General features: G+C 55.2%; 262 protein-coding genes and 6 non-coding genes across 268 annotated transcripts, besides 2 other annotated features; 132 read left to right on the forward strand and 136 right to left on the reverse strand.

Annotated features, from left to right (window-relative positions):
• Nucleotides 1–1,026: 1,026 nt before the first annotated feature.
• Nucleotides 1,027–3,695, reverse strand: MFIFM68171_08685 (EF-hand domain-containing protein; the record flags this gene model as incomplete). The annotated part of the gene is made up of 5 exons (XM_071064105.1): nt 1,027–1,248; nt 1,308–1,767; nt 1,877–3,344; nt 3,422–3,564; nt 3,628–3,695. The coding sequence occupies 5 exons, from the start codon at nt 3,693–3,695 to the stop codon at nt 1,027–1,029; spliced, it is 2,361 nt and encodes a 786-aa protein (XP_070920206.1).
• A 2,708-nt stretch (nt 3,696–6,403) lies between these two features.
• MFIFM68171_08686 (Rhodopsin domain-containing protein) lies at nt 6,404–7,664 on the forward strand (the record flags this gene model as incomplete). Its single annotated transcript, XM_071064106.1, has 4 exons — nt 6,404–6,559; nt 6,636–6,999; nt 7,092–7,271; nt 7,348–7,664. The coding sequence occupies 4 exons, from the start codon at nt 6,404–6,406 to the stop codon at nt 7,662–7,664; spliced, it is 1,017 nt and encodes a 338-aa protein (XP_070920207.1).
• Nucleotides 7,665–8,346: 682 nt separating this feature from the next.
• On the reverse strand, nt 8,347–8,676 carry MFIFM68171_08687 (uncharacterized protein; the record flags this gene model as incomplete). Its single annotated transcript, XM_071064107.1, has 1 exon — nt 8,347–8,676. The coding sequence occupies one exon, from the start codon at nt 8,674–8,676 to the stop codon at nt 8,347–8,349; it is 330 nt and encodes a 109-aa protein (XP_070920208.1).
• Nucleotides 8,677–9,243: 567 nt separating this feature from the next.
• On the reverse strand, nt 9,244–10,214 carry MFIFM68171_08688 (Auxiliary Activity family 9 catalytic domain-containing protein; the record flags this gene model as incomplete). Its single annotated transcript, XM_071064108.1, has 4 exons — nt 9,244–9,345; nt 9,409–9,593; nt 9,650–10,035; nt 10,111–10,214. 4 exons carry the CDS (start codon nt 10,212–10,214, stop codon nt 9,244–9,246), a joined length of 777 nt encoding a protein of 258 aa, XP_070920209.1.
• A 1,447-nt stretch (nt 10,215–11,661) lies between these two features.
• On the reverse strand, nt 11,662–12,974 carry MFIFM68171_08689 (uncharacterized protein; the record flags this gene model as incomplete). Its single annotated transcript, XM_071064109.1, has 2 exons — nt 11,662–12,829; nt 12,901–12,974. 2 exons carry the CDS (start codon nt 12,972–12,974, stop codon nt 11,662–11,664), a joined length of 1,242 nt encoding a protein of 413 aa, XP_070920210.1.
• A 1,952-nt stretch (nt 12,975–14,926) lies between these two features.
• MFIFM68171_08690 (uncharacterized protein) lies at nt 14,927–17,010 on the forward strand (the record flags this gene model as incomplete). The annotated part of the gene is made up of 4 exons (XM_071064110.1): nt 14,927–15,339; nt 15,406–15,593; nt 15,637–16,357; nt 16,434–17,010. The coding sequence occupies 4 exons, from the start codon at nt 14,927–14,929 to the stop codon at nt 17,008–17,010; spliced, it is 1,899 nt and encodes a 632-aa protein (XP_070920211.1).
• Nucleotides 17,011–17,224: 214 nt separating this feature from the next.
• MFIFM68171_08691 (Rhodopsin domain-containing protein) lies at nt 17,225–18,772 on the reverse strand (the record flags this gene model as incomplete). Its single annotated transcript, XM_071064111.1, has 6 exons — nt 17,225–17,582; nt 17,660–17,758; nt 17,832–18,211; nt 18,283–18,353; nt 18,414–18,470; nt 18,565–18,772. The coding sequence occupies 6 exons, from the start codon at nt 18,770–18,772 to the stop codon at nt 17,225–17,227; spliced, it is 1,173 nt and encodes a 390-aa protein (XP_070920212.1).
• A 641-nt stretch (nt 18,773–19,413) lies between these two features.
• MFIFM68171_08692 (Cytochrome P450 monooxygenase AtmP) lies at nt 19,414–21,507 on the forward strand (the record flags this gene model as incomplete). The annotated part of the gene is made up of 9 exons (XM_071064112.1): nt 19,414–19,608; nt 19,672–19,987; nt 20,039–20,122; nt 20,174–20,270; nt 20,329–20,458; nt 20,516–20,632; nt 20,735–20,906; nt 20,994–21,264; nt 21,336–21,507. 9 exons carry the CDS (start codon nt 19,414–19,416, stop codon nt 21,505–21,507), a joined length of 1,554 nt encoding a protein of 517 aa, XP_070920213.1.
• A 938-nt stretch (nt 21,508–22,445) lies between these two features.
• On the forward strand, nt 22,446–22,829 carry MFIFM68171_08693 (uncharacterized protein; the record flags this gene model as incomplete). The annotated part of the gene is made up of 1 exon (XM_071064113.1): nt 22,446–22,829. The coding sequence occupies one exon, from the start codon at nt 22,446–22,448 to the stop codon at nt 22,827–22,829; it is 384 nt and encodes a 127-aa protein (XP_070920214.1).
• A 571-nt stretch (nt 22,830–23,400) lies between these two features.
• Nucleotides 23,401–25,068, forward strand: MFIFM68171_08694 (Major facilitator superfamily (MFS) profile domain-containing protein; the record flags this gene model as incomplete). The annotated part of the gene is made up of 1 exon (XM_071064114.1): nt 23,401–25,068. One exon carries the CDS (start codon nt 23,401–23,403, stop codon nt 25,066–25,068), a length of 1,668 nt encoding a protein of 555 aa, XP_070920215.1.
• A 2,020-nt stretch (nt 25,069–27,088) lies between these two features.
• Nucleotides 27,089–28,062, reverse strand: FGAQP3 (putative aquaporin-3; the record flags this gene model as incomplete). The annotated part of the gene is made up of 3 exons (XM_071064115.1): nt 27,089–27,300; nt 27,375–27,678; nt 27,757–28,062. The coding sequence occupies 3 exons, from the start codon at nt 28,060–28,062 to the stop codon at nt 27,089–27,091; spliced, it is 822 nt and encodes a 273-aa protein (XP_070920216.1).
• A 1,942-nt stretch (nt 28,063–30,004) lies between these two features.
• Nucleotides 30,005–31,860, forward strand: MFIFM68171_08696 (Cytochrome P450 monooxygenase; the record flags this gene model as incomplete). The annotated part of the gene is made up of 5 exons (XM_071064116.1): nt 30,005–30,112; nt 30,194–31,002; nt 31,072–31,123; nt 31,177–31,391; nt 31,443–31,860. The coding sequence occupies 5 exons, from the start codon at nt 30,005–30,007 to the stop codon at nt 31,858–31,860; spliced, it is 1,602 nt and encodes a 533-aa protein (XP_070920217.1).
• A 1,386-nt stretch (nt 31,861–33,246) lies between these two features.
• Nucleotides 33,247–34,474, forward strand: MFIFM68171_08697 (Extracellular sialidase/neuraminidase; the record flags this gene model as incomplete). The annotated part of the gene is made up of 2 exons (XM_071064117.1): nt 33,247–33,267; nt 33,437–34,474. The coding sequence occupies 2 exons, from the start codon at nt 33,247–33,249 to the stop codon at nt 34,472–34,474; spliced, it is 1,059 nt and encodes a 352-aa protein (XP_070920218.1).
• A 241-nt stretch (nt 34,475–34,715) lies between these two features.
• On the reverse strand, nt 34,716–39,233 carry MFIFM68171_08698 (uncharacterized protein; the record flags this gene model as incomplete). Its single annotated transcript, XM_071064118.1, has 1 exon — nt 34,716–39,233. One exon carries the CDS (start codon nt 39,231–39,233, stop codon nt 34,716–34,718), a length of 4,518 nt encoding a protein of 1,505 aa, XP_070920219.1.
• A 405-nt stretch (nt 39,234–39,638) lies between these two features.
• On the forward strand, nt 39,639–42,155 carry MFIFM68171_08699 (uncharacterized protein; the record flags this gene model as incomplete). Its single annotated transcript, XM_071064119.1, has 7 exons — nt 39,639–39,807; nt 39,985–40,242; nt 40,295–40,800; nt 40,881–40,910; nt 40,991–41,115; nt 41,192–41,495; nt 41,559–42,155. The coding sequence occupies 7 exons, from the start codon at nt 39,639–39,641 to the stop codon at nt 42,153–42,155; spliced, it is 1,989 nt and encodes a 662-aa protein (XP_070920220.1).
• A 500-nt stretch (nt 42,156–42,655) lies between these two features.
• Nucleotides 42,656–43,651, reverse strand: MFIFM68171_08700 (uncharacterized protein; the record flags this gene model as incomplete). Its single annotated transcript, XM_071064120.1, has 1 exon — nt 42,656–43,651. The coding sequence occupies one exon, from the start codon at nt 43,649–43,651 to the stop codon at nt 42,656–42,658; it is 996 nt and encodes a 331-aa protein (XP_070920221.1).
• Nucleotides 43,652–47,155: 3,504 nt separating this feature from the next.
• MFIFM68171_08701 (Fungal-specific transcription factor domain-containing protein) lies at nt 47,156–49,798 on the reverse strand (the record flags this gene model as incomplete). Its single annotated transcript, XM_071064121.1, has 3 exons — nt 47,156–47,221; nt 47,289–49,037; nt 49,145–49,798. The coding sequence occupies 3 exons, from the start codon at nt 49,796–49,798 to the stop codon at nt 47,156–47,158; spliced, it is 2,469 nt and encodes an 822-aa protein (XP_070920222.1).
• Nucleotides 49,799–52,353: 2,555 nt separating this feature from the next.
• On the reverse strand, nt 52,354–53,816 carry LAT1 (pyruvate dehydrogenase complex dihydrolipoamide acetyltransferase component (E2); the record flags this gene model as incomplete). The annotated part of the gene is made up of 2 exons (XM_071064122.1): nt 52,354–53,421; nt 53,505–53,816. 2 exons carry the CDS (start codon nt 53,814–53,816, stop codon nt 52,354–52,356), a joined length of 1,380 nt encoding a protein of 459 aa, XP_070920223.1.
• A 1,243-nt stretch (nt 53,817–55,059) lies between these two features.
• On the forward strand, nt 55,060–60,724 carry SEC7 (guanine nucleotide exchange protein for ADP-robosylation factor; the record flags this gene model as incomplete). Its single annotated transcript, XM_071064123.1, has 2 exons — nt 55,060–56,319; nt 56,372–60,724. 2 exons carry the CDS (start codon nt 55,060–55,062, stop codon nt 60,722–60,724), a joined length of 5,613 nt encoding a protein of 1,870 aa, XP_070920224.1.
• Nucleotides 60,725–61,482: 758 nt separating this feature from the next.
• Nucleotides 61,483–62,688, reverse strand: MFIFM68171_08704 (DNA mismatch repair protein HSM3 N-terminal domain-containing protein; the record flags this gene model as incomplete). The annotated part of the gene is made up of 2 exons (XM_071064124.1): nt 61,483–62,510; nt 62,568–62,688. The coding sequence occupies 2 exons, from the start codon at nt 62,686–62,688 to the stop codon at nt 61,483–61,485; spliced, it is 1,149 nt and encodes a 382-aa protein (XP_070920225.1).
• Nucleotides 62,689–63,161: 473 nt separating this feature from the next.
• On the forward strand, nt 63,162–64,108 carry RPC31 (DNA-directed RNA polymerase III subunit C31; the record flags this gene model as incomplete). The annotated part of the gene is made up of 2 exons (XM_071064125.1): nt 63,162–63,317; nt 63,380–64,108. 2 exons carry the CDS (start codon nt 63,162–63,164, stop codon nt 64,106–64,108), a joined length of 885 nt encoding a protein of 294 aa, XP_070920226.1.
• A 306-nt stretch (nt 64,109–64,414) lies between these two features.
• Nucleotides 64,415–65,959, reverse strand: MFIFM68171_08706 (Nucleoporin; the record flags this gene model as incomplete). Its single annotated transcript, XM_071064126.1, has 3 exons — nt 64,415–65,261; nt 65,326–65,811; nt 65,892–65,959. The coding sequence occupies 3 exons, from the start codon at nt 65,957–65,959 to the stop codon at nt 64,415–64,417; spliced, it is 1,401 nt and encodes a 466-aa protein (XP_070920227.1).
• A 415-nt stretch (nt 65,960–66,374) lies between these two features.
• FIP1 (Cleavage polyadenylation factor subunit fip1) lies at nt 66,375–67,646 on the forward strand (the record flags this gene model as incomplete). The annotated part of the gene is made up of 4 exons (XM_071064127.1): nt 66,375–66,557; nt 66,615–66,667; nt 66,736–66,947; nt 67,036–67,646. The coding sequence occupies 4 exons, from the start codon at nt 66,375–66,377 to the stop codon at nt 67,644–67,646; spliced, it is 1,059 nt and encodes a 352-aa protein (XP_070920228.1).
• Nucleotides 67,647–67,818: 172 nt separating this feature from the next.
• Nucleotides 67,819–69,378, reverse strand: MFIFM68171_08708 (Ankyrin repeat-containing domain protein; the record flags this gene model as incomplete). The annotated part of the gene is made up of 1 exon (XM_071064128.1): nt 67,819–69,378. The coding sequence occupies one exon, from the start codon at nt 69,376–69,378 to the stop codon at nt 67,819–67,821; it is 1,560 nt and encodes a 519-aa protein (XP_070920229.1).
• A 1,019-nt stretch (nt 69,379–70,397) lies between these two features.
• On the reverse strand, nt 70,398–71,642 carry MFIFM68171_08709 (uncharacterized protein; the record flags this gene model as incomplete). The annotated part of the gene is made up of 1 exon (XM_071064129.1): nt 70,398–71,642. The coding sequence occupies one exon, from the start codon at nt 71,640–71,642 to the stop codon at nt 70,398–70,400; it is 1,245 nt and encodes a 414-aa protein (XP_070920230.1).
• A 2,223-nt stretch (nt 71,643–73,865) lies between these two features.
• On the reverse strand, nt 73,866–75,575 carry MFIFM68171_08710 (Heterokaryon incompatibility domain-containing protein; the record flags this gene model as incomplete). Its single annotated transcript, XM_071064130.1, has 1 exon — nt 73,866–75,575. One exon carries the CDS (start codon nt 75,573–75,575, stop codon nt 73,866–73,868), a length of 1,710 nt encoding a protein of 569 aa, XP_070920231.1.
• Nucleotides 75,576–75,938: 363 nt separating this feature from the next.
• MFIFM68171_08711 (ATP phosphoribosyltransferase) lies at nt 75,939–76,341 on the reverse strand (the record flags this gene model as incomplete). Its single annotated transcript, XM_071064131.1, has 2 exons — nt 75,939–75,993; nt 76,055–76,341. 2 exons carry the CDS (start codon nt 76,339–76,341, stop codon nt 75,939–75,941), a joined length of 342 nt encoding a protein of 113 aa, XP_070920232.1.
• A 473-nt stretch (nt 76,342–76,814) lies between these two features.
• On the reverse strand, nt 76,815–77,639 carry MFIFM68171_08712 (uncharacterized protein; the record flags this gene model as incomplete). The annotated part of the gene is made up of 2 exons (XM_071064132.1): nt 76,815–77,532; nt 77,599–77,639. 2 exons carry the CDS (start codon nt 77,637–77,639, stop codon nt 76,815–76,817), a joined length of 759 nt encoding a protein of 252 aa, XP_070920233.1.
• A 2,080-nt stretch (nt 77,640–79,719) lies between these two features.
• On the forward strand, nt 79,720–81,660 carry MFIFM68171_08713 (uncharacterized protein; the record flags this gene model as incomplete). The annotated part of the gene is made up of 2 exons (XM_071064133.1): nt 79,720–80,692; nt 80,774–81,660. 2 exons carry the CDS (start codon nt 79,720–79,722, stop codon nt 81,658–81,660), a joined length of 1,860 nt encoding a protein of 619 aa, XP_070920234.1.
• A 736-nt stretch (nt 81,661–82,396) lies between these two features.
• Nucleotides 82,397–84,562, forward strand: MFIFM68171_08714 (Vanillyl-alcohol oxidase; the record flags this gene model as incomplete). The annotated part of the gene is made up of 6 exons (XM_071064134.1): nt 82,397–82,662; nt 82,769–82,941; nt 83,001–83,388; nt 83,449–83,533; nt 83,587–83,625; nt 83,699–84,562. 6 exons carry the CDS (start codon nt 82,397–82,399, stop codon nt 84,560–84,562), a joined length of 1,815 nt encoding a protein of 604 aa, XP_070920235.1.
• A 251-nt stretch (nt 84,563–84,813) lies between these two features.
• On the forward strand, nt 84,814–85,440 carry MFIFM68171_08715 (Phosphohydrolase; the record flags this gene model as incomplete). Its single annotated transcript, XM_071064135.1, has 1 exon — nt 84,814–85,440. One exon carries the CDS (start codon nt 84,814–84,816, stop codon nt 85,438–85,440), a length of 627 nt encoding a protein of 208 aa, XP_070920236.1.
• A 748-nt stretch (nt 85,441–86,188) lies between these two features.
• SET5_2 (SET domain-containing protein 5) lies at nt 86,189–87,475 on the forward strand (the record flags this gene model as incomplete). The annotated part of the gene is made up of 1 exon (XM_071064136.1): nt 86,189–87,475. The coding sequence occupies one exon, from the start codon at nt 86,189–86,191 to the stop codon at nt 87,473–87,475; it is 1,287 nt and encodes a 428-aa protein (XP_070920237.1).
• A 3,493-nt stretch (nt 87,476–90,968) lies between these two features.
• On the forward strand, nt 90,969–91,993 carry MFIFM68171_08717 (NAD-dependent epimerase/dehydratase; the record flags this gene model as incomplete). Its single annotated transcript, XM_071064137.1, has 3 exons — nt 90,969–91,331; nt 91,388–91,561; nt 91,634–91,993. The coding sequence occupies 3 exons, from the start codon at nt 90,969–90,971 to the stop codon at nt 91,991–91,993; spliced, it is 897 nt and encodes a 298-aa protein (XP_070920238.1).
• A 984-nt stretch (nt 91,994–92,977) lies between these two features.
• Nucleotides 92,978–93,409, forward strand: MFIFM68171_08718 (Glyoxalase/Bleomycin resistance; the record flags this gene model as incomplete). The annotated part of the gene is made up of 1 exon (XM_071064138.1): nt 92,978–93,409. One exon carries the CDS (start codon nt 92,978–92,980, stop codon nt 93,407–93,409), a length of 432 nt encoding a protein of 143 aa, XP_070920239.1.
• A 1,097-nt stretch (nt 93,410–94,506) lies between these two features.
• On the forward strand, nt 94,507–95,304 carry MFIFM68171_08719 (VOC domain-containing protein; the record flags this gene model as incomplete). The annotated part of the gene is made up of 1 exon (XM_071064139.1): nt 94,507–95,304. One exon carries the CDS (start codon nt 94,507–94,509, stop codon nt 95,302–95,304), a length of 798 nt encoding a protein of 265 aa, XP_070920240.1.
• A 1,767-nt stretch (nt 95,305–97,071) lies between these two features.
• Nucleotides 97,072–98,486, forward strand: MFIFM68171_08720 (uncharacterized protein; the record flags this gene model as incomplete). The annotated part of the gene is made up of 2 exons (XM_071064140.1): nt 97,072–98,355; nt 98,406–98,486. 2 exons carry the CDS (start codon nt 97,072–97,074, stop codon nt 98,484–98,486), a joined length of 1,365 nt encoding a protein of 454 aa, XP_070920241.1.
• A 919-nt stretch (nt 98,487–99,405) lies between these two features.
• Nucleotides 99,406–100,273, forward strand: MFIFM68171_08721 (uncharacterized protein; the record flags this gene model as incomplete). Its single annotated transcript, XM_071064141.1, has 2 exons — nt 99,406–99,830; nt 99,922–100,273. The coding sequence occupies 2 exons, from the start codon at nt 99,406–99,408 to the stop codon at nt 100,271–100,273; spliced, it is 777 nt and encodes a 258-aa protein (XP_070920242.1).
• A 2,181-nt stretch (nt 100,274–102,454) lies between these two features.
• MFIFM68171_08722 (uncharacterized protein) lies at nt 102,455–104,440 on the forward strand (the record flags this gene model as incomplete). The annotated part of the gene is made up of 1 exon (XM_071064142.1): nt 102,455–104,440. One exon carries the CDS (start codon nt 102,455–102,457, stop codon nt 104,438–104,440), a length of 1,986 nt encoding a protein of 661 aa, XP_070920243.1.
• A 1,978-nt stretch (nt 104,441–106,418) lies between these two features.
• MFIFM68171_08723 (uncharacterized protein) lies at nt 106,419–107,787 on the reverse strand (the record flags this gene model as incomplete). Its single annotated transcript, XM_071064143.1, has 2 exons — nt 106,419–106,871; nt 106,942–107,787. 2 exons carry the CDS (start codon nt 107,785–107,787, stop codon nt 106,419–106,421), a joined length of 1,299 nt encoding a protein of 432 aa, XP_070920244.1.
• Nucleotides 107,788–108,603: 816 nt separating this feature from the next.
• On the reverse strand, nt 108,604–108,893 carry MFIFM68171_08724 (uncharacterized protein; the record flags this gene model as incomplete). Its single annotated transcript, XM_071064144.1, has 2 exons — nt 108,604–108,740; nt 108,824–108,893. 2 exons carry the CDS (start codon nt 108,891–108,893, stop codon nt 108,604–108,606), a joined length of 207 nt encoding a protein of 68 aa, XP_070920245.1.
• An 892-nt stretch (nt 108,894–109,785) lies between these two features.
• Nucleotides 109,786–109,815: a sequence feature (Short protein (MFIFM68171_08725, GAB1318515.1) was converted to a misc_feature.).
• Nucleotides 109,816–109,879: 64 nt separating this feature from the next.
• Nucleotides 109,880–109,900: a sequence feature (Short protein (MFIFM68171_08725, GAB1318515.1) was converted to a misc_feature.).
• A 61-nt stretch (nt 109,901–109,961) lies between these two features.
• On the forward strand, nt 109,962–110,587 carry MFIFM68171_08726 (uncharacterized protein; the record flags this gene model as incomplete). The annotated part of the gene is made up of 4 exons (XM_071064145.1): nt 109,962–109,992; nt 110,060–110,175; nt 110,244–110,334; nt 110,391–110,587. 4 exons carry the CDS (start codon nt 109,962–109,964, stop codon nt 110,585–110,587), a joined length of 435 nt encoding a protein of 144 aa, XP_070920246.1.
• Nucleotides 110,588–111,391: 804 nt separating this feature from the next.
• Nucleotides 111,392–112,504, forward strand: MFIFM68171_08727 (uncharacterized protein; the record flags this gene model as incomplete). The annotated part of the gene is made up of 6 exons (XM_071064146.1): nt 111,392–111,647; nt 111,715–111,825; nt 111,907–112,025; nt 112,096–112,177; nt 112,257–112,270; nt 112,397–112,504. 6 exons carry the CDS (start codon nt 111,392–111,394, stop codon nt 112,502–112,504), a joined length of 690 nt encoding a protein of 229 aa, XP_070920247.1.
• A 1,701-nt stretch (nt 112,505–114,205) lies between these two features.
• MFIFM68171_08728 (uncharacterized protein) lies at nt 114,206–115,813 on the forward strand (the record flags this gene model as incomplete). The annotated part of the gene is made up of 6 exons (XM_071064147.1): nt 114,206–114,400; nt 114,501–114,699; nt 114,796–115,034; nt 115,101–115,168; nt 115,260–115,375; nt 115,470–115,813. 6 exons carry the CDS (start codon nt 114,206–114,208, stop codon nt 115,811–115,813), a joined length of 1,161 nt encoding a protein of 386 aa, XP_070920248.1.
• A 1,222-nt stretch (nt 115,814–117,035) lies between these two features.
• On the forward strand, nt 117,036–117,959 carry MFIFM68171_08729 (uncharacterized protein; the record flags this gene model as incomplete). Its single annotated transcript, XM_071064148.1, has 1 exon — nt 117,036–117,959. The coding sequence occupies one exon, from the start codon at nt 117,036–117,038 to the stop codon at nt 117,957–117,959; it is 924 nt and encodes a 307-aa protein (XP_070920249.1).
• A 2,489-nt stretch (nt 117,960–120,448) lies between these two features.
• On the forward strand, nt 120,449–121,655 carry MFIFM68171_08730 (Lamin-B receptor; the record flags this gene model as incomplete). Its single annotated transcript, XM_071064149.1, has 3 exons — nt 120,449–120,526; nt 120,592–121,262; nt 121,331–121,655. The coding sequence occupies 3 exons, from the start codon at nt 120,449–120,451 to the stop codon at nt 121,653–121,655; spliced, it is 1,074 nt and encodes a 357-aa protein (XP_070920250.1).
• Nucleotides 121,656–122,268: 613 nt separating this feature from the next.
• On the reverse strand, nt 122,269–123,552 carry MFIFM68171_08731 (Oxidoreductase BOA1 (Fragment); the record flags this gene model as incomplete). Its single annotated transcript, XM_071064150.1, has 6 exons — nt 122,269–122,546; nt 122,625–122,913; nt 122,981–123,062; nt 123,125–123,336; nt 123,390–123,460; nt 123,522–123,552. 6 exons carry the CDS (start codon nt 123,550–123,552, stop codon nt 122,269–122,271), a joined length of 963 nt encoding a protein of 320 aa, XP_070920251.1.
• Nucleotides 123,553–124,323: 771 nt separating this feature from the next.
• Nucleotides 124,324–125,292, reverse strand: GLD2 (Glycerol 2-dehydrogenase (NADP(+)); the record flags this gene model as incomplete). The annotated part of the gene is made up of 1 exon (XM_071064151.1): nt 124,324–125,292. One exon carries the CDS (start codon nt 125,290–125,292, stop codon nt 124,324–124,326), a length of 969 nt encoding a protein of 322 aa, XP_070920252.1.
• A 1,474-nt stretch (nt 125,293–126,766) lies between these two features.
• MFIFM68171_08733 (HAD-type phosphatase) lies at nt 126,767–128,347 on the forward strand (the record flags this gene model as incomplete). The annotated part of the gene is made up of 1 exon (XM_071064152.1): nt 126,767–128,347. The coding sequence occupies one exon, from the start codon at nt 126,767–126,769 to the stop codon at nt 128,345–128,347; it is 1,581 nt and encodes a 526-aa protein (XP_070920253.1).
• Nucleotides 128,348–130,032: 1,685 nt separating this feature from the next.
• Nucleotides 130,033–131,572, reverse strand: MFIFM68171_08734 (Secondary metabolism regulator LAE1; the record flags this gene model as incomplete). The annotated part of the gene is made up of 6 exons (XM_071064153.1): nt 130,033–130,190; nt 130,258–130,775; nt 130,849–130,889; nt 130,951–131,017; nt 131,098–131,279; nt 131,357–131,572. 6 exons carry the CDS (start codon nt 131,570–131,572, stop codon nt 130,033–130,035), a joined length of 1,182 nt encoding a protein of 393 aa, XP_070920254.1.
• A 1,987-nt stretch (nt 131,573–133,559) lies between these two features.
• On the reverse strand, nt 133,560–134,313 carry MFIFM68171_08735 (F-box domain-containing protein; the record flags this gene model as incomplete). Its single annotated transcript, XM_071064154.1, has 2 exons — nt 133,560–134,139; nt 134,228–134,313. The coding sequence occupies 2 exons, from the start codon at nt 134,311–134,313 to the stop codon at nt 133,560–133,562; spliced, it is 666 nt and encodes a 221-aa protein (XP_070920255.1).
• Nucleotides 134,314–135,106: 793 nt separating this feature from the next.
• MFIFM68171_08736 (Clr5 domain-containing protein) lies at nt 135,107–136,780 on the forward strand (the record flags this gene model as incomplete). Its single annotated transcript, XM_071064155.1, has 3 exons — nt 135,107–135,240; nt 135,301–135,450; nt 135,508–136,780. 3 exons carry the CDS (start codon nt 135,107–135,109, stop codon nt 136,778–136,780), a joined length of 1,557 nt encoding a protein of 518 aa, XP_070920256.1.
• Nucleotides 136,781–137,420: 640 nt separating this feature from the next.
• On the forward strand, nt 137,421–139,039 carry MFIFM68171_08737 (uncharacterized protein; the record flags this gene model as incomplete). The annotated part of the gene is made up of 5 exons (XM_071064156.1): nt 137,421–137,567; nt 137,767–137,958; nt 138,020–138,136; nt 138,267–138,368; nt 138,473–139,039. 5 exons carry the CDS (start codon nt 137,421–137,423, stop codon nt 139,037–139,039), a joined length of 1,125 nt encoding a protein of 374 aa, XP_070920257.1.
• Nucleotides 139,040–139,843: 804 nt separating this feature from the next.
• MFIFM68171_08738 (alpha-glucosidase) lies at nt 139,844–142,300 on the forward strand (the record flags this gene model as incomplete). The annotated part of the gene is made up of 1 exon (XM_071064157.1): nt 139,844–142,300. The coding sequence occupies one exon, from the start codon at nt 139,844–139,846 to the stop codon at nt 142,298–142,300; it is 2,457 nt and encodes an 818-aa protein (XP_070920258.1).
• A 208-nt stretch (nt 142,301–142,508) lies between these two features.
• On the reverse strand, nt 142,509–143,774 carry MFIFM68171_08739 (Alpha/beta hydrolase fold-3 domain-containing protein; the record flags this gene model as incomplete). The annotated part of the gene is made up of 2 exons (XM_071064158.1): nt 142,509–143,445; nt 143,521–143,774. The coding sequence occupies 2 exons, from the start codon at nt 143,772–143,774 to the stop codon at nt 142,509–142,511; spliced, it is 1,191 nt and encodes a 396-aa protein (XP_070920259.1).
• A 788-nt stretch (nt 143,775–144,562) lies between these two features.
• MFIFM68171_08740 (uncharacterized protein) lies at nt 144,563–145,033 on the forward strand (the record flags this gene model as incomplete). The annotated part of the gene is made up of 1 exon (XM_071064159.1): nt 144,563–145,033. The coding sequence occupies one exon, from the start codon at nt 144,563–144,565 to the stop codon at nt 145,031–145,033; it is 471 nt and encodes a 156-aa protein (XP_070920260.1).
• A 1,463-nt stretch (nt 145,034–146,496) lies between these two features.
• On the reverse strand, nt 146,497–148,732 carry MFIFM68171_08741 (amidase; the record flags this gene model as incomplete). Its single annotated transcript, XM_071064160.1, has 7 exons — nt 146,497–146,690; nt 146,775–146,909; nt 146,991–147,267; nt 147,352–147,399; nt 147,465–147,549; nt 147,612–148,369; nt 148,445–148,732. The coding sequence occupies 7 exons, from the start codon at nt 148,730–148,732 to the stop codon at nt 146,497–146,499; spliced, it is 1,785 nt and encodes a 594-aa protein (XP_070920261.1).
• Nucleotides 148,733–150,312: 1,580 nt separating this feature from the next.
• MFIFM68171_08742 (uncharacterized protein) lies at nt 150,313–151,868 on the forward strand (the record flags this gene model as incomplete). Its single annotated transcript, XM_071064161.1, has 3 exons — nt 150,313–150,551; nt 150,609–151,383; nt 151,431–151,868. 3 exons carry the CDS (start codon nt 150,313–150,315, stop codon nt 151,866–151,868), a joined length of 1,452 nt encoding a protein of 483 aa, XP_070920262.1.
• Nucleotides 151,869–153,236: 1,368 nt separating this feature from the next.
• Nucleotides 153,237–153,473, reverse strand: MFIFM68171_08743 (uncharacterized protein; the record flags this gene model as incomplete). Its single annotated transcript, XM_071064162.1, has 1 exon — nt 153,237–153,473. The coding sequence occupies one exon, from the start codon at nt 153,471–153,473 to the stop codon at nt 153,237–153,239; it is 237 nt and encodes a 78-aa protein (XP_070920263.1).
• A 1,333-nt stretch (nt 153,474–154,806) lies between these two features.
• Nucleotides 154,807–155,937, reverse strand: MFIFM68171_08744 (uncharacterized protein; the record flags this gene model as incomplete). Its single annotated transcript, XM_071064163.1, has 1 exon — nt 154,807–155,937. One exon carries the CDS (start codon nt 155,935–155,937, stop codon nt 154,807–154,809), a length of 1,131 nt encoding a protein of 376 aa, XP_070920264.1.
• An 829-nt stretch (nt 155,938–156,766) lies between these two features.
• MFIFM68171_08745 (uncharacterized protein) lies at nt 156,767–158,161 on the forward strand (the record flags this gene model as incomplete). The annotated part of the gene is made up of 1 exon (XM_071064164.1): nt 156,767–158,161. One exon carries the CDS (start codon nt 156,767–156,769, stop codon nt 158,159–158,161), a length of 1,395 nt encoding a protein of 464 aa, XP_070920265.1.
• A 206-nt stretch (nt 158,162–158,367) lies between these two features.
• On the reverse strand, nt 158,368–158,898 carry MFIFM68171_08746 (uncharacterized protein; the record flags this gene model as incomplete). Its single annotated transcript, XM_071064165.1, has 1 exon — nt 158,368–158,898. The coding sequence occupies one exon, from the start codon at nt 158,896–158,898 to the stop codon at nt 158,368–158,370; it is 531 nt and encodes a 176-aa protein (XP_070920266.1).
• Nucleotides 158,899–159,867: 969 nt separating this feature from the next.
• Nucleotides 159,868–161,631, reverse strand: MFIFM68171_08747 (Carboxypeptidase S; the record flags this gene model as incomplete). The annotated part of the gene is made up of 1 exon (XM_071064166.1): nt 159,868–161,631. One exon carries the CDS (start codon nt 161,629–161,631, stop codon nt 159,868–159,870), a length of 1,764 nt encoding a protein of 587 aa, XP_070920267.1.
• Nucleotides 161,632–162,601: 970 nt separating this feature from the next.
• MFIFM68171_08748 (uncharacterized protein) lies at nt 162,602–162,997 on the reverse strand (the record flags this gene model as incomplete). Its single annotated transcript, XM_071064167.1, has 1 exon — nt 162,602–162,997. One exon carries the CDS (start codon nt 162,995–162,997, stop codon nt 162,602–162,604), a length of 396 nt encoding a protein of 131 aa, XP_070920268.1.
• A 1,223-nt stretch (nt 162,998–164,220) lies between these two features.
• On the forward strand, nt 164,221–164,544 carry MFIFM68171_08749 (uncharacterized protein; the record flags this gene model as incomplete). Its single annotated transcript, XM_071064168.1, has 1 exon — nt 164,221–164,544. One exon carries the CDS (start codon nt 164,221–164,223, stop codon nt 164,542–164,544), a length of 324 nt encoding a protein of 107 aa, XP_070920269.1.
• A 2,686-nt stretch (nt 164,545–167,230) lies between these two features.
• On the forward strand, nt 167,231–169,900 carry MFIFM68171_08750 (Myosin heavy chain, skeletal muscle, adult; the record flags this gene model as incomplete). Its single annotated transcript, XM_071064169.1, has 2 exons — nt 167,231–168,750; nt 168,814–169,900. 2 exons carry the CDS (start codon nt 167,231–167,233, stop codon nt 169,898–169,900), a joined length of 2,607 nt encoding a protein of 868 aa, XP_070920270.1.
• Nucleotides 169,901–171,172: 1,272 nt separating this feature from the next.
• MFIFM68171_08751 (uncharacterized protein) lies at nt 171,173–172,516 on the reverse strand (the record flags this gene model as incomplete). Its single annotated transcript, XM_071064170.1, has 1 exon — nt 171,173–172,516. The coding sequence occupies one exon, from the start codon at nt 172,514–172,516 to the stop codon at nt 171,173–171,175; it is 1,344 nt and encodes a 447-aa protein (XP_070920271.1).
• Nucleotides 172,517–175,642: 3,126 nt separating this feature from the next.
• MFIFM68171_08752 (uncharacterized protein) lies at nt 175,643–177,401 on the reverse strand (the record flags this gene model as incomplete). Its single annotated transcript, XM_071064171.1, has 5 exons — nt 175,643–176,226; nt 176,302–176,424; nt 176,502–176,821; nt 176,904–177,106; nt 177,177–177,401. 5 exons carry the CDS (start codon nt 177,399–177,401, stop codon nt 175,643–175,645), a joined length of 1,455 nt encoding a protein of 484 aa, XP_070920272.1.
• A 902-nt stretch (nt 177,402–178,303) lies between these two features.
• MFIFM68171_08753 (uncharacterized protein) lies at nt 178,304–178,906 on the reverse strand (the record flags this gene model as incomplete). Its single annotated transcript, XM_071064172.1, has 1 exon — nt 178,304–178,906. One exon carries the CDS (start codon nt 178,904–178,906, stop codon nt 178,304–178,306), a length of 603 nt encoding a protein of 200 aa, XP_070920273.1.
• Nucleotides 178,907–180,461: 1,555 nt separating this feature from the next.
• Nucleotides 180,462–181,403, reverse strand: AOX2_1 (inducible alternative oxidase 2; the record flags this gene model as incomplete). Its single annotated transcript, XM_071064173.1, has 4 exons — nt 180,462–180,629; nt 180,681–181,136; nt 181,202–181,307; nt 181,363–181,403. The coding sequence occupies 4 exons, from the start codon at nt 181,401–181,403 to the stop codon at nt 180,462–180,464; spliced, it is 771 nt and encodes a 256-aa protein (XP_070920274.1).
• A 3,138-nt stretch (nt 181,404–184,541) lies between these two features.
• MFIFM68171_08755 (non-specific serine/threonine protein kinase) lies at nt 184,542–185,267 on the forward strand (the record flags this gene model as incomplete). Its single annotated transcript, XM_071064174.1, has 2 exons — nt 184,542–184,804; nt 184,880–185,267. 2 exons carry the CDS (start codon nt 184,542–184,544, stop codon nt 185,265–185,267), a joined length of 651 nt encoding a protein of 216 aa, XP_070920275.1.
• A 271-nt stretch (nt 185,268–185,538) lies between these two features.
• MFIFM68171_08756 (uncharacterized protein) lies at nt 185,539–186,040 on the forward strand (the record flags this gene model as incomplete). The annotated part of the gene is made up of 3 exons (XM_071064175.1): nt 185,539–185,583; nt 185,639–185,804; nt 185,862–186,040. 3 exons carry the CDS (start codon nt 185,539–185,541, stop codon nt 186,038–186,040), a joined length of 390 nt encoding a protein of 129 aa, XP_070920276.1.
• A 1,998-nt stretch (nt 186,041–188,038) lies between these two features.
• Nucleotides 188,039–189,101, forward strand: MFIFM68171_08757 (uncharacterized protein; the record flags this gene model as incomplete). The annotated part of the gene is made up of 2 exons (XM_071064176.1): nt 188,039–188,658; nt 188,720–189,101. 2 exons carry the CDS (start codon nt 188,039–188,041, stop codon nt 189,099–189,101), a joined length of 1,002 nt encoding a protein of 333 aa, XP_070920277.1.
• A 1,413-nt stretch (nt 189,102–190,514) lies between these two features.
• MFIFM68171_08758 (uncharacterized protein) lies at nt 190,515–194,365 on the forward strand (the record flags this gene model as incomplete). Its single annotated transcript, XM_071064177.1, has 2 exons — nt 190,515–190,934; nt 190,997–194,365. 2 exons carry the CDS (start codon nt 190,515–190,517, stop codon nt 194,363–194,365), a joined length of 3,789 nt encoding a protein of 1,262 aa, XP_070920278.1.
• A 1,768-nt stretch (nt 194,366–196,133) lies between these two features.
• Nucleotides 196,134–197,242, forward strand: MFIFM68171_08759 (Carboxylic ester hydrolase; the record flags this gene model as incomplete). Its single annotated transcript, XM_071064178.1, has 3 exons — nt 196,134–196,619; nt 196,681–196,839; nt 196,952–197,242. 3 exons carry the CDS (start codon nt 196,134–196,136, stop codon nt 197,240–197,242), a joined length of 936 nt encoding a protein of 311 aa, XP_070920279.1.
• A 2,800-nt stretch (nt 197,243–200,042) lies between these two features.
• MFIFM68171_08760 (uncharacterized protein) lies at nt 200,043–200,705 on the reverse strand (the record flags this gene model as incomplete). The annotated part of the gene is made up of 1 exon (XM_071064179.1): nt 200,043–200,705. One exon carries the CDS (start codon nt 200,703–200,705, stop codon nt 200,043–200,045), a length of 663 nt encoding a protein of 220 aa, XP_070920280.1.
• A 790-nt stretch (nt 200,706–201,495) lies between these two features.
• Nucleotides 201,496–202,248, reverse strand: MFIFM68171_08761 (uncharacterized protein; the record flags this gene model as incomplete). The annotated part of the gene is made up of 1 exon (XM_071064180.1): nt 201,496–202,248. One exon carries the CDS (start codon nt 202,246–202,248, stop codon nt 201,496–201,498), a length of 753 nt encoding a protein of 250 aa, XP_070920281.1.
• Nucleotides 202,249–203,863: 1,615 nt separating this feature from the next.
• MFIFM68171_08762 (uncharacterized protein) lies at nt 203,864–204,433 on the forward strand (the record flags this gene model as incomplete). Its single annotated transcript, XM_071064181.1, has 2 exons — nt 203,864–203,978; nt 204,087–204,433. 2 exons carry the CDS (start codon nt 203,864–203,866, stop codon nt 204,431–204,433), a joined length of 462 nt encoding a protein of 153 aa, XP_070920282.1.
• Nucleotides 204,434–206,291: 1,858 nt separating this feature from the next.
• SYG1_2 (Xenotropic and polytropic retrovirus receptor 1) lies at nt 206,292–208,977 on the reverse strand (the record flags this gene model as incomplete). Its single annotated transcript, XM_071064182.1, has 5 exons — nt 206,292–206,626; nt 206,678–206,972; nt 207,023–207,112; nt 207,159–208,876; nt 208,938–208,977. 5 exons carry the CDS (start codon nt 208,975–208,977, stop codon nt 206,292–206,294), a joined length of 2,478 nt encoding a protein of 825 aa, XP_070920283.1.
• A 6,574-nt stretch (nt 208,978–215,551) lies between these two features.
• On the reverse strand, nt 215,552–216,663 carry MFIFM68171_08764 (Reticulon-4-interacting protein 1, mitochondrial; the record flags this gene model as incomplete). The annotated part of the gene is made up of 2 exons (XM_071064183.1): nt 215,552–216,135; nt 216,216–216,663. The coding sequence occupies 2 exons, from the start codon at nt 216,661–216,663 to the stop codon at nt 215,552–215,554; spliced, it is 1,032 nt and encodes a 343-aa protein (XP_070920284.1).
• A 1,841-nt stretch (nt 216,664–218,504) lies between these two features.
• On the forward strand, nt 218,505–219,840 carry MFIFM68171_08765 (Rhodopsin domain-containing protein; the record flags this gene model as incomplete). Its single annotated transcript, XM_071064184.1, has 4 exons — nt 218,505–218,675; nt 218,734–218,838; nt 218,923–219,308; nt 219,384–219,840. 4 exons carry the CDS (start codon nt 218,505–218,507, stop codon nt 219,838–219,840), a joined length of 1,119 nt encoding a protein of 372 aa, XP_070920285.1.
• Nucleotides 219,841–220,367: 527 nt separating this feature from the next.
• MFIFM68171_08766 (Glucose-methanol-choline oxidoreductase N-terminal domain-containing protein) lies at nt 220,368–222,347 on the reverse strand (the record flags this gene model as incomplete). The annotated part of the gene is made up of 1 exon (XM_071064185.1): nt 220,368–222,347. One exon carries the CDS (start codon nt 222,345–222,347, stop codon nt 220,368–220,370), a length of 1,980 nt encoding a protein of 659 aa, XP_070920286.1.
• A 1,491-nt stretch (nt 222,348–223,838) lies between these two features.
• On the reverse strand, nt 223,839–225,160 carry MFIFM68171_08767 (Monooxygenase; the record flags this gene model as incomplete). The annotated part of the gene is made up of 3 exons (XM_071064186.1): nt 223,839–224,954; nt 225,023–225,060; nt 225,118–225,160. The coding sequence occupies 3 exons, from the start codon at nt 225,158–225,160 to the stop codon at nt 223,839–223,841; spliced, it is 1,197 nt and encodes a 398-aa protein (XP_070920287.1).
• Nucleotides 225,161–225,599: 439 nt separating this feature from the next.
• Nucleotides 225,600–226,614, forward strand: MFIFM68171_08768 (Arad-like aldolase/epimerase; the record flags this gene model as incomplete). Its single annotated transcript, XM_071064187.1, has 3 exons — nt 225,600–225,665; nt 225,754–226,108; nt 226,166–226,614. 3 exons carry the CDS (start codon nt 225,600–225,602, stop codon nt 226,612–226,614), a joined length of 870 nt encoding a protein of 289 aa, XP_070920288.1.
• A 79-nt stretch (nt 226,615–226,693) lies between these two features.
• Nucleotides 226,694–227,589, reverse strand: MFIFM68171_08769 (Phospholipase/carboxylesterase/thioesterase domain-containing protein; the record flags this gene model as incomplete). Its single annotated transcript, XM_071064188.1, has 3 exons — nt 226,694–227,276; nt 227,370–227,432; nt 227,498–227,589. The coding sequence occupies 3 exons, from the start codon at nt 227,587–227,589 to the stop codon at nt 226,694–226,696; spliced, it is 738 nt and encodes a 245-aa protein (XP_070920289.1).
• Nucleotides 227,590–230,264: 2,675 nt separating this feature from the next.
• MFIFM68171_08770 (GED domain-containing protein) lies at nt 230,265–232,439 on the forward strand (the record flags this gene model as incomplete). Its single annotated transcript, XM_071064189.1, has 1 exon — nt 230,265–232,439. The coding sequence occupies one exon, from the start codon at nt 230,265–230,267 to the stop codon at nt 232,437–232,439; it is 2,175 nt and encodes a 724-aa protein (XP_070920290.1).
• A 3,101-nt stretch (nt 232,440–235,540) lies between these two features.
• MFIFM68171_08771 (Ribosomal RNA large subunit methyltransferase H) lies at nt 235,541–237,233 on the forward strand (the record flags this gene model as incomplete). Its single annotated transcript, XM_071064190.1, has 2 exons — nt 235,541–236,537; nt 236,599–237,233. The coding sequence occupies 2 exons, from the start codon at nt 235,541–235,543 to the stop codon at nt 237,231–237,233; spliced, it is 1,632 nt and encodes a 543-aa protein (XP_070920291.1).
• A 487-nt stretch (nt 237,234–237,720) lies between these two features.
• Nucleotides 237,721–240,275, reverse strand: MFIFM68171_08772 (Ankyrin-1; the record flags this gene model as incomplete). Its single annotated transcript, XM_071064191.1, has 2 exons — nt 237,721–239,770; nt 239,830–240,275. 2 exons carry the CDS (start codon nt 240,273–240,275, stop codon nt 237,721–237,723), a joined length of 2,496 nt encoding a protein of 831 aa, XP_070920292.1.
• Nucleotides 240,276–241,297: 1,022 nt separating this feature from the next.
• MFIFM68171_08773 (uncharacterized protein) lies at nt 241,298–241,546 on the reverse strand (the record flags this gene model as incomplete). The annotated part of the gene is made up of 1 exon (XM_071064192.1): nt 241,298–241,546. One exon carries the CDS (start codon nt 241,544–241,546, stop codon nt 241,298–241,300), a length of 249 nt encoding a protein of 82 aa, XP_070920293.1.
• A 268-nt stretch (nt 241,547–241,814) lies between these two features.
• Nucleotides 241,815–245,002, reverse strand: MFIFM68171_08774 (uncharacterized protein; the record flags this gene model as incomplete). Its single annotated transcript, XM_071064193.1, has 3 exons — nt 241,815–242,476; nt 242,632–244,181; nt 244,479–245,002. 3 exons carry the CDS (start codon nt 245,000–245,002, stop codon nt 241,815–241,817), a joined length of 2,736 nt encoding a protein of 911 aa, XP_070920294.1.
• A 2,480-nt stretch (nt 245,003–247,482) lies between these two features.
• Nucleotides 247,483–247,941, forward strand: MFIFM68171_08775 (ABC transmembrane type-1 domain-containing protein; the record flags this gene model as incomplete). The annotated part of the gene is made up of 1 exon (XM_071064194.1): nt 247,483–247,941. The coding sequence occupies one exon, from the start codon at nt 247,483–247,485 to the stop codon at nt 247,939–247,941; it is 459 nt and encodes a 152-aa protein (XP_070920295.1).
• A 163-nt stretch (nt 247,942–248,104) lies between these two features.
• On the reverse strand, nt 248,105–249,318 carry MFIFM68171_08776 (XAP5, circadian clock regulator-domain-containing protein; the record flags this gene model as incomplete). The annotated part of the gene is made up of 2 exons (XM_071064195.1): nt 248,105–248,428; nt 248,488–249,318. The coding sequence occupies 2 exons, from the start codon at nt 249,316–249,318 to the stop codon at nt 248,105–248,107; spliced, it is 1,155 nt and encodes a 384-aa protein (XP_070920296.1).
• Nucleotides 249,319–249,538: 220 nt separating this feature from the next.
• Nucleotides 249,539–251,159, reverse strand: MFIFM68171_08777 (U6 small nuclear RNA (adenine-(43)-N(6))-methyltransferase; the record flags this gene model as incomplete). The annotated part of the gene is made up of 4 exons (XM_071064196.1): nt 249,539–250,473; nt 250,523–250,688; nt 250,750–250,873; nt 250,939–251,159. The coding sequence occupies 4 exons, from the start codon at nt 251,157–251,159 to the stop codon at nt 249,539–249,541; spliced, it is 1,446 nt and encodes a 481-aa protein (XP_070920297.1).
• Nucleotides 251,160–253,141: 1,982 nt separating this feature from the next.
• MFIFM68171_08778 (AAA+ ATPase domain-containing protein) lies at nt 253,142–256,281 on the forward strand (the record flags this gene model as incomplete). The annotated part of the gene is made up of 4 exons (XM_071064197.1): nt 253,142–254,382; nt 254,446–255,421; nt 255,480–255,558; nt 255,623–256,281. The coding sequence occupies 4 exons, from the start codon at nt 253,142–253,144 to the stop codon at nt 256,279–256,281; spliced, it is 2,955 nt and encodes a 984-aa protein (XP_070920298.1).
• A 1,159-nt stretch (nt 256,282–257,440) lies between these two features.
• On the forward strand, nt 257,441–259,531 carry YVC1 (Calcium channel yvc1; the record flags this gene model as incomplete). The annotated part of the gene is made up of 4 exons (XM_071064198.1): nt 257,441–257,522; nt 257,586–257,913; nt 257,978–258,911; nt 258,980–259,531. 4 exons carry the CDS (start codon nt 257,441–257,443, stop codon nt 259,529–259,531), a joined length of 1,896 nt encoding a protein of 631 aa, XP_070920299.1.
• Nucleotides 259,532–260,878: 1,347 nt separating this feature from the next.
• MFIFM68171_08780 (uncharacterized protein) lies at nt 260,879–263,690 on the reverse strand (the record flags this gene model as incomplete). The annotated part of the gene is made up of 3 exons (XM_071064199.1): nt 260,879–262,478; nt 262,602–262,754; nt 263,383–263,690. 3 exons carry the CDS (start codon nt 263,688–263,690, stop codon nt 260,879–260,881), a joined length of 2,061 nt encoding a protein of 686 aa, XP_070920300.1.
• Nucleotides 263,691–267,885: 4,195 nt separating this feature from the next.
• Nucleotides 267,886–268,734, reverse strand: RKI1 (ribose-5-phosphate isomerase rki1; the record flags this gene model as incomplete). The annotated part of the gene is made up of 1 exon (XM_071064200.1): nt 267,886–268,734. The coding sequence occupies one exon, from the start codon at nt 268,732–268,734 to the stop codon at nt 267,886–267,888; it is 849 nt and encodes a 282-aa protein (XP_070920301.1).
• Nucleotides 268,735–269,495: 761 nt separating this feature from the next.
• On the reverse strand, nt 269,496–271,813 carry MFIFM68171_08782 (Phthalate transporter; the record flags this gene model as incomplete). The annotated part of the gene is made up of 12 exons (XM_071064201.1): nt 269,496–269,710; nt 269,766–269,802; nt 269,881–269,894; nt 269,956–270,135; nt 270,200–270,336; nt 270,395–270,514; nt 270,577–270,683; nt 270,746–270,919; nt 270,980–271,197; nt 271,263–271,453; nt 271,519–271,574; nt 271,631–271,813. 12 exons carry the CDS (start codon nt 271,811–271,813, stop codon nt 269,496–269,498), a joined length of 1,632 nt encoding a protein of 543 aa, XP_070920302.1.
• Nucleotides 271,814–273,520: 1,707 nt separating this feature from the next.
• MFIFM68171_08783 (Alpha-ketoglutarate-dependent sulfonate dioxygenase) lies at nt 273,521–274,790 on the forward strand (the record flags this gene model as incomplete). The annotated part of the gene is made up of 4 exons (XM_071064202.1): nt 273,521–273,725; nt 273,778–274,119; nt 274,190–274,564; nt 274,633–274,790. The coding sequence occupies 4 exons, from the start codon at nt 273,521–273,523 to the stop codon at nt 274,788–274,790; spliced, it is 1,080 nt and encodes a 359-aa protein (XP_070920303.1).
• Nucleotides 274,791–277,341: 2,551 nt separating this feature from the next.
• On the forward strand, nt 277,342–277,868 carry MFIFM68171_08784 (uncharacterized protein; the record flags this gene model as incomplete). Its single annotated transcript, XM_071064203.1, has 2 exons — nt 277,342–277,426; nt 277,570–277,868. The coding sequence occupies 2 exons, from the start codon at nt 277,342–277,344 to the stop codon at nt 277,866–277,868; spliced, it is 384 nt and encodes a 127-aa protein (XP_070920304.1).
• Nucleotides 277,869–324,393: 46,525 nt separating this feature from the next.
• On the forward strand, nt 324,394–325,185 carry MFIFM68171_08785 (uncharacterized protein; the record flags this gene model as incomplete). Its single annotated transcript, XM_071064204.1, has 1 exon — nt 324,394–325,185. The coding sequence occupies one exon, from the start codon at nt 324,394–324,396 to the stop codon at nt 325,183–325,185; it is 792 nt and encodes a 263-aa protein (XP_070920305.1).
• A 2,221-nt stretch (nt 325,186–327,406) lies between these two features.
• MFIFM68171_08786 (Mitochondrial carrier) lies at nt 327,407–328,520 on the forward strand (the record flags this gene model as incomplete). Its single annotated transcript, XM_071064205.1, has 3 exons — nt 327,407–327,439; nt 327,506–327,671; nt 327,736–328,520. The coding sequence occupies 3 exons, from the start codon at nt 327,407–327,409 to the stop codon at nt 328,518–328,520; spliced, it is 984 nt and encodes a 327-aa protein (XP_070920306.1).
• Nucleotides 328,521–329,442: 922 nt separating this feature from the next.
• MFIFM68171_08787 (uncharacterized protein) lies at nt 329,443–330,199 on the forward strand (the record flags this gene model as incomplete). Its single annotated transcript, XM_071064206.1, has 2 exons — nt 329,443–329,912; nt 329,986–330,199. 2 exons carry the CDS (start codon nt 329,443–329,445, stop codon nt 330,197–330,199), a joined length of 684 nt encoding a protein of 227 aa, XP_070920307.1.
• A 903-nt stretch (nt 330,200–331,102) lies between these two features.
• On the forward strand, nt 331,103–332,308 carry MFIFM68171_08788 (Eukaryotic translation initiation factor 3 subunit H; the record flags this gene model as incomplete). The annotated part of the gene is made up of 3 exons (XM_071064207.1): nt 331,103–331,156; nt 331,222–331,685; nt 331,747–332,308. The coding sequence occupies 3 exons, from the start codon at nt 331,103–331,105 to the stop codon at nt 332,306–332,308; spliced, it is 1,080 nt and encodes a 359-aa protein (XP_070920308.1).
• Nucleotides 332,309–333,263: 955 nt separating this feature from the next.
• Nucleotides 333,264–334,742, forward strand: SAH1 (S-adenosyl-L-homocysteine hydrolase; the record flags this gene model as incomplete). Its single annotated transcript, XM_071064208.1, has 3 exons — nt 333,264–334,164; nt 334,229–334,664; nt 334,730–334,742. 3 exons carry the CDS (start codon nt 333,264–333,266, stop codon nt 334,740–334,742), a joined length of 1,350 nt encoding a protein of 449 aa, XP_070920309.1.
• An 836-nt stretch (nt 334,743–335,578) lies between these two features.
• On the forward strand, nt 335,579–337,022 carry GOR1 (glyoxylate reductase; the record flags this gene model as incomplete). Its single annotated transcript, XM_071064209.1, has 4 exons — nt 335,579–335,634; nt 335,832–336,456; nt 336,522–336,784; nt 336,947–337,022. 4 exons carry the CDS (start codon nt 335,579–335,581, stop codon nt 337,020–337,022), a joined length of 1,020 nt encoding a protein of 339 aa, XP_070920310.1.
• Nucleotides 337,023–337,651: 629 nt separating this feature from the next.
• MFIFM68171_08791 (Negative acting factor) lies at nt 337,652–340,488 on the reverse strand (the record flags this gene model as incomplete). The annotated part of the gene is made up of 4 exons (XM_071064210.1): nt 337,652–338,559; nt 338,647–339,070; nt 339,510–339,566; nt 339,652–340,488. 4 exons carry the CDS (start codon nt 340,486–340,488, stop codon nt 337,652–337,654), a joined length of 2,226 nt encoding a protein of 741 aa, XP_070920311.1.
• Nucleotides 340,489–344,703: 4,215 nt separating this feature from the next.
• MFIFM68171_08792 (Caffeine-induced death protein 2) lies at nt 344,704–345,361 on the forward strand (the record flags this gene model as incomplete). Its single annotated transcript, XM_071064211.1, has 2 exons — nt 344,704–344,770; nt 344,835–345,361. 2 exons carry the CDS (start codon nt 344,704–344,706, stop codon nt 345,359–345,361), a joined length of 594 nt encoding a protein of 197 aa, XP_070920312.1.
• Nucleotides 345,362–346,074: 713 nt separating this feature from the next.
• MFIFM68171_08793 (NMDA receptor-regulated protein 1-domain-containing protein) lies at nt 346,075–348,447 on the forward strand (the record flags this gene model as incomplete). Its single annotated transcript, XM_071064212.1, has 3 exons — nt 346,075–346,978; nt 347,036–348,190; nt 348,269–348,447. 3 exons carry the CDS (start codon nt 346,075–346,077, stop codon nt 348,445–348,447), a joined length of 2,238 nt encoding a protein of 745 aa, XP_070920313.1.
• Nucleotides 348,448–348,889: 442 nt separating this feature from the next.
• Nucleotides 348,890–350,394, reverse strand: aat2 (Aspartate aminotransferase, cytoplasmic; the record flags this gene model as incomplete). Its single annotated transcript, XM_071064213.1, has 3 exons — nt 348,890–349,969; nt 350,137–350,196; nt 350,275–350,394. 3 exons carry the CDS (start codon nt 350,392–350,394, stop codon nt 348,890–348,892), a joined length of 1,260 nt encoding a protein of 419 aa, XP_070920314.1.
• A 1,790-nt stretch (nt 350,395–352,184) lies between these two features.
• MFIFM68171_08795 (Nucleolar protein,Nop52-domain-containing protein) lies at nt 352,185–353,244 on the forward strand (the record flags this gene model as incomplete). The annotated part of the gene is made up of 2 exons (XM_071064214.1): nt 352,185–352,236; nt 352,367–353,244. The coding sequence occupies 2 exons, from the start codon at nt 352,185–352,187 to the stop codon at nt 353,242–353,244; spliced, it is 930 nt and encodes a 309-aa protein (XP_070920315.1).
• Nucleotides 353,245–353,581: 337 nt separating this feature from the next.
• On the reverse strand, nt 353,582–355,439 carry LCB4 (sphinganine kinase lcb4; the record flags this gene model as incomplete). Its single annotated transcript, XM_071064215.1, has 4 exons — nt 353,582–353,950; nt 354,006–355,096; nt 355,163–355,216; nt 355,286–355,439. The coding sequence occupies 4 exons, from the start codon at nt 355,437–355,439 to the stop codon at nt 353,582–353,584; spliced, it is 1,668 nt and encodes a 555-aa protein (XP_070920316.1).
• A 780-nt stretch (nt 355,440–356,219) lies between these two features.
• On the reverse strand, nt 356,220–357,406 carry MFIFM68171_08797 (SNARE-complex protein Syntaxin-18 N-terminal domain-containing protein; the record flags this gene model as incomplete). The annotated part of the gene is made up of 3 exons (XM_071064216.1): nt 356,220–356,460; nt 356,522–357,225; nt 357,293–357,406. 3 exons carry the CDS (start codon nt 357,404–357,406, stop codon nt 356,220–356,222), a joined length of 1,059 nt encoding a protein of 352 aa, XP_070920317.1.
• A 737-nt stretch (nt 357,407–358,143) lies between these two features.
• MFIFM68171_08798 (Quinidine resistance 1) lies at nt 358,144–359,793 on the forward strand (the record flags this gene model as incomplete). The annotated part of the gene is made up of 1 exon (XM_071064217.1): nt 358,144–359,793. One exon carries the CDS (start codon nt 358,144–358,146, stop codon nt 359,791–359,793), a length of 1,650 nt encoding a protein of 549 aa, XP_070920318.1.
• A 540-nt stretch (nt 359,794–360,333) lies between these two features.
• On the reverse strand, nt 360,334–360,405 carry MFIFM68171_t159. The gene has a single exon. It is a non-coding gene; the product is annotated as a tRNA-Gly (tRNA).
• Nucleotides 360,406–361,253: 848 nt separating this feature from the next.
• On the reverse strand, nt 361,254–367,732 carry MFIFM68171_08799 (uncharacterized protein; the record flags this gene model as incomplete). Its single annotated transcript, XM_071064218.1, has 4 exons — nt 361,254–362,399; nt 362,472–362,548; nt 362,605–367,372; nt 367,583–367,732. The coding sequence occupies 4 exons, from the start codon at nt 367,730–367,732 to the stop codon at nt 361,254–361,256; spliced, it is 6,141 nt and encodes a 2,046-aa protein (XP_070920319.1).
• A 3,229-nt stretch (nt 367,733–370,961) lies between these two features.
• On the forward strand, nt 370,962–371,555 carry MFIFM68171_08800 (uncharacterized protein; the record flags this gene model as incomplete). The annotated part of the gene is made up of 1 exon (XM_071064219.1): nt 370,962–371,555. The coding sequence occupies one exon, from the start codon at nt 370,962–370,964 to the stop codon at nt 371,553–371,555; it is 594 nt and encodes a 197-aa protein (XP_070920320.1).
• Nucleotides 371,556–371,772: 217 nt separating this feature from the next.
• On the reverse strand, nt 371,773–373,059 carry MFIFM68171_08801 (Alcohol dehydrogenase zinc-type; the record flags this gene model as incomplete). The annotated part of the gene is made up of 2 exons (XM_071064220.1): nt 371,773–372,495; nt 372,649–373,059. The coding sequence occupies 2 exons, from the start codon at nt 373,057–373,059 to the stop codon at nt 371,773–371,775; spliced, it is 1,134 nt and encodes a 377-aa protein (XP_070920321.1).
• Nucleotides 373,060–374,323: 1,264 nt separating this feature from the next.
• On the reverse strand, nt 374,324–376,626 carry CRZ1 (DNA-binding transcription factor; the record flags this gene model as incomplete). Its single annotated transcript, XM_071064221.1, has 2 exons — nt 374,324–375,339; nt 375,405–376,626. 2 exons carry the CDS (start codon nt 376,624–376,626, stop codon nt 374,324–374,326), a joined length of 2,238 nt encoding a protein of 745 aa, XP_070920322.1.
• Nucleotides 376,627–378,781: 2,155 nt separating this feature from the next.
• On the reverse strand, nt 378,782–379,971 carry AOX2_2 (inducible alternative oxidase 2; the record flags this gene model as incomplete). The annotated part of the gene is made up of 3 exons (XM_071064222.1): nt 378,782–379,402; nt 379,467–379,572; nt 379,622–379,971. 3 exons carry the CDS (start codon nt 379,969–379,971, stop codon nt 378,782–378,784), a joined length of 1,077 nt encoding a protein of 358 aa, XP_070920323.1.
• Nucleotides 379,972–381,639: 1,668 nt separating this feature from the next.
• MFIFM68171_08804 (Acetyltransferase) lies at nt 381,640–383,001 on the forward strand (the record flags this gene model as incomplete). Its single annotated transcript, XM_071064223.1, has 2 exons — nt 381,640–381,742; nt 382,043–383,001. The coding sequence occupies 2 exons, from the start codon at nt 381,640–381,642 to the stop codon at nt 382,999–383,001; spliced, it is 1,062 nt and encodes a 353-aa protein (XP_070920324.1).
• Nucleotides 383,002–383,779: 778 nt separating this feature from the next.
• On the reverse strand, nt 383,780–384,621 carry AHSB4 (Histone H4; the record flags this gene model as incomplete). Its single annotated transcript, XM_071064224.1, has 6 exons — nt 383,780–383,893; nt 383,947–384,009; nt 384,064–384,151; nt 384,324–384,339; nt 384,398–384,429; nt 384,506–384,621. 6 exons carry the CDS (start codon nt 384,619–384,621, stop codon nt 383,780–383,782), a joined length of 429 nt encoding a protein of 142 aa, XP_070920325.1.
• A 594-nt stretch (nt 384,622–385,215) lies between these two features.
• SVF1 (Putative cell survival pathways protein) lies at nt 385,216–386,529 on the reverse strand (the record flags this gene model as incomplete). The annotated part of the gene is made up of 4 exons (XM_071064225.1): nt 385,216–385,329; nt 385,374–386,175; nt 386,228–386,443; nt 386,507–386,529. The coding sequence occupies 4 exons, from the start codon at nt 386,527–386,529 to the stop codon at nt 385,216–385,218; spliced, it is 1,155 nt and encodes a 384-aa protein (XP_070920326.1).
• A 521-nt stretch (nt 386,530–387,050) lies between these two features.
• On the forward strand, nt 387,051–387,578 carry MRPL19 (mitochondrial 54S ribosomal protein uL11m; the record flags this gene model as incomplete). Its single annotated transcript, XM_071064226.1, has 2 exons — nt 387,051–387,188; nt 387,243–387,578. The coding sequence occupies 2 exons, from the start codon at nt 387,051–387,053 to the stop codon at nt 387,576–387,578; spliced, it is 474 nt and encodes a 157-aa protein (XP_070920327.1).
• Nucleotides 387,579–388,827: 1,249 nt separating this feature from the next.
• NPR1 (Nitrogen permease reactivator protein) lies at nt 388,828–391,525 on the forward strand (the record flags this gene model as incomplete). Its single annotated transcript, XM_071064227.1, has 4 exons — nt 388,828–388,879; nt 389,033–389,319; nt 389,534–390,854; nt 390,912–391,525. The coding sequence occupies 4 exons, from the start codon at nt 388,828–388,830 to the stop codon at nt 391,523–391,525; spliced, it is 2,274 nt and encodes a 757-aa protein (XP_070920328.1).
• Nucleotides 391,526–392,475: 950 nt separating this feature from the next.
• Nucleotides 392,476–393,054, forward strand: hsp10 (mitochondrial heat shock protein Hsp10; the record flags this gene model as incomplete). The annotated part of the gene is made up of 4 exons (XM_071064228.1): nt 392,476–392,478; nt 392,605–392,832; nt 392,903–392,961; nt 393,030–393,054. The coding sequence occupies 4 exons, from the start codon at nt 392,476–392,478 to the stop codon at nt 393,052–393,054; spliced, it is 315 nt and encodes a 104-aa protein (XP_070920329.1).
• A 1,366-nt stretch (nt 393,055–394,420) lies between these two features.
• Nucleotides 394,421–395,775, forward strand: MFIFM68171_08810 (Putative endo-beta-1,4-glucanase D; the record flags this gene model as incomplete). Its single annotated transcript, XM_071064229.1, has 2 exons — nt 394,421–394,613; nt 394,670–395,775. The coding sequence occupies 2 exons, from the start codon at nt 394,421–394,423 to the stop codon at nt 395,773–395,775; spliced, it is 1,299 nt and encodes a 432-aa protein (XP_070920330.1).
• A 600-nt stretch (nt 395,776–396,375) lies between these two features.
• MFIFM68171_08811 (Rad5-like protein (SNF2 family domain-containing protein)) lies at nt 396,376–399,397 on the reverse strand (the record flags this gene model as incomplete). Its single annotated transcript, XM_071064230.1, has 7 exons — nt 396,376–397,243; nt 397,292–397,396; nt 397,446–397,718; nt 397,770–398,740; nt 398,793–398,885; nt 398,947–399,032; nt 399,085–399,397. 7 exons carry the CDS (start codon nt 399,395–399,397, stop codon nt 396,376–396,378), a joined length of 2,709 nt encoding a protein of 902 aa, XP_070920331.1.
• Nucleotides 399,398–399,853: 456 nt separating this feature from the next.
• MFIFM68171_08812 (LEA domain-containing protein) lies at nt 399,854–402,522 on the reverse strand (the record flags this gene model as incomplete). Its single annotated transcript, XM_071064231.1, has 3 exons — nt 399,854–400,009; nt 400,069–400,467; nt 400,528–402,522. 3 exons carry the CDS (start codon nt 402,520–402,522, stop codon nt 399,854–399,856), a joined length of 2,550 nt encoding a protein of 849 aa, XP_070920332.1.
• Nucleotides 402,523–403,993: 1,471 nt separating this feature from the next.
• MFIFM68171_08813 (uncharacterized protein) lies at nt 403,994–405,037 on the reverse strand (the record flags this gene model as incomplete). The annotated part of the gene is made up of 1 exon (XM_071064232.1): nt 403,994–405,037. The coding sequence occupies one exon, from the start codon at nt 405,035–405,037 to the stop codon at nt 403,994–403,996; it is 1,044 nt and encodes a 347-aa protein (XP_070920333.1).
• Nucleotides 405,038–406,800: 1,763 nt separating this feature from the next.
• Nucleotides 406,801–407,157, reverse strand: MFIFM68171_08814 (uncharacterized protein; the record flags this gene model as incomplete). Its single annotated transcript, XM_071064233.1, has 1 exon — nt 406,801–407,157. The coding sequence occupies one exon, from the start codon at nt 407,155–407,157 to the stop codon at nt 406,801–406,803; it is 357 nt and encodes a 118-aa protein (XP_070920334.1).
• A 480-nt stretch (nt 407,158–407,637) lies between these two features.
• Nucleotides 407,638–408,472, reverse strand: MFIFM68171_08815 (uncharacterized protein; the record flags this gene model as incomplete). The annotated part of the gene is made up of 2 exons (XM_071064234.1): nt 407,638–408,147; nt 408,290–408,472. The coding sequence occupies 2 exons, from the start codon at nt 408,470–408,472 to the stop codon at nt 407,638–407,640; spliced, it is 693 nt and encodes a 230-aa protein (XP_070920335.1).
• Nucleotides 408,473–409,098: 626 nt separating this feature from the next.
• MFIFM68171_08816 (uncharacterized protein) lies at nt 409,099–409,983 on the forward strand (the record flags this gene model as incomplete). The annotated part of the gene is made up of 3 exons (XM_071064235.1): nt 409,099–409,107; nt 409,173–409,867; nt 409,926–409,983. 3 exons carry the CDS (start codon nt 409,099–409,101, stop codon nt 409,981–409,983), a joined length of 762 nt encoding a protein of 253 aa, XP_070920336.1.
• A 1,985-nt stretch (nt 409,984–411,968) lies between these two features.
• Nucleotides 411,969–414,328, forward strand: ILV2 (Acetolactate synthase, mitochondrial; the record flags this gene model as incomplete). The annotated part of the gene is made up of 5 exons (XM_071064236.1): nt 411,969–412,135; nt 412,222–412,323; nt 412,389–412,456; nt 412,521–414,212; nt 414,270–414,328. 5 exons carry the CDS (start codon nt 411,969–411,971, stop codon nt 414,326–414,328), a joined length of 2,088 nt encoding a protein of 695 aa, XP_070920337.1.
• A 1,507-nt stretch (nt 414,329–415,835) lies between these two features.
• On the forward strand, nt 415,836–417,521 carry MFIFM68171_08818 (Transcriptional factor SWI5; the record flags this gene model as incomplete). Its single annotated transcript, XM_071064237.1, has 2 exons — nt 415,836–415,983; nt 416,041–417,521. The coding sequence occupies 2 exons, from the start codon at nt 415,836–415,838 to the stop codon at nt 417,519–417,521; spliced, it is 1,629 nt and encodes a 542-aa protein (XP_070920338.1).
• Nucleotides 417,522–420,234: 2,713 nt separating this feature from the next.
• GAL1 (galactokinase) lies at nt 420,235–421,862 on the forward strand (the record flags this gene model as incomplete). Its single annotated transcript, XM_071064238.1, has 2 exons — nt 420,235–420,866; nt 420,926–421,862. The coding sequence occupies 2 exons, from the start codon at nt 420,235–420,237 to the stop codon at nt 421,860–421,862; spliced, it is 1,569 nt and encodes a 522-aa protein (XP_070920339.1).
• A 280-nt stretch (nt 421,863–422,142) lies between these two features.
• MFIFM68171_08820 (E3 ubiquitin-protein ligase MARCH5) lies at nt 422,143–423,754 on the reverse strand (the record flags this gene model as incomplete). Its single annotated transcript, XM_071064239.1, has 2 exons — nt 422,143–423,111; nt 423,176–423,754. The coding sequence occupies 2 exons, from the start codon at nt 423,752–423,754 to the stop codon at nt 422,143–422,145; spliced, it is 1,548 nt and encodes a 515-aa protein (XP_070920340.1).
• Nucleotides 423,755–424,411: 657 nt separating this feature from the next.
• Nucleotides 424,412–425,606, forward strand: sgt2 (Small glutamine-rich tetratricopeptide repeat-containing protein 2; the record flags this gene model as incomplete). The annotated part of the gene is made up of 3 exons (XM_071064240.1): nt 424,412–424,414; nt 424,482–425,500; nt 425,552–425,606. The coding sequence occupies 3 exons, from the start codon at nt 424,412–424,414 to the stop codon at nt 425,604–425,606; spliced, it is 1,077 nt and encodes a 358-aa protein (XP_070920341.1).
• A 489-nt stretch (nt 425,607–426,095) lies between these two features.
• Nucleotides 426,096–430,229, reverse strand: ADE6 (phosphoribosylformylglycinamidine synthase; the record flags this gene model as incomplete). Its single annotated transcript, XM_071064241.1, has 2 exons — nt 426,096–428,437; nt 428,495–430,229. 2 exons carry the CDS (start codon nt 430,227–430,229, stop codon nt 426,096–426,098), a joined length of 4,077 nt encoding a protein of 1,358 aa, XP_070920342.1.
• Nucleotides 430,230–431,166: 937 nt separating this feature from the next.
• On the forward strand, nt 431,167–431,793 carry MFIFM68171_08823 (mitochondrial 54S ribosomal protein mL40; the record flags this gene model as incomplete). The annotated part of the gene is made up of 1 exon (XM_071064242.1): nt 431,167–431,793. One exon carries the CDS (start codon nt 431,167–431,169, stop codon nt 431,791–431,793), a length of 627 nt encoding a protein of 208 aa, XP_070920343.1.
• A 914-nt stretch (nt 431,794–432,707) lies between these two features.
• Nucleotides 432,708–433,856, reverse strand: RHO2 (Rho GTPase; the record flags this gene model as incomplete). The annotated part of the gene is made up of 4 exons (XM_071064243.1): nt 432,708–432,998; nt 433,168–433,359; nt 433,572–433,650; nt 433,819–433,856. The coding sequence occupies 4 exons, from the start codon at nt 433,854–433,856 to the stop codon at nt 432,708–432,710; spliced, it is 600 nt and encodes a 199-aa protein (XP_070920344.1).
• A 2,004-nt stretch (nt 433,857–435,860) lies between these two features.
• Nucleotides 435,861–439,720, forward strand: NST1 (Stress response protein nst1; the record flags this gene model as incomplete). Its single annotated transcript, XM_071064244.1, has 3 exons — nt 435,861–437,052; nt 437,143–437,402; nt 437,468–439,720. 3 exons carry the CDS (start codon nt 435,861–435,863, stop codon nt 439,718–439,720), a joined length of 3,705 nt encoding a protein of 1,234 aa, XP_070920345.1.
• A 726-nt stretch (nt 439,721–440,446) lies between these two features.
• Nucleotides 440,447–441,499, reverse strand: MFIFM68171_08826 (Extracellular membrane protein CFEM domain-containing protein; the record flags this gene model as incomplete). The annotated part of the gene is made up of 1 exon (XM_071064245.1): nt 440,447–441,499. One exon carries the CDS (start codon nt 441,497–441,499, stop codon nt 440,447–440,449), a length of 1,053 nt encoding a protein of 350 aa, XP_070920346.1.
• Nucleotides 441,500–446,064: 4,565 nt separating this feature from the next.
• On the forward strand, nt 446,065–447,411 carry MFIFM68171_08827 (F-box domain-containing protein; the record flags this gene model as incomplete). Its single annotated transcript, XM_071064246.1, has 1 exon — nt 446,065–447,411. The coding sequence occupies one exon, from the start codon at nt 446,065–446,067 to the stop codon at nt 447,409–447,411; it is 1,347 nt and encodes a 448-aa protein (XP_070920347.1).
• Nucleotides 447,412–447,696: 285 nt separating this feature from the next.
• Nucleotides 447,697–449,577, reverse strand: MFIFM68171_08828 (3-oxoacyl-[acyl-carrier-protein] reductase 4; the record flags this gene model as incomplete). Its single annotated transcript, XM_071064247.1, has 1 exon — nt 447,697–449,577. One exon carries the CDS (start codon nt 449,575–449,577, stop codon nt 447,697–447,699), a length of 1,881 nt encoding a protein of 626 aa, XP_070920348.1.
• A 518-nt stretch (nt 449,578–450,095) lies between these two features.
• MFIFM68171_t136 lies at nt 450,096–450,169 on the forward strand. The gene has a single exon. It is a non-coding gene; the product is annotated as a tRNA-Val (tRNA).
• A 344-nt stretch (nt 450,170–450,513) lies between these two features.
• MFIFM68171_08829 (Pua rna binding domain-containing protein) lies at nt 450,514–450,867 on the forward strand (the record flags this gene model as incomplete). Its single annotated transcript, XM_071064248.1, has 2 exons — nt 450,514–450,624; nt 450,730–450,867. 2 exons carry the CDS (start codon nt 450,514–450,516, stop codon nt 450,865–450,867), a joined length of 249 nt encoding a protein of 82 aa, XP_070920349.1.
• A 419-nt stretch (nt 450,868–451,286) lies between these two features.
• TMA20 (translation machinery-associated protein 20) lies at nt 451,287–452,025 on the forward strand (the record flags this gene model as incomplete). Its single annotated transcript, XM_071064249.1, has 2 exons — nt 451,287–451,300; nt 451,380–452,025. The coding sequence occupies 2 exons, from the start codon at nt 451,287–451,289 to the stop codon at nt 452,023–452,025; spliced, it is 660 nt and encodes a 219-aa protein (XP_070920350.1).
• A 571-nt stretch (nt 452,026–452,596) lies between these two features.
• On the reverse strand, nt 452,597–452,677 carry MFIFM68171_t158. The gene has a single exon. It is a non-coding gene; the product is annotated as a tRNA-Ser (tRNA).
• A 495-nt stretch (nt 452,678–453,172) lies between these two features.
• On the forward strand, nt 453,173–453,990 carry MFIFM68171_08831 (Autophagy-related protein 33; the record flags this gene model as incomplete). The annotated part of the gene is made up of 2 exons (XM_071064250.1): nt 453,173–453,235; nt 453,379–453,990. 2 exons carry the CDS (start codon nt 453,173–453,175, stop codon nt 453,988–453,990), a joined length of 675 nt encoding a protein of 224 aa, XP_070920351.1.
• Nucleotides 453,991–454,861: 871 nt separating this feature from the next.
• On the reverse strand, nt 454,862–454,949 carry MFIFM68171_t157. The gene is given in 2 exon segments: nt 454,862–454,903; nt 454,912–454,949. It is a non-coding gene; the product is annotated as a tRNA-Leu (tRNA).
• A 1,254-nt stretch (nt 454,950–456,203) lies between these two features.
• On the forward strand, nt 456,204–458,080 carry MFIFM68171_08832 (Carboxypeptidase; the record flags this gene model as incomplete). The annotated part of the gene is made up of 4 exons (XM_071064251.1): nt 456,204–456,366; nt 456,424–456,722; nt 456,789–457,296; nt 457,407–458,080. The coding sequence occupies 4 exons, from the start codon at nt 456,204–456,206 to the stop codon at nt 458,078–458,080; spliced, it is 1,644 nt and encodes a 547-aa protein (XP_070920352.1).
• Nucleotides 458,081–461,615: 3,535 nt separating this feature from the next.
• MFIFM68171_08833 (uncharacterized protein) lies at nt 461,616–466,968 on the forward strand (the record flags this gene model as incomplete). Its single annotated transcript, XM_071064252.1, has 10 exons — nt 461,616–461,884; nt 461,957–462,532; nt 462,603–462,663; nt 462,906–463,116; nt 463,187–463,347; nt 463,419–463,586; nt 463,808–464,944; nt 465,031–466,109; nt 466,200–466,493; nt 466,575–466,968. 10 exons carry the CDS (start codon nt 461,616–461,618, stop codon nt 466,966–466,968), a joined length of 4,350 nt encoding a protein of 1,449 aa, XP_070920353.1.
• A 115-nt stretch (nt 466,969–467,083) lies between these two features.
• Nucleotides 467,084–468,956, reverse strand: MFIFM68171_08834 (uncharacterized protein; the record flags this gene model as incomplete). Its single annotated transcript, XM_071064253.1, has 6 exons — nt 467,084–467,249; nt 467,320–467,884; nt 467,943–468,072; nt 468,173–468,411; nt 468,546–468,738; nt 468,801–468,956. The coding sequence occupies 6 exons, from the start codon at nt 468,954–468,956 to the stop codon at nt 467,084–467,086; spliced, it is 1,449 nt and encodes a 482-aa protein (XP_070920354.1).
• A 2,142-nt stretch (nt 468,957–471,098) lies between these two features.
• MFIFM68171_08835 (Vegetative incompatibility protein HET-E-1) lies at nt 471,099–474,302 on the forward strand (the record flags this gene model as incomplete). Its single annotated transcript, XM_071064254.1, has 2 exons — nt 471,099–472,152; nt 472,231–474,302. The coding sequence occupies 2 exons, from the start codon at nt 471,099–471,101 to the stop codon at nt 474,300–474,302; spliced, it is 3,126 nt and encodes a 1,041-aa protein (XP_070920355.1).
• A 9,368-nt stretch (nt 474,303–483,670) lies between these two features.
• On the forward strand, nt 483,671–484,735 carry pan6 (pantoate-beta-alanine ligase; the record flags this gene model as incomplete). The annotated part of the gene is made up of 1 exon (XM_071064255.1): nt 483,671–484,735. The coding sequence occupies one exon, from the start codon at nt 483,671–483,673 to the stop codon at nt 484,733–484,735; it is 1,065 nt and encodes a 354-aa protein (XP_070920356.1).
• An 851-nt stretch (nt 484,736–485,586) lies between these two features.
• Nucleotides 485,587–486,309, reverse strand: MFIFM68171_08837 (Ribonuclease P protein subunit; the record flags this gene model as incomplete). The annotated part of the gene is made up of 1 exon (XM_071064256.1): nt 485,587–486,309. The coding sequence occupies one exon, from the start codon at nt 486,307–486,309 to the stop codon at nt 485,587–485,589; it is 723 nt and encodes a 240-aa protein (XP_070920357.1).
• Nucleotides 486,310–488,071: 1,762 nt separating this feature from the next.
• Nucleotides 488,072–489,069, forward strand: MFIFM68171_08838 (Aminoglycoside phosphotransferase domain-containing protein; the record flags this gene model as incomplete). Its single annotated transcript, XM_071064257.1, has 3 exons — nt 488,072–488,755; nt 488,878–488,973; nt 489,037–489,069. 3 exons carry the CDS (start codon nt 488,072–488,074, stop codon nt 489,067–489,069), a joined length of 813 nt encoding a protein of 270 aa, XP_070920358.1.
• Nucleotides 489,070–490,324: 1,255 nt separating this feature from the next.
• Nucleotides 490,325–493,022, forward strand: MFIFM68171_08839 (Phospholipid/glycerol acyltransferase domain-containing protein; the record flags this gene model as incomplete). Its single annotated transcript, XM_071064258.1, has 4 exons — nt 490,325–490,491; nt 490,559–491,154; nt 491,214–492,472; nt 492,534–493,022. The coding sequence occupies 4 exons, from the start codon at nt 490,325–490,327 to the stop codon at nt 493,020–493,022; spliced, it is 2,511 nt and encodes an 836-aa protein (XP_070920359.1).
• A 215-nt stretch (nt 493,023–493,237) lies between these two features.
• On the reverse strand, nt 493,238–494,723 carry asa1 (Astra associated protein 1 Asa1; the record flags this gene model as incomplete). Its single annotated transcript, XM_071064259.1, has 3 exons — nt 493,238–494,113; nt 494,178–494,421; nt 494,497–494,723. 3 exons carry the CDS (start codon nt 494,721–494,723, stop codon nt 493,238–493,240), a joined length of 1,347 nt encoding a protein of 448 aa, XP_070920360.1.
• A 1,327-nt stretch (nt 494,724–496,050) lies between these two features.
• On the forward strand, nt 496,051–498,421 carry MFIFM68171_08841 (Adhesion and hyphal regulator 1; the record flags this gene model as incomplete). Its single annotated transcript, XM_071064260.1, has 4 exons — nt 496,051–496,459; nt 496,547–497,732; nt 497,804–498,194; nt 498,263–498,421. 4 exons carry the CDS (start codon nt 496,051–496,053, stop codon nt 498,419–498,421), a joined length of 2,145 nt encoding a protein of 714 aa, XP_070920361.1.
• Nucleotides 498,422–499,247: 826 nt separating this feature from the next.
• MFIFM68171_08842 (Pseudouridine-5'-phosphatase) lies at nt 499,248–500,315 on the reverse strand (the record flags this gene model as incomplete). Its single annotated transcript, XM_071064261.1, has 2 exons — nt 499,248–500,235; nt 500,299–500,315. The coding sequence occupies 2 exons, from the start codon at nt 500,313–500,315 to the stop codon at nt 499,248–499,250; spliced, it is 1,005 nt and encodes a 334-aa protein (XP_070920362.1).
• A 794-nt stretch (nt 500,316–501,109) lies between these two features.
• Nucleotides 501,110–502,065, forward strand: MFIFM68171_08843 (Tetratricopeptide repeat protein 1; the record flags this gene model as incomplete). The annotated part of the gene is made up of 2 exons (XM_071064262.1): nt 501,110–501,235; nt 501,307–502,065. The coding sequence occupies 2 exons, from the start codon at nt 501,110–501,112 to the stop codon at nt 502,063–502,065; spliced, it is 885 nt and encodes a 294-aa protein (XP_070920363.1).
• A 620-nt stretch (nt 502,066–502,685) lies between these two features.
• NMD3 (ribosome-binding protein) lies at nt 502,686–504,377 on the forward strand (the record flags this gene model as incomplete). The annotated part of the gene is made up of 3 exons (XM_071064263.1): nt 502,686–502,765; nt 502,818–502,886; nt 502,946–504,377. 3 exons carry the CDS (start codon nt 502,686–502,688, stop codon nt 504,375–504,377), a joined length of 1,581 nt encoding a protein of 526 aa, XP_070920364.1.
• Nucleotides 504,378–504,742: 365 nt separating this feature from the next.
• Nucleotides 504,743–506,020, reverse strand: MFIFM68171_08845 (uncharacterized protein; the record flags this gene model as incomplete). Its single annotated transcript, XM_071064264.1, has 2 exons — nt 504,743–505,195; nt 505,643–506,020. 2 exons carry the CDS (start codon nt 506,018–506,020, stop codon nt 504,743–504,745), a joined length of 831 nt encoding a protein of 276 aa, XP_070920365.1.
• Nucleotides 506,021–506,297: 277 nt separating this feature from the next.
• ESF2 (RNA-binding ATPase activator esf2) lies at nt 506,298–507,340 on the reverse strand (the record flags this gene model as incomplete). Its single annotated transcript, XM_071064265.1, has 2 exons — nt 506,298–506,637; nt 506,700–507,340. The coding sequence occupies 2 exons, from the start codon at nt 507,338–507,340 to the stop codon at nt 506,298–506,300; spliced, it is 981 nt and encodes a 326-aa protein (XP_070920366.1).
• A 549-nt stretch (nt 507,341–507,889) lies between these two features.
• MFIFM68171_08847 (Aldehyde dehydrogenase domain-containing protein) lies at nt 507,890–509,403 on the forward strand (the record flags this gene model as incomplete). The annotated part of the gene is made up of 3 exons (XM_071064266.1): nt 507,890–508,294; nt 508,352–509,236; nt 509,290–509,403. 3 exons carry the CDS (start codon nt 507,890–507,892, stop codon nt 509,401–509,403), a joined length of 1,404 nt encoding a protein of 467 aa, XP_070920367.1.
• An 814-nt stretch (nt 509,404–510,217) lies between these two features.
• On the forward strand, nt 510,218–511,175 carry MFIFM68171_08848 (uncharacterized protein; the record flags this gene model as incomplete). Its single annotated transcript, XM_071064267.1, has 3 exons — nt 510,218–510,313; nt 510,381–510,439; nt 510,509–511,175. The coding sequence occupies 3 exons, from the start codon at nt 510,218–510,220 to the stop codon at nt 511,173–511,175; spliced, it is 822 nt and encodes a 273-aa protein (XP_070920368.1).
• Nucleotides 511,176–511,712: 537 nt separating this feature from the next.
• Nucleotides 511,713–513,162, reverse strand: ERG8 (phosphomevalonate kinase; the record flags this gene model as incomplete). Its single annotated transcript, XM_071064268.1, has 2 exons — nt 511,713–512,829; nt 512,879–513,162. 2 exons carry the CDS (start codon nt 513,160–513,162, stop codon nt 511,713–511,715), a joined length of 1,401 nt encoding a protein of 466 aa, XP_070920369.1.
• A 2,270-nt stretch (nt 513,163–515,432) lies between these two features.
• MFIFM68171_08850 (uncharacterized protein) lies at nt 515,433–518,963 on the forward strand (the record flags this gene model as incomplete). Its single annotated transcript, XM_071064269.1, has 1 exon — nt 515,433–518,963. One exon carries the CDS (start codon nt 515,433–515,435, stop codon nt 518,961–518,963), a length of 3,531 nt encoding a protein of 1,176 aa, XP_070920370.1.
• A 4,250-nt stretch (nt 518,964–523,213) lies between these two features.
• On the forward strand, nt 523,214–525,052 carry MFIFM68171_08851 (uncharacterized protein; the record flags this gene model as incomplete). The annotated part of the gene is made up of 4 exons (XM_071064270.1): nt 523,214–523,519; nt 523,577–523,789; nt 523,895–524,762; nt 524,838–525,052. The coding sequence occupies 4 exons, from the start codon at nt 523,214–523,216 to the stop codon at nt 525,050–525,052; spliced, it is 1,602 nt and encodes a 533-aa protein (XP_070920371.1).
• Nucleotides 525,053–525,513: 461 nt separating this feature from the next.
• MFIFM68171_08852 (uncharacterized protein) lies at nt 525,514–527,372 on the forward strand (the record flags this gene model as incomplete). Its single annotated transcript, XM_071064271.1, has 3 exons — nt 525,514–526,636; nt 526,719–526,973; nt 527,059–527,372. The coding sequence occupies 3 exons, from the start codon at nt 525,514–525,516 to the stop codon at nt 527,370–527,372; spliced, it is 1,692 nt and encodes a 563-aa protein (XP_070920372.1).
• Nucleotides 527,373–528,138: 766 nt separating this feature from the next.
• Nucleotides 528,139–530,027, reverse strand: MFIFM68171_08853 (uncharacterized protein; the record flags this gene model as incomplete). Its single annotated transcript, XM_071064272.1, has 4 exons — nt 528,139–528,466; nt 528,614–529,016; nt 529,099–529,166; nt 529,240–530,027. 4 exons carry the CDS (start codon nt 530,025–530,027, stop codon nt 528,139–528,141), a joined length of 1,587 nt encoding a protein of 528 aa, XP_070920373.1.
• Nucleotides 530,028–533,621: 3,594 nt separating this feature from the next.
• On the reverse strand, nt 533,622–537,055 carry MFIFM68171_08854 (uncharacterized protein; the record flags this gene model as incomplete). Its single annotated transcript, XM_071064273.1, has 8 exons — nt 533,622–533,718; nt 533,797–534,008; nt 534,073–534,257; nt 534,339–534,448; nt 534,523–535,925; nt 535,988–536,266; nt 536,344–536,781; nt 536,912–537,055. The coding sequence occupies 8 exons, from the start codon at nt 537,053–537,055 to the stop codon at nt 533,622–533,624; spliced, it is 2,868 nt and encodes a 955-aa protein (XP_070920374.1).
• Nucleotides 537,056–539,696: 2,641 nt separating this feature from the next.
• Nucleotides 539,697–540,650, reverse strand: MFIFM68171_08855 (uncharacterized protein; the record flags this gene model as incomplete). The annotated part of the gene is made up of 1 exon (XM_071064274.1): nt 539,697–540,650. The coding sequence occupies one exon, from the start codon at nt 540,648–540,650 to the stop codon at nt 539,697–539,699; it is 954 nt and encodes a 317-aa protein (XP_070920375.1).
• A 787-nt stretch (nt 540,651–541,437) lies between these two features.
• MFIFM68171_08856 (uncharacterized protein) lies at nt 541,438–543,503 on the forward strand (the record flags this gene model as incomplete). The annotated part of the gene is made up of 5 exons (XM_071064275.1): nt 541,438–541,858; nt 541,938–542,653; nt 542,721–542,815; nt 542,882–543,003; nt 543,061–543,503. 5 exons carry the CDS (start codon nt 541,438–541,440, stop codon nt 543,501–543,503), a joined length of 1,797 nt encoding a protein of 598 aa, XP_070920376.1.
• A 1,147-nt stretch (nt 543,504–544,650) lies between these two features.
• On the forward strand, nt 544,651–545,940 carry MFIFM68171_08857 (uncharacterized protein; the record flags this gene model as incomplete). Its single annotated transcript, XM_071064276.1, has 1 exon — nt 544,651–545,940. The coding sequence occupies one exon, from the start codon at nt 544,651–544,653 to the stop codon at nt 545,938–545,940; it is 1,290 nt and encodes a 429-aa protein (XP_070920377.1).
• Nucleotides 545,941–547,381: 1,441 nt separating this feature from the next.
• MFIFM68171_08858 (uncharacterized protein) lies at nt 547,382–548,985 on the forward strand (the record flags this gene model as incomplete). Its single annotated transcript, XM_071064277.1, has 3 exons — nt 547,382–547,640; nt 547,702–547,790; nt 547,861–548,985. 3 exons carry the CDS (start codon nt 547,382–547,384, stop codon nt 548,983–548,985), a joined length of 1,473 nt encoding a protein of 490 aa, XP_070920378.1.
• A 526-nt stretch (nt 548,986–549,511) lies between these two features.
• Nucleotides 549,512–552,390, reverse strand: OMA1_2 (metalloendopeptidase; the record flags this gene model as incomplete). Its single annotated transcript, XM_071064278.1, has 7 exons — nt 549,512–550,014; nt 550,078–550,352; nt 550,413–551,182; nt 551,253–551,721; nt 551,792–552,056; nt 552,107–552,218; nt 552,316–552,390. The coding sequence occupies 7 exons, from the start codon at nt 552,388–552,390 to the stop codon at nt 549,512–549,514; spliced, it is 2,469 nt and encodes an 822-aa protein (XP_070920379.1).
• Nucleotides 552,391–553,149: 759 nt separating this feature from the next.
• On the reverse strand, nt 553,150–554,826 carry MFIFM68171_08860 (DOMON domain-containing protein; the record flags this gene model as incomplete). Its single annotated transcript, XM_071064279.1, has 7 exons — nt 553,150–553,324; nt 553,390–553,601; nt 553,678–553,991; nt 554,097–554,332; nt 554,396–554,423; nt 554,500–554,724; nt 554,781–554,826. The coding sequence occupies 7 exons, from the start codon at nt 554,824–554,826 to the stop codon at nt 553,150–553,152; spliced, it is 1,236 nt and encodes a 411-aa protein (XP_070920380.1).
• Nucleotides 554,827–555,775: 949 nt separating this feature from the next.
• Nucleotides 555,776–558,701, forward strand: MFIFM68171_08861 (Histidine kinase group protein; the record flags this gene model as incomplete). The annotated part of the gene is made up of 2 exons (XM_071064280.1): nt 555,776–555,969; nt 556,178–558,701. 2 exons carry the CDS (start codon nt 555,776–555,778, stop codon nt 558,699–558,701), a joined length of 2,718 nt encoding a protein of 905 aa, XP_070920381.1.
• Nucleotides 558,702–559,315: 614 nt separating this feature from the next.
• Nucleotides 559,316–562,665, reverse strand: MFIFM68171_08862 (Pyrimidine pathway regulatory protein 1; the record flags this gene model as incomplete). The annotated part of the gene is made up of 4 exons (XM_071064281.1): nt 559,316–561,095; nt 561,148–561,889; nt 561,944–562,475; nt 562,531–562,665. 4 exons carry the CDS (start codon nt 562,663–562,665, stop codon nt 559,316–559,318), a joined length of 3,189 nt encoding a protein of 1,062 aa, XP_070920382.1.
• Nucleotides 562,666–564,692: 2,027 nt separating this feature from the next.
• Nucleotides 564,693–566,949, forward strand: MFIFM68171_08863 (GAL4-like transcriptional activator; the record flags this gene model as incomplete). Its single annotated transcript, XM_071064282.1, has 6 exons — nt 564,693–564,762; nt 564,833–564,852; nt 564,918–565,018; nt 565,083–565,307; nt 565,364–565,960; nt 566,019–566,949. The coding sequence occupies 6 exons, from the start codon at nt 564,693–564,695 to the stop codon at nt 566,947–566,949; spliced, it is 1,944 nt and encodes a 647-aa protein (XP_070920383.1).
• A 1,447-nt stretch (nt 566,950–568,396) lies between these two features.
• Nucleotides 568,397–570,488, forward strand: MFIFM68171_08864 (S-adenosyl-L-methionine-dependent methyltransferase; the record flags this gene model as incomplete). Its single annotated transcript, XM_071064283.1, has 3 exons — nt 568,397–569,213; nt 569,285–569,971; nt 570,091–570,488. 3 exons carry the CDS (start codon nt 568,397–568,399, stop codon nt 570,486–570,488), a joined length of 1,902 nt encoding a protein of 633 aa, XP_070920384.1.
• Nucleotides 570,489–572,030: 1,542 nt separating this feature from the next.
• Nucleotides 572,031–572,326, reverse strand: MFIFM68171_08865 (uncharacterized protein; the record flags this gene model as incomplete). The annotated part of the gene is made up of 2 exons (XM_071064284.1): nt 572,031–572,225; nt 572,282–572,326. 2 exons carry the CDS (start codon nt 572,324–572,326, stop codon nt 572,031–572,033), a joined length of 240 nt encoding a protein of 79 aa, XP_070920385.1.
• Nucleotides 572,327–573,622: 1,296 nt separating this feature from the next.
• On the forward strand, nt 573,623–576,613 carry MFIFM68171_08866 (uncharacterized protein; the record flags this gene model as incomplete). The annotated part of the gene is made up of 2 exons (XM_071064285.1): nt 573,623–575,759; nt 575,976–576,613. The coding sequence occupies 2 exons, from the start codon at nt 573,623–573,625 to the stop codon at nt 576,611–576,613; spliced, it is 2,775 nt and encodes a 924-aa protein (XP_070920386.1).
• A 1,129-nt stretch (nt 576,614–577,742) lies between these two features.
• Nucleotides 577,743–579,375, reverse strand: CBH1_3 (Exoglucanase 1; the record flags this gene model as incomplete). Its single annotated transcript, XM_071064286.1, has 2 exons — nt 577,743–578,905; nt 578,964–579,375. The coding sequence occupies 2 exons, from the start codon at nt 579,373–579,375 to the stop codon at nt 577,743–577,745; spliced, it is 1,575 nt and encodes a 524-aa protein (XP_070920387.1).
• Nucleotides 579,376–582,591: 3,216 nt separating this feature from the next.
• On the forward strand, nt 582,592–583,179 carry MFIFM68171_08868 (uncharacterized protein; the record flags this gene model as incomplete). The annotated part of the gene is made up of 1 exon (XM_071064287.1): nt 582,592–583,179. One exon carries the CDS (start codon nt 582,592–582,594, stop codon nt 583,177–583,179), a length of 588 nt encoding a protein of 195 aa, XP_070920388.1.
• Nucleotides 583,180–584,234: 1,055 nt separating this feature from the next.
• SFH1 (Chromatin structure remodeling complex protein sfh1) lies at nt 584,235–586,127 on the reverse strand (the record flags this gene model as incomplete). The annotated part of the gene is made up of 2 exons (XM_071064288.1): nt 584,235–584,330; nt 584,409–586,127. The coding sequence occupies 2 exons, from the start codon at nt 586,125–586,127 to the stop codon at nt 584,235–584,237; spliced, it is 1,815 nt and encodes a 604-aa protein (XP_070920389.1).
• Nucleotides 586,128–586,798: 671 nt separating this feature from the next.
• On the reverse strand, nt 586,799–588,778 carry MFIFM68171_08870 (uncharacterized protein; the record flags this gene model as incomplete). The annotated part of the gene is made up of 1 exon (XM_071064289.1): nt 586,799–588,778. One exon carries the CDS (start codon nt 588,776–588,778, stop codon nt 586,799–586,801), a length of 1,980 nt encoding a protein of 659 aa, XP_070920390.1.
• A 921-nt stretch (nt 588,779–589,699) lies between these two features.
• MFIFM68171_08871 (Endonuclease/exonuclease/phosphatase) lies at nt 589,700–590,944 on the reverse strand (the record flags this gene model as incomplete). The annotated part of the gene is made up of 1 exon (XM_071064290.1): nt 589,700–590,944. The coding sequence occupies one exon, from the start codon at nt 590,942–590,944 to the stop codon at nt 589,700–589,702; it is 1,245 nt and encodes a 414-aa protein (XP_070920391.1).
• Nucleotides 590,945–591,320: 376 nt separating this feature from the next.
• MFIFM68171_08872 (Mucoidy inhibitor A) lies at nt 591,321–593,877 on the reverse strand (the record flags this gene model as incomplete). The annotated part of the gene is made up of 2 exons (XM_071064291.1): nt 591,321–593,708; nt 593,764–593,877. The coding sequence occupies 2 exons, from the start codon at nt 593,875–593,877 to the stop codon at nt 591,321–591,323; spliced, it is 2,502 nt and encodes an 833-aa protein (XP_070920392.1).
• Nucleotides 593,878–594,839: 962 nt separating this feature from the next.
• MFIFM68171_08873 (uncharacterized protein) lies at nt 594,840–596,158 on the forward strand (the record flags this gene model as incomplete). The annotated part of the gene is made up of 2 exons (XM_071064292.1): nt 594,840–595,633; nt 595,822–596,158. 2 exons carry the CDS (start codon nt 594,840–594,842, stop codon nt 596,156–596,158), a joined length of 1,131 nt encoding a protein of 376 aa, XP_070920393.1.
• A 1,119-nt stretch (nt 596,159–597,277) lies between these two features.
• Nucleotides 597,278–599,439, reverse strand: MFIFM68171_08874 (uncharacterized protein; the record flags this gene model as incomplete). Its single annotated transcript, XM_071064293.1, has 3 exons — nt 597,278–598,073; nt 598,153–598,947; nt 599,021–599,439. 3 exons carry the CDS (start codon nt 599,437–599,439, stop codon nt 597,278–597,280), a joined length of 2,010 nt encoding a protein of 669 aa, XP_070920394.1.
• A 1,056-nt stretch (nt 599,440–600,495) lies between these two features.
• MFIFM68171_08875 (uncharacterized protein) lies at nt 600,496–601,017 on the reverse strand (the record flags this gene model as incomplete). Its single annotated transcript, XM_071064294.1, has 1 exon — nt 600,496–601,017. The coding sequence occupies one exon, from the start codon at nt 601,015–601,017 to the stop codon at nt 600,496–600,498; it is 522 nt and encodes a 173-aa protein (XP_070920395.1).
• Nucleotides 601,018–602,129: 1,112 nt separating this feature from the next.
• MFIFM68171_08876 (uncharacterized protein) lies at nt 602,130–602,438 on the reverse strand (the record flags this gene model as incomplete). Its single annotated transcript, XM_071064295.1, has 1 exon — nt 602,130–602,438. One exon carries the CDS (start codon nt 602,436–602,438, stop codon nt 602,130–602,132), a length of 309 nt encoding a protein of 102 aa, XP_070920396.1.
• A 2,428-nt stretch (nt 602,439–604,866) lies between these two features.
• MFIFM68171_08877 (uncharacterized protein) lies at nt 604,867–605,696 on the reverse strand (the record flags this gene model as incomplete). The annotated part of the gene is made up of 2 exons (XM_071064296.1): nt 604,867–605,326; nt 605,500–605,696. 2 exons carry the CDS (start codon nt 605,694–605,696, stop codon nt 604,867–604,869), a joined length of 657 nt encoding a protein of 218 aa, XP_070920397.1.
• Nucleotides 605,697–606,400: 704 nt separating this feature from the next.
• On the reverse strand, nt 606,401–608,623 carry GLN4_2 (Glutaminyl-tRNA synthetase; the record flags this gene model as incomplete). Its single annotated transcript, XM_071064297.1, has 6 exons — nt 606,401–606,481; nt 606,536–607,515; nt 607,569–607,680; nt 607,731–607,891; nt 607,946–608,136; nt 608,193–608,623. The coding sequence occupies 6 exons, from the start codon at nt 608,621–608,623 to the stop codon at nt 606,401–606,403; spliced, it is 1,956 nt and encodes a 651-aa protein (XP_070920398.1).
• A 1,072-nt stretch (nt 608,624–609,695) lies between these two features.
• Nucleotides 609,696–610,638, forward strand: MFIFM68171_08879 (ADP-ribose 1''-phosphate phosphatase; the record flags this gene model as incomplete). Its single annotated transcript, XM_071064298.1, has 2 exons — nt 609,696–610,345; nt 610,437–610,638. The coding sequence occupies 2 exons, from the start codon at nt 609,696–609,698 to the stop codon at nt 610,636–610,638; spliced, it is 852 nt and encodes a 283-aa protein (XP_070920399.1).
• A 746-nt stretch (nt 610,639–611,384) lies between these two features.
• On the reverse strand, nt 611,385–614,910 carry TEF3 (translational elongation factor EF-1 alpha; the record flags this gene model as incomplete). The annotated part of the gene is made up of 3 exons (XM_071064299.1): nt 611,385–611,408; nt 611,473–614,461; nt 614,747–614,910. The coding sequence occupies 3 exons, from the start codon at nt 614,908–614,910 to the stop codon at nt 611,385–611,387; spliced, it is 3,177 nt and encodes a 1,058-aa protein (XP_070920400.1).
• A 3,099-nt stretch (nt 614,911–618,009) lies between these two features.
• MFIFM68171_08881 (SMP domain-containing protein) lies at nt 618,010–618,428 on the forward strand (the record flags this gene model as incomplete). Its single annotated transcript, XM_071064300.1, has 2 exons — nt 618,010–618,117; nt 618,222–618,428. The coding sequence occupies 2 exons, from the start codon at nt 618,010–618,012 to the stop codon at nt 618,426–618,428; spliced, it is 315 nt and encodes a 104-aa protein (XP_070920401.1).
• Nucleotides 618,429–620,133: 1,705 nt separating this feature from the next.
• MFIFM68171_t137 lies at nt 620,134–620,208 on the forward strand. The gene has a single exon. It is a non-coding gene; the product is annotated as a tRNA-Lys (tRNA).
• Nucleotides 620,209–621,441: 1,233 nt separating this feature from the next.
• MFIFM68171_08882 (Ankyrin repeat-containing domain protein) lies at nt 621,442–624,099 on the reverse strand (the record flags this gene model as incomplete). The annotated part of the gene is made up of 1 exon (XM_071064301.1): nt 621,442–624,099. One exon carries the CDS (start codon nt 624,097–624,099, stop codon nt 621,442–621,444), a length of 2,658 nt encoding a protein of 885 aa, XP_070920402.1.
• A 1,862-nt stretch (nt 624,100–625,961) lies between these two features.
• On the reverse strand, nt 625,962–626,782 carry MFIFM68171_08883 (Glycolipid transfer protein domain-containing protein; the record flags this gene model as incomplete). Its single annotated transcript, XM_071064302.1, has 4 exons — nt 625,962–626,259; nt 626,341–626,459; nt 626,521–626,579; nt 626,635–626,782. The coding sequence occupies 4 exons, from the start codon at nt 626,780–626,782 to the stop codon at nt 625,962–625,964; spliced, it is 624 nt and encodes a 207-aa protein (XP_070920403.1).
• A 1,038-nt stretch (nt 626,783–627,820) lies between these two features.
• MFIFM68171_08884 (Phospholipase) lies at nt 627,821–630,703 on the forward strand (the record flags this gene model as incomplete). Its single annotated transcript, XM_071064303.1, has 5 exons — nt 627,821–627,978; nt 628,034–628,061; nt 628,122–628,274; nt 628,336–630,430; nt 630,489–630,703. The coding sequence occupies 5 exons, from the start codon at nt 627,821–627,823 to the stop codon at nt 630,701–630,703; spliced, it is 2,649 nt and encodes an 882-aa protein (XP_070920404.1).
• Nucleotides 630,704–632,590: 1,887 nt separating this feature from the next.
• Nucleotides 632,591–633,226, forward strand: MFIFM68171_08885 (uncharacterized protein; the record flags this gene model as incomplete). Its single annotated transcript, XM_071064304.1, has 2 exons — nt 632,591–632,656; nt 632,720–633,226. 2 exons carry the CDS (start codon nt 632,591–632,593, stop codon nt 633,224–633,226), a joined length of 573 nt encoding a protein of 190 aa, XP_070920405.1.
• Nucleotides 633,227–634,627: 1,401 nt separating this feature from the next.
• MFIFM68171_08886 (uncharacterized protein) lies at nt 634,628–635,408 on the reverse strand (the record flags this gene model as incomplete). Its single annotated transcript, XM_071064305.1, has 2 exons — nt 634,628–635,106; nt 635,162–635,408. 2 exons carry the CDS (start codon nt 635,406–635,408, stop codon nt 634,628–634,630), a joined length of 726 nt encoding a protein of 241 aa, XP_070920406.1.
• Nucleotides 635,409–636,907: 1,499 nt separating this feature from the next.
• MFIFM68171_08887 (uncharacterized protein) lies at nt 636,908–637,377 on the reverse strand (the record flags this gene model as incomplete). Its single annotated transcript, XM_071064306.1, has 2 exons — nt 636,908–637,236; nt 637,311–637,377. 2 exons carry the CDS (start codon nt 637,375–637,377, stop codon nt 636,908–636,910), a joined length of 396 nt encoding a protein of 131 aa, XP_070920407.1.
• A 1,880-nt stretch (nt 637,378–639,257) lies between these two features.
• Nucleotides 639,258–645,811, forward strand: MFIFM68171_08888 (Ankyrin repeat-containing domain protein; the record flags this gene model as incomplete). The annotated part of the gene is made up of 2 exons (XM_071064307.1): nt 639,258–643,571; nt 643,637–645,811. The coding sequence occupies 2 exons, from the start codon at nt 639,258–639,260 to the stop codon at nt 645,809–645,811; spliced, it is 6,489 nt and encodes a 2,162-aa protein (XP_070920408.1).
• A 604-nt stretch (nt 645,812–646,415) lies between these two features.
• On the reverse strand, nt 646,416–652,173 carry MFIFM68171_08889 (chitin synthase; the record flags this gene model as incomplete). The annotated part of the gene is made up of 3 exons (XM_071064308.1): nt 646,416–646,447; nt 646,524–651,784; nt 651,863–652,173. 3 exons carry the CDS (start codon nt 652,171–652,173, stop codon nt 646,416–646,418), a joined length of 5,604 nt encoding a protein of 1,867 aa, XP_070920409.1.
• A 3,054-nt stretch (nt 652,174–655,227) lies between these two features.
• On the forward strand, nt 655,228–660,773 carry MFIFM68171_08890 (chitin synthase; the record flags this gene model as incomplete). Its single annotated transcript, XM_071064309.1, has 3 exons — nt 655,228–655,523; nt 655,584–659,255; nt 659,315–660,773. The coding sequence occupies 3 exons, from the start codon at nt 655,228–655,230 to the stop codon at nt 660,771–660,773; spliced, it is 5,427 nt and encodes a 1,808-aa protein (XP_070920410.1).
• An 841-nt stretch (nt 660,774–661,614) lies between these two features.
• Nucleotides 661,615–663,068, reverse strand: MFIFM68171_08891 (Protein-serine/threonine kinase; the record flags this gene model as incomplete). The annotated part of the gene is made up of 2 exons (XM_071064310.1): nt 661,615–662,782; nt 662,842–663,068. 2 exons carry the CDS (start codon nt 663,066–663,068, stop codon nt 661,615–661,617), a joined length of 1,395 nt encoding a protein of 464 aa, XP_070920411.1.
• Nucleotides 663,069–663,418: 350 nt separating this feature from the next.
• On the reverse strand, nt 663,419–663,802 carry MFIFM68171_08892 (Inhibitor I9 domain-containing protein; the record flags this gene model as incomplete). Its single annotated transcript, XM_071064311.1, has 4 exons — nt 663,419–663,509; nt 663,567–663,635; nt 663,687–663,727; nt 663,788–663,802. 4 exons carry the CDS (start codon nt 663,800–663,802, stop codon nt 663,419–663,421), a joined length of 216 nt encoding a protein of 71 aa, XP_070920412.1.
• Nucleotides 663,803–664,580: 778 nt separating this feature from the next.
• Nucleotides 664,581–668,365, forward strand: BMS1 (Glycoside hydrolase 2 (Mannanase, beta-galactosidase); the record flags this gene model as incomplete). Its single annotated transcript, XM_071064312.1, has 6 exons — nt 664,581–664,653; nt 664,718–664,788; nt 664,854–664,963; nt 665,034–667,231; nt 667,299–667,579; nt 667,634–668,365. The coding sequence occupies 6 exons, from the start codon at nt 664,581–664,583 to the stop codon at nt 668,363–668,365; spliced, it is 3,465 nt and encodes a 1,154-aa protein (XP_070920413.1).
• Nucleotides 668,366–669,147: 782 nt separating this feature from the next.
• Nucleotides 669,148–670,251, forward strand: MFIFM68171_08894 (Radical SAM core domain-containing protein; the record flags this gene model as incomplete). Its single annotated transcript, XM_071064313.1, has 1 exon — nt 669,148–670,251. The coding sequence occupies one exon, from the start codon at nt 669,148–669,150 to the stop codon at nt 670,249–670,251; it is 1,104 nt and encodes a 367-aa protein (XP_070920414.1).
• Nucleotides 670,252–670,525: 274 nt separating this feature from the next.
• MFIFM68171_08895 (uncharacterized protein) lies at nt 670,526–671,659 on the forward strand (the record flags this gene model as incomplete). Its single annotated transcript, XM_071064314.1, has 1 exon — nt 670,526–671,659. One exon carries the CDS (start codon nt 670,526–670,528, stop codon nt 671,657–671,659), a length of 1,134 nt encoding a protein of 377 aa, XP_070920415.1.
• Nucleotides 671,660–671,861: 202 nt separating this feature from the next.
• MFIFM68171_08896 (NECAP PHear domain-containing protein) lies at nt 671,862–672,881 on the reverse strand (the record flags this gene model as incomplete). Its single annotated transcript, XM_071064315.1, has 2 exons — nt 671,862–672,736; nt 672,803–672,881. The coding sequence occupies 2 exons, from the start codon at nt 672,879–672,881 to the stop codon at nt 671,862–671,864; spliced, it is 954 nt and encodes a 317-aa protein (XP_070920416.1).
• Nucleotides 672,882–673,500: 619 nt separating this feature from the next.
• Nucleotides 673,501–674,672, forward strand: GCN3 (translation initiation factor eIF-2B subunit alpha; the record flags this gene model as incomplete). The annotated part of the gene is made up of 2 exons (XM_071064316.1): nt 673,501–673,637; nt 673,697–674,672. The coding sequence occupies 2 exons, from the start codon at nt 673,501–673,503 to the stop codon at nt 674,670–674,672; spliced, it is 1,113 nt and encodes a 370-aa protein (XP_070920417.1).
• A 526-nt stretch (nt 674,673–675,198) lies between these two features.
• On the reverse strand, nt 675,199–678,827 carry EGT1 (Ergothioneine biosynthesis protein 1; the record flags this gene model as incomplete). The annotated part of the gene is made up of 12 exons (XM_071064317.1): nt 675,199–675,268; nt 675,400–675,774; nt 675,829–676,235; nt 676,285–676,360; nt 676,418–677,108; nt 677,407–677,693; nt 677,760–677,781; nt 677,845–677,858; nt 677,923–678,037; nt 678,093–678,331; nt 678,413–678,531; nt 678,585–678,827. 12 exons carry the CDS (start codon nt 678,825–678,827, stop codon nt 675,199–675,201), a joined length of 2,658 nt encoding a protein of 885 aa, XP_070920418.1.
• Nucleotides 678,828–681,244: 2,417 nt separating this feature from the next.
• On the forward strand, nt 681,245–682,369 carry MFIFM68171_08899 (Glutathione-dependent formaldehyde-activating enzyme; the record flags this gene model as incomplete). Its single annotated transcript, XM_071064318.1, has 5 exons — nt 681,245–681,472; nt 681,546–681,605; nt 681,666–681,712; nt 681,780–681,987; nt 682,049–682,369. 5 exons carry the CDS (start codon nt 681,245–681,247, stop codon nt 682,367–682,369), a joined length of 864 nt encoding a protein of 287 aa, XP_070920419.1.
• A 177-nt stretch (nt 682,370–682,546) lies between these two features.
• RBK1 (Putative ribokinase) lies at nt 682,547–683,656 on the reverse strand (the record flags this gene model as incomplete). Its single annotated transcript, XM_071064319.1, has 1 exon — nt 682,547–683,656. One exon carries the CDS (start codon nt 683,654–683,656, stop codon nt 682,547–682,549), a length of 1,110 nt encoding a protein of 369 aa, XP_070920420.1.
• A 970-nt stretch (nt 683,657–684,626) lies between these two features.
• Nucleotides 684,627–687,783, reverse strand: MFIFM68171_08901 (uncharacterized protein; the record flags this gene model as incomplete). The annotated part of the gene is made up of 4 exons (XM_071064320.1): nt 684,627–685,343; nt 685,396–685,676; nt 685,743–687,508; nt 687,572–687,783. 4 exons carry the CDS (start codon nt 687,781–687,783, stop codon nt 684,627–684,629), a joined length of 2,976 nt encoding a protein of 991 aa, XP_070920421.1.
• A 1,425-nt stretch (nt 687,784–689,208) lies between these two features.
• Nucleotides 689,209–690,351, forward strand: HCR1 (Translation initiation factor 3 subunit J component; the record flags this gene model as incomplete). The annotated part of the gene is made up of 3 exons (XM_071064321.1): nt 689,209–689,233; nt 689,475–689,575; nt 689,653–690,351. The coding sequence occupies 3 exons, from the start codon at nt 689,209–689,211 to the stop codon at nt 690,349–690,351; spliced, it is 825 nt and encodes a 274-aa protein (XP_070920422.1).
• Nucleotides 690,352–691,380: 1,029 nt separating this feature from the next.
• Nucleotides 691,381–693,694, reverse strand: MDM31 (Mitochondrial distribution and morphology protein 31, mitochondrial precursor; the record flags this gene model as incomplete). The annotated part of the gene is made up of 2 exons (XM_071064322.1): nt 691,381–692,858; nt 692,911–693,694. 2 exons carry the CDS (start codon nt 693,692–693,694, stop codon nt 691,381–691,383), a joined length of 2,262 nt encoding a protein of 753 aa, XP_070920423.1.
• Nucleotides 693,695–694,131: 437 nt separating this feature from the next.
• PNO1 (pre-rRNA-processing protein pno1) lies at nt 694,132–695,314 on the forward strand (the record flags this gene model as incomplete). Its single annotated transcript, XM_071064323.1, has 7 exons — nt 694,132–694,341; nt 694,404–694,488; nt 694,545–694,832; nt 694,891–694,940; nt 695,005–695,029; nt 695,093–695,174; nt 695,227–695,314. The coding sequence occupies 7 exons, from the start codon at nt 694,132–694,134 to the stop codon at nt 695,312–695,314; spliced, it is 828 nt and encodes a 275-aa protein (XP_070920424.1).
• Nucleotides 695,315–695,704: 390 nt separating this feature from the next.
• Nucleotides 695,705–697,266, reverse strand: MFIFM68171_08905 (uncharacterized protein; the record flags this gene model as incomplete). Its single annotated transcript, XM_071064324.1, has 2 exons — nt 695,705–696,953; nt 697,007–697,266. 2 exons carry the CDS (start codon nt 697,264–697,266, stop codon nt 695,705–695,707), a joined length of 1,509 nt encoding a protein of 502 aa, XP_070920425.1.
• Nucleotides 697,267–697,978: 712 nt separating this feature from the next.
• SPS19 (peroxisomal 2 4-dienoyl-CoA reductase sps19) lies at nt 697,979–699,116 on the forward strand (the record flags this gene model as incomplete). The annotated part of the gene is made up of 4 exons (XM_071064325.1): nt 697,979–698,033; nt 698,092–698,285; nt 698,343–698,407; nt 698,477–699,116. 4 exons carry the CDS (start codon nt 697,979–697,981, stop codon nt 699,114–699,116), a joined length of 954 nt encoding a protein of 317 aa, XP_070920426.1.
• A 546-nt stretch (nt 699,117–699,662) lies between these two features.
• Nucleotides 699,663–701,677, reverse strand: MFIFM68171_08907 (uncharacterized protein; the record flags this gene model as incomplete). Its single annotated transcript, XM_071064326.1, has 5 exons — nt 699,663–699,733; nt 699,803–699,973; nt 700,028–700,925; nt 700,985–701,517; nt 701,599–701,677. The coding sequence occupies 5 exons, from the start codon at nt 701,675–701,677 to the stop codon at nt 699,663–699,665; spliced, it is 1,752 nt and encodes a 583-aa protein (XP_070920427.1).
• Nucleotides 701,678–703,041: 1,364 nt separating this feature from the next.
• On the forward strand, nt 703,042–703,706 carry MFIFM68171_08908 (uncharacterized protein; the record flags this gene model as incomplete). Its single annotated transcript, XM_071064327.1, has 3 exons — nt 703,042–703,122; nt 703,210–703,371; nt 703,440–703,706. 3 exons carry the CDS (start codon nt 703,042–703,044, stop codon nt 703,704–703,706), a joined length of 510 nt encoding a protein of 169 aa, XP_070920428.1.
• Nucleotides 703,707–704,368: 662 nt separating this feature from the next.
• On the reverse strand, nt 704,369–705,451 carry MFIFM68171_08909 (uncharacterized protein; the record flags this gene model as incomplete). Its single annotated transcript, XM_071064328.1, has 2 exons — nt 704,369–705,278; nt 705,345–705,451. 2 exons carry the CDS (start codon nt 705,449–705,451, stop codon nt 704,369–704,371), a joined length of 1,017 nt encoding a protein of 338 aa, XP_070920429.1.
• Nucleotides 705,452–706,608: 1,157 nt separating this feature from the next.
• MFIFM68171_08910 (uncharacterized protein) lies at nt 706,609–706,857 on the reverse strand (the record flags this gene model as incomplete). The annotated part of the gene is made up of 2 exons (XM_071064329.1): nt 706,609–706,726; nt 706,787–706,857. 2 exons carry the CDS (start codon nt 706,855–706,857, stop codon nt 706,609–706,611), a joined length of 189 nt encoding a protein of 62 aa, XP_070920430.1.
• A 197-nt stretch (nt 706,858–707,054) lies between these two features.
• Nucleotides 707,055–708,536, reverse strand: MFIFM68171_08911 (uncharacterized protein; the record flags this gene model as incomplete). The annotated part of the gene is made up of 4 exons (XM_071064330.1): nt 707,055–707,185; nt 707,265–707,685; nt 707,760–708,245; nt 708,318–708,536. 4 exons carry the CDS (start codon nt 708,534–708,536, stop codon nt 707,055–707,057), a joined length of 1,257 nt encoding a protein of 418 aa, XP_070920431.1.
• A 135-nt stretch (nt 708,537–708,671) lies between these two features.
• Nucleotides 708,672–709,939, reverse strand: MFIFM68171_08912 (uncharacterized protein; the record flags this gene model as incomplete). The annotated part of the gene is made up of 3 exons (XM_071064331.1): nt 708,672–709,033; nt 709,105–709,675; nt 709,832–709,939. The coding sequence occupies 3 exons, from the start codon at nt 709,937–709,939 to the stop codon at nt 708,672–708,674; spliced, it is 1,041 nt and encodes a 346-aa protein (XP_070920432.1).
• A 1,014-nt stretch (nt 709,940–710,953) lies between these two features.
• MFIFM68171_08913 (uncharacterized protein) lies at nt 710,954–711,688 on the forward strand (the record flags this gene model as incomplete). Its single annotated transcript, XM_071064332.1, has 1 exon — nt 710,954–711,688. One exon carries the CDS (start codon nt 710,954–710,956, stop codon nt 711,686–711,688), a length of 735 nt encoding a protein of 244 aa, XP_070920433.1.
• A 1,757-nt stretch (nt 711,689–713,445) lies between these two features.
• MFIFM68171_08914 (uncharacterized protein) lies at nt 713,446–713,961 on the reverse strand (the record flags this gene model as incomplete). The annotated part of the gene is made up of 2 exons (XM_071064333.1): nt 713,446–713,631; nt 713,854–713,961. The coding sequence occupies 2 exons, from the start codon at nt 713,959–713,961 to the stop codon at nt 713,446–713,448; spliced, it is 294 nt and encodes a 97-aa protein (XP_070920434.1).
• Nucleotides 713,962–714,019: 58 nt separating this feature from the next.
• MFIFM68171_08915 (uncharacterized protein) lies at nt 714,020–715,562 on the reverse strand (the record flags this gene model as incomplete). Its single annotated transcript, XM_071064334.1, has 5 exons — nt 714,020–714,687; nt 714,743–714,752; nt 714,801–714,826; nt 714,883–715,342; nt 715,554–715,562. 5 exons carry the CDS (start codon nt 715,560–715,562, stop codon nt 714,020–714,022), a joined length of 1,173 nt encoding a protein of 390 aa, XP_070920435.1.
• Nucleotides 715,563–716,246: 684 nt separating this feature from the next.
• On the forward strand, nt 716,247–717,163 carry MFIFM68171_08916 (uncharacterized protein; the record flags this gene model as incomplete). Its single annotated transcript, XM_071064335.1, has 2 exons — nt 716,247–716,597; nt 716,651–717,163. 2 exons carry the CDS (start codon nt 716,247–716,249, stop codon nt 717,161–717,163), a joined length of 864 nt encoding a protein of 287 aa, XP_070920436.1.
• Nucleotides 717,164–717,341: 178 nt separating this feature from the next.
• Nucleotides 717,342–718,149, reverse strand: DPM1 (dolichol-P-mannose synthesis; the record flags this gene model as incomplete). The annotated part of the gene is made up of 2 exons (XM_071064336.1): nt 717,342–717,960; nt 718,031–718,149. 2 exons carry the CDS (start codon nt 718,147–718,149, stop codon nt 717,342–717,344), a joined length of 738 nt encoding a protein of 245 aa, XP_070920437.1.
• Nucleotides 718,150–718,701: 552 nt separating this feature from the next.
• cta3 (potassium/sodium eff) lies at nt 718,702–722,308 on the reverse strand (the record flags this gene model as incomplete). The annotated part of the gene is made up of 4 exons (XM_071064337.1): nt 718,702–721,012; nt 721,087–721,764; nt 721,836–722,035; nt 722,105–722,308. The coding sequence occupies 4 exons, from the start codon at nt 722,306–722,308 to the stop codon at nt 718,702–718,704; spliced, it is 3,393 nt and encodes a 1,130-aa protein (XP_070920438.1).
• Nucleotides 722,309–724,407: 2,099 nt separating this feature from the next.
• MFIFM68171_08919 (uncharacterized protein) lies at nt 724,408–725,586 on the forward strand (the record flags this gene model as incomplete). The annotated part of the gene is made up of 2 exons (XM_071064338.1): nt 724,408–724,429; nt 724,616–725,586. 2 exons carry the CDS (start codon nt 724,408–724,410, stop codon nt 725,584–725,586), a joined length of 993 nt encoding a protein of 330 aa, XP_070920439.1.
• Nucleotides 725,587–727,702: 2,116 nt separating this feature from the next.
• On the forward strand, nt 727,703–730,971 carry MFIFM68171_08920 (DUF221-domain-containing protein; the record flags this gene model as incomplete). The annotated part of the gene is made up of 3 exons (XM_071064339.1): nt 727,703–727,792; nt 727,861–728,400; nt 728,458–730,971. The coding sequence occupies 3 exons, from the start codon at nt 727,703–727,705 to the stop codon at nt 730,969–730,971; spliced, it is 3,144 nt and encodes a 1,047-aa protein (XP_070920440.1).
• A 668-nt stretch (nt 730,972–731,639) lies between these two features.
• TMA7 (Translation machinery-associated protein 7) lies at nt 731,640–732,189 on the reverse strand (the record flags this gene model as incomplete). Its single annotated transcript, XM_071064340.1, has 5 exons — nt 731,640–731,681; nt 731,751–731,803; nt 731,939–732,005; nt 732,075–732,097; nt 732,168–732,189. 5 exons carry the CDS (start codon nt 732,187–732,189, stop codon nt 731,640–731,642), a joined length of 207 nt encoding a protein of 68 aa, XP_070920441.1.
• A 620-nt stretch (nt 732,190–732,809) lies between these two features.
• Nucleotides 732,810–735,967, forward strand: PRP4 (U4/U6 small nuclear ribonucleoprotein prp4; the record flags this gene model as incomplete). The annotated part of the gene is made up of 5 exons (XM_071064341.1): nt 732,810–733,480; nt 733,538–733,788; nt 733,847–734,751; nt 734,816–735,181; nt 735,749–735,967. 5 exons carry the CDS (start codon nt 732,810–732,812, stop codon nt 735,965–735,967), a joined length of 2,412 nt encoding a protein of 803 aa, XP_070920442.1.
• A 7,884-nt stretch (nt 735,968–743,851) lies between these two features.
• SKS1 (Serine/threonine protein kinase) lies at nt 743,852–745,537 on the forward strand (the record flags this gene model as incomplete). Its single annotated transcript, XM_071064342.1, has 2 exons — nt 743,852–744,533; nt 744,711–745,537. The coding sequence occupies 2 exons, from the start codon at nt 743,852–743,854 to the stop codon at nt 745,535–745,537; spliced, it is 1,509 nt and encodes a 502-aa protein (XP_070920443.1).
• Nucleotides 745,538–748,912: 3,375 nt separating this feature from the next.
• On the reverse strand, nt 748,913–749,671 carry MFIFM68171_08924 (phosphomannomutase; the record flags this gene model as incomplete). The annotated part of the gene is made up of 1 exon (XM_071064343.1): nt 748,913–749,671. One exon carries the CDS (start codon nt 749,669–749,671, stop codon nt 748,913–748,915), a length of 759 nt encoding a protein of 252 aa, XP_070920444.1.
• Nucleotides 749,672–754,454: 4,783 nt separating this feature from the next.
• On the reverse strand, nt 754,455–756,311 carry MFIFM68171_08925 (uncharacterized protein; the record flags this gene model as incomplete). The annotated part of the gene is made up of 1 exon (XM_071064344.1): nt 754,455–756,311. The coding sequence occupies one exon, from the start codon at nt 756,309–756,311 to the stop codon at nt 754,455–754,457; it is 1,857 nt and encodes a 618-aa protein (XP_070920445.1).
• Nucleotides 756,312–758,284: 1,973 nt separating this feature from the next.
• MFIFM68171_08926 (PHO36-regulatory role in lipid and phosphate metabolism) lies at nt 758,285–759,422 on the forward strand (the record flags this gene model as incomplete). Its single annotated transcript, XM_071064345.1, has 3 exons — nt 758,285–758,899; nt 758,964–759,194; nt 759,264–759,422. 3 exons carry the CDS (start codon nt 758,285–758,287, stop codon nt 759,420–759,422), a joined length of 1,005 nt encoding a protein of 334 aa, XP_070920446.1.
• A 251-nt stretch (nt 759,423–759,673) lies between these two features.
• On the reverse strand, nt 759,674–761,936 carry MFIFM68171_08927 (Transcription factor tau subunit sfc6; the record flags this gene model as incomplete). Its single annotated transcript, XM_071064346.1, has 2 exons — nt 759,674–760,674; nt 760,727–761,936. The coding sequence occupies 2 exons, from the start codon at nt 761,934–761,936 to the stop codon at nt 759,674–759,676; spliced, it is 2,211 nt and encodes a 736-aa protein (XP_070920447.1).
• A 1,582-nt stretch (nt 761,937–763,518) lies between these two features.
• On the forward strand, nt 763,519–764,244 carry MFIFM68171_08928 (uncharacterized protein; the record flags this gene model as incomplete). The annotated part of the gene is made up of 2 exons (XM_071064347.1): nt 763,519–764,074; nt 764,231–764,244. The coding sequence occupies 2 exons, from the start codon at nt 763,519–763,521 to the stop codon at nt 764,242–764,244; spliced, it is 570 nt and encodes a 189-aa protein (XP_070920448.1).
• A 374-nt stretch (nt 764,245–764,618) lies between these two features.
• MFIFM68171_08929 (uncharacterized protein) lies at nt 764,619–765,019 on the reverse strand (the record flags this gene model as incomplete). Its single annotated transcript, XM_071064348.1, has 2 exons — nt 764,619–764,704; nt 764,770–765,019. 2 exons carry the CDS (start codon nt 765,017–765,019, stop codon nt 764,619–764,621), a joined length of 336 nt encoding a protein of 111 aa, XP_070920449.1.
• Nucleotides 765,020–766,238: 1,219 nt separating this feature from the next.
• Nucleotides 766,239–768,710, reverse strand: MFIFM68171_08930 (uncharacterized protein; the record flags this gene model as incomplete). The annotated part of the gene is made up of 2 exons (XM_071064349.1): nt 766,239–768,231; nt 768,283–768,710. The coding sequence occupies 2 exons, from the start codon at nt 768,708–768,710 to the stop codon at nt 766,239–766,241; spliced, it is 2,421 nt and encodes an 806-aa protein (XP_070920450.1).
• Nucleotides 768,711–771,196: 2,486 nt separating this feature from the next.
• MFIFM68171_08931 (uncharacterized protein) lies at nt 771,197–772,571 on the forward strand (the record flags this gene model as incomplete). The annotated part of the gene is made up of 4 exons (XM_071064350.1): nt 771,197–771,358; nt 771,425–771,735; nt 771,800–772,221; nt 772,324–772,571. The coding sequence occupies 4 exons, from the start codon at nt 771,197–771,199 to the stop codon at nt 772,569–772,571; spliced, it is 1,143 nt and encodes a 380-aa protein (XP_070920451.1).
• A 137-nt stretch (nt 772,572–772,708) lies between these two features.
• MFIFM68171_08932 (uncharacterized protein) lies at nt 772,709–773,885 on the reverse strand (the record flags this gene model as incomplete). The annotated part of the gene is made up of 3 exons (XM_071064351.1): nt 772,709–773,558; nt 773,604–773,649; nt 773,696–773,885. The coding sequence occupies 3 exons, from the start codon at nt 773,883–773,885 to the stop codon at nt 772,709–772,711; spliced, it is 1,086 nt and encodes a 361-aa protein (XP_070920452.1).
• Nucleotides 773,886–774,711: 826 nt separating this feature from the next.
• MFIFM68171_08933 (uncharacterized protein) lies at nt 774,712–775,511 on the reverse strand (the record flags this gene model as incomplete). The annotated part of the gene is made up of 2 exons (XM_071064352.1): nt 774,712–774,892; nt 774,976–775,511. The coding sequence occupies 2 exons, from the start codon at nt 775,509–775,511 to the stop codon at nt 774,712–774,714; spliced, it is 717 nt and encodes a 238-aa protein (XP_070920453.1).
• A 1,420-nt stretch (nt 775,512–776,931) lies between these two features.
• On the reverse strand, nt 776,932–779,328 carry DBP7 (ATP-dependent RNA helicase dbp7; the record flags this gene model as incomplete). The annotated part of the gene is made up of 1 exon (XM_071064353.1): nt 776,932–779,328. The coding sequence occupies one exon, from the start codon at nt 779,326–779,328 to the stop codon at nt 776,932–776,934; it is 2,397 nt and encodes a 798-aa protein (XP_070920454.1).
• A 1,051-nt stretch (nt 779,329–780,379) lies between these two features.
• On the forward strand, nt 780,380–781,291 carry MFIFM68171_08935 (uncharacterized protein; the record flags this gene model as incomplete). The annotated part of the gene is made up of 2 exons (XM_071064354.1): nt 780,380–780,686; nt 780,747–781,291. 2 exons carry the CDS (start codon nt 780,380–780,382, stop codon nt 781,289–781,291), a joined length of 852 nt encoding a protein of 283 aa, XP_070920455.1.
• A 642-nt stretch (nt 781,292–781,933) lies between these two features.
• MFIFM68171_08936 (uncharacterized protein) lies at nt 781,934–782,713 on the forward strand (the record flags this gene model as incomplete). Its single annotated transcript, XM_071064355.1, has 1 exon — nt 781,934–782,713. One exon carries the CDS (start codon nt 781,934–781,936, stop codon nt 782,711–782,713), a length of 780 nt encoding a protein of 259 aa, XP_070920456.1.
• Nucleotides 782,714–783,333: 620 nt separating this feature from the next.
• Nucleotides 783,334–784,057, reverse strand: MFIFM68171_08937 (uncharacterized protein; the record flags this gene model as incomplete). Its single annotated transcript, XM_071064356.1, has 3 exons — nt 783,334–783,636; nt 783,694–783,968; nt 784,024–784,057. The coding sequence occupies 3 exons, from the start codon at nt 784,055–784,057 to the stop codon at nt 783,334–783,336; spliced, it is 612 nt and encodes a 203-aa protein (XP_070920457.1).
• A 529-nt stretch (nt 784,058–784,586) lies between these two features.
• Nucleotides 784,587–785,072, reverse strand: MFIFM68171_08938 (uncharacterized protein; the record flags this gene model as incomplete). The annotated part of the gene is made up of 1 exon (XM_071064357.1): nt 784,587–785,072. One exon carries the CDS (start codon nt 785,070–785,072, stop codon nt 784,587–784,589), a length of 486 nt encoding a protein of 161 aa, XP_070920458.1.
• Nucleotides 785,073–785,584: 512 nt separating this feature from the next.
• Nucleotides 785,585–786,922, reverse strand: MFIFM68171_08939 (uncharacterized protein; the record flags this gene model as incomplete). Its single annotated transcript, XM_071064358.1, has 6 exons — nt 785,585–785,856; nt 785,921–786,212; nt 786,290–786,371; nt 786,433–786,644; nt 786,711–786,781; nt 786,835–786,922. The coding sequence occupies 6 exons, from the start codon at nt 786,920–786,922 to the stop codon at nt 785,585–785,587; spliced, it is 1,017 nt and encodes a 338-aa protein (XP_070920459.1).
• A 1,157-nt stretch (nt 786,923–788,079) lies between these two features.
• MFIFM68171_t138 lies at nt 788,080–788,151 on the forward strand. Its single transcript has one exon. It is a non-coding gene; the product is annotated as a tRNA-Cys (tRNA).
• Nucleotides 788,152–788,898: 747 nt separating this feature from the next.
• Nucleotides 788,899–791,485, forward strand: MFIFM68171_08940 (Formylmethionine deformylase-like protein; the record flags this gene model as incomplete). Its single annotated transcript, XM_071064359.1, has 2 exons — nt 788,899–789,671; nt 789,733–791,485. The coding sequence occupies 2 exons, from the start codon at nt 788,899–788,901 to the stop codon at nt 791,483–791,485; spliced, it is 2,526 nt and encodes an 841-aa protein (XP_070920460.1).
• Nucleotides 791,486–793,113: 1,628 nt separating this feature from the next.
• On the reverse strand, nt 793,114–794,619 carry ECM4 (S-glutathionyl-(chloro)hydroquinone reductase; the record flags this gene model as incomplete). The annotated part of the gene is made up of 7 exons (XM_071064360.1): nt 793,114–793,368; nt 793,437–793,461; nt 793,521–793,789; nt 793,850–794,070; nt 794,122–794,209; nt 794,263–794,291; nt 794,445–794,619. 7 exons carry the CDS (start codon nt 794,617–794,619, stop codon nt 793,114–793,116), a joined length of 1,062 nt encoding a protein of 353 aa, XP_070920461.1.
• A 787-nt stretch (nt 794,620–795,406) lies between these two features.
• Nucleotides 795,407–798,889, reverse strand: UBA1 (E1 ubiquitin-activating protein; the record flags this gene model as incomplete). The annotated part of the gene is made up of 4 exons (XM_071064361.1): nt 795,407–796,297; nt 796,351–798,337; nt 798,397–798,776; nt 798,884–798,889. The coding sequence occupies 4 exons, from the start codon at nt 798,887–798,889 to the stop codon at nt 795,407–795,409; spliced, it is 3,264 nt and encodes a 1,087-aa protein (XP_070920462.1).
• A 937-nt stretch (nt 798,890–799,826) lies between these two features.
• Nucleotides 799,827–800,467, reverse strand: FKR3 (FK506-binding protein 1B; the record flags this gene model as incomplete). The annotated part of the gene is made up of 6 exons (XM_071064362.1): nt 799,827–799,854; nt 799,923–799,964; nt 800,014–800,034; nt 800,097–800,157; nt 800,209–800,273; nt 800,343–800,467. The coding sequence occupies 6 exons, from the start codon at nt 800,465–800,467 to the stop codon at nt 799,827–799,829; spliced, it is 342 nt and encodes a 113-aa protein (XP_070920463.1).
• A 7,233-nt stretch (nt 800,468–807,700) lies between these two features.
• On the forward strand, nt 807,701–809,869 carry MSB2 (multicopy suppressor of a budding defect; the record flags this gene model as incomplete). The annotated part of the gene is made up of 1 exon (XM_071064363.1): nt 807,701–809,869. One exon carries the CDS (start codon nt 807,701–807,703, stop codon nt 809,867–809,869), a length of 2,169 nt encoding a protein of 722 aa, XP_070920464.1.
• A 1,629-nt stretch (nt 809,870–811,498) lies between these two features.
• Nucleotides 811,499–813,406, forward strand: MFIFM68171_08945 (Nicotinamide mononucleotide permease; the record flags this gene model as incomplete). The annotated part of the gene is made up of 3 exons (XM_071064364.1): nt 811,499–811,940; nt 812,005–812,352; nt 812,406–813,406. The coding sequence occupies 3 exons, from the start codon at nt 811,499–811,501 to the stop codon at nt 813,404–813,406; spliced, it is 1,791 nt and encodes a 596-aa protein (XP_070920465.1).
• A 1,592-nt stretch (nt 813,407–814,998) lies between these two features.
• On the reverse strand, nt 814,999–816,660 carry SEH1 (epoxide hydrolase, soluble (sEH); the record flags this gene model as incomplete). The annotated part of the gene is made up of 2 exons (XM_071064365.1): nt 814,999–816,363; nt 816,424–816,660. 2 exons carry the CDS (start codon nt 816,658–816,660, stop codon nt 814,999–815,001), a joined length of 1,602 nt encoding a protein of 533 aa, XP_070920466.1.
• Nucleotides 816,661–816,927: 267 nt separating this feature from the next.
• Nucleotides 816,928–818,386, reverse strand: ALG7 (tunicamycin resistance protein; the record flags this gene model as incomplete). Its single annotated transcript, XM_071064366.1, has 2 exons — nt 816,928–817,905; nt 817,964–818,386. 2 exons carry the CDS (start codon nt 818,384–818,386, stop codon nt 816,928–816,930), a joined length of 1,401 nt encoding a protein of 466 aa, XP_070920467.1.
• Between the last annotated feature and the right edge of the window lie 851 nt (nt 818,387–819,237).

Raw genomic sequence — 819,237 nt, forward strand, 5'->3', positions numbered from 1 at the left:
GCTGGACTGAGAAGCCATCCCAAACCATTGAGCAGATCAATATACCGACCGTAAGACCGGCGGTGCCTTTTGTTGTACCGACGGCCCGGGCCGCGTCATCTCTGGGTCCCTGCGCGGCCATCGGAACGAATCCGAGGGATACGACGATATCGCCGCTCATACCTATAAAATTGAACACGCGTGCTTTAAACCATGTTGATCTCCGATTGTGGGTCGACAAGGATCAGGGACAGAGCGAATTACTAGGGGCGTGTTGAGGTGCCTTTCTTAGAGACCAGAGAGACACATCACTGGCGGTGACCGGTTAGCTGATAGGTGCTGTGAATGTAATGTACAAGGATCGTCGTGGCCCCGCTAGTATGAAAAGGGGGACATCCCTAGGCGGGTTCTCGGTACTGAGATTTGACAACGTCTGTTCAGACTTACCTCCACAGAACGGTGGCGTTACGAAAAACAGGGCAATTTCTTTAGTTAACTAGAACAGGGAACTATTCAACCACTGGTGCCTGCGGGTTGCCCAAATATTATTGAGATTTTACCTCCTGTAACCCAAAAAAGTTTAGGTAATTGTAGCCGAATATAAAAGATGAACTTGATCATTGAGAATTTCCTTGTTGTGAATGCGCCTCTACTGCCGCCGCTTTAGCCTGCTAAGTGGTGTACATGGTGTACAGTGGAGTACTTAGCGTGCTGACAACAGCGTAGCGAAGGCAGGGGACTCCATTCTGCTGCCCCAAGCTAAGAGTTACCGTGGAGAAAAAAAAAAAAAAAAAAAAAGAAAAACTCAAACAGAACAAGACTTGTAGAGTTTTATCTTTTGCCCATACAAGTTCCTTGTCTACTCAGAAGGGGCCAGAACTGGTAGCTATGAGGACAAGAAACCGCACCCTTTGAACAACAACGAAGATCAGAAGCTGCCGTTTGTTGTGGCCCGTGGGGCCTTGTAATATCTGACGGTTTGATTCTCGGAGTACGCTAGAGGTGGCTTTAGGCCTGCCTACGTCCCTCTTGGACTTGAGCAGTGCCTCATGCGCCTTCCAGGCCAAACTGCTCCGTCCACTCATGATACTTGCCGATCTCGTCCCCGGCGACGGACGGCTTGACATGTTTCATGACAACAAACAGATCCTCGGCCGTCAGTGACGGCTCCTTGAGCTTGTTAGGGGGGACCTTCTTCCATGTCATGGGGATGGCGCCGGGGTCGCCACCCTCACAGGGGGTGTAGTACTCGGAGCCGGCGTGCCGGATCTATCTCGCGGGCGTTAGTAAGGGACTGGGCTATCGGGAAGGGACACACGACACGGAACCTTTCTGAAATGCGTCGCCATCTGGACCTTCTTGACAGGCACCATGAGCCCATCCTGGATGGCATTCGCGATATCGCTGCCCGAGAAGCCCTCGGTGCGCCGGGCGAGCTCGTCGATGTCCTTGTCGGTGCAGTCCCTGCCGAGGTCGCCCAAGTGGATCCTGAAGAGCTGCTTTCTCGCCTCGGCATCTGGGAGCGGGATGTGGATTCGCTTCTGAAAGCGCCGCCGCACGGCCGGGTCGAGCGACCACGGGAGGTTAGTGGCCGCAAGGACCAACACGCCCGAGTTGTCCTTGCCGACGCCGTCCATCTGCACCAGGAACTCTGTCTTCATGCGGGCCGTGTGTTCGTTCCCGCCGCCGGGTCCGCCGTCGCGGCTGCTGCACAGTGCGTCGATCTCGTCGATGAAGATTATAGCCGGCTTCTTTTCGCGAGCCAGCTCAAACAGCTGCCGGACGAGCCTTATTGTCGAGTTTCGCAGTTAGCCCCCCCATCGGTTCAATACTACTAGTACTACTAGTAACTAGGAATAGGCAAGGCCTCAAGGACAGGATCTCATCTCCAGCTTACCCTTCGCTATCTCCAAACCACTTCGACATGACATCGCTGCTGCTGATGCTGAACAGCGTATGCTCGACTTCGGTTGCGACGGCCTTGGCGAGGTAACTCTTCCCCGTGCCCGGAGGCCCGTAAAGGAGGATGGCACGGCGGGCCCTGCGCTTCCCCTGAAACATCTGGGGAAAGCGCAACGGGAAAATAATGGCCTCTTGGAGCTCCTCTTTCGCTGGGCCCAGGCCCGCGACATCGTCCCACTTGATGTTGGGCTTCTCGGAGATGATCGAGGCCATCAACGACTCCCGAAGCTTCATGTCGCCGAACTGCTTGTCGACACGGTCGAGATCGGATGTATCTTGCTTTGCGGTCTGATTCTTACTCTCGGGCGGCTGGTGGTATGGCTGGTGGTACGGCTCGCTTGCTGGCATCGAGTCGGTCCTCCTGAGAGGGGTGAAGTTTGACGCCGCGGCCAAGGCGTTGTTAGCGTGACCCGGGTCAGTGAGCGTCTCCCGCGGTACCACTCCATCGTCCTGCAGACTGGAAAGCTCCTGAGTAACGAGCCACATGGCATGGATGAACTCGTCCCTGTCGAGTTTGCCGTTCTTGTCCACGTCAGCGCGCTCCCAGATCTCGCTGAGGAGCTGATCGTTGAGCCCAGCCTTCCTCATCACGGCGGCAGCCTGTTCGCCAGTAGCATACCAATTGCCAGTTTCCTTGACTAGGGTGTAAAACAGCCTTTCAAAGATGTCTCGGGAGGCTTGGGGAATCTCGTCGTTGTCAGGTCCTCGCTTGCCCTCTTTCGCCCACCACACATCGTCTCCTTCCTTTTCCTCCACGTGTACTTTCACTTCGGCTGTTCTGTCAGGAACTAGATCCCTTGGAACCGGCTCCGGTATTGTGCGCGGATGAGGACGGCCTCCTTTGATGATAGCATCCAAGAAGTCGGCTGTCACACCGTCACATCCAACCGAGTACCGGTAGAAATCGTGGGCCGTGCCTCTCATGAGCGGCACCGCGTGTACAAAGAAGTTGTCGGGGTTATATGGGCACAAGGCGGTATTCTTCCCGACGGAGAATGACGTTAGGAAGGAGCGGTAGTATCCACCACCACCACTACTAGCACCAAGGTTTCGCAAGCAGTCGGCAACTTTGGGCCCAACACGGTCCCATTGCGTGGTTCCATTTTCCAGCTTGATCAGCACGCCATCCTGCGCGCCAAAAAAGGCATACTGGATACTGGATGGCTGCAGACCGTGGTTGCTGAAATCGAGATACCGGGAGGCCAGTACGATGAAAGTGTCTGGAAAGCGGCCTTTGGAGCTGAGCTGCACGACTCCCGACCCGTAGTTGGGCTGTAGCCTCATAAACCAGGCGCCGTAGGGCGAGAAACTAACATGATCGACGCTGTATGCGTTCCACCTGGGCGACGCGCCCTGGGTAACAGAGCGAATGGCTTCGATGAGGTCGGTGCGGTTTGTGCGAACTGGACGAGTCAGCGTACGCCGTAAGTCACGTCCAGAAATCAGGGCACAGCCTGCCTGGGCCCCTAGACACACGTACTCGTTCCATTTCGTTCCTGCAAGCAGTAGCTGCCGTCCGGAGAGGTCGACAGCCACTGGATGCGAGTGCCGGCCATGGACTTGTCGCTGAACAGTGCGCCAAGCTCGCCCCAAATGGCCTTGACACTGCCGCCAAGGTTGCACCTATGTCTTGCGTGAGTACTCCTGCCCCGATGTCGAATGGGACGTTACCATGACTCGACGCACTGGAACGCATAGAGGTCGTTGCCAACCGCCCATGAGGACGAGTCGTCCCCGAAGTGGAAGAACACCATGTTGCCGGCACAGAGATTGCGCCCGATGAAACCGTGAAGTCGCTTGGTAACAAAGCTCAAAGAAGGCGCGCGTCGGCTGAAACAGATGGAAGAAATACCTCTCCGATCGAAGCTGAGTGTCTGGAGCCAGACGAACTGAGGGGGCCCAAGCCAGCTCGGACCCTGCAATGTTCCCCTCAGCTGAACTTTGCGGCTGGCATCAGTTAATCGCTCCGCGGCGCCACGTGGCGTTCAGAGGCGACTTAGCGTCGGATGCGTTTCTGTGCGTTGCCAGCACCAAGACAGCCCCAATTTTCGGGGTTCACCCCCCCTCTTTGCCAGACCAAACCGCCAGTCTAGCAGGATAGTTGAGTCTGTAGGTCCTGAGCAAAACGGCCCGAGAACGCGTTTTCTAAGGTTTTCGTCGAATTAAAGCGTTTCTAGGGCATCTGAAGCCTTTACTTACCCTCTTACATACTACCTCTACGCCACTTGCATACTACCTAGTGAGTTTTTGATAAACTGTCCCCAGAGGACAGGGTCCCTTTCATCAGAGGGCCACACTTTCTGGGATAGCGCCTCGGCGACCGGAACTTGCCGTGGGCCCATTTTTCTTTTACGCCATTAGCAGGGTCATCCTGGCCATTACTCCTTAGACAGGACAATAAATTCAGCACTCTTTTCTATAGCAGTTGCAGGCTCAATTGCCGAGCTTTCTTTGCGTGCAAAGCGATCTCCCTCTGACCAGAAGGAACCCTATCTGCATATGTTGTTTTGACCTTGTTTAAGCTGTAGGGCCTGAATTACGGCGGTATTACCTGGCCTGTCTTGTCTATCTTGTCTGTCTGGCATTTGACTATCTTCGGCCTCCCCCTTGTTTTGATGGGTATGTGGGTGTAGATGTGTGTTTCTGTAGCGTTTCAGTATAACTACTTTACTTAATACCCTAAAACACGTAGAACGCAAGCAAGTAGTAGGGAAGCTAGTGATATAAGAATTATAATTTTGAGGAAGAAAGTGTAGCTTGCCTCTAGGCATGCTAATGCGTATTGGAAATTGCCTATAATTGGTGAAGTAGGTAGAGTATTTGGATTGTATAGCGATCCTTCCTCAAGAAACTAAATAATCTATATCTATTATCAATACTAGATGTTAGTTCTCCCCTCTGTCTTTCGATATAGTTATTAATAACTATTGTTATACTGTTATAGTAAGGTACGGTGTACATTATAAATAGACAGAGTAACGAAAAAGTAAAGAGAAATGGGATTCTAGTGTTTAGGAAAGGGGAGGAGGGAGGCTATAACGGTATAAGGGAGCTAGCCTAGTACCATGCCTCGAAGGTCAGACGTAGTTAGTTCGTATCCCTCTAGGGGACAGAATCCTAGTCCCGAAAGTGTATCTTCATCGCGAATATATGGGAGGCGTTCTAGAGGACCCGATTGGTATAAACGAAGTAGAATGGGCGACGTCTTCCGGCCTCTATCGCCGGCGCCGTTTATAGTCGTTACAGAGGCAGCCACGATCCGGGAACGCGAATGTGATCTCGTCTGGCAAAACATCGGGTGAAAGTTGGGTCGAGCTTGCTGAATTAGCAATTACAGTCGTGGAACAGCGGAGATTTTGCGCCATAAAGTAGTTGCAAACTCAAGTGAAGAGATTCCGTTGCATGCGAAAAATGAAAAAAAAAAAAAAAAAAAAAAAAAAAAAAAAGAAGAGGAGGAAGAAGAAGTCTCCTTCTAACCAGGGGAGAGCTATCTGCACATATTGTTTTGACCCGATTGGGTTGTAGGAAGCTGTTGTTGTGGTTGCCTGGCCTCGCCGTCTGTCCAAGTCATCATCATGATCGATGACGAACCCGCTTCTTGATAGCCAAGTCCGTAGCCGGATCACGTTCATCAGGCTAGGCTTAGCACGGCCCAAACCAACCTGTTTTTTGAGCGCGGACTAGACGCCTGTACAATACAATACCGTTCTTTCGCTCTTAGGCCAGTCCGCGACAATGGTGATAGGGGCCACTGCACCTCGGCTCACCCAAACCCGCCAATCAGGGGCAGCCGTGGGCCAAATCGGAGACGTTGCGAGGAGACAGCCCTGAGCAATCGGGGTTGGGTGTGGTAGGATACCAAGTGCACGGACTTCTATCACGTCGCAGTGTTTCCAATAAGCCTCCGACCCCCATCGAGCCCTGTACGAAGTTTCACAAGGTTCGCTCTCTCATAGCAGGGGTCGCTGCGGGGTTCAGGAGCTGAAACTCTCACTTGGCACCATCTTCTAGAGGGTCAAACGTTAGTTATACGGCCAACTCGGCGCACTGCATGTGAGGAACGACGCTCAGATTCCGTGTCACACAGTCACACTCCAGAGTCTCCACCCCAGCTTCTCCAAGCCGTTACAAAACTCGGCGCTCAGTGCGAATCGGGCCGCTCCGCCACCATCACGATGCCGAGTTCGCAAGTTCTCCGGTCAACCACCCCAAACCGTCACACACCCTTTCCCCCTCCGCACGGTCAGTCTGCGACACTCACCTTCAGCACCAGTTCGCAAACCCCTCCAACTCCCCCCACACATCCTTCCGCCCCCGCTTTTGCTTCCGGATTCCTCGCATTATATTTCAAGCAGAATTATCCCGCCATGTGGTCGCTTATGCCGATCGTCCATGTCGAAGCCTTTTCTTGGCCTTGGCTTTCCCTTGGAGCCAGACATTTTGACCGCAGTGTAAGCGAACCATGAATAGCGACATCGTGGGTGACCGGTCGGTCAACACCAATGTCGCGATATGGGTCTTGATCAGCACATCGGCGGCCTTCCTGTTTGGCCGCCTGTGGTGTCGGCATCACTCTGCGAAGTTGTGGTGGGATGACTTGGTGCTCACCATCTCATGGGTACGGAACACTCATGTGCTCTTTCCAACTTTCCCAACGAAAACCATTTCTTTGAGCTGATACGATGAACATTCAGATGCTCCTCCTAGTCGCGGGCGCGCTCATTACCCGCCTCATCACCGTTGGGCCTACCACCGACCGCTCGTCCGGCGCCGAAAAGCGATTCTTCTTCCAACTCCAAAACACATCAATACTGCTCACAACGCTAGCGACGAGCTGGACCAAGGTCGCCTTCGCTATCACCTTGACGCGGATTGCTCAAAACAAGATCCAGCTGTGTTTCCTCTGGATGACCATTGTGACGGCAAACCTCGTCCTCATACCGGGTATAACATCGACATTCATCCCGGCTTGCGTCGATCCGAGGGCGAGGTTTCGGCCGGTGAATAAGCTGTGCTGGGAACTTAGTGTCCTACAGTCCCTGGGTAGTGCGACGATCGGTGAGGCTCCCTTTTCCTGTTACCGTCTTTGTCCGCTCCTGCGGTTGCTGAGGAAAGAATGTGCAACTAACACATGTGTTGTGGCAAACAAGTCTACGGCGGCGTGATCGACATCTTGCTCGCTCTCTTCCCCTGGCTCATCCTCCGCAAGACCCGGTTGGAAACTCGCGAGAAGATTGGCCTCAGCGTTGCCATGAGCCTCGGTGCCTTGACGGGCGTCATCGTGATCCTCCGAACTTTTTATGGGCTTGTCCAGGGTGATTACAATTTTGGTACGGGAACACTATGCCCCACCTAAATATCTAGGGACCCCCTTTTTCCAGCCAGAGGCCTAACAAAGCAGGACAGACTTCATGATCTTCATTTCCATCTTCAACTTCCTCGAACCCTGCGTCACCATCATCGCCCAGGCAATTCCAATGTTCCGCGTGCTGTTCATGAACAACAGCGCCAAGCGGGGCACGCATGAATCCTCCTCCAAGCGGAATTACATCTCGTCGCCGATTTTGCAACGGTCGCGGGACGGGTCGGTGTCCTTGGCTGCGGTGCCGATTTCCATGTCGGAGAACGAGGTTTGGGGTGGTAAGGTCATGAGCAGGGGCAACGAGGGGTTGGGTTGGGGGCATACCAGGCTTGGGGAGAGGCGGGTGCATGATATGATTTGAGGGGTGTATGACTTGTCAAGATAGTAAGGATGTATGATTTATGACGGTACGGACGGATATACGATTATGAGTGTTACATGTATATATAAGTTATTCATTCAAAGCCTTTTGTTCTTTGCGGAGATACCCCGACACCAATGCTCTACATCCCTGCTAGTAGGCAGAGTATAATATCTAGTAGAGTCCTGTCCTGTCCTGGCGTCTTGATCGCACATCACCTACGACATGATGCTTCCCTCCAGGGCGGTACCGGGTAATTCCCGACAAAGAAGTCCACATACACAAAATGCTACGGAGTGATTGTATAAATTATGCCACCCCTATCACGGCAGTTGTTATTCTCGTTCCGTTTTTATGTAACCATAAGTTACTTGAACTCAACAGTGCCTGGCATCATAAGACTGTCTTTCCCGGACGACTCGCTCTGGTACTAGTACTTGATCCTGAAGCTCTTGGAATAGACAGGTGCCGCGGCGTCGTCGCAGTCCTTTCGCTCCCTCGCCGTCGCGTCGAACAGAGCCCTGATCCGCGAGGTCATGGTTCACCCCCCGGACAATGTAGTAGCTATCCACTCCGCGGACGCTCAGCACCCGTCCGTTCCCGACTACCACGCAAGTCGTCAGGGTTCGGTTGCCGCCACCGCCGCCGTCGCCCAGCCTCGTCCACATGAGCCCAGAGAAGGTTAGCACGTATGCGTCATTACAGCATCGCTGATTAAGGGACATGCTGGGTCCTGGCAGTTCATGCCGTCGAAGACGCCGTCCGGGTGGGTCGGAGTCCGCCTGTCAACAAGATTAGGCCTGAACCTCCGCACGAGGGAGCAAAGTCGAATGAAGCGGACCGAGGTCCCGAGCAGTGTCATCAGGAACGCGCTGCAGGCGTTGCAGTCGGCGTTGTTCCGGATGATTTTGTCTGGGGTATTGAAGGACAGCAAGTCGGTCATGTTCTTCAGTCCGCTGAGGCCCTTTGCGTGAACCCGTTGCGGCTCCGCCGATGACGATGCTCGTGCCATTCGCCGTGATTGCGGAGGCGCACATCTGATAAGGAACGAGGTCTTTGAATAGATCTGGGTCCCCGGCGTGACGGCATCCCACTTGCCGTCAGCCGTGAATTCCACATGAGCCGGCTCCCCTCTTCCACGTTGAGCCTGTAGAGCCAAGCGCCGCCCCTCATGTAGGAATCGCTCCCGTCTAGATTGGTCTAAGATATCGGCGTATACTGACGGTTGCAACCGTCGTTGCTGTTGTTGCGGAGGCGTTCTTGGCGATGGGTGTTACGTTGCATTCAGGGTTTGACGTTTGACATGAGACATGTGCTGCTTGTTGCTAGCTTCATACCTGAGGTAGTAAGTACTTGGTAACTATGATTGCTTGTAGAGTGAGAAAATGATTGTGTTCACTGACATCGTAGGTCTTGCAGATTGTCAATGCTCGCGCATTTGCTCAACGTACTCACACATAGGCTGCGGCTGAATTACACCATGTCGGCGCACACCGTGTCCTGCCTCTAGTACAAATATGTACATATGCCATCAAAAGTCACGCCCACCCTCGCCATACTCCGCGCTCCAAGCACTTCTCTAAGCGGAAAAGTCCCTAGCCTTCAACGAGCCGGCGCCCTTCCACACAGGAGGGCCGGGGACGACGTACTTCTGGGGGATCGAGTGGTCGTTGATCGGCACCTGATTCAGTCGTTTGATTAGACTCTAACGCATTCTCGGTACTCGGTACGCAATCACACTCACCCGGATGTTGGAGTCGGAGTTCGAGCAGTAGCCCGGAATAGCCGTCTTGTACGAAGCGCCGGGCTGGGCGGAGCCGGATCCGGTAATCTTGACCTGGGCGCACTCAGGGTAGAATTGGGGTGCGTTGGCCTGGTGCAGGGCGATCAACTCGTGGCGGATCAGGTAGTTGCCCGGGGCGAGACCCTCTGCATGCTAGGTTAATCCTGCACAACAATCGTCTGGGTGAGCAGAGAAGACGTACGAGGAATCCTGCTAGTGTATCCCTTGTTGCCACCGACGAGCTTGGCAATCGCCCAACCCGAGGGCCGCTCCGTGTCGAGGAAGACCGTGGTGCCGTCGCCGCTGAAGCCGGCCTCGTCAATCTTGAACCAGCCGGCGCCTGACCCGTCGCATGAGCTGAACTCGCCGGGGCATTTGTACATCCAGACGATGATGGGGCCCTGGCTGTGTGTCCACTGCTGCCAGATGGCTGTAACTTCATCGCCCGGCTTCGCCTCAGCGCTCAGGGTTGCCGACCGGCCGCCGTTGCAGCGCAGCTTCTGGTCGGTACAGGACGTGACGGGGTTGTAGTCGGGCCATTGCCACTGGATGACGTTGGGGGTGTTGGAGGGAGAGAAGCCTTGGTATCTGTAGGTTCCTCGTAAGCCTCTGATCGCCTTGACTAAGGTACGATGCCATGGGATCACACGTAGATGGACTTACCCGGGGTAGTTCTTGCCAGCGATAACGTAGCTAGTGACGGCGCCGTGTGCGGCTGCTTCGGCGGCGAGCAGGGTGACTGCGGCAAAGGCCGAGTTGAGCATCATGGTGCCGATAGGGTAGCAACGACAGGGGACGAAGGATGTCTTCTTTGTTGGGCGCGCAAAGAGCACTGCAATGTCGAGACTTGGGGCTAGCAGACGGTCCCTGGCTCCTGGGATGTCAAGTGCCGTGGTGCGAGACCTCAAATATTATAGCAGCACCGCTGCGCCATCGACGCAAGCCGGCACCTGGCCCAACGTTCCCCAGGTTCTGCACCCCGGATCCAATCTTTCAATTTATCGGCTAATGTGCGAGTGCTGGGGGATAATTGCGCCTTTTATGCACGCATGATGGGTTTCCTGGCCAGCGACTGGCGGAAACGTGTTTCGGCAAGCATCTAGATTAATATAAAGTAACCGCCCCATCGTGGATCGCTACGTTGTCTTCCGTAGTACCGGAAAGAAGTGCCGATGCTTCTGTTTTCGATATTAGGCCGAGCTCCGTGGTTCTGGCATGACGCCAATCCCTCAGGCGGCTGCCATGTCTCCTCCAAGGGCAGCCAATCTTGTGCGCTGCGGTGTTCGGATGTCGTCTACGCGATCCGTATTACTACTGCCTCGTATGCCGCTGTTGGATGCACTGGCCGTGGTCGCCAAGGTCGTCGATCGCTTCGCCCACCTAGAGCCCCTACCGTACCTTGCCTCACCCTTTGCGAGCCTGACATTGTTAAGGTGCCTTAGTCAGGCAGGCCGGTGGTTTCTACGAAACACAACCCAATTTCGCATCGAGCCCGTCGACAAAGCAATCCACTGCTGAGCAAAGTCCGCTTGGATGGCCAAGGTATGCGGCTGCACGTGCCGAGCGGACCGTCTCCTGGCGATCGCTCGAACCGGGATGGTTCTCCGCCATTGAATACGATCGATATCCGCGGCGCTCCCGGCCGTTGAAGTGAAAGTTCCCGGGCGCAGCAAGTACAGTAATTGCAAAGCTGCAAATATCTGCATCTGCGTGTGTGCATCGGAGTAGTCGTTGCCGCGGCGGCCTGCGCATGTTGCACTCAGAATGCGGAAGCACAAAACGGGGCACATGATCCTTCGCAATGTGGCTACGGTGGGTAGGGTGTGCCATAATCTGAATAGGCCGTCAAATCCAGGTTTTCGTCTTTGTTGGTCTGGCAAAGCGAACGACCGAAACCTCGAGTTGGCGGCAGGTGGATACCTATGCACCACTCGTGGGTAGGTAATCAAAAGGGAGAAACATGTTATCGGACAGTAAAATGAGCCTGTGGCAGCAACAACTTGGACGGTGCTAGTTTGACAAGGCCTGGGATTGGGTTGCTGGTAGAGTGGGATGCCCGCGGCAACAGCCCTGGACCCTCAGTCTTGACAACAGGGGATCTGGTGCGTTGACTTAGCCAAATGATGCAAGTGACCATCAATCTGTCTGGAGCGGGCGAGAGCGGCATCCATGCATGTAAAAGATGGCCCTACATAAGGTAAGCATCCTGTACTCCTACGCCATAAACTCTGCGAGTCCTTCTGCAACTACCTCTTCTGCAACCATCTCCTGAAGCTCCATATTACCACCCTCAGGATCAGACCCACCAAGTCGCCTGAAGCCTGCAAGTTGACGCCCAATATCTAATACCAAATATTTGGCGTCTTCTCTCCTCAAGTACAACAACGTTAACACGGTCGTGCACAACGCCCCGATCTGATCCAGCTCCCATAGAGATGACCCGGTTACCGGCAACATTGATCCAATCGTGCCATAAGCAGCTCCATAAAAACTAATCTGCAGAATAGTGAAGGCAGTGACTCTCGCAGCCCTCGAAGGGTACACCTTCACCCGGTAAGGATACGTCTCACTCAGCCGCTCCATAGATATTACCGAGTACGACATTAGCAGAAATAACATGACATAAACGGAAAGTACCAGCAGCGGGTAGGCATACGGCTCTCCAGAGAGCGACATAACCACCCCGTGGATAAAGGTCCCCGCAGACTTCCACATCCAGCTCCGATTCGTCCTGGGCAAGAACTCCGGATGCTCCTCATTATCCTGCCCGTCCCGCTGCCACGACAGCCGCGACGTCGGACCAAAGACAGTCAGGGCCGAAACGAGGACGAATACGGCCGCGCTCATGCCCGGATCGATGCGGCAGCGTATCAGCCGGGCCACGACATCGCACACCGCGACTAGCGGGTAGGCTACCGCGGCTATCATCTCGCCGTCCAAAACATCCGCCGGGTCTTTACTCCCCCACTTGGGCAAGTGAAATGGCTCACCCTCGTTGTCGCTCTCGTCGTTGTCGCTCCCGTCTTGTCTTCGTGCTTCCTCGCTCTGCGCGCACTTGGAGTGCCAGATGGATGGGAATGCGGCGGCGTACGCGGTGACGAGCCACGAGAGATAGGCGCCGGGCCCATACCACCCGGAGACGCCGTCGGCGGGGCCGGCCGTGGCGTCGCGCTTGTCGGCCCACGACATGCAGCGGCCGGGGCGGTCGAGCTTGCCTATGTCGTCGACGAAGTCGTTTGGGATGTACCCCACGCCGGTTCCCGTAGACATAACCAGTCCGATGAACCAGGCGAACCAGTTGTTCGGCGCCCAGAGTACCGGTGTGAGGGAGAGGAAGAGCCATATGATTGCCATGGCTGAGGAGACGTATAACAGTTTGAAACTGGGCACGGGTTAGCGACGTCTGATAGGAGTGTATAGTTGGAAATGGATTGAAAACAAGGGCACACCGACAGTTGGAGAACCCAGTCTGTGAGGATTGCACCCCAGTCATATTGGGTTATGTCTGTTTTGCCTGCTCGCGGCATGCTGGGACTCTGGGACCGTGTGGTATGAAGACACTGCGTGAGATAGTGAATGCAGGTGGAAGTCTTGGGGGGACGCGGTGTGGGGGATCGTTGTTATGGTGCTTATCGTGAAAAACGCCTCGTGGTTTGCCTTGGCACCTTACGGCTGGCTTCCTCAGCGCCACGACCCAGCGTCCCATGTGCAGACTACTACATAGGTAGAATGCAGCCAATCAGGGCTGGATCCAACAGAAAATTACCAAGACCTCAAATTCGTTGAATGCTACATTATAGAATTTTAAATCCCTCTGTAGTAGCTACACAAAAAGCATATCACGCCTAGGGAGGTGTCAACTGTGTCAGCCCCCTAGTATCGTACTCAGTTAGAGCTAATTTGCCACTCCCAGCTTCTTCTTCTTCACCGGGTGGGTCTTGTAGCTGCTCTGGTCATAATTCTCCCACAGTATCATCGTACACTTGGGAATTGCGTTCAAGATCCTCCTCGGTGTCGCCAGAACCAGCAGAAGCTTGAGAACGAGGCGAACTCGAGAGTTACTAATCGGTGATCCTTGTCTGCCTTCATAAGAAGAGCGAAGCACAAGCGGTAAACTTCCCTGCTCGCAGCCGCCACTAAAGGAGCGTTGAAATATATCACCAAATATCAGTACGATTGCGGGATGCAGAGTTTCCGTGGACCCGCTCTGTAAAGAACAGCTTGTGTCTATTAGGTATATATTTGGTTTATAGTGAAAATGCGAACAATTGTCCGCCTTGGATGAAGAAGATGAACCAGACCCCCCGGTTATCCAGAGAGTTATTTCTGGCAGAATCTCGGTATAGACTAGTACGATAAAAAAGGAACCAATAATATGATTAACAAGCGGTATGGAGATATTCTAAGTAAGGGGATTCCGTTCCTCACTCACGATGTACCACTCCCTCAACCGGGATACTGAATGTTGGTTCGGCGGACCACGTAACCTTTCCCCAGAGCTCGAAATGTCTGAAAGATATCAAAGTTAATAAGAGGCAGGTCACAAACCGACCAAGCCAGCCCAGCGTATGAGGTTCAGAAGACTATTACTGACACCCTATTTGGAATCCCCCTTAACACAGCTATTCGCGCTTCAATCAGGCCGCCCTTCCACACCTTGTTACAATATGCCGTAGCGGATCCCCTTAATAAATAAGGGACGAATAGTAGGTTGTAGGTCAAATCCGTGGCTCATTGCTTTTCAACTTTTTCGTCTTGACTATATCGCTAGTGGCAGCCTACTAATATACCTCTAGCCTTACAGTGTACAAGGGGCGCTGGCTTCCTGGGCCAAGCAGCGAATAAACGATATACTTGACCGTCGCTGGAAGTAACAGATCGGGCTAGCCCTGGCCGGCTAGTCGGTCCAGAATCCAGTTCCAAGATATTTCACCCATATGAAATGCAGCGGTTCGAGCCGTGATGTCTCTTTACGAAAAGACGTAGTAGTACTTAGCTTTGGCGTTGGAAGGCATTTTCGAAAGATCGCTCTAATCAACATTGGACAGTTCTGCACTGGTTAACTAGCGGGCTGTAATGGCCTGTCGGGACCTATGCACCGAGATTAAAAGGACTTTGGGTCAATGGCAGGTAAGCATCTTATAATCTGTGTTAGGCTATTCCTTAACCGGATCCCCATCGACGCATCGGTTGCAATATTACAACGCTAGAACGTTGGTTGGTTCGGAGCGTTTGTCCTTTCTTTTCTTTTCCTTTATTGCCTCTTCCACCCTGCCCATCTTACGTCCCATCGCTCCAAGGAGTGGACTCTCCTTTCCCTTCACTGTGGAGCTCGACCAGACCGTGCTTGGAGTTCGAATCCTACCTTGTCCCTCGCGGACTCATTTGTTGGCCGTGCCCATCAAGACTTGGTTCTCGGTTCACCCCTCCATCTTGGTCCCTGATCTGCACGCCGCATCATTCTTTGGAGGGGTCCGATATGTTGTTCTCTGACCGTAGACCCTCTGTCTTCGCCAGTTTGGCCCTCGCACTCTTTTCTATTCTTGGTCCTGTTTCTGCTTCCACCAAGTGCGATCATAATGCCACTTGCGACTACGTTGTCGTCGGTAGTGGTCCAGGCGGCGGTATTGTCGCTAGTAACCTCGCCTTGGCTGGCCACAGCGTTCTGCTGATCGAGGCTGGCCGTGACGCGTCCGGCGATATTTCTACCACTGTCAATGCTCTCGCCTACCCTCAAAACTCTGACATTCAGTGGTCTTTTTTTGTGAAACATCATTCGTACCTCGACGTCGAAGGGCGCTTCCGCCTGCTCACGTGGACGCTGCCCAATGGCACGTACTGGATCGGTCCCGAAGCTAAGGCACCATCTGATGCAACCCTCAGAGGAGTTTGGTAGGTGCTGAGCAGACGCGATCTTGTATGCTCATTTGATAATACTGACGAGAAAATTCATGTCAGGTACCCTCGTGGCGCGACTTTGGGTGGAAGTGCCATCGTCAACGCCATGGCATCGGTTCTTCCAAACGACGCCGACTGGAACAGGAAGCTCTTCGTCAAGATTGAGAAGAACCTTTACTTACGAACAAACGAGTCCAAAGCGGGCCATGGATTTGATGGCTTCGTACAGATGGGCCAACGCGATTCGAGTTATACACCCGGGGCGTCTTGCTTTGTTGTCTCACCTTGCAGAGGATCTCGTCGGTCATCCTGTGGACCAAGCGGCAGCACTCGAGTTCCTGGAGTGTGATGCAAACTTTCTTGGCGATTCCAGAGATAAGGCGGCCGAGCCATTTGGCCTCCCAAACCACAACAACAACAACGGCCGTCGGTGGTCTCCACGAGATCTCGTCAAGGATACCATTGGCAAGACACCGAAGTTGACGCTGGCGCTGGAGTCCCTAGCCACCAAGATTCTTTTTGACGAGTCAAAATCCACACCCAAGGCCAAAGGCGTCGAGTATCTCCAAGGAGCAGGTGTGTATGGCGCCTCGTGGCAGCACGACAAGGCCACGGCCCCCAAGGGAACCAAGAAGCGCGCTTTTGCTCGCAAGGAAGTCATTATCAGCGGCGGTGTGTTCAACGCTCCCCAACTTCTCCAGCTCAGCGGTATCGGCAATGCGAAACTCCTGAGCTCCCTGGGAATTCCCGTCATCTCAGATCTTCCCGGCGTTGGCGAGAACCTCCGTGACAACCAAGAACTCCCCGTCGCCGGTCTAAGCCCGGTCAACGTTACCTCGCTTCCTCGCAATCCAGCTTGGGACAGCTGCACCTTAGGAGCTCCGGGAGACCCGTGTCTCGCGCAGTGGGAGCAAGGCACTGGCGCCTACACGTTGCCGAATGGCAATTCCGAGTGCGCTTTCCTGAAAACGAACCACAGTCCCGATGGGAATCGCGATGTGATCACATTTGCGTAAGTCACCTCTCTCCGAGTCTATAAAACGCTGGGATGGCGATGAGGTACTGACCCATTTCTCATCATAAATCAGCCCTCCTGGTGTCTTCCGAGGCTTTTCCCCACCCGCAAGCAACAGGCCTTTTGTTGACACCCCCGACACAATGTGGCGAAGCCTCGCACGCATGAACGTCCAGAATGCGGCGGGCTATGTCAAGATCACATCCACCAATCCCAGGGTGCCCCCTGAAATCCACATCCGGCAGTACGAGTCTCCCGGCGGAGGCGACGTCGACTTGGGGGCCATGGTGGACGCCGTTGCTTTGGTACGCCGCGTCTTCATGTCGCTTCCTGCCCCGTACGGTCCCGCCACGCCGACCGAGCCTCCATGCAACGCGGGTATTACTGCCGATGGCTCCTGCAAGGATCCTGAGGAAGACAAGAAGTTCATCTACGAGCAGACTTTCGGCCACCACCCCGTCGGCACATGCAAGATCGGCAAAAAGGGCGACAAGATGGCCGTCATCTACAGCAAGTTCAGAGTATTTGGTGTCAATGGCCTGCGTGTCGTCGATGCCAGTGTCTTCCCTATCGCGCCTGGTGGGTTTCCCGTCCTCCCGACCTTCATGGTCGGCCAAAAAGGCAGTGAAGAAATTCTCGCAGATGCGTAATTAGGTAGTGTATGGCAACACATAGTAATAGTACCTACGTAAGGGAGGCAAACAGAGCCCAGGCCTTCTTGGTCAATGTCAGAAAGTTCATTATTAGGAAATAAGACGAACACGCAACTGAAGTTAACGAGGATGAATGTCTGCCTCGGAATAGATTCCGGCCTCCCTCTTAGCTGCCACCACTCGTCTCCAGCACTCATTTCATGCCCCACCATCAGCGCCTAACGTCTGCTACCTTGTGATTGTCGCAGGTTTTTGTACGACTTGCGTTAGGAGCTGTCGCCAAGCAGACTAATTCATGCTCACTAGACTGGGATGTGTAGGTAGCCGAACGCTTAGAATGATCGCAATACGCGCAATGACGATGATCCTGGGTGCCGCCGAAAGACACCACTGGAGGCTGTGTTGAGATGTTGTGGCCCAACGTTGCTGTAGACTGTTTCGATCGGAATAGTCGTTCGCGGGCAGAAAGAAGGGTTGAGAATAGCCGGCTCTGGGAGAAGATGTTGATCCAAAACGAAGACAGCGCAGGTGCACAGGCAACTATGATAGTCCCAAAGACTTCCATGTAGCTGTAGGAAGCGACGTTAGGAACCAAAGTCTTAAACCGGGCTTGATAATGGCACCGGAGATGCTCCTAGTCACTTACGCTGTAATGGCGGCGGCAGCACCATTCCAGACGGGGTCCTCCGTACCTCGCGTCACTATGATTCTGTAGGCAAGGCCGACTATACTTGCAATGACAATCCTTTCCTCGGTGTTAACGTGCGTTGGCGGGGGGGCGGATATTCCACGTCGAGAATGGGGGGGCCTGCACTTACAAAAAACCAACTAGGAAGACAACCGTCAACCCTCTTTTCTTCTGTCGATCAAGATGGAGGCCACTGATGATGATGAACGGCACGATGAACATGATCACGTCTGCCACCACCGTGCAGACGCCGACCATGATACTCGCCGGCGCACTTGTGGCGCACCTTGCAAGCTGGTTGTTGTCCCATTCTTCACCCCTTCGTGGAATGCAAAGCACAATGGTTACGATCTCGAAGGAGGTATAAGAAAGGAATGTGAGGACTATAAGTCCATAACACACGAGACGAACCCATCTCGAAATGCCGAAGACTCGGATGAAGAAACTGAGAATGGAAGCCTTGCTGCTGAAGTGCGATACCATGGCGAGCATTGTGTTTGCAAGTTGGTACTATGCAAGGTGTTGGTAACAACCCGAATGCATCTCGCCCCGGAATGCTTGGACGCTGCCTGAGAACTTACCTGCAAGACTCTAGGAGTAATAGCAGTGACGGGTACATCCCAAGAGTGCTTTCCCAACCCGAGCCTCACGACTATCAGTAGGGCCGTAAGCCTCCAACTAACGATGGGACAAAAAAGGGATATGGACGTACCGCTGTAGAACATGGCCCATTGCGCAATAACTGCAACCTCTGCCACGACACACAGGCCTGTGTTGCCACAGTTATGTTAGATTGCACCAGTCCCAATGGAGCTCATCAAGCTAAGGTAATTGACAAAAATCAGAAAGGACTCGAAACATACAATCATCCCAGTACACTCTGCGGGACTTCTGGATTACCGTATACAGACGTAACATCACAAAGAGAGCACTAATGGAAGTGAATGCGACTCCGGTTGCTAGAGTGGCCGGCTCCAGCGAGGGGCCGCCAGCGAAATTGGGAGGATCGCCATTCGGGTTGGGGGCAAGAGGAATGGTTGACAAGTCAACGCCCGGTGGAAGACTGTCCATTTTTGTGATTGCGGTGCAGCACTGAAACTTGGGGGTGACACATGCAGCCTCTGGCCGGCGTGTTGGCAGGTTGTGGCTGTTGGTCCGGCTGCCTCACTTATATAGACCTTGGGGAGACTTGGTAGCGGCTACTTGATCACAATTCATGAGTGCCTTGCCGCCAACGCAACTGCGTATTGGAGGCACGGCGTAGCCTGCATGTTCTCGCCATTGTTTACCGAGTTCATTCATGCAACCAATATCCTGGTCACCAGAAGAGCTGAACAGGAGAAGCTGACGTGAATGCAGGGGAGGGGCGCAGAAACAATACCTGGGGTCGCTCAACATGATTTGTTGACACCAACGGGATTGGGGGTTCTTGGCGAATGCCTGGAAAATGTTCTACCTTTAGGCAAAGCAATCACAGCAAAGAGTTGGAAGAGGATGGGAGGCGTGGGCTTTGGCAGGCGGCAATATCTGAGGTGTTAAAGATTTTAAGCTAAGTTATCTTACCTAAGCTATGAACTCCCCCCGTCACCCTATAAACCAAGCTGAGTCCGAGTTAGGTGCTTACTCGGTACTCCAAACAGGCTACACCATCGAATACTCCACTCGCCAGCACGATGCTTCTGCTGATGTTAACTAGTAATGCTCTAGGAGCAATGTTCTTCAGTCTCGCCGTTATCTCGGTCCTGCTTCTGTGCTCCGTTTCCGTCTCTCCTAAGAAACACCCATGGCCAGTTCCGTCACACATTTGGTCAATCCTTCGCAGTCCGGTGTCAGTGGTCAAGAGGCGTGCTAAGGCCTGGGCCTTCCTCTTTAGAGGCCCGAGCATTATACAAGATGCATACAACGAGGTAGGGTTCCGGTCTCAACCCTTCATCGTGACAGCTAGCTGGGCTAACTTGCCAACTTCAAAGGCCCAGAGAACTCCATTCTTCATCGACGTACCCGAAAACCGCTATCTCGTCGTGTCTTCCTGGAATCACATCAAGGAAATTGATGCTGCGCCGGACAGTGTTTTGTCTCTTCAGGCGGCGGCAAAGGAGGTTTTACAGCCAAAATACACCATGACAAACTTCAACTGGCTCGACAAAAGAGGAGTGGAAGGCACACCGCTGATCAGAACACTGCGTACACTCCTCACAAACCACCTTCCCGAGATCTTGCCCGAGATCCGACGTTCTATGTCGGGGCTCATGGACACACTTTATGACGCCCACCCAGTTGTAAATGGCAAGAGCACATGGAATTTTGACTCGTGATAATGGCTAATAAGTGATCTAGGCACCAAGTCCTCTCCACTGTATTCAATGGTGGTGAAGGGGATTGCACACTCCAATGCTCTGGCATTTTTCGGGACAGATCTGGGTACTTGGACCTTCTTAACCCACCCTACTATAGACTGACTGTAACCACCAGCACGGAACGAGACCTTCATGAAAGCCGGGATTGATTTCATCGAGCAAACGGTTCTCATCGCTGAGATATTACGGGTGCTCCCCAGCGTCATCTCCGAGTAAGCCGATGAGAGTTCGAATCTAAAGCCATCTCACCTAACTTTTGAACCAAATCAGTCCGATTGGAAAGCTGTTGTCCAAAACGCTCAACTCTGGTCAGATCATGTTTGGCCACTTGTTGCCCGTAGCTGCCGAGCGCCTTGAAGAGAGGGCTCGACAGAGACTTGGGCACAAAGTCCCTGAACATGTAGGTTCTTTCCCGTCTCAACATGATGCTGATTTCGATGGCCTGACGGAAACACAGAAAGATTGCATTCAATGGGTTATGGAGACATCACCGAAAGCAAACCCATGGTCAGCCGAACGGATAGTACACGAACTCATGGCTTTATGGTTCGGATCCGTGCACATAACGTCAACCGTGAGTGAGAGAGGCGCCCCGAACACATGCACACCACCAACTCAGCCCCCTTTGATCACTTCAGGTTCACGTGGAAACTGATGCTTCTATACGACATACCAGACTACTTGTTTTGCCATTCATGATCTCTGCCTCCGGCCAGAGTATATCGAGCCGCTTAGGAAGGAAATTGAGAGCACCGGATGGGAAGCGTTCGAGAAATCTGGCGGAAAATGCTTCCCCCTGCTCGACAGCTTCATGAAGGAATCGGCACGTGTCACTCCCGTTGAATCAGGTGCGTGAACATGCTGGCTACCTGACTTTAGCCGCTGGATTTTCGTTTTGCAGGCAAAGCCCAGCTGGCTGACGGGGAACCGCACAGTGAGCACCCGCCGTAAGGCTCTTCAACCATTCCAGCTGTCAGACGGGTCCAAGATCGATGTAGGCCAGTGGGTTTGCACGGCACCCCGGGGTATGTCATTAGATGCGACTTACTACACGAACCCGGGAGAGTTCCACGGTTTCCGATTTGTCGCGCCCGAGCTCCTCGCCGACCTCCAGCACACGAGCTTCCAAGTCCCACAGCCTGGGAAAACGTCTACGTTCACTGAAGTGTCGGACTGGCAACTTTGGGGCACGGGGAAATGCGCATGGTAAGCTTACCTGCCTAATTGATCGCTCCAAGCCTTTGCGGCACGATTGCTGACCAAGAAAACCGCGCAAGCCCTGGAAGATACTACGCCTCTGCGGCGATGAAGACCATGCTTGGCCTATTCATCACCAAGTACGACATGCAGCTTTCGGACCCCAAGGCCTCCCGCTACTTTGCCTGGCGCACCTTTATCTACCCATTCCCCTCCACGACGGTACTTCTCCATCCTCGGGCTGCTGTCTAATTGCCTGGGAATAACTTTCCCATGCATGTGGGTCCAAGGGAACCATGACTGAGAAATGAAATTCTATGTCTCAGGGAGTCAACAGTGTTTTTTTTTTTTTTTTTTTTTTTTTTTTTTTTTCATACTCATGTGAATGTGATTGTTGAGATTAGTAGCCGAGAATTCAAGAGGTTCTTTCCATCACCACAAGTCCGTATGCCTTCAGGCGCAGTAGGGTGTGTCACCGGAAAAGGCTGTGGTTTCAGCCAGCGGAAAGCCACCCCGGCACGGGATGGGCCAAACACGAGGCTCCCTTTTTTTTTCTGCCAAAGTGGCTTTGTTGGCACGACGTTTGGCTTCCAACTGCAGGGGTCCACTTCTGCACTTTCGAGGCCCGTGATCGGTTGGAGTTAAGATTGGTGGTTTGATATTGTTGACCCTACAGGACACGGAAATATAACCGCCGCATTAATGCCGACTGGGACAGGTTGCCTGAGGGCTGTGACAGCTGGGCTTTTTGGGGGCTGTTTTGATATTGAGCATGGTTTGGAACACACTGTACTGCATGCAAGCACGACGACCAACAACGGTTACACAGTTCGTCGGCCGAGTGATCTGATTGCGCGCCGTGTACGCCCCCAACAAGCCCAACTGATTTTGCCATCTCATTCTCGCCCCAGGGCAACCGCGCAATCGAGCCAAGCAGGCAGAAAGCGGAGGCAGCCACGCATTCTTAAAACGCGCCGCTCTCCCCAGCACCACCCCCAACCCAATCAAACCTACATCCTACCAAGTATCCGCATCTCCTAAGCCCAACCTAGGAAGAGACACCAAACCCATCACGCCAAGCAACCCCCCTCACGTTCATCTCATCGGCCCCCACAAGGCTTCCACGAAGGAAAAAAAGAGGGGAAAAAGGAAAACCGGAAAAAAAAAAAAAAAGAGAGAGAGAGAGAAAAATGATTTGGAACTTCAACCCGCGCCACATCCTCCCGCTCTTCGTAGCGACGACGACCACAATCGGCGGCATCCTGCCGCTGTTCAACCCGCGGGGGGCCATGGTGGAGTTTGGGTTCCCCGCGCACGTGGCCGAGACGCGCGCGGCGCACGCCGTCATGGTCGCAGGCCAGACCCGCACCACCGTGCTGGGCCTGCTGTACTTCATCTTCTACTTCCAGGGCAAGTACGCCGAGCTCGACACCGTCCTGGCCGTGTTCGGCGGCTACGCCGGCCTGCTCGACTGCTACGTCGTCTGGAAGGGCGGCAACCGCCGCTGGGCCCTCTTCCGCCTCGTCGCGTCCTGGTCCATTGCGGCGTGGGGCTTGGCGCGCATGACGGCTTGAGAATGATCCGCTCACGGCACACCTGGCGCACCCGCGGCCCCGCGGCCGGGGGGAGGGGTTTTGTGAATGTGTGTGTGTGTGTGTGTCTGTGTGTGTGTTGGGTTGGTCTTGGTGATGGTGTTGTTGTACTACCTTTTATGCAGTGAGATCTGATGTTCAAACGTTGATTGGGGTCTGGGTTCCGGTTTGTGGCGCAAGTGTTAGCAGAGTCCAACAAATATTTTTTTTCTTTCTTTTTTGCATGGGCCGCAGCGGTTGGTACTGTACCTTATACTGTTGGGCCTGCGCACAGTACGTAATTACGTGCAACCGAGCGTGGATACTCTATGGACTCGGTTGTACAATATTGTCGGGATGGTCTCTACTAATGCGGCTGAAAGGGGTGGGCGAGAGACGACGCGGGCTGCCTGTGAAAGCCAAATGGTCACCCTCTCCCTTCTTCTGTTTCTTCTCTCTCTTACATCTTTTCTTTCTGTTCCTTATTTTTCCCCTTTACTTCTTGTGGATTAGGTTCTTCTTCTTTTTTTCAATCCCACACCACCCTATCTTTGTGTACCTTCAGGTACTCAACATGTCTCAGGACAAGCACGACCAGCAGGTCGATACTTCAGAGAATGAGCAAGGTGAAACCGAAACATTTCAGCATTCATGGCGCCTATGGTGCATCTTTATCGTACTTTGTTTACTGTCTTTCATCTCTGCGGTAGACGCGACCATCGTCACCACATCTCTCCCTACTATAACGCGTGAAATAGGGGGTAGCCACGATTACGTATGGATTGCGAACTCGTTCCTATTCGCATCCACCGTACCCCAGCCTCTCTATGGCCAGATCTCCAACATCTTCGGCCGGCGCAACCCGATGTTGGTCTCGATCGCGCTCTTCGCTTTGGGTAGTGGGCTTGCCGGAGGCGCAACAAACTCAGCTATGCTGATCGCCGCCCGCACGATCCAGGGCTTAGGGACTGGTGGTCTCTATGTCCTCTCCGACATCATCATTTGTGATATAATACCGCCTCGGTACCGCGGCCCGTATCTGAGCGCAGTGCTCTCGACCGCGGCAATCGGTACCACCATTGGCCCCATCATCGGTGGCGCTCTAGCCCTGAGCAACTGGCGCTGGATCTTTTGGCTAAACCTTCCTATATCCGCCGTCGGGCTTTTCGCTATCTCCCTTCTCCTCAACGTCAAGTATACCCGCTGCCCGACCTGGCTCTCCGCGCTAGCTCGTGTCGACTTTCTTGGAAATGCAATCTTTATACCATCCATGGTAGCAATCTTCTTCGGCCTTATCATGGGCGGTACTCCCGGCTACCCTTGGGCCTCATGGCGGATTATCTTGCCTCTTGTCCTCGGCGTGGTGGGCTGGGTTGCGTTCCATTTCCACCAGGCCTCGCCTATCTGCCGAGAACCGAGCACTCCGCCCCGGCTTTTCAAGCACCGTACCTCGATAGGCGGGTTCATTATCATTTTCCTTGGGGCCGTTATCCTGCAGGCTATCAACTACTTTCTACCCATTTACTTCCAGGCTGTTAAGGGGGTGTCGCCTTTGGTGTCCGGTGTCTACTTCCTGCCCTTCGCATTGGCCATTATCCCGTTTGGCGGCCTCACTGGCCTCTTCATGTCCAAAACCGGTCTCTATATCCCGCTGCATTGGCTTGGGTTTGCGCTTAGCGCTATCGGCGTGGGTCTTTACTCAATCCTGAATGAGGTATCGAGCGACGCGGCCTGGATCGGCTTCCAAATCATTGCATCAGGCGGCACGGGCATCATCTTTACGGCCACACTTCCGTCGACGTTGGCCCCACTGCCCGAATCGGACGTCTCGGTGGCTACGGGCACGTATTCATTCGTGCGTTCGTTTGGCCTCGTCTGGGGTGTTACTATGGCTTCCATTGTCTTCAACGGCCAGGTTGACGTCCGCGTCGACGCCTCGGCCACCCCCGTTGTCCACAGCGTCCTAGCTGATGGCGGAGCCTACGCATATGCTGCTACCATCGGAGGTGAGGGCGCGGGTGCAGCCGCCTTCAGGCTGTTACCTGAGGCAGTCAGGGCTGAGATCATTGATGTTTATGTTCAAGCGCTCAGAGTTGTGTGGCTAGTGGTAGTGGCCGTGTCTTGTCTCGGTTTCCTTATTACTTTCTTGGAAAAGCACGTTGAGCTGCGAAAAGATCACTCGACCGAATATGGATTGGTGGAGGAAGAGTCGAAGACAACTAGACTAGAGGATGGCCGTTGAAGCTTGTCTATGATGCGGAGGCGAGGGTAAAGTAGCTAAGGTAGGGTTTGAACAAGATTCAAGATTTTCATTGTCAGGGCCCCAAACACACCAGTACTTTAGATAGCAGAAAATCCAGGTGACTGAGACACCTATATCCCTATTAACTCAGGTACCTTAACTTAAGGATTCCCCCATCCGAAGCATACTTTGATACCCACGCCAACGTAAACAAGGCACTACCAACACAATCGAGCTTCTAGCGTGACCCTGCCAACACCTCAGGTAGAATACTTAAGATTTCCATTTCCTGGCACCGTCTAAGCCTTTTCGTTATGTAACTCCTTTTAACGCTAGATGGGCATGCCTCTGCTCCCCGCTCCTACTCGCTTATATGTATCTAGGATATGAGGCTTTTGTGATGGTACTGTACAACGAGAACAATGTAACCGTTACATTTGTACTCTATTGCCACCTTTCTTCGAAATCTATAAGCAGGCCCTTCGAGCGGTGACACTGGAACAGAGCAATGTATGATAAGATACCGCGATCAGAAAGTGCGAGTGCGGGAATCGCGGAGCGATCTATGGACCAATGATACGGTCCCCAGATCCGGGACAAGGTTTCCAAGCGCACCTGAGCCTGGGTGTCACAGGTGTCTAAAATTAGCTGCGGGGTTGTTTACCACAACACACGTCAACTTGGGTAGAGAGGTATCTCAAAAATACTTCCCAAACAAAACACATCCTTGCAGGCTCAAACCCAGCCAGACTTTGTCTAGCATAACAGGTACATACCAACTTCAGAACGCAGCCCAGGTGTTTCAATGTACAGTACATAGTTAACGCATTTTGCAGAGCAAAACCACCGCTCAGGCACATGTTATGGAGAACCCTGCAACAGCATCGTGGGGTGTGAGCATCAGTAACGCAGATTTCGAGAAGCTCAAAGCCGGTTTCCGGCCTCAGGCTATGGAAGATAAATGGGCGGTTTCAGTCGTGGATCCCGACCAGAGTCGCAACATATCTATCCATATTGCTCGATCGTGGACAGGCAAAGTGCTCTATGTACTTGCTGTAAAGCCAAGCGACGGCGGCAGCAGTGCGAGCATCGAAACCATCACCTGGGAACCGAATAGGCGTGGTGGAATTCACACTCTGGAAGAGAAAGCGAAGAAGCAAGCCGCATTTCTATGTAGATGTTTGCTTGGGTGCGATTTAGATGCGCTTCCGGAATATGACAGCTCGGTTTTCTATTATCCTGCCACCGAGATAGTCACAAACGGTTTCCATTAGGTGGACATGGAACTAAATCATATATTGTCTGCCTAATTCGATATTTAAGATGGAAGACTTGCGAGTCAAGAAGACCATTTGCATGATTCTGGGATCCAGCACCGTCAGCCCATGGTGCAACAACCACCAATATGGGGAAGAATTAGAGTCATTTTCAGCGTTGGCCAAGCCAAGACGACGTTCTAGAGGAAGAGAACCAGCGGGAAGCGCGGGAACATTGGGTTGGATGATCAATCCCGAGTATCTGACATCTTGTACTGTTGAAGAGAGGACACCGTAGGAACTCGGCTGCTCGCAAATGGCAGAGTGTTGTAGGCTCCCAGATTCAGGGCGCTTTGGTCCTATACCACTTACCTATCTTGCGATCTCTTCAATCGAAAGATCAACCGTTCAGTGAGCCAGTAGTCACAGCAACAGGAAGTGAGCGGGCCTTTACCTTTCGCCGATCATATAGCATCCGAATGGTCTCAAGTTCTCCAACACCGGAACCCACCTCGTTACTTTTTTTTCCATTTGTTTTCACGTTGGAGCAACAGTGTCGGAACGCAGTCCTAGATATACATGGAGGTCCTACACTAGATCTTTTGTGCTCGCTATAGTAACTACCTTGACTTTTACATTCTTGCCTCGGCGATAATTACCCTTGAAAACCGTCTTCAGTGCCAACACCTCACACACGCAACATCACTGTTTCCCCCTTCTGTCAAAACAGCGGGCAAGAGGGCCCAAGGCTTAAGACTAGAATATTACACCACCTCATTAGGATGGTCTGCGTCCTGTCCCGGATTCGCTTCCTCGTAATGGATATACTTGACAAGGGTGTAAAAGCTGGCACTGAGAAGTGATCCCAGAACTGGTCCCAGCCAGTATATCCAATGGTAGCCGGGGAACGATCTAGCAGCAACAGCACATCCAAGACTCCTGGCTGGGTTCAGTGATGCTCCCGTGTAAGCCGTCCCTACAACATCAGACACGGTCAGCAATGACTTTTGAATCCAAAAGGGGGGCGCCCCAAGGTCAGAGGTTATTTACCAGCAATCATGGCTACAAAAAGCGCCAGACCGATGCCAATGGGAGCCAAGAAAGTGTCTTTTGACTTCTCACTGGCGAGCATGAGGACCACAAAGACAAGAAGGGCTGTGAAAAGCATCTCCATGAACAACCCCTGAACCACGGATGCTCCACCTCCCAAGACTGAGTTTGCCTCGGAAACATCCACAGGGAACATGGCCGAAACAAGGCCCCCGGCGCAAAGGGATGCAAGCAGCTGTGCGGGGACGAAGAGAAGGCCCCGGACCCAAGGGAGCTGGGAAGAGAGGCATAAGCCCAGAGTGACCTATTTGTTGGGCGACGCGAATGTGTCAGTCTCACTCCTCGCGAGGAAGCTGAGAAGAGAACAGGCTGTTGCCGTTACCGCTGGATTGAACAGGCCGCCACTGATGCGGTAAAAGGCCCAGACGTTGACCAGCAGAGAGAAGCTGTAAGCGAGCGAGATGAAGAGGACGGTCTCGCTGCTCATGCCTCCCGTCGGAGCAGTCATTCCCGCGCGGCTGACGGCCATGACGTTCCCGGCATAGCTGAAGTAGAGGAAGAGAAGGGTTCCGACAAACTCGCCCACCGTAGCAACAAGGTGAGCCTCCATGGGACTGAGCGACGGTTTGGCCCGCCGCCGCCCCTGTCCGCGAGGCTTGTGGTCTTCGCCGTTGGGTTGAGTTGCCATGATGCCCTATCGTTGTGGGGAGAATTTAGCTGTCTAGGTGCCGTCAAAATTGAATGCGACTTGGTACTGGAGAGAATGCTTTTTTTTATGGCTTTTGATATGGCACAGAGAAGCCTTTCAGGTGTTTCAGTGTGACGACATTCTTGACTCAAATGACTCGACTTTGTCTTCCGATCAATTCGTTAGGAAGTCGACGAGTCGGGACGAGCAAACAACTGAACGCCCCTAGCACCCAATTACGGACAACAGCCGGCCAACCCCGCTGATTGCCGATGTGATTGAAGTATTGGCGTGCGACAGATGTCTCTTGTCGTTTGCGCGTTTTCGGCGTGTTACAATAGGGATCAGCGTTGCTGCTGGGCCCAATTGGGCGGCGCTACAAGAAGTTGATGTCAGCGACTGCAGCTGCAACTTCACGAGATCGAGGCGATCTCCCTTTCAGGACCACTCGAGTAAGCCATGTCTCAGAACAGTTACACGGATCATCAGCGAGAGAGATGCAGTGCACTCGTTTTCCTTGGGCTCAGTTGACGTCATGGTTTAAGGTAGCCTGCTGTTTCACTCAGGCCGTCCCGTCCTCAGCTGAGAGGCTGCTGGATACCGTAATTATTAAATGGCTGGCCGGGACAGTTAGGTTGTTACCTGTAATCCCCAAATTCGGTGAGCAGTCCACATTGCCCCACCGCTAGACTTCAGAAATCAGTGCTTGGATGTGTATTTGTTGTAATGGGCGAAAACGTGCTTACTAATGTAATTAACTACCTGAATTTGCCGTGACGACAGAGGATAAAGCACAAGAGAATTGCTGTGATAAGAAACACAGTTAGTTATATCATATAATATATGACATGTATTACGTTGGAAATAACCTTTTTTGTTTTTTTCTTTTCCTCTTTTTTAATTATTTTCTCTTTTTGTACCATTTGTCAAGAATTCATTACTAATTAAAATGTTTACTCCCCCCAACGCAGAGAACTTTATTAAATGGTCCTTGCGCCGGTTACTGTACAGTCTAATCACATGACATTTACGAGGCGAGCCAAAAGCGGCCAAATTATTTTGTTATGCCAGCCGAACCTTGACCCTTGTCAACGTGTGGAATACAGTTAAGAGTCATATTGCACTGTGAGTTGTATCCTCCCCGACCCCGTTCTTGGTGTCAGCCAACAACAGCGGGCAAAATTGAAACTGTAGATATCTTGAGAAACTGGTGTGAAGTAGTGTTGTTGGCAGCTTGACTCGCAATCAGTTGTATTTTATGCGCTCTAATCTAATCACGGATCCTATCCGAACCAGAGAAATTTACGCGCGCGGCGCAGTCAGTGGTACGGAGGCTAGATTTGGAGGATAGATTTGGGTAAGAATGCAGTCAATCGAAGCGATGTTAACCCATACCTGGATACGATAGAAAGGAAAATTCAAATGCCATTCGGGAGATTTAGAAAGCAGTAGGTCAAGTTAGATCTGACCATTGAAGACATCGTCAAAGTACCTTGGGTACCTCTGTACCTCCGTGTCTCTCGAAAGTTTGGATTTTGCCAGGGCTTCGAGCACACTGTGTGGTCTGTGCACCTACTAGACCTACTAACAGAACGATTCGGTCACTTTTGGCTCCAAGCCTCTGTAGGTAATCTCGCCTCAACATCCTCGAGTCCGAGTCGTCGAATGTTGAGCTGTTCCGGATCACCCCTTGTTAACATTAATATCAGTATGGCTTCTTGGATCCTTGTCCGCGTCGAATAGCGCCTCGAGCTGTGTGGCGAACCGAATACGAGACGTGAGTGAGATTTTAGGGCCAACCATTTCGCGTCTGGAAGCCTACTGTTCTTTTTGCCCAAATATCTTCGTCGTCGCCCTCCGAAGGACAACGGCTGCATGTCCGAACTTCAACACCTGGCTCCATTGCGACGCGTGACGATCATCAACTTAACACTCACCCATGATGTTGAAGCTTGCCAATACCTTCTGGCTTGCTGTCACCGCGGTCGGCACAGCACTTGTTTACTTTGCCGTCCGCCTGTCAGCTCGGCGCCGATATTACCGTGATCTGGTATGTTTGTCCTAGCAACGAGTTTGCAACATGCACAACTCAGATTCCGAAGGAGGCCCATATTGACCCCACTCCGCGCAGCCAAAACCGCCACATTCGACCTTCTGGGGACATTTGAAGTTGATGGGCGAGTACATGGACAAGATTGTTCCTGCCAACTACTTGCAAGCGGCCCTGGCACAGATCAAGCAAGACTTTAACCTCCCGGACGTCTTTTATTTGGATCTTTGGCCCTTTGGCCCGGAGTTTATCGTGTGCTGCACTCCCGATGCTGCGGCGCTCTCCACCACTGTAACGCCGTTCCCACAGTCCGGCGTTGTGGAGGAGTTCTTTGCTAGATCCATAGGGTCAACGTTCATTGAATCCACCAACGGAGCGCTGTGGAAGGAGCTGCATCGAATGCTCGCCCCTGGACTGACCCCCAGCGCTGTTCGATCATATCATCAACTCATTGTCGACGAGGCCAAGTTGTTCCATGATCGCCTTCGGCAGTTCGCAGCCTCGGGAGAAACATTTGACATGCACAGCGAGCTCGGCAAATACCCATTTGAGGTCATCTGGCAGGTCTTTTTTGGCGAGCGACTTAACACGCAGTCTAAAGGCTCTCGGCTGTACGAAGACTCTAGGCGTCTGAACGACGTTGCTGGTATTACCATGACCGCACGGAACCCCATCACCAAGTGGAAGGCTTCCCGAGAAGTTAAGGAAATCGTGAAGCGAATCGATGCAGCGGTCGAGGAACGCCTTCGATCGCGCTTCACAGCTCTTGGGGCCGAGAAGAGCCTCCCGACCAGGACGACCGCAGGCAACCTGCTTGACAGGATGCTTCTTTCCTCTGTGCAAAACGGATCACCGTTGGATGAGCACTTGATGAAACTCGTCAAGGAAAAGTAATAATCGCCCCGGGAACTTTCTCTTGCCTTGTTGTAAACCCGAGACAAATGCTGACAAGATCCCAGCGCCAAAGGTTTCCTGGTGGCCGGATATGGCACAACGACCGACGCCTCCAGCGCAAGTGATTTCCCAATCTGCCATTTCCAACAAGAGCTGACATTGCATTGCAGTATGTATTCATGCTACTCGGGGCGTTTCCTGAAGTCCTCCGCAAACTCCGTGAGGAACACGATCGGATGTTTGACAAGGACTTTGACAAAACCCTTGAACTCTTGCGGCAAGATCCAGGGCGCATCAAGGGGCTCGATTACACCACAGCTGTCATTTATGAGACAATGCGCTTCTTCCCCGTCGGCATGGTCTGCAGATCGCCCCCGCCTGGGATGTAAGTCTCCCAATATCCCACCCGACAGCAACCGTCTAACTTTCATGGAAGGACGTCGTTCGAGTACAACGGGAAACATTATCCTCTCCGGGACCACCAGATCGCTATCGTTAGCTATATTATGCACTATGACTCCAACAATTTCGATGAGCCGAAGGAGTTCAAGCCCGAACGCTTCCTAGGCGCGGATGCGGCCCATTCCCGCAACGCTTTTCGTCCGTTCGAGAGAGGGCTTCGGTCTTGTATGGGCCAGACCTTGGCCATGGACGAAATGAAAGTTCTCCTACTTATGACAGTGCGATGGTTCGATTTCGAGCTCAGGGACCACAACCCTGTCAAGGAGCCGCGGCTCGGACACACCAAGTTGGACACCATATTGGGCGACCATGCCTTCCAAACCGTTCGGTTTACCGCCGGGCCCACGGGAGCGGTGAGAATGCGTGTGCACCCAACAAGTGCAGCAAACTGAAAGTACGAGGTTGTGGCCGGTACGATGGATTTAATACTACAGAGATCCAGACTTTAGACGGATATATTAACGCTGAAAATACCTTAGGCTTGGCTAAATACAAATTTCTCGTTCAGTCAAAATACTTAATCACGCTTCTGTAATCTCACCACACCGCGTCCGCTATGCTGACGACATAAGCAACATAATAACTACCTTACTACTTAGGTAGCTTGCCCCGACGCTTTATTCGTAATTATCGTACAGCCCGAGCTAGGGCGGGATGAGCGATGCCATTTGCTTTCCCTAGCAATAACTAGCGTCACTTAATCACAACTAGGGACCTAGTCAGCTCACAGCACTCAGTATCTTCCATGACGAATGAAGGATATGCCCCCGCCAAGTATCCGCACAAGGGGCATCCTCCTGAGCGTTATATGTCGCCTAAATCGAGGGCGTTGCTCCAAATAAAACGGCTGCCTGTATCTATGGCCTTCTGATCTCGGACGCGACGCAGTTGCCTCAACTGGAAAGCAGATTGTCGTGGGTTACAAAATGCTGGACTCGCCGTGTAGGTTCATTCTGTCGTCAACAGATAGCCCCAGGCTTGGTCCTCTCAGTCTTAACCAGGGGCTGCTCATATGCTACGACTTGGCTGCTCCCCTCCGCCTTGGTGTGATGCTGCTGAATGGACGGCCTCACGTCTCGGTGAGGGCGGTATCAATATCTGTCGACCACGGTGAATGCGCACCCGCGGCCTGGTTGTGGTTGTCGGTGCTGTTACCGAAATTTGATGCAAAGGAGGGCGACTAATTACGTCCCAGGTTAAGGGACAGTGCTTTTCGGACAGTATCCATTAGGTTTGCTTTTTTCTCATTCAAGACCCCAGGTCGTTCCCTATTTCTTAAAAGCACCAATCAATTGACAAAACTGGGATGGATTGTTACGTCGGGTAAGCACGGATTGCGCATCGAGTTTTCCCCGAGGATGCTAGGTCAGCATCCAGGATAATAGGGCACAGCACGTAGGTCATTCGCCCCTTTCGACTGGCTTCCTCAGAAGACATGGAGGGACTCCGTCTCGGCTGGATCACGGACTGCTTAATGACCTTCCAAATGCAATCAAAGCGACTATAAACACCATCACACCTTGCCTCCTATTCTCTAGGGCAGCTAGCCCGTGACGGTAATCCATAAGCCGGTACAAAAACGATACCGGCTCAGCTTCGCAGAAAGCTTAAAGATATGAGAGAGTTTAATTCAAGATATTTCCCACCAGTCCCCAAGCCACCCCTAGGTTGAACCACAACATTAGAGCCGTAGCCTCCCACGTCTTTCCATCCCTGCTCCTCCTCCTCTCAATTCCTGATCACATTGATTCGCTCCAAGACACCCAACAGCAGCCGGAATGCGTTGGCTGCGAGGCGCGGTCCTCTGGGCGCTACTTTGCCCCCTTTCCCGGGCCGCAGTGGATGACCCAGCCGGAGACGCCCCCCAGTACCACAAATAATTCGTTCTGTTCCGCAGTGGTAACATGGCCTCCCCGGATAAGCTCTCCAGCGGCGTCGGTTTTCACTCGTTCCGTATCCCGGCGGTAGTCCGGAGCCAGCACTGGCAGAATACTTGCCTTTGCAGAAGGTCGCAGGCACACAAACCAAGACTTTGGCGACATAAATCTGGTCTACAAGCGGACCAAAACAACTAGCAACCACGGGGCAGACCCTGGCAACTGGGAGGCCCTGCGAGAAGTGGTTGGAACTGGCCCCGGAACGTGGGGTAACCCTACGCCTGTTGTTGACGGGGACACCATCTACCTTTTTATGTCGTGGAACGGAGGCGGCTACAGCCAGAACGGAAATGACGCGCTCCCAGACGGCAGCACCACTAAGAAGATCGACAGCAGCTGGGAAGGTCGGCGGCATCTGTACTTGTCAGTCAGCACGGATGATGGTAATACCTGGTCTAAGCCCGAGGACCTTACAAGATCGCTGATTCCGGATGAGTGGGCATGGGACGCCGTTGGCCCTGGTATTGGCATCAAGCTCACCGGCGGCGAGCTCGTAGTCCCGACCCAGAGACGCAACATCATCGGCCGAGGCACCCCTGGCAACCGCACTTGGTCCTTACAGCTTCTCCCCAGCGGCGGATCCGAGGGCACGATTGTGCAGACGCCCGATGGTGGGCTCTACCGTAACGACAGGCCCGGCGGCAACGGAGACTATCGGCGGGTGGCGCGTGGAACACTTGCGTCTTTCGGTGCCTTCGCGGATGATACCGGCCTCCCGGACCCGCGTTGTGAGGGATCGGTTCTCTTCTACAACCAAGCAGACTCAGGGCCGGCGCGGACCGTTTTTATGAACTCGGCGAGCAAAGACAGCCGACGGGCTATGAGGGTGCGCATCAGCTACGACAACGACGCGGCCAAATGGAATTTCGGGCGCGAGCTGAGCGACGCACCCGTGTCGGGCGCCGGGTACGAGGGCGGCTATTCCAGCATGACCAAGACGGCCGACTTTAAGATCGGGGCACTGGTGGAGAGCGATTTCTACAATGACAAGAGCGGGAAGAACTCGTATCGCGCCATCATCTGGCGCAGGTTCAACCTTTCTTGGATCATCAATGGGCCACGCAATTAGATAGTAATGAGCTGTTTCCTATGTCCAGCCATGCCGAGCAGGGTGTGCAGACATTATGTAAATACCTTGATCCTGCTGAGAAGCAAGGACACTCTCGGATAACTAATACTAGTTGCAGAAAGAACAAGGAGGTCCCGTCTCAGACGAGAATACAAGGACGGTCCGCGTTGAACGAGAAGCACGCAATAAGGTAGGCAGCACTGCCTAGTGGCTGATGCACTGAAAAGCGCGTTGCCCAATGTCATCGCTCGGCTTCCACTCGTCGGGAACCTTCTTCCCGGTTCGATCGTGCCCCGAAGTCCTCCTCTTCGTCCCAATGCGTCTCGTCCGCCCGCCCAGTTGCTGCACCCAGCATTTTCGCCAGCTCGACGTGCCCCGACTTCAATGCCCAGGACAGCGCCGTTCTCCCTTCGTCGTCCCGAGCTCGCGCGTCCGTGGCATTGAGCTTGCCAAGCAGCATCTTGGCCATCTCAGCATCGCCTCGCCGGGCTGCCCACATCAGTGACGTCTGGCCCTTGGTTCCTCTCGCGCCTGGCTTGGCACGGTCAGTCTCGAGGAGAAGTTGCACAATGCCGCGATGGCCGTTGCGGACCGCCCACCACACAGCTGTCTGGCCGGCCATGTCGCGTATTGATGCGTTGGCCCCGCCCTTGAGGAGGAAGCGAACCATTTCCTCGTTCCCATTGCGTGCTGCCCACCAGAGAGGTGTGCGTCCCGCATCGTCGCGTTGGTCTATGTCGAAATCGACGTGTTGAAGCAGCACGGTGGCGGTCGCCACGCTTCCACTACGGAGGGCCCACCAAAGCGCCGTCCGACCCATGCCATCGCTAGACGGGGCCGACATGTCGACAGCGGCCGCGAGCATCTCAACCATCTCCTGTGAACCCACCCGGGCAGCCCAATCCAACGGTGTCAATCCGTACACATCCGCCTCGAGTCTAGTACCGCTATACTTGGCACACATCTCCCTCACTACTTCAGTGTGACCGTTCTCTAAGGCCCATCTCAAAGGCGTTTTGCCCTTGTTGTCTTGAGATCCAAGTTCAACAACCGGCGCATCGATCAAGAACTTGACTACTTCGACGCGGCCAGCACCGGCAGCCCAGGATAAAGGGGTACGTCCGGTGCCGTCCCGCTGATTTGGGTTGACTCGTCGGTCGTTGGTTAGTCTAATCAGGTCTCGAACAATCGCCTCATGTCCATTTTCGGCGGCGTAAGAGAGTGGCGAACGGGCTTCACGATCGGGAAGGTCCATCTGAGCCAATCCTGTATCTCGAAGCATTCGAAGCACCTCTCGGTGGCCCTTCCCCGCCGCTTGCGACACGGGAGATCGGCCCTGGTCGTCAACAGCGTCCAAGAGAACCTTGCCAGTGTCTCGGAGAACTTTAACCGCCTCGCGGTCCCCGCTGCCCGCCGCCCACCACAACGGAGTGCGCTTGTGTTCATCTATCAGGTCAGGGTGTGCTCCGGCGTCCAACAGTAACCGAATCATGGAAACAGGGCCTCCGCTCTCGCAATAGTATGAAAGTGCCGTCCTTCCGCTGACGTTTTGACCGTCGACAAATGCACCGAGTTCCAAGAGAGCCCGGACCACTTCATGCCACCCGTTTCGTGCGGCAAGCGGCAATGCGGCCTCGAGCTCTGTCATCAAGAGCTGCTGCGGAACAACGCACAGCAAGTATAACGTCTCTGTTCTCCTCTTGTCTGATATAACCTCGGCCAGTTCGTTCGGCTTGGGGACGACCGGCAGTGCATCGTAAAGCAGTCCTTGGACGCACATCTCTTCACCACAGTCAATTGCTCTCTGTTTCGCCACAACACTATATCGTTGTAGGATCTTTCCAATTTCATCCCCACCCAAATGCTCCGGGCGGAGATATCTTCGAATCATCCGCTGCAGCTTCATGTAACCAGTAAACCTAGCTTCCTCGCTCTGCCCTATACCAAGGGACTTTCGGTGGATTTCACCAACGGCAATAAGACTAGTCGCGAAAACGTCCTGACCCTTGATCGCACTAGCTCGGTTCTCTCCATGCTGGCTGGAGTGAAGATAGACCCACTCTAGTAGTGCTTCTGCCTTGCTCTTCTCCTCGTTGCCTTGCCGGAGACCCGTCATGAGCGCAGACTCCAACGACTCGCTATTCTTCGGCTTCATCTTGTCCCGAAGGCTAGGGATAATACAAAGAACCGCATCGGAGCGGGATCCCAGGCCGTTGTCCGTGAATGTAGCTATCATGGCTGATATCTTTGGGTCCTCGAGGCGGAGCTGATCCGCAGTCCTCGACACCGTCACGCCATCAAATTCGCAGCCGACGTTCCTGACCAACGATTGCACGAGCGCCGAGTAAAGGTCCTGACAACAGTCGGTGAGGAGGCTGTTCCTGGAATTCTTATAAAGAATTCGGATTGGCTTATGGGGTTGACGCCAATCATCATCACAGCTGGCAAAGGCTGGAATGGCGTTCCATCCAAAGAACTGCTTCCAATGCGACACCGTCTCATCTCCAGAATACATTCTCCTCGGGATCCAATTGTGTTGGTCAGGAGAATACCAGATGACTGGCGCGTAACAATGTGCCCGCAGATGTTGGTTCTGAAGAGTACCCCGGAACAGCCCGACTGCAGTATCCAGCCAAAGGTTTAATTCATTCTCCACGGTGTCAAAGTCGTCGGCGCCGCCAAGTTCCCGGCTTATTTCCGAAGATGAGAGAATACGGGCTCTGGGTACCTCACTGGGCGTATTGTGATGCCCATCAATGTGCCGGGGTCCTTGGATATTCAGCGTGTTCCTCTTCAGGGACCACACCCACAAGCCGAGGATGGCTTCCAGCTTCGATGAGTCAACGACCCAGGCACTTCCGGCTCCCCCGCTTGAAGGGTAGAGGGACAATTTGATATAATCTGACTGCCACCTCTCCTTGGCCGGATCCTTGGCCATTTCTAACCACGAGCCGAGCACTCCGATTATCACCGGCGTTTGACTCTGCCCGACGCCTAGGAGGGCTTCAGCCGCTCCACATAGAGCTGCAGCTAATTTCTGCGCCATATCGCGGACATGGACTTGCTCATTGCTCCATGTCTGAAAAGTTTGCGGCATTAGAGGAGTGGGAGGCTGATGACCGGTGAGATGGGCAAGTCTCGTTCTGGATCTCAAGAGCCTCTCAGAGCGGCTTGGGCCATCATTCGACGCGCTCTCTGAATTCTGAACCTTGGGATAGCCCATAACGTTCCAGCAGACCACTTTGAGAAATGTCTTATCCTCATCATCGGCATCAAGCCGAAACGCAAGCTCGTCCAGCTCGAATCCAAGGACCATGTCCGACATGCCTCTAAACAGATTGTCAAGGTTCCGGAGACGCCGCATCCGCAGGCATGCTCTCAGAATGCTCATCAAGAGCGTGATGCCAAGCTGAGCAATCGAGATCGAGGCGTTCATGCCTCGTAGGCCAATGAACTGGGCGATGTACCCGCCAACCGTCAGAACGACGGAAGCCCAGGTGTAAGGATAAGGATGGAACGCCTCAGTTGGCCGCTTGGTAGATGTGGTATACTCCAAAAGCGGCTTTTCGCTTATGTCTTCGACGTATGCAAAGGCATCGAAAGTCTCGTCTCCGACGACTTGATTGCCCGGCTGCATCCAAAACAGCTGTGACTGTTGCTGTTCGGCACCTTCGGTTCTCCGCCTGTACTTCCGTTCCTCGGTGCTTTCACCGATCAAGGCAGCACACGCCAGCATACCGCCACACACACAGAGAGTCCCAATGACGAACGACACCGAAGATCCATTGTTGGACACCGCGGCCGCCACATCGATGACACTCTCCGGAGACCCCTCCGTGGTCCATTGAAGCTTCCACGATATGACGGCGGCCATGACGATGACGCCGCTTTGGAGGACGAAGCCCAAAAGGGCGACAATCCCAAATACCCAGCGCGGAGGCTTCAGGATGCCGATGTTGATGGAAATATTGGGGTTCTGGACCAGCATCTCAGGGGACGCATCCGAGTGCTGGGTTGGCTCCAGGCCATCGGACGACGGAAGGGATTCTGGCTCTGTTGGCTCCAGGATGCTCACCACAGCCTGTGCATCTCTCGGTGTCTTCTCGGCAGGCTCGGCGGTTTGCTGCTGTTTTGGGCTCTCTCTTGCGAGCTCCACATCCGGGCCTCTACGGCGCCTGCGCAGGAGATGCCCCGATCCCAGTAGTCGCTTGACCAGGTCGACCGGCCGCCTGTTTCGACTCTTCTTGGGCACCCACGCAGCGTTGGGATTTTTCTCATTGCGCTTCAAGTAGTCCCGAAAGAGATACACGCCCATCACATATTGGCCGTTCTCGACTTTGTCCTCTTCGCCGTGGCCGCGAACGCGCACAATCTCCAAGATTTTGGGTCTTCCGAACACGCGAGTGATGCCTCCTCGATGGAAGAGTTCGCAAACATCCCGGCTTGTCGACGTACATAACTCGGCCTCGACGGTGCCGTCGCCCTCTCGCGCCCGGCCTATGAACGCCCGCAGAGAGGCATCTCCGGTGACACGTATGGCAGACGTGATGGCCGTGACGATCCCCACCGGCGCCATGGCGAATATGAAGTAGTCGAGAAAGGATGTGCTCTCGCTAAAGTACTGGATGGTGATCTTCTCGCCAAAGAGCGCGAGAAGCGGCGCGACATCGGAGGCTAGGTTGTTGGAGAAGTCGTCCAAGCCGCTGGCGGAAGCGCCAGCGGCGCAGCCAAGGATGGCGAAGAGCCACACGAAGTTCATCCTCCAAGGTTGCTGGTCTTGAGGGCCATAAGATTCCTTGAGCTGGACCGCGCGTGCGGACTAGAAATCACAACTACATGACCATCGAAGCGGGGAGTTATGAACGGCCGCGTGGCGCGGGCAAGCCAATCTGACGCCCTTTAACCCCCCCACCACTCATACCCTGCAGCCGATTCAGCTCGCCATCGATGTGTGCGATATGCAACTGTCATTTGTCAGGACGACGACGATGCAACGCTGCATAGAGCTGATCATCTCTGCTTCTGTGCCCTTGACTGCAGCCCGCATCCGAAGCCCAAAGGTCCACCTCAATCACTGGAATTTCCCTCCCACTCCAGCAAGTTCGTTGCTGTCGTTGATTTCGCATGAAAGCCGGGCCATTGGTGGTCTGTAGTGTCAGAGAAGATGGTCCAAGAGCGAGCGCGGCGGCAGGAGTCCGACAGCGATTATAGTGACGGCTCCGGCGAGGACCCTGGTGATGTGGCTGGAGGCCATACGAGCGCATCTCGCACGGCCTCGGAAGTCAAGAACCGTGATTCTGTCGATGCTCCAGCTCTTTGCCGGGCGATTCTACGTCAGTCTCCGCGGGCCGCAAGGATGATTGGGTCCTTGAGAGCCGAAGATGCAGTATTTTCGGAGCCGGACAGCAGAGGGTGGACGCCACTCCACTTGACCGTCACTTTAGGAGTTCAGAATGGTAAAAGCCCGGCCTCATCAGACACCCAACCTGCTTGCTTCACTTATGATACAGTTCGCCATCTAATTTCCCGATCACCGGGAGTCCTTCTGATTGGAGACCACCAGAACCGAACTCCCTACCAGCTACGTCTTGAACAAATCGGAGTGTCTTTGATGGCTCGCAGCCGTCATGGACAAGATATGAAAGACAAGCACCGCCGCTACGAGAGCGCTACTGCGAGCGATTCTATCCTTTCGTACATCCGGGCCTATTGCATCAGGAACTTCAATGCGGAGGATACGATACGGGCACTGTATCCACCTGGCCAAGGTGAGTCGATTTAAGGCCCAAAGTACGGTATCTAAGGCTTATGGAATACTAGAGAAGTCCATCAACTTTAATCTGATTGGGATTGCGGCCCCCGTGCCAGAGGATCATTTGAATTGGCTGGAACGCCATCTCACACTCGAGTCCGTCCTGAGTCAGGTCACACTACCGAGCATCAAATCCACGCCCCTGCAGCCAGGCACGGAAACTACCAATGATGTGGCAGCTCGGCGGGCTCAATATTCCAATGCGCGGCGCACAAGCCGGAGAGACGCGGTTCGCGTTTTCTCCTGGCTCCGAAAAAGAGGGGTTGAGAAGGTCATCAAGGTCGTTGTGATGGACACGGACGAGCACTTCCATGACGATGAGGCGATCGAGAACGCACTCGAAGGTTTCGAAGTTGAGAAGTGGGATTGGAAGCGATACGACATACCGAGCGGCGTAATCGCCAGATCCACCAGTGCTGTGGAGGACGTGACTCTATACTTCTCGGGCAATGATGCCATCCTTGATGATTGGGGTGGAGCGGAAGGATTTGGAAACGAGTCTCTGTTTCCCGAGGTAATTACTTGACACCGCGGCGAGTCCCATACTCGGGATCATCTATGGATTGCTGCTAACCCCCAACCACCGAACAACAGCTGCGACGAGTTCAGGTCCAACTTGATCCGGTAGGTCGGCTTTGTCTCTTGCGAATGATGCCTCTTACCAATATTCCACCCGTCGCAAACGCTTAGCCTCAATTCTTTAGGGCGTGAGCAATGAGGAGCTTAGGGTGGCAATACTCCGTAAGCTTCGTCGACGCAATGTGGTGGTCGAAGTGGGGATCGATATCGGTTCTAAAAGCTCCGCAAAGACTCGAGACGGGATAGACAGGTATGATTCAACGTCTCCATTTACAGGCCACTACCCCCATTTTGGAACGTCTGACCGTCGTCGTGTTACTCGGCAGTCTATCGAAGTCGTTCTGGAGTCTCTTCGATCGTATCTACCCCAGTCAAGATCTCCCGAGGATCAAGATTGCAATAATCGACGACGGCATCGATGTTATGGAACACGGACTCGCCGAGATGGTCGCAGGCGGTCTCACATTCTCAGATAGTCCATACTTCGTCTCGATGACTGGGCATGGGACAGCGCTGGCACGCGTCATCCAGCGGCTCTGCCCTCACAGTCGCCTCTACGTGGCCAAACTCCCGATTCACACTGACGAGGTGACGCTCGCCCCCCGAATCGACCCACTTTCGATAGCAAAGGTAAGCCGTTGAGTGCTGACTACGCCGTCCAAAGAGACAGCGGATGACTGACTTGTCGAACAGGCCTTGAGGTGGGCTACGGGACATAAAGTAGACATGATCTGCATTGGGTTCACCCAATCATTCCCAGCCAGTTCCGAAGCACTCACACTGCTGGCTGCGCCTGTAGGAGGAGTAGTGCACGAAGGGACTGCAATACTCGTCCCTGCTGGCGATCCCGGCCGCGTCGATGAATCCTCTCTCTCCAAATTCATTGGAACCACCACGATCGGCGACAATTCCTCTCACGGTCCGAACCTGCAGTGGGTAGGATCAGGAGGCGCAGACTTCTTGTTTGACGGATTCCCGGAGGCAATCACTTCCCAAGACGGGGCTGGCAATCTCGAACACATCGTTTCGGGCAGCAGCATAGCCACCGCGGTGGCGTGCGGCTTCGCCGCCCTGCTTCTGCACCTGCGGCGGCTACCGGGATCTGCCGACCGACGAGAAGTTGCCCATCCACCGGATAGCTTCATCCGAAACGTCTTCAGAGGCATGGTGGACAAGCACCAGCCGAAGTACGTGTCTGTGCGGCAGGCCTTGTTGGACATGGTAGGCAACGGCAGGGACGAGCAAGCTTTCAAGGAGAAGGTGGAGAGATATGCGTGGCCCTACATGTAGTTCATGGCGACAGGATTCAGCAATACGTGTTAAGGGCAAGCGGGAACCGGCCTGTGACGGACTCCAGGACGGAATATCCTGTATCCTGTTCCAAACCGAAGTATGCCTGCCTTAGCTACCTACCTAACCACTAGCTTACCTACCCACCGTGAAAGACGAAATAAATAAAAATAAAGACAAAATAAAAATGATATAACTAAAATAAAATAAAACGAAAACGTACTGTCCTCCTCCCTCGCGGGCCCTGGACCATGAAAATCCCCACCCCAACCCAACCTAACCCCCTTTTTTGATGCAAGGCAAAAGGAAAATTGTTCCCCCTATTACGGGGTCGCCAAGATGGATGGATGGGTATCCCACAAAAGTCTAGCAGCAGCAGCAGCAGTAAGCCACCGAGCAGAGAGAAATGCCTACATGCAGAGAGGCCAGAATTCACGGTACGGCACGGTACGGTACGATCCTTTTTTCTTCTTTTGGTTATTTTTTTTTCCCACCTCTTCTCACCCTCCTCGGCACGCGTAGCTGGTCACGGCGCCCACGGGCACCGTCGTCGTCGTGGTGAACACCCCCGGCGGGCCGTACCCGGCCAGCGCCGTGCTGACCACCAGCGCCGAGCAGCCCCGGCAGTCGACCAGCACCGTCGTCGTCGTGTACCCCGCGTAGCTGGTCTGCGTCTTGCCCGCCGACTTCTCCGGCTGCACCACCAGCGTCGTGGCGCACGTGGCCGCGCGGTCGGCGTGCACCGCCCCCGCCTCCGCGGCCCCGTCGTCGTTGCGGTTTCGTCGAGCTCGGAGCTCCGAGTGGAGCGTGGGGGTGGGGTGCGCCGTCGGCGCGCCCGTTATGCTTTGCAACACCCCCTCGCCTGTCGTGGTCGTGGTCGTGGTTGTGGTCGCGGGCGCCCGCCGCGCTATTTGCTCCTGGCCCAGCGCACCGCTCGGCCGGCAGATGGTGCTGTAGTAGGTGCTCGGGGTGGGGACGCGGGCGGTGGCGTTGATGCGTTGGTTGGGGCAGAAGTAGAAGTCCTTTTGGACGAGGAGGTTCTCGCAGCCGTTGCAGTTCACCTGGCGCGTCTGGATCGTGGTCGATGGGTACAACGTCTGCGTCCCGTCCCAGTGGCACGGGTAGCCGTACGTCTCGTACAGGGTTGTGGTGCATCCCGGCCGGGTGGGGAGCGGGTAGATGATGATGGTCTCGTGGGCGGGGTACCCCTGGGAGGAGGCGTCGAGGTTCAGAGCTTCGCGGCGCTCGAGGATCGGCTTCATGGGCCCGCCCGGAACGGCGGTTAGGGGGGTTTCTAGTGATACCGGCGCCGGTTGGACACCGGATCTGGCTGTTGCTGTTGGTGTTGACGTTGCGTGCTCGCCATGGTCTCGGAGTATGCCGTCTGCAGCTTCGAGCCCCGGAACGCCTCCTTGGGCTCCTTCCGGCTGAGCGATAGGGGAGGGGGACACCCGTCCCACTATTGTGGAGAGAAGGAGAAGCCTCAGCAGGTCCATTGTTGACAATCCGTAGGCCTGCGACAAGGATGATGACGCTGGGCGGTGCCGAGAATGCAGATGAGCCGCTTTCCCCGGCCAGGCCGTGGACCTCGAGCCCGGCTCCCCAGAGCGCTTTATATGAGCCAGTGCGCCCGCCTCTCAGGCCTAGCTAGGGCTAGCACAGTGGGCTCCCGGACGGGCAGACCCGACGAAAAGCGCAAGAAAGACACCTTGTCAGGGCGGCGGCCAGACAGCGCCCGTTGGAGTGTTACAATCGTCTATGCAGCGCATCTCAGGTGGGCGCAATATTGTGTTGCTAGTGTGACATCGGCCGCATGGCGTCGAGTGGGATCCGGGGCATGTGTGGGAATCCTGGATGGCGGGCCTGGATCGAGAATCCAATTCGGTGAGGCGCGCCGGGGTCGGCGTGGTGGAAGCAGACAAGCTTCTCCCAAAAAAACAATTTTGGAAACAGGAGGAGGGAGCGGGTTCGGGACCGAGAGTGGTAATATATTGCACTATCGTGTTTGCGAGGGAGGCATTCGGCTTCTGCGTAGGGGAACAATACCTGAGCAAACCCGGGGTATCGCCCGCCGGGGGGGGGGGGTGGTTGGCTCTCCCCCAGATAGCAGCTGAGTCGTCTGGGGGACACGTGAAAGAGGGAACAATCAAGCGAAAGCACACAATTGAGCGCCATGATTGGACGGCTAAATGCGCGGTTGGGCCAGAAAAAACAACAGCCATTCTCCCATGGGTAAAACGGGAAGGTTGAGCTGTGGCACACACTTCTCTCGTTCTTGGGATGGCTTCGGCAGCAGTCCGAATCGGGGCATCACCCAGAGCTGAGGGCTCTCCAGGGTTTCTTCTTGACCACCAAAAAAGCCCAGTCGCCGGATGCAATCCGGACCTCATGTGGAAACGGCGGAAGCAATCTGACCCGCATTCTAGATCTACTATGCAGCAATTTGCCGCGTCGCATTCCCCAGGTCGACGTGGTAAGGTTGAGCGGTACGTGGATCAGAAAGGTTGAGAATTTTCGAGTCCCGACACCGCCAAAACCAAACAGCAGAGCGGGGCAACTACAGTGGGCTATCAGGCCTAAAAATAGCAGCAAGGCCCCCTTGGGCCATGGCAGCCGGCAGGTCGCTGCAGGTCCCGCCCATTCTCGGGTTCAGAATGACTATGCAGTACAGTACTCCACTACAGTGATGCACAGACCGTAGATACTGGACCGTACATGCGTTAACTCTCTCGCGGAGCATCGGATCAACCTGTGTCCTGGCCTCCCTCCATTTCCAGGCTTGACAGGCCATCCTTCCACGTTCTGCCTTGCAGTCTCTGCGAGATCCCGTTGCAGGGCATGGCCCGAATCCAGCTTTTCAAGGCGCACAGGACTCGGGCAGTCACAGCACCTTCCTGTCCTGTCCACGGGCATTTGCAGGCGGCCATTCGCACGCCGTCAGACCGGGTTTGGTGGACCGGACGTAGCATCGAGCCTGGCCCGCATCAGCCGTTGTCAGTGTGACATTGCCGCCTCTGGCACTTCATCTGTCCAGCTTTTCCCAAATGACCGCCGCTGATGCTTTCTCAATGAGACGCCCGCTTTCGTCTCTCTCCCGGTTTTCTCTCTCTCTCTCTCTCTCTCTCTCTCTCTCTCTCTCTCTCTCTCTCTCTCTCTCTCTCTCTCTCTCTCTCTCGCAGTGCCAGAAAGATCAGGATTATCCAGACGGCCAATGCGGGACGGGTTGATCCTCTTCGCTACACCGCCACCGCGGTACAGCATGTTACACCGACGGCTTTCGGCAAGCGGCCGGCCGCGTAGCATTCCCATTTCGGCGTATGATATCATTTACAGCTTTGGGTCCCCTTTTTATCCTTCAACATTATTCTCCAACGGCAGCAATTCGCAGTGTCGATGCTCTCGTACGCGTCCCCTTCACACTCGACACCTTTTACTCGCGAACCACCAGTTACCTTTACCTTACCCTAGTGAATCAAGTAACCATTCCCCATCCCACTCGCACCAAATAACCGCTCAGCAAACATATCTGGACTGCCTCCCGTGCGCCGCAACGGCCCCCTAAAGATGCAGGGAGTAGGTTCCGATCGAGAATTCCACCTCCACCTCCACCTCCGGGCCACCTCCCCCGGCAATCCACGCCGCAGGCAAAAACCCCCATCACATCTCCTTCTCACATCCTAGCAGTACCCTTCGGCAGGCAAAGCAACCGTAGCCGCGCGAGACACGACAGTCCACATGCACGCCATCACCGCTGACGCCAGCAACGACAGTCCGTTACGCCAAGGGCACCTAACCCAAGTAACCCGGAATCCCAGGAGAACGGCCCACTGGCCAGAGGGGAAGCATATGTAGATGCCGGCTCGGTGAGTAATTGCTTTATGTCTTGCCTGTGGCGTCTGGGCTTTGTGCCGGCCGGCTAGGAGCGGTATTCCCTCGCCCATGTCGTAAGTCCCTCACCAAGTCCCGGCGTGTGGTCGTGTGATCTGCCACATTAGATGGCTTGCCGTCTCAATCTCGACGGGGAGAAGTGCCCGCAGGGATTTGATAAATCAAAAAGACGACAGAACGACGCTCGGGCCCGGTCATCAGACGCAACGGTTCGTCGGTTCATTGTCAATGGAATGCTATGTGGTCGAAAAATAGACATCTTCATTCAATCATCAAGAGGCCTTGCGCCGAGATAGCGTGCATCACGGCCGAAGGACGTCTGTCTAGACGAAGTCTCCGACCTGGTAGGTCGACAGTGCTTCTACTTGTCCTCAGCCCTATTTATCTACAACCATCTAAACCAGCAGGGCTGGTGTATATACATCCATCACATGTCGAGTAACATGCTATCCGGCGTACAGCCAGCTCCCGTACGAGGCGGGACGGCTCTGGTACGGCAGCACTGCATCGATACATGAACCAATGGGCTATTGGAGACCAGATAGCAAAACTTGAAGACACGCCGCGGTTGAAGAGGCGGGAACATGTCTGTAAAATATCCTCATGAACATCATGGTGTACAGACATGGACTAGATTAGGCTGGTGGATACCATCATGCTTCGAAGGATGGTTCTCCTGCGTTATGGGGGTACGAAACCCTGGCCAAGAGTTCGACGCAATGAAAGTCCGTCCTAGCTTCCGTAGGGCGGCACTTTTAGGACCCTGCGCCGGGCAGGGCTGTAACCTGATGTCTTGGTGCCCATACCAAAAGCGATCAGGGTCTGTATCATTTATGCGGCGGCGCACCCGGGCCAAACTCGTTGGCGGGTGTAGCGACCGTGAGATGGTGCTGCTGAACCAAAGCTCAACCATCGGCCGACTGAAACTAAGGCGAGATTGTCGAGCTCCGTGCAATCGTCTTGCTAGAGGATTCGCCCCTGGAGTGACGATACAGCAACCGGATACTTTCAGCGAGACCCCCCTCAGACTCGAAATATCAAATCCGAGGGCCTTAGCGGCTACTGCGCCGCTCCTAAAATTAAAGACGGAGCCAAAGGTCCGTCTGGGCAGCTCAGCTGCCGATAAAGAAGTCTGCATCATGCAGGTTGAAAATCGACTGGAAACCGTAGGTTTGGGCCTGCCGAGGGTCAGAGTTCGCAACATCCCCCGAAAACGAATTAGTGACGGGTGTATATGCTACTTACGGCATCCCCCGGCTGGCATCTGCCCCATTCTGATCCGGTATCGCTGAGCACAGCGGTTGCCATGCTCTGTCCACCGTTGGCCACGGCACCTATCGCCGCCGGGGCGGTATTGCTGTCCGCTGCATCTTTCATCAGGTGGTAGCACCTGTCTAAGTCTTCGACGATAGAACCTAGAACAAGGCGCTCGACTTCGGCGTCCGAAGCGCCGCGCTGGAGGGCCTGAACTTGGCTTAGGAGTGCAGAGTATAGAAGATACCCCTTAATGTTGGTTTCTCCAACCCGAATCCGCCGCTCGGTCCAGCCGATCGAGTACTTGGCAGCCTCGAGCAGCTCGTGGCGCGGGGCGGCGCCGCTGCCGACACCGATGCCGACACCGATGCCGACAGATGTGCCCACGTCTGTATCGCCGCCCGGGGCCGGCCGATCCATTGGATGATCGATACTCATGCTTTGCCGGAAAGAACAGTCTTCTTGTACTTGCCACAAGAGCTCGAGGCAAATTGTCAATACAGACAGGGTTGGGACTGACCGGAATGCCCCATAGCCGCATGTCGCAAGTCTCGTGAAGTCGTCGGTCTGGCTCGCGGTCCCAGAGACCCCGGCAGGCGATCCAGTAGCAATGGCTCGATAGAGCTTGAGCGACGTCTCGACGCACATCTTGCGAGCAAAGTAGTAAGCGGGGTTCCCATGTGCCGACAACAACCACGGGTGATTCAGCGCCAGGAAGAAACGGTGAACCATGTGTTCTGCCAGACGCAGCTGGAACAGAGAGAGGCGCTTCGGGAGAATGCCAGCGGGGTCGTATGCTGGCTGAAGAGTGGCGGAGAGCGCTCGGCACGCGCTGGTCAACTCGGCGTTCCACTTCAACGTTTCTTCGTAAGTAGCCGTAGAATTGAAGTGGTTGACGTACTGCGCAATCGCTAGCCGCACAGGGAATGACCGAAGAAGCGCCAGTTGGACGGTGGTCTGACTAAATGTGCCGGGTGGCCTGGGTGTCGATGGGACTTTATCGTTATCGGCGAGCTGGTCGTCGTCATAATTCGACGGTGGACGTGTGTCGAAATCGGCCAATGCAAGGAGAGGTGGCGCTCCAGAGTCCAGACTGGACTGCAAAATGATTTCTAAGACTGTGGCCCACAGCCGCCTCCTCATCTCCGCGCCAAATCGGGAGATCTGGGCTAGGTGGTCAGGGTCACGGTGGAGGCCCAGGTGCATGGCAGTCCGCAGCAAGGATCCGGCGCTAATCCAGGTCAGATCGCCTCCAATGCCGCACGTCTCCCTGGCTAGATGGAGCAGGCACATGGTCTGGAGGGTGGTGAAGTTGACGCGTGAATTCTCGGGCGACGAGACGAGCCAAACTTGAGCCTCCTGGATCCACTGGGCGGCGGAGCGACGGAGGAGTACTATATCATCCTGGAAACACGTTCCAATGGCCATACAGAGCTGTAATTGGATGATGAAAGCTGGATCCACGGCGTCTGGTTTGTCACAATACATTTGATACGCTTGCCAGAAGGTTGGACGGTGGAGGATCCTGTACACGCTCTCAAAGGTCCTGAAGTAGGCCTCGACCAGCCGGCGTGCCGTCTCTTCCGTGGGCAGTCCTCTGCCGAGCTCGAAGGGCGTGTGGGTGGGAGTCCTCAGGGATATGGCGCTTCTGCCCAAAGCCTTGCATTTTTGCAAAAGAAGGTAGGCATTGGAGGTTTTCTCCGACTCGATCCGTTTAGCAAGATTGATAACCAAGGGAAACTGTGCCACTGTCAGCCCAACTATCCCTCGGCGAATGATGCTGCGCTCTACTACGGGTGCTGCGAAAGAACTACTGGGAAGAGCGTGGTATGGGATGGGTGACCTACGAGTTTGTCCCCGTCCAACAAGCAACTAGCCCCAAACGCCTTGGAGCCGGCATCGCGGTCCCGGAGTGACGTTGCGCGAGCCAGCTGGGACAGAGGAGTGATGTGGTCGGGACGCTTCAGGGCATCGGAGAGCTGCTGTTCCAGCTGGCGGATGCGCTCGGCGAGGGCAGCGGTGCTTCCGGAGCCGGAATCGGCATGGTGTGGCATGGGGCTCGCGGCTGACAGGGGCTCCGGGGTTCTGCCGGCTGGTGCGGCGGCAGGGCTTGGACACGGAGGTTTCTGCGGCAAGGGGGCCGGAGGCAGCGGCACCTCCCTGAAGGTGAAGCCGGAGCCGACGGCCAGCCGCTCATCGGTGGTCGGCGACTGCTCGGGATGCCCTGCGTCGGCGGCCGGTGCCGGCGAGAGCCTCCAGAGCCGCGGCTTCGGACGGCGAGCCTCCTCGTAGGTGCAGTTGACAATCTTGGACTTCATACAGCTGGCGCACGGCTCATTGCGGTCGCAGCGGATTTTGCGTGTCCTGCACTGGATGCACGAGAGCGCGGGCCGGTTGCGCCGTCTGGGCTCCGTGAGCTTGATGGTCCCGGTACCGGCGGGCGTGGCTGGCGCGGGCGCTGGAGCTGACGCTGGCGCAGGCACCGCCATGTCGGCGTCCATGGTCATGCCCGGCGTCCGTGGTCCAGCCCGAGATCCAGGAGGCTCGTCGTCTCGGAGTACTTACTTACTACTCCCCCCCAGGGGGGCGACGGCGGCGAGACGTGCTGGTTGGGAAAGAACCGCTAGGGTCGTGATCGGGGGTCGGATGGGGCCCCACGGTAGGGAGAAGCAACGAAAAGAAAACAACATGCAGCAAACTACCTCGGTAGCCAAGGTAGGCGTATGTACAAGACAAAGAAAAGGAACTGAGCGCGTGGCTCTGATCGGAAGGACAGGCGGGAGATGGCGTCAATGCTCGTTTGTGGCCTGCGCGCCGCTGCAGGAGCGAGCGGCAGCGGCAGCAGCAGCAGCACCAGCACCAGCTATGCGACGACGGGTTGCTCCTGCGTCCACCCTCACTGTGCGGGCTATTCTTGGCTGCGCCTGCCCACGAGGAGATATTGGCGTCAGATCGGCATCTCGGACGGAATGCGGGGGTTGTTCCTGCTAATCACCGACACTTACCTCTTCGGGGCTAACGTCGGACAGAGAATTCCGGGAATTGATCGTTGGGGGTGAGGGGGACGAGGGGGATTGCCAGGCGATTGTCTTAATAGTATACGCAGATCCGATCCCGACCCTCGATATCCAGTGTCAGCGGGAGCAAATTCAGGCCGGTCCAGCGCCCCTTCTGATTGGGAAGCCGAGTTGCCGTTTCCAGCCCAGGCACGCGGAAACACCCGCCATCGCGCCCCTAAACGGCGTCGAGGTTGTCGGGTGTTCGGTGCCAAGCCTGCTAGCGTCAGCGGGTCCATTATCTCCGCCGCCGGCCGGCTGGGTGAGACGGGAACAGGGGGCCCGAGCCGAGATGGCAGGATTTGCTGCTGGGGTCCCTCAGCGCAGCTCCGAAGCTCGCCCTGCACGTGCCAGCGGTGTATCCTTCGGCCCCGAGTATATACCTACATATCCAATCTCTGTTCTTTGCGCCCCGACTGTTCGTCGCTTTGCCGCTACCTTTTCGACGCTCGCCATCGGCTTATTCTACCGCTAGCCATTATGTGGTGTTACGGTGATGGGAATGCGCCGGGCGGCCTTCGCATGGCTTGCTCGAGTCAGCGTTGATCCAGTAATTACGTACCGAGCGGAAAGACACAAGGACCCTGATTTCTCTGGCATTACGGTAGCACTGCCGCAGCACTTTGCCATTGATCCGACATCCAATCCAAAGTCGACCGCATGCGGCAATGCGTTTTTCTCTTTCCTTGCCGTTACATAGATCGATCTCGGGGACGGTGCTGGACTGAGTGAATTTAGGGACCTAGACTGCCCGCCCGATCCGACGATCTACCCGTGCGGCGGACTTGACGGGCTTTGGGGCAACTTCCCCACTTGGATTGCCTGGTATCCGGACCCGGGATACTGAGCCCTGGCGGTGGTGCGTGCAAGTGCAACACCGGGGCGCTCAAATGTAAACACGGATTGCCCACTCCCCAACGCCGAATTGGTTCTGACAATTACTTCGTCGGCCGGGTTCGGGAAGGAACAGTGCTTCGAATCCTTTTCCCGGTATGGTCAGAAGGTAACTCCGGCGTCAGCATCACTCGGGTTTGGCCGCGAGGGTTGTACTCTACAGTAGGTGCCCGGAATTTCCGGAGATAAACGCGTCTTGGTCTTCACCAACAAACTTCCCCACCTCCGTCCGACTGCCTCAAGAATGGAATGCGCATCCTCGCTGCGGGATACCGAATCTCTTGAGCGGTTCGGTCACTGCCTAGGGGTGGGAACTCGTTGGTTGGAATTTGCAGGCGCACGCTTATGTGAGAGACTGCAACCGCTCGGGAGAATGCATGCTAAGCTAGGCTTCCGTTGGCTCGTATCAGATCGTGGTGCCTGAGTAACTCATTGTGTCAGCCATTGATGGGCTCATCCCATCGTTGTACACAGTCCAATGGCACACCGCCCTCATTAGACAGGTGGGCATCGGAGCATTACGGAAGTGCCTGATTAATGACCGATCCGAGTCCTGCTGAAAAAGTCGCGCAACTTCGAGACGATGTGGCAAACTGTAGAAAGGAAGTTATGAAAACGGAGAGATTTGGCGGCGAGGCTGGTGGTGAATATCATGGCTTGAGTAGGGGGTTTTCTTGGTTTTCGTAAGATTGCGAAGCTCGCCATCCATAGACCATCTATTTGTTCGAGATCGAGGTCAAGCTTGGCCAACACCCTGGACATGGCCGAAACTCCATGCTCGATTAAACAACCCTGCACACCATTATCTCGCCCAAATGTACAAAATAACAACAAAGGAGACCAAATTTCATTTTCGCGACACCGAGATGTAGTATCGCCCTTGGGTGGTTATACACGGGATCGTCTGTCATCTCCGAACGCCTAGAGGTCTCCCGGAACTAAGTAGCCCTCGGTTGCCGGCGTCCCCAAAAACCCTAGGTCGCAGTTACTCCCGTCCTGACGACTCCTACCCCGGATTTCCAATCCTTTCTATACCGTTATCCCCGGCCGATTGCCGGCCTCCCTAAACCCACCGGTAGGTACCGTTAAACACGTCGCAAGGGAGCTCACAGAAGAAGCTCGAGAGGGTTCTCAATGACCTTCTTGAACTCTCGCATCCACTCAGCACCCACCGCGCCGTCGACAACCTTGTGGTCAAAGCTGCCAGTGACAACAATCTGGTCATCCCATTCCACGCCCGTAGTGCCGTCCTCGTTTTCCACCGGGACGGCAACCTTCTTGGTGCTGCCAACGGCCAGGATGGCCGCCTGAGGAGGGTTGATGACGGCAGTGAAGCGCTCGACAGCCGCGTTCATGCCCATGTTGGAGATGCTGATGGTGCCGCCCTGGTACTCCTCGGGCTTGAGCTTGTTGTCGCGCGCCTTCTTGGCAAGCTCCTTGACGGTAGCCGAGATGCTCTCGAGGCCCTTGCCCTCGACACCCTTGACGATCGGTGTGATCAGACCGTTCGGCGTCGAGACGGCAACAGACACGTCGACCGTGTTGAACTGCCGGATGACGCCGTCGCGCCAGGAGCTGTTGACGGCAGGCACCTTCCGGGATGCGATGGCCATGGCCTTGATCAGGAAGTCGTTGACAGACAGCTTGTACTTGCCCTCCGAAGAGCTGTTGAGAGCCTGGCGCAGCTTCAGGAGCTTCGAGACCGAAAGCGTGGAAGTGACAAAGTAGTGGGGGTTCTCGGACACCGACTCCTTGAGGCGCGAGGCAATAGTCTTGCGCATGCTGCTGATGGGGATGTCCTCGTAGAGAGCACCCGGGGTGGCAGCAGCGCCGGCGCCGGGGGCCGATGACGCCTTCTTGACATCCTCCTCGGTGATCTTGCCGCCGGGGCCGGTGCCCTTGAGGCCCTTCAGAGGCACACCCTTCTCGACGGCCAGTCTCTTTGCGGCGGCAGAGATGTTGGGTTCACGGTCGAGCGCGGGCTCGAGCTTCCCGCCGAAACCGGTGTCCTCAGGCTCGGGAGCAGGGGTTGGCGCCGGGGCGGCAGCGGACTCGGATTCGGACTTGGTTTCCTCAGGCGGCGGGGGAGCTGCGGCATCGCCGCCGGCATCCTTGAGGGTAAAGCCTTCGAAGGCGCTGATGTCGGTCCCTTCCTCGACCAGGACAGCAATTGGCTGCATAGTGGAGAGCCAAGTTAGTTATCAAGCATCAAGTGGGTTCCGCTAGAAGCGCGGTGGAGAAATCAGCGCAAACTTACATTGCCAACCGCGACGTCCTTCTCACCAGTCTCCTTCAGGACCTTGGCAAGAACGCCTTCCTCCTGGAACTCAAAGTCCATCTGGGCCTTGTCCGTCTCGATTTCCACCAGCACCTCGCCGGGCGAGATGGAGTCACCGGGCTTCTTCTGCCAGGCGCCGATATTTCCCGCCGTCATTGTCGGCGACAGCGCTGGCATCTTGACGACAGTGTGCGGCGGATATGAAGCATACCATCTTGTTAGGCTCGGCACTGCGACGCGCGCGAGCCTGGCATGCTGGAGGGCTTGCCTCCGGATAGCTGGGACGAGCATTTTGTGTGTGTAGGAAGGCTCAAATGGTAAGCTGGAAAAAAAAGGTTGAGGCGGTGGACGGCGCAGCAGAAAGACGCCAATGCGAGGCCGTAGACAGTCGGGTCGGTCTCTGGACTTGTCCTCGCGGCCGTGCGGACGCCAATTGAAAAGGAATGAATATGGAAGATGAGGAGAGGAAATTGGAAGCCGGAGGTCGGAGGATGGTGATGACGGTGATGCAGGTTGGGGACCAGTTTTTTTTACGTGGGATTCAACTCGTTGGGAAGCTTAGCTTCCGTTCACCAAAAAACCGACACGGACCAGGTTACGATGGGATGGTCCACCCGCCAATCATCCAGCAACGGCAGTGCGCTAAGCTGTTTGGGCAGAAAACCCCTGCTCTACTAGCCACACCGAGCCACCAATGTCTGTGTTCCAGGTATTCTTCTGACATACTCTGCAACCAGAAAGACAGACTGCGTATTTAAAAGGCGCGAGCTTCGTCACCGGCTCGAGCTGTGTGCAAACGGGCATCGGGTCGAACTAGCGGCGGGTTTCCGTCTCTAGAGGGATATGAGCCAACGCAGCGCGCTTCCCTCCCGACGCCCTCTCAGCCACAGTCCCCGGATCGCCTGCAAACGAGTGATTTGTTGGCCGTGCTGGCAGTGGAGTGCGGCTGGAGCTCGCCGAGCCTGCGCGGGTCGCTGTAAGAGCTGTCAGAATGCACATCCCGGGTGCTGGGCATGGGGATCCCAGGAAGCTGGTGCGGTAAGCAGCCCGGTGCCCAGTGCTGACCAGCTGGCGGCGCCGCGTCAGGACGAGGGGTGCAGGTTCCACACATGGAACGCGAAGGATTGCTGTCATCTTCGAGATCACTCCCAACGTTAATTATTCCGTATTTACTGTGCATACCAGCAACACAGGCAGCACAGGCAGCCACCCTGAGATTCTGCTGCCCAACCCAGCGCAAGCGACGGCGTTGGATTTTTGTTTCCTAGCTTCTGACCAAACAATTGCGCCCGCATGCCAATGCGCCCGTCGACGGTCCGTCGTTCCCCATCGCTGCCGAAACGAGCCAACGAGACGCCGCCCCTATCTGACGACGACTAGACAAAAAAGCCCGTCACAAAGAGCAGCACTAGCCCAACTCCACTCGGAGGATCTCCTTCCTCACGGCATCTCACCGATATATTGTAGTTGCTCTCCATGCGCTGACCGAGTCCCGCGGGTGGCCATCAGTCCCTGAGAGGCACGCCGGCGCGCGATGAGCTCCCTCAAATTTGTGGTGTCCTCGCTGGACATCATCGCCGCGCAAGCCGGTAGGAACAAGCAGCTCGCCGAGCTCGCCGAGAAGGCCCTCACAGCCATCAAGGAGAACGACCAGCAGCTCCCCGATCCCGAAGTTGTCTTCGCCCCGCTCCAACTAGCCACAAAATCAGGCACCATCCCCCTCGCCACGACTGCCCTCGACTGCATTGGGAAGCTCATCTCGTACTCGTACTTCTCTGCGCCCGCTTCCCCCACACCGAGTCAAGATGGGTCCGCCGACCAGCAGGCGCCCCTCATCGAACGGGCCATCGATACCATCTGCGACTGCTTTCAGGGCGAGACGACGCTCCCGGAAATCCAGCTCCAAATTGTCAAGTCGCTGCTGGCCGCTGTGCTCAACGACAAGATCATCGTACATGGCGCGGGCCTGTTGAAGGCGGTGCGGCAGGTCTACAACATATTCCTGCTCTCGCGGAGCACGGCAAACCAGCAGGTGGCGCAGGGAACGCTGACGCAGATGGTCGGCACCGTGTTTGAGAGGGTCAAGACACGGTTACATATGAAAGAGACGCGGGCAAACCTGGAGAAGCTGAAGCCGAGCCAGAACAGCCTGGCTGCCGACAACCCCGACTACCAAGATTCAGATGCCGGAAAAGCCGACAGCGACGAAGGCACCGAGGCTGTTTCAGACGCCACTCCCTCCGAGGCGGTTGACGGGGCGGGCGTTAAGCTTACGCTGAAGGATCTAGAGCATCGGAAGAGCTTCGACGACTCCCACATGGGCGACGGCCCGACCATGGTCAGCCGAGTGAAACCAATGAAGAAGACGGCGAGGTCTGTCTCGGAGCAGAGCGTTGCCGAGAACTCACAGGAGGAGACCCCGGAGTCACTGGACGCCGAGGACGAAGCCTATATACGGGATGCTTACCTCGTCTTTCGCTCGTTTTGTAACCTCTCAACCAAAGTCCTGCCGCCGGACCAGCTCTACGATCTTCGGGGACAGCCTATGCGCTCGAAGCTAATCTCGCTCCATCTTATCCACACGCTGCTCAACAACAATATCACCGTATTCACGTCGCCGCTCTGTACCATCACTAACACCAAGAGCAACGAGCCCACAAACTTCCTCCAGGCCATCAAGTACTATCTTTGTCTTAGCATCACACGAAACGGAGCGAGCTCGGTGGACCGGGTTTTTGATATTTGCTGCGAGATATTCTGGCTGATGTTCAAGTACATGAGGGCATCGTTCAAGGTCGGTCGCGATTCGCTGCAATTTACCATGCCATACTGACGGCCAAACGCAGAAAGAAATCGAGGTTTTCCTGAACGAGATTTATCTCGCTCTTCTGGCTCGGAGAAACGCCCCCCTGTCGCAGAAGCTCACGTTTGTTGGGATCCTCAAGAGGCTATGCGAGGACCCCCGGGGTTTGGTGGAAACGTATCTCAACTACGACTGTGATAGGAACGTCGACAACATTTTCCAAAAAATAATAGAGGACCTGTCCAAGTTCGCGACGGTCTCGATCCCAGTCACTGCCATTCAGGAGCAACAATACGAAGATGGGCACCCCAAGTTTGCGTCTGTCGGCGGCGAGTGGCAGATCAAACACGTCCTGCCGCCACCACTCTCGGTCGCGCTGATCGCGACACATCATGAGACAGATGGCGAGATACCCAAAGAGTACGTCATAAAACGTTTGGCTATCGACTCGCTGGTGGAAACTCTGAGGTCCATGGTCCACTGGTCGCAGCCCGGAAGGCCCGAGGTGAACGGCGCGGGTGGGGAAGTGGAAAGGAGAGTTTCAAGCGACGACCTCAGGGACTCGATCGATCCCACAGCGAGTGAGACTGCGTCTAGGATGGAAACTCCCCTCCCTCCATCAACCCCAGTCGTCGACGACGACCCCGACCAACTCGAGAGGGAAAAGGCCAGAAAGACGGCCTTGAGCAACGCGATCAGGGTCTTCAACTTCAAGCCGAAACATGGCATCAAGCTCCTTATCAAGGAAGGCTTTATTCCTAGCGACAATCCGCAGGATATCGCCCGCTTTCTCCTGCACGAGGACCGGCTGGACAAGACTCAGATTGGCGAGTTCCTTGGCGAGGGCGACCAAAAGAATGTCGACATCATGCATGCGTTTGTGGATTTCATGGACTTCAGCAAGAAGCGATTCGTCGATGCCCTGCGGGAGTTCCTCCAAGCTTTCCGCTTACCGGGCGAGGCGCAGAAGATCGACCGCTTTATGTTGAAGTTTGCTAACCGCTACGTGACGTTGAACCCGAATGCATTCGCCAATGCCGACACCCCTTACGTGCTTGCCTACTCGGTGATTATGCTGAACACGGATCTCCACAGCAGCAAGGTAGTGAAGCGGATGACCAAGGCCGATTTCATCAAGAACAACCGCGGTATCAACGACAATGCCGACCTTCCGGACGAATACTTGATCGGCATCTTTGACGATATCGCCAACAACGAAATCGTCCTCAAGAGCGAACGGGAAGCGGCGGCCGCTGCGGGGACCCTCCCAGCGCAACCAACAGGGCTAGCCGCGGGGCTCGGGCAGGCCTTCTCCAACGTTGGGCGCGACCTCCAAAGGGAGGCATACGTGCAGCAGTCCGAGGAGATCTCGCTGCGCTCAGAGCAGCTCTTCCGGGACCTGTACCGCAGTCAGCGAAAGAACGCCACAAAGGCTGGCGACAAGTTCATCCCAGCAACCTCGTTCAAGCACGTCGGGCCCATGTTCGATGTGACATGGATGTCGTTTTTCTCTGCCCTCTCTAGCCTGACCCAGAAGACGCACAATCTGGACGTCAACAAGCTGTGTCTGGAGGGTATGAAATTGGCAACCAAGATCGCCTGTCTGTTTGACCTTGCCACACCGCGGGAGGCCTTCATTTCGGTTCTCAAGAACACAGCGAACCTCAACAACCCCCGGGAGATGCAGGCGAAGAACGTCGAGGCACTAAAGGTGATCCTCGACCTCGCCCAGACCGAGGGCAACCACCTGAAGCAGTCGTGGAAGGATGTGCTGCTCTGCATCAGCCAGTTAGACCGGCTGCAGCTGATCTCGGGCGGCGTGGACGAGAGCGCTGTCCCCGACGTCTCCAAGGCTCGGTTTGTGCCGACGCCACAGCGGACAGACACGGTCGATTCCCGCAAGTCGACGGCGTCGGCCAAGAAGAACCGGCCGCGAGCGCAGACGGGACCCCAGGGTGTGTCGCTGGAGATCGCGCTTGAGAGCAGATCCGATGAGGTTATCAAGAGCGTCGACCGGATCTTCACAAATACGGCCAACCTGACGAGGGACGCGATTATCCACTTTGCCCGCGCTCTGACAGAAGTCAGTTGGGACGAGATCAAAGTCTCCGGGTCGAACGACTCACCGCGCACATACAGCCTTCAGAAGATTGTCGAGATCAGCTACTACAACATGACCCGTGTCCGGTTCGAATGGAGCCATATCTGGGACGTTCTCGGAGAGCACTTCAACCGGGTCGGCTGCCATGCTAACACTGCCATTGTTTTCTTTGCATTGGACTCGCTGCGCCAGCTTTCGATGCGTTTCATGGAGATCGAGGAACTGGCAGGGTTCAAGTTCCAAAAGGACTTCCTCAAGCCTTTTGAACACGTCATGTCGAACTCGAACAACGTCACAGTCAAGGACATGATCCTCCGCTGCCTCATCCAGATGATCCAAGCCAGAGGCGAAAACATCCGGTCCGGCTGGAGGACCATGTTCGGCGTCTTCACGGTCGCGGCGAGGGAGCCCTACGAGAGCATCGTCAACTTGGCTTACGAGAACGTCACGCAGGTCTACAAGACGCGGTTTGGCGTTGTCATCTCACAAGGCGCCTTCACCGACCTTATCGTCTGCCTCACCGAGTTTTCCAAGAACATGAAATTCCAGAAGAAGAGCCTACAGGCTATGGAAACGCTCAAGTCCGTCATCCCCACGATGCTCAAGACGCCAGAGTGCCCTTTATCACAGAGGTCAACGGCGAAGCAGCCCGATTCACAGCGCGAGCCCCCTGTCCAGACGCGCACGTCAGTGGAAGAAGGTTTCTGGTTCCCGGTACTCTTTGCCTTTCACGATGTCCTCATGACAGGAGAGGACCTCGAGGTGCGCTCAAATGCCCTCAACTACTTTTTCGAAGCGCTCCTGCGCTATGGGGGTGACTTCCCATCGGAATTCTGGGACATCCTTTGGAGGCAACAACTGTATCCCATCTTCATGGTGCTTCGTTCGAGGCCCGAGCTGACCAACGCGCTCAACCACGAAGAGCTCTCGGTCTGGCTGTCGACCACCATGATCCAGGCTCTACGTAACATGATCACGCTCTTCACGCACTACTTCGATGCGCTCGAGTACATGCTGGACAGGTTCCTCGAACTCCTCGCGCTCTGTATCTGTCAAGAGAACGATACGATTGCTCGGATAGGCAGCAATTGCCTGCAGCAGCTGATCCTTCAAAACGTCACCAAGTTCACCCCTGACCACTGGGCCAAGATCGTCGGGGCGTTTTGCGAGCTGTTTGAGCGGACGACGGCGTACCAACTCTTCTCGGCCACGGCCATCAACTCGACAGCGTCGCTCTCCCCTCCGCCGAGCGGGCTGGAACTCGGCGGCGCGCTCAGCCCGACCTCGGAGACGGCACCGGTCGACGAGAAGTCGCTCAAGATCAACGGCACCGACACAAACGGGCACACACCACCATCCGAGCCAACCGCGCCTCAGCCCAATGGCAGTGAGAACGAGAGCGCCGGCGCCGGCGCCAGCACTCCGGCCAGCGCCAACCCTTCGGCCATGGCAGCGACGCCGCAATCGCAGGCCACGCCACAGCTCGAGGAGTTCAAGCCGAGCAATCCGCTGCAACAGCAACCGGTGGTTGTGACAGCGGCCCGGCGGCGCTTCTTCAACCGCATCATCAGCCGCTGCGTGCTGCAGCTGCTCATGATCGAGACGGTCAACGAGCTCTTCAGCAACGACACGGTGTACGCGCAGATCCCGTCGTCGGAGCTCCTCCGCCTCATGGCGCTGCTCAAGAAGTCGTTCCTCTTCGCCAAGCGCTTCAACGGCGACAAGGACCTCCGCATGCGGCTGTGGCGCGAAGGGTTCATGAAGCAGCCGCCGAACCTCCTCAAGCAGGAGTCGGGCAGCGCGGCGACGTACGTGGCGATCCTCTTCCGCATGTTTGGCGACACGTCGCCCGAGCGGCAGGGCAGCAAGGGCGACGTGGAGAGCGCGCTCGTCCCGCTGTGCCAGGACATCATACGCGGCTACATCGCGCTCGACGAGGAGAGCCAGCACCGGAACATCGTCGCGTGGCGGCCCGTCGTGGTGGACGTGCTGGAGGGGTATGCCGCCTTCCCCAGGGAGGCGTTTGCCGGCCACATCCAGACGTTTTACCCGCTCGTGACGGAGCTGCTGGGCAAGGACCTCGGGTCCGAGCTCCGGGCGGCGCTGCTGTTGGTGTTGAGGCGCGTGGGCGAGGTGGGGTTGGGCATCGAGAATATGGGCGTTGGCGCTGGAAATAACACCGAGCACGAGCGGAGGGGCAGCGTCCTTACCGTGCCACCGCAGGGTCCCCGGGCGTCGCCTAGCATGGATAGCCTGAGCGACGATCCTTCGAGTCGTGTCATGGGTAGGGTTTGAGGACTAGAGTCCAAAGGGGGACGGAGCGAATTGGTTGTCTCCGTGAGCTGGCTACTAGTATCGTATAGATTCTGGGTCTTGTTAGAGGGTGACGGCCAGAGGCGTGCCATGTACTTTTGTAACATCCTGCTATTTCATTCTTTTTTGGAGCGGCAGTTTGCATTAGCCAGCCTCGAGCATTGACCCAGGCAGAGCCGGGCTGGATACTTTAAGGGAAAGGGTTTCCATTTCAAGTCCCAATATATATCTGGGGTGATGTGTTACTGCGCATGCTACTTGGTTAGCGAGGAGCCATCTTCATTCACTAATACATGGTCAACTTGGCTGGTCCCGCCTCGGTTGGCATCCTTAACTGGCCGCTGGGAGTTGGCAGGAGACAGCACTAGGGTACAATAAGGTACGCAGCGAGGATGCAGAGTCGTCAACTCCGGGTACTGCGTGCTTCTAGGAAGGGGGCATGACTTCCCCTCGGCAACCCGTCAGAAGAAACACCCAGACACGTCAAAGGGGTAAACCTGACGGAAAGGCAGCGATCAGCAGAAGCCCAAGCGGCCGTGATGCGGCAAACCATACCAGTTAGATATCACCGACAAGTCAGTTCCCCTACGCCACTCGATAAGTACGCCGAGACGGAGCAGCTTTGCCATGGTCCCACCATCCCCTGCCACCATTGCCCTCCATGGTAACAGTTACATACCAGGAGACAGGGTTTATCTCGGCTCAGCAGCAGTCCACCACGCCCCACCGCCCGCCCTGGCTCACCGCATGGCCAAGCGAACCGCCTCCCCGGGCATCACCTCGCGCAGCCACTCCCTCAGCGGCTCGGCCTCCTCCTCCACCGTCCGGTCCGGCAGGCTCAGCAGCGCCTCGCGGAGCACCTCGTCGCCGGCCGTCGCCTCGCCCAGCACCGCCCGCATCGTCTCCACCTTGCCCGGCGACCGCCCCGTCACGCGCATCAGCCCGACGAACGTCTCGAAAAAGTCCACCAGGCTCAGGTGCATCAGCAGATCCGCCCTCTGCACCATCCGCAGCGCCGCGAACTGCAGCAGGCCCTCGCCCGGCCGGGGGTGCGGGTGCGCGTGCGGATGCGGAACCCCGTCGTTGCCGCTGCCGTTGCCGTTGGTGAGGTGGGGTGCCGTCGGGGCGGGGATGGCGGAGCGGGAGACGGCGGCGAAGTTGAGGGCGGCCAGGCGCGGGAGGAGGCGCAGCACGCGGCCCTGCGCGAGCGAGAGCTGGTGCGCGTCGCCGGCCGTGTCCGGGTGCCGGCCCGAGCAGAGGTCCAGGAGGGTGGTGTACATGGGTGCCTCGTTGAACAGGAGGTGCCAGAGCTTGCCGTGTCCCGGCGCCTTGCGGAGGACGAGGTCGATCTGCGGCGCGTCCCGCGGCGGCGGAGGCGGAGGCGGCGGCGGCAGCTCGCAGTCGATGTCGAGCAGGTCGCCGAGCACTTTGCCGCCTTTCTGGCCGACCTCGACTTGCGGCGCGGCGAGCCAGCGGCGGATGAAGGCGCCGACTAGGGACGTCATGAGGGAGAGGATGGCGGCGTCGGCGGGGCTGGCGGCGGCTTTGTGAATGATGGTCATGGCGAGGAGGTTGGCGGCTGGCGCGGGGGATTCGAGGGCCTGGATGAGCGACTCTTCGGAGGCTAGTTGGAGGACCTGGGTGAAGGAGACCGGTCTGAGGAGCTTGATGGTGAGGCTGGCGAGAATCGCGGGGTCCTGGCCGTATTGCTTGAGGATGATGGTGAGCCTGGGCAGGAAGCGGGGGATGAGGGGGGGAATGTTGCTTTCTGGATGTCATGTTAGCCTAATGAGTACTCTTAAGACGGTGTGTTTTTGCGCGTCACCTGTAAGTTGAAGCTCTACATCGTCAAAGAGCTTTGGAATCAGCGGCAGGGTGGGATCCTGGACGAGGTCGTCAAGGTGCTTGTCGAGCTCGTCCAGTCCTGTGATTGGTGCGGTGTCCATGGTGCCCTGGATTCCGGGGGGTCTGTTTGTGTGGGATCGATGGGATGGTTGATGACAGTGAAAGAGACCAGGTTTAGTGCAATGGAGACGGCCTTGTAATGAATAAGAGGACGAGAGAGGATACAGCAGGCGACTGCAGTAGCAAAGCGTCACTCATCGAGGGGTCAAGTTGGGGAAACGATGCGGGGCAGAGAGTGACCGGGCCCAGCCAAGCTCAATGGCCATGCGGTGTGGGGATGTGGGAGGGGGACAGGGACCGACAGGGGATACGCCGCGGCGGGTCCTGGCGCATGCAAGGCTGATGCCCCGCCTGAATTTTTGGCATATCCGTCTCTTCGCACCACACTTTGGATTGACTCGACTCCGAATCCCGAGCTCCGTCGACTGCACGGGCAAGGCGCATAATTGGTTCCGGTCGCCTGCCGCAGCTTCACAGATTGACACACACAAATCGGCACAGAGCAACCGGCAGCATGTCTGGTCGAGGCGGACGGGGCGGACGGGGAGGCCGTGGTCGCGGGCGCGGCGGGCCGCCGGCTAACGGGAGGAGAAGCGTTGCTCAGAACAGTGTCCCCTGGTCGATGGACGCAGATATTGTTCTGGACGGGAAGCCATCGGAGCTCTTTCCGGTACGTTGCTGGCTAACGCATTCGGGCGCCTGAGTGCCCTTCGCTAACTCGCTGTGTCACAGCCGTACAACGTCCCCAAAGCCCCCGTCCTCTCAAAGAAGGAAGAGAAACAAGTCTCGTACTTCCTCCTCTTCCGAGAGCAGATGCACGACGATCCGCTCTATACGCAGGCACGGACATGGACCCAGATCCCAACCGGCACCGGGCGCACGTACGGCCAGGAGCAAATCAACAAGCGCTACGGCCAGACCACCAAGGCCACCATCGACCCCTTCACAGCCGTCCCCACATACTCGCACAAATTCCAACAGGTCGCCCGAGCACTACCCGACCTCGCATCACGGCCCTTTGCCAAAGAATTCTTCCCGCCGGAACTGCATGCCACGCTGGACGGCGAGGACGAGCCGAGCGGACCGGCAAGCAAGCGGCGGAGGGTCGGTCCCAAGCTGCTCGGGCTGTCCAACATCACGTCGTACAAGACCGCCGAAGAACTCTTCCTGCCCGAGGGGCAACGCCAAGACCTGGACGGCGCTGCCAGCCTAGACAAGGCACTGCAGCTTTTGAGCTCAGTCGAGAAGGGCAACGAGGGCGACGATGACCTGCTTTCGGGCGACGACGACGACGATTGGGTCAAGACCAACGAGGGCGACGATGAGGACGGGAACGCGGAGGAGGATGACCAGTACGAGGACGAGTCGGGCGACGATTATAACGCCGAGGCATACTTTGACGGGAACCAGGATGACGATGACTATGACGAGGGAGGTGACGACGGGGGCGACTTTTTCTAGCGTTTGGTGAGCCGGTTAGAAGACCTTGGAATTGCTTTCTGCATTTTCTGGCGCGTGGATGGGGTATCGGTTTGGCGTGATAGGAAGGTCAGCACAGTGTCTGACTGACAAGACGGCATTTCCAAAAGGGAAATTTTTTTTTTTTTTTTTTTTTTTTTTCTTTTTCTTTTGGCCTTCTGTAGCATTTTGGACACGAGACAGGCATGTGTGGTGTTACTGCTGGGTATTCCAAGACACTATGCTCCCGCAAACCCCCACAATGATATTTTATTGTACAAAGCCTACCGCCCCATCTATCGAATCCCCTCAGCTGCCGTGGCCCATGAAATCCCTCAGCTGCAATCCCGTAACGCCCTCCTTCACGCTCCCCACGGCGCCAGCAACCTTGAGGATGCTCTCCTCAAAGTCCCGCAACACGGCCGCCAGCTCGAGGACCTGCTCGTTCACGCCGCCCTGGCTCGCGTTCCTCGAGTGCGCGGCCGCCCTCTGCAGCTGCTCCACCATGTTGCCCTGGACGCCGTGCAGATGCACCTCGATCTCGCCCAGGTTCTTCTCGAACTTCTTCATCATCTCGTCCATCTCGTCGGCCGTCTTGGAGAAGAAGCTGATCAGGTCCGCGTTGCTCTGGGCGTCGGCGTCGGCCGACCCGCCGCTGGCCGCGGCCTGCTGCCCCCTAGTCGACCACAGCCCGGCTTGGTGGTACTGCGTCGGCAGCTTGAGGTTGTCGATGGCCTTGAACGAGAGGCGCGCGTTGTCGGCGTCCGTCTTGACCAGCTCCCGCAGCTGGTCGATGGCCACGACGTCGCTCGACAGGGCATTGTTGGCGCCCTCGGACTTGCGCGTCACGAAGCTGACGTCGGTCGGGATGGCCGCGAGCTGCTCGGCGTGCTTGGGCAGGAAGGCTTCGACCGCGTCCCGGTCCTGGATGCACTTCTGGATCGCCTCGTCGATCATGGCGATTTCTTTTTGTAGGCTCTCCTGCAGGTCGTTGAACCGTGTTGTGGATTTGATGTTGCTCAGGTCGATGCGCACGCCGGGGACTACCTGCGGCTGCTTGTTCGCCGACTGGCCCATGGTCAGCCCGACCTGCTGAGCCTGCTGCTGCTGTTGTTGTTGCTGCTGCTGGGGCTGAGCCGCAGGCTGGCTTAAGCCGCTGCGAGTGCTGTCAGTGAGGCCCGAGGATTGAAGGAAAGGGGGAGGGGGAAGGGGGGACCTACAACAAGCCGCCTCCTTGAGGCTTGGCTGTCTGGCCGAAGAGCCCGCCCGCCGTGCTCGCCGCCGGCTTGCCAAACATGCCGCCGGTATTCGCGGTCGAAGCGCCAAAGAGTCCTCCCGTCGCCTGGGGCTGTTGCTGCTGTGTGGCAGAGGCCCCGAAAAATCCCCCCGTCTGAGCTGGCTGCGTCGTTGTTGTGCCCCCAAACAGTCCTCCGGTTTGCTGCGGCTGCTGGGCAGTCGTCGCCGAACCAAACAATCCTCCTGGCTGCTGCTGCGGCTGGTTTGTAGTTTGCTGGCCAAACAAGCCGCCGGTCTGCTGAGGTTGCGGGGCGGGCGTCTGTGTTGTTGTCGAGCCGAAAAGACCGCCGCCTTGCTGGGGTTGCGAAGTCGCCGCGCCGAACAAAGAACCCGTTTGCGCCGGCTGCGTCGTCGCGGCACCACTCCCAAAGAGTCCACCCGCTGCTGGGGCCTGGCTTGTACTGGTTCCACTGTGCGAGCCGGGTCAGTGTCTTTGCATTCCACCCGTGTCTCACCCGCGAGACACGCATCACGAACAAACAGAACTCACAACAGATTGGCCGAACCCGTGTTAATGCTGAGCCCGCCGGGGCCGCTAGCCGACCGTGCGAGCGCCATCGCAGAAACGTCCTGCGGTAAGGGATAATCGGAAACAGTATTGCTGCAACGGGAATGCGGGCTGTGGAGAGGGCCTGTTGTTTACCGATGTGGTATGTACGTACACGGTGCTGGCCTGTGTTTTGTATGGGTGCTCGACGGCTTTTCTGCCCCACGACTCGAGCTGCAGCAGCTGGGCCCTTGTCGCGTGTGGACCAGGAAGCGCTCTGCGTGCTTCCGACCGCCTGCCTAAACGAGGTAGCTCGCTCGGTGAAAGGCTGGTCAATTCGCCCCGTCGTCCAACCGGGCTCACCCTGCAGCTTCAACTCGCCAAGTCCAAGGACTAACAAACAGCATTCTTTGCAGCCGTACCTTTCGTTTTTCATTTTTTTTTTTTTTCTATTCCAGTCCCGTGTAGCACTCCAGGAACGCCACAATGGATATCGACGACGAAGATGATTTCTATGCGCCCGAGGAGCCCCAGGCCCCGAATACGCAGCCGGCACCAGCTGCACCAGCTGCACCAGCTCCAACCGCAACAAAGAACGATGCAAACGAGGAGCTAGAAGAGGGCGAGGAGGAAGACGAGGGCGGGGAGATGGACGAAGATGATGACTCGGTATGCGCTACTCGATGGCACGCATAAAGTGCGAATTAGCTCCTAACCACTTCCCAGGACATCGACATCATCACCGAGAGAAAGGACGGCTCCAAACCAGCCCCTCCATCGTGAGCCGCCCCCCTAGCGACAGTGTCAGAGCAAGACTCACTAACCATCGCCATCGCCCCATCTCCAGTCAATCACGATACAGCGAGATACGGAACATCCCGCAGCGCTCCGCAGCAAACGACACAGCCGTCGTCAAACCCGCCCCGATCAAGCGGGAAGAGCCCTCGCGGCAATCCACCACGGAGCTGCCCCCAGTATCAACCTCCAAGATCGACGTCAACGCCATACCCACGCACAAGCCCAGCGGGAAGCCGCTAACCCAAGTCAACATTGACGAAGGCAAGGCCCCTCCCCCCACCACCCAGTCTCCAAGACCCGGAAAGGAGGTATTTTACAATTTTACTAACCCCCCCCACCCTTTCAAAAGACCTCCCAGACAACGACAAGCCCTGGCGCAAGCCCGGCACCGATCTCTCGGACTACTTCAATTACGGGTTCGACGAGTTCACGTGGGCGCTGTACGCGCAGAAGCAGGAGGCGCTGCGGGCCGAGTACAACCAGGAGGCGGTGGCGCAGAAGAACAAGAAGATGATGGAGGACATGGCCAACATGATGATGATGGGCGGGATGATGGCGCCTCCGGGGATGCCGGGCGCGGGGCCGGGAGGAGCCGGCGGCGCGGGGGGTGGAGGAGGAGCAGGCGGGGGCCCGTCAGCGGTGCCCGGTGCCGTCGGGCCCGGCGTCGCCGCCGCCGGCATGCCCGGCATGGAAGGCATGACCCCCGAGATGCAGGCCATGATGCAGCAGGTCATGGCGAGCGGCATGGACCCCAGCCAGATGGACATGAGTGCCTTGTATGCGGGCATGCAGGGCGCCGGGCCCGTGGGGGGAGGCGGCGCAGGTCAGGGCGGGCAGGGCCAAGGGTTCGGCGGCGGGTTCGGAGGCAATCAGGGCCAAGGGTATGGCGGGTATGAGCAGCAGATGGGAGGGGGAGGAGGGGGTGGGAGGGGAAGGAGGGGACGTGGTCAGAGGTGGTGAGCATGGTCAATTTCCCTCCTTTTAGAAGGGGAAAAAAATAGGCTAGAGCCAGCATGTGGTAGATTAATCGGTCATTTGTCTTGAAAAAAAAAAAAAAAAAAAAAAGACGATACGATACCCTTCTAAAAGAAAAAGGAAAAAAAAAAAAAAAAAAAAAAAAAAAAAAAATATGCTACGGGGATTGGTCTAATGATAACGCCTCGGTAATGGCTGGCTTGCACGTGGCCCTGATCTCCTTCATCAGCGCAGCCCGGCTGGCCGCGTCGTAACCCTGCAGGTCTACTCCGGCTTTGACGAGAGCTTCGATGGCGGGGATGTTGTTCGCCTGCACCGCCGCCATCAGCGGCGTGCTCCCGAAGCAGTCTCTCGCGTTGATGTCGGCGCCGTGAGCTAGCAGTTTCGCGATGGTCTTCATCCGCGCCTGCGCCGTCTCTTCCTCGTTCATGATCTTCATCTTCCGCGGGCGCGCCCCCGGCACCGGCTGCGCCGAGCGCATGCAGCACATGTGCAGCGGCGTCAGGCAGCCCTTCTTGGTCAGCGCGATGAAGCCGCGCTTGACGTCCCCGCCGAGGTCGATCAGGCGGTCGGCCTCCTCGTAGTCGCCGAGCCGGCAGGCCTCGCCGAGCGGCGTGATGGCCGTGTAGGGGATGTACATCTTAATATCGCACTCGACGTTGGCGCCCAGCTCGAGCAGCAGCGGCACGGTCGAGTCCCAGCAGCGATTGGCGTAGGCGTAGTAGAACGGGGTGATGGTCCACTCGTCCTGCACGTCGAGCTCCGTCTGGATCTTGTTGTCCACCAGGTACCGGACCACGTCCGTGAGGCCCATGCCGGCCGCGTAGTGCAGCGCTGTCAGGCCGTGGCCGTACTCCCGCTCCAGGCTGGACGTGGAGAGCGTGGACGGCACCATCTGGTACGACGCCCCGCGGGACAGCAGCAGCTTGGCCGTCTCGGACCGCGAGTGGCACAGGGCGAGGTGCAGAGCCGACCACTTCATCGGACCGATGTCCTGGGGCTGTTCCGTGGCGTTGAGGAGTCCGTAGAGCGGGATGCAGTCGCAGAGATGCTGCGAGGCGATGTCCAGGGGAACTCCGTGGTCGGCGAGGATGCCGACGATGTCGTCGTGGCCGGCCCTGGCGGCGAGGTGGATGGCACGGTAGCGCCGGACCACCAAGTCGGGCTTGCCCGAGACCGGCTCGACGGCCGACGAGACCTCGCTGGGCTGGGACACCAGCGGGTCCGAGACGGACTCGGCGTCGGAGCTGCTGAGGGGATGGCGCGACACGTCTGAGGTGGAGACGGTCATGGACTGGGCAGTGGTGGGCGTGGCGGCATGGTCGGCGTCGTCCGTCTCCAGCGACCATTTCACATCCCATACGGAATCATAGCTGTCCTCGCCCGGGTTCGCGGCGGCGGCGGCGGCAGCAGCCCGGGCCGCGGCATTTGCCTTCTCCCACTCGGGCCTGGACAAGCTATCGATGAACTCGTGATTAGGGTCGATACCAGCAGCAAGCGCCATCTTTAGCGTGCCGACCAAGCCGCGGGCAGCGGCCCACGCGAGCGGCCGTGCATCGCCGCGGTGGGCCGCGTGCCTGTAGAGGAGCGGGTTCGCGGTGCCGTAGACTCGTCGATTCGTCCGCGTGAGAGCGGCAATGTCCCGGGTATTGTCGAGGTTCTCGATAACAAAAACGAGGAGCTCGATTGGCAGGGCGGCGATCGAATGCGACGCCATCGCGCAGAATGCGGCTCAAAAGCAACTGGTTTGCCGACCGCTGTGTGACTAAGATGACTGCACCAGCACAGCAGCACAGCACAGCACACTGCACAGCACTGCCCTGCCCTGTAATCTGTCGGCAGCTGCTGGCGCTGGCGCTGCTACTGCTGCTGCTGCTACTGCTGAGAGTCTCTGTCGGGTGTGGCCGTGGCCGTGATGGTCGCAAAGCTGCCCTGCCGAAACAGCGCCAATCTGCTGCAGCCAATGGTCACAACAGCACGACGGCAATACTTGACTTCGTTTGTCGCTCGCGCAAACGACACGAGCAGTTCGAGACGAGCGCCCCCGACACTCTCTCCCATTATGGCGACGGACGCAATCCAAGCCCGGCGGAAGAACTTTGTTGCCGGCGCTTTGATCGCCGTTGGTCATATTAAGGTCCCCAGTTTATCCTAGCGATGCCACCGAACCCCGGTTTCCCCGGAGTCGACGGGCTGCAGGTAGATCACTTCCCGATCCAACTCCATTCGCTCGTTCCTCCTTTTTACCCATTCCTTCAACCTTCAGCAATCGGCTCATATCAACCGCCGTCCCGAGTAACGTCGAGCCCATTAGAGCTGCCATTAATTATTGCCTTCCCCAGCTCGAAGGCCTGCCTCCTACCGTCTCCAATTCTCACATTTCTCCCAATCCTCTCACCATCGTGAAATTTCGTTTCGTCATCGTCCCAAGGTATCCTTACCCTGCCCTGCCTTCCCCTGCCATGCCCTACCATGCCCTACCATGCCACCTTCCTTCGTCGTCCTGGGTATTGAGCATTTCCCCCCATGATCAATCCATAAGACAATTGGCCCTGAAACCGCCACAAACGCCACGGATAGCGCCCCTAATTAGCGGTCAGATGAAAATGCTCACCGTCCCCAGGCCGCCTCCCATCCTGAGAGACAAAACCCATCCCCATCATTACCAGGATTCATCGCGCATCACACATCACCAGGAAAGAAACGAACACACTACAACAACAACAACTACTACTACTACTCAACCAGCGTGCCAATCGGACGCACCTGCTTCGGCGGCCGGATGTAGTCCGCAATCCTCTGCGTAAAGCTCCCCTGCCTGCGCAGCGTCTTTGACTGCTGCTGCTGCTGCTGCTTCTGTTGTTGTTGCTGGGTTTGGTAAGTCTGGGTCTGGGCCCGGGTCTTGTAATCACCATCACCACGACCACCACCACCACCACCACCACCACCACCACCACCACGACCACCACCACCACCAACCTTCTCCTCCACCCCCACCACAACCGGCACCGGCGCCTTCCGCCCCTCCAGCGCCCGCTCCGCCTCGCTCCCGCCCGTGGTGTAGCTCGGCGCCCAGCTCGCCCGCTGCGCCACGTGGCCCTTGCGGAACGGCGGCGGCTTCGGCTCGGCGCTCCCGCCCAGGACGTAGAACCGGCTGCCGCTGCCGCTGCCGTTGCCGCTGTGGTTGCGGCGGTGGCGATACGGGTGCGGGTGCTGGTGCGGGCTGTCGGCCGCGGACGACGCTGTTGCAGCAGCTGCTGTTGTTGTTGCTGATGTTGGCGTTGTCGCTGAGGTGTAGTACTGCCGGTGCGGGTCCGGCCGGACTTTTGGGGGAGCCGAGGCGAAGCCGGCGGAGCGCTGGGAGAGCGCGCGGAAGACTTGCTCGCGGCGCTCGCGGTCTTGGGCTTCGGCGCGCGCGATGAAGAGCTCGTAGTCGGTAAGGGGCGCTGCGGTTGGCTGTCCCCGTTCCTGTTCTTCTTGTTCTTGTAGCTGTTGCTGTTGCTGTTGCGGGGTTGGTCTGTCTTCGCGAGACGGCTCGCCCGGGGTCCATGCGACCGGCCGGCTGTTGACGGGGACGTGGACCGCTGTTTGCGACGCCTGGAATGGGTCCTCGACTAGCGTGTAGGAATGGCGCGTTGTCCCGGATTTAGAGTGTCTCCGCGTCGAGTCGCCTGGCTGAGATCCTTGTCTTGATCGCTGCTGCCCGCTGGCTTGAGACCCGGAGGGCGTGTTGGCCTCCCCCATCGTCTGCATCGGCCGTGAACGCCGCCTCGGCTCCATCTGCTGCCGCGTCGGGCTCATTGGCGAAACCGCCAGCCGCGAGAAATCGGCGGCGGCATGCTTGGGCTCATAGATGAACCGTGGCTTTGGCTCTTCTGTGATTGTCTCCGACGTCTGGATCGGCTTTGGCCACGCCTTCAAGCGATCTCGAAAACTGGCCTTCTTCTTGAGTTGCGGCTGTTGCGGCGTTGCGCTCGGCATTTCGGGGGCCACTGCTGCTCTCCCTGCGAACGCTGTTCTGGCGTGGTACGGCTGAGCTTGTGTGGTGTCGCCTGCATGCGGCGCTGGATCACGTTGTGCTGCTGCTGCTGCACCTGCCTCGGTGGGATTTACCAGGGGGACATTTGTGTCACCCAAGAGTTTCTGGAGATCAAGAGTGCTGTTGCTAGTCCTTCGATACGGCCGCCTGCTCGCCTTTGTACTCGTCGCGCCCTGCAGCAGCCGGCCAACGATGCCCGGGTCGTCGCGGTTGGGTGCGAGTGGGCTACTAATAGCAGCCGTGCCGCTAGCCATGCTCCTGTCAATCCGGATCTGCCAGGGGTCCTGACCAGGGCTCCTGTCTGACGTCGCCTGGGCTGGAGATGGTGGAGTCGCTGCCGGCTAATCAGTGCCTGCGTTTTCGCCTGGATCGCCGCGACCCTTGTCCGCGGATTCCCCTTGCCTGCTGAACCTTGTTTTCCGTGCATCGGCCGTCTTGGCCGCTTAAGGTGATCGTGCTTGGTTAGGGGGGGGGGGGGGGCGGGAAGTCTCTTTTTGTCTTTGCCTCGAGAGGGGGAAGCGAAGAAACCAGATACCGAACCATCAGGCACGATGCACTTCAAAAGAGGCGAGCCGAGGACCTTTTCAACCTGCAGTATCCCAAGTTGTCACATCTCACATGGCCCGACGTGATGGGCGCTAGACTTAAGGACAGGTGACCAGTCACGCATTCCAGTGCGCTTGTCAGAAAATACTAGCCTGAGCCAGTTAGTTCTCCAGGCGTCTCCTCCGCACGCCAGAGGCATTTCCGCCCCAAACGGTGCTGGGCGCAAAAGAGCTTGGAAAGGCCGCATGAACGAGCTGTTCTTGCATTCCGTCGACGAATAATCGCCCAGTACCGGACTCGGAGGGGTACGGGGCGGGGATCGTACGACGGGTTGTTTGGAATTAAGGACCTCGAAGCCGCATCTGGCAGCCTACAGACTTCTCGGCCGACAGCTGATGGAGGATGCCGAAATGAGCACAATTCAACCCTTTCGAGTTCAGCTGGAAACAAGCATGAAGCAATTTGCCGGTTGCCCTCGGCAGCCAGTGAGGCTCAACTGTCCGGTATGTATCTTGGTTTTCTCGGCAGGGATCTAGGTTCTCTGGATCATGGCGGCATGTCTTGTCAAGAGACCCAGAGTCGAGTGCAGCATTGGGGCGCCGATGTCGCCGCGGGTTGGCTGAGTTTTAACCATGGCAAGATGGGGAAAGCTTGAGATGGGGGACCCTTGGGCGAGCAATCGTGGCATCTGCTACGAAGTCCATGTGAACCAGGTTGGCCGTGGGCTAGTTCCCGTTAGCGCGAGACGGACCAGTTCGGTGAACAGCAGACCAATGGACGTTGGACTGCCGCCTCCCGTCTGCCGGCAGTTCGAAATGTTGCGAACAATAAGGGACTGTGCAGGGCGATGTCCGTGGAAGCAACAGGCGCTTAGCGGGGTCTCACCAAGTGGGGTCGAGATGTGTCGAGGCGGGGCAGATGCGTACAGTACAGTTCAGCACCGTGTCTGGTTCCTGAATAATTACACTGAATTCCCTTACTATTTACAAGGACGTCTGGGGAGCAAGGTACGGGAATCTCTTTGACAAACACCTCAGACAGTAGATCCATCGGGCCAGGTATACATGCAGCGCTCCAGACGCCGGAGACTCCCTACCTTGGAGGTGGCGTGTGATGATAATGCAATGGATCCCTTCTCCTGCCGCAGGCCCCACACCGTACGGTGTCTGCCCGACTGCGCTAAGCCCAAGCAAGGTACGGTACAGCACCTGCTAATAGCAACCGCAGCCTGGAGGTGCATTCTGTTCTTTTCATCTCCGACAGCCACTGTCCACAGCATCGCAGTCCTTTCAGCCGCAGGAAGGCCATCTCCCAGTGGCGCAGATTGTGGCCGTTCCATGCCGTCGTAACAAGCTCACACGATCATACCGTACCGAGTGATCGGCGTCGGTCCGTCCCGGATAGGGCTGAACCAGGATCTGGTGGGTCTCGACCAGCCGGTCGCGGGCAGCGGGATTGGGAACACCTCGATTCCCTTACCGCCATTCGCAACTACGACCCAGCGCAGCGTAGTCGGCGCATCAGACCTCGATCTGGGCCTAGTGTCGGCCTTGGTAACCTGCATGAACAATCCTCTGCAACGTATCGTCACGGATTTTGCCAGTCGTTCCCGGGGTCCCTCATTCCAGGTCTTGTTCCTCCATCAACACGTCCACGTCAAAGACGATCTCTACTAGGATTGCCTCTCGGCACGGATCGCCGTTCGCGGTTGGGAACTGTGTGCGAGCCGCAACGAGGGCATCCGCAGTCTGATCATAGTGCGTGTGCGAATTGTAAAGCTCGGCTTGGTCGGCCTTGTCCAGGTGAACCTCTATCTCGCTAAGGTCGATATCTTGTGGTTCTTTCTGAGGCAGGATTGTACAGGTCCAGTTCCCTCCTGGGCGAGCCTCGACGGCGAGATAAATGGCGACGTACTTTGGCGGGTGCACGCTCTCATCCCTAAAGATGATGATGCCCCTGACGACGCTCTCGTCGACTTCCGAGAGGCTGTCCGTTCCTGGGTCGGGTCCCGTCGTTGGAATGAAGAAACTGATATCTCGTCGTAGATCTTCCGGCGGGAAGGCGGCGCAGAGTTGGTAGTTACCCATGCCTCTCGGGAAGGTGAGCAGAAATCCTTGTTCGCGTTGGTCCAACTCGTCCACCTCAAATCCCTTGATGGCCTCGTCCAGCTCGTTCCCGTATATGGGGTAGACGCGAGTGAAGTAAGAAATTAGGTACGAGGATTCCTTCCGGGTGGTCAAGTCCCGTATCTGGTTTGTCATGCCAGGGCCGGAGTCGTCGAGCTTCTTGTTGATCAGCGTAACGGGGGTCCGGCCCCTCATGAACGTGTTATCCTTGCCAAACAAAGGCAAGCATATCTGGGATCGCCTCATGCGGTCTTTGGCATCCACCTCGACGCAATTCAGCGGGGCCAGCACCCAGTAGGGCGAGAGCGTCCGGATGAGCGGCGTCGACATTGAAAGGCCGGCATTGGTCATGGTGAAAGGCGCGCTGAGCTTTCCCGGGAAATTCGCGTGCACCCTGTTCCGCTTCGCAAATGCACTAGGGTGATGAGCAAACAGCGTTGCATCCGACAGTTCAATGTCGAACGCAAAGATGCTGTGGTCATCCGAGACCTTGATGATCTCCTCTTGGAGCCTCCTGAATGCCTTGATGCCTTCGCCGTAGAGGAGGGGCATGTTGATGCCGAAGATGCCGAGCAAGCAGTAGGCAATGTCTTCTTCCCGCGTGGTGACGCGGTTTGCCGCCCATGACATGCGCTGCGCAATGGTATACTCGTCCACCCGTTTCTTCTTCTGAAGACAAAGATCCTCGATACCCGTGACACCAGCGATGAGGACGGCGAGGTAGTTCTTTGTCCCTAAAACACTCCACTCGTTGGTGTAGAAGACGACATTGGCCGGGGCGATAAGTTCCTGCAGCGTCCATCCGCGCGTAAACCACCTGCTCCGTGGGACGAGGTCGAGCTTGTCAATGCCGCCTCTCGGGCGATCCGAAACGTCCTCTAGGTAGACAAAGCAGACGGCAGCCCTCGCGTAGTAGTTGAACATGGAATTGATCGCCTCTGAGAGTTCTGCCGAGCTCGACTTGTCGATGCAGACCGTGTCCACCCAGACGTAGCGCAGGTCATGCCGACGAGCCTGCTTGCATGTCTCGTGCACCTTGGAGAAGCCCGGCCTCCGCATCTTCCGCAGCCTGGTCAACCGCTGGGCCCATTCCCGAAATGAGGCCTCCTCGACGCCCCATGTGTGCGAAAGGATGGCGTACTGGGGGATATTGGATCCATAGAACTCTTCGACTTCGTGACTATCAACGTTGATGAGGCGCATGGCATCTAACCAACCATCCAGGCGGTGGAGGGAGCTGTTTCCGTGATCGCCAGCTCGGGCCGCCAGTGAGGTTGCGCCAAGCAGAGCACTCGAAGCTTACGCTGGCGTGTGGGGCAGGGTATGCCGCTTAATGGCAAGCATCGCCAAATATGCCCTAGAATCGCAGTAAGCAAGCGACTTCCCCCCCGCTTCGGACAAGAGAAGGGGACAAAAAAAGAGGGATTGTCTCGGCCGGCCTCAGCTGGGTATTTAAAGTCATCAATTGATGGTTTGAGCTAGGGTGACTGCTACATCAGGTCCACTTAGGTCTGAGCGGGCCGTGGAGAGTAGATCCAGTAGGTCCAGTTCATGGTGTTGCCGGGGTCAGAAATCCTCCAACTTGTACACTTCATACGAAGGCTCCTCGTACGGATGCGCCCTGATTACCCAGATTAGACGCAACCCTGTTCCAGCGCCGCCAAAAAGCACTCAGTACTCACTTCTTCAACGCAGCAACCGCCTTTCTCGCCACGTCCTCGCCGACACACAACGTCTCAACCCTGGCCTCCTCGACATACTCGAGCGCGCCAACCTTGCCGATGTGCGGGTTCGCCGTATCGCCGGGCCGGAATTGGCCGGTGCCGAGGGTTGTGAAGCAACACTCGGTGTAGTTGCCCGAGCCGGGATAACGGCCAGCTCCGGCTGCGAAGATGGCCGATTTGCAAGCCTCGAGGGCCGCGGGCGGCACGTGAAAAACGAGCTTGTAGCGGGCGAGTGCAGCTGCCATGTTCTCAATGTATTTGACCAACCGACCGAGAGAAATCCGTGTATCAAAACCTTGAGTTAAGGTAACTGGAGAAGAGACGCGCTGAGGGGCTGTTGTTCTGCCAAATGACAGTTGCGGGGCTTTCCAGGTTAGTGAGCCCAACTGCCATCTGGCGTCGCGCAGTTCACCCGCCGCTGTCACCCGCCACCGTCAATCTTTCAATCATAAGCACACCGGACCAGCAGACAACGGTCAATGTGCGATGTGGAGACTCCGTCAATTAATTAACTAGGTACCTTGATCATTAGGGAATACGTAATTCAACCTTACGGCCGGCACCTCCATCATTATCCATCAATATACTGAGATACATCAACACCACCAAAGCCCGCACCCAAAACCCGCAGGGGCTCACCGTTATCGTCCGAACTCATAAGGATTCGCGCCTTCCACAGCTCTCTCACCCGAGATAACTTACCGTCCCAAGAAGCAAACTACCAGAACCGGAACGGCCTCGCCCGCCCCGCGGCACCCGACACGACAATGCTAGAAGTGCTCGCTGGCGGCGCAGTAGGCTGAGATGACGACGGCAGAGTAGAGGAAGTGTTTGGAGGAGGAGGCGGAGGCACCGTCCCCGAAGACGACGAAGTATCTGGCGGCGGCGGAGAAGCTGTGTCGGTCTCGCTCTCGCTCTCGCTGTTGGTATGCGTCACAGTTGAGCTGGGCGGGGGCGGGTTGCCGCTGCTAGTCTTCGTCTTAGTGGCGGTGTCTGTGTCGGGGCACTCGTCATCAGATGACGTTGCGGTCGGCGTCTTGGTCTTGGTCTTGGTCTTCGTCTTGGTGCTGCTGGTACGGGTGGTTCCGGGGATGGTCACCGTGGTGGGAGGGCATTCATCCTCGGATGATGTCGTGGTCGTGGCTGAAGTCTCGCAGTCCGTCGCCGTGACGATGGCCCACGTCGTCTCGCAGCCGATGTTTCGGCACCGCTCCTCACACGGGTGCGAGGTGTACGCTGTGGCCGGAGTGTCGGGGCAGTCGCAGTGCTGGGTTAGGGTGCTGAGGACCAGGCACAGCGGGCGGGGGCAGGTATGGCAGAGGTCGCTTGTCGACGTGATGGTTGGGCAGGCCGTCTCCGACGGGTCTGGCGGCGAGGTTATTACCGAGGTATAATCATGGCGCGGGGCATGCCTTTGAACCGCCACAGAGCCGATTCTATTCGGTAAGTTAGGAGGTCGTTGGGGCAAGAGTCTAGGCTCAGTCCGTGCCTGTTCCACTTACACAACAGCCGCGGCGGCAAGGAAAGATACGAGTGACCGCATCCTGAGTTAATGGTGAAGGACTGGTTCAGCAGACAGTGATGATTCTCTCGAGCAAGATAATGGTCTTGAATCAACTGGCCCGGGGACAACGCAGGACGGCCCACATTGATATAAAGGGTCCCAGCGAAGCACCTGACCCAACGGACCGGGCTTCTCGAACTCATGTTGCTGGCTGCGAGCCAGAAAGTTACGAGCCCGCCCACCAGGAAATCGACAGGCCCAAGGCGGCCAGCCGACAAGGGGTCCCCCAAACGGTGCCATGCATCATGCAGCTATTGCCGGCAGTCACCATCTCGTGGAGTGACACGACGATTCCGGGAGCCGACAACGCGGGGTAGTGACATCAGGAAACCGCCTGACTTCGTACCCGATTTGTGCCTTGCAGCTATTGGCAGGCCAAACCTCGTATTTGGTCGCGCCACCTCTTGGCATTGGCAAACCGACCTCTCAGGAGCATTTCACAACACAGAGTGAGCCACCATTCTGCTGTTTGCTTCCAAGTTCTTGCTTGCCGTGTTGTGTTGTTGGCAAAACTCTACCATCCTCACCGTCACGAGAGCGCACGCTCATTGCGGGGATCTCGACAAGGTAAGGTATGTAGGGTACTTTTACCTGCACGCAGGGACTATCAGACTAATGAAATCAGGGGATTTCAATATCGGCCTCCCAACTGCCCCTACCTCGATTGATTTCCAGGAGGCTCTCCGCTTTGGACACTTACCCTGTTGGTCATGTACATCCTTTCTGTGTCCGCACCTTCAAGATTGCTTGTTTTCGTTTGCGCATTCGCATCCAGCAATGTTACGTTTGGCTACGGCGAGTCTTCAGATACAAAATTCCTAGCTCTCAGTTTTTGAGCACGATGTTTCCTGAGGAGTCGTTGATCGTACGGCGAGAGTCAACAAAAATCCATTTGTATCACCAGTATGCTCTCTCCTACCATATTTTGCATCGATCGCTCTTCGGGAGTTTCGGGAGTGATGTGTGCCCCCACCGTCTTAGTATTCAAGTGCTTTCTCAGGCGACATCCAACATCAAGATGGTCTTAGTTAAAGCTTGGAGTTGTGGCTCGAGACGCCGCTCCAAACCACGACAAGACCATTGTGTGATGTCCAGAGTAGAGTGCGCCCCTTATGTAAGCCCACATTCCAATGCCCTGCACCGTGTCTCCTCCAGTTGCATTCCAACATTCCAACCCCCCGGCCAGGTCACCCACCGTCACCAGGGAACACTTTTAGGCTTGACTAAGAGCTATGCTTTCTATATCCCCTGCAGTCATGATGGAAAATCTGGAATGATTGATCTTTGCTCAGATTCATAGTATGCCAAACAAACTTTAAGGAACATCGGAATGTCGAAGAAAGGCAACCCCTGAAGCTCACAGGGCCTTATATCTGGACATTCCCAACCCCATATTGTCCCTTTGGACACTAAACAACATCTCTTTCAGGATATATACCTTCAGTTCTATTGGCCGCATCTTGAACTATTGATCTTCACTTTCAAGCTCCTTCCTCGCTGGCAAGCGGCTCCGCTTATAAGACCCGCTTAGATGATTCCACCAGTTTCCGCCGCTGCCCACTAGCACCAAATAATAGAACAATCACAAGAAGGACGAGAAGGTACTCAATAGGGTTTCCGAATATCTCGAAACAGATCTTACTTCATCTCTGAATCTCTGGAGGAGCCGCAGTCGGGGAATCCTAATAGCCCTGGTCCCTCCCCAGCCTTTCTTAACTCCTGCGTACTTATTCGACTCTTCTTCAACCCTCCACAACCAAGTTTGGCATAAACAGTTGTCATTATTTGCCGCCGGTGGCCTTGCTGCGGGCTATCTACTGCCTGGCTGGCGCTCTCCCACTTACTCGCAGAAGCTTTCTCCGCTTTGAGACGGTCATTTCTTCCAGAGTATTTTCTTTTCCCACAAAACTCTTGCCACCCACCTCACCTCATCTCACAATTTTCAAGTTCCTTTTCCTCAAGTACCTGCTGGCCGAAGAGCAGCTATTCCCTACATTCGACACAGCCAATCTTTCTCATCCTTTTGGTATCACATACAGCAGCAGCGTCAACCGGAATCATGGATTGCTTTCCGAATGAGATCCGGTTGATGATCCTCAGGGAGATCCCTGATGAGCGAGACAGAGAGTCTCTGGCCGTTGTCTTCCCGACGTGGAAGGACATGGTCGCCTACGATCAGTACCTGAGGAGCATCACGATTGACTTCTCGAGAGATGGCGATCGCGACCTGGAGAAGCTTGCAGGCCTCTTCCAGGGCCCGAACGCCCGACGGACCCAGAGCCTCGAAGAAATCAAAGTCAAGTTCTCGTTTGGCGCGGAAAACGAGGAGGAATCCTGCCGTGCTCGGGGCCGCCGGGGCCGCGCCAAGAAGAACCGGAACAGGCTCTGCGACCAGATCACAAAGCTGTTCAAGGCCATCTCCGACATCGAGGGGCGCGCGGGCGGTGCGCGCCCCATGCCGATAAGGCTTGTCTTTTTGACCGCGGTCGATCGCGACAAGGAGAACGGTGGGCCTCGCTGGGAAGAGGAGGAGCCCCTCGTGACGCGGGTGCGGAAGTGGGGCAGATTTCCAGCTGGTTTGGAAGACGATGACGAGGAGGAAGACGAAAACGAAGACGGAGACGAAGACGGAGACGAAGACGGAGACGGAGGTGGAGGCGGAGACAATAATGGATACGGATACGGATACGGTGGTGAAGACGAAGACAACCAAGACAACGATGAAGACAACAATGAAGATGATGGCGAAAACGGGGATGGAGACGAGGACGGGGAGGTAGATGAAGACGGCGACGGAGATGAAGGCGGAGACGAAGGCGACGGCGACGGCGGAGACCAAGACAAGATGACGGAGTGCCCTAAGCCCCAGATGGTGGAAGAGTTCGTCTTCAACAATGGCGGCGTACTGAACTGCCTCGAACCACAGATCTTGAAGGACCTCGTGGAACATCTTCCACAAATCCGAAGGCTGCGGCTAGATTTCGAGGAACCTCCGGCGCGGAGCGGGAGACCGAAGGATAACTGGAGGAGAGGTATGTGTTGCTGTTCACGTGTTGTCTAGCGCTTTGATTATGGGAGGGTGTGAGAGCTAATTAAATCCCACTTCGCCCCAGGTATCTACAGCGCCATCTCCTCCATGTTCAATACCATCCAGAACCAAACGCCATTGGCCGTAGATGAGCTTCACCTGCGGGTCTCCCGGCCGTCGCCGCCTGTCGAACTGATTGCAGCCAGTGTATGGAACTCGGGGGCAATAGGTGCCATGGTTTGTGATCTTTCGGCATCGGATTGCCTCACAGTCCTCTACCTATCGGGCCAAAATCCCATCAGACCCGATTTTTTTGCGGTGAGCAGAGACGACCTGGTCCACCAACGTCAGGAACACTGGTTTCCGGCCCTTACAACGTTTTACCTGGGTATGTCGCCGGACACGGGAAACGGCGAGTGGTTTTTCATCAAGAACGAGACGAGAGATGCTCAGGAAGAAGCGTCCGAAGGCTTGCAGTCGTCAGTCTGTGCGACGGAGACGGATGAAGCCGAATTCCCGGACGACATGTATATCTCAGATGACGACAACGTGTTGGGAGCCTGTGAAATGAGCAACGTGGAAGACGCCCTGGATGGAGCACTGGGTCTGCCGTTGGGTTGCATGCAATGGCGCGACAGGACGTTGCCCCTCGACGAAAACATGGAGCCGTTGCTGTGTGGCGCGGCACAGGCTGCGTCAGATATGCGGAGCATCCGGACCTTCTCTATTTGCCTGGAGGACAACTTCACCAAGGACAAGTGCGGACATACTTTCACATCACCGTCTCTCAGCCGCAAGTTCGAGCTCCATTTCGTCAAGCCTCCGGTCTCGAAGGCCGGCACGGGCACAACCCGGCCGACCCTCACGTGGAAGCTGGGCCACATGGACTGGCGGCCATCGGAAAAGGTACTGGAAGAATGGAGGACCGCAGTTGGTTCAGACAACAACCTGGAAGTCATCTTTTCCGAATAAGAGGGAGAGACTTTGGCTTTTAGCACTGTGCCAGGACATGGATGCAGAGGCGGAAGGCGCCTGGAGATTTAGGTTTTCAAGGTTGAGCTCATGACGGCGGAAAGGGATTTCGAGGATGAACCCCGGCGGGCACAAGATATTTCCTTCACAAATGGCTCTCATGGATGGGAAAGACGAAATGGACTGGGTGGAGTTAGCTCGACGGATGATGTAGTTTTGTATTTTAGGTGCAGGCACATCCCGGATCACACACGAAGTGATTCGCAGGTGGTGAGACCTTGCTACGTTCGACGAAAACAACTCAAACACATTGAACCAGATCCGGTTCACTGTGCAGAGGTGCGAAAGAATGCAATATGCCATTACGATATATCCACTGCGGTGACCGGACTTTGTGTCCCCAGGAAAGAGGTTGATACCTATTTTGTCGTTGTTTTTTTTTTTTTTTTTTTTGGTTCTATTTTATCCCCCGAGTAGTCTAATAGCTCGCTTACCACAGGCTTCGGCCACTATGTTGTCTTCCCACCATACTAGAATGAATTGTAGCATCTGCCGGCAAATGCGGAGAAGGGTCCGTTGTGCTCAGTCGTCCGCGGGGTAAACGGCGGCTCACTGTTTCCGCCTTCGTGCTACTAGGCGAGTACTTAGTACTGTCGACTCCACATGGGAACGATGCATATGGCCCCATAACCTCATTCTGTAGCTATTACTTGGTCCAACCCTCCCAGCAAACAACATGTCATTCGCTGCCGAAGCCAGCTCGGACGTGCCAACCCTTCCAGGCACTCATTCAGGGATTCCCGGTTACCTGCTCGAAAAGGCGCGCAAGGCAAAGGAGGGAGTCTTCGAGACACGGACAAAGCCGCAAAATGAACGGCAAAGACTTCCAGTGGTGCCTCAGGGCATTGAGAGGGACGAATTTCTGAAGGCGCTCGCCGAGCTGAAGGAGCAACTCGGCCAAGAACACATCGAGATAAACGACAAGCCTTTGGTGGATGGCTGGTGAGCGATTCCTCATCCTCACTCATGCAAGATATTGCGCTGACGAATCCCGGCAGGTACATGGAACGTCAGTAATCCGCCCTCCTTAGACAGAAGTTCAGAATAGGAGACTTAACCGGACAGATCCGAACACCCATGATATGATGACCATTCTTGACGAAGAAGAACTCGTTGCCTCAGCCGTTGTCTACCCCGGAAGCACCGAGGAAGTGCAGGAGATTGTCCGCTGGGCAAACAAGTACCGGATCCCCATTTTTCCGATATCTATGGGACGGAACTGTACGATCCCGTTTGAGTGTTCCTATGCCCAAAACAACCGGTGCTGACACCGGACACAGTGGGCTACGGTGGCGCTGCCCCTCGCGTTCGCGGTTCCGTGACCGTCGACCTCGGAAAGCGCATGAAGAAGATTCTCAACATTAACGTGGAGGATTACACCTGCCTGGTCGAGCCTGGCGTGTCATTCTACGCTCTCTACGAGGCCTTGAAAGAAAGAGGTCTCGAAGACCACATGTGGATCGACACTCCCGACTTGGGCGGAGGGTCGGTCATCGGCAACACGGTCGATCGGGGTGTCGGCTACACGCCGTACGGCGATCACTGGGCCTGCCACTCGGGCCTCGAGGTCGTCCTGCCAACGGGGGAGGTCATCAGGACGGGCATGGGCGCATTGCCGGGGAATAACACGTGGCAGGCGTTCCCGTACGGATTCGGGCCGTATTCAGAGTGAGTTGATGCCGGACAATGGCGCAGTGTTCTCCGATGTGGGTGCTGACATTTGCCTAGTGGCATCTTTTCGCAGTCCAACTATGGCATCGTGACTAAGATGGGCATGACGCTGATGCCGAACCCGGGCGGATACGAGTCTTTTGTGAGTTGACCGTAATTCTGTGGATTGATTATCCCGTTTAATCGCTAGTCTAGATGTACACCTTCCCAAACGAAGAGGACCTCGCACTGCTGGTAAGCGGCCACTCTTTTCCTCCACAAACAATCCCACCCCCCTCCCTTCTGAATCAACTAACTCCACCAACAGATCGACATCATCCGTCCGCTCCGCATCTCCAACATCCTCGAGAACGTCGCCCAGCTCCGGCACGTCACGCAGACCATCGCGGCTCGCGGCCGGCCGCGCACGGAGTACTACTCTGGCCCCGGCACGGTCCCGGCCGAGGTGATCCACGCGGCGGCGGCGCGGACGCCGGTGGGGGACCACACGTGGGCGTACTACGGGATGGCGTACGGGCCGGCGCACATACGGGCGCACAAGCTGGCGCTGGTGGACTCGGAGTTCCGGCGGATCCCCGGGGCGCGGCGCGTCGACGCGGCGGCGCTGCCGGCCGACGAGTACTTTTGGTCGCGCGACCGCGTGGCCCGCGGCGTGCCCGACATCCACGAGCTGCGCTGGGTCAACTGGGCCCCCAACGGCGCGCACATCGCCTTCAGCCCCGTCAGCCCCATCCGCGGCGCCGACGCCACCCGCCTGTTCGCCCTCGGCAAGCGGCTCCACGAGGCCTACGGCCTCGACTTCTTCCCGGCGTTTTGCGTCGGCCTGAGGGAGATGCATCTGATTGTCGAGATTGTGTTTGATCGGGCCGATGCGGAGCAACGCCGCGCGGCGCTGGCGTGCTTGCGCGACTTGGTGGACGAGGCCGCCCAGGAGGGCTACGGCGAGTACAGGACGCATTTGGTGCTGATGGATCAGGTGGCCGGGACGTACAAGTGGAATGACGGGGCGTTGATGAAGTTTAATGAGAGGTTGAAGGATGCATTGGATCCGCAGGGGATTCTGGCGCCCGGGAGGTGTGGGATCTGGCCGAAGCGGTATAGGGGCCGCGGGTGGGAGATGACGAGGGAGACCGGTGACCGGTCGGAGGGGAATGGTGTTGACCCATCATGAACAGAGGGCTGTATACGTTGTGAATCAGCATCTGGTATCTAACTGTCCGGCTTTAGTTAGACGACCAGCGGGAAAGCTATAAACTCTTGGGTTGTTCGGAGTCTGGACACGCGCTTGGTAAGCGCTGCACGTGACAAATGCCACCATTGCCTTGCCTGCTAAATGCCAAATTGGAGCTGAGCACTTAACTCATCTTACACTGGAACGAGGGATTGTCTGCTTACTAGCGTGATTGCTAGCGAAGGGGAATCATGACGCTTATCACGCCGGCCCTCACGAAGGAACTCACCCTCCTCTATTCTGAACCTGCCCGACACTACCACTCCATCAAACATGTAAACGCCCTCCTCGACCTTCTCGCAACATATCGCAGGCATTTCACCGACCCTGATGCAGTCGAAGCCGCCATTTGGTTCCATGATGCTGTCTATGATCCACGTGCTCAGGGTCACGCCAACGAACTCGAGAGCGCAAAACTGGCCGTCGATCGTCTGAGCGGGTCGGATGGGCTTTCTGTTGATGCGGAACGGCTGATGCGGATTCGGAAAATGATCGAGGCCACCGCCACGCATACCGTTCCGGCATCGCTCAATGAGGCCGAAGCTGCAGACGCGGCTATGTTTCTGGATATGGACCTGAGCATACTCGGGGCCGATGAGACCACTTTTGACGAGTACGAGGCTGCTGTAAGGAAGGAGTACGACTTTGTTGCGGAGGATGCGTGGCGGGCGGGACGGATGGCGGTGCTGAAGCGGTTCGGTGAGCGAGAGCGGATCTACCATTCCGAGCTGTTTAGGGGATTGTTTGAGGATGCTGCTCGGAGGAACCTGAAGCGCTCCATTGAGAGGCTTGATACACGGCCCGGAGATGTTCATTAGTCAGATCTAATCAGCGCAATGAGAACGGCTACGTCGTCCGATTCTCGCAAAAGGCGGGAAATCTGCGAATTTCTGTCGCTTTGCTGGCTATCGAAGTTGGACGACGACTTATCTACTCGCGGCGTCATTTATCAGGTTGTTGACATGGAATCAACTGGCTTGATGTGTTGTTTGGATACCGAGCCTCAAGTCCGCAGGTCGCATTCACCTGGACGATGCGCCGCGAAAACACGAGTGTATAAATATGCGCGGTAGTCATATTGGATACAAAAAAAAAAAAAAAAAATGAGATAAGAAAAGAAGGAGATAGAGAGAGAGTTTATTTTCAATGCAATCCCACCCTAAACGCGTGGATATCGCGTTTCCTAAAGGTAATCAATTATCACATCTCCGTTTGATTCACCGAGTAATTAGCACTCCTTGGTATCGTACAAACGAGGGCACCACAACGCGAAACCCCCGCCGTGAATACCTCATCCAACGAATTTGTGATTAGTACAGGCGTCGTGTTGAGGTTTCCAAAGCTCGACTGCAAATCGTGGATCAATTGGTCCAGCTTTGATGCCACGGTCAAAGTTCCGAGGTGTTCTTGGCTGCTCGGCCCCTGAGCGTTTCAGCCACCATCTGAAACGCGAAACATTTGACGGAAGCCCCCGATACCAGAAACGGCGAGGACGTCATTGACGGAGTTCCTCTTCATCCAGCGACAACCGAATCAGCTAGCAGTTCCACAGAACAGCAAGAAAGAATGCGGGCCGTTCTCCTCTTGTTGCTGGCCGAGTGTGCCGCTGCATCCTCGATCTCAGATACTTGCCTCTGGCCGCCGCTCCCTCCTCTTCGGCTTACGTGCGGCGTTGATGAAATTCAAGAACAACGGAACTTGCCAAATACCAGGTTCTCACAGCAAAAGCCTGATGTTCCCGCACCGCCGCTGTCGAAATGGGAATCCACTGGCCAATGCGCCGGCCCTTACTGCATCTTCACCAACCGCGGGTTCTCCGGCGGACGGGGGATTGTCACAATCACCACCAGCGCCAATATCAAAAAGCTCAAGAAGCTCCTAGACCCCCCCAAGGACCAAAGAGAACCTCCCGACACACCACAACCATTCTATCTCGCCCATATTAAGGGCAAAGGGCTCGGCCTCCTCGCCAACACCACCCTCCACCGCGGCGCCCCCCTCATGAAGATATCACCGGCGGTCGTCATCCACCGCAACTTTCTCGAGCAGATCCCCGCGCACACCCAAGCACCCCTCCTCGAAGCCGCCATCTCCCTCCTCCCCGATCCGCTGCGGCAATCCTTCCTCTCGCAAATGAGCCACGACCAGCACCAACACCATCACCCCGGCTCCCCCTCCTCCCCGGCACACAAGATCAGCGCCATCCTGGCCACCAACTCCTTCCAGCTGGACCTCGGCGGCGGCAGCGGCGCGCGGGGCCTCGAGGGGCACCACTACGCCAACTTCCCCGAGGCGTCGCGTTTCAACCACGACTGCCGGCCCAACGTGGCCTTCTATGTGGACCCGGCGACGCTGGCGCACACGACCACAGTCGTGCGGGACGTGCGGCCGGGCGAGGAGCTGTCCATCTCGTACCTGGACCCGTTGGAGGCGCGGGAGGGGAGGCAGGAGCGGGCGAGGCAGGTGTGGGGGTTCGAGTGCGGGTGCTCGCAGTGCGCGATGGCCGGGGCCCAGGCGGGCCGGTCGGACGCGAGGCTGAGGGAGATCGCGGAGATTGAGGGGCGGCTGGGGAACTGGCTGAGCAGAGGGGTGAACGCGAAGTTGTTGGAGAGGCTGGTGCGGCTGTATCGCGAGGAGAGGCTGGACGCTAAGGTCGCCGGGGCGTACACCCTGGTGGCGTTGAATTATAACATGCTGGGGGATGCGAAGAGGGCGGTCAGGTATGCGAAGCTGGCGGAGGAGGCTGTCGTGATTGAGAATGGGGGTGGGGCGGGAGATGCAGATGCCATGAGGGTCTTGGCGGGGAAACCGAAGGAGCATTTTACTTGGAGGAAGAGATTGCAGAGATACTAAGGTAGGTAGACAACCGAGCGTCAACCCGAGGGGCTTTGTGTAAAACAGCCATCTGCGTTGGTAAAAAGTGAAGTTTCACGTTCCAACACTCCCAGCCGCTCCTGCTGCCAGCTGTTTAGTCACGCTCTCGACCGAGGCAGGACAGTTGAATGACGAATCGCCGAAACATCTCTTTCCACGATCTTCTCCAACTCAGAACAAAACACCCCGCCTCTGTTCTCTTGCCTTCTTTCTTTTCGCGTTCCACATCCTCGAAGACGGCTGCAAGAGGTATCACCAACAACCATGTCGGCTCCTCGGCGTAGGCACGAGCCTTGTGCAATACTGCGCGATTAAGGTAACCCATGTCTGTTTGATTTGAAGATGCCATCGCTACTTGTCGCGTCCCCACCGTGGTTTTCAACCTCCACATTCTCGTTCCAGATATTGACCAGGCTGCCAATGCCCTTATCGAGAAGTGGTAGACCGAGGTTAAACCCGATAATTATCCGTACTGCGTTCTACGCGGTGTTGCTTTGCCAGGCGCCGCCTAAATCCTCTGGGTTCCACGGCCGTCTACCAATCAGTTGTTTGGCCATCCCTTCACCATCTCCAGACCCATCCGGACCGACTACCAACCCTTTATTATTCTTTGCTCTCCCCCTAATTCGGCGGGTTTTTGTGTTTAGATGTGTGCATTCCTACCGTTTCATTATTGATCTCCGCTGGTTCCGAGAACTCAACATGGGAACGAGGAGGGAAAGATGTGGTGTTGGGGTGGGTAGAGTTGAAGAGATTTCAGGGCCCAGACGGGTTGACTGGGTTGAGTTAGAGACGGCCTTGTGCAAATCGACCCCGCCTTGCCTTCTTCCTGTCTATTGGTCCCTATGGTTTTGGCTGACGTTTGTGTCCTTCAAATTACAAGACTTTTTGCACCCTCTCCTCGTCAGGTCTTGCTGCAAGGCTTATGAAATATTATTCTCGATCAAGCTTGCCGCTGGTGCACCTCTCTGGCATCTATTCATCCTCGTGCTTGTAGGGCGAGTATCACTAGGGGTCACTGAGTCGGTTAAGAGGAAAGTTCCCAATAACAATGTTGTTAATTAGTATCACAATTAGTGGAGAGACAATCATCTTATCTGTTGAATCTGTGACGCCGGCTTCCAATCTACCAACTTCATGGGACCACAAGGCACACAATTCTGGGAACCGACCATAACTTTATTGAGGCTCGTAACAGACTTAATTCGATACACAACCCCTCGTTGTTTTATTAGCTTCTTGTTATCGTCTTCAGCATCGTCTGAGTGAAAGCATTGCCGACCCAACTGAGACTCTTACTACGATGATTTGTCATGTTCGTGAAACATTTTGATTATGGACAATGCAAGAGATTCAATGAAATGATTAACCGAACATGTCTATAAATGACCTTTGACTGGCTGACTAGGAGTGCGATTACGGTCAATGGTAAACTTCGTTATCAACAACGATGATTCACATGGAACAGCGGGTTATTCATTGTGGATATCAATGAAGGACCCTTTGTGTGGGTAGCCCTTTTTTGATGCTAATTAGCAAGCTTATCGGAAGACCACGACTTTCCGTTCCTGCTTTCATCTGATACTCATATCTTTTTTGTTACGTCAGACGCGTCAGGAAAGCAGACGCGTTCTCTGGGTTTTGTTCCACGTGCCGTTGTTCGATGGCCCACACAATAGGAAATCAATTTACCTAAGACGTAGATTGCTGCTGCAACAAAATTCCCTCCCCTCCTCCAGATATTCAGAGAAATATTACCGACTTGATCCAAATTCTCAACAGAAAATTGAGAGACGTACATTGAAGTCATCAGACATTCATCAGGAGTAAACATGTCGTAAGTGAAACGCAATGCTCTTCTGGCCCGATCATCCAAACATCCAGGCGACTTGTTTTGAGGCTGATGTACTAATGCGAGTTCCAGGCTATTCGACTTCGATAACCGCGAGTACTACCGCACCACAGTTAGAAAAGGGCGAGCTACTAACTCCTAATCGGTTCCACAGAATACGTCGATTTTGTCCCGATCCGCACACAAGCACAGCACCTTGTGGAGCACCTATTGGGAGAGGGTAACGACTGGGGCCGCATTTACCGCGAGGCACGGTATGGGCGGTTCCTGGCGGAAGCCGGGAGTGTAAGGGAACAGTGGTTCGCGGCGATCGTCGCTGAGCTATGCTTGAGGGGTAGGTTTACGAACTTTGCCGGTGCCATCTAAGTGGATTGAGCTAATGGTCGCGGTCGTAGTCGTTGGGGCCGCCCTAGACGGAATCCGTCAATAACACCCCTGCGCGGGTCTCTACCTGCGCTGGTCTTGATGCGATGATGTCGGCGTCCCGGGGTCGGACATAAAAGATCGAAGGCGCAAGAAAAGCTTGGGCGAAACATTATACCCTAATTCCCCCTCTCTCAAACCGCTCTATGCGTCAACCGCTGCGCTAAGCAAGACCACTTTTGCTTCTCACCAAGTCACCACCGACGTCGCCTGCGTCAAGACCTAGTCAAGCTTCATTACCACACAGCGCGTTTCCGCTGTTTGCGTCTTGGCTCAAAATATGCAGACATCCCAGGGACAAAGTCGCAGTCCAATTTCTAGCGGGCCATCCAATATCGTAAGTCGTCCGGCCGATTGGGAACTTGGAATCGTTTATAACATATATATAGCCCCACAGACTCGTTCTCGCCTCTCTCTCGCTCACCCATACGACACATCCCAAACCCATTAACTCTTCACGACTGTGCCTCGTGGCGAAATACAGTGGATGTCCGGTCCCGACCAAGACTTCCCGGGGCGGGGCCGATGTTCCGCCGGCAGAAGTTCCCGAAGTGGGTCCCCCATCCAAGAAGCGAGCTCTATTCCGGTCCGGGGGTTGCGGAGAAAGCGATGATTAGTAATCGGCACCCGCCCGTCCGTTAGCGGCTGCTATTGGAAGCAAGTTCCCCCGCGTCTGACAGTGAGGCAGTGGCAGGTTTGTTCTTGGCCCTGTCCTGGCCGCTTCCTGGCTACTCCCAGTTCTCGACATGAAGAGTAATCATGCAGCAGCTGTGATTTGCAGCTTTGCTTGCTTGACGGCTGATTACTGAACGATGCCTCCCGCTGGTGCAAGACTGCGAAATACTGCGGCTTTGCTTTCGCACAAAAAAATCCGCCGCTTCGGGTTTTGACGACAAATCCACGACTCGGCTCGATGGTGCTGACGACACCCCCGCAATGACGCATCGATGTAAGCTCCGATGATTGGGATGGTTGCCTTAGTGGCCTGAATTATACGGCGATAGCTGGGTTGCGGCGATCGTTTTGGATGCAGATATAATGTCTGGGACTGCACCTCTGCAATAACGCAACTCGACACCACTCATCACAGTTCACTCTCACTCTCACTCTCACTCTCACGACCATTCAGCCTCAACAGCAACGCTCTGCTCACTCCTTCTGTCCTTCAAAGATTCCACCTCAACCCAGCATCGCAAAATGCACATCACAGTCGTCCCCGCATCGCCCAAGACCGGCCAGGCCACCATCCGAGCCCTCCTCGCCGACCCCTCCAACCCCACTGTCAAGGGCGTCTACCGTGACTTGGCCAAGGTTCCCGCCGAGTTCAAGTCCAACCCTCGCTTCGAAGCAGTGCAGGGCAACGTCGAAGATGCATCCAGCCTCGACTTCGCTGGTTCCGATGCAGTCTTAAACATTACGCCACCTCTCTACGACGATCAGGATATTATCGCTCACGCGCGTCTGGTCTCGGCAAATACTAAGGCCGCTCTTCTGAAAGCGGGGTCTGTGAAGAGACTTGTCTTGCTGTCGAGCGTGGGAGCTCAGTACGACCACGGAGTCGTAAGTCCTGCCTCTCTCTCAGCCGTATCATTAGTCGCTAACACTAAGTGACCCAGGGAGAGATCCTGACAAATCATGAGGCAGAGGTGATCTTGAAGGATGCGGCGCCAGAGGTGGTATACGTCCGCTGCGCGTACTTTATGGAGAACTGGGCCACCTCCATCGAGACAGTCAAAGAGGCGTCCTTCTTCTTCTCGACAGTCACTCCACTGGATTATGCGCTTCCAATGGCAAGTCTCCCGCTACTGGCGCTCCACACAAACGTCCGGTTCCAAAATTACTAACTCGGCGATTACCGCCAGATCGCCGTACAAGACATCGGAACAACTTGCGCCGCAGAACTTCTTGCCGCAGGCAACACTCTTGGGTCGAAGCCGTACATCTTCGACCTTCACGGCCCTCGCCAGTATAACTCGCTAGACGTGCAGCGGGCGTTTGAGCAGGTATCGGGTAAAAGCGTCGAGGTTCGCCCTGTCGAAAAGGCTGGTCTGCTGGACTTCTACAGTGCCGTGCTTCCGCCCTCGGCCGCGAAGCACTTCACCGAGATGAACGAGAGCTTTCTCCCTGGTGGAATCCTCCATGAGAACCCTAACCCGACCGGGGAGATTCGCTACGGCAAGACTGAGCTGGTGGATGCGGTGAAGCAGATGTACGGCGCTTGAAGAGGGGATGGGACGTGTGTGTGGAAGATTTAGTATTTCCTGCTTCTAAAATCAGACCTCGCGGCTGTGCCATTTCGGCATGCTACCTTGACCGCAACGGCTGTTCATTGCGGAGGTGATTCGGAGCATGGGGTCGGAGCCGAAACCCACTACCTACCTAGGCAGATCGGAACACTCCACGTTAGTTTCAAGTCCAATGAATCCAAGAAACATAAAGCTTCGCATGCAACTAGTTCCCGTCTCGAGAGAATAGCAAAACTTGACTGTGGTTTTACGCGCATCACATGATTAATTAACAGCATATTGGTGATCAGAAGGCCCCGGAGCTAATAAAGCCCCTGGCAGCCCTTCTCTTTCCCCGAACCTGGTCAAACCCCTAGAAGGGTTGTGGGGCAGCGGCTATGCTACCACCTGACTGGGAGACATGCGCCCGTTCGCCCGAGTTCGCTCTATTTCACGTCGGTTACTTCGAGATATTCGAGCGACGATGCTCACTTGGGCGGGTTGGATGGGTTAGGCCGTCTCCGCGTCTTGGCTGCGTGGGGGTTCCCTGGCGTAGGGTCCAGCCTATCCAATTTCCAGGGCTCGATTGGTAGATAGGGATACGTTAACGCAGACATCTCGTGCTCGTAGATTGCCGCTTTTGGCTTAAACTACCGCTAGAGATGCTTGAGATGATTCGGCACTACTCTAGAGACGCATTGCCATGGACTCGGGCCTGGTAGGTCAGAATGTCCGATCTGACATTGCATATCATCCCCGCTGTGGGGATGCTCTTCAGACGAGTGCCTGTTTACGTCATCGTATCGGTGTCCGACGGTCTCCGCATTCACACCTAATGATATCCCCCGCTTATAACCACATCTGAAGCGGATATAAACCGCTGTACACGGCTGTTCACTAATAGGGTTGAGATTCAGCATTGACCACTCCTGAAGCCACAAGTATCCTCCCAACTCCAGAACCACAACATTTACGGTCGCCATGCCTCCGAAACTGGGACAAGTCGTCGAGACGGTGCTCTACACGACGGACGCGCAAAAGCTCGCAGAGTGGTACAAGGATGTACTAGGACTGGAAGCCTTTATCGAGCTCCCCGCTGTCGTCGGATTTTCCTTGCCAAACCACACCATCTTGCTCATCTTCAACCGGACCATGACAACCGAGGATCGCCCTATTGAAGGGCGCGGTGTGATCCCCAAGCACGGCATAACTGGCACGGGTCTCGGCCAGCATCTATCTTTCGCTTGCTCTGGCGAGGAGGAGCTTCGCGAATGGGAGGAGCATTTTGCGTCCAAGAATGTTGAGGTTATAGGAAGGATGGATTGGGAGAGGGGCGGGAAGTCGATCTATATCAAGGACTGGGAGGGGCATGTGCTTGAGATCATGACTAGGGGGGTGTGGTCTGTGTATTGACTGCTCGGGGGTATTTGCTCTCATCTATGACATCGTTTTCTTTAGCACGTCAATTGTGTGCCCAGTCTCGAAGCCCAACTTCCGAGACAGCGCTCGCCCCCCGTTTAACAAGACCTATTCCTAATCACCACATATACTGTCCGTGTCCGGTATCGCTTTTATGCCGACTTGAACTGCATAGATGTCCTTGCCCGGTGAGGGGCCAGACCGTATCCAGCAACACTCCCAAGTGATTCTTCTCCTCTGTCGGACTGATGATACGGTGTCGCCCCGAAGAAACCAGTCAAACAAGGCCTTGCAGTACATGATGCCATATGTATGCTCCCCGGGAGTGAAGGATGAGGTTACAAAAAACGCTGCTCCTGCTCCGTTCCTGTTTAATGCCTCTATCCAGTAAGCCGACAAGACGCACTAAGGGCGACACTACTCGTTGCGGCTGTTAGTATAGCAACAACCGGAGCACCTAGGTGTTGGGAAACTCTTCCCCTCTTTTTCATCTTGAACTTTTGCATCGTAACGGTGTACCGGCCGACAGTTTCAAGTTGCCTCCAGCTCGATCTCGGTTGTATTCTCTTGGCTAATAATTTCCCAAGGTGTCACAGGGACTGTTACACAACAGCAGCTTTCGGGTGCTTTCAGAAGTCTTTCAATTAGGGTGTGCCGGAATAAGCTAAGAAATCTCACAGCAGAGCTGAAACCCAAATTCTTCTGTTTCCATGCCACAAACCATCCAGTTTAGTGAGATGTGGAATAAGTCAACATCTGAATATGAACACAAATTCCTAAAACTGCCTTAGGTACCTCGACTTTGTGAAATTTCCAAACCTTGGACCTGTGGTCTGCCCGGCCAATCCATGTAAATAGGATGACGTCTCCCGTGCCGTAGAACGCCCGGACTGATTATTTTCATGCGTCCCGACGAAGCGGACTAAATGCCAACCCGTCTGACAACCGTGCATAGGAGTTTTGGCCGTCGTGGTCGTAGCTCACCTAAGGTGACGAAACCTTTCTGAACAAATTTCACTTCCCCACTTCCGACTTCCGCCTTCCGGCTCCGGGCTTGGGTACCAACATCAATCAAACCGTGCACCGCAAAAATGGACCGGATGTGTTTCATTCCAGGACCGGAAGCCAAAGATGAGCTCTTCAAGGCCCAGGGCCATATATTCTTTGATCGCCGGACAGCGCTTGACTTCGCCGACGAGTTTGTTCTCAAAGCGCCGGGCGGCCAGAACGGGAACACCTCGATTCTCTATCAGACCATGTTGACCTGCCTGAGCGAAGGCGACCAAGTCGACATCTGGTTTGGCCTGCGCGACGCTGATCCGGCCAAGGGCGATGAGGTCGATCCCTCTGGCGAGCAGGTGGGACACACGTGGGCGATCCTACACACAGCTGATGGACGGGAGAAGCATCTCTGGGAGGTCGGCCGCCGCACACCGCCGCCGAGCGACGCGCAGGCCGTGCGCGCTTTCAATGCCTACCGTGATGCACTGGCCGTGTTTCGCGGAGAGCAACCGCCCCAGCCACTGCCCATCCCCACCCTTGCCCGGCACACCCAGGAGCAGCGCGAGTGGAACGGCAAGCCCGTCATCTCGCGTGCGCTGGCGCCTTCCAATTTGTATTACTCCTCCGGCAGGACATGGTTCTTCGTCGATCTGAGCCCACCCGGCGACGTCCAGAGTCCCGCAGTGCTGTCCCGACCGATGCGGGCATTCGATGCCCTTATCCTTGCCGCGCTGATGACGCTCGTCATGGGACAGCCGCCGCAGGTCTTTGGCATTAGCAGCACCCTTGAAGGCCTGGGGAAGATGCCTCTAGCATTCACAAGAGCACATTATGAGGCGGATGACCGTTTGGAGCCATCGGCTGACAGGCCATTGCTGGTGATGTGACGGTAGCGAAGAAGCAGGGGACCGGTTTTGTACCTCTGTGGACCGGCCGGGCGTCCAAGGAGGGTATTCCGTTTAACGCGGAAGGGGTGGAAGAACCCGGGTTGCCAGTCATGGAGGAACCGCTGGTCAAAAGGTGTCCGAGGCAGCCATTGCCAGGACTGGTTACAAGGGGTCGTATCGCGGTATCTGTTTAGGTTGGGAAGTCTGGGGTGGCTAGAGAGGGGCCATAAATAGGCTAGTAATAACTCGGCAAATTCGGATCTGTTAACTCTGCTGTCGAGTAACGCCGACGACTACTTTCAGTTACCTAGCGGGAGAAGGAGGGATACTTATTTATCATTACCTAGACTGTATAGCCCAGCGCTGGCAAATCCGAAACGCTGGTGACACCACAATGCCCAATCAGGTAGCACTATAACCTACTTAGGCCATTACGGTGCCCGGCTGGGTGTCATTATGTTACCGGCGCAGGTGCTATTGTCAGTGGTGGACGATACGGCCAGTGTAAGGCAACCTCATGATCAAGACCCGCCCTGCACCGGTTAGATAAGGTATTCATCGAGTACTTATTCTTAATTTACCAGCCCATTAGGCTTGTCGTTGCTCAGCAAGCCGCACGTCTTCTTCTACAACAAAGGTCCACTCAAGGCGTCCTTCAACATGGACATGCGAGCCACGGCTCAGTTCCTGACTGGTCCGATGGAGTTATTCAGCCTGCAGAACTTCGGGGCGACTTTTACCGTGCCGGGCATCGTGGCCGTCAGGCTTAGCTTTTCGCGTGTGTTAGGAAGTGTCGAAGGCAGCGTGACACTGCACAACAAGGTGGGTGTCCACGTCATTCTCGCCAACTGGTAGTCGACTTGGTTAAGGGATTACACTCTTTCCTACCAAACTGGTAGCGATGAATATTCGCCAACACATCCACTTTTTTTACTTGTCAGTCTACCAGCGTTTTTCTTGCAAATTATTAGGTACGTACTCTTGGAAATAGTGACTGATTCTGTGTATCAGCGATTTGAGCAGCAGCTAGTGAAGAATGAAAGCAAAATCCGATCACCGGTTAAATTTACCTGGAGGCTTACCATGATTTGTAGCCTCCGAACACAAGATCTATATCCTTCGCGTTCAGTACTCTCCTAATTGCACCAAAGCCCCAAATAGTAGAAGCTCTGTGTACTGTGGTTATGGACGAGGTCTGCCTGTTTCGATTGGCGATGGCAAAAACGGAAAAAAAGAAGAAAGGGGCAGAAGAAGCACAAATTCGGTCGATGACGTCAGAGGCTATCCTGGCGTTCCACAGCGGGAGTATCCGCTCTGTTCCAGAGGAGCAAAATGTAACGTCTTTGCTGAGGGATGGTCAGAAAACTATTCGGCGAATGCAAAGCCACGTTTCAGGGCGGGCATGCGGACGGGCGAGTTGTAATTGAGAATGGCAGCCAAGGCATTATCAGAGTGGTAGGGGGCGAGATCCAATGCCGCCCCACTTCCATCGTCATTGATCGCCCAGGGCCCCAACCAAGGCAGGTACTCGCGTGCCTGCCTTTGCTTCCTCGCGTTACCCTTTCGCGTTTCGCAGTTCGGTTTCCGGCGCTCGCACTGGACTCGCCTTTAAATATCTCGGAACAAGCTTATCTACAACGATATTTTGGTTCTTAATCAGCAGCGCACACCCACCTCCGCCATCACGATCGATTCTGCCGCTATACTCCCTCCAAAACCGGGTGGGACACGAGATACGGACGACGGGAAGCAAGTCCCCGTCTAATCATGGCGGGCGCCGGCCTGTTGGAGTGTTTCGTCGGGGCCATCCAGGCCAGCCTTTCGGTGCTCCTGGTGATGTTCTACGGCGGCACAGCAGCATACCTCAACTTGATTGATCGGCCGGGCACGAGACCCATCTCCAAAATATGCGTCCGCATATTCCTTCCGGCGCTGCTAATCACAAAAGTGGGCTCGGAGCTGCACACCAGCTCTGCCAGTCGCTACCTCGTTATTGTTGTGTGGGGCATCGCCTGTCACGTCGTCTCATTTGCGATTGGCATCTTTGCCCACCGCGGCCTGGGCATGCCCGACTGGACCACCGTCGCCATCTTGATTAACAACACTACGAGCTATCCGCTCCTCCTCATCACCGCCTTGGAGGATACGGGCATTCTGCGCACCCTCGTCGTCGCGGACGAGACGACCCAGGAAGCCATCGAGCGCGCGAAATCCTACTTTCTAGTCTTTTCCACCATCTCAAACTGCATCACATTTGCCATTGGGCCCCGCCTCATCGATTCCGAGCACGAAGCGGAAGAGGGCGAAGGCAAGATCGAGAACGGTGATGCCGGCCCCCCTAATGACGTGTCCGCCCCGGATGTGGAGGCCAACGAGCAAACCCGGTTGCTCCGCCCACAGCCGCGTCCGCTCCCATCGTCATTCCCGTCCCGAACTAACAGCTTCTTCCTCACCCGCCCGAACAGTCAACGCCCCAAGCCGGAGCCCAAGGAGGACCATCGGCGGCCTTGGCTGGTGCCGCCGAAACAATGGGCTCGGCTCACTCCTCGGACCAAGTGGTGGTTCCTATTCATTGTTGACTTCTTCAACGCTCCTCTCGTTGGCGCCATCATCGGCGCCATTGTTGGCTTGGTTCCAGCCCTCCATCGCGCCTTCTTCAACAGCTCAAGCGACGGTGGCATCTTTACCGCCTGGCTGACGGCGTCTCTGAAGAGGGTCGGGGGCCTGTTTGTGACTCTACCCGTCGTCGTTGCTGGCGTGTCCCTCTTCTGCTCCGTGCGGGAGGCGAGGCGGAACAATGAGAGCGCCGTGAACATGCCGTGGGGGACAGTCAGCTTCATCCTCTTTGTGCGCTTCATCGCCTGGCCCGCTATGTCCATCCCGATCATCTACCTGCTCGCTTCCAAGACCAACCTCGTCGGGTCGGACCCAATCCTCTGGTTTACCCTGATGATGATGCCCACGGGTCCTCCGGCTATGAAGTTGATTACCCTCGTCCAGGTCGCGGATGCATCAAAGGAGGACGAGTCCGTTATTTCCAAGCTGCTCACGGTAGGTCCAGTCCTTGGCTGTCCATCTGGAGATGACCTAACTCTCCACAGATATCCTATATCATCTCGCCCATTTTGTCGCTTACCGTTGTTGGGAGTCTGATGGCGAGCCAAGCGTCTATCCCATCATGATGTGTTTTCTAGGTCCTGGGTTCATATCTGTCACATTTTGAGAAATATCTCGATACTTCCGGGCCAAGGTAGCAGGCCGGTTCATGCTTGTATACCGATTGTGCGATAATATAAGGTAGAGATGTTCGGGCCGAAGCCAGGGACTGTATCTATGATGCCCTACGAAGTAGAGAATGACCTAAACGTTTCTTCATTCAGTATCCGCTACTAACGTAATCTGTATACGACACCCTAGCCTGCATACCAGCTGAATTTTCCCCAATCTCCAGGACGCCAACTATTTCAGAACTCTCAAATCTTCTCCCAAACAACTTTTCAAGTCCTAGACTTCCGGACGACTACTATAGCTACCTCTCGCCCCCCCCCCCCCCCCCCCCCCCCCCCCCCCCCAAAAAACAAAAAAAAAAAAAAAAAAAAAAAAAAACACACAACCCTGCCACGGCCCGAATGAGGTTTCGATACCTGCCCGTCGACCGCGCAATAGCTTAGGGGGGAAAGACACTAAAGATGGGTCTTAGAATGCGAGGACTTTCTAGATGAGGTAGGAGGGAATGGGAGAGTTATTATGTCCTCAATTGTCTAACTAATTAATTTGGTTGATGTCTTTTGCTATGTTGTTCAACTTGAATTGGTCGTAATGTAAGGATTGAATTGTCGTCGAATTGTATATAAACCGGTGCTAGTATGGGTACAGCTGTATATTATTACGTTAACTACTGCCGAATATACCTAAGGCACCAAAGCCTTTGAGTTTAGTCACTTATGTTAGCCCAACTGGGATGTGGCTGGCGCAACACAGCCCCACTCGGTATCAAGCGTCCGGCTTGGGCTTCAACCCCGGGATGCTACTGACGCAGCGTTCAGCTCGACTGCTATGATCAACTAGGCTGATTCCTCGCTGATCCCGCCTGTTCTATCAATGGCGGGCGCAAGAAGCAAGCAGCCTGTCGACGGGCTCTTCCTCTTGTCCCTGGATGGTGGCGGGGTGCGGGGCCTCTCCAGCCTGCTCGTCTTGAAGCAGATCATGGAGGCCATCGACCCGAAGCACCCCCCAAAGCCATGCGAATATTTTGATATGATTGGGGGCACTTCTACCGGCGGCTTGATCGCTATCATGCTGCGGAGGATGCGCTTAACCGTCGACGAATGCATCCTCGCCTACAGCGAGCCCGCCTCCAAGGTCTTCAACAAAGTCAACCATCGCATCAACATTCGGAACGGCGAGACCCAAGGACGATTCGATCATATCGCTCTCAAGCGAGAGATCAAGTCATTGCTCAAGAGCCACCGGATGGACCCGGAATCCCCGTTGGCGGACCCCGACGAAGGTGGTTCCTGCAAAGTGTAATTATGCGTGAATTCCTCGCGAGCCCTCTCTCGTGCAAATCCCGCTAGCCGTGTGCGAGTATTGCCGACGCAGCCTGTGATGAACCAGGTTTGTCTGCGCTACAAATCAACGGACCAGTCATCCAGTAGTGTTCTCCTTATACTATAACCCAAGGCGAGGAAGCGAATGGTTCCCCACGGTTACCATATGGAGAGCAGCTCGTGCCACATCAGCAGCCACCACCTTCTTTTACCCCATCAACATCGACGGCGAAACGTTTATAGACGGCGCAACGGGGGCCAACAATCCAGTCAACTATCTCTGGTCAGAAGCCGGCGACATATGGGGCGACGGGAAAGGCCTGGACGAGTCGCTGGTGCAGTGTCTCGTATCAATTGGTACCAGAAAACCAGACCTGGGCCCTTTGGCCCCGATATTGCCGATGTGGGCAGAGCTTTGAGGGTGGTCTCTACCGATACAGAAGTTACGGCGAGCATCTTTCAAAGACACCACTCTAGTTTATTTCAAAGCGACTCTGCATTCCGCTTCAACGTCGACACCGGCCTCGAATCCGTGCGTCTTCAGGACGTTTCAAAATGGAAGGAAATCAATGCCGCAACCCACACATATCTCCAGGGGAGGACACGTTCATCAAGCTCAAAAAATGCGCCTCTAAGCTTCAGCAACGTCAGTGTAGGCCTCCAGTTACCTTAGTTTGGCATGGTTTTGAACAGTGACTGATTCGCGGACGGAGCATAAAGGGACGAAACAACTCGTCGAAGGTATAACTCGATTTGTCCAACCGTCTATCGCATATCCGAACGATCCAGAGCATCACATCAAAAGCACTGACTTATTGTGGCTCACTCACACAGCCGTGTACGGACTCTGGGCTTCCAACAGAGCCACGAGCTCCACACTGTGGTATCTTCTGCCAGCCGACAAACGCGTTGCGCACTCCCGAACCTCGGTTGCCGCATCCGTGGCTCAGTTGCTCCCGTCAGTAGCCAATCCTCACCAACCACCCTATTCCGACAGTACGCCGCCGATCTCCCGGAGCTTGTACTTTCAGTGTCGAGCAGAACCGTCGTCTCATGGACTTGGTGATTCTGGTCGAGGACAACATTCCATTTCTGCTCGGCACGTCCTGGTTTCTCTGGTTTGCCAGGCATTCCTCCTGGATCAGGATCCTGCCCGATCCAAGGACCTAATTCGCCGTCTCCTAATGTTGACCCCGTCGGAGCGGCAGGAGGTCCAGAGCGTCATCAAGGACCCGTACGCACTATCCATAGACGATCTATTTAGGCTGCTAATATCTGCAATCGCTACAGCAGACAGGCCAGCTAGCATTGCCATCGATAACTTTCATCTCATCCCCGAGACGGAGGTCAAAGCTTTCCTCTCGACCCTCATCTCAGAGTTCGACAAGCAGTTCCAGCTTGCCGTGAAGAGAATTCCACTCGTTCTATCCGGGCGTTCCACATATCAGTTCACTTTGGACTTTGCATTTGTATCAGCAGTTGACGATAAGACCGAGTACAACGAATGCATCCGGTCCTTGCACTTTCAAGAATGGAATGCCCAGCGAGATCAGATCGACAATCTGGATGTGGGGACTAACGAATGGATCCTGACGCATCCGCAGTATGAAGCCTGGTGGGCGGCGCATAAGGGAGTCCTCTGGATTGAGGGGAAACGGGGTAGTAGCAAATCGGTTTTGGCGCGCTGTTTACAGAAAAGAGTAGGCCAGGGAAAAACCCGTAGGTACCCGAATAGGTTAAACCCGTTGAACCGTGGATAGGCCGGGTAGGTACCCAGATGTATGTAGTAGGTAGGTAATGTACATGATAAGCGAGCGCCTCGGATAAGCGAGCGCCTCACTTTTTCCTACCCTACAACAACTATCTTTAATTACAACATAACAATACTAGGAACTAACTATAATTACATCAGAAACAGCTGAATCAGATGATTCTGCAGCCTCCCAGCAAGTACGGGCATTATGGCCAGGCTTGCCACACACACCACAGCACCGAACCTTCGTACGACCCCCCCCCCCCCCCTGTACTACTACCATCCGGCTGTGTTTCTTCTACTACCTCCCCACCTATGGCCTTCTTGGCCAGTAGATCCTGTACATCTTATACAGTAAGTGACCCCCCAAGCTGTACACGTGTTTTTTTGGCCCTCCGTCGCTTACTTAGTGCCTCGTTGGCCTTGCGGAGCGAAGAGACCTCTGACCGAAGAAGGGCTACCTGGTGCATTACAGCCATCGTACCTTTGGTAAGCTGGTCAACAGCAGCTCCCCGCGAACAAAACCGATACTCCCTCTCGTCCTCATCGTGACAGACTGGTAGTTGAAACGCTCCACGCATTGTAATAAGCTTTGCAGCTACTTCCAACACCCCTTCTGAGTAACAGGTGAGCCATCGAAAATTCGGGGGGTTGCTCGAAGGAAGGCCGCTGATTTAAGACGGCATGGCAGCTCGAAGGGGCTCCAACAGCGCGTGTGGGGGTTCAGCTCGGGTTCTTCCTCAGCTGACTTTCATTCCCCGCTTCCCCGGCTGTGCATCCCCCGGCTACTTCGACACATAGAAACTCGGCACACGGCAGCCGCTGCTTTTCACTGTTCCATTGCAAAATGCCGAAAGTTCCTTCTATTGCTTCGTGCAGAGTTTGTAGGGAGCTGTACGAGAAGGGCAAGGACTCCTTCACCTTGGATCCCGAAGCGCTCGTCAGCTCTGCCGATGGCGGATGCCCCGCTTGTCAGCTCCTGCGGAGCGGTCTTGCCCATGCGCGGCCAAACTTCGCCAAGGAGCTTGACAAGGTCGACGTAAAAAGACAATCAGGCGCGCCCCTAGCTTTGACATATCTCGTCAAGGGATCCCCTTCACAGGAGACGGTGGAGATATACGCCCACAAAGACTCACCCACGAGATACCCATGGATTGGGTTCGGGACTGAGGTTTCATCCGATTCTTCCTCGGATAATTGCTTCAGCCTCGTGCAGGGCTGGATTCAGAATTGCCTGGCAAATCATTCTCAGTGTCCACTCGATCGTCTTCCGGAACTCCCTACGCGGGTCGTTCATGTCGGGTCGGCCAGCCGGCCACCGCGTCTTGTTATCACGAGAGAACATCCCCGTTCAGAGTACCTTGCCCTTAGCCACTGCTGGGGCCCGCCCGCGAAAGCTGCAGTCACCATAAAGACCACGGCAGACACGCTGCAGCAGTTCCAAACCGAGATCCCCTGGGCTCTTCTGAGCAACACCTTCCGCGACGCCATCTTGATTACCCGACGACTGGGTTTCCAATATGTCTGGATAGACTCCTTGTGCATCATCCAAGGCGATGCTCAGGACTGGGCTATTGAAGCGGCCAAAATGGCCTCGGTATATGCCAATGCCTTTCTCGTCATAGCCGCCAGCGGTGCACCGGACGGAGACGGAGGTTGCTTCCGTGGTGAGCGCGATGCGAGTACAGAGGGAGTGCTGCGCATGGAATGTCCGGGCATGGACGACGGGATCACAGCCTTTGCTTACGCCAGGCGTTCCAGAAAAGGGTTCTACTCTGCCCTAGCAGAGATGCGCGGAGGCGAGTATTCCCACGGCTGGAAATCAGCGCTCGGACAACCTCTCGAAACACGGGCCTGGACGTTCCAAGAGGAGGAGCTCGCTACGCGCATCCTGTTTTACACCGATGACGAGCTCCAGTGGCGATGCTTTCAGGTCAACGCGTGCGAGTGCCGGGGCTCCCGCAATGTCCCTGGACCTAGCGGCGTCCGTCACACGCTGACCAAGTTCGCAGGAGGAGGAAGCACTACTAAACCAGTCCCCCGTGACGGCGCAAAGCGGCAAACTTCTCAGCAGAAAGTAGAAGCCTGGTACTCCATCGTCTCAGAATATACGCGCCGTGATATGACCTACATTTCAGACCGACTACCTGGAATTTCCGGCATTGCGACCTGCTGGGAGCGAGCTGAACGTGATACCTACCACGCCGGACTGTGGGAGCGAGAGCTCCCTCATCATCTCCTCTGGTACTCCCATTCCATTGGACCGAGGGCACTTATACGAGGCTCCGCAAGGCACCCAGAGTACTACGCCCCGTCTTGGTCATGGGCGTCTATCACTGGTTCTGTGATACACATGCGGGATGTTGGTGATATCCATGTCCGCGTTGTGGATGTCTCTACGGAACCAGCCACGGAGAATCGCTTCGGCCCACTGAAACGCGGGAATTTGGTCCTAATTGGTTTCTTGATACCAATCAAGTTAGAGCTCATACCTACAATATCACCAGAGTATCCCCCTATTATCAAGATTATCGATACCCGTGCCAACATGGAGGCCCAAGATCTTGGTGGCGTCACCCCCGACGTCCAAACAACGAATGGTGACTTGGAAATAGGATTCCATGAGGTTCACTATTTACTTCCGGTTGCGTGTCGGAGAGAGATAAACGGCGTGGTTTTGACCACGACAATGCCCATCGTCTCTCTGGTGCTGAGGAAGTCGAGATGCTCCACGAAATCATTCGAAAGGGTGGGGTTCTCGAGCACAGCGTATATGTCCGGGTGGGAAGGGCTCACCCGTGGCATTATTGAAAGAGAGATCAATATTTTGTAGGTGTTAATGAGGGATCCAGCTGACGGGGTAAAGTGTTGATAAATTTGAGTATTCTGAAAAAAAGAAAAAAAAAAATGACCTTATGATCTGGAGGCGATTTTCAAGGCGGGATAGCTGGATTCATTACTGAGCTCCATCTGAATCTTCTCTAGACCTCTTCGTCATATCGACTATATAGTTCTTGCAGCCAATCCTCCAGTGTCTGACCATTGCAGCAGACTCTCGCAGTCAGGGGTGGGAGCCAGAGTTGGCACCGACCATACGCTTGCCTCGTAGAGAAACAGCCCGCATTATCATGATTATCGCACACGTTGTGTTAGTGCGATAAAGTCCGGAAATGAGGTCTGGTTATACACTCCCACCCGCTTCAAGCCGTGGATAGCATCGATTTTGTTGATCACCAAACGCGCTGGGGACGCTCAACAACGGATGGTCTTGGCTTCGCTTTCAGTTCTCAACGCTGATTCAGGCCATAGCAGAGACCGTGCCGGAAAGTTGGTTTGACGCGGCTCGTAGTTGGCTTGATGGTGGCCACGAACATGCCTTGGCCGATACTTGCTGCGGAAACGAGATTGACTTCCAGGACCCTTCTGCAGATCCGTAGAGAGGTCAACCTTCCCCTCCAGACAGGCGATGTTCTGGGTATAGTCCCGAACCAGCTTGCCAGCGTCACGCAATCCAAGGATGAAGCGATGTGCTATTGGACTGGCGTGCTTAACGGTCTGACGCATCTTGGTGATGCCGCTGTAGAAGATAGGCGTTCTTTCCAGATCAGAGAGAACCGACGAATAAAAGAGACGGCGTTTCCTAAGGGAATAAATACATTCTTTGATCGAAAGTCCTAAGTTTAGTGAGAGGCGGGTGGGAAGGGAAGCGGGAATACGTACAGGAATACCTGCATTTGTGCTGATGCTAGCCCCTGTGATGGTTACAATCTTGGATGCGACACCAAATAGGCTCGTGATGCTATCGAGGGCTAGAATGACCCTAGATTTGGTTGGTAGCGAATCCATAGTTAATTGGTGGTGTCGTTGGCAGAAGAAGTAGGTAGAATCGCGTCACGTCAGAAAGTATTCGGCTCGCTTATAAAGTACGTTAGAAGCTTTGTATCATTTAAAGCCTGGCTATCGTTCCCCAGTCTATAGGCTAGGCGAGGCTTGAGGCCGCGAGGTTCCTAGGGAGGATCCTAGAAACACGAAGCCCAGAATTGGCTACTAATATAGGAGACTCTGAGGCAAAAACGGAGGCTAAGCCAAAGGGCTCCCAACTACTAGTAAGTCAAGTCCTCCCCATCTTAATCACCCTACTTTCTGATCACCTTTTATATTTACACCGCCTTTTTAATCCAACTATTTCAACTTACTACAACTAGACAATGTCTAACCAAATCAGCTTATTCTTTTACTAGTTTTACTCATAGCTAGCTACTTAAGTAACGACGAGCTAGAGAACTCCAGAACATGGTATTTTATTGTCTCCTCAGGCGCCACCTCTCCAAAAGCATCATCCCTTTATATAGATCAGTGCTAATAATACTTCCAGGATATTCATCTTCTTTAAAGGCTCTATCTTAAGAAGGTAAAAATCCATTCTCAAGCTCGGCAATACTAGAAGTAGATATCAAACAAGCCTTAAGCTCACGATTAAAAGAACCTTTGAAGTACCATATATATACGTGGATTTGATAGAACTCTGTCCACCGGTCAGCTGTTACTCCAATCCCGGCTTGGGTTTGCTTTAGTCTAGGTGTATTTGTAGCATTAACACAAGAAATGTTCAGGGCAATTCATAGCAATGACTACCATGCACTGAGCATGCACTGAGATATCAAGTTTTTACACAATATACAACTGCACGCCCACTCAACAACCGTAACGGCGTCTCCGTAAGAATCAATCATTTCGCTGAACACGATCGATACAGAGCCCCTCGAGCGGACCATCCGACGTCCACTCCAGGGCTGTATCCCACCGGCTACCTACCTTACCCGTGCCTCGCACTCCCGCTTCAACCGGTCCATCAACTCCACCGCCTCCTTCGCATGCTCTTCCACTTTCAGATCCAGGATGAAGTCCCACCTGCGCAGCAAACTCCCCGGCTCCTTGAGACACCCATCGGGGTCATCACCCTCACCACATAGAATAGCGCCCGTGCCCCGGCTGGACTCGACAATGCGCTGCGTGCGCGACCGACGGACCCGGTTGTATGCCTGCAGCGCCAATCGGGCCTCGGCTGGGTTGGTGGCGTGGCTCAGCAGCGTCGACAGCACGAGGCTGTCCTCGAGAGACATGCCGCCGCCGGACCCTTGCCAGGGCGTGGTAGCGTGGGCGGCGTCGCCCGTGATGCAGATTGCACCGGAGACGTAGGTCCGCGCGGGGAGGTGGTGCTCCCAGAGGTACATCGCTGGTTGCGATGGTTGTTGGCAGAGGAGCTGGTTTTGTACCATTCGTTAGTCGGTGGATGCGACATGGAGAGCGCCGTAAAGAGAGGGAAACTCATACCGAGTCGACCGCCCTGGAGAGGTGCGGCGGCCAGTTCTGGTACAACCTCGTCAGCTCGTCTGCACTCACGGTCCGAACCCAGCGGTCGGACCCCTCGGCTTCCTCCTCCTTGGCAGCCACGACGAGCTGCACCAGCTGGCCGTTGCCGAGCAGGTTGTGCATGAGGAAGCACCCGCGGCCAATCCACGAGTGCTCGTGCGGGTCCTCGAAGTTGACGGCGTCCTTGCCGAGGCTGGCCTGGGCGGCCGCGTACGGCTGCAGCGTCATGGCGGTCCACCAGCCCGTGTTGCGCGGGGATGCGGCCGGGTCGTCCGCGCCCAGCACAAGCTTCCGGACGACGCTGTGGATGCCGTCGGCGCCGATGAGAATGTCGCACTCGTGGGTAGTGCCGTCGGCGAAGTGCAGAGTCAGGGATTCGTCTTTGGCCTTCTCCACTCTGTCGAGCTTCTTGGAGACATGCATACGCTCCGGGGGCACGTCGGCCAGCAGCTCGCGCAGGAAGTCGGCGCGATGGACGACGCTGACGAGCCGCTTGTTGCCCGAGGTGGTGTAGTCCACCTCGTCGACGACGCATCCTGGCTTGTCTCCCTCGGCCAACAAGAAGCGTACGCCCCGCATTGCTACAGCTCCGGCACGCTCAAGGCATTGAGAGGAGCCCATGAGATCGAGAGCGGCCAACGCGTTGCGAGCCACTCCGATGGCCATGCCCGCTTCCTTAAATGCGGCGCTGGATTCAAAGATGTGTCCATCGATGTACGGGTGTTGGAGTAGCGCATGGAGGAGGGATGCGCCGGCGAGGCCACCGCCAGAGATAACGATGCGGATTGTGCGGTGTGTGTCAGGCATAATGATGATTCTGTCTTGGGAAATTTTGAAATTGAATGAACGCCCTCAAGATTGGCCAGCGTTAAATGCAAGCGGCTAAGAAAAGGCGGCACCTGCTGGGACTTACTGACGTAGATGTGGACTTGGAGCTGGTAAACTAATACGGATGCACAGTCCGCAGCCTCACCAAGTACCCCGTATGTCGATTCGGCGTTGGCAGGTCCGCGGGTGCTGCTGCGCCGCCAGCGCAGCAAACTCACTAGGGCGCTAAGTTGCGGCAGGAAAAGCAGTAAATGGATTGTAGATGGGTGATACAGTACAGCACCAACATCACTCCGTCGTTGGTTCTCTACGTTCCATCGAGACCCAACGTTGCATCAATGTGCCCTAACCGCTTAGTTGTTGGCTCAGTCTTGCAGGCTACGGTCCAGACCGTCCGTCTAAATAGGTCGATAGTATCTACCTGCCTAATCCGGATATAAAGGCCAAATTCAAAGACAAACAGCAGCTGCAGTCTACAGCGCCTCGAGCTCCGCCTCGCACTTCCGCTACCCGCGCATCTTCTCCATGATAAGTTCGGTACTTTACAAGCGAGCTGGTTTAATTCATTATGGTTTGCGCATGGATGAGGCCCAGAGACGATCCGGGAAAACGTCATCACTTCGTACGTGTCAATCCATGTTCACCCAAGGTACCGCTCGCAGCTATGCGTACCTCGGCGTAAATGCCCTTGTCTACGATACATGTACATGTGCGCACACAGCCTGCTCCGCCATTCTCAATGTGCCCCGCAGGACAGGTATCTCTCTAACTCAGTACCTAATTACCCTACCGAGCCTACTCCTTGAAAACAAAGTCGGGATCGAACTCGGTGGTGCCATCACGCTTAGCCTTTTTCTTGAAAACAAAGTCCGGGTCGAACTCGGTCGTTCCGTCCCGAGCATGGAAGTGGTGGTGGTGGTGGCCTGGCTGGTCTACGTGCATGTGAGTCTCGGTGAGATGGGCCCTAGTAGATGAGGGAGGCCTAGGGACCGTGTTCAAATTCAAACGAACGTACGTGCAGTAGTCACCACGGGTGCAGCTGCAGCAATGACTGCAAAGAGGCTGGCGATGAGGATTGGTTTCATGTGTCTGAGACAAGGTTTGACGGCAATGAGGCAGTGTAGTTTGAGTGTCTTGTTGAAAGCTGAAAAGTTAGGTTCAAGTTTGCAGCGAATCCTTGTCGAGCGGAAAGAGGGTGGATTTTATCTCTCACGGCGGATGCGGCACGTCATTGATTCCGCCATAGCATCAGGAACTGTCGTGGCAAGGGTAGATACCTAGGTAATCATGGTAATGCGTCGAGTGTCCCTGAGGAGCCAATCAACGTGTTTAGCCTCACTCAGTCTGTTTGCTCAGTGGCCGGCCAACACCTTCGCCAACATCACAACCGGTTGGTGGCAAGGATGTAGACTTCCCATCCTGAGGCGCTGTACCGACTTGTCTTACTGGTCGTGATGGTTTCACTGCCTATGCATGGGACATAGTGCGGGTCTATCCAGCTCCGCACAGTACTGTTTACACCAACGTCTCATCGATGTGGGCCCCAACACGGAGTTGAATCAACAGGCACCTGTCTAGTACCGCTGAAAGCGCCCCTTGGCCACGGACGGGCAGCAAGGTTCCGGCCCAGGATGGGGAGGCAGTGTGATTCACGGACTTGGCCTCCGTCCAAGCAGGGCCACCCAACTTCTTGTAACAGCAAGCCTTAGACCGCCTCTCGCGATACCCTCCGACTCCTGCATTCTCTCCATGGTTATCTCGAACTTCATCTTCAAGTTGCCGACATGCTAAACGAGGAGAAGAGGCTGTTCCTGGACGAGGACGGCGAAGGCCAAGAGTCCACAGACTGCACTATCTCGCTCAAAAGCAACCGCTCTCTAAGCATCTCCTTGGCTTCCAACAGGTTGTTGTTGGCAGCCTGCCTACTTCTAAGTGGGACCGTGTTCTTCCTCTCGGAAAGAGCCCAAGGAACGAAGAATGGCCGGCCCGAGATTGCAGAACCATACTGTACGTAAAGATTCATAACGTTCATGACAGAGTCGGTGTCAATTGTTACTGATGGCGCTTCCAGCTCCCGCCAACGCTGTTATAGAATACGAGTACCGAGGCGTGATACGCAACGACTCCCGCTTTATGGGCTACCCGGGTCCCGAATGGGAGAATCGATGCACGAATTGATGGCGGGTGAGTCCCCTTCCCTCTGTTATGCCTGACTCGCCTGGCACCAGGTTCCTAATGATCGATGAAACAGGAACCCTCATACGGGTATCCAACGAGGAACTGAAGCTGACGGGCTCCGACTCGATACCATTAAAAAGCGGCGGATACGCCGCGGGGCTTGGTGTTGGCCATAATCTTCACTGCGTGGTATGACCATCCCTGGGCTTGACGCCGACTCTATATGTGGAGCAAGATCGTTTTCTCACAGTAAATAGAAGCAAATCAAGATGTTCCTATACCGCGAACACTTCTACCCAAATCTAGATCCCTACGGAGAAGACTTTGACTACCTTCAATCCCATGCAGGTGGGTATTCCGATCTGGCTGGACGCCTTGAAGATCGATATTGACGCGTGGTCTAGATCACTGTCTCGACTTCATACGTCAGGGAATTCTTTGTCATTTGGATTACTCTTTGTACACAGTGTACTGGGGCGAGCGCAGACAGGATATATCGACTCACCGCGATCCTCCGGTGCAAAAATGCGTGAACTGGGACAAGTTGAAGATCTGGATGACGGAAAGGGCAGCGAATACAGACGAGCTGGTGAGGCCATAATGGATAGGCATTGTGCCTTACCATATAGCCTCGAGTTAGGCTCTCCGTCATAGCAGAGAGAAACACAGTTCGACTTACCACTTATATGTTACCAAGTCCCCATCACCCCAGTGACTGCTGTCGACTTAGATGCACCAGTGTAGAGAATGGTGACCTCACATCCCTCGATTCCTCACCGACGCGGAGTCTCGGACTTCGGGCCAAAGGTTTATGCCAAACTTGCCCACTTCTGAGGACTTGACTCCAACGTGGGCTGTGCTCCAACACATTTTCAAAAATTAAGTCACTCATTGCAGCAACCGTCCATGTTGGCTACCATGTTTTGTAAATTTATGCACTCAGTATGTACAGAAGCATTACGATGGCGGCACGGATATCACCGGAGCCAATAACGACGGCCACGCCGTTGGATCCGAACAAGGCACCTAAGCAAGGAATCCCTGTCCCGCTCGTGCCGTTCCAGCGCTCCCGCTGTGCCATCCGAGGCTATGACAGTCCTGAGTTCTGACCAATCAAACCCATCACTAAACCAACGAGTCGACTACACTCCTCGGGCGGCTCTCATCCAAGAGACGCTCCTGCAGTGTGCAGGTCACTGAATACACCTGGCACTGTACCGCACATATAGGGCCTTGATGGTCTGACGGGAAAAACATAGAGCCCGCACTTGACGAGGAACCTGGTCAAGGGTAGGGTTACCGGAGTGAAACTTAGAAGCAAAAGCGAACCCTGCGTACTGCGTTGGCTGAATCAACGCTGTTGCTATTGTCGAAATGACGTTCTCGCGGCACCACCACATCGCAGATGGCGTTGACAGCTTCGACAGCAGAGGATGAGAAGGAGCCATTCCTGACCGGTGATTCTGGCGTCACTGACGGGCATGGTTCTGAGAGTCGAAAAGCGAAAGGCGGACTGCGGAACCGATTGCTTCAAACGCATGGCATCTCCTTGTTCATTCAACTGGCTCTTTTGTTCTTGAACGTCACCATCTTTTTCCAGGACCGCGCACCTACGGCATGCCTCGGCGGCACCGAATCGGACGGTAGCAACTGGACAATATGTGAGTAGGAGAGAAACAACCGGCAGCGTTTTTATTATCAGCATTTTATTGATCCAGCACTGGTCAGCACCGGCGGAGCCCGCTGTTCAGTATACAGTCCAAGATGTCGACTACGAGCATCGATATACCGGCGAGCCTCGACTCGAGCTTGACAGGGCCTGGTCCCAGCTGTTGAGATGTGAGTGTCTCATAATAGTACCGGAGCTTCCTGCCACACAATACAAGGACCAGCAGCAACTGACACAGACTCTTCTTGTAGCGTCTATGATTCGGCTCTCCGAAGAGGAAATGAGGAAGATGAACAAAACGTCAGTGGCGCTCCGAGACGGCAGCGGCTACGTCGGCTACATCGAGGCCATCCACATGCTGCATTGCGTCGTATGTTTCGCCCTGATCATTGGCCCGTCCTCGGTGACGGCAGCAGGGCTTCGCTTACGCTCCGCTTTAGAAAAGGATATACCAGGCCCAGTACCCGGAGCACTACTCTAAGCTTCAGCAGGACAAGGATGCTTTCTCAATGCACCACTGGAGTAAGTCCTCCTGCGTGTAGAACCCGGCGAGCTAGCACTGTTGGCCGATAATAATGTACTGATTTTACACGTTTTACAGATCACTGCCTCGAAGTTCTCCGCTAGGGCATCATGTGCAACGCGGACGTGGCCATCAATACCTACTTCTGGGAGAACCCGCACACAATCAAGGGTAGTTGGGCGAGAACCCGGAAATGCACAGACTGGAGCCGTCCCCAGGCATGGGCCGACGAGAGGACCCTCTCTGCCAATGACATGGATGCATTTCTTGAGACTTTGGTGCTCATGAGCCAAGCTGGAAGTATGGGTCGGGTGGGCTCGCAGTAAGGTAGCGAGCGAAACCACTACTGTGTACTCTATAGCAGAACTTGAATGTAGCGCAGACCATCATCACTTGTTTGGCATCTCACTCTCTGGTCGCCCCTCGTTGACTCTTGACAAACCCCGAATGCATCATGCGTGCCCGAATTTCTCTCGCGAGGGGACCAACGCTGGACCACCAGCCCGCGGCAAGTGCAAGGCATGGTGTTACACTTGGGCGCCGTGCGCTGTCAGGGGGTGGGTGGGAGCAATTATCACGATCGTGACAATACATACCGTACCGTGACGTGTTCCTAGACTTGGAGCTGGCAGCATCCAACCTCAATGGATGACCAACGAGCGGCACTAGTAATTGACAGGGACCTGGCCAGACCGATGATCGAATCTTCTCGGGGAAAAAAAAAAAAAAAAAAAAAAAAAAAAAAAAAAAAAAACGCAAGTTCTTTCGCCGAGGTGCTGTAGGCACCTTGTGGTGGGACCTGACAACCAACATTCACTGCATCCACGGTACGCATGCATAACTACATACTTATCTGTGTAGGTAGGTATACTGTTGAGGGAACAACAACAACGTGGCCAAACTGTTGATCTTGTTGATGTGGTTGTCGCTGTTGTAACTGTTGGAAAAGGTGGAGAAAGGCCCAGGGCAGACAGGTGGTAGCTGAGGTAGTAGGGTCCCATGGTAGGTCCTGCGGGCCCACCACGCCACAAGTACTATACGGATATCATGATGCGGGGAGCAGGCAGACTGAGCCGAATGGTGATGGCATTCGTGGATGTACGGTGTGTGGAAGAGAGGGAAAAGGGCTGCAAGTAGAAGAAGGTGATGTGGCGCGGGGGCCGCACAGATTACACAGTATAGCGCTCCCGCCAACACCCAAGGATTCCCTTAGTTGTCGCTCCCTTCCCAATTGCCACAATGTCGTTGGTAGTTATATTGAACCGGTGACGGTGCGTCACGTCCAACGGGCCGTCTCTCCTGCATGTGCCGTCCCGCGGCGTAGCCCGAGCGCTTAGTAGCCCCCTATTTGCCGCATCTCATTCACGCGGTACGCCGTGTATAGAAGCGGTTGGCTATCAAGTCAACCAACCCACGGCCCCACACCAGATGTCACTGCTGGTTGCTGCCGCACAAGCAACTGAGCGGCGCGGGTGAGCATTCAGCCCGTGATGGCGTGTTTTCAATGCATCTCCGGGCTAACCAACGTAGGTAGGTAGGCCGTAAGCTGCCGTCATCCGGGACCCGGGTCGCGGCTGAGGGTCCTACAGACTTTGACACTTCGTTTGCAGCAAGACCCAGAAAGCAACCGTATCTGGTATGTTTGATAACTGACTTAGACTCAGAATGTAACTGCGCCACCTTGCTTTGTCTCAGATTTTTTGTCAAATGCATGTGGGTGAACCAGCGTTTGTGATGGCCTATTCTGGGATCGAGGTCTGTTCCAGCAGCTGTGTGGATGACCTCGAAGCCAGCTCACTGCGCTCCCACTCCTCTCCTACCTCGGGTTGCAGCTGACTGTGAGAATACCACTCATAAACTTATCTCAAGTAGTCGAGGTATGTCCAGCTTGTTGGAATTCTACGTTACAGCCACCTTGACGATTCTCAAGCACATACTCCTTGGAACCGTTCCTTCACCTGGCAGGACACCACCAGCACAAGCAATCACAGACCAAGCGGGCACACTCGCTCTCCGGTTAAGCGACAATGTTGCAGCCGCCACAACTACCAGCACTACCGCCACGACCGACCGCGAGCTACGTCAATAAGGAGAGCATGACCGCTATAGGGATCATCTATCCCACCCTGGCGCTTATGTTTCTCGGACTGCGGCTCTATGGATTCTGGTGGCATTCTTCCAGAGGCGTCACCCTCGACGACCTCTTTGTCGCACCCGCAGCTGTGAGTCTTGGGCCCCTCGCCGTCGAAAATCAACTTAGGCAGCGTACAGTTCTGGGCCGAAACAGGCAAAGAGCTCAAGGTGACTGATGGTGACACGCAGCTTCTGAACGTAGCTGCCGGTGTTGCGGTGGCGGTAGGAGCGCAGATGGACATCATGGGGGGACACTCGTATCCATCCGTCACTGTTCCCGAACAACTCAAGCTTGGAAAATTCGAGTACGCCTTTTGGATCGGCCATGTATTGGCCATTGGCTTCATCAAATTCACTCTTCTTTTCTTGTTTCGGAGTCTGTTTAGAGGTGAGTACCTTAATCCCTAGCACAGGCATACTCGAGCAGAGAGAGAAAGATAACGATATTATCTATTTGCTAACTTGCTCTTCCCCGCTCTGACAGGCCAGGCGGGAAGAAGTGCCTTCGATATTGCCAACTGGACCTTGATTATTTTAGTTACCCTCTGGACAGTGGCCTTTGTCTTTTTGGAGATCCTTGCATGTGGCAACAGGCCATCTGCGAGCTGGGAAAGCTTCGATTCGCTGCGGACCAAATGCATGGACACTTTTGCCCTGCAGCTTGCTTGCGCTGTCATCAGCTGGATCCTTGACCTAGCCATCTTTATTGAGCCGCTTGTCATGGTACGTAATGGAGCCCAGCTATCCTTGGTTCCTGGCTCTTCCTAATGATAAGTTATCCGTCACCAGATCCGTACGCTCAACATGAAGTTCAGGAGAAAGATTCAAGCTTCTGTTGTCTTTTTATTCAGCTTCTTGTGAGTACTTCTGGCCTTCTTGCCCAACAAAGATAGATGCTGCATACGGACATTACCTAGTATGGAGTACTGATCCCGCGTTGCTTTTTAGCGCCGTTATTTCGGGTCTCTTAAGAATGATTCCTTGGGCCCAGGTCTACACGCAAGGCACCACGAAACCATTCATCCGAATCTTGGACACCGACCTATCAATCCTCGACCAGCAGGGTAGGTGCCACGAGGACTGTCATTTCCGCCCCCCCTCCCCTTTCCCTCCAATCACCATCCTTGCCATTGATTAACAAGTCGATTTCCTCACCAGGCGTCGTCTCCATCGTCCTGTTCTGGACCTACACGGAGATCGGAATCGGATTCGTGATCGCATGTATTCCCCGGAGCGCCTGGATCTTCGATAAAATCTCCGTCGATGCTCTTGGACCCCTCTTCGCCAAGCTCCGCTCCTTCACCTCCCTGACCTCTCTGCCTGGGCGTTCAACCAGGTCGAAGGTGGAAGTGGACCAGACCGCCGGGCACGCCTGGGGAGCCGAGATGGCTGAGGCTTCGCAACGCGATCTGATCTCGGTACTCCCGCTGGTTCTGCCGCCCAAGACTTCGTACACACTGCCTTCTTCTTGTGACGATATCCCGCTTGCTGAGATGCCGTAGCGAGCTCACCGCGTTTTTTGAGACGTATCCAATTTGTCTTTGCGTCACTGAGGCCGGGTAAGGGATTGTTTCGTGGCTGATTTTTGGGGCGCTCTTACTGACCCAGTACATGTACCTACCTATCGTACATCAGCTAATGCCGATATTAAAGGGAGGGGAGTCTGAGGATGCTGTCAGTGATCTAACTCTTCTCCCTTCAACCAGCCCCCGAACAGGGCAGAGAGAGCGTGATTTCGTCGCTCCAAATAGCTTACCAAAACAAAGTCTGCAAAAAGGGAAGCATTGTACAATGTCTTGCATCCGGACACCCGAGGTCTGGAAAGCTCATGCATTTTGCAAACGTGTTGGTGGAGTTTACGGTTATAAGGAGATGTTAGGATTACACCACGGTATAGATGAGAAACGGAGTTGTGAAACGGAATAGTAAGAAACTGGGGCGTGCACCGCTTTAATTAACTTACGTTTCACCAAGTATTATGGAGATTATTTTGCAGGAGAATGTGGGCATAGACTAGCTGAAGCTGCTTGTCAACAAAAGATCCTATTACTAATAATCCTCCCGCGTCAGATAACGTAACAAGCGGTCGCTGAATTCTCGGTCACGATAGCACGATGCTCCGTAGCTCTAAACTCTAGCAGACAGCCCGACTGACTGATCTTAGATAGAAGTAGAAGTATAACAACTCGTGAGGATACAAGGAGTGCCATCTACAAATCTACCGATTCTGTCGCTTCAATGCATTCCCAAGCATCAGTGAGCCACATGCAGATTACATCGTGCCAAAGCTGCAGGGCGTGTGCTCTAATAAAGGGAGTTCAGCTACCGGAAAATGTCCCCAAAATAAAGCAAAGAGCCTTTTAGACCGGGGGAGTTGCGCTGTCATACGTGCTAGAGCTTGACTTCTTGCGATCCCAGCGGAAATTCACAAACACTTTCCGTATCACCCTCGAGCATGAGAACGGTGCCGACATAAAAATCGTTGTTGACCGGGGGATCAGGTCCCTCCAAGCGGCGATCCACACGTACGATTCGGACAACGACGATGTCGATTCACCCATCACGAGGCCCATTCAATTGAGCAATGGACCGGGAAGAGCTAGTCAGGCTTTCCGCCAACAGAAGGCTTCGGAGGTAGAAACTCTGCAGAGAATACGCACGTATATTCTCGAGAACGCGCGAGGTATCATGCTTTGGGACCTTCAACACACTGCGGCGAGAGGTATGGCGACGTTCACAGAATTAGAGTCCAGGCTCATGTCGTTGCCGCTAGAGCTTGACACCCTCTACGAGCGCATCATCGGCGATATGCGTTCCAGGCTGACAGCCAAGGAGCTCCTCAAGAGCAGGAAGATCTTGGTTCTCGTAGCGGGGGCAGGGTCTCTAGGTCGTCCGCTACGCCTGCAGGAGCTCTGGGAGGCGCTTGCGGTGCCCCTGGACGCTGAGCCCACAATGGAGTCCAAGTCAGATCCCATTATCGCAAACCGGGTCATAATCAGTTCCTGGGCCGACTTCCGCCGCCAGCTGGTCAGATACTGCGAGCCTTTAATCGAGGTTATCAAAGTCGGAAGTGAGCCCGGCAACGATCACGGGAAAGGCGTCAAATCCGATGACAGAGTCCAAGTTATCCACAAAACAGTCAAGGACTTTTTGGAGAAGCGTCAGGAGGCCGACGAGTTCTACATTTCCGAGGACGCCGCTCGCTCCGTTGTGAAACGGCTAGCGAATCGCTACCCTGGCCTCGCATTTCCCCGGGACAAGATAGCGCATTGGGCTAGCTCCGGAGGAAGCAAAGTATGCGGATGGAAGGAAAACGTGACTGCTTTTGTCGAATACTTGGATCAGCGCATTTTCTTGGACTTTGCTGTCGATATCCTGTCCCATGACGACCGCACAGCGGACGCGATGGGCAGCCTCGGTTTCAATATCACGATCCTGGACGGCATGATCGACCCCTCACCTGGGGATTGGGACAGGGCCCGAATATGCAATGAGTTGGGGGAAGAGATCCGCTACTATCCACCCATGAGGCCCCCAATATATCCGGTCCGGGCCGTTTTTCTTGGCTATGCCGTGTATTTTGCGTCTTCGTGGATTCACCACGGCCATAAGAAACGTCATTTATCTTCTGGACTATGCTGCTCATGAGGATGATTGCGTACACGACGCAGGACGGAGACGTCATGTGTACTGGCACCATGAGGGCTGCTGTTCAATATGGGCTCTGTTCGAGAGATTTGGATGTCCAGGAGAGAAAGACTAACGTATATTATAAGCGAACGGTCCATATAAGCGAACGGTCCACTTTCTACAACCCTACAAATACTATCTGCAATTGCAACACAACAACACTAGGAACCAACGATAATTACATTAGAAACAGCTGAATCCGAGGATTCTGCAGCCTCCCGGCAAGTACGCGCATTATGGCCAGGCTTGCCACACACACCACAACACCGAACCTTCGTACGACCCCCCCCTGTACTACTACCTTCTAGCTGTGTATCTCCCACTACCTCCCTACCTACGGCCTTCTGGGCCAGTAGATCCTGTGCATCTTGTACAGTAAGTGACCCCCCAAGCTGTATACGTGTTCTTTTAGCTCTCCGGCGCTTGCTTAGTGCCTCGTTGGCTTTGCGGAGCGAAGAGACCTCTGACTGTAGAAGAGCAACTTGGTGCATTACAGCCATTGTACCCTTGGTAAGTTGATCTACAGCAGCTAACATCGAAGTCGGAGAGCTGTTTTGATGGTTGGTAATGCGAGTCTTGATAAGTATTGACTGCGATTCGGCTTCTCGGGGATTGTGTGGCGTCTGGAAGACCCAAGGTTGTACGGTATTCGACTGTGAGGCTGGGGGTGTTGGTGTACGAAGCTGTATATCCAGGGTAGAAAGTACCCTCTCTGGATTGTACGGTACAAGGCCAGCCCCTGCAAAGCCACCTTGTATATTGCTCTCTGTCATAGAAGCAAAGAAGGCCTCGCGGAAGGCACAGAGGAACTCGAGCTTGCTGACGTGGTTGATATACATACGCATTAAGTCCTCGATTTGGCGACCGTATGCCTGCTTCAGTGGCCCAAAGCAGCCAACATCAAGTGGCTGGCACTTGTGGGAAGAGTGCGGAGGCATACAGAGCGTAATGATATTGTTCTGCTTGCAGTAGAGCTCGAACTCGGTCGAGTGGTGGCTTTCGTGGCCGTCGAGGATCAACAACCGGTATGTGCCCTTTTTCCGGGATTTTGAGTGGTAGTCGAAGTGCTTGATCCAATCTAGGCCTACTACATTGGTAGTCCAGCCATTGTCGGTAGTCGCAATACGCCAGTTGGCTGGAAGGTTGCACTCTCGGTACCAGTTGGCAAGGTGGTAATGCCCGGCCAAGATAATGAAGGGAGGGATAACCCAGCCAAGGGCATTGACACCCTGGATCACTATTGCCCACTCGCGGTTGCCAGGCTGGGCTAGCTTTGCCTTACCATAGCCGTCGGAGGTTGTAACGACTATACCCACAGAGATAATCCCCATCATAAACCCAGTCTCATCGAAGTTGTAGATATCGTTATCCACAATACCGTACTTGGCCTTAGTGTTCTGTACGAGTGCAAACCACTCGCCAATAACCTTTGGATCCTCGCACTTGGCCCTCTGGTAGTCGTACCGACGTGTCCAACGTGTCCGGAGCTCTGGCTGGCGTTTGACGAAGTTGTGGGCCCAGAGCTTGCCGACAGGGGGCGCGTCGCGTACACGTAGTAGTTGGTTGGCCATATCTTCCACACCACTCAGTCTAGGTGGGAATGCACGCTCAGATAGTTCAACTATATACTGAACTATCGTCAGCTCTTCGAGATCCGTAAGCTTCCGCGAGTTGGCTGGAATATCGCGTCGCGTAGGCCGGCCCTTACGACGGTTGCGAAGAGTAGTATGGCTGACGTTGTAGACCTTTGCTGTACCTCGTAGGCTTAGGTTTTTGTTATTTTGAAGAGCGTCAAGGGCCAGGATTAGCCTGGCTTCCTTTGAAGTAGGAGGCATGTTGGGTTGTTGAGAAAATCTGTGTTGAGTGCAAGGGTGGCGCGTCGCGTTGGAAAGTGGACCGTTCGCTTATGTGGACCGTTCGCTTATAATATACGTTATCGATTCCTTAATATACGTCCCATCATCGATAGCGGACCCTAACGTTACGATCAAGGGAGTTTGGGAGAAAGTGCTTGCTATCGATTCCATTGGCAAGGGAACGAGTCGAGATCGAGGGCCAGACCCATCCCACTTCCTGGCGGAAGCACGAGATGCCATTCGGCTGATTTGTGAATTACTCACGAATTAGACTATTCATGTTATTACAGGGAACAGTCGGTGGCGTTTAAATGCTGAGGAGTCTGAAGAGTCCATCGGATACTTATTCACTCGGCAGTTGCTGCGTCAGCTTATGCGGAGCGTCATAGACTGCAGCCGCACGTACGTCAATGACGCGCAGATCCACTCCCGGTGCCGTCCAGAGCGGGTACTAGCACAGTAGCCATCCATAATACCTGTACAGTACCAACGCCGCTTACTGACTAACACCTCACTTTGTCACAATCGGCCGCGTCATACATAAAGTAAGGACATACATACACGCTCACCCACACAACAACATCAAATCCCATGGCGGACTCACCGCCGCTCCAAGCGATCAGCTCGACCAACCCCTGGGGCGGGCACGTCTCCATCCCGCGCCCCGGGGTCATCTATCGGATCGCTCCCCGCCCTGGTCCAGCGCCTCCCCGCTCGACGTCGGCATCCTCAAGTCCGCCCTCCTCCCCTCCCTATCCCTCAACTCCTCCCTGGCCGCCCTCGCCTACACCGCCAGCCGCCTGACCGACCGCCTCGAGACCAAGTATCTGATCTGGCCCGTGGCGCCGGTGTTGGACACGTGGTACGCCGCCGTGTTCTCGCGCGATGCGGGCGGGGGCGGCCGGCGCAGCGTCAGCGCGTCGTCGTCGGTCGTCGCCGCGTGGGATGCGCTGTCGCGCTCCGAGAGAATGCTCCTGGGCGGCGTGACGCTGTGGGGCGCCAGCCTGCTCTACCGCCTCGCAGCCAGGTCGCTCCGCCGGGGCCGCGACGAACCCCGCTACGACCTCGTCAAGAAGCAGCCGCCGGCGCCGGCTGCGTCGCATGCCGGCGAGACATCTAGGTTCTGGAACTGGGCGTGGCTCAAGGTCTACCTGCCCGAGGTGCTCTTCCAGAGCGTGATCGCACTCCCTGTCACGATGCCCTTCCGCCTCGGGCCCCGGGATTACCGCTGCGGGATGGGAGACGGGTACGGCGGGGTCGGGCAGGCGATCACGGTGGGCTTGTTCGGGGCGGGGTTTGCGCTCGAGGTGCTGGCGGATTGGCAGCTGGCGGAGTTTGAGAGGAAGGGGGAGAATAAGGGCAGGATGTGCAGGGATGGGGTGTGGGGGGTTGTGAGGCATCCGAAGTGAGGCCACTTTCCGCGATTTTGATACTTTGTGAGTTTGAGAGGGGATACTAACAGTGAGGGGGAAGCTACCCGGGAGACACCCTCGTGCACCTGTCATTTCCGCTGTTGCTCTACGCCAAGAACCTGCTCCCGCCCGTTGCCTTGCTGGGCCCGCTAGCCAACTACCTCTTCCTGCACTTTGTCGGAGGGGACAAGGGGAATGAGAAGTCCCAAGTCAGAAGATACAGCTCGAAGGACGTGGGTAAGAAGATGGACTTTAACCGGTACCGCCGTGAGAAGAATGCCTTCTGGCCGGATGCTAGCCAGGTGTATAACAAGTGGGCCTGGGTCATCGTGGGTTGTGGGGTTGCAAGCGCTGCAGTCGAAAGAGTAGTCAATCGACCGTTCTAAGGTACCTTAGACAGGGCTGTCTGGCGCAACCGGGACGGATCAGTTGCACATGGGTTCATAAGACACTGTGTGATTGTTACACTGGTTTTTGAAGATGAGACCACTAGTAGCCAGGATATGGCTCTGCAACATAACTAAACTCCGAGTTGGATAATATCCACCAACTTGTTCCTATTATTGAAATGGTGCAGAAACACACATCTACTCCCACATACCCATCAAAACAAGGCAAAAGTACCTAGACAAATACCAAACAGACAGGATAATTAGACAAGACAGGCTAGGCGACACCGCCACAAATTAGGTCCCTGCAGCATAAACAAGGTCAAAACGATATGTGCAGATAGAGCTCCCTCTGATCAAAGGGAGATCGCTTTGCACGTAAAGAAAACTTGTTAATTGAGCCTGCAACAGGTATGGAGAAGAGTGCTAAATTGTTTGTTCTGTCTAAGGAGCAATGGCCATGACGGCCTTACTTATGGTACAAAAGAAAAATGGGCCCACGGCAAGTCCCAGCCCCCCGGGGCACCATCCTAGCAAGTGTGGCCCTCTGGGGACAGTTTTTCCCAACTCATCATATGAGAGGTCGGAAGCGACGCAGCTGCAGAGCAACTCATGCCTTCCATTCCCCCGCCCAGACCTTGGTCATGAACTCCTCGAGCCCAGTAAACTTGTAGTCTGGGAAGATCTGGTTCCACTCGTCCGACACAACAGCGGAGCCATCCGCAAACGCCAGCAAATATTTGATCAAAGCCTGCTTGGAGGCCTCCCGCTTGGTGGCTTCGTCCAAATGTCTCAGAGCGGGGACGTCAAACACGGGCGACCACGACGACTTGAGTACACCAGCCTCCAGGTCCTTAATATCGAGGACATCGACTTGGAAAGATTTGTCTGTAATTATATGGCGGTTAGCCCTAGTACATGTACCATATAGGCGGGTGTCGATAGGTGGTTATTTGGTTTCCTTACCTGTCACCTTTTCATAGATTGCGATCTCGTCGGCGATGGATACAGTAGCGCCGTTGATGCCACCGATCTTCGGCCATTCGCCCTCATAGTCGACCGCTTTCACTACGATGTTGACGACGTCCTGAATGGTGACATGGCTGATCAGGTGGTGGGAGCCTCCGGGAACCATGGCGCGGCAATTGTCGACGTCAACTGTCGTGACAAGGGGCTCAAGATACTTGGCAGTCCTCCGACTGCCGGCCAGGTAGTTCAGGAAGGCTCCAGTCTGGAAAAGGCAATACTCGATGACCTATCATTGAACAGTGAGTACCGGATCGCCCGGGATGCGCTGTGCAGTAATTCCAGTAACACCTTACTTTCTTGTCCTTGTTCTTGGCTTCCAGGTATTTTTCGATGGCTGCCTTGCCGTCATCCTCACCCATGCGGTTAACGGTAGAGCTAGAGCATCGTGTAATGTCAGTGAAACGGATTCAAGCGGTAAGCGGCAGCAAATGACTCACAGAGCCCACTCGCTCGGCGCAAACCGTTTGACGCCCGCCTCGATAGAGGCGTCAATCAAAGCTTTCTGGCACATATTGTCCGTGTCCATATAGACAGCCACGCAAGACAGAACCGTGTGCACCCCCTGGAGAGACCGAACGAGAGACTTGATGTCCCGGTAGTCCACCTTGAGCCACGTGGTTCCCTTTATGGCTTGGTCCGGGGTGGCATCCTGGGTTTGTCAGGTGTCTTGACCCGAGCGCTGGACTGTTTGACGCTTCGTACCTTGCGAGACAGAACGACAATCTCATGCTTGCCAGCGGCAACGAGGCCATCGATGATTTCGCGGCCGACCTCTGCTCAGGATAGATTAGTCTTGGATCGTAGCGAGTAGCATGCACAGGAAGGTCAACGCACGCCCAGCGCCTGCGACGGCAATTTTGACCATGGTAACGGAGCTAGAGTGAACTTAGTTGTACGAAAAAGACAGAGAAGTGTGAGCGTTGACTGTGACAAACAAACTCACGAGCAGTGCTCCGATCAACACTATTTATCCATCTTTGACGAGGATCGGACTCGTCATCGCCGTGCCTGCAGGCATCAGGCCGCCGCCTCATCAGCAGAAAACGGTCCGCGATTCGTCCGGTATTCGTGCTCCGACACCACAACTCGGTGGTACAGGCACCGCATCGGGAACGTCAATGAGTCCCGTAAGGGGCCCTAAGTGTCCTTGAATCGGTTGTCGTTGCGTTCTGGCTGAGATGGCCGGTGGTAATAAGCAACGACAGCGCAAACAAGCGTTACAGTGGTCCGCGGCATTTGGTGGCATATCGGACTCGGGTACAACCCGTCGCACGTACCAGGTCAAAACAAACACCAATTAAAGAAATCGCATGTAAAACTCGGATTTCCGAGGGAGTACATGAGCAGCCACAGAATGACGAATGCGAGGGCGCTCCATTTTCCCGTCGTTGCCTGGCTGAAGAAAAGGAATAGAGCAAGCGAGAAGGGCTGGTATATGGGTTGAATTATTCAACTTAGTACTTCAATCATAGATCCATTCACTGCCGAGCAAGATCTGGTACATCCAACACATTGAAAATACACTCGTCTCATATCCAGAGGATACCACATAAAGAAATCAAATACTGCGCCTGCCGACTCTAATTCATCTAAAGCAAGTATCCTTGCGGAAATCATCTTATCCAACGCCTCGGTCTTACTGCGACGCCTCCCCGGGCCACACATCATATCCAAATGTGTCCTTCATGTTGACGAAGCGGACGTGGCGCTCCTTGGCCACGTCCTCGATCGCCTGAAACTCCTCGTCGGTCAGCTCGGGGATCTGGAAATTGCTCTCGATGCGGCTGGGCGTCGAGCTCTTGGGCAGCACAATGTAGCCCCTCCGCAGGCCCCAGGCCAGCAGCACCTGCGCGAGGTTGTGCCCGCTGTGCTTCGCCACGGCGTTGAGCGCCGCGTTCTCCCTGACCGTCTCGCCCGTTGACGGGACCTGGTTCTGCGAACCCAGCGGCGAGTACGCGGCCGGCATGATCCCGTTCTGCAGGCAGAAGTCGACCAGCTCGCTGTTGGGCAGGAAGGGGTGGATCTCGATTTGGTTGACGGCCGGCTTGATGCGCGCAAACTTGAGCAGCTTCTGCAGCCCCTCGATGGTCCAGTTGGACACGCCAATCGCACGCGCTTTCCCGCTGTCGGCCAGCTTCTCCATCGCCCGCCATGTCGGCTCCGGGTTCTCGGTCAGGGCCCTGTTGATGACGTACTTGCCGTCCGGCCCGATCTTGATGCTGCGGTCGCCGTTCTTCTCGGCGGCGATCGGCCAGTGCACGAGGAAGAGGTCGATGTAGTCGACCCGCAGCTTGGAGCACGAGTTTTCCAGGCTCCATTTGACATCTTCGGGCTCGTGCAGGTGGTTCCAGACCTTGGTGCAGATGAAGACGTCCTCGCGCTTGACGTCGGGGTTCTTGGTGAGGAAGTCGTGCAGCGCGTCGCCTACTTCGTCTTCGTTGTGGTAGAACCACGCGCAGTCGAGATGCCGATAGCCGACCTCGAGCGCCTTTGCGACGGCCTTGTACGTCTCCCCCTTGGCGCCCTCGTTGGCAAAGGTGCCGAAACCTACGGCCGGGATCCGCACGCCATTGTTGAGCGTATACGTCTTGGAAGAGGCAGTCATCCTGTAGCGTCTGGTGAGGGCTTTCTTGGAATCAACACAGGAATGGACGGGCCGAGCAGGAAATTGTGCTATAACTGGGGGGGAGGAGAAACTAGGGCAAAGCGAGTTGTGGGAAGCCCCTGAGCCCACTTTCCTGGGATGATGCGCCAAATAAACCCCAGGCCAAGCCGTGTTTCCTCCCGCGCGCGCGCAATTTTCCGCGCTTCTCCCCTGCTCCTATCTGGCGGTGTCTGGCTCTCGGAACATCGAGTTCGTCGGCACCATAAGACGCGGCTCGGAGGGCTACCTCAACGTCCCATCGTGACCCCCATCCCGGGTCCACTTTCTGACGTATTGAGGATCGCCCTTGGCTCCACGGCGGTTGTTTGATCGGGAACGGCAAGGAACGGCACTAATGCATGAGAAAAGCCGCGGTGACGCTACGACCGACCCAGTTTTGCTGAGGGCGCCGGTTCCACTCCAGCAGATAAAAGGGGCCCGATCATCAGGGCCCGAGTCATGTCCGGGAGAATCTCCCGTTTCCCTCCGCCAAAATTCCCGCCGCCCTGGGCCAAGCCACGGACCATGCCTTGGCTGCCAAGGCCGGCCAAAGTCGCCCAGCGGCTCTCACCGACCGGCATGATCCCAGCAGTTGCAGCCGAAGGCGTCACGGAAAAGCAACAGCATGAGCCTTCTTCGGCTACGCGGAGGCGAAACTCACCGTGGGACCGGGCTCCGCAAGAGCCCCTTCCTGTTCAGCCCACAACGTCGCAGCTGTAGCCAGTCTTTTGCGGTCATTGACGACATCGAGTAGGCGGCGCCGAGATGCCACTCAGCGTCGGCCAGATCACCTCGACTTTCACCGCTGCAAAACTGGTATTGCACATCTCATCCAATTCAGATCCGCCCCTGGCCCGCTTGCTGGCCGCGCGCAGATAACGGCTAGCTTTGTCCCTGATCCGGGAAATATGAGGACCACGTCCGGTGTGAAACACGTGTAAAATGGGCTGAGAAACTGCTCTTGCGGTGGACAACGAGATGCCGTCCTAGGACCCTTGCGGGTTTTTTTCTCAGATGCGGCTCCATACTGTCGTCATAATGGGGCCCGACGGCGGATAACGGCTTCGAGTTTGACATTTCCGCCCTCATGATGGGTAGGACGGTGTGCACCGGACTGCGGGCACTGGCAAAAGCTCGCGGTTTCGCACGACGAGACTAACGTTCCGAGCTGGATACCCAGCCAGGGATGCTGAGAGAGATTTGCACCGGTGTCAAGATATAAGAACTGAACCTGCCGTCCCCTGAATAAGCCCTGGTTGTGACGACATTCATCCGTTTTATGCCTCATCAGTTCAGACTCCGACTGTTGTTATCGTACCTTAAGGGAGCATTTTCTGACCTACTCGTCTCCTAAAAGGTCCCTGTGCTTTGGCTAATCGTGGCTCTATCCACAAAATTCTCTCCTGCTTTCCAAAAAAATCAACCACGGACAAAAATGTCGGGTTTCAAAGACGTCGACTTCGACGCTCCGTCACCAAAGAACCAAATGGACACCCCTCCAGACTCCCCTGACAAGGCCACGCAACCCAAGGACTTCCCAATCCACACAAAGAAGGATGCCGAACATCGTGGAAGCATTCTTCAGAGACGAAATGAGGGTAGGGGAAGCCTCGGGGCTGACCTCGCCGTCCCGACATCGCCAGCCTCTCACAACACCATCGAAGTGCCTGCCCTGAGATCTCCAGATGCGGACACTACGCAATTCATGCACAATCTCTCCGCATCCCCCTCCATGAAGGAGCGGAGGGTGTCGCGCAACTCGTTTGGCGCCGCACTCCCCATCCCGAGGTCCAAGCGGCAATCCCGGCTGAGCAGCATCACTTTCCCCGGTCTTCAGGAGGCGCTGAAGACCGGGCGGCCGGGAATGCCGCCGATCCAGCCGACGCGCGAAATTTTGGCATCCCAAGTGCAAGATGTACACTCGGGTAAAGTCAAAGCTGCCAAAAACATGGCATTTGTCTTCGACATCGACGGCGTCCTAGTGCATGGCGACCGCCTCATCCCCGAAGGGAAGCGGGTGCTCGAGATGCTAAACGGCGACAACCAGCTCGGCATCAGGATCCCGCACATTTTCTTGACCAACGGCTCTGGCAAGCCCGAGCTGGCGCGTACGGAGCAGCTCTCCAAGATCCTGCAGAATCCCATCAGCACCGAGCAGTTCATCCAGTCTCACACTCCGATGCGGGCGCTTGCGGAGTACTACAACACGGTCCTGGTTGTCGGTGGCGAGGGCTATCGGTGCCGAGAGGTGGCCGAGCAGTACGGCTTCAAGGACATCATCGTGCCCAACGACATCGTCGCGTGGGACACCTCGATCGCGCCGTACCGCGTTTTCACCGAGGAAGAGCGCGCATCGTCTCGGCCGCGTGACTTCACAAAGGTCAACATCGACGCCATCATGGTGTTCTCGGACTCGCGCGACTACGCGACCGACATGCAGATCATTATGGACCTGCTGCGGTCCGAGAACGGGCGGCTCGGCACCATCGCCAAGGACCCCGTGTCGCAGCGCATCCCCATCTACTTCTCGCAGGGCGACATGCTGTGCCCCACGGAGCACCCCATCCCGCGCATGAGCCAGGGCGCGTTCCGCATCGGCCTGGAGGCCATGTACAAGGCGCTCACGGGCGTCGAGCTGGAGCGCGTCGTCTACGGCAAGCCCGAGCTGGCCACCTACAAGTACGCCGACGAGGTGATCGCCTCGTGGATGGACATGCTACACGGCGAGGAGCGCGTGCCTGAGAACATCTACATGATCGGCGACAACCCGGCTTCGGACATCATCGGTGGCAACATGTACGGGTGGAACACGTGCCTGGTCCGGACGGGCGTGTTCCAGGGCGGCGAGAACGACGACGAGAACCCGTCCAACTTTGGCGTCTTCGCCAACGTCTGGGAGGCCGTCACCACGGCGTGCCGCAAGGAGCTGGGCGACGACTTTGTTTTCAAGTGGGACGAGAGGGGTGTCAACCCCGTGCGCCACGACAGCGCGGCCGCGTCGGCCATTGAGGTTTAAGCGTCATGCATATCGGCGGCGTTGGGGATTGATGGATTTAAAATTCCGGTGGTCTTCTCAGGGACGTTGGGCTTGCCGGCCAAGAGAGCCAACCAGCTTCAGAACGCACCACATATAGATGGATAGATACCAGCCTCACGGCACACGATCGTTTGTTTATTAACTGCCTGGTAGCAGTCATCGAATTAGTTCCAGCTGTCATATTCTCAACAGTTCAATAGTAGCATTCGTTACTGCTCCAACTCATCGTACGTTTTCATTGGTGCCAGTTCAGTAGTTCGTATTGCGTAGCGTTCGTCCCGTTGTATAAAATGTAGAGGCTTCAGATGGAAATAACGTACTCAAATGCTGCGAATTTTGTTGTGTACTAGCCATGATTGGCATGTTCTCGCGAGGAGGAGATCTGGCCTCCCGGCGCATAGAATATCGGGTCTCCCATGTAAGCTACAAGTAGCGCTCATAGTTCGTCGTAGGACCCGGCAGTTGGGAATCCTTTGGCCGTTCCAAATTTCTCGCGACGACCATGCTCCGCATCCCTGGGTTCTCAGCCAACACCACCCCCACGAGGAGCACATGTGGGGCTGGCTTGTCTGACTCCTGATTTGACAACCTCCTCATCAACGTTATGTAATTACCGCGACGATACCTGCAGATCCCGTTCGGTGGCTACTACGTACGCTGATGTGATAAGGCCGTTGCGGTTTAACTCTTCGGGCGCCAATTTATTGCCTGAGAAATCTGGAGATACGGTGATGTCCGTACTGGCCCCAGCATAGTATTTACGGATGGAGCTGATTCCCTCCGCCTCAGAGTGGTGAGCTTTTTTTTTATTCTCAAGTATCACTCCATGAGCTCACTCAAAGCCCTCCCTCCCACCAGCCATCGTCTTTCCCCTTGCCCTCCTCATCCCCTCCGTCTCGTCAGCCTGCACCCACCCCTTCCTCGTCAACATCACCACCGTCTACGTGACCGCCCAGAAAGCTGGCCAGCCCTCCCTCTTCACCACCCCGCCCTCACCCAACTTTCATCTACCTCAAGAACAACAGTTCTACCCCCTCACAGCACGGGCACCCTCTCGGTCCGCTCAAGGCCGACTTTGACCGCCGCCATCCACGACACAGAGCAGTGCACCGCCTTTGACCGAGCAGATCGCGGGGCGTCGGACCGGGACCCGCACGTGGTCCGCACGCGGATAGTGTTCGACGAGACGACGCAGTAATAAGGCCACCACATCACGGGGGGGCTGGCTCTGGCTGGGCGCGACGGACGTGTTTGCGGGGTTCCCCCCACGGGGCCTGGATTCGCGCGCAGGGCCGGCTGCCCATGCCGGATAGTCATTTGATTCGGGTTGAGCGGGGCAGGATCAAGCATCGTCACACCGCGTCGGCTTGTGTGTGACGGACGGGGTGCGGGCTGGATGGGACGACGTTTGGCACGAGGGGGTTGGGACGGAAGGATAAGCCTGTCTCATTAATGTACGAGTCTGGTGCTTTATACGGTCTGAGGAGCGGGAGTTGGGTCCGGAGAAGAAGTAGAAAATAGAGCGTTCTGCTCTCTCTTGGGGAAAAAAAAAAGAAAGGAAAAAAGAGGCATTCTTTTCGTCCGCTCAATAAAGGGATGCAATATTCGGAAACTACTTAATACTAGTGATCCTCGAAGCCACGCAGTCGCTTTGCTTTATCAAGCTATGGCGATTTCTCGGGCTTCCTACCGTAAACCACACGGTGCTGATACCACGGCCGCACGTTTGGATCGCGCATCTGGCGCCTGAGATGGGCAATGTACACCCTGATCTCCTCTGTAGACCATCCCATGACCGCGTTCCACATGTAAAGAATATATCCTATGATTTTATACGCACAGTCAGCGCGCCTCGATAAGACAGGTCCCCGGTTCGGGAGAGAACGCACCCTCGATATCCGCTTCGAGCGTGAGCTTGGCAAACATGCCTAGCTCTTTCTGCTTGGGATCCTTCGGCCAGTCTCCGATAGGGCACTTGAAGTCCTTGACGACAATGTCGACAAAGCCTGCTTCCTCCATGCCCGTCTTTTGGATGTCGTCCTCGATGACGCGAAAGGTACGGCCAAACTTTTTGCCGCCCTCCCAGTAGACCTTGCTCCACTGGCCCATGGGGCTATCTTCGGGGATGACGCCCCCCTCCGAGCGCCACTCGACCGTGGCCTCGTGGTGCTCCAGCCAGCCGCCCGGTGTGCAGACGCGAAATGCCTCGCGGTAGAACTTGGGCCAGTCGGCAATGGCTCCGTAGAAGAGCCTTACATGGATAAAGTCAAAGGTGTTGTCGTTCCAGGTCCAATCTAGATTGGCATCGTCAATGACAAACTTTAGGTTGGGAGGCACCCAGGACGGCTGGATAACCGAGACGTCGGTGCCAGTCACCTCTGTACTGGGGAACTCGTCGGCAAAGTCGCTGAGGATTTGCAGTTGCTCTTGTTAGATCCATCCAGTCTACTACATTGCCGGCCAAGGGTCCCGAAACCTACATAGCCCAGATTCCGGTGCCAGTTCCAATGTCGATGGCTTTCTGGGGAAGACTGTGAGCCTCGACTCTGAACGGCTGCACTACGGTGCGGCATCTCCGGTACCTTAATATCTTTTGTGATGGGCGCGAGATACAGCTTCTCGCCGAGCACCAGGGTGCACACGTGGTGGCTTCTCGCGTCAGGTTTAGTTTTTTTCTTTTCTTTTTGCCAGACGTGGCGCACACGCTATGAGCTAGAGTTCCCACTTACTAGAGGTCCATGGACTCGGTATGCTGCGCATCGTTTGGCGCCCAAGCGTTGGCGTTACCGATCTCGCTGTGGTAAGTCCTACCGTGCAGGGTCCTATATTCGAGGATACTGCTAGAGAGCGAAGCTGTGCTGCTGATTGCCTCACTATAGGCCGAGTCGCCGTCGGACCATTCCTGTTGTATCTGAGCCGAGGCCAGACGAAAGGTCGGTTAGCGAGCCTGACTCAGGAATAGCAGACGTGAAGCGCGGCCAGACACACCGGCTCCCAGTGCGAGGCTGGGAGGATGCCAGCCTCAAGCAGCGAGTTATCTCCATCCCTGCCAGCCTCAGCCGTATCAGCGGCCGGAGACTGGGCCTTGGGAGACTGGGCCTTGGGAGACTGGGCCTTGGGAGACTGGTTCTTGGGAGATTTTGTCTCGGGCGATTGCGCCTTCGGGGACCGGGTAACCGGGGCGGGCGTTGTGGAATCGGCCATGCTGGGGAAAATGACTGGAGGTTTTGTTGCGGTCCGTCAACGGGGATGCCACGCGGGGATGCCACGCGGGGATGCGGTGTGAGGGACCTTGTTTTGTTTGTAGTACTCGGCCGCCAACCCAGGGCATGGGTTCATACCGCTGATCCAAGTCGGAACATGCCCCCCGGGGACCCCAGACGTCAAATGTCGGGGCGAAAGCGGAAGCTGTGCATCCCAGTGTGACCGTCCCAGCAGCACCACCAATGAGGACGGGAGCCGTGCCCGAAGCCAGCCCACTCGCGGCCGGCATCAATTTGGGGCGCGCGGGGTGAGGTGTGTTGGCTGCCGGGTTTTGATGATAAAAGATGGGGGTTCACGTTGGTCTGCAGCGGGTACTGTACATTCAGTACCGCAGTCACATACTGTGGCACGGTACGGGACATACCCGCTGCGGACCGCGAGTTGCACGCAACAGCAAGCGTCGGCTGATGCAAACACCCATGAACCGTTTTCTGCTGAGCAGTCACCCGCAGGACGCGACCCACATGGATGGCATCCTAGGCCCGTCTTGTACAGGCTCGCACAAGTGTGGCCGATGGATGGGAAGAGCGAGAGCGCTCAGCAAGCCGCCAGTGCCCTCGGTTTCCGAAAGGGGACCGCTGCATGCCGGCGGAAGCGCTGGAAAGCGAATAAAATATTATGATAAAAAATTTGAGGAGAACCTAAAGATAAGAAATATGACGAAAGGATAAGGTAGTGTCGGAATAAGAAAATGCAGACATCCGCTCGTATCCGTACTAGGTAGGCAGACAGCCGCGCTCTCTGGGAGCCAGAGTCCACTTGAGCCAGCCTCTTGGGACCAGTCAATACCATCCATCCACACATACACACGAAAGCACCCAACCATCTCCACCTGCCCGGTCTCAACTTGCTCCAAGCCTCAAAACGCAAGCAAGCAAACACCCGGAACCTCCCCACAAGGCGTCGTGCCAAGACCCATTCGAGCAAATGGATAGGCCAGCATCTACCGGCACCCTTGAACTGCCTCGCCGACGCTGGGCGGGTTTCAAATCTCCCTGCATGATCCCGCATACGACGACCGACGACTACGAAGGCCGGCAGCAAGAGAGTCCCAAAACCAACAACAAACGACACTGGGGAAATCACCCTTCCAGCGACTTCCCTCTGTGTAAGAAAGCGCCAACAAATGCCGGCCGCTGTGGGTCGATGTGGGCTACAATGATGGACTTGAGGCATCCACTCTGTACTCTCCGCTCCAGGGTTCTCCAGTCATCGTGGGTGTGTGGCCATAAAAAGGCTGCGAACTGGCAAGAGGCTGTCAAGAAAGATTGCTTATGCTGCTTCGGTGCTCAGGTCAATCTTGTGATAAGATGAACCTTAAGTCATAGCTGACGTGATCGGCGTCGTCTCTGTCAACCGACGGGCAACGGGATTGCACAAGACGCTTGTCAGGAAGTGGGATTTGATATCCATTCTCCTGGTGAGCCAGTCCCACAAATCCGCAACTCAGACACCACACCGTGTGCAACGTTAGCATTCGGCCACCAGGTCACAATCCATAGCCCTGCAGACGCGACCTAATCATTAGCGGTCAAGCGCCGAACGCTGCCTCAGTCGGTGGTGATAACGGTGAAGACAGTGGCTTGATCATGGCGTCCAGGGCCAGAGCGCTGGGAACTTGGCGTTGCAAGATATCCTAGAAGGCGAGCCCATAAGGGACCTGTATATGGGCGGGCCTCAGTGCCCGTTTCAGCGGTATCAAGGCAGGGTGCGCACCGCGCATTGTCAGTCCATGCTGCCGGGCCAGCCGATATCGTCGTGTTAGTGTTCGTTTTGGCGGGATACAAAACTGCCCACGGCCGGGAAGGGAGCTCGGAGCAGCATGAGAGAGCATGGTTTCTCCACGAAACAGAAGAACCAAAGTAGCTGACCCAGTTCAGTAGAGAACGGAAGCTCGCCGGAATCAAGATTGAAACCCGGTATTTTCTCACTTCCACACGTGGCGAGACACTTCCCAAGCGCTAGATTGGTGGCGCGGGTTCTCAGAATCGGCATCGTCCACCCCCTTGGTCATCGTGATGCCATACTCCAGCATGATTTTCTCGAGTCCGCCAAAGTATTTCTCGACCGGCGACGGCAGCACGTGCTGGGAGTAGAGCAGCTTGATGGCGCGTCGGTGTTGCCGCGGGAGCCTCTTCTCCTTGATCAAATACCGTTCCATGACGTGATGCGTCTCAAACGACCAGGCGTTGAGGCTGTAGGGTAGTAGGGCCGTCTCGTGATAGAGCTGGCGGCAGACGGGAGACAGCAGCGTCATGCCTCGGGTAGGCACAGGCTGCATGGATGTTACGCTTTGCCACGGGTTCTGATCTCGCTCGAGCACGCGGCACCAGAAGCCGCCCTCGGTCGTGTCGTAATATCGCTGGCCATTGCGAGTGCGTGCCTTGTGTTCCCATTTCTTGAAGCAAACGTGGATCTGGCCGACGTCGAGGACAAGTTCGTAGATGCGGTTGCGCAGCTCGGGCGGCAGGCGGAGGAGGGGCGAGAGTTGCTGGTTTCGTTCCCATCTAGAGGCAGGGCGAACATGAGCGACCTGGCAGCAAACGCACGCGAGTGCATCGGTGGCATCGCCGAGTGCAAGATGTCACGACTTACAGCTCGAGCTCGGGGCTGCCGTCCTTGGGGAACATCTTGTGGAGCCCATTGCGAATTTTCCGGCGGCGCTCTCTGTTCAATTGCATCTCTCGGGCTGCTGTCGTGGCGCCAACTGTTTTGGTGAAGCACGGCTCCGGTCGGACTGAGGTTGACTGTCTCGGCCGCGGGGAAGAATCCGATTGCCCTGCCGCGGTCCGGTCTTGGTTGGGTTCCCTTAGCGTCCACTGGCGTCTTACACCCTTGCCAGATTCTGCTTCGCCTCCTTGGGGGTCGTGACCCACCAAGTTAATTGATCAACTGCCTTTGTCGCTTCGCAGCTTATCGCGACTGGGCTCTTGACAGAAACTGTGAAATTCCTGTCGTGGCAACCCGGCGCGGGCTGCTCGTGTTCGAGCCCGTGGTTGGTGCGACTAGCTTTCCGAGGAGTCGGGGGCGTCTTTTTCCAGTTCATACCACCATAGCTTGGTTATCTTCGGCGGAATATATACATGTCTCGACCGAGACCTCTCTTAACAGCCTACTTTATTAGTTATCCTGCTGTGGGGCCTCATGCAAGGGCTTTGCGGGACCCGAGAATTGCTGACGAGCAACCCAAAAGTTCCTAACATGACTGAACGAGCCACTCAGCGCGAAAAGTGAAGGGCACCGCCTCGTTGCCACACCATGGCATCGGGCCCAAGTCCGTCCGGCCCTAACCTACCAGCTGCAATTGAGCGACACAGAGAGGGTGAGAAGCGGGACTCTTTAAATTGCCTCGGAATCGAACCCGGCGACGTCAGCCCAGAAAAACCATGGACGAGAAAAAGCGACCGCCGACCACCCGGTTCCTGCACACTCCGGTATTCCTCAAATGGACGTGTCTAAAGCCCAACTATCAAAATGCAGAACCTTTACGCAACGTCAACCGACTGGGAGACCTACCGGGATACTATCACGCGGCTGTATCTGGACGAGAAACGGCCACTTCAGGAGGTGATGGAGTACATGGCCTTGAATCACCAATTCCTTGCGACGTACGCATCCCCGACAATCCCCCGAGACGTCGGAAGAGGGCGGTGCTGACTTTGGCTTAGAGTCAAAATGTACCGGAGCAGAATTAGAAAATGGGGCCTTGACAAAAATAATAAAGCTGCTGAGGTGGCCTACATGGTTAGGATGAAGAAGCACCGCGACGCAGCCGGCAAAGCATCCTGCTTCTTTGTTCGCAACAGGCCCGTCGATTGGTAGGCTGATCTCAATCGTTGAATGGCTAGCCCAGATGAAGCTGACAAACACCCGAGGGATGATATCGAGCGTTATCTCTCCCGCAAGCCGGGATTTTGGGACAAAAATGGCAGCAAACTCGTCGATGATGCAGAGGTGGCTAGGCAGATTACCTGCAAGACGCCACCACCAGAGGACGCGCAAAAGATCCTTGAGGTGCCGCGAAAGCTTGATGCGACGCGAGAACTCCGCATCCACGAGGAGATTCTGCGCTCCTTCCGATCCTACATGGACGGCTCCTTTGAGAACGGGGTGTGGTCCCTCTTCCCCGGCCAGAGCCGATACTACGGCGCTGGCGGGGTGGAAGCCAACGCCCGTCTCAACCTATGGTACAACAAGTTGCGGAATGTCGCTGACTGGCCAGGTCGGGACGCAGACGTTGTGCGGATGGTCAACCGTCTCCTAGACCAGCTCCCGCAGCTCATCAAGGAGCAGGACTACACCGTTTTCCCCTCCCTCATGCGCTGTTTTTTTCACTTGTCAACTCGGAGACCGGCCGTGGGCCGCGAGGTCGTGCGGTTCGTCGCTAAATTGTGCAGCGTCATCTTGGGCGAGCACCACCCGATGTCTCTCGCCTGGTCTCAAATCAAGACCCTTACGATACAGGAGTACCTGCATGCCCTCCAAGGAACGGCCAAGGTCCGGTTTGATTATCTCGAGTCTCGGCTCGGCAACGGTATCCAGGACGAGAACACGATAAATGCGCTGCGCGAGTACCTCTTAGTCCTCCGGTTAAGAGGCCTTCCCGCGGTCTGCGAGATTGAACGCGTCACCGCCCAAGCATTGAAGCAGGTTAATCAAGCCGACAATCTGCTCTCCAACTCGGAATGCCGCCTGCTGCTCGGCACGGCGAGCTCGCTCATCACATGCCGCCGGTTTGAAGCCGCCGAGGAGATTCTGGATCGGGTTGGCGCGCATCTCCCAGCGTCCGCGGCCGACAGCCCCCGCTTACAAAGCATCCTCTCGACCTATCTTTTCATCATGGGCTTCTTGCGCTACGTTACCGGCAGATTGGACGAGGCAATAAATTACTTCTTGCAGACATACTACACGCTGGAGAAAGCAGCTGGCCCGCAGAGCTCTGTCGTCGCTGACATCCTGCTTGCTTTGATCGACTTTCCCGGGCTCCTTCAGAGACCTGAGGACGCCGAATATTGGCAGCGAAAGTTTTCACAGGTGCAGTCAGATATGCTAGCCAAGGCAGAAAAGGACACCGCGCACACCCCGTCAGAACTCGGCGAGCTCTGGGATGAGCCGCTTGATATGGATGTCAATACCTCTATGTGGTAAAAAGCGGGCAGGGTGGCGACGAAAGCGTTGACACGCTACTGGATTAAATCACCAGAGGACCACGCACGTTTCGTGTAACAACTGCGCCCCATCTACTGCGCAGTAAGGATACGTGTATCCGTGCTAACAGTCCGCTGCCGCAGCCTTGATAATCGGAACCTCGTGAATAGCTCAATAGCTTTTCAGTTTCTCTCCCTCGGACCGAGACCACCCAACCACAACTCCAAAGACAAAGCACTCAGTGTAGTGTGGATTGATGAACGCAGGATCCATAAGAATTTAGTCGAGAAGTGATTGGCTTGGTGCTGTCGAATCGGGGCGATTTGGCTTCGCTTCAACTTTCGGTTGGAGGAGAGTGACAAGAGGGCGCCGCCACCCTCAGTTATTAGCGCAACGTCGACCGAAAGGCCACTGGAGACCTGGCGCCCTTGGCGATGCGCCAAATGCGCCACACCATGCCGGAAGCGTTGGATTGGGCACCAACCGGCTTCACGGAACGTCAGCAGAGATGATGCAATGGTTAAAAGAGCACTATTACTCTTGAGGCTGGATTGGACATGGAGAGCATTCACAATCGCTCTGTTCCATTTCGGCTCCATTGATTATTGTGTTTGCGAAGTTCCACAGCCTTCGAGTCGCGATGCAACGCCCTGTAACCAGCGTGCTGGCCATTTTCTTCGTTCTTCTCTCGCACTGCTCCGCCGAGGGCTCGAACCCCATCTATGGCCATCTCGAAACTATCCAGCACAACCTTACGGCCCTTCACCAGATCCGGGCGCCGCCATGGGTATCGGCACCCAACATGCGAGGAACCAGCAGCATCCTCTATAGCTGTCTCCTGACCTTGTTCGCCTGTCTACACGGCCTTGCACCTCAACATCCCCAAGCGCGACGCCGGATATTTCGGCCTTCTCCGCAACAAGTGTACCTGGGTTTTCATCGCCCTTATTGCACCTGAACTCGTACTGTACTATGCTTGTTCGCAGTATCTTGAGGTGCGGGACCTAGCCAAGTACCTGCGCGAGAAGGAAGCTGAGCAATCGCGGCGACCCGCGAGTGCCAAATACGCTTGGGGAATATTACGACGAATGATGGGGTTAAAGCCTCGTCACGAACGTGATCCAGTTCCTCTGGGAGACCTAGAACGGGCAGAACAGGGCGAAGCCGAGCATGCTGATGTAAGTAATACCGTGCTTTCTGGGTAGGCCCTAATTGAATCTAACACACTGAATGAAGCAGTATGAGTTTGACCTCAAGTATGGCTTCTTCGTCGCTATGGGCGGCCTAGAAATATCATGTTCAGACCCAGAAGGAGACGACAAGCCCCGCGTGCGCCGGATCCTCTCGCCCAAAGGAGTAAAGGTGCTGGCAGCTGTCAAGCTCGAACCTCTCAGAATCCCGAAATCGCTCATCGAGGATCGGAGCAAGGCCGACACGATTCAAAAAAGCGCTAGTGCTCCTCCAAGTCAGCTGGATGGCGGTGCAGTGCATTGCCCGCAAAGTCTACGGGTTGCCCCTCACGCTGCTAGAACTGCACACCATGGTGCACGTTGCCTGTGCTATCATCATGTATGGATTTTGGTTAGAGGTATGAGACGCACCGGCGACTTGCTTCCAGCTTTAGGTCGCTGTATTCAGGGATCCGAAAAAGGAGCTAATTGCTAAAACTCTCTGAGTTTTCATCTAAAACAGAAGCCGCTTGACCTAAGAAGTCCCGAAATGCTTGACGACTCGCAATACCCTACTATCTGCATGGAATATCTCAACTCCGACCGTGAAACTTATTTCTATGCTCGGCGCGGCAACTTCCGAAATATTACCTTATCGCGCAATGTACCCGAGAAGATCAGACGGTATCTCGGTAATGACACATTGCCGCTTTTGTTAATGAACGCACTGCCGATCCTGTACGGCGGCATCCATCTGTCGGCGTGGAATTTCGAATTCCCCAGCACGGTAGAAGAGGTCATGTGGAAGACGGCTTCGGTGGCAATCGCTTCAGCCATACCTTTGTTGCTTGCGCTCATTTTCGTGGTTGCGAGTTGCTCGACAATGATGGGTCAACTTCCAGAACCCTGGGGCGGTAGGGCAGAGGATCTAATAGATGACACGCTCGTATTCATGTGGCTTGTTCCACTGCCCCTCGTATATATGGTTTCCCGGATTTTCATTGTCATCGAAGCTTTTATCAGTTTGCGAAGGGTACCGATTGGGGTCTACTGGACGCCGGCATGGATTCAAATGATACCCCATATATAAGTATGATTCAAGGTGGAGGAGGTATTGCTTTTGCGTGCATGGTCAGACTAGACTGCGCTTGGGGGGCTTGGTGCGGCGAAAGTTACTGTAATTACTAAGGCATCAGTCGAGCACATCGACCAAGGACCTCAATAATACTACCACCGACATCATAACACAGATAATTCAGGTGATTAACCTTGGTATGGGTACTGATCGAGAGTGAACGCGAATTCTCAAAGACCAACGAACTTTAGGTATCTTAGCTTACGTTACTGCACATGCAATAACGCAACCTGGGGCCCTTCTGCCTGGCCATAACTTATGCTCGTTGAAAGAGAATTGCCCCGTGCGGTTGCATTATATCTTCACAAGTGACCTAAGGTCGCACACAAGTTCGCTCGAGATCTCGACCTGGTGCCGCAAACGGATCATGTGGAGGAGAAACTGAAACTCACGGAGATCGGGAGTTGGCAGAGCGCCACCCCTGTCTAGCATCTGTCCAATGACTTCCGCTCATTGGCTGCTTGAACGATCAGGTGGAGAGATTGTAAGGACACCTTCCCCCACAGAGGGGGCCCTTGTCCATCCAGCTGCGGGGCAACTGACAAGGAACAGGGCCCAGCTGACCAAGGAACGGCGGGACAACGAGCACGGTGAAACGTGGGAGCGTTTAAACTGAGCCCTTTCAACAACAAACATTTCATCCCAAGCCCCCAGCTCTCCGTCGTCGATAGTCCTGGGGCTTCTCGGGTCTTCTGCAGCAGTGCCTTTGTCACCGCATCGTATTCTCCAACTGAGACTGCCGGGGAATTTTTTTGCAAAATGGCCGACCGTTACTCGTTCCCCAACAACCCGGCGACAAACCCAAAGGCTATTGTCACGGGCGGCAAGGGAAGCCACTACCGCTTCAGCATCCTGACAGATCGGCTCTTACGCTTTGAGTGGTCTGAAGATGGCGGGTTTGAGGACCGCGTATCTACCTTTGCCCTCTTCAGATGGTTTGACGCCCCACACTACCGTGTATTCGAGGACAAGGGCCACCTATATATTACTACCGACCACTTCCACCTCAGCTACGACAAGAAAAGGTTCTCGTCTACAGGACTTACTGTTAGAGTCGCCAATGATGTCTGGCAATACGACGGGAAGAGCTACGGCGATCTGGGCGGCACGGCCAGGACCCTCGACGGCGCCTTCGGCCGCGTCGACCTAGACCCGGGCGTCCTCTCCCGCAAGGCCTATGCTGTCCTCGACGACAGTAAGTCCATGTTGTTCGAGGATGGCTGGATCGCCACGCGCCGGCCAGGGCGCATTGACGGCTATCTGTTCGCCTACAACGGTGACCACAAAGCTGCCATCAGGGACTTCTACCGCGTTTCCGGAAACCAGCCCATCCTCCCCCGCTGGACCCTGGGGAACTGGTGGTCCCGATACCATGAGTACTCGGCCGCCGAGTACCTCGAGCTCATGGACCACTTTAAGCGCGAGGGAATCCCCCTCAGCGTCGGCGTCATCGACATGGACTGGCACCTAGTCCATATTCCGCCCGAGTACGGCTCTGGCTGGACGGGCTACACCTGGAATCGCGACTTGTTTCCGGACCCGGAGGGTTTCCTCGAGGAACTGCACCGCCGGAATCTCAAGGCCACCCTCAACGACCATCCGGCCGACGGCATCCGGGCATACGAGGACCTGTATGACGAGGTGGCCAAGGCCTTGGGCCACGACACGTCCCAAGAGGCGCCGATTCTTTTCGACTGCACTGACCGCAAGTTCCTCGACGCCTACTTCGACGTCCTGAAGACCAGCCTCGAAAAGCAGGGCGTTGATTTCTGGTGGATCGACTGGCAGCAGGGCACCGAGTCGAAAATCCCCGGCGTGGATCCGCTGTGGGTGCTCAACCACTACCATTATCTCACGAGCCGGCGGAATGTCAAGACCATAGAGCGGCCCATCACCTTCTCCAGATACGCCGGCGTCGGCTCGCACAGGTACCCGATCGGCTTCTCTGGTGACACGCAGATTACCTGGGAAGGGCTAGAATTCCAACCCGAGTTCACGGCGACCGCCTCCAACATTGGCTACGGCTGGTGGAGCCACGACATTGGCGGGCATTGGGGCGGCATTCGATCGAACGAGCTGCAAGTCCGCTGGGTACAGCTCGGCTGCTTCTCGCCGGTACTGCGGCTGCACTCGACCAAGAACCTGTGGAACTCCAAGGAGCCGTGGAACTTTGAAAACCGCACCTGCAAGATCGTCAAGGACTTCTTGATCCTCCGCCACCGCTTGATCCCCTTCCTGTTCACCATGAACATCCGGGCGAGCCAGGAGAACGAGCCGCTCGTCCAGCCCATGTACTGGAACCACAAGGACGAGGAGGCATACACGGTGCCCACGCAGTACTACTTCGGCCCGGACCTGATCGTGGCGCCCATCACGTCGCCGGACAGCAGCACCACCCTCATGGGCGGGGTCCGCGCCTGGCTGCCGGCGGGCCGCTTCGTCGACCTCTTTTACCCGCACCTCGTCTACGACGGGGGCCGGTACATGCGCCTTCACCGCGACCTCTCCCAGCTGCCCGTGCTCGCCAGGGAAGGGACCATCGTTCCCCTCGACAGCAAGCCGCGGCTCGAGAACGGCGCGCCCAGGCCCACCCGCATCACCATCCACCTGGTCGTCGGCGCCGACGGCGAGTTCGAGCTCATCGAGGAGCCCGAGACGGAGGGCGGCCCGTTCGTGCGGACGCGCATCACGTGGAGGCAGAAGGCGGGCGCGCTGACCATCGGGGCCGAGCAGAACGGCTCGTCCAAGTTCCGCATGTGGAGCGTCAAGCTGGTGGGGCACACGTCACCGTGCGCGCAGGCTCGCGCGGCCGCCGCCGGGTACCGCGTCACGCAAGAGGACGGCTGCACGACGGTGGCGCTGGGCGACGTTGGCGGCGCCACCGACTTCACCGTCTGGCTCGGCGAGGACCTGCAGCTCGACGTGGTCGACATCAACGCCCGCGTGTTTGACGTGCTGCACCGCTGCGAGATGTCCTACCCGGACAAGGACCCCGTGTGGGACGTCGTGGCCAAGTCGGGCGACGCCGTCTCGGCGCGCGTGGACAGGCTGCGCCAGATGAACGTCGACCCCGCGCTGAAGAACGCCATCATGGAGATCTGGGCCGCCGACGGGCGGTCGCCCGGCAGCGCCAAGGGCCATGAGATCTGGGCTGATGTCCTGAGGGAGGGAACCGAAGGCATTGAGGAGGGCACCGAGGGCTATGTCATTGTTTAAGCGATGTCTATATCTGATACATGCCGGATGGGAATCACTTGTCTTGTTTTCTGATTAATCTGGAGGAGTCTGCGCTGGTTTCATGGGATGGTTATGACTCGTGGATTGCATTCTGGTTTTTAGTGCGCAATACCATTAGTACTAGTACTACTACTTATATATATGACAGTACTTGATGAACTAGCACATAATTAGTCTGCACGCCGTGTCATGCACCGTCTTTCTTTTTCAGCGGCCCGTCCAGCAACCACTCTCCAATCAACTTGATCACCTTATCCCTCTTCATCCACGCATCCTCCAACAGCACCCGATCCTTCGTCAACCCTGCGATATTGTCCTGATCAAACCCGTGAATCGTATCCGGCACGAGCAACCACTTGTACCTCCGCCCATCGGGCGTCTCCTCTTCCCACGAGAACCTGTCGTCCCCCTCGGTAATCAGCTCCCCCTTGCCCGCCGTCCCTTCCTGCCCAATCACCTCCTCCAGGCCCGGCACTCGCCTCCCGGCAAGCTTGCACATCATCCGCTGGGCCTCGGGGGCCAGCAGGTCCATCTCGCACGCGATGGTGAAGATGTTGGGCGGCAGGGCGTCCGGGTCGGCGTAGAAGGGGCTCAGGAGGGGGTGGTCGCGACGCAGGCCGGGGGGCAGGTAGGCCCAGTTGAAGATGGGGTTCATGGCGAGGAGGAAGTCGCGCTCGCGGGCGCGGAAGCCGCCCAGCGCCGGCTTGTACCGCCGCGCCCGCGCCTTGCCCGCCTCGCCCGCCACAAAGTCCACCACCGGGTACAGCGGCACCGCTGCCGCCACCCGCCCCCGCACCCCGGCCCGCTGCGCCGCCGCCAGCGCCAGGTTCCCCCCCGCCGAAAACCCCCCCACCGCCACCCGCCGCGCGTCCACCGGCAGCGACGCGTCCGCCAGCACTAGCGGGATGAGCACTTCGAGCTCCTCGATCGCCCCCGGGAACGGCGACCCCGGTGCCTTGGAGTAGTTGAGCGCCACCACGAGGAAGTTGTGCGTGCGCGCGAACGCGCGGTTCCACGTGTCGTTATAGTGCGGCGTGCCCACCGTGAAGCCGCCGCCGTGGAGGGTCAGGAGTGTCGGGAGCTTTTTTCCGGAGGAGGAGGAGTAGGAAGGCGGGAAGAAGATGCTGGCGCACAGAAAAGTGTTGGTTAGTTAATCTGGAATAGTCACTAACTAGTCAGAGTCTCTCGACTGAACTCACCGGATGGGAAGGGATTTGAGCGCTGGGTAGGTCTTGACGAGGTCGGGCTCGTTGTCGGCAGGCCCCATGAAATACTTCTTTGATTCTTGGAAGAAGATAATCAGTCGTATCAACCTTGCCCACGCGTAGGCCAGGAAGCCCAATTTGATGCGCTGGCCGAGAGGGAGTCGTTTGACTACCATCCCCACGGCATCACCGCCACCGGCAGTGTCCAGGGCCGACGGCGCCGTCGTTGCGGCTACTATGTCTGCCATTCTGCTTCCTCTTATCGGGCGCTTTCCAGTTGTGAAAGACGAGGTTAATGAGCCTGAGGAGAGAAGAGTGAACCGGCCTTGCACGTGTTAAATAGTACGATGTAGTTGGCATGTGCCAGGGGCCTCGACTGATGCGGCTTCGATTTGACGCGCCATCACCATGATTCACGATTTTAGCGTCACCGGGCCGTGCGGGGGGCAAACCCCTAACGGAAGCTTAGCGGTTTCGAGGATACTGTTCCCGGGAAAATGAACCAGGGGTCGTGGCCCGCCGAGGCATCCCGTGTGTGCAGGGCCATGCTCGTATTTCCCCCGGCAGCGCCGTTAAGCGGGCAGGGCGCGGAGTTCAGGCTGGTGATTCATTATGGTTCTGTGGCAGGCCCGGCTATGACGGCAGCGGGCGGCCCCGTTTGGTGGAACCAATGCGCGTCGCCGTGTCCCGCCGTTTCACAGGCTGCAAGCAGGCAATCAGGTACTGTACAGTACTGTACTACGTGTACAAGAGCCCTCTGGAACAGGCAACTCTAGCGCGCGCCAGCAGTGGCCAGTGGCCGGAGACTGTGAGGTGGCGGTGATGTCATCGATGGGGGAACAACCACCACAATCTTGAATTGCTGCCGCAATCAATGTGTACTGCCACCTTCAGGTATCTGGGCACATCGTATAGTTGTTTACTTTTTCTTTTCCAAACTCGCTCTTCATCATCGAGGACACTCATTCCTCATTGCCACACATTGCCAAGTCTCTAGCTTCGTTACTGGACCCGTCTACCGTCTTCACTCTTCACCATGAATCGGCTCTCGGTGCTCGCCTCTGCATGCCGGGGCCCCTCCCGCGCGGCAGTCTCCCTACGGGCATCGGCGATAACCTCAGCACGCGCATACAACACATCGTCATCCCCCAAATCGGCCGAGGAGCCGAGCGCGACGAGCGGCGGATCGCGCAGCAAAGAGGCCGTCGAGACGGGCTCCAGCCCGACGGCCGGCGTGATACCGGATCCGCTGGCGGAGGGGGATATGCGCGGGCGGACCGGCGGCGGCAAACCGCTCGAGAGCTCGCGAAGCGCGCCGCCGCAGCCAAAGATCAGCAACTCCAGCGTCCCCGGCGAGCGCCCCAAGCTGACCGAGGAGCAAAAGGCCGAGGTGGACGCCCACAACCGCGATTTCGAGAGCAAGCACGGCAGGGCCGAGAAGGCCGACGACGACAAGGTGGATAAGGCATTCTGGAGCGGGAAGGGTTCGAGGTACAACAACGACTGATTGGGAGGTGCCATATGTATCATTTTTGTGAAAAATCGTTACTCTGGGCTGTGTGCCCTAATTAGTGTCATGAATCCCCTTTAGCTTGTCCGCCCGCACCTCCTCAGCAATTCCGTGGAGGGAGTGTGTGTTATTTCAACGGAGTGTTGTATTACCGATAGTTCTGTAATTGTGTGATATTTGGGAAATTGGCAGCATACAGACTGCTCCTAACCGACAGTCAGGTAGTTGTTTCATTCTGCTCTTCGGATATCCTGTTTCTAGGAAGCTCGGATTTTTAGCACTTCTTTCGTATGATTATAAACGCAAACCACCAGACCCTAGCCATCTCATTCCGACCTCTGTCCGGCGGGCATCACAACTCTCAGATTCTCAGTCACAGCTTTGGCTTGGGCAACATTCTCAAAAACGGAGACACACTCCTCCACCTGGCCGCGGTAATCCCAATCCTCAAATTCATAGCCATCTCCTACATCTGGGGTTCACAACCATCCAGGCCAAGGAACGTCAGGACAGGATCTAGGCTCTCTTGGGCACGATATGAGAAGAGAACCGTCGGAGGACACTGGTCGTCTACTTGTCCAACACGACAGTCACCAAACTAAAGGGCGCCCAGTTGCCCGGCTTCCCACGTTAAGGGAGAGCTCCCCACCTAGGCGGCCGACTGGACCGCCAAGAATGATCCCCTCGATTGGAGGCGTGTTTTTTCGGCAAAGGCAGCGATACACGGCCGCGAAGGAACGCGAGCAAAGGCGCTAACTGGCAAAATATGGGCTCCAAAGTGCCGGGTTGAGGATGCCCTTTATGAACAACTCGTACTGTCGCTGATGGGGATTAGGCTTGCGCGTGTTGAAACGGCCGGGCGGGATTTCAACGCGGCTCCCGGCTCGCCCGGTTAACCCTGCGGATGCTGAGATTAGCTGTTTGATGCAGCGATATGGCGAAGGAGAGCGGCGGCTTAGAGAGTGCCGCGCTTGACGACATCTGGTGAGTTCCTGTGGCGGACTTCGGCACTTGGTAAGCGAGTAGATGCCGAATGCCTCGCCAGACTTATTCATGGTATTGATGTTCTAATGGGAAAGCTACCTGCTCCTCCTGAATTTGAGAATGATTAGTACTGCGAGAAGAGAATCGTTGTCGGCGAAAGAATTGCAGTACTAGCCGGGAGTCATGTGCGCTTCCTCCTCAATGAAAAGATGGGTACTTGTACACCACCGAGGTATCCTGCTTTGGGCCCCGCCTTTCCCTATGGGTTGATGGACGGTGAGGGGGTTACGGATGGTACTTCATTCAGCGAGATCGAGCTCAGCTAGCCCTTTGCATTGCACCAGGGATAAAACACCCTGAGCGCCAGTCTGTATACTAGGTGCTACAAGTTGATCAAAGAGTCCGCTCTCGGTTATCAATGTTGTCGTACCCCAGTGGATCTAGTTAAGCGTCAATGAAAGTTCCATATACTTATATCAGTTTGACTCCTTGGCCATCCAAGGAAGAAATAAAGACGTTGGCACAGATATTAAAGTCACGACCCACTTCTTGCGATATGTCTCCAGTGCGGAAGTGACAATACCAGCTATAGCAAGGATCTTCTCTTCTTCGAATTTCCGCGCAACTAGCTGCAGACCGACCGGCGCGCCGTGATAGATCTCGGGATCATCTAATTAGAGTTATCATTAAACATACGTCAGAGTCCCTCTTAGCATGCGCATTATACGATTGGAAGAAGGAACTGGGAAGATACAGGCCTGCCAGTTTAGCATATCATCGGGGCTTAACGGCTCGTAAGAGTCGTCGACGAGGTCGATATGCTTGTCTGCCTTCGTGACCGGGATGACTGCCGCACTGTAGTTCATCAAGTTAATAGCCTCGGAATACGCTATCGGACACGTGATATTAGCACCATCTCTTCGGCTAGTCGGGGAGTTGGAGAGAGGGACACGGCAATCCCTGTGCGTACCAGTGTGATAATATTTCCCAGGAATTACTGCCGCGTGTGGTGCTACTGGCATGATAACTGCGTCCACAATTTGGCCATCCCCTGCGGCCGTCGAGTTCCAGTAATCCGAATAGGCGGACTCATACTCGAGACCCTCGAGGGTCAGGTCCTGGTACTCTAAAAGAGGGATGGGTGACTTCAGCTCGAACGTTTTCTGAAGATCCGGGATCAGAGGCTCTCCTGAGAGGCCTAGATGGTTGTGAATATCGTGGGCGCCGTCGGCCAGGAGGAACGAGATCTACGTTCGTAGATTTCCGGTGTTAGCTATGGACAGACGTCGGTCACTCGCAGGGCAAGGCCTGGAGATTGAGTTCCTGCTTACATGGACTCGCCTAGCAGTCGCATGCAGAGGCGGTTCCCAGTCAACGACCTAGTAAGTACCCGAGTAGTAATTAGTAAAAACTTCGATCATGGGGGTGGTTGTCGTCCTATTGCCTTATGTCCGGCCTGTCTCAACGCATCCACAACTTCATGTAAACCTCTCACAATGGGCGGGTGTGGGCCCACGGCGCGGTCAGACCTAAAGCGCGCCTGCGTCAGCCTTGTTTGTGTACTTCAGAGACTTCGGGTAGTTACGCATACCACAAGACGCCTAGTTTCAACGGCAGCTCCGAGGGCGTTGCAACTCCATCGCTGCTAGCGCGACGTCGGTACCTGTCGACAATCTCTTGACGAAACGGTATAGGTACCACGGCTGGATCTCGCTCCCATGGACGCGTGGAGAGGACGGATTCCAAAGCTAGTCCCAACCCCCCAAGTGAGGTACTGAGAAAGCCAACAGTTGAGCGGTATGTATTCTGGCCCGGGTTGGTGTTTGCCACGCCACGGTAAGATAAGCGCTCCGGGGTCGGCTTGAGGGAGAAGATGCCAGTGAACGCGGCCGGGATACGGACAGAGCCGCCAATATCAGTGCCGACGCCGAGAGTACTACCCCGAAGGGCTTGTAGAGCTCCCTCACCCCCGGATGAGCCGCCACAAGACAAATTCTGATTGTGGGGGTTTAGGGTCTGACCAATGATGTTGTTCTTGGTTTCTCCGAATAGTAGCGTCTGCGGCAGGCTTGTCTTGCAGAAGAGCACGGCGCCAAGGGAAAGAAGCTCAGTCGTGATTTGGCTTTCGACCTGGTGCACTTGACTCGGGTCCTTGATGCCCAGATTACTGCCGATCCATCCAACGTAGCCCATGGTAGTGTCAACGCCCTTGACGTGGAATTGATCCTTGAGGCTGATTGGGAGTCCATGAAGAGGCCCAACAGTCCCCCCGTTAGCTGCGTAGAAGGCGTCAAGTTCCCTGGCGCGCGCCAATGCTTGGTCGAAAAAGATTTCGTGGAGACAATTGTTCTAATCAGTTAGGGCAGACACGCGTTAGGAGGGTTACTAGAAAGTAAGGTGGAGGTACTAGGTACATAGACTTACGATCTGATGGGCAACGGCGGCGGTTCTGCAAAACGCAGTCGTGACTTGTACGGCACTAAGCTTTCCCTCCTTTATCGCGTGGACTAGATCGACGCTCTCCATTGCTGTAATCGATATGTCATCAGCTGTGAGGAATTGCTGAATGAATTGTCCTGTGAGATCGCGCTGATGCTTGGCTTTGGCAAGTTCTGCCGGAGTCAGTCTCCATGCCTCGGGGATTTTGTCGAGCGTGCTTGCGCGCTTCGCAGCGGCGAGGTCTTCCCACGATGCAGTTTTCGGCCTCCTCATCTTGACAAACGGTGCTCACAGCGCCCGAAACAGAAAAACAGAGGAATCGAGTGGGTGTGCTATGAAGTTGTGTCGACATGCCTTCCCCGCTTTCGAGCTACCGTGCCACAGAACCATTCAATCGTGACAAACGTGACGGACATGGCACAGTGCCCAAATACTGTGCCACCCATTCAGGAGCCATATACTACTACATTTGCGCAGGTCAGAAGATAATGTTAGAACCTTGGAATGGTGGGAGATCGGTAATCTTAGAACCATCTTGCATCTAGGCGGTGTGAGACGGAGAGAAGCCAACTTCTGCGCCTTCTCGATGTCACGCTGGGACGCGCCCGAGCCGTAGATCCCCCGAATGTCTCGTGGCTGAGGTCCTGTCACCCTCAAAGGTAGCACGCCCGAGGCCAAGTATGCCCGCATTAATCTCGGACACTGGGCCTAGAGGGGCTTGCTTAACAGCGATACCTATTGTGTTTTCACCCCGCGTACTCCCGCTCATCGGACAAAGTTTTTGTAAAAATGCGCACCCCAAGTACATCGGCAACACCAGGGCGCTAGGATCTCGAATCGTCGCTGCTATCGTTGAAAATCGCTTTCTCCTTCATCGTCCTCGTTGACTAGATCGGTGTTGGGAAGAATACACAACGCCGGCTTTGGGTACCGCAGGAGTGATGCTGGCACTTCGAAGGTCTTGATCTTGTTTCTTTGCATCATAGACACCGTTTCGCTCTACACTGACACCATGTTGATCGGATAATTCATATCCAAGGCCCCAAGCCGATAGCAAAAAATATTGAACTATGCTCAGACAGTCTACTGAACATTAAACCCATCAGTTCAATGTGGTTCATCATAGGTGGTGCAGTTAAATTTTTAGGTATAATTAGCATCTAGACCTAATTGGAGGGGCTCGCCGAGTGGTGAGAGAGATCTGATAGGGCAAACACGTAGCCTAGCTTTATCATTTATGAGACTTTGGTTCATATATTTTCGAACGTGGGTATGATTTGGCCATCACCAACCACCAATCGCGCCCATGAGAGCCTTAGTACTGCAGGCAAGCAACCTGAGGTCAAGTTTCGCTTCTCTACGACCGATTCAGGTCCCGTACCCGCTAGGATCCCGGGTATGTTGATTGAAAGTCTAGCTCATGCAATACAACCTTGGCAGACTCTCGGGCGGAGAGAACTAACAGTATTGGGATTGGCAGCCTGAAAATTGCTAGAGCCTACACAAGCTAGCTGCAGCCTGCGCCACCCTATATCTTGGACCGCTCCCACTCTGTTTCATACCCAAGGTTGGTAGTGAGTAGCCCCTCCTCGGCAACCATCATCCAAACGACAGCTATGGTGCATCAAGCCCTTCTCAGCGAAGACAGTAGATGCTATTATGGCACAGCAAGCGACCTTTTCGAACAGGGCGATCACGATCATGAACGAACTGGGAGTAGTGACGGGCATGTGCCGGTATCCGAGCCAGGGCCCCGAAATAGTCACCGCACTCGTTTCTCGGCCTGGCGCCTCGAGTGCCTTGCTCTATTTGTTTTCATCGTGTCGATGACGGCGGCGGCGGCAGTATTGGCAATGCATGACGAGAAACCCCTGAGTGAATGGAAGTTTGCTGCTTCTATCAACACGGTTATTTCGGTATTGGGCGTAGTATCCAGAGCCGCCTTGGTCTTTGCTGTCAGCTCGTCTCTGGGGCAGCACAAGTGGAATTGGTTCCGGGAGAGACACGACGAGCTGCGCGTATTTGTCAAGTTCGACGAGGCAAGTCGAGGTTTGTTGGGGAGTTTGAACTTGCATTTGTGGTCCAGGGTCAGGTAAGAGGCCTGTTCTGCCTTCACTGCCAGTCTGTGGACTAAGCTCCCGCTTTCCAGGAGCTGGGCAAGCCTTGGAGCGTTTGTCATCATCATATCCGTCCTAATCGATCCATTCCTCCAAGCGGCAGTCTCGCTTGAAGGCCCTGCCACTTCGCAAGTACCTATAGGAACCGACCAGTATCACCCTGTTAATGTGCGCAAAGTTATAAAGCAGACTTACACCAGTTACGATGTATCCTATGGGCATATCCGACAGTTTGACGGCGAGTTCCGTTTGCCCTACACCGACGTCCTACTCACTACGTTCGTCAACACCGACTACTCCAAGTCGGTAACGTTCCAGGGTGACAATACTACCTTTACTACCTTCCTCATCATGCACGCCTCACGAGACTTTCTCAACGGCAGCGTTCTTTGGGAAAACTCCTGGCCAACCGCTACCGAGTGTGGGTTCTACTTCTGTGCTAAGGCGTATGAGTCGTCCGCCACCAACGGCGTCCTCACCGAGAGAGAACTCGGCACCTGGGCTGTCCGCGAACCGCGTTCCTGGTCGGCGCCAGACGTCTATCAGACGGAAGAATGGCGGACACGGCCCGAACGCCAACAACGCTGGAACGGGGAGCACCCAACCATGGATCACACCGAAGAGCGCCTATTCCGGAGCGACCTGCAGCTCATCATCCCCCCGGAGACCTGGACCACCCCTGACACTGGCAGCCACGTGAAGAACCGGTTTAATATTACTCAAACCACCGTCATGGGCCCCCAGATCGCCATCAACGATCTCTTCATCGGCGCCGGCCCCGTCCGCAGCGTCGAGGAGCACGAGATGGTCCACCGCGATTTTGTCGTCTACCCTATCGTTGATCCGGCCGCCAGCAGGCCCATTGCCAATATTTGTGGAACGCAATCGGCAACCTGACAGCCGCCTTTGACAGGGTTGCGCAGTGGCTGACGCTGGAGATACGAGACTCCTCGGCCGACGACTGGAGCTCAAACCATGGTGAACACGGCATTGCATTCAGCAAGGAGCTGCAGATCCGCGTGCGTTGGGGATTCTTCTCAGTGATCGTGGCTACGGTGGCGCTCGGGTGGGGGTATGTGATCGGGGTGTTGGTTAACACACACCGTCTGGGGCTGCCGGCGTGGAAGACGAGCGTATATTCGACGCTGGCGTTTGCGCCGGATGGTGCTGTGCGGGCGCTGCTGCGGGATGCGTATAAGAGAGAAGGTGAAAGGCGATCAGGGGCGGTAAGGAAGGTGAGGGAGAAGTTGAGGATGGAGTTGCAGGAGACGGAGGGTGGCTTCATATTCTAGCAGAGGTAGTACCTCTGCCAGAGTTCTCCCTGGCAAAAGCAGTAATAACCTGATACCTTAACCTTATTCTTCTGGTAAGATAACAGAAGTTCTTCATTTCTGGTGATGCATCTTTACTGCGGTTCCGATTGAAAGGCGAAAAACTGAAAGTAAAGCAGCTGAGCAACTTTGATGACAAACCAAACAATGAACACAACTGCACCTACCCCTACATACGCATTCTGAACCGTTTATGGACAACACCCGGGCAACCGATCAAGCTAGGGTCTCCTGGGTTGATCTGCCAATTCTCACGACTCTCCGAAAGCTTCAGCTTTTTCTGTGTCGCCTCAGACTTCACGCTTACATTCAAACAACAACTTCCGTGAGCTCCTGCAAAGTTGCTTTGTAGAAGTCAATCAAGCACCGTTCTTATCGACCGAGCCTCCCGCCACGCCCGCCTTGGCTATGGCAGCGCGACAGAGTCTATTACTACTGCAGGCATTGCAAGGAGTGAAGGAGGGAAGGGAGCGCCTTCTGCGACGCGCTCTAGGAGTCTTTTGTTCTAGAGATTGGTTGAAGCACTAGTGTGAGTACTAGTTCCTAGTTTAGCATGATACTAAAAGGCTTTCCCATTCACAGACACAATTCCAGCGCCTTACGGTTAGTAAACCGCACTAGACAGCATCAATGGCCGAAGGTAGGTATAAGCCCTATGAGAAATGCTGTTCGATTAGGTAGGTACCGCGACACTACTAGGCAGGATCATGATTGATTATGGGGCCAATTCCATCGATACTACCGATTGCCTGAGCGGTTAAGCCGAGGATCAGGGCAACATATCGGATGGATTCCAAGATGCCATGTTGGCTAGTTACTAACAGATCTCGCCAGTTCAGGAGGCATACAGGCACAGAGGGGACTTAGGCTGAGAGCCGGAGGTATTTCGGCATCGCACCAAAGTATGCAAAACGGGCCGTGTCGGAATCTACAACGAAAGGGAGATGGCCAGGGGCAGGGTTTTATGGGGACCACGTTGAAGCGAACGGTAGATTTCATTAGAATTTGGAAGAATGACAGACTACTAGTAGCCAAAGAACCCCCCAGAAACAACCGCAGAAACAAAAAATGAAAGGATAAACCGGACGAGGTTTGTTGTTTGCGCGCCGCTTAGACAGAAGTTCAAGTCCTTGCCCCAACTCTGCGCCTCAGATCTGTTTGCAACAAGACTCAACATCCGATCACCCGAAAAAAGGTGCGCTCTGTCCTTGTTTTTCTCGCCACAACAATCCCGTAGAAACCTTTAGCGACTTGACATGGTGCGTAGGCTTCCGTGCTCACGAGTTACAGCAGAGAGCCTTGCGGGCGTCGACTCGATGGTGACTGCTCTTAAGGGACGATGCAGCAGCACTTCTTGCTGGGCCAGCCGCAGCCCTCGCCCGTCATGTGGGAGAAGCCGCGGTCGTCGCAGTAGTCCTCGCACTTTCCGCCCCAGGTGGTGGAGCAGGAGCTGGGGTGGAAGCAGTTGTCGGCAGCGATGGCCGCATCGTCACGAGCGGCCTGCTCGCCAGGGGCGGCCAGGACGGCAGCGATGGAGGTGATGAAGAAGAGGACGGCGGTCTTCATTTTGAGAGTGTGTTGATGTGTTGGTGTTTTGGTTTGAATGATTGATGTTGTGATGGGCTTGTAGAGTCGAAGATGTTGCGATGGAGGAAAGAAATCACGCCAGAGGACCGGACAAACGGGGTATATTTATACTTTTTCTTCTTCTCGTCTTCGACGCAGTTCTTCTTGGATGGACTTGGTTGTTCGTTCTGTTGGTCTCGTCCGGAGGAATTAGAACACCGACTTACAACAACATAGACATGAAGAAACAACTATTCACAAAGTCAGAGGTCGTAGGATGTGTCACGATAACACTCAAAGTGTAGATCATTGCCGCCTCGCTGAAAGCTGGTGTCGAATGGCGTTACAGGAAGCCTAGTCTCGCCAGGCGGCGATGCTACTTTATCACGATTTGATCGACAAGCCTTAGCGGCTCAGCTCTCCGTAATTCTGGATTGCTTACTGTGTGTTGTTGTGGCGAGCTCCTCCACACCTGCCTGATGTTTACCCAGCACGGTGCTCTTCCAGGACGCATCGTAATTAAATGGCAACACCACGCCACCGCTCCACAGTCGTCATGACAGAACTTGTCTATTATTCTTGAAGAGGCACGGATATCGGAATTTCGGGTTTCGTCATTGATGTGGTTGGCCGTAAGACTGGAAAAACCGGAGGAATTCAGGGGCATCTGAAGGGCGAAGATCGACAAGCAGACCCAGTGTTCCGCCAGGGCTCAGGGGTATCTCACAATGGTTCTTGGCACCCAACTGTCCGGCATAGGGGACTGGGCAACCGAGTGTAGGCGCTGGGCACCGGGGCTCGTGTCCCGCGAAAACGTTACTGGTTCAGCCCTCGCCTGCAGGCTTGACGAGTAGTAGCAGCCCCGCATTGAGACGATCATCTACCGTTCGAGGAGTGCAGGGCAGAAACGGGCGGCACCACAGTACCGAAAGCCTACATTTGGGATAGCCGTCGTAGTGTACTGTACGTGTAGACCCGGATTAGCCCCACTCTTTCAGCTCCATCACACCGACCTCTGCGCGACACAACTGCATGACAAATGACGCCTGTGGCTGCTTGGTTAGAATTGCCACCTTTGGATGGGGAGAACCTGAGAATACACAATCATGAGAACAATCGACAAGAAGCTGCTCAAAGCCTCAAGGAACATTACTAATTAACTTTCAATTAGGCACCTATTGTTCCCTTTGTTGGGTGGTAATGCGCGATCCTTTTTCTCCAATTTCGACGTCCTAGGTACAGTAGTTTGCCGACCCTCCTAGCATTACACGATACTGTAACCTTGCTCTATTGTTTTCTACCTGACCCATACCCACCTCCTCCCGGCCCGACCTTACACCTCCCCGGCCCCGCCACATAGCCAATTCCCCCTCACGTTCAACTCGCCACACAGCACCTCCTCGGTCGGCACAAACCTACAGGGGCCCAACATCCTCCGCTCCCCATCCTCCCCCTCGGCCCACGTCACCCACGTCTCTGCCCCGCAGCCGTGCCACCGGTACACCACGCCGTCGGTGAGCGTGAAGGGCACGTCGCACGCCCACCCGCCGGACTCGGTTATGACTGTGTACGCGCAGAGGTCGGAGGGGAGGAAGCCGATTTCGAGGTCGTCCGGGTCGTCGGGGCCGCCGAGACGCGCGCGGCCGATGTAGATGGGATCTGAGGGGCCGTTTGTTGTTCCTTGCGTCCTTGCGCTGGATTGGGTAGGCGGTGATGGGCCGCTTGTGGCTGCTGTGTTTGGCGGGGTACCGGGGCTGGTTGCGGATGGTTGGGAGGATGGGCTGGGTGAGCGTGATGCCGCTGGTGGTGAGGACGAGGAGTCGGTCGTGGTTGCGGCTCCGGACAGCGAGGAGCGGAGGGTGGTACGTCGGGGATTTGTCGCGGAAGAGGTTGGAGTGGTGCGGCGGTCTGTTTCGGTGCCCGCCCCAATGCTGCTCGTTGGTATGGCAGATGATGCCAACGCCGATGTCAGATCAGGTGTATCTAGGCCGCCGGCCGTGCTGGCGCTACTGCCGGGCCAGTCAGTTACCTTTGAGCTTGACCGTGAGCTGGAGGAAGTGTAAACGGACTTCGGCGCTGATAGTGATCCAGTGTTTGATGCCCCCGAAGGTTCGCTATGGCCCTCTTGCGCTCGGCGCCCAATCATGATGCCGGCGATACCTCCGCCCAGCCCTCCAGCCACCAGGGCAATAGCCAACACGGCCAGCCAGATCCAGTTTCGCCTCGCCCAAGACACGCGGTGGGCTCGGACCTCTGGTTTGATACGACAGTTGGAGTCTGTCTCGTCGCATCTCGAACTCCCTTGCTCCGCGGCTATGGCAGGCTGGCCAGAGGAGAATGCCTCCGCCGTGGTGTACACCTCCGGCAAGTCCCAGTGATCGTATGATTCGGGTAGGTTCGAGTAGGGGTCTGCGTGGGAAAGCGCTGGGCTCGCGGCGCCTTGGAGATGAATCTGCTTATCCATTCTACCCAGGCTTGGGTAATTTAGATGTCTCCGGCGTCAGAAACACAGTCACGAGCCCAGTGCCATGATGGACGCGGAGTTGGTTACGTGGTTCCATGCGGTTCATGTGGTTCGCGGGGTACCCGTCCCCGACTCGCCCTGTTGACTGCCTACCCCTGTGGCGAAATATTAGACCCACAAAGAGGGCTGAAGCTGACTCAGTGGCTTGCATGAGGATTGTCGCGGTGGTTGAAAATCTGGTGTTGATAGGGACGGAGGATTCGCTGTGCCGCAGCCCTTGTTCATACGACGACCCCCAACATTGGTAAGTCTAGGCTACATAGTACTTCGCGACGGAAATTGCGTCGCCAGATCCAGAACCACGGCCGGTGGCGCGAGGCATTGGCGGCTTTGCCCGACGGGCCCAGATTCGCATGTGGCTGGTCAATATGGCGCCGCGTCTTTGAGTTGGAGGTCGTGGTGAGGCGGCATCAGTCTACAGATCTAATTCCACGTGCGAGCTGCAGAGCGCTTCAATGCTCTCGGTGTCAGACTTCGGAAATAAAATCAGCCACCTGAGATCAGCCCCACGGTGATGTCCGCAAATATCGAAAATGACATGGCGATGTATTGGTGCGCAGGCCATGCTTGATTGATTGATGCGAGTTGGTGAGTATGATGCGCAGCGGGAATGAAAAGAACGAAGCGTGATGCCGCTATGCGGGGTTCATTGTGACTTGGCTCCTTTATGACGCAACCCTCGAGTCTGGAGCTTAGAGCTTGGAGTTCCCAGCGTCTCAATCTCACACAAGGCACCAACTCGCGTCTCAGAGCGCAAATTGCTATCAACATGGCCGCAGACCTCCACCTCCCGCACCAGCTCACCGGAGCGAACAAGAGTCTCACTGCTCAATGCCACTGCAAATCGGTCCACTTCATCGTCACGGTCCCGACATCCGCCCTGCCCCTCCCGGTGCACCTCTGCCACTGCCACATCTGCCGTTATACCCATGGAACCCTCTGCACATTCCACGCTCCGCTCCCTAAGGGCGTCGAGCCGCAGTTCATCGCGTCATCCTCGATAGCCTCCTCTCTCACAGGCTACACCCACGCGCGGGCAGCCGCCGAGCGCTTCTTCTGCCGCACATGTGGCTGCCACATTGGCGACCGCAACCTCCAGCCCGACCCGGAGACGGGCAAGCCCGAGTGGCACGTCGCAACCTCCATCTTCAGCAGCCACGGCGAAGACACTTTCCAGATCCGCACCCACATCTTCACCAACTCCGCCGGCGGGCCAGGCGGTGTCAACCTCGCCACCTGGCTGCCGCGCATCAACAACCGCAACATCCACGTCTGGGACCCCCCGCCCAACGACCCCAAATACCCCCTCTCCCCATCCCCACCGCCGCCATCATCCTCATCTTCACCACCACCCCAACATCACAAACCTAGTAAGGGCGAAGAAGAAGAAAACGAAGCAGACGTCGGCCGCCGCCTCCGAGCCCAATGCCACTGCGGCGGCATATCCTTCACGATCCCGCGGCCGACCGCCTCCGAGTCGGCGGACCCTTTCCTCTCCCGCTTCCTCCACACCACCACCACCACCAGCAGTAGCACCAGCAGCAATAGCAGGAGCAGGAGCAGCAACAACCCAGCCCGCCCAGCAGGCGAAAAGCAAGCGACCACCGCAAAACGCGTAGCCACGCTCTGCCTGTGCGCCGACTGCCGGCTGACCAGCGGCGCGCACGCCGTGCCGTGGACCTTTGTCCCACTGGCGTCGCTCCGCCCGCCACCGCCACCGCCGCTCGATCTCGGAAGCGCGCGAGGAGGAGGAGGAGGAGGAGGAGGAGGAGAAGGTGGAGAAGGCGGAGGCTACGCCTCGCTCCGGACGTACCGCTCCTCGCACAACGTCACGCGCGGCTTCTGCGGCGTGTGCGGCGCTACTGCCCTGTACATGGTCGATGACCCCGAGCGGGTAGAAGGTGGGCCTGGGAACGGGGAAGGTAAGGTGGTGGTGGTGGATGTGGCGGTGGGGTTGTTGAGGGGTGATAGTGATGGCGATGGCGATGGTGGGCCGGCGGCAGAGCGGTGGTTGGCGTGGCGCACTGGGAGGTTGGCCGGGTGGGAGACGGGGACGGAGTTCGATGCGGGGTTTGCGGAGGCGTTGCGGGATGGGTTGGGCCGGTGGGGGAGGGAGAGGTACGGGCGGGTGGAGGAGTTTGAGATCCCCAAGGCGGTGGAGTGAGCTTCAGTGTGGCTGGCCGACCAGGGGGGGGCTGGTGATGGTTGTTGGTGCGGAGGGGAGCTCAGAGTTTGGTGGGGTCTACGCTAGAGAGGTCGATTAACAATACTGGTAGCCATCATCTACAAAAAGGATCCTGGAAAGCCGTACATCTCATGACTCCTGTAGTCTCCTGTTCTCATGCCATCCCAATATTTTCACTTGCTCCATCATCTCCTCTGGCTTTGCCGTCCCGGTTCCATGCCGTTCGTGACCGTCGGATGCAGCTCGATGCCCTCTTCCCCGTCACTGATACCCCTCGGGCGATCCCATTGGTGTACTGCAGCTGGGTGTCGGTACGGGAGATGTACTGCGTCGTATGGCGGTGGCGGTTCGACGGTCCCGGCTACAGAGCCTATGACCGACGGGTTTTCCTTCATGGCGGCTTCGAGCTTCTTGGCGCTTTTCCGCCATTGGTGGTCGCGGTAGGCGCAGAGACCGGTAATGAGGGCAAAGAATGCGAGAACGGACACGATGAGGGCTCCGAGAATGCCAGGCGAGAGGTTCACGCCGTCGCCGCCTTCTCTTGATCCACTCCGGTCGTACGGCCCAGTATAGACATTGGCCGCGTCTGTCGGGTCAGAAAATGTAAAGGGTGGGCCCCCGGCCGCGTCAGGAATCTGCCGGGCCTGTATGGAGGACACGACGCTGTCGACCCAGCGGTCTGCACCGCCGAGTGACGAGAACGAGATGGACGGCATGTTGAGGATCGGGGTGGTCTGTGTCGAGCCCCGCCCTGGAGAATTCCGGTGTCCTTGAACCTAGCACTTTGATCAAATACGACAAGCCCCTAAAAGGGGCCGTGGGGAGCCCAGGCCGCTTTTTATAGCCCGGCTCCCAAGCGGCCCAGCCCGCCGGTTTGCATCCCGATGGTCCACGTTGTGCACCCGAGCGCGGCGCCAACAGACATTGCCGTTTTAGTTTTGCCTAGCCAGCCCTCTAAACTTTCGGTCAATGGCCGCTAGAAAGGCCGCCGGGCTAGCTTAGGAGGTGGCAGACATTCCAGAATTCCGGACCTGGCTACTCCCAAACGAGAAACAATCGTTGTTTTCATAGGGATTAGTTTCATCGGGGTGCCGTTGAATCCTCGTCCCGGAAAAGCCGGATCGTCCATACCCACCTCGCAAAGCGATGTGATACGATGCCACTCTGCTTCGGCGCCGAAGCCCGCATATCGTGCCAAGAGCCACCGGAAGCCCTCCACCTGCTTTGTCCGCAGCGAATAATCGTCGGCCGCGAGCGAGATGCTGGCCAGCAATTGGTGGGTACGATATGCTGTGTCGCCTTTTTGAAACTTGATTCCGATCGATGGTCAAGTTCGGGTTCGTGCAGATAATCCCGCTGGCCATGCATGGATGGGGATACAACAAAGTTGCCAGTCTTTGGTCTATATATGCAATGAACAGACTGCAGTGGTAAACGCAGCGTACATTATCAATGTTTACTCGAGCATCTGAATCTGATTCGTCCTCGTAGGCGCTTGAAATCCGCGTCCCTTTATCCAACAGCACCAGGAGCTCCCATCTATTTTGCGGTGAGGCAGATGTGTGTTCAATGTCCTAGCAACATTGGCTGAGATGATCGGGATCTACGACCCATCTCGGGCCCGAGATATCTCAACATGCGTGATACACACGTTCTGGCCTTCGCTTCTTTTGTTATTAGGTAAGCTACAAGTTGGCCTCATCCATGTTCCGGACAAAGAGCATGAACCATTTGACAGAGTTGATGTGGTTCGTCACGCTAACCCTCTCGTCGACCGTATGGATCCCCTCCCAGCCGAGTCCGTCCTCGGGGTCGAAACCGGGCGCGAAGCGGAAGATGTGTCTGCTCAGGTCCCAGTAGTACCGCGTGTCGGTGTTGCCCGTCATAATCCCCGGCGTGACAATGATGTCCTGGCCGTACAGGGCGCGGACAGTACCGGCGAGAACTGCAAAGGGACCCTCGACAGACGCATCAGCCGGAGTGACGGGTGCGACTTCGAGCTCGTGCGTCGAGTGCTCAAGCATGATGGACGACGGCTCTTCCTTTCCGTCAAATGCGTGAAGCGTCAGGTTGTACTTCTTGGCCACGGCGCCAGCAACCGACGTCAGTCGGTCTCTGACAACCTGCCTGGTCTCGCCGACGTTAATGCGGTGATCGACGATGACCGAAGCCCGCTCCGGCAGAGCGTTAATCTTGACACCGCCCGAGATGACATCGACGGCCTGTGAGGTCTGCATGAGGTACTTGATGTCTGGGCCCTGTTTGGCGGCTTCGATCGCCAGATAATCGGGCTTGGCCTTGCAGGTGCCGCGGAGGGCAGATGAGCCTCGCCGTGCTAGCAGCTTCTTCAATTTGCTAGGGAACTCTGGTGAGTAGGCAGCACCGCATTGGAGCTGGGTGTAGTAAGGGTTCTCGTCCACCAGAAGGGTCTGGTACTGCTCGGCCTCGATTTTGGTGATCAGTTCACTGAGGATGCCGATGCTTGTGTGGTCGGGCGGGATCGACGAGTGGCCGCCTGGCGCCCGAACTGTGATGTACACGTCGGTGGCACCCTTCTCGGCCGTGCCCGGCTTAGCGAAGAGAGTCCCCCACGTCTCCTCTAAGCCACTCCCCTCATCAACAATTGCTGCAATGCCGTCCTTTCCGTAGCGCTCCTCGATGAAGGCAGCCAGTCGCGCAGCCCCGCGGGTGCCCGAGCACTCCTCGTCAAAGCCGAAGGAAAGGAGAATTGTCCGCTTAGGTTTGAAGTCCGCCTCGAGAAGCAATTCCAGCGTCTCCATCAGGGCAATGAGCTGGTTCTTGCAGTCACTGGCGCCACGGCCCCAGATGTATTTACCATCGTAGGCGCCGCTCCACGGCGGGTATGTCCAGGAATCGACTGTCTCAGGTGGAACTGGCACCGTGTCCTGGTGAGCCATGAGGAGAGTAGGTTTCAGCGACTCGTCGTCGCCCTTCCACGTGTAGAGCAAGCCGTATGTGTTAACCTTCTCAACCAGGAGCTTCTTGTGGATGAGAGGAAATGTCATCTCCAGATATTGATAGAAGTCGTAGAAGACATCCCACCTCGGATCCTCCCCTACGGGGCCTAGGTCGTCGAAAGACTCGGTCTTGACACGGACAGCGCCCGAGAGGCGGGCGATGCTGGCATTCCGGAAAGCAGCGCCTGAAATACGGTCGTACAGCTTATCGAGTACCGGTTCTTTTGGGGGAAATAAGGAATCAGACTGGGGGCATCCCGATCTGAAATCAGCTTCTTGGCCTAGCAACGGCCGTGGGATCACGTCGTCAAGGAAAGCGAGCGGGGCAACGTTTGGCGTAACCAAAAACAAAATCAGTAGAAGCTGGAGCACAATCACTAGCAGCGCAAAGCATCTCTTGCGCGACGCCTTGCGACTCCCATGTAGAGGAGTTGCTGTCAATGGCAAGGCCGGGGCTGCCGTCGACTTCATTTCGTGGCTGGCCGGATCGTGACGGCGGTGTTTAGTTCCGGTGGTGCTTGATTCGAGGGTTAGCGGTGACGCGAAGAGCCGTGGCAAAGCGAAGCCTACTATGGTGGAGCTGACTCAGTCCGAGGTCGGTCCCTCGGGAGTCATCAAGCCGAACGACTGTCCGAGCTGGGCCGTGTAGAAAACTGGTTTCCCACACCTTCCTTCCTCAGCAGCACCTAAATGCTCTATTAGCTACCGGTTGAAGTACGGTGTTTCCAATCTGCACCACCATGCTTGTGAAAAACCAACTCTTGGGCCGCGATAGAGCCCTAGAGTTCTCAGAAAGTCAACCGCGCAGACCCCCGGCCGATCTCCGAGAGCGGGGTGGAAGAAAGGAATATTCAAGGTAATGAAGGACGCACGCCCATCATCTCAGATCCGAGCCGGCGAATCGAGAACAGTGTTTTGTGGGGAAAATCCCGGCGGGAGCTTTGCGGAATCCGACCTTCACTGCGCTGCGAAAATGGGAGGTCCAAAATCATGATATTGCCGCCATTTGGCACTGCGCTAGTTAGTGCTAGAAACTGCAGGCTTAAGTTATGGGATGGGTAGTGCCCGGCTAGGCGCCATTATGACAACAGTACCTGTACGCTTGGTCACTATGGCGTCTGACTAGATGTTGAGAAGTCATGAATGACGACGCTGGTACTAAGGTCTGGGTAATGACTAACCAACCCACTCCCATACTAGGCGGTAATAAAGACCACGTATGCCATCCGAAGACTCCGCTCTCCCAGCCGAATTCGATTGTTTCGCGGATACTAACCACCAATTTCCGGCCTGGCGCCGAGTTTGACAAACGGGCCTCTGGATAGCTTGCCGGGGAAATGCCGGAATGTTCGTGCTAATCAGTCGTGTCTTGAGCGTAGGTAGGAACCGCTGGATGTGGGCTGATTACGGCAACACAAACTCGGCTCTGGCTGCTTTAACTTCAGGCGCCACCCCTGGAGTTCTCGATGATGTGTTTCCGGTCATTCTCAAACTTCACATAATCAACCGGTTGCGCAACTCTATCTAGCCGCGCCTGGCATTCGGCGGCTGTGCAAGGCCCTCTATGGATGTCCCGGAGGATAAGCTGTAGCTCAGCGTCCAGAGCGTTTTCCTTGGTCGCTGCTTCTTGGTTACACCTGCCGATAAATTGCTTGACCTCGTCTATGACTCGATCAACCCTTCGCCTAACCTCGCGCTCACTTTCCAGGGAGCCGTAGATCGTCCGCAGTCTCACCTGCACCGTGAGCGAGTCGAGCGTCTTGGGCCACATGGCTTCTGCCCAGGCTGTCTGGCACGCCCAGCACTTGAGGGGGTAGCTGAACACGTACGACTCCATGGGCGTGAGCCCCATGCAAGATTGGCCGATTTGCGTGGCCCAGCACAGTTGAATGTAATGCAGATCTGTTCGTAGGCCGTCAAAAACAGCGGTGAACTTTTTCCCGTTCCTGGAGAGGCATTTGCCTTGGCACGTATAAAATACATCGATCGCGTAGCACATGTTGCTTATTAGCGGTGGAGCGGGCTGCGGAAATGGTTGTGCAGGGTCGACAGCTTTGCTTGCACCTTGATCACGCGCAGTTTGGAGGCTGACAGCTGAGCGCTCACCGGCCATCTTTATAACATTTCAGAGAACGGTTCCGTGCAACACGCAGGCGACTGCGTTACGTCAAGTCGCAAACGTGTCAGTTTGCTGCTCCATGCCAGCAAGTTGTCCGGTCTGCCGACCATTGTGTCACAATATCGCGGGGTTCTCCCTCATCTTGCTTCTCTTGCTGAGCGGTGAGCTTCTCGGTTTAGTCCGGAAGGTGGAAATGAACCCTGGGCGCCACGGGCCGCTTCCGAAAACGCCACGCTTTCCCCACGGGGAAGGCTGGGTTGTGAGATTAAGCAATTTTGTGTAGATCCACCACCGCATGCTGGTTCGCTCGAATTTGCGACAGATCCATGAACATGTGAACGATCTTCTTGCTCACGCGACTCGGATGAGGTGGAACTATTGCGGCCTAATTGCGGCACCGGGTGTGGCCTGTCCATTCGAAGAGCTGGAGACACTGAGAGGATTCTTCATAGAGACTGTCTATGTTCGAGAATACTTATGCTGTTCTAAGCAGAGAACTCAGTCGAGAACTGAGAAACGGGATGCATCTGCAAGGCTTGATTGCCAGGCTGAAGGCGGGGCGGGCAGTCCCAGCGCAAGGGAAGAGGGCCTTTCACGTGAAGTCAAATGTAATTACGCGGGATGACACGGGTGAATGAACCCTTGTCAGGTACTGGCCAGAGACGGAACACTCGAGGACTCGACCTGCGGCGCTTCTCAATAAAGCGATTGTCCCCCCCCTCCCCCCCATTGCCATCTTCGCAGCTTCTCCGTGCTCTTTATTCTGCAAATAATGACGAGTTCGGGCATGTTTGCTTAAGACCGGTGTCGATACTCACCCAGCGCCCCGCTCCTTGACGTGCGCCTGATACTCGACCTTCCCCAAGGTCCCTGCTCCTTGTCATCCCTGAGCTCGACCCGATAACATCATCGGCGAGCAGCCAACACGCAGCTGAGAAACCATGGCGGGCTGTTTGGGACTGTTCTGCTTCGCGAAGAAAAAGGAAAAAACCGACAATGCTACTGGCATCAACGAGAAGCCGTCGCGCAATGCGCCGCCTCCGGATGCCACCATGCCCGCGCCGGCTGGCTCCCCAACCCTGGAACCGGACGCGCCCCCGGCGTATTCGCGCTACTCTGGCCGCACGGTCCCCACATTGACAACCCTGGCCGAAGAAGGGACCAAGTCTAAGGACGAGGTCACCGGCAATTCGGACGAGGCCGAGCGCCGGCGGCAAGCGGAACGGGAAGAGCAAGAGCGGCGGGACTTTTTCCAAATGCTTTGAACGGGTCATCCGCACTTGAACGGCAGCACTTGTAACACGCAAAAATGCGACAACGCGTATAGCATCACGTGTGCACAGAATCACCAACCGAAGCCCGTTGCGACTGATCCCTGCGCCTTCACAGGATGACTCGCATGACGACGCTCCCCGATCCCGATCGGGAGCGACGTTGTCTCTCCCAGGCGGTCAGCCCACTCCACCCATTTCTGGTTATTTTCAGAAGCATCTCGCGGGTCATTTCGGGTGCCCGTTAGCATGACGGGTAGGCTGGCGGACTGGCGCAAACGGACACGATCCTAGGGGCCTTCTTATGTGGCTGCGGCGAGATTGTGCTATTTATCGGGTACTCGGTTGCCGTGCTGCTCTGCAGTCGCATCGAACGAGGGATCAAGGTAGTTCCTCGGTCGCGGATATCGGGTGGCGGACGGAGGGTACGGTCTCACTCGTATCGCGGATTTCAGGGTGGACGAGCAAACCTGTGATCATCCCACACAAGTGACCTCATGTCGTGGAGTTCTCGGGTGGGATTCGGGGAAAAGTGTCGTTCGCGGAGGTTTGCAGTGGGATCTGGTCGAGCCACAGGCCGGAACTGCGCGATGCCAACAAGGAACACCCAAGAGTTGGTGGATGCAAACGGTCGAATGTAGGGAAAATGTTACTCATAACAGAAGACACGTCGCTTCTGAATAAACCACTCGCGAGGGACGTGGCTGGTGCGTTCTGACTTGAGCGGTGGAACCTGTGATCGATCTGTGTTCGAGCAGCAGCATCACGAACAGATTGACGCCGGGAAAAAAAAAAAAAAAAAGGCAACATGCTCATCGGATTTGCTCCGAATTGACCAATAAACACAAACATTTGGCCGCCAATCACCTTACGTTTCCTCAGTGCGGTCGGAATGAGCCATGCCGGTCCATTGGGTTGCAACGGTAATCATCGTTTGCGAGGCGGAGAATGAGGCTGCTGATGCTGGCAACGGCTGCAGAGCTGCAGAGCAGCGAGTCGGGTGGGTTCAATGCATGCGGGGGTCAGATGACGGGGAGGCTGGCCGTGATGAAACAAGCGAATTGGCTCTCTCTCTCATCATGCTGACAGTAATAAGAGCTGTTTAGGGGACACGAGGCGGTGTATAGAAGGACGAATGAAGGAAGGAAAGGGGCCAGCCTCGGCTGGAGACGGCGAGCGAGAGGTTCGAGGCCATCGACAGATGAGGGCAGCATGGAGATGAGCAGTCCGAGGCCGACACCGACGTGGCACGGAGGCGAGATTGAGGAGCCAATTTCGGGGGACGGATGCATCCGGCTCAGGTGCGGCAGACCCGGTTCGGGCTGCGACGGGCTGAGGCCCCCTAGCCCTCCGTTATCATCAATTGGCATCCGGCAATGGGGTGCCAGTTGGCCATGCGTCCGGTCTGGGCTTTGGGCGCTGGCTGCTGCGGGCCCAAATCCTTGGCCAGAGGCACGGCCCACAGCGCGGTTGGCGGAGAACTGGGCGAGAGACGGTAAGACCCAGCTCACCGGCGCCGACGGCCGAGGGGTTTTGGAGGTGCAGTGGAACAGATTGGGTGCCAGCGGTGGCCAGTCACGGGGAGAGCGTCATGCAGGCTGAAAGGGGGTTAAAGGTCTGCGAGACTCTTGAAGGCGTCTTGCACGCTGGCTGCGTCTCCACTGGCCACTGAGCCGGAGGTTGCGGAGTCTCATGCGCGTGGTGGGCCCAATCAGCGCCAAGTGCGACGCTGCGACAGAGGGTTGGCGATCGCTGCTGCCACGTCAAGAGCCTCGATGGAGCCCCATCAACGACAACCAGACGACAACCAGACGACAACCGGACAGCCCAAGCCTGTTTCGAGCCAAGCCGCTGCAGATGGGCGAGGCGGAAGGCCTTCCAAACCGTGCCGGAATTTTCCCTGCAGACGCGTTGGTTGGATGCCAGGCTGGGGCCCTGGTGCTGCTGCCACATTTGGCATGCTGTGATGGGCCAGCGGGCGGGTGGAGAGCCCCCATCGAGATGAACCACTCCTGCACCCGCCTGCACCCGCCTGCACCCGTCTGCGTCCGCCTGCGTTCTGCGGCTGCCTTTGAGCCCAATTGACACGCACAATTTGCCAGGACGGCCCAAGTCTGGTGATCTGTTGTTTCTTGGTGATTGCTCGATTGCTTGCGTGGTGACTCAATGCCAGCCACCCCGAGCTTCCAATTCCTGTCCCCCCCCCTCAGCCTCTTCCCCCAGTCGTCATCCGGTACCTCGAGGCAGGAGGCCCACGTCGTCCTCACGGTATATAGCCAACCGTGTGTCGTCCAATTCCACCGCCGCACACCATCCCCTCACAAAGCTTCGCTTCAAGATTGGACGCCCAGACCATCGTGACCCCACGATAGCGTCAACCACCATACCACTACCTAATTAAAAGCCCTCATTGGCCCCTTTTCTGCTTCTTTGTCTTTCATTTCCTCTCCCCCTCTTCTCTTCTCTTCTCCTCTCTTCTCTTCTCTCTCTCGTCTCTTCTCTTCTCGGTCCCTTCCCTTCTCTTAGTCCCCCTTCCTTTCTCTTTCTTCCCCTCTCTACCTCGCCGTCCCATCGAGTCCCGGACGGCCCGCCCAAACTGGCTACCGCAAGAGTTCGCAGTTCTTCTTCCTACTCCACCAGCACTAGGCCACCTGCGGCTCCAACCGCATCTAAGCCGAAGATGGGTTCTCACGTCGACGCCGACCCCACCCAGGCGGTCGACGGCCTGGTCCGCGCCATCCGCGACCTGACGTCGGACCCCAACTACAAGCTCGTGGCCGACGTCTTCAGCGAGTTCCTCTACGTCAAGGAGCAGAATAACAAGCTCTCCAGCTCGCACCAGGTCGTCCTCGAGGAGTATCGGAAGTTCCGCAATGATCTCGAGGCCCAGAAAGCCGAGCTCGACAAGGAGAAGCAGGAGCTCGAGCTCCTCGTGCAGGAGAAGGTCCAGGAGATTGTCCAGCTCAGCGCCGCCAGGACGAGGTTAGAAGGTGACCTCGAGGACACGCAGAGGGCTCTCGACGAGACGAGACACAATGCCGCCGAAGCCGCCGAGACCGCCTCCAGGGAGTTCGCCGAGATGAAGGCAACTAAGGAGACCGAATTTGCCGAAATGAAGGCCTCCAAGGAGGCCGAGTTCGAGGAGATGAAGACAACAAAGGAGACCGAGTATGCCGAACTGAAGGCCACCAAAGAGGCCGAGTATGCAGAGCTGAAGGCCACCAAGGAGGCCGAGTATGCAGAGCTGAAGGCCACCAAGGAGGCTGAGTATGCGGAGATGAAGGCAGCCAAGGAGGCCGAGTTCGCAGAGATGAAGGCGGCCAAAGAGGCCGAGTTCACAGAGATGAAGACGACCAAGGAGACCGAGTTCGACGAGATGAAGACGACTAAGGAGACGGAATTTGCCGAGATGAAGGCGGCCAAAGAAGCCGAGTTTGCGGAGATGAAGGCCACCAAGGAAGCCGAATTCGCCGAGATGAAGGCCACCAAAGAGGCCGAGTTCGCCGAGATGAAGGCCGCTAAGGAAGCCGAGTTCGCCGAGATGAAGGCCACCAAGGAGGCTGAGTATGCGGATCTCGAGGCTGCCAAGGCCGCTGTCGAGGAGGAGAAGAGGCTCGGCGAGGAGGCTGCTGCCGCTGCCGCTGCTAAGGCCGCAGAGGAGATCACAGAGCTGACCGAGGCCAAGACTGGGCTCGAGGAAGTCAAGGCTAACAATGAGGCCGAGATTGCCACGCTCAAGGGCAACGTCGCCGACCTCGAGGAAGCCAAGGCTGGCCTGGAGCAAGTCAAGGCTGACAACGAGGCCGAGATCGCTTCGTTGCAGGACAAGATCGCTACCCTGGAGGGCGAGAAGCAGAAGCTCGAGGAGGATCTCAAGGCGGCGAGACAGGAGATCGTTTCCCTGAATGAGACGCTTGTTCAGAAGAACAATGATATCGAGAGCCTGCAGGAGTCCCTGCGCGCCGCCGAGGAGCAGATCGCCTCGCTCCAGCAGACGGTCGAGGAGAGGAACGCCGAGATCGAGGACCTACACGGAAAGCTCACGGCCGAGAGCGAGCGGGCGGACAGTGCCGAGGCGCACGGCCGGGATCTGCAGGCGCGGCTGGATGACACGGAGCAGAACCTCCACGTCACGAGCGGAAAGCTCACCGACCTCGAGCAGTACCGCATCGTTCTTCACAGTGAGAATGATGACATCTAGTAAGTCATAGCCCGGGAACCCCTCCAACCGGACCGTCGTGTGTAACTGACACATTTGCTCAGCGTCACGGTTCTTGACAAGATCTGGACCACCATCGTCACCCTGGTGGAGGGAACCTTCCGACCGGACATTGACGACAATATCCTGCACGACCCGTCCTGCTGGACCAACCTGCGCAACTCGCCCTATCTCAAGCACGCCACGCAGCTCCAGATCCCGCTCCCGCAGTCCAACACGCCGGCGGCCAAGGGCATGCGCATCAGCGCCGTGCTGGCCGTGCTCTCGCGGGCCATGCACAAGCATCTCTTCCGCCCCGTGTACCTGCTCGACGACGACGACGAGAACCTGGTCAAGTTCCTGCGCGCCTTGGAGGACGAGGACCCGACGCGCGAGGCGCACATGCGCGCCACGCTCATGTCGATGATGCCGGAGCGGCAGATGGAGCAGGGCGCCCGGCGCGTCAAGATGGTGGTGCGCGAGGTGTCGTGGCTCGTGCAGCACCTGCTCAGCGCGCTGCAGTTCGAGGCCTTCTGCTCCGGCCTCGAAGCCGCCTGCAAGCTCGCGTGCGAGCAGTGGATGCGCATCCAGCTCGCGCAGATGAAGATCGAGCCGTACTTTGGCCCACCGTACGACGACTTCGACTGGCAGGTGCTGGAGCTGCCCGAGTTCGCCGAGGCGGCCGAGGGCGGCCGGGACGGCCGTCACACCGATGAGCCAGACGACATCATCGACGACAGGCTCGAGACGGTCGAGGCCACCGGGACACCGTCCGAGATCGCCGGCGCCGCTGACGCGGCAGACTCGTTCCACGCATCGGAGCACAGCCACATGGACGACATGATGGAGGGGGACGTCGACCCCGACGAGATCCTCCTCGTCGTCTGGCCCAGCATGTGCTGCGTCGAGAACGGCGAGCTCATGTCCATGACGCAGGGCCTCGTCATCTCCAAGGAGCAGGCGCGCCCGGCGCTCGAGGAGCAGCGCTCGCGCTCGCGCCTCATCCCGCGGCCCGGATCACGCCGCGCCCGCACCATGTCGATGCCGGGCGGCGGCCACCAGAGCAGAGGAAGCAGCCCGCGCGGCAAGCCGGCGCATTTCCTGTCGCACGCAATGGCGGCATCTGAGATCAGTGGGCCCGACGACAACTAAAAAAAGGTGCCAAAGCACCGAGAACCGAGCAGAAACCCGACGACATAACGATCGGGCCGTAATGGAAGCGGGTTCAGAGTTGAGTCGGTGGATCTTGTAACAATCTCCCATCAAAGAGTCATGACTTCTTTCCCCTCTTTTTCTCTTTCCTTTCTTTTCCTTATTTACTCTCGTGCGGCCGTGGCCTGGGGCGGGTGGAGCGGGAGAGGCCACGGCGTACCAAAAAGTTTTTCGTCTTTGCTTGTACAGATTGGTGTGTCGAGATGAGTTGACGGCCTAGACTTTTGCATTTCCAGATTTCCCTTTGTGTCTCTAATACGCATAACATGGGTGGCGGGTATCGGCAGCATAGCAAGCGCGGGATGAATTGGCAACGGGGATCGGGGATCGGGTTCATTCACCGGGTTCGGATCGGGTCGTTGCAAAGACTTGGGTGCGCATAATTTAGCACTGGAGTCGGTAATACGATAACGGGAGATTGACTTGATGAGAAATACACGATGCATTGCATCTTTGTCTTCGGTCTTAGAGGGACCTCGCAGCGTTCTCAGTGTGTTGGGGGAACCTGCTGCTGCGCAGCAATTTACCACCCCACGTCACCTGGGCAGGCCTGGCCATATTTGCGCTAACTATCGCTACCAAAGCCTGCAGGACACGAGGCGCAGTATTATTATCCGGGAAATAAATACATTTCGGGACCGGTACCCATCCCCCATCGTTGGACAAGGCCCCCTGTCATGCTCGTGTCTTCGCCCCGTGACCATCCCCCGCTGAATACCGTAACTAGACTTATACGGGTACCACTTGATGAAATTATGTTGCGATTCCAACTCCCATTACTTCGAGCTACTCGACAGAGCATCCAAGTAGGCAATAACCTACGGGGTTCATAGATGTACGGATAAAGTCCAACACCGGCCACTTGAGCAGATGCAACCCCAGGATGCTACCAAGACGCTAATGCCGCCACATGTAATAGGATGAAGCCATCAGCCGGGCTGAGCTCCGGTTGGGATCCTCCCGGCCCGTGCCAAGCCGGCTATCCACGCGGCACTCCGCCTTTGTCCGTTAACCCTTTTCGGGAGAGCAAATACACCAGCTCAGAACAAGCGCCCTCGGGGATTTCGGTTGAATATTGTGGCTTCGAGTGAGGAAAATGTAATCCCAATGTAATTTCATGGCCCTTTCCATTTGGCATTTTCACCTCTTTTGACATCCCAAGTATTGTACATGCCAATCTTCCCCTTTCTCACCCCCTTCCCCGGGGGGCGTTCAAGGACTGCCGCACCCCGACCCCAGATTCCTTTGGGTGCTCCCAGAAATCAGGTACAACTCGAAGTCATACTCATCCGACCCCCGCCTGACCGTCGAGTTGTGGTCGCCCGGGCCATACAACATCCAGGCCGAAAGCGGCCGTACCGTGCCGTGGAGGCTGGCATCAGCCGCCAAGCTGGCGTTCTTACCCGCGCGCGCGAGCGCCTCGGCGTATCCCTTGGGCGCGCCCTTGACGATCCGCTTGCCCAGGGTGCCGGCGGCCACGTAGGCGGGGTACTTGTCCATGCCGCCAAAGTCGTGCATGAGGAAGGGAGCGCGGGCGTAGCCGGCCGGGAACCGCCTGATGTCGTGGATCCCGTAGCCCACCCCGTCCAGCGTCACCACGGCGCCCCCGCCCGTGCCCCACTTCTTCCCCTCGCCGGTCCAGTAGAGGAAGCCGGTGATCCAGCCGGACACGTCGAGCGGCGAGGCGCCGCAGAAGCCCTGGTGGCGCGCAAACACGATCTGGCTCCAGAAGGTCCGGATCTCGTCCGAGTCGGGCTCGTCGAAGCTCCGCACGAACCGCTTGAGGATGGGCGCGAGGCGGGCGCGGTACTCGTCGGGCTCGGCGCCGAACTCGGCCAGCCGGTCGAGCCGCGCATACAGCTTCTCCCAGTCGGCCTTCTCGCCGAGCAGCGTGACGCTGGGCAGGCCGCAGACGATGCCGCCCTCGTAGCGGAAGTAGGCCTTCATGAGGCCCATCATGAGGATGTTGGACGTCATGACGTCGTCGGCCGTTGTCGTCGAGAAGTCGGGCACGATCCAGTCGCGCAGCCAAGGGGTCTGCACCCGCGCCTGGATCTCGTCCTTGAACCGCCACAGCACTTCCGTCCACGTGTAGTCCTCGATGTAGATGGTCTCCTGGCCCTGGTGCTTGACGAAGAGGTGCCGCACGTCCTCGGCGTGCGCCTCCATGTAGTAGCTGAGCTGCGTGAGGATGGTGAACCACACCTCCTCTGGCCGGATCTCGAGGTGCAGGTGCTCACCCCACGCCTGGATGGCGCTGCGGACGAACGAGTCGCCCGACGGGACGAGCTCGCTCGGGTCCGCCGTCTCGGCGCCCAGCGGCTCGAGCGTGCCGCTGTACGACGAGAGGAGCACTTTGACCGAGCTGTTGGTAAATTCGAACTCGGCGCTGTTGCGGAGGAGCGCGTCGTAGTCGGACGAGCCGTTGGTCGAACTGCTGGCTCTCAAAGGCAGCGGGTCGCCGCCGGGGAGGATGACTACGCTGGCGGCGGCCGGGCGCAGTGCCAGCGCCAGCGCGAGGGCTACGGTGCCAAAGAAGTTCTTTGCTGCCGGCATAGTTTAAGGCAGGCAATGGTGTGCAAGCAGGTCTACGGTGAGGGAGAGGGAGGCCTGAGTCCCGAGACGGCCGGCCGAAAAAGGGATGGCGGTGCCGATCTTATAGGGGCGAACCTAAGGGACTCGGCACTCCTGTCGTACGGGATGCCAAGATTGGGGAGCGAGATGGCGAACATATGATCACATTGGCTCGGTGCTCGTATTCCGAACAGATTCAGGGTTCAAAATTCAAACTGTCCTGAAGTTGGGTTACAAACGGCAACCCAGCCAGCCAGCCAATATAGCCGGCTAAGTAGATACATGGGTCTCTCCGCACAAAGTCCTATTTTTGGATAAAGTATAGGAGCGGAACCAGGAACTACTGTCATTCAATACCGGGCCAATCGCGAGTCCTGGGTGAGGGGAATCGTTTTGGATTACCCTTACCCTTAACGTGCGTGATAAGCGAGCGGCCGATCTAAGCGAGCGGCCGAAATTTCACTACCCTACTATAACTATCCTCAATTACACAACCACAACACTAGGAAATAACAATAACTAAATCGGAAACAGATGAATCAGACGATTCTGCAGCCTCCTTGCACATACGTACATTATGGCCAGGCTTTCCGCACACGCCACAGCACCGAATCTTCGTACGAGACCCCCTTACACCACTACCATTTTATCGTATTTCCTGGATTACCTGCTCACCCACAGCCTTCTGATCCAGTAGATCCTATACTTCTTGTACAGTAAGTGACCCTCCAAGCCGCACATATATTTTTTTTGCTCTCCGTCTTTTACTAAGCCCCTCATTGGCCTTTCGTAGTACTGAGACCTCCGAACGTAGAAGAGCTACCTCATGCATCACAGCCATCGTACCTTTAGCTAATCGATCTACAGCAGTTAGTATTGAGGTTGGAGAGCTGCCTTAATGGTTAGAAATTCGAGTTTTGATAAGTACTAACTGTGAGGTGGCTTCTCGAGGGTTATATGGCGTTTGGGAGACCCAAGGTAGTGCTGTAGTTAGGCTGGAGGCTGGGGGTGTTAGGGGTATTGGGGTCCGAATGCGTACATCCAGCTTAGATATTGTCAAAAGGGTCAGGCGCTAGTCCAAGGATCAGGATCACAGGATCTAGTGCAGGAGTCAAACCCATGTATTCTAGTCAGCTAAAGCAGGCTGGCAGCTAACTGCGCCACTGTACGGACGTCATCCTGTACGCGTATCTCGTCTATAAAAGGAGCAATCTCTCCAGCAAAGATAGACGGCATAGCAGACGAAGACAACAGGGCCAATCAACACAATCAAGACAAGACAACTGTCATTTCCCAAGATTCAGAGGTGCCGTGTTTCCGACAGATATCACCCTCTCTAGGTCGTACGGTATAAGGCCGGCTCCGGTAAATCCACCCTGGATGTTCTTTTCTGTAATTGAAGCAAAAAACGCTTCTCTAAACCCACAAAGAAACTCTAACTTGCTGATATATATGATGTTCATCCGTATTAACTGCTCAATCTGGCAGCTATACGCCTTTTTCAACAGCGAAAAACAGCCAACATCCAATAGCTGAAGTAGGTACGAGGATACGGAGGCATATAAAGTGTGATAATGTTATGCTCCTGGCAGTAGGTCTCGAATTCTTCGGAATGGTAGCTATCGTAGCCGTCAAGGATCAGCAGCCGGTATTTGCCCTTCGTACGAGATGCTGTATGGAAATCGAAGTACCGAATCCAATCTGTGCCTTTCTCATTGGTAGTCTAGCCATTATCGGTTGTTGCAATATACCAGTTGGCCGGAAGGTTGCACTCTCGATACTAATTAACGAGGTGATATTATCCGGCTAAGATAATGAATAGTGGGATAGCCCAATCCAAGGCATTTACTCCTTGGATAACTGTAGCCCACTCTCGATTACCAGGCTAGGCCTATTTAGCCCTACTACGGCTATCAGAAGTAGTAACTACTATAGTAGGGATAATAATGCCTATTATAAAACCGGTCTCATCGAAATTATATAAATCTTTGTCAAGGATACCGTATTTAGCCTTAGTATTATATACAAGTATAAACTGCTTACGAATAACCTTTGGATCTTCGTATTTAGCCCTCTGGTAGTCGTATTTACGTATAAAACGCGTCCGAAGTTCTGGCTGGCGCTTAACGAAGTTATGAGCCCAGCGTTTGCCGACAGGGGGCACGTCGCGTTCGCATAGCAATCGATTGGCCATATCTTCTACATACGAAAGCCGGGGATGAAATGCACGCATATATAACTCAATTATATATCGAATAATCGATTGCTCTTCCAAATCCGTGAGCTTACGCGAATTGGCGATAAGGTCGTGTCGAGGAAGTCGGCCGGCCTTTCGGTAACGAAGCGTTCTTTCTGTAATATCGTACAACTCAGCTGCAGCCGGAATGCTAAGCTTGGTATCGTTTTGAAGAGCTTGCAGGGCCAAAAGAGTCCTTGCTTCTTTTAAAGGGGTCCCCATGGCTTGTTGTAGTAAATTTTGTAGAAGATGTAGAGAGAGACGCGTTGTAGTAGGGAAGCGGCCGCTCGCTTAGATCGGCCGCTCGCTTAGATCGGCCGCTCGCTTATCACGCACGTTACGCATAATTGCCTCCTGTTCCGGTTAGACAAGCTTCAGGCGGGTGGTGACTAGGACTACTCGTGCGCAACTACCGGGATCAGGGATAGGCTCGAGGAAAGAAGTAGCACCGTTTCGGGCATGATGACTGCGGCTCCTAAATGAGCTCCAATACGTCGGCACATCGGTGAAGAAGTAGTTCCTAATATTTACTCCCTACTAATTCGAGCATTTTGTACTCTGGGAATCTTTCATCCGCTAGCACACGCCCACGTCTTGGTGTCTTGGTGCTCTGGCTAGTAGCCTCCAAACTGAGGTCCTGCGATAGCTAAAGCTAAGGTATTCTGCGAGTCTAGTCGGGATTTGATAGTGTGGTTGTTTGGGTGCATAATTAAAACATCTGATTTAAAAGCGTGCTGGTAATCAATTGACCGAAGGTGTCTTCGTGAGACGACTGCAAGTCAGGATGTGGAGTTCAGTTTGTAAAGGGATCCATCGTGACCGATGAAGGCAGGCAAGCCATTACATATAGACAAGCGTACGCAGAACCGCCCTCATGTCTGCCCAGCAACTGCCCTGGCACTAATCAGGCTTTTTCCGTGCTCGTTTCTTCCCCAGTCAACTGCAGTTTGCAGCTCCCGCATGCACTTCTCCTTACTGTAAGAGTTGCTCGACGTGATTTCAGCAGTCAAGCGGCTCGACATGTGCTGGCGGCCCTTGCTCTTCTGGAAGTCGTACACCAGCCGGCCGAACATTTCCTGGTCCACCACCTTGTCCGGATGATCTTTGTACTCCCAGAAGATACTCTCATACAGGAGTGTGATCCCCGCGATCAGTTTGAGCAGCACACTTGCCGTCTGCGACGCCGTCAGGGGTCCGAAAATGTTGATAGCCATCAGGAACTGGGCACCGATCCGGTCAAGCACAGTTACGTCGAAGCAAGCTTGCAAGATGAGGTTGCGATTCTTGGGCTCCTGGATCAGGGCGTTGCATCCCGGGATGCGCCAGACAGTATTGATGGCGGCGAGGATCTTGGTAAAAGACTTGTAGAGAGCCGTAGCGCCGATGAAAGGAACAAAAGGGACCGAATTGAAGCCAACTGCATTCCAGAAGACGCTCATGCCAACTTCCATTGAGGCTGTCGGAGCGCCATGGTTAGCCATGTTTGCAACCGGGGGGGAATTGGGGGTTGTGAAGCGGGACTGTGACGCACATTGTAACTTCATATCAGCAGAATGAGCTTGAGCTGCTGTCCACAAGAGTTTGAGGCCGTCTTCGAGGAGGATCTCCCGCGTTTCTTTGACCAGCGTGCCCACGCCAGCCACTGAGTTTCCATCTGTATCCGCAGGCACCAATTCCATCAGCCTCTGGGCCGAACAGGAAAGCGAGCAAGCAACCAAGATAAGTGCGTACCTAGATCATCACCCGGCCGGATTCCGATGCGCGCGGTGATGACACGATTTCGCCTGCCAAAGGTTCGCTCGAACTGGCCTAGATAATTCTCCACATACTCGGAGACGGCGGCATTATACGCTAGCTTCTGAATATGGGGAATGTCTGGTTGCACGCCACTGTTCATCTGCCTCCTTAGCTCATTAATGAAGGCGCCGTCCACCAACTTGTCAAACTGTGTGAAGACAACGACAACGGGTATGTTGCCGACGTCGGTCTTCTGGAAGAATTCTAGCTCGGCTTCCTGAATGGGTCTGTTGGAGCTGCAGCTGATACAGTACCTGCAGAGAAGACTGATAAGCACGCGTTCGGGGGCAGAGCGACAGCAACAATGGGGGTGGAGGAGTCGTGTGTTGGACCAACCAAATACAATGCAGCTGGTCCGCAAGTCGATGCTGTGTCTTGCGGAAGTTGATGAACTTGGTAATTTCGTTCACGCAGCCCATGTCTCCGGCTTCGAAGCCGCCTGAATCGTGGAGAATCAAGTTCTCATTTGTGCCTTCGAATGTGATAGGGTGCCAGATTCTGTCCTTGGTGGTCCCGATTGAGTAGTGGCTGACTCCGGCCTGCGAGAATGAGAGGTCAATCATTCTGCCCTCGACGCAGAGCTGGGTATAGCCCGTCAAAAAGACCAACCTGTTTCGGAGGAATCCCGAAAACCTTGGAACAGATAGTCGACTTGCCAACTCCAGCTTTCCCAATGATCAGGATTCGGAACTTGTCGCACGATTCGGGGAGATCGAGGACTTCCGTCGATGGACCTTCAATGACGATCTTGGCAGTATCGACATCTTTTTGGAAGTCATCGTTGGGAGAATTGAGATCCAGGGGCTTTGACAGCCGGGGGAATGTGTAGGGCATGGTTGGCAACAATGCCGGACTGGCAGCTCCAGAGGTGGGGAGGATGGATGGATGGAACGGAGAGAACGTTGAATAATGCTCGCGAGTCCGTAGTGGGAAACCTTTCCTTTAACTGGAAACGCGTCGCGCAGAGACCCAGCTTTATCAGGCCCTAGATGTCCCGTTTCAGCAAGCCACGAGAGACATGGTTGCCGTTGGACGTTTCAACTGGATGGTTGATGTGCCCGGGCTGGCGGCACATGCATCTAGCTTGCAGCTGGGGTTGGACAAAGAGGCAAACTCGCACGGGAACTGGACGCCATCTTGGACTCTGGAAATCCAGGGCGGCAAGGATGGCGGTAATTGGATGGAATCGTTGGATATACGGCAGCCTGGGCATGCCAGGTAGCATCCGACGCCAGCTCCTCTGTCAAGCTCCAATGTAGGGCAAGGGTTTGACAGCTTCGCTTATCGGCTGTAGAACTGAGTCTTGTGGTTGGTTATTGGACGCCACCCGACCTGAAAACATCCTCCCTTATCCAAGCCCCATTGCGGCCACATCGGGCACCAGATGCAGCCCGACGAAGATGGAACGGTTGACTTCCCACCCGTAGGTAATCATACATCGGCTCCATATCTATCGTACACGTATACAGCACGTCGCTTGATTACAATATATTGCTAACAATCGCCAAAAGGTAAAAAACGCTGTGTAGATTATCTCGCTCCCCCCAACCCCTGTTGATCCGAGGTAGGTCAATCCGCTGATGCGCGCCAGCCTTGCCAGCCGCCCAAGAAACAATGCGTAACCTCCGTCTCCTCACTATCAAAGGGGGTATATCGATATGTCGTTAACCGACCGTCTCACCAGCCGCCACCCCATCGCAACCTCCCCCTCGCGGAGCTCCATCATCCTAGCCCTCTCACCGCTCAAGATCACCCAACCCCTTCTTCCTCATCCCCCTCGTCACCCTCTTCGTGACCGCCCCTCCCTCATCACCTCTCCGTCTCTTATTCCCATCCGCCATCTCCTTTTGCTTTTCCTTCTCCTTCTTCCTCTTCTCTTTCTCCTTCTCCTTCTCCTTCTCCTTCTCCTCCTCCTCCTTCTCCCTCCTCATCGCCTCCCTGTCCTCCCTCACCACCTCAGCCGTCCGCTCCGCAACCTGGTCCTCCCACCGCTCCAGCTCCCGGAGCGAAACGTGCTCGAGGATCTCAAAGTACGGCACCAGCCCGCGCGCCGCGGGCCGGTCGGTGTAGCCAACGTAGTAGACCGCTATGATCTGCGTGTCGTGGGGGGGCGGGTGGTCCGGCAGGCGCCGGGGGAGCATGATCTTGTCGATGATGTAGCCGGTGGTGCTGTTCAGCGGGGGGAGGAGGGAGAGTTCCGGCGGCGGCGGGCCCGAGTTGGGGATATAAGGGCCGATGAGGGCGTTGCGGCCTCTGCTCTTGCCTTGGCCTATTCGGCCGCGGTTGGTTGCTGTGGTAGGTGGCTGCGGCTGCGTCGTTCTAGGATTGGGCCGGGCCATGGCAATTTCTAGAGTTGCAGGGTGGTTTTTTTTTTGTTTTTTTTGGTTCGAGTGCTTGGCGGCACTGGAGATCGGGATTTGACTGAGTAAGTAGATGGTGGATGATTAGGGAGAACTGAGTGAGTGCGACGCGACGCTGCCCTATGTGGCTGGGTAACGTAGGAGGTGAGTTGAGACGGATACGCACCTGCCGCTTATTGGGCAAGCGTAGCCGTGGATATAGCGGTTACAGGCCGGTAGCTGCGTCCTTCGGAACACCTAAGCAGAATGGTTATCGTGCTGCTTTCGAGTTGACAACGAGATCTAGACGAGAGATTAGAGTCGTATATCTACTTGAGGTCGGCTAAGTTGCGATGTAATAATCGCCAATGCCCTGTTCAGATTTCAGTAGGTTCCAGCTGATGCGGGGGTAGTTACCGTTCTATTGTCGACTCGTTTCAATGGTAATGCTAACGGAGCCAAGTTAGCCCGCGAACCAAGCCAGTTCTAAAGATGCGGCGACTATCGGTAGCTAAGCTTCAGCGGCTACCGTGAGAGCGTGCAAGGTAAATTTAAATGTGATGGAGCAAATTTCAAAGTTGCAAGTGGTCAAATCCACCCAGCCTCCCCACTCTCCTGTTTGTTCAACGCGCACTCCCGCTGTCCGCAGCACAAACAAAACAAAACTAGGTTACATATAAGTTATTCTCCAGATAGGGTATGACGACTTCACTAATACCGTAGACGCTACCGCAGAAATTCGTTGGTACAGGTACTGAAAACGTACCTTAGTATGCCCAGTGAAAGAGATGCAGACTAGGCACCTTAGTTTATAATCAATTACAAACCAGCAGTCCTCTATGCAAAAACCCAACGCTGTAAGCCCACTGAAATGGTGCAGAAACACACATCTATACCTACATACCCACCAAAACAAGGGGGAGGGCAAAGACGGCCAAATGCCAGACAGACAAGATAGACAAGACAGGTCAGGCGACACCACCACAAATTGGGTCCCTGCAGCCTAAACAAGATCAAAACAACATGTGCAGATAGAGCTCCCTCTGATCAGAGGGAGATCGCTTTGCACGCAAAGAAAGCTCGTCAATTGAGCTTGCAACAAGTGTGAAGAAAGGTACTGAATTGATTGTCCTGTCTAAGGAACACCGGCCAGGACGGCCCTACTTATGGTGCGAAAGAAAATGGGCCCACGGCAAGTTCCAGCCCCCGGGGCACCATCCTAGCAACTGTGTCCCTCTGATCAGAGGGACCCCGCCCTCTGGGGACTGTTTTCCCCAACTCACCACACTGGGCCAATAAAGTTAAAAAAAAAAAGGAAAGAAGAAGAATAAGAAGAAAAGAAAAAGACTGAAAGAAAGAAAGTCGTGCTCTCTCCATAACGTTACGAGGGCATTCTTGTTTTGCCAGAAGACTACCATTTCTTTAGACAGTGATCGTAGTCAAAACTTTGCTCATCTGTCCTTGGAGCTCCTAATGTCTCACATTCGTCCCCAGAATTGCCACGACTATTCCATTTCCACCCTTTTACGGGAAAGCATTCTAACTCCTGGTATTGCTACGTACTTTTTCCAACAACTTCTTCTCTCTCTAACCCCGTGGGATTGGTGGCAGCCATCTGCATGTGGCTAGCTGGGGAATGGATGTCGATGAATGGGTTCGGGTCTGAGATTTGGTCCAAATTGGCGAGAGTATGGTTAACACCGCGGTGGGATGCTTCGTCCGCCTGGACAGCCGTCAGCAAAATACTCCGGAAAATGAACTCGAGGAAACCTACCCTTATATACAAGATCAGATCACGCATGGTCCTCCTACCCTCTGGCATATTCCAGTACTTGACAGCAATATCCGGGATCCTAAAGTTTGGGTCCGTCCACTTGGGCAGCAGCCCCTGATCTATTTCATGGATGCAGCGGGTGTACGTATGGACAGCTTCCTCCTCCAAGTAGCCGACGAAACGGTGGCAAAATCTTGGGCATATCAGGTAGGCGATGAACATGGTGTTGTAGAAGGTGCCCTGAGCGGCCCACACCATGAACCTCATGAACCAACCAGGCTTATACATCTCCAAAAAAGTGAGCAGGTGCATTCGCTCGTTGTATGACTCTTCTAAGAGCGTCTTGATCCAGCCTTGGTCGGGCTTGAAGCGATGGATAGAGTGGAGGTGGCGGAGAGTGCCGGCAACGATACCAGGTACGCCTGCAATGGTTTCAAGGAAGATAAAGCGTACCATCTGTGACAGATGTCGGTTAATACGAGCTTCAGAGGAATCCCAGATTGGGCAGAAGCGGCACACACCCACTGAGACTCTGTCATGGGTTTATAAACCGTCACTGGAGGCTTGGCGTCCTTGGTGTCAACTTTGGGCTCCTGGCCCATGCCAGTAACAAAATCCATGGTCCATCTGAAGCACACCAGTTAGTTGATCCTTTTAGAAATTCTTGACGGTGAGAACGCGCCTGCAAATCTTAATCGCGCGCCACGCCACTCGATCACCCATGGTGCGTGGCTTCCGGTGGCTGGGTACCACTTCGGGCACCACGTTGCCGTCCCATCCTTTGTGTGGCCAGGTTAGTGGCAAGGAGCCCAAGGTTGTCGTGTGCTTGACATGGGCGGTTTGTTGCGTCTGGGCTGTGAGTGTGCCATGAGGGCGGCAGCAGACTTTGAGCGTCCCAAGGCGCCCTGCAGCTGCTGGAACAGCAAGACAAAATGACTGCCGAGGTGAACAGGAGTAGGCCACACACTCAGCCCTCTGAAATAGTTTGTGTTGGGCCCGAAGACGGTATGTCATGGTAGCTGGATTAGAAGCAGTCAACGAGATACTGTTCTTGAGCTCATTCTAGCCGCCACTTCGGAATTCAGACTGGGAGCCGGTGCTTTATACTCGATCATCCCGGTTGGCAGGGCGTAGCTCCATGATGTAGACTCGTCGCCCGTCGGGTGAATCATTTGCTGGGCAACCAGTTGACCGTCCGGTAACGGAATACTCAACCCATGGTCAACATCCGAGTATCACTCTCGAGGAGTAAATGGGACGAAAATCGCCCGGGACGGAGACACTTGTTTCGAAAACACCCGGATGTGATTAGTTCACTGACACGTGGGTTGGCAGCTACCGAGAAGCAACTGGCCCCTAGGATAAGGGTACACTAGGCTTGGTTCTGGCAGATACTAGGCACCCGAACAGTAAAAAGCAAGCAGCTGAGCAATAAATGAGTTGTGGTAATCCTCCAGTCGGATTGGCCCCGAGGTGCGCCGTTGTGGACCTCGGGCGAACGATATGAGGTCGACTCACAGCCGGGAGCGGATCGGTAAGGCCAGCGCATGGCGGAACGGCTCTCAATGCTGGTCATGCACAGCTTCACTGGCTGTAGCTGACGTTGGATAAGGTGTTTTGGAAGCAAATTCGGGCTGTGGGGAAACCGGAGAAGAGGCCTCGGGAACTGGCACGTGAAGCTTCTAGCTTCGGCTATGGTTCGGGCGAGGAAGGCGCGCTGCAGACCAACCAACATTCCCATGTGATTGTCGGAAGTTTACAATTGAATTCAATCGTTCAGAGATCCCGTCAAGTACACAATTGAATAGAGACCAGTGCCACTGATGCAGGTAAGAAGCCAGTGCCGTCGCCTAAACCTACCTGAACTAATGTAATGAGGCAAATGAGGACGTTCCCTTTGAACCTGGTTCTCACCATCCCCGTATACATTTTCTAAGGCAGGTGACACCATCTACTAAATAACCATACCGTGTTTGACTAGCACCTTGACTACCTCGGTACTCAGGGACTTTTGCGCTCATGTCTTAGCAAGGACAATCTCTAGGAGGTCTAATCCCATTTAGTCCTTATGACATTTCACTGGTTCGAGATAATGTGGCTTAGATAGGTTTTTTCGACATCACTACCGCTCCATCTCCACAAGCACTCCATGGCCCACACATAGGCGTGGCTCTGGAACCAGACTGTTGCCACGGCCAAACCCACAGAGAAAACGACTGGCCGCAGCGGGATACCGTCCACAGCTGTCAAGGAGGGATAGAGGAGTCTGCGGAACCAGACCACTTGTCCGCTGTGAGCCGCACTGTACTTGCTTCCTAGTATGGTGGGAATAGTGGGTCGGCATATCGTGTGTCCCACCCTCTCTGCTATAGCGTGCACCAAGTTTGCGTCAATTGGGCTTGGAATTAAAACGAGTTGAGACGATACACGGTGTGCACAACCCTCCATGGATAGATGGACCTAGGGTATGAGTCTTAGACGGCGCCTTCCTCTGCCGGATCCCAGGTTACCGTTGTGTCTAAATATAAAATGCCTGGCCGGCGCGATACCAGACATACACGCTGAGATCTTGAGCAGCTAGATGGCCGTCTTGTTCCGCTTCGGAACAATCGCGCTGACTGTGCAGTTCTACTGTATCGAATAGTCCCCGTTGGTGCGATTCATCCGTCTTCTGGCACACCTTGACTCAAGACCCTGATTCGTTATGATGGGTGAGTGCGAGCTGTGCCTGACGAGATGTGCAATTGATGTCAGTTCAAAAACTGCCACGGCGATCGCGCAAAGAGCCATGCCGGTGGCTATGGTACCAATCTTCTGGAATGTTATCTGTCTAAACAAAGAGAAGAAAGTCGTTTGCACCAATGCGATGACGTCCTGAAATCTCAGGAAGGACGTCTTGCCTTCGCTCTAGATCATGGGCATATTGATCTTGGTGATGCTAACCTGCTCGTCCCGCAGGTCGCTTGTGGTGCCTATCATTACACAGTAGGGGTCGTAGAACTCGATATCGGGCCGCGCAATCACTTCTTGCAGGGTTCATCCCCTGGTAAACCGTCTGCAATGCGGGAGGTCGAAGGCTAGTTGATCCAATCTAAACGTTGGTGGTAGCGGGCTCCAGATAGTTCAGATAATTACTAATTTTGGCCACCGCCGTCTAAATCCGAGAGGTGGGCGTAGCACACCATCGGCCGCCTGTGGTAACAGAATAATGAATAGATTGCTTCACTGAGCTTGCCGCCGGCCGCTTTTGTCGATACAGGACGTGTCGTCGACCCAAGCACACTCCAGCCCCCGAGTTGCCACCACATGGCACATCTACATAATGCCCCATTCTGTCTTCCGCGAACGCCACGTTAAAATCTCGAATCTCGTCAAACATAACTTTTCCCTCTAACGAAGTATGGGAGAAAATAGCATACTCATCTGGGCTGGGAATTATCAAGCTTGTGGGCACGAGTGTTGAGGAGTCGCACCGTGACGCCGAGTTATCGGGCAACTGGTTTGCTATTAAGGAGCCGGGGTAATGGAAATTACTCTCAGTAGCTTCGCAGTTCGGAAATATTGGAGTGGCTTGAAGCCCGGTCTCCACTTCAGCCGCACACAGCTGTACTGTACATTTGATAGGGATTGGACTTGCGTTAACTACGCAATAATCAAAGTTCGATTACAAACTCTGATATTGAGAATACCTACATCTCACATATTCGACGAGTTAAAAATTGCAGAGTAATTTGCTACGTATATACTGTGGTTGAACTCTGCGGTTGTTCATGACGTTCCAAGCAGGAAGCGTCCGTTTTAGTGTAGGTGCGACTTTTTCTCATAAGGTGATTAGCGAACCTCAGCCCTTACCCATTCAGCATGCTCGGGATTCTGAGGAACATCCGAAAGATTGCCCCTGCGAACCCTACTATCCTCAAGCTTCCCGCGCGCGAAGTCAACGTTGAACGCGCCGAACATTATTGTGCCCCAAACACGCTCTTTGAAGAGGAAACATTACCCCACTACAGAGCGGAGGAATATTACCCAGTCCACATTGGAGACGTACTCAACGTCAGATACCGTGTCGCGGGCAAACTTGGCTATGGTGCGTACTCGACAAATTGGCTATGCCGTGACATGGAGTGAGTGTTGTTCCAAACAACCAACATACCATGAAAGGTGTGCAGAGCAGTCTGCTGACAGGGAGCCTTTGCCAGTACCACCAAATACATAATCATCAAGGTATCAACCTCGCTGCGCAAATTCCCCACGGCTACGCATCGAGAGCTCAAGGTATACGAGCATCTCGCAAAGGTCGAATCTCTGCATCCAGGCCAGTCTCTAATCCGCGAACTGTACGATTTGTTCGAGCTCAAGGGGCCAGAGGGGAAACATCAATGTCTCGTGCAGCAGCCAATGCATTTGACTGTCCTGCAAATGATGAATCTGAACACCCAACCATTCAACCTGCCCCTACTCAAGATGACAGTCAAGCGGATCCTGTATGCCTTGGACTTTCTGCATACTGAAGCCAGCGTCATCCATACCGGCATACAATTTTGTTCCGCCGAGGCACCGAATGTCGCACTAACAAACTCTCCGTAGACCTCAAAACCGACAACATAATGCTAGATCTTGAAGATGAGACTGTCTAGACGACTTCGCAAAGGCTGAAGAAGCGGAGCCCTCTCCCCGCAATGAAATCGACGAGTCGAGAACCATCTACCAAAGCCGTCGTATTCGGCTGCTTACCGGGGGAAAAGGATACGGCCTCCCCATTTTGTGCGACCTTGGCGAAGTAAGGATCGGTTTGAGACAAGAGACTGCGCCTTTCGTCCAACCGCACATCTACCGGGCGCCTGAAGTGATTTTCGAGATGCCGTGGGGAAGCGCCGTAGACATTTGGAACCTAGCCTGTCTAGTGAGCGTCGCCTTGACCATGGTCTAGTCCCGTCTTTTCGGCTAACCAATGTTAGATATGGGACCGTTTCGAGGGGAGCCATCTGTTTGGAATTATCTTCGATGCCCAAGGACACCACGACCCATTCAAACACCTTGCGCTCATGGTTGCCATAGCGGGGCCGCCACCGGGCGAGTTTGTCCGACGGAGTGAGACAACAGACCAATGCTTTAGTCCCAATGGTAGGCTCCCACGGCCGGAATCGAGGCTGCCAAGTGAGATTAACCTGATGACTATAGGAGCTTGGATCGCTGATGAGCACGCGGTGGTGCCTTCAGTTTCCCTCGAGAGCCTCGAGAAACGCCTTGCCGCGCGCGAGAATGAACATTTCCTTCACTTCATGCGGTCCATGCTGAAATGGCTACCGGAGAAGCGCAGAACGGCAAAGCAGCTTCTCGCCGACCCATGGCTACAGTGACATGGCAGTACGGGGGGCATCAAAACCCAAGCGCCTAGGCAATAAGGCGATCCGCGGAGCGGCGGCTTGGGAGTGGGTCGGAAATGTGATGGCCTTGTTTGCGACCAAAAACTGGAAAGGATTCGTAGTGGATGCCCGCTCCCGCCCTGCGCCGCACGGAGGTTTTGTCGGGCCGCAGACTCTGGGCTTGGGAATTGGCGGGTCGATTATCAGACAGAATGCCGGGTGGGGGTTCGCTAAAGCACTTCATACTATCCGCAAACCTCTACAGTATTCCTTGATTGCTGCGACTGCAACCGGATATCGTGCATGAGCGGGGAACGACGGGATCGGACGCACGACATGATTACCTCGAGGAGAGTGCCAGTGACGGCAGTCAGAGCTCGAATTTTCTAAGCGCTGCGTCCCATTGTTTGATGGAACGCCACCCGTCAAGCCGAGGATGTTCATCGGATGCGCGCCAGGTTGGGTTAATCATTGGCTGGCAGCTGCCGCGAAGGAGCCCGAGTGATTGTTCGACAGGCGGCTCCAGCCCGAGATTGAGCGGCCGCAGGCGCTAAAATCCCCCAAACCTGGAGGTAAGTGTGGCTGGAGTGGAAGAAGAGGGCCAATCAGTTCACCGAATTCTCAGTGGCTGGCGGTCAGCTGTTGTGGCCCTACTTGCGGCCTGCCAGGGCCGAAGCCCAGGAACCGACACAATTGGCCGTCACAGAAAAGTGTGGGGCCATGGCTGGTGGGCCCAGGAGCCAGAACCCTCGGTCGCGACTCCAAGGTCGATTGAGGTGGGCTGCAAAGCCCAGATAAGAAAGGTTCTTCTGCGATGAATTTGTACGCGATTTCGTATACGTATGAATGAAGCTGTATGTTCTCGTTCTTCTCAAACTTTTCGTCGATTTTCCATTCGCATTTCTCTCAGGCTGGCTGCCAATGCCCAGTTTTTAGCGTCGTCCAATCTCCGCTTGATACGGCGCAGGGAGTCGCTCGCTTAGCAGCCCCGGAACTGGCCCTGGCCTCGTTCGCCCAATCGCGGGGCATTGTGGAACAGCTTTTGCCGCAGACCCTGGCCCCTCGTCTCGAACCGCTGGCCCCTCTCCGACTTGGGCCGTTCCATCAGTCGTCGATCCGACACGCCGGCGCGCTTCTCGTCGCATCGTTGCGAGGGGATCATACATCTGTTCGTACACACCCTTACCTCTCCAAGCTTTTCCTCGTCTGACATTCTGCTGGTTTCTGGCAAGCGACGCGAAATGCCCAGCCCGGCGCGACACCATCGCCCCGTGTCAAGTCTCCCTCGGCCCTGTCCAGCCCCTTGAGCTTCGACCCTTTCTGCTCCATTAGTCACACCACTCCCCGGCACATGGAGTTTGGCTCTAGGTCGAAGCCTCTCCGTGGTGACCATCTAGAGCCCTTGGTCCGATCCGCCGACTGCGATTGGTCAAGGGCTCGCACCATCTCATCTGTTTGCCTTTCCGCATCCTCCAGTGAGAGATGTCGTTGATCTCCCGGGGCCTGGGCCGCCCCTCGCATCTTCTGATATACCCCCTCCCCCCCATCGTCATCGTGTCATGCTCTCACCTCGAGTCCTTCCCTAGTCCCTGCAATCCGCACCCTGCGAGTCAGGCCATATACAAGGTCCCGATCATCCTGATCGACCTTGCATAATTCTGCTCCTTCGCATATACCCTGTTCAGGCAACCTGCCGTTTCTCTAGCCCGCTGTTTAATCACTTGGTTCCGCCCGCTAGCCACCTTTAGCGGTTCCCTTTCCTTTTCCCTTCTTTTCTTCTACCTTTCGTTGAGTGAAGTCGGCATCTTCCTCCCCCGACTGGTCGACACCGGACACCACATCCTTCCCTTCATCGGGCGGGTCCCGCTTCTCTTCACCCACGCTCTTTTCGACCGATTCATTGACCAACTACATCGAACCCGGTCCGGCTTGACGCCCGGCGGGAGATCTAATACACGAAATAAGGCACTGGGTTTTCGGACAAGAGCAAGGATGCTTTGGCAACAGACGCTTGTCGCCTCCCTCCTGGCGATAGGAGCACAAGCCGGGGTTGGGGAGCTGCTCATGGAGGGCTCGACACGGAACAGTCCGTCGGCAGACCGGAGGTTGAAAGAGATCGCCAAGGCGAACCTCAGGGCCCGGGGATTTTTACAGGTTTTGGAGACGAGGCAATCAACAGGATTCGGAAGCAACACGCCCTTGAATCCGGACGGAAGCATCGACATGGAAGCTTGGGACGAGGTCGCAACCGCGGCATGCAGGGAGGCTCTCAGAAATATTCCGCTGGCTTCAAACCCGTCAGGCACCTGCGTCTGCTACAACCTGCCAGGCCTCAACAACGTTACGGGAGAATTCGGCGCGGATTTGAGGTTATTTCAGCTCAGCGAGCCGACGGGCGACTTTCAGGGCATCCCCCAGGACCAGATAAAGGTTGGGCTCAGCTATAGGGGCGCCTCGGCTACCCAGGTTTCCCCGGAGCAAGCATCGCGGATGGCGGCTGCGTCTCCCGGACTCTTGGCCCGCCAAGAGGATAACAGGGAGCTGAAGTTGCTGCAGTCATATTTGTTCCTTGGGCAAGTTGACACGAATGAAATGATGGGCGGGGTAACATTGTGAGTCCGCCTCGGAAGCGCGTACCAAACTGGCTTCGTTGCTGACCCTTATTTTTCTCAGGGCCCAACTGCAAGCGCTCGTCATGCCTGTCGTCACACTTAGCGCCACAAACGCGGAGGGTCGAACCGTCAGCACCAACGTCTCATCCAACGAAGCCGCATTCGTCGCAGGGGTTTTTTCGCAGGAGAAGCCCATGAGCAGTTTCCGCCAGGCTGAGCTTATCGTTGAGGAAAAACTGGCTAGCCTCAACAACGGGACGGTTGCCTTTGTGCTTCCTGGCGTCCAGCTCATGATCTTCCCCGTCGGTCTCATCATCACCAGCGTCTGGATGGTTGCCGGCTTTATCGCATACGGAATTGGCACATACGCTCGCTACAACTTCAGGGAGCAGCACAAAGCCAGGATGGCGCGGGCACAGAAGGCCGGCGTGGCACGAATCTGAGATGTAGTTGTCCCCTTGAGATTCCTGTGTTCTTTGTTCTACATTCTTATACCAGTTGCTTCAGAGAGCATATCCTTTACTAAATTCCCCTACGTACCTCAGCAGGGTCGACCCGATTACCTTCAACTCAAGACTAGTTACATAGCAGTGGCACCTGTATATACGTCACACATCGCCGTGGCCCAGCCGCTAATTGACATAGAATTCATTCAAAACAGAAAAGCAAACATGTCATGTTGAAAGGCCATCTATACGCACGCAGTAGACAGGGGGCGCTCTCGAGTCCAGAATCACATGGCTGACGTTTAAGCCTCCTTGCGTCTAACACTTCTTCACCAAATTTGCCAGCGAGTTTGTTAGCAACAGGGGGTTGCGTCCGCTTTGGTGGAGGCAGCCCCCAAACTCCACAGCCTCCCCACACACCCTTGCCATGCCTGAAACACTTTCCGAGCTTCAACTTCGTCAACGACTTTATGCGTCAGATTTCGAGCACTTGCCACCGCCGGATCCTGTGCAACCTCTGGCTGCGGTAGCCGCCAGGTTCTCGGCGGCAATGCCATTGTCGCTGCAGCGTAATCCTTGCTAGGCCATTGCACTTACGACGCCTATTCCCTTTGTTCCGTGGGGGACTCGTCATCGATCGCGAGCTTGGGATTCCGTTCGGGTTGTGTCCACGCTCAACTTCCCCGGTCACTCCATCCCTTCTAAAAATAAATGGGCTGCATAATCGTGACAATTGAGTGGCGGGCGCCTTTCAACATAAGCAGGTAGCACATCGCACGTCCACATCGTGGCGGCTTCCCCATCCGCAAGGCATTCCTTACATCCGGCACCACATATTTGCGATCAACGGCGCTTGAGGAGGCGAGTCGCCATCCGAGAACTGACCCCCGGAGCGCATGAAGAGCACCCCAACGCTGGGCGGGGCCAGTTGTCCCGCTCAATTGCCTCACCAGCTTAACTTCTCCAAGCGGAGAGCTTCTCTGGACTTCTATTGATCAAGGTTCCGTGTTTCGTTTCCTCCTGTTCTTGTGGTCCTGTAGCTTCCCTAGTTATTTTCTTCTCTTCCCGGCCCTGGAGCTCCTAGCTACTGGATAGCTTGTCAGAACCGGGTACCTTTTTTATTGTTGTGGATGTCCATTCGTTCTTCACCGTGCGGGCACCGTTACTACTAGCTGGGGAGCTGGTCTCAATCGGCGTTAAAAGACAGGATTGAGTGGTAGCGAGCTCAGCTAGTAATCACGCTGTCTGTTGAATCGTGGAGTATCTATTTCGAGAAGCCCCGCTTGCCGTGGCAAACTCACGCAGAAACTCCTTCAACTCTTGGAGAGAGTGATTGCCCATCAGCCGGTCCCCAAGCTGGGCTACCTGCGAAGAAGCGTCCGTGTCCTCCACTACCACCGTTCAGGAAATATGGCAGCGAAAATGGACGTTGTCGCTCTCTTCACGCAGATGCAGGATACCCTGTCCACCATAAACAACACTCTGGCGTCGCTCAACAACTCTGACCACGATGCAAAGCTCGACGAGCTAGAGCAAAAACGCGACGACGCAATACGCGCCTTGTGTGCCGCCTTCACCGCCGAGTCAGAATCTTTGGATCGGAAACGAAAGGCAGAACGTGAAGAGATTGCCGCGAGACGTAGGAAGGAAGATGAGGAGCTTGCTGCAAGAGATCTCAAGGAAGACGAGGAACGCAGCGGGAAGTTCAAGCTCGATACCGATGTTATCGAACAGGACACGGACTACTTGATGAGCCAAGTTGAAGAGGAGGCTCGGGTGGCCATCGAGGAGGGTCGTGAGAGGTTAAAGGATTTGGAAGCTAGGAGAAGGGTAGGCACTGCCACTGTTCGGAGACCGCTGGACTCCATGTGCTCACGCGCTTCGTCCTACAGGAACTCAACCGCCTTATTGAAGAGAAGTTCGAAGTCTCGCTGCCCGCTGTGCCGACGAGGTTACGAAGAGCAGCGAGAACGAACGGTTTACCGCTAGCCATTGCCACGGGAACTAAAGCACTTGAACCATTAGATACAACAGCGGCAGCCAATAGCCCTGATGCTAAACAAAACAAAAGTGCACGGGAAGTTCATGGAGCCATGCAAGCAGCGGCTCGGACGGATGGGCCAACCCCCGTGCATCCGCTCGATATGGGAACCACCACTGTGGATTCGATGATAGACGACATCGATCATGGCTTCCACGAGCACGCGATTGTCGAATCCCCTATCACCCTCCAGAAAGACCAGGCAGTTAGGCGCGAGCAATATGTGGCACCGGCGCACGGATCCACGGCAAACATGACAACCCCTGAAGGCCTCTGGCGTCCGATTCCGGAATTCCCAGCCGAGCCGGTACTTGGTTCAGCCCCACACAACCCGGACTTCAGCTGGAGTCATCAGCCCAGTGCGGCGGTGGCAGAAGGTGATGTTGACCAAGGACAACCCGGGCCTTTCCCAGAAGAAGCAGATATGGACGGAAAGGCAGCAGCGGGAGAGTACCGAGCCAAAGATATTCCCGGTACAACGAGCCACGAGGTTCATAGCCCTGGCAAAGAGGAGCCGAAGCTTCCTTTGGGGCTAGCGGCGGCCCCTGTGGAGGCCATAGTTTCATCTGTCGCGAACAATACTGAACCCGAGGAGTCTCACTCATCTAAGGACGTTTCTGAGACAGCGAGCAAACCCCCATCCCAGGACGAAGGGTCAGAGGGACGAAGCTATGATGCCTTGCTGGCGGCTAAGGTTCCATCGCTAGCAATCATTGGCGACGGGACGTCTGCTGTCGCCGATGGGATTCCATTGCTCATGGTTAAGCATGGACAACCACAACACCAACCAGAGGCTTTAACTATGACGAGCACAATCAACACAACTCCCGGTCATGGGGAGAGTTCTTCAGTATCTTCACCCGGCGATGTGGGGGGATTTGGACTCACAGCCCCCTCAGCTCTGGACGATACGTGCTTCCCCCCCGATCGACACGTCGATCGGGAGGACAATCAGGGGGTGGTACTCAGCTATTCGGGTGAACGCTACATTGAAAACGGCGATTCCAGTCATGTTGAGCCTACTGGAGCCGATCTACCTCATACTGCCACCACAGACCCCGACAAAGCAGGTCGCAAAATGAGTGAGAACGACGCGATGGTCGAAGACGCAGAGCTGGATGAAGATACGCCACATCAATTTGGCCAATCCCAGATATCTGGGGCATCCCCAGAATACAGAAGCGGTCGTCAATTAGAGAGCCAGGGGGTTGGACATGATGGCTCTCAAGCAACGGACAAGGCTGTCACTCCTATTCAGGGACCTCCATCCACGGCAAGTCCTGTCCAAGACCCCAAGGTTTACGAGAGTGGAATCGAGTCCGAATCTGAGCACGAAATCAACCTCGCCAAGCAAGAGATGCCGAAGCTTCAAGCGGCGGACCATACCCTCACTTCTCCTCGAGAACCATCATCCTTTACCAGTCTTGAACAGGAAGCCACGGCTGTCTGCAGTGATACGGATGCCATATCGGAACACGAGAGCGATCTGGACGAGCAGGACGTATTGAAGCTTCAGGAACTTCCGAATACCGACGTCGAGGCCGTGGCAATGGATTCCTCCCAGGATGAAAGTGGTTCTCTCAGTATCCGAGGGACATTATCGGACCGCGAGAGTGATGTTAGTGAAGAGAGGGAGCGACACGCAGCACATGTCTCCAGTGATGAAAGATTATCCGATAATCCCAGTGACAATGTACCGTCAGAACCAGATGATGAAATGCACTGGCATGAAGATCGTCGGCTAGAGAGACAAGACTCATTCGAGGCTTGCGGGTCTCCTACCACCGCTGCAAGAGATAATGCACCTCCAGGGCCCCAAGACGGCGCATATCGGCACCGACAACACGAACCAGAGGGACCCAGCCTTCCGGTAGCTCAGGATGCTTATAACGTTTGCCCCCACCCCTCCTCAGGAGACGAAAATACCGATGCCGAGTCCCCTCCATTTGTTACTCCGATGGCCACAGGCAGCCTCGAGTCTCCAACGCTTGGCCAAGACCAAACAGACATGGACTATTCTTTTGATCATGGAGAACCCGTGGAGAGACTGCCGCACAGAGAAAGTAATACCCCCTATTATGGTCTGGAGGATCAATATACGGCTACAGTTTATGGCGAAGATAATCTATTCGAAGACGATGAAGAGAGCGAGGGTTCCGTCTCCGAAGAGATTGATTCGAGCCCACAAAAGCCCCTCATATGGCAATCAGAACCAAAGGAACATCCACCGACGGTTGAGATGAAAACCGCAGGAGACGACCTGGAGGAGCGCATCTCTAGCCCCACTCTTGGAGTTCCAAGGTACTCCAACGACATGTTTCGTGGCAAAAGCTGGGTGGAGGAGGTTGACAGCTATTTCAATGAAGAGGGGGAACACGAGGCGATGCCCGAAACGCCGCCTTCGCACGCAAGCCAGACAATTCCCGGCCCAAAGCCTGTCGAGACCAGCCCCGCCGAGCTGCGGCAAGAACGCTCGTATTCGGCCAGTAGCGGCGGCCTTGCTGCGAGCAGACATAACCCCGACAGACCCCAGACACCTACCCAGCGCCAGTCCACAGTGTCTCCAGAAGATGTTACGTCTGATAACTCCGCGTCCCGAGATATCGCAGATGCAGCCGACGTGGGCTGGACTCCTCAATCTCTACGTAGCCAGGCGACACTATCCTCAGCCTCAGCCTCTCCCGTCCAAGCCACTCCTCGTATGCATGCGGGCGAGCACGATCCCGTAATCCGTAACAGTCTGGCAACCGACTCACCAAGTTACGGGGGCCGGTCCCGCAGCAACTCGCAGTTTGCAGAGTATACCGAGACGGAAGGCAAGGCACCGGCGAGCCTTGTGATGCCATGGCAGCAGGAACAAGAACAAGAACAACAACGCGTGTTGTTAGAGCCTGCTGTCGACCCCGGCCACACCATCAATGCCAATCCTCATCGATTCAGCGGCGACAGCGCCCACTCTTCTGGCGGAAGCCTCTTCCAACGGATGCGCAACATCTTTGAACAACCACAGTCCAACACTAATACGAACAATCGTGACGTTGGCACGGAGCGCCCGATCCGATCACGGCCCAGCAGCGGGACGTGGTTCCCCGACCGCGTTGTGACATCGAAGGCGGATGTGGGCCTCGCTCCGAGGAGGGCGTCGTCGGTTGCTGACACAGCTGATGAGGACGGGGACGAGCACAGCGCGCTCCTCGCAAGCGGGACGAGTGGGCATTGACCACGCTCGGGCGCGGCGGGGGCCGGTGCTGAACCGGGACGGGATCAGAGAGTCATTGTGCTGGAGAACAATTTTGATCGCCTTCGTGTACACTCCATCACGGCCGAGGTTGACATTGATGATATCTTCGACGACGACGAGGAGGAGGAGGAGGAAAGTAACATAATTCGCCGGGTTAGACCTACCATCGGTGGTTCAAGACACAACTTCCAGCGGCCAAAGTATTCCGAGGCCGTGGGCGACGCTCGGCTTGCTTGGCAATGGGTTGAGGGCTGGCGGGCGCGCTTGCGCAAGAGCGGCGACATTGTTGAGCAGGCAAGATGGGAGTGGCGGCTGGAGCACCTGGCGGGGGGGTTTAATGAAGCACCTGTTGTTGTTAAGGGAATGCCCGAGGTGTCGGGTGACTATCAGGGTGTTGTGGATACGGCGGTGCCCAGACCGTTGAGGAGAAAGATTGCTTTCGGGGCGCTGGGGAAAGGTTAGGCGCTTTGCATTCCGGATACGAGGTTCATAAGTTCAGTCCTTGCTCTGGGGCGTGTGATGGAATTCGCCTGAGCTCGAGGAAATTGTAGTCATAATCCAGTGTTTTTAATGACATTCCTCATAGTACATGCTTTGTTCTCCTACTTCTCACGTAACTTGCACTGGCTCATTGTGTTGCACCAGACAATTGAAGGCGTTCTAGGCGCCACAGACATTCATGCGGTACACCCATGACACAGGTGCAGGAAAAATCTCCGAACCGCGAAAGCACACATCCCTGTCGATTCATCCATATTGCCCCAGATGGGCTGGGGTCGAGCGGGGAGATCATCGGGAAATACGTCGTGCCCGGGTCCTGGACCCCTCATATGCCATGGATCCAGAATGGTCTTCCCAACTTCCGCACTAAAGCCAAACATGAAGGGCGCCATTTCGACATCGTCCTCCATGGAGCAAGTTGGCATTTGGCCGGCCGGCACGAGCGTTGGACTTCGGGCCCGGGGACAGATCCGCTGACCGGCTGCTGGCAAGGACTGCGATTGAAAAAGGCAAGTTCTTCGCGCGTTCTGGGTCATGTAGCTAGCAACACAGTGATGAGAATGCAGTATTAACGCCCTTTCAGCTCAACATATCAGCAATATGCACTTCGCGTGGAGGCGGTCGGCCGGTTACCACACATGGGATCAGCCCGCGCTGTGCCGGCAAATTGAGCTTATATCGTCCCACATTAAGCCGTTAAACAAACTCGTCCCTACACGATCGCCAGACGAGCTAAATCGGGCTTGCGCCTGCAGATCTTCCAACCAGGCAATTGGTTACGAGCCCCAACAGTGTCCGAGACTAAGGAGGACAGGGCCTTAACCCACCGAGCCTCCATGCCAGTGCCGATTCTTGTGCTTTCCAGCAAATAGACCTCAGATCTGGGGTACCGCGGGACGCCAGGGGCGTCGTCCGGTTAATATCGGGGCAGTATCTGAACCTCTCCCGATTGGACTTCTACGCCTTCCCACCCCCGTCAAGATGGTAGTGCAGCCGCTCCCCGCGGGGAGCCGCCAACGAAGAGCCGCCAGCAACGTGGTAGCGGGGGAACGGAAGTCTAAAGCGATATGACCACCGCGGGGTCATGGGTTCCGGGGTAAAGATGCGGCCTAGGACCACCACTTGGCTCGCCCTATATCACGTCTCGGTTCGTCGCCGCGGCTCCTGAGGCTAAGCTGTCTTGCCCGCCTAACTGCAAAGTTGCCTATTGCCAGTTGCAACCTCTGACAAGTTCAAGTCTCATACGATGAAGTTCCTTAGCAAGCTCTCGGCCGCATTGGCCGTTGTGGGCAGTAGTGTCATGGCACATCCCGTCTGGGACGAGCTGATGCAGCCGACCGGCCCCCTGAAGGTTGCCCGGGCGGCTCTAGCCCAAGTCTCGGACTTTGGTCCCAACAGCTCGAGGGCCAGGATGTACATCTACGTGCCCGACAGGCTCGCGGAGAAGCCGGCCATCGTCGTGGCCATCCACTACTGCACCGGTACCGCGCAGGCATACTACAGGGGTTCTCCGTACGCCCAGCTTGCCGATCAAAAAGGCTTCATCGTTATCTACCCCGAGTCCCCATACAGCGGCACCTGCTGGGATGTCTCGTCGCGGGCCACGCTCACGCACAACGGCGGCGGCAACAGCAATTCCATTGCCAACATGGTCAACTACACGCTGAACAGGTACAATGGCGACGCCAGCAAGGTGTTTGTCACGGGTACTTCGTCCGGTGGCATGATGACGGTGAGACGCCTTCATCCCGGGGGATACAACGGAGTAGTTGGCTAATTATCCGGGGAACCAGAACGTCATGGCGGCCACGTACCCAGAAATGTTCGCCGCAGCCATCGTTTACTCGGGCACCGCCGCTGGGTGCTTCTACAGCCAGTCCGGCGGCACCAACCAGTGGAACAGCTCGTGCGCTAACGGGCAAGCCCGTGGCACACCCGAGGTTTGGGCCAAGGTAAGCATGCAAAACCAACAACCCTCCCCCCCTCCCAGCTCCTCCTCCCCGGGCTTATCTAGCCCCATGAGTAGTAGCAGCTAGGGTGATACTTACACGGGGGCAAAAACAGATGGTCTTCGACATGTACCCCGGCTACGACGGCCCGCGCCCCAAGATGCAGATCTACCACGGCTCGGCCGACACCACGCTCAACCAGAACAACTACAACGAGACCATCAAGCAGTGGTGCGGCGTCTTTGGCTACGACTACAACAGGCCCGACAGCACCCAGGCCAACACGCCCCAGAGCCGGTACACGACCTACACCTGGGGCGACAAGCTTGTCGGCGTGTACGCTCAGGGGGTGGGCCACTCGGTGCCCATGCGCGGAGCCGATGACATGAAGTTCTTCGGGTTGTGAGCGGGATGAGGGCTGTTGTTTTGAGTTCATTGATTGTTGGTCTCTGCAATGGAGTGGGGTCGTATGTTGGTGTTGGAAGTTGAGGGAAGGGCCCGCCGACTGAGAACCTGGCAACCGGAACTACCGTGGGCTAATAGGAGGAGGAGGACGGCTGGACTTGATGTCAAATATGTGCCAGCTACTACTAGTGGCGCTGTTCAACGTCCATTAGTGAAATGCAAGAAAATGGTGGCTATTGAAGATTTTCCGTAAATTTATTTCTACCTCGCCAGCTACGTGAGAGGCGATGTCCACTTTCTAAAGCCTACCCCTTGTTTTTCCTTCCAAGAAAGGCAGAATGCGATATCCAAAGTATCGGCTCGGCACTCCAGATAGCGGGGACGGGCGACTAGCGAGTTAGGGTTGGCTAGGGTTGTCTGGAATCTGCAGATACCTTAATCTGCCGTGTCCGGAATCTGCTATGCAAGCATGACTAGAGTCCGTTGACAGCCCGAATCGCAGCGAAATACTACAGCCAGGCTGTTTGGATGATGATAATTGACATAATCATCTGCCCCGCCAATGCTATCCCGTGGCCATTCTGTGCTCAGCGAACAAGGCAACCGAGTTTGGGCGACGAGACTCACAGGGGGCCAGGTGTGCAAGCTACTGCCTTATTGAAGCGAGACAAGCAATCTTGTGTTTGTGATACTTTGGGGCGACTAGGGCAGCTCGTTAAAGTTAGAATAGGCGTCTTCAGACTGCAAAAGGGGGCGCCACCCACTGCCTAGGTGGCTGCAAGCTGAGTCACACCCACACCTCTACAGACGATTCGCCCTATCAGTTTTATTACATTTTCTCGTAAACATCGCCTCATACGCTCGTCTAACGCTATCAGATATGATAAACAGGCCGCACAGCTAGCTGCCTGTCTGTGTGATGTTTCTCACCGCGACATAACCACCCTACAGCCACTCCATTACAGCCAAGTTACATTCACAGACCTCAAATATGCCTTCTGCCGCCGACACTTCGCAAGTCACTAGCGCAATGAGTTTTACACCACCCTACAAAGATGGATCCCCAAAGCGCTTCCCAGGGTACTCTCCTGGGAGTCGCGGCCTACGCATAGAGTTCCAAAGCTACGTAGAGGACACGCGCCGCAAAAGCGACCCGCTGTATAACCATACCATGCAGCTGATGGAAAGGGAAAACCGAGCTTGCCGGCGCGAGGTCGCAAACCTTGCACGAGTTGATAAACAAATCGAAAAGCATTTGTTAAGGAGACAACATGAACTGGAGGAACAAGCCGACACAAGGGAAATTGCTACCCGCTTCGCTCCACGGCTCAGGATGGGTCAGAGCCCTATGTGTAAGTCAAGAGGCATCAGCTCCGTAGCAGTGGTACTTGGCTATGTTGATTCGGCCATGAAACTACAACGCCCGCGGCTGACATAACACTCGTATAGTTGGTCCTTTCCGGTTTCTCTCGCGCTCGCACTCCCGTTCCCCGCTCGCAAGTTCGGGGCCGAGTTTCCTCTCCCCCGCCAGATAATCATCCACCATTGTCTCCGCGGCTACCTCGGCCTAGACTTTCTAAATTCTTACAGCGACTACGCTCCCCGAGATTCACGGCCACCGAACTCGATTCCAATTCTGTATCACCGACACCGCCACCGCCCCCAACGCCAAAACGTCTTGAGTTTGGTCCGCCAATTTCGCTATTACCGCCGCCTCGGCCGCTTCGCCCGGATGCCATTTACGGGTCGGACTTCCCTCCATCGCAGCGGCGAGTTCCACCATCGACGCCTCCTAAATTCTGCCAGCTAAGTCTTCCGCCGCGACTGACGCAGTTAAGGCTGGGACCCAGACCTTTGACGACGCTGCCGCTTCATACAAGGACACCAGTGGCAAACAACAATCGATTCCCGTCTATATCGGCACCACCGATTCCTCCACGCTCGCCGCTCCGCCCGCCCACACCGGTGCCGCCACCTGCGACGCTCCAGCTGCCCGCATTTTCACTTTCTTCACATGCCGCAGTCCGAACTTGCGAGCCCTCCCCGGGATCTTGGTTTTCCGACATCCGCCGCTTCGCCTCGTTTGCTGACTTGGTCAGAGATAAACAGCTTAGGGGGCCTGATGGTAGTTCATGGCTATGAGAAGGTATTGAAACAGTGTTGAGTATATGAGGAAGGGTCTGGAGTAGCCTGGCTCTATATGAACAAGATTCCTTCATACTAGCACTTGACGTGAAAGTTTGTTCCGACAAATATCCAGCGCAGGGTAGGTACCTATTGCATTGGAAAAGAACTTTTCTTTCCATATCTATTATTCAGCTTGCCACATCTCATCTGCCGCCGGGCCCGGGCGCAAACGCCAAGCACCGGCATCGTCAGAGTAGGCACCTTTATCCCGCCGTAAACAAGCTAACCTACCACCTGGTGCATTTGGGGCTGTGCCTGCGATGGGGGATGTCCTTAGGTTGAGAAGCAGAGCAGCACGTTTTCATATGCAGAATATTGACTGCTGTTACATGTAGGTAATCATTCGAGATAATTAGTATGCGAAGAGTTAAAACAATGATCAGAGATAGCCAGCCGAAATTCTCATTTCCTAGCTCTAGGTGTGACATTGCCTGATGCTAGCAGTAGCCCCAGAGTAGTACGAAACCACGAGGCCAAACTTGCTCTGCGACCTCACCTGGGTATCCAGCGTACCTTGCAAGGGAAAGAGAAGTCTCCGTCATTACTACCGGCATCACCTTGACCATCCTTCCGCCACTAAATGGGTCGGGACATTGTTGTGCCAGAGGATCCTATCAATCAATCAACGTGCCGCAGGTACAGCAAAGGGCCATGGCGAGTACACAGTCCAAGCAACGACTGCCCGTCAAGCTATCATCGTCATGGTATCGTGCCCTTTCCTTTTTCTCCTCCTCCTTCTCCTTCGCCTTTTGCATTTTCTTCTCCTCCTTTTTCTCTCTGGCCCAATACTCTTCCTTAACCTTCTCGAACTCCTTCTTCGCATTCGGGTGGATGGTCCCCGTATTCCTCACGCAGAAGTACCCCTGGTCCACGCGGCACTCGACCAAGCACCACTCCTTGATCTCTCGGTTCTTGCATCCAGGCGCCTGGCAGTACAGCGGCCTTTTGCCCTTGTAGGGGAACGCCCATTTGTCCTTGACGCCGTAGTAGGCCGCGATGCACTTGGGATTGGTGCAGGGCCCGCGATGGAGGCACGAGATATTGCCGATGAAGTTGCGCCCGTCGGCGTCAGCGATGTGCGTCTTGCAGATGGGGCATTGGATCTGGGAGTAGTAGGCCGCTGGCTGAGGTGAGGCGGCGAGCGGCCGGCGTTTGCTCGGGGGTTTTGTAGGCTGGGTCGCCACCGTCGATTGCGGTTCCTCCGGAGGCAGCAAATCGAGATATGTGGGAGGGAACGTTGTCGGATAGGGACCCCGTGGTAGTGGTGTGCCTTGCATGTTGGCCATGGTTTATGTGAGTCTCGGAATCGCAGAAGGGGCACGATCGAGTCAGACGTTAGCGGCGAATGAAGAATGTTGCGAGAGTTAGATCCGGTCTTGCTGGAGTTTTACGAGTGTTGTCAATTTTAGGTGGCAAATTGAATAAAAGCGGGAGTCGGCGTGAAGGCACTTCCAGTTTCGCTTTTTATTCGAGTTATTGCTCAAATAGTCGACTCTAACCATGTGAGATCGACAAAGAATGCCCAAATTCACCTGTGACAAGCAACGCCTGGGACTCGAACAAAGAGACCAGCGCCTCACTTATTAGACGAGATACAATGAACGCACCGACTGACAAAGCCCACGTGCGCATTAAGCGTACATGGGCCTGAGGGCTAGATTACCAGTTTCATCTCATAGAGATAAAGTCATGTGCCGAGTCCTCCCAATCAGTGCGAGGTACTTCCTCTCGCAAAGCGTTCCAGTTTTTCCCCTATCTCGTTTGACTCAGGTATCCATATTCGTTCCCGGATTCGTGGAGCACCAGCATTAACCACCACAACTACTACACTACATACTCCCTTACCATCATACAGGCCACTGCCATCCAGGGAATCATCAGCAAACAGCCGTCTCCAAACCATAATAGCGCTCTCTGGAGCCTCTCAATTTTCTGCAGCACAACACGGCGAACGTTTATTTCAGAAAAATACGGCGTGTATTGAGGTAACAGCGGGATACTAGGTTGTTACACAATGCGAAGTTATACTCAATACCTGGTAAATAAATGAGTTAGGGCGGTTTCTATTTACATATCATTGAGCAACAAACTCCATGGAACCTTCCCTCCCCAAGACGGATACTCGGCCGCCATGGCTTCCTTCAAGTTCTCCAGGATCTTATCCCTCACCTCAAATTTTACACCCAGTAATAGGGCTGCCTCGTCGGGGGAGGAATTTACCATGGCATAAAGTCTCCGTTGCACCGTATCCTGAACGTCTTGCTCGACCTGCGCGGCCAGCAGCACCGCGCGTTTGAACCTACAGCTATCGCACCGTTCAGGTTGGATCCCGCCCTCTAACAGCGTGCGCGGGCACTTCTCTAGATATGAGATGTCCTCAGCGGCCTGCGCCCTGTAACGATTTCCTGGACCAGGTACTATGAACGCTCGGATGGCGTGCCGGCAGTCCCGGCCCGAGTAGTGGACTTTATGCCGACATACTGGGCAGCTCAGGAGCCGCCTCTCGCTCACACATAACCTGTACCAGGAGAGCAAGCAGTGCTCGCACACCATGTGTCCGCAGATCAAGACAAAGGCCACCTCGCGGTTGACGCATTCTGTAGACGGCGGGATGCCCTTGACATACAGTTCACTCTCCTGGCAAATTGGGCAGATTGCGAGGGGCGCCGGCTCCCCTGTTACGATGCTAAACTCGAGGAAGCTTCTGACATCTTTCCAGAGGCTCACCTCGGGGCGTGCCGGGCCTAGTTGCGGCTGTGTGTCCAGCACTGAGCTCACGGGTTCTCCTCCAGTGCTCGTCTTTTCGCCTCTAGTCGTCATCACTTGTGGCCTTGAACTTCTACACTTGTTGTTCGTTATCTTGGTAGTTATACCACCCTAAAATCGACGAGCACTTATGCTCATAGTCGCGTGAATGTCGTCAGCTATGATGTGTCCAGATCAGCTCCGCCTCAGATTCGGCTAATATCTGCCCATTAAACTGGTGAGGAATGCTATTTAGGGCAGTAGGTTAGTTTTGCAAGTCAAAAACGGGCGCCAACTAGTGGTAATCTAGCTACATTACATATATCTCAGCCAGTGTCGAGGATTTGGCTACACGTATATATATGATGTTGGGGACAAGTATGTAATGTCCACAGCAAACAAACGGGTGCACGGGAGAGAAAGAGGGAGGTACACGGTTATCCTACTTCTCTACCTCTCGGTGCCGGGATTAGAGTTGCTTTTGTATCGTTCGTTCGCCTGATCGTGGAAGCTTGCGTCGTTTCGCGATGTGGGGCTGTTGAGCCGAATATCAAGCCACGAATGAGATCATCTGGCTGGACACTCCCCCAGCCTCAGCGCTCGGCTCGCCTCAGCCCCCTAACCAGGCTCACCACTGATCCGGATTTGTCGAGGACAGTTGTCGGATGAGACTGTATGAGTAGGCGCCTAGGTGAGAATGGTAATGGTTCATGGCGGGGTCTTCGACGTAGTCAGATGGGTGTCTAATCATCTTCCTGGAATGTCCTATGACTGGTTGGCACTGAGGTGGCTTTACGCGCGACGGGACGACGAAGTCGAGACAGCCCAACTACCTGACCCCACGGCAACGCATTCCTGGATACACGTCAGCGGCTGTCACACACGACGAGAGATTAGATGGAACCATACTAGTATTAGTCGGTGTCCGCCATGTATGACGCGCCTTGTCTGAGTCTTCTGCCGGTAGCCCGCCGCAACTACCCAAATCTTACCACCTTGACGCAGCAAAGAACCAAATGGTCGATCAACCACTCAACACCATGAACCTCGTTCGGCAAAAAAGGACGTCATGACAAAATAATTTGTCATTTCCCGGTGTGGTTGCTTGGAGCAAGCACACAATTACGGCACAAACGATAGACGACGCCAGACGGGAGGTGGTGCAGTGCTGCTATCGATCTCTACCCAATTAGGGTCAACAGCAACCCCACCTGTTTCTCCTTCGCCCTCTAGACGTATTCACATTCTTTTGTCTTCATGCATCCGGGACGCCGATCTCCTTGCCGCGATTGGCCAACCAGCATACCCACCCTCCCGGTAGCTGCGGCCATGTCTACAAAAGCGTAATGCAAGCCTACCCAGGTAGGTGCCTAGTACATTTTGCAAGCTACTCTCCAAGTATTCTTCCACGAGTCAACATGGTTCTCGCCTCCTCGGTTTCTCCGCAGGGAAAGAAAGGGAGCCAATCGATGGGGCACATGACGCTATATTGCTGGCAATGAGGTAGCGCAAAGCGTATCCGTCCCATATCCCTCTCACAGCTAGGAAGTATAAAAGCTAGCCACAGCCCGGGTCCTTACGAGTTTACTTTAACATCTATTTCTAATTGCAATTGTGTCTCCATCATCATATCACTTAAATACGCCATCTGCTACTAATTAGGTATCTTTCCCTGAACCGAAGTGACAAGATGACGATACGCCCAGGCGCCTTCCCGGACACCGTGTCCGAGCCCGTCCGGCAGCTGCTTGAGACGTTCTACCGCCTCTCCAACGCCGCCTCATCGCACAACGAGCACGAGAAGGGTATGTACATACCTACTGTACCTATCTGCCATATTGCTTATGTTGTCACACTGTTATCTTCTAGCTTCACGTGATAGGATACAGAACAATAACTAAGGAAACATGCAGATGAGCAAAAACTCGTCGACCTCTTCACGCCCGACGGCGTCTATGAGTTCGCCGGCACCAAGAACAAGGGTGCGCAGGCCATCCTCGGCTTCCGAAAGAAGCTCTTCAACAACGTCGCCCACCGCGACCACCCCGTCGTCCGGGTGTACTCGTTCGGCACTAATGACCGCGAGCTGCTCGCACTTGGAGAGGTCGAGTACCGGCACCCGAACGGCAAGTCGCATACCGAGGAGTGGGCCGGCCGATACAGCATCGTCCAGGACGACGCCGGCGCGCTCAAGTTCCAGCACGTTCAGATCATCCTGGCAAGTTTCTTCTTAACGACATGTCGCCAGGGGATGAGTTAGGCTAACGATTGCTTAGAGCCCACATCACCCCAATGATAAATAGGTGGACTTGATAGCAATGGACGCCCCGTGTATGTGGCGGTAGGTTATAACACTGTCTCTACTGTGCTGCCGATATGAAAGCCAAAACAAAACAAAACCAAAAAATAAAAATAAAAAATAAAAAAAAATTGAGGTATACTAGGCACACAGCCAAAAATTTCACCAACACTCCCTCACTACCATATCTTAGCTGTAATCGCGAACACGCTATCGTACACGCCGGGCATGGCGCACTTCCCAATCGGTTATAGTGCTGCTTCGAACTGCCTTGCTCGCACGGCCCTAGCCCGCCACGCAGTAATTATAATTAGAACTCTCTTCTAAAACGCCCGTTCTTGTACTCTCCTAAGAGACTTAGGACGCATAACGGACCCTAACCCTACCGACTTCCCCTTCACTCTATCTTCACTGTTTCATTGTCTAACACAACACCAAATACCGAACGATATATGCATAATGCATTTGATCTCACTGAAATAACAATTACTACCAATTGTTCCATCAAGAAGTTCTAGCGTAATGCGCTTCGTCGACTTGTCGCTCATCGCAGACATGTCCCTGAATGCAGTTTGTCGAGAGGGGCAGTCTTCCTCCCTGCAATCCTCACATCGCAGAAGGGGATCACTGTACTCAACACAAAAATCGGGGGGTTCAAATATCAGTGACCAAAAGTGAACCCGCAAGTGGCTGGCGTCGCATGCTGTGGCCTCTTACAGCAGCTTTCTCATCGAGAAAGGGCCTTCTCGGTTGGGCTCCTGAAGCTGGGATGCTGTACGCTCCCCTACTTCGATTATGGTGTTTCAGAGGATAATCAATGGGGGGAGAAGACTGCAATCTTAACGTCGGGAGAGCATCACTCACGGACTCAACCTGAACTCTAATCTCTTTGCAGTCGGTAAAGTCTGTGCGGGGGTACCAAGCAACCCAAAAAGGGATGTGCCAACTGTGACTCTCACTGCATTCTTTCATCCTCAGAGGTGTTGAAGAGTGCCAAATGTATTCCTGGGTGCAAAATAGAAAGGACATTTGGTCGACGTTGGTTGTGTGAAGAGAAATTTTCCAACACCTAGCATCATAGCAACCTTCCCCGGAGAATATCTGATTCTGAGAGAGCCGTACAAGCTGAAGTAGTCGTGAAAGAATACTTGCGACTGCCGAATTGCTTCTCGACCACCCTTCCCTATTCTTCAGCAGCATCGTCAGCAGGGGGGTTTGAGTTTCGGCCACTTACAACATACAGCATCTACTGCGCCATCAGGGGGTCACTTACTACAATTTTCACATCGCCAGAGGGCATTGCTCGACAGATCGCCTCGCGGCAACATGTAGTTTGAGGGGTGGACTCATCACCAATAGCCAACTTCAGCATCCACCAGCCCTCCCGATCTGGGTATTGGAGCTTCGTTCGAACACTGTATTTTTTACATCGTAAGAGGGGCATCAAGGCAGCCACCTGCCATCCGCCCTATCTGATCTCAAGAACTCAATTCACAACACACGCACGCAGCCGAATCGGGAAATCAGCATACTGAGCACTGCAATTCTCACATCACCAGAGACCATTCCTGGTCCCGTGCCAGAGCAGGGCTCCAACGGATTGCTCCTCAATTCAGCGTTGTGAAGCCGTCTATCGCATCTCACCGCTCCTTTAACCAAAGGCATCATATCCTATGCAATGCTTCCTTGTAGACTAGGTAATTAGAGTATAATCAATAATACAACCACCAACGCCCCAGGCTATGCTATTCGTATCTCATGCAACCATCCGACCGGTATCTATTCAACGTGTATCTATACTCTCATGCTGATCAACCCCTCAATCAACCTGCTGGACCTCAATCATGTATGGTAGCGGGATATCCCTGCTCGCTTTATTCTGCGCAATATTGACGCAATGCTCGTTTTCCACCCTGAAAATGACCCACAAGGCTCGACGGAACAACTCGACCAGGGCCACGACAAAGCTGACAATGGTAGAGTGCTGAATGTTGCGGTTGAAAATGACAAAGAAAACCCACGTCATGCGGAGGACGGGATCGGCGATCATGGCGGCATAGTACCACCACGTGGCATTGTAGGCGAGGATATCACGGAGGTAATTTGGTGCCCCCTTCTGGGCTAGTCGGAAGTCCATGTAGATATCCCAGTAAGCTGAGGTATGGTTAGCAGATTGATTGAATGCTGGGGAAGAGATGAGCTAACATGAATAGATGGTACTGAGAGTGGAAAGGGAGATGAAGAAGCTCAGCGTCATCTCGCCCCCCTTGATTCTATACTCCGAGAGGGCTACGACGGCGCCGATGGCGACCATGTATTTCAGCCAGTTGGCCAGATGAGGGAAGACGTTGCGTGTGTCGTAGTATCGCCGGAGACACTGGATCGCACGCCAGATATAGGGCAAAGCGCCGAGAAAGGCCATGAGGCGGGACCTACTGGATCCGCAGCGCTCAGGCTCATCCCAGCCTTCGACGTAGACACAAAAGAAGAGCTCGGCGTTCTACATTGTGTCAGCTGTTACCTAATGCTGTGGGGTCTTGGGCAACTTACAGCGAAAGTATACCTCAGCGACGAGTAGATATCGCCAAGAAAGACATCTCTGAACTCGACAGAGTAGAACGGCGCCATAAGGAGACGCCACTGTAACGGTTAGCAACAGCCTTCCAAGGGGTGAAAGGGCACCAACATGAGCGGTAGCAAACCACAGCCGACTTTGGTGATGAAATACGGGAAGCGGCAGGAAGAGCACCAACAAGGTTGCTCCGAGGAGAACAACCGGGTAATACAAAAACATAACCTCCCCACCAAACTCGGCACTGAAGTTGAGCCAAAAGATGACGCCAAACATGAGAGTAAACAAACTGGGAAACTGTGCCAGCTTCCTCCAGTCCAATGAGTGTCTCGGGTCAAACTCGAAGACGAACTTGTAGTTGACCTTGTGCTTGCTCCATAACCGACAGATGAGCACAAACAGCCATCCCATGACAAGCATCAAAAAGTATCCGGCATAAATCTGCAGATGCGAGGACACGACCTTTTGCTTGTCATCGTCCACGTCCTCGTCGAACAGAAATCGAACGGCCGAGATCAGCCCCTGCACGCTAAGGACGAAGCCGAAACCAACGAGCAGGCCGTTGGAGAAATTGCTCATGGTCTCCGTGTCTCTCAAGGCAGTGCGGGACCGGAGCTTGGTTATAGCCGCCTTGGTATCGCCGCGCTCGAAGTAGCGCGCAAACAGGTCCTCGGTCGTCTGCATGTGCTCCTCGATTACTCTGCTCTTGACAAAAGAGGCCTTGTCGACGAAGTGTCGCACAAACTCCTGCTTCTCCGACACACGCGCGTTCTTGTCATACTTCTTGTTGAGCTTCTGAAACGCCGTGCGGTTGAGTGCTGCGTAGGACTGGATGAGGTTGAGCGTTCTGTAAAACTCATGAAGAGCCACCTTGAGCCTGCGCTTGGCCTCGGGATAGGAGACATCTTCATCAATAACCTGCTTCGGAACGAAATCTCTTCGACTTTGTGAAGGCAACGCAGTGAGGATCGGCGTTGGCGGAAGTGGGGGCCGGTCGCGTACCCCTGGACTGAGCTTCGTCGATGACTTGTTAAACGAGGTCAGTTCGATCACGCTTTCCCTCACACGACCGAGTAATCCCTGCGAAGCTGGGTCCCCGGACCCTTTTCTCCTGATGTCACTCCGAAAGGCGTCGTCACCCCGTCGATTCCTCATCTCGTAAAGCTGTTCCCGCAGAAGCTGGAGCCGCTTGCCGGCCTCTTGCTCCTTGGTCCTATAGAACTCCTCGACCTTATCCAGCTCGCCCATCATAAACTGGAAAAAGTCGTTCTTGGCTTTCTCGACCAGGTCCGTCGGGTTGAGCGGTTGGTTGGCGCTGTCGAAGAACTTGGACCGAACAGCCGTGAACGGATACGATGACGCGATGGCTGTGAAAGCCCGTTGTCTCCTTGTCATCATCCTCCTCGGTGCGGAAGAGGCGTGCCGTTGTGGGTGCTGTTCCATGTCCCCGCCCATGACGACTTCCACCCTTTCGCGCGGCTGCTCTTGGTACCGGTTAACACCTAGCCCGGCGACATCAAGTCTTGGGAGGGCGACATTGCTCAGCCGGCCCGTACCCGAGCTTGGTACCCGCGAACCGGGCCGAGAATTCGGGTTCGAGTACGACTCATCGTCCCTTATTGGCACATACGGCCCATACCTTGGGTTAAGGCCCTCGCCGGCTTCGAAGTCAGTCGGCGATGCGACATGTTCGTTGGACTCGCGAGAATCCGGCCGGGAGGGGACCTGCTGTGGGGGCGGTACATGCCCCGAATCTGCTTTGTGAATGGCTTCGGCGACTGCATGTATGTACTTCTTTCCGGTCTTGTAGTCGAGATACTTGCTGGCCCATTCTGTGGAAATCGCCGTTAGCCCAGGCCATCGGTGAGGGTGCGCGTGCTTCACGCCACCCACCTGGGACTCGCTCTGAGATGAGCTCCTCTCCGAACCTCATGTTGGGCAAGCCAACAAGTTCCAAGATCTGTCCCCGACGACGTGCAGAACGCGGGAAACGGAGATCCGAGACCCTGAGATAACAGAGACCTATGATCAGCCAAGGACCCAGGGCTCCGGCTGCATTTAACTTGCTGGCCAAAGATGCCACTGCGCGCTGACGCCTTGGCCACAACTATATTGTGATGAGTAAGTTTTTCCCCTGGCTAGGGTACCGACAAGGGTAATTCGGCCTTTAGCATACCTGATCAAGCGGGCAATCTAAGCTTGGCGGAGCTGAGCATCAAAATATAGGGCAAAGACCCGATCCTTCGCTTCAGAAGTAATGTGGAATTGGTTGATCAGAGCATTGGCATTATCCCCTGTCGGTACCGGGGCAGGGGAAAAAACTTTTGCTCGTATCATAGAATGCTCATTGGGTCACCCACAATCCGCTCTGCTGATCAGCTATTTAGGGAAACCCAACGCTGGCCTGGGCGCCCAGACTCCTGTCTCAACCTCCATGGATGGCATGGCAAGGGCTGGACAACATCAAAGATCTGCGGGGTGATGCTTCTTGGACGGCGTGGCCCAGGCCTGCTTGCATGTTGCATGCACAGGAACTGCTAGCTGGACTGCTAATACTCGACGAGAATCGCAACCACGGCGCAGTACATGTCCGGCGTTGCTCGTGGAAGGCGCCAAAGCTCACAGCGAGCACAACAGAAGCCCGCTGTCAGGCCGCAGATGGCGCTGCCCAAAGCGGAGCGAGCGGGTTGTGGCTGATGTTCCGGCAGCTGTTGATGGCCGGAGTCCGAACAGCAATGCCAGGGGTTGAATCCTCTCTGTTTTAGGCACGGATTTGAGATGTTGGGGCTGCCAATAGGCTCGGAACCGCCCGAGTACCGTCAGCCACAGCGAGGACCCACGCGACTACCTGCCGCATAGGGCCTTTTCGAACCGTAAGCTGACTGCAGGACTTGGCATTCTCTCGACGGAAATGCTTGACTTGATGAATGTGACATCGTCGCGAGGCACCGAGATGCGTCCTATTTTCCGATTCTGGGGCAATTTGAGAACGTTGCTCCGCCACCGGATCGACTCCGCGTATCTTAATAGCTGACCTCTCCCGAAGCGCATCGCCTCCGGCATCTTTTTTTCCCTTCGAGTTTCCCATGCTGACGTGGCGCTGAAGGAACTTCCAACAGCGCGCCCAGTTTCACCGCTAGAGTGCGACGTGGCGGGCATACTCGGTGAACGCCAACGGCGAGTCCTTATACATCCCCCCGGAGTCATAACCGTTAGCGCGGCCAGGGGTCCACTGTTTGTGATGGCTATACCATTTTCAATGATCACTAACAGTAGGTCCTTGCCGTGCTAACGGTTAAGACCCGCGGCGGAGGTGTAGGCTGCAGCACGCTGATAACCCATTCGCAATGATCCGAAGGTTGAGTGCACCCGGGGAAGTCGAGCAAAGTAACGCGGGGAACATTGGACATTGGATTTAAGCTGCACTGGGCCAGATTCCTTCCCGGTATTTCCAGCTGATGTACGTATCGCGGAATACATATTTCCGGTCTGACAGTGAGATCCTGGTGTTCGTTGTGGTGCGGCCAGTCAGCCCCTTTTGAGCGGCAACCCATGATTGGCTGGCGGGCGAAAGACTCCAACATCGAGTTAGGCGTTGGACTACGGCTCTTGTCAGCACATGTACCACACTGCGATGTTGTTTCTAGAGGTATTGTGGTGGACGAACATCTTGCTTATGAATCTCAGCGGCTTTGAGCAGAGAAGCTTGTAGTAAATCAAAGACAAGAGCGGCCATCGTCGCAGAGATGATAAATAGGAGACACCGGAACGCACCTTCGATACTTGGTGCAACAACAAGCCTCTCTACTCTAAACCAAGACTGGCGAAAATGGTGTCCGAATCCATCAAACTGCTTTTCTTCCCAGCTGCGGAGCCCGCAACACCTCTCGGACGATACCAGATTCTCTCACCCAATGCCTCCACCCATGTATCAACTCTCCAGCTTGGAACGATGTCTCTTGGGACAGCTTAGGACGGTATGGGAGCCATGGCCAAGGAGAAGGGTTTCGAGATTCTCGATGCATGTTTCGATGCCGGCGGAAACTTTTCAACGTGGTCAACGGCTACCAGAACGAGCAGACAGAAGAATGGCTGGGTGAGTGGATGGAGGTCCGCGGGAGTTTGTGATCGTTGTGTTGACGCCACCAAGTGCACAGCAGATTACCGTATGTATGCGTAGGGCAAGGGAAATGCTGTGACATTTGACGGCAATTCGAATATCAGTTTACATCTCTCGGTGTGCGACTCACTGAAGAAACTCCGGACAGACTGGATCGACATTTTGTGGCATTGGTAGGACTACACCGCATCGATTCAGGAGGTGATGGACGCTCTGCATCTCATCGTGCAGCAAAGAAAAGCCCTGTATCTCGGCGTCAGTAACACCCCAGTCTGGATTGTCGCCGCAGTCAACACATACGCCAAAGCCCACGGAAAGACACCGTTTGTCATCTACCAAGGTGGGTGGTCACCTACCCCCCGAGATATGGAGGGCGAGGTCGTTCCGATGACTCGGCAGTTTAGGCTCGCCATTTCGACATATTGGGCTACAGGCTCAGGCAAATACAAAACGAGAACAAAAATCGAGGAGAGGGAGAGAGATCCGAAAGAGGACCGAATCTTTCGTCACACTATGGGCCAGACAGAAAGCGAAGCCAAGATTAGACTGACCGAAGAGCGAATCGCTGAGATCGAGTCCGCGGACGACTTCGACTTTGGTTGGGTGATGTGCACCTGACCGGTCGTCTGAGCGCCAACCTAGCGTCTTCAACACTCCTGGACGTGGTGCTTTGCGCCGAAGGCAGTTAGATACTTGGGATGAAGTTTGTTGGAAGATGGAAGATGTCGTCTGCTGAGGTGGACAGCATCGAGCGGAGCCAAGAACAGACAGATGCCGGATCTTGAAGGGAGAGAAAGCGCAACCTGTTGTCACGAACTTTGGTATAGTGCAAGGTAGATAACGTAGATAGCGCAAAATGGCAGTCGCGAATCAGCGTGGGTATTCCCGCCATCAAGCTCGTTTGAAAGCAACACCAAGAGAGATAGGTACGATACAAAACAAATTATTACTTTGGTGTCGTCTAGGGGTTGGGCGGTATATATACATCTCTTAGCGGATATATCTAGGAACGAGCATACTATAAAATATTTGCCAAGTCTACTTTTCTAGATTCTAGAATCAGGAGCCTATACATTTACGGTACTTGAGCAACTATCGATTCTCTGTTTCTAAGATCGGGATTTTACATTTTCAAGAAGCTGGAAATAACCCATAGAACCAACTAACGTATAGGAGAGACAAAAACCTATAATACTAATTGTAATGTTAGCTACTATAGAGAAGGAGGCTATGCAAATACATACGGCCACAGGACCTTTCGACACGTCACCATGCCTGGTTTGATTCCGCCTGTTGGGCCCATCTCCCTACTTGGTAAGCTCTCGATTATTGATGGAAACCAAACAGTCGTGCTGCAATGACTCCCGATCCGTTGAGAATGTGACAAACGTCGAGAGCTCAAGAGCACAGAGTAAACACCACACCGACCATGGCTGTTATGGCTTGGCATGTGCCAGCACAAAGCCGAGAGCCGCAGTACAACCTTGCGGATAAGGGAAAAAGTGGTCCAACTCGCCAGCAGTAGATATCGGCCGGGCCACAATGTTACGATATCTCCTGGTCATATTGCCACGGAGCCTGGCGCACCCAAATATCGACTTTTGCAGCTGAGACTTTAGTTTAACCTGCTCACATTACGTTGGCAAAGATTTGACCTAGAGAGCGCACTCAGCACGCTTGTCACATGACACAGATCGCGCTATGAGTTTAAAAAAAGTTCAGACTATTTTCGCGCAATTCTGTTGACAAAGTTAGCCTCTGTTTAATCAACACATTGCATCAGCGGTGGGGCATTTTGCTCAGAACTCGATAAGCAATCAGGGAGCTAAACGTCGGACTCGTCCAAAACACTGGGGAGACAATTTGCTCCTTGTGCTACGCTCGGGGCAACACAGGAATTGGAACGTTTATTATTCGCTTTCAAACGAGGCTTGCTTCAAGAGTCCAACGATTATTGGTCGTGAAGGGACGGATACAGCGCTGTTGGGATTAGCCACGATAACATCAGACGGTGACTTTTGTGGTACAGAGTCGCACTTTACTTTACAGCTGGCTCATATATGACTAGTTGAACCACGTGATGTGTGCTTCTATGCTTGGGCTTTGACGAGGCCGAGATTGTAACGTTTGCGGCGCAAGATACAGGCCAATATCGACGATACGGGTGACTGACGGCGGAGAAAACTATCCGTGCTGATGGTTTTGGTTATTTTCGCGGGGAAAAGATAATTATTGCAGGTACTCGCTCGCTTTTGATACACCAGGGTGGCAGGGCACATTCTAAAAACACAGGAGATGGTATTCGGAAACTGGAAATGAAAGAGGGGAGGGACAGGATATGGGATAAAAAAAGGGGGCGGGGGGCATTAAAATATAAAATGGGCATCTTCCCCCCTGAGTTGAACAGGAAAAACGCCAGATACAACAACCCACCGCACTGTTTACTATTCAAATATAGTCGTACCTTTAAAAAAATTACGGCCAAAATGCGTCTGTCCGTCCTTGTCTCCCCTATGCCCCTCGCCGTGGCCTTTACCACGCCCGTCGAGGTGGCCGAGCCCATGCAGAGCGAGAACCTCGCGGCGCGCGACCTGCTGCCCATCGAAATAGCGCACATGCGAGAATAACGGCTGCCGGTGCGTGACCGGCCTGCGCTAGGGCCAGTACTGCGGTGTTGCCGGCTCAACGGCGGCACCGGCAACTGGGTCATCACGTGAAACCGCGTCCTGACCAACAAGTACTAGTGCAGGGTGGCAAAGGTAGAAGCAAGCCTCGGTCGAGGTCCCCTTCTTGGTACTAATTACTAGGAAGAGCGAGGCGCGCGGCTAGACCATCTAACATATATCCACTGCGATATTCAGGTGGATTGATGGTTGCCCAAAAACCCGGCCGTCAACTTTGAAAGTTTTTTCCAAGTCGGTGTAATTCGTGTTTGCAGGTTGTTAGGGAAGACCCCACGGTAGATTTGAGGCTCTCCTTTTATGAGCCCGGGCCCTAGGAACACGTTTTCTGCCTGACCAGTATATCTTTGCGGTGTCCGGCTGCATATCTGGCATTAAATTGTACGTTCCGAAGCACTGCCCGACGCCGTAAAGTCAGGTACTCAACACGAGATGATCGGTGTAAACGTCACTTGGCGCTGCGTCACCCATTGTTACCCTCAAGTCCCCAACCATTGTTGAGTACTCAACACAAAATGACAGGTATAAAGAACATCACTTGACGCTGTGTTGCCCATTTTTGCCCTCAAGTCTCGGCCAATGTTGATCGAGTGGCAGTGGCATGACGCGAAGCACCAGGTTGTTCTGCTCCGAGCGGGGCCAGAAAGTGCCCATCTAAGTGGCTGCAGCCCCAGGTCAGGGAATAAAAGTCTAATCTGTCGTCCAATCTCGGCCAAAGAATTACGCCTTACGGATGTCCGAAAGCATGCTGCGGACGGTCTAGTGAAGCAATTGGCATGCGACCACCATCCCCCCGGCAATCTGCTAGGTACTCGATCGCCAAAAGCCGTAGGAGCTAGGGCTTGCGTCATGCTACCTGGCCAACGTGGCCCGAGCGAACTTGTTGGCAGTGCCTTGCATCTATTCACTGGCCTAAATGCAGTACGCTATACTGCAGCCGTCACAGAGGTGAAACATGTTGTTGGGCAATCACAGAGCAGCTCATCAGAGAACCTGCGTCTACATAAGGAAGTCATGGTGCTCACTTAAGTTGCCAATAATGCCTCCCCCCTTGCAAAGTCGATCGAGTGATTTCATCAGAAACCTTGCCTCGCTACTTACTCGAGATCCCCTTGGTTCCCACAAACCAACTCAGCCAATATGTTCCTCCAAGTTCCTTTATTCGCCCTCCTTCTCGCGGCCGCGGCCACTGCCGCTCCAGCTCCCTTGCCCCAAGAGCAGCAGTCGACTTGCGAGGTCGTTCCTGAGGAATTCTGGCAATGCACTTCGGACTGCTTATACAAAACGTGCGACACAGGAGACAGTGCTTGCCTGGCGGCATGCGATGCGGTGTGCAGTGAGTGTATTCCCCTCTTGCTTTACGGGCGAGCAACCTTTAGGCGTGGTCAGAGCCTAACAACGAATGCCCTGCTTGCCGCCAGAAAACACATATGTACCAGACTGCGATCCAGGCGTCCATTGATTGAGTCGGAGTGATGGAAGATTGATTGAGAGTGGTGCATTTGGCGTATGGAGTGCCAACATGATTCGAGGCGGATCATTTTTGCTTGATCACTGGTTGATCTGAAAAAAGCAACAAAATGTCAATCCCATGCTCTCATGGACATGAGGGATACTCGGATGGACACTCATAGCGTCCATCCCAAAATTCGGCAAAAACGCAGCACCATTAATTTACAAACCCAGATGCGTATCAATCTCGCCCCTCACTTCCCAACGTGAATGACCAACTTGCCCGCATTCCTCCCCTTCCTCAACTTCTCGAACGCCTTGGGCAAATCCCCCAGCTCGAACGTCTCCTCAATCACGACCTTGACCTTCTTCTCCACGACCCACTGACCCAGCTGCTTCAGGTCTTCCGGGCCGTGCTGGACGGTGTATATCTCATACTTGCGCTTGCCGCCCCCGAGGAACGCGGGCAGGAGCAGCCTCGTGGCGAACGTCCCCGCAGTCTTCAGCGACAGCGGCGCGCCGACCTGCACGAACTTGCCGTGTGGCAGGAGGAAGTCATCGGCGGCCTTGTACAGGTTCTCGGGAGCCCCCACGTTGTCGACCACCAGAGCGAAGACCTGCCCCTTGGCCTTGAGCGTCTGCGGCACGTCGGCTGCGGTGTAGTCGATGACCTCGTCGGCCCCGAGCGAGCGGCAGAGCTCCGCTTTGGCCGGTGAGCACGACACGGTGACGTGACATTCTCGGGCTTTGGCGATCTGGATGCCAAAGGTGCCGACTCCGCCCGAACCGCCGTTGAGGAAGACCTTGTCGCCGGGATTGACGTTGGGAGAGATGGTATCTGCAGGTGCGGTGTTAGTTTTTCTGGTCTTGATTTTCGCATTTTTTATTTGTTTAAATTTCTATCATAACATCACGCACGGTACGCGGTAATGCCAGCCACACCGATCGCAGCCGCCTCATCGACGCTCACCCCCTCGGGCACGTGGGTGCAGGCCTTGGTCGGCACGACAATGTACTCGGCACAGGTGCCGTGCTGCTGGGGGTCGATGCGACCGAAGACTAGATCTCCAATAGCAAACCCGTTGACAGTGCGGGTAGCCTGCACGACGCGGCCGCAAAAGTCGGCACCTGGGGTGGCGGGAGTGCGGATCGCGACACGCGCGATGGGGCCCAGCTCGGGCAGTTTATAATCGGCCGGGTTGATGCTTGCCGAGAGGACCCGGACAAGAAGCTCAGCATCGCCGAGGCGTGAAGATAGCGTGGGCAGCGCGACGGAGTCGTTGAGCACAAGATTGTTCTCGATGCCGCCTGCAGCCGTCGAGTACTGCCAGGCTTTCATCGTTTGAGGGACGTTTGTTGATGACATTTTATTATGTTTTCTTTATTGCTGCGGTTTTATGGGATCTTGTCAAAAGCGCTGCTTCATTGCCTCAAAATACGAAATTGATGTTAATAACTGGAGGCGACAGCCCGACTAGTAATTAGTAGTATGATTGGGAGGGGAACAGCTACGGCAGCACGTCAACGGTCAGCGCCCGTGATACGATGATGCATTCCGCGTCGTCATCGACCAATTTAGGGTTAGGGTAATGGCCGGCCCCCTTCCATTTCTGTTCCCGGTGTATATACGGATACTACTGCGGCCCGAGTACACATGTAAGACGTATTTAGAACTGAGTCCATTGGCACAGCTCGTCCACAGAGGAAGGAAGATCAAATGGTTGTCGAGCCGGAGCCGTGGCAGTGACGGGAAGAGAGGAACGATCTGGATCCCTAGCGATTGCGAGCGTTCACCAGGGCAATTTGGGTGGTGTAGCAGTTGATGCGGGGCAGCCCGGTCGAGCAGGTTTTCCTTGGGAATCTGGCTCAACCCCCCCACCACTAAGTGGAAAACCCAGGCCCCCTCGCAATCCCATTTCCCACAATTCATTTCTCTGGCCCAACATACATTATGCCATCACGTTTTTGGTCACTTTAGTGCGGCACCATGGCATTTACCACTGCTGTGAATCGTTCCGTCTTGATCCAATCCGCATTTGCCACCAAATAGTGCGTAGCGTAGTGTAGCTGAGTACCTCGGCTCGATTCGTAGAGCGGCAAATACCGAAATATCGACGGGACCAAAATCCAGGCCTCGCCACACCTATCAACCCAACCCCGTCTTCGAGATTAGTCAAAACGACACCACTGTCCAATCTCTGCGCCTGCCGATCATCTACACCGAGAATGGAATAGCGCTTGACCGTTCGTCGGATATTCCAACGGCATCTACGTGTATGTGTAGGCCAAATGTAACTCGGCCTTCTCCGGCCGGCGAACTACCCCCTGAACGCCCCACAAATGTGCCGACGCATGCCCTTTTCTTTGCTCATCGACGCCGATGGTGGACCCAGTACCCTGTCCTACCAAGGCACTTGCGTGCTCAAAGTCCCGATAGAGTGGAGAAGGCCTGGCTGATCCTTTTCTTTTTCTTTTTTTTTTTTAACAGTCCTGAAGTGTAAGTGTGTGTAGGGCTGTCTGGCTGTCTGTCTATCTCTCTCTGCGTGTGTATACACTCTTCTCGCTCTTCCCTCCCTTTATCTTTCCCCGCAGTCAGACAGCAGATTCCTTTGCTCCAATTCTCGCCGCCGTCACAGTCAAGCTCGAGTCAGTCACGTGCTAATCTACGTCCCGTCCCGAGGCGGCGGTTCTTCTACCACAGCGCTGAAAGGTCACAATGTACCGAGCTTATTTTGACCACAGGGGAGAGCCGGCTCTTGAGCCGTCCCCCGCATTCTCGTTCCTGGCAGGTTCGCTGTTTCATACTTGGTGTCCGATAAGCCCGATGCAACTATGGCGGGCCCAAGACACCGTAGCTATAATTGCCCCTTTGGGGTGGGGAACTGCTCTACACCTCCTGGGGGCGAATAGGGATTCCGAGAAAATCCTGCCTCCACAGCAACCGAAAAATCCTAAAGTAGAGGCCTGCCCAGCTGTTTTCTTGACTCTCCGGTACTCCAGTTGACCCGAGCTCCAAGCCTTATTCACGACGACAGCGGGCCGCAACTTCGATGACATAGTATATGCCAGCCCGCCCCGATTCGGAGCTGTGCCTGTAGGCGATCCGGATGAAGGTACCGCTTTTCGCACCGTCACAGCGAGGCTTCCCGACAGAAACAGATCCGAACTCGATTCGTCCTCGGCCAGTAATAGTAGCACTTGGGCACAATGGCCGCCCAACATGACGGGCTCCCGGACGACAACCGGGGCCCCATTATCGCCGGTGTCAACATTGCAGGCATAGTCCTCGCCTTGATCGCCACGATCCTGCGCTGCTTTGTCCGCATCCACCTGATCAGGGCGTTCGGATTGGACGACTGGCTCATGGCCGCCGCAGCAGTACGTCGATTGCCAAACCGATGCCTCCTTTGCTAACGCGCTCACTCACTCGTTTTAGGTCTCGTTCGCCTGTTACGTCTCCTTTTCCATGAAAGGTATCCAATACGGGACGGGCCAACATGTATGGAACCTCTCGAACGAAAACGAGGCAAATGCGAGGAAGGTGAGTGACAGCTGAGGCGCACATTTAACCACCGGGACACTGCCGAGAGGGAATGGTTTCTGACCCGGAGGGAAAAAAACACAGTGGTGGTATGGCTGCTACCTCTCGTACGCCGTCAGCATGACGCTCGCCAAAACATCAATTGCCTGGTTCCTGTTGCGCGTGGCCGTCCAGCGCATCCACAAATGGATCATCTACGTAGCCTCCGTCATGACCATCGTGAGCTGCTGCACCTTCTTTTTCGCCTGCGCTTTCCAGTGCTCTCCCGTCAGCTATTTCTGGGACAAGTACACGCAGCCGGGGACATGCATCAGCGACGGAGTCGTCATCGCCCTGGCCTACCTGTTCAGCGTCATCAGCATCATCAGCGACTTTATCTTTGCCCTGCTACCGGCTTGGATCGTGTCACATCTCAACATCAAGCTCAAAACCAAGCTCGCCCTGATTGCTCTCATGGGGCTCGGTTGCCTGTAAGTCGCCCCGCACGAGATGCCCGCGTGACTGAGTCTCTCCTTGCTGACAAAGAGAACTTCTGCCAAAAACAGGGCTAGCGCGGCCGTTGTCATCCGGATCCCCTACATGGGGGGCATCGCCAGCGACGACTTCCTGTACGAAACGGCCGAGATTGCCATCTGGTCAGCCGTGGAGCAATCGCTGGCCATCACTGCGGGCGGTCTCGCCACGCTACAGCCGTTGGTGAAGCTGATCGGGTACAAGCTTGGGCTGACGACAAGCCGGCCCGCTCTGGCCGGCACCTCCAAGTACGGCTGTACCTTTAGGATGGCAGGCAACATCTCGGTGAGGAGGTCTATCAGCCACAGGACCGAGGCATTCACACCCAGCAAGCTCCAGCACTCTGAGAGCGGTCTGAAGCTGCAGCCGGACACGTCCGGCTACTCGGCCATGTGCTACAATACGAGCCAAGAGGAGCTCAGAGCAGGGAGCTCGGGATCAGACAACAAGACGTCCAAAGACTTGGACAGAATAACGGAAAGGGTATGACGGAAGCTACGGATAGCTAACTTGTTTCTTGTGTGGATGTTTGGATAGACGCAACCAGGGTGTACTATACTTTACATATACCAATTGAACCGTAATCTCTTGGCCAGTGCAAATTACGTTTCTGACTTTCTGCCTATGCGTAGCAATCGTTGGGGGCAAATTCCCCTGTCAGCCGTAAGACGTGGCAGTTAAAGGAAAGACGGTTTGATGCAATCACCGTCAAGTTCTTGATATCTGCCCAGCGTGAAGCCTGTTTAATCTAAGAGCCCTAGCCAACTTGTTGGCATCACGATGTTCTACATTATCTGCACGCTAACAATACCGTAAGCCCCGTCCCAGATTTGACTAGTGGAGTTATGGCTGTTGATGAACACTTAGATTACCCAGAGAGCGATAGGCCATGCCAGGGAAATGGCTTTCATTCTTTGAAGATAGAATTAGGGACTAGCGATTACCGAAGTAGTCTATATACAAACGTACAAGCATTACAAACATTAAATACAACTCAGTGACAGATCTATCACAGGTCACAGATCGCTCAGAATATCCTCGGCCGCCTTTTCGGCAACCATGTAGGTGGACACGGCGGTGAAGGTGCCGGGGATGCGCGGGAACACGGACGCATCCACCACGCGCAGCCTCTGCACCTTTCTCACGCGGAACTTGCTGTCCAGCACGGCCATGGGATCGCCGTCGGGCCCGATGGGGCAGGTCGAGCTGGCGTGGTGGCCCCAGGCGCCGTCCTTGATGTACTGCTCGACCTCGGCCTGCGTGTTGGCGGCGGCACCGGGCATCACCTCGTTGGTCTTGACGGGCTGGCGGCGCAGGGCACGGCGGGCCAGCTCGATGGACTCATACATGGCCTGCAGGTCCTTGCTGTGGTCGCCGTTGCCCGTGTCGAAGTAGTTGTAGACGATGTCGGGCGTATCGAGCGGGTCGGCGGACCGCAGCCGCACCGTGCCGGCCGTGTTGCGCGGGTGCGCCTTGAGCACCGCCCACGTCCACCAGTCGTGTTCGGCCGACGCGTCGTACGAGTAGCCCGGGTAGTAGCCCGCGAAGTGGGCGGGCCCGCCGAACACGAACGAGTCGAACGAGCCGTCGGCGCTCGCGCTCGACTTGTGCAACATCGCCACCGCCAACCCCGCCGACACGTATGTGCCCCGGTCGCCCAGCAGGCCCGGGTTCCGCCACTTGTCCAGGCACGGGTCGTCGGTGCCGTTGAACTGGAACGTGCACCCCGCCAGCGCCGGCCAGTCCTTGGGCACCTTGGCCGTCACCGACGTCTCGTAGTGGTCCTGCAAGTTGGAACCCACGCCAGGGAGGTCGGCGACGACGCTGATGTTGAAGCGCCGGAGCTCGTCCGCGGGGCCGACCCCCGAGAGCTTGAGGATCTGCGGCGAGTTGTAGGTGCCGCCCGCCACGATGACTTCGCGCGACGCCAGAGCCGAGCCCGGCGTGCCCCGGGACGACCGCGCCGCTCGGCGGCGGGCTGACGCCTTGCCCTCGTACTCCGGGCTGAGCGGGCTGGCGCGGTAGAGGTGCGCGCCGTCCAGGAACTCGACGCCAATCGCGCGCGGCGGCGAGACAGTCTCGTCAAAGAGGACGCGCGTGACGTGGCAGTTGAGGCGGACGTCGAGCGCGTACTTCTTGCTGCCGTCCTCGTTCCTGGCGTCCCGGACCGAGACGATGAACTCGCGGGCACCGTTGCGGGCGCCGTCGTTAGTGCTGATGGGGATATTGTAGTAGTTCGGGTGGTCGTCGCGCCGCTCCGAGTCGGCGTTGAGGTCGCCGGCCAGGAGCGTGCCGACGTTTAGAAGCTGGTTGCTGACGTCGCCGAGCGCAAAGGCGCCCCCCGTGATGACGGCGAGCAGCTGCGGGTCCTTGAGCGGGACGGTGAGAGGGGTCAGCTCGGTGGCGAGCCAGCCGTCCTTGCCGTGGCCTTTGGGCAAGCCTGGGAGATATTGCTTCCTCTCCAGGCGGGCAAAGTACTTGCGCATGTTAGACGGGGACCACGAGTTGTCTCCCGTCAGGGTGGCCATGTACTCGAAGTCGGATTGGTGCGGGTAGACGGCGACCATGGCGTTGTGGGCGGTGCAGCCGCCGAGCGTGCCGGTGCGAGGGTACAGCACGCCCATCATCCTGGAACCCGGCGGCGGGTTGAGGCCGCTGTAGATGGAACCGTCAGGAGTCTGGTAGCTCGTCTTCCAGTCGCGCGCCTGGCGCTCGTCGTCGGCATAGTGGCGGACAAAGAAGTTCCACGAGAGCCGCTCGTCCTCGGACACGCGGGCGTGATAGCTGGGTACCGTGTAGTTGATGTTCGCTCCCTGGTCGTCGCCCGCCTCGATCAGGAGTGTCCTGTGGCCGGCCAACGCCAGGCGGGCGGCAAGAGGACCGCCGCCGGCGCCAGAACCGACGACAATATACTCATAGCCCGTCAATTGGTTGGCAGGCTGGGCGAGCGCCGTGGCGCACAGAGCGCTGAGGCCGACAAGCCGGCCCAGAAACATGGCTTCGTGTGGAAGGAAGGGATACGACCCGAGTCAATAAACAACTACTCCTCAATTACATCCATCAAACAAGGACGATTGTTAGACACTCGAAAGGACAGTGTCCGGGATGGGACGAGAGGGACCAGGCTGAGGTTTTTGAAGAGCAGACTTTCCCCTCTCCCATCGTCACGAACACGCGGGTGACGTCTGCTGCAGAATTGCGCGTGTAGGATTGCTACCCCAACACTCGCAACATCGGGAACCTCATTTGGCGTCCCCCATCGAAATGGTGAAGATCGGCGCCACACATCACGCGGTCGCAGCAACCGCCCTGTGGTGAGTGATGAGTTTGTGGGCGTCCAATCGCGCTACGTCCCCAGGACTGCCATCTCGACTCCATATTGTCGCCGATTCAATTCCCCTTAGTCTTGCCTGGATGTTTGCGGGAAGATGGGAGTTCCTGGTCTCGTCTGAAGAGTTCCTGGCTCAAGGCTTGGCTGCTTTTCCCAAAGGAAGAAATGATCGGCAGCAACAACGCGGGGTTCCGGTGCAAACACGGTCTAGTCGCAAGGCCCGCTCTGCAATGACACGCAGCTACAGGGATCTTATTGAAGATTCGGCGGGTTGGTCACCAAAACCTGGCAGCGACCGACAGGGGCAGACCAAATTAGAAAATGCGGTGCCCGGTTGAGATGAGCCGCAACTCCATCCCGCCGGATACCGATCGTCTATTGAGATCCATACTGCGTAAGCAGAGACCGCATGCCCGCCAACCTGGGCGGCCCCAGACGGGCTCATCTCCGCATGATGTTGAATGCCGATCCGGGGGAGCATCTGAACGCTCTGCCTCTGCGACACCGCAAGCCGTCACCCGCATGTGGCCGGGCCAACACGTTGTAATTAGTGGAAGAGTGGATCAATGGATAGTTGGCACCGTAGGAGGCAATAAGAGTGAGTTGCGGTTGGCATCGCAAGCAGTATCAATACCTAGTCATGTTCAATGAGCTTCCTGTTCCAATAGCCATGCCAGTGGCCGGGCACGGTACGTGTTGACTAGTGTCAGGACCGGCCAGAAACTGAGCAGAGAGTGAGGCGCAATGAGCATCCCCCTACGCCGAGATTTGTTCGCTCCAGCTAAGTACTTACCTTATCCTGCCATAATCAGTAATTACTGTGGGCGGGGTTATTGGCCATTACCGAGGAAGCCCGCAGAGAAACTTGGCTAGAAGAAGTGTGTCAAACTGACCATTCTTACCTAATATTTCTATTTTGCTCCTTGGCGGTGAAATGGGTGTTAGGGAGTAACGGGGGTGGTTGGCAAAGCGAACGGCAGGGTCACAATCCAATACATTGGTCTTGCGAGACAAGTGATTCGAACTGTTTTGGCCGCAACTCTACACCCTCAAGTAGTATAGAGCTAACCGGAGATTTTCTCTGAGCGGACGCACCGAAAGACCTGTCTAAGGTACCCCAGAGAAAATCTGCCCTCTTTATACCAATACCAATCGCTCAGCTGCCCGACGGCTTGATTCCCATCTTGAACACTGGGCTGTTATCAAAGTTGTCATAGTCGTGAAATGCCGCAGCCTGCTGTTTCGAAATCTCGACTTCCTGGCCCCTGGCCAAAACTCCTTTGTCGTAGTCATCCATGGCAGCTTTCAGCGACATCTTGCCGTCCTGAACATCTACCATCCTCTTGACGAACTCGTGCGCGTCCTTGATGGCGAGATTTCCGCCCTGGCCGCGATGAAACGTCATGCTATGCGCGGCATCTCCCGCCAGCGTCACCCTCCCTCCCTTATTATCCCACTCTTTGGGATGCCAAATCCGCAGTTGATCCCGCCCGATCGCTACGTCGTCCGCCAACCATTCCACCACCGACTTGTACGGATCCGCCCACCCATCCATGTGTGCCCGCAGCCTTTTCAGCCGGTTGTCGGTGTTCTCCTCGTCCTCTTTTGTCGCAATCGGCCAGGTGACCAAGATGTAAAACACCCACGTTTCGGGCCGCTCCACATCGGGCTTGTCGAGCAGGAACAGGCCCATATACATGCTCTTGGGGTGAGGCGCCACGTCGACGTTGGGGTTCATGACCCCGTCCAGCCAGCGGGCCTTCTCTGCCGGCAGGCTGAAGGAGAAGTTCATGAACGCGTAGGGGAGTACCTCCTGCGCCGCGGCCGCCTCGCCCAGCAGGCAGCGGCGGACCTGCGAGGAGCCGCCGTCGGCGCCCACGACGACGCTGCCGGTCTCGGTGGTGCCGTCGGCGAAGTGGGCCGTCACACGGTCCTGGGAGTCGTACGACAGAGAGACAAGCCGCTTGCCGTACTGGAGGTGAAGACCCGAGGAGAGCACGCGCTTGGTCTTCTGGATCTGCATCCGGCGGATGCCGTCCGGGTAGCGGACGCGGATCTTAGTGGCCCCTGTAGCGCCATCGCGGATTAAGACGCCATGCTCACCGGCTGACGAGACGGGGAGAGAGGTGTCGGGCTGGCAGGCTTGCAGCTGGAGGACGAGGTCTAATGGGAGGAGCGACTCGAGGAGCGGAAGCGCCCAGCTCAGGGTGATGCCCCAGTTGCGGTCGCGCGGGGTTGTCTCGCGGTCGACGAGGTGGTATGAGATGTTGTGCTGAAGGATAGGTGGATTGATGTTAAAGGGGTAATGGCTCAAGGACGATGTTGGGCTGGCAAACTTGCCTTGTGAAGACCATGAGCGATGGCTATCCCGGCTAGGCCTGCTGTATCGTCAATCTGTGTTGTCTATTGTAAATGCTGGCTCCTTGCCGACTCACCAGCGCCGACAACAATTACGTGGAGCGGCTTCTTGTCTTCCATCATCAGGAGCACTTATAGGAAGTTGAGAGCAGTCGGGTGTTATGTCAACGCAGGAGATTATGTGGGAAGGGGACTGTTTTTAGTATCCAATACCAAAATTCACCGCACATATCAAGTCGAAGCGGCGACAGCCGTGTAGTCCGTTAGGCCTAAAGACCCTACACGACACAGGGCTCCGGCGGAACGGGCGTCACTTGGGGCATCACCGCGGACTTTCCCACAGCAAGCCGAGGTGGAACCACTCAGGGCGCGCAGCTGGCTAAATCCCGCCAATCGACAATCCCCCATACCCCGCCTCGACGCCCCGCAAGCAAGCACCAGCGACAGAGGTCTCTTCAACATCCTACCTACCTCAGCTCGTATCGGTCAGCTTCACCTAACCACAAGTCTGATATCCATTAACACACAAAATAAAAGGAAAAAGAGAGACCTCCACGGCATGGACTGGTACTCCCAACCACATACCTTAGGCGTAGCCGACTGGAACGCTCAGAACCTCAATGAAGTACGCTTCATAATTCCTACCACCATCATGTCTCGACTCTACAGAAGAAGGGACCAGCTAATAGCCTTTCCGCGTCCTTTCCCATCAGTTGAAACGCAAGCTCATCACAGCCAATCACATCCTCCACCAGCAGGGCGTCGTCGATGCCTACGGCCACATTTCGGTGCGCTGCCCCCGCGTGCCGGACAGGTACCTCATGTGCGGGTACATGGCTCCGGGGGTCGTGACGTCCGCGGATGATCTCATCGAGTACTTGGTCCAGGACTCGTCACCCGTGTTACCACACGCCAAGAAGGGCTATTCGGAGCGCTTCATCCACGGTGAGATATACAAGATGTTCCCCGAGGTGAACTGCGTGGTGCACAGCCATGCCGAGGCGGTTCTGCCTTATGTCACGAGCGGTGTCCCGCTGATGCCCGTGTTTCATATGGCTGGGTTCCTTGGTGAGTACTACTCTGCATGGTTGGATTGGTAGCCCTGGTTCATGCGGGGTTGATAAGGCAACGACGTCCCCGTCTTTGATATCGGGAATCACTACTCCCCCGGCGAACAGCAGGACCTCCTCGTCCGGGATTCCCGTCTCGGAAGAGCACTCGCATCCAAGTTCGTCAGGGGTCACGGGGATATCAATACCGAATCCACATCTCCCGACCACTCGGTCGTCCTCATGAGACGCCACGGCTACACGACGCACGGGAAGGACATGGAGACAGCGGTGTACCGGGCCATCTACACAAAGGTCAACGCCAGCGTGCAGACCAACGCCATGATGCTCCGGTCGGCGCTGCCGTCTTTTGGCCCCGCAATGGAGGCCAAGTTCGAGCTCGAGCCGCTGACCGACGAGATGTGCGAAGGCTGCTCCAAGATGAACGAGGGCACGCAGGACAAGCCCTGGAGGTTGTGGGCAGCCGAGGTAGAGAAGTCGCCGTTGTATACCAATCGTGGCTGAAACAAAGTTGCTATACACCTAGTTACTACTCTCTTCGACAATCCATTCTAAGTATTTGGTAAATCCCCCTTCTCCCCAACTAAATCTCGACTCCCGTCACCCAAGCCACCCCGGCCTTAACAATCCTCTCCACCACATCCATCTCGTCCTCCTCCCTGGGCGCATACACCATGGTCCATCCGCTCCGCACAAACGACAGCGGGAACCGCTGTCCCCAGCCGGCCTCGATGACCTTGCGCGCGTCCGGCCCGCTCAGCCACACGTGCAGGCTGTTGTCGGCGGGGTGGGCGTGGGCGATCTCGCGGTTCAACAGGCGGTCCTCGCGCGCCTCGGCGTTCAGCGTCGGCACGCCGGCCCGCGCGTACAGCCCGTCCGTGGACCGGCCCTCGGTGTGGCTCGGCTTGCTCTCCAGCAGGTCCGGGTGCTCATCAGCCAGCCGGCGCACGAGGCCCTGCAGCCGCGCCCGCGTCTCGGGCGCGATCGGCTCGGGGACCTGCCGCTGCGGCATGATGCGGGGCATGATGCGGGCGCGGGGGCCGGCCCGCGCCGGGAGAGCGGAGCCCAGGTAGGACGGGCCGGTTGCGGGGAGAGGGGACGGGTCCAGGAGGTCCGGGCCCGTGAGGAGGTGGCTGAGGCGGAATTTGGTCATGCGCAGGTAGCCCCTAGATGAGTTTCAGTGGTGGTGAGTAAACAGAAATGGAAGAGTGGGATTTGAGTTCGAAAAGGCCCAAGCGTGTGAGAAGAGAGAGACTCACGACCACGTTGGTGGTGTGCCGCCCGTGCCAAACGCCTTCCAGGCTAGGAAATCATTGACGGTCCTGTGGCGACATGATTGTCAGCTCGCCGTGGAGGTGAGACGCATTCTGATCAACAACCAACCGACCATGCGATACCCAGGATCGCAGTTGCGCATAGCCCGGTTAGGACCCGCTGCGACGAGACGGCAGAGGCCAGGCGATCGACTATCTCGGCCATGTTGAGCGGGTGAGCCGATACGGCCAGATTAGATTTAATTCGGCGGTTGAAGACAAGAAAGTCGAATGACCGGTGAGTGAACCAAAAAAAAAAAAAAAAAAAAAAAAGTCGCCTGTGACGTCGTTTCGGGAGCGCGGTGGGGTGTTCCGTTCAGCCCATGTCCAGTTCTATATTCCTCTCGAACCCCACCTTTGACCACAATCTTTTTTTTTTCTCCCTTCTTTGTTTTCGTATATATTATCACACTATCGCACACATATTGAGTTAGGGAAAACTGTCCCCAGAGGGCCACACTTGCTAGGATGGTGCCCCGGGGGCTGGAACTTGCCGTGGGCCCATTTTTCTTTTGCACCATAAGTAGGGCCGCCCTGGCCATTGTTCCTTAGACAAAAGAATCAATTCAGCATTCTTTTCCACACCTATTGCAGGCTCAATTGACGAACTTTCTTTGCGTGCAAAGTGATCTCCCTCTGACCAGAGGGAGCTCTATCTGCACATGTTGTTTTGACCTTGTTTAGGCTGCAGGGACCCAATTTGTGGTGGTGTCGCCTGGCCTGTCTTGTCTATCTTGTCTGTCTGGCATTTGGCCATCTTTGCCCTTGTTTTGGTGGGTATGTGGGTGTAGATGTGTGTTTCTGCACCATTTCAATATGTCCTGTAGGTCATAATTAAGCCCCCCAATTTACCGCGCTTCTTCCTACTTCATTCCGACCTAGGTGATCAGGAAAATCACTACCTAATGTCGCACGGCTACATCATGCAAGGCCACTACAGCACAGGGAGGTTAGCGGCCTAGTTGTCAACTGACAAAGTCCGTTCGACGGATCAGATGCCTTGTTTATTTATCAAGGAAGCAGGAGCCAAGGTGGGATATGGCTTGGCATCTATATTTTTCGATAAGTAGCCCAATAAGGATCTTTAGGGTATAAACTTGTCTTGGTTATTTTAGTACTAATTCAGGTAACGTAGGGTACTTTGATCTTAAGAAAGATCCTCGAGGACATCGAAGATTATTTAATTGACACTGATCCAAGCCCTGAATACTCAACGCTTGTCACGACTACTATCACATCTTCATCATGAAGATTGGTCGCTATTAAATGTGCACTAAACTGATAATTAATCGACATATTTCGAAAGAGAAGTTCTTCTCTACGCAACACCCTCTATTAACGTAGCATCATGACACTCCATTTCATCTGATTACAGGCTGCTCAGGTCAGTTCTGCTCCATAATTACCGCTCGGACTGCTGGCTCGGTCGTGTTCAGGCTCCGTTCCAACCAGTGACCGTAATGTATTCCGCACTGGCATTGTAAATAAGCTTTTAAACCTTATCGAACAAGCTTTGCGAAATAGACAGCGTAAAACCTTAACGAATAAGCCGACCAGCCTATCGCAGGTATAAGATGGTCATGCCCCCCGACTGGATAGACCGCATTCCTGACTCTTCCAACACTCCACATCTTCCATCTCGTGCACTACGCATACCTGAAAACTAACTACATCCACCATGTCCTAGTTCAAGATCTGTGTTCGGAGGTCGTTACTAAATACCGTCTATCGTACTCTAAGACCTTGTAGTGCTTGTACTTAAAATTGATCTACCGCACGAATAAGGATCCGTCTCCTCAGTCAACACCTCGTCCACCAGCCGCGTGGGCTCGTCAAGGGCAAAGCTCCCGGTGATGACGCTGAGCGACGAGATGAGTATCTGCTATGGCCCTTTCGATCGCCTGTCACGTGCCTGTACTCCTCGAATGCTGCCCAACGAGTAACTGATGTACCCATCCGGCAGCTCGGATTAGGGCTATGGACTATCCGCAGGCTTAGGAAAAAGGTAAAAACGAAGAATGATGAGCAAGTCCGGATCTATAGGCTACATCTGTATCTACCTGCGACGTCCGACCCGTGGAAAGGGGCTTTGCTACCTTACTTGCGATGCTTCAACAAGGTACCTTAATTACTATATGTACATGTTGGAGCCCAGTCGATACTCCAGCGCAACGCCCGTTTCCGGTGTTTTTTTTTCTGTCCAGTAGGAACGCAAGATAATGCCAACAGCCAGAACCTAAGTTGGTCACAGTTCCGCGATACTGGAATGCGTACGACGGCAGCTCTCACCCAAGGCATCCGGTAGGGAAAATGGATTGAACTGAGCCAAATCTTGCATCGGGGCAGGCCGCAGCAGTGCCTAATCAGTGCCAAAAGGCCAACATCCAAACGCAAGATTTGCTATGAGGCCAAAGATTGGCCAGCGGCACTGAGGCCTACGCCGCACCAAGCGCTTGTTTGGCTGTGTTGGCCCGGATGGGCATCCGGTCCCTGCGAATGGCAGGCATTGCCTAATAACAGTCCCGCGTGCTCGCGCCCAAATCTGCCTTCTGGGGCCCCAACGGGCGGCACTCAATCACGTCTCACCGAACACAAAGTCAATCCCAAGTACATCCCCCGCTTGCTTGCGCTCCCCCTGGGTATATATGAGCACATCCGTCCCACCAAGAACCCGTTTGTAGTTGGGACAGCCAGAGCGCCGCCTGTCTTCCAGGGAAGCAAATCAGCCTGCGCCTCTGCCACTTCTAACCCTCGGTGGAAGCCACCGGAACCCAAGATCTCCCTCCATCCGGTTACTTCACAGTTACTGCAGATCCATCAACACCCTTGGCCGTCTCCAAGATGGTGGCCTTCACAAGCGACGCCCTGAGCAAGCTCTGCTCCAAAGATCAGCTTACCCTCCTTGACTCGATCGACCGCCTTCGTCTGCAGGGCATCAACAACTACGTCTCGCTGCCGCAAATCATCGTCTGTGGCGATCAGTCGTCCGGCAAGAGCTCTGTGCTGGAAGCCATCTCTGGCGTTTCGTTCCCAATCAAGAGCAACCTGTGCACGCGCTTCCCAACCGAATTGGTCCTGCGTAAGACCTCGCACATCAGTGCCACCGTCTCTATTGTTCCCCATGACTCTCGCTCCGACTCTGAGAAGAGGGCGCTCAGCAGCTTCCGCGAAGAGCTGTCCGGCTTCGATGACCTGCCTAGACTGGTTGAGAGCGCAAAAGTTGAGATGGGCATCACGGCCCACGGCAGGGCTTTTGCAAAGGATATCCTCCGCATTGAGATCACCGGGCCAGACCGCCCTCATCTCACCATCGTCGATCTTCCCGGTCTCATCCACTCCGAGACCAAGAACCAGACAAGCTCCGACGTAGAGCTCATCCAGGATGTTGTCCGATCCTACATGAAGCAATCGCGATGCATCATTCTTGCCGTCGTCTCGGCGAAAAACGACTTTGCCAACCAAGTCGTCCTGAAACTGGCCCGGGCTGCGGACACAAGCGGCAACCGAACTCTGGGCGTCATCACCAAGCCCGACACGTTGACTCCCGGATCCGACAGCGAAGCCCTCTATGTGTCCCTAGCCAGAAACCAAGAGGTCGAGTTCCGCCACGGCTGGCACGTGTTGAAGAACATGGACTCTGAGAAGGGCTCGTGGAGCCTCTCCGAACGGGATACCAAGGAAGCTGAATTCTTCAGCTCGGGAGTATGGACCGAACTGCCCCTCTCCTCCCTTGGCATTGACCGACTGAGAGGCCGTCTCAGCAAGGTCCTTCTTGGCCAGATTGCTTCTGAACTCCCAGACGTGATAGACGAGATCAATGAAAAGTTCAAGTCCTGCCAAGAACAACTGGACAAGTTCGGGGAGCCACGCTCCAACCCGGACGAGCAACGCCTCTACCTAGTCCACCTAAGCCAGGCCTTCCAGACGTTGGTCAAGGCGTCGGCGAGCGGGCATTACAACAACACCTTCTTTGCAGACGCCAAGACCGAGTCAGGTTACCAGCAGCGCATCAGGGCGGTTGTCCAGAATCTGAACGAGGATTTTGCTGCCGAGATATCCGTCCGTGGCCATTACCGGGAGATCGTAGACACAGTGCCGGCTCCGGCATCGCCCGTGTCTGTTGAGTCTGAGCCGGTCACGCCCAAAAGGGCGACCAAGATTCAGAGAAGTGCCTTTATCGAGCGGATTGAGCATCTGATGCGCAGGACGCGAGGTCTGGAGTTGCCTGGCACCTTCAATCCGATGATAGTGGCGGACCTGTTCCTTGAGCAGTCTCAGCCGTGGGAAGGCATCGTCCGAAGACATGTGGAGAAAGTGTGGAAAGCTGCCTCCCGCTTCCTCGATCTCGTCATCGCGCACACAGCCGACGCGTCGACGGCCAAGGCGTTACATCTCGAGGTCTTCGAACCGGCCATGAAGGCCATCTTGACGGAGATGCGTGACAAGACCACCGAGTTGCTGAAGCCCCATCAGAACGGGCATCCCATCACATACAACCACTATTTCACCGAGACGCTCCAGAGCATCCGTCGTGAGAGAAGACGGAAGGAACCGGAGAGGATCTTGTGCGAATTCTTCAACGTCAGCACACTTGATTCGAGAGTCTACCTTAATAGCTATTACAACCTGCAAGACCTTGCCAACTCCTTGGCAGAGAGCAGCGAATCAGACATGAAGCGCTTCGCAGCCAGTGAAGCCCTAGACTGTCTAGATGCGTACTACAAAGTCGCATTGAAGCGCTTCATTGACGATGTGGCGGTCGAGGTGATTGAAGCCAAGCTGGTCTCGGTCTTGGATGACATCTTGTCCCCCTTGTCGGTCTACCAGATGCCTGCCGACAAAATCGCTCGTATTGCGGGTGAGTCGGAAGAAACTCGTACAGAACGCGAGCAGCTCAAGAAGCAGCTCGAGGTCCTACGAAACGGCCTGGATACGTGCAAACGGTTTGTGGGTTTAAGGATCAGTGGAGGTGAGGCCGACATGACTCATTATCCAGTTCCCGGAACTAATCATTAATGTTGTACACAGATTCCGTCTTCGTTTCATCCATCCGACGGAACTCCTTCGGGAACTTTGGCAACGACTCTGACGTCCTCGATGATGCGAAGCCACAATGGGAATCGTCTTCATTGTCTGTAAGGCCGATCCCTCCCGCGCCGGAATCTAGTCCACACGCGCCATTACCAAGCCTTGAACCTGAAAGGACTGAAATGGCAACTAGTTCGATGCCCCAGGAAGTGATAAAAGAGTTCTCGACGGACAACGGTTTTAGTTCCCGGTTTAAAAAAGACAAGAAAAAAAAGAAGGGAAAGGTGGCTACGGAATCGCCACTACCAGCTGATTCGAATCTGTCCTGGGGCTAGATTGGAAATCATGGCGGATGTTGACGGTTTCCGGATTCTATCGCGCCAAAGGGGAGAGGGGAAAAATTCAGCCACAAAATCTACAGAGGATTAGTTTTAAGGCAGGGGAGCTCGATTTCTACTGTGGTTATGATCGTTAGATTAATACCTAAGATGCCTACCTGATAACGGACCGAATCAAATAGCTCATCACTGGTGAGACAAGGAAAGCTAACCCATGATAACAAGTCCTATAGTCCGAGAACTCGGATTGTTAAGGTAATGCTCGGAGGCCGATTTGGCACGAGTGACCGTTCTAATTGCCATTCCGTCTTTAAGAACGGCTGAAGTTGGGCGAGTAGATGAAGCAAATCTGAGCAACCCCCCGAGTCAGGTGAGATGGAGCATCAATAGTGTCACGTCAACATACGGTATCGCGTTGACAAAGACCGAACCATGCTCTGGGAACCGCATCTTCGATGACTACCTAGATACCATCGCGAGGAGGATGTGGCGATGACGGATGTTGCTTCGTGTGCGGTTCTATTCGCGTCGACGAGGCGCGGCCCAACGCGTCCCTTCGGCCTAGTAGTCGATCTCTGGGCCCCAACCTCAACGGGTGCTCCATAATATAATTGTTCGGCACCCACCCGATGCTTCCGTTAACGGCCCTCACAAGGCACCAACCTAATAGACCAAAACCTGAGTCAGAACTGCTGGTTGTCCTGGTATGGTTCCGCGTCGCCATAGAACATCAAGATGTACTATATGTAAAGAGGGACAAGGGGAAGAAGGGGGGTTGTCGGCTTACCTCGCTGTAGAATGGTCACTATGTCCCCGGCTCGAACAGAGAGTTCGTTGGGCGCTTCCGCCGTGAACGAGTACATGACGCGAGCCCATGATGCTGCTGGAGTGGTATCTAGCCCGGGAGGCCTTGTGGTGGTAGTAGCCGGCAGCCGGGCCGGCAATGCCTGTCGCTCCTTGTCGTCATCTCTACTTCCACCGCCCCTATCCTCTCCTCCGTGGCCCTCCCCCGCTGGTTGCATTGCTGTGCCGCTCGCGCGTGTAACTAACTGGCGAGGTGCGTTAGGAAGCGATGGTCTTGCTTGACACTGGCAGCGATTGCAGCATCCATCCAGGCCATCAAGGTAATTTGTATCGTCATGGGGATGTGGACAGACCCCCGCAGGGGAGCCTTGAAGATCTTCTCCTGCCGCCGTCGTCCCCAGTTGCAGATCGGAGAGCGCGGGGGGTAGCACCTGCACCCACTCGTCCGGGCTGCTGGCCGGGCATTCCCTCATGTTACTCATTGCTTGTAAGGAAGGATGGTATGCGGTTGATTTCTTGGCAACGGAGAGACAAAAAGAACAATGTGACTCCTTTACGCCGCCTGGGAGTCTGAGATACATATGGCAAGACGATAGCTTACTTATACGCACGCCTCAAACGCACGCAATAAAAACATCGATCCTGTGGTCAATGTGGCCGCTCATGAAAGCAACTGTGGTGGTCCCGAAAAACTAGGTACGAGCGAACCTTATCTGCGCAACCGCAACGCCTTGTTTTGCACATGACACACACTAGTGATGCACCATTGCGCTTAAATCATTCTCCCACCCTAAAATACAAGTAGGTGCTTTGTTGTTTTACTTCTCAGTGAACCGCGCCGGTATGTTTCTAGCTTCCATAAATCATTCCTCATGCGTCCTGGGACCCCTTTCCCACGGCAGGCTAATGTCGCTGCTCCATTAGGGTACGTGATGGTACATTCCCCCGGCCGACAAAGGAAGTTTAGGTTCTGGAGTTCACCGGACGAAACAGCCACGCTGCTCACGCACCTACAGCGTTGCTGCATATCCTTTGCGTCGAGACTGCCCAATCCCCGCCATACTTTATCTTAGCGTCGATGCCAGCTAGCGTCTTCGGCTTGCGGGGGATATTAACTGAGAAGCCAACTCAACTGGTGTTAATTCCAGGGCTTTGTTGGCGCGCCGCTACGATGGGAAGTGTTTCCGAGCACGTGTTCTCTTGAATTCCCAGTCCCTCACCGGCCAACTGGCGGGGTGTTGGCCATCGCCACTGTCCTCTTGTTCAACCGCGAGAGAAACAGGGCTTAGGGCATGTGAGCCTGACGTCAAGCTGGCCAGGCACCTACGAAATGTGATGTTCGACGAGTTACGTCTGCTTGGATGTGAGCTATTAGTAGCTGTGCTCGCACACAATCGCATCCATTACGATTTGTGTCATACGTGTGAGGCGCTCGTCAGAGGCTGCCAGACGTGGGCTTGTTGGAGTCTGAAGATGTTGCCTGGGTCAACCGCAGGAGGAGAAGAAGAGACTAGTTAAATATGTAGGAAAGCTGCCCACAGAGCATACGCGATGAAACTTCCGGGTGCCCGACCAACAAGAGTTGGTCGGACTCCTGTCACTGGCCCAGCCTCGTACTCGGTATAGTACGTAGGTACTGATGGACTTACCGGATTGAGCGCGAAGCCTGGCTGAGTCCCGTTCAGGGTATCGTAGCCAAACACGGCCCGTTGAATGAAAACCATTCGCAAGGAAGTCCTGTTTCTCTTTGTTTCTGGTGCGGATAATCGGTCCGCTGATTCCAAGAGTTGCCACGTCCGGTAGCCCTGCTTTGTTGCAATTGCACAGTTAGATTTCTGCCCACTCCACAATCCCCCTTTCTCTGTCTCTCAAATACTGCCACTATCTCGAGCATCAATCTCATGCACTTTAAGGCTTCATCCAGGATCAGTCAATCAGTCATCGCTGATGGAACGGCATATCACAAACTTAGCTCCCTTCTTACCCCGTGAGCCGATCCCGCTGGGCCTCCAGAGCCGAAGGGTGACCCGCCATGGCTTCTTGAGCAACCGCTGGGGGGTTCGCAAACCTGCTTCGGCTTCACGTCCTTCGGCTTCTAAGCAGACATACCCAAAAGTGCTACGAGGCTGGTCCGGTTTACCTTTAGCTCGCAAGCGTCGCTCAGCGGAGACAGTTGTAGACTCGACGGCCGCTCTAGAACCCCAATCAAAACCGGACGACAACTATGGCGATCTTCGAGATGAGCTCCATAGCCTCTGGAACAGCGTGCGAAGGCTGGCCGACAAGATGGACGAGTTGCCAGACCGGGTTGCCGTGAGCCTTGACCAATCTCTAGAACGGCAGGTTAATTCGAGAGTGGCCGAGTGCAGCCACATGGAAAAGATCCACGAACTAGAGAAAGCCAGGCTGAAGCTGGAGCACCGCATCCAAGTTGACGACCTGATCAAGGACATAGCTGCCAACATGGAACGCCTCCAGCAGTTGGAGCGCGAGCTAGAAACTGCAAACACACAAGTCCAGTTTGCAGCGGGCGGGGGCGGCGAGTTTACGAAAGCTCGGGGGAAGAAGGACGCACAAGCTACGCCCATCAGCGAGTATACGATACTGAAGAATCAGGAAAAAGCCATCAAGACTGCGTTTAAGACATTACGGACGTCCATTTTGGATTTTTCCATGAGCTTTGCTGTTCAGCTCGGCCCTTTGCCAGACGCACCCAGGAAGTGGAACAGATTTTGTTCTACCAATATCTGGAACCGCGCAAGCACTCGACAGCGGTCATGCCGGATCATGGCCAAGATATTCCAGTTATTGTTTCGTCGGATCCTCCGTCCCGGGCTACGTGCCTTTGGTCTCCAGGCATTTTTAAGAAGTGAAGAGCATCACGAAATCTCCGGGCCCGAGACTCGCCTTCGCGCTCTGGAGAAAGAACTGGAAATACACAACGGTAAGCCGCCCATAATTTAAAGCGTTAGAACCGCCCAACTAAAGGATTCTATGTCCGGCAGTGAACGACATGACACTCTCTTCGTGGATAGCTGCAACCATTGATGTTGCGGCTCCTTTGATAGACCTCGAACGTCTTGTTGAGGGAGTTACGAATGAGATTGCCGAGGCTCTGTCCCCGGTGATACGCTTTGCTTTCACCCGTAACTCAAACATGGTCAAGAACGAAATTTCTGCCATCTGCCAGAAAGCCGTTCGCTTAAAGCTGGCCATGAGAGGAACACCTGGCGGTTACAAGATTGAAGTCCCTTCTCGGGACACTAAAACATGGGGAGAGCCCGGTTGTGACGATGAGACACAAGTTTTAAACTCGGGAATGTGGCTCCAGGTGATTGAACATGAGATCAACCCAGCCACCGCGAATGACGCGGATGGGTCTAAGCGGGCGAGCGGGGATATTGCATGCATCCCTTTTGGAGCTCTGACGAAGCTGGGGGAAAGGGAGGACGGGACGACTTCAAAAGTTATCCTAGAGAAGGGGTGGGTGGTCTCGATGGGGGTTGTCGGGGAGCGCAAGCAAAAGGCGGAATCTTCTCCGGTGCTATTAGATGAGCAGCCCGCGAAGCATGTCGACACAAACCGCGAAATCTCACCCGCTAATCTCGCCAGAATCAAGGCCCTTGTGGATGCGGAATGATATACGATGGGGGCCGGCCACTGAGAATTCAAATAGCCATGATCAAAGCGGCAGCCACGCCAAGGGCGGTTGAGATCGAGCTTGCTGCTATACTTGTTGAGTCATAAACCTTACACGTTCCTAGGAATAAGAATGGAACTGCGCTATGTTGTTATGCTTCAGTGCGGGCAATGTATGTTCGCAGAGACAAAGTTTCCAAGCGTTTTCAAGATGCCCGTGCGGATCATAGCCAGGTCACCGGTCTGAGCAGTTGCTAAATGGAGCAGATCTGAGCCCCTTGTAATCCAAGACTGCACAGGTTTTATCAGCGCAGAATACCATGCTGTAAGCAAATCTCCTCCGTATTATTAGTTTGACACGTCACCTGGATGCTCTGTTTCATCCCAACTAGTTAGTACAGGTGCTGGATTGCTCCATCTGCCAGCCACCGCTCGGACCACTGACAACTCGGTACGTCTTATACGAACCATGGTATTAATAATGACTCTCATGAATGTGCAGCCACCATTTCTTTCACCACAACATCAACAACAATCTCCACCCTCCCGCCCGCATCGGCAATAAACATGGCATCACTCTGCCGTCTGCGCGGTCCCACATATCCACACACAGCCCCTAGGCCCAACAGCTTGCCCACGATATCCGCCCTCCTATGCTCCGCTGCCAGCACCAACGGGGTCCTTGGCAGGTGCCTTTTTTTGCTCTCCGCTCCCGCCGTCGCCTCAACATTCGCCCCATGCCCGACCAGGAACTCGACCATATCTTTACTTCCATAGACGGCCGCAAGATGCAGCGGTGACAACCCCTTGGCATCCCTCCCCTCGACATCGGCCCCTGCACTCAATAGGAACTCGGCTACCCTCAGGTTGCCGGCCCTCGCCGCTCGGTGGATGGGCATCGCCCCAAACTTGTCAGCCTTGTTCACCTCGGCGCCCTTCTCGAGCAAACAGTTCACCGCATCCGCTTTGCCCTCCCTCGCCGCTCGTGCCAGGAGGGTCTGGCCGTGGGCGTCGAGCGCGTCGATGTCGGCGCCGGCTTCGAGGAGCGCATCGACCGCCTCGCCCAGCCCCCACTCCGCCGCGGCGTAGAGCGCCGTCTCCTTGGGGTACCCCACGGGGTCGCGCTGCGTCTGGAACAGAATCAGCGGCGCCAGCACCCCGCGCCGCTGGTACCACATGGCGATCCCCAGCGCCGACAGGCCGTCGGACGCCCGCGTCGCCTCTAGCCCGGCGCCGCGCGAGAGCAGTGCGCCGACCGCTCGGGCGTGGCCCTTCTCGCAGGCGATGTGCAGGGCCGTGTCGCCCTGGGAGGTGACGGTCTCGGTCGGCGCGCCGTGCGCGAGCAGGACCTCGACGACGTCGCCGTGGCCGTGGAACGAGGCGTGGTGAAGCGCCGTCTTGCCCTCAGCGTCCCGCGCGTTGGCGAAGGCGCCGGCCTCCAGGAGCAGGCGGCACACGTCCGCGTGGCCCGAGATGGCGGCGAAGAGGAGCGGCGTCTTGCCGTTCGCCGTGGCGTCATCGGTCCGGGCACCGTGGGCAAGGAGCAGCTCGACGCTCTCGAAATGGCCCGAGTGGCAGGCGAGGTGCAGGGCGGATTGGCGCTTGGCGTTGAGCGCGAACACGGTGGCGCCATGCGACAGGAGGAGCCGGACCGCCTCATGCCTGCCGTGCTGGGACGCTATCATGAGCGATGTCAGACCTTTGCTGCTGGCCATGTTGATGTCGTTGCGGGCAGGGGTAAGCAAAATGAGGTCGACGACGCGCGTGTGCCCACGCGAAGAGGCCCAGAAGAGGCCGGTGGTGCCTCCGGCGCCTTGGAGTCTGGGGTTTGCGCCAGAATCAAGGAGCAGACGCACCATCTTTTCGTGTCCCGCATACGCGGCGGCGAGAAGAGGAGGCAAGTCAGTCCCGATCATCTCATTTAGCGCCAAGGCAAAGCCACGCTGCAGGAACATGTTCATGATTTCTTCTCGGCCCAAATATGCTGCCAGGGCGAGGGGTGTCTTTTTTGCGTTAGGAATGGAACCATAAGGATCAGTTGGCAACCCCAGAGGATTATGGCCGGTGTCGAGAAGTAGCGCCACCCGCTGGATGTCGTTGTTGGCAACGGCGTAATGAAGCTCATGGGAAACAAATGTCGGCGTGGCTTTCCGTGGAGCTGTTGCTGGGTTATGGGTTCCGGGTAGGCCACAAGCCGCCTGCGGATGTGGGCTCCCTTTCCCCGAGTTGAGGTTTCCAGAGGTTGGGATAGACGAACTGGTAGTCGTTGAGAGTCGAGGTTCCGCCTTCTCCCCTGGTTGGGATTGCTGCGGAGGAGCTGCCCCGTTGGTCGGCGTCGCAATGTTAGCGAGGTCTGGGAAGCTTTTATTCTTCTGCAAGATGTCGTCGAGATTTAAGGAGCAAGGCTCGGCAGTGGCTTGTTGGTGTGCTTTCGGCAAGGGACGACGAGACTCCTTGGCCCTTGTGGCGGTTCGCCGCAGGGCGCTCAAGCCTGGTGAGTCTGACTGAAACTGGCGGTGAATGTCGTCGATCTTGGCCCTGTGATCTGTCAACGGGGACAGGCCTTGGTAGGTTGGGGACTCAAGGATGCGGCGTACATTTGGATGAACTGCATGAGGAACACGAGCGATGACCTCTGGTCTCTGATCTGGGCCATGTATCCATTGAGATCACTTTCGACCCACAAGAAACGCAAGCGGAGAGCCAGGAGCCGCGCGTCATCCTTGGTCAGTTTGGTCAGTTCGACGTCGATAAGAGAGAAGGTCCGAGCCATCTCAAAGGTCACGGCGTCGAGGCACTGCAGCAGGTGGTGGTGTTCAGCCACGGTGCCATCGCTTCCCAGCAAAGCAGTCGGCCTCGACCTGAGAAGTCTGTCAAGCTGACCGAGACCGGCGGCTGTCGCCCGGAACTCTGCAGCAAGCCCGGAGACGGTTTCAGGCACTCTCTGGAATTTCGTCTGTAGATTTCTTACACTGATTGAGATATTCCACGCTGCAGCAACCAGCGCCGTAACCCCGGTCGCGAGGGAGATCGGATCCAACATGGTAAGGTAAACAGCAGCGGGCAATGTTTATCAACGTTCCCCCGATAACATTGACGTTGCAAAATCGGCGCTGAAGAAGGATGGTGACCGCCAAGTTCGTTAAGGCGCCAATAGTCCAAATCTGGGTTGGCTCCTCCGCCACATCAGGCCATTTATTGGCAGACGACCCTCATCAGCCAGCGTGGCGAGAAGCGGGGTTCGCGGCTGCATCAACAGACATACGCCACCATCATTATAGCCAAGCTAAAGGGTCTGGCCAGCCCTGACCAGTCGATCAATGACAACCGCGGCGTCTCAGATACAATTGCGTGATATATATATAAGCTGGGCCAGCCCATATACTGTACCGAATCCCACAAGGTCTGTAACAGTTGTATAGATACCTCAGCTCCATGAGTTTCTGCATGACATGCTGGGCCCACTACTAGTAGTACCAGTCTTGTCAATGGGCGGACAGTTAGAACTTTAATAACGTTATAATTATACATGCTTGCGCTCATGTATCACAGTACTCAAGTCATTAAGCTATTCGATTGATAGAGACTGCTATCAAAGTACTAGTTAATAACTTTACTTTGAAACACAGTATACTAACTACCTGAGTATTCCAATGCTTTGCAAGCTTCACTACTCAGACCAGGTTTGTCAGGTGAATCTGGTTACAAGCGTTAGGTAAGGTACTTGACATGGTTGCATGGCCTCTTCTGGTCCAACACATGCAAACACAGTCCCATTTCTGCACATTATCAGTAGACAATCACACAGCATAAGAGATAATAATGAAATGAATTCCTCGATAATACATTTACCTTCCGCAGAAGTCCTAATAGAAATACCTGACCGTTATGCTTCCAGGACCCTAGAGCGCTTGTCCCAACACGTCTATCCGAACCCTACCTGGCCGAAACTTAAGTAATAAAGAGAATTGACTCCTAAGCATTCACGCTCCTAAAAGAAGCCGTGACTTTGGTCATCAATCACAAACAGACCCGAAACGTTTCCTCCAGGTCACCAAAGGATACTTAGCTCTGGTCACCACGCCGCTCAGAATCACTGGCATCGTGCGGCGCGTATCCGTTGCCGGGAGCTGACTGGTACGGCGCCGTGCCCGGCACCGGAGAGGTGAAACCACCCAGTTGCTGGAAGCTCTGCCCAATGGGTGTGAGGTGCCCAGGAAGTGCAGGAGCTGTCTGGTGCGACGCCACGGTTGGCATCGGGAAAGTGAAACCACCCAATTGTTGGAAGCTCTGTCCCGCGGGTGTGGGCATCATAGGAAAAGCGGGAGCTGTCTGGTACGGCGCCTGGCCTGGCACCGGAAAGGAAAAACCACCCAGTTGCTGAAAACTCTGGCCCCCCATGGGCAGCATAGAAGAGGGTGGAGCGGTCTGGTGCGGCGCGGGGGCTGGCGCCGGAAAAGTCAAACTCCCCAGTTGCTGGGAGTTCTGCCCCATAGGCGACATAGAAAAGGCGGGATCTGTCTGGTGCGGCGCCGGGGCTGGTGCCGGGAAGGTCAAACCTCCTAGTTGCTGAGAGCTCTGTTCAATGGGCGACATAGGACGGGCGGGAGTTGTCTGATGCGGCGCCGGGACCGGTGCCGGGAAGGTCAAGCCCCCCAGTTGCTGAGAGTTCTGCCCTATAGATGGCATAGAAAAGGCGGGGGCTATCTGATGTGGTACCGGGGTTGGTGCCGGAGCTGGTGCCGGGGCTGTTGCCGGGGCTGGTACCGGGGTTGGTGCCGGAGCTGGTGCCGGGGCTGTTGCCGGGGCTGGTGCCGGGGCTGGTGCCGGGGCTGGTGCCGGGGCTGGTGCCGGGGCTGGTGCCGGGACTGGTGCCCGGACTGGTGCCGGGGCTGGTGCCGGGGCTGATGCCGGGGCTGGTGCCGGGACTGGTGCCCGGACTGGTGCCGGGGATGGCGACGGGGCTGGCACCGGAAATGTCAAGCCTCCTAGTTGCTGAGAGTTCTGCCCCATAGGCGATATAGAAAAGGCGGGGGTTATCTGGTGCGGTGCCGGGGATGGCGACGGGGCTGGCACCGGAAATGTCATGCCTCCTAGTTGCTGAGAGTTCTGTCCCATAAGCGATATAGAAAAGGCGGGTATTATCTGGTGCGGTGCCGGGGCTGGTGCCGGAGCTGGTGACGGGGCCGGCACCGGAAAGGTTAAGCCCCCTAGTTGCTGAGAGCTCTGCCCCGTGGGAGCCGTCTGATGCGGCCCCGGGGTTGGCAATGGAAAGGTCAAACACCCAAGTTGCTGAGAGCTCTGCACTGTGGGTGGTATAGGAAGGGCGGGAGCTGTCTGGTGCGGTGCCGCGGCCGCTGTTGGGGCTGGTGCTGGGGCTGGCACCGGAAAGGTCAAACCCCCTAGTTGCTGAGAGCTCTGCCCCGTAGGTATGGTAGGTACAAGAAGGGAACTGCCTGTACTGGTAGCCGGATTAAGAGATGGATCCTGTACGTTAGAGACCGTGGCTCCGGCACGCAGAGGTCGGTCGCGTTGGCGAGTGGCCGCGGAAATAGTGGGGGCGACTAGGACAGGGGCGGCTTGAGCGGCCGTAGTGGACTTGATGGTCTTGCGATATGTACGTCTCTTGCTCCGAAGCGCCTCAGCCTCATCTTCCTCTTCCTCTCCGTCGTCGTCTCTCTTCCTTTTGGGGCGACTGCGTAGCCTCTTCGGCGGTGACATCGGCCTCTCTTGGGCTGGGCCTGGCACCGGAAAGGTCAAACCCCCTAGTTGCTGGGAGCTCTGTCCCGTAGGTATGGTAGGTACAGGAAGGGAACTGCCTGTACTGGTAGCCGGATTAAGAGATGGATCCTGTGCGTTGGAGGCCGTTACTCCGGCATGCGGAGGTTGGCCGTGTCGACGAGTGGCCGCGGGAATGACAGGGGCGACTAGGACAGGGGCGGCTTGAGCGGCCACATTGGACTCGATGGTCCCACGATATACGCGTTTCCTGCTCCGAAGCGCCTCAGCCTCATCTTCCTCCTCCTCTCCGTCGTTGTCTCTCTTCCTTTTAGGGCGACCGCGTGGCCTCTTCGGCGGTGACGCCCGCCTCTCTTGGGCTGGGCCATTCAACGCTTCATTGCGCCAAACCGGACTGTTGTCGTCACCCAGGGTAGCGATGCCCTTCTTCATGACATCAAGGGCAAGCTTGATTTGTCCGTCCCGCTTGTTGTTGCACTTCTTGTTGTCGGCTTTGGTCTTGGCTTCGTGCCGAGGTGCTGCTGTGAGCCGGTTCATGAATGGCGACTGCATCAGCCCGTGGACCATGGACTTTGACTTCCTGCAGTTCTCCTTGACGATGTCGAAGCGTTCGCGGAAGGTTTCGTACCTCTCGTAGTGCCAATGTGACGCCTCGATCCATGGCGCGATGCCAACGACGCCTTCCTGCGCCCTGCGAATGGCAAACAGGAGCTCCCATGCCAACAGCTCTGCCTCGAGATTGCTCAAGGCCCTGACGCGCTTGGCATGTGTCGTCTCGATAAAGTTTCTCGCTGGGTCAGAAGCGGGCTGGGCTAGCTGTTGACCTTCTTGGGCAGGTTGCTGTTCTTCTTCATTGGGATGGTCTTGATTCTGCTCCTCTCTCCCTTCTTCGTCGTTCCCAGCTTCCCGCCCCGCCCCTTCGCCCGCTCCAGCAGCATTGTTAACCCGCCTTCTACCTTTGAACTTCCGCTTTCCGTCAACGGCATCCGAGAAGTCGAAGATGGCTTCGAAGAGTTCGCGCGCCAACGCCTTCTGTCCTTCCTTGTCCTCCGGGAAGTCATCGCAGTTAGGCACAAAGGTCCTGCCTTTTTTATCATTGAGGACCATGTACTGCTCGGTAAGCTCCTTGCAGTCATTGTAGTCCTCGACAATCCCAGACCAGTTGTGGTCGTTCCTCTTGAGCAAGTCGGTGATGTTTGGGCGCGCCTGCCTGGCCGGCTCCGGCTGTGGCTCTGGCTGTGGCTCTGGCTGTGGCTCTGGCTGCGATTCCAGCTGTGGCTCTGGCTGCGGTTCCGGCTGTGGCTCGGGCTGTAGCTCCGGCTGTGGCTCTGGCTCCGGCTCCAACCACAACCCAAGTCCCGGTTCCGGTTCCCACTCCAGCCCCGGTTCCCACCCGAGCCACGGTTCCAGCCCACCGTCCTGTCCAGGTTCCAACGCAACGTCCTGTTCCGGTTCCAACCCAATTCCCGGTTCCGGTTCCAACCCAATGTCCTGTTCCCGTTCCAACCCAACGTCCTGTTCAGGTTCCGATCCAAGCCCTGGCCCTAAGTCCAGCCCCAGGTCCACTTCAACTTCTAAATTGAGGGCTGCCGGGCCAGCTGGGGCTCCCTGGTCATCCTGATCCTCCAGAGCCCTGGAAAGCTGGAAGGCTGCATAGTCGTCCCACTCGTCATGGACCGGGGCCATGGGAAAGCCCTCGGTATCAATCAATGGGAGGCGGGCTGGGACTCTTGGCTGAATATTGCCGAATCCCCGCAGTGCCGCTCTCATGGCTGTAACCTGCCGGAGCTCATCCCTGAGCCGCTCGTGAGGCTGCAGCTCGAGCCATTTCCGGATGGCCGTTCCGTGGTCCCAGTACTCGGCGGCGGACACCTCCTGAGCGCTGGGGAGCCGGGCAAAAACTCCGTCCTGCTCCATACCCAAGTGCCGGAAATTATTGATTATGTCGAGGGCAGAGATCTGCTCGGGAAGCTCAAGAGCCCTGATCCAGGCCATGATGTCGGGGATCTGGACAGGAGCCTGAGCCTCCATCTTTTCCCGCTGTCTTGGTGTTGCTTGTTGTTTTCGTCGTCGTCGTCGTAGTCGTTGTCTGAGAAGGGATTCGTGAAGAGATCACACCCTGACTGCTAGGATAACAGCCAATGTGCTTGGGCTCATTGTCATTCAAGGGTGTGTCCGTCTTGCTAAAGAGGTTGGTGGTTAGGTAGAAGATCTCACGCATACTGAGCCGTAGAAAAAGGGTGGCACAAATGGCTACAGGTGAAAAAGTGAAGAGACTTATATTCTCCTGGACAACTCTATGGACAACTAGGACCGGATCTAATAACATGGAGACTATCCGAGGACAGAGGGTGTGACAGCGAGGTCATCATGTCGGTTCTTTGGGTATAGGGAGTTACAGACGCTGTTAGATGTTGACCAAGGCACGTGAACGGGTCGTTCGGGTGAAGTTCTATTTGTTTGGTAGTAGTTGGAGTTACTATACGGGTTGTTTATCGCACGGCCAGTGCACCGGCCGCCAATGGGAGCACGCAATGACCAAGCTTGTCCGAACAATATATGTAGAGATGAAACATTGGCCAAAATGGACTTCACTCGCACCAGGGCATTAACTTAGCACCTTGGAGAGAATCACAGGGATGCATGGACTGTTATATATTGTGATGTGCTCACCGCTGAACAGCTCTGCTACGGGAATTAGGAGCCATACCTTCACTTACAAGCAGAAAACAATTGGGTGGCAAAGCAACGGCTAGCGCCTGCCGACTACCTGTTACGGGAACTAACAAGGCGGTGCGAATACCCTTTCGTCATAAGGGATCAGCCACGGGTAAACAACTTTTGTTGAATGGCCGTAGAGTCCATGGCACGATGCAAAACTGGTCGAATCTGACTAAAACACTGGAAATCTGTAGTACGGAGTCGGGACGACACCGGCGGCCAAGACTATAATTCAAAAATCAAGTAGTTACTATCGTCCGATTTCATTACGATCCAGCTAGGTGTTACTGACATTGTGCCTGACGCAATAATCAGCAAGCTTCAAGTAAGTGGGCCACGGCCAGCCAAGAGCATCTGTCTTCAACGGCAGTGACCGATAAATGATGAATGATGGCGCTGGGTCGGTTGATAAAACAACATCAAAGACGAGCATGCAGCGGCAGAAAATGCTTAAAAAAGGCAAGCTCTGCGGTGATTGCATTATTCCTCCTGGACGCTAAGTATCTATAAGCGATCCATAGATCCGTCACTGTGGATTTGCTCCCCACCCACATACTTTCCATCTAACAGGTTTGCCCTCTAGCCAAGAATATCTAACGTACAGAGCGGTTCAATCAATCTGAGCCAGTAGGTTTGGTGAGATAGAAGCCGGTAAGATCTGGCGTGAGAGCGACATTCCACGGATAGAGTGGCTGACCGGATTCTTCCCATGTGTTTAAGAAGGTACCGTCAAATTGCAGGAAGATCCGATGACATGCCATTCAAAAAAAAGCGGCCATTTGATGGGGCCCTCCCGCTTACGTCCCATATCAAGTCACATTCACTAGGTAGGATTGAATCCTCCGAAGCATGACGTCGGTGATGGCCCGCTGCGTGACCAATCAGCAGGGGCCCCGATGCACGTTCTTGGAAGGAGGGAGGCCCGCTTTGCGCCCATGCTCCCTTCCGGCTGCCCCATACACCCCGAGCGCTAAGCTGACGGGCCGAAACCGGTTCGGATCCGGCATTGACAGGATGAAGAGGAGGCGGACACATTGGTAGGCCTGATGCCATGGCAATTAGCCTAGATATTGCGGTGCTGGTTTGGATGAGATCTCGACCCGATGTCGGTATTAAGCCCCTCAACGACAGGACGCTACTAACCCCATGTTGTTGGCCCTGCATGGCCTTCATGTAGGCTCTGTTTCCCAGTCCAACCAGCGTCCAACCCCAATGCGACACACCACGGAGATCTCCAGGGGACCAAGGGACCAAGCAGCGATCTTGAGATCGCGAATCAAGACCCCCACGTGTGCGGAGCCCTCAACGCGGGGTTCAGAGGTCCACATCCGACCATGCCAATACCCAACAGAAACACCAGCGACCCCGCCGGCATCGTTGGTGACGGCGGCAATGTGAGGGGGCGCCCATCGCGAAACTTGCGAGCCGCGGATTGGGAGACGTGGGACCAAACAGTGACCTTGGTGGGCTACTGCAAACATGCGGACGAATGGCGGCAGCCGGAAACGGCTCGGCATGTAGCCAGCAGGTATCGACTGGTGCCAAGACATTCCAGCTTGTTCGCTGGCGGGGGCCAGGGTCCACGGTGCTTCGTTTCGATAGAACCTCATTCCGTCGTATCCGCCACAAGTACATAAAGGAAGCCACTCGATTTCCCACACATGGGTCTGTTCAGATTCAAAGACGAGTTTTTATCGTCGCCGTCACCATCGTTACCACCATCATCACTACTACTACCATTATCACCACAACCACAACCACGGCCGTCCCCAATGCTCCAACCACACAGCATGGCCCTCCTTGCCGCCCCGAGAACCGCCCCGAGAACCGCCTCGAGCGTTTCCCTCAGCGGCCAGCAACGATCCGATGTCATCTCTGCCCTATATCCCCTCGCCAATGGCGCGCTGCAGTTCCAGCAGCTTGTGAGCTCGGCCGCCTTCTATCTCCTTATCCGCACCTACTTCGCCGCTAGCCTCATCGCCGCAGCCTCGTTGTTGGCAAGTAAAAGCATTGCCTGGCGAAGCTTCCTCGTCTCAAGGATCCTTGTCGCGAGAATGGTAGCCCTGTCTCGGCACGTGGCCTGGAGTCTATGGGATTGCAAACCATCCAGGCGTTTCCGCAAGAGGCTGGAGTTTGAGCTTTACACGATGCTTGTCGGGCCTGGTGGCAATGCCGTATTATTGTTGATTTTCTGGCCGGGATGGACGCTGGCGTTTCTGATTTGGGCCCTCTGGCGGTTTACTGGATGAAAGTAAGCACACTCTGAGGTTTTTTTGTAGCTGCACTGATCGTCTCACACGAGCACAGTCTGAAATCAGCCGTCCAGGCAAAAAGGCCGGCGCCTCTGCGTTGTGCAGCAACCCCCACCCCACCACGCTTCGGTCGGTCAGTCAATATGCCCAGCAAGAAGCTTCATTTCGAAAAGAAAAAGGCATTGCCGCCCGGATCCCGCGGGATCTCTTTCTGGTAATCCTTCTCAGGATCGAATTCTTGCCAGACGCTGGCAGGGTAGATGTGCTTGTTGCGCTGATACCATCGCCGATCCACCACCTTGGTGAATGTCGGGTCATCGGACGCTCCTTCAAGTTCCGAGATATCAAGCGTGTCCCTGATGCCGGCAGGGCCGGAGCCGGCAACCGCTGAATCGGCCCGGGGGCTTTCTGCGCTATAATCGAAGAGAAGCTTGTTGCCAGGACCGACCGTCTTGTTGATAATGAAGAAGTAGAACTCATAATGCTACGCCCATGTCAGCCAAAATGTTTTGTGTGGGACCAGTGATTACCTGAAAGACTTACAGGTGGTATGATGATGCTGCCCCTGACGAGCATGAGGTCGTCGACCCCAACGCGAGCCCAATCACGCCTCGCGTTCGTACTTTTTTCCGCGCCAACCCCAAGTTGCGCGCCAACCTTACGGCTCTTGTCCAAGAATAACCAGACAAAATCGCCCTTCTTGACCCTCACAATGCCGCCAGGGATGTTGGTGCCGTCATAGAAGACGAACGGTATGGCAATCTCGGTAGCCTTGATGGCCGCCTGCAGTAGGAGAAACTCCTTGCGCAGCGCCTCTCTCTCGGCAGCCTCTCGGCGCAGTACCGCTTTTGTCAAGGCGCGGGGCACGATGCCGACCGAAGAGTTGGCCGTGACCTTGGCCAACGACTTCTGGTGCTTGTCCTTGTTCGTGTCCCCGTCATCGCCCGATGTGCCACCCTTCGCGGCCGTTGCAGCTTCGGCATCATCTTTACCGTCTCCTCCCGCGCTCTTCTCCTTGTCCTTCTTTCCGAATCCACGCGGCGTAACAGCCAGGGGCTGCTCGCCGCCGTCCTCCTCCTCGTCCCCGAATGACACCAGGGCCTTGGTCCGCTTCTTCTTCTTCTTTTGTCGCTCTGCCTCGCTGTTATCGCTCGCGTTGTTCGGTGTCGCAGTCAGGGACCGGTCGGGCGTCGACGTGTTTGTGCGAGCGAGGGTCGCCTCGCGCGCCTCGCGTTCTTGCTGCTCGAGTACCTCGGCGCGCCGCTTGCGAAAATCGGAGAGGGCGACCAGCCCGACCGTGTTGGTCGAGAGCCGCTCGTGCGTGGTCTTGTTTTGCGGCGTGAATCGTGACGCTGGCTGCAGCTGGTCCGACATGGTGGCGGAGCCGGGTGCTGCTGGCACGATCTTTGACTACAACAAGGGATAAGTTAACCGCACGTGGAAATTGCGTTGCAACGATGGCTGAAATTCGTGAGTTGTCGGAGGGGCCCCGTAATATTACACATGACGAGTGTCAGAAATACACCATGGATTTTTACGTATAAGTGGGGCTTCCCAGTTTCTGTAATTACCAGCCTGAAATTACACCCTTCGGTCAGTTCCCCTCCCCGAGCTCCTTAAGTTTTCCTCGGAGGAAGCCCCCTAAGCTTTCAAAAATCAAGGGGTCGTGGCCCTCACGCCAATGCAGAGTGACAGATGTCCCCGACTTGCCAACCACGACTGTAATCGCGAACCCAAGGCGGCAACATTCGCCAGGTGTAGCACCGGCATGGCCGAAAGCTTCCGGCTTCCCTGCACCTGCTTGTTCTCGACGCCTCTTCCTTCTCCAAGCCCGGCTCCAAACATTTTCCCTCGCCCTTCCCACCCCCCTTGCTGCTTCCGCCTCCCACGCCCACGAGATGAGCTCCAGGGACCCTACGACCTCCCGAATCCGTGTAATCACGTGGTCGACTGGCTTATTGGCAGAGAGCGCTAACAGGTCGGCAGTTAAAGGGAGCGGCAAAACCTTCTTCCAGACGCTTGCCTTCATGCCGCGAGCCACTTGCTCCGCCGGCCGCATGGACCCGAAACTCCAGCCCACCGCCCACCGCCGCGTCTTGTTCCCCTGTATGAACTCGGTGACGGCAAAATTGTCGATTCCGTTCGCATGTAGCTGCTCAACGAGCACCTCAACGCTGCTTAGTTTTCCAAGCATCGACGTATACCACCGAACCCGTTCCCGCAGGACTAAAGACTCTTGCAGCAGCCGACCGACGTGAGCGACCTCGCCGCCCTCGCAGACCATTTCTACCGGAGCACCGGTACAGGCCGAAAGTGGCGGCCGCGCCTTCTTCTTTGCTGACGACAGCATCTCGTCTTTCGAGGCATAGAACGGCGGGTTCATCATCACAAAATCGATCGATTCGATACCCTCTTCATCGAGCGGTACCAAGGCGTCTTCAGCTTTCCGCACGAGAAGCCGGATTCGGTCTCCGAGGCCGTTGAGCTCGACATTTCTCTTGGCATAACGGAGGCTTTTGGCGTCAATGTCTGGAAGTAGGTCAGCGCCATTTTTTCACTCATTAGCGGTAGGGCTCACCCGTTGCGATGAAACACCATGGCCGCTGGGCGGTTCCCAGGAGAGGGTAAATGCAGCTTGCGCCTGTACCGACATCAAGGCCGCACAGCTTCCCGCCAGCTTGAGCGTACGACGTTGTATCCATCAGGTCTTTCAGCCAAATGATATAGTTGTGCCGATTAGGAACCTTGCTCCAGAGTCAGCGGGCCAACAACTCCAAGACGTGGGGAAGCAAGGGGAACCCTAACCGGGGGACACAGCCTATCATCGGGGAGCTCCAGTTTCAAGCCAAAGTCGACGTCCAGCAGCGTCTTTGTGAGCTGCATGGTAGCTGCAGGGTCACTGAAATCTAGCTGCCCATTGTCCACTAGGCTGCGAGCAAGTCACCGTCAGCGAGGGCGGAGCAGCAACGGACGCAATCTGAACGAACAACCTACACAGAAGCAAATTGAGCATCTTGCTTTGCGAGTTGTCTAAAGTCAGGCTCAGTCTCGTACAGGCGCCGATAGTAACCATCTGAGGAAACATCGGCCGCAGCATAATGCGACCGACGTAGGCTGCGGTCGGGCCAGGTCCCGGGCCGAGATTGGCAGCCGGTTCCGGACCCTGCCCCCGGCTCGGCCGTATCATCCGGCACTTTCCTTTTCTTGGCTGCCATGATAATGCCGGGTTCTCGTCTCCATAGATATCCAAGCCGGAATACCCTGTGAGTGGTGATGGATGATGTCAGAAGTTCCAGATGATTGTGCACGGAACGTACCGTAATTACAGGATAGCTTAGAAGTTTATTTTCGATTACGACCCCCGGACCGGTCACGTGCAAACAGCTCTTCACGAGTGGCAAGATCTTGGTACTGTACCAGAGTGGTTACAGCAATTCCTCGCCTTCCTACCCACCCAAGATTCCACTACAACGAGCGATTCGCTATCAAGATCGGCAGAAACTCTTGAGGCTCGTTCAGTACCAAAACCCCTCCCCTCCCTTTTTGCCTGTTTCTAAAACTGCTCGCCGGCCTCTAATAGGTCAGCACCTCACAGACTCTCGCTCGTGAGCACATGCATCCACCGTGACAGTGATACACCTAAAAATGTACGCCACTGAGCATGCCCGTCGGAGCGGTCAACGGCTGAAGGACCCGCACTGATCCACCTGACAGGAGCCTCTGGAATGCCGGTACCCCTCTGTTCAGCCCCCATTTGATCCGCTCCAGGGTTGTCCTCCCCAACGCGGACCGCCGAATGTTGCCATCACAACCAAACCTTTCCAGTGGCCACATAGCGGCGATGCCGGCTTCGGTCGTCTACCGAGAATGTGATGGGATTGGGTGGCGCCACACTCAGCCTTGTTGGCTGCCTGTAATGCCGCGTAGACTGCAGCTCGGCGATTTCGACTCACAGCTCCTCGACATGTTGTTGGTTGTCTCTGTAGCGATCACGGGCCGTTCGAGCTAACCGGCCAAGCTGTGGGGATTCAGCATGATCCTTGTCGCCAGGTTCCCTTTCCGGCAGCTTCCAGATTGCTTACCCCTGTCACAACCGCCAAATGGGACTGTATGCAAAGGGCACACGCAGCAACAGGCTCAGGCAGCGGTGTCCGACTCTAGGATGTGAAATGTCATCCAGTCAAGCAAAACGAGGCTGTAAAAAAGGCGACAGCTCGCAGGTCATACCTGCGGCAGCAACCCTCCCCGTTGCCGGCAACAGCTGCGCAAAAGCCACACACATCCGTGCCTTGCATACGACTAAAACATCAAAGTACTTAAACTAGCAAGCAACCATTCATCCCATGTATGAGGTGCTCGAGACATCCCGTCGTCTCATTCTCGCCCCTCGCACGATATCTAAGTTGCCCGTGTCGTCCCATCTCGGACATATAAATCACGCCCCCTTCCTCCCGCCGTCAATTCCCCAATCATCGCTGTCCCGCGCGGCCCAGTCTTCTTATCGATAGGCCAGAGAAGCAGTCGCTACGACGGGAGACAACGAGGGAGCAAATTCCCCAACACCCGACCTGACCGGGACCTAACACATCGGGAAAGGAGCTCGGGCGGAAACCACCCGATTCCCAAGCCCACCCTGGTCGACTTCTTGGCACCGCGAGAAATCACAATCGCCTCTTTGACCGTCCCACGCTGACGCCTGCAGACCTGTGTCGGCCGAACACCTCATTCTGCATCACGCTCGCCTCGCGTTATCCAGTGAGGTGGCGCCGGCTAGCGAGTACCGCAGCGCTCGAGTTCCGCTCATCGGACGCACCCAAGTCGGACGAGGAGGGCAACTGTGCGCACTCCCATCGCAGTTCCATCTTGCCTCTGCTGCATCGCACTTTGCCGCCTGCTTGCGTACGTACCGTACCGCTGACCGCATGCGCGTTGACAGCAGATCGCCAAACACTTGCTGTCCCACACCGGGCATCCCCCCCTCCCCGGGCTGCCTCTATCGCGCCTGATTGTCGCACAGCTGCTTTTAAGCCAAGCTAAACTTCCCCGCCTCCCCTGTACTGCCGCTTCTTTATCGCACTCGTCGTGCTTCCCACTGCCAGCCGAACTCGGCGAGCCGTCCAGCGCAATCCAGAAGAGGCCAGCTCCCTCACCTGAGAATACTACTTGGCCAACATTGGCTTACACTTGAGGGGAGATCATGGACTCCGAGGATAAAATCTCGGCCGACGTGCGGGAAGGGAACCCCCCGGCGCCCGCAAACGGCGAAGAACCCAAAGCCCCTATCGAGAACAGCACCAAGTCCACCGACTCGGCGACCAAGGCGACCGACAAGACCGACGGAAACAAGAAGCCTGCCAAAGAGAAGTGTTCCAAGAAGCACTCCAAGGGCAAGCATAAGAACTCCAGAAAGGCCCAATCTTCGGGCGAGCCAGACTCAGATTCCACCAGCGACAAAAGCACAGATGCTACGTCGTCTTCTTCGGACTCGGACGACAGCACCACCGATGTGGAGAGCTCCAAGAAGAAGCGTCTAGCCAAGAAGCGGCAAGATTCTCAAAAGTCCAAGAAGAAGGCGCGCGCAAAGAAGCCCAAAAAGAGTCTGAAGACGCAGGATACAACCGCTTCGGATTCTGACTCGGACTCGTCGAGTCAAGACATCGACAGCGCCGATGATGACGAGGGCCAGGCAAGTCAAGACTTGACGAAACTCCAGCTCCTTCTCTTGCAGCAACAGCAGCAACAGCAACAACAACAACAGCAGCAGGTTAGCGGTTCATACCAGTACCCTCCTGGTGGCTATCAGTACAACGTTGGCCCCGGTGGCAGCCTCACCTCTCCCATCTACGATACCGGCTTTCGCAACAACCCGCCACGGCCCCGTCGCGGAGGGTACTATTCGGGTGGACGGCAGGCTCTTGGCCTAGGTAACATTGATCCCGGCCTTTTGCTGGACGCTAAAAAACAGCAAAAGGACAAGCGGAAGCAGTCAAAGGCCACCAAGCTAGACTACAAGCGTGTCGACCAGGTCTGGGACAACACGATTCACAACTACAAGCTCCAGGATACCACCGAGGGAACTGTCGACGCCCAATATGACGAGTTCATCTTCCACGTCCGCCGTACCTTTGACTGGGAAGGCAAGTACAAGGCCACCGTTGTCGACATCAAGAGCAAGCTTCTACGCGAATGTCTGCAGGAGGTCATGGGCAATGTCAAGGGCGTCAGCTTGGTTGAGGACACGCCGAAGCTCGACCCAAACATGCTCTTCCTGTACCTCGAGGACCTCCGTAAGCACATGAAGGAGCTAAAGAAGACGAAGGTAGCCAAGGGGGATAAGCACGACCGCAAGAAGGAACAGAAGCGTATCGAGTCGAAGCGCCAGCATCTGAAAGTGCTCCTCAAGTACATCGACAAGGACTACGCCGACATTAAGAGGAGGTACGCGGATATTCTTCGCTCCCCAGGATCCCCGACTTTGTCCTGCTGACACTGCTTGCACAGTCTCTATCCGATGCTGGAGAATGGCCTCATCACATTTGATCTGCTCTGGGCCCTGTGGAAGCCTGATACGCTGGCCTTCGCAAGCACCTATGGCTCACAAGACGAACCTCGCGTGTTCAAGGTCGAGGTGGCAGAGAAGCACTACAGCATCATGAAGGGCGAATACTACTACATTGAGGGCAAGTACTTTGAGTACGACGGAAAACAATTCGGTTATGGGAGCATGTCTGAAGAGGTTGGCGACTTCCGCGGAGCACGCAAAATCACGAGCCTTGGCTGCTACCCTCTCAAGTACCACAAGAACGAAAGTCAGATGCGCAAGGATTTGATCGAGCGTGGCAAGAAGTTTGTGTCGCTCGGCGGGGTGCACTACAAGAGCCATCAGGGGATGGCCTACTATAAGAAGAAGAAGGCCATCGTCAAGGTCAACATCAACGGACGCATCATGGTGGACCCCAGCATCCACCGCCGCATCAACCCAAACTACCCAATCTCCCTTGTTAGACCAAAGGATCACGATGTCATCTCTGACGACGAAGACTCGGACGGCGAATCCGGGTGCTGCGGTTGCGGTTCTGATGCGGCAAGCGATGACGGCGTCGACGGTGAGACGATCAAGTACGTCACCAAGGTCGTGAAGGACCGAAAGGGCAATATACAGTATGTACGCGTGCCCAAGTTTGACGACGACAACAAAGGAGGGAAGGAGAAGCTCGACCAAGTGCCTGCGAAGGACGACGAGACTCGGCAGGAGGGCGGCGATGAGGCGACGACATCAGAGGACGACGGGAACACCAAAAAGGTACCCGAGTTTACCGACGAGGAGTATTTGATCGCATCCCCGGTGGTGCTCGGTTTCGCCTTTGCCGAAAAGCTCTGGCTAGAGTTCACCGTCTCTGGTGTCAAGGAGATCCAGTGGAACGAGACGGCTTACGAGTCCCTGGTGCTAGAGCCCAAGACCAAGGACATCGTCAAGGTACGTCGCTGGCGGTAGCTTATTCCCTTTTATGTTCACATTGCTAAACCGGATCTAGGCACTGGTCGAATCACACAAGTATCATGCGGCGGAAAGCATCGACGACGTGATTCAGGGCAAGGGCAAGGGCCTAGTCGGTATGTAGACGTCTCCCCTTCCTTCTTCCCTGTATAGACTCAGATCTAACTCCGGGGGGATTAGCTGTTCTCCACGGCCCTCCCGGCACCGGCAAGACTCTGACTGCTGAGGGCATCTCGGAACTCCTCAAGTGCCCGTTGTACATGGTATCGGCCGGTGAGCTGGGCACGGACTCGCGCTATCTGGAGACTGAACTCCAGAAGATCCTGGATATCTGCCATGCTTGGGGCGCGATCCTCCTCCTCGACGAGGCCGATGTCTTTTTGGAGAAGAGGAACATGCACGACATCCACCGCAATGCTCTCGTCAGCATCTTCCTTCGGCAACTCGAGTACTTCCAAGGCATCTTGTTTTTGACCACCAACAGGGTCGAGACGTTTGACGATGCCTTCCAGTCGCGTATCCACATTGCACTACGGTACGACAATCTTGACCATCGGGCCAAGAAGGCCATCTTCAAGATTTTCATTGAGCGTGTCCGCTTGCTCGAGAAGATTAGCTTGATGCCGTTCACCGAGGAAGACTACAACATTCTGGCTCGCCACGAGCTCAACGGGAGGCAGATCAAGAACACGGTCCGTACGGCGCAGGCGTTGGCCGTGAACAAGGGCGAACCGCTCGCCATGACGCACATCCGACAAGTCTTGGAAGTGCAAATTAGCTTTGAGCGTGATCTCAAGGGCGGCACGGGCTATCAGGATGCCATGAGGAGTTACTTCTGAGCTTGCCCCCTCCACCGCCCGGCTTGTTGTATTCAAGAGGTTACCATATGGCGCTTCGGATATTCTCTTCGACAGATGTGCTTTATGCTCTTTCCGAGAACTTTCCCGTTAGTCAGAGTCCCCTTCATTCTTTGAGCGCTTCCTCCGAGGCATCTCCGCAGGCCATGGAGGAGGCGGTGGGTAGGTGAACGGAGCTGGTGGTACATACAAGAGCGTAGTTGGACGCCGGCGGTACTGTAAGTCTCAGTGTTTGTTCCTCTTGCAATAGTTCACACTCGCCCTTCCGTTTGTTAGACGTAATTCACGTTGGCTTTTTTTTCTGAAACTGTGACACGAAGGCAGCGGCGGCCTAGGAACGGGCCGGTGCTTGTCAAGGCCCCGCATAGTCTCACATTTCGTACTAAGTATTCTAGCTCCTGCACCGTAGTTCGGATTCGTCACTTGAGCGTTTGAAGACCGTCCAGCCTTCATTGCCTTGTACATATCTGAAAGTATGGGGTCAGGCAAACCACGGCGATCTGATTCACGAGTTTCCGCTGCCCGAACTGCCGCTTCCCTTCCCCCATTCGTTTGTTGCTGGTTGGGACTAGTTGTGCCTCTCAGCTGCTGCAAACCTGCTGGTTTCTAGCACCCCTGCCAGCGGAGCAAAAGGATGTTATGCCACTATCATCTACTGCAGCACCAGAGGCGTGAAACGGTTAGGGCGGCACCGCAGCTAAAAATGCTCTAAAAAATACCGACGTCATCCGATCTTTTAATCCCTGTCACGCTGAACGCTGAATGGAATGGGAGCTCTGGCACGCGAAACCCCAACTTCTCGTTGGCCCGGTTCCTCGACGCTAAACCAAGTGCCCCCAGAACAAGCCATTGACGCAGGCGACCGAAGTTGCAAGGCGAAAAAGGACCTTCTTCTCGTTTATCCTCGCCCTCGACTTCCTCTTCCCCTTCCTCTTCTTCGTCTTCGACTTGAGTTGTCCTCCTCGCTTGTTTGCCGATCGCCGAATCCACTGCCCTTGGATCGCGACGGGGAGCCCGCTTCCACCCCGCATTTTGGCAGTCGATCCTGTTCCCGGAAGATCCTAGAGGCGACCACGGTCGCATCCATAACGCCGTCAAATAACTCAGCCAGTCGAGAAGCAGCGGCAGCGGCAGCGGCAACATGAGGAGACCGAACTGGAGCAAGTTCCTTGGCTGGGACCGTCGCCCACACGAGCACAGGTGGGACGATTCACGACACCGACGTGAGTGCATTCGCTCGTCCATGTAGGCCCAGGAGACCGACTGACTGTACAATCCGGCCACAGTCCTCCCGACCTACCACGACGACGGTATCCAGTCGGCAATCCCCCCACAGGCCGTCACCGAGATGGCTCTGCGTATCCGCCATTTGATCGAACAGTGTGTGCCGTGCGAGCTCAACCCAGACCTAATAACATGCCCGCACAGCAAAGTCATCACGCCCAAGGTCATCAAGGCGGCCAAGGAAGCCGGCGGCCGCGACCACAGAGCCTGCGTCGTCTTCTGCCTCCTGGTTAACAAGCACTGGTGGAACCGCCAGGCGCTGATTGAGCTGTGGGATGCCGACCTCCACCATCTGCGAGCCACGGCATGCGACGTTATCGCCAAACAAATGCAAGTTGCTTGATTCGACAAGATGATCGAGTATTCCTATCTTGCCGCTAACGCGACATAACAGCATTGAAACCGAGCAAGACGCCGACTACCTCATGCACTCGGTCCTCCTGAAGCGCTACTCGATCCTGGTCGACGGCCAGCCCACCAAGCCGGTCAATGTTGTCGAGAAAGCCGTTGACCTACACGCTCTGCGCGTGATTGGTTCTTCGGGTTACCAAAGGTGCATCAACTTCCTCTGGCGCGGCTGGCTTGTTCAGGACGAGAACGATCCGTCCACCTTTGTCGACTACAAAGACAGGGACAACACGTCGTATATTTCCCATCTCGATCCGGACCGCATGCGCGCGCCCATGTACCAGAACGCCACGCAAATGCTCATCTCGTTCATCTATCTGGCTCTATACACGGGCGCCATAAACACCATCAATGTCGACGGCGGCATCGACATCATCGAGGGTCTGCTCTATGTCTTCACCTTTGGTTTCATCTGCGATGAGCTTTCCAAATTCTGGAAGGCGGGCTATCACATCCTGAGCTTCTGGCACGCTTTCAACTCGGTTCTCTATGGCCTGCTGACCACCAGTCTCGTACTACGCTTCATCGCCCTGAGCCATCGCGCAGACGACCCCGACGGGCTTCGGATTCATTACAGCACTCTGAGCTACAACTTCCTGGCCGTCAGCGCTCCCATGTTTTGGGCCCGGCTGTTGCTGTACTTGGACAGCTTCCGCTTCTTTGGCGCCATGCTGGTGGTGCTCAAGGTCATGATGAAGGAGTCCATCATCTTCTTTGCTCTCCTAGTCGTCCTCATTGCCGGCTTCTTGCAGGCCTTTATCGGACTCGATTACGCCCAGGACCAGACTGCTGACGACACCGTCTTCATCATCCAGTCCATGGCCAATGCGCTGATGCAGTCCCCCGACTTTAGCGGCTTTGAGAGGTTCGGGAAGCCGTTTGGTTTGATTCTCTACTACATCTTTACTTTTGTCGTCATGGTGAGTTGTGCCACATACAAAACCGGAACCCCCAACCCGCAACGGCTAGCTAACCTGGCACTCTCCAGGTTGTGTTGCTCAACATCCTGATCGCCCTGTACAACTCAGCCTATGAGGATATCTACGACAACGCCAATGACGAGTACCTCGCCATGTTCGCGCAAAAGACCATGACTTTTGTCCGCGCTCCCGACGAGAACGTCTACATCCCCCCCTTCAATCTCATCGAGATCTTCCTGATCGCCCTGCCGTTCGAGTGGTGGATGGACAGGAAGAGATACGAGCACTTGAACGACATTGTCATGGGCTTCATCTACTCCCCGCTCCTCCTCGTCTCGTCCTACTTCGAGATGCGCGCGGCCAGAGACATCCGCTCGAACCGGGCGCGCGGCGAAGAAGACGACGATACCGTCGAGGAGTGGGAGCAGCTGATGGGCCAGGTTGACTTTGAGGCCGACGGATGGACCAAGCAGGTTGAGGCGGCCAGGAGCAATTTGGAGGAAGACCCTGCCGTTTCCGAGGTCAAGCGACTGAGGGAGGAGGTGGAGAAGCTCAAGGAGCTGGTGCTGTCTCTGCATAGCGCCCTTGGGGAGGGCAACGGCGAGAGCAGCGGGAGCTAAACGCCAACCCTATCCGCCTTGTCATCACCCTACTTCTCGTCAGATGATGGCATCCGTTTCCGAATAAGCGCACTCTCCTTTTTGGCCATATTGGACGCATCACGTGGGTTTTTAGTCTTGTTTCATTCAGCAGGCTACATTTGTTTGCGTTTGGAGTGGATTTGGTTCAAAATACTAATGCATGTTGGGTACCTATGAGACGGGGACGAGCTTTCTGTTGGAGCAGGAGGAAACCCAAATTGTCTTCAACCTAGCTTTCTTGACATTCTCCGAGAGTTAAACCATGATGTGTCGGAGGGGGGAAGGGGTATGTACCTCGCGGATTTTGTACATTGCCTTCCGACGAGTCCCCAGTGAGAGACAAGCCATTGCCAAGAACTTGGGCACCCCTTCACGTGTCGAGACTGCCAAGCTGCAAGGGGAATGGGGGAGCTTGACGATCTGGGGTAAAAGTAGTGTAAGAAGCTCGTGCAATTGACAGGGGTTGGACCCGTCTGGACGGATGAGAGCCACTGTTATTACGTCATGGGGAAGGTACACGTATATAGTGGTCTCATTAACTGACGGGGTTCTCACGGTCCTTTTGTTTTTGTTTCTTTTCCCCCCCTTTTACAAATCCACCCACGTGCCCGAACTCGCGTCCAGTAGAATCACGAGAAGAGCCACGCCAGGTGTGGTGAGTCTCGACAGGTTAGGCAGAGGAGAAGTGAAAAGGTTCAATTGGACGTGGCAGAGGAACAAGAACGCTTGGACGCCATGGTTCGGACACGAAAGAACGTACGCCAAACCATGTCCCATAAGCCAAGAACAGTCCGATCAATGTTGCCGTTCTCTGTCTATCCACTCGTACAGCTCGAGATGGCCTCGGCCAACCCCATGTCCGTCTACGCTTGGATGCCCATGTTTGCCAAAAACGCAAAGTTCCTCCTCCGTAACTCCCTACCGAAATAGAATCCCCAAGCAATGGTATTCCCCCCGCAATCACAAAGGGGGACTTGGGCGGTCCCTTACTAGATGATGCCCAAATCCTGATACCCTAAAAAGCCATCAAAGCTCCATAGTGTTACATGTACAGTACTCCCACCTTTCCTCCGCCCTACCACCACATCACGCTTTGATGTTCTCCCCGCCTGCGGCCAAGTATTATTATCGTACAACGGCAAAGCATGTCCGGCAGTTCCGAGACGCCGGACGGCTATGAAAAGAACGGAAACAGCGAATTAAGGGAATATGAGATAGGCACTCAGGAGGCGGACTCGTGTGACCTAGCTGGGAGGACTTGAATCTGGTCAGGCGAACAATCCCGTGACACAGTTGTTGGGAGAATGGGAAAGCAAAAAGCAATACTCACACTCCACCACCCATGAACGCAGCCAGGTCATCAAGCTCGAGAAGCTGCCGCTCGAACGCTGCGCAAAGTTCAAGTGCCGTCATGTCAACATCCGGGGCCGGCGGAGGTGCCTGCGGAACGGCGCTAACCGACGCCGACGAGGCCGCACCGGGCGAATCTGCCTTGGGCATGATTACTGGTGGAGGGGGGCTAGCCGTCGCGGGCGTGGAGGCGCCAGCAGATCCGCCATTAATGGTTGTGACGCCAGGCCGTCTTGGGATAGGAGGCTCGCTGCCCCGGCCCTCGACACCCGAAGAATGCACAGACTGTGGCCCGGGGCCCACGGTCTGATCATAATCCATGGCATCGGGATTGGTGTCGGCCTGGCTGAGGATGTCGTCCTTGACTGAAGGTGACACATGGTGATTTGGCTTGCTGTCTTCGCGCGAGTCGCGGAGGTCACGGGGTGTGGTGTTGACCTCGCGCAGAACCTTGGACATGACGGAAAGGTGGCGCTGCCAAGGAACCACCAGAGGCCAGGACTCGGATCCATCCTGGCATAGCCGCAGGCTGTCGCGGACGATGCCCGAAGCGGACTCGGTGACATCAGACGGGGCCAAGCCCTTAAGTGTTAGGTACGCAACCGTGGAGCCAGCTGTAAACGCCGAGAAAAGCATGAAGATGGGGAAGCAGAGGATGCTATCTTTGTCGGCGCCGTGCTCGAGCGACAGGAGAGAGTGAATGATACTGTGGGACGCGGCGAAGATGCGGTCAACGGCTTGCACATGAGCATGCGACGACATGCGCCAGGCCTCAAGGCTGAAGCTCTCGTCGGTAACAACCTGAAGGATGCGACGCCGGTTGACAAAAATGGTGCCGCAGTTGAGAAGCGAGTGGATCATGGCGTATGTATAGCCGCTGCCCATGGTGATGTGGAGGTTGATCTGCCCGGGCTTGTCTGCGAAGTGCACGGGTAACGAGTGCCGTATGTTGTCAATCTCGTGCTCCAGAGACTGACACTGCTCTTCCGAGAAGGTCTCGAGGGTAGTCGTCGTCATCATCTCGACGACGTTGCGCCACGCCTTGGTTGCCAACACAATGTGGCCAAACTCGCCGACGTCGCCAAGGGCACCCGCAGGGTCCGTCATGATTGATGGTGCGGTCTTGTCCAGGGTCTGGACGTAGACTGGACTGCCGAAGTGATAGTTCATATCGAGACATGGCAGAGAGACGCCCTTGACATCGTGGGAGGACAAGGCCGGGTGGCGGCCGGGGCTGCTGGTGAGGAAACAGTCGAGGATGTAGATCAACCAGAGAGTTCGCCGAAACGATTCGTCCTGTAGGAACTGGTCCGGATCCGGTTGGTGGTGGTGGGTATGGACGACGCGGTACATCTGTGCCATGCGCGCGGCTTGACCCAGATAAATGTAGGCACGCACAGCATTGCGGCAGCCCCATTCGTGAATAACAAGCAGACACAAGGCCTGAATGTCGGCAAGGCTGGGCTGGTCCAAGGCCTGCATGATCAAGCTGATGGTCTTGCTGGCGAAGTGCTCAGCGGCAGTCGAGCCGCCGCCACCATGGCCGCCGTAGCGACGAATCATGGCCGGAGAATGCCTTGTCACGGAGGTTAGCACAATTCCCCCCAACTCCAGGCGCCTAAGGCGGGCCGGATAATCCCGGGTAGGGGAACAAGTCCGACCAAAGGGCCGGCAGCCGAGGAATTGGGGCGCAGCTTACCGGGCAGCCGTTGTCAGCAGCGCATTGACCATCGTCGGATCCATGGCAGTGTTCTTCAGCTGCTGAATGAACGAGGGCTTGTGGAAGGCCACGCATGCCGGCAGCGTTTTGGAGATGACTCGCTCGCATTCTTGCATCAACTCGGGTGTGAGTCTGTGTGTGCATCACTGGTTAGCCCCGGCCGGCAATGATACGCATATCTGCAGATATCCATTTTATTTTATGGGTTTTCCACTTCTTGACAACAACTGAAAAAGGAACGCAAAAAATAAAAATAAAAATAAAAATAAAAAAATAAACGAGAGTATGAGGATCTTGCGTGAGTGCGATGAGCGTGCGCGTGCGTGTGCTGCGGGCCAGGCCCCCCGACGGAGCGAGGGGGTTGCGACAGGTGCGCGACACAACACGGAGGGGCTCCGTTCGTTGGGGGGCCAAGGCCAAGAAAATCGGGGGTGAGACGGGAAGAGGAGCACGGAGCAAGGGAAAATTTGAGTGGCCGGTTTGGGAAATGAGGCCCGGCGGAGAAAAATGGGGCTTGTGCCTAGCCCTCCGAGACGCAGCGCTAGAAAACGGCGGCATCGAGGCAGCCGGGAACGGCTAAAAAAAAGGGCGCTCCAAACGGCACCGTCCGGGAACCAAGAGAAAGGGGAAAGGAAAAAAAAAAAGATGCAACACAGAAAGAGATGCAATAAAACGCGTGGCACAACGGAAAATAAATGCCGTGATGCCGTATGAAAACGGCGAAAAAGACGCGGTAAGTTGTCAACGGAATGGCACGTACTTTTCAGTGGTGGTCGAGACATGACGCGACACGCCGGACGCGGGAGGTGCCTGGCGGTCTCCAGAGGCGCTCGCGACTGCCCGCTCGGTAGGCAGAGACTCGCGCGCCCGCTGTTGAACCCGAGCAGGCGATACTCCATGGCCTCCATGGCTCATGGATTCCGAAGGCAAATAGCACTCGTGCATGCCTTTGGCGCAGTTCTTGCATGGCGCTCTGCCGTTCTCGTAGACGCATTTGGTCTTGCCCTTCCGGCAGCGCACACAAGCACCGCCAGCACGGAGGGCTGTCGATCGCACGACCGACGCCATGGTCGATGTCGTCTCGTCGGCTCTCAGGCGCGCCGAAACAAACCAGACTGAGCCGGTGCACCTGTGGAAAGTAGCGTGTCGAGATGAACGACTGCGCGGGGTACCGAAGGAAGAGCCGACAAAGCCGGGCGGAACAGGAAGCGAGGCCCGGAGCAGCGCCGAAGTGAACCCTAGCAGCACAAGGACAGGGGGGGGATTGGGGACTCGTGAGTTTTTCGAGAATCCGACGCTGCAGCCTTCGGCACCGCGGGTGATTCGGTCGGAGAGAGGAGGGAATGGGAAAAAGGAAAGGAAAGTTCGGAAGGACGGGGGAGCGATGGGGTAAAAAGGCTCGGGCGGACTTGGGACCTCAGGAAGCGAGGGAAGGGAGGCGGCGGCAGCACTCACAGAAAGAGGCCACAGACGAGCGGGCGGATCGGCTGAATGGTGCCGGGGTGGAAAGGAAGACGTGGACTAAAGTGGGGAACGGTCGAGGGTTGGGAAGTCACCAGCCGCAGCGGCAGCAGCCAGCCCAGCACTGGCGGTTCAGTGCAAGCTGCCTACCCCCAAAAAAGCATCCGCCGCCACTGTCTGCGCCGCGACGGGCTCCAACCAGCCCGGCTCCGGCAGAGAGGAGAATCGATCCGATCAAACTTGCAACGGCACCGACTCAATTCATTTTGCAGTCATTCCGATAACATTTGCGCGGCAACACAATGCCTTCAAAACATGAACAGAATCACAATCCGCAAAATCTGTCTTCATGTGAGAGACGCTCAGAGCCCCTCCGTGCTTGTTCCTGTTTCCTTTCCGACGGGGTCCGACACTGAGACACATCGATGCCTCAGCCCAACGACCAAATCCGGCTCAAACGAGCCGCTGATCGGTAGCCGGCCCGCCCCAAGATATTTTGTCCCGTGAGAAAGAAGCCTAGCCCCCGAGCCCACCTAGGTAATATGCAGACATACCCGTAACCGGTGGTTTCGGCTCACCCCGCCCTGCATTCGTCACTCTCGTCACGGTGTCGAGATCAATTGACGCGAATAATCATCTCGGGCGTTCATTGACTGAAGGTCGGGCCGGGGCCGCTGGCTGGCCGGTGACCCCCCCTCAGCGCACTTTTGCGCCGAGCCCAATCGCAACCGCCGCGTCAAGCGACAGGGCAAAACTCGGTGCAACAACACCAACAACCGTTGCCGGCGGCTGTAGATATGCGGCACGCATACGTATGCACACACCCCGTTGCGATTGAAGCTCAGGCGTGTCGCTGCGGGCTGCTGAGCGCCTTGCACCCCACGCGCTGTACCTTGAGCACCACGGCGCTTTCCTTTGGCCTCCGGGCTGACTGCGGATCCGTCGTAATTGTCGAGACCCACACGACGGGCATCTGGCTCCGGCCGTGTTCATGCCCCCCGCCTTCGTGGGCTGCCGCAGTTCCCAAGGTAAAGTAAATTGCCTGCAAGCCGCACGATTGCGTTCTCTTTTTAGCGCGCTCCTTCCTCCGTCTCCGGACTATGCACCTATACACGTAAAGGCGGGTGCGGCAGCACCCGCGCACAGGAGCGTAAAAGCTCATTCGGAGTTGCGACGCTGCGCGCCGTTCCACAGAGAGACTCAAGTCGCCGGCACCCCCGCCCTTTTTTCCAAAGCCAAGAGATTTCCGAGGCATGTCCCGGGCAATGGGGCCACCCATCTTTAAACCCGCGCAGACTGAGTGGTGCTGCGCCGCTTGACGAAGGCCCTGCGAGCCTCGCAATTTCGAGGCGGTCGCCAAACAGATCGGTTCGTTCGCGCCCGGCGGGCGATCCAAGTCCTTGAGGGGGGTCCCACAGCTCCCGAGCCAAGCCAAGCCAGCTCTCAGGCCCCGCTCGGACAGTTCGGCCGCCCCAGGCAATCCGACGCCGGTGATGTTGCACATCATCGTCCCCGCCCGCAGAATTTTATTACAAAAAAAGCAAATACACAGAGGTCAGAGAGGCCGGACTTTCTTTCCTACGACAGAGACCAGAATAAGCGTTTGTCGCCGTCTCGAGTTGCCTAGAACGGGGGCAAGCTAGCCGTCCGAGCACGGCGGCAGCAACAATTCCCGGATGTGAAATCCGCCAGCCGCGATTGGGGGGGAAGCCTCGGGGGTACAAGACGCCCTCGGGAGTGGGTGGAGCCGCCGGGTGTTGCATGAGTGCACCACGAGATGGAAGTCACTTCCGGTGTGGTGGAGCCAATGGAACCCCCTTCGATCTCGGTCTGGCTCTCGTAGGAAACCACTCGTCGCCGTCGGCCGCCTTCTCGCTCAAATTTCTTGGACGGCCCACGCCAATTGCCGCTGCGCTGGGCCGCGTCCAGCTCTCAGGCTAAAGTACGTCGCTGCTATAGATATAGTTTTACGAGGCCGCCTCGCAGTCTCCTTTTTTTGCCTCGTCTCGGTTGGCTTCAATGCACGGCTCCCAATACTCTGAAATTCTGATTCCGTGAGCGGCCCCCAGCTGAAACACGCCGGAAGCCCGCCCTGGTACCGGGAGCCTCGACAATTGCGACCCGTATGCGTCGACGACACCCGGCACGGGACAATCAAGATGATGGAGACCCGGCCTCTTTATCCTGGGTGCCGGGCTTGCAGGCTGCCCCAGCGGCCCCTTCCCTTTGGCCCGCGTGCCCCACCCCAATCCGGAGCTCCCGGCGGCCGTACAGTACCCCAAACCGAGGCGATCAAGGTAGAAACCTGAGGATCACGCCCAAGCAACGACGCGTCGGCATCGATTCATCCGGCCGTCAGACCTGGACAGGCGCCTACCTATTTGCATTTCGCAACACGCTGTCAAGTGTTGCTCAGGGTACAATCCAACAAAGAATGACGTCGCTCTTGTTTGTTCATTGGCTCGACTCCAAGGTTTTGCCATCCATTGTAGCACAAGGGTACAAGCATCCGTATGTGTACGCGCCTTTGCATAACCCCAAGACCCGTCGCCCATGTCAGACGCGCAGGGCGGCGCAGCGCCCATTCGACGAGGCAGCTGAGCGCCGACAAAGGCTTGGTGCATCACGAATCGCCGGACAGGCCGAGAAGCCCGCCCGCCCCATTCCGAAACCGCTAGTCTGCTCGTGCCATCCTCCGGAATCACGATCGACCTCTCATGTTTATCCATGTGCCGAGGGGGCTTGGCCGGCTTGCACACGCCGAGACGGACTCGGCGCTTGCAGTCCCGCCCCCGCAGCCTAAAACCACGCAGCCGGCCTCGCCACCGACACTGCCCGCTGTCGCCCCGGTCTTGCATGATGGAGGGTACGATCAAAGGTAAAATTGGACAATCGAACAACGCTCCATCCACCTACTTCCCCAAGGAGGGGTAAAGCAAAAACAGAAAAAAAAGGATTCTTAAAACATAAAAATAGGGTTGCCAACCACACTAGGTTTTGCGCTAGCGACTGCTGCTCGCTCCCCTCCCGGGCGATTCCGGATGCGGATTCTCGACATGTTATTTATGGTTCTGCATTGCATATGTCGTTCCATAGCGCAAGCGATATGTTATTGAGAAAGTCCCCTCCAAAAGACCATTCCATGGGCACCTTAGAAACTAAACTGTCTTTGTCGACGGTACAACGACCTAGTATTCAGTATGGAGTAAAATGTCCAGAACTGGACTGGCCGGACGGGGTAGAACACCGTGCTCAGGCAGCTCCGGTGACGACGAATGTGACGGCACTCTGTGCATGCCTCTCAAGTGATGCGCCATTGATGCCGGACGTCTCGCGGCCGGCAAGCGGGCACAAGAGTCATCATTCCGGGCAATCCGCATGACATGGCATCCAGCGCTGCGCTAGACATGATCTCCGCAACCGAACCGAGCGGGGAACCGGCACAAAGCGTCTCCATCCTCACGGAGGCCAAGACCGCGGTGACGTAAACCTCCGGCGAGCCCCTTTCCCGCTCCGGGGGTGTCAACGGCCTGAGGAGGCGAATGAAACCCAGGTCAAATCAATACCTACTTGTAGTAGTTATGTATGCTCATGTTCTGCTGATTGCATGACACCTTCCGGGCACAACCAAGGGGCCTGCGAGGAAATGAATGACTGGCGGTTGTCCAGACGGCAGCACCCCGGATGTCCCGGCCGAGATCTAAGATAGTGTTGGATTGATTCAACTGTATTGCTCCGTTTCCCCGTATTAACCCAGCGCAACCCGCCCATCTATCCATCACCGCACTCGCCGCCTCACTGATCAAACGGCGGGAGCCTTGACCGGCCAGACCGTGCCATCGGCCATTCCAAAATATGCAGCCACGGGTTTCTGGGCGCCGCTGGCGATCTCCAAGCCATTCTTGCCGTAAAACAGGCCAATCTCCGCCACACCCGGAATCTTGATTAGCCTGTCGGCCAGTTCGTCGACGGTCCACACGCCATTGGTCCCACCGCTCGCGCCGTCCTTGGCAAGCCGGAGCGGCGCGAAAGGTGCGTCGATGATCCACATGCCATTGTCCGTGACGACTGCGCCGGCCTTGCCCGGCTGCCCGGACCGGATGAGAGGGTTCAGTGAGCCCAGCCGCTTGAGCTCGTCCAGGACTCTCGGGGCGGCCATGGGCAGGACCTCGATAGGGATCCCCTTCTTCCAGCTGCTCCCCAGGCGCGACGAGCGCTTGCGGAAGTCGGCGACGCAGACAAACTGCTTGGCGCTGGCCGCCACGATCTTCTCCTGCCACAGACAGGCGCCGCCGCCCTTGATCAGGTTCAGCTCCTCGTCCACCTCGTCGGCGCCGTCAAAGGCTACATCCAACTGCTGCCCCGCCGGCAGCTTGCTGATGTACTGCAGGTTCAAGCCCGCCTTCTCGATCAGCTCCTCGGACTGAGCGCCCGTGGGGTAGAAGGTCATTTTGGAGGTGATGGCGCGGTCGATGGCCGCAATCGCCTCGACCACATACACAACGGTGCTTCCGGAGCCGATGCCGATCCTGGTGTACTCGGGACGCAGGTAGTCCCTGACGGCGTCGAAGGCGGCGAGGCGCTTCGATGTCTCAACCAGCGCGGCCTGTGCCTGTGGTGAGATCGTAGCCTGGGGCGTCGACGTGGCCATGGTGCGCAGAGTTGGCGGTATGGCGATTCGCGTTAATGGACGGATCGGCGGCGGCGGCGGCGGCGGCAAGCTTGTTGTACGGCTGAGAAGGTTCGGAAATGGCGCGCGAGCTGCCCAGGTGCTGGTGGAGCGGCAGGACACGCCGCCGCCGAGAGGCGGGCGGGCAACGTGGGGTGCGAAAAGGGGAGCAGTCGACGTGAGGTGAAGGTGGGGCCCACGGGCCACCCGGTCTAGCCTTGCCAATGATCCTATCCTGTGCTTACTCATGTGATTGCGTCGCCGACGAAACAGGAACCACCCGCTTCCAGCTCTGTTGACTTGCATCCGCTGAAGCACAGGATCGTCATTGTGTTTCAGGCTGCACTCCGTTAAGAATCAAGGTAAGAAACTTTGCCAACCAAAAGGGCCTGCGCTCATCAGCAGCTTGCCCCACCAGGCGGGGTAGCAGAAAAAGAGTGGAGTCACGTGGTGGCACATTTGTGGCTGACTCATCACATCATGTACCTCAATGCTACCAGCTCGATACGCAAACAAATTGCGTAAAAGCACCACGAGTATTCCTCCACTTACTTCAAATCCAGTACTTCCATTCTATCTCAGCTACTCCTGTCGCTATCATACTGGCCTATTCCCGGCATCAGCATAAAAAGGCTGGATTGTCGAGTCCCATCACGACACCCAGGGCTCCTAATTACATTCCACTTTCTACTTCTTTTCTGTCTTGACCCGGTTCGCTACCTAGTCTAATGTTGCCGGACTCTCTAGTGCTTGAATCTAAAATCCAGCCTTTTGTTGCCCTGGTCGGTCGTGGTCGTCAAGTAATTTAGTCTCTCTTCGGCCGTCATTGCATTCCACTGCTTGTCTCTCTGTCTGTTTCGGAAGACATAGTACGCCTTGACCAGGCCGTATAGCACAATGTTCATGCAGAGGATGGCAAGGAGCTTCCGGTTTCCACGCCTGTACAGCGGCGCATCATCTAAAGCACCGTTAACAGCTTCGCGCACTCATCCAATCACCAAGCCCGAACTTACCTGCGCGGTAAATGTTGGAAGCGATGACAACGCTCGTCTGGACGAACATATTGTAACACGCTGCGGACACGGTGCGGGACCGCACAGTGTTTGAGTTCCGCGAGTTTCATCCGACCTGTATTGGATGCGCTGGTGTTGTGATCAGTCGTTGTCACAGAATGAAGACGGCAAGGAATCCATGGCCACTTACCATTGGGGTAACTGAGAAGGAGTGTGGTGACGACATAAACCACCCATCTGTTCAACTCCCCGGTGTCGACGACGTTGAGATATATTAGGAATGGGAGCATCCAAATCTGCCCGGACATGGCCACAAACGTCAACTCGCCGACATATTCGGCTAGGTACGTTACGCCAAGCATGGTTACCACTGGCATCGGTTAGAGATTCTGCCCTTCCAGAGTCCCGAGATAGAATTCAAAGATGCTACTTACTATGGGCGACAGTGTAAGGCATTATCAACAAGTTAGTCTGGAACGTATCAAAGCCCAGGCCCCGGAGAGAAAGAGTGAGGTACTGCGCCGGCGGTATCATCGGAATCTGGAATGTGAGTCCCAGTATATACAGCGGCCTAGGTGCAGCTCATTCAGTTTCAAAGTTCCCAAGTAGGAGCCATCGACTTTGCTTACCAGAGGTCAAAATCTTTCAGGCTCTGCCAGAGGAGTTTGAGCGTTATCGGCTGACGGTTGTGCATGTCGCTCTTGCTCGGGTCCTCTCTTAGCACACGGTTCACCATTATCTTCTCCTCACTGAGTAGGCGCGATACGTTAGCACCATCTGACGAACGGTGCAGCTGAGGCGAATCCCCTACCGTTCGGTGAACCATCCATCCTTGCCGCGAAACCAGCTCGCCGTTTGGCAGGGCCCGGCCGGCATTAGCAAGAAGGCAAAGATACCGATGACAAGAGTCAGGAGACCCTATAGTGCATTGTCAGTCGGGTACGGCTTATGCGATGACAGGGTCTACGGAGCACCCGTACCTCGATCAAGAACAACCATCTCCAGCCGGAGTGGCCTTGAACACCCCGCATGTGCAGAATACCATATGCCAGGAGGGACGAGCAAATATCAGCAATGCTCATTGCTGTCCAAAAGAAACCCAAGCGCACGGTCAACTCGTGATGCTGATAAAAGTACGAAAGGTATAAAATCACCTAACGTGTGCCTTGTGAGCTTCTGTAACCCAACACCGGAGCTTGGGACGAATGGCTCACATCAGGAATAAACCCACCCTGCAGGACACCCAGCAGATAGCGGCAGACAAGAAACGACGTGCGGCCGGACAGCCAGAACTGACAGGTGGCAACAAGGCTCCAGAGCGTGATCTGTGCTGGTATCCAGCGGTCGGGTCCAACCCACTTGGAAACCAACTGCGACGGGAGCTCTGCGCAGAGGAAGGACAGCCTGGAGATGGTGTTTCCGAGATTATAGTCTGGTTGCTAGTCAATCCTATTCACCAAAGCTTAGGACATGACTTCGAATGAATGGCCATCTCACCATTAGTGCTCAGTTCCAGGTCAGGAAGAAAATTATCCGTCAAAGCCTGGCCGATGTTCGCCCGGTCGAGCTCGAGAGCCATGAACATGATACAAGTCCACACCATGATCCGAAAGTCGATCTTGCGCACCAATCGATTCTCTTCGCGCCAGGTCCATCGCGCGAGAGGATCGAAACGATGGGTATTCTCCCTGTGTGCGGGGTGTGAGTAAGACCTCCAGTCCATCAATCCCGAAACCGACTGGAAGGGTCTCACCAATCGGGCCGTGGCTGATACTGTGCAGCCGTCTCGGGATCATCGAATACACTGGGCTGAGCTCGAGTTAGCTCCGAGTGCTCACCTGCGATGGGATGCGGGACAGGCTTGCTTGAGTGGCAATGGAATCTGGGTCATAGGACTTGGTCCTCTGGAACCAAAACCGCTTCTCGTTGATGGCTGCTCCGAGGGGCGGGATGGTATTCACGGACGTCGTCGAGACATCGGGTTCCAACTTGCTGTCGGGATCTCTCCCGGCCGTGACACTACGGTCTCTGGCGAGTACAGCAGCCATTGTTACCCGGGCGTTATTCCAAAAGGGTTCTGCACGGTAATGAGATCTGTTCCAGCGGTTCCTATGCTCACACATTCAAAATGGCCCACAAACCAAGCCGGAGGCCGATACCTTTATGAAAACCCCCCACCCAGATGTCAATACCATTATCGTTATCAGAGAGTAACATCATGCTAATTACACGTACTACCCATGGCGTACACAGTCCGCAGAATCACGCCTTGAATGTGCTTAGGTTCTGTATCAAATCGGAGGAAGCTCACCTTGTACCGATGCAAGCAGTATGCAAGACACACGACAACCATACCCTATACGGCGCATTCTAGATCCTCCATTACCCCATTTTCTCCGAACTGGTGCCGGGTTGTTAGTTCTTTGAACGTTGCAGCTCGGCACATGACCTACCATCTTAGGCTCCCCGGCCATAATGCGGTGATGTTTACGACTCAGTGTCCGATTGCAGGTGATGTAGAACGCTCTGGAGCCCCCCCATTTAAGCTAAGGTCGGCAGCCTGGCCCCAGGACTGCTACGGTACTACCTACAGGATCCTTGGAGTTAAAGACGACACCAGGGCAGCGGGAACTCGATATACTTCAACTATCAGGTTTATCAACAGTAGCTCCATGGTTGACCAGGCACCCCATGGTGATTATTGGATTATTGGGTACAAATTTCGAAAGGTTTGGTGTTATCGACAGGCCGTCGTGTCAGGAAGGGATAATTATCCCTACCGGGTGTTTTTCGCCAATAGACAGGAGGCAGTAATGACGTGATGAGACGTGCTAGCCCCAGCAACTGACGCGACGCTATCACGACTATTAGTGACCTTTTAGACACAGAGCTAGACATCAGTAATTGCCCAATCATAGTTAACGAAAACTGCCAAGTTGATGGTGACATGGCAGGTCACCTTGTAGCTCTCTCTGACCTAGGAGACTGATCCACTTGCCTTGGATCCCGGTGATCACATCATCCTGCTACTAATGAGGCTAGTTACACTAAAACATGGCGCTCAACCCGAAACCGAGGCACAGGAGCACGGCTCGCTAAAAAAGCGATATCTAATGCCGTCACGAAGGCGCGTATAAGCCCTTCTATTATCCTAGCGTGGGGGGTTGTTGCCGCAAGGACGCACCACAGTCCTTCCAAAATAACGACCAATCTATCCCCCGTGCAATGCAGATACGCACATACTATGCCATATATCGCCCTTCCCCGCACTCTCTGAGTCTCATCTCCGGCAAGATAAGGCCGCTCTTCATTCGAGCCGATACTATGTCCGTTAAGGCCGGGTCTTGGTAGAGGTTAGATCCGACAGTCTATCCACCGAACTCCTACCCTACAATGATTGCGGAATACACCATCGATAGTCCGTCATCGTGACTATTAGAACTGATTCGATGGCTGGCGCCGCATCTGTCTACACGAACTGGTGGTCTTAGGCAACTCGATGCAACATCGGAGTGCGAAGCGGGGGGGTGAGCATGCGTTACTATGGAATAAGGGTTCTAATGAGGCGAATATATCGCGTCACGCCGGCCAGCCGCGCCTCTTGACCCAAGTATGCCGCCTATATAAAGACTCTGGGAATGTGTCGAAGTCCGCATCTCTCAGTCCTGAGGTCAACCCAGGCAGGTTTTTCTCATTGATTTGCTTTCCAAATTACATTGCTTCGTACTTGATACTCTGCTCGCACAATCAGCACAATGACCCCTTCAGCAATTGAGGTTGGCATCCCTGTGAGCACCAAGGGAACAACCCGGGAGCCTCTCAAGCTATCTGGAGCACTCGATTCATACAATTCCTTTGATGTCACGCCAGCCATAGGCCGCGAGTTTCCTTCCGTCAACCTTGTTGAATGGCTGAACGCACCCAACTCGGATGAGCTGCTCAAGGATCTAGCCATCACTAGTAAGTCATGGCACCTCCCATCCTCCTCGCACCGGCCTGCTAATGGCTTTAGTCTCCCAACGCGGCGTTGTGTTCTTCCGTGCCCAGAACGACTTAACCAATGAACTTCAGAAGAAGCTGATCCTGCGCCTTGGGGAGCTCACGGGACGGCCTGCGACGTCGGGTCTCCATATCCACCCTATCCTCAACTCGGAACGTGAGCTGGGAGGAAGTGATCCCGAGATTAGCACCATCAGCTCGATCCAGAACAAGCAGTTCTATGCCCAAACTGTGCCCGACGCTCTCAGCCCCAAGAAGCAGAGCAGCGCCCAGTGGCATAGCGACATTGCATTTGAACCCGTCCCGGCGGACTACACGTCCCTCCGCCTCGTTGAGCTGCCCAGTACTGGAGGAGGTAAGCGGCACCAGATTTACTAGTACTGCGCGTACGCGGCTCTTGCTGACACGAAAACCCAACTCTATAGACACTCTCTGGGCGTCAGGCTACGAAATTTATGACCGCATCAGTGAGCCATATCAAAAGTTCCTTGAGACACTCACCGCTACCTTTGAGCAACCGGGCTTTCGCAAGGTCGCTGAGCAGTCCGGATTCAAACTGTACGACAAGCCGCGCGGCGCGCCTGAGAATGTCGGATCCGAGCTCAAGGCTGTCCACCCCGTAGTGCGCACCAACCCGGTCACTGGCTGGAAGAGCATCTTCCCCGTGGGCGGCCACGTCAAGCATATCAATGGCCTGACCGACGAGGAGAGCTCCAAGCTGCTGAACTGGTTTCTGGATCTCGTGTACAAGAATCACGACCTACAGGTCCGACTCAAGTGGCAGAGCCCGAACGATATCGGTAAGTCCTAATCAAAGTGATAATCATATGCCTCGAGATGTAAAAGGCTGATCAGAGTTTATCGCCAGCCATCTGGGATAACCGGTCTGTGTTCCATACAGCAACCTTCGACTACCTGGATGGGAATTACGGTGAACGGTTCGGAAATCGAGCAGTGGGTCTAGGGGAGAGGCCGTACCTGGACCTTAATAGCACTTCGCGGAGGGCCGCATTGAGCAACGCTTAGCCTGACGAAACCAGCATGACCGGGGGGAAACTGCCTTCATTTGCACCTCGGTTACAAATAGTAAACTAGGACTACTCCAGATGACATAGCTAGCCATTGATTGATTTACAATGACCGCCACTTCACCCCTTTCATTGCTCGGTTCATTCTCAAGCCCCAATGAGCGGAACCAACAATATAGCTAGGTCAGATGGCGAAGTATAGCTTGTTACTTCCTGGTTAGAAATCATGATAAAGGCTCTGCGTCAGACTCCCAGTCCGACCATACATATTTTCGTTCCCGCCACCCGCATCCCGGGGCTATTCGAGCGGTCTTGTAGTGACACTGGTAGGCTGGACGCTGAGCTTATGATCTCTGTACCATCTCTATTCCCAGAGAAATTGCTACTGATATCTAATCTTTTTATCATTTTCTACCGGTCACTGCCATCCAGGAAGTCCCCAGTTGGTTGCTTTGCGCTCGTTGGCTCAGCTTCCCCCGGAGGTACTGGGGGATGGTGGCCACCACTGTCGCTCTTCAGGCCAAGACGGCCCTGGAACGGTGCAGTGTTCACGAAGGACGTCAACAGTCAACGTACCGTCGAGGCCACGTTCCTGGATGTAACTTTTCTCAATGAAGGCTATCGTGCGAAGACCGACCCGGTCCATTAGTCGACATGGCAGCACTTGGGCCTGTAATATGTCCTCCCAGCATTGATCGATTTCCGAGGGGCTGCTGACGCCCTCAGCGAGAATTACGAGAATCTCTCGCTTGATAGCCGCCTAGGGGCGACTGAAAATAAAATTATCGTACGAACGATCGGTGTAATCATACTCAGCTTCACAACTAGACGGGGGAAGTCAAAGAGCGTTTGAGGTAAGCTTACACAGTTGACTCCTTTCTCGCCGTCGCGGGAAGCATTTCACACTTCGTTAAAATGCCGCTTAAAAAAGGGAAGATGGCGGGCTCTGTCCCGCCGTCCGCCATGAGTCCCACGGTGCGTATTCTCCTGGCATGATGAGGTGGATGTTGCAGATCTGGCGACGATGCTACTTGCTCGCAACCTTTCCCCGCATCAGGTTTAACTTGAATTATAAGCTACTAGAGCCCAGGATGCAGCCTGTGGGCGCCTTTCGGTCAAGCGCAGCAAATGTCGATCTTGAACTCAAGTTTTTCGGGCACTGTCTCAACAACAAGCTATGCCTCGCCCACTGCCGTGCTGGTGCCTTCAAAAGCCGCGTAAGGACTGAGGTGAACATCCCAATGCGGCCTGGAGGGTTCGCAGCATACGTTCCACGACACCAATGTGTTGCGAACCAGCATGAACCGCAGCCAATCTTTGGGGTCAAGTAAACGCACCGGTGCCGATACCGCTAGCTTTGGGCGACCTGATGATACCGGGACATAGAGCACTGACGTGTATCAGTTAGATCTTGAGGCGCGCGGAGCCGGATAGTGGGTAATTTCCTCATAAACTTCCAATTTAGACCAAGCCCAAGCGCTCGCGACGACGGACAGTGACGTCTCTACGGCGGTGGCGATGCCAGCAGAACAAGCATGACCGGCCAGAATCCGTGGCCAAGGAGGACGGCAACGGTCACGCGATCAACGGCCGCAATACTCTAGTGAACTCGACCACCCAGCATCTCCCAAATCCGCCCCGCATCCAAGTCACGTAGCAACGCCGACGGCGGCGACTTCAGTGGTGGTTGAAATTGTGTGGGTGTAAGCCACGCTCCTTGCTATTATCTCGGTGGACAACAATGTCAGCCGTTCGTCTCGACGGAATGGCCAGCCTCCTGCAGCATGGTGACGCTGCCGGGAATAGTCCTTGATATATTTCGAGATGTCACACACTAAATATTCAGTCGTGAGCCCAAAGCATCCCCCTGTCGGAGTAGTTGTTACTCTCGCTCACCTTTGCCGTGGACGATCAGTCAGAGGTCGTCGGGTTTGTTGTGCTACAACACATTAGACAGAGTGGACATCGAGGTGGCCGAAGCCGCCGTTGCTGCAGGCTTGTATCCCATTCGAGCGGTTGTCATGACTTGTCGAAAAAAGGGGGCGAGTTAGCAACGCCAGCACGACACTTCCTAAGCATCGCCAGGGCGCTGATGTACAAGACCGGGATCCCTTCTGAGCGCGGAAACGGCTCGTTGTCCTGGAACTTCCGGCCCTTGATCTTGAGTTGGATGTGTTGCCTTCCGATCCTCGAGTTTCTCGTGACGGCCTCGCCGCCGATCAATGATTCATGGGCGAGCTGCAACAAAAATCCGAACAAGCTACCGGTTTCAACCACACGCCCATCCGGGTAGCCATCAAGCGGAATTATGAACTGCTAGCATCGCAACCACAAAGCTTCGCATGGCCGTGCCTGTGCTGAGACGCCGATCACGCCAAGCCACGCGGAATCAAATAGTCTGATTAGTACTCCTCATACAACAAGATCACTGCATCCTCGACGTCCCGCACGCCCTTGAAGAAAGCCGCAGTCATCCCAAATCATTGGGCCCCGTTCCCATCACGGCTTCACAAACCTTTTACTTTGTTGGGGATCCCCCAAATGCAAGCATGCCGATGCAAACGGATGCTAGGGGCAAATTTGATGATCCAAGACGCGGCGTCGCCTTGTTACCGTTCCGCAAGGCTCCTAACGGTACTTCACCACTGTTGCTACGACTAACGGGCTATGATGGTGTCCGGGCCCCAACTTCCGCTCGTCGAAAAATGGGCCGGAGGGACTACGACGGCACAGGGCGTATTGTCGTTTCCCGGCCCAATAGCTGTGCATTTACAAAGATGGGCAGCCGGTGCAAGCTCCGCAGGGCCCGGCTGGGTTGCCGCCGGTGGGCAGCTATTACGAGGTCTTCCCGGAGCACCTAGGCAACCACTACAGGCTATTCCGGAAATACGGCCACGTCATCAAGACGGCAAACATGGACAAGACGATTTACTGGGCTGATAGCCCCGACGTCGCACTCGTTGCACTTTCCGAGTCGACATACTTCACTAAGATCAACGAGGACTACCCCCTGTGGGGCGTCAAGGACACACAGCCATCTTCGTCCGCGAAATTGAGGATGAGAACTGGCGGCTAACACACAAGTTCCTGCCACCCGCTATGGGCCCCAAAGCCGTCGAGCACTACGCGTCCCTGATGCAGCAATGCATGCGGTCCTCCTTCGAGGTCTTTGGTGAGCCCAATCCCTGTAGTAAGGCATGGGATGTCTGTTAGTTCATGGTCAAAATCGCGTCACAGACCGTGGGCAGGTTTGCTCTTGGCACCAACCATGACCAGTCCGATAGGATCTATGCGCCCGTCAACAGCCTCGTGGCTAACATTGTCAGCTTACTAGCGCTCAAAAAGAAAGTCACCGGGGGGGAGTGGTATCGCGTCCTACCGTACGGGGACTCAGCACGGCCCAAACAGGTGCAAGTAAACTGTATACACACCACTGGCCAAGGTTATTGGACACGCCCCCGGCCCAGTGCATCGGCCGCATGTGCCTCTTGTGTCGCCGACTACCCCGTCAATGCAGCCCACGAGAAAAGCGAGCACTTCCCCAAGCCGCTGCGTTGTCCAACATGCTCATCGTCACTGGCGCCGGGTACACCACCATGTCGGCTCTAATGCCGCCATCGAGTATGATCCGAGTTCCAGGTCATTGGATCGCTAAATCTTTGTGACAGCGAAGCGGAGAACTGAGCTGCACACACCCTCGTTCTTAGCTGCAAATAACGGACTTTGAACTGAATGTATGAATTGTGACTGCCGTACTGCGATCTACGCATCATGATTCAGTCAATCGTGGCACCACATGCCATCATATTAAACAGGACCTGAGTAGTACAGAAAGAACCACCCTTCCAGAAGCAGGGACCGGTGTTGTCATGATGGCACTCCACACTCCGCAAGCCGCTCAGTAAGCCGCCTCACTCCTGCAAATTCTCTCATTTTCCCCTTCCTTGGCTCAGGTCAGCCAGGGGTCCCAGGCCCGGCCACCCATTGGCCCCCTCTCCCGTGTGATTCAGGAGCCAAAGTGCGGGATTGCATGGTCCGCCCCGTTCAAATTCCAACCCAACCTTCTCTCAGCGCCTTCTTGCGTGACAATCCCGTCTCTAAAATGCCGGTCAGCGAGATGATCTGAACTTCCAACGCCACCTCAACCCCACTTCTCTACGTTCGGGAATTTCACACTCGACGATGACACTCCGTTTGAGGATAGTTCTTCCGCCTGGCGTCATTTACGGACTGGATCCTGGATTCCCAGCAATACACCCGAGAACGCATCATTACCATCCGTGAGGAGCTGGGTCTAGAGTGATTATGGGACGGGTGGCTAAGTGAGACGTTACCCATGAAGCACGGTCGAATTGTCTCGGGTGTCCATGATTGGAATACAGTGGTCGAAACCTGATAGGAAAAGTAATTGTGTCGCAGTTTGACCGGACATCCTAGCTGAGATACGAGAGGTTACGGCATTAATTCCGGCTGGGCATGCACAACCCTTTTGAACACCCCGACACCCATGAACCTCTCTGGTAGGGTACCTGTGTCGATAAGCGATCGGCGGTATGTCCGGAAACGGCGGCGGAAGGCGAGCCCTTCCAGTTTTGGGGGGCCTAATGGCGGTTGTTGGGGGATGGGGTAATTATCGAAGTGATGGTGGTTAATTCATCGCGGCATCATCGTATGCTGAGCACCCATTTCCTTGGATATCGGTTATTGCGGCACCTTTGTTGGTGCTTCATCTCAGTTCCGCCACTATCCCTATGAGCTCGTTGCACCATTGACCACAAGGGAGGTCAACGGCGGTGACGAGGACGAGATCGCTAAGTACCGGCTTGTGGTGATGGTAGCAAGAGAGGTCTCTGGAACCTCGGTTCAAGCGTGCCGAGGAACTTTGACCGAGATCAAATATACCCATTCTATTCTCTACCTCAATTCTCTGGGGTTGGCATGGCCTACATTGAAATTGCGTTTCGCTAGTACCAAGATGACTGAGTGCTACTGACTGTGCAAAACATCGCGTTGAGAACCATGGGGGTGAAAACAGTTCCATCGGCTTCCAGAACCGACTGTAAATACAGTCTTTTGGACCCTGAAATGAATTGGCTACGGCAAGTCAACGTTACCAGACTGAGCTCCAAATCCCAAATGGAGTGCGCTGAAGCACTTCAACGGCGCTTCCTAACGAGGTGTCGGTAGTGAGCAGACCCATGAGGTATAGGTAGCAACTCCTGTGCCAGTGGTTGTGGTATATGCAATGCGCGTACGCGGGAACGTCTGCGTGTTTACATCAACCACCGCCGTGCCCGTCAGGGTCATAACCGTGTTGTGGATCACAGTCACCGTAGTATACACGACAGTATGGACCTCGACCGGCGTGTTCCCTACATCTTCCTGCCGAGCATTGACAGCCCCTGGTGTCCTAGTGCATTCCCATGGGTGCGCCGTATAGACAGTGGTGGTAGTCGGCTGGCGGGTGATAACAATTGTTGTTGTTACCGTCGGGCTAGGGTTGTTGCAGATGGTTCTAGTAGAGGTCCCTGGAATGTGGGCGATCGTGTCTGTTACTACCGCCACACTGTGTTTGGTGGCAATGCTGTCTGTGCTGAAGTACTCCCAGTCCTCTAAAGTCCGCTCCGGTGTCGGAAGGGTCACTCCAGGGATGGTGGTAGAGCGCGTCGAGGACGTCAGACAAACGCCCGTCACGATGCTAACGTGCTCCCAGGCTGACCATGTCCAGGTCAGGTGGGCCCAGTCATGGTACTGAACCACCAGGGTGTTGAGGCAGTGGTAAGAAACCCGTGTACCGAGCGGGGTTGTGACCGTGACCGTTGGCGTGTGGAATGAGAAATGCGTAACGGGAGGCCGGTTGGTATCGGTCACTGTGACCGTGCTCCTAGTCGTCACTGTCTCGGTTTTCGTAGAGGGCAGATGACCCTCGGGTGGATAACGAAATTCGTACGTGATACAAGATGAAGTTATAGTGCTGGTGAAGGGTGGTGGGCCCGCAGTGCTCGTCCATCCGGCGTCTCTCGTGATAGTTGGGTCTCGGGGGTTGACCGTGACTGTAGTTGGAGCTATCCAAGTGGTTGTGGTTGTGGTCGAGTTTATGTGGTCCCGCCGGACAATGTCATTGGGTTGAAGAGAACTCGCTGCGGGAAGGACAGCAAGCTGAAGCAAGAAAGCTCCGAGTCCAAGTTTGGAATATTTAGTCTGCGCCATTGCTGATAGCAGTTTCCGCTGCTCGTGTTGACAGCAGCATGCCAGTAGTAGAGTCCACCCGATGTTGGTTCGGAGTTTGTTATATAATCTGAAGGTCGCCCTGTTTACCCATCGTCTGCGGCAGCTGCGTACCCAGAGTTGATCATTACGTGGTATTCGGGACTGCTGACTACGATGATTTGTAAACAAACTACAACGGTAAATACTACGGCGTTTATTAACCGAGTGCTACACCTGCTGCAAGGAACTTTCCTTGCTTGTGGGTCCAGTTCCCTAATCCATCAAGCAAGACAGCTTCTGAGAGCGGATTAGATCTTTCTGTGACCGTCAAAATCGTGAATGCTGATGCAAGCGCAGAGAGAGTGTTCTCGTAACCGGTCAGTACACTGCAGGGCATGGAGGAGCATTGTGTGAGCCGTACCCAGCCAGATTATCTACGGCAATTTCGGGCCAACTTTGTCTCGGAAGTGAGCCTGAAGAGTGTTATAGATACTGCAGCAGTGAGGATTGTCACGTTGCTGACTTGGAGTACATGATAAAGATGTACTACTGTATAAGGACGAAGAAGAAAAAAGTTTACAGTGGAAAATATGTTGATTATGTACAAGAAAAGCGGGGAGATTGATATCACTTGCTCGCTAAGTGAATGATAACTAACTCGTGCTATATTAGTTCCAATAGACAATTAATCAAGGAGCCTTAGGATATTAGCTAGGATATACAAAGCCACCTCTATCTAGAACTTAGAGATAGAGATCGAGATACCACTACTGGATCTGTATCTAACAAGAGACTCGTGGACTTCTAAGCCTAGTGTGTTAAGGAAAACTGTCTCCAGAGAGCAAGGCTCTTCTAAGTAGAGGACTACATTTACCGAGATAATAATGTCCTGGGAGCTGGAACTTGCTGTAGACCTATTTTTCGTTTGCACTATAAGTAGGATCATCCTGGCCATTAACGTACATTATCAGCGAGTCGTGGGTATCAGCGGGTCGTGGCTTTCTTGGCGCAACGCCATACCTCTCTACCTAACATCAGTTTCCCCTACCAGCACAATATGCTGCCGCCTTCAAAGGAAGCCAGGGTTATCTTAGCCCTTGAAGCTCTTCGAAACGACAAGCGGCCAAAGCTTGAGGCCGTAGCTAAGCTCTATGACGTACCAGCTTCAACCCTCCGCGACCGACGTGCTGGCCGACCTGCACGACGCGACACCACGCCCAACTCGCGTAAGCTCATAGATCTGGAAGAGAGGGCAATAGTTCAGTATATAATTGAACTATTTGCACGTGCATTTCCGCCGAGACTGTGCAGTGTGGAAGATATGGCCAACCAACTGCTACGCGCACGCGACGTGCCCCCTGTCGGCAAGCTCTGGGCGTATCGGTTTGTTAAACGCTAGCTAGAGCTCTGTACGCGTTATACCCGTCGATATGACTATTAGAGGGCTAGGTGCGAGGATCCAGAGGTTATTAGCGAGTGGTTTACGCTCGTATATAATACTAAGGCAAAGTACGGTATTGTAGATGACGATATCTACAACTTCGATGAGACTGGGTTTATGATGGGTATTATCTGCGCGGGTATGGTGGTTACGACCTCAGATGGCTGTAGCAAGGCAAAGCTAGCCCAGCCTGGTAACCGCGAATGGGCAACGGTGATCCAAGGTGTTAATGCCCTTGGCTAGGCTATCCCTCCATTTATTATCTTAGCCGCGTAGTACCACCTCGCCAACTGGTATACCGAGTATAACCTCCCGGCCGATTGGTGTATTGCAACTACCGACAATAGCTGGACTACCAATGCGGTAGGCTTAGATTGGATTAAGCACTTCGACTACTATATAGCGGCCCGGACAAAAGGTAAATACCGGTTGTTAATCCTCGACGGCTACGAAAGCCACTACTCGACTGAATTCGAGCTCTACTGCCAGCAGAACAACATCGTTACACTCTGTATACCTCCGCACTCTTCCTATAAACTCCAGCTACTCGATATTGGCTGTTTTAGGCCGCTAAAACAGGCGTACGGTCGGCAGATCGAGGACTTGATGCAGGTATATATCAACCACGTAAGTAAGCTCGAGTTCCTCTATGCCTTCTGCGAGGCCTATTTTGCCTCTATGATAGAGAGGAACATTTAGGGCGGCTTTGCAGGGGCTGGTCTTGTGCCGTACGATCCAGAAAGGGTACTTTCCAAGCTGGATGTTAAGCTTCGTACGCCAATACCCCCGAACTCACGGCCTGGTACTGTATAACCCTGGGTCTTCCAGACACCACACAACCCTCGAGAAGCCGAGTTGCAGTCAATGCTTATCAAGACTCGTATTACCAATTATCAAAATAGCTCCCCGACTTCGATGTTGGCTGCTGTGGACCAGCTTACCAAGGGTACGATGGCTGTAATGCACTAGGTGGCTCTCCTTCAGGTAGAGGTCTCTTCGCTTCGCAAGGCCAACGAGGCGCTAAGCAAGCGCCGGAAAGCTAAAAAAACACGTATACGACTTGGAGGATCACTTGCTGTACAAGATGCAAAGGACCTACTAGACCAGAAGGCCGTAGGTGGGGAGGTAAAGCAGGAAATGCGATCGGGTGGTATTGGTGTAGGGGGGGATCGTACCAAAGTTCGGTGCTGTAGTGTGTGCGGCAAGCCTGGCCATAATGCCCGTACTTGCCAGGAGGGTGCAGAATTATCTGATTCAACTGCTTCTGATGTAATTATAGTTAGTTCCTAGTATTGTTGTGTTGTAATTGAAGATAGTATTTGTAGGGTAGTGGAAAAGCCACGACTCGCTGATACCCACGACTCGCTGATACCCACGACTCGCTGATACCCACGACTCGCTGATACCCACGACTCGCTGATACCCACGACTCGCTGATACCCACGACTCGCTGATACCCACGACTCGCTGATACCCACGACTCGCTGATACCCACGACTCGCTGATACCCACGACTCGCTGATACCCACGACTCGCTGATAATATACGTTACTCCTTAATAATTAATTCAGCACTGCTTCCCACACCTATTACAAGCTCAATTCACAAGTTTTCTTTACATTCAAAGTAATCTCTCTCTGATTAGAGTGAGCTATATTTGCATATATTGTTTAACTTTGTTTAGACTATGTAGAGACTCTAATTATAGTAGTGTTATCTGGTCTATCTTATCTATCTTATCTAGTTAGCATTTGGCCATCTTTACTCTCTCCATGTTTTGATAGGTATTTAAGGTGTAACGTAATCCATATACGGCTGTGCCACTCTAGCCAACGTGCCACCTGAATATCTTCATATCGCTGTCCCACCAAGTCCCTAAGCTACCAAATTATCACCAGCTTCAACACCATACAACTCACTTAATTCTACTCCTTTTGGTAAGTCAATAACAGTTCTGACGATCTGGGATAATGGCGAAGTCAGAATTTAAAACGTCAGAAACTTACGAGATATGAATCTAGCTTTGCAGCCGCTGCAATCCAGTCCAAGCAGGTTTCTAGTTTCCAAGGAAGCTGGCCGCCTCTACTATATCTGTTATCAAACCCTATCTCAACGACTGGCAGGCCGAAAGTGCCAGAAAACTACTTTCTAGTATTAATAATGCCTTATACCTAAGAAAATTCTGTTATTAGGGCTATCTATTAGTTAGATGTCTAGGGGTAGCCTATAACTATCGCTACTATACAGTCTCTAGTAATATAGGTTCTTTTTACTAAAGGCGATGATATACCTTTCGGAATCAACTGGCATTCGTACTTCTGTGAGGACCGGCTGGGTAAGGTCGGCGTGGGCGCAGGACGAAAGCCCTGAAGCCGCAGCGCCAGCGGGATCACAAAAAGCAATAACAACGCTAGGCTAAAAGGGCGTGGATATCGTATTAGAGGAGCATCAAAGGAGTATATAAGTAAGGACGGTGATGGGGCAACGAGTGGGGTAAATGAGCCTAGACGCTATTATCGTAGGGCATAAAGAGGGGAGTAGAAGACAGGACTTAGGAGAGAGATAGAGTTTAATGAGACTACTATCCTACTCCTAACGAGCACTCTGTTCCTACGTTGCGTATGTATTACTCATATCCAGGCACTCTAGTCCTACTACCCTTGGGTCCTTGACCCTCATACGTTAAACTCTTTGCCTTCCAGGCGACTAGATCATCCGGGGCGAATATGGTACCAAGGCGTCAGCGCGTTACTCTTAATCAGCTTGTGAACGAAATAGAAGGCTCGCTTATATCGAATAGCCAGCCTTCTAGTATCGTATAACTTCCTGATATTCCTGAGAATTCGGATACTTAGGTCCTTAATTCCCTTAGTATGACCTAAGGGTGCCTACCTGCGGACGAGCCGTTTATTAACTGCTCCTCTGTAGTATAGACGGACGTGTCCCTGTCTAACCAATAGTAGTAACTACTTAATAAAGAACGACAGCTCGATAAGTAGATTGCTGTCGTATACCGGGAGGCTATACTACGCTATAAGAGAGCTGAGTTTAAGCTACTCCTCTATTAGAATCAATTTATATTAGAACTAGTCCCTCTAGCTAATCCTATAGTATATCCCTTTTAGGAGGCCTTTTTAACCCCTCCTAAGCTTGTTCCTACGACCCTTATAAGCGTAGTACCTTAATAGCTTAGGATAGTTGTATAAATAGGAGTAATATAGAAGACCCCGACTCTTATCTATCCTCTATATAATAGGTCCAATACAACTGCTCTTTGTAATTTTCTCTTCGACTGTAAAGTAAATTTCTACCTTTTTAGTAACGTTTTAAGTAGCGACTACGTTATATATACAGTAAGCTGCTTATATAGGACCTCTAAGAATACTTAGGTCAAGTATATTATTAAGCACAAAAATAACCCTTCCTTCGACCCCACTCTAATAATATAGGAGGAATTCGTTAAATTCTTTTACCGTTAGCTCTTAGATCTAGAGACGTATACCCTCTTTATAGCTATATAGCTTGATAACCTGCATTAATATGATGATAAGATAGTGACAGAATTCGTAGATCGATATATAACTATTACTACCGACCTCCCCTACTAGATAGAGGAGAGTTAGCAGGTAATTGGCTTCCTCTCGAAGTTCCGTAGGGGGATTCGTCTAGCAATTACCTGCTAAAGTACCTTACCTACTACTTACTAGTAGCTAGTAAGTACTGCCTACTGGATTGAAGATAGTTAGCGGGTTGAAGGGACTTCGGGATATCGCTTCTAACTATAACCTCTATTAGAACCCCCTATAGTACTAGAGTTTATCGAAAGAGGTGTCTAAGCTCCGCTAGTATGATTAGAATATAATATCGTCTGCTATAACTATAGAAAGAAAGGTTATATCACTAGGAACTATCTATTGGGGTTGTCTAACTCCCTAACGCCGGAGAGGGCGGATAAGCAATAATAATACTACTATATCTATAACCAGCTAGGGTACTATTCAACTAATTGCTTCTAAACGGTATACCGGTACTGCAATTAAATAGGGTATACGTCACCCCAGTACCCTAACGATAGCCCTGTTACTAGTAGTAACCAGATTCCCCTATAGGAATATATAGGCGCTATAGCAACTGAGAAATAGGATAATACTGAGGATACTTCTCGTCGTATCGAGTCCAATATAATAGTCAGGTTATAAGGAAGCTAGGAAAAGGTATCTACGATATTTGATTTAGGAGTAGATTATAATTTGATTAGCTATAGCTGCTTTACTAAGTATTCCCTCTTTAAGTACTTTAAGCTATCGGTAGAGATTGCTAGTATCGGAAATCAACCTATATAAACTTATAGAGTGTATTCTCTTTATATATATACTGTTGACTATAAGGGTAGAGCTTAGATATATCTCTTATACTTTATTATTACAGATATTAAGCCCTTTATCATCCTACTTAGCTAGCTCTAGCTCGAAATAACCAACCCCGATATCGACTTCTAGGCTAAGATATAAGTTTACCTACTTAAAGCACTGCAAGTAGGTTTATATATTAAGCCCAAGCAATAGTAGGTAGGATCGGTATTTGCCCTCGTAGCTATTATCCTCTCTAATGAGGACCCCGTCAATATAGTGTATAAGCTGGAGCAGCTGCAGCTCCTAGAGGCTTACCGGGTATATAAGAAGCTGTTCTATAAGTTGGGGATCTTACCTTTCTCTAAGATATCAGTAAAGCATTGTATTAAGCTCGTAGACAATCCTTAGGCACTTCGATCCCTCCCTGCCTATCTATATAGAATAAGATATCTTGAAGTACGTGATCAGAGTAGTACTCTCGCAGCTCTATGAGGATCGTTAGTACCCTATCGCTTTTAGATCGAGGAAGCTTATACCTGAAGAAATGTACTATGGTACTGGAGATAGGGAGCTGCTTACACTCGTCGATATATTCCAAACTTAGTCCCAGTATCTCTTTTATACCCAGGTCCTAGTTATAGTCCTGATAGACTATCTTAACCTAGAGTACTGGAAGACCAAGAAGCGATTAAGCCTATAGTAACTACGTTAGAGCAACGACTTAGCTATATTTAACTTCGTTATTACATACCGTCTTAGTATTCAGAACCCTACTAATGGACTTTTTATATAGACCAGATTATATAGAAGAAGAGGTAGGTAAAGATACTAAGAACCTACTGCTTTAACTCCTATCAGACAGGATTGAGTATAGGCAATAAGAGAACCCTAGCCCCTACCCTGTTATCGCTGCGACCCGAAGACTACTCCGACTATCTACTACAGTTGTGCTGCTGCTGTATATAAGGACAGTAGAAGACGAAGAAGTTATTGGGTAAGAAAGAGAAGAGTTTATGAGGTTACTACTGAGCTAAGAAGGCTAGAGTAATGTTATTGTCTAAGAGGTCTAGGACTATAACGAGAAGTACGGCCGTAGCTCTATAGATAAGGACGAAGGCGCTGTATCTGATACTAAGAAGCAGATATATGTCGTTAGCGCTAGCTCTCCTAAAGGACCGGATAGTATATCCGGTGTCGGGGCCTCTATCGTTGTATAGGGAATAACTCTTATAATATGGCTGCGCCTAATTACTGTACGCCTATTGTAGGCGCCTCTAGTACTAAAAACGGAGATTACGGGACCTAGGCGAAAGGAGGGTAGCTCCTTTTAGAAGAATTATTACTTGAGGGGCAATCGAAAGATCAATAGCTTTAGTCGGATGCTTGTAGGAAGCGGCGTAGTAGTAGCGAAGGCTCTTAAAGTAAATAAGAGGACGGGCTTATCTATTATTAAGGTCAAGTATATATTCCCCTATCCCTTAGGTATGAGCTGATTAAGAGCTATTATAATAATACTAACTACAAGCTATAGAGGTTTTAAGAAGGTGTAGGAGTATCTAGGATACAATTACTTCTAGCTATCTATAAAAGAAGATAGTAGTATACGTTAATAGTAACTATATGACCTACTAATAAATGAAGCTATATATATACCACCCTTTATAGCTTACTTGTAGCGCTACTAGTACCCAATAGACTATAGTAGATGATTATAGTGGACTTTATTATAGGTCTGCCAACCTCGATTGACCTTCGGACGAATAAGGTATATAACGCTGCCCTAGTCGTAGTAGACAAGTTTATGAAATATGCCGTTCTATATTGCAATAACTACGATACTTATAGTAAGTGCCTTTGTAGATCTATTCTTCGACTATGTCTACCGACCCTTCGGGCTTCCTTAATCTATTGTATCCGATAGGGGCAACCTCTTTATAAGCTCCTTCTAGAAGACCTTCTACAAGTTCTTAGGTATTAAGTAGCGTCTGAGTACCGTATATTACCTATAGACGGATAGGCAGACGGAGTACCAGAACTAGATACTCGAGTATCACCTGCGCGTATTCTGTAGCTACGATCCAGTGGATTAGGCGTATTATCTATGCCTTATAGAGTATACTTATAACAGTTCGTACTTACGGCAATACGGTCAACGCCAGCCTTTCTTCTCTATAGGTTCTACCCTCGAGATCACCCAGATCCTATAACAATCTCTAAGAGCTTAGTTCCTACTGCAGATAAGCGAGCAAGAGGCTTATCGGCAAGCTGCGAAAAGATCTATAATATCTTCGTTGCTACTAATAGGAGCTATAAGAAGTAGTATAATCGAAAGCAGGAGGATAGAGCGTTTAAAGTTAGTTAATGGGTCTGGCTTTTAATAAAGTACCTTAAATAGCGGCGTCTAAATAGTAAACTCGTAGATAAGTATCTGAGGCCCTTTAAAATCCTTAAGGTTATCGGCGATAGGAAGATGGTATACGAGCTGGACCTTCTATAACATTATTATATCTATCGAGTTTTCCTAATTACCCTGCTCGAGTTATTTAAAGGCAGTGAGGAATAAGTATGAGAGTAGTGCGAAAGAGTCGATATCGAGCTAGAAGAGTAGTATTATAAGGTGGAAGTTATTATCGATTATAGAGGTTTAGTAAGAAATAGGCAGTTCCTGATCAAATAGAAGAGCTATCTACCTAACGATAATACCTGGAAACCTAGGGAATACCTAGATAATAGACCACTGTTGAGGGTATATGAAGTAAAATTCACAAAGGTATAAGAGTAGTACAGAGTATAAGTATATAAGAATATATCAGGTAAAGGAAAAAGCTTTAATTTGTCTAAGGGCATTAAAAAACCTACGAAAAACCCGTGCCCAAGCAGCGCCCTATTTACTCCTCTTTACTTTCAACCTCAGTGTCATCTTCCTCTATAACAGGGGCCTTAGGGGTATTAGCGGCAGGCAGGGAGGATGGAGCGACATTGTCTTCGGCCTAGAGAAGTAGGTTAGGAGTAGCGAAGGCGGGAAAAGGGAGGGACTAGAAATCTACTAAGGAGCTAGGGGACATCAAGGTGGCCTTAGACTTCTTAGAGGGACCTCCAGGCTCTTCATTATCTTTAGCCTAAGAAAGGATCAGTACGTATAGGGACCCCGTAAAAGTAGCGAGGGCGCTATTTATAGGGCGTTTATCCGATATAGGGGACTAAGTAGAGGGGGGGGGAGTATAGAGAGTAGAGCGAGAGCGTAGAACGAGGGTAGCGAGGGCGGGGATAGCGACTACAACAGACCAGGTAGTCAGCAGACTGAACTACAGAAGTATAAAACAAACGGCAGAGAAGTACAGAAGGTATAAGTAAAGGATAGAAAGATAAGGGAGTAAGAAGGGCGTAACTTATAAGCGTAGAACTGTAAGGAAAAAAGAGGGGAAAGGAACAGGAGAAGAAAAGCCCTCTTTATATCTAGAACTGGGAGAGGCCCTACTTTTCCTAAAAATAAAGTCAAAGATTAGTATAAAGGAAGTTCGAGATAGTTAAATCGAGACGGCTGTAATTAGTAAGGGTAGAGCTACTACTATACTACGACTATATAACCTGAATATAATTACCTTATACTACCAACTCTAACTTCTCTTTCTTAGTAAAACCTCTCTCTCCCCTACTTCTAAGTCATTGAGGCTATATATATACTATTGTTGAGACTAAGGGAAGGCAATAATACGTAGCTAAATAATCGCTATACTATATAACGCAATAACCCCGACACTTCCGTACTTACAACCTACAGCGTCTATATAATAACAAGCTCCGGCAGCTGTACAGTAGATGGTCAAAAAAACGCCCAACTCCGCACTTGGCACCCAAATTCCAAACTTCGCCCAGATAACCAACAACTTCAAGATGGCTGTTGTTTCCACCTCCCCCATTAAAAAGCTAAATATAAGCATACTATGCCTAGAAAACGTAATAGAATCGTTGCCCAGTACGAATCTGGAATTACCGCCTGTGACGTGGATCTCTGGGAGGGGTTACTGAATCGTATGTGCGGGGCGTTGTCAAACACTTCAAATTCCAGGACTATGGGGTATCTCGACTTGGCTGTAGCTGACTATTTAAGCTAGGAGAGTGGGATCGACGACGCATATTGCGTGAGGTAGCCAAAAATCCCTTTATTCAAGTCGAAACCTTATGTCGTACTACCTGCCCTCACGTTAGCCGTTATACTCTATCAAGATACCTTAAATCTCAAGGAATCTCCTATTCTTTGGCCACTATACGCTTATATCTGTCAGAAAACCACGTCTACGGGAGAAAGGATAAGCGAAAGTCATTTTGGCACTGGATTCTCTTTACCAACGAGTTGATAATTGAACGTGGAATAGGTGAAGAAGGTACTGTGTTTTTAGACCTAGGGGTAAGATCTAACCTCTATCTTTAAAATATAATTTCTTGCTTAATATCTAACGGATTTACGTACTTCTAGGTTCCCTTACGATTGACCCTATCTACGTACAAGCCCGTATTAAGAGAAACCGCCGTTCGTAGATGTTCTGGGGTGCAATTTGCTTTGGAATAATAAGTGAGCTTGTCCCTTGTTATGGGGACCTTGATTCGAAAAGAGGAGGCGTTACAGCCAAGGTCTATAAGGAAATCCTGGAAGAAGAGCTCCTTAAGCTTATGGAGCCCCCGATTATCTTGATGCAAGACAACGTATCTATCTATACATCACGGTTACTCAAAGACTGGCTTCGAGAGATGAGGTTCGAGGTCCTGGACTGGCTACCTTACTCCCCTGATCTCAACCCTATCGAAAATCTATGGTATATCCTGAAAATGAGGATAGTTGAGAGATATCCTGATCTGGGCCTGTTTGTCAGGTGCAGGAGGGTGTCAGGTGCAGGCGGGGCACTGCCAGGGTCAGGGGCCTATAAATTACCGGCTTCGCCGGAAGTTTTGGAACGTTCAGAGTTCAACACTGTCACCTACCACCTCCTTAGAAGCGATAGCTGCGCAGACGCCGCTCCTTCAATGCGAATCATCCTTTCACTCCCCTTTTCTCACAGCAATCCCAATTTTCGATCTGACACTGTTGCCAAAGAACGAGGAAAGTCTTCGGAAGCTCTGTGAGGCAGTAATAGCAGTATGGTTAGATATTGGGCAACAGTTGGTAGACGACTTAATAGATTCGATGCCGAACCGGGTTTAGGCAGTCTACGACGTAAAAGGTTGGTATACTAAATACTGATAGGATCATTGTATATTCCTGGCTTCTAGCTTTCAATTGAACTAAGTTGCACTGATTTTGGCTTAGATTTGCGTTTGCAATAAAGTGTTACATTAGGAGTGTATACTGTGTTATCCGACTTAAATGCGGGGTTGGGCGTTTTTTTGGCTACCTACTGTAAGTGCCTGCATAGCGAGGAAGGTAAGGAAGGAGAGACGATACGGCGGTAACTCGAGGACCGCGAGAAAGTACTATAGGCGGTATCCCAATATCCAGTACCTCGAACACTATATGGGGCAGACAGGTACGTAGCTAGTATATATAAGACCCGTAGGTAAGATTGTCGACAACACCATCTACGAACGAGTATATAGCCCGGATAGCTTCTGAGAGCAGGAGCCTGGAAGGAGGGAGGCTCTATAAGGACTGGCTGGGTAAGGTCGGTATGGGCGCAGGACGGAAGCCCTGAAGCCGCAGCGCCGGCGGGGTCACAAAAAGCAACAACAACGCTAGGCCAGAAGGGCATGGATATCGTATCAGAGGAGCGTCGAAGGAGCGTATAAGCAAGGACGATGACAGGGCAGCGAGCGGGGTAAGTAAGCCCAGACGCTGTCATTACAGGGTATAAAGAGGGGGGTGGAAGACAGGACTTAGGAGAGAGACAGAGTTCAATGAAATCACTATGCTACCCCTAACGAGCACTCTGCTCCTACGTTACGCGTGCACTGCTCGTATCCAGACACTCTGGTCCTACTACCCTTGGGTCCTTGACCCTCACAACTTCCTAGTACACGATCCCGACCTAAATGCCCGGCGCTCGTATATAATAGATCAAGTTCGAAAGGACGTATTGGACTTCAATATATTAGAATGATAGTTCGAGCTGTTTCGGACTATATTATTGAAGTACTCAATTACTAACGACGATATTTATAATATAGATAAGAAAGGTTATATAAAGGGTATTAGGGATAATAGTCAGGTTATTATACCTTGCTAGGAACTTAAAGCCTTTTCTATCTAGCCCGGAAACTACAACTAGATCTTGATCATCGAATATATCTCATCTACCAGCTTCCTTCTACTATACTTCGTTATTTTCGAAGGAAAACAGATATAATATATATAGATTTCTAATACTATTAATAGTAGCTATATTATTACTATTAGTCTTAAAGGCTAGACTAGTAGAAATATTGCTTTATATTAGCTAAAGTACTTTAATAGTTATACCACCCCTTAAACTATTGGTAAATACTAACTTTTAATCTTCGACAGCTACGACAGCTACTACAGCTATATCTCGCTGCTATTTATATAGTTCTACGTCGATTACGATATCGTCCCTCTTTACTTACTATCTTATTCGATATACAAACTTCAGCCATTTAATATAGGTTACTTCAGCCTATTGCAAAATGTATATTACTAGCTTATTAGTCAGTTAGCACTCTTTAGCTCTATTACTATTACGAACTACCAATTCCTTATTCTCTATCAACAAGTGCATTAAGATATTCGTAAGAACATTTCTAGTACCTAGCAATGTACTAGGTTAATACCATTCGATCCCAATAAGTACTTATATACTACAGACCGGAGACCTGACCCTTCCAGTCAATTGGAACCTTACAGACAACCCAGGGTACTACGCCTATAGGAAGATTTACTATAGTAAGGGTTAATAACTTAGTAAAGGAGTTTGTTCTTATATATACCAGTCCATTGAAAAAGGAATCAATGCTCTTAAAGGAATTAATACTCTTATATTGTAGGCAGATAACATTACATTAACAACTGTTAACTACAAGCTTGTTATAAAGAGGAAGGAGGGAAGGAAAGATAACTCGATGGCATATTGGCGAGACGTATATACTAACTAACAGTTAAAGGTCTTCAATAGTTAGTTAGGGAACAGAAGGAAAGGGAGGATAAAGAAGCCCGTATTAAGGCGAAGAAGGCTGCGTTACAAGGCGTCATCAGCTTTGCTAAGCTTGTATATAAGGAGTTAAAGATAGAACCTAATATATTCGACTGACTGGGCGGATTGTAGGACGGATTTTCAGCTATATCTACTGTATAGTAATATCTAATTTTCCTAGTATGCTGTCTGTAATAGTGAGCTTGGTGGTATTGCTGAATGAGCTGAAATTGGCTGGTACGTTGGCTAGGGTGATACAGCCATATATGGATTACATTAGATATATATCTATAACATTTCACTGGTATTATAATACAAAAGATGATTTTGTGACGGGCTGAGCTCGGTGTAGGCCTCGGTAACTCTCGGCCTGCTCCCTGGAGCATGGACTACCGAACCTCGGAATAAAGCTATTCCTAGAACGTGTCTATAGTGCACTCAGACTACCGTATTTGCCTTAAATGAGAGGGCCTATATGTCTCTAAAATCTTCTATTCTTTCCTTCTTTATTTAAGTTCAGTATACTTGTAGAGTTGTTACTAGATAGTTGTAATATACTCCTAGGACTGTTATATTATACTGAACTTCCCTTCTTTTAGAAGTATTAGATACTAAATATATAGGTCTGGTTAGTGGAGGTGGTATACCTAAGTTGTATATTATAGTAGTGAAAAATCTCGATAGAGTTCGAGTAGGTAGCGACAACCTTATTATATAGGTCCGAGTAGCTACAGCGGTTCTATAAGATACTGGTAATTTCAATTGGTTAAGTGAAGAGTGAGATTATAGTATTATTAGTCGTATAAGCTACTATATATCTGTAAGATACTAGCCCCTAGGACTAGTTGAGCTATATATCGGTAAAAGAATCCTACTTCTAATAATAGTTAATTGGGATAGAGACCTTAATCGAAGAGAGCTAAATAGTCTAGACTACTAGAAGTAACTATCGAGTAAGATCTTAGTCTTCGTCATTAAATAAGTACCCCGATAGTCAGAATACCTACCGAGTTATGGAAGGAAACTCTCTAGCTACTATAGCTAATGAATTAATTAGTAGAATAGCTTGCCTCTATCCAAGTAGAGTAAGTATAAGAGAGAGGGTAATTTGTCTATAGTTAACAGAAATTCGAATAGAGTAGGCAAATAAATAAGAAGCTAATTGTATATATATTCAAGTTTTATTAAAGAAGTTTGTATCCTTATAGTATAATTCTCCGACCGTAATACCTACTATTATTACCCTAATCTTAGTAAGTATATTAGTATCTATACCGCTATCCTAGCCTAACGAGACTATAGAGGTTATTTAGAAGAAGAAGGTAATCCTTCTAGATCCCCTGTACTTCGATAGGAACTGGAAGAGGTTCCGTCTATAGGAACTTGAGATAAGGAATAAACTTCAGTCAATAGATTGATAATTCGTCCTATTACCGACTGATTTATATATATTAATATATAGCTAAAGGAAATACTACAGGTAATAGCTACTACCTATATCGAGAAAGGTAGTCTAAGTAGTATATTCGACTCTAAAGATCGTCTTAAATATCTGGTTATTTACTAGAGATTCTAATACGGAATAAAGAGCTTTTAATAGATCAGGATCGATATCCTAGGATAAGAGAGAAAGTTCTATTTCCTTCCTCCTATAATTTAAAAAGGAATTGGTTAATAATAATATATAGACTAGAGTAATATAGTAAAGATTAACTACCTTAAAAAGATAATAAATTCCGATCTATATACCTAATTTACTAGGTAGTTTAACCTAATAAAGGAGTATCTAAACTTTATTAATACTCTCTAAGACCTAGGTACGAACCTTAATAACTTATACTTCTATACTAAAAGGAAGAAGCTGAAGCTGGAATCACGACCTCTATCCTCTAACTATAAGTCTCCGAAACTAAAGGTATAACTAGTAACTATAATATCAGTAGAGGACGAAATAGATTAAGAGCTAACTAGGATTAGCCAGATAATTTAGTAGGCAAATAAGGAGTTAAAAGGAAAATTTATAAAGTAGGTTAACTAGATAGAGATCGATAGGTATTAGGGAGAAGATTATTGTCTGAGGTATAGTAGAATAGGTTATCGAATAGACTAATACCCTTTATTACCTATAAGGTGTCTACTTCCGCCTACGAAGGCTAGAGTTAAGAAGTTAGAATTAGTTCTAAAGATAGAGGTCGAAGAAGAGGATAAGGTAATAAATTTAATATTATCTGACTCCCAACTCCTAGCCCAGCTCCCAGCCCAGCTCCCAGCCTAGCTCCCAGCCCAGATCCCAACTCAACCTCCAACCTACTGAAACCCAGCAGCAGGATACTTCTATTGAACCTACACTTTGATGGGGTTTACAATACTGCTGTGGAATACTGGAGAAAACAAATTAGCCCTGGAAATACTTTTGGAGGAAGCTAAGTTCGATCTCCTAGCTATCCAGGAGCCGTGGATCAACAACTTTACTAAGTCTACTTACTGCCTACGAAGTAGCCGATACCATTTGGTCTTTGAACTAGAAGGTAGCAGCTATCTTCGTCTACAAGAGGATCGATATCAGCTAGTGGGAATACGAGTCATCAAAGTACTGGTGCCGGGTATATTTTTCAGGAGGGGAGCTAGGGGATGGGGTGGCCTCGAGGTCTGGTCGGTATACAACCCCCCTTCAGTTAAGACGATACCTAGGGAACTGCTAGAAAGGCAAAAACCAGCCTATCCAGTAGTTCTTGAAGGGGATTTCAACCTCCACCACCCCCTATGGGATCAGTTCGATCGGTACGACCCAGATTCGGAAGCCCTGCTTCGACTAGTAGCCTCTTGGGGCCTCGACCTTATTACTCCCCGAGGCACCGTTACCCGGACCCCCCGGGGGAACCAACGGGGTAGACCGTCAACACTTGACCTTGTCTGGGCCTTAGGGAGTATCCAGTACTCCTACTACGGTATCGAGGAAAAAGGGAAATCGGATCACTTTCCCCAGGTCTTCGAAATCTACACCCATCGGCCACAACTACACCAACAACAACCACAACCCCCAGGATGGAATTGGAAGAAGATAGATAGACAGAGGGTCCAGGCCGAGGCAGCTCTACTACCTTCGATACTAGGCCTAGACGACAGAGGCCCTCTCGGACTACTTAGTCAAGCTCGGACAGTTGAGGGCCTCGATAGAGCCTTCAATAGGCTTATCGAGGAACTAACGAGGATTGCCGAGGCTAGTACCCTACGGAGGAAGGCCAATATAGGGTTCTAAGCTGCTTGGTGGTCCCTAGGGGTTCAAAACAAGGTCAAGGAGGCTAGAAAAGCTGAGTGGCTAGCAAAGGAAGTACCAATAGCCTACAACAAAACCCAACTCAACTACAAGCTCAAGGATCTATCGAAGGCTGTTAGGGAAGCCAGGACAAAGACGTGGAGGACTACTTTGCAGGAAGCCTCCTACGATACGGCCCTACTTTGGAAGCTTGAACGATGGGCTAGGTGTAAAAGCTTTAAGCCAGCCGAATCCCCTAAGCTCCCAGCCTTCGAAGACTTAGCTAGCCTACTTACTTTATCAACCCATACCCAGAAGGCCATAGCTCTAGCCGACCGTTTTTCCCTGATCCTTTAGCCGACTTATTAGATATTCAAGATCCGGACTTATCCCAACCGTGGGAGCCGAGATTCGAAATCAGCCAAACCGTTACCCCTGAGGATATTAGGGAGGTCATAGCTAAAGCCTTACCCTGGAAAGCTCTAGGCAACGACTATCTACTAACAGGTCTACTTAAGGCCTGTGGGTGGCCACTCTATAGAGTCTTAGCATTCCTCGCTTAGAGGTGCTTCGAACTAAGGTGGTTCCCATAGAGACTCAAGGAGGCTATTGTCATAGTCCTTCCGAAGGTCGGGAAGAAGCCATCTGACTACTATACCCTAGGAGGCTATAGGCCAATTTCTTTACTACCTACTGTTGGGAAAGTAATCGAGGTAGTGGTTACAAAGAGGGTTACCGAGGCGGCTGAAGTTTACGGTCTACTACCCGACGAATAAATGGGAAACCGAGAAAACAGGTTAACGGAACTAGCAATCCGACTAGTTGTGGCCCAGGTACGTGAGGCCTGGAGGCAATAAGCTGCAGCCTCCCTACTACAGTTGGATCTCACGGGAGCATTTGATAGGGTCAACTATACCCGGCTTCTAACTATACTTCGGGATCAAGGCTTCCCTTAGTGGCTAGTCTACTAGGTAAGAGCCTGGCTTACTAGCCGTAAAGCTACCCTCTTCTTCGATAGCCAACAGGCCCAACAGTCTGATATTAGGGCAGGGGTCCCACAGGGTTCACCCCTATCCCCTATCCTCTTTATCCTCTATATAACTTCGCTGTATAAGATACTGAAGGAGAAATACCCTGAAATCGGACTAGTAGGCTTTGTAGACGACACAAATCTCTTAGCTTTTGGGAAGAGCCCGAAGGTCAACTGCCGGCAACTAGAAAGAGCTTGGGCTACTTGTGTGCAGTGGGCAAAGGCCTATGGTATGGACTTTAACCCGGCAAAGAGCGAACTGATCCACTTCAACAAAGGCTGATCCCACTGGGCCGACCCTCTCCAATTAGCTTGCCCGGCTGAGCAAGGCTATACCGTAATCTACCCTGTGCCCAACGCAAGATTCCTAGGGGTATGGCTTGATTGGAGGCTCAACTGGAGGGCTCATGAGTCAAAAGTGGTGGAAAAGTTAAAAACCCAGGATTTTGCTCTATCACGAATAGCAGTAAAGACCTGAGGGCCAGGTTTGATCAGAGCTAGGGAGGTATACACTAAGTGTATCCGGAGTGCTATAGCCTTTGGAGCTACCAACTACCACCAGCCTACAACAGTCGACGGCCGGCCCCAGGGCATAGCAGCGAGGTTGATCAAAGCCCAGTCAAGGAGCCTCAGGATAGTAGCCGGGGCTTACAAGGCTACCTCTATCCGGAACCTAGAGACAGAGAATTGGGTGCCACCGCTAGACCTATATCTCAACGAGAGACTCGCCGACTTCGAAACCTGGCTACAGACCCCCATTCTACAAGCTGGGCAAGGCCGAGAGGCTCCAAGGCGCCCACCAAGCTCCCTGATCCAAGAGGCTTGCAATAGGCTATATAGGAGATTCCAGAGACGAAGGCGAGGCCGTAGAGCTCCGTTACCACAACAGCCGATAATGTCAGAAAAAGCCACCATTACCATCAGCCAGTGGGTAGGCCAAGCCCAGACCCAGAGTCAGGGCCAGGACCAGAATCAGAGTCAGGGTTTAGATCAGAGGTTTATAGCCGAAGAGATATTAAATAGGGCTTGGGAAGCACGTTGGAAAAAGGAGGTTAGAAATCGGCCTACTAGATTGGCTGATGAAGACCCTTCTGAGCTACTTTTCACTAACAAGGCTCTTCGAAAGCACTAGGACCTTACTAAAGCCCAGAGCTCCCTACTAGTACAGGCCCGAACGGGAGCTATCGGCCTCCGGGACTTCCTTTTTCAGCAGGGAGTTCCAAACCTCCCTACTCCTTACTGCAGCTGTGGGGAGGGTCGGGAAACAGTGGAGCACCTTATTGTGTGGTGCCCGATACCACCGAAGCCTAGGACTTGGCCAAGGACAGAAATTCGAACTCACCAGGACCTTAGCCTTGTATTACAGGGCCAGAGCTCCCGGAACCTCAGGCTGTTAAGGAGGGTTTTAGGCTGGCTGATGGATTCGGGCCGTTTGATGGAGTACAGCCTAGCTTGACGGCTAGAATTGGAAGCCGAAGAGGCTGAAGAAGAGGAGGAGGTAGTGGACGGATCTGAAGCCGAAGACTAAAAGTCTTCAGGGCCTTGTATAAGGCCTTCCTTTCTTTTGCAACCAACTGGTGTCTATTACTGTTGTTTCCTATTACTTGTTGATATAGGTTTTTCATCCGGCTGTTGTGGCACGGTTTTCCTATGTATTTAGCAGTAGAAGGTCCGGCATACCCTATCTTGGGTAAAGCGGTGTAGGAAGAAATAATATATCTATAACAAGCTAGAGACTCGGGAAGAAATAGTTAAGCTAGCTACCTAGGTTTAGCTAGGATTCTAGTACTGAAGATATCGGGAATCCCCCTAGTATTTATCCTGTTATACTCCTCATTTATCTTCGAATCGGTAACTATTATCCCGCTCTCGAAGAGGGTCGTCTTATCGAAATCGTTAGTATAACCCCTACTTTCCGACGCTATATACTAAATCTAACGATTACCCTATGGCACCTCCCTCGTACTCCGACCAGTTGAATCTAATAGATAATTATAGAAATCTATTAACCTGTTTTATCTACAGTAGTAATACCTATTTCGCTAATAATTACCTCTAGAAGGGTATATCGGTTAGTAGGGTCTTCCGGTTCCCGACTAAGGGATTCTACGGAAATTACTAGGAAAACGATAGATACTGGCAGGTGTAAACTCCGGTTATACCAGTACCTCAGAAACAGGAGTTCCTACCGAAACCCGTATATATACTATCGGAACCCTACTAGGTCATTCCCCTAAACCCGTTGCTGTTAATCTAGATACCGGAGCTGAGATTAATATAGTTAGTATAGAATTCGTAAAGTAGAATAACCTCTGATAGATCGGTATAGAATCGCCCTATATCCGGTATCTAGGTTTCTATATCGCCGAGATTTTTAGTATTTATAAGGTCCTTCTAGGATTAACGGACTGCTAAGAGGTTACTAAGAAAATATCTATACCCTATACCGCCGTCAATCACTCTATTATTACTAATAATTGCCCTATCCTCCTAGGAATAATAAGTCTGACTTTACTTAAGATTTTGCTTTTCCCCTACGACTATATATAGTGGTTTATAATAGAAACGAAAAAGGTTTATATAGAAAGCCCTAAGAAATTCAAAAAGATATACCGGAGAGAAGTAAAAGTCTATTCCCTTATCCAATATCCAGATGTACTAGAGGTACTATTCCTAGAGGAGGAAGAAGAAGAGAAAACCCTTCGAAAACTAAACGAAATCCCCTCTGAGATTACAGATTTTATAGATATTATAAACCCTAATAGTATAAGTATTTTACCTTCTTATAAGAATACTGATTACGTTATTAACCTACTCCCTAATATAATACCCCCTATTGGACCAATTTACCTCTTATTATAAAAGGAGTTTGCGATTCTTAGGAATATTTGGAGGAAAATCTAGTGAAAGGTCGGATTTGCTTGTCCTAGAGCTCTATAGTAAGCCCTGTTCTTTTCGTGCTTAAAAAGGATGGTACTCTATGCCTTTATATAGACTACTATAGCCTCAACCGTATTACGGTTAAGAATTGTTACCTACTGCCCCTGATTTCGGAAATTCTAGATCGAGCCTCTAGAGTAAAATTCTTCTTTAAGCTCGACCTTAAGGACATATACTATAGGATCCGTATCCGAGAAGAAGATGAATAGAAGACTATATTACGAATTCGATATAGGTTGTTTGAGTATCTTGTTATACCTTTTGGCCTGATAAATACTCTAGCAACCATCTAGAGCTATATCTATATGGCGTTAGGAGGACTTCTAGATAACTGTTATATATGTTATTTGGATAATATCTTGATCTTCTCCCCTAACTGGGATACCTATATAACTTACCTCCGATATATCCTAGGACAGTTACGAGAGGCGCAACTATATTACAACCCTATTAAGTATTCTCTTTACTAGAACAAAATTCATTTCCTTAGCTATATCTTCAATTATAAGGGTATCGCTATAGATTCGTCGCGAATTCATATAATCTAGGAGTAGCTAGAACCTTAATTATTCTATAATATTCAAGTCTTCTTAGGGTTTTGCAACTTCTATCGCCGTTTTATTTGCGATTATACTAAAGTCGGCTTACCTTTAACTAACCTACTAGGAGGCCTATAAAAGGGACGGAAACTAGGAGACGTTCGATTATAAGGCGATAAATATACAGCTTTTGTCCGATTTAAGAATGCCTTTAACGAGGCGCTAGTCCTATACTACTTGATCCCGATCCCCCTATTATTATCGAGACCGATACCTCTGACTTTACAATAGGAGCCGTCTTATCGTAGATACCGAAAGGTAGCCGATAATATCTAGTTACGTTCTAGTCGGCTAAGTTCTCTAAGTACCCCAAGGACTACAGTACGCCGGATAAAGAAATGATAGCTATTATAGAGGCCATTAAGCATTAGAGGCACTATATCGAAGGGAGTTAGTACAAAGTTACCGTGTTTTCGGACTATAATAACTTATAAGGATTTATAAAATAGAACCGATTAAGTAGCTGCTAAGCTAGGTAGTATATATATTTATTAGGATTTGACTTTACTATTAAGTACCAGCCTAGCAAGCGAAACCTAGCCGATAGGCCCTCGAGAAGACCCGATTACAAGGACTAAGAAAGTCCAGACAGGCTTAAATAGATGCCTATAATAGAGAGCAAAATTGCTCGGGCAAACCGGATTAAGGTACTGATCGCGGAAAGGGATAAAATTATCCGTTATACAGAAGAGAGTAGAGAAGCTTATATATAAAACCCTAATAAATCCGCTAGTTACCGGGTCGAAAGAAAGACCGTAAGGAAGGGCGAAGATACCTATTATATACTAGAAGATAGCGAAGTTGCCTATATATAAAACCCTGGTAAATTAGCTGGTTAGAAATCCGAAGAAATAGGTTATCCCCTAGAAGTTACCGTCGGATCGCTAAAAGTTCGTTTATAGGAGCCTCGGGACCGAGAAGAAGCTGGATAGCTAGGGCAAGAACAAATTATTACTTATCGGTATATAAGAGAATATACCCGATTAGAAGCAGTTTATACCGTAGACCCATTAAAATCAATAATAGAAATAATCCTGGAGCTATAAGCTACAGATCCGGTAACTCTGAAAATCAATGAAAAGCTTATAAATCCTATACGAAGTCCGAAGGTATTACCTGAATAGGTATTAGGAAATCAGCAAGAATTATAGTACTAAGGACGATTAGTCGTCCTAGTTAAAGAGGCCGTTAAATAGGAGTTACTCCGCTTATTTTATAACGATCCGATAGCAGGCTATTTTAGTACTAAGAAAACTTTCGAATTACTATAGTAGAAGTTCTTTTAGTATAGTATAAGCCGAGATATAAAGGATTACTATAGAACCTATTACGTTTACTAAGTTAATAAGGTACGACAGTAAGCCGTATAGGTCCCTCGAGTTGTTGCCAATTCCTATACGACCCTAGAGTAAGGTCACTATAGATTTTATTATAGGTTTTCCTGCGATCTGTACTCCAGACAGTTCCGGGAAGGACGTTATTTTAGTGATTGTAGACCGGTATACGAAGATAAACCGATTCTTCTCTGTTTCTACTACTATCACTAATTAAGAGTTAGCTGAGCTAGTCTATAGAGAAATCGAGCTTAAATATAGTACTGTTGACGGTTATATCAACGACTCTAGGTCCGTCTTTATATTATAATTCTGGAGCGATCTATATTACCTTCAGAAAGTATACTAGTGCCTTTCAACCGTATTTTACCACAAACCAATAGGCAGATAGAACGAGTAAACCAAATACTTATTCAATACCTTCGTTATTTTATATACGAGAACCCGGTTATCTAGACGAACCTCCTTCCCGAAGTAGAATTCGTTATTAAACAACGCTATTAATACGATGATTAAGATAAGTAAGATAAACCTCGGAGCTAGTAACTCCCTTGGCCTGCATAGGATAAAGAAGGAGCTGCGAATTGAGTTTGCGACGAGTAGTTACTAGGGATGTATATACAATATAAGTGGGCTATAGACGATAATGAGCTGAGTTAAATACGAAAGCTACCCTTTATAGTATTTATAGGAGAGGGTGTCTTAGTACTAGCTAGGCCGAATTAACGCTAATACACTATCTCTATAGCTACGAAGGCACTTAGTAGGCCCTTATTAACAGCTGTAATACCTAGTGATTCTCCTCTGTAAAAGCGTAGACATCGTTGCCCTGCGTGTCGGACTCCGTATATGCGACTAATGCATTGCCGAATGCAAGTATCAATATGAGATCGACGGAGTCGCCGATTATACTACCCGGAGCCTATATAATTAGGGCGTAAAAACAACGTGAAATAGGCATAACTTACTATAGAGCAAATTTCCTTCTTCTCCTAGTAGCCCATATAATGCGAAGAGGAGGAGTAGCCGAAGTTATAGACGATATCGATTGTAAGTATATTAGCGCACTCGGGTTATTTCTAAGCCATACCGATATAGCGTATATACAGCACTGACCGCGAAGTGGAGGTTGAACCGACGTTCATTGTAATAAGAATAGAGGCAACGAGATACAGCTGATTGTTACGATAGAGGAGGCAGAGGCGAAAAGCATACGATAAGTAAGAGCAGAGAAACGACGGCGTATATAAGACGAGGACCTAAAGAAGAACAGAGGGAAGAGTTTAGAAAGAATCAAAGATATACGGGGTATATATATTTATATAAGGTGGCTTATATACACCTATAATTTACAGCTATATACTGGCTATGCGTATATAATGTATAGGACTCTTCTACGATAACCTGCTGAGAAAGGGATCGCGATATTTTGTTTTGGTATTGAGGCTACATACGTACCAAACTGCGTTGCTACAGTAACGCGACTACGAAACCTATATATATACACTACGATTCCAATGCAAATATGGCACCACCCTAATAGCACGGAACCTCTTAATAATGCGTCTGCAATAGGCCTGCGGACAGGCTATTTAAAGGGAGCGGATAATTGTAATGAGAGCCTCTTAACGGAATTAGGACGACCGGGCGAATACCCTATAATAATGTCACGTTACCTGGTAGATAAGAACTCTGCGTGGCAGCTGTATACGCGGGGGAACTTCTGATCCGTAAGGATCAGTCTCTGTCAATAGAAGGAGGCTATTCGTAAAGACTTCTATCCATAATCGTTAACTTATCGGTACTGGTACATCGTGTCCCGACTCCCTCAACGTACCTGTGAACAACTCCTTACACTTACCCAACTCAGGTAAACCAAGTCCGCTATAGCACACTATATAGTTCCGGTAGGATTCCCTCTATATAGAAATCAATAATAAAGGACTTATATAACTATTTTATAACGGGCTGAAGGACTTAGTTAAAGACGAACTCTACTTAAAGAACCAACCCGAGGACCTAGATAGTTATATCGCTATAGCTATCTGAATTGACGATTGATAGTACGTCTATAAGCAATAAAAGATAGGGAAAGGATCGGTACCGGCATATCCCTTAAATACTAAGAAACTAAGGTAGTACCCTAGTACCGTATTAGGGACCTATACTAGCCCTATAGATATGAGAGTAGTATAAGCCAAACCGTAGAAAGGTAAAACCGATTTTATCTACTATAACTATAACAAAAAGGGATATATAGCTAAGGAATACAGAGTACCTAAGAAGGGTCAGTAGAAGCTAGTTCTATGTAAGGAAGTCGCTACCCTGAACTATAAAAGAGGTAGCTAGCGTCGATTACTCCTAGGAGGACTTAGAGGTTATAGTCAAATAAGCCCTAATAGAGGGTATAGAAAAGGACTCTAATAACGAAAGAAGAAGTGAATATAAAATCCTATTAGAACTATAAAAGTAACCTAGAGAGGAAGACTAGAGACTCTTAGATAGTGTCTACCTATTAACCGAAGTAATAGTAGTAGTAGAAGTATAGGGACTTACTTTAACTTAGGACGAAGACGGAACCTAGAGGACTAGAAGTTATAAGGAGGAATAGATCGTGCTCAATACTAAGTTCCTTTAGGTATAGTTTAAGAAATTTTAATAATAGTACTAAGAATTCTGTATAGAACTTATAGAAGTTTAGATACGACTAAGGTCTATAGAAAGGTCTAAATAGTTATAAATAACCTAGGAAAAGATTAGGGGGAACCTAACTTAGGGAAGGATACTATTCTAAGGACCTATTGAAAGCCCGGAGACCCTAGGGTAGGACTAACCAATTTACTGAATAGACTCTGAGAAGGAATATAAACGAGCCTACTATTAGGTTATTTACTTCGGGAAGAGGCTAAAAGGGCCTATACTGAGAGTTTTTAACTAAGATTCCTATTAAAAGTAATATTAATATATTAGTATTAGTAGAAACAATATCGATATAAAATAGAATAGTGTAAGGTAGTAGCGGAAGTAAAAGTAGAATAACGAAGCAATCGACAAATAGTAGTAACGTAGTAGGAGCAGTAGAAGTAAGTTGAAGATAGTTGTATTATTCAGAATTTCTATGTATCAAATCTAAAATCTATCTTCAAGTGGGCTATAGCCGTATTTATAGAGCTAGCTTTGGTCTTCTGGAATTTTCTTCTATATGACTAATAGTGTAGTCATCGAATGACTCACTGTGATTTATAATCATTGTAGAGCCTCTAGAAGCCTATGGAATCTTATAGAATCTAATGGAATTTCTTTACGTAATAATTACGTAAGAATATATATTAGTCATATAGTGATTATAAATCAGATTCCAAGATCTTTTAGATCTTACAGTATGTATGTCTCAGTTCTCGGCATCCGACTACTCCTGGCTTACGTTTCCTCTCTGATCAACATATCTACGTCCCTCTAGCCTTGTATCTTATACCCGTTGTTTTTTTGGCCCTCCGGTATTTGCTGCTCGTAGGTCCGGGATCTCCGCTTATATCAATACTATCTTATATATTATCTTAGACATCCTTTTTATAAGGATGTTAACCGCTTTTCAAAACTCAGTTAAGAAGCTATTTTAATACCAGGTAACTCAAATCTTAATAAGATTGGACAGTAAAGCGACTTTACTTATATTATTTAGTATCTGAGAAACCTAGGTATAGATAGTACTAGGCTGTAAGTTCAGAGGTATTGGTATATTGAGACGGATATTAAGCTATAAGATTACCCTCCCGGGATTAAAAGGAACAAGCTTAGTACCTTGAAAACCTTTCTGAATATTATTGTGTATTATCGCTATTTAGAAGGCTATAATAAAATGCAGAGAAAAAGTTCTCTTTAGTGATATTGGTTATATTCGCCTGTATTATCTACTCGACTTATTTACTGTATGTTACTTTAAGTAGGCTAAAATATCCGATATTGAATAGCTAGAGTATATAAGATGAATATAGAGGTATATAGAGAGTAATAATATTATTTTCCTTGGACCGTCTGCATAGGCAGCCGAGCATCGCAAAAATCGAAAGGCAGTACCTTTACGACCTGCTCTTTCGATTTCAAGGGGTTGCAGGACCGTATAGTCAATGCGCGGCTGTTTAGGACCAGAATCGTAGGTTTTTCGTAGTCCTGACGTGAGGGCTTCGAGCGCCCGAAAATCCCTTACCGCCCTACCCGACAATTACGACTACCGACACCAACGACGACAATACTGCAACAAAATCTTACAAGATTAGGGGATACCAGGTACGAAAACTACCCGACTCTTTCGACGTTCTGAAGAAGAGATAGGGTACTCCCGGCCCTGCCTAGTTCTGGGAGAGCGGAGTCAAAAGTCCGGTGGCAGAGACCAGCCGGTACGGCGAGTGAATCGACAATGACTGTAAGAATCGTTAACTGACTAAGGAGACAGAAGGTGACAGGTTTGTTAAGAAAAGTAGTTACGGGCAGCTGGCCTCTCTGTAGGTACTTCGCCCTCTTTACGGATAGCATACTATAGATCGAGAGCGGTTCGACGGTAGATTAGGGCAGGTTAGTGGTGGTATTATAGGAGCTATGCTGGTATAGTAACTCTATGGCAATGCCGCTATAAGATGAAGTTGGCCTGGTCAGAGAGATCTAACCAGGTAACAGGAAGCTAGAACCTAGTGTTACGCCTAAAGGAAGGTGGGTTATAGCAACTATACTAGACCGGAGGAAGGAAGCTTATAACGGAGGTCTCGACTCGTACTCAAGGTATAGGCGACTAATAGATTGGATTCGGCATTTCGATATTTATACAACATCTCGTACCAAAGGCAAATACCGGCTCTTAGTTCTCGATAGCCACGAGAGCTACCATTCCGACCAATTCGAGGCCTACTACTAGGAACACAATATCATTACACTTTATATGTCTCTACACTCTTCGCACCTAGTCTAACTATTAGATGTTGGTTGTTTTAGACCGTTGAAGAGGGCTTACAGCTACCAAATCGAGGAACTTATACGTATACATATTACATATATCACCAAATTGGAATTCCTTTGTACGTTCAGAGCAGCGTTTTTTACTTCTTTTACCGAGAAGAATATCTAAGGAGCCTTTGATGGAGTAGGTCTTGTGCTGTACGATCTAGAAAGGGTTATTTACATAATGGATATACGTCTCCGAACTCCAACTCCACCAATCTCGCAGCTAGATACGGTACTACCTTAGCAATCTCAAATACTACAAAACCCCTGAGAGGCCACCTTATAGAAAGACTTTATCAAAGGCCGGATATCCAACTACCAAGGCAGCTCTCCGACACTTATACTAGCTGTCGTAGACCAATTGGCCAAAGGTACGATGGCTGTAATGCACGAAGTGGCTCTTTTACATACAGAGGTCTCGGTACTACGAAAGGCCAATGAGGGGCTTAGTAAGCAACGGAGAGCTAAAAAAAAAAACACGTATACGGCTTAGAGGGTCTTTTACCGTACAAGAGGTACAGGATCTACTGGATCAAAAGGCTGTAGATGAGCAGGTAATCCACGAAAGACGACAAGATAGTGGTGGTACAAAGGGGTCTACTACGAAGATTCGGTGCAGTAATACGTGCGGCAAGCCCGGTTATAATGCATGTATGTGTCAGGAGGCTAGAGAATCGTCCGATTCATCTATTTCCGGTTCAATTATTGTTATTTCCTAGTGGTGGTGTTGTAATTGAGGATAGTAGTGGTGAGGTAGTGGAAAGTGGTCAGCTCGCTTATATGGTCAGCTCCCTTATATGGTCAGCTCGCTTATAATATACGTTATATAAATAGTAGTAAAATATAGCTGTTATAGGATTAAAAGTCAGTATTTGCTAACGGTTCGAGGAGTAGTATAGCTATTAAAGTACTTTAGCCAATCTAAAGTAATATTTCTATTAATCCAGCCTTTAGGACTGATAATAATAATACAGCTGCTATTAATTATATTAGAGATTTATATATAACGTATTTTATAAGCGAGCGACGCATATAAGCGAGCGACGCACTTCCCCCCACCCTACTACAATTATCTACAATTATTCTGCCACAACACTAGGAAATAACAATAACTGAATTAGAAATAGATGAATCAGATGATTCTCTAACCTCTTGACAGGTACGTGCATTATGGCCAGGCTTGTCGTACAGACTACAACACCGAATCTTGGTACGAGACCCCCCCCTTACCACTATTATTTGGATGTGTCTCTTAGCTTTCTGGCCTATCTATAGCTTTCTAGGCTAGTAGATCTTGTGCCTCTTATATGGTAAGAGACCCTCTAAGCCGTATACGTGTTTTTTTGGCCCTCTGTCGCTTACTTAGCTCCTTATTAGCCTTTCGTAGTGCCGAGACCTCTGTATGTAAAAGGGCCACTTCGTGTATTATAGTTACCGTACCTTTAGCTAACTGGTCTACAGTAGCCAGTATAGAGGTCGGAGAACTGCCTTGGTGATTAGATATGCGGCCTTTGATAAGGTCCTTCTGTGAGGTGGCCTCTCTGGCGTTTTGTGGCGTCTGAGGTAGCCAAGGTAGTGCTGTACCTGGCTGTGAGGTTAGCGGAGTTGGAGTTTGAAGCCGTACGTTCATCTTGGAAAGTACTCTTTCTGGATTATACGGTATAAGGCCGGCTCCGGCAAAGGCTCCTTGGATATTCCTGTCGATAAAAGCGGTAAAAAATGTGTCTCTAAATGTATAAAGAAATTCCAATTTGGTGATATATGTGATATGCATATGTATAAGTTCCTCGATTTGGTAGCTGTAAGCCCTCTTCAACGGTCCAAAACAACCAATATCTAATGGTTGGACTAGGTGCGAGGAGTGTAGAGGCATATAAAGTGTGATGATGTTGTGTTCCTGGCAGTAGGCCTCGAATTGGTCGGAGTGGTGGCTCTTGTAGCTGTCGAGAACTAGGAGCCAGTATTTGCCTTTGGTACGAGATGCTGTATGAAGATCGAAGTGCCGGATAAAATCCAGGTCTTTCTTATTGGTAGTCCAGCCGTTTTCGGTTGTTCCAATATACCAGGTAGCCGGGGGGCTACAATCTCGATACTAGCTCTCCTGGTGATATTTCCCCTTTAAAACGATGAATGGCGGGATAGTCCAGCCTTGAGTCCCTGGATAACTATAGCCTATTTACGATTACCAGGCTGGACTTTTTTTTAGCTTTCCTATAGCTATTGGAGGTAGTAACAACTATGCTAGTAGTGATCATGCCTATTATAAACCCGGTCTCGTCAAAGTTGTATGTATCTTCATCTATACTTGGCTTTAGTATTATATACGAGTGCAAGCTACTCGCGAATAACCTTTAGATCTTTGTATTTAGCCCTCTAGTAGTCGCATCTACGCGAAAAACGCGTCCGAAGTTCTGGTTGGCGTTTAACGAAGTTATAGCCCAGAGTTTACCGACAGGGGGCGTATCGCGTTCGCATAGCAGTCGGTTGGCCATATCTTCTACAAAACGAAGCCGAGGAGGAAATGCGCGTATACAGAGCTCACTTATATACTGAATAATCGTACTCTCTTCTAGATCCGTAAGTTTTTGTGAGTTGGCTAGTGTATCGTGTCGTGCAGGTCGGCCGTTGAGCCGTTGCCGGAGTGTTGCTTCCGAAATATTATATATCTCAGCCGCCTTTCGCTTACTAAGTTTTTGATCTTTCTGGATAGCTCTGATAGCTAAGAGAAGCCTGGCTTCTTTTGAATTGCTGGCCATGGTTTTTGGTGGTGGAATGTGGTAAATAAGCATGGGTGGCGCGTCGCGTTGAAAAGTGCGTCGCTCGCTTATATGCGTCGCTCGCTTATAAAATACGTTATTATATCTGTTTTCTCTTGAAGATAACGAAGTATAGTAGAAAGAAGCCGGTAGCTGAGATATATTCGATAATCGAGACATAGTTATAGTTACTGGACAGGTGAGAAGACTTTAAGCTCTTAGTAAAGTACAATAACCTTACTATTATCCCTAATACCCCTTTATATAATCCTTTTCATCTATATTATAGGTATTGTCGTTAGTAATCGAGTGCTTTAATAATATAGTTCGAAATAGCTCGAGCTTTAGATCAGATAGTGTACTAGGAAGTACGAATGTCAGTTGATTCCGAAAGGTGTATCGTTGCCTTTAGTAAGAAGAACCTGTATAGCTAGAAATTATATATTATTACCACCATCTCCTCCTCCTCTTCAGCCTCTTTGGCTTCCAGTTCCAGCCGTTGAGCCAGGTTATATTCTATCAAGCGGCCCGAATCTATCAGCCAGCCTAAAACCCTCCTTAATAGCCCGAGGTTTCGGGAGCCCTGGCTCTGTAATACAAGGTTAAGATCCCGGCGGGTTCGAATTTTGACCCCGACCAGGTTCTAGTCCTCAGTGGTATTGGATACCACACCACAAGGTGTTCCACTGTTTCCTGGCCCTCTCCACAGCTACAGTAGGGAGTAGGGAGGTTCGGGACCCCCCGCTGGTAAAGCAAGTCCTATAGGTCAATAGTCTCTATCTGGGCCTTGTAGGCCTTTCTCATTGGTAGTCTAGCCATTATCGGTTATACCGATATACCAGGTAGCTGGAAGATTGCATTCTCGATACCAACTTTCCTAGTAGTATTTCCCTTTCAAAAGGATGAATAGTAGGATAGCCCAGCCTTAAGCATTTACTCCTTAGATAACTGTAGCCCACTTGCGATTACTAGGCTAAACTTTTTTAGCTTTCCTATAGCCATCGGAGGTAGTAACAACTATACCAGTAGTAATTACACCTATCAGAAACCCGGTCTCGTTAAAGTTATATATATCTTCGTCGAGGGTACCGTATTTAGCTTTGGTGTTATATACAAGTATAAACCACTTGCGAATAACTTTAGGATCTTCGTATTTGGCCCTCTGGTAGTCGTATCTACGTGTAAAACATGTCCGGAGTTCTGGTTGGCGTTTAATGAAGTTGTGAGCCCAGAGCTTACCGACAGGGGGCGCGTCACGTTCGCATAGCAATCGGTTGGCCATATCTTCTACAAAATGAAGCCGAGGAGGAAATACGCGTATATATAACTCAGTTATATACTGAATAATCGTACGCTCCTCCAGATCCGTAAGTTTCCGTAAGTTAGGTCGAGCATCTTGTCGTGCAGGTATATCCTTACGTCGGCTTCGAAGAGTGGTTTTATTGACTCCATAGATCTTTGCTGCAGCTCGGATACTAAGTTTCGGATTGTTTTTGAGAGCGTCGATTGCTAGGTTTATCTTAACTTTGTACGAAGATATTGCCATTGTTAGTTGTAAAGAAATTTGGTATTTTGTATAGGGGGGACGCGTCGCGGTGGGAAGTGGTCAGCTCGCTTATATGGTCAGCTCGCTTATAATATACGTTAGTTCTATATCAACTAAAAAATATCGTTCCTCTTTATTTACTACCTTATTTAATATACAAACTTCAGCTGCTTGATATAGGTTGCTTTAGCTTACCGTAAAAGGCATACGACTAGCTTGTTAGTTAGTCAGCCCTCTTTAACTCTATCTCTATTACGACCTATCAGTTCTTTATCCTCTATCAAGTGTATCAAGCTATTCGTAAGAATATATCTAGTACTTGGTAGGGTACTAGATTGATGCTATTCGACCCCGATAAAGTACTTACATACTATAGACCGAGGACCTCGCCCTTCTAGTCAGTCAAAACCTTATAGACAGCCTAGGGTACTATACTTATAGGAGGAGCGGTATAGGAAGAATAATAATCATAATACTTATAGGAGGATTTACTGTAACGAGGCCTAACAACTTAATAGAGGAGTTTGTTCCTATATATACCAGTCCATTAAAAAAGGAACTGATAGTCTTGAAGGAGCGGTTCCTTACGTTATAAACGGATAACATTATAATAACAACTATTAATCTACGAGCTTGTTACAAAGAGAAGGGAAGGAAGGAAAAAGATAGTTCGACGGTACTTTGGCGAGGCGTATACACTAACTGTTGAAGGCCTTTAACAGTTAGTCAATGAATAGGAGGAAAAGGAGGATAGAAAGCCTGTAAAAAGGCGAGGAAGGCTGCGTTACAAGGCGTCATCGGCTTCGCCAAGCTTGTATATAAGGAGTTCAGGATGGAACCTAATGTATTTGACTGATTAAACGGAATTGTAGGATGGATTTTAGCTGTATCTACTGTATAGTGATGTCTACTTTTCCTGGTGTGCTGTCCGTATAGTGGACTTAGTAGTGTGGCTGAATGAGCTAAAATTGGCTAGCACGTTGGCTAAGATGGCACTACCGTATGTGGATTACGTTAGGTCTTAGATAATAGATAATCGGCTAGTAGACCTAAGAAGAATCATTCGACAAGGGCTATTGCCTTCTAGAGAAGTCTAGGGATTCAGCTAGCTTAAAGCTTTTATACCTAGCCAACTGTTCGAGCTTCTAAAGTAAGGCTATATTGTAGATTGTATTCTGTAAAGTAGTCCCTTATACTGTTACCCTCATCTCTCTAATAGCTTTTAAGAGGTCTTTAAGTCTTCAGTTAAACTGAACTTTATATAAACTGTCAATGCTCTCTTACCCAGCGATTCGGCTTATCTAGCCTCTTTAGCCTTACTTTGAGCACCCGGGGTTTCCTATGTAACCTAGAACCCTGTATTAGCCTTCTTCTGAGGAGAACTAAGCTCGGTAATCTTAGTTAATTCCTTAACAAGCTTATCGAAGGCTCTATCAAGGCTCTCAACTATCCAGATTTAACTATACAGTCTAAAGAGGCTAGTATGTTGTAAGGAGGTAACAGAAGTAAAGGTAGAATAACGAAGCAATCGACAAATGGTAGTAACGTAGTAGGAGCAGTAGAAGTAGGTTGAAGAGAGTTATATTATTCAGAATTGCATGTATATCCAAATCTAAAATCTATCTTCAAGTGGGCTATAGCCGTATTTATAGAGCTAGCTCTGGTCTTCTAGAATTTTCTTCTATATGACTAATAGTGTAATTCATCGAATGACTCACTGTGATTTATAATCACTGTAGAGCCTCTAGAACTCTATGGAATCTTATAGAATCTAATGGAATTTCTTTACGTAATAATTACGTAAGAATATATATTAGTTAACGTATATTATAAGCGAACGGTCCACATAAGCGAACGGTCCACTTTCCAACGCGACGCGCCACCCTTGCACTCAACACAGATTTTCTCAACAACCCAACATGCCTCCTACTTCAAAGGAAGCCAGGCTAATCCTGGCCCTTGACGCTCTTCAAAATGACAAAAACCTAAGCCTACGAGGTGCAGCAAAGGTCTACAACGTCAGCCATACTACTCTTCGCAACCGTCGTAAGGGCCGGTCTACGCGACGCGATATTCCAGCCAACTCGCGGAAGCTTACGGATCTCGAAGAGCTGACGATAGTTCAGTATATAGTTGAACTATCTGAGCGTGCATTCCCACCTAGACTGAGTGGTGTGGAAGATATGGCCAACCAACTACTACATGTACGCGACGCGCCCCCTGTCGGCAAGCTCTGGGCCCACAACTTCGTCAAACGCCAGCCAGAGCTCCGGACACGTTGGACACGTCGGTACGACTACCAGAGGGCCAAGTGCGAGGATCCAAAGGTTATTGGCGAGTGGTTTGCACTCGTACAGAACACTAAGGCCAAGTACGATATTGTGGATGACGATATCTACAACTTCGATGAGACTGGGTTTATGATGGGGATTATCTCTGTGGGTATGGTCGTTATAACCTCCGACGGCTATGGTAAGGCAAAGCTAGCCCAGCCTGGCAACCGCGAGTGGGTAACAGTGATCCAGGGTGTCAATGCCCTTGGCTGGGTTATCCCTCCCTTTATTATCTTGGCCGGGCATTACCACCTTGCTAACTGGTACCGAGAGTGCAACCTTCCAGCCAACTGGCGTATTGCGACTACCGACAATGGCTGGACTACCAATGTAGTAGGCCTAGATTGGATCAAGTACTTCGACTACTACTCAAAATCCCGGAAAAAGGGCATATACCGGTTGTTGATCCTCGACGGCCACGAAAGCTACCATTCGACCGAGTTCGAGCTCTACTGCAAGCAGAACAATATCATTACGCTCTGTATGCCTCCGCACTCTTCCCACAAGTGCCAGCCACTTGATGTTGGCTGCTTTGGGCCACTGAAGTAGGCATACGGTCGCCAAATCGAGGACTTAATGCGTATGTATATCAACCACGTCAGCAAGCTCGAGTTCCTCTGTGCCTTCCGCGAGGCCTTCTTTGCTTCTATGACAGAGAGCAATATACAAGGTGGCTTTGCAGGGGCTGGCCTTGTACCGTACAATCCAGAGAGGGTACTTTCTACCCTGGATATACAGCTTCGTACACCAACACCCCCAGCCTCACAGTCGAATACCGTACAACCTTGGGTCTTCCAGACGCCACACAATCCCCGAGAAGCCGAATCGCAGTCAATACTTATCAAGACTCGCATTACCAACCATCAAAACAGCTCTCCGACTTCGATGTTAGCTGCTGTAGATCAACTTACCAAGGGTACAATGGCTGTAATGCACCAAGTTGCTCTTCTACAGTCAGAGGTCTCTTCGCTCCGCAAAGCCAACGAGGCACTAAGCAAGCGCCGGAGAGCTAAAAGAACACGTATACAGCTTGAGGGGTCACTTACTGTACAAGATGCACAGGATCTACTGGCCCAGAAGGCCGTAGGTAGGGAGGTAGTAGGAGATACACAGCCAGAAGGTAGTAGTACAGGGGGGGGTCGTACGAAGGTTCGGTGTTGTGGTGTGTGTGGCAAGCCTGGCCATAATGCGCGTACTTGCCGGGAGGCTGCAGAATCCTCGGATTCAGCTGTTTCTAATGTAATTATCGTTGGTTCCTAGTGTTGTTGTGTTGCAATTGCAGATAGTATTTGTAGGGTTGTAGAAAGTGGACCGTTCGCTTATATGGACCGTTCGCTTATAATATACGTTATATAGTGATTATAAATCAGATTCCAAGATCTTCTAGATCTTACAGTCTTCTAGAAGGAGCTCGTAAATAGGCTGCCCCTATCGGATACGATGGACTAGGGAAGTCCGAAGGGTCGGTAGACGTAGTTGAAGAACAGCTCTACGAAGGTACTTGCTATAAGCGTTGTAGTTATTACGATATAGAGGGCGTACTTTATAAATTTATCTACTACGACTAAAGTAGTATTATACGCCTTGCCTGTCCGAGGGTCGATCGAGGTTGGTAGGCCTATAACGAAGTCTACTATAATCATCTGCTATGGTCCGTCGAGTACTAGCAGTGCTACGAGTAAGCTATAAGGGCAGTGCGTATATAGCTTCGTATATTGATAGGTTATATAGTTGCCGTTGATGTATACTACTACGTCCTCTCTTATAGACAGCTAAAAGTAATTGCGCCCTAGGCACTTCTATGTCTTCCTAAAGCCTCTATAGCCTGTAGTCAGTATATTGTAATAGCTTTTAATTGCTCGTGCCTAAGGGATAGGGGAATATATACTCTGCTTTAATAACGGACGAGCCCGTCCTCTCCTTCTCTTTAAGAGCCTTCGCCGCTCCTATGCCGCTACTTGTAAGTATTAGACTAAAGCTATTGATCTTTTAGTTGCTCCTTGAGCAACACTTCTTCTAAAGATAGCTACCCTCCTGTCGCCTAGGTCCCGTAATCTCCGTTTTCAGCGCTTGCGGTGTCTACAATAGGCGTACGGTAATCAGGCGTAGCCTTATTGTAAGAGTCATTCCCTATACGATGGTAGAGGCCCCCGGCGCCGAATATAGAACGAAAACTATAGGACAGCCTATCGGGGGGGCTAGTACTAGCGACGTGTATCTGCTTATTGGTATCCGATATAGCATCTTCGTCCTTATCTGTAGAGCTGCGGCCGTGCTTCTCGCTGTAGTCCCAGACTTCTTGGACTACAATGTTACTCTGGCCTTCTTAGCTTAGTAACAACCTCTTAAACTCTTCTCTTTCTTGCTCAATAACTTCTTCGTCTTCTACTGTCCTTATATATAGCGGTAGCACAACTATAGTAGACAGTCGGAGTAGCCTTCGGGCTATAGCGATAATAGGGTAGGGGCTAGGGTTCTTTTATTACCTACGTTCAATCCTATCCTACAGGAGTTAAAGCAGTAGGTTCTCAGTATCTTCGCCTGCTTCTTCTTCTTCTATATAGTCTGGTCTATATGAAAGTCTATTAATAGGGTTCTAAGTACTAAGGCGGTATTTAATAACGAAGTTAAATATAGCTAAATCGTTGCTCTAATATAGTTACTATAAGTTTAGTCTCTTCTTAGTCTTCTAGTACTCTAGGTTAAGGTAGTCTATTAGGATTACAACTAGGACCTAAGTATAAAGGAGATACTAGGACTAAGTTCGGAATGTATCGACGAATGTAGCTCCCTATCTCCGGTACCGTAGTACGTTTCTTCAGGTATAAGCTTCTTCGATCTAAAAGCGATATGGTACTACGATCTTTATAGAGCTGCGAGAGCACTACTCTAATTACACGCTTCGAGGCATCTGTCTCTATACGGATAGGCAGGGAGGGATCGAAGTGCCTAAGGATAGGGGCCTTGCCGAATTTACGTCTAAGCAGCTCGAATACCTTAGTTACCTCCTTTGTAAGCTCGAATAGGCGCTTCTGATCGTTATATAAGAGGTCTGTCAAAGGGGTATAAATCTTCGAATAGTTCCTAATAAAGCGACGGTAGAACCCTATGAATCCTAGGGAAACTTGAATGTCGTATACGCTATAAAGGAGCGGCTACTATATAACGGACTCGATATAGGATAGCTCTATAGCGACTCCCTTGGGTGAGATTATGTACCCTAGGAACTCGACTTCAGTGGTATGGAATTGGTACTTCTTGAGATTGGCGTAGAGGTCAGCCTTCTCTAATCGATCGAGGACTTCCTTTATATACTGCTTATACGCTGCTTCGTTATCGCTGTAGATCAGGATATCGTCTAAGTAGATGATGTATATGACGTCTATTAGCCTAGATAATACTTGGTTGATATACGTCTGGAAGGTCGCTGGGGTATTAGCTAGCCCTATCGCTATTATATGGAACTCGTAGTAGCTGTATTGTATGCGAAAGGCAGTCTTTTATTCGTTGCCCTCGCTGAGCTTAATGCAATAGTATATATCCTTTAAATCGATCTTAATATAGATCTTAGCTATTGACAGACGGTTAAGGATCTCTCTAATTAGCGGGATAGGTACGCGGTTCTTATGTATTACTATATTCAGCTCTCGGTAGTCGACAATAAGGTGCAATTCGCCCCCCTTTTTTAGGACGAATAAGATAGGGGTGCCTATAGGGCTTGTAGGGGGTTGTATCCAGCCCTTCTCAGTAGCAGCCCTGAGCTACTTGTATAAGGTCTTAAGTTCTGTTACCCCTAACGGGTAAATTGGCCCCTAGGGCGGCTGTACGTCGTCTATAAGCTCAATGCGGTGCTTTACCGATATCTTGGGGAAGGGTAGAACCCTCGATTTATAGAACAACCTTTTGTACGCCCGATAAACCTCTAGGAGCTGCGGCTGCTCTAGCTTATACGCTACGTTGGTGGAGTCCTTATTGGAGGGGACAACAGCTACGAGGGTAAATACCGATCCGACCTACTATTACTTGGGCTCAATGCGTAAGCCTATTTGCAGTGCCTTAAGTAGGTAAGCCTATATCTTGACCTAGAAGTTAATATCGGGGTTAGCTATTTCGAGCTAGGGCTAGCCGAGTAGGACGACGAAGGGCTTAATATCTGCGATAACAAAGCGTAGGAGATACATCTGAGCTCTGCCTTTACAGTCGATAGTATATATATAAAGGGGATATACTCTGTAGGTCCGTATAGGTTGATTTCTGATACCGGTAATCTCTACTGATAGCTCGAAGTGCTTAAGGAGGGAGTACTTAGTAAGATAGCTGTAGCTGATTAGATTGTAATCTACTCTTGAGTTGAATATCGTAAGCGTCTTTTTCTAGCTTCCTTATATCCTGACTATTATATCGGACTCTATACAACAAAAGGTATCCCTGGCATTGTCCTATTTCTCTACTGCTATAGCTCCTATATATTCCTATAGAGGGATCTGGTTGCTGCTGGTAGTAGGGTCGTCACTAGAGTACCGAAGTGACATATGCCCTACTTGATTATAGTGCCGGTATACCGCCTAAAGGCAATTAGTTAAGTAGTATCCCGGCTGATTATAGGTATAGTAACGTTGTTGCTGCTTATCCGCCTTCTCCGGTGCTAGGGGGTTGGACGGCCCTAACAGACAGTTCCTAACGATATAGCCTTCCCTTCTATAGTTATAACAAACGATATTACGTCCTAGTCGTGCTAGCGGAGCTTAGGCGCCTCTCTTAATAGACTCTGGTACTATAGGGGGTCTAGTAGGGGTTACAGTCGGGAGCGGTATCCCGAAGTCCCTTCAACCTACTGACTGTCCTTAATCCGATAAGTAGTACTTACTAGCTACTAGTAAGTAGTAGGTAAGGTGGCTTAATAGGTAATCGCTAGGCGAATCTCCCTATAGAACTTCGGGAGGAGGCCAATTACCCGCTAACTCTCCTCTATCTAGTAGGGGAGGTCGGCAGTAATAGTTATATATCGATCTACGAATTCCGTTACCGTCTCGTCGTCGTATTAACGTAGGTTATCAAGCTATATAGCTGTAGAGAGGGCACGCGTCTCCGGATCTGAGAACTGACTACGAAGGAACTTAACGAATTCCTCTTACGTTACTAGGGCAGGGTTAAAGGAAGAGTCCTTTTCCTACTTAGTAATATACTTAACCTAGGCGTTTTTAGGGGTCCTATATAGGCAGCTTACTGTATATATAATGCAGTCGCTGCTTAGAACGTTGCCGAGAAGGCGAAAGTTCGCTTTACAGTCGAAAAGAAAGTTGCGAAGAGCAGTTGCATTAGACCTATTGTACGTAGGATAGGTAAGAGTCGGGGTCTTCCACGTCAATCTCACCTATACGACTATCCTAAGCTACTGGGACGCCACGCTCGTAGGGGTCGTAGGAGCGGGCTCAGGAGGGGTCAAAAGGGCCTCCCGGGATAGATCTACTATAGGATTAGCTAGAGGCACTGGTTCTGGCGCACGTTGATTCTAATAGAGGAGTAGCTTAAGCTCAGCTCTCTTATAGCGTAGTACAGCCTCCCGGTGTACGACAGTAATCTGCTTGTCGAGCCGTCGTTCCTTATAAGTAGTCGCTGTCAAAAGGGTCAGGCGCTAGTCCAAGGATCAAGATCACAGGATCTAGTGCAGAAGTCAAATGTATTCTAGTTAGCTAAAGCAGGCTGGCAGCTAACTGCGCCACTGTACGGACGTCATCCTGTACGCGTATCTCGTCTATAAAAGGAGCAAACTCTCCAGCAAAGATAGACGGGAGACAGAACACAGACGACAGAACACAGGGACAATCAACACAATAAGATAACACACAAAAAGACACAATCAAGAGAAGACACACAAAAATCCTCAACTGTCATTTCCCAAGATTCAGAGGTGCCGTGTTTCAGACAGTCGCTGCTGTTGCTCAGATAGGGGTACGTCCGTCTGCGCTATAGGAGAGCGGTTGATAAGCGGCTCGTCCGTAGGTAGGCGCCTTTAGGTTATGCTGAGGGAATCAAGGACCTGAGTGTCCGAAATCTCAGGAATATCAGGAAGCTGTGCGATGCTGGAAGGCTAGCTATTCGACGTAAACGAGCCTTCTGTTTCGCTTACAAGCTGATTGAGAGTAGCGCGCTGACGTCTCGGTGCTATGCTCGCCCTGGACGGTCTAGTCGCCTGGAAGGCAAAGAGTTCAACGTGTGAGGGTCAAGGACCTAAGGGTAGTAGGACCAGAGTGCCTGGGTACGAGCAGTATATGCACAACGTAGGAGCAGAGTGCTCGTTAGGGGTAGGATGGTAGTCTCGTTAAACTCTGTCTCTCTCCTAAGTCCTGTCTTCCACCCCCCTCCTTATGCCCTGCGATGACAGCGTCTGGGCTCACTTACTCTACTCGCTGCCCCGTTATCGACCTTGCTTGTGCGCTTCTTCAACGCTCCTCTGACGCGATATCCTCGCCCTTCTGGCCTAGCGTTGTTGTTGCTTTTGCGACCCCGCCGGCGCTGCGGCTTCGGGACTTCCGTCCTGCGCCTACGCCGACCTTACCTAGCCGGTCCTCACACCAACATCTAAATCTATAGAGGAATGATTGTGATTGCCAATGACCCGAAATTGCACCATGAACTCTATACCTACAAGGCAGGTACTAGATGGTGATCTAATGTTTGGTATATTTTTTATTGTTTATTTAATTTTTTTTTTTTCACGAAATATAAGCAGCTATAGGAAGCTGAGGTAATGTGCCGCCTTATTTTGTAATTTTAAAGGGTATGTTGACTGCCATGGGACTACGAGTATAGCTTAATATTTGGTTTTCAGGTTCGTCTCTCTGTGCGAGGCCTACCAACTGAGCTTGTACAATATCCTGCTTGTTCCCTCAATCTGCTGTAAGAATTTTGATGATATCCATGAGGTGTCACAATTCGACCAACTAGCCTATCGGAAGGCGGACGAGAAGTGTGGGTCCCTTGACCAAGACACCTTGCGGAATCCTCTCAGACGTAGGGACCCGGACGGATTCGTCACAGGAGGCTGTGGCAAGCTAGCGAGAGAGACTCTGTGGTGGCTAGCTGTACGACTTGCAGTAGCCCTACCAGTTCCACCTCACAGTTTATTATGTGGTTCAATGCCTAATTATCACAGTCGAAATGTACTTAGCTGGTGAAGTGGGGAATAGTGCACTGGCCGGATAGCACTCTAAGACAACTCCGGGACTTCGGGTCCGGCGGTGTAGGTCCGGGGTATCGGGTTCCCGGCCCTCCGGGCTGGATCAGGTGATCGGACTGAGGACCTACTTTTTTTCTGTATTTAAGACTGTCCTGACTGTCGGCCTTGACAGTCAGGGACAATCAAGATCAACAGTTCAACCAATTCTTTCTTTCGATTTGCTTGCTCCATTGGGAGCTGTCTTTGCGGCCTCCCTCTGATCAGAGGGAGTCCTGCCTGTCTTTGTTGCTACTTTGGTCCAAGCCGCGTTGCTGGGAATCCTGGTTTGTTGTCGGGTTTCTCAGTCGTTGTCCCTCCCCTTGTTTTGTTATCTTGTTGTTTTGTTGATGGAGTGGATGTGTGTTTTCCGCTCCATTTCACTGGTCAAAGCACTGCATCTAAGTACCTAATGTGCAGCAAGTGGCCCATTTCTTGAAGCAGGAGAAGGCAAATCTCTTTGTTCCTAGCACTGTGATGTCTACCGGTGCTATTGAAGAGCCAGAGTAACAATTGCGAGATGTATGACCCTGATGACATAGCAGCCAAACCACATGGCTAGTCTCGTTTATCCAAGCCTGGGCCCAATAACTGCTACCTAAGACTGGTCCAGAATACAGAGGCGCGGCTTCACTCTCCCTTGCACGGCCTTTCCCGTAAAACATTCATTCTTACCCGCTATTGGATGCTCCGACCTTGGGCTGAGCGAGCCCGTTAGCTATGATATTGAGGCCCTACCCTACACTTGCTATAGCGAGGGCGACCAAGTTGCTGCCAAATTAAGCTGCATTGTAGCATTGCACAATATGCACATATAGATGTGTTAGACAATTAAATGAGAGCATATGATTATTCCTCCTGTGCACAATATCTAGTATGTGGACCAAAATTAGTAGATTGCGCATCCCACCAGTTTATCGACACCGAGCGCGCCTGCTTGGAAGCTATGCCCCAAGCTTGATAACAGCTTTGCACTGGCCGTAGAAAAAGCTCACGAGGTGAGAGATAGATGGTGGTAGCGCAGATGGACAGGAGTCTGAGAAGTAACCAACTGTGTACTGCCGCAAATGGAAGGTGATAGGAGGGTGGTGGGCAAGCAGCGCCACACTGCCAAAAGGGTCTCCGGGTTAGAGTCGGTGTATAGACAGTACGATTGTGGAATGGAGGATCTAGTTCTACTCACGCCGTCGTAGCATAATGCTCAGCGGGCCACGACGTGGTCCGGCCCCAGACGTCAAGCGACAACAACGCTAACAACCGACACCACGTGCATCATCGAGGAACCCGATTTTATCTGATTGTATACCGATTGTCACACAAAGATAAACCATGCCCCATACTTCCCATCGATGTCGGTATCTTTAATAATCATAAGGAGGTTAAACCCTCTCGGTAAGGTTCGTCACCAACTGCATACCGAGTGTGGCTCGATTCTGCCATGGTCGTATCTTCGAGCAAGCGGGGGCCGAGTTTGTTCCGCTGACTGACCGGCCTCGGATATATTCTAGCTGCCAAGGTCCCGGTTAGCTTACGGCTATCACAAAGGTGGGCACGAGCATTGCGGCTAATCAGAGGGCATCACACACGCAAGGCGGGTTGCGGCCGTGAAATTCTCTCATGGCTCAATGCCAGGATTCGTGAATATGACGCAAGGGGAGAGGGTTAATCCGCATCAATGCTATCCATTCCCGGGCTATCGGAAATTTACCTGTGGGCAGTTTTAAGAACTTGCATGTTCTAGGTAGCCTCTGGCAGGGTATCATACTGTCGCTGCGGGAGAGATAAGTAGTATGTCCTTCCCGCTTTAGCCGTCTTAGAAAATATCTTTACTTGGTAGTTGTCTGCCCGGCCCGCTCACCGGGCCGGGGTCTTTCGCCGGCCGGCCTAGGCCTTTGGGTAGTTACATTCATTGGCTAGGTCCGGAATATCCATGCATCCGCGGATCTTCTGGTGGGTTACATGCCTTGGCTCAACCTAACCTGGCCCACTTGAGTTCATGGTGGAGGTTGATATACCTGGCTACTTATGCCCCTGGCATTTGGTAGCAATCCTGGGTTGCCAAGATGGAATGTTCTTCGAAGGACCCGACAGTCGCAGAGAACGAGGCGTTGTGCAACATGACTTAGATTGCCGCGGGTCGTTGCAATAATGCCATACCCTTGAATCTCCTATTGGGTAATATAGCGTAAGGGCTGCCGAGGCGGCTGATGGCGGTGTTGATAGTGCGCCTTATTACATAGGAGCCGAAATCGTGGTCGTCAGTTATCATCATTACCCCGCTCATTTAAAGAGACTAGTTACTGTTCGTCGCATTTAATACTGGTGAGCTTTCCCCTGACCTCGGCCTGCTGGGCGACCGTTAAACCTTACTGCTTTTCTGCTTCCCTAGTCATTCACCCTCCCGCAAGGAGAACAACCTGTATAGCCATGTGGCCGACGACACTCGCCGCCACCATGGCGCTCCTCCTGATGGCCGCCGCAGCTGACACAGAGTCTATCCAAGGCGGCGCTCTCTACACTGTCCCAAGCGGCAGCAGCGATACCATTACTTCAATCAGCGGCACCTTCCGCGTCCCAGAAGCATCAATCCCCCTTATTGGCCCGACATCTGGCCATGAAGGCATCTATGGGTTCTCCATCTGGGTCGGCATCGGCGGTTACCAAGGGTTCGGCTCAGCTTCTGCATGCCCGGAAACGTCGGGCGCGCTGCGCGCAGGCATCGACGTCTACTATAACGGCTTCTCAGACCGTCCTATGACTCCATTCGCGTGGTATCAATTCGGTCTCGCGGGGAACGGCGCCTTCGCGTACGCGGGCTTTAACCTCGAAGCCGGCGACCTCATCCGCATTACCGTGAATACAGAAGAAGGCAATCTCACAGCCATTGTTGAGAACTACGGAAAGGTCGACTCAACCGCTGGCAGGACCCCGCTCCAGCGTGAGCCACCAACCTATGGAATCCAGGGTGATATAGCCAGCACGCTGTGTCGGACTGAGGCTGGGTGGATTGTGCAGGACCATATGACGGAGACGGAGCCGGCGGAGCCGGTGGTCATGGCCAACTTCACCGATATAACGTTTACCGAGATGAGCTTCCAGACGAGCTCGGGTGCAAGCGGCGCGGTGACGGCGGCGAAGCCGGTTAATATCAATCTGCCTGAGCAAGGTGGACAGCTTACGGACTGCTCGACGGTTAATGAATCTGAGTTTCGTTGTCGACGGGTGGTGGTCGGGGCAAGCCCATGACCGGTTGCGAGTTCGAAACGAAGACTTGAAATTTTATCCGCAGGAAGCGGCAGCGGGCTCCATAGAACACCCGGTAACTGAGGCAATGAAATTGGAAATCTTATTCGTTGGCGCTACATATAGCTCGATGTCCTTGCATATTTCCCCTTGCAAACACAAGGGGCCGAACGATGCGTAAGGAGTTGCGAGGAATGGTGGCAAGATAGAGCAGGTGCGTTACTTCGGCCGCATCTCTAGTTTCATCAGAAATCCAAGTAACAAGAGGAAAGCTAGTTAAATAATTGTCGAGAGAACCTTACAGATAGTCCTCTGCCAGTTCCTCAACATGGCCTCAAGAATCCGCTTTTATTCCACATTGAAGACCGGTAGGTTCGAAGAGCGGTAGAGTTACCGTCAAAAACTGGAGACAAATGCTCTTCGACGGCCTTACCACCCCTGTTCCTTCCTCCTCTTGCAGCAAATGTATATCGACACGGTGAGCGTCGAAAGAACGCTACCTCTGACTGACGGCTTAGTCAGGATAGGGTTTGAATGATAGCCGAGAACCATAAGGACCCCATAGAGTGCGCATGGGAACCAGCATGCTTAGAGGGTGGTAACACAAGGCACCGAGCTAAACAGGAGCATCGCGAACCGGTGGGTTTTCCTTTAAGGACGGATCCCAAGACGCCCATGCGTCTTGTCGAGTTTCACAACACTATAGCGCGTTGTCTAACAGGACTTGTCACACTTTCCATAAACCATTGGGCTATAACCCCGAGACTTTACCAAAGCTGTCCTTGCTTGAAAACAAGCTGATGGCTGCAGATGCTCACAGTTGTACAAGGTTGGATAAGGAACATGATCAAGGATCCAGATTGCCCGATTGCGCACGCTTCCTGTAGCAAGTTACGGAGCAGCCCACACTGGCAATACTGACTAAGTAACTTGATTTCCCAACGCCGGATACGATGAAGTCGTAGAGATTTTGAAACAAGCAGGCTGGCCGCGAGATACCAATGTTGTAGAAGACCTGATATTCTGTGTGGCATGCAGCGGACGCGACAGGACCCGTCGAGGTGCAAGATGAGCCTGGGCACGGAGGCTTACTACCCCTGCATTGCTGGCCAGGTCGAGGATTGGCATTGACCTTTTGGTTGCCCTGTCCACCGGGCCGTCCTTCGCCCGCGGGCGCCGTTTTACTCTTGGCGTGCCAGTGTTTAATTAAACTCGGGCCCCGTCTGGCTTCGCCGCAATCCAGAGCCTCTTCGCTCTTCTCGACAAATCCAACCCTACCTTACTGCTCGCTGGGTGACGCACTTGTTCTTATTCCTCTATTGTCACAATGGACTTCAAGATGGATATTGATAACCCCCGCAAACGGTGTCGTGGAGAGCCGGCCCTGGACGATCTCGGGGGCCGGGCCCAACCCGCGAAGAAGACGCGACACTCCGACATGCCCACATCAGCACGTGACCCTTCACCATCATTATCCATCGCGACAAATGAGAGCACTCCCTCTACACCAGCATCAATCGAGGGGTCCAACGACCATTTCCGTACTAGGGTTAGCGAATGGCGACCACAAGCATCCGAGCCTCAGCCTCGATCCCAGTGCACAATTATCTCGGGTTTCAACCAGTCGCTGCGACACGAGCATCTTGTGCAGAGTTATCCTAGAGTTTGGGGGTCTCGTTAGGTATGTGTGTCCGACTGCATCTAGGCGATGCAATTGTGGTGGTGCTGATATATCAAAGTGAGGTCAAATGTCAAAATCAACCACTGCCTCTGTTGCGGAAGGTGGGGAAACTGGCGGGCGAACTGGACACCTCATTTTGTCCGCGGGGCGAGTGGAGTCCGAACCCCTCAGAGCAACTTTTTGTCTTAACCGGGTTACCTGCATTACCCATCCCAACCGGGATTTTGTAGATTCTTAACTGTCTTATAGCGGAGTTTTCTTTCAGCGGATAGGGTTTTCCTATTTTGTACCAACATTCTAGACCTTGGGTTTTGCATTAGATTTGAAGCCAGGGCACTAATAAAGGTTCTTCTCGCTTGCTTGTCCCGGTTTTCCAAGTCAACCGCCAACGAACAATACAGGCTCTGGATAGAGAATGATGTCATTGCCCGAACGCGGGATTATCTCTCCCAACAACGCTACTACACCCGGCTCCTGTGTAAATACAGATATACGATACCATTTCGGTGGTGGCCAGGCCGTTTGTCTAACCTTCTCCATAACATGAGGGAGAACTCGCACACAGAAATACTAGCGGTTAGTGACTGCATGGACCGTGCCCATATCGAGATGCCGGACTCTCATTAGTTCATGACATACCAGGCTGGCGCCGTGGCAGCGTTCACGGTCGATCTTCTTGTTTACCCCCTGGATACAATCAAGACGCGCTATCAGAACCGACAGCTCGCCATCGGATGGGCAGCGCTCAAAGAAGTAAAAGGGCTGTACCAGGGCGTTGGGAGCGTTGTATTTGCAACGCTTCCAGCTGGTGAGTCCAACGCTCTACGGATCCCACTCACCTCGGAAACCATGATACTCACCACACACAACAGCGGCGATCTTTTTTGCGAGCTACGAGTCAAGCAAATCAATACTCGCGCACTCTCTGCCCACCGCAATTCCGCAGCCGGCCATCCATGCCCTCGCCTCGGCTGGTGCCGAGCTGGCTTCATGCCTTGTGCTCACCCCCGCCGAAGTGATTAAGCAGAACGCCCAAGTGATGCGACAGTCCGAAGCTTCTCGGCGTGGCCAGTCCTCCTCTCTCCTTGCCCTTCGTATGCTCCAGCGTAGTGAGGGCGGCTTGACACGAAGGCTGTGGACGGGATACACCGCCCTAGCTGCCCGAAACCTGCCCTTCACCGCGATGCAGTTTCCGATGTTTGAGGTTTTCCGTGGCTACCTTTGGGAGTGCCGACGGCACCGCATTCCTGGCACATCGTCACTTCCTATCCTCGGGTCCCCAGACAAACGTGGACTCCAGCAACGGAGGGAACGTCTTCAATCCCTACTTGTCGAGACGGGTCTAATAACAGGAGGGGCTGCTGCCGCTTCCGGCGCCCTTGCAGCAACGATAACAACCCCTGCAGACGTGGTCAAGACTAGCATCATGCTAGGAACCGGGGGCTCCTTGGATACTTTAACCGATCGCAGTACCCATGCACCCCGAGCGGTCAGGAGAAGAGGATTGGATGTGGGAAGAACTATCCTGCGAGAGAGCGGAATTCGTGGCCTGTTCCGAGGCGCTACGCTGCGTGCCGCATGGGCAGCTCTTGGAAGCGGGCTTTATCTGGGCTCGTACGAGGTGACCAAGATCTGGCTAAAACATCGTCTGAATTGAGAAGAAAGAACGGCTCTGTTTGATTTCAAGTACGGTCGCTGCCTGCATTCGAGGTGCCTCGGATGCGGAAACAGGACCGTTTGCTTCGGACCGTCTAAAACTAAGTCGGGCCATTGTATGTTGATGGCGTCCCGTCCTCACCCATGCGCTCAAGACGCAGGGCGCACCTTGGGCGTGGTACGGTCGTCCGATACTTTCCGCCGATATTGCAGCAGCTTCTGGCTCTTGTGCAATCGAGGTTTTATACGCCCCTTGTTAGGTGCGTGAGCAGAAGAGTTGAAAACAACCCGGACTGGACGATCGGCGATAAGAACGGGTATCGGACGCTCGTGGGATGTGGTACGTCGTTTTTGCCGGGTCGCCCCACCAAGGTTGAGACCGCCAACATCCCGTGTCCAGCGGTGAGTATCCTAGAAATGGGAGGCACTTATCTGTTCCTCTTCTCTGATTACTGTGTAGAGACCGACTTGAAGAATGGGGCTGAATAATATTGCTGCTGGCCTTTTTACTTCCTGCCTGACAAAGGATGCCGATAAGACCGGGCCTCTGCAATGACACCACCCTCGCAACTGATGGCGCGATCTGTAGAATTCCAGCAACATGCCGAAGCGATTTTCCTTCCGCTGCCTCCGGAGGATATAGATCGGTTGCAGTGCCGTGGCCAGACACTATGAATTGTTTGGAGCATACCATCAGCTGCCTTTTTTCCGTAGATTTTGTCCATTGTAACCTCCGTGTCCCCGACGCTACTGTTCGACCACACCCGTCGCAAGTCTTCTCCATATTGCTCACGCCTTCCAACCTAATACCCCGGGATTTTCACTCATATAACTGCTGAGCCTCTTTCTCGGACCGTCTCTCCTTCTACCGTCCCCCCTTTCGCCACCTGCGGTTCTGTTGCGTGTAACCAACCACCGTTATCATGACTGTCTTGAAGGGGTCCGGCGCTGTGGTTGAAAGGCAGGTGCCGCCCTTCCAGCGGCTAGACACCAGAAGCCCGGGTGTCATGATCCACCGGTCCAAGGTTTCTGCCGCTGCGCAGAAGCCTGACCAGAACAGATATCTTGTTGTCTCGCCATACACTGAGCAGGAGCATCTTCTCGACCTCGAGAGCCTCGATGTCGAGAACCGGCTCCTGGCACTCTCATTGACCAAAATGAAGTGCCTGCGAGAGGATTATGCCACTGCGCCGTATATCGAGACGTTCAACTGGGACGAGATCATCGCAACTTTGCGGATGCTCGCCCGGGAGATGAACCATGAATGGAATGAGACTTCGTTCTTCGTTGTCACGTTTCGTTCCCAGATACCACCTACAACGGTATATGGCGAGCTGGGAACGCTGGACAAAGCAGCCCACTCAGAGGCCACAGCAAGCGGCGGTTTCCTGAAGTATGCCGCAGTCCTAAACAACACTCCTCCACCCGCCAGCTGAATGCGCACTTCCTAACACTTGTCATCGCAGGTACTGGTTCGGGACTCCCAACACCGAGGGTCGCAACTTGGCGACGTGCATTTGGAGGTCACAGGAAGACGCAAAGAAAGGAGGCGTGGGCCCCGCTCACCGCAAGGCGGCTGGTGCTGCGCGGTCTTTGTATTCGTTCTGGAAGATCGACCGTTATCGGCTGACCATTGGAGATGGCATCAAGAGCTGGGCTATCACCGAGTGGACTGACTGATGCGTAATGGCGGTATCAAGAGAGTCTTTTCCTGCCTAACCATGTCCGTAGGTTGCGGGGAGGGATGTGGGACGGGAGGCTTTATTGTTAGTGGATAAGAGCTTAAATGGCAAACAAGTGAGCAAATTAGGAAGCAAATGAAATGTGCGAAACTGGTGAGGAGAACGGAGACGGGGTGCTGTCTTTTTATAGAGCACAACGGCTGGTGTTCGCAAAAGGCATCTCGACGTGGGGGGAAACGTGGGATTATTGCTTGTGTCGAATCATAACGCAGCGGCGGAATTTTGCAATCACAAAGAAGGAATTTCTGTTTCTTTCCCCCCCTCTTTTGCGAATTTCAGTCTGAATCTACCACATGCGATCAATTTGGACTATACGCTCTCCTGGATTCAGCGAAACTATTGTGTCTTCCACCGCAAACCGGCACGGTTGCACGCTACGTCTCTACCCGGACTGATCGCTCCGCAAGCCCCAAAGTACCTCGGGGAGGACCCACACGCCTCCTCGGCGGGGCTAGATGTCAAACTTTTCTTGGCAGCCTCGTTAAAGCGATATCCGATGCCCCACTCTGTTGCGTTTCTGTATTTTCGGTAAGATTTCGCCGGGATGAACGTGGCGGCTAGGGTTAAAACTCAGGGTTAACAGTTGATTTTGTTGGAAGCTCGTACCAACGCTAGTTCGAATGTTCTGTCCCGAAACGGCCGCGCTGCTCTTTCTGCCGGAGATTTCCGCTCCGTTGCCTATTCTCTGGCTGCAGTTTTCCGCCTGCGTGCCCACAAACTAGCGATATTTCGGAAACCCGAAAAGCCAGTGACAGCGTCAGCGACCAAACGAAGACGAACACAACGACATCGCGAGACACCTCATCACACAGATTTCGCGCAATCGGTCTCAATTATCGCCATGGTCGACACACAGAAAGAGGTGCCGTTCAAGTCGGCGCTGGTAGAAGCGCTGGTACGTCCCTAGGCCGAACCGCGGAACCCCGCCGTCCCGCGCTGGCGGTGCTAACATTTGGTTAGGTGGTGATGAAAATTGTAAAGCATTGCTCCTCGAGCTTCCCAACTCTGGCCATGGGATCCATCGTCGGAATGGACAACAACGGCGTGCTGGAAATCACAAATGCCTTCCCGTTCCCAACAACCGAAGTCTCGGGCACCGATAGCCACCAGAGTGACGCCTCGAGCCTTGCGGCAGCACCCCGTGCGAAGACCAACATCGCGTACCAGAATGAGATGATCAGGCATCTCAAGGAGGTCAATGTGGACGCCAACAACGTAGGCTGGTACACCAGTGCCACCATGGGGAACTTCATCACGCTCCCCTTCATCGAGAATCAGTATCATTACCAGCGCGATAACGACAAGACGGTGGCACTCGTGCATGATGTGAGCAGGAGCTCTCAGGGCGCGCTGAACCTCCGCGCTTTCCGACTATCGCCCGAGTTTATGGTAGCCTTCAAGGAGGGCAAGTTCACAACGGAGAGGTCAGGACGCATTCCATCTTTGCTGTTCCAGCCGGCACTAACACGAACCAATCCCCAACAGTCTGCAAAAGTCCAAACTGACCTTCAAGGATATACTCGTCGAGGTCCCTGTGGTCGTCCACAACTCTCATCTCCTCACGTCGTTCCTGCACCAGATTCCTGCACCGCCAGAGTCGCCCGAGATCCCGCTCCCAGCTTCACTTGACGACATTCGCCGCAGCGCTCCCAAGCTGCCGGCCCACCCGTCTTTCGACTCGCTGGACCTCTCGATCGACCCATTCCTCGAGAAAACGTGCGATCTGCTCCTCGAGAGCATCGAATCCCACTACACCGACCTCAACAACCATCAATACTACCAGCGGCAGTTGACGCGCGAGCAGTTCAAGATTACGCAGTGGCAAGCGAAGCGGAAGGCTGAGAATGCTGCGCGTCTGGCGGCTAAGCAGCAGCCGCTGCCCGAGGACGAGTGGCAGAGGCTGTTCAAGTTACCGCAGGAGCCTAGCCGGCTGGAGGGCATGCTCAACGCGAGGCAGGTGGAACAGTACAGCAAACAAGTGGACGGGTTCACAGCGACAATCAGCTCAAAGATGTTTGCTGTGAGGGGGAACTTGCTGCCTGAGTGATCGTGGCTCCCGGGCTGCGTGTGCAGAAACTCGGGAAGGATGGGTAGGGACGGTTGTGGTTAGAGTATCTCGACTGCATTAGGTCTGGCGTTCCGGGTCGTGGGCATGTTTGTTAGCTTAGTTTCCGGGCCAGCCATGATGCCTATTGCTCGGTGCTACAGGCGGATTTTCTGAACCAACGAGACAGGAAGGGCACAAAAACGAAATCCACTAGAGTGGCATGGATGGCGGTAGAACCTGCGCGTTTTGTAATTCCCGTGCCTGCGGCTTGCCTCTACTGATAAAATAACAATGCTCTTCCGACGGCTTGGGCGCATCCTTTTTGATCGGCGGATCAACCTGCGGAGGCCGGAGTTCTATGGATTCGGTGTCGGAACGCAACAAAAGGACGGAAACCGAGCGCCGATATTTGAGGGCGGTCCGAAGCAAACGGAGGGGCTGATGGTGGGGTATGCCGCCCAAAAGGGTATTAGCTTGGCTCCTTCTATTCTCGCCGACTGGTCCGTTTCGTTCCCTTCCTGTTCCTGTTCGGCCGCCTTTATTTCCTCTCTTTCGGAGCCTTCTCTTATCGCTCTCTCTACTGTTCCCGATCGCCCAGTGCGCCTGCCAGAAGCAAGAAAAGGAAAATAACACGACGGCATTGTCCATGGATCCCCTCACCGCTTATATTGACTCCATTCTCATTTCCCTCCCATTTTATTCGTGTCTTCGCTAGCTGCCGGTGTCTTTCGTACCTTGGCGACGGCGATTAACTCCGGACCCCTGCGACCAAACTGCAACCCCTCACCACTCACCCCGCCAAACTCCGCCCCTCCTTTAAAAAGTAAGCACCGGGCCCCGCGTTCCCCCCTTCTGATCCTTCTCTGTCCACCCTCCTGCCCTCCTTCTCCCGCCGACTTTTGGTCCTTTGTCCTGACCTTACCATTCCCTCAGGAATCACCTCGCTGCTATCAGAATGTCTGCTCCTGCCCACAAGTTCAAGGTCGCCGACCTGTCGCTTGCTGCCTTCGGGCGCAAGGAGATCGAGATGGCTGAGAATGAAATGCCTGGTCTCATGTCCACCCGGAAAAAGTATGCTGCCGACCAACCCCTCAAGGGTGCCCGTATCGCCGGCTGCTTGCACATGACGATCCAGACTGCCGTCCTGATTGAGACGCTCGTTGCTCTCGGTGCTGAGGTCACATGGACGTCGTGCAACATCTTCAGCACGCAGGACCACGCCGCTGCTGCCATTGCCGCTGCCGGCATCCCCGTTTTTGCCTGGAAGGGCGAGACGGAGGAGGAGTACAACTGGTGCCTGGAGCAACAGCTTGTCGCCTTCAAGGACGGGAAGAAGCTCAACTTGATTCTGGACGACGGTGGCGACCTCACCCACCTTGTGCACACCAAGTATCCCGAGATGCTCAAGGACTGCTACGGCTTGTCCGAGGAGACGACCACGGGTGTGCACCACCTGTACCGCATGCTCAAGAAGGGCGAGTTGCTGGTTCCCGCCATCAATGTCAACGACTCGGTCACTAAGTCCAAGTTTGACAACCTCTACGGCTGCCGCGAGTCGCTGATTGACGGCATCAAGCGTGCTACGGACGTCATGATTGCCGGAAAGATTGCCGTAGTCGCCGGTTTTGGCGATGTCGGAAAGGGCTGCGCCATGGCGCTCCAGGGAATGGGCGCTCGGGTGCTCGTCACCGAAATTGACCCCATCAACGCCCTCCAGGCCGCTATGGCTGGCTACGAGGTGACCACCATGGACAAGGCTTGCAAAGTTGGCCAGATCTTCGTCACAACCACCGGCTGCCGGGATATCCTGGTGGGCAGGCACTTCGAGGCGATGCCCAACGATGCCATCGTCTGCAGTATGTTCTCTGCTCATTTCACCCCCTTCGGTTTGCCGTTCCCACCCGCTGACTGTGTTTTCAGACATTGGCCATTTCGATGTCGAGATTGACGTTCCTTGGCTCAAGGCCAACGCCCAATCCGTTCAGAACATCAAGCCGCAGGTCGACCGCTTCTTGATGAAGAACGGCCGCCACATCATCTTGCTTGCCGAGGGCCGCCTTGTCAACCTGGGCTGCGCTACTGGCCACAGCTCGTTTGTCATGTCGTGCAGCTTCACCAACCAGGTGCTTGCCCAGATCATGCTGTACAAGAACAACGACGAGGCGTTTGCCAAGAAGTACGTCGAGTTTGCCAAGAGCGGCAAGCTTGAGAAGAAGGTCTACGTTCTTCCCAAGATCCTCGACGAGGAAGTCGCCCGACTCCACCTGGCTCACGTCAACGTTGAGCTTACTTCCTTGACCAGCGTCCAGGCTGAGTATCTCGGCCTGGATGTCGAGGGCCCTTACAAGAGCGACCAGTACGTTTCCCCGCCCATTTTGGTCTTGTCTCTCCTCACCAGGCTTATTGCTAACGGCATCATAGCTATCGCTACTAATCGTCTATATGCTACATCGTCGCCCCTGTTGTGGCTGTCGTAGGGGGAGGAATATCCTTGTATAGATCTTCAACATTTGGGATCTTAACGGGTATCGGCGGCATGTCGGGGCCATTTCATTATCAGCGCATTGTTTTTCAACAGGCATGACTTGCATGGCACATAGGGTTCGGCTGGGTATAAAAAAGGGGCAAGGGAGGGTTGTGGTACACATTTTCAACAAAAGTACGGCGTTGGCTTTGGCTCATGATATTCCACCCACACCCACGGGAAGGCGTTTTGACATAACTTGTCATCTTGGTGCGCTGGAGCGCTTCTGGGGCTAGACAAGACTGGAAAGGTTACAGACCCGTCAACCGGGTCTTAGAGAGAAATATAGTGACATAATTGAGACGCCCGTCTCCGTGTGCATACAGAACATTAGAACCGTTGCTTCTTAGATTCAGATAAGCGCAGCCCGGCTGTCTTAGTCCTTATCGGCGGTGCCCCTCAACTACACCCCCAAACTGCCGCGGAGAAGGTCAGGGGCGTGCCTCCCCCCTGGCCGGCTTCTCTGCTCTCTCATACGTAAGGGTGTGTGCAATATCCGGCCTATCATCGCCCGATCGGAGCACGTATGGCCAATAGTGGCAGTGGGGCACGACGCCCCTAGGCAAGTAACGTACAGGAGCAACGCCGTTGACCAACCACGTATGGGGGCGGGGCCTTCTTCACGGCCGTGTTCAACAAGTGTTGTGCAATCCTCTCTCGGCGAGGTTGAAAACCCCTTTCCTTTCCAGTCGAGTACGAGAAAACTCGCTCCCGTACTTCCTTGTTTGGCGAGGCCTATCATCATTATGGGTTCGAACAGCCAAAAGCGGCCAAAGGTTCTCTTGCTTGGGGTCATTGAACAGTAAGTCCTCGATGTCTTACCACGGACCAGTCCTCGGCTCATATCGCCGAGGCCGTCGCGTAACTCGTTCTTCCGGGGGGCAAAGGAGGGGAAGGCGAGCGTGGATGGGAAGTCGCTGAGCGGAACGTTGCTGTGTTCTCGCCTCTGGTCTCTTCCTCTGCGAACCTGTTTGTCGCTTGCTAACCTTACCGACCTAGCGCGCATTCAGCCTGGGCCTCTATCAGTGAGATCGCCGAGGTCCTGACGCCCAAGTCGACCAACCGGGCCGACTTCCTGGAAGAAGCAGCTTCGGGGGCTTTCGAAGGCTGCGTTGCGGCGTACCGCACCTTTGACAGTTTCGACGTGACGGGAAGAGTCGATGAGGAGCTCCTAACGGCGCTCCCGGCTTCTCTGCGCTTCATCTGCCACAACGGCGCGGGCTATGACCAGGTGGACGTCCAGGCTTGTACTGCCCGTGGCGTCCGGGTATCCAACACGCCCACGGCCGTCGACGATGCGACGGCCGACATTGGCATATTCCTTCTCCTGGGCGCGCTCCGCAACCTGGCCGTCGGTATGGCGTCGGTGCGTGCGGGCGAATGGCGCGGGAAGATCCCCCCAGCTCTGGGTCATGATCCGCAGGGCAAAGTCCTCGGTATCTTGGGGATGGGCGGCATCGGGCGCAACATGGCAAGGAAAGCGCTGGCGTTTGGTATGAAGATCCGATACCATAACCGCACAAGGCTGGATCCCGGCTTGGAGAAGGGCCTCGAGGCCGAACACGTCAGCTTCGACGAACTCCTGGGAGGAAGTGACGTCTTGAGCCTGAACCTGCCACTGAATGTGAGAGATAGCCCATCCATTCTCCTTGTTACATGGGTGATTGACCACGTAAACCTCCCTCGTAGCCGTACACTCGGCATATTATTTCCAGGTCGGAATTCGCAAAGATGAAGAAGGGCATCGTCATCGTCAACACAGCACGTGGGGCCATCATAGACGAGGCCGCGCTCGTCGAGGCCCTCGATTCCGGACAGGTGGCGTCGGCCGGCCTTGACGTTTATGAACAGGAGCCGTCTATCCACCCGGGTCTGCTCGCGAATCCCCGCGTCCTACTCGTCCCACACATGGGCACTTGGACTGTTGAGACCGAGACCAAGATGGAGGAGTGGTAAGTAACGTCAGGACTGATTGCCCCCATACCCCTTTTCTTCCTCTCTTGATACCGAGGAGGCAGTTGTGGCTAGGGGTATGCGTGGAGAGTTTACATTTCAGAACTGCACCTAGAGCAGTGTAGTAAGGAAAAAAGAATGTAACTGATATGGTAGCCTAGGACCATCAGCAACGTTCGTACGGCGATTGAGTCGGGACGGTTGCGAAGTATCGTACCAGAGCAACGAAACATGTGAGCGGGAAAGGGGAGATACCCATGACAGGCGAACACGAAGGCGAAGTAGGCTTTGAACTCAGGGCAAGGGACGTTTTCCGCTTCATTTCCTCCACAACCGTTAGCACATCATGATAATTCTATATCTACGTTTGAGCTAGTTGCAAGGCCGTTAAAGAAGCTGGCGTCATGCAGGCCAGAATTCCCATCAAGTCTAAAAGCCTAAAGTGTTGAAGCTAGGTGGGTTGTCCTGGGGTGACACCAACCATAGAACGCGGACACATTCGCATGGATCAATGGACCGTCAAAAGATCAGATCCGAAAATCCAGAAGCCCGGCTAAACTCTAACACAGGTGATTCCTACCCTCCCGTTCATGACCAATACCCACGTCGCTCTAAATATGCGACTCAGTCCAGATGCATATATGATAGTGTACATGTACAAGCGGCTCGAATAGCGGCGTTCCAGTGCAGGGGGGGCCCGGTGATCCTCCAGAGCACTGGATCTGCGTCCTATCGGCCAAAGATATCGCCTCTCAACTCCGCCCTTCCCCGCGGCACCCCGGCGACAGACGTGTCAGCCAATCCTGACGCTAGCAATGTCGTATTATGCTGCATTAACCCAAAGAAACCCTGCGCCACACTGGTCTCTAACCCTTCCTGTTCTTACTGACGTTAACACCAGGCCTGACGAAGGCGCGGAACGCGAGGTCGGCAAAGCGACGGACTACATTGGTCGTCCCGCCCGTCGATGTCGATTCGTCCCGAATAAATCTTGTTGCTACAGCAAGCTTGCTGCGCGAGTCTGACTCTTCCAAATGTGAGGGCACATTCTGCTCATTCCAGGCCGCGTCCCAGTGTGCCGTGTACTCTCGCAGCACAGCGATGCTATAGAGGACATCCCGGTTTTCTCGGCCATCTAGCAGAGATCGCATCACGCTCAAGCAGTTTTCTCTGGCCGAGACATGCGCGGGCTCGGCGGATGCATGTGCCAGGAGGAGGTATTTGGCTAGATGGTACCAAAATTCCAGCTCGCTCTTGCGCAATGGGTTGATGTTGGTCGCGGGAGGCGGGGAGAGAGGGTTGCATGCAAGTGTCTCACCCGAGAGGAGTGTCTCGAAAACGTGGAGACGGCCGCGTGCCTCTCGGAGGTCGTCCTCGGCCGGGACTGATTCTGGGAAACTTTGGGGCTGGGTAGAGGTGGCTGAGAGCGGAAGGCGGGCAAGCGACCAGATCACGTACGACTCGAGGTGCCCGGAGTGCACCATGTCCACCGGGTCGGTGCTCTTGATGGCGGATATGGTTTGGAGGAACGAAGCGAAGAGCGAAACGAGGGCTTTGTCGTTGTGGATCATGGCTGCGGGATATGCCGTCATTGCCCGGTTCTTTGCAAAGTCGTACCATTGAGTTTCGAAAAAGAGGGTAAGGCCCGGGACGTAGACCTCGTAGTATAGCTTCGTGATCTCGTCAAGAATCTCGGAGGGCGGCGGTGAGCTCGTCGCGACCGGGGGGGAGACACCCCCAAGGGCGATCAGCTCATCGACCTTCATCTTCTTTGCTGGAAAACTTGTATGAGCGGACGTGATCTCCCGTGACGGAGGTTGGGAAAGCGCAGACAGAGTGGAAGGGGAGGATGGGATGCCACCTCGCAATTGGTTCGCGTCAGCAGTGGCCTGGTCTGCGCTTGCGGCTGCGTTGTTCTGCTGGTACTGCGGCGGTGGCCGTGTGCCGGCGGCACTGGGGGCGTCGGGGCCTTGTAACGCCGGATCGATGGCAGTGGAGTAGTCGAAGCCCGGCTCGCTCTTGACGCTTTGCGGGGGGGTCGATACGGTTGGATCGAATGCGAGGCTCGACGAGAGGGAAGGAGGATAGGATGTTTGGTATGGGTGCGGGGCGGAGGACGACGGTACGGTCGGTGTGGGCACAACCGTAGCGGAGGCGGACGGCTGAGAGGTTGGCGCAGGCTGGATGGCTGCTGGGCCCTGTTGTTGCTTGAAGATGGGATCGTAGCCGAGACATTCGCGCTTCGATTTTTTGCAGTTGTTGCACGTCGGGTGCGCCTCGTCGCACTATGCCGGAGACGACATTGGTTAGATTTGTGCGATGCCGGATTTGTGAAGGGGCAGCGGCTGAATTGGACTGGATGTACAAGCGCCTCGTGGGGGAGGGGTAGCCAGTGGGGGGAGGTGGTTTGGTAGTTCGCCGCGAGGAAAAATGTACGAATCGTGGGAGTGGAAAATCCGGTCAAAGGATGGAATGGCTTGCTCGCTTCGGCGTAGCTCCCAAGTCTAGCGAAGCGATCACAAGCGAAAAGGATGAAATCGATCCGAGAGGGCGGCTGCTTTTGCTCTCCAACCACAAACCCGGTCTTTTCGCCTAAACGCGTGCTGCCTGGCTTTCTGGACCAACGAGACGCAGCCAACCATGCAACTTGGGAACAAGACAAAAATGTGTGTAAAACCGCAACAAGAGGCGACACAAGGCAGGGTAGAAATGAAAGCTACTCACCTTTATCCTGCGTTTGCGGCATGTCAGACATCCAGTTTTTGTTCGTCTCTTGATCTCCTACCAGCCGCAACCGCAGAAAGCTTCTTGTCAGCAGGCTGGCTCCTTCTATGGGGTTGAGGGGACCTGTTCCGCTGCACGGTACCTTTTTGTGTCTCCCTCCGCTCAAGGCAATGCGCGGGTCATGGGCCAAGCCGGGAGCTAGGGCGAATCGCATCGCGCTGGGATCGGGGAGGCCGTACATATGGGCATGGGGATGGACGCCGTAGTAACCCATGGGCGGGGGAGCGGATGCCGGCGTCATTGGAGCTGCCATGTGGGCGCCTAAAGGGAGCCCGTGCTGCGACTGGGCCTGTGGCTGCCGGTGATCGAGGGTCCGCATGCTGGGAAGCGCAGTCGGGGTCGGCCGGTAGGGGTCGGCAGCCGGGGGTGCTTGCGGATATACGTAATGCGAGACGGGCGGCATGCCGGCGGGCGGGTAGGGCGCCGGGCTCGCGTACGTCACCGGTTGGCGAGGAGGCCCGGCTGGCGGTTGCGTGTTGGACATGTCGGGTAGTTTCAGCACCGGCGCGTCGCCGCCACCGTTCTGTGCTTCGCTCTGGATGCCGTGGGTGCCGTGGGTGCCGTGGATGCCTTGGATCGTGTCTACTGGGCTCGCAGCCGACGCGTGGATGTTCGGCCTAGCGTTGACCGCCGAGACACCATCGGGTGTGCCCTTGCCTTCACCAACGCCGGGGCTGTGACCGCCACCGCCGCTGCCACTGTTCCTAGCCAAATGCGCACGCCTGTCGCCTGTCGACGGGTCGTTAGGATGGGATGTCTGGGCTGACTGTCTGCTCTGCAGCGTCTGTTGTTGGTGATGCGGCTCGCCGTGGTGGTGCTTCTCGAACGCGTCAAGATCTGGCTGCGCACGCGGCTCAACGGAAGGCAAGTCTAAGGACGACTGCAGTCGTAACGGGGTTGACTCGGGGGGTTGAGCCATGCTGGGGAATTTAATTAGATTCTTTTATGGAGCCACGATTCCATGACCCTAAAAAAAAAAAAGCGACAAGGGAGACAACGCGACCCTGGGCCGGGTTTCCTGCGTGGACTGACACCTGCCTGTTGTTGGTGTGGCTGCTCTTTTCTCAAATTCAAACGATACGCAGCGCGGTGCACTACACACCGAGGTACTTTGGTACCTAGATTAGCGGGCCTGTGCGAGGTGCAAGCAATGCGCGCTTCGCTGAGTGACATAGGCCGGCTTCGATTGCGGCGCTGTCCCTTCCCGGTAACTTTCCCCGTCGCCATCTCAACCCAGGCCTGTCCCCCCTGCCCTAAGTAACCTAACCGGTGGGAGACCGGTTCAATGTGGCCCTGGTCCGCGACCGCACATGCACGATCCCTGACTCCCTGGGCTCCAGCGCCTCTGATCCCAGATGCGTATTGTCCACTACACCTCGCATTTGTGCGACCAAAGCTTGACGGGACTTAATTCACCACTCTTTTTTTTTTTTTTCTCCCTTGGGCAGGCCAGCTGCTCCTGGCTACGATACGCAGATGTGCCCTCTAACGGTTGGTCGGACCAACAGGCTGATTCAACTCCCCCCTTGCCAGGATTGGCGAATATGGAAAATGAAGTGGGCCTCGAACCCGGGGGGCGGCAGAGGCATGAATTAACGATATGGGAAGAGGGAGGGTTGACATGCACGCCAGACGTCCTCTCAGGCCGCCACGGCTCCCGGGAGGGTGTGGACAACGTGCTTGCGCAGAGTAATGGCCAATTCGCGATTTCCGTAGATCCAAGAGCCGATCTGTGTGATTGATGAATGTCGCCTATCTCTTTTGTCATTCCCCCTTGCCTGCTACATCTTGGAGCCGACACGGGCAGAAGCGAGCGAGGGCAAAGTGGAAGCAGGAGTGGGTCATTTGGCGGATCCTGGAGATGGCGGCCGGGACCAGAATGGATAAACGGAATGGCCCGTGCTTTGTGAACACAGCCACATCCAAAGATCCCCACTGATGAACAGGTCTATGCTCGATGGATAGGGTGGAAGGTACGCAGATATCGAACACCCCGATATCGTCGTTACGGGCTCAGCTAGACGCCCAGTCCCTTTTATTCGGCTTCAGCTCCTGCAGAAATCTGAGGCGCAGACCCGCGGTGGTTGGGAAGCCTTTTCCGGAAGAGCCTGCGGTTCTGAGACAAAGGTACGGGATACACGGCAACAGCGGTCAACAAGCGCACGGTTTGCAACGGGTTTTGTCACCTACATGTTTCTATCGTCCCTGACTGGCGTATCGGCTATAAGCCTCGGTGCCCAAAGCAGCGACAAGCTGCATCTCTCCTGCCTCGTACCTGAGTATCCCTCTTTTACGGGGCAACCGGATTGTACCCAAGGGAACAACCCCCTTCTCGACCTTTGTTAGCCTCTAGGGGCCCCGTAAGATGGGACGCAGTGATTCGTATCCGTCCGAATCAGGCGACTGCGAGATTTCGTACAACTGTCCGCCGCTGCTATGAGTTTTCTACGAGGTGGGCCATTCCAGGGGCCTCGGCGAGAGCGAGAAAGCGTTCATCCTTTCTTCTACCCGGCCAACTCGGTCGGCCATCGAAGCATAACCCAAGCTACATCCATCCAGCTCTATCACAGCAACATTTATTGTGCATAATAGCTTCATCTCCTGCCTCCGGAACAACCATGCGCTAAGCACTAAGAAAACGAAGAGCCGAGCAGTAACGACCCAACCAGCAAGACGAAGAAGCGGCCAGAAGATCCCGAAGAGTCTGTCAAGTGCCGCGCGGACCAGGCTAACATCCAAGGATTAGACGACTACAAGCGCCAGCCCGCTGGCCAGGCGCCATCTAGTATCACCTGATCCCTGCCGGACTGACTACTTGCTGCCAGCCGCGATGGAAGATTCACAAATGCACCGAAGACTGTCCTAGGAGATGGCAGAGTGTTCCTCGTCCCCACTCCACGACCCGTTTATCCCAGATGAGACAGGACTATATGCAGCATGTGGCCGGCAGAAAGCCCTGATCTGCCCTGCTTCTTTGCTCATCGCTGTCCAGCATGGCTGCGCCCGGTCGTGTGCCCAGACCTCCTTATCGCCGGGAGCCCAAATGGTGTCCAACCTCGGCCTCTGAACTCTGATCCGACCGCCGTATGCTCGTCGTCGCTCTGCTACCTCTGGCTCGGACTGGATGAAGCCTGACACCTGCTACCAAGGGCATCGCGGTCACTGGAATCCTTCTATCCAAACTTCACGTGCAACCTGGCCGGCCTTCACTCGGTCCTGATCTTGACAACCTGGGTGTCTAACCTGGCTGCGCCTCTGTTCTACATAGGCATGTACTTGGGTACACATCTGCTCCGGCTGTCTCTGGCACCCAGGTATGCAGCGTGATGGCTGCAGCGGCGGCGCCACGATACGATAGATATTATCCGCCCCTGGGCCGCATCTTGGGCGGCCATTTACCCTCCATGCCCCTGGGCCTGATGCGAGTGTTCTGGACGTCTCCTTGGCTTTGTCGTTCCTCCTCATCCATTCCCATCCCCCCACCCCCCCTCCCCCCTTTTCTCAATCTTGCCGCGCGTAATTGAAGGGTCCAGGAACAGAGCGGTGGCTGAATTGCCTGCATTTCCCACATCTCTTCGTCCTGGGTGACGGGAAGCACTTTGATGGACCGGAGTACTATGGTAGCAATTCCTGTTATTTCGGCCATGTGGGCAGGGGTCTCGGCCAAATTGCTGGGTTTTTGGCTGATTTCAATGTGGCAGTTTAGGCTTTACTGGCCGCCCTGCCCTCGCGTCTGGCTACCTGGTGATACCCTGGACTCTGAGCCGCGCCAAGGCGCGCTTCAACGTCTGCTTTCTGTCTCGTGCATATGCGCCGGAATTCGAGAATCGGAAGGCGATGTAGGAAGGCGATGTAGGAAGTGCTCTATTATGCTAGGCCGAAAATGCAACATTGTTTCTACTACCTGGAAACCCTGTTCGGAGCTTCGTGTGGCAAGAGAGATCCAGAGGACAGATGTCGATTCAAGGACCGCTCTCCCAGGTTGTCTCGACAGATGCACAGGGGAACGGTAGCGATGTGGGGGCCTAGATCCAATCGGTCCGGCTTCACGGCCCGGTAAGGCAGAAACGACCGGAAGCGCCAAGCTTCTCTCCCGAAGCAGTCAAATCGGCTCGCCGTCATTCGCCGTGATATGACGGTCATGAATCTCTTCGGTGGCTAGTTAGGCCCTGTGTGGTGGCATCAACGTCTACGTGTCTACTTGACAGCAACATAAACGCGGATGACTTGTTTCGGGTTTCAACGGATCGCTTTTGGAACACCGAGACCCCGCAATCGTGTTTTCCGTCGGTCGAGGGTGTCTGGCCGGCCGTTGATAGGGTAGTTGAGGCGCTCCTCGCCACCACGTCTCTTGTTGCAAGAACCAGGTGTATGCAACAATGGATGGTCTTCAACCTCTTTCATGTCTTCCGCCCTGCTCAATATTGATTGCGCTCTGCCGATTTTTTGTTTTTAGAGAACAATGGTTTGTTGCAAGCCCTTGACACCTTTCCGCTGTTGACCCTTGGCGGTCGCGGTTCCGTAGCAGTGTACACTTTCCTCGCAAATCTCATGGTCAGGCATAGTACCCAGACGTAAAGCACAACATCATGCAGTCGCGCACGTATGTGCCCGGAATTGATGCTTCTGAGTGACATGGGGGGATCCGTTGAATCCTAGCCTGGCACATCTCTCGACACTGTGTTAGGGACCGGGTTTAGAACGAGTCGAAGCCAGGCGTCGCGCTCCGCAAGTCATCTTGAGAGATAGGTCGAGCCAACCTGGATGGCAAGTCGGCGAAGTCTTGGATGACAAAGCAACGGCAAGTACCGATGGCCGGATAGTTTTATACTCGGGTGGAAGCTGAGCTTTATTGACCAATAGGACGGTATTATACCCACCACTATGGTGGGGCAGCCGCGACTATGAAGCATGACGCCATGCTCTCAGTCCCCCAAATCTCGACGTATTCTGGTGACACAAACTGCCACAACGGTTAGTTCGAGAGCGCTCCCGCGCCTTTGATATATAGCGTCTTTCATGTGATCCCAGAAAACCCGGCACGCTGGCGGGCATCTTGTGGACGACTTCCGCGGCTCCGTCTCGGGACGCTGCGACGCTAGCAAAGGCTGCAGAGCGGCCAACATCCGACGTGATGACACAGTCATCCGCTCTGCCACCTCTCACCCCTCAATTCTGTTTCTCGACGACTTCTCTTCGTGGTATGTATCGTCTCCCAGATACGGCATCTCGATCAACGTCGCTGTTTGGCTGACTGTGTCGTAGATTTCCTGCGAATATCGCGGAGCTCGGTCGACGACACCATAACCCAGAACCTGAATGCTCTAGCGACGCCGGCGAGGGCAGGGTTTGACCCGACCTCGACGTCGCGCCTTAGTGCGCGGTCCTCCACGAACCAGATCGATGCAGAGTCGTGCGAGGCGTTCAAGGACAGGGTTCTCTTCCCATCGTGGCAGGCCCGCTCAGACGTCTTGAGCTACTGCTCGTTAGTTGCTACAAGCCCTGACCCAGATGACCCGGAGATGGCGCTGAGAGAGGCCGAGAAGGAGAGAGACGGGGAGCGGGTTGTCAACGAGCGGCTTGACCCGTATTCGGCACGGTTCTTCCCGCGCGAAGCCCGCACCGAGCAGCTAGCCATGATTGTCCGGCAGGAGATGGGGGTAGAAAACATAGTTAGGGCTAGGACTTGGGACATCGTTCGGCAGAGATGCGGCGACTCTGCTCATACCCCTTGGCAAGATGCGCTGGCAGAATGGAGAAAGTCCAGAGAGCCATCTAAAGTGAGCCGGTGAGGACAGGAACGGAAACGCGCACGCATGTACATGTACTACTACCGGTCTGTGACACCTGTAAATCTAGGCGTGATTAATGAACGGAAACCGCCCTAATGGCTCACCCTTACGCCTAGGCCCGTTGGGTACCGTGCCCGGGATCCATTCTGACTTCTCGGCGCTGTCGACAGCCCTCGAGATAAACCGTGGTATTCGCATACTTATAGTGTCCCCGTTGCCAAGGACGGGAGCTTGCACGGGGTCGCTCCCGAGAGGCCCGAGTCCCGGCCACTCGTGGTGGGGCCCAGCATCTCTTGTCCCGCCAAGCCCTGAAATCCAATCCCGCTCCCGCAATCTGCGAAAGTGCAACACTGACCATCGATAGGACGACCACTCTCGAACGCCGCCGCAAACGCTGCCTGATCCACCGCGAGCAAGCCGGTTGTTGAACTAGGGTTGGGTCTTGCAAGCGTCCAGCAACGTACCGCATCTACGTTGCGCACTTGTGGCACTATCGTCAAGCTTGAGCCGCCACAACCATCGTCCCGCACCCAACCACTACCCTCAGCATCTGACCTTCAAAACACTGCCCTTCTGCCGCGCAGCGAAAAGACGCTCAGTATACGCACGGACCTAGTCGCGATTTTGAACACTCTCCTGCCTCCCAATCGCCCTCTTGCTTTCAGCATCAGCTTGGTCACTCCCACCCTCACAGCCCCGCAATCCGATCCCCGATGCCGCAAACGCTCAGTACGAGAGAGGCCAACCTCTTTCGTACCGTCATCCGCCACTATGAAGACAAGCAATACAAGCGCGGCCTAAAGGCTGCCGAGCAGATCCTTAAGAAGAACCCCAAGCATGGCGACACAATGTCGATGAAGGCCCTGATCCTCAATGCCCAGGGCAAGACCGAGGAGGCATTTGCCTTAGCCAAGGAGGCCTTGACGATCGACATGAAGTCGTACATTTGCTGGCACGTCTACGGGATCCTCTACCGCACCAACAAGAACTTTGACGAAGCCATCAAGGCCTACAAGTTCGCCCTGAAGCTCGAGCCCGACTCGCACCAGATCCAGCGTGACCTGGCAATCCTGCAGGTTCAGATGCGCGACTACCAGGGGTACATCCAGAGCAGATTCGTAATGCTCAAGGCGAGACCCCATGTGCGCCAGAATTGGACCGCCCTCGCGATTGCTTATCAACTCGATGGCAATCTCCAGCAGGCTGAGAACATCCTGGCCACGTACGAAAAGTCCATCACTACCACGCCCCTGAAGACCGACTCTGAAAACTCGGAAGCGCTCCTATACAAGAACTCGATTATTGCTGAGATGGGCGAGACTGAGCGAGCACTGGAGCACCTCGAGACCGACTGCAAGAACTGCCTCGACCGCCTGGCTGTCATGGAACTGAGGGCGCGCTACCTCGCACAACTTGGCCGGAAGGCGGATGCCGCAAAGGCGTACCGGGCTTTGTTGGATCGAAATTCCGAACACCCGGACTACTACAAGGGTTTGGTTGAGGCCCTGGGGATCCCCGCAGATGACGAGGCTGCCATGAAGGCTATCTACGACGAGTACGCCGCTAAATACCCTCGCAGTGATGCTGCGAAGCGTCTTCCGCTGGACTTCTTGACCGGTAGGCGCACCCAACATTGCCGTTCTGACCCAAACTGCTACTGACCGAGATCCCTAGGCGATGGCTTCCGCGCGGCTAGCAAGGCGTACTTGACCCTCATGTTCGACAAGGGCGTGCCCTCCACATTTGCCAACTTGAAGCACCTGTACTCGGACCCGTTCAAGAAGGATGCTTTGCCGGTTCTGGCCGAGGAGTATCTTGGGGAGCACAGCAGTAGCACAGAGGGTGAGGATGAGGCGAACGGCGATAGCTCTAAAGGCAAGGGAGCAGCTCTCTACTTCTTGGCACAACATTACAACTACCACATGTCCCGTGACCTCGCACGCGCCACCGAGTTTGTTGAGAAGGCGATCGAGCTCGACCCTAAGAACGTCGATTTTCACATGACCAAGGCCAGGATACTCAAACACCAAGGCGAGACGGACAAGGCTGCGGCGGTAATGGATCACGCTCGCTCGCTCGACACCAAGGACCGTTACATCAACTCCAAGGCTGCCAAATACCAGCTACGGAACAACGAGAATGAAAAGGCGTTGGCGACCATGGGTCTCTTTACACGGGCGGAGACGGTTGGCGGCCCTCTGGCAGATCTCACTGATATGCAGTGCATTTGGTTTCTGACCGAGGACGGCGAGGCATGGCAGCGGCGGGGCAATGTCGGCCTAGCACTCAAACGCTATCATACCGTGTTCAACATTTTCGATATCTGGCAAGAGGACCAGTTTGACTTTCACAGTTTCTCGCTCCGGAAGGGCCAGATTCGCGCCTACGTCGACATGGTACGCTGGGAGGACCGGCTGCGGGAGCACCCCTTCTACTCCCGGGCGGCCTTGGACGCTGTCAACCTGTACCTGTCCATGCACGACAAGCCTCAAGGCGCTAACGGCGCTAATGGCGTTGAGGGGAAGTCTGTGAATGGCGAGGATGCCGCCGAACGGAAGAAGGCGGCCAAGAAGGCCAAAAAGGAGGCGCAAAAGGCCGAACGGGAAGCAGCGGAAAAGCTTGCTAAACAGGATCCCAACAAGGCCGGCGCCCAGAAGGGCAAGGATGGCGAGGAATTGAAGAAGAAGGATGATGACCCTAACGGGGCGAAGCTGGCCGCAACCACGGATCCGCTCGGCGACGCCATGAAATTTCTGGGGCCCCTGCTCCAGTTTAGCCCGAAGAACATAGAGGGCCAGATCGCCGGCTTCGAGGTTTACATTCGCAGAAGTGAGTTGACCGACTCGCGATCAAAACGCTGGCATGACCCTGTGTGACTGACGATGGCCCTCATTTTAATTTTTCTAGACAAATACCTCCTGGCCCTCCGCTGCCTGAAGGCGGCGCTTGCTCTTGACAAGGATCACGCCAAGGTCCAGGAACAGGCCGCCAGATTGCAGAAGGCCGTCGGTGGCATTGTGGATTCGCTCGCACCCAAGCTGCAAGAGGTCATCAGACCGGAACTCGCTGCCGTCTCGACGACTTAGACGGTTCCGAGCCATGAGAGAAATAGCTACAGTGGGTTTATCATAAGGATTAGGAAGCATAAGCGCTACGCCCCTGGAAACCGTGAGTCAGGCTGCTGGTTAGACAAAGGCGGCGTTGTACGAAGAGTGCAGTTATGTAGACAGGCAGCATGGATGGATGGTGTTTGCTTACACGGAAAAGCTGTTCTGTTTCCTCCCTTTGCTAGCCATTGGCAATTGCACGGTGATGAGTTGCCGCCTACATATCTATGAGGCGCCTTCTGGGTTTCACTACGATCGGGATGACGAGAGGATGCGGTTGACCCTTTGGAGTAAGGCTGGAAATATACAAGATTGATCTATTTCCAAAATAGGCTAGGTTAAAAACAGACTAGAGAAAGTACATTGCTTTTGAGCGGGGGGAAACATGTCAAGCTTTGGTATCGCAGATCCAAAGACGAAGCTACTGCACTTCCCGCACCACGGTATCCACTGCCTTGGCGAAGTAGTCAACATTCCCTGTGTTCAGACCAGCCATGCTGATCCGGCCGTTTTTGGTCATGTAGACGTGGAAATCGGACCGGAGTTTGAGGACCTGGGCCTCGCTCAGGCCCGTGAAGCTGAACATGCCGATCTGATCAGTGATGTGATTCCACTGGCCGGGCGTCCCGAGCTCTTCTAGCTTGGACCGCAGCGCCTTGCGCATGGCGATGATGCGGCCCGACATGGTCTGGAGGTTGTCCTGCCACTCGGCGAAGAGGGCTGCGTCGTTGAGGATGATAGACGCGATGCGGGCGCCGTAGATGGGCGGGTTGCTGATCTCGGAGCGCTGCAGGATGGCGAGCTGCGAGGCCACGCGTGTCGTGATGCCGGTCGCGTCGGACGACGGCGCCGCCACAAAGTGAAAGCACCCGGCGCGCTGGCCATAGAGGCCGAAGTTCTTGGCGAACGACTGCGCAATCACCAGCTCGAACCCCTGCTCGACAAAGAGGCGGATCGCGCCGGCGTCGCGGACCAGGTCGCCCGAGGCGAAGCCTTGGTAGGCCGTGTCGAAGAAGGGGAAGTGATTCTTCTCCCTCATCAGCGCGGCAATGTCCCGCCACTGCTCCGGGGTGGGGTCGACGCCCGTCGGGTTGTGGGCACAGGCGTGCAGGAGGATGATGCTGCCATTGGGGGCATCGGCCAGCGCCCGCTTCATCCCGTCGATATCCAGGCCCTTGGTCTCCTTGTGGAAATAGGGGTAGGTCGTGATCGGCAGGCCGACGTTGGTGAAGATCTGGTGGTGGTTCGCCCACGTCGGGTTGCTGACGTAGACTGTGCGATTCGCGCCATTGATCTTGTAGAATTTGGCCAGAAAGAGAGCGCCTAGGTGCACGGCGCCGGTTCCAGAGATGGTCTGCACCGAAGCTACACGCTTCTCTGAGAGGGCGGGTGCCGAGTTCCCCAACAGGAGTTCGGCGGCTTTGCTAGTGAGCGACGCAAGACCGGTGATAGGAAGGTACTCGTGGTTTGCTTCGGGGTCGTTGCGCAGAATCTCGTCCGCCTGAGGGTTCCGGATATTAGCGAACCAGCTTCGCAGGTTTTGTGCGGGGGAGGGGTTGGGGATGGCGGGGTGCGAGAAAAAGCTGGGGGAGGGGCTCAGATAGTTTAGGGGGAGCTTTCGGCGCTGGGGTGTGGGATGGGACGGTTCGAGATTCAAGGGTTGCCCACCTTCTTGACCACTGGCAGAACCCACGGCTTCGCGTTGTCGTCCCGATACGCACCAATTCCCTACGACAAAACGGGGTCAGCACAGTCTTGGGGAGGCAGGACAAGCAAGTGTGGGATGGACAAGGAGCTGCCACGCACCAAATCAACCTTGTTGGGGCTCGAGTCGGCCTTGTATGCCCTCATCAGCCCAAAGAGGGGGTCCTCAGGGGCCTGAGGGACCACCTCAGCGGGGAAACTTGTTATTGATGGCGGCGCCATGTGGTTTGCGATGCTCTGAAGTCGGGAGAGAGGGGCGGAACTGGAGGATGGTGAGGAGAATGCGGTGCGACGAGGTGAATTTGACGCCATTTTTAATGCCTGCTTCGCAGTTGGTTCCGGTCTCGTTTCTTGTCCCCCTGCACTGCGACAATACTACAAGTCCCGCGGCAGAACCGGTGGTACAGCCCGTAGTCCCGTAGTTTGACAGCGCCGACAGCGGACTGCTTGGTCCCTTGTAGCGATTCGATGCCGCCTGTAGCCGCCTCTCTTCCTTCAGTCTGATCGGGCACGGGGCGGCGAATAGCAGGCCCCAGAACGAAGAGCCACAGCGCGATTCATGCAAGATGGTCGTTCGATTTCGCGGTGCAAATCAGGCACTATCGAGCCAAGGCATATACAGTTAAGTGACGTTGGCGCAGAGCTGAAGCAAGGATGGGATGATGGAATAACAATGGGATACTTGGGAAAGAAGGGAAATAGCTGGCTTTCTAGCAAGACAAGCAAGCAGGGAGCTCAAGTTTGTATGTACCCCATAGAGCAGTGGCTATGAGGCCAGTCCGCAACCGTCAGGGTGCATGTGAAGCCGGGCGTCGACCGAGTCACGCCGAGGCAACTTTTACTGGGAGCCAAAACGCCCTGAACTCTTGGATTACCAGACCACGCCCGGGGTAATTGCGGTTGTGGAACGTTCGACGGAGACGATCTGCTCCAACACAGCCTTGGGAAACCAACACTTGCATGTTCCATGTGTTCCACCGGCCCCAATAGAACCTCATGTGATTACCTGATGACAGCACCACGAGACGCGCGAAACTTTTGCTCCTCCAACACTGAACCACATACATTGCCTAGGAAGGCCTAGCAGCCTGGTCACCGGAGCTCAATGCCTTCCCGGATAGGTATAGCTTTACATAACCAGAACTCAAATCCTCTTGTCTTGATCCACAGCTCGACCGGCCGGCGCTGCCCAATGCAAGGTGCAGGATGCGGAGAGCACGGAGCCGGGGCCGACTTCTGAGACCGCAAAGAGATCCGACAGAACGAAGTGGAAGCAGCTCATCAGAAAAAATGGACTCAGTTCACTTTGCTTGATGGCATCAACCGTTGACGGCAGCTTCGGAGGCCGAGGTCATTGACCGTTAAGCAAAATGATGCAGCTGGCTTTAATTGACTTTACCCGGCTATTTGAGCCGGGTATACGTTACGTTAGCATGCGACTCTCAGCTGGTTCTGCTTCGGAGGGATCGTAAAACCCTGGACCGGCTCCCTGGTATCCTGTGTACGACTCTGAATGGAAGGTGCCTCCTATTGGTGCGCATTCGCAAAACTTGCCGCTAGGGGCTCGCCGGAGCACGCAACAGACTCACCCGGCACTTTATCTGAGTGAGTTTGAGTGGGCCCTCAAGGTGTTCCAGAAGCAGAGCAGGTCGCGAGGAGTGTAAACTCGCAGCGCCACAACTAGCTTTGGTATTCCAGTGCGCTTCAAGTGCGGCGGAAGCTGAGTAGTGTTGAGGCGGCCAATCAAAGCTGAGTTGGTCCGGGCTTTCCGCCTTGTCAATCAATCAGTGCATGCAACCGACACCTACCGACAGGGGAGATTTTCTGCCGGGCGGACAAGATTTCAGCAACATCTCTGCGCAGCAATCTCGTCCGGATCAAGCCCCTCACCAACGAACCATTCGTAACAATTCACAACGCTCCCATACCCGAGATCTCACCGACGAAATATACCAAACTCTTGCATCGGTTCCGTACAATCACCCCCAGCACCGAAAGAAAGAAGCACAAATATGACATCCCAAGAGAGGAGTATGCCTTTCATAAAGAACCTCGCCTCGAGCGGTCCGTGTGCCCCTCCTCCCTCCCTTTAGAGCTTCGATATATGTATATATATACATATATATATATATACAGGGAAAAAACAGGAGAAATAGAATTAACTAACGCGCATCCACCTCTAACCCCGAAACAGACCGCAAAATCCGCACCTCGGCCCTCGCCTCCCTCCACACCTTCCTCTCGGCGCGGCAGGTCGCCTCGGCCCTCACGCCGCTCGACGTGCTCAAGCTGTGGAAGGGCCTCTTCTACGCGCTGTGGATGTGCGACCGGCCGCTGCCGCAGCAGGCGCTGTGCGCCGAGCTGGCCGATCTCATCTACGTGCTTCCCACCTCCGAGGGCGGCCACGGCACCGCCACGGAGGAGGAGGCGGCGGCAGCGGCAGCGGCAGCGGCGGTGGTGACGACGTGGCTGCGGGGGTTCTGGGCCACCATGGCGCGCGAGTGGACGGGCATCGACGTGCTGCGCATGGACAAGTTCTTGCTGCTAGTCAGGCGGGTGGTGGGCGCCGCGTTCAAGTGGATGAGGAAGGAGGATGGCAGGCAAGGTGCGGGGGGAGGGAAAGGGGAAGGGAAAGACCGGTGGGATGGGAAGAAGGTGGATGCGGTGCTGGGGTTGCTAGGGGAGTGGCCGTTTGCGCTCGATGACGAGGCGCGGATAGAGCTGCACCTGCAGCAACAGCCGCAGGGCGCGGAGCGGGATGCGCTAATACCGCAGACGATACCGGTGGGGTTGAGGTTGCATGTATTGGATGTTTGGGTTGACGAGGCGGAGAAGGTGGGGTTGTTGGAGGACGGCGATGAGGAAGCGGCTAGGATCGTTCAGAGAATCTCGGACCTAGTGGATGCGCTTGAGCAGGCGACGACAAGGCCGGCTGTGCGCATCAGGTCGAAGGATTCGCTCTCTGACGAGCGTCTTCCGGGGAACAAGAAACCCCACAATGGCACACGGGAAGATCAGGACATGGAAGACGGCCTCGGGGATGGTGGGAGTTGGGACGGCTTCGAAGATTAGACAGAATCTCAATGCAATTCAGTGTCTAAGTATGTCTATTGCTCTCCTACTGGTCGAGCCTTTCCAACCCTGACTTGGTACTAACTGGCTCTTCGGCCGGCTAATTTGCAACGCAAAACAAGAGTAACGTACAAATCAATACTATACACGGAATATGCCGCGCCCGACGACCCAATGAGACTCGCCGAAGCTCCTGCAATCCGACTTCTCTTAACGCCATCCTTATCGGCTTACTTTCCAAAACTGTACAGCACAGTACATGGATGTTTCATAAGTGGGATATAGGCAAAGAGGCAGGGCAGACTGGCCCCTAGAGGGTCTCCTTATAGGACGGAAATCACGCCAGGAGCCTCTCGCTGGTGGTGACAGTATCCCAATTTCGTGGGCCAGGTGCCTCGAACACGCCCTTCTTGGAGAGAGTAAGGCCGAGCCCCTGGTGGACCTCGGCCTGGAATGGTTCAAAAGGAATTGCCTCGCCGTCGATGCTGATATAGCCGGTTCCCTGATTGCGAGGGGTGACGCGATACGCGGAAACCTTACGGTACGTTACGAGTGGGTTGTCGAAGAAGTGGCCGGACTCGACCGATAGCTGTAGCCCGATGGATTTCAGAGGTGGTATATCGCCGTCAATGGTGATTAGATCCATGAGGCCGTCGTTGGCAAGAGCGGCCGAGAAGAAGTTGGCGTCCGGTGCCATGTAGGCCATCTGAGCGCTCAGTCAGAGAAGGGTCAAGGGGAAGCGGAGAGAAGAGAGGACTTACATTGCCGCAATAGAAGCTACCGAGCTTGTCGTGGGAAACAGTTTCCCATCCGTCGGGCAGCTTGTCTAAGACGGTACCATACTTCAACGGCGGAAGACCCAGGCCATTGTCGCCGTCCACGGAATTGGACGCGGGCGACGACACGCGTGACTGCTCGTCGCTCACGTTGGGCTGTTGGCCGTTACGGTCGCGCGACTGGTCACGGCTGTCGGAGCTCTCGGAGCCGGCCTGAGCAAGCTTCTGCCGATAGTGCTTCTTCACGTCGTCCTTGTGGTCAATTTCGACCTTTACGGCAATATCGCAAGGATATGTCTTTTTCTGCAATACCAATTTCATGAAGCCGTAGGTGAAGCGGGTGGGCCCCATCCACCGTAGGTGCTCAGTCCCAAGGTCTACCTCGGCTATCATGCCCAAGGCCTGGCTGAGGAAGCTGACGGTCCGTTGGTTCCCGTGCGTGATACTGACCAAGTCTAACGGAGTGGGCACGCCCTTGACAATGGCTAAGGCCGCAAGGCTCGGCCGGTGAGTGCCATACAAGTTGCAGCTCATTGCGTTTCCAGAGCCACAGGGGATGTGGCACACGGCGATCTTGGACAGAGCACGGCGGGCGTCGGGGCGCCTGGCCAAGCCGTTGAACACTTCATGGGGCAATCCGTCTCCCGAGCATGGGATTGCGATGTCGTAGTCATCGATGTTCAGGTCTCGAGCCAGATCCACGACTTCGCCCGAGTAGGTGGTCGTCACGACGGTCATGGGCATGCGCGCCGCCTCAAAGATGGGTCTCGCCTGCTTCTCCCATATCATGTCGGCGCCACCAGGACCGGCATGCGGGTTGACAAGGACCCATGCGCGCTTGCGCCGAGCCGCGCTGCCGTATGAGCGTTCCAGAAGGCGCTCGACCCACAGCGCGACTCGGTCGCCAACACGGGCAGGCGTTTGCTCGACGGCACGCTCTGGGATGGCAAACTTGGCATTGCGGACGGCCAGATAGTCAGTGCTCTCCTGGTCGGCATAGTCGATCGTGAGCCGCCTGCGGTCGTCGGCGATCTCAGCCCAAAGGATGTTGTAGTAGGGGATACTGCCCTTGCTCGCTGGGTTTTGGGGGGAAGCGGTTAGTTGGGCAAAAACGGTCGCTTTGGTCCTTGCAACGCCCTCACCTCCTGGAGCCGGAATGCATAAGCATGAGCGACCGCGTTTGGCGGCAAACTGACCTGCGAATGGTCAGCGGCGATGGACACGAGCATCATCGGGCCAGGTCATTTCTGCAGCTCGAGACGTACCAGACAGGAGCAGGGCATCCTGGCCGAGGGTGAGTGTTACGCCCGGGGAGAGGGCGAGCACGTCGTCGGCGACATTGTGGACGGCATCAGCGCCGCTCTCGGGAGCCTGCGGCTGTCCCGGCTTGGCCGAGCCCGCAGGCGCGTCCGAGTTCATTTGTCGCGTGGTCAGCTGCAGCGGCCGACGGCTGCTGAGGATGTGATTCGCGCGTCGAGAAGCTGCATGTGACGGTGCGCGGCACCCAGGGCACCGAGCGGGCTAGAGTTGGAAATGTTGCTCACCAGGTGAGATGGGTTGGTGTGAAGATTCCGGTGCTCGATCTCGCGTATATCTGCTATGTATACGCCGTTCCGAACACCATAAACTGCTACCTAGCAACCTTGAACCCTGGTGGGCATCGGATGCAACGGAATGCTGCGGGGGTCTTGCCTGTTGTTCCTGACACTATTAACAAAGGAAAAAAAAAAAAAAAAAAAAAAAAAAAAAAAAAGGGCCGGCCCCTGACAACGTGCCAAATTTATCAAACAATCCGGCTCGCACTATTAAGATGAGACTTGCCCTACTCAAGCGCCAGAGACCGAGAGGCCACACCCGTCAGCATCAGCACCGGTCAGATGGCATATTTTTTAACGACCCGTAACAGGGAACTGTAAACGATTAGATTTGTATCGCCCATTGAACCTCTCAATGTGCGGTTTGTCTGCGCAGTAACGTTGCGTCGGAGTTCGCGCATCTTGGTCCCCACTGGTCTCTGCCCACTCAGCCCACAAGCTGGAAAGGCAATGTTTAAGATTCTACAATTAATCCACCGCCTGTCATATACTTGCTGGAAACAGGTCCTCTCTAATCAGGTCGTTCGGCAGCGGCTGTATCCGACGCTAATGCTGGCTTGCGTATTGTATAATTTGGCGTGAGGCAACTGTTGGGGATACGGCCTTATATGATGAAATCCCACAAGATCAGGATGGTGCAAAGCCATGCAGCAGCAAAGAAGGTGTAGCGAGCTGGGCTGGCTCTTCCGACGCTCTTTTTCAGTTCCTTGTTCCCTTTTCCGATGCCCTCCGTTGTCTCGAATGAGTCGGCAACCAATTGGTCAATGTGCGCCGATTGCGTGGCCAGGTTGCTGACGAGTAAGTTCTGGAGCTCGGCAATCTCGATGAGGGAGCTCTCGGCGGTCCTGCAGCACGGTTAGAGACGGCCACGACCATACTACAGCGTCTTGAGAGTGCAAAACTTGCCGGACTTTGTCCAGAGTGCTCTCGAGATGTTTGAGCATATCCTGGTTGCCCTTCTCAAACATCTGCACCTGGTCCTCGGTGAGGTTATCCGGCATTGGCCTCTTGTTCCCCTCTTCATCCGGTGGCAAGCCTATGCCGCTGGAACCCAGGCTTGGGGGAAGCTTAGCTGTGCTTAAGATGGTAGTTTCTTGGGCGGCTGTGGGCGGGACCCGGGCCTTCGCCAACACACTCCTATTCTTCTCCATCTCTCTGGTCAAACGCGTCTCCATCATGCGCTGCTGTGTCCGGGCCGCTTCCTGCAGACGTGTCCTCAGAAACCAGATCACGCTCTCCCGGTGCGCTCCTAGTTGACGCGCCGCAGCTTCAAGATTAGCCTGTTCGTTGCTCTTCTCCGAGCCGCCAGAGGCCCAGGAGCCCAAGACACCAAGGCCCCGCGACAAGCGCTTCCGGAGCAGCGCCGCCTCGGTGTTTTGCCGCAGCTGCTCGGCATCTTCGAGCGCACGGATGCGGGCATTGAGGTCGCGCAGCGTCATCTTTGCATTGGCATCAATCTCCTCCCGATCCCGGTCTGTAAGGTGGACGGGTTGTGGGGGGGCCGAGCGGGATGCGGGAGCGCGAAGGTGCGTTTTCCGCGGCGCAGCGGTCGAGAGGTATGCCTGGCGTAGATTGAGGAGCTCGCCATGTAAGCGTGCGACGAGGGAGTTCTAGGAAATACGAAAGCGTTAGCCCGGGATCGTCATGGCGAACAGGGACGACGAGAGCGAGACGTACTATCCGATAGGCTTCTTTGAGGAACTCGTCGGCCGTGTGTAAGCTGAAGGCCTTCGTCGAGGGAGCCTCATGGCTTTTCAAGAGTCCGTTGAATGACGCCGTTAGGTCGGCCATATCATAGGTCACATCAATCGCTGGCTAAGAGGTTCCGGCCCGCGAAGTGTTCTGGTCGGTCAAGGTCGAGGAAGACGTGGCTGATTGCCAATGACGACGGTGGTGTGTGGCTGCACTTGTGGCTAATGGTGGCAGTGGCTGGTGGCTGCTCCCCGGGGCTAATGTGTGGGAACCCGTCGGCCAAAGCTCCCCCGCCGTGTTTCTCAGTCGGCCTCCACTCTCGGGTTGTGACCTTCGGCAGCTGCTGTCCCGATTATGTCCGCCGGTCCCGTCAGAGAGGGTACAATGACGCTAATGCACTTTCTTCCCCCCAGGCATAGGACACGAGGTCGGTGTCGGCGCCGGCGCTAGCCGTCCAACACGCCGTTGGAGGGATACCTTATTCTTTTACAAGCCGCTGCCGATACCGCAATGCAGCCTCAGCCCCGTGATTCTTGTCATCCCCTGTCGCCTTCCACTTACTTCCGCCCGGGCTCGTGGAGGCACTGGGATAGTTCATTTTGTGTCCGGCTTATTTCCTACGCCTCCTAAGTTGGTTACGGGAATGGGAAGCTCAATGCTCTCTGCATGGCGCTTAACCCAGATTTGGCTCGCCGACAGCATGCAAGTCCGGGCTGGTCTCCTGGGCCCCGTGAATCGACCATGTCTTTATAATGTGGTCTTTGGCACATCCTGCCCTTCTCCTGCGCATCCAGCACAAATGCAATCCCGACTGGGATAGTCGACATTCCAACGTCATGGACCTTCCGGAATCCGTGCCGCGTGAGGCTCGCCATGCTAGCTCTGCTGAGTTGACCGAAAAGCCCCTTGTCGCTAGTACAAACTGCGAGGACAACTCTGAGGGCGCCGTGCTGTCAGCTGGTAACGGACCGTCTGGCGACGGCGCTGGCTCCGACCCCGAGTCTTCCGATGATCCTCTGGGCTACCCTGTGTACACCGTCTTCCCGAAACGAGCTAAGCGATGGATCATTGCCATGGCTGCCCTTGCGAGCTATGTTTCGCCCATGACAGCCACCATCTACTTCCCCGCTCTGAACCCGCTCGCAGCAGAGCTCGGAGTGTCAACCGGTCTCATCAACCTGACCTTAACGACGTACATGGTGTTTCAAGCCATCGCCCCTACACTCGTAGGCGACCTGGCTGATATGGCGGGAAGGAGGCCGGGCTTTATCGTTGCCTTCACCGTATACATATTTGCCAACCTTGGCCTCGCACTTCAGGGAAACTATGCCGCCCTCCTGGTGCTGCGCATGGCTCAGAGTGCGGGGAGCAGCGGGACCTTGTCCTTGTGCTTCGCTGTGGTCGCCGACGTCGTCGTGAGTGCCGAAAGGGGGACGTACATGGGCATCATCAGTGCCGCTATCAATGCTGGTCCCGCCCTGAGCCCCGTGCTCGGCGGCATTCTTGCCGAATACCTGGGTTGGAGGGCCATATTCTGGTTCTGCCTCATCTATGCCGCTGCGTGGCTTATACCTTACGCTCTGGCTGTGCCAGAGACTTGTAGAAACGTGGTGGGGAATGGTTCCGTACCGGCACGAGGATGGAATATGACCGCCATCGACTTTCTACGCTCGCGTCAACGACATCATCAGCGGACTGGCGCTGCTGATGACGCTCCCAAACACGAGCTCCGCTTCCCCAATCCTTTCAACACTCTAAGGGTAGTCTTTGAGAAGGATCTCTTCCTCCTTCTGCTCTACAGCACCCTGTTGTATTCGGTCTTCATTCTCATAACAGCGACTTTGTCCACCGAGTTGGCCGAGATCTACAGTCTCAATGACCTGCAAGTCGGGCTCTGTTATCTGCCATACGGCATCGGTTGTTGCATCGCTGGTGTGCTACAGGGCTACATTCTCGACCGCAACTACCGCAGGATAGCCCACAAGATTGGGTTCACCATTGACTACAAGCGCGGGGACGACCTGCGTGATTTCCCCATCGAGAAGGCTCGGATCGTACCCATTTATCCTATTTTGTGTGTCGGTGTTGCAGCTGTTCTCGGTTATGGCTGGGTTTTGCAGGCTGGCACGAACCTTGCCGGGCCATTGATCATGCTGTTCGTCATCGGCCTGTGTGTCACGGGCTCATTCGCCATGCTCCACACCCTTGTTGTTGACCTATATCCCGAAGCTCCGGCGACGGCTGTAGCTGCCAGCAACCTAGTACGCTGCATTTTCGGTGCCGGTGGCACAGCTGCCATTGACTCCATGCTCAAGGCGATGGGCAGGGGCTGGACTTACACCTTCTGGGGCCTTGTTCTAGTCGTCTGTTCGCCCACTCTCTGGGTTCTGACTACGCGCGGCCCCAAGTGGCGCGAAGAGAGACGGGTCCGGAAACTCAAAGTGAAAGAAAATGAAGTCGGCACGGGTACCCCGGAAGGCAATTGACGGCTGGTCATTGTTCATCAGACGCCCGCAGGCTCCCCCTCGCGAAGACAAAAAGCTAAATAACTGCGTCTAGTTAACCGTAGCCAAGTTCTATGGGATGAAAAATTCATGGCGAATACCAATGCCGGCTGTGGAGTTGTGAAAGAATGAAAATAATATAAAAATAAATAACTAGTTTTATACATATCGACCATTCCACACATATCGGCAGACAATGGAGGGACCTGGCTGGATAGCACAAGCGATCTCCGTGGGCATGGCTAAACGCCCGGTAAGTTCATGAGCAATATATAACACATAGTTGAAGGTTTCGACTTTGTTCTGTACCCTGTTGTATAGAGTACAGAGTGTGAAACTCGGGGACGAGCTGCAGATGATCACCGGTTCAAGTTGGGGAAAGGGACGGTATTATAGAGAGTGAGCGAGAGAGATAAGAGGAAGAAAGTAAGTGTATTGAGGGGTAGAGATGAGAGGGAGGAACGAGAGAAATACGGAGTCAAACGTAGAATATGGGCGAAAAAAAGGTACAGACATTAGCATTGCAGGAGCCGGGATTCTAACCCAGGTTTCCGCCTTGGGAGGGCGACGAGTTAACTACTACTCCACTCCAGCTTTACACACTTTGCCACGTGAAACTGTCTCTTTGGATTGCTAGAGTGTGAAGTTCTGCTGTTAGAATAGTGGGGGCTGGGGGGGGGGGGTTGCTTTGTTGACAGGGTCGGTCTGCTCCTCACGTGGTCACGACTAGACGGGGATGCGAGATTGAACATAGACGATATTGGCAATGGAGGCTAGCAAGTTAACGAAGAGAAATGAGAAGAGTAACAAAGGAATAACCACCATAGAGATACAAGTCGAGCTCGAGAGGTGCGTAAGAGGCCGTGTGGCGCGTATATACCTAAATACAGATCAAACGCAATACATTCTTGTTACACTCTTGTCGTATGTAATTCCTGTGAGCGGGCGGCAAAGGGTCGACAGAGCAAAAGTACGCGTCAAAGCCAACCCAACGAGCGGATAAAGAGTAAGAGTGAGTTCTTCCAAGCAGAGTCCAAAAGCACCATCAAACAGAGAGTGTACAACTGTACTAACCACGTCTGGCTGAGCTGGCTCGCCTGAGCACTGAATAAGACAGTAGCGACCTAGACTCCAAGGGGCATGGCAAATCTCGATCCGACAAAGCCGGCCTGAGCCAATTCCAATCTTCAGCGGAGTGACTATGCTGCCTGACCAAGCGCCGTGGTGATACAGGGAACATATAGATGTGTAAATGTCAGGGAGAAAACAGAAACCAAACAGTGCTTCCTCACCCCCCATGTATGCCGCCATCATTACTTGCTAGATATAACCAACCGAGATACAACAAAATACCAGGATATCCAACATTTCCTTCCCGCTCGTCACATGTTCATCTCATTATCGCCTCAAACATCACTCGTCACTCGTAAAGCGCACACTGCTCACCCGCCTCCCGTCAGCCGCTTCCACCACGAGCTCCTCGGGGTAGTGTCCATAAACATGGCAGAATTACGATGGCTGTCGCGACGTCCGTCGCTCCCGTCCGAGCCCGTCCGGCGTTCCCTCTCCCTCTCGCGCTCGCGCTCCCTCTCCTCCCTTCGCTTCCGCCGACGCCGGTCCTCGTCGTATTCTTCCGCGGTAAAGCCTGCTTCGGCGTACCGAGAGCGGCGCCTAGCCCTGCGGGCCTCGCGGCGCGCCTCCTCATCATCCACAACCTCCACCCCCGCCGGATGAGGATCCACCACCCCGTCCACGCCATTATCCACCGGCGGCGGGGGGGCATCCGAGTGCTCTTTGACCCACGACGACGTCCCCGAGTGCGGCCATGAGCCTGTGTTCTCTCGAGAGGTCCTCGGATAGACGAAATCGTCGACCGTATCGACCCTGCGCGCGGAGCGCCTCTCATTTCGCGACGCGGCCTCCTTGGCAGCGCGCCGGGCCTCCCGGCGACGGCGGCGCTCCTCGTCGTCTTCACGGACAGACTCGTCAGGGTATTGGCTGCCGCGGTGGCGGTCATGTCTGGCAGCGCGGCGGGCGTCGGCCTCGGCGTCAGCCGCCTCCTGTTCGGCTCGGCGCCTCCGGCGCTCAGCGCGCTCGGCTTCCTTTTGTTCTGCAGCGCGACGTTCCGCCTCTTCGCGCGCACGCTGAGCCCGCCTCTCGGCGCGACGAGCCTCCTTCTCTTCTTGGCGGCGCGCTTCGTCCTCTTCTTCTTGCCTCCTGCGCCGCTCACGGCGAACCTCGTCCTTGGCGCGACGAGCTTCCTCGGCGGCTCTATCTGCGGCAGCACGCTCCGCAGCTTCCTTCTCCACCCGGCGGGCCCGGCGGACGGCGCGCCGCGCTTCTCGCTCGGCGTCCGTTTCTTCTCCCCGTCTTCCGGTTTCGTCGTCTGTTGTGGCATATGTGGCGCGTCGGCGTGGTTCTGGGCGTGGCTCTGAGCGCGGCTCCGCCCGTGGGTTGAAGACGCCGCCGAAAATTGACGAGAAACTCGAGGGTTTTTTGGAGCTAGAGTTGGACCGTTTCAGAGGAGGACGCGAAGGTGTCGCGTCGGCCATTTCAACCATGACGATGTCATCGTCTTGCGAGTATTGCTGGTGAAGATTGTTGTTAGCGTTTTGGGTTGCTCGAGCTGCCGCTGTAGCGCCAAGTGGAAGTTCACTTACTGTTGGCCTTCGACGTTCTTGGCTGGGCATGGCATTTGCGGTACCGACCATGAAAACATCGTCATCGTCATCGGCGGCTATTGGGGGAAGAAGTTAGAGAGGACCTCTTTATCATGGAGAGCGCAGTTCTTACACTTCTTGCTACGCTTGCTACTAGATCTCGAGAGACCAAGGCCGATACCAGCCCCGATGCCGAGGACCTTGGCCGCCTTAGACGCCATTTCTTCGGGAAGAGGGCTCACATGGCCACCAGCCATATCGACTGAGTGCCTACGCGAGGTTGGTTTGCCGCTCGCGCCGTGGCGTTTCTCTCGAGTGGATGCGGAGCGCGATAAGGGTGGAGTGCTTGCGAACACACTCGTGAACCGCGCTGGTGGTTCTTTAGGTCGCATCTTCTCGGCCTTGTCGGAACCGGAGCCCTTGGACGATGACTTCTCGGCCTTCTCGCCTGAGGAGGTCTTCTTCTTGGAGCTGGACTCTTTCTCCGGTTTCGACTTAGTCGACGACTTCTTTGGGTCCTTGGCTGGAGCTACCGACCACGCCCCCCACGACGATGAGCCGTCGCGATTGACCTTTGGCCGCTCCTTTTTGGGCGAGCGCACTGTGGCCGGAGTCATCATGGGTGCGTCAGGCACAGCCGGCGGGGGAAAGGGGACGGGAGGTGGCGGCGGAATGTCGACGATGTCGGGGGATAATGAAGCCTTCTTGGCCTTCTTGCTGCTCTTCTTTCGTGGAGCCATATCGATGATATCTACGATCTCATCATCGTAGGCCCCACCACCGTTGTACTGCTCCTCGTCGATGGGGAAACTGCCGGGCAAGCCAGAGCGAGCGCTGCGCGGAACAGCACGAGAGCCGGGTGGTGGAGGCGGCGGGATAGGTGTGAACGCGTCAGTGTCGAAGACGGGCTCTTTGGTTTTGCTCTTGCTCTTTTTGGACCCGCTCTTCTTCTCGTCTTTTGATGGCGCAACAGGCACCGCAACGGGGGCCGGAGGCGGTGGTGGCGGTGGCGGCAGCGACTCAATCGGCGTGTCGTCGTAATGGTGGTCGTCGTCATCAATTACTTGAAAGGCGCGTAGGCGGTTCGCAATCCCACTGCCTCCGGCTTTCTTGGACTTCGTCTGCCTGACCGTTTCGGGGGACGGTGAGGATGCCGTCCACACCTCGGTGGCGGCAGCGCCAATCGTGCCGAAGGTGGCAGCTTCGAGAACCTTGGATGACTCAGCAGGTGTAATCTCCGGGCCAGGCGCTGTCTGGTGAGGGGCGTCCCATGGTTCAGGCTGATGTCGCAGCGAGCTCTTTTTGGACTTGGAGCTCGACTTCTTGGCGGCCCCCCAGAAACTGAACGGGTCGTCGGCTGCCAGCGCGGCGGTGGCGGCCGCGGCAGCAGGAGTCGGGGCCACATCCTTAGGCTTGTCGGCCAGTAACTCGTCGATTTCTTCCGCCGTAAGGTTTACGTCCTTGAAGTCATCGTCGTCAAGGCCGGCGCTCTTGTCCCTGTTCTCGTCTTCGTCCTTGCTTTTGCCTTTGCTCTTCTTGTTTTTGGCTTTCTTCGAAGATGACGCCACAGCCTCCTGCCGCTCGCGTTCGGCCTCCTCTTCAGCCTCGCGGATAGCCTTTTCTTCAGCCTCTCTGACGGCCAGCTCCTTCTCCAACTCCAGCTGTCCTTCTTGTTCCGCCTCCTCGGCTTCGTGTGCCGCCTTCTCCTCAGCTCGTTTCTTGATACTTGCCGTTAGGCGGTCGAACTTTTCCTGGTCGTTCTTGCTCAGCTTCTTCTTTTTCGCGCTGTTCTTCTTGACCGTTAGAGCTGCCAGCTCTTCCTCCTCCCTCGCCGCGTCGGCCTCCTCAGTCTCTGCCTTCTGCCGTTCCTCCTCTTCCCGCTGCAGCCGTTCCTCTTCATCCCGCTTGGCCTGCTCTTCGGCCTCTTGGTCTCTCCGCTCCTCTTCCTCCTTTTCGGCCTTCTCCTTCTCGATCTTTTCGAGTTCCGTCTTGCTCAATTTCGGCTCCTTGTCCTTCTTCTTTGAGCTGCCAGCCCATCCCCACCCCCAGATGTCGTCGTCGTCCTTCTCGTCCTTGGTCTCCTCAACTGCGTCAGGCTGCCCCTTCTCCTCTGGGATCTCCGATGGCGCGTTTTTGCCCTTTTTCTTTGTCGCTGCCAGACCCCATTTGTTGCCCACGGCTGCTTCCTCGATCGTGTCCTCTCTACTTTTCTTTGCCTTGTCCTGGCCTGCGTCCCATGAATTGAGGAAGTCGTCATTCTCTATCGAATCACCCTTGGCCGTCGATTCCTCCTTTTTGTCCAGGTCGATGAGATCCTTGCCCTTCTTGTTCTTTTTCCCAGCACCCCAGGTATCCCAGGCGTCACCACTCTCTTCAATTGGGGGTTGGTCTGACTGCAAGGCATCGTCCGCCTTGCTGTCATCAAGAAGACCTCCCTTCTTTTTCTTCTTGTCCTTCTTGGAGGTGCTAGAAGAGCCCCAGAAATCATCTTGCTTTGGCTCAGGTTCGGGCGCTACTGGTGGGTCTGCTTCCACAATCTTGCCTTTACCCTTTTTCTTCTTCTCCTTCTTGGACATACCGAAATCCCAGGAATCATCTTCCTCCTTTTTTTCAGGAACCGGCTCGGGTTCTTTTTCGGGCTCGGGCTCGGGCTCGAGCTCGGTGCCTTTCTTGCCCTTCTTCTTCTTGTCTTTTTTGGAGCTGTTGACGCCCCAGATATCCTCGTCCTTCTTTTCCGGCTCCGGCTCGGGCTTGGGCTCCGGTTCGGGTTCCGGTTCGGGCTCAGGTTCTTTAGGGGGTTCTGGATCCGGCTCTACCTTCCCCTTCTTCTTGTCTTTCTTCGTAAAACTGGTCATAAACCCCCAGAGATCATTGTCCTTCTTTGCCGGTTCAGGCTCAAGCTCAGGCTCGGGCTCTGGTTCGGGCTCTGGTTCGGGCTCAGCCTGAGGCTCGGGTTCGGGTTCGGGCTCTTTAGAGGGTTCTGGCTCCGGTTCGGTTTTCCCTTTCTTCTTCTTCTTGTCTTTCTTGGAAGCGGTGGAAAAGCCCCAGCTATCATCATTCCTCTGCTCCGGCGCCGGCTCTGGTTCGGGTTCCGGCTCTTTAGGAGGTTCGGGTTCGGGTTCGGGTGCGGGCTCGGATTCCACTTTTCCCTTCTTCTTCTTCTTCTCTTTCTTCGAAGTAGTAGCAGGGCCCCAGCTATCGTCAGCCTTTCGCGCGGGCTCTGGGGTCGGCTCCGGCTCCGGCTCCGGCTCCGGTTCCTTAGAAGGCTCTGGTTCGGGTTCAGGTACAGGTGCGGGTTCAGGCTCGGTCTTTCCTTTCTTCTTTTTCTTGTCCTTCTTGGTGGCCACCGCACCCCAGTTAAGATCGTCCGGCTTCTCTTCCGGCACGGCCTGGAACTCAGGTTCAGGGTCCTGTGTCTTTTCCACAACTGGCTCCGGTTCCTTTGGCAGATCGTCAGAAATATCAGCCTTACCTTTCTTCTTCTTGCTCTTCTTTGTGGTAGCGGTCCAATCAAACAGGTCGTCCGCGGCGTTATTTTTGGCTAGCTCAGAGTCTGCAGCGGGCTCAGGTTCAGCGGGCTTCTCCCCAGGCTTTGGCTCTTCGGGGGCTGCGGCTGAGGCCCCTTTTATCTTCTTGTTCACGCCCCAGAAGCTCCAAGGATCGCCTGCCGCTTCCGATTTCGACTCAGCTGGTTCGGCAGCCGCGTCCGCAGCCGGGGTAGGTTCGGGATCCACCTTAGTTACTGGCTCGGGGTCCGGATCTAAGGCGCCGGCTTTCTTCTTCTTTTTCTTTTCCTTCTTAGACAGCGTGAAGCCAAAATCTGCATCCTGGTCCTTCTTGTCGTCCTCGGTGGTTTTCGTTTCTTGCCTTATTCCTTCTGTCTCACCAACGGCGCCGAACGAAAAGCCGCTGTTGTTGTTCTTGGACTTACCAGTGCTCCAAGGATTATCGTCAATCGTGTCCTCGGCCTTTGCCTTATCATCTGTAGAGCTCTTTGAACTGCCAAAGACCCAGGAGGAGCCGCCCGTAATCCAACTAGTGCCCCAACCGCTGAACGGACTCGGTTTCCTGTCTTTAGTGCCAATGTCGGAAGTGGAATTTTCGTCCAATTTAATCTCGTCGAAACTAGCCCCACCTGATCCGGACCCGGCCGCAGACAGGCCAGCGTCGGTCGTCTTCTGCTCGTCTGGTGCGGGAGGGTCTGGGGCGGCCGGGGTAGCAGCGGCCGCAGCGGCGGCGGCGGCGGCGGCAGCTTTTGCCTTCTTCTTTTTTTTGTTGCTTGTGGTGTCGAGCCAGTCGTCCACAGCTTCCGTTTCGGTGGACTCCTTCTTATTCTCCCCTGTATCCGCCTCCTTTTCTTCTCCCTTCCCTATCCCATCGTCTTCCTTCTTAGGCCCCTCTTTCTTATCGTCGCCCCCATCGCCACCGTCCCCCCCAGTATTGTCGGCGTTTCCGTTTGGGGCGTTACCGCCGCTTCCGTCGCCATTGTTCACCTCGTCAGCGTCATCGGTAGGACCGTCCTTCCCTCCGCTACCGGCGTTGTTGCTATTGTTGTTTCCCTTGACTCCTTTCTTCTTCTTCTTCTGACCCGCCTGCCGAAATCCCTGCTCACTTGACAAGTCGACTCGGTGGTATGCACTCGGATCAGTAAGCAGGCCGTCCGTCCCATCTTTCGTACCGGGCCCGGACCCAGCAGGTACCCGGGCTACCGGAACGAGCTCTTTTGATTCCGCCCCGCGACTACGTGCATTGGCGCCACTGTCCGTCGGGTCACGGACCTCGGTCGACAGCGATTCCAAGTCTTCGTCGAGAGACAACGCGCGAGCCCATCTTGGGGAGACGTCCGATAAGATAAGAGTCGTTTTATTTGCTCGAGAACCATGGGTTCCGGGTTGCGGTCCCTGCGACGAGGCCGTCAGTGTAAGTCGAGGGAAGTGCACACCAGGATCGTGCGTGGACTTCGACCAAGATAGCTTGGATTGCAGGGTCTTCCGTGATCCGAGTCTCGAAATTGTTCTTGTGCACGCACAACGGATTGAAGCACATGTCTCCTTAGAGAGAGAACCTTGAAGGGAAATGGGAAAGAGGGTTTGGGGCTTCTCTATCCTTACCTCCAGCTTGTGGCACAGCTCTGTCCACGTCCGCGCAATGAAGCTCAGCCGGGTTCTCAAGACAGCAGCATCCCACAATGTTCTACATCCCTGATCCCGTCTAGGATCTAACCATGTTTCGCGGACCGTGAGAACGTCGGTTGCAGCCATACTGATAGTCGAAGGAATTGACGGTATGCCGGCCAGCAATTGTCACACACATGTGGTGCTGCGTCTGGCAGGCAAAGCCAGCGGACGCGATCGAGAAGGGCGATTGTGAGAGGGTGCGTCGAGTCGAGGCTGGTTGGGAGATGTGCCCGAGCACCACACACTGCCTGCCGTGCGTGCCGGTGCTCTATCGTGGGGTTGGATGCTAGAGGAGTGGTAAGATTTCCAAATCCCGATCGCTCTCACCAGAGTTTCCCCTTTTCGAGAAAGCCGCTACTTCGTGCTGTAAGAAGATTCGTCGCCCAGAGCAAAGGGCTGTGTGAACCGGGGCCAATCGGTAGGCGGGACTTGGACGAGACAGACCGACAGCACAGGGGGATTGGCGTGCTGTCCGGGCTGAGCGTGTCGTGCCACCACACCCTTCGTTGAGTCTTGTTCGAATTGCCCTCTGGCTCCAATAGCTCGCGGGCAAGGGCGAAAAAAAAAAAATTAAAAAAGAAGCAAAGACCAAGCCGTTGTGTGAGTGGCCGAGAGCCCAATCGTCAGAGAGGAGGCAGAGAAAGGCGGAGGTATCCCAACGAAGTATTCCTGCACGGCCGAGCGTACCCTGGCGTACTGTACCACAGCGCGGCACCTCCCTGCCGGGCTCCTGCAAGCACAACGGGGCGGCAGCAATGCAGGGATGCCGATGATCAGTGCTACCTGGACTCTTTTCCGCGTCCCGCGCCAGGCCTGTAATTGTGCGACAATAAAGACGGAATCAAATGCAAAGCACCTCTTGACTCGAGGGAGTCTCCTCATCCGACAATCTCAACCACCGGCAATGACATGCGGGGTAATTACCACTTTACTTTGCACACCTGCCATGAAGAAGATTATGGCGGATGGCTGGGGCCGAGCCGCTGTCATTGGCGGGTGTAAGGGACAGGGCGTTCGGATACAGTTAGCGCGTTTGAAGCCATCCCACTCCGGATGACAAGGCCCATTGCCCCAACTCTAACCAGTCCAAGTCCACCCGAGAGTCTCAGTTCCCGCTTTCTCGGGCGCAAGACTCGGTTAACTCATAAAGTTTTTCAGTTCCTCGGACGACGTGAAGGTATAATACGATTCATCTTCATCATGGGTGAGGTGAGCAGAACATGGACGTCCGCGATGCATAGATAAGTAAATCACCTCCGCTTATTGTACATGAGAAACGCGACGTTACCCCAGTGTGTCCTCGTGCACCTTGCTCCTTGTCTTGTGACCGGCTGCCTTTCAACATCCTTGGAGAAATACTACAAGAGGTTATGGCGGCTAGTCTGTGAAGAAGGGGGGGATGGAGTGGCCATCATAGTATGGCTAATCATACCCCTCATTCTCCGTAGGTGCTCGGTCATTGCTGTGGGGCACTTCGCGCCGGTTTTTATCCCTCTCCGGGTGATCAATTCAGATTGTAAGCGGACTTTCGCCCCGCGTGCCTGGGACAGACATTGGGCTCTGTCCCGGGCCGTCTATCGAGGTCCGTCAGACGTTTGTTATCCTTATTTACTGAGGGGCCCACTGCCACGAATGGAAGCCACCAACATTGACATGCAGCGCGATCTCGCGCAGGACGCTGGAGGCGCGACGGCTTTAGCGAATCATTTTTGACGCATCTCACACAGCCGGTACCACTCCGCCGTAGACTGGGCAGCCATGCGCCTCTAGCAAGGTGCCCGCGACCTTTAGGAGCCACCTTGGTGGGTAATTATGTGGCTGTCAACGTGATAGCTGTGGGGTTTTTGGCCCTGGAGCGACAAGGGCCTCGACGGGCATTTCGTCATCTGAACCGCGGGGCTGCAAAGGCGGACGATCCTCTACCGTTAGCTGGTGCAAACAGAGCCCATTGAACCGCCAAGTTTGTTTTCGAGTGGTTTCCGCATGCTGAACAGTTCCACACTCGAGGTCTGTCCGAGGGGCGGAAAGGCGTGTGTATCTTTCCCAACGTATCCTGCAAGGTGGGACCACCCGTCGCGACGTGCATCGGGCCTGGGGTCGCCAGGACCAATGTTCTGTCCAATGGTGAGATCCAGTGTCGTGGTAGCTGTCGAGGGACTTGTGGGTTCTTGAAGCGAGGGGCTGCTACCTCAGCAAAGCCCGATGCAGCCACCCATGCAGCATGGGGCGGTCGCGCCCGAATCGGGGGCTGGGAATGGTCTCCTAGTTGCATGCTTGCTCACCGCCGGATATCTAGCCCTTCAACTGGCCAACAGCATCCGAGAAAGTGGAATTCGGACGCCCGAAATTTTCTCTTTGGCACGTCGTTGGCTGCCCAATTCGCGTCTTTGTTGGCATTGGATCTTACCGCTGCAGCCTCGCTGCAGTCTCCGATGCCAGTGAAGTTCCATGAACCTTACCCTCTTCCGAGGCTGGGTGTTCCCATGCCAACCAGCAATCCAGCGCATGCCTACTTACATGACACGTGGACCGAACATCACGGACGGCTTGGTCTCTTCACTGAAGTGAGATAAGGCGCAAGGCTACTATGCCATCATTCCCATTGTCCACATCTCGCTTTGACAGCATCGACGATTTAAGCGGTGCCGTAAAGGGTAGATCCACCTCACTGCTGGAAAAAGTGAGCGGAACTTTGGAGAAGGGGGCCGGACAATTAAGAATCGCAGCTTGTTTCAGGCGGCTCCATGTGTCTCCGACATATTGATGTTGATTAGATGCAGTGTGTTTTGTCTGAGAACCCACGCGCGCGATGCCACCCTGGCGATTCGAGGGTCATGCAAGCTCAACAACCCGCGAATGCGCATGTATGGCACTACCTGCAGGCCGGGTCGCCATTGTCTTCTCTTCTCCGGTAAACCATTGGGAACTGTAATCCGACCGCGCGATTCAAAAATTCGAAGCCCTCGATCAAGATATGATGACGTGAGATCATTACCGCCCATTCTGGGACTGACTACTGCAGCTCTCTGCGGCGTAGAAGGCTTGAGACAAACACGAGGTACTAAGGGACCGCTGTTGCGACTGAAAGTGTACATAACCGAACCAGCGGCTCTTCGCATCTCGCAGCGTGGCGTCTTCTTTGACTACTGTGAATTTATTCGCCTATCAGCCGCACAGATAAAGAAGATACCCATTCGCAAAACGTCAGTTGATCCCTGCCAACTTCTTTACGGACCACACAGAATATTTACTCGTTCAGGAAGAGAACGATTACCACGCGCCAGAACGTTTGCTGCGGGATTGCGCTGTCCCAATGGCGCCGCCGCAGCCTTTCACCGTCATCACTCGAGTGCCGATCCCGGCGGTTCTCTCCCCGGCGACCGTCCTCGCAGCCCTGCAAACCTATGAAGCCCTCATCACCCCCAACCCTTACCTCGACCGATTCGAGCGACGGCCCGTCACGGCCGAGGAGGTGGTAAACGACCCGTTCTTCCTTGACAACGGCCACAAGCTGCAGGCCTTTGTCGTCTATGACCGTGTGCCCATCATCCCGGGTGTCGGTGCCTGGGCCTCGAAGGAAGTAGCCATCCCCTGCATCTTCCAAAGCTTCGAGCGCGGCGCGCGATGTCGGGGCCACGCCCAGGGAGGTGTCACGGTGCGAAGCAGTTATGAAGTGCGGCGGCGCGGGGAGATTAAGGAGGGTCCCGAGTTAGCGGCCGGCCCCGGGGACGGAGACTATGAGCTAGTCGACATCTCGAGCATCGAGTGCGGTGCCTTCGTGAAGCCGTTTGTCAAGCTGCGGTTTGAGAGCGGACACCAAGAGATTCTCCGCCGCCTTATCGACAACCTTATGCAGTCAGCAGGGTCAGGTAATGGCGTCGCATATGTTGGGAACACCGGCATATAGGCCAGTAGGTGGACAGACCCGGGCTTGTTTCGCGTGCTCCGCTTCTGAGATACCCATCAATTTGTAAGACGTTGTACGATTACCAGGAAGCCAGGCCCCGCGGATGACGACGTGTGGAACTTTGTTCGACGGAGGGCAGATTCTCTATCCAGTATTATCGCCGTCCCCACCATTGCCATCACCACCACCAGCACCGCTACCACCACCAAAACCCCAATCAAAGCGTATAAACCAACTTGGCCCCGCTCACCCGTTCCGCCTTCAACTCTCTCATCCCCACCAACGCCCCTTCCAAGCCCTTTCCACCACGATTCACCTCGGCTCTCACCGGCTTCACCTGCCCCGCCGCCAACAGCTCCCGACTCAACTCACCAAACATCTTCGCAAACTCAAAGTCCCCCGGCACAGCTGGCACCGCAAACCCAACATCAAACGCCTCCCCCAGCGCCGTGTACGCAAAGGTAAACCCGTTGTCCACCCGCTCATTCACCTCCTTGACCACCTCGTCCTCCACCCCAAACAGCGCGCGATACGAGCCGCCGCGGGCGCGGCTCAGACACCCGGCGCAGATGCGCGCCGAGTCGGGCGTGGCGATGCAGTCCCACGCCAGGGTTAGCGGCACGTCACCACCATTGCCGTCGCCATCGCCATCACCATCACCATCACCGCGGCTCCAGGCCCTGATATCGGCCACGACGGTGGGCGAGCGGTAGTCGAATGCCGCGTCGGCGCCAAGGGACTTGACGTACGCAAAGTTGGAAGGGGAGCAGATGGTGGCGACGCGGTAGCCCGACATCCTGGCGAATTGGATGCCGAGGAGGCCGGAGGCGGTGCTGCCGCCGTAGATTAGGATTTGAGGGGACTTGGGGGTCAGAGGGGGAGGGGAGGAGGATCCCGGGACTGGGAGGGCGAGTTTGAGAGCTTGGTAGAGGCCTTGGCCCTGTTTTGGTGGGGAAAAGGGGAGTGAAGGTGGTTAGTTTGTCTGTTTTGTTTTGTTTTGTTTGAGGTCGGGGTAAAGGGGCTTAAGGTATGGGAGGTGGGTTCCGGGGGGTTGGGGGGAGGGGGGGGGGAGAAAAGAAACAAAGAGACTTACGACGGTAATTATGCCCACTCCCAGCGTCGCCGCCTGCTCGTCGCTCAGGTTATCGGGGATCTTGATCGCCACGTCCCCTTTGACCATGATGAATTCGGCAAACGTCCCGTCCTCGTGCTGTGTTTGGTTCGACCCGTGAGCGGGGCCACAGATGCGGTCGCCCTTAGAGAACTGCTTGGTGACTTTGCTCCCGACCTGCTCGACGACGCCGGCATAGTCGCACCCGACGCGAGCTCCAACGTTCCCATCCATTGGCATGTCCACATGCTTCCAGTCGGTTGGGTTGACAGCCACGGCCGTCGTGCGGACGAGGATGTAATCGTCACGGAGCTTGGGCAGGGGCACGGTCTTGACCTCGGCCGTGCCGGGCTTGGTTATGACGACAGCTTTGATCTCGGATGGCAGGGCCATAATGGTTGAGGTTATGGTGCTTTCTGCTGGCGGGAGGAAGTACGTGTATCAAGAAGGAGATGAGGAGCTCCTGAACGATTATACTCAGGAGTGATAGCCGGGAAGGATGAATTCTAGGTGGTAGGTTGGTGGATATATATCGAGGCGAATTAGTAATGGAACTTCTCGCTACGTCGATAGGAGTACAGCCACGCCATCCTGCGGCCAGGTATCGTTAAGCACACAGTAGTGGCATTACGGAACCCTAATTGTTTTCTCGCTAACCTGTTTCCCCTTCCTGCACGGTACCGGCGCATGCCTCAGCACAGACGGTCCCGTCAAGGCCGTGGGTCTCGCGTATTCCATTCCACACTCCGATCCCAGCAGGACGTACCTAAACTGGTCACATTCGGGCAAGGAGAATCTTCGAGACCGAGGTGAGCTGGTGAATTAATAATATGCTCACATCGATATACGCAAACGTAGGGAACTTCAGTTCGGTTGTTGGGGTTGTGCTCAGCGGAGCGAGCGTATAGAAGAGCGGACCCGTGGGCTCGCTTCCCAGCCCGGGCAATACAGCCGGAAAGGCTACCTTAGGGTGCACGACTAGGACTGAGTAAATCTGCAAGGGTTCCGCGGTGCTGCCCTTCTGGATCCAACATGGAACGGGGCTTCTTGTGCAATCCTTTGCTTTCCGGGGATACACCGCCCGGAGTTAGGGGTTCCTCCGAAAACAAGACTACGCGAAGATGATATCTGAAGGAGTCGGAGATACCATGTTCACATGGCAAACTCTCTCATTCTGGTAGCAGCGGAGATCACGTTCCTCTCTAAATGCATCAGTAGAATAAACGACCCAATGTTGACTGGTATCTATAAGCGAGGACAATCCGGTCTAAGAAAACCAAAACCCTAGTATATAGCCCTCCGTGTTACCACCCTTTCCTTGACTGGCCAGTCGTCCATCACCTCTCATCTATTTCATCAGGGTTGGACATATCCAATATGGAATCATCAACGTCATGAACAGCCTTGTGTAAACGATGCAGGGCATAGCCGGACTTAACGGGGGATGGAGGCCAAGCGAAACAAATACAAGAAAAAAAAAAAAAAAAACCAAAAAAACAAACCCAAAAACAGCGGCTATGGATCAGCCTTCGTTCCATTCAAAAAGGGGCAAATCCCTGCCTGACCGAGTGCGCCGGTATAACCAAATAGATTCCCTTACAGAGGCGCGTAGAGAATAGAGAAAGAGGCTTGAGAGAAAGAGGCCAAAGAAAAGAACTCAACGACCGCCATAATCGCTTGCATAGCCGATCTCGCCGAAATTCTCTTGCAGCCCGCCGGGGCCGAACCCAGTGCCGGGCCCGCTGACATAACCACCGTCGTCTCCGTCATCATAGTCGCTGGCATCAAAACTACTTCTGCCGCTTAGATCATCCTCGATGCCACTGCCGCCGCCCATGTCGGCGGCCGACCAATTCATCTGCGCCAAGGCGGGGTACTGGGCCAACAATGCTTGCGGCAGCGCGTAATTGCCGCTAGCATCCATTGGATACCCGCCGGCGTTGGGGTCCATGCCGGGTGCCATCATCATGCCCGGGGGCTGCATGACCATGCCTTGTGCTGCTGCCTGCTGCATCCGCTGCTCGTTCCACACCCGCTGCCGCTCTTGTATCTCCTCGTCAAGAAGAGGCTTGATGCAGATGCGGCCCGCCTCGGAGCGGAAATGGCGGCCAAGCGCATCCGCGCGGGCGAAGCGCCGACCGCAGCCCCACTGTCCGCTGCTCTTGAGGTCACCCTTGCAGACGAACTTCTTCTCGCCCGAATGGAGGCCCTCGTGCCGCTTGCGATCGTGCTGGCGCGCGAACGCCTTGCCACAGACGGTGCAAACAAATGGTCTTTCGTCCGTGTGCGTCCGGAGATGAGACCGGAGATTGTAGGCCCGCGTAAAGCGCTTCGGGCACAACGTGCACTGGAAGGTTGCGGGGTGTTTCTGGACGCGTTTTGCGCCGCCTGCGCCGCCCTCCCCTTGCCCACCGCCTCCGTTGTAATCACGGTCCGCTAAACGGAGCGCAATGACGTTGTTGGGGACAGAAGAGGTGGACTGACGCCTTCTACCTGCCGATGTGCTGCTTGCGCGGTCAAGAGGAGATAGCGAGCGGGACGAGTTAGAACGTGCGTCCACTGCGGAGTCGGGGGAGAGACCACCCGAGGCTGAGGGGCTGCGATGGCTGCTGAGAAGAGCGCCACCACTGTTGTAGGGATCAGTGACGGCGCGCGGCCGCGATCTTTGGCGCCCTGGTGAGAACGGTGTCAGTCCCCACGTCATGCTGGCACACAGTAGCCCTGGGTGGGGAACCTACCTCGTTCTGGCGGTGTTAGCGAATCTACATCGAGACTCTTGGGCGGCTCAAAACCAATCCTTCCGGCTGCCGGCGCAAAGTCGATGTTGATGGACGGCGGAGCGGGCATCTGCCCCTGCTGCACGTCGGACGTCTCTTGTTGGAGTTGTGGGAACGCTTCTGATTGGTTCTGCATATATGGAGACGGAGCATAGCCGTTGTTCTGTGTCTGCAGCATGAAGTTGCCCTGGGGGCCCATATCGGGCAGCTGCCGCGGCAGGATCCGGGGCGAGATGGCCGGGCTGTGGGATGGACTCCTCGCGCCGTGTCTGGGAGAGTGAGTGCCCGCATCTGAGAGACTGAACCTTCCGATTCCTTGTAGCTCCTGGTACAGGGTGGCGTCCTGTGGCCGCTGCATCGGCGAGGGACTCTGATCGATCTGATCAAAGTTGTCGGAGATGCCTAGATTGGGAGAAGGTGCAGCCGACGAGACGTCCGAGCAACCTGACTGGGAGCGCCTGTGGCCGTGAAACTGGGGCCCGGCATGGCTCCAATCCTGCGCCTGTAGGAGCGCGGCCTCTGGGCCAAGTGACACATTTCTTGAGTGCCTCCCCGGCGGCGGGGCGAACTGATGCTGGTTGAAAGACGGGGAGTGGTTGGCAGAGCCTGGTTGGAGGGAGTCGGGGTTGAGGAGGTGCGGAGGGGTGGGGTTGTGGTTTGCTTGTGCCATCATGTTGGTATCCGAGGCAGACAGCTGTTGCTGACTGTCGTTGCCAAAAAGAGGCGTGGTGAACTGTGGCTCACCGGGAGCCGGCGGGAAGATGGTGAAGTCGGCGTCGCCAAAGTTCGGCGCGAGCAAACTCGGGGGTTGCTGCTGTTGCGTATGGGACGGGAAGCCCGCCGGGGACGGCGCGCCGAGACTCAGGTCGAAGGTGGCGACGGTGGAGGGGTCGGCGAGGCCAGGCTGGGAGAAGGGCTGGGGCGAGGGCTGCTGCTGGTTGCTCAGGAAGCTGCCAGTGTTCGCGTCATAAGCCGAGAAGTCGGGCTGGGGTCCGGAGAACTGCTGGGTGGCAGGGTCGACAAGGCCGAGACCAAGACCGATGGATGAGGATCCGCCTTCGTTCGGATTGGGGAAGCGGGCAGGAGACGGCGAGTGGGCATTCTTTATATGAGACGGCGCACCCCCGCCGGCAGATGCGGCCGAGAGCGATCGCCCGCGGACCTGGGGATGCTGTTGGTCCATGGGTCGATGCCGGTCCGTGTGGTCGGGTTGTGCTTGGTGTTGCTGTCTTTAGAATCGTTGACGAGGCAGTCTGGCAATCAGCCTTCCAGGCACCGTGGCAGTGCTGCGCAGCGAGGCTGTGCCCTCCGGGACGCGCTTGCGATCTGACACGCTGCAACGTTTATTGGGTATGCTTGTCGATGCTTTGCTGGCAATCCAGGGAAAGAATGCGAAGGCTCGCGCCGGTGTCAGAAAGTACAGAAATGCGCGACAACAGGCGAAGATGTCAACCGCAACTCAGAGTGCCGTAGCCGCTGTCTCTTCTCCTCCTGGTCGCGATGTTAGATGAAAGACGGCAAGCGTTGAGGGGCCAGGAGGCCGGGTCCGTCCAGGGAGGGAAAGGAGAGGTGGGCCTGACAGCCAATCGTCTTCGAGCCTTCCTTTACTCCCTTGTCTTGGCCCTGCTGAGATCAGGTCCCCCCGTTCCCCCCGTTCTTCCCCGTTCTCCTCGTCGGGCTGTCGCCGTCGCACCAAGCCAAGCGCAGCCACTCGCTTCACACCGTTGTGCTCTGGATGCAGATACACGCCTCTGCCTACCTAATTTTGACAAGCGCTTGCGTTGTCTTGCTCGCAGTAGTCAACCTCGATCTTGTGGACTGGCGCAATCAGGGACCGTAACCTCGCTGCAGGGTTTAGTTGCGGTGGGGTCGACTATCCAGCCGGTGTCTCACGGCCAAGTTCTTGTAACGGTTTAGTAGTACAGTGTGCAATCCGGTAACATGGACAGCAAACGGGCCCGCGGCTCCTTAGGAAGAAGCCTTTCCTGTTCTCGTCGACCAAAGGCCAAGCTCCGAGTATTTTTGGGCGCCAGCGCGGTCGGAGTCTCTGAGCCCAAACCAGGCAGGGGTGGGGGAGACGACGGAGAAGGCGGGGCAGTAATGTGGGACTCAGAGGGCAATGAGCACAATCAACTCATGGTATGTGGGAGTGAACGTGACTGTCAAGCTCCGTGGCTCGGAGAGCAAAGCTCGGGAAGAATAAAGGCTACTTCTTGAAAGAGTGGAATGCAAAGTCCCTGGATCAAGATTTTGTGTCGAGTCAAGAAACGTGAATCGCGAGTCCCAAAGCCCCCCTCCCCTATGCCATGGCTTGCATTGTCCGCACTGTCGCCGACAGCCCTGTATAAACCAAAAAATGCACCGTCTGACGTGGGACTATACTGTGCATACACAGTTCCGGATCTTCTCTGGTTCCTTAATCTCGCTCGGTCTCCCGCGAATAGTCATCCTCGCCCACCAAACGGTTAGCGAGAATCCATTTAAGCCGCCCGAGTGACTCGCTCATTGCCCAATTCCATTTCCACCATCCCGCCCAGCGGCATTCACCCGCAGGGGTGCCTGAGAGCGTGCCCGAGAGACGAGCCGCTCAACGGCAATGGGCCTGCAGCCCTATCCGTAGCTAAATTAATTACTCATGATTCCGAGAAACATGCCGCAACCCCTCTGCCCTGCCCCTCGGGCAACGGGCCTGTGAGTTGTCAATGTCGATCATGCACAGCCCGCTTCCTGCCGAATCGCATTTTGTTTAAACCTCCTCACGAGGCATCTGGGCTTTTGGTGTGTGTGTGTGTGAACTGTCCATCCAAGCCCCAAGCCAACTCATACCGACCTACTGCTGGGATACAATAAACTTGGAGCTCAGAAACGGCGGCAACGATTAGGATCAGGTCCCAAGCTCGACATGAAGCCCAGACAGGCAGGATTATCCACCATTGTATGAAGAGGATTAGCTGCAGGCCGAAATGTGTAACAGCTGGGTTCTGACCGGTGCTCTGTGTCGCTAGTTTGAACCAGTCCGAAGCAAATCAAGACCAAGAATCCGAACTTAGTTTAATGTACCCTGTAATTACTCTTCCAAGTTTATTCTAGCTTGCCTTAACACCGTAACACCTCCATATCACGGAGAGGGAAGTGGTATCATGTCCTTGTATGACAGCGCCGCCGAAAAAAGAACCAAACTGCCTCCCCGCCTCCCCCAAAGAAAAATCTTACGTATTCAACCGTTTTTTTTTTTTTTTTTTTTTTTTTTTTTTTTTTTTTTTTTGGGCCTGTAGCGCCACGGATAAATGCAGTGGTGAATGAAAAGCCGTGCCAGAAGAGCCTCTCAAAAACCAATCTTAGCCGATGACCTCTTCTCGCTCGTATCCCGTCGGTTTCAACGCCGGATTTGGTCTTTGGTGGTCAAGGTCAGTCTTATAGTCACTGACAAACGGGTTCGGATCTTCCTTGTGGTCGAGGTTGCTCAAGGTGTGGTTCACACCGCGATGCACAGCCTCGTCCGCTCGGATGTAGAGAAGCAGGTCCCGCATGGAGCGTTTCCCCTCGGGCATTCGCCAGTACGTCACTGCGAGCTCGGGAACCTCAAACTTGGGATCGGACCATTTAGGTAGGTCGCCCCGCTCAATCTCCCGGATACAGCGCGTATACGTGTGGACGGCCTCCTCCTCGAGATAGCCGACGAAGCGGTGGGTGATCTTTGGCGAGATCAAGTAGCTAAGGAACATGGCGTTGAAGAAGACCCCCTGTGCCCCGAGAATCATAGTCTTCATGAACCAACCGGGGGCCGACATCTTCATGAACGTCAGCAGGTGCATGCGTTCATTGTACGATTCTTCCAACAGAGTCTCGATCCAGCCATTGTCTCTTTTGAGGCGCCGCAAGCTGGTGAGGTGCCGAAGCATGCCAGCAACCATACCTGGGACCCCCGCGATCGATTCGAGGAAGACGAAGCGCACCAACTACAAAACACCGAATTAGAACCACGTCTCTGGGGGGAAGCTCTGGGGAGGATAGGGGCGTTACCCATTGCGCCTCAGTCAGCGGTTTCTCCGCAACCACGGCGGTAGTTGGATTCTTCTTATCCACTTGCTGCTCTGGCCTGATGCCGGTCGCAATGTCGGTACCCCATCTGTGCTCTGTTAGGAGATTGTTCACTCCAAGTTTCTGGTCAATCTCACCTGCAAAGGCGGACAAGGCGCCAAGCGAGCCAGTCACCTAATGTCTTTGGCTTGCGGTGTTCTGGGGTGATGGATAGCATCTCCTGCTCCGTGTATCCATGGTGGGGCCATGCGGGCGGAGTCTGGCGGATGTAGGTTGTCTCTTTGGGCGGGAAGAAATCGCGGAGCTGGCTGGCCCTAGTTGTTGAGAAGTGTCGTGATGACGAAGCAGCAGCAGCCCGGAGTCCAACCGAGTATTTAAGTCCTGCTACGTGAACCTGAGAGAAGAGGGGCGTCACGGCGCGGCTGAGCTGTGCCGCTTGCTTGGGCGAGTAGGAGCAGAACTTCTTCCCAGCTTCGAGGTAGATCATCTGGTTTGGCGGTAATGAGATTTGTCTATATTGAGTATGGACGGTTGTATGTGTTGAAATGTCTGGCTCATTAAGACATGAAGACAGGCATTTGAAGGCGTGTGTGATGGGTTTATATCAAGCCCCGTTCCATTGAAGAGCCAACAAGCCACAGCCACGCTGAAACAAGTCATAGGGAAAGGTAGGAACCAAGAAGATACGAAGACGTCAATCATGCCGAGTTCCTCCGGCATCCAATTCCTCGCCAAAAGGCCACTCAGCGCTGCTAGAGGTCGTCTGGTTGCGCTCCTGGCCAACGAGGCGTAAAAAGAGCAGGCCCACAGTGACAATGAGTTGGGGCCGTATTATTAATAACCTGGTCAATCGGTCAGCTGGGCTTAGCGATTTTTGGTTGGGAGTCGGGATCTTCCGGGACCGAGTGAGCTAGCCATTGTCACACTTCCGCCGCGTTTTCGCCAGAGCCACGAGTCGTACCGAAGTGGCACAGAGCGGCGGGCTTCCTTCAACTAATCCGGTGCTTTCAGTGCCTTCACAAATATTCTTCTGATAGTTTCGTGACTGGCCATCGACGAGCTATGGCGTCGAAGAACGGCACTGGAGGAATTTTTGTGTTGTTTTGGCAGCTCCTGCTGAAATTCCCGCAGCACAGAGGGAAGCCCGATACAGCTGCTCTCCTTGTGGCGTCAGGTTGGGGAGCCATGGATGAAGCCATGCAGCATTCCAAAGCGATGCTCCAATAGAGTGCGGGTTGATACTGGCCTTCAACTTGGACTGCTCAGGTGACTCACCGGCGGATGGAATCGGTCGCTCTCATGTGCGTGACCCGCCCGATCGGCGACGACAAACGGTGGAGCGAGGGTACAAACGAAACAAGGGCTCCTCGCTCAGCAAAATTTTCTGTCTTTTCTCTATTTTGCCTTCAGTTTTCGGTGTAGCCGATGCTGCACTATTGCGATCATCAACCCCACAGTGCTCTGCTTGGGCGGTTTCATATAAAACAGAGGCTTACGCATGGTAGGAGTCGCAACAGGCTGCGGTTGGGCGGGGTCACGCATGGGGGTGGTCCCTTAGCAGCCTTATCAGCGACAATCCACCCCCGATTGAGGGGAAGCAGTTTGAGATACCCGTGACGGGTGTGTTTGGGCGGGGTCGCGATGCATGAGGGGGGTGCCAGTCGCCAACCCGTCTACAGATCGATCTGCACATCGCTAGGGTCACTGGATGGCTCCGGATGGCCCCTGGAGCGGTCGCCACAGATTTCAAGCCTGTTCTGTCCTTGTCCCGCGAGCCGCTGTGCTTATCGCCTGCTTCCACTTAATCAATCCGATGTACAACACCTTGCCTGAACCTGTATTATTCGGCAATATCCCAAAACGTATCCTGGCTTTAGGTTGGCCCATTCCTACCCTGCCAGACTCCGGTCTGTCTCTCCCTCTGTATAATCGTCCACGTCCAGCAATATCTACATCGTCAAAATCCTCTGCCCAACGGATAGTGGAGATTTGACGAGGCGGAGAATCGACAGCGCCTGTACCCCAACCGTTGCAACCTGACTTTAACAGCTTTACCCGCTTTCTCGCTTCCAACACACCGGGACCCAACCGCTACGGCATCGAACGGGGAGCTCCGACGTGGAATTCGTAGCGGTGCCGGCCCCGCGTCCGAGACATGGACAGCTCGGGCGTCGTCACCGAGCTCGACTTGAGCGCCTCTCACACCAGCACCATTGTTGACAGGATCAACTCGATGCCTGCTCTGAAGACCAGTACTGGTAAGTTCCTACCGTTTTGCTTTATCTGATCCTTGTCGCGCATCTTGCCCGCTTTGGGAGCGTCTAGGCCGAGAAAATTCGATCGCCGTGATGCAGAGATCCAAACCTCCAGCGTGAATCTCGTGCAGTAAATCGGGACGTACATGTTTTCCTGCCCTCGCTTTTCGTTGGGTATCGTTTAATATTCTACAGTATTACGAAGGGTTGAAAAGGGGGTGCGGGGCAATCACAAACATCACCATCCCACCGTTACATCAGAGCGAGCCAAGCTAGATCAAGCTACTAACACATATGAGCCAGCGTTCTTCACCTTTCTTCGAGCGAACCTTGTCCTCCCGCACTCGGCAATGTCCTCCAATGTCTCGTCACCCAACCTCGGACCTTACCCATCGCAAAACCTTCCACCACCCTCCCCGTCCCCCTTGGCAGCCAACTCACCCTTAGCAGCCCTCGACAGCGACATCCCCCCGCTCTCCCTCGACATCCTCACCACTCCCGCTGACAAGGGGGCCGCCCTGAAGCTCGTAGCGGATAGCATCGCCCAGCAGCGCCAGCAAGCAGCCTTCCACGTCATTTTCCACCCCATACCGCTCGCCGTGCTGCTCGCCGTGCTCGCAGCCATCTCCCGCCATGCCTGGGGCCAGAAGCACCCGGATCTCGGCACAACGCTGATTCTCGTCAGCGGCGTCGTCACGGCGTACCTTCTCGCCATCCGCTACCTCACCTCCGGCTACCTGCGCGCGGCCGAGGCCCTGTCCTGGGACTTCCTCACGGACCAAGACCTCGTCATCGGCACGCGGTTCGGGGCCGACCTGGTCGGCGCGCTGGTGCTGCGGCTGGAGCGGCCGTCTTCGCACCAACATTCCTCCTCGTCCTCGTCCGTGTCCTCCGCCTGCTCATCAACAAGCGGCTCCGGCGGCGGCGGCGGCGGCGTCGGCCGGCGGAGATCCCACCACCGCCAAAACAGCAGCGCCGCCAAGTCGGCCGGCCGCAAGGGCGGCAAGGGCGTAATACGCGCGTGGACCACCAAGCTGCGGTACCGCGGGCGCGGCGTGGGCGGGGACATGCTCCGCGAGGCCGTGCGCGTCACGCGGGAGCGGTGCGGGCGGGATGCCCGGGTCGGGTTCGCGAGGGAGCACGCCAACAGCGTCGTCGTGCTGCCGGAGCTGTTCAATAGGTGGTTTAGGAAGAGGGAGATGGCGGCGGCGAGGGCGTTGGAGGAGGTTTTGGCGGAGTGGGAGGCGGCGAGACGGAGGTGAATGTCCTCTCTTGGTTCGTCAGGGGCTTAGGGAGTGGTAGAGAGGGGATGCGAGGCTTCCGAGCTGGACACGGTTTGGATTGTGTTGTTGCTTCGGGTGGTTGGGGTTTGAAGCTGGCAGCATTGCTTTTGGTTGCGGGTATGGCGTTGGTAAGGTACAGCAAGGCAACGACGATGACAAGATTGATGAATGCTTGATGACCACACTCATACAAAGATACCATATAGACTTTCGCTAAATGATACCTTGGGAAGGCGTCTGCTTTAACTCCGACCTGACATACGCCGGTGATGTTGAGGTGTGGTTGTCAGGGGTCTGTCCAAACCATCACGCTCCAGGCTGCCGATCTCGACAGTGATAGAAGGCAGGTTTTGCAGTTCCTGCTGGCAGCACGTGAAATGACATCGAGAGGGCGGTCCCTCGTAGTATCTGTTTGACGAGAGCAGATCGTGGAGCAACTCCATTTCGTGCTACCGTTATCTATTTCGTGACCGAAATGGTCACTTGCTTGTGCGCATATGTTGTACATAGAACACTCCCTCCCAGACCTCTACGTGACACTCCGAAACCTTCCATGCCATGAACTCCTCCTCGGTCTAAGAGAGGAGAAAAGAAAAACAACCGATGTGGGTATCAGAACCTGGGGCAGCTCTAAGCCCTCATACAACCCACAACCAGACCAGACCTTGACCCATGGTGCCAAGAGACAGGGGGGAAAATGGAGGGAAAAAAGAAAATTGAGCAGGCAGATGACTTTTGGGTTAAGGCTTGCCGAGCCTCAGTCATCCGCATCATGAGGCACCGGGCCATGTTGTTTCTTGACCGGCTGGGTCCAGGTCTCGGGATCAAAGCCGTAGATCGGTTTCCCGATTCTGCGGAGGGCAAAGATCACCTAAAGATTAGTTAGCATTGGAGGGCCCAGGGTTAGATGTATCGTTCGCTTACATCGTTAACCGTCACAGTTTTGGCGTTGCGGTACTCTGTGTATGTAACACAATCCCGCAAGATCTGCGAGACGTTAGGACCTGGTGGAGAGCTAAATAAGATTCTGACTGGGCATACCATGGTCAGGCGTGTCTTTAACGCCTCTCTGACCGTGTCGTATATACCGGCCGAGATACGTTTCACGCCTCCACGCCGGGCGAGACGCCTGTTCTCGGGTCAGCAGCGGATCGAAAGCAGGGATACCCGCAGATAGCGGCTCAGAGCGAAGTTGTTGATAGGATGGCCTAGGGAAAAGTTCGATAAAGGCCAGAGTAAGGTGCTCGGGAAAGTCGAGCAAACTGCCGGCAACTCAAGACAGCAGCAGTCCCTGTTCTTACCGGATAGCGGGCTTGGCTGGAGAAAATGATCAGCAACAATATCGGCGGGGAAATGAAAAGGTGGGTTGCGTTACTTATGCCACGAATGCAGTCCTTGATAATCTTCCTGTGTTAAAGGCCCGGGGATTAGCGAACTGCGCGTTCGTGATTCATGGCGATGCTAAAGAGATAACTGTATTTACCTGTGGCGCTTGGCACCGACTTTGCCTCCCAGCGACTTTCCGGCCACGCCCATGCCCGGTCGCTTTAGGCCCTTCAGGCCGCTGGGACCGCCGCGTTGGGGAATCGTTGGTGGCATTTATTTCGATCAATCTGCAGTTCACGATGGAAGTTGTTGCTCGACCAGTCGATTTTCCAGCGACCAAGGTTGAAGGCGTGAGGTGGCTTGCTCTGCGAAGCGGAAGTGGGGTCGCGTGCGATGGAAATTCTCTGCTGTAAATGGAAGATATGGCCCGTGCGAAGCGACGACGATTAACTTGAAGGTTGAAATAAATCTTTTTGTCTTCAAAATGAGTGGGTGCAATTGGCTGGAAGGACAAAACAAGTTTCGTGCCAACTTTGGAGCTGTTGTCGCGTGCACCGAGTTTCTGGGTGCTCCAAAACTTTGTCTCGGGTTGGGTGGCCGACCGAGATGTTTGCCCAAACCCGCTTTTTGCCGAAGCAATTATATTAGAGGCCTGATCTTATGGCCCTATGGTCCGGAGGTTCGTCATTATTCAACAACCCGTAAGTCTCCAGAATGTCGCCATGCAATCCGCTCCGGCTTCCGTGTCCACGGTGCAAGTCTAACGAGTGACCAGGCTCTACCCATAACCATCTCTCAACGCCGATCCTGACAATTACTTTTACAGTCAGAATACCCAAATCTTCGCTGTCCCAAGGTTGTGACCGCTTATTCTGAAATGAAGGTTGCCTCGCTGAAAACAAAACCCTCCTCGACAACCTCCTCACCGCCAATGTTGAGCTTCAACGACAGCTTCGTCTTTTGCGGCGAGTACTGATGATCCTATGTTAACAACACAAAAATCATGAGCGGAGGAGATGGCGAACCTGATAAATATACGGCTTCGTGCCAGCGGCACCGGCCACAATCTTCTTCACGAAGCCCGGAACTTCAGCCATGACGTCTATCCTGTCCAGCCTTTCTTCGAGGCCTCCCTCGACTACAGCCTCCACCGGCTTCCCGTCCTTGGTCGCCCCGGCCCACGAAAACTTAATAGTCGTCGGTTCCGGCCAGTCGTTCTCGCTGTCGCTTTTTGCTTGAACATGGGTCACGGCATTCTTGCAGCCAGCCATGATGATTTCGCCGTCCTTGACGATACCGCCCACGTTTACCACTGTCGAGCCGTACGACGGAGGGGTCGTGAACTGCATGAGGATGGCCGAATAAGTTGGGCCCTGGAAATTGCAAAAGTTCCATTTGGCTGCAGCATGGTGCGGCTTCATCCCCTGCAGCGCATGGGAAAGAAATGCCTTGCCCTTGAAGTCGATGGGACCTTCCCTGGTCGTGATGGTTCCCTCAGCGGCGCATCTGGGCCAGAAGGCGTGGCGCATGGAACCCCAGGGGTTGGACAGGTCAGTGCCGAACAGCGTCTTGCCTGTCTTGCCACACTGGAATCCTGGGGCGGTCCGTCGGACGGTCAGGTTAACGATGGCTCTTTCGTCGTTCATGGACTTGATTGTGTATGTTGTCCCATCCTCCGAGAGCTCGACCGCGCAGTCGTTGGCGTAGAAGCTCAACTTATCCTCGCTAAAGTCATGGTTCTGCAGCGGTGTCGAGCACCACAGGTGAGGTTCCGAGCCGTCCAGGTTGAAGATTTTGCAGTTGAACTGGCAGGTTACACGGATGCCGCTTTGGGAAGATCAGTATATGCGAGCTGGATAGGTGGGCAGCAGAACCGTACGCCACGTTACTATAGAGGACCTGGGCGAAGGCGAGCTTGCCCCCTTCCGACATGAAGTAGAAGGTCTGCGTCTCGACGCAGGTAGAGTCCATCGCCTGCCATTTCATGTCATCACGGGTGAGTTCCGTATAGGGTGTTGCCTCGGCCTCTTCGGCGACCGACTTGATGGCGGAGGGCCCATAGATGGGCTCCTGGGTGCCGGCAACGTTGGCGAGCCTGACGAGGAGCAAGTCAGAACCATGGGAGGGCAAGGTGGGGTATTGGACCCTGGATTCTTACGTCTGTTGCGCCCACTTGAACATGTTGGAAATCTTGAGGTCCGAAATGCCGGAAGGCTCAAGAATCGCTGAAGGGTTGCGTGAGAAATCGAGCCAAATGCGTTCGTTCACCGCTGTCGAAGGACTGCCTGCTTTCCAACAGCAGACCGGAAGGCAAGTGACACGAGCTAGAACGCTAAAACTCACTGGGCTCGGGGAATCGCTTAGCAGGCATTCGTGGACGTCAGTGGTGTTAATCCACCCAACGCACAGGGCAGCCTCGGCAGGGGGCGGCACGGCTTGTGTGGGGGATTGTGGCTGGGATACCTGCTTGCAATGGGGAATTTGCAAGGGACTGGAGTGGCTGGTGCTCTCGGATCATCGCAGCGTAACGGCCGAAATTTTTAGCTTCCCTCCCAGGTCCCGTCGACGACTTGGGGCCACCGCCAGCGCCTGAGAACCCGATGCAATCCTAACAAACAGCACACGAACAAACGAGCCCGCCCTACACTTGCTCTTCGTTGCCGTGGTCGATACCCCCGAGACTTGCACATCCGGCCGACAAAATGTCCAAAGCACGCTCCGCTGCGGGCGGCGTTGACCAGGTTGTCAAAATCATCGTCGGAGCGGGCCAAGCGAGTCCTAGCCCTCCAGTCGGTCCGGCACTCGGCAGCAAGGGTATCAAATCAATGGACTTTTGCAAGGTTGGTTGGATGTGAGAGACTCGGAGGACAATGTGCGCTGATGCGCGCATGCAGGAATTCAATGCTAGGACACAACACATCAACCCCGGCACCCCGATGCCGGTCCGGGTAACCGTCAGGCCGGATAGGACGTTCCACTTCGAGATCCGGACACCGCAAACATCTTGGCTCCTACTAAACGCAGCCGAGGCGCCGGTGGGTAAGAAAGGCAAGAGGAAAGGAGCGGGCAATCCGGGCAAGGAGACGATCGGTACAGTGAGCCTCAAGCACGTCTACGAGATCGCAAAGATCAAGCAATCCGAAACACGACTTTCCGGGCTGTCGCTTGAAGGACTTTGCAGGTCCATCATCTTCCAGGCGAAGTCGATGGGCGTCGCAGTTGTTCCCTAGAGGCTAGAAGGCCGTCGGTGTCTATGATTCGGCTGGGAGCATAGGGCGTTACGGTTGTTTCTGAAGGAGCTGGGGCGGGAGTACCATCCAGCGGTATGGCCGTAATTGTGGCACGGCTGCCCGTCTCTACAGCTCTGTACATATATCATTGTATTATAAATATACCAGGAACCCGTTGAGACGAAAGCGTCTGGGTAGCTCAACGGCATACCCGCGCGGTTCTCCATTCACAAGAAGTCGCCACGGATTCTGCTCGCTGCCACAGCCCAACGCAAAAAGGTGCGGGACACGTCTCGTATAGTTGTGCTGCTAGATGCGAGTCGAAGCGGCTGCGAAGCGCTCCATGCGATTCTTCGGCATCGGTAGCACGGGCCGGTCTGGGATTGCCGCCACGGCAGGTCGGGTACGAGTGGGCCCTGACGGAAGCCAGTGGCGCTGTGTCGTAATCTATAGATTGTCGGGTCAACCGGCGTCGTCAAGCATTCCGAACTCCGAGCCTCCCGGGTGTGCTCGGATTCATGAGGATCATGAATTATCTCCATAAATCAACTGCCATTCCACCAGCACGTGTGAGCCTTGCGTGCATTGAACAGTTATCGGTTGCACCAATCCGGTGGGGAGAATGGTCGATAAAGCTGCTGACGGGATCTGCCCCAAAGGAACCCACCTTCCGTGTTCAGGACTATCACAGCCCATACCAAGTAACTCGGTAATATCCACCGAGCCATAGCCCCTCTCAGCCCCTCCCTGAAGCCGAGTTCTAGTGCTGGCCGTATGACTCCATGGAGAGTGTAGTGAAACTCGGCTTGCGAGTCATTGGCATACAGAACAAAAGTTTGCCGGCAATGCTACTACATTGCCGGGTACTCCCGTAAAGGCCAGTACAGTACAGTCTCGGACAAACCTGAATGGGATCCACCCTCTGTCCCGGAAATAGCCGCCAAGGAAACCAAAATGTTGGGACAAGCCGGCCTGGGTCTACCACAGCGGGCCTTGACGGTACCCGCGCCTCCCGCAGATGTCGGCCAACGTCCGGCGTCGCCGCACGTTGCAGCAAGTACCCGCAAAGTAGCGCAGCCCCACCGTCGCACCGGCTTCGTAGCAGACTTGCTTAGGCGCAGCCGTCATCTGTCCCAGATCATCTTGTTCTTCAGTGTTTTCTTAAGTCTTTGCACCTATCTTCGCTCTTTCCCTCGGCCGAGGTGCAACTTTTCTGGCATTCACAGCGTCCGGTGTGTCAGCAGCAGATATGGCGACCAGCGTTCAAAAGCGCGACGGCTTCCAGGAGCTTCGGACAGAAGGTAAAGAGGAAAAAAATATAAAAAAATAACAAGCAAGAATTGCCCCTCAATACAACCCCCACGTCGAGCACCAGTCTCGGTGCAATTCGCCGGGCCCCGTCGTTTGAAGCAATCGCAAGCCTTCTCCTGCTAACATTGATTGGCGAAATACAGACTCGACCCGAATCGAAACAGATGCTCAGACCGACCAGAACAACCAGAACGACGAGCAATCCCAATCTCCGCCTGCCGTACGCTTCAAGTCGACCATCGAAGAGATTACCCCTGATGATGCGATATCGACGGCCATTCCACCCGCCGACGGCGTCTCGCTTGGAGAGCCCGGCCAAGTCACTCCGGAGCAGATTCGCGATCTATCCAACAGATTGCGGGCCTGTCCGCTGCAGGAACGTAGAATGAACATATTCTCGTATGAGGCCTTCTCTCTGCCCCCATCAAGAGTACGTATTTTGCTGCTTCCAGGCTATCGGGCCTCTGCTCGCCATTGACGTTGTTGAGCTCGGTTTCTTTGTTGTGTCTTGGGAGGCTGAATTGGGATTGTGTATCCCACTCTCGCCCTTTCAAGCCACCGACCCGCCTCATATCGCCCGGGCGCACTCCCTATTCGCTGGCGCGATGTTTTACTGAACGCCGAACTAACCTCGCAACCCCTAGACAACCTCCCGTGACGATGAGTCGCGAGAACCTAGCCGTCAACCAACTCAGAACTCGGCGAGCCACAGCTCACCGCGCCTGAACGCCAGCCCACGGATCCCGGATATGCATTCCCCGCCTCTTACGCCGGCTGGAACGGACTCCGCCGAAGCGGGATCAAAACGAGAGCCCCCAGACACCCACGATCGCGGCCGTGCTCCTGACATCATCACGCCCCAGGACTCGATCCATGAACCTCCTTCGCCCGTTTCTGCCCGCCTCTCCGTTCCCCATCCTATATCGACGGATCGTGACCGTGCCTCGCGACGGCCCGCTACCGCAGACGGAAGAGAGCAAACACAAGCAACGCTCGGTGGTCATCGTAAAGGATTGTTTTCGGTCGGTGCTGGAAGCGGTTCGAATTCGCCCGCTAGCTCGGTCCCGCCGTCCCGTGATTCGAGTCCGTCAAGAGCACTAACTGCCTCACAATTCTACACCCGGCAGGTACCGCCGCCCGGAGAAGCCAACGATCCGTATGCCGCAAATAAGCGGCAAGCACAGAAAGGCATCGATTCCCGATTCATCTTTTCGCGAAAGAAGAAACAGGGCTCCCCGAGTTCGTCAACTATCAGTCTCCCGAAAGTCTTGGGGGACAAACGAAGGTCGGACGAAGGTCTTGTCCACAACAGGAACAACTCCATGGCCGACTTGAAGAGGTTTTTCAAGCTGGGCCCCAGCAACAAATCCAAAAGAACCGCATCGCCGGCCGCATCCATTAGGTCCGATACGAAGACGCCGCCCAGCTCCAAGTCGGCGCAGATCCCATTCGGCGATGACCACGGCCTCTCATCCAAGTACGGAAAGCTTGGGAAAGTCCTGGGTGCCGGGGCGGGCGGGTCTGTGAGACTGATGAAGCGCGCTGAAGATGGCGTTGTTTTCGCCGTGAAAGAGTTCCGTCCTCGCCACTCATACGAAACGGAGCGTGAGTACGTCAAGAAGCTAACGGCCGAGTACTGCATGGGCTCTTCTCTGCATCACGGCAACATTATCGAAACGCTTGATATAGTCCAGGAACGGGGCAAGTGGTACGAGGTGATGGAGTATGCTCCGTACGACCTCTTTGCCATCGTCATGACCGGAAAGATGAGCCGGGAAGAGATCAGCTGCTGTTTCTTGCAGATCCTCAGCGGTGTCACATACCTCCACAGCATGGGTCTGGCCCATCGGGACCTGAAGCTTGACAACGTGGTGGTCAGCGAGCACGGAATCATGAAGATTATTGATTTTGGCAGTGCCCACGTCTTTAAGTACCCGTTCGAGACTGGTATTGTCCTTGCGTCAGGTGAGCAGCTCATATTGCGAGTCAACCAGGGCGCAAGGGTGCTAATAGGTGTCACAGGAATTGTGGGTTCGGACCCGTACCTCGCGCCAGAAGTGTACGATGAAAAGAAGTACGATCCGCAGGCGGTAGACATCTGGTCGCTGGCCATCATCTACTGCTGCATGACGCTCAGGCGATTCCCTTGGAAACTTCCCCGGCTCTCCGACAGCTCGTTCAAGCTCTTCGCCGCTGAGCCAACGCCAGGCCACGATCCTAAGAAGCTGCTCCTCCCGCCTTCGAGTTCTACGTCAGCATTAAGCGACACTCCAGCGAGAGACTTTTACCCGCAGGGCGTTCGCAACAATGCCGACAGAGAACCGCACGGAGCCAGCTCTCAAAGAGCGTCGACGATAACAGTCCAGGACGGCGGCTCTACCCAGCCGCCGGCGGAAAAGAAGGAAGTGGTCCGGGGCCCATGGCGAATCCTCCGACTTCTCCCCAGAGAAAGCAGACACGTTATCGGGCGCATGCTCGAGCTAGATCCTAAGAAGCGCGCCAAGATGCACGACATCTTAGATGATCCGTGGGTGGCCGACTCCGTCATCTGTCGACAGATTGAACCGGGACACGTGGTGAATGCCGAGGACCACACGCATGTGTTGGAGCCTCCTTCGTCGCCGGCTAATAAGTAAATCGGCCCATGGCGGGGTTGGGAAGAAAAGACGGGGCATGGGAAGGCGTATTTGCGAGTTGGGGCGATAGGGCGATGGGGCGGGGACAGAAAAGTTGTGATCCTTAGCTGGTTGACTCTTCCTACGGCTGTGTAGGATATGGGAGCGTGGAGAGCCAGCCCTACACCGTTTACTTCATTCTCCGAGGTACTTTTCTGTTGTGACCTGAAGCGGGCGTTTTCCTTTTCTGGCGCATTAGACCTGGTTTCTCTCTGGGGGAGGCGTTACGCAGGTCCGTTCGCCATGATAAAACTGCAAGGCTCCAGTAGCAGGGTAATTCAATGGGGGGAACTTGGGATGCTAATAGACGTTTGATCACTTGCATGAATAGGTCGACAAGGCATTATTATACAGATAGTAAAAATAGAAAATAGCTTAAGCTCGGCGTACATGTCTCAACACGAGACAGGACAGATGATTTATTTTGTAAGAAAATTTGGCATAGTTATCTCATGTGCACGGCAGAAACATGTTAAAAGCAATCGTTTGTTTCTTACTTATTGCAAGACTTAGTGTGCACTGTCAGTATCTCCATCTTTTTTCTATGTCGTTCCATCGATGATCAAGCTGGAGGTGTGTTCTGGCAGCCGCTGTCTCCCAGCCAATCAAACTGGACGACGGCTTCCGGATTCGGCCTAGGGCGCACCTCGGCGGGCTGGAACGAGCCGTCCGCCGTCATTGGCCGGTCCGGCCGGGGCCCGGTAAAAAATTGGCGACTTTCTAGATGGTCTTGGAAGCTCCCATGAGGTCCGTGATCCGCTTTCAATTGTCAATTGAAAACGAAGCTCTCTCCCCAGCCAACATCCTCTCTCCATCTTCCTCTCTGCGCAATCCGCTATTTCCCCCCCCCCCCAACGAAGTCACAACATCAGAATTGCTTTGCTCCCCACGCAACGCACCAATTCAACACAATGGTGAGCCGGTTGTTTCCTACCTCTTCTGCCGGGAAGCTCTCGATAGCTCGACCACGTCGCCGTGGAGCCTCGAATCCGGCCCGGCCAGGCTTGATGATTGCAGCGATACTGACCGTCGAATGTTAGGCCACCACGCTCCGCTCCATCAAGTCGCTCGTCCCCCTCCTCGACCGTGTGCTCGTGCAGCGCATCAAGGCCGAGGCCAAGACGGCTAGCGGTATCTTCCTGCCCGAGTCGAGCGTCAAGGAGCTCAACGAGGCCAAGGTGCTGGCTGTCGGCCCCGGCGGCCTAGACAAGGACGGCAAGCGCGTGCCCATGGGCGTGTCTGCTGGCGACAGGGTGCTGATTCCTCAGGTATGATGGCTGCCCTCTCTATCCGGTTAGCTTTGATGTATCATGGACCAGCTAACCAAGTGCCCTGCAGTACGGCGGTTCGCCGGTCAAGGTTGGCGAGGAGGAGTATCACCTCTTCCGGGACAGCGAGTAAGTACACACCGCCAATGATATTGTGTCACGGAGTGTTCAATGCTGACGTAGGCGTGTTTTTCCAGGATCCTGGCCAAGATCAATGAGTAAAGAAATAAAACCCCGAAAAAGATACCCATGAAGCAACGAAATGTGTACCATATAATGTACTAAATACAACCACGCATGTACGAGACGTCGAAGACCAGGCACTCTGCGGCTGCATAGAGCGGTGTATACTTGGTTGATTGGCCCACGTTCCCGGCTTAGGTCGACGCCGGACCGAAGGAATAAATTCATCTCCACTCCCGATGTGTGTAGCCTCGGTTGGTAGCTGCGAGTATTGATTCAGCTGCAACGCTGCACTTTTCGGGCCTGTCGTGGTCTTCCTCTTATCACTCATCTATTCTTCTGGTAACAGACCATGGTGTCCGGCCCGGCCGTGTGTGTGACCACAGCCCAAACTAATTGTGCTGCCAGCCGCGAGTCTCACGGGTTGGGGACCGGTAGTTGTACTATAGAGGACCACGTTGGCGGGTATACGGATGCATGTGTTGGAAAGGGAGGGTTATATATCCGGAGCCACCGGCTCAGCCTGTCTTGGTTTTGGGTCAATTCAATGCTCCGCAGTTACTGGCAAGCACGGGTGCAGAGGTCAAATGTTGCCGTCAGCGAACACCGCGCTTGTTTCCATAACCGCCTAGGGCTACTGTCCGCCAAATCAGATATCGGGCAAAGTTGCGAAACACGCCTCTTTGGCAGACGATCTGCGATCTGCGATCTGTCGTAAACCTGACATGCAGGGGCTCCGAACCATCGGTAGCGTCACACGAGCCTAGTAGAGTGAATTATCCACTCCGACGCAAGCAAGGGGGAGAGAACAGCTCAGCCTCAAACTGTTGTGCAGAATGTAAAGCGAGGATGGATCGATATTCACCAGTTCCTGCGGTTTTGACCTTTGGAACATCCCACATTCCAATAAAGCAGATGAAGGGCCCCGAGGGAGCCACTAACGAGGATATGTTCAGTCAGGGGCGGAGCTCTATGGGACTTGAGGCTCGGTTTTTTTCGTTTCATGGTGTTGACTCTCTCTGGCAGTAGCTTCACCGATTGGGAGATTCTTTGCTCGCGCCGCTTGCTCTTTAAGATGAGAGAGACCCCCTTCACGACGGTGTTAGTCCCCACCTCGGGTCGTAGAACTCACCTGTTCTCTTCTCCTCGGGAACAGACCTGAACGTCATGCAGATGTTCTACCCGATTTATTTTACGACACTTCACCGGCCGTTCTTTTCGATCGTCTATATATTCTATCATGCTCTGGCTTTCTTTGTCGACTTAGATCCTTCATTCCTTTCCTACTTTTCATCGACAGCGACCAATACTTTCTTTTGCGTCTTATCTCTTCAACATTCTCACTCTCTGGACGCAAGTCGCTTGCCAATTTTCACGTAGCCAGCCTTTACAGACTACGAGCAAGATGCGCTCCCTCGTTCTCTTCGCTCTCTGTCTAGCGACCGCCTTTCCTTCGTTGTCGACAGCCCATACCGTGTTCACCACTCTTTTCGTCAACGATGTCAACCAAGGCGACGGTACCTGTGTTCGCATGTCCAAGGTTGGGAGCATCTGTACCAGCCCCATTGCTGGTCTCGATAGCCCGGACATGGCCTGCGGTAGGGTTTTCTCACCATTCCTGTCAACGATGTTAAGCTAACACATCATGGTCCAGGTCGAGACGGCCAACACGCCGTGGCATTTACCTGCCCAGCCGCGGCCGGGGACAAGTTAACCTTTGAGTTCCGTGCCTGGGCCGACGCCTCCCAGCCCGGAGTTATCGACAACTCCCATCTTGGTTCAGCCGCCATCTACCTCAAGCCTGTCTCTAACATGACCACCGACTCGGCCGCTGGCCATGGCTGGTTCAAGGTCTACGCCGAGGGCTACGACGAGAACACCGGAAAGTGGGCTACGGAGAAACTCAACAACAATCACGGCTTCCTGAGCATCAACCTCCCCTCGGGACTGTCCACAGGCTACTACCTTGCCCGCACCGAGATTCTCACACTCCAAAACGTATCTCAGGGCGGTTACGTCGACCCGCAATTCTACGTCAACTGCGCCCAGCTCTTCATCGACGGCTCGTCCGCCAGTGACGCCCTTACCGTCCCCAAGGACAGGGAGGTCTCCATCCCAGGCCACGTCGCCGCCGCCCACCCAGGCCTGACCTTCAACATCTACCAAGACGATCCCCTGACAACCCATTACGAGGTGGTCGGGCCAGCCGTATTCTTCCCCACCACCACCGCAAACACCAAACTCCACCACCAGCAAAAGCAGCAGCAGCCCGCCCAGGCTGAAGGCCTCGTCCCGCCCACCTGCCTCGTCAAGAACGCCAACTGGTGCGCCTTGCCGCCGCCGCGCTATACCGACGAAGCCGGCTGCTGGGCGTCGTCGGCCGACTGCTTCCGGCAAGCGGGGGAATGCTACGTGAGCGCGCCGCCGACGGGCAGCCGGGGCTGCCGCGTGTGGGAGCGGGACATGTGCGGGCCCATCCAGCGGGGGTGCGGGTCCGGGGCGTGGCAGGGCCCGCCGGCCGAGGCGGCTACCGGCGTGGAGGCGGCGGCGGTGGATGCGCCGGTGCCGGGGGCCGGGGAGATTCCGGGGGCGGCGAATGCCGGCGTCTCTGGGGCAGCGGGGGAAGGAGGTGGAGAGGAAGGTGGCGCGGGTTCCCGGTCTAAGGTGGTGGTGGTGGTGCCGTCGGCTCCTGGGACTGTGACTGCGACTTCCAGGGCTTGGAAGAGGTCTCGCCGTGAGCGGCGGCGGAGGCTGGTCTGACTTGGTGCTGGTTTCTTGAGGTGGTCCGTTAGAGCGGCATGGGATTGATAGCGGCGGTAGCTCTGATTAGAGACTTTGCGAGGCACGGCCTTGAAACGTAGGTTTCAGTTGTCTGGCCAAGGGCCTGTCTCCTCTTATTAGGCTGCCTTTACTTCTAGTTGTATTATTACCGCGTATCTCGCGTTCTAAGGACGTCATTAGATACAGCTCTTACTTACTATATGGTATAGGTAGGTGTTAGACAATTGATGGGAATGAAAAGTGTAAAACATCCACCCAAATACGCGCATGGCCGAAAGCAACCTTTGTGAATGGCTCCGTTTCTACTGAAGTTACGGAGAACACCCCCCTCGATTAACACTACAACACTCGTATTCGGGGCTCCTGAGCCATATTAAGCTATTATTTACCACAAAGCTTGGTAGTAGTTGGTCTCGGAGAACCATCAAACTTGGTTTTCAATGGACAGGCGGCTCCTCGCCACGTGCCCCGTTATGCAACCAAACCTCAGATTTCCGACCGTAAATCCCAGCAGCTCTGGATGATGGCAATTTTGGTGAACCAGACGCTTAGAATCCCCATCAAGAATATACACCCAGATCAAGCAAGCAACTTTAAGACATCCGCCATCCTCGTTTCTGTCTTCTTCTGGTTGGCCGACTTCTCTTGGAACGCCTTGTTCACAAGCTCTCTCTTCTCCGCCTGGATATCGAGCACACGCTCCTCGACGGTGCCCTCCATCACCAAACGCCATACGGTTGTGGGCCGGGTTTGACCAAGCCGGTGGACGCGGTCAACAGCTTGGTCTTCGATAGCTGGGGCCCACCAGCTGTCAGCCAATACGACGGTGTCGGCCGAGACGAGATTCAAGCCGACGCTGCACACGCTCAGGCTGGCTAGCATAATGCGTGTGTTGGGGTCGTGATCAAGAGCTTGGATAGCCGCATCACGCTGTGCCGTGTTCATGCTCCCGTCGATACGGGTGTACGTGTATCCTACTGCATCTAACTGACGCTGGATCACGGTCAAGAATGACGTCCATTGAGAGAAGATAATCACCTTGGAGCGATCATTCTTCAGCGTAGCCTGAAGGATCTTGAGAAGCGCTTCCGTCTTGGAACTCTTTGTCTCTGTGTCGAGCTCCGCCTCTTCCTCCTCGGCCGAGTGTTCGGGTGCAGGCTCGACCAGCTTGTCGTCCGATAGCTCGGCACGGCACATGGGGCACTTGTGCTGTATTTCGATCACCTTGGAGATACAGGCACGGCAGAAGACGTGCTTGCAATGTGTGATCACCGGGCCGGTCACTGGCTCCATGCAAACAGGGCAGTCTTCCTGGCTCTCTATGACCAGTTGGAGCGCCTGTTGCAAGAGGACCCTGTTCTTGGGGTTGAGCGGGACAACACCTTGCTCTTCGAGAAGTTTCAAAAGGTCTGTGATGCGGTCTTTGCACAAGGTCCAATGGTTGCATCTACTCTTGTTAGTAGGCCGGAATCTGAGAGGGAGACATGCCACGTACGTTTGACGAAGGCGGAGGAGCCTCTCAAGGACGCCTTGAAATCGACCCTTCTGGCCCGTCTTGGACCGACGTTGAAACTCTTCCAGAGCACCTTGAGCCTCGGAACTGTGAAACGGTTAGCAATGGTCGCATTAGCCGGGAGGAATGGTCTTACAGCAAAGCCTCGTATTTCTTCTTCTCGTCGGGCCAAAATGTGATGCGATGGATGTACTCGGTCTTAGGTGGAAGCTTGAGGTCAACAAACTTCATATCCTTCCTGCGGCGGAGACATAGATCCTTCATAAGGGACTGCAAGAGGGCTTCGGCGCGTGGTTCCCCCATAGCTAGCGGTCTCGTGATGACTGTGTTGAAGATATCGGGCTGCTCGATGCCACCAGTGATCCGTAGGAACTTGAGAAGCGAGTGAAGGTCCCGGATGCTGTTGATGCTGAAACATCCGTGTCAGCGGAGTTCGAGGTTAGACACGGCTATGACTTACATTGGTGTCCCTGTCAGAACCCATCTCGACTGCGCGTTCAACTTACAGGCAGCCTCAGCCGCCTTGGTTTTAGCGTTACGGATCGTGTGACCTTCGTCTAGAACGACACGGCGCCATTGAACCTTGGGCAGCGCACCGCCGTTCGCTTCGCTACTCAAGGTTCCGTAGCTTGTAATAACGACTCCGTAATCCTTTAATGACTCGGCGGCACTCTGTCGAGAGGTACCATGGTAAATCAGCACCTTCGGCGCGTGTTCCTCAGATACGTGTCGCCGGATCTGTTGCTCCCAATTACTCATGACGCCAACTGGAGCGACGATGAGTGTACTCCCTGGGCCACCAGTCATGATCAGACTGATGACTTGAAGGGTCTTGCCCAGACCCATATCATCGGCAAGAATGCCGCCGGAGAGAAGACCAGGAGGCGACGCAACGGTGATGTTGGTGGCCATATTGAGATACCTGCCTCTTGCATCGCGCTTCCAGAGTTGAACAGAATCGGGAGAACCTGGCTCAGGGAAAGCAGGGCTCTCCTTCGCCGTCAACCAAGCAAGACCTTGGAGCTGATACGGCAGCAGTGTAGCTCGCAGGGTATCTGGTTGGTCCGCTTCGGGCATCTTGGATAGATGGTCTTCGTCCATGGCCAAGGTTTGGACAATATCCCCGCCGCCACGGAAGTTCACGGTTTGGCTGATTTGGGCCAATTGCTCTAGTGATATCTCTGGCTCACCGGCTGTGAACCCGGCAGTACCCCTGCCGCTCTTCAAACCCGTAGCTTTCCGCGGCTGGTCCTTCTCCTTCCGGGTCTGCTTGAGTTGAGCAGCACTCATCAGCCTGTCTTTCTTCAGGCGTTCTTCCAGATTACGGCGGCCAAGCGCATTGGATGTTCCGTAGATATATATACGGACGGGCCATTCATAAAAGCCCTTTTCGCCGATCAGTACGGCTTCGATGGTGATGTCACCGCTGTCCTGCAATACGTGAGTATTCGGGAAGCGATCTCGTTCCTGTCTCAGGACTTACAATGTAGCCGGCAAGCTTCGCGGCTACCGTTCTTGGGATGTGCCCGATCTGGTGTCCCAGGACATTGTCCACTCGAATTGCATTGGAATCGTACTGAGGGACAGCGGATCAGCTGCTGGCAAGCGCTAGGACCAGAACGCATGTCTTGACTTACCGGATTGGAGGGTTCTCTCCTACAAACAACCACTTCACCCGCGGTAGCCATGCCGTTGTAATATCTTACACCCACGATCTTGCCCTCTGTCCGCCGTCAGCCTCGGCACGACATATAGATACACGGACCCATGCATACCCATTGACCCGTACAGTTCGTGCGCAGGGCCGTCGTCGCTCTGCGTCAAGTCCTGGGTGGAAGGCTCCTCATCATCATAGGCAGGCGTCTGCCACGTCAACCGCTGGATTGCATCAGGGGAGGCCTGCACGGTAGCTGAGCTCGAGGGCAGATGGGAGGCGGCAATGGAAGACGGTTGGCTGGACCCGTGAGCAGATGGCTGTGAGCTGTGCGATGAGGACGGATAGCGCGCTGATTTGGCCGGCCGGGCACTCCCAGCGTCGTCCGCACCCAAGCCGGCCGCCGCACGGGATCGTTTAGCCTGACGCGGCATGGTATTGTACAGTGGATACAGGCTGCGGTTTGCAACAATGGCAGCGGAATGAGATGGAAACAAAATGTAGACGTGGAAGATATGGAAACGAGATCTAATGGTGAATTGTTAAACGTAGAACAGGAAGCATTCCAGTGGAGAGAGTCCGCGGCGAATCGGCGCTGGCAGGAGGGACTTAGGGAAGGCTTGGTCGGGCCCGAGGAACCGGCACCCGATCTTAAAAAGGGAAAGAACGCGAAGATCCCTGCCACAGTGATGCGTGGACATGTGACATTTATTTGGTACAGTACCGTCGCACGTTTCATTGCCCCACAGTTTGTTGCTTCTTTCCTCCTTCACCACGACACATTAGGTACAAAAACGGCACATTACAATAAGCTACGCATAGAAGAATCCTTCGGCTGCCATCACAATCTCCCCACATCCCCTGACATTCGTATTTTCCTAGGCACCTCATCAGCCACCCAACACACCGCCCAGCAAGCCTCCCTTCTTCTTGCCACTCTTGAGGCTTTGACTAAACGAGCCAAGGCCCAAGCTCTCGAGCACACGGTTCAAGCCCAATGTCCCAAGCAGCCCATCAACGAGCCCACCCAGTCCAAGCCCACTCAGCTAGACACGGCTGTTAGCATTGGATCAACAACAGTACCAGAGTGCCAGACGGAACTTACCAATCTGCCCACGAGATTCAGCACGCCAGTCAACAGCAAGCCGACGGCAGCCAAGATCTGGAACAATGGCTCGTTGAGCAGTCCCCAAAGCGGGTTCAGCTCCTTCTTCGCATGCGGCATGTCCTCGAGCTTGCGCTTGGCATTGTCGATGCACTGCGTCACGTCGCCAGTGAGGTCCTTGAGGACCTCGGCGAGGTGGTACTCCTCGGGAGTGGCCTCGCGCGCCGCCGTCTTGTGCTTGGCATTGGCCGAGATCCTGCCGTCGGGATCCAGGCCCTTGATGATACCCTTGGCTTCGGTGAGGATGCGGCCGCCCTCCTCGATCAGAGGCCGGACCTCTTTGACAAGCTGCTCCTCGTCGCGCTCATCTTCGGGTGTGCGCTCGGCTTTGTCGATTTTCTAGTGCGGTGTCAGTGATCGCTACTACGCTCCCATGAACCGACTGCTAAGCTGACGAACCTCTGTGATCATCTTGCAAATGGGGCGGATCTTGTCAAGGCACTGCTCGATGCAAACAGCCATCTGGATGGCGAGCTTCCTGTCTTGCTCTGCCTGCTCCCGCTTCTCCTTTTCCTCAGGAGACTCCTCAGGCTCCTTGGGGATGTCCTCGATAAGGTTGCAGTGGCCGATGACGTTGCCCTTGTAATCGACGACGTCTCCGTCGTCATCAATCTCCTTTCCGCTGCATTTCTGCAAGTCGCCAGAGGTGAGTTTGCCGATGACGTTACCATCCTCGTCGACGACGTTGCCCTCGCGGTTGACGCGGCGGCCACACATGGGGTTCTTCTTCCTCTCCACAACCTCGGGCTCCCAGCGCTCCGCTTTCCCGACCGTATTACCGTTCTTGTCCAGGACGTCGCCGTCTTCATCCACTGCACGACCAAACAGGATCTTGGCATCTCCGCTGACCAGTCTACCGACGATGTCTCCGGCAGGCGTGACAACGGTGCCGTCCTTGGCAACTGTGCAGCCCTCAAGCTCAGCAAACGGGCCCTCCTTCAGCCCCTCGCGCTCGCCTTCGGGGACGAGTTCGGCCTTGCCCAGAATGTCGCCGCTCTCGCTGAGGATATTTCCGTTCTTGTCGCACATACGGCCAACCATCCTCTTTACATCGCCCTCGACGACCCTGCCGAATATGACGCCGCTCTTATCAACCACATTTCCCGCCTTGTTCACTCGCTTGCCAGCAAGGATAGACTTGTCCACCTCGAGCTCAGGCTCCGGCTCCGGCTCCGGCTCCGGCTCCCATCTGACAGCCTTGCCGATGACATTCCCGCCCTTGTCCAGGATATCACCATCCGCGTCCACCGACTTGCCGCGCAACACGGTCACATTCCCCTCGACAACCTTCCCGATCTGCTCTCCGTTCGAGACTACCATGCCGTCCTTGTCGACAACGGCGTCGGGGAAGCTCTCGAATGGGGACGGTTCCTTAAGCATCTCATCGCGTTCGCTGTCCGAGATGACCTCGGCCTTGCCGACTACCTTGCCGTCGGAGCTCCAAATATCACCCTTCTCGTCGACCTTTTTGCCGATAAGATGCTGCAGGATGCCTTGGGTCACGCGGCCGACGACTTGGCCGTCTTGGTTGACGATGTTGCCGCCTTTGTTGACAGTGCCGTTTTTGAGGATGGAGAAGTCGCGTTCCTCCGCCGCAGCCTCGGGCTCGGGCTCGGCTTTCTCGGATTCAGTCTTTGTCTGCTCTTGTTGTGTCTCGGTCGGTTCGTCCTGACGGAGAACTCCGGGCTTCTCCTCGCCCTCTGGAATCTCCGACTGGTGCCGATCTTCGGTCTGCACGTCAGCGGAAGGCGTCTCCTTCTGCTTCATCTCTGAGACAGAAGCCAGGTGGTCCCTGCCGGCTTTGAGGAAGGCGTCTCGCGCGTCGTTTGTAGGCTGGTTCTCAGAGGCCTGGTCAAAAGCCTGCTTGGCCTTCTCGGTAAGTGTCGTGGTGGTAGTGGTGGTGCCATGCTCGGCCTCGACGGGGGCTGTAACCATCTCCTCGTCATCTCCTTTCTTAGTCTCTGTCTCTGTCTCATGTTCGTCGTCTTGCTGCTTCTTGTCGTGCGTCTGTTCCACGTCATAGACATGGTCGGTCTCCTTAGCCTTTTCCTTGGGCTCCGCCTCCTTGGCATCGACGTCCTTCATCTTGGTGCCTGGGACGGTCGTAGTGTCGTCTTTCATCTGGATTGGTGCCTCCTCTTCCTCTTCCCCGCCGTCCTCGGCCTTCCGCTGCGCATTGCGCTCCTTGTGCGTGTATTCGCCGCTCTGTTGCGAAATGTTCTCAGAGCCAACGCCGCCCTCCGGTTTGGCCTCTCGGCCGATGTCGCCAATGTCCTTGGGCAGAGGGGGCTGCGAGCGCGGGGTCGCGAGGTCGCGGTCCTCGGCTGTCTCCTTGTCCCCTTTGCTGTGGGGCCAAGAGCCCGGCGGGAAGACTTTCTTGGCGACACCGCTCATCATGGATAGTATGGATTTGCAAATGGTGTACGGTATCTGGCTAGTGCCGGTTCAAAATGAAGCTTTGAAGTTTTGTTTCTCTTCTACAATCAAGAGGCTGTCTGCAGATCTGCTGGCGCCCAGGTCCAGGGTAATGCCAATCTCTAGTTCGCTGATTGCGTTTTCAAGTCTTTTAATGGTTCGTCCCCTTTTATGCCTCCCCCGTCATACTCCTTCTTGTGAAGCATGAACTGGATTCGAGCTCCCCTCTGGTTCAAGCCTCCCATAGCTATCTTGTCCGTCCTTGGACGTCATTGTCGCCTTACAGGTTACGTCACGGAGTAGTGACGTGATGCCCATTGGGTGACGGAGGAGACAAGGATGGAAGTTGGCGGCAACGCGTTGTGCAGAGTCTAGACTCTGTGATGCTGTTAATGCGATAACTGGTCTAGGCCCCCGCACCCCTTTTTCTGTTGGTTGCCACAGCGCGGGACGGGATGACTTCACTCTGCGCCACGTCCCTCCAATGATAGAGCATGGGGCGGGAAAAAGGTAGGGAGGCTGCCTCAGCCACTTACACTCCTACGGGATTTTGCACGTGTTGGAGACGTATGAGCACATATCGAAGTTAATTTCTCCGATTGTGCGCGATCCTCTGACGGAGAGGTGTTGTGGCTGTGGCGCGCGCGTACGTAGAACTAACTCATAGTTTTGTAAGTAGGATATGGGGGAAAGAACTCTGGATTAGTCAGGTGGGACTTTCCGTGAAGCTATTACGTTCTACATGGGACGGGGAGTTGGGATCTGAGATCGCAGATGTAGTGTAGAATCGGCCGAGTTGCGGAGTGTGGGTACAGATTCAGCTGGGCCAGAAGAACTGCGCATAACGGTTTGGTAAGGGTACGCCTAGTAGCCGTCACCGCTAGGGCTTGCTCCGTTTCAAAATCTATGTGAGTGTGAGCGTCCTCATGTGTCGACGGTGGGTATAGCGTAGCTGTTCCCACCTCTCACCTACTGTTGACTAGGAAGACTGATGGGGCCAGAGGGGCTCGGGGAATGGGTGTGGTTTCAAGCTTCGACGTCATACTGGACCCTCCTTAGCCGTTAGCTTGTTGTTGGCCCTCTTTGAATCGCCAAAAAAACCTGCTTTGGGCTCACCGTTTCCTCACTCCTACTAGGGGACACGCACTCGGCACACCCCCTCCCCCCCTTAGCTTTTGTCAATCATACTGGGATGTTGTGTGCTGCAAAATAGGTATCTCTGATTCCGTCCCCATTACCCATCCAAGAGTTAGATGCCGTCAACGCAGTCTCCAATTCTATCCTAAGTACATGCATACAAGGCCACCCATGTCCTCGGAACTCTAGTGCAGGCTTTATCCCTTCTGCCTCAACTTCTGGCACCGACTTATCAACTGCCCGTTGCAATGTAATAATACAGAGCGCATTATCATGGCTCTATTCAGCGTTATTTCACCACCTCGTGTACGAGCTACGAAAATGTGATATTTGGCGTACACTGCTGACCGAACACAGTAGGAATCCGAATTGTGAGCTGGATGCCGTCCCTCGTGGACTTGACGTCGAGGAAGATGTCTGAGGGACTTTCGCTCGGGTTTTCTTTCCTCCACGCCTCTGCATTTTGTCTCCTCTCCTCCTCGGTCCGTCTAGGTCTCGGCTGGCCTTCGCTAGACGACTGGGAACGTTGTTCCTCCTGCGGCGGCGGCTGCGGCGGCGGTGTTGGGGGCGGTGATTGCTTCTGCTGCTGGCCTTCGGGCTTGTCAGGCTGGTGCGCAGAGGGTGACCCAAAGAGCGGCTCTTTCTTCACGGGTGTTTGTTCGTAGGTTTCTCTTTCCTCTTTTTCCTTGCGATGCAGCGGGTTGTTGTTGTCGTGGAACTTGCCAACCACGTTGCCATTCGCGTCGATAATATTCCCCAGATGGTCGACCATCAAGGAAGCTCTGCTTCTCCCCATCAGGTCGAACAAACTACGGGGCATTATTCCTGGCGTGGATTGCAGGCTTGCGCTGCTCCTCCGTCCAGTCTCGACGTGGGCGACGTAGCCCAACAGCTCCCCGTTGTCGCCAAGGATATCGCCCATATTGTTTGACACCCTTCGCCCGACGATCGACGGCAGGTCGCCGCCGGCGCGTGCCAGAACGTTGCCCGTCTTCTCATCTACAATGTCGCCGTACTCGTCTACCGTCTTCCCCATGAGGAGGGAGCCAACAAACGGCGAGAGTTGAGGCCGCTCCGAGGGGGATACTTGGATACCAGGTGAGATTCGCGGGATGCTGGCGATTTTCGGTATGGGGGCGACGTAGGCAGGTGTTCTTGCGCGCTCCGGGCTGTCTTGATGCTCAATGTCGGGTTGCCGGGGAGGGTCCTCGACGTCGCTCTCATTACCCCCTTGTCCAACGTCCAGAGCGTTTCCGATGTCTCCAACATGAACAATGTCGTTGTCGTCGTCGTCTTGTGGCTCACGACGAGGAGGCGTGCCTCGAGGCCGACCACTTAAACGATACTCAGATGTCATGGCTACCTGATGGTCTCCCGTCGAGTCCCTTCGTCTATCTGGGCTCACTGTGTTGCCAAAGGGGTATTCTGCTTGTTTCTCGGTGAGAAGAGCGGTGTCTTGGCTATCTTCAGCTGATTGTGGCCAGCATGCACAGCTGCAGAATCCTCCCATGAGTTAGCCAGCTAAAAACAGGACCGTGAAGAGCATCCAGAACAGGCATTAGTTTTAGAGCCCTTGATGTTTAGGTAAGTTGGATATGTGACCTAGAAGGGAGGTAGGCATTCGGAGTGTGTTGCGAGGTGAACGTGATAGGGGAGCGCGATACGGGAGCGCGATGACGTCACTGACCAAGAACAAGTCGCGGGGTGAAGTGGACTGGACGCGTCAGGACAAGCCACGCCGAGCACAAGCTCACTGGTCCGGGCCTGACAGCGGCAGGTGGGTCGAGATGCACAGGTAAATGTGCAGAAAATAGAAGCCGGAAGGGAGGGGGGTGGAAGAAGGGCAGCGGCCCATCAGCTGGCCATTGTGGGAAAAAGTTGGTATGTCTTGCCCGTCTTGTTGCCGCGACTGGCTGAAAGTGGGCATGAATTCAGGCCCAAGAATTACATCAGCGGTGCGCGGGGCCAGAGGCAGGGGTGTGCGAACCCAGGGAGTGGCTCCGGCCGAGCGGTTGTGCAGCTCAAAGCGGAAAGTGAAACACAGGAAATAAGGCGTTTTTGAATGCCATGCAGTTGGACGTGTTTGTGTCTCCGTCAGATAAACCGGTTTCTGCAAGGTCGAGCAGAGCCAAGCCCGACCCGAGACTTGCCAGTAGGTTGACGGGAGTGTGGTTAAGGTGTCAAGACCCCGCTTCTCCGTGAACTTTGGCCTGCATTGGTGGGTGGGTGCCGGCCGCCTGAATCGACGTGTCTGTCGGGCCACTTTGCCCGGTTGGCATTTGGAGTCATCAAATATGCATCGGCATGTGCCGTTCCACGCTCGGCCGGCTCGCTTTCTCATCGTAAGGACACGAGGTCTCAGGTGGAGCCGGGTGATGCGACATATCGGGCCGTCGTGCTCGGCATAGATAAGCGATGTGGGATCCGATTTAAGTGTGGATAATCTCGACAGAGTTTGAGTTGGCTGCAGGAAAGCAACCTGGCAGGGATGGATAGGGTTCGCCTGCAGCTGTGTGTCGCTAAAAGGCTGCCAAGGCCACCACTTGCTCGGGGCGCAGACGCTACTCAGCACATGATGTAATGTCGGGTACTGGACACACGGATATGCAAAATCATTAATGTCTTCTCTGGCACCTATTGATGCGATTTACTATATTGTATAGACATCTGTGTTTGGAAACGCCTCGTATGAAATTGGATGCCCATTCGCCAGCTAACGTAAACCCGTTTACCATAACACAAGCCCGCCAATTACCCCTGCCACCAAACCCGATTCTTGTACACGAACAGATGGAGCCTCTGAAGACTCGAGACCGGACACTAGTTGCTTCAGTTCCTAAGGAATTAGCCCCTATACCCATCCGGAGTCCGCCACAGGTGCATCGCCCAGAAACCAATACGCGTATACAACACCCCCCCAGTCTTGAGTGCCTCTTGGTCAAGTTTCTCTACATCGACCTTTAGCCCGGGCAAGAAAACATGACGGGGAAAAGGAAACAAAGTCGGTAAAAGGTGGTCCGCTTCTAGAAGCTAGAGACGCGCGTCGGCATTTCAGGAGTGTAGCTTCGCGCACGCTAGTCTCTGGGGGAAATGAAAAGGGCTAAAAGGAAAGGTGAATACTTACAAGAGAGCAAGTTCTAGATCACCATGGATCTTTGCCTTGAGTGTGATTTCGACATCGAGGTTGAGATCGAGTCTGAGCCGGAGAGTATCGCTCTTGCCGCCGCCTCCCTTCTGGTCGACGGCGTTGCCTGCCACGCCGCCTAGCGCACCCGTCGCCGAGTTGACAAGGCCACCGGCCGTGTTTTGGACATTGTCGAGCGCGAGATTATCAAGAGGGCCTCCTCGTTGCTGTCGCTGGTTGCGTCTCCGCTGGGGAGGGGGAGCGTAATCCTCCGACTCTTCGCCCTCAGACTCATAAGTCTGCTTGGGCTGGCGCCTGGGCTTCTTCTCCTCGGAACCGCTTCGAGATGCCATTGTCCAGGTGAAATGAGATTTAAAATGCGGTGCTGATCAGATCTGTGCACAAGCTGCGTGTTATGGAAAGTTCGGATTGTCATTCTCAGGGTCCTTCGGGCCCCGAGTTGGAGGGCTATTAAAAGAAGACGTCCTGGAGCCCTCAAGAGGCCAAAACAGGATTCGAAGACGAGAATGGGCGATGAAGTCATCGGCCTACCCTGAGCAAGGTGTCCGGCCCCGACAATTCGCCCAATCATCTCCAGGGAAGAACCGAGCCACTGGTGTTCTAGACGGACATTGGATGGGGTTCGACATCTGGCTGATCGGCGTGGCCGCATAAATCTGAACGGAACACAAATAATTTAACGCCGAGAAACGCCCAGTAAACCCACCCAGGCGCCCTAAACGCTATCTGCACTCAACTAACACACAACAACCGCGAGCGTCACTCCGTGCTGCAACGTCACCTTCACACGATTCAAGTTTGCCGCAGTTTGCTCATCCATTCTCGCCTTTGACGTATCGGCTCTCCATGCCAAACTGCAGTTTGCGGCGCAGCATGACTGGAACCCGCCTTTGAGGGCGACTACTTCGTTCACCCCCTGCTCCGTCCTGATCCTCAGTACCTTCCGTTTCTGGCTCCGTTTCGCTGCCGCCTTCGGATTCACTGCCCTCTCTCCTCGAACCTGCATCCCGATCCCACACAACTGCCCACTTCTTGTTTTCCATCTGAACCGCTGCAAAGCGTGACGCGTCGCCTTCGAGCGTCAGCCACTGCTCGTCATCGCTCCAGTACCACGGCCCAATTGTGTGCCCGCCTAACGTGTCTTGCCGACCGCCGTGGCGTACCATGCCGTTATCTTTGTCGACAAATATCCAGTTGAGCATGGGCGGGTCGTCGGAGATGGTGCTTACAAGTCCGCGATGCTGCGCTTCGGACGGGTACGTGAAGTAATAGCCCGTGAACTTGTGACCCGGCATTGGAAATGCGGGATGGTCTATCCAGAGCTGCAAACCGTCAGTTCATTTCTTTCTTGAAGATTCCGGAAGATCCCCCAGCGCGCTCAATGTCAACCTGGTATTCCCTTGTACAGAGCTCAGACGTCCGCGCACACCGGTTGTCAAGGGATGTTGCAACAGAGTAACTCACTTTTCCCTCTTTCAAGACGCACCAACACTCGACCGGTTCTCTTCCATCGAGCGAAACGGTGACTGTGAGGTGGAATTTGGCCTTCTCCTTTGCTGCTGCGTCCGCCTTCTTCTGCGCGCTCAGGGCTTCGCAGACACCGATGGTGGTTGGGATGCCTGAGATGACCAGCAGGCCGATCACCATGATCTGTCCGTGTTGTCCCGGTTGGCTTGTATCGTGGCTCGAGTGTCGTTTGGACCGCCAGCTGTGAATGGCTTTGTTTCGAGTCTCAGGCTAGCATAACCCTTCCACACAAGACGAGTGCTGATAACCAATTCCTCGTCATATACCCCAGGCGTCCTCGCCACGATCACCAGAACAGGCAGCTAGGCCAAGGTTCTTGCGCCCACCCCACCCCCATTCTGCCTAGGTCAATGCCGTGTTTTGGCCGAGCCGGCTGATTGGTAGTGTGGATGTCGGTGCCCCAAAAAGCTTGTTTCATTCCCCATCCACCTGATTAGCTCAACGGCAACTGCCCATGCAGGCATAACGTCATACCCTTTGATGCGCTGGCTTTGACTCGTCTTTACCCCCTCACCCCATGTCGTCACCGGCCATGAGAAGCGTGATGCGGCTGGAGGCCTGTGGCCGGCCTGAAATCATGTTTTTGTAAGCTATGATGCTACAAGGGTCTCTTGGCAGCTTGTCGGCCGGTTACCTGCCATGTAGGAAAAGGATGACTTTTTAAAGCCTCTTGCGACTACTAGCTAGACCAACGCTCATCCCAACTCTGCAAAAATTGTCAACTTCTGAATCAGACGATCACAAACATGGCGTCGGTGAGGCACCGAAAGGGAATTTCGAATACAGAGAAATCAGATGGCTAACACAAATGCGACGACAGAATAAGCCCAACGAGCAAGTCCCAAAGCCGCAGGAGGAGGAGGAGGAGCAGCAAACGGCCGGACACACCAGCCAGCCTGAAACCGCTCAGCAACCACACACCGCAATAGCCGAGGAAGACGATGGTGGAGACGAGGCCAACAATCAACATGAAGAAGCCGTTGGCGGCGAGGACTACGGCGAAGAAGACCCCGACGCCGAGAACCAGCAAGTCCTAGATGACGACTACCAGGAAGAAGATGGCGAGCAGTACGATGGAGAGGGTCAAGAGGAGCAAGAAAACGACGCCGAGAACCAGCCGGCAGACGAAGAATACCCGGCAGCCCAGGCCGCGAAGGAAGAGGACGATGAGCAGAGCCCAGTTTACTCGGAACCTGCCACCCCCAAGGACGATGAGAAGCCGCAGCCAAAGTGGATGCAGAAGCAGCCGCAACCGCAGCAGAACCGAGATCTGGAACCCCGCCGTCGACGCCGCCAGAGGCAGCAGGACCGCTACTACGATGACGACTACGACGACGAGGACGACCAGTTAGCGTATCGCCGACAGCAACAGATGCAGATGCGGCAGCAGCAGCAGCCGCAGCCGCAGGGCGACGGGGGCGGCAAGAACCCGCTGAAGCTGCGACTAGATCTGAACCTCGAGGTTGAGATTGAACTCAAGGCGCATATCCATGGTGATCTGACGTTGGCATTGCTGTATGTTGAACCTTTCCTTTTCCCCTCCCCAGCTTTCTTTACTTTCCCTTTCCTACAGCTGCCCAATTCCCCTCGGGCTGCATCCCTTCCTCACCCGAACCCCATGGTTTCGTTGAGGGGTTGAGGGAACCCGAGAACACCCTATTTCTTTCCCAGCCTTTTCCTTTGTATGACACAGGTTTCGTAAATGGAAGCTTATACTGTAGTCAATGATACAGCAACTAGAGAGAACACGTCGAGCTAACCATGTGTTTTCTGCCCCATTTCCGTTGCTTCAGGGAGGGATTGTAATGCTACCTCCACCATCGTTGCCACCGTGAGCATTCGGCACGCATACTGGTCGAGTCTCTTTTTCGGGCAATTTGGTTTGATGGCAGGTTGGGTCGTGATGACTGGTCTTTGTAAGGGTCGCTAGTACTTAAGCAGAGGAGATGAAAGTTATTTTGTTTGGTTTTGTGAAGGCGGGGCGTTTAGGTTGGTCCTTTCGGCCCCTCCGTAGGAGAGTAGGGATGACGACGATGCTTGGATCCGAACCTACTGTTTACTCTCACAGTCGGAATATTTTGTAGGATATAGAGTCGTTGTTAAAGCCAATACCTGTTTTCTCTTTGTTGCAAAAAGGACTCATCATTACAGCGCTTCTACAATATACAACGTTGTCTCTTGTTCTAGTACCGTTGTGACTACCACCGGTTAATTGCATTCCAGCTAGAATATTCTGTACTTGAAAAGGAGGAAAAGGATGCCGGATCACCTTGTAAATTTAATTCGAACTGGGATTCTGTGTTTCCTGGCGGGTTGACTTGGGAGCGGGTCTACACGTAGGCGTGATCTTCAACTCGGCACGACCGGGAAGGACCCGTTGTGGGAAGTCAGTAGCTTTCGCTTCGGGAGGCATCTTACTCACCCGGCAGTACCGAAATCGGACGGGGCAGCTGTGCCTGGCCGGTAAGCAACCACCGACTCCAGAGCATTTGGCCTGATCAAGATACCTTCCTTAATTAGCAATGATGAGGCCAGAACACTCACCCCATACCATTTTGCCAGCGGCTGGACAGACTACAGCACCTGGCGCTGATCAGCCCCAACCGCCTTGAACCAGCTCCTGGTCGAGCTGCCAGCGGGGCCGTTCCCGTAGGTACCGTATGCAGGACCCCGCCCCGCCTCATAGCCCAGCATACGAAATCTTGGTGCTCCATTCGCACGCGTTAACCGGCGTTCGACGACGGTGCGAGTCTGCTGCAGGTGTTTCGCGCCTGCCACCCGATGAATCCTGCACTTGGCCGGCCCATGACACGGCGCGGGGCGCAGTACCTTAAACATAGGATACCCAGCGGACCGTTGCACCGGGAAAGTTTATACTCCGGATGAAGAACCCAAAGGCCTGTCGGGCCCATGGGATCGGATTGCCAGATTTTGTAGGCTAATTGGCTGGCTGCCATTGGCCCAGGTTTCCCCGCATAACAGAATCCCACGGCCACCAAGGTCCATCGTGTCACCATGACCACACAGCCAGAGCATGAATCCCAACCATTAAGGGGCAGATATTGGGAGCAGCCCGGGGAGGCTTTAACCTGCCGCTAGAGAGTGCATGTCCCATTGAGCCAGGGAAAAAGATGTTACAATTCCAGCGCCACAAGCCCCAGAATCTTGTACCGGCTGTGAAAAGCAAGGAAAAGGTTCCAGACCTGTGGCCACCCACAATAACCATCGGCAGCGAATCGGGCGCTTCTGCGGCTTCCGACATCGCCACTAGATCACGGTCAGGAACCACTATGTGGTCCGTGCATACAAAGTCGACGTTGAAGTTACCCCACAATGGGCTGTCAAAAAATTTGAGAACAGCGACGACTCATACCGGCCACCGGCCCTGCAGTCGCTGCTTCTCCCGGCCAAGGTCAAGGGTTCTTTCTCCAAACCCACCAGCCCTCAAGACGTCGAGCCCATTGACTCTTCGCATTCATATGAAGGCGTCATTCGCCCGCGGGCCATATTATCGGTAACAGTTTATCTGTTGCGCTTTCTTTTCTCTTCTCTTTTTCTTTCCTCCTCTTGTAGTTGACTTCCTCTCCGCTCCTCCTCCCACCCCCCCCTGCCCGCGATGCTCCGTCAAACCAGCCGCGCCCTGAAGGGGCTGGCCGAAACTCGGCCCGGCCAACAACGAGCGCTCGCAATCTCGCAAAGAGCCACAGCCGTGGTCGCGAGGCGCAATGTGCCTTCCAATGTCAGAAATCAGACATCCTCGGCTGCGCCAAAGGCAACTAGCACGTACGTTTGCGCACCCATACCGCCAGACCCCTCTACACTCGTGACTCACCGCAGAATTGACCGGCTAACTGTCACCTCCATGGCAGTACACGGCCGACGCCTAGCCCTGCTTTCAATGCCGCGGTCTCCGGGGACCGAGCCCATGTCCAGCCGCTCGTCAATCCCCGCAAGAGCGACATGGACGAGTCGTACGTTCCGTCGCCGACTACCCCGCCGCCTCGCGCGATCCTAGGAGACTGACAGCCCTACCCAGGTTCATTGGAAAGACGGGAGGAGAGATCTTCCACGAGATGATGCTCAGGCACGGTGTGAAGACTATCTGTGCGTCCACCGCCACTTCTCGCTGTCTCTGGTGATATGTTGGCTAACGGTAGGCCTGTGACAGTCGGCTACCCTGGCGGCGCCATTCTCCCCGTCTTCGATGCCATCTACAACTCGCCACACTTCAACTTTATCCTCCCGAGGCACGAACAAGGCGCCGGTCATATGGCTGAAGGTTATGCGCGCGCCTCAGGAAAGCCCGGCGTTGTCTTGGTGACATCCGGGCCTGGAGCTACCAACGTCGTCACGCCCATGGCTGATGCGCTCGCCGATGGCACGCCAATGGTGGTGTTTACCGGCCAGGTTGTCACGTCGGCGATTGGTAGCGATGCGTTCCAAGAAGCAGATGTGATTGGCATCTCCCGGTCGTGCACCAAGTGGAACGTCATGGTCAAGAGTGTTGCCGAATTGCCGCGGAGAATCAACGAGGCCTTCGAGATCGCAACGAGCGGGAGACCCGGCCCGGTCCTCGTCGACCTGCCGAAAGATATTACCGCGGGCGTTCTCAGGAAGGCTATCCCTACCGAATCCGCCATCCCGATTATTCCAAGTGCGGCGTCTCGGGCTGCTCTCGAGTTGAGCAAGAAGCAGCTGGATGCTTCGATTCGCCGCGTCGCTGATCTCGTTAATATTGCCAAAAAGCCCGTCATCTATGCAGGGCAGGGTGTCGTCTGCTCAGAGGGCGGCCCGGAACTGCTGAGAGCCCTGGCGGACAAGGCCTCAATCCCCGTCACCACTACGCTCCACGGCCTCGGCGCTTTCGACGAACTGGATGAGAAGTCGCTGCACATGCTTGGCATGCACGGCTCCGCGTATGCCAACATGGCGATGCAGGAAGCTGATCTCATCATTGCCCTCGGTGCGCGTTTCGACGACCGCGTGACTGGTAGTATTGCCAAGTTTGCGCCAGTGGCCAGAGCCGCAGCCAAGGAGGGACGGGGCGGCATTGTGCACTTCGAAATCATGCCCAAGAACATCAACAAGGTTGTGCAGGCGACGGAGGCTGTCGAGGGCGACGTTGCTGCTAATCTTGCCCTTCTCGTCCCCCAGGTTGAGGCCAAATCGATGGCTGATAGGCAACCGTGGTTTGATCAGATCACTGCGTGGAAGAAGAAGTGGCCCTTGTCCGACTATGAGCGGGCTGAGCGGTCGGGTTTGATCAAGCCTCAGACTTTGATCGAAGAACTTAGCAACTTGACTGCGGACCGGAAGGGGAACACATACATTGCCACCGGCGTTGGTCAGCATCAGATGTGGGCGGCTCAGCACTTTCGCTGGCGGCATCCCAGGACCATGATCACTTCTGGTGGTCTGGGTACTATGGGCTATGGCCTTCCGGCAGCTATCGGGGCCAAGGTCGCGCGGCCCGATGCCTTGGTCATCGACATTGACGGCGATGCCTCGTTCTGCATGACTCTGACCGAACTCTCTACCGCGGCACAGTTCAACATTGGCGTCAAGGTCATCGTGTTGAACAACGAGGAGCAGGGCATGGTTACGCAATGGCAAAACCTGTTCTACGAGGATCGGTACTCTCACACCCATCAGAGGAATCCCGATTTCATGAAACTGGCAGATGCCATGGGTGTCCAGCACAAACGTCTTGTCAAACCCGAGGAGACAGTGGATGCCCTCAAGTGGTTGATCGAATCCGACGGACCGGCCCTGCTCGAAGTGGTGACGGACAAGAAGGTGCCTGTCCTCCCCATGGTTCCCGGTGGATCTGCCCTCCATGAGTTCATTGCCTGGGATAGTGGTATGTACATCTGTCTCGCGCCTTCACAAGCACTCTTTAGCTGACATGGGACAATAGCCAAGGACAAGCAAAGACGGGAGCTGATGCGGCAACGCACATGCGGTCTCCACGGTTAGCAACATAGAAACGCTAGGTTCGGGGCGAAGTAAGTTTCGGCCGAGCAGGGCATTGAGATTTTCCCCGATGTGGCGAGCCTCAAATTTTAGGCTTCTTATATCATCGGGGAAGAGGGCGGGGGAAAATGGTTTCGATTTGAGACCAATATGTCTAAAAGTGCATTACTGGGGCAGTGAAAAGGTGTGGTTGCGGATTTGCGGATTTGCGGAATTGTGGGTCCAGTGTTGGATCTTGGTCTGACTGGGGAGAGGCAGAGAGGCTTTGGACTTGGCATCCGGATTTTCCTCGCCTCATATCGGCGGGCTGTACATACCTCTTCGTTGAATGGATACCATGTGGCTTTGAGCATGCTTTAAGATTAAAAGCAAGGATATGTTTCTCGTTTTCATTTGAAATCTGTCTCGTCAACGGCGCCATTCACGCTCGGCACCCCGATCCGTGAGGTGGTTTTTGCGAACCGCGCGCCAAGCTTCCGCTGCCTTCTAGAGCGACGCCACAACGCCAAATACGGAGGCGGCCAATTTCTCCATGTGTGTTTTAACTTGAGATGAAACACTGTTCTGGCGGAGATCGGCCTCAACAATTCGGAGGCGCACTCTAGCCCAGCTCATACCCGTCATATGATCAGCCTGCTGACGTCTTTGTAGCTCAGCCTCGGTGTGGGATGGTCGCGTTACTCCGTCTTGGGCGAATTAACCTTCACCGCTGTTGACCGCAACTGCGGGATATTACCCCCACACACATTTGCCTGACAGCTGCAGGTAGAATCTTCATCACCCAGCCTGGTTCATCCGACGCGTGCCTCCGATCGACCTAGGCCGGCAGGCAGCCAGACCGCCCGTCCGGGTTGCAATCTCTGATCACGGGCCACAGTGAGAAAAAAAAAAAATAAAAAAAATTGGAAATGAAAATTTCTTTCAGATTCCCGAAGCTGGGATCCAATCGTGATGTCTCGCCAGCCTCGCCCAGCCCCGCGAGTTCAACGGGCAATGAGCGGGAACCCCAGCCACGGAAACCGGGATCCAGGTGCGGGGGAACAGGCAGCTTGTCTTAGGATCACGGTCTGTATGTGACGTAGGGATCTGTTCTGTCAGCCGCTTCACGATGGCGGGCAAGCCATCAAGGGCGCAGATTTACGGTTGGGCGATGCGCTGGCCAATGTGGAGGGGCAGATGGGACAGCCTTGTCGTGTCCGGATCTGCCCGTTTTAGTGATATATTGGGACTGGCACCCTCGGCAACCCCGTCACCCGTCTCCTCTTTCTTAAGTGAGCGATGGGACATTGGTTGTGATTCTCGTCGTCCGGCTGGCTTGGTCTGTTCCCTTTGCAACACCACGTTCCTTTTCCTACATTCGTTTCGTTCCGGTCTGTCGACCCCCCTACTGTAGCACTTGTTTACTTCCACGCTCTTTGCCCCACACACTCCTTTGCGCCCACGTACTATTGCCGGCCTCCAGCCATCGCCCTCGTTGCACGGGACTCCTACAACAGGCCTGCATTCGCAAATGGCCACCCTGACTGACGGCTGTATCCGCCAACTCGCATACCGATATCCGCTGCCGGAGTTGATCCGCTTCTTGAAGGATGTCGAGCCACTGTTGAACGACCAGGGAATGGCCCAGATAGCCATCTTGGAGTCACAATGTGCTTCCCGTGCGTGTTATCACCCCTAGTCTTTGTGGCGGGAGAGGTTGCTGACGACGAGCCCAGGTCCTTCCTCGAGCCTTTCCACCGCTGGCGGCTGGAGCTTGCACTCACCGTTCGACCGCCCATCCAGTGGGATGGGGTACTCGGACACGAGCTCCATCTCCGACGGTGTCCACTCGATCGATACGCCATCCATCCCAGCCCAAACAGGTCCGGATTCCCAGTCCTGCCGGGGAAGAACGCATGGGTACCGGGCGACCACGGGGCATCGCATCTCCAAGGCCATACACAAACTCACGACCCCGAGTGCTTCGTCCGCATTACATTCCCCTAAGAAGACGTCCTTCGAGTGCCCATACTGCTCCGAAGTCAAGATGCCTTCGTCCATATCGCGCAAGGCAGACCTCAAGCGCCATTTCATGCAATTTCACCAGACGGATGCACAGTGGCTCTGTCTTGAACGTGGTTGCGGCATGGCATTTGACTGGAAGTCGGCCTTCGAATGGCACGTGAAACAAGCCCACCACAATGTCCACCACCCCCACGAGAAAGCCATGGTCAAGCTATGCCCGCAACTTGTGTTTGCCTGCGGTTTCACCAACTGCAGGCTTGTCTTCGAGGCTTCGAGCTCGGCGGATGCCGACGAGACTGCCAAGAAGTACTTCAACCACGTCCTAAAGCACTTTGACGATAACCTCACACACCGCAATTGGTCCTATTCAACTCGATTCCGGAACCTGCTGCGCCAGAAGGGCGTCGCGGATTTCTGGAAGAACCGGAAGAAGGGCGGGCAGGACCCTGAGTGGCAGCCTCACACCTCGAACGTCTTGAGGAAGATGCTCGAGACTCGCCATCTGCCCGACGTCTTCCTGGTAATCGAGTGGGCAATGAATCTCGGCTGTAAGCCATTCTGCGAACCCTTCTCCCCTGTTCCCAAGTTGCCGGCGAAGCTACGGCTCCCCGTCAAGGAGAACTGCAACTCCTGCGACTCAGCCCTGGCTGGCCACTGCCTCGTAGCCGATATCGGTTCACACCGCACTGGGCCCAAGGATGCTGTCCTGTCCTCAACCAACCCAGCTGGCCTGGGGGAGATTCCGATGCATAGTCCCGGGCCGGTGCCGTGTACCGAATTCCTTTCGGGGGTCGAGTCTCAATTTCCCATGGTTCCACAGTTCCAGATTCCCGCATTGGAACCATATGCCGATGTTCAGCAACAAGGTATTACGGCGGCCGGGTCGGACTCCCACCCAGTCTACGCTTTCAGCGACGGATCAGCCTCACTTATTACCCGCCAACCCGTGTCGCAGTGGCTCGCATGCGAGGGCCAGCCAGCTGGGATATCTCCGCAGTCCACCCAATCTGCCATTCCCGCCTGCTCATATCTCACGGTGGGTCCCATGCTGTCTACCGAATACTGCCATCAGGTTCTGGGAACCGACGGCGGCAGAGATGGCATTGCATCCCAACGAGGTTTGGGCACACCCCAGGCGGACTTCGAAATGGGCGACTGTCCTCACGACCCGCATGACGAGCCCTATTACTGATAGCGATCGCTCTCCCCGGAGGATCTCCCTCCTGCACCGCCGCTCACAAGTTCGCTTCACAAACTTTTTATCTGTTATCACCTACCGCCTTTTAATACCTGACCGACGAGAGAGTCGACGGTCTACTCCCGCACATCGGCCTAGCCCTCGACTTATGGCCACAGATCATCAGACATATACAATCCTGCAATCTCTGCCACGACTGCTTGCATTCTCAAAAGAAAAACACCTCGAACACCACCGCCAGGTGTGGTGATGAATGGATGACGGATTCATGACTCGGAAAAAAAAACGAAGCTCTTCTATCCCCGTACTCTATTGACTTTTAATACTACCCCTATTCTTAATCTCCCCCGTCGCAGTGTACTATCATGTCTGGACATGATGCCGGGGTTCACTCGTACTGTACTTAATCTTACCGCGTATTAATTATAACTACCCGAAATAATATTCCAAACATCACTTAAAAAAGTCACCTTCACCTTCACCTAGTTTAAGACGCTTCCAGATAGCCACCCAAATCCATATTTATATTTGATATAATCTTACAGTTTTTTTATGCTTTACCCTCTGGCCTAGTAACATCGAGTTAACAGTCCCAAACCGACTCATCATTAGCAACTTTTTTCTCTCGTTTTCGGTTCCTTTTTTCTTCTCCCCATCTCTTCTTCTCCAGAAGCAAAAGGTAGAATCAGAAAAACAGAAGCAAAACCGTGCGAGTGATTTATGCGCCATCCATATCGTGTTCCACCAAGCAGTTGCCCAGGTAGGAGTTGAAAATGACCTTAGTCGTACACACAAAACCAATCAAAGCATTCCCAAGGGAAGAACACACTTTAAAACAACATCATCACTTCAAGAAAGTTTTCTTCCTACCCCGTGCGTATGTGCGCGCGCGCGACACCTGATGGGGACGGGGACTGCGTTGCAGCGGACAGCCACGGGATGGTGGTTCTACTTGCCAGGCTTCTGATGACGGGAAGAAGAGAACGCATCAGTACCAGAACGGAAACTGTACTCCCCTCCTATCCCGCTATCTCTGATGGACAACAACGGAAAGGGAGCCGAACTCACCGGGCAGTTGGGACAGGTGCACTGGCCCTGAGGACAATTGCAAGTCCCCGTTGAAGAGCAGCCGCAGTCGCTCATGGTGTGCAGGTGAAATTGGCTAGCTTGGGGGATAGGTGTTTTCTGGGATTTGTAACGTTGAGGAAACAGGCGTAGCTCGTGAAAAGGTGGGTTTGTATTTTTTTTTTCTTCTTTTTTTTTTTTTGGGGGGGGGGGGGGGGGGGGGGGTCTTTGGTTTTGTATCTGGGTGTCGAAGATGTTCAAACCGTGTTGCTCTGAGGGTGGCTAAGATGAAACCCCACGATAAGGAAAGGGAAAGAAAAAAGGGGAATGAAAATGCAGACGCCCGAGGTGAGAGGGCATTGGAGCCGCGCGCGGGGAGAATATATACCTTGGGACGTCCGGACAAAGATCGGGAGGATGAATGGCTCGGATGGGTGACTGTGGCGGTGGGATGACGTCTGCCGGGTGTCATAAAGGAGGAGGTCCTGTGTAAGAGAGGACGTTGGGGCAGCTGATCACATTCGGCTGCAGGATCACGGACACGGTCCGAGTGGTTGACTGGTGCCCGTTCTAGTCTTAGTTTGGTACCCTTGTTCTTTGGTTCTTACTCGTGGGGTTGTCTGGTGGTGGTGCGGCATATGGATTGCCGGGAGTTCCGATTATCTCGAGGTCGTGTCTCATCAGGAGAATCGCTTCAGTGGGAGAAGTTTACTCGAAATTCGAATTTAGCTCGCGAATGCGGTTTTCGGAATTAAATAGCTAATCAGAATACCGCACTAAGAGTGCTCATAATCTTTGAACCTTTTTATCCTTGGAGAGATTTGAATACTCTGCTGTCGCAGCTATCGAATTGGGCAACACTTTGGTCCACTGGTCCGACGATACCAGGCCTGACAATTCAAAGGCGGCCGAAAGAGGTGGTTGTCACTGTGAACCCCCGAGACCTGAATGCTATGGTCATCCTGTTTCGTGTTACCTTGCCGTAATCTCACCTAATGATTTTCGGTCTGCTATGTGTTCAACACGAACATTGATGTCATGGCGGGTATCCCTCCTGATGGGAGGGTGAGGACTCTGTCGGGAGTTGCCCAAGCGTGAGACATGGGTTGGATATTATGGAATTGCTCAGGCGAGTAAATGACCTTCTAATGGCCTGAGGGTTCAAAAAGGTGGGATGCAATGACTTTGATCTCGCTGTCCCGTTTAACGTTAGATTCGCGGCAGTCAACGTAGGCATCCTGATGGGACGAGATGCCCAACCTAGGCAACTTCAAATAACGGCGCTGTTAGAGCATAGCAGTGGCGCTCATCAACGGTGAAGTTAAGCTACTCGGCGATTGCAAACGAGTGGGTGGAGAAGCACATGATAACCGAACAGCACGCCGTTGTTTTGGGAGCACGCTCTCTTTCCTCTTTCCTAATCCACCTGCAACATCGGTCGAGCGACGTCGGTCATTGGCGGCAATTTATGGGAGTGCAACCTTACACTGCCCTCTCCTTCTAAAACCGCTCTCATTCACGAATTGCAGTGCGGGGCCCCCTCAAGCTCCAGCTCTTGCACAACGACCGACACCTTAAACCATTCGTTCCCTTGTTTTTTTCCCCCTTCCTTTCCGGTTTTATCAAGCAGCCTCTTTCACAAATGGCTAACCCGGTTCCCGTTGCCCGCTCCCTAGGAGACATTTACACATCGGATGCGCTGCTTGCGCAGACGGCACGATGGAAGCGACTGCTGTCCAAGTTTGAGGGGATTCATGGACATGCGCCCGAGTTTGTTTCGCGCTCGCCTGGCCGTGTGAACATAATCGGCGAGCACATTGATTACTCGCTGTACTCGGTGCTGCCGATGGCTATTACTGCCGACGCGCTGCTCGCTGTGTCGACCGATCTCGAACCCACCAAGGACGGCACTTACAAGATCCAGATCGCCAATGTGCAGGACCAGAGGTTCCCAGCGCACGAGTTTGACATCCCCTATGATGCTGTGGAGATTGATGCCACGGTTCATGAGTGGACCAACTACTTCAAGTCCGGCTTGCGCGGAGCCCTGGAGTTGCTGCGCAAGAAGCATGGCGCAGACTTTAAGCCCAAGAGCATGAAGATTCTCATGGACGGCACCGTCCCCGTCGGCGGCGGCTTGAGCTCGAGCGCAGCCTTTGTCACCGCGAGCGCCCTGGCCGTCATGGTGGCCAACGGCGAGCAAACCGTGGACAAGACCGAGTTGACAGAGCTCGCCATTGTGAGTGAGCGAGCAGTGGGCGTGAACGCTGGAGGGTAAGTCCCAAGTCAAGTCGCTGATGCGAAGAGAGGCCCAAGCTAATCCCCCCATCCAGGATGGATCAAGCCGCTTCTGTCTTCTCGGAGCGCGGCTCAGCTCTCTTCGTCTCCTTCAGTCCCCGCCTGCAGGCCAGACCCGTCTGCTTCCCTAAGACCGACCCCGAGCTAACCTTTCTCACCGCCCAATCCTTCGTCACCTCGGACAAGTTCGTGACGGGCCCCATCCACTACAACCTGCGCGTGGTAGAGTGCAGTCTGGCGGCCGCCTATCTCAACGCCGTTCTCAACCCGCCGGGGACGCGCCTCCCCGCCGACGCCGCGCCGCTCGGGATCTCGCTGCACGGCTTCCACGAGACCTACTTCGCTCTGTCCGAGCACGCCCGCGGCGCAACCTCCAGCAAGCCGGTCCCGGACCAGCTCTCGGAGCTGATCACGCTCACCAGCAAGACGCTCACCAAAGAAGAAGGCTACACGCGCGAGGAAATCGCTTCGGTGCTGAACATGTCCGTCTCGGACGTCGAGGCCCAGTTCACGTCCCGCTTCCCCGTCCGGGCCGAGCGCTTCAAGCTCCGCCAGCGCGCGCTGCACGTCTTTGGCGAGGCCCTCCGCGTGCTCCAGTTCATGGCGCTCCTCGAGCAGCAGACCCCCGCCGCGGGCGACACGGGCGCCTACAACGCGCGGCTCGGCGCCCTCCTCAACGAGACGCAGGACTCGTGCCGCGACGTGTACGAGTGCAGCTGCGACGAGATCGACGCCCTCTGCGCCATCGCCCGCGCGGCCGGGAGCTACGGCAGCCGGCTGACGGGCGCCGGTTGGGGCGGGTGCAGCGTGCACCTAGTGCCGGCTGACAAGGTGGCTGCCGTGCGCGAGGCCTGGGAGAAGGAGTACTACAGCAAGATGGACTTGACGCAGGAGCAGAAGGAAGCGGCCGTGGTGGTCAGCCGGCCGGGGAGTGGCAGCGCCGTGTATTTGGTTAAGGGGGGGGATTTGTGAGCGCTGACCGACCCGCTTGAGGAAGGTTAGCTAGAGAAGGATTTCTCAAGGGAATGCCACCACGCTTTCAGGACCGGGGGAGCCGGGGACTCCATGAACCATTGACTCCTTTTCGCTGTTTTGCCCAACCATGTACCATACCCAGGATAAATCGTATCCGAGACGCAATGAATGCTATGATCGTCTAACGCGAAGCGAAAAAAAAAAAAAATCAACGAGGGGAATGCACCCTTTAAATCGTACAAACAACATCCCAAGATCGCCACCCATCTCCTCAAATTCATCCCCCGCCAGACCTGCTCTGCTCCCGCCCCCCCACCCTTCGCTCCACATTTCTAACTTTCCTGTTTGCCTTGACTTGCACGCGCCTGTACTTTGTGTACAGCGTGACGGCGTCCCGGAGCACGACGAACAGGCACCCACCCACCAGGCTACGGCCCCACCGTTCCTGGAGGAGGCCTGTCGGCGTTCTGGCGCGCCACGGCCGCGTCACCCACGACTTGGGCGCCGCCGCGCGTATGAGCTCTCCCACGCCGTAGGATATGGCTGGGAAGAGGAGGGATGTGACCACGCTGTTGATGATCTCGGTGAGGTACGAGGTTTCGACGGGTGCGCCGGCGCCGGCGCCGGCATCGTTGTCGTTATTATTATTATTGTTGTTGTTGTGGCGCTGGTCTTCGTCTTGGTTCTGGTTGTTCTGGTTTTGCTGATTGGCTTGTTGTGCTGGTTGTTCAGCTGCTGCGGGCGGTAGTGGTGGTGCGGGCTGGGCTGCTGCGTCGCCGGCGAGGATCTGAAACTCATCTTCTCCCTCTTCCCCATCCTCAAGGTTGTCCCCACCGTGAGCGTGGCCGGCGGCGGCCTGGTCGTTTCTTCCACCTATCCTGAACTCAACCTCCTCTTGAATTTCGACCTCGACACGCCAGTCGAGAAATAGACCGAGGGCGGCGCGGCCGAAATTCACGACGGTGCCCCAGACGCCATCGGCTTGTTCCTCGTTGCCTGCTTCAGCCGGTGCTGCCGCCGCTTGTGGGGGCGCTCCTGCCGGGGCATCCTCGATCCCAGCGTTAGCGGGTTCCTCGGTAGGGGGCCGGCCGCGGAGGGCGCGGTTGAGGCGCCTCTCCAGTGGCCCGAGGAGGTCGTAGTAGAGGAAGGTGTAGCCGAGCTGCACGTAGGGCATCAAGGCCATGGCCCACTCTGGAGAGGGCGGCCATACAGGGAGGTCCTCTTGAGCGACGAGGGCTGCGCCATACTGCACAGATATTATCAGCAGCTACTTCTCGGAGGCACGAAGAGGAGAGGCAAGCGATACGAACCAGGGTGGAGAAGGGAACGAGCACAATGCTCCCCAACCATGGTAGCCACCGTGTGATTACCAGACCGGGTCCTATCGTCGACAGCGCCCAGAACTTGAGCATCACTGCCGGTATCCGCCGGCGGGAGCGGGGCCCCATCCATCTTGCTACAGCATCGGGGCCAGCAAAGACGCTAGCGGCGCCAAAGCCGTACCATGTTGCCCCGGCGAGAGTTCCCCCGGAGACGAGCACCAGGAGCACGTAGGGCGCCACACGGCTGTACTTGCGATACAGGCGGTCGCGCAGAGCGAGGATGGCGTCGTATGGCTCGTCGACTGTGATGGGCGCCTTGCAGGCCGGGCACTTGAGCCCAGATTTCGAACGGTTAGACGACGTTTCCATCTCGGCAATCCAACGCAACATGCACTCCTCATGCGCCTCGAGGCTGCAAGGGCACGGGTTCACCCATGTCGCATTGGGCGTATCGCTGTCATTTTGTAGACAGATAAAGCAGACGTGCTGGTCATTCGTGGCGATAGGTGCCGGAATAATCGTGTGTGTCCGCGCAGATGTGTTGCTGCTGTTGCTCGGGGTCGCCATCTTGAGCTGCGTTTGTTGGGGTGACGAAGCCTAATCCCGCAGCTGCTATGCGGGTTTCGTGTTCGCGCTAGAAATCGACGAGGTAGAACGATAGATCGCTGCCTGTCCCAGAGTATGTCCCGGGCTTTTTGCCCTGGCCTGGGCCGTTGGCAAAACTGTGTGCTGCTGGTTGGCGAGGTTGCTGGTTGAAGCTGGTTAGCCGAACGGTGACAGCTCCGACGCAAGGGTTGAGGAAGCAGTTGACATCAGCTCGCCCCACCTTCCCGCTGGGGTATATAAGGGGATCCACTGTTATTGTCCGCAAAACCCTTTTGGCCCTTTGACGATCAGCGCTAATAGCGGGATAAAGATACCCTACAAGGGGTCGTGAACCAGTATTTTCTGTCAGGGCCTTGGCGCGGCAGCCCGTGAAACGCTGCGGGCCCAGACCACAGTGCCCCACCCCGCCTTCAACCCCTCCATCGATGAGCGTGGAATCGGGCGGACACCCCCTCGTTGGGCTAAAACCAGCCCCGCCAGGGACCATTCCATTCAACTCAATACTTACCCCCCCAACGTTAGCTGCAGCTAGATTTTTCGTGAGCCTTGCATACAAAGAATTTTGTAACTCCCCACGCTCCCCAAGATCCCATCGCAATCGACGCATTCAATTCAAGAATGGTATGTAACCCCCCGCAGGAGCAAGCATGTCAGGACGACTCCCAGGACTGACGAGAGAATCCAATAGGCCACAACCTCCAAGCAGCGCCTCGCGCTGGCGATCTGCGACTTCCTCTCGACGTCGCTGACCGACGGCACCCTGCAAGCCGAAGAGAAGGACTCGATCGATATCGCCATCAACTGCATCAGCGAGGCCTTTGGCGTGGACCCCTCGGATAAAGCCGCCGTGTCCCAGGCCATCGGCTCCCAGAACCTCTTCCAGATCTACTCGGTCTACGAAAAGCTAAAGAACGCCGCGCCGGCCGCGAAGCCCACGGGCGAGTCTGCCTCGTCGTCGACCGCCGCGCCCTCATCCACGGCCGCACCGACCGAAGAACAAAAGAAGCAAGCCGAGGCGCTCAAATCCAAGGGCAACGCCGCCATGGCCCAGAAGGACTACGCGGCCGCCATCGACCTGTACACGCAGGCCCTGGCGCTGCACCCGGGCAACGCCGTCTTCCTCTCCAACCGCGCGGCTGCCTACTCGGCGGCGCGGGATCACGAGTCGGCCAAGGCCGACGCCGAAGCCGCCGTCGCCATCGACCCCAAGTACACCAAGGCGTGGAGCCGGCTCGGCCTGGCGCGCTTCGCCCTCGGCGACGCCAAGGGCTCCATGGAGGCCTACAAGAAGGGGATTGAGCACGAGGGCAACGGCGGCAGCGAGGCCATGAGGAAGGGCTACGAGACGGCCAAGCGGCGGGTGGATGAGATTGCAGCGGACGAGGCGGCGGCGGCAGCGGCTGCGTCGACGCGCGGGGCCCCCGGCGGCAACGGTGGGAGTGGGGGCCCGGGCTTGGCCGACTTGGCGGGAATGTTCGGCGGTGCGGGTCGCGGAGGTGGCGGCGGCGGCGGCGGCATGCCTGACTTTGCGTCCATTATGAACAACCCCATGTTTGCGTCCATGGCGCAGAACCTCATGAGCAACCCCGAGCTCATGTCCAACCTGATGAGCAACCCGCGTCTGCGCGAGATGGCCAACTCGCTTGGGAGCGGCGGCGGCATGCCTGATATCGGCTCGCTCATGTCGGATCCGAGCATCGCCGAGATGTGAGTCCTCAGAAATATGGGATCCCAAGTATAGCGCTAACACTTTCACAGGGCGCGGAATATGATGGGTGGTGCCGGCCGGGGTGGTCCCGGGGCAGGGAGCTGATGCTGATGACGTTCCATTTGGATTTCAGACGTTGTAGGGGAAACGGTTTTATGTTTAGCGGTAATGATAGCGGCCAACTAGACTCCCGCGCCGTTCCATATCTCGACTATGCTGATTTTTAAGTAAATACGATATCCTGTGATTCTGGCAGCGGTTCCTTCGCCATGAGTTCGCTATCTTGCGTGGGTAACGAGATGGTGAGGCTTGTTTGAAGTAAAACATAATCTTGCCTTTATTCCTTCGATTGGATTCCAAAGAAACCATGCTGCTTCCCAGAGGAACATAAGCAGGTTGACACGGCTTCGTTTTCAAAACAACGATGACAAGCAGACCAACTCAGAATATGCAACACATGCTTTGGCAAGAACCAAGTTATACACACGATTTAACTACCGCCAACATATATCAATCCCATCCCCATATATTGATATTTTACCGTTTACCATATTCACAACGCCGTCCAGACACCATCATGCTTCCATTTTAGGTCTAACCCACCCACCGCCTGGCACTCCTGAACATCCTCAACCAAGGCCCAAACTCTCCCCACTCTGCAACCTCCTTAGCCGGTACGTAGCTCGCCACATCTGCCATGATAGTCCGCTCCGGATGCGGCATCATCGCCAGCACTCTGCCGTCTCTGCTCGACACGCCGGCCACACCAGCTGGGCTACCATTCGGATTATACGGATACTGCTCGGTGACATTCAGCCGGTTATCCACATACCGTACCGGGATGCCGCCCGCCTCGGTCAGCCTGCGGAACGAGTCCTCCGACGCGAACAGGGCCCTGCCCTCACCGTGTGATACGACAATAGGCAGTGAGGAGCCGTCCATGCCGTTGAAGAAGACCGACGGCCGGGCCGGGTTATCCTCAACCTTGACCATGCTGAAGCGTGCCTCAAACTGTGACGACGCGTTCTCCACAAAAGCCGGGAAGTCCTCGGCGCCGGGGATGAGCTCCTTGAGCCGCGAGAGCATCTGGCAGCCGTTGCAAACGCCCAGCGAGAAGGTATCCTTGCGCTGGAAGAAGCTCGCCAGCTCGCGCCGCGCCTTGTCGTGAAGCAGGATCGACTTGGCCCAGCCTTGGCCGGCGCCGAGCACGTCACCGTACGAGAAGCCGCCGCAGGCCGCGAGGCCGACAAAGTCAGCCAGGGAGCGGCCGTTGATGATGTCCGTCATGTGGATATCGACTGCGTCAAAGCCCGCCGCGCGGAAGGCGAATGCCATTTCGGCGTGGCCGTTGACGCCTTGCTCGCGGAGGATAGCCACGCGAGGCATCTTGCCAAAGAAGCCGGTAATGGACGCCGCCAAGGTAGTAATGTTCTCGGCGGGTATGAATGTGAGATTGAAGGATAGACCCGGGTCGCTGGAATCCAAGATTGCTGCGTACTCTGACTCGGCGCAGGAAGGGTCGTCTCTTAGCTTCTGCATCTCAAACGACGTCTTTGACCACCACTGCTGCATCTCGCCTCGGTCGAGTGTAACAAACGGCGAGCCCTCGCCGTAGCGAATGCTGAGGGTTTGCTTGGATGCCGGCGGGATGGTGCCGAACTTCCGAATCAAGCCAGCTGGGGGCCCGCAGGTCGCGAAGCACCGCTTGAAATTGATTTCATCTGATGCACGGACTTGGAAGACGGCACCCAGTTCCTCGTTAAAGAGAGCGTCCACCATATCTGCCACACTTCCCGAGTCCGCAATACCGTCCATCAGTAAGTCGACACCGCACCGGCCGGCAAACATCATCTCTGCAACTGTAGTGATCAGGCCGCCGTCCGACTTGTCGTGGTAGGCGAGGACGACACCACTCTCGTGCAGCTGAGCTAGCGCATCGAAGTAGTCTTTCAGGAGGTTCACGTCCCGAACATCAGGAGCCTCGTGGCCAATGGCGCCCAGAGACTGCGCGAGAGCAGACCCGCCTAACGCCTTACGGCCCTGGGCGAGGTCGACATAGAGCAGGATGGTCTCTCCCACATCTTCCACTCGACGAAGCTGTGGCGTCCACGTGCGTCGAACATCCTCCACTAATGTGAATGCCGAGATAACCACCGACACAGGCGCAGTCACGCTCTTCTTTGTCTCTCCATCCTTCCACGAGGACTTCATGGATGTCGAATCCTTGCCGACAGGAATACTTATGCCAAGTTGCGGACATAGCTCCATACCAATAGCCTCTACGGCTTCGTAGAGAGCAGCACCTTCACCTGGATGATTCACGGCGGCCATCCAGTTCGCAGAGAGCTTGACGCGCCGTAGATCCCCGCGATGAGAACCGCCCTTGATATCTGCTGCTCCAAGATTCAACAGACTCTCAGCGACAGCCATCCTGGCCGAGGCAGCAGGGGAGATAAGTGCAATGGTGGGTTTCTCGCCCATGGCCATTGCCTCGCCGGTCCTCCCGCCGTTGAGATTGAAAGATGTCGCCGTCACAGCAACATCGGCAACTGGTGTTTGCCATGGTCCAACCATCTGATCCCGGGTGGTAAGGCCGCCAACCGTCCGGTCGCCAATGGTGATCAAGAATGACTTAGAGCCGACAGATGGCATCCAGAAGACGCGTTGTACGGCCTTCTTGAACAGGTCCGCATCACTGACTGAACCGCCAACTGCAGAATTTAGGCTGGCGATGGGGTCGAATACGGGCCAGGAAGGTTTCTTGGAATCAACGATTCGCTCCAATTTCCTTCCCTTGGGGAAAAGGACGTCCATCGGTACATCGATGGGACGCGGGTATTCGTTCGACTCTTTGTCGGTTAGAATCAACCTGGGCACACCGTCAACTTCATGGGACAGGACGGTTCCAACGTCCGAGAAGCCACATCGTTCTCGTCCTGCGAGTTGATTTAGCAAAAGCTGGACAAAGAATAGATTCTAGCGACTCAACTTACGGCAGATGCTGGTGAAGCGTTCCATCCCTTCGCTGTTCACGAGAATAACATAGCGCTCCTGGGCCTCATTGCACCAGATCTGGAGCGGGCTCATGCTTCGGTCTACGCTCTCAACCTGACGAAGCTCGAACCTTCCGCCAAAGCCAGCATCTCTAACAAGCTCCGGTAGCGCGTTCGAAAGCCCACCGGCGCCAACATCGTGGATCATAGCAATGGGGTTCTGATCGCCCAAGGCCACGCAAGTATTGATGACCATCTGCGCTCGGCGTTCCATCTCGGGATTGCCGCGCTGGACACTGTCAAAGTCTAAGTCGGCGTTGCCCTCTCCCGACGCATTGCTTGAAGCTGCGCCGCCACCAAGGCCGATCAACATGGCGGGACCACCGAGGACAATGACGTGTGCGCCCTCGTGAACATCCTCGGGCCGCTTCAGCGCGTGCTTCTCTCTAACGGTACCAACACCGCCGGCAATCATAATGGGTTTGTGGTAGCCGCGGAATTCTCCTCCGGCTCTAGTGTCATCAGCCGTGAGAAGGGTTCGGAAGGTGCCCGTGAGACAGGGGCGTCCAAATTCATTGTTGAAGCGGGCACTGCCGATGGGGGCCTCAAGCATGATGTCGAGGCTGCTCGCGAAATGGGCAGGGCGACCGACATCAATTTCCCAGGGAGCCTGGTGATCAGGAATCAGCAGGTCTGAGACCCAAAACCCGCAGAGCCCGGCCTTCGGCATTGAGCCTCTTCCGACCGCACCTTCATCACGGATCTCTCCTCCAGAACCAGTGGCCGCGCCGGGAAAAGGGGCAATGGCGGTCGGGTGGTTGTGTGTCTCGACCTTGGCCAGGACATGCAGAAGCTCCTTGTTCAGTTTCCAAGAGCCGGTCGAGTAATCAGGGGCCCAAAAATGGGCCTGTTCACCTTGCATAACGGCAGCATTGTCGCTGTAGGCAGAGACGGTGAAATCTGGCGTCGTCTTGTGGGTGTTCCTGATCATATCGAAGAGGGACCTTGTCTTGGTCATTCCATCGATGGTCCAGTTCGCATTGAACTGCTTGTGGCGGCAGTGCTCCGAGTTGACCTGAGCAAACATGAAGAGCTCAATGTCGTGCGGCGGACGTCCCAATTGGGTGAATTTTTCCACGAGGTATTCCACTTCGGACTGATCCAGGGCTAGGCCACGCTCTTTGTTGTACTCGTTGAGCACCCGTGCTGGATCCCGCCCACTGGCGAAGATGTCGACGACCTCAAGGGGAAGAGGATGGCCCTCAGCAAACATGGTGCTGAGATCCGGGGCATCGGTTGTTAGGTTCTCGGTCATGCGGTCATAGAGGATGTCGCGGAATGGAATGACCTTGTCGTTGTACGGCTGCTCGAATTCGATATAGATGATGCGACCACGCTCTATCTGGCGAATTTGCTGCTCGAAGCCGCACACGTGTGCGATACTGGTGGCCTTGGAGCTCCATGGCGAGATGTAACGCGGAGTCACATACCAATTCCGACCAAAGCCAATGTGAGTGAGACGAGGGGTTGGCTCGCCCGAGCCGGAGGGTAGCGGGAGCAGCTGGACAAGCTTCTCTCTGGCAGCGTTGCTGTCGCCGTCAATGTGGGCATAGTAGACCCAAGATCCTCGCAGAACGGAAACTTTGATGGGCGCGGTTCTGTTGATCTGCTCCTTCAGCTTCTGGGCCTCGGACTCGGTGAAGCAGGAATCACCGGCGAGAGTGAGGTACGCCATGGTGATAGAGTGCGATGGCGCCAGAATCGGTCGAGAAAGGCGCTGGTTGTTGGGCTGACGGTTGGACAGAGAGCTGCCGCTCACTGGGATGGTTGAGCTCAAGTCATCGGGGGAAGAGCGAGGTCGGAAGGCGGGGGCGGGGTGATGATGGCGGAAATTTTATAGTGGGGGACGAACTGTAAAGTGGCCCCGCCCTTTTCTCGACACAGGGTAGCATCGGCAGCGTGTAATTGAGGCCGTCAATGGCTATACATAATAGAATCATGATCAATGTGGGATGCTTTGTTAATACAGAAATCCCTTGAGCGGTCAATTGATCACGCCTTGGGCGTGGCTAACGGTACCGGGAAAGGCGTTTCTCAAGTTCTCCAGAGCCTCTTGCTCGGAAACTCTTCACAACCTTGCTCTAGGGTGATGCATGCTACACGTAGACGATAGAGTATATATATTCTTGAGTTCTGCGACTGGCGTAAGGCTCAGGGTTCTCCTGGAATAGGTGCTTTAGTTAATAAGAATTTGAGGGAAAAGAGGGAAAACCGTGGTCCAAGTCCAGAACCTGTGGACCCCTGCCTGGAATAGCCCCCCAGGTCCCGCCACGGGGGGACCAATCGCTTCGCTGCAGGACACGGACCCACCAGCACACCAAGCGTGGGCCTCAACTTTGTCGAATTTTACCGCGAACATCGTCCTCCACCGCGCCGGACCGGGTCCCATCAGGAACACAAGACCCAGCGCCAATTCGCCGTCCGATCGGGCCCCCCACGGCTTTTACCTCGCCAATTCACCGGCCGGCAACGAGGCAATTTCTTCCGCTACCAATAAGTATTAGGGAACCGTAATTCAAGGCTTCGAAAGTCGGCACCTGGAGGGTTCCTAAGGACAGCCGGTCCATCGAACAAGAACCGGCTTGCTACCGAACAGCACCGCAACCGCCGCCATGTCCTTCTCCCTCATCTCCCTCCGGGGTCTCGCCTCCCGGCTCCTCGCTCAACGCCCAACCATGACCATCGCCCCATCCCCCATCATCACACAATGCCGAACCCGGGCCCCGGCCCGCGCATTCTCGACAACCCCCATCTCGCTCGCCTTCCCGGGCCAGAAGGGCGGCAAGCCGTCGGGCGGCGCAAAAGGCGCCAAAGCGTCCAAAGCCAAGAAGGGCCGCGGGCGCGGCAAGCGGGGGAACGAGCCGAGCGATCCCAAGATGATGAACATGGCGCTGCACTTCAAGGTGCTGACGACGCGGCGCATCCCGGCGCCGCTGCGCATGGCGCGCAACCGGCACCTGCGGCACTGGACGATCCACCGGGCCTGGCTGCTCTTCCGGCGGCGGGAGCGCGAGGCTCGCGAGCGCACCCTCATGCGGCAGTACCAGAGCATGAACGAGGCCTGCGAGGAGCTCCGGCTGACCGCCGGGCCCGGCACCCGCGACGAGGGCTACCTGTACCGCGTAGCGATGGAGAAGAAGGGCGTGTACGGCCTGAACGGGGTGCCGATCGAGTACGCCCGGGCGCAGACTGAGACGCCGGCGAGGGTGGCGTGGGATCATGATTGGAAGCGGAGTTGAGAGGGTTGTTGATTATTTACCGTTAGCCGCATGGCTGTGGAGACGGGAACGGTTACGTCTGTTCGCGGATTGTTCGCTGCTGAGCCCTACTACCTGTATCTGCTAGAATGCCTGACGGTGGTTCCAACCTGGTGTAAATGTAAAATATTCTGTACAATACACTTTATACCATACATGCATACCACTAACGGCGCCCAAGCGACGGGGTTAGGCGCGGCCTGCGTATTTGTCCGTGCCCCAACCGAATTTGTTACAGACTCATTACCGGCGCAAAGAAGATGTGGCCATCGCCCCGAAATTCAGACTTTGATATTAGACCACCAGCTTTTGGTTGGTAGACAGAACAGCACATGAAAAAGACCCCTACAGTGACAGTCTGACCTCACTCATGCTCCAATGACCCTACATGTCTGATTAAAAGGAAATATCGTACCCGGGATCGTTGCGTGATCCTTTCAGCCCCGTGATGATGATCCCGCCCCAGCTCCCAGCTCCTAGAACCCCGGTATCCGAGAATATCAACTAAAAAAAAAGAAAAAAAAAAGAAAAAGAAAAAGAGAGAACTGAAACTCTATAACGTAATCGTACAGTGGGATCGTGGCTCGCTGGTTTCGCTATGCGTTGTGCGTTTGACAAATAACAGAAGGGGTTGGCCTCTTCTTTTGATCATAAATGACGTCTCATCCCCATTGGTATGGTCAGTAGTAGTCCAGTCTGATATGTTCGACGGCGGAATGGGAGCATTGGTAGGGTTTCGGGCATCTCTGGCGGTCCCTCATCCTAATCCCAGTTCGACCCCGTTTCGGTACTGAGGAAATCCCTCCCAAGGCCTTCTCTGATTCTGCTCGGAATGGCCCAGCGGCCGGTACGGAGCGGAGTGACCGCCGGTTGCGACCCCTCGCTCACCCGGTCGCTCATAAAATCACACAGCAGCCGCCCCCTTCACTCTTTTCAAACATAAGCAACGATGCTCTCGTGGCCGCTTCAAACACGTCGTCCACGCCTTCGCCGCTTAAGCTGGAACACTCGAGGTACTTGCGGGCGCCGATTTCCTTGGCGGCGTGCTCGCCGTCCGCCGGACTAACGAAGCGTTGGGACCTCATGCGCATCTCCTCTATCGCAACTGGATCGTCTCGCAGGTCCTTTTTGAGCCCGACAAGGATGATTGGCACGTCTGGGCACCGCTCTTGTGCTTCCACGACCCACTACAGCATTCTAAGTTAGCTATTCCGTCACAGCCCACGACATCTTCTGTCTGACAAGGGAAAGGGGTGGCAGGCGTGGTACGGCCCGCTCCGTGGCAGCGTTGTCGACGCAACGAGGGGAGCGCACGCTTGACGATGGGGCGAGCATTGATGGAGACAATGGACCCACCTTGTGTTTAACGTTATCCAGGGAATCCGGCGTGTCCACTGAGAAGCCTATTAAGATGACGTGCGCCTTGGCGTATGCTAGAGGCCGTAACCGCTCGTAGTCCTCCTGGCCAGCCGTATCCCATAGTGCGAGCTGTACAGATTTGCCGTCTACTCTGCAGTCGGTCACATAGTTTTCGAAAACAGTCGGTATCTGGAGAGAACACTAGGTTAGCTGGGTGCAGCCCTGACTAAGCGGCGTAACTGGGATGGGGGCGTCGTCTAGGAGGTATCGGATCGTCGATGTCGGGGTCAGTGGGCGTCAATGGGGCTTGAGGGAATAGATCTACTCACGTAGTGCTATAACGTCCGTATGTTAGTCCTTGGAACCTTTTATGGAGTGAGGGTTCTGGTAAGGGCACTTACAGTAGGGAAAAAGCCGAGTGTAAACACGCTCAGCAAGCTGGTCTTGCCGCAAGCGCCGTCACCGATGATGACGAGCTTCCTGGAGAGTTGGCCGTGTCAGCAAGTGCGAATTGGCAGCAAGCGAGAGGAGAGGTAGCCGGCTGCCGGTTGTCGCAAGGTAAAATAAGAAAAAGCAAAGGACCACGGAAGAGGGGCCACGCAAAGGCGGGCTCAGGCAGTCCCGATCTCGACGACTTCAATAGCTTACCTGCGGATGACATTCTGGGCGTTGCGGTCATTTGCCATGGTTGGCAAACGGGAGGGTGAGCGTCGGTTCGCTCGGCAGCCTGTTGTTGTGCGCAGTCGCAGAGAGAAAAGGACAGCGATTGTTGGCGAGAGTTGGGGACGAAAAGGAGCAGATGAACCTTTTGGCCTTTCAAGGGAACCGGCGCTGGTACACTACGGTGGGGATGCGTGCAGGGAAGAATGGGTTGATGCTCGGGGCCCAGTTACATAATGCTACAGCACCCCTACCTGTATCGGGCTGCTGGGGGCACCCTCCTGTCCCGGTAAGCTTGGCGCGATACGACGCTTGTTCCCCACTTCAGCTGCTCCGATCTCTTGAGGCTCGTGTCTGTCCGTCTTGGCTTCGTACTGTGCGAGGCGCCAGGACGATCGTGTGCTGATATCCCCGAAGCAGCTTTGTTTGGGTGTCGACCCCATGGACGAAGCCCCCAAACGACCAGTTCTGTGGACCCCGTCATTCATGCAATACAACTGATGGCAGTCGTATTTTTGCCCGGCATCGAATACATGGTTCTGATAGGCTGCAAGGCCGCTCCGAACGGCGCTGAACGACGGGGCGGGCGAGGCTGTGCACAATCTTAATGGCCGAGAACGAGGTGCTCGGCAGAGCTCCGGCTGTGGAGGCCTGCGATGGAGAATCTGAATACCGTGCGTCGGTTGCCTCACATTCGAAACAGAATTGTTGATTCCGGGAAACTGTCGTATTAGGGTGTAGCGCGGTATCAGCTCGTGGGCAACGTGAAACGGCGGTTGAGAGTGCTTGGCCGCGATAAAGAATTGGGTTTTTAAGGGCGCAAACTAAGCGGCTAACCGAGGTCGTTGAGGCGTTTGCGTACATTAGTTCATCTGCGAGTACGGAGGGCGGCGGGGTGAGGCCTGAAAGAGAAAGTTCGACCTGAGAGGACAGCGTGAAGTAGGTTGCAGGCCGGGTATCATCAACCCAGGCGGACGGGGATAACAGCGTTGGAACCGGATCTGCTCATCGGCCGAACCAAGTGGCAGCCGGCATGGGCGGAGATGGTTAGTATAAAAATGCTTTAATATTGGTTCTTTTCTTTCATTTTTTTTTCTTTTCCCTTTTTTTTTTCCTATTTTCCCTTTCCTTTTTTCCCCTAGAATTGCTCCTTATAACATAGCTTTGTTGTTGGGGTAGAGTCAGCGCTGAAACGGACTCGGATAGCTCGCACGGGAGCGTGAAGAATGGAATCAAGAAACCCTTGCGATTGCACCTGCAAGGGACGGCAAGGGTAGAAACCTTGAACCTGGACAGGGGCACGCACGAGGCTGATGGATCACGTGCCGTGGCTGTCCAATCGGCGCTGCTCGATGCCGGACGACACACTGCATAGGCCCCGGGAACCACAAATCTAGCAGCGCCTTGAACATCGAAACAACCTGGAAGTTGACGAAGCTCCGAAGCAGACACGTTCGACGCCCTCGGCCCGCATCGTGCGCCGCAAACGCCAAACGTCCGGCCACGACTCCAACGAAGCGCCCTTCTCTCCTCGGACGGCGGCAAGCTCTCTGTCGCATTTCCACTTCACCCCGCGGGCCCAGCATCTTTTGTGAGTCGGCCCTTGACCCCTCTGTCAATCAACCCTCAATCCGCCAACCCTGCTTCTGGGCCTCCGACTTCCCTTTGATTCTCCGAAGCGATGGGCCGCTCCATATTTCGTGGCCAACCTCGTTCACACGGCCTGCCCCGCGATGCGGCCTTAATGCGTCCATCTTTCCTGCCTTCTAGTGCCTTGTGCTTGCCTGGTCGTTGCTGTCACTCCCTGCCTTCGTCTTTGGCAAAGCCACCCGCTGCCGTTGCCTTCGCCTTCATCCTCGCCCCGCACTGCAGCCGTTGGACTGAGAAGAGACATCCTCTCGCATTCTTGCGACCACCCGGCTTACTCTTATCTCGTCTAGTCTGCCCCATATCGTGAGAGTTGCAGCGACTCCCTGCAGCAGCGACCCATGCCCCCGTCAGTGGTTCCGGCCTCGCGATAAACCATAGATATGAAGGGAAACCGCAACCCGCCGGCGGCGGCATCGAGCACAGCCCCGCTTTCTCCCACCTCCAAGGGGACAGCAAAATACACAAACAAGGACGGCTCCAAATTCATCACAGTCCCCAAGATGAGCACGCCCGTCGATTCCACCCAGCCGTCGCCGACAGCCGCGTCCTCGCCGGGCACCAAGAGCGCAACGCAGCCCGCATTAGGCGCCGCACCCCCCCAGCCCGTAAACCGGAAGAAGCAGAAGCGGCGCGCAAAGGCCGCGGCGAAGGCTGCGGCCGAGCAAGCGCAGAGCAGTCAAGCCGCGAACGGGATGCCCAGTCCGCCCGGCTCACACGACCAGCAATCAGCCGATGCCGATCACGAGGACGATGAAGACGAGCGGAACGCCGGTGGAAGTGTCGAGGCTCAACAGGCATACCATAACGGGGTTGCGCAGCCGACGTCCGGAAAGTCGAAAAAATCCAAGAAGAAGAAGAAAAAGAACAATACCGCAGGGCCGAGTGCTGATGAGCCTCCCAACGACAACCAGTATGCGCAGGCCTCCCAAGGTCGCCCCGCTGGCTCCGTCCCTCCCCCGCCGCCCCCGCATCACGACCGTCCTAGTATGTCAAAGGAGAAGATCTGGAACACGAGCTCACAGGAAGAGCGCGAGCGTATCAAGGAGTTCTGGCTTGGGCTGAGCGAAAGCGACCGTAAGTCTCTCGTAAAGGTGGAGAAGGATGCCGTCCTCAAGAAAATGAAGGAGCAGCAGAAGCACACGTGCAGTTGCACTGTGTGCGGAAGAAAGAGGAATGCTATTGAAGAGGAACTCGAGGGACTCTACGACGCCTACTATGAGGAGCTGGAACAATACGCGAATCACCCCAACCAGGGCGACGGGCCGCCGATGCTGCGTCCCCGTCGGTCGTTTGGCTCGATGGGCCGGATGCGGCCCCGCGGCCTCCCCTCAAGGTACTCAAACCACCAACCGTCTCACGGGCGGATCGTTGAGCACGTGGGAGATGATGAAGAAGAGGAGGCCGAGGTGGATGACGAATGCGAAGGGAGGGGCGAAGCCGACGAAGACTACAGTGAGGAAGAGCTGGAAGAGGACGAGTACAGCGACGATGAGCATGCGCCCTCAGAAGAACTGCACCGATCCGACTACGCCGCCGATTTCTTCAACTTCGGAAATAGCCTGACTGTGCAGGGTAGGGACAGACTTCCCATTCTCCCATCATTTCTGCAGAGTTATCCCTTTTCAGGGGCTGGCAATAACGCTTATGGCTCACCTTCTCTAGGCGGCATCTTGACCGTGGCCGACGACCTGCTCAAGAATGACGGCAAGAAGTTCATCGAAATGATGGAGCAGCTCGCAGAGCGGCGTATGGCGCGCGAGGAGGACGCCAGAGAGCAGTTTGAGCGGGGCTATGACCATTCAACTGGGGACCGCTATGGCCACAACCATCCGCCGCCGCCCGACGAGGAGGAGTACGATGTGGAGGAGGAGGAAGAATACGAAGACGATGAGGAAGAAGAATACGACAGCCAAGAGGAAGAAGTACGAGAAACGCACCTTGCCCATTGTACATGTATGCGAGCTAGTGACTGACAACCCGAGAATAGGACACCATGACAGAAGAACAGCGCATGGAGGAAGGTAGAAGGATGTTTCAAATCTTCGCTGCCAGGATGTTTGAGCAACGTGTGCTCTCAGCATACCGCGAGAAAGTCGCTAAGGAGCGTCAGGAGAAACTCCTCGAGGAGATCGAGGCCGAAAATCAGCAGGATGCTCAGCGCAAGGCCAAAAAGGCCAAAGAAGCGCAGAGGCGCAAGGACAAGGCCGCCAAGAAGAAGGAGGCGCAGGCCGAAGAGAAGGCCCGGAGGGAAGCCGAAAGAGCCGCTGAGGAAGCTGCACGTCAGGCCGCCGAGGCCCGCAAGGCAGAAGAACAGCGGCTCAAGGCTGAAGAGAAACGGAAGAAGCGTGAGCTTCAGAGAAAGGCCGAAGAAGAGGAGCGCCAGCGTAAGGAAGCCGAGCGCCAGCGCAAGATTCAGGAACGAGAGGAAAACGAACGCAAAGCCCGTGAGGCCAGAGAGCGGGAGAAGAAGGCACGTGAGGAAGCGCGTCAGAAGGAAAAGGAAGCTCGTGAACAGAAAGAGCGTGAAGCCCGCGAGCGAAGAGAGCAGCAAGAACGTGAGCGGCGGGAAAAGGAGGCCAGGGCAAAGGCAGAGCGGGAGGCTAAGGAGGCCAAGGAGGGAAAAGAGACCAAGGAGAAACGGAAGAAGGAGGAAAGGGCCGCACAGAAGGCGGCAGCACTCGCAGCCGCGGTCCCCGTGCCTCTTACCCTTCCCAAACGTCCGGCTCAACAGCCTGGACACCCCGTAGCAGCGGTGCCAGTGCTACCACAACAAACCTCAACGTCGTTCTCTTCGCCGCAGATCTCTGTGGCCACGCCGGCCTTCCCAAAGGTCCCGCCACCGCCCGCGCGGGTGCGCCAGCCATCGCAGCAGGAGGGCAGCACGGCCTCATCAGGCGCTGCGTCACACTCGGGGTCTATTCCGAGCCAGAATCCATCCCCACATCCCATCACGCCAGTACATGCGAGCCCGGGCCCGATCGGCCCCCCAAGCAAGTTTGGAAGTGCCGGTGCCAGTGCCAACTCACAGAGTGGTCCGCAACCAACGCCTTCGCACTCCGCGTCCCCATTGAACATGCCGTCTAAGTCGGTGCCTCCGCAACCCAGCCCGTTCGGCATGCCGCCGATGGGCGCAGGTATACCGTTTCCCCCGCCTGGTTTGCATCAGATCCCTCCTGGACTTGGCACTACCGTCCATCGCGACCCTTTGTTTCCTCCTATGCCTAACTTTAGGCCCGCGCCGGGTATGATGCCTATGCCGCCTGGGCTCGGCGGGCCGGTCGGGGGCCGAGGTTTCCCTCCTATGCATCCGCCTCCGGGCTTTCCCGGAGCCATGGACTCACCGGTACCAGCCATGGCGCAAATGATGAGTCCAGGCATGCAGAAGGACGCCCAGTCCCCGCACTCACGCCAGGGGTCTGGAAGCTTTGACGCAGCGATGTCCCAGCCGATCAGCCGCCCGACGCCGATAGGTCGGCCCGCCAGCGTCGTTCAAGGCCAGCGGCCGTCGAGCGGATCGCCGTCGAGCGGGCTGCCCAGGCCAGAGCCGGACGCGCATCTGGGCAGCAGCGCGCTCTTAGACGACGTGGACGATGGTTTGCAGGGCTTCCCAGGTCGCCTGCATCGGGGGCCAGTGGCACCACCCGGGCCTCGGCCAGCACCTGGGTTTCCAATGGCGCCCTTGGGGATGGAAAACATGTTCCCGCCACACAACAGCCCCTGGGGCCCGCCAGGTGTACCACAGCCGAACCCGTTTGGCTCGCCACCAGGATTCGGCGCCGGCCCGCTGGGCGGCCATTTCCCGATGAGTATGCCTTGGGGTCCTCCGGCCCCGCAGACCACAACATTTGGAGGGCAGGGGGTTGACCGGCCGATCGAGCCGCGGTCCGTCGCCGTCCGGAAGATGCTCCGGCGTGCGTGTGAGGAACTCGCCGCAGAAGGCAGCGATAATTTTATCCCGCTGGAGCAGATCAAGACGCGGGTTGAGGTCTTCAACCACGGTCAAGCCGTGGACGAGAAAGAACTGCTCGACATGTGTGAGACGGAAGGGAATGAAGTCAATGGCGGTGGTAGCTTCGATGTGCGGGAGGAGGGCCAAGGTGGGAAGGCAATTCGGTTCGTTTCGGGCAACGAGCGGCCGATACCACAGCCAGTGCAGAGGGCGGTTGGCTACCACCCGGGCAGTCTAGTTGTTGTCGGTGGAAGCCCGTATGCAAGCACCAGCCGCCGCGAAAGCCGCTAGGCTCGGAGACTTCGGGCAATGGAGGCGGAAAAGCGGGGCGCTAGGTCGGAATAGATGTTCCCCAGGGGGACTTGACCTGTCAAACGAACGAACTGAGCCGTTCAACAGTGGCAGCGAGCAACAATGAGCAAAGTTGGCCGGAAGTCCAACGAGGACTATGGGCGTATGCTTCGTTAAGGGGCCGCCATGAGCGCACCTAGTGATACGTGCATTACATTGTACAGTAGTTTACGTGACGGAGCGCAAGAAGTATTTGCATTGGGAGCAGCAAAACTGCTGCTTCAAGTGGGAGCCAACATTTTATCAGATCCCTTGGTCCATTCAGTGCGGTTGCTTATGTCTTTGCCAACACGCAACCACATCAGACAACTGATGCGGTCGTAGATGAGCTACTGGAGCCTGTTTTCATTGACTGTAACAACTAATGCCGTTTGAAGAGCCGTCGCTTTGCCCAAACAAAAAAGAAAAAGCAAATATGCATTATCCAACTAAGGTATCAAGAGAAAGCAGAGTAGACAGCTTCTCCTCAACGGATCTGATAGGCAAAATAGCCAGCAAAGCTCCCGTTGTCCCTTCCCGAGCTACCCTCTCCCCCTCCCGGGGGCCCCGAACCCAATTACCGCCAGAAACGCACGAAACACCAGACGGGCTAACCCCTACCAGCAGTTGACCAACTAGTGAACTACCTCAAGAGCAGACACACACCATCTAAGCTCTAAAACCCAATCACCTCAACGGGTGACCATCATGCGTGTCGGCAAACGGGTTCGCCCCGCCATACTGCTGCTGCGGATATGGTGGCTGCTGCTGATCCGACGCACCGCCGATACCAACACCAGCACCAGCACCGGCGCCGATATCCGCTCCCATGCCGGCATCCCCAGCCCCACCGGCCGGCTGCTGGTACATGAGCGGCTGGCCCTCGACGACGGGGGCACTGTGGGCGGCGGTGACGGCGGCGCCGGGCCTCTTGGCGGCGACGGTGGCCTGGGTCTTGGCCTCCTTGGCGATGCGGGCGGCCTCGGCGGCCTTCTCGATGCGGCGGTGCTCGTTGCGCTCGCGGCAGCAGAAGAAGCAGATGGAGAAGACGGAGATGACGACGGCGGCGGCGAAGACGATGGCGATGATGACGCCGGCCACGCCCAGCGACGACTGCTTGAACATGCACGACTGCGTGCCCCGGTTGTCCGACTTGCAGATCAGCCCTTCGCGGCACACCAGGTTGGACGTGGTGACGGGGAAGCACGACAGCTGCCGGCCCCGGTCCGGCCCCGTGGCCTGGACGGGGCACGACGTGATCTCGGTCGGCTGCTCGGTGAAGCAGGGTGTGGGGATGCCCGTCGAGGGGTTGTTGTCCTGCCGCGCGAGGACCGGGCCGTTCACGACCGGCATCGGCATCGCGGTCGGGGTGGGCATGGCGCGCGCGTGGAAGGGCTGCTCCTGCGGCGCGGCGGCGAGGTGCTCCTCGGCGCGCCGGCCCCGGCGGAGGTCGCTCCCGGGCGTGTCGCACCGGCGGAGCACCCAGAAGGCTTCGATCTCCGACTCGTCGGCGGTGCAGCCGGCGTTGCGGAAGCAGCGGGCCAGTTCTTCCGAGAGGGACTCGGACGGGACCGAGGGTGAGACGTGCGAGAAGCAGTAGTTGAGCGAGCCCTCGTCACCGCACGACGCGGCGCCCGCGAGGTCCCGGCTGCGCGTGTGCAGGCATTCTAATCTGCCGCCGGCCGAGGCGAGCGTCGCAAAAGCGAGGGCGAGGGAGGTAAAAGTCCTGGTGCTGCGCATCTTTGCAGGGTGATGGGGCGCGGATCGTCGCCCTGATTTTCGCGGGCGGCGTGGGCGGGCGGGCGCGACTTCTCCAAACGCAAGGGTATGTGTGCAAATCTTGACCAATTTGTCGATCGGCCTGGCTACGACGCCTTTGGAGATTCGGGTTCCCGTCCCTTCGACTGATAGTCGGTGATACCGATGTGAGCGAAATCTGTCAAAGGGCGGAGATCTCGGGGAGAAGCGGCCGCTGTCCAGCGCTGCTTGGTGACCGGAACTCGGCAGGAGCTGGCTCACCCCTGAATTTCCTTTGGGCGTGGTATCCGAGCTTCAGGGGAGAATCCGGTTCGAGGGCAGCGCCGTTCTCCCTTCCTAACGAGGAACAACAATGAAGGGGCAGGAGAGTTGAAGAATGGGAGCAGCGAAACTTTTTAATAAGCAGGGCCTCCTTTTTTTTTTTTTTTTATTTCTTGTAACCCGCTCCGTCACCCAGCTCAGCCCAGAGCGGGGGTCGGTTTGGCACGCACAAAACGGAGAATGGGCTGGGCAGGTTGGTGAGGCTGCGCTTCACGATGGCACCTCAGCAGGGGCGGTACTGTCAGCAAGGGTCCAGCAGGGGCCTCTCGAAATGAGCCCAAAGGCTCGGCAGGCGGCCTGGGCTGTCCACAGCGGACAGGATCGTCCAATAGGAGCGAGAAGCACCGCAAACCATGGAACGCCCCCTTGCCATTGCCAATATGGGTTTGCCGTGAGATGGGGATTCTGCATGCATAGATAGCGCTCCTGCGGCTATCCGCCAACTGGCCAGCTCGCAACACCGTTTTTCTGGTTCGGAAACACTTGCCCAAGTGTACTGATGCTGGCCTGAGCCGTTGTGCTTTGCCGTGCCGGAGCACCGTTACCAGCATCTCCACATGTCTCTCCCCAAGAGTTTTTTCCATTAATTTTTTCGTTTGGCGGTGGGGCTCTTTCGACCCGACCTCCCCAGGCCGGAAGCCCCCCGGGGAAGAGTGGCTGAGTGAGCTAAATCAGGCGGAGCTCATCGAGCAGCCCGCTGCAAGCTCCTCCCTAAACATCAGCTAAGCATAGTGGGAGAAGGTGCCATGCCCGTAGAAACTGATTTCTTCGGCCAAGAATCAATGGAAGTCAAAATAAAGCACCAAAGCCACATAGAAAAAGTATCAACCCGTGGCTAGAATAACCCCAACCCTTGGCAAGGACACGCAAGGGTCCGACAGAACGGTTCACCGCCTTCCGTTTGCTTGGCAAGCGTTGCACTTCGACGCTCAGCTCCATGCATCTGCTGGCATGGACCAGCCCCAGGGCAGCCCCAAGATTAACGGCCTGCAGACGCCACAAAATGGGGCTGGTGACCTCTGTGCGCGGTAACCTGGAGGTCAAATTGACATAATTACTGACAGGCCCAGCTTCCAGAATCACAACCCGCCATTTATTTTTCTCTTTCCTTTTTCCATCCAGCATTCGGTGGCAATAGCCCGCAAATGTCCCAAATTCCGGACACCAGCCGTCTTGGCGCTCCGAACACAACAGCACAGCCCGCGCAAGTGTGTGTAACCTGTTGCATTGGGACATGTCAGACCACAGCTCCTGGCTGCGCCAGGTGCAGGCCTAGGCCGATGACTTGCATCCAAGTGGTGTGCAAGTCTTACCCACCAACCCGTTGCAGAACGTTATGAATCCCCGGATCGTCGCTGGCCGACTGTCGCAAATCCCGATCTGGGGGAATCCTGAAGCGGAAAGATCCGCAGATTTAGATGGTCCTAGACAGTCGTATCGCCGTTTGCACGGCTCTGCACCAGCAGCTTGGCCTAAAGCTTGTTTAATGTGAGGGATCTTCGTTTTCTACTCTCTTCATCGTCTAAGTCAAAAGTGCACTAGCGTGACTGCGCGAATCTCGTCCAGACAGCGCTCTTGTGTGCCTCTTTCCCCCGGTTTCCGCGTCCAAGATGGACGTTTTGTTAATTTAGATTTTCTTTCATGGCGGACAGTTCTGTTATGACCAGTTCGTAAGCTGTTGTCTGGGTTTTGTATCCAAGGGCCACGTCCCAGCGCGGCGCACATCGGTGGTATCAACCGTCATGAGATGTAAATAAAGCAAGCGCACACATGAAATAGTCGAGTACGCAGAGAGTGGTATACTCAGTTTGTCATGCATGGGTTGCCAGCGATAGAACAGAAAACGCCACACCTTATGTTCTCCCATACAGCAAGGGCCGGCTGGTTACCCGGTTCTTCGTCGAAACGACACCCCCGCCAGCATCCCCAACAGGCCACCCATCAAGTTGTCAAGCTCCCAACACTTGCGCGCAGCGAGCGTGGCACGCACTTTACGTTTTATTTTCTTCCCTTCTTTTTCTTTCCCTTACTTTTGTTCTTGTTGTTATTGCCGCCACTTCTTTGACCGCCGTTGCCGGCTACGTCGTTGGCAGCAGCCGCCGTCGCCGGTCCCGCCCCGGTCCCAGACCCAGACACGGACGTTCGCTCTGCCCGGCGGGCGGCGCTCGCGCAGCGAACGCTATGGAAAACTCCCTTGTCAGCCTCTGTTCAGGTTTAAAGTGGAGGAGGTAGGGAATGGGGTCATCCTCGTCGCGGAGCAGGATAAGGAGGACACCACAGGCGCCGCCACAATGGTGTGGAATCGGTATAGTCGAATCCGGAACGGAGAGCCTACTTACCATTTGGAGAATCGGGAGTGACAGACGTTGTGAATATCGCAGCGGACCATGTGGCCCAGCTGTTGGCATCGTGGCTTCGCAATGGCCAAGCATTTTGGGCTAGCGGTGATAATTTTTTTCCCGTTGGTGTTTTGCTCGTAAAATGACAAACTGACAATACTCGGCGACTCACCAATGGTGCTGGGTCGTTCGACGCGCCATGGTCATTCCGTGTTTTTGTCTCGTTGCCGCGTGGTCTTTGATGGATTCCTTGGTCAGATATAGACGAGTTATTATGGTACCTAAGCTTGGGAGTCCCGACCAAAGAAAACAACATACCCGAAAGCGAAGACAAAAGCGACCAGTATCCAGGACAAGCCGAGGGCTGATGAAAAGAGAGATGAGATGCGGGAGCGATACTCGCCGATGGCAAACGACTTTAAATGCGTCTCGGCCGATTTGCTTGTTGGTATTTCGCAAGTGGCTGGTACCAGTGGCATTAGGCCGTGACTCGACTGACGACGGTGGTATCATTAGGAGGCCGCTGCATCAGAAGTTGATCGAAGTTAAATCACAGTTCGGTGCAAAGCTCGACAAGTTAGCACCTGCAGCTGGTGCGGGCTCAGCCATGTATTAAGCGCGGGACGCGTCAGTCTGTTTAAACGGAAGCGACTTTCCATTCACCTGGAGTAGGTATGCAACAGGCCGCTGACTAGGCAGGAACCCGTGGGGCGTCTGTTTGCATCCGTTTGCATCGGTTGACGACACATTTCAGATTCCGTGACCCGAGAAGTATAACATCACAGAGCACATTCCAGCTATAGAACATATTTTCATGCTTCGCGCCGAACTTGGGTTTCTCGCGGACTGTGGTCAAGACAGCGGGTGTTTCTCCTTGCAGCCTGGCACCAGGTGTTGTAACGGCGCCTTGGTAGCTGTCTAGGGCATAGAGTTATGGACAGGCACGTGCTCCACCTGCTGTGATCATCCGCCACGCCCGGCAGCTACGACATTAGGTGAAAGGCGAACGGACGTGCCTTGGAGAGAGCGATTGCGACGGGAGACAGAGGATGGAACCGTATTAAGGACTCGCTGCCGCTATAGTTGAGCAGAACTTTCGTGCGGAGAAGTTGAGAACTAGGGCCAGGACTGGCTGCTTTGATTTGCCACCTTAGGAGCCGCCTGAGTTAGATCATGTATACGCACTAGAGTGAACTTTCATACTGCATATGATTACGGACCATGAAATCATGCCGCAGGCTGCGGTTATTCCCAAGTTCATGGCAATCGAAGTTAAAATAGGATCTACCGCAAGTATATAACCTGAGCAAAACTTTGGCGATGCATTTGTACCTCAACGTTACGGCCTAGGGACTGTTCAAGGTTGTGGCGTCCGATGGGCCGATGACCCTTGGACCCGTGGGGGTGATGGCCAATTCGTGTGTCCGCATTGAGACTTTCGCTCGACAAGGCGAGGACACCAAAATGAAACGACTGCACATGTCGGATTGAGTATTAGCCTACAGTAATTTGTAATCAGCTTGCTGTAAAAGGCTTCGATAACTCATGCCTAAGTCTAATTGCTCTTCTGAAGTCGGGGCTTTATTTACGCATCACGACAGCGCGCGAGATCACTTTAGAAATCAATCAAGTAAATTACTTACCTCAGATGTGATTAGTTAGCATGTATCTTAGTGCGGTTCTCTAGCACTCTTAGACCCCGACATTAGGACTGGTTCGGAACCTGCCTTACTTTTAGGTCTGACTCACGGCACGTTGGTACATAATCAAAGCGAATGACCACAAACATGCCTATAACCGCTTCCATCCAACCGTCCGAACGTCCCCTCACCCCTCACAGAGCAATACGCCGCCTGAAGTGGCCAGGCCCCGGCCATCACAGCCATCATGACGATACCGACATCCGCCACCGTCACTTGCCATTTGGAAAAACTCCCGATTGAGTTGCACGAGCCAATTCTTGCCAATCTATCATTTCGAGACATCATCGCGCTGGCAAAATACACCTCTAAGGGAAGTCGCCTAGATACCGCCTTAGCCACCAGCCCGACATGGAAAAGTATCTGGCCGACATACACAGCAAACCAAGATGACTTTCAAACGCTTGCCTCCTTGATAGTGCCCGTCGGGGGAGGTCGGTTGTTCGACCCCACGTGCGGTGCGCTGGATGTCACACCCGGTCAGTTCCATCGTCGGATGGTGCGCGAAAGAGAAATTCACGGCGCCAAGTATAATTTTCTCGAATACACTATCAGGCGTACCTCGACGACGATACAACAGATGCTCGGAAACGTGGATGCCATGACCCTGTCATTCCTGTGCCAGGACATCTCACTCGACCACATCACCATCATTACGCCGTGGCTCAAGAATTTGGTCGTCACCGCGCAACGCTACACAAAATCGGAGGAGAACAGGTGGGCCAAGGAGGCGCGGACTAAGTTCTTCGACGCAATGGAAGGGTATTGCCGCTGCCAGGTCTACCAATTGTCGGCGCGCGTCGCGACAACCAAGCCATGTCTGAAAAAACACCCCGACCGGCCGACCAGCCAATGGACAGTCGTCCAGATCAAGGCGTTTGTGGATGCATACTCGACCTTCCAAACACGACTGAACACGACCAAAGCACAGCAGCTTCGTACCCTGGCCCGGCTCTACGCCCACCATCACGCTCGGCTGAAAGAACCACTCGCGCCTCAGGATGAACGGAACAACGTCACGCACATCCCCGACCAGCTCGAGACGGTGGCCGGGTTCGTGTCGCGCATCATCGATCTCGACCGCTTGCGCCAGCCGGGCACTAAGCAGGGCAAGAGTCGTTTTCGCTACCCGCATCCGTGCCTGATCCCCTATGACTGGTGCCTGCGTCTCTGGATGATGGTTGCGGCAGCAAATCCTGCGCTTGGCATCAACTCTCCCCCTGGCACCGCTGGTTTGACGCCGCTGGAAGAGTCCGTGAAAGAGCTGTCTCTCTCTTCCTCCGAATGTGCGATGCCGTCTCCCCCGAGGACTCTTTTGCGGGACGTCCGGTTCGTCAACGAAGGGTTTGCGACGTACTACAAGAGAACGGGCGGGACTGCTAAGAAGTCTGACGTGCTGCCACGGACTGTGGTGGTTGGCGGTACGAACACTGTCACTGAGATCCTCATCTTCTACAATGCTAACTTTTTCTTGCAACAGGCGATCCCCCAGCGTACTCCTTTGCTGTTCACCTGGACCAAGCTTTGGCCGTAGGCTCCCGCCACAGCTTGCTTCCACCGGTCAATTCGCGTGAGATGGAGTGGCTGATGGCATTTCTCCGGGTTGTCAACTGGATGGAAGAAGCATACCCTGATCTTGCGGCAGAAGCCAAAAACGCAAAGCATGGAGTGAAAAGCGAGCCAACGAGCCAGAAATGAAGATGAATCCATATGCTGAATATGAGAGATACCGAACTTGTCCAATCATTGCTTAGCCAATCATCATTATCATCATCATCATCACCCTCATCCTCAGATACCCAAGAGTCCCTAACACCACCTACACAACTCTCCCAACTTCCACCGGCACCGCCCCGTAATGCTTCAGAAACCGCCCCCACACCACCTCCCCCTCCCCCTCCCCAATCGCCACCGGCCACAGCACCCTACCCGCCCCGTCCTCCCAATCCAACGGCCTCTCGCCGCCATGCAATAGGTCCATCTCGGGCGCCGCCGACATGAAGCCCGGATCGACCGTGTTCATGGCCACCCTCCGCGCCCTCCACGCGCCCGCAGCCTCGGTCTGCGTGATCATGTTCACCGCCGCCTTGGTCATGTTGGTGTGCACGTGCGTGCCCCGCTTGGCGGCGTGCTGCGGGGTCGACTCGAAGAGGCCTTCCCGCGACGAGACGTTGATGATGTAGCCCAGGGGTCTTGGGGGGTTGGTCTGGGTGTTCTTGCGGTCGGGATCTGGGCCTGCATCGCCGGCGGCGGCGGCGGCGGCGGTGGTGGTGGTGGCGGAAGAAGCGGAGCGGCCCATCAGGGGTAGCAGTTCGCGGCAGAGGATCAGCGGCACAAAGGCGTTGACTGCGTGCGCCGAGACGATGTCCTCGTACGGAATCTCGGCGAGCGTCTGGACCCATGACGACGGGAAGTAGGGCTCCGAGGTGGAGGTGGCGCGGCCGTCGTCTTTGACGTTGGTCGGGAGGGTGATGGTATTGTTTGGTTGCGGGGAGGACGGAGTAGTGGTGATGGGTTTGGGGGAGGACTCGCCTTCTCCCCCGAATAGGGCGAGGGGAGCGACGCCGCCTCGGATTCGGGGTTGGTATGGGGTGTGGAATAAGAGGTTTGTGCTTGCTGCCTCTTGGCTGTGCTGTTGCTCGCGCACGATGGCCTGTTCCTCTTTCTTGACGCTGTCTGTTAACGTCTGGGCGGCGTTGTTGATGAGGATATCGAGAGTGCTGGTGCTCCATTCTCCGAGGGCGGATCGGACGGCTCTAACAAGCGTAAATGCATCCCGTGCGGTCCTGAAGTCGGCGCCGATGACTTTGAGGCGCCCCTGCCAATCCTCAAAGTCGGGCTCCCGCGAGTAGCGCACTGCTGCATCGTTAGGGTATCTCGTCGTTGCCATGACCATCGCGCCGCAGCGGAGGAGTCGGAGCGCAGTGTGGTAGCCCAGGTTGACACGGGCGCCGGTGACAATGGCGGTCCGGCCGAACAGTTTGAGCGAGCTTGGAAGAGAAAGAGCTGAGCCGGCGTAGTTGAATGCACCGCATGGCCGACACATGGAGCGGTAGCGAGGGTGTGCTTCGATGAGCAAGAACCGGCAGATGTAACAGACACGCAGGCGAGTCGGAGGTCGCTGAGCGTGGTATTTATTGACTTCGTCGTTCCAGCGGATCGACAATTCAGACTCCTCCTCACCTTGCGCGTCTCCCTCGTTCGTGAAACGTGTTTTGATAATCGCGATGGCTCTCTCTAACACGTCATTCGAAGACGCATCGAGCTTGAGATTGGCATAGCGGAGGACCTTTAGAGCATGCTCGACTTCCTCTTTTGTCGGCTCGCTAGCACCGGGCGGCATCATATGACCGCTGCGGGTTGCTAGAGTCAATGGCACTGTTGATGAGAAGTCGGCAGCCATGAGATAGCCGTCAGCAGGCAGCTGTGGCTCTTGGGAGAGTTCGCCTTCCTCAAGGCCTTTCCGGAGTCGTGTGCGGATCTTCTCGTACAGGAAGCGCTTGAGATCTGGGTGTAGGTCGGGGGATGGAGTCAAGTAGGACGCAATATTCATGGCTGTGCTGGCTGCTGGGATAGGGATGTGCATGGCTAGCTGGCTGGGCATTCCGCCCTCGTCTAACCGAGCAGCATCTTGCAGAAGCTGTTTGGCGATAGCCTCGGGGCCCCGGCTCGCTACGAACTCGTCCCAATATGAGGCCATCTTGGATGCTCGTATTCGGGTTGCTAATTACCGGCTGATTGGCAGAAGAACTAACTTAGGTGCCTAGTAGACTTGGAGGTCAGAGGAACGTCCATCGCCAATGCATGACTCATTCCCCCTCAGAATTCCAAAGCCGCGGCAATCTCGGTGGTAGATGGAGTCACACACATGTGAACATGTAGAGTGTTTTATTGAAGCGAATAATTAATGGTGAGTCTGCAGTGGAGTTTGTAACTTGAAACGAGAAGTTGAGCGAATGGATGAAGGATGCAGTTGTGAGATGATTGAATTTAAAACCGCTAGCTCACCCCCAATGTAGCCACACATGCTTTGATTGTCGAAACAAACTGAACCGCTAAAGGCGATATATTCTGCTCAGTAGAATTGCAGCATTCATAATCCGATTTGAGACATTGCTGGCCGTATTTACTATCCCCTTACTCGAATAATCCGTGCCGAATCCACATTGCTACGAATGAAGAAGGCGAACATTGCACTCGTCCTCCAATCAAAGCCATGGTTTCGTGGTGTAGTTGGTTATCACGTCAGTCTAACACACTGAAGGTCTCCAGTTCGAACCTGGACGAAATCATCCTGCTTTCTTTTGCTTCAGCTCACTATTTTTGCCTTCAAACATATCTAAAGGCTTGTTTGACGGCCAGATGGCTCTATGAGGTGCCAATGTTACGTTTGTACCTGCAAATATGGTGGAACGGGATTCATGCAGTGTGAGAACAAGAATGGGATGCACAGCATTACGTCATCGCCGGCATCTCCCGATTACGGCAGCATGGGATGCCCAATACAAAAGGCACGTCAAGCCTTGGATTTCACGCCTCCAAATCCATGCATATCCTTCGAGCTCACCGAGTCTCAAGAATACCACCAAATACTACCAATACCACGATCACCCGAAATTTGCACAACTCAGTCAAGATGCCGCTCGTCGTTCCAGGAGTTACAACCAACGACTCGGACGACCTGACGCAGGAGTGGATGAACAAACTTGTTGGCAAGACGTTGACAGACCAACCTTCCTCTGAGACTGTAAGTGTTCGTCCATTAGCCGAGAAGGTCTTTGATAACTTTAGCGGCCAATGTTGCCGTTGTTATCTGATCTAGCGTTACTGACTCGTCTTGCCCTCCTTACAGAGCTTCTGCAAGAAGGATCTCCCTCAAGAGACGCGCGTCATCGAGCCCGGGATGATGGTGACCAAGGACTTTAAACCTGACCGACTCAACGTTCATATCAAGGAGGACGGGACCGTCTCGCATGTCTATAAAGGCTGAAGGCAGAACGGAGGGGCAGAGTTGTGGAAAGGAAAAGGCAGTCCTGGCGAGGGAATTTCCTCTTTCGGTGCCTCTTGACTTGTACGATAATACCCTAGCTCGAAGCGTGAATTTCACATTTGTCTGAGCACTTGCTCTTTCAAATCTTTGAAAAAGATGCCATTGCTTTATCGAGCCACGCAAGCCCACAAGGGTATCGGTCGCCCGGTGACGATACAGCGACTTACCGTGGAACCAACCAACCCCGCCAAAAGCTTGGCAATCACCCCACCATCCATCCCCATTATCCTCCCATCGCGGGGTAATTCTCCAGCACCACAATCGCGCGACCAGTCTCACCACGCGACGAGACGGCCTCCTTCTCTAATAATCCCTAGCGCATAACCAGAGCGGTGTACACCGCTCCCCCCAAACCCACAATGTTCAAGAAAGAGTAGGCTTATCTACCATTCCACCCGCAATCCCCCATTGAACAGAACCCCAAAACCGCTAACCAACAACAAATACTGCAGTATCACCCCTTCCCCCAAACAAAAACTCAAATCCTCTATCCAGCGCTCCCTCCGACAGTCTCTCCTGACCACCTACCCTCTCCTGACCCCGCACATTGACGAGATCCTCCCCAAGAAAGCTTCCCTCGAGCAGGTCAAGCTCCCGGACCGGGTCTTGCTCTACGTCCTCGACAACCGCCCGCTCTTCTGGCAAGAGGGCAACGACGGCGTGCTGCTCCCCCACCTGCGCCTCGTCCACCGCTTCCCGCAGTGCTTCCCCACCGTGCGCATAGACCGCGGCGCGATCCGGTTCGTGCTCAGCGGCGCGACGCTGATGGCGCCCGGCCTGACGAGCAAGGGGGGAAGGCTGCCGCTGCCGGGCTCGCGGGAGAGCTCTGCAGAGAAGAAGGACAAGGCGGAGGGGGAGGGAGCGGAAGGAGAGGAGGGGGTTTCGGTGCCGGATGAGGGCCCGGATGCGGACGGGCATTGGAGCAGGGAGCTGGAGAAGGGGGAGCCGGTTGTGGTGATGGCTGAGGGGAAGGAGGAGGCTGCCGCGGTGGGCGTCTTGGTCATGGGGACGAAGGAGATCAAGGAGAAGGGGAAGGGCCCGGCCATGGAGGAGACGCATTACCTTGGGGATGGGCTTTGGCGGTTGAATCTGGAGTAGGGGGTTGGGGTTGGACGGTGTTGCTGGGGGTTTAGGTGCTGCTGTCTGCGGAAGAGGAGGGATAGTGGACATATGGGAAAGAGTAGTGGATGGGTAGTTTTAGTTCATTGGCGAGTACGTCAGGAAAACGAGCGTATCTTTTTTCTTGAGAAACTAACTGGCTGGCGGTTAGGTGCATGCCTTCTAACTCCTGCAACGCGCCAGCAACATTAGGCTCCAAAGAGCTCCGGGTTTAGATAAGACAACAGACAGTCTCTGAACATCAGGTCTATAAATAGTACTCATTCCTATATCTTCGGTTGCCATCTTACATGAATTTTCCAGTTTGTTGGAAGATATGCGTTAAGCGAGTGTTGCGAGCTAGATGCCCCCCGCCATATGAAGATCAAATTCACGCTAAAGGCATTGGATCCTTGAACGCTTCTCTGGCGGCACCTTTCAGCAACACTGTAGTTTGCAACGGCCAATGCCATGGCATCGAGCCAGCCGGAGGTGCAAGGCGAAGCGATGGGCAAATCTGATGAGTCTCACGGCCCCCAAGGGCAAAACGACCCGAGGAACAAAAGTTAACCGACAACGAGCGGATTCGAACCGCTGCGGCCGAAGCCATACGCTTTCGAGGCGTACCCATTAACCACTCTGGCACGTTGCCGTTTTGACGAAAGTGTTCGGGTGAAACTTCAATTCATGAGTAAAGCATCTCAGGGTTAGGGGTAACTGTATGGCGGCTAATTACGACCTATGACGCATTTTCAGCACAATCCAATGGTCTTGGCGTGGCCGAGTGAACAAAGGCGGTGGATTTGGGAATGGGTGATTAAACCAACTGTGCAGGCCTATTAGGAACCTTCCATTGCACCATGCAGCTCTTGTCGTATTAGGATGACCACACAGTCCGCTTAATAAAATCCAAGCTCGGGCCAAAAGCTCCCTTTGGCTCCTCCAGCGCCACGGCCAAGCAGGGGCCGCCCGCCCGCCCCTCTTCTCGGGCGCTTCCCCAGCATCCAACTTCAGCCATGTATTCCTCTTAGGTTCAGGTTTGTTACCGAAAACCCGACGTCTCGCTCAACAACGTGCACCTCCCATCATCCCATTCCCTCAGCGCCTGCGCGAATCATCGGTCTCGAACAGACAGACGATTGCAACCATGGCTGCGAGGGGCGTTTCGGTGCTCAAATTTGTCGGCACCGTGTCGCTCGGTGTCCTGACGGTACGTCCTGCGTTGTTCTTCCCCGCGCCGAGCTCCGATGCCGTTGCATAATGCATTCCGGCATGCCTCACCACACCATCACCACCACCACTACCACTACCACGAACATTGACAATAGAACCACTAACCCACTCCCTCCCCAGGGCCTTTCCTACACGCTCTCATCCCTCACCATCCCAGCCCTCCTGACGCTGCCATCGGCCAGCGCCGCCGCGCGCGCCTTCGACACCCTCTCGACCGCCGCCTCCCGCCACCTCTCGTCCCTCACCGCCGTCTCCTCGTCCGCCTTTGCCCTCGCCTACCTCCTCTCCCCGCGGCCCCTCCGCCACCCCTACCTGCTCTACGCCTCAATCCTGGTCGGCGCCTCGCAGCTGGCCGCGTCGGACCTGCTGGCCCCCTACCTGCTGAAGCTCGGTCCCCCGTCACCATCATCGTCCTCCACCGCGGCCGCCAGGAAGCAGAAGCAGAAACAGAAGACGGAGCGGGCCGCGGCCCGCGCCCGCATGGAGGCGAGCTATGAGGTGCTCGGCAGCGGTTCAGATGCGCACAGCGAGGGCGCGGCGAGCGGGGAGGAGGTGGAGGGCGACGAGGCGGACGTGAACGGCGAGGAGGTCCGTGTTGAGGTGGAGGCGTTCCTGAAGAAGCAGATCGTGCGCAGCGCCGTGGCCGGGCTGGGGTTCCTCCTGTCGGTTGTGGGTGTTTGGGGAGATGGGGTGGCGCCTGTATACGGGCAGGCTGTTGTCATTGAGGTTTGAACGGAGTGAGGGGGTTTGTGATGATGTGCGGCTAGGCCAATGTGGGAAGCTCGACTCCGCTCAGGTTCTTGCAAGTGCTGTGGGAAATACGCCTTCTCATTATTGTTAGAGACTGTATCTAACGGGATAATCGGAGTTGGGTTCTGGGATTTGCGTTTCGCTACTTCCGGAAAACGGTTGTTATCACTGGGTGCATTCGATACGGATTTGCAAAAGCGGTCGTGTACTACGAGTTCGGCCCATTGCCTTTCCGCCCGCTCCGACTTCGCATTAACATATTTGAAGATTCAGGGAGACGCAGCCGTTATATGCTGGAAAACTAGGGACTATTGACTCCATGCCCGGGCTGCGTAGGCAGATTCGGCATCCTCGCCAAACTCACTGACACTGCGAGAGAGAGCCTATGGAACTCTGAACTAGAGGGTGATTTGTTGTCTTGGCTTTTCTCCCCTTTGATAGGAATACGCGATTCAACTTTGTGCGGAAACCGTACTCATTATCTGCCTTTCATTCTCTTCTCTCTAGGCTCAAACCCTGTACCGTTTGAGGTCCCAGGATGAAGCGTCAAGTCCTCCAGAGGAATCCCGCGAAAGATTCATGTTAATAGCTATTGCGAATCTTAATTCAAAATTGAAGCTCAATACCCAACATAGTTGGTTTAGACAACGCACCTGGCACCCACAACTCAAATCCTTCAAGCGACCGTAAACATGCCCCATCACGCACCGCGGAGTACCCGCCTTAGTTGTCTCTATTCATTGATCCGGATTGTGAACAAAGCCTAGGAGGCGGAGGGAAAATGTAATATTTGGGCTTGTTGGGGTCGCTTATGGAAACAAAAATGTAGACGCGATTTGGGACAAAAGACTCATGACAAGAGTGGGATTCGAACCCACGCCCTTTCGGACTGCCAATCAGAAACCTGAAGACAGCGCCTTAGACCGCTCGGCCATCTTGCCTTGATAGGAAATACACCTGTAGTTTCTCATTATCTGCCTCTGCTCACTCTTTTCCTTAACTGCTTCATGCAGTTTTCTGTCTTGGAAGCCTATAGCTTCAGCCGCGGCGATTCAAATGTACCTTAGAAAGGTCACCAGTTGTTCCTAGCCGAAGCGTAGTGCTCATCTCTTCATGCATTAACGGAGGTTTTATTTTGACAGGTCATTGGGGAAGTAACTTAGACTCCAACTTTGGTGTTTAACCCCTGTAGCACCATCATGTCTCAATCCTGTATCAAGGCTACAATTTCCAAACTTTGATATTTTGACTCGACATCCCTGAAGACGGTAATCATCTGCTGACCGTGAGTTTACCAGCGCCGACTTGTGGGCGGCAACGAGAGTTCAGTTTGGAAGGCTCTTGACTTAGATTTCAAGAGTGATCAGGGAGCCAACTCTGTACCCGATTAACCAGGCATCTATCTAATCACCCACCTCCTGAACTACTAGAGCATGGACGAGATAGCAGAGGGTAGCCTCGAGCGAGTTGCACGGCATTAATCTAATTAGATGTAAATCAACTGCAGCCGGAGGAGGCCTGGAGAAAGCTGTGAGGTCCAGTTACAGAGTTTGTAAGCGGATATGTTGGGATGCCACCAGGAGTCCGCGCTACGTTAGGGTAGAGCAAACGGTTTTGTTGAACTTGCTAATGGAAGTTTTGGTCAACCTGAAGCGGGGAAAAGGCCTAGTGGATGGCGCCGCTATTCTCCAACCTGCCTTAGCACTTGCTTTACCCTAGGCTCTAGAACCAGTTGTTGGTTTGGTAAAGGCCCAGACACTGCCAATCTACTTAGCTCGTATGAGCGTCATGTTGCCACAGATTGTAAGGATGGGTAGCCGAATTTCGGTATCAGAGCAAAGCTCCAACAGCAATTCCAGGTTCCAGTACCATTCTTGTGGGTCCTCACCGTCTTTGTTCTTATGTCAGAGGCTGCCGGCTCTCGCAGCACTTCATAGGAAGGGTAGAAGGTGGTTACGACGCCTTGTCATGGGGCAGTGGAGACTACTTTTCCCCCGATGCTCTTCGGAAAGCAGCTGCTTCTAGGCCCTACCGTAGCCGCAACGGTGCTGCACCCTTTCAGGCCTGGATTACTTGATGGAAATTAGACTTCAGCTAAGACATTCACCCACGGGTATTGTCTAGAGGAGAGTTGCTCGTCAGGCCACAGTATCCTCTTCTCAATATCAGCTGTGTATCAACTGCCTCTTTCCTCCATGCATTGGAACTGGGAACTTGAGGGCGTGATCCTGGCCGGACTCGTCCTGGTAATCCTTTACCCCCATCCGAGCCTCGGAAACCCTGTCGGACATGAAGCGCATCCATCGCCTCACTTCCAGTGCCATGCGCGACCGTTTTTCCTTAACGAGCGCTCGGAAAGTATGGCCAGTGCACCTCGGCTGTCAGAGAAGAGCAAGCATTGCTAAAATGTTTTAGGGTTTGTCGTTAATGGCTCGGCCATCCCGGAAGTTAACTTTGACGTGGGCGAGTCATATGCCGGACTGCTCCCGATAGGCAGCAGCGGCAACGGCAGCAGCAGCGAGCTGTACTTCTGGTTCTTCCCCTCGACCAACGCCGTAGCGCAGCAGGGAAGAGAGATTTTGATCTGGCTCTCGGGCGGGCCGGGATGCTCTTCGCTCGGCGACCTGCTGCAGCAGAACGGCCCGTTCCTCTGGCAGCCTGGGACAATCGAGCCCGTGGCCAATATATGGAGCTGGCACCGCCTCACCAACGTTGTCTGGATCGACCAGCCGCTCGGGACCGGTTTCTCACAAGGCACACCCACAGCAAGAAACGAATAGGACGTGGCCCAGCAGTTCTTGGGCTTTTGGCGGAACTTTGTCGACACCTTCGCTCTGCAAGGGTACAAGATCTATGTGACGGGCTATTCATACGCCGGAATAATGGCGCCCTATATTGCGAGTGCCATGCTCGACTGGAACGACACGCGATACTTTGATCTCGCCGGCATGATGGTCTATTCTGGTTTGTACTCCAAGTTAGGGCTGGCGCGAGAGATTCCCGTTCCGTTCTTTATCAACAGATGGAAAAATGCTTTGTCCTTTAACGACACATTTACCGCTTATGTTAACAACAGGACCGTGGAGTGCGGGTACACACCTTACCTCGAACAATACCTTGTCTTCCCACCGCGTGGGCCACAACCTGCGAACCTCCCAGGGCATGATAATGTCACCAACCTCCCCTTACCGGACTGCGCGCTCTGGTCGGCCGTCTTCTTCGCATCCTTGGAGCTCAACCCGTGCTTCTCCGTCTTCGACGTAACCGAGCAGTGTCCTTTTAGATTTGGTATGTCACCCCCAATGGCACCTGCCATTCTAGCGTAACTAGCTTGGAGGATCAGAAGGGATGAGCCCTCTGAAATAGCCAAGCTAAGACTCGCATCTAAACCATCTCAGACTCCCTAGGCTTCTACAACGGCCTGGAATCGCATCCCCGCCTCCCGCTCACACCGTACTTCAACCGGCCGGACGTCAAAGCCGCCATCAACGCCCCACTCAACACAAACTGGACTTTCTGTGTCGACCGTTCCACCGTCTTTGCAGGCGGTTTCGATGAGACGCTCCTCTCCGCGCCTGGCAGCCAGCCGGTGCTCCCGCGCGTGATTGAGCACACCGCCAACGTCATCCTCGGCCACGGGTACCGAGACGTCATAACGCTACCCGAGGGCACACTGCTGACGATTCAGAATCTGACTTGGAACGGGGAGATGGGGTTTCGCGAGGAGCCCACGGCGCCGCTGTTTGTGCCGTACCATGGCGGCGGGAACGGGAGCGCCGAGACGGCGGCTGGGGCGGGAGTGTTGGAGACGAGCCATGAGGAGAGGGGCTTGACTTGGTTCGGGGCCGCGCAGGCGGGGCATATGCTCGTTGGAGACCAGCTGGCGCTGGGGTTTCGGACGGTTGAGGTGCTGTTGGGGCGAGTGGCGGGGCTGACGGCGACGGTGCCGTTTACGGTGGATGTTGGGGAGGAGGTGGAGCATACGGGGGGGTTGGGAAATGGGACGGTGGTGGTTTCAAACTGGGAAGAGGTAGCGGGGTTGTATCGATTTGTGGAGGATGGTCTGGAATGAGGAAGCGGTAACTTTTTTGGTGGGCGTATCTCCTTCCTACCTTAGGTAAGGTACCTTAGCTCGGGTACTTAGGTAAGGGGTCTTCAGGATCCAGGGCATTAATGTGTGTGGTAAATTGATAAATTCAGATGAAAAAGGGAAAAAAGAGTTCTCTTCCAATGCAATATCCACTGATGTATGTATGTGTACCTAGGTTCTCTTAACTGCAAAAACATTGATATCATTCCGGTGTGATCGTGGTCAGGGTGCAACTTTCTATCAACTTTCACACATGTTTTGCTTGGACTACTGCAGAGTCGCATGAAGGTCCCTTTGTACAGATGTAATCGTAGCGGCCATATTCCAGTTGAAGCAGGAGTTCGAAACAGGAGGCTGATGACTACTTACATCAATATCTGGATGGATTCCTGTACTTGTCCGCACCCTACCGACTCCGCCGACTAAAGTCGAAGACTAAGGTCTCCAATTGAGCCATGATCAGACCGAACTGATTGGGGGCTTCGCTGGGATGTCCGCCTCTAGAAGAGCGATGCAGAGAAATTCAGCAACGGATTCACCAGCACACCGGAGAAGCTGCATCTAGCTCACCGTCACATTGGAATACTATATACCTACGTGATGTTCACAACGAGGAACTCAAGAAATACCGCAATGGACATAGGAATAGAGATGGAGTACCACCAAGGATTCTCGGTAAGATTGTTGACCGGGACGCGCCTTAGATGAGGTTGTAACGCTTTTAAGGAAATCCACATACTTATCGGTCACCGATTCTTCAATGCATTACAGTTACGAATTTGAATACTCTGCTCTCCATTCGCTCTTTGGCTTATGTTTAGCGGCTTGTTATGACGACGTGGTAATATGACGTTACATTTCCCGCCCTAGGCAAGAACTTACTAGAAAGCGTATCACAAAAAAGACCCACAGATCGAGGTCGTGATCAAGGATTCCTAGCAGTATATAGAGCGTGAAGAAGAGGACGAGCTACTAAGAGAGGCGACTGACAAAGGTGTGGTTAATGTCGCCCGGTACTATCACTATGAGACGGTGCTTATCCGCGGCGAAGTCGACGAGATCCGAAGCAATATTCGGGGGGGGGGGGGGGGGGGGTAAATATCAGGGAGGCAACTAACTATCGACCGAGACAGTCAGAACTTTCGCTAGGGATGACTTTATTGGATACTCCACGGAAAGGTCGCAGCAGTACCACTAGCCGCAAGCGGTCATCTAGTTAGACTGACGCCGCTTTTCCACCGAGCAAACGACCCTATTCGGCATCGTCTATAAAGGCCGACAACAGCGCCCTACCCAATCGGGTACATCGACGTGTTATCCTCTGCGATTATGGGAAGCCTATTTACAAGGCGAGCTCCCGACCAGCTCTACTTGCTACACTAGAGGGTTTTATCGAAGGACACGAGTCCTTACACAACACAGGCATTCTCCACAGAGACATCTCGATCAACATTCTTATAATCAATGAAGACAACGACAACCGCTCTTGGCCTTCTTTCTTGATCGATCTTGACCTTGCTGTCAAAGAGCAAGGAGCGGGCGCCTCCGGGGCAAGCGGAAAGACTGGAACGAGAGCGTTTATAGCTATCGGGACGCTTCTGGGCGAGCAGCACTCGTTTATACAACGAGCTCGAGTCATTCTTCTAGGTGTTGTTTTGGATATGTATCCACTGCAACGGGCCGGAGGAGAGCAGGGTTGTTCCTGAGTTTGACACATGGAACTACATCAGCACAGAACGATTAGTAAAGGAGAAGCTGGGCACAGTAGCGAAGGAGTCAATTTTCATGAAGACAATCACCGACAACTTTACACCATACTACACGCCACTTATCCCACTGTTGAACAGGCTACGGAAAGTGAGTGATTTTCCCTAACGACAAACCGTGGGAACGGGAAGACGAGAAGCTCTACTCTCGAATGAGAGACATTCTCCGGCAAGGAGCCACGCCAGAATCCAGTGCGGCACCTCCTCAGTCATATTTGGAACCAACATTCTAAGGTGTGGAATGTATGGGATTAATGTTAAAGTAATTTTAGTCTTGTGCGGTTGCTCCGTGAGTCGCTGTTTTCAAATTTCTGGTTGCCATTCCCATGCGACACCCGAATTTTGGCACCCTTCTTTCTTCTAGTAATCCCGGCCCATTGACTTAAATGAGGTGTATGGAGTGACCGCTTGCTACTCAACGTTGCTCGACTGGCCGCCCGCTCGCCAGGCACAGAAGTGGAACTAGCATCAGATTGCATCAACCTCCCTAAAGGCTCCACGGCCTTCGAAAGGGTTTTGGAGCTACTTCGCGGCAACATAACTGGCACCGTCTAGCCGGTCGCGTCGGCTCTTGCTGAAATGCATCAACGCCGGGACTGACTCAAGATCGTCAATATTGTTATCTGGCGCCGACGTTCACGTGGTGCTGCTTGATATCAGCGGGCCTTGAAGCGGTCACTCATCAGTGGCCCTCTCCGGAGATACTAGGTGAAAACCTGTTCTTCCGGGTCATTATCATTCAAAGGTCCAGTCCGATTTGTGTCGGCTGACAGGGGAATCTACACCATAGTCCACTGCAGGTGAGCTTCAACGGGATTACCAACTTTGGGTGAAAGCCTCACTTGTCTGTTAGGCTCTCATATCATGGCCCTCGTCCCCCAACCCCCAATTCAGCCTCCGTCAAACACGCGGCCCTGCAAGACGATCTTGCAATTTTATATTCACCGACCTATTCTTCTCTTCGGCCACAGGATATCGTGTGTCTAACTTTGGTGTCCCGGCACCGGGCCTGTTGCCTTACTGCGATTACCCAAAGCAGCGGATGACACGCTTGCGAGGCCCTGTGTCAGACAGGGCTGTTGAGTTACGTATATGTCATTCACAATCCTCACTGGAAGCCGCGACAAGAAATTAACTCAGCGCGATTGCATATGTATTGTTCATGGAGTGAACGGGAAAGACAGGCAGAGCAGAGGAAAGGGGAGCATGCTTCAACCGATTCGTATCGATTACGTCGTCGTCAATCTGGCTCAGCCTCGGCCGGTGTCTGCCAATCATGCCTGCTGCTACAGTAGGCGGCGTCTCTCCGCAAGCTATTTAACCCGTGCCGTGCTCCTCCACTTCTGCATCCGCCAAGCTTCCGTCCATACTCTCAGGCGTCATCAGGCTTCCAACAAGCTGGTTGCCGACTGAGATCCCGTTCGCGGTCCCGGACCGGGCACGCCTCTGTAACGACTCCAAACGGAGCCGGCGACGCATGGCGTCAGCCACAAGGTTACACCAGAACTCAGCTGCGGCCCACGTAACCGAATGGGAATACATCCCCGCCCCCTAAAGCCATGAACTCAGCTGCTGACCACGGGCCTGGACCTGAAAATCCTTCGGACCTTCCCTCAAACTCCTTCGGGTTAGGTACAGAATCTTGAGTCCTTGCTTCGTCCCATTTAACACCGTCTTCCACATCCCGTCGCTTCCACATTCCGCCCCTAAGCAAGGCGAGAGTTTCATTTGCATTTCAATCATCACCAGCCATGGAGGCCGGCCCGAGTAGCGGCGCGGCCGCCGAGCGACAACCTCGCATTGAGGACGAAACACTAAGCGAGGGGGCAGCGCCGACCGTCACAATTGTCGAAAGGGAGGCCGAGGTGGCTGCGGCAGACGATAATGCGAGCCGGCCCCGGTCCGAGTCAAGGCCAAGGTTGCGGAACCAGTCAAGTCCCAATTCAAGCTCGGGTCGAGCGGACAGGCTGTCCTATCTAGAAGAGGAGGACGAGCATTACTCGAGAAAACCACGGATAAGGTATGTTCGGAGAAGAGAGCCTTCCCGCTCCAGTAGTTTCCTTCGAGCTCAGGAAGCATCATTCCGCAACAGGAGACGGGAGAGTCAGACTCGTTACCGCCGGGATCGTGAACGGGAACGAGTTCACATTGACTACCGCCGTGACCTTAGAACTGCAAGGGGCCCCATACTACCACCACCACAGCATGGTGCACCCTTCATTCTGAGGAGAGATGATCACAGCCCGCGGAGGATCCGCGAATATAGCCCGGAGGGGTACCGGTACCGCGAATACAGCTCTAGAAGCAGGTCCCGCGAATATAGCCCGGCGGGGTACAGGTACCGCGAATACAGCTCTAGAAGCAGGTCCCGCGAGTATAGTCCACGAGGTCGCTCACCATCTCCAAGCGAATGGAGCACGTACGACATTGATCTCGATGGCGACGAGCCAAGGAGCCCCGACGAGCCCCTGCCACAGGAATGGACCCAACCAAGGACTATTCTCGAGGACGGCACCGCAACCGAATTGATTGTTGCCCAGTCGATAGAGCACAGGTTGTCCAAGTCCGGATTGGAAAGGATTGTTCTGTTGTCTCCTTCAAGACCGCCGCCCTCATCCGGTTCCACAAGCCAGGAGAGGGAGAAGTCTCGGGTACAGTTCCGATGGCTGTGAGTCTGGGTCTGGACGACAACTGTCAAGGTTTGACCAACTAGCCCCTAGGTACTGACCGCACGCCAGGCACGTCCAGCCCAATACTCCTGAAGCCGACGACGTTGAGCCTGCCTTTCAGGCATTGGAGGTGAGCTATGGAGATATCTCTATCCTAGGTGATTGGTCGGGTGATACCGTGGGGAATTGTCGAGGCCGGGCTGACTTGGGTTGCGAGATACAAAGCGGTTCGTTCTCAGCTGCCCATTCATCTCGACCCGGGTCCGAGCCGCCGCCTTGTTGTTCCTTAGGGGCTATGCGAGGAAGGAGGTCAAGACGGCAGAAACCACGATCTCTTTGTGGCAGAGAATGGAGTCGCCGGGCACTCTACAGCACCAGTTCCTGTCTCTGGAAACAGGGCCGGTGCTTTTTCTCGGGACCATAGGGGTGGACCGCTTGCATGCTCAGACCCTGCTGAGGGCCAGTCGTGGATATGACGTCGGTGACGAGCGTGAGCTGTCCCAGGTCGCGCGCAAAATGGGCGTGGGAGGCGGGCGTGACGTTCTGCACACTGCTGCGTTGTGGTGCTTGAGCTTGGGTCCCGGTACGTGCAGCCGGTCGCATAAGCACAAGTCAGCCATGCTCCCGAAGCGAGAGCTAACGAGGCGATTCAGGGGTCATGATAACGCTATGTTGCCTCCCTTCGACCGATCTTCGACGAGACTTGATCGAAATTGACGATAGGGCGGGTCGTGGGTTCTACACTGTCCAAGTCAAACTGCAGGATCGCGAGCTCTATCACAGCATCGTGATTGACCCGGACTGCAGCTACGTGGTAAGTCGTAGACGATGGAATCTTGTTGTCTTTGCGCCCTAGCTGAGCTTTGACTGACTCACCCTCATCAGGATTTCCTCCAGCATGCTGTTGCCGTGGCCACGTCGGGAACTCAAGTGCGCGACGCCGCAAAGTACGACATTCTGTACGGATCTCAAACATCAGGAGACGCGGAAAAACTCGAGCAGCTCGAGGTCTTGACTCCTTCGAGGTGGCTAAAGCTTCTGGGTTCCGATGAGGTTGAGAACCACACGTTCCACTTGAAACCGAAATGCCGGGCTCGGTCACGCTCTAGAAGGCCATACCACCGCAAGCGACGTTCCCACCTTCTATTAGAAGAAGCAGACGTTCACCACCTTCTACTCGAAGAAGAAGCAGTTATCGGGAGTCACCCCATCCTCGCTCCCCGTTGCCGGCGCCAACGCGATATGGCTATTCGGAAGTTACCGGAAGGGGCCAGAGCCATAACGACAAAGCGCTAGTCGTCTACAAGAGGGATCAGAAAGCTATCAGCAGGGTCAACTCCGAGAAAAGGCCTGAGCCGGTATTCGTGCGTGACACCTATGCACACCGGTACGGCTTCGACAGCAACCAGACCCGGCGGACCGCGGGCGAGATTGTTATCCGCAGACGCAGTGAGACGCGGCGCGAAAGCCCCCCTGTTCCAGTTCACTCAGACCTCGAGACAGAACGACACGTCGAGGTTCGGAGATGTTCTACAGGCCGATATCCCAGCGATGACAACTCTCCGGTTATCGAGCGTGAGCGAGGGATCGTTCGCAGGAGGCGCAGCTCCAGCACTGATAGCGACACTCGCTGGCACAGGGGCCGTTCTCGATGGCTTAGACGGCGGGAACGTGCATACGATTCGGACAGCAACGACACGCCGGCTGCGGAACAGGAGACGCCACCGCTGGATGATTCTGGCGCTGTCACGGTGGCTCCCTTTTTCGCCTGGAGAGTCAAAAGCATGGCCGATATGGACGCGGTGAGCGGGGATCAAAACAACAACAGTACAAACCCCATGACGGACGTCGCGATCCATAATCTGTTTCGTATCCTCGGCAAGATCAATGAATCCCTCCTCTCTAGCGAGTCAGGGATCAAAGAAGTCTACTCACAGGCATACAAATGCACCGAGGAGAATCTTCTAAAGCGCCACCCCGACCTGACAAGAGATATGGTCCCGGGTTTGAACACATCCCCTACGGTGCAGCGGGACGGTGCGGGTCAGGAAGCCGACCAAGAAAAGAAAGGGGGCCCAGCAGATAATGGCTCTACGCAACCACCAGCTACATTCCCCCCGGACTCGGTGCGGGTAGGTTCTGCGAGCCAGGAACAGAAAACGGCTCGGCAAGAGAAGATTGGGCCCTCGAATACCGGTGATAAACAAGCTCCAGTCACATCTCAAGCAGACCCACAGGGATCAGCAGGTCATTCAACTTCGGTCATGTTGATGCACCCAGCAGACGCATTCGGCAAGCAGCTACTAGAGATTTCCCAAGCGATCATACGCCGATTCCTCCCCAAAGATGAGCACTCGATATATCATGCTGTGTGTGAGCGGTTCTGGGGCAGCGTGGATGAGGCTATCCGGGTAAGCACTCAACGGCCGGGCTTTTCCTCAACGCAAGGCCCAAGAAATAAGTTAAGAAGTCTGAAGTTTTCTGACGGTTATTCTAGCAAGTCCGATGGTCTACCGAGCCGTCGGGTGCATTGTGGACAATCCGAGACGTCGACACCATGTCTGGAGCTGCAGGTGGAAGCGGAGGGGTGACAGCGAAGAGGCCGTATGCCGGGTGCACGGCTTGTTCCATGGCCACGAAATATCCGTCGGCATCAGCCGCCCTCCAGCATCTCCATACCGTCCATTTCGAGTGCCCCCTAGGAGAACCGGCCGCAGGCAAAACAAAGGACAGGCCGCACGACGACCCTTGCTATGCATACATCAAGTCGTTGACCGACACGCATTCCAACGCACCGGAGATTGAGAACATAGCAAAGGAGTTCATCAGCCACCTCTCAGACTTCTCGGGCAGCCTCAACAAAATCCAGTGGCTCATCGCTACCAACTCGCAGGACAATCCTCACCGACGCCGATCAGGGCCGAACCTGCCCCAGCCCCCCACCAAACCGACCATCCGGCCCCAGCTCCCCAGGAGTCTCGTGTACGCCTTCGACGAGCTTGTGTCATACTACATCCTCCAAGCCAAGCGCCTCTCGCTCCAGAACCGGGGAATCGGCCTCAGCGCGCGCAACAACGCCGACCTTGAGAGCTTGCAGGCCCTGAATCGGAGCGAGAGACTGGCCCTCCGCTGCAGCGACATCCGCGCTCGCTTGCAGGGCTATCTGCAGCAGGCGCGGCGCGACGTCATCCTCTCGCGGGGCGCCGGGCACGGGGGCGCCAGCGGCGCTGGCGGCGACGACGACACCGACACAGCGGCGTTGGGCGTGCAGGCCTTCGACACGACCTCGTTCATGCGTGCGCTTGTCCGATCGGCCCTCGACACCACCTTCTCGGCACCGCTGCCGCCGAAAAGGACTGCCGGAACCGGTGCCAGTGTCGGGCCTGGGAGGCTGAAAGTTGGCAAGCATATCCAGGTGTGGGACGTGGTTGGGATGTACAGCGAATACAGCAAGCATCTACACGTGGAGGCTGCTCGTCGGCCTCGACGGCGTCTGTTCCTCGACATCCATGCGCTCGAAGACGAGTTGGCGGCGCTTGAAGCGCTCTTGGACGTCAATCTGGATTGGATCAATCTGTGAGCGGACCCCGCCGGGGTATTTCCTTGTCTACGAAATACGGGGCCGTACTAAGCAGTGAGTACGGGCTAACGTCGAGTTACCGACAGGACCCTCGACAACTTCCCGGCGCCAGACAAGGCCTTTGCCGGTAGGCCGTGGATGGAGGACGAACGCAGCGCATGGAAGCGACGATACCGCGAGGTGCGGACCATGGAGGTGGAGCGGTACTACCTGCTTAGCCGGCGGGATGCGGTGCAAGCGAAGCTGGACGAGGTACAGAACCTGCAGAAGTCGGCGAGCGCGCTACGAGAGCGCGTCCGCCAGCTGATCGAGATCACGGACGAGGACCACGGCAAGGCCATCCGCGTCTTCACCATCGTCACGGTGCTGTTTTTGCCCATGTATGTGCCGTCCTCGTCGCGCCGAGGAGAGGCCGTTGCTGCAGCGCAGACTCATTGTTGATAAAGCTGACAACGCCGCAGGACCTTCGTCTCCGGTTTCTTTGGCATGAACACGGTCGACATCCGCGACATCGGAGCCACCCAGTCTCTCTACTGGACTATCGCGGTTCCCGTCACCATCGTTGTGCTGGCCATTGCACTTGCGTATGGCTATAAGGGCGACGAGATCAGCGACTGGATCCGCGACAGGATCAGCCTCTGGAAGTCCAATCGGGTCCCAAGGTCGGCCGTTGTGGCGGCGCAAAGGAAGCCGCAGACATCTGCAACAGACGGCCGTCGGGCCGAATGGGCCGGGACGGATGCTGGGGCGAAGGAGGTGTGGAGGACTGTCCGAAACTCGGTTAGGCGACGGAAGAGGAGGCAGGACATGGACATGACAAGAAAGTCCACCTTCCAGAGCGATATCCTGCCCTAGGAGAAGTTTGCTAAGACTGGGTCACTGTGTTCACTATTTATGTTATTGTACAATACAGCCGAGGGAACTGTAAGGATGTTACCCAGAAACATGAGACTACTACACGAGCCATTGCTCAAACACAGTCCTCCCCCTTCGAGAACACACTGTTTACACCGTTCCAAAAGTCCACCTCATGCCTCTCACTGCTGGTCTTGTCGTTAGGAACCGTCCTCGTCCCATAGCGGATCTCTCCAGCGCTCTGCTGGATGCTCTCGGCCAGGTCCTTGCCACTGGCAGCACTGCAGCCCTCGATGGTTCATAGCGGTGCGCATCAGACGGGCGGTCGAGAGGAAGCTATCGTGATCGCACAGGAGCACGCCGTGCGAGACGTAGGAGACAACAACCACGGCCAGCACCTGACCGGCCAGGATGGCAGCCAGGACGCCGGCAGGCCGCCCCCACTTGACCTCGAGGCTCGTCACGATGAAGGTCTGCTCCGACGCGCCCTTCTCGCGCGTCACGCGCGGTAGCTGCTGCTCGGCGCCCATGATGGCCAGGATGGGGAGCCGGGCCGCCAGATGCGCCGTGTGCAGTGCGTACTCGGCCGGGACCGGCTTCGGATACCAGTCATCGCCGAGTTCGTCATGTCGCAGGGCGTTGAGGTTGTTGATGAAGTGCATCGTGTGCTTCTGGCTGCCGTACTCCTTGGCTCTGACCTGGCCGGCCGAGTATTGGTTGTACCTGCAGTCAAACAGACCAAAGCTGAGGAGGATGCCAGATGCGTATAGAAGTTTGTCCTCTAGGTAGCTGAAGAAGAGGTCGAGACTAAGGCTAGGTTCGCCATTGCCGTCTTTGAGGCAGGTTGTGCACTCGAAGAACGTAGCATTTCTCTCGTACCCTTTCACGTAGCTAGGCCAGACATCGTTGTAGAGATCTCACCGTCACGGTTAGCGCACTGTCAAAACGTAAAGGGCACTGGTGAGGCCTCCTACAGCTAGTGATGCAGGCCGATGGGTTGTCTACTTGGGCGTAATCCCAGTGCATAGCCCGGATATAGTCGGTCGCCGGGCTGTAAAACGTGTAGATGCCGTCCAGGCTATGGAGGAACGCGGGACAGCTCGGCTAAAGATCGTCTTGTGATGAGACCGGTAAGCATTGGATCTGGCCGTCAAGGCAATAACTCAGCTAAGGAGCAGAGCAACCGGCTTACCTAGGCTTCCACCAGCCTGCCCTTTTCATAGGCGGACTCGTTGAAAAAGTTTCGGCCGGTGCAGCTCAACGGGCTGTGCACCACCCTGTCGAAGGACGGGTATTCATCCAAGCCGCGATACTCTCCGAGATCGTACGTGTAAGTGACCGTGCTCCCTTCAACCTCGCGGTCCAGGACCTGCCCGCTGATATATCTCATATTGTAGGTCGAGGGGCCCGACTGGTCGTACATAATACTCAAAGCCGTCAAGCCTGTCAAGGCATAGCAATTGCTCACCTGCCCTTTTCTCTCTTTGTCAGCCTTCGTTTTTCTTCACAGCTAGCCTTCGCCCTTTTGCTAGAACGATACTTGCTTAGATCGCGATCCGACAAATCTAGCTGCATACACTCCCGGGTGCCAAAGTCGTTGAGCATAACCGGGTAGTTCACCCCGGCGTTCTCGTTCAAATCGTACGTCAAGCCAAAGGTGGCGAGACTGAGGCGGCCAATGATGTCGAGAAGCAGGTATGCGAGCACAACTAGCGTCGTGATCGTCCGCCTCCCATTGTGGCAGTGATGGGCGATCAGCTTGAGTGACCCCTTGGGTTGGGCCATCCCGAGTATCAAGTCGACATCGCGTGGCGCGTGTGAGCCTACCGCACCAGCAGTGGCCAGGGGTGGACGGCGCCGAGCAGGCCGAGGAGGGAGCCTACCGACAAGCTAGCCAACGCCGAGAACAGGATGGTAAGCGAGGTGAACAGCCGCCTGTCCCATGTACACAGGCTTCTCCTGCAGGAGTACGAGTAAACGATGATCATGATGAGAATGCTGAAGAGAAGGGAGCAGCCGAACCGCCACAGAACGCCCTTCCATGGGAACCGTCCATGGCAGCCCGAGGGGACTAGTGCGCGTACGGAGCTGGCATAGGAGTGAGTTTTAGGAGCAACTTTTGAGCGGCTTGTCCGTGCCATCAGCGTGTCGGGAGCGCGAGTAGTCCGAGTCTTCGCCCCAGGACCATGGTCAGAGGGGGACGTCGCTTATTAAGATTATTGATAAAGCTCTGTGGGAGACTTCAAGTTCCACCAGATCTCGTACAGAAAATAGCGGTGATGTCTTGAAACCGGAGGAGGCAAGGACATACCATCAGTATATCTTCGATGAACTACCTGTCCCATCGATCAAGAGGTGCCTATCACAGTACCGCTTCCAACTTGTGCCAAGTCTGCCAGGGCCGGAGCGCGCGGGCACCTCCCCAGCTCCAGCTCGTTCTCGCATCCTCAGCTGCTGCATTGTCGGGAGATACCTGATCCGGTTGTGCGGCTGGGTATCCAGAGTCGGAGGTTACATAGCATTAATATTGTCCTTGCTTCGAACTTCTTCCAGCCACGTTCTGCAAGTGTGGATGCCAACGTCGCGCGCGGTTAGTCAGGATGTAATATTATCACGACCAACCCGAACCGGCGCAGCTACTGGAACCTTTGAAGGTTAGCTTCTAGCGCATCTCTAGTCGATTCCAACGTCGTTATCACTCTTGATCCGATCCTCGTCTGCTGTCAATACTACATACGGCGCTTAGCTCACCAAGGCACGCTACTTCGCCTAAAGCCCACATGCAGAGGCCGACGTAGCGTCTTGGACTATCTGCGAGTTAGATGAGCTGCAACGAACTTCATGAATGTTCGTATTACTCACTGCTACAGGTAGCATAGTTCTTGGTTGATTACGCCTACACAGTCTCACTGCATATGCGCGTTTCAGCTCCCCCGCTCCGGGTCTAGTTTCGTTAACTCTAGGGCAGGGGCGAAGAGTGGCGGAAACTTCGTAGAATGTTCCCGGATGCACATACGTATAGGTGGCAGCAGCTAGTCGAATGGGTGAAGGCTGCTTTATCTAACTACATCAGCGCAACCGCCGATACCGTAGAAACCATAAGCCCGCTAGCGACCTTTATCTTGGCTGCTATAGTGGCCCTCTACTACAGGCACTTCTCTTCCGCCACTCTCGAAGTGTTTTTCATTAAGTGAATTATAAACATAAGTCCTATCCTACGCCTTATCTAGGCTACAACGAATGGGACTACAGCTTGAGTCAAGAACTTGCTGTTCTGGTCGCCGAATTTGGCAAGGCAGCGCCCCTATTTCCGGGTGCCTCGACAGTGCGGGGCGCTTCGTCACAGCCAGGTACTCGGTACCTCCTATAGAGTGTGATGTAGAAGCGATTATCTGACCGAGTTGACTTTCTTGGGCGGCAATTCATATTCGGATCGCCCTAGATGAAATTTCCGACATTCTTATCGCTTTCTTCTCCTTGCTCCTCCGTGTGGTTTTGCCTGTCTCTCTGTGGCAGCTCGGGGTGTGCGTGTGTAAACGCCCTGCAGATCCGGGCAGACTTCTCGCGAGCCATCATATCTGGTTACTACATGAACAACGCATCATGCCGCATGCGTGTTCATGATGAATGCCTGGATGAGGAATGCCCTTCAAAAACGGAGACATGGGCCTTTGACTAGGATAAACGTACTTCGTGGGGATAGGAGGTGTGCACCACATTTATAACTCTAGCACACACACACACACACACACACACACACACACACACACACACACACATACACACACACACACATACACACACACACAAAACATAAAGCGGGATATCCGAAGCCAAGGTTTGCTTGAACCTGCAAAGCATGCGCTCGAGAGCTACCCCTCACCAGCGCCGAAAACGGGGCTTGTCTTGGTACCCGGGAGAGACAGCTGTACAAGGGGCCAATGGCGGCAACGCCAGGCTATGCGGGCACCTCAACAATGACAAGTACCTGCTACCCTCCGTCCCAGCCATCGCAACCCCACTTCACCCTTAGTTGTAGCTTCATGCCTCGAACTCAACGCCTGAACTTTCGGACTCAACCTTGAACCCATCGAACTCAAAGGTTCACCCTCGCACAGTTTCGTCAAGGCATGGACCCGGTAACAGCCGTCAGTCTCGCCTCGAGCATTGTAGCCTTTGTCGAGTTTGGTACGAAGCTAGTCAAGGGTGCCATAGAGATCTACGCCTCCCCTGATGGAGTGCTGGAGGATAATCGAAGCCGTGAAGCGGTTGCGCGAGACATGAAGCGCTTTGCCGCACGCCTCATCGCCCCCGACACCACGCGTCTATCCGGTCAGGAAAAGATCCTATCAGGCCAGGAGAAGGCCCTCTGTGACCTCGCCACCGAGTGCCAGCAGCTCTCGACTGCATTGGTCGAGCTGCTTGAGCGCATCAAACCTGGCGATGTGGCCTCCAAGAAGCTCAGTCTATGGGCGGCGTTGAAGAATAAGTTCTATGAAAAGGAGCGCGAGGACCTTGAAAAGCGTCTCGGCTTCTGTCGCGATCAGTTGGATCTCCACCTCAACTTTTCCACCATGACCTCGGTTGGTGCCTTGATCGAGTCGGTCAAGGACAACAGCGCAAAGCTCCAACAGTTGGAGGCCGCCATGGACGAACTAGTGTCCCTCGGCGCTAACGAGCAACAGACGCTTCGTAACCTATTGAGTCTGCAGGAAGAAGCCCTCAACGCCACTATAAACGCGCGGATTCTGGATAGCCTAGCGTTCGACGGTATGCACGGCCGATACGACATGGTGAATAATGCCCATTACAAGACCTTTCGGTGGATTTTCGGCGACGACGACGCCGACTCCGAGTCTGACCTGTTGGGCTCTGTGACAAGCGACAACGATTCCGGCGATGACGATAGTCCGACTGGTAGTGACGAAGACGCCCCTGTCGGCAGTGATGACCCGGAGGCACGACATCGCAAGAGAAGCGAGGAGTTGAGAGCACAGCACCGCAAAGAACTCGACGAAAAGGTTGAGAGGATGCGAAGTGATGCCCGCGCAAGATTTCTAGGCTGGCTCTCGTCCGGAAAGGGCATCTTTCATATATCCGGGAAGCTGGGATCCGGGAAATCGACGTTGATGAAGTTCCTGAGCGACCACCCTACCACTCGCGTATGTCTCGAAGAATGGGCAGGTATGTAATTCTCTGTCTAGGCTGGTGGTAGGCCCTCATATCAGTGTGCTGACTAGAGCCCCTCTCCGACATGCCCAGGCCGAAAAGAGCTCGTCCTCGCCAGTTTCTTCTTTTGGCAGCCTGGCTCGGATCTCCAGAAGTCGTTGAATGGTCTCTACCGTTCTTTGCTACATGACGTCCTGAGCTCTTGTCCCGAACTGATTCCAGTCGTGCTGCCAGCTGCCTGGAAGCAGGCAAAGGCATTTGCGCGTGGGGCCCGTTCAAAGCTGTTGGACCTTCGAGAGAGTCTCATTCGCGAAGCTTTCAACCACCTTGTGACCAACAAGCGTGGGCCTTCCAGGCACTGCTTCTGCTTTTTCATCGACGGGCTTGACGAATATCAGGCCACGGCGCAATACGACTACAAGGATGTTGTGCAGCTGCTATGCCGCTGGGCCGATGCCTCGCCCCTAAACGTGAAGCTTTGCGTCTCCAGCCGGGAACATAACGTCTTCATGGATGCCTTTTCACCCTCTCAGAGATTACGGCTTCATGAATTGACCAGGCACGATCTTACGACATACGTCAAGGATAGGCTCGGTGGTTGGGACAAATCACACCAAATTACCGAACTGGCCGACTCCATTGTCGAAAAGGCCAATGGCATTTTCTTCTGGGTATCCTTGGTGGTGAGTGAAATACGCGAACAGCTCGTGGATGGAGCTGGGTCCGACCTGCTGTTTGCCATCCTCGACGACCTTCCTATGGAGCTGGGTGCCCTGTACCAGCATATTCTCGAGTGTCTCAGCGAAAGAAACCGTCAAAAGGCCTACCAGACTCTTGCAATACTTTGTATCGAAACTGAGCACAAGCGTTACATTGACTTCTCTCTGCTGCAATACAGCTTTTTCGACGCCTACTGCAAGGATCCAGAGTTCGCCCAACGCCCCGAATTCGAGACACTTCATTCCGGCGCTGATATAGAAAAACGCAAGAAGGAGGGCCGTAAACGTTTGAACGGGTGTTGCCGCGGTCTTGTTGATGCAGACGAGAGCGGCAAGCTCGACTTTGCCCACCGCTCTGTCTCCGAGTTCCTGCAGAAGCCTGCCATCAAGGACCAAATGGCCGCACACACAAACGGTTTCCACGCTGTGGACGCCTTCTCTCAGCTCGTCCTAGCCGAGATGAGGGTAACTAGCCGTTTTCGATACCGGGTCTACGACCTCGTGAAAATGCGAGACATGCACGACCTCGACCAACCGCCCTTCGCTTTCCTACGCTGCTTGGAAGCGGCACAAGCCCAGGCAATTTGGGATCAAGTAGACAATTGCGCGGACTCGTTTGAGTTCATTGAGGTTCCCATCCGCGGTTACTCATGGGAGATCGGGGTGAGGCAACCAATGCCCGAACACACACACGAAGGGGACTACACACTCGAAATGCCGCTCCCTACGTACCACTTCCCCTGGCTCAAATCCCCCACATACACGCTCTGGAGGATTGCCAACGACCCCGAGGCAACCGACACGACCTCCAAAGCCGTGCTGCTCGCCTACACTGCCCTCTGGAACTGGAACGGCCAACCGACCTACCCCGTCCTTGACCTGCTCCTCGACCGCGGCATCATCACTCCCAACACGCGAACCCGCCTGATGCCCTACCATCGCTCCTTCTACTACTCCCCCGTCTATCTTGAGACGCACACCCAAGATGGTCTCTCCCTCTGGCAACTCTACCTCATCACTACGATGCACAAGTGGCTCTCCAATAGGGGGGGGACCTTGGACGCAGCGACCTCGCCGTTTGGGGGCACTACCAGCCGCCTGCTCCGGCACGGCGCCGACCCGCGCTTCCGCTTCTCCATCAAGGTCCTCGTGGCTCCGAACGAACCGGACGCGCCGGACACGCGGCTGGTGGTGCAGGAACACTTTTCCTTCGGTGATTCCGGCTGCTGCCCCGAGACGGTCTCCCTGCGCCGGCGATGGTATCCCGAGATACCCGACGACGACAACGAATATGCCAGGATACGGGACACTGCGACGCGGTGCGCGGATGGCGGTGGCGAGATATCTCTACAGGACTGGATTCGGGACCTCATGGGTGACTTTGAAGACAAGCCGGACCTCTTACGGCTCGTTCAGGAAAAGTTGGGGGAGCGTGCGTGCTCTTGATCCAGGGGCTCTGCTACATTTCTGCCTATGCGTCTTACCTGGTCGTTGGTCCTCCAGTCCACTGCCACTAGCTCGCCGGCACTGCGGACAATCCAACTATGCGACCAAGTGTGCCTACCACGTAGCCTCCGCGGCGCGACAGCCGTCGACACCAGCAAGGCGACCTTCCTGGAATTCGTGGCAGAGAACCTGAAGCATTCGGTGTATCTGGCGTCCGGTGTAAGAGCCCGTGGTGTGGGCAGGCTGTTGAAGGGGTGTGTTATCAAGCATTGCGAGAAACTGGCCTTCTTTCAAAGAATTGTGTCGGTTATTGGCAAGGTGTACCTGATAATCTGGCAGTACTGTTTCACGAGAAACATGGATAAGTGTCAGGATATGTACTGTACACACTTGGGAGATGGCTGTATACGACGTTCATGCACCTATCAACTATGGCGGCATGGACAGTCCGCCTCTATCGCTGCCAGAGGTGAGGTCCGGGAGCAACAGTACGTCCATAGTACCCAATTACCGGGCGAAGTCAGAGATTATACGGAATTTTTTTTTTTTTTTTTTTTTTGGGGGGGGGGGGGGGGGGGGTAAGGAGTGTGACGAGGTCTGCTCAGTTCAGTGCTTTGATTCGGGCTGTCGAGCCAGCTCACGAGTCGTCGATGGAGGTTAAAACGTTATGGTTCAGCCAAGTGCAGCTTGTGGCACTCAAGGTGAAAGTCCTGGCGCGACGAAGCTAGGATAGCTAGGAGAGGTAATAGCTCAGGATACGTTAGGACGCGAAATCGTTAACTGCGGGGTAACACCGAGTAGCGTAACGAAGGCGTTGCGACTGGGTGAACTAGGAGCTGAAGCTCTCTCTCATCAATCCCTTTTCTTCCAGACGACTTCTACCAAGCCTCCCACCGAATTTAACCTAGTGCTTGGAGATGAGTCTCCCGGAAAGGCGACTCGCTAGGCATACCGGTGTGGCCGAGCAATCCGAAAAGATAGCAAGGTACCTTATCGGCACAGAGCCTCTTCAAGAGTCGGGTACGGGCTTCTTTCATGTTCTCAGCCGCTCTCGCCGGAATTTCCCCCTTTCTCGCAACACTCACTTCACGCACAGCCCTTATTGAACGTCAAATCGATCAGTGAAGAATCTAACATAGTTCTCAGAATCGCCGCCTTTGTAGCTGCCATAGCAGCTCTCATTTATGTTTCTTTGCAGACAACGGCCGCCATTGCTCAACATGTCCAAGTCAGCAGCCGATGCAGTCAGCGCGTCACAGGCGTCTTCGATCTCACGGCCGGCTCCTGGTTTCACGTATCGTCCATGGAATCCCCAGTACCGGATTCCTGTGCTAACTATGGCCGAATCGCTGCGTCATACGCTGCCCGGAATGGAACCGGGCCCATCCATGTCGGTCAACTTCCGTGCGGGACCCAGCTATAACAAGGAGCTAAACAGATATTTGGACTACACCACTCCTCGTGTGGCTGCAGGAAAAGCGGGAAAACAGCGGAAAATACACTATGACCCGACAACCATATTCGCAATCTTGGCCACTATCTGGACCCCTTTCGGTTTAGCATTGTCTACCCTCTCCCTCTGCTTCTGCTTCGCCTCTGTATGGCTCTGCGAATGTTCGTGTACCTGCTATTTCAAATGCGGATATGAACAGGATCTTCACGACAAAGGACCTGGACGCGTTGACTGTAACCCCATCTCCCCGCTCACCTGGCCCTGGAAACACACCATCCGCTATAAGTCCAACAGTGGTACCAAGCTTTCTACTTCTCCAGGACTTGGAGCCCGCAGCATGGTGCCAATTCTTGACCAATTATCAGGCTGCTTGGCGGGGACACGCCGACATGCGCTAGGAATGGGGACTAGCGACCATGGTCCCCGTTGATGTCTACAGCGCCACGATCGAGACCAGCATGGTTGATCTGCGCCTCCTCGCTTCCTTGGGCGGCACGTTTCCTGCATGGGCTGAGGCCAGTGGCATCAGAACACCGCCCAATGATGCATCTACCTGTCCACTATCTCCGCGGCCGACCAAAGCATGACCCTTTTATCTAAACCGACTTTGAAGTTGGACTCGGGCGCACAGAGTGGAGAGCTTAGGGCAAATCAGCTACCATGAGACATATATCCAAGGCTGGCGAAGCCCAAGGGCAGAAGTTCCGTGATAGTGTGCTGCCACGCTTTCTCAGCAAATGGCGGCGTGACAAGTTTGAGATACTTGGTGACGTGTGACCGTCGGACAGCAGCAGTATCGCATAGGTACCTAAGGGCAGTGACCAAAACTGATTGGGGTCGAAACCCCCAACTCTAGTAATCCACGTGCCTCGGATCTTCGGCCGCAGCCATACTGCAGAACATTCCGAACACGTGTGTTCTGTGTACAATCTATCTTCCCACTACCAGCTACCTACCCACGGTCGCGGTCGCCTGTGAATATTCTGCCGGCACCGGAACAACCAATTAATTAAGAGAAAACGCACCAATGTGCGGAGGACAGCACAGCGCGCCAACGAAGATCAAACCGCGACCAACAGGAATAGATCAATGTTTAGCCCTGCATAGTACAATCTCATTTCCATCTCATAATGGACCCTCTTCCAGATATGGAGGAGTGCCCACACTCTCAACAATCCTGGGGAATACAGAGCTCTCGAGGCCATCTCGACTTATTACTAGGTTGATGTCTCCTACCACGTCACGAACCTTGTCTCGTGTTACATTGCGACCTCATCTGGCGAAGGGGAATTACCACAAGTGTCCTCGGTTTCTAGCGATTACATTCCAACCCTTTTGCCAACCCGAGTGCTTCGCTAGCTATCTCTGTAAGCGCAGTCTCTCCTAGTCCAATAGCAAAGACTTAAAGTTTTATCTAAGCACGATTAGGTCCAGGATGGGGTTTTGGGAGTGGATACGATATTTCTTCCCTTGGGCATTCGGTCGCAGGCCGGTGTGGCAAGACCATGTCTCCGACGACGAGGACTACGCAAGGGAAGTCAATGAAGAACTCTACGGACAACTCCCCAAAAACGGTCAAGTCCAGATTCCAGGCATGACCATCGACCTGCTGAACGAATTGATCCACCGAGACCAATTTCCCTCCTTTCAAGAATTCGACAAAATAGTTGACGAAACGGCCAGAAAAGATCCCTGGGAGCGTAGGGCGGACAACTCTTTCGCTGTATCCTTTTTTGAGCGGATAGCGCAGTCCCATGCTCTCCCCCGGTACCGGTCTTTTTCGAGCCTATGCGAACGGTGCAGCACTATCGATCTCCGCCAGCCCATCCTCGTATGCTCGCTACGTGAGACGGCGACGTCATGCGACCTCTGCAGGTTGCTGTGTCGGTGCCTCGACAAGCACAATGTGGGGGGGCAACCAGGACAGGACATTGAGCTCCTGAAACGCCCGGATATAGTGCGAATATGCGCTCCTCCCGGAACCTCGAGGAATTCGGGGCGGTATGACATTCAGGTTGGGTTTCCAGCACTACCAGATGTGGGAGGACATGTCTATTTTGAGTTGCTCCGAGAATGGCTCCGAGTTTGTGACAGCGGGCATGGAGAGCATGGGGAATGCGGCAGCCATCTGGACGCGCCTCCGCTGCTTCCTACTCGTGTCCTCGATGTAGGTGATAGCGAACACCCTCATCATCTGCACCTTCATCAGTCGAGTCCGGGGGAGAGGGGCGACTACATCGCTCTGTCTCATTGCTGGGGCTGTCCAACCGAGGAACAAAAAGACGCTATGAGCACATGTCGGAAAAATATCGATGAGAGGTGTCGAGGAATGAGACTGCATGATCTGCCGCAGAAATTCCAAGATGCTGTTAGAGTGACGCGGGAACTCGGTATACGATACCTCTGGATCGACTCGCTCTGCATCCTCCAAGGCAGCGGCGGGGACTGGGAGAGCGAGTCCAAGCGGATGGAGGCCGTCTTTGGCAAGGCGTATTGTACAATCGCGGCTAGTTCGAGCGTGGACTCGACTGTGGGATTCCTGGGGCCAAGAAAGTCGGCTCAAGAATACGTCGCGGTCCAAAACTCGTCATACGGTCCCATTTACGTGTGCGAAGCGATCGATGACTTTCAACTCGACGTGGAGAATAGTGTTTTGAGTCGGCGGGCATGGGTGTTGCAGGAGAGAGCCTTGTCCCGGCGGACAATTTTTTTCACGGCACGTCAGTCTTATTGGGAGTGTGGCGCCGGAGTGCATTGCGAAACGCTAACTCGCATGTCCAAGTATGTGTGTCGCCATGCAGTCAAGTCTTATTGCTAACATTCCCAAGCACCAAATCTCGTTTCCTTGGCGACCCAGAGTTTCCCAAAATCATTTTGGCTCATGACACCAAGTACAAAATCTCTCTGTTTCAACAGCTTTTTGAGATGTACTCGCGACTTGACATTACAAACAAGACAGACCGGTCCGTTGCGATTGCAAGTCTCGAGAAACGATTAGGGACCGTTTTCGAAACACAGGCCAGACACGGGGTATTCGCAAGATACCTTCACAGGAACCTCTTATGGTATCGAACCTCGTCCATGGGGCGGATACAGTATCCCAAAGCTCAGCGGGTGCCGTCGTGGTCTTGGATGGCATACGAGGGAGAAATCACGTTCTCGCGTGTTGAGTTTGGGCGTGTGGAATGGAACACGAATGTCCGGCTGGCGAAGAAGGGTGACGTTCTGGAGGCTGTGGTGGAAGAATTCCAGAATTGTAAGCTTGTGCGGCGTGGGAGGAAGTGTCTGATGTTGAATCGGTCAAATGGGAATCCAATTGGATATATTCAGTTGGACGAGGACGGCCATGCGTTGCCACGAGGGCTGGGATGTGTCGTCATAGGAAGGGAGGCAAAGACGCAATCGGGCGGACGACCCTGCTGTTTCATGGCAGTCGCACCGAGTTCGGCAAAGGTGGGCCAGGAATATGAAAGAGTAGGGTTTGGTATGGTCTACGTGGGCTTTGTTTCGTCTGGGAGCTCGAAGACTGTAGTGCAAATTGTCTAATCATGTATCGTCATCATTAGTCTGTTCCTAGCTTGGCTTTAGACCCAGACATATAAACTGATCAGGCCTCCTCAGACGGGTATAGATGTCCGTTAGTCGTAGCTTGTGGCTGGGGAATGGTTGACGTTGTGGGAATACTCCTTGGAGTCGGCGCAGACATCGCCAGTGCCAACAGTAACGCCAGAGCAATCAAGTGTTCCCCAATGTCTCTGGAGGAACTTTTGACAACGTCCTTCCGTACGAAATCTCCTAAGGCTGGAGATAGCGGCGAGGCCCTGAGAAGAGAGTACGAAGAACTGCGAGAGGAAATCGCCCACAGCATACCGATCGCTCTACAGAATCCAGGTTAGGAGCTATGTGTTTGGGATCTCGTAGTCGAGCAGGCACAATTCGACTATGGTCGATCTGATAGCAGAGGGTAGGCTGGAATATTAGAATCTTAAATAAACATAATTAAATAAGTTTACAGAACTTTATTAGCGGGTTTTTTTAGGATGTGGATGGTATATAAAATGTAAAGTTAGGTTGTGGGGAATAAAGTACTATTGAAATGGTGCGAAAACACACACCGAAACAAACAAACAAAACAAGGGGAGGTGCAAAGACAACAGATAACGACACGAGCCAGGAATCACCACAACAAACTGGGATCTTGAAGCCCAGGCAGGTTTAAAACAACACAGATATATCGAGCCCCCTCTGCTCAGAGGGAAGCTTACGTGCAAGTTGCAATAAGCCTCGAAGCTATGTAAGAGAGTTGTTAAGTGAGAGGGGACTTAGGTCTTAAATTCGTGGTGCCCGATCCACCGTGGAAAATCACGTTACCTAGATATAATATAGCTTCCATGCTAAGCTTGGGAAATCGTCCATCCTGCCCCAACCAACAGCCCTTCGTTCCGGTTATAAGAGGTTTCCTGTCAATCACCAGCGTTAGCATCCTAGATAGAAACCCAGGACACCATTGATACCTCAGCTTACTGAACCAGGGCTATGAGAGAAAAGACATTGTGAAATATCGATTTGGAACATGTTCCACGGAATATTATTAAAGGGGATATATCCGTAGATTCTTCCCAACCCCTCTGGCAACGCACTTCAACAAGAAAAGTATGCAGATGGGATTGAATATGCTTAACGTATGTTCATCACCGTTACTGTAGTAGCTTGAAGACAACTTCACCCTTTGTCTTAGGGTTTACTACCTTAATCCAGAAATGAGGAACAGGAACGTCAAGAGCTCTTAGGTCCTCTAGGACCCTATAGGCTTAGTTCTACACCTCGCACTTCGGTATCTAGGCCAAGATTTCAGCCTGCGGCTGACGCAGTCATTGTACGTCGAAATCATACGTATACACGTGTCCTTCAACGTCAAGCGTAAGACGAAGCGCGTGGCACAATGGGTGGCTGTTACTGGTGGAGAACTATACGCGCTGCGACCTGACGAAGGCGTCTGACAAGTTCATCGCGCTCTCGGGCGTGGCGAACTACGGCCAACGACTGTTACTTGGCAACAACAAGGATCTGGCCGGTTTGTGACAAAAGACCTTCGTCGAGGATCTTACGTGGATGTGTACAGACACGACTGGAGGCTGCAGGGTAAAGGAGTATCGTGCCCCATCTTGGTCCTGGACCGCCATCAATGGTCTCGTTATGTTTTTTCCCTATGAAGCCTAAGGAATACTACCATCAGGTGGAGGTCATCGACATCCCAACGGATCTCATTGACTCCGAGAATGCGATTGGGGGAGTACGGGCCGGGGTCGCAATCCTAATAGGAAAGCTCACCGAGGCATACTGGGAACGAGATCCACTCAGGTCTCGCGAAGTAGAGCTCCTGCCTCCGGGTGACGGCGATGAGCGATGTGGGAGTTTCAGGGGTATCGTGTACTCCTGGCAGGGTGATGATAACGATACCCTCAGCAAAGTTTACTGTCTGACGCTTCTTCAAAGTAAAATCAAAGCAGTGTATGATGGAGTTGACAGCTGGGATATTGTCATGGACGAGGTACAGCAGCCTGGTTGCTCGGGGTCGCTAAGGCACTTCTGCCAAGTGGGATACTTCAAGGCGGTTGCAGATGGGACAGCCAGGCTGCTACGAAGCTCCCAAGATGCTACCGTTGCCATAGTTTGAGGACCCCTGGCTCGGAACCTCAGGCGCAAACCACGACAAAGACCAGAAGATAGACGTCAGCTCTCTTAAAGTTGTAATAGCGCAACCCGACTGTCCTTACGCCCCGTTGGAGATAAAAGAGCCCATGTGTCACATTCATAAACTGTAACGTGCGCCTAAGGTCTGCATAATAGGTTGAAAGTGTCAGCCTACATTCCGTATGGTACTTGGCCATAAATGTGGATATATAATTAGCGGTTCAAGTTGTACACTACAGACGTCCACAGGTTGGGCTTCGTGGATGACGTACACGATCCGTACTAGTACTAGAGTAAGCCACGGCGACTACCTTGCCTCACGAGTCAACTTGAGGACGATGTTTGCAATTCGTCTGCGTCAGCACCGTATGATAGCGGTTTCCATAAACAGGGCCAGATGAGCAACAGAATGTTCACCTAGGATTATATTTACAACCATGTGCTGCGCTTATACTCCTGCCCAACTGTTTCAACAAAGCCGCGTGCTAAGTGTCCCAATCCGTGGCTGCTACTGTAGGTCACCCGCTCTACCGTTTCGGACTTGACGATAAACCAGAAGGAATGCTTGGGTGTGTGAGAATCACCAGGGGGGAACAGGACGAGGGAAGCAAACTGCAAAAAATGGCTTAGAGTGTTTCTTCTCGGGACGTCTTCACAAACTTGAGAGTGTAATGTTCTAAGGAATGCGAGAAAGTTTTCTCTGCATCTGAGATTACTCCCGCACTACTTACCATCTGGCACTGGCGGTTCCTTTTGACGCAGACGGGCCCGCAAAGGAGCAGATGTGTTTCACAAGCTCGACAGTAAATCAGTGATGGTTAGCATGCACGTTTACGGCTGCCATGGTCGCCGGCGTGAAGATTAGCGTGGAGGGCAATGGCGAAAGGTACCAGAATTTAGGGACACAAAATTCAACGCGCCTTGAATTATACAGAGAACGGAGTCTCTTATTCCCATGAGCCGCGACCTGGCATTTTTAATCGAAGCAAGATGGAATTTAGCTTACCCTTGAAACGCGGAGCACTTGTCCCAAAGCTAAGCATATAAAGACGTTATTCCCAAGCAACTGTGCGTTCTTCGATTCATGCCTAACAAATCCCCTTACCGTAGCGTCTCAACACCTTCCCCAATGCCCATTACATGCCGCGCTTGCCGCTGTGGCGTACATTCGAGAATTGACATTTATTTAGCCTGCAGGCGCTTTAATTGTAGGCCTCAACCTATATCTTATGGCCAGCGATTTCTACTAGCTTATCTTGCTATCTAGATGTTGTTGTAACTATCCCTCGGATTCTTTAGATGGGTACCGTTTACATCGAGATAAGCATAAGGAGCGGGTTTTATTAAAGGAGACCCGATGGCCTATACAATAAAGCCTACATCTTCTGGAAGGGCGACGGCCGGGAGGTTATTGGCGAGGCCCCAAACACCAATGCAGACGTGTCGCACCATACAACCACCAGCGGGCTTGCAACAATGGATTCGCCCATATTGAGGCCTACCTATAGCTTTTGAGATGTCTAAAAAGCCTATGGGGTGAGGCCTGGCCTTCCTTAACTACCGCGGTCTGGGCATTGGCGATGACCTCGAGAGACCACCCCGGCATGAAGATGAGTAACTGAAGGCTGAATTACGGGATATGATGTACTGATACCTAGTTTTGTATTTTATTTGCCCTCTAGCTTAATGGATTAGTTTGGCTTCGTGGTGAGTCCCGCTTGGGGGTTGTTTGCGCAGCAATGCCTTTACCTTGCAGTTTTCTCCTGGAGACACTGGTCTATTGTTCGTGGGGTTACCCCTGTCCCGGGACCCCGCATCCACCCCAAAAACTCCAAAAATTATTGCTACAGAACAATTTTGGAAGCCACCGATTGCTGGCCTCAAAACTCCGCTGCAGAAACCATCACAGTATGACGAGAGAATAAAATCCCGTCCAATTGCAGCGCGGGACCGTGGCCATGCTCATCCGATATTTCCCCTCCACTCATTTCCGTCTCCGACTGTCTTTAGACTCCGCTCACGCCCGCACACCGCAGCCCTGATGCAGCCGGCAGTGATGCTCGTCCGGCACGCCGCCCGCCCCGCCATTAATAGCATCCCGCTACCTGCGTCCCAGACCCGACGACAGCTTGCCTCGCTAGCCCGCCAGCACCAGCCTCACTCTTCCCTACCATCACGGCAACAGCCCCGACATCACCCCCGCTTCACCCCCTCCCGCGCAATGGCAACCCGCTGCTCCCCAAATTCTTCTTCCGCGCTGGAGAGGCTCCCCGCCTCGTCGATCCGCGTCCTGCGCACCGTCGAGGCGGTCCGGCGCTGGCGCCAGCCGCACCTGCTCGACCAGCGGACGGTGGCGCTGGTGCCGACAATGGGCGCGCTGCACGAGGGCCACCTGTCGCTGGTGCGGGCGGCGGCGCGCGAGAGCCACCACGTGGTCGTGTCCGTGTACGTCAACCCGGCGCAATTCGGCTTGGCCGAGGACCTGGCCTCGTACCCCGTCACGTGGGACGCCGACGCGGCCCGCCTGGCCGCCCTCGACCGCGAGCTGGCCGACGACGGGAACAACCTCGGCCGCATCAGCGCCGTCTTCGCCCCCACCACCCGCGACATGTACCCCGGCGGATTCCCCGGGCAGGAGGTCGGCAGCAAGGGGAGCTTCGTGACGATCACGCCTGTCGGGGAGCTGTTGGAGGGGAGGTCCAGGCCGACCTTTTTTAGGGGGGTCGCGACGGTCTGCATGAAGCTGTTTAATATCGTGCAGCCGGAGAGGGTGTATTTTGGGCAGAAGGATGTGCAGCAGACGGTGGTGATCAAGAGGATGGTGAGGGACTTTATGCTGCCGATTGAGGTCGTCGTGCGGCCTACTGAGAGGGCGGCGGACGGGCTGGCGCTGAGCTCGAGGAACGTTTACCTCGGGGAACGGAGGAGGGCCGTGTCAACCGTGCTGTACAGGGCTTTGCGTGCTGCTGAGGCGGCGTATGAGGGTGGCGCGAGGGACCGAGAGGCGGTGCTCGGCGCGGCGACGCAGGTTCTTGATGTGACGCTGGCAGAGCAGATGACGCTCGGGCCGGAGAAGAGGGTCCGCTTTGAGATTGACTACGTCTCCCTCGCTGATCCCGACACTATGGAGGAGCTTTCGGTGGTTGACCCGGCCAAGGGGGGTATCCTTAGTGGTGCGGTGAGGATGCTCCCCGTCGAGGCGCCGCAGGAGGGAGAGGATCTCGGCCACAGCGGCGGACCGCTTGTCAGGCTGATTGACAATATCATCCTACCGCCCGCCGCATGAGCGAGAGTCCCTGTTAATCACACGCAATTATTGCATTGTTGGGCGTATGGGGTCGTGGTTCGCTTAGAGTGTATGTTTAGCAGGTTCATAGACAAGTTTCCTAGCTGAAAGGCTTCAGCGGAAGCAAGATGTATAATATAGATCTCGACACTATACTTCACCAACACACATCGGGTGCTCCAGGATGTTTTGCCAATAAACTAATCTATGGGCAGATCCGGGACAATGATGCCACACGCCCGATTTCCCCCAATATCGGACCTTTCTGCTCTTCCCGTTGTCTTCGTCTGTTTACTGCCTCGAAAGAGAGAAGACTTGCGGTTACTTGGGGGCCCGAGATAACTCAAACCAAATCTCCAGCCCGAGTGCCATCGTCTAGCTCGAGAGTATCGTTGCTTTTCCCACGGATCGACCGTAAGTGGTTCCCCAGCCGCCGTCGGCCCAATGTGGTTGGCATTACCCCCGTAGTGACAAGAGATCGGGGCTGAGGGGAGTGACCACGACATCCAGTACCCCCTGGTCCTATACGGGAAGGGTTCCCACGGTCGTCATGCTGGGTGTCAAGCGTGCTATTCCTGACACAGACCACAAGGCACGCAGTTGCAGCCCGGATCAAATGGCAATCCACCTTGGCCGAATCCGCAGAGTCCCTGCCTGAACGGTTAGCGGTTTCTATCCTCGACGCCGCCCGGACTGTGATACATGTGAGATAGTGATTATCCGAGTTGGAAAAATGGCCGTACCGAATATGAGTACTGATGTTCCATACATCTCAACCACCACCAGCGACTGCATGTGCTGGACGCACGTTGCTTATGTCTCAGGATAATGGCCGCTGCCGCCTTTATCCCTCATAGCTTCTTAGAAAAGTGCGACCTGAATTTCCTTGACGCACGATCCGCCGACCGGAACTGGAACTGCTCTCCATGGATCTCGAAGATCATCTTGGAAGGCTGCCCGTCCTGTCCATCCGGTTGCCCCTCGCTTCCACTTTCCCTCGCCTTCGAATCCGAAGCCGGCACCTCAAACCGGAACACGGTTCCTTCCTTGGGTACCAACTTCAGCCGGTTCTTCCTCGTAATAATCTCAAAAGCAAACCTCGAATCCTTGATCACAATCCCCTTGATGCCCACGCGGCTCACGCACCCACTGCGCACCACCTCGACCCCAGCGCCGTGGAAATCCGCGCTGGCCAGCTTGGCCGCGGCGCCCTCACCGCCCGTGTAGACCTCATTCCCCAAGATCTCGCGCATGTACCCCAGCCAGAGCTGGTGCAGCGGCTCGAAGAGGGCGTATTTCTGCCCCTCGCGGGGCACGTCATAGAGGCCGAGCTTACGGCGCTGGGAGGCGGATAACGGCTTCGGCTTCAAAGCCTTCTTCCGCTGCTGCCTCTTCTTCTCCTGCGCGCGACGGCGGGCTGCGCGCGCATCGGATGGAGGGGGGGACGACGGGGCGAGGAAGAGGGGCCGCTGCTGGATTTTCTCGGTGAAGATGCGCGCTGCTTCGTCTGTGTCGTGCGCGCGGGATAGGAGCACGGCTGCTATGGGTTGCTCTTTTTTGGCCTTTGAGTCCATTTCGCTACGTGGTAAAAGTTTCTGCCGTGACGTCTTTCATGATGATGTGCGACGGGCTGTGTAGTCTCAGGTGCTCAGACCTGCCGGACTTGCATGAAGTACCGTTTGTACCTTTTCGGGTCCACTTTTAGTCCCACTTTGACAGGCCAATCAAATAACGCTTGGGCTACAGCGACCTGCACTTGCCCTCCTCCAAGCCAGCCACTTGAGCCCGAGGAAGGAGGATGTGTGCCAGAGACTATGAGCGCCTTTTATGGCCAGCTTACTATTGATCCTGTCAGAGATTTTGCATCAGCTGTGCAATGTCACAGCATAAACCGTTAGCCCCTAGGTCATGTTCCTGGCCACACTGCACTCTGGGCCCACATCTCCATCGATTCTTCTCTTCTTCATAGAGTAACGCAGTTATCCTCCGAGCATGGTTGGTCCTGTGACATGTAATGGCTTCTATCACTATGATAAACGATGGAGAATAGTGGAGATGGCCGAGATGCTACGTCGGGAAGGGAGCAAATGGCGGGAAAGCCCTATATAGGGCTCGAGGGCACGGGATCGAGGGTGAGATAGCATCGGAAAGAACAGGGTTCTTGTTGTCTTGGTACGGGGTGTAGTCGACCGAATACATAATTCAGAAGTGAGCTGGTGAGCATTGCCTGGCTGGGAAGGCCTCTGTGTGCTGCTAGCTCTCCACACCAAGTCCGTAGCGGGTAGCCGTCCTCGAGGGGGACGGGTCCAGTTCGTTTGACGAGGGCGTCAGAGCACTTGGCTCTTCGCCGGTTGATGAGCCAGAAGTCTTTATATTTGATTGTTCTGCTTGACAAAGGACGCCCTAATCATTGTGTCTCTCGCTGAGGGCGCAACAGGCAGTCTTCTCGCAGTCCCAGGTGTGGCCGAGCGATCCTATGTGGGGCGGCCAGACGATACAGGTTGTATCTGTGGTTGTTAGTACTTTAGCGTCCATCATCAAGATCATGATTGCTGCCGCCATGTGAAGATGCTGCTGCGCAGAGTCGGCGTGTGGGGTTTACAACCGGCGTTTTTTGCGTGACAAGACATCAACTTGCTTTTTTGGCGTATTTTCATTCGACGAACGAGTGAGACTATTGAGACTGGTGGATCTTGTTGGCAGCTCTTGCAACTGATCTGCCGGGAACACAGTCTCGGGAGCCCTTATTATCGCTCTTCATTAGTACCAGGTCATATGGGCATTACTGCAAGTTGTTTTCAATGTCCATCTCACTTTCAGCTGGAAGAGCTTCCAGGTATAGGCTCAGTGCTGTCAATGATACAATACTGACTATGATCACGCTCAGATCTCCAGCCCTCAAACAGTGAAGATGTAGCACCTTTAAGCCCAGTTCGCCTTCTCGGCCAGTGCAGCGTAATCACGAGCACGCCCTTGACAGCGGTCACAGTGGGTCTGATGCAACCTGGATGTGTGAAACCAACAAGAGACTAACTGAGCGAGCAGGATAAGGTAGGCACTAGGCGACTCGGGACATTCACGTGCTGCATAGAGCCCACAGAAAGGGAAGGTGCGCAACAGCCTGTTGGCGCGGTACGAACACTAGTTATGCTACTGATTGGGAATTGATCTGATTGGTAGGTTTGCTGTTACCGCATTTTGGCACCGCATCGGGGACACCTGCAAACAATCGGGAGAAGGGAAGGCTGCTCCCATAAGTCTATCATTCTGTCAATCTGCAACTTCAACCTGCCCACTAAAGCTGCGCTTTGCACGCCAATCACTTCACCTTGCATCATGCCTCCCGTTGCCTCCGACAATGATCTCCACAAGTTGCTCAACACGCCAACGAAACAAGTCAAGCGTATCAAGACGTTGGTGTCCGAGCATCTTGGAAGCGTCTCCAAGCGCGTGGACAGGCCGCCCATGCAGGGGTTGTTCAGCCGGACCTTCTTCGTCACGCTGGCTGACGGACGCGAAGTGGTCATCCAATTCCGAACCGAGAAACTGGATCTCGACGCCTTCAAGGTAGCCAGAGGCGCCCTGGGCTCCATCGTCCCCGATGCTGTGGCTCTCAAAGACGGAGAGCTCGAGCATGAGGGCGTCTGGGCTTACTCCCTCGAACGTCTACCGGGAAAGATGTGGGTTCACGGCGTCGCCGGCAAGGGTGCTGAGGGCCGCATAGCCGTCAACAGGTCGCTCGGGCGTGTGCTCTCCAAGGGCTGCCTTGCTGACAACAGCGGCGAGACTGTGTCAACAAAGATCCGGCCCCATCTTGAGGCCATATTGGCCAGCCCACTGGAAGAGGTTGCGACATACCGACCCTTGCTACAAGGGTTCCTTGACAAGCTGAACGAGATCAGTAAGCCACCGCCTTGGGTCTCGCACTACGACCTCAACGACGTCAACGTCCTTGTCGACGAATCCTGTCAAGTTACCGGCTTGATAGATTGGGAATTGTCAACGCCGGAACCATTCGCTGTGGGTCTCGGCCGCATCCACACCCTAGCTGGCGAATACACTGGAGGCGAATTTTGGATGCCTGACGAGTTCGAAGTTGCTGAACGAGCCTTTTGGGAGGAGTTGTTGCTGGGATGTCCCAGAAGACTCGTGGGATGTTGGAGAAGAATATCAGTCTGATCCAGGACGCAGTTATTCTCGGCACGCTCTTGGACACCTTTTTCTGCGAGGATGGAAAAGTAGGCTGTGGCGGGGTATCAATCAAAGCCCTTCCCAAATTCCTTACATATCGGATTCCCCAGGTACGGGGGGATGAGCCTCCGTACAAGGAGTAGAGCTCTCGATATGGGTGATTCATACCGGGAAGCAGGACGTGGCCACGAGAGAGATTCAGATACAAAATTGCAGAAACTCATTGAACAGTATGATCGCATCTTGTTCGAACCGCGCAGTTGAAATCCATTATCAAGAGCAGAGACATTGACCGGCAATTGTCACTCTAGAGGGGAAGCACACGTCACAAATTGGCAACCATGCTGCCATGTCGTCAGGTCCTCTATTGGTTAACAAGCAATGATGTTCGGAACTGAGACTTCATCTACCTTAGCCCCGCCGCTAGGGCCCGTTCAGGGACGACGAGGAACCGGTCTATACACTAGAGATCCGGGACACGTTGCCCACACATCAATTAGGAGCCCATACGTATTTTTAATACAAGTATAAGAGTCCGGGATTGTAGTGATGCTCATCTTGTGCTGGCTGTCGTATAGTTGTTGCTTGGCAATATTACTCGCCAAGCCAAGGTTGCAAAGGGGAAGGCCTTCCAATTCAAGGCCTGGTGAGTAACTCAATGATCTAACTTGATATCAAGTTAAAGTGTTTCCTCCTCATACCTATCGAACCGAGCAACGCGAGAATTCTCATTTCTTCGGTAATCAACGGAACCTACAATCGCCATGCACTCGTGGCTCTCTTCTCATGGTGTTGTGATGCGCCTGTTCTTATCTTTGTTCGTGGCTCGCCCGATAGCCTGCACCCCTGGAACGCATGCAGAGGATTCCGGTGTGACGATTCTGTTGTTCGCAACGACCTTGGACCAGCTGGCGTGTTTTGTCTATGCGATATGATTGGCTTATTGCAGTAGGTCAACTGTACAAAACTGGGCCGACAGGTCCAAACGGTACCCCATGCACGCCCAGCAGGTAGTGGGCCCCGCTTCGGTTCCAGTACCCCACCATGCTCTGTGGGACAGTGGCTTTTGGTTGGGGCACGTTCCACGTCCCTTGCTCCTGGACCGCTGAACCGGAATCCTTACGGCAGGAGCCTCGGGAATCACAAGACAACGTCACAACGCAGGCCGTAGACCGCTCTCGGAGTCAAATCATGTGTTGACATGGGATGAAACCGCCCCAAAATACCGCGAGTTGCGCCCAATAGCAACAGCTACTTTTTGGAAAGGAAAGGCCGCACACCCGCAGCTCAATTGCGCCAGGCAGAAGGTGTTCGGCTCGAGGGACTTGAACGCTGCTTGGCGGAAACGGTACAGCTCATATACGATCGAAAAGGAAGAAGCACCAGACACCAGCAGCCATGCCCGACGATAGCCATGACTCGGCGCCCGACCTGCGCATTCTGGGCGACCGGATCACCCTCCAGCCTAGTGGCTTTGTCGAGCCGCCGCCGAAAACCGCCGGGGAGGAAGGCAAGGAGGAGGCACTCATGAAGAACATGGCCCGCTTCCGGTCCGAGCCATTACGGTACTACCGCCGTTCCAATATCCTTTCAATTGTCTTTCGCTTCGTCAACTGACCCTGCCTGCTCCAGTTTTCTCCGCGAAGTATCACTCTACGTTTCGGGCACTGGTTGGCGCGCGTACGACGATGTCATCGGCCAGCCCATCTTCTACTCGGGTTTCTCGGAGCACATCAAAACCCAGGTCATGTCGGCGGCGCTCCTCCAGGCCAAGATCTCGCAGCTGGCCGACATGCGCCTCGCCGTCGAGGAGAAGGAGGGCTTGCTCAACAAGGACGACAAGGACTTCATGCTGAAGCGGACACAGCGCCGCGCCGTGCTCGTGCAGAGCTTGCAGGAAGTGGCTGAGAGCTTGACAGACAACATGATTTGCAAGTTTGAGAGCAAGCCGTTCATCAGGGGCGCGTACTACCTGGTGACGCAGCTGCTGCTCAGGGCGTATCATCAAGGCATCCACGTGTCCAGCGAGGAGGTGCTGCGCTTGCGTGGCGTGGCCGAGCAGGCTGCGAAGAAGAAGCAGAGCATCATATTCCTGCCTTGCCACAGGTCGCATGTGGACTATGTCTCCTTACAGCTTATTTGCTACAGGCTCGGGCTAGCACTTCCTGTAGTTGTTGCCGGCGATAATTTGAATTTCCCCCTTGTCGGTAGCTTTCTGCAGCATGCCGGTAAGCCCCTTCCACCACCCTTACTGTTCATCATTCCACATACTTACTCCGCTCCAAAGGAGCCATGTACATCCGCCGATCCTTCGGCGACGACCAGCTCTACACAACCGTAGTCCAGTCGTACATCGACGTCATGCTCCAAGGCGGCTACAACCTCGAATGCTTCATCGAAGGCGGGCGTTCCCGAACCGGCAAACTCCTCCCGCCCAAGTTCGGCATCCTGAGCTTCGTCCTTGACAGCCTCCTCTCAGGACGCGTCGACGACGCCATCATCTGCCCCGTGAGCACCCAATATGATAAAGTGATCGAAACAGAAGGGTACGTCACAGAGCTGCTGGGCGTGCCCAAGAAGAAGGAGAACCTGGCCGACTTCCTCACTGGCGGCTCCAGCGTGCTGTCGCTGCGCCTCGGCCGAGTGGACGTGCGGTTCCACGAGCCCTGGAGCCTGAGAGCCTTCGTCAACGAGCAGATCGCGCGGCTGTCCAAGGTCCCCTCGGCCGTCAGCGTCGACTGGCGCGACACGCAGAATCAGGTGGTAAGGCAGAAGCTGCTGCGCACGCTGGGCTACAAGGTGCTGGCCGACATCAATGACGTGTCGGTGGTGATGCCGACGGCACTGATTGGGACGGTGCTGCTGACGCTGCGAGGCCGGGGCGTGGGTAGGGCGGAGCTGGTTCGGCGAGTGGAGTGGTTGACGGAGAGGGTGAGGGCGAAGGGGGGGAGAGTGGCTCATTTCGGGAACGCGCCGCTATCGGATGTGATTGAGCGCGGGCTGGAGGTGCTCGGGAAGGATCTCGTGGGTGTGGTGGAAGGGCTGGCGGAGCCGACATATTATGCCGTCGACCGGTTCCAGCTGTCGTTCTACAGGAACATGACGATCCATCTGTTCATCTCGGAGGCGCTGGTTGCGGCGGCGCTCTACACGCGCGTCAAGCAGGGCGGCGGGCCGGCGATCCAGGACATTGCCTACCAGGATTTACACGATCAGGTCTTATTCCTGTCGTCGCTCTTCCGGGGGGAGTTTATCTACTCTAGCGAAGGGCTGGCGGTGAACTTGGAGAGGACGGTGGTCGGTCTGGAGATGGACAACGTCATTTTCATCGAGAGGGATGAAGAGGGCAAGATTACAAAGATTGGTCTTTCAGACGCTGAAAGGGCGGCTGGGCGGGAGAACTACGACTTTTATTGCTTCTTGATTTGGCCATTTATTGAGGCAAGCTGGCTGGCAGCCGTGTCGCTTTTGGGCTTGTCTCCCCCGCTGGGTCAAAAGGATGATATCTGGATTCAGGTGTCCAAGGCGCAGGAGAGCGCACAGCTTGTACGGTTCCCCTCCTCCAACCATGTGTAGCCTCTCAACAAAACTAACAAATGTGCAACAGCTAGGGAAAACCCTCTACCACCAGGGCGATCTCAGCTACTTCGAAGCCGTCAACAAGGAAACCCTCAAGAATTCGTACCAGCGCTTCGAAGAAGAAGGCATCATCCAGGTCGTCAAGTCCAAGGACGTGCGCATCCCGCCCCGCCTGCGCGTGGCACCCGAGTGGCGGCCGAAACGTGACCAAGAGACGGGCAGGCTGCTCGCCTCAGGCCCGCTATGGGAATTCACGGAGAAGATCGCGTCGAGCAGGAGGGAGGGGAAGAACCGACGTGACGGTGCGACGGTCAGCACGAGGGTCGTGAAGTTGACAGATGAGCTGGGGAGGAAGCTGTTCGAGGAGGCTATGCGGGGTGATGAGGGGAAAGGTAAGGGGAAGGGGAAGGGGCCGATGGCGCCGGCTAGGTTGAGTAGCGAGGAGGAGAAGAGCCTGAGTCGGAATGTGCGGGAGCAGAGGAGGCGGAGGATGATGGAAGGGAGGGCGCATTTGTGAAGAAAACGTTGGTGTCCTTATTCATGGTCGGGTGGGTGGACGGGCTTTGCATACACTGTACATAGGGGAGTGTAATCGATGTGGGCTGGGTGGAGCGAGCGAGTGTTTTCTTTCTTAGGGGGTTGACGTGGGGAGCGGGTTCGAATAGGCCCTGGACATGGTGGCCATTGTTGTATTGTATTGTATCAACACTTTGGAAGGGGCCAAAGCGGGATTTAGAATACATCCCACAAGCTGACTTTGCCGTCCTTACTCCCTGCCGCCAGCCAGTGCGCCGTCTTCGCCTGGCGGATGCGCTTGTCCCTGACGGTCAGCTCGACGAGCTTTGGTACGGTGGTGAGACTTGTGCTGTCTCTGCCCTCTTGGGTTTCTTGGTTTTGGGAGGATCCCTCCGCAGGCGCTTCTCGGGTGTTTTCCGCGGCAGTCTCCGTCTCGATCTCGGCAAAGGCAGTCGCGTAGCAGCCGACCTTGTGCCACTTGAGGACAGCCACCTCGTTGAGTGTCTTGGCCGAATAGACGCGCACTGTAGAATCCCAGCCTGCGGTGGCGAATACGCGTCCGTCGGATCTTATTCGGAGGCTTTGTTGGCCGGAATGTTTGGTGTTGACGGTCTTGAGGGGCTCGGACTGGGGTCTAAGAGCGGTAGTTGTTGGCTCTGCTGGGGCAGGGCGGGTTTCGTTGGCAAGCGCGGCGGATAGCAGGGACTTCCCCGTGGTGGCGGCATCGGGTTTCGTGTTGCCAATGCTCTGGTCCTTGCTTGGTTGAGTCTCCTGAGCCTGCTTTGCCTCTTGGGCTGCGGGGAGCGGATGCTTGGCTATGATGGCGTCGGCGCTGGATGTCAGGAAGAAATCTCGCCTGGGAGAAATATCCAGTGATAGTATAGGCTGAGAGTGGCATTTAGCCTGGTATTTGGTATTCCAATTGCCACGGTCGTCAAGTTGCGCTACGGTTGCCTGGCCGTTCTCGTAGCCGGCGACCAAGGTTAATGTCTGCCCCTGATGGAACAGCGACAAGGCCATGACCATGCCATTCTTCTCCCCGAGTTTTACCGTATGGTACCGCGACTGCGAGGGTAAATGGAAGATGTCAATCTAGATTTGTCATTAGGAGCTGCGGAACTAAGAGACAAGACGGACGGAGCCAGGCGGCACTCACGGCCTCGGAGGCAAGCGTGTTTGGTACCGCAACGAGTATCTCGGACGATGCTGAAGCGGGTAATTCGGGAGAGACAGGGCAATACGTAAAGGAACAGAAGTTCATGGTATTGACCTCGAGCATATGCAGGATCCACGGCTGCGGCCGGGGTTCTGGAGAGGGGTCTAGCGGAAGACTGGTGCTCAAACGGCTTTCATCGTCTGCGCCGAGTTTCCAGATTACAAGCTTGTTGTCTCTTCCATGTCTGCCAGACGCGTAATCTCAGTAACCTTTGCTCTTTTCCTGTTTCAGTGTGCTAGAGGCACCAGTAGCAACCTACGTGATCAGGCGGGCCCGTCCCCAGCCGGCGATGCCCAGGATGGCGTTGGTGTGGGCCTGCCAGACGACGCGAGGCCGCATTATAGTGAGATCCCATGAGACAACAAAGCCATCGGCATCGCCAGTCAGGAGGCGCTCGTTGCCGCACGCGAAGGCCGCAGCGTGCACCTGAGCCTTGTGGCCGCGCAGAATCGATTTGGGATGTGCCGGGCGGGCTTCGGTCGTCATTTTCTCCTAAAGAGGCGGTTCTGGAATATGGCGATCACACAGCGGCATGGCCGACCCGACAGTCGGTGGGCTTCAAGCCGAGACCCGGGCTGCAAATTGATCTGCGGATTTCTTCTAGAAGGTCAGCCGCCAAGTTGATGTCCTGCTTATCCGTCTTCAATGTCTCGGAGGTTCCCGATGGTGGATGCTGGCTGCTGGCACCCTGAAAGAAAGACTCAGCCCCACATCTGATTCCAATTCCCCCCGCTGTGACGAAGCCCCAGCATGGATTCTACCCCAAACCTTCGCACTGCACCCGAACCCTTGTCGCAATGGCTTGGGGCTGGTCCCGGCTTGCGATCGTCAGAAGAAACAACTCCCAGGGGAGCCATCATCAAACCATTCGGCCCAGGCTCCAGAGCCCAGCCTCTTACCGTGCCTCTTTATCCGTATCTTTGTTCCGCAGCAATCGAGAAGCAAAGAGTGTCATACCCCCGTCCCTGACCTAGAGATGCCAGCCAGCTTGGCCGAACCGGGATCGGTGATCAAACGGAACCGGGTGCAGGGATAAAGTCCCCAAAGGTATCCGAACATCACATAACATGTGCCTCCCTTCCGTCTTGGAGTACGTAGAGGTATGCAGCTGTCTTGGGCTCGAAAACCCTTCTAGAATGTCTTCCTCGCACTCAAGACGTCGATCCTTGGATCAACATCCCCCCCACCAAATGCAGGGGTTTCGGTCTGAGCCATGGATTCGACGCAACCTTCCCCTGCCTGCAACGGGAACCGTGCCCCTTCGTCTTGGCCAAGACCTCACCTGTCCCAACCTGCTCATTCATTCTTTCCGTCGTCGCGATCAACGTCGCCTTCGCTATTGTTCACGCCTCGATTCGAGGCAAGACTTGGGCAGAGCCATTCTGCTTCGGCTTTTCCATCTGTCACCTGATGGCTCCAGCCCCGCGCTTGCACCTACCTGTCTTGGCCTGCATTGTGTGGCTGTGGCAGCTTCAACAGTGAACGCGCCATCCTCTGCCACTGATAAACTGCTTCTCGTTTCTGCGCTCAGAATTACTGCTGGAAACTCGCCGCATCTCGCCAGACTTGGCCGGACTCATGGCTTCCTCCAACTTATCCGGAATCCATGACCACAAGAACTCGCCTTCGGAACAAGCGCGCTCGTCGCCACCAGCGGCAAACATAGCCAAACGTCTCTTCTCACCATCTCAGGTGTCTGCCGTCTGGCCTCCGGGCTCATATTTATTGACCCGGCCTCTAGTCGCGCATGATGGATCCTAGTCGACTTCGTCAATCGCAAGTTCACACCCGCACAAACAGCTCTCAGTCCCAAATGCACCTGGAGCCCCCGTATCCGGAGGGTGAGCAGCTGCCGCCTCTCGCCACAGTCTCCGGCGGCAACCATAGGCCCGAGGCCCAATATGACGCTTCGCCGGCGAGGCGGCAGGGGTTTCCCAGGATAAGACTTCCATCAACTCCCCGTATCAAGACAATAAGCCGCGATGGCAGCAGCACTGGCCGCAAGCCGGGCCTTTCGGCAAGCCCCGTGGCTGACAAATCTAAACGCGTACGTACGGGGTGCTTGACCTGTCGCGAACGCCACCTCAAGTGCGATGAGGGGTTGCCGGACTGCAACAACTGCCTCAAGAGCAAGCGCGAATGCAAACGTGGATTGCGTCTAAACTTCATCGACATTCAAGTCAAGGAGCCCCCGTGCATGGCCCCAACAGCAGAATGGTTAGGTCCGTCGCTTCACCCTCCAGCTACTCTATATGATATGTAGCTAGCTGTACTGGGTGTGTTAGATGCTAACTTAAGTCAACTTCAAGTCAAAATTCAAGACGAATCCCGGCAGGTTGCGTCTGAATACAAGGGCGGTCTCGAGCGGTACTCAACGCAAAGCGAGCATCTAGGTGCGAATGCGGTGAGAGGCTTGCCTTTACATGGAAATAGTGATCTGTTACTACTAGATCCATCCGTACCGGCACCTGTACCGCAGCCCGGCCTCGCCGCATTTGATCGGGGTGTCTTTGCGTTTGCTGCATTGTCTGATCACAATGCGGTCGCAGAGACGCCCAGCTCGCATGTCGAACTCGCCGCAACGCCCGGTGGGACCACCACGGGCGAGCGCGACTACCTGAGCTCCGAGCAGGAAATCCAATTCTTGCAGGTGTTCATAGACGAGGTGGCGGTGTGGATGGACTGCTTGGACAGAGATAAGCACTTCGCCAACGTAGTGCCATACTTGGCACTCAAGTCACCGATGATGCTCAACGCGTTGCTCGCATGCGGCGCCAGACACCTAACGTCATTAGGCGCATATCACGGCGGGCAAGCAGACTCCTACTACGACACGGCCACGACATTACTGTTACAGAACCTTCAGGATCCAGATCACAATAGGGACGAATGTGCCATCACGGCTGTCATTCTCAATGTGTGCGAGACCATGACCGATAATTCGAGGCAGCGCATAAACCGCAGCGTTGATGCACGTTTATTGATCCAGGATTGCGGATGGGATGCAACATCAGTAGGCCTGGGAGCGGCCTGCTTCTGGGTCAACATCAACATAGAAGTGCTCAACTGCATTTCCTTTGGCTGTCAGACTGTCTGGGATCCGGATCAATGGGGGATGGATTTGGAGTTCATCCAGGGGGTGTCTAGGAGCGGCAGCCACAGCATCATAGGAGACGATGACACTGGAGTTGCCCGACTTGAGCGTGACGGCGTCAGTCATCCAGCACTAGATGACACCCCCCAATTCGGCGACGAGGAGCTCTGGGTGCAGCGCATCCTTTACGTCATGGCCAAAGTTGCCAACTTCCACGCCGATATACCCCAGTTCCAGTCACCGTCTCCGCACGACGAACAGGTGCGTCAGCAGAGTCGGATCTCGGAGTGGAATCGACTCAAGGCCATGTGCGACGCTTGGAACCGTAACTGCCCAAGGTCGATGCGGCCTTACGGCTACTCTCCCGCACCTTCGACCAGGTCCCTCTTCCCCAATGTATGGTACGTCGACTTCAACATCCTCTCTTGCCTTCTCTTCCTAGGCATTCCCAGACGCTGACCATCTGTGACAGGCTCATCAAGCGTTCTGCCAAGCTCGGGCGGCTCTTCTACCACACGGCATTGTCTCTGCTAGCACAAGTCAACCCGCTCAGCCCACCCGATAGCCGGGAAAACCGCACTTTACAGGAACACCACGCCCACCATGTCTGCGGTATAATCGCGCACACAAGCGATCGCGCCGTCGCCTCGGTCGCTATCCGCGGTCTGGCCCTTGCCAGCACCGTGCTGGCCAACCGCCGCGAACAAAACGAGATCATCACCGTCCTAGAGCGGATTAGCCGCGATACTGGATGGGGTATAGGGAAGATCACGGCCGACTTGAGGAGGGCATGGGGCTGGAAAGACACAACAGCCCCTCCACTAGCAATTTCCAACATCACTTCGCTTCCTTCCGCCACCGGGGTACTCTCGAGAGATGACACCTGGGGCAGCGGCGGGAAGATCATAGACAGAGAAGCGACGAGGACTAGGATTCGGACGGGAAGCGAACCCGGATGGGGAACTTTGAGGCCTTCCTTTCTCCAGTCCTCCCTTTCATCTGCACCAACGCCATCAATTCCGCGGCAGTTGGCGCCTCTGGTGGAGGCACGCTCATTGTCTCCGCCAGCCGGGTCGCCCGCGGATTTTAGTCATCATGACTATGCCTATCAAGGCGCCTATGACCGACCTAACCCGGCAAATGGGTTCAATCGACCACTAGGGCTTTGGTCGGGATAGACAGACCCCGCTTATTATTTGTATCGAAGATTGACGGGGAAACCAGCCCCGTATATTTATCCATCTCCCAAGGTCTTAGGATACCCAATTCACATCATAAATGCTATGATCCACCTAGATATATCTCATGTATCTCTTCGAAAGCTCGATTCCTACACGAAGCGCTGTGCTAGGGCTCCGTAGGGACCCGCGTGCTAGCCGTGACTGAAACCGTTCCACTGCTAATTCGATCAAATATCAGGATAAAGAGAGAGATATCACCCCTGAGGGGGTCAAAGCATTAGGACGCGCAGCTCCGTACTATGAAATGCGTGTGATTGGTATGTATGCTCTATCTAGGTCCGGCCCGCGAGTTCCCTTGTCTATCTAGGCAACTGTTGATGGAGTGCGGAATGGGAAAGACCCCCAAAGCCGCTAAAGCGAATGCTAGTCTATGCCGTGAAGATTTTAGATCTTCCACGTCTATATGAATCACGACCTTGGTGTGCGGGTCCTCGGGCATTCTGCTTTGCCCGCTGTAGCTACCCTCTTTTGTAGGTTAGATAAAGCCAGGAGAGTTGGTCAAAAGAAGCAAAACTATGACGCTCCATCCATCTTTCCCATCCCCGACATGAGCACATCTCCGAGAGATGATAATGGCTTCGAGAAGTCGGCATGGGCCAGGCATACAAAACGGATGCCCACGTCTCAAACCCGCCGCCGCCGACTGCAAGATTTGGCGGTACCCGCTCGAATGGCTCAAGCCGCATCCGCACCACCGGAGCCCTCCACAACCTGCACCACCTCCCCATTCTCCACCGCCGCCCCCTCCGCCATACACGCCTCCTCCTCAACCTCGACGGGCGGAATCACCATGCCGTACCGCTCGTAGGGGAAGTCCACCAGCGTAGGGAGGTACTCGGCCCAGCCGTCGCCGAGCTCGCCGAGCTGGTGGAGATCGACGTCGCCGGCCTCGCCGGTGCGGCCGGCCAGGACCTCGGCCTCGCGGCCGGCGTACTCCTTCTTGAGCATGGGGTGGGGGCACCAGACGACGCGCATGCCGGCGCGGCGGCCGGCCTCGACGCCCGGCACGCTGTCCTCGAACACGAGGCACTCCTCGGGGGTGATGGGCCGCTCGCCCGCGGGGAGCGAGTCGTTGATGGTCCGCAGCGCCAGCAGGTAGATGTCGGGCAGCGGCTTCCCCCGCCCCGGGGCGATGCGCGCGTCGTCGCCGAGCACGCGCCGGTGCGTCTCGAACACGCTGAAGAGCTCGCCCAGGTGCGCCGTCTTGAGCCGGAAGTTGGCCTCGTGCGACGAGGTGGCCAGCGCGATGTGCACGCGGTGCGGCTGGCGGGGGCCCGTCGGGCTAGTGTGGCTGCCGTTTGTCGCCGCGGTGGAGGAGGAGGAGGGCTGCTGCGCTTTCTTGACGTCCCAGTAGCGCGTCCGGCCGAGGTCGCTGAGCAGCCTGGGAATCCCCGGGAGGGGCTGGGTGCCCGGGAAGTGCTGCGCTTGGAGCTTGTAGTACTGGTCGATGTACTCCTCCTGGCTGATGGGCAGCTGCGCCCAGTCGTGGAAGAGCTTGTTGGCAATTGGGCCCGGACGGCCTTGGAGCTTGGCCTTGATGCTCCACGGCAGCTTGGGGCGCTGATACTTCTCCAGGACCAGGTTGATGCAGAGCGTGTACAGATCCTCGGTGTCGAGAAGCAGCCCGTCCATGTCAAAAAGACACGCGCGAACGGGAGGGAAACTACGAGATACCGACCGTCAATGCTTAGGCCCGGGAGATGGCTGCTAGCGAAGAAAAACCTACTCAGTTCTAGGAGCCATGGTAATCTGCTGTGGCAGAACTAATGTCACTTCCGGGAGAGATTCGGGTTTCAGAAACGCAGGCGCCCTCGATCGTTGACGGATAATGAGGTTGAGGCTTGGTGAGATGGTGGGAATCTGTATGATTCGTAAAGTTCAAACTTTCCCAAGACTTATATAGCTCCCTCGAGAAACAACACAAAGGGAGGAGATCACCGAGGGGAAGATGATGGATCAAGAAAAAGTTGAAAGCTCCCCTGCAATGCGGGGCACCCTGGCCTCAGGCTCTGACGCGCTAGCCAGAGAGCTCTTTTCTAACAACGAAATTTCCCGACACCTAGGTGGCTCGTTAGGGTCCTTGTAAACGGCCGTCCTCGGGCCGTTTGACCCCTGAGAAGCAACACAAGCAGCCGAGGATGTCGCGAGATATGAAGGGTGCAAGGAGGTGTGTTGAGCTCGGACGAAATGCCGTCATGCCCGGGATTAGCCGTGTCACTGACACCCTGGCCATCGTGGCTACACTAACTGGAACAAGTCTAACGCTGCGTAAACGTGCCGGAACCCAAAACGGTGGATTGCCAGCGGCTCATCCCCGAACCACTCAGGAGATGAGAAGCCGCACCGTGCGCGGTTTGGTGGGAAATCGTCTGGCATGTGAAAGGTCGCAATTGATTTCTTGTGTTACAGTCCACGGTTGGAGGCGATTGGAGACGATCTCACCGGCCTTGGCTCGGCGTATCCAGACCTTATCCCGCATCCCAAGGCAACGCCCCGAACCAAATCCGCATCCATTCGGCACGCTAAATCTCCGCACGATGGTGATCAATGACGACAAGGCTCCGGCTCAGGCTACCACAGAGCCCAGGCCGCCAAAGCAAGCCAAAGATACGGATGCAGAGGAAGACGCACAAATCGAGAGGTTCTCGCCCGAGGAAGAGGCTGCAAGTATACCCTACAACGCAGTTTACTGTCCAGCTCGTCGCACACTAGCTGACCCCTCCACTCTCGTTAGTCCATGGTAGCCGAGTCCAACTCGCAAAAGACCGAAGCGAACACCCTCTTCTCGTCAGGCAAATACGATGCTGCTATCAGCAAGTATGACGAGGCTCTCGCCGTATGCCCAACCTACCTGGACTACGAGCTGGCCGTCCTGCGATCCAACATTGCCGCCTGCCACCTCAAGCTGGAAGAATGGAAGGAAGCCGTCAACAATGCCACCACTGCGCTAGACTGCCTCGAACGGCTGGAGCAGCAGGACAAAGCGAAGGAAAAGATGAAAACCGAGGAGATCAAAGCCGCCGAAAACGACGTCCCTGAGGCAGAAATCGTCAGTGCCGGCGCCGCCAAGGCCGGCCCCGCCTTGCCGACAAACCCGGATGATGACCCGTTGGGAGACGCCCACCGGAAACGCCAAGAAGACATCGCTCGAATACGTTCCAAGGCCTTGATGCGGAGAGCGCGCGCGAGGAGCGAACAGGGCGGGTGGTCAAACCTTGAAGGCGCGATTGAGGACTACAAGCGGCTATTAGGCATGGGAAACCTATCGGCAACCGACAAGAAAATCGTACAGGCGCAGCTCCGGGCACTGCCGCCACGCGCCAAGGCAGCTCAAGAGCAAGAGACAGCCGAAATGTGGGCTAAGCTCAAGGACTTGGGCAACGGGCTACTCAAACCGTTTGGGCTAAGTACGGACAACTTCAAGATGGTCAAAGACGAGAAGACAGGAGGATACAGCATGAATTTTCAAGGGGGAGCAGGGAGCACGACTTAGGCGGATTGCGCAACTTTGGTGTTCTCTTGGAGACCTGGGCTCTATACCGCATTGATCTGGCCGAAACACTCTGCACGGTAACGACTGCTCGCCCGTCGAACTGTACGGGAACCAGGGGCTGGCGCAGATATCCGTGCCCGAAGAGACGCATATCCGCGGCCTATGGCGCCACAAGGGGCACAGCCAAGGGAAATACATCCTTACGCTGGAACTTGCCGACTCGACTTTGGCAAAGGATTGCTATGACTCACACCCTCTGCGTTTGCCCGTAAACATACCTCCTCAGTCTTATCCTGTCGACACGTCCAATTGTCTTGGACGTACCGTTCCTGGTAGTTGCCCTGCCAAGCCCGCTAAACGGTGCCACAGAGTGGCCCACAAGGCCCCACAGAACCGATAAACTGCTTATCAACCAACGCGGGGCGATTTTTGTCTTAAAAATCTCGAGGCTCAAAGTTGCCCCGCTGTTTGGCGCTGGAATAAACGTCCGCCGCCTGCTGCGCGCCTTCGACTGTCCTCGTAGCCTTCCGGCAACTCGTATCTGATATCGCTCCCGTCTGAAAGGGAGGCATCTCGGGACCAACATTCGACATCAGCCAAAGCATCTCGACGCCGACACCATGGATCTCGACACACCCATGGGTCTCGATGGCCCCGTGGGCATGGCCCCGATGATGGGCACCGCGCGGACCGGCGCAACGTGAGTTTCCCTAGGCGCGCCGTTGCTGCGCTGGAAGCTAAAGTGCTCGTAGAATCCTCTGCTGCAACTGCGGCGCTCCTATTGATGGCACCGCCTCTGCTGGCGCCCTGTGCTATGACTGGTAGGTCTTGTTCCGCAGTATTTGGCCACCGGAAACCAATGGCTGACGTGAAATTGTAGCATCAAGTCGACTGTTGATATCTCCCAGGGTATACCACGAGAGGGCACTCTACACTTCTGCCGCGATTGCGACCGATGGCTCCTCCCCCCCGCGAGCTGGGTGACGGCCGCCCCCGAGTCCAGAGAGCTGCTATCACTCTGCTTAAAACGGTTACGGAATCTGGGCAAAGTCCGAATTATAGACGCGCGGTTTGTCTGGACGGAGCCGCACTCCCGCCGCATCAAAGTCAAAATCACCATCCAAGACTCGGTAGCCGACGGCGTCCTGATGCAGCAGAGCTTCGAGGTGGTCTATGTCGTCGCCACCCAACAATGCCGCGAGTGTGCGAAATCGTACACGGCCAACGTCTGGCGGGCAGCGGTGCAAGTGCGGCAGAAGGTGACCCACAAGAGGACATTTCTCCTCTTGGAGCAGTTGATCCTCAAGCACCAGGCCCACCGGGACACGATAAACATCAAGGAGGAGAAGGACGGCATCGACTTCTACTTTGCGCAAAGAAACCAGGCCGAAGCTTTCATCCACTTCCTAAAATCCGTGGTCCCCGTCCACGTTAAAGATTCGAGGCATCTTATCTCGGCGGATACTCACACAGGCAACAAACAATACAAGTTTACCTACTCGGCCGAGATCGTCCCGGTGTGTAGAGAAGACCTAGTGGCGCTACCACTCAAGCTAGCAAAACAAATCGGCAACATCTCCCCGCTCGTCCTCTGCTGGCGGATAGGTACATCGGTCAACCTCCTTGACCCGAACACGCTGCAGACCGCCGAAGTCAGCTCCGATGTCTACTGGCGAGCGCCATTCCAGCCACTCGCCGGAACGCCCGATATGGTGGAGTTCATCGTTATGGATATCGAACCCACAGGCCAGCGCAAGGGCAAGTGGCTGCTCTCTGAGGCCCAAGTAGCTAGGGCGTCCGACCTGGGCGTCAACGACAACACTTATTTTGCGAGGACGCACATCGGACATCTGCTGCGGCCGGGAGACTCGGTTCTGGGGTACATGCTCACCGGCACGAACTTCAACTCGGCGGCGCTCGATGCCATCGAGGAGTCGCGAGCGTACGGGTCGACTATCCCCGACGTGGTGCTCGTCAAGAAGCACTATCCGAACAAGCGGAAGAATAAGAGGCGCAACTGGAAGCTGAAGCGCATGGCCAAGGACGAGGGCGAACTGCTACCCAAGGCGGCCGACCAGGAGCGCTTGGAGGCCGAGTACGAGATGTTCCTGAGGGATGTGGAAGAAGACGAAGAGCTGCGTGCAGCGTTGGCGCTGTACAAGAATCCCAAGAAGAAGAAGCAGCAGGACGCGGATACCATGAGCATTGCCGAGACGGAGATGACGGCTGGAGAGGAAGACGGGCCAAAGATCAACATGGACGAGCTGCTGGATGACTTTGACGAGTTAGAAATTCAGGACCGTGAGGCTTGATGGGATTTTTTTGCGGAGGGTTTTGTAGAACAAGTTAATTTGTGATGACCAGTTCTGCATCTCTAGGACTAGCCCTTCTATGAAGACAGTCACCTAGACTACAAATTGGTTCGATCCACAGCAAATGACGCAGACATGCCGCATTCGTGTACCTGGATTCTTTGCCCCCAGTAGAATGGTTCGGCTTTGAGCAATGCTGCCGTTAGTTGCTCTCGCCCGTATAGGCACCTGAGTTGCGATCAGAGCAACAGCTAGGAGCCGGGACCGCACAAGCTCAGCCATGTTTCGTAAGATCATCCATCCGCTCTTCAGCTGACCTGCTGTCGGTCACGATGCGGTTGGACGCTTCCCGGCGTCTTATCACTCTATCTCCCCGTCTTTGTTAAGTTGCCTCTGGAGAGGTTGAGGGGAGCCGGATAGTCTGAACCGCCGGTGCATTGCTCTGCGACGACCGGCGGCCGCTTATTGCCCAAGATGGGGCTGCCGCCGACATCGCCGCTATCCGTGTCTTCGATTGTGGGAGCGATGGCCTGGAGAAATATGTCCTCCAGCTCCACCAGCGTAGGATAGGCCCTGGGCGCCTGACGGATTTCGGGGAGCGGCTCGCCATGTCCGCGTAACTGCCTCGTGAAGCGGTTCCGGAAGCTGAATTCGCTGTGGAGGGGATCTGTTTGTGTTTGAGCGTGGCGGGTGGTGGGGCCGGTTGAAGTGGCTGGTCTGCCCGTCGGTATAGCTGCGTCACCGTGTGGGCCGCCGCGGGTCCTGACCGACTCCGGAGACGCGCGGAGGGTTGGCATGTCGCTGATGGTCGCCGGCACCTGTCTGGATGCACGCCCTCTACGTCTCATCGTCCGTAGGACGGATCCGGATCGCTGGGAATAGGCGTGATATGCCTGTCTTGGGGACGGCGTGGCAATAGGCAGTGAGTTCGCTCGATCGACGGTGCCTAGAGATGTGGAATGAGTGGTACGAGGTCCTGGCTCCGACTGGCAAGAGGCGCTGGACACATTTGGAGTAGACGGTCGTTTAATGTTGTCAGTGAAATACCGCCCGTCTGCAGAAGCAGCTTTATGAGAACTCAAGCCGTGGTCTAGACGATTCGGTAGGGATGCCTTCATCAAGGACGAGTGTCTTGTACCATGTGAGCAAGCGGCTCCCTGAGGCTGAAGAGAGCCTCCTGACCATGATCCCAGTGGGCTGTTGTCGTTACTGCTACTCTCCGCTCGAGAGGTTGCTGCCGACTGCGAGTGGCCCCCTCGACTCACCAACGCACCTTTGCGCGGCTGGTATAGGGGTCTCGGAGACGCTACAAGGGGAATTCCCAAGCGCAATGCTATGACACACTTCCTGAGAGCCGACTGCGTCTTGATGAAGGGTTCCGTCCGCCAAACCTCTAGGTGATTCCAATCCTCCTGGTACCTCGACATGATGAGCAACTCCATCGGCGAACCTCTACCGTCCAATTCCTCATCAAGGAGCCTCTTGATATAGCCCTGGAGCTCGGCTACCTCCTCGTGTGATATTCCGAGTGTTCGAATGGCTGATTGGATGTCGTCAGGATGCGGTATGTTCCCATCATCCCAGGGCGAATCTGGCGGGCCTGGAGCGTTGCCACCCATAGCACCTCCTTCGGGGAAATGCATTTTGACTTTAAAAGGCCGTGATATGTTGTTCCCAATTGCTCTGACCCGCAATCCGACTTGAAGAGAGGCGAAAGGCATCTTGTCCTTTGGTGATAGGGGTTTATAATGGGCTGCTGCTGATGCTGTTGTTCCAAACAAACAAAGATGGCTTTCTATCTTGAAACAGAATCAGGAAGCATTCAGTGCCATCGGGTATACGCACAGGAGGAAAGAAACCATTAGAAAATCTGACGGAGCCATAATCAAGCCGTTTGCTCGGTTCCCGCTCCAAGGCAGATCAGAAGATCTTGCTGAGCACTCTCTGGACTTGCTCCGGCTGCGTTTCGTCCTGTTTCCTCTTCTTTGCCAGGGGTATCTGTTTGAATGTCCGTCTCCTCTCCTGCCTAGGCCCTCCATCAAGTGTGCCAGCTACCTCTGCACCGCCTTCCTCCTCTTCCTCCTCCTCCTCAGCAGTCTTTTTCCTCTTCGTAGCCTTGGACTGCATGCCGTTGAGTACCTTGGCCCTCTCCACGTTTCGAACGAACTCCTTGTTCTCTCTGGTTGTCTTGCTGATTTCGGCGCGCATTCTGCTGGCTCGCTCGGCGTTCTCGGCCGCGATCTGTTCTGTCAAATGGTGCCTGGTGTCGGACGTTAGCCTGGGATCAAAGCCGCCGCAGCTGCTAGAAGGATGCAAACGCACCACTTGAAACCCTTCAAGTACTTCAGCGCCCACACATCGTCCCGATACCAGCTAGACTTCTTGCCGCCGATAGTTTGTGCGTTCAATAGATCGCATGCTTTCTTGGCGTCCTTCTTCTTCACAAACTCGACCCAGCCTTCCGTGTAAGACCGCTTCTTGTTGCCGCCGTTGCGAACGCGGCGGCTGTGCTCGAGGGGATCTTCGGGCGTCAGGAAAATCCTGTTGATCTTCCCGTAGGGTTCGAGAAGCGAGCGCAGTTTCTGCGGCTTCATGAATGGTGGAATCCTTGACAAATAGACCACGCCCGATTTCTTGATGGCTGCCTCGGTCGCAACGAGGTTCTTCTTTGTGATGGGTTTTGATACATCGGGAAGCTCCAACTTTTCAGATTTTTGCCGTTCTTTCGTCTTGCTCTCTCCTGTCGGCTCTGCCGTGTCTTCCTTCAGCTCTGCGCCGCCGACATGGCTCCGATCCTCCTCTTGGTCGCTGAATTCTTCAGCATCACTATCTTGAACTTCTACTCTTTGGCGCTTCGAGCTCCGTCCGCCCTTCTGCAAATCATCTTCGGAGTCGTAGTCGGGGCCGGCGTCGTCATCACTGTCGCCGGCATCGAGAAATTGGCTTCGTTTCTCGGAGGACATGCCGAGGGTTGTGGCCGTAGTAAAAAGACTCTGGAGGTTTGGATCCGGAAGACAAAGAAACGGGCTGGACTTGCAGCATCCAAAAATTCCGGCGAGTTCGAAAACGGTCCGTGCACAATTCTGCAACGACTCTCAAGAATGTACACTGCTATCAAATTGGAACCATGTCTTGCCAGCCATTTCATAAAGAATCAGGGACAAAGGTGTAAATCTACTGTGAACATCAGTTAGGTCTGTCTTATACGTTTTGATAATGCCACCGGCATAAATACAGGGTCAATTGAATCCTTGACTCTTCAGAGTACGCTGCAAATATGTACCTTCTAGAACAGATGCATTGACCCATGCTGTCCCGCCTCTATCTTATCTGGTTTTATCGTGTATCTTATCGCCTACCCAATGGGCGGGGGACCGAGGGGCAATGAGAGCTCAGAACTAGCCACTTGCAACTCTGTTATTCCATTCCTGTTTTATCCCGTAATATCTTGAATCCTTCGTTTTCCGGGCTTGAAACCCAGTTCGCCTCCTGATTTGTTCAAAGTCTGCGCCATGTCTGTCGAGGTTATCGCGACCATTTCGCCGACTACCGACGAGCCCATCTTCACGCGCAACGGCATCTCGGCCCAGGAACTCAACGAACTCCCAGATATTGCCGTTCAAGCGTTCGAGTCATGGCGCACCACTCCGCTGCAACAGCGTCAAGAAATCATCAAAAAGGCGCTCAAGGTCCTCGACAAGAAGCAGGATGAGTTGGCCACGGAGCTCACAGTCCAGATGGGCCGTCCGATTGCGTACACAGCCAAGGAAGTTACTACTGCCATCAAGAGAGCCGATTATCTCCTCAAGATCAGCGACGATGTCCTCAGAGATACCCCCGGGGAGGCAGAGACGGGCTTCAAGAGGTTTATCCGCAAGGTGCCCGTGGGGCCGGTCCTCATCATATTTGCCTGGAACGTAGGTGCTACTCTTGGTGATACATGTGATGCAAAGACACTGAGGAATTCCTGTCAGTACCCTTACCTAATTCTCGTCAATGCATTAATCCCGGCACTTCTGTGCGGCAACTCGGTCATCCTCAAGCCGTCTCCACAGACACCCACCGTCGTGGAGCAGGTGGCCAAGGCCTTCGCCGAGGCCGGCTTGCCCAACGGCGTGATACAATACTTCCACTCCGGCTCCCCTACCATTATTGAGTCGATTGTGAGGAATCCCAAGATTGCCCTAGTCTGCTTCACCGGCTCGGTAGCTGGTGGTTTGGCCGTCCAGGCCGCAGCATCGAACCGCATCGTCAATGTAGGCCTGGAGCTCGGTGGGAAGGACCCCGCATATGTTCGAGGGGATGTCGACATTGCATGGGCGGCCGAAGAGATTGTCGACGGCGCCGTATTCAACTCGGGCCAGAGCTGCTGCTCAATAGAGCGCGTTTACGTCGACGAAAAGATCCACGACGAGTTTGTCTCTGCGCTTCAAAACGTTCTCAAGGGGTATAAGCTCGGGGATCCTCTAGACAAAGGCACACACCTCGGTCCAGTCATATCGAAGAGGTCAAAGGAGACCATCCAGGCGCATATCAAGGATGCCCTCGCCAAGGGCGCCATCAATGCCACCCCCGCAAACGAGTCGTTTAGCAGTCTTCCGGCGAAAGGGAACTTCGTCGCGCCCACTCTTCTCACAAACGTGGACCACAGCATGACGGTCATGAAAGACGAAACCTTTGGACCAGTCATTCCCGTCATGAAGGTGAAGAACGACGAGGAGGCAGTGAAGCTGATGAATGACAGCGAGTTTGGTCTGACGGCTAGCATATGGACGAAAGACGCGGAGAAAGGCTATGAATTATGCGATATGGTCGAAGCTGGCACCGTTTTCGTCAATCGCTGCGATTTCCCGAGTCCCGTAAGTAGAAATTTGATGTCGCGCTGCTGAACGCTACTGACGGAGACATACAGGATCTAGCTTGGACGGGATGGAAGAACTCTGGGAAAGGTGTCACTTTGAGTAAATATGGCTTTGACCAGTTTGTCAAGCTGAAGAGCTATCATTTGAAGGACTACCCTAAATAGGGGTTGCGGATCCCTGGCCGCTGCCCTTAACGCAGGGAGGAATTTAGTAAGGGATTTCGTCAATCGCCCACATATCGGTTCAGAATCAAATGACCGACAGCCAATTACAATCATCCGAGGGGCCAGACTTTGTCAACGTTGTCTCGTGAGGAAATCTCAGCTGATTCTCGCTCATTCCAAGTGCGCGGTCAAGGAGGTGCGGAAACGGCATGGACCTCCCCTGGGAAAGGCTTCCCCTGTCGACTCCCATTCCAATGCCCTCGCCCTGCCTGGTCTCTCAATCAGGGAGCACGTTCCGTAGGTATGGAACTGACGATCCGATGCGGCAGTCTTATTTCTTTGACATTTCCCACCTCCCTCGGCTATGTGCCACCAGCCCTGTCTTTGTACCGGACCCGTCTTTGGAGTGCCGCGGGCATCGGGCCAGCTTACAAAAGGGAAAACCTTGACGAGCCGGGAACTTTGGTCAACGGGAACCTCAACTTCTCTTGCCGCTCCTTTGTTCCTTGAACCCCGTTGTGCGTTGCTCTACGCTCATTATTGGTCCACCTCTGTGGCATCCCGCTCGTTCCAGTCCGCCGGTGTCGTCGATTGGGAGCTCTCGCGCGCCATTACTTCATCGCGAGAACCCCGAAGCTTCCCATCTTTGATAGCTCTTGTTTGCGCTCCATCGCGTTCGTCCTGAGCACTATTAGTCACGCTGCCTTGGTACATCATCCGGAGACACGATCTAACAGTCTGTTGCCGCAGCCTGTTCGCATCTCCTCAACGGTGGCTCAACACTCCGATAGTATCCTCAACTTCCATAACGACGATGAGCGTCTGCGCCGAGGTTAAGAGGCTCTACGCATCTCTGCAAGAGATGATCGGCCTCCGGCGCAGGAAGGGAGTCAAGCATCCTCTACAAATCGTACGCCACACCTCCTTCCCTCCTCTTGAATGTCTTCAGTCCACTCTAACCAAACCTCCCCATTCAGTCTGAGCCCTTCAACTTCAAAAAAGAAACCACCACCCTCCCAGGCTTCACGGAAGACGAGTACGCCCTCTCCCGCAACCCCCACTTTTATCCCACCACCCGCACTAACATCCCCCTTCCCCCTTCCAGAATAGCCGTCCTCCGCGAAAAAGCAGCCGCCTCACGCCTGGGCATCGCCGACGTCGGCGCCGATGCCTTCGCCAGCACCAAGACGCGCAGCGCCCTGCTCACGCCCGCGCGGCTCTCGGGCCCGCTCCCGCCGCTCCCGCTCGCCCCGTCGTCATCGTCCGCCCCGCGGAGCGGGACAAACCCCTTCCTCGTCGTCCCCGTCCTCCCCATCCCGATCCCCGGCAGCGGCAGTGGTGCCAGCAGCCGCCGCAGCAGCCACCACCGGTCCGGCTCGTCGTCGCTCAGGAGCAGCAGCACGGCCGCCACCAACCTGACGGCTGCCACGACGCGGTGGCCGGCGAGGGTGGCGGCCACGCACTCGATGAATGACTTATTGCTTTTGGGGGCGGGCGGCGGGGGCGGGGGTGGGCCCGCGGCTGCGGCTGCGGCTGCGGTGCAGCTTGCGGCTGGACCATCTGCGGGCGGTGCGGCGGGCGCGGTCTCGTCGTTGGATCTGGACTTTGACCTGGATCTGGACCTGAACCTGGATGTGATGGAGATGGAGAGGGAGTTTGACTTGAGCTTGGACATGGAGTTTGAGCTTGGGGGCTGCCGCATGGTGAGTCCGCTGTCGCCTTCGATGAAGGGGAGTGGGTTGGTGGGGAAGAAGGGGAGGTTTGAGGTTTGAGGATCTGGTGAGAAGCTCCGCGGAAGGGAAGAAGGTTTAAAAAAAGGGGGTGGGTTGGCATTACGATGCGTTTGGTTGAGTTTGATCGTTTCTTTTCACTCGTTCTCCCAACACTTGGTTTCCTGCTCTCATCTAGCGAGGTGTTGGCATTATAATGCGACAGAAAACACTTGAATGGTTATAACTTAATAAGGTTGTCTGAAAGGGGCAGAGTGTCTGTTTGTTTTGGGATGGCGATGGGGATCACTTCAACAGTGTCGGTGTTGCTGCTGAGTGCAGGCATTTGGCAAACCTTTAAAAGTATTATTACTGCCTAATAGATTAAAAAAAAAAAGGGACGGATGTACCCAGGTTAAAAGGATACCCGCAGTTTCGCACACGACTGAGTGACAAGCCGACTTGAACTGTAAAAGCTCGTTCGAACCTAGATTAGATCGCTAGTGTGGCTTATACGAACCCATTCAGGCATGTTAAGTCGCTTCCGCTGACCTTTTTTTTGTTCCCTTTCCCTTTTAAACGCCGCATCCCGGAAGACTCTTATTGAAGCCAGCTCACGAATTCTTGCGCATCCTCTGTCCTTACGCCCTCCGTCTCCCCCCTGACCCCCATTAGACGCACCCGTATCCCGTGGTCCCTACTCCACCCCTCCAGGAATTCATTAACCCGCCGCTCAGTCTCCTCGTCATCCTTCATCACCACAGCAGCAGCATCATACCCGCCCGCGCCAGGCACAACGGTGCCGTACACACCAGGCACCTTCTCTAACTCGTTGAGCATCATCACCTGAGTCTCAGGCTCGATGGGCGCTCCGCTGTCCCGCCCCAACTTCCTCATCAACTCCCGCACCGGCCGCATGGCCGCTCCGATCTCCTCTGTCTTGCCCTCCCTCAAGACCTCAGCAAGCCTGTCCACGCACCCCTGCAACCCCCCATATGCCCTGCCGGCATCGTCGGGGTTCCTATCCCTCCACTCGTGCACCTTCTTGACCATGCTCACCGTCTGCGTCCCGCAGTCGACGTCACACATGCGGATGGCCACACCGGCCGGCAGGCCCACCAGCTCGGGCCGCACCTGGCAGTCCCAGTCGCCCTGGTTGACCGTGTGGGTGACGAGCGGGGCAAAGTTGGGCTCGCCGGGGGCGACGGCGGGGATTAGGCCCGGGCTGAAGCGGCGGTAGACCGAAGAGCCGTAGACGGCCGTCGCCACGTCGAAGCCGCTGCCGACCTTGCCCTGCGCGGCGCAGTGCGCGAGCTGCGCGAGGTTGTGCAGCACGCGCCGGCCCTCCTCCGACGTCACGTCGAAGCTGAGCGGGTCCATGTAGTGCGCGAGCAGGGCGGCTGTCAGGGCGGTGACGATGGCGGCCGAGGAGCCCAGCCCCGTCTTGTGCGCGTCGCGGAGGGATGTGTCGTAGTGCCGGAAGCGGGTGCCGCACTGCTGCTGCTGCTGCTGCTGCTGCTGCTGCTGCTGCTGCTGCGTGGTCTTGGGGCCGTCTGATTCCCCTACGGGGCTGGAGTAGTAGTCGTTGTCGGCGAGGACGATGAAGGAGGCGGGCTTGAAGCTCTCCTTTGTGTGGCGCTTGTCCGCGTAGGCGATGTAGGTGAGGACGTAGTTAAGAGTAGTCTCCACAAAGTGATTTGCGTCGGCCGGAGGGCCGCTGTGAGAGAGTGAGCACGCGTTCTTCTGGCTTTGGTAGGTTGACTCACCTCTGCAGCTGAGTGACCTTGATCCCGCCCGCATTGTCAACAAGGCGGTACCCGTATCTCCAGGTGGCGTTCAGAAACTGGGGGCTTTGCACGACAATCTCGGAGATGTGGACGCCTTCGCTGGTTGGTATCTCTTGGGCGAGGACGTGTATCCGGGCACTCAGGCCAAAGACAAGCCCTGTATGACGGCGGTCGAGGACGATGTACCCGCCAGCAAGGAGCACCTTCCCGGGGGCCGAGACAACCACTGTAGGGTTTCTCCTGGCTCTATCGGAGCCCGCCATAATTCCTTTGATATAGTGAAGAACTACGACCTGAAGACAGAGGAGTGGGAAGACAGAAACGGAGACACAAAAGCGGGTTACCGAATAACACGAAGGCAAAGAGCAGCCTTCGGCAACTTGTCCGCAACCAAGTCTGGGAAACCTCGTGATCGCTTCAGTTATTGTTGTTTTGGTCCTAGGTTTTGTAGCGTGCAACCCCTCGCTAAGTAAGTTTTGTCTGGAGCACTAAGAGGGGTAATGGCTGGACGCGGGGCGGGTCCTGATTGGAGAAGATGCGGGGCAGCTGGAATCATGACGAACGAGAGGTTCAGGCGAGCTGAACGGAAGCTGAGTGGAAGGCTGAGTGACCTTCAACCATCCTTCCTGATGTTGATGTTGAGGGAATGTTGGGTATTCTACATTAGAGCGAGTTCGACGAATTCGGGTCACTGTCTGTCATTGTCCATGTCATTGGTACGTAAGGCGCCAAGCCTGGGTTTGAGAGACAGTCTCATTCACCAAGTGAACGACAAAGCTAATTAGAGTCGAGTGCAGATTGCATCACGACGGCATCAAGTGCAGCTGCAGGAAGCAGCCTCGGTGAGAAACGCGTAGTCGTTCACATTGATGGGTGCCTGGGGCCGCACGCATCACAAGCCGACCAGCAGGCGTCGTCAGCAAAGACCTTGGGGTGCGGGGTGGGGGGGGGGGGGTCTGGGTCGTGGAGATAGCGACGGGGCTCGGGTTTCATGAGTCCCGAGCTCCGTCGGTGATAGACGGAATCGGTGGTGGAGCCCGCTGCACTAAAAGCCGGGGCGGTGGGTGGGTGCCTGGTAAGCCGGGCTGCGACATCAGGCCGTCTCGTAGCGGCGAATTTTCGTTGTTTGAGGCACATGTGACCCTCCTTCTTTTGCCAGAGGCATCCAGCGCCTTTCCCTCTTCCGGTCGGCCATCTGATAATCGGTAAACCGGATAGTCAGAGGCCTGTCGTGACTGGTAAGCCAGCACACAAGAGGCGGTCTCGTTGCGAAGAAGAAACGACAGGAAAAGCAGAACGCAAGCCGGAAACGCTCATTCGCGGGTTGTGCAGAGACATGCATGATTCACACACGCTACCTCTCTTTGAACGTAGTCTAGAATCTATCAGCTGCTTTCGAATAGGTTCTTTAGAGAGCGGTAAAGCTGCTTAAGTCCAGGTACCGCTGTAAAACTAGCGACAAACCTAACGTCGCCCCCCGGCGTCTTTCCGTGTGTTTGGGTTGCGGTTGACAGCTGAGAGCCTTGCGGTCTTACGGTGTTAGCAAATGCGAAGGGAGGCGGCTTGGATCCGTACCTCTTCCCCCAAGAAAATGTGCGGGCTGACTTCGGTGTGCTAGAGCATTAACATTCCTTGGACATGGGTCCCGGCAAGGCCTCCGGGCTAATCCAATGATCAACTGTATTCCCGGACCCACAAGATCCACCAACCTTCCCACGTCCGGTTTCTCTTCGTTTTTGATGTGTCCCGGAAATATCCCCCGCTCAGCCCGCCTCCGAGTCTTCCGCCAACGCGGTCCCATTCGTCATCCCTTGCCTGGATCGGGTCCTCCCTGCTTGCCTGAGATTGCTGTTGACGCTCCGAGGAGAGGGGATCACGAAAACCCAGGTGTGCATGAAGATACTTCGCTCTACGCGGCCCGCTCGAAATTGCCATCTGTTCTTTCCGGCTTGCAAGATGTGCGACGACCGGATTGGGTGAGTGAGGCAGGCTAATCGAGACAAATGTTCCCGAGTTGCTAGTTCCAGCTGCGCGTCGCTTTGGTTCCATTTAAGGTGGACGGGCCAAGCTCTGACCAAGGAGCTGCTCCCGAATCCACCCGCCTTTTGAGAAGGGAAAAAAAAAAAAAAGTCGCAAATGCCATCCGATTCGTTTAGCGGCAACCGATCCATGACACACCCCAATATTTGAATACAGTCATTCCCACCTTCGGCTCTCTCTCTCCTTGATGACTGCTCACTCATATCTTCAGAATAATCCAATTATACCCAGGTCGCGCGTTTGTTTGACGGCTTCATAGTCCGTCAAATGAACCTGCAATTGCGCATACCTCCATTTTCCCCTGTGAGTTGGACCAATTCCCGCTTCCGCGCATCGTGTCGCGTGCGCGCCGCCATCGCTGCCGTTCCCTTCTACCGGGACCCCCAGGGACGGCGGCGGTGATCACCAGCACGGAGCAAACCACATCGGTCAAGCGGCAATTCTTGCTGACTTTCTCTTGCAACAGACCCCTTCCCCCTCAGGCGTCTCCTAAATGCCCTCCGTCTACTCGTCGGTCTTCCAGAGCTTTATCCGACAAGGATTTTCAAAGTCTTTTACCCACGGTTACGCCCAATCGGTCGTAGCTGCCACTCACCCTCATGTTCTAAACTCGCAGAACCGCCCGTCGTTTGCGCGGCGGAATAGTGCCAGGGTCGGCCGGATTTCGACCCTCGGCCTTCATTCCGCCTTCCACAGCACCAGTTCGCACGCAGCCGGCGCGTTAGAACATCGCCATGACAAGGCGATTAACCACGGCGGCCTAGACGCCTACTTCGAGCACCTCCAGAAGTCGCAGGCTACCGACAACGAGGAAGTCGACAAGGAGTGGGTCCAGTTCCAGTTCCCCAAGCGCATCGAATGGAAGCCCACACCGGCCTCGATCCTCCTCGGTTCCGACCCAAAGACCCTCGCGCTCGATGGTGAGGAAGCAGTCGACAACGATGGCGTGCCAAAGGTGCCTCCCGAGGCCGAGGCGGCCCTGGCGCACATCGACGCCGCCATCAACAAAGAGATTGAGGTCCGGAAACAGCTGGAGGCACTGGAAGAGGAGGTGGAATCCCTCCGAGCCGTGTCGCCAGCCTTGGCCGAGCAGCTTGCTGAGGAAATTCGCTCGCGGACGATCACGCCTGTGTCGCGGACACGCACACCGGCCAGCATCGCCCGCAGCCTCACGCCTCCTGTTGACCCGCAGTCCCAGACGTATGCCGACCACCTGACCAAGCTCTCCGAGTCCGGCCGCTACGCCGAGATCCCGGCTGTCTTCGAGGCCATGCTGGTTGCCGGCGTCCGGCCAATCGCGACGGCATACAACGCCTTGCTCATGGCCGCCATCCATCTGCCATCGGAGAAGTGGGAGATCGTCTCCAAGGCCCTTGATGTCTATGCCGATATGCTGCGGCGCAAGGTGCACCCGGACAGCGACACGTACAACATCCTTGTCGGATTGCTCGCCTCCCGCTCGCTCGAGGTCTCGTCGCTCAAGCGGGTTCTGGAAGACAAGCGCCTGCGTTTCGGGGGTATGGACGAGCCCGGCAAGTTCATGTTCGCGTCCCACGAACTTGAGCATGCCATCCTAGGCGAGGATGACCGCCTGGACCTGGCAATCCAGCTATTCGAGTCATCTGTCTCATCAAACAAGGCGCTGTACTCGTCCGAAACCTACCACCAGCTCATTTCGGCCTGCGCCCAGTCTGGCCGCGTCTCGGATATGCTCCAGCTGTTCGAGCACATGGAATCCAGCCGGACCACGCCGTTTGCAGCCACGTTTCCCGCAATGATTACGGCATTCGCCAACTCTGGGGACCTCGTCAGCGCCGTCGAGTGCTACAACGAGTACCGCAACCTGGCGATTGCGAACGACAAGGGGGAGCAGACCCTACAGGATCGACTAGACGCCCAGGTTTATGCTGCCGTGGTTAACGCATACGTCGTCTCGGACAAGCTCGAAGGCGCCATGAAGTTCTACAACAAGATTGTACAGGAGTACGGTGCTCGCGCCTCTGACATCAAGGACGCCATCATTGCTGGCGGCTTTGTTAAGGCTTTCATTGACCGCGGCATCTTCCGGGAAGCGCTTCATTGGGCCCAGGAGATTGAGAGTGAGACTAGAAACTCGGCTATGGGGGAGGTCGTTACCGCTGCCGCCGATCATGGTGACAAGCAGATTGCCATTGCCGCGTTAGCCAATGTCGCTCCGCTCGACGGTATCGCCGTTCCGGCAATTGCTCTGCTTGCGATGAGCGTCCGTGAAGGCGACGTCGCGGCTGCTGCTCGTTACTGGGACCTCTTGTGCAACCCCGCAGTCACGCCGACGTCGTCCTTTATTGAGCCCACAGCCATGTACGCGGTCGCCATGATTGGCTCAGGTCAGGTTCTCGAGGGCCTGACCCAAGCCGAATGGATGTTCCAACGCATCCGTGACAGCGCTGTCGAGCAAAAGTCGCAATTGGCCGACGAGGTTGAGGAAGGCGTCGAATTTATCTCGAGGTTCATGTCCGCCCGAGGGATTGTGGATCCTCGCACAGCTCCGCCAGCCTTGACTTCCACGCCGGCGTTTGCGCCGACGCCCTACCCAACGACTCCCACCGTCGCGAGCCCCGAAGACACGTTCGACCCTTACGCCGCTACCACTGACTTCAAGGGGTCGTTCTTGATTGCTGATGAGCTGGAGGGCGCCACCGACCGCAAGTGGAAGTTCCACCAGGCGCTCGATCGCTTCAAGAACATGCGCCGTGCCGGTCGTCATCCCCGCTACATCACCTATGCGAAGCTCATCTCGGCCGCTGCCCGGCATGGCAAGGCAGATGTCTGCCGTGAAATCCTCGCGACGGCCCGTACCGATGTTCCGCTCCTTCCCCAGTATCCAGTGGTTCGCTATGGCTGGACTTCGATTCTCGACGCGATGGTCGGCGCTTGCCTCACCCTCGGCGACAGGACCCTGGCCGAGCAATACCACCAGGAGTTGCTTGCCATGGGCGCTGCTCCGTCCGCTAACACGTTCGGTCTATACATCACCACGCTCAAGGAATCGGTCAAGACCTTTGACGAGGCTTCTGAGGCGGTCAAGATCTTCCAGCGCGCCAAGGCTGAGGGCGTTCAGCCGAGCTCGTTCCTGTACAATGCTGTGATCGGGAAGCTCGGCAAGGCTCGACGCATTGACGACTGTCTTTTCTACTTTGCCGAGATGCGATCGCTGGGTATCAAGCCGACGTCGGTCACTTACGGCTCCATCATCAACGCGCTCTGCCGTGTCAGCGATGAGAAGTTTGCCGAGGAGCTGTTTGACGAGATGGAGGCCATGCCGAACTACAAGGCGCGGCCGGCTCCGTACAACACCATGATGCAATTTTTCCTGACCACCAAGAGGGACAAGACAAAGGTTCTCGAGTACTTTGAGCGCATGAAGACCAAGGGCATCGCCCCGACCGCCCACACCTTCAAGCTCCTCATTGATGCGCACGCCAGCCTGGAGCCCGTCAATATGGATGCCGCCTGGGAAGTCATTAACATGATCCGGGCCGCCGGCCAGCAGCCCGAACCCGTCCACTACGCCTCGCTGATCCATGCGCGCGGCTGCGTCCTCCACGACATGGAGGGGGCGCGGCGAGCGTTCGATGGTGTCATGGCGGATAGGACGGTCCCCCCGCACCCATGCCTTTTCCAGGCGCTGTTCGAGGCCATGGTCGCCAACCACTGCGTCGCTGACACGGAGCCCGTCCTGAAGTTGATGCGTGCCGAGGGCGTGGAACTGACTCCCTACATTGCCAACACCCTCATCCATGGTTGGGCGGCTGAGAAGAGCATCGCCAAGGCCAAGGAGATCTACGCGGCCGTTGGCCAGGAGAAGCGCGAGCCGAGCACGTACGAGGCCATGACGAGGGCTTTCCTGGCTGTGGCGGACCGTAAAAGCGCTGAGGGCGTGGTGAGCGAGATGCTCGGTCGCGGGTACCCGAATGCCGTCGTCAATAAGGTGCTGGAGTTGCTGGGAGGCGGACACGCTGAGGTGTCGGTTGCTACTGCCTAGGCGGATCGGTCATCTTCGTTTTTACCCCCTTTTTCTAGTCTGTGTTTTTCCTATGTCTCGGTTCCTTCCTCTGCTTTCTGGAAATGATACCCCCTGTGCGATTTTGCAGATCGGTGTGTGTGATGATTGAGATGTTTACAAGTGTGGACATGGTGGGGGGTTGATTATCCCGCGAGCGGAGGAAAGGGAGGGAGGAGGGGGACGTTTCAGTTTCCTTTTTACATTTTCTTTTTTCTTTCCTTTTCCTATGTCCTTGTCACTCAAAAAACAAAAATGGGGTTCGCGCGGGGGGCGGTTCACTGTGGTTCAAGCGGGCGGCGTTTGTGGCATAGACGGGGTGGGAGAAATCGGGGGCCCCAACACCGATTGTGTGTTTTGTGAGGCTCGGTTTTGGGTCGGTCTGCTTTTTGATATTTCTGCGCGGATGGGATAGGACAGGATGGCACGGGACACGGTAGAAGGAAAGACAAATCTCCACTCTGCATAAAGCAAATAATGAAGCGAGGACTAATGGAATGGGGCGGGATCGCATGAACAAACCGGAAGGGATGGGTTGGATGGGGGTGGGCGGCTCGTGGCACAGCATGAAGGGCTTGATGGGCGCTCACGGATTCCGGCCGGCGGTGGTGTACGGCCTGGCTGGCTGGCTGCGGATTATTTTGTTTGTTGTGCGATCAAAACTCGCTTCTGTACTATATTTCAACATGACGAAATTCATCGTTGACCTTGTCGATTTTCTGGTTGGCATTCCTAAGTGCGTCCCGAGTACTCTGACAAACTTCCCCTTTTATGTCATAGAATAGGCGTCGGAGAACATTGTAACCTTAACAATGCTTAACACAAGCTCTAAAAGACGCTCTTTTCTCCCCGAGCTGGCGAGAGCTACCCGTCTTGCCATGGGCTGGCGGATCAGCGGCGTCCTTTGCTATTAATTATTGCTTGCGTTCCGAGCGCTGAAAACCTATTCAGATACCACGGAGCAACGGTCTGCAAAGACGTTCACTCGTGGCGGTCATTGATCTTGAAGGAGTTCGCCCTCTCCTGACCGGCTGGAGACCGCGTCCCCAATCATGGCATGCACACAAGTCACTTTTAAATATGATTGGCTGCAACAATCGGTGTCGAAGTGGGTTGGGTTGGGTCATTACAGCCATGTCATAGCTGATGGAGCTGCAAGACCTGTCGTGGCGAGGAATTACTCCGGAGCCGATCGCGGGGATGAGAGCGGGTGTTGTTTGCGGGGTATTGTTGCTTGTGGTCTGGCTAGGGAATTAAGGTAGACGGTGATGGGGCGTCGACTGCGACAATTCGAGTCTGGAAGTGGACGGTGGCGATTGATTGAGGGAGCATAAATGAAAGGTGGCAAGTGGCCGAGCGGCAAAAAGGTGGGAATGTCACAATTTTATCCTGTTACTTTAGGAAAGCAATCAGAGGTGCTAACAGTCGACTCGGAGAGCGTAACGTTTTCTACGAAATGATCAACCCGATCGCTATAGCCCGTTCCTCTTATCTTACATCCTCCCGGCCCTGAAGCCAGTTGGTCTTTCGCACATCTCTCTTGGTGGCCCAAGATGGCCCTAATTACAGGCTTCGATCATTGTCCCGGCTGGCGTCCGAAGTCAGAGAGTCTTGCGGCCGGTGGGTTAGGAAGCGGAAGGTTAACCTCAGCGTTTCGGGATTGCTTCACGTATTCTGGTCCTTGCTGCTGTGCTGAAGCCCCAGGGTGGCGCAGAGGAGTGGTTGGTATGAAGGCGCTGCCCGTGTGGTGTGTGCTGTCGGAGATGGTGTAAAGAGAGGAGACGTCGGAGGTGGCGTCGGGATGGCCGTGGCCGATGATCGAGGACGAGACATTGGATTGCCTGATCTGTTGGAGCCAGGCGGACAGGGCCGGTCTGGGCTTCTCGATCACCGTGGCTGCACTGCTGGATGGGCGATCGGGAGGGTTTAAAAGAGGTTGATGCATTTGTCCAACTCGGGCGCCGCCGTGAGCATGAGACTTTTGACTTGATGCGTGGCGTATCAAGGACCCGAATCTTGATGGTCCACCGCGGTGCCTTTGAAACAGGAAAAGTGCCAAAGCGGCGATGAGGACGAAGCATGCTTCGGAGATTTAGGTATGGTCAAATATAACGTGGGAAAGTCTAGGCAATACTCACCTATGGAACCAATGGAAATGCCGGCTATTTGTCCGGGAGATAGATTGTTATGACTGTCCGGCGCTTGTGTTGATGGTTCTGTTGTGGAGGCATATGGCACGTCTCGTCTTGTTAGCTAACATTGAAACTGTTGTTCTTTAGATCTCGACTAAGTACCTGTTGCTCTTGTCGTGGCCGATGAACCTGCCTCGGTTGGAGGCATCGCAATAAGACTACTAATTCTCAAGCTGGGATGAACCCCCAGGTTTGTGGTGCGAACTGCGTTATTGGAAGACACAATTTCTGACGTTGATGGTGATGCAGGCAGTGTGAGCGAAGTTGACTCTGACGTGGCTGAGGTTGGTGAAGGAAGCGTAGACGGAGCCAACGCTGACGAGGTTGGGATAACGGTTGTGGTGTCTTCTGTCTGGGTCAACGATGAGGAGAGCTTCGACGAGGACGGCCCGGACGAGGGTACGGTTGATGAATTTGGTATGGTAATAGATGTGCTGAATCCTCTGTTCTTCCCTTTGCCCTTTCCCATCCCGGCCCCTGGGATGATTGAAGCTGGGTTTGCGCTTTTAGTGTCATCATTCTTGGAAGCACCCTGTCGGCCCTGTCGACGCTGCGGATCTCTCGCCTCGATCATGCCGGAGTTTGCCGTGTAAGGTATTCGGCGTCTTCGAGATTTTCGCAAAGTCATTGTGATCTAGGTTTTCGGTGTCGACTTATATTTCAACTAAAATCAAGACTGAGCAACCAGATCATACTAGAACCAATGCCGAAGGACATGTTGGCGCCCTCTTCTCTCACTGAAATCTGTCCCGGGAGACCCATTAATTATGATGGGAATGCCGAGTTTGCTTAACCACATGTGCCGCACACCTAAAGTAACGCCACCAAAGATGCCGGTGCCGGGATCCAATGAGCGTCGACAAGGGCTGCGAGGGGGTGCCGTTTCAGGTTCCCAAGCCACGGCGCGAGAGGGCACCATGAAACTTTGTACGAAGCAAACCGGGGTTGCTCTGTATCCACAAGGTATCACACGAAAGCGGGGAACCGTGCTACGAGTAACTCACAAACCTAGGGTGGCATAGATTGAGTTGGTATAAGACAGGAGGCCAAGCGACGGCAAGGCGGCCAGCGATTGACAGGACTCGACATGATGAAATTGGCAACTTTGACACCAGCCTCTGCTTGAATAACTTGAGTACGCTGTGCTGATCCTTCGAAGGAGGCGGTAGGGATGGTGAGCGATTGATGAGTTTTGTATTGCGTGGGATGATTCCTGCCAGTATCAGTCTCGGCCAACTCTTACTGGGTGCTCAGCGGTAGGAAGCAGCCATGGCCGGATCAGGGCGCTTATCCTATAACAGAACTAGTGCTCGACTAATTCGAAAGCCCCTTCCAGTAAATCCAACGAATAATTCTACCTCTTGACATATAACTGGCCCCTCGGTGTAAGCCAACTACTCTCAACATCCCGTATCTCCATCTACCACCTCCTCGTCTATTCAGCACTATGCTCCTCGAGACTAGCCGCAGGATGCTCTAGCCTGTGGGTCCCGGTCACAATGAACTATAACATGAAGACGCTATCGCCAATACCAAAGGAGCCGGCGGGGTTGTACTGTAGGCGCTATTCAGTTAGCCGTGGAGTTAACTGCCCCGGCCTATTTCCGAGCCTAGCGCCGAATGACGGAGGTCCCGGTGTCGGCGTAGCCGCTCGGACCTTGACTAGCATCATGTTTGAAAGCCTTGAGCTAACACTGCCGTCAATCGCGAGTGATAGCATGCCGTGGCATGGGATTTGCTCTTTGTGTGGTGTTATGGGACCGGCAGTTGGCTGGGCGCTGACGGTACGCTGTGACATCCGAGCACCGTCGTTGGCCCGCGCTGTCCCCAGATGACGCCAGTGACGCCAGCTCAGATCCGGGCATTTGCAGGGTCGCCGGTCGTTACGCTGGATCCGCCTGTCACGCCAAGCCTCTTGGTTCCCGGGACACTGCCGGCTTCTCGGACGTGTCCAGCCATTCAAATGTTGGGTTGCTGCCTCTTTACGCTCTAAGGTCGACGTCTGTCATACGCAGAAACTGGTCTGGGCGAAGACCAGAGATGGCGGATGAAAAGATTGAGCCGTCTCGCGAGACCGACCAGGAGTCGAGCAACTCTAGTCCCGGGTCGGATTTCCGATATCACGGAAAAGGGATTCCGCAATCGGCGAACTTAATACCTCAGCATTCGTCTGAGAGAAACACAACGAATGAGCACGGTTCACCCAATACTAACACTGCGAATGGCCTGCAAACAAGAGAATGGAGCGTCATCCACCGACTATGGAACTGGAAACCGAAGCCAGCTCGCTATGACCCGGAGAATCCTCCAAGGTTTACAATATGGCTAAACATGCTCTTTGGTTTTGTAAAGCCGCCGTTTAGGTCACCCTTTGACCAGCTGACTGACAACCTCACGCTCCAGGCGTCATGCTTCACCGTCTCCAACCTCTACTACAACCAAGCCATCCTCAACCGCATCGCCGAAGCCTTCTCGGTCAGCTTTGAGCGAGCCTCCTCGGTAGCCACGCTCATGCAAGCCGGCTACGCCGGCGGCCTACTTCTCCTCTGTCCTCTAGGCGACATCTTCCCGCGACGGCCATTCATCCTCGCCCTGATTGGCTTCACCGCCACCCTGGTACGGCCCTTGTCCCCCTTTCCGCCGCCTTCCCTCCCTCTTTCCTTCCCTCCTTTTTTTTTTTTTTTTTTTTTTTTTTAAAAATCACGGCACTAACACAATTAGCAAAAGTGGCTCGCCCTGTGCCTAACAAGCTCCTTTCCGCTCTTCTCCGCTGTCTCCTTCCTCACCGGCTTCACCACCGTCACGCCGCAGCTCATGCTCCCGCTGGTGGGCGACCTGGCGCCGCCGCAGCGCCGCGCCAGCTCCCTCGCCGTCGTCGTGTCGGGTCTGTCGCTGGGCATCCTGGTGGCGCGCATCCTGTCGGGCGTCATGGCCAGCTCCACCGACTGGCGGAACATTTACTGGTTCGGCCTCGCCGTGCAGTACCTGGTCCTGGCCTTGCTGTACGTCTGGATGCCCGACTACCCGAGCAAGAACCCCGCGGGCATCCACTACATGCGGATGCTGGCGAGCATCGCGCACCTGCTGGTGACGGAGCCGCTGCTGTGCCAGGCGTCGCTGGTGGCGTTTCTGCTCAGCGCCGTCTTCACGTCCTTCTGGACAACGCTGAGCTTTCTGCTGTCATCGCCGCCGTTTGGGTACTCGTCCATGGTGGTGGGGTTGTTCGGCCTGATCGGCGTGGTGGTGATCCTGGCCGCGCCTGTGTACAGCAGGTTGGTGATTGACAAGGTGGTGCCGCTGTTTTCGGCCGTGATGGGGTTGTCGGTAGAGCTGGTTGGCTTGGTCATAGGCACGTTCACCGGGTCGTTCCACGTCGCGGGCCCGGTGGTGCAGGCGGTGGCCATTGACATTGGCGCGCAGTTCACGCAGATTGCGAATAGGGCGGCCATATATGGGATTCAGCCGAACGCGAGGAACAGGGTAAACACGGCGTACATGGTGGCTGCCTTCTCGGGGCAGCTGACGGGGACGGCGGTTGGGAATCGGCTGTACGCGCTGGGAGGGTGGGTGTATAGCGGGAGCTGCAGCAGTAAGTCATCCAACCCCCCAGATCTTAGACTGGATGTAATCAGTGGTTTGATGCTTACTCGAATCGCACTAAAAGTTGCCTTTATCAGCTTAGCCCTTGTTGTGTGTCTCGCCCGAGGCCCGAGGGAGACGGGGTGGGTTGGGTGGTCTGGAGGGTGGGCGATACGCAGAGACGATCTTCCCTCTGAGAAAAAGGGGCCTGACATCGAGTCACCGCCTGAGCTGCCAGAAAAGGATTTAATAGGGACGGGTGGGCTTGCCGGGGCGGATGATGCTGGAAATAATAAGTAGAATTCAACTCCAGTACTTACTACTTAGTAGTATCCAACCAGGATATACAGTAGCAACATAGTTTAGAGGTGAGGATACAGCTGCTTGGTTGTTATCCACTCATCGACCACTATTCCTTATATAACGTCGAGCCGAAATCACTTGCATGCACTCTTGTTGCGGCGCTGACGGAGCCTCAGCTGTGTACTATTTGCTGCCGGATGCCAAGGTGATCAGCCACGTCTGAATCTGGGGTAGGGCCTGTGGCGGGTGCGCGACTTCGATTGGCGAAAGCGGTGCTGCAGACGCACAGCGCTCGGCCTAGATTTTGAGACATGTTTCTCTCGCCAATGCTTTTTATGCCTTCTCCGCCATCTTTTACCACCCCCACGCGCTCCTCCAGTAATTGCCCTTCTCCGTACCGTAGTTGCCGTAATCAGCAGCCATATCCATTACTACCCGAGGCTTCTTTCAGAATCGAAATGTTTCAAAACGATACGACACCCACGGTGACTCAGGAGGCCATCGTTAACGCCCATTACGGGATGGACAGAGCCAAAGTGGTGGAGGATGCGGCGACCTATACGAACACGCAGCGATTAGGAAATGCCCGGGTCCGCGTACAAGTCTCCGGCCTGTACCATGGGGCCTTCGGCTCGGGCGACGCTACCCCTTGTACGCTAGTGCTCTTGACGATCCGCCTGGACTCGTTGGGCAGAGAGCACCGGTTTAAGAGCGCCTCCATTACCGCCTACTTCGAAGACAGCCAGGGAATACACCGCTACGACCCTGAAGTCCTCCGTCTAGCCCCGGACGGCTTCGTTGCGCTCACCGACTCGGTGACAGCTATAGTGACGCGGGAGGCGGGAATCAATCTCGACGCCCAAGTTGCAGGTATAAATGTTGGCTACAATTTAGAGCGTCGCAGCGAGTCTCTCGAAAAGAGCTCGAGCAGCACCGTCACCGGGAACCGCAAATTCGCCAGCGAGGACTCGGCGCATCCGATTGGCGCCCAGTGGATCTTGCATGAAAATTCTATTACCAAGATGGGTATTCCGTCCGTATCTACATTTGCCCTTCTTCTTGGCCCCAGCTACCGTAGATTTCGTGCCAAAATCCGCATCGAGACAGAGGAGCGTGGGGGCTCCGTGTTGAGAAAGGCTGGGTGCCTATTCCCCCAATGGTTTGATGTGGTCTGTTTCGACTTGAACCCCACGACAACTCAGATCGGGAACCACCCGCTCGTACTATCACATATCAGGGGCCTCGGGGAGCTGAACATGCTGGCGCTGGTCGATATAGGGTTTGGGCGTGTCGCTGTTGAAGAAGAGGAAGAAGGCGGTATAGCTGCGGCAAATCTCGCGAGTCTCTGGGCTCAATACGATGACGACGCAACGAAAGACACGGAGAAAAAGCTGTTTGACTGTGCGCGAGGAGTCTATGACGCGCCTTGGTATAAGTTTAGGCGGTTCGAAACCCTGGGTCTCTTGAACCTGTACCACTATCAAGACCGGCTCGTGCGGTTCGAGAAGGACATCACCGGGCGACAAGGACAGATGGATGCAGAGCGCGTGGCAGAATTAGCCACGCTGCTTCGGGAGTATTGTACGTCACTATCCCCGTGGGCCACGACAGGCCCGGCATGTACCTGGCAAGGCTCTCCCACTAATCAAACATTCCACCCCAGACGACGCGATAAAATCCTTCCGGGACATTTCGCAGATGGCGCGGCCATCCGAACTTGACCAGAAACTGGCAGCTCACATCCTCGGTGACAAGCTGGGCGAGCGCCATTACGTATCCGCGGGCGAGCTCGGCATGGTGGACTTGACGCCCCAGGCACTAGGGGTTGTATCGGATCCGGTGCGGATTCTGTTGCAAAAATTTGAGCCCGGCGCCCAACGTGAAGACGACGATCACCCTAACAACACGGGCAAGCAAGGTGTGTCTTGAGTTGCGTCCTCAAGTGCTACTTGAGTAGTACTAGTATCATGAGCCATTGTAGGCATCTAACGTTGCCACCATAGAGCATCTCGTCGGCACGAATCTACCTCCCGGCAAACGCAACCCTGCTGTTAAGCAGATATCGCCCACGGTGGACAAACTCGCACGTCTCGTCGTCGCTATTGCCGGCGGCGCGTTCCTTCTGGCTCCCATGTACGGTCTGACATTCATGCAGACGCAGAGGGACAAGCTTATCACGGTCGGGTTATTTGTCGTGTTCTTTGCCGTCGTCGTGGCGCTCGCGTCCAAGGCGACGAACCAGGAGGTCGTCGGGGCGACGGCGGCGTACGCGGCGGTCTTGGTCGTCTTTGTCAGCCAGGGCACCGAGAACGCCTAATGAGTTGTCCGTATTTCATCGCGTCGCCCTGCCCTTCATATATTTCCAACATTTCCTTAGCACCGTCGATTCGTAGGACAAAAGGACCCATGTATACAGGGAGAGGGGCTGACAGGGAGGGCACTTCCACCAGCGACATCCAGCTGCGCATCGTCACATAAACATCACACCTAGGCTAGTAGCCTAGAAACGGGCAAGCAGATTGCAAAGGATCTCTGAGCACGAAAGCAACTGGTGTCAAGGCGGGGAATTAACGATTGGGTGTGGTGACGAACAGCTTAACGTGAGGAATGACAGGGGCGCGTGCAATTACATAGATTTTGTAGGTAATTCTACACGGTGCGCGGTTTACACTCATGAACTCAACTTGGAGTGATTATTGTATCCAATTATCAAGGGTGTGACATAGGAGAATCCCTTCCCCCTTTTTTTTCCCCCATTTACGTCTCTAGAAAGGTCAAACGGTGACGATAACTTAGATATCTATTAGAAAGACCCTACGACGCATGGGCTACAACGACTGCCATGCCGTCCAGCCGGAGGAATGAGAGCCGTAGAGCGTATATCAGAGACTAGGCTGGACCACACTAAAATTTCGCGTTACCCGCAAACACAAATCCCAGCTGGTTGTACATGGCCCTATACACCCACTCCTCAAGACATGCATAGCACTCAATATGCTTCCTAGATGTGTTATTGCAGCTTACAGATATCGCCGCCTGCCCCGCATCCCCATCTCAAATACCACAGCGTTTGAAACCCTTCCTCAGGTCAGCAGTATCTCCTTCCAGGCGGGACCTGGAGGATAACTCGACTGTATCGACTCCTTGTCAATGGTGCCTATTCCCCGCCTTTCTGCGACACCATCGGCGTCGCGCTCCACCAATAATACATAATAAAGGTCCCAACTCGTAGAGGGCTTAGCACTAATAGGGAGCGGAGCGTTCGCCTCGGAGAGCACTAACACCTCAAATAGCCCTATGGACTCGGAGAAATCCACCTCTTCATAGTCGTCGAAGATAACGTTGCCACAGGGGACTCCCCATTGGCCAACGAGCTTGCCCCGGGGCCAGAAGAAGTCAGTTAGTTCCATTCTAAAAAACAGGGTCAGAGTCCAGAACTGCAGCAGCGGGTAAGGCCGGGGAGTTCCTAAGTTTAAGTTCTCGCTAGGAGCTGTGCAAGATGCATCTATCTCCAGCTGAGGGCATACGAAACGTGATCGCTGGCGGTAACCCACGAACTCCATGTCATGGAAGGGGAACGATTTGTTCGCGGCCGGGTCCCAGACGGGTCTCACTTCCTCCCCGTGGCGTCTTTGGTACCAGATGATCCAAGTCCGAGTCCGGAGCCAGTCGTTCAAGTTGTCATGGACATCAAACCAGGCCTCACCACGCCAACCGGCCCAGGAGTAGCTCGGAAACCCCTGGCGGCGGTGGATATTGCGACCCTCAAACAGAAGGAACTGGTCGAACGACCCCGTCGGCAAACCTTCCAACATTTTATACCCCAGCTTTTGCGAGCCGCGTCGTATTATGCCCGCCATGGCACGGAGTGCGTCACTTTGGTTCGTGAGGACGCGTTTCATGTAATAATGGAGCATCAGCGCATAGTCTGTAATTGGTGTTTCCAGGTGTACGGCAAGTCCTAATAACGATGAGAGACTGCCACTGTTTTTGTACTCGGAATTCCGGCTGATCTTCGCACGTCTCCAAGTACTCAGACTCACGGCAGCGGAAGAAGACCTGGCCGTCGACAAAATACAAGATCCGTCGTGAGAGGACATGCTCCTGGAATCTGCGATGTTGCTCCATTATAAGCTCATGATTCATGAAGGTCAGTTCGGGGATAAATGGAAGGGAAGACACACGTCCATGCCCTAGATTCGTAAACGGACCACTTCAGGTGGGCGTCCACGTCGAAACACACGCCGAGAAACGTTCCAGGGGTGATCTCACGCACAAGGAACTCCATCTCCCGGTCACCGTCATGCATGCCAACGAGGCCGGAGTTAGCATCGTGACCACAAGCCGCCACGATGGTCAGCCAGGACCGCTCGTAGATGTGGTCCATCACCATTACTCCTCGCTGAAGGTCCTCCGTGTCGTTCTGTACGAGGCAAAGTGAATCCACCCAGAGATATCGAAGGCCGAGCTTCCGGACGAGCACCACCGAGTCCAGGATGGTTCTTGGCAGCAGAACACCCTCGAGTGGACCACGACGCATCAAGAAGGCCCTGTTGGCTTTTGTGAGCCGGATATTGGACACAGCACCCCAGACGTAGCTCAGCGTCACATATTTTACGGCGCCCGGTTTCTCGACGATGCAATTGTCGACGACGTCAATCAATCGCAACGACTTCAGACCGGGTAGTCCACCTGCCTCGTTGACAAGGCAGCTATGGTCTCTGGTGCAACTGTCGATCCACCGGGCGACCCTCGGAATGTCTATTATTCGGTCGAGTTGCGTCCGTAAGTAGCAGCGATTCGGGAAGAAGCCGTCGGTTATATCCGGCGATTCGCAAATGGAGCCCAAAGCCAGGAAAGCACAGCCCGCCACCCTCTCCCCGCTCAGCTGGGAGCAGAAGCGGTTACCTGGCCCGGAACAGCTATAGAACACCAGCTCGACCGCGTTGTTCAAGTAGTACGTCCTCTCCATTCTTCTGGGGTTCCGGGACAAGGAGTGGCAAATCAATTTTGCAGAGCTCACACCGGCTGTGGAAGATCCGCGAGAGCTTGCCCAGTGGCCAGCGTTTTCGGTGGGGGTGGACGTCCCCGCCTCGCTGGATGTAATCCAAGGGGATTGCAGCACAAGGGCCGCATAGCGCTGAGCCTACGGCAGACATGGCTTTGACTCGGCTTCGTCTTGGTCGAAAATCCGAGGGGTTCAGCCTCTGGAGCGAGAATCGTCGAGTCCCTCTTGCAGGGATTTTGGGGCGGGGGCTTCTTGCTTTCAGGTGAAGGGCGTTAGGCAGCACCAGGTCGAGACGCCCAGCCCGATCAGGTGGCCCGCATCTCGGCCCGAAATGGCCATTTTATTTGCGTTCTCAACCTCTCAACTTAAGCGCCATTGGCGCTGTAGACTCCTTGTCACACGGCCACATCATGGGAGGCCGCCATTGGAGGGATAGCCGCCCTGGCGCCAGCCTAGGAAGGCTCAGAACGAAGGACTTGATATCCATGAAGGAGTCCAGAGAGCAACGGCATGAAGATGACTATACAATCGGCTATGTATCCAGACGTGAGGGTTTCTTGCGAGTCCCTCCTTCCTCGCTGCCCGGTGTGCGTTGGATCCTTCGTAATAAACTAAAGTAGCTGTCCGCATGAACGGGAGCAGGGCCGGAATAATCACTCGGGCTTGTTATGCCGCTGGCCATGGGGTCGAGACCTCCATAATCGGCCAATCATCCCGGTGGAATCAATGTTGGCGTTGACCTAAACTATATCCACCCCGGATTGTGAGCTATACTGTCCTACCCCGCTGGATAGTCGTCCTAACCCATCTTAGCATTCCTGCCAATATGTGTTTCCTGCAGAAAGATATCGAAGGCAGGTGGCAGGATCTTGAGCCATCCACCTGGGATCTTATGCACATGCGTTCCCTCAACGATAGTGATAACAATTGGCCTACAGTATATGCCGAGACTAAGCCGTCGTCTGCACGCAGTACGCTCCCATCAAAGCAGCCGTTCAGGGGGGGTTCAAGGTGTGCCCTATTACTACGTGTGGCGTAACCGATTCAGAAATCCTACATTGTTTACCGTGGACTTAGGAGACCGAGACCAATTCTATCGTGATGGATAACTTCCAGCCCAGCATTGTGAGGAGACTGGTCCAATTCATGTACATCGGCAATTATGATAATCCAGAGGACAACCGGACGAGCCCCAATGTCAGCCTAGAAGCTAAGTCCTCAGGACAGGCCGACCAACCTGCACAGTTGCAGATGCTGCCGGAGATAAAGATGCAGACGCCACCAAATCTTCTGGAAATCCTCACTATTGCTATAGTAATCTCGCTACGAGGAAGGAAAAGAAGAAGAAGAAGAAGAAGAAGAAGAAGAAGAAGAAGAAGGAGAAGAAAAGATTCAAAGCACGATCGCGCGGTGGGATGTTAAAGAATCGCGGGGCATGTGTTTGTATTACTGACAACTAGCAGCGGGCCTTGTTACGGCGCTTTAAATCGACAAGAGTCCAAGAACCCCAAACCCCTCAAAACCGATTCTCAAATCCTGTTAGAGCCACCCCAAGCAAGTCTTGAGAACCCCGGCACTCCCCACATTCAATCTTTTTTTGTTTGGCCTACTATGCATTTGGACCATTTCAACCACACTGATTTTCCAATCCGCTGCATTTCCATCAATCCATGATTTGTTTAACCAAGCTTAATTGTACAGTACCGGTTCCTGAGTAGGCCACAGCTGCTAAGGAATTCCGTCAAATTCTGTCATTCCGATTTAAACTAACGGTTATGTAAGCTTTCTTGTAGTTCCAGATCATATTAGATATTGTGGTCGCAACTCCTATTGTTGGAGGCGACGGCAAACTGGTGATGCATTGTGTCTATCTTCGTGGAAGAGAAGAAAAGGATGAGAAAACTCAGATGTGGGGGCGAAACCAGGTAAAGCGAGGCAGGCTAGGGTGGGACGGATTAACGATGCAATTCTGAAGTACAATATTGCGAGAGACGTATCAAAATGCTGTAAGCTGACCGGAAGGACCTTCATTTGCACGTTCGGTGTCTTCCATCGCTGACGGTAGCACATAGTGTGCCTGACAGTTGCTACCCTACGTCCTTGAGACGAGGCTGAAGTGCAATTCTGGCTACGTCTATTGGCCTCAGGGGACGAGTACAATATTACGAGAGACGGGTCAAAATGCTGAAAGCTGACCGGCAGTTTCTTTATTCGCGCTCTCCACGACATGATGGTGTCTACGACGAGGCTCTGGTATAGAGATGTACATCGTTTCATCCATGCTCCTCTCCGGCCTCTCGTATTAGTAGTTCCAGATTCTCCCGAGGCCAACAAGTACGTTCCTCAACACAAGTTAGACTACCCGGTCTCCCTTGTATCAACAATTCATACCAAACACGCAACGCAATGGCCTACACCCTCAACACCCCAGCCGAGCTAGTCAACACTTGCACCGTTACTAAGGATGCGAATGTAAGAAACTGCCTATTCCCAGCTTCAATCGCCCACTCATGTAGACGAGGCACGGCATATGCTAATAGATCCGGCAGAACGTCATTCTCGAAATCGTGTTATGCGGTTCCTGCGGAACTTGCAAGAAGAAGAACTGCCAGTGCACTTGCAAGTAATGCGGTAGACGCACCTGCCGCCCTGTTGATGGCAGTGATATCTGGGGTTGGTTTGATGTCTAGGGGCTGTGCTCGACGCCTTCTCATGTGTTGAGGGATCGGAAGAGTGTCTGAGCTAACTTATGTTGTTGGGAGAGATGGTGACAGGCACCGGAGGATCTGTACTTGAGGCCACTCGAATACAAGAATCTTGGTATCAGATGGGTGCATGGGTGACTTCTTCACTTCTAAACTTCATGTCCTCTTCAAATCAAGGTGTAGCTGGGTCTAGCTAGCGTCGATAGTAATATCCTTACGCTTGATGAGCATCTTCCTGTGTCAATCATGTAAGGAAGCGTTACGAACCGCGGGGGGGGGGGGGGCGGACTACAAAACGCACGAACACCGGACCGCTGCCAAACTATCGAAAATTACCGTATGGAAACATTTTTAGATTTTGGGTCAAGAAAGGGTTTCCCTAGTAATGGCAATATGACATGATACCGCCGGAAAACGGCTTCCGGGACCACAAGCTCAGCAATGCCGCACGCCGCGGTCTCTAATTATACCGAGTGCTCTACGAATTGCACGAAGGGAACGGAATGGTTAACACAACGGATCCCTTTTTACACATCCAGTGCTTGTTGCCACGGCACGAGAGGCTTAGTTCAACAGCTTTTTTGAAACACCTAAATTCACGTCTCCTAGTTGATTATCGCGACTTAAGTAGGCTGATAGCAACCACCGCCGCATCAAAGCTAACAGACATCTCAGAAGCTCGAATCCCATCCCGTTTATACGTTATATCATTCGGCTGCGAGGGACTGAAGGGCGAGGAGTAAGGAAAGATAAAACGGAAAAAAAGAAAGCCTAGTGTATAGTAACCGGCCGGACAGCAGTAAGCCGGCAAAGGCCAAGGCACACCACTTCAATGATATACTAGCAATAACCTCTAGACGTTCAGAACAGTCATAGGAGGCGTTTGCCAGAAAGACCAGTCCGATGCAACAGCCGGGTCGCCGAATGGGCGAAGAGCGGCAAAGCGAACACTAATCAAGCAAGGTAGCCAACAGTCAGTACCTGCAGCAAGCCCAAGGCGTACTTATGACGGGGTGAAGGGGACTCACTGATATGTCTGACCAGGCTGGATACTTCCAGCTTCAACCGCGCCGGACCAGTTGATACCCAGCAATGACGAAGCGTTCCAGCTCGGCGAGCGTCTGACGTTGATAGTGCCGGGGGGCAGGTTTGAAGTGGTCACGGCTGCTGTTGCAGCGTACCCAGGCGAGTTCTCAGGGGGCCAGGTCCAATCGGACTCTTGCCAGCCTTCCTGGAAGATCTAGTTGGGCATTAGCCAGGACTGTTGGGGCATAATTCTCACACATGGCCAAGCGCAAACTTACATCCATACGAAGAAACTTGGTCCCCCACTTCAGCTCAAATGAGATGCTGACACTGGAAACTGCATCATCGCCGGTCACGCCGGGCCACCGCATCACGAATCCTTCGCCTAGCACCGGGCCGCCCGACGAAGTAATGTTACCGGCAAACACACTGCCAACTTCTTGCTTGAGATCGAAAGCGGCCCCTAAGCAGGAGGAACGGGCGTTAGATAATCTGATACTATGCGTCTGAGGCCTACAGGGAGGAGAAAAAAAAAGGTATATACCCATATATGGAACGGCGAGCTCCTCTCCGTTGCTGCTTGTGATGATGATGCGGCCATTGTATATCGGCCACTTGGACGGGTCAGGGTACGAGGGAGGCGTGAAGGTGATCCTGGACGCTCCTGTTAACCAAAACAAAAAGGCTACCTTGGCTGCTGCATATTGGGTGCAATAAGTAGTACTCACGTGGCGGTTCTTGATTGACCAGCGCCAACAGCGAACTGACCCGACGGGAAGGTGACGCCAGGCGTCAACTCGATGGTTTTGAGCTCCGTATATGGAGCAACCAGCTCCCTATTCTCAGACCGCGCCTCGATGCCACGCTGGATATCGTGGCTGAAGGTGTAGGTGAGTGGTTGAGAGCCCGTGTTGGTGATGACGATGTTGTGGGTAGCACGGAAGTTGGCAGTATCGTTCAGGGCGATGTTGTCAAAGGTGAGACGGGTCTGGTAGTTGACCGCCTTGACAGCATTCACAAGGCCTGTTCCTACGTGCATGACAGGGGCGACTGTGCCCTCTGGAACGGGGTTGGGGTTGGCGGGGTCGTCCTGCCATGGTTCCAGTCCCCAGGCAACGTGATCGCCTGATGATCGGATACGATCCATAACCAACTTGGCAACGCCCGGCCCGTGGACGCTTCTTCCGCCGTGCTTGCTGATATACAGGGCAGCAACGCCGGCAATATAGGGCGCTGCCATGGAGGTGCCGTTGAACACCTGCCAACCGGTCGGCGAAATGGCAAACGGGGGATTGGGATCCGTGGTAACAAGCGCGCTATAGATTTCGCCGCCAGGCGCACCAATGTCAGGCTTCAAGTAGAGCTCGTAGGTACCACCCCAGCTGCTGAAGAAGTTTGCGAGACGGCCGCGGGGATGCTTGGCTGGAACGACGAAGCCGTCCACATTGTTGTTAAAGGTGGCAGTCACTTGCCCTCCCGCGCTGAGAACAGAGATGATAGCATCTCCAGCCTCCTTCTCAATGATGCCGTACCCGACCGCGGGCTCGGCGCCGGAAAAGAGGGTATCGGGAATCCAGAGACCTTGGATGCCGTCCCCGCGGAATAGGACGTATCTGGCGTTCACAGCGGCGAGATTGGCGGCCTTCTGGTCAATGGGACATCCCGATTGAGCGACCAGGACAACGGTCTGGTCAGGATTCGCAATGGGGCTGACGCTGCTGCAAGCATCTCCAGCTGAAATAACGGTTACGGCTTCGCCCCAGATGGCCGCATAGGGTTCCATGGAATTGGCCAAAAAGTCCCAGTTGCCGTTCTCTGTCGGAGCAGGGCGGTATCGGACCGAGTATCGTCCCGGCGCAACGTGACCAACGTCAGCGGTGCTGGATTGTCCGTCCAGCGTGAAGGTGAAGGTAATCGGATCGCCTGCCTTGACGTCGGCTTCGACTGAGGCAACGGCTAGCTCACTGAGTCCGCTGGCCATTTCATTGCCGTAAAAGGGACCCTGATCGCCGTCGTTTCCCATGGACACGACAACAACTACACCGTTCTCAACCAAACGGGCAGCGAGGACACCCAGAGGATTGTCAATCCACGGCCCCGGAGAACCAATGCTCATGGTGATGATGTCGGCCTAAGCATTTGCTGTAAGACGTTGCCCGGAGCAGCCCATGCAAAAGGGGGGGAAGCACTTACACCATCATCAAACGCACGCTTCCATGCATCAATGTATGTTGCCGTCTCTGATGTCGTCCCGCCGAACATCTTGTAGGCTAGGATGCTGGCATTTGGCGCTACGCCGGTGAACCACTCGTTCTTCCCAGCGAGAATGCCCGCTACATGGGTGCCATGGCCCATTAAACCAAAGGGATTGATATCTGGCGCCGGATCGCTGTCTCCCTCCCCAGGATTATTGGGGCTGGAAAAGTCCCACCCACCGATGACCTTGAAGCCCGGACCGAAGCCGCCACCGAGCTGTTGAGTAGTAGGTACTAGTCAGACGAGCCACTCGGGCAATTATTGGACAGGGGCAGAGGTGTATGCCAACTCACCAGCTCATGATTGTAGTAGACACCATCATCCACAACGGCTACTTTTACGCCCGCACCTAGGATACCCTCCTGGTGGAGCTGGGCCACACCGGTCATCCGATGCAGAGCTTCGGAGTAGTTATCGGCCTGGTATACCGTGCCATTTCCGCCCTGCCGTCGCATTATTGCGGATACGGCCGAGTAAGGTGACTTCGCACGCCGGACTTTTAGACCAGGCGCAGTGCTGTCGTTGTTATCAAGCGGGCCGGGTGGCGCGGGGCGTTCGATGATCTGGGATTTCCAGACATTTTGGACACCATCAATCCGGGAAACAGAAGTGAGTGAAAGGGCAGAATCGATGCAAAGGCCGGGAAGCAGCTTGTCGGTCCATTTCCTCACAATAACTAGAGACGGATCGGCTTGTGTGACAGCTTGCTCAACGGCATCGACCGTGGAAGGCTAGTAATCCGGCTAGGCGTTAGTGTTGAGATCTGTGAAAACGATATATCGGGTGTGCGGAATGATACTCGGCAAAGGGGCAACGCGAGATTCGATGATCAATAATTATCATGGGCAGGCCCGAACTTACGTCTTGAACCTCAACGATATACCTCGTTACGATGGTCTCAGATGGAGCAGGCAGCGCAGAGGTCGAGGTGGCATCCTGTCTGACAACCACCCGGGAGAACCCCGAAGCCCACAGGGAGGTGAAAAGGATAGCGTTGAGCTTCATTCCACAGTCTCTGGGAAGGAGCTGCTTCGGTGACGAGATGAGGCCGGATGATGGTGAAGACGGATCTGAAGCTCAATGCGGGCTTGCAACAGGAGTTATATACATTTACGTTCTACTTCTACAGCATTCCGCGCACGCTTAGAGATGCTCCTCCCGTTGAGTTGTGCTCCCGACGCGTTGGTCATGCGGTCCATGATGCCATGCAGTCTTCCAGAGCCGTCATGGGAGGCTGACAGAGCAATGATCCCGGTCTCCTCACAATCCTTGTATAAGGTCATGTCGGTAGCCAACCATGACTAGATGCACGCTCGTAAATCTGACGTCTCTTCGCTTGCTCGCGCCGATGGTTCCGGGAGGACGGGGATGCGACGTCAGCATTAGTACCAATGTGATGGTACTAAATCCTAGCAGGTGTCTTCGACCATGGGATCCCGGGATGGTTGGCTGCACCTGTGCAAAGAATCATGTGGTGCGGCACAGTTGGAAGAGCTTTGACCGGGGATGGCATCCACAGGGACGCCGAGAACCTGGTTTGACTTCCTCGCGGGCCCATCTGCGTGGTACAGAGTTGTAGCGTGGGATGCGGAAAACGTGGGTGCGCAGGGGTACTGAGCCCTACATGTATTGCAATTTCCGATCCCGATCATTCGGTCGTTCGGATGAAACCAACAGGGCCACACTATCGATCCGCCATTACCAGAAAGGGCGAAGTTTACTAAGTTGTAGGGTCTTTGGGAGCCGTTTCGTATGCATCCTGGGTTTAACTCGAGTGCTCCAGCCACTATGACTTGAAATTGCACATGCTGGAGGGAATGGCCCGGTTATCAATGTGGTCCTAAAGCGAAACCAATCAAGTGTCGCTCTGATCAATCGCTTTGTTGTGCCAAACCTCACGGCGGGGGGCTTAACAATGCATTTTCTCGGGTGGACATCAACGATCCTTAAGAGGCCAACGCTATTGTATGGTCATCTCACGTCAGTCGAGATCCATGCCTAGAGGCTCCATTAGTTCGAATTCGTACTCGTAGCCAACAAAGGATTCATAGCCATGCAATAGTCTCGCTCGTGACCGTGTGTGATGCAACGGAATGTAAGACCTAGCAATGACGGTAAATCCTATCTAGACCCGAGGCATGCCAAAACCTAGGCTACGGGCAAGAGGGGCAAGGCGCTGCTAGTACAGTACCTCTCTATAACACTTGTGATATAGGCTTGGGCTTTGTAACTATGTGTGAGCGTGAGATCGTGATCACCTTCTCGAGTTCGGTGCAGGTCGTGCAATATACGCAGCAGCACCCGCTAATAACCGTTCCAAGGACTCGCCCGGTATTCTCAATGTGGCCGCTCCTGCAGTAGGCATTCTTGAACTGTAGACAAGTTGCTCCAAAGCCTGCAATGGGTGGTTGCCTGTTGCAGAAGCTGATGCTTCAAGCTCCCGAATACTTGATCACCAAAGTATTGTTGTAGGTTACTAGTACTAGGACCAGTAGTATTGGACCGCGAGGGCTAAATAAAGAAAGGCACCTTACTCACCGTCCAGCATGTGTGACAACACGCATCAGAAGGGGAGGAGTTCTCACCCCTCGTGCGACGCACGAAGCCCTCCCCCCCATGCCCGGGATTTAAATTCACCGTACCCACCAATGTTACCCAAGCGAAATATGAATTCTTCACCATATCCGGAGCAGCCAGGTTCTCGCACCGTATGCTGATAGCCCCCTCAAGTGCATCAGGACCAACAGTATAACCTCTACCCAATAAACAAAGAGTCTAGTGCAGCGGATGAGATGATGATCGGTCCGTAACCCGCGGTGAGGCCTACAAAGGGGGTGGAGGCGAATCAGTACCTGGCAAATCATATCCGTCATTGGGGGATTCCTGTGTACCAACGAACCCCTCTCCAGAAGTGGAGGGTTATCGACTGACCCGTGACAGCCACGGCCACTTCGGCTCCTTGGATCGCGAGCCTCAAACACGGCCTAGACAACGTGGAGTTAGTACCTACTAGTAGTCAACAAAGTTACATCTCGACCGAAAACGATCCCATCTATGATATCTGCGAATCCCAAAAATTCCGCGGATCCGGTCAAGGGGTCGAGCAAGCAACGCGGGAAGATAGGCGCGGAGCATTCTCGTCTCACCTACAAACAATTGCGAGCGAGTTCGAAAGCCTGCGAAAGGACACGGGTGGAATGCGGGACTATTCCATAACGTATACACCTTCTCGGCCATCTTCTGGTGGAAGAAACAAGACACAGAGCCGCGGCCCCCCCAGGTACAGTACGCGGGTGGTTACCGGCATGAAGTGCGCCACTTCAACATCGCCATGTTCCATATGGATGGAGCCTTGCATATGAGACTGCAGGGCCTGGAAGATGATCTACAAGTTCGAGCATTACAGGAATCACAATTTTGCTGGCTGCGACCTTGAGACGATTTGGCTCTGCCGAGGTCGGTGAATGCTTCAAGGGCCCGAGTAATTTTTTTTTCTTTTTTACTCAAATTTGAGGATGGAACGAAAGAAGCCGTCGGCAGCTTCAGATATGTGAATGACCGAGGTGTCTCCCAAGGTGAGGTCTCTATCAAGACCACTACCTAGGTAAGATAGGTTTTAGTCAACCTTAAACCTCGTGTTTCTCCTTCACTCAAATTGAAACTCCATCCCAGAATCGCCCACCCGCTCCTTATACAACCGATCAAAAGCCTCGCTCTGCGCCACAGTGAAGTACTCCTTCCACGACCCTATCTCGCCTTTGCGAAAGAATTTGCTCAGTTCCTTGATATCCTTGAGTGCGCTGAACTCGGTCTGCTGCATTTGGGTGAAGCCAACCTTGTGCTCGACCTCGCGCAGCTGGTTTTCGCTCACATTGACGCCCAGAAACTTGGCAATCTTCTCCAGTTGGCCGCGGGTGTCGAGCTTGAGGTCCTCGAATCTGAGGAAGAGGATGTTGTCGGCGTTGCGGTGCTCCCACCAACCTAGAGCGTGGTCGAACCAGTCGCCGCGCTGCACGCGGCCGCCCACGAACATGTCCAGCCAGTGGTCCCATGGCCCGTCGTAGTACCCGGACCAACTCTTACGGCTCTCGAAATGGTAATAGGACGCGGCCACGTCCTTGGGGTTGCGCGCGATGTAGATGTACCGGCACGGGTTCTTGGCCGGCTCGCCGCCCAGCGCCATCGAGTACGGCATGTGCGACCTGAAGATGCGCGGCGCCTCCGCCCGCTCCAGGTCCTCCTCGCTGCGCGGGTACGGCCAGCTGCCCTCGACCCAATGCAGCGAGCCGTACAGTGTCTTGCCCGACGAATCCGACGCATCGGGGCCCGCCGCTAACAGCGTGAGGATGTACGACAGCCACGTCGAGCCCGATTTGGGGTACGAGACGAAGCAGATGTCCGATGCCCGCGTGCTGAGCGTCCTCGACAGCGCGTACCGTGAAGGAGTGATGTACGGCGGCATAACCTGGCCGTCCACTAGGCGGTACTTGTATCCATGATCACCGATGATCAGGTCCTCAGGGCGCTCAGCATGGAGTTTGTCCGAGTACTCGAGCACTTTGAAGCTCGCGGTGCCGTTGGCGCCTTCGTTGGAGCCCATAATGGAGTTAGAAGAGCGAGAATGTGAACGAAGAGTGAGATGGTACGAAAAACTGCAGCGTCGCCAGCTGCCATTCGGTTCGACTGCATATTCGTGGAAATATATAGTTATACCTAAGGTACGGAGCTATGCATCCAACCCACAACAGGATCCTCGCAATGGGGTCCGGGATATGCCGTCCACGGTCCGTCAACCCACGTCATTCGGCAACAAGCCGCGCACTAGCGGTGTGCGTAGCCTGCATCGCTGAGAATAACGCCGGCCAAAGAGAAAAAAAGACCGCGGGGAATATAGGGTGCGCCGATGCGGAGGTCCAAATGGCCAAATTCTCCACGATCTACACTCCGATGGCGTTGTGTTGTGGGACCCGGTGAGAATTCGGAACAATTCCAGGCCTACTACTAGGCGACCACGGCTCCGAATGTCTCGGGGCATCGAATCGGCCCAAGACACTGCCTCATCTTCCTTGGCCGTCTGCTCGGTCGACTTGTCACCCCACCGCAATTGGCCAGCGCTCTAAAACACCAAGCTGCCAATATCGTTGTCGCCACGAAGTCCCATTGGACGCGGAGCTGTTGACGATGTGTTGGCTCGTTGGCACAACCTCTGCTAGCTGGAGCTGAAAGGCATCACTGCAATGACCCAAATGACCCAATCATTGAGGTTGGGGTTGGCGGATACTTAACATTCCCGTCACGGTCTCTAACAACCTCCAGCCCCGAGTCGGGTTAAAGTCTCGGTGTGCGTACTATACACGGTAAAAACAAAGTATCAACAAGAAGTCAGAATGATTGCAGAAATCAGCGCTAGCTTGATTTGCCTCCGCAAAGCATTTGTTTTCCCATGGAGAAAAGCCAGAGGTAGAGCGACCCCATCGACGGTGACGAAAACACAGGTACACAAGCTCCCACAGGACCCTATCCTAGTTAGACTTCTCGCCTCATCCCACCACCACCAAGCCAAAAGTTCGGAAGCCATCATCCACGATGTCACTTACGGCTTTCAGAAGAACTACCTTGAGCTACTCGAGGACATCCTCCAAACAGCACATCGCGCCAGGACAGCATTACCGCCGTCAATGCTAGACGAGCGGGGGATTCTGAGGGAAAGTTCCTCCCCGTACATCGGCATCCTAGTGCGGAGCGGATATGAGTTCATCGTCGCCTTCTTGGCCATCCGAACCATGGGTGGTGCATGTATGCCCATCGGTAAGCATCTCTATCTACGCATCCAAGTGTTCGACAAGCCCCAGGGGCGGTTCAGTGAGCTGATGATTGTGTCCGATAGCTTCCGGGATTCTGCCCGAAGAAGCACACTTCATGGTTTCCAAGTCTAAATCCATGTTTCTCTTCGCAGGCGAAGGCTGTCAGGAGAAGGCGGAAAGCATCTGCAAGTTCGCGGAAGCGCAGGGAGACAACCTCTCATGGGCTCCGATTTCCAGCGACACGAAGAAGCCCCACAAAGATCACACAAATATTTCAGTTGAAATCGGCGACGCTCAGCTAGATCCAAGCGGCCCCGGCGTGTTGCTGTTCACGTCCGGCACCACCGGTCGGCCCAAAGGCGTCGTGCTCCCGCGGTCCCATCCCAGCTTCCCCGACAGAACCAAGGGCGGCGTTGTTCTCACCTACCGTGCCGGCCACTGGATCGCCGGGACCCAAGGCCTGATCGGCCCCGTCCTATCGGGCAAGACGCTCCACATACTCCAGGCAAACGCGAGCGCCGAAGAATTGCTGGACGCCATGATGCGCTACCGCCCCACCCAGATGCTCTTCACGCCAACGCTGCTGCGGCAGATGAAGACTTTGGTGCTGGCCAAGGGAGGTCCGCCAGAGCAGTACGCAGCCGGTTTCCAAGGCATGTCGGCCATTAGGTGCTCGTCCGCGCCGATCGAACCGTCGCTGCGCGAGTTTTGGACCAGATTGACGGGTTTGCCGTTTGAGAACATCTACGGCGCGACCGAGACTGGCGGAGCTGTCTGCCGGGCGCTTTCGAGACCGAATGTGAGCCTGTCCTAGCCATTTTGTCTCTGGTAGCCAGCTTGTTGGTGGCTCACTGATACCAATCCAGGGTTCGATTGGCACACCGCTGCCGGGGAACGAGTTGAAGCTCTCTGAGGGACATTGCGGTGAGATCTTGGTAAAAACTCGGGCCATGTTTACCCAGTACGTTTGCCGTCATGACAGTTTCCTTCCCCAATGCCGGGTGGCAGGGCACTGATGGAGACATAGCTACATCGGCGACGAGGAAAAAACAAGAGCTGCTTTCGACAAAGATGGATTCTACAAGACGGGCGACATGGCCGAGCTTAAAGACGGGGAATATTTTTTCGCCGGCCGAGCCGCTACTGACTGTGAGCAAGGGATGCACTATCACATAGGAGATAAGTCCGCTGACAGATAGGACACAGATATATCGTTCCGCTTCTTTCAAATCCCTGCGCTGGTTGTCGAGGCCAGCCTGATGGATCTGCCCTACGTCGCTGACGCCTGCGTTCTTGGGGTGCCCTACCACGAAGCCAGGCAGCTCTGCGGCGCTGTCATCCAACTCCGACACGACTGCACGGAAGAAGTAGTGAATTTGGCAAAGATCCGAGCCGACCTCGCCGGCGTCATAGCCGCGTACATGCTGCCGGTTGTTCTTCGCGTCTTGAAGGAGGGGGAGCAGCTGCCGCGCACCGACTCCGGAAAGCCTATCAAGAGACGGATACTCAGCGAGTTTCTGGGGACCACCGAGTGGTTCCCGGCCGAGAATTTACCCGACAGCGTAGAGTATTTCGGTTGCGCCCTGCCTGTGATGGACGAGAAGACGGCCGGGGCATGGGATTGGGCGGGGATGCAGGTTGCACAATGAGAAATGAGAATGCTAATTAATCAACCCATAAATAAATAAATCAGTAGCTCCCGTCTTTCTTACACTCAAGCGCCTGACTTGCCATCCCCTCCAATCCGTTGTCTTCTTCCGAGTGATGGTTTCCTCTTATCATGCGTTCTCGCTACCTGCCGGAAGACATGCTGCGAACCGTTTCACTGACGTCTATAGTAGTCTCTTCTCTTCAGCAAACCCTATGGCTTCACATTCAAGCAGCTTCACGAATTCCTCTAAGTATCGCAGGGATGTAGACAGAAACGATAACTTAGATATCTATACATCACTTTATATACAAAGATCGCTCGTCAATTGAGCCTGCAACAAGTGCTAATAGAAAGAGTGCTGAATTGATTTATTGTCATTTGTCCTATCTAAGGAACAATAAGGTAGCCATGGCGGGCTTACTTATAGCACGAAAGAAAAATAGGTCCTCAGCAAATTCTAGTCCCCGGAACGCCATCCTAGTAAGTGTGGCTTTCTGACCGGAGGGACCCTGTCCCTAATCTCTGGCATTCAGCCTCATTCTTCCGAGTGCAAGCCGTTGTGGCTCGAGCGTTGTAGATTGTGGGTCTTGAGCATCTGCGTTTCTGAATCTCGTACAATTGCTAAAGTTACATTGGCTACAACGTAGGGGCAAACGGAGCGAATGACACAGAGACAATCACGCCGCACACCATCCGGGCGAAGCGGTTCGCTTTACCATGGGTGGCGGTGGCCGACGTGTGGCGGGGATTAAGTGCAGCCAGAGTTCCGATTCTATCGATTCGTGGTCGGTTAAAGTAAACAAGCAATTCTCAGCAAGCGTCTTATGTTCCTCAATAGCTAGCTGACGCGCTTCTACTGTAGATTGGGGGTTTGAGCCAAAGTTGGTCGTGGTCCTTACCCCCTGTCCCACTACCCCCACCCCCCCAAACCGCGAGGTGCTGGGACAACTTGATCCGAAGTTTTCCCCTAATATCCCCCTAGAAATGAATACAAGGCGCCGCACAAGCTAAGCGACGATGAAGTCGTCACGGGCCTCGAGTCGGAAATCTGGCCGGACCGTGATGTGATCAACAGAGAGGGCTAGGGCTTTGCCTTCACAGCTAGGGCACTTGCCGCCGTTGTCGTCACCCAGCTATTCTCCTATATGATCGGCAAAGGTATCCAATACGGCTACGTGTGCACGGGGGAGGCGTTTGTTTTTCTACACATCCCAGACGACCCTTCTACCGTCTACTTCTCGGTATGCATACCGAATCTAGACGTGGTAGACGACGCGCAGGTCTTTGCTTTCATTCTCCAGGCTCTCCGCGCAAGACCCCCGCCCGAGTCATGGCACGACGATGCCGAGAGGCTTGACATCTGGGCTGTCGAGTATGAGGATGTTTTAAGGAACATTCCCGAGACGGATCGTAAACGCAAGAAACGCCGCGCCTCTCCCTATAAAGCCCAGCGCTGGAAGGGCTTTAAGCGATCGCCAATTTTGACCCGCTTCTGCCGCCCGCCACGGGATGCTAATGTTAACCGCCCAGAAGACGAAGATCCCCCTTCTCCCTCCCCGAATCCATCTGGCACCGGCAGCAGATTGATTAGGACGCGCTCGAAGGGGCAAGGAGGACGGCGCCGAGGCGGGCAGCAGGAGCAGGGCCAAGCAACGAAGCCGAACGTACAAAGTCGGCCATTCTGCACCCAGCAATGCCTTCTAGGGTTAGCTTATGGCGGGCCAATGGACAGGAACTGTCCAAATGCCGACCATCATGGGCAGGAGCACATCGACCGACTCGAGTTCCTTCGCCTCATCCGACACCAGCTTGCCACGGACCGCGGCCCTGATGCGGACTGCGCGCCACTCCATCGATCCGGCGCGCGCGGGTCACTCTTCAAAGTGCGGCTGTCAACCCACAGCTATACACTCGTTGCGAAGGGCATAGAGAGTTTCGATCGTATGTACCTGCAGCACGAGAACAAGATATACGATCGACTTCAGGCGATCCAGGGGAAGCACATCCCCGTGTGTCTTGGCAGTATAGACTTGGTTCGGCCGTATCATTACGATGGCGGCGTTTATATGCACTTCATGTTTCTCAGCTGGGCTGGACGGCCTTTGTCTGACTGCGGTAACCAAGCCGACAAAACGGACATCATCAGAGCGGTTACCACAACCTTCGACGCAGTGCACAAATTACGCGTTCTCCACCGTGACGCGGAGGCACGCAATATCCTGTACGATAGTGGCAGTCTCATGGTTGTGGATTTCGAGCGCGCCGAGTTCCGCGGTCACCAATCTCTCCGCTCGATAGCCGCTAATGGCCGGGATCGGAAGAGGAAGCGTAGGATATTACAGAAACAAAAGAAGGAAGACTTTGCAAGAGAACTGAACTGTGCTCTGGAGAACGTCTCAAGCTGTCTTGCTTCAGGTTGCTCGCCCAACCGGTAGTCGCTGGTGGGGGCCGAGGAGTTCATCGCAAGCAGGATCTTCTCATGATAAAAATCATTGCTTCCATTATTGACCCAGGACATCTTGAAAGAGCAATTTCAACCCCCACTACCAACCCCGTGTCTGCCCCCTGTTGGAAGGGACCGTTTACCTTCGTCCGGAACCGACTTGGCCAGTAATTAGGTTAACTAGAAGTAAGTACTAGGGCTGTCTCGGCCATTGCTCCTTAGACAGGACACACAAGTCTAGCTTTCCTTGCGTATAAAGTAGCGTCCCTCTGATCAGGGGGAGCTCAATCTGCACTATGCTGTTTTGACCATTTCTGGGCTGCAGGGACCCGGTTTGTTGGGGTGCCGCCTGGCCAGTCTAGTCTACCCTGTCTCTCAAACCGCCGGCCGTTTTTGCCTTTCCTCTCGTTTTGATAGGTATGAGGGTTTATATATGTGTCCTGTACCATTTCTTTACTTGATATTTTCTAACTTACTGTAATGAAACTCACCTGATAGCTAGACGGGGCACTTACCGCCCGCTCGAGCCCAACCCGCATGTTTATTGATCTTTTCAGGTCCTTGACACTACAGGCGATCCTCTTCAACAATGTTTCAAAGTAACTGATATGACCCAGAACATCACGACTGGGACAGGAAATTGTCTTGATTACCTTGGACGCACCCGGTTGTTTTTGACCTTATTGAGCAGTTTAGCCTCTTCGCGAATCCCGGACCGCCCCTTCTCGCACACCTCTGTTCTTTCCCGCTCACCATGGCCGAGATGAATGAACGGTAAGAGCGTCGGTCCTCTATTGACCTGTCTGCCCTGGTCGTTGCTTGGGGAGATGGGACATGGGCCTTGCCCCGGCCATTCGGACCGGGCAGATCGCCGGCATTCGTAGACGTGGAGTGTGGGGTTTGGTGGAAAATCTGGTAGCCCTTCCTACTCTGTCCGGGATGTCGCTTCGATGCAGCCTTGGCCCTTGGCAAACCCGAATCCTCACCTGGCATCCCAGCCGGTAGCTCGTCTATTAAGGGGAAGAGGATCCCGGAATTCCCGCCACGGAGACCTGCATGTAAGTGGCCCACTGGGAAAAGGCTGGCAGTATTGCCCGGCCACGAGTTCTGGCTTTCCTCTTTGAGAGGCTTGCCGAGATGGTGCATCAGCCGCGCGCCTGTGATGATGTCCTACCGCCATCTCGATCCGCGATGAGCCCCGAACGGCATAATTTGGCGTCACATCGGGGGGTACTCTTTGTGGAGAAGGGTGGGAGGGAAGCGAGATGCGGGGATGAAATCTCGGGGTAAAGTCGCCCGGATCAAAGAACGGTACCCACCTTGATACTATCCACACAAGGCGGCCCAAACTCTCTATAACCGCCCTCACCTCGTTACGTCGAGGCTTTCGTGCCGGAGCTGGTCAGTTGTAATGTCTCTGATACAAACTCAGAATGTCTTGGTTAAAGTTCTCGGTCTTCGTGCTCCACGCCTGCCTCTCGGCCGCCAAGTATATCGTCCCGGGCGGCAGATGGCACGACACGGACGGCAAACTGGTCAATGCCCATGCAGGCTGCGTGACGGTTGACAAGGATACCGGCAAGTTCTGGCTGTTCGGCGAGTACAAGGTTGAAGGTCAGACCGAAGGTGGGGGGGTATCAGTCTACAGCTCGGATGACCTTGCAACGTGGGAGTACCACGGCCTTGCTCTAGGTTTGTGGTCGCATATCACATCACAGCCCTTGACTCGTCGTGTATTGACGGTCCAGCGCAGCCCCTATTGAAGGCCACCCATACATCTCGCCTTCCCACATTATCCAGCGACCAAAGGTGGTATATAGCAATGTCAGCAATGAGTATCACGTATGTATACCTACCTTATATATGTGCACTCAGACGCTCCATGTGGCGGAGGCTGACGTATAAGGGGCAGATGTGGTGGCACGCCGACAACTCGACCTATGGACTGCTGCTCCAAGGGTTTGCCCGTTCTCGGAATATCTCGGGTCCCTACACCTTTGTGAGCGCCACCGCGCCCATGGGCAACTGGTCACAAGACTTTGGCCTTTTTACCGACTACAAGGACGGGAGATCGTATGCGCTATATTCCAACGGCGATCGCAGGGAAGGCCGAGATGTCTACCTCACCTCTTACAACGATGACACGACAGAGCTCGACAAAGTCATCCACCGTTTCGACAAATATGATCTCGAGGCCCCCACCATCGTCCAGACGGAAAAGAGCTACTACGCTCTGATGAGCCACAAGACGGGTTACCGACCCAACAATGTCGTGGCCTTCCGAGCCGACTCTCTCGCCGGGCCGTGGTCGCAGCCGTTCATGGTGGCCCCGCTTAACACGCGGACGTATAACTCCCAGTCGGGCTTCACCTTGACGATAAGAGGAAAGAAGAAGACAACGTACCTGTACCTCGGCGACCAATGGGATTCCAACTCGCTCTGGGAGAGCCGGTACATCTGGCTGCCCATGGAAATCGACGACAACAAGAAGACGCTCAACCTGGTGTGGAACGACGTGTACGATCTGGACGTGGAGACGGGGAAATGGTTCCCGGTCAAGGGCAAGACGTATCTGGCAGCCGACGCTAAGACGGCCGGTGGCGCGTTTAAGCAGGAGGCCAACTTCGCAAGCAAAGGGGTCATCGTCACGGGCATTTACGGCAACGACAGCACCGTCACCTTCGAGGGCATCGTGGGCACGGGGGAGCCGCAGTGGGTGTCGTTTTATTACCAGAATACGGACGACATGGGATTTGGCGATCAGCCGGGCGGCACACCGGACCGGATCGGCGGGTCGTGGCAGCTGCGCCGGATTGCGAGCGTAGTAGTCAACGGCAACACGGACAAGGTCGAGACGCTGTTCCAGAGGGACACTCACAAGGGCATTATCCTGTCGACACCGCTACTCTTGACGCTGGACAAGGGGAGGGAGAATACAATCACCGTCGGCGGGCTGTGGAACGGATTCGACTACAAAGGGGCGGATCTGGATAGGATCGTCGTGTATCCTCCCGAGGAGAACCGCAAGAGGGGTTAAGAAGAAAAGGATGGCGAAAATGCACATCGGTGTGAGAAGAGTACACAATAATCAAACACGTCCGAACGCCGGCTACGACAGACCTAGCCAATGGGGGGATGGGTGCTGGCGTTCTTCCGGTGGCTGGAATTGGACTCGCAACCCCCAAAAACGTGCCGTAATAGTACCCTTGAAGAGACTGCAAAACCATTGATCGTCCGAAAATGCTGATTCAACGCATCTGACGGCGATACCAATGTCAAATACTTGTATTCAATTCGCGTTACAGGCAAGTTCCCGATGCACGAACCAAATTCGTTCCTAGACGAGGGGCGCGAGCATGAGTATAACCTTTGCGAGAATTGTATAAGGGTTTGATTACTGTAAGCAAAGCCGGAATGGGCATGCGAGACTGTGCGGTTCGGAGTATGCGAGGGGAAAGAGTCTAGGGGATTAGGGAGGAGGGTGCAGCACATACGTAAAACGGCTAATAATTATCAAGTTTGAGCTCAGGGGCCCCCCCACTTGTACAAGATTTTTTATTTAACTATGGTAATACATTGGCATACAACAGACTTGTGTCTAGTAGCTTCTCAAAGTTGATATCGTAAGTACTAGACCCCGGCTCGAGCTCGCCAGCTGAGTCAGAAGGCAAACAGCCCCATCCCCATGTTTCTTCCACATCAGCCAGGCAGTCATATGACAACGAGGGATCAGCATCGAAGTCAGGTTCCCGGACGCTATCCAGTAGGGACCCTTCTTGTAGTGCGTCATCTCCTTGATGAGCTTCATGTCGCTCTGGCTCGGTCTGTCCATGCTCCACGTTGGCTGACTCTTGGAACATCCTCAACAGCCGTGGCTGGAGTCCAACAATCATCTGTTCGATTCGTGGACGCAGGCTCTCTTCTACCTCTCGGAGTTCGTTCTGGAACATCATTTCCAATTCTCGGCGGACGAGCCCCGGCATCTCTCGACGGAGGAAAACGGTGTAGTCCTCCATTCCCCCTACGGCGTCGAGAGCCTTGCCATCACCGTCCACATTCTCATAGTCTGGTATGCAACTTAGAGTGAGCTGGGTTGCCATAGTGTTGACTGAGATACGCTGATACTTACAAGGACTTGGCATGGTGTTGAAATCGTCATCCGGGAACAAGATCTTGTAGACCTCCCTCCACTTTTCTGCTTCGGTCATGCCCGGGCGAACTTTCTTCCTGCTTCGCAGCATCTTCTCTTGTTCCTTCGTGAATCCGTCAAGAAATTTCTGGTCAGTTTGCACAGTACAGGGTGGGTCTTGTTGTAGGTGTTCTCGAAAAGCACAATCTGCGCGGAAAGGTTCCCAACATCTCGGGCACTGAAGAGGCAACGCATGGCGCCTATAGAGATGTGCCCTACGAAAGTCAGTTCCGCTTTCATCGAGGTTAGACGGACAGCAGACCGTGGGGGCTTACTTAACACGGTGGACCTCGTCCCAGCCCGGACCGGGACAGCTGGTCCATTTACTGTACCTCTTCGGGTTCCTTTTGTAGTACGGACACGCAAACCTTCTCGGCTCGTCCGATGATTCAGTGCGAGGCCGCTTCCGTCTTCTGTTGTCACCATCATCCACATCATCTCCGCCATCGCCGCTCTGGTCCCGCGATTCTGCTCGCCGCTGCCGGGCCGTGTCCACAATGTGGCTTGGCGTGCCACTACCCCGTCCTTGGTCTTCTTCACGCGACCCGGATCCCCGTCCGGCTGAGGTCTCGCCGCATTCGTTCGGCGGTCTTGGGCTAGAAGTAGCACCATGGGATTTTGTCTTGTGCGTGTCGGCAATCTTGGAGTCGAGGAACTGGCAGAGGCCCCGCATGATTCGGTTGATGAAGTCCTGCCGCTGTTTCTGAAACCACCTAACTTCCCAACAGTTGCCATCAAAGCCAGAGGCTGATTCATCAGTACTGCTGCTCGCGTCCTCTGCGACGCTGGCACCGGAGCACGCGGTTGAGCTGGAGCACGATAGTTCCGGCAGTGGCAATGACGACGGAGATTCGCGCGAAGATGATGGTATAGGAGTTAGGTCCCCTCTGGAGTTTGTCTCCGGGCCTTCGCCTGGTTCGGATGCCACGATGTCCGACTCCCCTGTTTTAGCCGTCAGTGGTTTGCGCCCGCAAACCACGTGCACCGTGCTATACGCGTGAATCGAACGGTTTCGGATGTCCCTTGTAGCCCTAATCACCTGGATCTGCGTGACTACGATGTTAGTATCTCCTTCTCGAGTTTCCTTAATCTGGTGTTTTTGTAACGTATCCTACCTCAGTTTCAGCCGTTTCCCGGCCAAAGGCCTCGTGAAACAGCCGTACAGAAAGACCACTCAGCGCGGTTTCCAGAGTCATGGCCCACCAAGCGCCCAACTCCTTCTGACGTGGATCCATGGGCCATTGTCCAATCGGTAATTTGAATGTCGTATGACGCACGTCCACAAAGCCGACTTCCATGTACCACTGGCTGATGCTGCCCGCGACATCACGGGGCCGGCCCGTCAGCGAACCGGCTGTATTGAAGTCTTGGACCCAGCTGGCTAAGCCGCCGTGTGGTGGCAGGGTTCCGTCATCGGATGCAACCAGAGAACCGACCTCCTGGCTCTCGAACCAGCCGCCAGGCTGAAGAGTGTCATATGCGCGCTGGACGACCTCTTTCTTGAAATCACTCCAGCACCCCATGTACAGGGTTGCGCGGGTGTGAATGTAGTCGAACTTTGTGCCGAAGGTCCACGGCAGACAGCTGTCCGTCAAGTTAAGATCAGCGGAGGAATGGCAAAACGGGAGCGGTAAGATCAAACGGGTACACTGACATATCATCGATCTGAAAGAAGAGATTTGGTGGGGTCCACATAAGAGGACACGGTCTCAGATCCACGCCTCTCACATTCCAGCTGGGATGCTCCTCAGCTACGTCGAGAGCCCATATCCCTGTACCGGAACAAAGATCAAGAACATTGACAACACATGCCGACGAGAGCGGGGCAAAATATTGTCGGCCATGGAAGAGAAGATCAAAGACATGACTCTGCAAGTCTTGCCTACAATCTTCCTGTTCGTCGGTTGGGCAAAAGTACCCTGTTTCAGTTTAGCCCAAGGCATACGCCAGACGCTAGATAGAACCAGACCTGCACCGGGTTGATATGTGTGTGATAGATAGCGGCGTCCGAATTCGTAGGTATACCAGTGTGAATAATATCCATCCGCAAGACCAATACCTGAATCTACAGAAGAGGCCGCCTGATGTCACCAGAAGCATCGTGTCAGTACGTCTCGTGCTCTTCTGCCCGGTCCGCCAGCGCCTTTAGAATATCAGAGGTTTGGTTAATTAGCTCACATCACAATCGGCCAACGAACAAGACGACTGGTCTGCTGGTCGAGAAGACCCGGTATCGGTGGTAGAGGGCTCCATGGTTCCATTGGAATCACTGACGAGGAGGAAGTCGGGAGTGTTAGTACTGTAGATGACCTCGAACTTGGGAATGGGGACCTTAAAAAGAGCGAAGACGAAAGATTAACGGGCAAACCCGGGCTTACGTAGGTTGGAGCGAGCCCAGCACCCTGGTTTTGCGCAAATCTGTAAAACAGGTCTTTGGGGCTGAACTAAGCTAAGCCGTCCTGAGAACCACGGCTTCCAGCGGAAATGAGTCCCACTTCTTCCATTTTCTCAATACCTGGATCATGTTAAATAAACATTTAGCCAAAGGTTCTCATGCCATTACCGGTAGACCCACTATCACAATACACCGGGAATATGCCAATAACGTTGAACTAGTTACCTTAACCAGTCAAATCTTGATAGGTTGTGCCGTTGGAACTTGGGGCAGGCATGATGGATGGGCCTGTGGTGAATCAGTGGATCGGCGGACCACTCTGGGCGCCAAGGCAGCCTCAGCCTTGGCGGTGTCAAGATGGGGCCGATAAGATAAGTGGTACAACTGGGCACTCTGCTCCAATGGCGGGCTTGTGCCTGCCAACATTCTGGCAGAAAACTCCCTTATTCTTTGGCAACTTTAAGTTGTTGATTATCGAGATTGTGAGCGAGGTACATATGCAGTCGTGAGATCAAATAATGAAAAGCCCCAAGCGCAAACTGAGCACCATCCAACGCCCGGAACTGAAAACGGAAATACTCGGCGTCTTAGAACGGCCCTTACTCAACGTTCGCCGGTCATTGTGGTCCATAAATGGTGTTAAGCTCATGCTGGTTCTCATTCTTAGATTTCCGCCGCTTCGAGCATCTCCAGATGAGAAAGTAGACGGGCCCAAGGAAAAGGACCACGGCGCCCACCAGAGACGCATAGCCCAGCATCATCACCGTGGGCTGCTCCGACAATCTCAGACCCCTATCACACCACGAGTCAGTGAAACTTCGCACCAACGATAACCTCTCTGCGCCCGGCAGACTTACAGTCCATTGTTGATCAGCAAAAGCACCCAAATCAGCCTGCCAGCCCATCTGTGAATACCCCCCAACAGCCGGGTGCTCTCCGGCGGCTCCTGACCGCGCTTCGTGGCTGAGCGCTTGATCAAAGACAGGCCAAGACCCCAGAGGAACATGCAGGCCACCATAACGATGGTGAGCAGACCGAGGACTTGGTGTCCAGTGCGGAACTGCTGGGTCTGTGATTGCCATTAGCACTCAGTCCTCCGAACCACCCCAGTAGGGAACAACAGGGGACGTAGAGGGTTAACATACCGCAACATGCTCGCGGCTAACCAGCACACCGGGCACCATGGCCCCAATGACAAACAAGAAGTACACGCTCCCCGTAAATCCGTGTAACCAGGACCGGCGCCTAAACGCGGCGGCAATGAGCGTGTCAAACGGCGCTACGGCTAGCGCGGTAATAGCGAATAGGACGCCATGGGCTGTCGCTGCTTTGTTACTGTCTCGGACGAGGCCGTCGCCGTCGCCAAGCAGCGCCGCGCCCGAGGTTGCGTTGCGCGGGACGTCCACGCCGCCCACGCCGCCAGGGCCGGTCGCCTTGACGAGGTCCATTGTGAATTGGCCTGGAGAAAGGGAAATGACATTAGAAGACGCTTTAGAAGCTAATATATATATATATATATATATAAATGGGGTGTCAAGGGAGTTAAGTCTAGACTAGGACATACCGTATCCCATGTGCCGACGGATACGAGCATCCGGGTCGTCAGAGCTCAAGGCCAAGTTGGGCCCGACGGCGAACATCATGGGTGAGGTAGCGGTGATCTCAATCGAAGGCTTGTCTGGACCTAGGGCGCGGCAGTTGTGGCAAGTGCCATTGGCCACCATGTCAAAGCCGTGGATGGCGGAGCCTTCGTGCAGGGTGATGCGAATCTCGGGGGAGAAGACCGGCTCGGTGTTGCCCCTGGACTGGTGTCAGACACTGGAAGAAGTCATCATTAGGAACGCGGAAACTAGGGGTTCTTACATGCTCAGCCGTGGGCTGACGGTTACGCCTGCGTTGGCTGTATTAGCCCTGGAGATTTCTATATGAGGCTTCGCTCCATTGATAGGTAGGTATTCAATCAGTACCCCTGTGATCGGCCGACGGATACATGAGCAGCATCAGCGCGTCCGCCATGGACTCGCCGAATCCAATGGCAGCATATTGATACCAATCTGGAGCCGAAAGGTAGAAGTTGATGTCATCAGATCCATCGGGCAAATTAATGGAGATGATGGTGTTAGTGTCGGGGACGAAGAGCGTCGACACAGCTGTCTGGGCCTTGGTGAGCTGGACGTGAGTGATTATGTTGCCTTCTGATATTAGAGTCGAGGCTCTGTAATATTGAGCAAGCCAAGGAGTAACTCACAAAGGGCCAGCCAATGCAGCCATCGCCCAGCGAAACCTATTTCCATTCTTGTAACTAGAGTATAACTAAGTATTGAACACTAAATAGTAAGGAAAATACGCAGGAAACGCCGAATGAGACGATGAGACGAACGTCCCGAGGAAAAATCGACAGAACCATCCTGGCCAGTTTTCCATCCCTTTAGTAGCTAGTGAGCAGGTGGTGACCGGGCGCTTAAACCTGCGCCACATCATGGCAATTGGCCGTGTGCCTAAGCGCCTTGGGTGCTCACAGTGCTTCAGGCAATGCACCTAGTGTGTGGCGGCCAATGATGAGCAGGCCATGGTCCGTCAACGGGTAAGGGTGTTGATGACCAAAAATAACCCCGGAAGGTGCCTCGTTCAACACGGTCGCGCGAGGTTGAGAATTGTCAGCATTCTTTTGCGTGTTCTGGGTTGGGGGAGTGATAAAGCCTTCGACCCTCGCCCGAGTGCTGGGGTTAAGGCTGAATAACCGCATGTCTCTGCAGATCGCCGCAACTCAATCCTGCCTGCCGAGCAACTGCGCCCTCTTCTCTAGGGGCGCTGACGGCCGCAAACATTGGGGAGGGAAACATTTCCAGCATTGCTGTTCCCTACAACTGTAACGCGATATCCGCTTGAATTCTGCTCCGCCCTCGCGTTCCCACGTGGAGTCGCACGTGATGACCGATGCCCTTGCCAGCGGCCGCGCAAATTGGGCAGACGGAAAAATTAAAATGAAAAGTGGTTTTGGGGCTATAATGAGCATTCGTGTTTTTCTGTGGGTTCTTGGGGGAGGTCGGGATCGGATATAATGAGCACTTTGGTTGCGTCGTTGGGGTTTTCGCTGCTGACCTGACCTGACGTCAACTCGATCCCCGCCAAAGGGCCCAATTTGTGCCTGCGACGCGACGCCCCTTGCCTCTCCGCTGCCGCCGCGCCGCTCCGACCCGCCGATTCGTGCAGTCTCGGCCGACCTTGCTTCAACTGCCGAGCATGCCCAAGAAGAAAAAGTCGGCCCCCGGCGAAGATGGGGAGAACGTCAATGGTGACCCGCCGTCTCCGGCAACGCAGTCGTTACCCTCGCCGACAACAATGTCGTCGCCCGCTCTGAAGAAGCCCACAAAGACAAAGGCCCCGCCGCCGCCGCCGCCGCCCTCGCAGCAGGTACTTGTAATCTGTAGGAACAAGTGCGCTTCTATCCCACGCTCCCCCGTCATTCTACCCATCCAATTGGCTTTTGTAGAAGCGGTTCATTGCCGTCCTGTCTGGTGGTTTGTCTCATCGTCGACGGCACGGCGGACCCCGCACCATTCTCCCTTAGACCGCCGCCCCCCCTCCCTCCACCGTTTCGGCTTTGTTCCCCTGCGGGCAACGACTGACGGCAGCACGCCATAGGCATTGGCGCTACATATCGTCTTTCCATGGTCCATGGCTCCAGCTGCCGCCCGAGATACTCGAGACTATCGCAAATGCAAACTACAACACCCCGCGGCCCCGCCCCATCGACCCCGCCGTCTTCTTTGACCTGGTCAAGATCAGACGGCTCGTCGATGAGGCTACCAACCTTGCCGTCCGGGCCGCCAGCGGCGTGGCCTCCATTGGCCACCGGACTCTACCCGGCGCATCTCACCATGCATCAGCGCTAGGCCTTGAATTCGGCCTCCGTCCGCCGCCCCAGACGAAGCTGAGCCCGGAGAGGAAACATCGGATGAGGGAGCAGGCAACACAGAAGCTGGTCAAGGCATACCGCCTGGACGAGATTGCCTGCAGCGTCGCCACCATGCAGAGCGCCTCGTCTCTCGAGGAAGTGGCCTCCCTAGTGCTCCAGCGTAACCCGCAGGATCCCGACGCTAAGTACGTTCACTTCTTCCACGAGAAGATACCGAGCCGCCAGTTGGCCGAATGCACCAGCCTGACGCCCCTGAACGAGATTGTCGCTGCGAGGCCGAGCGATCCAGAGCCCTTGAGGACCAGGGCCATGGTGCGCGTCTTCAAGGACGACTATCAAGGGGCCATTGACGACCTGACCGAGGCACTCAAATTGCATCGCTTGTACCGCCCGGCACATACTTCACGCAAGATCTCATCTCAGGAGACCCAGATCTCCGAAAAGCAACCACAGGGGAATACTCGAAGGCAGGAGGGCATCATCTTGAAGGAAGAAGACCAGCCGAGCAGCTTGGAGATGCAGCTCCTCTTTCAGCGAGCGGGCGTCTACTTGGCAACCGCCTGTCGCCATGTTGCAACGGCGCTCCCGGAGCAACACCTAACCCCGCGGGGGTCCATGACCAGGGAGTCGGATGTGGCAAATGGGCACGTTGACAGTGACACCAGGAATGAGACTGTAGCTACGGAACAGGAACAAAGTGCAGGATTGCCGACGGCCGCAGAGGAGGCACAGAAGAGGATGGCCGAAGCGAGGAAGCTTGTAAGACACAACGCGAAACGGGCACTTCGCGATTACACAGCCTATCTCGCTCATTTCGAGTACTCACCGGATCTGCCCATCGAGATAGCCGAGGATTTCACCCGGAAGGTGAACTTTGCCGTGAACGGCGCTAGGGTGCCACGCTCTCACAGCTATCCCGCGGGGCCTCGGTCCCCTGTGGCAGGCGAGGGCGAACCGAGCAACGCACCTCACCGCATATATACGCTGTCGGATCTGTTCACACCCTCCCCGCCTTCCGGCCTCCCCGCGTATCCAAGCACCGAGCTCGTTACGACGCGCCAGCAACAACCACCGTCTCCAGGCTCAGTGCAGACTACCACAGAAACTCTAACGTGCCATCCACTCCTCACCGATGCACTCCACGCTCTTCTATTATGCCACTGTCTCATCCAGACGTCAGCTAAAGAGCTGCTTCGCCACGCCTACATGGTAGCCCGTCTCGCGCGTCTCGCGGACGGTTACCCGGTCTTTCAATCGAGCAGATGTCCAGCCCGGGCCGACTGGGTCGAGGTCCTGCGAGCAGGTAGCAACTGGATTCAGTTGGCGGGCACGTGGGAGGATCTATGTGCACCGGCACCCCTCCCGCTCTTCCAGTCCACTGGGAACGGTTCCGGACAAGTTCCCGTCTCTCTGCCGCCGCCGCCGCCGCCGCCGCCGCCGCCCAAGCGGACGGAGGCGCTCGTTGGCCTAGGTGGCGACAGTGCCACCACGAGCCCCGATTCCCCGACCGCTCCGGGAAGCGTACCGCCCCCCGAGATTGAAAAGCAGCGCGAAGACGGCATCCTCCACCAGGCCGTCGTCGACGCTCTCGGCGATGACCGCGTCAACGACGAGTCTACGTTCCATCTGGCCATCCGCGCGCGCCAGCTCCGTGCCGAGCGTGACTACCGCCTCGACAACGCCGTGGCTGCTCTCGACGCCAAGCTCGCGCGCGGCGAGCTCGACGCGCCACGGGCGGCCGCGTCCGTCAATAACCTTACGCAGCCCAACGCTGCCGACGCAACCGCAACCGCAACCGCAACCGCAACCGCGGCGAGCGAAACCGAACCCCACCCTCAACCCCAACCCCAACCCCAAGCCCTCATCCACACGGGCAGTACCGCCACGGCGACTCCTTTACCCCCGACCCCTTCCACGCCGCGCAGCCGCGCAGCCTTCGACGACGGCAGGGACTACCCCATCTCGACTGAGCGTGCCAGCGCCGTCGCGCGCTGGGTTCTTGAGGCCCCGCTTCCCAGCGCCGGATCTGGCGCCGGCGGAGCCGCTGCGGGTGACGGGGCGGCGCGCAAGCGGAAGAAGAAGCCGGTTAAGAAGGCCGTTGGGTCGGCGGGAGCCAAGGTGGAGGATGTGCAGAGGGACGAGAGGAAGGCTGGCAGCGGCGGCGGCGAGACGGATGGGGATGGGGATGGTGAAGGTGAAGGGGAGGCGGGGGATGGAGATGGCGAGGGTGAGGTCGAGACGCAGGTCTGAGGGGGCAGGAGGGAGGGAGGGAGGGATCGTCAAAGCAACAACAGCGTTGGATTTGTCCCGCAGGACTGGTAGGATTACTGGGCTGGTAGCCATCTACAGCAGCGTTGCATACACGACAAGGCGTGACGGCGTGTTGCCCCATTTCTGAAACCCTCAAGTTGTCAGTGCGATGCTGGTTGTCATAGCCCTAAGCAACCCCATTAGCATTCCAGGGGTTACTCCCAAGGTGGCGGTTTCGGTGAATACGAGTCGGTCTTGCTGCCAGTAACCAGATCTAGGCCATCTCCCGTGGACCCGGGAATCTGGTAGCATCACACGTGGATGCTACAATTCCCTCCCCTCCCGCGCTCCAAAAAGAGCTGAACCAAACAGTACAGGGGGAATCATTGTCAATACCTTAGTAACCAAACCGTATATAACCTCCAGTAGCACCACCTTTCCTTCTCCGAGCACCAACCAGCCTATAAGATCCCTATCCACAGCAGATCCCACACCCAGTGTTTATACCGTACCGTTTTTTTTTTCCCCTCATGAAAGGAAAAAAAAATAAAAATAAAAATAAAAATAAAAAAACTAAAGAAAGAAAACAAAAACAGGGATTATGAAAGCGTGTCCTAGCCCCAGCCAATTCCCCTCCCGCCCTGGTCCCCCCCGCCCTGACTCGCATCCAACCCCATCCCCATGGCGCCCATGCTCAGAAACCCTTCAATTTCCTGCATGCCCTCCGTCTCAAGCACATCCATCAGCTCCAGCTGCTGCTCGTGGCTGAGACTGCCGTGCCGCTGGCTGCCGAACAATCCAAACCCACCTGCACCACCAGCGCCACCAAACGGGTGATGATGATGATGATACTGTCCCGATTGTTGTTGATGTTGTTGATGTTGTTGTTGTTGCTGGCCTCCACTTTCCATCCCCGGAGCTCCTGCCCAGCCGAAATTCCAGCCACTCCCTTCTTCGGCAGCGGTATGTGGCGGCTCCCCGACGGGCTGATTCCGCGCGCTGCCGACGCCCACTTCGGCTTCGTCGCCTCCCAGGCCCAGACCGATGAAGGGGTTCGGCGCGGCGGCGTCCAAGTCCCAGATGAAGGGCTGGGGCGGCGCCATGCCGCTGGAGAAAGAGTGCGGGGAGATGAAAGGAGGTGGGGGACTGAACCAGTCCGTGACGGTCACGGATGTGGTGGCTGGGAGGGGGCGCTGTTGTGTGGAGTGGGAATGAGGTGGGGGCGGGATGGTGAAGGCTGGGGTTGGTCTTGATGATGGGGGAGGGGGCATGCCCTGTTGTTGTTGCTGCTGCTGCTGCTGCTGCTGCTGCTGCTGCTGCTGTTGTTGTTGTTGTTGCTGTTGATGATGACGATGAGGCTGCTGTTTGAACTGCGATGGGGAAAATTCCGGGGCTTCTTGCTTTATTGTCGTAACGAGCCGCGCTGCCGGACTATGTTGCAGCGGCATCGGAGTCGGGCTGACAGTCTGTAGCGTCGGTGTCGGGTGGGGGCTTGCTGTTCGTGCTGTCACTGGGGTTAATCCCGGCGAAATGGCAGTGTTTCTGTCATCAGTGGATGGCGGGGCGAGGGACTCCGGCGGTGTGGGCAGCGAGGAGGCCGAGCTGGTGGTTGTAGGGTGTATGGGATTGCTCTGGGATATTGGCATTGGGGTTGGCAGCGCCGTCCCGATGCGCTCCGGGAGTGCCCCATCGTGCGCATGGGAGGAATCAGGGGCGAGGTGAGATAACCTGCGACCGTTCGCGTCTGTTGACGGGCTCATAAAAATGGAGTTCGAACGGAAGGTCGGCTGGTGTTGGAACGGACCGCCATCGAATCCATACTGAGCAGAGTGCTCTGGGGCCATCTCAAAGACATACCCGAAAGGAGATGTGTTGAACAGTGATGACGCTGACTGTGGTTGAGTTTGTCGGGTCGGAGTGCCTCCTGGCGTGTTCGACTCGGGTGAGATAGGCCCGGCGTATGATCCTGGCGTATCGATCTGACCGCTTGAGGCTGGTGAAGGGGTCTCCTCCTTGACATCGTAGCTCTGCAAACAAGCGTTGGCGAACACGGTATAGAGTTGAATCGCAGACGAGGACCCAGGCCAACGGTCGGAACAGTTGGTGATAGTTTCAAGAGCCGTCGCGGCAAGGTCTTGTACCTCTTCCCGGGTGTGCTCGGCCCTGACCTCAGGGTACGAGATTGACCAAAGAAGCGCGTTCAAAGACGAATAAATCGTCAACAGAAAGACCCAAGTAACGTCTACTGCCCCCTGCTGGACCTGCCGAGACGTCAAGCCGATGATGTACCGGGCACCTTCAAAGCATCTCGCAGCTGCATTGCTAGTGGGCCTCGGCACCTGGGGGGAAGGCCGGTAGAGGGAGATGACCATATTATGGTAACGGCCGGTAAACCTACGACTCGGTAAGCTGCGGAGTCAAGAATGGCTGGTTCGGTGAGACATACCAGGGCCTGCACCATGGAGGCTGTTCTGGGCAGGCATCAAGCCACTCCTTGAGCTTCTGTTCCATTTGCGCGAACCACGGATGACCCTCGTGGGTTGGCTCTGATCGCTTCTTCTCGTAGAGCACGCGGCGGATCTCGGCCTGGAGAAGCCTCATCTTGCAAAAGTATATCGCAACCATCTTTCTTACACACGGCGGGCCGGGGCGAACAGCTTCCGGGGTGATGTCCTCATCTGCGACCGATTCGAAGAACTTGACGTTCATAAGGTCATCACTCCTGGCAAAACCATTCGGCCGCCCCATGATGTGGGCAAGCCCAAATTCGTTAGTCGTGACAATCCAGCTCAGCCTCCGTCTCATGTCGAGAGTTTGGGGATCTGGAGATCCCAATGCTATGGTGCGCTCGTCCCCAAAACCCAGTTGCTGGCATATCCTCGTCGCGAGCCCGACAACGTAGTATATGGCCGTCCTTGTGGGCGTCAGGAGGGAGTATTGTCCGATCATAGCGAGGCACTGTAATGTTTTCAGGTCTTTGGGACGAACAACGTCCTCGAAGTGTTGCATGGCGCTAAGATAGTAGCTAGCAGCGAGACCGGGATACCCGTCCATTTTCTGTAAGCTGATTGCTACGACCATGTTGAGAACGAAGTGCTTGTACGGGTCCGTGTCACCGGCGAACACATCTTCTACGTCTTTTGCGAACACCTTTTCGTGGAGAATGGGCGTAAAGATTTGGACTGGTCCTAGCTGTTAGCGTATACGAGTTTGTTGGGGGAGGTGGCAGGGAGATCTCGCACCTCTCTCGTTGAATATCCGCACTAGGCCATCAACCGTCTCCCTACTGGGCAGGGATGGTGCGGGAATGACACTGGTTGCCGGGAAGCTCTTCTTCCGGCTCGAAGGGCCGCTGACGCTCCCTCCCATTACGACGCTTTGCATACGGTCTTTTTTGACAATCCTTCTCGTGCGCACTTCCGGGATGAGGTCGGCTATCCTCCGAGACTCAGTGTACCTCTTGGCTTCTTCCATGAGCAGTCGTGTCATGGCGATGCCGCTGCTGGGCCCGAGATAGCGCGCCGTCTCGCCCGTCTCGCCGAGGCGGACCATGCCGCCGGGACGAACCATATCATCATAGTTGTGCGGATGGTCGCTCTCCTCGTCCGTGTACTGGGATAGTTCGGCCTCGAGCTGGCGAACCTTCTTCTGAAGATTGACGACGTAGGAGCGGTTAATCCTCTTGCCCTTGGCGCTGTCGTAGTACTCGCACGTCGAGCCCGACCGTTCGCAGGGGAGGCATCGCGGTAGGGTGGGGTCGCACCTCGTCTTCCTCTAGACGACCGGGAGTCAACATCGCAGGGATGCTGCTGGGAAAGGGGCCACTCACCTGCCGGCATCTGCAACATGCCGTCAGCGTATGGGCGATGCGATTGGGCGCATCACTCTCCGGGCTGTCCCATGGATATGGTGCCCGGGCCGGAGGGGTTCCGAGATAGAAGAGCTGGGGTGGTCGCGGGATCATAGGGAACAGGTGGTATAACTTTTGACGGCGTCTATGGGTGGCCGGGCCAGAAGCACTTGAGGGACTGTTCGGGCTGTTGCGATTATGCAGAGCAGACAAACACGTGGATGCCGGTGTCAGTTGTCGGGATGCGGGACACGGGAATATGTGGCATTATGCGAAAGACCCCGAGCGTCCAATATCGTTGCGGAGGATCAATGTGCGGACGCTGAGGCAGGTAGAGATGCCATCCTCTAAGGAGGTATTTCGAGGCATGAGAGACCTGAGCCAACCTACGCCCAGGGCGGTTTGTGCCAGCCTCAGCGTGCAGATCCTGATTCGCTGAGCCGTGCCACCCCCCCTTGCAACATGCAAAATGGAACATCTAACGGCTAACAGCTGCGCCCAGCGAGACATTGCAGAGAGATGCAGCTAAAGTAATACCAGGCGGGCGCCGCTGCAACCTCTGTGCACCCGTGACCTCTTCCTTTCTTTTTTCTTTCTTTTTTTTTTTTTTTTTCCTCCCTCTTCTTCCCCCCCCCCCCTTCTTTACCACAGAAGGAAATGTGGTTTTATTCTTTGATCGCTGAAGGACGATCTGTAAATCCAAATCCAACGCAGCGGGGACAGGCGGGGTTCTTGAAGCTCTGTGGAATAGCGGGGTCTCAGTCGTTACCCCACAAACTTCTCGGTGAGAGAAAGTACTGTACCGTCCCGGACCCCAGTTTTAATATTGCGGCGACACATATTACCAAAACCCCTCCTGATAACTCCATCGCATCTCCCAAAGACAGGTGATTGGGCTGGCATTCAGATAGTGTAATTTGAGTCTAACAGCCTGGACAAGCTGCCCTTTGACCCAATAACTACTGTACCTAAGGTCCTCATGCTTTGCGGGGCTACTGCCCCTTGCACGGCGGAGCAGGGTCCTTCCCTCGGCCCCAACTAGACTTGATGCCCGGCCGAACGATCGATCACAATTCCATTCTCGAGATTACCGAGTCCTGTCGAGGAACTTCCGATTTGTCTGTCGGTTTTGACGTTTCAACAAAGAGCCGGCGTAGGGGCATATACTCCAAGCGGGAACTTAATCAGCCCCCAAAGCCATAGAATTGCTCTTCAGTAAGCAACCGTTGAGCTCACCTACTTGAAACTTGAATATATGCTTATCTTGTAGAGTAGTTGCCTATTCAATCCCCCGCCGTTAGGTACCCACTCACCAGCAGCTTTACCGCCCCTGTGCATGGGGCGAATGAAACACTCCTTGGCGGTGACAGGCGCCTCGCCGGACAAGCTCCTAGCCGCATTCTGCCTCGACTTTATCTCCTTGGCCGTCCGAGAGACGGATCGAGTTTCTGCACAAAGCAAACCCCGAGCAGATGCCAAGGCAGCATGTTCCATCTCCCTTCCGCTCAATAATTCCACCATCAGACGCAGCCGGCTGGTAGCCTCCTATAGCTGCCTGCAGCCTTGTCCGTTTAAGTCCCTCTTCCGACGACATCAAGGCCACCAACCATCTCAACCCGGCCCAGGTTCCTAAGCCCCACAAGTTCCAGATCTTTTTGACAACCGGCAACCCGCAACCCGCAACCCGCAACCCGCATCCTGCATCCCGTTTCCCCACCCTCGTTGTCCTGCTTTTCCAGACTACAGATCGAGATTGCGCCTGGAATCCCGTTATAGATATCGGATTCCCAGACCTTCCTGCAGGTTTACAGCAGCGTTTGGTGACCTCAGCTGTATCCGGTACCGTGCATCTGAAACCGCACTCGACGGTGGCTCAGTCTCTCAGCTCTGCGGTTCCTGGTTTTGAGCAAAGCGACAAGTGCACCACTCTCAACCGGCGCATTGCCACTTCCAGCCGCTGAGGTCCAACAGTATCACGCATATCTATCTCAGTACTCTGATCGCCGCAAACACCCTGCTCTGCAAACCGTCGAGATAAATAGTGTTGGCGGGGACCGTCCCGGGCCTTAACTTAGAGCCCAGCCGGGGTCGTGGGCTGCCTTAGGGACAGTAATCCTGGGGTCCCACTAGGTGGAGCCACCATGCCTCGTTCAAGCTTCTCAGATAACCCTATCCTCAGGGTCTCACGGCCGGTATCTGCCTGTTCGAGATGTGAGCCCCCCAACCCTATCTAACCTTTCCCTCGCGTTGCCGCGTGCCAACTGACCTGTATCTCTCCCAGGTCGTTCCGCGAAAGTGAAGGTGGCGTACCTTGCCCAGGGGCAAATCGTTTCTTATGGTTCAACTCCTGACTAACCTTTGGCCAGTGCGATGGCAAGTTGCCAGCATGCACAGCATGCGAAAAGGCCGGTCGTGAGAGCGAGTGCTCCGCAGCGAACGATCAGTTTGCCCGGGGCAAAGAGAGGAGGTACGTTGGCCCGATGACGGCATCCCAGCAATGCTCATGTCTAATGACTATCGTCTCCGTCTAGCTATGTCGCTGCGTTAGAACTGAGAATAGAGAAGCTGGAGAAGAGACTGTCGTACGCTCGGTCGCGAAAGGCTTCGGTGGCACAGCACGACCCCGATGTTCCTCTCGCCATGGAACCAGGCCGCAAAGATTCCTTGGCTCTCATCCGAGCTGCCATCCACCGCAAAGCTGCTCGGACCCGAGAAGATGCGGATGTCAATTCGTTGGTGTCAGACTTTGGCTACCTGTGAGTCCATCACTGGCTAATTCTCTCCCGAAGGAATTGCTCAACCTTTGTCACAGGTCGGTCAACGCCACCACGCGGGACTTTGAGCCGTCCGAGTTGAACATGACGTTCGCCCGCCTAGTCCTGGCAGCCTCGACCAACGATCCGGTCCCGGAGCCGAAAGGTACCAGTCTTCCAGCCGAACATGATACGAGAGCCATGGTCCAGTTCTATGAGACCAACATTCTACCCCTCTATCCCGCATTTTCCATCGTTTCGCTGTATTCGATCGTCGATCGGCTCTACCAAGAAGTCCCAGCCACCCTTCGGAGCTCTGAGCATTGGCTTTTTTGGATGGTGCTTGCCATTTCGTCGGCGGCGCAGAGCAGGAACATGCACGACGAGAGTTATCTCAACGCGATCGAGTTCGTGGCCCGCGCACTACCACATGCGGATCGGGCGCTTACCCCCGGCTACGCTACCCAGCTTCAGTCGCTGTTGCTTCTCACCCAATACTCCATGCTTGACCCTACTCACTTCGACAGTTGGCATCTTATTGGCTTCACATGTCGCGCCGTGATCGACTTGGGTTTCCACCAGGATCTGCCCCATATTCAGCAGTCCGATTTGGAACCGCGTCGCAGGACGTTTTACTGTGTTTATTCTCTAGACAGGTTGGTATTGGTCTCTGTTGCGTTTTTCTCGGCTTTCTCTAACATTGGTTTCCTCAAGGGCAATAAGTATGGTTCACGCTCGTGCTTTCTCATTTTACGACGATGCCGTGTCCGTAGCTCTCCCCTCGCCGACCAACTCAAGCAACCCTCTCTCCATGGCAGGCTCTATCGGGAAACCTAGCCCGCCAGATGCGTCGATCCCGCTCTTCAAGTTGCGCCAGTTGCAGTCTAGCTGGTACCAGACGCTCTTCCAGTCTGATCCGAACGACCCCCTGCCCGACCCAACTGCCTACATCTGGCAGGTGTGCTTCGACATGCGGGAGTGGTCCGACAGGCTCCCCGACAACATGCCGATCCGCATCCGGGAGATGCTCGATCTGGAGCTGCGGTACAGCTACGTTTACTGCATCGCACCGAGCGCGAGGGCGCCACACCTGACTCCGTACGGAAGGGTGTTGATCTTCGAGCACGTCATCTCGTACATGAATAGGATATACGGCATCGCCAGCTCAGTGGTCAACACGGCGTTCTACACTTACCACGACGCACTGAGGGTCTACTTCATGGGGTCACAGTTTGTCGCGATACTGCGTGACGCAGGCGATCATCTCCTGTCGGGATCCCCGATTCCCATACCTCTCTCTGTGCCGGGCAAGGCGCCCCCTCCCCCGATACCGCCGAGGCTTGAGCGAGACGGCGGTGATAACTTGGACCGCAGCCTCCGTTGCTTGGATAACGTCCGGCTCACCTTGAAATTGTACGGTGACAGGTGGAGAGATGCCTTGTCTCTTTTAGACAGCTTTGAGGCCATGTCCGCAGACATGTTGGAGAATTTAAATGCGAGGCGGGCTATGAGAGGTGCGGCGGCTGGTCCGGTGCCGAACCCTCCGTACCGCACAACACTTGCCCAGCACCCCACGCAGCCGCAAGAGGTAAGGTGGATGGATGTCGATGTGGCGCAGATTATCCGGCGAGGAGGGCAAATATGATAAGGGACAAGGATCGCACATTCGGTGGGCAAGGTTCCTGATAGGTTGATGCGGATGACTAGAACGCGAGGGATGGGTTCGGCGCTCTGGAAAAGATGCAGAGAGTTGGGATAATCATGCCGAGTGGGAGTCGGGAGTTTGGACGCTAAAGAGCTCTGTTTATGATGCCCCATGTCTTCCCAGACAGGTCTTTTTCTTGGCTAGCACTGCCGTTGCGGCTCAATGGTCTCACCTATTTCCGTTCTCCACTTCAAGCGCTGTCAGGTTCCTTTGTTACCATTATGAGCCTACTCTGTTTCCGCCGGTAGCACTAAAAAGGGGGCTCCACGGGGAAACCAAATCCCGTCGGCCAAGGCAACGGCAGACTCAGCGAGGAGTCCGAAATGTTTCGGATGCCGTACTTGGGGTGTACCGCAGTACAAGTGATCTCTATCGCGGGGTAATCTGACCATTTCTCTCTCATGGTGTCTTAACTGAGGGAAGCTGGCGGCGGAAGGATTCCGTCTGCCGGTGTCAGCAATCTGCAGTCGCAGTTTCTTTTTCTTCTTCTTTTTTTTTTTTTCGCCCCTTTCGCCTTCAGTCCAGTTGCGCCAGAAGTGATGAGTTTAGTTAAAACGCGGGTTGTACAGGACAGCCAGCTGCACAAATCTGTAATTAACCGATAGGCAACCCGACCCGCCGGGGGTCTTTCGAGCGTCGGCACGGGGGAGGCAATGGCATGGTGTGTAGCGACGCCGCGCAATAGTGCTTGAGCGCATGCACCGCGCCGTTCGCTCGGACAGACGGTAACGGCCCAAGGACCGGCGGGTGAAGAGCTTAGGACCGACGTGGTCCCGATGAGACCGTGGCAACGGCACAGCAGTGATGGCGCTCCTTTGTTCTCTCGACGGGCAATCAGATCCCATGACGCACATGCAGGATGCGTAGGAACGAATTCGGCGCCCGCTCGAAGTGGGCTTTATTGGATCCCGTCGGGTCAAAGTCGTTGTTTGGTGGTGTGTACTACATCAATCGGCAGGTCCTCGACGGATTGGGGCGGGCAACTTCGGAGTGTATCGAGCTCCCGCGCGCCCGACCCGCAGCTTTCGGTCCCAGAGATAGGAACGCGAGCACGATGTCCCCCATCAGCTCTGAGGAAATGCGCGGCAAAGAACAGCAGCAGACGTAAGCACCGGCCCGCCCTATGAGTCTGCGCCGTATTTCGGCCAACGTCACATCCGGGCCGGGTGCTGCGTCAGGGCACGCATTCTTCTGGTCCTGCCGATGCTCGGTTTGAATGCATGCGGTTTGGGGACGAGGCAATATATAGGGGTCTTGCCTTTGTACCGTGGTGGTGGAATGATACCTTTCGATTTTACCTAGGTGGCCTAGGTTACTTCATATCACCGCCTGATCTAGCAGAGCATCCCGTGATACTGGAAGAGCTTCTCGAAGGCAACCCCCTATCATGGAACCCGTAATGAAGATCATCTACGGCACATCGGGCGCCACAGACCACGCCGCGCCTCAGCTGACTTCCCCCGATGCTGTTGAAGCGCTCAAGGCTATACAAGGGATCATCAACGCGTTCTTCCCCGACAACACCTCGCAGGGGAGACTCGCAATCCCAACACCTGAGTTGAGTCCGGTTCCAAAGTTCAGGAAGCTTGGAGAACGTCACGATGGGGCTGTGAACGAAGGCCCGGCGGAAGCGAGTCAGGAGGGTGCTCGCTTGGAGGAACCTACGCTCGCCGGCAGCCCACCATCAAGGGAAACGATTAAGGTAAATGAGTTAGGCAGGACGGAAGAGCCTGCAACAGATGGCTCAGTCCCGACCCACCACACTCAGGATACCACGGACAACCATAGCCAAGATGCCACCGTCAACACGGCCAGGGAAACGGAGTCTCACCTGCCACCAACTGCCATTCCCGACGGCACTACCAAGCAGCCGCCCCTTAAGACGGCTGGAATGGGACCTCCGGACCCTAAGCAAGCGCGCCTCCGCCACCTCACTGACACCATCAGCCGCGGCATCGACCAGCTCTCCACCACCGACGACGACGCCCTGCGCGTCAAGACGGCGACGGCTGCTCTCGAGCTGGCCAACGCGGTCCGGCCGCCCTCTGACACCATCATGAGCTGGTTCGCAACCATGTCCGTTGTGTCCGCTGTGCGGTTGTTCCAGCACTGGGGCGCGTTCGAAGCAATCCCGTCCGGCCCGGAGGAGAGCATCACGTATGCCGAGCTTGCGCGACGCATCGACGCCGACGAAGGCCTCGTCGGTACGTGTCCCCGCTATTCCTCCCCTACCGCCCTTCCGCCAACAGCTAACCACAAGCACCGAGGAAAACAGTCCGCGTGGCCTCCATGCTCACCTCGGCCCACATCCTCTCGCACAACCCGCCGTCCCCCACCAGTAGTAGCAGCAGCAACAACAACAACAGCAGCAGCAGCAGCAGCAGCAGCAGCAGCAGCAGCAGGAGCAGTACCATCTCGCACACCGCGACCTCACACCTCCTCCTCCCGCCCTCCCCACTCGCAGCAATGTTCCAGCTGCTGTACACCAACATCCTCGCCGCCTCGCCGCACCTCCCGGCCTACTTCGCCCGCTACGGCCGCGCCGAGCCGCGCGGCCCCGCCCACGTCCCCGCCTCGTACGCCGCCGGCCGCCCGGAGCTCGACTACTTCGCGCTGCTGCGGCGCGACCCGCCCGCCCTGCGCCTCTTCATGCGCGCCATGGCCGTCAGCCACGCGCGCGTGCCCGTCGTTGGCATGTACCCGCGGGACCGGGTCGAGGGGGCGGTGGCGCGGGGCCGGGAGGGCCCCGCCCGGGCCCCGGTGTGGGTGGATGTGGGCGGGGGCGCGGGGCATGTGCTGAAGTTGTGGCGGCGGGCGTTTCCGGGCCTGCGCGAGGTGGGGTGTGTGGTGCAGGATCTGGAGGCGGTGGTGAGGGAGGCGGAGGAGAACAGTTTCGGGGATGAGGAGTTGGGCGGGGTGGAGTGGGTTGCGGTGGACTTCTTCAAGGAGGCACCTGTGCGAGGTACGTTTTCGTTTTCTCGCTTAACTTTTGGCATACCTAAGCAAAAATCCACAAGTTCCGGTCGGAGAGACTGCTGGGCTGGGCTGGGCTGGGCTGACGACGACGGCGGGCTGGAATAGGCGCCTCCATCTATTACCTCCGCCACATCCTCCGCGACTACTCGGACCCGGTCGCCACCACCATCCTGCGCAACGTGGCCAGGGCCATGGACGGCGGCAGCCGCGTGCTGATCTCGGAGCAGCTCAACCCCGACACGGACTCGGGCCCGCTGCCACTGTACGCGGCCTTCAAGGACTTCTCGATGCTCGCTGTCGGAGGCAAGGAGCGCTCACTCAAGCAATTCGTGGCCGTCGCGGACGCTGCGGGGTTACGCGTGTCGGGGGTGTTCCGGGACGAGGGCACGCTGCATGCTGTTGTTGAGTTGGCGCTCAAGGACGGGGTTGACGGCGAGGTGGGTGCGGTTGAAGTGGGTGTGGACGGAGAGAGTAAAAAGTCTGATGAGATTCGCGTGTCTTGATTTCGGTGGCAAGCTGAGGGATGTGATGGGCGAAAGGGAGCGAATCCCAAGGCCACCTATATCCGCGAGCTAGCACACTCTGAATCCTGACGGCTGCAAGGCTGCATGTGCACGGGCCGTATCCTCGGACTGGGATCGAGACCTGGGAGGTAAGCCGGGCTAGTGGGACTGCAGTGGTCATTCGGCATTGCGAAGCGCGGGCTCATCCCAGCGTGTGTTGGCGTTCTTATCGGCTTAAGGCACCGTTTAGGAGCGATGGGCGCTGGCCGATGACAACACTGCTGACCACCACCATTGCATCTATGCGGTCGGCCCGCGGACCGAAAGCTTATCTACAAGGTCCCCGCTTCTGACGCTGCTTAGACATAATAGATATAAGGCACGAGATCACCTACTTAGGTATATAGAGCAGACCAACTATCCTGCGCTTAAAAAGGACGAAGCAGCAACCCATCAGCAAAATTCTCTTGTCCAGGACAATCCCAAGCTACAAATCCTGTTTCTCGGTGCATTCTTCCTAAGAGTCGAAGTGCGATACTTAGCCCTTAATCACTATGTAGATACCTATATGTCCCTAGCTAGTACTTTTGCTAACGAGGTGTACACCTAGAATCATAGGTCTGGAACCGCTGCGGACAATATCTCTTGGAGGTGCCATGACCGCCTGTTTTGCTGATTGCCTGAAACCAGAATCAGGGCCACACGCTTCCAGGGATTAGGAGGCTGTGGCAGGTCTAGAATCCTTCGTCGCCAAACAGTGTGGCACAGATACAGGTTTTACGAGCAGCATAGATTGGGTCGTAAGAGGTATTGTTTGCCAGGTATTGGGACAATAGCCAGACAACCGAAGTGCGGCTGCTACTACCTGGCTAGGCCTAATTACCTACCTAGTCAAAGGATCCTGGACATACCTGGGCCCCCCTCCCCTCACCACTTGTCAACATAGTGCAGGAAGCTACCGCTGGCACCTTCGAGAAGACGTGACAGCCGTCTGCAGTCGGCGTGGCGGAGAGCTGCGTGTTCTTCTTCATGTCCTTCGCCTTGGAGAGGAACTTGGGCTTGCCCTATTCACCTCCAGCCGAGCGGATCACACGGCGCAGCTTATATGCCTCCTGCGCCTTGACGCTGTAGTAGAGGTACACCTGGGACGTGACCGCGTTCCAAGCAGCGGCCAGCGGCGTCCAATCGATGGCGTCGGTCACATCGTCTAGTCTCGCGCCTTTCCATTTGGAAATATACCCTTGTTAGCTGTGTCTGTGTGAGTTGGTTTAGAAAGCAAGGGCGGATAATGTACGAGCCTCCTTGGTAATGTTGTAGTCATGGACGCCGCTGTTGCTACCCTGGTAGATGATATGGCAGGCACTGTTCTTGGTGTCCTAGTAGGTAGTCAGATGGGTCTCGTCGCCGATATGGCTTAGTGAGAGCTTTGTCTTGCTCGGGTCCTCGTCCCAGAGTGAGTATTCGTAGATGGCCCCGAGTTCATTCCTGTTATAGTTAATGTGATAGTGCCACCGTTGTATCCTCTAGGAAATTTAGGACGGCTTATGGCTTTCTGTAGTATAGGAAGGCACTGAAACCGTCGCTCTCAGGACGCAGCGTGGTGACAATCCGACCGAACTTCGTCTCGGAGAAGAGATTGAGAGGCTGATAGACGGGGCTGATGAAGTTCACCTCAGCCACGGTCTCTGAAGTGGTGCCGTTGTTGACAGTACGCGTCTTGAGTCCGTAGACGGTCGACTAGACCGAGGTTAAGTGTGCACACATCAGCGCGAGGGCAGACGGAGGAGACATACCAGGTCACCCTGGCGAAATGAGGCGAGAGCCGAGTTCTCCATCATCGGCCCGTTAGACAAGGTGGACTAGGTCCCAAAGGTGGAACCCTTCTCCTTAGAGTTAGCCGTCGACTTGGTCGTCAAGTGAACGAAGCGCAAGGCACTGATAGAGAAAAGGAGATCTCACCGTCTTTAGCAGGATTGACAATGGAAGTGACTCCGGCCATAGTGGTCAGATTGAGGCAGCGGGACAACATTGGCGGTAAAAGTAATTGTAGGGTAGGTAGATAATAGAGGTAATTGTCTGAGAATGTTAGAGGGGAAAGTTTGGGCTGGTCTTCTCACGGCGAGCCAGGCGCTCTTATACCTTCAGCCCTCACTCAGCCTTGTCCTGCACGGGTGCCCGGTTATTAACCGCAGCGCCTGTAGTCCAGGCCATGGAAATAGTGTTTGTTGATAATCGTGCTTACTGCCAATACCAGAGGGCTGCAGTCGAGAGAACCTGCGTGAAGAGGTATTCGCGAGTATCACAGTAACGACTTTAAGTCACGGAGGTGTTCCAGTACTCCAAAGCAGGAGTAAAAGCAATTTCTTTTCCAGAACCATCGTATGTATCTCGTACCTCGGCCACTGTTGAAGTCTGTTGCGTTTGACGTAGCCTGAACATACAACATATCTTGGGTCCTCTCCCTTCCTGGACAGTCCCACGTGAAGCGAGACAACCCCTCTTTCGGTTACAAGCTCTTGCGGTAGCAGCTGCATGGCTCCCGTTGTAGCCTCATTCGAGCGAGCCGGCAATCCATTCAAACGACAGACTACCTACCTTGTCAGGTATCACTGCATCCAAGCAATCTGCTTCCCCTCGGGGCCAAGGCAAATGTCCCTATCTCCTTCCTGACATGATATCGCTCGTCGCATCGAAATTGCCTTGTTCGGTCAGCCTCCGAGCATCTCTGTATGGATGATTGGTGCATCAGTGCACACCTATGCGTGACAACCCCGCTCAGACGCCCGAGATCAGCACGGAATCGCGGAGCCTTGTCGGCGATAGGGAGCTTCGACGGGCGTTGAGGGCATCACATTGGTCGAGAAGGATACCCCATATAGGGGGCTGAGCCAATATTGCTACCTTGCGTATCGAGATGCAGGCAATTCAGCTGCTACAGATCTGCAATTATCGTTCTGTGCTGTGTAAGCACCGAGGGAAGTATGATCACGGACAGGCCGGAGCCTCGCACGGAACCCAATTTCTTTCCGCCCGGCGTTCGTCACCCGAGGCCTCAGTGATCTTGTTGCACACTCTATGGTTTCTGAAGCCACTATCCATCCCGATGGAGACCGGTACACTGTGTGCATAACAGCATGTCTCCAGCGATGAAGATGCACGAGTCAACACGCCGCGGCGTGGTTCAGATTCACGAGCATTGTCCCCAACGACCATACGTCGAGCTTACCGTGCCTAAGGATGCCCAGACAGTCACGGCGGCCTCGTTCACAACTGTCTCCCGCGACCAGGGCTGGGCAGACAGCAAGGTACAGTCATACACCTGGTTTGAGGTTGTCCTCCGGCGCCCCGAGGGAAAGAAGAGCGACCTGGGCGCCATCCGGATCCAGCACAATCGTGTCGCCAACCCCGAATTCTTCGAGGTCACCACCCGATGGGATGCCCAGCTTCCCGAGCTGCGCTCCAGCGTCTGGCTGCGGTCGCTCCGGCCTGGCGATGTCATTCAGCTCGTCGGCAAGGCAGTCTATCCGGGATGGGTAAATATCGTCAAAGAAGCCACCATCAAAATCGAATATCTACCAGCCATTCCCGGGGAGGCAGCTGAGCTGCAGCAACCCCCCGCTCCATCCATCCCCGTCAGCTACTACCGGCCTCTTGGGTACCTGAACCGGGAGATCCGCCTGCTGGTAGTCCAGCCCGGCAGGTTCGATGAACCCGTCCACGCCCGCTTTGCCCATCTCAGCCTCGCCGGCGAGCCCTCGGACCAGCACACGAGTTTTGAAGCGCTTTCGTACTGCTGGGGCGACTCGCCGGAGCGCGTGGACATTGCCCTCGACACCACCAACGGCACGGGAACAGTTCCCCTTAACATCTCCGGCACGGTCGCAAGGGCGATCCGACGACTCCGCCGTCCAGACACCCCGCTGCGCATCTGGATCGATGCCATTTGCATCAACCAGGCCGACGTTGGGGAGCGGTCACAACAGGTTAGCATCATGGGCACCATCTATTCGCGCGCCCAGGCGGTGCATATCTGGCTTGACGAGGGCAGCACGGCTCTCGAGGCGGCGCTGCGGGTGGTTCGCGACATCTCCAACTGCCACAGGCGCGTCTGCCCCGGCGGCTACGAGTGCTCTTGCCACGGAACTCCCCACACGCTTTGTGCCGCCGATTTCGATGCTCTAGAGCGCAAGGAGGACGTTTCGTTTGCTGGTATGCTTGAGATCTTCCACCACCACGCCTATTCCACCACCACCTTTGACTCGTATGCCATCGAAGCGGCAGGCGGAAAGGGCAATGTCCACTTTGCGTATTTTATGCAGAGTCTATTTCAACATCCGTGGTTCCAGCGTGTGTGGGTGGTCCAAGAAGCAACCCTCTCTCAGCACTGTACGCTCGTTCACTACGGCAAGGAAGTGATCAACTGGGCGGAATTGCTTTTTGTCAACAGATTGATCATGTCACGCCACTTTGACGGCCAGTCGCCGAACCTGCGAGGACAGCTCACGATGCCGGCCATCTGGAACACGTTGGCGGGCGTTCGGGATCAGACGCCGCTTCCACAAATGGGCCGACCTCTGGAGCTCAAGCCTGCGGCCGCGGTCCGGGGAGGTGATGAGCACAAGCCACTGAGAATATTGCAGGTGTTTCTGGCCGCGCTGGATATGAAAGCCACGGACGCTCGGGACAAGCTCTTCGCGCTGCTCTCCTTTGGGCAGGAGACGCGAGTCTCCATCCCGCCAGCGCTGCGGCCCGATTACACCAAGTCCGCGTCCGAGGTCATGGCTGACTTTACTCGCTGGTGGATCCACGAGTACCGGTCGCTGGATATCCTCTCCTTCATCCACTGCCACCCAGCTCGGGCATGGCAGAGAACTCTCAGCGACTCGGATCCGCGGGCAACGCAGCCCATCGCACGTCCGACATGGGCCGTCGCCACGGAAGGCTATTCGCGGTGGTCGCACATGACGCTGCTCGAGCAGTTCCCTTTCTTCCGCACCTCGGCCGACACCGTGCCGAACCGAGCCCTCCTCCAACATCCGGCAGATTCAGACGCCACCGCCGGGGATAGCGATGCCCGAACTAAAGCCAACCAGCCGCCCCTCCTCCGCCTCCGAGGTCTCAAGCTCGCCACCATCCTCGCCGTCGCCCACCCCCCAAAATCCATGATCTACCCCTATACCTACAACCACTACCGAGACAAAGAAAACAACAACGAAGCCGACGCTAAACTACCTTCCCCAGAGGACGTCACCGTCCCGACAGTCTTCCACCGTACGTCAAATCCCTGCTCCCCTTCCGTCACTTACAGCTCCGCTCCGGGCGGGGTGGGTTGCTCTTAATTACCGCCTTCCGAGAGAGTAGCACCTTTTTACTTTGCTCCGCTCCAGAACTTGCTCCTCCCGATGCATACCCCACCCCACCCGATCCCGAGTCAGGAAGGAAGAAATCATACCTAAGGTATCTGACATTGTTTTTGTTTTGGACCAGACCTCCTCGACCCGTCGGGCTACACCGGCATGTGGTCGCACCCGGGCATCAGCAACAAGGACGACGGCATGGGCCCCGACGTGCGCAACCTCATCTTTACCGACCACCTGCGCGCCCACGCGGGGTATTTTCCTGAGGCTGTGCCGGGCGTGGACGCGCTGCACCCGACAGGGATTAGTACCGGGGGCGGGAGTGCGGGTGCGGGTGCTGCTGGTGCTGGTGCTGCGGCGGATATAACGTCGGGGAGGAAACCCGCGCAGGAGCAGCAACAAGGTGGAGAAAGGTGTTATTATGAGCGCGTTACGCAGCACGGGGAGTTGCCCGCTTGCATCGGGCGGTGTTTCTTCGTTGCGTCGGCCGGGAAGGGGAACAGAGACCGGAAGGTAGAAGGTGGTGGCGAGGCCCTGTGGGGGCTATGTCCATGGACGGTGGGCGAGGGGGACGTGGTCGCCGTGCTGGCCGGGGGCAAGGTGCCGTTTGTGCTGCGGCCGGTGCTGCAACCGCCCGGGGAGGAGCAGCTGGGATTCTGCTATGAGTTGATCGGGGAATGCTTTGTGGATTGGGGGGATGTGATGAGTGGGAAGTGGATGAGGATGAGGATGGCTGAGGGGGAAATGGATGTGTTTGTGCTGGTCTAGATAGGCATGGTACCTTACCTATCTACTGTAGGTAGGGTGGCGCTAGTAGTCTTGGGAGACGAAAACCGGGAGCGATTAGTAAAGACATATGAATTAGAGAGGTTACTTGAGCCCGTAATACCACGTCGGGGCGGTTTGAAGATGGGAGACTCTGACCAGAATGAAACTCCAATGAGCCAGGCCTCATAGCCAATTCCCAATCAGTGGCGTGAATATAGACATAGTCCACATAGATCTACTGTGTACATTACCCGTGCCTGAATTCAAGGTAACATCGATCCCCGTGAGCCTTGGCCAACGTCATAATTCCGTACTGTGCAAATGTTCACCGAATCGGATACCTGCAGAATTATAGGATGGCCATGGTGAGGTATGGGGGTGTGCAAGAGCGAATCAAGACGGCTGTCCGTCAGGTTGTGCACGGGCCTACTCGCGGAAACCTCGACTTCCGTTGCGAAACCGGGAATCAGCCTTCCTCTAGATTCCTTGAGCTGAAATAGAAGCAATAAACTAGAACATTCTTCCCTCGTCCGGAGCTATAGCTGTATTCTCTCTGTTTCAACCTCTAGCCTCCTGCAGTCTTAAGAAATCCTAGAGCCGTAAGCCGGGCCCCGGACTATGTTTGGACACTAGAGTAGCGGAATATTGCTGTGTTAGCTTCGTCCTGTTCAGCTTACTAGTACCTGTACTCGACTCCAAAAGCGGCAAGGTATTTCCCGGAGGGAGAATAAGTGAATTCGTCTTTTATAGCAACGGAGAAGACTAATTTCTCTGGAGAGTACATCGGTATCAACACGTATAAGCGGTACCTTACCCGAAGGCCAATATCGCCGGGCAATGCTAGCAAGCCCGAGCATGCCATTTGATTACCCATTGCAAAAGCAAAAACCCTCCCTGAACGGAAATAAAAGTTGTTGCCGGGAAGCTCTTACACTCCCTTGTGGATCGCCCATCGTTCCCTCAAACCCGAATGCGGAATCACTGCTCAGTAGTACGCGTTACACGAGAACAAGAACATTCCAAAGGTCAATGCATCAATTTATGTACCAGAAGCGAACAAGAAAATCCTAACCATGCATCAAATAAACTATGTACAGTCAAGTATGCCGGTCCCTGCAGCGCTGACCCTTTACAGGCACTGAGAGTACCACTGGTTCTGGGCACGGCAGGTGTAGGGGCTCTCGCACTGAGTCGGGCCGCTATAGTTCTGGCCGCCGCACTGGCCCCAGCGGGGCACCGTCTGGCCGCCGGTCGGGCCGGTGCCGGCCTGGGTCGTCGACGAGACAGGAGGGCGGACGGTGGAGGTGGGGGGGTTGCCCGGGTTGCTGCCGCCGCCGTCCTCGAGACCGGCAACGGTCGAGCCGATGGGGCCGAAGCGGATGTTGGAGAAGACGACGTTGGAGTCGGGCGCCTCGGCCTCAACCTCGGCGGGGACACCAGAGGTGGTCGGGCACTCGCCGCGCTCGGCGCCCGGCCGGCCGGCAGCGTCGACCGGGTAGGTCGAGTCGAGCCAGAGCATGTTGGCGTGGTGGTCGTCCCAGATGGACATGACGAGCACCATGTTCTTCATGTCCTCGCCCATCTGGACCATGCCACCCTTCTTGGCGAAGTCGTCGATATCGCCAAAGGCGGCCTTCTGGACGTCGCAGAACTCCTGGGTGATCGAGTTGCCCGGAACGCCGGCAATGCGCGACTCGGAGTTGGGGATGATCTGGCCGTCCTGGGCGTAGAAGCGCTTGATCTCGGAGAGCTGGCCGGCCGAGTTGGTGAGGAACTGGGTGACGACCGTGATCTTCCTGGTGGTATCGACCGTCTTGCCCTCGCCGTAAAAGGTCGTGTCGCCCATGCGGTAGGCGTTGAAGTCGCACCCGTCGGCGTCACAGGTGCCGCCGTAGCGGTCCGCGCTGTAGGTACCACCGCACGAGTCGCCCTGGCACATGTGCTGGCCGAGCTGGGTGCAAGGGTGCGGGGTGAAGGCAGTCGAGATCCTGTTGGCCTCCCAGATGTCCATCTCGGAGCAGCACGTGCCCATGTTGCCAACGCCGGCATTAGGGTCGTTGCTCGAGCCGTTCCAGCCCTCGATGTTGGCGATGCCGTTGATGAACTTGATGTCACGCGGGCACTGCGCATCGCAGTAGCCGGTACCGTACTTGGCGCCAGCCTTGTTGCCAGAGTACTTGGAGAGACCGCCATCCGCGTCCATGGAAACGAAGTACAGGGCACCATTGAGACCGCAGCCAAGGTTAGACACATCGACGTCGAAGGTGAACTCGTTGCCGAGCAGGTTGAACACTGTTTTGCTCGTTAACCTAGCCCCACCGTCGGCGCCAGGTGGATGAATACTACTTACTCTGATACTTGGTCTCAGACTCCATCAGGTACGTGCGCGAGCCGACGTTGGTGGCGTGCTGGCCCTCGGTGACGAACCTGAGGCTCAGCGAGTCGCCACTTGTGGTGATGCCGTAGGTGGCAGAGTACTCGGCGCCATCAACGCAGCACTTGGAAGCGCAAGACTCGCCCGTGTTGCAGATCGACTCATCCCACTGGTTGCCGCTGTAGCAGTTGTCGGCGCTCGACGTCGAGTGCGTCCACCGCCAGTTGGCGTCAATGACGACGGAACCCGAGACGGACGTGCAGCTACCTCCAGACGTGCACCTCGACCACGACAGGGAAGGGTGCCTCTCGGTGGTGAGAGTGCACACCTGCTGAGCCGTGGCGGATGCCACAAGGGCGGCGAGCGTCGCAAACTTCTTGGCGTACATGGCGAAGATCTAGAAGTGCCGGCTGGTCCTGGGGAAGGCAGTACGTGACTGGGGATGAGGATTGCGAGATCAAGACGGGTGGTCCAGCTCTGCGCATCCCGCATTATATAGCCAGCCTTCTTGCGCACATCGCCATTACCAGGGAACCAACCCTCACGGCCTGACGGGAACGCCCTCCACTCGGCGCCATTGTTCGCCACCAGGCATGGCATGGAGACGGCTCCCGGGCCGTCGACTCTCGAGCAGGGTGGCCGGGCTCGCGCACCTACCATGGTGGATAGGGAATAGCGTCGCCTCGTGGCTGGGGACGACCGAAGGGCAGTAGGCAAAGGGGGCCGCGGCGATCAGGGCAGTCTTTGCGGGGTGTGCGCAAGGCGAAGCCGAAGCCGAAGTCATGTCGCTTGCTCGTCCCGTCATGCCCCAGGCGGCAGCTGGTGGGGTGAAGGAGAGTCACGATGGGGAGGCGCGTGGCTCGTCTGGCGGCGACAAGCCAAAACCGTCGATGACGGCCGGGGCTCGGGGCGGCGATGTCACGTCGTTCCTGGTACGGCGAAGGCTGGCGTGAGCACGGACAGAGACGTCGTGGAGCCGAACGAGGGAATAGATTAAAGTTGCCGGAGGGAGGGCAGGGGATAACTGCCGCTCATTGGAGCGGTTTTGTGGTGTGGCAGCCAGGGTTCTACGGAGGCTATGCGCCGAGTGCGACTTGGGGAACAGCGTCTCTGGGCCTGGCGATGCCGAGTATGGAACGGGTTGCGGATCCCAGGAACAAGCGGGGAACGCAGTGCGCTCCGAAGGGCCGCCTGTGGTTATCCTCCAATCTCGGGGGGGAAACGCCGCGGCTACATGCTACACGTACACTCCAGTCCAGCATTGCGTGCGTTCCTCGCGTCCGACGAAGCTTTGGGGAGAAGAAACCGCATCCCCCGGTTCCCCACAATCGCGGGACCCGGGCTCCTCACCCCCGCATTCTGATCCAGACCCTGATCCAGGTGGTCAGGTCCGAGGGTCCCAGCATTTTGGGCGAAGGAAACAGGTTCTCATCGTTCAAAACAGACGATGCGAGGATCCAACCTGCTCAGGGCTGCTCAGTGCTGCGCAATCATCCCAAGTCGTTGGCCGAAGTTGTTTCCAGACCTGAGGCTCAAAAAAAACCAATTTCTTTCCAGGCAACCGGGACGCTCGACAACCGGGAAATGGGTTGTCGTCGCAATTTGCCGATATTGCGGATGTCATGCGCGGTTCTCTTTCTCGTTCGCTGTTCGCTGCCCGCTGGTCGATCTCGGGTGGGAGGCAAGCGCAGCGCAGGGCGCAACATCAGATTCCGCCCCACCCAAAACGGGGATAGGGCAGACCCACACTACTGCTTGGCACCTTCTCGCTTTGTTCAAACGGCAACTCCTCCCGGGCTTGACTTGTCCTATCTTTGGCCTTTTCGGACCTTGTCAGCACCTTAACCCGAGCTCGGTCGGCTCGCGGCATCAACAACCTTTGATGGTCCCGTCATGGAGCCATTTGAGATTCTCGTTGTCAGGCATTTTTCAGCTCTAACTAATTGCACTAGCTCTGCCATTGTTAGAAACTTGCTGCTGCATGTATGATGTCCCCAAGCCCAACTCTGCCTCGACGAGCAATTAAGTTGCGGCTGAGTGTCTACTGAGGCAGCAAGGCTTTGGTCTGTGAACAAGGCGCTGAAGATCAAGAGTTGTTATGAAAATATTTTGCCTCCAATCCGATTTGTTAGAGCTGAGAACAACTGGGGCAGTGGCTTGCGACGGCTCGACATGCCATAGAATTCCGGCGATGCTATGTACGGTAGTGCCAGATCAACGCATCCTCAGTGCCTTCTGACCTGTCAGCCTCACGCCTAGCTCGCGGGCGGGCGAGCTGCCTCGTTCCGGTCAAGAAGGAGGCAACACAACATCGCTAGGCCGTGCCTTGCGGGCCTCCGCCAAGTGGATCCGGTTCAGCTGCTCGACGTTGGTCGACGCGCGCCTCAGTTGGAGGAGGCGGAGCGAGCAACCGACAACCTTACCAGTCACAGCCAGGCTTGCTCCGAGTAATTAGGTCTATAACGTGCGGTTGCCGCGTCCGCGCGTGGCCTATCTCAAGTTAGAAACACCACACGGGCCGAGACCCGTGCTGAAACAACAGCCATTTCCATACAAGATTGGAACATACATTGTGAGCGTCCAACGCGCGAGGATTCGAACTACTCCACCATCGGCGGCATGTAAATTCAGTAAATTGAATGAAGAGACGAGATATGAAATCATGACGCATAAAGCGGATGGAGGAAAGCCTAGAACCGTTCTCGGGATGTCATACCGAATGCAACTATGCCACTGGATACTAGTGTAATTATTGCGGGTGTTACGCTTCTGCTTCCTCCTTTCCCGGATCCCGAGCGCCACGGCTCAATACCTTGGGTGGAGAGGACGGGAACTTGATGAACCAGCGCTGACCCCCACGCTGAGCGAAGTGGCCGTCCACGATACGAATGAATATTGGACCTCAAGGAAGCAAACGGCTCACCTGGCGTTGGTTTCATTGCGCTAGCCTTCCTTAGTACCGCACTCGGAATGGCCGAGCATAGGCACCGATCTCTTCTAAGTCTTCTTTGACCCGAAAAATGGGGAGTTTGTTCCTCCCTGGGTAGGACCGCCTCAAACGAAGCCCCACACAGCCTGCCCATGCGCCATGCCTGCAGTGCATGACTTTTCCGCTATCTTTAGAGCAAACGAATCATAGCATTTTCTCATTGAGGACTGCCGTCGGGTCAAGCGACTCGGAATGAATTCGTTCCCGTTCTGTTCTGCCACATAGTTCTTGCTCAGCACTAAGCCCTGTCATAATCAACATCTTTGTCTCAACGCCCACTACCACGATAGGAACGTCACTGCCCGTTGTTCAGACGCAAAGAATTAGCAATACCTGTCCATAGCGTTTTTCTGGATACTCTCTAAATCTGTAAACTAACAATAAGTTTAGCTACTTTACTAAAACAAAGATGATCGCTATAAGTAAGGAACGGTGCGGGGTCAGGTCATTGGAACATTCCCTCGAGTCATTTCTCACAACTCAGGCACTTCCCCTTAACTATACAAGCCCTCACATTCCCTCCTCCTCCCCACCGCTCGCTTCCTCCTTAACTAAACAAGCCTTGACCTAACCCTCGTCTAGACAAACCCTCGCATTCTACGCTCTCCCGTAGCCATGGCCCTGCTTCTACACAGAGACATAGCGAGCCGTGCCGAGGACCATGCGACGAGCAATGTTGGTCCGCGGAGCGATACTAACTTGGCCACGATCCTCGCCGCCGTCTTGTTCGCCGTTCTCGTCATGATGTTGCTAACCCACGCGGCGCTGAATCTGCGGGCGTTCGTAAACCGGCAAGCCCAGCTGATGTCCCACTACCAGACGGTCGCGTCCTACTGGGAGACGGTCGCGCAGGGGCGCGCCAGCGCGGACGCAGGCGCCTCGACATCGGCTTCTCAGAATCTTCCGGTGAATGGTTACGAAGGTGCCGTAGATTCGGAGAAAGCCCCGAGCGGCGTCAAAGACGAGGGTTCCAGTCACCACCAAGAAGAGGAGGGCAGCGCACAACAGAAGGCTGCTCAGAATTTACCATGGGATAAAGCTCAGGGGCCGGTAACCCTGCAGACCCCAGAGGGACTGTCTTCTAGTGGCTGTTGCGTATCAGACGATGGCGCTTCTGGCCATGGTCAGTCCGAGGATGTTCATCTACATCCCGAGGAGAGGCCGTCTAACAATCTGGAGACTGAAGTCGAGAGAGCCGTTTAAAATGCCCTGGGCACACATAAGGTGAGAATTGTCCTAAAGAGCCATCTTGTACCCTTAAGCGTCAATGAGCAATCGAGAATGGCTATGTGGCAATAGATCCTTTGGGGGACTCCATGTCTTCAACTGCTGCAATGGTACTGTAATTCAAAAATCTCAACTATTTCCGAAACTATGCCCTGCCCGATATGCGGGTTGACTCGGAAAGCCAAGACCAAGAACAGCGTTTCTGCAAAAATTGATCCGTTGCCGCAAGTGAATGTCGACACCGCAGAATGGGGGACTGAAGCGGGCTCGGGATTTGGCGGTTAGGTGCGAGTAATGGGTATAGTAGAGCAAAGTAACAGCGCGATTTCCTGGGCGTGGACTAGGACACCTATATCAACAAAGAAACGCTTGAGGACGTAATTAGCCCGCCTATTAGGATGCCTTTTTATGACAGAATGGATGCCCACCTATAAATCGTGGATGGAAGCCAACACACAACGCAATCACTCGAGTGATTCCCAAACTCTCCCTGACAGTGAATAATCTTGATCCGTCAGCTCTCCGAAAAACCAAGTAACAACGATTCGCTAAGTCTACAATACAAGCGGCAAGGGGGTATACGTGAGAAACCCTAATCCATGCCATTAATCAACCTTGTTTCGCAGCGGCCGACACCCACCGGTCTTTCCTTCTTAGAGCGACCCGACTATTTTCTCAGCTGATCAGACGTGTAAGACGCAAAGTGACAATTCCAGGATTCCAAGAGAAACAAAGTCTTTCGCCAGGTCCGTTTTCTGACGCCAATAACTTGCCCCATACTTACGTATCTGATCATACACTTCCTAGCACCCAGTCTTCCACCTGAATAAACACCCCACCGCAAATCGTACCACTCACTCCTTCTTCGACCTCCGACGAGGGGAATCGCTCGTGATCAACGCCGTCATCATGAGCCTGCGCGACTTGCGGGGCGTGGCCGAGGTCGAGCTACCGTCGCCACAACCACAAGTCAACGACGATGATTCCCGCTTGACCTTGGACGGACTGCCATTGATTCCCTTGCCACTCACCTAGAACGGCCGGGCGTCATTGGCGTGCAGGTTCCTGATCCAGCGGGGCAGCTTGCGGTCGCGCTCGTACATGAAGCCGCAGTTGTTGCAGAGCGACTGTGTGTGTCAAGTATTAGCAAACAGCCTATATATGGATGGGCAGCAGGAAACCAAAACTGGTCAAGTAGTACTCACCCTCGGTCCGTACGGTCCGGGCCTGACCGCCCACACGCTCGTGCCCCAGACCCGGCAGTGGGTACACCGCCAAGTCATGCGTTCTGCCTCGGTCAGCGTCCCGCCGCCACCATAACCGCCCGCATCCCCCGCGGGCGTGCCCCTCCCGCCGGGCGTGCCCGACCTGCCGGCGGGCGACAGGCTCCTAAACCGATTCCTCTTCTTCCTGCTCCGCTCGCCGCGGCCCATCCTCTCCTCCTCTTGCTCGATCAGCCCGCTAAACGCAAAACCCATCGGAACCCCGCCCGCCAGCCCAGTATTACTGCTGAACCGCGCCGTCTCCCGCCTCAGCCGGCGAATCTGCCTCTCCCGGTCCCCCTCACGCTTCTCAATCTCCTCCTTGCTCAGCGTCTCCAGCTTGGGCTCCCAATCGTCCGCCAAGTGCTCCGGATCATAGCGCCAGCCCGCCCCCTCCCCGCCGGCCGTGACAGCCGCGTCGTTGGGGAACTCGGCCCCGCCCATGGCGCCTCCGCCGCCGCCGCCGCCGAGCGCGGCCCAGCCCGCGACCAGCCCGCCCGACTCGCACGCCTCCTTCTTGAGCTTCAGCACGGCCTCGTAGATGGCGTGCGTCATGGCCGGCACCCACTCGCCGTGCAGGCCCAGGTCGGCGCACGTCTGCTTGGCAAAGATCTCGGCCGTGCCCGGCGGGTGCAGGAGGGACCACTCAAACTTGTCCGTGTAGACCTGCGACGAGAGGTTGATGTTGAGGTTGATGATGCAACGGTACGTGTCGTCGGCGCTGAAGTCGTCATCGCCGTCGTCGTTTGGGAGCGGCGTCGCTTCGGCCGTCACGTCGCCGTGGGCCGTGTGCACCACGGCCGGTGTGCCCGGTCCCGGGAATCTGGAAGGGGTAGAGGGCATGATGCTGCCCATTGGAGTGTCGGCTCTGGATGCGGCGTTGGGTGCTGGGGTGGCGGCATCGAGGTGGGTGATGGCAGCCTTGGCTGGTTCGGGGGCGCTCGAGCGGTTGACGTGCGAGTGGAAGAGGGGGTGGAGTGCGACGCCGGCGTATTCTTCCAGCTGAGTCCGTATCTGCTTGCTAATCTCGGCTATGGTCGAGGCGCGGTTGGGGAGGTCCAGGTCCTGCACCAGCTGGGTCGCGAACTGGTCTGTTGTGATTAAGCTCTCGTGGAGGTTCCATAGGAAGGTGTCGCGGAGGCGGTACGGTACTGTTGTCTCCTGCGGCTTGTAGAACGGGTGGTTTGGGTCCACGAGCCCTTGGGTAGGCACGGGCACTTGCGGGGTGAAGGAGGGGATGTCAAGGTCGATTCGGATGGGTATCAGAGTGAGCGGGAGGCAGGCCTGAACGTAGTTCTGGGCATCAGACCGATTAGGCCGCATCTTGCCCATCCAGTCCCGCCAGATTCCTTGCACCTCGACAGGTTCTGATGTGTCCTTGCCGACCTTCTCGCTCGGGTCGACCTTGGCGGTGCTGTCATCGCGGCGTAGGCTGCGCAAGCCGGTAGGCCGGCGGCGGCCATCTTCCTCATCGTCATCGTAATCGTCATAGCCGTCCTCGGCGTAATTGATGATAGTGGTGCCCCGCTTGGTGGTGCGCGCGAGGGGGTTGGAGGGAGCGGCGCTTGGGAGGACGGGCTGCAGGAGGGCATTGTTGTATGTGCGCAATCTGGGGGGGTACGACGACAATATCGCCTGCTGCGACTCGGATCGCGCCGTCATGGTGGAATCGGGAATGCTATTCGCAGTGCGCGGGCTATCTCATATCGGCGGGGGGGGGGGGACTTGGGGCGCGCCGAGTCGAAAAGAGGGTCGCTGCTAGGGCCGAGTCGCTCGACACAGGTGCGACAGCAACGAGTGCGGGTTCTCAAGGCGATGGCGGGGTTGATGGGTGAATTGATGAAAAGAGGCAGCGTCGCGGTGTCGAAGCCAGAAATTGTGGGGTTTTAGCAACCGTGACGCGCAAGTTGTCACCTTCCTTTGTTTCGCGAACTATTCCCAGGGAACGCTTTCCTTCGAACGCTCGCACGCAGTCAAAACGCGACGCATCGTAATGTGGGTCGCCAGGACAAAATAAGTTAGCCCCACGGCAAGGGGGTTCGTTGATTATGTAATCTGCCCGCAAGGCTGTACAGTTCTGTAAGGTACATATTCAGTGTTCTCTGACACGCCATGTGCCTGCTGCATCTGAAGCGCTAACGTCACCGAAACTGACAGCCATGGACAGCACAAGATTGTTTGATGAATGCATTCTCATCAACTACCAAGGTCATCAACTACCAAGGAGCTTAACTAGAGGGGCCAATACTAGATAGTTTGCTGCCACCCGATTGCGAGTTTGTGGAGCGGAAGATGCTCACTTGATCGTCCCCCAATGCCATCTTGTTTGTTGCTCAGAGTCCGAAACCCTCAATGCCGAGCCATTCCACCAACTCGCTGTCGTTTGCCTTGGCGACGAGCAGATCGTTATTGTTGTCAGCAGAAACGGCAGCAGCTTTCTTATTGTCGGACACCTCCGCCGCATAAGCTCTGTCATTGCCATCCCCCAGTCCGTCTCCATCAGTCGAAGCCTTCTTCTCACCACCATTAAGAATTCCCGCCATGCCGCTCCCAGTTGTGACACCTACGCCGTTGTCCCTATGATATCCCGCCCTCCACTCCTCCATCCACTTCTTCAGCCCATCATCCTTCCTCATCCACTCCTCCAAATCCTCAAAAATTTGCATCAGAATCCTCATGTCCTCGCGATCCATCTGCCATCCCTTTGCCACCACGACCTCGTTCTCCTTCGCCCCGTTCTTTTCCACTTCGTTCTCCCTCACCTCGTTCCCCTTTATCTCATTCTCTTTTACTTTATTCTCCTTCACCTCGTTTTCCTCCGCCTTCTTCTCCTTCGCCTTCTTCTCCTTCACCTCCCTCTCCTTCACTTCGCTCTTTTTCACCTCGCTATCCTTCACCCCGCTCTCCTTCCCCTCCCTCTCCTTTACCTCCCTCTCCTTTACCTCCCTCTCCTTTACCTCCCTCTCCTTTACCTCCCTCTCCTTCACCTCCTTTTCCTTCACCTCCCTCTCCTTCACCTCCCTCTCCTTCACCTCCTTTTCCTTCACCTCCTTTTCCTTCTCCTTCTCTCTCTCCAAAACCCACCCTCCCGACAACACCTTGAACCACCTCCCATCTGCACAATTCTTCCACACCAACCCCTCCCCATTCCTCTGCTCCGCCCTGGCGATCAGATCCTCATGGCCCCGCGCCACCGACCACACGGTATAGTATCCTAGGACAGGCACATGACCGACCCCGATGCGGCTCGCAAACTCCACCACGTCGCGCGGATCCCAGCGCCTGGAACGCTCAATGTCAAACACGGAAAAGACGAGGAACTCGTGGTGGCCGCGCGGGTAGTTGTAGGGGTTGCCCTGGATGCTGGCGCCGACGAGCTCGCCGTGGACCGCGATGCTCCCGTTGGCCTGCGGCAGGGCGGTGTGCAGCGACGCGGCGAGGGCGGCGGCCCAGTAGGTGTACTGTTGAGGGGTCGCCTTGGGGTCGACGAGGTGCGGGAGGAGATCGGCGTTGCGGGAGCAGACGCCTAGGCGGCCCCCCCGGTGGCGGGCATGTTTGAGCAGGCAGTAGTCCCCGCCGTCGGAGGGCGGCAGGGGAGGGAGCATGGCGTAGTAAGGTGAGTCGGAGCGGACAAAGTAGACTGTCATGCTTGTGCCGTCCATCTTGACGGATTCCTGGAAGAGGAAGGTGCAGTATTTCGGCTTGGTGAAGAGGTTGGGGCAGTTTTGCACGCGCTCCATGTCGGGTTTGAGGATGAACTTGGGGTATTTGGGAAAGGCGGCCGGCGACGGACCGGAATTGCCGGTCTTGGACTCGCTGAGCTTGTCGCTGGGGTTTTCCCACTTCTTGACACCGAGCGCGTTGCTAAAGTCGACCATGCGGAGGAACTCGTCGAATTGGTCGTCGGTGTGGGTACTGCAGCGTTCCCAGCGGAGCTCAGCGATCTTCCTCTCAATGTGTGGTAGATCCCGGAGGTGGAAGATATGCCCCTGGGAGATAATCCTTTTCCGGTCTCGGCCTGTCCAAGTCGACATGCCCACGCGGTAGCCCTCTTCACCGTCAAATGTGATCATGCCTCCAACTTCGGCAAAGAGATCGCTGAAGTCGGCGAACCTACAACCAGCAGGGAGGAAGGAGTCAACTTCCAGGAAGACCACGAGGTCGCCCTCGCTGAAGTCTTTGGTTTTCTTGACGACCACCTTCCAGCCGTCGATGTTAATGACCTTATGTGTGCGGCTGAGAAAGCTCGTAGACGCAACACGGCGGACAGTGACCAGCTTACGAATGTGGCTCTGGATCTCCGGCTCGGCCATGGTTTCTGCATTGGAAGGAAGCGTTGCTTTGGCACTTGTAATGGCTTCTTCGAGCCAGCCGCGAAGGTTTGGTGTACGAAGTTGAACGGACAAGACTGCTGAAGCCATCTTGATGCCGCCAAGCAGTATTTAGGCGAAGAATGCTTTGCCTGGGCCTGTCTCCAGGTATCTGAAGAGTGTATGGATTGTGATAGTTGTGATGGTTGGAAAGATAATGATAGATGAGTGGTCTGTTTGTGAGATGATTTATATCTGGTAGAGAGTACTTTATTCGAGCACGCCTAGGGGAGAATGACTTGAAAGTACCCACGCGATGACTCACCAATGGAAAAAAGGAAACGATGAACGGACGGAAATTCGCAAGCAGCTGATAGCAGTAATTCAACAGCCAGCAGGTGAAAGGCCGGGGCAGTAGATATCGAGCCTGGTGGATTCCCAGATCTGGAAAGGAAGGGTAGGCGGAAGGGAATGATAAGCTGTGGTGAAAGGGTCACTGTCTGTGAATATGGTTTATTGCCCGGGGTTAACTTTCCTACTCTGCTCGGCGTGTGGAATCAAGGGAGTAATTGAGTTGTAGGTAGTGAGTCATCTCCTGGAGGTTTCTCGTCTTGAAGGAGCCCAGCACATAGAGATAAAAAAGACATGTAAATACTAAACCTAGCCGAGGACCTGGTGACCTTTCGACAAAGCGCGCCTAAGATTAACCCGATGGTTATTAGAAAGTTAATATGATTAAGGAACCTCAAGTAAATCAACTTGAAATTATCAAAATTTGCTCGTGAAACAGGTGGACTGATGTGTCACATCTGTCATATTTCTGCTGCTCTTGGTTGCCCATTTCATCCTTGGTTATAATCACGCAGGTGTAAGTTGGGCCATGATAATTGTGGTATTAACAAGAGCTCGAAAAATGCCCTTGAATTATTCTTGCTTCTGCTCAGGCTTCTCATCCCAAGCAACCTCAACCCAAAGAGGCACATGGTCACTCAGCCCTCTTTCCTGGGGCGTATCCAGAATCCCCGTCCCTAGAACCCTCCCAGCCTCCCACAGCCCCTTCGACACCAAGATCAAATCCACCCTGTCACAACTACTCCCCCACTCTTTCGTCCGAGGATAATACGTATACTTCCTCTCCTTACCATAGATAGCCCGAAACACGTCTACCGCATCCAGGCACTTCCCCTGTCCCACAGCGCCTTCCACATACGCCCCAGCTCGCCTATTATCCTCCTCGCCAAAGAACTTCCGGTTAAAATCCGCACGATTCACACAATGCCGCCTCGGCCAGGTCCTCAAACCGGGATACCCATCGACCACGCCGCGCGCCACATTCAAATCGCCCGCCACCACCACTCTGAACCCCCTGCCCTCCAGCGCAAGACACTCGTCCCGCAGCCGCGAATGGAACGCTACCTTCCAATCATGCCTCGTCCCCACCACCGCCCCGGTGGCCGGGTCGCGGTACGGCGCGCCCGTCCCGTTGACGGCGTACACATTTACCAGCGCCAGCACCGGTTGCGCGCCGCCGACCGCCTTCCGCATCTCCACGACCCCGACCCGCCCCTCCAAGTCCCACTCCGCCCCCCTCGCGCAGACCACCCACTCCCGCGCAAAGTCCCGCCGCAGCACCGTCCCCACGCCGTACAGCTTGCCCCCGAACCCCCTGGCATTGTACCGATCGCGCGGGAGGACGGCGTGTAGATCGTAGGCGCGGCTGTTGTCACCGTCCTCGGCGTCGTCTCCGTGGTCTGGGTTGGTCGGCAGGGCGTTGAGGGAGGATTGGAGGGCGGAGAGGGTGGCCTTGGCGGTGCTCCCGGGGGCAATCTTGAGTTCCTGGAGGAAGAGAGCCTCGGGGAAGTTGTGGCGGGAGAGGAAGGCTCGGAGGCTGCTAGGATTGGTGTTGCTGCGGCTGGTGCTGGTGTGGGGAGTGGTAGTAGCGGCGGTGGTGCCTGATGCGAGAGGTTTGAAGAAGGAGGTGATCTTATGGGACGGAGAGGGGAGGTACGGGTCGACTCCGTTGATGTTCCATGAAAAGATTCGTATTGAGCGTCGGGGGCGCATCGACTCCGGGTTCGGGTTGAGCGAGTTGGATGAGGGCGTCGATTCGAGGGACGCGGGCCGTAGTTTTCTGCGCTTGGTGGGCGGGGGGCTTATTTCACGGTCCATCTGTGACACAGTCTAAATCTCCTAGGTTTTGTGAGCCTTGTTTAACATGTAAGGCTACGATGGTGAGATGACGTTGTTATTTCAAGTCCCGGATTCCATATTAAGGGGATTGTGCTGATGACGTCACCCATTGGGTTTACACTAGGCATCGCTTACACCACTGAACCTACTACATGAAAGGTACACAACGTTAACAATGTATCACAGATCACCTGAAAAGAGTAGAGAGTTTGAAGGCAATATTTTGTCATTCTAGTTCGCTGTTCTCCTACCCAAGCTGCAGTTCCAACCCATGGCCAATTTTAAATCCATGTCAAACTGATTAGTAAACCAAGAACCAAATCATGCCAACAATAAACCAAGCGATGCCCCCTTATTAACACTGCGCTACCCTCTCCCCCGTTGGGAAAGCGACTTCGTACTGCAACGTCAACTTGACGCTCTTCCCGGCATTCAGCATCACGTCCCACGACACCTCCCCAGCCTTCTTCAGCATTGCCGTCGCCCTCCCCCATTCCTTCTCATCCTTACCATCCTTCCCAGCCACTCCCGTGGCGACTGCCTTGCCCCCAGCCAGCCCTGCCGGGTGCAGAACATCGACCTTGAGCTTCTCATCCTCCGACACAGGCACTTGGTCCAGCACCGTGATGCTGACCGGCTTGCCCGCCGTCGCCCGGGTATTGACGAGGGTGATCGTCCGGGTATACACCGAGTTGTCGCCCTTGGAGAAGACCCCGGTGGTGCTCCTCGTCACGTCCGGCTTGGGATAGGCGACCCTGATGGCCGGGTCGACGCCCAGCGGCATGTTGAAGCTGTCGCCGGCGCTGCAGCGGGGGAGGGTGGAGCGGCCCATGAAGGTGCCGTCCAGCGTGAGGCCGGTCGGGCCGCGGAGGAGAGTGAGCTTGCTCATGTTGCGCAGCCGTGCCTTGAGGTAGGCGGCGGGCTTGTACTTCGCCACGACGGTGCGGGAGAATACAACGTTGGAGAAGGAAATGCGGGCGATACGCTGCTTGGAGGCGGTCGAGCTAGGCTTGAGCGTCTTGAGGTTAGGCAGGTCGTAGGTCGCCGTGAGGCCTGTCTCTTCGAACGATGAATCTTGGAAGGCGACTTCTGGGGTTGGCTCCAGCATCGTCTGGCCGTCGGCGTCGTCGGCTTCGTCGGCTTCGTCGGCGGCGCCCGGGCCGTAGTAGTCCGCGGACCCTTGCGGTGGGCCTGAGGAGCGGCCCTGGACCGGCTTGGCAGATTTTTCAACGCTTACTACGGAGGAGAGATTGAATCCCTTTCCTTTCCGAGCATATGAAATCCCTTCCGCTATTTCATCGGGAGGCGCGCCTCCCCCAAAGAGACCTCCCCCAAAGGGACCTCCGGGAGGAGCCGTGGTCGGTTTGCTGCCAAACACGCTCGCAGCCGGCACCACATTGGCATTTCCCACGTTGCCGCCAAAAAGGCCACCGGAAGCGTAACCTTGGGGTTGCTGTGCCCCGAATCCGACTTGCTGGGCTTGCGGAGCAATGCCTCCGGCATTCGTTTTACCAAATACTGTTGAGTCAGCCACCGCGGCCATCTTAGGCTGGGTGGGAGCTTTAGAGATGTTAGTTGACGAGAACGAGTCACTAACTCCAAAGAGATTTGCCCGAGGCTTCTGCTGGACCAGCGCATTTTGGGCTGCATGGTAGACCTCCTTCTCGGCTCGTTCCTCTCGGCTGTGCGCGATGTCAAATCCATCCCACGGGCCACCCCGGCCGGCCAGCTTGAGACGCCACGGCACGAGGCTGGGAATGTCATCTTGCAATCCTGAGAAGTTGGCTTGTGAGGTGCTCAGGATGACTCTGCTGTTCGACCAAGTCTCGGACGTCATGTTGGTCAACCGGGCATCGAAGCACAGCGTCGCCGTGTTCGTTGTGGTCGAAAGGGCCAAGTCATAACTGGGAGACCAGAATGCTGATGAAGTCACGTAGGAGAGCGAGAGGTCGCAAGCCAAACTGGCCGTCTCGTCCGCAGGACTGTTTTCCTTCTCCGAGATGACCTTGACATCGGTCAGGCTGGCGACGGAGGTCCGGCGAGAGGACCCGGGAGTGAAGTTCGTGGCATCCAGCGTGATGCGAACGCTGTAGCAGAAGCGAGGCCAGAACTGCTCCCGTTCCTTGCGGATGCGAGTCTTTTCTTTTTGACGCTCCTGGTCGCGCCGCCGCTGCTTCTCCTGCAGTTTGGCCTTGGCCTTCTTGACCTTGGCCTTGGCTTTCGCCGCCTTCTTGGCCGCCTTCCCATCGAGCTTCCACAGGCGCAGTTCTTCACGCCGCAACTTCGTAATCTCCTTGGTCAGCTCGCGGTCACGGGCGGTGCCTTCCATGTGGTCCTTGAAGACCTTCTCGCGCTCGGTGCGGTACGTCTCCATACATGGCTCAATTTCGACACTTGGTTTCTTCTCTAGCGACTTGCCGTAGCCATCGAGGAACCTCAGCCGGCTCTCGGCGCTGGCGATCCTCTCCTTAGCGCGCTTCTGCTCGTCGCTCAAGACCACCAACTTCTCGCGGATCTCCTCCAAGGCATCGTTGACTTTCTCCTCGTCGTCATCCTCGTCGTCGGACTCGTCCTTGTCAGACTCCGAGTCCGAGTCGGGGTAGATCTCCTGGAAGATGTCGCGGTTCGGCAGGAGCTCGACAGTGATGTCTGTGATGATAGCCGAGCCGGTTCCCTCCACCTTGATAGAATGCTCATCGGCGGTGGGAGTCACACCGATGACTGTGATTTCGTTGGCGCCTGGCTAAGCGGTTGTTAGCGTGGAATAATAGAGAGGGTTGCCGTTCCCGGTCACCTACCTTAAGGGAAACATTTTTGAGGTCTCGTGTAATTTGGGCTCTGGTCGGGAAGAGGGTGACAGAGCCGGTGGGCAAGTCACGGACATGGAACACTTGCTTCTGAGGGTCGTCCATTGTCCTTGCAATGGCGTCTGCGTCGACGGAGCTAGGTTTGGGTGCAAGGGAAGGGCAGAGAAGACGGTAGCCCTTGGCTGGATCGAACCGAAGACATGGAACGGGGAGCAGGAGCTGGCGGGAAGAGCCCAGATATACTTATACCTGGGCGCCCGAGCAGGAACCTCAGGCTACCGCGAGCTGAAAGGGCGCCAAGTTATCGTGGATCGTGGACAATGCAGGTACGAGGCGTCCACCTAAGGTTGAGGAGGGGTATTTGATGACTGAAGCCTCGCAATTAAACGGCGGCCTCCGCCAATGAACACCGTCGAGGGGCCATCCGGCCTGGTGCCTACAGAAATATCAGTCACTTTTTGGTGGTTTGTCACGCAGCAGTGACTCAGAAGCTGGACCGCTGACAAAGAACGGCCGGTGACTAATCACTGCGGCTGGGGTTCGCAAGGGTCTGCTGCACGGTTCTGCTCAACTGTGTAACGCTAATTGCTTAGCGTCAGGCGCAGTTCGCGGCCATTCTGAGATTCTGCCTTGCGCCATGTTGTCAAAGCAAAATTGAGAATTGAGGACGGGCGAACAGGGCCAGGTACTGTACGTAGAAGTTTAACCACAATGTCGGAAGGTGGGGGGGCCCCGGGGCGTTCCGCTTTTCGCGGTACGTGTACCGTACTGTACAACAACCGAAGCTCTCTCAAACGCGGGGGATCCAACCAAGCTTTCGATGCCCCACAACTGCTGTCACCTCGACCCCCAATCCCAGCCCCCTCGACATGACGGAATGCCTCGTCTGATGCATCGAACCGCACATCACCATTGACGTCTTCTCAGAGAGATTTTCCTCTGCCGACGCGCCTCAACCTTACTGTTTTTTTGGCGGATTAAGTCCCGTTACTCTAAAACCCATCTTCTATCGTCTAGCACGCCTTTCCTGTTCCTTTCCGGACCATCCCCACCAGTCAGTCCCCATCATGGACCCTCAACCTCACCCACCCGCCTCCGCACCGCCCTACGGACCTCAGCCGCCGCATCCTGGCCCTTCAGACTTCAGCCACGGCCCTCCCCCTCCGGGCACCTTCAATCCCACCCTCCCCTACCGTCCCCATTCAGACGTCGCCGTCCATAGCGCCAGCTACTACATTCCAGGCCCTCCTTCCGAGGGCATCTCGTCATACCACACGGGCCCAGGCCTACCGCCAGCCTCAACCCAACAACAACAACAACAACAACAACAACAGCCACCTCCTCCATCCTCCTTCTCCGCAAACCCAGCACATACCAACAAGCCCCCCGCCAGCCCTCCACCCCTCACCCACGCCCCACCCATCCCCATCCCGGACCCAGCTCCCCGGCCCGCCCACTCCACATCCCTGCCGCACCTCGCAGCGGCTACAGCCGGGATGCCGCCGCCCACCACATCGTCCTCGGCGCTCGGATACCCGGAGCCGATGACGAGCACGCGCCTCAGCGACGCGCGCGCCGGCGCCGAGGCCGCGCTGCGCGAGTACATGAACCTGCAGCGGCAGCGGGCCATGGTCAACGGCGTGGGAGGGGTCGGGGTCGGGGTTGGGGTTGCAGGGATCGGAATGGTGAACGGGAGCGGCGGCAAGTTTGGTGGGGGGGAGGCGGCGGGCGTGGAGGAGCGGTTGCGGGCGCAGGCGGGGATCGTGCTGGGCCGGTTGCGGGGCCTGAAAGGGGATGTGGGAGGGGTGGTTGGGGAGGGGGAGGGGCAGAGGTGGAGGAGGTTTTTGGTCGGGGGGATTGTGTAAGTTTTTCTTTCTCTCGATCTCTCTCAAGCCTTTCTTTTTTTTTTTTTTTTTTTTTTTTTTTTTGGGTGGGCGTTTGGCCGGGCTGGCTGGGTGAGTGTCGGGGATAAAGAGAGAGAGAGAGAGAGATGTTGTTGTTGGGCGTTGTCAGAGATGACGGCTTACTGACAGGCAACCCACCCTCAAGTGCATCCGTCATACCCATCGTCAAGGCGCTCTTCCGCCGGCCGAGGGACGATGACGAGTCGTCCAACGACACGGAATATGCGTTTAGGAAGAGCAAGCGCCTCATCGCGCGGGTCCTGGCGGCGACGCGCCGGCCGGGGATCGCGACCGTCGCCTTCTTTGTGTTTGCCGTGCTCTATGTCTTCCAGAACGAGGTCTCGCTGCGCGCGGGAAGGTCCGTTCAGAAGCGGCTGAAGAGGTTGACGGCGAAGGTTGAGAACGGGACCGAGGATATCACCGAGGAGGATTTGAAGTTACTGAAGGGGTGGAGGTGGAGAGTTTTGATGTGGACGAGTTGATAATGTATCGATGCTTTGGGGAGTGATGGGTGATGAGTGACGAGTGACGATGATATAGCATAGCTTTATGTGGTTATTTGGATGTCTGGAGCGGGCACTATACGGTTGGTAATTCTAAAGTCTGACATGATGGAATCTAATGCCCTGTTTCGCTTGCTCTCGGCCGATGGACGATCCCTTTCCCCTGACCAATTCCTTGCCTAGCTCGGAAGTTTCGTGGCTTTCTGTAATGGAGCCATCATGGCTACAGCATGCCTCTCGAAAAATAGCCGTTGAACTCACGGGGTCTGCGAACGCCGTAGCCGGGAAAGGACAGTCGAATAGTGTCCATGAAAAGCTTATGCGAGAATACCAGTCCAAGTAATAACTGAGAATGAAAACCACGCTGCCGATCTAAATACTGCCGCTGGGTAACGAGTCGCTAATTAGTACCGCCAGGCATATATCCGCTGTCGTGTTCATTTATCAGGGTTGCTTGTTCGGGCGTGATATCATACTTGGCTTGAAGGTGGTTTATTGCACTTGCAGCTGTCAGGGGAATGGCAGTGTTCATTGCTGCTCGCACAGCTTCTTTAGTAGAAGGCTTCGCATAAAATTGACGGTATCGGGTCCAGGTTCTTTGCGTAGCCTTGTCATGACGGCTATTCGAGTCGCTTCATTAAAGTCAAAAGGCAAATTGGTTGCGGGCTAGTGGTTAATTATGCTAAACCTCGCAAGCTCTGCGGCAGCCGTGTCGAGAAGCTCCATCAATGACCGCACCGCTGCGCGCGCCTATTGTCGGTGCCCTCCCCAACTCAGCCGCCGCTCAAAGGCAGTCTCGAAAAAGACCTTGGCCGAACGCATGAGGTCTGGTTTACTTCTGATGTCTAAAGTGAGTGAGGCGTCTTGCCCGGGAGGTGCTGATTGCTGAACGGACATGGTGAAGGGATTCCATAGTGTGTTGTACATGCCCTCCTCAACCTCTCGAGGAATAATTACACAATTACATGATAGCAAGACCGCTCTTGACTTTGACGTGTTCCCGAGACATTGGCGCCCAATGCTCCTACCAGGGAGAAAAAGGCACCGGGCCGTCTAAGAGAGATCGCTCAATTACCTTGGGTATTCTATGGCTCAAAATCAAATATATGCTACTCCCTCTTGCAGAGGTTCGACCACGCCGTTTGAAAATGAACAATGCCCCTTCTCATCTCCCTCAAAGTGTATCGCCCCCCATTGGAGCGGTTCTTTCCATGCGTGCTCGTCGTAGGGTATTTGGTGGCACGCTGCTGAAATGGCTGCGCTGCAGCTCTCCGCGACGGGCATAGTCGAAGAGCGCAACCGTCGAAATCCAGACGCAACCAGAAAGATTATCATTACCCCCCCGACAATGATGACGCTGACCAGACCAGCCGGCGACCACCCACAAGTGGTGGTGTTGGTCATATTGGCACTAACCCAGCTCTCCGAATCCTCCACGGCCGGGCTTTCATAAATTTCGAGGAACACCAAAAAGATACTCTGCGAGATGAGCCAGTGCAAGAGGCCCGAGAAGATGAGGAGTGGAATCGAGTACCGGTACGGCAGCTGGAGAAAGTAAGTGGAGCGCTGCGCACCAGCCGGGCGCGACGCTGAGACGCGGAGACCCTTGCGCTTCTTCGCGTAACCATCCCACTCGGTGCCGAGCGAGATGGCGGTGAAGAGGCCGTTGTAGGCGAAGTACAACACTGACATCACGGCCTGCGGGCAGTTAGCTAACACCACGTTGCTCAGCAGGAACGTCCAGCCACTCCCTACGGATGGGCCCCGAAGGAGGGTCTTGCTGTTCAGAGCGCCCAACCCCAACCCCATCACGGCTGCCGCGTCTCGTGCCCCATCTATAGACTCCAACCCATGGCCCAGGAGTCCCAAGCATGAGATTAGGGCACCCGAAAATCTGAAGGAGTGGTTCGGACCATGTCAGCTCTTGGAACCCACGCGTCGAATCTGGCTAGGGGCTCTGGGGAGTTTCTTACAGAAATAGACAAAAGAACCATCGCCCCGTGCTAACTGTTGCAAACTTTCTTCGACGTCTGAATTCAGGCAACAAACGGCGCGACTCTTGCCAACTTCCCACGCTCTTCACTATGTCGTTCTTCGAGGTCAGACCCAGGCGTCGGGTCGACTCATCCGGGACGCGCATAAAAGAAGCCAGAGCGTCACCGAGAGTCAGAAGCGGCTCGGTGTCGGGCCTCAGCGCCGCGAACAGTATCAGAAGCGCCTTGAGCAGGTTCAGCATGGTCACAAGCCAGCATAGCGTGGGGCTGAACAGCAGCTTGCAGCGTTCGGCTGTCGGCAAGCTAAAACACTCCTTGACCGGGCTGCCGAATGGGGCCCAGCTTCCCAGATCCGCTTTCAACCCCGGAATCAAGTCCTCGCAGGGCGTTCCCGATTGATACGGGACTCTATAGTCTGTACAGATCCATTCGTACGCCTGGGACCGGCCACATCCATATGAACTCCAGTCATAGCCCACCCGTGACTCGCGGTCCCACTCGTAGGGGCTGCTCTCTGGCAGGTCGGTACCGTAGTGGACGAGTAACAAGTCGCCGCGGGATGACTGGAAATTAGAAGCGTACGCCTCGAAGCAGGCATCCCTATCCAGCCGTTCGAGACGGCCGTCGAGTGCGCCTCGGTACATCGCTTCCATGCTGCTGGTCTGCAAATACAGCGGCAGTGCCGTCCGGTTCCCGGTCGTCAGAAACGCTTCGTTGACGACAGAAACCGCATAGTTGTTACAGGAGATGGACGTGAACACGGCCGAGTTGTAGCTACCCAGGGTAAGTACTAGAACTTTGCTCGCGTGACTCGGGTGACCCTGGCCGGGACATTTGGTGTGCTTACAAGAGGTGCAGAGGCAGTGAGGAGAGCGACAGGAGAACCCAAATGACCACATTCCCCCAGGAAACGGCCGTCAAGAGATTTCGCAAACTGGGCACCCCGATGTCGACCCATCGGAACCTCCGGTGAGCCTTGTCGATCTGGCCACGCGTCGGGGCGGACAGGAACTGCATGCAGTAATTGCTGCCGGCGAGGAGGATGGTGCTGATGGCGTTGATGGCTACGTGGATGCCCGTGTTGATGTTCTTTACTGCCGAGCAAGAGTACTGGTCCGAGAGGATGCCGACGCCATCCTGTATGTTGCTCCCGGGCCGGGTCACTGCCCAGATGGTGAAGCTGAGATTTGCAATGAACGAGGCAAAGGAGGCGGCGCAGAACCAGAGGGCCGCTTTCCGCCATCGCGGCCGGCGGGAGAGGGCCATGGTGGAACTACACTGTCATGGAGACGGCATACTTAGGAATCAAAGGGAGGCACGCCGAGGTGAAGCAAGCCGTCGAAACCTTTCTTTTATTATGATCCAAGTTGGCATTGATTGCGCCCCCGGAAGGAGGATCTGCATATGGATTTCATGCTGTGCCTGGCAGTGACCCGGGAGCTGGCCTGGTGCTGCGCCGCCTGCGCACTTCGGATTTCAGGACCAATGAGGATACAAGGCGATGAAAGAGTCCGAGACCGGGTGTAACGTGAGGTTTTCAGTTGTTCTATTGTGGGGCAACACGATGGGTCATCGGCGCGTAGCGCTACACATACAGAAGGCACATAATGCGCAGTACCTAACGTAATTGGGTACCCTAACTGTTTGGCGGCGGTGCACCAGAGTGACCCCCTTTCAATTTTAGCCACTTGCATGTTTTGCAACGGCGGCCCGCTGCACGTTTGCCACGTTTTATTTCGAGTGCCTTGAGGTACGTGCCTAGCAGCATGCAGCGGGGACTGCCTTTTAGTTGTACAATATTGTTATATACGGTATTCAACGCTGAGAGCCATGCAGGTTAAGCGCTCTGCCTCCAGGCTCCTCTCATCATACCCTTCCCTATGATCCACCTATCACCTCTCCGTCACCTCCTCCGGCGCCGGCAAGCCATATTTCCTGTACAGAGCCATCAGCTCCGCCCCCTGCCCCGCCATGCCTCCCGTTCCATCCCATCTCTCTCCCCCACCAACCCCGGATCACGGTCAACCATTCCCGGCCTTGTACCCGTGTCGGCTCCTATACATGCTACCCTCGACCATACCACATCCACCACCTGCAATTTCGGTGTATACTTCTGTCTTATTCGTCGTGTTAGGGTTAGGGTTATGTATATGAGTGTACGGGCCACCCGTCTTCGCAAGCCTTGAGTCCAACTCGGGCCTTCCTCAGCCATTCCCGTAGTTTCTTAACCGCAAAAAGATCGTGTTTCTGAGCAGAATGAGTAAATATCTTCTCCATTCCATCAGGCGTTCCAGCGGCGATTACTATGCACTTCCCGAACGGCTAACAGGATCCAAAGGCAAGGAGCACCAGCACTCCTTGTTTGTTTATCATGATGTTCTCCTGTCCGGATTGATCTCGTCGTGGGCTACGGTGAGCTACCGCTGACTCGGGCTTCTGCATGAGCTCGTCCTTGTCCACGTTGAAGCCATGCTTGAGGTCTTCCAGCAGGTTGTGCTTGTGCTTGGTCCAAGACAAGCCCTGTAATGAGTCCGCCCTTGGCCCGGACTCCATGGTAGCCAATGATATTCTGGTGGGGCTTTTGCGGATCTTCTCCATTATGACGGCTTCGTTGAGTAAGAACCGAGGCAGGATGTTCTCGCGTTGAACGATTTCGCACATGGATAACGTTGACCGTTTCGTGGAGTGTTCGCTATTGCCATCATCAGGGGCTACCATGGTCAGTTCTACATCCTTCTGCAGCTCGGGATAGAGTTCTTCGTCAGCACGGACTTGTACTCGTCCACTGTGGTGTTCGTTTCGCCTTGGGCAGATGGCCGAAGACGGCGACTGCATTATGATCATTGATCAAGGATGTAGAACATGGTGTACTCGACGGCCCCGGTGTCGGGATCCATTGACTCCATGATTGCATCCAGGTCCATCGCGTCTGCGATCTCTGGTTTCATATCCGTTTGACTCGGGAGAAATCGCAGTCGCAATAGCGTGCGCTGTCATAGGAGCAGAAGGAAAACGTATTCGGCGAGCTAATCGATGTCTGAGTGGATGGGTTTGATCTTGTCCCCGTCAGCTGGTCTGAGGTCGTTGCAAACAAACTCGACCCTCATAGAATCATAGTACCTAAGGTAGTCTCGGACGCAGTCTCGCCTAGGGAAGCAGTTGAACGAGTCCTTCTATTAATATCATTATCCTACAGGATGCCGCAGACCGGGTCTCTCTTTCAAAGAGCGTGAATGGGTCTGGCGCAGGAATCACATAGTGGCAGGTGCACGGGCATACGAGACAGGGTAGTTGGTCAGGAAAGGTGTGCCAGGCGTTGCGGCAGGGCGTCCAGCGCGCGGTGAGTGGGGAGTAGCGCGCGTTCGACCAAAGGCGTCGGATGGGGGGGGGGGGGGGGGGGGGGGTTGAAGGCTGTGCGGAGGTAGGTGTTGTTGTGGAGAGGGCAGTCGTGTCAGCTGAGGTGGTTGTGTTTGTCAGTTAGTGTAGGATAGCTGTGTTTCGAAGTAATTAGGGTACGGGAGGTTATGGCGGCATGCATGTTATGAAAGAGTAAGTAAGATGCTTTGGCCATGTCCGTGGAGGTTGGAGAAAGATATAGCGGAAGCATAGTAGGGCTTTGAGTATATGTGGTTGAGGCAACCTTCCGCACATCAAAAGTTGACGACACACTTTGGATCGACGTAACACGGCGAGTGCCAGACTCCGCGGAATGGGGCGGTACCGACATGAAACTTGCATCTGACGCACCATGATATGGGCGTCTCTATCCGTGCGCGGTGGATAGGCTATCAAACAGAAATACATGGCCACGTATTGTTTTTGGTCGCGGTGATGATTGTGCACAGAATCACTTTGAGGCAACGCTGCATATGACAGCCAATCAAAGCCGAGATAGTGATTTAAACAGCTCCTAGCTACCATTGGCTGACCACTATCGCCTCCAACTGGATCCTGAGTTAGATCTCCAGGAACCTGTCTGCTACAATCTGGATTTCGTGCCTCACCCTGAGTTCGTCCTCTTCAAAGTCAAAGGGCAGCCAGGCAAGCCCTGGCCAACTCATGTAGAGGTCGACGGGCTGCAAACTCATGTGATGACGCTGCATGTGATATAAGAGTTTGGTACTCCACTCGATTTCGTACTTGTCTACGGCATCCTGGGCACGTCGGACGACGTCTACTTCGATAGATCTCAGCGCCGCGTTGAAGGTGTCATTCACCTGCGCCACAGCCAGAGATCCCTTGTTGGCCTTTTCATTTAGCTTCATAAAAATAGCAGTGCGCTCGTCGTTTGTGAGTTCTACGCGTCGTTTAAAGTTGAATACGCAACCCGGGCATCTGACGGGACATGTCAGCTCCTCCTTTGGGTCGCTGGATTCATAGCGGGCTGCACAGGGCGCTAAACCCTCATTTGCTCGTCTTTTGCCCTCGGCACAATACCTGACGGGCAAGACAGCATACATCAAGCCCTTTATTGAGACGGTTGTTTTTCTTGCTTCCGGGCCATAGCAACCTTCTTCACCACCATCGGCACACGTATACCGAATACTGGGATAAAAACACATTTCTCGCCGGCTCTTTCCAGTGTAGTGCTTGAGACGGGCTACCTTGTTCTACAGGGCTATCTTTGGAATACGCTGTCTATTTGGAGGTGAGTGGTTGGTGGTGCTGGGGCGGGGGCTAGAGTGCAGCTCCTTTTATAGCTCACGGGCTCTAGGTGTGCTTGCCTTGATCATTCCACGTAGGCTGCACGGAGCTGACAGCGCGATCACAATAGCACCGGAGATACCCTTGGGTACTAGTTGTAACTGCTGATTACATTGAATTTTCCTCCCAACTGCCCTCATCCTTAATCCCCTATGCGATCACTCTACGGAATCCTAGCGCACCAAACAGCACCGCAGCCCTGCACTGAATACGCAGAGTATTTCCCACCCAGGGATCCGGGTGCACACCCCAAAATGAGATCGAACTGGCTCGGTCAAGACCAAATTACTTATTTGCTCCGGTGGGAAATTGGGCCCCAACCCCGATCAACAGGTGGTTTGGATCAAGTGGCAATGGTACCACGATCCACTCCAAGTCCGAGTTCGAGCCCGACTGTGCCCCCCCTGCATTACCATTGCCAAAGTTCAAAGGATCTGGCGCCGTCCCGTCCCCACGGGGCTGGGAAGCAAACTCAACGCCGAAGTTGTCGGAATGACTTCCGCATGTAGCCCTGCCAGAACCGCCACTGGTAGTTGTCGTAACACCTGCTCTCTCTGCGGATGGAGAGGGCAAGGTGATAGTGGTGTTTAAAGCAGAAGAGCGATTGGCTGGAGTAGGGCACAAGCTGTGTTGCCGTGTTCGAGGGCGAATGTTCATGTCTGACATGGCTATGGAAGGGTTGGGTTTCATTGGCGAGCTGGGGCGGGAGTAATTAGATCAAACTTGGTTCTTGGGCAGCCGGCGTCGCGCCAGCCCGAGGTTTTGATGAGAAAGCTTGAGAAACTGGGGGACCGGTGTTAAGATAGAACGGTTTACAGTCGGTTTTTTATAGTAATTAATGAGTAGTCTAGCCGGAGAGTGAGCGGTCAAGGGGAAAAGAAAACCAAAAAAAATAAAAAAGTGACCATCACCCATGTGAACACTCAAAAGTACTCCTAGTGCTAATCCAAGGCGAGATACCGTGCCTCCTGCGCCATTCAATCCAGCGGCTAATTCAACATCTGAATAAGAAATGAGGCGGCCGTGCTATTCATCGCGTGGCCAGGACGCTCTGACTGGGATCACATATTATTGCCTGACAAGGCGAAAGAACACCTCCGGCTCGGAGCAAGCACTGGTGCAGAAACTAGAATCGGTGTTCAAACTCCTGACCGCTCCTGTAATTTAGCCCTGCCAGGGAATTGGACTGGCTAACCGTAACTGGTGGATTTGTGCGTGTTTCTGACCCGGTTTGTTGGGAATGTCGGCGCACATGATCGGCTCTGTGGTGACCAACCGCTGCAGTCATGATCGAAGTGCAAGTGTAGTGACTTACTTGGTTCGTTCTATCCGGTCTTTGCTGCCCAACGTCCGCTGTTGTCCCTAACCTGCAGTTCCGCTGCTCTAGTTGATTGGAACGCGGAAAGGTTTCCACTTGCAGAATGGTGCGTGGCGTCCCAGGGGACGAGGTTGACCGCTTTCCGACTAGCTCAGACGATGCACCGGGTTCGGGTTACACGATGGCACAAGGCTAACCATACTTCTTGTCACTCTTTTACTCAAACCATACAACTTGCTCATTCAGTTCCTATAGCGACTACTAATCTAATTAAGTATACCTACCGCAAGTAGCACCACAAGAAAGTGGTTAACAAGGGCTACTCCATTTAGGGAAGATAAACGCGTACAATTGAAAAGCAGGCCGTCTTGGGACATTGCCGCCCGACGGCAGCAGTTGCGAAGCTGAGCTCCATGCCGGCACTTAAGTATCCAGTTAGAGGTCACGGTGGCGCCAAAGAAAAAAAAAAAAAAAAAAAAAAAAAACGGAACGACTGAATTACGCTGGGCGGTGTTACGGAGCGATCGTAATTCATCCCCTGTGGCATCCGACCACTTCTCGACCTTTCCGCACACCCGACTCTTGCTTTTCCGACATGAGCACAGGCGAAAAGATAGCAGCCACGCACTAGGCCCCGGTGTTCCCCCTTCAGTACTTTGCACACCTCCGCCTCAACCATCGTTCACCCTCCCCCGCCTCAGCCCCAACGGCTTCCCCGACTCCCGCTGCATCTTATCGAGCACAAAATGCTGCGCCATGTCCGGAATCAGCCTGTACAGATACTGGTAATGCCCATAATCAAGCTGCCACCTCGGCAAACCAGCAGCAGGCCCTACACTGGCCGGCGTCATCCCCCTTCTCCCATCGAGGGGGAGATGATTCCTCAACCTCACCGACTCCCCCGTCGTATAGAACATCACCTTGGCAAACTCCAATTCATCCCGGAGCACCCCGACCAACCGGGCCCTCTCCCGCTCGTAGTTCCTCCTGATCTGCCCGTTCGCCCTGCGTATGCACCGCCCCACCTCCTCGACAGCCCTATCCCTCGCCGCGCCATCCATATCAAAGAAGAGCATACTGTGCGCGATATTCCGCATCTGGGCGTCCACCCACGCATCCCACTCTGCGAGCCTGCCCAAACAACGTCAGGTCTGTATTTATTTACCTTTTCGGGTGGGGGGTCGGTCTCGGGAAAGCATTTCATGAAGTAATCCGCTTGGCTCCAGAAACAGCCGTGTAAAAGAAAAAAAAAAAAAAAAAAAAAGGAGAGGTGGGGGAGGAAAACAAGGCAGGTTCGGACGTACCACATCTGCTCGCAGCCATCACACATGACCGGGGACGGGGCGCTGTCCAGGATCCGGTTGCGGTATTGGCAGCGGAAGACCTCGCCGTTGTCAGCCAGGACGCCGTGCTCGCAGAGGTCGACAAAGTACTCGACGCGGATGCCGGGGCACTTGTCCGAGCAGGCGCGTCCCTTTTCGATGACGGCGACGAAGCACATGTCTGGGTTATACTCGTAGCAAAGCGGTTTCGAGGGACCGCTTCGAGGCTTTTTTTTTTTTTTTTTTCCCTGTCTATGTTTGATTACTACCACTTGGTAAGTTCATTGCTACTCTATCTGTCAGGCATAAGCAAGAAGTTGCTCTTACAAGGATTCCGAACAGATCAATGCCTGTCAAGTAACTTCAGTTACGTTGAGGAAACAAAGCTCTGCTGGCTTAGGAGGCTGTAAAGGGATGTAGATGTAGTTTCTGGCGAGATGGGAGATTCAGCGAGTAAAGAAGAGTAAATAATAGAAAAAGGCAAGAGACAGCGAGCACCGGAGCGTACTGTGACCCCTTGTATCAGCTTGTGTGATGGTGGCCAGGTTGTCCAGCAGCGTGTGGCTAACAAACTCACGCTGGACCACACCACAAGGGAGCGGTCGCCGCCACCAAGGTACCGGGTTACTGTAACGTAAGAACAAGGAGCGGCTCGGATTGGGAGGTTTGGGTAACGGTGCCAGCCAGGCGAGCACGTGTCCAAGCGTCGTGAAATGGCACTGTTTCAAGTTGAAGGGCCGCTGTGTAATTAGAATGCCATCTCTCACACAGGCAATGCTTAAGAGAACGCCAGGACTGACACTTCAAATCTATTGTTGCAGATTACTTCGCTGGCTTAGACAACACCCTTGCGCACCCGGCAGTTGCTTTAGATCCAACCAAATCAGCTCTTCTCCTTGTCTTCCTTCAGCGACACGGTGCGGTTGAGGATAATCTTGTCATCCGTGCTGTCCGAATCCAAAGCCTATAACGCCATTAGTATACCTTCAGCCACGCAGTAATGGTCTCGTTGACTTACAAAATAGGCAACGCGCATCGCCTGGAACCGCACCGATTCTGGGCCACCCTTGCCGAGCTTGTCCTCACCGGCGGCCTCGGGCCAGGGGGCCCGCGCCCTAACTTCATCGAAGCCCGACTCGATCATCGCATCTGGATATACCACCTCGCTCTCGGGATTGATGTCGTTGAGGAAACCTCCTTCGGCACCCGCCGGATTCTCCGACTTGAAGAGTGGGTTATAGATACGCACTTCGCATTTCCGGGAGCCCGACCCCTCTGCAGCGACCCACTGGATGAAGGTCTTAGGCTTCTTCGTCTCGCGGTCAAATACGGCACGGATCTCGGTGACCTTGCCCGTCGCCTCATCCTTGGTGAAGCTGGTAGCTCGGATGGGGAATGGGGCCTGGAGCAGACCGACAGTCTTGCCCGGCGCCAGGCGGAAGTAATCCTTGCTGTCAACTTCGCGAAAATCCGACCGGTCGATATAGACAGTCTTTGTGAACTTGATCTTGTGGTCACCCATTGCAGGATTTTTCGGTGAGAAGGGCACGGTGATCTCTGACCCGTCGAATTCATCGGCATCCTCAATGACTACCGGCACCGGGTCCAGGACAAGCATCAACCTGGGCACTGTCCGTTCGAGGTAGCGCCGAATGGTCTGCTCGAAGCGGGCGATCTGGATAATGCTGTTTGACGTCGTGACACCGAGCTCATTGACGAACTCGAGGATGGCGCCCGGAGGTACACCTCTACGGCGGACCGCGATCAACGTGTAGAGACGTGGATCATCCCATCCTCGGACGATCTTCTTGTCCACCAACTCCTTCAGCTTGCGCTTGGAGAGCACGGTGCCTGAGACACTGAGGCGGCCGTACTCCCTTTGCATGGGCTGGAACTCTACGAGCTGCTTGTTTAACCACTCGTAGGACGTCCTGCTGAGGAAGAACTCGGTAGTGCACAGCGAATGAGTGATGCCTTCGAAGCTATCGCACAAGCAGTCTGTACCCAAGGTTAACAAGCAAACCCATTTTCCCTCGGCGGAGAACACGTACGAGTAAAGTCGTAGGAAGGGTAAATCTTCCAGGTGGAGCCGGTTCGGTGATGCGGCTTGTCCAGCACACGGTAAGCCGCGAGATCCCACATTTGGGGGTTGCCGTCAGTTATCTGGCTGCGTTAGTTTGTGGACTGTACAGCACGCGGCTTGGTTTGCATACGTCCTGTTTCATGCGCAAGAAGGCCTCTCTAGGCTTGTACTTCCCGTCGCGCATATCCCGGAACTTTTGCAGGTTCTCGTCAACCGACTGCTCGGCGTGCTTGCACCGGTAGCGAGGGCTGGTTCCTTTTTCACCTCCGCGCTGAAGTTTTATTTCCTCGTCTACGGGTCGTCAGCGTCGACAGAGCAATCACTTGGTCTAAGCGACCGACATACCACCACAATGACAGACGTAGGCTTTTTCGAGCGTGATGAGCTTCTCGGCCAGATCATAGAGCTTGCCAAAGTGGTCGCTCGAGTACGTGATCTTGTAGGGCTCAAATCCAAGCCAGCGTACCATTTCTTCGATGGCAGTGAAGTAGATCTCTTCTTCGGCCTCGGGGTTGGTGTCGTCGAACCTCAAGTAGCTGTGCGATAACGGTTAAATCTTGTCATGTCGGTCCGTCGCCGGGAGATCACGTACCACTTTCCGCCGTGGTATCTAGCAAAGCCAAAGTTCACCGCGATTGCTTTGGCGTGTCCAATATGGAGGAAGCCATTCGGCTCGGGCGGAAATCGTGTAAACACAGTCTTCTCGGGGCGCTCGTTGTAGACGTCATTGAGGAAGCCCTGCTTGAACATGGCATCCGTATCGATGGGCGCCTCTTCCGTCTTCTCCTTGGGTTTCTTTGGGGCCGCGCCGTCCTGGGCAGTCTTGAGCGCTGCGGGGACGTCCTTCGAGTCTTTGTTTTTCTCCTTCAGCGCTTTCTTCGCACGCTTCGCCAAGCGCTTCTTCAGCTCTCCCTTGGAAACCCATTCGCCAGTCTCCTCATCAAGCTGGAGCTTTGCTCCATTCTCAGCCGGGGCCTCGCCGAGCTGCAGCTTGGCAGCGGCATCGGCTACGGCGTCCTCCATTATGTTTGGTTGACTGTATCCAATTGCAAAGGGATCTATTTTCGAGGTCAAGTGCTGAGAGGGTTCACTGATGAGTCGTCGTTCGAGGGGGGAAATCGTCGTTTAAACGGGTGCTCAGTGTCCTTATCTCGAAGAGATAGACCGCAGCGGATAAAAGCCAGTACAGGCGTTGTCAATCGGGGAGTTGGTGTTCCGGTGAGTCAGTCGATTCCTTTTGTCTGGAAATTGTTTGGAGGGGCACAAGAGGAGGGGCGGCCCACTCGACAGGGGTTTATCAAATCCCAGATTAGCAACCCTGATAATCTGACTGTCTCTAACCGTATCCAACTGCACCCACATGCCTACTTACAGCGTGCCTTGCCTGCTAAATCGTCTCTTTTTGGTGTTTTTGCTCTGCTCCTTCGTTATCGTCCCTCGTTTTTCCTTTCATTCTTCCTTCCACAGCGCCTCTTCTTCTTTTTTTTTTTTTTTGTTCTCCCTAATACTTATCCTTACCGTTTCTGTTTTCCTCTTCTTCAGCAGGATGACGCCACATACGGTCATACTATCCTGCAAGACAGTTGATTTATCCGGCTCGCAGTAACGATAAGATAAGAGTCCATGGCGGGGTTCTGAGCGGAAGCTCATGCCGGGACAAGATAACTGGAGGCTGTTCTTGGGTAAGAACACTCTACTTATTAGTCCATTGTTCTTACGTTGCGTTGCTGGCCCCCGTAGCAACCGCAACTGGGAGCGGTAGACTGAGTGTTATTTAGCAAGGCAGCAGTCAAACCAAGGCTCGGGCACTGTAGCTAATCACAGAGTTAGCCGGGACCTTTTACCCCGCCATTCCTCAGCTCGCTCAACTCTTGTTCCAGCCTCGCGATTCTTCAAGTTTCTCGTTGTAATCGCTCGACCAACTCTTTTGCCTGCGGCCGGCTATATGACCTCACCGCAATAAATCCACTATCCCCTCCTTTGGAACCCCACAAGTCGCACGCGATCAACACGGGACTAGCTTCGCTTTCCTCCCTCGGAACATACCCGACACCAACGGATTAAGCAGCGGCATTTAACCAACAAAAAAGCAAGGATGACGGTCATCGCCGCCTCCGACATCCCCTCCCTCTCCCTCCTCTACAAGCTCCGCAAGCTCCTCCCGGCGCCGGCCAACGCCCGCCTCCCGAGGACGCTCTTTGGCCCCTCCACCCTGCCGGCGCCTTCCAAATCGCTCAACGACCGCGTCGCGCTCATCCGGTGCGACATCACGACGCTGGGGGTGGACGCGATCGTCAACGCGGCGAACCGGTCGCTCCTCGGGGGCGGCGGCGTCGACGGGGCGATCCACCGCGCCGCGGGGCCGGGCCTCCTGGCCGAGTGCCACACGCTGCAGGGGTGCGCGACGGGCTCCGCCGAGATCACGGGCGCCTACCGCCTGCCCTGCAGCCGCGTCATCCACGCCGTGGGGCCCGTCTACAACCCGCTGTACCCGGAGCGGTGCGAGCGGCTGCTCGACGGCTGCTACACGCGCAGCCTGCAGCTAGCGGCGGCCAACGGGTGCCGGAGCGTCGCCTTCAGCGCCATCAGCACGGGGATCTACGGGTATCCCAGCAGGGAGGCGGCCCCGGTGGCGTTGAGCGCTATGAGGAACTTCCTGACGGGGCCCGAGGGCGATAAGATTGACAAGTTGGTGATTGTCACGTTTGAGAGGAAGGATGTGGATGCGTATAATGAGTTTATTCCGTATGTTTCTTTCTTTCTTTCTTTCTTTTCTCTCTCTATCTCTCCGCCTCGTTGGCCATTCTGGAGAGCGTTTACTGACAGCTTTCCCCAGGCAGTACTTTCCCCCTGTCGCTGAGGGCGAGACCACGACGGAGACTGCCGCCACCAGAGACGCGGAAAAGCAAGAGACGGACGCGGAGCTCGAGGCCGAGGCCGAGGCTGTCGCTAGCGAGCTACCGAGCCCCCCAACATCTGACCCGTCTGATGCCGGCCACGCCGGTAAGAAGCAGAAACACGAGGATGATCGAGAGTAGGTGGAACAGTTCCGAGGGCTAGTCTCCGATGGGACCAAGAGCTCGTATAGGTTCGGCCTGGCGTTTCGGATTGGGCCGGCGGGTTGGGGACAGCGCTGGCTGGAAAATGATATACCCTCGGCAGGTGTGAGATGTATTTTAATGAAGGCGATTGACGATCCATGACTATATTACAATTGCTAATGAGGCTTTGCCATTCCACCGAGGATGTCCCAATCGCCTGGTATTTATTAACATAGCTCACTCTGCTCCCACGGTTAGCAGCACGGTTAATCAGGGCGTGTTAGAAACTGGAAAAAGAACTTGCGCGTTCTCCCTCGGATTGATCATGAGGAAACGGTGATATTCCGGCAAATGCATCCAATCCGAAAGGAGGTGCAAGTACGATGAGAGCAGACAGCACCAAGTGATATGTCTTGATCTTTGATCTATATTGTCCTCTACCTGAGAGATAACTCGCCGCCCATCCGTATTGGTATGGTTATCCTTCCCTCTAGCCGGCCGATGGAGAATGCAGACCAGCCATCCCAGGGTCTCCAGTCCTGAGACAGCAAAGTCCACCACATTGCCACCCGTAGATACCAACACCAGAGCATCAGAGACATTAAGACCGTTGCAAAGGAAAAAGGAAAACATTAACTCATTGAGGCCAGACCATGCAAACCAGAACCCAGAAAGAAAAGCAGCTTTTTTATATCCCATCGTAACGCTAAAGACATCATAAGAAGATCTCGAGCGCGCGACATTTAGTCGTCCTCGTCGCTGAAAACCTGTTGCCTGAGTTAGCACCTTCGCTTGGAAAAAACCTCAAAGCATAAAATGGGATCAACATACCTCCTCACCGCGCTTCCGGCGGGCCATACGCTCCTTCTTCTTCTTGCGAGCCTCAGAACTGGAAAGCTTGGTCTTCTTCTTGGTCGACACGATCTTGTTGCCCATGGCATCGAACTTCTCCTCCTCATCGTCGTCATCCTGCTTTAAGCGGGGGCCCGAGCCCTGGCCCTGGACCCAGTTGTGGCCAGAGGGAGTCATCTTGCCGTCCATGACAGCCCAAACTTCCTCAGTTAGGTCCTTGGTGAACTCGGCGCTGTGAGTGATGATGATCACACCACCCTCAAACTTCTTGAGCGCCTTCGACAGGGCACCAAGCGAGTCACGGTCGAGATAGTTGGTAGGCTCGTCGAGGACGATCAGGTGAGGGCGCTGCCACGAGCAAGCGGCGAGCACAACCTTGACACGCTGACCACCAGAGAGACCGCGCATGCGCGAGTGAGAAACCAGCTCGGCATCAAGACCAAAGTTGGCGCAGTGAGCCTCGATCTCCTTGCGGACCAGAGGCCGGAACTGACCGGAAGCGAGCGCCTCCTTCATGTCGACCTCGGCAACCAGCTTCTGATGGGAGGCGAGCAGCTCATTACGGGGCAGCCAGGCATTGTCGGCAGTCATCATGGGCACCCAGCGCTCGTTCTTCATGCCGACGTTCTCGCCGAGGGCAAAAGAACACTCGTACTCGTAGCTGTTCTTGAACTTTCTGCGGGAGTGGATGCCAATAACGCGGCGCTGAGTGCCGTCGACCTTGAAGATCTTGTTCATGGCCTCCTCATCGGCGCCGGTGATGACCTTGTTGGCACGGTCCATCGTCTCGCGATCCTCGCCGGTCTGGAAACGCCACTGGATGTACTCGGACGGGGTCGAGTCAAGGTGGTTATCGATGTGTGCGAAAGCGTGCTGCTTGATGTAGGCGATACGGATGTTCTCGTGCTGGTAGATCTCACCGCCAGTGGGGATGAGCTCGCCAGTCAGGACGTTGATGAGAGTGGACTTGCCAGCACCGTTGGGGCCGATGACAGCGATACGCGAACCCAGCGAGCACTGGAAGGTGATGTCCGTGAGCTGCGGCTTCTCGGTGCCCGGGTACTGGAAGCTCATCTTGGTGGCACGCAGGATGGCCTTTGCCTTGGTCTTGACACCTTCGAGGAAACCAGGCTCGGGGAAGCTGAACTCGATATCCGAGGCGCCGAGCTCGTAGTAGGACTTGGCCGAGGGGACACGGCGAACGAACTCCTTGAGATTGCCCTTGTAGCGCTTGAGCTTGAAGCGCTCATAGTGAATAATGTGCTGGCAAACGTTGTCGAGGAACCCGCTGTCGTGAGACACGATGATGGAAGTGCAGGGCGAGTTGATGAGGTACTCCTCGAGCCACTTCACATTCTTGACGTCGAGATGGTTGGTGGGCTCGTCAAGCAGGAGAATATCGGGAGCCTCGAAGACGGCACGGCACAGGGCCAGCTTCATCTTCCAACCACCGGACAGAGCAGTGATCTCGCCCTTGATCATGCCGGGGCTGAAGCCAAACTCGGCAAGGCGCTTCTCGACGTCCTCCTGAGTGGTCTCGACACCAGCCTTGGCAAGCTTCATCATGGTCCAGTCAATGGTAGTCATTTCGGTGTCGGCCGAGTCCAGGTCGTGCTCGACGAAGACAGTCTTGACCTCGCTCTGCTTGGGGAAGCCCTCGACCTGCTCGTTGTTGATGGCGCGCATCAGGGTAGACTTGCCGGAACCGTTCGGGCCGCACAGACCGTAGCGCTGGCCACGCTTGAGACGCAGGCTGGTCTGGTTGAGAAGGATCTTGGCACCATAGGCGAGCGAGAAGGTGCAGTTGCAGAGATCCTCACCCTCATCCTCGTCGTCCTCGGCCTCCTCCTCGTCAGCGATGCCAGGGTTAGCACGCTTGCGGAGGGCGTCAACCACACCCTGTGATTCATCATCGCCAACAACGACGGTGATGTAAGGCTTGACGTTCTCGGCCCAGGTAGACGACTCGGTCTCCTTCTCATCGACGAGCTGGCCAGCGACAGCAGAAGCGTACTCCAGAACAGGAGCGAACTTCTCGAAGGCAGCGGCGTGCTTGCCGGTGAGGATTTCCTTGAGATGACCCATGATGGTGGCGATGTCCCCGTGGTTGCGGACCTCGGGGATCTTGCCGTCAACGACATTGCCGACGCGGGTGAGAGTGTCCAGGGCCTGCTTGGTCTTCTCACGAGCCTCGGGATCAGCGAGGTTGTCGTAGTTCTTCTGCAGACCGGGCATCATCTTGGGCAAGAAGGGCGCGACGATGTTCGGGTCGTCGACGAGCTTGCACATGTTGTCAACAATGACAGCCGACTTGCGCTTGATGGCGGTCTCGCGCTCGGCAAGACCACGGTCGAGCAGAGGGACCATGAGCGCAAGAGTGGGCTCCTGCACCTCCGTGACGAAAGTGGTGGCACCGAGCAAGTGAACCGTCTCCGGGACGTTCTCGGGCTTGGCGATACACTTGATGAGCTCGGGGATGAAGCGCTCGATATCGCGGTTGACAATCAGCTGGCAGACCTTCTCCATGGTCTTGTAGGCACGGTCTTTGACCTCCTTCTTGGTGTCCCACATGGCCTCGGAAACGACCGGGATGAGATCAGGAACACGGAGGGCAGTCTGCGCAGGCGCGGTACGGATGAGGGTGTCGATGAAGTCGAGGGCCGTCATCTTCTCGGGCCACTTCTGAGCGTTCCGCAGAGAATCGATCAGGGCGGGAAGGGTGGCCTTGACGGCGTTGGGGTTGATGGCCTCGGCGATGGCCAGCGCGGCCGCGATGGCAGCATTCTTCACGGCAGTGATCTTGTCACCAGCGCCGGCCAGGACGCTGGGGAGGAGGGCGACGAGGTAGGGCTCGACGCTAGCGGAAACCTCCGAGTGTTGGGCAATGGCCTGGATGGCCACGAGGGCCTTCTCGCGGACGGTGGCATCCTTCTTGTTGGCGAGCTGCTTCTTGAGCGCATCAACGGTCCTGCAGTGACGTTCACATGTCAGCCCCAATTTCTCCAAATTTTGGTGCGCTGCATGAAAATGCGACCGAAAATTTTTCCCGAAAAAACGGTCCCTGACAGAAAAGCCGCATTCTGATTCGACCGCAACGCAGCCTGGCCCAGCCGCTTCCTCTTTGAGCGACAGGTGCGGCTAGAAATGGAACCTCACTGCAGCGCACAAAGCGACTGCGCGACTCACAAAAGGGCGCATCGAGAGAGCGGTCTAAGGGTGGGGGGTTTGTTCGTTTAGCGGGGCATTATCTTACCTGGTGGGGGTATCGAGATCCTCGATGCGGCCGTTGATGAACGAGGCGAGGGCGGCCGAAGCCTCCTTGACGGCATCAGCCTCCTTGGAGATAGTGAGCTTCTGCATGAGCTCGTCAAGGACCTTGACGCTCTTGGCGTTCTCGGCGGCGACCTGGGAAGGCATGTTTGTTGATTCTGTGATTATCGAAATGCTGGAGTCGAAAAAATGAAAGACACGAATCCGATTAGTGTCGCGAGTCCAAGAACAAGGAATCTAATTCCGCCGTCTATCCGGAAATCGAATCTTTTTTGCGCCGTCTATCGGGTATCTCTCTGGCGGGAGCGGCGAGGTTGCGACTGAGCCCGTAGAATTTCGATGGAGGGCCGAAAATCTACTCTATCCTGGCTCTTCCGTGAAGGAAGTCGCAGACGTAAAAGACTGAGTGGAGAGCGTCCTAGAGAGAACGAGATGATCAAGAAATGAAAGGGAAAAGAGGAGGGAGACCTGAAGGAAGAGGCAGAAAAGGGTGGTGGGTGGTGGGCGGCCCAGCACGATATTTAAAGGTTGAGGAGCGCACACACAATGCACAGCCATTCTGGAAACTTTGCCAGGGCAGACCCACAAAAGGGCCCCAACGGAGGGGTAGGCGTCGCCGAAAACTTTTTCACCTTTTCGCCTTCGACACTAGCACCCCGGGCAACCAGGTTTCATCACAAATCCGTCCGTCCTTCAGATCGTTTTCACAGTCCGCCGTCGCTGGCTTGAACCCGTTTCCCATTGATTGGTCTGCATCAAGCCGCTGCCGGCTCAGGGACCCCTGCTTATCCGTGCAGATCCCTGCTTATCGCTTTATCAAATGGCCGGCCCATTCCTGATTTGGCAGCGCGGGAGGGCGGTGAGACGGAACGCTATGCAGAAATTTTTGGTTTCTCAAAAATTTTGGGCTGGAGCCTGGCTCTCCACACGGAATCGCCAACTGCCCCTCAAAACGTCTTTCTGGCCGTTGACAACCTTGTCTTTCGCACGGTCGACCATAGGACGGCAAAGAGTACCTAGATCCTCAAGACAAGGTTTCTTGCTAGCCTTTGTTTCTCTGTGGCAAAACGGAGACGTCCTTTGTGCGCGCCAAAGGGGCCGCTGTTTCTCCCTAGTAATGATCGCGGGGCATCCGAGGCACGGTTACAAGTCCTTGTCGCCAACACTTTAACCACGTTGAGCCACCAAACCTTGATGGTTCTCGAGGTGCTCCACTAGGTCTTCCGTATTGCGCAAACGACACCCGGCGTGCCTTGAAGCTAGCCCGTCTTGCGTTACTTCCGACTGTTTGCGCCGGGGGGAGGCTTGTGCGGAATGCAGTACGCGATTTAAGGTCCAATTCACATCAGCTCCAGACCAGAGCTGCACTTGCAGAAGCAGCAGCTGTAATTTCGGGGATAAGCCCTATCAGAGATTGAGAATCCAAAGCCTTGCTCGCATGTGTGTGAAGTGAGACGGGCTTACCGTGAGACAACAGCGTCAGTCCGAGACACCCGGCTGTCAGCGTCCATGCCGCTCCCAATCTTCATACGCCCCTTCAGCCCCAGGCACGCCGTACTTCGCCACCCGCGGGTAGGGAACTGGAACTTAGGAGTCAGGGCCCGGCGGGGAAGCGCTAACTAGCTTCCAGGCCCTCCGATGGGGCGAACTTTGATGTCTGGGCCGGTTCCGTGTTCGAACCCCGTCAAGCAAGTCATGTCCGGGTTTGGTTCTGCGGCCGGCGTCGACAGCGCAGTGCGAACGCGTGGCGCCGGCCGATGGCCCCCTATCCGCCCTAACATGAATTCCAGGCCACGCGGCGGCAAACGGTTTCGTTTCGATTAACCTTTCAGGCATGCTTTAACTTGGAGCAAACCGAAGCGGTCCCTCTGAACCGGCCTGGAGCTTGCTAGTCGCTCGCCCTCCATGAAGACGGAGCCGGGGCTGCAGCGCTTCTAATATATTTTTGGCTGAGTTGGCTCCTCTGTTGGCACCTTGCCGTCTCTTTGCTGGCGGCCCACGGCATCTCACCGCAATTCTGCAATTTCAGATGCGCTGCATCTAGTGGACGGGGGGGGGGGCTTTGCGCATTGCGACTTTATCAAGTCCCTTCAAGTTGATACGGGCCCTTGTCGCCCTAACCGGCACGTCTCATTCCGCAAACCCTAGCAATTCCGGGGTCCCGTCAAAACCCCCGAGCATGTGGATGCGGTAAGAGCATCGTGGGGCATCACCTCAGGTTCCGCAACGCCATCCAGTTGCTTCTGCCCCCACGTTCGCCAAGTCGCGTCGATCACAGATCTGAATCATCTGATGGTGATACAGTATGCAGCACAGTGCACATTAGTATTAAGCTTTTTGGTCTATGCAGTACACTGGTAAACTCGAGCCGGCATAAGGTACTTGCCTCCAGACAATCGAGATCTACGGTCTTTTGAGAAAGTAAGGCCCACATTATATTTTGTCACGAAGCAGTTTCCACAAGGAGTTTCCACATTCGAGTAGGGCGAATCTATTGATGCGGTGGCGAACATCTCTTAGACTGTCTAGCAATCGCCATGGCACACACCGCACTACTTCTGCTTCAATGATAATAGTGAATGTATACTAGTCATAATTTGACACCTGTGGGTGCGTTCTACAACAACCCTATAGGTTTAAGTTATAGGTATGGTTCGAGATTCGGTGATACAGATCTGTAGGAGATTAAAAGAAAAAAAAAAACCAAAGGGAGGACCGGCGAATGACAGGTCCAGACTCAATTCAACCTTCGAACCATGATACTGAGCGTTCCATCGAAGCTCTGCCCCACAAGGTTGTTCTCATCAGACTCCAGGGCGGATGGCCCGAAACTCAAGAACAAGGGTAGTGATATATAGAGCTTCCAGCAAACATATCGAAACCCACAGATGCTTCCTGACTTCAACTGCCCAAAATATGCAGGTTAGGAAACCACGTAAACATTCCAAGTGTCTATGTTCCCCTTAATAATACCTTGATGAGGCGCATCAGCCAAGATCTCCAAAGTGATTCCATAGGAAAGTGTGTCTCCATGTCTCATCTACCTACAGTGACGTCACCAGCTCGACGTCATTATGTGACTTGCACGACACAAGCTTTTCAATTACAATATGCTCTCCCAAATAAAGCAGGATCCCAAGGCATTCTATGACCATTAGTCTACCTTCCACCTAAGTAACCACCGTTTCGCAGACCCAAGCTCGGTTTCACACGATAAACCAACAATACCACCACCAAGCCGCAACAATGGCCTCCAACAACCCCCAGAACCCGCGGAACTCCAGCCCTCAGAACCAACAACAGCAACGGGGTCTCTTTGCCGGCCACGCCGAGTATATCAAGGGCGCAGCTGAGGTCAGTTTTCTCTCTCGTCCAACTCCCCGCCCCCTTATTATCCAGTCCGCGCTACAGCGAGGGGGAGACATAGCCTCTGACTCACGTTATTTTCTGATCTACAGAGCGCCGTCGGCAGCATCACCGGCTCCCACGCCTGGACCGCCTCCGGCGAGCAAGACAAGGCCCACGCAAGGGCCTCGCTGCAGGCTGCCGTTGAGCACAGGGATCCGAACAAGGCGGGATATGGCCGCGCCGAGGAGATCGCGGGCAAGCTAACGGGGTGCGAGGGGATGAAGCATGAGGGGGCGGCGAGTAAGCGGAGGGATTAGATAGGCTGTCCGATTTGGGTTTTTTTTGGTTCGGGGAGAGGATGTCTCTGTGAGGTGGGACGGTTCGGTGAGTTGTGAGTTTGTGGTGGATAAGTGTACGGTCTGAATTTCTTGACCAAGACGAGATACTAGAGGCACTGTAGGATAAAAGGGTTTAATGATCATTCGTAGGGTTGTATCAATACACCGTGTATTCCTTTTGTGTCCTTTCTTGGATTCTAAGAACCGCATCGGCAGTTCGTTGCTCCAGTACGAAATCAGGTTTGAGTCTTGACTACCTCGTATCGAGAGCACATGAATCTACCTATTTAACACCCGTTCCAAACCCCTTTTCCTGCTAAGTCACCGCAGCTTCCCTCACACCTAATTATCGTGAGATAGCGGGATGCGCCCATGTTTCTTGAATTGTAAGCTTTGTGATTGTGTCGTAGCGGATTGGTCTGACATTGCTACTTCTCGCCCACAAGCATATGGGCAGTTTCTCGGGTGTAATTGCAAGCGCCCTATCCTCAACACTTCACTTTCTCTCAATACCGACGCCGTCCAAGTTTACTCTAGCCCGAAGGCACGATTCCCATAGACGTTTACCTCTATAATGACCCGCAGTCGGCCAATTTTCATTGCTCTGCTGGACAGAAATGTTTCGGTGGGATGATATCGATCACAATAATTGCGAGGATCAATTTGGCGCGATGAAGGACGAGGAGATCAATTGAAGACAAAGGCTCGTCTTTCAGGCTGCCTCTTGGAACTCACACGGGAAAAGCCACTCAGCCCGCTGCGATGCAGCTTCAGAGACCGCTTGATATTGTAGGGTTGTTCCCAAGCTTTTTTATATGACAGGGTGAGTTGATACCATGACCGCGGCGGAGCGAGCATACTTTATGAACCTGGAATACCACATCTGACACTTGGACCGGTTATTGCGGCCGGATGGCTGGGAGCCTGGATCTCGTCTTGGATGTAAATTATTTCTAGATCCCCGAGATTTACGCCAAGATCCCACAGACATCGCATGGCCCCGTTGAATTGAGCCCTTCCACGATCCTGGAAAGAAATTGCTTCTACTCGTCGCCAAACGATTTAGCTAGAGCTATGGCATTCTCCTGCCGATTGTAGTTGTTATCAATGCGAACCGAGCATCGAGATGGTTCCTAGCAAAAATTTCCACGACCAATAGCTCGTGGCACCCAGGTTTAGAGGTTCTTCAGAATGGTCAGGGTTCTTTGAAACTCGTAGAATGCCTAGCCAGGGCAGGAGGTGTCTTGGTCATGATGTTGCCATGCCCTGACCGTATCCCCCAGCGCTGGCAATGGCACATCTACTGGTAAAATGATGACGCCCAGCTAGACACCATAATGGTCTAAGTAGGTCATGCTGGTGCCTAGCTGGGCGTACCGATGTCACCAGCATTTCGGAATTGCCAGCGCTGGCTATACGGTCAGGGCAATGACAGATACCCCCCTTCTCCTGCTAGGTAGGAATGGAAATGGCACTGGTTAATACCGGCGAACAATTATGGGAAACATAGACCTGGTCTGTCGATTTATTCGGATAGAGGTCTCTATGAATTGGTGAATAGCCGCTGGCAGGGAAATACAACATGATATTTCATTTGGAGAGTGTGGAATTCGTGGAATTCTGAGGTTCAAGCAGTTGTGGTATTTAAACCAGAAATCACGCGGACCAATTAACATCTTACAAAGCCGGCGTGGCGCAATTGGTTAGCGCGTCAGACTTTTAATCTGAATGTTGCGAGTCTCGCAACCGCACTCCTGTAAAAGGGTTCACCACTCGATTTTTTGACTTTCTTTTTAAGGCCCGAGACAGGATACCAAATACATTGTGGCCATTCTTACAGCGCCATGTTTAATCCCTTAGGGGAAGGGCGGGGAGATGGGAGTTGAATTTGAAGGGTGCAACCATTCTGAATTAGGTCAATGACGCTGGACATAAAAGTCTATATATCCAGTCCCCTTGTGTCTATATGAGTCCATCCCTGCTGGTTTTGAAATGCCTGTGAAGTTAATGGCGGTCGGTGGCATTCTTGCATTGTAAATACAGGACTAATTAAGGCGTTAAAGAGCCGAGCAACAAGTAATGTCCCGCTTGCGCTAAACATTCCTTTCCATTATTTGATCCTGTTCGTTAATGCTCTGACGACGGGCAGAGCATAAGACTCAGATCAAGAGAACCTCTGGCGGAAAGGACGGGAGTGCAGGGCATCACTGGAAGATTCTGTCTGTTACTCATATCAGTGTGCGTAGCCACAAACGGGAGGATTGTATGATTGCACAGTCATCGAGCATGCCGGCAGGCTGCCACACATCGTCGCCACCAACACTGAGCCCAAGACCTGTGCCACGCCCGGCGACCATCTTCTCTTAATCAATGCGCGGTGCGTCACCCCGAAGCAGTGTGTGGCGACGGCGAGGCTCTGGCGTTTCGAATGAAAAATCCCTTCCGCCTAGATGATGGGGTAGTGTATTCCGGACGGGACCCTTTGAGAGACGGAAAAGTAATCCGTGATACTCGTTCTCTTCTGGATTTGGACCCTGTTCTTCCTCCGGATGCAATCCGTGTTAGCACTTCTAAGCTGGTGTGCTGTCTACGCATGGGGCGCCTGCGTGGAGGTGTACGCATTGTCGTGAGTGTCTAGAGCGGTATGACAAGGTTCGGACATTTGAGTTGCTACACAGGCGTGAGGGATGGAGAGATAGGCCAACTTGAAGTAGAAACCAGTTGTCATCATCTAATATCCAAATGAATCTACCTGGTACATGTGCCCGGTACCTCTGCCGAATTATATACACATAATCCTGATCCCCAGACTAAATCAAAACGACCATGATATATCCATCGCCAGTACCGTATCCAAAAACAGGCCATCCCGATGCATTATGCCGTACCGCTTTATAAGTATAAGTATATGTATGGGTATGTTTCGCAACCACGCTGATGCAATCAATGTCCAGTCACTCGCTTCCTGAAAACACTGGTCTGCCTACCCCGTTCATAATGGGTCAGGTAACCCCCAGCGTTTCCGCAGGTCCTCGGGTAAGTCCGTCGCCACGCCAATCATCGGCGTATCCATGTCGCCTTGTGGCGGAGCGATCGTGATCATGAGCTCCCTCATCACAATCTCCTTGAGCGCCTTTCGGTCCGGATCATCTGTCTCGTACATGGCAATCTCCCGAATAAGATCCCACGGAAAATCTTCGGTGTATTTGTCGATCAGAACCTTGGCCGTCTTCAGCAGGCTGACGCCAATATCGGGCATCTTGGGCTGATCCCACACGCGGCGGATAAGTGCCAAGGCCGGTGGGTTCGGACAGTCCTCCCCACCGCGCGCGTCGGCGCCCTTCTCCAGGATCATCTTTAAAATGGTTGGATCTGGGTTCTGGGCGGCGCGGTGGACGTAGCTGAATTTGGACTTGGGCGGGATATCAGGCAGGGCGTAGCGTGAGAGCATCTCCTCCACCAGGAGAACACGATCGTCGCGTATGGCAAGATCAAACGCAGTTAGGTGCCTCCGCTTCACGTAGCGCCATTCGTCCTCGTCTTCATCAAAGAGCTCCCGGAGCAGCTCGTCCGGGGGAACGAGGAATGGATCGGCCACCTCCATCATGAGCGCAACAGCAACGTTCTGGGAAAAGCATTCGCTCACGGCAATCGATAACGGCGTCCTCAGCGCATGGTCAAAGACATTGACATCAGCTCCCCGCTCCAGCAGGGCTCGGACAAGCTCAAGACAACCCCATTGGCAGGCAAGGTGCAAGTAGGTCTGGCCGCCGTGGAATCTGGGCTCGCTAACTGAGACGCCGCGCTTCAGGACCTCCAGGCTCAACTCCCGGTTCTGCTGGATAATGGTCTTGTATAGCAACATCTCGTTGGTGTAGACGGGTCTCCCAAACTCCATGATAACGTTGAACGTCTCGACTTGGTGCCAAGGATCATTTTGCTCAACGATGCGGTCCAGGTAATCTTTGATGTTAGCATCTGTAACCGTGTATACCCTGTTGGCAAAGTTGAGGAGTAGCTTCATGGCCTTGTAGTTCCCGGAGGAAGCACACCCCTTCATGGCCTCCTTTAGCTTGGCTTCGGTCAGGTTCATCTTGTCAGAGGCTTTAAGCATCGCCTCGAGAACATCATCATCGGCCCATCGGATTTGCGTGATGGCGCAGTCGAGGGGACAACTGTTGGGTTCCTCCGCGAGGTCCATGCGTGCGCCCCGGCGCAGTAGAATTGCGGCGATTTCGGGCACCTCTCCGCGGTGGTCCACTCTGACAGAGCAAGCATAGGACAGCGGTGTTTTCCCGTTGCGGTCCTGCGCATTAACTTCGGCGCCGCCCTGAACGAGCGCGGCGACGGCTCGTGGCTCGGCCAGCTCGCAGGCAAGCATTAGCGGTGTCACGCCGCGGTGGCCCCGCTTGTCGAACCGCGCGTTTACTCCGGCTCCGGCGTCGACCAAGGCTTTGATTAGCGTCACGCGGTTGCCCTCAAACTCGTCGTGCTTGACTGGGGCATCGTCCACGTCGAAGAATTCTGCGCGTGGGAGCATGCAGTAATAGATCGGACGGAAGTCTCGGAAGTTGGGGATGAAACGGTGCGGATCGGGGTTGGCGCCGATGCTAACCAGCCTGTGTGCTACCGCGAAGTTGCCTCGGGCGCAGGCATGGAGCAGAGGGGTATGGCCGCTTTCGTTGTGAGCCTCGAGATCGGCGCCGAGCGCAAGAAGCTTTGTGATGGTGTCTCGGATGTCGGCTGAGTCACGAGCACTCCAGAGTTCGGCCACGTAGTGCAGCGCCGTGTTGTCCCAGGCATCGCGCTGGTTGACGTCGAGGTTGACGTCGTTTAGCGCTAATAACTTGATGATGGGGATGAGGCCGTGGGCCGCGGCCGAGTGTAGCGCGCTGTGATTATGATCGGGTGCCGCATCGAGCTCGAGGGATGCGCCGCGGAAGATGAGCAACTCGGCTACCGACCGCTCTTGATGGCACATGGCGGTGTGTAAGGCGCGCCACCGGGGCCATTCCGAGCCGCGGCGCGAGGGATGCCTACTGGCCTTGAGCGACTGGCACTCGCACACTCGATAAGAAGGGGCGTTGATATTGGCACCATTGTCGAGCAGCCACTTGACGACGTCGCGGTGACCGTTTTTGGCGGCGAGGTGGAGCGGGGTGCCCGACGGCTCCGAAGGGGTCTCGGGGCTGCGAACCTCGTCGGCAGTTTCGCCATCGCCGTTTCCGTCGCCGTCGGTATCGGGATTGTCGACGTCGTTGTCGTTTCCGGCTTCGTTGTAGGTCGCCTTACGGGAGAGCGGGCCCGAGGCATTCACGTCGGCGCCAGCGGCAAGGGCGTGCTTGAGAGTCTCCAGCTGGCCGTTCTCGGCGCCCCAGAAGAGGCAGGCCGAGTTGCCGAACTTGACATTGAGCGTGTATATGACGGGGTTAATGATGGAGTGAAACCAGCGGTTGGCGCGGTTGAGGGCGAGCTTGTCTTGAGAATCTAGCAGCTCGACGAGGAGGAGGACGATCTCGGGGGGCAGGTGTAGGATAGGCACCGAGAGTGCCTTCTTCGACTTGGACCTGGACGCTTTCGCTTCCGACTTTCGGGCCCTGACCTTGGTGCCCGGCTTCTTGGGCGAGCCCGCCTTGGTCTGTGAAGCCATCGGATCAAGGAGGGGAGTGGAGGAGGATCGTAGGTAGCCGTCGGGCGTCGAAAAGCACCAGCTGAGGCTGGCACAGGGCGAGAGCTTCTCTTTAGCGTTGGAAGCGGGTGGGAATTGGCGGGAAGCGGCGGGGGATTTTGTGGGGAAGAGGAAGCCCAAAGTTGGAGCGGAAGGGATGAGCAATCCTTCGTGGATGGCTTGGATTGACGGACGATCCACTGCCTGGGCCGCCTGGAAGACCTAACTCGACTTGCTACCCGGCCCTAATTCCGCGCAGGGTTGTCAAGTTGTTCGACGGGCGACCTCCCAGGCCATTCACTGCCTGTGGCTTGGTTTTGCACCGGCAGCCGCGCGACATCTCTCCAGGGCTGTCCGTTCGGGGTCAAGAGGCATGGTGGGGGATGAGTGGTTGACGCGGTTCCCACCGCTTCGTCCCCACTGTGATGACCCCACCATACCCGCTTATCCCGCCGCTGCGGGTGCACGATAGGGCCCAGCAGGAGGCCTGGTGTAGTAAAAGCTACCCTACTAAATAGACCGTGGTCCGCCACTTGGAATGCGCAGCCGCCACAGGCTGTCGGCCTCATGCCCTGTGCACTAGGTACATCTAGACGTTGGGCGAAGAGAACTGGTGGATGTCCGAAAGAGAATGGAAGGAGCTGAAGAAAAATAAAAATAAAAATAAAAGGAAACGGATATCTATAGTGGTAAGAAGGAAGTCCATGGAAGCGATGAAAACATCAGGGTCGCATTACGGGACAACATTATGTAGGGGAGAAACCCTCGTAAGGGTGATACCAGTCACGCTGCTGGTGAAGCCACTGTCAATTAGCTTGGTGTTTTGCCCTCATTGCACTGCAGGCCTCCCCGCCACCGACCGAGCCCGCTGGAGTTGCGGCGCGCAAACACGCACAAGACAGGTCAAGCCCTGATGATCAATCACCGATATCTTCTCCCTAGCCATTATAGGCCTGGTGATTCGGCCGGACACGCTGCAACGAATTGCGAATGGCCTCTAAGGACGTCCTCCCATCATTGTTGACTGCCCATCTGGACTCGGCCGACAACTGCCACATCCTTCCCATCGCGGCTCTTCAACGGTTCATGTTATTGCCCATCCAGGCGTTCACTGACCAGCCGCTGTCCTAAGTCCACCATGACGTCAATTGCCAAGCCGTCCAGGGAACCCCAGCTCCTCTCCAGTTCAACCCAACGTTTGTTGGGGGAGAATTAGGCTCTTAGCGGGTCAGGATGCTACTTCAGAAGCGACTCATGAGATGGTGTACTGGCATGGTATTAAATATAAAACAAGTTCGTAGGAAGGTCTCGCACCAGCATTCTCTTGCTCTTGAGCCGGGCAATACCGCTGTCCAGTGTCTTATATACCGGCACCCATTTCTCCGAGCAGAGACTTCACAAAGCCTATCAAAGATTTGGAAGTATGTCGCTCAAAATTTAGTGCGTTTCTAGCTCAGGATTGGGGCATTCTCAACGAGATATGTCATAAAGTATAGCAAAAGCAGAGCCAAGGCGGAACCAGACCTGTATGGGCGATTACGAAGAACGACAAATCATCCGTCTCAAATTGACGAGTACCGGCTGCTCCTGCCAAGAAGTCATCTAGAGATTCGGCCGCATACCGGTTACTATGTAGAGAGGGCATTGTCGTTCAAATAGTCTCATCTCAACTCACGGTACGAAAGAAGCAACGGAATATAGCTAAACAAGAGATGGCTGCGGAGATGGCCTAGGGTTGGCCCAAGTTTACTTTGATTCCGAGGCGATATTACTAGAGCATCTCGATTATTTTATGGAGAGCCAATCTGCTGTGTGTCCCTCCAAATACCCAGGCACCATCCCGTCTATTTCCACTTGGCGTCCTTGCTGTCGAGGAACGCCTTGAGGATGCCCACAACCTTGTCCAAAGCAGCCAGATATCCCCGCATGTCCTCCTTGACCTTGGCATCATCAGAACCCAGCTTGGAATAAAAGTCCTTCCGGTACGGGCAAGCACTCATCGCGGCGCTGAAGACTGGCTTCACCAGGAAGCTGTGGTGCGGCTTAAGCGTCACGCCGTAGGCGCCACGGAACGAGTCGGCGAGTTCCTCGGCCTCTTGGGCCATGTTTTTGCTGAGGGCGATGCAGGTAAACTCGAGAGCTCTACAACCATCCATCAGGGTCAGCATGCCCGCCTTCTTTCGCTCCCAAAGGAGCGAGCGGCCCCTTTTTGTCTTAACACACCTCACGAGCCATAGCAGGCCTTCGGTCGCAGTATGGGACCCGGTCTTGAGTTCATTTCGTACGAGGTCTTGCAGAGTCTCAGATTCGGCGGGGGCAGCCAGCTGCCGTTTCCGGATTTTCTGTGCGTGGACGAGCAATCAGTGGACGGGGCCTTGGGCTCTGTTGCGAGGGAGGACGCACCTCGATATTGCCTGTCATGTCCTTCTTGACTGGCGAGAAGGCAACAGAACCGAGGAGATCTTGCACATCCGTGTTAGAAGCCAGATACAAGCCTCGGGGCTGCAGTCAAATTACCAAACATGGTCGTCAGAGACTCTGCGGCCTCCAGGAACTCGGTTGTCGAGATAGCATTGTCCTTCTCGGGGTTGATTGGAACCTTGGTGAAGGACCCCTTAAAAGTGTCGAGGTACGTGCCTCCTTCAGGAATCTGAGCGGTAGCCATGGCGTGATGGTGGTGAAGGTCAAGGGGGAGCGAAGTTGGGCGCTGAAAGTTTGGGGTTTGGGGAATAGGAGGCGGTCAAGCGCCAGAGACCCTCATGAAACCAAACTGCCCCGCCGGCGACAAGTACCCCACCCCCGCAGTCGCTTGTCCATTAGGACCAAGCAAAAATAGTCACGTGTAGCATATCTCAAGAGGCGAAAGCTCTTAAGATAGGGGGCAAGCGACCCATGGGAAATACAAATCAATTACTCGTAGCATATGCATCGGCATGCGGAATTTGGACTGTTGACAAGCACGGATGACGGAAATCAGTGAACAACTTGTGTTGGTGAGTGGGTCAGTCATGGGATTTCAGGGCTGATGGTCCGAGCTTCTTGAGGTGGTACAGAAATTGCAATCGATTCTCATGGCATGTTATGTTTATCTTGTAGCGCACACCAACTGCACCGGCCCACCCCACCCCTTATCGATTTGCTCTCAAGGGAAGGACGACAACCGACTGTCCTCCAGCTATGGAACACACTCACCCGAAGAGAATGACTCTCAGATTCTGTAGACAAGGCCTTGCGGGCTTTCTCGTGAAACACAGGACGAAACTCCACCACAATGTGCACCATTAGGAGCACCGACCTCATGACGTCATCCGCCTCCGTTATGCTTCCCTAGCTGCCGTTCGCAGCAGTTCCCGGTTTGTTTAAATCGCCCGGAGACCGTGAGGCGTTGGGACCATTCATATATTACTGGTCTATGACAAAAGGGTAGACGAATCCGCGGCTTCATCTTAGACTGTAACCCTCAGGGTCCAATCTGGCACTCCCAACGTACCCTTATGCTAAAGAGCTATTTTGGAGAGCTACTTAACCCTCTCCGAGTACGGCCTTGGTTTCTCGGTATTACTCGTCCAAGTGGTCGCCCGAGGGTCCCGCAATCTCCAGACAATCCTCTGATTCACCTAGTTTCTCCGCATACACCAATGGCAGCGGCCACCTACCTCTGGTGACTTCGATACGACAAACGTGCTGTGATATTAAAGCCCACATGGCCGCGATATCGACAATGGCAGAACCTAAGGACAAACATCACGACGACACCCACAATATAGGGCAGAAGCTCAAGCTCCCCATCCGCGAGGTCAAAGAGAAGCTCCATAACAGCTCCCACCTTCATGATGCAAAAGTCCACTTGATTCATCAAAAGTAACCTCGAGTATCGTTGTGACGCAGAAACACACGTTACTGATAATTTTGCCAGGCACAAGATCGGCAAGTTTGCGAACTTGGTGGGAATTCCCCCGACCCGGTCGCGGCCGGCTTAGAACTAATACTAAATCTTTCTCTAGTTCAATCCTCAGCATCGCCATGACGAGGCCCATGAGAAAGCCTGCGATGAGAAGCGGAGCAAGATCAGCGAGTCTCATCGATTCCAATCATACTTCCCCGAGCGTGATGGCAATATGGTGAAGTGGTACGTCGATGGCAGAGACTACTTTTGGGTATGCATCGCTCTACCATTCTCGGAGGCGTATCACAGACCGTGTTACTGACAAAGGTTAGTCTGTGTCTGTGGCCCTCGAGAGCGCACAAGAGACCATTTACATTGCCGACTGGTGGTTGTCGCCAGAGCTGTTCCTTCGCCGCCCTCCCCACTTCAACCGAGAATGGCGTCTCGACCAGGTCCTCAAACGCCGAGCAGAAGCCGGAGTGAAGATTTACGTCATGGTATACCGAGAGGTCGAGGCTGCCCTCACATGCAATTCGGAGCATACCAAGCACGCCCTTCAAGCGCTTTGCCCCGAAGGCTCTCCCGGGTATGGCAACATCAAGGTTATGCGCCATCCGGACCATAACGTCTTGGAAAATGCTGCCGATATGACCTTCTACTGGGCACATCATGAGAAATTCATCGTCATAGACTATGAGCTGGCTTTCATTGGCGGCTTGGATCTCTGCTTCGGCCGCTGGGACAACCACCAACATGTCCTGTCCGACATGCACCCAGAGGGCGTCGCCCACGAAGTGTGGCCGGGTCAGGACTTCAATAACAACCGCGTCATGGATTTCAAAAATGTCGAGGACTGGAAGCAGAACGAGCTGAGCAAGTCCGACTCTGGGCGGATGCCCTGGCACGATGTCGCCATGGGCGTTGTGGGGCCATGCGTCTACGATATTGCCGAGCACTTTGTGCTTCGGTGGAACTTCGTCAAGAGAGACAAATACAAGCGGGACCAGCGATACGAATGGCTCGAGCTGAGAGGCCGCCAGGGCCAAGATGAGGATCTCGTCGGCGTCCAGAGGCCTCGTCATCCCGTCGGTGGATATGTGGTCCATCCGTTGTCGCCCGTGGAAACCAAGAACCTAGACAATCGCGGAAGCGTCCGCGCTCAGATCGTCCGTTCCAGTGCGGACTGGTCAAGCGGCATTCTTACCGACCACTCGATCCAGAATGCCTACAGCGAGATCATCCGCAACGCGAGGCATTACATTTACATTGAAAACCAGTTCTTCATCACTGCTACCGGGGACCAACAGTTTCCCATCCAAAACACAATTGGCAGAGCAATCGTGGATGCCGTGGTGAGCGCCGCAAAGGAAGGACGCAAATTCCGCGTCATCATCCTCATTCCTGCTGTCCCCGGTTTCGCTGGAGACCTGAGAGAGGACGGTGCAATTGGCACCCGAGCCATCATGGATTACCAATACAAGTCAATATGTAGGGGGGAGCATAGCATCTTTGAACAGATCAAGAAAGAAGGCGTCGATCCTATGAAATACCTCTTCTTCTTCAACCTGCGGAGCTACGATCGCCTCAACAAGACACAGGCAGTCAAGAAGCAGGAGGAGGAGTCAGGGGTCAAGTATCACGAAGCCCAACGAGCTGAAGCCGAAGAGGTCATGCGCGAGGGTATACATGGGACTATTGATGTTTACGGCGGCCGTGATAAACATATGGGCGAGCGGCGCCACCAAAGCCAGCCGCGTCAACACGTCCATGGCGAACCAGAGGAGAATGTTGAAGCGCGGCACGGGCTAGGTAGTGCTCCAACACACACCGGAACTGACGCTAAGCGTAGGTTTGAATCAGTCAAGGGGGAAGAGAACGGTGGTGCCGACGCTGCTGCTAGTGTGGCTCATCACGCCATGGCTGGCCAAGGTCCAGTCTCCGAGGTAGCATGGGAGGGGGATGCCGAGGACGAGGTAAACCACTGGATCCAGGAGGAACTCTACATCCACGCCAAACTGCTGATTGCCGACGACCGGATCGTCGTCTGTGGGTCGAGCAATCTGAACGACCGGAGTCAGTTGGGGTACCACGACAGCGAGCTGAGCATTGTCATGGAAGATACGAAGCGCTTCCCCTCTACCATGGACGGACAGCCGTTCGAAGCCGCGTGGCACGCCGCGACCTTGCGGCGGTACCTTTGGCGAGAACACCTGGGCCTCCTGCCGCCGCAGGATCTGGACGCCAGCGATGACTTGAATGCGCAACCGCCGGGAGACGACTTGCCGAATGATGTGCGGGACAAGGACGACAGTTGGAAGTTTGTCGAGGACCCGCTCAGCGACGACCTGTGGGGGATGTGGACTGCCCAGGCGGACACCAACACTCAGGTCTTTAGGCAGCTGTTTCATGCTGATCCAGATGATCATGGTAAAGCTACTATTTTGGTTGGTCTGGGTGGTGAGAGTAGTACTAACGGAGTCTGCAGTAAAAACATTTGAGGAATACAACTGGTTCATGCCGGCGAAGGGGGTTCAGGCCGGACACATCTTTGACCGAATGATACCGCCAGATGAGGTGAGGCAGAAACTGGATAAAATCAAGGGGCATTTGGTCTGGATGCCGTTGGAGTTTCTGAGAGATGCGAACATGGCGGAGAAGGGGCTGCAGGTTAACCAGTGGACTGAGAGCGTGTATACCTAAGGCTTGGTGGGCAATTTTTGCTGGGAGATGCTTGTACCGATAATGAGCTTGTAATAGATTGCTAGGAAAGGACCACAGACAGCCATTCGATTTGTTTCAGCGTTTCTGCAGACCTCAATCGTCCTGGGTCTGGACTTAGACCCCTCCATTGGTAGCATCGACGACGATTCCTCGCCCTTGATTACGAGAGCCGCGGTGTGTGCGTGAGCGCTTCCCACGTTCGGCCGGAAGGAACCATCACATTACTCTCTTGATCCTAATTTACCCGAGAGCGCTGTGTCGAATTGAATCAAGCCAACCCAGCCATTGCAAGACCCTACTGCTCTGTAGCATCACCGACGAGGCCAAGGAATCTATGTTCGATTTCTCCCTGCGCCATGATTCCTAACTGTAGCCATTCCTACGCTGAAGAAACTCGTGATGTGCAAGTCCCTTTTGTAAATCATGACGCGGCGCGGCTTGTTTAATTCTATGCCCACAATATTTATCAGCCAAGAGTAAAGACTGGGTCATGAACCCGGGGTCCAACCCATTTGACGAGAAAAATTGGCAGCCTTTCCGCAACAGCGAAACAAGTGAAGGCAAGGAGGCTCTGGAGTTTAATAGACCGGCGTGAGACTGTAAGTGAGAACCAGCTTGACACGCAAATACGCGTGGAAGCAAACAAATAGTAGAAAAGTTGTTTCTAGACAATAGCTAGGCTATTTAGACTGCGGAAATTGTGCTTAGGACGTTTCCTCCCGCGATATCAGCCTTCGCTATCAGCCTTCGGTATCAGCTTGGGGTTATACCATTGCTAACGCCCAGCGGATCAACTGCCCACGTGACACCCGTGCTGTTCTTCACGACTTCGACATTCGCAAGTACCCCGATTTTGGACGGGTGCAGGAGTGGGCATGGGAAACATGGGACTACCGCGATGGAGGAAAATCCGCCTCCTCCGGGACATCTGTCACCGCTCAAGCCAAGGTCATTTCAGGTATTTTGCCGTATTCATCGTGCACGGATACAACTGTCCCGAGCCGCGATGCTCGTGCATCCGATACCGTACCTTAGGTAAATTATTGCGCGCCCGACTCCAGGCACAATCACATATCACGATCCAAACAGAACAAATGCCGCCGTGCAGTGCGGCCGTTTCCGCCGAGCGCCTTACCTCGGACAGACTACGTGTTGCACGGCCCGATTGGCCGGTCCTTGGCTCTTGGCTTTTGATGGAGGTCCGCGAGGCGGCCGAAAACCTCAGCACGTCGATCCCTGGGATCAGCAAGCCCTTTGCCGAAATCGTTAGGGCGGCTTGTCCTCTTTCCGCCTACCGTGCCTCGCCCATCGCTCAAGCGAGCGGCTCAAAGCCTTGTCACCTGAGATGGCGCGCGAGCAGGTCTCACAACGTGTTGTGCTCAAGAGGAAAAAGAAGGGATCACTAAGACAACATGGGCGCCGGTGTCGGTTGCGTTGTTGCTGGCGCACACGGTGTGTTGGCAACGAGGCCTGCCAAGGCGGTCCTGGCATCACCGCTCTTTGCGAGGCGCATCACTTGGTGATTCGGCGGCGGCATGTCTGGGGCGGTACGGTTTCTATTTCCCAGACATGCAGATCGCAGACCAGACGTGGCCTCCTACATGCAGGTTCCGCGCGGTGGTTGAGGCTGGTCTTTGATGCTGAGCAACGGAACAAGCCGGCTTGCTCGAGCAAAGAGACAGTCGAAGACATATCCGGACGGGTATAAAGACGGAGAGTCGGACGCTGCCCATCGTCTTCAATTCATCAGCCTGAACCACTCATCCACATCACCTCATCAGCCAGCCGTCTCAGCATCACTGCAAACTGCTACCAAAAACAACAGATCTCCTGTTTACGATCTACCCTCCACTATAATCAGCAACCATGAAGTACTCAAGCGCCCTGCTTCTCGCCGCCACGGCCTTCACCGGCATTTGGGCCGCCCCTGCGGTACGCTCACCTCCTTCGCGCAGGCCACATTTAGAGTTTGATATTGACTAAACATCACTGCAGCCCCAGCCCGTTACCACTGCTAAGAACGCCCTCGAGCAGGTCGCTTCGCTCCCCAGGGGCAGCGACCTGTCTCTTAGTTTGGACGGCACTGACGTGAGCGTCGGGGTCGGCAAACGCAGCTCTCCCCCGGCCGTCAACTGGGGTGGCGTCACGCATCCTGCTAAGCGCCAGACGACGGTGCTGGGCCTCGCCCCGGACCAGCTCACGGCACTCGCCAACTCTCTCGGGCTTCCGCTGGACCAGGTTCTGGCAAGCGTAACGCAGGTCGAGACCTTCGTCACCGGGCTCCTTGGTGCTGCTGGTCTTTCGGTCACCCTCCTTGTCCAACTCACGGCTGCGCAGGTTGGGCTGCTCATCTCCACACTGCTCACCCTCGCCAATCTTTCGCCAACTGGGGTTCTGGCGCTTCTGCCGCTCTCGCTTGACCAGGTTTTGGCGCAGCTCACCCCTATTCTGAGTAATGTCACGGCTCTCGTCACCCAACTCCTCGCTTCTCTCGGCTTGTAGGCCTAACTTGGCCGCTACATCTCGGGCGGAGTAGTCCAAGTGCCAACATGCCAGCCTGGGGAGGTCCGGTCTGGTCGGGCGTGCGCGCACATATCCTCTGCCGTGCGAACAAGCTGCCGAAACACCCGATCCATGGCTGGCTGACGACTTTTCCGCTACCCTGGCGGAAGCTTGGGGTGTCTATCCTCTTTTTTGGTCGACTTCTTGGAAAAGCAGAGCATGGTTTTTTATTCCCCTGTACTGTTGGGCCAGCGGTGGGCCAGATGGTGGTTGATGCGAGACGATAGAGCTATTAGTAGCTCCGGTTTGGTGGGCTGGCGATGCGGGGATGGTTGTGTGCTGAGTACTGGCCCAGCAAGCCCCTAGCAGATTTGTTCTCTCCTTATTTCTCTTATAGATTTGATGGTGGTGGCATGATGGAGATCCGGGAAGATAGATCGATGGACGAATTACGAATATGTGACGCTCTTTTAACGACGCTACCAATAGCACCTGATCATACTTGGTCTTTGGGTACAAATATGTCCTGTGCTTATGCTCCACTGCAGTCCTGATATTAAATATTACTAGTTTACAGCAGTAGTAGTAACAATGAACGGTCTTCGTCAAGGAAGACAACCAGATGATTGCTTGAGGCAGGGGTGGGAGAGAGAGGTCCTAACCAAACATTTACCTATCTACGGAACCCCCAGAATTTCCAACTTCAGACAGCCCAGGGGCTAGACTATTCTCCCTTTTGAACCTATCTTCCCCTCCCACTCCCCTCTCTCTAGCCGACCCTCGCTTACTTACACAACTGGTTGGAATGAGATCACACAGACAGATGTCCCACCGGTGTACAAACTAGCTCGGCGTTTCAATCATCGCAAATATGGAGTTCATCGCGCCCCAGAAGCAGCCCCTAGGCGGCAGAGAAAGGTATGCCAGAAGAGCACGTTGAGATACCAGCAGTAGGCATGAGTGTTGACGAAAATATATAAGCATCACCATGACTGCATTAATTCACTGGGTTGGTCAGCGGATGACAGTTATAGGTATAGACTAATATGCCATCTTCAGCGGAGATCTCCGTCAACAGAGAGAATCTGGCATAGGATCGGAGTACGAGGCAGATGGTTCCAATGAAGGCGCAGGCAATTAATTGGCACGCCCCAAGCGGGCTCGTTTTGGTTGAAAGGTTGTCGAAGTTGCGGTGGCGTCGTCTGGGAGCGCGAAAGCCGGTCCGTCGAGGTCCATGGTGGTGGCGCTGAGGTGTGTGTGGTGTGGGTTAGGAAAAAAATCAACGAAGGCTGGTTTAAATCGGCCCTAGCATATGACAATGCACAACAACGGCAATAATGAACGTCTACATCCGTCTTTGATGACCGGCCTGATAATCAGCACCTGAAATTATGGTCCGATTCAGCTTTGACTCCCACACCCGGTTGTTCCTCCGACGAAGACTACCAGGACTGCGGCGTAGGCAGCTGTCGCAGCCAGCAGATCAACAGGCAGCTTTGTTGGAGAGAAGTAAGATGATGCCACAGCAAATATAATCGTGCAGACCCCCACCGTCACCAAGCTCACTGCAGTGCCAGGTATCAACACCATGAGGATCATTGGAGCGTTAAGGATGATTCCTCCCAGAACCGCCAGGGAGTATCTTTGCCTCCTAGTTCGCGCGGCGGACGGATAGTCCCAGGGGCCGCCAGGAAGGTCTGGCATCGAGCTATCGTTATTCGATGGGATCGAGTGTACCTTTTCCGGCTGAACGCCACTCGACTTCAAGTGGTTGAACAGGTCACGTTCCATTGATCTTTCCGCCTTTAGATGAAAGGGATTATTGTCCCAGTCACGGTATGCCCAATCCCTCATTAATTCGCGGTCCTTGGCGGCCGTACCTGGGGTCTCCAGTCAGGTAACGGGAAAAGCAGTGGGCAGAGGGCGTAGACGAACAGTAGTCCTGGATGAGTGATGTCAGAGACTTTGAGTTTTCGTCGTCCATGGCGCCTTTGTTGAGAATTGATGCCGTCTCGTCCAAGATACGCTTACGGAGATAGTGCATGTTCATACGGTGGACAGCCGTGATGTTGAACCGCTCCCCTCTTTCGTTGGCGTAAAATATGTGCTTCCGACCGGCATCGACGACCGATTTCGAAATCGGGTCTACCGTAGCTAGAGTCTCCTCCTTTACTTTATCCATATCCAGGAATAGGCGGAAAACTGCAGCGATGTCCTTAGCAATGAGCTTTTGCGAGGGTTGATAAGCGTTGGTCGAATCGGACCCAAATTACCAAGTAGTCATAGAAAGGAGGCGCTTCAGCCTCATAAGTGTACGACGTGAAATGATTACGGCACTGATCCCTGTAGGATGCGCAGCGACGTCAACCAATCAACACCTCTTCTAGGATTATGGGGTTACATGGTTGGCGGCCGCCACGCTGGGATGGTGGAGGAAAGGATGGGCTTCGATCTTCAGACATAATGAGAATTGTCTTAAGGTGCATGGAAAAAGTTGCCAGGAACGGGGAAAAGGAGAATGGCAGGTTAGGTTCCAGATTTTAGACTGGCCGTTACTTGTGTTCGGGTTACCTCCGACCGCCGATTGCTAAACTGCCGTGAGAAGAACGGCATGTCGGATTGGCTCAAGCCACGCTAAGGAACTGCGGATGAGCTTTCTCAGCGTTGTAGAGACGGTGTTACCGCTATTAGCAAGCGACGCCCATGGAGGTCAACAGGCAATTTGGGATAACTATAATAATCAGAGACGAGGCACCAACGCCGTTGTTCGCTCCGTTTTCTACTACCTCTTCTTATCATCCCGTCACTGACAAGAACAAGGCATTCTCCCCCTCTTCCTGTGGCCCTGTCTGATTACTTATTATCAACACAACAATGACATTCAACAAAGCTACCTACCTCATCTAGCGCTCTCTCGCCACCAAGCCCGGCGCCGCGCTCACCGGCGTACGCAGCCCCACCCTCAACCTCCCCTTTCCCTTTCCAATTCCATCCCTCCCGCCCCAGCACAAAAAATACCGTCATTACCTACGGAGGCTTCTCCTCCGCCGGCTCCATAGCCACTCAACTCGCCATGGCGACAGGCATCACCGGCATTGACCCAGCGGCGGTTGAGGTGTCTGCCGCCGCCGTTAGTGGTGGGAAGGGGGTTGAAGCGTGTTCAGGACGCGCTAGAGAGGCATGAGAAGTGGGTTAGAGCCACCAAAGTGGTCATGGAGCTTTAGGGGGGGTTACGAAGGTCTTAGTTTCCGGTTTTACTTGCATTAGATTGTACTTGGATAAAAGGTACTCTAATCCTATGCAATGTGTATGGTAACTACCTAATTAAGTGTTACCAATCACGGGCCAAATACCTGAAAGATAAGTACCGAGCCTATCCGCATGATTTGATTCAGCCCTGAGCAAGATCTTGCGTGCCAGAGGAGATCTCCATCACAGCCCACAGAGGGGTCAAGTTTTATTGTCCGGTCTCAACAGAACTATATCTACATCTGTAATGCTTGAAACGCACCCTTCTCTAACTGAATCGATATTCCCTTCCGCCATATCCGGACCCGAGATTGACAAGCCGGCCGCACCTTTGCCAATTGGTCAACTGCTTCCTCGCCCAAGCGACTAAGCATTTCTCTGTTGGTAATCCCTAGAATAAGCGCACCGTCTATACCACGAACACGGCTTCATTCAAATAACACTTACGCAGCGGTACGATCCAATAGTAGTACGGTCTCCAAACGTCACGCAAGTGTTCACGCGGTGGACAACGTGGGTGGCGCCAGTGCAACCGCCTCCTTGGTAAAACGTGCAGCTCTCGCCGGTCCCAACACGGATCGACGTGATGGGCAGGTGTCCGTGACAGCCCTGGGCCGGCGCCCCGTCCCTGGCGTACTCGGTGCACGTCACGCCGGGCATGCTCTGGCCAAACGTATAGCAGCCCGACTGACCGTTGCCGCCCCGGAGGACGCGGTTCCTGACCTGGTTGTTGCAAGTCCTGCTATCTTGGTAGCCGATGACTGATAGGAGAGACTGCCGTGTTAGCTTTGCCATGTTATGGTGGTCGATTACTAGGAGGGGTGGGAAGACCGACTTTGCCATGCAGAGCTGGTCTCAGCCGCGGCAAGCAGGGAAATAATGATGGTGGGAATGAGCTGCATTGTTTATGGTGCAGGCAGGTCTCGCTAGACTTGGTATTGGATTGCTGATGTCTGGTCTTCGAAGGCTGAAGCTGCTCAAGCTGGATGAATGTTTGGCACATCGAGAGGGTCAAAGGCTGTATTTATACCCGCCATTGTTTTGAATTCGAATGACATGATGGTTCATTTACCTCTCATCCTGACCGAACAGCTAGAATGTGTGGTTGGCACGGATCATGAGAGAGGTCCACCGAGATGCCGTCAGATACATACTCAAGCGCGTTAGTTAGGTAGTATGAAAGGATCGTGAAGTTATCCAGGGCCTGTGTATTTTGTTCAATATGCGAGAACATATCCACTCATCACGTGCAATATCCGAAGCCCACTGGCAAACGAGTTCTCCTGTCAGCCCGGCGTTCCAACGTTGCTACGTGCCATGTATACCACGGGGCCAGTTTGGCGGCTCTGGCCAGGCTTGCCCACTGGATTGATCCTTTCGGCTCTATCACATTACAGTAAGCCTCTTCGCTAATGTCAATTTGGGTTTAGTGTAGGCGTCTTCGATACAGAGTCCGAGATACTGCTGCTGCCCCGAGTCCGAGCTGTCGTGATTACCGCCTGTTCGTTATCTGTAAGTGTGGCGCCTCACTTTCAGCACCCCAGTTAATAAAACGGTGAGGCAAATTACAAGAGAGTACCTCTAATTCTCGCACTCGACTGGCAGGACCACAATAGCCGCTGTGATTCTCGAAGAGGGTATTGCTGTGACATAAGAACCACTGGCTCTCACAATTCCACCGGCGTCTGGCGTCCGACGTCTATGCAAAATTCGGGTCAACAAGAGACCCCTATAAATCCTTCTCCACATGTGCCAATATCTTTAGATTGATGTTGTGAATTGGTAGTTACTAGTAAATAGACTTGCTGTCCGCTTCTCGAATAATCGGGCATGGAGAACAAAACATGGCTGACACATATGGTCCATCGCTACTACGTGATAGCTGAACAAGTATATGAAACCGATTCTTTTTGCAGCTGCAGGAACAGTAACATTTTTGTGTGATTTCATTAACCACTCTTGGGCCGCCGTGCACGTGGTATAAGATACCCGAGATGGTTACTAGAGACATGTCATTCATTGCCCGAAGTAGGGAGGTACTACGGTAATAGGCGCTATAACACATTCCTAGCACACCTACGCACTTCACCCGCAGATCAGTCAATATTTGCATCCATCTCTATGGCCATCCGTATTGGGATAAGTCCTGCAGCGGGGAATATAGGCATGTCTCTGACTCTCATGACGCCCAGGCTCTGCAGAGGGCCATGGAATCTCATTGGCCATAGAGCACTAATACAAAGCCACTGCTCTAAGGAAACACCTTAGAATGTAAACGATTTGGACAACGAGGGTCTCAGCCGCCTCCTCCCGAGCGGCGAGACGATATAAGGCCAAGTGTAGAAGTCTTGGCGCCTGATCGTTCGCAGGCGTTTGGCTGTGCCCCGGGAACAGGGATGTCTTCAGCGTAAGTATACAACGTTTCAGGTATGAGTATCACGCTCATTTCCCCCCCGTTCTTTACTTGGCCTCTGTAGGCACAACTTAGCGAGCTTCCTTTCATCAATCACAACGCTCTGCTCTCGAGCTAAGTCTCCTGCTCTATCCTGCTTCCGGTTGTGTCGCACCGGTAGGCAATACTAGGCAGCAGCGGCAAAAGCGAATGATTCTTAAAGCAGTCCTCAATTCCTCGGGCCAATCAACTCGGGCCCAGGGAGACGTGCGTCGCGTTGGCCGAATATAAGTTGTTCCTCCTGCATCCATGGTCTGACCTTTTTTTCATCTTCCCTTTCTTTGGTCTTATTTCATTGGTATTCGAGAGAGACCCATTCGAAGTCCAATCATGGATTACAACAGCGATGTCGACATGGATGTCGTCGGCAGTGACGAGGACGTCGCCTTCATCGGCATGGACGACGTGAGCAACTACAACCCTGAGAACATCCTGCCCGAGTCGCCCGCAATCATCGATAAGATCCGCCAGTGGCTTGATCCGACGCCGTACCGCCATGAGGGCGGCGAGTACCGCAGGCATCTCGCCTCCCATGCCGAGGGGACGGGCCAGTGGCTCACGGCCACCGAGGACTACCAGAAGTGGCACTCCGGCGCCGACCACGGCCTGCTCTGGATCAAGGGAATCCCCGGCTCGGGCAAGAGCGTCTTCGCCGCAACGCTCGTGGATGCCCTGGCCCGCGAGGGCCATCCCGTGCTCTTCTTCTTCTTCCGCCAAATCATCGACGCGAACCACAAGCCGGTGCATCTGCTGCGCGACTGGCTCGACCAGGTCCTCGAGTACAGCCCGCCGCTGCAGAGGGACCTGAAGGTTTACGTAGACGAGGACCGCCCTGATCTGAACCGCGAACTCGAGAGTGTTGACATCGACGACCTCTGGAAGCATCTCAAGACGGCGCTGGGCTACATGCCCAGGGTGTACCTTGTTGCCGACGCCCTGGACGAGATGGACAAGGACAACGACGAGTTTCTGAGAGCCCTTGCGAGCCTCGGACTGTGGAGGCCGGCCGAGGTCAAGGTCCTCATCACGAGCCGTCCCGTCAGCACGGTCGAAGGCCCCCTCCGCGAGTTTCCGACACTCCGGATCCGGCTCGAGGAGCGTCTTGTCGACATGGACATTGCCACGTACGTTCAGCACGGCCTGGACACCTCCGCCATCTCGGCCGAAAATCGCGCCCTGATCAGGGAAGCCGTGCCCGGCCGCGCCAACGGCCTGTTCCTGTACGCCAAGCTGGCCATGGATGCCTTTCTCGAGCCCGGCGCCGACGTGCAACAAGTCTTGAAGGTGCTGCCCGCCGACTTGAACGCTATGTATGCCGACCTGCTCCGCGAACACGCCCGAAGATCTGGCGTGCCCAGCGACGTCCAGCGTATCCTTCTGTGTTGGGTCACGCACGCTACTCGTCCGCTTCGGCTAATCGAGATGGCAGAGATGATCAGCGTCACGCACAACGTAGCCGGATGCCGCGGCGATCTGAGGAGTGCCAAGGCCTTGGTGCGCGCAGCATGCGGACCGCTGCTCGAGATCCACCCCGACGAGACCGTCTCCGTAGTACACCATTCCCTCACCGAGTTTCTCCTGGGTTCAACGCGGCCTGTGGAAGATGCAACGTCGTTTCCGATCCTGATGCCCGGCCCGACTCATGAACAACTAGCCGTCTCCTGCATCCAGTACCTGCTGTCGTCCGGATGTCTGGAGGGCTACGGACATGTCCATAATACCCACGGCGACAGCTTGTGGCACGCCTCGGCCTGGAAGTCCCGCAACAGCCTGAAGCTCGAGTTCCCGTTCGCCGAGTACGCCTCCAAGAACTGGCCTCTTCACGCCGCAAAGGCTGCGAGTGCCGGTTCGGAGTTTGCCACGTTGCTCCCGGCCGTGGACAGCTTCCTCACACCAGGCGAGAGGCTCAGCGCCTGGCTCGACTTGGAATGGAAGCCGCTTGCGACCAAGGGCGTCACACCCTATCATATTGCAGCCAGATATGGCCTGACCCCCTATCTCGGACATCTCATTAGACGAGATGGTAGTACTGCAAACGTTGACCGTGTTGACGCCATGGACCAGACGCCATTGTTCCATGCAGCCTCGACAGGCCACGGCGCGGCGGTCGAGCTGCTTCTTTCCGCCGGGGCTGACCCGGATCGGGACAACACGCATGGACACAAGCCCTTGCACCGCGCGGCAGCCAATAACCACGCCGACGTCGTGACGCTTCTCCTAGCTGCTGGAGTGCACCCCTTGACAGGAAAGACGCGCGAGAACCCAGGCCGCCGATGCGGCAACGCGCCGCGAACCGCTGGCCAGACGCCGCTGATGTACGCCTGCGAAGCGGGGCACGTGGCGGCCGTCGAGGCCTTTCTCCCGTACATCAAGAAAGCCGACACGGTTCAGCGAGCGCTCGACTGGGCTTCCAGGGCAGCCAAGCCAAATGTAGTAAAGCTTCTCATCCAACACCCTAGTGTCGACGTCAACGCCAAGGTACGAGGGGACACAGCCCTCTTCAACGCGTGTAAGAGCTCCGACATCGAGTCTATGGAGGCGCTTCTCGCGGCCGGGGCGGATGCTACTATCTTGTGCAACGACAGCGGCTACGAATTCGCAGGCATCCGTCTCCGCGCCGGTGCCAGGCCTTTGGCGGTCTCTCCCCTTGAGGCCTTTTGTAAGTCGTTGGGCTCTCCGCGACGTCACGAGCGTCACGAGCGTCACGGTACAAAATCACGGATGGGACCCGAAGAGCTCCAATACGGTCTAGAACTGCTCCTCCGGGCCGGAGCTGATATCAATCGACGTGACTCTTGTCTTGAAACCCCTCTACACCATGCCGCCAGCAATCCCGCTCTTGTGCGCCTCCTCTTGGCTGCCGGCGCCGATCCGACTGCCGAGTCAAGCGATGGCAGCACCCTTCTACACACTCACTTCCGGGACCAAGAAGGGCTCGATATCGTCAGACTACTTGTCGAGGAAGGGAAGGCCGACATCAACAAACGCCGGCTCGTGGATGGGAAGACGCCCCTTTCCGTGTTCGTTTCCGCCCTGGATGACATTCATGGATTCAAGGGCCTCGACTTTGTCTTGCGTTTCATCAAAGAATTCCGCCCCGACCCCACCATTGCGGACGATAACGGTAATACTCCCCTTCACCTCGCGGCTTCGCTCAAATTCGAGAGATTGCAGACTAGGGTAGTCGACGCCCTTCTCTCCTCTGGTGCGAGGGTCGACCAACGAAACCGCCACGGCGATCTGGCGATCCACGTTGCTCACGAGACATCCATCATTGAACTTCTCGTAAGTCGGGGGGCCGACCTCGAGGCTCAGGACGGCAGCGGCGCGACGCCGTTGATGCGAAGGCTGACGGCGCTGGACTCGCGCACCAATCTCGAGGACGTGGTCCGTCTTCTGAAACTGGGTGCGAGGCTTGACACGAGGGACTTTAGGGGCCGCACCCCCCTCCACCAAGCCGTGGCCCAGACATTGCGCAGCCGCCGTGCAATCCCTGTCACCGTGTTGAAGCACTTGCTGAGCCTCGGCCTAGACCCCAAAGTGGTTGATGGCGCCGGGAATACGCTGCTGCACGAACTTGTGCAACACCATTCACATCGCTGCCCCGGCACCTGCATTTCGGTTTTCGAGGACTTGGTTCGTCGTGGCGTAGACCCGGACTCTGTCAACTACGCCGGTCAAACTGTGCTCCATGTTGCTCTCGGCAAGCAAGGTCCCCTCCACGCGGCCATTGTCGCGGCGTGTAAGAATAGCATCGATGTTGCCGACAGCAAAGGCGTGCGCCCGATACACATTGCCGTTGACACATCCCAGGCTGCCGTGTCCGAACTGGTGGCTGCCGGTGCCGATGTTTCGGCTCCGACGCACGAGAGCCTGACCCCTCTACACATTGCAGCCCGATGCCGGCAGAGCAACATCGTCGGCATGCTGCTTGAGGCCATCAACGCGACCGCCGACCACAGAGACGCTGCCAGAGCCGTTATCGATGCAGTTGACAGGGACGGACGCACGCCTCTCTATTACGCCTGCCTGTCCGGACGTCCGGAGACCGTCGCGCTGCTTCTGGAGGCGGGCGCAGAGGTGGCGCGTCGCACCGGGGAACTCGTCGAGGCCTGTGTGAACTTCGAGGTGGCGGAGAAGGGGGAAGGTTTGGCCACCGCGAGCAGATCAGCAATGCCGCTCCGCTTCGCAGATCTCCAACTCCCAAACTATGATCACTGGAGCACCCGTATCGACGACATTCTCTCCATGCTTGTTGACCACGGTCTCGGATTGTCCGGGGAAAATGCGTACGGCTTAACACACCTGCGACTAGCTCTGCGCAACCCAGCCCACTCGTGTCCGGACCATACAGTCCGATCTTTCTATAAGCTGAAGGCCCAGCTCGCTGGTGACGCCCCCTCGAGCGGCTCATTACCAGATCCGGCAGGACCTCTTCTGCCACCGAACATGCACTTCGTCCGCCGATGGGCTGAGATACGATGCGAGGCGGCCGCTCGCGTGTTCGAGGAGGTGGATCTCGTTTCACGGGCCAAGGGAAACCCCCAGCATCAGGCACAGTTGCTGCTCGAGCTTCTCGCCAGGCGTGAATTCGACCTCGTAGAGCAGCATGCAAACCCGGAGGGTTTGATCCGTCTCTCGACTGTTACAACGGGTGGACCTTATTACACGCCCTGGTTGCGCTCGGCCACGCTTCCCTCCTGGCCAAGGTTGCGATCCAGGACGACGTCAAGCGGATCGACAACGTCGAGTGGCGCAAGAAGCAGGAGAACCCAAACAACGGCAGGGCTAATCGTACCGGTCAGGACCCCGTATTGCCGCTTGTCGTGGCGGCCTGCAAACGCGAGCTCCCCAACATGAGCGTACTGCGCTTCCTGGTCGAGCAGATGAACGCTTCCGTTGACGCTTACGAGCTGACTAATGGTATATTCCGGAGAGAGACGGGCGAGTACGAATATTCTGCGGGGGATTCACCTCTGCATGTCCTTGCCAGTGGGAAGCAGTGGTGGCAAGTCAGCGAAGCCCTTCCCTATCTCCTGTCGCGAAAGCCAGACCTCGAAGCCCGTGACCGCAATGGCGATACGCCTCTGCACAGGGCGCTCAATATCCTGAATCAGGAAACTGGCCCTTTTCACAGACAAGCAGTGAAGCTTTTGGTTGCAGCAGGCGCCGACGTCAACTCCATCACGAACAACAACAAGACCCCCCTTAGCCTGGCATTGACCGACATCAAGCTCATCCACTTACTCATTGCCAACGGCGCAAAGGTGACGGCAGAAGCCGTGTTCGGGGCCATTGAGAGGGAACAAGTCGACGTTCTAGACGCGCTTCTCTCTGCAGGCGGCGGTGTCGACCCAGATAGGCTTCGAACCAAGCCCACAAAGACCTGGACACAATACGTTGGGCTCGCCGGACCGGGCTACCACCTGCGGCAGCGCGGGAGGCACGCGCTGCATTACGCCGCAACGCGGCACGGAAAACGCATCCGGAGCGCCGAGCGGGAACGCGAGTTACGCAAGAAGACGATAGACATGATGAGGATCCTTCTGGCTCACGGGGCGAGCCCCTTGGACGAGTTCGGGATTTTCAAGTCTGAGGCTCTGAAACACGACCAAGAGACCACCGCTGTTGACCACGCGGAGGGAGAGCCGCCCGAGTCCGAGTTGCAATATGTCACTGTAGCCCATGAAGTCCTATCGGAGGGCGGCACGATCGAGCCGTTCCTCGAGATCCCAACCCTCGACCTCGAGCACCGCAACAATAGAGGGGAAACCCTCCTGCTCGCTGCCTGCACGGATCTGGGAACCTTTTGCAGCACCGTGGACCTAACTACCCTCACCCAAGACGCAACACCAGCAGCAGCGCCCTTCCTCATCGACTACCTCCTTCAGCGCGGCGCCGACCCCACCGCCCGCGACAACAAGGGCCGCAATGCCCTCCACCTTGCCCTGGACTCGGCCCGAACCGTTCGTCTCGAGAAGTGGAACACGATCCACGCCGGCTTCCTATCCGCGTTCTTCTCGCTCCTCTCCAGAGCCCCCTCCCTCACCAACCAGCCCGACGACAGAGGCCGAACCCCGCTCCACGTGGCCCTCCAGGCCCTGGAGACAGGCTTGCTCGACCCGCCCGCTTCCGGCATCAGCAGCACCAGCGACGCCGACAACACCACCACCACCACCACCACCACCACCACTACTACTACTAGTACTGTTACTATTACCCCAAGCATAGCCGAGACCATCATCAGCTGCCTGCTCGCCGCCGGCGCCGATCCGCGCGCGGTGGACGGGGAGGGCAACACGGCGCTGCACTTCCTGGCGCGGACGCTGAACGTGCACCGGGCGAGCGCGGGGCTGTTCCGGCGGTTCGCAGGGGAGTTTGGGGTTGGGGTGGAGGCGCGGAACGCGCGGGGGGAGACGGCGGCGCTGTTTGGGGCGCTGGAGGGGACGGGGCGGCGGCGGGGGGGCCGGTGGAGGGCGTGGCAGGCGGGGCGGGCGGGGCGGGCGGAGGACGGGGCGTGGCGAGTGTTGGAGGAGGCCGGGGCGGACCTCGCGGCGCGCGACTACGCCGGGCGCGGCCTGCTGCACCGCGCGGCCGAGAGCGGGCGGTGGTGGCGCGAGTACAGGACGCTAGTGCGGAAGGGGCTGGATCCGATGCAGCTGGATGCCAAGGAGCGGACGAGCGTGGATGTGGCAGCGGCATGTGGGAATGAGAAGGTGTTGGCCATGTTTGAGAAGGACGGTGCCGACGGGAAGAGGAAGATGAAGAGAGACGGGGAAGAGGAGGCGGAGGAGGAGGAGGAAGAGGATGATGATGATGATTATTATGAAAATAATGCTGGCACCTACAACGACTACGACGACGACGACGACGAATACTACTAGAAGGGTGATTAGTATCGTCAAGCGCAGATAGCTCGGTTGGATGGCGGTATGGCGGCAGATAAGTACATAAAATACGATGCGAATAACGGCTAGGATGAGAAGGGTCTTTTGTCCCCCCCGTCTCCGTCGTCACGGAACTCGCCGAGTCCTGATGGACCAGATATTCCTGTTTGTCGTCGTCGTCGTCATCATCATCATCATCATCATCTTCATCATCAACCCCTTGTGTTCGTAACATCCATGGCCCATACTTCAAGGCGGCTGCTACCACCAGAGTCCAAAAGAACAATCTCACAGCTATTATGTATCTACTTAAAAACACTACCCATGATATGATGCAATGATGGGACAGGACACCAAGGAAATGCAAATACAAAAACCAAAGGAAAGACTCAACATTGTCTTTTTCCTTTCCCACAGTGGAAGCACCCAAACTAAAGTGTTTAACCCCCTTCTCTTTACAGGATGGACAAACAATGCAACCATTAAATTACTAGTTCAGTTCTTTGGCCTCAATCCAGTTACTCTCCCAAACCAAAAAGACTTGCGCTGTAAAAACAACAATCCAAAGAGGGAAAACAGACATCGCCGCTGGTAAGCAAGCTTACAACTGCCCCGACAGAATCGCTGTGGTTGCTATAAAATTCAAAAAACGTCAGCCATCAAACATCGTCATCGTCATCGTCATCAAACGAACAAAGAGAAAACTTACCATTGTTGATATACGCCCTCCTCGAATCGAGCGGCACCCCAAACCTCCTCTCCAACTCCTGCTTCACCCCCTTCTTAGTAACCGTCATCAGGTCCGCGGTCCTAAGAATCTCCCGGATCTCTGCCAGCAGCGCGTCGTCGCTCGGCATGCCCGCCAGGTTCGCGGTCCCGAGATCCTGCTGTGACCCGCTCTGGCCTAGGAACTGGGACCCACCGAACTGACTGGCCCTGTTGCCTGGCATCATGAGCATCTCGGAAGCGGCGAGCGACATCCTGCTCGGTGCCGCCGGCATGGGTGGTATGAAGCCGCCCGCAATGGACCCAGGCCGGCTAGGTGTGTATCCGCCGTACTCGGAGACGGCTGCGTTCTGGCGCGTGGCATACGAGTAGCCCGAGATCTCGGAGCGGGCGTCGTCGCGCGACGTCTGCGCCTCCCATAGCTCGGCCTGGTACTCCTCCCACTTCTTGCGGGGGATGCTCGCTGGATCGAACTTGCCCTCGTCCGAAATGACAACCTTCTTGCCCCTCTCGCCGGCCACGACACGCGTGTTGCCCCAGTTGAAGTCGTCCATGTGCCAGAAGGCGTAGAGCGGCAGGCCGAAGCTGAAGACGGGGATGGCGAGCACGTACAGGATCATCCAGCCGATCATCTCCCACTTGCGGCGCAGGATGAAGATGATGGCCTGCAGACCGTAGATGGCGCCGAGCAGGACGAAGGCCGTGATGGGCACCACCGTCGCCCGTTGCGTCACCATGACGATGAGGTAGACAATGTACGCGATGGTGACGGGCTGGACGACGGTTGAGAGCAGGTCGATAAAGACGATGAAGCGCATGCTGAAGCAGCAGAAACCGCACAGCTGGTTCAGGGGGATGAGCTCCATCAGGTTGTGAACAGTCGAGTTGATCCAGCGGCGGCGCTGCGAGAGGAACACTTTCCACGAGTCGGGGGCGATCGTCCACGCATGCGCCCGGAAGATGTACTTGGTCTTGTACCGGGAATGGAACTTGAGCAGCAGCGTCGTGAGGAAACGGTCTTCGCCTAGGTGCAGCAGGTTCTTCATGTGCAGAGTGTCGACACGGATGGTCGAGTACGCCTCGACGACCTCGCGGCTGACGAAGAGCGGCTTGCCGGTTTCGGCTGCGCGGATCCGGTACATGGAGAAACAGCCGGGCAAGCACGTCACGGAGCCGAACAGCGACTCAAACGCCTTGGATAGGTTGTGCGAGATGTAGTACTCGTACACTTGGATCATGGTGACAAACGACGACTTGGCGTTGGTCAGGGCCGTCTCACCGCACACGGCGATCAGGCGCGTATCGTCAATGAAGGCCGACACCATGCGCGTCGCCGAATCGGGCGCCACGACCGTATCCGCGTCGATCTGCAGCAGATACTCGTAGAAGGTGGGGTTGACGCCGATGATGTTGCGGATCTGGTGGTACATCTCGAGCTCGAGCGGGCTCATGGGCAGGTTGTAATGCACGCGGTTGAGGAAGCGCATCAGGATCATCTGCGAGTCACGCTTGCCACGGTTGCCCGGGCGAGACACCTCGGACGGCTTGCCGACCTTGACCACGACGAGGAAGGGCACGATGTGGCCCTGCACTTCGTACAGACCCGAGTACACCTTGCCCATGTTGTGCTGCTTGAGACCCTCGCCCAGCGACTCGAAGCTGAGGGGCTCTGGGTCGACCGCCTCGGACACGCCCAGAATATCAAGCACGATGCGCGGCGTGGGCCGGTCGTTGCCCTGACCGATAATCATGCCGTCGCAGACAATGACCAGCAGCTTGCGCTTGTCGTCGTAGCGCATGCGCGCCGCCGAATCGATGGCGCGCCGCAGCGACTCCTCATCTTCGGTATATGCGGGGATCTGACACATGATGAACTTGTCGAGGTTCTCGGGCATATTCTTGGTGCCAAACTGGAGCGCCGCGAAGAACTTGAAGGCGATAACGCTGGCGAGAAGGACCGACACTGCCAGCACTAGGTACTCGGCAAACTTGCACTGCACCGAGCTGCGGGTATCCACGTCGGCCACGTAGAACAGATTGTCCAGGCACAACTGCATCCTCCTCTTCATCTCACGGTCGATGCCGAGGGAGTGCCAGAGCGCCGTTATGTCATCGCCCGATCTCTGCTGGAACAGATCCACCACGAGCTGGTGCATAAAGTTGACCGCATCCGGGTTTGTCGGCTCCGGCGCTCCCGGGGGGTTTTGCTGCCGCCGCCCGTTCATGACGTACGTGGTGAGGTCGTAGACGCGGTTGTTGAGGATGGCGATAGTCTGCTTCTGTTCGCTGAGCGTGCGCACGTACTCGGCCGAGTAGCCAATATTGCCGACCTTGTAGTTGGCCCGTAGCATCCTCATCCTCTGCGAGAACCAGTCGGGCCGGCTGTCGTTGGTGAAGTGGCGGAAGTCATGGTACCGCGCGTTGAGATCCTGGCTGCTGATGACGGCCGCCGAGCCCGTGATGTTTGTGCTCTTGTAGTCGAGCAGGACGGCCGGGTCAATTCTGCCGTTCTGGCCCTCGCAGAGGGCCGATACCTGCACGGGGAACAGCGAGGTGATGTCGAGGCCACCGTACTGCGTGAGCATCCTTTCCGGCAAGTAAGGAGGGTAGTGGCGCCTCGTGAAAGCGCCAATATCGAAGATCTGGCCGCGGATCGAGGCGTATGCGGCGCGGCCGTCCTTTCCGTCGTGACGCGCCATCTCTTCTGGACTGTAGACGTACTGGCGGGGGCAAATCAACATGGGGAAGACGACGATGAAGAAGGCGGCCACCAGACAGCTGAACCAGATGATCATGTTGATGGCCAGCTTCTCGCGCCAGGCCATCCGCACGTCCTTGCGAGGCATGCGGCCGAGCAGCCGGATGGCAAAGTCGGGGATGAAGAAGGTCAGCAGGTATACCATAAAGACCCATCGTTTGCGGGTCGGGCTGTCCTTGTACTCCTCGACCTCCACCATCTCCTTCTCGTTGCCGCGTTCCGCCATCTGCTCGCGCGTGTCCAGGTTTTTGAACATGTCGCCGCCCCCAAATGCCGACGCGCCGGCCTCGGACCGCGCGTCTACATCGTTGCTACCAAAGTAGCCCGCCTTCTTCTCGTTGCCGAAGCTGGCCGGCGTGGCGCCTGCCGAGAGAAGCAGGCGCTCCTTGGACACCTCGAACGGGTTCGCAGGCGTAGTTCTGCCGTCGCCCATATCCGAGGGGAGCCCGAACCGGCCAGACTGCGAGAAGTTCTCGCCCAGCTGCATGAGCTCAAGCCAGCACCGCTCGCTGAGGAAGACGCCGGTTGCGCCAATAGCCACCTCGTTGTTCGGCCACCGCTTCTCTTCCACCACCATCTCCACTTTCTCGCGCTCACTGCCTACCAGCACAGTCTCGGCATCTGCCAGCCCAAGGAACTCGCCGAAGGGCAGGAACAGGCTGAAGTCGGCTGCGCGCAACCGCTGGCTGATTTCAGCAATGCCAAACGTTTGCACCTGCGTGCGCACGCACTTGCTGTCGAACTGGTTGGCGATGCGCCGGTCGTTGGGCTTGAGGCAGAAGACAAAGTAGCAGTTAGTGCCCGGTGACGTGACGGACCGTGTGACGTTCTCGAGCGCCGAGAGGAACTGGCCCGACGCTCCTTGCTCCGTGGCGCGCGTCGTGAGCGAGCGGCTGCCGTCGCCAGTGTCGCTACCCTGGTCGAGCGACATTTCACGCTCGGCCGCACGGGCGCGAGCGTTGCGCGCCGCCCCGGCCCGCCCACCCCGCGACATGATGCTCGGAGCGCGCATCGGCCTTGAGCTGACCGAGGCCTGCATGACGGTCGTGCGCTCCTGTGGGTGGACCACTGTTTGGAGCACTTCCTGCCCGAAGAGGCGGGCGACGAACGGGTTCTTGGTCGAGTTGATCAGGTTCAGGAGGTCGCCCGAGATGACCTCGCCATTCTCCTCAACCAGGCCTTTGACCGGGTAGTCTACCTCGCCGGCAAAGTGCTTGACGGTGAAAGTGGCGGCCGTGTTCTCGGTGAAAAAGTTGCTGCCAGGCAGCTTGGCCGTGGCCGCGCCGACCTGAATGGCGGGGTTCTTGCCTTCGAAACGCTTCCGCAAGCTCTCAAGCATTTGCATGTCGGTGCGGTGGCGGCGTGTCTGGTCGTCCAGAATGCTCAGGAGACCGTTCCCAGGCTTCAGCAGCCCCTTGACAGCATCCGAGTTGTCAAAGTAGCTGGTAGGGGCAACGGAAACCTCTTCAGTCTCGAGCATGTCTGCCTTCCGGTCAAAGAAATTTTGCAGCGCCAGGTTGTACAAGGATTCGGTGGCGGCATTGGTCAGGAGCTGATCGAGGGTCGAGCCGGTCGACGACTGCTGCTGGAAGCCGGGGAAGTCGACAATCGAGATGGTGTTTGCAATCGAGTCCTCGGCGGCGCACAACCTCTGGTTGATACTCTCGATCACATAGGCAACGAGAAGCGAGTACAGCGTCCGTGCTAGCTCGTTGGCGTTCCCCCGAGCGCCGGCAGGGTCGAGCAGGACCGTCACCCTCTCCTTGTGAATCATCTTGGTCTTGTAGCCCAGCGTCGTTTGGAGGTCTTGGGCGCCGACGCCCAAGAAAGCCGCAATGATGCCGAGAACATCCTTGTTCTTTACCGTGGTGGTGGTCTGGGCGCCTTCGTGCGAGAAGCCGCCGCTGTCGTCTCCTGTAACCATGGTGCTAGAGGACGTCTCAAACTCTAACTGGCCAATGTGCAGGATGCTGGCCAGAATCTGGCAGATCTCGGCGATCTCGCTCCGGGGGAACTCGAGTTTCCGGAGCGCCGTCTTGAACAGCTGGAAGCCCTCGGCATCATTGATGCCCACCTTTAGCTGGGTCGGGTGACCGAGGTACTTCCATCGCTTGTCCGACGTGCCGGGAGCGTCGAAGCCAAGGTGCGTCTTCTCGGCGGCACTCGTACCAGCCAAGAGGTAGTACAGCACATGGAAGTTGCGCTCACCTGTCGGCACATCCGCTATCCTGCTCCTCTCCAACCGATGATCCAGCAGCTTGGCGCCAATGAGGAGGGGGGTTGTGGTGGACGCGGTGTCATACTGGAGTTCGTAGAATAGACCCGCCTTGGAGGCTGTCGGTGTCGTGGCCGTCTTGGTAGTGGTGAGCGTGTCGAAAACATAAGCGGCAAGAGAGACCTTGGCCGAGAGCGGAGTGGACGAGCGGTTAAGGATCGACGTAAGGAGGTGAGATCGAACCGTCGTTTTACCCGAGCCGGATTCACCACTAGCCCCAGGTTAGCGTTTCAACGGCGACAAGCCCTAACAAGACGCCGGGGCATTGGCGGTTTAGGGGCTCTCATACAGGAATAAGATGGCTTGATTCTCAGACCGATGCCCTAGCCGGATCATGGCTCTCTCAGCCAAGTCCTCGGCGGCGGACATGGCACACGAGTCCTTGGAGCCATCGCCCTTCGTCGACGTTGTGTACGTGTTGAGGCAAATGAGCGCGTGCGACGACAGGCGGGCAGTAGGAATCGAGACATGGAAGCGACTGGCGAGGTGTGCTGTCAGGTGGGTGTCGGATTGGAGATGGGCGGGCAGCGAGGGCAGCGAGGGTTGCGTGTGCGGCCCTCCGCCATTCCCGCTGCCGGACGGCGACAGATTGAGAGCCATGACGGGCGGCGCTGCCAGGAGCTGGCCGTGGTTAACCTGGACGCGCTGCTACTTTCCAGCAGTCAAGTCAATCCACGGTGAGATTTCGAGTGTTGTTTTGATGGCCTTCAGAGTTTCCGAGCCGGGTGACTCTCTTCCCCCGAGAAGCCACTCACTGGGCTGAATTGGCTGGCTGGCCGGCTTGGGGCCCCCCCGACGTACAGCGACAGCGACAGCAACAACAACAACAGCGGAACGTACCTTCGCAGCCGCTATGTTTGGTTGGGGCCAAACAATACGCTAAAGGCGAAGGTAGACCAGGAAGTAGGAAGGAAACCGAGTCGAAACGAACGTCATGTGCAAAACGGCGCCCAAACGAGTGTCGGAAAGAAGGTTCAAGGAGCACAGAAGCAAAATGCACGGCGGGGACAGGAGTCGCCCGGACGATGCGCTATTCACGGCCAGTGATTGCCCAAACAGCATGCATGCACTCCCGGGGCAGCGCAGGATGGAAAGGGGGCTTCGAATAGCCTTTTTTCCGAGCTGGGTGTGACTACGGCGGGCGGAACAGGCCAGGTGTGCAGGTTCATCCTCATACGAGCCCGCCCCTCAGTGAGGTCCCACATGATTGGCACGACGCAGGCCCAAGCCAAGGTGAGGATCGTAGTTCCAGGTTGTGGTTCAAAATAAACAAGATCTGGAACGCAGCCGATGCAGCCCACAGCACCTCGGAATCCGTTCATTCTGGCCACTATACTCCGTACGCTACACACCCTATCCAGGCACCCTTTTAGCATTGCGAGAGAACCGCGTCGAAAGCCGTCTGCGGTTCCATCCTACACCACTCGTATCGCAGCGCTGAATTTTCCTCTGGCGCCGACGGCTTCCAGAACATTGTATCGCAGTGGCCCCATGCTCCGGCACTGCTGCTCCACCGGCCGGCGTGGGTGACGGGCCACTCTTCAGGGGGACAGGGGCCATGATTTGCGTCGGGCGTCCATTTCCGGCAACCTCGCTCCTTGGCCCTCTCGATAGAGGCACGTCTTTGTGCCGGCCATCCGCCTAGATAATTTTGACCGAAGTTCTCGAGTTGAGGACTCGAGGCTATCTTGAAAAGAGAGGTTGGAATAGCCGCGTCGAATTTCCAACAGCGATGGGCCGCGGATGTCACACAAACCCCCAGACTACGGCGTTACGAGGACGAGTTCCAACTCGCAACCCCCAACCATGGGTAGCGAATGGGCCCGGCCCATCGCCGAAGTCCGCATTGATTGGTTGGATCAGGTGGCAACCGGGCACGACCGAGCCGGCGGGTGCAAAGGCTCTGCTCAGCCCCATGGAATCTTTCGTGCTCGAAACACGATCGGGGACTGGCGTTGTGGTCGTCGCCGGCGGGGTGTCTCTCAGATATCCAACGGCGATGCTTCCCCCGCTGTGCCAGCCTCCTACGCAATCCGCTGTGTGAGGGTATGCTGGCTTGGGGCTAGCACCAGGCAGCGGACAATGCAGAGGATTGAGGAATATTGGTCTGTGTCTGTACCTGTGCCTGTGCCTGAGCCTGAGCCTGTGCCTGAGCCTGTGCCGCCTGTACTGTACTATGCCTGTGCCTGTGCCTATGCCTCGTTTGGACGTCCTGAGCATCCGCTGAAAATGTAGTTTTAGTGTAGTTGGGCTGCGATCTCCGCTGCACTGATTCAGCACTTTGGCAACTGTGACATGCTGCCGGCAAAGCCGAGATGTCTCTCCCGCTGCAAATTGGCTTGTGGTAGCCGAGATCCTTTACAGCGAAATCCACCTGCACAGACCGATGAGGACATCATCTCTTATCATTTCCAGCAGCGGGTCTGTCAGATTGGCAGAGAGGAAACGGGATGGCTAAAAAAAGCGGCCGCTGCTTGGTGTGGGGCACGGCGAATGCGAGCCCCGGCTTCGACATTCGAATATCTTCGTTCCCGTACTACGATACCCGAGTTGAAGAGGAAGATTCTCGGTCTTGGGCCCCATTCGCAGTACCGCAGTAGGAATTATAATGGCCAATGCTTGCGAGTTCTGGTGTGGAGAATTTTCTGTCCGACATGCAGTCACGGGCGACTGCCATCTCATGCTCCATTCTGGCCTCGTATTCGACCGTTCGGGAGCAGCCGAGTGACCCTTTTTTTAGGCCCGCATCGCGGCACTGCTCGCTCCAGCGGACATCCTCCGGCTTACAGACGCCACGCGTTTGGATTCAGACGATCCTGCCCCTCTCGATCAAACAAACGACGAGTTGCATCGCGGGGGGGTGAGAATGCTCGTAATCCACCTTGTCGTCAAGCCTGTATGCGCTCTCCGGATTGACCGCGTAATTGCAGGAAAAAACATGCTTGGTCTCGGGCCAAGCCTCAATTCCAGCCCAGAAATTTTTCCCGGCATATCGCTGCACCCAGGCGCATCCGCCGCAACCCCTGTCAGACTGGCTTGGCGTAACTGCGCATCGAGTATTTTCCGTCGTCCGTAGTCCCAGTCGGACGAGCACGGTGATCTTTTGTGAGAGACGCCCCAGAGACACACACACACCCCCCCAACCGGCCTTCCTGCTCGAAACTGGTGGTCTGCAACGCTCGTTTGTCGGTTGTCCGGTTGGACGTTCGCTTTCTTTTCCTTCGACCATTGTTGTCCCTTCGCTATCACCACCATAATACCGTCTCACTCGCTCTGACGGTTCCTTTCCAATCGTTGCTTCCCCTCTTTTTCCCTCGCTCGCTTGCCGCGGATCCTGATCCCCAGAAAGGGGCACCGGGGGGCTGAGCGCCTCCATCCCCGTTGCCGCCGCGACCAACCCGCATCTGCACCAAACCCACACCACTTGTCCGACAACCCTCGCTCAAACACTTTTATTGTCAGCCTTGGTTAGCCGGCCTGCACTTTTTGCTGGCTGCTACGGAACCCCTCGGACGAGCTTGAGGGTTGCAAACGGTTGAAAATTCGGGGTTGTTGACATACCCGCCAGAGAAACAGCCCGGTATTGGCCAGTCGAAGAACGCAACCTCTCTACGGCTGTCCCTCTCGGGACGTCGCAATCCACACGTCGACAAGATGGCGAGCCGCATGTCGATGTACTCGATGGCTTCAGAGCCCGGGTTAAGCGGCCCCAGAGGGCAACAGTCCTCCCAGGTTTCGACGACGACGCTGCTAAACGCTGTACACAACATCTACCTCTCCTCGCAGCCATACCAGCTTGACGCCGGAACGAGCCTCGTGGTCAACACATGGCTCACGGCATCGCAAGCCGGCCCGGACGGGCGCCTAGGAGGCACTGTAGACCCTGCACTGGCAGCAAGGGCATGGGAACATGCCCGTCGTCGCGCCGAAGACGGCTGCATCATCCTCGGGTAGGTTATGCACCTTGGATCCAGAGTCAGAAGTCTCAATGCCTTGCTGACCACTCCCAGCTCCCTACACACGTCGGCGCCCTCGCTTCTACGGCCGTTTCTATCCTCCTTCCCTTTCTCGATCCCCGCCTCGCTGCTCCAGTCTCTTGAAGCCATTGAGCCCTTCATCCGTTGCGTGACCCCTTACAACCCTTCGGCACCCAGGCAAACCGCTCTTGGTGTAACCCTGACCCTCAATCTCGCGGGCAATTTGACGGCAGCCTCGATTGCGCTGTCTCAAGGCGGAATCGATACTGAAAAGGGCCTGCTGCGGGTCCCAGCACAGGCTGGCTATCGTGCCTTCGACGTCTTCTACTACCTGCTCACCTCGGCCTCCACTCCGGCCGAAAGAGAATTCCTGGGGCTCAAGGGCGCTTCCAGCTACAGCCTCCTGGCTCGCTCCGGCACCTATGACCCTCCTTCCTATCTGCCCACGGCCGACGACGGTGCCGCCGCCGACGATTTCCGCTCGGCCCTGAAAAGCATTGGCATCAAGGGCTCTGCCCATCGCAACCTCATCTCGACACTTACAGGTCTCTTGAAGCTGGGTAATACCATCGACTATAATGTGGACGAAGAAGTGCTGGATGAGATATGCGAAGATGTTGGCGGTCTACTGGGCCTCGAGCCGCAGGTTCTGGCCAGACAGTGCACCACCGAGGACCGCGCCACGCTCATCGAAGGACTCTACGAGGCATTGGTAAACTGGGTCATCAGTAAAGCCAACGAAGCCATTGCCGCCCAAATGGGCCGGATCAGGAACGGAGACGAAACCCCAGACGGAAGCCGGGGAGACGGGACTCCGTTATCACACGAGGACACGGGCGATACCGTCTGCCTCACGGTGCTCGAGATCCCCGAACCCAACCTAGGCAAAGCTGTGGCCATGCGCGGTGTTTTCGATGACAGCCAAGGCATCAACGCCGAGATGAAGCAGGATGGTGTTGAGGTTGCCGCTGCCGGCAGCTCCGTCCTGCGCGAAATGCACAGCGCCGTGGCCGAGTGCGGGCCCGACTTAGGCCTGATGATTGGGACGCTTGGAAGGGAGAGGCAGCACGTACTGGATAAGCGGGAGGAAGTTCTGGAGAAGGTTGCACATTCTTCCGACGATGATGGGTTTCTGAAGAAGCTTCTGCTGCCGGATCTCGGCCGCAGTGGTCGTATTGAACTGTCAACCGTCCTGAGTAGCAGCCGCGCCTGGTATCACCTCTGCATCCATCCGACCGACGAATCGCCCGCCAGCCTGGCGGCTTTGCCGTCCGTCAACTCGGCTTGGTCTGCTGGGACCGTCTCACGCCAGCTCCGGGCCTGGCGACTTCCAGAGTGGGCCAACCGGCGAAACAAGAACCTGGACTTCACGGCCGACTTCGATTTTGAGGAATTTGTGCAGCGCTACCGTTCGCTGGGGTGCATGGATGGCCGTGACGGCATCGAGAGCTGGGTCCTCGAGCGCGGCTGGACAAACGGTGAGGTTGTAATCGGAACGGAAAGAGTGTGGATGAGGGAGAACGCCTGGTGGGAGGCCGAGAGCATGCTTGACCTAAAGCCTGCCGACATTGAGAGGCTCGGGAGCATGCCGAACGTGATGCACCCTGGTGCTCTCGGCTCCGGTTACTCGGCGACTGGAAGTGGCTTCTTCCCGCCCCAGCCGTTCGCGGACGCCTCGTCCAACGGGAGCCACGACCAACTCGTTCATCACCAGCGGACCATGAGCCATACGACCCTCGGCGGCGCCCGCCCCATGGCAGCTCCCTCGATCGCGCCCACTGCCATGACTGGTATGCAGAATGCGAGCAACGGCGACTACGGTCTCGGCCACAAGGGCGACACTCACAAGGGTGATGTCTTTTATAACAGCGAAGGCCAGTTTGTGGGCAACCTGGACGCCGATCTCGCCGCGGGCAAAAAGATTGAGGAGCGACCCATCTCCACCGCCAGAAAGGTCTGGGTTGCGGTTGTCTGGGCCCTTACCTTTTGGATCCCGTCGCCCTTCCTCCGGTACATAGGCCGCATGAAGCGGCCCGATGTCCGCATGGCATGGCGCGAAAAGCTCGTTATTTGTTTCTTCATCCTGCTTCTCAACGGCATGATCGTTTTCTGGATGATCGAGTTCGGCCGCCTGCTCTGTCCCAACTTCGACAAGGCATGGACCTCGGAAGAGCTCCTGGCTCATCAGTCAAGGGACGATTTCTGGGTCAGCGTCCACGGCAGAGTATACGATATCTCAAGGTTCTGGAGGTTGCAGCATAGCAACAACGGAATTGATACGACGGAGGACGTCATGATGCCCCTGGCCGGTCTGAATCTAGACAACTACTTCATACCGCCACTCGACTTTGCATGCCCAGGACTTGTGGAGGATGAGACCCTGCAACTCACCCTCAACACGACACGAGAGTTTGTGATAGCGAATCACCCTTCGGGCTACTACCAGCCCGACCCGAGAAGCGCCATGAAGGACAGGGCCTGGTACAGAAACAGGTTCTTGAGGCGCATGGAAGAATACTACCACGGCGAGCTCGTCTGGGATGCCAACAAGATCTGGCGGGAGGGATCCGATTTCAACCGCCCATGGTTCATCTACGATGGCAAAGTATATGATCTAAGCGACTACATGCACACCCAAGATGTCCATGAAAATCATCCACGATGGGCATTCCTTGAGCCCAAGATCGTCAGTCTCGTTAGGAACAATCCCGGCCAAGACCTTACCGAACAGCTCAATACCATTCGGCGGAACGCGAGGGCAAACGAAACGGAGCGTGTCAGCGTCGGCAACACGATCAACTGTCTAAACAACCGCTTCTACATTGGCACACCGGATTTCCGGTACTCTGCCAGGTGCCAGGTGAACAACTGGATACTTCTGGCCTTCACCGTCATTCTGTGCGCCGTGATTCTTATCAAGTTCGTCTCGGCCCTCCAGTTCGGTTCCAAGAGACGTCCGTCCCCCCAGGACAAATTTGTCATCTGCCAGGTGCCAGCCTACACGGAAGGCGAAGATTCGCTCCGCAAGGCGCTCGACTCGCTCACGGCTCTGGAGTACGACAACAAGCGCAAGTTGATCTGCGTCATCTGCGACGGTATCATTGTTGGTGCCGGAAACGACCGCCCGACGCCCAAGATTGTCTTGGATATTCTCGGCGTTGACCCCAAGGTGGATCCGCCTGCCTTGCCCTTCAAATCCGTCGGCACCGGCAGCGAACAGCTCAACTACGGCAAGGTCTACTCTGGCCTGTACGAGTACGAAGGAAATGTGGTTCCGTACCTTGTCGTGGTCAAGGTCGGCAAGGAGTCGGAGCGGCAGAAGACCAAGCCGGGCAACCGTGGCAAGCGTGACTCGCAGATCCTGCTCATGAGCTTCCTCAACCGCGTCCACCACCGCGCCCCGATGAATCCCCTCGAGCTGGAGATGTTCCACCAGATCAACAATATTATCGGTGTGGACCCAGAGCTCTACGAATATCTCCTCATGGTCGATGCCGATACCTGCGTCCGCGAGGACTCTCTTAACCAGCTCGTCGCCGCCTGTGCCAACGATGCCAAGATTGCCGGCATCTGCGGCGAGACAAGCTTGCAGAATGAGGAGCGCTCCTGGTGGACCATGATCCAGGTCTACGAGTACTTCATTTCTCACCATCTCGCAAAGGCCTTCGAATCCCTCTTCGGCAGCGTCACCTGTTTGCCCGGCTGGTAAGCCTCTACCGCTCCCAAGAACTGTGCAGCCTTGAAGCCTTCTGACCCGTTGCTAGTTTCTCCATGTACCGTCTGCGTACCGCCGACCGTGGGAAACCTCTGATCATCTCTGACGACGTTATCCGCGACTACAGCGATTGCCATGTGGATACCCTCCATAAGAAGAACCTACTGTCGCTCGGTGAGGATCGTTACCTGACCACCTTGATGACCAAATACTTCCCGTACATGTCGTACAAATTCGTGCCGGAAGCCTACTGCCAAACAGCTGCGCCAGAGAAATGGAGCGTCCTGCTATCTCAGCGTCGTCGTTGGATCAACTCAACCATCCACAACCTGGTTGAGTTGATGTTCCTTCCGGAGATGTGCGGCTTCTGCTGTTTCTCGATGCGGTTCGTAGTGTTCATCGACCTCTTCGGCACCATTATCCTCCCGGCAACGTGCGCCTATTTGGGCTGGCTCCTGTACACCGTCATCTCCCGCAACGGGCAGTTCCCCATGATCTCCATCATCATGCTCGCGGCCGTGTACGGTCTCCAGGCGTTGATTTTCATCCTCAAGCGCCAGTGGCAGCACGTGGGCTGGATGATCATCTACATCCTCGCCTTCCCGGTCTACTCGCTCATCCTGCCCATCTACTCGTTCTGGAACCAGGACAACTTCACATGGGGTAACACGCGTATCGTTATTGGCGAGTCGGGCAAGAAGCAGGTCGTGGCCGTCGACGACGAGGGCTTCGACCCACGCTCCATTCCGCTCCAGCGTTGGGACGACTACGCCCTCGCCAACAACCTCCCGGGCCGCCGCGGCGGCCTCGGTGAAAAGGTTGCCCTTGACGGCGGTATGGGCATGTACGACGATAACTACGAGGTGGACGACATGAAGTCCGTCTATTCATCTGTCCGTCAGCCGTCGGTCCTCACCGGTCTCCCCGGCCGCGGCGCGGGCGCGTACATTCCTCCCACCCCGAGCACCCCGTTCGCACCGGGCGGCATGACCCGCACAAGCACCTTTGTCGGCGGCGGTGGCATCGGCGGGGCCGCTACTCCCTCGCCGTACTCGGAGCACCCGCTCGCCCACCGCCAAAGCATGATGTCGATGGGCACGGCAGTCGACATGCAGCGCCGCCAATCCCACTCGCCTTACCAAGACTTCCCCGGCCAGCGCGGTAGCACCGCAAACCTAGGGATCCCCGGTGTCGGCGGTGCGGCCAGCACCCACCGCCTGTCTACCTTGTCCGGCCTGGGCGGCGGCCTCGGCGCCAGCGCCAGCAGGCTGGGCCTGCACGCGGACGCGAGCACGGGCGGGTTCGACTTCCAGCGGGGGCCCGGGGCCGCGACCGACGACGCGGCCATCATCGAGGCGATCCAGTCGGTGCTGCGGGAGGTGGACCTGGACACGGTCACCAAGAAGCAGGTGCGGGCACTGGTGGAGCAGAGGCTGCAGACGGAACTGACGGGAGAGAGGAGGACATTTATGGATCGGCAGATTGATAATGAGCTGGCTAATATGTGATAGATTTTTCCGTTTTTACTCTCTCTCTTATTGCGTTAGTGTTCGGGGTCGGTTTGAAGGACAAACTTGTTTTTTGTTTTTTTTTTATAGTCTGTGTTTTTGCCTGGTTGCTGGAATTGGGTTTTGAGTAATTCCGCTTCTGCCGGTTTCCTCCCTCTCTCTCTCTCTCTCCCTGTAATGCCGTACATGGTATATACATATTTTATTATTACTACTATTATCAGTTATGGTCTTTTCAGTCATTGTGTACGGTAACACAAAAAACCATCATCAGCGGTCACCAGCGAGCTGATACTTCTAGTACTGCTGCTGCTAATTCCAGCGGGGTTCACTTACACAAGGTCCATTGGATGGGTTGTAATGACAGCTTCCTCCTTGTGTTCTTGTTTATAGCGAGTAGCTAGGTACTGGCTAATGTTGCTTGTCTGCACCTGTGTACTGGTCATCTCTCGTGATTTACATGGGTGTGTGTCAGCGGTTAAGACCAACCAACAGGTCTAAAATCGACTTCCAAAGAACTAAAGACGACTGAAAACTGAGGTCCGAAGCCTGTCGCTCCTGGCTTTTGATTGTTTGGAGCATCGACTGAGTTTAGCAACATTGATATCACGCCCTCGAGGAAGGTAACCCGCCATAAAACGCCCATAGACCATACCGCATGATGAATTACAGTTCACGACCAGAACCGCTAAGGAATCCCGTTCCAAAAACCCGAATCCTCGCTTATAAGGTTGCCCCATGCTCTGCGTTATTCGTTATCCTTCTTAGGCGCGAATGTCTCCTGTCTAAAGGTGTGCCGTTGATTAGCAATCTCCATCCTCCCGAGAGAGAGAAATAACACTCACTCAATCTTGCCCACCCCTTTCAACCTTAAATACACATCCGTGCCCCAACCGTGCAGGCTCTGCACCGCAATGCCCCCGCCAAAGTACTCGGCGTACGCCCTGCTCAGTGGCAGCCCGTACCCCAGGCCAGCGATCGAACTAGACCCGCTACTCGCGGCAGAAATGACGCTCAGAGCGTCCTCGCCGCTCCAGCCCCCGGGCATGTCGTCGGCTGAGCCATTGAACGTGGTGAACGAGTAGCCCCAGATGTGGGGGAGTACCTCGGGGCCGATGCCCCCTCCGCGATCACGGATGCGGATCGTCACGCCGGGCGCGTTGTCGTCCAGCGGGGCGATGGCATCCCGGTCAAACGCGCCGCGGCTTTCCGTGGGGGCGCCGATGCGGACGTCTTTTTGTATGTGGGGTGGCTGCAACGGGGCGAGTCTGAGGTCGGGCGGTTCGGGCGCCACGGTGATGACCACGGGCTCGCGGTTCATGCCGTTCTCGACCGTCGCGCGGAAGGCGTTTTTGAGCAGCTCGGTGATGATGTACTCGAGGTGCATGGGGACAAAAGCGAAAGTGGTGTCGGGCTCGCCGTCAACAATCCACTGGGGCCGGACGCCGTAGTTGAGCTCGCAAATATCGGCTACGAACCCCCCGCACGAGTCGATGATAGAGGCGGGGCGCAGAGCAGTGTCGATGACGCCGATGTAGTTTGGGTGCTCCGGACACGGCGTCGGGCTCGCGGCCGGGTCGAAGTGCGGGGTGCTGCTAAAGTGCAGGGCGATGTGCTGCTCGGCGACGAGGCGCGTGCCGATGCGGGCGCGCAGGTGCTCGTCTAGGAAGCGGGTTACCTCGGCGGCGGAGATGTACTTGCGGCACTCCAGGAAACCGCGGGCTAGGATGGGGATGGTGTCGGTATGTGTCTGTACGAGCTCGGCGAGCACTTCTGTGAAGCGAATTTCGTCATCGAGGTTGCTGATGGTGCGCCCTTGCCAGGGCAGGAGCGTCGATAGCGAGTGTTGGTAGTTGTTGTAGATCTTCCGGATGTTTGGGTTCGACACCACGACGTATGGGAGGTTCTGCATCGCCTGGATCCGATGCGCTAGACGGATTGGGAGCAGAGAGAGCGTGAAGCGCGCTGATGACAAGAGGGCCTCGGCCGACAGTGGAGGGCGGCCGTGTCTGGCGAGGGCATGTTAGGAGGCACAGTTACCGGTCGCTGGGGGAAGCAGAGGCCTTACTTGACGAGATCCGCAAGACTCAGCGGGTGCAACGGCTGCTTTGCCAGCCAGGGAACGACACGGCCGGTTTCAGGAAGTGCAAACTTGGTATCGTCATCTTGCTGGTGCTGGGCAGCAGTGGCCTGTTTGAGATGTTGCAGTGTTGAGGACGTTCTCGGCCTGCCACAAAATTGAGGAACTGCCATGAGGCGGCTCGACAACCGCAACGGCCTTGTGGTGAACGTCATGTCGGCATCTTTGTGAGCGATGGATGCCGAGTTGAGGATGTCGAGCGAAGAATGTTTTGGGGCAATCAGATCATTCGCAAAGTGCAGGGGTCCGTCGTGGGCGGAATTACATATGCAGCCTCCCGTTTTTCTGTAGGATTGAACATCACAAACTGCTTTCGAAGACAGAGAGACGCGAGCGACAGGCGCGTTGGTAGGAGGAACAATCCTGTTGAATTGACATCGTCAAGGTCCTGCACTAGTTACGCCTATCGGGGCCGGGGCAGCCTGATAAGCCGCCGAAATCGCTGAACCAAGGCAGGTTGCCCCGCAGCCATGCCCCGCTCTCCTAGACGTCCAACCTTGCTTCCCTATTGCGTCTTAACTTCCGCATCCAACTCAACATCTTGAACATGCTCATGTCCTGCCAGGGCCTGAACAGAACCTTCGGGGTAAATGGCCCTGCGTGGGAACGGATCAGCTACGGTAACCGGCGGTAGCGCTCGCAGGGCGCCTTACTGGAATCCCTTGATCAGAGTGTACTCGTGGCCGATCTGGCCGCCTTGGTCCTTAACTTGCTGCTTCAGCCTGCGCTGTGTCAGCATATGCAAGGTAGATATAAATGACAAGGTCCCTTACGCCTGGACTTGCTCCTCGGTCGCATCCTCCTTGCAGGTCACCTATGACGTCGAGGTCAGAATCGCCGGAGCGGAACGATAGCCATTGCTCCAGTCACGTACAATGTAGGAAGGCATAGCTGTTTTGGATAGTGGTCGGTAACGTTTGTTGCTCTGGTGGGTTGGATTGTTGGGTCGAAGAGCGACAGACTCGGCGGGGGGTTACTTATACATGTAGACCAGAGGAATCCGTAGCAGCTCTTCCAAGCGGGAGGCTTAGATTGAGTGACGCGACTGCCGAACGGGGCCACTTGGGAGGGGAAATACGTCACGCTCCCAGCGCTTAGCTCCCGCCATCAAATCATGGTAACCGGTTGGGGGAGAAAGGGTTCAGCTGCCCGCTCGGATACGCTTATTTTCGGCTTCGATACGCCAACGTGGGACATCGTGCCCTCAACTACCGCGGGATGCGCTGAGGTATTGCCCACTTGTGCATTTGACGTGTTGGGCTTTCTACATCCCGCGTCACTACCAGAACGTTCCGTCTGCACAAGCTGACCACGGAAGTCCCGAGACTCAGGCCATTGCTAGATGACGTACTTGCTGGTGACGGTTGCCATGCCACTTCCTTCCAAAACCACAGATCTGCGCGGTGTGGGAGATCTAATGAAGAGACATCGAAAAACCCGAACCTCGAGTCCACAGTCAAACCGGGTCCGCGCCGTGACCGTCTAATACCAAACCCCGCCATGTCCATCACCTGCGGGACCCCACCACCCGGCTTATCGATAAGCTTATCGCTTATCGCCGCAGCCTGCCGCCCAGAAAATTCTCGAGCTCCGTGCAATGTGAATTGGAATTGGATTCGAGGCACGAGCCGGCTGCGACTCGACTGTGCGAGAAGAGAGGCGCAAAGATGGACGCGCAAAGCCACAAGCCGCATCGACAGTCCAAAAAATCAAAGGAAAAGAAGAAGCAGCACTCAGGAGGTTCGTAATGGTCCGCAAACTACGAGTCCCTAGTACGACCGCGCGCCTAACGCCGCGACTACAGGACCGAATCCGAAGGCTTTTGCGGTCTCCAATCCCGGCAAGCTCGCGAGGCAGGCGGCGCGCTCGCACGATGTAGGTCTAAAGTCGACTGAAACTTCTTCAACAAGTACAACATACTAAAAACAGGGTCCTTCAAGATCAAAGAGAAGCGCCTTCACGTACCTCTCGTCGACCGCCTTCCCGATGAACCGCCTCCGAGACTCGTAACCATAGTGGGACCGCCGGGAGTAGGCAAGACCACATTACTGTGTGTTGACATCTCCAGCGTATCTGTTGTGTTGCTATTCGACTTTGCTGACTGTCGAGACGCGAAACAGCAAGTCCCTGATCCGCCGATATGCGAAAGAGACCATCTCCGACCCCGTGGGGCCGATTACGGTCGTCACGTCGAAGAAGCAGAGGTTAACCTTCATCGAGTGCCCGAACGAGCTGGAGGCCATGGTCGACATCGCCAAAGTGGCCGATATCGTGCTGCTGATGATTGATGGGAACTACGGGTTCGAGATGGAGACCATGGAGTTTCTCAACATCCTCGCCGCCACCGGTATGCCGGGCAATGTCTTTGGCATACTCACCCATCTCGACCTGTTCCGCAAACCGCAGGCTCTCAAGGATGCCAAGAAGAGATTAAAACACAGGTTGTGGAGTGAACTCTACCAAGGCGCTCACCTGTTCTACCTCTCTGGTGTTTTGAACGGCCGCTATCCCGACCGCGAAATCCACAATCTCTCGCGCTTCCTCTCCGTCATGAAGAACCCTCGGCCGCTTGTCTGGAGAAATTCGCACCCATACACCATCATCGACAACTACCGGGATGTTACCCACCCGACCAAGATCGAGGAAGATGAAAAGTGCGACCGCTCGATCGAGCTGTCCGGCTACCTCCGTGGCACCAACTTCGCCGCCCAGGGGCAGAGGGTACACATTGCCGGTCTAGGCGACTTCACAATAGCCAGCATGGAAGTGTTACCGGACCCGTGCCCGACTCCTGCCATGGAGCAGGCGATCGCAAAGGCTACTGGGAAGACGGGGAGGAGGCGTCTTGACGAGAAGGACAAGAAGTTGTGGGCGCCCATGGCCGATCGAAGCGGCTTGAAGATTACGGGGGATCACATCGTCATCACTAGGGAGAAGGGCTTTGCGTTTGACAAGGATGCCGAGGGCGTTGAGCGTGGCGAGGGAGAGCAACTCATTGTTGATCTGCAAGGGGAGAGGAGGCTTCTCGGCCAAACCGACCAGGGCGTCAAGCTCTTCGCGAGCGGACAAGAGATCACAGAGGTGCCCGAAGAGGGCGACACCGGGAGGAAAACCCAGAGAAAAGCGCGGTTCGCCGAGCGGGACGACTCTGACGAAGAGGAGGATCTGCCAGAGGACGAGGGCTTCGTCAGCGGGGACGAATCGGCCGAGTCCGACATTGAGGCAGAGTTCGATGAGAAGAAACTGGGTAAGATGTTTCGGAAACAAGACGACAAGGACCAGGACGAAGATATTGCCTTTGCCGACAGTGATTCCGATCTCGGCTCCCTGTCCGGCGAGGATGCATCGGACGACGGCCTCGACGACGATGAGGAAGATTTCGACTCGGGCGAGGAAGGAGCGGCTCTCAGATGGAAGGACAACATGATGGAACGAGCAAAAATGCTACACGAGAAGAGGCGGCCGTACCGGGCAGTGGATCTTGCAAGGTTTATGTATGACGAGAGCTTGACAGCAAAGCAAGCTCTTCAGAAATGGCGTGGCGAGGAGGACGAGGAGATGGAAGAAGACATTGAAGAGGACGACGATACCTTTTTCAAGAGAACAGGCAGGGATGTCGAGGAGGATCTTGGTGAGGATCGATCGGTACCTCGGTTCGACTACGATGAGCTAGCTGCCAAGTGGTCAAATGAGGAGGCCGTCGAAGCGCTGCGGAGTAGATTCGCTACGGCCAACCTGCTCGACGAAGAAGGCGGGGACGAAGATGGCGATGACGACGGCGAAGATGGTTTTGGAGATGAGGATGAGGATGACGAAGGCGACGGCGCTTTTGAGGATCTCGAAACCGGAGAGACCCATGGCCCTGACGAACCCGAGGAGGCTGGCAAGGCGGACAAAGCTGAGGCGAGCTTAGAAGCAGAACGAGAGAAGAATGCTCGTCGCAAGGAAGAACTCAAACTCCGTTTCGAGGAAGAGGATCGCGAGGGTTTCAAGAACGACAAGGCCATCGCCAGAAGAGAAGGCGGTGACCAAGAGTTTGGAGAGGATGAGTGGTACGACGCGCAAAAGGCCATGCTCCAGAAGCAGCTCGACATCAACAAGGCCGAGTTTGAGGAACTTGATGAGAGCCAGCGCACTGCCGTGGAGGGCTACCGTGCGGGAAAGTACGCCAAGTTGGTTATCGAAGGGGTCCCAGCCGAGTTCGTCAACAGGTTCCAGGCACGGCTGCCCATCATTGTCGGCGGTCTCTCGGCTACCGAGGACAGGTTTGGTTTTGTTCAGGTAAGAATCAAGAGGCATCGGTGGCACAAGAAGATCCGTAAGTTTTTCCCCTTGCCGAAACGTGAAAATCATATCTGGGTCGGGAATGCTGACGGTCGATGCAGTCAAGACTGGTGACCCCCTGATCTTCTCGCTCGGCTGGCGGAGGTTTCAATCTCTCCCCATCTATTCAATCTCGGATTCCCGGACGAGAAACAGAATGCTCAAGTACACCCCGGAGCATATGCACTGTTTCGGTACCTTTTACGGGCCCTTGATTGCGCCCAACACGGGTTTCTGTTGCTTCCAGTCTTTCTCCTCTTCCAACCCCGGTTTCCGAATTGCCGCGACGGGCACGGTCCTGAGTGTGGACGAGTCCACCGAGATTGTCAAGAAACTCAAGCTCGTGCGTCAATCCCTTTTCTACTTCCGCCGCCTCTATTTGCTAACCTGAGTACAGACCGGCACGCCGTACAAGATCTTCAAGAACACGGCCTTTATCAAAGATATGTTCAACTCAGCGCTGGAGATTGCCAAATTCGAAGGCGCCGCCATCAAGACGGTCTCGGGAGTACGGGGTCAGATCAAGAGGGCGCTCGCCAAACCCGACGGGCACTTTCGCGCCACGTTCGAAGACAAAATCCTGCTCAGCGACATTGTCTTCTTGCGGGCCTGGTACCCGATCAAGCCGCACCGCTTCTACAATCCAGCTACCAACCTGGTCGGGTGGCAGAGCATGCGGCTGACGGGCGAGATCCGGCGCGACGAGAACATGGCGACGCCGCAGCTCAAGAACAGCCAGTACCGCAAGATCGAGCGGCAGACGCGGCACTTCAACCCGCTCCGGGTGCCGCGCGCGCTGGCGGCCGAGCTACCGTTCAAGTCGCAGATTGTGCAGACCAAGCGGCAGAAGAAGGAGACGTACATGCAGAAGCGGGCGGTGGTGGTGCGCGGCGAGGAGAAGAAGGCGCGGGACCTGATGCAGAAGCTCACGACGATCCGGAAGGAGCAGGTGGCGAAGCGGAAGGCGAAGAAGGAGGAGAAGAGGGAGGAGTACAGGAAGAAGGTGGCCGAGATTGAGGAGCGGATGGAGAACAAGGAGAAGAGGGAGAATAAGGCTTACTGGGAGAGGGAGGGGAGGAAGCGGAAGCCGGGGGACGTCGAGGGCGGTGGGGGGAAGAGGAGGAAGTAGTGGTGACGGTATCGATATTTTGGTGGTCTGTTTTCTGGGTTTTGTATATCTAAGGATGGGATGGGGTTAGGCAAGCTATACAAAATGCTTTTGCAGCAAGTCCGGTAAGATGGGTGGGTGTGTGTGTGTCTCGGGAGCTGCTATCTTCAGGACATATGGTCCATCTGAAGAACACCGCCCGCCATAGTCAAGACGAGTAATTCCATATCAGCAAGCAATCGACTGGCCAAGAGGAGCGATAGCAAAAAGAGTCTAGGCCGACTCATGTAGAGTCCGTCGTTATCTTCGGGAGAAGCTCGAGGCCGAAGCTGGTGGTAGCAAAGGAAGTTGCCGTCCCTTGTCCGCACTGCTAAACAAAGGGAGGCTTTGTTCATTTCGGACAGGAGCCAGGACTGCAGGCAGAAGCCTCGCCGATCACTACGTAAACCTGACTATGCTGGTATGAATGGATGGTCGACAGAAAGGATAAGGATCACGGACCGGGTTCGGGCAGGTGTGGACTTTGCTGGTAATTGAGTCTTGACAATAATGTCATGATTGCGTTGATGATGGCTTCTAGGCTCTCATGGCTTCAAGAGAGGTTTTTGAGTTGGGAGGAAAGATTCTGTTGTGGTTTTGTCCGAAAACGCAGTGAAACCGAAAATTGTTAGTGTTATACTGCTGTGACGACATTCACGGAAACGTCAACCACGAACTTCAGATCAACCCACAGCCAAGTCGGACAATCCTGTCATCCGCGAATCTGATCTGCTGTAAAATCAAACACCGCTGATGGATTCAAAATGCATGCGATGAGCTGGTTTCTGCGCAGGCGGCCTGCTCGGCCTGCATCTCTCAGACACTTGCAGTTCCAGAGCAGACGCTCTCTACATCTCGCGCCGCCATTTCTCCTCGACGACTACACGCCACGATACATGCTACTAAGCTCGGTCGATGCAGCCAAGAAGCGCTCGGCTGCATATACCCACCTCCGGAAGTGCAACCTTTGTCCGCGTCTCTGCGGCGTCAACCGCTTCGAGACGACGGGAATGTGCCTCATCGGCGACAAGGCCAAGGTGAACGTCATCGCGCCGCACTTTGGCGAGGAGCCATGCGTCCAGGGCCACAACGGCAGCGGTTCCGTCTTCTTCAGCATGTGCAATCTCCGCTGTGTCTTTTGCCAGAACCATGACATTGCCCATCAGCGCAATGGCCAGGATCTGTCGCCCGAAGAGCTTGGGGACTGGTACATCAAACTGCAGGAGGTTGGCAACGTCCACAACATCAACCTCATCACCCCGGAACACGTCGTCCCGCAGGTCGCGCTGAGCATCCTCCACGCCCGCGACAAAGGGCTGACGCTGCCCATCATTTACAACACGTCCGCCTACGACTCGCTCGCCTCACTCGAGCTGCTCGACGGGCTCGTAGACATTTATCTCCCGGACTTTAAGCTCTGGGAGCCCGCCAGTTCCAGGCGTCTCTTGAAGGCGGAGGATTATGCAGCCACGGCGCGCGAGAGCATCAAGGCCATGCACGCCCAAGTGGGCGATCTTTGCTTTACTGCAGACGGCATCGCCAAGAAGGGGCTCCTGGTGCGCCACCTTGTCATGCCGGGCTTCGAGGCCGAGAGCGCAGAGATCATGCGCTTTCTAGCGAACGAGGTGTCCAAAGACTGCTTCGTCAACATTATGGAGCAGTACCGCCCCGACGCCTATGTAGGCAAGCCAAAGAGCAGATCGAAGCGATCGGCTGACAATAAAGACGAGGGTGCGGGCGAGAGGCGGTATGCGGAAATCAATCGGGCAGTGACAGAAGAGGAGATCTCAGCAACAAGGAAGGCAGCAGAAGCGGCCGGCCTCTGGAGATTCTGTGATCCACCCAGGCACGAAGGCTTCAGTCTCTGAACCGGCTCGCAGCGGCTTTATTCGCGGCCTAGACTGGTCGGCGAGCTATGATAAAGAGGCGGCTCGAGCTGGTACCGTGCTAGATTCCTCTCTACCTTTGTTTTCCTAACTACGGCGCTTGCTTGTTGGGATGCCACGCTGGGCACTTAATGATGTGTCTGTCGTTGCTCCAGACCTGGCCACGAGGCTCAACTTGAGTTTCTATCCCGACTTGTTAGTCAGTCGCGGGCCTCAACACAGACAGTTCCAGCCCCGTGCTTCAGCTTCCATCGGCATGCACTCGATCGGAACAGCAACCCTAGATGGGGAGATATCCCAGCCGGTGTCCCCAAGGACCGTCCTTCCGGAAAAGGCACTCTCTGGGGACCGTCTCACCGCTGCCCAAAGCAATGAGCAAGGGACTAGGGAGGAAGTCCAGAGCGGACAGGCAAACATGACCAAGATCCGCCGCTCGCAGCACCCGCCACGCCTGAGGACTAGTATATCCGCAGCCAGGTCCAGGGCCGCCAGCCAACATCATGTGGTTTCGCCAACAAGTAACCACATGATGGCGGTGCAGTTTCTTGACCCGCGGCCGCTGGAGGAACTGCACAACGAGCGCTCCTACCTCCTCTACAACCTCCAGAAGCAAGACGACAAGTCAAAACGACTATTCCAAAAGCTGGCCACTCTCGACGCCCGGCTCTCGATGGCCAGGACGTCGTCCGAGGCGAAGAGGTGTCAGAGGGAAGCAGCGTCGATCAAGGCCAAGATTGCCGAGAGCACGCAGCAGGAGCAGCTGATGACGCTACGGCTCGGTGAACTCCATGTAGAGTTGCAGAACCGAGGTCGCTGGATGCAGGTCCATCAACTACCGTTGCCCCATCCGCCGCCTAGCATGGATTACATGGGGTATCCCCCCGTTCTGGGCAGCGGGGAGATGGTGGTGAGCCCCCACTCGGACAATTCTCGCAGCACGGCAGATTATTTCTCCTACAGCTCGCCCTTGAGCCCGCTGTCACCCACCTTCATTCCCGCTGGAGGCGTCCCCTTTTCCGAAGACATCTGGTCCCGGGCATCTGGCACATCGGCGGGCAAAGAGACGGAGAATGGGTCCCTACCTCCAGAGTCTGTCGATGAGGCGGAAGAAACAAGTCAGTCGGGACCGGAGGCCGTAGGAGGAGAAAGAGACACAATCACTGAGGAAGGACCGGAAAATGATTACGAAGTGACCAGATATGAGTCGGAGGCTGATGGGGATGCGCCAGAATGCGAGCACGCACACACATGGAGGGCTCGGCTGCGAAGGCTGTCGCTCCACTTCCCTACGTCTCCTAAAGCGAAGGATAGGCGAATGAGCGTGCCATATCTGAAAAATCTATGGCCCATGTCGCGGCGAGATAGCTTGCAGTCGTCAGCCGCCACATAAAGGTGGTTTCTGGATAGAACTGGGGTAAATAGATAGACGCATCGGCATGACTGCATTGGGTTCTCGATTATTATCTTTCTGTTCAATAAGGAGTATCCGTGGGCTTGGAACTAGCCTGATCTATCCAACAACAAAGCCCGTCATCATCATCATCTTCTTCTTCTTCTTCCTCCTCTTCATGATCACCACCACCATCGTCACATCAAGCAAACTCCCCAAACTGTCCATCATCAAACCCCAAGTCCTGCGCAGACAACCTCTTCTGCGCCCTCACTTCCCTCGCACTCGGAGGCGGGGGTAGAAAGGCGCCGCCCCCTCCTCCAGATCCAGAACTCCCGGGCGGCGGCGGCAGCGCAAAAGAGGCCAAACTCCTGCCCCCGTCGTCCTCCCTGTTCCCCCCAGCCCCCTTCTCATGACTGTTGCTGATCCTCCGCCCAAACCTCGTGCCCTTCAAATTCACCGTGATCGTCTCGCCCTCTTTGAGGCTCAGATCCCGCTTCTCCTCCGGCCCCTCCGCGTCCCCCGACCCCAGCCCCGTCCCGGCTCCGCCCCCGCCTTTCCGCCCCGTCCCCGTGGCCCCTCCGCCCGACGTTCCCACCCATCCCAGCGCCTTCTGTGCCTCCTGCAGCACCACCCCGAAATCGAACGCCTCGCTCCGCTCCTCAAACCCGATTCCCAGCGTCGCCTTCTTCCCCCCCGTCGGGTCCTGCACCCGCAGCGCAAAGAACCGGCTGCTGTCGCTCGTCGGGTCCACCACGGCCGGCGACGTGTAGGGCGCCGCGGCGAAGAGGGCGCCGGTGCTGGGGTCTTCGAGGAGGATGTCGGTTTTTAATGTGGTTGTTGTTGTTGGTGGTGGTGGTGGTGGTGTGGCCGAGGAGTCTTCGTTGCTATTACTGTTGCTGGGGTCGGGCGTGCTGGGGGATGCGGTAGACGAGGTAAAGGAGGTCTCGAGGACGCGCAGGCGGGCGGTGAAGATGTGGCTGCGCGGGTCGGACGTCCATGAGGCGGCCGCGTAGCCCGCCTTGGTGGAGAGCGTGCCGGGCGGGATCGAGTAGACGTGTACCGGGTGGGTGACGTCTGGTGGGAACGGTTAGATTCTACGGGCTGGAGCTGCCTAGGAATAAAAAGGGCGGTGGTGCCTACGGAGAACGCGCACGATGGCGTCCGGGGGCAGGGGTTGGCCGGTGGCCGGGTCGATGGTAGAGCTTGTTAAGGGGTCCATTGTCGACGTCGACCGCTGATTATGGGCCTGGGAGGGGAAGATGGGAAAATTATGATTACAGAGACAGGATGTAAGGTACGAATTAAGATATACGGAGCGGCATCGGCGTGTGAACGGCCGGCTCCCGGCTGCCTAGCAGAGGATAATAAGGAGGTTCGATTCGGTGGCTGCTGCGCTGGACCGAACGACCCCGCCGTGGGCCCCGCTCCATCTGAAGAACCCCGCGGATGGTGGGGTCAAGTCCGGGCGGTGTGCCATGGCAGAAACACCTCGACGGGCCCAAAAGGGTTCAATTGAGCTTTGAGTCACAGACAGTTAACTACATGGGCATGGATAAACTACCGAAGCTTGGTTTCGGATGAAGGGCAAATTCGGTTCACTTGTCAGCAAAAACATACCTGGACTCTCCCGCTTTGAGTTTACCAGAATTCGAATAGCAGACTCTCTTGCACTGACCGTCCCCATCTCATCGACTCACCCACTACTCAAAGGAGTCGAAGTGAAGCTGTGTCAACCACCCACAATCCAGTTCACCACGTCCACTCCAGCAAGGGCCAGCTGCATGCTCTGGCGCAGCCCGTTCCCCACGTTCATAGCATCCGCCTACTTCACAATCACCATGTCCACAGACGGCGTATCAAAACCGGCGGCCGAGTCGTCGGCGGCGGCGGCGGCGGCGGCGGGAATGCCCATTCGAACGAATTCCGCTTCTACCTCTACTTCTACCCCATCGAAGCAACAAAATGGCTCCTTCGAGTTAGCATCACCCGGGCTCCCTACTCAGCCAACGCCCGCTCTGGCTAACATAGCTCTAGCATCGTCCAGACCTACCGCGAGCTGCTCAATTCAGACCGCGACATCACCATGCCCGTAGCAGCCATCGAGTCGCTGATCGAGGTCCTCCGCAACACGCCGGCGTCGACAGCGATGGAAACAGTCGAGATCGTCAAGAAGGAAAAGGCCAAGCTCCTCGCGTCGGCGCCCAACCCGCTCCCGCTCCTCGCCGGGGCCGACCTGTTCGAGCAGTACCTGCTGCGCTCGCTTAGAGGGCAGCCGGCAGGGGGCGGCTCGTCAGACCGGGTCCTCTCGTTCGACGAGACGCGCCAGCACCTGCTGGACAACCGGCAGCTCTTCGCGCAGCGCGCCAAGGCGGCGCGCGACAACATCGCCGTCTGGGGCAGCCGGTACGTGTCGGACGGGCACATCGTGCTGACGGCGGGCGGCTCGCGCACCGTGACCAAGATCCTGCTCCGCGCGGCGTCGGACCCGGGCAAGCACTTCAAGGTCATGTACGTGGTGGACGGGCGCAACGCGCGCAGCGACCGGGCCGTGGCGCAGCTGCGCGAGGCCGGGGTCGAGGTCGAGACGCTCTCGCCGCACAAGGTGGCCTACGTGCTGGGCAACCAAAAGGCCATCAACCTGGTTCTGGTCGGCAGCGAGGTGGTCATGCAGAACGGCGGCATCATCTCGGGCATGGGCACCGCCCAGCTCGCCCACCTGACCAAGACGGTCAAGGGCGGCATCAAGCGCTTCTACGTCGCCGCCGAGACCCACAAGATCTGCCGCAAGACCCCCGTCGCCTACCCCATGGTCAACCGCGTCGGCGTCCACCAGAGGGACATTAGCAAGTTTGACAATGTCGGCGCCGTCGATGCCGACAGCGTCGCCGGCATGCTCGCCGAGACCGACGAGGTGGATTATACCGACCCGGAGCTCATCGACGGCATCATCACCGAGCAGGGCGTCAAGATGACGTCGCAGATTTGGGAGATGGTGGATGATTATATCTGAGAAGAGGTTGGCAGAAAAAAGATTTTTTTTTTTTTTTTTTTTTTTTTCCGATTTCTTTTCTAAAGTATTTTTGTTGATAAACCGTGGAGTACTCGCTTCCGGGTAATGCTTGAGCGGATCTGCGGTGAGCAGCTACTCCCCTTGCTCTCCCCGATCGGGTATACGTCAGACGATACGGAGCATGATCAGGCGTTCTAGGCTACGGGGAGAGGCGGGTCTTAAAGGGTTGGCCGGACTTGGGGTGGCGGCCATGTATTTCACTAGAGCGGTAGTCATGATGTGTGGCATTTGCCTGACGTGTTATAGCGTGTACACGCTAGGTGCTGCAAGATTCCGCACATTAATCGTTTGTGCTAATCGTCTGCTACCTAATCATGGCCAGGGGTAACGCTCCCGAAAAGCTGCCCTCCCACAAATAGTCATGCAAGTCAATGCGATATGCGTTCTCTCAAGCCATGGACAGACAAAACGCTGGAATTCTTCCTGCACTGGCAAAACAAGCGTCATCATCACAGCGAAGTGGTTTCTACTCGGCATCGCGGACCAGACGGGCACCCACCCAGGCGTAGGGGTAGTTCCGCTGGTACCAGTTGACACTATCGTTTTTTTCATGTCAGCACAAGCCAGCCCTTTGCTCGTCCAAGGGATGTATGTCCTTGAGAACAGAGTCCTGTAGAGTGAGAGGTGGGGGACGGGGGTGTTACTGGAGAGGGAGAGCAACGCTTACAAAGTCTTGCGCCCCGCAATTCGCGGGTGTGTGGCCCACGACCCGCCCAGCACGATATTGTGCTTCTCGTCGAAGAAGTCGGCCGTGTACCCAGGGTATAGCGCCATGGGCTCGAAGCCGTCCCACGGGCGCAGCACAGAGCTGGTCCACTCCCACACGCCGCCCATCTCGGACTGCCCGGCTAGAGAGTTACCTTTGCCGGTGACAGGCATTGGGTGCCAGTGCTGGAACCCAACGTTGGCGCCATCGAGGTCGATGAAGATGTCGGGTTTGGTCTCTCCTTCGTCCTCGTTACCGACATCCGAGGCAGACGAGGAGCCCATGGGCGGCGGTGTGGCAGGGGGTGAAATTTCGACGCCGTTATTGCAGAGGTGGCTGGGATCTGAATGAGTTCAAGATTTTGGAAAAGGGGTATGGCCCTTGTCTCACCCGTTAACCGCGGGAACCGTCTTCCCGAGCTGCTTCTCTACCTCCTTCTTCTTTGACACTTCCACATGAGCATAGATGCTCCGTGCTTCTTCAAACGTGGGAATGCGCCCTCCCATCCACGCGGCGCAGCCCGCCAGTTCGTTATACGAGGCAAACACAGGCCAGTCAAGTGCGTGCTTCAGGGGAACCAGCCCGTAAACTGTCCGCACGGCTTTGCCTTCGACGAAAGAGGCGGGGAGGGCGGCAGTGGCATCGTGAGTGAGACCGTTTGTGCCATTCCTGATACAATCGCTGGCATCATTAGTAGCCCCGGCGCCCCCATCAACTGCTTCCTCAGAGGTCCCTGGTGCTAGTGCCCAAGAGGCAGGGATCTTGGCAGTGTGCGTATTGTACATGTATTGTGCGTACTGGATGCATTAGGACTACGGCACTGAGTACCAGGGCCTCTAGGCTTACCTCTTCGTTGCTGATGGGTCGTCCTTGAGCTTGGAACGCATGGACCTTCGCATATCTGACGGGCTTCTCGTTGTCCCTATCACGGGTCAACCACGGTCAAGCGGGGTTTTGCCAAGCGGAGGTTGGGAATTACCAGCCAAAATGAACATCGGCGGTCCCATCTTCGGGATCATCCAGCCCAATCGTGATATCCCGGGCAGGAATATCGAACCATTCGTTCGGGACCCTCTCAGCACGGGCCTTGGCAGCAAGCTTCTCGAAATCTGGTATGGGGGCGTGGCGCGGCGGTTGTGTCTTGTCACTTTGAAGCATCATGTACAGAAGCGTCTCGATGTGCATGAGCTCGTGCTCGAAGCCGATCCAGATGGCCCGGCCCACATGGCGTGCGAGTTTGTCGAACTCGTTTGCATATAGTTGCCGCACCCGGGATCGTACCCTGTCCTGGTAGGCTAGAATGTCATCTACGGGAGGCCATTCGTCAGGGATCTCCGAGTGCGCATGGCACAACTCAGGATTGTCAACATCGGGGTCGATGCCCCTTTCGAAGATGTTGTGGTAGTGGGCCGGTTCCGTTGGAGGCTCCTTGGTCGCCTTGCTCAGCTGGATGTCAAGGAAGGTGGGGATATGGCCCAGATAGAAGATGCATGCGTTGCGGAGCTTGATGGGTTTCTCAAGCAGCTCCTGCCGAGGTAGCATCTCTTGTGTGACAACATCCCAGGCTGCCCACTGCGCCTCCCAGTCCTCGAGAGAGGGCAACGTGCCGCGGGCAAACACAGAGGGAATCAGGCTGAATGGCATTTTCGGTTTGACGAGCATATGGAGGCCTGCACAGTGCCACCAGTCAGTTAGACGCGGCCGCTGTAGTTTGTATAATTGGGGGAGGGGGGGGGGGGGGGGGTCGTCTCAGAGCTGGTGTACGGTTGTGACCCCGCAGCTCGACACCACCAACCAACCCAGTGGCGGCAGACGTGCAGGACTCGCTCATCTGAGCTGGTTCACCATGCCCATGGGCCGTTGGACTGGCCCCACATGCCAGGAAAGCGTGGGGTATACCGGGAAACTTGATCGAGGTGGTGTAATCCCTGCATTCCGCGCGCGGAAGCAAAGTATAAATCCACTCACCATATTCATCCCGGTGCCTCCACTGGTCCAGCTCGGCCATAGCCGCGCCATCCCAAAGTTCTCTTGCCTCGTCTGGGGAGTACTTTAGGCTCTGCTCCACCTGGATCCGATCGTGCGGTCGAATCAGCTCGCCCAAGACCGTGGTGTCACGCAGAGGGGAGTAGAAGGCCTGGTGCCGCCCTCCCTCATCATCGTACACGTACTCGCCAATGACCCTCCATTCCGACTCGATGAAGGCCGTTTCTTCAAGGACTTTGTTGGCGTTGCGAAGGCCGTTGAGAATGAACCTGCACCTTTGTCAGCATCACCCCACATGCACATCTGCACATCTTCGCATGACCGGCGGGGCATACTCATGAGTCAAGCCCTCCTTATCTATTATGGTGAGGGGCTGGTGTCAGTACAGCTACGAGACCGGGTGTGGTAACACACACGTACCATTATAGGCGTGGCTAACCCGCCGTCAATATACAGTGCATCCAAGAGAGGGCGGCGCGGATGGGGCCCGGCACTTACTAGACTCTAGCGGGATCATCGCAAGCGTCCAGTCCAATCAACATGGTGTCGCCAGGAGCAAGGACATCGGCGAAAGCCTTGAGGAAGGCAGCGGCCTCCCTCCGATCGAAGTTGCCTAACACACCATGCGGTCAGGACGTGCTGCTTCACGGTGGGTAGAAGCCACCCACCAACGCTCGAGCCGAGGCTCAGGATACACTTGTGCCTGCTGGCATTGGATGAACCCTTGAGCCATTCCCGCCCATCATCATACGTCCCAAGCAGGCCATGGGCGCGGACGTGCTTGTAGGTGGGGAGCTGGGCCAGCGTTCGTTCGAGTTCCTGCTGAGAGAGATCCAATGCGTAGTAGTCGACGCTTTTGCCAGCGGCTTCAAGAGCCCGCAGAAGCAGGTTGACCTTTCGAAGGTTGCTAGATAGAAACGCACCAGGTCAGTCTGGAGGTGATCAGAAGAAAAGGGACTCCCGTTTCCGGCTTGGGGCGTCAACTGACCCGCTGCCAAGCTCGATAACCATAGCCCCAGAGGGGATGTGCTCGACAATGTTGACGGCGAACGACTCAAGCACTTCGATCTCGTCGTTGGTCAAGTAGTACTCCTTCAAGTACGTGATCTGTAATCGGTTAGCGCGCCGCAAAGCTGCAGTAAGACTCGGAAAGGGCTCACCTTCTCGAACAACTGCAGGCCTCTCTCGTCGTAGAGGAGAAGGGTGGGGAGCTTTCTGGGACCGTCCCTGTTGCAGAACAAGGAGAGCACCTCGGACTTTAGATTAGCCTCAACGGCTGCGCAGCGTATGTCGATTATGTCGAGCTGCTGTGGCACGGCCGTTTGGAGCTTGGGCAGCCCCTTGGGCCCGAGGCCGGTGAATGCACGCTGCGGCATCGCGTTTGCTTGTTCGCAGCCAGGCATATTTTGTTCCAGGTGAATCAAGAATAGGCTTTCAGACAGTGCTAGAAGCTTGGAGCTCTAGGGACGGAAATCAACCGAGAAAACTGGTATCTGTATGTAGTTATACCTGGTAGGTAGCTGATGCGTTTCCGACCCCAGGACCGGGATGCAGGACAAAAGATGGAACGGGATCCAGATAATTGGACCAGGGGCGGAGTGACCTGGCGGGCAAGTATCATCGCGTTGCCATTGAGAAGGCTAATATGCCGTAGCTGGCCAACCCATGGGCCCAATTGCTTACTTGGATTAATAAGGTGTGCCGTTGCAAGTAGCGTGACCATCACGCTCCCAGTCGACGACGGCTTCCCAGGCTGATTCGCCGTCGACCGCCAACCTGCCAACCAGGCACTAACAGGCCAACAGCAGGACGCCATCGAGGCCCGGGCCATGGGATGGAAGCTCTGGAAGGCCCCGCGGAAACGGCGTACTGGGTCGGCCAGTTCCGCGGCATTCCGGAAGCGGCTGCTTGAGCAGCTGCTAGCAGCACTGTGTACTCTACAGTACTAGAGCGGTGTACTATTCCCCGAAATCATCCGTCCGCCAGGCGCCCCGTGGGTGGCGTCCCGGGTTTGCCTCGACTAGAAGCCCGTCTGCAGCAGGTACTGAGGGAGCTGCGCTAAGAACGACGGAATCGTTTTGTCATGGAATGACGCGGGCGCCACCTCGTGCTGGCGAGAGTGGGAGTTGACGATGCAAGGAACAAATCACAAGACAGGATCATCGTGCAGCAGCCGCGCGCCCCACGCCCGGCTCAAGACTGGCGGGGGAGGTTAGCAGCGTTTCATGCATGGCGCGTTATGTCGTGTCCCCGAAAGGGCGAAAGGTACAGGTTAGCTGGGGTTAGAGCAACCTAACGAGCGTCCTTGGTTGGCGGATCGCGATGCCATGTCTACCCTGGAAACTCCAGGTTTTGGCAGCAGGAACAAGCAGATGGGAAAGACCCACCGAAATCGTCATCGTCCGCAGTTGCTGTTGCCCGGCACTGCACCTGCAACATGGGATCAGGGGAGAGCTTGCCCGGATGGCATCCAGTGGGAGCCCGCCCCGGGCCCGTGAATTTGCAGGCTTCGGATCAATTCCAGCGCCTTGCTGTGACAGGCAAAGCCAATGGCGCGACACTGATGATGACTGAGCGACCCCTCCAATCTACCCCTCTCGGTTCTCGGGACACCCCACCTTGCCATCGAGATACATACCAGATCGATTTGGATGGTCCACAACTCGCTCAGAAGGCCCTTCTGGCAAGGACGGCATGCAGCCGCAGCCGGTGAATGACCTTGTGGCAACGCATGCATATACTGCATGTAGGTAGTGTATCACACAACATCCGATCGCAGAGCTTCTCGACGACAATGCTGGTTCGTCTCTTGGACAGCAAAATTGTAGCGTTCCCCGAGGAAGCTAGATGGTATTATCTGGCCTGCAATTTCGTATCGCTCAAGCAGGTGCTTGAAGTCGGTCAAACAATCACCGACGTCATCTGGTTCGGGTGGGGCAGAGCACAAGCCCGCCCTTGGCTTGGTTGGCTAGCGCGAACCGATGAGGAGACCCTGGTTCAACCCCACGCGCAGAAATTGCCCGGGGGTCGCTATCGTGCCATGACAGGTCTCTCATTGGTTGCTGTGTCTAGTGAATGGACGGGAATCGACCCTCTGTCCCGATCTACCTCGGTGGCTTACCCCAGGGACTGACGAAAAAAATAAAATAAAATAAAATTAATAAATAAAAAAAACAAAAAGGAAAAGAAAGGAAAAGCCCTTCACCCTGATGTACCTCTCATGGGAAACCCGGACAACCCGGGCTTGGTGCCAAGCGTTTATGGATCAAGGCCGCGTTCCTCATCGGTCTTGTGCCCGCACGGGCCCCGTCCCAACCGAACCGGCGGGCTCGCGCAGCTGCCGGGGCGGAAGAGATGAACGAATCATCCGGGGCACGCGGCCGCTGATTCGCCGGTCGGAAGCAGCTCTTGGCCAGGCAGCCGGCAAGCCGAGAAACTCCCCTGCAAAGATCGTCCTCTGCCAAGCATCGACATGTCAAAACCAGTCATCCGGCGAGCGCCTGGTGAGGCGGGAGAAGCGGTTCACCTCAGCATGCACAGGAAAGTTTGAATCGGCTCAGGTTACGCCGTCGAGCATGGCAGCCTACTCCTACTGCTCCTCTATGCAGTCATCATGCAAACAGAATCACACCGCGCCTAGAGTCCCGTAGAGAAGTGGCAGCTAATTCGAGTCCAATACCTACCCACAAGTGCGAGTAGTGTAAAGATAATTAATAATATAACCCGGAGAGATTCGCCTCTCTTCATGTTAGGTCGATTGTTTCTATTCCAGCGCCTTGCGAACACCCAATACAAGTAGCACACTCGATCCACTACCATCATGTCCGACACAGAGAAGCCGACTAAAAAGTACCGCGGCAACTGCCACTGCACCGCCTTCGTCTTCGAGATTGAGCTGCCCGAGATCAAGTCGGCGCGCGAGTGCTCCTGTAGCATATGCGTCAAGAAGGGTTATATGTGGGTGATCACGGAGAACCGCCCAACCATCGTCAGGGGTGAGGATGCACTTGTCAGCTACCAATTCGCTTCCAAGACGATGGAGCATCACGTGAGTCGTCGCCGCAACCCCTGGGGCATGGTATTGTCCGGGACGCCCGGCGCGCTGACTGCATCATGGCCAGTTTTGCTCCAACTGCGGGACTGCCGTCATGGGTAAGGCCCCTATGGGCGTGGGGATAAACGTGAGTATCTGGCAGACATCTGAGGAGGCGCCCGCCCGGCAACTGACGTCCCTGGTCTAGGTCCGAGCCCTTCAAGATGTCGACATCTGGGCCCTGGAGATCGAAGCGTGTGTGCCCCTCCCCCCTCGTCACCGCTGTAGGCCGAGTTATAAATGTGCGGCTAACCCGGTTCAGATACAACGGTGAGACGCGGGAACCGCAGTACGTGCCGCCCGCCTTCTCAGGTCCCGAGCCCAACCCTGCCGGGTTCGACGAAGGCAAGACTTACCACGGAAGCTGCCATTGTGGAGCCGTAACAGCCGCAATCAAGGTCAAGGAGCCATTCGAGGATGGCGCCTACAAGGGGCCTATTGCCGAGTGCAATTGCAGCATCTGCCGGCGGGTACGTGCCCATCTTCTCCCCATACCTAGAAATACCCGCAGATCCGCTAAACCAGTTCCAGGGCGGATACATCTGGGTCTATCCCCTTAAGGACCAGATCTCCATCCAAGGCAGCGAGAACCTCACCTACTATGTCTACGGGACGCGCGTCGCGCGCCTCGCAATATGCAAGACGTGCGGCGTGCATATCTACATAGATCTGAATCCGCTCACAGACGAGGAGATTGCCGAGCTCCCCGAGGCAGTCCGTACCAATAGGTCCCGTCAGATTGACTTGCGGCCATTCAACCTGCGGGTGTTGAATGACTTGAACTTGGGGAGCGTAAAAACGGCGCGGCTTGACGGATGGAACGAGCGTCAGCCGGCGTACGTGAATCCGTAGGAGAATTTGGGCACCGGTGATGAAAAAGGGACGAATACAAAACAACAATCGCCACTCTACCGGATCATAACAACAATCACCACTCTACCAGATAGCAAAAAGCAATCTCAGTACTCTCCCGCTGATGTAATATGATGGCACAAACCAATCTCACAAAACCCCGCCACGTGTGGCCTCCTATTCCAGCTCATCCCTCCAAGGGATCGAGTCCTGGGCGCCCGCCCTCTCAACCGTCTTCGCCGCAGCCTTGTTCGCCTTCCTCACCGCCGCCTCGATGTCAAACTCCCCCCCTTTCTTCCCTACCGCGTCCAGCGCATACCTCCCAACAAAAGTATCCCCCGCCGCCGTGGTATCAACCACATTTGCCTTCTCCGCGGGGACCAATCCCTTCCTCCCGTCCTCGCTCATAAAGTACACCCCTCTGCCCCCAAGCGTGACAATCACGTTCCTCACCCCCCTCTTGACAAACCCCTCAGAAACCCTCTCCAGGCCTTCCTCGGTATCCAGCACCCTCTCGTCCACCTCCCCCAAAATCGCCGCCTCCGTCTCGTTCACCACAAGGTGCGCCAAGCCCTCGTACGCGTCCGGCGGCAACGTCCTCGCCGGCGCTGGGTTGAGGAGCACGTCGACGCCCGCCGCCCGGGCGGCCTTGAGCGCGGCGAGCACCGTGTCGAGGGGGATCTCGAGCTGCATGATGAGCAGGTCAGGGAGGCGGGGTTGGGCGGCGGCGGCGGCGGCGGCGGCGGCCTTGTGGTTAGGGCCGGGCAGCAGGCGGTCGAGGGTGGCGAAGTCGGCCGGGTGGAGCGCGTGGTTGGCGCCGGGGCTCAGGACGATGCGGTTCTCGCCCGTGGGGCGGTCGACGATGATGAGGGCCACGCCCGTCTTGGTCGACCCCCCCCGCGCCTCCGTCACCCCGGACACGTCCACCCCGTGCCGCGCCAGGTTGCCTCGCAGCTGCGCCCCGTACCCGTCCGCGCCCACGCACCCCACCATCGACACGTGCGCCGTCGCCGTCGCCGCCTCCGTGTCCCAGTTCGCGTAGCACACCGCCGACGAGCGCTCCTCCCCGCCCCCGCTCCCGCCATGGGACGAGGACGAGGCAGAGGACGGCCGGTCCCGCGAGAGCTTGGCGCACGCCACGGCCTGGTTGGCCCCCTTCCCCCCCGGGGACGTGGCGAACGCGTCGGCCGTCAGCGTCTCGCCCGGCAGCGGGTGGTGGGGCACGTAGGCCACTAGGTCCATGTTGAGGGAACCGAGGACGGTGATGTGGGGTATTTCTGATGCCATTTTCCGTATTTTTGTTAAATCTGGGATCTGTAGGTTGGTTTCTTCGTATACGTGAGAGAATGAACAATGTGAATGTGATGATGACGATGCTTGGAGAATGTTGCCGTGTCAGTAAACGTCGAAAAGCCTTGTTCTTCGTCTCAAAGTGATCTGTGTGTGTGTGTGTGTGTGTGTGTGTGTGTGTGTGTGTGTGTGTGTGTGTGTGTGTGTGTGTGTGTGTGTGTGTGTGTGTGTGTGTGTGTGTGTGTGTGTGTGTGTGTGTGTGTGTGTGTGTGTGTTGTGTGTGTGTGTGTGCCTGTGGTGGGGTTGTTTTGTGTCGACCAAGTTGACTGAGAGGCGGGGTAATTTACAGAATATTAGCGTGAGCCTCGGTGTCTACACCGTTGGCGTGAGAGGGAAAGAAGGCAGGGAACACAAGTCAAAGGTTGACTTGAGTTGTTTGGGCTGTTGTTTAAAATGTCAGGAGTGCAGAGTGAGTGAGGCGGGTAAAAAGGTGGGCTGATGATGCACCTGACCCGTGGAGAGAGCTGATGCTGACAGTATCCGCATCTCTCTCACGGAATCCACCCGGCATTCTGCATCGCAGCCACTTCCACCGTTTTCTTGATTCACTAGCAGAGAACTTTCAGGTAAATAATTTTTTCTGGGTTATGAGAACACATCCATAACTCTCATTTGAGACCGTCGTCTCAGATACTCGCACAGAATCGTATATTGAAGCGCCAGCAATACCCAGCTGGATATAAAGAGTCGCCACTCTCAAACTTCGAATCCCGCACTAAAACGCCCATCCTAGATCTAGTCCCGAGCCAGAAACCCATATCCGCATCAACCGTAAACGCCGCCCGCCATGCAAGTGGTATCATAATTAAGACAAGCCCAAGAATTAGACGCCTTCAAGTAGTGGCGAGTACCGTCCCGCAGCCGCATTGCCAAAAAGTAAATCCATTCCATATTCTCGTCCAATCATCTACTCGTCAGCCGCTACCTTCTTCCGCTTGCTCGGCCGTCTCGGCGTGCTCTCATCGCCCTGTACCCAATGGTTCTTTTCGATCTGGTGCTGTCGCAGGTTGTCCGGCCGGTTCTTATACCGGCTCGTGCAACCGGGATACGGACATTCGTAGATCTTGGGCGGCTCCGTGCTGTGCTGCAGCTTCTTGTGCTTGGCCATGCTGCCCTTGAACCACTGCGGGTCTCCCTTCGGCCTGTACCCGCAGATCTCGCAGCACGAATTGGCCTCGACTTTTTGGCCCGGGGATTGCTGCTGCTCCGGCGTTTCGCTTGATGCTGACTGCTGCCCTTGCTCGGCGGCCGGGCTGGTCGTCTGAGAAATGGACGACGTCCCAGGCGGTGTCTTCGTCACCGTCGGAACTTGCACTCTGCTTAGATCAAGATCGAACGTCGGCAGACCAACTGTCTGCAAGTCCGTGAATGCTAGGGCGGTCGCGGCGCTAGCTTCGCTGGCCAAATCGTTGATGAGCGCATGGAAGTCATTGAGGAGAGGGTCCGCTGTCTTGCTTGTCGAGTTGTCGAATTCGGAAATCAGCGTCTCAACCAACGAGATACCAAGGCCGTGATAAACATCGCGCCGTGATGTTCCCACGTCAAGCTGCTGGTAGACTTGATCGCACAACCTCCTGACGTTGGGAACAAAACTGGTCCAGAATTCAGTGACGGGGAGGCAGCACTATTTCTACGGTTAGCAGAGTACGAAATAGGATGTGGGTGGAATGACTTGCCTTCCCAGCATGAAGAAGCTCGATCTCGACTCTTCGAACACCCGAGATGGTGCCGCTGCTGAGTCTTTGGTACAATTCGCTCAGCCTGGTGTTGAGGCCTTCGGCACCCCCAAACTCTCGAGCGAGCATCTCTAATATGTATTTCACCGTCACGAGCAATGCTTCATTTACCACCGCCGAGGGGTTGATGTCCTTCAAATGTTTGATATGCAGGTCGGAAACCTGCACCTGCACATCAAGTGACGAGGAATCTTGACCCAGAACAACGCTGATCTCGAGTTCTGTATGGACACAGTCAGCGAAGTGCTCCCAACAATCATCCGGGCTTCCGAGGTCGCAGAACTCACCGTCTAGGAAATCACGGGCTACAACGAGCAGCGGGTCACTGCTGCTCTGCTGCTCGAGGTTTAAGCCAAACATCTCGGGAGACTTCCCCTTTGGGTCGGGAGATGAACCAAACGACCTGCTCGACATGGCGAAATGGTTGCTGATGTCGGCCTGCGTAAGGTCGGGGGGTTGCCAAATGCTAATAACCAGCTGGCGATAGAAGTCACGATCGATTGGCTGTAGGGAGTGGGCGTATGTTAAAGACTGTAAGAAGAGGCTGCTGAAGCGGTGTGAAACTTCCTGCTCGTGCAGGACCAAAGAAAATGCGTATATCAGGTGAACCAGGCAGAGGGCATCACTAGCGCAGGACGGCTGGCGGCCACTGATGAGGGCGCGTAGGGTTCGCAAGCCGGTCGTCGCAACCGTCTTAATGGACATTGAGCTGAGCTGGTTGGCGAGAGGGTTATCCCGATGGTCTTGGAGCTTGACCATCGACGACACGATGTGCTCCTGTAGCGCATCCCACGCCGAGCTCACGAGTGATTTGGTCTCGGAGCAGCACGCGTTGGTCTCCTCAACCTCGGGCTCACCAATCTCTATCGGTTCGGCCGGATCCTCTGACAGGACGATGTCGGGTGCGTATGTCATATTCACCTGGGGAGTTGCCTCGAATCCGAAGACGAGATCAGAAGCCATGTCACAGGCGGTCTTGGTTAAGGGTAAATCCGCGGGGAGCTCCGAGTAGAACTCATGCAGGAACTCGGGACACGCGTTATTCATGTCATCCGCAAACAGCTCGTCCGTCAGCATCCCCTCGACCGGGGAGGTTACGTCGGTGTTATGTCCAGACCCCATCGACCAGACCCCGCTCCAGTTCGAGATGGGCGAGACCAAGGAACTGCCGTTGCTCGTCATGCTAGCGTTTGTGTCAGTGCTGGCTGTGGACCTCACCGACGAGCTGGGTGATAGGCCCTTGCTGCGCGGTATGGTGGGAGCGGGCCTTGCCGCAGGCCGCGGTGCTTGTCGGCGGGCAGGAAGGCCGTTTGTGGTCAGCTGGAGCGTCGGCTTGGCGACCTGAGCCCTAACGGCACCGTACTCCTGCTGAGCAAACGAAAACGGAGGCGGCGTGGTGCTCGACACTGGCGGCCATTGCATAAGCGTCTCGTTCGACGGCATCGTCGAGTCGAGCTCGGGGATGGCCGGGGCGGTGGGGGCGGTGGGGGCGGCCGGGGCGGCCGGGGTGGCCGGGATGAGGAGGGCCTGAGGATCAATGGCATCACTGGGAGCCGGCATAGGCGTGTCATTGAGCGCGGGCACTTCCACAGAGTCGATCTCGAGAATCTCGGTGGACAGCAGCTCGGTGGCATCGCCGTCGAGCGATGGGATGTTGAGCGAATCGTAAGGCGGCGGCGGCGCCGCTTCATCGTCATCGAGCCCGATCCCGGGCGTCCTCCTGGACTTGTGGCCGAGCGAGTGGAAGAAGTTCTTGGCCATGCGAAGGATCTTCCTCCGTTTGGAGGGATGACCCAGGCAGCGCTTGCACTTCAAGTCGTCGAAGCGCTCCACCCGGTTGTGTTCGTAGCACCAGTACTCGCCAGACGCGAGATACCTACAGCCCGCCAGGTGCCTAAGCATGGATTCGTGGTCTTGGAAGCGGCGGGTACACCTGAGCAACGGGCATTCTAGTCTCTGCTGGGCAGGCATATGCACGGATGAGTTACGCTTCACGGCGGCCCAGACGATGAACCGATGCCGCGCGCAATCTTCCTGGGACGTCTCTTTGGTTCTGCACGCATGGTTAGGCCCGGTACTATTTGCCCTCGGAAGCAGACGGCAGCTCGATACGTACACACAGGACAAGACGGGCTGCTGGTCCTGGTCGAGGTCGAGGTCGAAGCCAAGGCCCGAGTGGGACGGGGTCGCGCAGGTGCTCCCCCCGTCTCCGGAGCCCGTCCCCGACCGGGTCCCATTGCGAAATGGGGACAAGGACCGGAGCGCCTCGACGCTAGGGTCGGGCGAGTGGTCCTCCATGAGGGAGGCAAAATGCTTTTTCTTGTCCATCTTGGTGGACTAAGAAGCAAACAAAACGTAAAACTGATAAGGTATCGCCAGTAGGGCCACTGTAACTGTCAAGGCCTGGGGAGAGGGGCGGGGTCCCGGAAAGCGAATGGACGAACAATGCGCGTGCAAACCCAACCAGAGGCAAACAAAAATCATCCGCCACCCATTTTTGTTATATTCCTGTCGTGCCCGGGTGCGGTGCGTGGCGTCAGCAAGGCCTTGGGGGAAGTTGCTGGAACGTCACCGAGGTCCTACTATTCTCGCCTTGCCAGCCTTGGGACCGCGCAGCTGCGTGAGTCGCTTAGGACTTGGTAGGACTTGGGGGCAGTTTTTTGCGAGGCGGCAGATGCTGTAGGTCAGGCAGACGGCGCGAAGGGATTGGCTGCCTCTCCGACAATGCCCTCCCAAAGACCGAGAGCTACACTCCCTTGCGAGCCAGGGCAGGACAGGAACTCAGGTGTTAAGAAAGTCGGCGAAGCACACCCAGGTGGCTTGGCTCGCTGACTTGCAGATGGCAACAACTGGCAAAACCCCGCCCGGCTGTTAGGGCCAGCCGTTTCCTTCCCGTTCCGGCCCTGACGGAATTCTGCCTTGTCACTGGAGGCTGCAGCATGGGCCAATAAAATGCCCCGGCGGCTGTCCGGCAAGGCAGATTTGGGGCCCTCGAATGATCTCCGTCGGGCCAGTAGCACTCAATAACAAGGTTGCGCCGGAAACAGTGTGGAACAAGATACATCCTGTTGGAGGGAATCGCCGGAGACAAGAGCTGAAAGCGGAGGGGACGCGCGAGCCGCAACCACAATCCTAAATACAAATGGCAATTGACAGACCGGAGGACTCGGGAATCTGACGAGTCCTGCATCCGGAACCCGCGTTGCCGGTGTACCCGTTCCGTTCCCGCTGACCGAAGACGTCTCTTCCCATGTTGCGGTGACGCCAGCGCCGGGTCGGGGTTCATTCCGGCAGTCCGATCCAGCGCGATGCACCAAGTCCTTTGCACAGATGTTCTCGGCCGAACGACATGGAGGTCCCAATTCCAACACGTGGCTGACGGACGTCGCAACCTTGAATAAGTGTTTCGCCTAGCACTGGATGATCTCTGCCGGTGTACATATTTCCTCGGGCTTGATATGCGTCTATCAAGGCATTGCCATTAACGAAATCCGGTGGTGCCCCGCATCACGAGCCTGGACCCTGTGGAGCGAAGAGTGAAACTTGCCGCTCTGTCGCTGATGCACACAACCTAAAATCGCGTTTTCCGCCGCTGCCCAACCCTCGAACCTGAATCAACCAACCTTAACTTTCACTCTCGAGCCTATATCAACCGCCCGAATACTCTTCCGGCCCACTCGGTCTCTGGACACCCACAAGAACCTTCTTACCGTCATCAGAAATTTTCTCAAATCACTGCAATCGCAAGCAGCCATGCCCGCTTCGAGTAAACGGTGGGGTAAGTTGCCATTTCTTTCGTTACCCCGCGGTAGGGCGAGAAAAAAAAGAATGAGAAAAGGCCACGTCTCGCAACGCGCCCGTCCAGCCCACCGAGGATCGGAATTGGAGCATTGGATGCGCTACTCTCTACGGATGCCAATGGCGTATGCGTCCATCCTGGCAATTGCGGCCGAATAACCGCATGCGCCGTTGCGCGCCGTGCAAATCACGCAGTCAAGTCTGACTCACCATCGTCGCAGAGGAAGAAGAGGAGTCGTCCTCCGGCTCAGCCCCTGACTCCCCGGCTGTTGGCCCCGTCCGTCGGAGCAAGTTCGATGATGAGGAGGCCGAAGAAAGCGATGTACGTTAATCGGCTCGCGAACTCCGATACTTCTCCATACGGCGCACCGAGACTAACGCCATGCTCCCGTCTCGCAGGTCTTAGACTCGTGGGACGCCGCCGAAGATTCCGAGGCCGAGCGCGAAAAGGCGAAGAAGGCCGCCGAGGCCAAGGCGAAGGCGGAGGCGGAAGCTGCTGCAAACAAGAAGAGCAAGGCCCAACGCATTGCTGAGCGTCAAGCCGAGCGCGCCAAAGCCCTTGCTGAGGCCGACGAAGAGAGCGAAGAAGAGACCGAGGCGCAGAAGCGCGAGCGCCTGCGTCGCACTGAGAAGGAGGCGGACCTCCGTCACGCGGAGGATCTCTTTGGCGATATCGGTGTCAGCGGCGGGCGCAAGGCGACGACGGCCGGGAGCGCCGTCATAATCGATCCGAGTGACCCCAACAAGACTGTCGACCTGTCTGCGCTGCCCCTGTTCAAGCCCGCGACCAAACAGCAGTTTGAGCAGCTGCGCAACGTCCTAGTCCCCATCCTGACCAACAGTTCCAAGAAGCCACACTACACCCTCTTCCTACAGGAGTTCGCCAAGCAACTCGCCAAGGACCTTCCCAGCGACCAGATCAAGAAGATTGCCAGCTCGCTGACCGCTCTGAGCAACGAGAAGATGAAGGAGGAGAAGGCGGCTGAGAAGGGCGGCAAGAAGTCCAAGGCGGCCAAGACGAAGACTTCGCTGGCCGGCGTCACCCGTGGCGGCGTGACCGACATGAATACGTACGAGGACGATGCCTTTGGCGAGTAAGTGACCTCTAGCAGCTTTGCTCCTCGGTTGCCAAACTAATATTGGCTTTTCCAGCGACGACTTTATGTGAGAGCTGCCCCGTCATGATCCAGCGGTCCGCCGCGTGACGTACCCATGTCGGCGTCCCCTCCGAGGAGGAGGAGGCCCGTTTCGACCCGTTGCGCAAGGCAGGCTGGGCTACTGTGCAGAGAGACCATGGCGAACCAGGCGTTGGCATGCGGAGCAGACTGAGATCTGCCGCTCCTGACAAGAAGCGCACTTCCTCGCGTCAAGAATAGTTGAGGAGCGGCGGGTTCGGAGTTCGAGGAGAGCAGCTGTACAGCGGGAGCCCGAGGCCATGCGGGAAGAGGGGTCGATAGATGTAATGGTGTAGACGATGAGCCCGCCATATGACGGCGTTGAATAATGGCATTGGGCATGTTGTTCGCCCTACGAGATTTGTGCTCGGCATCGCATAGACGGCTTCGCTCCACTAGCAAGACAAGAGTTTGCTTTTCATCCGAGGTCGCCATGGGCGCAGTTTGGCGCAGTCGGCATTGTGATGTATTTCTAATGTCCTTTCATTGCTGGTGATGTTGATGTTGATACAATTAAGGGGTATCTATTCGCTGCCCGCCCCGCCAGGTAGTGAGACTGGGTAGAGGAGACGCCGCCGAGTCCGCCGAGGGAACTCAACATCCAGCTCATTCCCGTCACCAGTAACGCCATTCTTGCCTCCCCCTCCGTGTAAGGGAATGCATACCTACTTTAGAAAAAAAAAAAAAAACACACTGAATACTCCATTCCTCATGCTGCCGAGACACCTGCCTTCCCCAGTACAATTGAATCAAGAAGCGACCCGCCCAAACCAGTGTCTCCGTTTTAATCTCTTACACGCATGTCATGTCATGTCATGAAACATGCACAAATCATCAGAGCACAGTAGCAGAGATAAAGAGAGACCTGCGCGCGTGAGATCAAAAGATATCAACACCACAAGGCCAAACCCAACCAAACACGAACCCCCCCCCCCCCCCCCCCCCCCGGCTCCTACATCAAATCCCCCGCCACGCCCGCCAAGAGGGCGTGCACCACCAGGCTCACCGTCCACAGGCCGACCCTCTTGAACCGGCGGACGCGGCTCTGCTGGTCCTCGACGTTGCGCGCAAACGCAGAGTACACCTCGGCCGACGTGTCGTCCATGAGGCCCGAGTCCCAGACGGTCCAGGCGCCGTCGAAGTCGGTGGCGCGCTTGACGATGCGGCAGTGGATGGGTATGTAGGTGCGCTTGGCGTTGATGTAGGCGACGATGGGCCTGACGAGGGCCTGGTTGACGTAGCTGATGTGGGGGTTGTTGAATAAGGGCACCGCGGCCCGCACGTCGTTGAGGTGGATGCGCATGTCCATGACCAGGTAGGACGGGGTTTCTTCTTCTTCGAGCTGCTGTGCGCGTTGTTGGTCTTCTATTGATGCTACCCTTGCGGAGCGAGGAGTAAGGGAGGGTGGTTCTTGTGCAGGGTCGTCGTCGTAAGACGTCTCGGAAGAGGAGGCGTCGGCGGTTTCAATTCCGCGCTGCTGCTTCCGGATGCGGTCGCTTGCGTCGTCGAGGATCCTGATGTATCGGTTACTCGTCACGGCTTCCTCCATCTTGTCGTAGAACTCGGCCATGACTTTGCCGATGCCCTCTGCGGGGTCAGCTGGGAACATGACATCTGCTATAATGTCAACATTCCCCTCGTATATCCAACCGAAAGGGCCGTCAACGCCACGGTTCAGGTGATCGATTTTTAGCCCGTCGATGCGGAGCCGAGAGAACTTCTTCCAGGCAGATGGCTCGCCAAATTCGTCCTGCCGCCGCTCGGAGGCCGACGAAACGCCATGCACCTGCCGGGGGTGAATGGTGAACAAAGAGCCGTCAAACGCCCCTGACATGTGTGATGCGGACAAGAAGTCGTAGAAGAGCCACTGCTTCCGGAGCTGGGGCAGCTCGCAGGAGAAGATGGAGACGGAAAACGGGCGGAAGCCGCCCGGCTGGTGAACCGTCACCAGCAAATCCTCCATCTTGAAATAATCCAGCTCAAAGTCGCCGGGGTTGTGCTCGTGCCTATACGAGAGAGGGTCCAGATCTTCCGAGTAGTCCCAGCGAACCGATGTCCTGTCAACCACGCCCCGGACGCCCTTGACTTCGACATCCTTCAAGAGGCCCTTGCCATTCCACCACTTAATGAATGACAACGTGACATTGACCGTGTCGATGGTCACATCGAACTGGGTGTAGTTGCCGTCGTCATCGTCCTCTTCGACAGCGGCCGTCTCTTGGTCTGCCTGTCTCGCGGCGGCTGCTTCCGCCGCAGCATTCGAAGATCCCTTCATAACAGACGATTTGCCCTGTCCTGGTCGTCGAGACACAAATACGTTTCGGAAAGTGATGACGCCGTCCTTCCATTTCGGAACGATAGCCGACTCAAACACAACAGTCAGGCCAGCCGATTGGGTGAGATAATCGCCGATCCATTTCGCAAGCGTTTCTAGCACAACGGTCAACTTCGTCCCTACTAGGTCGCGGAGCATCTTGCCTACCTTGGGCAAACACGGTATTTATAGTGAGAATCACGAGGGAGAAGAAGGTGGTAGTCCCAACCAAGATCCAAACCAAGTGGCCGAACAAGAACCACGAGACGAAGGCTCCCCACTCGTCAGCATTCCACGGCCGCATGCTCCTAATGGAGAACCACTTGAAGCGCACTTTGAGGCGCTCACGGAAGCCGCTGGCTGCGGCGAGTAGCTCCTCCTTGGTCGGCCGGTGCGGCATCTTCGGAAGGTGCAGATATTTGGACATGGAATTTGCGAGAGACTCGCTATCGGAAGTTTCGGGCGCCGGTGTCTTGCCCAGGCTCTGCTGCTCTGGCTTAGGCTGAGCCGAGGCTTTGCTCTTGTCGCCATCTCCTCTCGTGCTCGAGCTACTGGTTCTCCTCGAGGCCGCAAGAGAGCGCCCTCGACGCTTGCTGGTCTGCGTTCCCTGCCGCCATATCTGCCGAGCAACATAACTCAGCCTGGCCTTTTGCCCAAAGCTACCTAGTAGCGTCAAACCTGCCGTTGCAGCACTGGCCGAGGAAGGGGGGGTGCGCCGGAGAAGGGAAAGGCCACCATTCTCGGGTGGCGGATGCGGTCGGGGGAAACATCTCGCGGAGTGGAAAAACCGGGTGCTGTGACTGCACGGTTGGCCGAAGAAGATCTGGCCGGTCGGGGGGTTGTTCGGCAGCGTGCGGTGCGCAGGAAGTCTCGTAGCGCGGACAGTTGCAGAATCCCGTATCGAGCTCCAGATATGACGGCCCAGCTGGGTCGTTGTAGCACTAGAGGTCATTGTTGAAAATCATGCTGGAGCACATGGACCTCTATGAGAGCGGAGCTCAAGCCATGGCCGGAGACGGTTGTACGTCTCGGATTTCAAAGCGGGCTTGCGGCCTGTGTTTTTATCTGGAAGAGGTGTACAGTAAAAAGGTTTAGACCTTGGAACACAGGCGGCGCATAGACCTTGAAAGGCTTGTCGTGCCAATGACGCTAAGACGGCACCGACGGATTGGCAGGGATGGCTTGGACCGCCCTTGGCAAGGCCCTGTGCGATCCAATGGATAAACCTCAGATAGCGCGGTGGGCCCACGACTTTTTGAAAACCAAACCCCCACCATCAAAATCGCCGGCGAAACAGACGGTGAGAGGCGCGGTCGACAGTTACGGAACTGGGCGCTTCGATAAACCCTCGACGACCCCGGGAAATTCAAATAACACATAGCCGTCACGATGCCTGCGCCGACAGCGCTCATTCAGCCGACCCCGGCGCCCGAAGCCGTCCCTCCCCCCCCGCCCGATAATGAAGACGAACTCCTTATCGACATGCAGGACAGCACTGCGGCGGATCCGAGCGCCGTGGCGCCCCCGACAAGTACCGAAGATACAGAAATGGCCGTCGACGAGGAGGGCAGGCCGAGGTTTGCGCCAGGGAAGGATGTGGTATGTGACGTTGAGCAGAGAAAGGCGCTAGGCCTCTCGCTGACGGCCTGCTCCCCTCTCAGGACCCCGTACGGCGCGTTGAGACGAGGAAGATCCCCATCCCGCCAAACCGCATGTCGGCTTTGAAAAACAACTGGACTAAGGCAAGTCTGACTACCTCGGCTCCATAGAGCCTCTCCTGCTAACTCGAGCGTAGATGTAAGAACTACCCCCTTCCGACGTGTACGCCCACTCCGCTCAACAGGATTGGTTCTCCAGTTACCCCCCGCTCGTGGACCACTGTAAACTACAAGTCCGGATGAACGTCAAGGAGAAGCGAGTCGAGCTGCGGTCGAGCAAGTTCACCCAGAGCAACGAGGCGCTGCAGATGGGCGCCGACTTTGTATCGGCTTTCGCCATGGGCTTCGACATTGACGACGCCATTGCGCTGCTTCGCCTCGACTCGCTCTACATCCAGTCCTTTGACATCAAGGAAGTCCGTCAGACACTCGGTATGCGCTCCCACTCGTGGACCGCTGGGATGGGGGATTCGATGCTGACTTGGAGCAGGCCAGGATGCGTTAGGGCGTGCTATTGGTAGAATTGCTGGCAAGGATGGGGTATGCACCCACTCCAATGTGTGTTTTCGTATAGAGCAGTTTACTGACTCCGCTGGTTTACCAGAAAACGAAGTTTGCGATTGAGAACGGTGAGTCGGAAACCTCGGGCAACAGCCGGCATTCTAGTTGTTGAAACTAACCATTTCCTTCAGCTACAAAAACACGTATTGTACTCGCCGGTTCCAGGGTTCACATCCTGGGTGCGTTCGAAAACATTGGCATGGCGCGTGAGAGGTACGTGTGCACAACCCATTCTCTTAAGTGCCCATGTCTAATCCCGCCACAGCATCGTCTCGCTGGTCCTGGGTGCACAGCCTGGCAAGGTCTACAACAACCTAAGGATAATCGCCTCGAGGATGAAGGAGAGGTTTTGAAGTCGGGATGGGACTAGAAAAAGGGGTCATTAGGGAAGCATCTGGGGTGTCGGCGTTCAGGAGTTTAGTCACATTGCATTATTGTTTGTGCCATGAATGTTAGCACTTGGCTCACCATAGCAACGCTGGAAATGGATTTCTTGACTAGTGATTTTGCGTCAGTTCTCCTCGCTCTTCAGTGCCTCCGGCTGATGCAAGGCCGTGCTGCGCAAGTAGGAAACGGAAGACGTTTTACCCGACTCTAACAGGAGGGACACGGCATGTTGACTGATGTACTTCCTTCTACCTTTGTGAACCTACCCAGGGTATCATCGTTCCAGAACTCGCCTTCCGGGAATATACGTTGATCGTTGAAATCATCAAAACAAACACGCGCCTCTTACCGTGCGTTTACCCACCGCGCCGCTTGACATTAACCTCAAACTGGTTGATGTCATCCATATCGATGTCGGCATCCTTGACGAGCGAGTCCTCCTCCAACCTCTCGCCATCAAAGTATATGGCGACGTCCCATTCAGGACCCACCTCCCGCTGGGTGCGAAACACCTCCACAATCGTCTCGATCGTCGAATCCTCCTTAGCCGTCAACTTCAACACCTCATAATCCTTGGCCTTGAGAACCACTTTAATCCCCTTCTTCTTCTTCTTCTGCTGCACCACCACCGGCTCCCCTACCCTTCCTCTCTCCGCCCCGAGCGTCACATGCTGCCCCTCCTCATGCCCCCCCTCTTCCTCCTTCCCCTCGTCATCATCATCCAACGCTCCCAGCTTGAGCGCCCTCTCCCGGCCCCGCCAAACCAACCACTCCTGGTACGCCTCCTCGGTCCACACCTCAAGGTGGATCCCGCCGCGCGTGTAGCCCTCGCCCTCGCCGCCCTTCAGCTGGCCCTGCGCGTCGACCTGCACGCCCAGCGAGGCGATGGTGCTCTGGCTGTAGATCTTGTTGCCCTTCCAGGTGAGGAACAGGTTGCGCGCCACGTCGTCGGGGACGATGACGCCCCGGTTGCGCTGCGTGTCGACCCACACCTCGAGCATGAGCGCGACGCCCTGGTTGAGCCGGCGGCGCGCCACCACGGGCGCCGCGGCGCCGGGCAGGCGCGAGGTGAGGAAGCAGTTGACGATGGCCGACAGTTTGGACTTCTCCTGCATCTCGCGGGCTTTGGCGACCCATTCGCTGAATTCGTCTGGGGCGTTGTCCACGGGCTGCGGGATCTCTTCGATGTCGGAGTCTGCCGAGGTGGTTTTGTTGGACGGTTTGGTTCGTTCGATCTCGGCAGCCGGTGGGAGTATTTCGATGGGCGAATCATCCTCGTCACTGTCGTATTCGCGCCTGGATGGTCGGCGGCGAGGGCTCGGATGGTAGCTGTTTGATTTCCGGCGTCGGTTGGCGGACGCGGTCGGTATTGCGCCGTCGTCGTCACTGTCATCTCCTGCTGCTGCAGCAGTGAAAGAAGGCGAGCGTGTCACGGTTCTAGAACTTCTCCTTGAAGTGGGTCTCCTAGGGGTGGGCGTTCTGCTAGGTCGGATGATCTCTTTGCCCTTGCCCTTTACGTCCATGATCAGATCGTCGTCGGATTTGTCGTGCGTTCCTGACCGCCCCAGCGGGGAGAGCTCATGCGATGTGCGTCTCTGGGAATTCCTACGCCCGCAGTTAGCATCACGAGACCAGGCGGCAGTCGTTCAAGGGCGCACCTCGTTGGGCTCGCATCTAGCGACGTCTTCCTGCGTTTGCGCTCGCGGTTCTCTGGCGTTGCCGACGTTCTCCGCTCCTCTTCCTCTGCTTCCTGGATAATCGCATTGAAGACCTCTTTCGAGTGTCTGAAAAGCTCGAGATCGCTGTCATCCTCTGCCTTCGCAGACTTAGCCGCATCAAGGTCGGACTGCTGCTTCCGCGCAACGGTACGCTTGAAGGGCAGCCTCTTCTTGGGCGGGGCAGGCTGCGTATCGGCCATGTTGGGCGAGATTGGACCTGATCAATCGCGTCTACCAAATTACTTTTCCTTGGTTTGATAATCGCCGCCGGGTCGCTTTCTGCATTCATCAGCACGCGAATGGGTTAAAGTGTAGGCGCGCACCGCGAATGCGATTGGAGTAAACGCGTGGGGTGCTGTGTGTGGAGACTGGGTTGTGCTTTATTATGTTATTGTTTCCGGCGGGGCGACCAGAGACGGGAATTCGGCAGAAAGCGAGGGACAAAACAAGCTTAGACCAAGATGCGGCGGAGTTCCTGCCAATGCTTTGCTTCAAAGCATGGCACATGCGGCTGTACGTGCGTTTGATTTTGCAGTGGGTAACGAAGGCGATCTGTTGTGTCCATCTTAACGTTGACATCCCGCATCTGTCATGTGCGACTGCAACTGGCCGGGGATAACGGTTCCAGAACGGCGGGATCCCATGGCGGCCCGGTGGGGCCGGTAGAGTGGGTCCAGCCGAGGTAACCACCTCAGGAAGGACAAGTCCCTGGACTTGAGCTCCTCAAAAGCCAATGCCCATGAAGCTGTAGCGAGTGTGAATAGGAGGCTTTTTTCGGTTCACCAATTGAATTTTGATATCTAAGACCGAGTAAAGATTGGCGCCAGTCCTGATTTATCACACATCACCAGCCCATCAAAACCACCGCAACCCAGCTCGTACTTGCGGCAGCCCCTCGGAGCACATCCCACGATGTCAGTCCCAAAATCAGAGTATCTCAGCAACGCGTGGGCGGATGGCATTTTCGGTGCGTAGATCCCCAGGAAGATGGTGGACCTAGAAGCTAACAAGGATATCGCATGCAGCCAACCGCGTGCTGTTCATCACCGGGGGCGCTGGTTCGATCGGCAGCGCGCAGACCAGGGCAATGGTGCACCTCGGCGCCGACGCCTGCATCATCGGCCGCAGCGTTGAGAAAACCGAGGCGGCGGCAAAAGAGATCACCAAGGTCCGGAAGGGCGCCCGCGTCCTGGCCATCGGCGGCGTGGACGTCCGCAGCGTGAGTGCTTTTCTCTGCACTATCCCATGAGAGCAAGACTTACCGGGCATGACACAGTTCGACTCCCTCAAGGCGGCAGCGGACCGCTGCGTCAAGGAGCTAGGAGCCATCGACTATGTCGTGTAAGCTCCCCCTAGCAGCTCTCCAACCCCCTCCAACCCACTAACACCCATGCCTTCTTTTGCATCCAGCGCCGGCGCAGCAGGCAACTTCGTCACCCCCATCGCCAGCCTCTCCCCCAACGCCTTCAAGGCGGTCATCGACATTGACACGATCGGCACCTTCAACACGCTCAAAGCCACCATTCCCCACCTCATCGCCTCGGCCTCGCGCAATCCCAACCCCAACCCGTCGGGCACCACCGGCGGCCGCTTCCTCTCCGTCTCGGCCACCTTCCACTACACGGGCATGCCGCTGCAGGCGCACGTCTCGGCCGCCAAGGCCGCCATCGACTCGCTCATGGGCAGCGCGGCGCTCGAGTACGGGCCCTACGGCGTGACGGCCAACTGCGTCGCGCCGGGCGCCATCGCCGGCACCGAGGGCATGGAGCGGCTGGCGAGCAGCAAGGTGAGCGAGGCCCAGAAGACCAAAGGGGTCCCCTCGGGGCGGTGGGGCACGGTGCGGGACATTGCCGACGCGACCGTGTTTGTGTTTAGCGACGCGGGGAACTACGTCAACGGCACGAACATCGTCGTCGACGGGGCCGGCTGGAGGAGGCAGGGCGGCCTCGGCGTCGGGCTTGATCCCGGCATGCAGTATCCGGACTTTTTGATTTCCGGCGAGATTAGTAAGCATCTCAAGGATGGAAGGAGGGAGAAGGCTAAGATTTAAGTATTGCATGACATCAGGTTTGTAGTTTATTTATCCTTTGCCATCAGGGTTGGGTGGTGGTTTGTTCGAGGGGCAGTTCCGAAGCGCCAACAGATCCGTTGGTGCATGTCTTATGCAGGTGCAGGGGGCTTAATGAGCACCGCGGCCCAGTGATGGGGAAGATATAACCATGTACAAGTACATAAATCTGTTCGGTCCCGGTGGTCTGGATAGCAGGTCCTCTCTATCTGCGGTTGGTTGCACAACAGCATGCTCAAGGGAGACTTGAACTAGCATTGCCCCACTACGAACAACAATAGGGTAGAACCTGAGCCTGCTCCCGATTTAGGTAGACATCTAATTAGTCATTACTATATCCTGGAAGGGTGCAACTACATAACTACCCCTCAGGTGCTGAATATTATACATCCCATAGTCAAAAGGTATTTAAATCCGAAGTACCCCCCAACCCCCCCTTTTCCTTCTTCCCCACCAATAACCACAAATACTTTGACAATCCACCCTCGGCCGTTATCGCTTACATGACGAGGACGAGATACCCAACTACTACCTAACCTTGAAGAATGCGAGGATGTCATGCCGGTAGAAAAAGCTACGGATTCGCTTGCCAAAGAGATCTGTTGCACATAGACGCAAAATATCAGTATGCCTGATTTGTGGAAAACGGAATAGTGTCACGGGCTTACACATGGGAATGCTGAGCAAGCAAACGACCAGCTGCACAGAGGCGACAATATTGAACAGGTTCGTAATGTATCTGTTCGAAACAACCCATTCGAACGCCTTGAGAGTAAGGGCAAAGCTGAAAAGGTTCTTGAACACGATCATACACGTGAAGGCCTCTATCGACAGGTCCCCTGGTGCGCGTGTAAGCACATAGCTGAAGCGAAAGTCAAAGGACGGGAACTTACGGTAGGCATCGACGATATACAAGGAGCTTGCGACGGCACCGATAACCATACCGGCTACTTCGAGGGCGAAGAACGTCAGCGGAACCACGTAGTGATAGTCGTGATGCAGCATGCCGTCAATACTCATGCCCCATCCATACAGCCCGGCACAACCTAGGATCAGCTGGGGGATCACGAGCACGATGCGGAACTCGGGCTCATACACGCCGCGGTTCCACTTAGTCATTAACCGCGCACTCCAGTCGGCCAGCGCTCCGGCGATGACAAAGCCGAGAATCGCGCCGATGAAGGCGGACGTGTAGGCATATCCCGTTTGGACTTCGCTCCACCAGAGTGGATTGGCAATGAAGTATCGCGCCAGAATGACACCAATGAAAACGGTCCAGCCGATCAACGTGCCCTGGATGAGGCAAGCCCACACGAACGCGGGCTGCAAAAAGAGCACTAGGGGTCGCAGGAGGAGCTTCCAGAAGCTCTCGTCCGTCTTTCGTCCGTTGAAGAAGGCCAAAGACTGCCAAAATGTCGCCTTCGGCGTGGACGCTAGGTTTGTGGTTTCGTCCGCTTCGTTCGCCCGGCTGGATTCGCCGGACTGGTTGGATGCTCCGTTTGCGTCCGCGTGGCCGGCGCCCAGCTTTTTACCTTCATGGGCCGTGGCATCTCCATTCTGGACCTCATCTTCTGAAGCTCGCAGATCGAGGTTCAGTGCCGCGTCCCTGCGGTAGGCTGTCTCTGGACAGAAAAAGTAAATGGCTGGTAGGCAAGCACCACAGAAGATGGCAACCAAGTAGAAGGTCCATGGCCATCCAATCGTGCGGGTGATCTTTCCGACAAGAATGGGCGTGAAGAAAGCGCCTCCAAACACTGCGAGGTTGGTGAAGGCCATGCGGATGCCACGTTGCTATCACTCAGTCAGCCCTCCTACTTCCCCTCTCGCCCCTTAAAAAGGACGCAGCTTACATGCACGCAGTACAAATCTCCCACAGCAGCGTTGACCAGCGACTCGAACGGAGCCGTGGCGACGCCCTGAAAGACTCTCGCCCACACCATGCTCGTGTAATTCCCCGGGCCCTGAGACGCTCCTCCCCAGGCACAAGTGGCAATCAGCAGGGCGGTCCCCGCGATAAATAGATGGCGCTTGCCCCAGATGCGGCCCGACGGCACAAAGATGAATGCGGCTACGCCCACGCCAGCCAGGTAGTAGCCCGTCAACTCGGCTATTCTATCGAAGGTGGTGAGGTAGTGGAATACCAGCGTCCCCGTGTTGGCGGCGAGGATGGGACCCAATGCGGTCGCGAAGATGGCGGTCATGGAGAGGATGAAGGTGATCAGATCGCGCTTCCACAGCGGCCAGTTCAGGGGGTCATTCGGGTCATCGGACGGCTGCGGGACGAGGATGATGGGCACTGGGCCGCTGGTGTCGCACTTGAGGCCCCGCGTTCCATCGGTAGCAAATTGCGGCCTCTCGAAGTCGTCGAAATATCTGGTGGTGCCTGCGATGGCACGATGTCAGCCGAGGCTGCCCGCACGCAGGGACACGATTCGCGCTTGAAGTCTGAATAAGAAGGTCGTACCAGGAACATGGTCCATGGCCCGGTCCTCGAGGATTCCCAAGCTCGTCCTAGGCATGCGAATGCGCCATCGCCAACCCATCTTGACGTAGCGTCGCTTTCACGCGAGTCTTTTTCTGTAGAATCGGATTAATCGCGGGATCACCGGGGCGTCATGGCAGAATGCCACCTCGCGCTTCGTGGGTTGCTGTGTACTTTGCAATGGGCAGTCACCGTATTTAAACGGAAAGGAGAAAACCATCAGAGCGGCGTTGCCGAGGGTCGTCGTTTGTCGGGGCGCCGAGCTTGGCATTGCAAGCTCGCCAAAAACCAACTGAAAGCACACCCAATCGCTGCGATTGCAGCTCAGCGCCGGGCCGCACATTCATCTCAAACCATCAGCCCAGCCATCCAATCCCACTGCACAGATGAGGTGGGGAAAGGATGTGTTCCTCGCAGGAGGAGAGAGTCGCTAACGATTCGTGGGACAGATCATAACCAAACTCGGGAGTCCAAGGTCGCTGTTTCAAAGGCGCCCAGAACACGGCACCTGCCTGCCCGCCTCTCAGAGCGATGCGTAGTAGGCCGCGCAATTCCCGTCATGGGAGGGGGAGCGGGGGATTCCTTGATTTCCCCCGGAACCTAAGCTCGCCCAGGCAATCCCACGGGACCCAAATAACCCGTGTTCGTGTGTAGTCCGAAGGCTTTGCGATTAAGTTGCAAAGACGAGTTTAACTTGTTCCTTTGGATTGTGAAAATGCAGCTCCTTTCAATGATTAACTTGGCTGCGGAGCCTCTACTGCACGATGCACTCTACGCAGTAGATAGTTGAACTTGAGTTCTAGGTGGAACAAGGAGGCCAAACCAAAGGTTTCCAGCAGAGGTATAACGTAGGTGATACTTGTGACACGACAGAACGTTGTTCCGTCCGGCATGGGCTGTTTCCCCCCCGGCGCGCTGTGATACCTACCTATATAGTGCAAGAAGCCGTGTTAATCTCTCAGTTATCACGTCCCTATTAGCAAAGCATTGAGGTTTACAAACGCGACAAGGGTAAGTAAAAGTAGTCGGCAAATGCTTTGAAAATATGAAACGGACCGGTTGAAATGACCAGGAAAGTTACGTTGGCTCGGTGCAACAGCGCGATGATCAGCTACCGGATGCAGCGACGGCCTTGCGCGGCGCACCATCCATTGTCCAATGACCCAATGATTTGAAAGTGGCGTTGTCCCTGGCACCAGGAACTCGGCTTGATTGGGTTTGACCGCTAGTGTAGAACTGCGTGGGGAGCTATTGGTATTTAACGAGAGTGGGGACAGCTCTTCCTCGCTCGATCGATTCCAGCCCTTCTCTCCCTCTCTACCTCTCTCTTCCCCCATCCCACCCACGCACTCAGACCTGAAGTCAGTACCAATTGCTTTCCTCCAAGCAACCAATCGCCCTCAGAAACCAAACACCATAATCACCATGAAGCTTACTGCCACTCTCATCTCGCTTGCCCTGGCTGGCAGCGCCGTTGCTCAGCTGGACCAGCTCCCTCCATGCGCTGTAGGTGACCCCCCCCCCCCCTGTGCTTTGCAGGCCTTCCAACCTGGGTATGGAGATCAGACGCTAACTTGTCGTTTCCACGAACAGCGGGAGTGCGCTGAAGAATTCCTGACGGGCGACGTCGGCGGCTGCGGAATCGACATTCCGTGTATCTGTGGCAACGACCAGTTCCTTGGCGGCATCGCCTGCTGCTTAGCGGACGATTGCGACGCAGCAGCCCAGTCTACGGCCGTCTCGGTTGCCCTAGCCGTAAGTTTCATTCCCGATTATGACGTATGTAGACCCCCAGGTAGCGCTAACGTGACTCGCTGTGACAGCTTTGCAGCGGAGCCGGTGTGACCGGCCTGCCGACCGCCGTCTCCTGCACCAACGCTCCGGCGACAACGACCTCGGGCCCCGCTGACACCACGGCCGAGACCACTGCTCCGCCAAGTACCGGCACCGACAGCGCCACCGCTGCCACGGACGGTCCAACGGACGCCCCTACCGAGACTTCTCAGTCCACCAACTACGGCCCGAGACAGACGGCCGGCGCCGGTCTCGGCGCCATTGGCGGCATCATTGCGGCTGTTGCGCTTCTCTAAGATCCCCGCGATGCGGACGTCAGTTTACGAAGTTACGCCGGATGTCGAAATGTCTGTCGGACTCAGCTCTGGCTCATTGGTCGGTGTACCTGATGTATTGATGACCATTGACGTTGGGACGCAGCGGGCTGTTGGAAACGAGCGTTTCTCCTGCAGGATATCGGGCTCGGGATCCTAGTTCTGCGGCTCACATGTATTTTATCTAGTGCCGCCTTAGGCTTAGCAGTAATCAACTAATCTCCCTATAACCGGACATCTGATATCGTGTCACCTGCACGCCATTCTCGCAATCGGGGAAATCACGCTGGGCATGGCTTCCCGCACGGTGTCACGAGAATGTCTCCACCGATCCCCCCAGAAGATATGGCCCGCGCCAACCTTGTCTCACGGTTAGTTAATTGTATACTTGGCCGGAATTATCAGAGCTCGCGATGCCTCAGGAACGCATCGTCCTGATGCGCGCATCCCTACGCTTATCTGGAGTAACCCCCCTCCAATCTCCCGTTGACCCTCAACGGGCGCAACCACCCTGCGCAGGCTCTACCCATTGGGCCCACATACGCACTACATCTCCCATCAGGGGTATAAACCTATTAGGATTAGCTTTAAATAAATAAAAAAAAAAACCATCACCAGCTTCTTCTGGGAACGGACCCCATTCCTCAACCCCCTCTCGCCTTGACCCGCCTAATCACCACCACCCTCCCCTCCTTGGCCGCATCTCCGCCCTCCAGCTCCCAACCGACCCCGAAGCCAGCCCGCAGCTCCTCCCACCCCGCCCCGACCGCCCCCTCCAGGAACCCCAGGTCCACCGAGAGATACGCCCGGCCAAACGCCCGCAGCGTGTGGCCCCGCACCCCGCCCTCCGCAAACTCCATGATCCGCGCCCGGTGCCCGTCCACGCTCCGCTTCACCCGCCGCCAGGCCACCCAGTTGTCGTGCGCCAGCGCCTTGAGCGCGGCGTCGACCTTGGCGTCGGCGAGCCTGAACCTGTGGCGGAGCGCGTAGGCCTCCGGGAGGTCGGAGCGGCGGCAGGCGGCGTCGAGGATGAGGTAGCTCTGGCACTCGTGGAGCTCCGTGGTTGTGAGGATGTTTGCCGTAGCGGCAGCGGTACCGGTGGCGGTGGAGGTGGAGGTGGAGGTGGATGTCGGCCTTGGAGAGGCGTGGAGGGTGTGCACGAGGTAGAGCAGGGCCGGGTAGTACGTCTCGTACGACGACGCCAGGATGCCCAGGCGGATGGCGAACAGGTAGACTTGGGCGGCGAAGGCGTCGCGGCGCGCCGAGGCGACGAGGCCTTCGCGCAGCTTGCGGAGGGCGGCGAGGATGGGCGGGAGGTCTGTCGTCGCCGTCGCTGACGCTGACGTTACCGGCTTCTTCTTCTCCGGGAAAATGGAGGTGGGAGGGGCTTGGGATGTAGTTGGGGATGGGGAAGGGTTGCTGCCGTCGCCGGTTCTGGCGAGGCGGGCGAACTGCTTCTGGAGTTCGTTGCGGTCGCCGGCGTCGGTGCAGAATGCTAGGTAGCGCTCGGCTATCTTGGCATAGTAGGCTTCTTGGACTTTCGGCGAGAGGAGTCTTGGATGTGATCACAGTCAGTAACGCTAGAACGTAAGGTGTTGGGGTCTATGGCATGCGCCGCACCTCCTCTCCCCTTTAGATGGAAGCCCATATTCCGCGAGCGGGTCGGTCTCGACTGGCTTTAGGCGCGACAGGCGGCCTGACGGCGTTCTTCCGACTTTTTTCTGCATTGGAGTGGTGTTCAGGTCATATGTTTGGGGGATGATCGGGGTTTTGGAGATGTTCCCCCGCCATGGTCTGGGGAAGCTGCCCCGCCCCGGAATGCGTGTTACACGTAAAAGTCATGTTTTGCCGTCCTGGGTACTCAACCACCCTCCAGAGGTACCCAGAGCTCGGGCCACCGAGTACCTACCAAAGTCTCTTCCCAGCTCAGGAACTCCAAAGCGGCATCCCAATTCTCGGTTGCACACCATCGTCTTGGAGCCAGAATCCCAGAGCATAGCACTCAAGGAGATTTTAAATTTAAGGTGTTGTCCTATTACTTTCTCGATAGCGTGCTTCACCTTGGTCTCAAGGGTAGTAATCCCTTGGAGAATACTGTTATGAATAGCCGTAATAACCCCCCTTTTCAGCTCCCCCTTAAACCACTCTACCGCATCTTCCAACCCCCTACCAATAGCCTATCCTCCAACCTGAATACTTGCATTAAGTTTGAAACTTAAACTATTTGCAAACCCAATCTCAATCTCCCTCTACAGGTACCTCCTCTATATATCTATCTCTACCAGTATCTTAAATACAAGATTATAGTACCGCACTACGCTGTCTATAAAGAGCCTCTACCTCCCCTTAGTCAGCTCAATACCCAAGGTCGCCCGCTTACGGCCGCTATACTCCCGCAGCGAGGTCAACTTGAGCCCGCTGATACTGAATGCATCCAGCCCGCCCTTAATAATCACGCCGTTATCGGTGAACGACCTATCAAAATCTCCCAACTTGCCCAAGAATATAATTTTCCCTCGCAACTGGATCCCACGCAGGTAGTGCAGTGCTATAAACTACGCGCCTGAGGAGAGGTATAGCTTCAGGTCACTGAAGACGATGTCGCCTCTTTTTGCGCTGGGTAGCAGAAGAGTAGTAGTTTTGAACTTGGGTTCGGACCCTTCAAGGAGGATACTGGTGATACAAGCTATATCGACGACATCGAGTGTTGAGAGCTCTACTTACAGCACTGCAGCAGCTTTGGTGATATCCAGACCGACGTCGAGACAGCCGTAGTTGGTACCGACGTTAACTTGACCTTGGAGGGAGACACAGCTTGATAGAGGGAGGAATAGTTAGTATTTAGGCCAGAAAATAGTAAAGGGGAGTAAGGGTTGAACTCACTTTAGCCCAGTCTCAAGCACGTAGCATAGTCGAATCCTACTCCAATACCCAGTTTAGAGACAATCAGCTCCTTGTTAAGACCGAAGAGGTTGATCCATTTAGAGTCGGGGTCCATAAACCTATGCATAGTCAGCTACAAACAAAAGGTAAAGTGATATAAGGGCATAGACGTTGCTTACAGCTCCCCAACAGCCCCCTTCAGAGTTCTGATAACCAAGCCCTTAACGAGAATAGGGTCCGAGTTCTCCATCATGACAGTGAGAGTTACGCTAAGCTAAATCTGCGGTCCATCGGAGCCGACACCGACTGAGGCATCAAAATCGTCAAACCAGGCGAGCGCAGAGAGTTAGAGCTATTCCAAGGAAGGAAAAGGTATATTAGCGTACCTCACGACAAACCCAGTAGATAGAAAGCTACAAGGAAACGGTCATGATTGCTTACCCTAAATTATTTTAGGAGCTTAATGGCCACATCGACCTTGCCCTCTGGACTGACACTCAGGGATACCATGAGGCTGTCGATCTTCTTGCCACCGTTCAGGTGCTCCAGCTGCTGGAAGGTTAAAATGGTAGCGCAGACTTAAAAACCTGGTTGGTGTTGTATCAGCAGCTACAATACCGAGGAGAGACAAGAAACCGAAGAATACTCAGGATATACCTTTTGTGACGGAATAGCCGCATGTCTCGATCTCAGACAAGACATCCCAACTCGCATGTTCGCCGCCTCCGTTGTAAATGCCATCGGTTCCCGTCTGTCCACTCTGATGCTTGTAGGAGGGTATATTTCTGTCCCTATATGAGGCAATGACCGTGACATTATCAAGTTTCAGGTTGAGAAAGCTGTCCTCTGCAATCGATAGCCAGATCTCCCTGAGTCTGACGCGGTCCGCGCTGCCGAATACAAGCCAATCACGCTCCTTCTCGTTCTTCATTCTGATCAGGTATAAACCAGCCTTGAAGATGACGCTCTCGTACTTGACGATGCCGAGGACTGAGATGCTAGCTTTCTCTCTGCTGCCGCCGTTCCTGGTGACCAAGCTGCTCTCGGAGGTACTACTTGGGTCGGACGTCTTTTCCTTCTTCAGAGCCATGAAAACCGCAGGCCTGCCTTCTCGATGATGATGCTCGTGCCAGGAACCTTGACGTCGCTCACTCCACCGATTATGGTGATGCCATCTGTCGCAAAAGTTAAACTCGCCGAATAGCTGCTCATATCGCCGACTGTAACCTCGCCGAGCATCTCGAGTGCCTTGCGATCTCGCTTACCCCCAAGATACTTGGTACAAGAAGCCCGGATTGCTATGTTCCTGAAGGTGATGGTCTCGCCGGCGCTGTCACGTTCCTCCGACATCACTTGTCCGCCTGTGATCTGGGCGTGGAGTCTTTTGATATCGCTGAGTGTGAGATCGCCGAGATTAGCCTCGATGAAATGGTCCTCCTGGGCAAGAGGGACACTGAAATGACTTTGGAACTGGATCCAGGTCCAAGTAATGGCGTGCTTCCATCCCTTGGCGAACTGGCCGCGGACCACGAGTTGGCCGGGACCATCACCAATCTTGATAAGCCTTGCGATGTCGAGTCGCACGGATGAGTCGAAGTTGCTCTCGGAAAAAGAGGCGCTGAACATTGCCTCTGTCATCTGTGAGGACAGCGCGGTTAGTATCCCTACTAGCCATCTTCAGAGGGGTCTTAGGCATCGTGCAAAATGTACGTGGACATTCTCGTAGCCAAAGATATCCTTCCAGTCGTTGGCAACGACTGTCAAACTCCATATCCGTCCTGAACCCACTCCCGCGCCACTCGAGTCATCCTCGATATCTGTGGCGATTCTGTAGCTGAGCCCCACGGGAACACGCGCTTCGGGGATGTTTGTGATCATGGCCTCGCCAATGAAGCCGAAGCCAAAGTTCCAGGACCCTCCAGCCTTCATTGCCGTCAGCTCAATTCCTATAGTCTTGAATTCTAGGATGTTCTACGGCTTGAACCGCATATTCTTGAAGTACCCCTGCAGCACTAGCTTCTCAATCTTGGAGGGAGGCTTGGACCAGTTCCGCGATTCGGAAAGCTACGCTGTGAGGTGGATTATGGGCGTGTTTGTCGACGATCCGAAGAGGGTCTTCATCGCATCGCCAACCCACTGGAGGTTGCCCTTAAGTTCGACATCGACCTCCAGGCGGAGGCCGGGCTTGTGAAGCGAGTTGTTGGACTTGTCGGCCGAGTAGGTCAGCTCCAAGTTGGCGATCGGGAGGTTCTTGATATCGACGCTAGCGATGAAGGGGAAGAGGGACGCCAGTGGCTTCCCCTTGAAGGCGAGACTTTGCGCATTGAGGATAACTTTTTCGGTTGCGGATTGCATGTTTTGGTTGGCCCCGTTATCGATAGCATGTTTTTCGTTGAGTGTCTCCTGATGGTGCGCGCCTGCTTGGGCTGTCAGCAACGTACCTGCCTAAAAGTAATCCACATAATGTCACTAAGAGACTGCAGTAGGAAGGTCCTACCCTTGTGCTTATAAAGCTTCGCCGTGAGCCCCTTGACGTTCCAGAAATTGGCAATATCTCCTGACACGGTGTACACGTCCAAAAAAGTTGTATTGACTTGTCCAAAGGACGCAACAGCCTGCGGCAAAGTCTCAACTTTCTCAAATCCTGGTAGTGTAATATACTCTTCCGGAAACACAAGTACCGGCATTGCACCCGGATCGAGCTGGGAGGACTTGAGCTGTGCTCTCACGCCATTCGATTCGGGGACCTGGAACGGCAGCACGGGCAAGTCCCTGGACTGAACTCGGGACTTGCTGCCTTCCGATGATATATCACCTACAAGCAGGTGGATATCGCGAACAGTGATACCGCCAATGACGGCAGCTTTGTGCTCCTTGAGGTAAGTACGCAGCAATTTACTATCAGCCACTTCAGGGAGAGCTGCCGGGGTGGAGCCAGGGACGTCGGGGATAGTCGTGGGGTGGGCGTGAACGTCATTGCGGGCTGTGGCGTTTGAGTGCTGCAGGATCTTCTTGAAGTGGTCGAGTTGCGAGGAGCTATGATGGGGCTGTTCTAGTGCTGGTGTCGTCTTGGAAATTTGGGTTGTCCGGTCTGAGGGATATTCTTGGTGGCGGTTGTGAGGGGCGTGAGATCCAACTGGCGGTGGAAATCCCAGGCCCTCGTATGCCGAAAGGGTCGCTATGGCGGGTTAGTAGACGTTTTAGGACACAATGTCGGCACTGACAGTTATTGTGCCCTGCACCTCTGTTGGGAAAGGAAAGCGGGATTTGGAAATGGCAGTGAGAGAAGACATGGGTCGGCCTTCCTGGCTGTCCTTCAGAGCTGGGGACATGGTTCTTTTTTGCTGCTGCGTTTGAATGGTCCTCACGTCGCGCATGTAACTACCTAGTTACAAAGAACCAGCTTCGACAACGTACGCCCTTGGAGTGCTCGGGAAGCACCGCGAGATTGGCAGCATTCCCCAACAAGAATAATGGCAATCTGAAAGGCCCCCCTGATAGGGTCGCCATGCGAGTAAACTTGAAGTATTGGGCATCGAGTTTGCAGACTCTGGTTGGGCATGGTACCCGACTCGCTACTATTGGATTGGAATAAGTCGGTTAGCATGAAAGAAGCCAACCACAATGCAGCCGCGTTTTCCGCCGCCCTCCCAGCGTTTCATTCATGTTGTCGTGTTGCAACAAAGACCCGGACTTTCCATCCCACACCAGAGTCTCCTTCCCCGAGGAACTGCAGCGAGAATTACATGATGTTACGAAACGTTAACCAATAACTGACAGAATCAAGGGCGGTCACAGTGAAACCGGGCCATCATCTTGCCCGCCATCGCCAGACGGGGCCCGAGAGCAACTAGAAATCCAGTGTCCAGATGATGCCGGGGTTGAGAACTGCGTGTCAAGTAACAGAATCAGCTTTGTTGCAGAACCAGAGCCCGTGAAGAGACTCGACGTTGGGCATCCGAGCATTGAGGGGTGAGGGGTCTGGTGTGACACAAACCTCTCTTCGCACCCAGTCAAAGACGGTTATCGCGAACCTGAAGGTCTAGACAAAAAATGGTCATGCCCGTTGTTTCCTATCCATTCGTTGGTGAAACTCCACAATTCTGCACTCCCGGGGTCTTGGGTCTTTGTCCTGCTGGAGAGTTACAACTTTATCAATGTCTGCGGATTTCTTTCCATGCCAACGCGATGGGACTGAAATATTCCAGTTCATCAACTCCATCCCAAAGTCAAAGGTCGACTGACAGAGAGGCAAGCTCAACACACCCTGCCCACTCAACACCACAGAGTTTCCAAACCAACCATACTTCATCCTTTTTCTTGAACCCCTTGAACCAACCTCAGCCATGGATCTCACCTACGAAGCTCAAAAAAACTTAGCCAAGGAGCTTGCCTACCACCTGAGCTGGGAATTCTGGATGACCGACCACGCCATCGCCGCCCAGGCCGCGCTCACAAAGATCTATCAGAAGGGAGTAATTCCCGACGAGCCAACAGCAGCAACCGGTTCCAAGATCGGGACCGAGCTCCGATCATGGTGGAAGAAGTACTTCAAAGAGCGGAGCATGGACACTGTGGCAGTCGGCATCTCGCTAAAAGGCAAGCACATTGTCATCGCCGCCAACATCAAGAAGCGCACAGAGCAGGGGATCCGGAAGCCCGCTAAGGGTACCTTCGACAAGAACGAGTTCGGCCTGCACGACGGGCGTCACGATGAGGCCATCCGTAGGGCGTTTGCGACGTTTCCGCACACGCGCGGGTGCATCATCAGCGTACTCATGCCCAAGGATCAGCCGCAGAGCAAGGAGCAAAATGCGCACTTGCATGCCGAGATGCAGATTGTCAACTTCATGCGAAAGAGTGGTCTAAAGATTGGCGTCGTTGGCATCTCCAAGGTAGCCTGCGCGGACTGCGAGGGGATTCTCAAAAGCTGTGGCATCGATCATGTGTACAACGAAAACGGGCATTTGACCTTTCCTGAGGGACCTACAAAAGGCCAATCGTTTGAGAACTGGGGTGATCCGTTTTCGCAGAATTTCGGCACAATCGAACGGCGTCAGATCGAACATGTCACGGTTTGAAGCTCCTCTTCGTTGAGTGAACCGACCAGATTGTTCTCCGTCTCACCTGTCGACTGAGAAGGATGCAAGGTGGGCAGGTACTGGTTCTACGCCCCAGGATCGAGAAATAAACGTTGGCTGGAGGAGACTTTGGTGATGGTGGTGTGGCAATGCCCAACACTTTCGACAGAGAATAAAGACTGAACTTGACGAGACAAAGAAAGAGAAACTCGCCTCTGAGGCGTCGTCCATGTGTTGCCGTCGAACTATCTTGACATAACCTTCCACCATTCAAGATTAACATCCAACCCAAAATCCAGGTCGCTCCTTCGCCATAACCCCACGCTCCCCACGCTACCCAAACATCCATACCTTAAACCCCCTCCCTTTACACCCCCTCAACCTCAAACCTAACCAACAACCACCCCTTCTGATGCCCCTTCAAATCCAACATCGGCACTAACAACCAACACCCAATCACAACATACAACAACCTTACAGCCACAACCGCCAGAATAGGGTTACTAGAGTAGCTATCGTCGCTCTTGATCATCATCCTCACAAACTCCAACTCCGTCTCACCAAAGCTCCACTCCAGCATCTCATTCCAGAGCATATCACCTCCCGCCCCCTTCAGCGCCTTCGGCCGAGGAGGTGAGGAGAGCTTCTGGAGGAGACATTGGGGAGTTAACTAACCAAGATCGCTGGCGCAGGCTTCCTAAATGCCGCTCTGTCTCTTCCGCACACTTCGTGGCCGCCTCTATCTCTCGTCCTGCTTGTTCGGAAGTTGGCTCGACAATATTTGCTTGCTCAGAACTTCCGAAGATAGGCCCGGAAGTGGGCGGTTGATCAGGCCTTAGGTTCGAATGCCATAGCTGAGGGTCGGTAGTAGTATCGTTGGTAGTCTCCGCGAAATGTTCTCCAATTACGTCTAGTTATAAGGTTAGCTGCTAGGAAATCGATTCAATTGGGGTACTCCTTACAGTTCCGGGCAGGCCAAAGACCGTATCCAAGTCTCAAACTACGCTCCTTTGGGAAAGAAACCTTGCAATAACATTCAGCATAGTCATCCCCACTCTGTCCCCGATGCCGATTCGACACCTGCTTGGCATATACGCTGGGAGACTGCCGCATTCAATGTCTGCGGAGACCCTTCAAGCCATAACTCTTGCCGACGGCTGGTGTGAACTTGGTTGGGAAAGCCGGAACTAAGAGGGGCTGAAGCCGTGGTGGATTCTGTCGATCCAATCATAGGAACCTGCTGCGCATCGAAATCCAACTCATTGCGACCATTCTTCCTGCGTTTCTTTCGTGGCCTTTGCCCAGACGTGTCAAAGGTTACCTCGATATGTTTTCAGGAGACCGCTGCTCTAATGGCATTGATGATCTGTGCCACTGTGATTCACGAATGCCGACACTGTCAAATTGGCATGCCTGGTGTCTGCATCCGTCGCATGCTCATGTAGCGTAGGTTGGGCATCTGCTCCTCATCGCCATCTTGGGCTTGGCGCGTTGGCGGGAGAGAGCTCGCCGCTCTCCTTGTCCGTTAGGCATCTCAAGCTCAGCTAGACGCTTGATCTTTGCCTTATTATATTGCGGATGATGCTGGCGAACTTGACGAGATCCTCGAAGACGGGGGGCCTGCGAGTTCGGCAGCGGCTCCAAAATACGGACGGATGATGAAATAAGAGCCCTCAGACTCTGTGGATGGTGGAGTGATGTAGTCAACGGAGTAACTGTGATGCCGCCAGGGGCTTGTTCGGACGACAACACCCATGTCACGCGGGAATGAAGTCGAGGTCTATCTTGCATGCGACTTCCGGCCAGCCCCAGACGGCCAACCACTCTCCAACGCTCATAAGCTGCCAGACCTCCTCGAGAACACTCATAAACTTGTCCGCATTGCGCATACCAGTATATCCTTTGAGGGTCTTGATAGCGATGCGAACCGCATCTTGGTGTGCCTAGGTGACGCTGGCAGTCCCAATAATGAAGCACGGCAGGAGAAGCAGCCGTTAGCTGGGGTCAATGGGCCTGAGAGTATTTAGTAATACCAAGGAGCATTCAACGGCTTCAAGGAGTCTCTCGGCTTGAGGGCAAGGCATTATAGCCGCGGTTGTCTGAGATAGCGGGTTCACAGTCCGAAGTAGGTGGATATAGACCATCTGTTTGTAGACGTACCCTACCGACTCGCAGCAGTCCCCCGGAGGCCAGTGGGGCACCCAGTCTCTGATGGTGATGTCAATATCAACCGCGTTCTGCAGACAGACGACAAGATCAGTAGGGGCCAGCATATTCCTCTGCATCACGATCCGGATTGCGCTGGTCCGGGAAAGGCAGTCCAGCAAGCCGTCAGCAACGCCGAGCAGTCGTGGCTGGTGGATTTGCGGATGTATATATGTCCCGTCCCGATACCGTTTGGCAATCAGGTTCAAGGGCAGAGTGGATTAACTTATTGGCATATATATAATACTCGAAGAATTCGGAGATGAACGAAAAGAAGGCAGGGTCGTTGGGAGTAAACGTGGTAATAAGCTTCCGGTATGCCACTAAATGGTTGCGGTAGTCGCCCAAGGGGCTCCCCTCTGCCTGCGCCTCGAGGAGGAAGCAAAGTATCTGTCCGTAGCGGGCAGATATACGCACGTCGTTATCCTCTACGGTAGGTTCTTCACAGTCGGCACAGAACTTCTGTCTCGCCTCATCATAGTAGTAGATAGAGCATTCACGTAGCACCTCGAGCGTTGTGCCGGGATTGTCCCTCAGTATATTGATGCCATACGGAGTGTCGAAATCAATGTACTTGCTGGCGAGCGAGAGGATAGAATGCATGAGGCCATAGTACTTCACAGCGATCGGGACCATCATATTTTTAAAGGCGTTTTTATGGTCTCCATCAACTGTCAGCACGGTACTGAGGTACTCATTGTAGTGCTTCCAGAATATCCTACCCTCCAGGATCTCCAGGCCGTAGAAGATGGCTTGCAAAGGGGTCAGCGGCAAAGTATAGAACTTCATACGCTCTGTTCTGCAATTAGAGAGATAGAGACGAATTATAGACAGGCAGCTTGCTATTACCTTCGGTCCTCTCTTTGCCACTCTTCCAAATCTACTTCTCCGGGTATCCCTCGCACACCACCGCATTTTTCTCGCAGTTCATGCCTATAGAAGGATTAGCAGGCTTGCTTCTTACAACTGCGTTGGCAGCTGAGGCTCACATCGCGGTTTGGCCTCGTCGCACTTCTTCTTACGTCTCCAGCTTATAAGGCATCCGGTCTTGGACCGTCCCTTGGGGATCTTCTTGGCGGCAGCAACGGTCGGCGTAACAGGGTGCTTCTTCGGTCTACCACAGGGCCTCTTGACTCTCGGCGGGTCGGCGGCCGAGTTATAGACAGCCCTGAGGATCGGCGTAAGGGGAGCCTCCTTGAGGTCGTCCATACAGAAGTCATCGTCGTCAAGGGGCTCCGGCTTGAGAGCCATTGGGGCGTCGTCTGAGTCCCAGGCGATATCGTACTGGCCGTCATAGCCCCCGTGGTCTTGGATAAGCTGGCCGGCGCCTACGAATGCCATTTTCCAGGCCTCCGTGGAGGTCAAGTGAGCCGTCGTCCGACTGGGAGGTGGATCTGAGGCCGAGGAGACGCTGGAGGAGCCATTGGCATTGGCAGGCGCGCCCTCTCTCTATAGCGCTTATAGCTTGAGATCCTTTCAAATGTATTCTCCGTTCAGCAAAGTTTATCGTAGAAGAGTTGCCAACCTGCACCCTTTGTAGTCTGAGCAAAGGCCGAAACTCGGTCGAAACAGAACGGCGGCCGTCAGTGCTCGCATCTTTAGAGCTACCGCTACTGTATTTATTGATGGTTTTAAGTTCTATTGTTAGTACAAAGGCTACCTCTATCATCTGTCTTCAACTCTCTAATTTTACAAATCGTACGTTAAAGTTAGGTATAATACCCTCCCCTAACTCTAATCTCTAACCTCGATCACGAATCCTTAACCTTAACCATGATCCTAATTGACGCAAGTGACAAACGTTGTCCCTAGTGCCCACTGAAAATTTGTATTCTTTCTTCTTCTTTCTTCTCCTTCAGGAGCAGTGAAGACAGTGGGAATGGATGGGCTCAGTAACAGTGGCCTGGGCCAAGAGTTGTGTTGGTCTAGGCCAGGCACGGCCACGCGCCTCCGAATAGCAGTGATCTACGGAATTGGATAACATCCACCGATAGCATCCGCCGTCTTGACTGTCTGGGGTGTTGCCGAAGTGGGGCGCCTGGCTTAGATCTTACCCCAGATTTCCTCGGCGTTCTGGGGTGCTTGGCACACTCTGGCTTAGCCAAATGCAGATTTATTATAAGAACAGGCCGATGTGAAAAGAAATCTGAGGTGTTGGACGTTGGAGGATGAATTGCCAGGACAGGGCGTGGCTTGGCTGACGCCCATCGGGATCTGGGGTTGTGCCTCGGTATCGCTGGGTGGTGTCCGTCTCCACCTCCTCGGAGTTCTCATCCTATACCTGTGGGAGACGATCAGCTTCTCTCGCTTCATCGCCCCGTTCGCCCTTCATATCAATAACCTGCATACGACCATGGCAGAAAGAATCAGACAAATCGCCCGCCAGCTCAACTATCCAAAGGGGCTTCTCACGGGTCAGGTTGCCATCATCACTGGCTCCGGCCAGGGTATCGGCGCCGAGTGCGCGAGACTGTTTGCAAATGAAGGCGCAAAGGTGATCGTGTCGGACATTGACGCAGCCAAGGCCGAGGACGTAGCAAGAAAGATCAGAGCCAGCGGCGGCGAGGCGCTTGCTGTGGCCGGAGACTTGCTCAAGGATGAGTGCATCAAGGAGCTCGTGAAGAAGGCAGCCGAGTTTGGCCACGGCAAGATACACATCATTGTCAACAATGCCGGCTTTACTTGGGACGCTGTTATTCACAAGGCAAGTCATCCGTGTAGAATACGGCGAGGAACCACGTCCTGACAGCCCGACAGATGACCGACAAACAATGGGACACCATCCTCGCCCTCCATGGAACCGTGCCCTTCAAGCTCGTCCGCGAGGCAGCCCCCTACTTCCGCGTCAAGGACGGCGAACCACGGAACATTGTTAATATCTCGTCCACCTCGGGCATCCACGGCAACGCCGGCCAGCTCAACTACGCCATGGCCAAGGCGGGCGTCGTGGGCTTGAGCAAGACGATAGCTAAGGAATGGGGCCCGGCGTTTGGCGTCAGGGCGAACACGATCGCGTTTGGCCACATCGAGACGCGGCTGACGGCAGCCAAGGAGGCGGGCGCATTCGTCGAGGTCGACGGGCAAAAAGTGACACTTGGGATTCCGGAGAAGCAGAAGAAATCGGCTGGGCCGGTACCGTTCGGGGATATCCCACTGAGAAGGCCCGGTTCCGCCACCGAGGCTGCCAGCGCCGTTCTGGCCATCACATCGCCGCTGAGCTCGTACATCTCTGGCCAGACAATCAGTGTGACAGGCGGGAGGAACATGTAAGATAGAATGGGTTGAAACCCAATATGGCTCCTCATCTAAAATGGACCGAGCAACAACCATACAACGCCATGCAAGCCTAGATCCCTCCAACCTCTGGCTCCTACAATAGGGGGTGTTTTTTCCCCGCCCCCTTTGGTATATGTAAAGTATTATGATTACCTAACCCCGTCCCCTTTCTTCATGTCGACCACCACAGCTGCAGCACACCCTTCGCATACTCGACAATCTCCTCCCCACCAAGCTTGCTGTCGCCGTACACCCTGTCGACAAACGAGATGGGCACCTCGGCAATCGACAGGCCCTTGGCCTTGGCCGTCACGGCAAGCGCCATCTGCATGGTGAAGCCGCGCGCGTCGGTGCTCTCAAACAGCTTCTCGAGCACGCTGCGCTTGTACAGCCTGAAGCTGCCCGTCAGGTCGCTCACGCCGGGGCGGAGGACCGTGTCGGCAAAGATGTTGGCGCCCTTGCTCGTCAGCTTGCGCTTCAGGTCCCAGCCGTAGACGCCGCCGTCGCCGGCGTAGCGCGTGCCCGTGACGATGTCGTAGTCGTCCGACTTTTGCTTGGCGATCATCTGCGGGATGAACTTGGGGTGGTGGCTGAAGTCGGCGTCCATGATGATGATGTAGTTGCCCTTTGCGAACTTGAGGCCGTGCACGTAGGCCGTGCCGAGGCCCAGCTTGCCCGTCCGCGTCTGCAGCTGCACGTGCGGCGAGTAGACCTTGACGAGCTGCTTCGCGACATCCTGGGTTCCGTCGGGCGAGCCGTCGTCGACAATGACCAGTTCCCAGTCGAGGTTGCTGTTGGGTTGGAGAAGGGGGCGCGCGTCAGTCTACTGCTGACAGAACAGGGGGGGGTTACAGTACGCACTGTTCGGTAAAGGTGCGATTGAGCAGCCAAGTAATGATGGGCAGGTTCTGGCGCTCGTTGAACGTGGGTAGGATCACCGAGTAGGTGTCCTTTCCGGCTGACGGCTTCGCTGGCGCCATGGTGTATATCTCTGTCGATCAATGGAAGGGGGGAATGCGTCGAGGAAGACGAGCAGAGCGCAGGATGGCCAGACTGGCCGGACGCGCCTCGGCGGTTGCACTTGCAGGGGTAAATCCCCCTAATTGATTTTTAGTGGGGCTGATTTGCCTGCCGGGCAAAGTTCTTGGCATGAGCAACCTCCCGCTTCCCGCTGGGTCCGCTTCAGCTCACTCAGTTACATAAATCACTCGTTCAGAATTCCAGGTGCCCCAGAAAGCCCACTTTCAGATCCCCAAGTTTGACAATACTACAGAATGCATCTAACTACGGCCGACACCATGGCCCTCCTCCATCTTCCCTCGAGCCCCAGCACGGCTCTTCCGATACGGGTATCCAGATTTCCACATTCATTCATCACGACTCGTTCCTTAAGCGAATTTCCCTCATTCTCTCCTCACGCCTTTCCCCAGGGACTCGTCGCTGGCCACGTATGACCACCACGGTACCCTGATACCTCATCTTTGATGTAGCCACGCGGGATCCACATCACAACGTTCCGTACGGCAACGCCTTCACACGGGCGACTGCCCTGAGTCTGGCGACGTGCCCTGCCGAGGCTGCGTCGTGGTCGGAGTCAAGCCCCCACTCGACTGGGCCCTCGACTTGGACTCGGACCTTCCCCAGCTCCTGAAGCTCCTAAAGCTTGAAAACGTCATGGCCCTGGAGAACCGCTTGGCGCCTTCCTCACCTTGCGACCAGGTGCCCTTGGCAACCTTGTGGTCGTCCAGGATGTTGAGCGTGCGCTTGACGTACTTCCACGCCTCAATGCCGAGCACGTAGATGATGGTCATGCCAACTACGACGCCCCACTCCCAGCTGATACTCGTGTGCTTGAACACGTCGCGGTTCAGGTACGGGATGTATACGGTCGGGAACACGCTGACGAGGCCAATCGCGACGGCCCAGAATAGGAATTTGTTCTCGTACAAATCCTTGAACAGTGGGAACTTGGACTGGTCGTCGGGATTGAGGCGGAACATGGACCGCCGGATGCTCTTAAACTCCCACGCGCTCAGCAGAATTAGCCACGTCAGCTCGGCAAAGACGGCCGCGCGGGCGCGGAAGACTGGTATGCACGACTCCGAGTAGAAACGGTTGCAGTCCCGGCCCAGAGCGCCGTCGTACATCCCGTAGACAACGATGACAAAGGTCATTAAGGTGCAGGTACCCATCAGCAGCCCGTACACCATCATGTCGGCCAGGATCTGGTTGGTGAAGACGCCACGCCTCTTGTCGTGCGGCGGCTTGCGCATCACCTCGGAGCTGGCCTTCTCACGGCTCAGCCCAAAGGCCGGGAAGGACGACGTAACCATGTTGATCCACAGAATCTCGAGCGGCGAGATGGGGAAGACGGACGTACCCGCTGCGTCCTGGAAGCCTAGACCGGCAATGAGTAGAATCACCTCGCCAACGTTGCTACTCAGGAGATGCAGGATGAACTTCTGGATGTTCTCAAACATGCGCCGGCCCTCGCGGATTGCCGCTACGATACTGTTGAATTTGTCGTCGGTCAGCACAATCTTGGCCGCAGACTTGGCCACGTCGCTACCTGTGCCCATGGCGATGCCCACGTCGGCCCGGCTCAGCGACGGCGCGTCGTTGACTCCGTCGCCCGTCATGGCCATGAATGCGTCACGTCGCCGCAGCGCCTCGACCATTTTCGACTTGGTCTCGGGCGCGCACCGGGCGATGACGAGCGGGAGCTCCTGGAGCGCGTCGATCTCTTCGTCGCTCATCTTGTCAAAGTCGGTCGCCTTCATCACGGCCGTGTTCGCGACGCCCTCGGGGAACACGCTCAGGTTATGCGGGATGATGCCCACCTCCTTGGCGATAGCCTTAGCCGTCTCGGGGTGATCGCCCGTCAGCATGTGAACCTTGATGCCGGCTTGGGAGCAGTCGAAGATGGCGGGTGACGTCTCGCGGCGCGGCGGATCGTAGATACCGGCGAGGCCGAGCAGAGTCAGGCCCTGCTCAACAGCATTGCGCGCCGCGTCTTCGTTCTTCTCCCCGTTTTCGGAGCCGCTCTCAGTGCCGTCATTCTTACCGGCGACGTACTTGCCAGGCCACTCCCGGTAGGCAATGGCAAGGACACGTTGACCCATCGATGCGAACTCAGTCATCTGAGTGAGTATCTTGTCCTTCATTTCGGCCGTCATGGGTTCTGTATCCTCGCCAAAGCCGACATAGGAGCATAGGTCCAGAATACGCTCCACGGCGCCCTTTGTGAACACTATGCTGTTGTCAGCGTCGAGCTCGGCATCGTTGTTTTCCGGCACGTCGTAGATAACCGACATGCGCTTGATACTGCTGTCAAAGGGGAACTCTGCGACCTGCTTCCACCCGGCCGCTTCCATCTTCTTCTTGCCCCTCTCGAACCGGTGGGAAAAGACTTGCAGCGCGATCTCGGTCGGCTCGCCCGTCGTCTTCCACTTCTCTTCGGAATCGTCATATCGCACCGTCGCAAGGTTGCAGAGCGCTGTCGAGAGGAGGAACATGCGCAGCTCCGGTGTGACCTCGGCCTGCGCCTCGGCAGGCTTCTGCTTCGGATTGAGCTTCTCGTCGGGCACGTCGAACTTGATGGCCATGGTCGATCGCTCCTGATCAAAATCGCGCTTCTTCTCCTCCTCTAGCTGGTCGCCGGTTCGGGAGTACGTGACGTGTCCGGCCGTGGGGTTGTTTGGATCCATCGACTCTCGGACCGTGTAGATGGTCGACTTTGGTAGCCAAACCTTCTTCACGATCATGGCGCCTTGCGTGAGGGTGCCAGTCTTGTCAGAGCAGATGTTTGTGACGCCTCCCAGGGCCTCGAGAGCAGAGAGGTCACTGGTGAACACATCGACGATCAGCTTGTATCCTCTTTAACAGAAAAGGGGGCCCGGAAATTAGAGGGAACCTACCGGACGACGACGTTCGCCTTTCTCATAACGGTAGTTGCCACGACCATCGAGATTGTCAGCACAGCGACAAGCGACTCGGGAATAATGGCAATGCCGGTGGAAATGGCGTAAATGACGACTTCCTTGGGCAGTGGGTTGACGAACTTGTTGACGCCAAACACGACTACGGCCAGGAGGAGAGCGCAAAAAAAGAGAAAGTAGGCAAGTTTCGACAGCTTGATCTGCAGCGGGGTACCCTCGGTCAAGCCCAGAAACTTGCCGAAGAAGTCATATGCCCGCCGGAAAGCGCCCTTGACGGGCTGCGCCTTGCCGTACTTTTTCCAGTTCATCGACCGGCCCGGCTTGCGGCGCTTCTTGTTAGTCGATGCGGCAATCTTGCCCACCTCCGTCTGCATACCGGTCGCGATGACGATACCCCGACCGCGGCCCTTGCGGACGGTAGTGGTGGCGTAGGCGATGTTGATGCGGTCCGCGATGCCGACCTCTTCTTCCGTGGTTGCGATTTTCTCGGTGCCGGGGCAGACAATGTCGTTGCTGGTGATCTTCTCGACGGGGATGGCTTCGCCGGTCAGGGAGGACTCGTCGCAATTGAGATTCATGGCGTCGAAGAGGCGCACGTCGGCCGGGACCGTGTCGCCCATCTTGAGGTTGACAATATCACCGGGGACGACTTGAGCACTGGTTGAATAAAATCGACGTTAGCCCTGACACCACTTGGGACGGGGTTGGGTGGGAGAACAAGCACGCACTTTGGGATGACGACCGTCTTGCCGTCACGAAGAACGCTGGCACTGGGCGAGGACAGCGCGCGAAGGGCATCCATCTTCTTTTCAGCGCCATACTCTTGGTAAAAGCCAATTGAGACGTTGAGGACGATGACTGCTGCGAGGACGCCGCCTTCGACGTAGTCGGCAACGCCAAAGCTTAGGCCCATGGCGAAAAATAGTACCTAGGACACGGTATAAGCTTAGGGCTAGCGGGTTGGTGAAGTATTTTCTAGGGTAAGTTTGGTACCTACCAAGATCATGGCATTGCATAGCTGACGGATGAAGATGGTGTACCAGGCGATGCTACCGCCGATGTCTAGTTCATTGGGGGGATACTTTGCCTGCAGCTCCGCGACGCGGGCCGAGGTGAGGCCCTTATCGACATCAGTCCCCAGAGACCCTTCAACCTCCTGGACGGAGAGAAGGAAAGGGTGCTTGGGAAACTCGGCAGCCATTGCGAGAGGTCACGTTCACTCTGGCAGCAGGGATTGAACACGGCCTCGAATGCAGTTCAGTTTGCGGCATTGGTTGTGAATACGGGGACTTGCCGTCGCAGAATCTACGAGGAATTCTACGATGATATCGAGAGGCGAGGCACTCTCGAATGTCGTCGGATCGATATTGTAATGGAGTTGATGAGATCATTCGACATGATGGAGGGGGGCGGCATGCTTTGTTTAAATAACTGGCAGAGCCGAGTCATTGGGAGCGGCGCGGGCACCAGGGAGATCATTCGCACACCGATCGATCAGATTCGGACGAGTACGCAGCAGCCTGACTTGTTCAAAAGCCAGCCAAGAGAATCCAAGAAGTCTATCCCAGCGGCCGTTCGGTCGAGAAAGGCAGTTTTGCGTGGCGGACGTCGTCTAGAGCCCCACAGTGGGGTGGTTCTGAGGTTGTTCAGTGGCGCGATAAGACGCAATTGGGTGGCGACGGGGACTATGGGCGTCATTCCCTGGCACTCGTCAGAAGGTAGACCGTCCCCAAGAGGCCCCGGCACGCGCTCTGATAGGGCCAGCCGCCCGCGAGGGATGGGCAAGAGGTCACCAGCACTTGGCGCGCAGGCTCGGCAGCCCGCTCTCTCGCTCGTCCGCGCTTGGCGCTCCGTTTCACTGCTTTGGAGAAGGCCGGGCTTGGGATTCTCGGCCGCGCTCGGCTATCCTCCAACATTCCGATTTATCCCCTGCCCCCATTTATTGCACCGGTCTCGCTCTTTTCCCCCCACGACATGCCGTTGTCCCGTGGAAGTGGCTGAGACACAGAACAGGGGTTGTGTCTTTTCTGTAAGCAGGTTGGCACGTGGACAGGGACGTGACAGCCGTTTGGTCTTGGCTGCAACGTCATGAGTGGTCCGACGAGATTTGTGCTTGCTTTTGCCGGCCAACGTCCTGGGTAATGTGGAGACAACGATGAGAGGGCTCTATGGCTTCCCCGCCCCGCGGTCGCTCAATCCCGCGACGGTCTCGGTATCGTTTTTGTTCGCGTGCACATATCGCCGTAAGAGCGACAGAATTACCCGGGGTCGAGGCGTGTTCAATTGTAACTGGAATTGAGTTTGTTCACAACAACTAACTTGATGAGAAGGTGTAGAATTGGAATTGGAATTGGAATTGGGCAGGTTGCCAAGATCCGATAGACGGCCGGCTGCTTCACTGACCACAACCTTAAATTCTTTTCTTTGAAGCCCGGGGGGGTCGAGACCGACATAGACCGCTAAGGTTCTGCCCTATCACGACACGGCGGGGTACCAATTGACGAACCGGATTTGTAGCAGCGCACCACGACGCCAGACCGCATCCAACGTTGGACGAATCAGCCCGAACAGCGGTGCAAGCATCGCCGGCGGATAGCGGACAATACTCGAGAGGGCCTGCGGCGCTATCGGACGGGAGAGGGGTCCGTTGGTACCTGAATCCAGACTATTGCCTTGACAGCGGCTTCCATGCCTGACCGGGCTGGGCTGGCTCGGGCGGTCAATGGAAGGAGGCCGAGGAGGTGAGGCTTGTGGAATGCTGGCCGCTGGCGTCTCACATGCAGTTTGCCTCCCCATTGTCCTTCTAATGCAGGAACATGTAGCTTGACCCGCTGTGGCGAGTCGCTGTGGCGGTGCTCGTTCGAGAATCACGTTGCCGGCATCCATACGGTTGCTCGCTCGGCAGGGGAATCCTCAGGGCAGTTGCGGGAGGGCAGGGCGGCACAGCAATCCATGATTCCCCGCGCTTGGGTGGATGCTTGTGCACGGCTAAGGTGAGTAACGCTGGATCTCTGATGTGCCCGCTGCTCTCTCATTCGTCAGTGCGACTCCCTCTGGCACTGTGTACGATGGCATGCCCGCCGTCCCAACCTCGACGATCTCTCCTCCCCGGCTCTCGTTGCTTCCTTCAACTGCCCTCCAATCCAGCAATTCGCCATCGATTCGTCGACAGCAAACTGTTGGATTGTCCATTGAGAAATCATCGGTATCATCGCACTTGCATTCATCTCAACCCGATATTGCTTCTTCGCCCCCTGCGATCCTCTAGCGCCAAATCGGTGCACTTACGTCATTTTCGCGATGGCTGCCGAAGCGGACAAAGGTGAGAGATGACGACGCGGGCCCGGCACACAACATCCAATACCACCATCGTCTCTGATTTAGATGCACTGCGACGGAAGACATGCAAGATGATATCAACTTAGATCGAGCCCCAAGTTCACGTTGTAGTTTGCAAGGCGCATTTCGGTCAAGAAGTGCTGACATCAGACCTCTGCGCGATGGCTAGTCACTCAGCAGGAACAGCAGCCTGCCGCGCCGGCAGCTGAGGCATCGTCTCTGAAGGCGCCCGAAGTCAGCGGGGAGGGATCGCTTCCCGGCGGAAAGTCCGAGGACGTTGGAACCGATGCTCAGGCTACCGAAGCAGCCCTTGCCAAGCCGGCAGACCTCCTGGCCGAACCCGGCCCTGCACTAGCATCGAATGGCGTGAAGGAGAAGGAGGCGACGGCGCAGCTATCTCCGGCGACCGGTGGGTCGCACCAAGATCCGAAGCCGACCGCCACCGCTGATGGCAATTCCTCCGAATCCGCCGAGCCTGCTGTGCTGCCGACAGTTGCCTCAGCTACGGGTAACGAGGGCCTCGACAGCGCCGCTCAAGCCACCCAGGCCGACAGAACCGCAGAGGAACCAACCGAATCGGTGAAGAAACCCGCGGAGAGCGCCGGGGCTCCCTCCGCGCAGGAGGCCCTCCCCGATGCGGAGGCGATTTCTCTAACTGCTACTGCTAATGGAGAACCAACCAGAGAGAAGAAGGACGATGTCGATGTCGATGTCGAAATGAAGGACGCCGCTGAGGCTGCGCCGGGTCCCGCGGCGGCACCCGAAACGGTCACTGAGGGCGGCGTGACCGCACCAGCGCTCGGAATGGGAAGTGGTGACAACAACAATAAGCGGAAGGCCGGAGATGCGTTCGGCGCCGATGCGGATGCCAGCGCGGACACCGAGGCCGCCGGTGGCGACCAGAAGAAGGCCAAGACCGAGACCGAGACTGAGACGAGCGCTCCGGCCCCGGCGCTGGGTGTGGCCGAGATCCAGGAGGCCAAGGAGGCTAACGAGAACGCCAAGGTCGCCACCCCACGGGCAGAAGCACGAACACCACCAACTAAGAAGCCTGGGCGTCCGAAGAAGCAGGCCAAGGTTCCACCCGTTGTCGGGCGCACAGCGAGGAAGACGAGGAGCCAGGGACCAGTCGAGGTCTGATGCGAGCCTGCTGCGGGAATGAGGTAAGGAAGCGTTGTGTGAGTAGATGTGGACTAACGGGAGGGTGACTATTTTGCTTCTTTTCCTACACTATGTGAATCGGCGGGTAGGGTGGTCGGGCGGCTCAAAATCTGGGGACCTTAGTTTTTTTTTTTTTTTTTTTTTTTTTTTTTCCCATTACCTTGATTATCTGTTTCTGTGGTGCATGTCTTGGATATTTGCACCACACGCCAGAGCTTCCCAACGATTTCAACAACAGTACTTGACGTTGTAGTATAAATATAAGTACGTCGCTGTATCAACTGCAGAAGCAAACCCTGGTTCCTAATCTGCGTGGTGATCTATTTATTACGGTGAGGTAAGCAAACAACGATCTGAAGCAAAACAACTGGCCCAACGCGCATGAACCCATGGTCTTTACGGGGCCCTCGAGTTCCAGGATTGAATCAAGTTTCTAGCGGCCCAGTGTTGTGTTTCCCACTGGTTTGTGTGGCTTGGCGGGCTCAGAGGCCAGCTGGGGGCCAGGACAAGGCCAACACCTGACGTCTGCTGAGCTACTGTCAAGTGAATCAATACACTGGTAGCAACAGCCGCTCTCATGCAGCTGCCACTGGTCGCAGCCGCATGACGCACGCGATGTTTCTGATAGTCTGGACTCAGGGTCCAACAAACATCCCTCGAGTCTCGTGGAGATTGCGAGCTGTTTGCGCGAATTTTCCCGAATAACTTTTTTTTTTTCCTCTCCCTCTCTTCTTTTTCTTCTCTTTCTTCTCGGTGAATACATACACTAGCGTATACAGCAATGAATACTACGTTGAAGAGGTGGCCGAGCTGGGATCTACACTTATATTACACTACGACATAGATGCTGTGATCTGTGATCGACGCGGCGTTAACGGATCACCCAGATCAATCATGTCCCGATGTGGCAAAATTCGAGATCCGGCTGCCGGGAAAGGGGGCTGCAATGTGGACGGATCCTTCTCATCTCGGCCGGGCCTGGTAATATTTTAGTTTAATGCGACACCTTGAGCCATGGGCGCAGTAACAGCACAAGACCTTCCCCTTCACGGAAAGTTTTTTTATGGAGCGTGCAGCAGAGGTCGAGCGGACGTCGCAGAGTTGCTCTGGTTACCTCGATCCCTCGGTTGTAGAGCCGATCAGAGTGTGGAATGTACACTTTGCCTTGATTCTCTTGTATACTATTGTACCGGAAGAAAAGCTCGTATTCATGACGGGTGCCCCACTAGCCGAGTGCCGGTGGACCCGGCCAACAGGGAATCGGCTCACGAGGGCCAAGTGGCAGTGTCAAAATAGAAACGGCTGGGATCATTGGATGATTGCGTGGAGGCCGTTTTCCTCGCCTGACCTGCACCACAACGGCTCTCTGGCTCAGGGCTCGTAAGGAGGGAGCGAATGCGGGTGCTTGAAAATTTGGGAATCGTCCCGATCGGCGTCTCTTGGCATCGGGATACGTTATCGCACCCTTCCAGAAGAACTCCTTCCCCGGTCCTCAGCATCTGGTTGGAAGCAGCGCGGTATTCGCTGAACTTCATGCCCCTGGACTTCGAGACTCCGACCACCGCTCGCTACGGCTCGATTTTTTTCCCGACATTCGTTTCTCGATAGCGGGCTTGGTTAATCTGTACAGACCCTGCATTTCCTCCATACCTCCATACCCTGGCGCATCTTGCCGATCTAGAACCTCGACAGCCATTTCAGGGCTGCATCTCTCGCTTGGCGCTAATCCTATACGTCACTCCCTTGGACAAGGACAACTCCTCGCCGCGTGGATTCGGACACAACCTCGAGGCCTCCGTTATTCTGTCCTTTGTGCCAACTCGTGAGCGGGGGCTTCAATCGCGTAACGAGGACATTGACCTACTTTGGCACGGTATCGATTTCTGGGGAATTTACAGATCGAGGAAGACATTGGAGGGGGAGATTGCACGAAGGCCCTCGCAAGCTCAGACGGGCAAACCCGACTGACATAGCTTGACAAGCGTCGTCCGATCTGCCTGGCTGCTACCGCCCGCCCAATCTCGAGCTCCCGCCGACCGACCCTCCTTTCTCCATGCCCCTCGCTGGTATCAGACCACGAGTCTAAGCCAGCACGATGGACGCGCTGCGACGACTTGTCCTTCCGAGGGAGGACGATCCTACCAAGGTTCTATTGGATTTATTATCAGATCCATTCTCCTCCCAGGTATGCCGCACGTTCTGCCATTCGCAAGTCAATTTGCCCAAAACGCTCGCTGACGGGCCGTCTTTCAGCTACAACAACGCTCCATCTTCGCCGCATTGGGCTCCTCGCTCGGCATCACCGCAGCCATCGCCATCTGCTTCTCGTTTCTTCGGCCATACAATAGCGTTGTATACGCGCCGAAACTGAAGCATGCCGATGAGAAACATGCTCCCCCGCCGTTGGGAAAGGGCGTCTTGGCATGGGTCTTCCCGCTGTGGTCGACAACAGAGCAGGATCTCGTGAACTTGGTCGGCTTGGATGCCGCAATCTTTATGCGATTTACCAGGATGTGCCGCAACATATTTGTCGTCCTGACGATTCTGGGTTGCAGCATCTTGATTCCGGTCAACTGGGCCAACTTCTGGCCCGACGACGAGCTTTGGCTGGCCAAGGTCACGCCGAGAAACGTTTGGGGTGAAGCGCACTGGGCCACCGTGGTGTTCGCTTACCTACTCACCATTGTTGTGTGCGGGTTTCTCTGGTGGAACTACAGGAAAGTTCTACAGCTGAGACGCCAGTACATGAGGAGCGAGGAATATCAACGCAGTCTCCACGCCCGGACATTGATGGTAAGTTCGCCCCCTTGTCCTCAGTGAGCTTGGACAACCGGCTAACTGGGTGCTCAGCTGTACGACATCCCTAAGAACCTCTCCTCGGACGAAGGCATCGCCAGAATTATCGATGGGGTCGCCCCGAGCTCGTCCTTTTCGAGAACTGCTATCGCCCGCGACGTCAAGATCCTACCCGACCTCATCGACCAGCACAACCATGCGGTGCGGAAGCTAGAAAAGGTCTTGGCAAAATACTTGAAGGATCCGCATAACCTCCCAGCGGCAAGACCTACGTGCCCGCCATCCAAGAGGGATCCTTCCTTCGCTACGTATCCGAAAGGCCACAAAGTTGACGCCATCGAATATCTCACGCAGCGAATCAAACTCTTGGAACTGGAAATCAAGGATGTCCGGCAGCGAATAGACAAGAGAGGTTCCATGCCTTATGGTTTCGCATCGTACGCCGACATCGCCGAAGCACATGCCATCGCCTACGCCTGCCGCAAGAAGAAGCCCCACGGTGCGACGGTCACGCTTGCGCCTCGGCCGAACGATATCATCTGGGACAACATGGCGCTCAGCTCCTCGACCAGGAGCACAAGACGATTGTGGAACAATTTGTGGATCGCCATCCTCACGTTGCTGTGGATTGTGCCAAACGCCTTTATTGCCATCTTCCTCGTGAACCTGGCCAATCTGGGACATATCTGGAGAGCCTTCCAGGACTCGTTGTCAGCCAGCCCTGTCGTCTGGTCGCTTGTCCAGGGTATTGCTTCTCCGGCCCTCATGTCGCTCGTCTATCTCGTCCTCCCCATCATCTTCCGACGCATGTCCATCAAGGCAGGCGACCAGACCAAGACGGGGCGCGAACGCCACGTCGTGGCCAAGCTTTACGCCTTCTTCGTGTTCAATAACCTCATCGTCTTCTCCGTCTTTAGTGCGATATGGAGCTTCACGGCGAGCGTTGTTCAGCGGACCAACGGAGGCACGGATGCGTGGAGGGCCATCATCGATGCCGACTTCGGCATGACGGTTTTCCTCTCGCTGTGCTCTGTGTCGCCGTTTTGGGTCGCGTGGCTTCTTCAGAGACAGCTGGGTGCCGCGGTCGACCTGGCTCAACTGTGGACGCTGTTCTATAGCTTCGTCATGCGCAAATTCTCGAGCCCCACGCCTCGTGAGTTGATCGAGCTCACCGCGCCGCCCCCCTTTGACTATGCGAGCTACTACAACTACTTCCTGTTTTACTCGACCGTCGCGCTTTGCTATTCGGCTATCCAGCCCCTCGTCCTCCCTGCCGCGGCCCTTTACTTCTGCATCGACGTGGGTCTGAAGAAGTACCTGCTACTCTATATCTTCGTCACCAAGACAGAGAGCGGCGGAATGTTCTGGCGCGTGCTCTTTAACCGCTTCCTGTTCGGCACGTTCATGTCCCACCTAATCGTTTTCCTGGTCGTCTGGGTCCGAGGTGGTCTTGATCATACCAAGGCATTCGCCGTTGTGCCCCTACCCGTCATCTTGATAGGCTTCAAGTTCTTCTGCGCGACCACCTTTGACACGAAGATGCAGTTCTTCTCGACGAGGTATTCCAGGCAGAACCAGGTCGAGGCTGCCATGAATATCAAGGAGCAGAGCCAGCGGAATGATCGGCTTGCCGCTCGTTTCGGCCACCCCGCTCTCTATAAGCCGCTCATCACCCCGATGGTGCACGCAAAGGCACAGAATCTGCTCGCGAGCATCTACCAAGGCCGCTTGACAGACGGGCGTGATGCCGGGCATGGCGATACCATGTCGGTTAGTGGCTTCAGCGACATGTATACTCTCGACAACATGACACCTGGCAAAGCCGGGAAGCTCTCTCCCACGGTTCCCGGATTCGAAGTGGTTCCAGAGTCCCGCCTCGATTTTGAGTTCTACAAGAACCGGGAAGAATTTGCGGCAGACCACGGAGCGGGAGAACTGTTTGGAAGGCCGTCGGACATGGTTCGTCCAGGCACGCCTGGCACGTTGGGCAGTGGGCCGCCATCTGAGCCCAACTCGCGACCGGGAACTCCCGCAGGCGGGATGGGCTTTGCCGGCGGTAGAGTACCGTTCGCCCCGTACCCAGATGCCGGCATCGGCTCAACATATCCCGCCGGCTACATGGCACCGGCGGATTCTACCGCGTATCCTGGGCAACAGATCTACTCGCCGCCTATCGACAACGTCCCTCCACGGTCCCGAAGCCCGATGTACAGCCACGGCAACGACAGCGGCGCCAATCTCGTGGTAAGCGCAGCGGGAATGCCGGTCTCGGGGCCAGGATATCCGGCAAGCCCTCATGCTTATTCATCGAGGAATGTGAGCTTTGATGGCGGTCCGAGCCTCCCGCCTAGCGGGCTCGGCATCGCGAACACGACGGCGCCGGGTATGCTGGGTGGCGGTCCGTATGGCTACGGTGGGCTTCCGCAGACGGACGACGACATGGTCCAGTCGCCGTCTCCAACGGGCGTGGCGCAGAGGCCGGCGCAGTATGACTACTTTAGAGGAGCGCGCAGTAATACGCCTGGAGCGGCGACGCGCAACGGCGGCAACATTTGGGGAGGGAACTAGAAGTTCCTGAGGAAGGCGAGGTTCTTTCCATTCAAGAATAGGCGTCGGTTCCCTTGGAAATGGAAGACGGGGAAAGCCTCGAAAGCTAAGAGCCACCAGTCATCAGAGATACTGGATGGATAAGCGGGCGGAAGGGAAGAATGGCGGATACATTTTTTGCGAAGCATTGTTCTGGCGTTGGGTGGTTGACGGCTCACGGTTACATGCGCCCCTTGGTTTTTGGTTCCATGTCTATGGATTGGACAGGGATCTATGATATGAGACTCCGGATAGAACTGTATAGCGCTCTTGTAATTAGTTCCTCGGGCTGAGACTCGAGGTGGCATGCAGTATATATTATTTTCTGGTCATAACATCGAACTTGAATAGTTTTGCCCTGTCGGACTCTGACATCACCTCCCTCCTTGGTTGGCACAATTATTTCGCGGTGCCGGATGATTAGGAATGCTGGCAAACACAATTCACATGCAACATCGTCGGGCCCACAGCTGGAGAAGAAAGGGGCGCGGTTCCGTATCTTGTTGTATAAGGACGTTGGTGTCCTAGCAATCATCGCCCGGCGCATACCGAGAGCGCCGCGCTATATTCCCAACTCATCCGTCCCAAAAAGGAAAGCATCCGCAACGCCACCTGGTGCGCCGGCCGGATAGCTAGCTACTACCTTGGCTTTATTTCTTGCCGGACTTCTTGATGCCCTGGGCGCCCGTGTTCTGGTGCACGTGTTAGTTGGATTGATAAGGGGGTGGTCGGGGGAAGGAAACGTAGAGAAGAAAACTCACCAGCGGGCCCTTGCCGCCTGCCTTGGCTGCCAGTTCCTTCTTTGCCTTTTCCTCTGTTGTGTGGTCACAATCGTCTTGGTTAGCCGCGAGGTCATTCATTCTTGGTGAGAGTGGTTTGAACGATTGGGATTTGCGGTGGGTTTGGGGGATGGGCGGGGGGAGGGGGGGTTATCTTGGTGCTGTCTCACCGGCGCGCTTCTTCTCGAGGAAGGCCTTATCGTCGTCGTCGAGCTCCTTGGCGCCTTTCTTTGGGGCCTTTTATTTTTGGGGGCGTTGGTTAGTCAGGGTCCTTCGGAACACCGGCGGTGGATTGTGGTTGCGGACCTTAAGGGGCTTGGCTTTGCCGCCTGTATTGACGGGGGAAGGTTAGTTATCTAGAGTAGTGAGGTTGGCTATAGTAGATGAAGGGAAACCTGCCTGCTCTGCTTTGACCGCCCATGTTTATGTGTTTTTCTTTTCTTTTCTTTTTTTTCCTTTTCTTTCCTTTTTTTTTTTTTTCTTTTTGTTTTTTTGGGGAGGGAGTTATATTCCGCCCGACTTTGTCTGAGAATCCAGAGAAGTCTGTTGTTCGCGAGAGGCACCGGTTTGAGCCCCGCGAGCGATGATACTTCAAGGATCAGCAAAGGGTCCAGCACCAGACCGTCCTGACAGCTCACAGGCCGTGGGCGGTGAGACGGGTAAACTTCGGAGTTAGTGCCTTGAGCCGCGTCGGTTCGGGTTGCCACCCAAACTTCGGTTTGCTTCGCTGCCCGGACATGGATGCCAACTTCTGGTGGGTTTCATCGAAAGTCAACTAACTCGTTGAGAACCGCGACTTCGCGACTTTGCAACTACCGCGACATCGACAAATAGATACGCCGGAGGTCCCTTGTTTCCCCGTTGCACTCTACGATCGGCAAGTTCGACTGGTCGAGTTTAGCCTCTTTACTTGCACATCGAGCGCAGCTGACACTGCTATCGGCATTTGAAGGCACATTAATGGAAGCGCAGTCCTTTGGGTTCCGGTAGAGAAGAGACAAGCACAAGAGGGCGAGAAACGGACACTGGGCGGTCGGTACAATGGCGTCTCCAGCTCTCAGCTCGGATGAAGGGGAAATCGTAGAGGCAACTCCCCTGCCTCGCTCTGAGCAAAACGGTGATGTTGACCGGACCGGCAGACATCGAGGTAGATTTCCGTCGCGCACCCCCGAGGATGACTTGGCATCGAGAGGCTTGGCCGACGGGCCCCGCCGACGAAGCCGGTCGCCGCGCGGCTGGAAACGGCCCCGCGATGACCACCGCGACAGGCGCGACGCTCGCCAGTTCCGCGTCCACTATGAGCCAGGCTCCCGAGATGACCGTCGCCATGGCCGAGATCTAGACCGCCCCTCCTCCCGCGGATCAGATCGCTACGACGACCGTCCGAACTACACTCGTGCAGACGACCGCAACCGTGGTGGCTACGATCGTGGCTACGACCGCGACCGCAGATACAATGGCTATCCCGACAAGCGTCCCCGTACCCGCAGCCGGTCGCCCCGTGGCAGATCAGGCAGGGGAAGACGAGACCGGGGCCGGATCCCCGACGAAGACAAGTACAGTGCCCAAGCTGAAAGACGTTCACGGGAGGGCTCAATTTCCAAACGGGCTACTCCGGTGGAAGCCCCCAGTACTTCCAAACAAGATGCTAAATCTGATCAAGGTGTTACGGTTGAACGAGGCATTAGTGATCTCGCTCTTTCACAGACCAGGTATTCGGGCCCCCACCCGTGTTTGATGGTTTGCTCGTGCTAACTCATTACCCCCAGCGCACCTACGCAGGGCCCTGAGCCCGGTATGGATTGGGATCCGGACGCGGCAATGGACGAGGAGGCCGCTGTCCAAGCCGAGATTGAACGCCGTCGACGCGCGAGAGAAGCTGCTTTGAAGCGAGGTATTGGCGCCGTAACCCCCTCGATTCAAGCCTTGCAGGCCGGTGATAAGCCTGCATCCACTCCAGCATCGACTCGCTATAGCACACCGGCCCCCCAGAGAACCGAGGGCAACACCCCTCTGTCCAGTAAGAAACTCTTACTTATTTCCCAGCCCCTGGAACATTTCTCACTCATTTGTTATAGATGGCCCGTCGACGCCGGCCTTATCCCCTAGCAGAGCTCAGGATGGGATGTCTCCTGCAGCCTTCAACTTTGCTGACGATCAGGCTCTTATCAACGCCCACGGCGAGGCCAAGGCTCGCGATGAGGACGGACCGTCAGCTGCCGACTATGATCCGACAATTGATATGAAGGAGGACGAACGCCGAGACGAGCTGCGCCATGGTAACGTAGGTCTGCACGGGGAACCCCGCCGCGTACCTCAGAATGAACCAGCTGCCGTTATTGTTCGCGAGAAGGATGATGAAGGTGCCAACAAAGAGGCCGAGGACGAGGATGGCTTCGACATGTTTGCAGAAGACTTTGACGAGCAGATGTATGCTCCACCTGCGGCGGCCAAGGCTGACATATCTCAAGAGGGACAGCCTGGCGCGGGCGGAGGCGGTGGTGGAGGCGGCATCCTGGATGGTGATGATGAGGAGGGCTACTACAAGATCAGGCCCGGCGATGTCTTGGACGGACGCTATCAGATCTCGACGGTGCTGGGCCGGGGTATGTTCTCGAACGTGGCTCGCGCCGTCGATATCACATCCAAGAAGGTCATCGCCATCAAGATCATGCGGAACAACGATGCGTTACGGAAAGGTGGCTTCACTGAGATTGCCATCCTCCAGAAGCTCAACGAAACGGACCCCGACAATAAAAAACACATCATCAGATTCGAGCGGTCATTCGAGCACAAGGGCCACCTGTGCATGGCGTTTGAGAATCTGAGCATGAATCTCCGCGAGGTCCTTAAGAAATTCGGGAACAACGTTGGCATCAACCTGAACGCGACACGGGCGTACGCGTACCAGATCTTCCTGGCTCTCGGCCACATGCGCAAATGCAGCATCATCCACGCCGATCTAAAGCCGGACAATATTCTGGTAGGATTTAACCCCCTATGTTGCGGGTGGGAGAGGGTAGACTGACCGCTAACTACGTCCCTAGGTGAACGAGGCGCGAAACGTGCTGAAAATCTGCGACTTGGGCACAGCGATTGACCGTTCGGATGCCGCGACGGCCACGACAGAGGTCATGCCGTACCTAGTCAGCAGGTTCTACCGCGCCCCTGAGATCATGTTGGGGATACCGTTTGACTATGCTGTCGACATGTGGTCCATTGGCTGCACGCTTTACGAGCTCTACACGGGCAAGATCCTCTTCACGGGTGAAACCAATAACCAGATGCTGAAGAACATCATGGAGATTCGGGGCAAACTCAGCGCCAAGTTGTACCGGCGAGGCGAGCGTGCCCACATGCATTTCGACGACCTTGGCAGGTTCATCAGCGTCGAGCGAGACAGGCTCGGAAAGGTACGTTCAGCGCGTTTGTTTTCCTCGCTCAGAGTGGGCATCTACACCCTCCTCAACACCAACCTACCAGGCAGGGGAAAATGAGCGGCCGTTCTATTATTACTACAGGACAAGCGTCTTTTCGGGGCCGGGTGTGTGTCGGCGGTAAAGGTCCAGCGCTGCTTGCTGCGCCGCGGCCAGTAGTTCCGCCGACCGCTCGGACCCAAGAGATCCCGTCCAGCAACCCATTCCTTGGACCGGGCCGGGCAGGGCGGTCGAGAGGCTGGCCTGCATCGAGGGCTTTGCATCTCTGTACACCCAGCAGGCCAGAACTTTGGGCGGTACGGCGCATAAGCGTGCACTGCACCGGGTAGTTCAAGATCCGCGGAAGCGGAAGAAGCAAATGGGGACGGCTCGGTTTCTGCCCCCAATGCCAACGGGAATTGGCGCTGGAACCATGCAGGCGCTTCCTCCCGCTCCTTTGCTGCGGCTTCAGTCCAGCCAATCCAACTTTCTGCACATGTATTTCCATAATTGGTGTGACTAGTGTACTAACTTTCTTTTTTTTTTTTTCTTGTTTTTGAACAGACAAACATCAAAACCATGGCTGTGGTCCCGCCGACGCGGGATCTGCGCACCCGCCTGCTCGCGGCGTCGAGCGGCATGAGCGATGCCGAGACGCGGGAGCTGAACCATTTTGTGGACCTCCTCGAACGCTGCTTGACACTCAACCCCGATAAGCGCCTCACGCCGGGCGAGGCGTTGAGGCATCCTTTTTTTACGCATCGGGTGCACTCGGGTCGCTAGCTGCTACTCCATGGAGGCTGGCTGGCGAGGTTGTATGTGCTGGGCTTAATCAGTTGCAAAATTGGTAAAGGGGGGAGGGTTGTCACGAAGGAGGGGAGATAGATAGTGAAGCATGCGATTTTGTGGCGAGGTATGTCTCGCATGCCGAGCCGGGGATTTATGGGATGGATGGATGGGAATTCCCCGCTGGGGTTTGTTGTATTGCCTTAGAGTTGGGGTTGCTTAGACAAGACAATAATTACGCGGGAAAGACCGTTGAGCAAAATAACAGGGCTCGTTTGATGATACATTGGATAACTGCCCTTTAACGTTCTCTGGCTTTACTCGGGGTTTGGATCAGGTAAGTGTTCCGTCTCTAGAGACGGGTGAGTCAGTGCAAGTGAGTTTCGGTTGTGAATTTACGGTAGTAGTACGAGACCAACCACAACTACCTGCCGGGTTACAAGTACGTGGTTACGCCTGTCTCGTTGGGTAGTATCACCATTGTGTTTCCGTCTGATGATGCCCGTCCGCAACAAAGTAAACAAAGGTAACGTTTATTACTGCGCAAGTCGTGTGTGGCAAAGAGTTTGTTTTACTATCACCATAGCTCTCGTGCTCGACTGTGTTTGCCATCATCGTCCTTCCAATGTTGTACGTTGCGTTGTGTCCTCGACAAGGCTGAACAAGGTGCTATGTAGTAATTCATGCGCGTGTAGGTTTCAAGTAGGATCTTTTCATCATGGTCTTGGTGTGTCACATAGCATACTCGACCAGTACACAACTGATGATGCATGTGGCCGTTCTTGGGAACGCAACGAGATGAGCCACGGTTACCTTTTCATGGGGCTTTCGACGGCGCTGAGTTTTATTGCCATGGTTTCGGGCAATTGCTCGGTATCAAGGGCGTGGGAAAGGGGAGGTGCCATCCTTCCTACTTACCTGACTTACTCGTAGCACTTGTTTGAGGCGTGACCGTGAATCGCCGCAGGGGGAAGACGGATAATTAATTTACATCGCAGCAAACCGGGTGGCATATGAGCGTAGTGTTTATGCACGCCTGTGGCTCGACGACGACTGCTGCGCGTTGGAACGGCGCTGGGTTGGTCAGCAGATTGGGGGGGGGGGGGTTGGAAGGAATCCAGCCATCCTCGCCGCACTGCGCCGCCTCCACATGTTCCTACCACACACTGATCGTTACTCTATCTCGGTATGTTCTCTGATAAGTGAATTCGGATGAGTGGCTGACGGTCTGGCCTGGCTTGGCCGGGCAGTTCGTGTGACCCCGGGCCGCAGACCAAGGTCGCCGCCAACCCAACCAAGGGTCAACATTGATATTGTTCTTTTTTCCGCTCATTGTACAAAGCAAATACACAAAACAATTGGGTAGCACGGCATGCTGGACTAAGTTGTCGTTTTTGATCAGGGGTCTCATCTTGAGTCCTACTGTGACGGCCCGTCTGGGAGGCAGAAGCGGGAGGTGGCATTGCGTCTGGCGCTTTCGAAGGATTGAACGGAACGGGGTTCATTTTTTTTTCTTTTTTTAAAGGTACAACCCGGACGGCCGATGTTCACCCGTGTCGGTGCTTGGGCAGGGCCGTCTCGGTGCCTGTTATGCGGCTGCCCGCCGTAGCCCGCCGTGGCTCTACCGGTACAACTGTGTTGCTGAAGAGAAGCCCGGCGTCTTCCATCTAGCCCAGCCACCTCCTTGTACCGTTACCTCCAGCTTGAGTCTTGGGTTTAGTCATGTCACCCCTCAACAGGACACAAAACAACCTAGAAGGGCCCATTCTACCCGATTCCGATAGTCCCCCTTCTCTCTCAGCGCGCTGCCATGCGGCTGTCCGGATGTCGTGTAGCATATTGCATGGAGAGGATCTGCAGTGATAGGAGGCACTGTCAGCGGCCCTTGGCAAGACCCTGTTCCGGTATCTGATCCAACCCTCCTCGTATGTGGCACAGCGGCCGTATACGCCCTCTCCATGCCGCAAGCAGCGCGCCGCCCGCGCCTGCGGTTGGTCGGTTCGGAGGCGGGATGCGCGACACTGACTCGCTTCAGGATCCAGGATACACGAGGTGCCTGTGGTTGGTTTTGGTGGTTCCTTCTCGATGTTTATCTTGGGCTTGACGGTCGGCGGCGCTTGCTCTCTGCTTAGACAAGTGTCTGCTGAGGGGAGCTAGGTTTGTTTCCCTTGCCGCCGGGAAGCAACCGGAGGCTCTGGAGCATCGAACATGCCGTCGTGACCATGGAGTCATCCCCTGACTCACTTGAGCGGGTGAATAAGCTACCCCTGGGAGAGTAGTGGAACAGTGGACATGCCGGGAGGCTGCGCACATGCGGTTCTCCAAAGCAGAGACAGGAAGTATGAGCCACGCGGCAAGCAGTTATGCACTGCTCTGCCTTTGTATCCATGAGACATGCTGGCTTCAATAGTCTGCATACACATGATGAGTCCGAGACCTGAGACACTTGCTCGGGGCTAGCACAAATACTCAAACAGGTAGTTTAGCGTTCTGCTGCAGTTATGATCCGATCCGGTGAGACTAGAGCGGCTTAGGATGAGAGGATCGGGGAGGCAATGAATGATGATTATGAGGCCCAGAAGTGGAAAAGGGGATGGGCGTCGCGACAATTGCTTATCTCGGTGTCTCGCTATTGCAAGTAGTAATCGCCGATCCCTTCTCGATAGCGGCAAGAGCCCCGATGACGCATGTTATACTACTTCAGGAGCCACCGTTGAGGAAATTGGGGCTGTGGGCAAACCAAATTGCCTCAAGATTCAGATCGCCTACGTACCTTATACACGCCCCCCCGTCAGAGGGAGACGAGGGGCTCGCAGGCGGACCGGCATTTGTTGGGCAGCAGTGTGCGCTAGCGAAAAGTATGGAGCCGGAAGCTTACGTCGCCGCTGTCTAGACCACTCGTTCCTCTCCATCGCCAAGCAGGCACACCCCGTCATCTTGTGCCGGCCGATCGGCCTGCGCCGGGGTTCGGAGGCCGCTCCACCTCCGGCACTTCCACGGAGGCGCATGTCCGTACTGCGCAGGCAGAGTGGGCTGTGAGTGGCCGCGAGGGGAGCGTCATGAGAAGCGCCAGAGACTTTTGTCCAACATAGCCCATGCCCAACAAGGCACATGTCCGATCGATTTCTGGTGTCTGCAACATCTGATTGATCAATGGGAGTTGGGGATCGGCTGTCTCGCGGGAAGCGAGTGAAACCACATGGCAAGAGAATGATGTAAACAACCAAGGGGCTCGCCACGACGGGCCTTGGATACGGATTGCACGTGCTCATGGCATGATTAATAGCCTCATTGGCAACTCCTAATCATGCTCGCTTTGGATCGTTCCTGTTTCGCAAACGGAAATGGCCCGGACACGACAAAAGGCCCACCAGCGCTGAAAACGGCCGTCATTGTGATCGACCAGGATGCAATTGATGGATTGATGTGTTGTTTTGAGTCGACCGGCGCATCATGCTACAGAAGCGAGGCATGGATCCCGCGACAAGCTCTCGCTTCCGGGTGTTTGAGGAGCGTCTGCGGGAAGCGGTTCCAACGGCGGGGTATCATCGGATCGGCGCATTATCGAAACTTTCGTCTCATGAGAGACCCAGGGACGTCTCTTTTTTCCTTTCTTTTTCTTTCTCTTTGGCCGGCGGCAAGGTCGGCTACTTTGGCAAACGCCAAGTTGTAACACCCGGCTCGGCATAATTACCGTCACGCTCTCCAAAAGAAACACTTGCATTGTCCGTATCGGATACCAGCAAGCAGCAAAGCGTGAAAAGAGACGCAAGATAGCACGGATCAATCCCATGCCGAGTGCCAGATGGTAGTTTGTACTGGGTACTGTATGTAGTTGGCCTGTCTTTGTGACTTACCGTGGTACTAGTCAACCGGCCCGACGATCAGAGAAGAGGATCCCCTGGTTGATGATGTCGCCACCAAATGACGGACGTGATATTGGATGTGACTGGATCCCGCCATGTTACCCGTGTATCCTGCCAAGCTGATCACGCACAGCAGTACGGCGTGGTAAGCGGGGCGCTCGGTTCACCAGAGACTTCTCGAAGCAACATAGCAGATCTCCCAGAGGACCGCCACCCATGGATTCAAGGAAGATCGCGGCGGCCTGTGTGCTCGACAGAAGTCGCCAATCATGACGCGCGAGAAAGCCTTTCCTCAAAGGGGTTGAAAGAGCCGAGACAGTGACGGGTTGGTGACTCGACGTTAGCCGCTGACAGTGCAGTGGCGGCCCGATATCCAGGCCCATTTTCGATCGGGGTTTCAAGGTTGTCCTGTCATCCCCCAGAAAACCACGTTAATTACCTAACCGCGGGCCATAAAAAGAGGCCCGGGAGTACAGAATTGGAGGGGGCTGAGGTTCGCCGTTGACAGGTCGTCCAGAGGGTCAACCTCATCCATGGGGTCATGCCGCCACCCACACGGCGGTCGTTCTGGGTTAGTTTACCGACTCTCTGGCGTTCCATTCCCTTGGGAACCCGAAGCGGAGAGGTTTCTGATGGCCATTCCGCTCACGGCCAAGACGTGGAACGTGCGCGCGAGTAAGTTCCCCTAAATGTGGCCTGAGCTTACGCATGCCTGGTAAACTGCGATTTCCGTTTTCTCAACCGTGCGAGCGAAGTCCCGTCTCTCGTATCCGCACGCGGGAGGTCCCAGTGCCAGCGCGATTAACAAAAAAAGAAAAAAAAAAAAGAAAGAAAAGCAAATTTGATGAGCAGATTCCCACCCTCCAATCCGCAGCGACCTGCAGCCTCACTCCACCCGTACTTCGGTCAGACACGGCCCCGTCGAATCGATGCCATTGTGAGGCGGGCGGACGTGCATGCAACGTGGGGCGGAAACACGCTCAACCGCCATTCATAGCATTCCCGCCTAATAAACTGGCATCCATGGCTCCAATCCTCGTGCCAAGCCGAGACCGCCCCGGAATCTCGTTACCTGTTCTCGCACTCGCAGACGCAGCCTGAAACTTGTATCCTGTGTCTACAGGCCTGCAATACCAGGCACACATTTCCATCCTGGCGCCTGTGACCCTGCAGCGCCGCGCTCGCGAGCGGGAAGAGTAAACCTGGATCAGCCGTCGGTCGGAGGATTCTCGAGTGTCAAGCTGTCCGCTGGTGACGGTCCGTGTCTGTGCGACCGCAGCCAATCGAATGCTTTGGCCGCTCTCTGGCTCGGGCCCAGCAGATCGCCAAACGACGCCCCGGCTCCTGAGCTAACGTTAGCGAATCCACTGTGGGTGCCCTTGCCGAGCCACTAATCACAGCTCGTTTTCCATGGCTTTTCGATGGCCGCCTTCTTGGCCTCGTCTTTTCGGTCGGGGCCCCCAAGAAAAGCGACAACACGCCCAGATTGCGACTTTCCCGGAGTCATGCCCGGTGTTGGGGCAGGTCATTTGAGCTACCGAACTTCATCTTTTCGCGGCATCTGACCGGCGACATTTTTGTCCGGGCCCCCCCCCCCCCCCCCCGACGGTGCACACCCAACGTTGACCAGAACCGTACTCAATAGCGGACTGGTTGGGAGCGCTGACTGATGCATACAGTTTATCCATATTGCTGGCGTGGCGTCTCGCCTCAATAGTGTACAGTACATACGCGGCATATCCACACCACATAAGCCGTAGTGGAGGTCACGGCTCTTGTGTGGTGCGGTGGCAGAGACGCTCAACAAAGTCTCGCGACTTCCACAAGGTCGCTGCAGTGCACCCCGACCGACTGTTACGCCTTCCGTTTTGTCATGATCAGGGTTTAACCATTTGTGCCTAGCGTATGCAATAAGCCGCTTGTACCGCCGGCTGCTGATCTGCGGATACTGGACGGCCCATGGAGGCTTCTGAATCACCTTCTCAGACCCGAAATGCCACAGCCAATCAATGCAGTCTCTTGACATTGCTGCCGTTCAAACACACAACAACGGCAGCAGCAGCAGCAACAACAACAACAACAACAACAACAACAACAATAATAATAACAACACAACAACGAACATGCCCCATCAACCCAAGGTTTTTGTTGACAAGCCCCTGAGAGAGGTATGCTCGGACTCCAGAACCCGGATCCGGCCCTAGCTTGCTCGCTCGGTGCTTTGGCTCTTCACATTGTTCTTGGCTACGCGGCACATCCAGATCCTCGGCGGCGCCACTCAGAGGGGGCCCTCGTCAGGATGAAAGGGAAGTCGGATGTTCGCATTCCCAATCGCTTGACTCATTTGCTGGACTGGCAAGGGAATGCGGCGGCAGCCGCCAGGCATGGATTGCTCACTCTCGCTCCTGTTTGGAGACAAGTTTCGTCTTTCGCCGCTGAAGTGAACAAGAAGGCAGAAGCCGTTGCAGGTCACGGGGCCACGCCGGGATTTGCCCAGACACTTGCAGCAGACGTCAGCCCACCCCCTGCTGGAAGGGATGGCCTCGGTTCATTGCTTTGTGTGATCTCGGCTCACGCCCCTCTGATGGCCAAGCAGCCGTCTGCACGCCTCTCTCCCGCCCCTCCAAACACGTCCTGCGTGCCCTGAGTGGCTCGATATGGGCAGATGGAGAAGGGCGTGTCTCTCGACGGGCGAATGGCATTGCCGCAGGCCGAAGGGGGGTGAGGGGTCCATCAGTGACACAGAGCGTTGTGAGTGGGCGGGGACTGTGTCAGCCCAGCCCTTATCCTCGTAATTGCCCGTTGTCACTCTCTTTCGCAGCGCATTAGCGCAAAGCCCCGAGAGGGCCATCAGGCCCGCTTCCTTTGGCCACTTGGGCCACCCAGGGGCCCGCACACCAACTCGCCTCGACCCACACCAATGCTCCTTCCGAGCTAGCGCCGCGTACCCAAATATTAAGAATAGGCTGGTGCATTGTGGTCCCGTGGGTCCAAGACAGCGGGACTTGGGAGGGATGTGCTGGCCTGTGCCAGTGTAGTGTAGCTCCGTACCGTACAGTACGTACCGCCCGCCCCCCCCCCCCTTCCCAGAAGCCCGCTCCAACCTGAAGTCCCGCCCCAGGCAAGGTCCACTAGTGCGGCAACCCTTGCCGCCTCTGGGCAATCAACGGGCGCATCGAGGACCAGGAGGAGCCAGGCCAGTCTGACATGGGATCGCCGGGGCCAATCAAGCCACGGCAGACGGCGAAACCACGCAATTCGAAAGGGGAGGGGAGAGGCAGGGAACCTGGACACCCCGGGCGTCTGCTGCTCCTCTGGAGAACGGGGCGGCGGAGCGGTCCAGTCGGGCCAGTCAGTCGCTGTTTCGACAAATATCAACGAACTTGCCTCACCACTGCCCGTTACCACCACTTACACCACACCACCGCCGACCGCCTTTTTTTCTCGACGCTCATTAATAAAATCTACCTTTTCTTCCCAACCCTCCTAGTCTCTTTCGACCTCTCTCCTGCTCCTACTCCGCTGCCACTGCCGTGGGAGTTTCCGTCCCCTTTCCGAGTCGACCCATCCTGCCCTCTTGCTCACAATACACACGCTCGGCCATATGTGGAGTCTTCGCCCCGTCTCCCATTGACACCCAACCATCGCCGCCATCCCGCTCCGCAACGGCTTATCCAAAGGCTTGACTCGTCCGCTCGAGCTCGGTCACCATAATCCTTTGTTGCCAACCCGGACACGGAGTACCCAACCCTCCCCCCCAGGAGCTAGCTTCCGATCCAAGCCCGTCGGAATAAAGGATCCCTATACCTTTCCTTTTCCTTGCATCTCGCGCCCATTTTGGTTCAAGAGGAGATTGCCAGTCCGTGGAACTTTAATTCCAAGGATACCCGTTTCCTCTACTTAGTGCCGTTTTCCTTTTTTCTCACTGTCCTGCTCTCCGCATCCTGGAGGTTTCCGCAACCCCAAAGCCAAGGAAAAAAAGGAGAGATTCAAGGAAAAAGCGATAAGCCAGATCATGCAGCATGTTTCAGCGTTCGGGTACCCCACTCCGCCAGCGTCGCCAGCATTCGGCCAGCCGTGCACCATCCCAAGCCATCTCGCCGTCCAGCAGTCGTGCGTGCCGCGCTTCGCCCCGGTCGCCCCGGAGGAGAGGTTAGGGCGCTTCATCACGACGACGCTGCAGCTGACGGGCATCGTGGGGACCGGCGCATACGGCGTCGTCTACTCGGCCGTCGACACCAAGACCCATATCCGGTATGCCGTCAAGTGCCTCAGCAAGTTCAACCCGGATGGGACCCCCTTGGACCGCCGCCAAGTCGCCTTCCAGACCAGGGAGATCAGGTTGCACTACCTTGCCTCGACCCACCCCAATGTGGTTTCGATCCTAAAGATTATCGACTACCCCGACTCCATCTACGTGGTGTTGGAGTACTGCCCCGAAGGTGACTTGTTTTACAACATCACCGAATGCGGGCGGTATGTGGGTAATGATGAACTGGCCAAGAAGGTCTTCCTCCAGATCCTGGATGCCGTGGAACACTGCCACAGCTTGGGAATTTACCACCGGGACTTGAAGCCGGAGAACATACTCGTTTCGGACCAGGGAGAGACTGTCAAGTTGGCAGACTTTGGCCTTGCAACTTCCAGGGACAGGTCCGATGACTACGGTTGCGGTTCGACCTTTTACATGTCTCCAGGTAGGTTTGATATCCGAACCTAAATCCCTATCCCTTTCCTCCTCCGGCCCGGGACGCATATTCCAACTTTTTTTTTCTTTTTCTTACTCTCCCCTTTTATCCCATTTCTCAGAAAGAACGAAACAAATCCCCTTGGACTTTTCAACTGACTTCTCACTCTTTTTTTCTCTGGTTTAGAATGCCTGGACCATTCATCAAGGAGACCATTTTACTACTGCGCGCCAAATGATGTTTGGAGCCTAGGAGTCATCCTGGTGAACCTCACTTGTGGACGTAACCCATGGAAGCAGGCGTCCTTTGAGGATTCCACTTACCGGGCGTACACGAGAAGCCAGGATTTCCTAAAGACCATCCTCCCAGTGTCGGACGAACTGAACGACATTCTGGGAAGGATATTTACTCGGAACCCGGACCACAGGATCACGCTCGCCGAGCTGCGCGCTCGCATTCTTGCCTGCCCTAGGTTTACCGAACATCCGACAGCCCAGCTGTCGACACCGCCTGTCTCGCCAGGCCACACAGCTTACGTTTGCGAAGAGGAATCGACCATGGACGAATACGACTACGATGCGCCGCTTTCCCCTGCGTCTTCTGACGGCGAGTCTTGCTCTTCGGATGAGGGATCCCTCACTTCGAATTGCTCTAGCGTCGAAGACTTAGAGGAGGACGACGACTTCCTCGAGGACCTCCCTGAGGCCAAGACCCCGCCGCCACAGGCGTCGGCCGGAGAGCCCGCGATTTACGAAGCCGAGGAACCCAGAGTTGCGCCGTACCGGGCACAGGAGTACCTCCACCACCCCTACCCGGTGGCCGGTTCGGAACCAGTTCAGGCAATGCCGATTCCTGTGCAGCCAGCATGTGCGCCCAAGTTTCAACTCCACCAATATGTCTGGGACATGTTAAGGTATGCGCAGCCGTCGCCGCCGACGCCGTCTCAGCTTCACCACCCGATTCCATTCCACCACCAGGTTCCTCTTTTTGCCCACGTGCAGGGCTGCTACTAGCTCCATCTCTTCCGAGAGTACGTTGCTACCATGTCTACCTGCCTCTTGGAAGGAATCCAGATATTCCATCGTCAGGATTTCAGACGGCCGGGGAACCGTGATGAGTAACACCATCAGGTTTGCCTCTTGGCTTCATCCGACGACAAGAAACGTTTCATATCAAGGCCAAATCTTCCCGAGGAAGGACGCCAACCGGAAAGTATGGATCATAATGCAACCCACAGGGACTTTCCTCATTATTTTTTGAACCCCATCCTTTAGAGAGGCCCCCGAAAGGAACAAGCCGCTGCCAGGGATGGCACAATTCTTTTGTCTATATTTTTTTTTTGAACACTGTATAATTTGTTACCCCGCGGAGTTTTCGAGGCATAGGAAGCATGGTTTTATTCCGGCGCAAGGGGGGGGGAAGATACACAATAAGAGTCGATCAGATTCTCGGGGAAATTTGGGGGCGTTTTTACGATTTTTATTTCTTTTTTCCTTTTTTCGTCTAAGCGGCCGTTCATAACCCAGTTCTTAATACCCCCGTGTCCGGCCCCTTTTTTATTTCTTCACCTACAAAGACTCCCAACACCGTCATAGAGGATGGATGAGGGCGGAAGGTAAAGGCATGGCATTTCCCTTTTTTTTTTTTTTTTTTTTTTTTTTTGGGTTCCGGCATGATACCACTTGTCTGCCTTGGTTTTGGCCTTTTTCCTCAGATCCTTCATTTTGGGGACGGGTATTGATGGACATGAACTTTTTTTACTCGGCTCTACGATGGAAGGCGGAAAATGCGGGATGGATGAGAATCACTTAGACACTACCCTGGGTCAATAGCCCATTTGCGTTGCTGACGCATTGAAGCGCCGCCGCAAAGCACAGAATTACGTTTTATATTTCCCTGGTTTAGGAGGCCGGCGGGGGAACCTATCTCGTCTATCATTGTCAAGGTCACAATGGGACAAGGTGGTCACCGTCGCCAAATAGCCAGGGATGATGGGGAGGGGCAAGGAAAGTGGGAGGAACAAGGCTCGAGGCCCGGGATCTTCAAGCCCGCGTCGTAATTAGAGCCTTTGATGAAAACAATTGAAAAACGTTTTGATCACCTAGTGTTGAGCACCTCGCTTGCGGGATTGAAACGGCCATTGGGGCCAAACCATGGCGGCTCGATCATCTGGGGCTGTTAGTGTAGTCCGAGCCAAACTCACTACGTAACTAAACTGTGATGGTCAAAGGAGGGATTCCGGGATCAGCTCCACGTGACTCGCTCACCATGCCCGCTGATCACCTCTCAGCTCATCATCCCGTCCGTCCTCAGTCGGTCAGCCCATGTTTCCCCCCGTCCGAGTGGCTTAGTGGCAAAACGGCTGCGCCCAAGGCGCATCGTCAACTCGTTGCCACTGTTTTGTGGTCGGCCATTCCATATTCCACATTCCCGCATTCCACACCCGACGCCACTCCCCTCTTTGTCACACATTCCGTTACGATGGGGCGAGCGCGGGAATAATGCCTCAGAATATCTCACCCCCGCCCCGGTCTCTTTCGTCCTGTCGCGCGGTCGCACTGCTTGCTGGTTTGCTGCTCGCCAACGCCCGAGGCAACCCACATCACCCAACCTTTTGCTTTAGTTGGTAAGGTTTGTGCATGGGGTGGTGGTTGAGATGATTGGCGGAGAGCGGACGGCGCCACGTCGCCCTACATTCATGGAGATTGTGCGGTTGCAGAGGCGGGTTGCATGCAGCCTCACTTGGCGTTTTATTGTGTAACTTTGTAAAATACTACGGTGTCACTCATATCATCATCATCATCACCACTACCACCATCACCCACCAACCATCCACTCCTCCATCGCCTCGGTCCGTTCGTTCGTTCGTCATTATCGGGGCCCGGGGTGTACGACGGGGGCAATGGTAAAAAAAAAAAAAAGAAAAAAAAAAATTAAGGTAATCTGGTTCGATCTGCTTCTGCGCCTAGACCGAGAAAGCGCTCACCACATACATAGACGCACCGCAAGCACCGAGGTGCGTAGGCCCATGATTGGGTGTTTGGATGAACGATGCAATGCAGCCTGCAAGCCAAAAACCAGAAAAACGAGGCTTGCGTGCATTGGATAGGGAAGGAATGCACGATTCCATTGGCGCATAGCCTAGCACACTGCGGGCACACGCAGCAAAACCCGTCCTTACCTTCCGTCCCAATGGGGAGCGCGGCTGGGCTGAAGTGAAGTAAAAAGTGAAGAAAACTTGCAACTCATGATGCAGATTTGCGAGCTATGAAAGGGCACACGGACCATGGCCTGGCTCCACCCGCGCTGGGCCCGGGCCCCCCCTCCACACTTCGTCAGGGAAAGGTACCTTCTCCTTCCGGTTTAGGAGCCCAACTACACACACACGGACAGGCACATACACTCACACAGACACGCCCACCCACGCAGAGCACATCATCCCTTCTCACTCGATTCATGGGACTGCCATCTGTGGAAGATACTCGGACTTTAATGCGAGCAGGGCAGATATGCCGAATCGCCGTTCCTACCGGCTGCAGGAGGGAAGGGGGAGTGGGGGGGTTTGCGTCTACGGCCGGATTTCTCAAATGAATCGAATCGAATCGAGATCCGTTGCTTACACAGTACAGACCTCCTTCCCGTCTGATACCTGCAGCCCGCAGGGCCGGGCGAAAACGAAGGGGAAAAAAAAAAAAAAAAAAAATAGTCACTTCTACTCCCGCATCAGCGTGCTCTTGGAGCCCAGAGGGATGGATCGGGCCTATGGCTGGGGCGCGGCGCTTCTCGGTGTGATCAGTGTCAGGGCGTGTCATCCCGTCTTTTTGCCCCGCCGCCCAGTTTTTGACGATGACGGAGCGGGAAGCTTTGCTTCTTTCTTTGCATCCCCGTAAACTGCTCCTTAGAGAGAGGGGCTCTTCTTTTTTTTGTTCCCTTCTACCTTTGCACCCCGGTAAATTTAGATGCTCCGAGTTGGGTTTGGCTAGCAGTTAGCCAGCCAGCCAGCTAGCTAACCAGCCATCCAGCCAGCCATCTTTTCGGACCTTCTGCCTCTTCAAACTCCAGTTTAGCGGCAAGTGGCGGGCGAATGGCGTTTCTTGCGGCTTCGAGACTCTCGCCCCTACTCTTTGTTTGGATGTTTCTTCTTACTCCGTATTTTGGTCTAGTCTACCTCTGTAGTCCTAGTCCTTTCTTCCCCGTCCCCATGTGCCACTTCCCAGCCGGGCTGGGGAGTTGGGGCTGGCTGATGAGACAACCCCCGTTGCCTTTCCCCTCCAGCTGATGGTTGACGTGATGGCGGCCCGAGGAGTGACATGATTACCTCATCTTTGTCATATGGCTTCTAAAGGCCCACTCTAGCCGTGTTTTTGCCCTCCGCCTCCTCCTTTTTTTCACGGGGACAGGCATGCGACGATGGCCGCAATGGCAGCGAGAGTGCCGTCAGGGTTCTCGACCTGCACGGTGCGGAGGCCTAGCTCTTTCGCCGGGTAGTCGTTCCCGCCGGGGAAGATGGCGTCGCCGATGAACATCATCTGCTCCAGCGGGATGCCGCTGGCGTCGCGCAGCCGCTTGAGCCCGTACCCCTTGTCGACGCCCTTCTTGGTGATGTCGATGGACGTGGTGCCGCCCATGTTGATGGACAGGTCGGGCAGCCGCGTGCGCAGGTCGGCCTGGATGACCTTGCGCTTTGCAAAGTCCGGGTCCCAGTGCTTCTTCTCCGAGATGGGCGCGTCCTGGCCAAGCGCCGAGAAGGTGATCTGGCTGCCGCGGTCCTCGATGCGCTCGCCCCACGTCTGCTGCGGCGTGAAGCCCGTCGCGTCCAGGGCCGCGTCGAAGGCCTGCAGGATGTTGGCCTTGGTCTCGTCGCTGAAGAGCTCGGCGTAGACGAGCTCCCACTCGCCCCTGCCGTTGTTGCCCTTCCTGTACAGCTTGGTCCCGCTCGTCGGCATCATCCACAGCTTGGACAGGTCCGCCCGCGCCGGCAGCCGGCTCGCGATCTGCTTCTCGAACTGCGGCCAGTCGCCGCCCGAGATGACGGCGACCTGGGCCACCTCGAGAAGGTCCGCCAGCGCTTCGCCCATGTTGTCTTGGACGGCCTGCTTGCTTACGGCGAGCGTGCCGTCGAGGTCAAAGGCTACGAGGCTTATCATTTTGGCGCGCGGGGGTGGGTGGGTGCCGTCTCGTGCTACCGGGATTCAGCAGCGCGTCCGTATCATGATCCGGTGAAGGAACTGCGCCGGATACACTCACTCTGGTTACCAAGGAAAGCGCCAGCTGGAAAGCCGGATTGTGTATACCTCTGTTTCTCTGGCGCCAAACAATCGTGAAACGGGACACGTTGAAGCTGGATTAGGCGTCGACGGCCGGTCGGAGCCAACGGCCCAATTAGCTTTGAGCTCCAGGCCAAGGCAGAGGGCTCTCATTGGAAGCTTTTGCACGGTACATAAAGAAGCCCCTCAGTAAAAATTTACAGACCGTTCTAGCTCATCTCTGCGGAGTTGGAAACTTGGCTTGTGAAAGACCTCGAGATCGCATGTTTACGCTTCCTCCTGATCACGAATCTTAGCACGACCAGGACCTAGGTGTTAGAACTTTGTCAAGAAGAGGTGCAGCTCGGATCTCGCTCAATGCGTTTCATGAAGCTGCAAAGGGTTTACTCATCGCTCACAGCCCAGAGGACACCAGGGGCTGCCTCCTCAAATCCCAGGGTGCTACGGTAGAGAGTGGCTTCTCGAAACCCGGTAATGTCGTATTTACACAGATTCTAGAGCCGGATGTCGCGCTGATCCTGCGGAGACGGTTTCCCTGTTTCCCTGTTTACTTGGTTACTGTTTTTGGAAATGGTACAGTACCTCGTCGTCTCGGAAGCTCTGTGGTCCCGACTCGAGTAGCCCGGATGTACCGGCAAGCATGGCAGGAAATGCTAGCCGTAGCTGGCGGGATGGTAGTGGGTGTAAGTGGCCCATGGACGGTACCTGACTTGGGGGTTATTTCTTTTCCCGCTGACCACGTAGCAGCCCGGTCATGCAAACCCGTGTTTCCCCCGCAAATCGCCTTTCATTTTTTTGAGGGTAGCCGCGGCAGGATTCGAACCCCACACTGCAAGTGCCCGGAATCCCATCAGTTGTCTCGGTTGCCTGCCCTGCAACCCAAAGGCATCTCCGACTCGCGGGCTTTTTCTCCCCAGGGAGTTTTGTTGGCCCTGGGCCAATGAATGAACTTACAGGGGCATTGCAGAGTGGTGGGGCTGATGCAGTCTGTGCTTCACTGCCTTAAAGTGCGTGCATTAGCGCCCTTTGGGGTTCCCTTCGAGCTCGCTCACATTACCACGGTACTGTATGTACGATACGCAGAGTAGCGTACAGTAGCAGGGCCTCCTCTCCACGCCGATGCTGCCTGTCACACACAGCCTTTGCGCGCTCTTTTTCTTTTTTGCCTCTCAGGGCCCATCCCACCAGACGCGCTGCGCGCAGAGACATGCCGCATGGGGCTTGTTTGTTTGGGCCCCGCATCGAGCGGCCCTTCCTCTGAAAGCCTTCCCGTGCCGCGTCCTCCGTCCTGGACCTTCGATTGGATCTGCCTTGCATCGTCCCAGCTAGGGAAAGGGACTCATCATCTGGCGGTGAAGGGCTGGACCGGCCATTCAGGCGCCTGCCGGTAAGCCTCTCAGATCATGTCGGGCCTCTGGTTGGAGCGTTGGGCTGCCGGCAGCTGCGATGGGCGGCCGCTGGGATGCTCCGAGAGACCGCCATCGTTCTCGCGGGGCTGACGTCGGCGTCGGCGCACCTGACAAGGACACTTGCTCTTTTCGCGGAGAAGCTTTTCTGTGGCTTTGCCCCGTCCTATCATGTCACGGAGCGAAGTCGCGACCAAAAGAACAGGGCCCCCCTCAAGCTCGCACCCGGGCAGACGGTGGTGTCACCCGAGGGGGGCTGCAACGGTCCTCGGTATCTCCTGCAGCTCATTCACCAGCATCCACTGGTCGAACAGTTTTATTAGCTGCGAGTCAGACAGCCAAGGGAGAAGATGTGTCCGGAACGGGTCAAAGGTCTCATCGCAAAGGCCCCCCTTATTGCTGCTGCAGAGCAACCGCCGCGCCCCGCGGAAGTGCGTCACGTACTCCGATCAGCTGCACGACACGGGGCGTTGTCCCATGTGTGTTTACGCCCTCGTCGCCGTCATTGTTGTTAACCGTCCGGAGGCCAGTCCCGACGCCCGAGGCAGGGAACGGCCAGTCGGAGATCGGGGAGCTCCCTGTCCCCCGTGATTCCATGTTTTGGCGATGGATTCTGGCCCGGCTTGCTCCCTGTGAGTGGCTGCCAGAGCTGCAAGTCTCCAAGTGTGATTAGTACCTAACGTCGACCACTTTCACACCGCAACAAACATCCACAGAGAGCCACACAGCCTATCACGAACCAGTATCAGTGCACGCAGCTTTCGGTCCCTCCGATCCCGTGAGGCATCGAATCGAGAAACGGGAAATCAGAGTCGGCGGTGTGATAATTCGCATCCCTCCAACAGGCTTATGGCAGTGTGGCTTGTGTGCCCTTAAGCCCTCAATCAGCCAGTGATCCCGGATGTCTGTATGCCCATATGTTTGTTGACAAGATCAGGCCGTCTGGAAGGGTAGTTTCGGCTGGGCATTCCGGCCGGCTTGGCAACGCCGTCCACGCCGGGGTCTCTGCGAATGGTATTCATTGGTTCTTGCAAGGTCCAAGGTCCAAGGTCCAAGACCTAGAACGCCTTGATGCCTACTTTTGCCTCCGCTTCGTTAGGCTTCTACCGGGGATAGACGGACTGGTCGATGCTAGGCTCTTGTCTTGGGTTGTGAGTTACGTCCTGCATGTTTTGGATCACCGCATGGAGGCAAGCCAAACCCACCAGCCCGGATTGTGACGGCAGCACCTAATTTGCCACTGTCAACCTCGATCCTGTCCAAAGGTATTGTCTGAATCTGCTAATCCCACTCCTGGTTGAGAAGGTAACCACCCACAACGCCCTTCCACTGTGAAGCCGCATTGGTCGTATAGAGCAGTACTTCCCACGAACTTTGTGGCTCCAGGTGCAAGGCCATTGGTGACAAGAACCCAATTGCCATCCCAACCCAAAGGTAGAGCCCAAGGCTGCTCGCCGAGAAAATCCTTCGAACTAGAACCGTGAGGACCTAAGACAACGTTCGTGTCCAACGAATAAGGCGCACCTAGAGAACAACCGATTGCCTAAGACAATGAGGGCGCGTTGAGCGGTAGCCATCAGGCCAGAAATGTCCAATGGCACTTCTTTCCGACCAAGACTTTGCTGTCCCTAAAGCCATCAAAAGCCATTGGGCCAGAGTTGACTTTGATAAAACCACTCCTGTTTTGATATGAACGCCGCTTTGGACAGGAAGTGGTACAGAGGGTGACACATTGAGGGATTGAATATCTCAGAGTTCACAGAATCGGACTAGCTTGCACCAGGACGCAGCTTGCAAAGTGTTACTAGTGATGATCAGTCCCTTTGCACTTAGACATGATGCCCTTTGCAACTTAGCGCCCAAAACACTTGTGCTCAGGGGAACCCTAGATGAAGTAAATTCTCCCATTAGATAACCTCTTAATAATTAGACACGAGAAAGCCGTTGACGAGAATAAAAAAACTAAAAAACTAAAAAACTGCAACTGGCTCAATGTACCTAGTCTCGTCTCGTGCTTAAGGCCCTGCAGTAGATGCGTGCGCGTGCTCCTCCGCGTGATGGGTATCGAGAAATGCTCCCCAGCGCGGTTCAGGATGACTCTCCGCAGAGTCCGTGATCTCATCGCTTCGCCGTCCTCCTTAAGCAAGAGTGATGACTGGCTGCCTTTGTTTCTAGGCGCGAGCAATCATTACGGTCTGCACTTGGGAGTTACCACTCGGCAATATTGCGCTGATGGGTGCAAAATTGCGTGCGGTCCGGACAGAGGGGACTTGCGCTTGGATCGATGTCTCGTCACACAGCTCTCGGGTTCTTATCAGCTTCCAATCTAATGTAGATGGTCTTTTATTAGGGCTGAAATTGGGCTCCTTCTTCCGGAAAGACCTCGAATGAAGTGCCCATGCGTATTCTAAACGGTCTGCAGGACGGACATGCTCCAGACGTAGGTGCAGTGGGTGAGCCACCACGACGGCGATGAGTGCGGGACAAATCCTGTAAGCTGTGCCTCGTCCTGATGAGCTGGTGGTGAATGTTACAGTTTTGGGGCCATGTCTCACCCACCTGTTGGATTAGTCAAATGGGATACTCGCGGGAGAACGGCAAACTTGAAGACGGCTTCGAATGACGCTTCTGATCGACCCTGCTAATGTAGCCTGCACCCAGCTCGCCATATCAGCTCGGTAAAACCAGACTTAATGAGAGCCAGGCTCCTTAATCCTTCTGGGCTGCCCAAGATAACCTCCCCGTCAATCACACATGGCATGAGCAGTCATAGCGACAGAGATAGCAGCTAAGCTTAGAGAGACAAGACCAGGAACGTTGTGCCGTTGTCATGAAATATTAGCGCGCCCGACGACGGACAACAAACACAGCACGGGGCGCAGATGAGGAGGTGGAACTTGGGAGTGGAAAATGAATGTCAAGTCAAGTCAATCAAGCCTTTTGTAAACTCTGACAGTGAGCCGAGACGCGAGAGCGCGCCAAAGAGATAAGAGTGTACACCTGGGAAAAAGGGAAGAAAAAAAGAAAAGGAATAAAAAAGGGGGTTCTCTGCTCTCCACCAACCAGCCAGCCAGCCGAACCCCCATCCACCCCTTTCCCATCTCCCCCCTTTCCTCCTCAACCCCGTCTCAGTGTGTGGCCAACCACCACCACCACCACCACCACCATCACACCGCCACCACTGCCACCTCCTTCAAAAATGGATATCACTCTCCCCTCTCTCACCTTCCTTCCTCAATCCTTATCGGCCGCACCACCTAAGTCGACGGCGTGAGGACAACGCTGCCCTGCCCGAGCACCGGCCACCCGGGAACCGTCACGCCGGGGATCGTCTGCAGAATCGTTACAAGGTTCACCATGATCAGCCAGACCGGCACGGGGATCGTCCCGCTGCCGTAGGTACCATACTCCTCCTCCAGCACCTTAAGCGCTTGCAGCATGGCCGTGGCGTCGCTCAGGCCGGGCGCCTGCCTCTCCTCGACGACGTCCCTAGTCGACGGCTTCATGGGCCCGCCGGGGATGGTCGGGTCCGGCTTCATGGGCCCGCCGGGGATCGTCACCTCGGGGACCATGGGGCCGCCGGGGATGGGGCTGCCGGGGACGAGCGAGGTCCAGCCGGCGACCGTCTGGCCGCAGAGCTGCAGAGCCGACACGATGACTTGCTGGACGAGGAAGATGCTGGTCGGCGACTGGGCCGGGTCGCCGTAAGCGACGAGCAGGGCGGCGAGGGCGGCGCGGAGGCCCATAATGTCGGCGACTTGGCAGGTCCGGGTGCCGACCGTGATGGTCTCAGCCTGGCGCTTGGCCCTGGGGTGCCCGAGGGTCGAGAGGACCTGGGCGATGCCCTCGGCGGAGCGGTCGACGGGGTCGGCCGAGTAGATGTCGAGGAGGTCGGCGACGTGTTGCAGGACGAGCCAGTTGGCGAACGACGGCTGGCCGGCTTCGGCGGCGGCTTGGAGGAGCTCGTCGTAGGCTGCCTCGAGGCCGGCGAGGTCAAATTCCTCGAGGGAAACGTCGCGCTTCTTGTCCGAGGGCTTGATGATGGTGTAGGTACCGTCGGGCGACTTGACGATGGTGATGCCGCAGCCCTTGAGGAAGGCGGCCAGCTTCTGCATGATGATGCGCTCCTCGACCGTGTGCTTGTCCTTGTGCATGAGCGTTTGCAGGGCGATCTGGGCGCCCTCGATGCCGGGGCACACGGCCGCGTACGTGCCAACGGCGTCGAGGCTGAAGCCGGTGTCGCGCTTACCGGGCGTGAATGTGGATCCCGTTCCTGGGGGTGCCGAGATGCTGATGATGCCGGCCAGGTACCGGAGAGCCTCCTTGATGGCCTTGATGTCTTCAAGGTCTTGCCGGGTCTTGTGCGGCTTGTTTTGTAGCTTGATGAGGTCGATCTCGAGCTTCTCAATCACCTTCTTTGGGTTGCTGGCATGGTCGGGGGGGAGGATGAACCCGCGTTTGCCAGGGGTAAAGGTGGTCCCCGATCCGGGAGGAGCGGAGATGTTGGTGATGCCCGCGAGGTAGTACAGCGCCGCCTTGAGGGCCTCGATCTGCTTGAGATCGGCCGCTGTCTTGTGCCGTTTGTTCTGAAGCGCCACGAGATCCTTCTGCAGCTTCTCAATGACCTTCTTGGGGTTTGAGGCGTAGTCGGGTGGGAGGATCAAAGACGGCTGGTCTCTAGGGATGATCGGAGTAGGCGGGATAAGCCCACCGCTGATGGGAGGCAGCATGCATGGCGGTTGTTGGGAGATGGGTACTGTCGTCAGACAGATCGGCAGGGAGCCTTGGCCGGGCACAAAAATTCCTGTCCCATCCCCAATCGAAATCTGCCGCTTCACGCGAACTTTTGCCCCGCCCGCTTCCTCATCTGCCCCCGGAGGAGTGGGTGGCCGGAGCCCGCCGGTGATGGGCGGCAGGAAGCACGGCGGCTGCTCGTTGATGGGGGCATCTACAAGGCAAGGGGGTAACGTAACTTCTCCTCCGCCGGGGATGAAGATGCCGGTCCCGTCTCCGATGATGATACCGCCCTGCCGTTCCTCGACGTGCTTTCCCGCGGGCAAGGCCTGGACGGCGCCGAGGCCGATGAGTGAGAGAGTAAAGGCCGATCCGACCATGTCTGCGGCTGGGGATGCGGCGACTCTGGGGGTGATGTCGTCTGGTAGGGGGGGTTCACGGCCGAAGAGTTGCGATCAGGGCTTTACGATGACGATGGGTGTCGTCTGTTGATATACACCGTGCCCGTCGCCGTTTGTTAATGCGTGCAATATGCCGTCGCCATCGCCATTGCCCCTGGGAGGCGTATTTATAGAAGCTTGCAATGACATGATGCATCCGCCCCGCTCCCGAGACAACATGAGAAGTGGTGATACGGTCGATATCGCGATGGTTTGTTTGGTGGCGACAATCTCTGTGCAATATGGAATAGATGAACGGACGAGGGCGGGAGCCAGACTATGATATGCCTCGGCATATTTATCCGGGGCCTTTCACCAGGCTCGCTCTCCTCTCGGCCAGTCTCGGTCTGGCGCCGAGACCCGAGGGTAAGTAGTCGGGTTCTTAGTAAGGTTGTATTCATATAATTGTGCCTATATCCACAGCTTAATGCGGCCGGTTTGGGGCATCGGCGCTCGAGGGCCGCGATAAAACCGACTCCAACTCGACATCGAGACTGCGGGAAGCGCCGCGTGCTATTTTTGGACTGACCCTCTTCCATGGGAATCCTGAGCACTGCTTTGCTCCCTTAGTTTCGCCAGCTTAAATGAGGCCAGTGATTGATGCGGCCGTCGAGGAGCCAATATGATTTGGCCCAATGGCCAAGAGGCTCATGTCGAGTTGCATCGGGCATTCAACGTCGCTCGACGCTGTAGCATCGAGCGAGCCCGGTAGAAGGCTTGACGGCGACGATCCCCATGCTCGCCGGGACAACGGAAAATGGTCGAGTCGCGGTATGGGGTCTGGCCCTCCTTAGCTGGTGGTTGCTGGGTGCACTTGCACTCTGGCTTAGCCGGTCACCTCATCCCGTCACTGACGCTTGTCGTCGAGGGGTGCCGTGATCCGTGATGATATTGTGGGACGAGTGGTGATTTGGAGCATATCCAAATATAGAAATAAAGTTGGTCGAGCAACTCGCTGACCCGGGTATCTGGAGACTGTGGCGGCATAATGACAGGTGTCCGAGCTCCGGTGCTGTTTCCAGGAACGAGGGAACAGTCCCGCCGGAGATGGGGTTACGGATCGCCCGGGGATGGTGGCAATTCGTTGTAAGTGTACATCCGCGTCCGCATCCGGTATCTGCAGGCAATCTGCCAGGGACGCTGTGCAACGTTGTCGCCTGGTCCCCTGGCTTCACATGTGGCTTCATCTTTCACCCTCTGCCAACGTCGTCGAGATGAGTAGTGTAATGATGTCGTACTCGACCGGGTGTATAAGAAGGGTCTCCGTCGGCAGTAGAGTTGTTCACCACGACGCAGCCCTCCCAAGTAGGGCCGAGACGGCGTTATTCAGCAGCAGCGCGCCTGTGTCGGACTTGATCGAGCCCGGTAACAACACGTCCGTGGGGACATAAACGACAGGTGCTGCATATGCGCCTATCTAGAATAAATGAGGACAGGTAAGCGAACCACACAAGATATGTTGTTGGGAATGGCAGCGTAGCGGTGATGGAGCAATTCTGGGAATGGCAGCCGCCTGTTATGATGCCAAGTGGCGGCCAGCTGAGAGTAGATGTCCCATCGAGTGTTGTTGGGAAACCCACCTCGGCCAAGAGCAAAAGTGGAAACTTGTCCCCGGTGACGGCAGTGATTCCCAACAAAACAGGGAAAAAATAATAAGAGAAGGGAAAAAAGAGAAAAAAAAAAAAAAGGCCGAGTGAGGAGCTACGACTCGTGTTGTTGGATATCGTTGACGGCGGCTGGAAACGGCCGGATGAACACCATAAACCCGTCTAAAGATGGTGTGGAAAGGAAGGACCCTTGCGTGATTAGCCTACCATCCCCGAGACAGCAACACCACCATCACCGCCACCACCCCTACCTCGATTCCCTCTCCCGTGCCACCGAAAAGAAAGCTTAAACGAACGGCACAAAAGATGCCGAGCCCCGGCACCCCTCAGAATGAGACGGCACCGCTTCGGCAGCGGGGGCCGCGCCGGCAGCGGGAGGGTGAACCGGCTGTGCGACAGCGCCGACCTTCCACAACCGCCGAAACCCTCGTCGCGGCCGCCAAGCAGGTCGAAGCCAAGGTGGAGTCGGCCCTGCTCATCCTCTGGGACGAGCTGCCGCACTGGAGGCGCGACAACGCCTTCATCCTCAGCGGCTACCGGCAGACGAGCAACAGCTTCCGCGCGTCCCTGGCCAGCCTCTGGTACCTGCACAACGAGTCGGTCAACATCTGGACCCACCTGCTCGGCGCCGCCGCCTTCACCGTTGGGGGCGCCTTGCTGCACGCCCTCATCGCCCCGCGCTACGAGTCGGCGTCGGACTCGGACGTGCTTGTCTTTGCTTGCTTCTTTGCCGGGGCCTTCCTGTGTCTCGGCATGAGTGCCACCTATCACACGCTGAGCAACCACTCGCCCGAGGTGGCCATGTGGGGGAACAAGCTCGATTACACGGGCATTGTCTTCTTGATTGTTGGCAGTTACGTGCCCGCGCTGTACTACGGCTTCTCCTGCCACCCCTACTTGCTGACTGTGTATCTGGGTGCCGTGAGTCTTTATTCCCCGTCTCGTCCGTGTTGCATATCTGGAGCGACCTTTGACCGTCTTGTAGATCGCACTCTTGGGCTCTGGCTGTCTCGTGGTTTCGTGGTTCGAGCACTTTCGCACCCCGGCCTGGCGGCCCTACCGGGCCCTCATGTTTGTCGGCCTTGGTCTGTCAGGGGTTGTGCCCATAATCCACGCTCTCACCTTTTACGGATACGGCCAACTTGACGAGAGAATGGGCCTCAACTGGGTCATTCTCCAAGGTGCACTGTACATTTTTGGCGCCTTCTTATATGCGGTGAGGTCCCGCTGTCCGGTGTTCATTTCCCGGTGTGTGGGGGGCATGGGATACTGACCAAGAATGCAGGCGCGGTGGCCAGAGCGCCAGTTTCCTGGTACTTTCGATATCTGGGGTAGTTCCCATCAGATATTCCATATTTTCGTTCTTCTTGCTGCTGCTGCGCATCTGTATGGCATGACTAGGGCGTTTGACTTCCACCACACCAGGCTTGGGGCACAATGTTGAGTTGGCTAGTCGTCACGGCATAGATGGTTATAGAGAATAGATGTATTTGCCACGCTGGTGGCGGCTTTCGCTCTGTAGCACTCGTTGATCAGTACTTCCGACACGTTGCAACATCCCCGCCAAGTCGATTGCGGTCAGAACGGGCACCCCAAGGCAAGGCGAAGGCCGACATAGGAGAAACGCACCGGCAGGCACTGTGGTGAAGGGGCCGCAAATTGCCTACGCAGCATCACAGATCCCAGGAGTAGCCTTTACTCCACCCCAAGGTCCATGACCCTGATCAGCCCAGACGCCATCGCGCACGCAGCCCAGCAACTGAACTGCACGTTCGGGTTCCACGCAATTACCGTCACCCGCGTTAGAGGCTCATGCGTGACCACTCGAGACGCAAGCCTCTCGTCAAGTTCGGCCTCGCGGTCTTCGGCCGCGTCTTCGGCGTCTCCGTCCCTTTTAGGACGCCCCTTCTTTTTCCCGGCTTTTTTCTTGTTCTTCTCGGCCCGCTTCTTCCTGTCCATCTCTTTCCTCTTCTCGGTCCGCGGATCATCGTTGACCTCTGGAAGGAAACCTTGCAGGATCCTGGCTGCACCCCTCAGCTTGGGTGAATCAGCGTTGATCCCGCCGACCTGGCTCCCGGCATCGATAGGCCGGTACTCGTGCTCAAAGATCTTCAGCTTCCGCAACGGCTCCCCCTTTTGCTTAAAAAGCTTTTGTAGGGCGTTGCACGAGAAGACGGATCCGTCTGCACAGCCGACGAGGATGAAGGGGTGTGTCGCCCCAGCCGAGACGCAGGTCAGAGTATTCGGACCTGTGCAGATGCTGCGCGCTTGGCAGAAGAAGCGATGGTGGAGAAAGGCAATGGTGGTGTTGGGTGTTGAAGACGGGTAAAGAGCCATGAAGCCCTGCATTGACTCGTTCCAACAGAGCAAATTCGGCTGGAAGCTGATGGCGGGAACCGGAAAGTACGTAAACTCTGAGCTCGGCTGGGACAGGTCGGTGAGGGTCGCGCATCCGCCGACAGGGATCGACGCGATCAGATAGGGGCTCGACGGGTATGCGGAGCAGATGTCGATAACGTAGGTGGTGTGCACGCCGACACGGTGCAGTAGCTGCCGCGGATAAACGGACCACAGCGTAATCGAGCCGTCCGAATGCCCGAGCGCGATCCGGTTGGTATTAACCCAGGTTAGGCAGGTGACATCGACGCTGTAGTCGTCTTCGAGACCAAGTGTCACCACGGGCGATTCGATCCATCCTGTGGCAGGTTAGCAGGAGACAATTCGCCGCATCGCTAAGGCTCGACGAACTGTAGAACGGGATGTCCGAGTCATCGGCCCACTTAGCGTCCATGACCCGAGCTCGCCCGTCACCGCAGAGAACCGCCATGATTCCATAAGAACCAGACGAATCCAACGGAACTGGGCAAAACTGGAGGCGCTTAGGTCTTCCCCAATCGAAGCACTGTGCACCGAGGAACCTCGGTGGCCGTTGGGACGGCGAAGCCAGCCGTTTCGCATGCTTCTCAGCGGCAAATTGCCAGAGTTGAATGCATCCCGATGTCTTGGTCGCTGCCTCTGTGTCTGCATCTCCCGACTGGGCCGGTTCCTGGTCTGAGAATGGTATGGTAGCCACCGCCAGCACCTGAATATCTTGCCTCGAAAATGGAGCCCATGCTACAGCGAGCGGGATGCTCCCCACGTCGAACATCCAGCCATTCGGCGTTGTGTTGCCCAAGTTGGAATCACCAACCGGAAGGCCGGAAGGGGAGAGTGAGAGACTGCCGCCTCGGCCGAGTCTAAACTCTTTTTGTTGGTCCCAGGGCCCAACAAGCGTAACAATGTCGCCGTCGGCGTGGGGAATGAAGTGTTGGGCCTGCTCGGCCGGAAGCACACGAGAGAGCTGGATTTGCGGAGAGCTGGTCTGGAGTGCATTGTACCAGAGGAGGCCTCTCCTCTCATGATCACGTTCGAACCCACGGGGTAGCCAAGGGCTCGGTGTGACACCCTGAGGATCTTCGGGCGGCAACATCGGGGGCAGGACTGGAAAGTCGGTCCACCGGATCTCGAGGTCCCAGATGATCCGTATGCGCTGGTACTCTGGCCCATACATGGCGTCACGAAGCGCGCTGTAGCGGGCGTATCGTCTAAGTGGGCCGGCGTAGACGCGTGTGACGATGCGCGTCTCTAGCGGATAATGGGGGATGTCGTGGAAGCTCTTACGGCTCTGAACCATGCCGGCGCCGGCATTGCGCTGCTTCTTGGGCTGCGCAGGCTGATCTTTGGCTTGCCCAGCTTCCTCGTCGTCCGACCCTCCCTCATCATCGCTGGTGGGCTCACCCTCCTCTTCATCCTCCTCATGGTCGTCTTCGTCTTGGACAAGAGCCCCGTGGGCTTGTGCATCGAAGTCATCATCTTTAGACTGATCGTCGGGGGCAGATATGGGTTCGTCGTCATCCTCAAAGACGACAGGTTCTTCGACGTAGCGCTTTCTGACTCCCCTAGTAGTGCGAAGGCGCATTGTTGGAACTGTGATGAGGGTCTAATTGTTGGCGTGCCGAGACCAGTCCTTTGCCCGCTTTGCGAGAGCGAGTGTCGAACCAGCAGCGTCATGAACTGTCAAAACGCAACAAAATGATCGCTGTCGATATCTACCAGATGCAATTGAGGATGTTCTAATTTGTTTTTGTTCCGTGCTGCACCGCTCGTTGCGATACCCCCGGTTCGATACTGGACAATGGTTTCTTGAGTGCACAGAGCAAGCTCAAATTGGTCGAGGCGAGCAGAAAGCTGTGCCTTAAGACCCCCGAAGAGGCAGGTTCCAAGGGTTAGGGTTATAATAAAGGATCCCTGAACCTAAATTCGACCACCACTCAACCCTAATATCTGAAAACCCCAACCACCTCCCCCAACCAGAGAAAAAAAAAAAAAAGGAGAGAGAGAGAGAACAAAGATTAGTGCTAATTAGGCATTTTTGCAAGGCTGCTGTGGGATAGGAAACGAGACAATCCGGACACATGGTCACGACGGGCTGCCCATGTACTGCATCTGACAAGCTTCAAGTTCTAACTCCGACTAAAGGTAGGTACTATAGTCACAAAATCAATGGCAAGGAAAGGGGGCATTAGAGTTGTTGGGCTCATTCGGCTTGGTCATCATGTTCACATTTCTCAATCTTAGAACAGAATACTACAGTGACTTAACAGATCTTCACTGCAGAGGGATATGGGTTTAGGTGTTAAATCATCAAGCATTTCGAGTGCAGCAATCAACATGACTCTAGGCGGCGCAATCAGATGCATGTGATTCACCATGTTTGATGGCTTTCATATCTCGATTGGCATGTCCGGAGATCTGTTCCGGGGACTTTGTACTCAGACTACCAGCGGAGCGAGTGACGTCTTTCATCCAACCGTAGTGGACTGGGTCCTGTAATCATGATGAAGGCTCTGGCCTACGGGTGCTGGAGCAGCCCTTTAAAATACTCGGAACAGGGCACATCGGACGACAGTACGGTGGTTGAGACCAGTGCGAAGACCCATCGCCCATCCACCAGTGGACTAGGATGTATGCAGAGCAACTGTAGTCTCGGGTACAAGGGAATGATTGCATATGCTGTTATGGCTAAGTAGCTTACACCCCGCAAGTGGGGGCTAGAATCCATATCACTACCGTTTACAGCGTCACGTTATCCATTCACGTCAATCATGGTCACAGAGTTCTACAAGCAACGAATCATATGCTCCAGTAGGCGTTCCGGGGCTGAGTACCGACCAGCAACTTTACCGAGTTCTGGACATTACCTGTCCGTGTCTGCCACGCGCAGAAGTGCAAGGGAGCTCCCTACCATCTGTACCCATCCCGATCTCAAGCCGCACCAAAGCGGTGGAAAGCAAGGCAGAATCGCTCAGCAATGCCACGCAACATGATACAACAGATGTTGTAGCTCCCTTAGCTACAACTCTCTAGCCCTAGCCTCTATGGCCTCTCCTACGTTTATATAGCGCCTAGCCAACCACTCCTACCATCCCCACGCCAATTCACCTCGCCAGCTTTCACCACATCCAACCGCATCTCCCCAACTACTATTACAGTATCTTATCATGAAGTTTACCACCCTCCTAAGCGGCACCATCCTTGCCTTCTCCACCCCTCTCCTTGCAATTCTGAGCCCCGTCCGCGAGCCTCCTCATGGAAGCCATGTACAAGACCTAGTTGAGCGCGGCAAGACTTGCCACCGCACTAGCGTCTGTGGCTGGTTCGACGAAGACAAGTGCGAGAAGTACTGTCGGCGATGGGGCAAGAAGATGGGCAGGGTGGAAAAATGCCACTGGAAGGATAAAGACAAGAGGACGGACAAAGACGACAAGATCGAGGAAGACAACGATAAGAAGGACGACAAGTATAAGGAAGATAAGAAGGGTGAGGATAAGAAGGGCAAGGACAGGAAGGAAGGTGGAGACAACAAGGGCAAGGATAAGGAGAATATAAAAGACGAGCACAAGAAGGAAGACGAGCACAAGAAGGAAGACGAGCACAAGAAGGAAGACGAGCACAAGAAGGAAGACGAGCACAAGAAAGAAGATGAGCACAAGAAGAAGACGAGCACAAGAAGGAAGACGAGCACAAGAAGGAAGACGAGGAGGATAAGAAGGACAAGTACAAAGATAAGAATAAGGGCGGAGACAAGGAGAAGAATGATTGGAAACATAAGAGGCGGTGCTGCTGCGCCAAGTGAAAGAATACAGTCGGGTGAGAATCCTAGGGATTGGTGGTGTTGGGGATTGGGCCGGGCGTTGCTAACCGGCGGGCAAGACAGAACTCTCTAGGGGAATGAGTGGTCGATGGCGGATCCTTGGGCTAACACCGAAAACAACGGGATAACTTGGCGGTCACTAGCAATGAGGAGACTGATGAATGGAGTTGAATACTGGATAGTATTAGTATGTTTTGGGAAAGCAGGGTATCAAGGCGTCAAGAAAGGAAAGACTCTCGACGCGCAACTCCAGTAAAGACCTAGAGCAAGGAAAGTGCGTGATGAGAAGATGACTCCAATGGGATGGTCTGCGCTCTGCACAATAGAAACCGTATCCTGTCGCGCTGGCATTCCTCTGTTCTCAAATGCGCCTCCCCCCTCGAAATGAAATGTGCATGAATCGCCTCTTTCCTCCTTGCAAGCCACCCTTCATCTCTCTGGTCAGCTTCATCTGGTGGAATCCGGACAAGGGGTCGATTCCGGCACCCACCATTCGTTGGGCCGGCAATAAATCAGGCCAGCCCATGGGTAAGCTTGTTGGAGCAGCCATGTCAACTTGCGCCGCACCACACTATGACGGGGACAATTAGTTTCATACCTCGAAAGGCCTTCTTGTCCGGGCAGATTTCGTGGTCGTAATTTCCGTCGGTGCATCCGGCCAGATACGTCATGTCGAATTCGTCGCTGTAGAAGGCGTTGTCAGTCAGGCATTTGTTCCCCGCTGAGCAGCAGTGAATGTGGCCAAAGAGGGAGTTGCCGCAGGGGATGAAGGCCTCATCGGCTACTGTGTGCTCTGCGTAGAAGCAGGTGCCGTTACTGATCAGGATGCTTGCCTCCGGATCACTCATCCCTCTGGGGGGGGGGGGGGGGGGATGTGAAGCTTGATATCCGAGTTGGTGGGTAAGGCAGTGGAAGCGGAAGTGGAAAGAACGAGTATGAAAAGAAGCGAAACTCAATCCCTCGCTGATTGTTACTACAGTAAGTACTTGGTAGGAACTGTGAAACCACACCGCCGTTCTAGTACTCACAGCCTGGCTCGTGACATGCGCTCGCCCGTTTGGATGGGATGTTATGCTCCTTGGTTAAACATCATTTCTATGACTCAAGACCCGGAACCGTATTTTCCTGGGTAAAAAGGTGTTGCACACCGACCCTCGTGTCATTGATCCGCTTCACACACTGGTGGTCGGCATCTCAGCGCTCTGTAGCACTTGGAAAGGTTCAAGGAGGACTTCTCTGCGGTATTCAAACTCGTGTCTTTACAGAGCAGTAGAATAAAGAAGGAAAACTTACCTCATTGCCGGTATTCCGCCCTGGCAGTCCTCTCTCGGTGAGCAGCGACGGGATGCATCGGCATCTAAGCTGTCAGCTCTCTCTCTCACACACACATTGTGCGCTGTGAAACTTGCGGCTTGCTATGAGCCGCTTAGTCGGCGGTTGTGCAACATCATGTGGCGCGTGATATGCTATGGTTGATCGCGCGGCGTCATTGTCATGAGATGGCGGGCCTAGGTTCGAGGCTGGGTTCGAGCCCAAGGCGACTAAGTCCCACGAATTAATAGTCACCATTGCCGGCAGTTAGCATTATTGAGTGGTTATACTAGTGGCTACAATATTAGATGCGGCTCGACAGTAATTAAATGGCAATGCCGGCGTTGAAACTCGATAACGCTCGCTTCCTCACTCCCCACGATACCCATCATTCGTTATCCGCGTGCTAGCTTACACCACGGCTAAGGCTCTTATCGTGTCCGGCGGCAACAACATTCAGTTCGAGGGAAAGTCACGGACGAGGCTGTATTGGAAGCTGGACTAATTAAGGTATAAAATGGCTGCCAGTATAATTATATATAACTACCTCCGGTGCTAGTAAGTACAATAACTGCTAGCATATGTGCTGTCTGCTGGAAATGGATGACAAGGTAAGGTAGCAAGCAATGCTCATCAAGCCACCTTATCAAGGTTGTGTGTCCTCATACCCTGAACTTCTACTTTGCAGATCGTATACACGTATCCTTCATAGATTAACTACCCGAGGCGATCAACCCACGCCGACAAGGGCCACAGCTAGACACAGGAAGGCTGAGCTAGGCTGTGTGACTCCTCTTCCGAGTTGTTACCGGTATCCAAAAACTCGAACGCGTCTACAAACTCGTCCTCGTCAATACTATCGCTGTCGTCCTCGGTAGCCTCGCCACTCCGCTGCGAACTGGAATTTGGATCGAGCGAGCGGAGCAATTGCTGAAATGCCATCCGCAGGCCATCCGAACTTTGCGGACGTCTTTCAAAGATCTCGAAAGCCGTCAAACCCTGGTTATTCTTGGCATTGAAGTCGAGACCTCTAAGCTCAGAGCTTGCTAGCAGCTTCAAGGTCCCTTCATCTCCAACTTCGGCGGCCGTATGAAGGAGGGTTCTCTGGGTCTTGTCCACCCAGAGATGATTAGCACCCAAACGAAGAAGGAGAGCGAGTGCGTCGTGGGCGTTAGATTCAACCGCCCGTGAGAGTGGCGCACGCCCAGATCTGTCAGCTGCGTCTATGTCTGCACCTTCTTCGTAGAGTACTTTAATAACTTCATAGGAGTTATGGCGGGCCGCATAAAAGATAGGTGGTGCTCCGTGGTTGACAGTTAGAGAGTCTATTCGGGCGCCGGCGAATAAGAGTCTTCTAATCAAGTCGGTGCTGTTCTTCTGGGTTGCTGTATGCAGCACGCTGAATCCCAGCCGTGGATCCACCATGTTGACGTCCGCACCGGCTTCCAGAAGTAGATTCACCAGCTCGAGGCGGCGTGAAGCTGGTACATTCGCCTTCACCGCAAACTGTAGGGCAGTGTTACCATTGGCGTTTGCTTCGTCCACGGCTGCGCCGGCTTCGATGAGTGTCTGTGCCTTGGGTAAATCGCCGCGTTGGACCGCATATATTAGTGGAGTGAAGCCAGCTCCATCCCGTGCGTTGACTTGGGCCAGTATATCTGGATCTCCGCTTTGCAGTGTTGCGGCCAGATCCACGTGGCAATAACCAACCACGATTTTGTGAACAAAGGTCAAGCCCAAGTCATCCAAACCTGCAGATAAGGGAAGGAGTTTTTCCAGTTCAGCGCAAAACTCTGATGAAGCGGCGTGTGATAGAATCATCCGCGCTGCTTGGCTTCGTGCTGAAGTACCGTTGTCATCTTCCAAGTCGGGGTCTGCACCAGCCAGGAGGAGAGATTTTACGACGCCTACGGCCGCCGTCCGTGGGCTCCATATAAAGCCTCCCAACGCCATCATTAAGGCAGATCTGCCATCCCGGTGGTAAACATCAATAACAGATGCCTTATTGGTCCGGAGGATATGCTGAACGGCGTCTACGCGGCCCACATCTACTTGGTAAAGAATGTTTTCCGCAGAGGCTACGTAATCAATTCGGTGGCGTCGCAGAACGGCCACCGTGAGCTGTCCGGTGGTGGAGGCCTCCACCGACGCATGTATTGCGTAACCAAGGAACCACAATGGGAAAGCATATGTAAGCGATAGGCGAACGTGTCGACCTTTCGAGCACTCCTCGATATTGCATCCGGGCGATGTCACGGGGAATCCTGTGTAGCCAAGGAAAAGAGAACCGAGAGTCCTATGGAGAACTGGTGGTAGTCGCCAGGAGAGACCATGCGCTGTAGGAGCATGGCATCTGCATAGACAGTTGGGTGGGCACCGAGAACCCATCAATCCCAGATCGATGTAGATTCCGGAATGGAAAATTATAGACGAAAGGTTCGGCAACTGGGAGCTTCCGCGATTGTCCTTCGAAGAATTGCCGCGGGTCCGCACATAATTGTCGCCGACTGGTGGAGGCTGGTCCTGAAGGACTGCCTGCTGCCGGCCGATCAGTGATATGCTCGCTTGAAGGGCCTGGAGTCCTGCGGCTAAGGGGGCATGGCTCTGGTTAGTAGCATTATGCACCGATATCAGCTGACTGCCTGTGGCTTGCGAGTTCACATCCAACTTCTGAACGACTGCAGCATGGTTTTGCTGGGCCTCAAGGCGGACTCCACGAAGCTCCAGTTGAATCCGAGTCGACCCTGAACTAATCATTTACTGTCAGACAGGCCTCTGCTCGAGCATTACGAACACTTACCTAATGTGAGTCAGCAGAAGGTCATTGATTGTCACACGAACGTCTTTAAGCCGTCGTTGCAGCTCTGAGGCCCGCGACTTCTTCAAGCACCACTTCACTCTCATCATCGTTGGTTTCTCCGCCGACAGTTTCTGCGTCAAGTGATCGAGGTCGACCAAAATCGTCTCAGCACTGTGCAACTGAGTTTTCAGGGCGGCGAGAACTGCAGAGCCATGAGATGTTTTGTGCTCAATCGCATCCGAGGCCTTCATGCTGTCGTCGAGCAATGTTAATATGGCCCGGAGGTCTTGGGTCTCATTTGACAGGGCGAGAATCAGAGTGGGCGCATTCCTCAACTGGGACTGCAATTCATGCAGTGCCGCAGAAGACCGAAGAGTGATGTCAAGCAGACCGGCCACGGCGGAAACAAGTGATATCAGCTCAGCCATCGTGTTGACGTCGGAGGGGATTAACTGTAGCTTTCCAGGTCTTCTAGACCGAAGGGAGGAAAGGTGGCTGCGGTGGGATTATAAGAATCCGCGACTTGAGTCTCTCCTGGCGCGGGATTGAGACATGGAACTTAAGGCAAAGATGACGCTCCCGATACCAGAACAGTCGAAGAGAGGAAATCTTCTCTCCGTTCAAGCAGGTGGGAAACCGAGCGCATTACAACCCATCTTGTAGTTGGCGTCTGGGACACATGGACAGGTGGAGGTAGTGGCAGGCTGCATGACTAAGGTAAGCTAGGACCCCAATGGTACAGTACAGTACTGCATAACTGAGGCAGAGCAGACCGGCAGACCGCTGGGCGCACCAGTCTTTTCCAGCCCCCAATCGACGCAGCGAATGAAAGATGCTCAGTCAAATGACCACACCCTCTCCCATTAGACGCCATGTGAGAAGTGGCTTCGCCCGTCTCCAGGTTCACTGCAGCCCTGACCGAATTTGCCTCCAATCAACCATCACTGATCCAGCGAGACAAACTGCGAGATATCCACGGCAGGAGAGACGGAAAATCTCAGATCGGCAGCAAGAAGGGTTAGGCTGCTGTATCGACATTTTCTTTGCTGCAAGCGGCAGGGCGGTGGCCATGTGCAATGCGTCGTTGCTTTGCGGAGTGCGGCAGAGCATGCTGCTCCAAGGTGCTAGGTAAGGTATAGCAGCGTACATTATACTAACAACCTACTTCTTCGTAAGACTACCTAGGTACCTATATAGACTCTAGATAGACCTAACAGTACCTATCTACTATAACTATTCCTCCTTTGTATGCATAGTAAGAGTGCCTTATATACCACAGTTTCTTAGTTCCACAGCGCCCAATGTCGTCTATTAAGTTCAGTTAAGCCGTCCTAATTATTGTCCTTCGACCAGAAAGCCAAAATCCATGCACCTTTCTCTACGCTTGTTGCTCGCCTCTCCTTGATGGTTTCGCTTGCGTGCAATAAGGTCTTCCTCTAACTAATTAGAGGACGCCAAATTCCTTATCGCCTTGCAGGATAATTGTAACTACCGATACTAAACGATAACAACGAGCAAGAAGCTACAACAAGTTTGCAGGATTAGGATGATAATAGGTGTTGAATTAGGTAACACTGTCTCCAGAGATCGTAGGGCCTCTGATCAGAGGGAGCTACTTACTGGGATGGCGCTCTGGAGGTTAGAACTCGTGGGGGGTCAATCTTTTGTTTTGGACCGTAGGCAGGGCCATCCGGGTCGGTGATCCTGACAGGACACACAATTCAAGACCTCTTCCTCACTTATTATAAACTCAGTCTGAGAGCTTTTCTTGCATACCAAGCAATCTTCCTCTAATCAGAGGGAGCTCTATCTACATACCCTATCTTGGTTTTGTCTGGGTTACCGGAACCCGATTTGTTGAGATGTCACCTAGCCTTGTCCGTCCTCTCCGTCTTGCCCGTCCGGCTGCAGGCAGTCTTTGCTCTCCCCCTTGTTCTGGTGAGCTTGGAGGTGTAGATGTGAGTTCCTGCACCATTTCAAGATTCTGAGTGATGATACAACCAACGAGACTGGTAGTGCAGCGCCCAAGTATGTCAGGTCAGAGAAGGGACATGACTTGGCACTACATTCCAGAGAGGAGGCCAAGCTTCCAATTTCACTCCAGCGTTTCCGGGTCCGAGAACGAAGTGGTCAGATGTAACCCGTAATATGTACCTGAATTTGATAACATGATATGATAAACTTGAGATTAGAATACCAAGTACCGCAACCAATCATCTGAACAACTCATCCATCCACATGTCGTCATGAATGATTCGGGGAACGAGCCCCCTTATCTCCAGACCTGTCGCACATCAGCACATCAAAGTAGCCTGACTTGAATGAACCTAAATAATGGCGTGCTTTCTCCCCCGCAATTAGGCCCGGTGGAAATGCTGAGCACATGCTTGTCCGAGGCATGTGGATAATGGAATTCCCAAAATCCGCGGAACGGCAATGACGCGATCCGCGCCGCGTCTAACATCACCACACTCTCGCAACGTTGACTCCATCGCTCATCTATCGGAGCCCCCCGAAATCGCGGTCGTTCTGTGAACCGCGGCTCCGTGCTCCCTTAGCTCCTGCTTTAAACCCGGGAATAACTAGCGGAGACAAGGCTCCTTATTCTGACCACTCACCCCTTTTCTTTGCACTAACCCCGTTGCCTAGATCGGCACGCGATAGATGCAGCGGGAGGTATGAGTTGTAGGCGGCCGCCCTGATTGGAGCGGGCGTTGGAACACGCAATGATATCCATGTTGGCATGCCATCGCAGACTCCGCACGATAGAGGGGGACGACAATAGCTGTGATCGAGCAGCTTAGAGAGCAGTCAAATTATAAAAACGAGGGGACTGCCAAATCCTGTAGCCTGTTCGCCACAGAGAACATCGGCGTGGATAGCTTTGGCTCGTTAACTCATAGTGACCTCGAAAATGGCACCCTCCGCGGTAGAAGTCCAGACCACCACCGCTCCGGTCTCTGACCTGGCAACCCTGAAGATCCAAGCATCGGTCAGCGGCCCTTACAAGGAACTGGCAGCCCCCAAGTACGATGCCGATGCTGAGGCCGATCTGAAAGGCCACAAGGCGGCCAAGGTGACCTGACCTGACCTGACCCGTTTCAAGAGAGACCGCTCCGCTAACATTGACCCGATCTGCCAGTACCCTCACTACCTCCCGACCTGGAATCGCGACGAAAAGTATCCGCCTCTCCAGCCATTTGAGCATCACGAGCATGGAAAGGACGCCGACACTTCGTACCCGAACTTGCTCCCGGACGGCGTAGCCGTGACTCACCTCACCCCAACGATCGGCACCGAAGTCCGGGGCATCCAGCTCAGCACGCTCAGCCCGGCTGGCAAGGACGAACTCGCACGGTTCGTGGCCGAGCGCAAGGTGGTTGCCTTCCGCAACCAAGACTTTGCCGATCTTTCGCTTGAGCAGGCGCTCGAATATGGGTCCTACTTTGGCCGGTATGTCAACTCGGTGTAGTGAGAAAAGCTCTCCCGACATAGGCAGGCCTGACCCCTCGCAAAGTCACCATATCCACCCCACGTCGGGCGCCCCAGCAGGCTACCCCGAGATCCACATCGTGCACCGAGGAGCAGGGGACAACAGCATCGACAAGTTCTTCGCCAACCGCACGAGCTCGGTAGCGTGGCATTCGGATGTGTCCTACGAGCAGCAGCCACCGGGGACGACCTTCCTCTACATCCTCGACAAGCCCGAGACCGGGGGGGACACCCTGTTCGTCGACGCTGTCGAGGCCTACAACCGGCTCAGCCCGCTCTTCCAGCAGCGCCTGCACGGGCTCAAGGCGACACACTCGGCCATCGAGCAGGCCAACGCCTCGCTCGCGCGGGGCGGCATCAAGCGCCGCGAGCCCGTGGTCAACGAGCACCCAATCGTGCGAACCCACCCGGCGACGGGGGAAAAAGCACTCTACGTGAACCCGCAATGTAAGGCGAACCCCCCCCAAACAACTAACAACCAACAAACGCCTATTTCCCTACCAAGCCGACAAAAATAACTAACCCGCGGCGGAAACCAAAAAAATTTAGTCACCCGTGACATCGTGGGTCTCAAAAAGGAAGAATCCGACGCCCTCCTCAAGTTCCTCTACGACCACATCGCCTTCGGCGCCGACTTCCAGGCGCGGGTCAAGTGGGAGGAGCGCACCGTGGTGGTCTGGGACAACCGCGTGACGCAGCACTCGGCGCTGGTCGACTGGAAGGACGGCCAGCGGCGGCACCTGGCGAGGATCACGCCGCAGGCTGAGAGGCCGTTCGAGACGCCCTTTGAGGGGTAAAGGAGGCTGCTGCTGCTGCTGCTGCTGCTGCTGCTGCTGGGTCGTCGTGGTACGGGTAGTATCCTGGGAGTACTAGTATGCGACAGGCTGTGTGTAGTTGGTGCCAGATCTATAGCTGTCCCAAATACTAGTGGCTGCTACATGAAAGGGATCTCGTTAAGTGCTGTCAACTGGCTCTCTGATGCCTTGGCGGTGCTCTCGTGGGTCTTAGATTCGCGTCGTCTTTTTTGCTCTGCGCGCCGCGCCCGTAGGCGGGAGAAGAAATCCTCGTCCTCGTCGGGAGGGTCGGCCTGCTCGGTTGAAGCTACGTCATGCGCGCGATCTGCTCGCTTTTGAGCGTTGACAGTCTCGGAAAACGGGTTGTGCGAAGACTTGGGTGCTGCCTCTAACTTTGCGGGGGCCTCGGGAGCAGACGGTTGTCGGGCTAGCGGTATCTCAGTCTTTAGTCCGTACTTTGATGGCCAGGGACGTTGGCCATCACGGTCGTCATCCTCCGAGTCGGGTGAAGGCTCTCGCTTGATGAACCCATTGCGTCCCAGCCACCTTGAGGGACTAAGGTCCATCGACCCTCGAAAGCTTGCACCGCTCCGAGTCCCAGCGGCATCCACAGCCAAAGGAACTGCTTGCTTTCGTGGACTATCCATTAAGCCTTGCAAAGACGTAGCGGGCCGTCGCCGCGGCACTCCTTCGTCGTCGCTTGTAGAACCGTTCCTCGCTGCGCGCTTGCCCAGAGTCTTCGAAAAACCTCGCCGCTGCTTAGCTGCGGTATCCAAAGCGGCATGGCGCCGCTTCGCGAGGTCCGTCATTTCGCCGGTGACGGGCCGCGAGATATTCTGGATGGTTTCGGCATTCTGTGATTTTGCCAGGTTCTTGAGCCGCTGGTACTCGGCGGTGTGAAGGTGCCTGGTAAAGTCACCGGCAACGGCGAGGAATTCGTCTTCGACCATGCGGTATTTGTCATCTTGGTCGACACCTTCTATCATGAATCTAATCTGCGTCAGCGATGCCCTCCTCATCAGGCGGGCGACGTACTCTTCCTTGAGGGGCTCGGGAGGCGGTGAGGTGGACGGAGATCGGACTGAGACGTCAGCGCCAGCTGTTAATATCAAGATATACAATCATACTCGATGAGCGACCCAGACCGTGTCTCAGTTTGCTGCTGGGACCTGGTGTCGAGTCCGATTTTGGGGTCGGTGTCGGGTGATGCGCAGGACTGCGACTGGCCGACGGAGCAGGGCTTGCTGCGGCCTTTGGACGCGATGGCGATTGGGTAGTATTCTCGCTCTTGACTTTCCATGGCAGTTGGCGAGGCATGTTGAGTCTAGCAAGTCCGTGTTCATATCGCAGCAGTTGCGAACGCTGCCTAAAATCAGCGTCAGAACGATTCGATGGGGTGCCAATGCCGCAGAAATAGTTCGGCTGCCTGATGGAAGTTGTGATTCAAATATGAAAAATTGTAAAGTTTGATGTTCGTGACCGCATCTAACAGTTGGTGCACGCTGTTTTCGCCAGATTGGGCTGGTGAGTTGTTGAGTGAAGATTGAAACCAGCTTTGAAGAGTCGCGTAATGACGTGTAACGACCTTTTCGAGTGTGATTAGTCATCTAATGGCTAGCACCATACAGTACTGCACCGAAAGTATATTGTTTGTACGTTACACACTACGAAGAGGATTTAATGAGGTCTTGCTGGAATCTCTCTACCTTGGCAGCTGAAATGCGTCTGAGATCATTGATGAATTGAAAGTTGAGCCCACGGCCTCAGGAACCCACCAGGGGAGAACCGGACCTACTAACTCTACTAGTTCACTGGTTCACAGAGCTCTTAATGTGATACCCCGTCACACTGAATGCTTTTCTCTCTCCATGAGTCCATACCCCTGAAATGGACTCTGGCGACAATGACGTATGAAGGTAGCGACTCTGCTGAAACACTTCTGAGATTATAACGTTTTTTACTCCTGCCCATAGGGGAATACATTAAGGGGAACACTTTTTCCTGCAAATGGAGTTTATAGTAACACCGTAACAAGTTGTCGCTGCAGAAATTACGTTCATGATTATATCCAAATGCTAATAATACTCGTCTACATCAATAGGCTTACCCCTCAACTCCCGTTGTTATTTACACATCATCCGACTCAAGGGATTAGCACCGACGGGTCCTCACGCCTGAGATAGCCCTGCTCAATCAGATTCGCAACGCTATCGTACAGCATGTACTGCACGCCCGCTCCGGGCTGTCCAAACCAGGGGGCGATCGGACCGGCAAGCACGACGAGCTCCTGGACAACACTGTAGACCTTGTAGTTGTACGTCGAACTAAGCGCCTCACCATTAGCGTCTCTCACCAATACGCAGAAAAAGCGGAACCAAAAAAAAAAAAAAAAAAAAGCGGGACTCACGCATCCTCCCCTTGCCCAGCAACCAGATTACTCGGCGGCAGCGCGCGCTGCGCGTACGGCGCGCCCGCGGGGCTCACAAAGGTGCCAAACTCGGACCCGAACCGGTCCAGGAGGGTGTCCACGGGGAGCGTCACGTTGCCCTGGATGGGGGTGCCGTCCTCACCGCCGCCCTCGCCGTCCTGGACCAGTGTGAACCCGGATTGCGGCGGGTAGTTCCACCAGCCGGACGACTCGTTGAACCACGCACTGATGAAGGCGCCCGGGCAGAGCCCGCCCAGGCGGTCGTAGAAGATCGGGTCGAGAATGACGGTCAGCGGGTCGTCCGACTCGTTGTCGCTGGGCAGCTTGGTGGGCCCCAGGCGCGAGTCGCCGCAGAGGTAGGTCTGCAGGAGGGAGGTGTTGTAGGCGGTGCCCTCGCAGTAGCGCGGCGTGTTGCGGCGGCCGCACGAGGCCGAGGTAGGGGCGGAAGCGCGGGGTTTGAAGGGGAGGGAGAGGGCCGAGAGGGGGAGGATGGCGAGAATAGTTAAGAGCTTCATTGTTGGTGGTGGGGATTTAAGGCTGAGTAATTACTATTAGGAGTTGATTGCAACAGATTAGGGCGGCTCAATGGCGATGATGTAGACGAGACGATATTGGGAAAAGCTTCGCGGGGACGGGAACATTTTGTATGATTTCTCATCGTCAACAATCAGGCCTAGCGAGAGTCTGATCCATGGTACTCTGATCCCTCCCCTCTATGGAGAGAGCGGATTCCGCTTTCTCAGTATCAACACTCTACACGTGGTGTTGTTTACTGCGCAAAAAGTGAGACGGGCATATATTGTCTCAGTCTCTGTGGCCTCTGACTGGCTACGCTCTCCCGGTCGACATATTCTTGGCGTTGTTGCATGAGCTGAACCTATCGGGTAGGCCCGAGGCCAATTGGGAGCGGCATGGCCGGAGATTAGGAGCCACAAAAAGACGGATTTTGGGCCGCGCCAAGATCCTATGATGGTTCGTGTTATACTCGGACTAGGTAGAGAACTCACGTTGTGTACATTACACTGAGAGAGACGATGGCTAAATGCTGGTAAACTGCATATTGTGTGTGTGTGTGTGTTGATATGCCAAGTCTTCAACCGGGACAAGCTATTGAACTATGGTCTTCATTCAAATCTCGTCTCCTTCAGCGCTGCCTGTCACGGCCCAGAACCCGTTCCAAGGCAGACATGAATGTTGACTGTCGAGCGCTTCCCATGCATATGGTCATGACACTATAGCAAAGTTAACATCGATCAGCGCGAACTGAAGGCCCTGTATAAATGCACCGCCAGTGGAGGTCCAAATAGCCCGGCTTGCAGATTTCGGTCCGCCGGATCATATCGTTTACCAGCCACATCACGCGGGTCCACGAGTGAGCTTCTGGGGTGTCGGGGTCAAATGGACGGTCATTGTCAAATTGCCCCTACCACCACGGTTGTTTTCCACTTCGAGTCTCACGAAGTGGTGCAACTTGGATTTCCGCGTCGTTTGGACTCCGAGTGGGGAAGTCAGTTTCGTTCAGTGGTAATTACCCTAGGTGTGGGATCAATGATCGAATTAGAAGACTATCGCAAAGCACTTTGTAATTAGATTAGAGAGGGAACGAACAGGAGTAAGAAAAGACAGTCAGGCGGGAGCGATCTATAAAACTTGCCCTCCTAGTCAGTTAACTAAGGGAGGATCTGTGAGCCGTCTCTAGCTTATCTGCAACTTTGAGCATATGATGCGCTTCGACTTGAGAGTCTCGACGCACAGCAAACCACGAGAACCGAAGAGTTTGAAGCGGTTCTGACCCGCACCAAAAGTCCACAAACTTGACAAGACTTTGTTTATTCGAGACGTTGGTATCGATCTATCAGCAGTCAAATCCGGGGGGGTATAATAGCAGCACTAGCACAACCACCAAAAAAAAAAAAAAAAAAAAAGACCAACTCCTCAACCAATATTGAACTCGCTCGAAGCGTTCATAACCATCTTCATCTTCTCCCTCATCCTCCTCGCAGCATCGTCATCCACTGCACCTGGTTCATCATCGTCATTCTTGCTCTTCCCACCCGCACCAGATTTATTACCCTTCTGCCCAGCGGTACCAGTAGCCCCAGAAGAAGCAGGCTTGTGCGTCCGTCTGGAGACCCCACCGCCAATCCCCCCCGGCGCCTCGCGCAAGCCAAAAGCTTTCGCCATGTGCCCCAGATGTAGCTGTGTGATATCAAAATACACTCTTTCCTCACGCACGTGTGTTGCATAGGCGCGAATATGCGAGCGGAACGCTTGTCTTCCAGCGTCTAGGAGGGGGCTATCTTTTGGCATGTTGGCGGCCTTTGCCGACTTGCTGCTTTTCCATTTTGCCTTAGGTTTCTGAGCTGCCTCTTCCGCGTCTTCATCCGAGGTAGATTTGGCAAGTAGTCGCTGCTCGAAATGCAGTTGAAGTGCCTCCGCGCGAGTTGTCCAAGTTTGCTTCTCCGTCGTCTCGGGGGTGGGGTGTGTGGAGGGAAGGTTAACGGCGGTAGCAAGGCCTTTCTGGAGTACGGATTCGTAGAGTTGTGGGGCGATGGGCGATGAGGACGAGAGGATCGAAGTGTACCCCTCCTCGCAGCCTGGAAGAAGGAACAGGACAGCTTTTCCGGGCCGTCCAGCGCGGGCGGTTCGGCCGATGCGATGTAGGTGATCGGGAACGGCAAATGCCGGGTCGTATTCGATGACGAGGTCGACTGCGGGGACGTCGAGACCGCGGGATGAGATGTCGGTGGTGATGAGAACTGCTGGGTCCTTGCAGGTGGAGAAGGCGTTTAGTGTGGAGGAACGTACCGGCTGTGCCAGGGAGCCGTGGAGTTTGTGGAGGATCACTTTTGGGTTTGCTGGCGAAGTTATGTAGGCCGCTGGAGCGACGGTCGAGGCTGTGTGGATGGTGGAGCCTGCTTTCGTCGGCGAGGATTCCGGAGCAGGTAGTTCAAGGGGCTTGGTGTCTTTGAGCAGCTCGTAGTGGAAGTCGACCGAGTCGGCGCATGAGATGAAGATGATGGCTTTCATGACGGAACCTCGCCTCGCAAACGTTGACTTGAGTAGGGCGATCAACGTAACCAAGCGCAACTTGGCTGGCACGATGATGCAAGACTGTTTCAGCTGCGCGGGGGCGGCGAACGTGGCCTCATTCCCTGCCGCCGCGTCCTTCTCCATCTCGGACTTGGATGCCGTGATGTGGACGGCATCCTCCAAGCTGATCTCGCCCAGCTTCTGTACGTTCATCTTCATGGTTGCTGAACACAGAACAGTTACCCTACGAGAGGGAAGAACGCCATCCAGCACCACACCTTCGGCATTCTGTTTCTGTAGCTTGTCGGCTCGGATTTTGCCGACAATGGTCCGAATATCCTCTTCAAAACCCATCTCCATCATCCGGTCGCCCTCGTCCAACACCAGCCATCGCACCGTTCCGACGTCCAGAACCTTTGTGTTGTCGAGGTGATCCGTCAACCGGCCGGGGGTTGCGATCAAGATGTTGACGCCTTTCCGTATCCGTGCCTTCTCAGACTTCTTGCTCTCGCCTCCTATGACGGTAGTGCAGACAAGCCACGGCGCGCAGCGCAATACCTTTTCCAAAACGACAGCAATCTGCTTGCAAAGTTCGCGGGTGGGTGCCAAAATGATGGCAAATAGTCCCGAGTTTCGGTGCACCTTCGTGTCCTTGGCGCTCCCGTCCTCGTTCAGACTCAGCGCCATGATCCTGTGGACAATCGGCAGGAGGTAGGCCAATGTCTTTCCGGATCCAGTCTCAGCTTGTAGGAAGGCATCGCTGTCTTCCTTAATAAGCTGCGGTATTGTGTTCTTCTGAATGGCTGTCGGCGCCTTCATCTCGAGCTTCGAGGCTAGATGCTGGGCAACACGCCGTGAGAGACCCAGGGTGTGGAAGTTCGCAGCTTCTTCAGACAACGGCGCATTGGACGGTTTTGCGGGTTCGGCTTCCTCGGCTGGCTGCTCCTCGAAGGCGGTGACCGGCGCAGGATTCGACGTGAAAAGACTCGACGATATCTGGCCCGTCTTCATCGCATGGCTGGGCGTTCTGGCGTCTCCGTCGGCAGTCTTTGGGAACTTTGCATGCCTGGCATGATCGCCATCCTCTGTCCTCTGTCTTTTCGGTGGCCTGTGCGGGTCGTAATCGCCAGTGGTCGGCCTGCGTCTTGTGGGGGCGGATGTATGGCCATCCTGATGCGCTTGTTTGACGCTCCTCTGAGCCTTGAGCCGGTCTCTCCAGCGACCGCCTTTAAACTTGACTTGACTCTTCAGTGGTGCATCGCCAAGCTCAAAGTTGAGTAGCATGCCATCGTCGGCCATGGTTGCTGGTGGTTGGGCTGCGCGATGTACTCGAGCTCGCAACGGGCGGAAAAAAAGTTGCGCTGCCAAAAGTTGAGCCCCTCAATGTCCGGCAGAACTGGGTGGGACTTGACGAAAACCCCCATCATTGGCCCGGAGAGCAATGTGGTGTCCCATTACTACCCTTCACCGCCTGCCAAACTAGGGCAACCGGAAAGCGGAGAGTTCCAGGTTACAGCGTTCCTTCGTCCTATTATCTTGCTAGGGATCGCTCAAAGATCCCAATGGCTAACAGCATTAGGGATCTGCGTTAACGCAAGAATAGAGCATGTCCTTTCGTCATTGGTAGTGTTACACGTTCTCTATCTGAGGAGCAGGACAGCATTGATCATTGATCCGAGGGTTCGGCTCCACTTCTCAGCCCCGCCAAGATCCTACGGTTAGGTAGCTCGGACCTCGCATTTATCTCCAAGGCTCGGAATGCCATGCCGTTTTCCTGTGAGTGACAAACACGACTTCTCTCGTGCTTCGGGTACATCCCTGAACTGATTCCCTAGTTGCCTGACAATTATACCATTTAAGAAATTGCAGCACGACCAATGCCGTTGATGAAGGCGGCCAAGCGCCCGGCGGTTCAACGTCGGACGTCGGGATCGGCGTTTGAAGAGCCCCGAGCCCGCCATCAACACAAAAGAAGGATTGGCTGTGCCGCCTCACATCATATGCAAACGGTCACATCGGCCGTATCGGCGGTGACCGGAACCGAGATCAGAGATGGCATGATGAGCCTGGCATGATGGGCCTGGCAAGATGGGCCTGGCAGGGCGGCTGCTGCCACGCACTTGGACTTCCCCAAGGGCTGACTCCGATCAGCATATTAACCGGACGTACTCAGCTAGACTGCGGCTTGGTTTGGAGCTTCGGTGCTCCGGACGTCCACTGCGCGCTGCAAGCCACTGCACGACGTAGCTATATAACATTCGGGCCTGTAGCCCGATCCCGAACCTCCAGCATGTTCCGAGGCAACGTATTCCGGCCTCGTCCTCTTCGGCCCACACTTAATGCGAGCGCAATGAGCACCCAAGTCGCAGTTGCAGCCGCCATCGCCGGCATTGGCGTGTATGCCCTATATCTGCGCAGGAGCGCAGGTGCACAAGATGCCAAGTCCGGGAAGCCCGTCTTCAGCAGCTTCGGCTTCCACAGCCTGCGGCTTCACAGCACCGAGCTCATCAACCACAACACCAAGCGGCTGCGATTTGAGCTGCCGGACCCCAGCCAACCAAGCGGACTATCCCTCACATCAGCTCTGCTGACCGTTTCCTTCCCCAATGGCGGCTGGCTCCCGGTGCTCCGGCCGTACACGCCGGTGAATGAGCTAGGTATGGGGTGGCGCAGCCAACCACGGCAATCGTAGACTTTTTGCTGACCACATCCGCCAGACGAACCCGGCTTCATCGAGCTCATGGTGAAGCTCTATCCGGGTGGCAAGCAGAGCACCCATCTCCACTCGCTCAAACCGGGCGACAAACTCACGTTCGCGCCCATCAAGGAGCTCGCCTGGATACCGAACAAGCACGAGCATGTGGCCCTCATCGCTGGCGGCGCGGGCATCACGCCCATGTACCAGCTCGCTCGCGGCATCCTACGCAACCCCGACGACCAGACGCGCATTACCGTCGTGTGGGGCGTTAACACGGACTCGGACATCTTTCTGAGGGACGAGTTCGCCGCGCTAGAGAAGAACTACCCGGGCAGATTCAAGGCCGTGTATGTGGTTGCGACGCCAGATGCCGGATCACCTCACCAGAAGGGATTTGTGACGAAGCAGGTACTGGAGAAGGCCGGGCTGAGCCCCAAGGAAGAGAAGAATCGGGATGTCAAGGTTCTGGTATGCGGGCCGCCCCCCATGGAGAAGGCGCTGAAGGGGACGAAGGGCATTCTGGCCGAACTGGGCTACGGGAAGGATCAGATTTACAGCTTTTGAGCTGCGTGTTTATTACATCTAGGGTTATGGCTGGCGTTTGGTTGCTCCCATATACATCTGTACCACAATCTAGTAGGAATCGATATTACCTGCGGTTTACGCATCGAGTTGTAGTGTTGACAGTGGGAGCACTGTCGGCTGATTCACATCTGCTCGGGTCACACAATGGCTGTAGGCCTCACTCGCGGGTATCCGTGCACAGGCAGACGCGCCTTGGTCTCGCGTTTTGTGTGAAATTCACTTTTCCAGTGGAACAAATCGAATGGAGCTCGAGTGAGGGAGACCGTCTGACCTTTTTCTTTGAAAATCTTTCGGGTCACACACGACAAACAAAAGCCAAATTAGGCCATCTGCACATCTTGCTCATTTGTACATCATCTCGTACGCGGAGCTTTTCCCGTGTCGTCGTCGGGCAAGCGGGAACAATACTAATTATCTTCAGTTACGACGAATCACTATTTTATCAGTTTCGGTTCGGACAACGATAGACAAATAATTTATCCCGTCGCGAAACTTGCCTAGGCCCGGCTGAAGAAATCAAGACCGTCAGCTCAATCCAACCAGCACCCCAGATTTCCCAATCTCAACAACATAATTACTTACTGCCATCGGGGGGGACGACCAATCGCCACCACAATCAACATGCTCCGCGGGCCTCTCCGCCCGACCCCCTTCCTCCTCCTCAGAGCACACCAGATCCTCAAGAGCCCCCCAGCCAGCGCAGCCAAACAACCTCCCCACCCGGCCACCTCCAACCTACCGACGCGGACGCCGACACCGACAGCACCCGGCAAAACCGTCCTCGAAGTCGAGCGGAAATTTCCCGCCCTCGCCGTGCCCTCCCTCTCCCCTGCGCACTGCCGGGGGTACGCGCCGGCGTTCGGGTCGGTGACGGCGTTGCCGGCACGGCGGATCCACGACGTCTACTACGACACGGCGTCGCACGCGCTCTGCGCCGCGGGCACTTGGGTCCGCCTGCGGGACGGCCGGTGGGAGGCCAAACTGCGGCGGGGCGGCGACTTTGTCAACTCGCGGTTCGAGGAGCTCGCGCGCGAGGACGACATCACGCGCTGCGTGCGCGCCATCCTGGGCGACGCGCGCCCGCCCCGGGAGAAGTTCGGGCTGCGCGTCATGGCCGAGTTCACCACTACCCGCGAGGCGTGGTTGTGCGACGGCGAGTTCAGGGTCGTCAGGGATCGCATGGATTTCGGGCATGAGGTTGGCGAGGTCGAGCTGCAGGTTGCGGTGGACGGCTTGATGGGGGAGGGGTGGAAGGAGAGGGAGATGGAGAGGATGGATGCGAGGATCGCGGGGTTTATGGAGAGGTATAGGTGGGCTTTTGACTGCAGCCGCGGGGAGGCCAAGGGGAAGCTGACGGCGTGGTTTGAGATGGTGGAGAAGGATAAGAACAAGGAGAGGTGAGAAGAGGGTGGAGAAGGGGGTCGGAAGGGGGGGAAGGAGTGATTGTGGGATACTGGAACTGGGACTGGAACCGGGTCGTAATAATGAAATGGTGCAGAGACACACATCTACACCCACATATCCATCAAAACAAAGGTGAGGGCAAAGCTGGCCAAATGCCAGACAGACAAGATGGAGCAGCTTGAACCGGGTCAAACAACTGAACACGTGTAGATAGAGCTCCCTCTAGTCAGAAGGAGACTACTTTGCACGCAAAGAAAGCTCGTCAATTGAGCTTGTAACGAGTGTGGAAAGGAGTGCTGAATTGATTGTCCCTGTTTAAGGGGCAATGGCAGGACGGCCCTACTTAGTAATTATGGTGCAAAAGAACAATGGGCCCTCAGCAAATTCCAACCCCGGAGCGCGTCCCAGTAAGTACCTAATGGTCCTCTGATCAGATGGACCCTGTTCCCAGGGAACAGCTTCCCCCAACTCAATAACAACGTGCAGCGGACTAATTACTGTGAAGCATCGCGAAGTTTTGTATCATAATCCTGGGCTACTTAGGTAGGTAGCCAACTCAATTCCGATCAACCGCCGGTGCTAACCACTGCGCGGACTGGATACATGACCGCGGACCACTACCATCCGCGCTGGAGAAGGTCATCAGCCATCAGTTGGATCCACTGGTCACAGCGCGTAAGAGCCTGGGTCATGTTTCCGTACGAGACTTCCGTGTTCCCGCTGGTGTCCACTTCGACAAGCTTGCGCTTCTCCCGGTGATAGTAGTAGAGAATCGCAGGGGTGAGGAGCATGTATTCGTCGAATCTCCTGTCGAACACCTCACTGGTATCTCCGGCTCGGCCAGCCTGTCTGGAAAGCACTCTGAACTTGGCTAAGTCCCGGGGGCAATTGAAGAACAGGACCGCGACCGGCTCTCCGAACTGAAGATGGGTTAGCAAGTCTGATCGATGGAGCGTCAATCACCAGGTCAAACCTGCCTCTCTCTCAAACTCCAGGGCTTGATTCAACTGCCGGGGGAACCCATCGAGGACAATGGGCTGATCGGATGCACACTCACGGAACCTGGCTCTGAGGATGGGGAACAGGTATTCCGAGGGGAGGAGCTCGCCGCGCTCAACGTAGCCGCGGACGACACTGCTTGTGTTCGGGTTCGAAGTCACCTGCCGGAGCAGGTCGCCGACGGAGATGTGCGCAAACCGGACAGTCCTTGCCAATATCCTTGCCAATGTCCCTTTCCCTGCCCCAGGAGGTCCTACTCTAGAGTGAGATATACTGCGGGACGGGAACTCTCCCCTGAGAAGACTTACCGATGACGAAGACGAATCGGCGATTGGACTCCATGATCGATGGGTGCGGTTTCTGGCAAATGTGTGCAGATCTTGGTCGTTGTGAGAGATTGGAGGAGAGCGAACTCCACGGGAAGAGCCAACGGGGAGGGCCAACTAAATACCTTGCCCGGCTTTGATTTGTCGTCTTGGAACTGCAGGCCTTTTCTGCCACTGACTCTTTCTAGAACCATCAAGCCTGGGAGCTTGCCTCCTGCGGAAGATCTTTGTCAGCCGGCGTTTGTCGCATTGACTGTGAAATGGGGTTTGTTCTAGAAAGTGTGAGAAATCAGCCAAAGATGTGACTAGCCAGACAAACACCAGAAAGCACCCATGGATCATCATCGAGCCATATTTGAGTCCTTGTGCTACCAAAACACCTGAGGCACACCGTCTGCCCCCCGGTGGTTCAGACACATCCCCTAAGAACTATAATTACGCTACCCTCAGGCTCCAACTGCAATATCCTTCTCCATTCCAGATAACTTCCAGAAACTGTCCACCTCAAGAATCCGCCCATCATAGTCCTCCACAGCGTCTTCTCGTCAGATGGACCCCTCCAGGACATCGTCTTCTTCTTCTTCTTCTTCTTCTTCCTCATCGTCACTCTCGTCTTCGTCCCTGTCATCACCCCAAAGAAAGCCCATAACGAACCACGCCGACGCCGCCATGCTACCAGCAAAGTCCCCATTTCGGTCAACTACCGCTTCACCCGGCGCTGTAACAAGTCGTGCGGCTTCTGCAAGAAAAAAGCTGGGCCTCGAGTCTGTCTCGGTCGTGACCAACGGCAGCCTCGTGCGGGAGGAGTTCCCTGCGCGCGCGCGCGCGCGCACGCCGGCTGCGAGCTCGATATCCTGGCCGTGAGCTGCGGCCAGTTCGACGGGCGGACCAACGCCGCGATCGGCCGCGGCAGCGGCAGCGGCGACTAGGGTGCGCAAGCTGTACGCCGTCGCGTGCTGGTGCCGCCGCGCGTGTGGCATCACCTTCAAGATCGACACGGTGATCAACAGGCTGAACGCCGCGGAGGACATGAAACGCGCACATCGACCGGCTGCGGCCGTTCCGCTGGAAGTGCTTCCAGGTGCTGATCGTCGCGGGCGAGAACAGACTCCGCGACGGGCTGGACGCTGCGGAATGGCCATGGGTTTACCATCTCGGATGGGGAATTTTACGCGTTCTGTGAGAGGCATGCGGGCCAGGAGTGCTTGGTACCTGAGCCGAACAGGTTGATGGCGAAGCGCTATCTTATCTTGGATGAGTATCTGAGATTTTTGGATCGGACCCGGAAGCAGCCGTCGAAACCGATTCTAGAGGTCGGCGTGGAGGAGACATTGGAGAGTGTATTCTGGGATGAGGATGCGTTTATGGAGAGAGGGGGTTTGTATGACTGGGCGAGGCCTGAGGACGAGAAGGGTGACTGTGCTGGGGTTGTGGAAGATATGGAGTTGTAGTTATCAAAGGCTGATAGAGAGTATATGAATGTGTGGCATATAGCACGTATGCTTGGTTCACTTTCCTGGTGTCCGTCATCATTGACCGTACATTACTCTCTCAGTGTCCAAAATTCGTAAAGAAACTGGTCGACTCTGCCGAACCGAATGTCAGGAAAGATATTGTTCCACTCGGCCGAGACAGAAAACGCCCTTGTGCCGAAGCTGAGCAGGACTCCCCGTGTTATCACCCGGCCAAAAGCATCCCGTTCCTCCTGTGTCATGTTACCTAATGAAGCATGATTTGGCTGTGGGATCCAAGATGATTTGACCTCACCTCTCTCGAGGTCGTCGAGGCGGAGTTTCTCGAGAGCAAACGGCTTGCCTACACAGGAATAGTTATTATTTAGCTCGGCGTAAGACTGCTATCACAATTCAAGGGTATCTACCTCTGAGCTGCTCACCCAGAGCAATTAACTGGGCTGAAGAAATGGGTGTATTAGCCCTGATGCCGCCGATGACGGGCCACTCTCCCTTGTATTCAAGTGCCTTGGCCACAACATGGACCACGTCCCTGACTCGTGTGAAAGTGATGGCGTCTTTCACGCCATCAAGGATAATGGCGCGTCGTGTCCCAAAGTCGATGGGAATTTGGAGAGGTTTGATGTGCTTATGCCATATATGGGGGAACGTGTAATAGTCTAGCATCATTCCGGGTTGGAAGAGGGTGTATTCTAGAACCTGGTTACAACGTATCAGAAAGAAGTCATTGGAATTTGAAGCTTCTTGGTGTAGTGCCAGGGCTAGAGGTGGCTAACCTTGCGGTCCTTGTTCAAGTTCTTCAAATATTCCCTGATTCTCGCTTTACCGGCATACCAGGGGAGGAGCGATACATCGGCACTACATGGAGATATCTGTCAGAGGCGAAGCCACTTCACGGAAGACAGGTCACGATTCTTACGCTGACCACTCGCTTGGCGCAAACCGCTTCACGTTGGCTTCGACGCATGCATCGATTAGATTTCTCTGCGCCACATCATCTGGGTCCGTGTGGACTATAATGAAGGACAGAACGGTGTGGGCTCCTTTGAGTGCTTCGACTAAGCTGCTCTTGTTCTGGTAGTCCACCTTTAACCAGGCAGCCCCCTTGGGTATCTCTTCGGGGGCCGCATCCTAGTATTCAATTTGCTCACCGTTAGCCGTGGTTCCACTTTCATACGCTGGGCATGCAATACGTACCCTTCGGGATAGAATGACAATATCATGCTTACCCCTCGCGACGAGTGAGTCTATGATGGTTTGGCCTAGTTCTAGTGGGCCATGTCAGTGCCACAGCTCAACATGGTGCGACCGGGTGGCGTACGGCCCGAGCCGCCAGCTAAGACGACCTTGTGGTGCCGGTGACGGGCTTCAACTTGTTGCGCCGGGAGTTGAGGCAGCGTGGAAGCCATGGTACATGCAGGGTAAAGAAGACATATAGAAAAAAAGAAGACACGGACCCCGTCAACTTTGAGCATTTTGAGGCGCAGTCACCTGGATCTGTTTTTTTTTTTTTTTTTTTTTCCTACCAGGCTTTATCTTCTCATTTCAAGGATGGGGAGACAACTCTTTATGTCCGATCTCCAGTCTTTTGTTCTAGGACAATTGCCATTTGTCACTGCATGTAGACAGCTTTCTCAGCTTATTAGGTTGACAACTTGATGCTGACCAAGATGCATGCATCTGACAAAGATGCGGCCAAGACGATAGACTCAGCGATTGACCACGGCCTATTGTTGAGAACTATCAGTCGCTATAAGTGAGCATGGACACACGACCTCTCGGCCTGTCTCGATGCTTTAAAGTGGAATTCTGTTGGAACAAAGGTGTTGTCTCAAGATCTTGCCCCTAAGTCTAGGATGCCTCATACCAAACTGCACGTGCAACTCAAGCGAGCAGCGGCACCATATATATATATATATATATATATATCTCACCACCTCTTCCAATTCTGAGACTGCATGCTCCCACGGGATTCATTTAACAGTCTAATATCCGTCTAAATAGGCAACGAGGCGATAAGTAGGGGAAGTCGAGCCATCGACGTATTTGAAAAATGATACGCATGAGCAACGTGAAGAGGTTGAAATCCGGGGTGCTGCGCGTCCCCTCCCATCCCGAAGTTTGGATTGAACTGAAACAACCTTCTACCCTACAGCAGAGGACTGCAGGGGAACGTCGCCTTAAGGACATCACATACTTGGCCACTGTCCAGGCGACCGATTCTGGTACTCCCCATCGCAGCCGGGGGTTTTGCAAAACATCAGCGCCCAGCCTGGTGTGGCAAATGCTGTTCGATATTAACCCTCCTTAACAAGTCCGAATGAGCAGACTGAGCGGCAAAAGGTGGATGCAACTGCGACATACCGCTCAACGCCCACGCCCCTGCGAGAAATTACGCGGGGTGACGTCTGCTGAGAGTGAGCTGATCCCAGCGACCCGCTGGCGGGACGGATCCGAGTGGGAAATTATGGGTCGGGTTCACCAAGCTGCCGATCTGGCGGTCGCCATTTCGGGAATAACCCTGATAGGCTTACATTTCCGACTAGCTTTTAACAAATCAGCACTAGGACTAGTAGCTCAGAGGTAGAGCAACCGGCTGCAGTCCGGTAGGTCACGCGTTCAATTCGCGTCTGGTCCTCTTATTTTGCAAGTCGACGTAACGCTTTTGCAATTACGGGGAAGGTTACACAAGTGAGTGTACCAACCGTTATACCACAGTACGTGCAGGTGTTGCAGCGATTTGTTTTTGGCCTTTGTCAAGACCCCCGAGTACAACCAGACTCGTCCAAAGTCCGTTAACCGAATATGTCTGGATTAGTCCGTCAAGAGCCTACCTCTGTACTGCCAGCTGAGCTGCAAAGGCGGAGCGCCGCGGCTTCTGACGAATCAGGACGGAGCTGGGCGCTGGTTTGGCGTGGGAACGATCGTCGCGGCTGGCTTGGTCTCTTCCCGTCTCGTCCCTTGCGAGCTTGGCCATCCTGTCGGACATGCCAGGTCATCGCATTTTATTTTGGAAGGATGGCTGGTCTTACTGCTTTAGTGCCGGTTTACGTCAATTCGCCCCCACCGGGGCTTGAACGAGGCCGGCCGCGCGGTGTGCTGCAAACCCGACCTAACCTTGGATGATTGGGTTGTTTTCTTGCTCCGAGTTCATGTTGCACACAGGCTTTCTGTTGTTGCTCCCGACCCGGGTCGCATAAAATAACTGGGTATTGTTTTTAAATCTGTGCAGCCTGATGATGTGCAGTCAATTATTGTCAACCAAGCTTGGTCCTCTACTGTGTTGAGTGTCTTGACCGCCCAGGCTGTTGCTTCCGTGATCTCCCTCCCGAGCAAGTCAGTTGACTGCCCCAATCCATGCACTTCTCGCCCGCCGTGGGCCGCCATGGAATATCTACCGCCGCGCCAAGCGCAGCAAGAAGAGTATTACCACCTGCCGCAGTCATATCACGGAAGATCTGTCGACGGGTGGGACCCCATCGCAGCGACACCCGACCTTGACTCGGCCGCAACGCCGCCCCAGCCCTCGCCTGCCTCCACTCTGACAGATTTACAACGCCCGTCACCTGTCAGCGTCGGGCTGGGCATTGGGCATGGTGGTCGGTCGCCTTCGGGATACGACCCCATCTACTCTCACGCCCCTGATGACCCTCCCGACAGCCGTCCTCAGTTTGTCGACGCTCCATCTAAGACCACATACCAGCCGCAACAGTACCTGTTCACCATCCCCGAGACTCCCATACACCACCCGCCGCAGTACGACAGTTCATCAGACAGTCCCGAGAAACCTCGCTCGTCGCCATGGCGGGAATGGAGCTGGTTCCGCAGCCCGGGCCCCATGTATGCCGCTTTCTGCCTTGGTATCATCTTCGCCGGCTCCCACCACGCATTCTATAGCAGCCTGGACGGTAAACCTGCCGACGACCAGATTCGCATGATGCGCATGGGCGGTTTATTGTCGTATGCCGCCAAGGCATCGCTCGTGTCGTCCGTCATTTTCGCTTATCGACAGCAAGTCTGGGTGACAGCCAGGAGAAAACGACTGCGGCTGAGGACCATTGACAGTCTCTTCGCTGCCGTTGACGAATTCATTGCCTTGCTGAACTGGGAATTCGCTAAAAATGCAAAAGTTGCCATGGCCCTCGCGGTCCTTACATGGTCAGTAACCCTGCAACACCAGCTATCAGCTCCCCTCGCAATCCACTTACCATCCCAACAGGCTGTTCCCACTAACAGTCATTCTGACGCCGGGTTCCCTGACAGTTGCGCCCCTCACCGAGGTCAAGGTTGATCGGTGCAACGATGTCCGGACCCTAAACTTCGAGACGGAAAAGGAGAAGAACTGGCGAAATCTAGACTCCATCAATGGTTATCCCGGCCTCTCCCTCTCTCTTTGGAACAGCACCAAGGATGCATCCACTACTTTTACCCCATTCAACGATACTTTCTTCGACTATTGGGACCAGAGCAGCTCGCAAGTCGAGTTGGTGGCAACCCATAGTGCTCTGTCTGGCGATGTCGTCCCCAGGGCCAATGTTGCTGTCGAAACTTGTGGTGCCGGCTGGAACTGCAGCTACACCATATCATACGTGGCGCCGGGATACAAATGCAGCGAAGTGGCAAGAGGCCGCAACCTCGATGAGGAGAGGCTGAAGAGGGAGCACGGCGTACCCTTCAACGCCAGCGAGTTGCTCCCCAATGGCGACTACGGCTACATTGCCGACGCCTTTGCGGGCGATTACGTCTCCAGCCAGATCGACGCGGGAGATGTAGGTGTTCCCACAATCGGCCCCCCGTTCCCGAGAAATCTTGGCGCTTTCAGAACCGAACCCGTGCTGTGGGTTGGCCATTCTATCCCGACCGCTCCGGGCAGACCGCCAACGGATCGGAGCGCCCCCGGGTGGGACACGGCCTTTGAGCCGGCCATCTTCCGCTGCGAGCACTACCTGGCGAACTACACGGTGCAGTTCAACCACACCTTCTCTACCCAGACGACCACCGTCCTCAGCAAAGAGTTCCTCCACCCCATCATAAACACAACCTACCTACCCGACAGGGCCGCAGACGACGGCACCAAGGACAACACGACGGCGATCCCCGAATCAAACTACGTCCTCCCCCTGGACTACGAAAAGTACCGCGTCGTCGGGGCCTACCACTCCCTCGGCCTCCGCCTGCGCCACTACGTCCACGGCAAGATCAAATATCTCCCCTACCCGATAGTCGAGAGCGACGTGACCAAGACGCAGCTCATCAGCAAACGGAGCTACCTGCCCGTGCCGGGCCTCATGGACGAGATCCAGCGCTTCTACGAGAACATCACGCTGTCGCTGCTGTCCAACCCGCAGTTCATGATCGTGTCGTGGGCGGCCGACCCGGCGGAGCGCAGCGGCGTGGGAAGCAGCTTCGACCCGGCCAACCCGGCGCGGGACCTCTCGTACCCGTGCACCAGGACGCGCGTGGCCAACGCCTACGCCTACCGCAAGCGGGACCTGTGGATCGCCTACGCGGTCGCCATCGCCGCCGCGCTGGCGTGCGCCGCCCTGGGCACCGCCGCCCTCGCCCAGAACAACTTCCACGTCCGCGACATGCACGTCTCGAGCATCGTCGCCGCCACCCGCGCCCCCTGCCTCGACGCCCTGCCCTGGCGCACCGACTCGGCCTGGGGCGAGGTGCCCCGCGAGGTGCTCGACACCGCCATGGGGTACGGCCTCGTGGCGGACGGCCGGGACGGTCCGGCGATGGCGATGGCGATGGCGATGACGCCGCGGTCTGTGGGGAGCCCGGAGACGGAAAGCGCGGCTACGACTAATCCCGCTCCTACTCCTAATTGTGGTGGTGGTGGGGGGGGGGGGAAGGTATATTATGGGTTTGCGCAGCAGGAGGTGCTGGAGAGAACGAGGATAGCTACGTTTGGGCAGGGGAAGCCCAGGTCGAGGGTGAGTGCGTTTAGTTTCAAAACCTGGGAGTAAGGGTTATCAAATGGGGGCTAAATGCATTTTGGTTCTTCGGGGTGTTTAATCTTTCTGAATTTCAATTATTTTGTTTCTTGTCGAATTCCATCTTGAAAAATCTGCCGTAGTGCCTAGCCCTCTAGGGTAATTGTAGTAGCCTCGAGGTCACCGTCAAAAGACGGGTCGGCTGGTAGGGGACTGGTTGTCGTCAACGGTAGGAATAGCAGGCGGCGATGGGGCCGCCCTTGAATGCGGTATAGATAACCGCCACGTTAGTGCACGACGACGAGGTGTAATGCTCCTCTGGCTTGGAGATGGTTAGCTTAAACCAATTATACCGCGAGCGTTCTCGCGGTAGTAGACTTTCTAGACCTTAATTTCGTCCCTACTGATTAGCGAGGAGTAGGATAAACGTAGCGTGAATAGAATCCTATCTCTATGTCGCGTAGATTGCAAGGGTATAATTACCAACCGATAAGCATCGTATGTAAAGAATAGCTCGTTATTAATGAGTTGGGGGAAACTGTCCCCCAGGGACCTTGGGCCCTCTGAACACACGTTACCACTTCCTGGGATGGCGCTCTGGAGGTGGAATCTCGCTGGAGGCCCATTCTTGCACCATAAGGAGGGCCATTTGGGCCATTGAATCTTAAACAAGAAATTCAATTCCATGCCCTTTCCACACTCGTTACTCGCTCAATTTGAGAGCTTTTCTTACGTGCAAAGCAGACTCACTCTGATCCGAGAGAGCTCTATCTGCACATGCCCAACAAAGATGGGCGGATTGTATCGCAGGTCGTCAATCTCGCGAACGATTCACCTTAGACTCCTCGTCTTTGCTCCCAAAGACCTTATGAGCGCCCCACCAGTTGCAGGCCCAGTCACTCTGCCATGGCAACTCTTCCTCATTGTCATACCTTATATTGCAGCGAGGCCAGAGGTAGTTAGAACTACCTTAAGAGGTCATCGAGATGCGGCCAGATTTCGGCGAGTTAGATGAGCTGCAGAGCAATTATCTGGAATTGTACGGTGCCGTATTTAGACAGACGGCCGTTATAAATACTTGAAAGGGGTGGAATGGGGGCGTGATGGTGTACGGCTGTTGCTATCACAAGACCTCTAGCATTTGAGGTCTATGGTCACGGTCTCAAGGGATAGGCTAGTAAAGAAACTGCTCTAGGACAAGGATTTAAAACAATTAGCAGTCCCCTGCGTATTTAAAGGCTCCCCCTGCCGTACACGGCCACTGCGCTGCTCCCAAACATGGAGGTCTACAAGTGCGGGAAAGCAACTACCTTAGGTATGTTATCCCTTATCATATCCTCCCATCTTCCTAACCCTATTTAGTTTTAATCACGGTTACAACTAAGAAGTAAAGCATGATATAACTGTCGCGGAGATGTATAAAAGAAATTTTCCCGGCTACCATCACCTAGACCAAGATGTGCGTCATATCCTCTAGTTTTTGCATACTGCTTTCACAAGGCCGAACTCACACCTCCGGAGGAACCGGAGGAGAAAAACCTTTACTACCGCCTGAAGTCTCGCTCGGCTTGTAAATCGATACCTATCTGTATAGATATATATATCCACGATAAATCCGAATCGCGGCTACCAGCTCCTTGCCTCGTACTTACCGTAGGTGTTTATACCCTCGCCACTTTAACAGCGGGCACTTCCTCCTCTAGAGGCAAGATGTCCGGCACAGGTCCCAGCGGACTGATGGAAAGCGGATTGATCTGAGTGTGGGATTTCGTATAGTGGTTCTTGATGTGCAGGAAATTGGTTGTGTCGCGGAAGGCCGGGACGGTCCAATACAGGTAGCGCATCCACTTATGCAAGGCCGGGTAACCTGAGCGGATATCGCGGATGTTGCACTTGAAGTGTTGTACGTAAACGGGCTGTTTGTTGTTAGCATGCTTTGCCAGCTACAATATGGGGCGCGGACGGGTGCAGAAGAACGGCTTACGTCGAATCGGATAATGGTGACGAACCTGTTGACCGGGTTACCATCTGCTCCAAACTATATGGAGAGGACGGTTAGGACACTTACAATCGAATGTCGACCTCGGTCATTTCGTCCCCAAACCAGTACGGTCCTTGATGCGCCATCTTGGCCAAATGCACCTCTGCCTTGTCCAGGGCCTCAAACAACGCAACCACGTTCCGCTCATAGGCCTCCTGCGTCGTCGCAAACCCCGACTTGTACACACCGTTGTTGATTTTGTGGTACTGCCACTCGTGGGCCTCGTCGATCTGCTTGCGGAGATGCTCCGGGTACAAATCGACTTGGCGGTACTCCTCGCCGATCAGATCATCAAACTAGGACCTAGTCAGTATCTTGCTTCACGCAGTAATTGTTAAACAAGGGCGGGGTCCCACTTCGGTCCCAAGCATCCGCAAAATCTCACTGCTTTCATTGTTCACAATCGTCTGCGTCTTCTTGTCGAACAGCACGGGGACTGTGAATCGCCCCTCGTAGGACGGATTCACCGCAAAATATATGTCCCGCAAGTGGGTGAAGCCCTCGTGGCCCGGTACGGGGTCGGGAATGACACAGGTACCGGCCGCATCGGTATCCTCGGGGGTCGGGAAGCGCCAACCTGATGTCATGTTAGATCCGACATTGAGCCCTCCATCTGGGGCACAGTCACCCTTCGAGCCCATGTGCCAGTGCACAACCGAGTACGATATAATATCCTCCAGGCCCTTAAGCTTACGCGCGATGAGGGTCCGGCTCGCCTATGCTTGTCAGCCTCTTAAATCGCGTTGCGCCTGCAAGGCGGACTACTCACCCATGGACAAGCGTAGCTCACATACAGGTCTGCCCTGCACCGTCAGTCATGCGTTTCCCATTCAATGTAATTCTTGGGATGGGGGTTTCAAGAGCAACTGCTCTGCCTGGGGAGCCATTTCTTGATTGGTCGGCTCCTGAAATAGCCACAAAGGGTAGAGAAATAGCTCAGATTTGACGTACGATACCTGCCCTTCTCGGGCGGGTACTGGGCACCCTTCTCACGCGAGATCCAGTTCCGGAAGGAGCTCTGTTGGCGTTGAAACTCGCCAGTCGTGTCGCCGGGCTTGACCCAATCGGTGATCTTGTTGCCCTCGGACGAGGCGGCAGGGGTGTCCTTGGTAGCCTGGAGTGACATGCTTAGGTAAATAACGTTTGTGGTTCCGAGTGCCCCTTTTACAGGAGAACCAAGGGCTACGGCGCTGGAGCAGTAACGGCACACAGCTTACCATGGGTCTGGCTGTGCTTCGCAAAAGCAGGGTTCGGGTTATTGGCACGGGCTGCGCTCGCCGTCGGCTTGCTTGACCTGAGAGCGCGCGAGACTGAAAACGGGGCGGCGCGATGCTGGTTGCTAATGGTTTACAAGGCACAAGTAGGAGCGCACCTTTCCGTAAATCCATGAACCTGAGGTGAAGTGCGCATGAGGATCTGAAGAAGCACTGGATAAGGTACATATATACTAAATAAATCCTTAGAAAGAAAGGCTGGTAATTATGCTGAACCCCGCTCTTTGTAAGCTTCACTAGCAACATTGGTTAATCTTCAGTCATCGTCTTCTTTTCCCCGGGATTCGGCCATTTGGCAAAATAGTGACGTAAGGTAATCAGTAACCCCGACAAATCCAGCCGGGCCTTTTTCGCTTCCGGTCGGTTTTGCCAGCCGCACCCCACGGGACCCGGCCTCAACGTACGGATCCGTTCCCCGGCATGCATCTCACCCTCGCCCCGACTCTCCTGCCTCCGGTTGATGCGTGTTAGACTTTTTCTCACAATCAATATGGACTCGGGATGCTTCATTGATTAGTGATTAGTGTCGGCATCCTGCAGCCCCAACGCTTCGTAATCGAGGGTAATACACCTGATCGGCAAATGAAAACAAAGTCTTGACGCATAACTCTATTCGAACGCAGGTATACTGCATCCGCTCTACTCATCAACGTCCGAGTCCAGGTACACATCCACTGGCAATTCTTTCTGCTTTCCCTTCTTTCCCGCTCCTTGGTTCCCCGTTTCCAGTTCCTTTTTCTTCTGGTTTCCCTCTTTGATTGCTTCGTCTTCCGAATCTCCTTCATCTACACGACTCAAGTCCACCATGATAAACGGCACATCGACCTCCTCCTTCCTGACATCTTCCAAGACGGCTTCAATTAGCAAGTGCTTCTGATGCGCCGGGACCGGCTTCTTCTTGGGCACTGAATCGGCCAGCTCGCGCAACGTCTTCTGACGCTTCGGCAGTCTCGTCGCCCGCGGTTGGAATTTCGCATACAAGATGGAGTTGTTATGTAACAACATCGAAGCCTTAAGGCCGTGGTCCTTGAAGAGTCTGTACCTCAGCCTCTTCAGCTTCATGTTGGGGTACTCGATCCGGTCCCAGATCCGGTCCATCGTCACAGTGCCGTTCCACCCCTCGTACTCAAATTTGGGGCTAGCAATTGGCTCGCTGAAGCCAAAGAAGGGCAGCGCCAAGTTGACAAATCCGTTCTTGTATTGCTCAATGTCCGTCTTGCCGTCAATGAGCTTGTACAGCTCCAACACGACCAGGCCTGTAACTAGAGCTGTAGTGGTGGCAATGGCCGGGATGATGTTGCCAGCAACGAACTTGGTCTTGTGCCGGTCAGCCGGTGGGATTTTGTAGTTCTCAGCACGCAGGTTGCTGGCGGCCGTGATGAAGTCGATGTGGAAGTTGGTGTCATCATCCTTCTCAAACTCGACCGGTGTGAGCTTGAAGCCAGCCAGCGACTTGGGGTCTGGCAGTTTGTTCATGAGGTTCTGCAGCTCTTGGCCATCGCTGAATGCGCTCCGGCCAGCGTTCGGATCCTAAATAACGTTAGCTGGACTAGCGCTTTCACGACGTTCACACAGACACCTACAGGGTCATTGTCACTGGCCCGGATTTTGACATTGGGGTCCGGTGAAAAGTCCGGAATAATCATGGCATCCAAAGCTCGGATGTAGTCTTGCTTGGTCTTTCCCTTGAGATTGATGTTGTAATTGAAGGCGTGCAGGTTCGTTGCGGCCTCGATGAAGGCGAAATGCGTGGGGTTCTCAACGTCAAACTTGATTGGGTCGGGAGCGCGCTTCGGGCCTGACCAGAAAGGTGTGCCAGTGGATGTTCCTTCGTCCTTGGGGAAGAGAAAGAGCAGTTGCTGGATGGCGTTGTTGTAATGCTTCTCAAAGAGCATGCGGGCCCACTGGACGCAGTCCTCAAAACCAAGCGCGCGCTCATTCTTGAGATAGTCGGCCAGCGTCTCGAGTATTCCCTTCTTATCATCGTTCTCCTCCATCACCACCTTGAGGTAGTTGGGCTGAGTGAGGTAGAGGTTCGCCGTCCGAGCGGGCGTAACGAAGGAGCTCTCGAACAACTCACGTGCCCATGCAATCGTGTGCTCGATCCTGTTGGGAAAGCTCCGGAGTGTACACATGGGGAAGGACTGCTCCGGTGGATCGTGGGTCCACGAGTATGATTCTGTGACCCGCGGGACGACCACTTGAGTATTTCCCTTTGTTCCGAGAGTGCCACTCTCAAGAAGCGGCTTGAGGAAGAAGACGCATCTCCTGTCGACGTACCGCCTCGCCTCGACGTTGTCCAGAGCGTTCGTCACGCCATCTAGGTTTTTCCAGAAGTCCTCGTTGAAGATATGCTCCGTGTCCTCGCCTACACGGTCCTGGAGGGCAACGATGTGACCTTCTAGCTCAGGATTCATGGTCTGCGCCGCTTTTGCTGCACAATCGCTCTTCATATGACCCACGTCCTTCTGCCGGAAGAGAAACTGTCTGTTTAGGTTGCTCTTTTCAATCCGGTCCATGTCGGTCACTGTGATCCGGCCCCTGGGACCAGTTCCGAGGCCGATCATGGCCCAATTCTTCAGCATCTCACAGCCAATCGCGCCCGCGCCAACAAGAAACTGCTTCATGTTCGCAATCTTGTCCTGGAACTCCCGGCCGAAAACAGCGATCTGGCCGTCATAGCGGCAACCTTCCGGCCGGCACAATTCTTCGGAGCGGGTAGAAGCTGCCGGAAGCGACTCAAGGGAGTCAAAGTACATGAACTGCTTCACGGGATGGAATTTGCCCGAAACTGCTTTGAGCACCTCCTGGGCAGTGATGCCGCCAAAGAAGGCCGCCATTGGGCTGAGATCACCCGTCGCTTGGTAGCTGAGCTCCTTCAGAAGCTTCTCGTCAAACTCGACCTCGATACCTTCGGCCTTTGCGAATTCCTTGGCAGAATTGATGATCACGAGTGCGTCGTCCTCGTTCATCGGCCTGGGAAGGCGGCCTTGGGCCTGTGCGAATGCATGGAGAGCCTGAAAGCCGATGTGAAGCTGCTGTGGGCGATCGAACTTGGCAAAATCAGCAATGACAAACTCAGGGTCTTTCATGGCCGCAGAGATGCTCTTGAAGTCGACAAACTTGGGCATCTTGACTTGCTGGTACAGACCCCCGCGCTTGTATTGACCAAGGCCGGATACATCGCCGATCGAGAACGTATAGGGACCCTTCACTGTGACTTTTCGGGGCTCACATCCATTGAGAGCCTCCATTCCCTCAACTTCGGAAAACGTGACATAGTCCCCGTCCTCGAGCCCGTGCCGTGTCTCGTCAAGTGCAGAGACAATGCCCTCCTCGTCAATGCCGGCAACAATGCCGTTCACCGGGTTCTCACCATTCGCGTCGAAGATGGTGAAATTCTCACCAAAATCGCAGAACACGAACCCGAAAAGTCCGAAAGTGTCGGCAACGATGACGTATATGCCCTTCTGGTGGCAATAATCGCCGATGGCAAGTTGGAGATGTAAGGGAGTATTTGTGAGGACGACGACCTGGTACTTGTCGAACTGCGATAGGTTCTCGCCTAGGCTGTGATGAAACATGGGTTAGCTCGAACTCGGGAGAAAGCTGGGGAGGTCCAAGCATACTTCGCAGAGCGGTGGATGTGGACTGGGGTGTACGCATTCAGCTCGGCGACACGGGGGGCAGTGACCTGGTCGCGCGGCTTTCCAACATCCTCCATACGGAGGAAGAACTGGGATGAGAGATCCGCTTTAGCGGCCGGGGCCGGATCGTGGAGGGAGAGGCTTTTGACGCCAGCAAGGGCGACATTCTTCGCGATTTCAGCACCAAGGCCCTTGAGACCCACAATGAGCACGTTGGAAGCGCTCATGCGCTTCATGGCCTCATGACCGAGCACATAGAGCTGGCGGCTGTAGAGAGCCTCGTCGATTTCGGCGGATCCCACGACAGACTCGTCGACCTGCATCCGGGTCACGAGGTCGACCCCATCGGGGTGCTTCGTGTCCTGCGGTGCATGACCAGAGTTAGAAGACGAGATTCGAGTGGGCGGGTGAGGCTGCCTTCGAAGCCGGCCCGGGGAGTGCGGGGCATGACGGGCGGGCGCACACTCACGGTCATGGTTCGTTTGAGGGAAATAGGTAGATCCCCGTCAGACACCTTTCGCTTCCCCAGTTTGGCTGATGTGGAATCAATAACAGTGCCTAGAATCTCAAGTGTTTAAGTGCACGAGTTGGAACCGTATGCCGATGTTTCGGGACGAGATGGGGGGAAGAGGGGGAGTCTGGAAAGTTTTGAGGTCAGCCCGCGACCATGCAGCTGCGGGGAAGGCGGTCGGTGGGGAGCGAGGTTCCAGTAAATCAAGAGGGCGGGGCTTGCTGGCGTCACAGGAGTATCTGTGCAGCTCACGGAAGTCGTGGACGACTACCAAGATATGGAATCAGGATGTCTGTTGGGGCCCAAGAGTTGGAAGATGCAGTCCCATTCTGCCAGCTTCCAAGTCATGATTTGTAAACTAGGCAATCGCCCTGGGTGCCTAGCGGGGTCCGCTTATCTGTCGCCGCAGGTACTGTCGCATGTTAATTCGGTGGGCAGGAACATCCTGGCTTTGCTTCGGCTTCCCGCGTTTACTACGTGAGCAAACTTCACACGTGCTTGCCACTACCACCCGACACAAAGGAATGTATGACTAACTCCACGGCGTGTGTTATGCACGTACATACCTCATACTTCTATGAATTGCTCCTGGCTGCGCAAACGTCAACAAGCCAAAGTTCATCATTACTTGGTTCCTGACTCCGATCAACAATCCATTCCACTGTCTACGCAGGTGGGTTTCTCCGGGACACCGGACCGTGCGGAGTGCGCGAAACCTGGCACCACACGGACATGATTCACGGTTATTGTTGGCCCCGTATCATGTTGTGGTTTCGCCAGGAGAAGAGTAATAAACGCCCAGTGCGTTCTCGACATACGAGCCCCAACCGTCTACCAAAGAACCCCAGACGACGCTGCCCTGTATTTCCAACACGGCTACCTAGGTATAGCCAAGAAGTATTTATCGGACACCCTTGAGATGTACGTCACTGTGACAGACGACATGTCAGAACCAAGTTGTATTAAAGCTGAGCCCGCTCAGATGGGAGACGCATACAAAATCAGGTCCGCATTGGGCGGAATGTGGCCACGGAAGCCCCTAAGTCGTTGTCAGTTTCCAGGTCTGTTGTCTGCTGGCTGGTGCATACTTTTCTCCATAGCCGTAGTCACTAACCCGCCGATGCATTAGTCAGGGGCTCAGTTAGGACGATGAATCGGTGACTCAACTCACCTGGTGATATCAAGAGTAGCCTGCTCGCCGACCTTCATGTCTAAAACGGCCTCGTCCCAACCTTGAGAGCATCAGATGTTTGTTCTCGGCGAGGCGCGGCGCTTGGGCCTACCTCTGATGAGCTTTCCGACCCCAATCTCGACCTCAAAGTCTTCTCGCCCGAGAGATGAGTCAAACCTGGAGGAAGAATCTTGTCAGAGGAGGCGGTCATGAACGCAGCGCACCGGATTCGGGGTGGATACTGACTCCTGGCCCTTGTTACCCGGCTTACTTGTGTCCTTGAGCCAGCCGGTGTACGCAATCGTGACTATCTGTCCACTGACCGGCCGTGGCCCGGTGCCCTCAACGCGGGTTGTTCTTGTTACGCCCATTATCTAGATGGTATTGGCGGCTCGTGTGGCAATACTCTACCGCTCCGGAACCAAAGTAATACGGATGGGACGTGGATAGTCTCACTTGCCGGCTACCGGGGAGACGGTTAAGAGAACAAGATATTCTCCGAAGAGATAGGCCGGGGTTAAGCAGAGGCGGAGGTAATTCACCGTAGGTCAAGCTGGGTAAGAAAGAAACAGATTCGCGCTTGCCAAATGGCATGAGGGTTTGAGGAAGTACAAGTGTCTGAAGGGCAGGGAGGATACAACAGCACTCCGGTAGTCTATTATACGTCCCCACAGGCGTTGGGTCAAGAAAGTTGCCCCTTGTATGACGACCCCGTCTTCATTCTGGGAGAGCAATCCAAGTACCTGTACCCGTTTTCGGTCCCGCGGCTCATATGCCGGACTGTACTCATACAACAATGAGCGGAGTATTAGGCGCGAGAAAGACTGAAGCCGGTGCAGATCAGCTTCCATGGCGGGGCGAGATTCACAATCCAGCGCAGCCCAGCCTCTAATCTTAGCTCGGGGTTACGGGCGCGAGCTTGCACGATGATGGCGATGGCTGTTGAGCGAGTGGTCGGCGATGCGCGAGACCCCGGTCCCGGTTGGCTGCAGTGTGTTGCGTGGTTGCGCAGGGCAAGATCTGGTGGGCGCGGGGTGAGCCGTGAGGTTCGATTTTCGAGAAGCGAATCTCCAGGGGTCCCCTGGTCGTCACTCTCCTCCACGAACCAATCCGCCGCTGCAGTCTGCCAACACGATAACCATCCAACACCACCGATCTGCTGCAGTTTGCAATTGTCTGCCGAATAGGTTGCGTGCGCTAGTCATTTTTCTTCCCGCTCAGAAAACACCGCGAATACCTGCTCGCATGGCATTGCGGGACAGGGTAAGAAAATGTTGGTGTTGCTTCTCACAAATGCCGAGCTGCTACCGAACCGCGCCGTCTCAGAGCTTCTGTTGCCTTCCAGCCCAATGATGGGGGAATATTGACATGATCAGGATTCGACTTCCCACGGCCGATGGCACGTCCCAGCCCGCCGCCGCCAAAGAGTCGTCGTCTGTGGCAATCCCCGAGACATCCCATGGAAGCCTGAGGCAGCATTGACGGGAACGATGTACGTGTCCAGAGCAAACACGCGGCAAGCAGCACCGAAAAGAGACAAACGACAAGGCGGCGGGCATGGTTAGGCGCAGAAGACTGGATGCGTCGACCCAAAAGCGGGTGCCATTCCTCTGCTACACGAGACTAGGGACGGCGAGCATGCATGTGTCCCGTATGCAAACCGGGCTTGGCACAACCTCCTGAGATCGCCGGGATAGAGAGAATGGGATGGCTTGTTGTTTGCTCGGCTCGCCGCGAGGGGGCTTCGTGGCCCGTCAATGGTATGACTGTCTAGAGGCTCCAAGATATTTGACCATGTCTATTGTTGCCTCACTTCCCATTCCCCGTCGGAAAACAGAAGCGCACAGCATCGGCATCGAGATCCCCGTATGAGCTAGTCGTAGAGCGTTGACAAACGAGACGGCTGCTGGGCCTACCAACGCTGGGATTTGGAATATCGTCGCGGTTGCAGTGCTAGGGTTCATTGCGGCCGATGGCATAGCATGTCTTCGATCCGCAGCCTCACCGCTGCACTATCCATCACATCTGCAACAGGCACCGAGCGGGATGCCAGATAGATTGATATGAGTGGGCGCGCGCCTCGCGCAGGGTACAGTGCTACTTAACCCCCACGCTTCCGAGTTCTTCGGGATGGCCAAGTTGGGTTGAGCACTCGTCGTTCTATTTCCTCTTTGCGTCATGGCACCTGTCGTCTCCTCTCCCAACGCTCTCGCTGTGTCTAGCTTCTTCGACGCATCCCGCACGTGGCGCAGTCGAGACCGTCGCTCGACCGAGCTAGGCGCTACTACAACTAGTAACTCCGTCGGTAATCCCGCTTGTGTGATATATCCTCACCATGTCCGAGAACAATACCATCATACTGCGAGCCACGGAGAGTACTCACCGCTTGCCTAATCTAATCGATTATGCCCATGCACAAGAGGCGGTTAACAGAGACAGTCGGGCAATGCTCTCCACCGTCACTGGATCTCCCGCACGGCATCAAGATCCTGCACGAGGCGACGGGGTAACACGTGGAGTCCCCCGGTTGGGTGAACCTTACATATCACAAGCCCGGGAAAACCGTAGCAGATCCCGGTGTCGTGATCTTGCACCGATGGCAGGGTTGATCGCACTGCAGTATGGTGCGGAGCTAGACGATGGCCTCTGATTGTATGCAAGAAGACGGAAGTTTCCAGCAGCCTGCTTCCTCCCTCATGCTGTATAGCACAGACACTCTGGCAAGGGACCTGTGGGCAGACGGGGATTGCCTGATATGCAGCCGTCGCCACAACAGCGCCCAAAAGCTGCCCAATGGCTTTTGGGCCACCCAGGAATCCCACGAGATACACATCGTCCGTAAGGCGGACTTGGGGAACGCGCTCGCATCCAATCAACGGGGCCATTGCGTTGAACTTTGAAGGCAGCGTGGGGTTGGTGGTAGACAAAGAGAGAATGGCAGGCCGCATCATGTCGTGGCCTGGGCTGCCGATGATTCATCTCAGCATCAGAGAAACCTTGAAACAGGAATTCGGAGCCCGGGCCCGATGGAGATGACCCGGCGCAACAGACGGCCTCAACCCCTAGTTGCCGATGTTGCCGTATTTTTGGGACGAGACTGCCAGCTTTGGCGAAACCTGGCAAAGTATCTCAGGTTTGGGATTAGGCGTGTCTCGCAGCGCCTTTCCCTTCCGCAATACACCGCAATCCTCGTGATGTAAATTTATCGTGTGAAGAAACAGACAGGTCCACTCGACAGACACGACCGCCGCTTGGCAGCTATATATTGCGGACCACGACGCGAAGAAAAAGAAAATACGTGAAGCAGACCTCATCTGAAAGAACCCAGGAACCCGCAAACATCCCGCACACCCACCTCCTCGTTCCGTGCCGCAGGCCAACGATGTCAACCGCTCTCCCGTGCCGCGACCCCTTGCCAGATAAGTAGACAAGATGCTTGAAACGAAACAGAAGAGGGAAGAAACCTGCCGCAAGTGTAGTGCGTGCGGCTTGCTTGGCTTCTGCTCGGATAAACAATTGAGCAAAACAGATGAAACATTGGGAAACATGGAAACAAGGGAGGCTGAAGACGCCGTATTGGCTGCTTACATACTTATCTGCCATAATAGCCGGGGCAAACGACGGGGAGAAGGTGGAAATAGAATCCTAATCATCAATGGACCGGTTGGTTGGGAACGGAGACACTTCACGGACCGTTGCGAAATTCAACCAAGATTGTGACCGGAGATGTAGACCAGCGCCCGGGTGTGTGATCTCTCCGAGTTCAGACACATCTCACCTCACCCTTCGCACTCTGTCTGCACGAATAATGACCCACCAGCCACTACTCGATGGTAGCCCAATACTCACCGCAAACAGCCAATGCCTAGGTGATCCAGAAGATCCTGCTGTCGATCCATTAGCGCCAGCGGCACCAATAATTGTCCCAATGTCAGCCAAGTTGGTAGGGTTGGGAATCCGTTCCTGCAGCCGGGCTGCTGCGGTGCGCTGCCGTTACCTGCCGCAGGAACAAGCTACCTAACCTGCTGGGAGCGAATAATTTGCCAAATAATAGCCCACCTCCTAGTCAAACATTCCTTGGCCGGCGCGAGTTTGTCGCCGGCTGGTTGGTGATTGCTCATTTACAGTAGGCACGAATGAGATCATACGCATGATGCCCGGAGCTAATATGTTTGTTGGTGAGCGGTGGGGAGCGGCGGTTGGAAGGACTCGCCCCACGAAATGGCACCATTGCTTTCTCCCACCGCTTCACCCACTCTCTATCTCACTCTCACTTTCGCTCTCACTCCCAGCTGATTGGAACGGAGAGAAGAGGAGGGATGCGTAGCCTTGCTGAGAAAAAAAGGAAAAACAATCCGATGAGTAAGATAAGACGAGCGATGCAGCCTTGCGGCGACAGCGCGCAACACGTATGTAAGAGTGAAACTGCTGTCCTGGGGCTTGATCGCACAACCCAACGCTAAGGTAAGATGAGTGTGAGGTTCCCGTTCTCGGGCCCCAATATCGGTTGTTATCATCTACTGTGCTCACCTTGTCTTTTCCTTGCATGGCTACCGCTGCTGATCTCCGATGCTCGAGCGATGAAGGATTGTCTAAAAAACGCTTTTTTTTTTTTTTTTTGGCCCAGGATCGTGGCTTTGCTTGTGCTCCACAGGATCGCGATCGAGAATGACGACATCCCGTTGATCGTCGTAGGGTGGGGGATGATGGGCGTTGGGCGTTGGGCGGTGGAGGCATTGCTAAAAACCGTGCATAGCGGCGCTCTCGGCGCCGCGCGGATGCTGGCTCTGAGACATGAGGTAGTGCGCTGTATCCGCTAGCGCTATTGAGCTCGTTTATCCACGGATGGCGACCGTTCGTCTCGTGTGTCCTTGGGCTGGAACCAAGGCAACAGCCTGATTTGGCGTGAGCGTGGTCAATTTTCCAGCGGCATGTTCGATGGGGCGACCAGCTTCCATCATCCTTCGGGACTGTTCGATTTGGACGCTGTGCCGTTTGTGTCGTTGGCGCCCGGAGAGCTTTCGATTTTCTTCAAGTACCTTGCCTAAGACAAAGTTCGACGTTTCTGTCAGTTTAACCCCGATGCAATTTTGACATGTGGGGGGAGTGGCTGCGTGTTGCGCAGTGATGGGCGTTTGGGGAAAATGGGCCGAAGTCAAGACCGTGCCGCCCGTTGGAGTCTGGATTATTTGCGTGAGTTTCGAAACGAGAAACCTCTTATCTACCGTCCCGCACATTCACAAGCTTGCTGGATTGCGCGGCCGTGCTATAGGATATTCGTCGGCATATGCGTCCCAGACTATAGCTTATGACGGCTAGGCAATTACAGCTTTTTGATTAATTTACATTTCGGTTGATCAGCGGAACCACAAACCTAAGAGCATTTGTTTGACATTGTCCACCTCTTTATGTCCATTTCACGCCTGACTCCAGATCCGGCTACGGATATTGGGGGTGGCGACCTTTTGGCCCCGAGCACACCACGTCCTCACCAGTGAGCAGCGAACGGCTGTGCCTGCGCACGGCGTGAAGCTGAGAGGCGCTCGGGCAGCTCCACGCTTTTACTGCCAGCTGTCTGTGGTCTCCGTTGATAGCTTGTGCGGCCTGCTCCGTACGTCAGCTCGCTGCACCTTCGCTGCAGCAGCAAGAGCACCCGTGGCCTGCGCCCTGGCCGTCGGGGGAAAAAATACGATGGTGTGTCACCCGATGTCTCTTGGCAGCTGGTGCCGTCGACCGGAAATTTAAGAACGCATTGGCTTGGAAAATGGGATCAACGCTTGTTCCCTGGCAAGTACAACTTGGGTCCCTGAGGCGGCAAGCCTTAATACGCGTCCGCCAACATTTATATATCTCCCCATCGCTGCTTTGGACAGTTTCTCAGCAGTGAGAGCGCGGCCCCGGACCGGGGAGAATTGCTCGCATGCAAGCTCGAGATTGCTCTTGCAGGGTTCCGGTGCAGGGTTAATTGAGCAAAATTGCCAGTGTGGAGAGAATTCCACAGCCTAGCCAACCACAAGCCCCTGTTTCTTCCTTGGCGCGTTCCTAGTGGTTCGCTCCTTAATATCAGCCGGGCAGGTCCTGAGTACCTATCTAGCGGGATCCTTCTGCTGTAAGAAACCGAGGATGACAGCTTCGGAAGATGTACTGAGTACGATGACGCCCCATTTTTAGTCCCGGAATATGCGCCACCGTCCATTCTTCTCCAAAGCACTTGCCCCTTTGGATGGAGCCGTAACTATGTTGGTGTAACTATACGGGCACTCACGCCTGCATGGGCGTGGTGGGTGTAGCAAAGTGGTGCCTGGAGAGCCCTTCCTGCTGCACCCGCAGTGCCAGTGCATCTCGGCTTCAGCTCCAGGTACCCCGCGGTTCAATTGATCATCCCGAACGGTTCTCGGCGGAGTGCCGAGTGATGCCTCGGAAAAGTAAACCTGAGCGGTCGGTCGGTTACCTGATCGTCCCATCCTCGTTTTTACCAACCCAACTCCAAGTCCGGGGTTTCTGGGAGTATCGTCGTTTCCGTAGCGCGAAGCTCCGTTTCGGAGGTTACTACAAAAAGTACCCTCCCAGCGCATGTTGGACCCACCGGTACCTCCTCCTTAGCGGACCCCACGAGCCCCCCCAGAGCCCCAAGCGCGTGGACGTGGGTGCCCTGGCTGGTGTAATCTTCCCATTGCTACCCTCTGCACCTCGCTCTTCGCACCCTTGCAGCGCTCCGCCCCAAAGTCCTTCCCTTCCAAACCAATCCCCCCCTTCCCACCCCTTGTTGTTTCCTCCGCATCCCTTTGGGGCGTTCTGCGCTTGCTTTCGTTCGTTCCGTTCTCTCAAGCCTTCCTTTCCCCTCCGCTTCGCTTCGCTCGACATCGCATCCACGGCGACTCGCTTCTTTCGACGACGTCGTTCCGCTTCGACAATCCCGCGACTCGTCGACCGCCAGCGCACTCCCGTCGTCCGACCTTTGCGACCTGAAAGAAGGACCCCCCGGAGGCCAATCGCGATCCCGATGCCCGCCCTGTCATGACCCGTGAACGCGAGTTTCCGACGCCACGAAGGTGAAGCACCGTTTTTTTCCAGCAAAATACAACAATCCGACGATTTCCGTCGCGTCGCTCTTTATACACAATCGAAAACTGCCCGTCTTTGCTTTTTTGGGGGAACTCCAGCTGGTGTTCCCTCGAGCATTCAATTGTGAGTTTTAGAACGGAAAGGGGGTTGCGGTGAGGAGAAATTCCGGCCACCTCGACCGTCGGTGTGACATACCCGGGAACCTCCCGAACCCACTGCGCCTGGCCGACTTCTACCGTGTTAAGGTCGATCGTGTGGATCATTCATATGCCGGATCTGGAATTGCGGTGTTGAGTAGGGATTTGCTAACGCAACCATGAGCAGACCACACTCGTTGATATCTATTGTCAAGTACGCTCGTTATAGTATTTCCTGACAAGTTAGTACCGCCTTGTCACTGCCACCTTTTGCGACGCTGACAATCACATTGTTTGGTATTGGCAGGTCTCTCGACTCTTGTGATCCGCCTCCCCGGCTCGCAATCTCAAATCGATTACAAATCCCTAGAGCGCATGATCCAACAAGCATAAAGGGGTAGGATGAGAACAGCTTCAGTTTTGGCCGCCGCATTGGTGGCGGTTTCGTCGGTGGTGGCTAGTCAGGAAGCAAACAGACCGAAGTTCTACTTCCCTCGCCATGTCAAACGGCAATTCACCAATTCGACGGTAACGACGCAAGATACTCTATCGCCGAGCTCGACGTCGTCGGAAACGACCAGACGGCAGTCAATTGCGGAATCAGACTCTTCCGTTGATACCAGGGTAACAACAATTGTCATTTCGAGCACAATTTATGTTCCGCCGCCGCCTGCGACCCCGACCTCGGAGAGCTCGTCATCCAGCGAGAGCTCGTCGTCCAGTGGAAGCTCCTCTAGCAGCGAGAGTTCGTCGTCCAGCGGAAGCTCCTCTAGCAGCGAGAGTTCATCGTCCAGCGGAAGCTCCTCTAGCAGCGAGAGCTCCTCTAGCAGTGGCTCTCCAACCGACACCCCCACCCAGGCCCCAACTTCGAGTGACCCCGAATCCGTGTCCTCGTCAATCCCGACGCCTCCATCCAGCACCAACAACACCAGCAGTGCCGTAACGACGCTTTCAGAAGAATCGTCAGCCTCTGCTGGACCGCCAAGTTCGTCGGAGGAGGAAGAGAATTCACGTACCACGAGTACGTCGGAAATCCTCCTGGCTCCTACTGGCATTGTCACGACTACGTCAACGAGTGCAAGCGAGACAAGCACAACGGAGGCTGGTAATCTAATCAGCTCTATTCTAAGCGATGCCAATTCTCTCATCTCGAGTATCCTTGATTTGCCGGAGAATAGTACCGCGATCATTGCTACGCTGACAGGGATCACCGGACCCGGCACCGGGATATCGACGACTACGGTTGAGACGTCGACGGTGACTGACCCATCGGACCCCCCCGTCACCTCTTCTGCGACGGATGTTCCGCCCCCGGTCACGAACACCACAGCATCGGCCACTGATTCAACGGGTGTCACTTCGCTACCGCCGCCCATCACCTCATCAACAACCGTGTCCGGTAATGGCACAACTACGACCACGACTCCCGGCGATCCCGTTATTACCACGTCGACCATCTCCCTCAACACAACGACTTCAGGTCAAAATGCCACCTCGCCGCCCGTGACAACGACAACGACGCCACCTACAGTTATCACCTCGCTGACTACTTCTGACAGCAGCAGCAGCAGCCGCACCGGGGCCGGTGTCACTAGCATCCCGCCTATCAGTACTATCGTCACGCAACCGTGGCTCCCCACGACAATCGTTGTGGACCCGAGCTCGACATCAGCTGACGGGTTAGCGCCGACAACGGCTACTGGCATTCCCACGTCATATCCCAGCGCCATCACGCCTGACAATGGAGTTGTGGCGACACCTGAGGATACGAGGCTGATTCAGATCGGATTCCGCGAGGGATACAACTATCCGTTCGTGGTGGAAAACAACAAGGCTGCGGCGCAGCTCTTCCTGCTGCTTCCCAGGGCTCTGGCCGATGCCGCAGGGTTTGATATCAGCAAGGCCCAGGTCATGAAGCTGGTGCCCCTGGATACGCAGAACTCACTGGGCTACATCACCACGTGCGCAGTCGTGTCGTACCCGAACAGCATGGTCGAGGCACTGTCGATTGATATCACGTTACCCAACTCTGCTCTGTACAACCATCAGGACCAGCTTATCTATAACCTCACCCAGCAAATCAACCCGGCCATTCCCATCCTGCTTGGCGCATATCCCAGCGAGATGGGCGGAGCTGGCGGTGGTGGCTCCGGTGTCGATGCACCTGGAGGTGGCGCCAACAGCAACCCCTTCGGGAGCAACAATGAGGAAACAAACAGTCAGACCGGCGCACAGAAGGGCACTACTGCCGGCATCGTCAGCGGTGCGGTTGCGGTGGCTGCAGCATACGGCGTGGTCATGTTTGTCATTGCTCGGCGGTACAAGCGCAAGAAGCAGGCTCACCGGCGGGCGAGCTCCATTAGCAACCCGTCCGACATGCGGGAGTCGCCCAGCGGCAGCCCGGCACTCATGGGCGGTGCTCTGCTGAGCCGTGACTTTACTAGCTACGGTGCTATGGCGGCGGGCGGACGAGACAGCCACGGCAGCGGCAGGAGCGGCATGGGCAACTCGAGCCGGACGCAATACATTTCGGCGCCCGTCGCGGCTGAGAACTCGCTGGGCTGGAACTAAAAGAGACATGCCCATGGTCTTGCTGTTCCTTGATGACTTAGCTGCTGCTACCTGACCTCCATCCATCATGGCCTCGCCGCCCTTCCTTTGTTCCTCGACATCTTCTCCGGTTTACAACGACAAACCACAGCGGTCACCACGGAGCGAAATATCAATCGTATTCTCGCTATCCATCAACATCGACGTTGAAACCCGACATGTTTATTATGCTTCGATACCCCTCGGGCGGCTACTTTCGCTTTCGAAGCGAACCAGCAACGCCCATTTTATTTTATTTTTTTGGTTTGCAAACTCATCAAGGCCACATCTTACCCATCATATAGACAAAACGGTATAACCCCGCCTTGTTGTGGGATAGCCGACAACCGAATCCATGCCATCGACTTCTTCTTTTCTCCTTCTTGGACCTGTTTTCAAAAATACCTTTTAACCTTCTATATTCTGATGATTCGGACTGGTGCAACGGGGCCTTTTGTACATCCTGGCCCTGACTTGTTGTCCGTCTCGGAGAAAATCTATTTTTACCTTTATTACAATCGATTAACTCCCTCGCACTGTCGCAGTTCCAGTGTTTGATATCATTGGAATCTTGCGGGGACGGCAGATCCACACCTCTTTTTTGCTTTTGAGGTCTTGCCGTTTGTTGGTGATGGAGGGGTTTTTTGGTATTATATAATTTTCTGCTTTCCTTGGTTTCTCTTGAGTGGAGTGTAGGGTGGGAGGTAGCGATGTGTTTATGGGAGGAGGGTTTGGGGGGAAGGGTGAGGCCTTTCAGGACTGGGATGGTCAAGACGGAGCTCGGTCAGTCAGGATCCTAAGCTATTGTTCCGGGGGGATGAGAGGAGGAGTTCGTTATCCCAGAGGATTCTGCTTGAACGGCGGCGACAAACGGCAAGGTGATGGTGATGATGATCGAAAGGGGAACGCTGGCTTTGGGGGGAAGCGTTTGGGGAACTGTAATGTAGCATTCGCCGCCCCTGGAGATTGGAGCCATCGATTGTTGGCTTGGTCTTGGGTGAATTGGCTGTCGGTTTGAGCAGATCCGGGCAAGATAGATGAAACTGAGTAGTCCGCTGATCTATGCGCCTTTCTGTGCTCGGTGATCAATGTGTTGATTGACTGGTGTGCGAACGAGGTGATGCGATAAGATTCAGCAGTTATCCGGAGTATGGTATGGATGTATGCCCATCATCTGATAACAGCTTGCAAAGAATTGAGCTCCGCTCGACACCATCGGATGGTGGCGTCCTGGGATGTCCAAATGAGCGATTGGTAACGCGTTACAGTATTACGGGCCACAGGGTATTGTGACGGAAGTGACAGACAGTGCATCCTTGGACGGTGGAACTGTAGGCTGATGATCATTTGGGGCGCAATTTCATCTTCCACCAACCCAACTCGAGGACGACTTGACGGACGATGTGAGAGCAGCATCCAACTGAACCAACGTGGTTCTTTCGCATCCTTTGACTACGGGCAATTGATACATCATCCCCTTGCGCTTTCTCGTCGAATCTGACACGGTGTCGGGCATTGGGCGGGCAGCCCCACCCACCGACGGGACTCCGGACCGCCAGCTACGGCGAGGGACTGCTGTATTGAACCTGGAGGTGGCGTCGCAAAGTTGCAATGTCCCTGGATCAAGCCAGCCTCGCGCGTGCCGCGCCCTTTGGGAAGGATGATGGGGGGCAATGGTCGAATGACAGACAGCCGGCGTCGTCGTCGTCTGAGGCGTCGTCCTTGTCGCCAAGCGCTGTGGCCCCCGGGAGGAGGCGCCTGACTCCTGATACGGGGTCTGAGGATGACGATGACGCAGAAAGTGAGGAGATGGGGAAGGACGATGGCAACGGGTATGAGCTCCAGGAGAGGTCAGGGGGAAAGTCAGACGAGGATGAGTTGGGGAGGCGATCTGATGATGAGCTGCGATCACCAAGGCGACGGCGGCAGCGGCGATGGCGGCGACGGCCACTGTATACAGCCGAGGAAGAGAGGTCTGTCGTGAGAAAGTTTGATCGGAAGCTGGTGATCTTCATGGCCGTCCTGTATTTGTTGAGCTTCCTGGACAGGTCGAGTATGTTCCTTTCTGTCTTCCTCGGTCACTCAGGTATGACAGATGTGCTGATTTGAGTCTGTAGACATTGGCAATGCTCGCATCGCGGGCATGGACGACGACCTGCAGTCTGTGCCGCCCCGCGACGACTGGTACGCGTGGGCGCTCGCTGCCTTCTACATCGCGTACATTGTTTTCGAGTGGATGTCGCTGCTCTGGCGGCTTATTCCCGCGCATATCTACGTCGCCTCGCTGGTGCTCTCGTGGGGAGTAATAGCCTCGCTGCAGGCCGTGGCTGTCAATTACCCTATGCTTATCTTCTTGCGCACGCTGCTGGGCATTGGAGAAGCGGGCTTCACGGGTGTGCCGTTTTATTTATCGTTCTTCTTTAAGCGCCACGAGCTGGCATTCAGGACGGCCATTTTTATATCAGGTATGATTCCGGAGATAACCTCTCCGCTAGATCAGTAACTGACATTCCCTCAGCTGCTCCTCTTGCAACGACCTTTGCCTCCTCTCTCGCCTGGCTGATTCTCAAACTCGCCGAATCCGGACCCGTCGCCCCCTGGCGCCTGCTCTTCCTCGTAGAGGGCTTCCCCTCCGTCCTCGTCGCCGCCCTAGCATGGCACATCATCCCAGACTCCCCGCAAACCGCGCCCTACCTCACTCCCCGCGAAAAGAAAGTCGCCCGCCTGCGCCTGCAGCACGAGAAGAAAGCCTGCACCCCGCACCGCCGCGACGCCGCTCACAGCAAACCCACGTCGGCGGCGCGCGACGCCCTCGCCGTCTTCTTGGACCCCGCGGCCTGGCTCACCGCGACCATCTTCTTCTTCACCAACATGGCCTACTCGTCCATGCCCGTCTTCCTTCCCACCATCCTCCGCTCCATGGGCCACGACTCACTCTCGGCCCAGGCCCTCGCCGCGCCGCCCTACCTGGTCGCCTTCCTCATCGTCCTGGCCACGGCCCACGCATCGGACGTGATGCGCGCCCGCGCGCCCCTGCTGATCGCCCACGCGCTGGCGTCGGCGGCCGGGTACGCCGTCCTGGCGCTGGCGGAGTCGGGGTTGGCGGGGCTGGGCCCGCTGGAGCCCGGCAGCTGGGTGAGGTATCTGGCCGTGTATCCCGCGGCCGTGGGGTTCTTCAACGTCGTGGTGCTGACGATCGCTTGGAGCATCAATAACCAGCGCGGCGAGGCGCGGCAGGGGGCCGGGTTTGCGCTGCTGCAGGTCGTCGGGCAGTGTGGGCCGCTCTTGGGTACCAGGCTGTACCCTGACCGGGACGCCCCTTACTACACGAGTGGGATGAGGGTATGTGCGGCGACTATGTTTGGGGTTGCGGTGCTGGCAGCGGTGTTGAGGGTGTATCTGGGGAGGGTTAATAAGAGGTGGGACAAAGAAGAGGGCGGACGAGACGGTGAAGAGGGGGAGGCGCTAGTGGGCGATACCGATAATCTAGGGGGCTCGTCGTTTCGGTATATGCTATGATTTATTTGGATTTGTGCTAACTACTTGGATTGGGATTGAAGTTCTAGTTTAGAGCAGCCATACATGCGGGAGGAGCTAGGCGTGAATATCGGACATCTACAGGTACCATCAGGCAGGCATAGTCAACCTGGGATGGGGTTTGGCCATGGCCAAAGGGCGTTATGGTTCAATTCTACTTACATTTACAGCTCTTATTATCTAACTCTACCTATCTCAATTCCCATCCTCCGACCTCAACATACCGTGGTGAAGTGTGCGGAACACCCAAGAAAAAGCCACAGCTCATCCTCCTCCCCTTCAACTTGACCTAACCATCTTGGCCCCCTTGGCCCAGGCCCGCATCAGCCAAACACATGCCGCCATGTGCTCTCAACTGTCGTGTAACCACCCACGACCCAACCCAAAAGCAAAGCTATGTGACAAGCTGAAACAACACCTAGGCCTTGATCCACACACTGATCCTGTTCCATGGGACTTCTTTCGGCCCCCTCGGCCTGGGCGATCCATTCCATCAACTGCGGGTTTTGCGGGTTGCACCCCCTTTCGTTTCCACCATCATCACTACCCCTTGCTTCTTACAGCATTCCCGTACTTGTGTCACCATCCGCCTTTGGGAGCCAGACGCCACCTCCCTGCTTATCGATTGAGGATGACTGATGAGCTCGAGAAACGGATGGCAGAGAGGATTGTAGGCAAAACGGACACTCTTTCCCATGTACACTAGGCAAAAGCCGGAAACGGTTCCTTGCCGAATGGTAGTGAGTTACGTGGTTACGGAATCTGCGAGTACGGATGACGCAGGATCATTGAGTTAAAACACCCGTCGTCGAAGGACAAGCAAACTGGATGATTAAACTCCTTTAGCGAGAATGTCCGGAGACAAGAAGCAAGGTTTGTCAGCACTAGGCAGATTACGCTCCGACCAGCCATCGTTGCTAACAATTACCATCCAAAACAGCAGCATCGCCATCATTCATGGCTTCCAGAAGTAGGTCGGTAGATCAGTCGTGCTTGGAATCACGATCTGACGCTCCCCTCCGATGCATGTCTTAGGAAAGGATACCCGATCGGGGTCTAGTAGTTTACGACATAAACCACCCGAGTTGACCCCTCTTTTAGAAAACAGCTGGCTGAGTGACATATACTGTAAGCGTCTCGGTCCCAAGGTAAGCCCTGCCTGCCGGAAATGCCGCTAACCACTGCGAGCTGTCTCCAGACTGGTTCAAATCGTCTCAGCAACCTAACGATTCGTTGGTAGGAGCCAGTAGTCCTATCATAGTATTCCGGAGTGGTGTCCAACACCGGCCGCGGGGGTCCATGTTTGTGCATGCCCGCCCGAAACATTTCCAAACCAGTTCCCGCGAACCGAAGGTTCCGAGATTGTTCAAGATCATCATACCCCCGGGTTGAAGTTGCGTGCCAGGTGTCGGCGTAGTCATGGCTCAAACCGGCCTGAACCTTCCCGGGGCCGTCGAACGACATATTGTGGACCATCCGAGGGAGGCAAAAACAGCCGAGTTTGAACCGCAGCATTCTGCCCCTGGGGACCCCAGAGAGCACGCCGCTCTTTCATCCCAATCACAGTACCCCGCTCACGGCGCCGCCATTTTCATCTTGACCATGGACATCTCGGTGCTCTTCGCCCATGTTCCGTCGGGCTTCTGACGGTAGCACATGAGCCTACCTTCGTCGCCCACACTACCCAGGATCTGCCCGTCGTCATCAAAGCCGACCCGCCACACAGGCGTCTTATGGCTGTCCAGCCTCGAGATCTCGGTGATGACATGCCTGATCTGCCCCGGCAGCCCCGTGTTTCTTCTCTCGGGGTTAGGCCTGGTCTGGTCCAGCCCCGCCCTTATCCCCGACGCAACCCCACGTCCGAGACTGTCCTCCACATCTCCCCTTCGCCTCGAAGCATGCCTCTTAACCTGCGACGTTGACCAGCTCCCCTTCAACCCACCACCACCACCGGCGCCGCCGCCACCGCCACCACCACCCCTTTTCTCCTCATCCTCATCCCCCTCACCATAACCATCATCATCATCATCCTCCTCCTCATCCTCCTCCTCCCCCCGCGCCGCCTCCTTAGTCGTGGGGGTATCCAGCCTAAACACCCTCACCCATCCATCCTGGCACGCCGTGGCAAGCACATCGTAGCCCCTGATATTCCCCCCGGCCCAGGCCACGTCCCTGACCAGGCCCCTGTGCACGCCGCTCTTGACCTCGGCCGCGAGGTAGAACCCCTTGACGGCGGCGGCCACGCCGAGCGCGCTCCGGACCGTGTCCCGCGTCCGGTACACGCGCACCGCGTCCATCACCACCACCACCAGGCCCAGCGCGTCCGACGGCACCCCCGCGCGCAGCGCCGTGTAGCACACCTCCGGGTTGGGGTCGAACCGCACGCGGAACGATGTCTCCTCCCCCCGCGCCGCCGCCCTGCCGCCCCCGCCCCCGCCGTCCGTCACCACCGACAGCTCGTCGAGCAGGGTGAAGGTCGCCAGGTTCTCGACCCGGTCGTTTTCGTACACCGTCAGCGAGCCGTCCGCGGACACCAGCGCGAGGTACGTCGTCCGCGAGTCGTCCAGGTGTTTGAGCGAGAAGGAGCGGTAGGGGCTGCGGGCGTTGCGGGTTTCGAAGGCGGGCTTGATGGCGGTGTCGGACGTGGGCGGGATCGGGGCTGGGGAGCCGATGCCGCCGCCGACGGAGGATGGAGTGGGCAGGGCGGTGCCGCTGCTGCTGGTGCTGGCGTGCTGTTGGTGGTACGGGTGAGAAGAGGAGGAGGCCGGGTTGGCGCGCCCCGAGGGGGACGGAATGGTGATCAGGGGGCCGTTACGGGTGGATTCGCTGAAGCGCCGGCCGGGCGCGGCGGAGGGGTCCTCGGCCCAGAGCTTGAAGCGGCCTTCTATGCCGAGCGAGGCGAGGAGGTTGGGGTAGATTGTAGTAGGAAGCCATTGCAGCTGGGGAAGGCAAGGTCAGTTTGCGTAAGGTGGGAGTAGGGATATGAAGTGGTGTTTTACCTCGAGAATCTCACCAGCGTGGGCGCCCCAGCTGTCGCAGGGGCGCCAGATGCCATCCTTGTGGCGGTTGAAGACGCGGATCTTGCCATCAACCGAGCCCGTCGCGCACCGGTCGCCGTGTCCGTTGAACGCTACGGCCTGCACCAGATCCTGGTGTCCGTGCTTGATGATCGCATCGAACCTGGGATGGTCATCTACAACGGGGGGATCATTCAAGAAGACGGCGGCTTTCGACATGTTGTCCGAAGAGGGGAGCGAGCGGGTTGGAGGGGTTGTTTGGTTCGCTGGTGCACGCTGACGTCGGAATTCCACTGAGGGGAAGAACCCCTGTGGCCCAAGCTCCTTGCAGCGGATCAGCACCCCCTAGGTCCACTATCCGTACCTTATATACACTACTTGAACATCGTCGCGATTGGGAATTTGCGCTGGAGGGCTTTGCGGTCTATTTAGTGGATATGCATACAAATTCTACAATCTATCCCGTTGACACGGGACTGTATTAGTTCACCGCCAAGTGACACTCCAATTATCCTCCTTGAAAACCAACAGCGCCAGCCCATGCCTCACAAACAAGCCGAACAACCCAAGAGCCGTTTGCATCGCGGTGATCTCGAGCGCCAGTCGGTCCTCGCGCAGCGGCCCCCTCCAGACCAGCCAGAGGTTCAGAATCGTAAAGTTGCTCGTCTCAGCAAACCTTCCCTCTCCGTCTAGCGTGACCTTCAGGAAGCCCAGGTTACCCAACAGCTTCAGCCCCCATGCCACTGGCGCCTTTGGCTGCCGCTCGGGCGTCCACGGCGTGACGCTCGGCTCGAGCAGGCCCGTTCGGGCATTGAACCGAGGCAGACGATGCCTCGGACATGGCACGAGCCCAAATATCTGGGGAACCGAGTAGACAAAGTTGAAGATCTGCGGCAGGAGCAGCAGAATCAGCGTCTTGCTGAAGTGGCCGAGGATGCTGACCACCACAAAGACCATGCCGGCAAAGTAGCAGTATGTGTCCCCGACAAACACGCGTGCCGGGTACCAGTTATGCCACAACAACGCGAACGACACGCCCAGGAACGGGAGGAGGAAGTAGAGCGAGAACAGGTGAGAGTCGGTTGCCGGGTGCGGGTACGGCGTGAGCAGGTACAGGCAGTCATTGATGGCCAGCAGCAGCGCGATCACGATGGACTGCGTCACCTCGATGCCGTTGATGCCCGCCAAGATATTGATGCTGTTGGGACTGAAGATGGCCACGCCCGCCATGTAGACGTAGTAGAGCGCCCCGAGGTTGAACAGCTCGCCCAGATATGGCTGCAGCGGGATCGGTATTACGATGGACGTGACGCCGAAATCGACAAAGTAGACGACGAGGAGCGGGATCGAGGCGAAGGCGGGTATGAAAAACTTGTGCCGCCAGCGGATGTCGAAGAGGTCGTCGCCAATGCCGAGGAGGGCGATCGACTGGAGCGAGATGATGGCCGACAAATACGATGCGAGCTACATCCAGAACACGTCAGCGACCCAGCCAGGTCCCTCACCGGCAACACCAACCTACCTTGCTATGGGGAAACCGATGCAAGAGCCGGCCCTGCTGCACATGCTCGACTTGCAGCACCACATCTTTGTTCCCGCCTCCGCTCGTCGCCGCGACAATGTCTTTGTAAAATGGAAACGGGATAAACACGATAATGACCAGAATGTAGACAATGGCGCAGATGCCGCCCATGCACTCGGGGATCTCCTTGCGGTGGTGCTTGCTCATGTCAACGCCCTTGAGGCCCGCCTTGATAAACGTCGGGCCCAGCCAGCGGATCAGGGCAAAACAGGCGGCAAAGGCGAGGCCGCTAAGGGCGAGCGAGGCGATGAGCGGCTCGCCATCGCCCTGGAACGTGTTTGCGAGGACGGCGACACAGGCGGCTATGAGGGTCAGGAGACTCAGCGTCTCGGTGCGCGACAGCGACGTCGAGGTCGGGGTCATGGTGGGCAGGTGCTGCTCATGGTTGTCTACCACCTCGGGATGGATTGAGCATCCGGACGGGCGGGTGTCGTGGCCAGAGCTGCTTGACCCCCGCGGTACGGCGGCGGGCGAAACGAACGAGGTGTTCTTTCTTGAAGACAGATTTCCCAGTGACGAAATCTCGAGTGGAACTCTGGTCCCTGCAGGCGCGTGCCCCACTGCCATGCCCGTTTCCGATTTGACCCAAGTGCTGAGAAGGCTGCCAATCCCTGTCACAAGGCGCTGGGTTCCCCAAGGTACTGTACTGTACAGTACAGGAACTGTCTGGGTTGTTAACTTTAGCTTCGGCCCGTGCAACAATCAACAAGCGACAAGCAAGCGGAGGACAACAACACGAGTTGGACTAATCTCGCACTGTGACGCCGAGTTGCCAGGTTACTTCAAGTTTGCGTGACTTGGCTCAGCATAGGGGATCCTTTCCGTCCAGTGGTTAAGCTTCAATTCAGCCGTTGTTGAACTGGTACTTGCTGAGGCCCAAGAGCTGACGGCAACACTTCCGTTAGATCCATCCACGGATTATCCAGGAAAGTCACACTTGTAGTATTCCATGACCTGAGATAATCTATACACCACGGTATTATCAGACTATAGATGTCACTCTACATGATGACTCGAGCGACCCTATAGCTTGGGTGTAATGGTGGGCTCACGGGCTGCCCAAGAAACTCATATCATTATGCTCCTACTTCTCGTGAATTCAGCCCTCCTGTCTTGACATTCTGGAAGTAAGTGTTTTTATTCCCCTAGGCGTCCCAGCGACTACGTTTTTCAAAGTCCTCAACATGGGTAACAGCCTCTGCCACAGCCACGCA

The sequence above is a fragment of the Madurella fahalii genome (genome assembly GCF_045866475.1).
Source record: "Madurella fahalii IFM 68171 DNA, scaffold_5, whole genome shotgun sequence".
Lineage (NCBI taxonomy): Eukaryota > Fungi > Ascomycota > Sordariomycetes > Sordariales > Madurella > Madurella fahalii.